This window comes from Thermobia domestica, chromosome 2 (genome assembly GCF_964235325.1).
Source record: "Thermobia domestica chromosome 2, izTheDome1.hap1.1, whole genome shotgun sequence".
Taxonomy (NCBI): Eukaryota; Metazoa; Arthropoda; class Insecta; order Zygentoma; family Lepismatidae; genus Thermobia; species Thermobia domestica.
The window spans coordinates 219002472-220155904 of NC_137455.1; the positions used below are offsets into that span (position 1 = coordinate 219002472).

The window sequence follows — 1153433 nt, forward strand, 5'->3', positions numbered from 1 at the left end:
GACAGTCGTCGGATAATTAGCTTAATAGAATGAACCTTATACTTAACATAATCTTTGACAATTAAGTTTCAACACAAATCAATATAATATAAATAACCTTTGCTTTTAATCAATTATGAATCGAACTATAATTCTTCACATTAACAAGAAAGAATTAAAATCATTTGAAAATTATCATTTGTTGGAAACAAACGTGATAAAGTATCTAAAAGTCATACGGGTTGTTTTCATTATTAATATTAACACATAAATTTGAAGATAAATGTTCATAAGAATCTATAACTGATATGGGTTTAACCCTTACTACATCAACTGCAGTCAGTTTAAATTCGTACTTGCATATGATTCTAATAAAGTACATTGTACTGCACAATCGTGATTATGTTCCGCATTATTTTGTACATGAATTGCGTCATTCTTTTGATTTTGATACGAAGTGCCATCTCTTGAATTACGATTACGTCTATTCATGTAGTTTACTGTATTTCTGGAATTTCGCCATGTATTTCGACTGTTTTTGAGTCTACTTCGATTAAGTGATCTGACATAATTATTGTCACGATTGATTAGATTAGGTGGATTCCCAACATATCTTTGCCTATTTTGCTCGTTCTGATTGTTTAAATTTGCTCGAATTAGGTTATGTTCCGTATTGTCTGCATTACGGATATTTAGATTCCGAACAGGTACAAGGTGATATGAATTGTTTTTAATTTTACCTACTCCCGCTTGATGATTCAGTGCCTGGTATTGAGTTTCATAACATTGGACAAGCATTAATAAGTGATTAAAACTCATGCACTGCGTAGAAAACAGGATCTGTTGTAATTTAAACGGTAGTAGATTTCGAATAGATGCAATCACTCTAGATTCAGATTGCAGTGGATTTACGACTTTTAATTCGTTATACGTATTTACAACAAAATCAACAACAGATTTGTGCAAACGAGGATTAAAAGCTTGGTTTCTAATCGTGGCATCTCTGTTCGCAAGTAAAAAGTCGTTTTCGTAATTTGCAATCAGCGCTGCTTTGAATTCCTCATATGTGTTGACGTGATCTCGTACTGCTTTAAACCATAAAGAACATGGTGGGAGTAATAAATGAGGGATTAGTTTCATATATTGCGATTTATGTATACACATTATACTACATTCATCCTGAAATTTTTCTAGGAAAGAAGTAGCATTTTCATTATATTTACCACTAAACTTACTCATAGCACGTATTTCGCTCATCTTTACACTTAACTTTACATTCCTTTCACCATTTCGTGTTCGCGTTGAGTGACAATTTCTACCTACTGCGTTATGCGTGGTTCCACCATCTCTTTTCCGCCCATCTGTATTCCTTGGATGAATTCTTTCCAAAATAATGTCCTCATCGGATGGATTACTTGAAGAAGAGATAACATAAGGTCCACGTTGATCTTCTGCGGGTGAATGCGAGGTCATCTCTTGTGAACAAGGGAACTCCAAACGATCATTAACCACGTTGTTGTGGTATGCGTTGTCCTTAATCTGTAACGTCCTAATTTCCTCTTGTAAGGTAGATATCAATTGAGTATTTGCACGTATTTGGTTAGAATTATCAGTGGCCTGAATCTTTTGCTGACGAACAGAAGATTCTATTACTTCCAAATCCTTTTTTACACAATTGACTTCTTGGATTACATGGTTGTAATTATCCTGGCAATCTTCAGATAATCTTTTTAGCTTTTCATCAAACTGTAATGTGATGTCTCTCACCGCCTGGATAACAGATTGTTTCGTCTCTTCTGATTTTTGATCTATTTGTTCCAATCCTCTACTCAATTCTTCTGACTTTCGATCTATGTGCTCTAATCTTCTACTCAATTCTTCATATTGTCTACTTGTTTCTTCGGATTTCTGCTGTATCGTCTGTTTTAATTCGTTGGACATCTGAGCCAAATTTTGCTTCATGGCTTCTAAATCGTCTTTTCGGCTTTGTTCCTGTCGCTGTAATGCCATTAAAATTTTGTCTTCTAATGTCAACATTTCGGGTGTAATAGGAGCTATAGTTTGCTCGTTGTTAACACTGTCAACAGTTTCATTCTCTACTATCTCACCGATCATAGTTTTTCTTGTGATTACTCTGCCACTTCTGAGAATAGTTGAGTTCGTATTCATGAACCTTCTTACAGAGGTAAATTCACCCTTACTTTAGACTTCGGGATATGAATTTACAAGAATCCCGGGTGAGGTAAACCAAAAATTTTACAACGACTCACCAAAGGTAGTCGTCAACCCTGGTTCGGCTAATAATATAAGTATATCCTTTTAGTGGCAGTAATTGTTTACACCTTAAAATATCTTCCGTAATTATATTCACTAGTATTATCACCTTTTCTACTGAAATTACAAGTCCATGATAAGTGTTAGATGATTTATTCGTTGATTATCTTTTAACGTATATTCACACAAACTGTCTTGCAATCATACATGTTAATTATGTATCTATAAACAACTACATAGCAACCAACTATACAATAATAATGTATATTTCTTATATATATTGAAACATTCTTCTTTTGTTATCTTTAGTTAACATTATATCAGGTATAGTGCTTGTGTATAAGCACTTTCTGCCCAAGATACAAGTAATTATCAACCGATACAAAGTATCTCGTTGTAAAGTTACGGGTGTTGGGGACTGTAAAGTCCTTCCTAGACATAATATCTATTTTTACAACACATGTTGTAAAAAATAAAGAAATTACTGTAGCATTAAATTCAGAAAATATTCGATTATGCTCGAAAACTTAATACAAACTATTCATTTACTTGTTAGGGAGAGGCCTTATTTGTTGTTTGTATTTGACAGCCGAAGGTAGCAGAGCCATCTTAACTGTATCATAGCAACTTGGCCGGGGCCCAGCGAGCAGTATGGCATGCATTAATTACATCAATTATCAGCAAAAGTTAGTCAAAGAGAACACAACACATTTATTTGCTCTGGGGCCTAACATGCTGTTAAAACGGCGCTGGAGAGTAGAGTAGACGGCACTAGCGCTTGGCCCGATTGTGAGCAATCGGTCCAATCAGATTAATGCCAACCCTGGTAGAGGGAGCAGAAAACACAATACTCCATATTACAATCATGCCAACTGCAACTAAAACTTTTAGCGGTAATTAGCATACTTCGTTTTTAATTAGTTGGCAACACTGACAGAGCTGATAATCTTGCCCAGGTTTTGGCAGTTGTGTACAGACTTGATCAGACGAACAAAATATTGAAGAGTGAGTGCCCAACCCTTGCTTTAATGTATATAGTATACACAGGAAAACATTTACAGGAATCTTTTTTTTTTTTTTTTTTTTTTGGTCGACGGGAAAAAATCTAGTTCTATAGGAAAAATGTCTCCTCCTTAGGAAAGATGTGTGCCAAGAAAGATAACTTTAACCGATGAAACCTGTCAGTGGATATCTAGAATCAGAAAATCGAGGCTAATTTTGTTGAACAATACCCTTATATAGGATATGTGAGGGTCACTTATTTAAACATGAAATGAGATAGCGAAAAATTGAATATAATGATCCAATGAACAATTATTTAGATTGTGATCAAGTAAACATCCATTCCTCAGATCGTAAATGCTAAACTCACACTTTCGGAGTAGATAGCCTTTCACAGAATAGGTGATTTTACATTAGTATTAAGAGGAAGTAAAGTGAGCTATGAGTGACAAGACTTATGAGCTTATCCCGTTAGAGACTGAAATTTTTTCTGTCTCAGAAAAGATAATTTTTGTCATTTTTGAGTCCCCTGTGATTGAAATGAAACAGAACTGCACAGATTTCTGGCGTGAATCATTTATTATCTAAGGGCGTAACGGGGTGTGACCGTATGGTCATGTTAGTTCTTTACGAGTACAAAGTGTAAGTGAATAAATTATTTTATTGAGTGTTTTAATCTTGTTGCGTTTTTTGTGATGTAAAATGTGTGTCCATAGTTTGACCCATCTTTCAAGTGATACTTTTTTCTCAAATGGGAATAATTATTAAGAACGGAATAGTTATTAATTATTTGCATTTTATCTCATGTATTTCTTAACTTCTAGACGATTTATGTAGTGCGATGGGAAATTAAGAATGGTTGATTTGATTAGATTTTAGTTTAGCGTCCCTTTCAGAAGAGAGGCTATAGGGGACTTGAACCTAAAGTTTAACGTGGGATCCGAAACACATGACCTTCCGCCGGGAAACGAACAAGGGTACTCCACGCCAAAAGCGCGTACGCTAACAGCTTGGCCACGAGGGAGTTCACGAAAGGAAGAATGGAACACACACAAATATTACACTATTGCATTGTGTGCGGTCAACGCGGAGGCAAGTCTCGATCGCACACCTTATTTTTTCATTCTTCACAGTCTCTACAATATGAGCGATACCTCTTATCCCTAACAGCACAAGATGGCTAGGCATGTGCCATTTACACTATGTGATCAAAAGTATCCGGACCCCCCCCCCCCAAAAAAAAATACGCTTTTCATATTAGGTGCATTGTGTTGCCACCTACTGCCGGGTACTCATTATCAGCGACCTCAATACTCATTAGACATCGTGACAAAGGAGAATGGGGCGCTCCGCGGAACTCACGGACTTCGAACGTGGTCTGGTGATTGGGTGTCACTTGTGTCAGTAGTGTGTACGCGAGATTTTCACACTCCTAATCATCCCTAGGCCCATTGTACCTGATGTGATAGTGAAGTGGAAACGTGAAGCGATACGTACAGCACAAAAGCGTACAAGCCGACCTTTTTTGTTGACTTACCGAGACCGCTGACAGTTGAAGAGGGTCGTAAAGTGTAATATGTAGACATCTATCCAGACCATCACACAAGAATTCCAAACTGCCTCAGGATCCACTCCAAGTACTATGACAGTTAGGTGTAAGGTGAGAAAACTTGGATTTCATGGTCGAGCGGCTGCTCATAAGCCACACACCACGCAGGTAAATGCCAAACGACGCCTTGCTTAGTGTAAGGAGCGTAAACATTGGATGATTGAACAGTGGAAAAACGTTTGTGGAGTGACGAATCACGATATACAATGTGGCGATCCGATGGCAGAGTGTGGGTATGGCGAATGCCTGGTGAACGTCATCTGTCAGCTTGTGTGGTGCCAACAGTAAAATTCGGAGGTGGTGGTGTTATGATGTGGTCGTATTTTTCTTGGAAGGGGCTTGTACCCCTTGTTGTTTTGCTTAGCACTCTCACAGCTCAGGCCTACATTTTTGTTTTAAGCACCTTCTTGTTTCCCACTGTTGAAGAGCAATTCGGGGATGGCGATTGCATCTTTCAACACGATCGAGCACCTGTTCATACTGCACGGCCTGTGGCGGAGTGGTTAACACCCCTGTAATGGACTGGCCTGCACAGAACCCTGACCTGAATCCTATAGAACACCTTTGGGATGCTTTGGAACGCCGACTTCGTGCCAGGCCTCACAGACCTACATCGATACCTCTCCTCAGTTCAGCACTCCGTGAAGAATGGGCTGCCATCTCTCAAGAAACCTTCCAGGAACTATTGAAAGTATTCCTGCGAGAGTGGAAGGTGTCATCAAGGCTAAGGATGGGCCAACACCATATTGAATTCCAACACTACAGGTGGAGGGCGCCACGAACTTGTAAGTCATTTTCAGCGATGTGCCCGAATACTCTTGATCACATAGTGCAGGTGTTCCAGCAACTTTTCAGGTACCCGACACTTTACACATATGATATTCATGTGCTAAGTATATACTTCAGCTACCTACAGTTTTAGGTACTTGTTACACCTAATTCATATTTGAAATTATGTACCACAAGGATAGCATTTATGTATCTGGCTCAGTTTCGCACTCTAACTGTCATTTGTTTTTATGTCGTCACTTGGGACATATATCTGTCATGTTCTAGATACGTCCTTTAGCTTCATACTGTTTTAGATACCCTAAAAGCACATGATATACTAGGTATGCGCCATTTAGATGTTCAAAATTCATCTCCCACATTTGATACATTTGTTGCTTCTTTTTCTAAGCGATTGTGTACTAGAAGCAAAAAACGCATCAACTTTAATAGATGGATGAGTGGCCAATCATTTGAAAGTGAATATGGAAGAAAGTAAATAGACACTCGTCGTGTTATAAAATTAACATGGCGAATAGATTTTATCTGATCCTAAACGGTTACCGTCGAATATACGTGGTTAAAGGAGTACTCTGATTAGCCAAATTCAAAAGACATCAATAATTTATCCTTGTACAAGCGACGTTCTCTTTATCGTATCCGTGGCGAAGTATACGAGTGCGAAACGTCAACGAAAGCGAACGTGTGGAAGAGTTCTCGGAAGATTTTTCTTACTGTGTTGCATACGAGTGTTAGTGAGACGTACTGTTACTAATAATTTTCTGAGCTTATTGCTCGTGTGTATTGCAGGTACGTGGTTTATTCTTTTGACCTGTAAAAGTGAAGTAAAATGAATCGTGTAAACACGATTCAATTTCTATTTGAAAGTGGCGCACAGAAACCTACTGCTTTTGAGTTGCATGATTAGACTTTTGAAACGTTACATTCGCAAGAAGACGATATAGCTGCAATTCAAATTCCGACTACCCAACATTGTGTTTATTTAAAATTAGTGCGGAAAACTGGAATGAAGCAGATTCTTCGAGACGATAATGGTGAACTCACTTTCAAATATAATAATGGAGCCGTTGTTAAAGTGTTGGTAAATGATGCTAGTTTAGAAGTGAAAGTGTTACGCATATTTAATTTGACCCCGGAGACTTCGATTCCTTGTGTATTCAGACGACTTTAAGTGCCTACGGTAATGTGTTAAGTGTTGCACCTGATGCATGGTCTAGGCAATACCGATATATTGTAAATAATGGTATTTATCTTGTCCATGTCCAGCTTAAAGGAAACATTCCTTCATTTATGATGCTTTCAAAATATCAAGGACTTATTATTTATGAAGGACAGCCTAAAACTTGCCAACGATGTCATTCAGAATTACATGAAAGTTCTAATTGTCCTTTTAATACTCGTCTACACTGTTGCCTATACCCCCTACTTTTCCCCGTCAAGTGCCTGTACCTTCCCCCCTCTGCCATCCCATCTAGTACTACGGACAGTAACAAAGGAAGAAATTCAGTTCAATTCTAATGATGTTCGCCAACAACCTGTAGCTCCAAGCGAAGGTGTCGAGAACCAAACACAGGCAGAAACAGCTGACGTAAAACCAATGGAGGTTGCTGATGTTTCTCCCGTGGAACTCGTTTAGACCGAGGTAACTGAAGGTCAATTTACAGCAACAACAACAACGGGGAGTGTCGAGAGAAAGCAAACATAGATTTCTTGTGAATTTCAAACTGATACAAACGATAATAACTCCGATCTTCTCAAGGACGATGACATCGATAGTAATGATGATTTCCGTTACTTACGATCTAACCAACAATTAAACGTTCTAAATTAGAGACTAAAAGACATGATAATGCATCGGCAGAAAGACAACCACGTCAACAAATTGTGCTTCATCTGCAAAATAATAGTAATGCCTCACAAAAGAAATTAGATACGGGCGATAATCAGGCAAGAAATATGGACTGTTCTGAGACGACGTTTGTAAATACCTGACTACTTCGTTTTCCTTTAGTTGTTTACATTTAAAACGAAATAAGTGTTAAGGTTGATTTGTGTTTACTCTGTTTGCTAAGTTTACTAAGTCATTATTGAGTTGTGTTACTGTTAATGTTACTGGCATGAGTACTGAAACGAAACGTCAACTGTTTAAATAGTTTATATTTGACCACGATCCCGGAATTATTATTATTTTTTTTGCAATAATAATAATAATTTTGCTTATCTCCCTGGTTATAAATTTTATGTCAATTCGGGAATAGACCGAAGAGGTACTGCAATTTCGATAAAACACGAATTTGAGATTTCTCAGTTTTGCATGACACCAGATGGCTGTGCTATTGCCTTTCCTTTGGAAAAAAATATTATTTCTTAATATACTAGGAGAATAAATATATTCTCCTAGTGAGCATACTAAAATAAATGAAAATAAGATATTTTTAATGAAACGTTAGTATGTATGCTTAACCTGACATATGATCATGTAATTTTGGGGAGAAACTATAGAGACTATAATTGTATTATTCGACCTGGAAAAGATGCCACAGGGGCACTAGTTATAGTCCTGAATTGCGATGTTTAGTCGATGGACTTAGGTTGCAGGTTGTTGCTATTTTTAAAAAGAAATATCATTTGTACACGTGTGTCCGTAGTAATACTAAGAGTAGACTAGACATATTTTATTTTAGTGATAGGTTGTGTATACTCTGTCATGAAAGTTTATGCATGTTTTCCGCGGGATAGTATCTCGCCCCTTGCTGCTATGATAATAAAATACTACACATTGCCCCATATCATTCACCAATAGTTTTCTATTTGCTCATCAGTTAAAACAGTATTCCTGGGCATCGTGGCGAAAAAATGTATTTGCTTTTTCGTGTATTCTACGAAACACAAAGAGTGAACGCGGTAAAAACGAAACAGCGAAAAAAAAATACAATTCGATGTAAAGTGCATGGACTCTTTCGACAAATCATTCAATGTAGCTCTTCCTTTGCAAGCAGGTCTTGATGGTGTAATCGGTAACACCGTCGGCCCAAGTTCACGGTACCCTCAGATCGATTCCAACCGTAGACATATTTTTATTTTTGTTTACAACAATAGATTTTCTAAAACTATACAGTCATCCGAGAAAAAGAAAGTATGTAGAAACACAACATTTCACTTTTATATTCACATTACCGCGAAGAAATATGATCATTTCTTGCAGTTCAAACAGTAGACAATAAGTTAGCGAATATTGTTTTAATGTCTTTTTATAAACAATGTCCAGTGTATTGTCGTCGCCAGAGCTCCACACTGTAGACCTTAAAGTCACAAGAATTTTGAGGAAAACAGTGTCCATTTATTATTATTATTATTATTATCGCGAGAATGACAAAAGAAAGAAAGAAAAAGACACATAGTCGAAATTATTGATAGGAAAAGAAGAGATATACTTTATATCAGAATCTTTTTAGGTTAACACATGAACGTAATAATACGATTACATTTATGGATTGACAGATAGAATTATTATTTTATGAGAACAAGAAATGGAGTATAAGTATTTGTTAGCTGGTAGCAATAGTGAGTTTTGTTTCGCCCTTCTAGATAGGTGTTAGGTTTAATAATATTAGTTGGGGCGAGAAATGTTTTAAATTTGTAATATACTTACTAACAAGAAAAAAAAGTGTGTTGCTAGGAAGATTGTTGTTGTTTATTGAAATTGGAATATATAAGTTGAGATTGGAATATAGGACATGGATTAAGGATAATATCAAGTGTAAATAAGTTGTAGAAGTTGATGGTATTTAGCGTATTGGAAGATTACGACATTATAATTAAAGTGTATTATGAGTTTTAATGAATAAACGTATTTGAAGGAGGTAACAGGGTTGAAATATATGGAAGCTAGTGAATTTGAATACATGTATTGCTCTGCTGATAAATGAAATAATTTAGTGGAAATTACTTTTAATAATTACAGTAAAAAAGTTTAACAATTGGCGCAGTCGATTATAAAGAACAATACGCTTTTAAATAGTAAAGATGGCTTCATTTAGCAACTTTGAAACTTTTGATCTGGGAACAGGAAAAATTCAAATTTACATTGAGAGATTCGAACAGGTGGCGTTATCTGCAGCTTTACGGAGGATCGGAAAGTAGCGACATTTTTGGCTGTTATAGGGGGTCCAGCTTATGAAGAGCTGAGAAATTTGTGCACTCCAAGCAAACCAACACAAAAATCGTATGAAGAATTAAAACAGCTTATGTTAACGCATTGTGGAGTTAAAACTAACGAAATAGCTGAGAGGTTCAAGTTCCATCAGTTGACACAAGGGGAACATCAAACAGTTGCCCAATTTGTATTGGTGTTGAAGAATCAAGCTGCATACTGCAACTGTGATAAATGTTTAGACCATTCTTTACGGGCTCAGTTTGTGTTAAGTATGAAAAATAATGTAGCCCGTAGGCAGATAGTGACGTCTAGTTGCCTTGATTTTCAACAAGTAGTTGATATTGCTAAGGCGGTTGAAAACACGCAAGGGCAGATGACGATTTTCAGTAGTGTTTCTGAGCGAAATCAACTTCCAATTAATATGATGCAACATAGCAGAATGTGAGAAAGAAAGAAGTACAAGGTCGCTCAGCATATCATACTAGTACAAGTAACTCACCACGATCATGGTATTCTACAGATTCTAGTAACTCGCAACGAAATACAAAGAAGGAATTAGGTTATTCATTATCATTAGAGTCTTCAGATAGCAGTCATGGAAATATTATTAAATGCCGGAATTGTCGACGTTCGCATGTAAAAGATAATTGTCCAGTTTTTGATAAGAGGTGTTACAAATGCACAGGATTGCATCACTTTTCTAGTGCCTGTAAACTTGAAACATTACTTACAGAGATTAACGAATTACAAATAGATGACCAAGTTACGGAAAAGGAACAAAGCTTTAGTCACAGTATAAAGCAAGTATTAGACAAACCTTCAGTATTGGACCAGACGCAAGTACAAGATTTGTATTCAGTACTAACTATGGACACCCTGCATTATCAATCTTTAAATGAAATTGTAGAAGAATGCACAAATGTACCTCAGCCTGAGTTAAAAAAGAAAAAAAAAATTCTAAGAAAGGTAAATCGAAAAAAAGAAAAACATGATAAGGATTGAGTGAACACGAAAGATTATAAATTATTGTACGATTCTGAAGAAGAGGAGCTATTTTATAATTATAGTGGACAACCTAATTCACCCATGGAGATGGAACATGATAGTTACAAAGGCAAAAATAGAAAACGCAATAAATATGAAAAGAACTATAGACGAAGAAAGACACTTACAAATGTTAAAATGCTCGATACTGAAGAATATATTTTGGGATTAAAAAAGGAAGTTATTCAGTTTCTTCTACAGGATCTAAGAAAGTGGCCTAAAAACGTACTTCAATGGTGGGACATAATGACAAACATACAGAAGAGTTTAACACAATCGGGCACAAATGGCTGTGCATGTTTAAAAGAATGAGATAATTTAAAAACAAAATGAGTGGGTAGAATATTACAGTGTACAGTTCAATTTCCGGGAGAAATGTTAGGTTTAAGAATATTAGTTGGGGCGAGAAATGTTTTAAATTTGTAATATACTTACTAACAAGAAAAAGAAGTGTGTTGCTAGGAAGATTGTTGTTGTTTATTCAAATTGGAATATACAATTTGAGATTGGAATATAGGACATGGATTAAGGATAATGTCAAGTGAGTTACGTGTAAATAAGTAGTAGAAGTTGATGGTATTTAGTGTATTGGAAGATTACGACATTATGATTAAAGTGTATTATGAGTTTTAATGAATAAACAGATTTGAAGGAGGTAACAGGGTTGAAATATATGGAAGCTAGTGAATTTGAATATATCTATTGCTCTGTTGATAAATGAAACAATTTAGTGGAAATTACTTTTAATAATTACAGTAAAAAAGTTTAACAATAGGTTGAGTTGATTTTGAGTTTAATGTCCCTTTCAGCAGCAAGGCTATATGAGACGGGACCTACTGATTAACGTAGGATCCGAACCACATGAGATCCTGCCGGGAATCGAACCCGGGTCTTTTGCTAGATGGGAAGGTGAGATGACAGCTTGAATAGAATCCTGCTTGTGACTAGAGTTGTAAGTTCGATCACTATTTGTAATTTGTGTTATACCTTTAATGCTTTGTCGACGTTGCATGTAGCGTTAAATTTAATAATAACTTGTTGGCGAAATCACGCGTAAAATTTGAAGACGGGGTTAGTTGTGTAAATTCACACTTAGATCGAGGTAACGAAGCCAGAGTAATGTGCGTATGTCTCTTCAACAAAGAAATCAGTTTCTCTGCTCTGACCATTCCTCCTTGTACTGTATTCGATAGTAAGGTGGTCTGAAGATCTTGTAGTCCACGGATGGATTATCGCGCACGCAGAACCATTTTTATTTGTTCAGTACAAGTAGAAAAGACAAAAAATCGAGACTCATAAAGTTTAGAGATAACAAGTACAACCGAACCAATGATATGGGTCATTATGTGATTCGTTTAAAGAAACAATAAAATGGAGGAAAGTTGTTTTGTCTGTGTTTACGAATGGAGTATAAATAAAGGAAGAAACTACACTTCTGTCCAGAATTACTGTAGCATGTCTTTCAAAATTACATAAATAGAAATAACTCTCTTTCTTATTATAGAAAATGTTAAATGTCTTCTTAGAAATATGCAGAAGAAAGGAACCAAATATTTCCAAATATATATATATATATATATATATATATATATATATATATATTTCTGTAAAAATTTAACAAATAAAGAAGTTATAATTAATAAAAGAAATTTCCGAAACTCATCGCCAAATTCTACGTTCCATTTTCCTAAGCGTAGCAAACGCACGGTGAAATTTACAGAGAGAGAGAGAGAGAGAGAGCAAATTTTATGCTTTAATAGAAATACAACATGAATCTTTCATAATGTTAGTTACTATACATGTTGCACAGCTCTAATAATAACACTGCTCAACGAGAAATTGTTTATCTTAATGTTTTTCCATTTACCGAATGGTTTTGACGTGCTAATTACGAATCTGGTATTAGTTTCCTTCAAATGTCGATTATTTGGAAGGAATTTTGCAAAATCGTCTTTGTTCAAGAACGCCATTTAAGAGGAAGAATTTCAGCCTGTACTTCGACTGTCCATAGATGACAAAACAGAACCAAACTCTTGTTGATTAATTAACAAGTTCCATTTCGTAACATATGCGTTCTATTATTACAAATTTTGAATACAGCATTTATTTTAATAAAAATAATTGTCTAGAAAAATATAATTTCTTTTTTTCCCCTTACTTTTACAAAAAATATCAACTTTTACTTAAGTAAAGTAAGTAAATTTCTATATGACTGACTTGGATAGCCAGCTGCATACAGTATTGAGTAACTGTACTAATAGCTATATTATATTAATGGCATTTGATTTAATTTCACTAGGTGATGTGTGGAAGATATAATGTCTACAAGTAGGCGTTGTAAAATGTCAGCAGATTCATTTTGTTATGTTTGTGGATATTACATAAACCCAAAACAACTTAAACGTAACATTATGCTTGTAACAAGGTTCTGTGTTACATATGAAGCTTACTTTCGAGTGCCTGTAGGTGATCAAGACAAACATTTGGCTACGCATGTGAGTTGCGGTAGTTCCCGCTCTACATTAGAAGGTTTGTTACGGGGAAGCACAAAGTGTATGCCATTTGCTATTCCTCGAATTTGGAGAGAGCCTACTAATTACCATAATGACTGGTACTTCTGTTCAGTTGACGTGACACACTATAAAAACAGAAAGAATAGAGAAAAATATAATACCCCAGTTTACCTTCATCCATTGCTCCAGTTCCACACAGTGACGAACTTCCTGTACCCAAACCATCAGAGATATTGTCATCGGAAGGAGAGCCAGAGGAATCTTGCGATCTTGATATTAGTTTTTCGCATGAAGCCAGGAAAAAGGAACCACATTTGCTTAATCAGCAAGAACTTGATGACTTGATAAGAGATTTAGATCTTCCCAAATCAAAAACAGAACTTCTTGCTTCACGTTTAAATGAGTGGAATTTTTCCTTCCAACATGTAAAATATCAAAATATAGGAAAAGGCATAAGACTTTTTCACAAGTCTTCCAAATGGAAGGAAGTTTGTGTTATTGTCATGACGTTAGTGACCTATTTGAAGCTATCGGTTTCCCACATCAACCAGAGGAGTGGCGTCTTTTAATAGACAGTTCATCTAGAAGTTTGAAGGCAGCGCTTCTGCACAATGGAAATGTGAATCCTTCTGTACCAGTTGCTCACTCAGTTCATATAAAGGAAGACTACGAAAAGGTGAAATTATTGGTGGAACAGATTGAGTTCCAAAAATATAAATGGAATATTTGCGGAAATTTTAAGATAATCGGTTTTCTTCTAGGTTTGCAGAGTGGCTATACTAAATATTTGTCTTTTCTTTGCCTTTGGAAGAGCAGAGCTACTGACCGTCATTATACACTCAAGGTGTAGCCAGAAAGGAGACATTTACTTCCTGGCACTCACAATGTCATACATGAACCTTTAGTTGAAAGAGAAAAAATCTTATTGCCACCACTCCACATAAAATTAGGACTTGTAAAATAGTTTGTTAGAGCATTAAATCCACACTCTGCAGCTCTTTCTTACATAAGACAAATGTTTCCACAGTTAACTGACGCGAAAATCACAGCTGGCGTATTTACTGGCCTACAGATACGCGTGATATTTCAATCTGAAGAACTTCAGAATAGAATAACTCGAGAGGAAAGAAGTGCTTGGGAAGCTTTTAGAGTCGTAGTGCAAGGGTTTCTATGTAAAAATAGGAGTGAAAATTATAGGAAGTTAATAGATTCTTTGATTGACCTGTATCACAATTTGGGTTGTGGAATATTGTTGAAATTGCATTTTTTGTTTTCCCATCTTGATTTTTTCCATCCGAATTTACCAGATGTGAGTGAAGAACATGGTTTACGCTTTCATCAAGACATTGAACAAATGGAAAGAAGATACCAAGGGCGCTGGGACACCGCGATGATGGGAGACTACATTTGGACATCGATTTCTAATGACAAATCAGCTTAGCACAAGCGAAAAAGCAGCGTGCTCATTTTTAAAATGTTCTGCATTATGTGCTTGTAGTGAAACTAGATATATTTTTGCTTTTTTGTACGCTGCGTTCATACTCCATAGTGACTAAGTTAATTCTGCATAATTTCTTCAGTGAAGCATATTGTAAGATAGCAATTAGCTCTAAATTTCTCGATAAAAATCAAAACCAGGCCAAAAATTGCTGCTTATATAGACTAGCCATTTAATATTCACTTCTGCGTACGAAAAGTCTTAGAAATGTAATATATTTCAGTTGAGAATAGAGGTTAGGAACACGGAAATGAAAAATGACTTTTTTCATTTTTCTTTTTCAAGTTCCAGTTGATTTTATAGCCAAATTTCTAATTTTGTACCCAACATTTTGTGTCGTCTCGTGAATACCAATTTAAAACTTACAGAATCAATTTCTGATCAAAAAAAAAAAAAAATATCTGATGTAATTTGACTAACTACAAACAGTGTTGCCAACTCCAGAAATAAAAAAATACTTAATTTTGCGGAAAAATTAAGAATTTTCTCAAACTTTGTTGAATAAATTTTCTTTCGCATGTAATATTGCAAATAAACTTGCACAGTTTAAAAGCCTGTTCCTTTGCGTAAAAGAAAGGCATAACCGGTTGTGATAGAGTAAATGGTTTCTTAGTTATTTCACTTTAACGAAAAATGGAGGGAAGATTTGGCAAATTACCCGATTTTTAAGGGTTAAAGACGAATTTTGAGGCGATTTTTGACATTTCGGGAAAACTTATGTTATGCACGTTATTAGTGCATAGATAACTCATAACAGATAAACATGAAGTTGGTCAAAATTTGTAACCCAGTGTAATAATAGATATTAAACATTTTATATGTAAACAAAAAAATAAAAGGAAACAAGCCACGAAGTATGCAAAGCGATCAGGCAGTTTGTGGCAGTGATTTTCTAATATGCGTTTACTAAGAGAATCAACCTTAACATACCTTCGTCAGTAGACGGTTAAGGCACGCTCTTTGAGTATTTTGTTTTTATCCAAACAAATCATCAAATTCGAATCCCACACCCTACGCTTCCTTTTCTTTTCTTTTCTTTTTTTCTTTTTTCTTTTTTTTTCTTTTTTTTTTTAGAAAAACTGGATTGTGTCAATTTTTTAAACAGCAATGTTTTGTTCTAATAATGTTGCTTAGTTTTATCACATTTATTCGTTTATTTGAATATTTCCAAATAATACATAATTACGTTCTCTAAATAAAGTATTACAATTATCAAAAATTTTATATAAAGAGGGCACTTCATTTTTAATCATTATCCTAACCGGAAGGGGAAACTTATAAATATTTGAAACGGTAATTAACATATGACTAAACTTTAATGAAACATTACTAAAGTAAAACATTTACTCCGAATAGTCTCTGCAAGTGATTTGCAGAAAATGGACAGAAATAATGAACAAAAACTATTAGTTGTCAATAAAGAGTGTAGTAGCGATAGAATACCAACCCAATCTAAACCCAAGTAGAAATCTTTTCTTAATAAAAATAATAAACATTTTACAAAAATAATGATCTTTTGGTTGTGCTGTCAATATTCTAGTAAATTAATAAATAAAATAAATATGTATAATTTGATGACCGTGACTCGATAGCCGATTGCGAGGATAAAGATAATGAATATTACTACAAACTGTTACAAAGTTAGGAGACGCAGTGGCCCAGTGGAAGCCGGTGGGTGTAGCTCGGCATCTTGAAGTGTTGGACTATAGTGTTGTCAACGGCACGAGCGGCTCGGCTCACGAAGTGAAAAGTGAGCCGAGTCCACACCTCACCCAACCGAAACGGCTCGAGTCCTCGGCAAAGTTGGACCAAACCGAACCGAGCCAATTGTTCACCCCAACGGAGCCGCCTTGAGCCGATCGCTCACCTGAGCCGAACCAATTGCTTATTCCAACCATGCCGGCTCGAGCTAATAGCTCACCTGAGTCGAGCAGCACCGAGCCGATGGCTCATCACAGCAGAATCGTCCTAAGCCGAGCGGAACCGGTGGTTCATCGCAACCGAAAATGAAATGAAATCTTCAAGTGCTACGTCCCACGTTTATGCCGGTTAGGCTAAATGAGACGGCGATGATGAGAGATGAGTGAAAGGGTGGAATGAAAAACGTGGGAGGATACGGGAGAACCCTGAGAAAACCCACGAGCACGGTGTTTGTCCACGACAAAGTCCACGGGGCGAGCTGGGATCTAAAGCGGGACCCCAAGCACCGGAAGTGAACGATTTGAGGATGTAGTCTATACTCTTAGTTTGTTTTCCTTATCTATTGTTGAACCGATCAGTATTATTATTCTTAGTATCAGTATTATGTAACCATATATATTGTTTTGTCATGTCATATATATTGTACTTCTCATTAAAAGCATCATGTTACAATTGTCCCAAAGCTCTGTTACAATTGACTCGGACACGGGGACGTTTGTAACAAGATAGATACTGTCACAAAGTGCTTTGTAACTTTCTAGATTAGCAATTGTCATGTACGAAAAATATTAAATGGAGCAACAAGGCATTACTTATCATATTGTATAATTTTCAGACTTATTGGAGCATAAACATATGAGAAAAAAATAAAAATTTCTTACAATTGCCCCCGATCTCTCCTATACGATATATAGTGTTCTATAAGTCTTTTGTTCTCAGTTATTTTATACTATTTTTCTTATGCTTATTATTCTCGTCGAACTCTACTTCGATGCCAGTGTAAGTAAAAATTAGATTGATTCTATCAACCGCGTTGTGGTATAATTTCTTTATTCCACTGACCTTGTGAGTTCAAATCCAAATTTGATGGCACATAACTTGTGAACCAATGGTCTCTACACCATTACATTTCATACTAACCATACTAAAGATTTCACACCAAAACATACGTCATTTTTTGTCATATGTTTGCTAGATTTGTAAAAGTACACCACAATACAATGTTTGGTCATATTGAATGAGTTCAGTCGATAGCACCTTAGTGAAAGTTTATATTTTCACTGAGCTTAAACTGATATTTAATCTCCAATAACTCGGGAGCCAAAGGTGCGCGCAGTATTTCGCATGTGTATTAATCCTACCGGGGTCTACCACCATGTCAATTTTGAACAAGATTGGATGAGCTCCATCGATCGTGTTATATACATAATTTATTAGTTTTATAAAATTCAAATAGAGTAAAAACGAAATAAACGTACAAGAAATTAATATTACTGCAACAAAAATACTCATCTTCAAGATGGAGCAGAAATTAAAAATAGCTGCCAACAAGATTAACTGGAACATGTGAAGTAATATAATACATATTTTATTAAATATAATTTCAGTATTTACACAAATACGCAATTATACTTCATGATAATAATTAAATTAATTTAGGTTTCTGAACAGAAGTGTAACTTTAGTTCTTTAGTAGATATCAAAACCTTACTTGTGTTTCCAATTAGCGTACTCGTGATTATGTCCTATCAAATTCAAATAAGCTCATGTTTCGTACTGTAATCACAGTATTATAAACCATCCGATTATAACAGATTGTCTGTAGGATGTCCAGAAACAGAAACATTGCTAAGAAGAGAATAGCAATTTAGTTATTCAAATTTTGTTGTGGAGTAAATTTAGCAGGAAAGCTTATGTACAGTTTGAGAACTTATCCTCAAATAAGAATACAAATCGAACAAGAGATAATCTGCTATCGCACAAGACCCTAGTTCCCTCAGGCGTCCTTAGATTCATACTTTCATCAAATGGAGAAAATAAATGAAATGGAGCAGTAAGAATTAAAAAGGAAAAGTAATCAGGGATCACAAGCAAACGTGGTTCAACAATCTTAAATGTAAAACAAAAGTATTAACAGCAATCTTTCATTATGTTATTTTTTTTTATTATTATTATTTTTTTTTTGTTACAGACTGTTTTGTAGTTCAATGGCCTAGTTTAATCACATTTGCGTAGGTAAATCAGCTAGATTTTGCCTTTGGGTACAACATTCAAAGACACAGAAAAAGAACTAATTTAAAAATAGTATTTTAACCTTCATTTATTAATAACATGCAATAGTCTTTATGATTGTATTGAATTTAATAATGAATGACAGACTTTTGAATAAAGATTATTTGTGATACTAACCAGGTACTTATCGCTGTGTCAACTATCTTTTTTTAAAAAAGCATTCAAACTAATGAAAATGAAATACAAAATTATCGATAAAGTATCAGCGAATAACCCAAAAGAACTCAAAGCGTACTCTGCAGGTAGAGTTGAAAGATGTTTTGTGTGGTTTAGGTAGTTCAAATCGATATTAGGTGTTAATAAGAATAATAGTGTTACACCACTAAAATTAGTAGTAGTGCTAATATACTGTATAATATTCATAACAGAAAAACGAGGATCTGTTTCCTATTGATGTTGATGTACTATTTACCTGTTATTTATTTACGTTTCTTTGGCAAGTCATGCTGGTTTATTATAACAATCTTACTGCACATTAATAGCAACGCTTTTGAATATATATATATATATATATATATATATATATATATATATATATATCTGTTTTAAATTATTTTTCAACTAAATGTACTTCTTCTGGCAACATAGTTAAGAAGACTGCTTACAGGAATATTGTATGTTATAAGACGGATAATATTTTTACATTCTATTGAGTTTAAACCAATTTTGATTCATTTAATTTTGTGTTATAGTGCAAATGACCCGAAGTTTTAAATTTTCAGTACTTAAAATAACGAGTATATAGCTACGTATTTGTTTCCACATTTCACCGGCGTATTCCATACACTAATATTTCAACAAAATATAGTACATTAGAGTGGTAAAAGAATAATTACACGGAAAATAGTAGTTTCGTAATATTTATTGAGAAATATAGACCACAGAGTGACCAAGTTATTGGCACTTATAATTTTCATTTCTTTCCTTCGTTTGTAAAATAAACAACACTGTACAGTGCAAGAATATACAATAACGCTTTTTTATTATTATAAGATCTCATTCATAATTATTACATGTATGATGTTTGCGATAATTTTTCATTGCACTGGCACGCAGTAGGCTTCTCCATTGTTGTAGAATTGCACATATATTATAAATTTTCTGTGATGTTTTTAAATTAGAAATGCGTCACAGAAAATAATGGACAGTTCTCAGAGTTAACAGGAATGTAAATAAGCTCCAGATCGCAATTGGTCGTAATCATGATTATCCACAGATGTTCCTGTAAAAAAGAGAAACAAACATAAAAATTCGCTTACCATGAAGTAAATATACATTGATATTTAATGCATACTCATTTTATACTGTAGCTTTCAGGTGAGACAAATAACCTGAGATACGATGGGTATTTTTAAAGTGTAAGAATGAAAAAACAACGCTTTTCATTCTGCTTTTAAGTATAACATTTAGATAAAAATATAGTTTATATCTTAAATATAAAGCAACAAAGGCATATTTTGGTAAAGGGCGATGAAAGTATTCTTCTATCAAATAAATGAACGGAGGCTAGATATGTATTTCACATTATTTATTGAAGTCAATGTTATCAATATACTACTGGTGTTCAGCACAAAACATTCTTTAAAAAAAATCAAATATATTTGGAGTGTTACCTGTTGAATCCTATAAGACTGAGTATAACTTTTTTCTTTCAACTTTTACAAACATCATCCTATCACATTATATAATGCCAGATATTTATACATTGTAAATAACGATTTTGTTATCCTCCCTCGCTACGAGTTAGGGAGAGGATAAGCAAAGCTCCTTGGTTCTTGCTCCTATGTCAGAATCAGAGTTTACGGGAGGTTTATATGTCATATTCATTAAACTAAAATATACTTATTTAAAATTACTAAATAAACCAAAACTATCGTAAGGACGATCAAAGTTTGTTCGCACATTAGTGTTGAGTTTCATCGCTACTACGGCAGCAGAACTTGAATATCTTATTAGAGCCTTGTTAGTGTAATTTCCGTCCTTAACGAGAACAGACACATTATATATAACACGGGAACAAAAGAGGAAGAGCCAAAGGCATTAGGTGTGTAATACCATATAGCATGTTTTTATTCACATGATTTGTGTATTTTTCCTTAAAATGTATTTAAATCTTGGGAGTAACGCTTACAGTAATTTACTGGTCAGTCTACTTCACTTAACACAGAAACGAATTTTTGATAGTTTGTGAGGATTGTTTCCGCTGGAGGGTTTTGTATGTCTGCTAACAGTCTGAAATCGGGTAATCTCTTTGAGAGATGGTCAATGCAGGAGGTGATGTCGTCGAGCATTGAACCCGCAGTCACTCTAGTAGATACACAAGCATTTCGGCATTTTCTCTAGCAAAGATGAAAGTTCCAGTAAAAGTGCCATACTGGAATCTTACTACGAACGAATGTTAATGTTATTGACAAATAGAAATACGAGAGTGATGTCTAACTGATGTTTCATTTAAACTATTCTATAGTCATAGTTTTCTGGTGGAATAATGGCTTGTAATTCATTATACTGACAAAATAGATGCGTAACGATTGACAGATAAGCAGTGAAACACTTTTTTTCTGCAAGTTTCAAGTAAATTTATACGTATAAACGCAGTCATTTTAAAAGCTATAAAGATATAAAGCATGTGATCAAGATCATGTTATATGCTGAATTAACAATATTGGTTTTTAAGTTATGTATATCTTTGTTAGTAGAAACGGAAAATTACTGAGCGAGTGACTTATTTGTTGTAAGAATTAAGCACAACTATTCCATGAAAAAATGAATGTAAGAATATATGTAGGGAGAAAACTGACACGGGTTTTGAAAATTAATCTTTAATCCGGTATGTGCACATTGCGTAGTTTCGTCTAAAATATTTATTTATATATGAATTTAACATGTTTCTATGGAATAATAGAGATCTATTGTATGATACTGGTTGGAAACAGTTCTTTGAGAATAAGTCGTTTGAAGTTAAGTTTTCAATTAGGGATGGCCAAAATTTTCCGGAATCCGGATTCCGGAAATTTTGTTTTCCGGAATCGGAAAATTTACTTTCCGGAATTCGGAAAAATTCCGGATTTCGGAAAAATTCCGGAATTCGGAAAAATTCCGGAATTCGGAAAAATTCCGGAATTCAGAAAAATTCCGGATTTCGGAAAAATTCCGGATTTCGGAAAAATTCCGGAATTCAGAAAAATTCCGACATTCGGAAAAAATCCGGAATTTAGAAAAAATCGGAATTTTTCCGAGATCCGGAATTTTTCTGATTTTACTTTCCGGATTCCGGAAAGTAAAAATTCTGGAATTGGCCATCCCTAGCTAGTAGCTGTTAAAAGAGAAACACAATAATGAATATATATACTGTATTAGTTTCTTGTAGTTGGATATGTCTTTATCACTTACGTAGACAATTGCTACTGCAGTTATTTACTGCTTTATGAGAAGGTCTTATTTTCACACACAAAAAAGTCGCCGGTATGTCTCAAACATTATCGCGTTCCCACCTGCAGCTGCTCCAAAGCACTGCAAACTACTTTTTAATCAGGCGAAAGGCAGTGAAGGAAAAGAAATCTCAACAAATATTCTAATAACATTCGCTTATTGTCAACATACCTACAGTGAGCGCAGAAAGTGTTCGTACACCGTGCATACTTTATATTGAAAACAGCTAGCATGAGAACGGGAGGTGGAAAATATATATATAACCAGAATTAAGACTACACATTCATACATTTTATTTCTATATACAAGAGAAAGGCCAAACAAAGACAATTCATGTTTTGCTCAGAAGAAAAGAGAGAATTCCTTTTTTGTAAACGCAAAAAGTCACCGTACACTTATGATTGAATTAATGCTTATAAAGTATATTACGTTATTTATTATTTTGTGGGATTACCCTGTGCGTTAATGATTGTCTGTAGTCTTCGTGGCATTGATTTCACCTGTAGTAGTTCGTAGTTCTGTAGCTTCGGGACTATAGAAGTCAGTGGAGAGCTTTTGTGAACGCGGCATTGAACCTCCGGGTTCCATAGGCCATAGAGTTAGTTAGTTAGTTAGTAGCTTCGGGACTGATTATGTCCCATTCTTCTTGAATAGCTTTTCTCAGGCCTTCTTTAGTAGAGAAGCTGTGCCTTCTGATTCTTGTCACCAGAACAGACCATAGATGTTCTATGGGGTTCATGTCTGGGGATTGGGGAGGTGTGCGAAGCTGTTTCAAGGTATTATAGAGTAGCCACAATCGAGTATTTTCCACTGTATGTTTGGAGTTGTTGCCTTGCTGAACAATAAATTGTTTTCTGCGCACTAGTATGGAGATTTTCCTTTAATATGTTAATATACACTTTGTGGATCATCACTCCATCGATAAAGTGGAGACGACCCACTCCTGAGGCACTCATACAACCCCAGACGAGCACGGACCCTCCTCCGTGTCTTACTTTAGGGACGAGATTTTGAGGATTCATCTCTGTATTCACCTTGCGTCATACCATACGCCTCCCATTGGATTCGATAAGATTACATTTACTTTCGTCCGAAAATATGACCCTATTCCAGAAAGAAGCCTGATCCCTTATCTTTATACTCTTTTTCAAACTTTAGTCTCTTTATACGATTTGTCTTGTTCACCCATAACATTTTCCTGGCTATCCGAGCATGATACCCTACAAATATTCCGCACTGTACTGGCTGATACTTTAACACCGCGTGTTTCCAGATCCGTTGCCAATTGCACAGCACTACTTTTCGGAAACTTTTTTCTTTCCCTAATAATGTAACGTTTATCTTGTTCACTCAACACTCTTGGTCTTCCAGTTTTTTTTTTTTTTTTTTTTTTTTCGCACAGTGATAGAAACATTATACATCGCAATTATTGTTTGTACTGTTGAACGAGGTCTGTCTGCAAGGTTTGCTATCTTTCTCAAAGATTTACCCTTCTTATGCAATTTAATAATTACTTTTCTTGTCTCCTCATTTGTTTCTGTTCGGTTGCTTCCCAGTTTTACAGCCCACCGTGCAGTTTTTTCACTCCTATTCACAACTAAACTCATTCTGTTATTCGTCATGCTATAAACAGAGGTGTATAATCAGGTGAATACTAGTGAACCCCAGTTGTGGTATCTTTGTTTCGTATTCGTACGTCAGGTGTACGATCTCTTTTTGCGTCTACTCTATACACTTTCTACGGAATTTATTTACTTTCTGACCATTAACCTTGTCTTTTTGTTCTTTATTGGTATATTCATAAAGCTTAGTTTTCATTATTCATATTGTGTGTGTTACTACACTTCTTAAATTTTCTGTTTCTTTTTCGCAAGCATTCTCGTTTCAATAGCATAGGTGTACGAACACTTTTTGCGCTCACTGTATGTACAGTAAATACAAATTTATAATTTTTGACTTTACGAAGTATACAATGTAATTGTTCAATAATTAACATAAGCAGGCATTCATTAATTTATATTAATATAATAATTAATAAAACTAATAAGCGGGTGATTGATGACTCAGTGGTAGAGTTTTCATCTATGGTATTCTAACCCAGGACATGTGGGTTTTCGATGGCTAATTTTGTGTTCGAAAATTTTTCCGGTGGTAGGCCTACTCTTGGTTCCCTTTCTTATATTTGTTCCATCATCACTCATTAACGAATTTAGTTTATCAAAACTCTATAGCCATATATTCATTCTGTCCGTCAGTGAAACAAACAGTCTCAAGTACTATCTGATGGATTACCATCAATTTTGGCCACGATGTACAGAGTCAATAGTTAAGAATCGAGTTCCCTGATGAATGTAATATTCAAACCGGAAGCGGTACAAATCAACCATTTCCGGTTTTAACGTTAATCATTATATAGTAAATATGGTAATAGATAGCGAGAAACGGTTTCCAGTAATCGACATATATAACATTCATGTAGATAGAATGTTACCCAATTTGTGCATCTGCTGAAAATAATGAGCTTAGGTATTTAGAGAGCATTTTCCGCTTTAGAAAATGTGTGCTTGGTAAAGAATGTAGAGAATTAGCTGAGTTAGGCACGTAGCTAGAATATGGTAATAGGAAGGGGGAGGGGTCTGTCACGAAATACTGTGGTTATTTACCAGGGGCTCAATCATTCTAAATTATTTTATTGGCAACATATATTGGTTCGTTTAGCCAAGATTTCTAATGGAGGGATGATATGAAATACTGTGGTTACACACCAGAGGCTCGATCAATCTAAATATTTTACTGACAACATACCCATATTGATTGGTTAGGACAATAAAATGAGGATATATTAGTAAGTATTTTAATAAGAAGCTATGAAGATATATCGAGTAAAAAATTATAAAAAAGTATTTAAAAAGATATAGTCTTCCGAGGTCATTCGAACGGTGTCGAGAATTTTGCGTCTGGGAAATTTGCGCCCTACCTCAAGAACAAGGAAAATTGTGCCTGCAATGTACCTCCACCGGGAAGTTTGAGCCCTGCGAAATAAAAGAACCTATTCGAGCTTACGCATTTGCTCGGAAGGGCTGACATTACAGCATAAACAATCCTCCCCCCACAACCATGCCATTTGTGATTTATTTTCATTGTGGCTATATAAGGGGAGAATAAACTTCAATATAAGCCAAAAGAACACAACGGATCAACGCAATCACTGCTTCTTCCAGAGATGATTTTGGAGTAACACTGGCTTCCCCAGAGCTCTCAAAGTGCCCCCTCGGAGGAGACCAAAATAATACGTTTATAATATAATAATAAATAGAATAGTACCAGCAGTGACCCCCTCCGGAATACTAAGTGTGCCCCCCGGAACATTTTTTCTGAAAGAACGACTGAACGCAATTGTGTGTTTAAAGTGTAATTCCAGCAAGTGAACACACTGTACATAGTTTTCTTGATAATATTACTGAACTGATTTTAAATTCACTTTACATTTTCTTTTCTATATTTTGTGTCCTAAAAAGCCAAACAACTCGCAAGGATTGTGAACAGAGATATCTGGGTAGAGCCAAACAGCCTTTTGTAGATTAAATTATACTCTTTGATTATATTAATAAATAATTATATATCAGTCATTTATACTTTTATTGTAAATTTTGTAGTATAATGAAAAATTGTATTTGTATGGATTGCCCTTCAGTGAACTAAAATTGTATTTTTTTTCATTTGTTCGGAATATTATAACGGATGGAGTAACTCACTGAGACGATGAGAGGCAAGCCTAGTTCAAGTGTGAGTGGAAGTTACTTTACACAGTACAAAAATAAGTTGAATTGTAGGGCGCTAACATCCCAGTGCAAATATATAGCCGGCGCATTTTCCCCTCTTTTTGCGGTAGGGCGCAAACATCCCAGTGCAAATATATTGCGAGCGCATTTTTTCCTATTTTTGTGGTAGGGCGCAAATTTCCTGGGCGCAAAATTCTCGCATTCAAGGGAAATATAATGTCCGTGAAGTTGACAAGCCACTTATGCCAGACTCCAATTTCGACTTTAAACGTCGCTAGTGCTATGTTAGTGTTCGATAGTGACGCAAATCGTTAGCACTCCACAGATAACGTGTGCTTTTTAAATAATGGATATGTCTTCTAACTGCATGCCAACACGCCCACTTCTAAGAATCATCTCAAAAATGAGGGTAACCGTTAGAGCAAGTAAGTGCTCATTAGTACCATTAACATTAACGTTAATGCCTCCATTGTACGGCCCTTTGAGTAATAATTACACCACGTATAGTCTCAATGGGTCCCTATATTCTCGCAAACATTCTGACGTGCCCAAGTTAGTTACTTTTTTTTTGGAACTATTGTTTATCTGTTATTGTTTATTGTTTATTGCTAGTCTGCAGAGTAGTCCTTACATTAATATGCCATTGTCCTTGATAATCATTGCGTATTTACAAGCAGTTTGTTATTACTGTTAGAAGATATCAAAAAACAACAGATAAAATCTACTACTTAACGGTTCATATTTTTCTTTTACAGTACACAAACGATTATTATTATTATTAATAATAATAATAATAATAATAATAATAATAATAATAATAATAATAATAATAATAATAATACTATTCCAGCATAAAAGTTATCAATTGCATCACACTGGCAACAAGCGACGCATATTTTAACTTCATAAAAATTCGTTTCTCACGATTTTCTGGAAAACTACGTATGATATCTTCATTCTGTCAAGTTGTTTATCTCAGTGTGATATATGTATTACCTCTGGACAATATCACAGTAAAACAAAAATTAAATATTAGGAGTGCATCGTACTTTTGGACTACATCTCATTAACCATGGGAAGATTCAGTAGTGTATACTTTAGGATGTAAGTTTCAGCTTAACTTGCATCATACATTCTTAGGATTACAAAAAGGAAATTTGTTCGTTTGCGTTTGAACAAAATTCTTAGGATTACAAAAAGAAAAAATAATTTTTCCGAATTCCGGAATTTTTCCGAAATCCGGATTTTTTCCGAATTCCGGAATTTTTCCGAATTCCGGATTTTTTCTAAAATCCGGAATTTTTCTGAATTCCGGAATTTTTCCGAATTCCGGAATTTTTCTGAATTCCGGAATTTTTCCGAAATCCGGAATTTTTCCGAATTCCGGAATTTTTCCGAAATCCGGATTTTTTCCGAATTCCGGAATTTTTCTGAATTTCGGAATTTTTCCGAAATCCGGAATTTTTCTGAATTCCGGAATTTTTCCGAATTCCGGAATTTTTCCGAAATCCGGAATTTTTCCGAATTCCGGAATTTTTCCAATTCCGGAATTTTCCGATTTTACTTTCCGGATTCCGGAAAGTAAAAATTCCGGAATTGGCCATCCCTATTTTCAATAAAGTTCTTTGCCCCGTCCGTTCCGCGTTATTACCGCTGTAAGAAACCTGTTGTGTTTCGATGTTTGTGATGCTGTAGCGCCTACAGTCTGCGACACTGAATAACAAGTGTGCTACTGTAAGCCTCTGTTTAATGCATATGTCTGAAATATTTAATAAGCTTACGTACTCCAATATTTTTAAAAAATTGTTCGGTTGGCAACACTGTTGATTTGGTGGTATTGTAGAGTATGTCAAATAATGCCACTCTTGATATTTGCGTAGTAGAAAGTTTCATTGTTTTTTGTATATTGATTTAAAAATTACCAGTAGTCGGTGGAGTTAATGCAGATATCATCAAAATATTTTACTTTCGGACATCGATGAGCCATTTTGCACATTAGTTATGTATGTATGAAGGAATAATAATAATTAAAATCAATTCATGAGACACTTAAACACATGTCATGAACTCCTGTAGTGACGTTATCAGAGTGGCCTGCGTGTTGAGAGACAGGTCAATTTGCATGATCAAATATTCATTATCGTATAGTAATGTTTCAATACACTATTTGAAAGCACTTTTTTTTTTCGTAACACGAATAGTTTATGAGTCATATCAGCGAAAGTTTGGAAACGGATGATATACTAGTGAACATTTCAGGAAAACGTTCTTTAAAATGATACTAACGGTACTTTTACGACAGTTTGTTAATATGTACTTTTAGTCATAATGAGAGCATACTGAACTTTAATCTGAATGATTCCAAGTCGAATTTTGCTTTAGGTTCGAAGTCCAAGTTGGCAGCCAAAATGATTTTGAATAACTGCATAACTTGGTTTTTGAAAACAGCTACAAATATTGCATTGTGACATATTATTTCCTAAGTTTTAGGGAGTCAAGAACTCCATCTGTGACATCCAAATTGCAATCTGACCACCAGAAGTGGCTCAAATCACCACCAGAGCTAAAATGGGTCCAAATTCGACGAGCGTCAGAAGTGCTGGTGGTTAGAATGTATGGTATTGGTTTCCCAAGTTTTCAGGGTCTCATGCTCTTTCCTAAATTCTGATTCTGACTCAGAGAATGCCCAAAAATACGAGATGATTACCAAAGAGTGGCTTAATTTATGAATACAAAATTGCAATCGAAAACAATAATAGCACAACCTCCTTCTGAGAATGAGCTAAATACAACACTGATGGTGCCTATCACTCTCCCCTGACTCCTCCTGCCTTACACAGGGGACAGATTTACCGCTAGTCCAAATTCCCAAAGTGTTTCCTTAAGTTATGGGTAAAATCTTGTAATGTGTTCATTTACCATTTGAAAGATTTTGAATCAAACTATGAGAAAGAATATCTAACATTTTTGTCATACAAACGATTTAGGAGTTATTGTGGCAGAAATTTGAAAGAAAAAGACTACTTGCTATGGTAGGTTGACTGCCATGAGATACGAAATCTGGTCTCACATACATATCTTGTGTAGGCCACGAGACCTGTTTTCAGGTTTCAGTACAACTGCTTCAGGCCTTGAGGTCTTTATCAATACCTCACCTCGTACTTGATAATATGGTTTGAAATATTCGTTTGGCCTCAGAAAGTTGCAAAGTGATCGTAGCCCGTGGATTTTTTTTGTAGTATGAGTTTACAATATAGAAGTAAACAAAAATCACAGAAATAATGGTAATTTTAAAATTTGGCGGCGTGGCCCCAAGCTAAGGAAACCACTTTACCCCCGTGGCAGTCAACCTGTTTCCTAACCTAGTAAGGTTGACTGCCACGGGGGTAAAGTGGTTTCCTTCGCTTGGGGCCACGCCGCTAAATTTTAAAATTATCATTATGTCTCACAGCTGGAAAGTACAATTTAAGTAAGATTTTACTCATCGACAATAATCGCACCACTATTTGATTTATGAGGTCTTCTAGCGTGTTCACATTGACCTAGGCGTTAGCTGAGAAGAGAGGTTTATACTCATCTGCAACTTTATTTTAATCTCCACTCACACGGATCCAGAGACTGATAATTTCATTCAAGATAGTTTGTTATCAAGAACATTGGAGGACAGCTTTCTTCAGGTGGTGTAAGAAAACATTATTTTTCCTAGGAATATTTTCAATTGATTTGTTCTGCTACGTAAACAGACCCACTTGGACTTAGTCGTGGTCTCCACGGAACGGCAATGGTACATTGAAACGACGAAGGGCTGAATTTGTAAGAATAATTCATTATTTTCAGAAATGTCTTCGGAAACTTTCGAATAAACCAAAAACGCTTTATCTTCGTCTCGATTTGCCATCCACGTTTTACATAAAAACAGTTTTACCAATATTCGTAATGCTACATACCGTGTTAGCTCATGTAAGGACGGTAGAAGGTCCGAAACTCCTAGTGAATTTTCGTGCTCCAATAAATGAATGAGAATTGTTGAATATGTTTGGAGGAGCTGGAAAATAATTGGAGATAACTACGAGTCCCTCTGGTCAGCAAAAGTCGTGATCCATATGGACAAATTGCAAGGAACAATATGACGCAAAGAGTAAAAAAATCTGCCTTAAATTATACTTTGCTTTGTACCAGTGAGGCCCAGCGTAGAGATTAAAATACAATTGGTACAAAGCATATTTCTTGTTTTTCACTCCCTTCCAAATTGCTGCCGCAATAACTAATAAACTGACGAAATAATGCTAGATAGCTATCTTTGTAGATTAACCGAAGATTTTTCAAATGGTATATGAAAACATTACAGGATCCTGTCCGTATTGTTAGGGAAGAGTTTGGAAATTTGAGCTGGCTGAGACTCAATTCCTATGTAAGGGAAGAGGAACTAGGGAAGAATGATATGCTTCATTACCGATGGATTCAGTTCATTTCCAGAAGGAAACTGTGCTATTACAGCTTTTGATTGCAATTCGTTTCAAACATTAAGGCTTTTTTGAGTCGCCTTTAGTCTTTGAGCACTCCCCAGGATTAAACAATAGCAGTGAGATCCCTGGCCCATAAAACACGGGAAACGATATCTCACACTCCAATATATAGCATCTTTAGTTTCTAATCGAATTTTGTTTCCATCTTGGTTTTCAGAGTTGTTTGAAAACCTTCTGATGGTCGGATTGTAATTCGGAAGCCACAAATGAATTTCGTGACACCGAAAGTATATAAAATCACATATCACACCGCAATATATGTAGCTATTTTCAAAAAGTAAATTTGAACCAGTCATTTTAGACACCATCTTGAATTTCAGCCATAACAGTCATTGATCGGAAACATACAGATCAATGTTCAGCATGGTCTCATTATCTCTAAAAATACATATTGGCAAAGTATCGCTAAAATGCCATTAATATCATCCTATGTAGCGTCTTCATGAAATGCTGACTAGTATAACAATCATTTCTAAATTTTCGCCCCATAACGTCTTAACCGTTCATGTTACTACTACTACTACTACTACTACTACTACTACTACTACTACTACTACTAATAATAATAATAATAATAATAATAATAATAATAATAATAATAATAATAATACATACATACATACAAATCCATTTTTATAGATCAATTCAAGACCTTTCAAATGTGTATTGAAGCATAACAACAGCATAATTGATAATGGATGTATCACGGCAGTTACGTTGCTCTCACACCTTAAAAGCAAAGGTCAAATTCTGGCAGCACTATAGGTAGGACCGTGACGTATGAGTCACATGGCTATCATACATGGCCAAAGACAAAAGCCAAGCAACGCAAACAACATCCAGCCGGAGCCTTCTTCCTTATTACCCGAGCTTTGTTGTGGCGAGAGGGCTTAAACCTGAATTATGACCAATCAAGTCTATATAGCTGCAAAGAAAAAGGTTTTCTGATCAAGTAAATGAGCTCAAATACCACTACAATTAGTTTTCACTTAATTTTGTGACTCAAAATGTGTTGAACATTTTTGCTCCGTGTCATCTATCAATAAACTCGTTTAGATGAGCAATTGACGTATATACAATGAAGATACTGATTTGATTAGATATATAGGTGAAAACGAGGAAAATATAGAAGTTGACATACATCAAATGTGTCACATTTAGCCATTAAAATGAGTCACATTAGTTGTGACACCAAATTACTTGCTGCTAACCATGCAAAGAATTAAAACCTTTTTTGGAACTTGCTCAACAAGCCTTTTCAGGAAATTATAGGCTGTCATATTATTATAGGTTCAACATTGAATCATCTCGGGTCAGTCATATTTCAGTAATCCTGAAATATTTTTAAAATTAGGGGTTCAAAGAGGAGGTACAACGAAGGGAACATTTGGCCCCTGACGAATATGCGATCACACACAGAGTTGTTTTTCGTTGAATAAACAATAATAGCAGAGATAGAAAAGCGGAACAAGTTCTGGTGGGAAGACATTATGCTTGTGTATATTTTGGGGAACTCTTTGACAATCTATATTAAAGGAAAATGTGTCTATCTAAAGTTTTGAATAAAACAACCATCAGTGTGAAAATGTACTGCGCCAAAACTCCAGTATTATTTATGTCAAAATTTTAAGAATATGATTTCAAGAGAAGCAAATTGTGAAAATGGATAGTATTTCAATTATTTTATTACTGTAACATTTGAAAATATGATATAATGTTAAATTTCATATGGTATGTGGTGGCATGAAAATTGTGAAGATATAAGAAATTTACACAGTCAAAGCAACAGAAGTTTCTATACTAAATAAAATTGAGACAGCATTTAGAAGTTCACTATATGCCTAGCATGTCTTTATCTACATTGATAAAGTTCATGAGAATGAAATTATATCAAAGCTCACGTCTTTAATAGCGAGAAAACAGTTTTTGGCCACCTTATTGTCTGGTTTCTTTATATGCAGCAATGTAACATGTTTGACATCTGACTTCATAATGTTACGAAGTCTACCATGATTGAAAAGTTGTGCTGGTAGAGACATTTGACAAAGAACAGTGTCCAATTGAACATAACTGATATCTACTTTATCTGACATCCAGAATCAATTGGAGAGTCCGTGGTGATGCATAAAATAAACAAAACAATCCTAGTTTTACAAACAAGAGTCAGAACTTACGGAACCCACCGTTTCCAGTCATATATACTGTACATACAATAAAACAAGCAAATGAAAGTTCGAAATATTTACATGCAGTTTAGTTCCATACTATCGCTATAAACTTCACTTATGTCTCACAGTCTCCTGATTGCAAGTATTGGTTGATTACTGAACACACGTGGCTAGACTGAATTCCAATAATTAATTTAAAATTATTTAGTACCATTCTTTCATTTATACATTACTTGAAAGATCATCCGCATGAAGGCGCACAACCGAATATAAGATTACGTTTGGCTAACAACACTTACAAAATGAAGAACACTTGATAGTCTAGCAGGATTTTGAAATTTGCCTTTAGTTGCATAATAGTTGATTGATTGATTGATTTTTTGAGTTTAACGTCCCTTTTCAGCAGCTATATGAGACGTGGACCTACTGATTAACGTGGAATCCGAACCACATGAGCTCCCACCGGGAATCGAACCCGGGCCTCCCACGCCAAAGGCGCGTACGCTAACCGTGCATAATAGTTGACTAGTCTCTTAAACTATAACGTGGAACTTTATCATGATTACTAGCAGTATAAATCCATGTAACGTATGGTGAAAAAAATCCACATAATTTGCAACACTGCAAACCCTGGCAACGTTTGGCCAGCAGATATGGCGCAAATGTGCTTGTACATTGAAGTCCAGATATCATTCTTGTTTAACAATCAAAGAACACAACAAAATTGAGGATGTTCAGTGTGGCAAACGGATTATACTTTTGTACATTTTTTTTCACCATACGTTATATACTCGTATAATGAGCATTCTTCCTATTTCATACAATTGGTACCAGTTTTTGAAATATTGTGCAAACCCATTCTAAGATATATAATTATTTGGTAAAATATTAGTAAGAGAATTAATCTAATTACAATTTTATCAATGACTAGTAATGCGTGAACAAAGACATGACGGATGTCCTTACATATAGCAGAAAAACTCTGAAAATTACCATAGATGGAGGCCACGCATGTAAGAATGGAAATTTGGTAGTTATGTCAATGGTGTGATTGGATTTCATTTTGAATTTCAGGTACTCAATCATGCTATCAGGTGTTGTGCATACACAGTTGAAGTTCAAAGTGTACTAATAATAGTATCATGGGCTATAGTACTAACAAATGTAACAAGAATAAGAGAAGTACCGAATCCTGCTACAATTTTCTAATACATCAATAATGTACCAAGAAAGTTATCGTACGTACAGGTTGGAAGATGGAAACGAATTTGTTACGTCCGTAAAATATTCATGCTGTCTTAGACCAAAATTCAAATTAATAGCATAATTTCAATTGCTATTGCAACAAAATAACCAAATATACTATCCATTTTCACACTTTTTGAAGTAAGTCCTCTTGAAATAAATATTCTGAAAATTTAGATATACTGAATAAAACTCTTCCTTTTCCCTTAATAAATTTTCAATATGGTGCTTGTTTCATTTTAACACATTAGATGGCACTAGGGTGTCCCTTATTTTGAGTAATTTCGTGTTGCGATACGCACACCCCCCAAATGTATTTTGTGTGACCATAAACACGCATTAGTGAAATAACAGCTCTCTACGAGGACGTTAACCCGTGCCGACTTGACCACAAAGTCATGAAATGGCGTTTCCACATTATAGTATAATTTAGAAATTCTAACCGTGATAATGAAGAAACTAAAAGAAACAAAGAAACGAAACTTTGAACGATGCAACTAGAGAAAGGGTGACATCTGTTCGTGTATTGATGAACACCACCGGATGAACAGTGTTGCCAACCCAAGGCAAAGTTTTGTTTTTGTAAATAGAATGACCTATATTGAATATCATCGTTGGAAGCAGCCATGAAAACAAAGACAAAAGAGATTGTAAAGACAGATCAGTGTTGCAAACTTTTCGAGAAATAACGTGTAATATGTGTTAGCGCTCACAGGGAGTGAGGTACGAACGTTTTGTGCACCTTAAATCAGATATTGACAAGAATTGTTTGCGTTGACTCTAAGTCTAGAAGCATCAGCTGAACAGTGTTGCCATCACCAGAAGGGAGAAATTGAGTTTGGAAGAGAAATAATACCTCGGAAAAGGTTACTAGGGCTATATGCTTTAAAACCTATAATACAAGGCGGTAGAGCATGAGGAGTAGAACGTGGTTATGCGAGATCGATAATTGACCAAGATATATGATATCTTGTAAAAGCTGACAAGTATGGTTTCTGAAAGGTGGCAACGCTGCACACGGAATTGGAATCCCACGAACCTGGTTAAAATATGAAAACAGCGTTCAATTTGCAAGGGGTTATGTACTCGTGGGCTTTTGAGGACGCTGATAATCATGATGAAATCAAGAGTAAAAATCCCGCTGCTGTGCGGCGTTGCCATCTTTTACAAACCTTAGTTCTCTGTTTTAACAAGATACAGAATATATCCGTCATTGCGTGAGTTATCAATCTCACATAACTACGGCTACTCCTCATGTTCTTCTGCCTTGCATTATAGGTTTTAAACCATACAGCACTAGTGACCTTTTCCGAGGTATTGTATCTCTTCCAAACTCAATTTCTTCCTTCTGGTGATGGCAACACTGTTCAACGGATGCTTCTAGACTTAGAGTCAACGCAAACAAACCTTGTCAATATTTGATTTAAGGTGTAAAAAGACTACGTACTTCACTCTTTGTGTGCGCCAACATTTACACGTTATTTCTCGAAAAGTTTGCAACACTGATATGTCTTTACAATCTCTTTTGTCTTTATTTTCATTGCTGCTTCCAATGATTGTAACGATATCTTGTATTTTCTGTATAATTTTTAAATATCTTTTCTTATATTTCCGGGCAATATGTGATTTTAAAATAGGCATTAACCAGTTCGAAGAAGAAGAAGAAAATATATTTTAAAAAATTAAATTGATTCTAAGATTATTATGTAGAGATTGTGATTTGATGAGTTTTTGTCTTTAGGTTGTCATAACAACGTATTGTAAATAAATGATATAATTCCGGATCCATCTTAAAAGGAGGATATACGTATAATCTTTAAAGGTGTGTACTTATTTTAGTTATTGTGTGCCACAATAAAAAGAAGGAAAATTAAATGCCATATACTGTTTTATGCGATTTTCGTAATTTGTTGTAAATATAAATATGACTGAGGCGATTTGTATAAGTGCCGTCATATAAAATATTGCAGTTTTCGTTATACATAATTTTGGTGGTCCTCGCCGCAGGATTGACGTTACATAATTTTGGTGGTTTGCCCCCAAGAACCTTAGGAGATTTTGACAAAGTTTAGTAAACAATCTCCTAAACAGTAAAAAACAAGTGTGCAGATTGACTTTAAGGCTACATAGTAATTTTTTTAAAAGCGGTGTCAAAACGGAGTATACTTTGTTAAGGAGTGGCACAAAATTTCTTAGAAATAACAAAATGAGTCTATCTGATATTGGAAATACATCTGCATCAGATGGCAACAGGGAAATGAACTTTTCTGACCTGGCCGATCTCATTAAACAACAAATGGAACAATCGTAGCAACTTAACAGAAAATTGATCAACAGACGGAACAAATGAACCAACAGATGGGACAATTAAGGCAGGATTTTAGTGAACAAATGACACAACTCAATAGTAAAATTGACCAGACAAACCTACGAATTGAACAAAGTGACCATAAAATGGAACGAATCATACGTAGATTCACCGAAATGCAAAATTCTACAGAAGTTGCGAATGCAAGTAAAAAGTTACAGGAAAATTTGTCAAATACTGAAGAAATTTCATCACAGGTTAACATGTGTGCTCCAAATAAACCTGAACCTTCCATAGAAACAAAAGGAAATCCTGATTTTGAGTTTGCATTAGTGAAATTTACTGAGTTTTTGCAAAACCATACTTCAGTGTTGATTGAATCAGATTATCCCGACTTCTCTCTCCACTCGAATGTTTTTGATTGCCGTACTGATGCTATGTGTAATGAAGATTTTAGTTTGCATCAATATGTGAAAAAATTATTGTTATCTTCGTCTAGTGAATGCTATTGACTGCATGTATTCACAATATATTCAACATGATATTAATTCCCGAGATGAAGTAATAGTAATAGAATTGTTCAATGATATGTACTCGACACATGGTTCATATAGCAGGAAGAAAATTGATTCCAATATTCGCGAAATTCAGAAAGAAAACGTGTTTTCCTACCCATGTTTGTAATGCTTGGTCGATTGAGTTGGAGATGTTCAAATGTTCACTCAACGAAAAGACCAAAATGATAATAGTGAACAATCGGATGGTGCTTTTACCGAATGTGGTGCAGTGCGTTGATTTCAGTCATCTAAGTATGACATTGCAAAATTTTGAAAATCCATCAATGGTCCAATACAGTACCAATTTGAACCAAACTAACCGTAATCGAAACCAAATTCGAAATGTCCATGTGAGATTAAAGTGTGATCCCAATGTAAAATATCACATGGGATGTTAAATTCATATGTAAGGGTAATGTAACCGAACCTAATTACAGAAGAAACAGAAATCGTGGTATTACAGAGTACTGTAGATATTGTGTAAAGGACAAGTACAGATCCCTTAGGAGACACGTCATTTTGCCACCAGTAAAAGAAATGAGAACTGAACTTAATTTTACCGGTAAGATAACCGAACCTAACCTTATTAGTAACATTAATAGTAATCGTGTAACCGAACCTAATCTTGGTAGCAACAGTAATAGTAATCGTACACTTAAGAAGCATGTAACCACTAATTTAATTTCCTTCGAATTGGATTTCGTAGAAATTCCATAGATAGTACAAATTCTCAAAGTAAGAAACAAAGAAGTGTACAAGTAATAACGTGCAAGACTGTATTCCGATTTATGACTTTCAATGCAACTTGAATGAATTCGTTGTGCATGTAACTTACGCTAAAGTTCGGCGTCCAAGGAAACCGTATTTAATTGATTTTTGCTTTATTGTAAGTGTTGTTATGGTTCCGTTTATCGTTCATATTTTTGTTTAAATCCTGTACATTCATGATTTCGATAATATCTTATTTGTGTCTTTTGTTCAAACTGTAACTTTAGTTTTTGTTATGATGTTAATCATCATGTTTTATCGTGAATACCATTGATTTTTATTCGAAAATATATGTACTTGATCCTTCCTCATACAAAGAACAACCATATGAATATCATAAATACATATTTTTCAAAGTCTTCTTCATTGTGCCCAAGTAAATAATTATTAACTTGTAACAGACATTTGAATGGACCCGTAAATGACTTAAAATTAAATAACATTAAATAACTTGCAAATCGAATTTCGAATGTGCCTTATCATCGTTAAAATATGTAAATAAATGAACTCAATGATAAAGCTTAAAATAAATATGATATATATTTATATAAATTGTATTTTTTGTAAATACGAGGTGCATTCGAAAACTCGAATGATAAATATATATTACTTAATAATCCAGGATTCTTTTCTTTTATTTGTAAACTCAATAAAAGAAGTCCTATATTTCGGGCGACAACATTTAATGATATTTTGTATTTCCTGTATAATTTTTAAATATGTTTTCTTATATTTCCGGGCAATGTGTGATTTTAAAATAGGCACTAACCAATTCGAAGAAGAAGAAGAAAATTTAAAAAATCAAATTGATTCTAAGATTATTATTTAGAGATTGTGATTTGATGAGTTTTTGTCTTCAGGTTGTCATAACAACGTATTGTAAGTAAATGATATAATTCCGGATCCATCTTAAAAGGAGGATATGCGTATAATCTTTAAAGGTGTGTATTTATTTTAGTAATTGTGTGTCACGATAAAAAGAAGGAAATTAAATGCCATATAAACTGTTTGATGTGATTTTCGTAGCTTGTTGTAAATATAAATATGACTGAGAGGATTTGTATAAGTGTCGTCATATATAATGTTGAGATTGTCGTTATACATAATTTTGGTGGTCCTCGCCGCAGGATTGACGTTACATGATGATATTCAATGTAGGTCATTCCACTTACAAAAATACAACTTTGTCTTGGGTTGGCAACACTGTTCATCCGGTGATGTTCGTCAATACACGAAGATATGTCGTCCTTTCTCTAGTTGCTTTGTGCAAAGTTTCGTTTCTTTGTCTCTTTTAGTTTCTCCGTTATTACGGTTGGAAATTCTAAATTATATTATAATGTGGAAACACCATTTCACGATTTTGACGTCAAGTCGACACGGGTTAACGTTCTCCTAGAGAAGTGCTATTTCACTAATGCGTGTTTATGGTCACATAGAGTACATTTGGGGGCTGTGCGTATCGCAACACGAAATTGCCCAAAATAAGGGACACCCTAATAGACACTTATCATTTTAATATGGACTAGCTGAACCTACGCTCTCTACACAGCGCATCATTCGCATATGAGCATAAATCTCTTTCTCATTCCTTACAACATCTGTACATGTCCCTTTACAGACACAAGTGAAAGACGTATTGATTAAAGAAGCCAAGGGGTATTATAAAGGAGAGACTTTTTTCGATTATTTTTCTCAATATCTCGCACCGTTTGCAAGATTTGAGCCGGTTGGAGTTTGTAATTCATGTATGACCAGTGTTTTCTTTCTTCTTGCATGCAGTATGTAATAAGCAAATACATTACATACAAAATTAATTATAATGTCAGTTATATATGGTGTTCATTGGGCAAAACACTTCCAAAAAAAGGATTCAACTTAGGCTGGAGAAATGGTTATAGCTTGGTTCACGAATCTCTGCCGCGGTTGACGGCAAAAAAAGAATTAGAATCGCGGCAGAGATTCGTGAGCTAAGCTCTATCCTTCCTTTTCCATTATTATTTGGTCATGAAACAAACGCCTGAGATATATACAACCCCCATATACAATACTGTGGTGTTGGAATGTATAATGCTTAGGATGTGATGCTTTAGTTTGTTGTTTTTTTTTTAATTTCAACACTTCCCATGTACCCGTAAAAATGTAATAAAGAAAAAGTGCCCATGTTTTTTAAATATTCAATTAGAACTGGACAATCTACATGAAATTTGCAATCGATCAGTGAAAACATCATCTTTCTAGAGCCTGTAGTTTCCGAGATCTCATTGTCGAAAGGAATGGACACAAACATAAGAAATGTGGTTTAAAAGAGCTCCAAAGACGGCAGCACAATTCATTTGCATTTATTTCGGAGAAGGCTTATTAAAGGCAAAGGCCTTTGAACAATAATTTATAAGGATAAACTTTGTGAAAAATGTTTCTTTAAGTAATTTATTTAAAGTACACTCTTTTAAAACTATTTGTCTTTGTTATAAATGTGAAATCACAAATAACCGTAAATTAAAGGTTTGAAAGCTAAGGTTATAGGTTAGAGCTCGGTCGCTCTTAATTGGTACTGTAGCGTTTTAATAGATAATAATAATAGTTAAGGAGTTCACTAAAACATGCATAATCATATGTTCCCATCAGAACTTGTTGCTCGTTTCTATCTCTTCTGTTGTTTAAATTAATGGAAAAATACTATGCACAGTTGCATACTCGACAGAGACTGATATTTCCCTTCCTTAAACCTCCCCTTCTAGAGTCTACTTTTCGAAACTATTTTGGAAATATTCATGAATGAGAGCACACTTACATATGTGAAGGTCGATAGACACCTGTTTTTTCATCCATTTAGCATCCGGCTCCCTAAAGTATCACCAGTTGCTCATTTCTGTATACAAAGTACCAGAATGGTATCTACAGTCTGCAGACTCCATGTACCATGCACCTACAGAGTGCAGCGCAGACAATTTGTCATTGCAAAAGAACAGTTTAACATATACAAATGCTCCCACTACCTTCAATAGCTTAGGATCTCATTAAACTTAAATCTAGCTAAAATCGATGGAGAATCTTGCCTCCCTCCTCCCAACGAAAACCAGAAATAATGCTCTATTTGTCCGGAAGTGGGGTAGTAATGGAATAGTGGAGTAGGAATAATATGAAAAGGTAATTATGAAGTATCCACATTATGCCTAGCAAAGTAAGTAAAATCTTGTTGAAGAATAAGTATCTAGGATTTACACAAAATCGTAGTCACGCAAAGTTATATGGGAAATACCCCCTTGTTATGTATTGTTGCAAATTAAGAATTTTCTTTCCTTTCTACTTTAAAATTACAGACATATTCAACTGAATTCTATGTAGACAAATAAACTAGTCTATCATGTTGACACAGAAAGGGAAATCCTTTTTATTATGCCTATTATGTATTCTCTTAAAAACTCAAATTAAGAAGAGAAGACAAAAATGTAGCCATAAAGAGTGGTTTTGGCACATAATAGTTTAAAATGTACTGAAATATTGTTTCTGTGATTAGTAAAATTCTTAGTCTTACGCATGTCCTCCTTTGTTGGACTTAGATAAGAAGTTTTGCTAGTGTTAAAAATAAATGTGTAGCAAGCATTTCAAACGAAATCTAATATTACATATTTCTTTAACTTGAGCTAACCTTACAAGTTTATTATAACCAGTAGGCTACATACCTTACAAATGAAGAACCCAATCTCACTTTTGTAAAACAAAACATCTTTGCAGGTACCTTTAATGTTATCGGTGTTCCAAATATTCTGTGACGACGTATTATTTTATAAAATAACTTGTGTTTCCATAACGTCTTAAGTGATCACTTTTCCAAAGCCTTTTAAAAGTAATATTTTTGTCTGTTTTTAGGTACATATTTGTAGAACCATGTACACAAGTTGTTTCTATAATCTATATAACTTTCACTCGCTTCACTTATCAAAACTGTATACAATTTTTGGCCAACACGTATATTTTAATGCATGTTAGGAGCTTTGAATATTTTAGTTTTTCTTTCTTCTACATATTTCACAAAATTAGTCAGAATAACGTTCGATTTTGTTCGTTAGTAATTACATACTCACTCATATTCACATTACACTCACATCACATTCACTCCACAAAATAAAATGTTTAGAAGTAAACTTCAATTTATGACAAAATGTTTTTTATGAAGTCTTTAAAAATCTCGACGGAGTTGAGCTCGTTGCTCATCACCTGGGTATCCTCATCAAAGGATATAAAGATATTTTTTCAGAATTTTGCACATCAAATAAATTGGACTGGAATCTGAAGAAACACCAAGGAATAAGAAGTGACAAATACAACACCGTTGGCTGGAAGATAAGAGCTGAAGATGCAGAACTTCTACTTCCGTGTTGCATCGCTGCAGGCTTTTCACCTGAAAAGAAGGCAATATGAAGAATCATACATAACATCTTAATTTCAAATTATATTCTGAAATGAACAAAGAAAACATGTTACCTTAACTCAACGTTTAGATAATTTATATTCAATATAGCATCAGGTATTTTCTTTTTGTCGCCGCTTCTCTTTCATTCTAGAACATTTTAGAAGTTATTTTGATTCATATGCAATTCATTGGTTAGTGGCAGGAATTAATCAAACATAGTCTCCTTTATTCACACTGTTAGTTACGCAGTGTTGAATTTGCAAGTAAATTCAAAAACAATAAAGAAAAAGTGACAGAAATTAATTGAGAGGACGCACATAAGATTTATCCAATAAATAAAATGGTAAACATACTGCAAAATTGCAAATAAAATAGAATATTTGTACATAATACAATTTAGAATAACGTCTTTAGTGTCACAAAATATGGCATAAACAAAATACTTCTATATCAACGTAATAATAAGAAAGAAATATTAAATAACAGAGCTATTTCAATTACTGTATCGTTTATTACTTTTACTTCGTTAGGTTTTTACTTAGCTGAGAAACTTTTTAACACGTTCAGCCCCATGTGTATCTATTTGATTCACAATAAGGTTTTACAGGTGGATCACGTATATCTATTTTCCTCACACATATTGGTCACCTTCTAGGGCCTATGTATTTGCTAGACTCACAGTTTTCATTTCAATAAATGGTTCAATAGCAAACTTTGGTCCCTGGGAAAGGAAATGTTAACTTGGGTCATAAAAATTTCTACAAGTGCAGCCCTGTGACATCACTTTCCGCTCCTTTATTGATACACATTGAACTGCCCATGGTGAAATGTGTTTTGGTCCCGAGATAAACTTACTCATATAGGCCTGGGACTGAATGTGTTAAACTTAAAAATATTAGGGAATAGCTATAAATTAAATCTGCTTCGTATAATGGAAAATATAGGTAGTTAGAGACTTAAAATGAAAACAGCAATATTCATGCAAGAAAGGGGGTTATAGACTATTGGTTAGCATACTTGTTTCTGGATCGATAGTCCTGGTAACGAATTCAGTTCGCAGTCATTTTCAATGGTTTCTTCAGAGTTTTTATTTGTTACTCCAACCGAAAGACAGAATAAAACATTTTAAATATAGGACTACTCCGTTCAGTGAATCAACCTTTCATTTATAATATTTTGGAACTGTTATTCAGCATAAATTGTTCTTGAAGTTATGTTTGGATTTAAAAATAATTACATAAAAAATTTGGACTATTTCACATTCTACCAAATAATCTAAATAATCATTAAATTACCTTTCGTATGACAAGTATGACAACTGAGTGATAAGTTGATTTACGGTAATTATTGCACTTCTAAGCGAAACTTAAGAAATAATCATAATATATAGGGTAAGTAACTTGAAACTGCAGAATATTTGGAGTAATGACCACCAGCCCAAACAAAAAGGCTAGAAAAAACTTAATACTTAGAAGGGGAAACTCATCTGTGATAAAATAAACTTTATATTGCCCCCCTAGGAAAAGGACCAGCAAAAACTTTAAAAATTAAAATGAGTATCCCATTTGTTATTGCAGATTCGGATTCTACGAGGGAAAATAAGTAAATTTTACTCTAAACATTTTTCTCGACTCGTGTTAGATGAACGTGTAATCAGCCAAAATAAGTTTCATTAAGTTTGCTTCAATTGGGAGCCGCCACGTTTAATTGCAGAATAAATATGCGATAAATAGTACAACATTATTGTCTAACATTTTTTCGACTCATGGTAGGTAATTGGAAGATTGCTCTGCATTCGACGTGAATTCAGATAATTCAAATGTTGCATGTGCAATTAGTGGAGTCTGCGATGGTAATTGCATTTGGCTACAGGAGTGTACTCAACAACTATTACTTCGGGAGTTCAAGACTTTCACAGACCGAGGTGGACGTTGAGATTCTAAAAGCTAACCGAAAATCCTGTTTAAGAATGTGAAAGCATTAAAATGCTTTACCATTAACAGTATTTGGTGATAATTGTTTAGGATATTATTGATGTTTGTCCTTACGTTTCGACCGTGCTCGTCAATTGCCAGAATATTATTGACTTTTGCTGTGATTAGTCGCCCACTCTCAGAAATATCTAGGACATCAACATTTCCAGAATTAAAGCAACTTGCACCATCTTTTGGTTGTTGCTTCGATAACATATCTTTCCCATAAACACCATAATATTTTTCACAGGCCTGCGTAGCATTCGTTTCCTTATCAAAAGAAAATTCTGAAATATAGTGGAGTTTCGTACCTTCACGGCGCAATACTTCACGTTTGATTTCAGTAATTCAACAATTTTTGCACATCAACTGGCTTCAACTGTCAGCTGTCAAATGACTTTAGATCTAATGCAATATGACTCATATACTCTAATGCATATGACATTTATGACACTATTGCCATCTCGTGCACAAAGTGCTTTATAGTTTGCCTGACATATATATACTGGCGGAATACATATATATACTGCGTTTTTGAATACCAATATACCAAATGTTGATACGAGAGGATTTAGTAGGTGACTAATTCCCCAACATGAAGGCTGTAAGGTATCCCCAATATATTACACAATGTGCTCAAAATATATATTATTAGCTTTAACAGCGCGTGGAATCGATCCGAGTGATCACACAAGCATCTGGTTGGACAGAGAGCTAGTGTCATGTACGCTGAATATCTGATTGAGATGTGTTACACCACATTGCTGTAGACTCGACATAGCTGAATAGTGACCCGACTACCATTCAATACCATGATACCGTGCCTAACACGTAGTAGATAGGTCTTGTATCTCGAGAAAGCAGACCAAAATAGGTGGCTTATACCAATTAAAGCATGCTAGGTTGCCCTAAGCAATAGGGGCGTTAATTAGTCTGCTGGGAGATTGGATCTTTCAATGTCAGACGGGTTCAGATAAGATTGAGAAGTGGTGCATGTAGACTCACTAGATGTATCCCGCTGCATGAAGACTAGAGACGAGTGGAATATACAGGTTATTGTCCACCATACCTAAGTGTAGTATACGGGTCCCTTACAGAGAGTTCAAACACAAGACGGATTTTTCTTTTGATTTACACTTCTATGGATACTTGTATAGGCATCACTTTGGATGAAAAAATATTTTATTAATGAATACTCTGCTCTCCATTCACTTCATCGCTGCACTTTCACCCAACACCGCTGAAGATCTCCTGGGCAATGGATAGAGTCAGAGGAAATCATGAAAATGCAACGGAAACTTAGATCTGCCTTCAGCAATCGATTATTTAATATTTATCTGCTTAAATGAAAAACTACGGTGGCTTCGATTGCATTGACAGCCTGACATTCTTTCAATTAGTTTGGTCCAAACGAAGGTTCTATCAGGCACTTCCCCATGCATGAAGAAACCAATGGGGGCAGATTTATCATGAGAAAACTTTTCTTTCTATTGCGTGCATAGCTGATGGACTACTGAGACGTTATAATCCGTACGAGCGGTAATTCTGTGGTATGGCATCTGGCCTGTTCCAGCTCCACTATCGCCATGCCCAAAGCCATTTAAGTGTATAATAGGCGTTTTGTAGTGTTTCAGATATACATGAACTTGATCCGTACACAATGGAAGCACATGCATAAGTACGTTGTCATGCTATTCGATGATTTTCAAACTCTCTATATACGTCACAATCAATCTGCTATTTACGGAGGGCAGCATACTGGGATTTTCAAACTTAAGATCATAATGCCGTCTAAAAACACATTTTCATCCGTTTAATGAATATTACTTCCCGTTTGCACATTTAGACTAAAAGAGACAATGAGAAATGAAAATGAAATCTTTCAGTTTAACGGGCAACGATTACGCCCTTTAAGCTAAGGGAGACAATGATTAAAGTTAGCAAATGATGATAGAAAAATTGGTGGAATCAGAGAGTAGGACGAGATGGCAGTGCCCCGAGAAAACTCATGGACACGACATTGTCCAACACAAACTCGGCTGGGGATCGAACCAAGGACCTCACGTACGAGAAGTAAGCGCTCTACAACTGAGCCACTCTGCCCGGACAATGAGAAATGAATGATGATAATGCAATAAATGGAGAAACGACTTTTTATATGCTTCATGTTAGGATCTAGATTCTAAACGCGACCGACATGTTCTGCAATCGCCACCCTATTAGCACAATATAAACTAACAGTTTATTGTATATTGAAATAAAGACTTAAAACACACTCACTAAGAATTCATTAAGAAAATATGGTAGTTAAAATTTTATTAGTTGGTTCTAGGTTATTATTCCAAATATCTTACTTCTAAGAGTGCGTAAGCGTTGGTTAAAAAAAAAAGTAGATTGTTTTGGTTGAGTATCTTCCAGCACCAAAGCTACATGAAACATGAATCCACAGCTTAACTTGAGTTCAGAATTGCATGAGCTTCTATTGAGAATCGAACAAATGTTTCCTCCGCCGAAGACGCCTACTCTAACCATATAGCCATGATAAAGCTTAGGTAAAAAAGTGCCATCCCATTTAGAACTAATATTAGTCGATTTATATACTTAAAAACAGACAGCATACTGGTATTACATTACTAATAAAATTCCAGCTGGCCAAAGCAGTTTATATATATATCGGGTGTTGCAAAATAAGTGTTACAACTCTTGGGAGATGACTCCTGCCACTGAGACAAAAAAAAAAGTTCTCTTGAACTTTCGGTTATCGGACATAGTTTCGGATCTACAAGGTGCCGAAAGCGTGGGAAGATGAGTTTCGGACGCCAATAGTTCGGAAACTATCCAACGTAAGGAGGGCGGGTAAAAAATTCACTGAAGAAGTCATACCTGCTGTATTGAATTTTGCATGTTTCACAATCCTACCATGCACGTGCAAGGGATTCCCCAAAGGAACGTAGGGAGTCCCGGATAATCTGCCAAATGAAAATTGGTCTAAATGGAGATTAATTGATAGGGTTTGTACCAGCTAACAATAAATCGTTTGTATTAGGTCGATATCTGGAACAAATACAAAATGGCGGACACTTTCATGCCCGTTGTGTGTGGTTGCATAATCGCCAGATACGGATGCTAGCCAACAGTAACGCTCTGACTATTAAATGTAGCGAATTTGTACTCAAATGCTCTAGAAAGACATCTGGAGTGTCAGTAGAGCACAACAGATGAAGCAGGGTGATTCACATGTGTGGAAACACTTAACGGAAAATGCCCAGAAATGCATTCATACTCAGTAAACGTGAGTTCAAAGCGTCGGAAATGTAAGGATTAGCGTCAAGAACATGAAAGCCATTGCCGATTCACCAATAATATTCCATCAATCCGATGCAATTTGATCTGCAAGGGGACTCACAAAAAAACTGGGTAAACTAAAGGAATGCCACTAGTGGATTCGCATGATTGATATTGAAATGTGGCCAAGGTGTGTGTTGATATCGACATGTAGCTAATGGACAAATGTCAACATGTCCCACATGCCAAAAATAGGAAAATAACTTCTCGGGTCTTGAATCTGAGGCTGTGGGCTCCCAGTAGGATTAGAAACTGCAACCACGCGAGCGAAAGCAAGCGCTCTAGCCCTGAGGCTCGAGGGAGCCTCACTTTCTCTGTATTCATTTCTTTGAGGAGTACCCACTTTGTTTGGCAAGCGCTCTTGTACAGCCTACCGACATGCTTGCGTATTTCATTTTGTTACTCCTACTACACAGTTGTAAACAATCAGAGCTTTAAGACGTTTCCTCCTATTTCTCATGTCGTTTTGTTTTCCATATGTATGGTATTCCAGCTGTAGAGTTACATGTGCCAAATTGGCTAATTTTCGTCTTTGTCTTGGCATGTGCATTGTGTTTACGATACGAATTTCTGGAGGTATTTTTCTATATTTCGGGTACGTCATATGTCCCAGAAGACGTGGGACATGGTACAAATTTGTTATTTTCACGTTATATCAGAATTTGAACCATCGATTAAGAGATTTCTTTTCATATGTGTCGACTGTGGGACAATTTCCCAAACAAAGAGGGGCATTGATACAATCGTGTTCTAGTTACGTTCTACCGAAAAGTGCACCAGATGTAATAGCAGAATAAACAACGTTATTTTCCTAGTTTTCGCACGTGAGACGGTGTCCTAGCAGTAGTGGGACATTGAATTGAATTGAATTTTCTCTTTATTTCAGCGGGCGAGGTTCAGCCGGAGGCTGCTCTGCCACCTAACCCTTGTCATCATTACAAAGAAAAGAAAGAAAAAAAATAAAGACACAAATAAGATACAAGATACAAATAACAACATAACATGATACATTCAATAATACTAATGATAAATAAAACACTCAGTAAATGTAAATAAAAAAAAAACTATACTCATACTGCTAGTCCAATTTCAAACTGTAGTAAACCTGTCATGTGTGCCAATGCTTTGTCTCTGATCTCTAAATAATAATGTTTGGAGTGATGATTTAAATAGATTATACGGTTTGTCAGTGATTGACTTTGGTAGGGAGTTCCAGATTCTTACTGCCGAGATTGAAAATGCCTTCTCCGTTATTTTTAAAGAATGCCGGGGCATATTCAGCTTATTGCTTCCTCGGGTATTGTAACGGTGAATTTCTGATCTACATGTTAATTTATGATGCAAGTAAGGTGGTGCTTTATGTGAATTTATTTTGCATAGTAAACAACAGTATCGGAGATATCGTCTTCGGGACATGGTTAGGATATTGTTTTCATTAAGTACCGGCAGAATATGCTGAGACTTCCTGTAATTGAGAGAGAAGCGTATAGAGTAATTCTGTATTTTCTGAATTGCTCTAGTATTTTGAGTGGAGAGAGAACTACCATATATTGAATCGCAGTAATCGAACAGAGGCAAAATCAGAGTGTTAACAAGATATAGTCTTGTTTCTTGCGATAAATAGCCTTTCAGTTTATAAAGCTGTCGTAAGATGCGCTTAGCTTTAATACACTGTTCAGAAATGTGTTTATTCCAGCTAAGCCCTTGGTCTATTATTAAGCCTAGATCTTTAACAAAGGGAGAAAATGGAATACTGGAATTCACTACAGTTACTTTTAGGTCATCAGGGTTGATTTTGCTCAACTGATGTGATGTTCCTAATACAGTGAAAACACATTTTAATGGATTAAGTAAAAGACCATTCTTAAGACACCAGTTGCTAACAGCTGAAAGATCCGTATTAAGTAACTCTATTGTGTCCATAATATTTTCAGGTGTACTACTGATGAAGATCTGGGTATCATCCGCATAGAAGTGAACTGATGAATGTTTTATGACTGTAGAAAGATCTGCTGAAAAGAGTGAAAATAATAGGGGACCTAATATTGAACCTTGCGGAACTCCTGCCTTTATCAGGGATGGGGTAGATACCTGAGTCTTTTCTCCTCTTAGTATTACTTGTTGCTGTCTACAAGAGAGATAGCTGTGGAACCATTTAATAACTGATTCCGAGAAGTTGTAATATTTCATTTTGGCCAGTAGGAGTTCATGATTTACTAGATCAAAAGCCTTCGAAAGATCCAACAAGACCAAAACTGTTACCATTGAATTTTCTATTGAATTCAAAATTGAATCTGTAATTTCTAAAAGGGCTGTGGTTGTGCTATGTTCTTTACGGAAGCCGGATTGAGTAACAGGCAATACTTCATTTTTATTGATAAAAGATGTTAATTGCTGAAATGCTACCTTTTCTAGTACTTTGGAGATAATTGGAAGTATACTGATGGGACGAAGCTCATCAAGCGACTGTACAACTGTCTTCTTGGGCAGTGGAACCACCTTCGCTCGCTTCCACAGTTCTGGAAAACAACCTTGAGTTAATGAATAATTTACTATGTGAGTAAGTGGAGTTAAAATAAACGGAACAGACAGTCGAAGCATTTTTCCTGTTATTCCATCAAATGCACATGTGTTGGATTTAATACTGTGTATTGCAGTTTTAACTTCTGTTTCGTTTACAGTGTGAAACTTAAACGTTTCAATATTGCTATTTAGTTTATGCGATGAAAACCAATGCGTTTGTTGATCAAGTACTTCAGTGCTTGTCTCAGACATTTTATAGACACTTGTGAAATGTGAATTTATAGCTTCAATGTCATTTACATCATCTGGAAGAATCAAGCATGAATCGCTTTTACCTACACCAAGATCACGCAAAGTTTTCCAAATGTTACGTACATCATTAGTAGATCTCATGCGATCAGAAAAATACGCAGTCTTTTCTTGTCGCACAACAGTAGTTGTGAAGTTACGCAAACGTCTGTAATCCTCCCAATGCAACTGATTCTTCGTTCTTTTATATTTTCTGTAAGCACGGTCACGCAACTTCATTAAAAGTTTTGTGTTACTTGAAATAAAGGGAAGAGTGTTCTTAGATAGCCTTTTCGTTTTGAGCGGTGCATGGTTATCAAAAATGTCAAGTATAGAGTTTTGTAAAAATTCAACTTTATTATCTATTGTTTCAATTTGAATAATATCATCCCAGTTGTAATTTTGTGCATCATGATAAAACGATTCGGTATTAAATGAAGCGTAAGTACGACACTGAATTACTCTACTGGGAGTTTTGGATATTGTATGAAGCTTGAGAGTGACGTGAATTACGCTGTGGTCTGATGTTCCAATGGGTGGACTAACTCCAAACGAGTGTACCTGTTCCGGGTTGTCAGTAATAATTAAATCTAGCAAAGATTCGGTAGTTTCAGTGACTCTCGTGGGTTCATTTATTAACTGTGTGAAACCTAATATGTTAATAATAGATTTCAAGTAAATAGTTTCTTGTTTATCTGGACAGAGTTGATCGCAATTGAAATCACCAACAACGAATATTTGGTCGACTTGTGGATATAGTTCCAATACGGCATCTTCGATCGCTGACAATTCCCTATATGGTATGCTGGGAGATCTATATACAGCAGTAATACCAATTGACAAGTGGTTCACATTAACGACAAGATTTAAAATTTCTATATCTTGATAAACATCGTTAGATTGAAAGTCAACAACTTTCACTTTAATATGTTTTAAGTAGTAAATCAGCATGCCTCCACCCCTCCCTTTGTCACTGCGAATGACTGAATATCCTGGAATCTCAATTTGCCTTGTACTTATAGAATCGTCCAACCATGTTTCCGATATAATTAAAATGGAACATTTTGTGGAGACAGCGAGTAGCCGTACTTCGTCAATTTTAGGAAAAAGAGAACGGACATTTGCATGCATAATCTTAAAATTTGACGAAGCAGCAGATTGAGTAAGGATCTGAAACCCCACATTGTTTATGTTTGTACTACCCATGTTCAAATACAAAGATTATAATTAAAATGTATGTAAAAAACACCATTAAAGCAGTAATTGAGCCCTGACGAAACTGAAACGCTACACTGACACACATGACATGATGACTGCCTTTTCTACCGATAAACATAAAATAAAATACCATAGAACATAGATGACTAAACTTACAGTAAAGAAGAAATAACAGTATGGGAAAAAATTGCCTTATAAATGCAGTTCTAACATAGGCGTTTTTGTATTTGTCACTTAACGCACACTTAATAAAACAGTGCTTAAAATTTAGCATTTTCATCGTGTTGTTAAGTTGTTAACTTCATCGTGTCCAGTTGAGATTTGTAACGTGATGAGTAACTAACTTACAACATTGGTACAAGTACCCTTGTACAAGTTCAACTTCTATATCCACTAATATATTATAAATTTGTCAACTCACGGTACACAGATAACAAAAGAGCAAAATTGATTTCGACTTACCATAGTTGTCCTTTAAAGTATAAAATATATTTATAACATAGAACAGAACAGATAACTGTAACATAAATACACTTTTGCACTACCTGCAAGTTACACACTTTTGCACTACACACAAGGTCATCATTCACACACTGTAGAGTGCAAACGTTACAGCTCCTGTAATTGAGAAGCGTTCGTAACGTAGTTCTTTTTGCCATTGATGATGACAACAATTTTTCCGTCCCTTGTATACACATTCTTGGGGTCAAACTTCTTAAGTGCCTTTTGCAGTAGCTGCAATCGTGAACTACATAAATCTTCTCTTATTACAATTCCAGAGTTCTTTAGCTTCCGTTTCTGATTAAACACTTCAGCCCGTGAGCGATAACTAACAAATTTAACAATAATTGGCCGTGTACTACCAGGCTTCTTCTGTCCTACTCTATGAGAACGGCAAATGTCCCTTGTACTTAAATTTACGCCCAGTCTCTTTTCAAAGATTTCCAGTGCAAGGTTGTCTGTGTTTTCATTTATCTTCTCAGGTACACCGAAGATCCTTAAGCTGTTTCTACGCTGATAATGTTCTAACTCATCTATATTTTCCTGCAGATCACTTATTTTCTTGTCTCTTTGTGTCCATTAGCTACATGTCGATATCAACACACACATTGGCCACATTTCAATTTCGATCATGCGATCCTACTAGTGACATTCCTTTAGTTTACCTAGTTTCTTTGTGAGTTCCCTTGCACAATTTTCACTTAGCCTCAGTTGTTGCATCCTTATTGGTATGCAGATCAAATTACGTCGGATTGATGGAATATTATTGGTGAATTGGCAATGGCTTTCATGTTCTTGATGCTATTCCTTACATTTCCGACGCTTAGAACTCACGTTTACGTAGTATGAATGCATTTTTTCTGGGCATTTTTTGTTACGTGTTTCCACACATGTGAATCACCCTGCTTCATCTGTCGTGCTCTACTGACACTCCGGATGTCTTTCTAGAGCATTTGAGTACAAATTCGCTACATTTAATACTCAGAACGACACTGTTGGCCAGCATCCGTACCTGACGATTATGCAACCACACACAACGGGCATGAAAGTGTCCGCCATTTTGTATTTGTTCCAGATATCGACTTAATACAAACGAATTATTGTTAGCTGGTAGAAACCCTATCAATTCATATCCATTTAGACCAATTTTCATTTGGCAGATTATCCGGGACTCCCTACGTTCCTTTGGGGAATCCCTTGTGCGTGCATGATAGGATTGTGAAACATGCAAAATTCAATACAGCAGGTATGACTTCTTCAGTGAATTTTTTACCTGCCCTCTTTACGTTGGATAGTTTCCGAACTATTGGCGTCCGAAAGTCATTTTCCCAAGCTTTCGGCACCTTGTACGAGTAGATCCGAAACTATGTCCAATAACCGAAAGTTCAAGAGAACTTTTCTTCTTGTTTCAGTGGCAGGAGTCACCTCCCAAGAGTTGTAACACTTATTTTGCAACACCCGATATATAAGATTATATATTTATGTTACAGTTTCGGCTATGTAACATAGCCTCCATCACTCGCATTATGAGAGAAATATCTAATTTTGACAGTTTATATACAATCTTGATGCAAGACACGCCCACTTTCTCTTTACAAAACGTAAACTTTTAATTGGCTCTAAAAAGTAAATTTTTAATTACTGTAGTCACTTTCTCTTTTTGCGCACCTGTTATGAAACTCTCAATTAGATGTTTGTTACACTTTCTATTCGCTATTGCTCATCTGCTGTTCTCTGTTGTACACCCGCTCCAACAGCTCGTGTTGATCCTTTTAATTCTTTCTTTCTATCATCTTTTCCCATAATTCGTGTATTACAAGTCCACTAGACCAATTCATCAACTTCTCCATCCCATATATCTTAATCCACTGAGCTTCTTTCCACTTTCTTATCACACTCCTTTTCTCCTTTTCTAATCCTTTTATTCCTTCCCAATCTCTCTCATGTTCTGTTTCTTTAATGTGTTTATATAATGTGTTGTTCTCTTTTTTTAAGTCTAGCACCATCCTTATGTTGTTTTAACCTTTGTTCTAATCTCTTTCCTGTTTCCCCTATGTATTTCATATCACACTCTTTACAATTAACCTGGTACACTACTCCTTCCTCTTTTGGTCTTATATTCTTTCCTTTCTTCTTTATTTTTTCTCTCACTAAGTCTATTATCCTCTTTCCTCCTTTCCTGTATGTTTTAGTCCCTTCCTTCCTCAACAGGTTCTTCAGGATCTCCGCTTTCTTGCCTAAACTTTCAATACCAAACCATCATTTTCCTTCTTTCTCTGTTTCTTCCTCTTTTCTTTCCCTCTTTCTTTCTTCTAAATCTCTTTTATATCCGTTTCCTTTAACAATTGGTACAGTATTTCTATGTCTTCTTTCCTTTTTTCTTCGTTGCTGTCTATCATTTCTATTCTCTTTTTCATGTTCTGTATAAAATTCTTCTTAGTTCCCCGGTCTACGTCACTCCTCTTGTGGCAGTATATCCCGGCATCGCGTTCTTTCCTGTACCATCTTGTTTCTAATTTTCCTCCTATTTTCTCTATAGTCATGTCCATGAAGTTGATTTCTCTCTCTTCTTCTATATCCATTTCTAGCGTAATATCTTTTTCTTCGTCCTCAATTATTTTAACAAATTTCTCCAACTGTCTCTTAGTTCCTTTCTATATTCCAAGGCAATCATCTACATTTATCTAAAAAACATTATAAGATTTTGTCCTCCCTCTTCTTTTACTTTTTGTTAACACCTGTTCATTACAATCTCTGGTAGTACCGGACTCAGTCCCGAACCTATGCTTAGCCCCTCTTTTATTCTCACCAATTTTTCACCAATCATACATGCACTATTCTCCCATATCAGTTTTTGAGCCTTCAACACCTTCTCCTTTTTCCATTTTCTTATAATCTTATTTTCCATTTCTTCTTCTATTGTTTTTAACACGTACTCCTTCTTGATGCTCGGAAACATTGCCTTTACATCAACACTGAACAATATGGTTCCTCTCTTCTGATCCCATTCGTTCTAGGGCACGTTTGACCCTCCTTTGTGTTAATCACTCTGCTACTCTCCTGTCCTTCTCTTATCTCTTCTGCAATCTGTTTTATTTCTTCTTCCAGTGGTTCGAAGAAATGTTCCTACAGTCCATCACCGGTCTTTATTTACTTTCTTTTTTATGTATTTTTTGGAAACCTTTCATATTCGGTATTCTTCCTGTTTTATTGTTTAATTTCCTGAAACTTTGTTTTTCTTTCTCCTTAATTATTTTGATTCTTAGATCATCTTTCACATCTTTACCTTACACTACTTCATACGTGTCATCGCATAGTTCTTCCAGTTTCTTTTTGTACCATTCCTTCTCCATTACCACTGTCGTTCCTCCTTTATCTGCCTGTTCTACCACGATGTCCTTTCTTCTCCTTAACTTTCTTAATTCTTCTTTCTCTTCTTTCTTAAGGTTTTCTGCTTTTTCTATTTATGTTTTGTTTTACTGTGGCTACTTCTTTCCTCCCAATTCTTTCCCTCTGCTCTGGTTCTTTTATCTCCATAATTACTTGTTCTACTGTGAATACTATCTCTTTTACTTGTCTTCTCTTCTCTCACTTTAAACTTGTAACCTAATTCCAAACATTTCTTTTCTTGGTCTGTTAATTTTACATTTCCTATTACTACTACCCTATTCGCACTTACTTTCTCTTGCTCAGTCCATCCAAGCTTCTTTCCTTTACATGGTATTACATGAGTAAATGATTCATAACCGCTGATGCATCCCCATTACAGTTAACTGGAATGAGTGCATCAGTAGGTTATATTGTAAGAGAGAATTGCGTTTTTCCTTTTTTTAGAAAGAAAGATGTGAGAATATCAAAAAGGGGTTATTATATTTGGACGTGTCTAGGGGCATACAGTAAATGCTGTTACCTGATTCGTTTGGTAAAATAAAGTGGACTTATCAAAGAGTTTACAAGGAATGGTCTAATATGCGTGTGAATGCAGAGCTACGTGAAAACTGTTGTCGCAAAATAATCCTAAATGAAGAAAAGTCAACGAATTCCACGAACAGATAAAGTACATTTATTTTAAAACGACAGTAGTGGGTACATTCCATAAATGTGGGTATAATCCAACTGATTTCTGAAAGAACATTGAGAAGGAAATTTTATGTATTTGATATTTTGAGTTGCATTTAAAGAAAGAACCACTCTACACTGAAGCAAATAAAACTACATATTTTGTAAGTAAAACTACATGTTTTAAATGAGCTAACGGACACACAAAGAGCGATATAATGGTCTTGAAACGTATATTATATTGAGGTCTGACAAGTCACTTATTTATATTGTAAAGGCATCAAGTAAACCAATAAGCCCATTCAGTGTATGGTAGATATGGTTCAAGAAGGTTGAGTTGAATTTCAGTTTAGCGTCCCTTTCAGCAGCGAGGCTATATAAAACGTGGACCTACTGATTAACGTGGAATCCGAACCACATGAGCTCCCGCCGGGAATCGAAGCCGGATCTCCCGCGCCAAGGGCGCGTATGCTAACCGCTTAGCTACGGAGGAGCTCCATGGTTCAAGAAGGATCTATGGTGATCTAGGGGAGTTTTCTTTTTTTTTTTTTTTGAAATGACTTAGCTCCACTCATGCAGAAGAACGTGACAATGAACCAACATATTTATTAATATTCTTAGTGGCCAAATGCTGTTATTTCTCCAGAATTTTCGTGAATATTCAGTGGAAACTAATTTTTTCAAGGAGGCAATTACCTTGCTAACTAATCTCGAAGCATTCACAGGTGGTTTGAGAAAAATTCAGACTCCAAATAACACCTGTTCTGGTCTAAAACGTCTGCCGATTTAAATCCAATTGAGCATCTACGATTTTGGGAACAGCTTATGAAGGGTACAACTAGGGTCATCGTATTTCGCTGGAAGTGTGTATTTACTGATGATGATGATGTATTTACGAATGAGTGAGGTTATTCACATTGATCTGACACAGAATACAGGCGGTTGTCTAGTCCACTTGGTATTAATAAAGTCCAAACGCATATCACTTAGTATTAATAAAGTCATTTCGAAGTATGGCTAATTTTCTTGCAGGATGCGCATCAAATGTTTATTAAAGAAACAGTCTGGCTAGTATAGAAATATAACGAAAGGAGAGAAAGAATATAGAGACCAAAAGAATTGAGAGAGTGGATTTTTGGTAAAATACTATATCTATACTTATTTGATTGAAATATTAAAAATATTTTTATACAAGGTTTCTTGTTTTATTTTACCTACAATTTAAATCCTAAATTTTACGCTACGACGGAATTCATTTAAAGCTTTTATTTTGTCTTGTTTAGTACTTTGTATATGATTTTCAATAATTGCATAAAAGTGAAGGAAATATTCCTTTAATTTCCTGTATAAAAGAATGCAGTAACCAAAATATTTTTGTAAGAAGGATAGATATATAGTACATCTTGTGATTGCATTTGGTGGCATGATCTTCCTTCGTTTTCACTAACCTACTAAGTATAAAGGGGAAGTGCCTATTTGCAGAAGCGTTTGAATTTTTGAAGGAGATAGACCAAAACAAAGTTGGATCTTCAGATATTTTCACTTCCTAAATTCATTAATTCAATTTCGAATTACAACGTACTCTGCATTGCAATTCTGAAATACACGTACAGTTTCATGCTTGAGCTTATTTCTTTTATTCAAGTTGGACAATAATCATCTTACAAGCAAACGGCCGAATAAAGGCAGAATCTTTTTTTCTTTCTTTTTGTTCTTCATAGTTGTAATTTGATTTGATTTGATTTGCATGTTTAAGCGTCCCTTTCGGCATCGAGCCTATATGAGACATGTATCTACGGTTTAGCGTGTGATATGAACTACATGAGTTCTCGTCGGGAATCGAACCCAGGTCTTATACGCCAAAGGCAATTATGCGAACCACTTAGCCATGAGGGAGTTCTCTTTGTAGTTGTAGTTTGTATGACAAAATAAGTGACCATGAAAACTTTCGGATCTCGATCGTCATTGGTTTATCAGAAAAACGTATTTAAAACTTACACCCTTTATCAGATTTTCTTCTTCTGGCAAAATCAAGTTTCTACTTAAGCCCAATTAAAGTAGTAGTGCCAGTAATATTTCATTTAAATTAAGTGTTTTTTTTTCCTTCGGTATAAGTTTAATTTGAATACTCGTCAAAACAGGAACACAGGGAAATGTTTTAAAAATTCCGCGAGAGAAGTTCACCTTTCCTGATTTAATTCGCATAATTCCATTATAACTTGGCAACTCGATATCAGAAAGAAACAAGAAAACAAACAAAGTAATAACTCATTATACTGTATGATTATTGTGTTCATAGCTTCAATATTTTCTTACTTGCAATGAAAAGCAGAGTATCTAATTTAGCAAGGTGGAATATAATGTTTATTCAGATAAGTTCTAATTGAAGTATAATCAAATTCTTATTTGAATTGCAGTTAATTGGGGATAAATTAATAGTTTAATTTTAGAAAATTTCCTATAACAATTCCCAAATTCATAATTTATGTGGTTTTAACTTGGCAGCCAGTCTCTGTGACACGTAAAACAACTAGAACATATTATTTGTAACAATGGAATCCTCTAAGTTTCGTATTGATAGAAGAGATAGTACCTAAGGAAAAATAGTAACAAGTTTGCGCTACATTGCCTATTTTTGTGCAAATTTGCTGAGTAGAATAGGAAAAATACGGTGTCTAAAAGTGGGAGTTTTTGATAAATTCGGTATATAAATTTTTTATAAGTAAACACGGTACACCTATCTCACGTTTTTGAAAATTCCCATTTTAATGGGAAAGGGACATCTTTTATATTGTTTTGTCTGTATTGAAAGTGGTCTCTTGTTTGTGTCTACTTCGCGAGAACCCGACTAAAAGCTTAGAAATGAATTTTGAAACATTCTCAGTAGCTTCTTGGAACTAAGTTTCAATCATTCTTTTAGTTAGAGGAAGTATTTTAATGGGGCTATAGTGTTCAGGATTAACGTTAAAAATAGAGCGTCTAACAAAGCCTTCAAATTGGAAAGGTGAATCACTGTATATAAGTTCCTCATTACAAATAAGAGGATCGAGACCCAGCATTTTCGAAAACTCGGGTCCAACGGTGATGAAGGTGTAATTCCTATATTTTTAAATTAAATTAACAGTCTGTGTTGTTTGCAATCTTGTCACGGAGAACTTCCAACCCGTTTGAAAAGAATTTGGAATGTAGTACCTATCTCAAGAGATTTTGCATGTTACATTGATTAATTGGGTTTTCCTAAGGGAGCTCAAAATGTATCCCGAAAGTACAATATCTTATAGAGTTTTATAACTACACTTTGATTGAATTGCATACCCTAAGGGGTGAAGGGTGTTCAAATATTTTCCATAAACATTATTTTCTCATGCGAAGAATGGGTGTTTCAGCTAGCTTTCGCTTTAATTAAGTGTTTTTTTATCCTAATTCATTAGAATAAATTGTTCTCTTCTGCAAGTTCATAGCTGCAATGGTATTTTTTGCACGTGACAACTAATGAAGTCACTGAGTGCATGGATACTAAATAATAAAATAAGGTACGACAAAGGAATTTTTCTAAATCCACATGCCACAACTGTTTTACATTTAAGTCTTCTCTCAAAACGAAAGTGTTCCGTCAATCTTATATTCTGCATAGTATAAATGACGAATTAGCTGATCTATTTGCTTTCTTTACTATGGTTATTAAAAGCCATAATTGTTTAATTCTTTGGAAAATGAGAAAGTAGTGTATTATTACATAGTGGTGCTTTGTATAATGTATATATAAACATATTACACTTTCATCTCTACGTGTCGTATTCCAATCACTCTTGCATAATTTACAAGCTAATGAAAGGATGTCAATTACCTTACGTGATGGTTAATCAATATCTAAATAAACTATTATGATGAATAGTTAATTATTTGCTCAAACGACAGCAAAATCAGTGAGAAGAAACAATAATATGAGCTACAAAATTGTAATATGATTTCCTCAAATCAACGTTTTCCTTCAACAGCTTTAATATCTTTGAAACAGAATGACAATTTTATTTCCTGATATAGAGATTTTATTAGATAAATTTAAAATAATATTGAAAATATTCAAATTCCGTTATATGTTTGCACAATGTGTACATGTTAACAATGAGTCTCAACTCTCTAGATATGTTGAGCATAACTGATATACGTCATCACTCAAATGCTAACCTAATCAATATTTCAGTTTCCGGAATGTTAGTATATTGCTATCTATTAATATTCATGAATGACAATGATTCAATGTTTGGAAATATTAAACCTGTGTCGAGCAGCCGTGATTCTGAACAACGGAAGCATCATTTTACACCTGACCATAAAAGTCTCAGTATCATGCTGTCATTTCATGTATACCTGGAGATAAAGTAGCTAGTTATAAACAGTAAGTTCGAGTTTAATAACATCTTGTAATTTTATTTAGAACTACTTATCCTATTAAATTGATATGATGGCATTTATAATTATTTCTTGTAAGCGCTGTTCTCTACCGTATATCGCAGAATTACATAAATACAGTATTGTTATCATTTTCGTGTCGCCATTAGAGAAAATCAATGTTATAATCAAATATAGGAAGTAAATAGTTGATTGTGCAAAACAAGTTTAATTACTTAAACTAATACTATATCTTAAACTTACCTGAAACGCTCCACTCAAATACGAACTTCTGCTCTAAATGTACTTATTTTGTTTTCCTGTTAATTGAATTACTCCTTCTTTGTTGTCACATAGGAAGTCAATCATTTTGTACTGTGCTTTGTAATATTTAATGTATTATCATTTATTATATTTCAAACAATTATCGTCAACCGTGGTAGATCGCACTAATAGGAAATTAATCTCATTGACTGGATGATGGATTAATTTACGTTAGTCTGTTTTCAAATTATTTCTTTTTAATGCTAAATTAGATTTGGTTCTGCAAGTTTAAGATCAAAATTGTTAACAAATTTAGTTAAATTTAACTAAACGTTTCTTCTATTGTAGTTCGACCTTTCATTTTTTTTAAAAAAAATGTTGTAGTCCATGTTCTGGATATTATTAAATATCCACTGTTTATGATTTTAATAAATTCGTGTTATGTTGAGAATATTATAAGAAAATATTTGGGGTTAATATGTCGAATGCCATATAAGATAGGTTAATACATTATAGAAATTCGATTGAATCATGTTAAGATTTAAGAAAACACAAAAATACGAACTAAATTAGTAAAACTGATTCGTAGCTCACTTAAATATTAGACGTTCATACTCCACATTCGAAACTATAGTCCTTCAAATTGTTAGATTGTACAAGTTTATGCATAATGACTGACAACCTACTTTTGGTAAGCTTAGATACTATTTTAATCATTAGGTCCCGTTATTATATACGCTCTGTCCTGAAAAGAGACATTTAACCGAAATAACAAATGAAATTCAGTTTAATAAATGTAATGAATTTGTTGAATTATATTTTATATATTCTCTATATTTTTTTTCAAACACGATTAACTCAAATATATATTGTAATAGAGCTAAAAGAGTTTTAAAAGGAAAAATAAACAATATTTTAATAACTATCGTTGATTCACTTTGTTAATATAATTAAAGTTCGAAACGTTATGTCACACATTCTACATAAGATATATATTTCCAGAAGTTATGCTTTTATAGATTCTTTTCTCAGAGAGTAATAATCGTATCTCAATCATAAGCTTGCTTTTGGCATTGGAGTCCCGAGTTATATTTCTCGCGGAAGCTTATGTGGGTTGGATTCCACGTTAAGCTGTAGGTCCGCATCTTATATAGCATCACTGCTGAATGGAACGCTAAACTAAAGATCAAATCAAATCACATGTGAATCATATTTAAAAATACGATGATTACATTTGTATATTGGTGAAAATAGTTAGCTGAACCAAGTTTGGGAAAAATGAGGCTTTTAATAACAAAATTGCAGTGTGTCCATATAAATTTAACATTTTGAGAAACTCATTCCTTCCTCTGCTGCTATAATGTTCATATAAGGAAAAAAGAATATAGGTCTCTCTAAGAAAATTTGTGATCTTCCGTCGGATTCATAATGAGTATGAAGTTAAACTTATTCATCATAAAAATATTAAAATATGTAAGCTTCCGTTGAGTCACTCTGAATTTCCCACATTTTGGAAGCAGCTGAACGATTTACAGTTGCTATATAAAATGTACTACTGTATCAAGGAAGAAATACAGCAATTTCTTCGAAATAAATGTTGCAGTTGGCACATAAACAATAGCTTTATATCACTGTTTGTTTGAAAGTAATTAAAACGTTAAACTAAACGCGGTCATCTCATCCGTGTAATTTCACACATAAATATTTGTGCTATACTTATATTTCTTTCTTGTTTTATGTTAGTTCAGACACTTTTCTCTCTTGTTAGTGAAAACAAACTATCGAAATTATGTTGGAAGTTGATTGGAAATAGTAAGATAATCACATTAAATCATAACAGAATATAAACTAAAATGTATAATATTTGTAATATGTCTAGCATTGACTGCTTTTGTGTTGATTCTATTTCAAGTTATCAAGGATTGATACTAAGTTGCAATTTTCTTCGGGAGCGCGGTGACTCAGTGGTCGAGCGCTTACTTCTGGCACGAGGGGTCCCTGACTCAATCCCCGGCCAAGTACGTTTGTGGTAGACAACATCGTGTCCCCGGGTTTTCTCGGGATACTCCCGTTTCCTCCTATATTTTCATTTCACTAATTCTTTCATCATCATTCATCTGTTTTCATTAGCCAAAAGGTCACACTCGTGGGATGTTAAACTGAAAGATTTCATCTCATTTCAATTTTGTAATCTTCTTCAGAATGTTATGCAAATTTTGTTAAAGATACTATATTCTTATGAAATATTATAAAGAACTAAATGGAAAGAAGTTCCAAGCTGAAAGAAATAACAAAACGTTTTTTCTTTAAATGGCACACATTAAAGGCCAGTGCTAAGAGATACTGTCTTAGTAGAAACCATGCATTTCAAATATAATGGTAACATATTATACATTGGTTTTTATTATAACTTTTGTTAAATTGTTTGGAAAATACTTTGTAGTTATCCAAACCAGTCATGGAGTTGAGTGATTCACCATTATTTTGTTTTATTTATTTGACTTTGATCTATACATTACAACTAATTTGAACAAAGTTACTAGAAATTAGTGTACTAATAATTTACAAGTGGCATTCTCATAAGGAATGTATGCTTTCTTATATTTCTACTTAATTACCTAACTCATCAGAAAATATGTATATGCTTACCATTAAGCACATGTACGTTGATACTCGCTGCTTTAGCATTTGACGGAACACAACTGTAGTTGCCGGAGTCTTTCTTCTGGGCTTCTCCAACCACAAGAATGCTGCTGTATCGATCACTACTCACTTCCACTCCACGTTCTTTGTCATAGTTAATCATTCGATCGTTGTGATACCAAAACACGTACACAGGAGCCTCTGTACTCTGCTTAAGAGCACATACAAGCTTTAGTGTGCTTCCACTTTTTATATGCATATCCGGCGCACCAAGAATTTCAGCTGTTGCCTCTAGAAAAGTAGAAAGATTTTTTTTTAATCCTAAAGTTTAGAGCAACAAAATTTAACAATAACTCTAAGCTGAGCAAAGTGTTGAAAATTTGAAAAGAAAATTTCACATAGTATTAATTTTATTCCTATTAGATTAAGATAATGAAATATCAAGAAGATAAGGAGAGTATCAACTAACCTTCGTTGAGTTTCTACAGTGTTATATACAGCGTGTTTCAAAACAATACCGACAACGTTTGGGAGATGATTCCTGACATCAAGATAAGACAAAAAGTATAGACCAACCTGGCTGCACAAATGCTTCCTTTTGGAGTTATAGGGTGCCGAAAACATGAAAAAAGAACTTTAAAGGTTCAAGGTCTTGGAACCTACCATAGTCAGGTCAAGATTTCATTTAGGAAGTAGTATGTGCCCTATCCAAATATCCAAGTTTCACAATCCTGCGGTACTTTCGCAACAATTTTTATAGAGGTATTTGGTGAGTACTTCAAATTATATCCCCGTAGTGAAACTCCCTCTATAAAAATTGTTGCCAGAGTAGCTTAGGATTCTGAAACATGTATTTTTGGATAGCGCACATATTAGTTCCTAGGTGAAGTCTTGACCCGAATACGGTAGGCCCCATAGTGTTTGAGATATGGACCTTTAAAATTCATTTTTCATGTTTCCGGCAGCGTATAATTTTGAAGTTTCGAATATGTAATTAGAAGCAGAACTAACAAAATAGCAATACTTGTCATTGAACTACAGAACTAAAAATTAGGTACCGTAAACGCGGGCTACTTGAACCCAATTTTGCAATAAATTCGTTCTTTCGGCCTGTTTTCATCCACGAAAACTCCAAAGTCATTGTCATAACCCATATTAAGTGGAACTACAGGCTTTATTGTACATATCCAGGACAGTTTTAGTTACATATATTGAAAACAAAACACAGGCGATTATTGTAAAAAATGGGTCCAAGTAAGACTCGTGTTCGGGCTACTTGAACCCACCCCCATATTTTCCTACAGAAAACCACTGAAATCTGCTCTGAGACTAAGTAGGACGTAGGTGTTCCAAGAACAACACTTTTTATTTACTGCAAACCACAAAGAGAACATATTAAGAGGTACTATCAAATATAATGACTGTAATAGCTGATTACGTTTTCTTCTTCTACAGCTGCACGAGCCCTATCTATATTAGCAGCGAAACTAGTCGTTGACTGGAGGTGCAGTTTCTAAAATAACTTCACCCAATCTTGACTGGGAAGATTGTCTTAGAAAGCAATGACAGTTCTCCCATGCATGGCTAAATAGGACTTCACAATAAATCTGAAATCAAGTTAATTAACGAGGAATCCGAAATCACAAACTTTATCAAGATGACTAGCGAAGGCTAATTCTTCTTCTTCAGTGAACACTTTCAGATGGCCCGGATTCTGCCTTGACCTATTCTTTAATCTTCTTTCTATGGTGGAACGACTTATCTTGAAGTGAGCTTCTGTTTCTTTTCGCGACATTTTCCCCGACTGAATTGCTGGTAAACATTCTTCAAGCTGTTATGAAAAATCAGCATATTTTTGACCTGCAGGCAATCTTTTATATTGATGAACCATTTTGTACCGGTATCCTTAAGGAAACAATGAAAAGTCCTTACTTGTGTGACACGTGACAACAGACCTTTATTTTTCATTGATAAAGATAACAAAGGATGGGGTGGGATAAAGATAACAAAAGATGTGGGACAAAATATCCATGTTTTCCAGGTCATATTTACACACTTCATATATTGTATAATGCAATTACGCACACATCTTATTGTATATGAGAAAGTTTACCATGTCAGTTTCATTAACCTATATGTAACTACTTATGTGTTTACTTAGCATTGGTTTCACTTCCTTGCAAATAGTGTCCACACATAAAAGTTTGGCGCTCAATAAATACACTCTTTTCGTCAACGACCTTTCTCACCAATGCTGCTCAATCGTAGCCTACCACAGAACTAGTTTCAATGTGTATACGCCTGCATTATGATCCCATCTAACGGATCTAACTCTGAACTCACTCATTATTGCATTGCATATGGGACTTTAAACGAGTTTTTGGTATGGGTCCAAGTAGCCCCTTAAGGGTCCAAGTAGCCCGCATTTACGGTACATAGTTTTACAAACGCTTACTTAACATCTAAGAAAGAAAACAAGAAAGATACATATGATAAAATAAAAGTTTAACTTTTCACTGGAACAAAATGTTGACGAGTATATTTAAAGAAAGGTCTAAAACACATTACATATTTTCACTTTTGTATATAAAATTGAAAAAATGACGACAGAGAATGAAATATTCAAAAACGCATTGTTTACCGAAAACATATTTTTCAAGTAACATAAACAAAACAAGCTCAATATTTCGCTTGAGGAAGAAAATTCTGAAATATTCCGAGTATTTGAATTAACTTTGACTGAATTCTACGCAAAAATCCATACTTTCATCGTGTCTTTTAGTCTGTTATATTTACCTTCAAGTGCAAAAAAAAGAAAAAGAAAAAGAAATAAATAAAATAAAATAAAAATAAAAAATTAAAAAAAGAGTGATGACAAAATTTCTATACATATACACACAAATATTGAATACAATATTAAAATGGTGTTATATATAGTACACAATGAAGGAAAAGAAAGAAAGTAAAACAAACAACAGGCAAAGGTGAACAAAAAAGGAGAAGAGGTGTTCACAAAATATTGAAATCTTTGACAGAAAACGTATTTTATATTTGCTGGAATATATCTTTATACGTATGTGCTTGTCTTTTCAAATTACTGAACCGAAACTGAAATTTCGTATAAAGTCGTAATAATAAAAGACATATTCTCCGTATCCTCTATCCATATTCATAATTTGGTTCAAGAATACGAAGCAATATCTAATGTGAGCATTTTGAAAAGATCTTTTCTTTTTTCGCAAAATCTGTTTACTAAAAACATTGGTTTCATTATCTATTCGAGTTTCAGAAACATAAACAACTTATTCCTAGCGATAAGGCTAAGACTATGAGTTTGTATCAAATAGAAAATGAAAGAAAAAGTATGCAAAATGATTAGGTTTTTCTATTGTTTCTATTTTTTTAAAATCCGGAGTTGATTAAAATTATTGTGGCAGCATTACTCTTTAAAATGTTACATATGGTAAAAGAAAAAAAGTGACTCTTAAACAACCATACATATTTAGGAGCATAAGATCGTGAGTTAATAGAATAAAATATTATAATAGAACACTTCTTTTTAAGCACAACTGGGGAGGTGCAGAGTATAACAATACCATGCTCACTTGATCTCGTTACCAAAATTTGTTTATTAAATGCATACATACTTGTGCCTATTTACATATATTATTGGATTGAAGAAATCGTAAAATACTTTAAAAAAAAGTATTTTAAAACACTACTAACATGTCTTTTCTATTGAGATACCAAACATATTTTCAAGTATTCAGTATTGTCATTATTCTCAAGCTTGTTGATTTTCTTGACCCAAGAAACCATATTATAAAACGTTTACAGTTATTTATTTACTGTGAACATTAAGCATTTCAGTACTTATAACTGACAAATACAGTAAATTAATATGTAGGAAGCATAATTTGCTAAATTTGATATACCTGGTAAAAATCAAAAGCATTTACTTATTCTTTTCTAAAGCATTAAGCATGTACAGAAAGGGGAATAGGAAACAATGTTGTGTTTATATATATGTTTATCAGGGTTCTCATAGTTTGAAATTAATATTAGGAAGGTATTCCCCGGGCAGTTACTAGAAAACTGTAACATTGAGCAGACAGGGTATTCGCTGAATGTCTGATTTTCACAAACAGAATCAGATGACCAAAAATACATTGACTCATCATTTAAAACATTTTTTAAAATTAAATCTTATACTTCATTGCAATGTTTTGGGATTAAATTGAAAAAATAAAGTAAAATTGAAGTGATTGCTTTTCATATTGTTTATTTTTCATGAAATAAGTAAGACTAGTTAGCTACAAGGAATGTGTAATGTACTACATACGAGAAGGAGAATATCTAAGAAATTATTGGATGCATCAATAATACAAGTGGCAAATACGTTTAGTTCCAAAATTGTGGAGAATACAAAACCATTACTCTTATATCGCATGTAAGAAAAGTAACTAGCAGAAAGTTCAGAAAAACAAATAAAGAAATAATAGCTTGGATTAAGGTAGCTTAAAGCAACAACAAAACGTATCACTTTATTAAAGAAAATTAAATTATTACAATGAAAGGCTAAGACATACATGTAAAGTTTATTACTGTAGAAGAGGATTTTGATAGTGTGAGCTGGAAAGTTCTGATAGTGGTACTATATATTTTTTTCTGTTTGGATGGAAAGTTCGGAAGTTGTTAAGAATTTTATATTATTATTCAACACGTTGGAATAAGAAGGAAAAATAATAGAGGAAAGTTTAATATGAAGGGAAGTTCGGCATGGATATTTACCTTTCACCAACATTGTTTAACATTTATTTAGAAGAAATGGCAAAGGAAAATAGGAATAAAGAAAATAACACATAGGAATAAAGTATAGGTATTAAGTATTCAAACAATATGCAGATAATATGGCTGTTGCTACAAAATTTAACAAGAAAAGAACTATGATACTTGAAAGTTCTAGAAAATATTCTGAAGAGTGTGGGATATAAATAATTATTGTTTGAAAGCACAAAAGCAATAGTAATAGAAATAAGAACTCTTTCGTAATTCTATAATAGATGCAGGAGGAAAGAAAATTGAAGAAGTTAATGAGCAAGATAATATTATTAAATATATAAAGTGTGAATATGAAATAAAAAACAAGCATAGTATTGGTGAAAGATCCAAAGTAAGAAGAGAACTGTAGTTGTTGAATTCTGAAAAATAATCCAAACAAGAGACTTAACAAATGTTTCAGGAGGCTCAAACACTAGAGAAAAATCGAAGCAAAACTTCTAGAGACGTTTAAAGAGAGAGTAGGAAAATTTTGTTTTATGGGGTGTCGAGTAATAAGAAAGTATCGGGAAATTAAGAAATATTGTAACACTTATAGAAATTATACAAGAAAAGAAGAAAATAAGGACTTGGTTAGTACATAGTTTGAGAAAATATAGTAATAGATAGATGTAATGTATCTTATCTACCACTATGAGTAGGTAAAGTGTAGGGTATCCTGTAAATGATATTTTCTGAAATACACTTCTTTAGGATGAACCACTTAAAGTGGCCATTTGCTGTAACTTCTAAGCTGGTAGAGAGAGAAATAGCTTCGATTGTTTACCAAGCAAATATTGGAAGATGGAAATAGTTTGATATAGTCGACAATATCACCAAATTAACAGTGTTGCCATCTCAATATAAATTTCATTTAAAAAAAAACTAGCATTACATCAGGCTATTACATAAACTCACATGTTATTACAGTTTTTTAACACTGCTTAAAATTATTGTAACTACAATTACCAATACTATCGCTGTAATGTTTTAGGTAGATGCAAAAGAGGGCAACGATAATTTCAAATTGCTATGAACTGCATTATCACTTTTTGTCTGTTGGAAACCACCTTCTAGTTCCTTAGATACGAAACTTACCTAAGCATTTTTTCGAAACAAAACCTGCATAAAGATTTTTTCATTTTTAATTTTTTATCCGAAATCCGTCGTATGATGGACATTGTGTCACTAAATTACTTTAGATATGCACTTCCACCTTTAGAACTAAGTTGCTTTAATACTGTTGTAAAGATCTTCGAAATTTGGATATTTGTGATAATGTAGTATGCTTAGTTGCCAACACTGATTAAAAGTGTGATATTTTAATGTTTTATTTTACCTGAAGGTTTGAGATATGTAATAACCTGACGTAATGCTATTTGATAAAATCAAACTTTATATTGAGATGGCAAGACTGTCTATCTATTAATATTTTGAGTACGTCAAAATTTTCTCCTTCTGATGTTTATTGGTACAAAATGTCAGCTATTGCTGTCAATTAGATTAGAAGTTAAAATTATGGATTACCCGAAGTGGTCACCCTGTATATTCGAAATGTTAATAGACTTCAATAAGAAAAAACAGCAGTAAAAAGTGTATTTACGTAAACGTAAAAAATTAAAATTAGAAGCTTAAAACTTAAATACTGGCTACTTTCTTTCACTGTCAGCACTGTTACATGGGAAAATAAAGTTTGTACTCCTGTACGCTCAAGTTTGAAACTTTACTCCGAAGAGCAAGGCTAACGTGGATTTAGACCTACGTACGAAGCTTTTTCTCAAATTTGCCAAGTCTTTTTCTGTCACATAATTATTATAAATTTTTGCTGCACCATCCGAAAAATTGTATTTAAAGATCGATTTACTTATACAGGGTGGACCTTTTATCTTGGTGCACTCATGCAAATTTTAAACTAACAAAGAAACAACACTGAAATTTTGTACCATGTAAACATCAATAGTGAAACATTGTTGGCCATACTATGGAATATGACTACATTAACAGTATTTCCAACCCAACATAAAATTAGCTTTTTCCAAATGACACTACGTCAGATTATTACAAACTTCAAATATACATGTTAAAGGAAAACATAGATACAGGTTATTTACTATTGCAAACTAAGGAATTAAAAATGTTCTTATTTTGGTGACCTCTACTGTAGTAATAAAGCAAGTGAGACGGTGGAATGCATATCTAAAGTACTTTTGTGTCAAATATTATGATTATGAAATGATGGATTTCGAATGAATGGAAACGAAGTTACAAGAAATGGGAATTTTCACTTTTTCAAAACATTTTATTTAAAAAAACTGCTTAGAAAAGTAACTAATCTAATCACAGGTGTATATATAGTAGAATATCTGTTAAGATATTAATTATATTTACAGCAATTTGATATCTCAAACTCCTCTAGAGATATGACAAACAATGGTGAAGTTGGCAACACTGCTTAAACTATGTAGTTACGAGAATTTGTTCTAATTACACTGCCAAAACCATTATTAGGGTGTTATAGAAGCAATGGAAAGCAACAGTGATGTTTTCAAAAGCTCCTACAAATACGCCACTTTCAGCAATATAACAATTTTTATAATTTTTCATATTCCAGGAATGGTTTGAGAGATAAAATTGCCATAAATGGCATTATGATCTCCATTTCTATTCAAAACTATTTATGTACTTAAAGGTAATGCTTATCTAAGCACAATTTTGAAAAAAAAAAAATCCTTGTATTTTGTTTCTATTTGTTCAGAAAATGTCATATAGTGAACGTAGAATTCGACACTAATGTATTTTATGCATGGATTACCCGATCTGTCTTACTTGGGTTACTATCGTTGTAGAAGCCTCCAAAATTTGGTTCTTTTTCAATATTTCTGATAGTGTGACGTCCTTAGAGTGCAACACTGTATGGACAATGTACTATTGTAAGTTTTCATTCAATATGTAATAACTTGACGTAGTGCCGTTAGAGAAAAACAAAACTTTACGTTGGCTTAGCAGCACTTAATATGGTTGTATTCTAATTTATGTCAAAGAATGTTCCCTTGGTGACATTCACCAAGACTTATCTTACTTCATGCGAAAATATTGTTTGAGTGCAACAATAGCTGTCAGAAGCGTTAGCTAGCAGTTGAAATGTAGATATTTCTATGGTAAGAAATCTAGAAACTTCAATGCATTTTTGATTCCATCAGAAATGTCCTTTCTTCTTTGGCGTGCAATTGTAAAAGCCTTGGATTGGAAGAGAAGCATATTTAAGCCTGAAGCTAATAAATAATTGTGTTGATTTTTGGGGGGCAAATTTATTATAATTATTTGGAATTGATCATGTGATTTAAAGTATGAGCGAATGGTAAGATGTATGGTGTCAAAAAAAAAAAAAAAAAGTGGCAGATGGTAAAAGAAGCTATATTTGATGGACAATATTAAATTAAATTATAATATTTATTTAGACGCAAAAGTTTATATTTTCCGTGTACCTCAGTCTCTCCTGCAAACATTCGTTTTTGTTTGGTGTTCGTCTGATTCGTACATCCTGAGCAACTGCAGTATTCGTAAACACTTGAAAATTCATAAATTGGCACTTCACCGACAACAAAGATGGCCGCCATTCAGGAACACTCGTAGCTACATACGATAACGTGAATGATGTTATTGACCTTCTCATACACACGGTTCGTCACACTCAAACTTTTAGAATTTTCGGAGATGGTCGAGCAACCATTTTTAGAATTTGTGGACCACTTCAGATGGATTGACCCTATATAGAACATTCTGCATCGACGAAATAGTACTGACGACATATTTTCCTAGACAAGATTACGTCCCGTGTAGTTTAGGACAGGCAAATTTCTATGTCGTGAGATTTAAGACCGTGAGGTTTTGGAAAGGCGGGATTTTGGCCTAGCGAGATTTTGGGACGCGAGGTTTTCGGCAGCGATGTTTTAGTCAGGTGAGATACTGGCCTGCGAGGTTTTGGTCCATGAGGTTGTGGGCGGCGAAGTTCTGGCCAAATACTCAGCTACGAGGCAAATACAGGCGAATATTTGGCCCACGAGGTTTTCGCCATGAGTTTCCGGCAGCGAGGTTTTGTACCCAAACCATGCTGCACCAGCTGTATGGAAAAAGTTCTTTATTGGAAAACTGTGTGTACGAGTACTACGTCTCTTCAACAAACGACTAGTACCACTACTTTCCTAGCCTACGCAGTCAGCGTATATATTCGCATGAAACATATATGGGGTATGGTTTGTGAAAATCTTGTTCATCGCATTCGTCCAACAATGGTGATTCTTTGTAGACTCGAATACTAGCAGCGTGACAGGCAAATTTTCAGAATTAATTCAAAGTCTGGTCAACGCCACGACGTCTAAAGAGACTGTTCTGCAGCACGACAAGGTTTCGCTCCAATTTGCTCTATTAAGATTAAAAGTATTGTACAGCTTTGAAATTACAAACAATGATGTAAAAGCACATAACAAATGTGGCATAGTTTTATTTCAGTGACACGCGTATTACTTACTATTCCAATTTTCACAAGCAGCAGTGCGTATATATTCAAAAACTAAAAATGCTCAAAAACTATGCTCCTATTGAATATAGTATTGCTTATTTTAAAATCAAAGTTTGCTTGTTAGTTATTGAATACTGTTACAATTACCACAGGTTCCTGCTTATAAAAATATTACCACCACCATCGACTTTTCAGTAGATCATTTTTCTATGTGTGTTGAACTTTATATACGTGAAGCCTTAAGAAAATTATCATTGTAACTTACCTACTATCCACGATATATAACCGATGTATAACTTGTTTAAAAGATTTCATGGAAATGCTATGCTAATTTCTTTGTTTTAACATACCCTATCAACTTGCTCAAACCATCTCGGACTAATTCAAATATAAATATCGAATTGCCAATTCAAATATATAGACTACTTTTTCCTTACATTATTTCTGAATGTTGTAATTGGTTTCAACTACGTAATGTATATTGTGCTTTGACAGAAGAAAATAGCAGTCGAGTTATTGAGGTGTTATATGGAATATGTCAAGACAAAGTAACGGGATACACTTCCTGTTTGTTGGGCGTATTTGACAACATGAGAATGAAGTGAATTTTCTGTTAGTTTTTTAGTACATTGAGCACAAATAACACTGAGTGAGAGAAATGAAATATGAACAAACGATAGAGAAGAAAATAAGAAAATGCTAGAAGAAGGTGTATCTCAAGGAAACCAATAGGCTCCCTATAAGACAAAAGCCAATGAAATTCTTTTGATTGGAGGTTGTCGTGTCAGTTCGTGAGAGAGATTCTACTCTGATAGTGTCTCCAGCTGACATTGAAGCCAGCCACTTCTTGATGTGCTGGAAGTCTGCACGCGATACTGCATGGAAGACTTTAAGGATCAGGTTATCTTTGAAACATCAGCATTGCCACCCTTATACCATATGACATAATATACGAGCATGTAACATGTATAAAGATGTCAGATGTAAAGATCTGCTTTTTCATAAGAAAGTCAAAAGCTATTGAGATATTGTACCATTTTATGGTGTGATATCTGATTTACATGTAATTCTTATTCGATAACATACTGAACTACTTTTATTATGGTTTCATGAAGTTCGTAAAGTAGATCTGCAACTGAAAATCTGATAAAAGTATTTTTTTTTTTAACTATTCAGCAATAATGTTATAACGCCATTTTTTCAAGGCACTTGCTGGCATAAAAAAATGATGGTAATATTGCATTCGAGCGACTTTCATGGTTTCAATTTGTATTAATTAAGGTTTTACACATTAACGTACAAAAAGACTTGCACGAAATACGGTATATGAATTAATTTCTATCTGATAACAGTAGTCTTTTTCTTTTCTTTCTTTTCTCAAGTAGTACTCACATACAGTTGTAGATATTAGTCAACAATTGTAAAGCTTCATTGTCTTGACACCTTTTAGAGCGTTTACTTTATACTACTAAGAATTATCCAAATCTTCATTTAAATTACACTCAAACAAATATGTTTTGCTAACTTTTGTTGATTAAAAGAGAAAGCTGACTTTGTCAACGATTGATAAATTTAATATACCGTGAAGCTATTTAACATTTCATTAATTCCTGCTATTGTATAACATAATGTAATAGATAACTTATTCAACAAGTTCCAAATCTTACAGAATTGATAAGTGAATGGTCTGATAGACTTACTGCATATTTGAATAAATATTACAATTTTATTTATATCAAGCCCGCTAGACGTGAAATTTACTGAGCATTAATTTACTATATTCCATTTACAACTTTGTGAAGAAAAGTAGTTAAAGCTTACAAGAAAGGTAAAAATGCATAATTCTACAAATTTCACATAGGAAATTAGGTAAAGTTTGGCATATCCCACAGCAAAGACGTTTAAAACATAGGCAACAACTGGCACCAGCTTTCACATAATGCACTGAAAAACAATTTCTGTCGAGGAATGAATAGGTTCTTCTTTTACTGGGCCCTTCAATCGAATAATCTTTATTATTATTAACAAAATAGAGTGTGTGTGCATTAAAGTTTCTCATTGAAAGTGGTCAGCTTTTGTATAATGATAGATCTTCACAAATGTAATGGTGTACGAAGCTTTTCTTCAATTTTTGAATCTGGGAGGCTGGTTTGATGGGTGCAAATGTAATAGCTCAATTTTAGAATTCCTTGCGTGTATGCAATCAGTATAGAACCATGGTTTTGTGGGCTTACATAACAGCAGTGGATAAATATCGGCCAATAAAATAGTTGGAAAAATTCTTAAGAACATTTTTCTTAATATCTTTTAATCAGGTTCTAAATTAAGATCTGGTAACGATGGTTACTTACAGCTGATCATAAAATTTATTTACAAATATTGATGAAAACAATGGCCAAAGGACCATTTAGATCATGATAATTGCATATCGTCTCGAATTGTTCTGTATAATTTTAATGAAATACTGAGAAAGCAAAGTTACATGGCAATAATTTACTTTCTCGTTTAGGAAGTGCAGATTAAATTAGTAACTTAAGGTGGTATCTCTGACCACGCTGTAATTTGCCAGTTTAATACATTGGATTATTTTGTTATGAACGTGCTTTTGCCTTTACTTTAATTGCTTTACTTCTTTCTTTTTCTTATATCTTTCTTACCCTTTTGACGTAATATTTGGGAGGAAAGTAGTCCTACACGAATTGTTAGAGAAGTGACTATATTATAGTAATAAGAGATGGCGGCACACTACTAGAACCTCAAGAAAACACGTTTGTGTGCTTGATGTTAAAACTGAAGTTGAAAAGCCAAGAAAATAAACAGTTTTGACGCTTTACCAAATTTCGTATCCGAAAAGAAAGAAGCGAATTTTACTTCGGTTCCTTTTGAAAAAAAAAAATTGTAACTCTAAGGAGCTATTACATGTGTATGCAAATAAAGTGCGATGAAATAACTAAATATGAATTGAAATTCTATGAAACTAAGTACGAATATGTTCACATTGGAACATACAAAAGTCAACCGATTAACAAACGTCCTATACCAAAGGGGAATAATTTATTCTAAAGCGAGGAAGGTTAATTTCAATTTCAGTCTTGTACATTAACATTACTGGGATAATTTAAATTACTGAATTTCTACTCGTGGGGACACGGATAGCTGAAGTTTTGTCACTTACAATAAAGTCATTTCATCTACATTTAGTTCAAAATCTCACTCGTATATTTGTGGGAAAGTAGTAAGAAAGCAATTCTAAACTCTGTCTTCCTATTAGGTATCTCTGTAATTTCAGATGCTTACATTTGGCTAGAACTTCAAGCTCTTTTCACCCATAATCTTATGATAGAAGCAAAAGCTTACTACATATCTGGTTAAATTTCTATCATTTTATTTACAATAAGCCCGTTACTACTGATATTTACTGACTCATTGAGCCTTGTGTCTTACTAAAAATTTGTGATGAAGTATAATAACAAATCGTAGAGACAGTTCATAATGACCAGTCCTCTGTGTATCTGTACTATTTCTAGCATTATTTTACATGTTTTATAATAATACTATTTAGTTGAGAAGATTTGGATAAATGTAACAGCCACATATTGTTTTCTAACTGTCATAATTAGTTTTTTCCTCGTTCCATAAGAGTAATTCTATGTATTATAGCATGCAGTTTTAAAGTACGTGCAAAGTTTATGACTCTTACAACTTGGAAAATGTATAGATAAAAGTTGTTACTGAGGGTCGGAAAATATATATATATGTTTGACAAAGTTTCACGTCTTTTTGCAGCACCGAGTCTTTATTAGACGAAAACCATGGTTGAAGGTGGAATTCGAATCGCGCGTTCAATACTCTTCCAAAGAAAGACTATAGTACGTTCAATCGTGTATAATGGTTATCAGAATAATGGAAACATCTTAGGTAGGGATGCGCACGAGACACGATTTGTGGCTGTCTCGTCTCGAAAATGTGTTGTAAATATGATGTCCCGACTCGAAAAATGTATATTTCTCTATTGGAAGAGCCGTGTCTCGACTCGAATTTTGTCAGGAAAATCCTGTCTCGACACGTCTCGTGCGCATCCCTAATCTTAGGAAAGTGCAACTTACCAGATTAATATGGCGTTGGAATATCTGTCTCATAATAGCTCTGATGAAGTCACATAGACTGAAGTCATAGAGATCGCAAACGGTAGCAATTGGAATATTACACCATTCTGCTTGCATCACTCAGTTTCGTGCGAGAGGATGAAGGCGGAAATCCGCGCTGAATTAATTCACTGCGTTCCGAAAAGGACATAGATGTTCAATTATGATTTAGTACGGTGATCGAGGAAAACAGGGACAGTATTCAGCTTATTCGTGATCTTCCTTAAACCACGACGCAATAATTCGATGTAGATAATTGCATTATAATTCTGAGGTATGGTGTCATTGACCGGGAACAATGTCAGTACGATAGGATGCATATGGTTCAGTATAATGGCGACATTATCACGGATAGTTGTGCGTCCGGTAAGTGTCAGCAAAGAACTAATTGAAAATCAGGATAGTAGAACTGCACAGCCAGAATACAGCATCACAGACTGGTGCTATATTTCACGGAAGATCGAAGATATGCGGTTCATATTTCTTTGGATGTGCTCCACACATAAACACGGCCCGTGGTTTCAAACAAGGTAAATGATCACTCATTTGACATAATCACACTTTTCATTCATCAGTGATCCATGTTTCATGTTCGTGGGAATGTTGATGTCGTGCTAAAGCATTTTGGTCCGTTATCAAAAAATTCGCCTGTGCAACACAATTCCAGATAACCCATATGTCAGGTATTTCGCAGCGGACTGCGATTGGCTATCAAAATTACTGCCTGAGTTCCTCCGTCACTTGTACTGCTGCCGTGTAACGGTTCTGAATGAGAATATGCTTTAATACTCTGTGGAACTTGTTCGTGAGGATTATCTTCCTCCCACTGTTCTTCCTTGATGATGTGGTTTCCCTGTGAGTTTTGCAGATGATTATCACCTTTCCTACAATACTAATATCTTTCTCGCAATACTGTACATTTCGCATATTCCTCACATTCGCAACACATAACCGAGAGCTAACAATTTACCCTCTTTGAAAATCAGAGAAGTCGTAAATTTTAAACGTTCACTCTATAGCTAGTTTACTGCACACTGCAGTTCTACTGATTCTCTCGTAGTGTGAAGTATGCTCTAATACACCACCACCAACAGCCAGTGTCAACGGGATATTTGACCTGTTTCCAATACTAAATGTTTCCATTAGTCTGATAACCAGCTATCAATCTATCAATGTACGTATATATATCCAGCCTCCGTACTATTCGGTCTAATAAAAAAATATTCGTAATAAAACGAGTTTTCTTTAAAAAAAAACAAAAAAACTACGAGACTCTCAACTCCTTCATAAAAACTCGAATTCCCAAAGCAAATAATAATCTGCTAAGGAATTTTCGCAATTGTAAGTTTAAATTAATTTTACTTAGGCATATCTTTTCGCATTTGTGTAGTCATTTATAAATGAACAGTAAATGAGACTTTTCTTTAAAGAATAAGGCCTACGTTTCACTTAATGTTTTGTATATTTTAGGAAATTATCCATATAGAATGTATATTATATTATGTTTCTTGCAATTAAGTTAGACAAAAGTAATCTTAAAATGTGAGTGTTTTTTTTTATTTTGGACATCTTTTCCTGTGATACACACACACACACACACACACACACACACACACATATATATATATATATATATATATATATATATATATATATATATACTGTATATAACGTACAGTACGGTACAAGAAAATAGACCTTGATAATTATAGAACTGCTTTTTTTTAACTCCCAGCCGCTACATTAGACCGTGTATATGTGTGTTACTTAATTAGAAACATAGATTTATTAGCATCTCGCTGGTGACATTTACAAGATTGTGTTGTTAGTACATATGTACGTCACTCAGCACGATAACTCTTGAACGAATGAGACTTTTTTTTTAAAATCTGTCTTTTACAGTAGATGGCTAGTACAATTACCTCTGTCAGCTTTGTTAATGGAGTCAATCTGTTAACAATTTAATGGGTAACAACGGCTTTAATGTAGGCTATATATATTCCCTATCCCATAAATATAAACAAGTTTTTGAATTCTAGTTTTCCAATAGATAATCAGACCGATTTTCGCGGTCGAATTTCTTAAGTCTTATTAACAGATAATAGCTACTTTAATTTCTGTATACACCCCACATCCCATACATACAGGGTCTTCCAAAAGTCTTGCAAAAAAGTAAAAAAGTGTAACTTTGTAACCATTTATTGTATTTGTACAAACCTTTTAGTGGGCTTGCAAGAAAGTCTGAAATTTCGTTTCCAAGCATTTTTTCAACGCCAAACGTCCAGCTGAGCACCATTTACGTCCAAACATTGCTGAAGTCTTTTCGGGAATCCAAAAATGGCATTTCGACGTGCTTCATCTGTAATACTCCCAATCACATCACTTTTCTTCTTCCAGCGGTCCTGAACATCTTTCGGTTTTTGCTTATAAACTTCTGTCTTCACATGTCCTCAAAGCCAGTAGTCACAAGGCGTGAGATCTGGCGATCTCGCAGGACAATTGATTACTCCTCTTCGGCCGATCCATTTGTTGGGAAATTGCTTATCAAGGAATGCTCGCACGTCTCGGAAAAAATGCGGAGGGGCTCCATCCTATTGTAGGTGGACCTCATCGATGATGCCTAACTTCCGAAGCTCCGGAACAAGAAAGTTTGTTAGCATATCGAGGTAGTTGGCGCCATTCACCGTATCTTCATCAAAGAAGAAAGGTCCAATGCAGTGTTTCATTGAAAGGGCACACCGCACATTTAACTTTGGAGAATCACGAACATATGTCTCAATTCCCCAGATTCTACAATTGTGTCGGTTTACCTTACCAGACACATGAAACGTGGATTCATTTGAGAACAGTAACTTTGAAAGAATCCCTGGATCACTGTTCATCCGTGCAAGCATCATTTCGCAAAACTCACTTCTTATGTTACAGCCTTCTTCCGTCAATTCCTGTACAAGTTAAAACTAGTAAGGCTTTGCCTTTATTTTCTTACGAACGATATCGTGTAGCGTTGTCATTGGCACCCGCAGCTCCAAGAATCTGCGTTTCAACGATTTCTTTGGACTTCGCAACACGCTTTACTGCACGGATTGAATCACATCGAAACTGGTTGTTGGTCTTCCGCTTCGAGGCAAGTCCAAGACATTTCCGGTAGCTAGGAACTTGTCGTACCATCTCTTGATACTTGAACCTGCAGGTGGTTGTTTCTGATATATTTGTCGGAATTTTCTTCTCACCAAAACACTAGATTTTAACTCACAAAACCACGCCACACACTGCACTTTCTCTTAATTAGACGTCATGTTTGTCTCGTGAATTGCGGTTATGACGTCAACGTTTACATCCGTTCGTTGTTGGGAACAAAAATTTTAACATTTCCACTAAACATTACAAACAAAATACAAAATTGTAAGTAGTACTTTCAAAGTTACAGCTTTTTACTTTTCTTGCAGGACTTTCGGAAGACTCTGTACAGTATAACCTAATTTCTTATTATGTTTTTCTTTCTTTTGAGCTGGTAATTTAACAATGGCTATCATTAACTTGTATCCCATACGTGTAAACGAATTTTTCAATTCTGTTTTTTTTGTAATAGGCAGCTAGAGCTCATTGCCTTTCCTGAGTTTGTTAGTGGAGTCAATCTGTTAACATATTAATAGATAATGGAGACTTTAACGGTGGCTATCTATAGTCCTTATCCCATGGATATAAAGATTTTTAACTTTGTTTTTGCAACAGATAGCTAGAATAATTACTTCAGTCGACTTCGTTAATCGAACCCATTCGTTAACATATTAACGGATAACGGCGACTATAACGGTGACTATCCAGTACATGTTATAAATCCCATATCCATTACATGTTAAAAAAGTTGAATTTTGTTTTTGTTATAGCTATAGCGATTATCTAAACCGAGTATTTTAGAGTAGAGTAAGGTATTTTGTGGGTGTGTCAACAACTTGGTATTTTTGCTCCCACAAGTGGAGTCAATCCGTTAATATATAAATTTAAGAACATTTTAGAATTGCGTATTTTTTTTTTTGCAATAAATAGCAAGAGCAATTACCTCGGGCGAGTACGTTAATAGAATTAATCCCTTAACGGATAAAGGCGACTTTAACGGTAGTTATTTATAGCTCACATCCTTCTGTACATTAACCGATTTTTTAATTGTGCCTTCTTGCAATAAACAGTTAGAGCCAAGTTCGTTAATGGAGTCAATCCGTCAATATCTCAACGGGAAACGGTGACTTTAACGATGAATATAGATATCCCATACATATATATCGCGTGATCCTCTTTCCTGTCTTTACTAGAATATTTGACTTATGACATTACAGTGCCCTTGTAAACTAAAGATTTTAAAGGTAATTTTTCGAACCCTGATCTCTTTGTTATTCAACTTTATCCTTTATTGAGGACGAAACCCCTACAGATCCCCAGGTATTTAGACTCCTGAGGGATATGAAACCTTCCTATTATAATCTAGAGTTGAACTCTTTTCAGGATAGAAGAACACTCTTCACTCGTATTGTCGTTTGAGAGTAAAAATCTAACATTTCAGAAGAAATATAGCTGTCTCTAGGAAGGTAACTTTTATCGGCGCTTTTCTAATTGAATACAGAATTGTGAGACATGCATGCTGATACAAACACTTCGTAATGTAAGCAGAATCATTATGTAATCAAATAACTTCATATTCTGGCACCATAATCAAACGACTACATGTACAATAAGCCGGCCAAATACTGATTGTGAATAGTATCGCAACTGCCGCCCAGGGGCGTCATTTCAGATTTCGCTTGGGGGAACAAGAGCACCACCGACATGAGACTTTCACGTTTTGTACTAGTATGTTAGTAGGCAATCGATTACAGTATATGTATTCCTCAAACTCTTGAAGGGGGGCAATTGCCCCCTCCTGCCCTCTCTAAATGACCCCCTGCTGCCGCCTCGGGGCCCTAACCCTATGCTATTCACCTACTACTATGCTATTCACCTAGTAAAATATAACATTGCGAATAGAATTCGAACATAAATGTAATTAGGAAACGAGTGTTGCAGAAACACTAAATAAGTTAATTATATTAACATGTATACTAACCGTTGTCAAATTGTGCAGAAAAGAACATGGAAGCTATAAAGGCAATAAAATAATGATTTTCAAGATACTATTATCGGAATGCTTTATGAACTGGGTAGTATCATAGTGTATAGTATATTTTAATTCTTTACTTTAGTACATTCTTTTTTGACTGTGCTATATATTTCTGACGAGGAGTAACCGTCTTTTAATCCTAATATGTATGCTAACTTATTGTCAAAGAGTGTAGAGGGTGTGTGTGACATGTAAATGCAATTACATGAGCTTTCAAGCATATCTTTTTTTTTTTTTTCTTTTGCAGAATATGCTATATTTCTTACCACAGTACGAGTATAGTCTAGATATTAATAATCTATGTTAGAAGCAATATTATTATTTGTTCCAGGCAATCTGATAGGAAACTCTTCCCCCTCCCACCACTTACAACTGAAGAAGAGGAAAGCAAGTCGTTGACCTTCACAGGGAGGGAAGCTTTTCTATTAAACAGAATCGTGTAAACTCTAAATTCGTACGTCAATTCGTTCGCACCTAATGTTGAGAAAGCACTCCTGCTCCTTTTAGCTATCAATCCCGATTAACAAACAATTGCTGTTTTTAATTTTTGTCTTTAAGAAAAGTGTTGCTTATTATTTATGTACTAAAATTTTGGCTTTATTCGTATTTATTAAATTGCATTTCTAGAAATAAGAACTAATTCGTTATACAGTTAATTTCTTTTATTGTTTCATTTGAGAATCAGTATGATTTGTCTTTTCGTGTGTATTTATATATGTTGATTTTATAGAGGATTTGAAGTCAATGCAAGTAAGCAGAGATTAATTGCATTGATGTCCTGTCTCTCCTGTCTCAATTGTATCACTTAAACCAAGTTTATTTGTCATGTTTTCTTCCTGTTCGTTCTCCCGCAACAACATTAAAATTACTCATTATAATTATGCATGAATCAGATTCCTTATCTGAGATTTCTTCATTTTTCAGATTTTTTCTTATTCCTCTGTCTTGTATGATGTAGTTAGTATACATGTTTGTATGAATAATAGAGCCATTTCTTTCCTTTTAGTCTGCTAATCATTACATTGTCACCTACAAATTCTCATTTATCATCTTCTCACACCATTGCGACCGTTGTTCTCATTGTCTGTCATCTCATACAGTACCATATAATTCACTTCTTCATGATTTGTCTCTACCTTTCTGCATAACTTAAATTCAACTAAATGTATTCGAACCTTGTTTTAACACTTATGAGATTTCGTTATATTCGATGGAATTCATCGTCTCAAGTGTACATATTATTCAAATGGATAATTGTGTTACACATACACTTTAGATGATCGTAACAAAACTCAGGACTTATGTGACAAGCTTAAGTTGATATACGGACCACTGTATAGATTGCACGTGTGGTTTATACATCTGGACAAATAAATGTATTTCAGTAAGTCATAATGTAAGTTTTCTATATGAAGAGGCAAAACGGTACCAATATTCCAGAATAAATAACAAACAGTCTGTATATGAAAGCCCATTTGTTTAGTTTGCATTGAATGCAGATTTTAAGAAGCATAAATGATTAGAGTAATTTTCATAGTAAGCAAAACAACAAAATTTGCACGACTCTACAAGTTGAAAAACTAAAATTATCTCAGTCATTGAAAAATCGAGTATTATGCGATTCAAAAATTACTAAATATGTATTATAACTGACATGCCACAAGCCCAAAATATAATTTCTAGACAACATATATACCTAGTTCTGAATTGACTCCAATTATTTCGTAGATTGGTTCCATGCATGCATTAACAGCAAAGTTATAGGTAAAGTGAAAGGCTTGTCCTATAGAATTGTGCTATATACACAATTGTTTCATTTACTAATATACACATATGATCATGTTGATTTGCTATTAATGAAACAATGATATGGTAGTAGCGTTTGATTATTATAGAGTACCTTCTGTATCTGTGAGATTAGATGGTATGTGCTTTCTGATATGTTTTATGGAATGATTAGTTACGTCATGTCAAACAGGAAACAACTTTTAAGAAATATAGATACAGAGATATGCTTAATTATCTTGGGCTTCTGTGCTAAGGTAATGTTTTCCCACTCTTAGAATCTATTTCTTACCGTATTTAGAACTGATCATAGCATTGTGGGAACTAAATTAAATAAATTTTCAACCTGAACTGAACACTATTATTATTATTATTATTATTATTATTATTATTATTATTATTATTATTATTATTATTATTATTATTATTATTATTATTATTATTATTATTATTATAAAAACAAAAGACTGAAACCGTTTTTGGAAGAAATGAAAATTCAAACCAACTAAGCCTAAAATAATACTAATCTAACTTAAGCTGTATATGAATCAATCAAATATGTTTATAAAAATAGAAATAATAAAAATATTTTTAACTAGTCTCACTGCCGTGTGTGAAAATAAGGACTTGTAGTGGTGTAGAAAACAAGCTATTCCACAATTATTACAAAAGGGAGAAACTTGCGATTTTTACTACCTTAAAGGAAAATATTACTTCTTCATAAAACATATATGAAGGTAGGATAATGTTTTGGTAAAATAGGTTTTCAAGATCTCTAATACACCCATAAAAAATTCCAAAAATAGTCAATTTCAAAAACTTGTACAACCAAGAGTACTTGAAGCCACGAGATGGGGTTTTCTGCACAAATTATAAGGGTTGTCAGAAATAAATAACTATGTGGAATTAAAAGTCCCTCATACCAACTTTAAGTTTATAAATTAAAAATTTTGAAAACTTCAGAGTTCAAGGTTAAATTTCTCAAAGAGAGAACAGAATTAAATTTGGAACTTCTACCCTAGACATTCCTACTACTTCTGAATATAAATTGTGGATTTCATTTTGAGGTTTACACTGATGAACGACTCAAAGGTTCTCAAATACTCATATCCAGGGTGAGTATTTTTAGCCTGAAGCTTCAAAGTATCCGAAGACATAGCCATCGAACAAATAAAAGTGTTGGAAATAAAAAAAAAGTTGATAACTTGGAGGATGAAATTCATCTACGATAAAATTGCTCCCCTTGCCCCCCTGTGTCGCGGGGAGGCAACTTTAAAAACTTAAAGAGAGACACTCAGTTTTACTATAGATACGGATTCTACGGGGGCAAATAAATAAATTTTATTCGAAATAGATTTTTCAGTATGTGACAGATAACGCTGTCATCAGAGAATAATAGTTGCACTAAGGTTTCTAAAATTGGGAGCTCCCGCGTTTCATTCCAAAATAAATCTGCAATAAACAGTAGAAATCTTTGGTCTTGAACATTATCTCGATACCACTATAAATGGAGGGCAAAATATCTCTGCATTCCTTGAGAATTCAGATACTTCAAGTGCGGCAGAACAATTAGATGTAGCGTGTTATGCTAATAGTAGTTGGCTACCAGGTATCCTATCTGATGTATCTCCTTTGGTCCATGCTTACGTTATCATGGAAGTTATCCGATATTTTTCATACCTGATAGTCACTTCTATAATTGAGAAAGGTTTAATTATTTACCAAGAAGTTTGTTAAGCAGTTGCTCCATTCGTCTATTTTTTGGTACTTTTAAAGTGTATTTTACTTCACATTCTAGGTCTACTTACACTACATTCTATTGGATTTTCTGATACATTCATTGAGTTGGTTCATCAGCTTCGAACTGCGTTCATTTGTTGTCTTGAACTAACTTTGTCTAATTTGATGATTACGAAGAGATGCAATCATGAAACTAGTGAAACTTTGTAGTTGGATACAACATTTGGTATTCAACTACACTGTTAAGCAGAATTCTTAAATCTGAGAAATCGTTTCTTATCTGTGCACCGAGGTATCTTTTTTTTTTTTTTTTTTTAAAGAAGAGTTTGAAACCTTCATTAGTGAGAAATGAAGAAAAATAGGGAAGGTTGTATAAAATGAAACGAGAAAATATACTGTTATTTTCCCTATGAATGAGAATTTCCAAATCTCATTTCTAAGAAAATATTGTCTCGGTTTCCAGATAAGAAACGGTTTCCCAACTTTAAGGAATTATTTTTAACAGTGTACGATTATTACTACAGACTGTACTAATTGCACTGCCACATTTTAATTCTCTGAATTCCCGCCTAATGCTAAGCTACCTTTTCCCCCACTTTGCGCTAGTCGAATAAATGTTTAAGACAAAAGATCGGTACTATTTGTTGTAGCATTATTCCCTAATTAAAAACTGGAGCTTTCAATATTACTGGAACTATTTGTTTATGACTGAATTCGAGAAACATTATCCTGTCTTTATATGTTTTCTACACCATACTAAACCCTTATTTTTACGCACAACTGTGAAGAAAAATGATGCTAAATCCAAGATGGCGCTGATGAATAACTCTGTTAATTTTTCTTGGTACGTCATTAGTAATGTAACCTTTGGTGAAAATTAGAAAGAAAAAATCTTGATGGTCAAGCAACCATTATATTTACTTACGTGATAATTACACATGGCATGCCCTTTATCATAGCGTTTAAATGTGAATAGTATCTCTTTGGCTTATTATAACCTCTTTATAAAATTGTACAGTATGTGGCAAAACAAATAGTACTGAAATTCCCGTACAGGTGGTGCGCAGATGCAACATGGTATGAGCTGTGAGCGCCACACGTGTGCTCAGTCGTGTGTGAACTAGCGTAGTGTGCAGTTGGTACAAATATAATGTTACTTTCAACAGACGAGCACCATTTCCGCTCATACGGTGTGGAGCAGCATCTCACTGTATTGCTCTGGAGCTATGGCATATGAACATGAAGTCTTCATTCGTAACATATGGTTCGGTGATCAAAACCATATGTATCTTGATTGTTACATTGATCTCCAGTTGATTATTGATCTATTCTTGCATCTTTTGCGAGGTTTCCGCCGCACCAAAAATATGTTGTTACAATAACAATGGATGTAGAAAGAAGGGGCTACCGCCCACATTGCAACTGGGTCACTTGTCCTTCTGTCCACGAGAGTTTGGACATCACTTGATTTCCCGCAAAATGGATTTTGCATATCCTTCCCACTCCCCTGGCCTCAGGGCTCCAGAAGCCTACATATGGGGTATGCTGAAGGAAACAATTTTCCGAACAGATAACCCCCTACCAGTATACCGTAGTTCAGAGAGAAGATTCGTTCATTGTTCTGTCGTTCCAGCAACCCGTATTCACTAACATGTCCATCGATCTATAGGACTACTATGAAGAATGTGCCTGATGTAATGGTCAACATTTTGAACACATGATATGCAGGCACAAGTCTTCTTAAATTTATAATATGGGTTGAGTAACGTTTAGTTGACATTCATTTGACAACTTTCTTATGTTTCATGATGTTGAACAACAAATAAATAAATAAATAAATGCCAACGATGTGATTTTAGTACTGTTTGTTTTGCCGCATACTGCATCTCTTATTTAAAGCTTAGAGCATAGGAATTATATTAAAAAGATAAGTACTAACACTTTTAATATTACAGAATTCAAACTGTAATACGTCAAAAGGAAAGACTGCTGTTCGCATCCCACTCCGATAATACAATGTTTTGCTAATTACAGAAGGAATTCAAATGCAACTGCAACTCAGCATTGAAATAAGTTCCCGACAATGTATGCTCTAAAAAGAATAACTAATGGTGATTAAGAAAACGATAGTAGTCAGCTGCTTCCTCCTGTCATCCAGCGCACAGAATCATATCTAACAGATATTTGGTGGAATACGAATAATCTTCAGTGTAGTCAAAGCTAACTACAAGCAGGAAATGCGCACTGCGGATGTTTCGTTTACTTGTATCACGTGAAACACTTACTTATTCTGATTTTATAAAATACTTTTTTAAAGTGCACATTATTATTATTATTATTATTATTATTATTATTATCATTATTATTATTATTATTATTATTATTATTATTATTATTATTATTATTATTATTATTATTATTATTATTATTTAGTAGTAGTAGTAGTAGTAGTAGTATAAGTAGTAGTAGTCGACCATTTTCATGTCGATTTGTATTCCAAGTATCATGGAAACTGATATAATTCAATCAAAGTAGGAAAACTAAAGAGAGTGCTAACCCTGGACTCGGTAATATTCCGAAGTACATACAGCCAGTCGTAATAATGTTGCAACAAACTTATCGAACATTCTTAATATTTCATTAAAAACTGAAGTATTCCGTTCGAAATGGAAACAACTATATGTTGCTTCAATATGGAGATCAGGTGATCATAGAAACATTAAAAACTATTAGCCTACAAATTCAGTTAATGAGTTTTCTAAATTTTTTGAATGAATTATATATGAACGTTTATATTTTAATGTAAAACGTGTTCTAACTTAAGCACAAAAATGGAATCCAGAAAAGAAGATCGATTGTAACTAATCTTAATCCTTTGTTTGACTTCACATACATTGCAATAGGAAGCAATTTACAGTTTGATGCTATAAATATCCATAATCCATCACTCAGTAAGTTCGTATAATGACTAATAAAACAACAACTTTTAGGCGAAATTCGACTTTATTTATCAACGTAGTTTCCTTCAAGAGCGATACATTCATTCTAATGTTTTTCTAACATTTCAATGCTTTTTTGTAGAACGATTTATCTTTGGCTTCAAAATATGCTTCGGGTTCGGCAATCACTTTATTATTGGAGCCTAATCTCTTCCCCTGGAGCATTCATTTTATGTCTACAAACAGATAGTACTCTCTGTAAGCCAGATCTACAGAGTACGGTGGATAAGGAAGCAATTCAAAGTTCAATTCGTGCAATCTCATTGCTGATCGACTTGTGACACGATGCATTGTCTTGGCGAAAGACCACTTTTCTTCTTCATTTGTGGTCGTTCGTTTTATTTTCAACTTCTTCCTCCAAACGCACCAATAACGCCACATAATAGTCGATATTGATGGTTCTTCCTTTCTCAATGTAAGGGTAGAATAAAATACCGTGAGCATCCCAAAATACAGAGGACAAAACCTTACCAGCTGACTTTTGCGCTTTGGTTGGTTTGAGCGGTTGCTGTACTCTCAGCTGACTGCCAATTTAAGCCCGGGATATTGTGATGGACCCATGTTTCATCCATTGTCATATACCGCATGGAAACAAACTTTTATATTGCGCTGAAATACCTTCAAACAGCTCTCTAAGTCATCGAGGCTTTGTTGTATTTGATGAATTGTGAGCAAACGCGTGCGCGGACAAATTTTCATGCAAAATGGTGAACTCACTGCCTTCGAATATCTTTAAGGTATTAGCTACCGGAAGTAGCTTCACTTTACGATCGACCACAACTATTCTGTGTACTTTTTAAAAATTTTTCTAGAGAAACTGCCGAATTTGGGCGACCAGCGCGTTCATCACCATCGGTGTTTCTACTGCTGCATTTGAATTCATCAAAGCACTTCTCTACCATTCGTTTTGATGGAGCAGAGTCTGAATAACGCTTGTCAAGCCATTCCTTTGCTTGAACGGTACTTTTCCCATTAAACAATGCTTCATCAACACTGACTTTCAGATTGCTCCATTGTTTTAAAAAGTACAGAAGTTCCGTCATTCAAACCATTGTAACTTGTGAACTAAGCGTCAGATTGTTGTGAAATTGTGACACTATAATTTAAAGGTTAGTACTTCCTTAATATCATAAAGATTTGTGAATAGTGGAAACATCTACATGTCATCGTACGAACTTATTGAGTGATGTGTTATATCAAAGAGTTTCGAGTTCATTGATCAGAAATTAATCCTTAATAGTTAATCAAATACCGGATTATCATTGGCGTACATTAGATTGTTTTAAAACCTGTCAAATAGGACTTTTAAGGTAACTATTGGCAATGTACGAGTAAAGGTCAAGTAAGGAAATGAATCACAAAATCTCCCTTAGATCACGTCTTTTCCCTTTATTTATAAATGATTTTTCCCCAAACATAAAACATTCAAAAATATTACTGTACGCAGATAACTCAAAGATTTTTAGAATAGTTAACAATGGATACGATAATTACATATTACAAAAAGATTTAGATCCAAGAAATAATTAGTGCAAAAATAATTTATTACAAATCAACTATGAAAAAACTAAATGCATGACATTTATGAACAAGATTCAATATTCAGTTGATACATATAGAAAAATGAAGTAATAGTAAACAAAGAAGAACAAATGAAATATCTAGATAATGTTTATAACAGGCAATTGAAATTTAGGAGTTATAGAAATAATACGTAACAAAGGATAATAAGACGTATAAGATTTATATTCAATCAATGGCCTGATTTTAAAGATGATAGTTGGTATGTTTAATTGTACAAGATACAGGTTAGATGTAAACTAGAGTTTGGTTCAGTCATATCGAACAATATATGTAACTCGCAAATAAACAAAATGCAAGTTATTCAGAAATGTATTGTCAGATTATTTTGTTACAAAGTGAAAAAGATTTAAATTACTCCCATAATTGTGAATATTGGCTAAATCATTGGGAACAATAAAGTATGTTTGATAGAAGAAAATTCATCGATGAATCATTTAATCAAATGGCATTAGAAGATAAAGACTGTAGCAAATATTATCTAGAAAGTATAGGAATAAGATTATTAAATTATAGAATAAGGAATCAAGCGACGATGGTTCCATTAAATTCGAAAACTGGGATAATAGAAAGAGTTACAAAATTTTATAATTTAAACTTACCATAATCATATATTTTAAAAAATCTTACAGAGTATCTTTCGTTGAGATTAGAATATTTTAAAAAATCTTACAGAGTATCTTTCGTTGAGATTAGTTAATATATTAAATTGATGACAAAGAATATCTGCCAATCTGTTTTTTAAAATGTTATATTTATATCAGTGTATAAAAACCAATATGACTAATAAGATATATATTAGCTTGATGAGCATGAAACCTTAGGAAGTAATACTGACTTATTTTAAATGAAACTTTAACTACATTGTTTAGAAAATATTATTTCAACACTAACTTTTTAATAGACCTCAATTTTAAAAAAAAATATATTAAATTATTAAAGAATGTATACTTTCATTAAGAACAAATATACTTTAGTTAAGAATTATTTTACTTTTTGACAAGGACCATAACCTGTTAAGCACAATCGACTTATGATTCATTATCATTTTACTTGTAGCCCATTGTTTCAGTTGTTGTTATATTTTTACAAGTGCTGTCGCTTACGAGCTATTCGCAGCACTCAAAATAAAATAATTATTATTTAAATTTCTTTTAGATGGTTCAGTCAACTGGAAATTATTGCAGAAGGAAGAAGGTTACATTTTCCTTTATCAACGAAAAGTGACTTTCGATATCTAATGTAAATTATTTAATACATTGTTTCATTCTGCATTTTAAGAGTGAAAATACACACGCAATTTTTGAACTTAATTAGACTGAACATGCTAGAGTAGCCTATTTCCGATACCCATCTTTATATGCCATCTTGAAAGAGAATCTGGCTTATGATTAATGGGGATTTTTAGAATGTTATATGGTTTAAGTTGAAAAACAGATGTGAAAAATTCTGCTTTTATTTAATTAATTAAAAGGACACAGCCTCTGTAATTTACTCATCGTTCCAAGAATAAACAGAGTTTAGTGTTTTTTTTTCTTTTTTGGTTTAGTGGCAACTGAATATGTACCTTGTATCCTCTGATATGTCACTCTAATGGGATCCGTAATCTAATACTAAACGAATGGAAATTTGTAGTTAGTGAAACAAGTGTAGATAATGTATCATTAAAACTTATAGTACAACAAAACCTACGGAAGTTAATGGACGAGAACACTAGAAAATCTATCATTATTTTAATTAGAAGTTCTTTTTTGACCAAAAGCTTTTAGTGGTTTATTTATGAGGACTGTGAGTCAAACAACAGGAAGATAAGCAAACAAATACATATCGAATGATGACGAATGATGATATTATCCGAGATTTCTGAAATTCAACCAATCAGAATTTACGTATCATACAGAGAGATCAATGATAAAGTACTCACCTACTACTTTTAGTTCGATGAAAATACTCGTTGGCGGATGAGAAGATACTTGACATTCATAAAGTCCAGCGTCCCTCAGTTGGACATACTTTATTTGAAGTCCCCAGTTCTGAAACAGAGCAAACTTATTTTATTTTTAACTCTACAGCACACATTAATATTTATAATCGTATATTTAAGAAGAACATTTAATCATACAAATGACTTTAAAGAAATTTGCGATAAAGAAAATACCGCCAAAGAACATTTGCCAAGGAAAGTCGCAAATATTTCAAGCTTTAAAACTACAGTATGTTCTTTTAATTCAATCCAAAACTCAAGAATAGGTTATACCTTCGTAGTATCCCTCTACTACTTAGAGTTTCATGGTTCGATTTTCATCATTCGGTACCCTATAGGAGCTTCTTTAATGTAAAAAGAATCAAGACCTTCTTTTCCTTAATAATAATAAAAAGAATGGAAGATTCAAGCTATATAAACTACATTTATGATCAATTATGAGAAGGTTATAAATGATGTACATTCATAAAACTCTTTTCTTTACTTTATTTAATTCTTCTGTTAGTTCTAATATTTATTGAGTTATACATTTTAAAGGGAGGGTTAAGTTTCTCACTCATAGAACTTCCTTGTTAAGCACAACTACTCTTTGGTATATTGCCACTAGTAGATTTGTAATAGGGAGAATTGCACTTCTTCAGATTTTCGAAATAAGATAACTTGCATATGTTGCTGTACTGATAGATGTTTGTACATAAAATCAACCATTTAATATATCTTTTTAAAATTACCATATCTTATTGATACCTAACTTGCAGTCACAAACTCAAGTTTTGATTTCGAAGGGGTTCCGTTCTTCGAAATACATGTCAAAGAATATTATATTTGATTAATCACAAAGAAACGGCTATATTATTTAAATAAAATGGAACATTTTGGAGAGTAGGGCCTTCCAGGAGGGAAGAACTCGTGTATATGTTAACTCGAGAAGGGAGAAGAAAATCTGGTACTGTATATGGCGAAAGAAGGAACCAAATGTCCAGTGTTCATATATACATTTGTTACAACACTGCAATGACTTCTTTGATTGTGTAACGACTGCCATCCATATTTCTTTTCTTCCAACGATCAATTACACAGTGGAATGTTTATCTAGTACTATCAGGAGAGTGAAAAATTGGTTAGTTTAACGGTAGTGGAGGAAAGACTCAGTGGGCTTTCTACTTGTATGTTGAGTTTTCATCGACAACGTGTGCTTGAAATCAAGGCTGTGTTTACAGATGAATACATTACTAGTCTTGTCAAGAAAAGACTTCATCGACCACAATTTCTTTTTTAAAAACACCACCAGATGATAACACTGAAATGGAAAAAGTCACGGGATACGTACCGGTATTTAATAACGTGTGGAATATCCTCGAGTATGCATAAGTCCAGCAACTTCACTTGATAGAGACGCGACAAGTCGCTGGTAATCCACTGTAGGGATGTATAGCCATGCAGCCTCCATTCCCGTTCATAATTTCATAAATGTTGTTGGTGGAGATGACATCAGATACTCTCATCTGACGTACATATAGTTAATTGATTTTAATCGTCTATATTGTGAGGAATGTATGGCCCCATTAAGTATTAGAAGCATTCTTTTCCAATGTCCTGAATAATCAGATCTCAGAAACCATAAAGGACTGCTGTGTAGAATTGGGTAATAATATCTATATTGTTCAGCGTGTACAGTATTTGCTTTTGTGCACGCCTGTAACTTTGCTCACGTTTTCTTAGCTCTTTTATCCTTTTATTGCTGCGCTTTTCTTTTATTCTTAATTTTTATTATTTTTCTCACTATTTATTGTTATTGTTATAATTTCGTAGTTTTTGTTATTGTTATATACTTCATATCCTTATATATTTATTTCCTCTTAGTTTTCTTTTTTCACTTTTCTTTTTCAACAGTATTTTTCTTATTAGATGTTGACAACATCCTCATTTAACCTCAATCAATCAATCAAGCGACATTCATAAATGTTATATGGTCTAGGAATTAATTCGTGCGGGTGGACAAGAGATGGCGCAACGAACGGAGCGTCCCACAGTTCCGTTTATCCACACATGTGTTGCAAACCCCTGTCATCGCGTATCGTTCGTAGTATAGGGCAGTGGATTAAAGCGTCAACAACACCAGTTTGTAGTTAAGTGAACATGGCGCAATTTGTGCCTGATAAAGTGTTTTTGCGGGGTGTCCTGCTGCATTACTTTAACATGCAGAAAAGTGCGACTGAAGTGCGACTGAAAGTCATCGTATTTTGGTGGAAGTGTATGGTGACCATGCTCTAGCTGAGCGAACGTGTCAGAAGTGGTTTGCACGGTTTAGAAGTTGTGATTTCGGCTTGTCAGACCAAGAGCGAGCTGGACAGCCAAAAAAATTTCAAGACGAAGAATTGACAGCATTGCTCGAGCAGGATTCGTGTCAAACGCAGGACGAACTTGCAGCAGCATTAGGCGTTGATCAAACAACAGTCTCCAAACGCTTGAAAGCCATGGGAATGATTCAAAAGATGTCACATTGGGTTCCACATGAATTGAAAGACAGAGACGTTGAAAGACGAAAAACCATTTGCGAATTGCTGCTTCAACGACAGAGCAGAAAGGGGTTTCTGCATCGAATTATTACGGGTGATGAGAAGTGGATCCATTACGAGAACCCTAAACGAAAAAAGGCCTCGGTGAAACCAGGTGAACCAGGTCCATCACAACCGAAACGAGATATTCACTGTGCAAAGGTTATGCTGTGCATATGGTGGGATATGAAAGGTGTGGTGTACTATGAGCTGCTGCAACCGGGTGAAACTATGAATGGAGAACGTTATCGACGACAATTAATGCGTTTGAAGCAAGCTCTGGCCAGAACACGACCAGAATGGGAGAACAGACATGATAAACTTATTGTTCAACATGATAACGCTCGCCCACATGTCGCAAAACCGGTCAAAACCTATTTAGAAAATGTCGGATGGGAAGTTTTACCCCACTCGCCGTATTCACCAGACGTTGCTCCTTCGGACTACTACTTGTTCGATTGCATGAACAACGATTTGATTGGACAGCGGTTTACTTCTTCAGAAGATATCGAAACATGGGTCTCTGACTGGATCGCTTCCAAGGATGAGGACTTCTTTCGCCACGGAATCCGTACATTGCCTGGCAGATGGGCGAAAGTGGTGGCTAGCGATGGACAATATTTTTCTTAAGGTATTTATGTATTTTGTGTTTGTACTACAGCTTCAATGTGTGCGTACCAACCGCACGAATTAATTCCTAGACCAAATAATTAAAATACAAAAACAAAATTTGACATTCTGTTGCCATGCAACGCAACGCCACATGCCAAGGAAACTTTCCCTATCTTCTGCAGATACATTTCCGAACTTCAATTGCTGCATTCTATTGTCCCAATTCCAACCCATTCCACCTAATAACTAAAATTTCCATGGCAATGATCAGGTGACAACCACACTGCCAGTGTATTGATGATGGTGTATTTAAACGAAACTCCGTTTTACGTGAAGAGCAGTAGAACACACTGTGCAGTGAACTGAGTAGACAGAGTAATTGCAAAACGAGTGACTTCTCCGATTTTCAAAGGTGACTAATTGTTGGATCTCCTTATGTGACACGAGCATGGGGAAGTGGTAAGGTTTTTGAGTATGTTCGAGAGATAGTATTCAAGATTATGAAAACCTACAAAACTCATGACAAAACAACATCAGTGAGGAGAAACAAAGGTCGGGAGAGATTCCTTGGGGACAGATCTCGAAAAATATTCAAGCGGATTGTCGTTTGTATGATTGCGATGCAAGTGACGGAGGAGCTCAAGCATCACCTCCTATAGCTTGTATTGACAATGGCAATGCCTCGTGAAGTTTATGACATAAACTTACGTAGTTAAATTGCAAGGGTGGAACTGCTTAAAGGGATCACATAGAGTTTTAGCACGATGCCAATATTCGACATGGACTACTGATGACTGGAAATTTGTGATATGGTCTAATGAGTCATCGTTCACCTTATTTCAAATCACAGTTTGTGTTTATGTGTATGGCGGACTACAATGAAAACCCACAAAGTCTTCGTTGAGAGAGAGACAGTTGTTTCCTATCAATACTGATTCAGTTTATTTATATTTATATATTGTGAGTAATACTTGTTTGTCAAGTATTATTTACGTGCAGATATGTATCAAGGTATATATATATATATATATATATATATATATATATATATATATATATATATATATATATATAAAAGTGTGTGCGTATCTTTGCGACTGCACTCGTGCGTCGTCTTTGGTTCGGTTTGGAAAAATGTTAATGGTACCCCTGGTCCGATTCTGCATCTTTATTAATTAGTTTGTTTCTAGTACTTTTTGTATCTAAGTTACATTAGCAACATTTTCTACAATCTACTGTTTTGAGCTTTTGATATCAGCTTCTAATGTTACAGCTTGCTATGACGAGTGTGTGGTTACAGACTACATTTGTATCAGGATAGCTCTGTATGTATTTCGCTTGATTTATGAATTTTTTTATTGGTAATTATCGATTTATAGAAGGCAGAAAAGCCCACTACTCACTCCTAAAGAATTGTTGCTTTTAACTTTCGAAAAACTCTCAAACTAACAGAATACTCCAAACATCCTATCAGAAACGGAAGACACTTAATATGAAGAAACAAGGGAAATTATCTCTCGAAAAGAAGATTATCTCTGAAGTTAGTTCTATTTACAGAACTATGCAGTTCATTCGTAAGAATTTCTAGAAACGTTTGTTTTTCTGTGATGTAATTTATTTTGCCATAAAATAACTTTCTTGACAAAATCAAGATCAGTGGTTATTATGAAATGTCACTTAGGATATATAATTGAAGGTTTCATGTTTATATGAGCAAACGTCTAGTCTCCAAACTTGTCTATAAGAATCTGATATACTTACGTTTATAGTAAAGTGTTAAAAATTACTTAATAAAATCCGTGGTCGCTGGTTGAAAGAATGGGAGGATTCCTAAAACACAGTTCTAATATATTTGTTTTAATGAAATATAATTCAGGTGTAAAGGGATAGTTGTTCAGAGACTTTTACTGTAGTAAGTTGTTAGAAAATGTTACTTATTGTAATAGTATATGCTGTTGATACGTTTACTATTATAACAGAATAAGTCTTCAAATGAATTTTGATATCATATACTAAGATGGCAAACTAAACAATAATATAATTATATAAAAAAGAAGGAATATTTTACTCAATAATACTAGGAAATTTTCAAGAGAATTTTTAATATTTTTCTATTTTTTACAAATTGTTTAATCTGAAAGAAATAAAAAAATAAGGGATATTAATTGAGTTATTAACTTCTCATATTTCATATAACGATTTGTTTCTAATTTTAGGAAATGAAAAAAATCCAGTTCAGTCTTGCATAGAGCCTGGGTATTTTTGAAACATTAAACTAACACAAATTGCGAACAACCAGAATTAAGGTTATCACGAGTTCAACAACAGCAGAAACAAACTAATACTTAGTGCATTGTAAGTCACACACGTTGCATTAAAATGTTGTTAATTTTCTTGCAATGTGTATAGACCAGAAGACTCTTTTGCGAATCAACAATTATCTTGTTTATTTATTGTATTGTCCTTCATTTACTTTTGTGAAGAATCAAGGACATTATACATCGTACGAGTTCAACCGAGTTCGTGTGAACTAGATCAAACTTAAGATGGTGATAGATCGCAGACTGCTCTGTAACCATCTGAAAGAATATAGTCTGAAGGCTTTCGTTTCCAAGGTAAGGGCTAACAAATTTTGAGTCTCATTAAAATAAAATACAGCGAACTCATCTGATCCGGGCTAAGTCATGCGTGGTGGAGACTTTAATCTGCTATGTGAGCATGTAAAATATTATGTTTTATTGGCTTTTGGTTTCCGAGTATCGGATCATGAAATGTTAAGTATGATCTTAGTGAAAGTGTTGAATATAATTTTAATACAAATAAAAATGAATGAAGAAAGTTTCCGCGATCAGTAAATTTATACCAGTAGAGGGTTTTATGTCAATACTAATTGTTTGCTTTCGTCAAGATGAGTTGATTGATATATAGTAGTATGTACACAATTGATAGATATATCCTAGCCCGGTAATTAGGTTATTACCATTTGAGTGAAAGAGACAACGACAAATTCTTAGTTATACCACATCTTTCACACACACACATTGGTTCGAGTTGTAATTATTTCTAGTACCTCAAACTACTACCTTGAAACAAACCAAAAGAAAAAAAAGCAACTGGTAACGATAAATATTGGAAATCAATTCTATTGGGTTAACAGACATATTATTTGTTACCAGCGAAGTCATAATGTAGAGCGATATGTATATTGCGAAAACTGAAGTATTATAGTGCGTTTGAAAATTTCCAAAGTAGAATTGAACTCGACACCTCGTGCACCAAAGAAACTGCTCTAGTCGATAGGCTAGAAACGAGAAACAACGAGAATAAAGATAAATCAATATCATTTAACAGGATGCATGGAAATAACTGTGCCCTTATTTTCCCGTTGTCTCATCTTAAGCTTATGTAGTGAAGCAACCAAACTACTTCTTTTATCAGAATTGTTATACAAAACTATTATTTAAAAATCTCAATAAATACGATGTCACCATAAATGTTATACTCACACTTATGTTATACAAGTTTCCTTAAAACATCCTCGTGTAATTACAAGAAGTTAGGGGAGCGACTCTCTCCTATTTGTATTGTAGTAAATCATTACACATGCTGTAAGACAGTAATTAACTTTTACGGAAGAAAACAAGCCTCAAAGAGATTAATCAAAAGAACCCTTTTACGAATAAGCGGACAGAATAGATTCGTTTTGAGAGATCAATGTTGAATGTACTTTAGATGAACTAGGTGCTTCTTAGTTGAAGCTAATTCGGTAATAAGGAATGCTTCTTGACTGTAAGAATGGTCTAGAAAAACAACATAGTTTTAGGAGGTCCTTTGAAGACGTAACTTCCTCCATAGTTGTAGTTACTTACTGATGATCCTAAGTAACATTATCGTGCAGCAAAGTTTGTAGCAACGTTGTAGAGAAGTTAAAACATCATCAAACGATTTCAAGTACCAACAAAGAAACTTTGTTAACACAAAATATTTTATATAAGATATCCATTACTGACAATGTCTTAGGTACTGCATTGTTACCATCTTGATAAATAATATTTCAAAATAGTACTACGTTTTGGATTAGGAAGTACATTTCTGGACATTCGATATCTATGACCTTTTAAGGTTGTCTTGTTTGATGGATGACGTCCCTTGATCATATTACCAAGGGAAGAGGGAAAGAAGAAATAAATGGGGAGGAAGGAAGCGACGTGGGACCTTTATGTTGAGTATTATCCCGGTATGTCCCTGGTGTAACTGAGGAAAATCTAGGAAAACCGCACTTAGAATAGCTTTTACACCTTTTCGACTGAGTCTCGTCACCGAAAATTGGCACCGCTCTCACCAAAGTCAAGAGCGTTAGCGACAGTGTTACCAACGAGTTTGCACAAAATCCCGCTAAATTGAAAACCAAAACCGCCAGAATTCCACCAAAAAATATCGCGATCTACAAATATAGCTAAAAATACCGCTACACCTGAAAAAGCTGCATATTTTAATTAAATCCAATCTATGCATTAAAAAAATTAAAGCACAGAAGTACTTGCCACTAATTCATTAATGGAGCTAATTCATCCTCCGATTCGTCGTCTTCAACTTGTACATTGGAGTACGTTGCTCTTTTCACAGTATGAATGTTTTGTAATATGGAAATGGTAAATCGAAATCATGGCAGCACTTCCCGAGTCGTCTCAACCCTGTACAAGTAGTAAGAATAGCGTCAGCCATCTGTCTTCCCACTTGCACAGAATGACAAACACAACGAACTCACACGAGATGATTGATTTCTTTTTTTTTTTAATTTGGTACACACTATTATTAACTCCCATCATGACATTAGCGTTATCAGTCCCTAAACCGTGTAGTTTCCTCAAATCAAGCCCGAAATCTTTCAAAGCTATTTTTAGTACCTTCACAATTGAATTAGCAGCAGCCGATTATAACTCGTGCATTCCTAAGTAAGTAGACACGACAGTAGAACGTGCATCAGAATAGTAAACGATACATAAACCTAGCTGTTTGACTACACCAATATCTGTTGATTCATCAAGAAGAATGCTATAGTCACTGTCATCAATGTCTTTCCGAAGGCTTTTCTTAAAGTACGGAGATAAAATATTCTTGATCATAGCACTACACTTACTACTAATAGAACAATGACACGCCGTAAATAAAGCCAAACCTGCCTCGACTCGAGCAGTGTCAAAAGAAACATTTGTCACCGGGAATTCTATTTTCTTTTGTCTATTTGAACTAAAAGATTCAGCTGCACTTACATGTGTTTTAGTTTTGCTATGTGCTACAAGATCACAAAATTTTTGCTTTCAAATTGCACTTGCAGTATTTTCACCGAGCTACCGTACGATCTTCCTCAACTTCCAATACCCAATCATTCAAATTTGGATCATTTAGCCAGTCTTTTCTATAATTCACGGGAAGTGGTAGCGGGAACAGAGTCCTCATTCGAACAAAATTAGGCCATCTCGGATGCTTAATTTCGGAACGATCATATGCAGTGAAGGAACGAAAGGGACGAAAATACGTCTCGATTAAACGGGATTGTCCCGTTGATTTCGAAAAAAGAGAACGTTGCCAACATACCAAGTTCCGAGTTCAACATTGCCGCACATCACTTCTATAGTACACAGGTAATTCGCAAGCATCTGTAATACATTCGTCTAATACCTAGATAAGAAAAAATACAACAGTAACACGTTTTATCAAAAAGTAACATGTGTTGAAATACGTTGCAAATATTTTTTTTTAAAAAAAAGCTAGATTTCCCACTGCCCCGCTGCCAGCCAATTTTCACCGCTAGACACAATCGTAAAACCACCAGATTTAGCGGGAAACCGCTGCCGTTGGCAACACTGATTAGCGACTATACTGTGCAAGTACTACGTACTATTGCAGGTTCCAAATGAGAAACGACATGGCCTTGAGTTGGCTTCACACGGCGTCCAATTGGCATTGAGCGGTGTTGACAATTCGCAACAAGGAGTTCTGCACGCTGAATTCTCACGCTACTGCGAATCTTGACAATATCAGAGGTGCTACTTATAAATATTGTATTAGCACATTAACTGCTCACTTTAGGAAGTAGAGAAAATAATTATGAACACACATGAAAACTATATCTTTCTATGTCAACTGGTTGTCATGATACACTCTTTGAAATGTTTCCATATAAAACAATTAGTAAAACGAGCGTTGAGTCCCGTGTCTAATTTCCAGTGGATTTTGATTCGATTTGCAAATAGAACTCTTATTACAGGATAATCAGGGGCGTAGCCAGCAGGTGTTTTGTTTATTTTTTTCCTTCACCTTTCACTACGTTACATATATGCGACTACTTATTCCCCCTTTTCCCTCAAGCAGGGATTCAAAAGCACCAGTCGTCTGAATGGTGTCGTAAATTATTGTAACCCAAAACAAACTCGATCATAAGGACTTGCTTAAGAATCAGACGGATTGTTTTTGTGAGACATAGACCAAGCCCAAGAGTGTTAATTGTTATGAAAATTGATAAGGAACAAAGGGCTAGTTGTGTAGCAACGCAACTTCTCTTCTAGCATAAACAGAATTCCTCACAAGTAAACCTTACGTTTGGGTGAATCGAGTTGCTGATTGAGACACATATGAGAAAGTAGTACTAAATGTGGTAAGTATTTCAGTGAAGTTTTAGGTGCGAAGCTCCAGGGGTTTAGGAGATACAGCTACCAGAACATCACATGGAAGTACAGAATAGTCTTCATACAGTTGGAGGTAAAAGCTCTGTAAGACCTCTTGCAACGACAAAAGGTGAATAACAAATATATGGGTACATATTAGAACTAGGGGGAAGTCATATAGTAAGGGTATACCTGACGGCGGCCATCTTGAAATTCGCCATTTTGAATTAAGGTTAAGTTTTTAAAATAGGAATAGGGTCATGTGATACATGATTTAAGACGCAAATTTAATCAGAAGAACAATGGTGACGTTAATTTTGACTTACGCGCAATTGGTAAAAAGTTACAGGGAAATTAAATATTGTTGCAGCATATGTATTAGTCCTTTACCCCACCTTGTAAATTTTGTGTTAATGATAATAATTAAATAAAAAGCAGGTGGATAAATATTAGGTCTATGGTAAGAGTTGCCTTGATGGCGGCCATGTTCAAATCCGCCATTTTGAATCAGACAAAAGTTTTAAACAAAACGCATAACAGTGACACCTTATTAATAGCAAATTTTACCATAACTCCAACGGTATAACCATTTTTGCTTTATCATTAACCAGCACAAAATTAAATGGATCGCTCCTTACGACTACTGCTTTGACGGAATTGTTAACGACAAATGTGTCAAGTGTAACTCGATTGCCTTTGTCAGGTGTGCTCACTGTGAGCAGAGCATTTGTGCAAGTCATGCACTCTTTTCTGAACTACATACTGATTGTACTAATTGAGGACTTTTCTGGAAGAAAGACCCAAGTTCAATTATGACTCAATTCCACTTTGGTCATTTTTCCTTAAATTAGCAACTTGTTTATGCGATAACAAATGCTGGTTAATGATAAAGCAAAAATTGTTATACCGTTGGAGTTATGGTAAAATTTGCTATTAATGAGGTGTCACTGGTATGCGTTTTGTTTAAAACTTTTGTCTGATTCAAAATGGCGGATTTGAACATGGCCGCCATCAAGGCAACTCTTACCATAGACCTAATATTTATCCACCTGCTTTTTATTTAATTATTATCATTAATACAAAATTTACAAGGTGGGGTAAAGGACTAATACATATGCTGCAACAATATTTAATTTCCCTGTAACTTTTTACCAATTGCGCGTAAATCAAAATTAACGTCACCATTGTTCTTCTGATTAAATTTGCGTCTTAAATCATGTATCACATGACCCTATTCCTATTTTAAAAACTTAACCTTAATTCAAAATGGCGGATTTCAAGATGGCCGCCGTCAGGTATAACCTTACTATATGACTTCCCCCTAGTCCTAATATGTACCCATATATTTGTTATTCACCTTTTGTCGTTACGAGAGGTCTTACAGAGCTTTTAACTCCAACTGTATGAAGACTATTCTGTACTTCCATGTGATGTTCTGGTAGCTGTATCTCCTAAACCCCTGGAGCTTCGCACCTAAAACTTCACTGAAATACTTACCACATTTAGTACTACTTTCTCATATGTGTCTCAGTCAGCAACTCGATTCACCCAAACGTAAGGTTTACTTGTCAGTATCTGGGTTGTTTTCTTTCGTGGTAGTTCGTTTGTTCTCCGAAAACTAGAATTGGCAATGTCTTTAAGCAAATCGAAAATGAAATCTTCAAGTTTAACGTCCCACGTTCATGCCGGTTAGGCTAAAGGAGACGGTGGTAATGAGAAATGAGTGAAATGGTGGAATGAAGAAAGTGGGAGGGAATAGAAGAACCCCAAGTAAACCCACGAGTACGGTGTTTGTCCGCCACAAAGTCCACACGGCGCGAGCTGGGATCGAACCAAGGACCCCAAGCACCGGAGGTGAACACTCTACCACTGAGCCACCGCTCTAGCACTGTGGACTTTAAAATTAATTTTTTCATGTTTTTGGCAGGCTATAACACGTAAAAGATGGGGTTTTCGCCTTATGTTTATTGGAACTTTTTTGTTTGTTTTACTCTCAGGAATCATTCCTCTGCTTTTGTACAACAAATTTAGCGCCATACTATCTATCTATCTACCTATCTATCTATCTATCTATCTATCTATCTATCTATATATATATATATATATATATATATATATATATATATATATATACAGTGTGTCACATTTTTGTTCGTACAGGCGAAAATTTTCAAATGTCAGTAAGAAATTTCACGTTAAATTTAATTATTTATTTAAAACGACCTGTATTTTGAAAAAAAGAACATATCGATATTAACTAATAGTAAACAAAAAACAAAATATGTTTTCCTTCGTGCTAATATTGTGCACTAAACAAATACTTCGTCCATTTTATGTCACATTTTTGTTCGTACACTTGAGAATATAGTATCAAAATGTATAAAACTAAACTCCAACAACTGAAAATTTAATATTTTGTGGCATATCCTCTTGCTTTGATGACCATTTGACATCTTGCACGCATAGAGTTAACAAGGTCTTTACATGTTTGAGCACTGATTGCCTCCCACTCTTGCATCACTACCCTCTTAAGCTCGTCTTTCGAAGAAACCCCGTGTTTACCCACATTACGCTTTAAAGTAGCCCATAAGTGTTCGATGGGGTTTAAGTCGGGGGACTGAGGAGGTGTTTTCAGCAACTTTGGTACATTCCATACTAACCACATTCTATTAATTTCAGCCGTATGTTTGCTGTCATTATCTTGTTGAAATATATAGTTGGCTCCCATCTGCATTTTTTGTGCACTTTGCTTTACATTTCGCTTCAAAACATTAAGGTACACGTGCTTGTCCATTATACCATCTATGAACTCTAATGTCCCTACTCCCTTGGATGACATGCACCCCCATATCATGATAGAACCACCCCCATACTTTACTGTGGATGTTGTATTCTCAACCCTATCAGCTGTGTTCACTTTTCTCCAAACCCTGCTTGCCCCATCTGACCCACATAAGTTCACTTTTGTTTCTTCGGACCAAATCACGCTGTCCCAGAACTCTTGGTCCTTGTCAAGGTGCTCTTTAGCGAACTTCCTTCTCGCAGCACGGTTCTTTCTGCTAACGAACGGTTTCTTACGACACATTCTACCATGAAATCCATACTTGTGCAATACTCTTCGTACAGTTTCATTACACATACGTTTGTTACACACACTTTCAACCATTGGGCGGAGCTTTGGGACACTTAATTTCGGATTACCTCTAATCTTATTCACCACAAAGCGTTCCTCGCGTTCACTTAGTTTCCTTTCTTTCTTCCTTCTCGGCACATTCTTTGTAGACCCATTATATTTAAACTTATTAATTATATACTGAACTGTGGAATGTGATTTCTTTACCAACGTACCAATCTTTCTCATCGAATACCCCTTTAATGCCAAATTTATGATTACGTCCTTCAACTCACAACTAAGTTCTCTTCTCTTACCCATTATGATCACAATAGATAGAAGATATGGGTGGGAGTACGACCTTGATCACACTATCACAGCAGAAGTGAGCTGCTAACATTCCTATCTACTGCCTTCTTCTTCGCATCGACGCGATTTGTATAATCAGTGTTTGGGGTGGAGGTGTAGTGTACGAACAAAAAAGTGGCGTAAATAACGGGAGGTTCTGGAAGAATAATTATTTTATTTCTTTCTTACATACATAAAAGCTTTGCAATCCTGCCATTAGCTTGCTTTTATATACATTTTACGAACAGCATAATATTTTAATCATTTTACAAAAATAGATAGACAGGTTAATGTTCTAAACACAAAAATGTCATCTGTACGAACAAAATTGTGACTAACTGTATATATATATATAAAGTGGATCATATTGTAACACGTTTGTGAAATTTGTAGATGGTAATAGAACAGCAAAATGAATAGCACTGCTGCTGTGTAATACATCACAGAAGCCGTCCATGCAATTTTGGGACATCAATCAGAGCTGAATCAAAGAGCAACATTTCGGTAGTATCCGAGTGTCACAGTGACATGAGTGTGTCTGGATGCTCGTGCAATGAATAGTCCTCAGCTGTAATTCGAGGATGTTTCACGTTTCGTGGTGGAGCAATTCTGAAATATTGAAACTGCGAATTATTCCTCTACTATATGTTGCCATGTTGAGCGAAACACATCTACCTTGATGAGAATACGGAATTGCTTCTTTGCCATAAGAAAGCTATACACAACAACGTGCAGAATTCCAAGAGCTACGTCACACTCTGTGTGTATGGTTATAGTGGATCAGGCAGCCATTTCTCAAACAGTGAATACAAGTTCAACGTTATTGTAACGATTCCTCCACATTGAGGCGGCGATTTGTCGTCACTGCTTGCGGCAGTTTGCCGCGTGAAAAGTGTACCCTTTCATATTAAGCGGCGTTCTATCGCGGATGAAAAATATGCGAGCAGGTTTGCTGTGCAATTGAAGAAACAAAGCCTTGTGATTCTTGTCGTGATGCGGTGGTTGCAATAAACAGGCGCAAAAAGTGTCTCCTATTCGCCTTGTTAAGACACAGGTAGGCCCGTATGCACGAGGGTCATGGTGGCCAGGATAACTAACTTTTTATTGCACCACTAAAATTTTCATATTAGGCTTGGAAATGAACAATAATATGGTTGGATCAACCGTTCTAACTTCTATCACCCCCCTACATATTTGGGCTGACTACGGGCCTGGGCAAAGGCAAAAAGAAAATCAGAGACACATATGGATTCACTCATTTTAATAGAAGCAGTATCTTGAAAGAGATTTTTCCATACTGTTTCCACAATTGATAGACTTGGGCAAAATAGCAACCAGGTCCATGGATATTTAAAATATTATCCCGGTATTCACCTGTTGTGACTGGGAAAGCCAGGATTAAGTCCTTTCAGGATAGTCGGTCGTTAAGATCTATCCCAGAATTCCAAGCCAACATTCAACCACTGACCCCAACGCTGGTCTGTAGATATTATTATTATTATTATTATTATTATTATTATTATTATTATTATTATTATTATTATTATTATTATTCGTATTTTTCGGATTTATTGGCTTGTTGTAAGCGTTCCGACTATTGACTCAAGTCTCTTTAAATCACTGCTCTAGTCCCTGAAGTTTGGTTAAAAGCACTCCAGGTGTCCTTGGCTAGAACATAATTACATACACAAACACACTCCACACTCCACACTCCACACACATATATACGTAAAACACACACACATCCATATTATCGCAGCCGCTCTCTACTCTTTCCTGGCAACACTTGTTCTCTCGCCCATCACCCAAGCGGCAGATCGTCGCCTATATGTGAAGAGCTCAATTGCTTGTAATGTTTCGCTTGGCTTTACGCGGCAATCTGCCACGCCGCTTTCTAGCAGGGAGAGGTGTCAGTTTTTGCTCGCCGTATAAATCGGCGACGACCGCCGCGTGTATGTGAAGAGCTCCATTGCTTGCAATGTCTTTCTACCCTGCGCAGCAATTCACCGTCGCCACTCGCGGCAGTTCGCAGCCAAATGAGAAAGGGCTTTAACAGTATTTTCACAAATACTTCAAAGTTGTCTTGTGAGGCAGTGCGCATTTGTATGGAACACACTCAGGGCCGTAACTTGTGGGGGGCAGGGGCAACTGCCCTCCCAGTTCAGCTCTCCGCCATTCGAGGGGGCCCACTTTAAGACAAAATATTCTTACTCCATATACGATACGAACATGAAATTATAAATGAAGCACCAGACAGGTTCATCACATTACATAAGACAAAACATCACACAAAAGGTAAATAAAACAAAAATGAGTCGTGGGCACATTTCAGTCAAAAAAAAAAGTCTACTATTAGAGGCCCTAGAAATAATATTTATTAGTATGGTTATGAGATTTCTCAATATTGTCCCCTTAATTAATTTGTCGTGTATGGAACGGGCCCAGGGAAGTGCGGGAGGGCCCACAGGATCCGGGGGGCACAAAGAGTACGAGAAAGACGGAAAGAAGGGCCACATTTTCGAATTTTGCGGGAGAGCTCAAAACGACTTTTTCTAAAGGGTCCAAATATTAATGCTTGCCCTCCCAGAAAAAAATTCTAAATTACATCGCTGAGCTCATTGTTGCATTTCCCTTGACTAAACAGCACTTTCGTGCTCGGCTACAAAGTTACCGCTAACGGTTGGCATGAGAAACTAAATTTTATAACATTAATCTTCTCGCCCGAAATTCTTCAATCTGTAGGACGATGGTGGCAACATCTGTATCTGGCCGAAATGTTTCAACATGTTGATTGACGTCTGCATTTTGCGTCACTACACAAGTCCGTTATTGAGCGTTAGCCAACTTTACATCTATGAGATGTCTGGTCTTTATACTGCTGATTCTGGATGAATACACTTTCCAACAGGATAAAATGCCATCACATATAGCAAGCAATGTTATACACTTTCTAGATGGAACTCATCTTCTGCGATATCCTTGTTCCCCGCATTCACCTGGTGTATAGCAGATTGAATGCCCTTTTCCATGATTGCACAATGTTTTTCACACCAGAGACATCACCCAGATACAATTGGTGTGCTTTGATAATGTATGGAAGACGAATGAGTAGTCACATAATATCAATAATCTCCATCTCCAAGATTCCGATAGTGTTGTTACTCACTAATGACCCCTAGAATTTTGGCTAGGCGTCAGAGGCTAGGCACAAGACAAGCTTTCTCAGACGTAAGATACATTTCGAACTTAAAATACCGACATTCTGTTCTGTGGTACGGTGATAATCCACTCCACCTAATAAGTCAATCAGTGGGCCTACTATTATTTTCTTCCTAACTGTTCTAATTCTTATTTATTTAAATGGCAAAGTTAAGGCTGTTAATTTGTACCTACTACGCTTAACTATTTTGCATATTCATTTCAGAGTTGCAAAATATAAGTTAAAATATACAAAATACATACATATACATTAGAGAGAAATCTCAAAAATAGAAAAGATAATAGATAGGGAGTAACTTAGTTGATAACTAACCTGGCTCGATATTGTTTTACATAGAGAAATAATTGGTGAGCAATAATTGTATGAGGGATTGAGTCATATAGTGCCTACTGTAAAAGATTTCAATTGAAAATTTGTGTAATGTGCTGGAATCTTTACAGTTAAAGACTCTCGGGAACGTGTCTGTATGGAGTGAGAGATTCTTAAGAACTGGCATTAATGACAAAATACTCAGGTTGACCAACCTTCAAAGTTTTGTATAATACAAGTGAACTCTGGTACAAGCGAAAATGTACCAGATTTAGCCACTGTAATTATTTCCTGTAAGAAATCACAGGATCAAATGGCTTCAGTTAAGTGTAAATCGCATATTGCTGTTTCGTAATCTCTGTAAACCTATTGTAAGTTCATCAGTTCAATTTTACTAAGCAATACCGTACTAGTGAGCAAACTAGTGTAATTTTTAAGTAATTTGGTTTACAAAAGATCCCTTATATTCCTCGTCCGTTCGTTTGAAATACAAATAATCTGAAGAACTACTCTTTGAATCACCACCCAAATTGGTCAAGATGTAGAGGATCAAGTTACGAGTTGAGTTTGTTTTTGGAGACTGCATTAAAACCGGAAATGGTGGAAATCAACTAGTTCTGGTTTCCACATTAATTACTATAGAGAAAAAACGGAAATTTTCTGCAATTGATTAAACGCCCCGAGAATTAATTTTCATCTCCATCTTTAACTTTATATTAAGACTGGAAGAGATAGAAATTCAGTACAACTTCCGGTTTCAATATTGTTTTACATAGAGGGAAATCGATAAAAGAGATCGAGAAACAGATTTTTCTTTGAATCAATTTAGCGTTCTAAAAATAAGTATTAACTTCCCTCTTAATCATGTATTCAAGCTTCGAGTAGTAAATTTATCACAGTAGAATAAAAAAATTTAATATACAGCAAGAAGCGGCTTTCTGTAATCAAGTAAGCATCTCAAGAATATGTTCCATCTCCAGTTTATTCTCTCCACTAAAACTGCAAGTGGAAGAAATCAACTACATCCTATTTTAACGTTGATCGTTAAGGGGTAAAAAGAAAATAAAACGGAACATATAGCAAAAATCGTTTTTCTACAGTCAATTAAGCGTCCTAGGAATGGATTCCATCGCCAATCTAATCCTATTAAAACCGGAACCACTCTATTGAAACTGGAAGTGTCAGAAAATTAATCATTCCCGATCTAAATGGTGTTCACTATAGAAAGTACAGAGCAAAACCACCTCTGCAGAGAGTAAAATCGACAATAAATAGCGAGAATACTTCTTTGGAGTCGATTTAACGTTCTCAGAATAAGTACGATGTTCTCTCATAACCCCCATTCGAACTGGAAGTGAGAGAAATCACTCCTGGCTTAATGTTGGTCACCATAGACTGAAAACTGTACGAGATAGCAAGGAGTGGCTTGTATTACATCTCCATTCTAATCTCTCTACAACAGCAGGAAGTAGTGTAAATGTATTACTACTTCCGATTTCAACATTAATTAATAAAATATTGGATCATACAAACAAACATTTCCAGGTGCTGTACATGTGACTCTACTATGTATCTTAAAGATGCATTTTTTAGTCTTCGTAGCGAATGTAAGGCCAAATATATTTTTTGTATATTTTTACCAGCTGAACCTGCGCTCTCTACACAGGCACATCATTCACATATGAGTATGAATCTCTTTGTTATTCCTCACATCTGTACATGTCCCTTTACAGACACAAGTGAAAGACGTCTTGATAAAAATCGGCAAGAGATACCGTAAAGGGAAGATTTTTTTTTTCAATTACTTTTTCAATATCTCGCACCGTTTGCATGATTTGAGCCTACTTCCTGTTGAAGTTTTTAATTCATGTATGATCAGTGTTTTCCTTCTTCTTGCATGCAGTATGTAATAAGCAAATACATAAACTAACTAACTCTATAGCCTATGGAACCCGGAGGTTCAATGCCGCGTTCACAAAAACTCTCCAGTGACTTCTATCCTTAGCCAATTAGATCCAGTTTCTACTTTGTATTCCTATTTCTGCGAGATCCATCTTAATATTATCCTTCCATCTGCGCCAAGGGCTTCCTTATGGTCATTTTCCGGCTGGTATTCAAGTTAAGATTTTGAAAGCGTTCGTTCTTTCTTCCAGACTGGTTACATGACCTGCCCACCTGAGCCTCCTAGATATGATGACCATAACAATGTTGGATAAACCGTATAAATTATGAAGTCCCTTGTTATGAAGTTTTTGCCATTCCCTATTCCTGTTTCTCTTGGGTCCGAATATTCGTCTCAGGATCTTGTTCTCAAATACTTTCAATCTAAGTTCTTCCTTTCGAGTAAGCGACCATGTTCCGCAATCATACAGAACAACAGGCATAATTATCATTTTATATATTTAAAAATAAGCTAATACATTACACATACAATCAATTATAATCTCAGTAATATATGGTGTTCATTGGGCAAAACACTCCAAACAAAAAAGATTCAAATTAGACTAGACAAATGGTTATCGTTCGTTTTTCATCATAATTTGACCAGGAAACAATCGCCTAAGAGATATGCAGCCTCTATTATCAATTATACCGTGTCGGAATGTATAATAGGTAGGTTATGATGCTTTAGTTTTTTTTTTTTTTTGCTTTTTTTAACAATGGAAATTTCAACACTTCCATTGTACCCGTAAAAATGTAATAAAGAAATAATGGCCACGTTTTTTAAATATTCAATTAGAACTGGACAATCTACGCAAAATTTATAATCGATCAGTGAAAATGTCATCTTTCTAGAACCTGTAGTTTCCGAGATCTCGCTGTCGAAAGAATTGCCACAAACATATAAACACCCACAAACGTATCTATCTATTAAAATGCTACAATAGCAATTAACAGCGACCGAGCTCCAACCTATAACTTTAGCTTTCAAACTTTTGATTTACATTTATTTGTGATTTCACGTTCATAACAAAGACAAATATTTTTAAAAAAGTTTACTTTAAATAAATTACTTAAAGAGATCTTTTCACAAAGTTTATCCTTCCAAATTATTGTGCAAAGCCTTTGCCTTTTATTACGCCTCCTCCGAAATATATGCAGATGAATTGTGCTGCTATATTTGGAGTTCTTTTAAACTATACGTTAGTGGGCGTTTATATGTTTGTGGCCAATCCTTTCGACATTGAGATCTCGGAAACTACAGGCTCTAGAAAGATGTCGTTTTCACTGATCGATTGCAAATTTTATGTAGATTGTCCAGTTCTAATTGAATATTTAAAAAATAAACGGTCACTATTTCTGTAATACATTTTTACGGTTACACTGGAAATCTTGAAATTAAAAAAAAAAACTAAAGAACTATATCCTACGCATTATACATTCCAACACCACATTATTCTATATAGGGGTTGTATAGGTCTCTGGCGTTTGTTTCATTCCCAAATAATAATGAAAAAGGAAGGATAACCATTTCTCCAGTCTAAGATGAATCTATATTTTTGAGTGTTTTGCCCAATGAACACCATATATCACTGACATTATAATTAGTGTTTATGTAATGTTTTTGCTTATTAAATACTACATGCAAGAAGAAAGAAAACACTGGTCATACATAAAGTAGAAACTAAAACCGGAAGTAGGCTCAAATCTTGCAAATGGTGCGAGATCTTTATCAAGATGTCTTGCAGTTGTGTCTGTAAAGGGACATGTATAGATGTTGTGAGGAATGAGAAGGAGATTCATGCTCAGATGCGAATGATGTGATTTGTAGAGAGCGCAGGTTGAGCTAGTAGTTTAAAAAAGCCCCAAAAATGACAGCAGAATTCATCTGCATTTATTTTGGAGAAGATTTATTAAAATGGAAAGGCTTTGAACAATAATTTACAAGGATAAACTTTATGAAAAAGTACCTCTTTAAATGATTTATTTAAAATACACATACTTTAAAATGTTTGTCTTTGTTATAAACGTGAAATCACAAATAATTGCAAGGAATGAAATCAAAAGTTAGAGGTTGGAGCTCAGACGCTTTTATTGATCATCTTTACTTTTGAGTAGAACCCAGCCTCTTATAGCTGTTAATCTGTTAGCGAGGATCAGGTGTAGCATACGCACTTGTGAGCATCACAGACATACGCTATTTAGAGGATTGACGAAAGTTGACACTTTCGGAGGGTCGTTTGTATTTTTGGAATATCATCATCATTATCATCATCATCATCACCATCATAATCATTATTATTATTATTTCTATTATTATTGTTATTATTATTTTCATTATTATTATTATTATTATTATTATTATTATTATTATTATTATTATTATTATTATTTTCATCATCATCATCATCATTATTATTTTCATCAACATCATCATCATTATTATTATTGTTTTCATCACTACTCTTGTCAAATCACACGGATAGGTTGTGCTGGTCCTTGGACCAATGCACAGGAACCTACCCCAGTTCGTGGGGCCACCGGGTCTTAGCTCTTCTGCAGTCGACCGTGAAAATGTATCTCGCCCCGGTCGTACTAGGCATCTCTCATGGGGCAGTCAACCCAATTTACGAACAACTAGACCCAGAGATCGTAATTATTCTGGTGATTCTGTTCAATCAAGTAAACGACCTCGTGAGAGATCTGAGTCTCCTGTTCTGCCTACTAACCTGGACTCTGCTATGGACGCTGGTTCTAGCACTTCATCCTTTTATACAGCCAAAGAACCAATCTATTCTTTTCTGCTCACCGATTTCGATACCAAGTATACTCACCCTAAAATGGTGTTCTTACAAAAAAAATGAAATGAAATTTTTGAGTTTTAGGTCCCACGGTTATGCCGGTTAGGCTAAAGGAGACGGTGATGATGAGTAATGAATGAAATGGTGGAATGAAGAAAGTGGGAGGAAACGGGAGAACCCCGAGAAAACCCACGCACACGGTGTTTGTGTTCTTACAAATAATCAAGTATCTTCCTCGAGCTAGTATGAAAAAGATTATTAAAACTAGAAATGGATTCATAATTCGCTCCAAAGACCCGAATTTCGGTATAACACTCCGAAACAAAGCGTTCTAGGAAATCTTTAATAAAACAGCTAAATTAACGAAACAAGCAGATAGGAAGACAAAAGAACCATCTCTTCCTCGAAAACCACCCATGTTTTCTGTTTTTATCCGGGGAGTGATACCAGAAATCAACGATGAAGAAGTTCTCGAAGAACTCAAAGAAGAAGAAATTGAGGTTATCAAATGCATTCGCATTAAAAATAGCACTGACGTACTTATATGGTACGCGTTTTGTCGCAAAATCAGACCTCTCTTGACTATCTCTTAGCTCATGGTGCTCCTATTTATAAGAAACTTTATCGTGTCGAGCCTTCCAAGACACCAGGGTCGTTGCCACTTCGGTGTGAAAAATGCCAAACTTATAACGCTCATTTTACACACCAATGCTCTAATCCATCTAAATGTGGCTATTGCGGTCACCCTCACGACACAAAATCATGTAAAAATCAACAACAAACTGTTGGACCTGTAACGAAAATCACCCAACATACAGCTACCGCAGTAAGGAATAACCTCGAGCAGAACCGAAATGACCAGAACTAACTGTGCCAGTACAAAGCTTTGATAAAGCAACTCCACCCTCACAGTCTCTCGCACAATCTCTCTCTGTCGAAGATCTTCTTCGTTACATCACAATTGTGTTACAAAATGTTTTTCCTTTTAAACGTGAGCACATACTTCGTGTTGCCATTTCATCAGCCAAATCTCTCTTTAACCTTAACTTTACTGCAACATATTCAGGACCTTTCGTTCACTTCCACATCGCACCTCTAGAAACAGCAGTCTAAAACCAATATGGCAGTACACATTATGGCTCAGACTTTACTTTTTCTTAACATCAGATCTTTCCATCAACATAAAGTACTTCTAGAGCCTCTTCTGTTAGAAGAACAAATCGATATCGTATCCCTTAACGAAACAGCTTTAAAACCAGGCTCTTCAGCACGACTTTCTGGCTATCAACTTCAATAATATGATTACCACGATGTACACGTACGTGCTCAAGGAGGAGTGTTAATAGGTTTTTCTCCCAAACATCCTTATCGACAGTACAATCCTACTGTATTTGCACACCTTCCTGAACACCTATTATTCTCCATATATTATCTTCCTCTTACAGTTAATGTAGCTACTATATATATATATATACTCCCTGGTCATCCAATACCATTTACTTTCTTCGAATATATAGCCCATAATTTTAAAAATATAATCATCATGGCTGACAAATACTCATAGCAGAAGCGCTAGAGAAAAACAACGTTTTACGGGCTTTGTTTCAAATACATTACAAATTCACATTCATAATCTTCCTGGTCCCACTCGACCAGCTAGCCAAACAACCATGGATGTAGTAATCACATCCTTTACGGTTATGAACAACTGTGAGGTGAAGGTTCTTGACAGATCGAGAGCGATCACTGACCCATCAAACTCACCACCAAAAAGATTCCTCCAGCTCTACAAAAAATAGAACCTCATATTATCCACCGATATGATAAAGCTGATTGGCTTCAATTTCGACACACCGTCAATATCCGTGTCTCCACTTTTTAACCACCAACATCAGAAACTGAAATGTACAATGTTGCAACCATATCACAGACGCCGTACGTAGCGGTGCTCAACAAGCTATACCTGTAGAGAAAATTTATCCGACTAAGCTCAAATTGCCTCCACAGTATCTTTCTCTAATACAGAAATCACGACAACAGTTTCGAGAATGAAAACAAACGGGCAACGAAGAATCTCTTCATCAACACAAAAAAATGACAACGCACTGTTACAAATTATCTCACAGCATACAAACGTTGCAGTTGGATCAGTGCCTGTAATAAACTCAACGATGAAGCCTCACCAAGCTGTTATTGGAAAACCTTCCATAGACTACGGGCAAAAGCACTAAAATAACGTACCCTCTTTCGGACAATGCTGTACCTCTATTCAGAGACCAAGATAAGGCTAATGCTTTCGCAACACAATTACAGTCAGTCTTTACGCCTGCAATATCATACAATCCTCGTCAACGCCCAGACTTGTCTTCTATTGCAGCTTTACAACCATCATTCTCACACGTCATAGATATCGACCATCCGGTTACAGCACCTATCACTACCCATGAACTTCAACGTGACCTTCATAAGAAACGAAATACTGTACCCGGCATCGATCATATTTCGTACTGGGTAATTAAAGAAGGTCCTCTCTCTTTACTTACACTACTTGTTGCACTCTACAACTTTATTCTCCGTATAAGCTTTTACCATATGGGTTGGTAAGTATCCAAAATCTGCATGTTTCTTAAGCCTCATAAGCCCGCACACTCCGTGACGTCTTACCGCCCAATACCACTGACATCAGTCTTCAGTAAGCGGTTTGAGAAAATTCTTGTGCAGCGACCCCATTTACATATCCAAGAGCATAACTTACTACCCATACACCAAGCAGGTTTTCGACCAGCCTTTTCCATTAACGATCAGTTACTTCGTCTCTCTACAATAATCACAAATCCATATAACAAGGCTTTTCCATCTTGCCTCGTCTTAATGGATCTTGAAAAGGCATTCGATAAAGTTAGCATTATGGCCTTATTCAAAAGTTATAGAAGCTTAACCTCCCGATCTGCTACTTACGTTTCATATACCTTTTTAACTAATCGTATATGATATGTTTACATAGGATCAGCTATTCCACACCTTATATTTCCATATTGTGGCGTTCCACAAGGTTCCGTCTCAGCCCGCTGTATCTAAACCAATGCAAAACGTTTTTATTTCAATATGCCGATGACACAGCCTTTCTAGCTCTCGGCAAGACTATGCATCAGATCAGCACGATACTGCAATCCACTCTCAACAAATTTATGTAGTGGTGCAAAACTTGGAAACTTACTGTCAATAGCGAGAAAACACAAACATTAGTCTTCTTACCCCAGAAACGCTGCTCCAAGGTGCATCGCAATCCGCGAAACCTCAAAATCACACTTAATGACCATCCTCTTCAACCTACCTCAACGGCTACATGTCTTGGGGTTGTATTCGACTCCAAACTAATTTGGAAGGCTCATCTTGAGAAAATATCCCAAAAGGCTACTATCCGGCTCAATCTTCTACGTCGCCTAACTGGAACTACATGGGGCCTAAACGCGTCATTGCTACTAAATACATATAAAATGGCCCTTCGACCCATCTTAACTTGTGAACACATAGCTTGGTGCAACGCTCCCACAAAATTCTGTGACCGGTTGTCAATACTCGAAAGTCATGTCATTCGACCTGCGCATCGCATAAGGCTGCCATATCCCAACTTTCTCACTTATGAGCATATCGATTTTCCTCAACTGCCTCAACATCTCGCAGATATCCGTTTGAAATACATACTGTTTCGTCTGACAGTCTCACACCCATTTTTTCTTGAAACTTTGCACGCTGATGCTCAAAACTGACGCCCCGTATAGGTACTTGCACACACCATTACATGTCCTTCTTACGTTGTATCTCAATACTGGGCATCCTACCGCCGACGAGCGCGATATCTTCCAAATTTATCACACCAGATCATCTTCCTAATTTGTTTCCATCTTGCACCATGTATAATTTCATCACTAACACTGGGCTTTCCCCATGTCACCATCAGTCTCGAGCCGCCCCGAGACAGAAGAACTAATCTGCATTTGTCTTCTTAACACTGTGTCTGTGATTGTGGCGTGCATGCACTGCACTTCTTCTTTCGTCTGCATTATATTTATTCCTAAAAACACAATTCTATGTTTATGGACTCTTTTCTCTAAATAGTCCTACTAAAAAAAGTTTTCTACTTGCACCACTTATAAATGTATGTTTATTGTATATATATTGTATACTATTTTTCTGCACTCATATTAAATGTTATTTCTACACGATTTCATGTTTAGTTATTTCTTCACCCTTTTCATTTCACAATTGCACATAGTCTATCAAGCAATGCAATAAAACTAATGTGTAATAACACCTGTGCCAAAGAGAGGGCGTAACCCTCTAATTGCTAGGGTTAGGAATATTATCCCCATTCAACAAATGATGAATAAGGAATTCCCTAAATCCCTAACCCTTTACTATTACAAAAAAAATTTTTATTGGACTTGTCTCTGGGTTAGCCTAACCTGTTTTAAAGCAGTTATTGCACCTTCCGATGACGAAGTATTGCAATACGTATTTCTGAGATCGGTGCAAATACGCTTTTTACAGGGTGGACAAAGGGATTATACGCCTTTTGGAGTGTTAAATCCTGTATTTTTGTTTTAATCTCATCTCATCTCATTTCTTGCTAGTTGGTTCCAAGCATTACCTCTACCTTTACATTCATCTCCATCACTTTAGTAGGGGCGCTAACCCGATGCACAGACTACCACCTGTGGTGCCCCAGCCTAGGGATGAACGTAGGCGTACTAGGCGGGAATATGTTACTTCGGATAAGTCGGTTGATAAGCGTCCCCGTTAGGAGTCTGCTCCTGAGGTGGCCAATGTAAACACTGCTGATGACAAGGACTTACATATGGACATCCAACCTTCGACTAGCTCCGACCCTACACCACCTCCATCTCGGGATCAAATTTATAATTTTCTTCTAACAAACTTTGATACAAAATTCAAGAATTCAAAGCATATTTTTCAACAGCTTGTTAAATACGTGCCCCGATTGGAGATAGTCGAGATTCGTTTCACTAACAATGGTGTCATTCTCAAGTCCATGAACCTGGATTTTCATCGCCACGTTCGCAACAAGTCTTCCTTGAGATCTTTGTCAAGAATGCAAATATTGCTATCTTGCAACCGAAACGCCAGACACAAGCTCTACCACCAACAAAACCACCGCTGTTTTCCGTCATCATCAAGGGTGTCAATCCCGAGATAACTGACTCGGAAGTAGAAGAAGAGCTTACTGCTGAAGACGTCAGCATCCACAAATGTATTCGTATACGCAACAATACTGGCCCGACCTATCTAGTTCGAGTTCTGACAAACGAACAGCAAGCTATTGACCATTTATTACAATATGGGGCCCACATATTTAAACGCCACCATAAAGTAGAACCCTCTCGTACATCTCCACCTCTTCCGATTCTCTGTGAAAAGTGCCAGGTTTACAACAAGCACCTGACACCTAACTATCCGAACACTTCTAAATGTGGTTACTGTGGTCAAATCCATCTTACTAAAGACTGTCCTAACGGAGCAGCGCCACCAAATTGCAACACCTGCTATGATGCGTACCCTACCTATAGCTACAAATGTAAGGCCAAACCTCAAGCAGAGCCCACTAAACCCGAACTAGTGGTGCCTTTACGTACACCAGATACACCAGTGCCTCCGAATAACTCTCTTCGAGAACCCGTTACAGTCGAAGACATGATCAGCTTCTTTAGTCTTGCTCTCCAGAACATACACCTTTTCTTGCGGACTCACATTATTCACCAAGTTGTATATGCAACTAAAATACTCTATAACCTAGATGTCAAAGCAACCTATTCTGGACAGACACTCCATTTTCAAACCTATCCTCTTACAACCCAAGTTTAACTTTCATACATGGATACGGCCTTTATTATAACGTTTCTTTACCTCAATATCCAGTCACTCTGTACCAAGAAAGACCTACTTACTGCTTTATTAAATGAACATAAGGTCTATAGTTTTCTCTTAAATGAAACTTTCCTGACTCCAAAAAAAAAATCAATTTATTTTCCTGGTTACCAATTCATACGCCATGATGGATCACTGGGGCAGCGAGCAAATGGCGGAACAGCTATTGGCACTCAACATAAGTTACCTATCAAAATCATTAATCACAAATTCCCTGAACCTCCACCGGAGCATAATATTGTCACAATTTATTTTAAATCAAGGCCTATCACTGTAGCAACCATACATGTTCGACCGCATGTTCGCATACCTACTTCGTTTTTCACTTACCTGGATAAGAATTTTTGCTCCTATCTTGTCATGGCTGACATTAATTACTATAGCAGAAGTGCTACCGTAAAACGTTTATTTTCCGGTTTCATTACCTCTCACACGAAGGGCAAAATTTGTCCACTGCCGAGAGCAACCCGTCCATCTTCTAATACAACTCCTGATGTGGTAATTGCCTCATCTAGTAGTACCATATCTTGATGTCAGTGTCCTTGATTATATTGGTAGCGATCATGATCCTGTAAAGGATATACACGACGCACTAGCAGATATTCAACTTCCATCTCACATTCCTACGCTGACATGACTTTAGATCGTATTACGCAAAACATTCAGACCAGCGGTGCAAATCCATTCCTGTAACCACAGGTAATCGTTATCGGCCTAAACTACCACCTCGCTATCTCTCCTTCATCTCTCTAGGTCGATCAGCGTACAAGGATTACCTAAACAGCCGTAATGATGCCACACTGCGACTTCATCGTCAGTACCTTCGCGTGGTTCAAAATTACATCCGAGCATATAACCAGCGCAACTGGATAAAGACAGTTAATGCTTTAGCATATGAGAGTCATCCAACTAAGTATTGGAAACATTTCAACCGCTAATTGGGAAAACCAGTACTCCTCACTACCCTCTACTCGACAAGAATTCTGCACTCACCACGGACTCTTCGAAAGCTGATGCCTTTGTCCAAGTTCTTCAGACCACTTTCACACCCGAACCTCCTTTCGAGATGGGTCGACACTTTACAGGCGCATTGCCAGATATACCAACCTTCATAATGGACATCTTCAAATTAACATGGACCATACTCTGGATGATCAGCATGCTTTAACGGCACCAATAACACCAGTGGATATTACAGACGTGATACGTCACAAGAAAAACACTGCGCCAAGGTTTGATGGTATAACCTACCGCCATATTAAAGAAGGTCCTGCTATTTTGCTACATATTTTGGCAACGCTTTACAATTTTGTCCTCAGAACCGGCTACAATCCACCTACTTGGAAAGTATCTAAAGTGCTAATGTTTCTGAAACCCCACAAACATAATTGGATCCAGTTTGTTATAGGCCAATTCAGCTCACGTCCACACTCGGCAAAAGCTTTGAGCACATCGTAGTCCGCAGACTCCATAGGCATTTGCTAATACATGATCTGTTACCTAAACACCAAGCTGGTTTCCGTCCTGAGCATAGCCTCCTTGATAACCTCTTAGGACTTAGCACTATTCTTACGAACGATTATAATAGAACTGCACCCTCATGCCTACTTTTATTCGATCTTGAAAAGGATTTAGATCGCGTGTGGCATAATGGACTCGTATATAAGTTACACTTCTTCAATCTTCCTACCACATATATACGTATGGTGCACCACTTCCTTACGAATCGTCTTGCATATATCTCCATCAACGACAGTTTATCTTTCCCTATTTTTCCTTACACCGGTGTCCCGCAAGGTTCAGCCTTATCACCATTATTATATATTTCGTACGTTAGTGACCTGCCTGCAAGGCCTGAGCCTATTTATACCTTCACATTTGCAGACGATACTGCACTGCTGGCTTGTGGCAAAACTATGCATCAAATCAATATCTCTCTGCAAAAATCTATAGATGCCTTTAGCAACTGGTGCAATAGATGGTAGTTGAAATTAAATTGTACTAAAACTCAGGCTCTCGTCATCATTCCACCCAAGAAACGCAGTCGTGTACGCCGTAATCCATCAGTACTTAACATTAATGTAGACGGTGTACACATCTACCCCAGCACTACTGCTAAATATTTGTGGGTAATCTTCGATGCCAAGTTACCTTGGAAACCTCACCTTCTTTCCATCAAGGAGAAAGTGCAGAATCGTTTGAATCTCCTGAAATGGCTGGTCGGTACTACCTGGGGTTTGCACACCGATACTGTTCTAAACACGTACAAGGCATTTCTTCGCCCATGTCTCACTCACGGTCACACTGCCTGGGTTAGTGCGAGTGATGATTTCTACGAGCACCTAAGTATTACAGAGCGCCATGCTTTGCGTCTTGCACTTCGAATCAGATTACCTAGCCCAACACGTCTCTTATATGAACGACTAACATTCTCGCACATCACTCGACATCTGGAAGATCTTCGCTCTCGCTACATAGAAAAGAAATTGAGAACTCAGCACCATACGCTTATGGACACCATACACATTGATAGTCGCCTTTTCGCCTCACCTACATATTACTATCCTCCACTGCGACATCCACTCTCCATCTATAACCGGACGCATCTAGAGCACCCTGACCATCATTTCTTCGCTACTTATCATCCATCAGAATTCAATCCTCACATCTACCCATCGTCTGCACAGTAACTCCACCTAACAAGGGCTTCCCCATGTCTATTATCAGTGTTGAGTAGCCCCAACACAGAAGATATGCTCATTTGTGAATACTAACTCTGCCCTATGTGTTGTGGCGTCCAAACACTTCATCTCTTTAAATAAAGATATCTTCCTAAAATTCATAATCCTTACGTCTGATCACTGTTATCTGCTGTCTGTCCTCAATCCTACATGTTAATATTCCACATTCCTATCTGTGTTTCTTGTTTTGTACCACTATGTTTTACAACAACAATAATAATTCACCTGTGTATGAATAAAGTTACTTCCTTTATTATTGTTGTTGAAACTCATAGCCCATATATGTGATAATCATAACTAATGTTTTTTCTGTATCACGACGTTATCGTCGGCAGTATAACACAAAAAAGCGCTTTTATTGCTATTGTATCATTTTGATAGATAGATGTTTTGACAAGCTTTTTTTTTTAAAAAAAAAAAAGAACGATTTTCAGATTGTAAATCGTCTTAAACAAAGGAATTACGGTATTGTTTAAAAGAAATCAATATGACTGGAGAAAGGTAAATCATGTAATTTGAAATGAACCTTATGAAGTTCTGTATAATTTAATAATTACTTATTGAAATTGTATGAATTTATTCACTTTTGGCATTCACATTTGATCCTGACAAGTGTTAGTAGCGATGAGAATGTTGATCTATCTTGGCAGAAATCTATTTGTGTCTTACTTCCAACCATATTTGCAAGGTTGTTAAAGTGTAATTTCAGCCATGTTTTCAGAATCCCAACTGCGTGCTTCGTAAATAAAACATCTGGAATGTTGCAGTTATAGTGTCCCTTTTAGTAGCGAGGCTATATGAGACGTGGAGCTCAGTGTAACATGGGATTCGAACCATATGATCTCCCGCCAGGAATTGAAAATGGGTCTCACACGTGAATGGCGCAATGATACAGAAGAGCATTTTGCATGAGAAACATTTTCTCTTAATTTTAAGATTTGAAGCAGAATATTATTTTCCTTAAATCATTGATGATGTCTTCTTTCTGATTTTCATATAGAGTAATAAAATGCAGTTCAATGAACACAAATTCGGGAGCGACTAAATCAAGAAGAGTGAAATGATCATCTATCACGTTTACTCTTGTTTCAGTTAGTGATTCAGGGTTTTTCTTCTAGGCTTTAAATACCATATTTGTAGATCTTCCTCTTATTGAAGAAATTTAGTCACATGCAATGAGACCACACCATAGTGGCTGGACAAGCATTTAAAATGGTTTGATTGCTACCGTGATCTCTGCATCAATTATTCTTTTCTTATTTATTTTTCCGAAACAGGCCTGTTTCATCACTCGTCGAAACTGAGTCTGAGTCTGAGTCTTCGAAACAGTTAAAATGATAAACTAATGTGACAAAAATCATCAGAATTCACGCTTTGCACTAGTATTGTCCTTGGACCTTCTTTTAATGAGTACAGCAGTGTAACATTATCCTTGTCTCAGTTTCTTCATGGTGCACCTTTTTGTCACGTTATTTCCAGTCACAACATACAAACAGTATCTTCTAATGATGTTCTAATGATTTACCCGCTTACGTTTTTGCGTTTTGAACAGCAAAATATATATCACATAACTGTCATATTATTATTTGTCTTTATTTAAAAAAGGCTGATACTGGTCCTTTGTTTTCGCTAATGGGCACCTTGAAAATTCACTACTTCATCGCCTAACTCGCGAAATGAATTTTCATTTTCTCGAATTGCTTCAATCATATTCTACACATAACTGAAAGTCTTTTTGTCCTTTACCATTTCATTATGATGAAAGAAGTTGTCACACTCACTATATTCATTATTCATGTAAAGATGAAATTTTACTATGGAAATGTTACTATTACTCTTTTTTCTATGGAAAGTTGTATGAGATTAAATATTTTACTAGAATATTTACCGAAAGACAAATTGAAAGCACCATAATTCAACGTCAACTGGAACGTAAAAACTTCTCCCACCACATATTGTTGACTTTCATGACCTAAAGGTGAAATCTGCAGTGGTGGAGAAAGTTTGATACCATTAACTCTCATTTAATAATTCAAATATAACATATCTATAAATTAAAGCTGCGAAGCCACCAAACGTAAAATCTCGTAACTACATTATGCTAAATTATACAGAAAATATATGGGCATTGTTTTATAGACCAAAACAAGATTTATATTTTTTGTTAACACAATATTTTAAAAACTCTTTATAAATACTGAAATATGCAAGTTTAAAGTTAAAAGCAATTGTCAGAATTTTTATAAAAGCAGTTCGCTTGAATGTATCTTAAACATCGCGCCATATACAGATACCACAATAAGTTTTGTATCATTTTCGTCAGTCCTACCAGGCAAATGCCGGGATGATACCTACTGAACAAAACTGGCCGATACCTTTTTAAAGCCTTTCCATTGTTATTGTTGTTGTTAGGTACCCAATATAAAACGGCATCTGAGACACATCTGGTAATTGTTTAATAAATAAATAAGAATGAGTTTTGAGTGCTGGCCAAACTTTTACATTTACAATAACTCCCAATTCACTTTACCATATGGATTCATCCCTGTTTTTACAAAGTATTGTCAGAAAATAACAGCACGACAATATCTACAAAACTGGGATGGTCACTAAAATGATTAAATCAAATGCCTCGAAAACAACGATAGCAAGAATTGAGCCGGTTGGGTGCCAAATAGCCTAAGTTCAGTACTGAAATTATCCAGGCGAAAAACTTCAAGTTCGACACTTCATTGAAAATTCATATTTCTGCTATGTTGTCAACGGAAGTCATAACTATGTAGTTTATGATCTTTCAATTTACTGCGTACAAAACTCTTTTAAAAAAGATACTCAAGTATATAAGTGAACGATGGCATTAGTCTATCTCTCTAATAATTATACTTTGCCGACTTGATATTCAAGTGATTCGTAGTTCTTCTTTACAATCCTATTTATTAGGATTTCAATTGTGATTCTTATCAGATTGCAATGCTAGTACATCCGTTCGTCCGTCACTTCAGTCAATAACTCTTGAACGAAAGCTACGTTTTAAATTCCATTTCTTGCAGTACTCAGCTAAAGTAATTTTCTCGTTCAATTCCTTAATGGAATCAGTTAATTAACAACTTCAGGATGACGGCGAATTAAACGTTGTCTATCCATGTCCTGTATTCAATATACGTACAGGGCGTAGACAAAAAAATCTAAAATTACTTCATACAGGACACGTAAGTTTGGCCCTCCACTGTACAACGCGTGTTGAGGTTGGCGATCTTTTTTGTTTTCAATGTGTCTTGTGGACCTTCCTCTTCCATCAGCAGTAACCCGTTCCCCTGTGAGTGTCGTGGTGTGAAAGTGGTGCGATAAAATGGGCGGCCTGACATACTTCCAAAGAGGCATGATCGTTTTGCCCGTCTGGTTGGAGCTTCAGTGGCAACAATGGCGAACATTGTGGGAATATCGAAAGGCACTGTGTCCAATGCCACGAGGGCATACACAATTCATGAGCAAACGACGTCTGCAAAGCACAACAGTGGTCGAAAGACAATCCTGTCAGATAGGGACCGGAAAGAAGACCACTGCAATGAAAATTACATCTGAACTCAATGCCGGCCCACAGAACCCGGTTTCATCGAAAACAGTGTGACGGGAACTTCATAAAATGAAAATTCATGGCAGGGCCGCTATCGCCAAACCCCTGGTCACAGCAGTAAATCCGAAGAGACGTGTCCAGTGGTGCAAGGACCACAAGGCGTGGACTCATGAGCAGTGGAAACATGTAATGTGGTCCGATGAATCGACCTTCATCTTGTTTCCAACAACCGGTCGTGTTTACGTATGGAGAAGACCGTCGCAGGCCTATGATACAGACTGTCTGCTCCCAACTGTAAAGCATGTGGATGGTTCTGTTACAGTATGGGCAGTGATATCGTGGTTGTCCGCAGGTCCCATCATAGCCCTGCACGGAATGATGAACGCTAAGGCATATGAGGCCATTTTGGGGGACCAGGTTCTACCCATGGCTAAATATTGTTCTCTGATGGTGACGGCATCTACAAAGATGATTTGGCACCCTGTCACGTTGCAAAAACGGTGAAAAAATGGTTTGAGGAGCATGACCAGAAGCTACCACACGTCCCCTGGGTCCTACAGTCACCAAACCTGAACACCATTGAGGCATTGTGGTCTGAGATAGAAAGGCGTGTTCGGTCTTATTACCCTCCACCAGTATACCTTAAGGAACTGGAGCATGTTTCGGAGAAACAACGATACAAAATTCCACACACCATGATTCAGGAGCTGTATACGTCCATTCCACGTCGGATCCAAGCTGTTTTGGACGCAAAAGGAGACCCCACACCATACTAGGTATGATTTTCACACTTTTGCAAACGTTTTAGATTTTTTATCCAACCCCTCTATATGGAAATATCTGCATAAATTAGTAGTTTTTTAATTAGAAGTAATATTTTTATATGTTAAGATATTTTTTAAATTAACAGACTTATTAATTAAACATCAAAAATTATTAGTGAGGTTAAAACCTCACATAAAACCTGTTGTTGTTGCTTAAACTAATTTCAAACAGATGTGCTTTCCAGATACTAAAATATGTGTTGTGAAATCTCGAGATATAGTGGGCAAGGTTCAAACTTTACATACTTGGAGTATGATAGGATACGTAATATTAACCGCTTCAACTACCACCATGGACTCAATCATAAATTTAATGTTCCCGAAATTCTCTTTTACTGTTTTTAACAGAGTTTATTTCATTCATACATATAATGTGTTGTTTACCAACATACAATCATCCATAATGCCAATATACCATCCAATATACTGTTTAATGATTTATCGTATCGATAATTGAATAAAATAAGTTCTAACCAGCTTGGCGACAATATCTCTCTTATAACTTTAGCAATAACGCTCATAGATAGCTCGTATAATACATAATAAGTTACCTAGCTTTCATTGATAGCTTAGATGCATTTCAAGATGTGTCGATCTATCTAAATAAAGTTAAATCAATATTGGGATTGAGGGTCTTCAAACTCTTATTATGCCATAACCTTGATATTTGTGACCATTAGCAGCAACTACTTGCAAAATTTAAACTGTCTAAAGATTACTAAATTAACTTTCCAGTTTCTATAAATTCGTTTAGCATTTAGAAAGTACTTCTAAGATTTCATTTGCAATGCAGTCTCAAAAATGGATATTTCCATCAACATACATCTCATCCACTTCAAAGGTTGTCATTTTATAGATGGTTAAGAACTTGGAAAAGTTTCTCCATTAATTATTTATTTCCAGAGAATAATACAGTATTCTGGGCTGGAGTGTTTCCAGCGATTGAACACATGCAAAACATATATTAGTCAATTCGTTTTGACGAAAGGAAGCAAACAGTTCCAGAAGTGATAACTTCCGGTCACCTGCTTCCTTTGCACGATACCTAATTCACTTTTTGGGGGTCGGTTATATCCAGATACTATACAAAAGCAACTTTAACGTCAATAAACTAGCTTAACGAAAGAAAGCCATCAGTATCGGAACTAACCACTTTCAACACACGGTACACATTTGAATACAGGTGGTTTTTTTTCAGCGAATGCACAAATATTTTTTACGTCCCACGATTATGCCGGTTAGGCTAATATCAATCTATTCAAGTTGACGGAGTAAAGCGATCGATACCGGATTTGTTAATTTGAGATCACACACTTTCTGTACACTGTATCTAATTTACTTTCCGAGTATGAGTTGTAACCAGCGATTGCACTATGCAACCTCCATTTCAATCAACCGGACGAAATAGAGGAATCGATGCCGAAATTAGTCATTTCCTGTCAATCACTTCCGGTACAAGGTATGTAATTTACTTTCCATGTAGTTGGATATTATTCACACATGGGACCTATATATCAATCAACTCGCCCTAACGAAAGAAAGCGCTCGTGACTGAAATTTTTCAATTTTGGTCAATGGGTCGTAACTCATTTCTCGGTGGTATGCTATTTCTAGCCAATATATATATATATATATATATATATATATATATATATATATATATATATATATATATATTTGTGTGTGTGTGTGTGTGTGTGTGTGTAGTTATATTGGCGAAGAAAGCGATCAATAACAAAATGGATACCTCGGATTACATACTTCCGATATGCAGTGCCTAATACAGTTTTCCAGGATGTGATTTATTCAGCGATTGCACATATGCAGCCTATAGTGTATATCCATCAATTGTGTTGAAAAAAGAAAGCGATAGTTCCGTAACTGGTCACTTCTCGTTAGAGTTGGGTATAGCCTTCCAGAAAATATGTTAAGTATCGTATAATGGAACACATGACAAAATGTTACTGCTCTCACTCCTTCGTCAAAATGAGTTGATTGATACGTATATAGACGGGGATGCGGCACAGGATCGACACGGCACAGGATCGACACGGCACAGGATCGACACGGCATACGACCGACAATTCAGCTCAGAAACCTGTTTCGGTCCTGTGCCGTGTCGATCCTGTGCCGTTTCGGTCCTATGCCGTGTCGATCCTATGCCGTGTCGATCCTGTGCCGTTTTGCTCTCACGCCGCTGCTCTGAAATAATTTAACTTTTAATCATGTGCCTAAAAAAATAATATTTTTATTATCTGTTTAATCTTTGCTCTTACAAATTATAAACTCCTGTCGATTCTATGCCTGTGCAAGTTATATGCATAGAATACGTACGATCGAAACGGCATAGAGCCGACACGGCATAGGAACGACACGGCACAGGATCGACACGGCACAGGATCGACACGGCATAGGAACGACACGGCACAGGATCGACACGGCACAGGATCGACACGGCACAGGATCGACACGGCGCAGGACCGAAACGGCATAGGACCGAAACGACGCACGATCATCCCCACTGCGTAGTATCTATAAAACCAAATATTTATTTCTCATAAAAGCAATCAGAGACCTGTCAATTGATTTTAAAATATAAGAATTATAAGATATTTACTATATGAATATTAATAATTGTGAGTGACAAAAGAATGATAGTGCTAAATGGACAAAATATAATTTCTTGTGTGCTTGGTCAAAAGCATTTCTATATGTATGGAATACTTATATTTATTATTATTATTATTATTATTATTATTATTATTATTATTATTATTATTATTATTATTATTATTATTATTATTATTATTATTACGTTTTAACTCGTTTTGAAATCATGGCCTGATTCCACTAGAAAGCGAAAGCCATGAGAAATGTAAGCTAAGTAGTAATATGGAATACTTTTAATGTTGCTCACTAGAGGAAACATGCTCGCATGTCTTCTCGTCTCGATATCGAGACCACAAGATACTTTTTTAATAAGAAGCTCAGTTGGGAAGTAATAACTGAGCCGATGGCTCGAGCCGGTTCGCTTGGGGTGAACCATCGGCTCGAACTGGCTTGGTTGGATGAACCATCTGCTCGGTTCGGCTCATCTGGGCCGAAGGCTCTTGCTGACACGGTTCGGTGAGCTGTTGGCTCGGCTCACTTCTCGGTTCGGGTCCATAGTGAGTGAGCTGTGAGCCCAGCTGCTCAAGTTGTTTACAATTGTAAACCCGGGCCGAACAGTTTTGAAGATATTTGGCCAGTGCCCTATAACTTTTAACAATGTTTGGCTCGAGCCCGAATACTCAACCTAAACCCTCAACCCAAATTCACAAGCTCGTGAACAATATCCTTGACTCCTAGAATTCACGACTACCGAGGTTAGCAATCAACTAGTTTTTTAGTATTCAAACACAGACCGCGTTTCTTTCATGTTTAAACACAGTGTTGTTATAATTATAATTATAATTATAATTATTATTTATTATTATTAATAATAATAATAAAAGTTGTACTAGTAGTAGTACTAGTATCATTGATAACCTATATTGTCTATGCAAGATACTTGAAGAGAATACTCGAAACTACAAACCAGATTTGTTTCGACTCGACCCGAATTCGAGTCGAGTTGGAGGAAATTTTTCGAATCGCGTTCAAAGATGTCTGTTTTTAGTCGAATCGAGTTTCAAAGAATACTCGCTCGTACTCACTCGTGCCCATTGTAGGATGACCACATTCTAACAATCGAAAAGTAGGACACAAGTATAATAGTACTGTATATGATATCTTACTGCGTCGGCAATACGCATATCATTATTTCAATTAATGTTAACCTTAAGTTAATGAACATTTTTGTTAAGAAGAAGCACTGAACAAAATTATTAAAGGAATTAAACACAACTCCAAATGCTTTGATGAATAACAAATTAGTTTATTTTATGAACGTACAGTCAAAGTTCGTGTTGGGCTAAATAATAATAATAATAATAATAATAATAATAATAATAATAATAATAATAATAATAATAATAAATTTCGAAGCGTGGTATTATTTTAAGAAATGAAAGAAAATTTAGACCGGCACAAAGGAACTTCTATTTAACTTGGTTAGCATCACTGTCATAAGTTCAATAAGAAACCTTTCCTACTTTACCGATATCTCAACAAGGCCTTCTCAGTAAAAGCGATGTATTGTAAAAAATGGTTTGTTGATTGTTCTCCATCCCTAGTCTTCTGAGGAGTGTTAAAAAACACAGCGGTTCATCATTCAGGAAAAGAGTGTGTTTGATTCAAAATATTGTGAATAAAGAATGAAACATTAAGATATTGCAAATAAATTAACTCTGGACATTTCGCATGACATTTTAAAGAAGAAGGATATTTCTCGATTTCCTAGACATCTTCGCAACACGCAGGACAGCTCTTTGAAAAACAGTACTGTACTGCGAAAATCAGTACGTCTGGTTACCCTAGCCCATCCGTACGAGTAACGCAGTATGGCATTTTAGCCAATGTTACCTTATATGAAAATATTCATAACTTATAGCTGTCAAGTAAAAATGTGTCCTTGCATTTACATAAAGCAATTCAGAAAGGGCAATAATAATAATAATAATAATAATAATAATAATAATAATAATAATAATAATAATAATAATAATAATAATAATAATAATAATAATAAAAAGCGATAGTAATAGTAGTACGGAAAATTGAAGTGATAACATTTGTTCACATATTCTAAGTTTCAGACCTAAAAGTAACGCGTTACTTTCGAAGTAAAGTAACAGTTACTTTTTGGGGGCAAGTAACGCGTTACATTTTAGGAAAAAGTAAAGTAACTTGTAACGCGTTACTTTTTTACATGTAACTTACCCAAAACTGTCCATGGGAAAATTGTTCACTGCTCGGGCCAAGATTGTTTCTGACTGTCGACAGATGGATGCCGTTTATGGCTGACCTTTGCCTGAAGTACTGCCCAAAGTTTGTAGTCCAACGGGTTAAGATCCGGGCTGCTAGAAGGCCAATCAATGGTAGAAATGAAGTGAGGGACGTTCCGCGACAGCCAGTCCTAAGTTGGTTTCGCTGTGTGGCCTGGAGCGGAATCCTGTTGGAAGGTCCACCTTTCTCCAGGGAACATGGTAGCAGATAGTGGTTACACTATAGGTGTTAGCACTGTGTTCTGGTATACCTTGGCAGATGTTTTAACACCTTGTTCGCAAAAATACAGCTGGGTTGTGCTTGAGTAGCTCACTCCCCACCAAACCATCACTGAGGCAGCATGATGTGTTGGGTGTCATCCAGAAGTCCTAAACGGCAGAACTCCTAAAAATATAGGCACTAGACCTGAATTTTAGTACTTCTGCAGTTTAGGACTTGTGGCACGGTATGATTTTTAGGATTTCTGCCGTTTAGGACTTGTGCCGCGATATGATTTTTAGGACTTCTGGCGTTTAGGACTTCTGCCTTTTAGGACTTGTGCCGTTTAGGTCTTGTGCCTTTTTCATTCACTTGCTTTAGTTCTGAAATTCGCCACCACCCCACGAAATTGCGACGATGCAGCAACTAGTTGGCAATAATGTCACGAACGTAGCTAATTCCAACAATAACAACTATATTTGTACTACTAAGATTATTATTATCACTATCTGTTCTGCACTTATACGTGAATTACATAATACAACTTATTTCATTCTAAGAATTAATTACATAATTAGTTAAGAAATTCGTTTCTTTCGAATGGAGATACGAGAATCCCAAGACAAATTCCTAAAACAAAAATAAATAAATAAAAAATTGAAAAAATGTTTAAAAAGCATATTTTACCAGACTTCTGAAAGCAAGAAAACATTCAGAATTTCAATATATACTGTGTGGAGCGAATTTTATTAAGAGTAAGACAAAAATCCACCAAAGTTTACTTAATTAAGACAAAAGCTCACTAGACATTTCACGAGTGAACATTAAATACCAACGATATACATAAAGAACGCAGTAGATTTAAAATTGAACAAAGAACATTTACTATGCAATACATTGGGTGACATTCATAAGTTCTAAACGGCACAAGTCCTAAAAATATAGGCACTAGACCTAAATTTTAGGTCCTGTGCCATTTTTGCAGAAATTACTACATAGTCATTTAGGGGTGTAGCCTGCAATTTTTTCTAGGGGAGCTTGATTTTTATATATTAAAAGCAAATCAAAAGTTTATTTTCAGATTACAAAAGCTTCAATAAGACAATAAATTTATACATATTACACATGTACATAAATACATAATATTATTGTATTTCCAGTTACTTCCTTTTTGAAACCTGGACCTTGACAGAGCGTAAATTTAAAACCACAGCTTGTGGGAAATGTACGAATAAGTTAGTTATAAGAAATCGGAAACTGTTCATGGAAGTCCATTTGTTTGACTGTATTTATCTTCTGTACTCTTATATAAAAGAGTAAAGATGAGTGATTTTTGGGCATACTACTACAAGTAGAGTCGATAAATTTTAGTTATAAAATATAATTTTCTTATGAAAGCAGTACATAAGAAAGAATTTTTGGAAATAAGTATCGTAGAAAGGGTGGGGTAAGATTTTTTTAAAGGGTAGTGTATCTCGCAAGTTTCTAAAGCTAGTAAAATAAAACTTGGCATATAAGCTTTCCTATTAAAAAAAAAAAAAAAAACTGAAAATTGAAAATTGAAAATTGAACACATAAAAGGGAAAGAGCAAAGGGAGCACATTTTTTTATGTTCGATTTCCCCATTACTTACTCAGAAAATATGTAAATAAATTAAGGAAGGATTTGTTTAAGCTAGATGCGTGAAACTCGGCATTTGAACTTTTAACTAAAAGTAATAAAATACTATATGTTTCAGCGTCTTGAAAATTACACTTCTAAGCGAAAGGAGGGTCAGTTTCTATAATGTTAAAATATCCCACTGCTTATGAGATTTGGGCAGAAAACTCTTTTTCCTTTAGGCCTCGGTTCATCCAGTTAAGCAAACGAGAGTACAAAGTGGCTGATTAATTAGGTTCTTTTAATTATTTTAACATGTTGACGTAGTTTAATTCTTTTAAAACTGTATTCTTTCACATTCTATTATAAACATATTTCATTTGCTGTAATTATTAAACACGTTTAATAAACATAAAACAGACTAACCTCCGGAATGTGTTTTTGGTGTTAAGCCATCATTTGCCGTCCGTAACATAACCTTTGATTTAAACTTCACGTACTATCAAGACTCAAGTCTCAGAAATGTAGCATATATGAAATATACTACTTCTACTACTACTACTATACTACTACTACTACTAAATATTAATAATAATAATAATAATAATAATAATAATAATAATAATAATAATAATAATAATAATAATAATAATATAATAATAATAATAACAATAATAATAATAATAATAATAATAATAATAATAATAATAATAATAATAATAATAATATGTACTTCTGAAATACATATGTATCTATGTGTTATTAATTCTTTCATAATCTTGAAAGAAACTTTTGATTTGTTTTATTTTGTAAAAATGAAGGCCCTCTAGAAAAACTTGCTGGCTATACCCTGAATGACTATGTATTGGTTTCTGTACACGTATTGTGTTATCACTTACTAGTCTAGTGTTATTTTTAGAACAAGACAATGGTTCTTGTCTTGGAATATTACTAGTTTGGTTTGGTAGTACAGTGATAGAGTGTGACCTATGATTTTATTTCCCTGTAGGGTATGCTATCTGCAATGCAATAAACTGTATATGCTTCTTCTTCCTAACAAGGCTGGGCGATAAGCCCCTGCAATTCCATTACAAATAAGGACGATATTATTTTATAAACTACTTGGTGAACCTTTGTTAATATAACGCTATTAGTTCTTACAACCTTTTGTTAATCTTATTTAACAATTGCAAAATGGAATAAGAGAGAAAATATATAATGATGATGATAGTTTATTTACATAAGGTATACATACAACAAAAGGGAATCTGTTAGTCACTACTGTGTATCTGCTAAACCAGGGTCAAACTCTGTGTGTCACAAAGGTTAGTTTAACAGAGTTTAAAATAATAATAGATATTTTGTTTGACTTACAAAGATTATCATATTAGCAAAATGATTTGAAATAACACGCCAGACATAGGATAAGCCTTGGGCTATATCGCTTAGAATTGTTTTAAGAGTAAATATATCATTTATGCATTAAATTTCATTACTGGCTACTTACACGTTTCGGCCTCGTATTGGAAGTCAGCTTCTCGTGTTCTTTTCATATTCCACGATAACTGTTTTAATTGCACACTCCGCCAAATTACCTTTCCGACCTTACAATACTTTCTTGGAAAACTTCGGCTAACATATATCACCAGACGTTTGGAAAACCGACATCCTTTACTTCAGGATACAATGCGTTATTTAGCATTTCACCCAACACCTCACCGTTACTATCATTCTCCACTTTCGCTCCTATAATCTACCACCGTTAGATCCCTCTTTACTTATCATCGCCGATTACGTCATTCATGAACATCTTCCTCTCATTCACCCATCATTTCCAGCACAGTGATTACCATTATTTACTAACATGGGACTCATTCATTTTCATCATTGAATAGAGCAGCCTCTAGGCTAAAGATAAGCTCATTTGTCTAACTAATATCACCCACGTGTTGTCCTGTGTATGCATCTCGCCACATCATTCACGCCCATTACTATATCATACGTATCGTGCATTCTATACTTAATCCTTCGTTATGATCATTAATGTTCTTTCCTTATAATATACTGCCTGATTATTTTCTTATTTATCTTCTTACTAATAACAATCATATATATGTAAAGTAACTTGGCTTCAGTTATCGCATCCTTATTGGTATGCAACCGTGCACATCACATGGCATCAGTTTGAGGGAATATTATTGATGAATTGGCAATGGCTTTCATGTTCTTGACGCTAATCCTTACATTTCCGACGATTTGAACTCACGTTTACTGAGTATGAGTGCATTCTGGGGATTTTTCGTAAAGTGTTTCCACACATTTGAATCACCCTGCTTCACTGTTATGCTCTACCGACATTGCAGATGTCTTTCTAGAGCATTTGAGTACAAATTCGCTATACTTAATACTCAGAACATCACTGTTGTCCGGCATCCATACCTGGCGATTATGCAACCACACACAGCGGGCATGGTGTCCGCCATTTTATATTTGTTCCAGATATCGACTTAATACAAACGAATTATTGTTACCTGGTACAAGCTTATCAATTCATATCCATTTAGACCAAGTTTCACTTGGAAGATTATCCGGGACTCCCTACGTTCCTTTGGGGAACCCTTGCGCGTGCATGGTAGGATTGTGAAACATGCAAAATTCAATGGAGCAGGTATGACTTCTTCAGTGAATTTTTTTACCCGCCCTCTTTATGTTGGTTAGTTTCCGAACTATTGGCGTCCGAAACTCATTTTTCCACGCTTTGTAGATCCGAAACTATGTCCGATAGCCGAAAGTTCAAGAGAACTTTTTTTCTTGTCTCAGTGGCAGGAGTCACCTCTCAAGAGTTGTAACACTTATTTTGCAACACTCGATATCTATCTATCTATCTATCTATCTATCTATCTATCTATCTATATATATATATATATATATATATATATATATATATATATATATATATATATATATAGTAAAGATCTAACACCAGCCATACACTGACGTATTTTTCAGTCGTAGCCATAAAATTTCATGCGCTAGTCTTGTTAGCAGCTGTCAATACGTTAGTGTATGGGACCTAGCGTACGTTTACGTACCGAATTTTTATACGCTTGAAAAGTCTGGCTGCTTTTAACTTCGAGCGTAAATACGGTGCGTAAAAACGGCTCAGATGAAAGGGTTTTCGAGCAGCAGGTGGTCTCTTGCCCTTTCCACGGCCTTCTCCCTGGTCTGGTCTTATTGTTTTCAGAAGAGAAAACCTGTTCTTGAGTTGTCCTCGCGAATCGTTGCTGAGGTTTGCTGGTAGACTCACCAGAAATCTTCATTCCAATCTAGTTTCAGTCTTTCTATACAATACATGATTTCGGCTAAATTAATATTTTCTATTGCACAAAACGAGACATTATTTCATAATTAAAGTTCATAATTAATTTCCAGTACATAGAGGAAAAGGTATTTAAATCCAATACTTTCTAATTAGAATTCGCAAATGATGAGAGCTCCTCCCTGGCTATATGGTCAGCGTAAGCTTCTCCGGCGCAGGACATCCTGTTCGATTCTCGACAGAAGCTCACGTAGTTTGGATCTCACTTCTCATATAGCCTCGCTGTCTGAGAGGTCGCTAAATTCAAACCCAATCCAATCGAACATGATGTCTTTCAACTACGAATTTAACATTAAATTTAATATTTGACAATTAGTCCCCCCCCACACACACAGAGGTCAAGATGGTTATAAAAATGAAGTCACACCTTTAGAGTTGCTCATATCTGATATTAAAAAAAGAAGTATAACGACTTTTAATAGCATGTGACCAATTCCCGCCAAACTAAAAATGTCATGCTATTTAGAAAAGAGAGAGAAAGCAAGAGAAGGGAAAGAAGGTTAGGGCAACCAACAGTAGAGTACGCAGGAATTTATTTCGGGAGCGGTCCAAACTCAATTTGAGGGTATTTTATATTAAAATTTCTAAAATTGTCCCTAAAATTAGGCTAAATTTACACAAAAGTCGAAATTTTGGGGGGTCCGGATCCCCAGGACCCACCCCCTGCGTAAGTCCCTGGCAACCAACATAAAATGTTACTTCCAGACTTTCTCTTTTCCAGTAACACTTCCAGTAACATAAAATGTTACTTCCAGACTTACGAATGTGTACTTTCTCGTTCACTTGGTTCTCTCCGGTCGAATATGAATAAAAATGTCCCCAGTAGCAAAGATAAATTACATTTCACTCTTAAGAAGAACACTCCTTCACCAAACAATGTTCAAATTCAGCTTTCTGATATTTTGTTTTGTCCCACGCTACCCGTACAATATTTTTGAAAGAAATCACTACCAGCATAGAGGCTACAGGTACTTACTAGGTATATTTAAGAATAAAAAGTAATAATCCTGACCTTCAACAAGATACTGTATTATCTCGATATCTGCCTGATAAAACAGCAAAAAATTGCGTTTGACTATCGAAATTCGGTGAAATTTTTTTGCTATTCCGACCACCTGCTGCTTGTTATTTTAAGTACCTTCTCAATTTTACAAGAACTTGTAACAAAATAGGTTCAGAAAGTCACTATTTTTTCCCGTGATCTTAACATTACTCGTGAAAAAGAAAATGTGTGAAACCGCAATACATGGCCTAATGTTTCTTTCTTTGTGAATTATTTCAAACCTCAGATTGTACATATATTTAAATTTAATAGACCTAATAATCCTATTTCACCATTAATACTGACATACTAAGTCTAAATAGCACAATCATTGTACTGCTCGCTTTAGTGTGCTTGCTTTTCAGCCTAAAAGTTCTAGTTCAATCCAGGGTACCAGCTATGTTGAATATTTTTCAACATTTTATTATATCTCGTCATGATGGGGACTGTACCAACACTTATTTGAAAAGCTTAAGTAGACTCAAAACAGAACATACCTAACACCAAAATTGAAATTACACCCATTTGCAGGAAACAGGATTACACTCATAATAGTTCATGTTAACTTGTAGTATGCCATTAAAGCATTTCTCAACTTTTGTGTTGTGGTTACTATCAATTCTTCCCAGATAAACGCTAACTTAAGGTCTATTACCACAAAATATTAAATAACAATGAATATCTGACAAATAATTTCTTTCACGAACAACTCAATCATTTTACTGAGCTCCTCTGTGGCTAAACGGTTAGCGTGCGTGTCTTTGGCGTGGGAGATCCAGGTTCGCTTCCCGGTGGGAGCTCATGTGGTGCGGATTCCATGTTAATGAGTAGGTCTCGTCTCATATAGCCTCGCTGCTGAAAGGGACGTTAAATTCAAAATCAACTCAACTTAATCGTTTTATTATGTTTATAAGTAGCATGTCCATCAGTGTCAGGAGAATTTATATAATAATTGATACAACTTCTTACTTAATAGTGTTATTTTAGTGTCATTTTTACTACTAGAGCTTCGAAATTAATTGATATTTAATTGTTTTCAGTTTCGTATAACATACAAGTTTGTTTACATTTTTCTTTTTACTTTCTGCTTAATTCCTTACAACTACGCTTTCTTACAGTGAAATATGTCTTATTCAATGAATACAAGAACTATGAGTATTAAAAACATACAATTCGACGGATCTTTACACTGAGAAAAATGAAAATTTAAAATAAAACAAATCTGTTTATTTTCTGAACCAGTAAATGGAAACTCTTCCGACATAGATTGCTTCAAATCATTGGTTCATAAGTTGTGAAACAAATTTAATAATAATAATAATAATAATAATAATAATAATAATAATAATAATAATAATAATAATAATAATAATAATAATAATAATAATAATAATAATAATAATAAATTTAAACGGACGAATAGATTTGGTTCAAAGTGTCTTTAATGAGTTAACAGTTTAAACTTCATTTGAAAAAGAAATCTGCACTAAGATTGGGTAGCTCAGTTAATTTTAATAAGCAGTTGGATGTTTGTACCAACATGTAGTGAAATTTAAACAAACCAGTCGTTCAGAATAGTTTAACTTTGTTTGAAAATAACCTAATCTGAGTTGAATTGGAGAATAGAGTGTTGTGAATAGCTAATGTTTGGACCGAATTTGACTAAGTTCGAAATTAAATAAATTAAGGTCTATATTGTGGTAAAGTTTAGTGATATGCCAAATATCATAGCTACGCCAAATTCATGAAACAGCTATAATCATTTGTAACAACTCCATATTTTATTATTTGCAGTTTCTTATGTTCCCATATAACATACACGTGCAAACCTTTTTTCAAAGACAAATTTAATATTTAGTATACTAAATAACTATAATAATTTTAATCAAGCGTTAAATTTATCTTACTTTCCGTAATCAATTGTAGTTGCGCAAAAGCACAGATCTATTCGCTTGCAATGGAAAGTACCAGTGACGGCAATTGGGTATGAACACTAAAAAGGGGGACAAAACACTACTAATAGTAAGGGGCATGTAATTAGGTTATAGTGTAAAGCCAAAAAAGTGGGGGCAGCAATTACCTTCACGCCCCTAATCGCCGATGGACAGCACATTTGTTAATAATATTCCTAATTTAAGTGAATTTTAAGACTTTGTTGAGGAATAATTTTAATAGTATTTAATTAGATCTATACGCTTTTATTTGAATCACTTCACTTCAGATTTACAATTAGTTTCAGTAATCCAACGATGCGTTCAAACGTAGAATATACACTAATAGTCATTACATTGGCCAAAAACTTAAATTAATTTGTTTACAATTAACTAAATTATTTTTTAAAAAAAACCAAATTTGTTATATTTAACTTGAACATGTGGTTTGGTCCAGTCATTTGAATCAATCATTTTTTAATTTAAAAGTTGGTTTACACCGATCAAAAGTGTCTGCTTACTGTGTCAAAAGCTTTTCAGTAGACCTTACATTGAATGTTGTAAATTTCTTATATCTTATACACTAACATGAGAGGCGGACATAGGGCGTATTGTGAAATTATATACTCAGAAAAAATGTATGTGGCGTACTTAAAAACGTAGGTTACATGTGTAAATCATGTAGTCTTAGGACTTAACGTACAGCAAATGTATAACTGAAAAAAGTACATTTTATACATACTTTCCGCATACATGTTTCGAATAAACGTACTTTCTGTACGAACGAAAGAACTGTATATAGGTGGTCAGGATCTCACATACTGATATACGCATGTAACATACAACTGGCGTATGTAACATACGTATACGTATGTGATACATGGAAGACTGTTAGATGTCATACATCCTGCAACGGCATGATGTAACATCTAAGCGGGGAAAGTCTGTAGCATATGGATAACGTATACTTCGTGCAGGTTTCTGTAGTAAACATAATGATTCCGTATAACTGTACAATATACCGCTGTCCGGATAACAGACTTTTCTCAGTGTATTAATTAATAAGAGTTTGCGTCCGGTGTAGGAGAATATTAAAACTTCGAAAAATTATATATATATATATATATATATATATATATATATATATATATATATATATATATATATATATATATATATATATATATTACAATAATGAGGAATATCACAGTCGAATCGATAGGTGTTAGTAAACAATACAAATGTTTAGAAGGTGGATGAAAAACAGAGCCGTAGCTAGAGATTTTGGCGCCAGGGGCGAAGTAGAATTCGGCGCCCCTACACTCACCTTATCAAGCTTCCTTCCTTTATTTATTTATTTATTTATTTATTTATTTATTTATTTACAAATAAGAGAAATAGCTGTTCTTGTTATGCTACGTTGAATTTTTATCATGCTGCTTGCACAGACTATTGCAACAACTGAAAGTGATCATTCTCTATTCTTTTACAAATAAAAGCTGTTTTGAAGAGGCTTATTTTGGACTTTTTGTTAAACTTACCAAATTGCCTTTGCTGTACACAAATCCACTTTGAGAAGAGTTATAAAAATTTACAACTTTTTACGTTTCATACTATATATAAGAAATGAAATTTTAATACGTTAGAAACTATGTGATTTTAAAATGTTCGAAATGGGTAACAGCATCAATTTCCAGTAATAATTGTAAACTTTTGTAATTTTATTTTGTATGTGACCACATAAAGAATATTTTAATTTTGATCGTTTTACGGTCAAAAATATTTTGTGAAATGTAACGGAAACTCTGAAGAGACAGTATTTGCGAATTTCTTAATATTGATCGATGGAGGTAAAGAATATGTTTAATGTTCGTACTTGAAATCCAAACTGTAGTTTGGCTACTACATACACTATGTGATCAAAAGTATCCGGACACCCAAAAAACATACGTTTTTCATATTAGGTACATTGTGCTGCCACCTACTGCCAGGTACTCATTATCAGTGACGTCAGTAGTCATTAGACATCGTGAGAAAGGAGAATGGAGCGCTCCGCGGAACTCACGGACTTCGAACGTGGTCAGGTGATTGGGTGTCACTTGTGTCAGAAGTCTGTACGCGAAATTTCCACACTCCTAAACATCCCTAGGTCCACTGTGTCAGATGTGGTAGTGAAGTAGAAACGTGAAGGGACACGTACAGCACAAAAACGTACAGGCCGACCTCGTCTGTTGACTGACAGAGACCGACGACTATTGAAGAGAGTCGTAAAGTGTAATAGACAGACATCTATCCAGACCATCAGACAGGAATTCCAAACTGCATCAGGATCCACTCCAAGTACTATGACAGTTAGGCGTGAGGTGAGAAAACTTGGATTTCATGGTCGAGTGGTTGCTCATAAGCCACACATCACGCTTGATGTAAGGAGCGTAAACATTGGACGATTGAACAGTGGAAAAACGTTGTGTGGAGTGACGAATCACGGTATACAATGTGGCCATCCGATGGCAGGGTGTGGGTATGGCGAATGCCCGGTAAACGTCATCTGTCAGCACGTGTAGTGCCAACAGTAGAATTCGGAGGTGATGATGTTATTGTGTGGTAGTGTTTTTCTTGGAGGGGGCTTGCACCCCTTGTTGTTTTGTGTGACACTCTTCACTCTGATGAGAACTATTCTAAATATAAAGCAATCTATTTTACAGTTGCTAAATGGATAAGGGATAACACAAGGACTTATATATTTAAAAATTAGTTGTATTAAAAAGATATTTTAACTTCCAAAAGCTTCTTATTATGAGCAAATGTACTATCCAATGTAATGTAGCATGGTGCATTAACATCGTCACTGTTAGAACAAATGCTATGCTTCAAAGATTGTGAAAGAAAACAGGAGAGTGAATTAATTGCTGCATTTCATATTAGTAAAGTACAACAATACAATTGATATTGTTTTCATTTGGTTATGTTATATCCCAGATTAAGTGTTAATTCGTTTTCTAAATATAAAATTTTAATTATTCTAGATATTCTTTGTAACTTTTAAATAGCTTCTCAAGTCACACTTCGAAATTAAAACTTGGTTTGTTTGTACTTGGAGACGGTTGACTTTCCCTTCTTTTTGTTGACCCTTTCATCAAGGACTAGATTCTACAAGAGCAGCAGATGTGCTGAGCATATATCACCCAATAGCAGTGCGCGAATTAGGTTGTGTATATTTGAAGGGGGATAAAATAGTTCCTAACAGGAGATAGTTGATTGCTTTGTGAGGGACCAATGTTTCAATTTGTTGCTTTTGGAAGGGATTAAAACAAAATAGAAGGAAATTCCGCCCCGGGATTCGCACCCTGCCCTAAAGGCATGAGTGGCACAAGCTGGATGGTAGGCCCTGGTTCCATGAGATATGTTACGCCACAGAGGGTAGATTTATTTATTTATTTATTCGAGAAATCTAACAAATTTAGTGAGAAAATTTATTAAATTGAATTACTGCTTTCGAAAAATCATGGATTTAGCTTTTGTTTTTCTTTCTTTCTTTCTTTCTTTCTTTTTAAAATCTGTCTGATTTAACTTTGTTAAAACATTCTATGGGAATTTTCACATTCCGATACTATGGAAAGAAATAAAAAGTACTCCTACATTGAATATCACTTGCTAGTCCAAATATTTCTATTGTTTTGTTCTTTCTTTTTATTCGTTTCCTTAATAGCATAATCTTTATAGGACCTGCATTTAAAACATAGATCTGTCCTGTTCAAACAACTTGAGCAAACTGGAAAACGACCGCATGCTGAAACAACAGGCAAAAGGAAGAGCGAAAACTGACCGCTTCTCTTTCTTCTTCTTTTACGCGCCTATTTTTACGCTAGGTGTATGGGCCAACTTACGGACCGAAATTTACGACATCATTTTACGGACCGAAAATGCGCGCTGAAAATACGCTAGTGTATGTTGGCCTTAAGGGTTTACTTGTCCCTACCATAAATCCTTCATTGTAACCAGATTCCGGCGTTGCCGCTCTAACTCAGGTAGAACTGTATAAAGCTCTCAGTATGGCTAGCCCCATTACGGTTATCATAGTAGCCCGAGCCCGTGCAGATCTATAAACACATTATCCCACAGAAATGAGTGCCATAAGTCCATGCCTTCTAAAAGCTGTTGCGCCATGAATTTAGTTATCATTATTATTATTGCTAATATTAATATGTAATATTAGATAGTAATAGGCTTAATAAAGATTCTGCCTGTTTATGTGCTCTGCTTGTAAGTATATTATTTCTAACTTTAAGATATAGTTATAGAGGTCATTATATAATTGATCAGTTTCTTTCTAATGTGATTCGTCACGTATATAAAAACTGGACAAACTACAAATTAGGATACTGTACACAGGAAATTAATAATGATAGCTTTATTACTCAGATATTAACCTGCATACATTAATACATATGAGATTTAGATACTTAATAGAATGCTTTTTAATCATTTCTTTTTTTAAAAATAAAGTTTTAAATTGTCATTATAGACAGATGGCCTGTCGAATAATAATAATAATAATAATAATAATAATAATAATAATAATAATAATAATAATAATAATAATAATAATAATAATAATAGTAATAATAATAATGTTTTCCCAGAACATTGAACAAAGTTACCGTGTCTTGCAAAATATTTTTGTTGGAGACAAAGATCATGTTGTCATCGAGATAGTTCAATCGTCCTCAGAAACTGAGGAAAACGAAAACGAGGACATGTTTTGAACTCTTGAAGTGTTAAGTTCCAATTGTTAATTTTATCTATTTATATGAGAATTTTCAAAATAATGTTCAATCAGGTCTGATATAGTACTTTATGTGAGATTGATTCTAAGTTGCATGAAGGGCATAAACAAATAATAATAATAATAATAATAATAATAATAATAATAACATTTATAAGACTAATATTAGTGCATCACGCTAACTCCTAATAGTAAATCACGTTGATGCTCATTGCAATAATATAATACAATAATTTAGATTTGAGCATTTATATTTATGTATCCTCAAGTTTGTTGGTCGGCTACCTAAAAAAAGAAAGAAAAAAGTGAATGCAAACAATTAGAGCTCTTAAGTATTGACTTTAACCTATAATTAGTGCTTGAACTTTTCGGGTAAACTGTATCCGCCCGATACCCATTGCGTTTGGTATACTCGATCCTTAGACCTGATAAACCCGTTTGACCCGTGTTTGTCCTGTTTGGACCGTTTGTACCGACAGACTCGTTATGAGTTCGTACATGATAATTAGAACAATTTGTGTTATAATAATAAAGTGAAACAACACATCATTTACCATAATGACAGACTAAGCTTGTTTTCATAAAAACGGGATTATCAGGTCATCCCTATTCATACGGTTCAATCGGGCAAACCCGATTCATACGGGTAAAAATATAATATCGGTCCAACGTGCGGTCCAGTTTCTATTCTATTTTCCGAGCATTACCGCAAATGCACAGTACCCGAAATGGCTCGGACGTAAAAACTATCATATTATTATTATTATTATTATTATTATTATTATTATTATTATTATTATTATTATTATTATTATTATTATTATTCTATTAATAGGAGAGAAAATTACTTGTTGAATGACTTGTACGTATTTTATCCCTGTTTTAAATTGTTATTCTGGTTTTATGTATCTGCTTATTGGTTTGCAACACTCAGAAAGAATAGTTCGAGACTTCATTGTTTACCCTGGCGAGAGGGAGAGTGGTTAAGCTTTTGTAATACCGGCAACATCCAACTGGTTGACAAACCGCACGTGGCTGCTAACAACCATATGACAGTTTTACTGCTGATAAGAAAACTTGGTTTAGCTTTGAAAACCACTATATAATTACCATATTTATTATTTATGTTGTATTCAATTATACTCGCTATTATGTTACTGCTCTTATGTTATTAAAACTACACCAACCGTTCAAGTATGATTATGATCAAAAAGATCATAATGTCCTAGTTTTACTAATAAATAAATAAATAACTCTTAGCCCACCCATTCCTTACTTCTTTACCATAGTACCTTCACTTCTCCCACCTAAGAGAGAGTGTAGGCCTCAAAAAGGGAGCTAGCCTATGGCGAGCACTAAAAAAAACGTTTTTAATTGCTATTGTAGCATTTTAATAGATAGATATTGTGGACGGTTATCTGTTTGTGGTCAATCCTTTCGAAAATGAGATCTCGGAAACTGCAGGCTCTAGAAAGATGACGTTTTCACTGATCGATAGCGAATTTCATGTAGATTGTCCAGTTCTAATTGAATATGTATAAAACATGGATACTATTTCTTTATTACATTTTTACGGGTACATTGGAAGGATTGAAATTAAAAAAAAAACTAAAGCATCACATCCTACGAATTATACATTCCAACACTACATAGTTGTATATAGAGGTTGTATATGTCTCAGGCGTTTGTTTCATGACCAAATAATAATGGAAAGGCAAGGATAACCATTTCTCCAGTTTAAGATGAACCTTTATTTATTTATTTATTTTTTTTTGAGTGTTTTGCCCAATGAACACCATATATAACTCACATTATAATTAATTGTGTATGTAATGTATTGTCTTATTACATACTGCATGCAAGAAGAAAGAAAACACTGGTCATACATGAATTAGAAACTCCAACCGGAAGTAGGCTCAAATCTTGCAAACGGTGCGAGATATTGAGAAAAAATAATCAAAAAAATTCCCATTTATGATACCTCTTGGATTTTTTTACTCAATACGCCTTTCACTTGTGTCTGTAAAAGGACATGTACAGATGTTGTAAGGAATGAGAAGGAGATTTATGCTCATATGCTAATGATGCGCTGTGTAGAGAGCGCAGGTTCAGCTAGTAAACAATTAATATGCCTGTAACTTTTAGCGAAATTGGCATATCTTAAAACTAACTTCACCATTGTCTTCCTAATTAAATTATAGCCCGAAATTATGTATCGTATTACCTATTTCTATTTTAAAAACTTGGCCTTAATTCAAAATGGCGGATTTCAAGATGGATGCCGTCAAGGTCATACCTACCATACGACTTCCCCTAAGCTTTATATATACATTGTTGTTTTTTTCATTAACGCTCCGTTTATAAAGGGTAGTAAGGAACTTCTGCAGTAATCTCTAATAACCACATCACAACTCTTAAAAATTATAAAAAATAGAAACATGCACCACGGCAAATATTTCTATCATCACAAATAGTGCATACATGTCCTTTAACAGAAAAAAAATAATTGAAAACAGAGCCGGACAATTGAGTGAGGTCCTTTGTTAGATTTAAAATCAATCAAGAACGATGAAGTGGATTCCACCCCACCCCACTGCGACATGTTTCATACTGTGTTCGATTGATTGATTAATAAATTAATTGATATTTCACGTTCGTTTTCAATACTATTTTTACATGAGCGAATTAAGCACCTTCCTTCCGCTGAAATCGATATTATACATGGCAATTGTAATAGAGTAATCTAAATATTTCTTTGTTCTATCTACAAAAGTTATAATTCTGCCATTTCGTGATGTATAGCAAGAAACCAGTGAATTATTCTATTTGTCAAGAAAGCATTTAGGAATGATTTTATGTTACAAATCAAAAAGTAATAGTTGATTAATTAGAGTTTAGCCTTGGTTAGGACTCCACGCTAATCAGCAGGTCCATGTCTCATATAGCCTCGCTGCTGAAAGGGGTGTTAAAATCAACTCAATTAGAGATATGGAAACACAACTCAACGTGGGACCCGCACCACATGTGCTTCTACATATAATCGAAATCTGGTGCTTCGCGTAAGAAATTACAGTAATACCGTTGAAACAGTGCAGATATTTACCATCCTGTTTTCAGCTATGGCATTTTACATTTACAGTTCTTATAATATGGTTTTCTAATCAAATTTGAAACGAAAACACTTGAATAAAGAATTACTTTTAAAAAATGTTCTCAGTCTCCGGGTAAGTTAGAAAGAAAATTAAAAAATCAAATATGACTTTCTCCGTGTCTTGAACACACGATTAACAAATTATTTATCAAACTTTTGGACTATTGTGTTCGCTACTTTAGGTTTATTTTGTGTAAAGTGGTTTTGTGTTCCACAGCCAGATACTATAGAATTTGTGACAAATAATTGGAAATTACATTTCTTGCAACATGTTGTATTTTCCTGTTTCGCCTATTTCAGTTTCGCCGAATGTCTTTGCCTACTTAATTATCGCACACCTGTGCAGGTGGCTATGTTCGACGCATCAGCACTTCCTGTTATCCCAAAAACTAGTTAAAGGGAATGTATACCACAACGGAGGGTCATGAAGTGGCTCCGCTGAGATTCGAAGGAGACAATTGTGTTTGCATTTGATATGTTATAATAACTAGACGTGCCACCGGGCGGGATATCATGAGTTACAATATATTTTTTAGTGTAAAAGCTACAAAACTACCAGAATAGTTGGAACCGAGTAATTTGTTCGGAAACGGTTGGATAAGTGGAACACTCGGCGAACACGAATCCCACCATTTTCAAGGCAACACAGTTTGAGGTAAAATAGTATGTCCCAGGGTCCCCCACGGGGTCCCAGACGGGGTTCAACTCAAAAGTTTCAAATAACAAGGGGGGTTAAGTAGCATATCATTTTAAAGCTGTTGTTATATGAAAGAAGATGGAGCAAGTCTCGATTCTCTACGATAATCTTGTGGAACATGGCGCCGGGTTAAAGTATAAACAAAAAATTAATTGAAAAGTCAATGGTTACTCCTATAAATCGGAAACGGTGAGGCAAATGTGAAAACATGAAAGGACGTGTGGCATTATTTGTAAAGTGTGGCATTATGTTCAAACGATTTAAGTTGAAACGTCTTGTCCCAGGACCCCCACAGGATCCCAGGTGAGGTCCAATTCAAAAGTTTCAAATGGCAAGGGAGGTTAAGTAGCACATCGTTTTAAAGCTGTTGTTAAATGAAAGAAGATGGAGCAAGTCTCGATTCTCTACGATAATCTTGTGGAACATGGCGGCGGGTTAAAGTATAAACACAAACCAAATTGAAAGGTCTATGGCTACTTTGAATCCAAGATGGCCGCTTAAAACCTATGCCAATCATAACAGTACAAATCTAAATCTCTTTCTTTTTAAAATTATGTATTTAGAAACAATAGGAATACTAAATAACAACTGAATTTCGATTCACTTCAACTATTATTTCATTCCGTAACAACACATATATGTTTTGTTCCTAATGTACGTTCGTCACGGTTCTCTCGATATCATTTGTGTTAAGATAATGCATAGGCGCCGACTTGAAGAAAATATTGGGGGGGGGGGCAAACAATGAACATAATCATATTCAGCCGTTTTCTATCAACTGTTTGATGAAGCCCTTCTTCTTCCCCCCTCCAAGTTCTCGGTCCGATATTCCGCTTCATCCTCTCCTTCCTCGACTGGATTATATTGGAGGGGCGAGGACCCCACCTTTAAATATTGGGGGTGCCAAAAGTGTCCTGCCCCCCTAAAGTCGGCGCCTATGATATAATGAATATGTGATGAACACACAACTCTCATTTCCTATTCATACTGCTAAACAAAAGTCCAATATTTTATCATACGGATAGCGATGAAGCGTCCATAACTCAGCAAATTGATTTCCTAGCGATGAGAACGGTCTCTTCAATGCATTCCTATCTTAGGTTTGCAGTTTCGTTGATTTTTTTCAATCTTCTGCTCTGTCTGCATGTCTGTTTCCCGGCTAATGTTGAAAGCCGATTTAATGAAGTAAGAAAAGTAATCGTTTCTATGCAATGAAAATTAATTTGGAATAGTTGAGTTTTTCTCCGATTATTTCCTTTTACTCGGTCTTATTTATTTTTGCTTTCTTTCTATAAATTACAAATTAGATGAGTTTTACGATATTGTAACGTATTCGTGATGGTTACATTTGTATGCCATTCGTTGGTTTGATCGCAATATTTCAAGCAATAACAAATATATTATATATATATATATATATATATATATATATATATATATATATATATATACAATAAACGTTCACTTGCAAGATTGGCGAGCAGTACCAAACCAACGTGTAAATCATTTCCGTACATCGAGCTGCGCCAAACTTTGTTTGTTTGGTCACAATATTCCAAAAAATAGCATATTTATATACAAACTCATTTTTCACGCTGTCACCCATATTGGATTGCAGGTGTTACTCTTTATATTTTGTGGATATCTACTATTGACCATAAACGTAAATATCACATTTCGCTTTTCCAACATCACTGTTTAAAGTTGACATGCATCCGATACATAGTGCGGCATTTTGAACTCAAGATGTCGCGCTTTTGAACATTTCGTATCTTTTCGTCACCTAATGATCAACGTTCATGCCAAATTTGGTTTTCCTACGTTCAACAGTCTGGTATGCCTATCCTCTCGGCATAGGTTTTAAGCGGCCATCTTGGATTTAAGGTGGCCATAGATTTTTCAATTAAGCTTTTCTTTTCATTTTGACCCGCCGCCAACTTGCACAGGGTTGTCGTAGAAAGTCAAGACTTGCTCCAACTTCTTTCATTTAACAACACCTTTCACACGATGTGCTAATTAACTCTCCGTGCCATTTGAAACTTTTCAGTTGGACCTTACCTGAGACCTTGTGGGGGTCTTGGGACAAGACGTTTCAACTTAAATCGTTGTACTTTGAAAATAATGCTACACGTCCTTTCCTGTTTTCACATTTGTCTCACCGTTTCCGATTTATAGGGGTAACCATGAACTTTTCAATTAAGTTTTTGTTTACATTTTGCCCCGCCGCCATTTTGCACAGGTTTTTCGTAGAGTCGAGACTTGCTCCACTTTCTTCCACTTCACAACTTTCAAAAAATGTGTACTTAACCCCCCTCCTCGTGTCATTTGAAACTTTTGAGTTGGATCCCATCTGGGACCCTGGGGCAAACTTTATCCCCAAAAACTGTGCCCTTGAAAATGATGAGATACGTGTTCGCCGAGTTTTGCATTGACCCAACCGTTTCGAAGAAATGACTCGGTACAAACTATTCTGCCAGGTAATTTTTTGCAGCTTTTACATTACAAAATATGTTGTAACTCACGATATTCCGCCCGGTGGCACGTATAACTTTGGGATTCTTCTAGTTATAACATATCAATTGCAAACACAATAGTCTCGTTCGGATCTCAGCTGAGTCACTTCGTGACCCTCCCTTGTCAGAAAGAAGTTTTACCTGGCAAAGTATAAACTTTTTTGTAGCTTGATTTGTACAGTGTTGCCAATTTTCATGGTGGAATAGGCTGATTATGTAACAAAATACTCCACTTACTGTTACGCATAAAAAAATCCACAAGAGTTCTAAATACCTATAAGTAATAACTTTTGATTAATTACTATCCCTCATTAACTGTTTTTAAAATTTGTACAGTGTTGCCAATTTTCAAGGTGGATTAGGCTGATTATGTAACAAAATACTCCAATTACTGTTACGCGTAAAAAAATCCACAAGAGTTCTAAATACCTATAAGTAATAACTTTTGATTAATTATTATCCCTCATTAACTGTTTTTAAAATTACCATAGATAAGGAGCCAATAATAGCTTTATTATTCGATATAATTTATTATTACCTAGATGAGATAAAAGGATTGTGTGAATAAAAAATTCTTACGATTGCCAGCCACGAGGATTGAGCTTCCAAGGTTCTGCATAATCCACTATATCATTTCACACGTTGGAAATATGCATAAAAGTAATTTGTTAATTCAATCTAATGATTACTCATACATAATAATTTGAAAAACGGTCTGTGGATAATCTAAACAATTGCATCAGGCAAATAAAAATCAGTTGCGTGTTATGTAAAAAAAAAATGCCTTCACCACAGTGGTGTAGCCAGCAGTTTTATTTAGGAGGGGCCGTCGTTTTTAGGAGGGGGGCGCTACGATGTACAAAGCCAAAGAAATTGTGTTGCAGTTAGTGCTCTTGATGCCTGGAAAAAACGGAAAATTTTAGTTTCCTTCCGGAAAACTAAAAAGCTGGTTTTCAGCTTATTATTATTATTATTATTATTATTATTATTATTATTATTATTATTATTATTATTATTATTATTATAGGACAACAGTGATGGCTTATTGCTTGCAGTGCCTAGTAGAAGTTGTTTCCTTTCATCTTCTCAGTTAGAACTTCAGACTGCAGGTCAAAGTGAGCTTCATGGATCACCTGCAAATGCATCTAAGAAGATAGTGTAGAATCCTTCAGATGATCTCCTGAACATGTATGGTTCTATCCAAAATCTGGAACTAGAAAACTGACAGCTCGGAAAAGGAAGAGATGTGCTATTCTTACAGACACTCTAGAAAAAAGTACTTTCGAAATGAAAAAGAAGCATCTAAAAGCAACCGAAAACGTAAAATCATCAGCTGAGAAGAATTTATTCTCAAGTCGTCTGTTTGGTTTCTGAAGAACCGTACGAAGAACAGGATACAGAAGAAGACTGGGTACAGTGTTTATGTTGTGAGAAGTGGTCTCATTGGTCGTGTTCCGAGAGAAATCCGTACTACATCTGTATAGATTATAGACATTGACTGCCACAGTGAAAATGAGTGAAGCGATGTTCAAGCTGTAGATTTGATAGCATTAAATTTCTGAATCAAGTCCGATTGTTGCAACTTAGCCCAGATGATGTTGCAATTTACCCCATGGGTGGGGCAAGTGTCAACAGTCGGACTTAGTTCAAAAAGTGGATGCTATCAAAACTGCCGTTCGATGTTTTGCACTTCTCTTTTTTTGGTATGTAGTTAAGGCATGTACCTTTTAGTACACTCAATATAGTTTTTATATCTATAATAATTTTCGAGTAAAAAAACAGACCTGAAAATTGTTGCAACTAGCCCCATCTTCCCCTACAATCACTTTTTCAAAAAAAAAAATGTATAAAGCCAGTAAAGCAATTAACATGTAGGTCTATTTTCGAAGATAATATAGGAATTTTTCGTGCTGCTAATTATTTATTTTTAAAAAATCAGATGCTGAAACCAATCGATATAGCGCAGTTTAAGCAATTCAGTTTGTTTTATTTAAAAAGAAAACTCTCTATTTACAAATTTGATTGTTCCTATGTATTAGAGCAGTCTTCGAAAAATCAGTGCCTATTGTATTTCTAAAATATAGCTGGAGCCGCGGTGGGTCAGTGGTAGAGCGTTCACCCCTGGTGCATGGGGTCTCGGGTTCAAACCCTGCTCCCGCCAAGTGAATTTTGTGGTCGATAAACGCCGTGTGCGTGGATATTCTCGGGGTTCTCCCGTTTCCTCCCACTTTCTTCATTCCACCATTTCATTCATTTCTCATAATCACCGTCTCCTTCAGCCTAACCGGCATAACCGTGGGACGTAAAACTCAAAGATTTCATTTCATTTTCTAAAATATAGCTGTATTGATTTATTGGTATATATTTACCTTCAGTTTGTTTGAGAGAAAATTATTACAAGAACTAAAAAGTGTTTCTCTAGTAAATACGTTTTCATAGTTTAGCTATTTACGTTACTAAACAAATTTGGTTTTTTTAATACATAAAATGGCGCCCGTATATATATAGGGTGTAACTTAATTAATATAACAAACGTCGTTAGGTGATTCCTGACACCGAAATAAAACAAAAACTATACAACAACCTGGGTGTAACACCCGAAAATTTGTCGGAAAAATGTATAAACCGCCATAACTCATGAACGGAACGTCGGATTGAAGTCGGGCAAAAGAATGTCCATTGTTTTTAGTCGTAGATTCGATTAGTGTACAGTGACGATGCAAGGATGACTTCCAAAGAAACTGGAGTATTCCTTTGAGTATTTTATCAAACGTTGAATGAAGAAATGATCAATCAAGTACAAGATTTAACATTAAAAAATAATAGTGCATCGTTCAAGTTAGAAGAACACTCAGAATTCGAAAGAAAGAGAGATACACATGTGTGATTCATCTATTTTGTCTCAGTACATAATGACGTCTCGGAAGAAGATTTTAAATGGAACGAAGTCTTTAACGTATCACACTTATATCTTCTAGGCTAATGGTAACGGATGATAAATGAACGGCTTCCTGTCCAAGAGTGTGTGAAAAAGGAAAAATAACTTTGATCCAGATTAGGTTTAAAACGACTGTGCATAGGACAGTCAGGCGGCATGTAAATAAATATAACATCGAAAAATGCAAAGATCATATGTGATGAACGAGTGTACAAGGAATTCTCCACATGACCCAGGGATTCCAAATATTGTGTGAATAGATATGGGGCAAAAGTAAGCTGCATTAAACGGTTTCTTCCTCGTAATATGTAATTCCGTGGAATATGGTACTTCTGTGCACAGAAGCAACAAAAGTGTGGAAACAAGGGATGTTGTACACGTTGCATAACGATACCAAGAAGTGCGCTGGAATAGTATACTTGATTTATCCGTTAGATGAATCTTCTCCCAGGAATACTTTTGATGGCGTTTTCCCCTTCCTTCGAGTTGGCAAACCTCAACTTTTCCCTGAGCTATGAAAAACTTCATTGCTATTGTGAATATACCAAAATACTATCCTAGTGTAGACCACTTACATTTTGATTTCATCATTACCGGAGAAATTTTCTCAAAGGAAGCTCGTTGAAAGTACATTTTAAAAAAAGGATAGTCTTTTTTCGACATTCTAATGTACATACCTTAGAGCTGTATGGAATACCTACACGGAGGAATACCTACGGAACTATCGTCCCTTGTGTGCCAATTGCGAGTGGCTTACAGAAGGCTGTCTTGAAGTTTTATTGTGGAATGGCTTCAGTTAGCATGGCTGAGTTGTAATAAGCATCTACGCAACTTGTGAGTGATATACATAGTCAGATGCTCTACTGTTACACGTGTAATTGCTGTATAACAGGATGGGAAATGTTGTGTTCAACGGTAGAGGGTTGTGTCCAGGTATTTAAGGTCGTGTAAAAGTGTAGACGTTGGTGTTTAAGTAAAATTGATTTTGTTAACCTGTACACGCCTGCGCGATGGAAGATTACCCTGTCCACGAGCTGGCAGATATGCAACTCATTTATGGAGTAGCAAAGGGCAATAGCCCAGAAGTGAGGCGTTTATATCGTGACCGTCGCCCTCAAAAGAGAGTAACTTTCCTTGTATTTTTCCACGCCTCCATATTCGACTTCGAGAGAGGGGTCCCTTCGGTTTCTCGTACGTGAAATCGGAGGAAATAGCCCCATATGGACAGCTGAACTTGAAGACAGCGTACGTCGAATGATCAAAACCGTCTTGAAACTATCATGTGTATGGCGTAAAAACCCACATGCAACTCTAGTAAACGATCAGCAGCAGAAATTTGGTGTGGTGTGGTGGATAATTTTGTGGTAGGATCTTATTTATTATCGGTCTGCCTGTGTGGGAGTACGTATCTTTTATTTTTACGTAATTGTCTCCCAAAATTGATAGAACATGTGCCCTTGAACATAAGACAGCAGATGTGATTTCAGTATGATAGTACACCTGCACATTTTGACAGGAATATGCAGACTTACCTAAATGAAACATTCCCAGATTGGGAGAGAAAAACCTGTGTTATGACAACCTCGTTCATTCTACCTCACGCTGCTTGATTTTTTATTTCGGGGATACGTATGAAACTCCGGCCACGACAGTCGAAGAACTTGTAGCTCGATGTAATATAGCTGCGGCAATCATCTACGAAATTTCAGATGTGCTTGATCACAGGCGGAAAAATTTGCTTCGCCGATGTCATCTTTGCAATGCGGTCAACGGTCGACAATATCAGACTGTGAACTGTTATTCTTCATAGCTGTCTCGTGTACACATACTGCATTGCGCAAATACTGTACAAGGTACCTCTGAGTATTTCACAGTTATCCTACCTTGTACGAAACAGAATAAATCGATAATTTGAAATTGTATTTCTTTCTTTCCTTGTGCAACACGCGCAACACCTTGAGTATCGTCGAATTTCATTCCTTCTGTACTCGTAGTTATTATCTTCCACGGATTTACGCATTACGGGGAGGAAATCTTTTAATCTAGCTTACTTTGGCTCAAATTATATTTACATAATTTGTGGGAATCACTGTTGTTATGTGAAGAATCCCTTATACTCTAGTTCATCGTACATGATCTTTTGCCCCTGACTGTCTTATGCACAGTCGTTATAAACCTACTCTGGATCAAAGTTATTTTTTTCTCATTTTTACACACTCTTAAGTTGAACAGGAAGCCGTTGATTGATCATCCGTTACCATTGGCATAGAAGTTATAATTATGATAAGCTAAAGACTTCGTTTCATTTAAATTCTTCTTCCGAGTCCAGGAATCACCTCCAGACGTTCATTACATTAATGAAGTTACACACTATATATATAATGATAAAAAATAATACCGATATTAGTGTCGATGAAATAGTATTTGGAGTCACTCAGACGAACAGTAACACTCCCGATGCAGTTTAAATCCATACTCAGATTCCATTGCCCTTTATGCTCAAAATGAAACTATTCTCCCCGTGCGAAGAACGGGTATTCTGTTAATAATTTATTATTAAACATCACACCATAAAATACAAAGTGTATCACGTAATGTACACGTTATACTGTTACTTGCTTAATGTATAAATGGAGGATGAAGGACTATTATTGGATCAAAAGATCCAATATATTTCAGACAATAAATTTCTTGTAGGCTTTATATCTGGAGAACAACATATAGTGTACCCAAACCTAAACTATGACTGAACTCAGTATGATGTGCTTAGTGCCTGAATAAAACGAAAGCTCGATTTAGGGGCCATTCAAAAATTCTGTTGCCCTTGATCCAAAAAATCTAATATATTTCATTCAATAAAAAAAAAAAAAATCTTGTACGTCTTATATCTGAAGAACTACATATAGTGCAGCCAAACCAAAACTATCACTTAACTCAGCATGATGTGCTTATTCCGAAAGTAATACGAAACCTTGATTTAGGGACCGTCCAAACGTTTGTAGCCCCTGATCCAAAAAGTCCAATATATTTCATTCAATCAATAATTTTATTGTATGTCTTATATGTGGAGAACTACATATAGTGTAACCCAACCCAAGATATCACTTAACTCAGTGTGATATGCTTATTGCGTAAAAAATATGAAAAGTCGATTTAGGGACCGTCCAAAAATTTTGTGGCCCGTTATAAAAAAAAATCCAAAATATTTAATTAATCGAAATTTTTCTTGTACTCCTTATACCTGGAGAACTACATATCTGGAGAAAACTCGATTTAGAGACCGTTCGAATATTTTATGGTAACTGATCCAAAAATTAATATTAGCCAAGATCATAATACTTTGATCCATTTTTTAGATCATTCCTAAAATTCTTGTTTTTAAACAGTATCACTCTCTTTGTTCTCAATTTGAAATTTATCAAGCAATTATAAAGCATTGCTTATTATCCAATTTGTATTCGGTGTAGAGCTTCAATTTTCTCAAAGTTTCAAATAAGATAATAAAATATGATTTACTATCGGAATTCGTGTCAGGTATTATTATTACTTTTATTGGTGTTTTCCTTTCTTTCAATTGTTAAAACAAGAAACTACCTTGCACTGTCATAAAATATGTGCTCTTTTCCAATAGCATAATAAGTGCTCATATAATTTTGAACTTAAAATTAAGGATTGAATCAGTACAAGAAGTACAATTTGGATAACGAATGACTTATAATTGATGTTTAGTGGCGTACTGAAGTAAAGGGATTAAGGACTTTGAAACCCCCCTTGAGCAAGGTATTATGCAAAATTAAGCACGTTTATCATATTAGCACGTTTATATATATAAACACTTGATATTATATAAACTTGTGTTCCTAAAGCCCCTGAACCCCCAAACATTTGCGTAGAGTACTGATTGTGTTTCTCTTATTATTTTAACCGTTTTATGCTTTGAACGAAATTTGAAGTGCAGGAACCCTGTGAAGGTGACCACCTTTACTATAAAAATTTCTTTAATGGTTCTTAATTTTTCTTCAAAACAATCAATAACGAACGAAAAATAAATGATTGAGTTTGATTTTAAATCGAAATTTGAAATACCACCAAAAAGTTGGCCCACCCAACCTTATTTTGTAAATGACTCTTAATAATTTTCAAAACAAACTATTTCCTCTTCAAACCAATCAATAAGAAAGGAAAACATGTTATTAGCTTGAGTATTGAATCGATATTTAAAAGCAGAAAAAACAGTATGAAGTTGACCACCAAATGTATCCTGGAAATAGATACATTTTACTGGTTGTTTTGAAACAAGTGATTTTTTCTTCAAAATAAGCAAACCGCCCCGAAACAAATCACCTTCATCAACATTATTTCTTAATTATATTCTTATGTTTTTCGAATCAAATTACTTTTCTTCCAAACAAGCAACAACAAATCCATATCAAACGATTGATTTTGGTCTTGAATCGAAATTTGTAAGTAAAGGAATCAGATTGAATTTGATCACATTCTAAATTTATTTTGTAAATCTCTTTCTCTATTTTTTCGAAACAAGCGATTTGCTCTTAAAAACAACCAATAAGAAACGCTTGGCTTCGGTTTTGATTCGAGACTTTAAAGTGGAGCCAATATGAAATTCCATCACCCATTTCTCTTGAAAAGACTCTTTATGTTTTTCGAAACAGACTATTCTTTTTCAAAATAATTAGTATCATACGCATATCAAACAATTGATTTTGATTTTCAATCAAAATGTTAAGTGGAGGAACAAGGGTAAATTTGGCCATATACCAACTTTATCTTGTAAACATCTCTTTATGTTTTAAGAAAGATACGATTTTTAATATTTTTCTTCAAAAAAGTCAATAACAAACGAAAAACAAACGATTGGCTTCCGATTTCAATTCGAAATTTGAAAGGAGGCAACTTAACATAGGTGCATTGCTTCGCTTAAAAAAAAGAAAAATCCAAACGCAAATTCTAAGCCTACAGTTTTAAAATTGCAGTTACATGTACATACTTCAACTTAGTATACATAAAAAATTACAGCATTATAAAAATATCAGACAAATAATATTATTTATTCGGTATTGAAAACCTCGAATCAACTATTGGAGTTATTTAGCGTATTTTTTTTTTAATATCACAAAATTAAAGGTGTATTTATTACGGCATGGATATATTACGCACAATATTTTTATACAATTTGTATATATATATATATATATATATATATATATATATATATAATTTTTTTAAAAATAGACCATTTAGAATTATTTATCCTTACAATTTTTTATATCCACAAATTCAAGGTGAGGGATATGCGATATTGATATTTTCAGAAAGTGTTGACCACCCTACAGAATGTCGATCCTGTGCCGTGTCGATCCTGTGCCGTGTCGATCCTATGCCGTTTCGGTCCTGTGCCGTGTCGATCCTGTGCCGTGTCGATCCTGTGCCGTGTCGGCCCTGTGCCGTGTCGGCCCTGTGCCGTGTCGATCCTACGCCGTTTCGTTCCTATGCCGTTTCGATCGTATGACGGTTCTCTCCTATATATCCTTGAGAAAATAATTGTTACTTAATATTGCGTAATTATAAAATAATGTATTTTTTATTATTTTGATCGTATGAAAGTTCTGCTGTCGATCCTATGCCGTGTCGATCCTGTGCCGTTTCGGTTCTGTGCCGTGTCGATCCTATGCCGTGTCGATCCTACGCCGTGTCGATCCTATGCCGTGTCGATCCTACGCCGTGTCGGTCCTGTGCATGTAACCCATATAGACTGCATGTGTGTAATTGTTGGAAATAACTCCACCATGGAAACAGTATTATGTACTGTATAATGGAAGTGGGTGAACAAAAGTAATCCATTTGGTACCGATCGCTTTCTTTTGTCAAGACTAGTTGAGCGATATATAGATTGTATATGTGTAGTGGCTGTTAGAAGCCCACCTCCGAATGTAAATTAGGTACCGTGTATTGGAAGTTGCTGACCAATTCTGGTACCGATCGCTCTTTCTCGCCAAGACCAGTTGATTGATACATAGGTTGCATATGTGTGCAATTGCTGGGAGCACCCTACCCTCAGAAATTGTATTATTCTCTATTTGGCGCTTGATGGAAGAGAAACTAGGACATTCTTGAGCAATTTCGGTACATACCCTGGTTTATTCGTCACCTTTCTCACAAGCAACGTACAGAACAAGGCACAATCAGATCCGACTCAAACTTCGCCCAGAGAACATATAATAGAAAGAAGAAAAAATGCCAAATTAGAGCTGCCCCCATCCAGAAACACCGCAGATATGCTCCGCAACATAACGCAAAACGCGACAATATGATATAAGGTAAACGTCGCAAGATACCCGTTTATGTCGGAAACGGAAAGGATGGCAGCATCAGGATATCAAGATATTTGATATGCTGTAACACTGACTTGGCGGCCATCTTGAAAGCCGCCATTTTGGATATAGCGTAAGGTATTGAAATGAGAAGCGGGGTGTATGATATATCAATGTAAGGTAAAATGCAAAAGGAAAACCAATGATGTAACCGCGAAAAACATATGTGTGATGGTATGGATAGGACAAAGTGTAGAAAACTCGGGCAAAACAAACGTGTATTCGAAGGGCAGAACAATAGGGCAAGACTCCACAATAAATGGTACGCGACAAGTAACTGCAACAGTGTCTGTGCATGGAAGTGCATCCGCCTTGACATTTTATGCCTTCCGAGGATATTGGGATTCCGTTTGGAACAGTGAAAACCACAATTACAACCCGCGATATGATCACTCGTTTGGAGACTACATAATCTACAAAGGACTACCTCTTATGGAACAGTAATTCGGCACCTCACTTCGGAGTGTAGGACATATCCTCTTGGATTAGTGATCAAAAGCGCGACCTACCTGTGATTGAAGCCCACTCCAGTTTTGTACGTTTCTTGTTCAATTTTCTTGCTGTTTCGTGTGAACAAGAGACATTTCGGCCTACGTTTGTTTAAACAACACTATCTGTAACAAAGTGCGTACGAATGTGAAAGGCACCTACATTACCCTGTTCCCTGTTCTAGCTTACATTTCTTTACGAATGTATCTTTTCCTTTGCACGGTTTGCTACACTGTTTCACGACGGTCCCAAACAGTCACAATATCAGAGAAAGACACCAATATCCTCGGAACGCATAATCTGTCAAGGCGGATGCACTTCCATGCACAGACACTGTTGCAGTTACTTGTCGCGTACCATTTATCGTGGAGTCTTGCCCTATTATTCTGCCCTTCGAATACACGTTGTTTTGCCCGAGTCTTCTACACTTCGTCCTGTCCATACCATTACACATATGTTTTTCGCGGTTACATCATTGGTTTTCCTTTTGCATTTTACCTTACATTGATATATCATACACCCCGCTTCTCATTTCAATACCTTACACTATATCCAAGATGGCGTCTTTCTAGATGGCCGCCAAGTTAGTGTTATAGCATGTCAAATATCTTGATATCCTGATGCTGCCTATCCTTTCCGTTTCCAACATAAACTGGTATCTTGCGATGTTTACTTTATATCATACTAGCAGCGTTCACCCCGCTTCGCTGCGGTCACCCCGGAACGCAATAAACGTTGTTACTTAGATAATTTTTACTTTTTCGCTTTCAAGTGATATGATAAAAACCATAGAAGATTGCAGTAAATGTTAACATTATATCGCCTGTCATTTATGTTAACCCGCCCCGCTTCGCTGCGGTCACCCCGGAACGCAATAAACTTTGTTACTTAGATAATTTTTACTTTTTCGCTTTCAAGTGATATGATAAAAACCATAGTAGATTGCAGTAAATGTTAACATTATATCGCCTGTCATTTATGTTAACCCGCCGAGTGACACGGTCATGCGGGTTGCATATAAATACGTTTATTTTTATACCTATGATGAACTAACAAAGGATTTGTACGTTATGGACACTTGAATGGTCAATTATCTCAAGACACTGGTAATTAAAAATTAAAGTGATATGATAAAAACCATCTAGGGTCCAAATCCTAATAACCCCCCAAAAATGAAAGAAATTGGTTCAGCCGTATTAGCGTGATGAGCTAACAAAGGATTTGTGCGTTCTCTTTCATATAATAGATTTTCGCGTGGTGCGTTATGTTGCGGAGCATATCTGCGGTGTTTCTGGATGGGGGCAGCTCCAATTTGGCATTTTTTGTTCTTTCCTATTATGTGTTCTCTGGGCGAAGTTTGAGTCGGATCTGATCGTGCCTTGTTATGTACTTTGGTTGTCAGCATGTACACAGTAATTCCTAACCTGGGGTCACGCTCTCTAGCGACGTGAAGAGCTAGCAAAGAGGGCACAAGTACTGACAGAAATAAGATACATTCGTAATTACTAACATTAAAAATGTTGTTACAAAGAGACGTTAAATTAAATACTGTACAACAAAATATAATTATAACTAACTGTATCAAAAAATAATAGGTCTACTGTGCTACCATGGTGTGCAGCAGTTTCGCTGGAAACAAGGTTAGGACCACTGGCCTAGACTCTATGAGATGTGAACCTTCAGTTAAAGGCGGAAGTCAAACCATCATAGTCCGTTGAATGCTTTCCCACCAGAAATTGAACCTGAGATTCCGTATACAATAACGCACCCGCTAACAACTAGACTAGCGGTGAGAGCTACACACTTATTCGAGATCGGACGCCTGACAGTTTGACTTACAAAAGCAGCCTCTGCGTAGTCCCTTCTCTCTTTGTAGTCTCTCTCTATATAGAGTAAAAATCTGACGCAATTTGTTCGAGTACCTAATAATAACTATTTAACCTACTGTTTAAATAGCAGTGCTATTTCTTTTTCTTCAGCAATGAAACATAATTAGCTGCTACTATTAACTTATAACAAATATTACCTGCAGGTGCCTTATATGAACAACAAGAAATCTATCATCACTGCTGTATGTTGCCAATCCAACAGTTAGCAAACGATAATCTTTTCTTCTTATCCATGATACCTGTAACATAAAAAAGAAAATAATATTTTAGTATTTTTAAAGCTCTCTTCTAAATTTAGTACGAACGCGCGAAATACCTTATTCTGCAGTTATAATCAACTTTACTATTATTAGTAATAAACTATTTAAACCTATTACAATACTAATTATACGTACTAATTATACCTAGTATCTATTACATTAGGAACAATGTAATTATACCTATAGCATTTAAATAGTGTTACCATAGGACGAACACTGAAAACAAGGACATTACTAGATGTCAGCCCCATATATATATTACTCGCATTACTCAACAAAACCTTTAATGGAATAGCGAGAAAATATATTTATATACAACAAAACTTTTCCAGTGCTATTTACGGAGATACCAGTACACTGTATCGACTGGTTACTTGGTTGATTTAAACTTTAGTGTTACTTTCAGCAGCGAGGTTATATGGAAAGCAGGGTTGATATGTTTAAAACAAAATGTTTAAAACAAGTGTTTAAAACATGTTTGAAACAAGGGCTGTTGTTTTATTCAGTTTGTTTTAAACGTTTTAAACAAAATGTTTTAAACGTGTTTTTTTCTCGATGGTGGTTGGACATGTTTAAAATAACTAAAATATCAGATTGAAGAAGCTAATTTAATTTTTTAACAAACCACCCATCCTCAGCAGGATTTGTGCATGAAGTAAATTACAAGTAGAGTTATATTCTTATTATAACAGCAATTACTGAACGAAATTCTGTACATCAATGTGCGTATAACTAAACCTCTAACAGAAATTCAAGTGAAGTATTTGAACATTTCTTAATTTCCAAGAATAACTTAGGTTAAACACACTATACACTACTCTAACCTAAGATCCAAATTCACAAATTCAAAACTTGCGTATTTTTTGTCACTATCATTTCGATAATAATGAACAGTTCTCACATCATAAACTAGAAGAAATACACTGACAAATGCAATACAACTCATAGAAAAGAGCAGTGACTAGCCTACAAGGAGCAAATGGCATTTTTTTAACTAAACAATTTTTAAGATACATCTCTATCTGCAACATGGATAGCTAACAATGATTAGTGTCTACGGCATAGCAACACAATTAACCTTTAGACGACCGCCAGGGATTTTAACAAAGTGGTAGACTCTCATGTTCGGGGATCCGGTGACCATGCTAATTATCACAGAGTCATGATTTATACACAGTTGGAAAGCTTGTAGACAACAGATTTCAACGAGGTAACATTCGTGAAATTCATGCCGTATTTGTAGAAACGAACAGACATAAAATCATTAAAAAAATATGAAAATATTGACTTTGCGGGGCCCTGGCAACTCTTGCAGTCACCTGCGCTGACAAAATGATGCTAATGTGTAGGCCACATACTTGTGACAATAATATAAGAAATGGTAGCCATTGCTGCCATTGCGTAATGAATTCGTTTCATGTAGGAAGTATTAAGAAATGCGCAGAAAAACATTAATCGAATTAGACATTCTCTCCCCTCCCACGATAGTACCACGTCCATATGCAAATGATTTTTGCTGCACACATCATGTATACGAACAAGAATTATGCTTCTAGACCACTTCAGTAAAATATATTTTGCAGTATACGGAACCGTTCTGAAACTAAATGTAAATTAGCCAAATTTGACCGCCTCTTCATCTATAAACATAAATACATATACAGATTACTATTATGTAGTGGACTACTTCATTGCTTCACATACTAATTTTTGTAGGTGTACCACAAAGGGGGAGGAATGGCCTCCAAAATCTGATGAAAAAATTGATGAAAAATTTAAAAAACGAACTTAATCCTCCCTCTCTCGGCCGTACATAAATACCCCCTACATACATAAAATGTAGGGATGTGCACGAGCGAGTTGGAGCGAATTTACATTAAAACCCGACTCGACTCGACACCGACATCATTCAACTCAACTCGAGAACTCGGCTCGAAAAATTTCCTCCAACTCGACTCGAGTTTTGAATCGAGTCGAGCCAAATCGAGCCAAATGCTGTGTGTAGTTTTTACGTACTTTCTTCAAGTATTCTACATAGACAATATAGGGTAACTTCGGCAAATAACGCCACCAATTCAACATATTGTTCTGCTGTTCAAGTGTTTTTATGTCTAGAACTGTGTAAATTACATGAAAGATGGAGTGCACTGAGAATCGGACAATGCACTGAGAATCGGAGTGAGTATGAGATGGCGTTATTACCAGACGTGTCGGCAAATAACGCCACTTGCTTTACAACGGAAAGGTATTGGAATCGTAACGAAATACATTTTGAACACAACTAAACAATGTTCTTGGCAATATGTTTCCTGCTTTGCTGGTACACAAACCTCATAGTCATCCTACATGTCGTTAACCGGTAACTCTTGTGATGATTGTGCACCTCTTAACATAACAGCTGCAGTCATATAGAGAACTACTCGTCGGAGCCAGACAACAATGCACAACCAGCGTCACAAAATGTTCAGAAGCCACATTTAACAATGCTGTCAGAATTGCATAATTCATGAAAAAATCTTGCATTCAATACACTGAATCCACGATTTAAGACCCCCCTGAGATCATAGTAAAATCTTCCACAGTCCCCACGGAGCATATCTCCATCCTTTGTCTTTCTAGAGGATGCTTGTTTCTTCGTGCCGGAAGAAGTGAAAGTTCTAGCTCTTGCGAATAGGTCTAGTGTCACTAATACTCCTCTGGTAGTAAGAGAAATCCCCCTGGGATGAGATTTGCTCCTAGTTATTTTAGCTGTAGGCAGAAGCTCGTGGATGGAGTGGGCACTCGGTGGTGTTGAAGGAGAGATGGAAGCTGGTCATGTGCTTGGAGGTGTTGGTGGAGGTTGCTGTTGCTCTGAGACATCATTTGGGGAAAAAGCGACATCTGGTATAGCATTTTTGTTAAAAGGATGTCCTGTAGCGCTGAAGCCTGAAATTGTGTTCTGAGGTGTTGCTGAACGGAACCATGCCTGTGAAAACAGTTTTGAAAACTGTAGCTTCCCAAGTGTTCTTCCGGCATGCGTTCATCAATAACTGTCAACTGCTTCAGAGCAGTACAATTTTAACGATTTGAATAAGCTCTTGTCGAGCGGTTGAAGTTCATGGGTGCAATGTGCAGGCAAGCACAGCAGTTTAATATGCATGCTCTCAGCAGCATTTAAAATGGTAATATCAAGATAACTGCGATGGCAATCTACAATAAGCAGTGCTCGGCCAGGGATCCGATGTTTGTTGAAATGTTCCAGAAATGTACGGCATTCTTCCTATGTAATATAGCCTTTAGGTGTTACCTGGAGGAAGATCATCACCAAATTTTTTTTTCATAATTTCCCTTGTATAACACTATCGGAGGGATCTAATTTGAACCTGATACGTTAGTGCACGCAATAACACTTACAGTTTTACCTTTCTCGCCAAGTACTCGCTTGCTCCCTTTCTGTGCCAAAATTTTTAGGCTACTGTTGTGCGTTAGTTATAGTCCCGCATTTAATCTGCATTGTAAATAAGTTCAGGATTGTCACAAAAGGTTCATAGCATCAAGTGTATTTCCCAATAGCGTATACAATTCGTTCACATAGTTCTGTTGAAACGCATGAGTTTACCATAGCTCAAATTCTCCGCCTTTCTGCACACGATATTAGAGTGTCTTGCCATGAAAGCATAAAACTAGACTTTTCTGGCTCTAACACTACGACAAAGAAAAGCAAATTTTTAACACTAGTATTAGTTTTGATTAGCGATTAGATGGAGTGGCGTTATTTCCCGACGCGATAGTGGCGTTATTTCTAATAACAATAGACTTTGATTTAGCTATTATTTCTATACCAGGAATAGCGGTCCTGCATATTTCATCTATATCATAATATAATGCAAGTACGGCCCTATCAATGCATACCTTTTGCAATAGTAAAAATCTTACTTTTACCCAAATAATTCGCCTATCTCGTTTGACACACTAAAAATTTGTGAGCTGTTTCCTCTGCTCCGCGGCTGTCACGTCAACATTTGTTAACTGGTTTCTTTTTACTGACGCCTGGCTGACCACTAGTCTTTGTGTCTGTAAAGACAACGGGTATCACTGTTTATCACACACTCATAATCGGTCACCTTACGAATCGCGTGTTCATGCTAACACTGTGGAAAGCTTTAAATGGCGTTATTACCCGACTGGCGTTATTTGCCGAAGTTACCCTAATTATTATCCATGATACTTACTATTACTACAACTTATTATTATTATTATTATTATTATTATTATTATTATTATTACTATTATTATTATTATTATTATTATTATTATTATTATTATTATTATAACACCAGCGTGTATAAACATGAATGATAGCCGGTTTGTATCTGAATACTAAAAACTAGCTGACTGCTGACCTCGGAAAAGGTGAAGTCAAGGAGGTAAGGACACCGTTAACGAGGTACTGGATTTCAGTTCCGGAGGAGCAAGTATCCAGGCTCGAACCAAAAATCGTTAAAAGTTAGGCTGTGTCGGCAAAACATGTTCAAACTTGCTCGGCTTGGGTTCTCAACGGCTCTAGCGGCACGGTTCACAGCTCATTCACTATCGAACCAAACCAACAGCTCACCCAACCGAGCCGGCTCGAGCAGATGGCTCACCTGAGCCGAGTCGGTGCCTCATCTCAACCGAGCCGGCTCGAGGTGCTCCTCAGTTGAACCGAACTGAGCCAACATTACTACCTGGGTTGGGCTTCTGCTTCAGCTCAAAAGTTAGATCGTGCAGACCTCAGCCTTGGTGGTGAGGACTACCGTATATACCGGTGTTTATATGGGTGCTCAAATTTGATGCTCACATTTGAGGCTGTCTCGTTATAAAAATCCACAGTCGTCTGGTTAATCGAGACGAGACGAGATGCGAGCAGTGTCCCATCTTCTGAGTAACACTAAAAATGTTCCATATTACTGCTTACATTTCTTATGACTTTCGCTTTCCAGTCTAACCAGGCCATGATTTCAAAACGAGTTAAAACGAGCTAAACGAGCGAGCCATTTATCAAACTCGACCTCAAAACAATGACTTGGCTCGAAACTCGACTCGAGAAAATTACCTTTGATTCGACTCAAAACTCGCCTTGACTCAAACTCGACTCGAATTTGCTTTGAGTTTCGAGTCGAGTCGAATTTTAGCTCTACTTGTGCCCATCCCTACTAAAATGCATACTAGCGGAAGGCTTCATTTCTCAGAAGTACTTTGGTACCAAATCATTTTTCTAATTTAATTAGGGGCTGAACTATTGACGTTTGTTGTAAAAATATATGTAAAAACTGAATCTCCAAAAATTGGCTAACTTTGCCTTCTCCCTGCTCCCCCATATAAGCAAGAAGTACAAATACACGATATTACCATGTAGTGGCCTACTTCATTGCTTCACGTACCAATTTTTAAGAATCTATGCCCCAAGAGGGGGAATGGCTCCCAAAAAGTCGTTTAAAAAGAAACAAAAGAACACGATATTTACCCTCCTCCCACCGCCATATTGTACCCTCACATAGATGAAATGCACACCAGCGGAAAGCTGCATCCTTCAGAAATAAATTGGTTCCAAAACCACCTTCCAGCCTTAATTAAGGACTGAGCTATTGAGGTTTAAAGCCCTGATTCAGTAGTTCCGTCAATGGGCGTTTAAAGATTAAGAATGCACACAACCAGTAGAACGTAACACTAAGAAACTACATATTCAGTGAACAGAAATCCTAAAAAACCCGATTTCTTTCTCCGGAATTAAACATTTGGACGGATCGAGATTAGGGAAGCTCCCGAAATTTGATCTAATGGTTGAATATAGATGGTAAGCAGTACCTGTGAGTGTGTAAAAATGGAATATATATATGCCTATTTAGATTATTGTTTTAAACAAAAATAAACATTTTAAACGTGATTTTTTTGTTTGAAACAAAGTAGTTTGTTTTAAACGTTAAAAACGTTTTAAACATAAAAAAAGTTCTTTTTGTTTTTTTAAATGTGTTTTTTTCAACCCTGATGAAAAGTGAACCTACATCTTATTGTGGAATTCGAACAACTTGAGCTCCTACAGAGAATCGAGCTTGGATTTTCCGCTTCGAAGGCGCAAGCGCTAGTAGTACATCCACGGAAGAGCTCACGCAGTGTATTAGGTTAACATGTATAGTTTTCAATGAAAATTGTACGTAATATGTCATAAGTTTTCATTTAAATATAATATTTTAGTGAAAAATTGCACTGGTCAAAACAATCGGGAAAGCAAGATAAAACGCATCAACAAGCGAGTGACATTGGAATATTTGGTTGCGAAAGTTATTACCTTGATCACCTCGAGATGCTTCTATGCTGGATGATCAGCACGAACGAAAACGTCACGCGACACGAGTTATAACTTGCGATAAGGTTTTAAATCATTAGGCAATTTGGGAACACTGATTATACCTAACGGTGATAACGAAGCTGTCATCACACATCAGATGTTTTGGTCTACGAAAGGTAGCAAGAGGTGATAACAGCTGCCAAGAAGTGATATTATGCAGACAGAAGATGGAAGAAACCCGCAAGTGGCTTCAAGTTGTTCAAGGTCAGAAAGAGTTACTGCGATTCTAAGAACTCAGACAAGCAAGTCTTTTTAGATGCGCTTATTGTGTCCACGAGAATCAAATGGAACTAATAAAATGAGTCTTTACCGTAGTGTTACACACGACCGCTATCCTTGAGGAAAAATATTGTTTCTCGACAGTCTGATTCCCGTGAAGGTCATGGTGATATTTTATCATGTATGTTTTGTACAAGCTTTGCTGATTGTCGATTGCTTGAGAACGTAATATTTTCTTCAAGGAATGTACTGGACATACATTCAAAACAAGATATTTTGACCCTTATCAAAATCAAACCCAATCTAGTGTCCTAGCAAGGAAGTTAAAGAGACCTTAAATCTAGTTTGTAGCGACCCAGGAAAAGGACTACAACAAGGAAGAAGGTACATTAAAAAACAGAAGGAAAAGCATACCCAGAACTAGCAGTAGTCTCAACATTAACGTTGTGCAATCGTCCTAGATGAGAAAGAAAATGTATCCAGCAGAAGCAAACAAAACCAGGGGAGCAGCAGTTTTGTATTTGCTTCTTGTTCTTCGCAGTCGCGGATAAATTCTTCGGTATCTTCCACGTTTGAAACTTTGGATTGGTGACCTATGCAGACATCAGTCCTATCTCAGACACAGGAGACAAAGCCCACCTAGATGAAAACGAAATTGACCTTTGTCAGCACTAAAGTGCCTTACATCAGGTGCATGACCGCAGTACAGAACAACAATCCATATAGATGGGAAACAAAACGAAAAAGATGAATTCAAGCTTGTAGAAACCAAGCCGAATTACACGACAAATTCACAGTGGTGTAAAACAGGAGTCAATGAACACAACTAGGAAACTCAGTTACCGCCAAACTAAGAGGAAAGGCCAGCAGAGGAACAGCCAAATGGCAGTTAGAAGATGCAGAGAAATCTAAGAGCAGAGAAAGAAGACTGACAGACAAAGATGAACTTAGGCTTTCACAAGGTGCCAGACAACACTGTCACAAAAGGACCAGAGAATCAGCCCAAAAACACATAAGGTGGGTCCTTCTGAGAATCACGCATTATTTCCACCGGCAGATCCACAAAAACCTAAACTAAGCCAGCACAAACAACTAATAAAGTAGCACTTACTCTAAAATACAAACACTTGTGTTAAGTAAGAAGAAGAAATATAAGCAATGTAGGCAATCAAACAATGCTGCAAAGTTTAAAAAGAATAACATATTCACACCAACAAAATATTTCCTCATTATACCGAACACAGATTTGAATAAAGTAACAGAAAATTATGGTTTCGTAAAATAACAGATAGCACTATGTTACGAAAATTGTATAATTGGAATGGAAACCAGTAATTCGAAAGAATTACTGGTAAATTCCAGCCTGAAATCAGAATTTCACCATCAGATATAGTTTTCCGGTAAGTCTTGGTAATTTTAGTAATTTTACTGTAATTTGAACATGTGGATGAGTGGGCAATAAAAAACTTACAGTGGTAAATTCGAATTCAAAGAATATAGCTGATAAGTATTGTTTTCCAGCAATTTCATTAACTTCGTGTAATTTTGGTAATTCCAATAATTATAATTTAAAGATATGGATGATATGAATAAATAAAGTCATCTGAAGCAGTAAATTAAAATCTGAAATCAGAATTTTGCTGTCAGAGATAATTCTCTAATAGATTCCAGTAACTTCAGAATTAAATTCCTAACATGTAGATAATATGAGTCATCATTATTTAGGTAAGTATAGCGAATTAGTGGAAAAAGTATGCAAAGGCTTAAATGCGAGAGGTGACAGTTGATATCTTTTTAACCTCCTAATAACATAGGCGAGCAGAAATTTAACTCTTGAACATGATGAGTGGAAGGATGTTGATTGGAGCACTGTTCTGTTCGCAAACAAGTCATGTTTTAGCTACAATCCACACATTCTCATTTGGAGGTAACGTGGATCTCGTAATTTTCCATCCCGTGTACAAATTACTTGGTGAAATAATGGTTTGGGTAGGAATCAATATCGTATAGCACACAACTCTAAACCCGAGACGGTACTCTAAGAGCTCATTGGTACATAGATGAGTTCCTCAGGTCTCACGTTGTTTCTACGGCTGCACCAACTGGAAATTGTTTTAGTTTTATGGACGATAATATCAGATCTCGTCGAGCACGATTAGATACATCTAGCCTGTGGTAGATACAATGATGCAGGCAGAGGGTATCAAACAGGTGGTATGTCCAGTATCCTCCCCAGACCTAAATTCAATTGAACACTTGTCAGGTACACTCAGAAGACATATTATTAATAGTATAGCTTTCTGCATGAGTTGGAAATGACATTATTGAAAGAGTGGAGAAACGTTCTACAGGCTAGCATCGACAACCTTATCCTATCAATGCCAAACAGAAGTGCAGCTGTCTTAGCCATATGGAGAGGCAATGTACCTTATTAGAGGTATGTTTAGTTTTGCAAATGTCCAGTTCTAATCATGTTCTTATGATGTCTTGTGTATGATTTTCATTCAGATGCATAAATCACTCCTAAAGTTCATTCGTGTTGCTCAACCAACCTAAGTGAATTGCACTGATGATAAGAAGAGTTCAAACAACAAAATACGTCGACAATTTCTTTTTTGAGTTTTGTGGTTTGCTACCCGTAATTGTTGTGACCAGTACAGATACCACCAGAAAGCAGACACATTCTCATTTTCGTGAAAGCACACCCCAAACTAATTTTAGGGCCTAAAAGGAAGGACATGTCCGGTTAAAGTATTATATTACAGTTTATTATTAGAATTCCAGGAATTTATTTTGATAAATTGATACCATTTATTTATTATTTTTGGAAATACATCTAGTTTATAAGAAATTGTTAATCTCTTTGTAAATAACATGTTGCTAAATATTATTTAGGTCATCTTACGTGTAATGTAGATTACCATGTAATTAAAGGTAGGAATATAACATAGAAATGAAATTTTACCGTCATTCTCATCTATTGATTCTGAGAAAGAGGAATGTAATATTCTTTATAAAATCTTCTTGGATTCCAGTCTTTTCTGGATTCAGAACAAATGTTTAATAACTTTGTACAAAATTAAACAATTACGGAAGTTCTATGCTTTAGCGGCTACTGTTATTTATAATTTCGAAGCGAAGAAAGAAAACTGACAATGTGGGTGTATTTCAAAGAATTTTGAAAGGGACACAAGTTTTTTTCCTCTTTGTGAACTAAAGTTTTCTCGTTTTTATTGCTGTCTTTGAAAAGGATAAATCACTGCGTTAAGCAACACACAATAGATTAAAGTTGACAATGAAGAATATTACTGCTTCTTTTTATTCCGTACTTATGATCATTTCCTTACTGAAGAGAACGTAGCAAGATTCTACTACTCAATTTTATCGACTATAGCGTGTCTCTTTGTTTGTTTCAAGGTAACTCTCATAAAACTAATCTGATTTTAATGAAACTCAGTACAAAGTTCCTCCAACTTTCTCACATAACTGTAGCGTTTGGGGTTGCAATAAACGAAGAATTATAGGTCAAAAGGGGATAAAATCTACACCATGTTGCAAGTTTGAATATTAGGAAACAATACAATTTATTATTGTACAGTTGCTTTAGGATGTTTAAACATCACCACAGTTTAGGGTCAAAACCTTTCAATAATAAAAGGGTAAATTCCTATAACTCCATTTTAAGAAATATATTTCACCATAATTTCATTTTAAAGAAATGATTGGTTTCAATGCAAAATGTCGAACATTCTTTTAGGTTTCGAAATAATTTCTTTTGAATAGATCTAGCATCATGAAAGAGGAAAGAGGGATTACGCTACTCGGATATTTTAGAGAAAAGTTTGATGATAGCTTCTTTAAAATTATCCATTTTTATGGATGTTTTAAAGTTTCTTTGAAAATTACTCATAGTTTTCAGTGCTTGGAATTAAAAACAGTCAGAAGTTAGTATGAATTTACCCGCTTAACTGTAAAGTGAATACTCTCCCTTTGACGTAGAAAAAAATGTTCCACGGTAACTAGTGCAATAAAATCTTAGATTTTGATGCAACATGACGCTTACGTCTCGAGACTTAACAATCTTCTCCATTACTTGGAGCTAAAGTCAGTGGACGGAAGAGTGAAATTTTCTTCAACTTCCCCCCTCAATCACTGATGTAGAAACATGTATGTACGACAGATTCGTATGTTTATTGAGGTTCTGACACAATTACCATTTCTTGGATTTGAAGTCAGCCAAAACTGTGCAATTCTACCTATAATTAAGATATACACACGATAATTTTTAAATATATATACCAGAATAGATTTTGTACACTAAAATATCATTTTACTTTGATAGAATATGGCGTATTATTTACAGGGTTCCCAATCGACTTTACTGAAAGAGCTAAAGTCTATCTGTAATGAAAGAATGAATTCCCTTTTCCCTGTGTAAAATTAAAGTATTTCTGTGAGAATTCAAAAAAAAAAAAAAATACTACGAAATTTGTATAATATAGTGTGTGTTTTGCTTAAGATTAGAGACTTCTCATATAATTTGGGTTTGAAATTAGCGAAAAGGAAAATTGAGGATCGCCCGTTTTAGCAATGCCCAGCACCAGTAGTTATTTCAAATGCAACATATTTCCAAAATTTGACTAAGACTAAAATCTTATTAAATTAAGTCCCTTCTGGAGTTTTCATTTCAAACGCTTTAAAAAGGATGTTTCTTGATTTCACACATTTGTCTTAGTAACAGATCTTTTAATACGGTAATAACACGATAGATTAGTGGTAGAAAGCTCAATTCGGCTGCTAAAGTCTCTGGTTTGACTCCTGTCCAAATAGACAATATCGTATCTGTGAATTTCCACCGGGTTCTTCCTTTTCTCCAACATTCCCGTTCCACAATTATTACACAATCATTCATTTTCAAATTTTCAGCACCCTTTGTCTAAAGTATATAATCATGGAACTGTGAGGTTGCCTATAATTATGAGTACTTCTCTTATAAATTGTTAAATTTAATTATAATCATTTCTTTTCATTCAGTTTATTTTCATTTCTAGGGGGCGCGGTGGCTCAGTGGTAGAGCGTTCACCTCTGGTGCTTGGGGTCCCGGGTTCGATCCCAGCCCCGGCCAAGTGAACTTTGTGGTGGACAAACACCGTGCTCGCGGGTTTTCTCGGGGTCTTCCTGTTTCCTCCCACTTTCTTCATTCCACCATTTCACTCATCTCTCATCATCACCGTCTCCATTAGCCTAACCGGCATAACCGTGGGACGTAAAACTTAAAGATTTCATTTCATTTTAATTTAATTTTCATTTCTTCAAGTAAAACATATAAGTATTATTGAAATCGTCAACTCAGCTAAAACAAATCTTTTATTTATGTTGTACATTCTCAGACAGCTTGAGTAAACATATATGTCCTCATTATCATTGCAAAAGCTACCAATAAATGTAAGACTAGCTTCCCTTCTTTTTTGGTACATTCCCTTCCACCTAGCCAAGAACTTCCTCGTTCATTGTACGCGAGTCATTGTTTCGATCAAGCAAATCGACAGAGGACACGTTTTGAAGATTCGTTAAGTGTAACATCGTGAAGAGAGACATACAACGGAGACGCTTCGCTCCATATCTATTTGAATTATCACTCTGAAGGTTCATCACCTCAGAAACAGTTTGGCAGAACACCTGATTCATTAAGCATAGATGAAGAACAACATACTCCGTAGATTTGATTCAACGTCCCTTGCAGTTTGACAGGATTTGGTTCCTAATGTCAACTAGCTTCAATTTCTCCAGCTTCCAACCAGAGAGTGGAATGCAAAGGAAAGATTACATTTGTCATTCCAGATGACAAGGACGACGCCAGTCACTCAGGCATCATTCAAGCTAGTGCTCATCCTTTATTATCACGATCTATACTTTTCTCATTTCACCTCACCTTTCAAACTAGTCTCCATTTTATAAAACATAACCAATAACAATTAAGTTATGGACATCAGTTTTCATCGTCATGTTTTACATCCCTATGTTTAGCGTTTAGTAACTGTAATCTGAGCTATTAACTGACGCCCCGTTGTAGTCCACGGCACAGAACGTTAAATTAATATAAATCATACTGGCATGGCGAGAAAATATGATCTATAGAACTAAATTTTCAGAATAGCTATTACACAAATATTGAGTTTCTTTCCTTAGTAATTAAAGCTGGATGTGTTGTATTTTCTTCCAAATTGAATGTGACAATACAATTAAAATTATTTATATACAGTATATTTATATTCACAAGCAGTTTTAAGCACCCCTAAAAGAAAACATTTCCGCATGTACTCTTAAAAAGAGAACATGTCCGGGAAAAGGGGCATTTCCTAATCCTACATCATCCATATATATTAACATTTGAAATTACAAAGTAAGTACTACCATTGCGTAAGATTTTCTTATGCAGTTGCAGTGCACACAAGAAGGACACATACATTTCATCAAACTAGCTTTAGTTTCTCACTTCCTTGCAGGCAGAGCCTTGATTTGATAAAAGTATGAAGTATTGATTAAAGAAAGCCAAAAACATAAACTGTATTTACTTATGCAAGAACTGATCAGTAATAATTTCAGTATTCGGATTTTTTTTTTTAAAAAAAATGGTTAAATTAATTACTATTAAAAATAAACTATACGTACATTTATAAACAGGCTAAGTAGAGTAGTTTATGCAAACACAGCCTACACTGTAAATTACTGAAATTGCATGGCTTATAATTCATATTGTTTTTCCCCCTTACTTTTACTATCATTGTACAATATTATTCAGTGGTAGCTCTTGTATGAAAGAGGAAACTATTGCTGCATTATCATCGATTGACATTTGGATATGGAAAAACATATATTAGAAAAGGAGATAGCACACATTTACCACCTTAATGTGTTTTATCTTTGCTATTTGATCGGTCTCTAAAGACTTCACTATTCTCTCCAAAGGACTCTTCCCACTATCTGCGATTCTCAGCCCGTTTTTCCTTTTCTTTTCATTTTGCTCTGAACAGATCCTTACTACAAATCAATTGCATTTCTCTGTCTTTATCTCCTTTTCCTCTTTACTTCTCTTTCCGTTTGCAAAGCAAAAACGCTTTTGCTGGTTCTCTGCAGGATTGCGGGTTAGGAGTGCAACTGCCTCCTGCGATTTTGGCAAAGTGTCAAACGGTTTCTGAGCGCTTGGTGTTGCCACAAATTGCCTGTGCTTTGTCTCCAATTCTCCAGTTTTCTTTCGTTGCCATTCTCTCTCTTCCTTCCTCACGTTTCTCCATCCATGGGACACCTTTTACATTCTGTGATAAAGAAAAACTTAAACATTTTCTCTGGTCACGCTACATCTCTTATAAAATTTCTCCTATACCTTTGCAAAAAAATGAATTTGTCGCAGAAACACTATAAAGGAAGACACACATACATAACAACGATTATATATAGGAACAAAAGAGAGGGGACAAGGCTGTTGCACTGAATGAAAGTTACTTTTTCGTTTCTTTTTGCGGCTCTCTGAATCGGATAAAGCATAGCTTTAAGAGTTTTCACTACTTTAAAATTTATTGGTCTTTTTCTTTACTTGGTCTGCTCTGAAGATTGTTGCCAAAAGAAGTGCAAGTTGCAGCACAAGAAGCCTTTGAAGCATCTTCGTTGTCTTTCGTTTTGTTTCTGTTCTTAAGAATCTGGTTTGCCTTTGTTGGTGCGTCTCTTTCTGGCTAACTTCAAAAGAACAAAAAATATCCAAAAAGAGAAAAGGAACTTTGTACATTCTTCCTTTCTTTAATCTCTCTGTCTCTCCAAAACATTGGGAAACATCCAAATTAATACTTAGAATTTGATAAACATTAAAGATTTCTAAAAATACATATTCATATTTAAGCAAAGGAAGAAGTTATTTGAAACAGATTTTAGACATAGCAAATAATAAAATTAATAAGATATTTAAGCATGCTTTATTTTCTCAGTGATACCATTACTTCATTCGAATGTAATAAAGTTGTTTATACGTATGCATTAGTAAAAAACATAATACTCAATAACTACATGTATCATCAAACAAAGCTTCATAGTGAATATGTTTTCCTCTCATTGCTTCATTAGGTCGTTCGCCACTGTAAGCCAGTATGATAGTATCAAAAGAAAGTGCTGTTCATTAGGTCACAAAAGTGCTGTTCATTAGCTCATAATTTTAATGCAGTAGTTATGCATTAGAACTAATTATATATATATATATATATTATTTTATATACGAAGAAATATATAGGGTGATTTTAAGAAAAATAATATGAAATCAGTCCAGTATTCAGATACATCCGTACCCATCTAATTATCCATACATAATTACTGAATTTCATTTTCATAAGCTCTTGATAACAGAGTAAAAGATAAACATTTGTGAAGTATGAGTAGCTCAATCTTATTGGATTGATGGAAGAATGTTCCGGGTCAAATAACTAGCCAAGACTAAATTTAAATAATTTTACTTTTATGTTTATAAGTATCTGAGTGACTACACAGTTTATTCCAAATATAACGGTGACACCGTATTTTAGGATACATGTTACATCGCAGAAATTAATGTAATTAAAACGCCGTACCCATAAATAGGATATTGAGCCTTTGAATTCCTCTTTCCTCAAATTTCTGAAGCTTACATACTGAATAACAGATTCATTTTAGTCGGTTTAAGAATGTACATTTTAATAAGGATTCTTATATTTTAAACAATAATCTGAGAACGACAATAATTCCATTATCATTTCCATGATTTACTGAGGAACATGAAGATGGGACGAATTTACGAAGCCTGCGATTTTTGTCTTTAAACAAAGAGTTCATGGTACTCATACTTGAAATTATCAGAAACTGGGTTTATTGCTACTGACATTTTTAATACAACTAACCATATAAGAAGTTGAAGTAGAGTTTAGAAACTTTTCTTAGTGTCAACCATTTATAACACTTTAGATTGCGTTTTAACATCATCCACCAGTACAATTGGACAAAAAATGGTTCAAATCCGTAATTTTATAATAACAAGTAAAAAATTGGTCTAAATATTCAGAATATGGTCCTGAACAATATACTCAACATCTAAAAAATTCCGCATGGGAAAACCGAGTTAAAATGGCCACTGAGAGAATATATCCCTTAAATATTAAAATATCGTTTGTTTTAACGTTTCAAGATAGAAACTTCATTTTCGTTTCATTTAATTGGGAATGGATTAAAATCATTACTTATAACCGATGCTTGTCATACACTATTGTCATTTTTAAATAGTGTTTTCACGTGGAATGGATGTGTGTTCTAAGATTTAAGTGTCCTTAACTTTGAAACAAATTAGCATATAGGAAGCATGTTCTGAAGTAATCATTATTTTCAGTTTGAAAAGTTAATGTTATAGTTTGACATGCTCACATCTATTGCTGTATCTCTCAAACTAACTGAACTAGTTAAGTTTATGTTGAGCAATCAATGATAGCGTATTGCCACAATTTATCTGTACTTTCGTTCCGTAGATGGCGCAACAATTTAAATAATTATTAGCAAGTGGTTACATCAAATCTAAAACGTTTACACCTTCTGAAATCTCAAAATTGGTCAGGTCGAATCTACCAACGCAACTCTCTGTGTCAGACTCTCGACAGTTTGGTACATCTAGGATGTTAAGATACACACTGTAAGAAATATTAAGCTCTTGTTGAAATGGATATGGATATTATGAGTGAAGCAAGTCCGGAATACCACACATCAACCGTTTTGCTTATACCTTTGTGAATTTTGTCTCAGATGATCTAAGTACAATTTATATTTGCTTCATAAAGCCAGCTGAGTTATGCATACAAAGGAACAAAAAATCTTGTATATTGGCTTTTGATCTGACCTCTCTCAAGCACGATTGTGCACTTTGGTGGCTTTCATCTATTTATGGCATTTCTTAGTGCTGACAGAACCACTATGGCATGTAGCAGTTTGGAAGAGCCGTGGAAAAACAACTACTCAAAGAACGGTGTGCCTCACATAATCACTAGACAGGAGTGTGCACAAGATATTTCTGCACGTTTTCTGCAGCATATTTTGCTTAAAACCCTGTTTTGATGAAAATAGATGAATACCTTACCCATAGACTGAACATTGTGCACTCAGATTTACTTTGAAGTACATTATCGATGGAAAATATAAGCACATCTTAATGTTTACTGGACATTTCAAATATACCAAACAACATACTACAATTTACCTGTCTCAAATTGAGGTGGCAAACTTCACAATGGTTACTTTTACAGCAAAATGTTCAGAAGATTGGAATCTTCACCTTTATAACATCCAGTCTTACCTTGCATGTTGCACCCCTATTCAGTTATGTGAAGTATACCCCCATTCACTGTCAACAAATGTTAAAACTAGAAACAATCATGACTCCTGAAGAATTTAACAAATTCATAATCACAGCTATTTTACGATCAGAAGAACCCAGAAATTTTGTTCAAGAATATGGAGGATGTGTTAATGAAACAGGCGCTAACGGGTACATCGAAGACTGCAAACGGATTAACACACGGAGGACGAATAGCTGAAAATGTTGCACGATGAGTGTATTCAACGCCTAGATTACATGTTATAGACACTGTCGAAGACTTCAATAATGTTATATGTTCAAACAAAACGTGAAACTGAGAGAATCATGGAAAGCCTGCCACAAAACGTAATCATTTTCAGGAGATGAAGATCTGGCTGCAACGAACTAAAAAGAAAAAAGGAGTCAATGTGTAGCTGCGAACAAATCAATTGTGGTGATATCCATCTTAAGCCAAAAGCCAAAATTTTTATTATTTGAAAGTGTAGCTGATACAAAAATGTTCAAATCAGTGATGTACCGTAGACTGTACGTGTGGTTCTTCTGAAATCAATACATAGCCTACGTTATACTTTTTCCCACGTAAACTGTGTTAACAATGTTGACTATATTTAATTTTATTTTCTTGAACAGTAACAAAAATTCAATGACAAAATATGAGAAAATTAAGACTATGTGTGAACAAATTTAAAACTTTTAGAACAAAATGTATTATTTCATAAAGGAAAAAGAATAGAAGAAAGTAATTTCTTCATTCTTGTTACTCGGAGAAAAGTAATAAGAGGCATCCGAATGTAGACTACGAGCTATGGCTAGAAAAAATTCGGACTGATACTACAAAATCTTTTATTGGACATTTTGCACAATGGGAACTCTATCACCTTTAAAGTACTCCCCTTCACGATCCTTACATCATTCCATAAGATTCTTCCATTGTTGGAAGCAGTGTTGCCAGTTATTTTTTTAAAAATCATGTTCATGACATCCATCGCTTTTCTTTTCACAGCTTCTACTGTCTCAAATCTGGCTCCTTTCAGGCCTAACTTCACAGTGGGGAATAAAATATGTCACACGGAGCAAGATTCGGCGAATATCGCGGGAGATCCAACACTGGAATGCTATGTTTAACCAAAAATGTTTTAACTGATAGGGTCGTATGGACAGGACAATTGTCTTGGTACAGAATTCATGACTGTTTACCACAAATCAGGTAGTCGTCTTCTTACTCACTCACGAAAGGTTCTCAGAACATCAACATAATAATGTTGGTTTATAGTTTGACCCTTGGGTACCCAATAAACGTACATGATCCCACGGATGTCGAAAAAATAATCCTCATGGGTTTGAATTTCGATTTGCTCATTCGAGCTTTCTTCTGGCGTGCAGAACTCGGCCTCTTCCAATACATTAATTGGCGCATTGTTTCAGGATCGTACGTGAAAAACCACGATTTATCACACGTAATCACTATGTCTAAGAATGTATGATCCTTTTCAATGTTTGTCAAAATATTCACTCGATCTTCCTTCTGTTCCAATGTCAGGTTTCTTGGCACCAATTTTGAACACACTTTACTCATGTTCAAATTCTCATGTAAAATTTGACGAACACTTTCTTTGTCTATTCCTGTGATGTCAGCAATAGCTATATTGTTCAATCGACGATTTGTCCGGATCACATCAATCACTTTTTGAATGTTCGTTTATGTTCTCGACGTGCAAGGTCGTCCTGGACACGGGTCGCCTGCGATCATTGCCGTCCATCTTGAAAACATTTAAACCACTCAAACACTTGTGTGTGTGATAAGCAATAATCTCCGTACACTGATTTTAACATATCGTACGTTTCTGTTGGGATTTTCCCAGATTGCACAGAAACTTCACAGTAACACCCTGTTCCATTTTAATACTTACCTTATCAGCATTTTTCCGACGGAACAAATACACACGTTCCGCTTTATACAAAGGCCACAGCAAAACGGATTGACCTGCATCCAAGGTAGTCTGTCATCCAGTAAGCAGGGTATCTTGCTATAGAATAATGCATTGTTTTACCTTCATGTACACGTGGTTAGTCAGTAGCTAAATCAATCCGGTTTTTTAGCCATTCTTCGTATATTCATATCTACTGTGTAATCTTCCATGCGCAGATCACCCCAGCAACATAAGTAAGTAGTTTATAATTATTGCCACGCGTTAACAATAATACTTTCTCGAAATATCAACAATTACGTGACATTTGGAGCAGATAACTTTTATTTCTAATGCTTATGTTGGAAAATAGTAAGATACTCTCCAAACAGGTTGCGGGGTGCAGATACCTGGTCGAACTTACGCTATAAATAGCGCTACATTATTCCAATATTACGCCTATTTATTTGCAGTTACATGAATATTAACCCATTACAACGATTCGCTTTCACTTTGCTTTTAGAGATAAATAATTAAAACCCTAATTTTGTACCATTATAAGTATACTTTTCCTCTTTTCTAACAACTAGGAACTTTGTATTATTGAAAAACAGTTCTGTGTAAACGTAGTCTATCAATTTTTACACGAAGATGCACATCACTGTCAACTTTTTCATTGTATCTTGCGTGTCGTGCGAAACGAAAACGAACTGATCAAGTACTGGAGCAGGGTTTCTCAACCTGGGGGTTACGATGAAAAGCAGGAGATGAATGAATTGACCAAATTTGGTTTTAATACATTCGTTTTTAGGGAAGTTACTGTAGTCACTATATACAAGAAATGGGTTCTACTATTATAGATCTGGATGGATTTCGTGAGATCTCTGCAATAGGTAGGGCTATATTAAAAATCCAACACAAGCTTACTAAAAAAAGAAAAAAAGAAAAAAAAAGAAATTATAAGGGGGTGGCTGGTAAGAGAATGTGATAAAGTGGGGACCGTGATAGGAACTAAGTTGAGAAGTACTGTACTAGAGATACAAATTGGCCACAAAACTATTTGCTCTTTCAGATTGTGTGGAATGGTGAGAAATCAGCATTGGTTGCAGTTTAGAAGTTTTTTTTTCAAGAACATACTATCGTTCAATCTCGTATACGAAATTTATATAGGTTTCCTATTGTTTCATATGATGTTGGAGCACCATTGCAACGAAAGTGTGCTTAGAGACGACACACAAAAATATGTGAGCACGTGTCCTTTTAGTCTGTGCGGGAAAACAGTGTGGAGGTCAACGCCCCCTCCGAAAAAAAGTAATATTACCCCTTTTTTTCTATGCGGAAAAGCACCTCGAAATATAGGTAGGAAACAGCTAGAGTTAAAATACTGAAAGTCTGCCAAGGCATAGATGGTTGAAAGTAGGAAATACTTCTTAGTTTGTGTTACACCACAGAGCAGTAACGTTAGATCAAGACATATGGTCCTGTCATTAGTCGAACGTCAGTGATACTTCCTAGAACGACTCGATTTAGATATGTTACTTTGTTTGTCTGGTTGTATCACGCTAGAAGGCGCAATATTCAGTCTTTGAATTTGAACTTTTGAGAAAAGAAGCACGACACACTCGAAATTTACTGTATTGATTTTAACTTTTAGGTCATCAATCTATTGGTAAAAGTTCATTATTTTAATATTAGCTGTTTCCTACCTTTAGCGTATTTTATAGTATTTCGGAGCGCGCCTTTAATCTTTACAATGTTCTTTCGCGTAAACAAAAACACGTGTCAATTTATTTTCTGTTTACTGTTGATGTGTCAAATTTGAAGCAAATCGGATGAGGACTTCACAAAGATTTGTTAGAATTCTTCATGTCCTTCTGACATACTGTTATTAGCACTTTTGGTATTTCGTGATCAAAGGTCTGAATGGGTGCGTGCTTCACCCAAACATTTTTTTCCCAGGAAAATAAGAAACACGTATACTCTCATTTTAGGTCTATAATATCTGTGCTCAATTTCATTGATTTTGGTCCATTTCTTCTAGCCTCTCGTACGTCAACTTTGAAATTTTGGATGGGGGTTTTGCCCCTTAAAGCCGTTTTTCCGCAAAAAAATAAAAAAGTACTATTTGTTTATTTCATATGTAGTATCTAGCTGCCAAAAGTTTTATCAAAATCGGAGTGTAACACATGGGAAGTGTTACATGTAAACCGGTAAGCCGGTTAAACTACGAAAGTTTAATGCATGACAAAGTTCGTGAATCAGCTTTATTACTTTTTCTTCTTTGTGAAACTAGAATTTGATACCTCTTAATGTAAGAAGCTAACAAATTTTCTCCTTATGGCCCACTAAACATACATCCTGACCAGGAATCAACTGTGGTTTCTACATGCTCGCTAACCATTTGACTACATGTTAGTAGTCTTACATGTACATATATGATGCTCTAACGCACATATTAATTTTTAAGGTAGTTAATTTTTTTCATATAATTAGTTCCTGAATATATGTATAACCAGTCGAGGTTATTATAGATTTAAATGTTGCAAGTTACAATATATTAAATCACAACAGCTCAGATTGTTATTAAAATATTATTTAAAGCATAAGAAACTAAAAACACATATATTCTGTAACATTATTGTCATACGTATATTTACGCGTTTCTGAGTGACAGTTTGGAAGAGTGCGACTTATCAGAATCAATTTTATACGTGTGATACGAACAGATATATTCTATATGTGCTCTTTATGTCTATATGTTAAAATATCGCTATTGAAATTCTGCTGGAAAATCCCTCCGTTGACAGAATTAATTTGAATATTTTTGACTCTCTCGCTGTTCTATAATATGAAGGAAAAATCTAGAGAGAGTTAGAGAAACAGATCTAGCCTATTCCTTAAAAAAAAAAAAAAAAAAATGTTCAATGTAACCAGCTTGACGTTTTGACAATATTATACTTATACCTCTTTTTCACAGCAGAAAACTTTCTGTATAACCTCCCGTTTTTTATCCTTCTTTCTATCATAACGTAAGAGCAGTTGGAATATGCAGATTTTTTCAGTAACAGGTGGTTCCTACAGGGACAGAAAAAAGCCTTTTTTTCTTTTGAAGGATCTTGCCAGAGAGATCTTTGTTCCTCTGTTCTATTTGTGTTACTTTGACAGGAGTTTCCTCCCAAAACACAATCCGTCAGGTTGTCTTTTACGTAACGCATATTACAAAAAATACCCACCTACTTTTAAAAGCTTCATACTGGAATCTAATAAATAATTTGGTGCAAAAATTCTTAATAAAGAGTCGAAAATAAATATTATTTCCTGTAATTTCATCTTTATAATCATACTCCCCTTTTTGAGAAGAGTTCGTCTTTTTGTCATTATAAGAATCAACATATCTCTCATCGGAAGAATATAAAACTATGTAAATAACGTCTGTGTAATTAAGTTATAGTGACTGATTCATGCGAAATGGGTATAAAAGTAAACAAAACAATGAGCAAACACCGATCCTATTTATTTAAGTAAAATTTTATCCGATGTATTTTAGTTTTCTAGTTACTATATTTTTGTATAGCTTACATGGTATCCCTAATCCCAATACTAAATCTGTTCCTTCACTGAAGCTCAATAAATTTCAGCTTTCATGCTTCTGGTCTAGATGAAGGAAGACGGTTTACTGTGATAGTAATCTAGTCCAGCAGCGTCATTTCAGATTTAGCTTTGGAGATGGGGACAAGACTAAGTAGAGGTTCATGTTTTACGTTGGTATATGATTATACATTAACGGAATTAATTCGTTTTCCTCCCTAATTAGCAATTTGAAGAAATAGCAATATTGTACCTAATTGTGCAACATTGTAATTCTTACCCAATGTCATATTTTTCGTAAGATAACCTTAAATTGCTGACAAATGAACGTCAAACGATGCACGATTATGCCTATTTACCCATTTATTGCATTAGGAACAACAAGAAGTTAAGAAAAGTATATACAGAGGTATTATACAAACAAGTAAAGAAAAATAACGATGATACAAGTTGAATTCTAGAAACAAAAATAACAGAATGTACCACTGCCTGGATTGGAACACTGATCTGTGAATAACAAATCCAACGCTTAAGCTACTATGTTACGAAGGAACTTACTGAACCATTATGGGCTAGTGCCAATTTTCGTGTCATGCTGTAGGTAAAACTTCTACCTCAATTTTCTCATTACCCTTTCAGATCGAAAATTTGCCACTTCGAAAGTGAACTTATAAACATCAATACAATAAATAGAGTGGAGACGGGCTTTGCATATACTGTAGATAGAATGTGCGAAAAATGAATATTTCTATAGACTGCATCTATATAAATGTTTCAATTATTTTCTTTATTTAAAACCAAGTCCCCAAATTATTTGAGTATCATATTTAATATATTCAATATTACCCAAATGAAACTTGCACATCCCTCGTTACACGTATTAGTTATGTTATGATACAAAGTGATGCTACACCGTTGCCAAATTTTGCAGGTAAACTTTGCAATTTTATCAAGGTGCTGATTAGGGTGTATGCCAATTAATTCCGAGAGTGTATTATTGACTAATGTCATGTACTGTATATGTATATATCAAACTAGGGGACAATTACCTTTTTGAAGCCCCAAATGTCGCCTCTAGTGTAACATAAAGTAGAGCAATAGAGAACATATCATATAGGAACAACATTAAATAATCTATAAAAGTATGTCTAGGTATTGAATTGTTGGTTTCTGTTACATGTGAAATCGTATAAACGTAAATTATCCATAAATAATCGAATTCTTACAGGATTGTTACTACATTACAAAAGTTTTTCCTACTCCAAAATGGCTATTAAAGTACATATTTAATATATATATATATATATCGAACTTAGTTAGTGTCTAGGTATTTTACGTTAATCATAACATACGGTATATTGGTTAATAAAAGTAAAACTAAGTAAAATTCTTACACCAAAGACACTGCATTTGCTGACACTCTGTTACACATGTTCTTTAATACTCTCATTTGTTACTCAACTGGATTTCCTAATTTTATTAAAAAAAACTCAATCGTCTTGAAAATAGTTACTAATTATTTGATTTATCAAATGACGCTTCTTTGAAATCCATGTTCAATATTTTACTTGACATTGGCTTGCAGAATTCAAAACTAACTTTTAAGCTATTGCTTAATCATAAAATATTGAAATAGAAAATAACTCTGTGCTATGCAATATTTAAACAATATTTATCAAATACATTTGCAAGAGTTGTACAGTAGTTTTTTCTCTTTTTAATGTTTTCCGTAATGAATGTCCTGTCGCATATGTCTCAAATACATCATATATATATATATATATATATATATATATATATATATATATATATATATATATATATATATATATATATAGATAGATAGATAGATAGATAGATAGATAGATAGATATAGATATAGATATATATATACTTTCATACGCATCCACTAATAAGTCAAAGGAATTTTTTCTCCTCCTAGCTTAAAGAACTGAAATATATATACAGTATATATATATATAGGGTGGACCATTTATATTGATACGCCCATGTAACTTTTAAACCACTACAAAAAAACGTTGAAATGTTGCATTATGCAAACATTGGTAGGATGGCATTGTTTGACATATTCTTTAACATCACCAAGTTGCGAATAGTGTTGTCAAACTAACATAAAGTTGTATTATTTTTAAATAACACCACGTCAAGTTATTACATATTTCAAATTTACATGTCAAATAAAAACTTATAATATCACATTTGTTATTCAGTGCTGGAAACTAAAGCCGTTACAGTAACACAAAAGCCAAAGTTTGGTCTCCTCTGTAGCAGCAATAACGCAAGTAGGACGTTCTGAGAAACACACATCAAAGATAGTTTTCTGCCTAAAACAATGCCCATAATATTATAAACTTCGAATAAACAGGAATAAAAATACAAGAGATTGAACATTTGACTTCTTTCACATGGTTTTATTTCGAAAAACTACTTGAACCATTATATATTAACTTTAGAAGGATTTTCAATTTATGTGATCATAATGCCATTTAGAACAATAAAATACCTGCAACAGTTCTGGAAATACAGGAAATAAGGGTAAAGTTTGTAATACTGCTTAATGTTTTAATTTCGATTGCTTGTTATAATATCATCTACCAAAAGGATTGTTTTCATGTTCAAGAAGAAAAGTAAGTCAAAACATGTTTTCAAAAAAAATCGCCTAATACACTATTTTTATTTATATAATTTTACCATTTTTCCACATTTTCAGAATGGTTTGAGACATCAAATTGCTGTACATGCCGTTATAATTTTCATGTCTATTGAAAACCGTCCACGGAATTAGATGTAATACCTATCTGAACCCTTTTCGAAATAAAGTTCTTTATAAAAAAATTTCAATTCCTTGTTATTTTTTCCTACATGTTCGAAACAGTCATTATGGCACTATAGTACTTTAAATGTGTATTGTTCCTTCTGTGTCACTTACATTATTGCTGTTGCAGAACCCTCCAAATTTGGTTGTTTTTTCAATATTAGAGATACAGTAATGTCCTTAATTTCCAACATTGTGTAATACGTATGGAATTGCAGGTTTTCGATTTACATGGAGATTTGAAGTATGTAATAGCCTGACGTAGTGTAAATTGAAAATAATACAACTTAATGTTGGGTTGGCAACAATGTTAATCTGGTTGTATTGCAGAATATGTCAAACCACATCCCCATGTACTAGTATTTAAATGGTACGAAATTTCAGTGTTTCTATGTATTGGTTTAAAACTTAGGAGGACATATCAAGGTAAATGGCCCACCCTAGATTATACTGCATATATAGTAGTCTAACACCTCCAAGTTTATGCGCCAAGGATAAGGGTGCCAGTGGTGACAAGATGAATGACCAGATCAACTACAGAGACCATTTGGATAGGTACTGGTATCGAACCAGTGAACCCACGCGACAGAGATGAGTACTCAATTACTATACAGTCATAAAGCTTGCCCTTCAAAATTTTCCCTATATATAGACTAGATATTTATCATGAGACGTTGTTGTAACACAAACTAATTGATAAAATTCTGTGGAATTAGTAACATGAAAATTAATAAGAAACTGATGTACATTGTTTGACAATCACCCGACCAACAATTGACAACACAACATAATCTTATACATTAAAAAAAAAAACAGTACATCAGCTCATTACATACGTATTTCAAATCTGCATGTTAAAAGAAAACTTACAATATGACATTAACTATTAAATGTTACAAACTAAAGACCCTAAACTTCCATAAACATCGGTAAATATCCAAATTTTGGACACCTCTACAAGGGTAATAATGCAAGTGAGATGGACATGTTAATGCTTAGCTCACGTACCTTAGTACCGAATACTATTATCATGACATGATGTAGTTTTAAACTAATAGGAACAAAGTCACAACGGATTGAAAATTTTTACTTTCTTCAAAAAGTTTTATTTCGAAAAACTTTCAACCAGTTTCGGAAATATAATGAACATTGATGAAATTTGCAACACTTAAAATTGTGAAATTTCGGAAACTTGTAATTGTGACTATTAAAACCTACCTACAAAACCTACAAAAACAATTTTCTACAATTTTGTCATTTTAAGCAGTATAGGAATTTTCATAATGTATCATGAACGGGTTTAGATATCAAACCTTGGATGGAATTGGATGTGATATTTATCTAAACATTTTTCCGAAAGAAGACCTTATGTGGAAAGTAAAATTTCAGACCCTTGTAACATTGTTTCTACCTCTTAGAAATACGTCATGTCGTGCTCAAAATGCTCGATTCTAAGATAATTCTGACGCGCGTTCAATTTCCATCTCAATTACGTTATTGCGGTTATGTAGGCTTCCAAAATTTGGATGTTTATTTATGTTTGTGATACTGTATCCTCAATTTGCACCAATAAATGATATTGTAAGTTATTGTAAATTTTCCTCTTATATGTAGGTTTAAAATATGTAAGAAGCTGATGTAATGTTAGTTTTCAATATATTACTTTATGTTAGGTTGGCAACAACGCTAATTTGGCAGTACATCTGAGTCAAACGATGCCATCCAGTCGATATTTGTATATATTGTAAAATTTCATATACTTTTATCATCAAGCATAAAAGTTAGAAAGTTGTTTCAAAGTGAATAGTCTATCCTTTACAGCCCGTATATAGGCTGTACCTCTCAGCTGGTTAAGTTTTGTTTCTGTAATGTAACGATCTTCAATCTTTTTTTTTTCAGTTCCGACACACTAATTGTTTAATATCCTACTGCACACAAATTATTATTATTATTATTATTATTATTATTATTATTATTATTATTATTATTATTATTATTTGTATACATAATGTCAAGCTAGTTTGTATTTTTTATCATAAAGAAACATCAAATATGCAACTGAAAGTACCTACCAAATAAATGAAAATATTATTGTTAGCGTATTGAAGTATATGAATAACTAACGTTTCTATGAAGCGTGAATTTTATTCCGTAATGTTTTTATTTTTTCCCGGCATGTGTTTTGAAAATGGATACTCTAACGTTTGATTTTCGGTTCAGATTGAGTATCACTTAATGTGCATGGTCTGATATTCTATCCGAAACATAGGCAAAAACTATTTGAGCTATACAATAAATGGTTAGGTTTGAAGGAAAGCAAACTTTGAGAGTGAACGTAATAACACATAACGTGTACTTGAACATGAACGAGAGCCCTTCTTGGACTTAATATTATTAGCCCTTCTAGATCTATTAATATTATAGCAAATTATTATTAGTTTTTGCGTTAGTAGTGCTATATAAGAATCATTTGCTTATAAAATTATCTGTGATCACGGTGGCTCAGTGGCAAGGTGTATTCACCTTCTGGTCTGTGGAATACCTGCTTTGATCTCAGTTCTTGCTAAGTGGCCTTCGTGGATGACAAACATTGTGTGAGTGGGTTTTCTCAGAATTCTTCCATTGCCTCTCACTTTCTTCACTCCATCATTTCCTTCATTCTCATCATCATCGACCTCTTCTGCCTACAGGACATAACCATGGTACATAAAACAAAAACACTTCATTTTCTTTTATAAAACCTAAAATTCGCACCACCACCCTTCACTAATACCACCATCAAGAAACATGTTTTGTCCTTGGCCAGATATTATTACACGATTGATTGCTATTGTCAATATGTGCGAAAGTAAGTTAAATTATTAAACCTATCAAACTGACTCCTAAAATACAAACCAAAGGTTAGGGCTATCATATGACAGACTTGAAATAATGAAAACACTTTTAGATTTATATATATATATATATATATATATATATATATATATATATATAGATGGATAGATACATAGGTAGTGGTGGAACCTGTCAATAAGTGATAACGATAGGATGTGATTATTTGTCCGTAAGTGGGAAGTGTCTGTTATAGAAAGGTTACATAAATTTAGATTACTCGCAACTCGTGTGATACTTGTATGCAATATTCAGAAAATATATATAAGTTAATATATATACAAGCTAATATTGAAATATTGTACTCAGATTACTTGGTGATTATGGTAAAGTGCCCCAGTATAAAGAAACAATAATTTCGTTAGGAGATTCGCTTATATGAGCGTGTATTGCAAAATATATCGCTTTCCTCTCATGTCTATAAAGATCCTTTAATAAGCTTACTAGTTGTATTGAAGGTAAAAGTAACTCAATAAGAACATGCAACATTATTACATACTGAAATTGTAGAGAGATCTAACTAATCATGAAGGTTTATGAATTTCTGTTTTTCTCATTTGTAGTTTCTATGGTTCATGAAGATTTTTAAAAATCTCTGTATAGGGTAAAAATGCTATAGAATATTTTGGACATTGGTTTCTAATCGGAACTTGCCTGCAACTGCTGGAACATCCATTGAAGATTTATTTTTGAATTGCAGAAAATATTCTTTGTGCTAATTAGATGAGCTGACAATTTATGTTCTTTATAAAGAGGCAACTGAAACGTTCGGAGTAGTAAGAGAAAACTGTCCGTGTCCGTGGTCGTATCTGAAATTGTCTTTGTAAGGAAGGTTTATCGATAATAATTCATATATTCCTGCCGGGATTAAAAGAATAGTGTTCATATTATGGAGGTGTCTGCTTATTAAGAGACATCTGTTAAGGGATGTTTCACTGTTTCATTACTCTCGGCCAATCTCGTAATGATATGGCGAAACAATATAACTTATTCAGCTAATCTTTTGCAATAACGATTGCGTGGATATTAATGCAATGTATCGGTCAACTACTGTATTGTATATTTTCATCTATAATTAAAGGAATTACATGGAATATTTCATCACATTTCATTGAATCGTTTCATATTTGAATTACAAAAAATAAACAAAACCTAATAGCAGTTTCTGTGCAACCAAAAAGAAGACATTTTCCGTTTTTTCTAAGATCTCATTTGGTTCATTTTAGGACCCAAAACAGAGGACACACCCAGGTAAAGCAAGCTGTATTCTAACCCAACCAATACTGAATGTAGAAAGTACGTTTCTACCACTCATGCATTTTAAAGTAATAGCCAACGGACTATAATAGAGAAAGTATTACAAAAAAAGAAAAGAAAAGAAAAGAAAAAGAAAAAGATTACGAAGAAACATTCATATCACGAGTGAAAGAAGGTTCATCAGAAAGTCAAATTGTTCCCTAGAGAGCATCTAAAATTGAGACATTTCCGTAATATTTCAAGAATTGCTTTTAATTCTTGTTTACTTTCCTTGAAAAAGCATAGTTGTTTTGCATACAGAATGAAATAACAGAAAAAAGTTCAAAACTCAGCAAATATATCGATCAGGAAAAGAACATTGAAAATAGAAGCAAATACTTAAAAAAGTAACAACAAAACGTTGATGAAAGAAGCACTTATGCTAGAGAAAAATATGATGTTAAATAAACTTGTCGTCACGTTGACTTTTCTCTGGGTTTCCAGGCGTCGCCACGCAACTCACACATACAACACCACACACCACATTTTCGCCTTTAGCACAAGGACGATAAACAGAGAATGAAAGAAAAGAGTTGAAAGAAAAAGAAGACGTAAAGAGATACAAAAAGATCCATTAACAACAATGGTCAGGCAAGAGTAAGGAAGCTATCGGTTTATCGACTAACTGCTTGGATAGGAAATCTTTAAACGCTATCTTCATTTATGGAGCAAAAGTGTCATAATAGTGTTCAACGGAGGACATTCGCAAGCCTTACTAGTAGAGCATGAGATATTTGTTTCTTATAAGATGGGAGCTTATCTAGTAGTTTTAAATTCGGAGAGTGATACTTGTAAAATAAATCTCCATATATAAAAGAGTTGAGTTGATTTTGAGTTTAACGTCCCGTTCAGCAGCGAGGCTATATGAGACGTGGACCTACTGATTAACGTGGAATCCGAACCACATGAGCTCCCGCCGGGAATCGAACCCGGGCCTCCCACGCCAAAGGCGCGTACGCTAACCGCTTAGCCACGGAGGAGCTCCCCATATATAAAAGAATTCCTGATTAACTGAGTGAATGAGTGACTGGATGATCAATGCCTAGGCCAAACTGTTTCAGCTAGAAACTTGAAATTTGAACAGTGCATGTAGTTTTGTGCTAAGAGAGTATAATTGGAACTTCAACCTGGAATGAGAAAATATGAGTTGCAAATAGTATTATATCATATCTCACAATGCCTTAAGGTTAGAACCATGAAATTCGGTATTAAGAGTTCTCATGTAAAATAATTAAAAATGTGTTTCAATGATTTTGAATGTTTGACCAGAATGGACGAACAAGGACATGGAGGCCCATAGTAGTTGTTAGAATTTCGTGTGCCTGGCGTAGGGATGTGGGTGTGGCACTCCCATTGTCCAGTACTTCGGAACTGCATTCAGCCACTGGTCCTCCAGGTTGGGGCTGCTGCCTGGCCAATCATCTGGCATTTAAAACCTGCGATCATGCAAAAAGCCTCAGATGTGGACTACTTTCTCTGGACGCCAACCTCCCCATGGCCTAATTCTAATAACTGGATTTGTGATTTGGTAAACACGTTGACTTGGAGTCATGGAACGGAGAATTGAAGCGCACGCAGACATAGCAGGCCTGAATAGAGTGTTATCTTAAATGGTTGGTGGGAGTCTTCAGAAGCGAATGTTCCCTGCACATCCTCCTCCATCTAAGGTGGACGTGCATCCATCCCGGCCGGCTGTTATGTGCGTCCAATGTTCCTGTTGTTTGGTGTTCAACTTTTTGAAAATATAAAAATATCAAAAACTTAAACATAAAAAAGTAAAAAATAATAAAAACAAAAGATTATATAAATCTACACATTTTGTTTTCTTGCGGGCTCTATCGTTTTATTTAACACCTTGTTTGTTTTGCTTGAAATACGTTGAATTATATACACGTGCGCATACCCATTGCGCAGTAGGACATGGCAAAAGCAAGGAGAGAGGGATTACCTCACCATGCGCCCGGTGCCGGGCTAGTAAATCTATTTCTTATAAACCTGTGTCAACCCAAACGTCCGATGTTTCCACCGAAACAGATCTTGTTTCCTATCATAGTCCAGAAATTCTCACCGCAGTTGCGCCGACAAGCAAATCGCACTTTCTATTAGTATTGCCGAAAGTGATCTTGTTTCCGACGAAAGTTCAGAATTTCAGATTCCAGTGACATCTACTAGCGAATCCACCAAGACACCACGTGCTTGCTTTAGTTGTGGTCTTCGGCGAACTCTGGCTCATCGCCAGTCAACTTATGTGGCCGGTCTAAAATTTAGACACTATATACTCCAGCTCAATGATACGGTTCTTTCTATGAGAAGAGCTAAATGCACACCTGTTCGTAAGCTACCTGCATACTTTGTAAATTTGGCGTGGTGGTAGACGACCTAATGAACACTGAGTGGCAAGGTTCGCCTCAAACATTAATCTTTGTTCGTATTATTGGCATTTAATGTTGTTATTTGTTTTATCTATTGTTGCTATTCTTACTATTTATTGTTAAATCTATATTTTTCTCTTTTGTTACAATTATATTTATTGTTATTATTATCTGTTTACTGTTATTTTGTTATTTATTTATTTATCATTCTCATATATTTATTATTTTATCTCATATTTTTATTTCCAATTTGGATCATTTTTCCTTATATTTCACTATATTCATTTTTAAATTTTATCTAAGGCAGTATGTTTTTGAGCAGTCATGTTGATCGTGACGAAGACAAATAGCCTAGATTCTGAAATCCGCTATTAAACCTCAATCAATCGAATTTCTCTGTGACTTCCAGTTCAGATGTATTCTATATGTAGGATACACAAGGGAAAATGCAAGATATTTTCCAGTTTAAAATAATGATATGCTTAATAACTAACTTTGTGTGGATATCTTTAACTCAGCAATTATGTTTCCATCATACAAACACTCATAACACTGTTGAGTTTTTCGGGGCATAGAATACCTTATAGAATAAATATTACCTCTTGTACATCGACTTTCATGAGGACACAAAAGCTGTCCTGAAATTTCATATGACTTGAGCAATGCTGTTTATATCAGACAACTATTAATTTTCTATTTAAAGCAAAAGAGTATTGGTATTAGGTTTTCAAAAGATGACCCGAAGTGTTATATACTAAAATAAACATCACTTGCAGACGCATTGTTAGATTTGAGTTCGTATGAAGTGTAAAATATCGAATTTTCGAAATCAACCACAAACTATTATCAAAAGTTATTATTTTCTAAAGAATCCTTATCATACGCTTTAAAACTGTTAAATATACTAGTCATGCCGTGGAGAAAGCTGAGTTAAAAATATACAGGGTGTTAATGTACTGTATAGACAAAGTGCAAGAGAATTCCTCACATCAAAATAAGACAAGTAATTCATATAGACTTACAGTTAAAAGTGTATAGTTTCAGAGCTAGGACTGTCCAAAATCGCGATAAACCTAAATTTCAACAGGCCCTATTTCGAATTTCAGAAATTGATAATGGTGGTCCTTAGCAGCGTAAAGCAGACTACGCCTACACAATCTAAAAGTGCATATTTCATCAATTTTCAATAGGTGTAAAAGGTATTCCCTACAAAGTGTAATTCACAGATATGCCTTCAATAGATTTTTCACATATACCCCGATTTCAAGAGGGGTTCCAAAGTAGGCAGGAGGTAAGCCTTGACAACAATGGGCATTCAATGCTTCGGAGGGAAGACCAAAGTATTAGGAACCGGCAGCTCCATGTTCTTTTGTGTTCAGAATACCGTGTGATACGATGTATTTCGTTCCTCAATGATAATGATGAAAATTCAACTATAGTACCGGTGAGGCTTAACTTGTACAATGAACAATTACTAAATTATATATCTGTAATTACAATTCAATCTCTCTTCACATTACACGTTTATTATTACCAATAACACTTCTACAATCACTAAACTCTCTCTTAAATTGAGGATCACTTATTTCGTCATCTTATCATAAATTGCTCAGCTCCTAACAATTTAACTTATTAGCCATTACAGTTTGAATTATCCCTAAACAACATACTAACATAGTTCTTCTTCTTTTAAACATCACATACTTGGCGTTAAAAACCTAAGTTCCTCGTTGCCAACCATTTCATTTCCCTACACTCGACACTTCTTACATCGCGCCAAAGGATTTCGTGTTTACTGCTATCAAGACTTATCGTTTGCCTACTTTGGACCAATCATAAAGTCAGAGCATATCTCAAAATTCGGTTGAGAGTATGTCTACGAATTTCACCCTGCAGGTAATAATCTCTACACCCATTGAACATTAATAAAATGTGCATTTTTGAACTGCGTATGAATAACTTCATTTACGCGGAAAAGGACCACCATCCACAGCTTCTAGAATTCGAAAAAGTGCCTCTCTAAATTTGGCTTTTCCTCGATTTTGGATAGCCTTAGCTCTGAAACTATGCACTTTTCCCCACAGGTCCATATGAACTTTTAATCTTATTTCAATGTGAGGAATCACCTCTTACAGTTTATCGGTATAGTTCATTAACACTATGTATATAACGTTTCTCTATTCTGCCTAATTCTGTTTCATTAATCTGATAGTTAGCAGTGAATAGAAGGGAAGTAATATAGAAAGCGCACATAGTGCCTTTCAGAGAATTATTTGACATTTTAATTTGCAGGGGAAAAGAAATTATAAGCGAGACCGTGCCCGAAACCCCTCTGTTATTTATAGGTAAATTACAGGTTTATGTTCTGGTCTCTAACAATTGAAAAAAAAAAAGGAAATTTTTGCTTCAGTTTATTAGTTTTTATTTTTTTCCTTCATATTTGTTATGCAAACGACAGATAGTTTAATACTGATTTTCCTCTTCTATTTTACGGATGTTTATTTTGACACCTAGCACTCACTTGTAAAGTAATTTCATATATAGCAAAAATGTAGTATCTTATAGCTGCGATCCTGTCTATCATAAAGATCTAAATTTCCTGGAAGGGAAATGAAATTATCATCACATACAATGATCACATACAATGGCATAAGCTAAGAATTTAAAAATTTAAATGTCATATATATTTTTAAACATTTCATATAACTACTTCTCAGATCCATCTATCTATATCCATGTCTATATCTATATATATATATTCTATTTTTGAAACGAGTATCTTGGAGAAAATGCTGCTGATGTACGCAACTTGAAAGATTTACTTAAGCTATAACTAAGTGCATTCACATATAACATTTGAACATATTCTTATTAAGAAGTCTTTGATTTTGCTTTAGGAGAAAAGAGGAAAAACGACTTGCTCAAAACAAAATATTATATATGCATATATTTGAATCGTAACATTTTTCTTTTTGTAATCTTCAGTTTCGAATAAAAAAACTATAACCTAAACAAATTATTTGTTTGAATCATATGAAGATTTACTTAAATATTTTACTTAGACATTCTTTTCCCCAATATTTAATTCTCTTTGGACAAAAAAGAGATAGGAATGAGGAAATGAGAAAAAATATATATATATATATATATATATATATATATATATATATATATATATATATATATATATATATATATATATACATGTGTGTGTGTGTGTGTGTGTTGTGTGTATGTGAATAGTAGCTTAATGCAATTCTGTTCGTGATTGTGGATCTAGTCTATTCTCGAATTTTCAATGGAAACGGGGCCACAAGTTTTAACCATAGGATTTCGTGCTTTGGGACCGTAAATCACCCCTTGGCCGTGAATCTCGTGTCCAGATAACTTCAATAAGCTGTTTGTTCTGTAGCAGGCAACAATGTTGTCGGCTTGGAGAGGCAATGCTAAAACCACAGCGAAATAAAAGCCTGGGTTTATTTATTTCTCTCCTCATCTTCTCATTTTCTTTTAGTATTATATTTTTTTAAAGATAAAAATAACGTATTTCAGGGTTCTGAAAATAGGATAAAAAGAAGCACTGTGTTATATGTTACTTATTCATTAAAACTGTCTACTGAACGTGACTTAGTACCCTTTTAAAAATTACAGAAAAAAATCCTAAACTATTCTCTTTCTTCTTCTCTTTTTCATGTTACAACTACTAACATCCTTCCTCTCTGCTATCAATAGAATGATAAATACTAGAGTAAATCACATCTAACAACATGTTGCAGAGATTTGAACTTGTTTCTAGATACGTAGAACTCTTCAGTGAATGTTTTAACTACAGAACAGATCTCCATTTCTCTTAAATTATAGTATCAAAGTTCGTGCTTACTGAAGCAACGATTTTGTTTTAATTTCATATATTTTTTAAAAATCTTATTACGTACATGATTTACTAATCTAAAAATATCAGCCCCTTGATAGAAACGTGCAGGATGCGAAACTAAAAATTAGTATGTTTCTCCTGTGGATATTAAAGCGTTAAAACGTGTGAGTACTTGTAATGAAACTAGCAAGTACGTATACCCAGAGAATTAATTGGATTATCCCATTTAGGAGCCCTGGATGAGATGGAAAATATACCTGTAAAGTTTGGCAACGATGTAGTAGGTCAGGGTATACTGACATATGTAAGTAATCCATGTAACTAAGGATATGAGGCACCTAGCATCAAAAGCCGCCAAATCCATTTTTTTTTTTTTTTTTTTTTTTTACCGAAATTGAGTTACACATCGTTCGTTACATGTTTGATCTAAAACAATTCCTTGCAAACAATATTTTGTTTAAAAGCTTATTATATCATACTAAAAAACTTGTTCAAATACTTTGTATGGTATTTTGTATGCGTATACATGGAGATTCGCTGCACGTTTTGCAAAATTACTCGAAACTAAGCTAAATGGATGTGGCGGATTTTAGTACTAGGTGCCGCATATGCACATTACATTTAAGTTTATTCAGAATACAGGTTTATTAAAGTAATATGATAATTACTTTATTGATATGCGTACTTTCGCTTACAGAGTGTGAAATCCTTGATCTCAAATGGTGATGTATGATTAGAAAATTGGGGTAGAAGTTCTACCAAAAGCATAAAATTAAAATTGGTAATAGTTTGCTTGTGGGATCGCAATGGGATATTTCAGTGCCTCTGTAGCTAACGGTGGCAATAGCCGAGTGCTCTTGGGAGTTCGACTTCGGATTGTCAGGGTCTCGAATTACTTAGAAAAGCATGGCCGGAATTTTAACAGTCCTGTATATGTTTTTATTCCTTGTCGCTGTCTACTTTTCTAAGTGTTAAAAATCGTACGGAACAACTCGGGTGCTCAGAAAACTGAGAGATGATCTGTTGATCTCTAAGAAAAAGACAAAAAAATAGTATAGTGGTTTAAGTGTCGGATTTGACATTCGCAGATTCATAGATACTTTTATTTCTACACTTCAACTAATCATTTTGTTTACTTGTTTGATAACGTTTGTTGTTGTTCCTAACGCAATAAATAAAAATAGGCATAAGCAGGCACCGTTTGACGTTACGTTTCTGGCAATTGAAGATTATTGTGCGAGAAATGTACGAATGGGTAAGAATTATTAATAATGACAATGTTGAATGAAACTTTACGATTGAATATTCATCATGTGAATGGTTTCATTCGCAACTTTTAGAAGAAATAGGTTATTCAAAGTTTTGAGAATGTTTAATGCAACAAACAAAGAATGTTCGTTTGAAGATTTTTCAGATGAAGTAGCCTATTGTGAAGCATTCTTTGCTGCTGTACTTTATAATGTATACAAATATAGGTAATTAGATTCAATTTGCAGGTTACTGATATATTGCATACTGTGGGATAAAATCTGCAATCCACTGTAAAAAGAAATATTGCCTACTTAATGTCGATTTTCTATTTATTGCATTGAGAGAAGCAACAAGTTTTGTACAAACTAAATAATTAACAATGATAACCAGTTGGACTGTAGAAATGAAAGAGAGTAACGCAGACTGAATTCCAGCAGGGATCTGTGAACCACAAATTTGGCGCTTAACCTATTATTTTACGGAGTTTTAGTTTTGATGGACGTGACTTCTTACATGCATATAATTACAGAAATACTTAGATTCCAATGAGATACAAAGAAGATCAAATACATAATACATTTAAAATACCAAACAAATGAGAAAATTAAGTACAAAAATCGGCATCAGACTGGAGTAAATATATATAATAGCTATATATTTATCAATCAGCCTAAAAGTCACAGGCTCGTTGAGGTTTTCAGTAGCGTGCGCTGAAGAATTTCCTTTTCTTTTCTTTCTTTCTTTTTTCTAAATCAAAGTAAAAAAAACGAATACCTGGTATTTCAGGTATTCCTATATTTTTATTCCTATATTTATATTTTTTGTGTGTAACATTATATGTAACACATATTTTCAGTTCAAAGAGTTTGAGCCATTCATCCCTCATCTTGTAGCTGTTTGTACAAAAGATGGATCATACACTCACTTCTTTCGGGCTTACCACAAACGACTAAAGGGTTAGGACCACTAATTTCCATAGTTCAAATGTCTATGTTAATTAATGAACATTTTATTTGGGCTGTTTGAGATTCGTCTTACCAAATGGATCGAACAGGAGAAAGTTGATTTGTTTTTTTAATGAATTGTTGTGATTGAGTGGATTGGAGTTTAGCATGGAGGCTATGCGAGACGTGGACATACAATTTAACGTATACTCCGAATCACATGAAAAGCCATTGAAAATCAAACCTGGTTCTCCTACACTTAAGGTGCTTACGCTAATTATATAACGAACTCTACCTAACGAATTAACACAGAACGTAAAAATAATATAGATTTTGTAGAATATCGGTCCCTTATTTCTCTGTGTATTCGCCAGTACAATCAGGATGGTCAGAATGATCAATCAGGACAACATACTTTTAGATGTGTTGCATTAACTACGATTACATCGTATGAGCAACACTACGTATGAGCATCGTATGAGAAAGCTAAACTTTATACTCAAATGAATCAGTATAGCAAAATTCCTCTATGGACCTTAAGTTCCAAATCTGTCTGGAACCAAAATTTCAAAGCCAGAGTAACGAAATACCACAGTAGATATAAGCCAGTCAAAATCCAATCCTATCATTATCATTAATCAAGTTCTTAAATTCCAGTCTTCTTTCTACTGTAGGTACTATCGGAAGATCTTTCCTCGATAAACTTCCCAACTAATGTCTCTCTCTTCCGTGTGAGTAGCATTATCCAACCGTCTCACATTTCTAATTTAAATATTCTCATTTCATTCGTTCGTTGATACATATTAATACTATATTGAGTTCCACACTTGGATTTTTTCTATTCTTATCCCTGACTACCTATATTTATCTCAATAATTATGCTAAAATTTTATTTGTGCAAAGGGATTTGTGATCATTCCTACGAGTTAGCATCAAATTTTAACATTCATATAATTTACATATATATATATAATTGTAGATATATATATATATATATAATTGTAGATACACTTAAATTCTTGACATGAAGTAGAGTGATTTAAAAGCCTTAAAGAAGCCTTATATGTAGTCATACATGTTTCCTAAGCTGTTTTGGGTCAGTCGAACTTTCAAAGACGGGAAGTAATATTGAGTAAATACACATTTACATGCTCTTTTGTCAATAACTTAGAAATCATTCCACCACTTATCATTCAGTTTTCTTTCAAGAAGAGAAATTACAATAGTAAGTACTTTAATGAAAACTATATTACAGTTAGTCAAATATTATTATCGGAATATTTTAAAAGAATATGTAAAGCAAACATGTAATTTGCTTATCTTCCAGACCAATTTCTTTAGATGTGTTAGAAAACTTTCCGCGTTTACTAACTTTATTTCTTACAGGTGTACATCGTTCCCGTATACAAGACACTTGTCTACATCCTTCAATGTAAGAAAATCGAGAACAGGTTATAATGGAAAACATACATGCGAAAGAATTACCTGAACAAAATAATATGTAGAATCCAAAGGTTTATTAATAGCAGATTGGCTTGCATTGAACCACTTTATATTTCTTGTAAGAAAAGTTTTGATTCGATTTACTGTGAGTGCTAATGCTATTCGAATTCCACGTTAACTAAAGTTATAAGCCTCATATAGCCTCACTGTTGAGAAAGGACATTAAACTACAAAATAAGAACATCGAAAGAAAGGAAATTAATTTGTTATTCCAAAACACAACGCAACATATTGTTAACTATGATCAACGGACTTTTTGGAATACTTTAAGACATACAAAGGAATTGAAACTAACATACCAACATAGAAAATTACATAATTGTTCAAATATAAAATGTATGATAAAACAAAAAATGAAATTAATAAAAAAATAATAACTGAAAAATATTAATACTTATATCAGTATGTAATGATAAGAAAAGTTCATAAAGATCTAGTTTGTAATGCCGTTGAAGTATAGGTATAGGTTAGAAGCAGTCTCTGTCTCATTAGAGACAATGTTGAAATTTAAATCTTAATAATCAGTAGTAGTGTGATCCATTATGCTTCAAGTAGTATGGATAAGCTATATAAAGTTCTTCCTTGTAGAAGCAAAAAATATCCTCTTTCATACCATTGTATAACGTATAAAACTGACTAAAAAAAATTCTATCGATGCGAATAGTCAATAAACCAATAGCTGTGTGCTCTGACCTGACAATTGTTGCTAATGGACCTACTCCATTGTGGCCTTCATTGATCTCCCCTTTCCTTTCTTTTAGGAGAACAAAAGATACAACCATCTTTTTTCATTCAACATTAGCTGAGGGATCTTGTGCATGTGCACATCTTGCACGCAGTAAGGAAAAACTTGAGATGTTTCTCAAATACATAAGTTGCGGAGTATGTAATAATATTTCTTAATTATATTTGATTACTTTTTTTAGTTTCCAATAACCAAATTGAAAATAAATGTAAATATATATATAACGATGAATCATAATAAATTATAGTGAAAACAGTGAAAGTATTTAGCATGAGTTTTAATATAGAAATGATTATATTATGTGAACTGTCTCCTAAGTCATATCCCACTTATAAAAATGCTTTAACTGAATTAAGCAATTAATCAAAGAATAGATTGTTTGATTTTTTCTTGAAATGTCTTTCTAACTTTTAAACCAAAAATTTAAAAAGAAAAGCTGGAATGTAGTAAGAATTAAATATCAAGAGCAGAAGTCAATCGGCATATTTCGCAATACCGTCAGATTAGCAGTGGTGCGAATCTAACTATGTTCTCTTTCTTGAATAGCTCTATCGAGATTGCTAAATATTTTAAATGTACATTATAAATGAAATCTTACATTATTGCATTTATTATGAAGTGTTCTAAACTATGCACAATAAGGTGGAGCGTTTTGCACTTTTGTTGGAAATTCGATGACGGCTAGTGCGGAGAAAGTGCCATTAGTGGCACCGACCTTACTGATTTTTTTTAATTTTTTGGACAACCCCTTATCCTGCCCCAACGAATCAAAGTTTTTTAAGTGTTTGTTATTCAACACACACAACACCAATGACAGAAAAGCTACTTGTGGTCATTTTTAGAGTTACCTGATGGCTATAATACAATTATTTTATTAAACGAAACTTGTAGCAATGCCAGTAAATAATTTTAAAATGTTTATGAGTCAAAGTACAGCCATATTAGCTCAGTTGTTGGAATTAATGTCCAGATTTTGTTTGGAAGGCCACGTTAACGATGATTATAGGCATAGCTATTGATATAACACGATTTGATTTGGCAACTCTTCGCTTGTTATGTACAACGACAGCAAATGCCATCTAGCGGCAGGCTAGACAACTTCGTGGTTGCTTACTTTGGTCACGCTCTTCGAGCGTCGTCGCAACGTCCGGCTCCGTCCAGAAGATTCGAGCACCTCCCGTTCGCCTCGTTGGCTCCATTACCTACGCCGACATTTCTAGAGTATTCTCTCTCGAAGTTTGGCGGTGGTATAAATATTGCGTACTTCGGCCAACCAATCCAACAGGCCAGTTTATTGCAGCTTAAGCTTTAATGGTTTTAGTTCGCTACTGTTTCTGTTAAGACAGAGACTTCGTGCATTGTACCTAAAGTTACAGTCTTCTTAGTGTGATACGATCCAGAGACATTTTGTATACTTTGGTTTCAAATTTCGGAAGCAATGGAAAGCAAGATGAAGGAAAATCCTCATAGCAGACCAACGCGGGAACTTGTGAAACGATGCTTATTTGGCACTCTAAGTGAAATAAGTGAAGTGCAGTTACACACGTACGCTGACGTTATGCGACATTTTCTATCATTGGTTTCGAAGTGGTTTAAGTGGTGACGAAAGTATAACTAAATTACCAGTAACTGACATTTGTAAACTAGTTGGACAAAGAGTTGTACATATTTGGCGTAAAGCAAGCATTGCTGTGGTTTCAGAAAAGAGAGTTTTTGGCATGCTGAAAACATTTTATAATAAGTGTCGCACCAAGGAAAACATTTCAGTCGAGAAGAACAAGAAGCAACACTTTGTGCAGGTTTTGTTGCACACGCGGAAAAGTCTCTTTTTGATATTGCGTCTTGCAAATGTAAAACCGCTGAAGATTGCAACTGTGAGAGGACATGTAAGATTCCAAAACGAGAATTGAAGTTTCTTTTGGGCCAGAGAGCATCACCGAAAATGAGCATTGGTAGCATTGACGTCCAAACAAGCAAATCTCTGTCAAAGATGTTTTCCCGTAAAGTGAGCAGATTTAAGGGGCAGACAACCAAGAAAGACGCTAGAAGTGTTGAAGCAAGTCCATCAACTAGTGGGATTAGGCATAGGCACTGGTCAAAGATACTGGCGTCGTCAGGGGAATCCAGCGAAGCTGTTGAATCGGGAAGCACGTCGGGATCTGACTTCGAGGCGCGACCAAGAAGGAAACAAAGCCTAAAGCGCATCTGTCTTCAAAATACAGCGGAGGCAGCGTTTACAACTGGAGCTTAAGACAGACAGGTTGCTTTCATTGCTTCTGCCGTACATCAGGACGCGAGAGTGATAACGCCAGAGGACAAAAATCTTGTTGTTGACAGATCTAAGGTACGAAGAGGAATAGATAAACTGGGTGAGAAAATGCAGAAAGAAAAGGCTCACCTAGGCCGGGCGAATACAAGTATCTACTTCGGCGGAAAAAATGACGCAACTCTTGTGCAAGCAAACTTAACGGCAAACTACGAAGACGAGAGGTTACAGAAAAGCATATCACAGTTCTATCGGTGCCCGGTTCAGAATACTTGGGTCATGTCACACCTAAGTCAGGCACTAGCAAGGATATTGCCGACTCTATATTGGAGCTTTTACAGAAGAACCAGTACGACGTGTTAAGTCTTGAGGCAGTCGGCAGCGATGGTGAAGCCACGAACACAAGATGGGATAACGGCGTGATAAGTCAGATACAAAGATCCCTAGGAAAGGAACTGCAGTATCTCATTTGTCTTCTTCATACCAACGAGTTGCCATTTCGACACCTGGTTACTAAATTGGATGGTGGAACGACCTAACCCAACGCTTATTCCGGCCCCATCGGTAAGAAATTAAAGGATTGTGAACGTTCACCGATCGTATCCTTTACACCCATTCCCGTTGAATGAGTGTCTGAAATAGGAAAACCAGATGGTTTAAGCAGCGGCCAGAATTATCTCTTTGAAATTTGTAAGGCTGTTGCTACAGGAATGTGTAATACCGATCTAGCAAACAGAAAACCAGGACTATTATCACATTCACGATGGCTTACATTGGATGGCTGTAGGATGCTTCGCCACTACATCAGTACTGACAAACCTAGTTCAAGTTTGTATCTACTTTGCCAGTACATTGTTAAAGTATACGCTCCCCTCTGGTTTTCAATACGGCGAAATCCTTCGTGCGAAATAGGTGCCATGCATTTCTTTAGCATAGTTAAGCTATCACGTTTTCTGCCAGAAAATCTACAACACATAATTCATTCTGTTCTACAGGCGGACGGATACTACGATTACCATGAAATCCAGCTGATAGCGAAGACAGCAGATGAAAATCCGTATATTCGAACGTTAGGCTGGAGATGGACAAAAAAAAAGTGCCGCAACCAGAAGACTCCGAGATCAAGTCGCCCACGTGACTTCATTGTTCCGAAATTAAACTTTACAGCTGAAAATTACTAACACATGATTAATTGTTCTAAATGTCTAACAGAGCCGCCAATCACACGAAACATAACGGATCAGCAGCTTGAAGAAAACATTAGAACTTCAGTTACTCTAGCAACAACATTCGCTTGCCATAGTCAAGCTGTGGAACGCACAGTAAAGCTGGTGTCCGAGGCAGCGTCGAAAACGTGCGGCCAGAACGCATGAAATATCTACGTTAGAGCTAAACTGAAGTCTAGAACAAGAATGCCCCGCTTCGAGGCCAAGAAGAACTACATGATCTAAGGTCAAATGTCAACTTATGCCTCTGGATGGGTGGGTGGTCGGAACTTGATGTGCAACCATCTCCCCGTGGTTAGTTCTGGGTTATTTTGCGTACAGAGCAAAATAAGCGAAGAGTTGCGCAAAGGAAATCGTGTTATGTCAAAGGCTATGCCTATAATCATCGTGAACGTGGCCTTCCAAACAAAATCTGGACATTAATTCCAACAACTGAGCTAATATGGCTGTACTTTGACTCATAAACATTTTAAATTTTTTTACTGGCATTGCTACAACAATAATTTTCGTTTAATAAAATAATTGTATTATAGCCATCAGGTAACTCTAAAAACGACCACAAGTAGCTTTTCTGTCATTGGTGTTGTGCGTGTTGCCTAAACAAACACTTAAAAACTTTAAGTCCGTTGGGGCAGGGTAAGGGGTTGTCCAAAAAAAAAGAAGAAGAAAATCAGTAAGGTTGGTGCCACTAATGGCACCTTTTCCGCACTACCGGTCATCGAATTACCAACAAAAGTGCAAAACGCTCCACCCTAATGCACAATTCTATATGACAAAATATTATAGGCGTCTACAACAGTTATAACGCAAAGTAAGGCAAATCGAACAATACAGATTGAATATTCCTTAGAACTCAATACTATTATAAAAATTTGACCCTTTTCGAATAAATAGGAAAAGTTAACAATAGATTGAAGTTTTTTTTAAAAAAAGTATTTCATTCTCCCCCCTCCCCCAAAAAATGAACAGATATCACATCCAAACACATGAATGACTTTCAATGGACATAAACATCATAATGCCATTTATAACAATTTAACATCTTAATGTGTTCAGAAGACATGATGGACATTGGAAGTCTGCAAAATTGCTTAAAATTTTATAATTTTGAGCATATTATGCGATGTTACAGAAGCAGAAGAAAGTAAAACAATCATTTTGAACATGCCCCGCAAACGCGCCATGTTAAAAAGTACAATAACCTTTACCTATATCTCTCACATCAGCGAAATGGTTTGAGACATCAAGTTGCTGTAAAGAACATTTTGGTCTTCAGGTCTGTAGGGAAATATGCACGATATTGGATGCAATACTTATCTAAGCAAATTTTCCAAATAAAGTCTTTCGAAATAAGGCCATTCTCTAAGTTCCATAGTAACTCCCCCCCCCCGCCTGTTTCATCAATAACATCATATCATGATCACAATATTCCACATCAAGATACTATGGATGTGCATTGCCCCGGTCGTCTGGTTTGAGTTATAAGTATTGTAAGGAGTTCCAAATTTAAACATATGTGATATTGTAGCATCGTTAGTTTGCAACACTGAATGATATAACTGCTGTTTAAGTTTTTGTTGAATACGTAGATTATAAGGAATAATCTGACGTTGGGCTGTTTGAGATATTATAACGTTTGATTACAATCGCAACATTGTTACTCTGGTCTTGTTAATTGGTATGTCAAACAATTTCTACCTCCCAACATTTCCATCGTGTAAAATTTCAATGTCTTTTATGTTAAAGTTTAAAAAAGTTACAAAGGTGTTTCAAATTAAATTGTCCACCCTATATATATTAGGTTTTACAATGAGTAATCTACCATAAGATCATTTGTGACACAATGTAAGAAAAATCTAAATACATAATAATAAAGTAATGGAAAATCCTTGCAGCGCATTTGATTATAGCTGCGACTGACGGTTGTATAAATTGTCGACGACAATTTGATCATTGTAATTTAAAATTCAAGAACCACATTTTCTTTGAGGGGATCCTAAGTATATTTTGGGCGCAGAATGTGTTAATCAGGCCGTGTACGCGGTCGGTGATTGACTTCAAATCCTATATTGTTGACCTTTCCACTCCAGTATATGTAACGACTTATATGTAATGCTTTGCTTTATATTATAGACAGAACATTAGATGTCAGGTCTGAATGTAGTAATTTGCAAGATCAGAGTTTGGTCACTTGTGCAGATCACTATCGGCAAACTGAAAGATTTGGTCACTAATAACGCAGATTTGAGACATATGTGTACATATTTTAGCCTTGAATTGGTTAGGTGCCAGACTCGTACTTCCAGTAGCCACTGCAACCTAGCACACAGAATTTTTCGAGCCTTGTATATTTATATATCCACAGTACTGCACAATACGTTCCATAACATTCTGCTACACATTGATGTTGGTGCAATTAATTCAAATGTAATGTTCACACAGTTTAGCTCAATTTCGGACAGTAACGGATGCATGCCTAAACATCATTGTTGATCACACAGCGGCAACACAGGTTAGAATTAATGATACATTGGAAGTGTCAACTAGGCTCATTTACAACGGCTAGCTGGATGCAGAACTTTATCACAAATACTGTTCGGCAGTTTTCCCCTCAAGTCTTGCGGTTGTGCAACCCGCCTAAAATGATGTAGCAAGAAGTTGGAAATATGTATTTTTCAACATTGTGTTTTGTGATGATGTGGTTCTGCTTCGAATTTGTTAATAGCCGTTGTTGATGCAACTATAGGATCTTTCCAAAGTTTATATGGTATCGGTACATAGTACGTACCATGTAACATGGTGAGTAAGGAGCCATAGTTTACAATGACCTTTATCTATTGTTAATAAAAGAAGCATTGGCCAGAGCAGCATACACCCAAGATATCATCTAACCTAATCAACTATTATTCCTGCAACGTCAGAGGAACGTCTGTTTCAACAGGAGAAGCCAACTCACATATTGATCTTATTGCACATGGAGTGCAAGATTTGATGGTGAATATAAAATCTTTCCCCGGTGGTGTATAAATAAGACTTGATTCGAAGATATCTAGCTTGGCTTGCAATTCTGACAAACACTTGGTAACCTGCGCCACATTATGGAGAAATTGTCGAACCCTATTTTCTATTATGATATTCACCATCTTTACGATTCTTGACTCCATCTATTCAAGTGTATGGATGGGCATTGAAACTGGAGAACGGTGCTTGACCTACAGGCATGATGTATTGATATCTCTTGTACAGTCTGTCCATAGTGTAAGGGACCAATTAGGAAGATGTTAAAATTTACTTTATATACAAAAGTACTCAAGTCCTTAATTATATAGATGCTAGCTTATATCTGATTTATTTTATTTTATTAATTTAGTTTTGTATTCTTTTACATTTTCTAGTAGAAGTCTTTATAGTTATTAAGATGCATTTATCTTTTCTTTTGAAAATAATAATAAAAAAGGGGTATTGCTTTTCTGGTTATGGCTGAATGTAGCTACAAAGATATACACAAAATTACAGAAATCCCAAAATTGCAGAGAAAGACGCCAAACTTAGAGTTTGTTGAACTCACTGCTATGCAGTGTTTATAACCATTTAAAATTCATTTGGTCAAGAAATTTTAAAAAAGATCTCATCTCTTTTAGTATGGGAACAAAACACACCCCTGTTAGCTATATTTCTAACAGTTGGCCACAGTCTCAACGAGGTGTCAAGTTTCAGTGTCCACTTCGTTGCAGAAACCCTGTCCAAAAGTAAAAAAAAAAGAAAAAAATAGAAAAAAAACGTCGCATGACGCTAAGATAGCGTTGGTTGATCTGCCCAGTCAGCCAGCCTTTCCAAAGTGACGCTTTCTTGCTTTGTTTTATATACAATAATTAAATATAAGCACAACAATTATTTTTGGAAGTACTGATAACTCTAGAAAATTCTAATTAACATAAACCTTTCTTGGAACCTTTTCCAAATTGCCTTCCTAAGTTTGTATTTACTTCTAAACAGTACCTGGAGGGAGGGTTGTGGGTGCCTCTCATGATGAGCAGACAACCACGACGGATTTTGGAAATACAGGTATTTGTAGCTAAGCTTTTAAATGTCATCCGATTGTTAGTACTTGTAATGTCAGCAAAAATATGTAAAATTATAATTGTACATGAATTCAAATGTGTGCTTGTTTAAAATCACATAAACTTTAAAAGAAATTCAAACTAAGGGTTGTAGAAAGAAGAAAAGCAGAAGCAAAATACTCTCGCTGTCACCAGGCGGCGCTGTCATTTGTTTAGCTAGAAAATTTGTAAATAACATTAAAACAACTAGTTTAATGAAAAGGAAAATATAACAATACATAATTACGGTGAGAATCCAAAAGTCAAAAGGTTTGTGTGAAAGATAAACAAGTGTTTCGAAGAACAGTAAAAAATAGTGCGAGTCCATAAACGCTAGTGTGGCGTCCCTTGGGAACAAAAACCAAAGCCGATGGCTTGGGTGGTCTTTAGAACCGTGGTCAGTGTAAAAGAAACCTATGAAGAAAGTCCAGCTGTAAAATGAAAAGACTAAAAAAGATACACAACATATCTGCAGCTAGTTAAAGTGTACAAAAGAAACTGAAGTAGTTGCGTGGTAAACACGTCAAAATTCAGAAATATCGCCGTATGCAACTGATAATTTTGAGAATCACAATTATATAATAGTGAACTTATACAAAGCGTGCCCAAGACCTCTAATAAAAAAAGAGAGGAGGAGTGAAGCACAACAATGAACTGTTATTCAGCATAGGGAGCAGACTCAACCATGAAGATCTGAAAAATGGAGAGTTAAGAAGGAACTAAACAGTGCACTGAAAAGTATAAAACTAAGACAATTTTATTTTATCATAGTAACCAAGAATAATAAAAGTGGTAGTTGTTGGATAAAAGTGTTATTGCAATGTGTAGTGTTTCTAGTGTGGTGTTTCTAGTGAGAAGGCTAAATGCATATTAAAATGGTCTACCTAAATAATAAGTATTATTAATTTGTGTTCAACTTACATACACCTGTGTTTCCAACAAAGCTGTATGGTAAGTCCAAACTTTTCTTATGTTTTATATGTTCGCATATATATGTTTGTCGGGGAGGATCTCCTGATGTTTCCTTGCAGGTATTGTTTAACTAGCATCTATGTATCATAGCTTGGTTCACGGGTCATGGGTTCGAGGCCTGGTACCAACCAAGCAAGTCTGTGAGGGGTAGCAGACTCAAATTAATGAACCCATTGTTTGCAGGTAGTGGGCAAAGCATATGGTTCCCACGCTGTAATAGCACCCCCTCTTCTGGAGAGAGTCCTGCAACTATACAATAGGTATTAAATCTTGTATGCAGAGACCCAACTGTAAATGCACAAATTATAGAGTTTGTGTATAAACTTTAATTCACATAAGGTTGGTTTCTGGACCTTTATTTTTCATTTTCTGCTAGTTTATTTCACTAAAATGTTTAACGCATGTACAACGTGCGTTTTTAAAATAAGCACATATATTACTTGAAGAAAGAAGGAGAATATTATTTGAAAAAGTCCTTATTTTCGCAGATGCTAGACACTAAGCTGGTTACTTATAGTTTCCGCCATTTTTGAGACACTTGACAACGGAAACCAGTTTTGCATCCCATAGTCATAGAACGATGACGTCTATCCCTGTTCTCAACAAAGATGTTCTACACTCATCGTGCATACAATCCGAAACCCTAAGTGTTCTACTATAATTTTGGAAAGGATCGATCGTGAATATTGTGGAAAATGGAGAGAATGTACTTTACTGTCAACGGCCTGTTCACGAGGAGTTTTTTCATTGACCACACGCACCAAACCATCTGTGATTACAGATGATCACGCCTTCACTAAATTTTCTGGCAAACTTGCCTGCAATTCTTGCAGTCATCACATTTGTCACACACATCAGTTGAAATGAATGCTGCTATAATTATTCAAGGAACAATTTTGAGATCTCACGTCACAGACAACGTGTAGTTCGACGGTCTTGAACATTTTTACGAATTCTCAACAAGAAGCAAACACACTGCGATTGTCCTCATAGCTGCATCTGGCTTGCCAATGATCAAAAGTCATTATGCATGCTCATAACCACACACATAGCGCCCACACAGAAATATTTTGAAACGGTACTCACTTTCAAAAATTGCCTCATTTGCTTTACAAATGGTTCGTCATAATATTATAATTAATTTGAAAAAAAATTAATTTAGGGTAATCAAGTATCTAAATAAGTTCATTGGATTCACCAACAATTTTCTTATTCAAAGTTATTTAAGAGTATATCAAATGTTCATGTTCTATTAAATACTAGTAAGATAAAGGAACTAACAGTCGTTCATCAACTTACAGTATTGAGAATATATTTTAACTACACTGAAAGTAAATTTAGCAGAGGTAAAATAACTTACGTTATGGATGATGCTAATAATTTATGTTAATCGGAAACCCATAATATATTCATTGTGTTAATATAAAATCATGAGCATTGTATTGTGTTGCATAGACGCAACAGTATATTATTTGCATTATTATACTCTCCTTCTTGTGTATATTGAACTGTTGCTGGAATGGAAGTTACATATATTACGAGGAGACTTTTTTTAAAATCTAAACGGGTAATAAACTAATTTAAAAGCACTGTAAATTTGAAAAGAGCGATAGGGTACATTATTGTACGACAAACAGTGTATTTTATACATAGGTAACATAGAATACGCTATTTTCTTTCACCAATAAAAGTATCTCGACCTTACCTTGAGCTTTGGAATAATTATTCAAAGTTCTGATAGATGATGTCCCCTACTGGGCGCAGAAATCCAGATTGTACGATATATCGCTAACACTGACAGAAGATCTTATTTGTTTTATTGTGAAACGTAACATTTGAAAATGAAGTAAACTTTTCAGCACAGGAAGTATTTTTCTTTCGTACATTGTTATCTTTTAACAGAAAATATAATATAGGTGTGTGACTAGCATCACATACAATGTGTTCTTCATCATTTGATGAATAAATACGTTTGTTAACGTCAATAATCTATTCTAACAGTTAGTTTAGTTATAGTTCAAACATGTACATGAAATGACAATTATTTCATGGACAATTTTATTCATGGACTTGGACTGGGTCAGCACAATATGCATAATACCCGCAAAAATAGCAATCTGGATTATGTTATCTCTAACTTAGAACCTCGTCGTATTGTTCCATGCAGAAATCTCTTTCCCTCGGACCACGATTCCTTGGATGTTTCATTCAATTTCTTCCCCTCCAGTACTACAAACCTGCCCCTTAAAAGTAGGTCACAACTTCTTTGGAAGAAAGCCCCCTGGGGTGACATCTGTCAGGCTATTGAACTCTTTCCTTGGTGTTTGTTGGAGGCAGGATCTGTCGACGAGGCGGTGGACCTATTCACATCTGTTGTCCACTCAACTATAAAGGATTTTGTCCCTGTAAAAACATCAAAATCGAAGAAGTTTCCGGTCTGGTTCGACAATGAGCTGCGTGATCTTCTTAAAAACAAAAAGCTTGCCTGGAATCTATGGAAGTCACATCCGAGTGACTACACATACAAACAATTTGCTAAAATTATAAGCTTTACGAAGAAGGTACAGCGACGTAAGTACTTTGAATACATGGACTCAATTGGTGATTTTACTGTTAGCAACCCTAAACTATTTTGGACTGTAATTAAATCTCGATCGAAATCTCCCGGCATACCAGCAACAGTTCATGACGAGAATTTTGAAGCTAGTGATGGTCAGAGACCCGACCTTTTTAATAACTACTTCTGTAAAACATTTACCGCCTTTTCCCCTACAACCCATCTTCCCCCTCTCCTCCCCATTTGTACTAACACCTTATCAGACCTCTCTACCACCCCGGGTGAGGTTTTGGTTCTCTTGCAGTCGCTTTCTCCACATAGATCTCTTGGGCCCGACAACATTGGCTCTCTCTATCTTAACAAAACTGCTTCAGCTATTTCAGTTCCTTTATCCATCCTATTCAATAGATGCTTCAGAGAAGGATATTATCCCACCAGCTGGAAACTAGCTCATGTGACCCCAATATATAAATCAGGACTTAAAGATCGAGTATCCTTCTATAGACCAATATCTCTTCTTTCTGTAATATCTATTATCTGCGAAAAAATAATCAAAGACAGGCTTCTCAAATTCACGTTGCCTTACATTCACACCTCTCAGCATGGCTTTCTACCGAAAAGCTCAAGTCTCACAAATTCAAGTACTCTTCTTTCCTGTGCAGTTCATTGTATAAAAAACAATACTCAATTAGATGTCATTTATTTTGATCTATCAAAGGCCTTTGATTCTGTCAGTCACATTCATCTTCTCCACAAGCTTTCCAATAGGTTTAATGTACATGGCATATTTCTCTCTTTAATTACCAGTTATCTAAAGGGCCGTAAACAGAAAGTTGTTATTTCAGGGGCGATTTCTAACCCCCAACCTGTGATCTCGGGGGTGCCTCAGGGAAGCGTACTAAGGCCCCTGCTATTTGTCCTGTATATGGACGATCTCTACTCTCACCTATCAGTTAATTCTAGTGGCCTCTTGCTTTTTGCTGACGATTGCAAATTATATAGAGAAATATCATGTTTCTATGACACAATTGCCCTACAGGAAGACATAAATTATCTTGTAGACTGGTGTGAAATATGGCAATTGAAACTTAACAGTAAGAAATGTGACGCTATTACAATTACTCTGAAAAAGTCTCCTGTTCCCTCCAAATACCATATTAACGATTCCCCTATAACACATTCTGCCAGTCATAATGATCTTGGTGTCATCTTTGATTCGAAACTCTCGTTCTCTGACCACATCTCCTCAATAATTAAGAAATCAATGCGTATGCTGGGACTTCTTTACCGATTAACTGAACTACGTACTGTGGCATCATTAACAACATTCTATAAAACTCTAATAGCACCCAAGATCGAATACTGCTCTCCCATATGGGCCATGGCCGCACCTACACATCTCTCTAGACTTGAGTCTGTTCTCAATTTCTTTATTGCAATAGTACGTTTTCGTGTTCCCGCACTTCGAATATTACCTAAGGAGGAAATTTTGCGATATCTTAACATCCAGACGCCGGAAGTACGCAGAAATAACTCTGATTTGAAGTTTTTTCATAAGGTTGTAAATGGGAACCTAAGATCAGAAACCCTAATTCAACAACTATCCTTACATGTCCCTTCCCGCAAAACCCGGAATACCCACCTATTCCATCTTGCACGCCCTAGGTTGACAATTATACAGAGGTCTCTTTTTCACCGAGTACCCAACTATTATAATAATCTAACAAGTGAGGTGGACATTTTTTCGAGCTACACGGTGTTTGAAAGAGCAATAAAACGCGTGCTGGCTAAATAATATTACTTGTGCACTCTTTGTTAATACTATTGATGTTATTGTTGTTGTTGTTGTTTATTTTTTAATTCTTTTTCTTTTTTCCCCGCTTGTTGACATTTCCCTGTGTAAAATGGCACAATTATGCTGTATCTGGGAGTTTGTTCAATAAATAAATAAATGTACCGCTTCCTACGTTGAAATAAGCTGTTTAAATGACATATTAATTCAAATTCAGCAATTTTGCTTAAGATATAATACAAACTAAAAAAAAAAACATATAGGGAAGAAAACGGACTAGTATTGAAAGGAAAGCGTCTTTATATCTTATCTTCTCATGATGACGTCATTTCTTTTGTTCAGATTAACGATGAATAAAAGCGTTGAAAGCTTCAGCTCTTGCTGAAATTTGTAAAACCGCTGTACTAGTTGTACAACAGGTTGACTTCCTATTCTGGTTAAGTTGGCAAATGATTTACGTGCCGCGTCTGGGTCATTGCATTAATATTATTAGACTGAAAGGCAGAAGAGGAAATATTATAGTGTAAATGAATATAATATAATGAGTATAGTATAATAATTTAATGAGTATATTTTCAGAAATAATTCATTAAGTGTACAATTGCGTTATTACGATGGGAGGACACCATTTGGATGAATTTAGCGGAAATAAGAATACAAAGTAGAAACTGGAACCAGATGGCTAAGGATAGAAGTCAGTGGAGAGGTGTTGTGAACGCAGCATTGAACCTCTGGGTTCCATAAGCCACAGACTTAGTTATTTCATTATTATTCTTTTCAAAATAATTTTAAAATAAAATGTCGTTCTTTTAGTTCAAAATGGTATGGACCTACTTCTCCACGCTGTTATTTTATTAAAACGTGAATTTTGTTCTCAGTTTTTGAAATTCGGGTATTGCAAATAAATCTTCGTTATCTAAACGTGTTCAGGCAATGCGGTATCTATGCATCTTAATGTACCGATAATAATATAAATGTTAGAAGTTATCATTCAATCATCTGGAGAAAAGTTGTAATTTAACTTAAATAACCCAAATAAACATTTATCTTTTCACCTACTACCGGTATTCGTTCTGCCTATTTACGCGTTGCAACACGATTTCGGAACTTCTATTTGAGTAATACATGCCTAGCAAAACCTGCTTTAACAACATAGGTTGATCTTCAAGTATTTATCATTAATAAATAGCATGAAATGCGTAATGCTCCAACTATTATAAAATTCACCATATGCGTTTTAAACTCCAATATTGTATTTAAAATCTAAGTGGATTAACGATAGAGTTTGCGATCTTGTCGTCCACACTTCTTGTGCACATGTGCTTAAACTGCAAGAGAAATGCAAACAAAAAGTGGAAGTAAGGTGGATAAGAGCAAGAACAGACATTTGAGAAAATATTTCGCTGGCCCTCTTCTCTGGCAAAATAGTGCCAACGGCAGAGAAAACTGAGAGAGGTGTATTTAAGCCAGTATCTTCCAACACCATCTCTGTAAGAAATTAATTAGCCGATTGTCACTAGCAGAGCTATCACTAAGAAAATTAATGACGGTATTAACGATCAAGAACGCTCAGAGAGAAAGGATTATTTTCCATGGTTAGAGTGAAGAGGACGAAGAACTTCCTCCAGCCTCCAACGTTCTTGTTTTATTCACGGATTTAGAAGTGTGCTTACCGCATTATCTAGTTTATATTGCAAGATTGTTGCAACTTTTTTTTTCCTTCTCACTGAACAGCCATATTTTACTTAACATGAAGAAGTTAAGAGCAGCTGTATGCAAACAACATGAAGGATTGCATATTAGCATTGTGTTTTTGGATTGTTAAGCGTCATACGTTCTTACATAACTGGTTTAATACATAATTACATAATTGCACACACATAATTAGGCATACATACATTATTACATAATTAGTTATAATTACATAATTGTATATAGAAAAACTTTTCTCTGTCTGATATGAAAGCAATAAGAATACCTAGATAAAATATTATTTTACATACTGATTTCTTTTAATAATGAAGATTACTTCAAATATGAACATGGACCTCTACAAACTAGATGTACGAAAACTGAGACAAGTGTTCAGAGACTAAGTCTAAAACATTGAAATTTAGCGTGTTTTGAAATTTAGCAATTGGACGTACACGATTTTGGACAACCTAGCAGTGAAACTATTCACTTTAAGATAACCACAGGTCCTGTGAACTTTTTCTCTTGTTTTCATTTGAGAAATCACCTTTTACAGTTTGTCGGTATAGTTAATTAATACCCTGTATTTATTAAAAGAATGGACACTTCTGCTAAAATAGTATAGATATAATTTAGTTACCGTATCTTAGACTTTCCAACTATGCTATTCATAAGTGTTGAAAGTCTTTTGGAACAGTTATGTCCGACCCTCCGTCAACTTGTCAATACACCCCATAGCAAAAACTATTAAGGAATATCCAAAAGCAGTTCGTTTGAAGTCCATCCAACGTTTCATGAATATATTTAATCTCCGGCATTAACCTTCTGTGCAAACCGAAAGTAGAAGAAATCAAGCATTTCTCGTTTCAATGTTGATTTCGATAGAACAAAATGGTAATAGATAGAAACAAACTAATTTAAATCGATTCAGAATAACAAGAAAACATATCATTTCCACCCGTAATATTCAACTAAAATTGGAAGAGGTAGAAGAAACAACAAGAGATATAAGGACGCAGTTTTCTTTAATCGATTCAGCTTACCAAGGATAGGTTCAGTCTCCTCCATTAACCCCCAATTGAAGATAAAAGAGATAGAAATCAAGCGCCTGCTCTTTCAACGTTAGTTACCACAGAACAGTAATGGTGATATATATCGAGAAACGTTCCTCTTTTAAAATTTATTACTATTATTTAAATCGATACAGAGCCTCAAGAAAGCATACCATCTCACCATCAACGTCGTTCTTAACCTAAAAATTGTAAAATTTATTAGAACGTTCAGTTTCAACGTTGATCACCACGAGGTTTGCGATGGCTCAGCAGTAGAACGCTTATTTTTGGCGCATGGGATCCTAAGGTTTAAATAAAAACCTAGAAGTCAAGAAACTACTAATTTTGTTTTACACATGACAGTAGAACAACAATGAAAGTCGAAACGCAAAATACGTTAGTCAAATTTCAGGAAGATTGATAGTTAACACATTTTAAATGAATTAAAAACTACAAATATATATTAAATCTGTATTATATCTATCTATCTATCTATCTATCTATATATATATATATATATATATATATATATATATATATATATATATATATATATATATATATATATATATATATAAGAACAACACTTTTCAAACATTAAAACAGTTTGAATGTGATGCTGTTTAAATATAGGAGTGATAAAATCTACAAGATAATTCATCATAAACTTTGGAGACACTATCTTCTCTGTAAACAGCATCCTCTTCTAGGAAAAGTCATAATAAAGGCCTCATTCACAGTAAAGGAATATCGTAAATATTCAACTGTAACTTAAGGGAGTTTACACCAAAATATAATCCTAAGCAGTGAAATAAATTATTTCCAATATAACTAAAAGTCGAGAAAGTTTTAATATTTTATTTTAGAGCTAAATTTACTCGTATATACAATTCAATACATGTATTTATTTTAGAATACACTGGTTTTACGTACGCTAAGCAAAAGGTAGTGGCAATACTGCTGTTATGTGACAAGAATGTATGAGAGGCATATCCAAGGTAGCCATAAGTATTCGGTAGGCAATAATTAACTATTAAATCAGTAAGTGTAGAGAGTAAGTACATGTTGTGTCTCATTCAATCAAATACTGCATTGTTGTGAAGCAGACGTGGATATTTGTAGCACCGTAAAGAAATTTCAAAAACTTTAACGTAATATTTACGAACACGAAATAATGTGTGTTGATAAAAATTGAAATGGTGCGTGCTGAGAATGTACAGGACCATTTCCAGAAACTATGTACATCATGTACGTACTGTATCGCATAGTAGTACGGTGTAAGAAATTATTTTAGAAGACAGAGGTGCCGTGGAGAAAAGCTCAGGACACCCCTGAACATGAAACCACGCAATGTATTTTCTTTGTTCTTTACTGTAGATGGATAGCCGATTGACTGCAAGTGAGTTATCCAAGGTCGTAAGAGTACAGCGAAACGTGTTCCATATACTGAGGATAATTGCTGAGTTACGAGTAATTACAAGGCGATGGAAACCTTCATCTAACCACCAAGGTGCAAAACTGACATCATGAAATTTTGCAGGAATTGCTACATAACTACAAAAGGAAAGATGGCAACTTCCCTGTATGGAGTGCCACTATATCCGGGGTCTAGAGGCACTCACATGAAACACTCGAAGAGCTGTAATCAAATGAGTGGAAATAGCTTGGATCTCCTTGCACGAAACCAATACGTCCTATGGAATGTAATGGTATGAATATGATGTTCATTACGGCATACAGCATTCATAAGTTAATTCTAAATCATTCTGTATGTCACAAGCAGATGGATGATGCAGCCTATTACTGGAATCTACTTCAACATCGTCTTTCTTCTACATTCTGAAGAACTTATGGCATTATCTGAGAACACACATCATCTTGCATACAACATGTCGCACAGTAAAAGTAAAGCTCTCGTGATAGGAGATAATCTGACATCCACCATATCTTCCAGACATACGTCCGAACGATTGCCAGCTCTTCGCTAAGATGAAATAACCACTTCGCTGTATTATTAGAAACAATAGAGGGAATTATTGATGACATTGGAGCTTCTCTGAGAAATATCGTCAAAGAAGAGACATGCTGATAGTGTGTGATGGATTTCACAGGTGCAGTTTGTCTCATTATCACGGGAAAACAGGTGACCAGTTTGAAATGAATCTGGAACAAGACACAATTTTTGCGTCATATTTTTTATTCTTGTGAAACACCGGGTACTTCAGTTAGAGAGTATGTGAAGGATCTAGAGGAAAAATGGAGAAAACTCCATTTTTATTTATTTATTTATTTATTTATTTATTTTGGTTTAATACTGATTTGTTTGTAGGATTGAGACTTAAATTATGACGAAATCTTAAAAGGAACAGAATGGTAACTTCAGAGATGTTTAAGAAATAAAAATATGTTTTCCATCTAGTAACATGGTAAATGCTGATTATTTATTGGTTCTCCTGTAAAATTTGTAAAATGTTTGTTAATAAATTCTTATAAATACATAAATATCATTTTGATAATATATCTTTCCTCACTGACACCTCATTTGGCACAATTTAGAAGCTAAAGCCACCCAGTAATCAAAGTTTCGACATAAGAATTACATGTAATAGGGTTACTATTATATAGCTTAACCAGACTTAAGAGTGGACTGTTGGTGGCAATTGCAGAACAGATCGCGCTTGTATTATACTGCCGACTGATGTTGCCAACTCACGTAGTAAAAAAGAAATCCACACCACGATGATTAATAAATAATAATAATAATAATAATAATAATAATAATAATAATAATAATAATAACTTACCACATTGAATCAATCGCACTTCAAATAATCAATTCTTCCATATCATCCATATCATCAATTCCTTCCATATCCATATCATATTTTGATTTCGAAATTTTCTTATTTGCAGTAGATATTTGTGGCGCAACGACACAATATCCTCTCTCTATATAAGCATGACCCTACTTTGTCTTTTCTCAAACAAATTCCAGCTCTTTTAGAAGTACGTGGAACGTGGATCTTTTAAAGTTCGGCAAATCGGGAACTGAATTTACCTGTTTGAGAACAGAATTGAGTGCTGGTGCAAATTTCTAAAGAACTCATGGACCTTTTGTCTGATCGCACTCCTAACTAGTTCATTATATTTTACAAATCGACTGATCTTTGTAATTTTCTTTCTTAATCGCTTCTTGTTCGGTGTTACTAAAGGTACCCGTGATAACTCGCTTCGAATTTTGAAAACACTTGTCCTGGAAGTTTTCGTCGTTTCAGCTGTTTCACTCGTGACCCAACTTATACTTTTACCCGGGTTTTTCTGCTTTAAATAATTAAGCACGCTCATAAGAATAGCCCTTTCTTTGCTCTTCAACACTTGATCACTCTTACGCTTAAAAGACGTGTTGGCTGTCCTGCAACTACTTCCATTTTGATATATTAACACACATTCACGCACCTACGCACACATAGACAAGCGCGTTTTTGTTCCCAGAACAGTACAGTACGTAATGAACACAATCAAGAAAGTGACGAATGTTCAGAGACCACACTCTGCCTAGGGTTACCACCTTTCATCTAGAGAAATCCCAGACATATCGAGATTTCAAGTCAAGTTAAAAGATAGACATGCAAAACCAGTTATAATGCACCCCATTAACACACCCACACACAGGGGTAGACTTTCAAAATTAAAAACATGTTTTTATTTGTTATTAGCTTAACAAGGTAAAAGAGAATAAGTGAGAAATTGTACTTTGAAAGAGAGCAATCCTGAAGTTGCATTGCAAAAGAGAAAATCAATAATGCTTCTTTGTAAGAGAGTAATTATTTCTTTCTTGAAAAGGAGTTTTTTTGTTGTTTTTTTAACGTATGCGATCTCAGATTTGCTCTCTTTAAAAGTATCATTTTTTACATATTCTGTTTTACTTTGTGACTCCACTTTATCGAAATTAATCATATACATAGGATGAAATTCAGTTACGTTAGATGTACACATTGTATGAAGTATTACAAAAATGATTACCAAGTAAGTCAAATGATCTCAAAGCTCATATTAGTACTTATAAAGTTAACTGCCATATAAGTTTGCTTATACTTGAATGAATACTTTCTGTTACTTTTCGCAGCTTCAAGCGCCGCAGTGGCTCAGTGGTAGAGCGTTCACCTCTGGTGCTTGGGGTCCCTGGTTCGATTCCAGCTCGGCCAAGTGAACTTTATGGTGGACAAACACCGTGTGCGTGGGTTTTCCCGGGGTTCTCCCGTTTCCTCCCACTTCCTTCATTCTACCATTTTACTCATTATTTCATCATCACCGTCTCCTTTAGCCTAGCCAGCATAACAATGGGACGTAAAACTCAAAAATTTCATTCCTTTCATTTTTTCGCAGCTTCAAGACGCAAGGATTTCTTCATTAAATAGTCATAAAATTCTGAGCAGTTCTGAGAAAAGCTATCTTTACTCTGTATCTCTGCTTACACAAAACTAAAATCGGGCGTTCGGTGAAAGCATTACTTACGGAATACATTCTACAATTGAGCCAATACGTACAAGTTTGGCAGATTTTCATTTCTACATTTCTGAAACAAGGTCGTTTTAAATGGACTATCTGTTTCCCTGCAGGTGGTATCAGCAACATCTTTCTTAACTGAAACAAATTCAGAGTACAGCCCATCCACATTTATCGGTTCGGTTAAATTAAATTTAGTCACTGTTTCCTCAAGATGGGACCACTACAGCATAGTTGCTAACTTAAATCTGCTAAAGCAATGGAAAGGGTTTAGGCTACATCACTGAAATTAAAACACTGCTGCAAGTAGTCAATAGTGAGTTGATAGAACCTACTAAATTTACTCTTCGTGATATTCTTTTCTTTAGGTAAAAACTCTCTGGAACACAGATTAACCTTAATACCTAAGAATCATCGTGCAATCTTTGTTTAAGTTCATTTAACAAACCTTCCATGATTTCAAACAATTCAGGAGAAGAACAGTCGTTTTCTTCAAGCAGCAAGATTCTGCTCTGGAAAATGCACAAAGATTGTTGCAGAAATACAGTATGCTTCTTCTAGAGTCACTTTATCACTTTCGAAGCCACTGGAAACAAATTTCTAAATTAGCTTTTCACCTCATTCTTCTTCATTCCAAACTAAAATAATAAGATTTAATGGTAGGTCATTTTTCCAACAGACGAGTCAGAACAGGATAAAAAGAAAGCCATCCTAGTTGGTACATGACGCAAAATATTTTGCCATTCTAACTCAACAAACTTATAGAATTCCTTTAACTTAGTGCCATTTTTTGCTGAAATTGAAAATTCATTATATATTTTAATAAAGATTGTTCCAACATCATGGCACCAAGAACTTTGCCGGCCTGTTTAACTACATTGTGTGTAACATGGAAGTTGCAGTTTTCAGCGATCAAATTAGGATTGCCTTTCTTTAAGTTTTGGTAAACTAATTGGTGTTTCATATAATTAACACCTGCATTATCTGCCGTGTATGCAGTTACATTTCTGATACCCAAATTGTTGCTCTTTAAAATAGTCACTTTGCAATCTGCATTTGCAACGGAAGTTTCATTGCTGTCTTCGTAAAAATCTAGAACTCGGGCACAAATTCCATCCTTAGAGTAAAATTGTATACAAAGAGTGGAAAGCTTTTGATTCTTTCTGTTAGATGCATAACTTAAAATTGAAAAATAGGAGTTGCCCAATATTTCATGAACGATTTCCACCGAACGAAGCGCTAAAATATTGCGAACTATACTCTCGCATTTTGTTCGACCACAGGACAATTTACTAGCTCATTTTGAATCTGAATGATGAAATACTTTAACAACTTCAGCTACAGTCACCTTATTTTCTTCAGTGGTGTTCGTCTGTACAAAGAAAATAGTTAACACTTTACTTTCTGTCGTACACCGTGCTTTTATTTTATGTAGCTCGGAAAATTCATGAGCTTTCACGGCTTTTAGACAATCCCATTTGTACGGCATACGTGTATTATAAATAAGATATGAAATGCAAATTTATAAATTTTCATATTCCTGGACATTTGGCGTCCGGAGTAGATGTTGCTCCAGACTCCGGACGAATTGTCTAATTCCTGGAATGTCCGGGTCAAACCCGGATGAGTGGTAACAGTAACACCGCCACACTCTGCACAATAGCAAAGACATAACGGAGAAGAATTTCGTCTGGAGTCTGGCATGAGTCATCTAGCGCGACAATGGACGATATAGTAGGTAAGCTATTGGTCCCACCCACCGCAACAGTCTCCCCATTTCCTGGTGTAGTTTTTGAGACCAATGCTATTATGAAACCCAACAGAAATCACAGTCTGTTATGAACTCCCAAAGAAATTTCAATGCACGAAAAATAAAAGAAATATGAAATGCGTCCTACAGCAATTCTCGCTGAAATTTCCTTCCCGACGAGGAATACCGGTATATCTTATTAATAAGCGAGTAAAACTTCATGAATCAGTGTTTGGCCTAAGAAGTTTTACACTTAGCGTTTATTTTTAATACAAATAAGTTAATAGTTTTGGAAATATATGGATTATGGCTGTAGCTTGGTTAAATAATAATAATAATAATAATAATAATAATAATAATAATAATAATAATAATAATAATAATAATAATAATAATAATAGATCTAATAAAACTGAAGTACTTGAAAAATCATCCCGCAGATCATCTCCTGAAATTATTACTACCTTTTTATTCAGAGTGCGCCCGTGGATGAATGGTTACGCTCGTCGCCTTGCACTCAAAGGCCCCGGTTTCGATTCCCGATTGGGACACAAATTATTCAAATCTCGCGTTAAGCTGCAAGCACTTTTCAGCTCTCTTTCCTTTTTTTGATTAAAATATTTTTCTTTGGTCGAGATAGAAAAAAAAGAAAGAAAAGGAGATGAAAAGAAAATTTACTTTTTCTAAAAGTCAGAAAAATTTCATTCAATTCTTTCTGGCCCTACTTTTATTTCTTTTTAGCTACCTTTTTTCGTACTTGAAATCAGCGGAATCGACAATACTAATGAGCTCACGAATGTAGGTTGACATTATGGTGCAATTTGTCGGCAATTGGCAATGGTATCTTTGAGCAGACAGTTTTAGTCACGTGAAAATACAGCGGCAACGTTCTAGCTGCCGTTACACTTATCGTGTCTTCCCCCTTGGAATTTAGAAAACAAAAGCTAGCCATTGAAAGGTAATTAAATACTTTATAAGGGAAAGAGAAGTTATGAAAATTATTTTTGTATTGTCTGTAAATATTTAACATTTTTAAAGATAAACTACAGTAGTGAAATCTGTTCTGTTTAAGGAGATAAGTAAGCAAACGTAAAAGCCCATAAGCAGCCACAGTACAGACTCAACTCTGGACGAGCTATAGGATGTCTACTGTAATATTTTCCTTTCTTTCTCTGTATCATACATTCTGTCACACTCTTAATAAGATAATTTACTAACAAAATTATTCTAATTACATTATTTTCTTTCCATAATATTTGGTCTAGGAATTAATTCGTGCGGGTGGACAAGAGATGGCGCAACGAACGGAGCGTCCCACAGTTCCGTGTATCCACACATGTGTTGCAAACCCCTGTCATCGCGTATCGTTCGTAGTATAGGGCAGTGGATTAAAGCGTCAACAACACCAGTTTGTAGTTAAGTGAACATGGCGCAATTTGTGCCTGATTAAGTGTTTTTGCGGGGTGTCCTGCTGCATTACTTTAACATGCAGAAAAGTGCGACTGAAAGTCATCGTATTTTGGTGGAAGTGTATGGTGACCATGCTCTAGCTGAGCGAACGTGTCAGAAGTGGTTTGCACGGTTTAGAAGTGGTGATTTCGGCTTGGCAGACCAAGAGCGAGCTGGACAGCCAAAAAAATTTCAAGACGAAGAATTGACAGCATTGCTCGAGCAGGATTCGTGTCAAACGCAGGAACAACTTGCAGCAGCATTAGGCGTTGATCAAACAACAGTCTCCAAACGCTTGAAAGCCATGGGAATGATTCAAAAGATGTCACATTGGGTTCCACATGAATTGAAAGACAGAGACGTTGAAAGACGAAAAACCATTTGCGAATTACTGCTTCAACGACAGAGCAGAAAGGGGTTTCTGCATCGAATTATTACGGGTGATGAGAAGTGGATCCATTACGAGAACCCTAAACGAAAAAAGGCCTGGGTGAAACCAGGTGAACCAGGTCCATCACAACCAAAACGAGATATTCACTGTGCAAAGGTTATGCTGTGCATATGGTGGGATATGAAAGGTGTGGTGTACTATGAGCTGCTGCAACCGGATGAAACTATGAATGGAGAACGTTATCGACGACAATTAATGCGTTTGAAGCAAGCTCTGGCCAGAACACGACCAGAATGGGAGAACAGACATGATAAACTTATTGTTCAACATGATAACGCTCGCCCACATGTCGCAAAACCGGTCAAAACCTATTTAGAAAATGTCGGATGGGAAGTTTTACCCCACCCGCCGTATTCACCAGACGTTGCTCCTTCGGACTACTACTTGTTCGATTGCATGAACAACGATTTGATTGGACAGCGGTTTACTTCTTCAGAAGATATCGAAACATGGGTCTCTGACTGGATCGCTTCCAAGGATGAGGACTTCTTTCGCCACGGAATCCGTACATTGCCTGACAGATGGGCGAAAGTGGTGGCTAGCGATGGACAATATTTTTCTTAAGGTATTTATGTATTTTGTGTTTGTACTACAGCTTCAATGTGTGCGTATCAACCGCACGAATTAATTCCTAGACCAAATATATTTCCAGTATGGTTCTCCTACATTAAAGTTGCTAATTTGATTGTCAATGTTTCGTTTCAATGCAGATAATATTTTTCTTTCTTTGCCACGCTTCAATTTCGAACACTTTTAGTTGTTTTCCATCGAAATAACCGTTCTTCTCTTGCTATTCAATAGTTCAATCAGCTATTTACAACAGTCTTTCATATTGCTAAAGTTGATTTCGATCACTCAATTCTAGTTTTAATTCAATCCACATCTTAAATTTTCATTAAATCTTACTAAGTGCTTAGAACTGACCACCTCTATAACTTTTCCATTCTAATGTTCCCTTCACTCCGATAAGGAAAGTAAACGTCTTGATAAATATTTCGTTGCAGACTTCAAGGTTTCGTCATGTAAAAATTTACTCATTAATAGGTTGCCATCTTACTAATATATGTGCTAGTTTATGCATTTACAGTTCTTGTTGAATTGGTGTTACAGGCAGCATGTTAGATGGTGGGAGCATGTTGGACAAAATTGAATACAGACCTACGATTAGGTTTCTCTATCTTCACAGAAAATTGGTAAAAATGATATATGAAAAGACGATAGTTCTGTGTGGTGAGGAACAGTGAAACATTTCATGATACAGTGAAACGCTGAGATAGTTGAAATACGGTTGCGTAAGTTTACAGTATGCCTCAAGCGAAGGTCATCTCTCAACGGCTACAGAACTTAAGAATAATGACAAAACTTGAACAGCTAGTGATTGAAGATAGACGTATGACTTTCAATTGTTTAGCTAGGGAGGTGAACAATAGTAGAGAGTCTATTCACATAATATTACATGAAATTCTACATATGAGCAAAGTAGCACCAAGGTGAATTCCCCGAATGCTGACACCTGTACCAGAATATCAAGCAGCAAAAGCACTCCTTATATGAGTCACTGTGGCTACGAACCTTTGCCTACTGACCATATTCACCCCATCTTACTCCATCTGATTAGGTCCTCTTCCAAAATGTAAAGATTTTTCAGGGCTAGAGTTTTTGAATAATGAGGAGATCATTAATGCGGTGGAAATCTGGTTTACCTCCAACTTCGCAGACTTTTGTGGAGATGATATTAACGGATTGATCCATGGATATGATAAATGTAAAGCAATAGAGGGTGAATGTGTAGAGAAGAACGTCCGTGGACCAACTTTCCGATCCTTGGCTCATCTCTATATGGTGAAGGTAAAAACTATCAGACTTCTCGTCGTATATATATATATATATATATATATATATATATATATATATATAAACATACAGTGTCAGGTGTAGGCACAACCGGAAGAAGGGAAGAATGAGATGGATGAATCGTGTAATTCTTTAACTGAACACTGGAAACACAAATACCACATTACCGAGGAAGTTTACTATAAATAAATCTGAAATCATTTTTTAGAAAGCAACAGTAGATTCAGAGATACAGTAAAGGCAACACAAGCCTCTTTTTGAATTGGAGTCATTGAACTGATGAAGTCTTTGTTGAATATGAGTTTTCTAATATCAGGGCCAACAGAAACCCGCGTAATCGCGTACTAGTAGTATTTGAGCAACAAACAGTGTAGCCAGAACTACTTACCAACGTTTTACAAACCTAAGATGTAATCTTACTAAATTCGTTTTATGAACAGGTTTATTGTTTTTGCTTTTTCTTTGTAATCTTGTACACAGCCGATATGTGTCAGCGATCCCCATCCGGACCAATATACATGTATTTTCATGTTTCCGGGAGCAAAAATACATTTAATCTTCCATGTTCATTTTTATCTTTCTGTAATGCATTTGCAATTTAGCGATTTCCAGCTACCTGTTTGACTACGTTACATTTCGATTGTCCAAAACCTTTACGTTCCAGGAAGAAACGAGGGTCATTTTCGACTTTGGTGCACCCAGAAGCGTGAAAATCAGCTAAACTTATGTAAACAGCTTTTTGGTTGCAGAAATGTGTAATTAGTAAACAAAGCATTGACTGCTAAATTTTATAGTATAATCGATGTTTCATTTCCAGTATTTTAGTGTTCTTCGTATGATATTAGATCATTTATATGTGATATATCTTAAAAAGACAAGGTTATTAACATTGTGCAATTCTATAAGTATGTTATTATTTTGTGTACCTTCTGCAGAATTTCTTTTATTATTTATATAATAAAGTATACTATGTAATCATAAGAATGAATTGTGTGAAAATAGCGTGAAGTTAAATTGAAACTATTCAATATAGTTAGAATGATTAATATAAAGCAACACTTACATAGCTCTGTATACTACTCTATAGAGAACAAAAAAATTATGTCCCTTGTACTACTTAAATAATTATAACTTTGTAATGTTTAACGTGACAGAGTAAATGAAAGAGAGTCACAGTAAAAGAATATTCTATCGAGTTAATAGGAGCTGTTACAATGATAATCCTTTGTTTGATATCCGTTTGGAAATGCTGGTAAATGAAAGTCAGAGTAATCACGCTTATAAAGTTAACAGTGGAGGAAGTATAAGAGCCACATTTGGCAGCCACCTGCAGCAACTATGAAACCTCTTTCTGTCCAGGGATAGAGCCTGGAGTAAAGCGGGCGAGCATTTACTTGTAAGAAGCTCTCCCTATTGCTTCAGTTAATGCGACATAGAACGTGGAATCTTTAGGGATCAAGCAGAAATAACTTCATATTCCCTAGAGCCATCCTCTTAGCCCAACCAAAGAACAAAAACAGGAGGTTCACTTAACTTAGAATCATTTCAAAATCTCATTCAACCTCCAACTACGTCCTACCAGTCTCCCTTATTTTCCTTCCCCCTTGCCTTTCAGCCTCTTTCCATTTAACATCTTTCCTCATTCCTCTGTGTCTTCATCGTCAATTTAATTAATTCATGTCTGTGCAAACGGTAGACCTAAAAGCAACTTTAAAACAACGAAAGATAATACATACATAAAAAGGTTCATTTATGTAGATGAAAACCTTACACTGGGACTTGACGATTATGATCTCCTCTTTTGTTGCAGGAGATACAGTTTCGATTTTCAATTGGAATATATCTGACTTAGATCTCACGTTAAACTACATGTTTACAATTTATGTAGCGAAGGTGATTTTTGTAAGGGATACTAAACTCAAATTAACAAAATATCGTACTAACTTTACTCTTGTTGCACTAAATGTGTACATATAAGAAGAAAGTCTTTATGAGTAGTAATTTACTATATTGTTTTATTAAAAAAAATTGATATTATTTGTGAAATTATTTTTCTAAAGGATCCAACCACCAATACCCTGAGTAACATTTTGACGCGAACTGAAGACGCTGAAGGGAAAAAGTATATGAAGTTTAAAGAAGTGCAGAATTGTATTATAGTCATATATTCAACGTCACACTAGTAACTTGTGCTAATCATTCATTACAAAATACAGCTTTTGACATTCTGCAGGTTTGTAAAGACGACAACGACCTTGAGACGATAGTTACTATGGCGGCAAATACAATAATATTGTAACAGAAAGTCTACATAAAGGCGAGCCATGTATCAATCGATAGATCTCATCGAACAAAACAAAAGACATGGTTAAGGATAAACTCTCATGCACAATTTGTTAGATTTTTAGTAAATGATGGGAGATCTGGGTTCAATTCCCGGTGGGAGCTCATGTGGTTCGGATTCCACATTAATTAGTAGATCCTCGTCTCATATAGCCTCGCTACTGAAAGTGACGTTAAACTAAAATCAATTCAACTCACTTTTTGGTAAATAACAGAAACCACTATCTCTTGAGGTGAAAGTGATACTAAAATATATCCTGATCAAGTCTCTCATCATAATATTGGTAAAACGCAGTGTAGAACGTACAAGAATCATTCATACAATTATCAGAAACTTATCACAGTGCTTGTTATTACGTTATGCAGTCATTGACATGTTGTATTTCTCTGATTGTTAATAGTACTTTTATTAAATATGCACATATGCACATTTAAATATGCACATAAATATGTATGTTTCCTCCACAACAACACTGCAAAGTTGCTTGGCAGCCCGTTGTATTTGTCTTTTTCTTATATTCTACAATAGAACTAAAGTATTCTAAAGCCAATTAATCCAGTATTGAATCTAATTTTGGGTTAAAATAGGCAAAAAAAAATTGACATTCTTCTCCTAATCCTCTCAACAATAAAGCAGAAAGAAATTAATTTAGTACATTTTTCTTCTAGGTACAGTAAACGCGCATAACGAAGTCAGTAATGACTAAAATGTCACTTACCACTAATCCAGCCCACTATTTATCATTATCATTTTTGGTCTATAGAACTGAAAGATTAATGTTATTACAGATCCTGTTTTCTAGTTGCACTAAACGAAACGAAAGGTTATGTTTTCCAATCAATAGCGAAAATTCAATTTATATTAGTGATTCTCACACGAGTTCTGCGATCATTGGCAGTCTGCCAGGTACAAATTGAGATTTTTACTCATACCGTATTCCGTTAATATTGTCTTTTTAGATGTAAAGATGACTATCATTAATGAATTTAGTTTTCTTCCTCTTCCTCTTTTTCCTTCTACTATACATTTCATCATTCTTTATTAATACATTCTTCTGAAACTATTAGTAATACGTTATTTCATATACTCCTAACTAATATGTAACCCTTGGAGAGCATCACATAAACTAAAGTGGTACAAATAGCGTTATAAACTTTAAGTCTTGCCATATGCAGAGCGGAACAATATTTCTCTTGAAATTGACTTCTAACGTTTAAAAAACACTCAAATATCGCTAGAATGTTGTACGATACAAATATTAACAAAGCAACATTGTTTGACACAATCTGGAGTCACTAGATTTAACCTAGATTAACAAACACAGTTTAAAGTTGTAGTTTTTCAAATGTCACAATATCAGGTTATTAAGTGTTTCAATCCTGCATGTTAACCAGAAACTTAACAATATCACACCTATTATCTAAAATTTCAGTCTAAGGACGTTAAAATATCTTAAAATCTGTTCACAAAATTGGAGACCTCTACAATATTAACGGAAGTGAGACCGGTGGCGAAATTCGCATCTGAAGTACCTAAATCTCAAAAGCTATGGTCATACTACGAGATATTTAGAATAAATATGAATAAAGTTACAAGGAATATTTGATTTTTTCAAAGGATTTTATTTCAGAAACGAGTTACGTAAGTTACAGATTCAATCACGTGGAAGAATCATAATGACGTTTATAATAATTTAACATCTCATACGTTCCGGAGATATGATAAAGATTGAAGCCTGCAACACAACTTAAAATTGTGTAGTTGCAAGTTCATGCAATGTTATAAAAGATAAGGAATTTTTACCACAAATAGTATGTCATTCTATATACATGGTTTTCATATGTCCGGAGGGGGTTCATATAGATGTATATATTTTTTGCGTCTGTTAAAATCGTCTGCGTGAAAGAGTGTGATAGTTATCTCAGCATTTGCTTTTTAAATTAAGCCTTCCAGAAAACATCTTATTTTTAATGTTTTCTCTAATTTTGCACATACTCTTTCGAGATATGTCATATGATCAACATAATATTCGACACCAAGGTTATTTGGATGTCCGTTGCACGATGCGTCTCCCTGTGTTAGTAATGCTGCAGAATACTTAAAAATTTCGAAATTTATGATATTGTAGCGTATTAACTTTTCATGACTGAATACTATAATAAGAGTGATATAGTAAGCTTTTTTTAACTTGTAGATTTTAAATATGTAAAAGTCTGCTGTAACACAACTTAAAAATTGTAAATATGCTTCGTTGGCAACAATAGTAATTTGGTGGTATTGCAGAATAGGTCAGACAACATCCCCACTTAGACTTTTTTGCATTCTTCAAATTTTCAATTTCTTCTATTTATTAGTTAAAAATTTAGGAGGGCGTTTCAAGGTAATGATCCATCTTTATAGTATCTTCTGTTGAGAAAAGACATAATTACAAATAGATCAATTGAATCGTTGAGTTCGAAAACCGGACATCTCCATCGAATCTAACTTGAGAGGAATGACAAACAAAACTAAATTAATCAATATATATCTGACATAAAGGGTATTTTTCATCTTTATAAACTAGAAAAATGTTAGTTCTACAGTCCGAAAATGAAAGCAGAACTATACGCCAGATGCATATCGACTAATTTAGTTTTGTTTGTCATTCCTCTCAAATTAGATTCGATGGAGATGTCCAGTTTTCGAACTCAACGATTCAATTACTTTATTAAAGTAGGAATTCGGAACTAGTCACTGACTATTTATTTTGTCTAAAGATACGATAGTTGATTCATTTGTTTAAAAAAGTTGAAATCATATTCTTTAACTCTCCCTTATATTTTGTAATATCCTGTTAATTTTCTTTCCAGCTTTTGTCACAACAACCATGTTACTTCCAAAGAGAATATATTGAAACTTGAGCTTTTTCTCTTATTCAAATACGTTCTTCAAGTAAATTCTTCGTAACTATTTCCTTTCGAACGATTTTGTATAACGTTGGAGAAAGGTAAATGTTTTTATAAATCGAGATCTTTCCAATTATATTTTCCTCTGTTACTTCTTTTCGTACATATAGTTTATCTCTTACCCAATCCTTCACAAATAAGGTTCCTATAAGTCATTTAATATTCCACTCATTCCAAACTTCTTTAGTATTCTTTCTATTATCTATATTCAAATATTTCTGTGAAAGGTTACACTGCTCTTGTTTTCTTTGTTTATGTAATGATGTGAAAATTACTAGCCTTCTCTTTAGGAATATTGGATCAATGCATTTTTATTTTAATATATGGAATTCTCGTATAGATGTGTGCTTCAGTATACTAACAGTGAGTACTTCTATTAAACAAGTTGGCGTTTCAGCTTAATTTTGTCAATTGGAACGACAGTGTTGGTTTTAGAGAAAAATTACCACCATATGCACGGGAATCAAAATTTCAAAAGGGTAATTTATAGGATTATAAAACGTTTTGCTGGTATTGGGTGTAGTAAGATATTATGAGTTATACATACCATGTTGAATTTCTGCTGACTCGCATTTTGAACAGCGATATGGAAAACTGATCCAGCGTTTTATCATTGACCTTAGAGTTGCAATTTTCAAATGTTATTGGTTTTATCCTCTTCTGGCGGTTTTTGTTTATTATCAGTAAATTTAGGAACAAATGTTATATAGAAGTACGTCAAGAATTGAGAACATTATATTCCTCGATATCGCAGGCTATGAAAAACACATATTTGGTCAGGAGGTTTTCAGTTGGGTAATATTTAGGAAAGGTCAGAACATTTGTTTCTCTTGCATATATTATTGACTTTCTCAGCTGAGTTTCCTGCCACTCAATAAGAAAAGTGAAACATCATTAGAAAATCATGATATACTTACTGGAGAGACCACAGTTTTAAACTGCTTTTTCTTTCTTTTTCTTTTATTTTCTTTCTTTCTTTTTATCTGATACAGCACAAAAGTACCTGAATAACTTATAGTTATTTTCCGTATTAACATTATTTAATTACAGATCGATTTTTTAGTAAGTACAGAAGGTTGAATAATTAATTTTTGAAATTGGAATCTACAATTACATAAAATTGTGTTGTGTGTATTGTCTCACAATTAGAAAGATTAATTTTACTGATAGAACTCAATTCTTTCTGTTATATTACTGGTATGATGTGTTGCGTAACATCAGAGGAGATAAACTTGAATTATTGCCAAAAATATACAAAGGTTTATTGCATTTTTCTCCAACCTTACAAAAATCAGGGAAAAAGTAAAAAAGAGAAAGAAGAAATAAGTAATTAAATAATTCTAAAACAACTATTAATTATACTCAAAACATTGCGAAGTAAACAGGACAATATTTCCGAATATTGTATATAATTGACTGTATTCATTGACTGGCAATATTGTATTCATTGACTGACGTGTAGTTTTGTGCCTGTTTCAACATTCCACTTATATGAGACGTGAATTAGAGCTTAACGTAGGATCGGAACCACATAAGCTCCTATCAGGAAGAAAATCCAAGTCTCCCATTCCGAAGGTACGTAGGCTAACCTTTTATTCATGATATAGCTCTCCAGAAACATCTTGTAACATATATGAAGTTACGACTTCCCTGAAGATATATTATCTAATCACATTGATTTTATATTTTTTGAAAATATTATATTGTAAATATTTACTAAAATGTGATGATACGATTGATTTATTGGTATTCACTGTTTATACTATTTGGAAACATAAATATTTGAATAATAATAATATGATGAATCAATTTAATCCATTTTTAGTTTTTCAAACAAATAATTTATTACTTTCATCTTTTCCCTATCCGGCAAACTAATAAGCATTGTTTCGATAACAGTGATGTATAATCCGATCATGTACTCCATATTCATTTGTCTCCCTGCCACTAATCTCGCCAAATTTTCTATAGCTTGTTTCCATTTTTTTCAAGTTTTATAATGTTTTCAGTAACTTCTTATGAACATATGAACACTATATACATATTTAATATGCAACATACACTTCCCCTCACTTCAAACTTCTTGATCTCATTATTATTAATTAGAGCGTTAATGAGTACGTATTGTGCAGTATGTTACCCAATTTTCTCCCATTTTGCTCAATGCGTTTTTGTATATAATCATAATCCTTAAATACGGTGTGAACGTTTTCTGTTACGAATAGCAGAACTTATTTAGTAAACTTGATTACTTCTATTTCAGTGTAGCTATGTTCAGCGTAAGTAGCCCTATACACACCTACGTATTCACGCATATTAAATATATATATATATATATATATATATATATATATATATATATATATATATGCATGTGTGAGTAAGTATGTGTGTATATCCTTAATAAATCTGAACATTTTTAAACGACAATAGGATATCTACTTACAACATAGTTGAAAAAAAACTACTTTTTGACCCTCCATATCATCAAATGTAACGCTAGAAATCCATCATCAAGCTACACAATAGCGACTGACGTATAAGTTTAAACCTAAATGAACAATGGAGTGCTAGTATAGTTGATTGTTGTACATGACATTATGACATCATTTCGCTTGATTAGGTTATGTTTTGAATGCTAGATATAATGGTCATTGTGTGGTGCTATATGTACGCATTGAGGATTCCACAAATTCATGTCGCTAATTAGAGGTACAGTTAGGGACACACGATTTTGACCTATTACATTAGATGAGACACTAAATAGATAGAGACGCACACAGACAGCGTCATGCAACGAAGTAGCGGTTTACTCTATATGAATCAAAATGATTAATTACGGGTTCCATTTCCTTTGACGGATCATTTTGCATTCAAGATACTAATATAGTGTTTGGTCTGCGTATATATACACATAAAAACAGCTGTTGAACAGTAAACATAAAATGGAAAAACTCACAATTTAAATAGGAGTAATAAAATTTCTTCTACTTGTTATTTTTGACAAATCAAAATAAGAGGCAAGGAAATTAAAGCTAATTGAAATATGAAGAATACTTCTATTTATTATATAATAAGATGTATCGTTATTAAATTCGAAGAGAGTAGAGCAGTTTCTGAAGTATTAGTTGACAGAAATCTCCTAATCTCCTTGTTCATTTCCTCAATCTCCTTGTAACTATCCCTTGTTCATATATAGAGCTGGTGAACCTGTTGTCATGATGCCGTCATTTCTAGAAATACGTACGTAACTCCTTACGAGTTACCGCAACGTTGTCGAGCTTTCTTTAGCGTAATGATGGAAAAGGTAAATGCACAATGGTCAGCCATCAACCAGTAGTAGGCAATATAGCATTTAAAAACATATTAAATAAGTATACTGGAGCAAACGACGGCTAGATTAAAGTTTAGCAATTCTTTCAGCTCTAAGGCTATATGAGGCGTGGACCAATAGTTTATGGCTGAATCCAAACTACTGTAATGCGTTCAAATTTTAAGACTCTCTCAGTGAAACCACGTCACGATAGACGCGATACTAGTCACTGGTCCAGCGTGGAGCGCTCTCAGTAAAGTAATTATAAACGAAAATATTAAAGGCTCATTCAGTATCAAGAGTTCTGTTTCCATACATATCATGTGTCATTTTCGCACACGAGACCTACCATACATGTGTGTGAAGTTAATAGTTGGTTTAAAATAACATTTAAGAGATACATTTAATTTCACAAGAAAATTAAACATCTTTGATATTTTTAGCTGTGATAAATGTCTTCCTTTAACTCGACAATGATTATAGTAGTTATCATTTCAGGAAGGGGAGGGATGGAATCCATCCGGAGCAATGAAATTCCTCGGAGCATTAATCCGATTATACTCAACCTAGACTACCAGTATATTTTGCAGCACTACTTGCACCCTCTCTTTTTCAGAAGTCCCCCTTCCAGTGGATATCTTGTAAACTTATCATTAGTATATATAATGTTGAAAATGTTATTATTAAACGTGTAGGACATATTGTTGTGAAGTAATAAGGTTCATATTACTATAGATTTTAAATGAAATAATTAAAATTTCTTCATTAGTTAGTAAATAATTCAATCTCACATCTAAAAGTATTACGAATGTCCCTCGAATCTTCATTCCTACTGATTATGTTCAGGAAGACATTATATAAAATATTATATGTGTAAAAATTTTACAAAATAAAATTGACCCTTAAACGGTTGAACACTAACGAATTTCTGTATAAGAAAATATTCACATTGAGACTAAGACTTCAATTTTGGGAATGTCTAGAAATTATACAATTCAAACACGATACGATACTGCACAAACAGAATGATCAAATTTGGCATTATCAGCTGTTGAGGAAAGTCACATCATTAAATATTTTAATTTTATCATTATCACCAGGAAAGTAAGTAATAAACTAGGGTTTTCATTATGTCCGAATATTGAGTAGAACGGATGAGTAATTTTAAAATAGTTTTTGTGTACCGTCCGTGTTTTGTTTCTTCTATTTCAATTATGTTTCAAGCACACTTACTACATTCATCTTCAGAGCAGGGAATTGAAATCTGATGATGAACTCAACCAGTGTTGGAAACGTAAGTTGAAATTAAAGAAAAAACGCGGGTAGAGTAGCAAAGACTGAACTTTTTAAAGATATATCTGTGAAAATTATGTGCAATAAATAAAGGGTGAGCAATGTTGCATTTGAAAGAACTAATCATTAGTGTGAATGGAAATACTCATCTGACTTCTTGGTTAACGCATAGTAAAGAATTAACAAGTATAGTATACAATCTGGGAGCCGAGGAATCGGTACAAATTGAACAAAGGTGAACTCAATTGGAGAGGGTTTTCCAAATCTACATTCCCACAACGTTCGTAATTATTTTTAAACAATATATGTTTGTCATTTTGAAAGGATAACACACTTTGAAGTGGAACATAATTTCGATTATGAACCCATCTATCAACACTTCTATGTGTGCGTCTGCAATTGTGTCAATATTCAGGTACCAAGCTGTCTATTCTCAAGTAATATACCTTTGTTGTGTTCTTTATACGTACAGTTAGTAGTTTCTTCAATTAATCGATGACATTCAGAACCCATTCATTCAAAGTTATTTGCTGCCAGGAATAATAACAATATTACAGAATTTTACAAACAAAATTTTTCTATAGACTTTACATCCAATTATATATTGGAAGTAATTACCAGTAAACCACAGAAAGAAATAGGGAGCAAACTTTAAAAAAAGATGATACCATCCTAGCGTTTCCCACCAAAATTTAAAAACATGTCTGAAAAATGTTCAGTCAGAATAATCGACCTGGAGAATTTATGTTTCCTAAGCAGAAATATTAACCATTCATCTAGGCCCGTTTGAAAGTGTCATGAGTACTTGAAGCAATATCATAAATTTAACCTTCCATTATATGGTTTATAAAGTTAAAGGAAACAGATGATTTATGAATGTGAACATACAGAAAATTGATATAGTCAGAATGTAGAACGAAATGGAAACCTCGAAAAGTTCAACAGAAAGGATGTTGTCTGCCACAGGTTTATTCTATCCAAGATTGAAAAATAAATCATTTGCACCAGAAGCTGAGCGCTCTATAACTGAGGCACCGCATAATGTTTTACCTTGAAAACACTATTATCAACCTAGTACCTCCATATTTAATCTCAAAAATTGCTTAATAATTTTGGATGTTCAGCCTCCTACCCTACTTGGCTAAGATTCTGTACACCACGCAATGCATTTTTCTTCAAATTGTAATTTTAAAAAAAGATCGAGGTGGCACAGTAGTAGAGCGTTGAGCTTTGATGCTTGATATCCCTGGTTCCATCCTCTATCAAACTTTGAGGACTTTGCGGTGGACAAACCGTGTGCGTGAGTTCTCCCGTTTCCTCCCACTTTGTTCATTCCACCATTTTACTTATTTTTCATCATCACCGTATCCTTTAGCCTAAGTGGCATTATCATAGGGTGTAAAAGTGAAAAATTTCATTTCATTTTCATAATTTTAAAAAGTTAGCTTTTTCCGGAGTAAATGGATAAATAAATTTATTGTGTGGTTAAGTGCAAGGAAAATCAAAGAAAATAAATGATAATTGAAAAATCATTGAATCGGGAATAAATAACATCAAAGAGTAAATGAAATGTCTTTAGCCAAAGTAGTTTCTAATTAAACGTGTGGACTAGGAGGACTTCGGAGGAGACGGACAGTAAACAATTTCTTTCACTTACGGGTTTTCACAGTACTTGTGCCTATGCCGCTGAGGGAATGGCGAACGGTTTCTTCGCTCCCACTCGATGCACCACTATTTTAGTACAGGAAAACTCACAGTTCTGGTGGTTTACAGAAGCAACAAGTGTTGTGCAAGTGCATCAAGACTCTTACTGTGTCTTTTACAAGAATGTTCCATCACGTAGTACCATCATATCATAGAAGAAATAATGTTTATCAACAAGGAATGTGTTGAAACTTTGAGGCAATGATAATTCCCTAGATTCAGGCGAATATATCGAGTTGATAGGATAATGTTTCACACGAAACTTACAGAAGTCAATACTGGAGGCGAGCAGGTAGCTACATATTTCAAGTTTTAATGTTCGCGGTGCTGTCTGCAAAAACGACTACGTACACTCTAAGTTACGTCTGTAACCCTTTATATGATGTAAATCACACACATGAATAGAGGTGGAACGAAGGCTAGACAATCTGTGTGACCGAAACAGGTTCATGTGAAGCTATATTGACGGCTTCTATTAAAACTTGGTGAATATAGCTCCGCAATGTATTAGTTCGCATCTTTGTTTAACATATTAAAATAATACCTGTATACTTAATGTCATTCCCATTGTTATATTATTATCTTAGAGTGAATGTTTTCTTTCTTCAAGGAAGCTATGAGTAACAGCTATTCTATCATTGACCACAGAGCCAACAGACGTCAAAATTTGTACTAGTTGGTTTAGATATGTTCAAGACTTAACCTATGAGTTACTCATTGCCAAATTGCTAACATCATAGACTTAATGTCTATAGAAGAGATGTTATGTGTACCTGTAATATTCGTGTGGGTTTCTGCTGTGGATATGCAAATGCTAATTATTACTCATTAAAGAGTTGTTTCTGCACAGGCACTAATCATTGTTAATATAAAAAAGATTCCATTTTGGTTTCAGTTTATGTACGTTATTTCATCGTATTTATTCTTTTGATATGTAATATTTCATAGTCAATTTTCATATTTATTATAATGCAATTTAGAATCATACTATAAATTCTTTAAAGTTCAGTTATTTTTACAAAATTTTACAGTATCAGAATTCATGTTTATTATTCCAAAGTGCAAATTTCCTTAACGGGTACTACATAATGGTCAACTAGTATTATTGAAGCTGTCATTTTATTTTAACTGAGTTATGTTAAATATATTAGTAATACTTACAAAGATGTTAACAAGAAGTCTACAATGATGAATGGGAGTGTATTGGCTATAATCGAGCTTTTTCCACCTTACACAACATGTGGACGAAATAGATTCAACCCTTACTTTCGTAACAGCAGAAATCCCACAGTTGAAAGTTTGTTACATACACACAATTCTCCAATGATCTCACACCAGACATTAGACATCTTGCTAAAGGAGCTCAGATAATTAACTTTGATATTTCATAATGTTAAGTTGATGTGACTATATTATGACTGTAAGAATATTTCAAATGTAAGTAATTCACCTGTTATCAATAAAATTTCGTGTATTTGGATATCATATTTAGTTTATCAAACGTTTAAAGAAGAACTAGGGTTAGAAGAATTTATTTATATTGCATTAAGGCTGTGTTCTAGAAAGCCAATTATAGACACAATTAGTCTTGAATGGAATGAGTAACGGTGGTATAGGTTTACTGCTAACTACTAATAACTACTTAGAAGCCAAAGGAAGCCACGAGTTACAGTTTGGGAATTCTGATCGTATCAAGACATCAAAACAAACGAATGTTTGGAGAGAATATAACGTAGTCTGTGAATAGACAAGTAGCAACTTCAGAACCTAATTACAAGTCAGAGCATGTAAAATGCAGGTGTGCGAACTGGTTTTATGGACAACCTCTGTTATAGCAATATCCAAGTTGGTGACCTTGGGGTTCACCAGGTGCTAGCCCAGTTCTTGGTTATGTAACAGAAAACAATTTAACAGATGGAAGAGGGAGAGGGAGTAAATCTTCAAACTTAACGATGGTAAAGAATAAAAGTGATAAGAGAGTAAATGATGTTGTCAGTCTCTTGAAAATTATGCACAATTCAATTCTCTTTTGTGACAGCGTAAATGCAGGGGGGAAATTATATTGCTTTTGACTTTGTATAAAGGTAACCAAGAAAGTTCTGTCGCTTTTCACCTACCACCGTCAATCGTCAAAATGTCATCTAAGACGTACCTAGAAATTGAAAAATAGTCCCCATCAGCATTGACGACCTTCTGCCAACGCTCTGGAAGACCACGGGTTCCATCGCGTTAGAACTTGGTGGGCTGTGGAGCGAAGAAGGTATCAAGTGGATTTTGCACCTCTACTAGCGATTTGAATTGGGGTCCTCTAAGGAGATTGTCCAAGGAATGGTAACAGGTGATAATCGGATGGTGAAATGTCCGGGGAGTATGGCGGATGTAATAGTCTTTTCCATCCAAATCGTAGAATGGTGTCTCGGATCATCCTAGACGTGTGGAGCTTAGCGTTGTCCTGTAACAGGAGGACCACTTTGCGATTCAAAAGTGCTGGCTCCAGACTTTTGAGTTTTTCTTGAACACAGCTCAACTGCTGACAGTACAAAGTTGCATTGATGACCCACTTTTCATCACATGTGAACAACCTGTCCAGAAATGGCTCCTTCCTCAGAAGAGACAACGTAGAAACAGAGGTGTCTGCTGCTGTTGCTTTCTGGCCCGAAGTCAAATCATGTGGGACTCATCTACTCCATTTGTAATGCTTCGCAAGTTGATGGAGATGCTGCTGAATGCTCTCTCCACTCACACTGAATTGCAGTCCCAGTTCCTCATATGTCTGGCAATTGTTCGCCTCAATTGCTGACTGAAGATCTTCATTTCTTCCATTGCGTGATGAGTTTTCAAGTGTTTCGTTACCGTCCTGAAACCTGTTCACGGCTGCACTATCCACATAGGCACGACACCCTCACCAAAGACCTGGAATATCCTCCGCCCCTCTGCAGCGGCGTTTAACTCCAGTTTGAACTCGTAGAGCATACACGCCCTTATGACGCTCTATGGAGGTTCCATGTTCACTCTGTCTTTACGCAAGTTCACTATGTAGCTGAACAGCCACAACCACGTAGTATGTTGGATATACCCATACCAACAACTGACCTTCGTCCTATATCCATTCGCTTTCAACTTACGGTGTGAGGGCTAATTGAACACAGACTTCCAAAAAAGCGACAGAATTTTCTTGATTATTTTTATATAAAATCGTACAATTGAATTTGTTTTAGCTTGTATTCCTTCTTGTTCCTTCTGCAGGAGAAACAGATAGATTACTAAAAAGGCTTTTTGTGAAATTGTTACATTATAATAATTGATTATATATATATAATTGTAATAGGCAAACTTATAAGTCTTTTAGGGAAGAGATGAGCTACAGAAAATATATTAAGCGTTTACAGTACAAAAATGAATCTTTTTAGATTACAGTGACCAATTATAATTTTTAGACGGTCTTATATTGTATTGTGGATGAAGAACTAATCCTCGCAAATATTCTAAATGGAATAGACTCCGGTTTTAAAATTTAACTTATTTAGATATTTTAATCCACTCAATTACAAAGAGTATTATGAGGAAATAAATAAACACATAAATTTTGAGAAAGATTTGAGAACTTATACATCGTATCATGTAATTGTAATGAACTAGTTCAAAAGAAATTTGTGTTATGTACGAGGTGGTGGTTTTCATAAATTAAGTAATTACCGAATTTGCACAACATCGGATTTAAGTACTAAAACTCTTTCTAAATTCAAACATTCTTGTAATTTATCGTCAATTAGAGACTATGTAAGTCTATTGCAAGTCAATGTAATGGTGCAGTTGAAGGGAATGAACCGAATTCATCTCAAGGTAAGGAAATTAAAGCAGATAGTACTAATAAAATAACTGCGGGAAATGAAGAAATAAAAGTTTTTATTAATACTTGGTTTATGGGATACAAACGACAGGGAGTGTTGGATACTTGTATATTTGTTCGCTGGTGTTTTTATATAACATTTTAGCAATTAAGCAAGTAATTCTGAGATTCGGAGTCAGTCGCAGCTTTAAGAGTGATTTGTATTACCTGAGACACAACTGTCGGGCGGAGCCTTCGAATTGAAAGGATGGCAGAAGACCAATATTCTACAAGCAGCGAATCTAGCTAGTTAGGAAAGGCATACTACGTCTATCAACTTTGGTACAATGCAGTGAATCAATGTCGATACGTTGTTCTTACAAGATTGAATCAAAAACTAATTAATGTTTACTTAACTAATTTTGCAGACAATTTTTATACTCATTGTTGAAGAATATGAGTATAAAAATCAAATGAACGACTCAACACCAGTCCACTGAATGGCATATTCCGTCATGTAGTGATAAGAGGAAACTTGATAAGATTTTGAATTACTTACTTGATAACAGTATACTAGAAGAAGCAGATTTTAATTTGTCATTCCCAGTCTTTCTATGAACAATAAAAGCGATTCTAAAAGATTAGTGCTGAATTATCAAGAATTAGAAATATTTCCTGTAAATTACCAAAACATTCTGCGTATCGATCACGTTACACAAGTTCTATCAAAAGGCTGCGTTTATTCGGCCCTAAGTTAAATTGGGCATACAAGCAGTTGAAAATTACTGATGGTTTTAGAACTGTCTTTCGAATTTATCGTGTCTTACTTCAATTAAAGTTCATTACATTTGGGATAGCAACATGGTATTTTTGTTATCAGAAGTATGATTGATTTTTGTATTCAGTAGAAGATGAGTAGTTTGTTGATGTATTATATAGTAAAGATCTATAGCCACATAATCATTTGTTAAGTAAAGTACTTTATGTATTTCAAGAAAATGGTATCATTCTGTATTTTACTAAAGGTTGTTTATTTCAACACAGTATATTACACTGTTGTTTGTGAAAATTGCAACACCCAGAAAGACATGCTAGAATAATAAAATTAATTCCTTTCATGACAAGACACAAATGATTAGAATTATAGAACTGTACGTCGCCTGTGACCTGAAAAATCAGTATCGTGTGAATCCCCCACATGCTGAAATCACTGTCCTGGCATGAAGTTGAAAAGGCGAAGAATATTTTTCTGGAAAATATTCTACAACGGGATTTGTACGTAGGTCCACAAGGTATCCACATATGCCGGTGGCGAGTCATGATGAAGAAGTTTGTACCCTATTATATCACAGACATGTTCGATGGGTGACATTTCAGGCTACAAGAAGGGCCAGGGAAGTAGTGATACCTGGCGTTCTGCGAAGATAACTTGTGCATTCCTCGCTACATGTGGCTTGGCATTGCTCTGCAAAAATATGGTAACTGGATTTGCTTGTAGGTAAGGCATCATCCCGGGCTCTAAAACGTCACCAATATACGGGTTGCTGTTCAGATTGTCCTGGATACGGATGAGTTGCGATCACATGTTGTTACTAATGGATCCCCACACTATCACATGAAGTCGTCCACTATCAGACTCAACAACGCAAGCTGGCAATTTGCGCTCACCATGGTAATGTCGTACTCGAATGCGGCGATCCCTGTATAATAGGTTGAAAAGGGAGTCGTTCGAAAATACAACATTTTACTATTCAGCATGCCAGTGATGGTGTTCGAGTGTTCATATCAGTCGGTCTGTCTTTGGTTTCTCGTCAAGGGGACCTGTCGCAACGGATGTGAGCCATCAGTCCAGAATTCAGCAATGTCTTCGAGCAGTCGACGCCGACACTGCAACACACGTTACAGTGCTCCAGCGTTAAGCCAATATTGAGAATGCCGCTGTCCGCTCAATTATGTCCATGCAAACAAAGTGTCTCATCCTGTGCTATAGTTACATTGCGTGGTCCAGTCTCTGCTGGTCGTTTTGTACGATCGTCTTCTGTCCATTGCTTCCACACACGCATCACTGTCGTCGCAGCATATTCTGTACGAGCATCAATTTTGCAGTGCGACAAAGCTCATTACGCTGACCGACCACTCTGTCCCGTTCGAACTCACTGAACTGCGTATATTGCGCCCTTTGCTGTCGACGAAGAATACTGGCACTTGCTGACCTGTTTCCACTTTGATTGACCACTATCTACGACCTCCCTGTCATATGTACGGACCTTATGTAGTATCACTCTTATCACAGACGACGAAAAGGAACTACCGGCCATACGTGGACGACATTTGTCAGAACTTTTTATCACTTCCTCCTACAACATCCTTACATATATTCTCAAGGTTTAAGAGCATTCCGACTATTCGTTCTGGGTGATGCAATTTTGATAAGCTGAAATGTATTTTACACAATCATCATATTCCTCAAAATTTGGATATAGAAATAAATCTTTCTAGATTGGAAGTTATTTAAAAGTTAGAAACACAGACTCTCTCTCGACTCTCGTAGACTTGTATCGTTAGCTTCATTTTTACAATATAATTTATCGTATATTCCCAATTTTCAAGATATTATGTATCTAATTGATAAATTACGTTCTCCCCGAATTTAATGTGTCTAAAATTTTAAAATGAATTTCTAGAAAGTACTGGCTGATGTATTTAACAATATGATGCAGCAGGGCAATTAAAACCAATCTCTTTGTTTTAGAGAAAACTGAATCCAAATGATTTTACAAAATAAGCCAATATTTTTGGTTAAACTTATATTGGTTGAAACCGTTCATAGGTTCAAAAATTATTTGCATGGTAAATTAGAAACACGGGTAGACAATCAACGCTTAGCTTACGTAGTACGCAATATTAAGCGAGTAAGAAAGAACGGTAGTTCCTATATAGATTGTTTATTTTTGATTTTGAAGTTAAACACGTGCATAGCAACCTCAGTGTGACTCATGATCTAGAATACAAGATTACTTTAACTTCTAATTTTGTAACTTAGAATCTAATCTTAATGAAGAAATACTAAATTTATGTAGGTGAATATTTGGGATATGGCGTTTGTTGTAGTGTCAATATAAAATCATCAGATGCAAGATTCATTTCCAAATTGGATAATTATAGAAATTTAGGATAAAAAGAATGTTATAGATTTTAAACTAGTCAAAAAAGACTCGGACAATACGCAATTCATACAAAGTATGTATTCCACATCACTTAATATGTTCTATTCTAGAACGCTATAATTCTTATATATTGTCAAAATTTCATTTAGGGACAAGTAAAACTCTAGGGAAAATAACCTCTTGGTGCATTAAGGACACTATGATAACTGGTGTTAAGGAATGCATGCCAATTCTCGTACTTGTCACAAAGTACAGGAGACAACAACAAAAGGAAGACTCAATTTCTATCCGACTTTGTCAAACTATAAAAGAGCTACGGTACCAGAATGTCCTTGGCCACCTTCCAAAATCAAAATATTGTAGTTATTGCTTAGTTATTGTTGATTCATATTGGAATATAGTATTTTCAGAAACTACCAAAACTTTGAAAGATCAAACCATCCTTGATAAGTTATATAAATTGATGTGCTGATACAGTTTTATTCATGCCTTGACTCGGGACAACTATTTAATCTATGTATCAAGAACATTACTAATCTTTTGGATAATCAGTGAATCCGAGACGCACGTACAGTGCAGTATCATGCTCATCAAACAGTTCAGAAAGATAATTGTGAGTTTTGTTTTTATCTTCGTGCTTGGTTTATGTATCTGGTATGAATAGATGTTGGCGGTGTGATGGTAATATAAAGAAAATTTTTAAGGAGAGGTGGCTGTGTATTCCGTTATTTTTCTAGTGTAAGACCTTTTCTTTCTTTTAAGGAAGCAGAGAAACAATTATTCCATCCTCGATCACATAGCCACCAGACGTTAACATTTTGTACTAGTTGATTCGGATATTTACAACGAGTGAACTCATGTTAAAGATGTGGATCTAATGTCCACGAAATAGATATTTTCTATTCTCTGGATAATGACATCGTATACATAATTGAAATAAGAGTAAAATCTGAGGTAATTTATAAACAAATTCAGAGTATGGATTTGCAATATTCGTTGATTGATTTCGTTGCTAGTGACATTAATTGTATTGCATATCTATTTGACAGTTTTAGAATTGCAACCAAAGCAGTAAAATGTTTATATTAAATGGTGAGGTTTATATGAAATGGAATGTGATGAATATTTATGTACGTAGTTCTTATATGTGTAAGTACCATTTTGTATTAATTTTCAAATGCTAATTTACTGACTAGTTAAATATTTGCCTTAACACAGCCCCTTGCCATTGTTAACACAAAAGGATCCCTTTATGGTTTTAATTTATGCACAATATTTCGTTGCATTTATTCTTTTCTGGTGTAAAATTTAATGAGTCATTTTGATTTGTTCTAAAGAAATTTAGAAACAGCTTGTAGATTGTTTGAAGCTCAGCTACTGAAAAACATTACAATGTCACAATCCGTGTTTGTTATTCGAATGTGAAAATTCCTTTAACAAGTGGCAAATATAGTTAAGTGGAAATTAAGTTTGACTGCGCTTTATTAAATATGTTAGTTGTAGTTTTTTAATCGTTAATCAGCCGTTAAAGCTTCATAACAAATGTATGCCAAATAGGTGTCTTGAGATGCCTGGTTTTTTGTTAATATGCGATAGTTCTAAAAGCTACATTTACTAAAGAGTAGAATCAACTTTTGAACTTTATAATTTGAAGGAATATATAAAATTTCATTTCTTACCCTCATATTTAAAAATGGATAATTTCATTGATTACTAGTGGGTAAATTTGCAAGTTTCTCAAAACTGGATTTAGAATGTTCCTTAAAGCTAACTATATAAGTCCTACATTATAATGTTTTAAGTTTCTGGGAAAATCCAAGGTTTCTTGAGATATTTGTTTTCTCGCATATAATTTTCACAGTGATCTGATAATTTTGCTCGAATATCAGAAATCCATGTGTTTTAATGGCTCTATAATATTTCAATGAGAACATATTCGCAAAGAGCTATATAATGATAGAGATGGCCTCCTACTTTTCATTTTTTAAAAAGAAATGAATTTATCTACTTTACTAATACATATTTAAAGTATACGATTCTAGTTAAATATTACAATATTATATTTATTTTCTTACAAACGTTTACAGAATGAAAGATCATAAATTGATGACGGGGATGAAGTTTGTTAATATGATGTTCTAGTAGATCACGCTAATGATTCAATTCGTATTTCCTTAGTCAATTTGATAGTAACGACTTCATTATATAAATATGTTACTAACTTCTTTTGGAAAATACATAAAACATACTTTTATTAATATACTGATGTCTAAGTCTTAAGGAGGAAAATACCTTTAGCATACTGTGTCATTCCTAAGGGCCATAGCTTGATGAAACTGGAACCATGCTCAGAAAGTATTGTTACAGTATACTTTAAGAAACAACAGACAGAAACACGTGACTTGAAAAAACAAAAATTGTACTTTTATACAGAGACAATAACTTACATTAAAGGACTGTCACTTATTATGATCTCCCTGCTATTTCATAATGAGTGAAATGGCAGTTAGAAGGCTTGTTATCACCATGGGCAGCGACTTATCTTCTGCAATGTATTCCCATTCTTCTCACAAACTTGGTAATGAGATGTGGATGGAGTGCCACTACCTTCCCAGCGCTGTTGATAGTTACTGAACGGTCCTTGGTTAATCTAGACACTGCAAAACGTGTCTCTATAGCTTTCCACAGTTTCTCGAGGGATCCAAGTCGGAGGATCCGGCAAGCCAGTCAATTTGCCGAATATCATATTGTTTCAAGAGCTCCACCACATACGCTATTAGGTGCAGTCGCGTATTATCATTCATAAAATTGTAAAGGTCAGCGACGGCATCAATGAAAAAACGTCGTGAGGGAAGAGTAGAATGTTACAATAGCGTCGACCAGTAAGTTGGTCGCGTTCAAATTTGGGAGATTTGCCTATCAACATTATGCCTCGCACACAAGAACAACTAAATCACCGAAACGATCATGTTGGACAGCGTTCCTCGGTTTTTGTGTACCTTTATCTCTTCTAAATTAAAGTACGTAAAGAATCATTACTCAGATTGAAATTCTCTCATCTAAGAAAAGAACCGACCTACTTCTCGGTTCAGTGCCAATACTCTTGCCACTGCAATGTGGCCGCTGCTAGCGGTACCGCCCCTTTGAGTATGTCAGTGAAACAACGTAATGGAGTCGGGCAGAAAGATCGGCTCTATGCAGTCGATGTGCCACTGTGGAGCCCAGAGTCCAGTAGAATGTGTGTGAATTGCAAACGCTGTTTGATTTCGGCCTCATCTTATCTGGTAAACAATGTAATGGTAGTTTCCTGCTGTTATTGACTGTGGCCTAACACTACATTTTCCTCTCATAGCATTGTACGTAGTTCGGAATGCTCCCCACGCACGTGAAACAACGATGTGGGCAATAGGAATCGTCACACTTCGTCGTTATTCCAGTTTCATGTGAAAGTTTCACTGTGTGCAGTCATTCAAGTATTTCCTCCAAGATACGTTGTGAGTAGTAGCTATCTGACTGACATACTTTTCCATTCCTTTTTTCAACTACTTCATGTTGGGGAAGGAGACACACTCGGTGGCATGGTCATGCTACCGTCATGCCATGCACCGTATTGCTCCCTGTGCATGTGTGGAAGACCTCTGGTAACCTGCTGCTGGACTTTCATTCATTTCCAACAGTTACGAAATATTTTGTTACTTGTTACTTCGTCTATCTTGTTTTAAAGTTTTGCACAGCAGTGTACTACTATACTTGGAATGTATCGTTCAGATGTTAATAGAACCAATAACAGCATGAATTCGGTTTATGGTTGAAGTAATTTAATATCTCAGTTAAGCAAAAGAAAAGTTTGTATCCACAATTTTATTTATATAAATCATATGCAGAAATTTAGCCTTAACTTCCTTACAAGCATATCATAAGCAGTTGTTCTTAAATAAGCTGATATAAATTGAATTAAGATTATTACTAGAATATATTAGAAATTATAATATAGCCCGAAAATAGAAATATGTTTTCCTTAGATGAGATTTATAATTTCTCAATCAAATTAAAAGGTGCAACCAACAAATTGATTCTTACCGGGAAAAGTTTATTATGATTCATTATTATAATTTTAATATAGGTTTAATTATTTTTTTACCGAAAAAATTTTTAAAAATATATAACAAGAAGATGTGTAAGAATAAGAAGAAATGAGGTTTGCTTGTAAATTTTATATCCTGATAGACTTTCAAAACAATGGAACTCAAAACCAGAAGTAAAATATGTTCTTGCAACGCTCAATTCATACTTTAGGGGAGACCGGGGACAATTGTAACTCGGGTCAATTGTAACATTGGCCATTACTTGTAGAAGTGAGTTTCGAAATATCGTTTGTACATGCTATTGGAGTCACTTATGCAAGGTGTATGTGGAAAGAAAAAAAAACGTCATTGATAAAGTGTGGAAAACTGGACAACGAGAAATATTAATTTTTACAGAGGTAAGTAAATTTTTAACCGATTTGTTTTTATTTTCTCTTGATAGATATGCGTTTACTGTAAACCAATACTCTGTGCTTGTATAATCTATGTTCTTTTCTTGACAACGTGTATATTGTGTTTGATGCTCTGACTCAATGTAATTATGAGAAATCATTGTATTTATCACTGGCCGTTGAACGGGTACAAATGTAACACGGTGATCGGAAACGATTGTAACATGTTACAATCGTCTCAGACAAAGTTGTACTGAACCATTATGAAAATAAACTAGATATGAATGAAGATAATAAAATTGATATAATTAATAAAACAATGTTTATATTAAGTACGCTTTTCCGCGGCCACAAGTACGTAGGAGGGAACCCGACTCCCCAGAAATTCCTTGGCGGCTTTAGTGTATATCATTATGGTTACTACAGGGAAAGAAAAAAGCTTTCACCCTACCTTTCATCCCCAACTTTTTTATACACCATCACAAACGCTTGTGCCTTGCTGCGGATCACTCGTTTTCGATTTTGTATCAGAATAAGCTAATGTTTGAATATATTCCTTCCTTGTGATACCTTAAAATAGCCTATAAGTTTTTAAAGACTCATTTGTCAAGCAAGCTCCCTTCCTGATTCATCAGAAATAATCAACAATGTAACTTTTCACTTATTTTACTTAATCTCTCTCGCACAGTAGCGCGTTCTGTGTTCGCGTTGTTGTGTGAGGGATGTGTATAGAGGTTACAAATGCAGTGCGGGTGTCTATTAGTACTGTACAATATCATTAGGACTTGAAACAGTGGCATAATAATAGGGTAGGCAGGGTAGGCACTGCCTAGGGGCGCAGTGCGCTTGGGCATATTAGAGAAGTATGGGGGCGCCGTTACGGATTTTTCCTAGTGACGCCAAACGACATTGTTACGCCACTGACTTGAATTTTTATGTCACGTGATATTTTAATCTTGGCTTGCTTGTTTATGTTTAAGTTAGACCGAAGAAAAGTTATTTCGAGCTAATGTAGCACGGTACCGGTAACAAGTAACTCACCATTATTGCGTTTTGTTGACGCGTGAAAATTGTATATTTTTAAATAGGTCTACTTTTAAATTTCAGGATGTACTTCATATTCTTAGCTTGTTGTCCCCATCCATTGTTAAACGTATCAGTATTATTATTATTATTATTATTAGTAGTAGTAGTAGTAGTAGTATTTAACCATATATATTATTTTGCAATGCCATATATATTGTACTTTTCATTAAAAGCATCATGTTACAATTGTCCCAAATCTCTGTTACAATTGACCCGAGCACGGACACGTTTGTAACAAGACATACGAGGGCTGTCTAAAAAGTATCCGACCTTTGGCCAGAAAAATAGTTGCGAATACCTGACAGATTTGGAACCCTAATCCCCTTCAAAGTAGGCCCCTTGTGCTTCCACACACTTAGCCCACCGATCCTTCCACTGCTGGAAACACCGCTGGAAGTCTTCTTTTGGAATGTTGTTCAGCTCCGTCGTCGTGTTCCGCATTATGTCTTCTCTACTCTCAAAACGGGAGTAGACTCCCTTCAGAGGCGTCTTCAATTTTGGAAACAACCAGAAGTCACAAGGAGCCAGGTCTGGAGAGTAGGAAGGTTGGCGAACGGTTGTAATTCCATGTTTGGCTAAGAACGTGTGGATCAATTGGGATGAATGTGCTGGGGCGTTGTCATGATGGACGTGCCAGTTCTTCGCTGTCCACATGTCTGGTCTTTTGCGCCGGACTGCGTCACGGAGTCGCCTGAGAACATCTTGATAGTACTCCTTTGTCACTGTTTGTTCTTCCGGTGCGTACTCGTGATGCGCAATTCCACGGGCATCGAAGAAAACAGTCAGCAACACCTTGATTTTGCTTCGCACCTGCCGCGCTTTCTTCGGCCTTGGAGAATCGGGATGCTTCCATTGAGACGATTGTTGTTTTGTTTCTGGGTCGTACCCGTACACCCATGACTCATCTCCAGTTATCACAGTATTCAGATACCCAGGATCAGTGTTGGTGGTGTACAGAAGGTCCTGTGCAACGTCAAAACGGGTGTCTTTTTGTTCCTGAGACAACAACTTGGGTACAAATTTAGCAGCCATTCGTTTCATGTTCAAATCGTCACGCAAAATTGCATGTGCAGAATCTTTACTCATTCCAACATCTTCTGCAATCTCCCGCACTGTCAAACGGCGATCTGCCATCACCAAATTTCGCACCCGCTCAACAACAGCTGCATTCCGAGCAGTTTGGGGCCTGCCGCTACGCTGCTCACTCTCGACTGATGTGCGGCTATCTTTGAATCGGTTGAACCATTGTTTAATTTGTGTTACACCCATCGCATCTTCTCCAAACACCTGCTGAATCTTACGAATTGTTTGGCTTTGAGAATCACCCAGCCTTTGACAGAATTTGATGCAGTATCTTTGCTCAATTCGTTCAGTCATCTTGCGAGAAACACTAAATCCGACGAACACTACCAACAGCACCTCACTTCGCGACCACCAGCTCACGACTGGCACACGCGAACGCGGTGAAAAAATGCAAGCATGCGCATTAAGGTTCCTCCTTCCACCGTGCACGGTGGCGCCGCCTGAGAATCACTACTTTGCGTGGAAAAAATTAAGGTCGGATACTTTTTAGACAGGCCTCGTATGCTGTCATAAATGCTTCGTAATGTTCTATATTGGAAATTGTCATGTATGGAAACAATTGAATGGAGCAACAAAGCTTCACTTAAGATATTGTATAATTTTCAGACTTATTGGAGCATAAACATGTGAGAAAAAAATAAAGAAAAGTAAAATTTATTACAATTGCCCCCTTTGTCCCCTACTACCTCTTATATTATTTCCACTGATATATGCCGCTGACAGACGAACGTCCGGAAGGAGCCGCTCTACAGTATAAGGCTTCCATGTCCATGTTTGTCAATCGAACACAGATAAATCAAACATAGTTCGTAGCATAGTTTGTCAATTGAATAAATGAAATACATTAGAAGAAATTTGATTGTTTGTCACTTTCATAGACGCGGCTTCAAAATGTGTTAACTAAATATTGACTTTCTTTTCATTATCGCGTTCTAATGTACATTAATTAGTTAATGTAAAATGTGTAAAAGTACGTTTTTACGATGAAGGATTGTATGCAATATCAATCAATGAGTTTTAAAATCATGTTGTCTTTTAATGTTTAAAAAATATAATGACAGAAAACAGCTACCGAAAATACCAACAAAATTATGTTCACTAAATTTTATTTCATGTATTTGTAACACATATATTATCCTTGAAGTTACATATATTTGTTGTTAATTAGTGCATAATTTATTACAGAATGAAATGTCTAAAGTATAATTTGTTTCATTGAATTAATGTAGTATTCGTTAAACTTATGAATGTGATTTTCTTGAGAATCGTATCAATAACTGTTACTCTAAACTCCGTGAAGATACAACAATTTCAATTATTATAGATTCAGTGTTGCCTATATATGATGGACTATAATTGTTAACAAAATATAGTTTAATAAGCACTAAAATATAATATAAAACCAATATTTTACGCATAATACTTTATTATTGACTTTCGTAAGTGTTCAGAGCAAATATATCTATAATTACAATAAATTATTTTTAAAATGTTTCAAATGTTATTATAAATACCAAAGGTGAATACTGGTTTTGATAGCTACAAACACATACATTCTTTTGCAATTCCCCGAAAATAAACGTGCTCTTAAAACTACACGATCTTTTCATTTCATTTTATAATACCTTAAGCTAAGTGGCACATGATTTATGTTTTTCATTTACCAGAAATAATTAACTGTAATGTTGATTTGTGATTTATCGTCTTTCACACTACTAGAAACCACTTAAAATGCCACTATGATGTATTGTTTAGGATACGGATCAAAGGAAGGAAATAGTCCTTACACGCAAGAGATTTCCTTTAAATATCACGATATGACTTAATTTATCTCTTTCTGTTTTCTTTTCTTTTCGTAGAGATAAATTTAAGTAGCATTTTCACATTCTGATGAGAGCATTCATCACACCAGTAAGCTGTAATATGACTAAAAATGTAGACATTTAATAATATTCGCAGTATGTAGACCAGAAGCACTGCAAATTTGTCACGACAATATGTTATGGCAAGCTACAATCGCTACGCGTCGTACACCATATTATGTTACGCCACGTTTTCCCACATTCTTGTTCTTAATTTAGGCAACCCACATGACGCTGTTGAATTGGTGGTTTACTAGGTGTCTAGGAGTAATGCACTCTCATTTTATTTTAGTTCAAAAAGAAGGTTTTTACTTTCAATTTGACCTGCTTGTTTACATCAGAGCTAGAGTATCCAAAACCGTACAAAAGGTAATCTTCAACATCAGCTATTTCGAATTCATAAAACAATAGGATGGCGGTTCATATCAGCATAAAGGAAGTTACAGATATGCAATCTAAAAATTCATAATTCATCAATGTGCAAGGGTTTTTCTACAAGGAATAATACCTAGACATGATTTTAACCGAACTCTCAGGATATGCTTTAACTTCAAGGTGGTTTCAAAATAGACAAAAGGTAAGACTTTGAGACAGTAAACACGGAATGTTTTGATGGAAGGTTGGAAGTGTTAGGAACCGCAAACTCAACGAACTCTCGTTCAGAACAACTTGTGCTCCGATGTATTTTGTTACTGTATATTGTGCCTACATTTCTTTCATGTATAAGTGTGATACAAAATATCAAAACGCGTTATTCCGAACATGATGGACCGTGGAACTTGGATCTCCGACACTTTCAACTTTCCGCTGAGGCATTCTATGTTCAACGTTTTAAAGTCTTGCCTTATGTCTCCTTTGAAGCCATCTTTAATTTAGAGTATAGGGCTACCTAAGAATTCTGTGCAGAAAACGTCTACGAATTACACCGAGTTAGAGTCCCTTGACACCCATTGAATATTAGGGAATTGGCATTTTTGAATTCTGTATGGATGATTTCCTTTAAGCTAACATGGACCACAACTTTACGGTTTCTAGAATTCGAAATAGCGCGTGTTGAAATTTCGCTTTACCAGGATTTTGGACAACCCTAGCACTGAATATATGTACTTTCCATCACAGGTTCATATGATCTTTTTCTCTTATTTTGACGTCAGAACTCAGCTCTTCAAGTTTGTCGGTATAGATAATTTAACACGTTGTGTGTATATACAAACAAATACACATACACATTAATATATATATATATATATATATATATATATATATATATATATATATATATGTGTGTGTGTGTGTGTGTGTGTGTGTGTGTGTGTTCTATTTATGTTTTCACGCAAACTTCTACATAAGTGCACTGATTTTGATAATTCTTTCTTAGTTCGAAGGAGTATTCTATCGATGTGGTTCTACGGAGTAGCGGTCTTACCTTGATGCAAATGACTCGGCGAGCCACTACTTTTTTTCTGGGAAAAATGAAGTTGTTTTCTATTTAGTAATTTTTTTTTTCATCAAATTCTCGTTGCAAAAATTCAATCATTCCCACGTTAAAATCTTAACCGCTGGCAGCACTGATTCTTTTACACTGGATTTCCAACACTGACTTGCGTGTCTTACTCCTTAGCACAACGCTTCCTTTCAAACCTTGCGCGGAGTTAGAGAGTGGAAAGTGCGAGCACCGTTACCATGGCTACAATGCCGCTGTTCAAGTGTATAGCTGTTGCGATTCTGCAGTTCAGATAAAGTCACAAAAGCTTCTATTCGTCAACTGGAAACACAATGTTGACAGTGAATTCTAGCCATTACCAGGGGATAATCACTGGTGAAGTTTTCATTACGTCAATAACCATAAATTTAGCCAGTCTAGCCTTTTTGTGCTTCATTAATGACTACAAGTATGCATCGGATTCCCTTAAATATAGATCGCGTTGAGTTTAATACTCTTGGCAAATATATATCGGTCAAAACGCCTGAAAGAATATTCGAAAAGCTGGTTTAATTAGTTGTCTATGTGTCATCAGTGAACTTGTGTTATATGATTGGGAAGCATGTGTGTGTGATTTTAGAATTGATTTACAGGTTTCTTGAAAAGATATATCACGTTGCGTTCGAAGTGGTTTTATAATACTTACATAACAAAAGAAATACATTAATATATTTAGTTAATATTGCAGCAAATCTCAATCTATATATAGATTGCGACCCACTGGTGAATTCTGAGAGAATTTTTGGCGGGTCAAGGAATATTTACATCAGAGTAAACTGTTGCAATAACATTAACAATTTCTGCTATGGAAAGAATGAATTTTGTGGAATTTCAGATGAAGCGCTGAGTGACTCATGTCTCTCTCCATTGCATGACTAGGTGGGACAATAAATGGTACCTAAATCCAATTGAAAGTGAAATTTGACCCAGTTATATACATGATATAAGAAACTATTTGAACAAAGTTCGGGAGCGATTCCCAACACCGAAACCAGCAAAAAAAAAAAAAATAGTTCTGTGTAACTTTGGTCAGCGAGGGATAGTTTCGGAGATATAAGGTGCCGAAAGCGTAGTAAAATTAACTTCAGAGGGCTGTAATTAAAAAAAAACGCAACGTAGAGAGTGTAATTTAGAACATGACACTCGAAGTCACACCTGCTCGATTGAAAAATGTATGTTTCAAACCTCCGCAAGATGTCTGCGAGACATTTCCCAAAAGAACTTAGGGATCCCCTATATCCTGGAAAGTAATCCCCGGGTTTTCGGCAATCAAGCATCCCAAGAATATATTCCATTTCCACTCTAATATTTCTACTAAAACCAGAAGTAGCATGGATAGACTAAAACTTCCGATTTCACTAAAATTGAGAAAATATCAACCATAAACCCCAAACTCCTTTACCTACTGTACACGTGACACTAATACTTGTTTTCTGTCAAAGAATACACATTTCTACAGATTCCAACAAATTTGATCAGAATCTGATTTCAGTCTTTGTAGTTAGACCGTGAAACTCCTCAATATATTGGGTCATGCTCGTTTCGGAGTTTATTATGGGAACTTAATGACTTTAGTTAAGGTATTTGACTATACTACTAGCGAAATTTTAGAAAGTGAAAAATTAAATCCAATTAAAAGAAAAATAAGAATTACTGAAACATACTAAAAAACAGAAAATAATTTAGAGAAACAATATTATCCGAATTTAATAAAAGCGCTAAAAGAAAATAAAAGCAGAAAATAATTTATTACTATTATCTACAAAAAATAAGAAGTATGTGCCAAGCCAAGCAAATTAACGCTTATAAAATTATCATCGAAACTAATTTTATTATTAGATATCAATTTATTTGGCTTGGCACAGACTTCATTTTTTTTAGATAATAGTAATGAATAATTATCTGCTTTTAAGTGCTTTATTACTTTAATTTTCTATTTTTAGCGCTAGCTAATGTTCTTTAAAAAGATTTTCTATTATTGATTTAGTCCAGGCACGAAATAGTCATCAGTAGGTATAATGCTTAGATTACTATTACCTAAAATGTTTTGAAAACATGCACGCCTTTCTTCCTCAGAAATGGAAACACATCACCTTAAAAAAAACACGCAGCTTCAAAGTTGTGAAATTCTTGAGTTTAGATGGTTTGAAACTATACTCAGTGGTCAGGTTGTGTGATCTTACATTTCTTTTGACCTCGTGCTAAAACAGCAACGTTGCATTTTCATTTAATATTGGCAGCATTACCAGTGTGGAGCTCAAACAGCTGGTGCGATTGGAAAATATCGCTTTCTTAGATTGAAAGCAAGCTATTTTCAACAAATTTTCTCTATGTTCATTTTTCATATCTTTACTCATAACGAAGGTAGCCTATGACTCCAGAATTTTTCTACACCTGGTATACAAACAGGTTGTAATTTCCACTGATATTAAAATTGATAGAAGTTTTAGAGAACGAAAAATTAACATTTTGTTTGAATCATTTTCTAAGAGACTTTCTGGATGAAGAAAGTTTATAAATATACACTGATAACTGCAATTAGCACATTTATTTGGTAAGACTATATAGCCCAATTTATTTATTATTATTTCTGACACGTTTGTTTGATAGCTAAAATTCACGAAGAAATATAAGTAGAAGACTCTAAATTGCATAGTTACCAGATGATAATATATTATACAATACTTAACTTGGGTACCTTTTGTAAAGTCAAACATCAGAAAATGTAAGTTAATAAGTGAAATTTGCAGAGTTGCTTAATATAGTTATACATTTATGCAGTGTATGTTGGTTATAGTACATTTCTTTAATTGTACATTATTTTCTGATAAAATTTATATTAACATTATAATTTGAACCGATGTTAATACAAGTTTGATTCTGTCAGAAAATACAGCAAATAGTTCACTAAAAGATTCTCTTTAAGAATGTTACGATTTTTTTTAAAAAAAAAAAGTTTCACTTACCACAATATGTATCACGACAATTTTTATTAAATAGTGCTTAGTATTCACTGTAAATGTCAATAGAACAATACACTATAAGATCACATGAGATTGATTAGATTGTATTAAGCATTCTTGTGGCATGGATATTTAGGAATACTGTAATGTCACAACTAATTATAAAGACAAATTAAAACGAAATGTTGAAATTGTAATTCTTTGCAATCCCTGAATTTAAGAGATGTGTGAAATGTAAGAAATGAAAGGAAAACATAACTGTAGTCGAATGAAAAGGAACAAACCTTTCAAGATTTGTGTATACACAAATGGCAAAGAAAATCATGAGGTACTGATAAGATATATCTAAATCTGTATCAGACGAAAAACTCTGTTTAAAGATCAGAAAATTTTAAGAATAGAAACGACATAAACAAAACCACCAGTCGTATGAAAGAAACTTTAACCATAACTTCTTCACTGATAATTGTATAGAAGGTGTTTATAATTGTAAATGATATTTTTGTAATAAAGTTTCTAAATAGTTGTGAAAATTATTAACACATAATTATTTAATGGAAAATACGCTTCATTTCAGAAGTAAATGCCTTTTACAGAAATGTGTTTGAGAGAATAACAAGTGAGTTTCGTTTTACAGTGCCGAATTACTACACTTCCAAACAATGGGAATGCAATAATCAAACTTGAAGTAGTACATTTATAACTACTGGCTGCATTGATCAATAAGAACAAAGGTAGGACCTGTTCCTTAGACGCTAAAGCCATATCGAAAGATCCATTACTCGCTATGTATTAGTGTGTTTATTCTGTGCCTATAAAGGTTGAATCCGAAAACCGTTAATTTGAACTACTTCCGAATTCAATAGATTGCTAACGGAGGAGATAGAACTTACACTTGGAAAGCTGCATCTATTGTAAGAAGAACAGCATTTCGACATCTCTTACCGTTTTGCCCTACAGAAATCAGTATTGGAACCGGAAGTAGTAGTAAATTTCAACCATTTCCGGTTTAGCTTAAATGTTGCGGGTTGTGATGTTATGTTATGTTGACTTAGTGTACAGTTCAACGTGATACTGGAACCACATAAATCCTAGCTAGAAAACGAATCAGGGTTTATTGAGACGAAATTTCACATTTTAACCATATAGAACTCACTCAATATACATATGACATACTAGAACTGGCAACCTATTACTTACCGTAATTTTTACGTTGTCCGTTTCTAGCTAACAACTTTCAAGTATAAAGATTTTAGAAGCTTTTAGATTTATACATGGTGGAGCACGCAACTTTCGAGCATATCGATATAAATAACAAGGAGAAAACGATATGTAACAGATAAATTCTCCTAGACCTCTGCACCAAGTTGGATATTTTTGGTACATGAGTGGATTCTTTAATATAACTTAGACATTCATGACATTCTCGACATAAATTTCAAACAGGATAAGGAACCAAGGTGTGAATGCCGTATAAAACTAATCGAAAACGATTGATGTTGGTGTTTAGTTCATAGATTTCCAGGTCACTGAGATGAATAATGATATTTTCGATGTTATTTATGCTAAGTTGAGTACCCACGGCGAATGGTGTGGCAAAGAGTGAAGTGGAAAGAAGACGACATCTAAAAGTAATTGGAAACGACCGACAGTAGTGTCCAATACATTGTTTTCAGAATCGCTGAAATGAATAATGATACCCCCTACCACTTCTCACAACTATATTGACGTAGGCAGAAGTTGGACTTAAAGGCATCAAGATTGTCACTGTTTACCTCAGTTGTTTCCATAGCTATGGTTTGCACACTAATATCGGCACTTTTCGTTTATTTTTTCTCACCTCTTTCATGTCTCCTCATTTATTCTTATCCCATGCCGGAAATTTAATGAAGACCCAAGCTAGGCCAGGGTCTACTCATGTGTCAAAAATAATTAAACCCAGCACAGTGGTCTAGGATAACTTAGCCGTCAAATATTGTTAAGTTCATTTTTTAATCACATAAAAATCCTCGAACGGGCCTGGTTTTTCGTGCGCCACTTCTAATATAGTAAATACATGGGATGTATTAGCAGAATTTCTAAAACGTAGTTTATATGCGTTTCACGGTTTTGCATTTCGTTGTTAGAAAAAAAAGTAATTCATTTTCAGTTACTTCATAAGTGATATAGTGATAATTCAAAGTTTTGTTTGTCAGCTAAAACAAATTAATTCTATAAAAACATGAATATTGCAATAAAATTTACAGTTTATATAAGATGAATCTCTCCATCCTAATAGTCATTTCATAAAGTAATTTTCATTTGATGAGGTTTGCTTTCGTAAAACAAGCATATGAATTCCGCTGTATCTTCTCTTTGAGAAATAAATTCACTGTTACCGTACGTGAACACGTAGTATCACTTTAAATAATCAAGCAAGAACAAAATAGGAAGATTTAAGGAGCTTTTTAGAAAGAAAACGGGAAAAAATTAACCGTGTGGTCTCCTGTTAGAGAGTGATGGTTAGGTCACCAGGGAATCCACTCCACCGTGTATAACAGTCACTAAATCCCCGCTGGGAAAGCAGCGTGACGTCATGATTGCAGACATCAGTCATGAAGGAGGTAAGCCACACATGGGTTTGCCCACTAACCATGGACTGGGATGGATCGTGTAGAAAACAAAGCACTGATAATTTCGAGGTTACAACCACAACACGAGTATATTTGGAATTGTTTCTGCTGTTCTATTTTTCTTTCCTTTTCCACTGTCTCGCTTCATTTCTCATTGGATGGTTTCCGAGCGTTGTTTCGTTTCTAAATTAGAGTGAAAGATTATTACTTCTATATTAACATTTGCATGAATCAGAAAGATTAACTTTTTTTTCTGAATTAGCTATAGCTTTTATATACAGATAATGTACCTGTGAACGTACTTGGTGAAGTACATTTTTAATGCAGAAAATACAGCTCACTTGTTATCTTCATTGACATGTTATTTAAGAAATGAAAAAAAAGGTATCTGGGATTATGTAATCGAAAATAAAGGTAAATTTCAAGTTTTAATGGACATATGAGTTTAGTAGATTGTAAATTTTAACACAGTTCTTTTTTATATTCAGAAACTTACAAGCAACAAATTCAACATATACAAACTAAAATTTAAGGTTCTTATATCAATCCCGTAAGATCAGATAAGGGTTCATACATTGCTCATAATGATTTATATAATTCTATACAGGGTAAATCACTTGAGATATGCGATTTTTCCTAAAAGAGTTTAAATTATTTTAATCTGGTTTCATAAATAAGTATAATCTGAAAGTGGAATAGTGATATCTATTGGCAAAATCTAAAAATCGAGAAAAAATTAACTGATTGGAGAGAAATGTTGTTCGGATACATCTTTTTGAAAACAAATCTCGTTATTTTTTTATGTTTTATTGAGAAGATAAGCATGTATTAAGAACTTAATGTTAAGATAAAATCTATTTCTATCGGGAAATCTAAATAGGGTAGATCATTAAGAGAGTTTTTGTTTGGACCATTTTTAAAGAAAAAAAACAGTTATAATGATCTACTTCGCATTTCAAAATGAATAGTAAAGTAATAATTTTACGATATAGTTTAATTTATTTACGTTGCAAGTACTCAGAAACGATAGCATTAGTGAGTTGATATTCCATCAGATGATTTCTTCGAAACTGTGTTCATATTTCATTAAGAATATATATAAATGGTGACATATTACAAATTTTAACACAAGCATATCGATTAATATCGATCACATTATTATAGCTATGCTTTGTTTGTAACAACCAAGCTGTTCTATTTAACGACTTGATACAATTTAGGTTTAGCGTCTCTTTGATCACCGATGCTATATAAAACGTGGATCTATTGCTTAACCTGTGATCTGAACCACATCGTGCCAGGAATTAAACCCAGATCTCATGGCGCTAAAGGCGCATATGCTATCAGCATAGGAACGGGGAAACTCATTAAATGACATTTTATAGATAACATATACATGCCTTAAAGGATAGATACGACATAATTTTACTTACTACCAAAAGGAATATTGGTAGATTGGTTTAGTTCTACTGGTCCTTTCCGGTACTGACGCTATATGACATAAAGCTACAGTTGAGAACGGCATCCTGACCACTGTAATATGTTCAATCGGGAATCGAATCCGAACCCCTTGTATCCCACGTACGTGTACTAGCCATTTGACCATCGAGAGATACCAAAAAAAAGTTTATTTATTTTTTATCTGTGTGAAAGACATGAAGTAATATGTGTTTTATTGAATATACGATAAATGAAGACAAGAACTAATTCAACGAATTGTAGCCACATTTGGGTAGAAATGCTTGTTTCCCTTTAAAGCTTATTTGTTGAAGGCTTTTTGTCACAAAACGAGACAATATTGCTTCTTGTGGAATGTACTCTATTTTTTTTTTTTTTTTTTTTTTTTTAAGAATGATACAGATTCCAGTGGGAGTAGTTTGGACAAGAGAAGTAGCTGCAGTTTGTGTCTTCCGTTTCCATGTGAATCCTCAATAAAAAAAACTTCAAAAAGTGGTGAGGGAAAAGATAGTGAAGGATGAAGGGAGAAGGAACGTGCAAACAAGGAATTGAAGAAATGTTGGATCAAATTAACACAGAAGAGAAAGCACTACCAGAGTTTCAAAGAACGGTTGCACAATACAAAGACGAAACTAAGTAGGTGAATTCGGTAAAAAGGAAAGATGAGATTTCAAAGAACAACAGAAAGAATTATATAGTACGAGTAATACGAATGAACGTAAATAAGAAAAAACTGTATATTAGAAGAAACACATCTTTGGAAACCAAATCCACTCAAGAGAAATGTATAAACAGAATACAAACGATTTTAGATTATTTCTTACTATCGGAAAATTTCGTTGTTAAAATGTGACAAACAGTATCACCCTAAACGATTCACAGTAAATGTTGCCACATGACATAAAGAAAGGTAATATAAAGTTATGTTCCGAAAACAGACTTCATAGTTTCTTTAAAAGCACTTTACTTACACTCCTAGCTACAGATTTTTCTGTACTGTGACATGCAATTTGGAATAACTCGATTTTGACGCTGTTTGCCATAATAAGTTTATTGCAGATATATCACCTGTTACTATCGGGAAATAGACACATACCTCACTCAATGCTTACGGATTGACAGATATCTCTAGTTTTGATCCTCTGTGATTAACTGTAAATATTCTTTTCTTGATAATGAGATAAGACACATCTCATATAGCCTAACTGCTGAGAAGGAGTATTAAATCCCAAACAGGTAAGCACAAAGCTTTCCTAATTTCGCGATTGCTTAATAAATTAAACATATCTGTATTTCTTCTCCTATGCACTCATTAATAATCTATTTTTATCATGTTATGCGATTAAAGAACCATCATGTATGCATAAAGAAGTAGAAGTATTTTGGACTATCGAGAAATGAAAAAAAGTTATAAAATGCTTATAACGTCTCATGCATTCAATATCTGCTGCTTCCAAATCTTGGAACCGTTTAGGCAAATAATAATTTGAACATCTTGTATGTATGAAAATGTTACACTAGTGTTTGTAAAAATTCCAAAAGAAAGAAAGAATGATGGAACTGACTTGACTTAAATAATTAATACGACAAAATATTACATAAAAATGGTATGGTGCATGCATGGACGCATTACCGTCATCCGTTCGATTATAGGAATAATACTGCAAACAATCGATTTATTAAATGTTCAGGCAATTTTGAACACATGAAAAGAAAACATACGGACAAGCGTCAATATAATCGACGTAAAAGAGCGAAATATAAATAGTCCGTATGATCAGTTTAGTGACAAAACTTTATTGTATCAAGGAATTGGTGCATTTACAGAGCATGTCGCTACGCAAATGATGTAAATGGTGCAAGAGAACAGTGCAATGTGGTCACATGCGGGTTAAGGTATATTTATTCTTATGGTCTTGATGAACTTACGGCGTACATAGTATTACCTAGGTACCTGCGCAAGGTAACAGATGTGACTGTTGTCATCGTTGAAGGTTAGATGTATTTTCAGACCGCTGGACTGGACGCACACATGCTTTTGCGTCTACTTCCATTGATCTGAAACCAAACACTCATCTCTGGCTACAACTGGCACTTTCGATGGTGTGATGAGTGGCAGACGGTTATAATTACAAACCAGTCTTCTTCCAATCTGTTGTAGAGTATTGGTCGCATACGGAATATACTACCTTAAGTACAATACGCCAGTTTCTGTTGTTTTATCTTAGCAGCCAGGGCAGGGCAATGGCAGGGGTAATTATTGGTTGGTAGGTTGGATTTAAGTTTAACGCCCGTTGCAGCTGCAACATTATATGAGACGTGAACCTAAAGCTTAAGGAGGGATTGGAACCGCATAAGATCCACCAGGGATCGAACCCGGATCTCCTTTGGTGAAAGCACATATGCTAACCAAATATGAAGCTTCAAGTATGATTGTGTGGTAAGTCATTCTGTATAAAACACGACGTCGACTGCCAAGCATTGAGTTCTACAGACCATGGTTATACCATTTCTTTAAATACCTCATAAGTCACGCTAAATATACTCGAAATGTGCAAATCTTAGAGAAAGAAAGTGTATCGCTGTTCGTTCCTTCGATCCAATCACCATTCATTATGCTAACATTCCACTATGAGAGTCATATCATGTCAACCCAAATACATATCGTCGTACTGAAGTAAGACTTTACTTAGTAGACCCCTCTTCACAAATTTCTCTAAAATATGTAATATATATTATAAAATCCTTTTGATGTTTAATAATCTTGGTAAAAGACAATACATTTATTACAATTACACTTTGCTCTTTTCTTCTTCTAATTCTTCATCATTTTATCATACAGTATGTAAATTTCATTTTTTTACTCCAATGCAACCTTTATTAATACTCTCATTATTACATTCCACTTCAGTATGCAAAAGCTTTTTTCTAATGCAAGGCACGTCTTATGACCTTGCTGGTATAAGTTATAAATATTAAAGGTAAAATTATATATTACTCAATTTAATAATTATATTTATTTACAAGGTAGATATTCAGACTTGGAGTACATTAAATCACTATATTTATTTATATATATTTATTATTAATAGTGTATAGTAATATTAACTTAATTTATGTTGTATATTTATGTATATATATTAGAGAATTATTCCCCATACTTAAGATTTAATCATATTCTTTTTTACAGTTAGCTAGCTTCTAACGTTGTTTTTTATGCTAGTTTTTTGCCTTTTAGAGGCCTGTTTAGAAGGCTAGCAGAGAATCCCATTTTATTCTGTCTCCCTTGCTTGGAATTTTCCATTCGAGTAGTTGGCGCTAAAAATGTTCAAGGATTTTTTCGCAGCTAATTTTTTAGCAGGCCAAAACATATAAAAACACAGCCTCCCCCATCTTTCGTTGCTGTGCGTTGTAAGAGTTTTTGAGTATAGGATCTTGGCCAACAGTCCGCTGCACTATTAGTGAATGTGCAGTTTGGAAAGAGTCCCCTCTAGTTAGTTACTGTATGTAGTCAGATTAGAGATTCTGCTAAAATACAGATGTCCGCTGAAGCAATTGGGCTTTGCCCGTAAGATACCATGTTAGGGAATTAGGAACTAAGTTTGTTTTTTAGAAGTTTGATCCTACGCCTATAGCAGAGGCTACTTGGATCATATATTGATTGTTTAGAATGGTAGCATGGTAAGCTGCCTATGGGGTCTTTGTCGAAGGTGAGAGACGTCGAAAAGACTTTGATAGTGGTTCCGTCATAGTGGTGGAGGAAATTATATTTGAATCCGAATGCGTTTGGGTTCGATTAACTGTGTATGTATTTATTAGCACAAATAGGTGCTGTGAATGATTAGAAATTTTCTTACTGCAACTTTCATGCAGGAAAGTGTAAGAGTAAGTGTTGACCTAATTCCTCATTTCTTGAGTGCAAGGAAGTTTAGTCAGAGCCGTGGAGTGAAGGCTGACAACCTATCCCAAGACCAACCTATTCTACATGTATAATTTAGATAGATTCCTCATTATAAACTTAATTTGTCGTCTCGGATTCAGGATTAGGCCAGACTGTGTCCTGTGAGTCAAGGCCCAGTCTCTGAATTGTCAAGGCCCAGAGTTAAGTGATTACTTTAACCAATATTTCCACAGGTCCTTTCTTAATTAGAGATATTTTGAATAATTAATGAATTAGGAAAAATTAGAAGTTAGCTTGAATTCCTCCTATCTCCATTAGTTATTGGGGAAAGGCAAGCAGATTTGGATGCATATAGGGACGGAGTGGTGTCCTGAGACCACCACCTAAATTAGAATATTTCCTTTGTAATAATAATTAATCGCCATACTAAGTCCTCGAACTTTTCATTTAATTTCTTTGATAAGAACCAATCCTAGACATAACGAGCAGGTATTTATTAGTGGGCGTATAGATATATATTTATAGAACAGATGGCAGTGAATGCGATTTTTTTCATAATTTCAAATTTATTTTATTTGGAAGAAAAATAATAGTATAATTTCTTGAGGGAAGTGAAGGTTATTCAGTAACTTCATTTCGAGTGGGGGCTGAGCCAAATATCTAATAGATATTTAATTTTAGTCGTATAGCTTAGAGCTGTAAAGAGTTTTTGAGAGATCAGACACGAAATAAGAAGTTACACTACCGACAGATGGACAGCCAGAAAGAATTTATCCTTTTTGTCTTCCACTAATCAATAAACACTGCATGTTTAATACCATAGATAAATACGATTTATGGCAAAAGAAATTAGGCTTTGTATGTTTTAAGATAATACTCCTATTGATAGGAGGGAGAACTTGTTTCGAGGTAAGAAATTAAAACTTTAGAAAGATTTAGAAACAACTTAAACAGAGAAAGATTTTCTCTGGAACATTCATCTCCTTATGTAGAGTCCGAAGTTGACTCAGTGGAAAAGTATAAACATGAGAAAAAAATTTCATATTTAAAACTGAAAGACGGGGAAATGGAATATACATTCACCTTGAAATTTCAAGACACGAAAATTCAGAAGAAAACCGTATAGGAACCACTGAGGAGTAGGAAAAGCCTAGGTTTCTCTAACAACAAGTCGCAGAAGAAAAAAAAATATTATTGCAGTCAAAATCGAATTAAGAAATCACAATTTGTAATGGTCAAAGGCAACCCTGGAAAGGGGGTGTACGAAACAGGATAATATTTGAAATGGAAACATCTATTTTCAGGAGCTAAATAATGAATTTAAACCAGGAAAGTAAGCACATTATACAGGTAGAAGTAAGCGTAAAGACATAGAGGAAAAAAGTCGGCAGTCCACTTTGCATGCTCTCGACACCATTTCTTTCACTTTAAAGCGTTGTTGGCTGTGGTCAGTGATTTCAAAACTGCAACCAGATCGCGGATTTTCAGGTTATTCAAGTTGTTTCCAATTGTGTTACGGTATGCCACTTCACGTAATGATTGTATTAGGCTCTTACTTTGGCCTCATTCACTCCTATTGCCCTTAGTGATAATCCTCTTCAATGAACAACGATCCCTTTACTGAGTTTCTATTCCATCCAATATTATTATTCAACATTGTTATTTGGCACGAGTCTCATAGACAATCCTCACCTTGAACCGTGATACACTTAATATGCAGTCCATCTTGCATGTATACGTATCAACTAAATGCACAATTTGGAGTTTTCAAAACTAGAGGTCTCATGTTATCCATCCACTGCCTGCCCGTTTGACATACTTCACCACTAATAATGGCTGCACACATATCCTCAGTGTTACTATCATAAATATGTTACCTGTTGCAAACTACAGGTGTTTCCGGAAATGTAAGGGAGCGTATATGAATATCAAGATCACTCCACAGTTTATAGCAATTTGATCTCTAAAATCATTCTGGAGATATTAAAAGCTTATATAATGGTAACAAAGAAAGTTCTGTTGGTTGTTCACTCACCACATTCGAACATCGATATGTCGCCTAAGACACACCTAGAAGCTCAAAACTAGTCTCCATCGGCATCGGCAACTTTCTGCCAACATTCAGGAAGTACATGGAATCCATCGTGGTAGAACTTGGTTGACCGTGAAGCGAAGAAGGTATCAAGTGCATTTGGCACCTCCATTAGGGATTTGAACTGGCGTCCTCTAAGGTGATTGTCCACGGAATGAAACAGGTGATAATGTGACAATCGGACGATGCAATGTCCGGGGATGTAATAGTGTTTATCATTCAAGGCGTAGAATGGTGTCCAGGGTCATTCTAGTCACGTGGGGCTTAACGTTGTCCTGTAACAGTAGGACCACTTTGCGATTCAGAAGTGTTTTCACTCTGATCTCCAGAGTTCTGCAATTTTCTTGAACACGGCTCAATTGCTGACAGTACACAGTTGCATTGATGCTCTGAGCAGCTGGTAGCAGTTCCGGATGCACGGTGCCACGAGCAGTCTAGCCAAACACACGGGAGGACTTTTTCTAGTGTAGTGCTGATTTCGGCTGTTTTTGAACCGGTTCATATGATGATTCTAAGCAATGATGACGGTGCCGTGGAGCTTCGTACAGTACCTTAGTCTGATCACATGTCAACACCCTGTCCAGGAATGGATCCTTCCTCAGACGAGACAGCAAAGAAACACACATGTCTGCTCGCGCTGCCGTCTGGCCCAGAGTAAAATCATATGATATCCATCGACCCAACTTGTGGTGCTTCCAAAGTTGATGTTTGTGCTGCCGAATGCTTTCTCCACTCACACTGAATTGTGGTCCCAATTCCTCACATGTCTGTCCACTGTTCGTCTCAATTGGTAACTGAAGATCTTCATTTTGTACATGTGTTGGTCTTCCGGCACGTGGTGCATTTTCGAGTGTTTCGTCACCTTCCTCAAACTTGCTAAGCCAACGCTGCACTATTGGCGTAGTCACGACACCAAAAGCCTAGCCTATCTTCCGCTCCACTGCAGCGGCGTTTGAGCGCAGTTTGAACTCGAACAGCATACACGCCCTTATGACGCATCTGTGGAGGTAACATTTTCACTCTGTCCTTACGCATGTTCACGGTGTAAGTGAACTTCCACGACCTGGTAGTATGTTGGATATACCCACACCAACAAATGACCTTCGCCTTATCTCCATTCGCATTCAATGCACGGTGTGAGGGCCAATTGAACACAGATGTGATTTCAACCTGATGTGATTATTCTTCTGAATGATAATGCGATATCCTACGCAGAAAAAAAAAAAACGTGTGCATTCAGCCTTTACGCTGGGAACGACTAAAAGTAACCTCTACAGCCCCCTGACCTACCCCAGTGACTTTCACCTTTTCCCTGATCTAAAGTAGGACATAGCTGGCCACCATTATCTCACATGTGATGAGGTCAAAACCCTGGTGGTTACGAGAACTTGAATTGGATTTCTGTTCAAACTGATATGGAAAACCTCATACCGTTATGACAATTGCTTCAACAACAACAACAAAAAAAAAAAAAAAGATTTCATCAAGGGTTAGTGTTAAGTGCCCTTGATCATCAAATGTGTTGATCTTCCAACCATGTCTTACACATAAGTAATGTTCGGATTTGTATGTAATTACATATTTTTCCATCATATGTAGGTTCGTCAAATCCTTAAATGTTTGTGATTCACTCCTGTAGGGTGGTTCAACTCAAGTTTCATATTACATATTTTTACATATTTGACCAATATTAGGGCCTACATATTTCTATGGTTTCTACATACTTTTTTTTTTACATAAAACTGTCTTAAAATTTTCCGTTTACTGAAATTTTAATTTAAAATCTTAAAAAAAACAAAAAAAAACGCTCCAACTGTGCAAGGCTTGCATCTAGATTCAATTTTGTCATGTCTATCTTTTCGTATCTTTACCGAAAAAGAAAGCTCTCTTTTTTTTCTTTTAATTTGTCAAACCATGTTTCGCAGAATTTTCGCCGATAACAAAAGAAATATAAGAAGAAACAATTAAAAACCCTCCCTCCGGGGTACATTAGCAACGCCCTTTATTCTCAACTCTGGAAGGAGACAGATCACGTGCCTGACAGGCGACTGGCCAGGAAATTCCTAAAATGAAGTCTATTTGATTGTTATCGGAGGTCGGACGGAAAAAAAAGGTGAAAGCAAATCTTGCAATTCAAGTTAAAACTGTATGCTATTAAGCTTCCAGGAATTTACTGCAAGAGTTCGTTCCAAGAAGCTAGCTACAATGGCAATATCATAACTGGTAACCTAAGCTTTCAAAGAACTTCGCTTGTTCAACTGAATGACAGGAGGACAGTACTTGTAGTATCGTAGTTGCAAAACGCACGTGTTCTGTATTGACCGTCGAAGTTAGAAATGGCTCCGATTGCCTCAACTTTATCCGCGAAATTGCGGTCGTGGGTAACTATCGATGATGCGTTTACTACGGACGGTAAAGTGGTGTTGTGCCAAGTATGTGATAAAAAAAATGCATGTTCAATGAAATCTCAGTTAGAACATGTACGAAGTGCACTCCATGCAAGAAATAAAACATTGCGAACTGGAAAAACAAACAAGTACTCTTGACACAAATGCATCAAGATACTTCATTGAGTGAGTTTTTCAAAGACTTATGCCAAGCCATGATAGCAGCATACATTCCTTGGAACAAAGTTCAAGTGCCAAAATACCGCGCTTTTCTGGAGAAGTACTGCGGGCGTCAAATTACGCACATATTTTGTAAGTACTTTATTTCAAATTAAAAATGTTCATTAGTGGAAATATTCTTCAATCTTAGTTCAGCTGGTATTGTTTAAAAGATATAGGACTGCTTTTTCCTGTATGAAATAAATATATATAAAACAATCCATTTCGTTTTAAGTTGCTTTTAGTATTTATATTTGTATATTGCGTATAATTCATTTCAAGATTGGGCCGTGGTAACGGATGCGCATTTAGTGTAAAACGTTCTAGATTTGAAACGGGACCACACCACACCACATGAGATTTCTGACGTGCAATGCCGTATGCATTGCTTTTCTCGGGGCTTTCCTGTTTCTCTCTAGCCGATTCACATCTTTCATTATTCGCGTCTGATTTTTATTATCCTGCAATCAGTCACGTCAGTGACGTATGGCTGTCTCAGCTGATCAAGCATTTCACTTCATTGGTGGACTTGTATTAAGCAGGATAAAGTATAGTAGATTTTTCTTCTTATTTTCATAATTCGTTTAAATATTGCATACTCATACGCGTGTTAATATTACGTTTTCATAAATATGTAACATATGTAATATTACATATTCTTCTATAATATTACATATTTCTTACATTTTAAGCGATTTTTGTTACATATTTATGTACATATTTAGGGGGTCGATATTACATAAAAATCCGGACTCAACACATAAGCCATAACTTTCTAACCTTTTCTCCGATCATACCTCGCATTTAGATATCAAATTGAACTGAGTTGAAACAAAAGTACTTACTCAAATATTATGTCTGCTGTATAGAAACAAATGCAAGAATAATTTTCTTGGTTGGTTGGGAGTTTATGGAAACGATAAAATTTATTCTTTTGCACATTTATTGACTGTAGGTGTCTCACATATGCAAAAATTGAATGTTAACCTCTTAATTTCTATTTATGTAGTGTACTATTAGGAATCCTTATCTTACAAAAGAATTGAAATTAATATGTCATTGATAAAATAATCTTTGTAACAGACATCTTCACATTTGAACATTGTTAGTTTAAGGTGCTGTAAACTGCAATGAGCACTGGGCCGCGGGTGAGACCGTACAATACGGGCGAGATAATTCTATTGACTTATCAGCGGTCGAAAGAGAAACATTCAATCGTAATATCACATAAATGCATAACATAAGAAAAGCAGTGGTTGATAATGATTTTATTTTTGATTGTTAAACTTTATGTCATATGAAGAGTCCAGGAGTAAAAGGGGGGATGTCCATTTTTACTAATATTTCAGGAAACGATTTTTAAAGTTCAAAACATTTTATTTCCTTAACTAACCGTGACAAATGCTTCAAATTTGGTTTACAAGTTTACTATTGTATTGGAAACTAGCTCGCAAAATCTTACGCTCGTAAGTAAAAGAATACCAAAATAAAAGTGACATGAGATTAGTTTGTACTGAGGAAAAAGGGGTCTATTGAAGGCAAAACAATGGAAAAAAGAAGCGATTGTTTATTAAAAATTATAAACAATATTATTTAAAATAAATTACCGGTACTTTCTTTCTTTATCGTTCTTATTATCCTTTACTCCGCTAATTACTTCTTTGGGAGTTCCACACATTTTTATAGTAAGTTTGAGTATCTCGGCTACATAAGACCTTCGAAGCTTGCAGATCCTTCCGTTTCTTCTGAGATAGACATTCTTTGTAGAAAGAGGAAAATATTTTGTAAATCAAACCAATAATTATAGTGTTGACCATAGCATACTATTCAAACTGTTCTCAACCGATTTAACCTAGCACTTTATTGTACAACGAAAATTTTGCAAATGTACCTTTATTCTCGAATCACTATCAAATATGGGAAAATGGGGCTAGGGGAACAAGTGGGGTACAAAAGTTCATTGACTTCGTTGACTTGATAGTCAACGTCGTATAAACGACTATCTGATATTGCTTACGAAAAGGTGCAGTTACTTAACCCTCAACTGGTGTAGTAAATTTTTAGTGCATAGTTAGTGACGTGAGGTCCCTGGGACCCCTTATTAATTATTAATTATTAAATATTAAAAGGAGCACAATTACTTTTGAAAGACAAATTTGTTTTAAATATACATTGTAGTTATAGGACATAATGCACCATAAATATAATAAAGAAATATAGCAATGTGCATGGATATAAGATGCTCAAACCAGTCTGGTATAAGTTTTCTAATGTGAATACAGATACCTTCATATATGGCTACACTGACACTGATATGAAAATTATAATAAACGCACTCAAAATTATTGTCAATGGAAGGCAAGACATTTACAAATTTGTGAAATTTTTACAGTATATATTAGTTTCGCAAATTTTGCAAAGGTCTGTTCTACCTTACTTCTCACTGCATCACTGTCACTTTCTGACATGAAATATGTAACATGTAATTAACTTTTCCCCCCCGTAAATTCAGTATTATACACATTCACAATAGATGTTCCATGTTTGTCAAATATATTGAACGTGAAAAGTGATTATAAAGTTTTCAAAATGCATAAAATATGAGCATTGGGAAGATCCTTCAAGGCTAAGCGGTTAACGTACGCGCCTTTGGCGTGGGAGACCCGGGTTCGATTCCCGGCCGGGTTCGATTCCACGTTGATCAGCAGTTCCCGTCTCTTTAACGTCCCTCGCTGCTGAAAGGGACGTTAAAACTCAAAATCAAGTCAACTCATGAACACTGCCCTGGAACAAAATAGTAACACAATTAGTGACTTGTGATCCCTGGGATTCCACTAACTGCAAAGAAACGTAATAGTGACACTTAGATATCCGAACTCTACAGCTACTTGTATCCAATTGCGAGCGAGAAAGGTACTGGGAGTGGCACGTATTCAAGGTCAATCGTCTGCTAGAGGGAGAAGAGAAAAAGGTGTTCGGTGTTTGTGGGATCTCACGTCACCAATTAAGGGTTAAGCAAGTTTGATGACATTAGAATGTTAAAAATCAGCTTCTAGGACAAGAGTGATATATATTTTTAACTCATTTAGTATATAATAATTTATTGAATATACCTGTATTGCATGTATGTCCATGACAGAACAAAGTAGCATGAAAAATCTAAATTTTGTCCAAAAAGGGACATCCCCCCTTTTTCTACTGTAAGTGAAAGTACTAGATTATTGTAGAACAGTACCTAGGTAGATTATATTCAAATAATGAGGGAACTAATAGTAAAGTCAAACTACTAACAATTACCCTTGCATGCTGCATTCATCGACTATGAAAACGCTTTCAACTTTGGATGAAGCATCCTTTTTCGTACAATGGTAACATTCGGATAATTATGTACAATGATATTTCCAGTGAAGAAGGTACCAGATTTTACCATGACTATGAAGAGATCTCTCGTGATCAATTCAACAACGAAGGTCGAAAGGTGTTGTAGACTTAACGGGCGAAAGTTTGTTTTTTGTTGAGGTAAGTAATAGAGGTAATTAAAAGGTCGTACAAAGTGGTATGATGAAATCGAAAAGCACTGTGGAGTAACATAGAAAGGAATTGTTCGAGGAGTACAGTTGCAGAGTCCTTAATCTAGAAGTGGATTGGTAGTGGTTGATTATGATAATCATGATAATGACTAAATGTATGTTATTAGTTAGTCCTCCATATTATGGCTCAATAATTCCTATACCTTCAGTTTTATCTATTTGGCACCATACCTCTATAAACATTCTAAATTTCACAACACTCTACTATACAAGATGTTAGTAATTCAGTCATTATGTATAATTTCCAAATGCCACCAGCAAAACAAAGTATATTTTTCTAGTGAGTATTCACTACCACGTATAAATGACCAATTGAAATAGGGCTTCCGATACTGTGTAGTAAATTAGCTTCTATCAACGTCAAGAAAACTGAATTACAATTGGTTGACACACATTGAAATTATTGTGAAAAGAGAATGAACGTAGCTAAAAATCATTTTCACTGATGATTCTGTACGCATATTATAATCACGTTTCTTGGTAAAACAAAATAATAAATGATTAAATTCTACCAGGTAAAGAAAACAAACAACATGAAAAAGGGTAAATATTAAAGGAAGAACATTTTATTTGCACTGTAGGGAAAATCAGCGTTGTTTATTCTTTTCACATCCTCGTGATTATCCAGTATTATATGATCCTGTTCGCTAACACATGCGGTGCTACGGTTCATTGCCTTCTTTTCCTATGAAATTTGAATAACACGAGACACATTGTTTTCTTCATTATCATTGGAAAATCACATCTGGCCTATGAATATCGAATTTTTGCTTTCAGTTCGGTGTTCATGATTATTCTTTTTCCCTCAACAAATACTTCAAACAGTATGTGGAAACATATTATTTTCCTTTCAGCTTTCAAATATTTATTTGTAAAAGCAAATTTGATATTAAAATAACCTTGTTAATTCTGTAGTTTGTAATGAATGTATTAGTATAATCCACCCAATATTTTAAATAAGATTCAGAATTTATGTTATCAAAATAAATTTACATATATAACTTTTAATAAGCCTTTAATAGTAATTTACAGAAACGAGGATGTTTTATACAAAATTTTCTCTCAGAGTTTGTTCATTATTTTGTATATATAACAACGTAAAAATCATTAGGAGAAAAGTACTGTATTTCGTCCCCGCGTCTAATTTCGTCTGCCGGTTTATCTACGTTGATAAGTGCCGCAACCTGGTGGCACCTAACTGAAATTTCCGTAGAGGAAGAAATTGTGAGATGAGCCTATCGATGCGAGAAGTCGTTTTGTTTTGTAGTGATTGTTTTGTTGTTTAATAATTATCAAAAGGAAGAATGTTTTGTTTTCCTGGTTGTGACAACACTCTTAGCGCCAAAGGTAAGTAAAAGCGCCACAATTTTCTGTCTATTAATAGATTATAATGTCTATTTTAAGATGGGAAAGTTGTAATAGTTTGAAGCACGAGTGCTATCCGCACTTGTCGTTATATTGGAGAGTGGGTGAATTCCTAATTTCGTCCCCTTAGGTATACCTAATTTTCATCCCCGGGACGAAATTTGAACAAATGTTCCTCTCTCGTGTCGGTTTAGATGTTAAAATAATGGAATCTGATGATTCGTTTCCCATCTAATTCCAGATGGCCTTGTCACCGGACCTCCTCAAATGACAAACGTCAGAAGATGAGAAGAAAAATATTTCTAGTTGTGTATCTATTGAAATAAATAAACCTTTAAAAAGGGGCAGGAAAAGAAGACTTTTTTTCTTAAAAATTCTGCAGAACGTAGCCGTAAAATATCTAGGCCTACTGAGCGAAGTACCTCTACGTTTTGCCTTGAGTCTCAGCAGGGATCATTTAGACCTACGGAACGAGCAAATATTGTTTCTGTGAAGAACAAGAAACCGAGAAGATGAATAAATTTTCCGTCATCAAGTGAGGGCGAAGAAGAAGAAGACGAAGATATCCCACATATATCGACTGACAATGAAGACAGCGAGAACGAGGATGTTGACTGTAACATTTTCGGGAAGTCCTTTTCCGCAGATAAGAAAGGAAATAAGTGGATACGATGTACAAGGTGCTTTCAATGGTGTCATGAATTGTGTTATTCATTGTAGTGTGATATATGCCTAGTTTAAATTCTTAAAAAGAAACCTCAATGAAGTTTAGTGAAGTATAATATTTCATTCTCTGAGTATTTCTTATGTAGTCTGTATTTCTTATGTATTATTTATTTTGTAAGTGGCGTTGCAAGTAGCAGGCTATTACGAAGTGGACATTATTTTCACAGAAACTAGTGGCCTAATTGCCATTTTTATAGGCGTAATATTTCATTTTACGAAAATTTCTTAAGTATTAAAGGGTCTTTGTAAGTGATGTTGCATACGGCAAAGTATTACAATTGTGGACATTATTTTCGAAGAAACTCATAGGCCTAATTTTCATTTTTATACGCATAATATACCAGTTTCCGAGTATTTCTTATGTATTGGTGTTTTTTGTGTAGTATGTTTATAAATAAAGTAATTTGTTCACTTAGAAATGAAACTTACACATTCTTTTCTCTCAAAATACTGGAGTACGAAATTAGGAACACTTTTTTTGAAAATCAAAAATTCGTACTTTTTAATATTTTTCAGTAGTTCTTTTATTTACTTATTATCTTTTCAAAATCCAATACGGCATGTCTTAGCTAAGTATCCAAACTACAATAGTATGTTATTTCTATGTGTCTAAACCTATTGTTGTCCCAACAAGAGTTAAAAAAAAATGGGAGACGAAATTTGGGTACTTTCTTCTACAAAGACTAATGTAAACTAACTAATAGCAACTTCCTTCCATAGAAAGCAAAGTGTACGTCTCGATAGGAAATAGTAAGTTCAGGAAAACTTAATGTAAAACCTATTAATAGTGTTTTGTTTATTTTCATTTCTCATAAGTTTTCTTTTTTATTATTAAGGTAAATTTTGCCTTTTCAATGTTATTCATTTACTAGCAAATTCCGCATGTGTTAGTATGGACAATATTTTAAGTTCCTCTTTCTGCACCTTTCATATAGAAATTTCGCTCGAAGTTTCGCACAAGATTTGAAAGTCTCGTATGGACATTTCAGGGAAGCACCCACACCCCTTTTACTCTAATCTAGGTCAAACATCTAAAAACGATCCAACATATTTTCAGTTATTTTAGGTAAACAGTTCAAACACGAAATTGCATGTCTCTATCCTTAAAAGACTTCAAGATATGGCTATCTTATTATAATAATTGCAACTTCTACCCATTTTAGTGTTCACCTCTTCTCTTCTCTTGTAGGATAAAATATTTAAGAAACGACGATACATGCACTTAGTTATTTTAAATATAGGGTCTAATCACCAAACCTTAAAGTATTCCGAAATATGGATATCTGCTATAACAATATTACAACCCACCGTCTTTCTTACTACATAACTCATATTTTCTTCCCTTCAAGGATAAATATCTAAAAACACAGAATTATGCTTTTAATTAACTTAAATAAAAAAATCCGAATATCAATACCCGTGTCTCTAACGTTAAAGAACACCGATATATGACCATCTTATTATAATATTGTCATCTTATTATACTAATTGCAATTGCGCCTCTTTTTCTTCTAACCCACCCGATTTTGTTTTTTTTTCTATATCAAATATATATTTTTTTAAAAAGTCGATGAAACAACTGCCTGATTATTTTAAATGGAAGTGCAAATAACAGATCTTATGTCTCTAACCCTAAGAGATTCCGAATTATGGAGTAGTATTACAACAATTTTAATGTCCAACCCACTTCACCGACTACCTTCTTTTCTTTTCTTAGGATCAAATATAAAGATCACTACAACACGAATTAAATATTTCAAATGATAAGGTCCAAATATAGAATTTCATGTTTCTAACCTCAAGATATTTTTAAGAAATTCGGAAGACATATGGGTGTCAAATGTAATCTCCAAACTTTTTTTCTCACCTGCTTTCGTTCCCTTCTAGGTGAAATATTAAAATAAAACGCTGAAACTTGTGCCAAATTATGCTAAATGATAAGTTCACGTACCAACTTTCATGGCTCTAAAGTTAAGAGATTACAAGATGTGGGTGTTTTAATATAAGAAGTGAGTTTCGTCTCATAGTGTGAAACAACGATAGACTTTCAAACTATTGAAATTCAATATTCAAACTTCAAATAGTACATCTATTACTATTGAGTGAAATAGATGCATAAGATCTAAGATAGAAGTTGTTCCACGGACACAGTATCCATATTAGAAAGCCATTACTTGCTGTACATTACTGTTTTTGTTTTAGGGAATGAAGATTTAAACCAGAAATCATTAATTTAAACCACTTCCGGTTGAATAGATGGTTAAGGGAGAAGATAGAACATACTCTAGGAAATTTGAATCGTTGGTAAACAAACCTATATGTCGATATCTCTTACCGTTTTTGCTCTACGAAAATCAGAATTGAAACTCAAAGTAATAGTAAATTACAATCACTTCCGGTTTTGATAGAGTGTTGGCAGTTCTGCTAATATATATTCTTGAAATTCGTAATCAATTGCAGAAAATAGCTTGTTGTTATGTATTACCACCTTCGTTCTGGTAATAAATGTTGAAACCGGAAATAGTTAATTTTATCCACTTTGGTTTAAATAGAGAGTTAATGGGGAAAACGGAACTTCTTGTTGGGAAGCTGAATCGTTTGTAAAAAACCGCTGTCGCTATCAAATAACAATTCTGTTCTATGGTAATAACTGTTGAAACGGGAAATTGTTTATTTTATCTACTTCTGGTTTGAATGTAGGGTTAACGGAGGATATAAAACCTATTCCTCGAATGCTCAACCAATTGCAGAAATGTTATCTTGATATATATTACCGTTTTTGGTCTATGAAAATCAGTATTAAAGCAAAAAGTAGTAGTAAATTGCAACCACCTCCGATTTTGGTAAAGTATTAGCCATTGTCATGGCACGTTGGTTCGAAACACTGAATGATCTGCAAGAAATCGCTTCTCGTTATCTGTTACCGTTTTCGTTTTATGATGATAAATGTTGAAACCGGAGCACTTCTGGTGGAATTAAAAGGTTAAAGAAGAAGACAAAATCTATTCTCAGGGCGCTAAATCGTTTGCGAAATCCGCATTTCGGTATCTCTTTCCGTTTATGTTAAGTGAGAATCAGTATTAAAAACAGAAATAATATTAAATTTGTACCACTTCCATTTTAGGTAGTGTTCAGGCTAGTCATGATACATTATCTTCAGAGGCTAAATCGTTTACAAGAAAAACGTTTCTCGGTATCTTTTACCTTTATCATTTTAGGACAATAAACGATGAAACCAAAATTCCTAATTCCAATCGCTTCCAGTTTGAAAAGAAAGTTAACAGAAGAGATGGAACCTATTCATAAACGCTGAATCTATTTCGAACACACCACATCTCGATATCTCTTACCGTTTTTTCTCTGATACTTGTTGACAGATGGACGAAACCATTCTATAACACTTCCGAAACCTATGCATAGCACAGTTTGCGAGTCTAATAATTCCCACTCTTAATACAACCTTTGTCGTCGAATTTTTAAAAATCTCTCTATAGTAGTGCTTTATGTCACAAATCCTATACAGTGTCCAAGAGAAATTCGACGATTTTAGCTTATTTAGCATGAGCGTTGATCAACCAGTGACACAGCTACACCTTACTTTATACAGAGAAATTATTTGGGTCAAAAAGTGTATTTATACATTTTTAGACTACCAAACTATGCTTTGCATAAGTCTTGGAAGATTCATTAAAGGCCTTTGTCCGTCCGTCTGTTGATTAGATATCAACGCATTAACGCTAAGAGATAGAGAGATGCAGTTTCTTGCAATCGATTAAGCGGTCCAAGGATATATTTCATCTTCTTCGTTAACCTTCTGTTCAAACCAGAAGTTGTTCAAATTAGTCATTTCGATTTCAACATTTATCAACATAGAACAAAATTGGTAAACGGTAAGTAAAAGAGTTTTCTTTTTCTTTCTTCTTTTCTTTTGTGGATAACATATCATGGCTATCCACAACACTCTACCAAATTTGGAAGTGCTTCAAATTTACTATTACATCCGGTTTGAATACTGATTTCTGTGGAGCAAAAACAGTAAATCATATCAAGATGTGTTTTTTCGAAATCGATTTAACGTCCTAAGAATAAGTTCCATCAGCTTTTTTGACCTTTTTTCAAAAAAGAAGTAGTTAAAATTAGACATTTCCGGTTTCAACGTTTATCACAACAGAGGGATAAGAGTAACAGCTAGCAAGAGGAGTCTTTATTGGAAATGGATCAGCATCTCAAGACAAAATACCATGACTATCCATAATATTCAACCGAAACCGGAAGTGGTTGAAATTTACTGTTACTTCCGCTTTGAATACTGGTTTCAATATAGCAAAAGGTAAAAGATATGAAGATTTTTTTTTTTTTTTTTTTTTGCAAACGATTCAGAGTTTTAAGAATAATTATATCTTCTCCCTTAACACTCTATTCAAAAAAGAAGTGGTTGGAAGAAATTGTTATTTTTTGTTTCAACCTTTACTTCCATAGAAGAAAAATTTTAAGGGATGGCGAGTAATGGCTTTTTGATATAGGTTCAACTTCCGAGGAACATTTTTATCTTTGATGTTATTACTCTATTGCAACCAGTACTTGTAGATGCACTACTTTAGGTTTAATTCGCATAGTTTAGAAGTCATACGTTAGTTTCACACTGTGAAACGATATTCACTTGCTTTACTTACATATTTATTTCTGTGTTACGTTAAAAGAAACTTAAATTTCCTCCATATTTGATTCAGGATCAACATAAATTGAACGTTGAGTTCGAAAACCAGTCATCTCCATCGAAACTAAGTTTAGAGGAGAGATAAAGAAAACTAAATTAGTAAATATACATCTGACATATAAGTTTCTATTCATTTTTATACTGTTATATTTTCTTTGTCTCTCCCCTAAAATTAGTTTTAATGGAGATGAATGATTTTCGAACTCAACAACTCAATTGAATTGAATTGTTGAGTTCGAAAACCGGTCATCTCCATTGAAGCTAATTTCAGAACCGAGACAAACAAAACTGAATTATGCAATATGCATCTGATATATACGGTTGCTTTTAGTTTTGGATCGTATAAAAATGGTAGTTCTATATCCGAAAACGAAAACAGCCCTATATGTCTGATGAATATTGAATAATTTAGTTTTGCTTGATTTTTCTCTAAAATTAGCTCCGATGATATGACCGGTTTTCGAACTCAACGATTCAATTATATTCTGCTCAAGTTTACTAATTATCTTCGCTGCTTGGTGTTCGACATCGGTTAATAAGGGAGCAAGTTTAATACCCTAGCCTATAATTTTAAAAGGATACGTTTCACGAAAATGAAGTGAAAAATACTTTAACTTGCTTAAGACAATAAATTGTATATATTTTGGGGCTTAGATACTTTGCCTTATTATTTAGCGTTAAAATTAGGGAGGATAAATTCACGACATTCGAATAAAGAATAAATTCACGGCATCTTATAAAAAGATGTTAATCACAACTTCCATTAAAGTTTTTCGATTTTCATAGAACATTGAGTACTATTTAATTCCGATTTCACAATGAAGCTAATTAGTGTTTTTCAAGAGTCGAAAAAGTTTTCGTCTCAAAATCGATACAAGCAGTACATTTTAAAATTTGATACAAGAAAAGAAATATGAAAATTCTTGTTTCGTTTTCAAAACTAGAGACGAAATGAGAAATTTCTCGAGTGACGTAGGCAACACTAGCTCACTTACGTTGCGGTATTTTGAGCCGTTTAATGCATTTCGTACACGTCAAAAGTTAGTGATACTGTACCTCCATACTACAATTCGTTTTCCAGACACGAGTCGTTGACACATTGACATTTTGATCGTCCATATTGTGTTCAATACGTCAACGTCCGCGAAATTTCAAACCAATAGATGGGTAGTGTTCATACATATATCAATCAGCAAAACATTAAGTCAATCTGCCCATGGAAAGTGGATGAGAGGTTGCTTGCTAAAGTCGATTGGCATGACCTTTGGGCGGCCATATTGGATTTATCCTTTGATGTCGGCTCGGCATATTAAACCAGTATTCCTGCGTGACCCTCCTCTATCTAAATATATGCGCAGTTTCCGGATCCCCGATTCTTGGGAGAGCTCCTTTACTCGTCCAAGTAATTAGTTAGCTCCAAATAATAGAAGAAAAGTTCATTAAGAAATATATTTTGAACTATTTATACGAAACATTACCTTTTATATCATATTCAATTTATTTTCAACCACTGTTCAAAAATGTTACCTAATGGAATGACGCTGTTGTATCTGGCAAGACTGTCATCCCTACTTCACATGAAGTAAAAGGTAGGAATACAATAGTTATTTACAACTGCCATCTTAAAGAAATTACAAAAAACCACTTGCAAATTTCACAGATCGAGTACAATATATTTTTAAGGTTATTTAAGAATATTTCAATGAGTTTGTCCATATAACTTACGCGCACTGTGATTGTTCTAGCAGGCAGTTGGAAGTGCTGCTTGAGTTCCTTCCTCACTTGCATAGCAGTCACACAATGGTTCTGAGTGATGATCCGCTTTAATGTCCAGCGGAACCTGTCACTGAGCATCTTTTTTAGAATACTGCTACTCTTCGCCAAAGTGGTTTTGCTCTAAAGTTGTAGGTCGTCATCGCCTTCAATATTGTCCCTTGTGACACACCCAATCTAGTTTCTATTATTGCATTAATATAAGTTTGGAAATAATTTATTATATTTTATGTATGAATGAAAATTGATTCATCATGATGGAATGTGACAAGAAAAGCATTTACAACGGTGTAGTGACAATTGCGACCTGTAAGAATCGTGACTAGCGACAATTGCGATCAACTGAAGTGTAAAAAAATTAAGGTCATAAAATTAAACATAATAATAGTATTATTATTATTATTATTATTATTATTATTATTATTATTATTATTATTATTATTATTATTATTATTATTATTGTATACACATAACAATATTAGTGATTAAAATTTTTCTCGTACCATTTCCAAATTTGAAACTGGCAAAATAGTTGGAACCTCAACCTAATACTTAATTGTTAATTGTGTTTAAAATTAGTGTTGATCATTTTCCTTTTTATAAAACACTTATTTAGCTAGTACTGTTATAACCTATTATACTTGGATATAAGGTATAAATATCATAATGTATCGTCGGTTTCAAAGGATTTTGTACATAAATCCAGATTCTGAACTTGGACCAAAGCTCTCAGGCGTTTTCTAAAATCACCAATAGCTTCGTTCTTCGAAATGATTATTTCGTTTTTTCACCAATCTATCGGGTATATATATACTACTTAAGTAGTATTGTTTAATTCTTTCGATCTGTTAGCTAAAAATAAGTTTGATTCTCATAAATTTCACGTTCATGCTTTCTGCTTCCGACTTGAGGCAGAAAATCTTGTCGGTAAGTCTTAAACCTTCAAACAGGGTTTAGCAAGCAGTTCATTTATTTTTATTACATCTTTCTAGAGCATAATTAGTATGATGTCTCCGCTGATAGCAGTTCCCCTTATTTACATTTTTTTGTTCGTTTTTCAGCCACGGTTCTACAAAATAATCCATGAATAGTTATACTTCAAAATCCCTATAAGGAGGAGATTCACATTGATGATTAACCAGACCTCACCTTCGTTATTCGTTCTGTAAATAATTTCGTTTCATCTTTGGTGCTCTCGAAGCTCTGGTGCTTCGGTGTTCATCAATACCTGACTTGTAGCCGGGAAGGGCCTAGTGCAGCCGGTGACCGCCCAAAATTACAATTTGCTCTCTCTAAAGCAGAACATTGTAGAACTTGTTTTTTTTTTCTTTTTAATTAAAGAAAAATTAGCTTAGCTCATTTTATAAATTTATTTATCAAATGTATTGTAGTGCATTCTACTCATTTCTGTGTAAATCAATATTCTTATCGCTTGATGCATCAAACATTTCCCATTAAAATTACCCTTTTTCCTCCTAAGAATTTCAAACTCATATACCCTTTTAATTTCATTATCACAAGTATCAAAAGCTTGTAACCAGATGCACTTTTAAAGCATAGATGTCTCGAGGCATACAACATTCACTGTGAGAACAAATAAACAAGGGAACAGCTAGAGAGCGTCAGGGAGATTTAGCAGACCTTGAGTTCAACTTCAGATTCCATTGCAACTACGTTCAGGCACATGAAACTTTTAGCTGTTTGTTTCGACAGATACAAGATGGGCCTTTTATCTTGATATATAATTGTAATTTTTAAAAGAATGGACAAGTAATTGTACGAACAAGTAAGTTGAAAATTTTGTACAGCGCAAATATCAGGAGGGAACATTAGGCATATTCTGAGATAGAATAAAGTTAACAGTTGTTTCAACTAGACATAAAATTGTATTTTTTTTTCAAATGGCACTACGAAAAATTATTACATATTTCAAATCTACAAGTAAACATACAGTACCACACTTGTCATGAAGTGTTCCAAACTAAGAACGCTGCAGTATCACAAACATCGTAAAGCAACCGAATATTAGAGCAGTATATAACAGTAATAACGTAAGTGAAATAAACACGCACATCCGAAGTATTATAATGGCGAATACTAAGGAAATCAATGTAGCATCTCGAGCAAGTAGAAACAAAGTTACAAGGAATTGAAAATTTGACTTTTTTCAAAGGAATTTATTTCGAATAAATCTTTAGATAAGCATCACATCAAATTATGAACATGGCTTACAATAGACAGAGAAAAAGTACCGTTTATAGCAATTTCATATCTTAAACCATTCGAGAGACATAAAATGGTTAAAATTATATATATTGCTTAAAATGGCGTATTTGTAGAAATTTTCTGAAACAATTTATCATTTACTTTTCATCTATAGCACTACCATACTTTTAATAGATATAATTATAGCAAGTTCTCGGAATTATGTAATTGTAAGCAGTGTTGCAGACTTCAAATGTTTTACCATATATCCAAAAAAGTTCCAAGATACCAAATTGTTGTGAATAGTATTGTGATCTTTATATGTATTGGAAACTGTGTAATTGGATGAGATACTTATCTAAGCAGTGTGTCGAAATAAGTGCTTCTAAAGAAAGTCAAATTTTGAATTCCTTGTCACTTTGTTTCTATTCATTCGAAATCTGTCATATCATGAACATAGTATTACACATTATATACTTCGGGTATGTATTGCCTCGTCCGTCTCATTTGCATTATTACTGGTGTTCGCATAATCGCAGTTGTTCCTGGTTGCAATCGTTATATATCCTTTACATCCTGTACTCTTCATTTGCAGGCAATTTTGAACTTTTCTAGCTTCTTCTGTTGAACTCCTCGGTTTATTGATTTGTACTAAAGATTTTAGGGTATTTTGTATTTTTAAAGACAAGTTGTAAATTGGGATTTCCGAACGTACGTCAATTTTCTGATATATTACTTTGTTTTCGAAATAAATCAATAGATTATTTGTACCATTTAGCTTAGTAATACTTCTTTTAATGAGGAAGTGCTAATTACATAAATTACATAAACCAAATACGACAGATGCAACAATTATTGACCTTTAAATATATTTTTTTTAATTTCGTAGAAAAAAGGGACATCGTTGTCCTATTTCTTTAAAATATCCTAAATTTTTACTTGATTTTTTAAAATGTTTCAAGTTGTTTGTGTTGCATGTTAATCTTCAAGGATTACCCGAGTAAGATTAAATGCAAATAAATGTAAATATAAATTGATCTACAATAGTCTGAAAATCAGCCTCTGGTTTTGTATAATTTTCACCAGCCACTTACGGATTCATGAAATTTGTAAGAAAGATTACTATTAGCACATACAAACATTATAGTTACTAACACTATTAAGAGGAATAGAAATGTTTAAATGAAACATACCATAGATAAAATTTGCTATGAATTCTTTATTGACTACAATGACATGTTTATCCTAGGCCATAACTGGGTAACCACTGAAGTCAGAAACTTGTGATGACGATTTTTGGAATCTACATATCAGATTTGTCCTAAATAACTCCCGAAAAATATGTTCAACCTGGCTTACAATTCTTGTAAACCTGAATTGGTTAAACCATTCGCTTGAGCTCAGGCTTTCCTGTTAATTACTTAACCCATTTCAGCAAAACCTGCAGTTTTCTATTCATCAAAATAAATTTGACATACCTAGATAGGCATACAGGGAGTCTTGCAAATATATGATACAGAGTGTTTCGAAACAACACCGACAACGTTTGGGAGTAACTCCTGACATAAAGATAAGACAAAAAATTATGGACCAACCTGGGTGAACAAATGCTTCCTTTCGGCATTTTAGGCTGCCGGGAATATGAAAAAATGAACTTTAAAGGTCCATAGCTCCTATATGCTTCCACAACAACTTTTGTAGAGGTAATTGGTGAGTTCTTCAAATTATATGCCCGTAGCCAAACTCCCTATATAAAAATTGTTGCTTGAATACCATAGGGTTCTGAAACATGTACTTTCGGATATGACACATACCAGTTCCAAAGTGAAGTCTTGACCCGACTACGGTAGATCCCATTTTCATGTTTTCGGTAGCCTGGAACTCCGAAAGGAAGCATTTGTGCACCCAGGTTGACCTATACTTTTTGTCTTATCTTGGTGTCAGGAATCACCTTCCAAGTGTTGCCAGTGTTTTTGAAACATCCTGTATATATACCAAAAATTCAAAAAGTTCATAAAGTCACTATAGAAACTAACAATGACATTAAGGATACGAATTAAGGTGTTATATCGAAGTAAATGTTGTTATACTATATGAAATATTATCATATAAAATTTTCATTTAAGAAGGTGTTGTATTCGGAATTATAACTGAAGCTTTTTTTTAAATCTCATCTGGAGGTTAACTTAGAACATATGGTGTCTCTCTCTACTCAACATAAAGTTTCTACATCATATACCTCATATGTGAAAAAGAAAAAGAATAATTGATCTGTGAATTGAATAAGGAAATAAATAAACTCATGTTGAATAGTGGAAACCTGACTATAAAAGGGAAAAAAATAATAATGTATTTCATTACATAATTCTTATATTATTTCAACAGTTGTTTATCACAAGGTCCGTCTACTTGGCCTCACAATAAGGCATTACTTAAGATAGAGATAGATGTTAAAGAAGAGCTACGAAATTCGTCCGCTTGTTCAGCATGCATAATGTTTGTGTATGTGTGCATCTGAAGACGCCTGAGCAATTTCGTCTATCTTTGTGTGTGTCTTTAGACATAGTGAATTCAAGGCAAGAAGAGAAAGCTTCCTTCCCAAATTCACAATCGTTTACTTGTTTGAGTTACTGGATTGCAAGGACAATTTCTGTGCAAGTGGGAGTGTGTGTTTATATATATATATATATATATATATATATATATATATATATATATATATATATATATATATATATATATATATATGTGTGTGTGTGTGTGTGTCTGTGTGTGTGTGTGTGTGTGTGTGTGTGTACACAAGAGTAGGGAGACCGCTCTCTCAACATCGTTCTGGTTCTACCACAGACTTTCCTAACTTCTACATGACCAAAATCTGTAATTTAAATCTGGGAAATGTTCAAGAGGGTTTGCAAGTGTTGTCTGGACTTGGTAAAATCTATCTTATTTCTTGTTCCTTCTATCCCCCACTATCCTGCTTCACTGTGACTGCCTTCTCTAAACAAACTAAAAGGAAAGATTTCGTAAGACTATTGACGTTGAGGTGACGTAGATAAAAGACAAAAATGCTTCTTTCTCTTAAAGGAAAGTAATACTGAGATTTCGTTTCTACAGAAGAATGTGAATTGATCGCTGTGCAGAAATTCTTACCATTTTTCAGAGTTCTAAGTTGGTCAATTTCGTTGTTCTTACAATACATTTTATTGCTTCCTAACACCGCATGCTCACAAAGTATTTCTAATAAACACTAACCGCAAAATAATTTAAGTTTCAATCTTGTTTTTTCCTTCTACTTTCATACGATTTTATTTTATATTATTTGAACTTTCCACATTATTTGTTTCATGTGATGTGCACGGAATATTAATATTGTATTACATTTATACGCAATCTGTAATCACGAATAGTTTATAGACTTATTAACATAAAGTACTAACAAATTGAACATTGCAAATTACATTACCATATAAATATATTACATGATATTCCATCGATTTGGATCATATTTAGGATTGCTTAATTGAAATATAATGTTTATGTGTATATTTTGGTTACATGAACATTTAACTTTGCAACATCAAAATAATCAGAACTTCCTCTATATTCTTTAATGAAAGATTAAAATAAGATATACTATTTCATTACTCACTAAAGTAACTACAAATATAATTGAGTCCTTTTAAGAACTTATTTTTATCTACTAGGTAAGGAATGCATATGCAATGTGAAAATTACAATTAGATAATGTTAAAATCAGAGAAGGAATCACTCACCACAAATTTAAGATACTGTCAATCCTTGATATTTCAAAGGAAAAGAATAATTATTCATGAATTAACTAATAGACCTTGACTTTATAATCCAGCGTGATACACATCCATTTTATGAGCTTTTAAATTTCTGAGAAACTAAAGATTCGTTCGACGGAAAGAGAAGGAAAGACGAATTCGGACACTCTGTATGTCATATTCACACGTTTTTAATGTTTTCGAATTCTGCATCAAACTTTGATTACTGGATGATTATTCGTTTTATAGGAAACAAAAAAATAATAAACAAGAAGGGGATCGCAATGGTTCAGTGGTAGAGCGTTCACCTCTGGTGCAGAGGATCTTTAGTTTGATCCCAGTTCGCACCAAGTGAACTTTATGATGGACAAACATCGTGTGCGTGGGTTTTCTCAGGGTCGCCCTTTTCCTCCCACTTTCTTCATTCCAGGTTTTCTTCCATTTCTCATCATCACCGTCACTTTAGCCTCATCGACATAATCGTGGGAAGTAAAACTTACAGGATACACACATTCATACAAATAAACAAAGAAAAGCAAAAATAATACATAACAATTCAACTTTGACTTTGGATTTTATCAAGAATACCAAGTGATACCAACGGATCTAACTAAAAATGTTTCATGCACAAAGGCCGGTAGGCGGGATAAACTGATTGCTACGAGTAGAATTCTCTTCTGGCAAAAAGCTGCATTTTGGATAGATACAACGTCAAGGATTGCAATAATACATTCTGATGTTAAGTATATATAGGACAGTATGGCCATTATTCTAAACCAGAAAGATAATAAGAAATTCCACCTTAGAAACCTTTTCTTACTGGCCTCTAACACCATGAACAACTTGCAAATGATCCCTAGAAATCCTGCGAGATCTATTTTGATTTAAAAGAAAATTCAAGTGAACCATAAAGACAAATATATTAAGATCTATTTATCACTAACAAGGGAATTACTAGAAGTGGTACGCGGGGATCTGCATGTGTTATATATCGTTGGAACGTGACACCAAGTACACCACACATCTGAAATATTTCGCTTGAATGGGACCTGTAGGGGGCGTGGCGAGTATTTAACAATCAGAACAAAGCACGCTCCGAAACACCAGAAAACGTAGACAAAATAGTAAGCTGTGATGTAATTGTTTTGAGACGTGGTATATATAGATTTAAAAGATAGCTGAATACGAATCTGATATCAAATGTTTACAAATTAAAATGGCGGATCCAATATGGCAGAAACAATGTACAAGTGAACAAGCTATGGAACTGAAATTGGTTATATAGAGATATTCGACGTCGATACGTATGAATCGAATACCAAATGTGTAAAATTTAAAATGGCTGATCCAAGATGAAGGACAAAATGCAAAACACTGCTATGGATCTGAAAGAGGGCAGATAAAGGTTTTCGTGGTCGCGAAGTACGAAACAACGATAAAAGTGTAAAATGCAATATGACGGACCCAATATTGCTGAAAAGTGCAAACTGTAACATGACGGATCTAATATAGCGGAGAAAAGTGCAAAAAGTATTACAGAACAGACATATGAGATCATTGCACATGTAGTAGCAAAACACGTATAGTAAATAACGGGGCAAGTATGGGCAGGTGATGCTTTACAACAAACAGGGAGCATGTTTTGCTACACAGTCATGCCAAAATTGGGGCACGGAATGGAGGGAAGCGTTTGTGGCGCACATGAAAGTTTTATGATACGAACAGTTTGCAATCATCGACAATAGTTATTTTACTACCAACACCTTCCCCGCCCTTGAAGAGATATGCAGGGTTTGACATGTGTTATATTTAGTTGGAAGGCTCGCACCGAGTATACTTTACATCTGTAACATTGCTTGAATGACACTGAAAAGTGCGCGATCGTGTTTAGAACATTGTTATGCTTCCATAACAGTCTTTCCGCTATCACATTATTTCGTATATACTTGTGAGCCATATGTATAACAAATGTCCACTGTCATGAGTAGGAATGGTACCAACGCCCTCGATCTTACCTCTTCGAGACCGAGACCGAGACGTTTTTCCAAATAGAGACGAGACCAAGATAGAGCCCAGACTCGTCTCGGAACCCTCTCTACTCATGAGGGCTTTCCGGAAACTCATTCTCCCCACCAATATTAGTGTGAAGGTGAGTGATGTGAAATAAATTACGTGGCGGTGAGTGAGAATGGAATCATGAGGTCTTCGTGAGTGTGAGGGTTTATGAGGATGAGGCCAAGTGGTTGTCGTTTGGGCGAGCAGGGCTGTGGACTAAATGGTTAGCGTGAGTGAGGGCCATGTAATCTTCGTGAGGGAGAGAGCCAAGCGGTCTTTATGAGACTGAAGATGAGGGTCAAGTAATATTTATGAGTATGAGGGTTAAACTTGTGTATGAGGGTGAGGGTGTCCTCGTGAGGAATGACACCTTTGCTAGTTGCTGCAATTGCAAAAGAGAAAAGGAAAAGCCATGAAACGTTTCTAGTAAACAAAAACAAATCACTCTCGTAATTTGCATTCCCTTCAGGTGATATCTTTCATATTTGACAGAAGTTCAGTAACCCCCTTTCATTCTGTGTAAAAAAAACGCACACCCCTGTTATTGTCAATTGGTATGATCCGTAGAGAACGTCACATTGGTTAGAGTTGCGTACATACAATATGAATGCTTTGATAGCACTGTACTATACTATTGAAACATAGTTGTGAGAGTAGATGTAGAGAGCGTGGCAGTAGCAGCGACGGGAAAGTGGATCAGTTTGTCATTTGCAGAGCAACTATTATTTGTGCAGTCACACCTTAGGAACAAGTACTTTTAAGGTTTTACGTTATTATTATAATAGTCGATACCGTGAGTGTTAAGTTGTACAATTGTATTTTTCATTCGGATAATCTACCAGAGATTTGAAGGTGCAAACAGTACCGTGTATATAAAATATTTGTTTAACTTATTATAGTTTGCACACATAACTATGATGTAAATATTTGTACAAGTTCTATTTTGCTTACATATTATTTGGTATATAATTGCAGCTTTCGGTCATAATTTTCTGCAAAAGTTAGTTTTTACAGCACATCGTCCTGCATTTGCTATATTTTCATTCCATTCTCTTCACGTGTAAAATTACAGGTTCGCGATTTGTTATTTGAAATGATAATTAGGGCATTCAAAGATTTTCAGCTTTTAAAGGAGAAGCTTGAAAGTTTCCCCACCGTTGAAGGAAACCTATCTCAGAAAGCGATGCAATTAGTTTCTATGGTAAATTAGATGGACAACAAGGATCAATTCCATTACGAAATAATTGATGAAATACACTGTGACGATTCTTTTGATATTGACGATATTGATGTAGTTTATGATAACATGAATACTTCAAAACAATCGTATTGTTCTTCGAATGCTTTTATACCTTTGGACTGTGCACAACTTCTGGTACAGGCGCATAAGGACTACCTACAGTGCTCGTTTTCTACCATCAGAGCACGGTTTCCGACAACAAAAAGTATCACGTATTTGCGTAGATCTCAAAGCTATGTTGATTAACTTTGAATACGTCGTGAAAAGTATTCATTGATGATTAAGTATATTTGCAATAGTTAGCTCTAGCACGAGAGCTATAGATATCAGTTCACGAAAAATGGTTGACACTTTCTCAGGCCACGCTTATTAGTCTGACGGGATTTAAAGATTCGCATATGTGAATTCAAACATTTAAGAAACGGTATTGTTTGTCATCCAGAAGAATCTATGTTTTCACATCTACAAAGAAGTTCGTTGAAACAGAAGACACTGTCGATCAGGACATCGAACTTCATCTCAATTTTGTGGATTTCATTTACCCAATTTTTGGTCCGAAAATGATTTTAAATACGGACAAATCCGTTTTTAATTATACTTTACTATCGAACCGCACATTTTCGCATACAGTTGAAAAACAACAACAGCATTAGTTCTGCAGTTAAATACTCGCACGCATTCGTACACTTTACAACCTGTTCTGTCTATGGAAAGGCAATTGTTATCTCCAATGTTTATTTGCTTCGAAGGGGTTGGGATCAATTTTCTCCCACCATAATACTTCTCAATTACCAGAATCTTGTCATTCGATGCTCGCAATCCGAGAAGTTAAAGAAAAAACTGGTTAGCGATCTCTTCCGTAGTGTCCTCAAACCTAACGTGGAGAGGTTTCCGGCAAAAGAGGCTTTGCTTATTGCCGATGCCTAGAGTGCTCAAACGCCAGAGGCACTCTACCAAGATGACAGCGTTTCGATTATATTATAAGTCCTTCCACCTGGTTCCATTGCTTTCATGCAAACATTCGATGTGGTTTGCTTCCATCAGTGGAGAGATTTTCTGAAACGGTTTACTGAACATGCCTTCCTTCAATAAACGAAGCACTGCTGCATAATCGTGAAAATGTCTTGAAAATTCATAGCCTCATTTTGAATCAATTTCGGTCAACACTTTATCACCTCTTGTTTAGGTGCATCTGGTACAAAGCAGGTTTTAATGTATCGTACGTTCCATTTCAAGTAATCAAGGATATTAATTTTTCTTCCGACTAGCCCATTTGCCATAACTGCAAACAGAAAGAATCCTGCATTGCATGTTCTTATGTATTGAGTCGTAAAGCCTGTGTTACACCTCTTTCTTTACCCACTACCATTATCGTCAGTCATTATACACTTTTTCTCTCGTTCTCTACAAGCATGTTACACACAGCAATGCATACCAGGGCTACAAGTATAAACGGCATAATGTGATACCAGGAAGACAGTTATCGAAGCATAACGCATATTGCCACTTCAAAACGCGCACATTTTCACTGACATTGCAATGTTCCAGTTTCATAGCAATGTTTTTCATTTTGTCCGCCATCTTGGATCAGCCATTTTGAATTGTAAACATTTGATGTCAGATTCGTATTCAGCTAGCTTATAACCCTATACATACCACGTCTCAAAACAATTAAATCATAGCTTAGTTTTTTGTCCACGTTTTCTGGTGTTTCGGAGTATGGCTTGTTCTGATTTTCAAATGGTCGCCACCCCCCTCCCTTCCTACAGGCACCATTCAAGCGAAATGCTTCAGATGTGTGGTGTACTTGGTGTCACGTTCCAACGGTATATAACTCATGCAAATCCCTACGTATTACTTCTAGTACTGCCCTTGTAAAGCAAAGTAAAACTAAAAAATATGATAACAATGTATGTTGTATGCATATCTTATATTGATATCTAATTCGAACTGATAAGACATAAGAAAATCAAAGAAACCCCATTCATTGATCCTATCCTATTCCATTAGAATTCTTATAAACCCTCTTCCTAAGACTGGACTCTACAATAACCAATAACACACATCTTAGACCGTGGGATTATAACTTCCCCCTTGGGGAATTTTTGCCACTATATTACTAATGTACCTTAGGGCCCTTAGAATCAGAAAATAGTTGTCGGTAACCTACAAGTGCAACACGTGGGTCGTGGACTTATTAACACTTTAGCACCCGTGTTTATTTACAGACATCGATGGGATCTATTTAAATGACCATAGATCAGACCGTTCGTGCATCACTGGAACAAGTTATACCTCCATTGATTTGAAATAGTGTATGCTTTCAGCTTACGTAATGAGCGTGACATTTCTGCGTACAAAGGAGAAACAATTTAGGGATATTTAAGAAAATTTCCTTTAAAAAAAATCCTTTTCGAGATTATTTTAGGTTTACGTAGCCACACTGCAAACTACGTAAGTAATAAAACGTATTTATATGTCCTATTTTATTTAGTCTTGATCCATCGAATAGCAGCAGAAGAAATGTGTATTTTATAGTTTTCACAGGGTTCATAATAATTTATTTTCATGGAAGTACGAGTACGACTTTGTGTGAAAGTTTCGCTTTATGTTTCCATCGAAAACAAGTGATACAGGTTATTCTGGTTGATTTGCTCCTTCGTTATATTATGACAGATTACCAGTACCGAGAAATCTTCCAGGAAGGTTTTATGGTTTGTTGGACCATGGTATAATGGAAAATAAATCAAAGCAATAATTTTACTGCTGTGTGGTTACATTAAGTTCTTTTCAAAATACTTGTTCTGGTATTCTATAGTGAACAGAAATTCCAATCATGTCTGCTGATATATCAAGTTATCAAGAAACTCTCGAAGTTATTGCACAGTGCATGAATTTTTATGCATATACACACAGTTAATCACACATAATATAATATGTAATATGTAGCTTTTTAAAAAAAACATCCTGTAATACTAAATAATCTGTTTTATTATTTGTGTTCTTGTCTGTTTGTATGTTAAGAATAGTAGCACATTCGCTCTGAAATTCACGTCTTCTCACTTATTCTGAAGGAGAATGAACAAACAAAAAGACGCCAGACAAACAGACGACAACTGCAACAAGAAAAGGGATTGCTGTTTTGAGAATCGAAAAGCATGTGTAATATACTACGCATTAAACGAAACTGACATGAGAACGAGAAATTTAATCATAAAAAGCTTCCATAAAACCATTCAAAACAAAGAGTTGTGGCAAGGGAGTGACACTGGAGAACTGTACTTTTTAACATCAATTAGCATCCGAATTCCTACAGAATACGACACGAACAAACATGGTCTATCGCTGGGACTACTAAAGTTTCACAAATTACTACGATTGCTAAGATAGTCTGATGAATCACGTGTGGCGGAAAATTGTACATTCTCAGTGGATAGTTTACCATATTTGGAGCGTACGGCTACACGACAATGTGGCAGACATCCTGTTTAACGTGCAGCAGTGCTTATTTTTCAGAAATAGAACTAAAGCCGTGCGGTTCAGCACAGTTATTAATTCTATACTGCTTGTGAGATATCTGACCTAAGAGCATCTGTTTGGACATCAACCATGGTACGCCTGAAACAAGTGAACAAACATCTTGCGCTAAAAATTTGGCGACACGGGTTTTCCGAAGACTTGCCCTGTATTACTTGCAGCTTAAAGGATAGAAATAAACTAAATAAGGAGATGGGGTAAGTCTAAACTATTGGAATGTAGCAATTTTGCCGCGAGCAGCCACGAAAGAACTGACGCTTGTCGATGGTGAATAATAACAGCTCGCAGTAACAATAAAGCTGCTTCAGTAACCGAAAAACTTACTGACATACCTTTACAGGTTCCGTCTTCAACGAATTTTTATTTAAGTATGTTTCTTGCATAAACAATATCATCTCGACGATCTGGTAAAATAACAAACTGTAGTGCGGGTGGGAAATGCTTCAGCTACTTATCCTTGAATCAACACATTTTGCATTCCTGGTTTACACTGCCTGGGCCTCCTTCTTGAATATACATCACCTATTTTTTTCCGGAAAGAACATCACATTTCTACATTGTAGTCGTTAATTATATGCGCTGGACATATTCACAAATCTTCTTAAAGTTTTGCATGAGCCATGTAAGCATTTTTTGAATGTTTCATTTTTCACTAGGTTAGTGTCTAGTCATTTCTTGTATAATCTTTACGGCATAATTTGTGGTACCTCATTTTGGCTGCGTTGTGGTACTTCATTTCGATCTCGTTTTATGCGTAGTATATTACACAGATTTTTCGATTCTCAAAACAGCAATCCCTTTTCTTGTTTTAATTGCCGTCTGTCTAACTCGCTTCATTTGTTTGTTTTTCTTCTTCAGAATAACTAAGAACACGTGAATTTCAGGGTGACTGTGCTACTATTCTCAACATACAAACAGACAAGACTACAAAGAATAAAACAGATTATTCAGTATTACAGGAATTTAGAAAAAGCTACATATTACGTATTAAATTATGTGTGACTATCTGTGTGCATATGCAAAAAAAAAAAAAAAAAAAAAAATGCACTGTGCAATAACTTCGAGAGTCTTTTGATAACTTCACATACCAGTAGACATATTTGAAACTTGTATTCATTATAGAATGCCAGAACAAGTATTTTGAAAAAAACATAATGTAACCACACAGCAGTAAAATTATTGCTTTGATTCATTTTCCATTACACCATAGACCAACAAACCATAAAACCTTCCTGGAAGATTTCTCGGTACTGGTAATCTGTCATAATATAACGAAGGAGGAAATCAACCAGAATAACCTGTTTTACTTGTTTTCGATGGAAAGATAAAACGAAACTTTCACACAAAGTCGTACTCCTAATGAGTTCCATGAAAATCGATTATTATGAACCCTGTGAAAACTATAAAATACACATTTCCTCTGCTGCTATTCGATGGATCAAGACGAAATAAAATAGGACACATAAATACGTTTTATTATTTACGTAGTTTGCAGTGTTGCTACGTAAACCTAAAAGAATCACGAGAAGGGACTTTTTTTAAAAAGGAAATTTTCTTAAATATCCCTAAATTGTTTCTCCTTTGTACGCAGAAAGGTCTTGTTTGTTGCGTAAAATGAAAGCCTATACTCTTGCAAATCGATGGATCGTTCCAGTGTTGAACTAACAGTCCAAGCATTAACACAAAGTCTTACTCGTACTTCCATGAAAATCGATTATTATGGACCCTGTGAAAAGTATTTAAATAAAAGCATATTTCCTCTGCTGCTTTTTGATGGATCAAGATGAAATTTTAAGTTAAACATAAAATAGGACACTCATATATATTATTCACCTAGTTTATAATGTTTCTATGTAATAGGTGTAACTAAATGAATCGCGAGAAGGGACTCTTTAAAAGCATTTTTTTTTTTTAATTTTAACAAAAGAAACACTGACCAAAGCTTAAAACCCATTTATTTTAATTTGTATATTTTTTAATATCCCTAAATTGTTTCTCCTTTGCATGCAGGAATGTCCCGTTCATTATGTAATCTGAAAGACTACATTATTACAAATCGATGAAGGTATAACTATTTTCAATGTTGCGCTAACGGTCTGATCTATGGTCATTTAAGTAGATCCCATCGATGTCTGTAATTATACACCACAAAGGTGCTAAAAGGTTAAGGAACCCCGGACCCTGGTGTTGCACTTATATGTTGACCAACAACTATTTTCTGATTGTGAGGATCCGAAGAAACATTACTAACATAGTGGCGAAAATTCCCCAAGCGGGAAAGTATTCACCTCTTGGCCTTGCTCTATCTTGTTTTACTCAAGTGTTTTTTTTTTCTAAGAGTTTTCCAACCAAAGTTACTGTATATGCAGGCACTCGTATAGTATTATTCAAATTAGAGGCATATTAGGCTGACTTCCCGGTCTTGATTTATTAATCTGGATTAGATCCATTCACAATTGTGTATTGTAGAATTCTGAACTCAATGTACCAGTTTGTTTGTTTTTATTGTTCTATTTTCAATTTGATACTTCAAACAAAGTATCAAGAGAATATAAACTCAAGGATAATAACCATGTGTTAACACATAGTTATAAATTTGGAAAATCTTATCGGTATAGATTGAATAGTTATTTGCGTACTTGGTTGCAGAGGAAACCATCACAAAAATAATTTAAATCTCCAAAACGAGAATTTTTACACGTAAGTCCATAGTCTTTTCTGCAAATCACATGGATTATCTTCATTGCAGGAATAAATTAGTAATTATATGGATAGCATATGCTTCTATGGTGCAGAACACTGAGTTCAATTCCTGGTGGCAGGTCATGAATTCGGAACCCACGTTAAGTTGTAGGCTCATGTCTCATACAGCATCGCTGCTGAACTGGACGCTAAACACAAATCAACTCAATTAAACTCCATGAACTAGTGAATACAAGTACTCTGAAATATGCTAAACTGGCAAGTAATTAGACAATTCTACAGCTGCCTTTTTCGTAATGAGAAAAGCTCTATTTAACGTGTACATTAATGTAACGTTGTGATAGTTTAATTTGTATATGTGAATTCATATTTTAGAAGTTTTGAAAAGATCCGTTTAATATCGAAATACTCAAAGATAGATGTAAAAAGAAGTATTTAAGACTAATACACTTCTAATTGCGACGTTTCTCAAAATTATCTATTAATGAAAGCCAAACTTGCATGAATTTAAGATGAAAAGATTGATAGGAAAGACTTATATCCATATAAATATGTGGTTCATATGGATATAATAGAAATCGATCATGCTGCTCTTAACTAGATATTACAAACCTATCATCTGATATTATACGAGAAGTTATTCAAAAGTAATGCGTCCGCTGTAGGTAGCTTATAGGCTCAGATGAACAATCAAGACCTCGCTCATGTTTAAATTATAGTTACTGGTCGTATATAGCTCATGTGATTTAATATTTCGTTAAACTCTAGATCCATATCTTATGTGCCCTCTACTGACAAAGAACGTTAAACAAGAGACAAATGAAGCAAGTGTAACGCACATAAATTTATAATTTGCTATTTGGCTTCGTAGAAATAACCATCTTCAACTCCTCATACAAGAGCTATATCCTTAAAAATGAAGGATTCTAGAACTTTTCGGAGAAATTCTCCCTTAACATATCTCAATAAAAAACTGCCTTCAAGATTCTATACTACTTCATTTAAAGTTATAGCTACCGAAACTAAAGATTAAAATCAACCCTTGAAGTTAGTGTAAGTATTTATTCATCATATGATATTTTTAATTCGAGAGTTAATTATATAAATGATTATTATTATCATTTAATTATTAATTAATTATTATTTATTATTATCATTATATAATTAATCATATTCAACTGGTTCAAATTACTAAAAAAAATGAGTTGCTCTGGGTGAAATTTTTCCCTACAATATAGGGTGTTACTACCTTTGCAATCGAATCTAATGTACAAGGTGTCCGAGAAGTCCTTCCCTGATTACAGAAATTGATAACTCAGGCTAGAAATAAGATAGAAATATGAAACTGGTGTTGAATTGTTTACAAACTATAAAAGTTTTGGTCACATCAGTACACTTCCATATGAGCACCCTTGGTAGCACGTAGCACATCTAGGCGATATTCAATTTCCATCTTCAAACCCTGCTCCACGCACACGGTGTTTGTCCACCACAAAGTTCACTTGGCGGGAGCAGGGTTTGAAGATGGAAATTGAATATCCCCTAGATGTGCTACGTGTTACCAAGGGTGCTCATGTGGAAGTGTACTGATGTGACCAAAACTTTTACAGTTTGTAAATAATTCAACACCAGTTTCATATTTCTATCTTATTTGTAGCCTGAGTTACCAATTTCTGTAATCAGGGAAGGACTTCTCGGACACCCTGTACATTAGATTCGATTGCAAAGGTAGTAACACCCTATATTGTAGGGAAAAATTTCACCCAGAGCAACTCAATTATTAATAGTCAATTATCAAATCTAATACACACCTACATGTTCTTCCGATTCTTATTCAATTGCTGACACGGGAGGGTCCCACAAGTTGTCGCTAAAATCTGATTACCACATAGCATATCTGATAGCATCATGGAAAATAAAAACGAGCAAAATTTAAGGTGTTATGGACCAGAAGGAGAGGAGCTACGGTGCTTCAAAATTTGAATATCATATCATTATTTTATAGTTAATTATTATCATTTTTAATTATTCACATCTTTAATATGAGGTCTTAAGTTCTTGTTGGCTTTCGTATTGAGATCGTTCAGTAGATCTGGTGTTGGTGCTTTAGACACTGTACACACATTAGTATCTCGAATATCTGTCGCAGATAGTATATCTTTTGCTATATTGTTTTCTATATTCACAAAACATTTGTATATCCATTGTTTTCTACGGACGATGCGTAATTACGATATATTATCAATTGAGTATTTAACGATAATATTTTTTCTTCATATGTAATAACCGGATATGCCATACAAATCAATTGTACTCATATATACAAATAAGCTCGCAACAAATATAGTTCCAAACAGAGGGAATTTCCAAGAAGACGATTAGATAAAACAGGAAAGGATTTTTTGATCTCAAAACAGGCATTGAGGTAAGTTGAGATGAATTATATTTGTGGTGCATTCAATTGAATAATTGTTCTGAAGAGGTCGATAATGCCACAATGGTTTGAAAGGACAGGTTAAAAGAGGTAGAAAAAACAACAATGATCATTTACTTTTTCTTATACAATAAAAGTAGTGAAGAAAAAATGCAAACGAAAACGGAAGAAGAAGATTAAGGATGAAAAGTGGAAAGTCTTTTTTAAAAGTGAGAAAAGAAACTTCCACCAACTTTCGACAAATGGATTTGACTGTGAAATGAAAGAAGCAGTTTTCTCATTAATGACGAAACCATTTAGCTGAGCTTTCTTGCGTCATTTTCCTAAGTAGATGAATTGTGCCGTGAGCATTTCTGACTTCTTCTTCTTTTAATTCTCTTGTTGCCTCTTTCTTTGCCTCTCGCCTACTCGTCACCCACTTTTCTCTTTCATCTTCACTTACACAATATGAAGTCGATATTCTAAATGGGAACAGCTTTAAGATCCATGAATTAATCGTTTAAGTTTGATGTATTTAAGGAAACACACTCATCAACATTGATTGTGATTCAAGGGAATGTCATGAAATACGTCTTTTATCTCTGTGTGAAGTACGGGCGTTACTATCTTTCATATTTGGCAAACTAGAAGAAAAGATATCATTCCCAATAAGATAATGGAATAATAGTTTATTATCTATGATCAGTAACGCATGAACATGTTGTTTGTTTGGAAAGGCCAAACAAGTTACGAGCATGACATGACGAGCAAAATTAGAAGGCATTGTCCACACCCAACACGATAAATGAGTGAGAAAAAAATTTAAAGAGATATCCTTACACCATTTAATTTGTATTTCCTGTTAATCTGTATGAATCAAATTCTGAAATTAAATTTTCTTCTGCATTTATGCAATCAATTTGGCACGCACGTTTAGCTCTGCAATGAATTCCTATACAAGTTCAATGTAGTACAATATCAATCGTTTTGTCTTTTAATATAAAAAATGAAATGAAATCTTTCAGTTTTACGTTGTACGGTTATGATCTCTAATATAAAGCCACTAGCCAATATATATACAAAAAAGTGCATAAAATTGTTTTAGAGCAAAATCATTATTTTTCGAGAGCACAAGTTTAATGTCTAGTTATGATACAAATAACATATATAACACTATACATCTGTAACTGATATCAACAGATTATTTCAAAAGAAGAATTTTAAATACATGCACTCTAGTTTAAAAGATTCTGTCAGTTTAGGTCTATATTAGATTAACTACATTAGATGTCTGTATGAAACTGGTGTTGAATTGTTTACAAACTATAAAAAAATGAAATGAAATGAAATCTTTGAGTTTTACGTCCCACGGTTATGCCGGTTAGGCTAAAGGAGACGGTGAAGATGAGAAATGAATGAAGTGGTGGAATGAAGAAAGTGGGAGGAAACGGGAGAACCCCGAGAAAACCCACGCACACGGTGTTTGTCCACCACAAAGTTCACTTGGCGGGGGCTGGGACAAACTATAAAAGTTTTTGTCTGTGTTAGGTCTACCGAACACGTGTACCAGATCTTGAAACCCTGCAGCAAAGAATAACCACAGTCGTTGCATCGATCCCTCCAGTGATGTTGGCTAATGTGTGGATGGAAATTGAAAAAATGAAATGAAATTTTTGAGTTTTTCGTCCCACGGTTATGCCGGTTAGGCTAAAGGAGACGGTGGGGATGAGAGATGAATGAAATGGTGGAATTAAGGAAGTGGGAGGAAACGGGAGAACCCCGAGAAAACCCACGCACACGGTGTTTGTCCACCACAAAGTTCACTTGGCGGGAGCAGGGTTTGAAGATGCAAATTGAATATCGCCTAGATGTACTACGTGCTACCAAGGGTGCTCATGTGGAAGTGTACTGATGTGACCAAAACTTTTATAGTTTGTAAATAATTCAACACCAGTTTCATATTCCTATCTTATTTCTAGCCTGAGTTATCAATTTCTGTAATCAGGGAAGGACTTCTCGGACACCCTGTACATTAGATTCGATTGCAAAGGTAGTAACACCCTATATTGCAGGGAAAAATTTCACCCAGAGCAACTCATTTTTTTTAGTAATTTGAACCAGGATACAAACTCAATTATTAATAGTCAATTATCAAATCTAATACACACCTACATGTTCTTCCGATTCTTATTCAGTTGCTGACACGGGAGGGTCCCACAAGTTGTCGCTAAAATCTGATTACCACATAGCATATCTGATAGCATCATGAAAAATAAAAATGAGCAAAATTTAAGGTGCTATGGACCAGAAGGAGAGGAGCTACGGTGCTTCAAAATTTGAATATCAAAAAAATTATAACATGGAATTATGTATGTTTAAAGTAAATATCGTGAAAACCGTTAAAGCAATCAAAACAAAAGTTGCACAATATAATGAGAACACAATGCCCTATAGAAAACCATAAACAGTGTTGCCATAGGTGAAACAGTGTTGCCAACTCAGCATGAAAATATTTTGTTTGAAATAGCACTATATACAAGCGTGCACAGCTTTAAAATGCACTATTATCACTAAACAAAACAGTGAAGTGCAGCGGTACAGTTTGCACACAATTGGAGTTACGAGTGCTGAAAATGTACAATGGAGAAGTCTGATATGTGGCAACTGATGGTAATAAAGAAATCTGGGTCTCATACTATGAATTTCTCATACTAGTTCAAATGCATAACACAGATAGTATAACATAGAAAAATGTCAGCAATGTCAAAAAATGATGCTTTTGAAAAACGAAATTGAGTGATGCCATTTTTACGCCCTGTGTCAGCTCCGAATCTATGTAGGAGTGTAAAGTGGGATCCGAATCACTATGAAAGAGAAAGATAATAAGAAATGTAAGGTGAAAAGTACAACAAAAAATGTCCGAGGCGGGATTGGAACCCGCGATGCCTAATATGTTGGTTGTCTAGCCTTCTAGACCACACGGCTATCCTGGTCGACTAGAAACGAAACGAGGTAGTAATAAAATAATTATATTTCCAATGTGAATATGGTAATATTACAGTGTACGAATATAATCATATGGTGTATAGGAGAGGAAGTAAAATAATATGTCACTTACCATAAAAGACAGAAACCGAGAATGTTCTCTTTCAAATATTGATAAGATAATCAAGAACCAGTTTACAGAATTAGAAAAAACGTGTTTCTTTCCTCGGATGTATCATTTTGTTTTCGCGAGTTGTCTGCTTATTCATCGGGGATTTTGCAGAAGTATAATGCAAAATCTTCACTTGTTTCTAGTGCACTTCTTTATTATCCTCTGTTGCCACATATCAGACTTTTCTATTGTACATTTTAAGCACATGTAGCTCCAATAGCGTGCAACAATGTACCACAACACTTCACGGTTATGTTTAGTGATAATAGTGCATTTCAAATCTGTACACACTTATATATGGTGCAATTTCAAACAAAATATTTAATGCTGGGTTGGCAACACTGCTTCACCTATGGCAACACCGTTTATGGTTTTCGATAGGGCATTGTGTTCTTATTATTTTGTGCCACTTTTGTTTTGATTGCTTTAAAGGTTTTCAAGGTATTTACTTTAAACGTTCATAATTCCATGCTATAATTTTTCGATATTCAAATTTTGAAGCCCCGTAGCTCCTATCCTTCTGGTCCATAGCACCTTAAATTTTGCTCATTTTCATTTCCCATGATGCTCTATCAGATGTGTTTTCTGACATTCAGATTTTAGTGACAACTTGTGGGACCTTCCCGTGTGAGTTATAAGGAGAATACTTTGCCAACATTTGCGTAGTCAAACTCAGCAGAATTATTCAAAAATCTCTCATAATTTATTGTTATCTGAACAGGGGTTAACGTACTCACAGTATATGAGTCAGAAAATCCAATGAAGTAGGCAACTAATTGATTATATAATACATAGTTACTGCATATTTATATACGTGTATTCATGTGTGTGTCTCGTCTGAAGGATAGTTTGTGTGGCTTACCTGTGATGTAAAATGAACAGTATTTATTTATTTTTTATTGGTTGTACTAGTCATGTCTGATATGTTCAAGTAATAGATAATGTACTTATACTCTTAACATTGATATCACAAGTAAGTTGAAATAAATAAAGATACAAAAACTGAAAATAAATTATTTCTTATTCCACAATATTGTTGGTATCTGTAATATAAACTAACTATTACACAATAACACACTGAGCAAGGCAATGTGATAATATGTAAGAAAAAAACAACACTATCACATAACAGTTTCAACACAATAACTGTGCCTTCATCAGACTTCATCTCAAGACATAGTTATTGTGTTGAAACTGTTACGTGATAGTGTTTTTTTTTTTTTTTACATATATTGTGTATTAGTACAAAATGGAAATAAGGCCTGATATAATAGTTAAACTAACTATATGGCCAATGGAACTCATTGCTGCATCCCCCTCCCAAAGAAAGAAAAAACAAAAAAAAACGACACTTTCAATTAACTACTGTTGACAATTAAAATTAAAGAATTGTGCGTTCTTGTATTTAACTGACCTATTTAAAGTTTTATGGATGTTCTATTACATTTTATTATAATAGGAGCTACAAGGTGTCCACAAATGATGCACACACTTTGAAGTTACTTGAAATACAGAACAGTAAACTAGTACTTGTCAAAAATAAAACAGAAGTGAAAATGCTTTTACACCACACTTAGTACGTCTACACATGCTCGTAGAATGTGCAAACACCAGTCCAGTTTCATCCATGTAATTTGGGGAACCTCTCATCGTAATTTGTTTTTGGATATCACCGATAGTTCTAATGTTTGTCCTATAGACAATACCCTTGATAGAGTCTCAAATAAACAAATCACACAAAAATTGTGAGAAAGGAACGCGGTATCAATGGTGTTGGACCACCTCATCCAATCCAACGTCCCCGGAAATGTTTGTCTAGAAACATAGAACCTACTGCCTTTAGTTGGGAAGTGGAATGTGTTGTTGAAAACTGATATTTGGAATATCCAGGAGCCAGCCTTCCCTGTTCACATCTGGCAAGTGAGGTCTCTGGCTTGATCCCAGCTCCAGCGAAATAGACTGTGCTGGACAAATACGGTGAAAGGTTTTCTCAGAGTTCTTCCGTTTCCTCCCAGTTTCGAACTCCATCGTTATCATCTACCTCATCCGTACAATGTCTCTTAGACTCAGTGATATTTGTGAGACAAACTCTAAAAAAATGGATTATCTTGATTTGTGGAAATACAAATTGTTCTATCATGTGTAGTTATATATCGTGCCAATAACTTTGTATTTTCTAATAAATGCAATATCTTCTCTGTTTTGGCTGGTTTTCTGCAGTCGACTACACATTCTCGTCTATAGTGACTTTTACCACCTGGTTTGCTTTTTATATATCCTGATCGTACAATAATAGACCTATTTACAGTTTTCTAAACAGTTAATACTCCCTCCTAAAATTGTGTTTACTTCAGAAAGTTAAAATTCCTATATTGATTACATTGAGATACGTGTCGAATTTTTAATGTTAAAATGCAAATATGCGAAAAGCTCTGTTTACAAAGAGGAAATATTTTTTGCCCTTCTTTTACGAACATATAAAAATTAACAATAAATGAATATAATGGTACGTATTAGCACATGCCAAAATAAAACAGATAACTTTCAATTGAACCTATTATTCTATATAATATATAGAATATATATATACACTATGTCAAATACATAAAATACTATACGAGCGTAATTTTTCCACATCTATAAAAAGTGTTTTAAAACTATAATTATTGTAACATTTTTCAGTCCATTAAATAACCAAGTTCCAAAATTTTTAACATGAAATCGAATTCACAGTGTATCGAAAAATATATATTTGGCTTTAAGTACAATGATAAGTGTGAGATATAAAATACACTAGTGATAAATTGTATTTCAATAACGGAATTGTGCGCTGTCAAATATGTACGCGCCAGGCCCGTATCCAGGGGGGTCTCTAGCCCCCTACCTTTAAATTTTTGCTGGTCTCCCTAAAATTTTCACAGTAGGCTTACAAATGAACTATAATATGGTAATGAACACGATCTTGCATAAAAACGGACATCACTGTTTATTTCCGGGGTGCACACATTATCCATCTTTCTTTTTCGTTCATATTCATCCGTTCGAACCGAAATACTTTCATTGTAAAACTATTAAAGAGTAAATATTATCACAATTATTACGGTTTAATATCCTATCATTTATTGTAATTTGACTGAATAAGGAAATATACCACCTATATTACACTTTATAAAGAAAAAATAAAATGTTCACAATACTCACCACTCCATTCCCGTTTTTCTTTACTACACAAGGAAGCGTTGCCGTACTGCCAATTTGCGCGGTAATGACTGTGTAATTTTCCGTAGCAAATACAGCAGCCATTTTTTCGGATCCAGTGTTAATTAAATTTCCAGTGCCGGCCGCTGCACGATCCTTGGCGCCCTTGTAGCTTTCATAACTTCTTTCTTCTCTTCGGAAAGAGTTTCCAGCAATTTGCTCTGGAAATAGGATAAAAGGAATAATTAATACGAGTCTTCGTTCACGTAGTGTTGTTATTATAGATTAAACTATGAGTTGGTCAAACATTCAGATACTAAGACACTTAAATAAAACACCAATGAACAAATGGAAGACTGGAATCAATTAATTTAAGAGCTGCTTAATCCATGTTGATTATATACAGCATCCAGCTTTTCTTTAAAGGCAAGCAAACAGAAGTACAATTTAATTGGTAAAAATAAGCTGAAAGCAGTACAGAATTCTAACTTGGTCAATACATGCTAATTTGTGTGCTTCTTTCTATTATGGAAAACCTTCAACTGAAAGAAAATGTTTGTCTTCAGTAGTTAATTAATCAGTTGCAAATGGAAATTATAATGGATTTTCTATGTGCAGATGCGAATTGAATACTTAGTACAACAACAAAGTGTCTTTTCTTTTACTTTGATATTACGAAGTTATTCACCCGTAGATTCACTAATCTTGAGGTATAAATTCGTTTTATGTATAATAGGTCTCGAGAGCTTTATATTCGACGAATATTAAAAGAGACGTTTCGTTTGAATATTCCAATCTTAGACATTTTGTTCCATCACTGCCAGCTTATTTTAGTTTGTATTATAACGACAGTAATTTCATGTTCATTCACTGTTCATTATTTGATTTTGTTTATTAATATTAAGCAATCTCAGCCAATAAAGTGTTACGACACTTTTCAAAAGTGCTACAGTAAAAGTTATATTATTATTCTCTTGTAAATCTATAATTTGTTATACTAGAGCACATAATTCTGAGTCGTTAATAGTTCTAACGTTTTAAAAATAGTTCTAACTCTACTTTCTCTTTGTACAAGCTAGTTATTTTATTATTTTGTGGAGTAATATATAAGATTACGACTTTAGTTTTTAATCAAAATATAAATTATCTCTGACCCTTTTAGAAACAGACTGTTTAAATAAATATTATATCAACATTACCAGTTTTTATCAGTATAGCAGTTCAATAAAATGAAGCCAAAGAGAGTTTAAAACAAAGGTTTGGACACAGTACATAATTTCTATGTGTTTGCAAAACTTCATGTGGCAATAATTTAATGGAAATCAGTAGTTTGAATTGAGTACCACAAAGTACTACACAAAAGATATCACTTCCTTGAAATAAAAATAAAATGCAATTTCTAGTTTGACGTCCCAAAGCTATGTTCTGTATTCTAAAGGGAGAAACAATTTAGGAAGATAATAATAATAAAATAATTGGTAGAATGAGGATATTGCAGGAAACGTTGGATTAGGGTATATCGTCCTCTATAGCGTCCAATCTATATAAGGCATGGACGTATGGTTTAACGTGGGATCAGAACTATAGAGCTCCTGCCGGGAATCTAACCTGAAACTCTCGGTGAGGGAAAACGAAAACCCTCAAGAAAACCTACCGACGTGAAGTTGTTCAACACAAACTCACTTAGTTTGGTATCAAACTAATAACCTTTGGCAGCACTAGAGGTAAGTACCCTAGCACTGAACCACTGCAACCATGTCAGGACCTTGTTTCGATAACTTTTACTACTAACCATTTCCATTATTTTTGTGGGGAATTTTAGATTAGCACAGTAAATGATTTTGTAGTGTTGCTTTGCTTCATATAGTGACAAGAGAGAGAAATGACATTTGAGTTGGTGACGTTAAGTTTTTCTTCTACTTGATTTCAGGGTTGAATCTTTAGTGAATTTTCGCTTAGGAAGAAAAACAGCAACATAAGCTATAAGCTGAGGATGTCTTCGTTCGAAGAGAGAGAGAGAGGGAAGCTCTTTGGCTTCATTTTATTCATTATATATATATATATATATATATATATATATATATATATATATATATATATATATATATATATATATATATATATATATATATATGTGTGTGTGTGTGTGTGTATGAATGTATGACACACTCTGTGTCTATGTAAAAGAAGGAAAAACGTGGGACGTAGATAGAAGTACTAGTACAGAAAAGATCGAAAACTCTTCTTTTCTTGCTGTAGAGTGAAATGCATTTGGATATTGTCCCTCGAGGGAAGTTGTGAGGAATAAACCGTGGTTAGAGACAGACGAGGCAAGTTTTTTTTTTTTTTTTTTTTTTTTCTAGAAGATAGAAGCGTATCAACGTAAAAGAATGCCTCTAGCAAAAAGTCAATTTTTTCTTCATAAATATGAGCTTCTCTCTTTATATTTTCCTTTTATTATTTTACATGTGGGACATATGAATTTCATTTTGAAGGAAAAGGAACAAAAATTGAACTTTTTAAAATCAGATCTTAAGTTATGAATTTCATTTTTTATCCTCGGTTTTATCTGCATCTAAAATAAGTAAATAAATAAGAAAATAAATAAATAAATAAGAAAAATGTATCACTAAGGAACAAATACTTTACTATCATCTCATCGCATATTTGCAATACACACTGTTGAACAAGCAGAATATGCTAAGGACATCTACATTGCAAAAGAACTTTACTTCTCTGTGTTATGGTACGTAAGGAAATGTCAAAATCTTCATCTTTTTGTATTCAAGAATGCTCAATGTCTTCCTCTCTCCTTTAACTTATATTCTCAAATATTACGTGCTTTTCTTTAATATTATTGTTTGAACTATGAGGGTCGTTTTTCTTTTACCTTAACTTAGTTTGAGAAGGTGGAGTCTCTTTTTAACAAAAGTATGTGTTATATATTTGTACACCAACTATTGGTATGTGAGTTATAGAACAGTAAATTACACGTCTTCTGCGGGAAACGTCTGCTTTTGGTGGATCACGAACCCACCAATGGACCACCGACACATCACAACCAAAGCGAATTGCAATTTTGCAGGACGATTTTAAATGTTCTCTTGCAGCCCAGACCGGCATTGGATAATGTCGTCCTGGCATTGTACACACAGACTGAAGATACACAACTATACAAGTAACGTTCAGAATTCCCTACAATACTATCTTATGGTCAACGTGATTTCTACGATGACCAGTGTGTTAGAATCTTTAAACTAAAATCAACATTCGCTCTACAGACACATTCTCTGATCAGAATTTCGTTCGAATCGGAATTTGTGTACAGTGTGGTGTTCCAAGTGTTTTCATATTTTGGCTGTTACTTAAGACGTATTGTGTTTTAATGGTCCTTATTATACATTATTTTCAAGTATCTTTCTATTTATGTAAAAGTCTAGGTTATATGTGAGCGTTTACTTTTAATCTCATCGAATCAGTTCTTTGTGCATTTCATAACTCTCTATCAGGATGGAAAATGAAAGGAATTGATGTTCCGTATTTTCTACTGCTTGGGGTACAAAATAAAGTGTACCTCTTTTCTTATGTTAGACGAATTTCTATAGTAGAGTCATAATAATTGAATCCATCAAAGCTTTAAAGAGATAATAACCAGAAATGCTCTTAAAATTTAGGGATTATGTAGTATAGGGAAATATGAAAGACCTTACAAAGTTACAAATATTAAATATTTTATGCTAATCAGACTTCCAAATTTACGGTACAATTATTTTTTTTATTTCCTTGCGAAGATATAACAATTCCAAGAATTTCATATATTGTTTTGATTTTTTAGGTTTTATAATTGTTTGCTGTAAATAAACATTCATAATATTGAGAACGTATTACTGATTCTGTTAAATAACAAATTATTGTTAAATGAGATGTAATTAATTGGCGAAAAAAAAATAATAATAACAGTTAATTTTAATTAGATTATAATAAGATGATAAACTTTTTCCTTTCTCTTTTCTTCTATTTTCCATTTCTTTCGCTTAGTCTTCTTTTCTAAAAGTCTATAGAAGTAGAAAAACTAATAAAACAAGAAAAATAAATAATATGTTTAGAACTTTATTCTTGAGAATATTTTATTTTGAAGCAAGTATTTCATGGAATGTTCATATCGTACACGTATTACTTTTTGTTTGATACTGACAAATTGGAGATAACTTCGCATATCTTATTTTACGAAATTTATCAATAGTTCTTGAGACTGGATGTAAGAAGTTTCCAGATCCACAATATAGTTAAGGTAAGCATAAATATATTTTAGTCTCAACCATCATGATCATAATAATTATGTAATAAGCAAAATCGTGACATTTGGACAAATTATAGAAAATTTAGTGTAATTTTATATCATTACACGTATTGACTGTTGAAACATTCTTGCAGTTACTTCCGAATCCAGTTATTTTCAAAAACAATATATATTATTTTCAAATACCGTAAGTTAAACGTTAAACTTGGAAGAGATGTATTTTCCTTCACAGGAAAGGCATTTCATATATTTATTCTTAATACCTTAATGATTAGAAAGAAGCAAATACATTTTATATAGCATACATGCAGCAACGTAGTAGAAGCTTATTGAAAATAGTATAATGTTAACTTCGGTTTTTCTCAATTGCTAAATAGACTTGTTCAATACTATCGGGTGTACCATTTAAAGCAATCTTGGTTCAACCGAAGTATACTACTATAAAATTGTTTTGTACAATAAAATATGATCGCTTGTTGATTTGTTTGAGCTCTATGCACCATACTACTATAGTCGACTACTGGTATTGTAGGACTGCCAGGGTGAGTTTCTATGTAGAACAAAGTATACTTTAGTCGAACTTGACCAGTTTTGCAAGGTACATATAAAAACATTTTGAGCTATTTTGGGGCTCATTAGGTTTTATTTTGAACATTAGAGAATAGTGTAAATGTTATATTGAGGTAAAACTAAACTTTTAATCCATTAAAGCTCATAAACCTCAGAATCATATTATTAAAACTATAGCATTGAAGTACGCGAGTTACTTTGCATGTAAAATGTTCTTCATTGCTTGTTTAGTTTAATTTCGTTCCTTTCGAGACAAAGGGGCTTATCTCATTTTTTCAACTTTTCCAAGAGACAAGTTTAATGATGTTATCATAATTTATTCCATTGTGTTCTGTTGAAATTTAATTTGATTTTCTAAGTTATATATCTGAAACGAAGGAAATCGAACTTAATTTTAAAAGAAGACGATACAATAAATAATGAGACATGGTTTAACCCTAGATCACAAAGGCAGTTTGTACCGAACGTTATTACAAAGGCGTAGTCTGACGGACTACTTTGGGTAAAAAAGAAAAAGAGGCATATTTACACACAATGAAAAGTTATACTTGCAGAAATAAGTATATTCAATAAAGAAAAAAGTATGTGTGAACATGAACTGCGTACTAGGTATGACAGGTGTTCTAAACATAGTAGTATATCAACATATTCATTCCTATCAATTTCTCAACATATGTAGAAATAGCTGCAGCAATAGATAATCCAAGATACATATAAATGACTTGATATTCTTAGCAGATACCGGATAGCTGCTCTCCACACATGGTCTTTGAGCAGCGACCACAGAAATGTATTATCATACGCCTGAGTCTTTGAGGGTAGAAAACACAAATCTTCCTTCTTTGTTGTTGGGGTGATCCTTGAACTGGATTTTCTAAATAACCATCTTCTTCCCCTTCCGAATCTCTAAGCTCATGGCAAAGAATAGAAAATTTAAGACTAGTCACATTTTCTTAAGGTCAGCATCAGTATGGCCTGTGTCTTCATGAATTTGTGTTTTTTCATGATCCGGGGGAAATTTCACTTGCTCTATCCTCAAAATCAAGATTCCTCTAAACATTTCAAAATTTGATTTTTCTCAAAGTTCATTTTGTTTCTCAACAGTGAGGAACAAAACTTTACACACTAAGACACGAAGATTGTATATATACAGCTTACATTTTAAAGAATATTAGCCGATGTAACGTTAATCAACAAATTTGAACTAAGTAAACACAAAGGCGTAGTCTGTCAGACGATGCAGATTAAAATTATGCGAAACGAGGGCACATACTAGCTCAACAATCGGTGTCCTACGCTGTCTAGCTACACAATGGAGGTACATGGAAATGATGGGGAGGGGGTGACGTGAGATTTCGACACTAGTCGCATAGTCTGCCAGACGACGCCTTTGTAATATAGGGTTAAACTTGTCTCCTGGAAAAGTTAAGAGAGTGAGGTACGCCCTTTTGTCTCGAGAGGGACGATTTATATCTAAGAAGAACATGTCTCGTTGTTTTCCTTAGAATTTTTTTGTGAGCCGAAACTCAAATCTCTTGCTAAGGCAATGTGATATGATATGAATACTTCTAAAACAAAGAAACAGATCAGCCTCGTTTCAAAATTACTGTAAATTCAATTTGCATTTCCGCGTTGACTCGGGGAACAATACTGGATTTTATTTTATTTTATTTTCCTTTTCTTTTTACATTTCTTTTTTTATCAATATGGATCGAACTTTTGAAAAACTATTAATTTCAAATTTAATCTACTGTATAAATTTAAATTATAATTAGATTTAAACATTGTATGTTGTTCTTCCTTCAGATAAAGTCAACATCAAAATTCGAAAAATGTGGTTTGTACTAATAAATACTACAAGAATAGTTATTAAAATACTGTCCTAATAAAAGTAATGTTTATATACTGCAAGAATAGTTCATCAGCATCTCTCGCTTTAAACATGAAGCAAGACTATTTTCTTTGCGATTGTACATTGAAACTCCACTTTATGTCCCATTGGCGTAGCAGCTCTGTTTTATAGCAAAGTGAGAAAAAGAACAGTTCCCCTTTAAGTGATACCCGAAGAGAGTCAAGCCTTTTTTTCTTTAATAAACAAAAATATGAAAAAAAGCAGAAACACAAGACGAAAGTGCATATTACATAACAGGGTGTTGATGACAGAAAAGGGTTGTAAATAACCTACAGTCAACTTGCGATAGCAAAGTATCAAAAGAAGTGAAACTAACCCGACGACCACCTAATATACTTTTTTGCTCTTACAACAAAGCATGGGAGCTGTGCCAAAGTTGATGGCAAAATCGTTATACCGCAAAGTACGTATATGCTTCTTCCTACACTGCTTTTTACATATTCTAGATAATTTATTTGTTTTTTATATTATAAAGACTTCTCAATTTCATTCATTTAATCATATGTTATTTCATCTGTCTTCAAAATTTGCAATAAAAGCAAATATTTTTCGTTTGCATTTTCTATTAAACTAACACTCTCATTGGTGAGTTCCTGGAAGTTTGTCTCATTTAAGTACATATTTACTTTTTCAAGTTCAACCTTAGAAGTGGAACGGGGTTGACATATGGAAGAAAGGAACTATACTGTATGTCTACTTTCTTCACCGGAATCCCAGATTTAGAAAATAGTGGATTTAATTAACATTAATCCCAGGTCTACAAACTATTAAGAATATTTTTCAAAGAATAAATTCATACGCCTCCAAAATGATTAATGTCAACATAGGATTGCCTTAACCTTTGGTAGGTAATAATTATTATTTCATTAGTATATATCATATAACCTAAAACACATACTTATGTGGTATAGGCAGAAATAAAGTACCACTTCCCTTATCGATTTCCAAACTTTAGAACAATTATGTTCGCATTTCTGTCAGTCAACAGGTATCATAGCTAAAACGTAAGAAGAAACGAGAAGTGATTTGTAGGAATAGATTCAAAATCCAAAGAGTAGGTCTGATCTCCTTTAAATAACAACTTAAACGGAAAGTGATAGGAATCGACGATTTCCAGTTTCAAAACTAGTCACCGTAGAGCAAAAAATAGAATGCGAAATGTTTTCCTTAAGTCGATTCAGCATTTTAAGAATGGATACCATACCCACCTTTATATATCTAATACAAATGGACGAGTTAAACCCCATTACTACTTCCAGTATTTGTAAGAGATAGCGAGGAATAGCTTTTAATATGAGTTCTCAGTCCCAACAATAAATTTTATATCTCTCTACTCAAATCAGAAGTGGTGAAAAGCTAGGATTTACTGTTTCAAAAATTGTCACAATAATGAGATAAAACAACAATAGAGAGTGAGGAAAAAGTTCTAATCAATTCAGTGTCCTTAGAATGGATTTCATCTACATATAATTTTACTAAATTCGAAAATCATAAGAAACCAACCAGCATTTACCGTTTTAGTATTGATCTCCAAAGAGCGAAAACGACAAGATTGTGAAAAATTATTTTCTTATATGTGGTATATTCGCCATCTCAATAATAAGCTACATCTTCATTCTTATCAATATTTTTACTGGAAAGGGTGAAAATGCACCATTTCCAGTTTCAAGACTGATCGCCATAGTGTAAAAATTTTTCCTGAAGTTTTCGGATATACTATAGATTCAATAATTACCGCAAGAATAGGTTTCATGTCCAATTCATTGCAACAGGGACTTATAGAAATCCACCACCACTTCCGGTTTAAATATTTATTTCCGTAGAGCATAAACTGTAAAAAATAACGAAAAGTGACTTTTGCTATAGATTCAGCGCTCCAACAAATTCCATCTTCACTTTCATTTCTCTATAAAAACCGAAAGGAATACAAATTCATATTTCCGGTTTTTTTGGCTTCAATGCTGATCGCCTTAATGATATAACGGTAATGGAAAGCAATAAGAAATATTTTATCCATTTACTTACAAGCACTAAAAGCCTGAATGACAAGCTTTATCTTTGACCATGTCACTCTATTACAACCGGAAGTTACCAATTGATAATTTCCAATTTTAGTACTTAATTCCTATAATTTGAAAGTTTACCGTATTTTCACAATTGAACTATTTTATGTACGTATGTAATAATTCGTTCGTTAAGCATTCTTTGAGTATGGATAATGATAGAGTCAACGCCTCCTCTACAACGTTTCATTAGTCATTAGCTTTAACGTTATTTTTTCATTTGTCGGCTTGTTGTCTCGAATTTCCATTAGGTGTTTTTATTATCACTAAAGTTAATCTGATTGCGTTACTGGATAATTTATTAGCTTCACGGCGTCACAGGATGGAAAACCATACACATGGGTCATCATTCCATACCATCCAATGTAAAAAGTAATTCTTAGATGACTATTTTTAATTTGCCTAATTCTTTCAATATTGGAAATTGTATATCTCAGGAGTTCAAAAGCAAATTTGTTACATTTAAAAAAGATGTATCTGCTAAATAAGATTTTAATGTGCCAGTAGTACAATTATATGCCAGTTTTTTTATTTATTTATTTATTTATTTATTTATTTATTTATTTATTTATTTATTTTTTTGAGATTTTCAATTTTCGTAATATCTCAGAAACTACTTGAATTAGAAGCTGAAATAAATATATATAATTCGATTATTGGAACTTACAAAATTTTCATATTTATACCAGTATTTCCTTCTGAACAGAAAGAACATCAATCCTAATATTAACAACCCTTCCTTTAGATACGAGGGCAAGTCAAGAAAGACTTGGACTGATTTTTTTCCCGGCAGTTCTGTTAACGCTGGAGCTTCATAGTTTGGCATACAAGTAGGGTGGGTCTTGCTGTGCATATATATAAAATGTTGTTAAGGAATCATTGCATGTTTGGTAACCACGACTTTTTATTGCAGGTGATGTTCTGCGCCGCCTCTAGAAGTCGCCTGTAGAAGAAATGGAGTCATTACGAGATGAACAATTTGCAGCTATACGGTTCTGCTATCGCCTGGGGAAAAGTGCAACAGAAACTCTAGAAATGTTGAGAGCAGCCTACAAAGATGACGCTCTGCCACGAAGTACCGTGTTCTGGTGGTTCAAAGAGTTTAAAGAGGGCCGAATGACAATCACGAAAGCTGGTGGACCAGGTGTATCAGCGTCAGCTGTTACTGAGGTGAACATTAACACGGCAGCAGTCATTGTTAGAGAAGATCGCCGCATCAGTATCGACGATCTGGCAGCCGCACTACGCATATCTCATGGCAGTGCCTTCAAAATTTTGCATGACCACCTCCACATGAGCCGAGTGTGTGTGCGATGGATTCCGACTCCTGACACCAGAGCAGAAGGCCGTTCGAGTGGAGACTTGCAGGGAGCTGTTGCAAAGGTTTGAGGATGGTGGAGACGCCTACCGCACCGTGCGACTTTTTTCTATTCCCTGCCCTAAAATCCAGACTGCGTGGACGCCGCTTCTCCGATAATTCCGAGGTTCTGAAGGCATCGGAGGCGGTTTTGAAGGACCTCTCAAAGAATGGCCTGCGACACGTGTTTGAGGACTGGAAGACTCGAATGAAAAAGTGCATTCAAATGGGCGGGGACTACTTTGAAAAGGATCATGTGCCTGTTGCTGAGTAATAATAAATTGCCTAGAAAAAAAAATCAGTCCAAGTCTTTCTTGACTAGCCCTCGTAATTCTAGCTTATGTATGAATTTTGAATCCTGATATTCTTTTTCTTTATTTGTATGCAAAATCAGACGTGTAAGTTCCTTCCAAAATTACAATTTTTGACTTCATATATCCCAGATGGGAGAGATAATAAAAATTCAGAAATTTTACTGTTTAAAATATCACAAGGGTGGAACAAACAGAAAAGATACGAGGATGATATTCAACTGGTGGGCAAGATATTCGAATTTCAATTTACCCGAACGTTTCTTGAAAAATCAACAAGTAAAATATTAAATATTTTTCATGTATACTAATGATATAATGTTTTACTTATTCCGTTGATATTAATATACTATGACACGCATTCAATAAATTATGATACTATAGTATGATACTTCAAATAACTATGACACGCATTCAATATTATATCTATTTAATGACATGTGTATTTGAAAAGTAATAAATACTCACTAGTTTTCGTCAAAGTTAGTTTCGAATGAGTTTTTGATTAGGTCACTACAGATGATTTTATTGTAACATCAACTCTGAAATCGCATTGCACAAAGGATATGCTATAAGAACGTCCAGTTGCTATCGTAAACTCTAGTGCAGAAAGTTTCCTTAAAATGTTTTTAGGCACCCACTCAATATCATCACTTGATAACTTAAACAATGTCCTTGGACCTACTGTATGGAAGAACTTTACCAAGATATTATTATTTTCACTACTGATATCCCTAACAAAACCCAAACATCACTTATCATGTAAATACAAGCGAGATTGTGATTCACAGTAAAAGCTAGATTTTCCACAAGTATTTCAGTTGTTACCAAGTCTTGATAATTTTTAAATTTTGATGTTCTGTAACATCTAATAGTAGTTTTGTTAATAGGAATCACCCTGTGTCTGACTGCGTATGGTTTCCAACTTTTCTCTGATCTCATTTCTTCTTACAAAACAATAATGAATCCTCTTGATATTATTGGCATAATATTCGTATATTTCTTAAGGCGAAAAAAAATATTAGTGCAAATGCAATTATTAGTGTAGACTGCTTTGCTAACTTTTCTTTTATTTGTCACTCCAATATCGTCAAAAAATTTTTCTTCCATGAGATGATACAAAAATTTTCATTTTGCTTCAAGTGAAAGGTCACTTTTATAATTGCAGAAATTTACAAAGTCTCGCCTTTATATGGCGCAGATGATCTACCAATAAAACATTTGTTCACCAAACATACTACAGCTTTAATATCATGAACTAAATATTTTAGAAACGCGTGGACTGCTGGAGTATTATGCTCTTTGTGGTCTTAAATAATGTAAAGTATTCTACAATTGAATTTATGGTATTTTAAGATGTTATGAAAAGGAATGTAATGTTTGTCTAATAGATTCATTTGGTACCCAAGATAGGCGAGAATGGGGAATGGTGGAAACTGCATAGAGTTCAGTTTACCTAACACTATTACAGTCATTAAGTCTAGGAGGCTCTGTTGGGTAGTCATGTACTAGAATAAGAGAACGTGTGTTCATTTCATCTCCGGAAACAACAAAATTTCAAAATTTCATCAGGAAACCTAAAGGAAAGATATTAGGAAGACCTAAACGTATATATGAGAATACTATTTAGATGGATCTCGCAGAAATAGGAATACAAAGTAGAAACTAGATCTAGTTGCCAAAGGACAGAAGTCAATATAGAGCTTTTGTGAATGTGGCACTAAACCTCCGGGCACCATAAAAAATAGAGTTAGTTATTTTGAGTTACACAGTTTCTGAAATATTTCAAAAACTGCAAATGTCAAAAAACGTAAAGAAAATGCATGTACAGTACATTAAAAATCTAATCTAGCAGATACATTTTTATAAAAATATAACAAAAAATGCTTTATAACTCTTAATATATGTAAATTTCAATTTTGAAAAACATAGGAAAATTGAAAATCGTCATGCAAAAATCATACGGTGACTTAACATGGATTGACTCACACATGAATGACATTTTTATATGTCTAAAACTAACACCGGGTAAAACATTAGTTTCACACATTTCGAAAAAGAAAATTACGTCATTACTTTTCAACTTTTCTCCAATATTCTGCTTTAATAAGAACGGAAAAACGTTTGGAATGAATTTTATGTGCCAAATGACATCAGATTTTGGAAGAAGGAAGTGAACTCTAACATGTATTTGCAACGAAAAACGTAATCCCGCAAGTATTTCTCTGAATCACTGTAAGTTAATATTTTAATATATGATATTCTGTAGCAGTTTATATTTAACTCCAGGTTTTGAATATTGGTACTGCTTACACAGTCAACATGAAGTTATTATTTCTGTTCGGAAATTATTAATAGATATAAAACATTAAATTGAAACTAAATATAATACAGATTAAATATGATTAATATTCAAATTGCATGTACATCTTAACTGCACATAACAATATATTCCTTTACTTCTATGACTTTTATAAAATGTTTGGTGAAATTATGATCACTATGGTTTATGTATTTTCTCCAATTAATTCCCTAATTGAACGATGAAATAATACTCTCTCTTTGGCGTACTGATATGACCAATTACATGTAATTTGCCTGTAAGCTAAACAAAAGAACAAGATAGTATTTTTCGGTGATCAACGTATAATAGACCAATTAGTAGATATGGGAAAATATAATTTACCATCATGCATCTGGAAAACCTCTGAAAATTAACCAGTAGCCCTTTACAAATATAATTCACAGAAGATGTGTTTGTACTCACAAAGTTATACCGAACCCAGAAAATAATAATTTTATTAGAATTTTAAATATGTAGTGCATAGCAGTGATGGAATGGGTAAAGGGTCAATGAGTCATGACTCTTTTACAAATCTTTATGGGTTGTGCATGACCATGAGTACATTATTCTATACCTAATGAACAAAATGTGTAGGTGTGAGAAAAGACAAGGCAGAAGTATATTGCATAGCATCCCCCATTTTCAATATAGATTTGGAGACTGGCTTGAATGATCATATAAATGTCGACTCCCATAATTGGAAATGATATTCTATGTTTTTTCAAGCTGGTGAAGCAATTAGTCAGGTGATAGTTCAGATTAGGAGAAGAGACCAAAGGCTTAGAGGCACGTTCTATGAAAGGCAGGGCAGGCAATGTGTGGCAGGGTGTTATTCTGTTGAAAGAACAAATATCTTAGATGGTACTGGAATGTCAACACATCTACTACGATAATTTCCGGAAAATACATCACTATCATCGACATCTCCTGTAAGAATATTAGAAGTGAATAATTATTGTTGAATATAGCTCCACATAATGATGTCTGGCATTGGTGACATGCTTTACTGGTGTACAAACTATAGATGTCACTCGCTAGATCAGTAGTAGAAAATGACAATGACTAACACCGAAATAGAATTGGCATCTCGGGAAACCCAATAACGCTACATTTATCCATCTAATTCCTTCTTTTGCAACACTATTGGAGACGGTCTGCAAATTGATTAATCAGGATGGGAAGTCTACAGAGCAGCATCTCTGAACGTAGTCCTGGCCACAAACAGGTTACAATTAGTATGTTCCGGCGTCTGGAACAGGACAGCCATGTCTATGTACCCATGTTTGGGTACTCAAATACAAAAGCACCTCAGGCACTACCGTCCAACGTGTTTCACGATTCTGTTGAACGACCACCTGGTCTCCAATAGTCTCACGATACAATATTACTGAAATTCCGTCAGCTAAACTAACTGCAATAGGCCACAGTGGCTCACTGCTTTAGCAGTTACTCTTCAAGCGTGAGATCCTTGGTTCTATCCCAGCTTGAAATAAGTGGGCTTTGTAGTGGACTAACACCATGTGGATGGATTTTCTCTGGCACGGGAGGGCCTCACAAGTTGTCGCTAAAATCTGATTGCTACATATCACATCTAATAGAGCATCATAAGAAATGAAAATGAGCAAAATTTAAGGTGCTATGGAGCAGAAGAATAGGAGCTTCAAAATTTGAATAACCAAAAAATTATATCATGGAATTATATACGTTTAAAGTAAATATCTTGAAAACCGTTAAAGCAGTCAAAACAAAAGTTGCACAATATAATGAGAACAAAATGCCCTATCGAAAACTACAAACAGTGTTGCCATAGGTGAAGCAATGTTGCCAACTCAGAATAAAATATTTTATTTGAAATAGCACCATATACAAGTGTGCACAGATTTAAAGTGCACTATTATCACTAAACAAAGCAGTGAAGTGCAGTGGTACAGTGTTGTACACTATTGGAGCTTCGTGTGATGAGAATGTACAATGGAGAAGTTTCTTATGTGGCAACAGATGGTGAATAAAGAATCTGGGTCTCATACTATGCATTTAGTTCAAATGCATAACACAGATAATTTAGACACTTTTCATAAAAAGGAAATAGAATTAGAGGAGATTTAGCAGGCTATTAAAGTGCTGAAACCTAAAATATCTTGTAGTATAGATGGCATTCCACCGTATGAGGTGAAGAGCTGTTTAGACATATTGAAGCATCCACTCCATATTATCTTTAATATGTACATTAAAACCAATATATTTCCGAATAAATGGAAAGAAGGTCTCATTTGCCCCATTCCTAAATCTGGAAACAGGAATGAGATAGAGAACTTCAGACCCGTAGCCATCCTATCTTCCTCTGGCAAAGTTCTTGAAACCATATTATACAACAGAATTTTAAACCATGTAAAGCCTATCATATCTGAACATCAACACGGATTTTTAAGGAATAAATCCACAACAACCAATCTAGCAATAGTAACGGATTACACAGCAAGAGAATTAGACACAGGCGGTCAAGTGGACGTCATTTATACGGATTTCAGTAAGGCTTTCGACAGAGTTGACCATGAAGTGCTACTACAGAAATTGGTATCTTTGAATTTTTCTAAGAGAGCAATAGAGTACTTCGCTTTCTACTTGTGCAATCGAGAGAAAACTGTCTCTTAGAAGGGATATATTTCCACGAAATTTGCCACATTATCAGGTTTTCCTCAAGGATCCCATTTAGGTCCGCTATTATTCCTTCTTGTAATTAATGATATTTCAATCTATGTTAAAAACTCTCACTTTCTGTTGTTTGCCGATGATCTCAAATTATATTCTAAAATAAGCACAATGGATGACTGCACACAACTCGAGCAGGAATTACAGGGTGTTGGGCAATGATGTGATAAAAACAAACTTTCATTGAAAATCTCTAAATGCAAGTCTTTATCGTTCTCAAGGAAAGAAAATCCCATCAATTATCCGTATATAATTAATGGCATATCTCTGTGTAAACCAAATTCAGTTAAAGATTTAGAAGTAATTTTTGATTCAAAACTGACCTTCTCTCATCACATCGATGCAATCCCTAACGCTGCATTCAGAAACCTTGGCCTTATCTATAGAATGGGTAAAGAGTTTAGAAGAGTGTAAATATTCATTAAACTTTATAATGTGTACGTAAGGTCCCGATTAGAATATGCGTGCGTTATTTGGACACCGAATGTAAATAAATATTTACATGCAATAGAAAACATTAAATTTAAATTTCTAAAAATGTTTACGTACAAGAAAACAGCTTCCTGTCCCAAACAGATTCCCTACGTAGGCTTGTAAGGAGTTTGAATGTCCTAACGTTGACGAATCGGCGAAAGATGTTTGATTTACTATTTTTATATAAAGTATTAAATAATAAAATTGACTGTCCAGAAATACTCACGAAAGTATATCTGAGCGTTTCAAAATCCAGAACAAGACCAGGGAATACTTGAATATTTTTCTGTGAAAGGGCACGAACAAATATTCTCAGTAAATCTCCGCTGTCGAGAATGTGTGACTCCTACAATGAATTAAGTAAAGAACTGATGTTTTAGATATATTCAGTATGTCAGAATATGCATTTAGAAACAGGATTATTACCGAGTACCTGACACTCGAAGTGAATTGATTAATTGTACGGATAAATATATGTATGTCTATGTATGTATTATACGACACTATAACTAGGCATTAAGCCTCTTGTGTTGTTTATCTAAATAAATAAATAAATAAAATAGCAAAATGTCATTAGTGTCACAAAGTATTGACGTATTTGAAAACCAAAATTAACTGATGTCATTTTTACGTCCTGTGTCAGCTCCGAAGCTATATAAGAGCGTAAAGTGGGATCCGAATCACTATGAAAGAAAAAGATTACAATGAAATATAAGGTGAAAAGTAAAACAAAAACATGTCCAGAGGCGGGATTGAAACCCGCGATGCCTAATATGTCGGTTGTCTAGCTTTCTAAACCACACGGCTATCCTGGCCGACTAAAAACGAAATGAGGTTGTAATAAAATATTTCCAATATGAATATGATAATACTACAGCTTACAAACATAATCATATGGTATGTAGGAGAGGAAATTTCAGAATATGTCACTTAACACGAAAGACAGAAACCAAGAAATTACTCTTCCAAATATTGATAAGATAATCGAGAACCAGTTTACAGAATTAGAAAACACGCATTTCTTTCCTTGCGTGTATTATTTTGTTTTCGCGAGTTGTCTGCTTATTCACCGGGGCTACAGAATGCAAAATCCTCACTTGTTACTAATGCATTCCTTTATTACCGTTTTTTGCCACATATGAGACTTCTCTATTGTACATTTTTAGTACACGTAGCTCCAATAGTATGCAACACTGTACCTCTACACTTCACTGTTAGGTATAGTGATAATAGTGCATTTTAAATCTGTGTACACTTGTATATAGTGCTATTTCAAATAAAATATTTTATGCTGAGTTAACAACACTGCTTCAGCTATGGCAACACTGTTTGTGGTTTTCGATAGGGTGTTTTGTTTTCATTATATTGTGCAACTTTCGTTTTGATTGCTTTAACGGTTTTCAAGATATTTACTTTAAACGTACTTAATTTCATCATATCATTTTATGGATATTCAAATTATGAAGGCCCCTAACTCCTATCCTTCTGGTCCATGGCACCTTAAATTTTGCTCATTTTTATTTCTCATGACGCTCTATCAGATTTGCTATGCGCCAATCAGATTTTAGTGGAGATGTAAAAAAGCCGGCTTTTTTTAATCGATGGTTTTTTTGCACGTGAAAAGCCGGCTTTTTTGAAAAAAAAAAGAGAATTTTGGAAATTTTGGCTTTTTTTCATTTTCATGTTTTTTCTATTTGAATAGCTTTCTTATAGCATACTCTAAAGTTAAATAAGATTTCTTGACCTAATTACCATATTTCGCTCTAGAATTCACCATCATGATAGACGGAGCATGTGTTTTGTGAATTAAAGTAAACATACAGTACGTAGTATTTGAGGGCAATTGTAGAAGATATTTAACTTTATTTTAACTTCTGAGTTATCGACATTTTTTTCTTCTCTACGTCATTTGTCATCCGTGTTTCATTTATTAGAGATTAGTAGGTCTACTCTTGCTTCTAGCACATAAGTTAAACTTATGGTTTTCAATATATCCGTCAGAGCATACGTTTGCCAGTATATCTGTCAGAGCGTACTTCCACATTTTTGTTATACTGTAGCTGTACAATGATTTAGCAATAATCTTCCGCATACAACCTTGAAAACAGTTTTATAGAAATAACCAGTAGCGGATTCAGAAAAATATTTTGGGAGGTGTTTCTCTGCTTAATGTTTGTTTTTTCTAAAATTTCCTAATTTTTATTTGGGAGGAGCTTGAAGTTTATGAGTATAGGCATAACTAATAATTCGTTTTGTTTGTATTCAGCAATAATCTTCCGGATACAACCTTGAAGACCATTTTATACTGATAATCAGTGGCCGATTTAGAAAAGTATTTTTTTTTTCATATTAATGTTTAATTTTTCTAAAAATACCTAATTTTTATTTGTGGAGAGCTTCAAGTTTATGAGTAAAGGCATAACAAATATTTCGATTGTTTTACAAATTCCGCAATTGCGGGGTTCAGGCTTCAATCTGTAAGACATCCTCACCCTATAACCCCCTTCACAAATCCATCACTGCTGGTAATTAGCAAAAACAACGACTTAAAAACGATAAAGGAAGTCGGCTAGGATTCACAGTACACACACTAAGTCTACACTTACAGATGGAATTAAGAAAAACTTTTGTCAAAATGGTCGAATTCGGGGTTGAATCCCGGACTTCCCGATAGAAGTGCAGAAACTAACCACTCACACATGGTTATTGTGCAGTTGTGCTTAACTTAAATATATTCTCTCTCGCTCTCTCTCTCTCTCTCTCTCTCTCTCTATGGCCTACGGAATCCGAAGGTTCAATGCCGCGTTCACAAAATCTCTCCTCTGACTTCTATCCTTAGCCAACTGGATCCAGTTTTTACTTTGTATTCCTATTTGTGCGAGATCCATCTTAATATTGTCCTCCCATCTGCCCCTAGGTTTTCCGAATGGACGTTTTCCAATTGGATTTCCACTTAAAACTTTGAAAGCGTTAATATCTTCTTCCATTCTGAGTGCATGACCTACCCACCTGAGCCTCCTAGACTTGATGACTGTAACGATGTTTAGTAAACCGTATAAATTATGCAGTTCTTCGTTATGAAGTTTCCCTCATTCCCGTTTCTCTTGGGTCCGAATATTCGTCTCAGGATTTTATTTTCAAATACTTTCAGTCTGCATTCTTCCCTCATCGCAAGTGACCATGTTTCACAACCATACAGAACAACAGACATGATTATCGTTTTATATATCTTAAGCTTTAAATTCGACAGAATTCGCGACGACAAAATAATTTGAATCGAATAATAACAAATTTCCTTATTTCAGTCGACATTTAATTTCTTTGTAGATATGATTTTGGTCTGGTAATATTGGTCCTAGATATTTGAAAGTATCCAGTTTGTCGAAAGTGTTATATGATATTTTAACGCATCCACAATTTGCGGTATTACAATCCCGGTGAACTTCCATGTATTTAGTTTTTTCTGCATTTACTTCTAAACCAATGTCGCTGCAAGCGTTTAATAAGGCCTGTGCATTTCTTTCTATTACTCTCCTATCATCCCCTATTAAATTTACATCATCAGCATACGCCATAACCTGGCGAATATCATTCATCTCTAGGAACTGGTTGCTATCTTTAATTTTCCTTATAGCGTACTCCGGAACAATGCTGAATAATAATGTCGATTACCAGGGCCCGGATCTTGTTGACAAGTCAACTTTTTTTCTGTTACGCATAGGACAAGGCAAGTTCAAATAAAAACGTTATCCATCAACTCAAGGTTCTAAAAGTATATTCTTTTAAGGTCAACTTTTCGTCACTTTTTGCCGTTTTGAAGATTGAGGTCATTTTTTAATATTTTAAGGTAATTTTCAGGTCACTTATGGTCTTTTTAGTATTTTTCTTCTACATAAGGAAATTTTAAAGTGAACACTGTTTACTGATTTGAAAAATACTAAGTTATCTCTTTTCCTACTTCCTGACTACTGGGGTGGAAAACTGCATTCCTCAAAAGCTAATGAACACTAAACTGCAGTTGGTTGACAAGGGGTAGGGGTTGGTAGGTGGCCAAACAGATAGTTTGGGTAGTTGACCACAAAGGATTTGATCGCGTGAATAACTAAAAGTGGATTGGAAGACATACAAAGATTTTAAACAGGGTTTTTATCTATTATTCTTATGTATACAGTCTACACTTGCAAACTTCTATTCTTTAAGTGTGTGCTTCCTAGTTATAGCTCGGGAGTGAATTAATTCTTTCCGTACGTATATACAATGCCGTACAAGGGACTGCAACTAACTGAAACAAACATTTTGAAAATAGTGAGAAATGGTAATTAAAATTCAATAGATATTTTAAAAATGTTAATGTTTAACTAAATAAACGTTTTTAAAAAGCAAGTTTTTAAGGTCAATATTTGTTAATTTTAGGGTCATTTTACAGGAATTTTAGTGTCATTTTATAGGTCACTTGTGAGAAAATTTTAGGTCAACAAGATCCGGGCCCTGGCGATTACGCATCTCCTTGTTTCAGACCCGTTGAAGCTCATGGACAAGAATTTTTCTACTCGGACATTACTCTGGGATTCATTTAAACACATTTAAATTAATCTATCTTTTTCAGTACTCCGAATTCTGTAAGAATTGTACAATACTTCCCTCATATCTGAGTCGTAAACCTTTTTAAAATCAATAAACAGCTGATGTACTGGGTAATATATTCCCATTTCTTTTCGAGTATTTATCAAATAGTAAATATCAGGTCGATGGTTAATCGATTTCTCTAAATCCACACTGATAATCTCCAATAATTTCATCTGCGTAGGGAATCAATTTTGTTAATATAATGTTGAGAGAAATTGGAACAGTGATTGATTCTTTCCACTCTTCTTAAATGTATTCCATAGTTTTCTCTTTAAAAAAACAGTTCCGTAATGATTTGTTGAATTCCTGTCGTTAAAAATTCAGAAACCTTCAGGACTGGGTAAACCGTGATGGTGGTTATAAGCCTAGGAAACCACACGATCAGATGAACGGTCTATTACGCATGTGATCCATGAACAGAGAATTCGGTACTTGCCCGATTCTAAATAAGCCTAAGGAACAGTCAGTGCGTTATAGAATTCGGAATTTTACCGATTTTGCAGATCCGAAGCACCCGATAGGTGGTTACAGATTATTATGTACGTGATCAATGAATGAAAAATTTGTTCGAAATACCCATACAATGTATATGAAAGTTAAAACTTAAAAGTTTAAAGAATGTGCAGAACCACCCGAAACCAAGGTCTTGATGTGCAACCTTTAAGATTATCATATAAATGTATTTCTCTCATGTTTTATTTTATTTTGTTTCAAAAAGAGGGGGTTATTTTGAAGTAAAAATACTACATACAATTTTGCTAGTTATTTTTGCATCATTTTTTTAAAAAATAAAAGTACTTACTTTTGTGTATAAGAGGTTAAAAAATTATTACATCTATTGGTTAATCCTTAGGAATTCATAATGTAAATATGTTAAGAATTCTAAAAAAATCTTTTCGACATTCATGGTTTATTTTAGTTTTTATATTATTACCTACACCAACCACTAATTAAATGAGTTTTTGTGCTGTAGAGAAGCGAAACAAAGTCTGCTTTATCAATTTAAAGCAAAATTTTGAAAAAAGCCCAAAAATTCCCAAGCAAAAAAGCGAAGCAGAAAATACCGAGTATATTTTCAAAAAAGCCTTTTTTCGAGCCCTTGCATCTCTAGATTTTAGCGACAACTTGTGGAACCCTCCCGTGTGAGTTCACACGTTTCCTCCCACTTTATTCTATCATTTCATTCATTTCCATGATCACTGCCTACCTTTGCCTACAAACCATAACGTGGGACGTAAAACTGAAATATTTAATTTCTTGTTTGTGTTTTCCTGAAGCAACTACATTGACTGAACCAACATATTTCCAGTGTTCAGACCAAACGTCACACACCATAGGGAGAAGAAAAACACCGCCACTTCTTTCGCACGTACGGTATGCTTCAACTAGCTCGGATTATACATAATTATACTCGGTTCTTACTGTGCTACAGTGCGACGCTATTGCTCGTTGTATATACAGGGTGTTTCAAAACCACGCCGACAACATTTGGGAGGTGATTCCTGATACCAAGATAAGACCAAAAGTATAGACCAACCTGGGTGCATAAATGCTTCCTTTCTGAGTTATAGCCTGCAAAGAAAAAAAAATGAAAAATGAAGTTTAAAGGTCCATAGCTCCAATACTATGAGACCTATTGTTGTCGGGCCAAGACTTTGTTTAGGAACTAGTATGTGCTCTATCAAAATATCCATGTTTCAGAATCCTGTGGTACTTCCGCAACATTTTTTTTAAAAAGTAGTTTGTCAGTATTTCAAATTGTATGCCAGTAGCCAAACTGCCTCTATAAAAATTGTTGCGTGAGTACCTTAGGATTTTGAAACATGCATTTTTGGATAGCGCATATATTAGTTCCCAAGTGAAGTGTTGACCCAACTACGGTAGGTCCCATAGTATTGGAGCTATGGACCTTTAAAATTCATTTTCTCATGTTTTCGGCAGCCTATAACTCCGAAAGGAAGCATTTGTGCACCCAAGTTGGTCTATCATTTTCGTCTTATCTCGGTGTCAGGAATCACCTCCCAAACATTGTCGGTGTTGTTTAGAAACACCCTGTAGATCCCTCCAGTAACACATTTGAAACGTATCACCAATCTCATTACAAAGAATTCACCTTAACGTTTTTGTCCTCCTTAGATGCCTTAAATTCTCATTGTTGTACCTGTCAATATCAAGATTCTCTGCCCGAAAAGTTCTTATGAACTCAAAACGTTCTCATTGTGGTAGAATTTGAAACGTTCTTTCCGGAGACTATACGGTAAGTAATTTTCGAATGTTAAGTGTCTTTGTTATAGCTTAAGCCAACGTAAAAGCAGGTTTATATCATTCACTGATACTTAATTTGGTCAATACACTGAGGTTGACGATAATGATTATGCAAGAAACGAAATCCTTTGTATTCTCTTTTCAACAGCAACACTTAAATAATTTAATTTGTTATCTTCATTTGCAATCTTTTCTGACCTATGCTCACTTACGCTTAAAGAATAGTCTTTGTTAGTTTAACATTTGTTTGGCTACAGATGTATTTTTTCTCTTGTTATCTTTAAAATGTTTAGCGTTTCTTCATTTTCTCAGAAATTCTCTAATGAAGCTACATTTGAAAAATATCAATGCTACAATTATAACAGATAAATTTGCTTATTTTGGTTTTGATATATAGTGGATAAATGTTTAACACAATTCAAACTTAAAACTAAGTAGATAGGCTATGTATGTAGCTTAATTTAACACATTATTTAGCAAATGAAATAATTTAGCTATTAAACAAGATTATAAATACCTTTACCTAATATTTTTCATGGCATTGTTTCCGTCATTTTCTCTGACTTAAATTGATAATTTTAAGATGATTAATAATAAACTTTTCTATAAGGAAGGAACTTTGGAATAAAAGAAAATAACTTTTATCATTATTTGAAAGTTAAAGTAATCGTTGTTACAGAAAAACATGGAAAGAAAGTTACACACAAAATTTAGGTATTATTACTTCTTTTCTAACTCACGAAATAAACTCAACTTTCTCACAATTATTTTTTCTCGGAGCTGTTTCCTTCTTTTTTTACCAAGTCTTAAAAGTTGGAAAGAAAATAGCAAAGTTAGAGAAACATAAGATACATTTTTACTCCTTCGTGTTCACATTTCTCTTAATTAAGAAACCAAATTTTCTGAAAATGAAACTTTCTTTAATATAGGTATCATTAACCAAAAGGAAATATCTCATTCTTCATTTATAACCTATAATCTGTAGAATATATATTTGTATTTCTTGCGGAATCATATCTTCTTCTTTTCTAGTTTTTTTAACAATTTAATGAATTGTTTCAAATTTATACAATAAATCGCAATTCAATTATAATTTTAAAATTATTGCATATCGAATAAGAGTGAAAACCCTTAAGATATAGAGTTTTGTAACGTAAAAATTTTAGCAATAACTCTATCTAATTTTAAGAAACAGTGAGCGATTGTATATTATCTACTTCTTGTATATAATGAGTATGGAAAAATAGAAGATGTCTAATGTATGACCAACTGTTTGGAAATCTGACAACTGAATTTTAGCTTGTTTGTTTTTCTATTCTCTTGAGAGACATCCAGCAAGAGATCCAAAGTACTTCCTTAAATTTATTTTTATTTTTACTTTAAGAAGGATTTTAATTTTCTAATTAATAAGATTATTTTAACAACTAATAAGGCTTAAAGTTCCTACTATACTCTTAGATTTACTTACGAAGATTTAATTATGGATTAAGTTTCATATTAAACTGGTTTGTGATGTAAATTAAACAATTTCAACTAAATTTGTTTGATAATATATTTATCCTTTGAATTCTTATATATTAACGAATAACGAATAAGAAATTCCTTTGAACTTTTTTGCTGGAAAAAAATATAATTTCTTATTTATAATGTATTGTTCATATTCAGTTGTTTCACTTAGCAAAAGAATGTCTAATGGTAAATATAACCTCCTTCCTTTGTTGAACCGTCTTGTTCCCTGTTGCTGCAGAACAAAAGATCGTATTCTGATAAGAACCTGGGACGATCCTCTATGTCCACATGCTGTTAGAGATTATGGATTATGGAAATAAGTTAAGTTTGCTTTTTTTTAAAGAAAGTGTCTGTGGTGTGTGTGTGTGTGTGTGTTAAGTGGGGGTTTGAGTGTGTGTGTGTGTTTCCAAAGAACTGATGACGTAACTAAATCAATAAATCGTATATTCCACGAGGTAATATCAAATGTATAAACGATAGTTGTTTGAAAAATGTTCCTTTCAGAGTCTCTGAAAACAGAGAGTAAAAAATATTTATTGATATTAATATTTGCTTAGTATTGCCAAGTTTTTCGATTACACCAGAACATTCATACCCAAGATTACTGAAGATTATAATTATATACATAAAGATATCCAAATAAATTCATTAATTACATCGTATAAAGCAAGAGTAAGCTACTTATTGTCTATTTGTAATCTTTAACATTTTTCAATGGTTGATAAATGAACTGATTTCATAAGTTAATAATGTGAGTAGGATATGAAAAGTGCGTGTTTTGGACATACGTTATGCTTATTGAGACTCATTTTGAAAATTATAAACATTATCAACCTCAAGAGACAGACTTTAAAACTTCAATAATTTTACTCATAATCTAATTGCATTGAACCATCGTTTCATTTGAAACTTTTTTATGTCCAAACATAGAAGAATTTCTTTATAATATTAACTTATTATTTTTCAGCTATGTATGTTGCAATGGAAATAAACTACCAGGTTGTTTAACCCAGTTTCAACATTTCTAATGTCATTGAATCAATGAACTGAGACTTCATTAACCAATTATCAGCCACTGAAACTGAGGGACATGTATGCACGAGGAGGATTGCATACTTATTCTTCGAGATGCAAGATGGTATATGTAACTACTATTTTTTTTCATGGAACTCTGCCTATGTTAAGAGGAAGCGCGCTCATTGCTTCAAACGCGAATCTTAGAGAGAAAACTATGCATACTAGACTTCAAAGAAAGTCTATCCTAATTTATTGTACATTTCTGGTTGTTATTTTAATCTTGTTTGCCTCTGGAACCAAAATGAACGTCGTGGAACTTCTGGATAGTCATAGACTTTATCGCATTTTCTCCAGCTATCTGACATTGTCGTACAAAGATGCTTACCGCCAACAACCAAAGATATTGCGATAGATTTTATCCTATCCTTACGCCAATCCTTTCTACCGCCAACAACCAAATATATTATGATAGATTTTATTCTATCCTTACGCCATCCTTTCTATCACCTTTCATTCAAAATTTGACATCACAATCTACTTTTCTTCTAATGTGCCGAATATAATTTAGCAAATGCAACCCTCGTCACGATTGCAGTGTCATTGCTTTATGTGTTGATCGTTTAAAACCTTGGCATGAGTTTGTTGGTTCAAATACTTAATGTCATTGTTTGTTATTTGAGCTGCAGGGCTAACATTACGGTTTTGCACAATAGAAATAGAATTTTACTATAATATAATTTTAAAATGATGAAATCTTTAAGATAATGAATATTTTCCGCTGCTGCTGCACGTATACTTAGAATACTTTCTTAATCAGCTTAATTAATGAAAATCGAATCATCGTTACTCAAACTACATATTTTTTCCTACTTTCTGTATGAAACTTATATACATTTTGGACTGTAGAAAATATTATGATTTATAGATTTCACTACATAAATAATTAGGAATTTGTATATACTAATTTACTTCGTAATATCGTTTCCTAACCCAGAGACTTGTAGATATCTTTCATCCTAGAAGCGTGAATATTTATGATGTCCCCATATATACAAATATAATTTGGCTGCCGACTGTGTAAGTTCGTTAACACCAGACAGACACTAAAGCATTAAGGTTTTCATTGTAATTGTATTTATATCATAATAATTTGTTTAATTAATTGTAATTATATTAAACCTTTATTTTTACATGTTAAATATTTCTTTATTTAGACTAGCTGAAGTGCCCAACGCTGCCAGGAGGAATAGGTTTGTGGGTAGTATTTGAAAGCTATATTCGAATTTCCTTTTCCTTTACGGATAGGTGTTTCAATCGAAATGAAATTATACAAATTCAGGTCGATTCAAGTATTGATTATGTCCAAAACTTAATTTAAAACGGAATAAGGTGAATATTTTGAACAAACATTTTGAACAAACTCCCCTCCTTAGTATACGCATTTTAATAAAAGTGACAAGGTAAAAACATAGCTCGAGCCAAGTCCAACTACGTTAAGAAATTCATTTCAAATAACCGTTCCTACAATTTCAACCGTTTTCCTACAACGATGAGAAATAAACAAAGTCGACGCTAATTTCTATACTGAGAAAGATCTATAGAAGTTGCCTCTCAGAAGTGAAATCTTTTAAAACGCTGCAAAATACTCTATGCCCACTTGCCTTTGAAACTTGTATGTAGCAAGTTTCATTTTTCGAACATGAGGAACTCGTAAATTACTCTATTTTAGCGTACATTCTGACCTCATTTTTCTCCCTTTTGATACATATATTTTGAAACATTAAATAGTCTAACATCTTTTCCCTACAGTTATTTAGAAGTAAGCCAGGCCAAAGGTGTGGATTTGTATAAAGGTTAAACCGACAAACATACATTCAACCTTATATTCAAATTAGTTTATCGTCTAACTTATTTTACTATTTATAGAACTTTACAAAACTTATCGCTAAACTTATTTACTATTTATAGAACTTTATAGAAATTAACCATATAAAAAAAGAAAAAATAAACGGATTGAAGGCTCACCAAATGGTAGCAAGACAAATGCAGCGTTTAAGTACTTACCGTATTTTCTAATTACGCAAATTTTAGTATATCGTGAAGCGTGAAATTCATTGACCATGTTTGATGAGTGTATTGTACATTATGAAATTATTCCTTATGTTTAACAATAATAAAATAATGTGCGTATCTGCCATCAGATTTTTGTATAAAAAATAAGCAACTAGAACCACAAATTATGTTCGCAGATAGGTGCTCACCAGACCTAATCACGTAGGAATCAGTTTTATCAATTCTCGACTCAGGAGAGGAATAGGAGAAGTTAAAACTTATAGGTACAGTGAATGTTTGTTCCTATGAAATAGGCAAACCTACTTCATTATGTTAAATATTGTATATTGAGAGAGCAAATTCTGTAATTCACTTCGTAACATTGAAGTTTACGTTGGCTATTGTTTGTGATCGAATCACAGGGAAGTGGTTTAGCCGTTTGAAATGAATTTTGGAACATAATATGTACCCCATGCTAGAATTTCATCTTGTCATTTTGATTGAAGGTTATCCTAAGCAAATATAGGTTACAAAATTTAACTAAAAGACAGAGTATCTTATGAAGTTTGTCATTATAGTTTCATTGAAGCGCATATCCAAAAAGGACAGGGGGAAAAGAAAGGGTTCGATATCTTCCGTATATCTATTTTCTACGTGCGGGGGGGCCGCGGTGGCTCAGTGGTAGAGCGTTCACCTCTGGTGCTTGGTGTCCCGGGTTCGATCCCAGCCCCCACCAAGTGAACTTTGTGGTGAACAAACACCGTGTGCGTGGGTTTTCTCGGGGTTCTCCCTTTCCTCCCATTTCATTCATTTCTCATCTTCACCGTCTCCTTTAGCCTCACCGGCATAACCGTGGGACGTAAAACTCACAGATTTCATTTCATTTCATTTCTCTACGTGCGAAGAACGGATATTTCAGCTAGAATAAAATATTTTCAAATACTGCTGGAAAACATGCATATTGTTTCAAATCAGTTTCTCAATTGTTTTAGTGCTGGCTTTCATTACTACTATTGCTACTTGCAATTCTGTGATGAGACCTGAATGAGTTGTGCGTACCTAGATGTGAAGTAACTTTCGTAACTTTTGTGCCTGATGACTACATAAAATGGTGAACAATTCAACGTTTATTATTGAGTGTACATTCTTATTCTGGAGCCGAAGCATGTACTTCTATAAGGAGGGTAACTAATAATTTTTATTGCACACAAAATCTGTATAAATCAAGAGCGTGAAAGTATCGACCTTCTATTTGTGCTTCCTTTCTAATGATATAAACTTCAAAACGTTTCCTAAAATTTACTTATTTTGTGGATTGAGAATCGAAAGTGTGTTTTTCCTTTGACATAAAAAGTAAATAAATATACTCTAAGTGTGTCCAAGTTAATTCACAATAAAAATATTCGAATAGGCAAATAACAAAAACATTTTAAAAATGACAGATACTTTCTCATATTTATCTGTAGAAATGTTAATTCAGTTATCTTCGTGTAATTAAATGTGTGATTTTAATCACAAATTGTTTCCATCATAAGCAAATATATAATAAACAGTGCAGATTCGATGCTCATATTCTTCGGTACAAATTAACTCATTGCGAAACAACCAATTCATTTAAAATATCACATGAAACATTGATTTCAAAATGTTACGTAATGTATATATTTTAATGAGTATATCTAAATGGGAAATTCCTTTCTTGCGTGCATGCAGGTGTCAGCCTATTTCTGAGGAGAAAGAACACTATTTGATTTCGCATATATCACCATAAACTTTGCGTAGCTAACACGCAAACTGAAAGTGAAACATTGACGCTTCCGGGGACATCTAAAGAATTATGTGCCATAAACTTTCTCTGTATTCTTGTTGTGTCATCAATATGGTTCACTTTATTGAACTCTGAAGAGTCATAAAAGCCAGGAAAACCACGCCAATTCTGGTTTTGCCGTAAGGGGTTTTGATATGAGACGCTCTCTTATGCGATTTGTAACAAAATCACCGAAGACAGCTTGCATAGATATATGACGCATTATCACACTCATATATTATTGTGTATTCATATATACTTCATGCATGCATGAAAAAGCTTTAATTTTTTGTAAACAATATTTTAAGACGTTAAACAAATTTCTACTTCTATCTTGTCGAGGCCAACTTATATGCAACGTACATATTTTGTGACATAAAACTGAAATATAGCAATTAATTATGTTCTGCTCTTGGATTTAAGTGCAAATCTTCATATTTAGTCTTCAGGCAAATATATACAAAGGTCGGTCAAAAAGTGACGCGCAATCAACTGTAGCTTGCTAATGGTAAGCGCTAGAGAAATCAAGTTTCACATGATTCTTTACCATCTAAGTATAATTAACTTTTTTCTCATTGTTGCAGGTAAGTCACTATGGATGATGAATGTGACATCCAATTATGGCAACGTGCTGGCATCAAATTTCCTCATCTCAGCAACACCGATTCGAAGTAAACTTAGGGACAACACAATCAGTTGAAGTAATATGTGTTAATGAATTCAGAGGTTGCAAGTCAAGACTACCCATGGTCAGGTAGACCGCAACTGTCACAACCGATGGAAAAAATCGTCCAAAAAGACGAATGCATCATCACGAGACGAATCATAGAGTACACCAGGGGTGTAGCCAAGGGGGGGCCCATCGGGGCCCGGCCCCCCCAAATGGTTTCCTGCCCCCCCCCAAATGACCAGCTTTTAAAACATCATAGTAAAATTATCTCGCTTCATTCATTTAAAAGTAACAAAGTTTATTGACAATTAATAATTTACGGTAGAATAGTATGGAGAAATATTGTTTTTTCATACCGATCGAAAAATAGTATGGTATCTCTTCCTTATACCGATCGAAAAATAGGATACTTTTTTGTGACAGCAGATTACACAATTTACTGCGATTTATATTTGACAGTTTGAAGACAAAATTGTAACACATACAGCTATACAACAAAGGTACTAAACTGATTTGTAAGTACAGTATATTTTTATATGTTTTAACAAGTGTTTAGAAGACATAGAGGATGGAAAAATTTGGTGAGAAACAATGTTTTTATTCAATTTGGATTTCATTCGCTCTCCCTTTTATTTCTACTCAGTGTAATAAAATAATTATGTTTTTTAGTCACGAATAATAAATAAATATTTTTGTCAGGAAACCGCAAAGAAATTAAGTGAAATTTCAAAGGAAATCAATCTTGTGTAGATAGGTTCTGTATACAAGGTCTTAAATTTAAATATAAAGGTAACCAAGAAAAGTTTTGTTGCTTTTTCACCCACTACCTTCGAACATCGGTATGTCACCTAACCTGGAAGACCAAAAATAGTCCCCATCAGCATCGACGACCTTCTGAAATCGTTATAGGAGGCCATGGAATCCATCGCGGTAGAACTTGGTGGGCCGTGAAACGAAGAAGGTATCAGGTGCATTTTGGATTTTTACTAGGGATTTGAACTGGCGTCCTCTGAGGTGATTGTCCAAAGAATGGAACATATGATATTCGGACGGTGCAATACCCGGGGAATATAGTGGTTGCAATATAATTTCCCATCCAAGGCGGAGAATGGTGTCCTGAGTCATCCTAGCCACGTGGGACTTAGCGTTGTTCCGTAAACGAGGACCCATTTTCAATTCAGAAGTGATGGCTCCAGAGTTTTGAGTTTTTCTTGAGCACAGCTCAACTGCTGACACTACACAATTGCATTGATACTCTGACCAGCTGGTAGCAGTTCCCGATGCATGATGAACCAAACACACAGAAGGTCCTTCTTCTGGTACAGTGCTGGTTTCGGCTGTTTCGAAATCGCTTCATGGGATGCTAACCAATGATGACGGCGCCATGGAGCTTCGTATAGGACCACCCTGTCTAGAAATGGCTCCGAAATAGTAAATAAACACAGGCGACTGCCGCGTTGCCTTCTGGCCCGGAGTCAAAACATGTGAGACCCATCGATCCAACTTGTATTGCTTCCCAAGTTGATGGATGTGCTGCCGAATGGTTTCTCCACACACTGAATTGTAGTCCCAGTTCCTCTTTGTACATGTGTTGGTCTTCCGGCACGTGGTGTTTTCGGGTATTTCGTCATCGTTCTTAAACTTGTTAAACCATCGCTGCACTGTCCGCGTCGTCACAACACCCTGACCAAAGGCCTGGCATATCTTCTGTCTCGCTACAGCGGCGTTTGACCTCCATTTGAACTCGTTCAGCATACATGCTCTTATGACGCTCTGTGGATGTCCCGTGTTCCCTCTGTCTTTACGCAAGTTCACGGTGTATCTGAATTGCCACAACCAGGTAGTATGTTGGATATACCCACACCAACAACTGACCTTCGCCTTATCTCCACTCGCATTCAACTCACGGTGTGAGGTCCGATTGAACACAGAGATCCACGAAAAGGGACAGAACTTTCTTGGTTACCTTTAGAGTTATGCACAAAAGTATAGCGTTTGGTCCCGGACAGTAGTTCTTGATTAAGCATAATAAAAACTATCTTGAATATAATTTATGGATAATAATAATAATAATAATAATAATAATAATAATAATAATAATAATAATAATAATAAGAAGAAGAAGAAGAAGAAGAAGAAGAAGAAGAAGAAGCTAAAATAGTGTTTTTAGTTTTCCAGAAGGAAACCAAAATTTTCCTTTCTTTCAGGCCTCAAAAACACTAGCAGCAACACATTTTTTTTGGCTTTGTACATTGGAGCTGGCCCCCCCTCAAAAACGACGGGCCCCCCCTACACAAACCTGCTGGCTACACCCCTGGAGTACACTCATATGGCAAAAGATCTTCGTTAACGATATTCCAACGATTGAGATACAGAAAATATTGTACTCACTGGGTACCGCGACTCTTAATACGAGAGATGAAACTCAGGAAGAACGTATGGATTATCTCCTGTATAGTTTCGTTGTGAATTGTCCAGAATAATTTAATTGAATTACCTGGCTATTTCATTTCGATCCTCAGAGCTATGCATTCAGGATCTTTGCGGAGCTTGAGAGAAATCCGCAAATTATCAGGTCACAGAACAAGTTGATCGCTACATTCTTCTGGATCGGAGGTAAAGAATGACTTTCATATACTTTCTCGGGCATGAAACTGCCATTACCAAAGAACTGTATTATTCGTTCTTGGACAAGCTGCAGCCCATCTCATGAACAAAGAGGCCAAAGTTATATGCAAAAAATATCAAGTTTCACTGCGATAACGCAAGACCATGTGCTACACATATGACATTTCAGAAAATTAGTGAATTCGAGTAGACAGTGGTCCACAATCCCCACAACGTCTCGATGATGAAGGTCTCGAGACTCTAACATGAGGCATAGTCTCGAGATGCTAACAAGTTCACTGTGTGTGTAAAAAAAGCCGTATATTGACAAGCCTCAAGAGTTTTGCGAACGAGTGTTCAATGTCATGAGAACAAGCATGGTTGTGGCGCAGTGAAAGAAATATATACTGAGTGGTATCTCCTAAACCTGTGCTACTACATGTAAAATTTTATTGCTCTAGTGCTTACTATTACCAAACAACAATTGATTGTGCATTACATTTTGATCGATGCTTGTATTACTTTTTTTAATAAATTCAATGAACACATGAAAATCTCACTTTTCTATGTACTATAAATTAAAATATCCTAACAGAAAGAATACATTGTGCCAAGCACATATGGAGCAAAAGAATTTTATCATTTCATTTTAAATATACTTAATCAGCAGAAATTACAAAGATAGTAGGATTATTTGTTTACTTATCTACCTCGTCTAAAAGAAGGATTATTGTCTTCAACCTCATCGCACATAATGTTTTGAAACACTGATAGAGAAAGTATCACAAGGTCTATTTATAAGAAGAAATGTATGCTCCAAAATAAGGAACACTACATTCTTCATATGAAGCAAAGCGTGTGTTAAATGATCATTTTTCTATTTTATACTTTCTTCTATATGAGAATCATGAGCATAATGTTCAGTTTTCGGTTCTGTTTGAAACTAATTAATGGAAATATAGTATGCAGTTGTTCAATTTGCTCTATTTATATCCATCTCCTCTATCTGTATAGGTCCCCGTGCTTATGAACATTCCATTGTGACAACGTACCTTCCTAAAATTTACATTTTTCATTTAATTGTATTGTAACACATTGTATTTACTTGAAATGCAATTTTTTCCAAAACGAATGTATGAAGAAAAATATAATTTCGAAACATATATACTTCTACCGACAATCGATTTGAGTTCTTCCCCATTAAAGGTAGAAGAGTTAGCATTTAGGTAATTAACAACAATTAATGATGTTAAGATTGACTTCTTTGTTCATGGGTTGAAATTCTAAAATTTGAAAAATAACAAAAAAAAATGAGTGAGTAACAAACATTTTCAAAAATAATGAACGATATATCACAGATACAATATTTATCGTTGTGAGAAATTTATAGAAGCATAAAATATGTTCAAAACAAGAAAGAACTGTTTCAATTTTTATCAAAACTGTAATACTTAGAGTTTAAAATGTTAAAAAAAAAAAAAAAAAAACAGGTTGGAAACAATTTAGCTACATGTAGAAGTTCTTCCTTGAAACTCATGCAACCACTGAAATCGTTATGTAAGTAAAATCGGTTTATCTGAATCAATTTTTTATATCTCAAGGTTACCTCGATTCTCTACCTGATGGCAGCTAATTTCTCACGTAGATGCGTAATTAATTGCATTTATAAGGTAACATGTCAAATATCAAGTCCTACACTAGTTTCCCACACGCAAATTCAGTTAAATATGTTAATTTTCCCACGACCTTTAGAAAATTCCTAATATAATGTTAGTGCTGTTGAAAGAAAAACCAGTGGAAGTACATTAATCACGAACATATATACAATATTGATCGCGCGGTTTTCTTAAATATAATAGACTACAAAAATCTTACCGAGTGATTATGTTCAGTTGTTCATAAAGTGAAATATAAGGAAACACAAAATAATGTTATCAATAGTTAGAAAGAAAGATAGTAATATATCAAACACCTTTTATCTACCTGTTAAATTATTAGATACGTGTTAGTGATCATTTTATTCCTGTATTATCAATTAATCAAATATTCCAGCGAAGTACTTCTATACTACATGTCCAATGCTGAAACAAAAAAGTAACTTCTAACAAAGATACAGAGTGTTAGTGTTACATATCTTTATTGGCATATACGAATGATGGATCACTCAGTAAATAAAGAAAAGATTTGGTAAGAAGGAAGATATATATATATATATATATATATATATATATATATATATATATATATATATATATATATGTATGCATACTTAAATACACCAAAACACGAATGACGGAATGTACTACCAGAGATAGTGTGTTACTTGTTTATACACTGCTTCATTAAATATAAATTATACACATAAAATAGCTGAAATTATTATTTTCCATTATTGCATTGATTCATTTTTGACATGAAAAATATTGACTTAACTTTCTGTATTAATAATACAAAACAAGTTAATTTTAATGTAAATACTTTATTTTTCTTAGTGGAATTAATGTACTAGATGCATGTCCTCAATTAGAATAAAATAATGAAACACATTTGGAGAGTAAGAAGTGGTGTTTACAAAATTTCCTTTAATTAGGCAATTTTAATATGTACTCATTTCGTTATTACACCAATAATCAATCAATATGAGATACACAACACCATGAAATGCCATAAACTTGGCTTTCATAAAGAACAATAAACAGTAAAATATTAATAAACGAAAGCAGGTGGTTGAGGAAGGATTGCAAAAACAACATTATATTTTTTAAAACAAAAAGCAAGAATATGAGGCTTTCTCAACGAAATAATTGGACTTATAAAGGTGTATATGCTCACATTAGACATGACTCAGGATGGAAACAAATGAATACCTGTGATTAGTGCTTTATGTTCTTACATGTACTTCCAAATACAGGTCGCTATACATTATCAGGTATAAATTATTTTTTTCTTATTCTGGAAGTGATTCCAGAAACATTTCGGTTAGATACAAGCCGTACGCTAATGACCTTATTAATATATACGTAGAAGGCAAGGAATCAGGCGTAAAACTAACACATTGCAGATGTCTTGATTGAGAAAGTGTTTCTGAATGAGCTAATAATATTAAAGTCCTGATTCTGATTCTATTCCAGCTGAATTATTCAAGGTAGGACCAGCTACGATAATCAGAATTATCCATGCATTAACCTGCTTAATGTGGCACAAAGTGAATATTCCAAGAAATTAAAGAATCTGTGAAGTCATGTGAGGTACTGCAATAATTATCAAGGAATAGTACTATAATCAACTACTAAAAGAAATTCTCCAACATTCTTGTCGTACTGTGTAGCTCTATACATAAATGAAATGACCGAAGATTATTAGTGAGAATTAAGACGTGAAGGACACATTGAGGTAAATATTCCACATCAGATCTATAGTACAAAAAGGAGAAATATGACGGTATAACCCACAAATTTTCCACTGGCTTTAAGAAATCTGATTTGTTTTAAAGGTACGTTAGAAAGATCTTTAGATTATCGAAATTCCAAGGAATTTTCAGTTTGTGAAAGAGTGTGTTAACGAAACAGAAAGCAAAGTTTCAGCAGATAGAAAGTTCATTGATTCATTCGGAATACATTACACTTGAAGACAAGAGATCCCAAATCCTGGTTCCTGTTTACTTTTGTTTTACGCGATTAGGAATTAAGAGTACAAACAAGCGAACTTCTGTCGAATGGACTAACCAATTTCTTATATGCCAGAAATATGTAAATGTAATAGGAAACAATATCAAGTTAGTGTAGATATTCGCAAGTATCTTCCTGATAATGTATAGCGAACTGTATTTGGAAGTACATGTAAGAACATGAAGCACTAATCACAGAAACATTGTAATCAATAAGTTAGAAAACTACAAACATTTAAGTATCAGACATAGTGTTAAAAGATCATAGTGACACCAATGAAAAGAAACAACAGGATAGTCCTGCAGATAAAAATCCAGGAATTGTGTACAAAACGTTTTACTTTTGTGACTAATATCTTGAAAATAAAAATAAGAAAAAAATAATTTATACCTGTTGCCATGTTTGGTTGTAAACATTAGTCGTTAACACTCAAAGAAGAACGGAGTTTGAAATAAAAGGTTTGAGGAATAGATTTGAATAACATTAAACTAATAAATGAATAAATAGAGAAAATTACACAATGTTGAGATTCATAAGAGCTATGAATCAACGAATGTCGTATGAGTAATAATTTCAAGATAGCCACGTTGAGTGAAGTACGTCGTTAAATGACGTAGAGTGGAACACGTCGAAAATATGCTAAACGTCCATAAAACTTGAACTCGTACTGGAAAGATACATTTCGGTAAACCATAAAGAATATAAAATCATAAAATATACCACAATATTCTGGTAGTAGGAAGAGACTGTAATGTCACAAGGTAGGAACCTATGGCTACCTGCTGTTTGTGCCGTTATATGAGGTGTTTATAAGACTTTGTAAAGGCGCAAAAATAGCTGTACTTAACGTGAAGATGCTATGAATGCACGTACTGACATACTTTATTTTTCTGAGTCCCGATCCATTAGTTCGTTGTGGAGTTTAAGCCGTTGGAGTGAATGTTCAACAAACTGTTCGTCGGGTTATTGATAAAGCAACAATTGGGTTAGAAGAACATGTGTAAGTAAATTTTGGCATAAGAGTTTGAAAAAAAAATACGAAAATACTATAATTGCTTAACGAAGTACATAGAGAAGATTCTATGAGCCGCGCGCGGTGTTATGATTGGTTTAAGTGTTTTACGGAAGAGAGGTCTTCAGTTTCTGAAGATCCTAAGACTGGAAGACCTTCTACGTCTACAATCGATCTCCATGCTAAAAGAGAGGTGGGATGTGATTCGTTAAAATAGATGTTTAACTGTTCATGGAGTTGGTGATAAAATGGGCATTGGATTTTACCATTAAATCTTAACTAGAAAATTTAACATTCATAACGCAGATGCAAAATTCATTTCATTTCAATTAGCAGACAAACAAAATGAAATTCCAGTTTGAACCAGTTAGGAACTAAGTGACATAGCAACTGACGACATAACCTTCTTTGAAAGATCGTTACAGAACATAAAAAATTGCTCTATGCATATGAGGTCGGGAAACAAAAGTAGCCACAGCAGTCAGTGAGGAAAGAATGTCCTCCACTTAAAAAGGCGCGAATGAATCACTCAAACATCAATATTTGTTTTCTTTTTTTAGTGGAAAGGCAGTGTGTCCCACTCATCTGGTTCAAAATATTATAAGAAGGAAGTGTATCAGAAATTCTAACAGGTTTGAGTCACGAAACCGAACGCATGGAAATGCACTGTCAAAAATTAGAACAGCCCAATCATGTGATCCAAGGAATTCTTATGAAAAGTTTATAACCTTAATTAAAAATTCACTAGTAACCCTCAACACTTAATTAGTGCTGTCAGCAATATTTAATATGGAAGTTCAATTTCAATAGTCAGATTTTATTTTCGACAAAAGTAGTCAACGACTGGATTATAAAATTTAGGAAGAAGTCATAAAGCACAAAAGAGTTAATTATCTGTACTCACAAGGAACGGACACGAACGTGTCATCCAAAAATTCCGATCAAACCTAGTCCATTCGATAAACATTACGAAGATATGTTCATGTACAAAAAGTTAGGTGACATGGACAAAGAAGTAAGTCAGTGGGGCCCATTAACCTGTTAGTGTAAAGTAAATCGTAGACTCGCAGTGAAATAGCTATTATATCAATACTTTTCATTAGAAAATCATTGTTAATAGTTCATTACCTTCACCATGAAACAAACTTTCCAAAGGTGATATGTATTGGCTTCCATAACGTACCTGAACGAGAAAAATCGGGATAATATAAGGACAATTCACACCAAAAATCCCTCCCATCAACTTTGGGCTCCCTCTGAATTGGCCCCGAGTAAAACATATAGTCCAAATATATCTTAAAAATACTATACGGTTTACGAAATGAGTGTACAAAGTTTATTTTTGATAGAGGAAATGGACATGAGGGGAAAGATTGTATACCAATAAGTTATGTGCATACGAAACCGAACATATGACCTGACTTGTAAAGATAACATAATAGAAAAAATATAAACGCAGTAATATTTACCCTGATATCAAGATTGGTACCACATTCTCTGTAGAATGAAGCAAACGTTTTAAACAGCAACTGAGCTACAGTTCCATTGGGATAAATCCACGTTTTCCACCAACACCCCATCCATGTCCTTTTGTTCTCTATTCCGTTATTACGGTGTCATACTATATCTTCTCCCTTGTCTTAAGGGCATTCCTCCTATCCGTATACATCCTACTATTTTTCAAGGTACATTTTAGTTGAGTACTCCTTCCAGTGCGTAACTTACCAGGGGAATGAGGGGAAAAACTTCTTCTGAAGAATTGGATGTTCCCCATAAGTTTTTAATTTCCCCATGTTAAATTTTTTGGATGTGCACTTTATCTCCCCTGTGAAATGTCCTTTAATTCGCACACTGACTCCTACCTGCTCCATTGTCGCTTTAGAGGACACACAATTTAACAATAGAGCTATTTTGGAACATTTTTTGCAACTAATTCCCAATTTCGCTCTCCACATATCAAGGAACAATATGCGTGATAACTATTAATATGCTTTCATCATTCTACAAGAATGTGGTGCAAATCTTGATATCTAGATAAATAGTACTGCGTTTATGCTTTTTTCTTCTATTATGTTCTCTTTATAGCCCAGGTAATTGATTCGATTTTGTATGCATAGAGCGTATTGGTATACAACCTTTCCCCTCATACCTATTCCCTCTATTAAAACAAAATTTGATACACTCATTTTTCAACCCCTAGATTTTTCGAGATACATTCGGATTATGTGATTTTACCCAGGGCCACTCCAGAGAGGGCCAAAGTTGATGGAAGGAATTTTTGGAGGGAATTTTAATGACATTATCCCGATTTTCCTTGTTCAAGTACATTATGGGTGCCAATACATATCACCTCTGGAAAGCTTGTTTCATGGTGAAAATAACGAACTATAAACTATGACTTTCTAATGCACAGTGTTGATACAATAGCTATTTCAGTGCGAGTCTCCGATTTACTTTATACTAACAGGTTAATGGGCTCGAGTGACTTATTCCTTTGTCCTTGACACCTAATTTTTTCTACATAAACACATCTTTGTTATGTTTATCGAATGGATTATGTTTGATTCGGACGTTTGGATGACACGTTCATGTCCGTTCCTTGTCAGTAGGACAATTTCAGAGTGTTGTCTATAGAAATATGTACAGTACATCCAATTGAACTTAAAATTAAATTCCAATATTTAGATTTCCTAATGAAATTCATTATGGACATACTGCATTAATGTGAAGCACGGATATTTAAATATGACATATATTATTTTCGTGTTATTATTTCCCTTAACCAAATAACTTTTGACATTTTGGTCTTGTCATTCTCTCAAATCAATGTACTCAAGTGTTATTAAACTTGGAGTACTCCTTATACGAAGAAAACTTTTAAAGCAGCTGCTATAAGATTTTATTTAATTTTATGTTTAGAGACAATGCATTTATTTTGCCGTACTTCTTTATTAGAATGAAAAGCATAAGATAATCCAATGCAAAATAATTGAAAAATAGCATTCAGTCAAATTATTTACACTTACTAAATAATTTATTTAAAGTGTCATCTTACTTCTATTTACATTTCGTAAATACATATTTCTTGTTTTCTACTTTCTGCAATTGAACTCTTCAAAGTCCGACAGAGACAGTTTCTTTGAAAGTTGTTCAACTTATAAAAATTTAAAATTTAGAAAAAAATCTATAGAGAAAATATAGATCCTTACAAGTACACGATCTCAACTATCTTATTACTAGTACAATGTGTAGTTTTAATTTTTTATAATTACATTTGTAAAAAAACGAACATTCTTGTTAAAAAAAAAGAAATTGGCAGCACTGATAATAGTCTTCCAGCTGATAGTTATTTTACACCAAAATATACTACGACAGAGCTAAAATGCCCCGTAATGTTAGTTAGGAGTATTTTATTGCTCTGACTACCATGTAAACAGAACGTATCTGAAAATCAAGAATTTATTTTTATTTATCAGACCGGTATTCATATCCAATTACCGATATCATCATGTTATGACAAATTGCGAAGCGAATATAGCAAGCACCGATAAACCACCGAATTCATCCAAAACCACTCAAAATAAATTCCACACTCAATTCAATTTCTCTGCACTGACATTATTACAGAATAATTTGTTTTCATTGACTCACTATGGTTACCAAATCCACAAAACATGTTGCCAATATTTTGTTTTCTTGTCCAGCAACCACTTTTTGTAAAGCTTGTGTTCTTTTCAATGGATAAAATTATATCAAACAGATCTAAATCTTCTCTAATAACTCAGCTGTTGTTTCCAATTGAGAACTATTTCAATTTCGTATCTATAGTTTTAAGAATATAACCTTTAGGAGAGACTAGGAGGGCAAAGGTCTCTTTGAACAAGACTTACAGTGGCTACTATTATGCAGCATGACAACAATTATCTGAAGAGGGCAATATTGATATCAAATATAAATGCACACTTTCACAGGTGAATAAAATGCATTTATTAATAGACAAAATATGCCCACGTTCCGAAGTAAATTGCTAATAAATTGATGAAAAGTGGGAGAAATAATACTTCAGTTACGACAGAGAAATAAGTCACATAAAAATACACCAAACCAACACACCTACATGGAAACAAGGATGGCGACGGTAAATGGAAAATTCAGTAGACCTAATTTAAAATTACGCAAAAACATGAATATGCACTGACTATAATTTTCTGCCAATACTGCTATAATTAGCAAGTCGTGTGGACCCATATGTATCATTAAAAACTCTGTCATAATATTAGTAGGAAACACTAGCCAACATAATAACGTAGTTATAATTTTAGAAGTTTATGAAGGCAAAGTGTTTTGTTTTGTTAATTTTAGTGTTACTTCGAAAATTGAGTAGATGTTTAATTGAGATGTCAACCGCAAGAACATTTATAACCGGAAAGTTCTGTTCCAAACTTCTATTTCATTTGCTTCATAAATTCAAGAAAAAATAGTTTTTCGTATTTTCATTATAATGAAATAATTTCCTAAGTTTGTAACTGTCTTCTTTAATAGTAAGTATTAAAACTTTAAGCCACTTTCTTTTTTCTTCTTAAAAACTAATTTTACAACTTCTGTTTTCAAGCTTTTAGGTTCTCTATTACACACATTTACAGCATAAACTAAGCTGTTTATTTATATTTTGAATACGAAAATCCATTTATAATATGGCTAGTGTTTTCATAGTCTTATTTCTTCAATATGCAATTGCATTTTCATTTATTAAATATTCTTCAATAAATTAGATGGATTCGTCTATTTGGAATTTATCGTCCTGTAAGCACTGAGGCTATTTGGAACGTCGGCTTACAGGTTAACATGGGATCCGAACCACTTGAACTCCTTCCATAAATTGTTCCCGGATATTCCGCTTTGAAGGTGCAGATGCTATCTATATACCCACGAATAATTCAATAAGTTGGAGTAATTAGGTTAATGAGAAAGAGTTGTGTTTCTGAAACTGATAGAAAAGATTGAGAATATAGAATTAGGTGTTAGTTGGTGAGTGTTCGATTTTATCTAATAGTGTGTGCGTGTCTGTTTATAAAAGTGCATTTTACTTTCTATGTATATTAGGTTCAGGCAATAGATGCTGCCGTAACTTAATTGGGGATGACCAAATTTACAACGTAATTGTCACTGTCCATGCTTTCATTATAATTTTCTGAATATTTGCAACAGAGATTATAGTGGCTTAGTGCTGAAGTGCTCACCTCTGATGCACGGGGTTTCTGTTAGATCCCATCTGTGCGTGATTTTTTTTCTTTTGAGAATTTCCTTCTATTTTCTTCATTCCACCATTTCATTCATTCCCATCACCAACCCTGCTTTAATCTGGGAGCATAATCGTGGGCTTTTAAAGTAAAAAATGTTTACATATCCTGCGTGAAAGTGTGAACTAATTTTCTATAATTTTTGAATATATAACATCGAAACTCAAACATATGTTCAAAAAATACTTTTAGGAAAACATAAACTTAGTTTCAGTTACAAGAAATTAATGCAGCAAATTGTTTACTTGAACTTTCTAGAATATTTACAGTAATCCCAACTGCATTACTTAATAACATCTGTTAATTAAAACACTACTCTTATAACATTGAACCGTAGAAACTATTCTAAATAATTGTTGATCCCATATGATTAAAATATTAATAATAAACAATATTATTACACAACCATTTGAAGTAAATACCATAATATAATTATTTTATGTTATATTATGAACTATTAGTTAATATAGCAGTTGTAAGTGTTTATTTAAACTTAGTATCAAGCTCATTGTGACAACATTAACACGGAAGCTCAGCGCTAAGAAACAGTTATTCTATCACATTAGCAGTTTAATTATAACGTCAAAATTATATAATACAATATGTAATCAAGTAAATGACAAAGATTTAACTCTAATATATATATATATATATATATATATATATATATATATATATATATATATATATATATATATATATATATATATATGTGTGTGTGTGTGTGTGTGTGTGTGTGTGTGTGTGTGTGTGTGTGTGTGTAGATAGATAGACATATATATACAGGATGACTGGTAATTTTCTGAGTAATTTGCACATGTATGATTTCTTTGAAGTTCGGTGGCTAACGTGAGGTGCGCGAAAAAGTTATATCTACTTCAACACAACGTAGAGCGACGAAAGTTTACATGTGTAATCCTGCATGTCTATATAGGTAGTGTGGTAAAGTACAGCTTGTAACTCTGCATGCTGCTGTGTTATAGATCCGAAAGTTAAGTAAGGTGTATTGGTCCAAAATCCATTACTGCACCTCAGAAAACAGCGTGGTAACATCGCAGAAACACTTGCCCCTAGGAAATGACTGCATGGTTGGGAAGAGGTGGAATGCAGATGGTTGTCGGTTAAGATAGAACGCGAACTATGACTGATTTCATACCCAAAATCGTGCAACTGTCTAACCAAGATTCGCGCAGTGAATGTGTGTGTTGTTTCCCAGGAGGCGGACACCTTTTGTTAGCATGCTACGCAATCTATTTCTATTTTTACAAGTTTTTGATAATGCTACAGTGCTAAAGGTGGTATTTTGTTATGTCTTTCCAAAACTTACATTTTTACCTTTGTAGAAAGCTTGTAACATTAAGTTGTCAACGTAGCAATTGGTACGGCAAAGGTCGTAATTTTTTTTTGGAGTTATTAAAGCGATGTATACGATTGCTATTTCTTGACTTACTTATTCGTTTATGTATTTATGCAAGGAAATTACTCAAGAAAGGGTTTGGACCTCCAACTCTGGGGTCACATTGGTCTTTTAGATGGGTCTAAAATTTGGGAAGGAACTGGCGCTTGCTTTCTTGAAAGTACTATCCCTGCCTTCTCCTAGTGTGAGTGAACAAAGCTTAGTCAAACCAATGTCAGCGAGCCGACGTATACCACTACCAATGGAAGTCCGTGTTCAACTCTGAGAGACCAACATGATGATTATTTGGGGATCAGCATGGCGTATTACTACTTGCTTTCCAGGCAAAGTGTATCACAATTACCTCGATTCCTGGTGGGAGCTCATGTTGTTCGGATTCCACGTTAATCAGTAGGTCCACGTCTCATACAGACTAGCTGATGAACAGGACGTTAAACTCAAAATGAACTGAAGGTTATACTATGTCTCATTGCTGCGTGCGTTGCTGAATTCTGTGAAATCTCAGAGCGTGGCATGCTGACAAAAGGTGTCCGCCTCCTGGAAAACAACGCACCCGTTCAGTATTGGAATGTTGGCCAGACAGAAGCACGACCCTGGGTATGAAATCCGTCATAGTTCTCGTTTTCCCTTTACTCCATACCATCTTCATTTCACCCCTTCCTAACCATGCAGTCATTTCCTACAGGCAAGTATTTTCGCGATTTTGCCACACTGCTTTCTGTGGTGCAGTAATGGATTTTGGACCATTACACCTTACTTCACATTCAGACCTATAACACATTATGAAGATTATTGTAACATCCGAAGTTCAATAAGATAACTCAGTGTAAAAGAATAGTTGGGTTAACTTTACAATGCCCGCTTTCGCTGGAATACTCACTAAGAAACAAGATATTACACGCTATTAAATTTATGAAAATAGGTCAAAACTTATCTAACCTGAAGCTAACCCGTTCCTACCACTACCCTTCTTAGCCCTATCTTACTTTATTCTACCCTACCCTACACTAAGATGCCCTTTTAAAGGCGTCTTAGTTATTGATGCGCAGCTAGAGTGTGTATTATAAAGTTTACTCTAATAGTTTAATATTTCATAATCCACAGAAAACGAGTTGTCTAACAATAGAATGAAAATTGAGAAAATACGTGCAGTAAATATTAAATGACATATTGTATTAAGCCTAACGAGAGGCTCCAAACTATACTTTAACTGTAGGCTATATACCTATCGTTGAATTGTACCTATTACGTGGTTTGACGTGTAGATTGATTTTTTCTCCTTCCGTCTTGAGTTGTTGTTCAACAGCTTTGAAGATTGAAATGTGAGAAATCTTTAAAGCAAAAACATAAGCTTTTCAAAGTATATTTGAAAGGTAACTTGAGTAAAGAAAGTTTTAAATGGGAAAATGAATTATGCTCTCCTTTTAATTCTGTAATATACCACAGAAATTGCATAAAACGAACAACTGTTCTCATAAAATTATTCTGAAATGACAATACTAATGAATGAACTGTGATTTCCAAAAATATTAAAACCTTGAATTTAAACGATTGCGTCTTTGTAATTCAACTTAACTCAAAACGCATAAAGGAAATCCGCAACATAGCTAGCTAATTCACTATAAAGAGAAAATATCATTATGTTTCAATAGATACATACATATACTGAGATAACAAAATGCATTGTTTTAACTTAAGATAATCTGATAATAAAATTGTAGCTAGTGGTGACAATTTCGACTGAAAACTGTTAATGACTTGTCACGGAAGAGTTATAGCTTGAGTTATAAAGATGTGCAATGATTACAAATAGAAACTTTGTAAGAAAGAGAACCAAGACTAGCAAGATTTTATTTTTCTCATTTTCTACATGAATGTTCTTTTGCTAACAAAATTTCAAGAAACTTTAGTTATCTTAATATCTACATCGTTCAAGCATGACGGCTGGATAAAATATCTAGTCCATCTTCTTCAACTTATTTCTTTAAATAATCTCCCCTTTTGTGTTGCTACAAGTACTAATCTGTCTGCTTTTGTATTTTTTTCTTTGTTCCTTTTTATGTTAGAAGTCAAATATAAAAGAGCGAAATGAGGGTGAACACAATCACCCCATCACCGAAATTACTTCCGGAAGTCACGAGAAATCTGAATTGTAATCGCCCAGCTTCGTTTTATTGCTCGTTACGATTTATGACAACACGAAAATAATTTTATAGGTTGTCATAGCAGCTATAACAACTGTTTTTATTAGTCTTACTCCCAATATGAACTTTCTTTTCTATATTGTTTTTACTTTTCACTTTCAATCTTTTTATTTTTAAAATCATTCTTTTCTATTTCTTTCGAAACATTTCATACATTTACTCTTCTTTTGTTGTCGTTTCTTATTATATACTGAAAAATCTAAACAGCAAAGATAATCTTCACATTGCACATCTTTAAAAGACAACATTGTTAATTGTAAATATAAAATTTATAGAAAAAGGCACTTTTCCTTCACAAAAGACACTTCATTATCGTCACTTCTAAATTTAGTGCATTTTGATCTTATAACTTAGATGTGCTGTATATGATTTATACATATTACTTAAATATTGTACCTTATACATGCTACTAAAATATTAAGAAATTGTGATATTCAGTGTGACATTATATAAATTGTAAGTACTCGCATTGCAGTTATTTAAATTTTGTTAATGTATGCATGCTCCAGGTATTTTGTTATTTTGGAATGTCATTTTTACAACAATCTACAAACTCTGTATAAATAAAGTGTAACAGTATAGTAACATTTTGGTCAAAATTGATCTGAGTTCATAAGTGACAACTAAACACAATATAATCCATAAGATAAAGAAATCTAAACAGAATAATGTTATTTACTAGATACGTAGTTGTTTATAATACGACTTTTCTTGAAAAAGCTTATACGATCAGCCAAATTTAAGCCTTCTTTTTTCCGAAAGAAGATTTATGCATTTACACCGTTATGATTTTCGCCTATTCATGAAGCGAAACTCTCAGTTTAACTCAGAATGCAGAAAACAAGTCTCTCATTAAAGTAAATTTTGAAATAGTTAAAAATGCCTAACAATTTAATATCTGTTATTATATCAATATATTATTCTAAACATCTTAAACATCGTCTGTATAGCACACGGTCTTACGCGTACAAGGAAATACTACATTTTATCTACTTCATAAGCCTAAAATATCAGTGCCATGCTCTCTTGTGTAATATAATATCAATAAAAGTAAACTTAAAATATATATCAGGAACACATGATTAATAACGGAATGCTCTCAGCTAAGCTATATCATAAATCAACAAACACTACAAGTACTTTTCTAAGTTTCTGTAAACTGCTTTCACTTATTACATAATACAAGCTAATAGTACATTTAATATACTTTAGTTTTACAAATTAAGCAGTACTTCTACTTCCCTATTTTTTCTCCATACAACTTTTCTAAGCTTAGCTTGACAGCATGAGTGACTGCATGTTTAATGTTGACTACATTGGGTTCATTTACCTCAAGAACATGGAAAACGTAAACAGAAGATCAATATATTTTAAACAATGAATCTTTTAACTATATTTCTATTTTCTAGAAGCTATAGAAAGCCTTTACTTAAAACTTCTGTAATAATTACCCGTTTATTTTGTTGCATTGTGAAAGAGTGCAGAACATTTACCTCCACAATATATATAAGATCATAATATAGTATCCAGCATAATATACAGAAGCTAACCAGTTGACAAACCCATCCGTCCTTTCGTAGTTTGTCGATATCTCGCTCGTCCTCTGTCATCAACATTTCAGTTATGTCTTTAAAACTCAGGTAGTGTGACAGTTCGCAAACTCCCATGTCACCACTGCAATTACTGCTATTCATGGTCCGATGAGCACAAGAGCTATCACCCACTTCCATTTCATAGATACTCTCTCTATATACATTTATGTTAGTTCCACAACTAGATTTACAGAAATGTCCATTAATTCACTCCAAGCTTTTGTATGTATGCATGATACCGCAGATTATTAATGAAATGTTTGGATCAGTTTTAATGTAATGATTGCTACTTTTATGTCATCCCGAGGAGAAACTGAGTCTGATTTTCAATAACGTGCTTTCTGTTGATCTGTTTCAGTAACTAATGTTAATGGTAATGTTACTTTCTTTTCATTTACAATTGATTATGATCAGTAAAATATACAAAATTATTTACAAACAAAATAATAATGAAAATGACAATCGATTGACACTCTAAAATAGTAGCTACTTTATTATATAGCAACTACAATTTAGATTAGATTGAACTGAGAGTACTGTTAAGTGTTTTCCAGGGGTTTATCATATACGTTAGTAATTTCGTTTCAGAAAATGTATAAATCAGTAACTTCCAATGGTTATCAGTATCAATAACTATCATTCTATTTATCAGATACTCTCGAGAGCCTCTTAATGACTCTTAGTTTGTCCCGATACCACTTCCTTCAGGAGTCAATACTGTAACATTTTACCTTATAATTTGTAACTTTTAAGAGAAACGAAAATATGAACTAACTAACTTACTCTATGGTACCTGGAGGTTCCATACCGCGTTCACAAAAGCGGGATATCCTTAGCCGACTGGATCCAGTTTCTACTTTGTATTTCTATTTCTGCGAGATACATCTTGATATTGTCATCCCATCTGCGCCTAGGTCTTCCTAATAGTCGCTTTAATATTGGTGTTCCAGTTAAGACTTCGAAAGCATTTCTACTTTCTTCCGTTACGACTACATGACCTGCCCTCCTGAACCTCCTAGACTTGATGATCTTAACAATGTTTGGAAAAGCGTACAAAAAATGTAGTCCCTCGTTATGAAATTTCCGCCACTCCTCATTTCCGTTCCTCTTGGGTCTGAATATTTGTCTCAGGATCTTGTTCTCGCATACTTTCAGTCTACGTTCTTCCTTCAGAGTAAGCGACGATGAAAAGATGAACTAATCACCAATAAAATGGGGTAAATTTCGTGAATACTCTTATTTCATTCTAAGTAAGTTTTAGGAAACAGTAATTTCATTGGACTTCAAATTCCGTAAATCTTTACTGATAACGAAAGTTAATCATCATCATACTTTTCCTTACTTTTTGACGTACTAAATTCGATTTTCTAGGTGAAATATTTAGCTTCCCTGATTACAGTATTTCGTGTTGCCAACTAGCATAATAAAACATTAAAACTTGGAAAGAGATTTTAAAAATCGGAGTTGAGGTATCCTTCAATGATCTTGCGTGGTTCTGTAGTACGGCTTTTTTGGAGCTAAGATTGTATGGTAAAGAGTGGCCTACAATACTTGAGATTAGATCTTGTATGAAGGTTTTTGAAGCGTCAACTAAAAAAACGAAGAGTCATTTTGGATCTGTCATATAGAACGGTAACATTAGGAGAGCAATATCATTGATTTCGTGCTATGTGATTATGTTGAACAAGAAACGAGATTTTATTTTTCCTTGTTTAACTCGTTTCGTCACTCATCATCACCTATCACAACTCCAATTGAATACAATAAAAATAATGTGGAGAATTTAATTTAAAAAAGTAGTTCCACCTGTTAATAAAATATATTATTAACACTTCACGTACACGACTTATACTAGCAAAGCGCAATTATTCAATTTTTCTCCTGTTAATGACAATTTTTTTTATATGTATACCCTGGAGCATACGACATACATTACACATAAGCAAGTTCAACTCAGTAATTTTCATGTAATGGATTGCAGTTCGTGCGTTATCCGATCACGAAGTTCCTGGGTGGACGGGCAATAGTGGTACATCGATGCTGTCCTTAGCGAGTCATCAATAAAAGGAATCTCATGGTGTAAATTCTAGCGAACGTGAGGCCAAGGAAGAATGTTATGTCCAATTGCAACACGTTCGACCAATCCAATGGTAAGAAAACACAAGCTTAAATAGTACTTGTAAATTTCTCTGAAAATAGGAAAAAGTCCGTCCGGTCGGAGAATGTAATCGTCGTAATTGCTATTCAGTTAACAACCAATTTTCCAACATATATATAAGTTCGAAGATTATCCATGCATTTTCTTGTCGAATGTCGCACACAAAACGCTGACTCTTGAATATTATCCTGATGCTTCATCTCTGAATGTTGCTGTTTGGTTCTCCCCAGATACGGACGTTGTATCTTTTAACCCTGACGCAGATGTGGAATCTAATTCATAAGAGAAAGTGAATTTTGCCACAAAATCAATTTCCAAATTTTTTCTCCATTCTTTCGAAAATCATGCTTTTCCTCTTTATATGCTTGTATAAGACCTCTACACCGTCTTATATGGATTAAAATAAAGTAACTTATGCATCTCTTTCCAGATTGTGGTTTTTTGCATGTCTAATTTCCTGCTTGCTATGAGCACTGTTTTGTTGGGACTTTGGTGAAATGTTTCATGCATACTTCTGCTGTTTTTTTACCAAATACAAGAAGTTGATCAGGGCTATTTCTCCTCACACAAGAACCTTATTATTATTATTATTATTATTATTATTATTATTATTATTATTATTATTATTATTATTATTATTGTGTTTACTTATTACCATTTTTGTTCTGTAGCATTCAACGCTGAAACTGGAAAGGGTTGATTTTCCACTTCCAGTTTCCACGACTCCAGAAAATCGTTTCTCGCTATCTATTCCCGGTGTTTTCTATGACGATCAAGGTTGGAACCGGAAATGGATCACTTCTATCATCTTTTATTAATAGAAGGTTAGTGGAGGAGATGGAATCTATTCTCTGAACGTTCAATCAATCGATCTAATATTTCTTGATATCTCTTACTGTTTCTGCTCTGATACTTGTTGACAGACAGATGGACTAACAGGTTTAAACTTACTATAAGACTTCCGACACTTATGCATAGTCTAGTTTAGAAGTCTAACTAGCTCTTTCGGTAATCCAAATTCGATAAGAATACTGTACTAGGTTTTCCTCCTAACCATGTGGTATGATTTTCTGAAATCAATAAATAGTTCATGTACCTTGATGTTATGTTCCAATTTCTTTCCGAATATCTTGATTCTTGATTGCTTGATTGATTGATAGATGCTTGATTGATTTTGCCTAAATCCGAACAGATAATCTCCAATAAGCATCTCTCTCCAGTTTTTTAAAATATCGTTTTCCTTTGAATTTAAACAGAGCCTAAAATCAGGAAACTGAAGTGAAGGGGTGCATTGAGAATTACGATTGAATTTGTTTCCACAGACAAAGGAACTAAATAATAGTGAATCTTTATACTTATCATCTAACACGATATCTCGTATATCTGCTGACACACGTTAATTAATATTCACAGTAATTGATGTTATTTCAATACAAACACTTTGACTGTAAGCGCAAAGAAAATCAGATTTTAACAGACGTAATGTGCTAGCATTAAATACTCTAATATTATTAGTTTAAGTAAAGCAAATGATTGTAATATCTTTAGTCTCGTGCACAAAGTAGGTTACTCATTTTGACAAGTGTTAGTAATAATATTCTTGAAGATACTACTTGTATATTATTATAACACTACCTACTATGCACTGTTTAAGTAATGTTTATGTAGATTACATATTTCGTAGCAATGAGAGTTCGAATCAGGAAATACACATAACAAAAAGTTGTTTGCTTACGAAGACAACTCGTAATTTGTGAACACATTTAAGTTAAAAGCGTAAAACTTTCTAATCAAAGGAGCCGACTACTCAGGTACTCTGGGGCTCAAGCAACCCTACTGGAGACTTTTAATGGCTGCTCATTACCTATTAGAGTTTGGCATCGGAAATTATACTGTATTGAAACTAAACTTTTATAGTGTCAAAAATAATAGATAATCTTTTGTTAGCTAACATTATATAATTATAATTAGTCACAAGCGAGTGTAATTTTGTAAACTTATTTCTTTAAGTAGCTTATAGTTTGATACCGTTAGTTTGTCCTTTTAAAAAATATGAAAAGCGTTTATATAAATTAGAAATTGGTGAAATCATTTTTAGTTTTCACGCATTTTATTCTCAATGTTTTAGAGGTTTAAATGTCATCATTATTATTTTAATATTATTTTCTGACTCCTTTGGCCAAAATTGGTAAACACACTTGAAACTGAAAGGCAAAACTTCAATTCAAACTTAAGTTAAACGTGGTTAGAAAAAATAAAAAAAAAAACTAGAAAGAAAAAGAAAAATCTGACGTCTTTGGAGTTTAAAAATAATTTCACAGTTCATTTGGTTTCAGTAGCTTGTGCCCCCGTGGTCTTTCACGCCAAGCAGGAAGCAACCCCAGTTAGTGAACTAGTGGTCTATCAGATATGTTTTAAAAAAAATTAAAATACGTGACCTTATTGTTTATATCCCAAGTACGGAAATATGAGCGCCCATTGAAAAAAAAAATATAAGTTGGCGCTTATGTTCATTACTGTATGGATATATTGTAATTCTGATAGGTATAATGTAATTCTGATATTTCAGTAAAATACAAAATAATATATTTTCTTCAATCTCCTAAAATCTAAATTGATTTTGAAATATTTGTTTTTTAGAAAAAGGAAAGGCTGTATTGAAGAATAATGTGTTTTTGAGGGAGAAATAATGAAAGACAATTTCCTCTCATTCGGAAGTGGAAAAAAGAGTTTGTGTTGTAAAGAAATGAATTTGTCTGTTAGAAGAGATATTGTTGCGTGCCTTCGGGACTTCCTCAGAAGGAAATCTACAAGAGAAATATCTAAGAGCAGTTACAGAGAAAGCTGTGTCAGCTGTTCACGACGTCATATGATGAATCGAGGTCGCACAACTGGTGAATCTCTCCTCGGGTTTTTCTTATGGCGTTTCTCTCTGCATGTTGCCTTGTAGAGTTCCTTGGACGGAAATTCCTCTCTTATGGCGAAAGAATGAGATAAAAGGAAAGAGAAACAGAGAATCATATTGGGACAACAAGAGGAAGATGCAACATCTTGCTGCGAAAACAAGTAAATCATAACAAGGTAATTTAACACGAGAAACTACCCGAGATCTATGCATTAAACTAATTTAAATCTTAATTTCATCAGATAAGTGGAAAGTAATGTGATTCATAGTAACTGTTATTCAAAATGTTTCTTCGGACTATTATTAACTATATACTTCCAAAAATTCTGGTAAGATTTTTATATTGGAAATAATAGCATCAAACATAAACTCACATTTGGCATTTTTGTAATTATCAATGATTTACTATTAGCAAATCATTCAATTGAAAGACCTCTCATTTTGTCGAATAGTACAGATATGTATATATACAGTACTTCGAATAAACCTATAATTTAATTTAATTATAAAATATTTTGACAGTTTATTATTATTATTATTATTACTATTATTTACTTATTAACTGCTAAACAGTAACAGACCATTCATCTCTTACCGATTCCTAATATGTAATTTCAAACATAGTCAAACGAGACGACTATTACAAGATACTATTTTGTTTCCAGTTTTTCTCACAATAGTTCTATTTTTTTACTTGTACAATTTCACAAATTACCATATTATTAATTCATATTTATTAAACCACATTTTGAAAGGAAAATTTAAAACTTGAATGTTGAATTAAATATGTTATTTGAGCACTCATGTAGAACAGAGCCAAACAAATGTCCCTATTACATAAAAAAAATAAAACGGTACGTTGTTTCACGTAAGTTAATATGGAGTTCAAAGGAACCTATGGTACCAGAAGCGAAATATAGTGAAGAAAGTATCGTAAAGATTTATTGATTTAAGATACATGTATTTACAGTATTACTTGTGTATTACATGTATTACTTGTACTTACATGTATTTACAGTATTACTTGTGTATTACAGTATTACTTGTGTAATACAGTATTACATGTATTTACAGTATTATCTGTAAGATTTAAGATACAGTATTACTTGTGCTGAAGCTTCAAAGAAACAAACACAAACATTTGTTTTCGTTATTGTAAGGATGTTGTTTCCTTTCTTCCCTAGGTTTCCTTTCTTTGTTTATATTATAAGGTATGGTGTTGATTGATTAGTTTGCCTTTTCGACTGTGAACTTAAGTAAGATGATATATCCTTTTCAGACTTCCAAACTATGGTAAGTGTCGTAAATCTTATAAAACGACTTTGCCCATCCGTCCGTTCGTAAAAATGAAAAGAGATATCGAGGTTGCAGTTTCTTTCAATCATGCAGCATTCCAAAAATAAGTGCATACTCTTTTGATTACTGTCCCTTCAAACGGAAGTGGTTCAAATTAGTCATTTCCCATTTGATTGTTTATTAAAATAGAAAGGAAACGGTAACAGATAGCGAGAATCGTTTTTTACCAAATTATTCAGAGTTTCAAGGCAATGTACCATGATTATCCTGAACACTATGAAAACAGAAAATAGTTCAAATTTAATGGCACTTCCAGTTACAGTATTAATTTTTACAGAGCAGAAAGGGTAAGATGTATCGTGATGAGATTTTGCCATAGATTCACTGTGCTAAGAATAGGTCCCATTTTTCTTCGTTGATCTTTTACTCAAACCGAACTTGGATCAAATTAGTGATTTCCGGTTTCAACATGTACTGCTATAGAACGAAAATGGTAATTGTTAGCGACAAGCAATCGATTTCCGGTCTCAAGATTACAGACCATGATAACTCACAACCTTCTACCAAAACCGAAAGTGGTTGCAATTTCTACACAAACGCTCTACTTCAAATTTCAATACTGGTTTCGGTAGAGCAACACGGTAAGAGATATCGAGATGCAGTTTTTTTGCAATTAATTCAGCTACCCGAGAATAGGTTATATCGCTTCCCTTAAACTTCTGTTGCATCCGGAAGTGGTTATAATTAACAAATTCCGGTTTCAACCTTTATTGACAGAACTAAAACAGTAAACCATTGAGAGTAAGCTTTGTATTCAGCGTCCGAGGAATAGGTTTTATATTTAATCTTATTAATCTATTGCAACCAGTAGTTATAGATGTAGTATTTCACGTTTGAGTATTAAATTCCCATAATTTGGAAATGTACTGTAGTTTTACACTATGAAATGAAACTCACTTGTTTCCGAAACACAACTTAAATTATTAACTAAGGCAAACTGGAGCCAAATATGGCTTCATGCGCAAATTTGTAAAGAAAAAACACGTGTTAGTCATTTGGTGGCGAAGGGTCACCAAGTCTCTCCGCGTAGGCTTTGTTTTATTGATAAAATGACGATGTAGTTTGGTATTTTAACTGAAAGATTAAATTTACTTATAAAAATGAGCTGTCTTTTTCTGCTAAATTTGATGCACTGTATTGCTATTACAATAATCCAATGTAAACTTTAATCTAAAATTCTGGAATGTATTTCATATAATGGTCTCCAGTCATTACCCTCTTCTCAATTTCTTTCTTCCTCCTCAATTCCCTGGGTATTGTGATCGCTAAAAGACGTCATCCCTCACACATGATGGGCTAATATGGTCGTGGATGCCGAAAGCCTAGAAATCTAATTCGTAATCCTAACGGGGTTAGACTCATGAAGTTCGCAACATCCAAAAACTTTATCGTGAAGAATACAAAACTCCCATGTCGTGACATTCATAAATATACTACGAAAAACACTTAGGTGGAAAAAACACACGAATAGACTTTAGTACACACAAAAGACAGTCTAACATACTTCATAATTTTATCCTTTAGAGCAGCTGACTCCAACTATAACCCGGTAGCAGTAGTTATAAGGGAGAAACTATAGTTGAGAAATGGAAATATTCAGCATCTGAAAACGAGTAGGTTTAATTTAAAAGAGATCGGGGGGGGGAGTAAGGCGGGAAGTGAATACCAGATTAAAGTGTCAAATAGATTCTCAGTTTTAGAAGATTAGAAATGCAGTATTGTTGAAAATGCTTGGGTCAAATTTAAGCATGCCATTAAGTTTTCATCGAAAGAAAAAGTGGAGCACGCAGAAATACATATTAACAAACCATGGTTCTACCAAAAAAAAACTAAACTAGCAAAGAAAGAAAACACGCGACATGTAATTGCTACAAAATCCGAACGATGTAACTGGACACCATTTCGTTGACATCAGGTGGGAAACTTCCAAAGCATTTAGAAATAAAGAAACGTGATTTTTTGAAAGCTAAAATTATTAAAATTCAAGATAATACTAAAAACAAGAAACATTTGGGACATGTATAAGGGCACCAACAAATTTAAGGAGGGCTATTAACCTTGCGTATAAATGTATTAAAAGAAGCGGATGGAGCAACTTTCACGCATATGGATAGTGGAAACAGATGAAAAAATTATTATTTCTAATTTCTTTAACACGGAGGCAAAAAATAACGTTCGTGGATAAAATAAAATGCATAGACCACAACCGTATATTCCAAAGTGTAACTGAAGAAGTAGAAATTGCTATAAAGAAATTAAAGAAACAAATATCCGGGTGTATACGAAATTCCTGCTGATTTAATTTTAGCTGTCGATTTCCATGGAATAAAAACGGTAAGAGATATCGAGATGCTGTTTTTTGTAATCGATTCAGCTTCCCAAGTGTAGGTCCAATAACATTGGATGTAGTTGAAATTTGCTCATACTTCCAGTTTCAATACTTATCTCCATGGAACAAAAATGGTAAGAAATTCTAAATCATTTTTCTTTTGCAGTCGATTCAGCGTTTCAAGGATAGCTTCCCTTCCTCGACTATGCCTCTGTTCAAATCAGAAGTGGTTCAAATTAACGGTTTTTGTTTCAACATTTATCGGCATAAAACAAAAATGGTAGTAGATAGCGACAAGCTGTTTCTGCAATCGATGCAAGGTCCCAAGGGTGCATGCCATTATAATCCGCAACACTGTAACAAAATGGGAAGTGATTGAAATTTACTACTACTTCTAGTTTTAGTGCTGATTTCGGTAAAGCAAAAATGAGTAAGACTTATCGAGATGGAGTTTTTGCAATCGATTTGGCTACCTAAAAGTAAGTTCTATCTTCTTGCTTAACGTTCTATTGAATTCTGAAGTGGTTAAAATTAACGATTTCCGGTTTCAACCTTTATCACCGCAGAACGAAAACGGTAATGCATAGCGAGTAATGACTTTTCGATATGAATTCAGCGTCCGAGGAACAGGTTTTACATCTTGTTAATCTATTGCAATCTGCAGTTATTGATGTACTACTTTAAGATTGAATATTGAATTGCCATAGTTTGGAAGTCTACCGTCACACACTGTGTAATGAAACTCATTTGTTGATTTCAGAAAAAAATCTACGACGTGGCAAGAAGAGATACAGTGTAAACATTCTTACTGACTTAGATTTACCGAAAAGCTAGTTAGATTAATTAAGATGTTTAAATAAATCCAAAAGTAAAGTCCGAGTAGGAAAAATCTTACCCAGGAGCTTCACAACGAAAATGGTCTGAAGCAAAGAAATACGTCATCATCATTGTTATTCAATATTGTTGTGGAATACGCTATGAGTAAAATTAAAGATAGTAACAGGGCTTAAAGGTGAATGGTACTCGACAATTTACGGCATATGCTAATGATGCGAATCTGAAAAGGGATGATATAAGTTTAATATTAAAAAAATCAGAAGTTTTATTAAACACCTGTAGAGACATGGAATTAAATATAGCCCTAAACGCAGAGGAAACTAAATACATGGAAATCCACCGTAACCGTAATACAGCACATTATGGATACATTGTGAATTCAGCATTGAGCCTCCGGGTTCCATAGGCTATAGGCCTAGTTTAGTTCTGAGTTCGGAATATAACAAACCAACGAAACATTTTATCTTTTGCCGTACTTCATTGCACAAAACTAGGAAACAACTCTAAATGTCATTTTCCTACTACGTTGAATGATTAAACGGACTTTACTCGACTCTATTTTGTGAGTACAGCATGCATTTCTCGAGATGTTAAAGAAAGGAAATAGATCTGAGATAGTGATTCAATAATCCAATTTTCATACTATAAAAATTAAGTAGCTTAGCTGTATGTTTCATGGTACATAAAACCAACGGGGACGTTAAGAATGTTATTATGAAGCGTTATTATAGGGGAAAAATATTTAATATACAGATACTTATACATATATAATTTCAGTCTGATCAAAAATTACACCGAGATTGAAAGTAGTGACTGATAAGCGAAATATGATTTTATAATTATTATTGTCAAAATGTTGAAAAAATCTTCGAAACCTGTCGTAATTTATTTAAATACTTGACTGCATCTATTACTGTTCTGTTTAATGGCTTAACTTTTATACATTTCTAAAAATGCACACTGTTGTACTAGTGCAAGGGGTACAGATAGAAGCAAAAGAAAGAACTTAAAAACGTCTTATCTATAGATCTGATTCGAATATTAGACAGGATAGAGAGATTTCATATCCTTGAGGAAAAGCACGAACTTGTCTTTCTATCAAGGCGTAGATGAGAGGGAAGAAAATGAGTTGGTGGAAGAGTGGTGAGAAAACTTATCCAGCATGAAGGGGAAACTTGAGGTTTCCCTCCGCTACAAAAAGAGAACAACCACAACAAAGTTTAGAAAGAGCGGAGGGGTGAGAGAACAAAGACCAAAGAGGATAAGGAAGGCACACGTACACACAAACACATTCATACAGAGAGAAACCATTTTCAATCTGTAGCTTTACTAAACTGCTGTGGAATAAGTTTTGTTCCACACAGAGGCGGGGCAAACAGCTTGGTAAGCTGTGTTTGGTGGTTGCCTTCAACTTGGTGTGGAATGGGAAAGAAATGTCAAAGTGATCTAAAGGAGTGATATCGCTCATGGAGGGACTTAAAGACTGTGTGAATAAGGCATGCAAAGAGGGTACACAGTAATTATGCTGGGAAGCTAACTGCTTCGTGTTACTGATGTTCTGATATTCATCCCCTTTTCATAAGAATAAAAACTGACCTCACTAAGTATTGGTTGGAGTATTTGGTCACATTTCCTCCTTCTGTTTAACCTAACTGTTATTGTTCACCCTTAACCTTGTATTCCTCTTAATCTTTAATATTACTCCAATTTCGCGTCCGTTCTCTTTTATTTTAATTTCAAGAATACATGGAGGTAGAATAGATACTACTACTAAATCACTACAAACGTGAATACTTTGGAATGCATTATTTATAAATTCCGTGCTAATGCAACTAGCAACTGCGTTTGTGAAGAAACATTTCAGATATCTTAAATGTCTTTTTATTTGTATATGAATAAGTGTGGTTTAATAGTTTAATATTTTTTTTAAATATATGAATTAAAATTACAAGTTTGGTTGTTCCGACTTTGTCTTACAGCACTGAGAGTGCATTAGATGAGGCTATGCAACATCGAATGTTAATGTTTCGCCAACTATTACTATCTCACTATTTGCATTTTGAAGAGAACTACGTTTATTTATTTTGTAGCAGTTAAAACTAACTAGAACATTTACATAATTTTGTTTTCGTTTATTACTCTTGTATTCGAAAAGATGGATGTAAAGACATAAAATATGATAACCAGACTTTCCTTTCTTTCGACTTTTTAGTACAATGAGATAAATAAAAGTAGTCTGATCATGAAAAAAGCAGAACTCAAGATTTCTGTGGATTTGCACATGTCATGATCCTCTAATTCCACGCAAATTGTTTGTGGATTATGTCCATCTGTTTGTCCCTTTGGAAGTCAGCTCGTCCCCACACTTTCCTAAAGAACATATTACTCAAAATATCGGAAGCAAATTTTAAACTTAAGATTTTTCATAAAATTCTCTAGAGATCAATTTTTCAATTATCGGATGTTTTTTCTCTACTGTCAATAATAAGGGTAGCTTATTGGAGAGTCGAAATCGAAAATTGAGGCTAAAATGTCAATAACTAGTAAGGAAGAATCTTGCGTTCTAGAAGAAAAACAAACTCAAATTTCCAATGAATTAACAAGTTTTGTGACCTGTATGTGCCCAAATATGGTTACTAGATTTTGTTCTTTTGTTTCTTAGAAGGTAGAGGAATTTAGACATTACTCTGTTCAACTATCAAGAGTAAAGCTTAAGACATCGTTTTATGAAGATTCTCCATGGACAGTTTAGAAATTTTATCCTACAACCCATTTTAAATGCAGATTACATGGAAAATATAAAGAATAAAACAAACAAACATACATGCTTCTTTTCTCAAAACCTGTTCTAGGTGTTACATTTGCATATATTGCATAAATAAATAATTCATTTGTAATCTTATAACATCATTAATTTTCCTCGTAAAAAAATATTTAAAATATGAATTATCTTTATACATACTAAAAGAGAAAGCCCTAACTGACTGATTCACGCACAGACTGGGTTTTAGCGGACGATTAGTGGAAGAGCGCTTTCACTGGCGCAGAGGTCCCTGATTCGATCCAACTCCCGCTAAGTGGATTTTGTGGTAAACAAACATCGTGTGCGTGGGTTCTATGGTTTCCCTCTACTTTCTATGACTATCATCACCACCGTCCCCCTTACCCTCCATGCATAATCATGGGTCGTTAAACTAAAACCACATTCAGGCCAAACTACTTAAGCAAGAAACACAAATGGACAGTATGTAGGAATTACAAAGTAAGATACTATTAAGAAAATATTTTTGGAAATTTGCTGAGTAAGAGAGGTTGTGGGGCTATCAATCACAACCCTCAATACTCTACCAAAAGTGAAAGTGGCTGAAATTTACTACTACTTCTAGTTTCAATACTGATTTCCGTAGAGCAAAAAATGTTAAAGATTTGGAGATGCCGTATTTTGCAATCAATTCAGATCCCCAAGGGTAGGTTCTATGTTTTCCCTTAATTATATGTTCAATCCGGAATCGGTTCAAATCAACGATTTTCGTTTTCAACCTTTATCGACATAGAATAAAAACAGTAAAGCATAGTGAGTAATGGCTTTTTAATCTAATGAAACGTCCGAGGAATAACTTCTTTTTTCGGTTTTATTAATCTATTGCAACTAGTAGTTATAGATATACTACTTCAATTTGTAGCATTGAATCCCAATAGTCTGCAAGTCTACCTTAATTTCCCATCGTGAAACGAAACTCAGTTGTTGTAATAAGATATTTATATGTCGGTAAGACACAAGAAATGTGGTATTTGAACTCCCGATTTAAAATAATTAAACACGTTAATAAGTTTTTAAATTTAACCTAGAGGAAAGAAAAGAGGTGGAAAGAGAAATGGGGTGGTTAATGCAAGGTGTCTATTTGTCGAAATCATTTAAGTTTAGAGAAACTAAGTTCAGTGCTTAGACTTTTTACTTAAAATAATGAAACATTTGATTTAGCGTTTCTTGGTATTTTACCTAGAAGGGAAGAAGAAAGTTTTTTTTTTCAAAAAAAAAAAAAAAAAAAAGACGTGAAAATTAATCCATACCTATTTTCGGATTAAAAGGTCAGTGGCAAAAATTTTTCTACTTTTATTTTTATTTTTTTATTTTTTATTTTATTGTGTGCACAAAGCTGTACTGAACTAACTCCCTCGTGGCTAAGGATCTTTAGCATGAGGGACCCGGGTTAGATTCTGGGCGTGGGCTCCTGTGGTTTGGATTCCACATTCAGCTGTAGGTCCACGTTTCATACAGCCTCATTGCTGAAAGGGACGTTAAACTAAAACCAAATCAAAAACAAAGCTGTACTATATTTAGAGGAATAGAAAATAAGCATTCACTCGCATTTTTATGTGTTCAGTTCTGTTCTCAAGGGCCATTTTGCATAGGCAAGAAGGGAATTGTTATATCGAGATTTTTATATTTCATTTTCTTCAACGGGACGGAAAGAACACAACAAATACTGTTTTAAATGTAACGTGGTGGTACCGCATGCAGAATCAAACTTCATATCTCGTTTTCTTTTTCAGAAGACAAATGAGGTATTGTATGGCAAAGTGACGTAAGTCAGCTTTGAGACATTGTGAGATGCTGACACTTTTTATCAGAATAGATATAGAAAAAGCGGACAAAATTGTTTTCTTTTTTTTTTATGGTGCCATTGTTTGCCCTATAGCCTTGTCTTTTAATTCTGAGATACGTAACGTTGTTATCTAACAAGTTATGGTTGCAAGCGTACGGAAATGACTAAATCTCATTTTTTTTAATGACTTACGCCACTTTGGCATCCATAGCCTTAAACGTGTTTACTTTTATAGTGAACGATCAACTGAAAGAGCGCTCATTGACTACTAACATACACATCACAGTGTAGTTCTACTTGCTCAGTGAAATTTGAAACAGGGTTGCAAGTGTTCCCTTTAATACAAATGAGCTGATTTTGCCTGAGCCGCCAAGAACTTTGAACTTTTTTTTGCTGTTATCTCTGATTTGCCTGTAAATGAGAAAAATTGATCGTTAAACTTCACATAAACACGCTGTTCTGTGAAAGATGAAGGGTAATTCAAGATAGAAAAAATGAAAAGGGAAGGATGAAATAGAAAAATTTCGATATAATCGTAACCTAAGCCTATTTTGCACGTTACAAGAGTTTGCGGTTAACGCTGTATCTCCTCTATTTTTGAAAATATTTCAGGTTGAATATAGTCGATTTTCGAAAATTTGCCATATTTGAAGACTGATAACAGAGAAGGGATGAGACTCTCAGATGTCAAACATTTTAGAAAATAGTATACCACAAAGCATATATCTAGAAAAAAACATTAACAGTGAGTCGTATTTTTTCTTAAAATTTTTAGTTTAAAAATGTCAATTTGCATTATTCAGAATAAACCTTATTTTTTGTATAAGATACTTGTAACAGATGTAAATGTAAACTGGGCATAAAATGTACATTTGATTCTCTTAATATAATACAACTTTATGTACAAAAATTTAAATAATAATAATAAATTTTGTCAACAAACGTCATTGGTTGATTAGATATGGAGTTACCCATGAAGGTTGCAATTATTATGAAATTATGTCCACGTCTCGGAATCTCTTAAAGACGTAAAATTTAGTTTTCATACTTGTATAATGTTTTCTGAGTATATAAAAATGATATCGAGGTTGCCTCTCTAATCATCACAAGGAAGCGGTTGAACCGTTTGAAATGAATTATTGAACATCGTGAGCATTCGAGCGGGCTCATATACTATCACTTATATTAAAGTGCATTCTAAGGGGGAAGAAGTACTTAAAATGTACGCCAATAATTGAGTGACAAACTAGCCCCTCATGCTGAAGAGATGGAAATTAGTATAAAAAATTCTTGTAGAAAGCATGTGAACACGTGCCCCAGCCTCTTTGAAAATTTAGCTTTTAGGGGGTACAGAGGCAATTTCTATAGTCTTATTTTTTCTCAGTATACAGAAATGGCATTGAGGTTGTCTATCTCATCATAGTGGAAACATGGCTGAGCTGTTTGAAATGAATTATTGAACATGGATAGTACTTAGTTCGAGCGGATTTATATACTCTCACTTTGATTAAAATGTACTTCTTAAGGGGAAAGAAGGATACTAAATGTATTTAATAAATTGAGTACCGATATCTATCGAATTCATAATATTGATGAGATGAAATTTGGTATATAAAATTCTCATTAAAATCAAGTGTTCACATGTTCCAGCGTTCTAGAAATTAAATTTTTAAAGGAGTAAGGGGCAGTTTCTATATTTTTCTGAAAATATAAAAGTTACATTGAGGTTGTCTGTCTTACCGCTGAACTGCTTGAAATGAATTATTGAGCATAGTTAGCTCTTGGTGCGAACTGGATTTTCATTAAAAATGCGTATCCTAAGAGAAGAATAATAAAAATGTACACCAAAACTATAGTATGCCCTTAAAGAGATGACACTTGGTGCATAAATACTTCTTTTAAATAACTGGTTATGTGCTTCACCTTCTACGAAACTCCGTTTCTAGAGGAGAAAGGGGACCTTTTTAAAAACACCTTAATTTCTAAGTTTGTATTTATAAAATGGCCAAAGTGAGAAAATGCTTCAAACGTTTAAAATAAATTTTTGAACGTAGTCAGCACTTGGGTGGGCCTAAGTTTTTGTTTAAATTCTTATCCTAAAAGAGAGGGTCTTAAGTGTACACAAGGAATAACGGCTGCACCCTCCAAAATGCATTACTTTGATTTTTTACTTTGATTCAAATATTTTTAAAAAAAATCAATTCTGCCCGATGAAGCTTCAGCTGGTTTATTTATGAAACTAAATGTAATATGTAGAACAGGTATTGGAACCTGGATTCATATTTTGTGATAGGATAAATACTTTAAACTCCAACTGAGGAATCCTCTTAAAACAATGTTTCCATATTTACATCGCTAAGTTGAACAGTCCTCTGGCTTGAAATAAACAGACTGGCGGAATCTGGATCACAATTTAAGTATGCGCAGGTTGTGAAACGTGTAAATTCTTGAAGCTTCCGATTTGTCTTCTACATCACAAGATTCTTGACTTGTATTGTCACTTTAATGTCAGTTTCTGATTTCGATCCTCTACTAAGCTACCCTTATACACTAGAGAATCATATACAAATTCTAAATTTACTGGTGGGTTCTTTAATTCCGGCGAACTTCTCGAAAATAGCTCTAATGATTTTACTGATATTTTGTGAATAAATACTTCATTATTACTCCTATAATAAGACAAAGGAGAACCGGATGTTTTCTTTTTACGAAGTTTTGTTAAAAGATCGATTGTGTTTGTATTCCATTAAGAAACAGTCAATTATAACTGCAACATAATTTAATTTTAAAAAATAGGGGGTGTAAAAACTTAGTGTAATGGCTCGTAAGTTTCATTTTTTTTCTTTTTTTCATATGCTAATCTTCCATCTTCGGATACTAGTCAAATATTTTAATCACTTTACTAATTCAGTGGATATAATTGAAGATTAAGAAATAGATAATTTCGATGTGTATTGGAACAAAGGAAATGTCACATGTATATAAGGAGAAAGGAATTAGATGAAGAGCTTGCGTCTTAGCAAATGTATGGTGCTTAAAAGTTTGATATTTCTATATACTCGCAAAATGTCGTATTATATTCCTCAACACTTTGTAACGAAGATCAGCTAATCGACAGGAAGAAACAACGATTATAATTCACAAATTATTTCCATTGTTGAAGCAGATTTCGTGTAATTATCTTTCGACAGAAAATAATATTTTTGCTTAAAATTCAACTTTGTTTTGCATTAAATTAATTGTTGGAATGAATCCTTAATCTTTACACTCTAAAGTTTGCCTTCAGTTATTAATTAGGTAACTTGTTATTGTTAAAATTTGGAAATTAATTTCAACCGAATATAAAACTGGTATTCTGTCAAAATTGAGAATAAATAATGAAACTGCTGAACACACTATGATATAATTAGAAATGTTTCAGTGGTCAGAATTAGCAATGATAATGAAGTTAGGCTTAATGACGTTGTGAAACTCTGAGGATGTTGTTGGAGAATGAAAAGCGGGGAAAAGTTTTCCTATCCCATTATATATTTAGAAGGAAGAGTTAATTTTAATATTTATAACGTAACATGTAATTATAGACGTAGCAGATAAATTCAGTGCAACATCATAGCAATCAGTTATTTTTCCTGGAAGTTTTAAAAAGAGTGACAATATTTTAATATCATCGCTCTACTGGAAGTGTTTCGGTATTTCCAATCGAAGCAAGTTCAAATTGTTATTTACAAATTTTTTCACATATAAATAATGTTTTGAATCTTACAGCAATTAGCTCTACTGTTATGAATTAGGTGAAAAATGTCAAATTTATTTATTTACTTTTATTTATTTATTTATTTATTTTTGAGAAAACCGAAGATTCTAACTAACGTTTATTCTATCGAGTATTGCAATACAGAAAAAAAAACTTAATGCTTAATAAGCTCTAGTATAAACAAAGGCATTAACACAATAATAAAAAAAAGTTTGAAAAAATTAAGAGTTTACACACAGGAAAGCACTGAATTATCTATGAAAATAATAATAGAACACAATGCAAAAGGTAAATCAGAAAGAAATCTTCATAAGAAAAAAACTTAACTACATATGATAACGAGAAAAAGTTGATAGTTTGTAGTTTATAGTTTGAATTGTATTGTTTTTAGCATTCTGTGCATCTATTTATCGCAAAATAGCTGAAATACCCGTTCTTCACACAAAGAAAATAGACTTATGGAAAATATTTGAATCCTTTTCCCAGTTTGTATTAGTAATTCACTGAAAGTTTAACGATAAAAAAAAAAGACATAGAATACCCTATTTTAGAGTAAATCTTGAACCTCACTACTTCCTTAGAATACATCATTTAATTAAAGTGACATGATAAAAACACAGCTTCAGGCAGGTACTGTGCACCAAAATTCATTTCAAACAGTTCAGTCATTTTTCTGTGGTCTCGTAACAGAAAGCAGAGAAAAGTCGATTTTAATGTCTCGAGAAAAATGGTTCTTTCCTCCTCCCCTCTAAAATGGGAATTTTCAGAAACGCTGACCCAAAATCATCTCAAACTGTTAAACCGTTTCTCCGTGATACGATCAAAAACAACAGACATGGCTTTCAGTATGAAGAAATGAATTATAGAAAATGATCATATGCCCCTTTAAAACGGCAATTTAAAACAAATGTTGGGACAGGGGTCTGTTCATTTTAATGAAGAGTTTATTTACGGAATTTCATCTTCCTGGCTTATCAGGCTCGTAAAAAGAGATTGTTATTATTATTATTATTATTATTATTATTATTATTATTATTATTATTATTATTATTATTTGTTTAGATTATGAAACTTTCACTCTTTCCGAGGATATGCATTTTAATCAAAGTAATAAGATAACAACCTATTTCAAGATAGTTGATAACTATATCCAAAAATTAATTTCGAATGGTTCGGCTGTTTTCCCATAATTCAATCACCCGCAATATCATTTTTATTTTTAATACACATTTACACGTGAAACAAGTTCGAGAGCATCAATTTGTCTATGTTATTATAGTCTTTAAAAAGTACTGATATTTATTATTTGTTCAGACTTCTCATGGAAATTCTTTCAAAATTGTTCATAAATTTTGATCCATGAAGCTTCTTCTTCTTCTTCTTCTTCTTCTTTTTTATTTTCTGACTCTGTACTCTACTGTAGCTATATTCCAACTTACAAGAAATTGCCTTCTCTCTTCATTTCTGAACTTTCATTATCTACGGTCATATTAGCCCGTCCATATGAAGGATAACGTCTGTTGACGATCACAGACCGAGAAATTGCGGAGAAAGAAAGAATGAGAATGGAAGGAAGTAGTCTGGGGAAAAGAAATGAAATCTGACAGTTTTACGTCCCACGTTTACGACGGCTAGTCTAAAGGGGACGGTGATAATGAGTAACGAATGGAATGGTGGAGCGAATAAAGTGGCAGAAAGGGGGAGAACCCCGAGAAAACCCACGCACACGGTCTTTGCCCACTAAAAACTTCGAACAAAGGACCTCATGCATAAGAGGTGAACGCTCTACCACTTAACCTCTACGGTCCCCCAGTACTCATTTGAGTACATTCATTTTAATATTACGTAAATATATGTCGTTTCATTTCAATCGCACCCTTACACGTTTTGCTTCTCAAGTACTCATTCGAGAACAAATTTAGTGCATTCTGGGTCCATCAGATAGCAGCATTGAGCATACAGTGTTAGATTCAAAAGTATGGCTGCAGCAGGAGAGGAAGGGATTGAAAGTCCTGAGGAAAAACGTGAGTATATTATTTGATTTACCTTCGGTATAGTATAAAAAATTATTTTTTCTTGTAGTTTAATAGAAACTTCTTGATATCAAAACATTACTTGTGGTTTGGATGTTCTGTACATTTCAGAACTTAGTAAAAATTATCATGTACTCAGATGAGTATCTCGGGACTTATGTATAGATATTATTCCCATGTACTCATTTGAGTACTTTTCATATTGCTAGATATTTTTTATCTTTCAAAAGCTATTTTAAGTTTTGTTTTCTTTTAATTGCATTTAGAAATAAATATGCTCCATTTTGTAGATAACTTATCTCATGATTCCGAATCACCAGACAAAATTTGGAAAGTGAAGCCAATAGTTGATGAGATACAACACGGTTGTAACCTGCTGCCACAAACAAAAGTCCGTTGCTATCGACGAACAAATTATACTTTTTTCAGGACAGAAAATAACTCAAGGTTTGAAGCAGTATGTTCCTTCCAAGCCCAATCCTTGGAGATTAAAAAAAATTGCCCTACCTGCATGTGATGGTTTGGTTTTAAATTTTTTGAAATATCAAGGTAAAATACATTTCCTGAAGTGTTAGTGAAAGTGTATGGAGTAGGAGGAGCTGTTGTAAAAAATTAGTTGAACCAATGGATTCTGTAAAATTTGTTTATACTGACATATTCTTTACTAGTGTGTTCACTGCTGAAAAAGTGTTGGAGGCAAATGCATATTGTACTGGTACAGTAATGCGAAATAGAACAGAAAGAACATTTAAAAATCTGAAGAGTGATAAGGAAATGGTAAGAGGCGAAGTGATGTCGTATGTAGAAGTGATGGTAAAATAGTTATAGTTAAATGGAAGAACAATAAGAGTCTTCTCTTGTTATCTACGGCTTTTGGTAGTTTACCACAAGATCAAGTCCTAAGATACAGCAAAGAGGATAAGTATCATGTTTGTGTTCCTAGGCCTTCTGTCGCAAAACAATATAATGAGAAAATGGGGGTGTAGATTTGCAAGATAGATTGAATTCGTACTACATAATCTCCACTAAGACTAAGAAATGGACTGTAAGGGTATACACTCATTTCCTGGATTTTGCTGTTGTATTTTGAATAAAATAGATTGTAAGCTTGCAGGTACACCAAAAAAGACTATTTTGATCTGTTAAGAATTTAGATCAGACATTGCCAATTCTCTATTAGCGTCTGACCCAGAAAACGTGACAGTCCTAAAGTTGACAGGCCAAGTAACAATAACAGTAATGTGATTTCTGTGGAAAAAAGAGAACAAAATGTTATCCTATGCCTCAATATCATGTAAAGTATGATTCAGTAAATCACTGGTCAGATCATGTCCCTGGTAAATCACAATATCGATGTAGGTTTGAAAAATGCAGAGAAAGAACAAGGATTAAATGCATAAACTGCGAAGCTATCCTTTGCTTGCAAAATAGAAGTTGTTTTCTTGCGTTCCACATCAAGTAAATCCATTCACCGGGTTTGCAAGGTTATATGTTATGAAAACAACACTGCATGCTAGATAGTATTACACATGGCAAATGTAAAGTTATTCTCGAGATGTAAAATGCATGATTATTCTAATGAAACATTGAATGTATATGATTATGTTAGCAGCTAATCTTATAAGGTACTGAAGGTAAAAATATACAACTAGTACATTTTCGTTATTTTTCATTTTGTTAAGATACATCACAAAATTATAGCATAATTTGTTGTAAACACTGCAACAATATTTTTGCCATTAACTTCTGATTTTTCACGAAACAATTGCAAAAAGTCGTTTTGGTATGCAGTGAATTCAACTAAATTCTCATAAGTATTTATACTTACACTGAATGTATCACGAATGATGTTTAAATAAATAATTTTGCTTCAAAACAAAACAACTAAATCTTTATTGATACCTGGCTTCTAATACTTGCTTCATTTCTAGCAAAAACATCTTTTAGTTATTTTTATATTTACAATAAATATATGTAGTACGCCCCTAAAGTACTCAAATGAGCACATGCCCTCCCTCTGCCCCTATGGCACATTTTAATATGAAATTGCTTTTAATACACTGAAATACATATAACTAACTAGAAAATATTCAGAAATAATTTTTCGTACAGTAAAAGAAATTCGGGACCGTAGAGGTTAACCACGCGGCCCCAGAGCAGCCTTGGACCACTATATGAGGCACCATTCCGGCTTTCGCCTGGTGTGAATAAGGAAAACCCAGGAATTTTCAATCAGGATAACTGGCTTAAAAAAGTCTTTACATTTTACCATTGAAGTGTCCTCTTGTGGAATCGAAGCAGGGACCGCTAGCGCCAGAGGAGAGAGTGTTAGTGACTGCGATACGTGGGATAGCACCACAGACACACACATACACAAACACACACACACACACACACACACACATATATATATATATATATATATATATATATATATATATATATATATATATATATATATATATATATATATATATATTATGTGATCAAAAGTATCCGGACACCCGCAAAACATACGTTTTTCATATAAGGTGCATTGTGCTACCACCTACTGCCAGGTACTCATTATCAGCAACCTCAGTGGTCATTTGACATCGTGAGAAAGCAGAATGGAGCACTCCGTGGAACTCACGGACTTCGAACGTGGTCAGGTGATTGGGTATCACTTGTGTCAGAAGTCTGTACGCGAAATTTCCACACTAATAAACATCCCGAGGCCCACTGCGTCTGATGTGATAGTGAAGTGGAAACCTGAAGGGACACGTACAGCACAAAAGGGTACAGGCCTACCTCGTCCGTTGACTGAGAGAGACCGCCGACAGTTGAAGAGGGTCGTAAAGTGTGATAGGGAGACATCTATCCAGACCATCACACAGGAATTTCAAACTGCATCAAGATCCACTCCAACTACTATGACAGTTAGGCCTAAGGTGAGAAAACTTGGATCTCATGGTCAAGCGGCTGCTCATAAGCCACACATCACGCAGGTAAATGCCAAATGACGCCTCGCTTGGTGTAAGGAGCGTAAACATTGGACAGATTGAATAGTGGAAAAACGTTGTGTGGAGTGATGAATCGCTGTACACAATGTGGCGATCCGATGGCAGGGTGTGGGTATGGCGAATGCCCGGTGATGTGTCATCTGCCAACGTGTGTAGTGCCAACATTAAAATTCGGAGGTGATGGTATTATGTTGTGGGCGTGTTTTTCTTGGAAGGGCTTGCACTCCTTGTTGTTTTGCATTGCACTCTGACAGCGCAAGCCTACATCGATGTTTTAAGAACCTTCTTGCTTCCCACTGTTGAAGAGCAATTCGGGGATGGCGATTGCATCTTTCAACACGATCGAGCACCTGTTCATACTGCACGGCCTATGGCGGAGTGGTTACACGACCATAACAATCCTGTAATGGGCTGGCCTGCACAGAATCTTGACTTGAATCCTATAGAATACCTTTGGGATGTTTTGGAACGCCGACTTCGTGCCGGGTCTCACCGACCGACATCGATACCTCTCCTCAGTTCAGCACTCCGTGAAGAATAGGCTGCCATTTCCCAAAAAACTTTCCAGCACCTGATTGAAAGTATGCCTGCGAGAGTGCAAGCTGTCATCAAGGCTAAGGGTGGGCCAACACCATATTGAATTCCCGCAGTACCGATGGAGGGCGCCACGAACTTGTGTCATTTTCAGCCAGGTATCCGGATACTTTTGATCACATACTATATATATATATAGTATGTGTGCGTGTGTGTGGATGTGTAAGCACGTACATTGGGTCTATGTTCACGCAAACTTCAACATATATGCACCGATTTTGATTCTTTTAATTATTTATTTTTGTTTAATCTTTGGAGCTAGATCATGAAACTTCTCAATAGCTCACAGTGCTCATAATTGTGTGTGATGATCACATATAACTTTGACATAGCAGCACCAATTTTGCTCGCTTACATCCTGTTTGAAAAAGTATGCTTTCGTGATGATTTTACATAAATTTCATTACGATCTGATAACAGTCTTTGGAGCTTGATCATGAAACTCTTGAACAGTTGATAGTGTTAATACTGTTGTTTTCACCTTTAGTTCCATAAGGCGTAGACAAATTACATATATGCACGTTTTATAGGTCGACCCATTTAGAAGAATGTTAGTATTCTACATTTATTCTAGGTTTCTAATTTAATTACTGGGTAAGCAAAAAGTAAAAGGATTAAATAAATTTAAAAGGAAAAAACGCACTAAAAAAAAGAAGATAATTTTTTTCTTTTATTTAAAAGGAACAATATTAACCAACTTCAATCAAAAAGCTAAGAAACAGGAAATAATAATCATAAAGCGCTTAAGACTAGAAAATGATTATTCTTATTATCTATAAAAGTTTTTGAAGTCTGACCATCCAAACTAATTTTATATTAGTCACTAACTTGTTTGGCTTGGTATAACCTCAATTTTTTTTGTAGATAATAAGAATTATTTTTTTATGGTTTAAAGCGATTTATTATTAGCTCTTGCTTTCAATCGCTTTTATTATTTTTTGCTTTTCAAGGCTTTTCCTGAAATGGGTTAATATTGATTCCTTTTTAGTTTTTATCACTTTAATAACGATTCTGGTGTCTTTCAATTATTATAGTTCTCTATTTCCTTTAATAACCCACTTATATTCTTCTTGTACAGTCTTTGTAACACTGGAATTGATGAAACATCGAAAGAAAATAGTTTATTTATTTATAAATGTTTCAGATACAGATCAATGTCCATTTTACACTGAAACAATGTAACAACGTATAAGAAATAACAAAAAATAAAAAAATTAAAACTAATAAAAAAATAACAAAACATATACGGTATATATATATATACAATAATACCATATTTAAAGAGACTCTAATTTGTTTTTAAAATGATTCTCAGAATCAAAAATATCACATCTGACTAACTATTATACAATGATGACAACCTGAAGTATAAGGAACGTTGTATAGTTGATAGTCTGCGTGTTACATATGTTAATAGCGTATGACTGCGAGTAGGGCGAGAAGGTAAGCGAAAATTGAGAATTGATATCAGTAATTCGGAGTTAATTTTCCCATTGATAATTTTATGGAGAAACAGCAAGTCCGCAGCCATGCGTCGAGTAAGTAGAGTATGAATATTAAGTGTGTTTAGGAGCTCTGATCTATTAAAACTACGCACTGAAGGAACTCTTTGTTTCATAATGACATGAAAAAAGTTAAGGACAGAATCAAAACGAGATAAGTTTGAAACAGAAGCTATATCCCATATCGGTGAGCAATATTCAATTTTAGGAGATACAAAAGCTTTGAAGAAAATATTGAGTGATTTGAGATCACGAATTTCAGTAAATCTGTAAAGAATACCCAGCATTCTGATAGCACTCTTCACAGTAAGGGTAGTGTGATCAGCAAATGTAAGTTTCTCATCAAATAATACTCCGAGGTCTTTATGTGTTGTAACTCTTTCGATAGGACTGACATTAATACACTATCTGTGATAAATTAATATGTATTTATAAGTTCTATGTAAGGAATATTCAAATTCTTTTGTCTAAAGCAGTCCCAAGACTTCAAGCCACTAAGCTACTTTTACAATATTTCTAATAAACTTTACTAATATCCTGTCTCTAGGGATGTTGACTTAATCATGCACTTTTCATGTATCAACCAATGACTCTTAACCACTCTGAATAGCTGACATCTAAATAACCGCAATGTCATCTAAGCAACAAAAGGTAAATCTCGCACAAGTAAAACATTCTTTCATTGAGATCAGCCTATAACATCAGGATATTGTTAATTATTTTGTAAAGTAAAAGAATTAGGATTTACAACACACGATGTTGAACTTGAGTTATCGTGATTATAATGATCAGAGAGAGAGAGAGATTGATTTGATTTGCTTTTCAGTTTAGCGTCCCTTTCAGCAGCGAGGCTATATGAGACATAGACCTACAGATTAACGTGTAATCCGAACCACATGAGCTCCTGCTGGAAATCGAACCCGTATCTCCAAACCACACCAAAGGCGAATATATTAACTCCTTAGGATCGCAGAGACATAGAGAGTGGGTTGAAATAAGTAAATCTTTCGAATTTCGAAATCTAATAATGTGAAAAAGTTGCATATTCTCATAGTACTAAAAGGGAATATATTGAAAAGAAGCTCTGTATTTTATTTTGAGTTCGCGCATAGGGACTAAAGTTATTGAATTAGGTAAATAATTGATTTATTTACAGCATTACAAGGAAACGCACTTTTGTATATCTTTCGGGTTCTTGTCTGGAGACACATATTACACTATGTGGCGATGTTGCAAATAAAGAACCATAGAGTAGATCTCATCATCATCATCATAGGTATTCTGCCTTTATTGGCAGGTCACTTGCCGCAGCTGAGAAGCTTCCATGCTCCACGATCCTCCGCTAACCTTTTCGTCTTCGCGTATGATCTTTCTGTTTTAATATCATCCATTAATTGTAGTCTCTTTCGCCCCCTCCCTCTCTTTCCCGCCACCATACCCTCTAGGACGTCCCTCATGATACAATCTCTTCTTAGGCAATGTCCCAACCAGTTTCTCTTCCTCTTCCTAATAATATCTAAAAGTGTTCTTTTCTCACCCACCATTTCTAACACTCTCTCATTCGTTTTCCGCTCGACCCAACTAACTCTTTCCATTCTTCTCCACACCTACATTTCGAAGGCTTCCAGTCGATTTTCGTCACCCTTACGCAATGTCCACGTTTCCGCCCCATACAGCACAACACTCCACACGAAGCATTTTATGAGTCTTTTTCTCAACTCTTTGTTCAAGGTCCCACAAAACAGACTTTTCTTTCTTTTAAAGGCTTCTTTCGCCATTTCTATCCTTGCTTTTATTTCACGTTCGCATTTCATGTCATTACTAAGAACACTACCCAGGTATCGAAAACTATTCACTTGTTCTATTTTCTCCCCTCCTACTTTTATATTTGACACAGACCCCTTCGTTCCAATCACCATGGCTTTTGTCTTTCTAACATTTATTTTCATCCCATATTCTTCAAAGCCCCTTCTCATTTTTTCTAACATTTTATTGATTTTCTTTTCAGATTCTGCAACAAGGGCCATATCGTCTGCAAATCTTATGCATCTAATCATTCTACCTCCTACCGAAATGCCATCATCATCATGTAGGCTCTTTTTTACTATCTCTTCTAGATAGACATTAAATAGTGTTGGCGAGAGGCAGCATCCTTGTCGAACTCCCCTTCCAATTGAACTCTCTTCCGTCAGTTCTTCCCCTATTCTAACACTTACTTGTTGGTTCATGTATAAGTTTCTTATGAGTCTTCTATCTTTCCATTCCAACCCTATCTTTGTTAGAACTCCCAACAACAATTCCCAATTCACGCGGTCAAAAGCCTTTTCTAGATCAATAAATACAACATACACCTCTTTCCCTTTTTCTATAAATCTTTCACCGATCACCCTTAATAATCCAATAGCATCTCTTGTGTCCTTGCCTCTTCTGAACTCGAACTGCTCTTCCTCAACATCTTTATTTGTTCTTCCATATAACCTTCTGTTCAGTATTCGGAGCAGAATTTTAGCTGCATGAGATATGAGACTAATAGTTCTATAATCCTCACATCTGTTTGGGTCCGATTTCTTAGCCATCGGTATCATGATCGTTTTCAGAAAGTCTCTTGGCCATTCTCCTGTTTCATATATTTCATTGCATAGTCGCCACAATTCTTTCTTTCCCTTGTCTCCTATATTTTTAATGAATTCAATTGGTATGTTATCTATTCCTGTTGCCTTTCCATTCCTAATCTCAGATATAGCCTTTTCAAACTCATTCCGAAGTATACTAAATCCTTTATCATCCTCGCCTACTTCATTTTCCACTTCAACATTTAGGCTACACGGTCTATCCCTACTCTCATATAAGTCTTCAACGTATTCTTTCCACCTTCCTATGACCTCATTTCTCTCGCTGACTACCTTCCCATTCTTATTTTCTACTGCCATCATGATACTCCCTTGTTTCCTCCGAAATTCCATAGATTTCACCTCCTTGTACATTTCCTCATATTTCCCAACTCTTTCTAATTCTTCTATGTCCTCGCATTTTCTAATAATCTATAAAATAGTTGCGTCGATTCTTTCCAGATGGCAGCTAAAGTCGATATAGATTGATATTAACATCACCTATTAATGTGAAAATGGATTTAACTGCTTGATATATTTGCAGAGTGATACTAATGGTTACAATTTAATGTGCGACGTTACCACATTGTGAAATTTTGATTCCCCATAAGGGCTAAAGGTTGTCCCGGAGAGCAAACCATCATATAACATTTTCGCTTCATTTTGGCCTGTATAATACTACTCTATGGTTCTTGGGCGCCATTTTTAGAATACTATATATATATATATATATATATATATATAAGGTCATTTCTTACTCATTTTTTCTAGGAAATGGTTTTAAATGTTCAAATTTGATATGTGATCATTACTTTGCAACTTCTCGCCCATTTTGCAAAATTATTTGTTCTTAATCTTTATCTCTATGTCTAACTTAATCTTTAAAATTTAAGCCTTAAAGCAATAATTCTGCTTTTTTTCTTTTTAATTTTTTTTAAAGTAGTAAGTCCTTTACGCAAAACTAAAGACAAGTTACAGGACTTTTCCAATACCTTTCTTTCATTACCATGCGAATACGCAACTTTTACATACTATTAGAATTCGATATTCAAAAATTCGTTTTCCCGACCCACCCTAAGGGACATAGTTATAAATATTTTCTTTCTCATTTTCATTGTGCAGGAATATCATGTCCTTGAAGAATGTACGACTGGAAACAAAACGAAATTTAGAAACACTGTAATTATGTAACAGTAAGATTTCAGAGACTTCTGAAAGAAAATGATATGTTGATTTTTACTTGGTTACATACTTAGATGATTGTGTATGCCACATTCAAACTAATATATTAAAGACCGCGTCTTGTAGATTAAATAATCTTAAAATTTCCCTGTGTAAATAGACATTAACTATTATTTCTTTGTATAATATCCCATTATAAGAAAAAAATGCATAGATAATTTTTTATTTATTTTCTTTTACAGAATAATAATAAAACTTATGTTAATGTTTTGTAAAGACTTCAGAGACTTTAAAAGTGGCATAAACAACTTTCATTTTACTTAGACGATAAATGGCACTCAGATGATTTGTTGGAAACATTTTAATTTTCCATTAGTGGAGTAACCAGATACAAATTAACGTGAATCATTAGAATGGAGACGGGCAAGATTACCTCTGTTAGCCAAATTATTCTACAAAACCTACACAGTGGTCATTTCCACCGCGCATTAGTGTCAATGCTAATCACTTTCGTACACAATCCTTTCGAGTTATAAACACTCAGCTTCCTCACGGTAATCTGAAACTAGTTACGCCTGTTTGCATTTCTGTGTAGTTACTAGAAGTGGTTTCATATATAGTATCATTATTAACGAAGCAAAGATGGAGTAATCAGAACAAGTTGCCAATGTGTCTCATTAATAGAAAAAAATAAATATGAAGACTTCTAAACTAATATGCAGGAATATATTTGAAGTTGCTGTGCAATTTACAATACATATAAATCTACGATTACGGAAGTAACTTTGTCTAAGTGGCTTTATATGCTAGTAACGAACTAACCGATTCACTTCATATTTCTATGGAGGTTAGGTCCATCACCCATCTATCTAATCATATGAAGTATCCTAATGCACACACATCTCTGGCTAAAGAAAATATGTAACCTAAAATTTGCACATACCTTTCGGGAATGAAACATGAAAACTGTTTGACTTATCATTGTTCACAGAAATCGTTACGTAGTACACTCAATCAGAAACGTCATTGCCATCTGTAGTTGCAATTGCATCTACATGCTGCCTCATTTTCAGTGTTACTGAATTAATTTCGGAACTTGCCTCTCTCATTGGTTTAGTATCTAACGGGCACGCATTTGGCATACATGTTTCCGGGTCCGTTTTCCGGTGCAGAAGCATAAAACGCATCTTGATAATTCCAGACTATATTTCAAATAAACTCGATGTTAAAAAGAAATCCTAAACTACGAAGCAAGCAACTTCAGAGCTGTTATTCTCTCGTACTGCTTAGCAGAAGTACTCGTATTCAACACGAAATTCCAAGAATTAAAAGCATAATACGTTTTTGCTCTTTCTTGCCAAACCTATCACACACACACACACACACACACACATATATATATATATATATATATATATATATATATATATATATATATATATATATATATATATATATATATATACTAGGAGCGGGAGAGTCTAAACATAACATCCAGTTCAAAAGTTCTTCCATGACACATTCACAATTTTACGTATGAAATGTGTTACCTAGCACATCGTGTCTCTCGGTCTTGTACTATATCAACGAAGAGAACATGGACAAGGCAACATTTTCAACACAGATTCCACATAAAAAAGAAAATAGAGTGGAAACCTGTGACAGACTTTTATTTGACAAAAAGAGAACCGTGGTGATAAAAGTGGGGAAGAAAATTTGATGTTAGCATCATCGCAATTAATATACGACGATATTGATTTTTGTAAGTACCAAATGATTCAGAGAATTTTAAACAAATAAATACATAAATAATAACAGAAGAAATGCAAACTCTATGAAGTAGCCTGATAGGCGTTTGAGAAATCTCATTGAAAAAGGTACGTTTATCAACTCTTCATTATGTTTAAGCTTCAGATAGTATAAACCCAAGTTAGAAAAACAACTAATATCGTATCTGATGGAAGAAATAACTGGTTGCCTTAGATTTCAATGAGTGCAATCACATCACAACAAATAGTAAAGTAACATTAATCACTATCATCATCTTTTGGCATAGTAATGTAATTCATGTTAAGCAAGCACAGTCAATTCTAAATTAATTCAATAACTTAATAGACAGAAAAACATGGGTTTTCTTCTAAATACAGTATGATTTAAAATTCTATATATTTACTTTAAAATTAATGTCCTTTCAATTTACGACTGTGTAAGTGAATTTTGGAAGTTAATTATAATGTACTCTTATAACCTAATTAATGATACATAATTGAAGTGACAGAAGACACAGAATGAATACGATATTTAAACAAATTTTAAAATTAATATATCAATCTTATATTATCGTAAGTTATACAAAATCTAATAAATCCTCTAATATCTTTGACATCCTCGTCTTTAGTAATCTCCAAATTGCATTCCAATAAGTGCTTAACAAATCTGAATTCTTCGGAGGAGCAAAACGCATTTTTCTTAATAGACCATAATTCAAGACAAATCTGATATAATCATTACTGAGAATCAGTTTCGTAATGAAACTTTTAAAATTCGAATAAGACGGTAAGATATTCGTATTCAGAATACCAAGCATTTCTACATTCCAAATTTCATGCTTTTTCGTTAAATGGTTCAAAAAAAATGTCTAATAATTGTTAAATTATCAATTCCCAACTTCTTCGACTGGAATTAACAAAACATGTTACTTCTTATTCAGTGTTTCAAAAATCTCTATACCAGGTCTACATTCCTCCCTCCATTTAAATAAAAACGATGAAAGATTTCACTTTTGCGCCATCCATTTTCACATTTCGTAAATTTTTACTCATTTGGTCCGTGTCAGAAAAATAGGACGTACTGTCAAAAATTATGGAGAAATATTTTACTTCCTTAACTAGCTCAACAATCTTGCTTTGGATTTACTTCCCCAGCACACTTGTAAGTTCATTTTCAATAACCAGTGACAAGTAAGAAATTATCATATTCTTCTCCATCTTGGACTGTAAGGTTTTCACGCATAGCCAACAGACTCACCAGCTTCAGAATGTCTCTGCCGCTAACAGCCTCTTCAACATTTTCGCAGCGTCCTCGAGATCCTAAGATATGTTTAGGCAGTAACCTAGTTATGTCGAGTATTTATGAAAAAACATCCTTCTGCTTTATCTCTTATGTTGCAATTGAGTGCACTTATGTTATAAGTGTTTGAGTTTCATCGTCGATTCTTTTTAGTCAGTTGATTAGAATTTTCATATTTTTCTATCTGTCAAAGTTGTCGAGATGCGCTGTACTGGTCTCATAATCTGTCACTTTTGTATTTAACTTCCACCGCTTGATGAAACAGTTTATCGAGATAAAGGTAGATTTGATGGCGCTTAAGAGGTAACAACTTACAGCAAAAGCAGAGCGAAGCTAATTCTGAAGAAGAATAAACCATCCATAAGCGCAGACTCTTATTCACATTTGACATACTATGGTGAAACTAATACCGAATCAATGTTCTCTTTTCACCTTTGGTTGAATCTTCTCGACGAGCAAGGTTGGAGAAATCGCAATTATATATTGAACCACGCGAAGCCTTTGACGAACAAGTATCCATTCACCCACATCCTCCAAGTCAACGATAGGTGCTTGAGCAGATACATCTTCCTCTGAATTACCTAAACGTGAGCGGTTATCTTGAAATTCGGTTTCTTTGGTAACTGAAATCCTGAAGCAATGTTCTTTCAGGAACATGAATGTCACTTCAACGTCCTGATTCTCTTTCTTGATTAGCACACCTTTTATCTTCCAAACTCTCAACAACAGTCGCACTTCCACAAGCAGTAGGCTTGTAAGGACTTTGGTTTTGACTGTTTTAATTCCTAAGAAAAATACTTCAGTAATGAACCCTGGTTCCGCTTTTCATTTTTCGCTTTCCTTTCCAATTTGTCTGGTACTGTATTACGATTCCTCAAATTCATTTCATTTGAAAATAATAAGACATTATCATTTCCTGGTTTTAGAGTAAAGTAAAACAAGGGAAACGTAATATCCTAATCAAATCATAACTGGATAAAGTAAGTCAAGGTAGTCTTGCATTGAATAGAAAGTAAAAGCGAGTGAAGAGTTTTATCCTACATCCAATGTAAAACTACCTCTACTTACATTATTCAAACTAATAACCACGAATTTAATAATGCACATTTAACATTCATTACTTACTACATTCAAGTAGAATCACCATCTGAAACTAGGTTTAAGTTGGCTAGTGAAATTTACGTAAAGGATGTAACGCGAATTATTGGTAAGCCTATCAATGTTGACTTTTGTTAAGCCATAAAATTATTGATCATAAAGCAAATAACGCGATTTAGCTCAGATACCAATTTTAAAACTTTGACAATAGTCAAAATTTCATGTTTCTAAACTTTAACCACATTTTTTCCACCCCTTCTAGATTTTCGCCCGAGATAGTCCACTTCTTCCACGCTCTCTTCGTTACGCCACTGTGTCGAATCCTACAATTTTTGGGATCGCTGAGATAAATAGTGACATCCACGATGAAGCGTAAGACACTCTTAGTTTCCAAGGGGGAAAGAGAGTGACGTGTAAAAATGCATAATCGAAAATGACCAATACTAGTGTCGAATACATAGTTTTCGAGGTCGTTTAGCTTAATAGTGACACTTCCAACGCTATTTGAATCCAACTTTAACCCCATCAACATGTGTAGATGAGGTGAGGTGAAAGGAAGGAATGGGAAGGAAGTGGTATATAAAAATAATCAAAAACGACCAATATTGGTAACCATTTCACAGTTTCCAGAGGCATTGAAATGAACACTGATAAACCGCATGCCGCTAGTCCAAGTTCATCAACCATGGTCATGGATTTTGAGAAGTGATGAAAATTAAGATGTCGTAAGTCGATGTTATCTGATCTACTGTTTATGGTTGTAATAAGAGAAAACAGTTCACCATTTTGAAAGGAATTTTAGAACATATTTGGTGCTTACCTAAAGCAGGATTCCTATCACGCAACTTTGATTATACGGCTTATCCTAAACGGGTAGGAGGCCGGGATTTAAACATGAATGGCAAAAATAAATTTATAGATTTTTATCGTTACACTCATATTGAAATGCGTATCCTAAGAGGGAAAGTGGCTCAAAAATATTTTCCATAAACTTACTCTCTTCATGGGAAGAATGGGCATATTGGTTACTACTTCAAAAATACAAATTTTGGTGGATATATTACGGTTGATCTACAGATATTTTGGTTTTCCGACTTGTAACGTGGTGTTTGATTGAAATGATTAGTGCAATAAATAAAAACACGTTTATTGGTATAAAAAGTCAGAGGCCGTTCGAAAACAGAAACAAAGCAAGACCTTAAAAATAGGTTGTTCATGAATATGGTGCGGTAAAGAATCATAGAGAACGGGATAGAAAATAGAAACATAGTAAAACAACTTGTTCTAAGAAAATTTCGAAAATTCAGCATCCAGTTTAAAAAACACGACACAGTCTAAAAACAGAAGTAGTAATTTACTATGTTTTATTAATTAATTACAATAAGAAGTTAGCTTTAAAATAAATATGTTATAGTTCATTTGCCTACAGTCTATAGCAATAGAAAATATCTAAATTTTAAAAGTGCAACATCTTCTGTATAATTCATATAGTACCATCAAACTCCGTTTATCAGAAGTCCACTGTGATTCACTTTCAGTTAGTTTGTCAAAGTATTCGGATAAAATGTTGCGGAATGTTTTACCTATTTTTATAATTGTATAATCAAATATCAAACTAATAATATTTTATTGAGTAGCTTATTATGTTACATATAGAGAAATTGATACAAATTAATAATTTATTCAAGTACGTATTCTAATGATCTTAAAACGTTAAATACCGTACTGCAAAAATTAACACATTACTTTTATAACATAGGAAGAATATATCATTTAGAAAGAGAACATGATTTGGTATTCTTAACATGTAGTTCCAAAGCCTTGTAGAAAGTTCTCCTTTTCCAAGCCTTTTGACAGAAAAAAAACTCACCTGTTCTTTTTCCCAAGAGAATAAAAGGGCCACAGGGAAACTGTTATCTCAAAAAGAAAAGTTTTCTATGTTGTTGAACTTCAAAACTAAGTGGAAGAATGGAGAAAAACGAAGAATGAAAAATGAAAAAAAGTGGGAGATGAAAATGAGGAAGTAGGCAAGCCGCGGCAGGGAAAAGGTCAAAGCAAGAAAAAGACTGTTGCCCTTTTGCTTATATCACAAAGTCTACACGAGGAGCCTATGAATAAGGTTGCTGTCAATTTGAAATTATTGGAAGGCGAACACAAACTAACTGAATGTCATGATGAGCAGATAAAAAAAAGGAAAATGTGATTACTTCGTGTGTCAAAGCTCTTTCCAATACAAGCTTCTTAGAGCTTTTCAGAACGAAAATAGGAGATTATTTCCTTCTCCAGCAGCAATGCATACATACATAAGTAGTTAGAACGATACTGTTAACTTCAAAGAATGGAATCGATTTTGCTGTATATGTAAGTTTCACAAACATTCTTTTGTAACTATCAAAGTGCAAAGTAAGTAAATCGTATCACCTTTATTAGAGCTCCAAGGGACTTTAACATATGTTTTGTCAATGTAAAAGACTGTATGTACATATTTACCAAGTAAAGATTACCGGTAAATAAAATGAAAGATATATGGCAATTAGAAACGACTGACTGATAAATGTTTGTTTCTTAGACCTAATAATATAAATAACATAAAAGAAAGTAATACTTGTTTTAAGTAACTGAAAATTGCGAAATTTCTCCAAAAAATATGTGAATGGAAGATATGCTCTTCCTGGATTTGAGTTTAAAATAATATGGCCCTCACTCAGTGTATTATGTGAATTATCCTACCCTTCTTGATATAATCAGCACTCAAGTTGTTACATTCTACCTTCGAATTGCAGGGATTACTTTTACAGTGACTGTCTCACAATATGAGGAATAATTTTATAATTCTGAGACGATTATCTAAAGGTGTACAATACTATTTGAATATGTCTCAATATAATTTTATCCGAAATATGACTACACTTCATGTCTTGAAACTATAATTATATGCTATCAATATTATGTTTTTATTAACCATTCACTGTAAAATGTAAATATACATCTACTATTCAGGACAGGCCAACGAAGTCCACTCCATTTGAGCATGCAAAGGATGTAATGCATTCAGCACTACACTCCGCTATCCTTTTCTTCAAGTTTGCTCAGGACAAAGGAATTATTTCCAGATCCTCTTGGATCGAACCATGCTGTTCGGTTGGTAGATATCAGTGTTGGAATGTGTGATTCATAACTTCGTAACTCGTAACCGAGGAAACCCGCAAGCAATCAGACCTCTAAATAACCAGATTCGGTGCCCAGGTCAGACCAAGTGATACTTGGAGACCGTGAAACATCAAATACACGGAGAATATCGAGTCTGGTAGCTACTGTTGCCCACGAAACGTAACTGAATTTTCGTGACAAGGATAGAAAGAATGTACTTTCCGAGACAAGAAAGAATTTTTACTACACCTTTTCCACTTAAGACAATCACAAATCTAGTCTCGTGAGCAAGACTATTGCTAACGTATAATTTTTACTATTTAAATAGCATAATTCTCTTCTTCTCTCTCTCCGTCCCTTCACTCTATTTGTGTGTGTGTGCTTCTCGATAAAACCATCGTTCTCTCTCTCTTTTCTGTTGTGTGTCTGTGCCTGTGTACCACACTGAAAGATAACGGAAAGAGCTATCAGATTATATACACCTGAGATTAGCAGAATATAGTTCTTAAATGTACATGTTTAGTGGAATATCTCGAGGCTAAGCGAGCGAACTATAAAACTCGTAATGTGGAATATATGTAATATAGCTTAACCCAAACAGTCTCGTCTTAAATTTTCTTGTACAGTTTGCTCAAAATAACTATATTATTTTTCGGTATGGGAAGACGAATAAGTATGAATTTATATTAGAAGTATTCAAGATGTGATGTCTTGATAAAGAAATAATGTCACATATCGAGATTCGAACAACTAAATATTCGAGCTCGAGTAGTGTCATTATTAATTGAGTATCAAGTTCTGTAATATTGCTCTGGAGCTACATGATTTCGGCTGCCTGCAGATCACGGAATCTAACTGGGTCACAAGGTCTGCCCGAGACAAACTGACCTCAGAAATGAGACCCAGGCTTGAGTGATCCGGACGAAAATTTGACTCAAGGGACCCAGGTGGCCCAGTAATTCGCACTATTCTCATCACTCCTGGGTATACTTCTTATCAAATCACTACAGTTCTAACTATTCAATGTACGTAAGTCTCACGACACTCAAATTATAAGCTGCAATGGTCCGCTGTATGACCTTATCCTACGTCAATTCAATTCAATCCTCTAACTTGAACTATTCATACTACAGTCAAATTTATAATTATTAAAATGATCTTTCACAATTACTATTTACTATAATTACTATTTTCTAGTGCTCTCTAAGAAAAATTCAACACACTTGGTAAGAATTTCATACATAAGTAATGCTTGAAACATATTGACATGTGTCGTATTAATTATTATATTCAACTATTTCTGCTGCACACAACCAATGTAAACTTATTATTTCATGTATATGTTTGTTTTTCTTTACTGAATACGTTATTTTCAAAAACTTATAAACTGCGTTCCTCGATGGAAAACAAATCCAAAACCCTGAAGTTAGGTTATGTAAATACAAAAGCATAATGTGAAATTATATATATATATATATATATATATATATATATATATATATATATATATATATATATATATATATATATATATATATATATATATATATATATTTACTTACATAAAACCTTCATTTGATATGTGTTGTGCTCTTCGAAGAGCACCAATCGCCATAATTGATTTTATACACTTTCATTTTCCATTAATTTGATGGTAACAGAAAAAATCCATTATGCTTTTGAGCTGGCTTTTAGAATAATTAAAATTATTGAGCAGATACTCAGTTGTATGCTTCCACCTGCTGCAATGAAGCCTCTTTAAAGTTCTGAATGGAATCAAACCGGCATTGTGTACGTTCTTGATGAAGCGCTTGCCACAATATTTGTATGCAAGTCCAAAACTCATAGACAGAGCCTGCTGGAGGACCATAGCAATAAAGATAACGACTAATCATGTCCCACACACATTCGATGGGATAAATGTAAGGAGACCCTTCTGCAAAGAAAGCACCGATACCCATTGCCCAGAGAAAAATTTTACATATTTCGAGTTATGAAGTTAGTTAATGTCTGCTAAAATATGGTACCCGAAACGTCTAGAGAATGGGTGTGACCACAACCTTTATAAATTCCCTAGTCAGTCACGGGTAAGGTTACCCTCCATCCAAAATCACGTGTTGTACTCAGTGGTGCCTCACACATCACACTTGCCCATCACCGAAGGACAAATTGAAGCGGTACTTGTTTGGGAGCATCACAGTCTGCCATTAAGACCTCCAACAGCAGTATTCACATGCCCTTGATAGTGGTAGTTCAAGATTTTGTAGATGTCGTCGAACAATTCACGCAGATAAGCATATACCCGTTAACGCGCTGCAGCATCGAGTTAACGCTCTGGATGATGATATATGATTCATCACGGTCATGCAGACAATATGTTTTGTCTTTTCGTGTTGTAATATCATTAGGCTTTGTATTAATATTGCTCTGCATTTTTCTTTTGTCCATTACCTCCATACGTGTCACTGTCTTGACACTATGTTTTCCACAAACAAAAAGGAACGTTATTTTACTCCTAATCACGAGCGTCGTTCAGTCATCTGTCGATACCACATCCTTTGATTTCGTCGAGACATCATAAGGATAGACCTCACTTTTCGTGTTCTCTAGTTCATTTTGCACTAATATTTCTCTACTCTTTTTAAGGCACAACTCTGTACATCGAAGTGAGGACGCTGGGTCCACGCACACACATATATGCTATCGTGCTACTTTTTAACATTCTATTACCACGCTATACAAATCCTATGAGTTTCAACGCATTCTCATCATTCTTTGTTGATGATGTAATTTTCGAAAGCAGCATAAAAGATACCTGATAAAATGGCAGTACGATATATGATTAACATAATTTTCCATCATTATTAATATTGGCTTTCTACACCAAGCTTACGAACTTTTAGTGCAAATAGCTTTCTAATTCCTTATGATACTTGTCAATATCAAAAACATAACACGACTTATTTATATCTGAGCCAAGGATCCTTAACCAAGAATTGAACTCTGGACTTGATACACTAAATCCACATACACTAACCTTTTAACTTCCTGAATCCTCCGTACAACTTGAAATCAGGAAAAAGAAAGACCATATTTGACCTGGTAACATTTAGAGAATTTGCTATTGTGATTTAAAAACGTAAAATAAATAGCCCTCTCCATTTTCCCGTTCGTAGACATATACTTTCATTTTTACTTTTGAGATTTATATCAACAAAGGGAAAATACTGAGTGTACAAAAAGAGAAATCAGAAAGTGAGTAGAACATATTTTCATTTTAAACTGCCTCAGAATTAATTGTTATGCATTTTTATGTTAGTATTTAGGATTGGGGCATTACGTGTATGGTCCAAATGATAAACAAAACTAAACAAACATTCTGCTTATCTTTTGTACTCATATACATAATTTATATCCTTTAGATTCAACAAAAGGTTGTTGCGAACTACACGCAGATTATCTTTGAAACAGTGCCTCATAATTTTCCTCTTTCACTTTCCATTTAGTTGCTGCAAAATCACTTTAGATATTTTGTTCCTTATCCAGAGATGCTAAATGTTTAACGCTGAGGGATACCTGTGTAGTTTAATGCATTTTGTAATAACGCATTTTAACAAGTCATATTATTTCATCTAGAGTAGTATTGTGTTGATCATGAACGATTCGATCATTATGAACGAATCATGGCGTGAATCAAACGAATTATGATTCTTTTCACAAATGAATTGATTCTTCTAATGAATCATTTGTACTTCACTGAATTGTTTGCCGTGATCGAAATGAATTGAGAATCACAAACTACCAGCTTGTGTGAGACAATTGGTGAGGTTGCTTCTGCAAATGCGCTTGCAGTTCACGGGGAGTGGAAAAGAAAGAATACCATACGCTCGCCTTTTCTTCCTGCTTTTGTAGATGTGCGATTTTTTTTCTTTCTGCGTGATAGGGTTGTTTCCTAGGAAGAAAGGAAGCCGCGTTGTTAGGTACTTTCAGAATAAACTTTCTTGTTGCTTGCTTCTTGTCGTGAAGTACTGGCAGTGTTGCTCAATTAGATGTAATACGATTTCGTAGTTAATATCAACATACTCTTGATGAGCATTTATCCATTTTATTAAGATTTTGTACGTGCATTGCATAAAATTAGTTTCATCACTTTCAACTGCAGTAGCCAAAAAGGTCAATTTTAATGTTTTATAATCAACTCAAAGTACTATATTATATTCAGTGTAAATACAGTACTCACACAGAAAAAGTGCACTGTAAATTATTTGTACTGCACATAATTGATTTTAAAAGTGTATATATATGTAGAAAGACGAATAAAGATTCTTTCTGGGAAGACAGTGTATAGCATCTTTCAATAAAAACATTTGTCCACATGGAACGAAGCTTAGTGGTACCTACTTTTCGCTTTACTTCTATTGAAACATACATGAAGACACAAATAGTTTTTTGAGCTTCCATGTAAACAAGATGTGAGAGACCCGGGATCGATTCTCGGCGGAAGCTCATGTGGTTCGGATTTCATGTTAATCAGTAGGCCCACGCCTCTTATAGCCTCGCTGCTGAACCGGACGTTAAACTGAAAATCAACTCAATTGAAATTTAACAAACTAACGGTTTTCTCTTAGAAATGTAAACAAACACTGATGATAACAGGGGTGGCCGGGGAGAAAATCCGCCAGGCCAAGAAATTTCTCCCGAGACATTTCTCAGATTGGGTTCAATTGGGGTTACCAGTATTTTCGCAAATATATGTTCATCTCTTGCTTATTGAAGTAGTAGTGGCTCAGTGGTAAAGCGTTCACTTCTGATGGATGGGGTCCCTGGTTTTGTATTTGCGCCAAATGGGATTTATGGTGGACAAACACCATATGTGTGGCTTTTCTCGGGGTTCTTTTGTTTTCGCTCACTTCCTTCATTTCACCATTTCATTCATTCTCATCATTATCGTTTCCTTTAGTCTACACCATGATAATCATGGAACGTAAAACTTTAAAATTTCATTTCATTTTGCGTTTATTCAATGTCTTCCCGAGCTAAATCTTTTAAAACTATCAAAATAGTATTAAATATATGTTCATGTGTAAACTCCCTCTTTTTCTCTACCTCAAAGATCAGTATCTTTTCCAGTCAAGAATAAAATAGAACATATTTTAGAATATAATAGAATAAAATAGAAATCTTGCAGTTTAACGTTCCATGTTTATGTCCATTAGCCTAAGGAAAACGAATGATTGAGGCAAGTAAATGACGATGGAAGAATAGTTGGAATGAGAGTGTGGAAGGAAAGGGGAGTACCCGATAAAACCCACGGACATGATGATGTACACCACAAACTTACTTAGCAGGGATCAAACCAGGGACCCCGCGCAAAGGAGGCAAGAGTTTTATCAGTGAGCCACGGTGATCCTTAGGATAGAATAGAATGGACTGCGAGATAACAATTTACTTTAATTAATCATCCCCATCTTCTTTACCCTACAGGGTATAACTCTGACTTACAGCAACAAAAGCAATCTATTAACATGATGTGTACTTTACAAAGTTTATGACCTGGGCAAATAATGCTCACTAGAAATGAAAATAACACTACAGACTCATTGTATAATGCTTTCTGTATTGAAAACCAAAAGCATGAATGTCGCCTATACAGAGCTCTATATTTTTTTTTTCATATTAATATGTACGACAATAAGAAGTTGAAAATAAATTGTTATAACTGTTCATATCCCGCGAAAATCTTACGGAGTATATTTCAACAAAATATTTCCTAGAAAAACTGAAGTTGGCAGAAAAAACGTGGAGATTGCAACACTTTTAGTGTTTGTCTCAAGTTCTAATATGAAAGCGGGATGCAAAAATAACAACAATGGGAATAGAGCAACAGCATATTATTGAAACTTTCCACTCACCCCAATGCAACGCTGTCCGTGTCACGTGGCAAAGATGATTCACGAGATTGCATTTTCTCACACGGAATTTATGAAGTTGCGCAGAAAAGAAGTGCAGTAGCCCAAACGATTCATATGATCGAATAATTCATTTGCGCAAAAGAGATGCGCGGAAACCTAACTGATTCAATGAACGAATCATCCCAACCAATTCACTTGCGCAAAAGGAATACGCGGACGACCAATTCATATGAACGAATCATTTTAATGAATCAAAGTAAATGAATCGATTCTCCGAAATGAATCGTTTTGCCCATCACTAATCTAGAGCCTTTCTACCTCAACTGTTCCCCTTCTGGCGTTGCTATCGATTTGTAATTTCCCGTACCTCCCTCGAAAGAGGAGGGACAAGTTGCTGTGCCCGAGATCTTTCAATTGTTGAATGCGAAGCGTTGCCACAATGAATTATTTCAAGGATTTCGGTGTGCTCTGCCTTATTAGCCACTCTAAGTAGCCTACGATCTTCACTCGTTAACACCAAACGATTGAATGACAAATTGGCAACACAGCTGAGGTCATTCACTTCTTTTTCCTAACCTAAGGGAGGGTTTTGTCCGTCAGAGGTTGGCGGGGATGGGGCCGAAGTATAGTTCGCATATTTCCCGAGGGTACAGGTGGAATAGAGCAAGGGTCAAGGGGGTGATAACTTCCCCCTGGGACTTTTGCCACTATATTAGAAATGTTCCTTAGGGCTCTTAGAATTTTAAAAAAAATAGTTGTTGGTCAACATATAAGTGCCTGTATCCTGGTGCCCTTAACCCTTTAACACCCTTGTATATTTACAAACATCAATGGGATCTCTTTAAATAACCGTAGATCAGACCGTTAGTGCAACACTGGAACAAGTTATACCTCGATAGATTTGTAAGACTGTAGGCTTTCAGTTTACGTTATGAACAGGACATTTCTGTGTACAAAAGAAAACTAATTGAGGGATATTTAAGAAAATTTCCCCTAAAAACGTCTCTTCTCGCGATTCTTTTAGTTATTATGTGGCAACACAACAAACTACGTGATTAATAAAATGTATTTATGTGTCCCATTTCATGTTCAACTTACTCTGAAAATTTCATCTTGATCCATCAAATAGCAGTAAAAGAAATTTGTTTTTTATAGTTTTCACAGAGTTCATAATAATAGATTTTCATGAAAGTACGAGTATGACTTTACGTCAATGAACCGACCGTCAGTGCAACACTGGAACAAGTTATACCTCGATCGATTTGTAAGAGTGTGCAGTGTTGCCACATAATAACTAAAAGAATCGCGAGAAGGGACTTTTTAGGGGAAATTTTCTTAAATATCCCTCAATTAGTTTTCCTTTGTACACAGAAATGTCCTGTTCATAACGTAAACTGAAAGCCTACAGTATCACAAATCGATCGAGGTATAACTTGTTCCAGTGTTGCACTAACGGTCTGATCTACGGTCATTTAAAGATATCCCATCGATGCCTGTAAATATACACGGGTGCTAAAGGGTTAAGGGCCCCAGGATCCAGGTGTTGCACTTATACGTTGACCAACAACTATTTTTTTATTCTAAGGATCCTAAGTAACATTTCTAATATAGTGGCTAAAGTTCCGTGGGGGGGGAGGAGTTATCACCCCTTGTCCCTTGGTCTAGGGGCTCTAACACACTCAATCTATAGCGTTATGCAGAAATAAAAGTGGATCTGAAAAGATAGGGGGACGCATGACACCAAGCCGTTCCTCGTGCCTACCTTTGCACATTGTTACATTTTAGGAAGTGTAGGGATGCCATAGATATTCTTTGGAAGTGAGAAATGGGGTTCTCCAGCGTTTCTCCTCACTTTTACTCCTGCTATTGTGTAAAATAGTACAATCAAAGACGACGTGAGCTTTAAGTTCTAGGGGAGACAAATGAAGGAGCATAGAAATTTTGGGAGCCAGCCATTTTTGTGTATATCGAAAATAATACTTTTGTTTTACTTTGACAGATGCAAGATGTTTGGGCTCAAACAATGCCATCAGGGGAAAATTCCCCACCCCTTCCCTTTCTAGCATCGCCACTGAGTAAAGGTGACTCACTTTTCGATGCTCATCTTCCGTATTGTACACGTAGGTACAAACATGAAATCTGAACTGAGAATTCTTTTTCCCATGAAAGCAAAAAATATGAAAGGACCTTTGCAGGTGTCTTAAGGATAGTACTTATTCTCTTCTAGCTTGAATAGGATGTCACAAATTCCTAAAATTGGCAAATGAAACACGGTATATGAATTTTCCACTAAAAATAACCAAGTGCGTTTTCAAATGTTTCCGAAAATTCCGCTCCTACAGGTAGAAAGAAAGCAGTTTATAACACACTTCAAATTTCACACTCTTTATTTAGAAAATACCCATGTAAAAATTTGTTTTCATTGGAGGAGTGAGATTTGCAAATTGGACTCTTAAATTGAAATTAAGGGAACACGTGCTTCGGGTTTCTAAACATTCCGTGTTTACAGGAAGAAAAGGATATTTTCTAATATATATATATATATATATATATATATATATAAATTCAAGTTGTCTACTACTTCTTCAGAAAATGTCCAATGTAAGAATTTGCTTAATTTGGGAGTGTGTAATTCAGTGTATAAACTCTAAATTAAAAATAAGGGATAAAGTGCTTCAGCATTTTCAAAAAAAATTCTGCTCATACAATTAAATGGGAGAGGGCAATCCATAGTCTAATATAAAAATAAAAATGACTTACTTAACAACGTCCAGACCATAGCTATAACAATGTCTAGAAACGTAATATTTGAACAAATAATTTCTCTTGTTACGACAACAAGGAATATGGATTTTTTAAAAATACATATTCTATGTAGGGGAAAATGTGATCAAATGTTTGCTTAGAATACAGTATCTCATAGATCACTGGAGGGAGATGAAACTCAACAATTCACTGTTTAATGTGAAAATGGGATGATTTCTATATTACTGAAATTCTCAGTTTTATATTTATAAAAACTTACTCTAACTTAGCTTTCGAAAAAGGGAAGGAAGGAAAACGAAACTTTGTTAAATGTGGTTAGTTCGAAGCAGTATAAAAATAGCATAAACAACAAAGAAAGATACTTACAAATGAGTTACATTCTGAGGTTAACAGAGCACGGACAGATATGTGACAAATTATCACTTATTATAGGTGGTGATGTGTTTTTATCATGTTGTAAAAAAATAATTTCGACTTACTAACTAAAAATAACCACTTATTTTCGCAGGAGAAGAAAAAGAGCCAAATAGACTCACCAAGGAGGGTCAGGAAGTTGCTCCGCTGAGATCCGAACGAAACAATAGTGTTTGCATTTGATATGTTATAACGACGAATCCCAAAGTTATACGTGCCACCGGGCGGAATATCGTGAGTTACAACATATTTTATATTGTAAAAAAAAAAAAAAAAAAAAAAAAAAAAAAAAAAAAAAAAAAATTACCTGGCAGAATAGTTTGAATCGAGTAATTTGTTTGGGAAACGGTTGGATAAATGAAAAACCCAGCGAACACGTATTCCGTCATTTTCAAGGATATACTTTTTGGGATTAAAAAAAAAAGTTTGCCCCAGAGTCCCTGCAGAGTCCCAGACGGGGTCCAACTCAAAATTTTCAAATGGCAAGGGGGTTAAGTAGCACATCGTGTGAAATGAAAGAAGACGGAGTAAGTCTCGACTTTCTACGACAACCCTGTGCAAAATGGCGGCAGGTCAGAATGTAAACAAAAACTTAATTGAAAGGTCCATGGCCAATCCTATAAACCGGAAACAGTGAGACAAATGTGAAAACAGGAAAGGAAGTGTGACATTATTTTCAAAGTACAATGATCTAAGTTAAAACATCTTGTCCCAGTGCCCCAACAGGTTCTCAGTTGGGGTCCAACTAAAAAGTTTCAAATGGCAAGAGGGGTTAAGTAGCACACAGTTTGAAACGTGTTGTTGAATGAAAGAAGACGGAGCCAGTTTCGACTTTCTACGACAACCCTGTACAAATGGTGGCGGGTAAAATGTGAACAAAAGCTTCATTGAAAATCTATGGCCACCTTGAATCCAAGATAGGCGCTTAAAACCTATATCGAAAGGATAGGCATGTCAAACTGCTGAAGCTAGGAATACTGAACTTGCATGAATGTTGATCAGAAGGTGACGAAAAGATGCGAAATGTTCAAAACGCAACATCTTGAGTTCAAAATGCCCCAGTATGTATCGAACGCATGTTATTATGTGGTATTAATGTTTATGGATAATAGCAGATATCCACAAAATATTAAAGAGTATCATTTGTAATCCAATATGGCAGGCAGCTTGAAAACAAATGCATATAAATATGCTATTTCTTGGAATATTGTGACAAACCAAAAAAGTTTGCGCAGCTCGATCACTTAAATGATTTACAAGTGGTTTGGTACTGGTCACCAATTTTGTAAATGACTTTTTTTTTTTTTTTTTTTTTTTTTTTACATTTGGCATTGCTTGAAATATTGCGACCAAACCAACGAATGGCATACAAATGTAACCAGCAAGAATACGTTACAATCGAGTCCCCAACCTGACTGATGCAGCAAGTCCTTTATATATGAACTACGTAGTAGTACAAAATTTGAAAAATACCAGAAGGTATTCATCTTTTGTTTAGCAGTATGAACAGGAAGGTAGATTTGTGTGTTCATCGCATATTCGTTATATTCACGTAAATGATATCGAGACAACCGTGACGAACGTGCATTTTCATATACGTGTTGTTACGAAAGGAAATAATAGTTGAAGTGAATCGAAATTCTATTGTTATTTAGTTTTCTTATTGTTTCTAAATACATAATAGAGAAAAATATAGATTTAGATTTGTACTGTTATGAATGTCATAGGTTTTAAGCGGCTATCTTGGATTCAAGGTGGCCATAGATTTTCAATTAAGCTTTTGTTTACATTTTGACCCGCCGCCATTTTGCACAGGGTTGTCGTAGAGAGTCGAGACTTGCTCCTTTTTCTTTCTTTTTACAACAGTATTCAAACGATGTGCTACTTAACCCCCTTTGCCATTTGAAAATTTTGAGTTGGACCCTATCTGAGACCCTGCGGGGGACCGAGGGGCAAACTTTTTTTTTATCTCAAAAAGTATGTCCTTGAAAATGATAGGATACGTGTTCGCGGAAGTTTCCATTTACCCAACCGTTTCCGAACAAATGACTCAGTTCAAAATATTCTACCAGCTTTGTAGCTTTAACATTAAAAAATATGTTGTAACTCACGATATTCCACCCGATGACACATATAACTTTGTTGTTCGTCTAGTTATAATATATCAAAAGCAAACATAATTGTCTCGTTCGGATCTCAGCAGAGTCACTTCGTGACCCTCCCTTGTTAGCAGAATAATCCACTTGTTTGTACAAAATTAAATGTATTATACAAAAGTATGAAGAAAATAAGATGACAGTTCTTTTTACATTTTACAGGTTGACTGTTTGTAATGGCAGGCAACCAGCTGTATACACAAATTAGATCATTTATGAATTACTGGAAATTTGAACTGGAATGGAGATGAAGTGCAGTAGAATTGCCCAGAGGCCTTCCCAATTCATCTTCCTTCACGGTAGTAAATTTACTGTGTGGAAGATAAATTCGAAGAAATAGGTGCAGTGAACAACACCCTGAAATCTTTAAGTCCACGAACTTATATCATTGAGAAAAATGAGATGTAAGTAGCGTTGTATGTTGTGGGTAACTCACGTTACTCTATAAGACAGATGTCGGCATCACACAAAGATCGTTGGGTCTTCTCAATAATAATAATAATAATAATAATAATAATAATAATAATAATAATAATAATAATAATAATATGACTGAAACTATATTGCACCAAACGTCTGCAACACCTAACAAAGGATGGTCCAGATCGTTGTCGTCAGTTCTCTAAGTCCTACAATTTTTTAAATAAAATTATTTGATAGGATAAGATTCTTTTCCCAATTGTCACGCCATCTAAACTGAGATTACTGCATCAACTCTTACGCCGAATATCCCTATCTCTGACACAAAAGTAAGATCATGCACTGTGTCACCGCATGGTCGGTCTGTTGTTCTCAGATACAGTTTGCATTTTTTTAACATAATAACTAACGCTGACAGGTACCTTAAGATGTTACACACAGAAATGTGTTAGGGGAGAAACATTCTATAGTACTGCTTACTTTAGTTATTTAATAACTCCGACGCTCTAGGATACTCCTTATTTATTTATTTTCTAATTCTACACACTTACTCAACTTCAAACCTATAACAGCTTAATCATCTCATTTAATTATTTATTTATTGTAACAAAACAATAAGCATTATATCCATTTACATTTTTGTTTACATGTGTGGTAAACGACATTATTATTATTATTATTATTATTATTATTATTATTATTATTATTATTATTATTATTATTATTATTATTATTATTATTTACAGAAAAATACAAAAATCTTTGTTTCGCTAATTCAGCTTATCAGATTACAAATTGTATTCTTAAACACTCTTTCAGACATCTATCACTTCACGTTTTTCTTCAATATTGTTGTAATTAGAGTTTATTCTCCATAAAGAGATTTATATAGGATATCAATACGTGCTTTCCTACCGTACGGGATACTGCTATTGTTCAACCTCGTTTCAGAAGTTAGAACTTGCAGTAATATATTAGAAGTTAGCTCTATGCAATCGATTTTATCATTTTATACAGGAAAACTAAATCATTAACAAACTTACATTGCTTTAATGTCAGTATATTGAAGTTCTTTGCTAGTTATAAATATGATATATATGCAGGAATAATATAATTTCAAGATTGTCATGTGCTACGGAAGTCTTTACTTACACGGTAAACAAAACCAAGACTCTTATATGCATTGTTTGCAATAGTTTGGATGTGATTTCTGAAAGTCACTTTTGGATCAAATGTGACACTAAGATCTTTAATAGTTTCCGGCCTACAAAGATTTACCCTATCAATAGTATAATCATAATTTGTATATACTTTTTTCATATTAAATGTTATAGTTTTGCATTTAGTAATGTTTAGTCTAAATTTATTCACGTGGTACCCATTTTTCAAATCTCTCTCTAGAGGTTTTTATAGTCTTTTAATGATTTCATTTGAGTATTTAATTTCAAGTCATCTGAAAGAGTAAAGTGTGTGAATTCTTAATGTGCTTGGTTATGTCATTAATAGTTATGAGAAATAAAGAAGGTCCAAGGTTTGATGCTTGCGGAACCCCCGATGCAGCATTAAAGTTGCTGAAGATATGGCCTTTGTAAGCTACAGCTTGTTTCCAATTGCGTAAGTATGATGTGAATAGCACTAACGCTTGTTTAGAGAGATTCATAAAAGTAAGTTTTTCAAGTAAGATGTCATAGTTATCTAAATCGAACGCCTTCTGAAAATCTGTGTAGATTACATCCATCTGTTCTCCTTTGTCGAGTTCCGAAGCTATGAAATTTGCTATAATCGCCAAATTAGTTGTGGTGGATTCATTGTTCAGAAATCCATGTTGGTATACAGAGATTCCAGAACTAACGTGATTAAGTAAGCGATTGTATATTATATATTAATATTTTTTGGTGAATGAAGGTAGAATAGCAATTGGGCTAAAACCTTCTATATTTTTAGTATTGCTAGATTGTGGAATAGGACATATCAAACTCTCTTTTCACCTATCAGGAAATACATTATATTTTACAGACATGTTTAAAAGAATATGTGTGGGATGTTTTATGATGTCAATAGTTCCCTTCATTATGTAGGGTGGGATACCATCAGGGCCACATGCTGTCCAAGATTTCAATATTTTAATGGCATTTTCGATTTTAGGCATTGTTATTTTAGTCATTTTCGATTTTAGGCAGTGATATACTTGTAGGTTCGTACGACGTTAGAGCTTCAACATTATAGCTCACAGATTCATGATTGTAAACAGACTTAAAATAATATGCAAAAGCCTCTGAAATATCCTTGTTACACTGTAGACTTTCGCCATTATACATAAGAAAGCCACTTGTCAAATATCTTGTTTTATTCTTGATAAAATTCCAAACGTTTGTTGGATCATCTGCTATGTAATTCTTGGAGTTAAAAACAAATTCTTTATATGCTGCCGCAAACTTTTAGCCTTTACCTCCTTCCTTAAATTATAGAATTTATCGTGGTAATATGAATTATCATCTATTGTATTCTTCAATTTTTTTGTAATAATACGAGTTCTCTTTAATTTTGCGAATTATTTCTGAGTTAAACCAGACTGGATATTTTATTGCTATGATTTTTTTTAGTTGGAATGCATTATTTAAATGCGTCATCAATTGATTCATAAAACTTTTTTACAGCTTTATTCACGTCGTCTTCTGGGGCTTAGAAGTAAAGTAGTATAAGCCATAAAATATTAATTTCACATGAGAAGCGGAAAAGTATTTACAAGACAAAATTTTGTTGAATTGCGTTGATGTTTATTGACGGAAAAATTGTTCACTTCCTGCGTTCCAATTGTCCACATCTCAAAGCGTTCCTAGTGTCCCTCGTACTAATGTAAGTAAAGAAAAATATGAAAGCTAAATTTTGGGCAAAACGTGACTTGGCATAGTTTACCTCTGAGCCCCAAAAATATGAAAGGCAATTCCATTTTATTTTTGAGAGATCTTGATACAGTTTATAATAATAATCTGGTTTCCTGAAATTAAAACCAGATGTTCTCTTGTTTATTTTTCGTTCGGAAAATATTTGACTGAAAACGTTAAACTAAGGGGACACAGTGATTTTCTATAGGGACCAGTGATAAATATTCACGGTTTACTTCAATTTCGCCAACATTTGAGAGTACTAGATCTAGCCTACGGTAATTGGTGTTTTGTATGTTACTATGCATAGTTAGATTATACAGTGACATGAAATACAGGAGGCTTTTACACCTAATTGAGGAATGAGTAAAATCAAATATAGAGTTATTAATTTCCGGGAGATTGAAGTCTCCAATACAGAGAATACATCTTTCCACTAGACAATTACTTTTAATGGATTGATAGTTTCTTCCTATTCTTTTCTTCCGACTTTGCAGGTGATAATGAGTAGAGTCGCAGCTTTATAGCCAAGTCAAGTTTGCCACAAGGATTGTTACAATGTAATAACTCTTTAAAGCTACGCACTTTTCTTCGAAAAATTACCTCCAAAATTCAGGTGCGTCTTATACTCGAAATTAATTTTTTTTAAAAAAATGTCCAGTGTTTGATTTAAAATTAGCGCCAGTCCTAAATATAACCATATATTCAATGCCGCGGGAAACCTCTCTCTATCTGGCAACAATGAATTCAACTGTCAGCTGAAGTGCGCCGATGCGATGAGCATGAGTTACGGGGATTCACAAGCTTGCTAACACTATCTCCCTCCTGGCCCGCCATCGCAACCCAAACCCACAAACTAGAATATACAGACCGTAAACTCTGCGAAAAACTGGAAAAATATTACGGTATATTTTTTAAAAAATGCTTAAAAATTAAGGCGCACCTTATAGTACATAACGGCGCACCGATGGCTAAGAAATCGAACCCAAGGAGATGTGAGGACTATAGAACTATTAGTCTCATATCTCATTCAGCTAAAATTCTGCTCCGAATACTGAACAGGTTATGTGAAAGAACAAATAAAGATGTTGAGGAGGAGCAGTTCGGGTTCAGAAGAGGCAAGGGCACAAGAGATGCAATTGGATTATTAAGGGTGATCGGTGAAAGATTTATAGAAAAAGGGAAAGAGGTGTATGTTGTATTTATTGATCTAGAAAAGGCTTTTGACCGCGTGAGTTGGGAATTGTTGTTGGAAGTTCTAACGAAGATAGGGTTGGAATGGAAAGATAGAAGACTCATAAGAAACTTATACATGAATCAACAAGTAAGTGTGAGGATAGGGGAAGAAACGACGGAAGAGAGTGCAATTGGCAGGGGAGTTCGACAAGAATGCTACCTCTCGCCAACACTATTTAATATCTATCTAGAAGATATAGTGAAAAAGAGTTTACATGATGATGATGGTATTTCAGTAGGAGGTAGAATGATTAGATGCGTAAGATTTGCAGACGATATGGCGCTTCTTGCAGAATCTGAAAAGAAAATCAATAAAATGTTAGAAAAAATGAGAAAGGGCTTTGAAGAATATGGGATGAAAATAAATGTTAGAAAGACAAAAGCCATGGTGATTGGAACGAAGGGGTCTGTGTCAAATATAAAAGTAGGAGGGGAGAAAATAGAACAAGTGAATAGTTTTCGATACCTGGGTAGTATTCTTAGTAATGACATGAAGTGCGAACGTGAAATAAAAGCAAGGATAAGAATGGCGAAAGAAGCCTTTAGGAGGAAGAAAAGTCTGTTTTGTGGGACCTTGAAGAAAGAGTTTAGAAAAAGACTCATAAAATGCTTCGTGTGGAGTGTTGTACTATATGGGGCAGAAACGTGGACATTACGTAAAGGTGATGAAAATCGACTGGAAGCCTACGAAATGTGGGTGTGGAGAAGAATGGAAAGAGTTAGTTGGGTCAAGCGGAAAACGAATGAGAGAGTGTTAGAAATGGTGAGTGAGAAAAGAACACTTTTAGATAGTATTAGGAAGAGGAAGAGAAACTGGTTGGGACATTGCCTAAGAAGAGATTGTATCATGAGGGACGTCCTAGAAGGTATGGTGGCGGGAAAGAGGGGGAGGGGGCGAAGGAGACTACAATTAATGGATGATATTAAAACATAAAGATCATACGCGAAGACGAAGAGGTTAGCGGAGGACCGTGGAGCATGGAAGCTTCTCAGCTGCTGCAAGTGACCTGCCAATAAAGGCAGAATACCTATGATGATGATGATGATTATAATACGTAAAATACGGTAATAGTTTCAAACTAACAGCATAAATTGTAATCAAAATCGCCTGAATATAATTCTGAATAGTCTGTTTCATGTTTGAGCTATTAAACTGCTAAAAATAAATACTGCTGCTGGAGTCTTAAATATTTAAATTGTTCACTGCATTTTAAAGATAATATCAAAATAAAATTGTCTAAAATTAAATTGTTTTAAAGTGTAACAAATGAAGTAATTGTGAGCTTTAAATTCTTGTACTGATCTGGTATCCATATCTTCGTTCTCCTATTTTATTCCTTACTAGAGTGTGACTAATTATAAACAATAACAGATCAACGAAAACTTCCTTCTTACACAATTTGTTCTACTGTTTTGTCCACTACCTGCCAACGCTTCCAACCACTCTCAAACATCCTCCCCCGGACTAATGCTAAACGTTCTTCATTAACCTTCTCTTGTACTTCAAATTGAGTACCATCACCTCCAACTTCATTATTTCTTCTAACAGAATATCAATAATTTTTCCATCTCTGGTTCCTCTAATTGTATGCAACAATGATTTATCCTCTGAATTAGACTTATTTGTCTGCTTATTCATCCGACTTTGATATAGTATTCTACCTCGGTTTTCTTTCACGTCAACTTCCTACTTTCACATTTTCTTTCTAGGGACCACGGTGGCGCAGTGGTAGAGCGTTCACCTCTAGTGCTTCGGGTCCCGGGTTCGATCCCAGCCCCACCAAGTGAACTTTGTGCTGGACAAACACCGTATGCGTGGGTTTTCTCGGGGTTCTTCCGTTTCCTCCCACTTTCTTCATTCCACCATTTCCTTCAATACTCATCAACACCGTCTCCTTTAGCCTAACCAGCATAACCATGGGACGTAAAACTCAAAGTTTTCATTTTTTCATATTTTCTCCGTCCTTTGTTCAATTATTCTATTTGCCTCTTGAATAATCACTTAGAGGCTATCCCGTTGCAACCATCGGAAGTCAACAGCACTTGAAGTTTTGCGAAATGGGATGTCCTCCAAACGATTTCCTGCCCCCCAAATGAAATTCCTCTATTAAGTATATGAAATTCCTCTATTAAGAAGAAGAATTTAATAATTATAAAACCAAGAACTTGAATATTAAAAACCTGCCCCTCTTGTCTCCCTTAGAAGCGAAATTTCAAATAATAATAATAATAATAATAATAATAATAATAATAATAATAATAATAATAATAATAATAATAATAATAATAATAATAATAATAATAAATAAAATAAAAAAGTTATCAAATTTTCATTCATTTTTCATTATCAGTTTATATATCGAATTTTCCACCACCAACTTAGGCGAATTCTCACATTAGGCATTTTCAGAATAACGGAAATTTTAATACTTGAAATTGCTCCTTTAGAAGCCGAATTTTTGAGAAGTCTGAAACACATTTTCGATCAATCTCAATTGAGCGTTTATACTTTATATATCCGACTGAAACGAATACTCACATTAAGCTTTTCTGTATGAAGAATAGGAAGCTTGAATATTATATAAATTGCTTCCTTTCCCGTATTAGAAACGTAATTGAAGACTCGCTGCAGAAAACAATATAAGCTCCAAAAACAATAGTTACCGTAACATTAGAGACAAAAGATAGTAAATCGTGCCCAAGCATCAAAAAATATATAGATAATATTATTGCTTAGAAATACAACCTAGCATATAACGAAGTGCAGCTGTGTAGGGAAATCTAATATTAAAAAATAAAATAAGTGAAACAGTTGCAAGGTGGAACTTACATTGTTTTCTACACCGAGTCTTCAATTATCGAAAGAGTAGAAACATATATTCATGTATTTTTATTAACAGTTTAAATACCGAATTCCACACCTCTAACTTTATCGAATCCTCATGAAGAAGTTTTACAATAAATAATCGAATTTTGTAACATAGAATAAGCACTTTTTTTTTTCATTTAAGAGCGAAATTTTCGAAAAATCCTGAAATACATTTCCAGTTATTTTTAATTGGGAGCTTTTATTCTACTAGTAAGTTTCATCTTCCTAACTCAAGGTTCTTTTTATGAATTGCCCTTTAATCTCCTTTAGGATACATGTTTGAAAAAAGTCCTTTCTTGTCCTTTATTTTCATGTAAGAAGAGTTTTCTCTTCAAATTTTGTTTCTAGCTATAGTAGTATGGTCTTTATGTTGATGAGTGAGTCTCTTTTAGTCTGTTATATACGAATATAGAATGTTAAAGGAAAAAATTCTAAAATACGTCAGAACATTATAATAATTACGAACTTTTAAAATGAAACAAAATAGTGGGATACTGATCAGTGGCATAGGCAGAAGCACATCATGGAATGAGCTATTATAGTCCACGTCATCCGAACTGGCGTGTGGTATCAGCCAATAAGCTCGCAGTGTGCTGTTACTAAACATTCAGGGAGGAATCTAATCATTCATAATTGATTTTGTTCGTATTTGTGGACAGTTATAAATGATTAGATTCCTCCATGAAAGTTTTGTAACAAGCGTACCGCAAGCTTATTGGCTGATGCCACACGCCAATTCGGGTGCCGCCAACTATAATTGCCATTACGAACAAACGCACTAGCACATACATACACATAAATCAAGAATCATGTAGCATCACGGAGTGAAATGAGGACTATATGGTTGTCCAGAATACGTACTTCATGGATCCTGTGTTCTTTGAGTATACAGATGTGAGGCGAATTACAGGAGATAGAAAGATGCATATTGAAATACTGATTAAAATTGCTAAGAAGTACTAAATTACACTCGATGACGCTATCCTCATGAAAAGCCATGACCAACCACATAGCTCGAGTTCAAGTTACTGATATGTAGCTATCACATCGGTTCAAAGGCACTATTACTTCTGGCTTTTTAGATCGGAGTTCGTTACCTCTTAACTCAGAGAGCTCCAAATTGTCTCATGATGCGGAGCCAATAACGAACAATTTTAGTATTTAAATTGAGAATACAACTAGGGTCCAGGTACACCGAGGTCGCGCACGCTAACAATTCAATTAAACAGGAGCAAATAATCCTACCGCAACAATAATAAAATTTGAATAACCACTTTCTTTCTTAAACGCTCTCTATTGGCACTCGTAAATGTAAATTTTCATGCATATGGTAACGAAAAATAGTTGAAAATATGAAAGTTAGAATATATAACTACTCTACAGAAATCTTGTGTAGGGTTAAATGAAGCATTTTTTTTTTTTAGTTGTTTTGTTTTGTTTTCTGAATATGTGTGTGTAATAACATGAGTGAAAAGTTCGCGGTCTATCAGTGAAAAAATCAAATTTTATATGCTAAACCATTTTTATTTTTCAACTATATCTTCTTGACGCGCAATGTACTTCTTCCAAGGGTCCTCTGACATTTAATACTCTTGGAAAAAATGAAATGAAATCTTTAAGTTCTACGTCCCACGGTTATGCCGGTTAGGCTAAAGGAGACGGTGATATGAGAAATGAATGAAATGGTGGAATGAAAAAAGTGGGAGGAAAAACGGGAGAACTCCGAGAAAACCCACGAGCACCGTGTTTGTCCAGCACAAAGTCCAAATGGCGCGAGCTGGGATCGAACCAGGGACCCCAAGCACTGGAGGTGAATGAGCTACCACTGAGCCACTGCTCCCCCTTTAATAGTCTTGGAATGGTGCAATTTGTAAACTCTACCGAATAAACTTCTGTTTCCGATATGACTTCCTCTGTTGTGTTAAATCTCTTTTTCTGGAGCCGTCTATCGAAGTTAAGAAATAAATAGTAATCGCTGAGGGTCAGATCTTAACAATAAGGTGGGTGGAGAAGCAATTCGTAACCGACGATTTCAATTTCACCATCACTTTTATGGGTGAGTGCACAGTTGTGTTGCAGCGTGGAACAAGATTTGTTCTTCTTCAAGTGTAATCGTTTTTCCCTTTGATTTTCTAGTCTAATTTGCCCAATAATCTGAAATAGTACTCGCCAATTATTGTTCTCCTTCTCCCCATAGTTGATGAAGTTTATGCGATGTGCATCCAAAAGTATACTGTCGGCCGAACATTGTATCTTTAGGCGCTTCGATTGACTCTTCAGATTGTCTATTGGACTCCGAGGAGCTATAATGTTTCATCAGTTGTCACGAATCAACGCAAAAATTTCGTTCAATTATACTGAAATAAGGCCAAAGCACGCTCCTAATCAACACGCTTCCGGACGATTTTTAGAGAAAGCGGCACCCATCACACAGAAAACGTTTTTATACGCAAATGTTGTAAAATAAAGGGCACACGTTCCGTTGATACTTTTACGATGTCTGCTGTCTCACTCACTTTAATCTTTTGATCATACAAAACAATAAGATGCATTTTTTTATATTTTCTCTAGTAACTGTCTCATTTGGACGATGCGAACGTTCAGCATAATCGATGCATGTACAGTCAACGACAAAAGTTCTTTCCATTTGAAGAAGTTGTTTCGTAAATAATTTCAGAATGGAAGGACAATTTGAGTAGTCTTCAGTAAATTAAAAAGAATGTAATTTTCTGTACGTTTCGATCATATCACCGCTGTACGTTCCAGCCATATCACTGTTATTATGAAAATAAATCTTACCAAAGGGAAAGTGATAACTGTACGACCATTGACACTAGAATCTCCTATTAGAGTCATAATCGTCATAGTAATAATGGATGTAAGAGCTTGATGAAATTGTAGAATGAATGCTAATAGATTCAAGTTAATCTACGACGTTGTCACAGTAAAATTCTTGGTTCACCAACTAAACTATAAATATTATAGCAGTTTCACTTTATTTTGAACTGAAGCGTTTCAGATTTTGACTTATGAGTAGCAAAATGCAAAACAAATTTAAATTCGCATCGTAATTTGTAAAAGTTTTGTATCGCACTTTCGGCAGCCAAGAAAAACATCATCATTATTATTATTATTTCATACAATCAAATAGTAAACATTTTCTATGCATCAAAAACAAGTATGATAGTGAAATGTAAAGTAAGAAAAAGTAATAGAAATTATATTTTTGATAGGTTTTATCTTTGACATTCTACAGATTCTTAAGCTGGTAGTTGTTTTTCGAATATGTCCGTATAAAGTTTTTCTCTTTTATTTAAGTTTTGAATCCGTAATGACTTGAAGAAATGGGTAATTGGAGTTATACACCACGAAGTCAACTTCATTTTACAAACAAAATAACTTATTTCACATATTGTTACCAACTGCTATTCTGATCCAATTCGTTTTCCATTCTAAACATTTTAAAGGGACTTTTTTTTTTTTTTTTTTTTTTTTTGTAACTTCAATGTAAAATAAGTAAGCAGAGGAAAACAAATACATATTTCTAGGTCAACACTATGAAACAAATATGAAAAAATAAGAGTGCAGAAATTAGTATTGCACTCTCGCATACCAGTTCCCTGTTTTACCTAGTAATATAGTTTCTGAAAAGTAAGGTCTAGTCTTGGATTTGGAGAGTCGATTGAGCAATTTTCGTTAAAGATAGAATAAAGTCGAAGAGGATATGGCGTCTGTCATAAGTTCAGTGGTCTGTTTCCAAAAATTTAGCTTGTAGACAGTAGCAGATTGTACTCTTGGCAGCCAACAAACACCTAAACGTAAACATCGGGTTTCCAAGAAGACTATTCACTAAGGTTTAATTGTATGTAAAATCGAAAGAGAATCATTCTGTCATAAAGGAAAGATAATGTTAAACTCTTTTCTGTTCCAAAAATAGCCCACTTCTGTAATAAATTATGATAGAGTTTTCGTTTCCATCGCATTTCGAGGATTTTATGTAGCAAAGTGCGATGCGATACCACTTAAATAAAACGTTTATATATATTTGGGTTTTCCTTACTTTTTGACTTCGGAGTGTTTTAGAGTCTCACTCCCTAATATGGTTCCATATCAGACAAAAGTTACTCATGAGAAAATTAACTCAATTGATTAATATCAAATGGTAGCCAAAGCAATCTCGATATGATTCAAAGATCCTGTAAATTTGGAAAAACAATTATAAGTTAACGAATATATATTATGAAGGTAATAACAATTAAACTTTAAAAAATGAATTGAAATCTTTGAGGTTTACGTCCCACGTTCATGCGAGGTAAGCTAAAGGAGGCGGTGATTATGAGAAATGAATGAAATGGTGGAATAAAGAAAGTGGGAAAAAACGGGAGAACTCCGAGAAAATCCCGCACACGGTGTTTGTCCACCACAAAGTTCACTTGGCGCGATCTGGGATCGAACCAGTGACCCCATGCACCAGAGGTGAACGCTATATTACTGATCCACCGCGGCATCCACAATTAAAATTATAAATAATAGGGAAATATCGTCAGATGTATATGTTTATGGCAAACAGGCACCCCAAAACGATTTGTCTCATTATCAGATTCCTTTTCAACATTTTGAAACTGTATGCATAACTGTGGAAATCAGGAAGAGTGTCACAATACAATAGTAGATGCGGCCCTACCTTCATTACGTCTATTTAAGACGTGATGCCAGTCCCTCTAATCATTTTAAACTTACAAATTACCATTGCTCCATAATGTATACTGTACTGCTTCATAATGTATAATGAACACCATTTAGTATTATTCCAGCAAAGCGGTTTCAAGTTCAGTAGGAGAATTTGGATGAGCTAGTCTGGACCTTAAACGAAGCCCCAATTCATCCCACAAATGTTCCATGGGGTTCGAAACAGGCGATTGAGCTGGTCACTGGAGTCGTTGCACATTGTTCTCGTCATACCACGAGATAACATGGCAAGTTTATAGCAAGAGGAATTATCATTCTGATAGTAAAATGGGTCCATTCTAAAGAATTTCCACAATCTGGAAAGCACTGAATTGTCCAAAATGTCCAGATATTTTGCACTTGTCATGTTACCAGGCACAACAACAAGCAGGCCTAGACCGAACCAACACCCACCACCACCAAATCTCACTGTTGACACAATGCAGTCTGGTAAGAAGCATTGCCCGGGTTCTCGTCACACCCATACACGACCGTTTGACATGAAACACGTGAAACGTGATTCATAACAATGGTTTCCGTTGGTCTAGGGCCAATTTCGATGAGCCTTACACCATGCCAACATTCTGGCTTTGTTCGTTGAAGTGGTGTGTGGCTTGTGGGCAGCTGCTCTGCCATGGAAACCAAGTGCATCCACTTCTGTCCTGAGTATTCGGTGAAACTGATGTGCTCCATGCAGTGTGGAACTCGTGCGGATGGCACATGCAGTTTGACAGCGATTGCTGGATACCACTCGTTTCACCCCTCTTCGGTCCCTGTCCGTCTAATTCCCTGGGTCGTCCCGGCCGTTTAGGGAAACTGGTGATGCTGTGACGTTTCCGTTTTAGGATTAACTCATCCACCGTTGATTTTGGGTGGCGTAATTGGGTACTAATTGCACGATTCGACAAACCCGCTATATGGCAGCCGATGATGACTCCCCTATCGAACTCACTAAATTCTTGTCTGTGCGCCATTCTCAGTCAAACTGACTCCTCGCATGACACAGGATCACTAATAATGCCTTCTGCACCGAAACAAATGACTGGCGTCGTTCAGGTTGCTCTGGATTCCTTACTTCGATGTCTTAGCAGACTGACCGGTGACTTTTTGGTAGATATTTTATATATATATATTATACATATTATATAGAGCTAAATTCGTTGTACAAAAACAGAGGACTGATTCCTGGGAGTAAAACAAAACAACAAAGAAAGTTCTAATAAACATAAGACGAAAACCGCATCGTTTACGTGTTATAGGCTGCCGAAAGCGTGGGAAAGTAAGCTTTAGAGTTAAATATTGCACAAATTACTGAGCGTAGACGTGATGCAGCATGATGTCATCAAAGGATCCTAATCTGCTCTATGCAAATTTGCAGTTTTAGATTTGTGAAGTGGCGGCGCAAGGGATTTCCCAAACGATGTTAGGGATTCCCGGACACTTTATGGCGTAAATTGAGTGGACAAGAGCATGTAAAGGACGCCTTACTGCCTGGAAATAATACTACGTGGGAGCTCAGTACTCATATACGCAGATTAAAAGATGGCGGATGAGGTAAATATCACTGTGCGTGGTTGCATACTTCCTCAGAAAAGTACTTGTAGAAACGTTCAAGAATTCACTGCAAACGTCACGTTGCTACAGTGTAAAAATAGTACAAAACAAGCCGATAGGTATCAGAAAATCAAGAAGCTCCGATTGCCGAACTGATCATATTAATGATATTGCAACGCTTTGAGAACACGTCAAATTTTAGTGCTACAGGAAGTGAATAAGAACTACTATTACAAGACAAAAAAAAAACGCATAATAGTAATAATAATAATAATAATAATAATAATAATAATAATAATAATAATAATAATAATACACATAACTGTTTTGAGCACATTTATTTCGACAGTATATCACATATGTGCGACTATAGTGCGTTATTTTGTTTCTAAACTTACGGACGTGAAACAAAACATTCGTTCCACTTGCGATATATGTTGTAACAGGGGCTGGTCCCAAATCGTATAACAGGGTTGCATACCGAAGAGAATTATAGAGATTAAGGTACAGAGAAGATTCTTTGTTGAAATGAAAAGAGGATGGTTGTCAGAACTGTCACTATGAAAGGTGTTCAAAGTTCCGAACAGCCACTTCAATGCAGAGATTACAGCTTCGGCGAAGGGACCGGTGGACGCCTTAATATACTCCTCGTGTTTCCCTAATGCTTCTGACAGCAGCAACAATTCGAGCAACCAAATCTGCCCCTGATTGTAAAGGCGTCGCATGGACTAATTGTTCCATATGACACCGGAGAAAGAAATCTAAGCGGTTAATGTCTGGTGAGCGAGGTGGCCGAGATACTGGTCCTTCTCTGCCGACCCATTTGTTCCGAATGGATGCATTAAGAAAATTTCGCACCTCCGCAGTGAAATGTGCTGGAGCACCGTCGTGTATAAACCACATGTTTCGAGGAACAGCCAGTGGCACAATCTCTAATAGTTAAGGCAGAACCTCTTCCAAAAATATGCAATACTTCCACTCGGTCAAGCGTTGTGGTAGTAGATACGGTCCGATGAAATAATTGTCAACGATTCCTGCACACACATTCACAGAACACCGTTCCTGATGGGCACGCGTTTATATTTCGTGGGGGGTGGGTTTGCCTCAGACCACAAATTTTGATTGTGAGTGCTGAACACTCAATCACTGGAAAACGTAGCTTCATCTGTAAAGAGAACATAAGACATGAAGCGGGTTAATTAGCATGCATTTCTCGTAGCCACTGGACAAACTCCCGCCTACGTAGATTATCAGCGTCGTGTAAGTCATGCACCTCTTGTTTGTGAAAATGGTTCATACGATTTTCGTGAATCACATTCCATACCTGACGATGATTGGCGTTAACTTTAGCAGCTACTACCCGTGTGCTGATGGAAGGGTTTCTCTGAACTCGAGCAAGAATGTTCTTCTCAAAAGCCACAACCTATACGGTTCTGTTTCGCCCAGCATTGGATCTGTGTGCTTCCAGCAATCCTGTTTCTCGTAGTCTTCGATCTACACTCGAGAAAGTTGCGTAGTGTGGAATTCTACGATTAGGAAACTGTTGTCTGTGCAGCCGTTGTGCCAGACAGCCATTACCAGCCGATTTCCTGTATGCTAGATTTATGTCTGCTAATTCCTCACATCACGTGTGTACTGCCCCATCTCCTCTGTAATCACAGACGTTGGGTATGCAGACCTGAAGGGAGATTTTTTTTTAACTGTCTATAGTGTCGGTCCCGCTCTTCCACAAGCGACGAACAAACCAGACTCATGTGCAATGACTCCAATACACGCACAATGCAACAAAGAAATGAAAGGGGATAGCAAAAGAACCAAACAAATATCAAGTTGCGGAAGTTCCGTTGTTTCTTGCAAGTGAGGCTATATGGGACGGGACATAATGATTAACGTCGAATCCGAAGCACATCACTTCCCGCCGGGAATCGAATCCACGCCAAAGGCACGTACTCTAACCGCTTAGCCACGAAGGAGCTCAGAAAGTTACTGTAGAAAATGATAGACGACTATGTATATTACGAAACACAAATAAAGCAAACGAAAGTAGCAGTAGTAACAGATCAGCATTGAAAACAATATGTCATTAATATGATCAGATCGGCAATCGGAATTTCTTGGTTTTCTGTTATCTATCGGCTTGCGTCGTACCATTATTACATTGTAGCAACGTGACGTTTGTAATGAATTCTTGTACAACGTTTTTACTAGTACTTTTTGTGAGAAGGTATGCAACCACGTTACAGTGAAAATTATCTCATCCGCCATCTTTTAATCTGCTTGTATGAGTACTGAGCTCCCACGTAGTATTATTTCCAGACAGTGAGACGTTCTTTACATGCTCTTGTCCACTCAATTTATGTCATAAATGGTCCAGGATTCCTTAACGTCCTTTGGGGAATTCCTTGCGCCGCTATTCCACAAATTTGAAAACTGCAAATTTAGATAGAGCATATTAGGATCCTTTGATTATATCATACCGCATCACGTCTACGCTCAGTAATTTGTGCAATATTTAAATCTAAAGCTTGTTTTCTCACGCTTTCGGCCTATAACACGTAAACGACGCGGTTTCCCCCCCTATGTTTATTACAACTTTTTTTGGTTTGTTTTACTCCCAGGAATCAGTCCTCTGTTTTTGAACAACGAATTTAGCGCCATATTATATATATATATATATATATATATATATATATATATATATATATATATATATATATATATATATATATATAAGGACCACCCTAATATACATAATATCTATTTCTATCATATATCGTGCTTTAAAATATGGTTCGATGCAATTTCAAACCTGCAGAAAGAATGCTAAAATTGTTATTTCAACAATTTTTACTAAAATCAATCAGCTTTTCAAAGATGCACTGAAGATGCATGCTTGCAGCTATCCATCTGAAGAAAATTGAAGTTTACTAAGGCATTTTTCAGCTTTAGAAATAGATAGAAGTTTGATTTAGATAAATATGATGAATAAAGCAGACACAATAATAAATCATGCCCCAAGTTATTAGTATTAGTTACTGAAACAACGGCCTGTTACGAAGTGGAGAGTCATTGCCCTGACGGAAGATGAGTTTTCGTCTTTAATTTTTTCGTTATTTTTGTGTAATTGACTCGAAAGGTCTGCCTATTATTCAGCCAAACTAGATAGTCACCGGAAAGGAAACATTTTGTGTCTCGAAGAAACTGAATCCATGATCTTTCCGACTGACCTCACACGCATGTCTTTCTTTGACGGTGGAATATCAGAATGTTTCATGGTATGTCTTCTCTTTCGTTTATAAAGTGTAATGAAGTGTGTATGTTTCATAAGTTGTTATTACCTACGCATGAAAGTAAATAGATTAGTACTGAGTTTCACTAAATATTGTTTTCTCCGAATATAAGTGCATAACATGATGTTAAAAATGACGATTTTGCGGACCATAAGAAATCAACATACTTAATTATTTTCTTCTTCGGGAAACAAACACAACTGCGTACGCTCTTGATAAACAGATATTTCTGAACTTTGATACATGAGTGAATTTTGGATTACTGATCCTATATATATATCTTTTGTTTCATACACTCTTTTTCTGGTTTAGCAACATAGAAGAGAAAGATTCATCATTTCTCTTTCTTTTCTGCTGGTTTGACGTTTAATATGACGAAGGCATAAAAGAGACAACTAAAATCAATAGCACACACACACAACTACAACACACAACATAGGAGCTTGTTAAGAAAAAGATTGTAAGTGGTAAAAAATTTAAATAAGGAAGTAAACTAGAATATTCCTGGTTTCATTTTGCAGGAGTTTTGAGATTTAAATGTTACTCAATAAAAAGAAATTAAAATCTAGAAAATAAATTCCGAATTGCACTTCATTTATTTACATGTATGTATTCCAACTGCGGAAAGAAACAAACAAAAAAAGGGGGGATACGGGAACATAATAGCACAAAAATAAGAATTTTCTTTCTAAAATCGGCCACTTTCTTTCATAAACTTTAGACAAAATTATATATATATATATACAGGGTTTGTATGATAAGTAATGAGACCAGGTCTGGAAACATTGTTTTATTGATCTGATCTGTACAGGGACTTAAAAGCTTTCGAAGTACTCTCCTCTTGCGTCGATGCACTTCTGCAATCGATGTTTCCACGCTGCAAACGCCCCCTGGAAGTCAGCAGCCGGCATGTCCTTTAGAAATGTGGTCACGGCTGCTTGGATGGCTGTGACGTCTGCAAAACGGGTTCCTTTCAAGCGTGGCTTCAGCTTCGGGAAGAGGAAGAAGTCGGCCGGGCTCACATCTGGGCTGTAGGGTGGTTGTGGAAGGACTTCCACCCCAATCCGGGTCAAAAAGGAGGTCACTAAGAAGGCGGTGTGGGCAGGGGCATTGTCGTGATGCAACTTCCACCGGCTAGCGATCGCCGGTCTTTTCCGCTTGACGCTCCTGTGCAGTCTCTCAAGGACTTGTTTGTAGAAGGCGGCGTTGACGGCTTGTCCTTGGGGTACAAACTCCTTGTGGACCACCCCCACATTGTCAAAAAAAACAATCAACATTGTTTTCACCTTTGACTTCGACATTCTGGCCTTCTTGGGGCGCGGGGACGCAGGAGTGTGCCACTCCGCGCTTTGACGTTTCGTTTCAGGGTCGTACTGGAACACCCACGACTCGTCACCTGTTATGACGTCATCTTCAAAGTTAGGGTCACTGTTCATGAGGTTCAACAGTTCCTGACAACAATCAACACGTCGTTGCTTTTGTTCGTCAGTCAACACTCGCGGCACCAGTTTCGCACAGATTTTTCTCATTCCCAATTGTTCCGTCACAATCTTGTGCACTGTTGTGTGGTTCATATCGAGTTCATCAGCAATCAATCTCAACGATAATCGACGGTCTGAGTTCAGGAGATCCCTCACTTTTGCCACAGTTTCGTCCGTAGTCACTGTTGTCGGGCGTCCAGCCCTCTCCAGATCCTCAACGCTTTCCCGGCCGTTCCGGAACGCACTGTGCCAACGAAACACCTGGGCTTTGGATAGGGCTTCCTCTTTGTAGGCCTCCGTGATGAGAGAAAGCGTCTGAGTAGCCGTTTTCCCCAGGCGAACGCAAAATTTGATCGCATAACGCTGTTCGATGGAACCCTCCATGTTTGTTGATTTTCCGCCGTGACAAGAATGTTCACAAGGGCTTTGTCCAAGGCTTGTCCGCGCTCCACTAAGGCTCGGAGCCAACTGACGCGCGGTGCGTTGCTTTGCTCGGACCCCCCCCCTACATCCTCCATCACCGACAAACCCGCTCCAGCGACACGCGCGCCGCGGCGCGGCGAGTCTCATTACTTATCATACAGACCTTGTATATATATAGATATATATATAATGAATAAGTAATGAGTAAGAGAATATACTAAAATAGCTGATCTAACTGGTTCAACTTATTGATATCAGTGATATCAGTTATGTTTGGGTTTAATTAATTGTTGTAATTTTTCTTATTGAAATTGTTGTCTTTTCTCACCCCGGTGCTACGCGAAACGTGAATCTACAGCTTGAGTTGGAATACGGATCATCGTGTTCCGTTCAAATGTTTAATACTTTTCCACCGGGAATCGAACCCAAAACCACATGCACCAAAGTCGCAGGCGCTGCCCACTAGACCAGCAGAAAGAGCTCCGATTAATTAATTAGGGTACAATATATGATAATTTTAGTATCACACATGTGATAAGATTGTGATATTAGTACATACGTGTTTACGTACATTCGTTACCCCACACTATAACTCTTGAACGAAAACTAATTTTTTTATTTCTGGTTTTCTGCAATAGATAGGTAGGGTGATTATCTCAACCGAGTTCCTTAAGAGGTCTCATCCCGGCGAAATTAAAATACCGCTAATTTTACGGTAATTATGTGACATCTTCAAATAGATAAAAGATAATCGAAATGTAGAACAAGAGCTCCCTAAACATTTTACATGAGATACCGTTATTACGACTCACTTACCTGCTTTTGATTTCGAGCCATTTTGAAAATCGGCATTTATTTTCGCGTTTCTAAACGCCTGAAAGAGGAAAGCCACTTGGTGACTTGTGATAACGGTACATTATGCAAAATAATATTGTCTAAGACTCTTTTGTTCCACATTTCAATTATCTTTTATCTATTTGTAGATATCACATAATTACTGTAAAATTAGCGGTATTTTAATTTCGCCGGGATGAGGCCTCTTACTGAAGTCAATCTGTTATCAACTTACGTCCGTCAGTTATTCCATGGGATAACTCGTGAACGATAGCCAAGTTCTAACTAGTTCTTGCAATAGAAAGGTAGAACGATTGTCTCAGCAGAGGTCGTTAATTGAGTTCGTTAATAACCCCAAGAAAACCCACGCACACGGTGTTTGTCCACCACAAATTTCACTTGGCGGGGGCCGGGATCGAACCCGGGACCCCAAGCACCAGAGGTGAACGCTCTACCACTGAGCCACCGGAGTCCCCAAGTGTCGCTTTGGGTCACTTGCTGAGTTATATTGTGCAAAATGCTAGAATAGTGTAATTGTATTAATATATAAAATTTATATGTTATATATGTGGGGGAAATTGGGCAGATCTGGTTAATATAACTTATTTCTATCTTAGTTTAATACTATATCTTAAGTGTATTTACAATTTGATATATTTATGTATTAATAGTGTAATATTATGTATCTTATTTAGCATATATCATATATTCTGAGAAACAGTCTCTATAAAATTTCAGTTTAACTAGATAGAAATAATATTACACATCTTTTTGTAAAAGCTTCTTTTGGGAGTTCCTTCTCCCATAGTTTTTTAAACTTTTTTTCGTTTTTTTCTACTCTCTCAGCAGTATATAAGACCGAGTAAAATTGACTCGACAGGGGGAGTATTACGGAGGTCTTGCTTGGACTCGTTGGGTTCTCTGAGTCTTAAATAGTGTAGAAGGCATGAGTTATATTAGGTTCTACCTTCTAGTAGGTTTTTAATTTTTAAGGGACTTCTTTCTTGGATTAAAATGAGATCCTGTGACAAAAAGAGATATAGAAAAATAATTCTTATATTAATTCAAGAAACAGATTTTTGCTAGGGAATTAGGCCCTGTAGAATAGGGACAGGATTTGGTCCTTGAAATGCTACATTCCATGTTTAGATGGATATGGCATTTAGATTAACAATTCCCTGATATTAGAATTTTTGAGTACGTGTTCAAAACTGAAGCTGTATACGGTTTTGTTCGGTTATAAAGTAATTTGTTTCTCTTGCTGGACACATTAGGTTTTTATGAATACTCTGAACACAGATTCCTGGGTTCGATCCTTCGAAGTAGATTCATGAGAGGCTATGATAGATTTTTTAGATTTTTTAAATCACATTTCCTATTTCAGGGAGTATGGTTCTTGTCTTAACTTTACCTGCCAGATCTATTTAAGGATTTTTCGCTACTATAAGGCGAACTCATTCTCCTTTCCTGCCTATCCCTATAATAAATATTTAGATAAATATCCTTCTGGTGCATCTCCTATTTAAGGGAGTACACGAAATAGGGTTGTAGGCCAGGGCTTTTGATGTAGTGAGTCAATGCCCTTTATAAGTTAAGGTTGACAGAGGACGCTTTTAGTGAGGGCTAACCCTTCTGTCTGCCACGGTCACATAATTAGAGAAACCTTAGCTTAATAAAGTTTACTAAAGCTAGAGAAAAATTAAGGAAGAGAATACCCAACAGGTATATCTCATGCACTTTTAAAGAAAGATATTTTATAGAATTATCAACTTTTTCTAAATAAACTTTTAATAGAGGTAACTCATGTGTAATGATTTTATATGTAGATAAGATAGTGAGTTATGAACCTGTTTATTAAGTGAATTACCTAGACATTACTTATTTTGTTTTTAAGATACGAGTCTGAATATAATTTATTATATTATATTTTTTTATGTTTTCGAAAATTTTCTCCATTAGAAACGGAGTCAGTACGCACAGGCTGAAAGGTTTATGTAATACATTAAATAAAAGTATGTATATATATATATTACAAACACCATCTAATAAATTGATGCGTTTATTGCTTCTAGTACACAATCGCTTAGAAAAAGAAGCAAGAAATGCATCAAATGTGGGAAATGAATTTAGAACACCTAAATAGCGAATGCGTAGCACATCTTGTGCTGTTGCGATGTCTGAAAAAGTATGTACCTAAAGGACGTACGTGGAACATGACAGATATATGCCCCAAGTGACGACATAAAACAAATGACTGTTATAGTGCAAAACTGAACCAGGTATATAAATGCTATATTTGTGGTACATAGTTTCAAATATCAATTAAGTGTAACAAGTACCTAAAAGTGTAGGTAGCTGAAGTACATACTTAGCACATGAGTATCATATGTGCCAAGTGTCGGGTACATAAAATGTAGCTGGGACACCTAAATGGCACATGCCTAACACATCTTGTACTGTTATGGTATTATTATTATTAATAATAATAATCTGTTTTATTTATTTGGTAATTTTCTTTGTTTCAAAGACAATATGCTTTCTCGCAGATAGAATATAAATTTTATCAGATAGTGTTTACCGTATATATACATTTGTGTTTATCTGTAATTTCTATAACACGCACATCGATTTTAAAGATACATATACACGTTAGTTTCCTAGGAAGACCAATTTTATAGGAAGACAGTGACCTGCCTTTAGTTTAGGTATCTAATTAAACTACTGGGATAACAACAAGTGAAAAAATTAAACAAACTTAAAAGAGAAATAATCCAGTTCAGAAACTTTCTGAGAACCAGTCAACAGAAACTTACGTTTCTTATATATATATACACAGATGGTAATCAGAAGAATGGAAACACCTGAACGAAATTGCAACTTACCAGATTAATATGGTGTCGGGCCACCTTTCGCCTTCAGAACAGCTTTGATGCGACGTGGGATGGAGGCACGGTAGCAAGTGAATGGTAGCAAGTGGAATTTTACCCCATTCCTCGTGCAGGGCATCGACCAGTTCTGTGAGAGAGGATGTAAGTGGAAATCATCGCCGGAGTCGTGTTTCCAAGACAGAACACAGATGTTCAATTATGTTGAGATCTGGGGATTGAGCGGGCCAGGGGAGGTATTGAACTTCATCCCGATGTTCCTCAAACCACGCTGCACCAACGCCAGCTGTGTGAATGGGTGCATTATCATCCTGGAAGATGGCGTCATTGTCCGGGAACAACATCCGGATCACAAGATGCAAGTGGTCTCCTAAAATTGCGACATAATCGTTGGCAGTGATTCGTCCGCTAAGTGTGACCACAGGATCCAATAAAAACCATGATATAATGGCCCACAGCATCACCGAGCCGCCGCCATGTTTCACAGTTGGGCGAAGACACTGCGGATCATAAGCTTCTTTGGGCGTTCTCCACACATAAACACGGTCCGTGGTTGGGAATAGGGTGAAGGATGACTCATCCGACCATATCACACATTTCTAGTCCTCAACGGTCCAAGTTGCATAGTCACGGCCCCATTTGCGGCGTGCGAAAGCGTTATGGTCCCTGATGAGCGGTTTGGCCCGTGCAACACGACCCCGTAAGTTCATGTCATGTAATTCGCGGCGAACTGTGATTATCGAAACAGGGTGGGGGAGGTGCTGATTGAGTTCCTTCATCACTTGCTCCGCAGTGGCACGACGGTTTTGCGTGACAATGAGCTTTAATACCCGGCGTGACCTGTCACTCGTAATTTTCTTCCGCCCACTGTTCCGCTTCCCCGATGTGGTTTTCCCGTGTGTTGTGTAGGCCGTCATCGCCTTCAACACTGTCCCACGCGACACACCTAACACAGTAGCCACTGCCGTCACACTCACTCCACATAACTGCGCACCAACAATTTGCCCTCTTTGAAAATCTAAGAGGTCTCCCATTTTACACTACCTCCGTCTGCTGCAGCCACTGGACACTGCTGTTCCACTGCGCCTGACGTAGTATGGAGACCGACCAAACACACCACTACCAGCGGTCCGGCGCTGCGGGCGCCACGACACCACTGCCAACCCATACATCTGACGTTTTGCCAACTACACGTGTTTCTATTTTTCTGATCACCATCTGTATATATATGAAAGGACCTTTAAATGCACTAAAATCAGAAATTTTAATGACAAAATGATTAAAACAAATATTAATTCATTACTATTATCTACTTTTTAAAAAAAAAATCGTATCAAGCTAAACAAATTAACGCCTAATATAATTACAATCAAAAATAATTTTATGGTAGGTACTGATTTGTTCTGCTTTACACGACTTCGAAACAATTTTATATATAATTATTTTCTGCTTTAAATCGGTCAACTATCGGCTGACATCTGAATAAAATAACATACTCTAGAAATACAATAAATTAAGATACATTCCTGTGTATCTCTAGAGTTTCTAGCAGAGTTTATTAAATGTTACTTGTTAAGAAACCTCCAAATGCCTGTAAGAGAACACTTCACATTAAAAGCATCAATAATGAGTGGTTGAATACTTTTGAAATCATTTACCTGGGACATCATAACATGTAATCGAGGTATTTAAGTGATGGGACCGAATGAATCTGTCATTGTAAACAGAAGAAAACATTTTTATAAACAAAATTATCATGCAACTGCTAGTAACATTAGCGAAAAGGAAACTGGTGTTTGCAACTTGTACTACATCCATGTCGGATAAACATGATGCTAAACTTATAGAACGTAAATTTGACTTCGTTCTGAAAACAAATTTAGGTAAATGATATGCAACTTTTACTTGAGGATAATAGCAGTTACGACATTATGCAATACTTTGACTTACAAAATAAATTATGCTTCTGAACTTTATTCATATGCAATTTGCCACTGAATGTTTTGTTTACAGTAAAACAATGTTAAACTTCCAAATCTTACTTCCAGTATCAATGGGCATAGCAGATTGTTTCTATTTCTATGCTTTCTCGTTTCTTTTTCAAACAATTCTAATTTCGCTTTGTTATATCTGTACCATAACGTGAAGATCGAAAGAATTGCTTATGTTTGTAACGAACTCAGAAAAGAATGCACGTAAAATGAAAACATCCAGCAACGCGAACACAGCTGTTTCGGATTATGGCTTCATTTTTTCTGTTGAAGTCTACAATATTACAAAGGTTGGTCGGTAAATGGAGGAACAAAGCCGATAAAACTGGAATAGATTCCAAATTTTTGAATTTTATCTAGTCGAATAACCACAGATTGTTCTTTTGTTCTAGTTCACAAAAAAATATCTCTCTACCAATTTGGTTAGGCTTTTTCCTTGTTGAACATATTCTTCCAGCAACAAATGAAGCTTTTTTTCTATCGTTGGTAAAGTGGAATTGACCTCTTTTTTTATGGAAGGGGATTATTGGCAATCGTTGCGCTGGCCGAGATGGATACTATGTTCGATCAAGGGAGAATCGGGAGGATTAAATGCCATAGATTTTACATATCTTAGTCATGAACTGGGAAATGTGCTACTTTGGACAAATGCATTGCTTCGCTTTCTGTTTAGAAAAGACTCTTCTGCATCAAAATGGAGATTTGGTGCAGTAACCTTACCCAGTATTCGACAGTATAGAAATTAACCTACACTGACTGCAAATGAACTTCATAATAGAGGGTTTGTGAAATAGATTGTATATTTAAGATATAAATTCCGCGGAAAATAATCATTTTTGAAAAGAAAACTACACACTACATTTTCTCCGTTGTCATATTGGAAATTTATTCTACAGTATATACTTGAAGAATTTACAGTCATTTCCGAAAGAGTTTACTCTACTATTTCTCACTTTATTTTCCACCGATTAAATGTCATTAGAAGATCAATTAAATTGCAGCATATCAGTTGTAAGGCTACTACTATTTACATAGAGACTTAAATTGCTGGTCCTGATGACTTTAAGTATACCTTTTACGTAAATTGCAAGATATTTGTTCTTCATTTTCATAATTTACGTTTCATATACTTTCAGTGTTTCACTTTCTAGACAATTAATCCCAATATGTTTCCACATTACACAAATTGTTATGCTATAGACTCTAAGTGTCCAGCATTTTTTTTTAACCGGAATGATCAAACAGTCTAAGATTCAAGAAATGAAGCTGACGGTTGCAAAACACATCTGTCGTGAGTTAGATTTCAGGGCATTGGTGTTGCGTATTGTTATTTTACCATTCACTTCATTATCATAATTTATTTCTCATTTTCTTCTTTATTTTAAAGGATGGAAGCAGGGGACTTAAATCTCAAAATAAAAGTGGAACTCCTGGACATATATACATTATTATTATTATTATTATTATTATTATTATTATTATTATTATTATTATTATTATTATTATTATTATTATTATTATTATTATTATTATAGCGAAAGACGCGGTTTCGATTTCCGGAGGGAACTCATGTTGTTCGGATTCCACATTAAGTTGTGGGTCCACGTTTCATATAGCCTCGCTACTGAAAGGGACGCTAAACTGAAAACCAAATCCAATAAAATCAAATTATTATTCAAAGAACACAGAATCTGCTTTTCCTTTGCGTGAAAGTTCCAACGTATGCAAACTGTACAATGAACCATGGGCGAATTAACTAATGACATTTATTATTTACAATGTATGGGAAATTGGCCTAAATTGACATAATAAAATGACATACCAGGGGTTTTGAACGATTGGTGCAAAGAAAAGCTCTGAGAATTTTTAAGGTAAGCGTAAGCGTGGAACTGACAACAGTGATCCTCTCCAAATGGGGAGACTGAAGTTTCGATATAGACGTCGTGAGAAATTATTTTTGGAAAGTAAGTGGCTCAAATATTTCTATATGCTTTTCTAGTCGCTTGTAGTCCAAAAACGTAGTGTTGTCTTAACATTTCAATCATATGAATACATTAAGGTGGTATTATAAAAAGGCACCGCAGTGTTTTAAAAAATGTGAAAACAAAGACCTTGGTTGCTTACTGTTTCTGCTGGATCAACTGTTGAAGGGTAAAATGACATACCAATCGTTAGGGAAAAATGACATAATATGTCATTTTATTCTAAGGTATATCATTTTGCCCTTTTATTTTCTCTTTTCTTCCTGTGTTCTGGAATTATGGAAACGAATAAAGGTTGCCTCTAAGTAACTGTCCTAGGAAAAACTGGAGAAATGAATTAATGTATAGTGCACCTACTGGTACTCTTGGACTTGCACAAGAACCTGGCTGGATGACCGGGCAGGCATTTCTTACAGTTTTGAAACATTTCGGTTCGTTTGTGGAAACTAATATGGAAGAGAAGGTTTTGCTCATTGTAGATGAACATTCCAGTCACAAGAACTTGGAAGTTCTTTCTTTTCTTTTTTTTTCAAAGAAAACGGAATCGTAATTTTGTGTTTCCCACCTCAATGTACGCATCCCACTCAGACCTTGGATATAACACTTTTTGGCCCATTGAAGACCCATTATAAATCACCAATCAGTGTCAACGTATATGAAATGCCACCCACGTTGAACTGACACTCAGTACCAGATAAGCCCTCTTTTTTTTTTTTTTTTTTTTTTTTGTTTAGCTCATGGGAAAACTGCAATGGCTTATAATGCGGGGAGTGGATATCGAAAGACAAGTTTGTGACCCATTGTTCCCAATGACTTTGAAGACCATCTGTTTGCACCAGCAGAAACAACGAATATTCCATTGTCAGCAGAACCTGTTATGAGCTCAGATAGAACTGCTGGACCCCAAAACAACGGATCCACATCGGTGTTCGATGATTCTACTTCTTAGAAAAAGGGACCAGTCATATCTGATTCACAGCAACCCACCCTGCTTTCAGAGGAGCGGCATGTGCCAGTGAAAGAGACTTCCCCAGTTCCGATGGCTCGTGCAGGCTTCTTACGATGAACCAGGATTTATGAATCTGAAATTCTCACTAGCAGTACATGCCTTAATGCAGGAAAAAAAGGCAGAGAAAACTGAAAAAGATATGAGGAAGTCAACAAGGCAAGTGGATAGGAAACTAGATCTATGTGCTGAAAATATGAATGACGACGAACTTTTCGCGAACGACGACGATGATGAAGAAGATTGTCCACGTCTCTATTGTAATGAGTTATTCTCTGTATCCCGTCGAAGAAAACACTTTGGTTGAGGTGTTACCAGTGCAAAAAGTGGGCACATTGTGAATGTGCAGACTTTTATGTTAAAACAAAAATATTTGTTTGTGAACTTTGCCACTAACTTTTGCCCACAAAAATGATATTGTATTTGATGTAATATTTCTTTCACATTTGCAAATTATCACAGGATATTTCCTCTAAATTTGATATTCTTACAATATTTTCTAAAAAAACAGCAAAAATCTTTTCTATGTTAGTACAATGTTTTTTTTTAAAGAAAAAAAATGCAAATTGGTGATAGTAACTAGAAACGAAAGTACCTACGAGCATAAATCAACACCTTTTTCACATAATATTTAAGAATTTGTATTTCTGTTATTTCTGTAATACTAACACGTAACAATGAAAGTAGCAATGAACTATGTATTAAAAATGTTTTTTATCACATTGGATTTGAAAATTTGTATTTTGTGTATAGTTTATTCTATAGTAAAGTTATTTATTGAATTTTGTAACATTTATTGCGCCTTTAGGACAAAATCGCATACCTGTATGTCATTTTATCCAAGTATAAGCCTAAAATGACAATTGAGCCAAAAAAGAAAAAAATATTAATTACAGCAAGATTATTAATTTCCAAAGCAAGATATAATTCGAGAAGTTACGTTATGAGGTACTGGTATATGCTTAGAAAAAAATAACTTTCTTAGCTATTTTGGTTATGGATTTATTCGTGTTAATAAAAGTGGTATGTCATTTCAGGCCCGTTTCCCCTATGTCGAAGGAGGACACAATAATGACCATAGTTTACATTATCCCATTTTAATAGTATATTAGTACAATTGCACGATCGTAGAATCATGCAACGTAATATTGTACCAAACAACAGTAGGTTTAATTTTTGCCTATTTTAAGTAAGAATTTTTTAAAAAAACAATCTCTTCCATGGAAAAACAACATCTAGAGACCAGGTGTTTGTAAACGCCCCTTTGAAGGCGAAGATCGAAATTCTCCGTTCAACGGTTATTTTCCACCTCCTCTCCATCTTCCGTTCGTGTCGTGATAATCTCACGGTTTCCCGGAAGCGATCTCCACGCATACTAGAATTCTTGGAATTCTTCTGAACCCATTTCAGCTTCTCTTGTACGGCAAGAAAAGGATAGGAAAAACGAGTATAAAAAAATAGAGGAGAAATGTTCTTGAAAACCTGTGAAGGAGGATGCCTTTTCCACATGTCTCTCCCTTTCACCTCTTCTTTCTCTGAATTCTTTTCCCGTTCTCCGTGACAAAGCAAGAACATGCCTTGCCAGTGACCACTACCTCTTTTCTTTTCCTTTTGTGGATTGTTCAGGTCAAGAGAACGCTTCGATAGTTTCCACAAATAAACCTGCTTTGAAAGAGCGAAACCCAGCTGAGCTACAGGACCAACTACGGTTAACATTCGGTTAGAACCTGAGATAATTAACATATGACAAAGAGAAACTTTGGGGAAGTTTTCTAATAATATATGTATTTTAAAGGAAATACACGATTTAACTTTTGTTATTTTTAGTAGTAGTTGCTTTTAGGGATCTTTTACCGTGTTTCAAGCATTAAAGGTGACTCTTTTTTCTGCTAATAGAGATTAAACATAGCCTACTCACAAAAGAAGCAAATCAAATCACTTTAAATCAGATAATGTCATAAAGCAAAATTATATGGGTAAAATTGTATTTCAGATTTTTGAATAAATCAACAGATTTTTAAAAAAAAAACTGAATTCCATTCACAAATATGCATAGAATGAAAAATTTAAATGGCCCTCCTTGATAGTTTTCCTAGTTCCCCTAGATCGAAATAATTGAAAGAAAATACTGAAATTTTGAATCAAGCATATATGAAAATTGGAAGCCCAGTAATACCATCAGATTAGCAGTATTACCAACCAGTACCGGATCTAGAAATTCTGATTGAAAATTCATCAAGAATTGTCAGTAAGGATGCAAAACGGTTCTCTATTTCATTGTACGTGAAATCTATATGTCTATTGTATACATAAACTCTAAAGCGAGCCTCTGTGCCTGAAAACCGATTCTCTCTTACTAGTTCACCGAAGTGTTTTTTTTTTTTTTTTTTTTAATTCCATTTTGGGTTGCCTTTTTTCCGAAGAACACAGGGTTGATTTTTCAGTTCGCAGCAACAGCAGTGGCTTCTTGTTTTATTTGATGGTATTCTTCTCTCATTTTCTTCAATTCCTCTCGATTCTCTTCAAGAGTGCGTATAACTTCCTCAAGGTCAATTTGTTTAGTTTGGAGAAGTTGTTATGCGTTGTTCACTTGTGAAAATATTTTTAACAATACTACAATCAGAAACACAAAATCGAAGGAATCTATGACTTTCGCCAATCGCTCTGCTTCTCATACCTCGTTAGACTTCTTACATATCAGTGAAAATTTTCGGAGAACGTAAAAATCCTGAAAAATCACGACCCGTCTAGAAACTTCGTTTTCTAAGCTATTGTTTATTTCTGTAAAATTTGCATAGCAAAAATGAAACTCATTTGATCTCTGATAAATCTTGAGTTGTATCAATGATTAATGAGAATAATGGAACTTTTTAAATTTCCTTCAACAAATTAAATTCTAAGTTTGAAGACAGGCAATGGATGATTAGATTTTGAATATCGTGGCTGAGATACGTAATCTGGCCTTTGGGTAGACTGATTACCCGTGCTATTGTAGGATCATATTTAGCCAACAACTGTACGAGAGACAAACAATTTCCATCTAAACTTCCATCATGGTCTTTACTGTTTCTAAATGCTAATGCGTGTTTCGCCAATGTGAGTGTAATATCGAAAAGTCACTCCACAACCTAGGCCCAACACTTTGCTTCAAATTTCCTTTCTCTCTCCAGTGAATCATCAATGGCTTCATCCATTTTTCATTTTCCATTTATCAATAAACAAACATGCTGAAATGTGATTTGCTGTGCTGCTTTATTATTTATTTTATTATTAGTTTTCTTTTTTCTTTTTTTTTTATAACCCTTGCCAGTCCTTGATAATTGTTCCCCATCCACTTTTACTTTTACCACCAAAGAATAACCAACATGGCAAGCAATATGCAGAGCTGGATTTAGGTTTTGAGGGGCCCTAAGATATTGAAGGTAATGGGGCCCTTTATGTATCCAAATGAATTTAGGCACTCTATATACAGATATGAAGAAATGAGTGATATTTTACGAGGCAGGCTAGCAGAAGGGGCCCCATTACTTGCATCATATGAACCTATACAACACGAAGCACTGTTACTATATGTATATTTTATTATATTTATTGTTTTTCTTATATTTTGGAAATGTACATTCAATTTTTTCCTTTAATTTTTGAGGTCCTCAAGAGAGAGGGGCCCTAAGCTATAGCTTGTTTAGCTTATACGTAAATCCGGCACTGGCAATATGCATAATCCAGTTTCTTTGAATAATTCAGCCATTTTATCTGCAATGACTGTCCCGCTTTGTAATTGTTTTGTAATACGCAGAGGAAAATCCGCTATTCTTTTCATTTTTCAGAAATGGACTATTTGGTTGACAGGATTCAGACTTAGTAATGCAATGCTTAAGCACTTCAGTAGTGTTGCCACTCTTCCAAGAGGAACAATGTGCAGATAAGTTTATTTTTAAACCCATCGAAAGTAAGAGATATCTCGTGCGTCGTTGCTTGGATCAGGTAATTAAACTATTGTGAAAATATCATTCTTTTTCAAGTGTTTGGTGCAGCGGGACCTTTGAAATTCCTTGAGCCCCTTAGGGTAAGCCTCCGCCAGGGGCGTAAATAAGGGCCCCACACACCCGGCATTACGGGGGGCCCAAGCCAACAGGGGTCCCGAAGTCGTAAAGTGGGACGTAGAGACGGTGTCTCAAACCACGCTGTCTGCGAGGAGGCCTCCAAGCCTTTAGTTATGCCACTGACCTACACCCCGCACCGCAGGGTCTTGATGTTTATACATCCGGCACTATTGCTAAGCCAACAAAGTTACATTTTTCTTAAATGGCACTATTTCAGTTCTAGTGCGAGTTTCAAATTTGCATGATTAACGAAAATATATACGAGGGTGGGCTGATAAGTTCTCGGCCCGACCCAGAAGGACTTGAGCTGCAGGCATGAAAGTGTGAGGTTATTCAACATAGTCCCCTCAAAGGTCAACACACTTGACACTTCGATGCTGCAACTTCTCCAACCTATCAAAAAAAAAAAAAAAAAAAAAAACCCTCAAGGTCTGCAAAAAACTGTTCCGCAGCTGTTATCACATCTTCATCACTGTGAAATTTCTGTCCTTTCAGTGCTGTTTTGAGCTTTGAAAACAGATAATAATCAGAAGGGGCAAGATCTGGCGAGTAAGGTGGGTGGTCAGTGTACTGAAACCCTAGGTCCCTCAGAAAATCTATTGTTCTGCCAACCTTGTGGACGGGAGCATTGTCCTGCAAGAAGAAGACACCTCGTGTCAACTTTCCCCTGCGTTTTTCTTTAATAGCGTCCTTTACCTTAGCCAGCAGACTGCAGTAATACTCTGCAGTTATGGTTTGGCCCTTTGGAAGGTAGTCTGAGAGCAATACACCATCCTTATTCCAGAATATTGAGGCAAGCACCTTCCCTGAGGACTTTTGTGCTTTGAATTTTTTGGGCCTTGGAGATCCTTAGTGGCGCCACTTGCATGACTGCTGTTTTTCTTTTCGGATGAAAGTAATGCAACCACGTTTCATCAAGCCGATTCAAAAAGTCGTCCTTGGAGTTCGCAAAATGCCGTAAAATCACCTGCGATGATCTCACACGTTCGCGTTTCTGATCCGCGTTCAAACATTTCGGAATCCATTTCGCAGAAAGGTTGCGCATGTCCAACTGATCATGGATTATTGACCCAACACTTTCTTTGGATATGTGCACTTTGTCAGCTATCTCCTGAAGCGAAATCCGTCTGTTGCTCAAAATCAGATAATGAAGCTGGTTTTCCGGAGTTGACACTGACGCTGGCCTACCACACCTGTCACCATCTTCTGTTGAAAATTCACCACGCTTGAAGTTCGCACACCGTTTCTTCAGTGTGGAAATGAAATGAAATCTTTTTTTACGTCCCACGGTAATGCCGGTTAGGCTAAAGGAGACGGTGATGATGAGTAATGAAGGAAATGGTGGAATGAAGAAAGTGGGCGGAAACGGGAGAACCCCGAGAAAATCCACGCACACGGTGTTTGTCTACCACAAAGTTCACTTCGCGGGAACGGGAACGGGGATCGAACCCGGGACCCCAAGCACCAGAGATGAACGCTCTACCACTGAGCCACCGCGGCTCCCGTTCTTTAAAGTGGAGTATGAAGGGCACTGTCCACCCAATGTGTCTAGCATGCAACCGTGGATTTCCTTGGGCAACTTCTGTTGCAGGAAGAAGAACTTCATTACACCTCGCAACTCCTCTTTGGTGAATTTGACATCTGGTTCCGCCATGGTTCATTCAATTATTTGTAAAATAAAAACTGTTCATGGTAGAATCCTGAAATTTGGTAGTTAAACATATAAAAGATCAATATTTCACATGACATCAATTACATCAGGGTAGTACATTCGGAAGGTGGTCGGGCCAAGAACTTATCAGCCGACCCTCGTAGTATCATATTTACCATTCACTGTTGTCAATTGTAGGATACTACGGTATCACAATCATCAGCATTTTCGTGGGCTCTACAACAATAATGAAGCAACTGAGATGGAAGCTCGAAAAACTGTTTAGATTACTATTATACGCAAGAAGTTATATAGTATCCAATAGACTAAACATAATGCCGTTTATAGTGATTTGATGCCTGGAACTATTCCGGAGATATAATGAGCATATGAAAAGTTTGCTACAGTACGTAGAATCATGTAATTTCAACAACAATTAAATACGCAAGAAAATAAGATTTATCATTAAAAAAATGTTGAAAGTTTTCTGTCACATTAGTAACAATTTAAGGTTGAGTGCTGAAACGTTGTTCAGTTTCATTTTTCAAAAGATATTCTTTCCTCTCTGGTCATTATTTTGTCAATAGCTAGACAAAACACTGACACCAGACATTTTACACACACAGCCTTTCAAAGCTTTTCCTATTCCTTTTAAAGAACTGCCCCAAATTTAATTGAATATTTTCCTTAACAACTTTTCAATACTAAAAATTGTTCATCTAATGATTTAGCATCAGCACCTAACTTAGAAAGTGCTTCCGATAAAAATGAAAGTTAAACTGAATACACAAAACATCATGTTTAGGTAACTCATTTACGAAAGTTTCTTTACTTTTTATATCCTTATTTATTAGTAAATTATTTCATACTGGTGTAACTTCGGTCACTTCGGTCACGACTTCTCTACGTACATGATTCTGGGTCTTGATTTTCAGATCCGGTCTTATTCGGACAAACCTAGCGACCTGGGCAGACCCGATGGCTGAGGAGTAATCTAAATATCAGCTCCACAGCACTTTATAGCATTAATGATTTTCGATAATTGAGCCGGAATATTTGCGTGTTCCAGCGTGTTTCCGGTGTGACATTTCTTAATCTAGGTATCATGTCTTGATAATTTCGGACATAAATGTATGTTTATTCGCCTGTACATGCTGAAAAATAATGCGGTAGCTCTGAACCATAAACGAAGCAAAAAAGATTTAACAAACCACTGTTTGGTTTCAACGGTATCTCTTATATTCTACATAAGTTTTACGGGTTCGTTTGATTAAATTTTGACAATCATTACAAGAGAAACGCATATTTTCTCTTTTATGTAATTCACAAGCATTTATACTCTTATGGACCTTGTAGCTTTCGTTCGGTAGAATGTTTTGACACATATAGACTTAGACATCAAGAAGAAAAAAATTACAGGTTTAATGGCAAGAAAGGGAAGAGAGGAGAATCGTGTTTGTTAGAATTACATTTAAAAAATGAAATGAACGTAAATGAGAAAATAGTTGAACGACCCATTAAACCCTTAGCTCTTTAGGATAAGAGAGAGGAGAGATTATGAAAGTAAATGCTAGTGAAAGTAGAAGTTTAGTGATTTCTCATAGGGAATCGCTCCCAGGCCTACATGTACCAAAGATGCACGTGCTAGCCACTAGACTTGCGGGAAGGACTAGAATTAGATTAACAGCCTGATACAAATTCTCAATGTGTATGACGATGTTTCGGTTTTTCCGGGTCTGCTTAGGTCATACAGGTGACAGGTCTGACTAGACAATATTCCAGATCATGAAATTCGTAACCAGTTTCATCACTACTTCCCAACATTAATTACAGTAAAACATTATGGCTCCGACATCAAACGAGTAATGACTGATTGTGGTTAGCTACTCTTTTTCTTAAAACAGGCTTCAACTACCGATGGGAGCTCGTGTAGTTCGGAACCCACATTATACTGTAGGTCCACACCTTCTATAGTCTCGCTGCTGACCGGGACGCCAAACTCAAACCAACTAGAATGGGATAACTAAAACTACAACTAAAAAAGGGGTATTCTAGAAGGTGCATTATCATTTTCTTCATACCGAAATGCTATTCGTATCTAACATAACCAATATCTACGCATAAGAACAAGGATTCTGTCAAAACCTTCCAAAATATTCACAAACCTTTTTAAAAAACGTTAATGTAGAGAGTCTTTTTTTTTTTTAAATAGCTTTTAACAAGCAACATATGCTATTTTAGTCATTACTAAATTTGATCAGTTGCTACATTTGCTACCGAAATACTGACATCACTGGGTCTATATACGCAAAGGAAATATAAGTTTTGACCTTAAAACGACATGTAATAATAATGTGGTTAGTTATGTTGACTTACAAACGAATCGCGAAAGAGATCGCGGCTCAATGAACCATTTCCTGGATTTAACCTACTTTGATCAGTTTATACAGACAATAAGTGCATTATAGCCACGAGACGTTAAACTTAAGTCCTTCAAGGCATAAAGTTCTTAACATTTTGTGGATAATCGAATTCAAGATGTATATTTCAAGATGAAGTATCACGTATTTATTCAAAACTTGTGTTTCAGCATGTAAGGAAGAATAGTTTTGCTAATTTCCACTGCAGTTTATTCGTGTATTTACAAAATGCTTAATTTACCACTAAATCATAACGTTTGTCACATCATCTTTCGTATTTTCAAGCATAAATGCTTTCATTTTTCATTTATTTATCTAATGAAATGTGAGTTTTCCTGTGGCTAAGCCTTTAGCTTCTGCGCTTTTGTCTTGGAAGCTACGATTTTGGTTCCCTGGGGCAACTAAGGTGACTTGTATTGCATGTTAGTCTGTAGGACCACGTTTTACATAGCCTCGCTTCTGGAAGAAATGCTAAAGTCTCATCAACAAATAACCATTGACTATTTCTAAATCATTTAATGGAAGTATCGAAAGCTTCGAAATTACAGGCTTCAGAGATTGAAATTAAATTAAATGTTCCAGTTTAGCTTACCACGATTATGCCCTTTAAGTTAAGGAAGACGGATGATGGAGAGTGAGGGATGATGGAATAATTGATGGAATGAGAATGTGGGAGGAAACGGGAGTACCCAGAGAAAATCCACGGACACGATGTTCACCACAAACTTACTTGTCCGGGGATCGAACCAGGGACTCCACTCACGAGAGTTACGTGCTCTACGCCTCAGAGACTGAGTACAAGTAAATAAGGATATAAGAAGGATTCTGATGTAGACTACCTGTGAGTTGTCATTTTTATTATTATTTACTTACCAATAAAATTGCAGACCGAGCTGGAAGAAATTAATAATTAGGACCAATATCTTAGAAGAGGAACGTCAATAGCCGGTTAGTTGAATGATAGTTTCATGCCTATGGCATGGAAATGATGGATTTGATTCTCTGTGAGAATATATGTTGTTTAGATTCTACATTAAACAATAGGTCTATGTGAACACCTTAACTGGTCACTGGCTAACCCGCGAACTTTTTGCACGTGGTAAGAACATTTGTCGCGGATATAAATCTGAGTAGTAGATTGGGTTTCACATTAAACAATAATTTATTCATTATTTTATACTTATTCGGTCGATTACAATCATTTAATTGGTATTTGATTAGTAGGTTACTCCTTCCGTTTCATGAAAGGGAAAGTTTAACGCTAACACAAGCAATCAATAGGTTCCGTGATGATTTTTTTTTAAGTATAAACATTCAGAATCTTTAAAAGATATGTTATGTTAAACACCTCTGGGGGACAAAAAGAACCCACGGTAGTGCACAAGGGTTAAGAACCTAATATGAAATGCATATTTCGATGAGAAGTCGGATCAAAGTCTAGATATTATACAGATGTTGATCAGAAAAATGTAAACACCTGAACGAAATTGCAACTTACCAGATTAATATGGTGTCGGGCCACCTTTCGCCTTTAGAACAGCCTTGATGCGACGTGGGATGGAGGCATACAGGTCGTGAATGGTAGCAAGTGCAATTTTACACTATTCCTCGTGCAGGGCACCGGCCAGTTCTGTGAGACAGGATGGAGGTGGAAATCGTCGCCGGAGTCGTGTTTCCAAGACGGACCACAGATGTTCAATTATGTTGAGATCTGGGGACTGGGCGGGCCAGGCGAGGTGTTGAACTTCATTCCGATGTTCCTCAAACCACGCTGCAACAACGTCAGCTGTGTGAATGGGTACATTATCATCCTGGAAGATGGCGTCATTGTCCGGGAACAACATCCGAACCATAGGATGCAAGTGGTTTCCTAAAATTGCGACATAATCGTTGGCAGTGATTCGTCTGCTACGTGTGACCACAGGACCCAATGAAAACCATGATATGGTGGCACACAGCATCACCGAGCCACCGCCATGTTTCACAGTTGGGCGGAGACACTGCAGATCATAAGCTTCTTTGGGCGTTCTCCACACATAAGCACGGCCCGTGGTTGGGAATAGGGTGAAGGATGACTCATCCGACCATATCACACGTTTCCAGTCCTCAACAGTCCAAGTTGCATGGTCGCGGCACCATTTGCGGCGTGCGAAAGCGTTATGGTTCTGATGAGCGGTTTGGCCCGTGCAAAACGACCCCGTAAGTTTATGTATGTAATTCGCGGCGAACTGTGATTGTCGAAACAGGGTGGGGGAGGTGCTGATTGAGTTCCTCCGTCACTTGCTCCGCAGTGGCACGACGGTTCTGCGTGACAATGCGCTTTAATACCCGGCGTGACCTGTCGCTCATGATTTTCTTCCGCCCACTGTTCCGCTTTCCGGATGTGGTTTTCCCGTGTGTTGTGTAGGCCGTCATCACCTTCGACACTGTCCCACGGGACACATGTAACACACACTCGCTCACTGCCGTCACACTCACTCCACATAACCGGGCATCAACAATTTGCCCTCTTTGAAAATCTGAGAGGTCTCCCATTTTACACTACCTCCGTCTGCTGCAGCCACTGGACATCTGTTGTTCCACTGCGCTTGACGTAGTATGGAGACCGACCTAACATACCACCACCAGCGGTCCGGCGCTGCGGGCGCCACGACACCCCTGCCAACCCATGCATCTGACGTGTTGCCAACTACAGGTGTTTCCCTATTTTTGATCACCATCTGTAGGTATCACATCATCATATTACTTGTAAAACTGAGGCAGAAAGTGGGAAACTGCTCTTAAGGTGGGCCGAGAAGTGCCAATTTCCATGATATTGAAATTTTCCTTTATGTATACCTAAAGTGCCTTTAAGTTGATGATGAAAAACTCGGTACATATACTCTTATATAAAACTAAGGGGGTACATATTTCAACGTTCCCGAAAAATCCGTTCATCAGAAGGAAAAATAGAGTCGATTCTGCAAGATTTAAATTTTCTCCCCCCCCCCTTTTTTTTCAGAAAATGTCCAATGTGAAGGTTTGTTTAAGTTGAAGATGCGATATTCGGAACACAAACTCATATAAGATAAGTGAGAACATCATTTCAGAGTTTTCGAAAATTCTGCTCCTCAGGGAATAAGCTTGGGTTGATTTTATAACACATAAAATTCCCTTTCTTTATTGAGAAAGGTCCCATTGTAAGGATTTGCTTAAGTGTAAGGTGTGAAAATCGAAAAACAGTTGTCGTTGTCTATTAACATTATTTTCTATGGCGATAAATGTTGAAACTAAAAATGAATAATTTGAATCACTTCTGGTTTGAATAGAGGGTTAGTGGAGGAGATGAAATCTGTTCTTACAGCAATGAATCTATTGTAGAAAACCATATATCCATATATCTTATACAAATATAGGTATTCACGTAACAATGTTTATAGAGGGAGTTTGGCTATGAACATGTAATTGAAGTATTCAAAAACTACCTCTGTAAAAATTGTTACGGAAGTAGCACAGGATTGTGAAACGTAGATATTTGGATAGGGCACATACTAGTTCCTAAGTCAAGTCTTGAGCCAACCACGGTAGGTCCCACAATTTGGAGCTAGGGACCTTTGAAATTCATTTTTTCATGTTTTCGGCAGCCTATAATTCCGAAAGGATGCATTTGTGACCCAGGTTGGTCTATACTTTTTTCTTGTTTTGGTGTCAGGAATCACCTCTCAAACGTTTTCAGTGCTATTTTGAAACACCCTGTATAACAAGCGATATAAAACTGAATTTCGGTTTTAAAAAATGATTTGGTAGCTTTTGATACAAGGCGCCTCAATTATTTTAGAAGAAGCTTGCCGTGCAGTAAAAGTGAACTGTATCGATATGATTTTAACCCTTGAGAAAGCACTGATATCTGTTTCTCGTATGTTCTCAGGGAATAGTATAGATGTTCTCAGAAAATATCATTCTTTCGATGGGAATGTGTTAAGTTTTGCTCCTGGTATTTCTTTGAGGTCAAGTTACTCCTGTTCTTTTCCAAAAGACATATTCTACAATTTTTATCCTGCCATCGTCAGCTTCTCTTGCAATTATGAATGATAACAGCTTCTCTAGCACTGTCACAAAATGACCCCGGCAATTCAATTTTGATAATGATCAGAACCACAAGACTATTTTATTGGGCATACCCGCCATAATCGGCATACGACATATATCAAGATAATAAATATTCATTTTAGATACCAGTTTTCGTAACAGCGGCTCAAATTTCTAATATGAGACAAAAGTTTGTCAACAGTTGCTCATCCGTTACCTATGCACAATACTTTTCAGACTGCTCTGCTTCCGACAAGATGCTTTCCAGCAATCTCGAATGTTGCCATTACAGAACGGCAGAGTTTTCTTTCTGAAGGATCATGAAATTCTGTTTCCTGCGATTACAGAGTATTCCACAGTATACTCAACATGTAACAATGCTATGTGCCCCGAAGCTACACCTGCTGTCCTAAAGTAACCTAGATTTACGGTAGTATAAAAGAAGAAAGAGGAATATAAAATAATTAGGAAAATATATGAGAAGAAATTGGTGATTGGAGATCAGTTACAAAACTAGGTAAAATAGAAAATTAGATAGATTTATATTTGCTTTAGCATACATGAAACTAACGTAATAATAAATATAAATCACGAAATTCATATTAGAGTTTAAAAGTATCAAAAATAATTACTTCAACATACAATTAATTATATTAGTTAGAGCTTAGTTTTATTCTCTTTCTTCTTCATTGCAACTTTAGATCTCTTAACATCCTGTTTTAAATGTTCCAAAACCTAAGAAACGAAATATCTAATACATATTTTTAATTTATTGTCTTTATTTTAGCGAATTATTTTCAAGTTTACTAAACTTTAAAGAATAATTCATCTAAAAAAGGACAATTGTTGTTAAGACTCCTCCAAAATCAGAACTTATTCATGAATTACCTATTCTCCGAAACTTGGCATATTGAGAATTTTCGATCCAGAAGGGTCGTATGAGATACAGTCGCTGCAGCAATTCCTTTACGTTTCTCTCTTTAGTATTCTCCACTGTGTTTTTTGGATATTCATCGTAACGTGAGATCTCTTGCAATTGTTCCACTTTCTTCTTCTTTTATTGGAAAACGTTCAGTTCATTGAAAGGTACGAGCGGTTTCTTCTTCTCCCGAAATAGTCATCTCCTACATGATACCCTCTTAACCGTATGTGATCTGGCCGATCTAGATACTTCTCTTTTTCATCGTCCTCTTCTGCTTTGCTACACATTTGGGATCCATCTCAAGCTATCAGTTCAATTCAGCAATATTCTTCGATGCACACACACTGCCACCTTTTCGGTGCAATCTACAGATTTTCTTTCGGTGGCTGAACACCGCACATTCCGGCATTTTTCTCCAACTTTCTGACGCTGGCTATCTTTACATACAAAACACTAGGCTAAATATTTGACTGTTTTCTGCATTTGTGCATTATCACGGAGGACTATTTTCCCAGTCTTTCTATATTATGTAATATCTCAGGCATCCACATTTTCTTCTTTATTCAGAGAATATGTATGTAGGTAATTAATTATTATTATCAATTGCAATAGTTTGAAACTAACTTTGAAGATATTTCTAATTTCAACTCCCTCGCCTTTCAACGGCTGTGCGCATAAAAGAGATTATTTTATATGAAAAGTAAGTTTTCTATAGAAGAATAATCTTTTCATTAACCTATGATTAGAGTATGTGTGTTTCCTGTGCAATGTCTCTAGTTTAATTCCCAATGAAGGCGCATCGAACGCACTTTAATGTCCCGTGTTACTTAGTCTCGCTACTGATAAATCATGTGTTATAAATATAAATTAGTTAATTAAATGTGATAAATCATTTTGAAATTTAATTCTTCTTCTTCTTCTTCTTATATTATTATTATTATTATTATTATTATTATTATTATTATTATTATTATTATTATTATTATTAATATTATTATTATTATTCATTTCTTGCAAACCATACCAAGCTGTCCATATGTGTAAAAGTCATATAGTGCGTATCTTATTCTCATTTCTTGTATAAGACTTAATTGTTATGTTCATCGTTTTATTCGTATCAACAGTTGTTTGCATAAAGTTTATACATTTCATTTTTACTTCTATTCAAAGTCTAAGAGTTATTTTTAAAGCAGGTTTTCATAATAAATTCAGTGATAAAGAATGATGGGACTAACTGTATTTAGATATTTTACAAAGTACAACTCAATAATATTAACTTTCTTTATTCGGTAAACTATCCCAAATTATACTGAAAGGGATATGTAAGGATCTAAAAGAAACCAAGCACTCCAAGTATTTTACATGCAAATATTTGTTACAATTACTTTAATATTTAAAGTATAAAATAAAGATGATTTACTTTATAATATTGAAGAACTTAAAATGTATTTAATAACGGAAATGAATATAATTTATTAAATCATCATTTAACTAATATAGACAATTAATAAGTATTTCGAATGACATCATTGTATAAGATATATGAAATATACGTTTTCACTATTCTAAATGTCCGTAACAAATGGATTTTACAGTGGACAAACACCATGTGTGTAGCTTATTCCAAGGTTGTTCCGTTCGCTTACGCTTTCTCAATTCCACCATTTCGTTCGTTATCATGGACTTTGTAAGCTTCATAACATACACGTAAAACGCTAAACTCAATTAATAAAATAGAGGGGCTGCGGTGGCTAAATGGTGGAGCGTTCACCTCTGGCGCATGGGGTCTCGGGTTGAACGAAATCGTAGACTCTCATGTTAGGGCCCTGGTGACCTCCTTATTATGAGAGTCATAATTGATACATCGTTGGAAAGATTATGGAACGTAGATTGCAACGAGATATTGTGCAGTTCCTGCCCTATTCTTAGAAGAAGATACAGAAGAAATTAAGAATAGAATTTGATGGGCCCAGGGAACCCCTGCAATCACTCTATGTTAGTTACTCTTTCCTTCCTACAAGGAATTGTTGTGAGCGTGTGTGGTGTGTGTATGTTTGTGCTTTACTAAACAGAAAAAGGTAATTAATTCGTTTTATATAGAAAATATTCTTTAAGAAAATGTTATGCCTAGAAAAAAATAATTAAATTTGATAATAAGCCCCTCCATAGTACCACGTTATACGTATGCACATCATTTTATCTCCACACGTCATGTACAGCAACAATAATTATGCTTCTAGACCAATTAAGAGAAAAGATATCTTGTCTTATATGGAACCAACCTGCAAATAAATGTGATTTACGTAAAATAATAATAATAATAATAATAATAATAATAATAATAATAATAATAATAATAATAATAATAATAATAATAATAATAGGCCAATTTTTCCTCCTTTCTCTCACTCTATAAGCAACAAGTACATATACAGGGTATTACCATTAGTGGACTTGTTTTATGTATGGATTTTTATTAGTGTACACTAATGCGGACATGCTCGCAAGAAACCTGATGCAGAAAACAAAATATACATGAACTTGACCTTTGCTTTTTGGCATGGAACCTTCCTCTCCCAACCACATACATAAAATGCATATCGGCAAAAAGCTTCTTTCTGCAGAATACATTAATATGAAAATTATCTTCCTATCTTAATTAGAGACAGAGGTATTGAGGTTTAAATCCTTGGCGTAGCAGTTGTGTTTATGGGCGTTTAAAGGTTTTAAGTAAATATTAAGTAAGTAATTTCATTATACTGAATACTCCCAGATGGTAGGTAAATATCTATTTAATTCTATGAGTATAAAAGTTTACGTACCTAGGGTCTTATATATCAGTCACTTTTAGCATCGTATTATGAGATTGATTAATGTATCATTTAGTTTCTATATTTAGAACACATTTGGGACGATTTATATCGGAAAAGGTGAGGCGAGACTTTTTCGAAGGCTTGTCAAAACTCATTAGCGGAAACCAAGTAAGATATAATTATTTTCCCTTATCTTGATTTATGCTAATGCGTTAGAAAACTTTTTTTAAAAAAAGTAATAGTATTTTTGATATAAAGCGTTGCTATCTTCATTAACGCGTTGATCAAAATCTTAATATGACGCTAAACATGACTGTATAGGTCGCGTAAAAAATAATTTGTTTCACTATTATAAAAGATAATAATAATAATAATAATAATAATAATAATAATAATAATAATAATAATAATAATAATAATAATAATAATAATAATAATAATAATTTATAATAAAAGTATCAAGCAAGTGTGTCACTATGCCCTGGACATTCAATAAAGTGTGTCATTAGTCAAAAGAGGCTGTGAACCACTGGTTTAGAGAATCATTAACATATTACATTTCAGATATTTTTTCTTTATAAACTGCACAAATCAAGTAATTTCTCAACGTGTTATTATATAATTAATGGAAGAACGTTATAATCTCCTCGTCAACATGCGTACATATGATGCACGATAAGAGGGCAAAGAGAGTGCTGAAAGTTCTTGAGTATACATAAAATTGAAACATGATTTTACATAAAAGAAGACGGAAGATATTAAGATAAGAACCAACTAAGTTTGTTAAAAAGACGTTTATGTTAAAGATGTATTGTATCGTTCAGGAAAGCGGAACAATCAAGGACTTAGGAAAATGAGCTTGACATTTTTTCTCTTTTCCATAAAATGAGTGCTTTGTGTGCAAAGGGTTACCAAGAAAGGAAGTCATTATTTTCAAATTACGCATGGAAGAATTATTCTACCAACAAATTTGTGCATTCTATGAAGCGTAATTAGTCTAATCAATTTTAGCAGTTCTACGAAACTGTTCAAAATTAACATTCACTATTCAAACTTTAATCCTCTTTATGTATAAAATAAAATTTTACTAAAAGATTTTAATAAATATTTACGTATCAAACAATGTTCACAATTAAAGAATTTTTGTTTTCAAATGACAGAAGATATAATTAAACTTAGGTTGTTCTACTATCTTACATAAAATGATAAAAGCAATGACAATTTCTATCTTGACTATATATATATATATATATATATATATATATATATATATATATATATATATATATATATATATATATATATATATATATATATATATATATATATATATATAAGGGTGGTCCTTAATTTTTGATTTCTGAATTTCTTTGCACGAACCCCCTAACATAGTTCCATATGGGATCAAATTAAGCCAGGATAAAAATTAGCTCCATTGAATAATATTAAATGATACACCCAGCCACAAAAGTATCTCACCCCTAAGTGCTCTAATTCTATTTCTTGAGGTCCAGGTAATTTGAAGTTGTGAGAACGCCTAGACAGATGCAACCCAACTTACATGTAAGTTTTCGCGGCACTGACAGCAGTTGGTAGACCTGATCCAGGTGTTTATTCTGGTAAAATTGTAAAGTAGGTGACTAACGAAACAGTTCTCCATTCTAAGATGAATCTGTATGGTTCGGATCGTGTTTTCCAAACAAGACCATATATTAATCTCAATATTGATGTGTATGTAATGTATTATTTCTTTATATACTGTATGTTTACAGAAATATAAATACTGACCATGCATTTATCAGGAAATGCTTGAAACTAGCTGAAAATATCAAATCTAGAACAACTGCTGGAAATGAGTTCGTAAATGATTGCCTCCATTGAGAGACCTTCTCCTATTCTCTTCATTCCCACATCATTTTCTTTCTGGAGAAGAGAAGATACGAGGGCAAGTCAAGAAAGACTTGGACTGATTTTTTTTCCGGCAGTTCTGTTAACGCTGGAGCTTCATAGTTTGGCATACAAGTAGGGTGGGTCTTGCTGTGTATATATATAAAATGTTGTTAAGGAATCATTGCATGTTTGGTAACCACGACTTTTTATTGCAGCTGATGTTCTGCGCCGCCTCTAGAAGTCGCCTGTAGAAGAAATGGAGTCATTACGAGATGAACAATTTGCAGCTATACGGTTCTGCTATCGCCTGGGGAAAAGTGCAACAGAAACTCTAGGAATGTTGAGAGCAGCCTACAAAGATGACGCTCTGCCACGAAGTACCGAGTTCTGGTGGTTCAAAGAGTTTAAAGAGGGCCGAATGACAATCACGAAAGCTGGTGGACCAGGTGTATCAGCGTCAGCTGTTACTGAGGTGAACATTAACACGGCAGCAGTCATTGTTAGAGAAGATCGCCGCATCAGTATCGACGATCTGGCAGCCGCACTACGCATATCTCATGGCAGTGCCTTCAAAATTTTGCATGACCACCTCCACATGAGCCGAGTGTGTGCGCCATGGATTCCGCGACTCCTGACACCAGAGCAGAAGGCCGTTCGAGTGGAGACTTGCAGGGAGCTGTTGCAAAGGTTTGAGGATGGTGGAGACGCCTACCGCACCGTGCGACTTTTTTCTATTCCCTGCCCTAAAATCCAGACTGCGTGGACGCCGCTTCTCCGATAATTCCGAGGAGGTTCTGAAGGCATCGGAGGCGGTTTTGAAGGACCTCTCAAAGAATGGCCTGCGACACGTGTTTGAGGACAGGAAGACTCGAATGAAAAAGTGCATTCAAATGGGCGGGGACTACTTTGAAAAGGATCATGTGCCTGTTGCTGAGTAATAATAAATTGCCTAGAAAAAAATCAGTCCAAGTCTTTCTTGACTTGCCCTCGTATTTCTTGTCACACTCTAATTGAAATTGAGTATGGATTCAAATTGAAATTGAAACATTTGAAAAGGTTTCAGCCTGGCCGGGATTCGAACCCCGGTCCGCCGAACAGAAGTTCAATACTCTAACCACTCACCTACCTCGTCACTTCACCTTTTATCTAAACCTTTAGCTAGTGAAAATCGTTGCATGTAAGACTATACAAATACTATAATAAGAAGAAGTTCTTTATGAGTGTCATAATGACTTACTCGAAATTTCCTTCTTTAACTCAAAAACAAGTTATATAGACCTTCGTCAATGAGCATAATATTACGAAACGTTCACAAAAGCCTCGGACAAGGACTGATAACTTGGCACGACATCAGCAAAAGAAAATGGACATGAGATTTGGAACATGGAATATTAGAAGTCTTTATAGGGCAGGCGCGTTAAAATCTGTAACGAGTGAGTTAGAGAAATACAGGATGGACTTAGTAGGAGTTCAGGAAGTTAGGTGGGAAGGAAATGGATCTGAGAATTCCGGAAATTTTACGTTCTTTTACGGGGAAGGAAATAAAAATCACCAGTTAGGAACAGGGTTTTTCGTTCACAAACGAATATTACCAGCAATTAAACGGGTTGAATTTGTTACTGACAGACTTTCTTTTATTACTCTTAAGGGACGGTGGTGTGATATTGTTGTTTTAAATGTACATGCTCCAACTGAAGATAAGGGTGACGATATAAAAGATAGTTTTTACGAAGGAGTGGAACGGATATTTGACCAACTCCCGCGATACCATATGAAGATTCTATTAGGGGATTTCAATGCGAAGGTAGGACGAGAGGATATTTTCAAACCGATTATAGGGAACGAAAGTTTGCATAAGGAAAGTAATGACAACGGTGTTAGACTCGTGAACTTTGCAACATCCAAAAACCTAATCGTGAAGAGTACAAAATTCCCACATCGCGACGTTCATAAATACACTTGGACATCACCAGACGGAAAAACACATAATCAAATTGATCACGTTTTAGTAGATAGAAGAAGACAATCTAGCATAATTGACGTCCGGTCGTTTAGAGGGGCTGATTGTGACACTGATCACTACCTGGTAGCAGCGATAATACGGGAGAGATTATCGTTGAATAAATGTAATACTCAATCTCCGAAAACGGAGAGATTTAATTTAAAGAAATTAGAAGAGAGCCAGGTAAGAGAGGAATACCAGATTGAAGTTTCGAATAGATTCTCGGTTTTAGAAGACTCGGAGTGCACTAGTGTTGAGGATACTTGGATTGAAATTAGAGATAGCATTAAAAGTTCAGCAATAGAAAAATTGGGACACGCGGAAATACGTAGGAACAAACCATGGTTCGACCAAGAATGCATTAAACTAGTAGAGAAGAGAAAACAGGCAAAATTACGGTGGCTACAAAATCCGAATGAAATAACTACACAAAATTTCGCAGATATCAGGCGGGAAACTTCCAAAACTTTTCGAACAAAGAAACGGGATTTTTTGAAAGCTAAAATTAAGGAACTTGAAGATAATAGTAAAAATAAGAATGTTCGGGACATGTATAAGGGGATCAGCGAATTTAAGAAAGGCTATCAACCTCGTGCTTATATATTAAAGAAATCTGACGGAACAGTTCTCACTGATACGGATAGCCTCTTAAATAGATGGAAAGATTTCTTTGACGATTTGCTGAACACGCAGCCAAAAACTAATGTGCGTGGAGAAAAGGAGATACACACCGCAGAACCGTATATTCCAGAACCCAATCGAATAGAAGTGGAAGCCGCTATAAAGAAATTAAAGAAACACAAATCTCCGGGTGTAGATGAAATTCCGGCTGAGTTAATTTTAGCTGGAGGCGAAAAATTGTGGAACAAGACACACAAACTCATTCTCCTTATCTGGAACAAGGAAGAATTGCCACAAGAGTGGAAAGAGTCAATCATTGTGCCAATTCACAAGAAAGGCGACAAAACTGACTGTAATAATTATCGAGGCATTTCTCTTCTGTCAACGTCCTATAAAATCCTTTCAAATATTCTGTTAGCAAGATTGACCCCATACGCAGATGAAATTATTGGAGATTATCAGTGCGGATTTAGACGAAATCGATCAACTATCGACCAAATATTTACCATTCGCCAAATACTCGAAAAGAAGTGGGAATACAATGCCCCGGTACATCAACTATTTATTGATTTTAGAAAGGCTTACGACTCGGTTAGGAGAGAAACATTATACAACGTTCTTACAGAGCTTGGAATACCGAGAAAGCTAATTAGATTAATTAAGATATGTTTAAGTGAATCCCAAAGTAAAGTCCGGGTAGGAAAATTTTTGTCCACGAGCTTCCACGTCGAAAATGGCCTGAAACAAGGAGATGCGTTGTCGCCATTATTATTTAACTTTGTGCTGGAATACGCCATAAGGAAAATCAAAGATAGCAACCAGGGCCTAGAGTTGAACGGCATTCACCAGGTTATGGCATATGCTGATGATGTAAATTTAATAGGGGATGATAGGAGAACAGTAGAAATAAATGCAGAGATCTTATTAAACGCTTGCAGGGACATGGGTTTAGAAGTAAATGCAGAGAAAACTAAATACATGGAAGTGCGTCGGGACCGTAATACGGCAAATTGTGGAGGCGTTAAAATATTAAATAATACTTTTGATAAAGTGAATACTTTCAAATATTTAGGATCAATATTAACAGACGAAAATCATATTCACGAAGAAATTAAATGTCGACTAAAAGCAGGGAATTCGTGTTACTATTCGGTTCAAAATCTCTTGTCGTCGCGAATTCTGTCGAGGAATTTGAAGCTTAAAATATATAAAACGATAATCATGCCTGTTGTTCTGTATGGCTGCGAAACATGGTCGCTTACTCTGAGGGAAGAACATAGACTGAAAGTATTTGAGAACAGGATCCTGAGAAGAATATTCGGACCCAAGAGGAACGAGAATGGGGAATGGCGGAAGCTTCATAACGAGGAACTACATAGTTTATACGGTTTACCCAACATTGTTAGGGTCGTCAAGTCTAGGAGGCTTAGGTGGGCAGGTCATGTAGCTAGAATGGAAGAAAGTAGAAACGCTTTTAAAGTCTCGACTGGTAGACCCATAGGAAAACGACCATTAGGAAGACCTAGGCGCAGATGGGAGGATAATATTAAGATGGATCTCGCAGAGATAGGAATACAAAGTAGAAACTGGATCCAATTAGCTAAGAATAGAAGTCAGTGGAGAGCTTTTGTGAACGCGGCACTGAACCTCCGGGTTCCATAGGCCATAGAGTTAGTTAGTTAGTTAGTTAGTTCTTCAAGTTGAGACTACCTCATCGTTTTTAACCACTCCCGATTTACATTACTACTATTCTTCTTCATCGTAAATTCTAATATCCAAAGAGGAAAAAGCCGGCAGCTTTTACGGCGATTCAAGAGTTTCAGTATTTGCGCGCTACCTGTTTGAAGTTGGTCATGTAAAATGTACAGAAAAATTTGAGCAAGAGAGCAGAACCTAACCAACCTCTGCGGGGCTTCTAACCAGTTCCTACTACTATCACTACTACTATTACTACTGCTATTATTATTATTATTATTATTATTATTATTATTATTATTATTATTATTATTAGTATTATTATTATTACTTTTACTATGTATCTGTATAGTAAAACTGCAAGCTTATTTTAATGAAGAAAGTGTTATAAAAATTTTAAAAATCCTTCGGCAGGGTTCGAACCCACGCCAAAAACTATTTTCATTACTAGAGTGTTGCCCTAGTACGCTCGGCCACGAAGGCTGACAGCAATTGATGTTAATTTCCGCTATATATAGGTCATGAGTCTTGATGTCCTATTTGTATCGGCCAATAAGATAAGAGGATATCTGACATTTTTGGAATCCACGAAAATGCAATCCGGCAGATAGGCACGTAGCCAGGATTTCGTAATAGCGGGGATCCGTGATGAAATATTAAGGTTATCACACCAGGGGCTGGGTCATTCTAAGCTATTTTACTGGTAAAATATTTTGGATCGTGTAGCCAGGATTTTGTAATGATGGGGCGTGATATGAAATATTGTGGTTACCCAAACAAGGCTCGATGAATCTAAACTATTTTACTGACAATGTACCCATATTGGTTTGTTAGGGCAATAAAATGTGGAAGTTTGTGAAGAAATCTCGAGTAAAAGGATATAAAAAATTAAAAAGGTATAGTCTTCCGAGGTCTTTCGAAGTTGGTTCTTCTTGTCTTTTCTTCTTCTTCTTGTCTTCGTTTAATGCCGTTAACGTTAGTAACGAGATCTCTTTCGTCAGTGAAAATATCCTGTCACGAAATGGATTAGTGTTGGCGCGAAATTGAAAATTTCTTTAACAAGTGTCACTATGTTGCCAGACTCATATTATTAGGGATTATTGGTATTTCTTAAGTTCTACCTGAGACTCTATCTGATCGTCATTTGTAGTCCATAGGATTAGCAAGGAGCTAGATGCAATTCAGAATGCTCCGTTACAATAATATATATTTTTAACTTGTCTCCCCAAACAAAGCTCCTCATAAGAAAGAGTAACCAAACGCTTGCTGTAGCTTTATATTTTAACACTGGTTCTTCTTTTTTTTCGTTTCTTTTTGTTTCATCTTTCCTTAATGTTGTTTCATTTCTGGTCTCGAAGGGGGGAGGTACAGACCCCCGGACCCATCCCTTGGCTACGTGCCTGCGGGAGACATTATTTTCGCATGCTTTTGGACCCGTTCCCTACACGACAAATTAATTAAGAGGACAATATTGACAAATCTAAGAATAATATACGAATATATATTATTTCCAGTGTCCACGACTCATTTTTGTTTTATTTACCTTTTGTGTATTGTTCTGTTTATGTAATGTAGTAAACCTGTTTGATGCTTCACTTATAATTTCATGTTCGTATCGTATATGGAGTAAGGCAATTTTGTCTTGAAATGGGTCCCCCTCGAACGGAGTAGAGCTTCCCTGGGGGGCAGTGGCGGTTTCAATTATTTTTTCTTAATTGGAAGGTATCGTTTACGTAATTGATTTTGTAGTTCTGTTATTACTTTATTATTATTATTATTATTACTGGAGAAAAGTACCTAACAATACTTGTTGGTTTCGTTTTTCTTGCCTTTCGTGTAATGTATGGTAATGACGGGTTTTATGACTCACAAGATGGAACCCCGTTGTACTATCATAGGGATGTGCAAGCATATCTGGAACAAAATGTGCCAGGCCAGTGAATAAGATCTTCAGAACTTACGCTGGTCATTTTCTTTCTCTTATGAGTTACAGTAAAAGGTGAAATGTACCGTCGTAAACCACGTAATCTGAACACAATTTGGAATGAGATTCAAACGGTGTACGCAGAAGTCCCATTGGATACTTTGGTGCAAAGTATAGAAGCAGTCGTGATTCGGCTTAGAAATGTATCGATACTAAGGGCCATTATTTTGGACGTTTATTTTAACCACCGCCTAGAAACTTCAGTTTGACTAGAAAATAGACTTAATTTTAAAATTGACTTAGACTTATTTTTCCCAGAAATTTAGCCTTGTAGGTTGGTAGATAAATTTTCTATAGCAATTCAAAGTGTGTATGCAATTTTTTTAACACATCAGTTAGTCATGAATTTTCGTAGATCAATCCATTTTATAGGAAGTTGGTGTCTTGTATTTAGTTTAGGTATCCGACCAAACTACTGGGATAACGGAAAAGTGGAAAATTAAATACAGTTTAAAGAAAAAACCTTCAAAAACGCAACAAAAAGCAGAAAATATTTTTTCTAGTATAATAAGAATATTGACCGACTTCAACAAAAGCGCTACAAAGCAGACGGTGCTAAAAGCGTTAAAAATTATAAAATAACAATAACAAAAGCGCTTAATTCCAGAAAATACATAATTCATGGCTAACATATATAAAAAATTGTTTCGAAGTCTATGACAAGCCAAGAAAATTAATGCCTCATATACGGTTCCCACACTTGGTACAATTGTACCAAATTCAGCCCTATTTATCATTAATCGGCCCGTTGGTGCCACACTGGCATTTTCAGTCCCTTTCGGAAAAAAGTTGGTACAGCTCTACCCAATTCAGTACCATTTAACAAATATTTGTCACATTTTCGAAAGTGTCAGTAAGACTTCTCCAACATCTCACGTTACTCACACTGTGTGTTAGACTCGTAAAATGCTGTTGAAAATTCATTCTGTGACACTGCATAACGCTAAGAATTTTGTGTGGAAAAATCATAATTCAAACCATAACGGAAAACAAATGACGCTACATGAGCCCATCCGTGCCTGCATAGAGACGAGAAAGAAACGCTATGGTAGAAAATTTTAGCTTGAAATCTTAAAGAGAGAAGCACAATCTTTCATAAATGACCATAACTGTGGGGTGCTGACTGCCACGAGTGCTGACTGTCACAACCAATTATTGGTGCTGATTGCCACGACTGGCGCTAATTGCCAATATCAAGGTGCTGACTGCCACGATGGCGTGCTGACTGCCACGAGGCTGAGAGAAAGTTGCTAGACGTAACATTACCGGACTCCAAGAAGCATGAAAGAAACTAGATGATCCTTAGGATCGTGTTGTTCAGACCAACACCTAACAAAGGTAAACAGGTCTCTGTATGCACACTCATGTCCAAATTATTGTCACATGATTATAAATATGTTGTTCTAGTAATATAATCTGATAACAAATTCGCCCATTAGTTCTTATAATGTTAGTATGTGTATAATCGGCAAAGACAAGTATGTGGTAAATTTCATGCCAAAAGAGCAGTAAACAAGAACAATAAAACGAAAGTAAAATTTCCTAGTCCATTTAGTTGCATTTTATTTTACTCATTATGATTTTCGTATTTATAATTCTTTTCCTATAAAATTTATCACAAATATACATTTCCTGATTGTACACATAATATAAATATTAAAAGTACTCTGCAAAATTATCAAATTATATTCTTACAAGAAGACATTTATAGATATGCGACAATAATGTTGGACATGAGTGTACTTTGAGTTTTGTCAGGGAGCGGTGCGTACAAAATTGGTACGATTTATGTATTCTCACTTGAACTCCCTATGTCAGCATGAACTGTGTACAGCTGTGCAAATTGTTTCGAGCAGCTCTTGAAAGTTCCATCAAAAAAGCACGACTGGCTGTCCTTAACAAGGGAAGTTCAGAAGAAAGCACTCGCCTACAGAGAAACTAGGCATGCCATTTGATGTCCCAATCCATGCTGATTATAACAAGCTAATAAAATTCCTGTACGGTTGAGAACGGTTCGAGATACTCTATTTGGAAGTTTATATGAGAAAATGAGGATATACGCACATATACGCGTTAAGTACAACATAATTAGTAACGAATATTGGCATACGAATAGAAAGCTATTGGAAGTAACAGAAAAAAAGTGTTTCGCAATAACTAACGGGTTTTTTAAATACAATTAGTCATTACATTGTTCGCAATAATCATAGGTTAGAGATGAAAATTGATCACTGTTGTTCTTCTGTTTTATGAAGAAATGACGCAGGCAAAATACTCCCTTGCACCATGAACATTTTATATGTGCAATTGTGTTGCATCCGTCAAGAGAACAGTTCGCAGAACCAAAGCAAAAAGCAAATTCGACAAGTGATTCAAAAGTTATAGGCCTATAATTTCTTCGTAATCTGCCTTGCAGAACGCAAGCTGAAACAATCCAATGTATTGCGGTGATCGGAAGTGATTCGTATGGACACGAACTTTATTTGATTGTTTCGTTGGTGTATTATAACGTCCAGATGAAGAAGATTCATACTATGTACAAATCTCCTGCCATAATCTTTGATTGATCGGAATCAAAACACATCAAATGGTTGCACAAATCGTGTGCAATTCCTTGGTATCTTCTCAACCATTATGTCTTTGCTATCCGTCATGCAACTTGTAATGGACAATTTGTCTGTGAATGGACCCCAGTGATCAACCAATAGCAAGTTGAAACCATCAGGCTTCGCCATGGGTGAGAATACTTAACGCTTTGAAACGTGCAACCATTCATTTTCTCATACAAATTTCCAAGCTGAATATCTCGAACAGTTCTCAACGTACAGGAGTTTTATTACCTGTTGTAATCGGCATGAATTGGTCCTTCAAATGACATACTTATTTCTCTGCAGCCGAGTGCTTCTCCCAAACTTCCCTTGTCAGCTGGCTTCAGACCATCATATCCATTAAATAATACAATAAAACAATTAATATAAACAATGAAATGTACAAATTGTACATATAACAGAAAAGACAATCCCTTTATAAACATCCAAGTGTATGTCGTTCCACTTAATGAGCAACTTTGTAACTTATAGGATGCCACATAGATTTGCTGTGATGATTACTAAATTAATCCCTACTAAATTAATTAATAATTATAAATTTAGTAGGAGGGATCAATTCCTCTCTTTCCAAATACAGTTTCTCCCAGGCTCGTGTCAGTCAGCACTCCATCGTGGCAGTCAGCACCTTCACATTCGCAATCAGGGACAGTCGTGGCAATCAGCACCAATAATTGGCTGTGGCAGTCAGCACCCGTGACAATCAGCACCTATCTACCATAACACCGTTTTGGTTTTTCGGTCACATTGAAATGGAGGCACGTTTGGATTTCTTACAATACGTACTGAAGAAGATAACTGTTTTCTCTGTCAATTTGTGGCCTCTGTTATACTTTCTACGTGCGAGAAAAGTTTCATCTACTTCCACGGTTGTTCGAGGTCCTCCTATGTACTTTTTTTTTTTTTTTAAAAAAAGAACACTTTCTTGATCTAGACTCTTGGAAGAGGAGGGGTGGAGTGTTCTAGAAATTTCCCTCTTTTAGTTTCATGTTATAAAACCACGTATTACACGTAATAATGAATTCGGCCCTTTCTCTTTTAATTTGGCACTATTTTTCATCTCACTCCAGAGCTAGGACTGTGGCAACACTGGTCTCATAAAATTACTTTCATAAATTTACTGACTAATGCCTCACAAATTTTTATTAGGGATCATTTTTTTTGGATGCGTACAGACTTTAACAATTTTTATACATAATACTGTAGCAGTGAATTATGTATTTTCTGTCATTAACAGATTTATTATTATTAATATTGTATGTTTTCTTTAGCGCTTTTGTTGAAGTCGGCTAATAATGTATTTCTCTTTTTTTCATTCCTATGACAGATTGTTTTCGAACATGCTGTTCGTCCACTAACAATCACGAACTATTGGCACTCGTTTTCGAATACTAATATCCAAATTATTATATTTTCCTCTCTTTCGGAAAAATCTTTGGTATCCAATTTTCTGCATAATTTATTTTAATTCCGGCTATTTGTACATCATCTTTTTATTTTTTTTTTTAAATGATAGTTTATTACATAAGATTCAAACACAAATACTCAAATGCTTAATACTTGATGCGCACTTAAAACTCATAATTAATCCAAAACCAATCAATTATTGTTTACAAGATCAATTTGATCTTAACGATTCACCTATAGAAAATAGGTTAGTAGTCAACATAGTGATGAATATAAAATAATATCCATAGCATTAATGTATTTCAAAATTGGCTGTGTTGAGTATTCCATTACGAACATCTGTTGGAGTTATTATTCAATTCCAATGTGTGATTTATGAATCCAACTTGCTAGTTTGAAGAATTCTTTTGATACATCATAAGCAAAAATCAATTCCTGTGACAGCTTCAGAACCTGAAACACAGAAGAAACAAGTCGTTATCTGCACAATTTTTTCCCTAGCTTCATTAATATTCGTTAGTCGCCTTTTGCAGTCACTGATAAAGAAGAAGAAGTAACTTTCAACCTCACCTTAACAGCACATTCCTGTTTTCTTTCTTCTTCTCAATTCTTTTCTCCAGAAAAACTCCACAAAGAGCAGCAACAGACGTATTCTTCTTATGTCGCCCACAGAAAACCTTCTTGTTTCCTTATATAAAGGCTTTCTTTTGGGAGAGAAAGATAGCACTCGTGGAAAAAATATAGCGCGGTCGTTGTAATTTTCCAAGCAATTTACAACACCCACCACAAAAAGGCATTAAGATTCATGCCGTTGTCTGGCCTTGTTTCATAGACTGAGGTAAGGCGACTGGAAGAGGCAGCATCGAGAGGGGAGGGAAGGAATTGCGTTCTGTGTGGTTCCCGAGCTTTGAAATAAACGTTTTGAAGACATTGGACTGCAAAAGCAGTGATGACTCGGTGGGCAGTCATTTGTTACTTGTCAAAAATTAAGATAGGAAAAAAAACTAGATTTTCACTCACTTCTCTGATCCGTATATTGATATTTTCAGGAAGTCATGCTATCTTTTGACTAGGTAAAAGGAAAATTTCATGAATCCTGGTTTTTAAACGATCAATAACATGAAATGTCATTTCTTATAAATCCTGTAATATTACAGCTCTGTAGGTAAGGTAACTGATTAAATGAGCATTACCTTTTAATTACTTTTTTCCTACAAAAATAATGAATTTAATGTCTTAGTAACCAACATTTTCATAATCAAAATTGAAGTCTTTTTATTTTCAGTCATGCCGCAAAAATATTCATATTTGAGTTTACATTTCCTCCGGTGGAAAAAAAAAAGAACTAATATTACTGACTTGATAATTAGGTTTGATTTTTCATGTGCAATGATTTTGGGATGTGAAAATAATTAAAACCAAACATGATACACAACACCTTTGTGCGTATTTTGTTATTTATGTTGTAATCATGTTTTGCTAAAATATGTATGTGATACAATATATGTATTGGTTTGTTGTAGGCTTAATAACATTCTAGCGAAAGGAGTACTCATGTATTATGATGTTCAAAAATAAACATAATTTACTAGTGATCAATTGCTGTCCACATTTAAATCAGTGAATCAAAAGACACAACAATCACTGAGCTCTAACTATGTATTATTAGAGTAAATATATATTTAGCGGTAAATGGTGAAAACACTATGGAAACAAATCTTAAAATGTTTACGTATACCTTAACTCGAATCTCAAACTGGTTATAGGTCCTTATAACCACATTTGAACTCCATGGAACTAGTCAAAGCTGTCAAAAAGAGAGCAGTCAGTATAAAGGAAAAATATTAATATGATTAAGTTGTTATACATAATCACTGGAATTGGTATATACAAATGTATATATCCTTCTATATTCAGAAAATACGAATCTATCATTCATTGATATGAATATGGAAGGACACTCTCATCTCACGCATTTCAATTTAGTGTATGGCGTTACCGTCCGTACTGTTTTCCACTAAATATTTGGCACATCCTAGTGGAATGATCAGAATACTCAGACCTCAAGAACGTTTAGGAGTAACTAATGATATCAGTCATGTCCCTGGGGTCCTAGTTTTAGTGACCGCATTTTTGAATTTATTTGTCGAATTGAAAGAGTTTATGTTCTCTGAGATTTCTGTATTTAGATTTTGCCTGTTATGTCTTACTATTATTGTCTATTCTTAATTATTTCTTTGTTATAGCAATAGTAAATTACTGAATACAGTTGTATGAAATTGTATAGTGAAGAACACACATTTATAAATATTGACACAGCATTGCAAAATGAGCCTAGTGGACACAAAGATTATGTTCGGATGAACTCGTCACGAATACCGTGGAAACAGATCCTCGGAAAGGTGTCTGTTCGATTGGAGACTAGTCAGGCATACACTATACCACTATCGTTCTGTGGCTTTGTGCAACCAGTAAGTTGGAAACTTTGGACTCATGGGTGACACATGAGTTGATAATGGCTAACAAGAATCGTCGTCTGGATGTGTGCAGATCTCTGAGTGCAAGGAGTAGCCGGGAAAATTTCCTGCGTAGAATTGTAACTGGAAAACGACAGTGATATGACAATCGTAAAACGAGAGCACAATGATTGAATCGTGATCAACATTCAGAATTGTTTCTTACACCACCACTCCACGCTCAGAACATATTGTTAGTACGGTGATCTATTGTGCGAGTGATTCATCATGTCTTTCTCAGCCGAGGTAAATCTCTTCTTCACCTACCGTATTTCCCGAGCTCTCTTCTACTGACTACTATCTTTTAAAGGATGTTTTCACCTAGTCGATTTCTGATCGATTCAGTTGAACTGGCGTCATTTTCGACTTAGTCGACTCTGTGAAGAGGATTTCGATTGAATCGCCCATTGGTTGAAGAATTCATTGGTCATGGAATCCATTGGCAATTGGATTGAAAGAAGTTTTATCTTCTGTAGTCGATTCGATCAGATCGACCAGCAAAGATTGATTGATTTGGAGTTTAACGTCTCTTTCAGCAGCGAGCTATATGAGACAGGACCTACTGATTAACGTGGAATCCGAACCACAAGAGCTCCTGCCGGGAATTGAATCTGCCATCTCCCACGCCAAAGGAGCGTACGCTAACTGCTTAGCAACAAACGAGTTCACGACCAGCGAAGAGGACTACATACCTGAATAAACATTTTACTCGTTCCCGGCTGGAAAGTAGAACGCGAGTGCTTTGGAAATGCCCTATTTTGGAACTAATCAGATTATATAGTATTAAATAATAACAATAAAACATTAGTATGACAAAATAAATGCTTAAAAGAAGTCTGGTGCAGGTGCAGCAAACATATACAGAGAAAATATAGTTTGGTTTTGTGAAACAAATAACTTTTTTGCGTCATATTTTACAAGGGTGAAACTCCACAAATATTAAGACATTTCGTGCAAATTGATGACTTGTTGAGAAAAAAAAACTTTATTTTTGTGTTACAGAACAGTTTCTATTTTAAAATGGTATTCCTATTAGATAATTTATGGTTATACCCGTAGTGGTAAGATGTAGATATACGTGTATACAGATTAATGAATGAAAATTAGTTATATTTTCAAATCTTTCTATATTGAAATAATACTGTGATTTAAAAAAAGACATATATGGTTGGCCTTATATTAATACATCTTTTATTCCCGTAGATCACTCACAGCAATAGTGTTGAGATCACAGCATCTTGCTGTACATAATGTGAAGTATTGGGGCGCTGAAAGTGAATGGATAAGTTCTACTTCAAGATACTATGCTTTAAAATATCATAGATTTTATATACAAGGTACTTGCTGCATCTACGTTGATACATGTTTTACATGCTTGCCGCCTTTATAAGCAAGTTCCTTATAGGACACATACACGGTCCACGGTTTGTGCAAACAGTTTGACCGTGTATGGTGCTGTATGAACTGTTTGCCAAAAGTTTGTGCAAACATTTTTCACATCGAGCTCGTTTACATGTACATGATATTTACGGACCGTGTATGGTCATGTTTGTGCAAACACGAGGTTTATTTCCGAGTTGGAGACCTAGTGTACAAACGCTAATTTCTTGGGCTATGACGTCAATGAATAGGATTCAAGAATTCTGGCGAGAATTTATTGAACTTCATCGAAATTTATGTGAACTGTGGAAGGTAAAGAGTGAAGATTATAAAAACAGGAATCCGAAAAATGCGGCCTCACATGCTTCTATAATAATTTGTCCAAGCCTCTGGGGTGCAATGGCTATTTCAAATTTCAAGTCCTCGTACGTGTCCGCACACAAGATAACGCAAAGTGGCAAACAACCTCTGCTCGGGAGATATCGTATCGCTCATATTTGTATCCTGTGTCCGAATAACAGGTGTAACCACTTCCAGTATTTCAACAAATGTAATTGAATACATTCGTAATTAAGTCCACAGTCGAAATTATCTCAAGTTTGGCTCTTACATTTTGATGACTAAACTAGACCGTTTCTTGAACCACTCTTTCATCCACACCCTCCTCTTCCTTTTTGGTCCGCGGGTCTTTCACTTCCAAAGCACAAGCAATTACTATCGTTAAACAAGCTGCTTCAGTGGACATGTTTACACGATCAAACTCAAATATGAACTGAAGTTTGTGCAAACAGTTGAACCGTGTATGGCCGAATGTTTGCGCAAACACAGTGCTTGCACAAACATGATGTTTGTGCGGTACAAACCGTTGATCGTCCATGGGCCCCTTTAACATTCACGGTCACCAGCTTTGCACTGGTCTGAAACGAAATCAATGTAAATACAATTTCTAGTAACATTTATCATAGGTATACACGACTTCTGCAAGACTAATCGCTATGACGTATGTTTACAGACACAATTCTGCACTCAACTAACGGGATACAAGAAGAAAATTAAGTATCCGGAAATAGGTCCAGAGATATGAAAAATACATAACATTTGAGGGAAAGAAGTGGTTAATCAATAATATTTCATGTAATTCATAGGTTAAAGTAACCCAACCTTACTCAGTAACAGATGAACATAACGTAAACTAACTACCTAACCTAACCGAACTCAGTAACAGAAGAAATGACAAAATTTCAATGTTTTAAGTCCTTAACGTTTTGGAGATACTCTGTGACACAAAACTCCAAGAAAGTAAAACTCCAGAAAGCATTAGGGTATTAATTAAAGCAAAACATTATGTAAAAATATTTTGTCAAGTAATCCCATTTTCTTTAACTGCACGTACTACACTTACATGTTTGCACTGTTGTCTTCGCTGCCCTCATTGCCCTTTGTTTAAGAAGAAAGAACATGACACATTTCTTGAAAATGCTATAGGTATCAAATTGAGGCCAGATCATCAGTAAAATAAAAGAAAATTATATATATGTGCGTATAATTGTTTTATTTTAATGCTGATCTGGTCCCAATTTGATACCTATAGCATTGTCACGAAATACGTCATGTTTGGGAATGTAATAATAAGAAAGTGGTGTAGAAAGAACGGCTGGTGAATGATATAAGGACACAAAAGTATAAGATCGAGTGCAATTAATTCTATCGAAGAGAGGTTTATTAATAATGAGTTGGCGTATTTTGCGATTGTTTTGAGTACACCATTGAGATTTCTTTCATTCAAATATGTAATCCTTTCAATGTCTTCTCAAACTCAGTTCTTTTATTCAACATCGTTTCCGTTTCCGTTCCCTTGTTATTGTTATTAATTTCATTTTATAATTATTTTGCTATACACAACATATTGTTACAGTAGCTTTCCGCTTGAGCATTGAATTGAAATTGCTTGTCGATTTCAAATCTACCAAAGGAGAGCAAGTCGATAAGTAGCCTCCAATTTTGGTTGAAATAATTGAATAGAATCCACAGAACGGATTCGACGTAGTCGCTTCGATTTAGTTGGAACTGCAGAGAGTCGATTAGCCATGCGACTAAGTTGAGCAACTGAAAACAGTAATTTACGGCATGTCGATTACTGCTTGGAAGGGAAAATTTAAACTGAGGATTGCAATATATGTATGAATCTTTCTTTGTATCCCAGACTCCAGACTTCTTTCTTTACGAAATCGGCCGTTGTCTAAGCGACAGCTAAAGTATATAATTGTAGGTGATAGTTATTTTGATTAACCAAGTTTAGTAGCTTTCATTCTTTCGGTCTTTATGAATGACGCACCTTGGCCAGATATTACATTCGCACTAACCTATTACATATAACCATGGTCTAGAGCCCTGCAGAGGAGAGGAATATTTTTGACTAAACGAGAAAAACAATGATAAAATCACATGAAGTGATACCTTGGGAAGATAACTAATAAAAATCGAGAGAATTGGATTGAAATAAGATAGTATACAATTGCAATGTTTTGGTTCTATAGCGATGGACTTTCGGGATGTTTAAGCCATAGGTTTAAAAGTTTAATATTATTGTATAAATAATTATTTTAAAAAATTAAATTACTTAAAGGTACTTGCTCCGGCTGAACTACTTTGAAGCAAAAATCAATTAAGAAATGTTGTGTAGAGCTTCAGCAGATTGTTTTCCGAATGAAGAAAAACAATTGTAGCCGAATTTAGAAGTAAAGGTGAAGATATCTTGCACGAAGGTTCTGTTCGTGCATCACGCTTAGTTATTTGGGCGACATCTGCCTGTGAGATTTCTTGCAGCTTCCGTGCTGGAAAGTCACAAATATGGCGGCATAATGACGCCAAGATTGAAAATCTAAGTTCAACCACTATACGTAAAAAGACAAAGCTACTACGTACATAAACTAACATGTAGTGAGTGAAAAAATATTTTTTTAAAAATAATGTAACAATATAAATGATCCGTATATATAAGACCCCTTGTATTGACGTATTTCTTAATCTGATATCTCAGTGTCACGTCACTTATAATAACAAATCCGAGGTTTATCGAGGCAGAAGCACCCAACGAGATTGTATCTGATACGATTCCGATTTAATCATGATTATTATTCATCTTCTAAAGCTTGCTTTTTATTATTCTACCACTTTATTCTCTACTTGGGTAAATGTCTTTCTCAGGTTCTTCATCATTAAAATTCTGAACATTTCACAAGTTTTCCATGTGATTAAACTATGCTCTTTATTTTAAACGCTCAATTTAATTAGGCCTATTCGTTGATGACTGTGTACCTAGAATTTGAGTTACATGACCCCCTTTTAATATTTTTTTTCTCTAAAGGGTCTATCTGGTTGCAATGATACAGACTTTGGGAGAAATGTCCGAAATTCAGCTCAAATGTAGAAAACGCTATATAGAGTCTATATTCCAAATGCAAATTGTCCTAGAATGGATGGAACATAGTCGAGAGGCACGAAATACCAACAATAATGTCAATGGAAAATCAATGAAAAATTAATTCATTCACTTACTTCAAAAACCAAAAGAGGGTGACGGTTGAAATTCAGCTGAAATGTAGAAGAAGTTATGTAGATTCTATATTCCAAAAGTAAGTGGTTCTAAAATTGATGAAGCAGTCAAAATAAGGATGAAAACATTAACATTAATACCAATGGAAAATCAATGAAAAACACATAATTCCTCAACATATCTCAACAATCGAAAGAGGGTGAAGGCTGAAATTCAGCGGAAACGTAGAAGAAACTATGTTGATTTCGAAAGCAAATTGTTCTGAAATGAATTGAACATAGTCTAAAAGCATGAAATATTAATGTAAATATTAATGTCAATGGAAAATTAATGACAAACAAGTTATTCCTCCACTTGTCTGAAAAACCAAAAGAAGGAGATGGATGAAATTCAGATTAAATATAGAACAGACTATGCAGATTTTATATTCAAGAAAGAAATTGTCCTAAAATGGATGGAACATAGTAAAAGAAATCACGAAACATGGAAATTACAGTCGACAGACAATCAATGAAAAACGAAGTCGTCCCCATATCTCAGCTTAAAAACGACGTAGCACGTAAGGTAAATCTGGACAGAATATTGTCAAAAGTCAAGTTGTTTGAGTAAAATCAATAGTTATGAAAATATATATCCATCTTCGTCTAATCACCGAGGGCGCCCACGCCGAGGGTACGTTCTTGGAAGATCTAAATCTGGATTTGGAATTTCCAAACTCGATTTAACGCGTAATGTGACTTTTAACCTGATCATGTGACACAGTTTGATCTTATGGCAAACCGGATAGGGCCTTTCGTTTTCAACATACTTTAGCTTGTGCGATCTCTTTGACTAGCGCTAAACGTGTAAATCCGTGTACGATGATAAGCCATGTTATTGGTAGGTTAGTTGACTCGTAGTTTAATGTACTATACATCTCAACTCCAACAACCTAAAAACCCAGCTCATGTTGGAGCCTGACACATTAGCTCCATAGTGGATTGAACTTTGGCCTCCCGCACCGAAGCATACCTTTAATCTTACCTCGATGAAACAAAAATTTACTATTTCACAATGGAAAATATGCCAAAAAAATGGATGTCGGCTCATCTTTTGTATAATTAAGGTAAATCCTGACATTTTTTTTTTCTAAAAAAAGAGTACGTTGGAAATATGAAGAGAGTGTTATGAGATAGATTGAGATAGATCATTATTAAAAAGTAAGCAAAATACTCATTTAGAACATAATCTTACATGGGTCACAAACAGAAAGAAAAATACTATGAACAGTCGATTATTTTTAACTAAGTTTTCGAAAAGTGAGCATATTTAGCTTAAGAATAAAAACATACGTATTTTAGAAAAATGGCGAAACAATGACGGTGACTAAAACGAAAACTATGTATTAAAAATATCTAATAAATACCTTATTTAACCACCACAAAGGTATATTCTGTTGCCTGAAGAATATGGATAATACATAAATATAATGATTGCAGAAAACTTAGTGTAGCAAGAAAGTGGAAGGAAATACAAAATCTGCGGGAAAACCTAAGGACACTCCACCACAAACTCGAATCTAAGATCCCTTGCCTAGAGTTGAGCGCTCTATCACTGACCAAATATTGTCCCTAAACGTAGTTAGGATACAATTTTTTTTCATTATTTTAATGAATTTATAAATTAATTACAAATAATCTACAGACAAAGTTTACTTTTTAATAATATGGTGGATGATAATATATTTTTAAAGGGAATTTAAAACTATTCAAGTATACAAAATAAAATATAAATGAAAGACCATATAGAATTATTGTAAATTAGAGCTTCCATAGAACTATAAAATATAATGAGTCTCTATCTGAAGGAAATATATGATTACAAATATGTAGGAATAATTTTGTATTGAAATGGGAACTAGATTCATCAATAATCCATTATTCATGAATGCAATGCAATGCAATACTTACGCAAAATGCAACATGTCTATATAAACTACTCTTTGTAAGTTCCTTTATGACTATATAGTTAGTATATGTGCTTTCGGCGTAGGAGACATAGGTTTAATTTCCAGCAAGTTAATGTGGTTCGAATTCCAAGTTACGCTGAAGGTCCACGTTTTATATAGCCTCGCTGCTAGAAGAGGCGCTCTGAAATCAAAACAAACCAAGCTACTTCTTTGGTGTTTTTTTTTTGTGTGTGTGTGTGTGTGTAAAATGGAGTTTAGAGAGGAGAATAAAATGGAGATTAGCTTACAAGGAAAGGAAGACAAGTTTCTTTGTTTCTTTTTTACATTGTAATTGCTTGTTTCAGCTTCTGTGTTGCGTTTCATCCGCAAAATTTTGGGAACACTGATACTGTATCTGTAACGTAGTATTTTGTAAGTGAATAGTCCATCAATAAATTAATTCTAGTTATAATCCGAGAATGAAACTTCTCAATGAGAAAGAGTATCTTCAAAATGAGTGTATATGGTTCTGATGGGTTATCAGACTATTCCCCCAAATCCTAATATTGTTCCTTCCGTTTCACTGGTTTTCTTTATTTTGAGAATTGATGAATTGTATATGATTGAGTCCGGAACTACTTTTTATCAAATTGAAGAGGAAAATCTAGAGCTATAGTAGCCATTAGCTAACAAGGTTTCCATTGCAAAATGTCCACGTTGTTTTCTTTTCAAGAATTATATATATATATATATATATATATATATATATATATATATATATATATATATATATATATATATAAATAGATAGATAGATAGATAGATAGATAAAACCCTTCGTTATGTTTGGTGTTTTTGGTTGATTAACAATTCTTTTTCAGGATAAGCATTCGGGAGATTGGTCCTCCCTTTACGTCTGTAAACATACACACAGGCAAAGGCACACGCGTACACAACAGGAGTAGTCACGTCCCTCTTTGACAAGAAAGGATCAAGAAACTTTCCCAGAAGAAAAAGGGAAGAACTAGTATACTCGTATGTCTAAAAAAATGAAATAGAAACGTTTTCCAATTCCCTTTAGCTCCAGAGGAATACTCGAGATACAGTACTCTTACTGTAGCTATACCAGAAAAAATTCTATTTTCTTTTTATTTCGATATGTGTACAACCATACGATAGTTGTTAAAAAAAAACTTGTCTCTAAAAAAAGTATGGTGATATTATTGTCAGATGCAGGATAGAGTTTTGTTCCAAACTAAGAGAAAAATAAATAATTTGTTTCATTTCCTTATTTTTTCCCTCCTGACTCAGAGCTCTCATGCGGTAAAAATGAAACAGAAAGATTTTCGTTTATACACACTCACAGCCATATGCTTCTTCAGGATACACAGCCCAAACTCGTTGTTTATGTACACAGCTTCCACATGCCTGACTTTCATTTTTTTTTATGTGAGTTACCACAGTTGATACTGTTTCGTTTACATCGATCTTAACAATTCCCAGAAAAGCTATATCTCTAATTTTGACTTTGATGTTTAAGTCTTTTCGTTACGTGGAACAACGTATTGTAGATTAAATTGTGTTTTACTAATGGTGATGCGAATGAAAATTAATTTTTCAATTTTTATAATTTTAAGTTCTTTAATTTTAATGTTTATTAAGTAATATCAGTTTCTGAACGTGTTGTCAGATATAAAAAGTCTGTATGTTCTTTAGAATATTTTATAATACACTTTTTCGTGTATCTAAAACTACAGCATTTTCTTAAAAGTGTTCCACGCGCTACGCTTTCCCGATCTATAGATGTCCCTTACTTTAGTCTATGTACGCTCATAATGCTCTCATGAAGAAAACCTGTGTTTCAATTTACTTAAAACTAAATGTTCAATTATAAAGTAAAATATCGATAGTAACGACCTGTAGTAAATATCTGCTAATTTAACAAATAAAATATTTTCTAGTTCAGTGATCCAGTTTAACATGTTGAAATATCTGTTTATGACATTATGCTTGCTTGTGGTTCTGTGTAGCGACTGCTGGGTGTCTTCATTTTTTCATGGTTGGAAACAAGAGAAGGGAAGGACAAGGCACCAAAACAGAACGAGCATACTGAAAAATGTAGTGTAGGTAGTAACAATTACTGTTTCTCAGTAGATGTATTTAAAGGCTAGAAACTTTTTAAATTTCTCCTAGTGTACGTTCTTACAGGCAGAGACGTACTCAGGCATTTCCCCCGCAATTCAAACTTTTCTGTAAATTTAGTTTAATTTTAAGATTGATATTACAAATTTTAATGTAGTTTATCATCACATTGAATCTGGAATCCCCGAAAGCTTTAAAACCTTCCGAAATAAATTGCTGCGTATGTACCTGGTAACGAGAAATGAGCTCTTAAGAATATAAAGTATTTGTATTAATTTACTCAACTATACAGGTAGAAATATAGGAAATAATTAATTCTAATGAGAAAACGAAAGTTTATTTTCACAATATGAAAAATTAATATATCAATTGTGTTTTGCTAAATTTATAACTAATTCCGATATAACTAAAATATGCTGATAACACAAATTTAACCAACCATTGATAGAGTATGTTATTGATACTGAATCAATGTATCTACAGAAAGGCAAAAATAATGTCATATCAACCACTTGTAATTAGTAATTTGACCTGATCTCCATTTTAAAAAAGTTCGATCCCGCCCAAGTAAGCTGTGCTGGGCAACACTGTGTCTGTGGGTTTTCTCAGGATATCCTCCCACACCAATTACTCCTTCATAAATCATTTGCCTTAATTATCCATTTCTCTTAGCCTAAAGGGCATAACATTGGACGTTAAATTAAAATATTTCATTTTTTAAAAAATTTTAACAAGATTTTCTAATATACACTGCACTTTGTAATTTTAATCTCTCTTCTACAGAGTCGCCTATAAAGTTTATTTTGTTGAAGTCTGAGTTTTGAAGCGTCATACTGAATTTTTCGGAAGTTCTAGATTTAGAAAAGAAAAATGAATCAAGCATTGAGCCACCTGTTCCAGTAAAACAGAGCAATTGATGAAAGAAGAACTTTAAAATCAAAAATAAGAATTATTATTTCCACGTCCGCATTTTGAGAATATAGCCTACATTTTCGTCCATGTACATTTTCTGAACATAATGTTATTATCTTATGAACACATCGTCACATTCAAACATTTAAATGATTAAATCATGATTAATTGTGCTTACATACGCTTTTAATACAGCGGCCAGGTAAGCAGAACAGTATATTCTAAATAGAGTTAACCAGATGGAAGTGTGCCCGTAAATGCAATTAAAGCTGATGCTTGCTTTTATGTCGCATCTGATATATTTCTGAAAGATACGTTATATAATATTCAGAAGAAAGGTTTCTTTCCTGGAATAATTTCTATCCTTTGATTATAATTTTAAAAAAGAAATCTGATTTTGATAGCTTCTTCTCACATTTCGCAATTATACTTTGCATGAATAGATGCCAAAAAGACAACTAAACCCTACGTCTGTGAGGAAACAAACAATATTTTTTGAATTATTATTGAAAATTGAGAGGAAAATTCCCACTTTTGGGTGGGGGTTCAATCTACAGAAGAAGCTAGTTCATTAATCGCCTCATTCCACTGTTGCACGCCGTCTTTCCTTCAACGCTGTCTTATATTGATTATCCATCGCACATTACTCACTTCGTAGAAGACGACGTGACGACCGCTATTGTGAAACCAAGAATCCCACGCGCATCTTCATTAACCAATCAAAATTATCTGTCACACGCATCGAAGAATTATTTTGATACAATTATTAGCTCCTTAATATTAAAAGAAGTTTTTTTTTCCTTTTTGTTGATGAACACTCTACAAAGAAAGAAAGAGGTGGAGGATTTTTCCTGAATATCAATTAGCTTTCACTCACACCATATCTCACCAAGAATAGCTTCTGTCCTCATTTTCTTCTAAGAAATAACCTGTTTTTCTGTTTTCCACGAAGACATACTGTATTGAATAGTAAGACACAAGAAAGACGGGGATATTTATCAAGTAGAACTTATAGTGATTATGCAAGCGTATGTGCCTGTGTTAAAAGGTACTTTTCATTATTTTTCACCAAATATTTGTAATTAGGTATTTCCATTGATATTGCAACTAATGTAGCCTATGTCTAAAGTTTGAACAACTTAATAGCAACTATGTTCTTGAAGACGTTTCAAACTACACTAACAATTAATTATAATAGTGCAAAACATCGGCAATTTATTGATTGATTAATAAAAGATGTGTTTCATTGTGTGTGTGTTTTGTGTGTGTGTGTGTGTGACACAGGATCTGATGCGGCCATCGTTTTGACGAAATAAATAAGTAGAAATTCCAATTCTTTTGAAGGTTGTCTTGTCACTTGACCAAATCACATTTGAAGCTTACTGGGTTACTATTTACAATTTCTTTTGGAGAAGTCCGTGTTAATTTTATTATTATTATTATTATTATTATTATTTTTATTATTATTATTATTATTATTATTATTATTATTATTATTATTATTATTATTATTATTATTATTATTATTAAAAGAGTTGCAGAGTTACAATTTGCAAGCACAACTGTAGTCTTCAACACATTTTCTTTTCCTCATATGTATTCAGAAGCCATCTATAACATAATATGGCTATCCCAATTTCATGTAATTCGTAAAAAAAAAAAAAAAAAAAAAAAAGCATAGGATACAAGGAGGACCAGTTACCTGAAACGCCGAAATTTTTAAACTAATAAACAGAAAACTGAAATTTTTCAGGATTTAGATATCGGAAATATGACATTGTCTGACAATTTGCAGTATCACCAGATTAACAGTCTTACAACCCACCATAAAATTATATATTTTTTTTAAATGGGACTACGTCAGATTATTATATATTACGTTAGATTACTCGTTAAGTAAACTTAAAAATTTACAATACCACACTTATTCTTCAGAGCTACAAACTAAGGACGGTTGAATATCGCAACTATGCAGAAACATTCCAATTTTGGAGAATTCTACAACAGTAACAACGCTAATAAGATCGCTATGCACGTTAAAATGCACATAAAAATCATATTATATTCAATACGAGGGCTATCCAGAAAGTAGATTACGTTTTGGAATAAAAAATCAACAAAGTATAGGAAACAAATTTTATTATATACAGATGAAAGCCACACACAAATACTACTTTTCGACATAGTCACCATTCAAATTAAGGCATTTATCGTAGCGATGTACGAGCTTGGAAATTCCTTCGTCGAAAAATTCGGCCGCCTGCGACTTCAACCACTTCGTTACCTCTTCTTGCAGCTGTTCGTCGTCATCAAAACGCTGCATAGCCAGCCACTTCTTCATTGCTGGGAATAGCTGGAAGTCGCTCGGTGCCAGGTCGGGACTGTACGGCGGATGAGGAAACAACTCCCACTGAAAAGATTCAAGAACTTCACGCGTGACATTTGCCGTGTGGGGCCGGGCGTTGTCGTGAATCAACAAGATCTTAGAGCTCAACATTCCTCTGCGCTTGTTTTGAATTGCTCTTCTGAGGTTTTGCAGAGTTTGGCAATACCTTTGAGCGTTTATTGTAGTGCCTCTTTCCAGGAAGTCCACCAAAATCACACCTTTTCTGTCCCAAAAAACAGTCGCCATCATCTTCCTTGCCGACATTGTTTGCATGCATTTCTTGGGTTTTTGGGGAGAACCTGTGTGCCCCCACTGCATTGATTGCAATTTCGTTTCACAGTTCACGTGTTTCACCCATGTTTCGTCACCAGTAACGATGCGATCGAGTAAAGAGTCACCATCCTTATTGTAGGCGTCCAAAAAGTGCAACGCTGCAGCCATTCGCTGATTTTTGTGGTCCTCTGTCAAGATTTTTGGAATCCATCTTGCACAAAACTTGTGGTAACCAAGCTTTTCGCTGATGATTTCGTGCAACAAACTTCGCGAAATTTGTGGAAAACTCAAAGAAAGTTCCGTTATTGTGAACTTTCGATTTTCACGGACTTTAACATCGACTTTTTCGACAAGTTCGGCAGTCACTTTGCTGGGTCTCCCACTTCGATCTTCGTCGTGAACATTGGTTCGGCCATTTTTAAATCTTATGACCCACTGTCGCACTCCACCTTCAGTGATAATGTTGTCCCCATACACTTCACACAGCTGCCGATAGATTTCTATCGGTTTACAGTTTTTTGCTGTCAGAAACCTTATTACTGCACGCACCTCGCAGCTCGCGGGATTTTCAATTAACGCAGACGTTTCAAACCGTCACAGTATCTTAACGGAGCACAGCACGAACCTCTCACTAGCACGGCTAGATGCCGACTGAGCTGCGCAACGCTCTGATCCCAAGATGGCCGCGCTAGCCCCGCCCCTAGCGGACACAGACGAAAACGTAATCTACTTTCTGGATAGCCCTCGTACTATGAATAAAAAGACTAATATCTAATGAATAGAAACAATGTTACAACAGATTTAAAATTGTCTTTTCTCAAAAGCTTTTATTTCCGAAAAACTGTTTAGTTAAGTAGTACATCGTATTACACAAATGGTTTTCAATATAAATAAATATAATAATAATATTTACAGAAATTTGATGTCTAAGACATTCTTTTGAAATATGAATAAAAGCGCAAAAGGTTTGCAACACTGCTTAAAATTATATAATTGCATTAACGTATTGTAATTACAGCACAAAAGAAACTATTTTTATAATGTTATAAAAGGAAAGGAAAGTAATTATTTTTAAAAATTGCATAAATATGCCATTTTAAGGTGTATAGGAATCTCTGCTGCTTTTCGACCTTCGGAAATTTTTGAGATATCATTGCTGTAAGCGTCGTTATGATCTTTACTTCTATTGAAAATCATCTATACAATTGTATGTGATACTAATCTAGGAGCTTTTCCAAAAGAAAGCCCTTTGCAAATATTCAAATTTTTTGCAAGCTAACTTTCTTCCTATTTGTTCGAAATACATCGTATCATGATCATAGTATTCAACACTAAGATACTTCGGATATTGACTCGTTCATCTCACTTGCGTTATTTCTGTTCTAGAAGCCTCGAAAGTATGTATGTTTATGCTACTGTTGCACTATTAGTGTACAACACTGAATGGTTAGTGAGATATAAGTTTTCGTTTAACACGTACGTTCACTATTATTTTACTCTGATAATGTTTTGGTACGATTTTTACGTGTATATGCCGTTATCTGGAATTGTTGCATTCAAACACTGGTAGCTACGGATGCACTTGCCATAACTAATAAAACACCAACAATTTGTCCTTCTTAAAAATCAGAGAGATCTTTCATTTAATACCGCATTATTACATACTCGAATCCGTACTACATCGCCTGGCATACTATTACCCAACACAGCACTAACAGAAGATAATCCAAGTGCACGAATATTCTGTATTATTGACTCGCAGACAATACGCGTTTCAATACATAGCTGTTTCCATTATTTTGACAAATACGAGGCGCGGATCTCAAGGGATTATGCCACCCCTTGATATCTGAATTTTCACAGGACAAAATTGTATTTATAGGAATTGATCGAAGTTTATAATGAGTAAAATTACACAAAACGTGTTACCTTCACCTTTATACCGTGGGTCTGCGATGGTTCAGTGGTAAAACATTCACTTCTGGTGCGTGGGAAGCCCCTGATTTGATCCCATCTCGCGCCAAGTGTGCTTTATGATGGACAAATAGCGTGTGCGTGGGTTTTCTCTGTGTTCTGCCATTCACTTCTATTTCCTTCATTTCTCTATTTCATGCATTTCTCATCATTACCGTCTCATTTAGGTTACACAGCATAACTGTGGGTCGTAAAGCTGAAATGTTTCATTTATTATTTTTTCTTCTTTTATAGGCCACTTATCGAGAAAGTCCTTTATACTCGCTTGCGCATATATATATCTGGTAAAATCTGGTGAATACTGCATTTAACAGACATCAAATCATAAACAAAGTTCAAATATGTTCTAACGTTTATATCATTTGCTGAAATATCCGTTTTTTGGACAAGAAGAACAGGTTTATGGACAAAATTCTAAAAAGTTTATTTTAATCTTTCCTTCATTTCCTTTCTAAAACTCGCCGGTCATTTCTTGTATACAGAAAAGAAAATGTAATCTAAGTTTAATTTATGAAAGAAATGTAATTGAGGAATTCAAACAAGTAAGTTTTGTTTCACATTGTGCAACTATGGTAGACTTTCAGAGTACATGAATTCAATACAATAAACTATAATAAATCATAATAATTATATTGAATAATCATAATTCAATATAATAATCATAATACACATAAAGTAGTAGATCTACAACTTTCGGATCCAATAGAGGGATAAGACGAGAGGTAAGAGAACTTGTTCTTCGGATGCTCAAGTTATATCACAGCATATTTCTCGATGTTTGTTACAATTATTATTATAATTATATGGAAACCATTATTGAAACTGAAAGTTGTACTAGATTTTACTACTTCCGATTTCCGAAGAAGACTAGAAACTGAGTTTAACTAATTCTCGGGACGCTGAATCCATATGAAAATACAATTTCTTACTCAGACGTGTTCAAATTATTAGACTCAACATTCAGTTTCTGAATATTTTACTGTTCTTACAATATTACATGAGAAAATACGTTCGAACTTAGTCCAAATTACTACTTTGTAACTCTGTTCTAATTTCTAGTGGGTGTTGCATATACTTTTCGGTATAAATAAAACAAATACATACGTAACATTCAAATATAATTACTATAAAGTGTGTATATCCAAATTGGAAACAAAGAATGAAATGGAATACTTACAAGAAAATTATCTCTCACACAAAGATTAATATTTCATATGAAATCCCTTATTCTTTACTAAGTCTTCTATCCTTTGTGGCATCCTATGTACGAGTTTAGCACATTTTGCCTTCAATTCAGCACCGTGATACCACAAATTGTTGATCTCCTTGATCAATTGAAGATTTGTTCTAATTTGCTTTTTCTCTAGTTTTCTTTCATGAAGCTAAAAAAGTTTTCAATCGGGTTCATATCAGGACTAGTGCATGGCCACGAAAGAACACTAATTTCGTTGTCCTCGAAGAATTTTATCGCAGCTTCAGCCCGGTGGCATGGGGTTCCATCATGCATAAAGATGAATTATACGTCATCAAACCAGAGTGCAGTCTGGGAAAGCAGTTCTTGAAGAACTTGTAGGTATTGGTCGTCGTTCATTGTCTACTCTACTATATACAGTCTTCCAGGCCTGAAGACAGAGATCACACCGCAGACCATGACTGAAGTAGGATGCTTCACGGTTTATTGAAGACATTCCAACTTGAATTCCTCCCTGGTCAATGTCGCGCATATTATGAACATTCATCAGACAGAAAGATGCACGATTCATCACTGAAACACACTATTTTTCAGTCGTCAACAGTCCAATATTCTAAGCCTTGTGCCTATTCGAGGCGCTTCTTTGCTGTGATTGGAGTAGATTCTAATTTTTGTTTTCTTTGTTGACCGTGTGGTTTTAATCCCTCGGCACAAAAAATCCTTCGAACATTTTCAGGCCAAATCTCTGCGCCATATTCAGCCATTTTTATGCTTAAGTCTATTAGAAGTCGCACTTCTGTTTGTCAGAGCCAATCTTTTTAGTTTTCTGATACCTCCTAGCGATATCTTTGGTTTTCGTCCACGCTTCCCAACCCTATCTTGGCTCTTGTTCATTTCAACAGAAATTCTACTGATAGATTTTTGTTCTATCCCAGCTATACCGGCAATGTATTGCCGTGTATATCTTATTTCCACCAGAAATATTTTGTTAAATTCCATTTTACGAGGAGAAAGGTCTTTTGTTTTTCCCATTATGCTGCAATTACAGGACTACACAGAATAAAATATTGATACACGAAACACGTCACTATCATTTTAAACTGGCCCATTCGAACTGTTGAATGCTTTGAATGTCGTTAACTTCTTACGACAGCAACCACAACACTTCAGACTGAAACTAGTTGATAGGAACCACAATAGCTATCTACAATTGAGACACCACTTTCAGAATTTCTCCCTCTTTCCTCGATAATACCATCTGCTGTTCAACGGTGATATCAGCACTTCAACTGTACAGTAAACAAATGAAGGATCCTATATTGGTGGTTTAACCATTAAATTAAATGTTCTAGAATTCTGAAATGATGACTCCTACATCAATTTTGCATTTTTCGAGCGTGGGTTTAATAATTTGAACACATCTGTTATTTATTAATGATTTGGTCTGATTTTGAAGTTAAAAATTGAAACAGAAAATTATAGTAGATTTCTAACACTTTCGGTTGCAATAGACGAATGAAGTTATAGGTGGATTATATTTATGTGATACCGAATCTTTACCGAGAAACTGATTCCCACTATCTATTACTGTATTATCTGTGTGGCAATCAGTGTTGAAACATCACTTTCGGTTAGAATAAAGGGGAAATAAAAGATCAAGATGAAACTTGTTCCTTAACTGTTAATCCATATCAAAAAGCTTATCTACTATTTTTTTTTACTCTATGCAGATCAATATTGAAGCCGGAAGTGGTCCCTTGTGGTTGCAATTGGAAAACAAGAGTTGGAACCTATCCATGCAATATTGAATCCCTATGAAAAATTCACTTCTCTCTAAATATTACCACTTTTTCAGTATGATGATCAATATTTAAACTGGAAACCGCAATTTTCGTTACTTCCAGTTTGAAACGAGGAACAAAAGTCGAGGTAAAACTTACCATTGTATTATGAACTCATATCAAATAATTACTTGCCATATATATCATTGTTTCTTTTATCTTCTACATTGAAACTGAAGTCGTTGGGAAGATTTACTACTTCTTCGTTTGGAAGAGAGATAACAATGCAGATAGAAGCTGTGGGAAGCTAACTGATTACAGAAATGTGCTTAGCGCTCTCTATTACTGTTTTCAATCTATGATAACAACGTTAAAATGAGAAATGATCTGTTTCTACTCCTTATGTTCAGAATAGAAGGTTCAAGGAAGAGGTATATCATATTATTGAGACGTTGAATCTATTCTAGGAAAATGATTATGGATGTCTCTTAAAAGCTTACAGCTAGTCGGGCGGTCAGACATAGAAGTTCTATGAATTTTGTAAATTATATATCATATGTTGTTTATTTAAAGATTAATTGCAAAATGTATGTTTTCTCTGTTATTGAACGAGTTTTCGTTTGGAGAACGTGTACTTAATGGTGCTATATTATCAGAGTTATCTCTGACCTTCATGAGAATTATTCTTACTATTTCAGACTGGGTGTATCCTATTTTGTACGAAACTGGTGATCTTGATTTAGAATTATAAAGTTTTCTTTGTTTACTTTTTAAATATTTTTTACATAGTAGAGTCAAACAAAGATCGAAGAAGTTCTATCCAAAGTAAATACTCTTGCAGTAAGTACTTTCACATCATGTAATATGGTCTCAAGATATAAGTTAATTACTGCTTCAATCAAACAAATTTAACACTGATATACACAAACTTCCATTCATTTTCCTCATTCTGCTACGGCAAAACTAAAGAGAGATATAATATTGTCTACTTGTAAGTCTTTCTTTTCCCCCCCAAACAAACCCTGAACAGATTTATTGAATTTGACGAATAATTTTGATGGATTTCTTATATCTCAGAAATAAGATTAGGTACGATATGTCATTACACAAGCTCAATACGCCGAAAGATAAACGCCATGTTCATTAAAACACAAAATAGAAATATATTTTTAACATGTTTTGTTAGGGATTGGTGAATATCTTCCAAATATATATATATATATATATATATATATATATATATATATATATATATCTATATATATATATCTATATATATATCTATCTATCTATCTATCTATCTATATATATATATATATATATATATATATATATATATATATATATATATATATATATATATATATATATATATATATATATATATATACTAGGGTGGTCCAAAATCAAATGCCAAAAATCAACTTGTTGAAAATAATCCTCCAAATGGCTTATTTTGTTCGCCTAGTCATAAGTTACCTGCTAAATTTAAATCCTATTCCTCAATATTTAGAGGGCGCTCCATTTTAAACTTTTTTGTTCATGTAGTATTATTAATGATCTAATGCTAGAATTTTTGGAAGGTATACGCTGGACCGTTTTCAAAAATATAGCGTATGCCCACCTCCATATATACTCGTTCATTCGTAAATTTAAGGTATATACAGTATATGCTGCAGTTTAAAAATATTAGATGGGTAATGGGTATACTCCCCATTATATTCCTGTATACTACATTATAGGTGTTAATACTACAATGTAATTTAACACAGTCACTATGCTAATAGCTGGATAGATATAAGTTCCTAGCTTTCAATATGATCACTAGATGGCGACAGGAGAAGTAATAGTTCATGAAGCTCCAGTTGCCAAACGAGTCCCTCTCAATGGTATTAACTTTTTGTCAGTTCTGAAAACTTATCTAGACGAATCTATTTCCTGTAATGCATATACATCATTTTCAAGACATCCCTGCCTTTTGTCTGAACATTTAGCAGGATTAGCACTTTCTGATGACAGAGTATCAGAAGAAACAAAGGAAAAAATGGTCCAAAGCCTGCAGCGGCCAACGTTACTGAACATTCCACGATGATTTAAGCTGACAAAGAAACCTAAAGAACTTAATTTGGAGGATCCAGTAACAGAGAGAACACTGTCGATATGTGGTACCCTAATGGAAAAAGACAAATAGAAGTATGCCTGTTTTCAAACAAATTCCACCACATTGGCGAGATAATCCTTTTTCCAAGAATTTTGTGAATTATCAAAACAAATTTCTGGGGTAGATGATGTAGCTGAAAGATGTGTAAGTCTCATTCAAAAGTATAATGAAGCCTTGACAAAAGACGAGAAACAGAAGCATTTTATTCTTCAATTGACTGAAAATTATCATACAAAATTTCCCCTCCACTGCAGAAAGCGTTTCTGTAAACTGAGAATACAAATAATGATACTTATCTAAAAGTTTTGACAATTAAAAAAAAAAAAAAAAAAAAAAAAAAGACAAAATGGAGCGATCTGTAAATATGACTTTATTGTATTGAAATTTCGTTCATTCTTTGTATACATCAGAAGAAATCAAATAAGCCTTGTGGACGCCCGACCACTGTTAGTTTTGTGTTTTGGACCACCCTAATATATATCGTACGTTTTTCATATTAAGTGCATTCTGCTGCCACCTACTGCCAGCTACTCAATATCAGCGACCTTAGTAGTCATTAGACATCGTGAGAAAGCAGAATAGGGCGCTCCACGGAACTCACGGACTTCGAATGTGGTCAGGTGATTCGGTGTCACTTGTGTCAGAAGTCTGTACGCGAGATTTCCACACTAATAAACATCTCTAGGCTCACTGTGTCTGATGTGATAGTGAAGTGGAAACGTGAAGGGACACGTACAGCACAAATGCGTACAGGCCTACTGCGTCTGTTGACTGACAGAGACCGCCGACAGTTGAAGCGGGTCGTAAAGAGTAATAGGCAGACATCTATCCAGACCATCACACAGGAATTCCAAACTGCATCAGGATCCATTCCAATTACTATGACAGTTAGGCCTAAGGTGAGAAAACTTGGATTTCATGGTCGAGCGGCTGCTCATAAGCCATACATCACGCAGGTAAATGCCAAACGACGCCTCGCTTGATGTAAAGAGCGTAAACATTGGGCGATTGAACAGTGGAAAAACGTTATGTGGAGTGACGAATCATGGTACACAATGTGGCGATCCGTTGGGAGGATGTAGGGATGGCGAATGCCCGGTGAATGTCACCTGTCAGCGTGTGTAGTGCCAACAGAAAAGTTTGGAGGTGGTGGTGTTATGGTGTGGTCGTGTTTTACTTGGTGGGGGCTTGCACCCTTGTTGTTTTGCGTGGCACTCTCACAGCGCAGGCCTACTTGATATTTTAAGCACCTTCTTGCTTCGCACTGTTGAAGAGCAATTCGGGGATGGCGATTACATCTTTCAACACGATCGAGCACCTGTTCATACTGCACGGCCTGTGGTGGAGTGGTTACACGATCATAACATCTGTGTAATGGACTGGCCTGCAAAGTGTCCTGACTCGTATTTCTATAGAACACCTTTGAGATGTTTTGGAACGCAGACTTCGTGCCAGGCCTCACCGACCGACATCAATACCTCTCCTCAGTTCAGCACTCCGTGAAGAATGGGTTGCCATTCCCCAAGAAACCTTCCGGCACCTGATTGAAAGTATGTCTGCAAGAGTGGAAGCTGTCATCAAGGCTAAGGGTGGGCCAACACCATATTGAATTCCCGCAGTACTGATGGAGGGCGTCACGAACTTGTAAGTCATTTTTAGCCAGGTGTCCGTATACTTTTGATCACATAGTGTATATATATATATATATATATATATATATATATATATATATATATATATATATATATACAGTGGCGTATTTACGATTTTGTTTTGGGGGGCTTGGGTAACTTTTTACCTCGAAATGTGAAAATTCTGCAAGTTATTTCATTTACTTTAATATAGCAGATACAATTTCGGGGAGGGCTTAAGCCCAGAAACCCCCCTTAAATACGCCACTGTACGTTTTCTGATGAATTTAATTATGGCCAATAAAAAAATGAACAAGTCACTTCATTTTCAAACCATTATAGAATATTTCTGCAATGTACCTCAAGAAAATATCAAAGGATTTTACTTGGGATAAAAGTATCTTTAATTATTTGGATCCCACTTTACTATTATATCCCCTCCTTATAACTGCAGAACTACAACTCAATACACATTTTAGTTAAGTTTCACGACAGGACATTCCACAATGTATTTGATGTATGTAAGTATCTAAACGTCTGTTAGTTGGGTAATATGTGGTCAGCATTGAAAATTGTGGTCTTATTGGTAACCGAACTATAACTATGAGCACCAAATCATATTCACGTTAATCCTGAAAGACACAGTAGCATATCAATCACAAGTTACTAGGTTAAACAGGTTAACCGTAAAGAGAATCTTGATGAGACATAAAACATTTATTGAACAAATTAGGAGACATTCCTTGTAAATGTAGTAATCAGGATTCAAATTATACCCAATCCCTTAGGAGTTTATTTTCTTTACTTGATGCTAGAAGCCAATAATGAGAGCGTAGGAGAGCCGGGTACAATTCATGGAGGGAGCTCGTGAGTGTTCAGATTCCACGGTAAGCTGTAGGCTCATGTCTCATATAGCCTCTCTGCTGAACAGGACACTAAACTACAAACCAATTTACTAATGATGGGAGGTAGACTCAATTAGAATAATATGTGCACGTAATTTTTGTTTGTAAAAGAACTAGTAAAGAATAGAGTGCTGAAAAAAACTGTAATAAAATGAAAGTAGGACGAACTTGACCAGAAAGAGAAACAAAGGAAGAAAAAGACAGAAATAAATCGAATGAACTAATACAGAAAAGTTTCTTTCTCTTGTCGAAGTTAGAAAAAAAATAGTTGGCCTCGATCAAGAACTTCCCTCTAGGTTGCCAAACCCGGTCGACCCCAGGCGAGATCAATAGCCTACAAAAACATAAAGCCCTATCGATTTCCTCGCACACCTAGCTGTTGGTAGTAGCTCTGTGGGTCATAGAACACTAAAAGAAATATAGATGGAACAGGACGATCTAATCAGAAATATTTAATGTGCAACATGGAAGATACCCTATCATATCGTATGGAAGTGAGTAACGAAGTCCTTTATATACGATATGCATGTATATCTTACAGGTAAGTTGTAGTGTCAAGAAAATAAAATCAATGATTGTATAATAAATTTAGTCATTGTACTTCACTTGTCTCAAGCAGAGAGTTTTAGTATGTAAGATATATATCTTGTATGCATTTTTATGATTCTACATGGTTTATAAAAAGGGGGAATATATCCTATAATAATAATATGATAAGGGATATACGGCATTTATTATAAAGAGGGAAAACAAAAAATATTTGCATATTTATCAAGTGAAATTTATATTTATTTACATATTTATGTATTTTTTATTTGCTGTATGACATGTAAAGACCATATCGGTAATGTAATGTATTAAGTTTTGGGTGTACTTAACAATATTATTGTTTCTTTTGTATTAAATGTAATAAACTCTGTTTTACGATTTCTTGAGAAATTTGGATTTCTTTAGGATGTTATAGAACAAATTTGTTGATCAAGGTCACAATTGACATTTGTTAGACAAGCATTGAAGTAGCTTAAAGTTTAATGAATTAATATTCATACACAATTTTCCCATTTTATATGTTTAAAAATATAGCGATGAAAATTAACATTTGCATTTTTGTAAGTTTTATTGCAACAAGTGTCTACCAGTGTCAGAACTTTATGTGTGTGAGAAAGAAAGAGAGAGTATGTGACTGTGAAATTCGATTCTTGTTTGATTCTTTTAAATACTACAATTTATTCGGAAGAGATGTTACGGTATTTGTTTTTTCGTAAAAAGTTTGAAGTTTGATGATTAGTTATATAATAAAATTCAGTATATTACTATTTCTAAAAGTAATTTGTTGTCACTATTTTGATTGGTTGCTGAAACATGAATGTGTGAGCTAAATGAAGTGCCCCGCGTGTCACCTTTGTCTCACTCTTAAAGGATGTGGTAGGTCTGTCTAAATATCACCTGTCTCGGAGTAAAACCCTCAATATTTTAATTAGTAGCATTGTCTTTTTGATTTAAGTCACACAGGGTTTTAGGGTCGAAAGTTAACCAAAGTTAATCATATAAACATGCCGTTACTTTGTTATATCTTTTGTTAAACAGTATGTTTCGGTTTGCAGTGATGCGATTACAAACAACAGACGTCAACTTCTATGTGGCGAAAGAAATTACATAAAATTCTTCAACCCCCCTAAAAAGCAGGATTTTTGAAAATTCCAAAACAACTATCAGCTTACCCTTCTATTCGACTAAACGTGGGCTTAAATGACACTAGGACTATCACCAATCAGTTTTGCGATCCCGAAAACCATAGATCCGGTGTAATCTCAGTAATTTTGAACATTTTATTTTTCACCCTTCACCCCCATGCCGATTGGAACTGAAGTTAGACTTAAAAGGTATCGGGAATGTCATTACTCATGTAACGAACCAAGAAAACTATCTGTTCAACACGAATATAGATAATTTTTGATTAGTTTTATATGTTAATCCCTTCCCAAACCTTCTTCTAGGTGTGTCTCATCCTTTATATCGATAGGACTTAATGTTGTTCTTAAACGACATAGATAGTATCATTATTCACCTCAAAGACCTCAGAAACTATTGATTGGGCACTGATATCTGTTCTTTTCGATAGTATTTACATATCGCCCCTACTTACCTCACCTCTAGGAGTGCGAAGACTGTCCTACTCCTAAGTTATTTCTTTTCTAGATTGTAAGTCGTATATTTACAAAGTTTGATTCAAATTACTCTGGAGGTTTCAGACTTATATATATCTATATCTATCTATATCTATATCTATCTATCTATCTATCTATCTATCTATCTATCTATCTATCTATATATATATATATATATATATATATATATATATATATATATATATATATATATATAGGAAGAAAGAGAGAGATTTAAAAAGTATCTTTCTGAAATTATTTGACAAAATATCACCAATCTGATAATCTTCTTATCAGAAATGATCATTTGAGAGAACTTTAGAAGTAGGTTTACTATTTTTTCCAATTAATTTCCTAATTTGTAGGTATAAGTATTTTATTGTTCATATCTTTCTTTCGGTTTTTTTGGTTTAATTGAAGTATGAATTTAATGCTTGGCTTTAATTTGAAAAATGAAATGAAATCTTTCAGTTTTACGTCCCACGCTTATGCCGGCTAGGCTAAAGGAGACGGTGATTATGAGAAATGAATGAAATGGTGGAATGAAGAAAGTGGGAGGAAACGGGAGAACCCCGAGAAAACCACGCACACGGTGTTTGTCCACCACAAAGTTCACTTGGCGGGAGCAGGGTTTGAACCTGGGACCCCATGCACCAGAGTAGCTTTAATTTGATATCATATATATCATATATGATATATTCACGAAACTACATATATGATTGATATAATATATTCACGAAGGAAATATTTATTGGTAAACACTATGGTTATATCCTAATTGCTATAAACCAACGCATATATGAACAAACAATGTGCGGAGTTGACAGAGATGTCACGGACTCCAATACATATAGGATAAAAATTCTAATGCGTTATTTTATTTTAACACAGATAATTTCTTACTTTTATGCATTTGATCGTCTTTTACAATAGACAAAATGACATATGAGCATGAATGCCAAATCCTGGATGTCTGGGCGTGTAAAAGAATAAAATATAATATAGAAATGTAAAAAAAGAAAAACAAAAAGTACCGTCTTGCCATACAATCTGTTTTATCAATACGACTTGTTTTGCATGATATAACCTTGTTATTTAAGCAACATAAACTTGTACTGTGTATTTAATACGATAATAACAAGACTATGATTAGCATACGCGCCTTTGGTGCAGGAGACTCGGATTTGGTTCCCGGTGGAAGTTCGGATTCCACGGTAAGCTATAGGTTCATCTTGTAGTCTCGCAGCTGGAAAGGATGCTAAACTCAAGATACAATTCCAGTAATGTAACATTTAATTTATTATTATTATTATTCTTATTATTATTATTATTATTATTATTATTATTATTATTATTATTATTATTATTATTATTATTATTATTATTATTATTATTATTATTAGTAAATGCAGAGAAAACTAAATACATGGAAGTGCGTCGGGACCGTAATACGGCAAATTGTGGAGGCGTTAAAATATTAAATAATGCTTTTGATAAAGTAGATACTTTCAAATATTTAGGATCAATATTAACAGACGAAAATCATATTCACGAAGAAATTAAATGTCGACTAAAAGCAGGGAATTCGTGTTACTATTCGGTTCAAAATCTCTTGTCGTCGCGAATTCTGTCGAGGAATTTGAAGCTTAAAATATATAAAACGATAATCATGCCTGTTGTTCTGTATGGTTGTGAAACATGGTCGCTTACTCTGAGGGAAGAACATAGACTGAAAGTATTTGAGAACAGGATCCTGAGAAGAATATTCGGACCCAAGAGGAACGAGAATGGGGAATGGCGGAAGCTTCATACCGAGGAACTACATAGTTTATACGGTTTACCCAACATTGTTAGGGTCGTCAAGTCTAGGAGGCTTAGGTGGGCAGGTCATGTAGCTAGAATGGAAGAAAGTAGAAACGCTTTCAAAGTCTTGACTGGTAGACCCATAGGAAAACGACCATTAGGAAGACCTAGGCGCAGATGGGAGGACAATATTAAGATGGATCTCGCAGAGATAGGAATACAAAGTAGAAACTGGATGCAATTAGCTAAGGATAGAAGTCAGTGGAGAGCTTTTGTGAACGCGGCACTGAACCTCCGGGTTCCATAGGCCATAGAGTTAGTTAGTTATTATTATTATTATTATTATTATTATTATTATTATTATTATTATTATTATTATTATTATTATTATTATTATTATTATTTCTGGAGCAATACACACTATGGAGAATACATGAGAATATACAGGAATATTATAAATGATGGACCCATTTCTAAAAATTCGTAGTAATTAAAGTACAAATCCAAAATGAACAATCTTTATACCAATGGAAAGAGGAAGGTTGAAAGTTTCAGTGGGCAATGATGGTTCCCGAAGCAGCCGGTGGAGTTAGCGTGGCAATAGTCCGCGATTCATTTCCTTCTCAGTTGTGAGTGAGGTGGCTACCGTGGAGCACAAGGTTTTCTGCGTTCTTGAGTTTGCAAGAAGTTAGTCACAAATTGTAGTTCAGTGGGCATTTCATACAAAATTCGGTATTGAACCACCAACTAGAAAAAGTATTAAGCGTTGGTTTTCGCAATTTCAACAGACTGGAAGTGTGTGTGTAAAGGAAAAAGCATAGGCCGACCGCGTGTGTCAGAGGATGATGTCAGACGTATTGAAGAAAGTTTTGTTCGCAGTCCACGTAAGTCTACTAATAGAGCTAGTAAAGAACTTGGAATACCCCAAGCAAATGTCTGGAAAGTTCTGTCCAAGCCCTACCGATTACAACTTGTGCAGGCTTTCAATCCTAATGACAAAGAGAAGCGTCTCGAATTTTGTGGTTAAGTGCTAGGAATAATGGAGGATGACGCGTTTCTACAGTGCATCATTTTTAGCGATGAAGCGACTTTCCACCTTAGTGGAAAAGTCAACAGACATAATGTTCGCATATGGGGTTTGCAAGCTCCACATTTAATATTGCAACACGAAAGAGACTTACCGAAGGTAAACGTGTTCTGTACTGTATCGCGTACAAAGGTTTATGAACCATTTTTCTTTGCGGAAAGAACTGTAACTGGAACAACGTACCTGGACATGTTGGAACAATGGTTGTTCTCTCAAGTTATGGAAGATTCACAGAACTGCATTTTCCAACAGGACGGAGATCTGTCCCATTGGCACCTTCATGTGCGAGGCTTTTTGAATGTATCCCTTTCTCAGCGATGGATAGGTCGCAGGGGAAATAAAGACCTGGCTCTACACTTCTGGCCACCGAGATCTCCTGATCTCACCCCATGTGACTACTTCATATGGGGTTATGTTAAGGAAGTTGTTTTACGTCCCATCTCTACCAATACCTCTGGACGATCTGCGGAACCGCATCACAGTTGTTGTGCACTCAGTAACAGTGGATACATTTGCTCGTGTGTGGGACGAGTTCAACTATCGCATAGATGTTTGCCGTGCAGCAGACGGTGGACACATTGAACATTTATAATGTATTGCAAAAAAAAAAAAAAAAAAAAAAAAAAAAAACTTCGAAACTTCCACTTTCCATTGGTATAAAGATTGTTCATTTTGGATTTGTACTTTAATAAATACACATTTTAAAAATGGGTCCATCATTTATAATAACCCTGTATATACTCAAAAATAGTAGTAGAAAATTATTTCTTTCCGTAAGTACTAGATCTAATGGTCGAGAGACAATTTTAACAACTGATTCTGGGAACCTGAGACAATTAACAAAGGTTCGAACGAGCCGGTGGGAACTGGCTGAATGACACCACTGCAGATATTATTATCCAATCGATAGTCTTCGGAGTCACTGAGATGAATAGATGCTATTTAAGTCTAAATTCGGCGTGGAGGTGAAAAAGAGTGAAAATAAAATGTATAAAATCGACGATAGCTGTTGTTTGTGATCGCACAATGAGAAAACAGGTGATCCATTTAAAATGCATTTTAGAACGTAGCATCTACCTCAAGCAGGATTCTTACAATGTTACTTTTATTAAAATACACATTGTGAGTAGGGGAAGTATCCTAAGTGAGTAGGGGGATTCAAACAAGTATTGCAAAGATATATTACTTTATGAATTTATTTATACAAGGAATGTTCAATTTACAACCGTAAATTCTTTTTCTTTCAGATGTTGGTGTGCACAGCTTGGGATTCGTGCCCTATCCTGTGATAGTTTAGTCCTGAGACTTTTCTGAGACCACGGACAATTGAGGAGATAGGTTCTCAGAGAGCGGCGATGGACAATAGCAACAAGCCTGGAGGTGTAACGCTGGCAGCCTCAGTTGAGCAGCGCTACATCATTAAGTACCTCCAGAAAGAAAGCGTTAAACCTGCTGGAATCTTCAGAAGATTAAGTGTACAATATAGTGAAGAAACTCTCTCTCAGTCGCAAATGTACAAGTGATATTCAATATTCAGGACAGGAAAAGAATCCATTCTCAATGTAGTCCGTACTCCACGCCGAGCTACTGCAGTCAACGTAACCAACTTTCGTCGGGTGGACAGCTCATTTTGAGTAATCGACGCAACAATGTGAGAGATTTGAGTGCGGAAACAAACATCAGAGTGAAAAGTGTAGAAACAATCATGCTCGAACACTTGCACTTCCGGAAAACAACAGCCAGATGGGTCTGAAAAATATTAACGTTCGACTAGAAGCAGTGTAGGGAAAATGTCTCTTCTCAACATCTGCAGTGATTTCAGAGAGAAGACGAAAGCTTCCTTGTAAACATTATTATCCATGATGCATCATTATACTTCGGAATCAAAGCATTCCAGATGGAATACAAGCATCTAAACTCGCCGCAACCGAAAATATTCAAGACTCAAGCGTCCGCTGGCAAAGTGATACTGATGGTATTCTGGGACAAAGATGGGATGGTGATATGCATTGATTTCCTGGCAGGCGAGGCCACAATCAATGCGGCTTACTATAACAACTTTCTCCGGACCAAAGTCAGAGAGGCTTTGAGAAGAAACCGACCACAGACGGTGAAGAATGACGTCATCATCCTGCATTAAAACGCGCGTCCTCATATGGCCATTATAATGGTCATAGCTATCACCAAACTTGGTTGGGAGATCCTAAACCATCCCACATATAGCCCCGAACTGTCACCTTGCCACTTCTATCTTCTTGGTCTCCTCAATCAGCACTTGGGAGGACAGACATTCCACACCTACGACGAAGTCAAAACATGTGTGCTTAAATGGCTGAAAGATCGTCCCAAAGAATTATAAGCTGCAGGGATACATGCACTACTACACCGATGGGGAATGTGCGTGAACATGGGAAGTACCTTGAGAAAGAACATTAGTTGATTCGCATGTTGTCTTCTCTACGTAGCAGAAAAAAATAAATAAATTCCGGTTATAACTTGAACCTCCTCGTAATTATTTCACTGAAATGCGTATTCTAAGAGAAGAAAGGCTTTAAAATACAGTACGAAGTCGAAAATCCGAACTAATTGGGACCACAGGTAGTTCGGATTTTCGAAAATGACCAAGAAAATGCCATTTCGGCTTAAATATACTGTACGGTACGCTCTTTTATCGATACAATGGTTATACAGTACACACAATGACACTGTTCTTGTAACTCACACCTAAAACTTAACTTGTATATGTCTCCCTTTATGTTATGTTACAATGTATTTGTACATTACAAAAAATAAGATTACTGCATTTAGCTTCAGTAGAATGTACTTTGGTTTCCAAAACAACCGCTCTATCACTATTGTTTCATGTTGGAAAAGGTTGCTGCATTAAAAAAAAAAAAAAAAAAAAAAAAAAAAAAAAAAAAACGTTTCACAGTTTCTGGTATGTTTTACGTTTGGTGTATTTTTTGTTTTACACGTTAATGTTTTATCTCAATCAGATGGAATACTTCCTGCTCCTTACGAAATATACAACCCTTATTATTGTGCCATTATCTCATCCTCCTTCTCTTGATTGCTACGTCCTGTTATTTGAACATATTAAAAAAATACCTCAAATTTTAACAACATCACTTGAAATAGACTTAGAACATAAAACTCCAACCAATTTCTGTAGTCCTTCACTCTTCGTAAAACCTTATCATTTCTGATTTCTAGTAAAAAATATAATTCACGAAGATATATTTTTAAGCAGTTTTATTAATCAAACACTAAATATTTGTTTTAGAAAAGAACAGACAGAAATTAAACTTCATATGTTAATAACACAACGATATGGACCACTAGCCTTGGTAGTGAAAAGACGCAAAATTCTAACCAATCAATTCAATTGTATAGAAGAAAAATTAACGCAATTTAATTTTTACTAATAGCAGCTATTGTTGCGCAACATACTTAGAAAATCATTTACTATTGTAAGTTTTTAACAGGAACGATCTTTCCGTCTTTGTTACGAGTGCAAAACAAGAGGTGAAAATTGAGCAGTCTTACCCAGAACGACATGGTTTTGCATTGAAGCCACAGCTAACACTAGCGCGTAGAAAGTGATTTACGACAAGAGTGTTCAGTCAAAGTGTACCGCAAACTCGTACTGTACTTCCATCGCGTATGAATGACCATGCACTGTCTCAGACAGGCATGACGCATGACGCAATACATATATCACAGTTACACACACAAGTACACACGCACTTTTAGAGGAAAGGCGAGAGAATACAAATACATCAATAAAAGCTTGAAAATAAACGTTGCTTCTATTAATTTTGTATTAAATGTGTGGAAGAAATCATATCAATCAAAAATATTGATTAAATTTGTAACAGTGAGTTGAAGCTCACATTACTATAAAATATTACTACAAAGGATGCTTAACGCTGATTTCGAGGTGATTGATAAATAAAACATTATTCAATATAAGAAAAAATATAGGATATTGTAGAATATTGATAAAATTCAAAATCTATTATATAAAAGAGAACGCACAAATCCTTTGTTAGCTCATCACGCTAATACGGCTGAACCAATTTCTTTCATTTTTGGGGGGTTATTAGGATTTGGATCCTAGATGGTTTTTATCATATCACTTTAATTTTTAATTACCAGTGTCTTGAGATAATTGACCATTCAAGTGTCCATAACGTACAAATCCTTTGTTAGTTCATCATAGGTATAAAAATAAACGTATTTATATGCAACCCGCATGACCGTGTCACTCGGCGGGTTAACATAAATGACAGGCGCTATAATGTTAACATTAATGCAATCTTCTATGGTTTTTATCATATCACTTGAAAGCGAAAAAGTAAAAATTATCTAAGTAACAAAGTTTATTGCGTTCCGGGGTGACCGCAGCGAAGCGGGGCGGGTTAACATAAATGACAGGCGATATAATGTTAACATTTACTGCAATCTTCTATGGTTTTTATCATATCACTTGAAAGCGAAAAAGTAAAAATTATCTAAGTAACAAAGTTTATTGCGTTCCGGGGTGACCGCAGCGAAGCGGGGTGAACGCTGCTAGTATTATATATAATTCAATATTATATGAAAATGACTTGTGTGCCACTGTTAAATTATACGACAAAAACTAATGCTAAACAGAAATATGTGATATAAAGCAGAATAATGACTTATCTAAGTTGTGACAATGATATTCTTCAAAAGCTGTGTAATAAATTTGTTGTTCGTACTTTCCAGTGTCGGTGACTTCTTACCAATTGGACTTCCTTTAGTTCTCTGAAAATACTAACACTAGTGCTGTTTGTATTAGACACATGGTTCGTTCGCTATAGGATCCTATCATTTTGTTCAAACTTAATACACTTAGATTTTTTGGAGCGCATTAGTGACTAAGCGGTTAGCGTCCGCGCCATTTGCGTAGAAGACCCGTGCTCGATTCCCGGGCGGAGCTCATGTGGTTCGAATTTCACGTTAATCAGTAGGTCTCGTCTCATATAGCTTCATTGCTGAAAGGGGCGTTAAATTCAAAACCAACTCAATTCATTCAACTTCGTTTTTTTTTTATTTATTTCATGAAATTAATTTTCTTACGCTTTTTGGTTGCAATAAGTCTAAAACAAAGTAATTTGCATAAAGATCTCACTTCCTTATTTTTAGACTGTCTTTTAATCTCTCTCTCTCTATCTCTCTCTCTATCTCTCTCTCTACCTTTCTTTAATTTTATTTCCCTACACTTTGTCACAGATATTATGTGATAAATTCAACCAGCAATATTTATTTACAAATATGGTAGGATTTTATGTATTGGACTTACATTTTTATCTTGTAAATTGGTCTTGATAGCTTTGGAAATACTCTACGTGCATTAACAAAACGCACACTGACCAAAACCTTAAATACATTAGAAGCACTTTTATGAAGTTGATTTCATAATAATTTCATATGTTATGGATTACTGCGGGCAATAATTGAGAAACATATTGCATTTCAAACAACTGGTATAATTTGTGTAGCCAACTTTATTGTAATATCAGTTTTTAAAAATGAATCTACATATGTAGAAGTCTATATTAATAGATTAAATTTGAATTGAGCCTTTAGCGCCGCGAGTATGCCATTTAATTTAAGGAAGACGACAAAAACAGAAGGTATAAGATTAAAGAATTGGTGTAATGCGAAAACGGGAAGAAATGGGATGTTAGAAATAAACATGTAAGAGATGATTTAGTCGTCAAATGCTCGAACTTTCAAACAAGCGTCCTTGTCATTAAAACTAAATCTAACGTCTTCAATAGTGAATTATCTATCTTCAAATAAGTTATTTTACAAATTAGTAGAAAGTGTAATTGCTTCGTGGTAGTGTATTTTATTCTGAAGGAGACAGTCATTACCTTCCAGCTCTAGCTGCATAATGAAATTTCACAAGTAATCAAAATGTTTTGACTTTTGGATGAGCAGTTCCTTTAGTTTTATATTCATTCTAGATTGTTATTGAGTTATATTTTTCCGTGTATTACCTAGGTACATAATAATGGTGTAATTCGTGATAACTTTATTTTATATGCCCACATGCTTTGAGATAAATATATTAAATTGATAATGTTGATATAAGTACAATCTGTAAATTTTAGTATACTATGTTTCATTCTACATTATTCTCCCGACATCCACGCTCATCATCAAAATTTAAAGAAAGTAGGAAACAGACGAGAATGACGATATGCAGTGTGTTAAATAAATTCGTGTGTAAATATAACAGTCAACAAGTAACAATGACTAAAACTAAACAATACATTCGTCAAATTCGTGGAAAGTTAGCTTATACATGAAAGCACATACACACAATGAATCCTGTACCTACATTTCAGGCAGAAATCAATAATTTTGTTGCAGTTCAAACGTAATTAGTAAAGTTATTCTACATAATTGTCACAGAGGTGTGAAGTGTCAATCGGTTGCGCTAGGATGAAATTACATCACGAATTGAAGCTGAAGTGACACGGAATTTGTTCTCTCCAACCAATAACATGTCAAAATGTTCTATGACATATGCAAATGATGTTAGTTATTTTTAATTCCTTGAACATATATATATATATATATATATATATATATATATATATATATATATATATATATATATATATATATATAAAAACACATGCTAGCAAATCAAACAAATATTTTATTATTATAAGAAGAATTTCGCTTTAGAACTTCAAAGTTCTGAAACGTCAAAGATATGAAAAAAAAATACATATTACAAAATATCAAATTTCGGAAGAGCTTAAGATTAATCTATAAACCTAGAAGAAATTCTTCTACAGTTCAAAACGATAGACTGAAAAGTCTGATCATATGTATGCTCTATCTACTTGTAATGCTCCGCCATTGTATAGCAGACCGCATCACATTATATAAACTTGAACGGTGGCGATGTGAATTTTAGTCCGTAGTATATGATGTAATTTGAAAGAAGAAATGTTTTCGAATCGAAAAAAATTAAATAAAGCAAATATATTAGTGATTCAAGAAAAGTTAACCTGAAGAAAAATGTTATAAAATACATAAAGACGATTTTACTGGTAAAAGTAATTTAAAAATCATTATATCAGGTAACAAATAGCGATAAGGAATTTTATTTTGGGAAAGGAATACAAAAGTAAACGTGAAATACTAATTCCAAGCTTAGGTACGGAGACCTTTCTCTTCCCTGAAACTCGATACCCCCGTATAAAAATGACAAGAATTTAAAATAAAATTTAACTAATCTCAAAATTTTATGTTATAGTAACCTTGCAGATTTTAGAATTCATATATTTGTATAGTCAACAACGTATGACAAAATAACATATGTGTGACAGAATTTGAAGGTTATACCTGAAGAATGATTGAGATTAATGTTTCTTATGATACCAACTGGTATCCAGCTCATACATGGATTCTGAACAAGTTATTGTAATGTTTCCAGCATACTAATGCATAAATGTTAGAACGGGCAGAGAAAGACTTTTACTACGTATATTGTCCTGAATTAGAATTGAGTATTATTAATTGTAGTGGACGCTAATGAACCTGCCAAAAGTCAAAGGATTTGTTTAACTAATACAGTGAGAAAATTATAAGAAGAATTAAAATTATATATATATATATATATATATATATATATATATATATATATATTATAAGAGGAAGAATATAAATGAGTTAAAATAAAAGAATAAAGTATAATAGAAAAGCATAAATAAATATTTGAATAAATTATATTTTTTTTACGATAAAGATAAAATATATTGATTATTAAGTTGGCAGGATGGCGACTAATGCAGGGCCAAACATATTATTATCCAGTTTTCTCAAGAAGGATAAAGTATATTTCGTTAAAAAGGTAACTAGTACAGTACTTTTGTGGTATTAAAATTATGCTAAATACATGTATGTTAAATGATAGACAGTACATACTTCATATAACTTGCAACGTTTTATATTAATACGTCTTAAATTATGTTTTATTCCAAATTAAATACTCTATCTTCTAATTCAAGAAAGAATATAGTCTCGTATATAGAAGTTAATATTTTTCTTTAAAATCAACTGTGCATACATAATTGAAGATTTAAAAAAGTAAAGAAAAAAGGACAAAATATCATATTCTGCGGAAAATAATAGCACCAAGCTTTTAAAGATTATTCTCTGTACTAAATGAAAGAGTTCTACTAAGTATGTATAAAATAAAATAAAATTCCATTTTAAAGCTAAACCTGCCACACGAGAAAGGAAGTCAATTCAACGTCATTTAAAAACTATGGGATTTATTTCAAACGTTTCCATTAATTACATATGAAATATGGCATATAAGTTTCATCTAAATATCCATGTACAAGAATAGCACCATACTTAACACATTATAAAAGTATGATATCAGGAGATTGCTGGATAGATTGGTTACACAATGGAAATATCATCAGCGAGGCTTTTTTTTTTTTGACTCTGTCACGATATAAGGAAATAGTTTAACTCTGACTTTCTTCAAAGAACTGTAAAAATAAAAAAGATATGAACAAAAAGTTGGAAGTACTAAATGGTAAAAGATAGGAAGATTAAAATACAACGGAAGATAGAAAACAAAGCTAAAATTATTCTGAAAAATAATTTAAAATAACAAAAAGCAGTAAATGAAATAATTAACAAGAAACAAAAAATGTAAGAACTTGAAAGCAAAAGACTCAAACAACATTGACAAATTCGACAGCACTTAATAAAATCCAGAGTATGGTTAGAATAAAAACATCATTCTGAACATTGTTCAAGATCAGTCGGTAGTCCGTAATTACTTCTGAGTTTTAAGTATCCCGAATATTCTAAAAGAATGTGGTGAAAAATCAACGTCATACACCAGGTAGGATTGAATCGATGAGAGTCCCCAATACACGAGCGCGCTAGTCGCTCTTCACCTCTCTCTCATTAATAAACGATTATGTATGTCAATTTCCTGAAATATATGTCACAAAATTTAAATTTCTACGTTCTCTTTGTTCCATTCCGCTTCTCAGTGAGTGTGCATCCATTGAGGAAAACAAGTACAGATATTGGAGTAAGGTAAAGAGCACAATGTGTTTTCTGTCATGTTGCGTGCTTCATTTTTGTGTTATCACGTTCGTTTGCTCGAACGTCGACATGTCGCGGCATCCAGGAGATAACTATTCAACAAACTTGTTACTGTAATTGTTGACATCTTACCAGAATGAATTTACTGAAGAAATTCTGCAAGCTTATAATAATGTTTTGAAGGCTGATGCAGAAAATCACACAATGTAGCAAAAGATAATGTGCATGTACAAAAACAAACTTGACTGTTGTTAGTTCAGCTATTAAAACTCGAAGTAGTTTTAACGACCAATGATCCATTGTGCTCAAGACTCACAAAACATTTTCTCGCACTTTTGTCAGCTTAAAATTCTGAAAGAAGGGGCTTTAATTTTTATTAGAATTATTTCTTCTTTCATTTAAGCAGCATCTAAGCATTTGATTTCAGCAACCACTTTTCGGTGTCTACTGTGGGGAAGTTATGCTTTTTATTATTATTATTATTATTATTATTATTATTATTATTATTATTATTATTATTATTATTATTATTATTATTATTATTATTATACGTTGCGCCTACCTAAATATTTTTTTCTGATTTTCTTGAGTAGATTTTTCAAATTTTGTTTTCTTTCCATAGTAATAATCTTAATTTCTCATACTGCAGCTCACAAACCATACTAGAAATACTGTATAAAGAAATAAGAAAATTAAGGACATTAAGTTTCAAAATCAAGTAACTGAAAATCAGTGCTGTACTCAGAAAAATTGAATTCGAAATTATTGAACAAAGATTAGAATGCATGATTCCAAATGGATAAATTCAAGAAATTACTAAGTGGTCAAATAGTCCTCCGCACAGAAAAATTCCCATATTGTTCGTATTCCTTTTGTACACTGATCCTCTGTGATCATTATGCTCTCCTGAGGAATGAGTGAAGGTAACAATCTTATGCGAAATAAAGGAGGTTCAATTTAACAGTGGAGGGTAAGAGGAGATATCCTGAATCAAAATTTAATTTAAAAAGTATTAATTACATTGCAGACTGAGTTTATTTTTTTTTAATGGAAGCATTTCTGACACTGTTCAGAGCAGTCTTCTTCATCACATGTTTTAGGAAAGAGATAATAAAATAACGTGACGTAAAAAAACAAACAAACAAACAAACAAAAAATCAAAGTGGCTACTTTTCCAGAAATTAAATATTCAATATGCCAGGGACTGCGAATTCTGGAAGCTGAAGAATTACATTCATACAAACGAAAACACATGAAACAACTGACTGGAAATGAATTGGATCCGTAAATCAATACTTTTCGATATTATTAAATACCTGAAAAATGTAGATTTATTGTAATAATTTGTTTAAGGAAAAGGCTGTTTATCTCCTAGGAGCTTAATTGTCAAAACTGTCATTATTACGATTTTACAAACCCTAATGGAAGGCAGTAGATCAGCACCCGAGAATCAACGGTATCATGTTCTTGTACTGATGTATTCTTGGTGAAATTTAGTAGTGGACGTTTTACTTTGAAGAATACGTTCTGGAAAGTTATCTCTCTTAGTTTTAAACACCAGTGGTTAGTCAACACTTGGATACCAACTTTCCTTATAGATGAGTTGGCGTTAAATAGAAGAGCGTTGAGTGGGTATCTATAGCCCAATTTGATCTCACATCTATGATCTTGACGTATGGACTTCTCAAAATATATTAAATCTTTCGTTTATTCGCTCAACATTCCTAATTTTACTCATAGATCCTAACGCAATATGCCAAAACTTGTTTTAGGTCACACTCAGTCAGCAGGGTTTAAAGTAACTTTCACTGCTACATGCAAAATTGCTTTGAGCTGCTCGGCTAATTCAGAGAACATTTGTGAATAAGAACATATATTCTCTAACAGATTTCTCTGTATGTGTCATGTATGAAACGAAAGAATACAATGCACAAACCTTTTATAATTTTAGAATAAAATGCAAATTTAGAAAACAATTTTATTAATAAATATGTTAATATCCATGATACAAGTACTCCTCAAATGGAAATGAAAACAATCAGTGGAAGTATTCTTTGGATGGGAGAAATGATATACTGTCATTTGATAGTGATTCTAGAAGAATAACAGGTAAAAAAGAATCCTTTTTTTAAATATTTTGTACCATCTACTAGCTTACAACAAATGATATGTAGTTTAAAAACCAGATTGAAATGTGTCAACGTGCTTTATAAAGTCAGTAACAATACTATATGCTATTAATACAAAATAGAGAAAATGATATATTTCCAACCCTGTCATTCAATTATGCACTCCTGAAACTTGGCTTCAAAATATGCAATTTGACAAAGTTAAACCTTCTATAAAGGAGTAGAGATCTTTATAAGTGTGTGGGCAATCGTACTCGAAATTTTCTCAACGTAATTAGAAAAAAAACTATAAATGTTGGTGTTGTATGTTCTTGTTAACGACAAAAGAAGAGAATTCATATAATAGCACAATTTTTCTAACCGAAACTAAAAATAGATGCTATACATATATTTCTCACAGGGAGTTACATTCAACCATGTCTCATCGCTATCGCGAATGCCTGTAGTTAATTAGAAGCCAGGTGTATCTACTATGAAACATGCAATAATTTTCAGTTGTATAGTTTCTCTCTCTGTGTGTATACGAACTTTGAAGAATTAAGGAATATTTTTAAGTGTAAGTTACTGTAATGCAGAGGCTTAGACGTGATACGTAAATTTCAAGCAGTAATGCAGCAAAGCGCAAATTTCTAGGACAAGATAGTAAAGAAAAGAAATTACCTAAAGGGCATATAATGTTATCTTTATTGTATGTAGTTGTGCACACAAACACACAGAAACGCACACAGAGAGGAAAAGAAGAAGAGAAAGAGAACGAGCAAAATTTTGTTGTGATACACTTGACTTTTTTTTATAGCGCTGCCCGACATGACAAAAAAGGCTTAGCTCTAAACAAAATGCTGCCAGTTTTTCTCTCGGTTCAACTGTAGCTCTGCAGGCATGACATGAGGCTATCTTTCTGTTCTAACTGTAATTTGCGATGAATGTTTTTGCTGTATTTTTTTTAAAAATAAATCCTCAAAACATTACTAGTTTATTTCTGTGTACTCAAGAAGTGTAGAATGCTAGACAGATACTGTTTTAATTTAAGGAAACATTATCAAGTAACCTATGTCTGAAACAGACAGACATAGGATCACAGTATCCTATGTCTGTAATATTACGATTATATTATTTTTGTTTATTATTTAATTGTACTATGGAGTACTTATCATTTGTTAGATTAAATTTCAAAACATTCAGCTTTCAATAAAGTTCGCTTCATATAGCATCAGCTTCAATGTTAGGTAAATAGATTTAAAGACATATATGCTAATAATGACTATTTTCAGTGTTTCAAACCTACAGTTATAAATTGCAAGAAATATATGTTCATGCAGCTTTACTACGGAGTAACTGTATATGGACTTTTCTGGAAATTTAGTTTACATTGTAAATTCATGACATCTTGAAATATAAACATGGATAATAATTCATGCTACAGCTACCTGCTTTGTACGGCACATTAATAATTTGAACTGACTCAGTAGTCAGGCTCCGCTTTACCCCAATTATATGTATTATTATTTGTTGGGTTCTCTAGAAAATTATTTTATATTCATTATAACGCTCACATTGTACACACTAATTACTGTCGTCGTTAGTTAGGATTGTTTTGCATGCCCAGAAGCTATAGAAGTTACGTTGATTCAATTTCTAGATTATTTATAAAACTTCAAACCTCACAGTTCATACATGTAGCAACATTTCATGAAACGCCACTGTGTTATGGCTCACTTTAGCCCAGACATCATTTAGTGAGAAGTGATTGCGTTCGTGTATTTTGCAATCCATACCGGTACAAAATTAAGAAATGCATGCCGAAAGGCAGTGTTGGGTAAGTTACTTGCAAAAATGTAACGCGTTACAAGTTACTTTACTTTCTTTTAAAATGTAACGCGTTACTAACGCGTTACTTGCCTCCAAAAAGTAACTGGTACTTTACTTCGAAAGTAACGAGTTACTAACGCGTTACTTCTAGGTCCGAAACTTTGAATATGTCAAAAAATCTTATTACTTCAAGTTTCCGTACTACTATTACTACCGCTATTATTATTATTATTATTATTATTATTATTATTATTATTATTATTATTATTATTATTATTATTATTATTATTATTGCACGTTCTGAATAGCTTTGTGTACATGCAAGGACAAATTTTTACTTGACAGCTATATGAACATTTTCATAGGCCCTATAATGTAACATTGACTAAAATGCCGTACTGCATTACTCGTAGGGATGGGCACGATGGAGTTCGAGTGCGTTTTCTTTGAAACTCGATACGACCAGAAACAGACATCTTTGAGCTCCACCCGAAAACGTGGCTCGAAAAATTTCCTCCAAGTCGACTCGAATTGGGGTCGAGTTTCGAGTCGAGTTGAGCGAAATCCGGTGTGTAGTTTCGAGTACTCTCTTCAAGTATTTTACATAGACAATATAATTATTATCAATGATACTACTACTACTACTACAACTTTTATTATTGTTATTATTATTATTATTATTATTATTATTATTATTATTATTATTATTATTATTATTATTATTATTATAACAACACTGTGTATAAAGATGAAAGATAGGCGGTTTGTATTTAAATAGCAAAAAAAAAAAAAAAAAGTAGTTGATTGCCAACCACGGTAGTCGTGAAGTCTAGGAGTCAAGGACATTGTTCACTAGCTTCTGAATTTGGGTTGAGGGTCTAGGTTGAGTATTCGGGTCGAGCCAAACATTATTAAAAGTTATAGGGCACTGGCCAAATATCTTCAAAACTGCTCGCCCGGGTTTAGAATTGTCAACGACTCGAGCAGCTCGGCTCACAGCTCATTCACTATCGACCCGAACCAAGAAGTGAGCCGAACCACGGAGCCAACAGCTCACTCAACCGAGTCGGCTAGAGCCCTCGGTTCAGTTGAGCCTAACCGAGCAGATGGCTTATCCCAACCAAGACAGCTCGAGCTGATCATTCACCACAAAGCGAACCGGTCGAGCCATCGGCTTAGTTAAGGCGAGCCGAGCTGAACTTGTTATAAAAAATCTCTTGGAATCTCGCTATCGAGACGAGACGAGGTGCGAGCAGTGTGCCCTCTCGTGAGCAACACTAAAAGTATTCCATGTTACTGCTTAGCTTACATTTCTCATGGCTTTCGCTTTCCAGTTTAATCAAGCCATGATTTCAAAACGAGTTAAAACGAGCGAGCCATTTATCAAACTCGACTCGACTTGAAACTCGATGCCAAAAACAGTGAATCGGCTCGGAACTCGACTCCAGAATATCATCTTTCACTCGACTCGAAACTCGACTTGAATTCGAGTCGAGTTTTAGCTTGACTCGTGTCCATAACTATGCGTTAGAAAAAATGGTTGCTTATTATTATTCTGCTAAACTAATTATATAATAACAACAATGGTGTTGTGTAAAATTAAAAATACAGAATATATAGAAACATTACACTACAACTAATAAAATGAGAACACATGAACTGAGGGTAAATCAAAACTTGTCAGTAACTCTAAAATCGATACATGCTTTTTAAAGCTAGTTGTTCCAAACTCTATAATCAACGGGACTCTAAGATACACAAACTGATCTGGAAGAACTCTAATATTACATACCATCAATAACTATTTTCTAGTAATGAAGTAGCCTGCTCATAAGCATACAGTTTATTCGTATTAACCCGTTACTGTATGTAGTTAATTATGACACCCTAGTTGTTGATAAATATTTCCCCCCAGGGCACCATCATCTTCAGCTTTTAAGAAAATTATTCTTTCAAATGTTCGAACGATAAAATATTTTCGTTCTCCATCTTTATAAAAACAACACCAATCAAAGTAAAATAGACTACCGGTACCATTGTACTCTTAATTGACTCACTGAATGTATTAATTTGGAGCTGTCAAAATCTACGACAAAATGCTCCAGGTGCTTGCAATCAGTACACGTGATTTGACTGAGGCAGTCCACATCTTCCAAAAACAACAAGTTGCACTATGATCTTATCTGTTTCTTTGTGTGCCGGTGACTGACTGTCGGTCACCTACATCGTTCATGCTCCATTCCTCCATTCTGAGAAATTCGCTTATAGGAAAGAAACATTTGTTTCCGAAAAAAAAAAAATACATATATTGTAGTTACTCATCCGAAATGTAACGCGAAAAAAGTAACGCAAACTAGGTACGTTATTTAAAAATTTGTAACGCGTTACCGTTACAGTTACTTTGGAAAAATGTAACGCGCTACTAGGAAACGTTACTTAAAAAGTAACGCGTTACTTGCCTTACGTTACTTCCCAAGACTGCTTTCTCTGATAGTTTTTGATGCTTTATAGAATGCAGGGTTCAAAATTGAAAAAATCGCAAATAACAGACACACACACAGACATAGAGAATTCAGTAACAAACTTTTTAAGTTCATTGAAAATAATTTCACATTGTTGATATATGGGCTTTATATACATTTTAAAGCATATAATGTTAATTACTAGAACTTTCTCGCAGTCTCCTCAGTGCAATTGAACTACAAAGAGGTGTAGGGGAATGTGTGTAAGAGTTTCTAACGTCATATGGTTGTGTGTGCTTCCTGGTTTGCGTGTGAAAGGAGAACTACCCCTTTGTCACGTTAACATGCGTGACTTCCAGGTCCACAAAGACACAAAGACAATCATCAGGTCAGGAGCATACTATATTATCACCACAACTGCCGATATAGAAAAGATGAAAGAGATTACTCTCAAGTTTAAAGAAGACTTCGCAATTGCTTTCCTGTAAACTAAAAATAAATGTCAATGGCTGACATTTCTTTAAAAATAAAACTTTTCTTATTAATTATACGTGCTATGATCTCTATTAAAAATTAATCGTCAATTTAAACAAATGTGGTTTTGAAACTTCCAAATTGTTAATGCACAGATGTATTTATTTATTTATTTGCCAAAGTTCAAGATACAGCCAGGTAGCCATTTTACACTGAAACTATATAACATAGAATATAAAATTAACAATAACAAGTGTAAACAAAAACAAAAAACTATATAAAGGTAGACCTACATAAGTGTAGCAATAACAAATTAAAAGAAAACTAAGGTTCTATAAGTATAGCAATAATTTCTCGTGGGAATACATTCTCAGATTTAAAAATATCCACGTCAGAAGCAAGGGAGTTAAATTCAGAAGCCAGTCTATGGAACAAAGAACGCTGAATAATTGATAATCGAGGCGTGTTGCAATGAAGTAGTTCACTATTTCTAGTTCTTCTTGCAGGTACCCGAATATTAAATTTAGAGATTAGTTCTTCAGTTCTAAGTTTCCCATTTAGAATTCTATGAAGAAACATCATATCTAGTAGCATGCGACGAGTTGAAGGTGTACGGATGCCAAGAACAGTAAACAATTCAGGTTTACTTAAACAGCGTACAGAAGGTATTCTTTTCCTGACAATGGCAAGAAAGAAATTTAGAACTGAGTCAATGCGAAAGAGATTTGATACGCTAGCCATACTCCAAATGGTAGAACAGTGCTCTATTTTGGTTGAAATAAACTATTTATAGAATATACTTAAGGCTGTTTTAGATTCGGTAAAATTCAAACACAATTGTAGAACACCTTTAAATATGAACTCAAGGTAATAGGGCAGAGAATAGATACCAGCGTTTCTATACTTCTCTCGACCTAATCTACACTAAAAACAGTTCTTAAAGCTGTTAATATTTTTAACATTCAGATCAAATTTTTAAAAAATCTTATTAAAAGTTCATAGATCAAGAAATAAAGGAAGTAAAGACTACTGAGTCCTTGAGAAAACTTTAAAATATCAAGGAAACATGAAACATGAAGAAAGTAATCAATTACCTAAAATATTGCAAATCTTTTATGAAACAAACCAAATAATCAATAAGGATACTACTTTCTACTAGGACACAATCATTCTCCGCATTGACATAACAAAAGGCTTTCACAAATACGAAAGCTACAAAAACAATAGCAAGATAACTGTTATCATCCCAAAAACTGGATATTTTCATGTAAGGTGATAAGTAGAGTCCGGATGTTTATGTAATACCAACCTCCTAAATATGTACCAGTCTTGGGAAGTAACGTAACGCAAGTAACGCGTTACTTGTAACGCGTTACTTTTTAAGTAACGTTTCCTAGTAACGCGTTACATTTTTCCAAAGTAACTGTAACGGCAACGCGTTACGAATTTTTAAGTAACGCACCTAGTTTGCGTTACTTTTTCCGCGTTACATTTCGGATGAGTAAGTACAATATATTTATATATTTTTTTTCGGAAACAAATGTTTCTTTCCTGTAAGTGAATTTCTCAGAATGGAACAATGGAGCATGAACGATGTCAGTGACTGACAATTCCTGCACTGTTCGCCTTTTCCCGTTTTGCCTTATGACCTCTAGCAATGAGATTTGCATGTAAAACCTGTTATCACTTTTCATCTTAATGCAAGACGGAACGGGAAATCTCGATGTGCATTTTCCTGTTTCGCCTTACGAACTTTACGTTGGTAGGCTTTCATAGATACAATTTGATTTGTTCATTTACTTAACAAAATATAGTGTCACTTGCTGTTTTTGGAAGATGAGGACAGCCTCTGGGAAATCACGTGTACTGATTGCAAGCACCTGGAAGATTTTGTCTTAAATTTTGGCTTCCCCAAATCAATACATTCAGTGAGTGAACTACGAGTGCAATGGTACTGGTAGTCTATTTTACTTTGAATGGTGTTGTTTTTATAAAGATGGAGAACGAAAATATTTTATCGTTTGAACATTTGAAAGAATACTTTTTCTTAAAAGCTGAAGATGATGGTAAACAGCAGTGGCGTGTTTAGGGGTGGGGCTTCCGGGCTTAAGTTCCCCCGAAATCTTACTATAGTAAAGTATATAAAATATTCACATCAGAATTTTCACATTTTTAGGCAAAGCCCTACCGAAACAAAATCGTAAATACGCCGCTGGTGAACAGAATTTAAAAGTAAAGTGCTGCCCCGGCGGGAAATATTTATCAACAACTAGGGTGCCATAATTAACGACATTCAGTAAGGGTTTAATATGAATAAACTGTGTTCTAATGAGCAGGCCTACTTTATTGATGTAATATTGATAATATGTAATATAAAGTTCTTTTAGAACAGTTTGCATATCCTAAAGTCCCGTTAATTATAGAGTTTGGAACAACCAGATTTAAAAAGCATGTATCGATTTTAGAGTTATTGGCAAATTTTGATTCACCCCCAATTCATGTATTCTCATTTTGTCAGTTGTAGTGTAATGTTTCTATATATTCTGTATTTTTAATTTTACATAGCAACATTGTTATTATTATATAATTAGTTAGCAGAATAATAATAAGTAACAATGTTTCTAACGCATAGGGATGGGCACGAGTCAAGCTAAAACTCGACTCAAATCCAAGTCGAGTCAAAAGTAATATTCTCGAGTCGAGTTTCAAGTCGAGTCAAAAGTAATATTCTCGAGTCGAGTTACGAGCCGATTCACTGTATTTGGCGTCGAGTTTCGAGTCGAGTCGAGTTTGATAAATGGCTCGCTCGTTTTGAAATCATGGCCTGATTACACTGGAAAGCGAAAGCCATGAGAAATGTAAGCTAAGCAGTAATATGGAATACTTTTAGTGTTGCTCATGAGAGGGGACACTGCTCGCACCTCGTCTTGTATCGATAGCGAGATTACAAGAGATTTTTTATAACAAGCTTAGCTCGGCTCGGCTGAACTAAGCCGATGGCTCGAGCCGGCTCGCTTGGGGTGAACCATCGGTCGAGCTGGCTTGGTTGGGATAAGCCATCTGCTCGGTTCGACTCAACTGAGCGAAGCGCTCTAGCCAATTCGGTTGGGTGAGCTGTTGGCTCGGCCCACTTCTCGGTTTGAGTCGATAGTGAATGAGCTGTGAGCCGAGCTGCTCGAGTCGTTGACAATTCTAAACCCGAGCCGAGTAGTTTTGAAGATATTTGGCCAGTGCCCTATAACTTTTAACAACGTTTGGCTCGAGCCCGAATACTCAACCTAGACCCTCAACACAAATTCAGAAGCTCGTGAACAATGTCCTTGACTCCTAGACTTCACGACTACCGAGGTTGGCAATCAACTACTTTTTTAGTATTCATATATAAAGCGCGTATCTTTCATGTTTATACACAGTGTTGTGATAATAATAATAATAATAATAATAATAATAATAATAGCGGTAGTAATAGGAGTACGGAAAACTGAAGTAATAAGATTTTTTTCACATATTCAAAGTTTCGGACCTAAAAGTAACGCGTTACTTTCGAAGTAAAGTAACAGTTACTTTTTTGATGCAAGTAACGCGTTACTAACGCGTTACATTTTAAGACAAAGTAAAGTAACTTGTAACGCGTTACATTTTTACAAGTAACTTACCCAACACTGATATGTACATAAATATGTAACAAAAATCGCTTAAAAATTTAAGAAATATGTAATATTATATGGTAATATGTAACATTACATATGATACATATTTATGAAAACGTAATATAAACACGCGTATGAGTATGCAATATTTAAACGAATTATGAAAATAAAAAGGAAAATCTACTATACTTTATCCTCCTTAATGCAAGTCCACCAATGAAGTGAAATGCTTGAACAGTTGAGACAGCCATACGTCACTGGCGTGACTGATTGCAGGATAATAAAAATCAGACGCGAATGAAGGAAGACGTGAATCGGCTAGAGAGAAACAGGAAAACCCGACAAAAGCAATGCATACGACATTTGTGCGTCAGAAATCTCATGTGGTGTGGAGTAGTCCCGTTTCAAATCTAGAACGTCTTACACTAAATGCGCATCCGTTACCACGGCCCAATTTTGAAATGAATTATACGCAATATACAAATTTAAATACTAAAAGCAACTTAACACGAAATGTATTGTTTTATATATATTTAATTCATGCAGGGAAAAGCAGTTCTATATCTTTTAAACATTACCAGCTGAACTAAGATTGAAGAATATTTCCACTAATGAACATTTTTAATTTGAAATAAAGTACTTACAAAAGATGTGCCTACAGTTCAACATTGTGTTGTTACACAATGGGTTACAAGGTACATTTCCAAATGATCAGAAGTAAAATTTTGTTAGCGATCGGATAAAACATTCTTGTATGCAGGACCTCCCCACATCACATGAGGTAACAGGAGCGTATTTCAACAGGGGGATGTAGTTGGGGAATCTCACTCCTGAGAATCTCATACACTGCCAATAGGCTGTCGTAACCCGGGTTTCTTTCCAGCACTGCACTTAGTTTCTACCGATTTTTTTCTCCTACATCTCCACACACACCTTGCAGCAGTCTCTTTGCATCCTCTATGATTTCCATGGATTCCGGAAGAGGCCGCCCAACAGTATCAAGCTTTTTAGTGCTTGTAGGTAGCCAACCAAAATTGCTGTCTATGTATGCGATATCACACGCTACTTTTGACTCATTAAACAGCTCCTGAGCAATGCCAACTGACACAGCAGACTCCGATGGAAATGAATGAACAACAGGCTTAATATTTTGAAAATGTTCATTGTAGAAATGTACTGCCTGTATATAAGTGCCCCATCGCGTTAGCACAGGCTCCGGAGGAAGTGGCATGTCTAGCAGTTGATCTCTATAAACTTGAACACGTTGTGGCGCCTTAACAAACATTTTTTTTTTTTTCGTGAAAGAAACTAGTTGATTTACTTCGCAAAAGTTGTCTCTCACCTCTTCAGCAACACGCTGAAGAACATGTGCCATACAGGTTAAATGAATTAAATGAGGGGGAAAAAATTGTAAGTGCTCTAGCCGCTTTTAACACGTATGCTGCACTGTCTGTATAGAGAACGACTTTTCTTCCTGAATTCCTCCCGGCCACAACACTTTAAGACCATCGTTTACAAAGCGAACAATCGTGGAATGATTCGTGTGTTCCAGGAATTTACTCGCAATAAGATAGGATTTAGATGGAGCATCTTCACTTAACTTTCCAATCACTAAATTTGCTACATAACGTCCCAAAACGTATGTTGTTTCGTCCACAGATATCCAAATATATGAACTATCTCTTTCTGCCCTAATGGTATCTATAGTTTCCCTATAACGAACTTCGAGATAACACTTTCGAAGAGTGGATTCGTCAGGAATTCGACGCTCGCAGTACTTCTCCAGAAAAGCGCGGTATTTTGGCACTTGAACTTTGTTCCAAGGAATGTTTGCTGCTATCCTGCTTGGCAGAAGTCTTTGAAAAACTCACTCACTGAACTATCTTCATGCATTTGTGTCAAGAGTACTTGTTTTTCTGCAGTTCGCAAATTTTTATTTCCTGCATGGAGTGCACTTCGTACATGTTGTTCTGAGATTTCATTGAACACACATTTTTTTTATCACACACTTGGCACAACACCACTTTACCGTCCGTAGTAAACGCATCGACGATAGTTACCCACGACCGCTATTTCGCGGATAAAGTTGAGGCAATCGGAGCCATTTCTAACTTTGACGGTCAATACAGAACACGTGCGCTTTGCAACTACAATACTAGAGTACTGTCCTCCTGTCATTCAGTTGAACAAGCGAAGTTCTTTGAAAGCTTAGGATACCTGCTATAATATTGCCATTGTCACCAGCTTCTTGGAACGAACTCTTGCAGTAAATTCCTGGAAGCACACTAGCATAAACTTTTAATGTGGATTGCAGGATTTGCTTTCATCTTTTTTCCTGTCAGACCTTCGATAACAATCAAATAGACTTCATTTTAGGATTCCCTGGTCAGTCGCTTGTCAGGCACGTGATCTACCTTCCTCCAGAATTGATAATAAAGGGCGCTGCTAATGTACCCCGGAGGGAGGATTTTTACTTTTTTCTTCATACATTTCTTTTGTTATCGGCGAAAATTCTGCGAAACATGGTTTGACAAATAAAAAAAAGAGAGATTTCTCTTTCGATAAAAAATCGAAACGATAGACATGACAAAATTGAATCTAGATGCAAGCTTTGCACAGTTGGAGAGTTTATTATTATTTTTTAAAAAAAATTTAAATTAAAACTTCAGTAAACGCAAAATTTTAAGACAGTTCTATGTAATATATATATATATATATATATATATATATATATATATATATATAAATTATAGAAATATGTAATATTGGTCAAAATATGTAAAAATATGTAATATGAAACTTGAGTTGAAGCACTCTACAGGTGTGTATCACAAACATTTAAGGATTTGACGAACCTACATATGAAGAAAAAAATATGTAATTACATACGAATCCAGACATTAGTGGTAAGCATTCAAATATATAGAGTGGACCATTTGTCTTAAAAAGCCTTTGTAAATTCTAAACTAATGCACAAAAATTTTTGAAATTTCGTATCATGCAAGCACATATGCATACTCTGTAATAGCACAGAGTTAATAGTCTTGCCAAACCAACATAAACTTGTATTTGTTCAAAAGTCATTACATAAGGTTAGACCTATTACATATTTCAAATCTACATGTAAAAGGAAAACATACCATACCACATTTGTCAGGCAGTTTTACAAACTAAGAATGATAGAATATCACAAACATTCACATTTGGTGGTCTCTACAGCAGTAATAATGCAAGTGAGATATACAGAATAATGCACAACCAAAGTGCTTTAGCGTCTAATACTATGCTCATAGTATGACGGATTTCAAATGAATACGAACAAAGTTACAAAGGATTGAAAATTTGACCTTTTTTTTTTTTTGAAAGCTTTCATTTTAAGACTGTTTAAATAAGTATTCCATTCAGTTGCATAAATGTTTTTTCAACAGACGTGAAGATCACAATGCCGTTTACAGCAATTTGATATCTCAAACCATTCTTGATACATGGTAAGTACTGTTAAAGTTTGCAATTCTGCTTGAGATTATGTAATTTCCAGAAGTTATTGTTATTCCACATACCAAAAATTATTGTTGTAATATTATAGAATCAGAATAAATTAAAAATTGTTTTAAAAGTTATCTCAAATATCAATATCATTTTAAGTAATTTATCAAATTTTATCCTTTTTTCATATCTCCCAAAAAGTTTCATACATAAAATTGCCGTAAACGACATTATGACCTTTATGTCTATTGGAAAGCACGTACGGCACTTAACTAAACACTTACGATAATAGGGTGTGATGCTTATCTAAACACTTTTTCGAAATAAAGTCCTTTGAAAAAGTCAAAATTTCAATTCCCTTTAAGTTTGTTTCTACTTGTTCAAAATATGGAATATGGTGATCCTATATTCGACATTAAAGCACTTTAGATACATATTACCTCGTACGTCTCACTTAAATTATTACCGTTGTTGAACTCTCCAAAATTTGGATATTTTTCGACTTTGGAATACTGTAGCGTCCTCAGTTAGCAACACTATGATAAGTATTATATTTTAAGTTTTCGTTTTAAATTTAGATTTGAAATATATAATAATCTGACGTAACAATCTGTATATATATACAACTTTTTGTTGGATTGGCAACACTGTTAGTTCTTTTTTTTATAACAGAGTATATCAAACAATGTTCCCCTGCTGGTATTTGCATCAAATTTCAGCGTTTTCTTGTCCACTAGTTACAAGGGCGTATAAAGATAAATGGTCTATCATATATATATATATATATATATATATATATATATATATATATATATATATATATATATATATATATATATATATATATATATATATATATGTGTGTGTGTGTGTGTGTGTGTATGTGTGTGTGTGCAGGGTGTTTCAGAACAACGTCAACAACGTTTGGAAAGTGATTCCTGACACCAAAAGAAGACAAAAATTATAGAACAACTTGGGTGCACAAATATTTCCTTTCGGAGTTACAGGCTGTCGAAAACATGAAAAAAAAATAACTTTAAGGGCCCATAGCTTGAAAACTATGGGACCTACCGTAATCGAGTCAAGACTTCACTTAGGAACTAATATGTGTACTATCCAAATATCCATGTTTCAGAATCTTGCCGTACTTCCGAAAAAAATATAGAGGTAGTTGGTAATTACTTCAAATTATATGCCCGTTGCCAAAATTCCTCTATAAAATTCTTGTGTAAGTACCTTAGGCTTCTGAAACATGTATTTTTGGATATTTCCTAAATGAAGTCTAGACCCGACTACGGAAGGTCCCAAAGTTTTGGAGCTATGGACCTTTAAAGTTCATTTTTTCATGTTTTCGGCACCCTATATCTCCGAATTTAAAAATCTAATAACTTAAAAATCACAAAATGTTTCTCGTGAACAATTTTAATCAACAAAATTCCAAATAAAGAACACATGTTCTTGAAACCAACTCTGAAATAATTAATCAATACTCAAAGTGCTAAATTTGACAATCAGACTTCAAATCATATCCCACGTTACCATTAACATTATAAAGAACAAATAACAATGCAGAATGTCAATACTAACATGTATGTGAACATAGCTGAAACAAGAATATTTTGCAGATTAAAAAGAAAAAAAATAAAAGAGTGCCAGTTCCGCAATTACTCTTGAAACAGATATCAACTGACGCTGAACGAAGTCGCCAATGGTTAGAAATCCTTTCCATCTATGGATGGATAAATTTATACCGTTATCTGTTCATTGTGGTTATACAGATTTCATTTCTGGTTTCAGGAACTGTTCATTCATTAATATGGTTCTCGTACCTAATTAAGTAGTTTACATTTTTTAAACTTATGCATCGTACAATAACATATTCTACTGATAACTATTATAATTCATCCCTCATTTACTAGTTCTAAAACATAGTTAAATCGAAATTCTGGCACTAGATTCTACATGTGCTGGATAAAGCTTACCAAACAAAAAAGGGATCCCAGCGCAAGCATGAGATAGAGTGAAATAATTGATTTTACTTGTGTGAACGTAGAACACACACATATTGCTACTAAGTATAAACTGAAAATATATATACAGTATAAAAAGGGAAGAAAAAATTTAAGCGATTTTTTTAACGGATTAAAAATCGAAATAGCTCAAATAAGCAAATAGTTATAGAAACCCACTGTGCATGATAATTAACAAGGAATTATCAAAATAACAATTTAAAAATTTGTGAAACTTGATTTGATTTGATTTTGAGTTTAGCATCTCTTATCCTTTCTTCTCGGATAAAAATCAATAATGTGAAGATTAATATCTTTCAAACTAATAGTAAATAACACTTTATTTTATTTTATTTTCAAAATACGCAATAGCATAGAACCTTTTTAGATTTTGAAGCGCTATCATCAGATTGAACTCCGCGAAGTATATCGATTAGTGATGTTTAAAATTGCTCAAATACGATTCCAAACTTTGGAGGTGCTCCGCTATCTCGGCGAAGAACAAGTTATACTACCAAAAATTCATTCATAGTTTCGCTAAAGTTTCTAGGTGAACTTAAGTCACAATCAAAGAAGCAGTAAACCCTTTACCACAACCCTTTGCCGGTAAAATATGCGACAGGTTATTTGAGATACTTTAATACAAATCTAATTACGCAAATAATTGCTGTTGCGAAGGGCACGATATTCAAATGTGAACAAGGATGTTATTTACCTAGTAGCAACGTCGAAATTCAAGTAATTCCAGCAAAAATTTAGGAAGAAAGATTCGTACATTCAAAGTATTATTTAAAAAAGTTTTGAGATTATGTTCCAGTCAACTTGAAGTCGAACTCGTCGGGTCATTTAATATATCAATAAGAGTTATATTTACCTAGCAGCAACGTTTAAATTTGAAATGTTTCTAACAAGAGCGATTCACAAAGTCAGATTTATAAGTTTCGAATATGAGGAGTGTATTTCCAAAACGTGCTAAATATGTTTGGTAAAATTCTTCCACTTTCCTCATTCCACCATTTCATTCATTACTCATCATCACCGCCCCCTTTAGCCTAACAGGCATATACGTGGGACGTAAAACTCAAAGATTTCATTTCATTGTTTTTCAAAATCAGATATTTTTGGATTTAGCATGTTTTGGAAATACATTCCTCATTTGTCCGGTTAACTTGATTCGCATATCGTTAAATTCTCTTTTTCAAAAAGACAATCCTTGTCTATTCAACTTTTAATAAACCATGAATCAAATACGGTTTACAAAAGCATAATTAAAGAATTTAGACACCTTTCTACAGAAGCGAAATATGAAAAAAGCGTTTTAAAAAACTTGTTTGTAAAATCGAACTAAAAATAAACTAAATATATAAATGCAATCAACTGTCAACATAGGAAACACTCATTTTATAATGAAAGACAAAATAAGCAAAACATTTTTTCCGTCCTTTTCCCATTCACAAATAAAAGAGAAAGAAAACGTAAAAACAGGGAAAAGCAGATCACAGAAGTTATATAAGGGGAAAAAATGAATAGGAAGATTTGGTCCTAGGAATTCACTTTGCAAAAGTGGAAGCCAACAGTGATGATGATAGACAATAAACGAGAAAGAGAGAGAGAGAAAGAGTAGTGGGATGGGTCTTTTACTGAAAATACTTCTACTTTGCTTTTTTTTAAGCCGTTACAGAACCATTGTTAGAGAAAAGAAGGGGGCCACACAGAAAGGAAAAAGTAGGAAACAGAATTGAAAAGAAAAAGATAAAAAAGGCAGACTACCTGAAATAGAACGAGTACATAAAGGACGGAAGAAAATATAGAGTAGATGGATGAATATAAACAGAAAGAAAAAAGATAGTTGTTCTCAACCACAATTTTCAGAAATGGAAAATTTGCTAACAGTAATGGTTGTGTGTACAGTTCCATAAGTGTGTGCGTGGAAAGCAGAATTACCGAGAGAAGATTTCACCTCTGTTCTGCATATTCTCATCTTTGAAGAACAGATCTATTGCCAAAAGAGAGAGAGAAAAAAAGAAGATAAAGAAAGAAAAGATGGAGATTCTTTTTCCTAAGATAGAACTTCGAAGACAATATCAATATTCTTCATGTTCAGACAGTCAAGATACATGATCATACACCATTTTCTTTCCCCAATCTTTTTCTTACATCATCTTCAATGGAAGAGGTTTTTCTCTTTCTTCTGATTCGGTGTGTAAACCACTTTCTACTCACAAAAATTTCTAAAGAGAAAATGGGAAAAATTAATATCGAAGACAGTCTTTTCGTAGTGTACGGAGTAGAAATAATTATCATGACAAAGCAAACAACATAGACAAGTTGCTGGTTATATAATGTCTCTAATGATGTAAAATCAAATAAACTCAAACGATTCAATGTCTCGAATGATTAAATAAATTTAAACTATAATTCTAGAAGGTAATTAGCTTACTAATCTCTTTTAGTAGAGGAATGTTCCTGGAGTTCTCCCCGGAGACAATAATGACTATTTTGACTAACGTGATTTGAGCAAAATTGTCACCTATGAGTTCATTCTTATGTCGAGATTTACGGGGAAAACAAGACCCTCTCCTATAGGAATTATTAAAATAAGAAATTAAAATTTTGTAAAACTTGCTTTGGTTTGATTTTGAGTTTAGCGTTCCTTTTAGCAGCGAGACTACGTGAGACATGAGCCCACAGCTTAATGTAGGATACTAACCACATGAGTTCATACCGGGAATCAAACCCAAGTTCCCCACGGCAAAGGCACATACGCTAACCGCTTAACCACGAGAAAACTAAAACAATATACAAAACATTAGAAAGCATTTTTGTAACGTGCATTATAAGAAAATGTCTTCCATAATTGTATCAAATTATAATGAGTGTTAAGTTGAAGCGCTTCTTTCTGTCTGTGAAATCACAAACTGATACGTAAACAGACCGGAATTCAATTATAACTATCATATGTAATTGATAATGAGTGACCAAAAAATAGAAAGAGCACGAAGCTCTATATTATATATAAAACTTAAACTAAAATGCAAACATAATGGATGTAATGATACAATATATGATTATTATGTGGGTAGAAAATATATTGGCTGTTTAACATTTGAGCAGTTTTCGATTCTTCTTGGATGGATCTTATTTGCTTTCTGTGACGTTCATGAACTGATAGAACTTTTAATACAAACCTACAAAGAATTACATTTTATTGTTTATACTTATTTTCATTCCTTATGACGATTCACTGCGTTAACAGCATACTACACATGAACAGCTATTTATACAATATGCTATTACAAAGTTAAGTAAGTATCAGTTGTTTTAAATGTCTCTAAGAGATCTTAACATCTTGGTTAAGAAAAGAGGGCGTTTCACTTTATGTGACATATTTGAATGCATTCAACACGACAATGCACGCAGCTACAATTAGCCATGAGCTAATTATGAAGTAGAGGCTCCCAAGGCCAAGTGGGAGTTGTCAAAGTTGCATGATAAGTTGTCTCAACAATTCAAAATACAAATTTGCCTTTTGATCTAAGGGCAAGTCTTCCTAAAGCGAAAAAATACAGATATGAAAATGTAAAAGGATCTTCCCCTGTCAACAGAAGTAACATTTTCATAAAACAAAAGAAACACATGAAATATTCACAGACTTAAGACTAAGTAGGACGTAAATATAAATTTAGTTGAATACTTGTGTGTTAAAATTATTCCACCTCTTACAGAGAATCTTCCTTTATTTATTTTTATCTCTATATAGTTTCTAACTGTCGTTTTTTTAACTAAGCTAATAGGTATGTGCTATACATTACATTTCATTTTCTGTTACCGTCAGCTTTCTTGCTGTTGTTAAAAACCAAAGAAATTTGGCGTATATCGCACAACATCGCTTGTAGTCTCACTGTCTCTTCCATATCACTATTAACATTTTTATATCCTTTCCATGTTAGTGGATGTATATGGGTATATATGTGTGCGCATGCATGTATGTGTGTATAAGAGGGAATCATGCGGGATACATTTCGTGACAAAAGCTTTCAAAATCACCCATGGAGGTCGGCTTAATAGAGCATTCTCAATTACATACTGGATCGTACAAAAATGACGTCACTAATGTACATTTGTGTGTTGCTGATAACAACTTTTTTTTAAAAAATCTAACTTGTAAAATGGCGCATGATTATAGAGAACAAAGTATTAAAGAACAGCATAATCATAACCATGAAGTAAATTGGATGACAAGATCTTGAAAAGTGGTCCGCAATCTCTCCTACTTAAAGCTCTTTATTAACGATATGTATTTCATAGCTGGGTACAATTTGAGGCTCTTTAGTGCTATTTTATCAAATTTGAATATAATCACTATAACAATTGTGAGTAATGAAACTGGTTTTGAAATTCTATAAAGTGTTGGAGATGATGAACCTGATAGTAGAAAAAATACCGATGTTAACAAAATGTGGGAAAGCATTTGTAGCACCGCAAGGATATATATACACAAAGAACAGTTGATGTTAGTATGGAGAAACAGGAATCAGAGTTAAAATACAAGAAAACATCACGATTCAAGTAAACATGAATGGATAAAAATAAATAAGTAAATGAAAACACCGAAAGGTACTGAGATACTAAACACAAATCTTCTTTTATTTCTAGGTTTCAGTAAGCAAACAATAAATGAAGAACATTTTCACAGAGAACTTGTACGTTCAGTGAACAATTCCATATTGTTCGTCATTTTGGACATACAGTAGCCTATTTTATCTTTAAGACAATTATCCGAAGCTCCTTTCAGAGCTTAAAAGATTCATGTTTAGAGATCGTAAATTACTATTATAATGTAAAAGAAGTGGTAACTTTTTCCATCCACATAAATGTACCGTAAAAACTTTGTGTCTGTTTTTCTCACAACTTCGGTAATTTAACTTGATTCCCTTGTGTTCTGACGCCACAAATTTAAACAAGCAGTAACAGTAGGAGAACACAAGTGAACAGCAAAGTAAAACATTTGTGAAGTATACACAGAATTTCTGATTCAAAAATCGTTTCTCCTAGAATTTGGAACTACTATTAAAAGTATAATAAAATTACAAGTAGTCAGGAATTGGTTTCATTTCAGGTGATTTTACTTAACACTTTATTTGACCTTGTTGCTTATAAGTAACATCGCTTTCTAGTGCATTATACGGGACGAATGATAATTTCAGTGATCGTTTAACTAACGATCTTTCTTTCATACAATACGTGGTTTACTTGTTTAGATAGTAGGCATGTTAGTCAACAAGGGATAGTCAAATGCAATATTGTAGAAGCTTTATTTTCCAAGTTCGGCGAAAGTTGGTTTTATTTGTAGTTTCTTGGTGTGTAGGACGGCATTTCAATGAAATCGCTCCAAATTATTCATTCTGAGAAATAGCCTAATTATTATTGAACATATTATAGGTAATGTTGCTTGCTAGCAACACATGAATAGATATTTTAAGAGAGTGTTACTTGGAGATAAACATGATGTGTTTTATATCAAAAATTAAAAAAAAAAAACTTGAAAAAATAGAAAATCATGGTCAGGAAGACATGCTTCTGTCATCAAAACAAACCAGAACATTTTAACGAAAAATTCTGAATGTTTGACAATTAAATGGTTAAAATAAAACAGAATGCCTTATTAAAAAAGAAAACAGTAATTAATCTACTTAATGTAAAAGAAAAAAAAGGAAATTATGGCGGCATTTAACAACTATTTTTCTTTTAGGGACTGGGAATGATATTTCTAGGCATTCGGCATCCATGGCCTTGTAGCCCATCTTTTATGAGAGCTTGCGCCTATTGACGATCACCAGGAGCGCCCGAAGAAAATTTCCTAGGAGGGGGCCCATCTCCATGGTTGCTATATTACGTCTGGTATTTCTGGTATTTAATATACGTGGTTTGTTATATAACGTATACACTTTTGTGAGCCAGAGGGGAGCCAGGGCCCCACCCTGCCCTCTCCTTCGGGCTCCCGTGATGATCACACTATCCGCGGAAGTGGTGGGTAGAGAAAAGAATGAAGAAAGAAGAAAGCTCCTGGAACCTTATGTTAGGTACCAACTCGGCATGTGTCTTGTATGAATGAGAATGGCTCACCTGAAAACACTTTTACATCTTTTCAACAGAATATTAACAGAAAATCGAAGCCAAGACCGTTCGCATCAAAGGTGAGAGAGTCAGCGACTATTGTACGTGGGACCACAACAACAGTGACAACTCTTAAGAAAGAGTAATAAAACATCTACAGTGATTACCGAAGAATGTTGCTATTGCCGATCTCAGATAAGATTATCTAATAATCTTACTAGTATTAGCATTATGCAGAGATAATTAAAGACCATCAACACATCTTCAGACATAGTGGCACATTATCGAGCCAATACTAAATACATATATTAAAGAAAAGTTATTGCGGTGATATAGCTTCCTAGTTATCTATCGATTACTTAAACAAAATGTATGAGTCAGTTAAAAAAGAGACTTTATAGTAACCAATGGTAAAGTGCCTAACATATGTTGCGACGTCATGGGTGTTCAAAAAAAAAAGTATACGTATAATATAACTATGTTACAGTTAGAATGGAATAAATATTATATCATGTTCTCAAATGTTTCTGATCAGTTAATGAGATGACAATGCTTGTTTTCTACTCGCCTCTAAATGTGGCTGATTTTAAATTTTATATTTCTCTTTAGAATTCATCGCAATTCTCTCGGAGTAGGTATATCCCAAGGTTGAATATCTCCGTTTGAAGCAACAGCAATATTGTAGTCAATAAATAATAATAGTATTAATAAGTAACTAGAATACAAATTTGCCTTGAGATGTGTTGGTATCAAGCTGGAATGAAAGTAACGAGAAAAGGGTAGTATAACAAGGGCAGAGAAGCATGACGGTTCCGCAAATAAAATATTTATCGACACGATAATTGAAACGATTCATAAAGTGAATACTTTGACTGTAGTGCTGAATGAGTGGGAAACTTGTTTACTAACTCTTAGAGAGAAAGGAACACACTGGTTGCTCCGAAAGCAGAAGCTTCGAAAGTACAAATCAGAAGAACACAGTCTCTGGTACCGAACTACTTGTCAACCAACTTTGGTTTAAATACGGCCAGTAGTTACTGAGAAATAAAGTACCGCACACACACACACGCAAACACACCATATATATATATATATATATATATATATATATATATATATATATATATATATATATTGTTCAAAGTGTATTGGAAGAAGAGAGCAGATCAGTTAATTTCTTTTCATGAATTTTCGGATGAAAGTTTCAGTATGTTTCTTTAAATCATTGATGAACAAAAGTATATTTAGAAACATACTTGACATCTTCAAAAACGTACGCATTAAAATATAACACGTTAGCGAAATTATGCATTTACAATATTTTCTTCCTCTAATATATATATATATTATTTTTAAATATACTTACAGTGGCTTCAGCCGGATATTGATACACTGCAATTCAACGTACCTGTAAGAAAATAATAAAATAATTAGAATACTAACATCAGCTTCGTAAAGTTACTGAGAATCTGAATACTATTTCAAATACACAATTCGTGTTTGTTCCTGCAATGAAAACTTTTTCATCCGTAACATTTTCTTAAATTATCAGAACATATAGAATTGAAGCAACTAAAGATTTATATCAGGCAGTACAAAAATATAGTGTTAGAGCCCCAAAGAACCGAGTGTATGAGTCAAAGCGGTCCAGGCTTACCGTCAATTGACAGTTGACGGTTGAAAGTAGTAAATGTGCAAATATGTTGGAATTCTTATATCAGATATAAGGTATTGTGCCGTGAAGAAAAGTGAACTTCCCTCAAAACTGTCCTGCATTTTACGACTTTATTTCGATTAAAAAAAAAAAAAAAAAAGAAGATACTGCACAGGTCCGGAAAAAAATTGTGCTGTTTATGGGCAAGATGAGTTATCAAAGGAACAGTCAAGACATAGCTAAATCGCTTTCGTTCGGGAAATTTCTGTGTCTAAAATATTTTTCGGAGTAAGCCACCAATCGCAGCAAAATTGGATGATATTCTAGCAAAAGTCGAGCAAGACTGGTACGTATGCAGCCATAATATCGTCAAAGACTTAAACATCCGTTTCTAAACTGTGGTGGAGAAAAGTGACTGCAAAAAAACTTCGGCATTTGGGTGCGAAATGATGTGACTCAAAAAGATTTAATCGATCGAATTTCCATCTGAAACGTAAAAATCCTGAGCTACTCCTAAACCAGGTGATCGTCATTAGGTCTAATGAAAAATGATAATCTACGTAATATTTTCCATCATTAGAAGCTTTGCTTTGTATATAATTAAAATTTAAATACAAATTTATTATTTGCAGAGCAAAACAATATATTTTCTTTAAAAATTAAATTTTTGTGACAGTTTCGCCAACTAACTCTTTGGCTTCATCAGACACTATGAGATTTGTTTGTACGAGGGCTGGAACTTAAATAGTGGCAACACTGTTGTGGAGACACTATGCAATGAAATGTACTAGTGGCGCTGATAGCGCACATTGTTGACATACTTACCTAACCTCCGAGCAAATAGACTCGCCCGTCCCACGTCACCGGCAGGCGCACAAGCGAGAGAAGCACAGTCACTTGTGAGCGAGCGATCTAACGTAAAGGGTGTCACAATGTTTTCGAAACAGGAACAACGGAGTTGGATCAAGATTGATTGTACCAGAGGTCGTACAGCACGACAGTGTCATCAAGGGCTTCAAGAGGCGTGTGGGGAATCGGCATTGCCGTACAGAACAGTGGCACGGTGGGTAAATGCCGGCAAACTGTGGCAGACATGCAAAGGGTAGGTCGTCCTAGCGTCTTTGAAGAAGAAGTACAAGCTGTTGCCGCGTTAGTGTACAGTGACCGACGCCTGGCGATTTGTGATCTCCTAGATATAATGAAAAGACGGGAAGGTACTTGCTAACAGGGAATGCATAACTGCCGTCAGTATCCTGTACATATGTTTATACTTATGTCTTTCTATCGATAAGGTACAGAGGCAACGTGAAGGTAAGCTCCACTCTTCACTGACTTTGGCACATTTAGGTGGTAACCTAACACGACCTTCTTATCATCTTTAAGGCGGACGTATATTGGCCGTGTGTTAGGGTTGTCAACCAAACCGATGAAGAGAGAGGTAGGAGAGGATGTGGGGTTTCAGTCTAAACGTAGGAGAATTCTTTGTATAGCATTTTCTTGAGTGAATTTTGTTGCATTGTTCACAGTACTGAACTACGAACCAACTGTCCTGTCTTCTGGTCAATATACGACCGGCCTTCCTGTAGGTTTCCTCAGGTACACACTTCACGCTGACTGACTGAAACCCTGAGTTGCATTGGTATGAGAGTAAACTGAGAAATAAATTCCATCCCCATTTTAGACGGAAACCCCGAGTCGTACATTGGTATTTAGGCATCTAACAGAGCCGAGATATGAATAATTATGTCGATACCTCTTCATATCTAAATAGATGGAATATACTAGATTCGTGCAAGTAGATCTCCAAGTACCAAGTTCCCTGATTTTACGTCGAATATTTAATAGGATAATAATCTCCTTTCATTGCAGTTTTTACGGGGTTTAGGATTTAGATTTCTGGGCTTTTGGCATCTCTGGTCATTTAGTCCGTCACGTTTCAGGGATAACGTCCCTCCACGAACCGGGGAAGGGGCAGGAAAAAAGGATTGTGGAAGGAAGGAAACAGCCTTAGACCTATAAGTTAGGTACCACCCCGGCATTTGCCTCGTGTGAATGAGGAAAACCCAGCAGGGTGGCTGCGTCTTACATTTTTTCGACCGAGTGCCCCCACCCGGGAATCGAACCCCCGTATCGCTCGCACCGAAGGCGAGTGCGTTAGCGACTATGCTGGGTTGGGCCACCCGTTGCACTTTATATTCATGTAAGTGAATACTGGTACATATAATAAGTGAATACTGGTATGGCATAATATGTGTGTGTGTGTGTGTGTATTAATCCCACATATAAACATATTATGCCTTTGTATTCTAAGATTTATTAAAAGCTTCACTTTCCCTGCAGCAGCGAATTGAATTCATCCACAATTGTTTCGAGGTGAAACTCCAAACGTATGTGAAAAAGAATGGATATTCATATTCTACTTATTAGAAAGATTTCATGTATCAAATTTTTTTTCTTTATATTCAATGTTTCAGGAGAAAAACCTTTTCTATCCGTAATATGCATTTTGCACTTCTTGCCCCATTTATTAAGGGATAAGATTTACCAGCAAATATAATTTTCATTTACTGTGAGCTGAATACTACTTCAAGTTTGACTAGGATAATATATACTCAACGATTCAGCAAAAATTCTTCTTCCTGCGTTTGCCATACTTAATTGTTGCATGGTAAACTCAGAGGAAACATCAAAGAAAACATGTAAGAGTAGTCAAATTTCCAATGCAATGACGTTTTCCGCATGTCTTGTTTCATCTTTTGCTATCTAGCTGCGTGAACTCAAGAGCTCATGAAGTTTTGCCCACGAAACAAAATTTTGGACTGTCACATCTGGGAAAAGTGATGTGAAAGTGATGTCCCGCCTTGAAATGGATTGGATTTGTGAGTTTAGCGTCCCGTTCAGCAGTGAGGTTATATGGGACGTGGACCTACAGTGTAACATGAGTTCCGAACCACATGAGCTCCCGCCGGTAATCAAACTTGGGTCTTCCACGCCAAAGGCGCGTACGCTAACTGTTTAATCCGTTTTGAAATGTATATCTGTTTATATTGGAAGACCACTGTCTCTTCTCGTATCTAATCACTAAAATTATGTTTGCTTTCATATCGTACACGACACTTGGTACAGCTATAGAAACTCCAATGTAGACATTGCTGAATGTTTTTATTGAAATTGGTTCAGAGTTTTTTAGTCAATGATGATCAAACATGCACTTACACGTATGTATTCATGTATACTATCTGTAATGTTAAGAGAAAATTAATTCTAAGTGTCACATAAATATGTATATGTGCATCACATTTACTGTCTAATCATAGAAAAGTCACTTATTCATCACTAAGAGTAATTTATTCAGAATTGCGTGAGGTGGCGAAAGTATGGCCAATATATCTCTATCTTTCACTAACTCACTTGCTTCTGCAAATTATACTTACATTTATCTGGCTTAGTTGTCCAAAAAGGAGAAAAAAGATAAAGCTGACGACGAAGAGGCCAAGAAAGATTGGAAAAAAATGGAAAGTAGAGAGCACGCAACCGCTATGTAGTGCGTGTCTTTCTGTAGAAGACTGAAAGCGAAGGAGTTGGTATGCCATTTGCGTTACCTTGAGAAAAGCATTTTTTTGAAGAAACGGAATATTTCGTGTACCGTGCCAAACAACAATTTGTCAATCCAACGGTGACTCCGCAAGATCGTGTCAACCTTTTTTTATATATATATTTTACACTATCGAAAGTGTATAAATCGATATAAACTATTCTTATCTTTTTAAACAGAACCATTGGAAACATGACGGCGTGGGTGTTTTAGTATCAAAGTGCTACATGCCATGGAGAGTATTTCAAAGTATAATGTTATATCTAGCAACATCACAGTTGTGTGTTTCAAAGTAATAGGTATTCGACAATAATTAAATCTGCTCGTGTTACGTAGAAAATAAGAGAGAGGAAGAGTGTGTATATATTTATGGATTGAACTTTAGAAGATATCTGCGATACCAACTCTCATCTATACTTTTCTTTCATCGTAACACGTAAGTTCGATTAGTTTGAAAAAGTCCCTTAGTTATATCTGGAAATACTCATCAGATCTCATATGTACATCCTTCTTCTTTCTTTGAGGAGTAACGAAACACGAATAAAGTGTAAAACTAAGTCTTTGTTTTAAAAAGCTTATGATATGATCCATTTTTCTAATAGTGATAGTCTGACATACATCTCAGGATACTAATAGCAAACGATAGTCAGAAAATGATTTTATAAAAACTAATGGTATAAGATTCCAACGATAAGTTTTAAATTTAAGCATAAACTTTAATAGTACTGTCAAGTAATTAATATCTAAAATTATAATAAAAGTACAAATAAGTAAAATGAGTATCAACTATGCGTTATCTTTGAGTAGTTTCGTGATCGATAGTGTTGTAATGAAATAATTTATTACAGGAAGTAAGTTGTAATACTGCTGTGCCAAAAGGGAAATAACTGTGGTAAAACTTACTTTGTAAATATCTATTTGTTGAATTGATCAATAAATTACAATTTCCGAACTTTGTTTTTACTTTTCTGGATTTATTAGGTAACTGACTCTTAAATTTCCAGGTGGAGGTATATATCGCATATTACACACACACTCTTCGACAAGGAATATGCAATATCAAGAAGACAGAAAAGGTAGTAGCACCAACACTGGCAGATAGGTAGCTTAAGATGCGAGTGAGAAATGATTACACTTTTCAGCTTGAGCGATTTCAGATAGTGCCGCGAGAGAGGTCAGTAGCGTGTGAGTATACTATGTACGTCCAGAATGGTGGCGATAGGACGAGGCTAGAGAGGTTTATTTCTGGGGTATAGGAAGTCGATGTCTGCTACACGTTGATAAAGCTTATCAACTGTTAGTGGGATACGTTTTTTGTATTATGCAATCATGAGACAGACTGTTCAATCGGCTAGAGATTAAGTCAAGGAAGCTGTGTAACATCATGTTAAAAAAAATGTAGAACGCCAAGCTGCACATGCCGTCGCGTGTTATTCTGTTCGAAAAGAATTCCATCCAGAAACTACACTAGAGGAATCATAACATCGTGTAACATATTAGCTGTGTACCATTGACTGGTAAAAGACTCATCAACGTGATCATTATACGTGAGAGTGGACGTAACCCAATGTAATCTTATATCATAATACCTGGTGTCGGACTGACAATACCATGTAGAAGAATTCCATTGAGGGCCAATATTCTGTCAAATTACTGTCAAACATAGATATGACCATCGTAATGCTGCAGATAGAGGTGGGATTTATTCGAGAAGAAGTATTGTTTCATGAGGTTCTCATTTTGCAAAATTTGAAGAATTATGCAACTACAGGTGCCTATCCTATACAGTCAACCAGAACTTCAGAAATGGGCACCCATCAAATATATTCGTTCCCGCTGACGTTAAACTGTTGGTCAGGGCGTTGTAGTTGTACAACAACTCCGAATTAGTGAGGCAGTATTCAATATGTGATGATCCGATCCACCATAGCAATGCGTGCAAGAAGTGTGTTAGTGCAGACTATGATTCGCCGTTGGAATCTTGCATGTCGTTTTGTATTGCATTCCTGAAGACGTCGATTCTATATTAGTACAAGCTACTGCAAAGTTTCTTAACCTGAAGGACGGGTTAGAACCTCTAGGAGTTCGCGAAGAAGTGAGTAGAAAATAAATATCATTAGAAACTAGAAGCGGAAAAGATGTTTAAAGATAATTTTGAATTACTCGTTTTAATAGACATATTCTACACTTCTTGTCGAATACAGCAAACAACACTGAGCATTTTAAAGTAGTGAAAAACTATTTGAAAAATAAATAATATAAAAGAGAAATTAAACTATTGAAAAACATGATGTATTAAAATAGAGAAAAAATACAAAAACTGCATAATGAAATACATTTGAGGCGTTTAGACCACATGCGAATCAAGTTAAATTACCTAAGTTGTCAGGAAAATATATAAAATTTGTATGGTGATATTAACTACATGGAAACTAATAGTTAACACTTAAAAAAAGACATATGTGAATTAGTTATAATATAAGGAAATTCTCCTTTTAAGCTCTAAAAGGAGCTTTAGACAGAGATCTTAAAGATAAAATATGTCACAAATCAAAAAATGGACTTGATTTCCTTGTACACTGAAGTGCAAATTCAAACTGAAGACTAGCATGAAAACCTGGGCGTGGTGTGATTTCGCACGCGATAAGCAGGATAGTCCAAAGGATTATTTCAGACCGGAAACTACTTATGGGAATCGCTCGCATAGTAGGTCGTGATGGGAGATTGACAAAGTATCCTCTACAACACTGATTCCAACTTAGGCAACAATGTCGTGCAAGGGTAACCTGCAATCTAGATGTAACTCAAATCTTCCGCGATAATAGATAGAAACTTACTTGGATTGCTTCCTCATTCGACAGCCAGGCATTGTTCGATTTGTCTGGCACATATATGTCATTCCAACACTCGTATATTGCTAAACTGTGGCTCTCTGGCCTACGCTCAGTTTCTGATTCTATTAGCAAATTAGGCGTAAGGATACATCATAGAGCTACACTGTTAATCATTATTCTTTCCTTCTGTACTCTAGTCTGCAAATGTGTCCTCTACTTCATCTGATGTTCCCTTGGTATTACGATTGAATGTCCAGCAGTGTATAACGTTCACAATATTTGAACATACATGTAACCTGAATATGTATGTATACGAGATTTAAAAGCATAACTTTCTAGTAGGCACAAGTCTCCACAATCACTCACTTTCTTTAATCTCTACATCGAAGAAAGAGCACAGGAAAAAGAAATAAAGGACACTCATAACCATAGGAGTAAACCGATAGCTATGGACTGACAATTCACTTACTAAGATTTGTGAACGATATCACGGTATTAGGAAACAGCAAAAAGAAAGAAAACAAACTAGCATAAATGGAATACGAGACGCTTTTAGCATAGCAGTAAATTTGACATGATGGTCAACTAAAAAAAAAGATACAATTCATAAGTTACGCGAAAAAAGAATAATAATACCTACAAGGAAAACGAAGATCGAAATACAAAATAAGCTTGTGAAGTGAAGCAGGAATTATGTCACATAAGAAGTGATAATAGGTGAAGATAAGAAAATACAGGATAATTTAGGCAAAGAAGCATTTCAAGGGAAACATAAGCTGATGACCGAAAATATCTACAAAGAACTAAAAGGAAAAAAGACAGATTAAAGCATATTTATGAAGTGTAACGTTACATGGATGTGAAAAAAGAATTCTATAGGAAGATTGGAGAACGTAGAAGTTCGAATTGTGATGCTACAGAAGAATGTTAAACTTTAAATGGGTAGATAATCTAACGAGTTATATCATACAGATGATTACCTTGAAGAGATAAAATGATTGATCCACTATGAAACACTAATGTAAATGAAGACTGATTTACTCAGGTGTTCATTACTATTGATAATGTAACTCTGTTTTAATAATACGACCTAAGATCGTTCAGAAAATTAGAGAATTCTATAAATGTTCCATTTTGACTGTAGATTGAGATTTCCTTGAAATTGCTTGTACGATTTTCCTTCATCTGATTTATTATTCATGTAAAAGACAAAAGTCATCTTGTAGTGAGCGAATCACAAGAAAACGGCTGAAATGTTGAAATGTAATTTTGGATACAACTATCAATCACTTCGAACTAGGTTCCATAATGCTGCTTTGATTAAAATGTATATCCCAAGGAGAAGGGAACAGGGGTTATATAATATATGCAAATAATTTAATATCTTTCGAGCCCATTGAGTTAGAAAGATAAAACTCGGCATGTAATTAAAAATAGAAGAACATATCCCAACATGTTTGAAATTTCCCCATTAACGGGTGCGAGTTCTTTGTTCACATAATGTATTAATGCTGAGTTCAGCGATGAATGCAAATCAGCCACTCAAAGGCAAATCAGGTTTGGTAGCAGAAACATTCAGAGATTTTTCTACAGCTCGGGAAGCAACAGTGCATTTGCAGTAAAGAGAACACCCTGTTTCAAACGTCATTGAGCAAGCGCAACTGTTATGTATGCGTGTGTGTATGGGTGAGTAGGTAGCCAATCAGCGAGCTGTCCACGTGATCGTCTACTACAAAATAAATACGTTTGTTTTTATGAAAAACTAAAGGAGATATGAAGCTTGATTTAGCATGTGGTATCAAGTTGCACGTAAAATAATGCTTTTTTTCTTTTGCACCATTGAAGAACGAAAAGGAAAGGACGAAATAGAAAAAGATCGGTATAACCGTATCCTAAGGCGAGAAAAGTGAGTATTTCCTACATAAGTAAAATATAAATGTAATAAGTCAGTGATGGACGGTGAATTTCTCTTGTAGCGCTGCAGCACCAACTTTGATGATTTTTAGTACGTAAGTGGAACAAGGACTAATTTATGTTTTATCGTATTATCGGTATCGGAGGTGAGAAAGAATGAGGGATGTAGATGAGAATGTATCTTACAAAAGTAATAAAACACAACCAATATTAGGTCCCAAACCATAGTTTTCGAGATCTCTGAGATAAATAGTGACAAATCCCTATGGCTATGAGAGTGAGGAGATCTGAGATCTAAAAGAGTGAGAATACGGATTTTTATCATATACTTTCATTGGAATGTGTATGCTAATTGGAGAAAAGAGGATTCGAATACTTCCCAGAAACTTATTCCTCCAATGCGAAGAAGATCATTTCAGCTAGTAATAAGTAAAGACAAAAAGCTCAACCTGACGACTATTAAATATATATTTTTATCTGTTGCAACTAGGCACAAATATAATATTTATACCTAGTTGCAACAAGTAATTTAGTTGTTTTTGAAGCGTAGCAACTCTTTCTGGTATTTGAAATATATAACGAATTTCAACAGTTTGATCTCCTATGGGGAATCGAACTCAGATCTCCCGCACTGAAAGATAAAAGGCTAGCCATTTATTCACTTGGAAACTCATGAGCCTAAACAGCGTGAATGACGTGACGAAAGAAAGATCTGAAAGCTTCAAACCGAATATGTTTTCTTTTCCTCAGGAGGATTCAAAATGTCAGTATTGACCCAATTTCTGTTGAGCTGGTATTTCCACAAAGTTATATCTCAGACGAAGGTACAAGAAAGGCAAATACCTGGCCTAGTTCTATCTTTGGATAGTCCCAGCGGGAGTCCAGAAGGCGTTTTCCTCACTTTAATTTTCTAAAGGGATATGGTTCTTTGAAATAAATTTTAAAACATATTAGATTTGTTTACAATAGGAGGAAATAAAGTTTGACTAAAAAGTGCTTCTAAAAATCCGTTTTTTTTAAAAAAAGGAAGTTTAACGTGCATACTACCGCTTTTGTGTATTTTCCATTGTGAACGAAAAATACCGAAGTAAATTAACGAGGTAGATATAGAACAAATGAATAAGTTTGCATTGTGATTTCTTCCAAAAACGTTCCAGTTTGCATATACCCTGTTGCATAATCCGACCAAGATTATTACAAAGATTCAGAAACCGTTGAAAAATTAATTTTAAAAAAATGTGGAAATGTTTCGTTTTGAAAATAAGCTCTCCATATATACTGTAGTTGATAGTTAATAAAGTTTTGCAATGTGTGTAAATAATTCTTGCTTAAGAATATTCAGTATGAATCAAGGTGAGTATTCGCGAACTCGCTTCTGTGTCAAGTCTTTTGCCTCCTTGGAAAAAGCCCTGGAGGCTTTAGTATTTGCAGGCTATAATGTAGTAATTACAACTATATGTTTACATTTGTATTCTGCACTATAGTTGACCTTATTTAGAATCGAGTAACATGATAGAGTGCGATTTCCTATGCTAGAGATTCATGTGCTATTATTTGCTTAAATAGGTGCTTGAATTAATTCTTGCAACTTTTGGAACAAAAACTGTTTATTTTAAAAGGACTCTATATTTTGTTTTTGAAAGTATATATTTTCCCACTTTTTAGGTAACACGTGAATTCGGCAATTAAAAAAGAAAGATTCTTTGAGGTGATTTACCCATCGAGCTATTTCTGAAGCATTGTTCAGAGAGATCATACTGCATGGACCGAAACAAATGGTAATATCAAGGATGATGTCTGGTGAATAGATTGGGTGGGATAAGACACTTCATTGAAGTGCCTTCAAATTTTCCTTACTAGATTTGCAATTTGTAGTCTGGCATCGTCATGGAGAACAATAATTTCGTCATGCCATTTGACTGACATATCTTAGAGGTTTTCCTTTGACTGTTCGATCCAAAAAGAGTAATTGTGCTCGGTAGGTTTCCACATTAACTGTTTGATCTAGATGCAGCAGCTCATAGTAGAGTATGGCGATTTGATTTCACCAAATGCATGATCTTCTTTCGGTGAATACCATGTTGTGGCGTTGATGGTTCATCGGGATGCATTTATGGTTTCCTGCACTTAGGATTGGAGTGATAAATCCAATTTTCATTGCCAGTCACAATTCGATGCAAAAACTTACATTTTTGCCTTTGATGCAACAATTCACAAGTGGTCAAACATTTCACAGCGTCCTTTTCTCTCAATTCATGTGGTACCCAGCTTCTCCAATTCTGGATCTTTTTCATTGATTTTGTACATTTGCTAACACTTAAGACATCAACATTTAGTGTTTTAGTTATCTCTTGAAACGTCTGAGATTATTCTTATTAAAGTAATATCTCTAATTTTCCATTTTCTAACTTTTTTTGGCGGACCAGAATACTCCTTGTCACTGATGTCAAACAAAATTGTAGTATTTGAATCGTTTAAACGAATTTCTGCAAGGTGTTTCAGGTAGACCATGCTCCTCATACAAATCCAATTACAACGACAACTTTTAGCAGCTCAGTTCTTGATATGAAAGCAGAAAAGTAAGATTTTCTTTTAAAAGCCAGTATTTTTAAGGCCATAATAATTCCATTCTAAAGCCACACACTGATATTAAAATATATTGATGTTTTTTTTTTTAAACAAAAGAGACACTGACCAAAGTTTAAACCCACTTTATTTTAAATTATAATTTGTAAAAAGAATTTAAACTTTTTCATAATAATGGCTATATATATGACGGTTAAATAATTTAAACTTTGTCATAACGATATTTATATATATATATGTCTGTATTTTCATTTATTTTCGATAGTGTCTGAAGAAGGATATGCTAGATATCCGAAACAGTTACAAATTATAATTTAAAATAAAGTGGGTTTAAGCTTTGGTCAGTGTCTCTTTTGTTAAAATAATCAATCCTAAGCCATGAATAGTCTTAATATTGATGGTATTTTTATATACGTCTAGCCACTTCCCACTATGTTGAAATAGTAGAAGTACTGACCTCTATTAGTAAATAGCGAGAATTAATTCAAACACTTAATATATTAAAACGTATTGCAGTCACTCAATTTTATTAATTTCTTTTAAGAGTTTATGTAAAATTATCCAAGTATTATAGGGTCTGCCAGACTCCAATCTGTAGTTTGTGTACTAAAAAAATCAGGGTTAAAATTAATTTTAAATGAACTCTTAACCATTAAATATAATACCTTTATTTTGAGTAAGTAATTAGAATAAAATAGAGTACAAACATATGCATTGCTGAAAAATCTTATGGGACTAATAAAACAGGATAAAGGATAATTCTGTACTAATCCACTCACGGGAGCTTCCATTAATTAAAGCTGTTTTCATTGTAACAGATTCACTTGATATTATATGTGACAGCTATAAGATTAGTTCACTACTCGTGAAATACATCGGTCTAGCTCTGACATTGTAATAATTAAATGATATGGGAATGGGATACACATTCCATTTTCCACATTTCATGGTGGAAATTAAAGTGGCGTAATAAAGCTCATCACTTAAAAAGGAATTGCTAATGTATTCGTTCTTTTTATCAATGTATCTGTAATATGTTTTGTAATTTGAAAAAGTACATATTCAGTTTTATTATTATTTTTTATGAACAACGTAGATATTTACTCTTAATTTTTGAATAGGTATACTTCAAGAATAGAATATTTTCTGTTGCAGGCTGAGATCGTAAATTCTATAACATCTCACGTAATGTAGCTGTTAGGTCATCGACATTAAGCCCATACTTGGAAACAACACTAGAAACATTTAGGAAGCGATTCTTCACACCAAACTAAGACAAAAAGTATATAGACCGAACTGAATGTTCAAGTTATAAATTATTATTATTATTATTATTATTATTATTATTATTATTATTATTATTATTATTATTATTATTATTATTATTATTATTATTATTATTATTATTATTATTTGGCGCAATGGTCTTGAGAATGAAATGTGGAATCAAAATCGAGTGAAAAGGAACACACAGGGTATGTTCACAAAGTTTCAAGACTAGTCTGAGAATTCAAAATGTATTAAACATTTCTGTACAGCGAACTAAAATTCTTCGAAATACAACCCTTGGGCATCAACATACCTTTGCCAGCGTTTTTACATTATTCGTAGGCTGCCTGAAAGTCTTCGCGGGCAAAGCTGTTAAGGAACACCGTCGAAGCTACCTGGATCGCTGGAGTCATGTCAACTCGCTTCCCTTTCAGGACTTTCTTAATCCGGGGGAACAAAAAAAGTTGCAGGGAGCGAGATCGGGGCTGTAGGAGGATTGCGGCAGGGTTGCCACGTTGAACTTAGCCAAAACTTCTGGGGCAGCGAGCGACATGTGAGAGGGCGCATTGTCGTGTTGAACAACCCAATCGTCTTTGATCTCTTGGCGGACGCAGTGGACTCGATCCTTCAAACGGCGGAGCACTCCAGCTTTAAACTGACCTGTGACACTTTGTCCGGGAGGGACAAACTCTTTGAGGATCAATCAGTTTTCGACGGAGGTCAATGACACGCACTCACTCCACTAGCGTTCTTTTCACTTCAACGTCTAGGAGGAAACTCACGCGCGTGCGCTCCGTTAGCTGACACCCCCACTACAGCACCCTGTAGTTTGAACGGGAATACGCGCGAGCCCCTACTCAGGAAAACACCAGTCTTGAAACTTTGTGAACAAACCCTGTAAACATACAAACAGAAACACCGTGAAGATAATATCCAGAGAAATCTCGAAATTCCTGCAGTATTCTACAGAAAGCGCAATGAGTTAAAGGTAACAATCTAATACAATGCTTCAAAGAGTTGAACTAACAGAATTGAGAATAGGTTATATTGGTATAAACATGAAAGTGGAGATTGTTTGCCTCACATTATTGTAAGGGCACCACTACACGTCTGAAACAAAGACAGTCGATTGCATGTTTACCTCCCAAACAGAACTTTTGTAAAGCATCTTCTGCGGATAAGGTAATGGTAACGGTGTCTGAGACAAGAATATTGTTCTATCTGTTATGTGTGTATGTGTAATTCTTGAAAAAGAAAACTAAATGTTGCATACTATTCCGCATTATTTTGTGATAAGGTTCGTTTCGGATACGAATATTCACGAGAATTGTACAGAAGTATGAAGTAGAAGTAAAGGTATAATTTTCCCAACACAAAAGCATGATACATCACACTCGGCCAGTTATTGACCATTTGGATGAGGGATACTGTATCCGCTTCATAGTTCTAACGTGGCACAAAAGAATTTTAACGTTATATTGACTGTTTTAACAATACATATTGTACTTAGGGATTTAAGGTGGCAATTCTGAGAATAGTTTCCAGCATCCGTTCATAATACTCAAAACAAATTAACAATAATTGAAATAACAATAATTGAACAGATTACCAATCTTAAACCTTGAAATTTATACGAGTAGTTGAATGATAAAACTACCGTTGTGGCAGTAAAATGCCGATCAGTAAAACTACCATATTGAGGTCAAAAGAGTCTCCACTAATATACTGCAAGAGTTTCACCATTTTTATTATCATTAAACAATTGATGAAAAAGTAAGCGTTAATCAATTGCAGGAGAGGAGGCAATTACCACTGTCCTTTCCAAATAACACTCTTGTTTTAGTAAAATATCCCAGGAATTCCTTACTTTCTTTGGAAGATACAACATAAGTTTGACCTCTGGCACCACATCTAGTTGTATTTTAATGGAATCTACAATTAAAAATAAAGTCTGGTAAGACAGTAGAGATAATTACGCGAAATAGTTTTATATATGAGATGTGAATAGACACAGTTAGTCACAGTTACTGCTTAAAATATTAAAGGGTTGACACTATTAAAGAACTAGAGCGAAATAACGTTAACGGATTGTCTTTACTAATGAAGTCGATCAAAAATTCGCTTACATATCTTGTATATGAACTGTTTAAAATCACCATTAAAGTTTCCATTATTCGTAAATATGTTAGTGAATTAACTTCATTAACGAATAACTACTCTATCTGTATGCTTCAAAAAATGAGATATAGGTTATAATCACTATTAACATATCAGTTATATTTTAGAATTTAGCGGATTGATTCCATTAATAAGCTCTATCGAGATAATTACTCTATCTGTTGCAAAAAAGCAAAATTAAGAAAAAAAGCTCGTATAATAAGAGATATGGGTTGCAAATAGCCGCTGTTAAAGTTGTCATTATTTGTTACTACTTTAATAGATTGAGTTCTCTAACGAAGTCAATCGAAATAATTGCTCTAGCTTTTCTTGTAAAGAACAAAATTCAAAAATTCTCTTACATGTATAGGATATGAGCTATAGATAGCCACCGTTAACCTCGAAGTTGTCCGTTAATATGTTTGATTTAATTAATGAACTCGCTCAAGATAATTAATCTACCTATCTGTTGCAAAAAACAGAATTCTAAATTTCACTTTCGTGTATATGACGTGAGCTATAGATAACTACCGTTAAAGTCGTTGTTAGGCGTTAATACTTTAACGGATTGATCCCATTAACGAATTTGGTGCAGATAATTGCTCTAGCTATCTATTGCAAAAAACCTTTAAAAACTTGCTTACATGTATATTATAGATAGATAGATAGATAGATAGATAGATAGATAGATAGATAGATCGTAGATACATAACCACTGTTAAAGTTGACGTTATTCGTTAATATGTTAGTGGGTTTACTCCATTAATGAACTAGGTCGTAATATTTCATCCCCTATCTAATGTAAGAGGCAGAATTAAAAAATCCAGTTACAATGATAGGATGTGGGGTATGGATAGCCACCATTAATGTGGCTTTTATTCCTTTATCCGTCAATAAATTCGGCCAGGATAATCTCTCTAGCTATCTATTGTACACAACAGATTTTTTAAAGGCAATAGCTTACATTGTATATGGGCTACTAACGTTAAAATCGCCTTTAAAATCGCCGTTATCCATCAATACTTTAACGGATTGACTTTTTAAAAAAGCATGGTAAACCTAATCATTCTAGTTATCTGTTGCTAGAAGCAAAATTAAAAAAAATGACTTACAACAGTGGGATATGGGCAATAGATGGTCATTGTTAAAGTCGCCGTTATCTGTTAATCTGCTAATGGGATTTACTCCATTAACGAACTCAACTGAGAATATCGCTTTAATTACCTATTCCACTAAATGGAAATAGGCAATTTGTGTCCGTTCAAGATTAATCTTGCAGAGTAACGGACGGACATACTAACAACTCAATAAGACTTACAGTGCCATCCTAATAACGAATTCTCTTTCACTTAGCTTTGAACCAACTTTTCTTTCTCAAATTGTGAACACTTCATTCTTCTGTTAAATTATTGCCTGGTATAACTATAACGAATTTCTTGTTGTGTAACGTCTTACTTCTTTTTACGTACTTCTTTCGTTACATTTATAGCCTACAGTAAGAACTAGTGATTGCACAAACATGAAATAAAAATCATCACATACACATCAGAATTACCTTTTTATTTTTCAAAATCTCCATTAATTTACTTTTTAGTTGTCATAGCGACTCGAAACAACAATTATTCGTAGTTACTACTCCTACGATTACTCATATATATTATCTGTTTTTCTTCTTCTTCTTAACAACAGATTGTGCACTACTAAACACCTTTGCCCACAATAGCTACAAGAAAAATGGAAGTAATTCACATGAAAATAATGCACAGATATACAATATCGTTATATAACCCCGAAAGGAAGTATTACTATATCCAGATCTTTATTCTTTCTTTAATGTTAGGAGTCACCACCAACAGGTTTGGGGTTGTTTCGAGAAATTCGCTATCTTATACAGGGTGTCCAATATACAATGAACCCCGGAGTTTGGGATAGTAGAACTTTTGAAACTGAAGTGATACACAAATAATGGTTATACCAAAATGAAGCCTTGTCCATGGATATAGTTTTAAACTAGGAAAGAAAGATTGAAGTACACTAGGAAACACACAGTGTTGCCAGACGTAACCGAAAGTGTAAATATATATATATATTTTTTTTTGCAAAACATGTAAATTGACTCATAACTCATACGTATGGATGTTCTGTCATTAATTTTCAGTTTGTTTAGTTAGAGAAGCTTGGAAACTATGAAGGAGAGAAAAGAATTTTTCATTTCTACTGATAACTGATTGGATGAAGCCTCTGTAAGAGGGAACTAGGGAAATCGTAGTTTTCATAAATTAACACTCTGGATTGGCGACTCTGCTGATGTTTCAGTGCATCAAAAGGTGTGTTAAGGTTTTGTCTACATTATGCAATTCCTGAAAACAATAAAAACAAACTTTGAAATTATCATGATAAAATTTTTACTTACATGCACCCGGCAACACTGCTATTTATTTCTATGAGGCTATTTAAAGCAAGAGGTATACAAGAACAATTCTCGAACTACTCAAGACCTGGAAACGAACATTCGCATTGCCATTGAGAACATTAACACTTATAAACTTCGTAAAATTGCTGCCAACCTGATGAAATGTGTGAACCAGTATTTGAATCAAAATAGGGGAGACTCACAGCATCCGCTGGTAACTTAATTCTCATAGTAGCAGTGTTGCCGGGTGCATATAAGTAAACGTTTTATCATGAAAATTTCAGTTTTTTTCATTGTTTTCTGGAATTGCATAATGTAGACAGATCCTTCACACACCTTTTGATGCACTGAAACACCAGCAAAGTTGCCAGTTCAGAGTGTTAATTTATGAAAACTACGATTTCCCCCTTACAGAGGCCTCATCCGATTAGTTATCGGTGGAAATGAAAAATTCTTTTCTCTGCTCCATATTTTCTAAGCCACTCCAACTAAACAAACTGAAAATTAACGACATAACATCCATACGTATGAGTTATGAGTCAATTTACATGTTTTGCAAAAAAAAAAAAAAAAAAAAAAAATTACACCTTCGGTTACATCTGGCAACACTGTTTGGTTCCTGGTGTACTTCAATCGTTGCTTTCTAGTTTAAAAATATATGCATGAACAAGACTTCATTTTGGTATAACCATTATTCGTGTATCGCTTCAGGTTCAAAAGTTCTACTATTCCAAACTCCGGGTTGCATTGCATATTGGACACCCTGTATATATACACACCATTTGTAGTTTCAACTTATTTATTAATAACGTTGTGGTCACTGCTGCAACAGTCAGTGTGTATTCGGATCTTTAACGATAGCATAAGAACGAATTTTTGAAATGAAGCTGGCAAAGGTGAGCATGTTGAAAAGTACACCTTACAGTTCGTATGTGCCAATAGAAATTAGGAATAAAAAAAAAAGAAAGAAAAAGAACGATACTCAAGAGGTCAATTCGAATCTGAGACAACAATTATGAAGGGAGAAAACTGTTTAATTATATTTTCTTTCTTGTTATTTGTTTCTACTGGAACTATTTGTGTTTTCTATGTGTTTACTTGAAGATTAGATAATGAAAGGTAGAAAATGTCCTTGCCTTAATTAGATCTTATTTTAGACAGCCGTTAAATATAAATGTTACAGATCAGAATTTGCAACTATAGATCAGGATATATATACCAATCAGCTTTACTTTTTCAATTCTCATTATAATCAGCTTGTTCGATATTTCATAAGAAAATGGACAGTAATTTAGATTGCTCTATGTACACTCATGTCCAAAATGATTGTCGCATATCTATATCTGTCTTCTTGTAAGAATATAATTTGATAATGATTTTGCAAATTACTTTTAACTGATACTATGTGTATAATCGGGAAATGTATATTTGTGGTAAATTTTATAGGAAAAGAATTATAAATACGAAAATTAGAATGAGTAAAACAACATGTTGCTAAACGGACAAGAAAGTTTTATTTTCGTTATATTGTTCCTGTTTACTGCTCTTTTGACATGAAATTTGCCACATACATGTCTTTGCCGATTATACACATACTAACATTGTAAGAAATACCGGGCGAATTCGTTATCAAATTATACACTTACAACAACATATTTATAAACATGCCACAATAATTTTGGACATGAGTGTACAACAATATAACTCTCACCATAAGAAATATAAGATGGAAACATCGGAGAAAGTCCAAATTTGCAGAATATGCAGGGAATGGAAACGTAAATAATTTATTAACTTGGCAGCACTGTGCAGCAGCAGATACGCCAGATATGCCACGTAGTGGCAACAAGTGGAAGCAAGGCAGAGAGATACAATTTACTGCCATACGAAGGTTGCTATGACGTGAATTTGTGCGCACGGTCAAAAGATGCCTTATCGTGGAATGTGACAGTCCTTCCAGAAGGTTTCGGCCCTTAATTGGGCATGAATTGTGGCGTATCGCAAGTGTGGTTTATGATTCCGCGACATTGGTGCTTGTTTGGACGGAATGCAGCCATAATATAGCACATATAGGCACGGTAACTCCACGAAGGCACTAAATTCCGACACGTTGGTTCCCAATGACCGCTCCAAAGCACAGACCGTGAGGACAGACGAAGTGGCTCTGGCAGATCGAACAGCCACATCCTGCACACAAGTTCAAGAACTGAGGCTGTCGCAAAGTGCCCAGTGCCTTTCGAAGTGTTCTATGTCGTCTGGTAGAGGGGAGCATATTGGCACGGCGCTCGTCGCTATAGCTTCCGCTAACTGGGAAGGTATAGAAAACTAGAGTGATGTCCCATATGGAAAGATCAATGGTATTGAGTACTCTTTTCCGACGAATTCCGGTTCTGACTGCAGCATCACAATGATTGCATCTCAATCTGGCGCTACTATGGTACTAGACTAGGCGACGTCTACATTTAGCCTCGCCAAGTCGATCTGTCACCGGGTGCTATGATGTGGGGGGAAATTGGATTGCATGCCTGTTCGTGCTTCCTACGCATTGACCGACATTAGTCCATTCAACGGTACATTTGCGAGAAGTTAGACTCGATTGTGATCTCTTTAGTGGAACTTCTGTCTACCAGAGATTACATGCTAATAGAATAAGGCGCGCTCATGTTGCACGCACTGTCATACATTTTTTCCTGAACACATGTTATTTGGTCGATGTGTTCCCCGATGTTTCGCCTACTGAACATATATTTGGCAGATGGTTACACAACTCCTCTCACACCTTCGAATTTCGCCAGCTACACTGACGAACTGTGGCTTCATGTCAAAAGAAGCATGACTTGCCATGCCCCAGAAAAACATGCAAGGGCTTATCCTCTCATTGTCTCGCCATGTTTCAGTCGTTCAGATTGCCTATGGTGGACTCAAAGCTACTGACCATTGCAAATTTTGATCCGCTGTCACCACATTATCATGCATCACACAGAACGGTAAGTTTAATCTTTTGCTACTTGAACCATCAGGTCTCTGCCTACCAAATTTTTACTGCTATTTTGTTTCTTTCTTGGAGTTGCATTTTTAATAGGATTTTAAGTAAGCCTAAATATTATTTTACGTTACAATATGTGATTTATTTTCTTAAACAATGAAAGAATAATAAATTTCATTGTTGTTATTGTTATAAGATATTAATATAAAATGAAGCATTAAAATGCAATTGTAGAGATCATCATATGTATTTTGACATTATTGTTTCCTGTATTTCCTATTATTGTTTCGTTTTTCCGCTTTCACATGCTTTTCTGTTATTGTTTCGTGTATTTTCTGTGTATAGGAGAATACCCTGTATATTTTCAAATTCACTATCCTAAGCAGTATACTAAATATCTATTATTGTTTGCATTTTTTCTGTGTATATGCAAAATATCCTATTCGTGTTTTTCCTATTTATCTACATTATGTAGCTTATTATTTGGTATTTCAATGAGTGTTTCTGTATTTTTGTCTGTTTACTCAGTGCATTGATGGATATATGTAACAATATTTAACAACAACTTAATTTTCAATAATAATAAAAAATACAATATTTTTGTACAATTTCATAAACACAAAACCGGAAAAATACAATTTGTTAATTTATCAGACGTGACTATTTGACAATGAACGAAAGAAATCTTTATTCATAAAAAACAAATTTAATTAAATAGCTTTTGTTTTATATATTTTTATAGTTGCTCTGTGATTGATGATCGATTCCAGTATGTCTATTTACAGACAGGGTGATACGCATTGATATACATATATAATTTAATGAAGCAAGTGATACATTTGTTTAATATTTCTTTCTAAATATTTAATTTACTTAAAATTGCATTGATCTTTGTTTTTGTCGTTATTCTGAGAATTAAACACAATATCTAACATGTCGTAAAGTTCTACGTCACAAAATTCACCATCATAAATTCATTTGAACTTTTTTCTTTTATTTTTTCTTTTTCTTTTTCTTTTTTTTCTTTTTTTTTACTTTCAAACTTTACAGAAAATAAGTAGTAAGAATATTAAAGATGAAGCTTTAACATTCATTTTCGTTTGACTCACTGTCAATATCAGACAAAATAAGGTAATTAACGACCAAAAATAAACTTATCGGCTGAAGTGTAATTACTTCATGTCGCTCTAATTGTAATAAATCCCCAGTCTCTTAATTAGAAATCGCCTCCAAAGTAATCAAGTTGAATTAAGAAGCCTCGTTCACTCATTTTGGTTGACACGCCATCAGAAATCGGAGATTGTGTTCGTGTTAGTGTCTTAATGATCTCCATCAGCTCCTAACAAAGGACTATCTAAGTACACGAAACCGGTAACGCAAGCTTCGTTATACGCTCTGCCTTGTCCAAACATAGAATATAGATGTTGTGCCATGTATAATACCATAAAACGACAAATTCTATGACTAGTTAATGAAACACAGAACTAGCATACGTATTTTCTATGTTAGTAAATATCCAGTGGTAACCTTTCGTATTGAGATGGGAATAAATATTTTGAAACTTATATCAACTGTATCTTCTGTCATCACATTTTTCTTTTTCACCATACCTCGGCTTCTGTTCCCCAAGAAGACTTTGTTATGACAGACAGTGTCTTCTTACTGATTTCGTTGCTTTTAATTATCTCTTGCACATTTGTTTCTCTCTTATCAATACTTCCTAAGTTCTCTTTCAACCAAATTTCTCAAAAGTTGTCACGTGACTATATAGTTAGCATGCGTGGGAGACTCAGGTTGGATTTCCTGGAAATTCTCGGAGTTCAGGTCACATGTTAATTTATTTATCCGTTTCATATAGCCTCGGTGCTGATGTGGACGCTCAAATCGAATTCAATCAAATAAAAGTTTTCTCAAAGAACAAACTTACACTTTCCTAGCGTAGAATCTGACAAACTGAAATAAAAAAGAACCACGATATTTAAAATGAAAGTATGTTTTGTTTATGTATTTGTATTGAATTTAATCGCATTTTTTTTTTAGCATCGCTGCTATATGAGAAACGAAACTCCGAGTCAAATATTCCGCTGTAGTTGAGTCTTCCGTCCTCAAGAAGAGAGAGAGCGAGAGATCTAACTACTTGATCAAGATTTTAACAAAATTCTGTTCAGTTGATAAAACTTAGACATAAAATGAACTTGAATACTGAAGATTTAAAGATATTATTGCAGAAAGACATGGGACAGCGCTGAGGTAGAATTTATATTATAACTTAAATTATAGTAAATTTCTTCTCAGAACTAAAAAAAAAAAAAAAAAAAAAGAGTTCATCAGATAGAAAATATGTTTACTTCAAACATTTCATATTTAAAAGGTTTTGTTTAAAAGAAAAAAAGAACTTTTTTTCATGTTAATAAAAGTCATAATTTGTGCTACATATAAAATAGTATGAAATAGTAATAACTTAGGTAGCTATTTCAAAATAAATTTAAATCTCATTCTGTTGTAGAAATCAAACTCATTAAAAAAGTATGTCTATATTTCTCACACCTCAAGTAAAAAAGAAGTGTTTTATCATCCTAAATATGCTATGTAGTTGCAGCAGAGACAGAAAAGAAATGTGCGTGAATGATGACACAAGAATTGGATGAATAAGGGAGTGGGAAGAAATAGAAACAAGAGAATTTCGTTTCACAGTGTAAGACTACGATAGACTTCCAAACTGTGGGAATTCAGTACTCTCAACCTTCAGTACATCTACGTTGTATCCGTAAAGTTGCGCAACCCAAATTTTGATTGCGTATATCTTTTGATCTAAGAATGATAAAGACCTAAGACTTGAAACAAATGTAAGCATGACCTATGTACTGTACAAATTTTCGAGATCATGACTAATGCTGGAACTTGTAACGTAAGTGTAAAACAAAAACTGTGCAAAATGACGAAAATCAATATTCAGTTGCCAAAAACTGATTTCCTGCGGGTGAATTCCTGTGTATATGTACAGTATGCATCAACATTTATCCATTGGTGCGAAAATGTGACATGGTTGATTAAGTGTTGTCATATAAAAAGGCTATTTGAAGTCCGAAAAATGAGTGTTTTTTTGACAGGAACTCGGCACCTGGTAACACTGCTGTCATAAAATTACTGTAACAGGTGTGTTTTAGGTTAATTAATGATAAGCAATGAGAATTTGCACATAATTGATCAAATAAATTTTTATTTCAAAATTCGCGATAAATTTGCGATATCGCAAATTTTGGAATAAAAATTCACGTTATTAATTATGTGCAAATTCCCATTGCTTACCATTAATTAACCTAAAACACACCTGTTACAGTAATTTTATGACAACAGTGCTAAACAGGGACCGCGTTTCTGTAAATAATAATAATAATAATAATAATAATAATAATAATAATAATAATAATAATAATAATAATAATAATAATAATAATAATAATAATAACTAGCAGCGTTCACCCCGCTTCGCTGCGGTCACCCCGGAACGCAATAAACTTTGTTACTTAGATAATTTTTACTTTTTCGCTTTCAAGTGATATGATAAAAACCATAGAAGATTGCAGTAAATGTTAACATTATATCGCCTGTCATTTATGTTAACCCGCCCCGCTTCGCTGCGGTCACCCCCGAACGCAATAAACTTTGTTACTTAGATAATTTTTACTTTTTCGCTTTCAAGTGATATGATAAAAACCATTATAACGCCTGTCATTTATGTTAACCCGCCGAGTGACACGGTCATGCGGGTTGCATATAAATACGTTTATTTTTATACCTATGATGAACTAACAAAGGAGGACACTTGAATGGTCAATTATCTCAAGACACTGGTAATTAAAAATTAAAGTGATATGATAAAAACCATCTAGGGTCCAAATCCTAATAACCCCCCAAAAATGAAAGAAATTGGTTCAGCCGTATTAGCGTGATGAGCGGACAAAGGATTTGTACGTTCTCTTTTATATATATAGATAATAATAATAATTTTACGGACTCGCATTAAATAGCCTTTTAATATGGCAACACTTAATCAACCATGTTACATTTTCGCACCAATGGATAAATGTTGATGCATACTGTACATACCGCATACACAGCAAATCACCCACAGGAAATCAGTGTTTGGCAACTGAATATTGATTTTCGTCCTTTTCCACACTTTTTTATTACACAATTACTGTAATTTCCTTCGTTATTACCCGAAAACGTTACAAGTTCCAGCATTAGTCATGATCTCGAAAATATGTACATAGAGCATGCTCACATTTGTTTCAAGTCTTAGGTCTTTATCATTCTTAGATCAAAAGATATACGCAATCAAAATTTGGGTTGCGCAACTTCACGGACAAACTACTGGTTGTAGGTTGTAATAGATTAATAAGACCAAAGACAGAACCTTTTCCTCGGACGCTAAATCCATTTAAAAAAAACCTATTACTCGCTGTGTCTTACTGTTTTTGTTCCATGGCGATAAAGATTGAAACCAAAAATCGTTAACTTTAAACACTCTTAGTTTGAATAGATGGTTAAGGGAGGAGATAATACGTGCTCTTGGGAAGTTGAATCGGTTGCAAAAAACTGCATCTCGATATATCTTAGGTTTTTACTCATTATTATTGAAACCGGAAATATAATAAATTACAACCACTTCCGGTTTTGATGGAGTCTTCAGTATTATCTTGGTACCTTGCTTTGAGAGACTGAAACGTTTGCAGGAAACCGTTTTTCGTTATCTGTTACCGTTTTCATTTTATGGCGATTCTATTCTTCAAACGCTAAATCGATTTCAGAAAACTGCATCTCCATATTTCTTACTGTTTTTGCTCTGTGAAAATCAATATTGAAACAGAAAATAATATTAAATTTGAACCACTTGAGGCTTTGGTAGAATGTTCAGGATAGTCATAACACGTTGCCTTGAGACGCTGAATCGTTTGCAAGAATTCCCTTCTTGCTATATCTTACCGGTTTCTTTTTATAGGGGCAAACGATGAAACCAGAAGTGGTTAATTTGAACAACTTCCGGTTTGAACAGAAGGTTAATGATGAAGGTGGAACCTATTCTTGGAAGACTGAATCGACTGTAAAAACCGCATCTCGATTTTTATTACCCTTTTGCTCTATGAAAGTCAGTATTGAAACCGGAAGTAGTGGAAAATTTAAACATTTTCGGTTTTATTATAGTGATTAGATTGCCATGTACGTTGCTTTAAGACACTGAATTGTTTGCAACAAACAGTTTGTCATTGTCTGTTACTGTTTTGGGTTTATTGAAATAAACGTAGAGACCACTAATTTGCACCACTTCCGGTTTCAATAGAGAGTTAACGGGAGAGATGGATCCTATCCTTGCTGAATCCATTGCAGAAACCTCACCTTGATATCTCTTTCCGTTTTTGCTCTGATGCATCTCGACAGACGGAAGCATGGACAGAGCCTTTGTACAATATTTCCGATACTTGAGCATGATATAGTTCGGAAGTCTGGAAAAACTACTAAATCACTGAACACCATACTACTTAATTGGCATTGAACCAGAGATGATTGCTCCAATACTAAGTCATTTCGTTTCTTAGATATATCAACTACTGACACCAATTACATAATTTACGAGTAACATCGACCTAAGTGAGAATATTTACAGACAGGTTCCAATTCTAGAAATATACTGAGAGAAAAAAAGCACATCATATTCATGCACTTTTAGAGGAACGCAAACATCGTCTAATTAATTAATTCTCATACATACATACGTACATGGAGGTCCAGCGGAGAAACTCCTTTGAGAAGTAACGTTGAATGCTTTGTGAAGGCAGAATATTCAAAGAAAGAAATTATTGCAATCCTTAAATTATGTTTTGTTTGAAACAGGCGAAGAGAAATTTTGAATGACTTCTTGGCGGTTGTCACGACAGTAACATTGGCTGTAGATAATGCTTGACATGATAATTGCTATAACAATATAGACGGAAGGACCTGGAATATGATTATGCCTTTACAATTGTACGTAGAATTATTCATTGGAGGAAACTTATAAAAGGATACGACGTATGTCGAAAGTGAAAGACTTTCATATGAATAGAAAATATGTAATACTGTTTTATATCTAGTGACAAGAATATTCTTATTTTATTAATTGACATATGTTCTGATATATGTTCTGTTGAAACTTGAAAGTAGATAGTAATAAGCAGTTTCATTTTATTTATAAAACAAATGCATTTCCATGATTACGTAAACAATGAAATTCCTTTTGTTATGAGTTGCATACTTTTACTTCCGTATACTTTTGCTTCCTTTAAAAAAATAATAATAATGAAGAAACTAGTGAAAGATATGAATGCGAAATGTATTCTAGCAGCACTTCACACTAGAATCAACTGAATTATGTTAAAAGTTAATAGAAACATATTTCCTTTCTTCACAATTCACTATGTAGACCCTATATCAAATTAGTAGAGCAAACCACATTATGTTTTATTTTCTTCATAGGTATGTTTTGTCTTCTTAAAATATGCTGTGCTTTAAATTTGTTTTAAACATAAATAATGGAATGTTCGGCTCTGGTGCGTGGGGTCTCGGGTTCGACTCCAGCACCCGCCAAGTGAACTTTGTGGTGGACAAACACCGTGTGCGTGGGTTTTCTCGGGGTTCTCCCGTTTCCTCCCATTCTTCAATCCACCATTTCATTCATTTTTCATAATCACCGTCTCCTTTAGCCTAGCCGGTATAAGCGTGGGACGTAAAAGAAAGATTTCATTTTATTTCACTATTTCATTTCATGCAAGTATTACTCTAAATACATTATTTTCCTTCTATTTAATAATGTTTTATATACAATAGTTTCTCTTATACCTATTAATTGTGGACTACAATGGCTAAGTGGTAGAGTGCTCACGTTTAATGCGTGGTATCCAAGTCTCGACAAGTGCAGAATCACTGTGTGCATCGGTTTTCTCACAGTGTTCTCGTGTTTCCTCCCACTTTCTTCATTCTACTATTTATCATTACATTCATTATCATCATCACTGTCAACCTTAGCATTGAAGGATAAGTTTGGGATATTAAACTAAAAGATAAAATAACAAATTAAAATCTAATACTGCTTATCAGTATAATTTATTCTTTTCCTGATAGTAAAATACGTACGTAAGATAGCATGAAGTATCAGAAGTACACAATGAAAAAATAAAGCAATACCTAAGAATGACAATATACTCGTGACCTTCTACGTCACTCTCAGTCCCTTCATCTTTACCACTCTGAATATGTTGACTAATTGAAAAGAGTGTGGCCAAGTTTAGCCCCAATTTCATCTCCCCACGAATTTGCTCGAACGTGATTGCAATCGATAGCATCCGTTGAATAGAACACGCCTATGAAGGAACCTGAGTGGTCAAATGCACCGTTCCAGAGATATCGCGTTCCAAAGATGTGGGATGCCACGAGATTGTGCCAGGATCGAGATTAAGATCGACGTGGTACTTTAGTTTATGAAACTCAGTCAGAAACATCCTCGTCATTGGAAGCATTTTCATTGTGAAGTGAAACGTCGGACAATCGATGACCAGGCACAACAAACATGGTTGTGGCCGTAAAAAAAGTACCAAATAATGCTGGTCACGTGTGAATAACATCCTACAGAAGAAAAGAGAGAGAAACAACGATCTTGATCAACGAGCTTACGGAGTTAAGTCTGTAACCACTACAACGTGTTAGCTTCACACTTTATACAAATAACCCTCGGAGCGTGAAGAGGCTACCTCGTAGCTGTGCCTTGATACTGGTGCCATCTCGTTGCATCGCACATTTTTGGAACGCGTTATCGCAGTAACGGCGCGTCTGACCCCTCCGTTCCTTCATAGACGTGTTCTACGCATCGGAAGCTATCGCTCGCGCTTACGTTCATGGGGTGATGAAATTAATGGGGGGAAGAAATTGGGGCTCCAGGCTAATCCTTTGTGGGTTGTACTTTCTTAGGTGGTGTAGAAGATTTTCTTCTATCAGGCACAAGATTTTCAGAACTTATTTAAATTGAGCGTACAAAAGCTCCTCTCAATTGATAAAGATGCATTTGGATTCAAAGTGTGCACTGGCCGTAAAGTCTTAACCCTAGAATTACCAGGCATGCACATGCTACGTGCATTGTCAAGAAGGTTATATTTGCCTATGCTTCTTTCAAATGATTGTTTAAATATACCTATGATATTTGACTGAACATATTGTAATAAACTAAATAAAAAAAATATTTAAAGTTTTTCTACTTCAAATTTATTGTAAATTGTAATATACAGTGTATGATATTGCTTACATTATTAACCCTAGGAATATCATGCTCGTATGTGCTACGTGTAGTACTAACAGAGGTTCAAGTTTAAGAGCGCTGCTTTCAATTAAGTTTTGGTCCTTATACTGTGATTTTGAGTAATTTTGAACTACATAAAATGATAAAGGACAGTAGAGGTAGCTCTCCTGTCTACTTTTCATAAGTGGTTGTATTTGAGACATTGCTTGCAGTACTAATTCGAGTTTATATTTATTTGTTTATTCATTTATACGTCTAAATGTTTATGTATTACATGAATACGAACCATTTTATATAGGTATATGATAACGAAATAACATTTTATAAATTTAACCAAAAAAGTTCTATCGCTTTTTCACCCAACATCATCGAACATCGTTACGTCACCTAAGATGTACCTTAAAGATCAAAAATGCTCAACAACTTCGACGACTTCCTCAACAACTTCGACGACCTTCTGCCAACGTTCTGGAAGGGCATGGATTCCATCACGGTAGAACTTGGTGGGCCGTGAAGCGAAGAAGTTATCAAGTGCATTTTGCACCTCTGCTAGGGTATGGAACTGGCATCCTCTAAGGTAATTACCAATAAATGGAACAGGTGATAATCAGACGGTGCTATGTCCGAGGAGTATGGTGGATGCAATAGTATTTCCCATCCAAGGCGTAGAATGATGTTCTGGATCATTCTAGCCTCGTAGGGCTTAGCGTTGTCCTGAAACAGAAGGACCCCTTTGCTATTCAAAAGTGCTGGATCCAGAGTTTTGAGATTTTCTTGAAGACGGTTCAACTGTTGACAGTACACAGCTGCATTGATGCTCTGACCAGCTGGTAGCAGTTCCTAATGCACGATGCCACGATCAGTCCACCAAACACACAGGAGGACATTCTTTTGGTGCAGTACTGATTTCGGCTGATTTGGAACCGGTTCATGAGATGCTAACCAATGATGGCAAAGCCGTGGAGGTTCGTAGAGGATCCACTTCTCATCACATATCAACACCCTATCCAGAAATGGCTCCTTCCTCAGACGAGACAGCAAACAAACACAGGTGTCTGCTCGCGTTGCCTTCTGACCAGGAGTCAAATCATGTGGGACCCATAGATAAAAATTATAGTACCTTCGAAGTTGATAGAGGTGCTGCCGAGTATTTTCTCCACTTACATTGAATTATAGTCCCAGTTCCCACTTGTCTGGCCACTGTTCACCTCAATTGCTGCCTGAAGATCTTCACTTTATACATGTATTGGTCTTCCGGCACGTGGTGCATCTTCGAGTGTTTCGTCACCGACCTTAAACTTGTTAAACCACCGCTGCAATGTCCGCGTAGTCACGACACCCTCACCAAAGGCCTGATATATCTTCCGCCCCGCTGCAGCTGCGTTTGATCCCAGTTTGAACTCATACAGCATACACGCCCTTATGACGAGCTGTGGAGGTCTCATGTTCACTCTGTCCTTACCCAAGTTCACGGTGTGACTAAACTTTCACAACCAGGTAGTATGTTGGATATACCCACACCAACAACTGACCTTCGCTTTATTTTCATCCGCATTGAACTCATGGTATCAGGGCGAATTGAACAAAGATCTCAACAAAAAGCGACAGAACTTTCTTGGTTACCTTTATAGTATTAAGAGTAAAATATGTTCAAACAAAAACATTTTTATGAAGTATTATATATGAAGCATAGCACTTTCGTGATGGAATGATTTTCAGGAACAAAACTATCACATTTTCCAGATCTTGTTCTTACTTTCTTCAGATTGTCATTCTGTTTCTTCGATTGTACTTCGCGAACACAGAGGTCAGATCTTTGTCTTGGGAAGGGTTTAGTTCCTGCAACTCTTTTCTTTGATGATTTATGATGAATATTTCTTTTCAGAATTATTTCCAGTGCTGATATTGTTTGCTTTTTTATACATCACTTTTCAAAGACTCTCTGCCGTGTGTGGTTTGATGAGAGAGTTTTCAAGCTCCAACAAAGACAGTCGGCGTCTTTCTCTGTTGTTTTTGTTCCATTCTGGTCATGTTTCATTGTAATAAAGTATTATTTCACGTTTGTTTTGCTGATTTTGGTCCACTCGATCACACAATGCTGGGTAAATAACATAAGTATACTTCGCAATGTTTTCTCATAAATTTTCGAAGCAACGAAGACACTAATGAAACTGATGCTTTACCAGAAGTAACATCTGTGAAAACAAATTATGTATATTTATCACGCTCCTTGTTTACCTTTAGCTCAATTGGTAACATTTTTTTTTTTAACTGCAGACCCAATGACGGGTAGTTCACTCTCTGTGTAGAATTATTAAAAATGTAATACTAGTTCATTTTGATGTTCCTACCAGTCCCTCTGATTGGATGATTGAATCTTCTCACCATTGACTTTGGATTTATCATCCTTTCCAATATAAATCTCCGTTTTCAATACGTAACGAGTTTGAGAACCTGCTAGCACACGAACAAGGATACCATCCTTCCTGGTTAATTTTTTTTTTATGAAAACTTTAAACAGATATCTTCCACAAAACAAGTTAAGCATCTCATCGATTGTTAGATGTTGATTTGGAGTAAAGTATTTAAAAGTGCTGTCCATTGTTTTGAAACCTTCTCTCAAAGAAGAAACTATTTTACTGTGGTCTGTCCAGGTATTTTTATAATCGATCACCGAAAGGATATCACCAACAACAGTTCTGTGAATCTTTTCCGATTCATCGATGTAACGTATACGTTTGTTCCTAACTTCTCAAACCACAAATTAGATACTGGTCTTCGTTTGCATCTATAAGTATTAAAATACCCAGAAGTACATAAATCTCATTCTCCTTATAAATAGAAATGTTCCTTGCTCTAGTTTCTGCATTTATATTTTGAGAATTATTCCCATAACTTAAGGAAACATGAATATTCTGAAAGCTTTATGAGTGCTATTTGGTCACTCCTGCACGGGAGCTTGTTATAGAAATGGACCCTCGGTGTTATGTTGACAGTTTTGCTACATATTTACTTCCATTCTACAATGAAATTCACCAGTGTAGCCACTACCTATGATATTGTCACCAGTGGCGGCGATTGGACGTTAAAAGTGGGGAGGGCAAGATATGATCTGAATATGTGTATATCAATGTTACTGTTCCTGGTTGTTTCTAACACTTTGTTTGACGAAAGGTTGTATAACTAATAGGATACCATCTTTTTCAGTTAAAACACCGTATATCGTGTTTCATATTTAATTAGGTAAATTGACAAGAGAAACCCTTGATTCCTTGCTCATGAACATCTTAAAATTCTGTCAGAAAAATTGTGTGATCAAATTATTTAATAATATATTTGTAAAACAAATAAATAGAAAGGATATTATTAATCACACTAATGAATAATGAGGCTTGTTTTGTAAAAGTTATATTGAAACTAGGGATTAATGAACAACTTACATTTTTAATTAAACACTTGTCATTAAAGGTATGTTATTACTCTTAGAAAATGAAAGACAGTAAATACTACAAGCATATGCTACGATGCAATTGTAATATTAATTCCTTTGAATTGCAATTAAAACGCAATTCCTGTAGCTGTCTTAACTCCACAGGAAGACAAATAACCAATACACACTTACGCAACGACAAATATTATATGGTACCATTTTTTTCTATGAACCAGTAATATATGCAAAAACTTTACATTTCCAAATGAAACTATATACATTAACCTTTTAAATTATGGCTTTTTAAAGGTAAAATATTGAATTTCAGTCAATCAGCTACAGCATCATCCCTATTTATCCTAGGGTCATGGTTAGTATCTCATTTCCTTAGAAATGGACCCTCGGTGTTATGTTGACAGTTTTGCTACATATTTACTTCCATTCTACAATGAAATTCACCAGTGTAGCCACTACCTATGATATTGTCACCAGTGGCGGCGATTGGACGTTAAAAGTGGGGAGGGCAAGATATGATCTGAATATGTGTATATCAATGTTACTGTTCCTGGTTGTTTCTAACACTTTGTTTGACGAAAGGTTGTATAACTAATAGGATACCATCTTTTTCAGTTAAAACACCGTATATCGTGTTTCATATTTAATTAGGTAAATTGACAAGAGAAACCCTTGATTCCTTGCTCATGAACATCTTAAAATTCTGTCAGAAAAATTGTGTGATCAAATTATTTAATAATATATTTGTAAAACAAATAAATAGAAAGGATATTATTAATCACACTAATGAATAATGAGGCTTGTTTTGTAAAAGTTATATTGAAACTAGGGATTAATGAACAACTTACATTTTTAATTAAACACTTGTCATTAAAGGTATGTTATTACTCTTAGAAAATGAAAGACAGTAAATACTACAAGCATATGCTACGATGCAATTGTAATATTAATTCCTTTGAATTGCAATTAAAACGCAATTCCTGTAGCTGTCTTAACTCCACAGGAAGACAAATAACCAATACACACTTACGCAACGACAAATATTATATGGTACCATTTTTTTCTATGAACCAGTAATATATGCAAAAACTTTACATTTCCAAATGAAACTATATACATTAACCTTTTAAATTATGGCTTTTTAAAGGTAAATTATTGAATTTCAGTCAATCAGCTACAGCATCATCCCTATTTATCCTAGGGTCATGGTTAGTATCTCATTTCCTTCAGAATAGAATGCCTTTCAAACCGTTCCACTTACGTTTTCCTATCGTGTCCCTAAGAATGGGAAATTTTGAGGGAAATCTGGATTTTTTCAAACTTTGATCCCCTCTGGACCCCCTTTGTTAACGCACAGATCGCAAAATCAACTGAAAAATACGAAGGGGTGTACTAAATGTGTTTAAAAAATTTCAAACTTCTATCTTGAAAACTAAGTGTGGGAAAATGTTTACAAATGAGCTAAGAACATTCCAACAATGCCCCAGATGATGCGGATGTAATATAGAATTTTTCTGAAACATCCCTATTTATCCTATGATCATTGTTCGTACATCATTCCCTTTAGAATAGAAAATACTTTCAAACCGCACCACTCGCATGTCTTCATCATGTACCTGAGGTGGGAAAATCATGAAAAAATGGATTATTTGTTTAAAAAATATTTCTTCTTTGTACTTTTTTGCCCCTCTGTACCCCGCTGTTTTAACGCAGAGATCTGAAACAAATCTGAAAAATACTAAGGAGTGTACTAAATATGTGTGCAAAATTTCAATCTTCTAGGTGCAAAAGTAAGCCCGCCAAAAATAGTATCTCTAGAATACTCCAGATTCCCGTATAAAAAGGATCTCATGTAAAAATTCCCTGAGATATCCCTATTTATACTAAAATCATGGTTCATACATCATTCTTTTTGGAACAGAATAGCCTTTCAAACGGTACCATTTACATGTCTCCATCATGTATCTGAGGAGGAAAAATCGTGAAAAAAGGGATCTTTGTTAAAAAGATATCCTCTTTTTTTTTTTTTTTTTTTTTTACGTTGTGTTCCCTCCGGACACCCCTGTTTTATCGCAGAAATCTGACAAGAATCTGGAAAATATTAAGGGGTGCACTGAATGTGTGTGCAAAATTTCAATCTTTTAGGTACAAAAGTAAGGCCTGCAAAAGTAATAAAAAAAAGTCACAACAAAAAATATTTTTGTTATGACGTCATCACACTCTACGTCTCGACGCAGAAAGGCGTGAAAGCATATGTAATGTGTTCTACAATGCCTCCAGACTAGAGAAAAAAAGAAGTAAAAAGCTTTTTTGGTACTTTTTAAAATCGAATAATGAAGATTCTAGCCTATCACTGAAAAATAGCGTAATTTAAAAGAGTTAAGTGGTCAATTTAAAAAAGTGAGGGGGAGGGGCAACTGCCCCCTCTTGCTCCCCCTAAACGCCGCCCATGATTGTCACTTTCCTCTAAAGTATCATCTTCACTTTCAGAACATAAAACAGTTTCTTCATTTTCCCCTACATCACTCACATTATAAATATCGCTGTACAAAAGGACATTCTGGACCTCTTCTTCACTAAGATATTTGCCACACACGTTAAATGTACAAGCTGTTTATATTCACGCTACAAAATGTACACAATGAAAAATGCACCGCTATGATGCAATTACAGGCCACTAAGAGTTAACTGTTCCAATATGGCCAGATCGTGAACATATTTGAGTACACGGGCTGTGGATTTTTTACTAAAGAACATGCTACGAGCCGAAAGGAAATTAGTAACATAGTTAACACAGGAAATAATTCCGGTAATATTTAGCATGTGTATGATACATCCCGACAAACCATTTCTACTCAAACTAATCGTCAATTGAAAATTGATTTCAATGAGCTCGAATTCAAATCAATTTGAAGACGGTTTTGCTCAAATTAGTCTCAAACATTCCTATGTTTGTCACTCAAACAGAACTCAGAATGAGAAACAGAAACGCAGTTTACAAACTTTTAAATGAAATCTCTTCTAATTTACTCAATTTAAGTTTTATTTGAACTTTCCAACTATATATAGATTATATATTATTAGATCTGAACTTCGTTTTTAAAGATTTTTTAAAATATTGTTACATTCTGAGTTAGATTTCGCGGAAAAGACAGCTGTGGTTTGTTGAGATATAAGTAGTAGTTATTAAAAAAATCAAATATTTTTTTTGAAATAATACAAAAAGACGAAAAACAAAGATGGGTTACACCAATTACCAGGGGGATCAGGTCAGCCCGCCAATTTTTTTTCTTATGAATTCTCAGTAAAGATATTATAAATGAGATTTAACATGAATGAAGAAGACACTGAAACGAACAATGTAACAATCTGGAGATTTTGACAATTCTGTGCGGGTCTCTGTTGCAAGGTTGCAAATGTGGACTTCGTGATAGATGGTTCGTACGAAGAATCGGAGTTGTTGTCCTTGTCATATAGGGTGTCTAGAATCGTTTATTTTGCCGCACAGAATCTGTTAGGGATTTCATCCTCTACTGCAGAAACATATGCAGCATTCCTGATGTCTTTTCTAGTAAGACCACACCCGAACTTCGCAAACCTGATTCTGTGTTGTTTCAACGTTTTCTCTTGATCAGTTGTAAATACTTTCATGGTCAGAGCCATTTCACGTTTTCTATGTTTATGACCCATTGCTTGTACGAATCTATTCTGGACCTACTATAAGGAATATGGAATTCCTGGCAGCTGCCTTTAATGCCAAGCCACCCCGGCTTGAAGGGCTTCCTTCATATCGTTTGTCATTCCAGTGTTTTTCTTTTTCCATGATGTACTTTCCCATCTGCAACGAAAATATAGATTCCTCCGTGTAGTACTTATGATGGGATACTCTATTCCAACGTAACAATTGTACAAAATACTCCGTACACGCGATCGAACTCACCCGCAAAAACGTCGATTGGAATCGCCCGACACTGACCGATATTCTTAACACTGGGCTGGCAACACTGGATCAGACATTGCATTATATGTCATATTGCACATTGTTCACACAATGATCTCTATTTTCGAATATGTCACTTCTACTTGTATCACAAGGCGTATGTTATCACAAATTACTTCCAAACAGTGATTATAAAAATATAACCCCACGGTCTAGAAGGTCATTTTTACTGTCAATTGCTCCCGTCTCGGAAGTAATGTACGCTCACACCTACCCTTTACTGACGATAGACACTCCACTCTACACTGACGTTGTATTGAATCTCATTCAAATTGCAGCATTTATCGCCAAGTTATTGTTTCCGATTGGAATCACTCACCATCCGAAATCGATCAGAATAGCACACTTCTACTCTATTCTCTGTAAGTTCTGAAATAGTCAACTACATAATCAGTAGACCCTAATACAATAGTCTGTTAAAATGTGTAGATAAATGGTGAGCATATCCGAGTTCAAAAGTTGTCATTTACACTAAAAATATCATTCAAGAAAAAAGTACACAAATAATATGATTAACACTAGAATAAATTTCAGTGTTTATGTAACACACAGAAGTAACATTTTTCTCCAAAACAATGTGGTTTTTGGACATTTAAGAAACCAACAGACATTTTGACAAAAATAAAGATTGCTTACAGTTACTATCAACTGAGTCAAATCTCCTTATATCATATGATCTTTTTATATAGAAGTGAAATTGTTGAGATTACAATTAAAAACCTAACAAAAAATGTAACAATTATATTGAAACAAGCAATGCAAAAAATCAAGTCTTTAGGAAATATTTGACTTTGTAAAAGGTTCAAACTTTGTTAACACTGGGAAAATTGACTCCTTTGATATTTTTAGTGTTAAGTTTGAATGTAAGAAAACAACATTGAATATCAATTGTTGAAAGGTTTACATTTTCATAGTTAATAGAAATTAAAGTAATAGATTTAATTTAAGATGACTATAGTTAAGAGTAATAATTAAAGCCTGATTTTCCTTCCCAACTTTGTTTCTTCACTGGTATTATACGGTTAATATTGAAAGTCTATTTTAGAAACAATCGAATATATTTGATGACATTACAATTACTTGTGAATCAAACATGTATAATTTCAATTGGGAAAAATTATCAGAACGATAATAATATGGCAGTTGTTTTTCTTGAAAGAGAAAATTTTCAATGAAATAAGAAAAGTTGGAAAGGAAGTTGTGTTGGACATATTTTTCCCAACAAGTAGTATATTTCCTTATCAAAGGAAGTATTTGGATCTCATGAAAATTTATATAGTGATCTATAATCATTATTTTTTTGGCATGTCCACCATTCTGAAACAATAAACTATGGAAGGTCGTATGGTCGAGGTCATATATGTGTTAATAATCAAATAAAAGAATTTTAGTACCATTGTATCAGCTGTATCGATTGATTTAGTCTTTAAAAAATACTGTAAAGCTACTTTAACTCAAACTAAAAGCAAACTATAACTTCATAGTATGTGTACTATCAAAATAAAAAAAAAGAATTTTATTAATTATAATTGATAATGTTAGAAAGTATAATTCAGATAGTGCATTATAAAAAGTATACAGTATTAACATCCATTATAACTTCTATAATGGAGCTTTAAGGAAACAAGTTCTTATTTACATATTTTATTTATTATATATTTTATATGCAAAGAATGTAATTTTTTTGAGTTCATGCATACCACTAAGTTTGGTGAGGCATGATTAATGGTAAAATGAAAGAGCTTCCATTTGTAATAATATAATTACAAATTAACGATAAATGCTACTTTGATTGGGAAAATGCAGCACCTCAAACCACAGGAAATTTTTAAATCATTTTTCAGTACGGTAAATCATTGTCTTTAATGTAATAACCCTCAGACGACATTAAAAAATAATTGTGCTGCAGCGACTTATTATTATTATTATTATTATTATTATTATTATTATTATTATTATTATTATTATTATTATTATTATTATTATTATTATTATTATTATTATTACTGATCTGTAAGATTATTGACTATGACAAAAGTGAAGAGAATATGAGCTTAACGAAACTTTTTTTTACGAAAATCAAATATCGTAATTAATAACTGAGAAGTGTTTCAGTGATAGTAAAAATCACAAAGTGAAAATATGGATTTCCTTATCTTTGTCTCGGTTGCACAATTCTTGCTGTATCTCCATATATATATATATATATATATATATATATATATATATATATATATATATATATATAAAACAGAAAAAAAAACGAAACAGTCAACTCCATATTACGTGGAAGTAAAAAGGGACAGGAACACAGAGACGAGAAAAAGCTAGAGAAGGAGAGAGAGAGAGAGAGAGAGAGAGAGAATAATAGAAACAAAAAAACTAAAGATGTATGGATTTTACGGTCATTTTATCACTAGTATTTTTATTCGTTTTTCCATTCCAATTCTATTTTTATTTTAGTCAACTTTTTGTTTCTTTTTTTTAGTACTAGTAAAGGGTAAGAGCTCCGGGACACATGCGATTTTCATCTGATCGATTTTCTCATCAAGCGGAAAAAACCTCAGGACTTGGCCATTACAGTTTTATTCTCTGTCTCTCTCTCATTCTCTCACTTCCTTTCCTATTTGCGCAAACTTTTTCCCTCCCATGCACACATACTTGCCTAGGCATAGACAAAGAGACAATCCTCCATTTATTAGCATATTCTTTTTCCTCCTTTGTTTCAAGTTTCATATATATATATATATATATATATATATATATATATATATATATATATATATATATATATATATATATATATATATATATATATATTGTATATGCATGCGCGCGTGTGTGTTAAATATCAATAGGTCATAGTTGAAAGTAGATGAAATATTTTTCATCGTAAATTCTCGGCCCTAAAAATTATATAATCGTGACGTAAAGAAGTTAATTTTCTTCTTATGAAACTAATTTTTATTTCTTTCCATTTCCCTTTTGGTAGAAGAAGAATTAGAAAGGGCCTAACTCAGAAACCAGAGAAAAATCGACAAACATGAGTTATCACAATACAAGTTAAACGGGTACTACAACTATGTGAGTGCTTTAAAACAGAAGCAACAACTTTTAAGTTAAACGTATTCTGCTTGGTACTAAGGCAAATTTAAATGATACAATTTAATTCTACTTATTCAGGCACTTAGATCTTGTCTCATTATTCAAGTGTTGTCTCGTTGAGAAACAGAAGCGGTAGTTTCCAGACGAGTTCAAACAAGACAGATTAATTAGCTGGTACCCAACCGCTGGTGTAGCGGCAGCGTGCCTGCCTGCCACACTGCATTTAGGAGATCAGACTTGGCACGAAACCTGCTCCGACAGGCCATACTGTCTGAGGTTTCTCCTAGTTTTCCTGAGTCCCTCTCGGATACATGATTCCGAGATTGTCCCTTCTCTCACTGTCAGATCAGGGCCACTTCCTTTTCCAGTCATAGACTCACCTAGAGGGTCGATGTGACCTTGGATTAGATACCCGATCTCTGCTTTTGTGATTTCCTTGAACAAGATTCTCGGCTAGCGCGTGTCATTATTCATTTGCAGGACTCGGCTCGGCTCGTAAACTTGTTGCCTAATCTAATTTCGTTGAATGAATGTCTAGTGTTGTGTATTGCTTTTCTAAACGAGACGAGACAGAGAATATTCTCGTCTCGTGAGCAAGACTACTTATGTCATTGGAAAGGAATTACGAATGTACAAGCCAGCTATTTGAGATGTACCATCTCAGCATTCGTCTGATGGGCGACAATGACATCGCCTGAGCAATTCTCTTAAATGAGCATAGTATAAACGAATGGCAGCATCTCACGTAATTAAGCACGAGCAACACGCCACTCATCTTTCAGTTCCCGTTTAATTCTGTTTGTATCGTTGTGTATTGAATTCGTGTTGAATTGTGTGTTGCATTCAAGTGGTATGTTGAATTCGTGTCCGTACGTCTCCATGTATCTGCAAACAAAGCGGAAATGGCCCTTCACGCATCTGGTCTGAGTATACGTATGGCTGCGGAACAGTTTCATCACCGCCATCCAGAGCTCATATCGTCATCACATACAATGATTGGCAATATATTGACACACTTCAAGGATACTGGCAGTGTCTTTGACCGACCTTGCTCTGGCAAACCGCAATCCTTAACCGACGATGGCACACTCGTTGACATTTATACTAAAGTTACAAGCAGTCTAACGCGATCGATAATTAAGATGGCTCAAGAGAGTAATACTAGCTGGCTGGCTGTCCAAGAATTCTGTGCAAGTGTTATTTTCATCCCTTCAAGGTACACACAAGACCAACGACGTGAATTCTGTGAATAGTTTATACGCACAGAACATACCGATTATGTCGGAAAATAACGGAACTTTTAAAATTAAACAAAACGAATTAGATATTTTACCAACTGTAGTTCTTTTTATTCAAAATGTCTCTCCGGCGTCAATACACCGCTGTGCACGTTCAACCAATGTTAGCATAGAGTTCTTAATGTCGTTTATCGGAAGCGTCTCAATGACCCTTGTCACGGCAGACTGGACGTGTGTAACATTGTCAAGAAATGTTCCTTTCATGGCCAATTTTAATTTTTGGAATAGGAAATTGTCACACGGTGATAAATCAGGCGAATGCGGAGGATGTGGAAGCACACAGATTTGTTTTTTAGCCAAAAAGTCACGAGCTGCGACGGTTCTGTGACATGGTGCATTTTCGTGCAACAAAGACCAACTGAGTGGCGCTCGATACTCGGACCTTATGCGAACGATTCGCTTCCACAAACGCTCCATAACACCTAGATAATATTCACCATTAACAGTTTGACCCTCTGAAACGAATTCCCGAATAATAATATCTTTGAAATCGTAAAAAACAAGTTAATATTGTCTTTTCATGTGATTTTGAAAACACAACTGTATCGCTCTCGTACAATCTGTTCCACGTAGCACTTTGGCGTATTGTTTGCGTGCGTACTTGAAGCACAAAATCTCATCACCAGTTACAATCGATTCCAAAAATGTTCTGTTCCGTCTCGCTGTTTTAATCAGGTCTTGCAATGTTCAACGCGAGCAAATTTTTGGTCGTCAGTTAAAGTGTACGAAACAAATCGAACACAGACTTTCCGTTTCTTATATCCTTTCTCAAAATTTCGTGCATCATGTGTTTCGTTGTATTTAATTCCTCCACCATTCAACTTACAGTCGAATTCGCATCGTGAGGGATCATTTCACGAACTTGTTGGACCAACACATCGCGATTTTTGTTTTTTGGCCTGTCAGGATTTGAGTCGTCTTCCAAAAACTCACGACCGTTTCGGAATCGCGTATACCACTCGAACACATGCGTACATGATAAGCACTCATCACCATACACTTCTTTCTTCATTTCCAATGTTTGTGTTAATGTTTCACTTTGCTTGAAACAAAACGTAATATTGGATCTTTGCTCTATCGTGTTTCTGTGACAAGGTGGTACCAGGTTCACTCACTCTTCTTGCTATAACTTGACACTCCGTTAATAGGTTTTCATGATTGTGGTCTCGTTTTGTTAAGCAAATATCTAGCTTTACAATCATATGTTGATTCAATAGACGGGGATATTGGTTATCTGTAAAGAAAAGCAGTTCCGTTACACTTCTGACATACTGTGTAAAAGACCCAACCTTGCGGATAAAACCATGTTTTCTGACGAGGCCACATTTCATCGTAATGGAACTGTTAACGGACATAACTAAGTGTATTGGGCAGACAGCAACCCTCATGTTGCCGAAGTTTCCCATAATCAAGTTGACCCTCGTATAAATGCGTAGAGTGCAATTCATGGTAATGTTCTGGTGAGTCAGGTGTTCCTAGAAGGGAGATTAACAGGTAAAACCTATCTAAACCTACTACAAACAATACTGGAAATTTACTTGGACAACTTGCCTCCCGCAAACCGCCAGCACTCTTACTGCCAACACAATGGTGCACCCCTGCACTTGAGTGTCAATGTTTAGCAATGATTGGATGTAGCAGTTCATGGATATCGGATGGGATGTGAAGATCTGGTGGAATGGGCACCGAGATCGCCTGATTTAACACTGCTTGATCTTTCTCTGGGACCACTTAATATTAGTTGTTTACAGGAATTTCCCGCTTACAATTGCTGCTCTACAACACAATATTCGCGAGGTTGTTACCACTGAGACTCTGCAACGGATTAGGGCCAGTTTGCACTATTTTATGGCAATTTGTACACAACAAGATGAACATAAATTCGAACATGTTCCATCCTGAGCAGAGCTGCAGCATTGTGTTACCTGTTTCAGGATCTTCCAACAAGTAGGTGACTTAAAGTGAATGGGTTAAGTTAGGAGTGTTATCCCTCGTGTGAGTGTCGCAGTCCTATCTCCTCATATAATTCATTTGTTAAAGGAACAAGAATGGTATGCCATTGTCGCCCATCATACGAATGCTGAGATGATGAGATGGTACATCTTAAGTACCTGGATCCTACATTTCATAATCCCTTTCCAATGACATAAGTAGTATTGCTCGTGTCTCGTCTCGTTTAGAAAACTCATGCACGACACTAGAGAACCATTCAACGAAATGAGATGAGGCAACAAGTTTACGAACTGACCTAAGACCTACAAACGAACAATGATGCTCACCAGCCGAGAATCTTTATTTATTTGTTTAAGGAAACGATAAAAGAAGAGACCGGGTATCTAATCCAAGGTCACACTGACCCTTTAGGTGAGTCTATGACTGGAAAAGGAAGTGGCCCTGATCTAACAGTGAGAGAAGAGACAATCCCAGCATCATGTATCCGAGAGGGACTCAGGAAAACCAGGAGAAACCTCAGACAGTATCGCCTGTCGGAGCAGGTTTCGTGCCAAGTCTGATCTACCTAAATGCAGTGTGGCAGGCAGGCACGCTACCGCTACACCAGCGGTTGGGTACCAGCTAATTAATCTGTCTTGTTTGAACTCGTCTGGAAACTGGCGCTTCTGTTTCTCGACGAGACAACACTTGAATAATGAGACAAGATCTAAGTGCCTGAATGAGTAGAATTGAATTGTATCACTTAAATTTGTCTTAGTACCAAGCAGAATACGTTTAACTTAAAAGTTGTTGCTTCTGTTTTAAAGCACTCACATAGTTGTAGTACTCGTTTAACTTGTATTGTGATAACTCATGTTTGTCGACTTTTCTCTGGTTTTTGAGTTAGGCCCTTTCTAATTTTGTGCAGTTGCTATCTTGTCTCACCTCGTTGATATCACTAAGCAATTAATACCAGTTTGCCGTGAATAAATTCAATTTAACTTCTTTTTCGTACCTGCCCCTTTCCGTTCTGATGATAACGCCACTACCTTGGATTGACATTACGTATGATCCTTCTTCATATCCTTCATTGTGGTCCCTTCTACTCTCCTTGGCCCAGGATACTTCAACCATACGCAATTATCTTCCTTGTTGTCCAATAAGACGTGGCAATGTATTTTTCTTTACTATTGGGCGCCATAGCAGTGTAGACTCAAACGATTGGTCCAATTCCAAAAATTCCATTTTAGATTGAAAGACATACTTTTCGACAACATTGCTCTCTTATCATTTTTTCGTATGTTTAATAGTTACTGATATGGCCTGTGTTAACAGACTTAAGGGACACCCGGTATATATATATATATATATATATATATATATATATATATATATATTTTCCTCCTCTATTGTTTCCCCTTGACTAGTGCAGAATGTCTTCGTTTACATCATTTAACCTTGTTGAAAACAATTTAAAATTACTTGCAATATCTCATATTTATCACTGTAGTTAAAATTATTGACAATCTCAATTACACACACCTAGAAAAGATCCTTATGGCTATATGGTTATTGTATGGCTATATGGCTATATGGTTATTGTATGTGCTTTTCCTTCCAGAGACTCAGGTTCTATTCCCCGTGGGAACTCATCTTTCGTGAAAATTACTTGCAATATCTCATATTTATCACTGTAGTTAAAATTATTGACAATCTCAATTACACACACCTAGAAAAGATCCTTATGGCTATATGGTTATTGTATGGCTATATGGCTATATGGTTATTGTATGTGCTTTTCCTTCCAGAGACTCAGGTTCTATTCCCGGTGGGAACTCATCTTTCGGACCCTATGTTAAGCTTTCACTCCCCCGTTTCATATTGTTTCCGTGCTGATAGAAGCTCTAAACTTAAATTCTACGACAACAACAAAAGTTTAAAAGAAAAAAAAAATAGTGGAGTATTGTGTATCAGAGTAACAACGCTGTACCAGTAATTTTTATGCACAGTATATCTAAACTATATGCGACATCGGGCATTTGAAATTCTCAATAACATTTATCTTACTTGGTTATCTTACATGAGCATCAACTATTTCTAGATTTCTGGTTTCCACAGCAAAGGAAAAGCAAACGTTACCTGTGGAAACATTTTCCCAAACATTTTCTTTGTGATTTTATCGCTGTAGAAATCTTTTCCTCTTCCCTTGAAAGAAAAAAAGAAACTGTAAAACATGGCGGATCCATCGGGAGTTCCTTTGGATTTTCAACACAAACTTAAGAATTGAAATATTAAGTATAACATTTGTGTGTGAGTGTGGGAAAGAGAGAAATACAGTAAATATCAAGTAAATTTATTTCTTCGTGCTAGTATAGTTACTTCAGTGCGCACGTTTGGTACATGAGATTCCGTGTTTAATTTTTGGTGGGAGACTCTAGAAATTTGAATCGCATACGGTGGTTCGTATTCCACGTTAAAGAGAGTCTCATACATCCTCTCTGGTAAAACGGACGATAAACTCCAATCAAATAACTAAGTAAAAATAATTGTGAACTCTCTAGAAAGTTTGGTTAATAAGGAGATTAGGTTAAAAATGAGAACTCACATTTTCTGACTCAGATGGCTTCTGTAATAACAGAATTTCTCAGCGACATTGTTGCTGCAAGTGACTATCTGCCGACTAGAATAAATAAAAGCTGGTTCTTAATATGAGGGAATTTTTACTGTAACATTTTGAATTGTGACGTATTGTCGAGGTTTTATGGTATAGATTCGAGTTGTGCCCTAGGTGATAATCTCAAATGTCACATTGCAACGACTACCAGGTAATGATATATGAACAAAAATGTTTGCAAAATATTTTGCCGATCAGTGTGCCTGACACCTTAAAATACTTGTGAGATAAATTACAACAGGAAGTTAAATTGCAATCCATCCAGTATCAACAGTCAAATTTGGTAATGCACCATTTCTTAACATTGAATACCGGAATATCGAATTTATTCTCCTTTCCAAGCGTGTGAAAAGTTCTTTAAAAATAGCACGCGTAATCGCGAAATGTGATCCATATATTTTTATGCCAATTGCAATTGTCGTGTGATGTAAGGTATTAATCTGGACTGACTATTTTGAGTTTGAACCCCTGTCAAAGCATGGATATATATTATGTTTGCAATATTCATTTAAACATAATTCACTTCCCATAATCTCCTTTAATCTGAACAGAGATGTAGGATATAGATTTCGACATACAAGGTATTTCCATTGCAAGGATTTTCTTATAATATCTCAACATAAGTGTGCGCTTTTTCTCCAAATAATGAATTATACACTCAATATATTGTCGAGTATGATGCTATTGTAGATACATTTTTATGGCTTAGTACAGTAGATACTCTGGTGAAAGTTTGACAATAGTATTCATGATAAACAGTGGCGTATTTAAGGGGGTGGCTTCCGGGCTTAAGCACCCCCCTCGAAATCTTATTTACTATATTAAAGTAAATGAAATATCTTGCAGAATTTTCACATTTCCAGGAATAAAGTTAGCAAAGCCCTACCCGAAACAAAATCATAAATACGCCACTGATGATAAATATAATGACGCAAATGGAAACCCTATGAGGAATAGCTTTAAGACAAACTGATTAAGATCGGATTATATCATATAAAGAAGAATCTTCCGAAGGTGAGTTTCAACACATAGAAAATATGTGTTGTGTCTGGCAGTGTCCGTTCCCGACACGTTTTTGGGTGGGGACTGACCCCCGGAGCTCTGAGAGTGCCCCCGGAGGAGACCAAAAGTATGTCTAAAATATAATAATAAATAGAATAGTACCAGCAGTGAACCCACCGGAATAAGTGTGCCTCCCGGAACATTTTTTCTGAAAGAAACACTGGTGTCTTGGGCACTCAATCTTAGTCTTCATAAGGTATAGAACCACTGTATTAAATACATTTTTCCATCAAGTGAAAAAGCATATATAGATTCCAGTTTGGTGTTCCTTAATTACTGTACTATCATTATCTCAAGTATTTTAATAAGTATCTGAATTTAAGTATTTTCTTTATCCATCGATATTCCTTAAAAATGCTATTAATAGCAATTGATATGACAAAATCATTATTAGGTTTAGTATTCCAAACAAGAAAATGCAACACATGAATATTTTTCTAATGCATTTGTAACTGTCATAATCTTCCTTTTGTGGAACCTGAAAATAAAATAATCTCTCCATTGTACCTTTCTGATAGTATATTATTTCGATTTGCATATTTCAAAACAAACGCTGTATCTACCATTGAACTGAGAAAACCCTACTCGTTTTTAATGTTTCTTCAGAATAAAAAGATTATATAAATTTTTACTAACGTCTTACTATAAAACTGACTAAAGTACAGTATTATTAGATAATTTTTGAGTTTAATTCGGGTTTTAGCATTGATAATGTTTATCGCAAGATATTTACATTGACAACAAAACTTTTATTCTAGAGATTTTCTTTTTTAAAAGATTCTAGGTAAGGAGTTGAGTAAGGAGAATAATGTTTGTAAAATTCTATGTCTTCTCATTAAATCTTTCTGAAGCTTCCATGTTCAAACTTGTTTATGTTTGTAAATCTCATTAGAGCTGTGGTAGCATATCTCATATTCCCGTAAATAAATTTTAATTGGATCATCGGAAGTCGGGTCTCGAGTAAAACTGCCAATGGACTAGTCTTGGGGAAACAACTTAGACAAAGTGAAGAATCAAAGTGAACAAGTTTATAAATGCAATAGTTATTTTTTTTATATGTGTCTGAAGTATTAAATACATATAAGTCAGGACAAGTGCAGGGTCCAGCGAAAAAACTTCCCGTATTTGGAGAGGGCACTGTGTAGGTTGTGGTGGGGCTAAGACGGTGGAGGGGATATTAATTAATAGGGATATACATTCCATTTTCAGTAGTCGCAATGACGTGGCGCGGTGAGCATTGTGTGTTTGTTGTGGAGGAATATACTCCTAAGGGTAGTTCTATGATTACTACTCAGCGGGCATTTTGCATCCGGTTCGGACTTGGCCGACATGATTCTGTTCCGGATAGTAAAACTATACAAGTTTGGGTATCATACTTTAGACAAACAGTTTCTGCACTGAGAAAAATTCGCCTGGCCGACTTGTTTAATAGTTCAATGTTTTGGAGATTGCTGGATGGAAACTCTTACAAGCGCCACATTTTCCGGCATTGTTACGGTCCGAGGTTGCCAGGCGACTTTTTCTCAGTGCAAAATTGTTGCTCTAAGGTTTGACACCTTAACTTGAATGCATTTATATCCGAAACAGAATTATGTCTTGCATGTCTGAACCGAATGCGCAATGCCTGCTGAGTAGTAATCACAGAACCACCATTATGAATATGCTCCTCCACAACAAAAGCACGATCCTCACTGCGAAACGCCATTGCGACTGCAGGAAATGGCAATATATACCGTTATCGAACGCCCCTTCCGCCACCATATATCCACCACAACTCAGAGAACGCCCTCTCAAAATATGGGAGACCTTTATGCCGAACTTTGTATAACTTGCAACGTGTCAACGATCTACCTACAATACTGTAACTCTAAGCTATTATGAGGGGAAGTGGCGATGAAACCGAGTTTAGCGTTCTCCGCAGGAGTCGAAAACAAAGTCTATGGGAATTGATTCCATTTCCTGTCCATCAATCCGCTTCACAGGGTTTGTGATGTCATTATTGCCGCCACTGCAGGACCATAGGCGTTCCATTTCTCTCTATATTTTAATCTGATGTTTACAGATCTACATCAAATATTTCTTACGGTTTCTAAAACGGATCTCGATTGAAAGTCAAATGGTTACTGTATAAAAAAGAGAAAATGGAGAAATATTTGTTGAAACTATCGTAAGGTCATTCAAACACACAAAAGATACTTAGATTTCCAGATTGATTTTCATACCTTATTTTTATATCTTCTAGAAACCTGCCTGCTTAGCTATAGTTAAAATACTTAAGACATGATTGAAATTTCGTTTGAGTTTCCATACATACAATTTAGAAGAGCCTCAGTAATGAAGTTTATTTTGAGCTACCAAAGTAAAATAGATCTGGTCACATACGCGATAATGAGAAAGTATTCGAAACCACTTTTATAAGACCGTTGTGTGGCAAGTAACTAATTAAAAGTGTGGAATAATTAAATAACCAATCAGTAGAGTGACTAAAAATAAGTAGCACACAGGATAGAAATAATTGATATTTAGAAAAAGAAACGAACGAGTGAACGAACGTCCATTCCACTGAAGTATTCAGAGATGAATTAGATATTATTCCGCTTCAAGTATTTGATTGAGTTTCTATCAAACTGCGCTCTCCTCTACAGTAGACACTTTGAGAGAGAACGAGTTTTCATTACGAATTCGAGTTAATATGCAAATGAATATCTTCAAACTCAAGCTAATCAAGAACAGGAGTTGCCAACTCTCTAATGGATTATTTTAATTTTCTTCGAAGCTACTAACAAGAATATTACGGACATTTTACATTTCTTTTCATCCCTAGTTGATATTAATACACTATATCTAAATCTGCAAACTTCAGTTACAACACAGTACAACACAGTGCATTTGTTGCCTTGGGTGTTAGGATCAGTGGAAATTTGCAGTTGATTACTTCATCCTTACTTTTGGCTATGTATTCAATTTTTGAGAAGTTCAAAGCGTCAAGGTTTCGAACTTGCAAAATTTTTCAAAAAAATTGAATGAAAGATAGAAAATTAAGAAAAATAATACATCTCATTGAGAAAATTTTGGCGGTGTGGCAGTACAGTGGTAGACCGTTCACTTCTAGTGCGTGGGACCCCTGGTTTGATCCACTTCTGGCTACCTCTCGTTTCGCACAAACATTGTATCTGCAGGTTGCGTCGAGATTCTACAGTTTCCCCCCGCTTCCTTCATTCCGCATTTCCGTTCATTATTACTATCACCCTCTCCCTTAGCTTCGGGGCATAATTGTAGGATGTTAAATGCAACTAAAAAGAAAAAAATGAAATTCTCTTTAGATACTGCATCACCAGATGCCTAGTAGTGTCATGTGTTCAATCGTGCTAAGAATATGTCATTCCGTGTATTGAGATCTCCATCAGCAGTATATAACGCTTTAGACACACACACAGAAACGTGCGTCAAACAAAGTTTTTAATCACGTTTCACTCTTGATAATTCATCTTGTGTTATATATATTATGTGTGTTATATATATTATCATAAAACATTTTATTTCAAGTTTCATTTTCTTAATATGGTGAATAAGATAAAATTTAGAATATTGTAGTCAAACCTGCCTAGCTAAAATTATAATAAAAAGTAACTTAAATAAATTATAAATACATAGTGATCCAGAATAAATCTACAGAAACCTCTATTTTATATATATATATATATATATATATATATATATATATATATATATATATATATATATATATATATATATATATATATATAGAGAGAGAGAGAGAGAGAGAGAGAGAGAGAGAGAGAGAGGTTTTGAGAGATAGGCATCCAGTTCGCTATCTCAACGGAGATGTAGTTCAAAAGAGTAGGTTGAGCGCAGATGAGGATAGATACATAAGGTATAAGTTTATCATGAACATGGAAATGAAACTCAACAATCGCATTTAAAGAGTGTGCAAAAGATAGGTCACTAGTCAAACAGGTATTGTGAGAGGGTGTAAAATTACAAGGTTGCCTGTTACTTGCAAGGTTACTTCGTTGCTCCATACGCTGCAGGAATTGGTACGGCGACGTCACGAATCGTCTCTCAAACCAGAAATCACGACATAGAGACCAAGATGCAGATGTAGAGCCAGGTTTCGATCTTGGGACATCAAGGTCTCTTCCTCTTGGATTCGGGCTTTTTCTTAGCTCCACTTTCTGACGGTCGTGATCTCCATTGACCAACGACGGAGTTCCCAGGCCTCTTCTGATCCTCAAATGGCTGGCTTAATGTTTGGCTTTTTATAAGAGAGTTTGGGAGGTTCTTATCCAGAATCACAAGCAGCGATAGAGGATAGTTATCAACAACGTCTGTTCGAAGACACGACGAAGATCAATGGACACCAATCGAAAGTCCGTTTGACAAACGATCATCGAAGATGAGCAATAGCAGATGACTCATCAGCCTCTGTGGCTTGAGAATTTCAGAGACGATTCTGTAGGCATCACGACGGCGTGACGTAAATCGCTCTAAATACTTTAAATTGAGGACTAAATACGAGAATACAACTTTTTAAATATTATTTTCTAAGTTCAAATATTCAATTTGTTCAAATTTTAAGTTTCAATCTGTTTCTCTTTCTTTCTTTCTCTTCCTCTATCTTTATATACACATACATATATATATTAGAAAATAATAGCTTTCGTTAGCAACCATCGTTATTCGATATGTAGATTTACCTACGTATGTACTTCTACTAGTGTTTCTAAGAGAAGATATCACGATATTTTCAATTATTGTACAATTTTCAAAATAATAATGAAATAAAATGTCAGAGTTAGGTTTTCTTAATATATTAATCTTATGCAATACTATAAAATATTGTATTTGAAACTTCACATCTCAGAGAACAAATAGTGAAAGGCAACTCAAGCACTCCATATATAAAAATAATAATAATAGTGATGTGTTTCGCAATTTCGGTAGTTTATCATTGGTTTCAGATATGGATACTGTTTCCGATCCCTGTGAAAAAATACCGAAACAATAATATATTTTATTAGTAACATACTGTAAACATTATAATGACATTTGTTATTTGTTCTTAGTTATAAATAGATAAAAGAAGTGAGTATCGTTACACAGTGTGTAACTAACACTTCCAAATGATGTGAATTCAAATTCAACTTCGAAGTAGTTCATCTATAAATACTAATTGCATTAGACAAATAAGGTTTAACATAGAATATCTTCCTCGAACGCTGAGTCCATATCAAAAAGCCATTACTCGCTATACCTTACTGTTTTTGTCTGTGACGATAAAAGTTGAAACCAGAAATGGTCACCACTGATTTTAATCACTTCTAGTTTGAATAGAGGGATAACAGAGCAAATAAAATATTTCCTTGGGACACAGAATCAATTACGAAGATCGTGTCTTGATAGCATTTACCATTTTTGCTATAAGGAAATCATTATTGAAACCGAAAGTAATAGTAAATTTGAACCGCTTCCGATTTCAGTGGAGAGTTGTCGATAAACATAATATGTTGTCTCGAGAGGCTAAATCGTTTGTAAAAACCGCTTCTTGCTATATCTTACTGTTTTCGTTCTGTATCGATAAATATTTGAAACCGAAATGGCTAATTCTAACAATTTCCGGTTTGGATGGAAGATTACCGGAGCACAAGAAGCCTATTCTTGAGATACGGAAATAATTGCAAGGGACTGCATCCTGAGAGCATTTACCGTTTTTTCTCTACAGAAATCAGTACAGAAACTGGAGCAAAATTTAATAAATCGAACCACTTCCGGTTTTCGTAGAGCGTTGTGGATAGTCATGATATGGTGCCTAGAGACACTGTATCATTGACAAAATAAAACACTTTTTATTATGTCTTACCATTTTATCTCTATGACGATGAACATTGAAACCGAAAGTTGTAAATTTGAAACATATCAGGTTTCGGTAGAATGTTGTAAATAGTCATAGTATGTTTTCTTGACATGCTGAAACGTTTTCAGAAAACTGCTTGTCGCTATGTCACGGTTACTGTTCTATGGAAATAAATATTAAAACCGGAAATGAATAATTTGAACTACTTTCCATTTGAATAAAGAGTTAATGGAGAAGATAGAATTTATCCTTGGAACCCTCAATACATTGCGTAGAACAGTATCTCGATATATCTTACCGTTCTTACTCTGATAACTATCGACAGGCAGACAGTCTGACAAAGCCGCTTCAAAAGACTTCCAATACTTTACGTAACATAGTTTGGAAGTCTAAAATGCTATTGATACTATAAGCAAGGTATATCATATTTATGTAAAATTTGACTGACTGTCAATTATGATAAGCAAGAAACAATCAAGTTACCAAGTTCGAACCAATATCTCAGCACGCTAATTATCTTGTTGAACGTTGTGAATGCTACGTTCTTATAAAGATAACCAAGAAAGTTCTGTCGCTTTTGTGAAGGTCTGTATATATTGACTCTCACACCGTGAGTTGAATGCGAATGGAGATAAGGCAAAGGTCAGTTGTTGGTGTGGGTATATCCAACATACTACATGGTTGTAGCAGCTCAGCTACACCGTGAACTTGCGCAAGTACATTGTGAATATGGGACCTCCACAGAGCCTCATATGGGCGTGCATGCTGTGCGACTTCAAACTAGGATAGAACTCCGCTGCAGTGGGGCGGAAGATATGCCAATCAGTGTGTCGTGAATACGTAGACAGTTCAGCACTAGTTTAGCAAGTTTAAGGACGGTAACGAAACACTCGAAGACACACCGGAAGAGTGTACGGAAGACAAACGCATGTACAAAATGAAGATCCTCAGCCAGCAATTGAGGCGAACAGTGGCCAGACATGTGAGTAACTGGGACTACATTTCACTGTCAGTGGAGAAACCATTCGGCAGCACTTCCATCAAATTGGGAAGCACAACAAGTTGGGTGGATGGGTCCCACATGATTTGGCTCAAGGCCAGAAGCCAACGCGAGAAGACACCTGTGATTTTTGGTGTCTCGTCTGAGGAAGGAGCCATTTCTGGACAGGGTGTTGACATGTAATGAGAAGTGGGTCCTGTACGAAGATTTACGGTTTCGTCATCATTGGTTGGTATCTCATGAACTAGTTCCAAATCAGTCAAAACCAGCACTGCATTAGAAGAAGGTCCTCCTGTGTGTTTGGTGGACTGCTCTCTGCATCGTGCATCAGGAATCTACCAGCTGGTCAGAGAATCAATGCAACTATGTACTGTCAGCAGTTGATCCATGTTGAAGAAAAGCTGGAAACTCTGGAGTCAGTACTTCTGAACCGGAAAGGAATTTGCTGTTACAGGACCAACGCTAAGCCCCACGTGGCTAGGATGACTCGGGACACCATTCTACTCCTTGCATGGGAAACTCTATTTCATCCGCGATACTCCCCGAATAATGCACCTTCCGTTATCACCTATTCCATTCGTTGGATAGTCACCTTAGAGGACGTCAGTTCCAATCGATAGTAGAGGTGCAAAATACACTTAGTACCTTCTTCGCTTCACGGTCCACCAAGTTCTACCTAGATGGAATTCATGGCCTTACACAACGTTGGCAGAAGGTCGTCGTTGGCAGAAGGTGATAGTGACTACTTTTGATCTTCCAGGTACGTCTTAGGTGACATATCGATGTTCGAAGGTGATGGGTGAAAAAGTGACAGATCTTTCTTTGTTACCTTTATATATAATCCAAATTGTCATCCTTTTATATGAAAATTAACTAAACAAGTGACTTTGTGGTGTCCTCTTCTTTTAAAGATACAAATATTGTACTGAAAAATTTTACGAAATATTATGTTGTTATTAAAGACATAGTCAAAGTGAAAAGGTTTTCTTTTGAGAGTTAGAGAAATCTCCTAAACATGTGTGAAAATGTAATATTCATTTACGAAATCGTATTTATGCTTTCTCTTTGATAAAGTATGCTATTTTAATATTTACCAAAAAGGAATGTGACTAATAAGATGATTTTAAATCCATACAAAGCAAAATATACTGTATGCAAGAATGTAGTATTTACGTATTTAAGTAACATTATGCCAGTAATTCGATTTATGTATGAACATGCGTAGGTGAAACGAGAGACATATTGTATATTTTAAAGAAAACAAAAAACGAACTGCAGGTGGATAATCTATTGTTATCGAATACGAAGGTACAGCAATTTCCCACAAATGTCTATTTCATGGAGATTCATGTAGAGTGAATTTATTACAGAAAATACACAAGGACACAATTACTCCCACTAAAGAAGAATTACAAATAAAAAAATGTAATTTGAAACATTTGTACACAATACTTGATTATTTATTGGGATTTCCAATGTCAGACAGAAGGACTTTCCTCTCTCCTTTAATGTTTTATATTGATTTGTCCCATTATCTGTTTCGAATATTTCGAATTGTTTGTTGATAGGATACATTAATAATATAGAGTGCGAGGGTAGGCATAAATATTTAAAGACGAATCCTGGCTTAGAATGAAACTAGAACTAACTTTAAGTAATAATTTAACGTGAGCGTTTGATAATCTCTCTTTCGGTTCTGTAATCACAGTGAATATTATTCAAATTATGTGTGAGAATATATGAGTTTACTTAGAGAGCTATTTGACATCTATCATTTTTAGCGTTAACATCGTGCTTTCTTGTTTCATCAGTTCTAATATTTCGACTAAACCTATTTTGGTATACTTTATATATGATATATTAAATACTGTAATAACAAGTTTATTATAATATAAATATACATGTACGTAAAAGAGAGTTAATGCAAAAAATACCTAGGTATATAAAATGTTAAAAAAATATTAGGATGATGGAATGTCAGTTACAGGTTTAGTTTTATAGTTAATTATTTCGATTCGATGTATTTGGTATTTAGTAAAACCATGAAAATACTCTTCTTTCTACTAATATTTATAAGCAAATTTCAATTAATTAATTTGCACTTACAACTAAATGTGCACACAAAAATTAACGGAAATACATACTTTTCATTTCTTCGTATTCGTTGAATACTGAATAAATAGAATTAAATTAATAATTTTATATGAAGTAAAAGAAAATATAACAACAGGCAAAGAGTTTACTAGAAATCCTATTATCCTAAGATTTATTATTGTTCTGCTATAAATTAAATTTTACTTTGCATATCAAGTTTTAGATTATAAAATTGTATTTTATGATATTTTAAATTATGGGAAATATTGAAAAATGCGACGAATTAAAATACGTTTAACTGCCATAATTTTGAGGGTTCTTAACTACAAATGAGGATTAAAATACTACGATTCTAATATAGCCACAATGCTTCTATTCTGTTTTCAAATCTTTCTCATTTCAGCTATTGAAGAGTCTTATATATTTCTCAAACGAATTGCTACACCTAGACAGATTAATATTCCTTATTTGTGATCAATGAACAATCGTAAAATTCTGTGAACCGGCTTGATCAATTTCCTTCCATCTAGCTACAGATGAGATCTTACGTATATGATCAGAGAAGAGGTGATAAAAGGTTACCCTACTTTAATCATTTACTCCACGTTTTATCCCATCTTTAATGCCCTATTGACGTAAGCGTCTGACGTCAGCACAGCAAGGGATGAGTTTAATTTGTAGCCAGATGTCAATTGACCAAAAAGCTGTTTCGTTGCCTGCACAATAACTTCTGAGGTGTTGCCAGTCTGACGCCGTGACATGACGCATATCCTGGCTGCCATGTAATCACGCAGGGCGGAAGAAAATTGCTGGTTGTATAAGTGTCGGGCGAAGTAAACATACTTCATGCACATGAAAATTATTCCATATTTAGATCTTTTCCAGCCCTTATTCAAGGCTGTTGTCTTCTTATTTTCAGTGAATTTGCATCAAATAAATATATATGGTTTATGCGTAGGAAATAATTTATCACTTACTTAAAGAATCAGACAATTTATACACTTTCGAAAAAAGAAAATGAGAATGACATTTAGAGGACTATTAAACATCTATGAAACTTAATTGTGTGGTATTTCTGAATACTTATTGAGAATAGATATGCAACAACTTGTTGAACTCATGACATACCTGAAAATACTTATTTCCATGCTTGGTACTCTCTTGGAAGATGGATCAATAATCAGATCTCACTTCCTTCCACCTCACTTTCATCATAATTTCAACATCATGTTCATAATAATTATGACTCCGACATCACGCTCATTCTATCCTAAGTTCAATATCAATCAAAATTCCCACTTACTAGTTTTAAATATAATGGAAAATCCGGACGGAGGAAAAAAAACGAGGATGGGCAAATCGGAAAATACAGACTCAGTTAAAAAGCCCGTTCACCTCTGGTGCTTGGGGTCCCGGGTTCGATCCCAGCCCCGCCAAGTGAACTTTGTGGTGGACAAACACTGTGCTCGTGGGTTTTCTCGGGGTTATCCCGTTTCCTCCCACTTTCTTCATTCCACCATTTCACTCATCTCTCATAATCACCGTCTCCTTTAGCCTAACCGGCATAACCGTGGGACGTAAAAACTCAAAGATTTCATTTCATTTCATTTCAGTTAAAAAGCCAATGATCTCACATTTTCAAACATTACTTCAAATATTGCAGTTGCTTCTTGTGGTTAAGGTAAAGAAATGACCGTGATTTTGAGCTTATAAAATGCCTTCTGAGCTGTTTCACATTGCAGATGAAAGTCGAAGTATTTATTGAAATTATTTCAGTTAATGAGCATTTAATAATAAGAACATTCTTAAACATAACGACTCATCTAAATGTCAATATTTGAGAAAGATCAATATAGCAATAAAGAATGAGTTCCTATCTCACTTTATCCTTGGTGAATGCACAGTTCGACCCTCGGTGGGCCATACTGATAACATTATTTCAAGTTATCGTTTAGTTCTAAGAAGGAAATGGTGGTATTACACTTTATTACTGCATCTGATAATTTTGGATTATCTTCTGAAAGTTTAGTTTCTCAATCTCTCATTGTTAATATTTCTAATTTAAATTGCATACTTTATTACGTTTATGATTTCTCATGTGTGCCAGATATGAAAAGCTTGATACTAAGATACGTAGATACACCCAGTGGAAAGATGCTAGATTGGACTTTACTTCAGAAATGTCGTTTCCAGCAATATATCAAATATTACTTATACGAATATCGGCTGGAAAGGTTAAAATTGAAATTGATACCTAAAGAAAATCTTTAATTTATATAAAGATCAATTAGTTTGTACAATATTTTAATTCACGTCTTCAAGTTTATTTAACATTCCAAAATTATTTATTGATTATGTTCAAGAAGTCAATCGAATGGTAACATCATATATCTAACTACGTAGAGTATTATTTACCAATATCAATATCATGTAACAAAAAATACAAATATACTTCTACGTGCTTGATACTAATTTGCTACTTCTGTTCCAAGCATTTTTTAAACATCACAATTAAGTTTCTTTCAGGAAATTTCTGGATATACAAGGTACACTACGGTTGTAAAAATTAGAAAATATTAACTCCATTATATAGCATTACGAACTATTTCTATCCAAGCGAAATACCTATGCCATCACCTTCCGAAATGTATCTTCAACACGTAATGAACACAGTGTTCTAGCGCTTTTACTGTGTGCATAACTGACATCATCATTAAGTATAGATCACAAATGTGTATGACCTTCTTGCTAAACATATTGCTAAGCAGGCAGATGCACAATTTAAAGTATTTTAATTAGTTATATGTGTATTCAATTAACATACCCAAAAACAATATACAGATAAACATCTTTTGAGAAAGAGGAAGAAATCAATGTCAGAAGTGTAATTATCTCCTCAGGAAACTAGGGACAAGAATTGAATAATTCCTAGTAAAAGTAGTTAACAAACCATTCACTATAAGTCAGAATGTAAATATGTTTCTGAATTAAAGTTTTTTTTGCTTTTTTTATTTAGATCTGAATTGACTGCGACATTTGAAGAAAAACGATATATATATATACAATATATATATATATATATATATATATATATATATATATATATATATATATATATATATATATATATATATATATATACATACCTCCTTGTTTGGTTGGATTTGAGTTAAGTGTCCCTTTCAACAGCGAGAAATATTGACCTACACTTTAATCTTTAGAATTGAATCAAGCTCCAGCCAAGAATCGAACCAGTGCCGAGGGTGCGTACGCTGAACATCTAACCACTAAGTGAAATTGAATTAGTTTCTGTTTGAGAAATTTTTTACACCTTGAAGGAATGTTAAAAATGCACCCAAATTCACAGAAATTGTACAGCGTGGGACACTTCTAAATGGTACACCTTAGCCGTAAATCTCCATATGGCTGTACCATTTAGAAGTGTCCCCCGCTGTACAGCAGAATGTAATGACAATGACTGTGATTTCAGCGAGATGAAGTGTATGTTGGACCAGAGATTTTGGTGGGAGAGCCGATAGTATTTCAATAGAAAACTTAAAGCTGCATCAGACAGTATAACGTACACAAATGAACAATAAACGTGTGGGCAAACGTCGCAATTATTCATTGACGTCGAAGAGCACAATATAACAGATAACTTTGTTCAAACGGAGCGCATGGTTCGCTTACAGAAAGACTGCTTCTCATATTGCAAAACTCGTATGCACACATGATTTGTCACCATATTAATGACTATAATGGACAAAAAGAACCGTGCGCAGAGATGATCAGACAGTAGACTGCGCAATATGAACACTGCAGAGTCACAAATTTCTCCGTGATGGACCTCACAGCATAGTTCACAGCACGAGGTCGACGCCATGTCTATATAATAGATGTGTACTTTTCTTCGTTGATGGTTCGATGGTTTCTACTAAATGTTCAAGTAGGGGCACGCATGTTTCTGGCTTTCATTGACTCAGGACTGGAGCTATCTCAGCCTACAATGAGTGCATGAACAGCGTCATTGGTGTCACGGAAAGAACGTTATGTTTCCGGACAATTCCTGCGTATGTGGTCGACCGGTTTTCTATAGAGGTGCCACATGTATTGTTGGGATCCTTTGGGTAAAAGATACGGTCTCGAATGCTAAGAATTGAATGACTGCTACTCACGTTATGTTTAGGAGAAAGATCTTGTCATTTCTTCAGACAATTGTAGATGTAATATTTCAGCAGTAAACTCCCGACCAAACGTATTGAGTAATGCATAGACTTTCACGAGATCTACGGCACCGGTACCTCTCTGTCGTATATACCTTCATGCCATCTCACTCGTAAGACAAGATGGGACGTAGTTTTTCAGCGCCTTTCTCTTTCTTCCAGCAAATAGTATCTAAGACTTATGAACTATCATGCGAATAATGTGGCAGGCGATTTACTAGAAACACATTTTGATTCAGTATCATGATGTACACTAACCAGCTAAAGAAATAAGACCACCTGCTAGCTTTTGAGATAAGACGTTAGGCTGACGCAAAGGTAATCACGGAACAGAGTAGAAACCCTCACCAGACGGTGACAGATACCTCCAATCAGTCAATGTGATGTTTATGTGTAAGATTGAGAAGGCCGGCGATATATCAGAGTTTGAATGAGGCCAGATTGTGAAGGCCATAGAGCTGGAAGTGAGATCTCGAAATCAGCGCGACTTGTCGAGAGTTAGAGAGCTGCAGTTGTTAGCATATTCCAAAGGTGGGAAAAGGACTGTGAAACCAGCATAAAGCACGAAGCGGCCATACCTCATTCTATATGTCGGATGCCGTAGACTGTCGAGTTTGTGCAGTAGGATAGAGTGCAAACTGTAACACAATTATCAAGAGATTTTAATTGTGTATCTAACACAGTTAATCGTACATTGTAAGATGCGGGCCTCCACACGGACATCCCACACATGTACAGATGATTTCCGCACAGTATTGTCTACTACGAGTGTAATGATCACGTGCCCATCGTCATTGAACCTCAGAGTAATGACACGACATTCCATGATCCGATGAATCACGATTCTGTCTTGATTGTATCAATGACCGCCAGGGTACAATTTGTGGTCATGCAGGGAAACAGCTGCTCGAGACATGCACAGTAGATCGAGAGGCTATTGGTGGCACCATTGTGATTTGGGAAACCTATGTTGGGATCATCTATGAACCCAGTCGTGTGTGTGAAGAGCATTATAATGGCTCTAAGCTATTACCAGATCATTTCTGATCATACACATCCATTCATGTCGGCCATGAAAGATGGGAATGGCATTTTTCAGAAAGACAACACAACTTGTTACCCGGCTAATGTTGTTCTGCAGTAGTTCAGGGATCACAGTGACTTTCCTACAATGACCTCGCCCGATTTGAATCCAATTGAACAGGTACAGGAAATCATTGAACATTAGATATCAGCTCATCACTTACCTTCGCAGAATTTACAGGAAGTAAATGACTTGTGTGGACAAATATGGTGCGCCATGTCTACAGCCACATTCCAGGACCTCATCGACTCCGTCCCAAACTCCATTGTTACTACACTGCAAGCCAAAGATGGACATAACAGATAACAAATATTCGATAGGGAGTCATAATAACCAATTTTGGCTGGACAATATATAGTGGCTCTTACTATAGCACATAGTCGCTCCATACGGACTTATCAATGTTAGATTTTTTATTCAGTTCTGAAATTGTAACAACTTTTCTATAAGCATATGAAAAATGTATGATACAAATTATATTTCACTCATACGTGCCTATCTTGAATTTGCAGTTTTCACAAACAGTAGTGTAATTTATATTATATACTGCAATTGCGGTCATAATCAAAATAAAACAACTCTCATTATGCGTTCTATATATGCGCAAAGCATAGATAAATAATGTGCTATATAGACAAAAAATATTTTTTGTGGTACTTTTAAAATCTCCTGTTACAAGTATTTACATTTTGTATTATACCAAGGAGTTGAAAGATCTATGGAAGATAGTGTTATATAGTGTTATTAGTTTATTCTAATATTGTCCAAGGTGCCATACTGACAACATAGGTTTCCAGATATTCAAGTTTTTCAAAAGCAGCTTCAGTCTATGCTTTTGTTTTGCTTTTCCTTCATTTTATTGTAGATTCTGGACAGCAATAAAGATATCGCAAGCTTTGCAGTACAAAGTATCTCAGACAACAATATACGTATCTCATAAACGTAGTTATACTACCAAAATCCAAACCTTTAAGTTTTGGTGGTAGCTTCGAAGCTTCTTTCATCAGTACTGTGTTTAGTCCATACCGTTTGTTAGCAGCAAGTATACTTATAGACATACAATTTACCATATTTATTCAGATTCGTTATAATTACAGACAACACTCGTGCCAACAATAAACATTTAAAATAAGACAACTTAATAATATACACGTGTATGTGTAGAAACATAGACTATGAGAACAATAATATTGGAAATTGACAACACCTGCGTAACAATTGTTGCGATATATAAAAGAATAAGCAAATGAACATAATTACAAGAAAAACATATATAGGTTAATTTAAAATGATTAACAATTGTCGAGAAACTTTAAAACAACAGCACTTTCAAACTTTCGCCGAGATGATTACAGAAAAAAAGATCTCCTCCAGTTCCTTACCAGAGGGTAGCGTTCCCAAAACTGATGCAACGTTCCCTCTTTGTACTACCATACTGATGCGTTGCAGTAGAAAAGAGGTTGCTCGAGCGTCTCATGACGATAAATAAATGCGGTTTCCGACTTCTTTTATAAAGTCAAGACCTTCGGGACTGCAGGAACCACCTGATTCGATAGCTATAGTGACAAAATGATATTAGTCAAGTAAATTTCTGTACTCTCTGCGTTTCTTTCTGTTTCACGGCGAGCAGCCAAGTTGCCAGCTTGTGCTGAAGAAGAATGTAGATTTGATGGGGCAAAGGTATCGGAACAAGTAAAATCCCATAGAAGTGCTTTTCCTTTCTTCCATAGTATTAGAGTCATACCATCTGGCCTCTTACCGTCTGCACGACTGCATCCCAACTGTTCGCGTATAGAAGGAACGCCTGCTGGAATTAGTGCCCTCATGATAATGTCGTTCACGCTGGAGTGGTGTGCATGTCTGCCCGCACTATTGGCACAGGAGAGTCCGTGAAGGCCCTCTTGTTTACGACACTTCTACAGACAGGACATCTGTGTTGCTCGCAAACATCTGCTCTCAAACGCAGTGCACTAGCAATTCGGAAACTGTCATTGGGAAGATGCAGTCCTAAAGAAGGTGATGGGATAACATAGAGCCAAGCGCTTGCTCCAGGAGATGATGCAGCTAGTAGTCTGACCTTGTCTTCTTGGTTATCGGATGACTGAAGTAGAGAAGAAAAGTGATGATTTATAATGGGAAATTTACCATAGAATTTGAACAATGCGAAATTCAACCAAAGATTGAAGCTAAATGTTTGAAGGTAGAATATTAATAATTTAGCCTTAAAGATTATTAGTGTTTTGCTTAAATTGCTGTAATACTAGCTGCAAATTAGACTACGGAATAACTTACGGAATATGCTGTATAAGTTCGTCAGTCACTTGAATCGGTAAGCAGCTACTTAGTTTCACAACATCCTATTAATGATTCTTAGAAAAAGAATATTACAGCAAAAATGTAAGTCACATATTAGCGAACGTTGCCATGAAGCAATAACATTTGAAGTATATATGCTTGGTCTTTTTCACGAAGGGTGAGACCCAATCTTTCAATGTCTTCACATGAGTTTTTCTAGTTATAATTCCCGAACGAAAATTCTGCAATACCGTATATTTAGGGGGAGTAAGGACATCAGAAATATTATTAGTTTATTCAACCTAATCAAATGAACCTATTCAACCATTATTCAACCTAATGAAAAGTCTATGGAAAAGACAAAAGATGCATTCCATACCAAACCATATAGTATTTATTGAATAGAACAGGAGATTGACTGAGTAAACTAAAAGGTGTTTACGGAAATTCTAACCAAGATTGAGTTTAAATCGAGGGATTGAAAATTTGTAGAAGACATATATGTGGTCCATCAAGTAAGAGTTTGATTATGTAAAGAAATTATTAATTCATAGGAAAATGCAATTGGAAGAAGAATTAGAGAAAGACGTCGACTCTCATCAATAATATCTAACACTTGTTTAGGAAAAATATGAAAGAAAATTTACAGAGGAAATAATATATTTTGGAGGTAGAATCACTGAGTTCATATGATTTGAAGATGTCATAAATTCGATGAAAATCTGAAGCAATACTTAACATGATATTAGAAAACTTGAAGAAAGGCTGTTTCTTTAAAGCAAATGGATGATATTGATTATTAGGGAAGTAAAATCAATAACGATTGGAACTAAATGATCTATCAACTGTATATAAAAATAAGAGAAAGTAAAACAGCAGGATCTAACTAGTTTTCGGTGAATAGTGAGAGCATAGAGTGCAAACATGAAATAGTAGTAAGAATAGTAGTAGTAAGAATAAAATAGTAACAAGCGGACGAAACGCTTACGAAGAAGAAAAGTTTATTTGTTGTGTACTAACTACTAGAATGTTTTATGTGAAATGTTATATTGTTTTGGCATGAATTTATGTGCGAAGAAGAAAGAAATTATCTAGACCAGGTGGAAAAATCAATAAGAAAACACTGGAAATGAAGACGTAACTGGAAAGAAGAAAAGGAATTTTCTTAGGACATTGTCTGAAAAGAAATTACATTCTGAGGAATGTAATGGAAAATGTTGTGAAAGAAACAATTGAAACGAGAATGAATAGGCTAAAGTTTTTGAACTACATGTATATTCAGATGGCCAGTTCATGAATCATAGTAAAATGAATAATTCTATCGTTGACATGAATGGTTTAGTAAGATCAGTATGGGTACTAAGGATAGTAGTATATGGAAGCTTCTCAGCCAATAATCAATAACATTCTTCGATCATCAATCAACGACTACAGAGAAATAAAGGAGATGAGAATTTTAGAAGGAATTAAAATAAAAATAAATTATTTAAATACAATTTTCGCTTAAACAAGCGCACATAGGCTACACAAAGAGATAGAAACAGACAAAGAAAGAAGGAGAAGAAGTAGACCAAGTGCAAGTTCAATATTTATCAAATTATCACTAGTGTGGTTAATGGTTTCGACATTAACATTGCCTACTATCCTACTTGCCCTCCTATTATGCATGCAGTAAGATTTAAACTCATTAACTTTCAAAATGTTCTGTCCAATATCTGCCTCTTCACATTACACACACCTATATAACATAAAATTCAGACGGAGATCCGCACATACACAAGAACAGCGTCTAATAGTTATCAAGACAGCTTTAAACAGTGAAAGAGGAGGTTCCTCGTTAAGAATCTTAGGGACATTTTCCAGTTTCAAATCTGATGTGTAACATCATTCTGCAACGGCTGGAAATGTTGAAATCCAGCATCACATAAACACTTAACGACTCCATTAGGAACGCACCTCTCCTGATTTACGTCATAGAGACAACCACATTTGCCATTGCATCAGCAGATAGAATACGATGCCTCCACCCGCTCGCTTCCATCATTCTCCAGTATAACTTAATGACAATTTTCCAGTCTCATCACTCCTGGTGACAAAAGTCTCTTCCTTCCTCCTCCCCTCATGATCACGTAGTTGGGTAGAGGAATTCCTAGCCTGGTTTTTATGACGTCATAAAAACTGTTGAAGCGTATGCTTTAGATTAGTTTATTACAGAGGGGCATGATTAAGGAGACATGCGTTATGTCTCTTGTAACAAGAGATTTTCTCATTGTTTCTTGTGTTAAGATGGAAACAAAAGTTCTGTATTTACTATTTTTCACCATAATAATCTCCTAAACTTTACAACATCTAATAAGTCAAACACTTTTAGTCCTTGTTTAACAACTTGATAGAATGAAAATATTCTTAACTTGATCTTCTGATAGTCAGTTTATATATCTGGCCGAACAACTATTCCATTACAATGATTATTTTGCTGCCAACAATGAATCACTTGCTGAAAACTTATTCATGAACTACAGTAACTGGGTAAGCTCGTGTCCTTAACGAAGACATTATTCTCTTTGGCTATTTGGTTCTTGTGCAGACAAATAGCAGGTAACCCATGCTGAATTAGATCCAGGCACTGTGCTAAGAGATATTTCAGATGTTTTTACTTGGGAGCTACAATCGAATTTCAGAACAAGTATTTTCTAAAGACCTAAAATGCTAAATATTTATTCATTTTTTATACCTTCATATCTGCATACGAAAGGATGCAATATGTGTGGCTAATGGTGCTTTGCACATACACACTTGTCTGTAGGCTACATGATACACATATAATTCACACTCAAAACAATGAAATAATTACGTTATTTCTAATTTTGTTTATTTTTCCACATAGTAATTATGTGATAGGATCAGCCAGATAATCTATTGTCAATTTCAACATGAAAAGTCATCGTTTAGGTTTAGAAACAAATAGTGTAAACTATATAGAAAGCAATGCTACACATTACACTGTAGCTCTCCTTACGCAGAAGTAAGAGAATGAACGAGACCTAGCTAAGTCGAAACAATCTTCGAATTTGCTTTTCAGCTGTTTCCATTAAAAGTAGGTAGAAAAATTTTGAAAAAAATAAACTATAGCCGCATTAAAACCACTATAGCTATAGTAGCAACATTATGAATTTCGCGAACCTAATCAGTATGCAATGCACAGTCTTGGGAAGTAACATAACGGAAGTAACGCGTTACTTGTAACACATTACTTTTTAAGTAAAGTTGCCTATTACCGCGTTACATTTTTTCCAACATTTTTATGCAACGCGTTACACATTTTTATGCAACGTAACTAGTTTGCGTTATATTTCGGGTGAGTAACTACAATATATGTATATTTTTTTCGGAAACAAATGTTTCTTTCCTGTAAGTAAATTTTTCAGAATGGAGCAATGGAGCATGAACTATGTCAGTGACCAATAGTCAGTCACTGACACACAGAGAAACAGATAAGATCTTAGTTCCCCTTGCTGTTTATGGAAGATGAGTGCAGCCTGAAGGAACTCACGTGTACTGATTGCAAGCACCTGGAAGATTTTGACAGCTCCAAATCAATACATTCAGTGAATGAACTACGAGTGCAATTGAAGTTTAGACTACTTTGGTTGTTGTTGCTTTTATAAAGATGCAGAACAAAATTATTTTACTGTTCGAACATTTGTAAAAGTACTTCTTCTTAAAAGGTGAGGGTGGTGGTGAACAGAATTAAAAGTAAGGTGTCTGAAGTGCCCCGGCGGAAGACCGAAACAGCATACAGCACACACACCCCCACACGCACCAACATTTGGTTCAAACTATTGTCCGAATCTTAATAACTTGTTTACACGTGCTCTTAATAATATTATATTAATGGTTTCTTCAATACTTCATTCTTTGATAGTGCTATTCTGTTCATACTTATGGAGACTTTAGAAGTTGCAATTTCTTCCGGGAAAATGTTTTAATTGCAGCAAACTAAGAAAATAGATAAGATTTCATTTTCTCAAGAGATTAAATAAAGAAATATATATTGAGTGTCGGTGAAGTAGGAGGTGTAATGTGTTGATTTGTTATCCTGACAATAATATAGTGATTTTCTATGGTATACTCTTTCAACTGGAATAAGTAGGTTTTAAATTAATCAGCGAAACATCAAAACTTTGATGCAAAAAATATTGTAAACTGTTTCGCAAGATACGAATATCCTTATAAAACAATAATTAAGAATCATGGTTAATATAAATACGTCTTTCACTTTTCAAAATATTTCTAACTTGTCAACAAACATATTTACAAATACAGCATGCTACATATATGCTGCAGCACTTACAAATAGTGCAAAACACACTGTAAAATATCCTACAAATTTGGAAGCGAAAATTGCAACAACTTTTGATAACTTCTTTTGCATGTATATATCAGTGCCACATGAGTGCAAATTATGTACAAAATGTGTACAAACTTCCAAAGGTGCAAGTCGTGCACATTTCTCAGATGTTCTGTACACTTCGCACTCCAGTTGCACACATATATACATGTAAAAGAAATTATCAAAAGTTGTTGCAGTTTATGCGTACAAAAAGTGAACATTTTTTTTACATTGCAATATGACATTTCAATAATAGCGCCTTGTTTATAGTTGATATTTGATGGTATGTGATATTGGATTTCTTTCACATCAGTTTGTGTATCCTAGAGTTCCGTTGATTATAGAGTTCAGAACAACTAGCTTTAAAAAGAATGTATCGATTTTAGAGTTCCTGGTAAGTTTTGATGTGTTCTACAGTTCATGTGGTCTCATTTTATTAGTTGTAGTGTAATACTTCTCTATATTCTGTATTTTTAATTTTGCAGTACAATATTATTATTATTATTTTGTAATTAGTTTAGCATAATAATAATAAGCAGCTATTTTTTTCTAACGCAGTATGGTATTTTAGTCAGTGTTACATTATAAGAAAATGTTCATATAGCTGTCAAGTAAGAATTTATTCTTGTATCTACATAAAGCGATTCAGAACGTGTAACAATCGTTTATAAATTTAACAAAGCACATCAAATTTCCGATAAAGTAACAGTCCGCATGAAAGGATATAGCAGCACTACCATTATCAATCTACAGTCCTAAATACTTATGACCATTGGGGAAAATCAGAATGTGCAATAATAATAATAATAATAATAATAATAATAATAATAATAATAATAATAATAATAATAATAATAATAATAATAATAACAATAATAATGGTAGTAGTAGTAATACCCGTAGTAGCAATAAAAATTGAAATAATAAGAATCTTTTTTATACATATTCAAAGTTTCAGACTTAAAAGTAACGCGTTACTTGCGTTACTTTCAAAGTAGAGTAACAGTTACTTTTCTGGGGTAACGCGTTAGTAACGCGAGTAAAGTAGCTTGTAACACATTACATTTTTACAAGTAACTTACCCAACACTGGTAATACAGCATAAACCAATCTGAAGTACTTGTAAAACACAGAACTTAATTATACGAATTCATGAAGACACAAGCTGTCTTAAACAAAAGGATAAGAGTGAGCTACTAATAGTTCACAGGGCTTCATGTACCAAATTATCATAAACCATGCATGTTTTAGATCGCATCCCAATCCAGTTCAATGTGAGGCATATGGTATTCAGGGTGACCCATGTGTTAAGTACGAGAAAGGAAGAATTCATACCTTATCCTTTCTCGTTTTCATCCCAAATGGGAAAATCCTTAAGCCTCACAGGAAGTAAATTGCAAGTTTCTTTCAAACAGGGAAGTAATTAGGAAGTCCACCTTCAATTAATAGACTCTATAGAGAAGCCTCATAAAATACACATTATATGTATCTAAATAAAATCATTTCATTTATTGTAGAAAATCGTTTTATTATTATACTATGTACACTCATGTCCAAAATGATTGTGGCATATCTATAACTGTGTTCTTGTAAGAATATAATTGGATAATGATTTTGCAAACTACTTTTAATACTCATTCTATGTGTATAATCGGTAAATGTATATTTGTGGTAAATTTCATAGGAAAAGAATTGTAAATACGAAAATTAGAATGATAAAAGACTAAGTTTTAATACAATATCTTCACGTTAGACTACGGCATTACTTAAAATCTTACTGTTGAACTAATGCTCTAATAGTTAGTTTAGAAAAATGGTTATTGTTAATACATGATGTACATAACTACAAAAGACTGAAATTTAAAATGTTGACTCGAAAGTAAATTGTTGTTTAAGCTTCTTGCTTGTACTCAATAGGTGTGACATTCGAGAGGTGCAATGCAATCCATTCAAGAATAGTAAAGGAAGTGATGCAAGTAAGATAGAGAAAAGAATGGGGCAAGCTCTGAAAAAATTAAGAATGCCATGTTATTCATCTAAAGATCAGTTAGCACTCAGTGTAATAATAGTTACTTTCATCAAAAGCATGCTTCTGCTACGTAAGTACCATGCCCTTATTGCATTCCACAAGAAATAATCCACATGAATTTCACTGGTCGATGCAGAAACAACGCGCATTTCAACTGACATTATCTGTATAAAAAGGTAGATAAGGCTCAAAAAGAAAGTTACTTTACAGATACCATTCTTCTTATTGTGCGCAAAAATACAACTTCTGAAATGTTCATCATAAACTTAGGTTTCAAACTGAGTAAATCTAATTATTCCGGTGTTGTTAATTCTTGTAGAATGTGTATGCGAGAGAGAAATAAAGAGAGAATATTTGATAATGTCACAGGATATAACTGCAGTTTCAGCTGGAATCTTTTTTTTTTAATACACTAAAATATCTTTCATTTCTCTCTGGATAGCATAAGCTAGACGTCTAGCACATTTTTTTTAGGTCTCAAATAATCAAGGTAGGATGAAGTTCCTCAAGTTTTTCTTTCCCTTTTTTGTGATTAATAATTTATTTGAAGGCAACGACTGTCATAAAACGACTTTCCTGCACGTGCGTGACAGTGGCTTCAAGAAGCGTGAGGTAGGTAAGGTAACAAGGGAAGCGCACGCATTGCGCATACAATATGAAGTGTATGTGCGTATAATTGTATTCACTTTCACAATAAGAAAGAGTTGTCATGTTCATTAAGTTTATTATTCTAGAATTTGTAAGTGCATAAATTACAAGCGAAAACAAACTTCTACCGCACTTAAATAAAAATAGTCCTCCCGTGTATGCTCAAAACATCAGAAACATCAAGGAGGATATTTATTTTGTCTTTAATTACGGATACACGCAAATTTAATGAAATGTGTGTTCGTAAAGAAAGGTAATTTAAATAATGTAATTGAATGCAATAATATAATTCCAAAGTAATGCTAGGAATACGATTAAGATATATTTTGGTGTTGCTGAAGAGTTTGAACTTTAGTTTTTGATTAACATAATTGTGTATTTAGTTTGATGCTAAAGCACAAAATGTTTTCGTGTTGATATAAACCACAAGACAATCATGTAGTTACAAGAATGAACAGTTATCGAATTCCACTACAAAATCCTACAAATAAAAGCGTTTGTTGAAGGACTTACGGCAATATTTGACAAAAAATAGTGTTTTGAAGGACATGCTACAAATGGGGGAAGGTAAACTAGGGGAATAAAAATTGTCAATTGATGAGGTTACTAAAGACGATCAACCATTCTAATGTCGACTATGAAAATCCGGTTGATAGTCGGTAAATCGATAGATGCCAAACAACAGATTAGGACTATAACATTATTTTACCTTGCTTCAAAGATAGATCTATTTAATCTCAAAAACGGCTTGTCTAATCTTTGAAACAATCTCTGCTGCTACATGGCATTCTTTCACGTACAACGCAAAATGATATTTCTACTGCAATTGGACATCAAAGTGGGAAAATTGTTTTAAGTTTAACCAAGGGAAATACCGTGGTATTTTCATTAATTTCATATCGACATGATTGATTATACTGGAAATTGCAATAAATATCATGTCGTGGTAGTTCTGACAAAAGTCACGAAGTCCAAATTATTAGTTTGGAAATAGGAGTGTTTGAAATTTCGAAAATCATTGCTAAACTCTACAGTACTTTACAATATTAATTATTATTAAGACCCCTTTAATTGCACTTCCTAGTCTTATGTTGTTATTCTTACACATAATTTTATTGTTATTCCGCTGTTTACTTTTTCTGTATTAACATTAAGAAACTCAGGTTTATGGAGTTAATGACTTTCGCCAGAACGACGACGATGTATGTCTCCAAGATATAGCTATACCACATCAACGTGGCTATGCTATTATGAAAGATCGTGTAAATAAACGATCGAAATCTATTTGTAAATAAATAAATGTAGAATATTTTCTGCAGATAAGGTATTTATTTGAATATCAGATTGAAGAAATTAAGTGCTGGTTTCTATGATACTGCAAATGATATTTTTTGCTTTCCTAACACATTCAGAAAAAATTGTTATATATTTTTTACGTCTAGTTGAGGAGTAGCTAATTAACTTATCGTTAACTAATTAATCATTATCAAAAAAATTAAAGATATTTATGTTCTGGAGATATTAGTTTATTTCGTAAGACATAGACTGAAGTTATGAGGTCATTCCTTTTTCTAATTACTCTTTCTGAAAATACTATAGCTCAAAATACTGAGTATAGTGTGGTACGAACGAACGACTACTCAAATTATTTGCAACGCTCTAATAATTTCATTTTCGTAAAAACAAAAAAAGTCATTCGTTTTACAGTTATGCAAATTTAGATATTCACATTAAACTGAGTAACAGAACTGAGAGAACTCAGAACATTAAACTGAGTAACTAAAATTTATCTCAGAAACTAAAAGAAAAGCTTGTATTTCAGTTTACTATCAATTCTGGAGATTATTGCATACTATATAATACTTATGTTGATCCACAGACACTTATCTTTGCATCCTCAGTAGTTAAAACATTATCAATTGCCTTTGTTTTAAAAGGGTATAATTACATTGAATATTCACATCTATATAACTGGCTTCTTACTTAATGTTATAATGTTAAAACTTAAGAAATGTTATAACTTAACGCGGTTAAAAATTTCTGTTAAAGCACTACGTATACCAAACGAGTTAAATGTATTTCAATGCAAGCGAAAATATTAAATCTTAAATTTTAAATCTTATACATTTTATGAGAGTATTTGATAAATTACATTAAAAACATGTCAAAATAGACCTGTCATTATTATGTGGGAACACTTGTGCACACAGTAATAAGTTAACGTGGTTCTATAATTGAGCGAGAGTAACCTTCAAAACCACTTTCAACCAAGTACGTATATAACAGCGATCGTTATTTCAATTTAATAGCATTCCTCACATTCCATTTTTAAAGAAATAAACTGCGTCTCCTTTTGTTTGTCTCATGTTGAAGAAGAAGTGAGAATGAGAACGAAACGTGAAGAAAGATGATGGCAGCCAATGAATCTTCGTACACAATAGCTCAATCGAGATGAAAGAAACCAGCGGTCGATGATATACGTTTCTCCCAATCTTCAGTCATTTTCGCATTGACCTATTGATGTACTGCTATGCAGAAATGTGTTTTGACTCCATTTAAATGGAAATGCTGACATTTCCTAAGGGAAAATGAAGTGAAAACGTTCTCCATCGTTTTCTAGTCATTGTGTTTTTCCTTGTATTTAATTTACCTCTTTGTCTTTATACAACTAAACTGAAATAATGTATAGAAATATATCGATATTTCCTTTACAAAATATCGCAGTATGAAACTACAGCTGTAGTAGAGATGAAATAAAAGGAATAAAATTCTAATTTACAATTGTAAAGGTTATTAACAAACATGTCGATAATCGTGTTTCAAGAAAATTGATTGTGACTAGTGAGCAATATTTCGATCATCAATCGGTATGAAATCGTGATGTGAATGAAATTGTTAACACACACACAACTTGCTATAGATTTTTTTAAAATAATAAAACAAGAACACTTTCTCTTCAATTCCAGCTAGTTGTAGTATATTTATTTTTAAATCTTAGTGTGATGAATAGGTTTATCCTATTAATATTTCCTAGATCTTTTGTTAAGCTTATTAGATAAATATGATTGTGTTTCTCAACGAGGAAAACATATTGTTCAGACTCACAGATTAAAATGTTCCATATCTTATACTGTAACTTTGTGTTTAAACGGGATGTTACCTACTAAACAAAATAAAATTATTTGCATATTGTTAATACACATTCAAAGATTGCGTAAGTGTTATGTTACTAGTTTCTGCCAATTTAGTTTCTTCTTGTAATATATATCTTTTATACAAACGTGTGATTGTATCTTATAAAAAGCTGAGGGAATGACTTCTAATTAACCTTATACTCAAAGAATGTAAATCAACTTTATAGTTATAATATTATCCCAAAGATACGCATATCAAGCTAGAATCACCCAACAATTGAGAAATAAATTATTCTGATCGTTTGCGCTACGATTCTGTAGCAAAAAGTTCCGTTTGTATAACTATAGTTATAAAAGTATAGTCGTTTCAAAATGTTGTTTTTAGCTTGACGTTAAGCCAGTCACCAGTGTTGTAAAAAAAATCAATATTTGTACAAACGATGCTCTTAACTGCTAAATTTTGATTTTTTTTTGTTTCTGCAGCAATATTTTTGTTTGTTCGACTATAATTACACACTTACAGCAAAGCATCGTTGCATCTCGAAAACCTTCTGTGTCCAAATCTGGTAACTTTCCGGGAGAAGCAGAGAACGTGTTTTCTAATCGCTTACATTATTAACAAGTGTCATTGTTGTATCCTTATTACGATAAAACTCTTAAGAATTCATATATGGTAATATAAATGAAGATGAACCACGTCTTTCTGCTCATACTATAGTACGTGTATAACTTTTTTTTCAATGAAATGTCACACAGCGGTTTTCCAAAATGCCATACGAAATTTAAAATGGAGTCAAGCTGAAACAACTCAATTCAGAAGAAAAAAAGCAGTTGTGGAAACTGGCTCAATAGAGAAAAAGAAACCAGCAGTCGATGATATATGTTTCTCCCAATCTCCAGTCATTTTCTTATTGCCCTATTGATGTACTGCTACGCAGAAATGTGTTTTGTCTCCATTTAAATGGAAATGTGCTGCCACTTCCTAAGGGAAGATGAAGTGAAAAAATTCTCCATCGTCTGTTAACTTAGACTCTACACTTGAAGCACTAGCAGTAAGATTATAAGATTATGCTCGTTTGTAGAAGAAACCCTATCGTTTGTACTTTATTACGAGTATTTTAGAAAACACAAGCAAACAACTGAATGGGGCTGCCCTCACACTATCCAAGCACTATTGATGAAAAAAATATTATTCATTAACGAATCACTTGTGCTCGTTTTTACATGATACTTCAACTTTGTGCTTTATAAATCCTGATGGTGTAAGCAAAAAAAATGAAAGCAAGGTTGGAAATTAAATACAGATTCTTGTTGTTTCATTTCAGATATAAAAAAGCTACATTGGCCACTCACTTAAAACACCAAGAATGAGATCGTGTTACTTGTTAGTGTATCGTTTATGGAGGAAATCACATCCTTTGCGCTTTATTGATTACAAAGATAAAAGTCAGAAACTGAAGGAAAAAGCTAAGATCATGCTGGAACTGCGACTTCAAGCACAATTGATAAAAATAGTGTCATTAGATAGTGCTCGTTATTTAAATTTCATTATTCGTGCTTTATTAGCTTCGAATATGTAAGTCTAAAATAGATAGCAAGGTTAAAAACCGGATACAAATTCTTGTTCTTTATTTTCAGATAGAAAGGTGAACTTTTATTTTCTGAATCACTATTGAATAAACTAAATTTGTATGAACTAATGGTTTTAGCGTTGTTTCGTTGCTTGTGCTGAATTGTTCGTTGATGTAATTATAATTACAAATTTATAGCAATTTAGAAACGACGGTTATTGCTAGGTGTCAAGCTAGAACCACCGCTGTCAAAAAATCAATATTTGTAAAACCGTAATGTACTAAATGAACATATTTTCGATTGTTCTATATTCCGAAGAAAATGATATCCGTTAACTGATATGCTAATATTTTAAATATATAATAATTTGAAACATTGCCATTTTCAAAGAAATAGGTTCTCTCTTGTTAGCAACACTATATGTATGTTAAGTATGTGCTACGTTACCAAAATCTCTCCAAGATTAGTTGCGTGAATTTTACATATTTTATCTTACATACAAATTATGATTTCAATAAATTTACGATCTTGTAATCTTTATTCCACAATAATTTTTATTTTGGAGTAATTTAGAAGTTGATACAACACAAAAGAAATGTTTATTCACAAAAAAGATCTATATATATTTTAGAGCTACCAGTTATTATTTATACGTATTTTTGGGTATTACCGCCACATACGTTCTGAAGCTACACGGAGGAGTAATGATGTCCCTCGAAAAGAACACTAACCGGGGAAGGAAGAAGAGTATCAGACCTAGAGATGATGCCAGACCAAGACTACTTTTAGACTCGTCTCGTTTCATCTCGAAAATTCTAGACGAGACTGATATCGAGATGAAAGTTTGTAAATCGAGACGAGACCGAAATTCAACATACCAAGACTTACTCAAGACGAGATTGATATCGATACAGCCACTTGTAATTTAAGACAATATCGGGACGAAACTAAGCCCAGTCTCGAATGCCTCAATGTCGTTAAGAATCTATATATTAAAATGCTAAGTTTATATATTTGTCTCCAAAGAAATGTTTATATGTTTTTCTCCAATCCTTTCGACAATGAGATATCGAAAACCGCAAGGGCTAAAAGCGTGCCATTTTCGCTGGTCGATTCCAAATTTTGTCAGATTGTTCAGTGCTAATGGAATATTTAGAAAACGTGGAAGTTATTTCTTTATTACATATTTTAGGCGTACACTGGAAGTGTTGAAATTTTTTTAAAAAGCATCATATTCTATGAGTTACACATTCCAACACCACATAGTTGTACACAGGGATCGTATACCTCTCAGGCGTTTGTTTCATGGCCAAATGATAATGAAAAACGAAGGATAACTATTTCTATAATCAAAAAAAAAAAAAAAAAGAAATGAAATCTTTAGTTTTACGTCCCACGGCTATGCAGGTTATGCTAAAGGAGACGGTGATGATGAGAAATGAATGAAATGGTGGAATGAAGAAAGTGGGAGGAAACGGGAGAACCCCGAGAAAACCCACGAGCACGGTGTTTGTCCACCCCAAAGTCCACACGGCGCAAGCTGGAATCGAACCAGGGACCCCTTTCTATAATCAAAGACGAATCTTTATTGTTTGGAGTATTTTGCCTAATGAACACCATATATCACTGACATTATAATTAATTCTGTATGTAATGTATTTACTTATTACATACTGCATGCAAGAAGAACCAAACAGTGATCATACATGAATTAGAAACTCCACCTGGAAATAGGCTTAATTTTGCAAACGTTGCGAAATATTGATAAAATAATAGAAAAAATCTCCCCTTGCCGAATTTTATCAAGATGCTTTCCATTTGTATCTATAAAGGGATATGTACAGATGTTGTGAGGAATGACAAAGAGATTCATGGTCATATGTGAATCATGCGCTATATAGAGAGCGAGGTTCAGCTAGTCTATTTATTAAAATGCTACAATAGCAACAAAAGCGCCCGAGCACCAACCTATAACTTTTGATTTCAAACGTTTGATTTACAGTTATTTGTGGTTTCACGTTTAACGAAAACAAATGTTTTAAAGTATGTGTACTTTAAACAAATAATTTAAATAGACTGTTTTCATAATGTTTATGTTTTTAAATTATTGTTCAAAGCCTTTGTATTTTAATAAGCCTTTTCCAAAATCAATGCAAACGAATTGTATGATATTTGTAGTTCTTTTAAACTATACGTTTGTGGAAGTTTATATATGTTTGTGGCCATGAGATCTCGGAAACTACAGGCTCTAGAAAGATGACGTTTTCACTGATCGATTGTAAATTTTATGTAGATTGTTCAGTTCTAATTGAATATTAAAAAAAAAACATGGCCATTATTTCTTTATTACATTTTTACGTGTACACTGGAAGTGTTGAAGTTAAAAAAAAGAAAAAAAGAAAAAAACTAAAGCATCATATCCCACGCATTATACATTCCAACATAAGATAATTGTACAAAGAGGTTGCATACCTTTCAGGGTTTGTTTGATGGCCAAATTATAATGAAAAACGAAGGGAAGTTTGTCCAGTTTAAATTGAATCTTTATTAGTTGGAGTGTTTTGCCAAATGAACACCATATATCACTGACATTATAATTTATTGTGTGTGTAATGTATTTGCTTATTACATAATGCATGCAAGAAGAAAGAAAGCAGTGATCATACATGAATTAAAAACTCGAACCGAAAGTAGGCTCAAATCCTGCAAACGGTGCGAGATATTGAACAAGTAATCGAAAAAAATCTCCCCTTTATGGTATCTCTTGCCATTTTTTATCAACACGTCTTTCAGTTGTTTTTGTAAAGGGACATGTACAGATGAAAGGAATAACAAGGAGATTCATGCTTATATGTGAATGATGCGCTTTGTACAGAGCGCAGGTTCAGCTAGTCTATATATTTAAATGCTAGATTTATATGTTTGTCCCCAATCCTTTCGACAATGAAATCTCGAAAATCACACGTGTTAGAAACGTCCCGTTTTCGCTGGTCGATTCCAAATTTTGTATAGATTGTCCAGTTCAAACTCAAATTTTTAAAAATCGCGTCGTTATTGTTCAACATTTTAGAGGCGTTTTGAGCCCATAAGATTAACAATAGTAACAATGCTGCAGGCTGAAACTACGGTGTTAGGCAACCAGTAGAGAAGTTACGTATGGCGGGTTGATGGACATTGTAGGCGCTTTGCTTAAATCGGAATGGCAAAACCTATTGCATGCTGGCAGCTTCAAAGGCTTCAAGAGACGCAATGAGGCGTACTCGGACGGGTATGGATTTATTAGAAAAAAGTATTTCCACTTGATATCGTTTTACTTCTACAAATGTGCTACAAACTCACTCCAAGATCTATACATAACAATTCACTTCCTTTGTGAGTCTCCTATCCTTTGCTTGTGTGAGTAAGGAAACATGCACAGTGGGAAGAAGATTCATGGTTATAACAGAACGATGCGCTTTGTAGACGATACAAGTTTAGCTAGTAAAACAAATCAAGCTACATACATTTATCATCTTTACTTAAAATTCATGCAGTATTAAAAAATGATGAAACATATTGTTCTTTAATACAATAGTCATACGTATATACATTCACCGGAGAAAGGAAGGTGGGGTGCATATCATATCTGATCACGTGGTATAAAAAGCACTCAATTTTGAGATGGGATACAATATACGTTCTTTCTTTCCTTCTCGTATTTTCTTTTCTTTCCAGTGAATATAATTGCTCAAAGAGCATATTAGCAACAAATAATTTTTAAACTTACCAACATTATTTTTCTATACAGGTTAGGAATTCTCCAGGGAAGAATATATACTTCTTTGTTGGTTTAATTCAACTGCTCGTGTAACTAATTTTACTAACCTTCTTTTGAAACTTAAGGTAAATCTTCAAATTAGAGAATAGGAGAGGCAAATTTTTCGGAGAGAAAAGGCATCAAATTAAACCAGAGAAATAGTTACAATTATGAAGCAACAACTTTACATTTATAATATAAACTGTAAAAAAAAAAATGCTAAAATTTCAAATAAATAAATAAATAAATAATAAAAATATAGAAAAAACTAAGCGAGACCAAGGTAGCAAAGAGTTACTAACCTTTAGATCATAAATTTGAAGGAAGTCTGTCTTATAAAGTGTCAGTTAAAGTGGCTGATGTGAAAAAAAAAACATCTGCAGTAGCAATCTACTCATATATGTTAAGATAGTGACGTGATTTTCTGTAATGGACACAGCAGGTAAAAGAAGAATGCAATGGAAATTTGAAATCGAAAATTTTCAATTTCTGATCCGTTAAATACATTTTTGCTGCTATCATTTGTGTTATCTATTACGTGAGATTGAATAACATTGATTCAACAGAAAGAAAATAAATTATAATATTGGAGTTGATTGACTAGAGTTTGTTCAGCCACTGAGATTATAGATGAGACAAAATGTATGCTTAAAGTATAATGTGGATCACTATTCGGATTTTGTTCAGGACTTGATACGTCTACTGAGGATTGATTTCGCGAACATATGCACAGCAGCACGAGTGTCAACCACTTAGATATGAAGGAGTACGCGGCCTACAACAATTTTCCAGTTGAAACCGACGTGAGAAAAAAAGAGGAAACGATAGGCTGTAAGATGACACTACTTATACATTTTAATTCCACAAAGTTTATTTCGAGGCTATTAAGACGAGGTTGAGACCTGATCCACGGTACTGAGACCGAGCTTGAGATAAGCTTCTGTTGATCGAGATTGGACCGAGAACAAGAGGGCGAATTTCCATTCGTTACGAGATCTAAACGAGACCGAGACTAACATTGTAAGTGAAGTCTCGTTTCGCCTTGTCTCGATACCATTCCTAGTCTACCAATAGTACGTATCCCATAAATGTTGGTTTTCCGAAAAGCAGTGATTTTGATTTGACATCAATCTGAAACAGCCGTTTTAAATTTATGTAATTTTGTAATTAGATGGCACAACAACAAATTTTACTGTACAATTCTGCACAGATAGGGATGTATCAGTCAAGATCATTATTTTCAATAAGTGTTCATTTTATCGATTAGTAAGCTAGTTGCTATAGCTTAGGGCCTTTTCCAAAATTGTTATAATTTTACAATTGTAGCGTCAAAAGCAATATTCTTTACTGCACAAACCGACACAAACGAAAGTCTATCGGTTAGCCATTGATTTTAGTTCAAATGTTAGATTTTCGAAAAACAGTGCTGTGGTTTAATATCATGATGGAATTGGCATATTGCAATTGCAATAATTTTGTAATTAATGCTGCAAAGCAAAGGAGTTTCCTTCTCAAATCAACACAAATAAAGATTTATCGGGTAAGGCCCTTAGTTTGTAGAGACGTTGGCTTCAGATATACTTGTGGTTCTATCTTAATTTCAAGCTGAAACCATCATGTTGAAATTACTAGAATTTGATATTATAGTTACGCAAACGCAATTTTGTGCTGGACATTTCTGCACAAGTGAATATCATTATTTGTTTTTCAGTTTTTAAAAATGTTGGGTCTAGTTTGACTAGGGTTGCCAGCTTTTGAAAATGGAAACACCGGATACCCTCCTATAGTATGCACACTCTCAAGATTGGGACATCATCGCTCATCAAAAATGTGAACAACCTGAAAGAGGTTATTTCACACAAAATTGAGCGATTCGGAGTTGTAAATGTAATATTTTTTGGTTACTTTTGAAGCATGTAATAAACTTACTTATTTCAGCTTTGGTTGAGTCGGCATATCCAATTTTTGTGGTCTATCATCAATAATACAGTGTATTTAAAACAGAAAAGCAAATATAATTGGCAATATAATTATGGCATGCACAAAATATACTTGAAAAATAAGGCTTACCAGTCTCCTAATGCCTACACACTTTACTGGATCTGGATGCATTATTTAATTAAATGATGTAGCTGAGGATGAAGCAGTGCTAGCTGCGCTCTTGAAAATGTATTTTTGTTGACATTTAGCCGTTTTGATAAGTTCGGTAAATTTTTCTTCCTTCAGTTCTTCAGCAAATTGTACGCACGACAGGTCGACATCACAGCGAATTATAAGCTCTGCTTTATCGAAAAAAGGCTCCTTTCAACAATCCAAAATAATGTAAATAGAACAGAAAATAAGACTTGTAAGAGGAAAAGTTACCCTACATTTAACGTCCTGTTAGAGGTAGTCACGAAAAAGGGACAAAGAGGTTAAAAACCTAACTGTCCGGTAAAATACCGAACGGTTGGCAACCGTAAGTTTGACCCATTGTACATTTGATGAAGTTTTCTCATATTTCACTATCACTATTTAAGTCAGTGGTTCCCAACGGCTTTGTAGCGAATTTTTAGAATTTAAAGGTCGCGAGGCGTTATAATAAGAGCAATTTTGAGACAGAGTGTACCAGTGGCGGCAACAATAGTCAGTACTACATAGAGTCAGCAACAATGTTTAGTGCATTGTAGAAACTTGTAATCTTACCTTATTATAATTTTTGTTATTTAAAACATCAAAACGGATATGTCAATCTGTTGTGAGCGTTCAGTAAGGTGTGTCGTTTGCCTTAAAACCTTGAGAGCCACCGATTAAAAGCAATGACAGAGAAAAACTTACCATTGTCAAATTTGTATGTATTACTTGAAGCGTCTTTTTTCTAACCAGGACCATAAGTCGAAGATTTTTCGATATTTGCCACATTTTTAAAATTGAAATAAAAAACCAGTCTGAGTAGTATATCAGCTTTGGATTTTAAGGATACATTAATATATAATAGGACTCATTACCAGGCCACCTGCTGATACTACATCGGATGGTACATTTTCGGAACATCTGTTTTACAACATCAATACCAACTCTTGCGTGATTCTAGAAAATAATTGTTCTTGTTTTCTCAGAGAACTTTCATCCATTTCCACAGAATTGCGAAAACTACTGAGGACGCTCTTTGACACTTTCCCTTGATAGTCTATGAAGTAAGATTGAAATAATTGATTTAGTAAATATACGAGTTGTAGAGAGATCGCGACCATTCCTGAGTGAGGTAGAATTTTATTTTTATTCTTTTGTAACAGTTTCAACAATGTTACTACTTCGTTTCTTCGGGTTATTAGCAAGTTTCACTGAAGTAAAAAGTTTTTGAGTTAACGTTAACTCCTTTATCTAGTAAATGTTCAATAATCTATATAATCAAATGTTCCCTCTTGCTTTTCTACGCATACTACATAGTTTTTACCTAAGTAGGGAATTACATTTAGCACTATTTCGCTTCCACATCGAAAGTGTCACTGTTCATTTCAGTGACCCCGAAAGCTACGAATTCGACACTAATATAGGCTGTTTTAATCATCTTTATATATCACCTTTTTAGTCACCCTAGTGTGCTAGGGTATATTATCCTCCTGTGGGGCTGAACTTGACTTAAAGGGCATCAAAACTGTCACCAATCATGGCATGGACTCCAAAAACTATAAATTACACACTAATATTGGTCGTTTTCGATCATTTTTATGTGTCTCCCCCTCCCACTTCTTTCCTACGTATAGGAAGACATGAAAGCTCCAACGTTTTAATTTGTCGTAGGATTGCCAGCAGAAGAGGAGTTGGGGAAGTTGTGTGCCCCGAACATGCCAGCACAAAAGTTATATTATGGGTAAAAATGGCTGTTGTTAGAACATTATGGTCAATAGACGCATAGAATTGATGAACGATATAAATACACAACCTTAAACATTTGGAATACTAGGTACATTATTCGTGATAGCCTTACGCAATCAAACAGCCTATTGCAAATTTGAATCCTGTTTAGAGCATTCATATCTGGACCAATTTGTTTTCTTGGATTGAAAAACAATGTAGCAAGGTGACAGATATTGGCATCAAAATAGCTTACGTTCCAACAAGCTGTATATATTCAGTTCAGTTGATTTTAACGTCCCTTTCAGCAGCGAGACTATATGAGACGGATCTACTAATTAACGTGGAATCCGAACCACATGAACTCCCGCCGGAAATCGATCCTGGGTTTCGCACGCCAAAGGCGCGTATGCTAACCACTTAGACACAAAGGAGCTTTAGCAATAGATATATCAACTTCGGTTTTAAAAATAAACGTAGGAAAGGTGGCGTTTTTCAGTAATCAGATTTGCAGCAGCAGTAGATTGGAAAAATCGACAGATAGCGATTGAAATGGAAGGAAAGAGAAAGAAATCAATCTGGAAGTACATTCAGAACTCGCAGTTCACTTAGGAGCATGAATCAATTCATGGTTTTAAGATTCAACCGAAGAAAAGAAAGGAAGATATGTCAAGTCAATACATGCCAAAGAGCACATGTAAGAGAATAATGTCCGGCTAATTGCAAGCGTTGCTTCTTATGTACAGAGCTCCATCATTTTGCACCTCCGTGTTTATTGCAGTCCGTAGAGGATGAGGTGAAACGATTATAGGTGGAGAGCTGGTAAGATAACAGTAGCAAATTTAAAGAATCCAGTGAAATATAGTGTTATTAGAGGCTGTATCAAGCTCTCCCTACGGATACATTGCATTATCAAGCAGATTATGACAGTTTACAATGAGTCAATCGGAAAGCAGAAGATAATTTAATAGGTTAAAAGTGATAGTAGAGTAATTTGTTCTAGCACCTGATCACAAAAGGAAACTAATACAGGGTTAAAGTTAATAACTCAAGTCAAACATCCCAAGATAAAAAGTATGTATTAAATATTAGGTGGTTATCTAATTAAGAAGAGGAAGCGGAAATGCTTGAAAACGAAAGGTAGAGACACAAAAGACATAGCGTTAAAAAGTTAAGAAGAAACACTAGAAGGAAGAAACGAAGAAGCGTACTGTCCCTCGAATTAAAGTAGAGAAGAAAAAGGAAGAGTTGATGCTTATCTTCAAACAAGAAATATTGCAATATATGAGTGCTTACAGAGTTTATCTGTACCGATCAAAAATGCAGATCATGAGACATAAAATTATGGAATTGGAGCAGAAGTTGATGAGTCTAGAGAAGAAGAAAGCGAATAAGCACATTTAAAGCAATGTATTGTGTTGTGATATTTTTAAACCTTTTTTTCTTTTCTTTTTTCTTTCTTCGACAAACAGGGGAGAATTTTGGTGTTATATCGGTTATAGTTACTATATTTTGAAAAGGTGTTATTTAAGTTTTTATCAAATAGAGTATTAATTTGTAAAAAGAAAATTGAAGAGCGTAACTATGCGACTCTTTGTAATATATTCATTATTGTAATGGAGTCTCAGCCTTAATTGAATGAATTGAGCCACAAGTGGCTGTAATTGTAGTAATAGCTTTATTGTTTAAATTAGACAATATACTGGGAAAACTAAGCGGCTAACTAGAAAAAAGTAAAGAAAAAAATGTAGGTACGAAATAATTCGTTTGTATGAAAGTCGAGATTTCATGCTTGTTAATGACTAAATGCAGTACACGTAGTCAGAAACTGTTATTAGTGTTACATATAGAGGAATCGAGAGAAAGTCTATAATCATTGATAAACATAACTCTAACAGGCACGAAGCAACGAGTGCTTTATGGCCATTAAATTATATTTTTTGCAATGTAAGACGTGATTTAGAAAACAAGAAAGATATAAATAGACGAATAACATTGAATGGACTTGCTCATATACGTAAGAATCAGGTCACTGCTAGAGAAGATTTAGCTAGTTGCTATATTCATGATAGTAGTGAAGAAAATCGATCTGACATTCAATACAGAGCAACTAGGGTACTTACAGAGAACACTTTGTGATATATATTTATCACCAATCTAAATGGAATACGAGTGAACGAAGTGCTACAACGAGTTGTACTAGGTTAACGTATTCAATAAATAAGTTTCAGCTAGTTAACATACGTATAATAAATTAGACGAGGAATGTTGGAATGGAGAGCCTATAGCCATATAGTAATATGATGTCTAATAGAAAGCTCTTTTCCAACATAGCTCCTTTCCAAGTATGATAGCAGAACGAAAGGATGGTAATCAAATATGTACTGACATCATTAGAGCTTACCGAGAGTTATCAGAGTTGATTTTCTTTTTGATTTGTTTAAGTCTCGTTTTTGAGCAACAAGAAACTGCTTTTTGATGTGGGAACTGATCCACTAATCGGGTTTGTATCTGATGGAGCATACCCACCGAGGACTGAATCTAGGACTATGACCACAGAAAGCATGTGGATCTTCCATGCCACAAAAGTGCTTTTGTACTCTTTCCAGAAGTAGTGAATTAATAAGACATAATTTATGATTGTAAAAGCAGAATAGCAGTATACATATGTTAGCGTGATGGCCTACGGATTAACGTTTACTTTTCTATAAATGTTCGATCCCATGCTATATAAGCCTGTTGTGATAAACACTACATTCCTGAATTTTCTCGGATTCTCAAACAAAACGATTAATCATTGTGCGTATCTAATGATAGTTTCTTACTATACGTGCAAATGTAGCCTATATATGAACAATCAAAATTATATCAATGTTTTTTTTTATTAAATACACTATTAACTAGAATGCTTGTTCTTCGCACGATAAGAATAGATTCTTAGAATTAAAAAAGTAAAGTATTGTATTCTCTAGAAATACAAAGATACATTTTCAAATAATATTTACATCATTTTAAAGCCTGTACGTTTACAGTGAAACCTGTCTATGTAGGCCACCATCGGTTCCATTGAAAAGTGGCCAACTTAAAGAAAATAAGTGTGATTTGTGTATTTTTAGAATAGGATTTCTAGTATTACTTGATTGTAAAATTTTAATAAGCAGTGGCACGACAGCTACTTATAAATAATATATATAGAGTAATCATAAAAATATACAGTACTAGAAAATATTACTATAGTATGCAAGAGCGCCGATTTCGCTGTAAATTTGGGGGGGGCATTCAGATGCAGAAGGTACATATATGAAGATTTTAAGACAAATTGCACTCAAATTATACCAAATATTGTATACTCAAAATAAAATAGGAGGCACATGAGCTTAGAGGGCCCGGGCCCCCTCGGTCCCCCCAGGATCGGCGCTCTTGATAGTATGTTTAATATATATGCATACCTTTCTCTTCCTGAAAACTAGTCTGGTACATTGGATTATTCGGATTGAAAACACAATAACACACAACCATGAAATAGAAGTGTATGTACGCAGTTTATTGAAATTGATATTATAGCACACTGAGTTATTCAGATTGAAAACAAGAAAAGCTAAGTTATTAATTGAGAAATTCATATACAATTTATATGACTTCTTTTCAGTTGGTACTGAATGGTAGTTCATTCTAGTCATATTTGTTTATTTTTTTTATTTATTTTTATTTTATTTTATTTTATTTTATTTTTTTTTTTGGCAGATATGCACATTCTAATATTGTAGTTAACTACCTCTTGTTAATGAGCTAGAAGTGTTTCCCTCGGAGTAAAAGATGTTTTGAGAAAATCTTGAGGGAATTCATATCTCAAAACCTCCTCTACCTTTTGACATGCAGTCAGGTGCCAATAAATGACAATTGAGCTTTAACCTTGAGAATTTTCCGGAATTACTAAAGCTTCCCACTGATGAAAGGAGCCGATATAGCTAATGGTCTTACCAAAACAGACAGGGTAAACAAGTACGTACAACCATTTCCTGAATTCCTGTACGTGTTTTTTCTTATTCACATCTTCCTTCACCACCCTTTTATGAGGGTAGTGTTCTGGCCATTGACCTCCAAGAACAAATCGTGCGAATCTATGCTTCTTTGCGTCCAGTCATAAATACAGAACATCTGCCTCTCATATGGGAATTCGAAAGAGTTAAGAAAAATAACAAAACTGTATTTTTCGTGGCCAAGATACACAGGTAAATTTATCATTATCATCATAGGGTAAACATTGCTTCAGTGTGGCCAACTTCCAAGATAGACAGGTGGCCAACTTATAGAGTAGTAAGTAACGAATGTCTTATTGGAAAATGCAGGTTCAAGACGAACTAGGCCAAGATAAGCAGGTGGCCAACTTAGAGAGGTGGCCAAGTTGACAGGTTTCACTGTATCTAGTTTTCTACATAGTCACCACTTCGGTTGATGCATTTTTGTGTGGCAGTTTTGTATGCCTATAGCACACCAGCTTGCCACCATGTGTTTTAGGAAGCGTTCCACCTCGTCTTAAATCCAGTCATCATTACAGAAGCGCGTAACGGATAAATGTTCTTCCAACTTAGGAAACAAATGCTAGCAGCACATTAGTTTGCTCAACCTTCGCGACTGTCTCGTCGGAAATTGATTACCTCGGCTTTTTTCTTCGTGACTTTCAGTAAGATCCTAATCACTGATGGACATTCTTGACATCCACCGACTCACCATACACCTACCCCACTTGGTGATGAATTTCAATCGGTTAAACTCATTTTCCTTCAAAAACTGAATAACCTTGAACTTCGCACTTGGCGATAGCGCAATCGGAAGCAACATTAAAATGCCTTCCCCCTGCTTCTCCTATATTACGTATTACGTGTATAATATGTAGATAATTGCCAATCGGATTAGCGATCCGTAAACCATGGTTTCGATACTGTTATCAGTAGTTTTCTGTTATTTTTACATATCACCCCATCTCTAGCGAGGATAGGGTTGCCGTTCTTCCACAGTATTTTTTCTTTCAGATTGTGAATCGTATGTGTACAAAGTTTGGTTGTCATTAATCTAGACATTTTGGATCATGTATCCATTTTATATGCATTAATATAAATTATACATAATTGTAACTGACAGTAATTAAACCTGTGCACATTTCATTTTAGAAAATTTAGTTACATAATATCTATTCATTACTAAGTGATTGTATGAATGTAACATGCAATTGTTAAATTATAGAATACTATGAATTCTACGTCTTCAGTTTCCACTATTTTTTTTGTGAAATATAGTCACCTGACAGTCCATCGATTAGTTCTCTATCTATATATAACAATTATCGCGTGATAGTTTCATTTTTTCATATCTGTTTATAGTTAACACATATCACTAAAGCAACGAATAAAACAGACGGAAATATGTACCCTAATGCGATTTGTGTAGTTACAGCCAAAAGTACTTTCTCAACCGTACATGTTGATTGGATCTATTTAATTTCAGTTTTCAGGTTCTTGATTTGATGTACATAAATGATAACCCTCTGCACGCTACCGGAAATCGAATTTACATGGATCAATTTAGACCCAAGTCATTATCAAAAGAAACCCTCGGGAGCTGGAAAAATATTGCTGCAAATTATGCATTGAACGTGGGTCCGCAATTTGAATCAAGAATTGATCTTTCACAGGATTCAGTGTCTGAAGAAAGTAATGTACATTTTCTTGGAGAACTGTTTTTTCTTATCTATTTCATTTATTATACTCTTTGAAACTAGTTTTGTTTTCCTTTCTCCGCGTTATTATATATCTATATCTATATCTATCTATCTATCTATGTATCTATCTATATCTATCTATCTATCTATCTATCTATCTATATATATATATATATATATATATATATATATATATATATATATATATATACTTGTTTGTCAATTCAGATTTTAAATGGTTTGTTTTGTTTCAATATAACTGGTAGAAAAATAAACTTTTTTCTTTTGCATCCAGTGGATAATCGCGGTTCGTATAACGTATACGAATAACCTTCGTCTCGTTCAGAAAATAAATCAGAGTGTACATTTACGTTAATTAGGATTCATTTAATTTTGTTGAAGAGGCTGAAAAAATGAAAATATGATATTACTTTATTGCCGTACGATTATACCCTTTAGGCCAAAAAAGGCGGGAGATTAATAAAATTGATTTATCATGAAGAAACAGTGGAATGAGGACACGGACTTCCTTAAAAGGGGGAGACAGGTGGAATATGTCTCACCTAATAGTTGTCTGTGTCATGTCTAAGGTTGTGGTTGGCATTTTACCGGTTGGGCCGAAGATATTGCTGTTAAGTTGATTATGGCAGGAATAGACCTATCTTACCAGTTTGTGAGCAGGTGCCAGATTTTATTTTTTAGAGTTAACAATCTTAGTCATGTATCATGTCAGGTTTGATTTCACTCTATTGATAAATAGTAGGAGGTTCGAACGTAATGAAAGCTGTGTAATGTTTACAGAGCTATGACATTGTAGCATCCATTATTTCAAATGATTTATTGTGATTTCAACTACCTATGTCAAACTTATGAGGGCAATGCTACGATAGGTTCAACAAATATGAATGGTTGAAAAAGAAAAGAAAAGAAAAAACGTTCAATCTCTTAATATGGGAAAACAGTCATTTGCACTGTGTGAGCACTGACGTGCCCACTGTGTAAGTATAATTATGAAGTGTTGACGTACCATGCACAATGAAAAACTGAATGCAGTGGATTAATGAACATGGCAACGTGTTCAGTAAGTATGTCAAAGCAAAAGCTAAACTTCGAACACTTGCACATGGTCTCTTGACAAACACTTGTAAGATACATCATCTGTGTCCAACTCTGTGGCTGTATAGAAAATATCAGATTGAATGAGCTAAAAATAAAGTAATACTAAAAACTCTGGAGAAGTTGGTTGAAAATAAATACGAGAAAACTAGTCGTTTACTTCAGAATTTCAAAAATAAAGTTTCTTATCTTTGATAATTACATTATGACTCTTGAATTGCTAACATATCTTGAATTACTGATTAAAACTTCCAAAAGGACTATTTCTCTGTTAGGACTTCTAAAATCTGTGGAATTGATATCAAGTGGCATTAGTGACTTGCGTTCTGAAGAAAAATTCTCAGTGACATTGTGAACTGCGAAAAAACTAAAGAAACTCGTCTTCTTCCGGTAATCCTTCCAAGACAAAATAAACTGTAGAAGAAAACTTACAGAGCTTCAACTAGCTCGTACATGTAAATCTGCTAGACTATTATAGAAGATGATTGATTCAGCTCTTTTAAAGTTAAACAATAAATTCAGGCACTAAGGAATTAAGTAACCTCAAATGATTGAAATTATGTCACTAATGGGGAAGAAATGCGGTGGCTTGAAGTTATATTTCGAAATTAACGTATCATCTTGAGATTTAAAATTGAGATTACTACTGGAGAATAAAACCATTGCCAATGTTAAGGACACAGGGTTACTCTGCATGAAATCAACCTTGAAGACAGACGCTAATTTCAGATGTTGATATGTTACTTCGACACTACTGTCGGTTCTACTAAATTTAAGCTGTAGAGCAGAAAGAAGTTTCAGGGCTCTTGAAAAAAATTGCACTCTACTATGGTCTTAAAGAAACTAAATCATGTGGTAGTTTGCTATACTAATCAAGATCTTTTAGACACATTTGAAAAAAACTTTCTCTAAAGAATCACAGAAGGGCACACAGTTTGGTACTGGCTACTAAGAAATGAGATTGATAACGTACGTGAGTGCCATTTGGCTTTTAAGTAAGTTAATTGATGCTTTTATATTGAATGTACATTATTTTGACATGAATAAATGTTTTTTTTCTTTACAGGTAAATTAGCCAAATTAGTAGAACTGTTGTGGTAGGTCTTGGAGTTTGTACGTAGTTGCAGGGGTAAATCTAGGATTTTATTTTGGCCGGTGTATGATCTTTTTAGATTATATTGTTTTCTTATAGCATTGCTTTTCTTCTCATATCATAAGATAATATTTTGAATGTCTTTTCCGAATTTCTGGAGAAGAGAGCACAGATCCCAACAATCATATGCTTTTGCCTCAGTGTACTTATGAATGACAGTTATTTTCTACTATAAGAGTTACGATAAATCATTAAATGGTTTCTATCAAACTAAACCAAAGCAAACCATAATGTGCGGAAAAAAATAACTTCCGCATCTGAAATATTATATATCCCTTTTAATATATAAAAACTAACGATGCCAGTGAATGAGAATAAAAGAGAAAACGGGTAGATAAAGGAAAAACGGATGGACACGATGTTGTTCGTCACAGATTCACGTAACTTGGGATTGACCCATGAACCTCTCCCACCAAAACGAGTGTTTCACCACTCCGCAACGATATTCGATTTAAAAGAATTGCAGAAGCAATAGGTTTCATAGAGACCTTATTATTTAGAAAATAAAAATTACTTTTCTGTTAATAATTGAAACCACAATGAAAAGTGTACTATAGAAGTTAAGCCAAACATACTGCAATGGAAATTGAATCCAGCAGATCCCATACACCAAAGGCGAGAATACTATCACACTATATTATGGAGATTCTTGTACAAGTTCGTTAGTGAAAAATACATTTTTATAAAGCTTTTCGAGAGTTTGCATGCTGCTCCTTTCTAGCGCCTCCATTACGTGCATGCGTTCTTTATATAATTTCAGGAAGAGGTTCAAACTATGTCAGACCTGGAGTTTAATAGTATAGGGAGCAACTTGGTAAGGAAATGACAAACACATTAAAATAGAGATAAACAAGTTTAGTATATCTCGGTATTTTTGATCCACATTACAAAGCAATACAATGCCTATGAACTTCCAGACTTTGCATAAGAATAAGAAGACGGTGATTAGCTTAATTCTTTCTCTGAAAATAGAAATAGACTGACCTTAAAAATGTAGCTTCGTTTTGCATACTTCCGTAACATTAGGTCCGTGCTCGATTTAAACTAAGTCAAGCATCAAATTAAAGCGTCTCCTATTTATTTTTCTTTTAGTTTCCTAAACTTTGAAAATACATATTTGAGGAGAAACAATACATTCCAGTCTAAAGTTATTTCTGCAAGTATTGCATAAAACAATAGCCTACTTCCATTTTCGCTTGAATCAATGAATGCGAAATTTCATAATACATTTTGTGTTATTTTTCTGTTATTTTATGTTATTTTGTGTTATTAAAAATTTGTATTAGTATAGTACAAATTTTTAAAATAAATCTCTTTCCTATTGCGTGATAGCATTGAAGACGTTCTTTTATTGATTTGCTTGTTGAAATTAAAACAAATAAAACATTATCCAAATAAGTGTGCTAATACACATACCATAGAGCTTTTTTCTCTTTTACAATCCTAATATTAAAAGAATAGCAAATTTCATGTATACTTTGGCCAGAAAAACTGAACTAATTTGAAAATAGAATGGATAGAATTAATGCATATATGCTCAAGCATCCTAACATTATTGAGGATTAGAGCAAAATACAACGCTAGAAATATCTTATTTTAGAAATATAAATGTAACAAATTCCTAAGATTAGATAAGGATGGAAGATCAGTATATGAATGAAAGAAATAATTGGAATTTATTCAATAACAAAAACACTTCAAGGAACAGAGGGATTGTGAAGATTTCTTTCTCATCCCATTATTGAATCTCAATTTACGATTAAAAGTTCAGTTTGCCACAAGTTGTGTGTATCTTTGATACGCGCGATAATAATAATAATAATAATAATAATAATAATAATACCAGTAATAAAATGATTAATTGTCTAGTACTTAATGTCCCTCGAAGCAACGAAACTACACGGATGTGGATTTTAATTTGAAGTGATATTGAAACCAAACATATACTTTACAGGAGTATTGAATTCGGGTCTTCTATACCGAAGTTAGGAATGACACCCACTAACCGCAAGAGAGCCCCATAGACGCAAGTGAAGTGATGAAGAAACTACAGCTGTCTTGACGAAGCACAAACAAAAACAATTTTTGGCACTAGGTATGTCTCAAGACTTTGATTGCATTTTGTAGGTTTTGGAGGAGAGTATACTTCATCTTAAGTGACACATATATTTATATTGAAAAAAATAAAATGAAATCTTTGAGTTTTACGTCCTACGGTTATGCCGGTTAGGCAAAAGGAGACGGTGATTATGAGTAATGAATGAAATGGTGGAATGAAGGAAACGGGAGAACCCCGAGAAAACCCACGCACACGGTGTTTGTCCACCACAAAGTTCACTTGGCGGGGGTGGGATCGAACCCGGGATCCCAAACATCAGAAATGAACGCTCTAGCACTGAGCCATATATTTATATTGAGTCAGCGATATTTTCAGATATACATCACTCAACAAAAATATCTGAGTAACTCGTATTAGATTTTTTTACTCTACATTATTCCTACTTTTATATCTATACAAATTTGAAACATAAAGCCTAGGCAGATTACTTAATAACAACCCTTGGAGATGAAATACGCATGAGAAACTTGCTTTTTGAAATGGTAAGAAAATAAAGCGAAGTTAACTGTTTTAATATTACATTCTCTCTAGATGTCCACATTATTTTATGGTCGATAAAATAAAATCTGTTTTCCACTGGTAAAAAGAATTGCTCTAATGGAAAAAGTTGCCAATAGCAATATGAACTCCTTTGTTGTCAAGGAATTTTCTTGGCTCTAGAAAGTAATCAAGTTAGCAGAAAATGTCATTTTCAGTGGAAGTCGGTAGGACTCCTAAGGACAGGTCCAGAACATCCGGGTAGTTAGTACAATAGGTCTTCTGTGTGTATAGTCTCGCCCCCAATTCCATGAAGGATGGATATGTATCTTTAATTTTACTTTAAATTTCACCACTTCATAATGTGTTTACTTTTTCTTGTAACGTAAATTCTAATTGACGAAAAAATTTCTAACCTCGTAATCCGTATTCGAACTTGAATCTGTGTTTATTCTAGTGGCTTCCACATTAACTTTATTCACTGACATGTAGGGAGAAGGGATTTCAGTTAGGGAACTAAATCTGCAATACATATACCAGGGCAGTGAAAAAGTTCTTGGAATGTTGTTGCAGCTCTTTATTGCCACAATATAAGTACACATTTACTTAGTCGCTTTCAAAATAGGCATCTTCGGAACACATTCACTTGCTCCACTGCTTTTGCTATTGCTGGAAACACCGACAAATATCTTCTTTTGGTATCTTCCCAAGTTCAGCCATCACGTTTGGTTTTGATGTTTTCCAGAATGGCGAAATGGGCACCTATGAAGTCATTTTTTCCTTAAAACATTGGTAGCTTAAACTATTTTAAAACTATCAAAGTCTCTGAAGCTGTTCTTCAATTTGCACATGTACTTGATGTTTGAGCTTTACTCGAACTGCGACATTGCACCAACAAAACAGCCATACTCCTCAATACAACTTCACTTCTCGTACCTTGCCTACTATGACCTGTTCACACTTATCAAATTCGTAAATAACTTTTTATCAAGTTCGTAAATAACTAGGTAGACAACTAAGGACTGTACTATACAAGATTCGTTGTGATAACATCATTAATGGCAAAACTAAACAGGATGCATATTCGTAATTGCATCCTATTGTAATACTCACGTATGTGTAATAGTATGATATATTTATGCATTATATTGAAATAAATATTATTGTGAAACAGCATAAGCTAAAGATATCAGTAAGTTAAGGATTTCCTAAGGGAAAGGTATAGAGCAAGAAACCAATTTTACCAAATAAAATACGAAAATATAGAATAATTGAAAAATTAAGATAATATGAAGGAATGTACAGGTAAGTGGAGTCATGGAAAGGCAATAAGATAACAATAAAACATAAAAATCAGAGGTTACCCAGCGATTGGAAATAAATGATAAAAAAGACGGCAAGAACTTCGTATGGATAGACCGTGTACCTTAGATGTTGAAAAGAACACAGTAAATGAGGATACTAAAGAACTTCATATACCTTGGGAAGAGATTGAAGAAGCAGTATTAGAAATTAAGGTGAAAAGTCATTAGTGTAAGACATCACAGAGTTGACTAAGAATATAAGGATGAATTACAGGAAAGAATTGTGCAGAGAGATATATGAAACAGAAGTTTGCTGAAAATATTTTTTGAAGATAAATATATCACTAACTACACTCTGACCCAGAAGGCTCTGAGAACTACAGAACTATCATACTTGTATTGTATGCACAAAAAATGTTCTGGATACTAAACAATTCACATTACATAGTGCATGAAGGACTTCAGAGAGTTAACTTCGGTTCAGGAAGGAAAGGTTATAGTAAGCATTATTAAGAATATTTCAAAGTTAAAAATAAAAGAAATAAGGTAGCTTTTGATCGAAAGAACTGGAAATTATTGATGAAATTTCTCAAGAAGATTGGGTTGGAATGGAAGCACAGAATACCCATAAGACTCAAAACTATGAACCAACACTAAGTGTTAGACTACAGAAAGAAATAACAGACGAGAGTGTAATTGAAAGAGGAGTTTGATAGGGATGTCATTTCTTACACAAGAAGGGAAAAGAAAACAGGTGGTTAGGTCTTTCGTAACTAGGGAGTTCTATGAGTAAATATATGAACTAAAACTGTGAAGTAAAAGTGAGAAATTTCAAAACAAGCATTAAGAAAGAAAAAATATATATATTATGGATTTTTGAATAAATAATTAAGAAGAAATATTCATATAAAATGTTCCGTGTCAGGTATTAGGAAACATGAGAAATGAACGTTACGGAAAAGCGATCAGAAACATTTGCAAGTTTTAGAACTATAGGAGAACTTTGAGTGGGAAGAAATTCGGCTGCCTTAAATAGAAAATAATAAGAAACTGTTAGGAATAGCTTGGGTGTAAATATCAATATTGATTGTAGTTAAGAAGTAGACGAGGAAGTGGTTGCAATATTAACTAAGGAGCAACAATGACCTGAGCGACGTGACAGAAGGTATGTAAGAAAGAGAAATGAAAAGGGGATATCATTGGCGGATGGTATTATGTGGATAATTGTTACCTCAAGACCACGCACTTAGCTGATGAACGTTGTAGGAAATTGTTCAAAACTTTTAGATACCCACTTTGCTTTAGAAAGTGATATTCTGGCAATCGTAAGTAGGAAATGTTGGTACCATTCTTTGTCTATGATTAGGATCTTATTTGGCCAAAAAATCCACATTTATTTGACTTAATTTCAAGTGTAAATATGAATCCATCGCTTTGCAAAGAAAGGCATATGGACAGTTTTATTTTAACAAGACTCTGCATGGAAGCCTTTCTGAGGCAAGTTGTGGTAGAATATCCAAGGTGCTCCACATATAACAAATACAATAAATCAAATACCAACAAATCTATTAATATATCTACTTAAAATCTAAACAAAATAGTTAAACTTCATCAAATGTTCACAAAGGTACATTGGTATACTTACTTTAAAACGACATATCTAAGGGCTGGTCTTAGGAAGTGCAGAGCCTAATCGGAAACACTTTTAATTAGTTCAACGTTCCCAGCCACATTGCTATGTGCTTTTCTTTATATTTTGCTAACTGAGGATATCCTACACCCTAGCGCAGGGCCCAATAGATGCGAGGCCCAGTTGGTATGAATCGGTTCAATCTTCTTAAGACCTGTTTTCCGTATTTTAAACTCTATTCATGAAATTCTTTGTTTCGTCTAGAAGTATCAAGAATTGGATATACTTAATAGAAAATTCCTTCAAAACAGCGATAACAGTATAACACGTAACAAACTTATGTGTTATCATTTGCGGAAGTTACGTTACGACATAACTAGGTCACATAATTAAATTTCTTCTTTCTTTGTCTCTTTAACTGTGTGACCAAATTTAATAATTTCATATAAGGACTTTTATAATAAACAGATCATACGACCTTCAGTTACAAAAGAATGGTGCTCTTTGAATTGAACAATATTTAGGTTTAAATACTCTAACATAGGGTTAATCTAGTTCTTCTGAAGTGTACGTCATATTTCGTTGTTTTATGCTGAGAATACTTCTCTTTTATTACTTTATATTCAGGATATGAGAGACCAATGTATTGACTATGTACACACCAACCTATTGAAGACATCAATACAAAACCCTGTCATAACATAGACTCATTTCTTATTACAAGTCAAGAATCCATTGTAAGAAAACAGCTTTTAAGATGTCGAAAAGGCATTTGTGTTCTCTGTTCTGCACGGTACCTTTTATAAACTGCCTTATGAAAACAGCTCTATGTTAGTACATTTATTTAAATGTCAATATTTCTAGTACAATAGTTGAGGTGACCTTATTCTTTAGCGTTTGTTTGTTCATGTTAAACTTTCTATTGTGAAAAATTAAAGCGTGACAAATGTTCATATGTGAGAGCTATAACACAGTAAAACCCTGACATCAATCATTTCTAAGAAAACCTCTCAATTTGGTTTGTGCCTTTCGTTTCAAATTATGGAGAATGTACTTTGCGTTTTATTGCTACTGAAAATACGAAATGTTAATGTTTGCTTCTATTTTTGTGTTTATGTTCCTTCATTTTTTTTTTTTTGCATGTTTTGTTATTGGAAATTCCTAACGATATTGAAGGTTAAAAATCAAACAATATTAAAAGCCAAGAGCCGTATGAACTTTTATTTGATAAAGATCAAGTAAAAAGGGTTTGCTACTCATTACTTGATATGATCATTGGCTTACACGGTAACTCGGAATACGAGTAAACTGCAAACATTCAAGACAGTAATGATTTTTTGTTGGGGACCGTGTACAGTTAGATATTAGAGTAACGGACTTTTAACATTCCTTTATTTTACTGTACATCCATGTTTCGACGTGTATGCATGTCCATTGTGCTGTACATTCACAATACATAACACATAACGTGCTAATGGTAACTTTTTACACACATGTTATACGAATGGATATGCTAGTTTGAATGTTTCAACAATCAGCTTAAGTTTCAATACTTTTTACATAAAGAAAGTATTTGATTGATTATAGTTATTGTCATACGGATTAATATTTACTTATATATATATATATATATATATATATATATATATATATATATATATATATATCATAAATTGAATATATACAATTAAAAATGATCGAGGTCAGAGAATACGTACATACCATATTAATAATCTTGAAATAAAACTATGTATTATGCATATAACATATTCTAAATCTACTTCTTACATTCTTCCTGGTTTTGATTGAACGGGGTAGTTGAAACAGAGATTACATTTATAAAAGAATACACTGGTCAACATTTTTATTTTTCTCAAAAAAGGGGTGAATACTGAGACTGATGCATTTCATTCTCTTGAATTCATAAATGTAATCAGAACCCTTTCATCAAGCAAAAATTTTTTGGCACTTATTTATTTATTTATTTATTTTCTAATACGCGAATTTGACCGTATTTTCTTGAAACATGCATGTGTTTGGAGCTGCATAGATCAGCTATTTATTAACATACAAGAATGATTTAGGTATCACATTATTGAGGAAGAACAGTACTTCCACCTGGCATAGAGTGTGTCGTCATCGATGTCATAAAAGGTGGGAGCATCATTGAATTTCGGTAAAATATTATAGAAATTGTGTAATTGTATATTTTCAATTCCTCAATTTCCCCTTAAGAACGGAAGACAAAATTATGAAGTTAGATATCATATGGAATACGCATGTCATATAAGTATTCGGTTTGCGAAGATGTCTTTGTTGTACAGTTAAAAATGTAGAAACTCATGACATTAAAATGTTCTCGTTTGTATGGTTTGTCGACACTGTAAATGTAGATTAAAGTGAGACGTGTTTAGCAGATAGCAATGTTGATTGCGTAGTGAGCACGCTAAGTTTTGTTTCTGTGTAAGTGGAGTTTTTTTTATTCGCTTTTCGTATTCAGGAGAATCTTGTATAATGGCAAGAAAGCATTTGCATCATCAGGAGTGATCAAGATTAGTTTATTTGTGGTTTACTAACCTTTTAAATCTTGAGTGGCGAAGTTTTACGCCACTTATAAAAAGTGTTGTAAGCTTTACTTTGGCTGGAAAGCTGATAGAAGTTTTGCGCCACATGTAGAAAGTGTTGTGGGCTTTACTTTGGCTGTAAAGCTTGTGATTTTGTAAAAGCACAGACCCTGGACATGTTTTCTGTGTATTATGTACGGGTTCTCACGAGTTGAAAAAGCGGCACACATCATACGTCTTTTGCAGTTCCTACAATCTGAAAGGAACAAAAAGACCATTCTAATAATTGCTATTCTTAATAAACATAAAATGAATCACATCCAAAAGAAAACATATTTTTCATATCCAAATTTCCCACCTGCAATGAGGCTTGCATTTTATAGTGAGGAGTGTCCTGTGCCAAAGTGTTCCGATTTCGTGACCTTAATTGATGACTTTGTTTCTATTAGTACATAATGTGGAAGAAAAGATAGAAGTAATCATGCTGTCGTGATTGACAATTTCTATATATTTCACAAGGAGCATTTTCCTAGCTTCGTGTGATATACAGTCTTTGAAGAAAGGAAAGGATGCAAATAAAGGCTTTACGAAGCTATGATAACATTTTGTAAAACATATTTTATTCAGGTCCTACAAAGGCATTTCAGAACAAACGAATGAAAGAGAACTATAAAGCTTGTAAACATGGTTCCTGATTTTTTCCAACCGAATAAAAAGAGTATATTACGTCACACAGACTGCTCTAGAGATGATGATGAAAAGTTGGATTAAATACCAGGAGCAGCTAGTTCATCGACACAGTGTTCCTGAATGCATAAGCACACGGCGCATTTTCTGTGTCCTGGACTGTACAATAAGAACACTTTTGGAAAATCGAATACCTATATGACATGTGTATCTCATAAGATTTCTAACTATATAATTTTGTCACGCGTTGTCTATGTGTGACAATGGAGGGGGGACTGAGAAATTAAAAATTATCTTTCCCGCAATATTTGACCGAAATTAAATGACCTCCACCTGTGTACAGGGTTGATGATAATAAGATCCATACCAGGTGAAAGCTTTGTTTCTTCACAATAATCTGACACCTAAATCATTCTTCTACGTTAAAAAAAAGTTAGGTATGCCATTCCGATTACATGCTTGTTTAAAGAAAATACGACCCATTTCGAGTAAAAGGGTAAAAAAATATGACTGTCACAGCAGAAGGTTACCTGGTGGAAAAATTTTGGTTACATCTTTGAAATTCAGAATTAAAACACAGATCTGGTAACTTTTACTTTTTTAAAAGAAAAATAATTTTAGACCAATTTTATTATTTGGTTGATGGTGAGTTGATAGACGAAGTGATGACAGATTAAGTCATGAAGGTTAAATAAAGATTACACAAATTGAAGGTAAATCTCAAAGTGGTAGACATTATTTTATTTTCAAATACCTAAGTAGTTCAATGAGAACAGTTGTATGGGCAAGCCTAACATTTAGGTCTCAGGCCAGTTTCTTCCTTTCTTACGATCTTTCCCGGGTAGTGTTTTCGTCGAAGGACACTAACCCTTATACCCGTCGGGCTTAAGCCAATAGATGCAGTTAATGCCCAGAAACATGTATAAGTAAAATAGTGTTTACCTGAGGAAGTTGTTGGTGCCGCGCTGCTTCGTTCCCTAGCAGAGATATCCTCAAAGTTGGAATTTTCTGGAGATACCCTCTATAATGTGCGAAATTAAGTTAGAAATATACCAAACATTTATATCAATCAGTTCGTAGCAAATCAGTCACGAAAAATGGAGTTTGTGGGGGTTATCTCAGATACTTCTTCACAACATATCATAACTAGTAATTGTATGTAATTTGGAGTGCTGACTAAATTACTTAACAGTGATGTCTTGAAAATGACCATTTTGGTCCACCTAATAAATTGATGGCGCTGTTTAACTTCATATCAGTGATATTCCAAATGTTGGAATTTTCTGGACATGTACATGTTACCCCTATCAATGTGCAAAATTTCGTATTTTTATGTAGTCGGGAACATAACAAGCATTTATTTCAGTTAGTGACTCAAGCAGAACTACAAAAGACAGAGCTTGAGAAGATTCATATCTCAACCTCTGATGGTCCTTCACACGTAAGATTTAGTACTTTTGTACAACGTGCCAGTACTAGTAACTGTGTGTAGTTTGGCGTTGCTGATATTATTACTTATTCTGCGGTTATATATTTAAAATTACCATTTTGGTGCATGTAGTTGTTCGTGTAAAGCTAGCTTCTAGAGCAGCCGGAACTTGGCGGTTGCGCTTGCTGATTTATGTATATGAAAGGGTGTAACAATGTTTGTTCCTCAACTTCTCCGAGAGCGCTGAACCGATTTTGAAAAATTTTGAGCCCGTACCTGACCCTTACCTATCTTAGGTTTCTATCATATTACTTTGATTAAAGTGTGTATCGTAAGCAGAAAGCAGGGGATGAAAATTTTAAGTGAAAAATTGAGTATTAACTTAGAAAAATGAAAGTTGATATAGAACATTTTCATATAAAACAAGAGCACTCATTTCCGCTTTTTTAAATATTCCCAGTTAAATCGGGGACCAAGGGACATATTCTATATACATAAAATGAATGTAACAACGTCCTCAAACTCCTCCAAGATCGCTTGACCGTTTCCCGTGATTTTCGATCCATACCTAGATCATAGAATAGGTAGGGTTTTACTCCAATTGGTTCGATTGCATATTCTAAGGAGAGAGAGTGGGTTCAAAATGTATGTAAAAAATTGAATATCTCAGGATCCTCTTAACTTAGAAAGATGAGACTTGGTACAATAATTATTTATTAAAGACTAACCTTTCACTTCCATACCCCACAATTGCTTGACCTACGGTCTTGCATCTCTCATATCCCGAACAATATCTAATCTTAAGGGATTTCAAGTTATGATCATTTTATTACAATTTCAATCTAACAATTTCTTCTTTCTGTCTTGTTTTTCCCTTTCTGACGTAAACACAAAAAGAAAAAAAAGTCTGAAACTTGTCTTCAATTAACATGTTTCTACTTTTAAGAGATTTCGAGATATAGCTATCGTTTCATAAGAACTGTAACTCCAATCCTTCTTTTCTCTCACAAGTTCTCTTTTTTCTACAGAAAATATTAAAAACGGCGAAACACGTCTTTAATTATTTGCAATTAAAAGTATGTATATATCAATTTTCATGTCTCTAACTTTAAGGGATTTCGAGATTTGACCATCCAGAAGTCACACTAAGAGTTCGTGCAATATCGAGCTCCAACAACTGTACCTGAATTGAGAAACTTCGCAATCATTGGCTTACGGTATAATTGACATTATTGACCTATGACGTTTCTCAAATCAGCGATTCATATAGCATCATTAGAGACGATACAGTATAGTGAGATAAAATGGGTATGTGCTAAAGACATTAAGAATAGACTAGAGAAGCTATACTACTATATTATAACGAGCTAAGACTGTATTGACGGTTACTTGTTTATCGATATTAATTTAAAGCAAATATATGCAAATTTCTAAGAGCAGTGGAAACAAATAAAAATGCAGTCAGAGAAAAATGAAAAAAGTGAGTTTATAGAGAAAGTATTTGCCTTTTCCAAAAAAAAAAAAAAAAATTATACTAGATAATATTTAAAAAAAAACATGTAAAAGTTTAATTTTGTTCTTTACATTGCAAGAATTAAAGGAGTTTGCTAACAAATAGAGAAGAATAAGGACAGAAGGTTTCGAATATACATTTATTTTATGCAGCAAATAACGAATGGACGGATTAAAAAAATACATAATGTGATATTCAAACAATACTGATTGCTAAGACGACACAGATGGCTTTGACATCTCACTTTCGTGAGAAATAGCTCACTGAGTGTAAAGAATTCTTTCTGTAAAATTAGAACAAAATATAGTTGTAATGTTACATTTTAACAAATCTTTTACTATTGACAGTTATAAACTTTCAACATTCTATAGTTTTTCACAAAGTTATCTCATTCTTTCAATAAATCGTCATTATAACGTTGTTCCTTTGCTTATTTCTAATACATAAATAACCTTATTGTATCGCTGCAACTACTTCAAAATATTTGTTATTCTTACCAAGCCCATTTTAATGTACTATATTGACGAAATTTTACTTTTATACTCTCTACGCTAAAGAAGAAACCAAGAAAATTATTACAGAAAAGTGGAGGAAACGAGGAAAGTAGGAAAAGTACAATAATGATGACAAGTCATGCAGATACGTTATCTGCAACTGGTTTGTACATTCAAGATAGAATTAGAAGTTGCACTGTGCTACGATATTACGCTACACTGCAAACGATATATATGTATTCTTATTAAGTCGTATTAAGTATGTATAAACTTGATTATTTAGATTTAAAGAAAAAAAGTAGGTTTCACGTAATGTTTTGATTTTCTTATTACTGTAATGCAATGTTTAGTTCCTACGTTTGTTTAGAAAAGAATCTTACAAATAAGAGTAGAATACAAGAACTTTCATCATCATCATCTTCTTCTTCCTCTTATTCGTCATCGTTGTCCTCTTCATATATAAGATGGTCTTCACTGCCATCGAGAGCGTTACTTACGCCGCACGTCTTGAAAGATTATTAATTTCGAGTATAAGACGTACCCGAATTTTGGAGGCAATTTTTCGAAGAATTTCGTGCGTCTTATGGTCCGTAAAATAATTAATCAACATCTGTACGGCATTTTCAAATACACGAAAAACACATTGTATAATACATATTAGGTCATCACACTATAATTTAGTTACTAATCATTGTAATAATGTAGTGAAATAACTGAAATTAAATCTTTCCGTCTAATATTGCACGATGTCTAAGGAAGACGAACGATTAAGGCAAGTGGGTGATGATTGAGAAAAAAATGATGGAATTAGAATATGGAACGAAACGGAAGCTGGGATATTTCATTCAATAACTTCATGCTGAAATATTATCTTAATTATAGGTCCTTCTCATTTTCCAGTAACATTGGTATGCTAAAAATAATAATTTTCTCTCCAACAATTGTAGTTTAACGTTCTGAATCATAAAAATTACTATTTGGAAAGCGATAAATTAATTTCTAATAAATCATGTAATAAAATTAATTAACTATTATGGTTGCAATATTTTCGAAGATATAATTGTTTTACCATCAAAATAGTATACATTATTTTATTTGAGCAATTGTCTTATAAAAAGAAGAAATAAAGTGACAATCATCTAATCAATATAATGACACGCATTGGAGTAAAATACGAATACTAATGTAAGAATTTGAACAGCTTGTTAGTATGTAAGGGCGCAGTTTGTTCCTCAGCAATTGTATACAAGATTCTCTTCTCAAGGGATGTTTCTCAAAAAAAAAAAAGAAAAAAGAAAAAAAGAAAAGAAAAAAGAAAGAATAAAGAAAAGAAAAGAAAAAGAAAAAGAAATTTCAGTTTCATTTTAGACCAAAGAGGAAAGGTCCAGAAGTTAAGTTATCCAACCAACTTCATCAAAAAGTCCATTATACCAGAACGTGTATAAAAGTTCCGTAAATTTACCTATTTACCCTATTAGTAATATCTTTTGACTATGAATGTTTTCTTGAAAGCTTTTACAGCTTTCGTTAATCGTTTGTATAAATGACAAACTTCTGTACACGCAAATAGTAGCACGATAGCAATAACCCATAAATATTTTCAATTTTAAATTCCTCAATGTTAGTCGCGATGATATGATCGTAAATTTCTCTCTTTAAATGTTCATTTCTGTTTTCATTCTTTTCATTTCAACTTGTACTGAGTATTTAAATTTGATCATTTCCTTTATCTTTACCAGCATTGAATAACATTTTTGTTCATATCGATTAATGATGCTTTTACTTTCCACTCTTCTCCTTTACAGCATTTAGTCCCAAACTGTTTCTTCGTATGCTGAACAAGAATATTCATTTTTAATCTTAAATCGCGTATACAAATCTTGTATTAAGTGTTCGTCATTTGTATGTAGGAATATTTTTTAAATGTGCAATTAATGTTACTTCACTGTTTCTTTCATTTATTTTATTGATCTTGTATTCTCTCCTCAAATGAAAAGATCAAAAAAGAAAGGAAGAATTTCCTCTGCAACGTTTGCGGTCGTTTCGTTGTTGCTATGTTAATAACTTCAGGTGTGAATACAGGGAGCGTATTCTGCATAATCCGGTTGCATCAATATGTAAGCAGAGGTAGTCTTCTGTAAGCCACAAAGCCACACTCATATCGAACTCCAGTTACTTTCTCTCGCATGAAGAAAAGTTTACGGCGAACCACCAAATTACACTAGCTCTACACATTGTCTAGAACTTTGGATCAACAAAGCAGGGACAGGCCTCATCACGTGCTAATTACTATGTAACCTGGAGCAAATATAGTTGGTGTTGTAGAGAAAGTACGTAATATTTTCTGGTGTAGTTTACGAGAAGAACAACAATAAGTTCTGTTTCACACAAAACAATACAAGTACAACAAGAAATGAAAGCATACAGCATTATGTTAATTGACTAATAGCTCCAGCAGCAACATATGGAATGATGAAGATCTAACTGCTTGCTTCACATTCATATTTTTGTTGTTGTTGTTGAATTTTTTACTTTAAGGTGAGAAAAAGGTTAACCATACAATTTAAATTCTGATGATAATCCGCAAGCCTCAATGCCGATCAAAGAACTTTAAGTGGTTGATGTGTGATCAGTACAACGATTCCAATTGATATAATTTAGACAAGAATTCTCACTTCGCATTCACATAAATTGTAAATTTCATCGCTTTGTTAAATGAAGTTCTAAAGTTTCGTGCCCCACCGGAAATAAAAGCAATGTACACAGCAGGTTCATTTTAAGTTCTGTTTTGGGGGAGGATAGACTCTTTGATATAACAAAGATTTTTCGTTTTCATTGTTATATTGTTGCACTATTGATTAACCAATCTACTAGTATATATATATATATATATATATATATATATATATATATATATATATATATATATATATATATATATATATATATATATATATATATATATATATATAGGGTAGTGGTTCCTAAAGTCGGCCACGCGAAAGCATTTCTGCATGAAATAAGAAAACTACCTAAGTATCGGCCTACAATAAGATATGCAGGAGAACCACGTGATATTCTCCTGTAGTCGGCCCACCTCCTCCTATCACTCTGTCGTCTACATGCAGAAGAGGCAAGACCATTGTGCTACTGTTGCTGCAGCACTGAAAAACATAAATATTCATTAGAGGTTTGCTAAGGTGAAGACTGTACATGAGAGGTAAGTAAAATCAGATTTCTCAGTGCAAATGGATATATTAATGTGTAGTGCAGGCTGATATTTGTTTTAAAACGTGTGTGTACTCACTTTGCATCGAAAAGCATGTTCTGATATGTGACCTTGGGGGGCTGACTACTGGATTATATTCTACCCCGTATTTTCCTAAGGTCGGCCATGATGGCCGACTACTGGAAAATACGCAAACTGTTTGAAACTTAGTGTTTTGCGGTACAGAGAATGAACCTTATTGCCCTTAATTAATAATGTGAAAATATCCCTTTACAAAACGTATTTACTCAGTAGTCGGCCTAGTCAAACGAAAACGGCCGACTAATGAAACATGTTTCGTCCAGTAATCGGCCTTCTGCATATATAGAGCCACAATAGCCTGCAACTTGACAATAGCCTATTTTGGTGATGGTGTGTGGATAGTTGAGATGAAGGGGGAGAGGTTAAACCATATAAACGTTAATGCCAAACACTTAAATAAAGGATTTAATAATAAGGTTCTTCATATGTGTGTTTTTTTTTTAAATCCCATGCCCACTTGCTTTCATATTTCATTCACACTGCCTTTTCTTGTACTTTTGTCTGCTGCATTTCTGCTCCTTTATTTGTTCGCTGTCTTTTTGAGCATTGGCCTATATTTTAATTTGCTCTAATTCTTCTTGTCTTTCGTATTTCCTATCCTGTTCTAACTACATAAACGTTATAACAAAAACTTAAAATTCAGGATTTAGTGATATGATCCTTTATACACTTTTTATGTTTTTATACTTTCATGCATCACTTGTTTCCACATGTCACATCGCCTTTACTGGTAAGTTCGTATTTCTTCCTCCGTCTGTCTAATACATTTTGTTTCTTGTCTATCTTTTTCAACAATGAACAATTATATATTTTAATTTTCACTAATTCGTATCTTTCCTATTCTATTTTTAGTTTGCTCTCATGCCAAGACAAACAGTAAGGCCTATTCACCAATATCCTGAGGAAAGTCTCAAGTTAGCTCTACAGGAAATAAGAGAAAGTGGCATGAAGATCAGAGAAGCAAGTGGTTTGTTTGGTGTTCTCAGAGCAACATAGTCGAGTGCCGGATAAAGTGAGACAAATGGACCAGATACGGTATTGACTAAATCAGAAAAAGCAAAGTTAATCGAGTGGATATGTAATTTGGCAATAGCAGGTTTCCCTCTGAAGAAAGGGGAAGTGCTTCAAATGGCTGGGAAATTTATTACAACAAATGGTCGGAAAACACCATTTAAAGACAGCATTCCAGGTAATAAGTGGTATTAAATATAATTTTTTAAGAACACACTCAGAACTGTCCTTGCGAGTGCCAGAGGGACTAACCATGAATCGTGCTGTAGTGTTGGAAGAAAACACCAGGATTTGGATCCGCAACCTAAAGGAATATCTCCGACAGAATGATGCACAAGACATCTTGGAGGACGCCACAGCAGTATTTAATGGTGATGAGACGTCATTTAGTATGTGTCCTAAAACAGGAAAAGTCTTGGCGCCTAAGGGTTATAAAAATATCTACATAGTGCAGCGTGGAAATGAAAAAGAAAAAATAACTGTTCTTCTTGTGTTTAGCGCTAACGGTCAGGTTCTTCCGCCTGTCGTTGTGTTTCCCTATGTGAGACCTGCGCAAGATGTGGTGGAGAGTATGCCTGAAAAATTGATCTTGGGATGTTCTGAAAGTGGCTGGATGAAAAGTGACATTTTCCTTGAATACATAGCAAATAGTTTTAATCAATGGCAGTGTAATAAAAATGTTAAAAGGCCTGCTCTTCTTTTAGTGGATGGACATATAAGTCACATCACAATGCAGGTGAGTGAGTTTTGCTCAGAGAATGGAATAATCCTCTATGCTCTGTATCCAAATTCAACTCATTTCCTGTAGCCAGCAGATGTCAGTGGTTTTAAAGCACTGAAATCTGAATGGAAAGCTACAGTTAGGAAGTGCCAAAATGGACCAGAGAATGTCAATTCAGTTCTAACAAAATCGAAATTCTGTCCGCTTCTCAAAACAGTATTAACAAATATATCCATGCCAGAGGTAATCAAAAATGGATTTAGACGTTGTAGACTTTTTTCTTTCAATGAGGACAATGTTGACTATTCCAAATGCATTAGAAATGTCGTTGAAGGTTTATAAACTCCAACAGCATCTAAAGAAACTATTTCTTTGGAAGCTTTCGATAGTGCTTCACTTGTAATTAACACTCTCCGAGAGACACACCAGGAAAGAAATGTAGATGTGGATACAGTTCTGAAAGAAATTGAAAAGGCAAAACGTCATCAGTATCCAAATCAGCCTACTGTTGTTAATGCAATCCAAACAAGGACAGAGACAACTGACTTGAATGCAAGTGAACTAAATACTACCATTGAGCTTCCCCCAGACACAAGCTTTCTGAAGAACTTAAATACTGGGATATACACCATTTCAAACAATGGGACTTTGGAAGAACAAACCAGTATTCCCACTCAACTTGTAGACGATGTTCCCGAAACATTGCAAGAAAACCAAAGTGTATCAACTCCTGCTCATACAGTAGTTTCTCCAGAAGCATCATGTGAGCTTTTGAAGTAAGTTGATGTCAGTTCTACAAGTCGCAGGAAAAGAGATTCTGGGTCAATTTCTCTTGCTTTTGCAGATCATCTGTTTTGGACAGGACCAGACCTTCATAAGGAAAAAGCAAAGACTGTACGAGATAAATTTGCTTATCCATTTCCTCAGCTGTGTGGAGGAAGGTTATGAAGGAGAATGATGCAGCGAAGGCACCAAGAAAAAAAAAAAACGAAATCGAGAAAGAAAGAAGAAATGTGTACGGCAACTGGTAAATGCGGTCAGAAGCAGAAGACAAAATCAAGCTTAAACCGGGCAGTGAGAAGCAAAGATTTTTCAGACTCGGGAAAACAACAATTAGTCCCAAATACCGAACGTAAATTGTGCAACGAAGAACTTTACAGTGATACTGAGGACGATCCTGAGAAGAACGTAGGTTGTGATAAGTGTCCAAATCGGTTCCATCTGAAGTGCACAATGTTTGCGGGTCAATCATTTGAAACTGTGAGAGACAAAACATTTATTTGTTCATATTGCTCCGGTACAAGTCCAGCTTCGTAAATTCAACATTGTTCTCTGAGTGAAGTCTTGTTAGTGCTACTGTTAATTGTAGAACCTGAAACATCACCAAGATGATCTCTTAGGCCTATTATTATTATTATTATTAGAAAATATTTATGCATTTTTATTATATTTGATAATTTGTTTAAAGAAACAGTTCTTTGAAAGTATCATATCAAGTAATGGAAAATAAGGGATAAAAATTATTTTTCAATGAGAAAATTCCTCATGCAACTTCTTCAGTATTTTTTTCTTTTTTTTTAATTCGTGAATCCTTAAATTTCTTACTACTGTAATAACTATAAAAGTTGTTAGTAACATATGTATGATAGGCCTATGTAATAAGTAAACTCGTTATTTGAATTCTCAATTGTTTCTTTAATAATCAACAAAACTTTGAGTTAAATTAATGGTTCAGCCTGCTGATTTGAGCTTTTGTTGCAGTGTGGAGAGGGGGGTGATAGGCTTATTTTTCTTGAAAGTCTATGACGTATTTTTGGAACAGATAAGGTAACTTCTTAGAACCAGTAGTTATAAGGCTTCAAATGTTTTAATTTCAACATGAAAGGCTCCATAAAAATCTCAATTTTGGAGGAAGGGGGAGGTGGCACTAAGATCTCTCTGTTCATAGGAACTACATGTTGTGTATGACCATCACTACACTACTATATTTAAACAAGTTCTTGGTATTATTTGTTTGTAGGATTTGTAGCCGACTTTAGGATTTAAAATGGCCGAGTATTGAATTTTGGCGGCCGAATAATGGCGAAAGTTGTACATTTTACTTTCAATAATTTTATTTCCCTGTGCTAATTATTTAACAGAGAAAATGAGTATTCAGATGAAATATCACTTAAATTATGAATGTTTTGTGTCTGGTTTCATTCTGCATGTTTTAAATTATTACAGTTGAATTTTGAGATACCTCTTAACTGGCCGACTGCTGGTAAATTTACCCTATATAGTGGCGTCTCGTGACATAATTTTTTCTGTAAATCACAGTCGTTAGAAAATTCTATTCTAGAATTCTTTCAGTATTCTAAACAAGAAAAACTATAAATAATCAATGAAAATAACCATATATATATTTACACATAATGAAAAGTACCAATTTATATAAACAAATGCTCTATTTCATTCGTATATGAAATTACTTCTCATGTTCTTCTGGGCAATCAACTTGTCAATAACTCTTCTGAAATTTAGTTTTTTTTTTTCATTTTTTTCTCTATTGATACTATAGCTAATGCATTGAGACTATTCTGAACTACGGTACTCCTTTAAATCCTTTCATATTCTTTAATATGGTAACACAACTTTCAGTTTCTGAAGTCAACTTCGGATTACTTGCTATGATTTTCAGGAATTTTGTTGTATGCCATTCTCTTTCTACAGACTCACCATCAAATTCACAACGCACTAAATGTAATCTCCATTAGTATCAGGACTGCAAACGTCTGCTATTTTGTATATTTGAAGAGGTCCTTCGCAGCTAAGCAGTTAGCTTAAGTTCCTTTGGTATGGGAGACCCGGATTCGATTCCCGGAGGAAGCTCATGTCATTCGGATTTCACGTTAATCAGTAGGTCCCGTTTCATATAGTCTCGCTGCTGAAAGCAACGTTAAACTAAAATCAACTCTATTCATATATTTGAATTGCCAATGATGCTCTTTAGTGAACTGTTAACAGTATACATGAAACATGCAATGTATCAAATTATAATGATAGTTGCAGAGACTCCTTTAATTAGGAACGCTTTGTCTATGAACTTTTGCATTATTATCTCAAGACACTTTATTACTGTTCCGCCACCCTCCAAATAAAAACCCTTTCCGGTTACAGCTGAACGTACGTTACTGCAAATCTCAATACTCGTCTTTTTCTATTTTGCATGTGTTAAAGATGAATATTGAAAACGATCAATTACCAAATTTCCTTCAGGTTCCCACAATACAGAAGGTAAGATTTTACCATTGTAGCAATATTACCAAGTACAGAATGTTTTGATAAGTTATTCGCTTTTCTTACAAACATTTAGTTTATTTAGGTAGAAAAAACCGTAGCCTAAAGAAAAATCAGAGATTATTCACATTTTAAAAAGTTTTGAAAATAAATTAAAATTTAATTTTATTCCGCATTAGCTTAAAAATCTCTGGGGAAAGGTTTTAAACCTGCCATTCCCTTTGGTACGACCTCGGAAAATCGTAATATTGATTAATCCATTAGTGTATTTTCATTACGAGAAATTGAGATAAAAAGGAATGTAGATAACTGATTGAAAGAATGAGTTATAGTACTAGTATATTCTTCTATATATGTTAAGTTGCAGTTCATTGTTTGAATCTGTTTAAAGCGCCACGTTACTGGAAATTAGTCAACAACAGCTGTCAACGTAATTTCTTCTTTGATTCTGTTTAAAGCACCACATCAACAACAGTGTTGTCAACGTTGCTCGTGCAAATCTTGATTTGAACGTCAGGAGACCGCAGTTCTTCCCCTCAGCTGCCAGCGTTTCCCTTGCGTACTACATACAGAGCAGTCTATCACGCTCGCTGCTCTATTGTGAACGTGGTGTGATGATGGAATGTATATACGCAAGGGTTAAAGCAAGTAAGAATAGAAACGAAACAATACCTAGGTATAATAATATTCTAAATATTATTAAGTATCTTCAGGAGCAACAAACAGCCCACGATACTTGGTGGTTCACGTGCTCTTGCGAACTGCATTAGGCAGCGCCACTGTATATTTATGAATTTTCGTATCCTTGTATAAACAACGTTGTTTATTTTCAAAAGCGAGTCCAATAAACATGCTTTTGTATAGACACAGTGTACTTTATTTGGAAAATTCTGAAAATCAATAGTGTGCTCAGACTTTCGACAACGACCAAAGTATACTGTGTACATACAAAAGCATATTTATTGGGCTCGCTTTTGAAAATAAACAACGTTATCCATATAAGGATACGAAAATTCATGGTTTTGTTGACACCAAGACAAATTCACCGAGGAAAACTGCTTGGCAACAAACAGATGACTAATGAACAGACAACTAACGTCGCGCTTTGTTTAATGATGCATCGTTTCAACGACACCTAGTGATGTATGTATGAACCCTTGTCATTAGTTGTCTCTTTTCTTCAGCGAACAGTTGTGTAGGCGCTCTTCGATCGTGTCGTAACATAGGCAAAATTTAATGCAAATCTGTGACATGCAATACTACACTTTTCACTTGCGTGAACCAGTCGAATATCATAAAGAACATTCAAATACAATAAAATGTGGAAGAAAAACTGTTAACTAAGAGTCAAAGCACATGTTCAAGTGGTTCTGCCAGGATAAGAATCATTCTCTGCGAAAAATCGCGAAGTGATATAGCGGAGCAGTGCGCCGTATTCTTGAAACAAAGTGGTGTAAATATTACACGGAAACGCTCTGATCGCCCAAAAGTAATAACTTATCTCAAGGACAAGTTTACTGAGAAAACAAGTCGTTAACTGCTACGGAAGAACCAATAGAATTATGAAAGAGTCATTTCCAATCTGTATCAAATAGGATGGTGGACCAGTGTCTTCAGATCTATGGCCTTCAGGGGAGGATTATGGTGAAGAAACCATTCCTTCAAGCAGAAAACATTACAAAACGATACTCCTGGGCCAAAAACTAGATAAATAAATAATAATAAAAATAAAGACTGGAACATTCAACAATAAAAAAGGGCACCCTGGACAAACGAATCTAAATTCCTACTTTTGACCTTCCAATACTAGAAGTTTGTGTGTCGACTTTCCGAAGATCGTGTAATACCTACAGCAAGGCACGGAGAAGGTAGCTTCAGTGTTTGATGATGTTCTATAGACTATCAAGTTGATAATTTAGTTTGAATTAATGGAGTAATGAAGAAAAATGTGTCTCAACGTTTAAGAGAGGCATTGAATTCCATTATGAACACGGATTTCTGTAACTTTGTACTACAACATTCTTTCAAGTTATTCAGTAATTATCTAGAATACAATGAAGACGTTTACATGCACAACAAATGGAATAGTCGCCAAAGTCACCAGATTTGTTACTCAGCGACCTCTTGTAAGATAAACTTGACAAAACAGTCCGTAAATAGATTCCGACGAATACTGAAGGTCTTTGGAAGGTACTTCAAAGTTATTAAGGTTGCATAGCTTTGCAAAAGTTGGGTTAATTAATCAAACAAATCTCTGGAATTTGTAAAGTTCTTATCAAGGGTAAGGGCCTTTATTTTATTGAACTCAGATATACTCAATAAATTTGTCTCAGTGGAAACAGCGTCATATGTTTTAATTTCTTTATTAACCAATGATATTTATTTTACAGAACAAGTCCAACAAAATGGGTTTTGCATGAATACATGTGAGTGTTTTTTAGAAAATTCTGAAAAATCAGTAGTATTCTCAGACTTTTACCAATGACTGTATATAACTACCGCTCAAAAGTTTTCGAACGCCCCGAATTTTTATAAGCATTTACTGTGGTTCTATTATCCCTTAACTAGTCGCGTGAAAAAAGTTACTTAATTAGTCGGGTGCGGAATTTTGTTCCGCATAATAACTACATAGTAAAACTCGTGTAATACTTGTTTTTTAAAAATTTTTATTTAATTTTAGGTTAAAATATTTGCTTTAATAGTCGTCTTAAGTTATTTTATGCTATTGACTAATTATCCTCCTCCTGCAAGTTCAGTCCTCCTGCAAGATACAGAAGGCCCAGCAAGGCCTTTACTTCTGTTATATTAGTATTTTGAGCATCTCTTTCTCTGCTATAAGCGTCCGTATGTGTTTCAATGCACTGGTTTGTAAATTCAACGATTCTCTCCAGCATAGACGTACTAAAGAACAAACTCCAAACTTCGCTCGGCGTTTTCGCTTCTTTAGCATGTCCTTTGACTCCTGGTAAATGGGTCAAAATATTCTGACTTCTTCTTCGTATAATTTGCCGTGGAGCATGTGCGTACCATTTAGTGACATTGTCCTTTCCTAGAAGATATTTTCCCCGTGCAGTAATATTTGAGAGTGGTTCCACATGATCTGCTTGTGGCAACACTTCACCTTCATCTGCTGATTCTTCACTGGCAGAGATATGATCGCTTTCTTCAATGATATCTTCTTCATCGCCATCTTCCATATCCGGAACATCTAAATTGTCGTCTTCAGCCAGAACTTCCAGCAACATGTTTCTAATTCTGTGCACATCACGTTCATGATGATCCATTTTGAAAGAAAAGACTAACTCTCTTCTCTATGTATTTATTTTCAGAGCGCACAATGCACATATAAACCGCTTATAACTTCAGTTGCTTACAAATGAAATGTACCTGAAAATATATTTTTTTAAAATAAATTTTAAAAAATAGTGGTGGTGGCGCTTGCTTGTGATATGTTTCGTAGTCACCGAATCGCTTAATTGTTGTCGGCTAAAAACAATAAACTGAAAGAAAGCGTAGAATTTGTAGGAGAAAAAAAGGGTAGCTTATTTAGTCGCGCGCGGAACTTTGCTCCGCAAACTGCATCACTCCAAAATAAATAACAAAATATTCACTTGTGGCTTGGGCAACAATTCAAATATGTATTGTTGTTTAATCATGAAACTTTAAAAGACAGCTAGACAAAAGTTCAAAAGCATACGATAGAAAGTAAGGAAAACAAAAAGAGAAATGTAAAAGTGCGGAACAAAATTCCGCATGCGACTAATTAAGGGTTATTTTGGTACGAGAACTTTACAGTCCTGCATCAGATCTACTCCTGTCTAAAGCATAAAATTTGACAACAGTTCAACTGAGGTCTGAGAGGTACTGCACAGATAATATGTCAATTTACAATTCTTAACATTGAAACCAAACAAGAAAATTTCATATATATATATATATATATATATATATATATATATATATATATATATATATATATATATATATATATATATATATATATATATATATATATATATATATATATATTGCACTACTTTCTCTTTAAAACTTTTGTCACTGCATTGACCCTCTATGGCTACACTTTCAAATAAGGTTGAAAATGAGGTTGACCTGATCATCCCGTCTCTAGCATCACTGCCACATACTCGGGAGGTTGTTTCAGTGACTAATTTCACTATCCGCTCTACTGGCACGGATAGACGGTGAAGGACCATTCTGGCACAGTGTTGTCAGGAAGTGAAAGTTTGTGCATGAGCTGTTTGTTTGATACCGACCTTAGAACTGGTGGTACAGTTATTAAAACATCAGTGCTTTCCCAAAAGATCATTTCAGTGCAATCTTTCGCCTGAAAATTCAGACTGGGAATGATGTTATATCTAATGGAGTTATATATAATGGAATTATGGAGCTTCGTGTTCTCGAACACTAAGAATGTCATGTAATGTATCTTGTCGGACAACAAGTCGACCATCATTCGTCATGGCGAGAACATTTTCTGGGATTGCGAAGAATGTATTCGTCTTAATGGATGAACGGATTACAGCCTGGTGTTCTCTTGGTAAGTATCTAGACCTATGAATGGTCTCAAAGACGTGAAGATGACCATCAGCAAGGGAAGACTCTTCTGACACGGTATTCCATAACCACATAGACTGTAAGTATGAATGTCACAATTTCTACTAATTTCTTGGTTGGTTTCTTTGGTACAATATACAATCTTAAAATTATGTTTGCAGTAGTCAACCAGCGAGCTTTGTTTAGTTTGCTACGGATTGTAGAAGCAAGATCTTCCGGGCATGCTCCGGAATCAATGGCCTGAGTTATCTGGAACAAGTATCCCAGGTCTTTACTGAGTTTTCTGAGCTCTTCTGGACTATAATGAGGCAAGTCACATTTTATTGGTTTGAATGGCATTACTGGAAGCTTTTCAAAGTCAGGTACTTTTGAGCCTATGGGACCTGTGTAAGAATAGAACTTGAATAAGTGCCTTCAATATGCGTGAAGAGAGTTCGGAAGTTCATTAAAATGCAAGAGACAAATAGTCCATTGCATATGTTATCCTGTTAGTTCCTCTAATTTTCCCTTCCAACCAGTGTTAGTGTTTGTTCCATGACACCCAAGAACCTCAACTTCATCAAAGCCAAGTTTGAGTTAGTTCATGATGTACTCGAAAATAGCTGTAGTCTCGTCATGTGCAGAGCCAGAGGATGGCTTCACGTGACCGACGATATGTGCTCTTCTCTAATGATGCCTGTGTTTGTTTTAGTATCATCCCTTCGACCATCAAAGTCGAGGTTTTAATGGAATCATCATTTCTAAAACTTTCTTTTAAATTCCGAGCAACTTTAAGTTTCGCACGCCTTATTTTGCTCCTGCCCACAATTAAAGCAGGTGTTATGTCGCTAGATTGTTGAGATGTTATAATTCCAGTCTTTAAAGCTGCCTGAAGTACAGTTGATGTTACACGTGTCCAGCCCACTCGCTTAAATTGTATCTCTGAGAAATCACAACAGTTTCGGTCAAATCTAGCTTCGGTTTAGTTCTTCCTTAGAAGAGCTATCCTCTGCTTTGTTTTCAAGGTGTGCTTCATTGTCACTGAAGTTTTGGCTGTCATTTGAAGCAGATGATTGAGAAAGAAAGCTCATGTCTACGCCTTTTACACGAACGTTCAGCCCTTTTCATAATTTGTTTTGTTACTGCTAAATCGACTGACCCGATGCGACCAATTCTGGGACCTCTTTGATCAAGAAGGAACTGGCTTATTTTCCGTGAAAATAGTGGTTAGCAAACTATTATCTGTAACGGCCAATTCATATAAGCTGAAGGCAATAGTAACAAAATATAGCACTTGAGAAATGGCGCTAACGACTGCGACGCTGAGTTAGACAGATCGGGACCGGAGAAGAGCGTTATGATATTGTGAGCTGGAGGAGTGGGAGAGTCATGATTTAAAATAACAATGCTCTGCTACCGCTATGAACCACCAGTAAGACAAGGACGAAAATAGCTAAAGAAACGCCTAATTATACTGAATTTGCCCCCTTTTCCGGCCCCAGAGAAGGCACCCCTATCCCATCGCAGAGGTATATAACTGGCATTTTGTGACGTGAATGTCAGTTTTCATAGCATAAACCCAAAAATATGTTTAGTTTAACATAACTAAAAATAATGAACAATTTTGGTATTTTTTGTAATTTTCAGTGAAATTTTGAAACTTTGAGACAATAGTTCTCACAGAAGATATTATACGAATTGAAAAAAAATCTACACCTGTAATGTCCATGTGGCTGGATCACTTTTGCCAGGTATTACATTTCGTTCCGGAAAAGAAGTGGCAAAACGACCCACCCTAGTATAGACTGTCCTAACATTTTAGAGTCACCAGGAATGTTTCGCAATGATAATAAGCGGCCAGATGGAATTACCTTCACACCTTGAGAAAGGGACAAGGGATAGGTCTAGTATGGGATGTAACATGTGTAAATACTTTTGCCCATCTTACTTAACGTCAACTAATGAAGAAGCGCGAAGTGCAGCAGAGACAGCGTGCATGCGGAAACATTCTAAGTATTCAAAACAAAGAATATCACATTTTTATTGCGTTTGCCACGGACAGAATGTTTTTTTAACCAAAGGAGCCAGAATGTTTTTGAAAAAATTAGGATCAAATTTAATGAACAAATCAGGAAATCCTAAAAGCGGTTATTTTCTGACAATTAAACTCCTTCCTATCTTCACCCAAGTTGGATGAATTTTTTTATCTAAAATAAATATAAGCAAAGACTATTCGAAAAAAAAAACGCAATATTAAAATTCAATGGCAACAATAGCATGTGTGCGGAAGTGTTATTAGGTTGGAAAATCATGCATGAGTGCAGATTACAAAAGTTGTTCTGGAAGAAGAAATGTGGAACACATATAAAGAAAATCATAAGAGACTATTTAACAAGAGAAATGATGTGTAAAACGATATGTGAAATTAGTTAGACATTTTAAATTTACCTAAATTGGCGAAAGTTCTATTACAAAAGAATGAAAAAAGGGATACGAAAAATATGACTTGTAAGTGTAGTGTATAAATTATTTTGTTTATTGTATGTCCTATATAATCTTAAAAAAAGATACTATAACAAGGTAACAATTAAAATTATACCCCAGGTTTTGAAATCAATTACAATTACATAATGGAAAACACCCTGCACTCTATAACCACAAGTTTTCAAAAGGCGTGAAATGAAATTAAATTTCTACTCTTATTAAAGAACAAACACCTCATCCAGTTCCTTTCCAAGTGGTAAAGTGCCAAAGACCGACGAAACGTTATTTTTATTTTTGACATTAAGTGAACATTTGAAACAAATTATAATTGTATTGTAAAATATCAGCATGACTCTTTCCATTTCAAGGAACCCAATAATTACATTTGGTTCCATGAAATTGCAACAGTCATGCTTATTTTCTATTCGAATTATGCATACAAATGTTAGAAGAAAACAAGAATAAATAAAACATGCTAATTAAGTGTCTATTTTCTTACATGTACACATATGAATAAACAGTAATCTATTCCAGCAGATTAAAAACTATAAATTTTTATTAACAACAAACGATATGCTTTTTAATACTGAACATTTGTTTTGTTCGATTTTCTCGAAAACTACGAGTGAGAAACTCCTTTTCTTTTTTTCTTAATATTTGAATTGATATTTTCAACTTTTACAAATTCTTCTGGTTCATGCTTCATCATCACCTTTTCTCTGTAGTTCGCAATTAGGTAGCTTATTGGTGCAATTGAAAATATATGGCTTCAGCAGGCAGACTTAGGACAGGTAGTCTCTGGGATGAAAGATTTATAATATAGTATAATTTCATGTTTCAGTTTTGAATCGTGCTAAATATACAGTGAAAGCTCCTGATTTGCAAATCATTGTTTCGCAGTTCGCGAGAAAAATACGGTAATTGTCACCACTAAGAATTTATTCATAACTTAAAAATGCCTCAAACTATTCATTGCTATCGATATACTTTTCATACGTGAATAAACATCAAGTTGTTGCTAATTATAAGTAATGGTCCCAAACCGCTATGTCGCAACTCAATAGTTTGTCGTGCCATCCCATAAACTGTATATCGAAATTTTAGAATTTATATATCATGAAGTATTCCATAATTAGTTGAAATCAATTTTGAGACACATGCCTTATTCGTCAGCAGCAACAATGCTTAGTGGGATATTGAACCAATATTTAGACACTTATAAGATTAAACCAGCGGTTTACGCAGAATTTCATCAAGGGAGATTCAAGCACTTAATCTCATATAATTTCAAGACAAACATGATATTTGTGTAAATAATTTAGCATAGTGAATGCTATCTCTTCCTCGTATCTTGCTCAGGGGGAGGAATGTTTATCCTCGAACAATCTTCGCGTACACAACTAGCTTACATTATTATAATTTATAATATTATTAATAAAAATCAAACATATGTGCAGCGATATTGTGGGCATTGAGTAAAGTGTATCGTCAGTCAAAGATTGTTAGGGACCACTGCTATAAGTAAGCTGTTTTCTTGATGGCCATTGCAATGTCACCCTCCGACGAGCAAGTAGTGAAACAGACGACGACGACATATACCTAGCTAGAATGTCATACTGTTTGAATTTCAGAAGCGAGTTTTAGACATCAGACTGACACAAAACATCAATGCCGCATATAGCCATAGTGCTGTGGATGTGCGGAAGTTCCAGATGGGGTTCCAGACGTTTCAGTCTGGGCATACCAGCCTCACAGATGAGCCACGAGAAGGTGGACTTATGAAGCTCGACAACGATGCCGTGCGAGCGACAGTGCAGACAAATCAAACACAAACTGTTAAAGGACTGATCATTGGACTCCATGTAAGTTTTTCATCCATTCACCTTCATTCGCAAGACATGCAGTATGTATTACAGACGTGAGGTTCCATGAATTGTTTAAGATTATTCTTCTGTTCTGAAACTATCTGATATGATGGCTGCATTATCATAAGAATCCTACCTTAACATGGGTTTTCATGTATAGAGAGCGAAGCATATATTTGCATATATGTGAAAAACTTCATAAACACTTCCTCATTTTGCTCACGGCCCTTCTACATAAACTAGGAAGTTGAAAATAGCAGTCATATAATAGCCGAATGGTAAACTACATGGAAAAAAATAAAATGATAAAACCCATTTCGATTGTTCGAACCCAGCCAACGACGTACGATTTTTTTTTTTTTTGCAAAACTATGACTAAGAAGGAGGACTAAGAGTTGATAGCATGCCACAAAAGAAACAAGCAGATAAAGGAAGATCAATAGTGGTAATGGAGGAATGGTGATCAAGAAGAAACTTGAGAAATTGTGCGTGAAGCATTTAAAGCAATAGAGCATAAGGATATGAAAGAAGATGCAAGAAAAAGAATAGTAGAGAAGGGAAACAAGCAAGGATTAAGAAATTAATGAATAAGACAGGCAAAATACCAATTATGAAAAGATTTCCCACAATATATATAAAGGAAATTAAACTAAGACCAGTGAATAAATATAGGAATAATATTTATAACTGTTAGAAGAAGAAATAAAGAGGATTACAAAAGAAATAAGAGGAGGATAAGAAAATAGAGGAGTAAAAACGTAGAAAAGATGAAGCGTATGTTATATCAGGTAGGAGACAGGAAAGAGGAAAGTAGTTTTATCCAGTGAAGATATGACGAAAATATTCCTTAACATTAGAAGAGAATACGTCATAAAAGCGAGTATAAGAAGAAATGAAAGATATCACTATTATGAAGTTATAAAAACCCTAAGGCTAATTTGGGGGAACACAAGTGGAAAAGTGGTGAAGATAAAAGAAGGTTGAAGCCGGTACAAAAATTACTAATAGGAAATAGATACAGAAGGCAAAATTTGAGGATAAGTAGAAAAGACATGAAGGAGTAAAAAACAGAGGAAGAAAGAAGAAGATGGTTTGGAATTGAGAGCCTAAATGATAAAACAGAGAATCTTAAGACGTTACCAAGAAAAGGATAAGTCAAACCATACAAGAAGGGAATGAAGAGGATTTTACACCTAGTAAGAGAGAAAGGACATAGGAAAGAAAAAAAGATAAGAACAGAGAATGAAAGAGTAGTCTATCGAATCAGTTAAAAAGAATGTAATATGAAATATATAGAAAAAACAGGAAAGAGATTGCAAGAAAGAATAAGACAACATAAAGACACCAGATTAAGATGAGAGATCATGCAGTATCTACACACATTAAAGAAACAGGAAACAAAATATATTAGGAAAGGATAAAAGGAGGGTACATAGAAAGTGCAATACGGAAGTGAAAAAAAATTCTCAGTGGATTAAGGAACATGGGAAGGATATATTGAAGGATTTGGTGAATACGCTTATGATTCATGAATTGTGAAATACAGAGCTGGAAAAAATATAAAAGTTACAGTTAAAAGAAAGGAACAAAAGGAGTAAACAACACTACAGGTGAGCAGATGTTCAAATTCATAAGAGGTGTGCGAATTTCGGGAGAAAGTACGTGACAAGCATTTAAATAATTAAAAATTAACATTTGGCGACTAATGGAAAAAGTACTTCTCACAGATAGGTGTAAAAATGGAGAAATTTGATAATTTCTGGGAAGTGTGGGCGATGTCTTCCTTTTACTTTCTGAACATTTAAATTGTTATTCTTGAATTAATCTTGTATATCATATCTGATGAAGGGGATGTTACATTGCCAATACTTTTATACAAGTATTATTAATATATATTTAGTGCATTCGCCAGTTATTTGCAAAGAAATAATCAACAAAATAAATCATTCCCACTATAGACTGCCGTACGAGAAACATTACTTCCCATGGGTTTTGGAAACTGTCCTGGATGTTGAACAGATAAAACTAATGTTCTAATGTGGATTGTTATAGAAAATTCATTTTTCATCTGAAATGACTGTCTAGTGTAGGAAACCTACCCTACACAAAAAGAAATGCACGCCTTCGATGGGCGATACTGTTTGGCTGGTGTAAATTCATGTGACAACCATGAGTCTATTTTCTAACTTGTGATTGCATCGATCCAACGGACGACTGTAACATGGTACGTCTAACTCGTCTGAAATGACACGAATACTTTCTCGAGGGTCTGTTTCTGGTGTGCTTACGACAAGTTCATCCGAATGTAAAGTTGATCTAAGCCCACGAGCCTCATTATGCAGTGCTGTGTAACCGGAAAGAGATTTGATAAATTAACATTGAATATTCAACTCATTCGCCATTCCTGGCCCAAATACAAGTTTAAGGTTGCCTGCGGTTTACGGTGCAGAAAAAATGTCTCAGTTCAAGTTCATAGTAAAAATCACTCTTTACTGTCTGTTCTCCACAGTACATTTTCATACAATTCTTTTAAAGATGTACTACTTTCTGACTGTCTCGGCATCCAAGATAGTTTGCTTTAAGTGCAAAACAGTTTTAGTGTTAAATATTGTAGCGCTAATAATTCTTATTAGCAATAACTTAAGAACTAGAATCACATGATCTAATAAAACATCACGTTGCGTTGTGTTGTATAATTGCAATAATCACTGCTGTTCTCTATGAAACATGAAATGTGGCGAATATGTTTTATTATTCATTTCACAAGTCAACCTAAGTCCGGGGCTTCTTTAGTCGAGTGGCTAGATTAAAATGGAATTAGTCCAAACGCCTTAACTGTGGTCCTGTTACTATAACTACCTAAGGAAATAATTTTTATTACATAATAGTGCATTTAGCTACTAGGAAATCTCCACAAATGCTTTGCGTTACATAAATGATATAATTCAAATTATTAGGTCAAACTTTTATACATGGGAAAATGTATATTTCCTTCTATATTGAAAGGAAACTGTAATAATAACAATACAATTTTTATTGATGCATTTAAGATGCAGCAAAATTATAAATTTACAGAAAGAAATAATAGAAAAATGTAAGCTCGGTTAAATTACATTTATTCCAACTGCAGCAATCATTATCTTTGTAAATCATCTTTTCTCATTGAAGACAAAAATAACGTATATAAAAATAATTCAACAATTTGTCAATATCCAGTTTGAAGCAAAGCATGCATTTTGTGTTTGTTTCATATTTATACTCTAGGCATTAGTTTTATTACAATTTACTTCCGCGCTGAAAGGTAGAAAAATGAACAAAAGTGTTTATAAAGCAAACTAAGGTACACATAATGAATAATGTTGTTTTCTTTTCTTTTAATATACACTACCGAAAACTAACAACAGAGCAAAATGACACCGGATGTTCACAGTTAATATTTTGTTAAAACAATAAATAAATAAATAAAATGATGGACATCAGCAGGAGTATGAACAATATGTTTAGCGATCGGGTATTTTACTAATATAAGGATGCACATCTAACATATCATAATGTTTACTAGGTAGTTAACATTTATATATTTTATAGTAAGTTCATTCAAAGTAGACACCCAGGAAAAAGTAATTTACAAAATAAGTGGCTGAAAATTTAAATTGTCCTAATTAGAATAGTTGTATTTACATATGAAATATTCTTTCTATTATAATGCATAAGTATTTGTAAGAGTTCTAACGCTAATTTTGATTTTATTATTCTGTTAGGGAAATTGTTGTAGTAAGTCATGGGTATTTTTCTTTTTCTTCAGAAATATTTTTTTCTTTCATTTTGTACCCATTTTACAAAGAACATATATTTATTTATTTCAGTTTCGTGTTTCATGCTTCTACAATTTATGATTAAGGTGGCGACTAGAAAGATTATTGATAATGAAATGAGTGGCTAAAAACATCCATTCCTTGACCAATATTCGAAATAGTATTGGCTAATTCCTTAGGCTGTTCGAAAATGGAAACTAGTTGCTACGGATATTGAATCACCTTTATATCACCCACAGTGCGTAATTATAGTTGGAGGACAAATTACTGCGGATTTGACAAGTTTCTTATTTGGCAGTAGACATTCATACATTTTACCACAATGTTTTTTGTTTTTCAAAGTTTTGATAGTAATCAATGTAATAAATCTTTAAATGTCTGAAATGTTGGTAAATTTGTTAAGATTTTAAATTAGAATGAGAGTGAAGCTTTTCGCGCGATGAAGTTAGAATGTATCCAGTAAAACTATCCTGATGTCAAGTTCAGTAAAATTGTAGTACGTGTGTGTTTTTAGATGTTATGATATAAGCTAATTAAGATCAACATCAATGTAGCGGGTGCACCGACATTGCGCAAATTTTCCCACGCTTATCTGTTGACACAGATAAAGCCTTAATGAGCAGGCAACAAAATTGGAAATTGCGAAAAAAATCTTGTGCAACGTTGCCATCATTACCATAAGTATATCGACTAATAAAAACAGTCACCAAAATGCAAGTCGTTTTAACAAAAAAAAAAAAAAAAAAAATACAAAGTAATGGATAACAATAGCATTTTCAGTCATCTATATTATATGTGTGCAATGGCGTCGTTAGAGAGGGTGACTGGGGAATGTGTCCCAGTCATTCATTTTCCGTATCATATCTAACTGTAAGATTAAAACTGTAAGAATATAGTTATTGAAAGCAAATAGTTTTGAAATACTGTAAGGAAAACAAACATATATAAAATAAACAATATATATAAATATTTCTAGAAGTTCTCTTGAAATATCGTGAACAGACGTTCGACCAATCAGAAATAAAGATTTGTCTATATCTTCCAGTTTTGGCCAATCAGAAACAAGCACTTGTATACATATTTCAGGTGTGTCTACCACATATCTTAATAACTATCCTTTCACCTTTCTATAAATGATACTTAGATTTGCATTTGCGTCTTAGTTGTTCTTAGGTGCTGTGAGAAACATTTGTTATATATTACCTAGGTATTATCGTATAAATTGTTACAAGAATGAGTGGTCAGTGTATTAGAGATAAATAGGGCCCCTTGGCAAGAAAGCTCGCCCCCTTGAGTGATGCAGCAACTTATATCTACGTGTACCTCCTACATGCAGTTAGAATTCTAAAGCAGCATGTCGAATGTTGTGTCTCGCCGCGGTTTTCAACGAACTTAAAGAGTTCTGGTTTGGCCAATGGCCACCAATTAATATTGCTACCAAAGTGTTTACCATCCTCTTAGGTATTGATTAAGACCAATATCGTCTCTCTATGAATTACCGTTCCCATGATATTGGCCAAAAATGGCCGATTTCCAGAGATTTAAGGAGCATTATTTGAGGAACCGTGGTAAATATTTAAAAGGGTGGTAAATATTTTGGTAGCAAATAGTAACCGGTGGCCACTGTGCAACTGGCCATCAATTAATATCAGTACGAAAATGTTTAATGTTCTATTAGGGATTAACACTGATATCATCTCTCTATGACTTACCGTTCCCGTGATACTGACTAAAAAAGTTCGAATTTCTAGATATTTAAGCAGTCATATCTCGCAGTGAGTTCAGCGGGTTAGAAGTATTTGCAGATGGAACTTTCACTTATGCTCCTAAGCATTTCACACAGTTATATACAATACATGCATATAAAAATGGATATTATCTACCTCTATGTTTTGCATTTTTGCCGAAGAAAGACAAGAATACGTATGTGGCCATGTGGAAGATGATAAGAAACTTAGACAGTAGATTCGACTTGAAAATCATTTACGTTGATTTTGAAACAGCTGCTCACGAAGCCATCAAGAATGTGTTTCCAAATTGTGACATTCGTGGCTGCAGATTCCATTTGGGACAAACATGGTGGCGGAGGATTCAAGCCGACAATGATCTGCGACAAGCATATATGGATCCAAAATCTGAACTAGGTATTATTGATATTATTATGGTCTATTATTCTTTATTATTAATTTAATAATACCATGTGGACTTTGTTTTGTTATATATTAATACAGAATACAGTTGAAAATAGAATCTTATTCTGTTTGACTGAAGAATCTTAATTCAGTCACCATTCTTAAAAGCAAATAAACTGCTGTTCTAATAATGTACGAAATGAAGAAATTATAAAGCCAACAGTAAGATCCATCAATTTCACTACTTTCCCAATGCTTGCTTATTCTAACAAATTATTATTATTATTATTATTATTATTATTATTATTATTATTATTATTATTATTATTATTATTATTATTATTATTATTATTATTATTGCTTTTCTTACAGGTTCATGGATAAAGGCATTTTTTGGGTTGCCATATTTACATCCAACAGAAGTATCAGATGCCTTTACTCAACTAATATCAATGACGCCGGATGATACAGGGCATAAATTTTCCGATTACGTCCTAGAAAACTACATAGAAGACGGTTGCAAGTAAGTAGCTTCCTTTTGAATTTCATCTATAGTAGCACATGCTTCAATAACTCTTAATACTGCAAAAACTGTTGTCCTAGTTTGAACACAACATTAATGGTTGTGCTGATATGGTATTTTCTCTCAATGCAACTTAATTATAGTGAAATTTTCTTCTGTCTTCATGTAAGACGTAGATTAAAATGCAGGTTTTGATAGTTGTAAACAAATTACGGACCAAGACTATAAATATTTCTTGAATCTAGTGTTATAAATGTTTTAGTGTTTTATATAAATTGTCAATAATTGTGTGCATGAACTAAGGATCTTTTTATTTTATTAATTTTAGGTATCCACCTGTCATGTGGGCGTCTATACCATCCACGATGCGTCGGACGACAAATGGACCAGAAGCTTTTCACAGACATTATAATAGTCAATTTTACTTCCCTGCTCCTGATATTCATACGGTGATTTCTGCTTTGTTAGAGATCCAAACGGAAACTGCCATGAAAATAACGTCCATATTAAAAGGAATTTCAAAGGCCCAAAGACCAGCAGAAGTCAAAAGGAGCGAGTTTGTCATGAGGAAGTATGCTGAGTTCAGGAATTCGCAGAGAAACTATGAGAAGGCACGTATGACATTTTTAAAAGCTGTAGGATTTAAATTTCAAGCATTCAAACTGTAAAATGAAATTTTCTGTAAATAAGTATGTTGCTTTGTAAATATTAGAATGCAATAAAATATATCTCATAAAGGAATAGCTTTATACATTTCATTTCGATGCAAAATTTCACACAATTCCTTAAATCCTGTTGTTGGCAACGTCGCGGCGGAAATTTGCGCAATTTCAGCACTTTCTGCTCCTCGTTAATAAGACATAAATTACTTAGATTATCAACGATCTAATCTTTAGAAAAATTTGCGCAATGTCGTTGCATCGAATGTAGCTTTCTTTGTGACTTTATTAATTTGCATGTGGTTTGGTATTGTTAACGAGAACATCAGTATTTCCAGGGCGTATAAACATTTTATCCGTATTGAAATGGGTAATATTGCTGGTTGAACTAATTGCCGGAAATTAATTTGGACCTGAATCCAAAATATAGTAAAATATTATGTAAGCAAAATTATTTATTTTGTCTCTGGGTAGAAAACTTACTGATGAACACCTGGAATGATTTGCTTCAGTAGTCAAGATAACAAGTGAAAAAGAGAAACACTATTTATCAATGTATTCTTAATTATTGCATTTTTACTTGGAAGTAGCCATTGGTGTAAGGATGGACCTCGCGTAAAGACATCAAATTCAAAATTTGAAGGATTAACCTATTTATTATTTCTTTGTACTGATAAACAATTTTAGATGTATTCCAAACACGAATCCACACTTGGGCCATCCATATGTCCAGAAATATGACAGATTCAAAGTGGTATATTACACAAACAGAGTCAAACTTTAAACTACAATACTTTATTGGTTTTAGGGGTAGGTAGTATGAAGCGGTCATCTCTGATACAAAGTCTCTCTCGTTTGATCCCCAAGTATGTAACTTTGTGTGGAATCATATTGTTCGTGGGTTTCTCGGGATTTTATCATTTCCTCCTATCTTCTAATTACACAATTCTTGTACCCACATTGATTTGCATTTATAGCCTCCTTTACCTTTCAAACGATTCCAATGATTTTACTCCAGTTTTCTTTCTGTTGTCTTAAAACCACTATTCCCTCTATACGGGCGTAGTATATAACCATATATCGCTAACATGTCGCTAAACAGTCTGTAAACGGCTAATGATTCACTGAAAGCAAAAATTATTTCCTCCAACTAGACCTATTCAATCAGTTAATAAATGAAGTTTGCTTTTCATAAAAAATTATAGTATGTTATTTTACTACTTATTCGTTTTGGAAAAATGAAGAAAGAAATCTACTTCCGAAGAGAAGCCAATATCATTGTTGAGCAATGGCGATAATTTGGAAGAACTCAACTTTTTGAGCTTTAATTAATTTCAGTGTCAGAAAATGTGTTATCCTCTATTTAGCATGAAAGTCAAAATACGTAAAAATATAGAAATGATTTTCCAAGGTATCATTTTGTACATACATTGCATATTGTTTTACAAACAAGGGTTTTGTCTTTATTAATGAATTGTAGTTCAACGTATAGCCCGCTCAACACACAAAACACCATTTTATAAGTCAATGACCAACAATTCATGAGTTTAGTATTTTATGATCTTCAAGGATTAATGCTGGCGTGAATTTAACACAGACACTTTTCGATTTATGAGGCAATATTACGAAAGTACACCTCCCATACTGCCGACACCTAAAGCCGCTGGTTTGGATACGAAAAGTTATTGCTGCCTCGGATGTAGTTGTTTCATTAAATAGTAGCTCACCTAACACTATACAGAAAATATCGCCAACAGACCTCTTCAAAGTTGCGGTAAGAAAAGCTATTAGCACAACACGCGATATTGAGAAACTTCTCTTATGTATATTTACAATAAAGGTATAATATGTACTGCCTATGTTAAAAAGGAGAGTACTAAGCGAAGAGAAAGAGAAGGATAAGAAAGTAAAATCGATCTACATATTTCTACACATACAAGAGTATTACCGTCACTCTGTGCTATGAAAGAAGCGGATGATTTTATTCATATTTACATATTTCAGCCACTTCAAGACACAGGGCCATGGTGGTTTAGTGGAAGAGAATTCACCTCTGATGCATGGAATCAATGGTTCGATCCCAGTTCGCGGCAAGTGAGCTTTCTCGGGGTTTTGCCGTTTCTTTCCACTTCCATTATTTCATTCATTTCTCAGACTTTGGCATTCCAATGACTTCGTGTTGCGCAATACAAAGTCATGGCGACAACTGTGCGACCCTGGATAGGTGTTGTCCGTCGAATTAGGCTTGTTATATCGCAATTGAGACATATCATTCTTCCGCCTTATTTTTAGTCGTTTCAGATGTGTTATTTTCTTGAAAAAATCCACTTTAAATTACATATGGTCAGAAAACACTTTCCGTTTGAACCTATGTCCCATCCCATCTTGGTATAAGTATTAGCATTATTCTCCTTGTTTTGTGCATATTAAATGAATTCCTTACGTATAATTCAATAATTTCTGTTACGTAATTTACCCAATTGTTACGTTAATTACACAATAAAATTAAACCAAAATAGAATAATTAAATGCGCTACTTTCGGAGTAGGAAAGCTAAAGTAAACTAATTAATGAAATAACACGAGAAAAATCGAATCTAATATAAATGGGTGTTTATTTCATATCAATATCATACTTAGGTGCAGAAAATTAACTTTCGCACTTACTTAAGAAACACTGATATAAAATACGAAATACACTATAATTAATTTTCATGGATAACATACATAAACTAACAAAATGTAAACGAATATGCACTAAATTATTTCAGTGTGTCTTAATCGAAAATTAAATTACGCTGATCCTATCGGGGATATATAATCTCGTATTTATCACACCAGAATGAACAGTGAAGAACGTGGAGCTTTAAAACTTTGGTCCACCAAATATGTTCTAAGGAACTAACATTTTCAACAGATGGCACATCTTTTTTTAAACTTAGCTAAAAGACATCTGTACATAATAAAAATAACTACGTATTATCTATACATTTATGTCTATAAATGTAATTTTCATAAACAATTTAGGTTATTAGGTATACATATATTTCTTCATTCTACACACGAACGTTAGATTTTTGCAATAACATTCAATTTAAATTTTTACACATACATACATCGTTTCATACTTGATATATAATATATAATATATATATAAAATTTCCCGATATACAAAATCATGTGGTAATTGTGAAAGACATGAAAGAGAGAAAGTGAGAAGGTAAAAAAGAAAAAGACAAAAAGATGGTGTGTAGACAAGAAAGAGCGAAAATGATATTAAAAAACAGCAAATTCTGCATAGTTATAAAAGGAAAACTTTTAATAATTTACCAGGAGGTAATGTACCTAAAATGGAAGCCACACTGCCTCGCTGAACTGCTATGCTCATACGTTTTATCAGAAAATTGATAGCTCTTTTGTCCTCAGGAACATGTGCAATACGTTGGCCTACTTCTTTGGTGAAATTTAGCCCTTCGAGGCCCCAAGTGCCTGTCGATTCAATGGCCACGGTCACGAACGTGTAGGGCCTACCTATCAAGTAGTTCTTAATGTTTTCTTCTTTTCCCACATTCTCTGTGGGCTGCAATAGCTCCTTCTCGTGATGACGAAACCGTAAGGTTGGATGCCGCGAAAGTGTCACAGTAGGTGAAATCCCAGAGAAGAATCTTTCCCCTCTTCCATGGTACCAGCGTCATGCCATCTGGTCTTTTGCCGTCAGATCTGTTACACCCCGGAGGTTCACGAACAGAGGGAACTTATGCCGAAGTGAGTGCTCTCCAGATAATGTCATTCACGTTCGAATGGCCCACATGTCTTCCGGCGCTACTTATATAGGAAAGACCGTGTAGACCCTTCTGCTTGACTGATGCGCCACATTTAGAGCAGTTGTGTGATTCACAAATGTCTACTCCTAGGCGAAGAGCAACTGCAATACGAAAACTTTCGTTTGGAAGGTGCAGTTCTAGGGTGTGTAAAGGTAATGACTGTAGCCAAGCACCTGAAATTGTAGATGAGGAGGCGAGAAGTCTGGCCTTGTCCTCTTGGGTGTCTGTTTCTTGTAGTATCACTGATTGAAGCAATTTGATGATCGGGTTGTCCCAAACTGATTATAAACTTCTGTCTGTTATTTCAGGAGGACTTAAACTAACTAGTTTAGACCATCTAGATTGCAGTCTTGGACATCCAATTCTATGTGAGGCTTATTTTCTTGATTGCGGAGTATCTTAATGATATGCCTGGATCCATAGCACGACGCTAAATATGCAAGATACGCCAAATCGACAGCCCGACAAATACCAAGACCTTCAGAATCAACTGGAAGGGAGGCCTGTATCCATGCGTTATTTTTTACGTTACAGTTGAGTAACGATTCTAGTCCACTTTTCAGAACAATGTCAAAATTCTCTAGCAAATCGACTTCACGCCAAGAAGGAGAACAGCGTAAAAATAGATTAATCTTGGCATGGAGAACGACGAACGAAGAAGGTAAAAAGCTGAATGTGCTGAGTGAGACTAGGGCCAGACGTGACAAGAAAAAATCTAACTTTTTAGTTTTCCCAACTAACAAGTTACGTGTTGCCTCAGGTGAAAGGGCTGCACCAAGAAGAAAGACCGAAGATGTGATAAGTTGTATTCCTGGTGCTGAACTATTAAATTGTGAATATAACACTTCCATTTGATCTTGCGAAATTCCTAAAAATCCTACTTCGCACTTCATGAAATTTGAGTGTAGTCCTATGTCTGCTACCACTGTTCGAATATTGTGTAGCTCACTCATAACTGTGTCTGGATCTCCTGCTATAGTACTATCATCTAAGTAATTGTAATATTTAACTTAGAATCATTTATGAATCTGATGGAAAGTCAGTTTACATAAAAAGTACGTTAAACTTAGTAGTGATCAATACTCTGTGGTGTGTGATAGGCCTATATCTACATTGCACGTGATATATTCTACCCAAAAAAGCAATGTAACTTTCAAATTTGCTTAACAGATTATAGCCTATAATATCACTTTTGCCGTTGATACAAGCTAAATTGAACGAGTGTTTCTTTATAAATTATGGACTTTTTAATATATTTTTATTGTTTTAAATGTTTTGAGTACTTTTATGAATTCCCAACAAAATCTCAATGACACACTCTTTATTGTTATATCATCTGAGGACATCCTGTGCCCACTAACAAAGCTATAATATAATACTGATAGCAATGCAATTTTTATAAAGTGTCAATCGAGACAGTATCAAAAGATGTTTTATGTTGTAGTCTTTGAAGCATACTATACTTAATGCAAAAATTATATTTTATTTGGTTAATTAACGTATTTATGTATCTAACTTACACTAACATTTTGCGGATAACTCCATGAAATTACAATTGTAAGTGGTATCATGAAATCAACACTCTACCGCTTGCTTTACATGGAAAATTATTTCAATGACCCCATTGAGGCGGCAAATCTTTATTTAATGATAGAACGTATAAGCCGGCCGGAATGCTCTTTCGGAAGAACTTTTATACAGAGCCGCAGTCCTGTCAGTCATACCAACATGATTGTTTTCTGCGCTAACACTAGACTTCATGCTCCTTCCACCAGGAGAACTTTCTGTTCTTCTGAAGTACACAATGTACTCTAATTTATAGATAAATATGGTTGGACTTTACGGACGTTAGTTCTGCCGAAAGAACGTTGTACGTTCTATTAATCTACTTTTCACGAGATAGCCACAATGTAATTTGATCCTCAATAAACAGAATATGTTACGAAATCACCTTTTATCTACGATACTCTTTAAATAATAGAGAATATTATATTCCAGTTTTCAAAGTCAAGGGCTCCTTAGAAGACATCTATAATCTATCAGAAGGATTTTCCATGAATCAATGAATTCTGAATTTCTATATATTTTCTCAGTAACCTTCTTCTCGGTATTTTCCCATGTTTTACTATTAATAACTGCTCTCTTCGTTCTTGAGTTGTCATACATATACATCAATACATGCACTTTGTGCTACGTACATACACTGGTGTTTCCAAACTTGGGCAAAACTTCAAGAGGCGATTCAACAAGTGAAAACAAGGCAAAAAGTGCACATCATATTATATGCGGTAATGTTTAATTTAGGAGTTAAAGGTTTCAGAAATGCTCAGAAAATGAACTTTCAAACCGAACATTTTCTCAATATGTAGACTATTAGACTTGTAATCCGCTCTATCTAAAAGTGCACGCTTCAGGATAGTGCAATAGAGGCGCAGGGTAATTCCTCGCAGTCAAAAAGAAACTCTGGGAAGTGCACGTGGATATAAATGTTTGCTCGTCATCACTGATCACAAACAAACGACCATTCGCTTGCAAGATGTTGATGCCTCATGCGTTAGCCAGAGAAACGCACTTGCCATCCCTTGTTGTTGGGTATATTAGTATAGCTCCCGTCGGCCTGCAACTATTCAACCCACTCAAGCAGTAGTGCTATTCAACCGGTTCGCATCGATTCACTTGTTTTCTTAAAATTAATAGTAAAATTTATATAATTATACCTACGAACAGTAATGTTTAGTTTAACTATCTCTGTTTTAAATATATAACCTCTCAGAACAATGTATAAGCGTTTATTTCCTAATCTCAAATGCTCAGGTACCGTATTAAGAATGATATCATGAGTGTAGTTGGGATGGTTATTTATGCTTGAAATACATGCATACATACCATTACCAACAATTGACAATCCAGCAATTTATTAAGGTTTTACCAATACTTTTTGACAAACATCTATTCTTGAATAATTCGTTTCCAAGATATTCGCAGTGCTGCCTAATTTCATGACACCACCTTGTATTAAGATGCTGTATAGGTCTCTACTTATCACTTGCGTCATCCAGTAAAGGAATTGCTTTTGTCTACTTTGCATGGTTTGTTCCCTAAAAGAATTTTATCTCTCTACCTACCTACCTACTATCTCTCTCTCTCTCTCCCTCCCTCTCTCTCTCTCTCTCTCTCTCTCTCTCTCTCTATATATATATATATATATATATATATATATATATATATATATATATATATATATATATATATATATATATATATGTGTGTGTGTGTGTGTGTGTGTGTGTGTGTGTATGTGTGTATGTATATATGTATATAGGGCCGAATTCAGGACTTTTCTGACCGGGGGTGCACAAATAACTAACAGTACATTTGAATTAAATTTGAATGTTTTAATGCCTTTAGGCATCTGTGGTATGAATGAAGAATTGCCCTGGAAGTGCTGTCTGATGCTGATAATAGAACCCACGACTTTCCAAATGCTAAAACAACGCTTTACCAACTCAGCGACATCCGCAATCTATCAGTATAATTTTCAGTATATAATTAGCTTTCTGCTTTAGATTAGGAATTTCTTTAATCATGGACACCTGGAGTATGATGGATGCTCGTATCGTACAGAATATATATAACCGGTTGTTAAAAAATTAGTATGACACTATTGCACTCACGTCGCCTTTCTTGTCGAAATACGGTTACATCCTGCCCTACCGCAATAGCAATGATCAAACAGCGTTGCCGACCAATTGTTAATGAGGTACGAGGCATCTGCTCTAGCAAACGATTTATTGTTTGTTAGTAATCATTGGTCGCATACATGATCATTTAATGCCAACGTTTGCTTTCCAGAATTACCGGGCATGTTTTCCGCCTTACAAGGAAAGTCCTTGCTTTGCCAAAACATGATTCTGAAACTTGTTTTCTTCGATAGAGCAACGTACAAGTCTATAATGGCCAAATCTTTTAGTAATATTCAGCTGGAAAGTTCATTTTCTGAGGAATTTGGTAGCCAGCTACTCCAAAATTACTCAGTTCCGAAAAGTAGTTTGATAGGGACTTTTATGTTGTATTCAGTTGCGGAATCACCTCCATAAAATGTCTGCATAGTTCTAAATTACCATTATATACGAGGGACAGTCAAAAAGTTTCCAGAATGCAGTTCTGGCATTTGTGATGCAGTCACTATTAATATTGTGCAATACAGTCCCTAGGTTGCCTAATTCTGAATTTTACAAGTGTAAACACGTCTTACTAGACAATGTGCGAATAGTGTAACTAAATAGAAGAATGTGTAGTAATCGTGTGGTGCAATTTCACAGATCGAGCAATGCGCAAACATCAAGTTCATAGGCAAATTGGAGAAGATGTGATTCAGAGAGTTGATAACCTTAAAAACAGCTTAGCACAATTGGATGTTTGGCTCTTCCTCAAGCTAAAAATGAGCAATGTAGAACAGATCAAAACTAATGCAACAGCTAAATTCCGGAAGATACCAAAAGAGGCCTTTCATCGGTGTTTCCATCAATCGTAGGAGCGATGAAACTAGTGTGTGTGTGTGCCAACTTTGAAAGCGATTAAGTAAATGAATACTTCTATTGTGGTAATATAAAAAATGAAATGAAATCTTTGAGTTTTACGTCCCACGGTTATGCCCGTTAGGCTAAAGGAGACGGTGATCATGAGTAATGAATGAAATGGTGGAATGAAGAAAGTGGGAGGAAACGGGAGAACCCCGAGAAAACCCACGCACACGGTGTTTGTCCACCACAAACTCCACTTGGCGGGGGCTGGGATAGAACCCGGGACCCCAAGCACCAGAGGTGAACGCTCTACCACTGAGCCACCGCGGCCCTCGGTGTGGTAATATAGAGATACAATAGAATTCCGGGAACTTTTCAACTGTTCCTCATATATATGTATATCTTTCTTCAGTGTGCTTCTTTTACGACATAGACAACATTCGGAACCCTATGTTCAAGAATGCACTTAGCTCGCTCATTCAACAGAAGAAGCCTACGTTTGAACTACTTGTTCCTTTGTCAGTTACTTGTAAACAAATGGAATATTTTGAAGATTTTTTAAATAACTTGCAAGGATTAAATTCTCTCTGCTTTAAAGAAAGCAACATCGAGATTAGTCGTGCCTGCTGATCAGGTGGCTCACTAGTGTTCCATTGGTGCTTGTGGTCCGGTGAGATTTAGGTTGAGAGATCACAAGAAATTAAATTTCACAATCATCCAGTTTCATTCGGCATCCGTCTCCTTTAGCCAAGAGGCCGTAACTATGCGCCGTTAAACTTTAAAACATTCAATTCCAATTCCAAATTTATTTGATTTTTCCAAAGTTATTTATAAAAGAATTCGTATAGAAATGTATGCATATTGCTACCGACTGTACCAACGATTTCAATTTTTGTGCTAAAGAATGAAAAGAAAAATCTAATTGCAATTAAGATCCTAATCCACTTCAATTTGATAGGTATTCTAGTTGTCATTACCATTCATCACCTGTTGAAGTAGTTATTTTAAATGAATTAAATATGAGTTTTCAAATTTTCACAAGTTAATGTTTAAACTGGTGTTAACATAACATTAGTTAAGTTTGACTTACACGTTAATGTCAAAGTGAATTCACTCTTTTAGTAGTATTGCTGTTATTATTTTGCGAACACAAAGTATGAAGCAAGCCCAAACTTCTCTCTTACCTTTTCATCAAGACCTCAGTTCACTTGTGCTACTTATGAATTAGTCACTATATCAATATGTACATTCTATCCAGTTATGTGGGTGTTTCATGAGTTACCATTGTGAATTCAAGGAATGTAACGATTTTTCTTCCTTTTTCCTTCTAAATTGTTTCAATAATTAAATTTCTAAATGTCCCAAAATTATACTTTCAGTTTCTATGGCTAACTCATTGGTTATGCATACTTCTTTGAATTCACAAGTCACGCAGATCAAAAGATAGCACGAGTGTATTTTGCTGTTAAGCGAAGTAGAGACACGTGTTCCTGATAACCTTGTATGCCTTTGAACTTTTCATGATCGAATCTAATATACAGTAGTTTTAACAAATAGTTTTATATTAGACTGTTGCATTCCTTTAAAAAAAGGGAATTCTACATTACTTATATAGCACACAATCTATACGTATATGTAATTAATTATTATTGACTGGTGGGAGAATAAAGAAATATATTGTCCACGTGAGTAATACACAATATTGATATCTGCAACGAAGATGATCTCTACATCGTACAGAAAACTCTCACAAAGAATTCCTGAACACCAACAATAAACAACCATTAGTACCTGAATCAATCCCACACAAACAATCCAATGAGTTCCTTGTTACTTATACTAAATACGACTAACGTATAGTTATAAAAAAAATATGAAAAAGCTGAAATGCATCTGCAATGAAGCAAGAAAGGAAATAAGAAGGAAACAGCTAAAGAAACAGAACACAAGTATTGACTTATGTTCCATGCTCGGTCCCCTAAACTCATTTTCACAGTCAGTCATTTGGTATGAATTATTTTAATCCACGAAGATCTTCTACAAACCAATTATATGTTTAATGTCGGATAAAATAGCTTATAGCCAGATGCAAGAGGAGAAATAGACGTGACTGATTTTACTAATGCTGACTGACTTTAGTATCAAAAATAATTAATTTCAAGCGTTAATTCTTTATGTAGCTGAGCGAATAATAACTGTATGTTTTTGTACTCAAATGTGGTGGTTTTTGCTAGTCTCTCAAAATCTGCTTTTAAATGAAGTGGGGTTCAATGAAAAAAAGAAAGAAAGAAGAAAGAAAAAGTCTGCTCAAGTGAAACTTCTTATATTCGTATAATAAAACATGGTTGATCCAGACCGCGTGGTAGTACAGCGATTTCTTTCTTTCTTTCTTTTCTTTTCTTTTCTTTTCTTTTTCTTTTTCTTTTTTTTGTGGATTTTAACCAAATTATATGCATTTAATATACAAAACTAGTTAACCTTGAGAATAACCAAATTACACATTTCATCTTATTATTATTTACTCCTGCGGACATAGTAACACTTCACAGAGTGTCTTGAGTTAACACAACTAATAGTCAATAGAGTATCTGAAATTAACACAACTGATACTTTGTCATTAATCACATATTTCTCTACGCCTCAATATACCATTATTATTATTATTATTAACGAGATATTCAACACTTTCTAATTATAGAACAATTTCACAAAGAATGACGGAAAATTACGGTAGAATTCCTTAATCATGAGCTCGGTTTACATATAATAAGAGATGATTCTACTAAAGAATCCACAAAAGGTTAATGAACAGAATATCAATGAAGACAATTCAATAGCAGAAACACCAAATACGACACTGCGATCTATATACTGAGGTTTATGAAATACTTCATTGAGTCAGGATACCCAATCTTGGACTATGGAAATGCAGTTTGGAATAAATACAAATCTGGAATAGGCTGCATAGGTTTCTAATTAACATTTTTATTTATTAAACTCTTAAATCATTAGAAAAATAAAATGTAAGATTGCGTTGACCATTGTAGAGGCACTCAAGAAAAATGAAGAAGCAAGATTGATACAAAAACAATATTTTTACAATACATCAATACTTCAGAAGTTATGCTCCTACAACAAAGGTAAACTATGAGAAACACAATCAACGATACTTTTACAAACCCGCACATGACTCGTGTGGACTGAAAAGACTTTGAAGAAAAGCCTAAGATCGAGCTTGTGATATTTTTAGCAACTAAGATGTTTTTAGCAACGCCAACTATTGCAAATTATGTCACAACCACTATTCCACTATTTGGTATAAAAAGCGACCAAAAATAGTTTGTAAAAAAAGAATTGGTACAAATTGATACGGAAGAGGATCAAGAGGAAACACAGAAGAATATAAGTAGAAGAAAGTACAATGGAAAATTGAATGATAACTACTTTCTTGTTTGCACTGAAGTTGGCAGCTGTTCGCTCAGGTGCAACTTTAACGATAGAAGCTAGAACTACTGAACAAAATTGGAACGTGCGTTGCAATTGTGAAGAATAGACTGGTATATTTTGTTCATTGTGGGCAAAATCCGATTGAAAGTAACAGGAAAATAATTTGGGTGTGTGGGGAAGAGTATATATGCCAAAACAATATTCCTAGATGATTAAGATTCTTTGAATCTTTTACTGACTTGTCATGACCATTGAACAGCCAAGAATAGCCGGGAAACCGATCTTGGGACATTATAGACCATAGGTGTCCAAACTCGCGAGCCCGACGGTCGTGAGCTCGGCACTCACGCTCAACCGTGCTCGGGCTCAATAATTGATCGCGAGCCCGAGCCCCAATGAAATAAGTGAGCGCGAGCCCACTTGAGATTAGTGAGCGCGAGCCCCAGTGAGCGCGAACCCAATCGAGAGAAGTGAGTGCAAGCCCGGTGAGCGTGAGCACAGTTAACAGAAGTGATCGCGAGCCCAGTTGGGAGAAGTGATCGCGAGCTCAAGTGAGCGCGTACCCAGTTGAGGGAAGTGATCGCGAGCCCGAGTGAGTGCAAGCTCAGTTGAGAGAAGTGAGCGTGAGCCCGAGCGAGCGCGAGGTAAATTGAGTGCGAGCCCGCGCTCACTTAAAGTTCACGTGGACTCATTTGCTTTAGAGTAAAAAGAAAAAAAAGAAAAAGAAAGAAAAAAGAAAGAAAGAAAGAAATAGGAAACTCATTCCATGTGCAGAATTGTAAAGGAAGCATGAAATAACTTTACAAAAAGAAAAAGCACACTCTTGAGGTCCGAGCTCTCATTTTATTGTCCAGAGGACTTCAAACACATTTCGATAGAGAACCGACTTTTTTATGGTTATTATGAGAGGATGGTATTTCTTTGAGGCAGGTATTTGTTTTTGTTGTTTTAATAACAACTTCCATGAGCCAAGCTTTTTTTTTTTTTTTTTTTTTGTGAGATCATAGAGTAAGGAAACTACTTGACCTTGCGAAGTAGGAAATTTATTTATTAGCAACTAATGAAGCTGTATGTTCATAGAAAAGTCGAGTGAAATAATTATGTATTATTTAATTGTAGCTTCTTTAAATCCCAATAAACAAGAGAAGCTCTTAAGAATGTTGATAACTTGCACCATAATGGTTATTCAGCCTATTAATTTATATGAGAAAACATTGTTTTAATTATTTGTAATAAAAGTATTTTAGCCTGTTAATTTTACTGACTACTTCTTCTTGAGATCTTTAAATGTATTCTAAGCGAAATTTAACTTCGGTATTATGCAATTTTAATATATATACTGTAAATAAAACTAAAACAATATTACATTGAATATTTTTAAAGCAATGAACTGTTAAATAGGCCAGAAAAAGAAATCAGTAAAATTGAATGATTAAAATCTCGTCTATTTAAAAGAAAAATACTTCGTCATATAAGTCAATGGGCTATTGAAAAAAGAAAGATAGCAATTCAACATCCAAAAAAATAAGACATACACACACACCTTCTTTCATTAAAGCCTTTTTTCGAAAGCTACCCTGAAACGATGGCGAGTCGTTTGTTACAACCAGTGTTAAAAGTAAGGGAAAACACGAGGGATGTCATCCCCCACTTCCAAAAATATCTATGGCGTCCCTCCACTTCCCAAAAAATATAGTGGGCAAAGATAGGCACAGGGGACGGCATAACCTGATGCGTTCCCCAACCTTTTCAGATCCATTTTTATCCTTGGTTACAATTCGATTTTGATGTTGTTTGACACAATATTTTCATTGCGGATTTATCAAATCTTATTACCGTGAAGATTAGCACATACCTGACGAAATAGCTAAGGGTTGCCAGGCACTTATTCATATTGATTAACTGTGAATAAGTGGTAAGTAACTATTCTCATCTTCCAGACGAGCGAGATCTCATATAACCTCACTGATCAAAAAGAACATTAAGCTCCAAACAAACAAACACAAAACATTCTAAATTTCACGAAAGCTTCGTAAATTGACCTAATCACATTTCCTCTTTTAACGCAGTTCTTAATATTACCTCATTTTATATAGGTACTATTTTTCCGTTATGTTACGCCATTAAAGAACCGGCTTTTAATATACATAAGGAAATGTAAAGATGAATTGAAATCTAGAACCACAATATGCTTATCATTTTCGAAAGTATTACACATAACTTCTCGACTCAAACTGATGTTATGACGTAAATTTCATTCATAAACATCTTTAATGAGCTTTCATTAACTTCTAATTTTCTTTGGTGTGTTTTAACAAAATACAGGCTATAATCAACGCATATTTTCAAATTTTCAGTTTTAATACTCTTAAACTTAGCCTAAATTAAAAAGTATTCATATTTAATGTATTTTAGCTTTCAAAAACATAAATAAAAGTAGAGGTTGCTCCTGAGGGAAGTCACCAAGTTAAAAAATTAAAGTTTTCTTTCTTCAAAGTAAGAGCAAAAAGTAATCTAATGTTCTTAGAAGATGCAGGCCCGAATGGGAACACTATTGTGGGGCTTCAGGTTCCAGAAAATTATGTAAAGAAATCACATTAAGACTATATCACCCCGGTATTCATGGAGGTGGCTAGGCTTAATAGGCCTATTTTTTTCATCAGAAGTTGGAAAAGTAAAGAATTAGAAACTACTGCAGAATTAACTTTAGAAAATGTTGCTTGTTTGTTAATACAAACTATTCACTCCCTCAAATTTTAGATAGAGGCCAAAAGGCTATACGTTCCCTTGTTTGTCCATTTGTATATGAGATCCTGACCGCCCATATTGTTTTATACGGAAAGTACGTACACATGGAATACTTACAGAAAGTATTATAAAACATGCGTTTTCAGCTATACGTTTGCAGTCCAAAAACTACAGGATTTACAAATGTAACTTACGATTTTACATACGCCACGTACACTTTTTTCTCAGTGTATGGTTTTGAAGCATGGTCTCAGATACATAGCTATTATCTACAGGGCATGGTACCAGAAATGAATGAGCCTCGAGGCTTGGCAATATAGGTACAGTAAAACTTGAAGGTAAAGGTCTGCTTTTAACATATCTGGGATTTACTAATTTTGTTGTACTTACTTATTCATGCAGTTCCTGAGCACAAAATTATCATCGGCCAAGGTCGATTTCCGCTTCACTGACTCGGGGTTGCATAGTTGGCTTCTTAACAATGGGGATGGTACGGTGGGAGGGTTAACATTCTTCAGAGCACTAACACTTTCACTTTGAATGCCTTGGTGACAGGTGTTCAGAAGGTGTATACTGGATTGTGGACTACACAACGGTTCAATACTTGCACTATCACATTCACTATCAGTATATCATACTGTAATTAGGACATCTTCGTTACGCTGACTAAACGATAAAAAAAAAATCACCTATAATTTATTCCTAATAAAAATCATTGGACAACAGCATTACAAGAACTTCCACTGGTCTAGTGGCTAGCACGCGCGACTTTTGTGATCAATTCCCTGTGGGAAAGTATTGAACGGCAATGGTTCAGATTCCACGTTAAAACTATAAGTCCATGTCTCATATAGCCTTGCTGATGAAAGGGGACGGTGAAAGATAATCAATTAATCAATCAACAGTATTTCAAATTTCAGCTGCATAAACAACCTGTGACTTGTAGGACTAGTTCATTTTGTTAAAGCAGCTGTTTTAACGAAGTTTAGTATTAACGTGTCAGGTATTTCTATGAGATAAGAAAAGAACATTATTTTGTAACTAAATGATAGCTCTATCCACATAGATTCTGCAAACAGAAACAATGAAAATCGATATAAAAGTGACTCACATTATTTTAACGAAAATCGATTTAGATAATAGTTTGGGTTGTCGCAAAAATAGGAAAAGTTAGAAAACTCCGATTAATTGTAACAACTCCATCAGGGGTTGAAATTAGAGGGAGCATATGCCATTAAGGTGTACAAGCTCGCGAGCATGGCTCTTGCACTCAACTGGGCTCGGGCCCAATAATTGAGCCCGAGCCTCAATGAAACAAGTTAGTGCGAGCCCAACTTAGAGAAGTGAGCCCGAGTGCAATTGAGCTCGAGCCCTAATGAAATACATGAGCACGAGCCCAATTGAGGGAACTGAGCCCGAGCACGATTGAGCGTGAGCCCAATTGAGAGGAATGAGCCCGAGCGCGAGCACAGTCGAGGGAAGGGAGTATAAGACCAAGTGAGCGCGAGCTCAGATGAGACAAGTGAGCGTGAGCCCGAGTGAGTGCGAGCTCAGTTGAGACAAGTGAACGCGAGCCCGGGTGAGTGCAAGCCCAGTGGACAGAAGTGAGCGCGAGCCCGAGTGAGTGCGAGCCCAGATAAGATCAGTGAGTGCGAGTGAGCGCGAGCCCAGTTGGGAGAAGTGATCGCGAGTCCAGTTGAGACAAGTGAGCGCGAGCCCGAGTGAGTGCAAGCGCAGTGGACAGAAGTAAGAGTGAACCCGAGTGAGTGCGAACCCAGATAAGATTAGTGAGTGCGAGCGCGAGTGAGCGCGAACCCAGTTGGGAGAAGTGATCGCGAGTCCAGTTGAGACAGGTGAGCGCGAGTCCGAGTGAGTGCAAACCCAGTCCAGAGAGATGAGCGCGAGCCCGAGTGAGTGCGAGCCCAGATAAGATTACTTAGTGCGAGCGCGAGTGAGCGCGAGCCCAGTTGTGAGAAATGATCGCGAGCCCGAGTGAGTGCGAGCCCAGTCCAAAGAGATGAGCGAGAGCCCGAGTGAGTGCGAGCTCAGTTGAGAGCAGTGAGCGCGAGCCCAGTTGAGACAGGTGACCGCGAGCCCGAGCGAGCCCAGAAGAAAATGGACATCTATGTTATAGACAGCTTGTGAGCAAACCAAGTTTGGTATGTACTCTCGTTCGGGATTCTCCTATGGAGTGTGGGACATTTTTGCTTCCAGGAGTAAGAGTTTCACGTTTAAGCTATTGTTTCTTAAAGTAGAGAGGTTCCATGTGTCTGCTGTCCTATACTTAGTATCCCAATGTTCAATTGTTAAGAGATTCATTTCTTCTTATATTTGTTAGACCGCCTCCTGTACTAACTCCTCATTTTATATATATATATATGCAGAATACCTTGTATACATTTTTCCCATTTTACTAACGTTTCCTAGCAGTTTAAGCTCGTAAAGCATGTAGTTCCTAGAACTGTATTTGGAATTCCATACTTCACCTGCTCTTATTGGCATTATCTCTGTTGAACTATAGTGATGAAAACAAGAAGCCTACAACCAGTAATAATTTCAAATTTCCCCCCGGAGATTTTAATATGGAGTGTGGCGAACCAAATTTTGAATTTATTCACCACAATATTTTTTTCGTTGTTTTGTGGTTTATTTCTTGTTTTGTTATATATTGTTATTTATTTGATTGTTATATTTTATAATTTAAAATATTTCGCAATGATATTATATGACTAGTTTGCATATCTGAACGTATGAATAGGAAGAGGCAAGTTAGTTGTCCATGTAAATTTTAATATTTATAGAAATATTTGTAAAGTCAGATAATTCAGTCTATTTCTAACTTATATTTCAATCAGCAAAAACCAATGATTATTTAAATAAATTAACTAGACTGGCCATGATTACAAAATCATATGTTAAATATACACGTTTCTATGGATACCGCTGTGTAAACCCCAAACTCTGTATATAGCAAAGCAATGGTGAGGTTAGTTGGGTTCGAGAGTATGAACAAAATGGAAATCTTAGAAAGGTAGGACCAATATCATTTAGTCAGCACCAAATTAAGTAATTTTTCAACTTTTAGATTGCCTTCGAAATCAATAATTACTTAAAGGACTAAAGAAAGTGATTTAAGTTTAAACTGAATTGTATTTAAGTGAAATTCGTCTGGAAATAGTAAGTTAAACATAAATATTGACTGCGGTCTGATTAAAAGAATTTTTGATCATGATTTAAGCTGACTAGTATTTTTCCAGTGGTTGCCGTGAATAAGGTAAACTAGATTTAACTATATAGTCAGCTCATTCAAGTGAAAATTTAATTCGTCTTCAGTGCAATAACGTTTTTTACAAGTGACATGACCTTAAATATGATCAGTGCTTAAGAAACTTCAGCTCGCCTCCCTCAATAGAGTATGGCTGATACCTAAACTCACTACACAAATGTCTTAGTTACAGGGTGGCGCACGAAATGATCCACCATTTTTTAATCGTTTCAGGGGAACAAGAAATCGCAATGTACACTTTTACAGCAGTAGCAGTACAGTTTGGAGAAACAGTTGAAGAAGAAATTGACACCTAACTCACCCTGCCGCCGCTAGAGGGCTAGTTTTCAAGGTGGCTGACAAGAATAGACTGACCACAGAGCAGCGCTCAACAATCGTGCTTTTGTTCCATGAATCAAAAAGTGTTATTGTTGCTCAAAGACGGGTTCGAGAGAGGTTTAATACCCGATGGGCTCTCTCCAACAAAACCATCTACAGACTGTATGAAAATTTTCAGAGGGAAGGAACAATATTGGAGCCGAAGCGTCTTCGGCAGAAGCCTCTGCGTTCGCCTCACTATATTGAAGCTGTTAGAGTTGCAATGCAGAGGAGTCCCGGGAAGTCGACAAGAAAGGCAGCAGTGCAACTTGGCATATCAAGACCTTCGGTTCAATGGATTCTGAAGAGTGAACTCCATTTTTATTCATACAAGATGACCACAATCCAATCACCCACAAATGATCACAAACAGCAGAGATTAGCGTTCGCGCAATAGGCAGAGAGTAAGCAACGAATCCTTCACAACGTTTGGTATTCTGACGAGGCGCATTTCCATTTGGATGGAGTGGTCAACAAACAAAATGTGCGTTTTTGGGCCAATGAAAATCCACGGTTGATACATGGAAAACAACACTACGCTTCCAGGATTACAGTGTGGGTTGCAATTTCCAGCCATGGACTGATTGGGCCATTTTTCTTTGAAGAAACATTAAACAGTGAGCGGTACTTGACTATGCTCGGCAATAACTTTGTATCACAGTTGCTTGCTACTACTTTGCCCATCAACACGCAGTGGTTCATGCAAGATGGAGCCAATCCGCACAATGCGAATGTTGTCTTGGATTTCTTACACATTTTTGTTTCACACGCGTGTTATTTCTGATCAGTTTCCAGACCGTTTTCATGCTGGACAATTATGGCCACCTCATAGTCCTGATCTTAATCCATGTGATTACTTTCTGTGGGTGTATTTGAAGGAAAAGATTTTTCCGAAACATCCCAACAATTTGGTAGAGCTCAGACGACTTCTTGTTCAGGCTTGCAGTGAAATTGATGAAAACATGTGTGTCGAGTAGTAAATAACCTCAGTGTTCGATTAAATACAGTTCAGGTCAACAATGGCGGCCACATTGAACATATTTTGAATTAGAACATTTCTCCGCAGTACACTCTTTCTTGTGACGTGCATTTCGTTCTGTTCTGATTGTGAATAAAGTTTTTATTTAAAAAGAGAATGGTGCATCATTTCGTGGGCCACCCTGTACAACAGCATCTAAATTTTCAGAAATGCCGTCTAACGTATAAAAATTAATTCACGTAAATAAACACGTCTTGGTCATTGTATAATATTATGTACTATTAAAATTATTTTCTGGGTTGAAATATACTAAAGCTGAACCTGCTCTATATTAAATCTATTAGAACTTTTCCTTATTTAAGGCTTGTTGATGGATTGTATATTTGATCTAATGATACTTCGAAATTACAATGCGATCATTCATGTTTGTTCTATATAGTACAGTAAAATATAAAAATTCCAATCACAGATTATATTAAATAATCTTCCAGGTCTTATCTTAGTAATATTTCTTCAGTAATACATGTACAAGGATTTGCGAGTATTTCTTTGACATTGCATGTACAAGTACCAGCATGATGTGAATTGGTTACAAGAATTAGTACTAATAGTGAATATATAGAAAATACCTACTAAAATAATACAATTGGTAACGTATTTGTGGAATGTTGCACGAATTGATAGAATACACACAGCATGATTTTACTCTCTTATTTGGAAATTGGGATCTGTAAATTTGTTTTGTGGACACATGCATACCGAATGTTTAATATTAATAACAGGAAACTGATTGTATCAAACAGCATATTGTAAACATAATTCCTGTTTTTACACATATGAAACTTATGAAGTAAAAGTTGAAAAGCAAATTCATTATATTTCGAAATTAATTCTATAGTTTGTACTATATAAGAAATAGTTAGTATTTAATTGACATAGAATTCATCACTAGAGATTTGGAAGAATCTGGTATTATTTTGCTTTTATTACAGTGTCAGATTGCGTTAACATTAATAAAGTTAAATGCAAGGGATTTTACTTTCTATTATATCTTCGAAGCAGTTAGGTACTTCCAAATTTTACCGCTACTAGACGAAGTAGCGACCTAGAGCAAGCCAATTTCAATACACATCACATTTTATTTACTTTACTTTACTTTATTGTTTATCTTTTTAAAACTACAAAGAGAGAGCAAAATGCATTGCAAAAATTCTGGTAATCTAGACTGAGCGCTATCGTGGATAGGCTCCGAGAGATATTTAGTCTTTGGGGTGATTTCCTCGAGTCATACACCAAAGTATACAGCTATTCAAAGAAGAGTAAGAAGTAAAAAAACATACCTAAAATCTGTTTAATATTTATTTGCTTTGAAACAGCACACACAAAACGAACAAACACTACGCCTGTTTAATTCACATTTAATAATGTAATTCTTTTTACAATTATTTCATTCACATTTTACATAAATGTGTGGTAAAACCTTAGTCTTCTCTATGGCCAGTGGTTAATATGATGATGAGTATCACCTGAAACTATATATTGTAGAAGTGAAAATGAAGCAGTATTGCTGACCCCGCGAGAAATCATAGAAAATTGACGTATTTGAAATATTTATAAGTGAAAATGTGCTAAGGAATTTTATATCTTTGACAAAATGTGGAATGTGAACGTTTCCTATTTTTTGAAAACAATTCGACACAGTAAACCTATTTTTCACTATTTTTTCAACATGCCTACATGTGTCAGTAAGATATATCGTACAAGGAACCCTTTGAGTGCGAGGTCGCAAGTGCAGTGTTTAGAAAGACTCATTTGAAAGTGTAGTCTGAACAATGATAACAGGAAAAATATAGCTGCTAATGACTCATCAAGTGTATCAGGAGGGCGATGGAAAATACGTACCCGGTAGGTGCAGAGATAACCTCCTATAGAATGTATGTATTACACTTCAAAAAATAGACATCGTTGACATTCAAGAAATATTCAACACAAACCACTAACTTGCACTATGAACACCGAATGAAAAATAATCACAAGCGCCACAGTGATTGCGCACGTTTGTACCATCAAGTTCGAAGGCGAACTCCTTGGGAGTTACAAACCGTTCAGGGCATTCAGCTCGGTATCCACTCTTAAAGAGTGCGTATGGAATCATATTGGTGTAACGGGTACCATCACGTTGCATTAGTTCTCATCTCCCAGTTATACCAATATGATTCTATGTGCGCTCTTTAAGAGTGGATGCCTAGCTGAACGTCCTAAACCGTTTGTAACTCACAAGAAGTTTGCCTTCGATCTTGATGGTGAGAACGTTTGTAATCACTGTAGCGCGTCATTTTTCATTCGGTGTTCATGGTGCAAGTTAATGGTTTGTTTTGAACATTTCGTAAATGTCAACGATGTTCATTTTGTGGAATGTAATACATACATCCCGAAGAAGGTTGATCTCTGCACCTCCCGGACACTCATTTTCTGTCGAACTCCTGATGCACATGGTGAGTCATTAGCAGCTAATATTTTTCCTGACATCACTGTTCAGACTACACTTTCAAATGAACCTTACTAGAGATTGCACTTCCGACACCGCAGTCACGGGGTTCCTTGTTAGAGTGACATTGCTCAGTTGTATCTAGATAAAACGTATCAGCAAAATCAAAATAAAAAAAAACTTGGTTTACTTAATAAAATTTACCATAGGAAGTATGCCGGCTTAATCTTTATTAGAAACCCGCTGTGTTCTTTATTTTGTAAGATCAAGTCATTTCAATATCTAGACGGTGGATGAAAATAATTTTACAATTAAGAAATCTTGCTTCCAAAAACAGCAGTATAAAAGTTAACTGGACACACTGCGGACACGAAGTTCAGATAGAGAAGTATAGATACTACAACAAACTTCTGGAAAACGCGTAGAAAGTTTAAAAATTGATGTGGAAGAAATTGAGAAAGTTATATCGAACGGAAATTCGATTAAATTGTGCTAGGGATGTAACAGATAATATACCAATATTATAGGTAATTGAAAGCTGTAGGCATTACTTGAGAGGAAACTGTATTCTAATGGCGGCTTAAGAAAGTATGGCGGAAGATAAATTAAGAAGGGAAAGAGAATAATACTAATGGTTAACGGTATTACAAGAATATTATACTTGTGCATTAAGACAATACATATGGAGCATGAAGAACGAGTGACTCAATTTTCGTCACGTGATCTGCCAGAGACAGCATTTGGTAATCCTATGATCTTGATGATGTGATGGATATTGAAGTTCCACTATGACTATACCCAGAGGTAGAATTAAACAGTCTCATCAGGTGTAAAAACATATAAGATCGGATCATTTTATGTAAATAAGTTAGTAAAAGCATTGAAAACTAATGAAAAGCGGGAAAATGCGTACTTTCTTCTAGTCAGTCTTTCACTAGGTAAATCTAGCATAAAACTTTAAAGTAAACAATACACCGAAATCAACTTGTTACGTAATAGTGATCAGGAATAAGTTTAGTAAATACGCAGACATGATAAATATACCTTCAATGTTTGTTTTACTTCATTAATGTAGTTCTATTTCTTATCATTTAAACATAATAATCAGTTGCCAAGATGTATAATATTTCTTCTTTATTTTCAAGCCGTCACTGAATTATTATACCTACAGAAAAAGAACGTCAAAATGCCAATAGAAGTTTTTTTTCTAAAGGAAAAAATAATCATGAAATAGACTTGAAATTTATCGTTAATCAATAAAAAGTTGAGAAGTTCTGTAAGAAGTTTCTAACTCTCAATCTCGTAATAGTCCCTATGGCTACAATCTTCCGATAGTACACAGACACATATAAAATTTAGATGTATAAAAATACAATGTACAGATAGATGCGTATGTAAGCGCTTGTTGAAGTAAATTATACATAGGAAAAAAGTATGGATTTTTACACTTACATATCTTTTATTTTATTGTACAATTACCCACGAAAAAAATAACAAGGAAAATCTGGCGAAAATGAAGACAAAGAAAAAACTTGATTTGTCACTTTAACAGAAAAAAAAAGAAAAATTATTAAAAACGAGCCAGCAATCTTTTTCATAAACGTCAGCGCAAGAGGAACAAAATTAAGCCTTCCATGCGAAGCAGAAGATTAACAGGCCCTGGCGCTGCGTGCTCTGGTAACGAGAATTCAAACTTCACTCGTGGACAAGCTTTATGATATAGCGTACGTCTGCTGTGCACGACAGCCCACATTGAAATATTTATCCCCGTTTCGCACAAAACATAAAAGCGGCTTTCCATCGAGGTGACTGTTCTTGCTCAAGTTCCTGTAATTGGGCGCGTAATTACTGGATTATTTTGTGTGTCTCCTCTCCGCTGCACTACCTTGTCAGAATAGAATATTATTTTTGACGTGTAGAATGTTTGAAATTACATTTTGGTCCTCAAGTAATATCTCAGGACAAGCTAATTCTGAACCACATTTCTAATTAAAGAAAATTGTTTGAATCATATTGCTTAGTGTCTCTGCACTGTATAGTACGGCATTTTAAACATATTCAGAAGTCAGCTGGGCTCGGTTGTACTGAACTTTCAGAACTATAAGGGATATGAAATAATGAAAATAATGCTCTCTGTGTGACTAGAGCTGATATAAGACTTTAGGTTAGTTTTATGGTGCTATACCACCAATAGTCAATGAACGAAGTATAGGGAATTCTCTTTTAACGAATGAGGAACTGATATTTCGAAGTCAGATCAAGTGTTTCTGTAATAATATTTGGATGGTACTGGAGGGAAGGAAATAAGGAAACCATTGTTAGGCACTACTAAAGAAACTTACGAAGGACTGTAGTTTGAACGAGTAAGATCACAACACACCATTACAATGATAGTTCTCATATTTTTCATCTTAAATGGAAAATCTAAAATGATGGAAATCTGAAATGATATTTGAATTACCATAACGTTTTCAACGTTCTCCCATGTTCTCGGAGCACAGTCTGAGGTGCTTGCGATAGCGAATCGGTCAGCAGAGGGGACTTCTTATACGCAAAGAATGAAGATTTAAATATGAGGTATACGGGGATGAAAACTGAAATGTATGGTAATGAAGTGACAGTCTAATCAGATATCGTTGATTGAAATCAGATGCTGCAAGCAATTAGAATATTTTTAGCACTCCTTTAAATTTAGGTGTCCATGGTTATTGTAAACAAAAGATGAGATATTCCACTCATTCATTTTTCTAAATCTACAATAGGGAGAGCTTCATGAATCAGGATGATGTGATAGAAGGAGATTCGAAGCGAGCATGTAATATATTATAGAAGAGTATAAAATAGTGTATGATATTAAAAGTATTTTTTGTAAACTTTTAGGTCTGATGTCAAAATCAACACCAGAACTCACCTAACTTGTATAGCATCTTTCATACGTGGAAGAAGAAATCCCTTGTAAGTTTGAAGATTTCTTGTTTCCAAATAAGTGAAAATTTCTTATTACCAAATTTACTTTTATCTCTAAAAATGCTTACTTACTTCTACTGCAATGCAAAAGTTGCCATGGTGGCTCAGTGGTGAATGCTTATCTTTGGTACTTGGATTCCTTAGTTTGAATTCATGCAATGTTAATTTGAGATGACAGTATAGTGACCATGAGACTTTTTAAAAATTCTTCAACCTTCTGGAACATTTTCGTTTCACCAATTTTCAATAGCTATTTACTTGCATTTGTAACCCGTCTAATTTAGCCTCAAGTACATAATCGTGGGAGTTTAAATTCAAATCTTATTTCAATATTTTATTAGAATACGAACATAAGAGTTTTATTTTCAGAGTAAACACCCGAGTATCTTTTCTTACTTACTTGTTACTAAGCGTATTAAATGTTACAAATGGAACAATGTTACTAAATATTTATAGCTAAGTGTTTTGCTTTATTCTAAACTTTCTAATCCTTATTGACGTGTTCTTGTGTGTGTTCCAATTGTAACACCTCCTTTTTTGGCAAAATTGAAACTTGATAATTAGACCTCTAATTACTTTATTATGTATTAATTTGTGGGAAAAAAATCATGTACCCTTCCATTTCGCTTCTTTCTTCTAGTAAACATTTACTATTAGTTCATATTTTGATTATCACAACAAAATCAACTGTTTGCACCGCTAACAATTTCTACCTATTTGGCAGTTCAATGACTGTTTCAGTCTTACAATAACTATATTGCTTCATTCTTAAATGTGCAATTTGAAATTTTGCAATTGTCATGAGATAAGTATTTTCGAAAAGCTTCGTTGGGATAAACAAGTATGAACAATCCTCACTCACACATGAACACTTTACTAGATTCCTCAAAAAGGAATGAATGATCCCATATTCCGGAGTAGATAATTTGATGTTTATTTAAAACATATTAATAAAATCATTACTAACTCTTACGAAAAAAAAATTAACAAAATACACTCTCACCACCAAATCATCCTTTTGAGAATTTGTGAGAAAAACAAAATTTCTAATTTTTATATGGTTGTTATTGAAAAATTTATTTATAAAAATGCTAAAGCCGTTTATGTGAGATTTTTCTTTCTTCTTTTCTTTCTTTTTATTTTTTTTATTTGTGACTTTCGAGTCTTTACTAATTAATATATTTTAGTATAAGAGGAAATTTTGAAAATACCCCTAGAACATTGGCACTGCTAAACAACATTCGTAATTATAAATATTATTAATGTTCTAACAAGAACACATTTAATTAAATACCTTGAAAACATAAAATAACTATTGATTAAGAACTGGGATTCCATTAAGAAACGCACAACTTAATCTGGAAATAAATATAGGTCCGTCATAATAATAATCACCGGTATTATTTATATTCAAAATTTGAGAACTCAATCCTGGGTTCAAAATTGTAAAAGGAGTCAGATCAACGAGCGGCCAGGACGGTGCGTGTGTGAAATATGGAAGATTCACTAAGGGATTGCTAGGAAAGCAAGACATGGAATTACTGTCCTAGAGAACCTTATTAAAACAATGTTCTAATTTTTCTTTTTACGTTGAATGGGGTAAGCTTTAGAATACTGTGTGGGATCGAAGAGATAGATGAAACAGAAAAATATATTTTAAACGTGCAAAAGTTACGAAACATATTAAAGTCTCAAACTTATTGTTCTTGTTATTTTTCGAATGACAAGATGTTCATTACTACTGTCAATTCAAAATAATGAGCATACTCCATGTGTAAAATATTTCTACTACTACTATATCCTATTGTTCTTTCATGGAAACGACATTGTATGTTGAAATACTTAAGGGATGAAATTGAAATATTTATTTACGAAACAAGGAAAGAATCGAATAAGCTATATGCGAAATATTGAAATAAAAATTAAGTGTAAACTACCTAGTGACTTTTTTCAAAGGAAATTATTTTTACATATTACAGGATTTAAATAAAATATTTGTTTATGAAATACTAGCTGAAGTGTCCGTTTGTCGCAGGGGAAGAATAGGTTTATGCAAAATATTTGAGTTCTCTTAGGATATGTATCTAATGATAAATAATACCCATTAAATACTCCATTTTTCGCAGAAATTTTGATTCTCTAACTTCCTTAATAAATGAAGCATGTTAAAAAATACCTTGAGGATGGCACTACCTACGTTCCAAAATTCAGTTCAAACTCCTAAACCGTCCCCCGTGATGCGATAACAAACTATTACCATTGTTTCAAAACGAAGAAATTACAGAATTTCCTGTTTCCTTGTCTTGAAACAAGAATTCTCAAAAATGCTGGGACACGACTCTGCTTATTTTAAATGAATTTGTATAACAACCTTCATCTTATCTTTACCTTTACCTTCATCTTACCTTCTCGTCTTTACAGGATCGTGAGAAACTTTATTTTTCACACAAAAATTGTCCTTCACTTCGCTCTTAGTGTACATATTTTAATCAAACTAATATGATTAAAAAAGAACAATTCGATAGTGATAGCTACATAAAAAAAAAAAAAAAAATCAGCTGTTTCACCCGTATGTCATCATAAGCAAGAGCAGTTTCGTTTTCATATAATGGACTACCAAAATCGTCTAAATCATTTTTCAGACAATCGTCTTAAAAGAAAACCGTACAAAAGCATTGCATTTCCTCGTCTGTCCGATTTGGAAGATTTTTGGATATGTCGTAGCTGAGAACCTCCCGGGAAATTGCCTATATAGGGTCAACTCCTTATGACCAACCCTGTGCCCTCCAGAGGTCACGAAAAGCCACACAACGGGTGTTGGTAGAACGGTTTAAACCTGACATACAAAAAACACTGAGCTACGGCAAATGATAGTCCACGACGTAACGGTGTGAATTTTGGTGACATATGGAGATAACAGAGTTGGTCATAGGGGCTTGGCCTGACATAAACAATTGACCATAGGTCCTCAGCTACACCATATCTAAAAATCACCTTTTTGTACGGTGTTACCTCTGGTGACTTCTGGAGATCACAGGGTTGATCATAGGATGTTGGCTTTATATAAACAATTGACAGGGGGTAATCAGGTACACCATATTCAAAAATCACTCCAATCAGACAGACGAGGAAATCAAATGCTTTTGTATGTGTACTTTAATCAGTATGAGTGAATTATATCTTGCGTATTTTCCCCAGAGAAATAGTTCATATCATGTTAAAGGGTTGTTAATGAAATGCTAATTAGTGAAGTATTGACAAAATCATTAAAATAATCTTCGATAAAATTGCAATTTTCGATTATCATATTCAAATAAAGCTAATTTGTCCTAGTTACAATTCACGTATTATAATGCAATATTGTTATGAATTTCACTTTAAGAATATAATTAACGTAAACCATTATAAATATAAAATTAATATTCTTGACTTTATAAGTAGGTGTCACTTTCTACCTTGGCATACTTGGTCCGGAGAGTGATCCTCTTTGCCCATTCTCCTCAAAAGAAAATTAGTTTAAATTCGATTTTGAGAGTGTAAATATGAGTCACAAATTCTATAAAAGAGCTTTCAGTTCATATAAAGTGGTCTTGGTTTCACTTATTAACTTGCAGGCACTTCATTAAAACTATTATTTAAAATGAATATGTTATTTGCGAATAATGAGCTTAGTAATCGAATTGAGATAATTTGTTAGTTGACGAGAAAATATTATTCACCGATAATTAAATCTTACCGGCATATTTCAGGATTTTGCTTTTCTGTGGAGTACCATTTATTCCTTTCTTTCTCTGTTTACAACAGGAGGAATAACTGCTGGAACGAGGAAGCTTGATAGTCATATGAATAGCGCCAATAATAATCTTCCATGTAGAAAAAATCTTCTAACAAAGCCTACTGAAAAGCCTAATTTATTTTTCAGAAATACCACAATTTGTTGAAAAACGACGTGGTGTAGTAGGAGTGTAGAGGCAATTACGCTTCATCCGTCTAGTTATTCACATTCAACAATTGCAACTCATTCAAGCGTAGACTGTTTGACAAGTTGCTGGAAATGCCATTTACTATTACCGCCCACTTATGTCGTATTCAACTCATGCGCTACGAAGAAAACCATTATGGCTATGCACCTGAATGCTTAAAGTGGATCATTTCAAGATGAACATTGGGAGAGTGACGAGTTGCAAACTTAAAAACGTTTTAGAAAAAATAACAACATTTTAGAACTGACTAAATGCTTCAGAAAATACAAGAGTAAGGATGGATACTCAAATAATTTCAAATTAAATTATACCTGATTTAGGAAAGATTTTGAATTGATGTCTGCTGAAGCAAACATCTATACAGTAATAATAAAACATCTTCAAGAAGAGGAACTAAAAGAACGTTTACGATGCGAACAATTTTAATACAATAAATGTATCTCTAACAATTACTAACTACACAATCATGATTTTTATTTGAATTATGATATATTGTTGTTGTCAGAGAACGTCACATGTGTTGTTGAAATATAACTTTCTTTATACTGAAATTGTATTCATACCTCCTACGTGAAAGTAAATACGTAATATCCTTATATCGTATCAAAAATATCATAGTGACAATAATAAATTTCTTAGTTCTCGGTAGTGTTTGTGGGCTGCCATTATGGTTCTCCCTCAACTCTTGCGCACTGTGCCTGATTGTGTTTCCTATAAACTTTTCTTTCTTATTAGCGATTTGACTGATATATACTAAAATATATTTGGGATCGATTGAAATTACTGCCCAATTTAATAATTTTTGCCCTGACGTTGTCGTTCATAATCTTCTATTCCTCAACATGACTCAGTCAAAAGCGACTTTATTTCAACGATAATTGGCAAATGTTTCTTTACACCGAGCATGTATGATTTAAATACATATAGATTTTTTTTCAAAAGCCACATCAAGTGAATATATATATATATATATATATATATATATATATATATATATATATATATATATATATATATATATATAACGAACCTGAAAACAGGAAATTTTGTTAACTTTTAACTTTCAATAGATAAAGTTTTTGTCAATACATACACATTTATCTCCGTGTCACATTATGTTTGTTACAAACATCTAATCTCAGTTACTAATTTTAGCTATAGGTAATGTTGAGTTCAATAAAACAAAAGCCATAATAGTTACGTGTTTTGGAATAGTGACTGAATTTTGAATCAAGATTAATCTAGATGCGCACGAGTAATGAAGAAGAACGGTTAAATATAAAAGTATAACATTTGATATGTTGAACGTTTTGTTGTAGAGAGTACGAATATGCCCTTAACCTGTACGGATTCAATGTGGAGGAAGCAACAGAGCAAGTTTGTTTCTAACCGCTGGATAAATAATGGTGAAACTTGGTCTGTATATGTGTTTGCTTTTTTGAGCATCACATTACTTTATAGGAATTTGTGGGACTTAGACAAAAAAGAGAAAATCAATTTAGCGAGAAAGAAAAAAAGGATTTTCTAAATTTTAGGAGATTTAAAAACAAAATAAAGTATGTTCTTCTTTCCTTGTTTTATTTTAATTTACAAAGCTTGAACATCTCACTTACTGCATAAGTTTCGAAAATTATTAAGAAAATTTCATATGGTGGACTTAGGAATGATTTTCCTATAATTCGTTCCGAATTAACGACTGAACATTTTGTATTTTCAAACTTTCAATCATTAAGAACGAATATCGCATTCATTTATATGAATATAGAAAATTCCACCTCAGACAAGTAGAAGAAATAGGGAATGTATTAGTACACGATTCTTCTAATCTGTTTAACTCAGTCCTCTTGATGTAAGTTCTATTCGAAAGAAGGAGATAAAGATGAAGTATAATTTTTATAAAATTATTCTTGTGAACAATTGTACACGAAGCTGAGCTATTTTGTTTTATATGGGCATTTTAACATACAAAATGTTAATACGTACTTTACTTGCATGGAAGTACATAGAAAAACAAGAAAAATTTTATGTGGGACTTGTGTACAAAACAGAAATGTGATTAACTTTGGTAAACTTCGTTAATTCCAAGTTAATCTTCATTCTGGATTAACTCTATGCTTCTTCTGAACCACACAAAGGCAAGAATTTTCGTGTATGAAGAATTTCCGATAAATAGAATACGATTATATCATTCATTTTGGATTTCGGATTCTTTCGGGCATTGTGCCTTAGCGGTAGATAAGGAACTAGTTCAATGTCCCTTTCCGCAGAGAGACTATACAAAATATGGACCTACAGTTTAACGTGGAATCGAAATCAATCACATCATAACCGTGAGTGATTTACTTTATCCATTTCAGAGAAAATCGGAGATTTGGATTAGAATATAGTGGATGCAGAACGAGATAGGGAGTCCCTTTTATTCATTGAACATAATGCACGAAATAGCCTATGTGAAGTCCTGGTTTTGATTCCCAGGGGGAACTCCTGTAGTTCAGATCCCATAGCCTGTAGCCGAAACGAGCGCTAAGCTAATGGAACCATCCAAACAATGAAATTTTCTATATGAAATCATTTTAAGACAGAAATTATGCATCTCACTGACGTTCACAAATTTTACAAGTCTATCTCGAGGGGGTGCAATGAGAATAAATTTATTTACTTTCATACGTTTCGTGAGGAGCGTTCCATATAATTTCATGGCATTTAGAATGTATGTTATTTCTGATACGCAGAACAAGAACATCTCATCCATATGATAAAGCATTGGCCATTCTAGCTGAAGGGACAAAAAGTGAATTCAATACGGAGAAAGCTGGAAAAGAATTTTTTGTCTGTTTGTCTAAAAACATCTCATGTAACAGGGTAACGAATAGCTTTCCAGTGCGATAAAGCGGGTTCACTACGTATCATTCTTCGGAAAACTCAAGGAGCAAAGTTTGATGGGATAATCTGTAGCTCATTTAGAGTCTCATCAATGTATTTGGTAATTATTTTATTTAATTTAATTTGTTACATTACCTGCGAAGAGTGTGAACGTATTGTCTAGAAACTAATAAAATAAATATATTTGAGTGAACTTACTAACTTGTTTTCATATATAGATGTTTAAATATAGTAACATATTTGTGAAATCATGTCATTGATCACGGCAAGACATTCCTTGAAGTCATATCTCAGTACTTACCAATATTTTATATTATTTCTCATAGATCCTGCTTTTTCCTTGGAAACATGGCAATGAATGTATGGTCCTTACCTGAAAAATACAACAACAACAACAATAATAATAATAATAATAATAATAATAATAATAATAATAATAATAATAATAATAATAATAATAATGATAATAATAAATTACAAACTTCTTGTTAATTACAATTAAATACGTAAATATTTAAAGCATTCGTTACTGTTACTTATACATCAGATGTACGTTCATAAAGGTGCAGGTTTTCATTGAAATGTATGCTAAATTGAAAGTTTTGATGACGTTCTAATATATTGTGATGCATTTTCTAAACTAACGATTTTAATTTAATCAGAATTTTCTGCTCTTACAAAATTCATATTCAATTTTTTTTTTTTTTTTTTTTTTTTTAGTTTTGGGCTATGCTGATCTTTTTCTAATAAATAAAATGCATGTAATTTTAGTATCCCCTTAGATTTATTCATTCAAGCAAACTACGATTCATTAATAGATACTGTGAGACGAAGAGAACAGTTAAGTTTCTCGTTAAAGCTTTATTGCTATCCAACGTACATTATGTAACTTATAGAGATTTTACATGTTTAGGATCACTGTACCCGAGTAAGCAACCTAACTTCAACTCAATTGTTTACACTATTCCTTTAATATTGCACTTTTCTATTTACTCCAGTAAGTACTGTTTTACATGGAAATAATAATTTAGAAGGTAAAAATATTTCATAATACGAATAACAATGATTCATAAGGATTGGAGGTGCTAAATACGTTGTTTGCACCATTTTCTAGGAGCAAAGGTTCTTACATAAGAGTATTATATGTATTAAGGGCCATATGAATCATTTAGATATTGATATTTTCGGAAATACGTTTGAGGTTTCTCGGGGCTGTAAAAATTAGCATATTAGTCCTCCAATTACAGTTCGGATTTGATTTCTGATGAGAGAATTAATTTCTTTTAGATTTAGTATTCAGCTGTGGGTAACATCTCATATAATCTTTGTACTGAAAAAAAGGAACGAACTCAAAACTAAGCAACAAGCGAATGTATAATTTTCCTACTTATGATTAGTTTTAATCACATCAACTATGTCAGTGGTATAAACCCGAAGCTTTGATTATTATAAATATAGATTGACACCATTAATATCTGTAATATCCGTATAATATAATTCGCATTCTACAAGTAGTGTAACAGTACAAAATATATTTCTTTTATAGTTAGATTGAAAGCTGTGTAAGTAGTCATAAAATTTCAATTATCATACCATGATAAATAAATAGTTTAATTAATGTAAATTGTATTTGAGCTAATCATTTTTGATTATTTCTCTTGTTTCCTCGCTTTCTCGAACACAGATAACTTTAGCATTACTATTCAAATAAATTATTTTATAGGGTGTCGTACTCCAAAGTTACAATAAATATTATCATATATATTAGATGCATTATTAACGGGAAAAATTGAGTAAGAGAACCCTTGTTTCTTGGCAAGTTGCTAAAAGGAAAGATTCTACTCAAATTGATAACGCTTCTCAAAAGTGGCTTTTTCCATCATTCACGCCTTAGTAAAATGCAAGCTCATTTAAGCAAATAATGCAAAGTATATGTTTTTACTATTGCAATAAATTGATTTCAAATCATTCGAAAGATATAAAAATATCTACTGTAATACTGGAAATAGAATAAGAAATCAATTGCTCTCGCTAGAATACAGTACTTCAACAATATTCAGTAGTATCAAACTGTTAATGTATTGATATAGTACAGCTAAATTTTTGTTTATGAATTTTATATATTATTGATACTTCCCAAGGTCACGAATTTATTCAAAAATTTAAAGAAGTATCATATTGAAGAAACGACTTAAAGCTATTTATAAACTATCAAGTACTGCCCTATTTGAGTTATTAGATCTACGTATTCTTTTGTAAAATTAGTTACCTGCTACATTAACTGTTTTACAAGGGACTCCATGGCAAGAATTTGTTTCCTAAATCCGCAGCTATTGTGTTGCACAATAATAAAATGCTTACTTGTGGCTCTCATTGCAAACTAAACTTTCGGTCAACAATCCTTAATTAAACCCTTTGTGTTATTTTAATAAATTAGAGATCACAATATACCAATAAATGTTGATGAGGAAAATATACCTCGGTCAATAAGGTCATATTAAGGTCAGGTTACCAATTTCAAATAAAAGCTATTTCCGAATACAAGCTTAATTCGTCCAGTTTTGGGCTTGTCATTTCTGTTCTTCGTCATTGCTCTTCCGTATGTAGATTAATCTTGATTCAGAATTCAAGTACTGTTTCAAAACACGTAATTATTTTAGTTAATGTTAATCACCTATAGCTAAAATTGGTTACCGAGATTGGATGTTCGTAACAAATAAGATGTGGTACGGAGCTGAATGTGTACGTATTGACAAACACTATTGAAAGTTAAAAGTTCATAAAACTTCTCGTGCTCAGGTTCGCTTAAAACTGAATATTATATATATATACACTGATACAATATGATTAAGACTATGCTGACAGACGAAGGCTAAAATTATTCATAAATATAGACTAGACAGGAGATAAGGACGCAATCTGATACTTTTTTCTATTTGAATAATATACTTTGTAACACATGTGTGTGGGAAATCAGTTCCTCTATTTTTTTAAAATCATTTTTCACTAACTTATAAAATCATTTGAAAGGTGTCCAGGAGTAAAATTTCTTTCATTTATTAAAGAAACTGAAGAAGTCGTTTTACGGGGAAATAAGAAACTTATAATGTAAAACGATTTCCAAAAAGCTGAAACTTACGAGAGTAACGTAAGATCTGGCAACAATATATTGCAGCAAATTTATATCTTCACACATTTCAAACAATAAAAATAATAAGTATCATTCGAAATTTTGAATTTCCTGCTACATAGTAATTTTTTGAATGTTTTACCAACTAAGTTTGTTCGAAGCATTTCTGCTTTAGAACAGGATATTTTCATAATTATTTTGTAATCAAGTAAGAAAAAAGTTTTAAAAAATATTATGATTTTGATAAAACTGATCTGCGTAGAGTATTTCCTTTGTTGTCAGTGAATAGCACTAAGGATGTAGAAGTACATTTCCTGTTTCTATTTATTTACTTTTCACTCACTTCAGAGAATTGGATAGAGGCGAAAAATATTTTGAAACTTAGTGAACTAAATGGAAGATTTCAATGAGCTTTAAATATTTTTCAGACATTTTGAGAATACTTTAGACATTCGAGATATTGTTATAGATCTTACATCAGTTTTTCTTATAAAATAATAGAGTACAAATGAGCTAAAATTAAAGATCTCAGTTACACTTTGACATTAATAGAATGGAACTGAATTCGCTTGTTGAATACCAGCAGCGTTAATGAGCTGAGCTTCAATATTTGCTCGTAAAGTGTATCTTGCATCTTCATTTTTATTCAAACATTTCAATTGATCTCAACCAAATTAGCACTACTACCATGATCATCGGTGGTCAGGTTCGAATAAATAAAAATATTTTGCAGAGAAACAGACATTGTGCAATCACTTAAACACATCTTCCGTATCAAGGGAACTAAGGTGCACTTAAAATTGTTAAACTAAGCTTATATGTATTATGGATTACTTGTGATTTAAAAAGAAATAACGTGGTTTTGTTTGGAGGAGGATAGATTTTCTTATTGGTACTAGTGCCTAAATTTCCTGTGGAGATCCTGAGCATGGCTAGAGATGTACCAAAACAATAGAGAAAGATGTAGTGGCCAGTCACCTCCTCATGTTTTCTAAGGAATATATAAAATAATATGTTACGGACTTGGAGTGAAGAGAGTAATTGCAGCAAGTAAGCAAGAACTGGGTAATTACGGTTTCATTACGCAGATGTTCATTTGCATATGTTAATTAATATTCTTCCGATATTAAGTCATGGAGCCAGGTCTTGTAGCTGTGAATTGTATTAATTTATCTTGATCTTTATATAAATATATACTTTTAAAAGCTACAAGATTTATTATCTGTTTTATCTGTCATTTCTTTCTTTCTCACAAATGACGTATGTTCTATATACTTGAAAGATACGCATTTATACCTTACTGTTAGTTTGCATTTTGAGGTTTTATGAGTTGTCAACACTGTGTGTGTAAAAAATCGAATTCTTTTCTCTCTTCTCTTTTGGTGTACGGAAGTAAGCATTGGGAGCGATCATCCACTTCACTCGTTTTTCCTCACTTTGGCTCTTGCCCACCCGAACGAGAGATTGGAGAGAAGGAAGGAAGGAGGAGAACGATGCATTATTCATGGAAAACTTCACATTTCCATGGTATTGTGAAGAAAGAATGTGTTGTTGAAAGCGAAAGCAAGATTTCTTCTGGTTGGGTAGAATTTTTGGATTTCCACTGTATGAAGACAGAAGTGGGAGGGAAAAAAGTCCAAGAAAAAGAAATTATATCTCAAAACAACTAAGGTAGTCAGTACTTGTGGAACAAGGAGTAGAAAATATGTTTTAATTAAACTCCACAAGATGTTTAGTGTTGTGAGAGAAATAGAATCATTGAGTACAAAGAAATAATTACAGGAATGGTAATTTTATATAGACTAGCATTAGAAGTAAATACTAAAAGCATTATTATATTACTTTTATAAATATATGATACAGTGTATTGGTCTTTCATTTCATGCTCTGTTTTTTATTAGAATAGTTAATTAAATTTTGTATTGCATAGAATATCCAATAGTACATTACATGAATGAGTCATGTATCTACAAGAAGAAATATCCTCATTGACTTTCGACGCGAATTACTTTTGAATAAGTTGAGATAAATAAACTTTCATTTCGAATTCGATTAAAAAACATTATGATAATTATAAATGTAAAACACCATACATGCAAACAGGATAAAGTATCCTATTATTCTATTATTCTATTGAGTGTGGTAGACCAAGATTTGATTCTTGGTCGGAGTTCATTTAGTTTGGATCTAACCTTGTGTTTTAGGTTCACATGTAAAACAGGCAAGCTGCTGAAAGAGCTTTTGAACTCTAATTACCCAACTATTATTTTTTGAGTCATAACACAAAATTACTCTAAAATATTTTCTTACTGAATTGAATAGCTCATTCATTTTAAAATGGAAGAATCATATTTTTTGTAGATGTGAATGAAGAAATATTTACTTTGTTCTTATTATAATCACTGGATACAATACAGATTAAACGGGAGAAAGATGTTTAGTCTCGAATTGAAACTCAGGCATTGTTTAGTACGTTATAGTTCCCTTTCATATAGAATAATGCAGGGAAGGGGCGTTAAATTCAGGTTAGTTAATTAATTAATCAAGTAAACATAGTAACAGACATGGTACTACGTCGTGGAAAAATACAAGTAATATCGAGAATTTTTAAATTAATATTTGGTAATTAGGTTGTTTAGAAAGTATTGACCATTTAAAGGTCAAAATTGATAAGACATTGTCATTTAGAAATTGCACTATGAAATCACGTATGAAGAATTTTATTTGATGAGCTTCTGCCATTATTCCGGCAACACCATAATACCGTCGCAATAGAGCCTCTGTTATTTCTAAAAAAAATAAATAAATATATACATAAATAAATAAAGTAAACACAAAATATTGTTTCTACCAGCTTCATTTTAAAGTAACATGCTCCAAACCTGTTTCAAATTTACTCCAAACAATAGAGGTTAATTTTAAAAGTGCAGAATTTTCTTCGTCATCAGTTACACAGCAGAAGCCTGTTTCAGTGTTTTATGGGCTTACCAGTTGCTTGGAAAATTACGTGTAAGTTAGGTAGCATTTGCCCGTACGTTTGTCATATCAATAAAAGAATTGGTAACTTATTTTTGTCGCTGGCTGTACAAAAGAAATTCCCATTACTTTTGTACCTATATGAAATTATATTGGAGTTGTCTTCTAATAAATAGTGTAGCGTGGGATCGAACCAGGAAATCCTCGCAACTGAGTGGACATTTCCTTTTGTAGTTTTTCCAACAGAATGTTCTGTGACATCAATTTGCTGCTCAAGTTCTCATTAAATCAAAAAGTGGGAAGAAACTGGCAACTAACCACGCCACGATAAAATCAAGGAAACCACAACTGCATTAGGAATCAATATATGCTGATTGCATATCTTCTAACTTTACATTCCCCAATGATCACCCTAATTGCTCGGTGCCTTACGACAGGGAGAATACTTTATGATAATGTGGATTCACTCCACGTGAACCTTAATAACAAAATACTTGTAATATTGGTCCTTGAAGATAAGCAGTTTCGTAATTTTAAGAATGAAAATGGATATTTTTTTCTAATATTCATTTTTAAATGAAAACTGTTTTCTTTATTGTCAAGTTATATTCATAGTCTCAGTTATACAGTGCATTCAGAAAGTCGCTTCGCGATGGATCACTGAAAAATACGAAGTCCAGATTTAAGGAGAAAATGAGGATAATATGCTGTCTGTTGGGAACACCATGACAAGACGGTGGAGTCAATCGTAATACAAGATAAAACATCCATATTTCTTGTGGCGACGTATGTGAGTAAGTGGGAGCACTAATTACTCCTGTGAAAACAGCAAGCACCATTCTCATGTACGTCGAAACAGGAAATTAGGATGTTTCTCCCCAGTATTACGATTGACACTACCTTCACATACTTTTCCCAACAGAAATCATATTATCTTCTTTTTCTCCTTAAATCTGGACTTCGATTTTCTCAGTGTAGAAGCACTACAGTGGATGTTGAAAGTGGGTTGCCTTAGCTTCAAAGCACAGACTTATCCTCCTACATATTTTTGCGAACATGCAAAGTCAAGATCAGTGATAGGTAAATTTTATTTTATGTGACAAGATCCCTCAGTATTTCAACACTTTAATACTCTAACACTCCTGTATTTCTCGCTACTCAACAGAACTCTGAACTCTAAGGACAACAACTGCTTGCAATATAACGTTAACCGTCCCTATTGAGCACTATGCATCTGTATTGTATTGGAAGTTAAAGTCCTTCCTAACTGTGTTGGACGTTTTCATAACTTACATATACATAATGAGAAAAACAAGAACTCTTTCGTCTCGCCTCGTACGTGTCTTTTGTGTGGAAGACCCGGGTTCGATTCCCGGCGGGAGCTCATGTGGTTCGGATTTCACGTTAATCAGTAGATCCCGTCTAATTTAGCCTCGTTGCTGAAAGGGACGTAAACTCAACTCAACTCAAAGAGAAAAGCGAATGTAAATGTTTCAATTCTTTTCTTAGAATAACAAGTGCCTAAATTCACTGCGGATAGATTATTTTGAACGCAATGTATAACTGATGCCGAAACTATGTTAACCTCGGAAGTGAATTTCAAATTGCTCACATTCCAATGTCAACTATTGCAGTGATTTTTGAGAACGTATAATTTCCATTCTGGCGATAAGTTATAAATATTAATTATAAATGTCGGAATTACCCGATTATGTTAGAAGTTTCAGACATCCAAACACATGATGCATCAACATTTTATTTAATAATGTAATGAGTGCTTCATATTATTAACGTCTTAGCAAATCTATTTTTATAAGAACAAAAGTGTTTCTTGCTAGGTCAATAAGCTAGGTCAATAAGATAAATGTTCTTTCTCTGTCGGTTCCGGGTCCGATTTTTGCGGCTCAGGTTTGTGATCCTCAGATATAAACAAGACTAGCGGTTTAGTTTCAATTTTAAGTACCAGTTACTGTCTCAAATTATGACTCCAGCTCAGAAACGGAGAGTTAAGCTCCAATCAATTAAACAACAACAACAAAATCATAAACATCTTGTTTTCCAATAATTTCCTGGATGCTCGGTGAAACCACAGTTCGCTACCCGTGTTTTTAGTAAACCACAAACAGACAGCAAGGAGAAGGCAGTAGCGTATCACTGACAGAAGACAAACAAAATGTGGTCGATGCTCGTGGATTCATTACTAATCGAACATTGCCTACAATTGCATTAATTCTTTCATTCATCTCGTTTTCTCCCCTTCGTTGCTTAACCTATTATCTCTCTCTCGCTTGGTTCTGTTCATAAACGCCCACTTCTACGTTATACATCTATGAGTTAGAAGTGACTAATCTACACTATCACATGAAGATTTATGTTTCGTCCTCAGATGACTTGGTATCGAATGATATATTTCTGGTTTGTTCCATATATATATATCGACAGAACATATGAGCAGAGTGATACCGTTACCACATTTGTTCCGATATCCGGATTTAGATTTCATTTGGATTGCAGTGTATAAACTACCATATCTAACTACAATTAGATTTGAGCACCTGCGAAAATTTTGTTTTAAAATTCACGCCAAATGATTTAGTTTATCCTAGCTATCAGAGATGGCAGATAAGTACTATTTCTACTAAACAATGACGTATTTCAATCTTGATTTGTTTTCTTTATGGTCTTTTTCTTTATGGTAGTTAAATTTTATCATCATGTTACTGACAATATTAACAAAGAATAAGTTCTTCAGAAGATTATACATACTAAGAATTTTTGTTAGTTGTTTAGTATATTATCAGCCTTAAATATTTCACCACTCCTTTATGAGCACTATATTCCATTACTAACAATACTTGCAGTAATTAGAGATTTAGTTAGCAGTTTGTAAGTGTGTTGAAAAGCTCAACAGTTTACATCATAAAAGAATACTGTGGTAGGAAAACTTATTCCGTAGTACTTGCTCTGAGACTACTATATAGTAACAAATTTTATTGACATGATTTTTTACTTGGTTTGTAGGTGTGGAATTTAGTGTCTTGTTGAGTATCGACGTTTTATGAAACATGAAACCTACACTTTAACGTGAAATATGAACCACATGAACCCCCACCGGGAATCGAACCCAGAAACTTACTATTTGTAATGATGTATCTCTGTTCTTGTAACTGCTCACTTAAGACTTGTAGATATTTCAAATTCTTGCTAACAACATTTCTTATAGCAATTATTGTTCTACTCGATCGCGTCTCGAAGTACTTCCTATCAGTGGCGAAGCGTGCTGTAAAAAACTGAGTAGAAAGAGACAAACACACACACACAGTATATATATATATATATATATATATATATATATATATATATATATATATATATATATATATATATATACATATATATATATATATATATATATATGTATGTATATGTGTGTGTGTGTGTGTTTACTTCTATTTTCAGTTCTGATATTTCGTAGTGTATAAAGGATTCTGATATACACTAATCACTATTCCAAGTAAGATGATCCCTGATAATTCATAAATATAGTATTTATGTCTGAGTTTTCAATATACTTTGCAATATATGTTTACTCTGTTCCTTTAAGTATAAAATTTTATAATTAATGAAATTTGGTGCATAGTATTTTTTTTTCCGAAGTATGCATTTCTGAATGGTACGTACCACATTTGCTACTAATGGGGCATTAGTTCCCCATACCCTCTTTAAGGATAGTCATGTCTAAATACTTAGAAATGAGCTGTAAAGTAATAAAAAAGATAGAACTAAAACACCTTACAAAACCTAACTTAATACCTTATATCAAATACCTTACCTAATACCTTACTGTCTTGTAAATGAACTCCATACCGTGTTCTTCATTTCGACGAAAATAGTAATAACTCTTTCTTTGGATTGTGGTATCCTACAAAGCCTCCACACCAAGTTCTTTATTGTAAGTATCCGTAATTCAAAAAGTATGTCCGTAATTCAAGAAATGTCCGTAATTTGTCATGCTGTTCGTTAAGTAAGTTTTCACTCTTTTCAAGGCACTCATTGAATGTCTTCAAAAAACAAAGTTGATGGATGCTCAATACCATATTTAACAGCTTTGTTGTTTCCTTATATACGCTTTGAAGTTAATTACTGAGAATATATTTCAAGTAATCGGCAAGAGAAATGTGTTCGTTATTATCGGAACATAATTTGATAAGTTCATTTTTAAGCTGATCTGAGCAAAAAGTATTAGGAAAGGTGGATATCAAATAATTCAGTTTGTCGTATGGAAAAATTTCTTGATACATACTAAATTGTTTATAGTTTATTAGTTCTACAATGACCTGATATTTGTATTTTTCAAATCTTTCATCTGCGCAATTATTGAGCGAAGAATCTAATATAAATAAAATAGTGTTTGTTTGTCCTTGTGCCTGTATGCGGCCTGACGATCAGACGATTGGACCGAGTTACCAAACATTTGGTCACGGGTACCTTGATCTAGCCCCAGACCAAGACGAAGCTATTTTTTTTAAAAATTCGAACCAGGGGTCTCAGGAGGGAGGAGGTTTACCGGGACATGTAAAAGTACTTGTCACTCTCGCGAAAAACATAAAAGTGATAGTATTGACAATACATCTCAACTTTCCGTTAGGCATGTCTTTTTTTTTTTTTTTTTTTATTCTGATGTTGGAGACACAGGGACAAAATATATATACTACTGTTCTTCAAGGGTACGTTATAATAATTTAACATTTTATAAAGGGAGCTCGAAAGATGGTTTAAAATAAAAACAAATAAGAAGAAATAGCGGTCAGTTTCTGACTTACAAATCCAGGTTATAATTAAGGCCCGGATTTTTATGTTTTTACATATTTTTTCCTTTGTATGTACGCTGGTGAAAATATGAAATGTTCGCAAATTACGAAGTAAAGAGCCATATAAACCAAAATCACGTTACATATTTTTACATATTTTGAAGTCTGTTACATATTTTTCGTCTACTGTACATATTTTTCGTCTACTGTACATATTTTTACATAAATTCAGTTTCCTTGCTCCTTTCCGCTAATTTTCTTTAAATAATACGCAAATAAAAATAGGCCTATATATGGAATAATAACTCAAAAAGTACTTTATTTAATTATCTGTATTTTTTTCTCTCACTTTGTTCAACCGATTTGCATTGCGGGAAAGCTGGGTTAAAACAAATCATACACCCTACAATATGCAAAGAAACGTCGTCAGTTATCGCTTCCAATCATGAAAAAAATCTGTTTTTTATATATAAAGAAAGAAAACAATATAAGGATTTTTGTGCTTATCGCCTTTGCAAGCAGACGCCACTCGGATGTGTGCCGACAAAACAAACTAAAACGCACACAGTTGACTGGCTCTCTCACTTTTTTTCTTGTATGTGCAACCTCTACGGGTGGGGGTGGGGGTGGCGGTGAGAGGGAGGTGATTGGAGCGGCTCGGCTTTATCACTTGTTTCTTAAATCGAATAAAAAATCGCTTTTGTATGACTCGATGGCTACTTCACCACTTCTTCCTTCAAACAAAGGGAAAAAAGATTCAGTTTCGCGACCGGTTTGTTAGTGTGCAGCTTGTGACCGAGCCAGTTTGTTTCTTGTTTTCAATATGGCTTCCTCTTTAGCGTCAAAATTGGAATCGTGGATAGCTATGGATGACGCTTATACCACAGACGGTAAAATTGTATTTGGTCAAGTATTCGATAAGAAAGTGAGCTGTTCAATGAAGTCGCAATTGGACCAGAACACGAAAACAGCTCTTCACATGAAAAACAAGGTGTTACAGCGTGCCACAAAGCAAAAACTTTTAACCCAAACAAAACCAGCATCTGAAAACAGCAGTGAATTTTACAAAGACCTTGCCAATTCGTTCATAGCAGCAGACATACCGTGGTATAAATTGCAAGTCCCACAGTTCGCGTCCTTTTTGAAAAAATATTGCAAGAGACACATTCCTGACGAATCTACTATCCGCAAGAATTATTTGGATGTGTGCTATGAAGATACTATCAAACACATTCGAGCTGAAATTGGTGATTCGCATATATGGTTTGCGGTGGATGAAACTACAGACGTATTAGGACGTTTCGTTGCCAATCTGGTAGTAGGAAAGCTTGATCCTGATTCTCCATCGCGACCATTTCTGATCTGTTCAAAAGTTTTGGACAAAAACAAACCATTCCACAGTTGCACGTTTCGTAAATGATGGACTGAGAGTGTTGTGGCCAGAAAGTGTTCCTGCAGAAAAAGTACTTCTTATGTGTTCTGATGCTGCGGCGTACATGTTAAGAGCTGCCGATGCGCTTAAAGTGTTCTACCCAAACCTTATTCATATGTGCTGTTTGGTTCATGGATTACATCGTGTAGCAGAGGAAGTGCGGATCAACTTCCCTGAAGTCAATGAGCTTGTGTCTTCTACTAAGAAAGTTTTTGTGAAAGCCCCTGGTCGTGTGCAATGCTACAACAATATGCTACCAAATATGTCCCTACCACCGCAGCCTGTACTGACACAGTGGGGCACCTGGATACAGGCTGTTAACTTCTACAATGAAAATTTTGATGCTGTAAAGTCAGTTGTCACCACATTTTCTGCAGAGTCCAGTGCAGCAGTACGTGATTTTCAAAGTGCGTTCAAAAATCCTGTTGTTCAATGTTCACTAGCGTACATTGCAAGTAATTTCGGGTGGATTGCAAATGTTAGCGAGAAGCTAGAAAAAAAATCAATATTTTTTATGTTCAATAATGTGATTTTTTACTTTCTTGATACATATTTTCACTTGTTTCTCTTGAAAATTTGTACGTATCTGTAGGAAGTTATTACAGAAAAATGTTACGGTATATTTATTAGCTAAGAAAATAGCACAGACACAAAATAAACACGAAAAAATATTTTTACATATTTTCATATTTTTAACATATTTCTTACATATTTCATTGATTTTTGTTACATATTTATGTACATATTTCGGTACTTTGTACTACATAAAAATCCGGGCCTTAGTTATAATAAACAAGATAGGCAGTCCTGTAAACGTAGACAGAACAGCAACTGTCTTTTCGCAGGTACTACCACACAGCGCGAGTCTTTGGACTTTGACTTCTTACGTAGCTGTTTCTCCTACGCTTCTATAGGTTGATGCAAGTTAAATGGACGCAGCAGAGGAATAATATTCAGGGTTTCGGTAAACGCTTTGCTTTCTGTCTTTCATATGGAAGTATTTAAAAAAACTCAGAATAAATTATAGGAAATTTTGCATTTACAATATTTACAAAATTTTAAGTTAGTAATTTGGGCTTAATACATATAAAATTCTAAAGGGTAGACGCTGTCTACCCTGTCTCCCCTCAAGCTTCGCCAGTGCTTGTCATATAATTTGGAACTCTCTCTCTCTCTTTATATATGTATATATATATATAAACTATGTGGTGCCAGTGCCAGATTTCATTGCCCCATTGAACAATAATGCGCTCTTGTAAGAAAACTGCGTTGAGGCCACTTTGAAAGGCGGAAATCAACGGATGTGACTTCCATTCTGCGTCATAGGACCACCTAGAGAGCTAGAAAGATAAATGTTTCATTTGCGTGACCTACAAGCATAGTGGTTACGTAATGAAGTCGGTCGATGCACGCAGAAAATTCTCCTTGATGCTTCCTTACGGTCCACCTGACTACTTGTACCTCATGAGAACTGGGATCCGCAGTGTTATTTGCTTTCTTCCTTTTTTCTTTCGAACACAACTCGTAATTTGGGAATGTACACACTTGGTGAAGAACACAATATATGATCTTAAGAGTTTAATTGCTTTTCGCACGAAACGAGATAAAGTGTTTATAATATCTACGCCAAAAAGAAAGTATAACAGTCTTATAAAGTTAATCACCACTAGTAAATTCAAAATTCTTTTGCTAAAACCAAATAATTAATTTTAAAATTCTAGCACGAAATATTTAATTAAACTTACTCTAGATATTATTACTATATGCAGATTTTTAAAGCAAAATCGTATTTTTCGTTTCAATTTAATTTACTTGATATGTAGTCCTTCTCATGATGTTATAAGTGAATTAAATTACATTGGGAAACGTGTATGTAAATTTTCGAGCTTGATTAGCGGATATCATTAAACTACTATAAAATTTTGCAATAATGCTGCACAACTGATATTATATGGACTACTTCCGAAATACTAAGTCATCAGGTCTAAGAAACAAAACCCTGCCCCAGATGACCCGGACGGAAGTGATAACCCAGTGACCCATGATATAGCTGATCTGTACACAGAAATAAGCCAAAACAATATGGACCTCTTGAACTCTTTCAAGCATTTTATTTCATGAAGAAATATTAAAATATCATCCTTACACATACAGTATACGTAGATATTATAGGTGGCCACTTTTTTTTCTTCGAAAAATATCTTATCGAGGAATAACAGAAAACAATTTTGTTTTTTAAAAAACGGAAAACTTAATTCATTTAACATGTTAGACTTCCAAATTATCTATGCATAAGTACAGAAAATCTTATAGAACGATGGTGGCACAGTGGAACGGGGCAGAGCACTTACTTTTCGTACGTGGGGTTTGATACTCGGCCAAAAAAGCTTGTGGTGGACAACTTCGTGTCCGTAAGTGTACTCCGACTCTTCCCACTCTGTTACTCCACAATTCTTTCATAACTATTCACTGGGTTTAATCATCGTCCCACTTAACCAGAAGGGCATAAATGTGGGACGTTAAACTAAGAGATATTCTTGTAGAACGACTATGTTCGTCCGTCCGTCGGCAGGCATCAGAACAAATGCAAATGAAACAGCGGGAGACGCATTTTTGGAATCGATACAGTGTTCCACGAATAGGTTCCATGTAATCCACTGAATAAATTCCGGGCCGCGGTGGCTCAATAGTAGAGCGTTAATTTCTGATACATGTGATCCTTGGTTCGATTCTAGTTCCCACCATGTGAGCTTTGTGGTGGACAAACACCGTGTGGGTGTTTTTTTTTTTCGGGATACTCTCGTTTCGTCCTTAAATCATTGCATTCATTTCTCATCATCACTGTCTCCTTTAGCCTCGCTGGCATAAACGTGTGACGTAAAGCATAGATTTCATTTCATTTTTTGAACAGGTTCCGTGTAATCCATCGACCTATTTAATAAGGAAGTGGTAGAAATCAATCACTTCCAATTATATCGTTGATCATCCTAGAGAAGAAACGATAACTGTTTGTAATATGTAGTATTTTTTTAATCGATTCAGTAGGTCTAATAATATGTATCGCTTCCAACCTTTTATCTGTAGTAAAATCGGAAGTGGTAGGAATCATTATCACTTTCGGTTTCAATAATTGATCTCCATAGAACAAAATTGTTAAGTGATAGCGAGAAATTGCTTTTTGAAATGAATGTTGAGTCCCAATGCTAACATAAATGATATCTTGACCTTTATCATTTAATTAATCCAGAAATGTCAGAAATCTTTCAACGTTGATCACTATAGACCAGAAATGGTAATATATAGAGAAGCTATTTCCCCGAATCAATTCGGTGTCCCAAGTCTATTTTCAGCTTCTACTTTTATCTCTCTACTAAAACAGGAAGTAATAGAAATTTACTTTCACTTCCAGTCTCAACAGTGATCTCCAAAGAGCAGAAAACTGTAAGAGAGAGAGAGAAAGAGAGATATGGCATTTTGATATAGATTCAGAGCTCCTACTTTAAGTGGCATCTCGACCTTTATCAGTCCATACAAATCGGAACTAGCGAGAAATCACGATTTCCAGTTTCTACACTGATTGTCATAGTGAAAAATTATACCAAGAAATAGTTTTTGGATGCATTCCATAAAAGTAGTTTCATCATCGGCTTTTTTTACTCTATGGCAACGGGAAGTAGTACGAACTTACTACCAACTTCCGTTATAGTATTGATTCTCAGAGCGAAAAAGTACTAGAACGCGACAGACGTTTTTAAATATATAAATCCGTGATCTAACGAAAAGGTTTCATAGCTCCGCCCGCTTACTTAGTGGTTAGTGCATATGCCTTTGGTATATGTGATTCCGGGTTCCATTATCGGTGGGAAAGCATTAAAGTTTGAACGCATTACTGTGGTTCGGATTCTACTCTAAACTGTAGGTTTATGTCAGATAGCCTCAGTAAAACGACCAATAAATTTCAATAAATAGCCAAACAAAATTGATTTAATCTCAGATCTTAATCTTCTACGGAAACTAGAAGTTGTAAAACTATCAAAATGAAAATTTTCTTGATTAAAATTTAACTTTGTGATTGATGAGGTCATTATAGTCAGGCATTTAATCTTTGTTTCACTATATATAGAAGATCATTGAAACAAGTAACCAATTAAATATTTTTAAGTGTTAATTGATTATTTCTAAAATCAGCCATATTGTTTTTGACAATTGCATTTACAGAAAGTAAGAAGAACAAATGGGGATTTTAGCGGGAGACCTTAAAAATTGGTATCAGTGCATACGAGGGTGAATTATCTTAAGTCGTGCTTACACAACGCAAATAGCAGAATTCTGTATATGCCTTAATCGACCTTAAATACAGATTCAAACTGGCTCAAGAGGTAGTATGCCAGGAAGACTAGTTAACATGAAGGCTGCCACTCTATCAGTATCTTCAATCAGTTTCCATTGGCATCGACGATGAGTGCCCAACAACGTCTGATGTGTAAATTGTCACAAGATCGAAGTTGGGCGTAAAAATGCGGCAAGAACTGAAACGTTTGTCTTGCGAAAGAGGAAAGTATAATGAGCCAGAGCACAGTAACTCGTTAGTTCCAGAAATCTCGTGCTGGTTGTAAAAATGTGGAAGATCAGCCAAGGTCTGGCCGCTCAGAGTAACATATTCTGAAGTTATTCTACACGCCATTGACGAAAATCCTTCCACCAGTACATGACAGTTGTCAAAGCAATCCATCAAGTCCCAGTCTACTGTAATGTGTCATCTTTACGAACTCGGGAAAATCATCATGTGCTACCTGTATTGTGCCTCATAAGTTGACCTTACCTCAATCCCAGAGGAGAGTGGGCGTGTGCCGACAACTGCTGCAAAATCCGTATGATGTGCGTCTTCTGAAACGAATTTTCACATGCGACGGAAAGCGGTTGTTTTCCGAAATCTGAATGTAGAAAAAAAAAGTGTTTGAATAAGGGCCAACTTCCAGGACCGATTGTCAAACGGAGACATTTCGAGTATAAAGTCATTTTCCGTTTATGTTGGAACTATGAGGTCTAGGGGGTGATTCACTTCAAGTTCATTCTTTATGGTCATATCTTCAACACCGTTCTCTATTTCAAATAGAGTGTATGCACTACTTCAAAAATATCCAACATTGGTGAATCGAAAGCGCATTCAGCTCCAACAAGATAGCACAAAACAACATTTGAATCGAAAAACGAAAAAAAAAAAGAAAGAAAAGAAAAGAAAGAAAGAAAAAAATGTCAGTCATTGAACACTGATATTACATCTGATATATAGTTCTGTCCTTCCCCTTCGGATTACTATCTGCTTAGGTTCATGGCGCATTCTGAAATCACAAAGCTTCACCAACCAAAAGGAGGAGTAAACAACAATGACTGTCTTGCCTCTAAAGACAAGATGTTTTACCAACATGGAATTGAGCAACTTGCAGAAAAGTGGCTGCAAACAATTCAACAAGAGGCACTATGCATGGAATGTTAACCTCCTTTCATTGTATTGTTATTAATACAAGTATGTTCTGTACCAGAGTATTGCAAAACTCTGGTACTCATCCTTGAATATTCTCTTTATGTTTTATATTCTGTTAAAATCAATTTACTACAAATTTGTCTAGATATCTCCATGATCATTTTATAGAAGCACTCTTTTTCTGTTTTCGGTAATTCGTTAGTCTTGTTTTTAAATTGTACAATATGTTATTGAAAATGTGCGGAGAATTAATATCAGCGTATACCAACATTTTAATAATCTGAAAATTATAAATTTGGCACTGTTTACCTTTGATACTCATTATTTCTAATTTATATCAACATAGTGACGAAAAAACGCTTACGTAAATTTGAACACGATGTAAGCGAAGAAGTGTTGAACTGTCAGCTCGCAACGGGAAGATGTGGAATTTTGATTTTAAGAAGAAAGTTTTGCCTCCCAACTTTATTGTGCCGAACCGAATCCTCTATCTGCCCCTTATCTTCGTAGCTCGTTGCAAGTCATATACGATGTCATATTGTATAGTGATACCCACTATATCCCATACCCATCCACTATATGAGTTCCTTATTCATCTACAATTTTATTTATCCTGTAACTCTTTCAAGAAAAAGCCATACCAAATTGACATCATTTATGCTTGTCACATATTAACCTAAGAGAAATTGCATTATTGTATTTGTAAACAATCATGAACAGCTTCCTAAATAATTGCTAAAAATATGTGTGAACAATTGCGTTTGTATTTAACAAATGAATAAATTATAAATCCTACATCTTAAACCAAAAGTGATGATATCGTCTACTTTATCAAATATTTAACAACTTTATAATTAACATTACATTAGTGAACATAGATTCTAGGTCAACTGCCTCAGTAATTGACAGTGTACCTGTAATCGACACTTCTTATTCTTTTCGTCGTAATAAGATTCCAAAATTCGATACAACCAAGCGCTCGTACCAGTCGTTCGTTCCTTTGTGATCTTACATCCATCCTTCACTGCACAGATTTGTCATTAGTGTTGAATTATTCCAAAGGAAGGAAGAATTTCAGGAGCAGTAAGATGTCACCTGGTTTTCTTGATATTGAGTGATAGTCACGCTCAAGGTAAGTTATTCTGGTATTCGGTAAATATTAAATGGATCAGAATAATAATACATCAACTGAAGTTCCCGTGAAATACTTATTACTCAGGGCGTAATTAAAATTTTGGGTCTAAGGTAAAACATGTATGTTACAGGTTTGAAGGGACGCAGTGGCTCAGTGGTAGACAACTAACTTATGGTACATTAAGTCCCTGAGTCCCTGAGTAGACTTCGTGGTGGACAAATTCTGTATGCTTGGGGTTTCTCGGGACTCTTCAATTTCCTCCAACCTTATTTTCATTTCACCATATTGTTTATCATTATTAACACCATTTCTGTCTGCTTAGGAGTACAAACGTGGGACTTATAAAAAGGGAGACCTTCTTCTTAACAACCAGTAACCAGCACTCTGTCAATCCTATTTCCCGCTTCACATTTAGAAATACAACAGTTTCAGTTTATTTCCTTTGTGTAACTGAATGTGTTATGACTATTACCATATATTTATGATAATATGGATTAGAAACAGCTATCAAAATAAACGATGAATACTTATCCGTAACAAGGAACTGAGAAGTACCAATTACTGAGTCAATAGGCTTAAACTACTGGTATCTTCAAAACTCTCGTTGTCAATTTCTAATACGTAACATTCTTTCACGTAACGTTTTGTATAGCTGATAACTATCAGTCTACGAGTGTCGTTTTAAAAAATCATTTTTATTTGTGAGATTTTGATTCCTCTTTTTAGTACTTCCTCCTGCTCGATATGTTAAAAATCATTGTTCTTTCCATTTATGATCCTGGTTTTAGAAAAAGGATATAATTTAGAAATTTAATACCAGGTTAGGATTTTAAGAGCGGTTTTTATGGCAAAAAATTGACAAGCTATTAAAATAAATCAAACAAGTTTAAAAGGGAGTTATTTTTCGAACCAGGACACTCCTAGTGTATATAGCCGAGATGATATGGCCTTTAAAGAAACCTGGATTACAAATCTATTTCCTTTAAGACATGAAATTTCATTTGTTCCATAAAAAGAATAATTCTGTCAATGTTTTATTGCACTCTTGTGATTGGCAGCTCCCAATATAAACTTATTTGTTTCAATTTATTAAACTAAGTATTGTCCTCATAAAGCTCTTAGTGCTCTTGAAGACCGACCCTACCCGATGACCCGACCCGACCCAACTGACCCGAACCGTGATCCGACCTCATTGACCTGACCCGACAACCCGATTGACCAGACCCGACAACCCGATCCGAGCTGACCCGATTGACCCGACCTTACAACCCGACCCGAGCTGACCAGACCCGAATAGCCTGACCCGACAACCCGACCCGAGTTGACCCGACTGTCCCGACCCGTAACCCGATCCGAGTCGGGTCGCGTCGGGTCACGGGTCGGGTCGGGTCAACCCGATCCATTTGAGAGCACTATGGTCACGACACTGGGTGCACTCCCATTGGGAATTAAACCCGGACCACGTGTACGGAAGTCTTACACGTTAACCACTAGCTAGATCAAGCGGTGAATTTGTATATGCATCTTAATGAATATTTGGCACTTTTGAGGTTTGGTTATTTCTTTTTATAAGTGATACCAATGTCCGACGTGGGAGAAGTTTATTTTTTTCTTGCTTTAGTTCTATGTGACGAAATTTTTATTCAAGGTAAGTGTTCTCACCTGCTTGGACGGCAGGGGGTCTTCTCGGAAGGCAATAGCAAGAGTCTCTTGGCGGAGACAAAAGGAAATCGTTTAACTACAATGATAAGGGTTGAGGAAACAGGAGAACACCTGTGATTTTTTCCAAGCCTTCAACTTTCATTCCAAAATAGGTTCTTATGATTCCGGGACCCGTGCCACTTTGATTTTTCTTTCTTGGTAATTAAAACGTATTTTACAGTATATATAGTTGCACGTAAGAAGATACATAATATGAATTTTGTAATTTAAAATTAAAAAAAAAACAGTATGATATTTAATTACAAAAGTACTAATTTTATTTCATCACTTTCAGCTCAACAAATGAAATTCAAACAATTCGCTCCCTGGGTCTTGGTCATCAATACTGCGTCTTATTCTTTGTCTTGCAGTCAAGTCTTGTTCCTGCACTTCGTAGTTTTGGTGGTCTTTCATGCTATACAAGAGCCAAGAATGCTCGCCTCATCGGTACAAATGAAGACCAAGTGTGATTTTGATTATGGTCTTTCATACTATACGGAAAGCAAGAAAATCTGCTCATCGCTACTTGGTGATCACCAAAACAAGGCCAAGAGCAAGATTACTATGCAATTCGTCTTGCATATCCAATCTTTATCTTGTTCTTGTATCGATGTCCTTGAGCTTGGTGAAATAAAATGAAATATTCAGTTTAAGATCCCTCGATTCTGCACCGAGGCTAAGGGATACGGTGACCATGAGAAATGAATGAAATGGTGGAATGAAGAAAGTGGGAGGAAACAGGAGAACCCGAGAAAACCCACTACACGACGTTTCTCCACCACAAAGCCTACTTAGCACAAGCTGGGATCTAACCATGGACACCATGCACCAGAGATGAACTCTCTATCACTTAGTCACAACAGCCCTGCTTGGGCTTGGTCGTCCATATCCAATCTTTCTTTTAGCCTTGCTTAACACGTTAGCTGCCATGTGGGTCCGATCGGACCTACTGGAGTGATCTAAGAAAATGTTTTTGTAGGTCCGATCGGACCCACAATTTCTAATTCGTCTAATTGACGTTACAGTAGTTGTATTGTTAAATCCTGTCTCTACTGTTATTGAACTGTAGTGTTTTTATTACACATGTAGGTTTTGGTCTTTGATATTGATTATTAACGCCGCTAGGGGCGCTAAATACCAAGTAACAAGCATTTGTTGCTTTTGTAGACCCGATCGGATCTATGTTTTGCTTTTTCAGTGACATGTTAAAAAGTTTAACAATGGATTCATTATTTATTCTAATTTATTTTCACAAGATGTCAGTGTCCCTGTCATTTGCTGAATTTTCAGAAAAGTCTAGATCACTACACTGCTATTACTAATGAGATCGAGTTCTGCGCATATTTCTTCGTTTTTCATTGCACAAAGATATTACTTATTAGCACTAAAAGCAAGATGAATATATCCACACTTTTCACTTCTGTACATGTAGTAATAAACAAATAACTTTCTAACAGAGGTGCCAGTTCAACTGTAATTTATCCCCTTGCCCATAAACAAAATATACACACGTAGGTCCGATCGGACCCCCAACTTTTATGCACGCGGATTCACTACCATGCCTTAGATTATGTTTCAATATTAATATTATTTTTAAAAAATATGAACAAATCAAGAATAATGTAAGTAAGTACGCTTGGCACTCTACCGGTGAACAACAAAATTCACCCTTGGCAGCAACGTGTTAAACAACTTCTAGTTTTGTTCTAAATCCAGACTCCATATTGGCGTAGATATTAATATTACAGTCGATTGATAAAATCAATCTTCCACATTTACAAATTAAGACACACACAAGTACAAAAATAAGCATTTACCATAAAAACACTAGCTGCAAGTTTTCAAAATAGATTTATGGCTTCTATAAAATCAATTGAAAATTGCTATTTTTAATTAGGCAGCTAGTGAAAAACATCAGCTTTCGACTTCCAGCCGAGTTTAAGCTCAACCTAAACTCAGTTGACAAAAGTGAGGTGACCCGACTGACTCGACCCGACAACCCGACCCGATAACCCGACCCGAGCTAACCCGATTGACCCGACCCGAATAACCCGACCCGAGCTTACCCGATTGACCCGACCCGACAACCCGACCCGAGCTGACCCGACCCGACAAGCCGACCCGAGTTGACCTGACCCGACCCGTTTGAGAACACTAGCTCTAAAGTACATACATTTGAAACACAAATGAACTATCCAGTAAAACAAAGTATTTCTTAAAGTTCTTTATAATATAGCATCAAAATGATATATATATATATGAATTAGTGCTGCTCGATTATGTTTTCAGTTTTCACTTTTTTGAAAAAATTAATATGTGAAAATTAATTTTGAAAATCGATTTTCGTTTCGAAAATCGATTTTTGGTTTGGAAAGCAGAAACTGTATTTTTCGGTTTCAAGATCCAAAACCAATTTTTCGGTTTTTAAAACAAGCCATCTTTTCAATTCTGTGGGTGCATGGGAAAACCTGATATGTGACATTTTTTGTGAAAAGTGAGTTATCGCCATTCATGAAGGCTCCAGAGGTCATTCTACTTCCTGAAAAACATGCCGAGTTGTGGGAAGTTTACAAGTCCCCCAAAAGCTGGCGCGCACATCACATCAGGAATTCGAATTAACGCTTGTAGCGTGCAAGAACCTGATAAATATTCTCTTCGCATTCTTTTCGTCCTACTCTTGGTCAATTCAAGCTCTCAAATAGCATATTTGTTATTGCTGCTATACTTTTGTCCCGAAAGTAGTTATTACCAGGAAAATACTTTTTGAACTAGGTGAATGCAATATTTATAATGTAATATACGCGCTGTTTCAAACTTCGTAAGTTCTGAAGGCCTAAAATCTTCATAATAAAGTATAGAAACAAGTTTCTAACCACTTGAAAATAGGTTTACAAATTCTTTTCGGCGTGGCCTGTTTTATACACGTAGGCACATTTCGAATATAAAATGCTTATGCGATATATGTAGGCCTACAATATTTTATTCCTAACTTCTTAAAGCAGTGTTTCCTATTTACATGACATCTACCTATCCTAAAAGGCGGAATTTACTCTTTAAAGAAGTACGAAAACATTCACGTACTTTTACATATGCTCTTTCCATTGAAGAACAAACATTCCCAATTTGTAAGCAAGTTCTAGCCAGAATTTTTGGCAATAACATTGCAAACATAAATTACATTTGTGAGCTTTTAAGCATCTCCAGGTACAGATAAGAGAGATAAACATGTCCCCCGACCAAATCGTATTCCCGAAGAGACAAAGAGAGTACATTTCGTAATTTCATAGACAGTGTTCCCAAGTACGTAAAACATGATATACGTCGATACTACTCTAATCGATATCCTTCTCCTGAATTAAATGAGAAATGGCTCTACGATATTCACGTCCAGTATGCAGGAAGAGCCACTCCCCCAGCAACATTCCGCACTTTCAGGGAGATTTTTGTGAAAGATTTTAATCTTCATTTTGGACATCCTAAATTGGATACATGCAAAACGTGCGATAAATTTGCTATCGACATCAACAGTGCAAGGGATGCAGATGCACGAAAGTGAAATTAGCAAGAAAAGAAACTTCTCTTACGAAAAGCTGAATCCACTCAACCCCAGATGGAAGACGATTTTCGTGTTGCAAGAGAGGATCCACACGTACGGACAATAGATTTTGATACACAGCAGGCACTCTCTACACCACATATAATGTTGTTTTCTATTTTATGCAACTTTGGACACATAATTTGGGGTGAATGACGTAAATGAAGGATCTATGCACATCTGGCAAGAGGATATATCCAGCTGAGGTTCGCAAGATGTAACCTCATGTCTAATAACCCATATAAATAATAATAATGGAATTCAAGGAAGCAGTAAACTTATAGCATGGTCCGATTCTTGTCGTGCCAGAATAAAATAAAAAATATTATAGTATTCTGGTACCAATTAGCGCTCGACCTAGGGACTTTTGATGGGTTTTCCGTTTCCTGGTCATACTTTACTATATTGTGACAGGGACTTTGGAATTATTGAAAAGAAGAAGAGGTCTAAAAAGCAGTATACACTTTCAATAAGGGGATGACATTATTAGAACATCAGAAAGAGCCAAACCTTTCCAACTAACAGAAATGACGACAAATATGTTCTTTTCCCTTGCTTCTGTTGTTCATCAGTAGTCTTCCGCAAAGAATGTGTTTGAGATGAACCAGCTTACATACAGAAAGTTCCCAAAATTAGAATTGCCAAAGAGAAACCTGGTATTGCTTATATCGCGTCCTCCTCCTCTGATATAACAAATTGGCAAACAATCAACATTGTCAGGTGTGGACAGCGTCCACGTCTCAAGGAATTCCTTGCTCTGTACTTCGGACAAAGAAACTTATCTGCTGCAAAAGTAAAGGATTTGCCAAAAGAGATCTAGACGCAGAAAGCAAAATAGAAGCGCTAACAGAGGAAGAAAATGACAATGAAGAGTAGTGTCACTATCAAGTATCTTATTAGGTTCATGCACGCTAAGAACTGTCTGTCGAAGGTGCCATTTTTCTTTCCAACAATTGTGTACATAATGTTTTCACATATAATCAGACAGCGATTTGTGGATATTTTATGATCATTTACTAAATGCTGAAACCACACTGTAATGATCTAAATATATAAATGTAGATATTGCTTTAATTGTAACATATTATGGTCTTGCATGCACCCACAGAATTCCAAAACCGGAACTGATTTTTCGGTTTGAATCAAACGTCTGTTCTAAATATCAAAATTGAATTTCGGTTTTGAAATAATAAAATGTTTCCAAATTCCAATAATCACTGGTGATTTTCGGCATCTCTCCTTTTCAAAAATACCTTTATGCGTACAAGAACGCTCACGCAAATTAAGAATCGAAAGATATTGTTCACATTTTTAAATATTATAATTCTCCTGCTTTCGAAACACTCCCTATATTACCGGTGCTCGAAACGAGGAATAACATACGCTAGCGCCGGTAATTATATACTTAGCGCATGAATTTTCAAGTGTACTGTCCAATAAGAAATCATATGTACAATCTTACTATAAAAAACGCCAGTATGAAAATATCATGGAAAAAAGAAGTGTCGAAATACAGTATATCATAATGGAGTATACGATTAATTTCGAATTCCCAAGATTATTCCCTTTACATTAAACGAGATGGAATGTTAATAAAAAAGATTGATTATGAAATAAGCTGTAACAAATATACAGCAAAAGTATTACTGGGAGCAAGCGAAATTACCATCAGGTACGTTTTTATTGAAATATGCGTGATATAAAATCTATCAATATGTCTTCTTGCAAAAATAAGATCTAGACTCATTCTCATTTTTGTTACTGATTTTTTAAAATCCTAAATTTACCAAGCAAAAGATTAAAACTTAAATAATAATATTCTACGAGTAATAGTGATAGTATTTCATTTTTTATTTCCAATGATTTGATTAACTCTAAGTATCTAAAATTTATGTACATTAAACAAAATTAGATACAGCGTATTATCAACTTTCTTTCTTATATGAGTATTCTTTGATTCATTGGAGTTTAATTTCTCCGTTTTATTTTCCAAGCATGACAGATTATTAGACATGAGTTTACAATTTAAGGTAGAAACGGAGAAACCGTAATGAAATCAAATTTCAAGTTATTCCGAGTGGGAATCAAATGCGGAATCCATTGAACCAAAGGCATGTGTTAGTCACTTTTTCCTTTAAGTCACACCAACCGGAACACTTCCCTACATGATATTCTACTTAAGATTGTTAAATATTTTACTTAATTCAACTCTACAGGGACACTCTAACCCAGAAATACGGACGACAGTTTAAAACGCCCACTCTTCAGTGCTATCAAACCAACCAAGGATTATGCATAGTGATCCGAAGCCTAACATCAGAACCTAGACAAGGGGAAAGGCTTTACATATTTGGACATATTGTGTAGTTCATAAGATGTTTATGTTAATAAAAACGAATCAATATTTCATAAACGTAAGTAGGGAAGAAACCATGCTCGAGGCAGGAACAGCTATTTCAATAAATTGTTATTTACATAAATAAATGAGTGTTAATAAATTTAATAAATGAAATGCACATTCAAATTTAATTTCAAACTCTCCATACAAATAAATTGTTGCTTATGTTAACTTTGCAGCTTGTGTTTACATATTATTCTTTTGGAAACAAAAGCAAATCAAAATGAAATTAAAATTATCATGCTGGTAGCTTCATAGGTTAATTGAAATACGAGAGGAAACTATTAATTCAAGTATTTTTAATTATGCAATCTATTTCAGTTTTATTATGTTCCATTATTGAACCAAATAAGTTTACCAACTGAACAATTGTTTCATTACAGTTTCGAGTCTCTGACGTAGTTTTAGATAGTTTTCCTTCGACATACATCAGATCATAATTAACTGGGGTAACTAGGTGATGTGATGCGTTGTAAAAACAAGCGACAATTTCTGTTTCTTCTCACTAATTTCAATCCCGAACCGTACAAGTCTCTAATCTCGAACAAAAAAAAAAAAAAAAAAAAACTTCTGTTTCATAAAATTTTAAATGACTTTACAAAATTTTCAATGAATATTTTAATCAGAATCAAAAGAATTAGCTGTCTCACAACTGACGCATCTTAGCTCCAAGCACTGGAGACGATTTTGTTCTCCAATATGTATACTGATGTAAATTTTTACGTAAGCTAAAATACAACATAGAGAGCGGTGGAGTAAAATGATTCCTCATTTTTGACCAGCTTCAACTCAAAGCATTGAGGATTGTGTGAAAATCTCCATTAACATGTACATCATATTTTGTCAGAATGGAATAAGTTTTACGAGCAGATAGGGACAGACGGTTCTTGTAATCGATGCAGTGTCTCAAGAAATCACATAATATCACATTCTCGACACTATTGAAATCGGAAGTTGTTAAAATTTACTAGTATTTTCGGTTTCAACATTGATTTTCATAGAGCAAGAACGGCAAGATATATCAAGATGCAAGTTTTTGAAACCGACTCAGCGTCCCTAGAATAGGTTTCAGCTTTGTGCATTCTCTATCCGGACCGTAAGTGGTAGGAATTAACAACTTAAAATTTTATCGTTGGTCATTATAGAACAAGAACTTAATAGCGACAAGCATTTTTGCTATCGATTGAACGTCTCAAGGAAACATATCATCAATCTACAAGGCAATTTACTAGTACTTCCGGTTTCAGTATTTGGTTTCGTACAGCAAACGATAAGAGATATTTAAAAACGCTTTTTTACACAGACTCACTATCCCAAGATTGAGCCTTTTCTAGAGTTTTATGTATCAATTCAAACCGAGAGTGGTTAAAATCAATGATATTCGGTTTCAATACTGATTGCACAATAGTTAAAGAAAACAGTCGATAGCGATAAGAACTTTTTAAAATATGGGTTCGGTATCGCAATAATATATTTCATTTCTGATTTTATTGCTCTGTTGCAACTGGAATGTATCAATTAACACTTCCATACTCTCCATTGAGTAAAATCAGTAAGAAATAGCCACTAATGACTTTTGATATGGACTCAGCGATCGAGAAACAGGTTCTATCTTTGATTTTATGTCTCTATTTCAACCAGAAGTTACAAGTTCGAATATTGAACTGGTGTAGTTTCGAATTCTCCCGTAGTATCACACTGTGAAACAAAACTCATTTGTTTTAAATTGCGGTGAATAATCATTCTATGTTAAGGCGTAAATTCACCGTTCGCTTTTGATTGTTTTTAATTAGAAAAACTGGGGACTGTGAGAAGGTTTCAAAGAAACATAATATTCTATGATAACCAAATAACATTTACAAAAGTATTCGTGCCATTATTTAAAAATCGGAAAGAATATCAACTCTTTTATTTTTTATTGATTTTAAATTCAGCCAGAGAGGATGTCAGAAGCCTAAATCAAAACTTTCAAAAATGAAAGTTTCCATTCCAGTAAACAACACTCAGATGTTTCGTGTATCATTCTTCAATTTCAACTAGGCTTTCTTTTTTGTTACTACTTCATATGGCATCAACACATATAGTTTCTTTTGCCTCCAACATCATTTTTCTATTTGAAACATTTATTTATTCAATGAAATGATTCCTAATGAAGAATTTATATAGTGTATCAATATAACATCTTCATAGCTATTACTAAAAGTAACAAATTATACATATTGTCATGTTGAGGGAAAACCACAATTAATAATATGAAGTACAACCTTTAATCATGAAATTGTTAGTGTCCCAATTTCAAATTTAGTGTCCACAGCAAGCTTACAAAATTTACTCTTAAGAATTATAAGCATATGTAGCAATGTTTGTTTCTATATCTGCTGTTTTTATTTATTTTAATTGTTAATTTACCAACGTTTAATAACATAATTATCTCAAATAACTAGTCAGCTCCTCACGTAGAAGCAGAATTCGCTTATTTTGAATCAAAACAGAATCTGGGTGATACTTTCATAACCAAGAATGTTTCTCGTTTACGTAGAGTAGAATAATAGCGTGAAAAAATATCAAATTGACCTTCAAGCTGTTTGTTGGTAGAATGAAAAGTGCATGATGAAGTTTGGAATTTCATAATTATATGTTTACTAAAAGAGAGGTATGTAAATTTTATGTTTATTAAACCATATTTATCCTCTTGTACTTTTCAATCATATAATTTTCATGATAGAAAATCAGCAGAAATGCATGAAAAAATCTAGCGTATTCGTATAAAAAAATATACTTTAAAATAAATCATGAAATGATGGTCTTTACAAGGTTTTCGTGACTCCAATGGGCAGAACTTAAAAAGAATGATACTATCAACTGACTCTATTGAAGAAAAATACATTAACTTTATGGATGAAGAATGTAAAAAAGCACAGAACATGAAAAAAGCCAATAAGGCTATAGTTTTACCTTACTTTCTATTATTAGGCTCACCATAACTAAATCCTTAGTCACCAAAAGAAGAAAAGAATCGTAACACATTACGCACTGGATCCAAGAGCCTTAAGGTTAAACATTATTTGTTGTCCAAGGGAAAATACGCGTAAACAGAGATGTTGTGTAATACTACGCTGCTCCGGACAATCAGCGAAACCAATTAAACATATCCTATGATATGTTTCCCGTCCAACGTAATATAATTTTGTAAAGGTAATTTGGATATGAACTTCATTTTTCAATAAATAATACAGAAACGTTCAATAAAAGTAAAATAAATTCGAGAAATGATAGTTTTACGAGGTGTTCAAACTCGGTTCACAATAAGACAACTTACAATTGCTCCGATCAGTCTGCATTATTACTGACAAATGATCTGGTGCAAAAATTGGAAGGCACAGAAGTTCATAATATCTAATTCGACTTTGTGATGTATTACATTAGTATACTAGTAGAGAAAAGTAATATAGGTTACCAGTCGCTCAATTCTACCTTGTTTGCTGCCAATCGTAGAGCGTAGCTAGAATAGCAATTATTTAATGCATTTATATGCTCTTTTTCCAGTTAGTAGTGTTCCCAAACTCAATTACTGTACAAATAAAATACGTATGTGCTTCGTTTCTCAACTGTGCACACAATTTGATTCGGTACTTCAAGGAAGTTAGCATATTGCAGCAATAGAAGAGGGGCGAAAATAACAGAAAGAATCGTATATAAAAAGCCAAGGGAAATACTCGGGATCACACAAAAAAGCCTCATGATGCAAACACAGGAAATATTCAGTATTTAATAGAACTCAGTTTAACTCTATAATGTTGTTCGTCAATATTTGTCTGGCTCATTGGCGTATCTTAAAATGAAAGATATGATAGGAAAAAGTAACGTTATCAAGTTTGATTGATTTTGATGCCATCTGTTAAAAAAAAAACATAATGTAATTTAATGGGTGGGAATGGTTTGTCAGGAAGGTGTTGTATACTGGGCTGTATGATCCAACAATATATACTATATGCTATTATTATGTGTTCTTTGAGATTAAAATGTTTTCCATACAATGGCTATTTTACTTTTAGTAATACCTTCATTTCATATTCACATTTTAGACCTTCAGTAATAACGTTCGCTATGTACATAACACTTGTCAATAGTTCTCTTTTCATTTCGATCAATGTTGATTTCGTCTTTTTTAATATTTATTTTTATCATTTTTTCTTTCTTTCTTTCTTTTTTTCCTAAAACTTGCTAACATTCTTTTGATCTCAATTTCAAGTTTCCGTACAAAGACATATAATCCGTAAAGCGAATACACGGTTCGTCTACCTTCTAATGAAATTACATCTTTATTATGTAGACTCTATCTGTTTACTCATATGAAGAGCTATTAGTGAAATAAAAATGCTAATATCTGTGTATGGTGTAACACCAGGATATATTTACATGATAAGAAAGGAATGAATAGAAGGTACTATTAAGGTAACTGAGATTTCCAAGAAATTATAGGAGAGAAGCTTACAGTAGTACATGGTACCATCATGAGAAGAAGAAATGAGGATAAGGAAGGAAAGAGAATGAGGAAAATGATGATGGAAAAAACACAGCAGGAAGAGGAAGGAAAGAAAATTGTTAGATTGTGTAAATACCACTCGAAAGGAAAGAGGTTAACATTGTGTGGAGACGAAAAAGATATAAACGAATAATTAGAATATTTATGTTAACTTGTCTATGTCTGTTTTCTCTTTCATTCCTTCTCCCAAGGGTTGGGATCCTTTCCATCCCATTTGTCTTTAGTACTTCCATAAAATCATCCCATTCCACTCTCATTAAAAGTGTTTCTATAAGCTTTCACCGATTCCCAAATAAACCAATGGAATCTTTTTTATTCTTTCTATTCCTGAAATATTGAACAATATTAGACAAAGACAGCTAATATAATCTTCATTTCTCTACTGTTTATTTTACTTTCCGTGTTTGTTTCCAAATATCTATGTTTTCTAGTACACGTATAGCAAACTCTTCTTAAGTTTTTCATCACGTCTACATGTTTCAGTCCTGCTATAAATTTTTCTCTTCTATTTCGAAATTCAGATGCAATTTACATTTGCTCACTTGAGAATCGTTTCACGTGTTGAACCTATTCAGTATATTCAATCTTTAATTTCGTATCTTCTGTTTGATACAATATAATCGATTTTGCTTGTTAGCTTCGAAAAACTCAGTGGCTTTCCGTTTCATCCCTTTCGAAAGTTCCTATTAATTTTTCATTTGGTTCGTTTCCTTCGATTCTGGCGTGATGACTCACATGATAATTCTTACGTAATTATATTATGTTTTAATCTATCTACTTTTTTCATAGAATCTTCAGTAAATACTAATAGAGATATCTGAAATTAACCTGAGACAGAAATACAACGTAGAATCTTTTCTTACTGTTTTACAATTTAACAATAATTACAGAACTTCATTTTGACAAATTTGACTTCCTCTAATGATCAAAAGCTTCGGATAATATGAAATGTTGAATACAATATACTACATTACCATTTTTTTTTTGATACCACAATTTACAAATACCTGCTGCCAACCAAGTCATAAATTAGGTTGTCGGTACATGTTCCATTCTTATGTCTTTCACAAGTGTCATACTTAAAATAAATGGAAATGACAAGATCCACCTTGAAACCATTTCGCATGTTATCTAGGTTCTAGTTTTTTGATGCAAGCGCATTCGTCAACTTGGCGAATGATTATTATTATTATTATTTACAATTGTCTTACGTTCATTATACCTGTATTAAGTATTCCAAATACATTCAATATTCTAAGGTTTGAATTATACGTCTTGTTCATTACAAAAGCTTTGCGGTTGAACGATAAATGAAACAACCTAACAATTGTAGCCTCTGAATACAATTTTCTCCTTAAATTGAAGCTCTAGTAGACTAGATTAACTTCCTAAGTGACAAATATAAATCTATATTATATTAAGTTACATGATAATTATCTACTAACTAGCAGCGTTCACCCCGCTTCGCTGGGGTCACCCCGGAACGCAATAAACTTTGTTACTTAGATAATTTTTACTTTTTCGCTTTCAAGTGATATGATAAAAACCATAGAAGATTGCAGTAAATGTTAACATTATATCGCCTGTCATTTATGTTAACCCGCCGAGTGACACGGTCATGTGGGTTGCATATAAATACGGTTAGATTTAGCTATGATGAGCTAACAAAGGATTTCTACGTTATGGACACTTGAATGGTCAATTATCTCAAGACACTGGTAATTGAAAATTAAAGTGATATGATAAAAACCATCTAGGGTCCAAATCTTAATAACCCCCCAAAAATGAAAGAAATTGGTTCAGCCGTATTAGCGTGATGAGCTAACAAAGGATTTGTACGTTCTCTTTTATATATATAGATAAACACTAGATACGTATAGACTATTAACATCAGCTACTTACGTTTGTTAAGTTCGTAATGGTATTTAATTACAACTCTCCTGAACTTTCGTAAAGTAACATTAAGAGAGTCAAATTTGGATACAGTTCACAAGTATGGAGAAATATAAAATATTGAACTGATGATGATGATATATCCATGCAATTGGTATGTATAGTATTAGAAACAATATAAATTTATAAGAGCAAATAGTGCCTAAAATACGATTTTTACTGATAAGATAGTAAATAATTAGACATATATGAACAATACAAGTGTACACACAATTAACGATGCCGCTACATTATATTTGAAAAGAACATATAAGTTTCATATTTACACGAATGACGCTAAAGAAAGCATAGTACTTTGGTATATTCTACAATATGAATCCACAATTTTCTTGTTTTGACATCACTCATAACAGTAATTTTACTATGTATTAGGCGCGTAATATTCGTGCATTGAATTCACGAACAAACTTATCGATTTGTCATACAACGTCGGAAGATAAGTTCTATATTTCCATATGAATAGTTAATGAATTTCCAACCAGGCATGTATCCAGGGGAGATCTAGAGGGCGGGGCCACCTAAATTTTGCTGGCCCTCCTAAACTTTTCACGGTAGGCTTGCAAATGAACTATAATATGATTGGATCGGGCCCCCCTAACTTCAGCAGGCCCCCTTCCTACATTTTGGGGCTGGCTACCAGCCTGTTTCCAACAATATTCAAACTTTTATTTCAATACAAGCTTGCAGTATAAAATACATGCCTTATTTAATGATAATAACAATAATTCTTGTAAAATGATTCATAATAACACATTGAACATTCTTTTCGGAAGTCTCACAGAAAAGTAATTTCGATCCATAATATTATGGATAAATGAAAATTCATAGGAAACAGTGTTGTGATTTACTTATAATTAAGAATTACGGATACAGAATATGTCCCCAATTTACACGCATTACTATTCTTTACGATTTCTATTCATATGGTGGTAAACATAATTCTCCATAAAATGAAACTAAATTACAAACCCATTATTTATTTTTGTGATGTAGCAAGTATTTGCTCAACCACTAACTTCTGGTTTCATAGGATTTCATGTATAGTAAAGAGATTTAACTATTTCAGCCACATCTATTATTGTTTAATGCAATAAGATTGCCCGTTTAGCTTTTCGTTAATTAGTCATTTGAGAGACAAGAGTACACCGCGCCAAAAGTCACGCTATCTTCAGCTGATAGCTGAAACTAAAATCTCGAACTGGAAATGTAGAGGATTGATAAATAACACAGAACTTTAGTTAGTCTCAATCCTACTTAACAGATTATTATTTAAGAAGCACGTTATTACGGGTATTGCGAATAGCATATACTTACAATATAGAAGAAAATGAAATATTTCACTTTAATGTCCCACGATTTAGGCTAAGGGAGGGGATGACTAAAGCAAGTGAATGTTGATGGAATAAGAAAGTGGGAGGAAACGGGAGTACCTCGATAAGGTCAACCACAAACTTACTTGGCTAAGGATCAAATCAGGGACCCCACGCACCATAGGTAAGCGTTCTACCACTGAGCCACCGTGCCCCCTTAGAACTTTTTCTTTAGTTGAGAAAGAAAAACTTTGTATATACGGAGAGAAGCTCTTAGAAAAGTGCTTTGTAATAAGTTTAATATATAGTATCTACCTCATAGATATACGTTGCTTGCTTGTTTTCGTACTTTGTAATTTTCCATATACTCTTCTAACATACCACTTCTTAATCACAAATGACAGCCACAAAATATTTGTCTGCAAAATTCCTATCACTTTTGACACTTCTCTCTACCCGCGTTTAATTTTGCTTCTATAAACGTCGTTCTCCTCTAATCAGTGATGCAAAATTATTTATACAGCCTTAAACGCAGTTGGTTGGCTTAGTTCATGATAACACTTTTAAAATATTATAAGCAGAAACGCTGAAATTTACTTAAAACAAAATAAAAATAGACTATTTTTCAAACTTTCTTCTGTTATAATAAGCTACAATATTGCGAAAAGGAAATGTGGCCAATCACTTGTCTTAGAAAAGTCATGCATTCTCGTCCATAAACCAAAGTGAATTTTCCTTATCCGTTGCCTTCTTTGTTTCAAACCAAAATTTCCGAAATATACTTAAACAAAATTGTCCCTAAAAGACAAATCTCAGTTAGTTTATTATTGAGAAAGATATTAATAAGTGCTTGTGATATATATGTAAACATTTTAAAATGTCAGTTTCAAGTCAATCATTATTGTAGCATGCAACATGACTGTTGTGTAATCGACTTATCAAAATATCCACTTTCAACTATTACACTTCTAAACTATGTTATGCTTAACCCGTAAGTGCTCGCGTGGGGGTCTCCTGGACCCCCAACAAATTTCCTTCGTGATTTTCTTGAAAATGGAGTTGGTTATACTGCTGCCACTTACAGTACGTTCCTGAGAAACATCAATATTTTACCTTTTATTAATCACTGAGTCGAAAAGAAAGGTTATAAGGAATGTCTCTAGCAATTCTCACCGCAATATTTTAATTACCAGCTAAAAAAAAAAAAACAACAAAAAATATGGGGGTCTGTGGCACCCCCACGCGAGTACTTACATTACAAAAAATGAGTACTTACGGGTTAAGTAAGGGAAATTTAGAACATAGTCTTCGAATAGTACTTTATGCGTTTTGATCGAAAGATGAATCAAGAGATTTCCAGAACCATTAGTCTTGCAAACGATCGTTTTTTGAAGGGACTTATTATCATATGGTTTCAATAGTCTAGACGCTTTTAACTCACCTCATTTTAAATTCATGTTCTCGTAGCTGTACTTAGGGAATGTTAATATCTTGACTTGAAATACGGATGGTATTCCCATAAAGAAGATTGTCGTTTGTTTCATTAATTTTTTTCTGTGCATAATAGTACCATATTTTATAGAATAGGTGGATCAATTTTTTGCACAAGACTGTACAGTGATGGGTAGTGTCTTTTTAAAAATAATTTATTATAGAGATAGGTATAATGGGAACAAGTCTCTTAATACTTCATAAAATATCAAACTGAAATAGTGTTTTAACGTTTTCATATATCATAACATTATGAGATTTTCATGTTTAGTAAAATTGTTAATATTTCTTATTTTGTGTGTTGTATAGCGAGGCTGATCTTTAATTTCGTTGAACTCAACGTTCTTGCGTCATCTACAAGGTTAAGCGCCAAAGTTCCATTCGGCATCTTCCTTCGCCGTATGCCAAAGGGAGGTTGCTTCCTTATCAGAACGACGATGAATTGAAGCCCATCTCCCAGTCATGCCTGCTGATGGGGAAAATTTCCCTAGCGAGTAGCAATCTACCAGCATTTTCAGTGTTGGCACCAGAGATTCTTAAAGCAATATTACACTCCTCTCTTGATGTCAGAAGACGTCTCGACACCGCAAGATACTGAACCGTACTGTGTGACTACAACTCGTCAGTTGAGTTCCATCCATGATCCGCGAACCTTCTGGAAACCAGTAATTGGTTACAATCCCAGTCTTGCCTACCTCAGATTAGAACTGAAATATCACTTGCAGTAACGGTAGAATCTGAATATTCAGAGTGGGACGAAACTCTCTTTTTTCCGGCAGAATATCACTTTATGTTTTGGTTGCATTACTTCACGAGAAATAAAGGAGGGACGGAACTACGTTTACACAAACTTGGGGAAATTGAAATGGTGATAATTGAAGATTTCCATATTTCCATCCCTTTGTTTTATTCTTATTGTATATTACTGAGCCATTTAAGTAATATTATCAAACCTTTATGTTATTGATATTTGCGAGTTTTAATATTGAAATAATGGTGTAAACTTACCCCTGATATGTGTTCAATAAGTTAATGAATACGTGACAAATGTAAGGTGAGGGTTTATCAATATTTAAGATTATGTACTTTTGATTCTCATACTTCTTTTCTTTCATATTTTGCATCCCTTTACTTGCCACAGAATAGTGTTTTCTAACTTGCTTTATTTGGTATCAACACAAAATTTATTCCAGTAGTATTTCTGAACAACGACTATATGAGTCAATTTCAGACTTTTGCGTATCGCGAGCTCAAAAAACTGAAAACTGCTCCTTCAAAGTTACTGTTTGCTTATTTCTCCATACATTTCTCTACAAATTGAAAAAACACCTTGTTCTCTTTAAACATTAACATTTACTGTATACTAACATTTAGGACACCTTTTGTATTCTGAAATGTAAACATTTCCTCAGTAGGAAGTTTGAAACGAGAATAGCTAAATTAAACGGATGCATTTTAAATCATCACTGCCCTGCAAAGTAACAATTTCTTCTGAAAACTAGTATAAAGTTGTAAGTTGGTTTTTTGTTTGTTTTCCAGATAGGTCTTGTAGATCTGAGATGTGTATTTTATATCAGTGTAAATGTTGCTTTTACTAAACAAAAACTCTATTCAGTAAAATGCTGTAGCATCTCCCTTTAGCAAAATTTTAGAATGCTTTAAAAAGTAAGGAACTGATAGGAATTTTGAATATTTTTAATGAGTTCAGAATTTCTTACGATCTATTTTATAAACAGTTCATGTTCATTTTTACATAAGTTTGAAAATTTTGTTCATTTGCTACATCAATACTCAAACTATATAATTTCTTATAACATATAGTCACGTTAAGAAACTAAAAGGACTACTTTCTAAATTTTTGGGTATACTTGCTACATACAATTCCTTATACATCATTCTGGAAAAACAAAAGGAATTAAAAAGGAATTATAGGAAACATAGAATGTACGGCTTTCAATTTCCCACAATACCTTCGAAATAAGAATATCACTTTCCTGAAATGGAGTAAATGTTGAGGTTTTTGCGAACGTGTCTATACTTTAAAAAAAGAAAGAACCTTATAAGAGCCGTTTATCTGAGGTTGCAGATAGTGGTATAAAATTGTGTCAGTTTTTCGTGGGAATCATACTGAAAATCTGAGAAAGGGACATATCAAAAGCCAAAATGATGCCATACTCTGACAGGGTTGGGATTTCTAGTTAGCGCTGAAAAGATTAATGGACACTGAAATCGGACATGAATCCATGTTACAGAAGAAAAGCGGTTGGGGGTACAGAACTGGCTCACCAGAAATAGCACAGCATCCATTTGAATTTCTGGCTCTGTGGGTTTGTGTGTGTGTGTGTCTGTGCACACTATTGTTTCCTCTAGCTCTGCAGAAATTCTACTTCGAACTAGAGGAGACTAAGGGGGCACATTTTGCCTCCACTTGCTTCCGCTGCCAGAAAGAATGAATGGGCTTAGAACAAAACAAACAAAAAGCACCGTGTAGAAAACTAAGAGAAGTAATTGCACAAGATTTAAAGACAAGGGATTTAACTGAGCCTCACGAATGCTCTAAAACCACTGTTCAGAAATGCGGGTAAAGTGATTCTACAGTACAAAGACTTCGCTACTTTCATTTTTTAAAAACAAATAATATACCCATCCATTAGAGTTTAAAATATACTCTTGTTTTCAAAAGCCTCTGTCAGAAGGTATTTACTTTGCACCTGTCCAAATGTATACTTAGTTGAAATAACCATAGCATTTAAAATGTATGTTATAAAATCCATGCTGTCATAGTTAACTTCTAAGAAAGATAAGTTATATTACTGACTAACAAAAGTAACTTGAAGAGCTTTAGCAACAATCATAATTACTTTTTCATCCTAAGCCTTTCATAAATCCCAACGGAATAAAGAACATCTCATGTAAAGATGATATGGTGAAGTATCATACATCCACAATATTGTTTGTTGCGAGCAGAGTACAAAAAACTGTATTATAAACATTAATAGAGTTTTGAGCGTCCAAAATCCACTGTATTATAAATTTCTTCAGCAAGTACTGCGCATTCTTTAAGTATTGAAAGCAAATTATCACATTTAAAAAAGACAATAAATTGGACAGTCTCCATTGTAAATGAATCTCTCAAGGTAAAAATTCGAAAAAACACCGTGAAAGAAATAGAATTAATTTGGGTATAAACATCTTGCACAAAAGTTTTAATTCTTTAATTGGAATAATAAATATGCCACAAAATACAACACTTTCTATTTGCCATCAGGATGTGGTAGAAAGAATACATAAGATATTATAAACTATTGAATAAACAAGTAGAAGAATCATGTGTATACCACGTGGAAGAGTTTGGTCTGTATGTTGTGATTTTTTATCAGAATTGAAACGAGAAGTTGTAGTGAATTACTTTGGTTTTATTAGAGATAGAGTAGAATAGAGATGAAATATTTTCTTGGCACGCCTAAATGATTATAGTAAATCACTTCTCTATATTACTGTTTGTGTTCTATAGAAACATCGTTAAAGACGATAATAGTTGATTTTTCTGCCACTTCTGATTTTAATAGAGAGGTGAAAGTGGAGATGGAATATATCTTATACACACTTAATAAATAGCAGAAAACTTCTTGCTATATATTACGTTTCCATTCCACAACGATCAACTTTAAAACCGAAAGTGATTTGTTCCTGACATTTCCGGTTTTTGTATGGACTTAAGAGAGGCAGTGCTTACACTTGGACCGCCAAATGGAGTCCAGAAAATGTTTCATACAATCTCTTACCCTTTTGGATTTGTAGAGCCATATTGAGTTATCACTTCCAGTTTTAGTACAGAGTTAAAGTCGGAAATGAAATGCATTCTTGAGACGCTTAATCGATTGAAAAAAAAAAACTCGCTATGTTACCGTTTCTACTCTATAACGATCAATGTTAAAACCTAAAGTGTTGAAATCTGCTACTTACAGCTTTAGTGACAGGTTAGAATGGAGATAAACCGCTCCTCATTGTCTACTACGGCTTTCATTCTACAGGGTGAGGCAATCTGGATACACCCCTATAAAATTCGAACGGTGTTAGAAATCATAATGTCGTTTGGTATGGGGTGTCTATAGATGGAGGCACAACATGTAGGAGCTACGACAGCGTCCATCTTGACATCCGCCATCTTGGATTTGGGATTTGTTTTTCAAATGGGAAGGGGGTCATCTCGCATATCATTCTACACTGCCTTTTTCTGAGTAACACATGTGCAATCCGTTTTGCAATACGATATCTTCATTTGTGTAGGGGTTATAACCTGTTAAAATTTAAAATTGCAAGTAGGTGATCAATTTTATTTATTGTTGCAGGTGATCCACAATGGTGTTTACACAGGAAGAACGCATTGAAATTGCGTTACGAAGTGATGGACGAAGTACCAGAGTGACTGCTGCTGACCTCAATGCCCGGCATCCTGAGAGAAATGACATTTCACATATGACAGTTTCCAAGTTATTGGACAAATTTCATGCAACAGATTCTTTGGCAGACAAGCCACGGAGTAGACGTCCAAGAACAGCCACTGACGAGGAGGCTGCAACAGCAATTATAGCATCGGTTGGGAGAAGTCAACATTACAGTACGCGCCGGTAATCAGCAATATCCGGTGTCAATCAGCGTTCAGTCCTACGTATGTTGCACACACACCAATGGCACCCGTACAAGTTACAGTTGCAACATCATCTCTGGGAAAATGACCCTGATTGAAGGTTATAGTTTGCAGAACGGGCTCTGGATTAGTGCGACAGTAATCCAAACTTCATATGACAGATATTGTTCAGTGACGAAGTTAACTTTTATGTGCGAGGTGAGGTGAACAATCAGAATCACCGTTACTGTTTAGATGAAAACGCTCGTGGATGGATCCCCGTAAAGGTGCTGGTGATGGAAAAGTGATAATCTGGTGTGAGATTTAGAACACGAGAATCGTGGGTCCGGTGTTTATTGATGGAACCTTCAATGGGTAGAGATGTCTTAAAATGCTCCGTGATTATGTATTTCCAATGTTGTTGAATCAGCAGAGTGATTTCCGAACTTTCGTCCAACAGGACGGTGCACCTCCCCACTTTGCTACTGAGGTCACACTGTTACTGCATGAACAGTTTCCAGATAACTGAATAGGTAGGAGAAGTCTTATGAAATGCCTACCACGGTCCCCTGATCACTCACCTCTTGACTTTGATCTGTCGGGTCATTTGAAATCAATTGTGTATGAGGTAAAAATCAACAATGTAGCTCTCCTGCCGGCGTATTGAGGACCCGTGTGCCTCTGTTAAATCATAGACCCCGCGACGGTGCAGCAGAATGGCAAAAAGAGACTCAGATTGTGTATCCAGCGCAATTGACGTCATATTGAACATATGCTGTAATGTCGACTCACAAAAGTGTCCCAAAGTTTAGCAAGTAATAACTCCTACACAAATAAAGATATCGCAAAACAGATTGCACAGGTATATTCCTTTTTAAAAAAGTCCTCACACCGTTTGACTTTTATTTGGGTTTATCCAGAGTTTTTCGTCAATCTGCATAGCGATCAACGTTAAACAGGAAGTGGGTAATTTCTGCTACTTCCGGTTTTAATAGGGGTAAGGTAAAAGAAAAGTACATATTTTCAGAATGCTAAATCGATTTCAAAATATCACTTGTTTTCACCTGTCAAGTGTTTGCTCTATGTTGATCAATATTGAAACCGGAAGCTGCAGTGGATTTCTGCCATTTCGGTTTTACTAGACAGTTGAGGATAGGGTTGAAATAATTATTGGAATACTTAAAATATCGCAGATATATTACAATTTTTCATCTATAGTGACTGACGTAAAAGTCAGAAATTTGTTTCTTGCAATCACGTCTGATTTGAATATTGTCTCTAAAACCGAACTCTCTTTCTGACTATATTCTGATCAAATTTGGTGGCGATCTATCAAACAGTTCTTGAATATTTTTGTTCTCGAATGATAAGATAGGGTAAATATATAAAGACGTTTTATTGAACCAAACCCCTTAATTGTACGAGTATTAACGAACAAAGGAACTTTCTGGTATTACATACAATGTTTAGTAAGTCCTTGAGCAATAAATCTTTCGTAATGAAAATATGAAATCCATTTGAAGCAACAGTACTCACTCTATATCGTTTCGGTATTACAAGAGTTGATGCCATTTCGATAATTCTGGTCTTTGTGCTATTATTATTATTATTAACACGTTAAATGGTATTATGGTGGCCAAAATTTACTCGGTATGTCCAAGATGCCAGAGATATAATTTTTAAAAAATGATTAAAAAACTTATATTAAATGAACTGAAAATAACTGATTTCTCCACACCCATATAATTATTACGCAATAAAACTTTCTCACAGGCCATTAGTTCCGGTATATTTTCGTACGGCGTTGTTTGTCGCACAGTACGAGAAACTGGTCCTGTGTAAACAGCGGGGGATAGGGCTCCAAAATCTCTTACAGCGTTGGTTTCATAGGACCGACGTGGCGCAGTAGCAAAGATCGCAGTTGGGCTCATCGGTCTAACGCGGCAGTCAACGTTACTAGAATGTTCTCAGTACTTAAAATTACTATGCATATTGTATATTATATTAGCTATTAGTGTGAATGTATTAGTAGCTGTTTGAACGACAGAAAAATAGGAATGCAACTTTTAGAAAAGTAGGGTCTATATAAAACAGCTAGTATTATCAATGGGACAATACTTTGTCGAGGAGTATAACTGACATCTTTTTAAATAACAAAAGAACAAAGCATTCAAAATGATCTCCACAGGTTAACTCCAGGACTGAGAGTTCCCTCGTGGCTATGTGGATATCGCAGGAAACCCTGTTCGATACCTATAGGGAGCTCATGTGGTTCGGATCCCATATTAAGCTGTACGTCCACGTCTCACAGCTTGCTGCTGAATGGTTTGTTGTTGCGTTGATTTTGAGTTTAACGTAGCTTTTAGCAGCAAGGCTATATGAGACGAGACCTACTGATTAACGTGGAATCCGAACCACATGAGCTCCAGCCAGGAATCGATCCCGGATCTCCCACGCCAAAGGCGCGTACGCTAACTGCATAGCAACCACGAAGAAGTTATTGCAGCTGAATGAGCGCTAAATTCAAATTTAATATAATCCAACGTTAGAGATTCAGGATTTCCCCGCAAATGAGGTTCATATGTAACGAAAACGAATGTCTTACCAAAAATTTCGAGCTATGACACGGAATATAGTATTTTTAGTGGGAAATGTGCAACGAAGCGGCTGACATACACTGATAAGTAATTTAGTACGTTGTCACATGGTTTCAGAAGTATTGCTGTGTATATTAGTATAATCTTTCACAATCTACTGAAGAGTTTCAGAGCTGCATCTGACTTTGCATGAAGTTCATTAGAGATGCTGTAAATTACGATTAGACAATGTATACAACATTAATAGCAGCATAAAGTGTATTAAAGCTTAGTTTGATTTTATCATTATTGAAATAATTTTAATGCAGGTCTGTACTTCGTGACATTATTTATTCTAGACTATAGCTATTTTATGTATCTAAAACTTGTCGAAGTGTGTCTTTTCATACAGTAGACTGGATATACAACAGGCAAACACAAGTCAGCATTTCTTTTGTAACCTTTTACGGATTTATCATTTTCCATGCTTTTGAGGGCTTTTATTTGGTAGTTACGTGACGTCACGTCACGTAACTGGCTAAGTATGGCATGATCTTAGCTAGCTTGAAAGTGTTTCTTTGGGTTTCGTTGGGCTTCTTTAGTGGCTCTATCTCATTTTCCTTCATTTCGGGAAGCATAAACATTTTTTCTGGCCCACCACATTCCCATTTTATCATGAACTAGGGCGAATTTTGTATTTTTGACAATCATTTGCCTCTATCATGTTCAGCTTGAGCCCTTGATTTTGGGGAAATAAATCTTCTCTGGTCTACCACGAAGCCCTTTTCATATGATAGAAAGACTAGTGTTAATTTTCTTTTATCCATTTGGCAATCATTTGACTCTCCCCTTGTTGAGCTTGAAACTCCTTGATTTTGGGAAGCATAGACACTTTTGGCCTACCTTGTACACCTTTTCCTTTGATTTTGAGAACTGTTGTTCCCTTTTGACTCAGCACATACTCCTTTTCCCTTGACTTTGGAAACCATGATCTCATTCTCGCCCCCCAAATTTCCCTTTTCATATGATACAAGAACTAATGCGAATTAACTTTATGTGTTTTTGGAATTCATTGATCCTTCACTTGGTTCACCACACTCAAAATGAAATTCTCTTTTCGTATTACAAACACCACCTTTATACAACACCATAGCACTGTTGTGTAAGGTCATACTCAGTAGATCATATCAAAATTATCTCAGAGACAGGTACATCAAGATACACATGCTAGAAGAATGTTCTACCCTACACATATGCGAGCGCGTCTTGCGTCCAGCCTATGAGGTCATATGAGGCAATTTTCTTTTATTTTGATATTTTCTTCACATACCTCCCTACTACGTAACATTATGCCATCATTACGTACTGACTTCTCCTCGATATCATATAACATTTAATCTTCCTATAATTCTGCAGACAAAGCGTAATTTAAAACGATCAAAGGTCAGTTTCAAAGTTCACGTTCTCTTCTTGCTGTAGTGTATCCATTCTACTGATACATACGCTTGAATAAAAAGCTTAATAAAATCGGAATCATATTCTAAAATGCTTATGTTTGCTGGAACATTATATGTAAATAAATTTATAGATCTCTGAAAGAGAAATGAGTGTTGGCACTTTTCAAACACGATTGTATATTGTTGATATTTTTGTGTACGTGTGTGCACAGCTTTGTGTATTTCAAGAGAGAAGGATGGATCAAATACTGTTGCTTTTACACGAAAAATTACTTTGATCTTCAGCACGAAATAAGGTTGAACTCTCACAGATTTTCTTTCAAGAACATGCAAACTATTTACCTTGTCCTTATTTTCCTCACTAAGCTACAGATTTGAACAGTTAAACAGCGGTCGATAATGCGCGTCGGACAAAAGTTTAAGATAGTTCTTGAATATAAACTAAGTATTCTTATAAGAAAAAATCAATGTCACGCTAATAGAATCACAGAATTTCGACATGTTCATGTATTGATTCTAGTGACATGTCAGAGCCCATGAAATAAAGAATTTATACGTCGATATTAATTTAAGAAGAGACAAACGACAAAGTAAATGAATTAAAACTAAGAGTAACTACTGATAGTTGATAATGAATAAAACATTTTCTTTAGCCATTTGATAAATTTTTCTTTAATGTTTTACTTCATTTATATGATATTTACGTACTTCAGTATGATGTTTATTGGTTTCATTCAGATTATCTGATGATCTGTATGAATAGAAAAACAATATGGTTTCAACGATTTACTAGAATCTTATGGAAAACTTATTGGAAAGAAACAAATTTCCTTCATATAAACTTTGGGTAACAAAAATGGCTATACTCGAAATTTTATTAATATGTGCTTATCTGTAAGAATAAGCTGTAAAATATACATAGCTAGCAGATTCAATATAAAAATATGAAAACTAAACATTCAAATGATTTAATCTTTAAAACCTGTTATAATACAATACTGTTATTCTGTGATGAATACTTAATACTGGGGCGTAAAGTAAGAATTGAACCCTTGATCGTAGGTTCTCAGTCTATCTAAATCTAAAGCTGGTTTCTCACAGAATATTGCGAGAGATAAAGAAAAACATGAATTGATGAGAATATGTAACTGATAATAGAATGATAAAGATGTTTTAATTCCATTACTTGCTCTTATGACATGTATAAAGGCCGTGCTTGAGATACGAAGCAAGGAATCTGAAACTATCGGAAAAGGTTAATATGAAAAGACGGCTCGAGAAAGATCAAATGAGGAACGTCAGTACGTTAAGGACGTGGTGAGAAAATGTATGTTTTTCTTTAAAACTAATCATTGTAACGACACGAAATGAGCATACATGGATACGAGATAGTAGATATTATCTGTTAAGAGTTATAAAAAGAATATCCGCCATCTTGAAAGAGGCCATGTTGAAGGAGGTGCGATTGGTGTAAATGAGAAAAGGGTCATGCAATGCATCAATTTGAACATAAATAGACACAAAAACATGATGGCGAAGTCTGTTGTGGGATTACATTATTCCTGTGCTTCTTGTAGAGTGGTTTAGGTACAAGATGAGCAAAGTGTATCTCATGACACTCGAGCAGATGCAGGTTATGGAGTGCCATGAGTGGGATCAGTGTAACTAGAAAAACAGGGCGAAATATAATTTTAGCACTACATCATTTGTGTCAGACTCAACATGTAATTGGTGTGGATGTGCTGATATGACGGGTTTAATCTTCATAATAATGCCATGGTTATCATTAACTTGTAACTATTTATTATATTTCCATTAATTCGAACAGAAATAAGAACATCATATCAATCCACTCATGCTGGTCCATACCCTCTATCTGCTCGGGTGTTACGAGATACACTATGCTCATTTTGCACCTAAATCATTCTACCAGAAGCACAGGAATAATGTAATCCAACAACAGACTTCACCATCAGGTTTTAGTTTTTATTTACGTTGAAATTGATGCATCGCATGACCCTCTTCTTATTTACACCAATCGCACCTGCTTCAACATCGCCTCTTTCAAGATGGCGGATATTCTTTTTATAACTTTGAACAGATCATATCTACCAGATGCTCATTTCGTGTCGTTACAATGATTAGTTTTAAAGAAAAACATACATTTTCTCAACATGTCCTTAACGTACTGACGTTCCTCATTTGATCTTTCTCGAGCCCTAGTGTCCCAACGTCTTGGACACTGCAGCTACAATTTTGTTTGTGCGAGTTTCTCGAAGTACTCTATCTATATGAAAGCTTCATGAAAATCAGCCTCTGATAGATACCTAGCGATCAACATCACTTCCAGTTTGAACGAAGGGCAAACTGAAGAAATAGACCCTATTGGTACTCTGAATCGATTCCAAATAAAACGCTACTCGTTTTTTTTATTATTTTTTTTTTAGAATTTCTGCTATGATACCTGTTGACAGAGAGAGACAAACAAACATAGCTATGCTATGAGACTTTCGATACCTACGCATAGCAGTAGTAGTCTAAAGAATTTTGCTTTTGTATTATAGCTTCGAATCAACCATGATTTACAGTTTGGCCTCTTATCACATATACTGTTATTTTATTTGAATATATGAAAATATAATTATCACAAGTTTTTTTTTTTTAACTTGGGATAGATTTTTACCAATTATAGTTTCTTACAGTCTACCTAAAATATATAGTACATATTAATATACATTATTGCTTGTCTTCTTCTAATATTTCAAATTTTCAATATATTTTTAAAAACTATGTAATTGTTGGATAATATTATTTTCAAAGCTTTGCACTAGTAATCTGTCACATAAGAGGTGTATATTTTTCAATAATAATAATAATAATAATAATAATAATAATAATAATAATAATAGAGCTAAGATACTATTAAAAATACTACATGCTTTTTTTAACATTTACAAATAGGTTATCAAAGCGGAAATGTAATATTCTAGATTACAGTGTGGTTTTAAATAAAACTGATTATGAGGATTATGCTAGATCTACATTTTTAAAGTTTAATATCCCATCTATATAAATACATCGGGTCTAAGCGAAGCTGTGATGATGAGACGAATTATAATGATGAAATGAAGTAAGCGGAAGAAAATGCGGGAACCTAGATAGAACCACATGCACGGTGTATGTCCGTCACAAAGCCTACTTGGCAGCAGCTGGAAATTCACAATTCGTAAACTTCAAATATATAATATATAATACATAGTTCCAATATATAACACACAAAAAATGAAACTAATTTCCAAACCGATATATGAACGAGAAATAATCTTATGCACAAGAATTGAGAATATGAACACTTACACTAATTTTCTGTGTTTTGAAATTCATGCAATACTATTTTATGTATATGTAAGTTCGTTTTGTGTTAATTTCAGAGTACAATTCAACATCTAACGATAATTTGAAGAGCGAAAATGTCCTTTTCTATCATCAAACGTTGGAACTGTCACCAACATCTGTGACTTGGTTGAAATTACACCTGAATCATGTTAATGTTGGTCGAGATGCTCATTGCAGTTCAGGCTTATATTCTTCATTAAGAAACAAAGGGATATAACAACACATCCTATATACTGGCACTTTCTGAACAATCATATACAAAGTAACTGTCTACTACAGTTTTCCAAAACACCTTTTTATAATCAATAATTGGAACTAAATATAACAAATGTTCATCTTCATCGTCTCTGTTACAGGTACTAGTCTATTACTTTTATTTGCTTAAAAATAAGGTCAATTAATTTTTAAAAGTGAATTGGTTCAGGGTATTTCTACTGAAAAAATTGTGTTACAATTTTCACTTCACATGACTCAAGATCTGAAAACCAGACGATTTTTTTTTCAATTATGCAGTTTATCTATCTGTAGGTAGATAATTCAGTTAGAGTTATTAAAATATTCGAACAATACTCGAATATTCATTATTAAAAGGATTTTTAGCACGATTTTATTTCACATTTCGGTATATACTCTGCTCGAATATAACTCCTCTAACAATTATTTCTTTCATTATGTTTTGGAGTAATGAAAACTAACAATTATTTGTTTTCTGAGTAATTATTCTAGTTATATTTTATTATTTGAAATAATTATTTACTTCTTCAAGTAGATTGTTTGAATATTTCAATATGGAACTATTTAAATTTAATTTATCTCTATATTAATAATATTGTCTTTTATTATATTTCTTTAACCCTCATACACAGGCGCTAAATTTTAGGATGTAAACACACGTGCGGGTGTTTTACACCCCAGCTGTTATATATTTTTGAAATAAAATTTATTGTATGAATTTGAAATAAAAGACTAAAATTATGTAAAATTGACCTTTTCTACGAGACGTGTTCATTTTTCTCTAGTAGTTTTTTTTATTTCATCCCTATTTTTAAAGAAAAATATTTTAACCTGATTTTATGTTATAATTTTTATACGTCGCTATAAAATATTTTATTATGTGTTTAAAGTTTTAGTGAGGCTTCTAGTGCTTGTACCTGTTAAGAGGACGAACATATTAAACAATCCCATGTGTTTCTTTTTCATATGTTCATTTCAAACCTTTTTCAGAAAAATCGCATTAAAACTTCATTACTTACAAATATTCAAAATAACATGTACTTGAACTTTCTCCACTAAATGAATATAAAAAACTTCTTTAATATCATGTACAACGAGAATAGAATAATATGGCATGAAAATAGAATTTTTTCTAGCCATATTTCACATTTACTGCCATTCCCCTTACGCATCAAGTGGAAGAGCAAAGTTTAAATCGGGTTCCCATTCTTCACAATACACAAGGCTGTACTTCCTGCAGATCAATTTATTGCAATTGCAGCATGAAGAGTGAATTTTCCTGCCCTTTTAACGCGGCATATTTCGCACCGCCCAGGAGTTATCTTTTGTTCTTTTTAGATTTACCCTCAAGACTAGTGATGTGCTTGATTGCTGCTTTCAGACAAAGGGGCAGAGAATGTAGATATAGCCTAGATGCAATATGGGCCCTGCAAAGCTGCAAATGCAGATCCTTCTGCCTACTTGGTTTTGCACTCCAATGTTTTTTAAAATGACAAGAGCATTTATGCCTGCAACGATTATCATGTCAAAAACCACTGTAAGTGGCCAACCCTTATACTTTGTTGACACACTATGCGTTCCGCACAGCTTATCATCATCAATGGCGCCTATATATGAATTATAATCAGTCATCATACCAGGTTTATTTTCCTCCCCAGTGTTAGATCAATTGTGTTGCCATTAAGCATTGCTCATGACACAACTCTCCCGTGCTTGAGAGCATAAATAGTGATGGTCATATTCTTGGACAAGGCAAATAGGCTTGAATATTTCTCCATTCCTCTTTCTGCTGTTAGTTCCTGCGGATCGTTCTCGTAATTTTAGTACTCTTATTTGCATCCTTGTTCAGTATTTGTATTCTGTCCACTTTCATGTAGACCATGTTCTGCGGCATCACTAGAATCGTTAGGAATATGTTCTTCATCACACTCAACAGAATCAAAGAGGTTTCTTATTCTCTCTTCATCTTGTGGAACACTGTCTATTTTGTGTCCTCTCCATTACGGTATTTTCTTAAAGTTTACCAGAATAATATTGGACTATATAACTAAATATATGTATATTAAACACACGGTTTTAGAAAACATACGTTGAAAACTTGGCAAAAAATTATATTACACAAACACACGCGCGGGGTGGATTTCACCCCAGCCAAAGTTTTGTGATCCACACACTACAAGCGCTTAACGAAAACTGACTGGATGTTGGATCAATAGAATCAGGAGTTGCAACCAAAAAGGTACCTTACGCAGGGGACGTTACAATCGTTGTTCTTTTTCTAGCACAAAAAAGAAATGGCTTGGGGTGGATTTTACCCCAGCGTGTGTGTTTAAGTGATAAACAAACTTTTATAATAATGCTATTGTATGTAGCATTTCTCACCTATTTTGAAAAATGGAACAATTACAGAACCGCGTTTCTGTTTTACTATTAATCCGGGATGTACTTGAACCTGAAACCACAAAGTGAAGGTGATGTATACATTTCCTGAAAGCTTGGGTCAAGTTAAGATCAAAACCGGTTACCTAAAATGGGGAGGTCTCATGCATTCCGCTTGCGGGCAGCGCTTTTCTAATTTTTATTAAAATCTTTAAGCGTGTACATAAAGTCCATTGCAGCCCCGAAAAATCTGAAACGGTGACACAGATATGAAAACAGAAAATCATGTCTTTCATCATTTCAAAAGCACAACGTATTGAAGTAAAATAAATTGTCCTAGGGTCCCTCGCAGGGTCCCAGACGGGGTACATCTCAAAAATTTTAAACGGAAAGGGGGTAAACTTGCACATCGTATGGAAGTTGGTGTTAAATGAAAGAAGATAAATCAAGTCTTGACTCTCCATGGGAAAGGGGTTCAAGTGCAGTTTTCACATGATGTGCTTATTTGCCCCCTTGGCATTTGAAACTTTTGAGTTGGACCCCGTCTGGGATCCTGCGGGTGACCCTGGGACATTTTTTGTTTACTTTGATATATTCTAGTTCTTTTGTTTTGTTTTGTTTTGTTTTGTTTTTACACCTGTCTTACCGTTTCAGATTAATAGGAGTGGATATAGACTTTTCAATGATGCTTGTGTTGACATTTCGACCCACTACTATTTTGCACAGGCTTATCACCAAGAGTCGAGACTTATTTCATCTTTCACTTAACATCAGCTTTCCTACGATGTGCAAGTTTACCCCCTTTTCCATTTAAAAATTTTAAGTTGGACCCAATCAGGGATCCTGCGGGAGACCCTGGGACAATTTATTTTGCTTTGATACGTTGTAATTTTGAAATGATGAAAGACAAGTTTTCCTGTTCTCACATCTGTCTCACCGTTTCAGATTTTTCGAGCTTGCAACGAACTTTATGGACACACTGAAAGATTTAATAACAATGAGTAAAGTGCTGCCACCAAGCAGAATGCATGATACCTCCCCAATTTTGGTAACGGGTTTTGATCTTACCTTGACCCAAGCTTTCAGGAAATATATGCATCACCCCACTTTGTGTGTTCAGGTTCAAGTACATCCCTAGTAAGAGCTTAATTTATTTGGAGAAAGATCAAAATTTTACTTAAAATGAAAATTACTTATTATAGTAAGCATTATACTTAAGACATTAGTATCCGCTGCAACAGGATTCTGAAAGATTCCAAGAATTAACATGTATAATCTTTATTGCAAATCGTACATGTTTTACAGACAAAACAATTACGATTAGCATTAGTGGTAGAATTGGACCAGCATGACAGGTAGGCGTATGGCATACAGTTAGTAAATTATGAAGGCTCAAAAATACCATGTGTAAAAAATAAAATAATCATTACTGTATTGAAGTAACGCCGAAGTGTTAACTAGTTTATAGTTATACTATACCAAAAGAAGTGAAGAAAAGTATGTTGTAATGAACAAAATATACAAGGACACATAATTCATTTTGCTCTATTTGCTTTTTCTTTTTTTTCGATTTTAACCTACCGGTAGTAATTTATTTCCAATTCGGACACAGGATAGTATACCTATAAACACACCTATAATTATAGTATACTAAATAAAAGCATCAACGATGTAGTATAAAGTTGGTAGTATAGTGAGTAATAGTAATAATATATTTAGTATTATGTTTAGTTAAACATTATACTAAGAATACAGTCTCATACAGTTAGTTATAACATGGATTCCGACTACTGATTGATTTAAAATTACAAGGAAAATATGTGCCAACCAACCATCTGAAATTGTGAGTTCACTACTAAAATAATAAATCATGTGCATGCTACCATTAATAGCTGACTAGAAATCTAACATCAGTTAGCTGGCTAGCCATGATAACATTTCACTATCAAAGTAGCCCTTTGCAGTAGCCATCTTCCACCTTTTACAAACTCCTTGCATCTTGATAATCAACCAATTAGCGTTGTGCCAGTCATTAATCAATCTTACATTTCCCGCGCAAAACCGGCGCCTCACGCAATACATCTCCCTCATGCCACACCAACCTCGTAATTAAAGCTCTTCGTTGGTCTCGTGTTTCATAAATGGATCTTGGTTTTGGATATAATTCTACCTTTTGCTGTACATTTGACTGATCATACATCAATATCTGAATTTTATTTTTAACTGTAAGTTGAGAACCAGAGATTATAGTATTTTAAAAAAATCTAATTTTTCCAGTATTACTGATAAATTGTTAAATCAATATATTCTTTATGTAGTATAATGTATTTGATTTGTATTAATTTACGTATGCATTTACCTTGCTGAATTTACCATCTTTTACATATAAATGTAATTTAATACGCTGCATACCGGAGAAAAGCAAAATATTACAAAAGTATGCTTTCAAGATTTCTTTTTCGGAATTCATAGGCTGATTGATTTATTGAAAGATAACGTTCCTTTTCAGCATTGATAATTTATGATACGATTTAGTGTTTCGCCTGGGATCAATTTGTATTCCAGACAAGCATTCTCACCGGAAACTGCACTGCAAACTGTAAGCCAGAAATTTCACCCACGAAAGAAACAGAAAAGATTCCTATATATGTATAACAACATGTGTAACAATATAAGTCAGTGAAGCCTGGAAACAAAGCCAAGTGCACATAAATACGAGGTGTGATCAAAAATACGGTAATAATGTTATTGGAAACAAAGTAATAAACTTACATGGAAATTAGTTTAATCTCCCTCAAAGTACTGTCCTTGGCTAGCAATGCATTGAATCCGTGACTGGAAGCATTTTTGGAAGACTTCTTTAAGAAGAGCATTCAGCTACTGTGTCGAGGACACTCAATGCCAGGAATGATCTTTTCTCTTAAGTACGGTTTTAATTTTTGGGAAGAGATGATGCTATATCCGGATATCACAGCAAATGTGGACAGACAAGAATATTTTTGAGCCAAAAACTCGCAAATCAAAAGCAAGATGTGTTACGGCACGTTTTCATGGTGAAAAAGGAAGCCATTTGCTCATTTAATAGGCAGTCAAAATGCTTTTCACGGACCCATACGAGATATTTAGTTCTTCCGAAAGCTCTCTAACAGTCATTTGCCTGTTTGAACAAATTACTTGTGCCATTATGTGCATATTTTCATCTGTTTTCGATGTCGAATAGGTATCGATCGTTGCTCGTTTTCAACTGACTCCTTAGCCTTTTTTAATCGCTCATACCACTTGTAGACAGTACTGAATTCCACTGCCTCATCGACAGACACTGGTTTTGAAATTTCGTGAGTTTCTTTGGCACTTTTTTCTAGCTTAGAACGAAACAATGTTGGTGTGCGGCAGGTGCTCTTAAAATGTCCTCATTCTTCTGCCTCCGGAAGCCAACTAACATGTCACAACTCGTTCAAATTCGACACTATCTGTACCAAGAACGTCGATAGATGGCACTGTGCAATTAGATTCACCATACTTTCTGATCATTCCTTGTATATAAATATAAATCATCTTCACTTCCTAAACACTATAACAGCATAATAATTTCAATAACTTCAGCAAATCCACAGGAGTCTATGTTTCACTTTGAAAGATGTTTATAATTTATTAATTACATATCATTGCTTGAATCGGATTTAACGTGTCTTTTATCGCGCAGTCTATATGAGACTGGATCTATTGTTTATAGTAGGATACAAACCAGTACTTTGGTTTATATCCTAAGCAAGTACCTCGTTCGAAAATTAAATCCGAGGGACCACGTGCATGATCTAATTTGTCAAGGAGAAACACTAATCTAAAACCTGACGCCGCACAGTAGTTATAATCTAACTACTGAGAGATGGTAATCTTTTCAAATGTGGTGCTTCGAAAATTTAATGATATAGAAATCACGACCAGGCAGAATGTAAAATAATTGGATATTCTCGGCAGTGGAATGCGATGGAAAGTGGAAAGAACTCTGCTACAAATCTGAAAAGCAGAGGGCACGATATCAAGACTCGAGTTCCGCAATAAGAGTTATATATCCTTAATGAGCATCAAGTAGTTAGTTAATTACCAAGTTATTAGCTGCAGTCCGCCAATAGGAAAAAAGTGATTGGACTTCGAAGGTAACATAGGGGTCTATGGCAAACACAAGAAAGAAAGCGTTTCTTCCGTCTTTCCCATGAATTCAATATTTGTGAAAGTGAGATAGCCACATATTCAAGCCACACAGTTGATGTGGAAAGTACAAAAGATCGAATAATCCAAACAAAGCAGTTTTTACAATGTGCACATCTTACAACACCTAACAAAGGCAACGAGCTTACCGACAAATTTATCTCTGCGAATGTCAAATTTAAAAAGAAACTGATTCAGGCTGGATGCACAGGACTAGTGCTGCCCTTGGACGTGTATCTTTTCCATTCTTCCAAGAACTTTGTGAAATTCGTTATTGACACAATCCCATGACACGAACATCTGGCACCGTGACAAGTTCTTAAATCACAATCGCTTACGCTGTATCAGTTCTGTGCTCCCCTCTTCCGCAACATGGTTCGATTAGCTTTCTACAAAGTAGGATACCTGGATATCGAACCAGAAGCGTTCCAGAAACCAATTCAATACTGCTTCGACTCACTTACCACTGAATTGCGAGTCGATGGCTATTGTAAAATGTGCACATTGTACAAACTGCTTTTGCTTGGATCATTCGATCCTTTCTACTCTCCACATCAACTGTATGGCTTGAACATGTAATTTGAATCGCTATTTCACTTTCTCAAATATTGAATACATAGGAAAGATGACAGAAACGGTTTCTTTCTTGTGTTTGCCATAGACCGCATGTTACCTTTGAAATCCCATAACTTTTTCCCTATTGGCGGACTGCAGCTAATAACTTGGCAATTTACTAACTGTTTGAGCTCTTTAAGGATATATGACTCTTATTGCACAACTCGAGTCCTGATATCGTACCCTTTCCTTGTGAGTAGTTTCACTAATGCCCGCAGATTACCATGAAACTTGCCTTGTTGAGCATCACCTACACCATTCGGGATGGAATCATTGGCTCAGTTGCTCAAATAGAATTATAGTTGAGCTAGAAGACCTTCAGAGCGGTGCAACTCATCAGTATGCCGAAACATATGTCTATCAGCACGTTAGCTTTTCAAATGCGTTAGGGATAATGATCACAGGATATTAACATCTATCGGATCAGGAAAAAGTCTTCATGCAAATGAGCACGCGAGGACAACGTAGCACAGGAAGAAAGTCAACAGAAGAAAACATGGGAGAAATAAATAGCAGCTCCACTGTTAAAAACGAGTAACTTACACTTTTCACGAAACTCACTGACTTGACGGCTATAACCATCAGTTTGGATGGAGCTCGAAAAGTGGTGGTACGCATTCAGGTCAACAACGTCGAAGTAACTTGTTCAAGATAGTAAATATAGAGCAGATCAATTGCAGTAAAACTTCAACATGACGGATATAATCAAAAGTGTTATTGGACGTAGATATAAAAGAACTACAACTACATGAAAACAAAGATCAAAGTTAGCATAAGAGACTATAGTAATAACGCGACGCGATGTCACTCAGTGATCTCATTATACCTATAGAGTATCCAGCGAAATAAATCAGAAGATCGTATAAGCTGAAAAGGAAGCTTCTACATTTTACAGAGGGTCTAGGTTGACATTATTGCCAATCAACTTTTAGAAGAAATACATTGTATGAAAATTAAAGATTAACCGACTCGAGGATGGCGGCTACCTTCTATCCATAAGGTTTGTGACTCAAAATCTACTGTCAGCAACTTTCCTCTGTGATCATATCGTTTCGTTCTTTTATACATAATTAGATGTATCTTCTTGCACGGTTTAGCCCCTTTCAAAAATTGATGATCTAGGTATATACTTTCTAAATAGTTATATGTGTTTGATGCAGCTACTACTCATGACAACGTGTGTTTTGTGTGTGCGTATAGATGATGAGATAGGTCATCCATTGCAGAAAATATTGATCCAGCAAGTATTGCACATACAATATAACTCCACTATCATATCCAAGGTGCTCAAATGAATGGAGGTCTCCTAATCTTCCAAAATAGATAGGAAGATACCCTACCTTTGTGTATCGTTGATGTTAATCCTAAAAGTATCATTGAAAACGTAATAAACAGAATTTACTGAATTGGGCACCAGTCGTTTATCCTTTTCAAGTTCAGTAAAGCGAATTTTGTCAAAAATATTAGATGTTAAATCTTGAATGCTATATTAAATAGCGAAATTACCAACTTGCGAGACAGGATACAGCTAAAACTTTTAATTATAATGTTTGATCTAGATACATAATTTAAAAGTACGCGCTAAATTTGGAAAAGCTCAACGTGATATCCTAGTGATGTGCAGATGAGGTTCGACAATTCTATGACCTCGATACTCAGAGGAATTGCTTTCTCCTGTTTCCCAGGGAACTCTTGAACCGATCACATACTCAGACTGTCCGATTAATAGCTAGATGTCTTATTAACTACACAATCATGCAATCGTGGCTCTAGATACAGAATGTAAATTAGAATATACTTTTGTTTCATTTTTTCACGGTGTTTCCTTTGCATGTAAATGACATTGAAAAGGACTTTTCATGTGAAGCTTTTCTCAAACATATTTCATGTATCCGTCTGTGTTCTCTTACATTAGCCACTTTCGATGTGTGTGTGTGTGTATGTATGTGTGTGTGTCTGGCTAATCGGAGGATGTCGGTGTGTACTGATTGCTCATATCCTTATAAGATAGATAACTCTACTCTGAAAGCACGTGGAAACAATTTATTTCGTAGTATAGAGTAAATTTTCGCGTACTCTTTATTCCAGGAATACCAAGCACGTCACTAGCCGAATCAAGTTTCTCATCAAACAAATTATTTAAAAAGTTGCAACATAACAAAGTATTTAGTATCTTTCACTGTGAAAAACGTTTACTTTGTGAGTCTTTTTTTCTTCTAATAAAAGTTTCACTTTATTAAAAGAACTCTTAACAAACTTCCTGGAATAATTCTCTTACTCGTAAGAACAATCTTCCATTAGTATTTTATGTTCATGCAAACTGTTAAAAGAACACAAATCCAATCGAAAGAATTCTTTAGTATTCTCAAAGTCACGAAAATGACCTCTATCTTGGCCTGCATAATCATGGAATAGTCTAGCTGAACATTTCAATCAAATGAGGTCACACAGGTAGAAAATTTAAAGATCTTCAGGGTTTTTCTATTTAAAAAAGTGTTAACTTCTAAATTAATTTCTTGGGCTTACATTTGAAAAGAGGCAGAATGTAGAAGAAAAATATTTAATCATGTTAAATGTGCAACAGAAGTACGAACAGTAACAGTGGAATGTATCTAGTTATTCAATTTATATGTTCCAAAATCAGATGAGGTGCACTATTCAATTTAACACATTTAAATGTATATCTTTGAGTTTTACGACCCACAATTATAACGTGTAGGCTAAAGAGGACGGTGATGACGAGAAGAAACGAAAGGGTGAAATGAAGAAAGTATAAAGAAATTAGACAAATCTGAGAAAATACACACACATGTTTTCTGGCCACTACAAACTATTTGACACAAGCTGGAATAGAACTAGGGACCCCAGATACCAGAAGTGAACGCTCTACCACCGGAAAAGCGCAGCTCTACATATAAGCTATACTAATCGACAATACGTAGAAATTAGTAGTAAAAATAATTAACCGAAAATTATCTATTGATTAACTACATGAAAGAAAAAAAACAGAAAACAACAAGACTATCTAACATAACATACAGTCTTGGTTTGGGATATAATCTTACAAGGAAGGGTTGTCACGCAAATCCATTGCAGACATAACGCACCTGAGAGAGCAGGATGAACTATGGAGATCACCAAAGTTTTAGGAACTATAGACGATGGGAAGAGGAGCTATGGGTCCTGGAACTTAAAAAGGCAAATTACGAGTGTATAATGGACAGTATGCAACTTGAAATTGAGTATCTTGAAAACGGGCAGAGCAATCAGAATGAAAGAATAGGAACTTAATAACGATAAAAAGTTGTAACGAAATGCATAAACAGTGTTGCTAACTAACAATAAAAGTATTTTCCTAAAATAGCACTACATATGAAATAATTGATTGATTGATTTTAAAATTTTACGTCCCGTTCAGCAGCGAGGCGATATGAGACGTGGACCTACTGATTAACGTGGAATCCGAACCACATGAGCTCCCGCCGAAAATCGAACCCGGGTCTCCCACGCCAAAGGCGCGTACGCTAACCGCTTAGCCACGGAGGAGCTCTACATATGAAATAATATAAAATTAAAAGTACTGGTAACAATGAAAAAGATAGCGAAGGCTAGTGGTGCAGTGATGCAATCTATGGATACTATCAAGTTCAATGGAGATTTGACGTTGCCCAGATTGAAGCTTGTACTTTTACGAGAGTATACAACACTTCAATCTGTGCTTTACATATCGTCCCTTTGTTTGCAAAGTGTCGTATCTCAAAACAATCGATTTTTGAGTTAAGACCAGCTCCGAATTCCCCTTTAGGAACTCTATAATTCTCTTTAATAGCCGTATCTAAATTCCTAAATGTAACTGTGGAATAAGCAATTTGATGTTCGTCGTATCTCAATTGTAGAGAATTAAATTTTTCTCGAACTGTCGTAACTCAAGATACGACAGTTTGCAAGAAAAATTAAGATAAGTTTCTATTGTTCACACAGAGTCGTATCTCAAACGACTTTCTATTTGTGTCCCTCTCTCTCTCTCTCTCTCTCTCTCTCTCTCTCTCAATGTGTGTGTGTGTGTGTGTGTGTGTGTGTGTGTTCACTTTAATGTGCAATTTGTTTTAATATGTTGTTTAAGCAAGCAGAAAATATTTATGTACCTTCACAATTGGTCCCTGTGATCAAGCTAGTTCGCAGAAAGCGGCCTTCAGAGGTAGTGGAAGTACAGCATAGTGACTTCCTCAAATTCAAGCAGCTCTCCAAAGAACTTAGAATTCTACAAATTCGAGAATCAGAGGGAAGTAATGCAAAAGACGTAAACTGGAAGAACGTGATGGAAATAAGAGTTTTGAAATGGCCATCGACAACCAGCGACGCAATTAGGGTAGTTATCGCCAGGGACAATAACTCGTCTTAGCACCCCTCCTCTGACCAACCAAACGAAAACACTCCTTAACTTCACATGATAATGGCATCACACAGTAATTCTAATATTCCATTTTTTCTTCAAGTGGGAAAACTTGATTTCAAAATCGCAGTACATAATTTTTAGTACAAGATAAAACACCAAAATAATTAGTAGTTGATTAGCAAATAATCTAAGAGTAGCATGCTTGATACATTCTTATAGTCTTATCATAGTCACTGCAAACCACAATGATTCTGGAATTATATTCGGATATGCATATGTCTAGAATCAATCAGCAGTCTGTTGATTTAGAACATAATATTTAATTATGACAAACAGTCAAGCTTTTGTCTCAAGTATTATACTCGGACATTTTTCAAATTTCTTAAATCGATGTAAGTTAAATGGAAACACGAAAAGCTGGAACTAAAATTTAACCTTTCGGGCTTCTTTGGCTGCAGAAGGTTTTACAATCCATAGTTTCATAGTGTGATATACTCAAAAGATAGCTTAGAAGCTAATTTCTGCTCTACATATATGATCCTAAGTTTGGAGAGTCGTTGTTGTCCTGTTAAGTTTCTGAGTTTTTTTTTTTTTTATGATCTTTAGTTTGCTAAATTTCCTTCCCTTGCCTTATAGTGAAAATAAATATTTGCCCAGTTTTGCGCCTTCAAATCCGGAGGCCGTGGCATAAGCCCCGTTTTCCCCTCCCCCTTAGTTACATCACTACCGACAACTATTTTCTACAAAACCAGCAATCCACAATTAGACTACAATGAACTTCAACTTAAGTGTCTCAAGAAGAACGTAAAAGATTTTAAGGTCGGAAAGTTTAACTTGGGAAAGCAGAAACCCGCCCAAGATAAATGCGGAGACATAATATCTCTGATCAACGGACCTACCCCTGCCATACAAATGGCCGAGCACCAGCAATTTTACTTGCACCTCGACCATTAGACGGTTTCAAACAAAAACGAGTTTCTTTCTTTTTGTAATTTTGTTAAGTTCATTACTGTTTTTTGCCAATTACTTTATGGATATGGTTCAGTAATTTTTAGTATTGTATGGAAGTACTATTAACTGTACTCACTTAAATTATACTCTAGTTTAGTTACGATAGCTTATTTTAAATTTCATTATTTAGACGCTGTCTTGAATTTTATTTTTCCTACATACAGCTTTATATTCATTTCATAGTGTTAACTTGTAGTATTAATTTAATAGCACATTGTTTTCTTTTCTTTTTTTTCTTTTTTTTTTTGGCGAAGTCATAAGCCTTATTAGTTTGTATTTTTACTTTTAATTTCATAAACATGCTTAATTAATTAATTAATGAAAGAAACAAGACTTTTGGTTCTATCGTTTGTTTACTATCTTTAGTAATTTATCCATATCTAAGATGAATACAGCAACTTAGATGTACACAAATGGACAAATTTACAGTTTTCCAACTTCAATTTGCATTATTCCTATATCCAAAGAACTATGCACAGTGACATAACTCATTCATAAAACAAACATTTTTTTTTTTTTGCAAAGTGACGTATCTCAAGTAACATATTTTTTATGGCTAATTATTACAATATTATATAATTTGAAAATCTGGTATTAACGAATATACTTTTGGCTACATCGTGTCAAAAATTGGTAAATATTTGTTGGTAAACATGAGCGTAAGAGGAAAGTGAAATAGGTGCAAAATTTCAAATCGCTCTCCTGAAAAATGAGAAAAACTGAGATACGACACTTTGCAAACAAAGGAACGATATGTTGTACAGCATGACTAATCTGATTTTCACGAAGCTTTGCACCCCTTGTAAACAATGCTGACTGTAGTGCAGAAATGTTGCCAACTAATTAAACAAAAAATGTTATATGCAATTTTGTGCTAAGAAATGAATAAACAAACTGAAGAGGGAAAACAATGAGATTAAAAATAAAATGGCATGGGCTTCTGATAGGAGAATCAGGAACCATTTTCTCTCATTTGCAGTGGCATACGCACTGCTCCTGAATCTTTGAACTACTATGTAAACGCAGACACGCACCAGGAGGAAGAAGGACAGAACGTTGAATTTCTTCTACCAGTGTAAATTACAACTAAAACTTACTATCCCCACTCCTAACGTTTCCTCTAGCTGAGAATCTACCTAAAATGTTAGGATTCAGAGCCACTATTACATGATGACTTAGTGTTCCGACTAGCAGATCTATGGTTGGATGGATGGATTAAAGTTTATCGTTCCCTTCAACAATAAGGTTCTATGAGATTTGGACCTACAGCCGAACGAGTGATCCGAACTACATGAATTTCCTCCGGAAATCAAACGCGGGTCTCCCGCCCGACGACGAGTACGCGGATCATATAGCCACCAAGGAGTTCATTATCAGATCTAGAAACATGTGCAGTTGTACTCACGACTTCTATTCAAAATTGAGCTCTTGGGGGGCCGCGGTGGCTCAGTGGTAGAGCGTTCACATCTGGCACATGGGGTTCCTGGTTCGATCCCAGCTCGCGCCAAGTGAACTTTGTGGTGGACAAACACCGTGTGCGTGGGTTTCCTCTAGGTCCTTCAGTTTCTTCCCACTTTCTTCATTCCACCATTTCATTCATGTTTTCATCATCATCGTCTCCTTTAGCGTAGCCTGCATAATCGTGGGAAGTAAAACTCAAAAGATTTTATTCCATTTCTTTTAAAAATTTATCTCCTTGTACGTTTCCATTACAGGCGAGCGAGTGTTTGAAACAAGCAATTGTTCATTCAGCAAGAACTTGAAAACTATTGAGTTTACTTATTTATTAAAAAGAGAATTTATTATTTTATTTCCTTTGTTATATATAATAAAGTACCTATAAAATATATTTTGAATCCTCGTGACTTATCCTTTCATTTAATATCTAACAGAAAAGTTACACCATAAACTAATATCAGTCATGAGAGTATGAAGACTCTATCGACATCTTATTCAACAAATTCCAAGAAACTTTTAATATTCAACATAGGAATAAAGACACATTATTTAACATGCACATAGTACCTCCTCTTAATTTCACTGCAGCCAGAAAAAATAAGACAAAAGTTATGAACATTCCTACCCAATATTATAAAAATTCTTAAATGTTGAAGATTCTTTTCTACATTATTTCATTTCTGGCACCAAATATTCGGTTTTTGCATCTTTTAAATGGTCATTTATTCTGATCGCATTTTAAAAAGGCGATATACAAATTATAACTGAAAACATTAGCCTCATATTACTTCGTAATGAATCACTAAAACAGGTTTTATCCTCTATAACTTCTCTCTTTCCCCCTTACTCCCTCCCCCCCTCTCTCTCTCTCTCTCTCTCTCTTTCTTTCTTTTTTTAATTCACTATTTCCTCATCTCTAATGAAGGGTCAAACAAAGATCTGAAATACTATAAGGAACTTATTATTTTCAATAAGAACAGCGAGTTCACTTGATTTCTCTTTTTCATTTTCTTAGCCCATTTTCATGAAATGACACAACTGTTTGACAACCATTCTTTGTGAAAAACTGAAAAATAACTATGAGTTAGCAACATTGAAAATGAGACTAATAACAGTTTATTCTTCCATGAGCAAATAGTACACAATTGCAATGTATTATGGTAATTAATGTATTGTTAAGGCACAGTAAGAACATTTAGGATCCGACTCAAAGTATGTATCTATATGGGATCGAAATCTTGAACCAAAATCGAATTTGTAAGGGAAAACTGTTACAACAAATGACAAAACACACGAAGGGCGAATTTAAAGATGTCGCCCAAGGAAGCCAGCAGGTTACATGCTGTTCCGAGTTATTCTGTTAAACATAAACAAGGCAAACCCGTAAGTGCAGAAGAAAAGCAAATACTTTATCAAACGATATCAACGTTGTTCAATTCATTTGAAGAAAATTAAGACCTAAAATACCTAATTTTCATGTTCTCATATAATATTTATTTACTTACTTTGTAGTACTGAAGTTAGTATTTGTACATTCGCATGCTATACAATGTAAAAAGCACATCAATAAATTGAACTTAAGGGGGAAAAGTACCATCTGTTTTTCATGGATATGGGTAACGATTTAGGTAATAGATGAAAAAGAAATAATCTCACATAATGTTAAATATGCTTGCTGTTTCGTACCAGCACCATTTCTTTATCGTTCAGTTGATAATTTGACATAACTCATTGTAATTTCATCCATAATTATAGATGAAATTACAGTTTGGAGAAAAATAACAATGTTCAGTTGCTCTTAAAGGAAGGGGGAATATATAGTATTGGGTATTTTGCCCTATATCACGGCAATGGTGTGAGAGTGAGACGAGTAATGCACATCGCAGTAGCAGAAATACATGCACATGCTGCAGCAGAAATATTGCGGGAAACAGACTAAACAATTTCATCTTCACCAATCAGCAAATAGCCGTGCGCGCAGTGATACAACATCAAGTTACGCGGTTTGTTTTTGAAGGGTGCAAAGGACTGTGAAAAACGCTTTAGAGAGTACGAAATATGCAGTAAACCGACGTAATGCCGTTTGAAATACTTCAACTTGATAATAGACTGGCAATATTGTCAACCCGTGTTATCGAAGTTTGGTTTTAGATATTCATCTTCGTGACAAATAAATTCCTGCAAAACAAAAACCATCAATAATGTTGCGAACTGTGAAGCAGTGTTGCGAATATATATGAAATAAATTTGCTGTAAGTAGACCAGTAGAACTATTTATACTGTAAGTAGAAATAAACCGATGAAGTTCATATACGTGTTCAGGACCTCAGTACAAGAAAAAATATTATCTGTGACTTTCGTGCTTATGGAGATAAAGCTACTAAAAAGTAATTAGCAGAATTGGTCGTAGGGTGGCAGCAGTAAATATAACTACTGGCAAACATTGTACAATCACCGGCAAAAAATGCAACATAATCATGTAAGTTTATTGTGAAATGACGAAGTCTTCTGCTCCAAAATAAGTGTTCACGGGAGGACGCCGAGGTTTATCCTGGCGTGATTCGTGCCACTTAGACGTTATGTTGATTCCCTGTGCTGTTAGACGTAGTATCACAATAAACTTACATTCTCATGTTGCAGGTTTTTTGCCGCGGATTGTACATGTGTTCTTGATTTCAATATAGGGAAAATGTTTATATGTGAAGTTGGTCGGAATCGTTTAATTACGCAGAAATGCGTATTAAAGGTAATTAGATTAACGACCAATTCCTATAATTCAATGGCCCTACCTCCGTAATTATGCGTTTTCGACCAAAATTACTGGTTAAACGTTTTTCAGTTTGAAGGCTTTTCTGAGTTTTACTTAAACTTTTAGATAATTTTCTTTAATGTTCCCTCAGAACAACGGATATACCTATATCTAAATCTAAATCTATATCTATCTATCTATCTATCTATCTATCTATCTATCTATCTATCTATCTATATCTATATATATATATATATATATATATATATATATATATATATATATATATATATATATATATATATATATATATATATATATATATATATACTCAACGAATTTTACTAACACATACATTGCACTCATATATATATATATATATATATATATATATATATATATATATATATATACTCGTATATATACTAGCTGAAATACCCGTACCACACATAGCATGTATAGTGTTATGGGAAAAGAAACTCATAGAATCCCCCTACTGGAATATTTATTTCAGTGAAAGTTTAATGAGAAGGATATGGAATATGCTCTATTTTTGACACAAATATTGAAACACCCACTCGGCCTTTAACCAAATTGATATGATTAAAAAGGTCAGCTTGAAGAAGGTACTAACTATCGTGCTAAAGTCATTTCAGCTGGGTCAGACATTTCACCGAGCACGAAAGCTATGAATTCAAATAAAATTTAAGTTATTTTTGATATTTTATTTTTCATCTCTCGCTCCACCTACTCATCCTCTGACGATGAAGAACTTATACTCAAAAAGTCACTTTATATTTTAGCGACCCTGAAACTATGGATTGCACACTAATATTAGTCGTCTTGTATTACTTTTACATGTCGCTCCTTCCAACTCCTAAACTTGGAGCGACTTGGTACTACTTTTTATTTTATTTTTTTTTTTAAGGTTGAAAGTTGTATGTATATCAAATTTATTAAAAAAATCTCTAGACGTTTCGGAGTTACGCCGGAATGTTCATTCAGAAAAACGTTCAATAGCTGAGCGAGCAACGACTTCAGAGTCACCCCTGTAAATGTATCATGCTTATTCCTACCAAAACTTGGGATTAAGTGTAATCACGTTTGTAACCTAATAGCTTGACGATCCCAAACTACGAATTCGACACTAATCTCAGTCATTTGGGATATTTTATTTTTCAACTTTTGTCATCTTCTATGCAGATAGGGCTGAACTTGGACTTTAACGCTATCGGGATTGTAAGTCTTAATATTAGTGAATCGAAACTATGGATTCGACAGTCATATTGGTCATTTTTTGATTATTTTTAAATGTCAACCCATTTCCACCACGAGCCCCTCCGTGGCTAAGCGGTTAGCGTACGCGCCTTTGGCATGGGAGACCCGGGTTCGATTCCCGACGGGAGCTCATGTGGTTCGGATTCCACGTTAATCAGTAGGTCCACGTCTCATATAGCCTTGCTGCTGAAAGGGACGCTAAACCAAAATCAACTCAACTCAACTCAACCATTTCCACCACACCAGGGGTGCCAATAGGTCAAAGTAGACTTAACTGGTACAGGGAATGTCAACAAGCAACTTAGTAACCACAAAAACTATGGATTTGATACTAATATCGGTCGTCTATTGTCTTTATATTACCATCCTCCCACGCAGGGTACTAAGGGGGCTGAACTTGTACTTAAACAGCATCTCAGTTAACCCGAAACGTATGGACCCTACACTAATATCGGTGGTGTTTGATCATTATATATGTTATACCATTTCACTCTTCCTACACTCTTAAAAATTTCCTTGCTCAGAAATGAGAAAAATGCATGTTCAAAACAAAATAAGTAATGTTTACTCATATTTGAGGGAAAATGTCTCATTATTTCCAAATGTGTTTTCATTTGTGAGCTCAAGGCAAATTTTCAGGTTCCCATTTATGAGATTTTCTCACTTCTTAAAAATGAGAATGGAATAGTGCATGATTTGGAATATCATAGATGATTAAAACATAACGTTAACAATCTTACCAAAATAATATTACTATGTTTTACTAAGGAGTAATATTGCTAGGGCTCAATTACTATTAACCAAACAAGATAAAGGATTTTAGCTGTAGCAGAGTGCGAATGGATATGAGTACGCAGTAGGTGATGCAGCTGAGGTGGCGTATGGATACATGCCATGTGACACCGGCAAGGAGCAGCATACATATCAACATTCGAACGTAAGTTTGGGTGAATTGCAAACATACTACCATAGACTAAAAGTTACTGTAGTACTTTCGTTGGGGTGTAGAGCGCTGACCCCCCTCATACAGGTTATACAGACTATAGCAGTCAGGTTGGCTCCTTTATGTATCAAAGCTCAGTACTCAATTGACATAATAACAAGTGCAGCAATAACAAGTGAAGGCGGGTTAAAACTCCGTAAGGCACGCTGTTTTCTATATTACAATAGAACGGGGAGGCATGTCAATGTTTTACATCCTTCGCCATTCGTTATAATGTGCAAAATAGCTTATGTACGGAAATAAAGAATACATAAGTCATCTGTGTAGTTAGAAACAGCGTTACAAAACAGCGTACGATTTATTATTAGAATTGTAATACAAAGGTACTTTGTACTGATCACCGAGCATAGATTGGCGCCTCCTTTTTTTCACCACCAGTAATCGTTTTAATGACACACGTTTGCAGGTTATTTGTGGCATAATACTATACGCATTTGCTCTTAATTTAACGTAGAGGCTGCGGTAGCTCAGTGGTAGAGCGTTCACCTCTGGTGCGATGAGGCCCTTGCTTTGATCCCAGGATTCTCAGCTCGCGGCAAGTGGGCTTTCTGGTGGATAAACACAGTGTGCATGGGTTTTCTCGGGGTTCTCCCATTTCTTTCCAATTTCTTCATTCACTATCTTTTTTCATTCTCATCATCATCGTCTCCTTTATCCTACCCAACACAACTGTGGGAAGTAAAACTCAAAGATTTCATTTATTTTTTAATCAAACGTCCCACGATTGTGCTTCAAGGCTAAGAAAGATAGAAATAGAGATGGATAATAATGGTGTAATGAAAATGTGGACGTACATTTCTTGGCAATTTTTGCATGGGTTTGTGACCTTGTTTCCAATCTGAATTGAATCCTTAGCAGTAGAGTTTCAGCACATTTATGAGGGGCAGAAACTGTCACATTCCCCTGCCGTAATGAAGAAGGTGGAAAGTAGGGGCTGAGTCATCTTCCGGATCTTCCCCGAAATTTCTACTTTTATGTAAATTTTATCTAATTTTAGGAACAATTTTACATATTCTGAAGTAGACGGATAATTCTTGAATCTGAATTATCAAGAAATTGGTATAATGCTGGAGGGAACGGGAGAATCTTGAGTAAACCACGTCGATGAAAAATAAAACTCTTGAGAAAGTAGACAGTGATAAAAAGGAAAAGGTTTAACTGTCTGATGCAGTATCAATAAGTAACGCACCTAAAGTACAAGTCGTCGTGGTATTCGTGGAATTTTCTTGAGTTGAACTGAAGATTTAAATGTATTATGTTTTAAACAATATCTATAACTATAGGTGTTTATTTAATATAAATTCTGGGTGTACTAATAGTTTGAATTTTTTGCATGTTTATATTTAGTTTATATCCTTTTACGTCTTCTCGTATTTGAGAACCCCGTTTCTGTGCACTGTTTCTCGCTTTTGAGGAAGATATTTCTCAAATCTTTTTGAGAAATGTATTTCTCAAAATTGGGGTTATACATCTCATTTCCTGAAATGTTACTTTCTCAATTTTAAGAAGAAATACATATTTTCTCAAATTTGAGAAAGCATTTGTACCCTCAGAAATGAGACATAATTCCTCACATTTGAGTCATTATTTCTCAAAATGATTTGAGAAAATCGAAATCTCACTTTTAAGAATGTATTACTCGGTGCACAGGTAAGAAACGGATGTTCTCAAATACGAGGATTTTTTTCTCGAATTTAAGAAACCATTTTTAACAGTGTACGTGTACTAGGAGCTCTTACCCCTACTAGAGGCTGATCTTGAACTTAAAAATCATCAGAGCTGCTACCAATCAACTTAGAAACCTCGGAAACTATAGATATGATACTCATATCAGTAGTTTTCAATTATGTTTACACGTCTCAATTTCACCTCCTCCATAGAGCTAATGGGAGCTGAATTTGAACTTAAATAGTTTCTGGTGTGTCATTCATTATCTAAGTGACCCGAAAAACTATGAATTTGGCACGAATATTGGTTGTAATTTTTACCATTTTTATGTCTATCCTCCCTATAACCATAGGAGAGCTAAGGAGTTTCTGTCACTCTGGAGGTTGAACTTAGACTTAAACAGTATCAGAACTGCTACTGATTAACTTAGAGTTGTTCAAAAACTAATGACTCTACACCAATATCGATCGATTTCGATATTTTACGTGTCACTACATCACTTTCCAGTTGCAAACATGGGTTTAATAGGAGTTAAACGGCATCAGCATTATCACTATTTATCTAAGCAATCCCGGAAACTATATATTCGACACTAATATCGGCCATTTTCGATTATTTTTATATGTCTCTATCTCCCCCTAAGAGTGCTATGGTGTGTCGTACACTAGCTAAGAGCAGACCTTGGACTTAGAAGGAACTAAAAATGTCACCACTGAAGTTAGGGACACCTACAATTATGTGTTTGACATTAACATCGGCCATTTTAAAATATTATTATATGTCACTATCATGTTTCAGGAATAGTAATAGGGCTAAGTTTGCATTTAAACGGCATCGAAGTGTCATTGTTCATCTTAATGAATCCGAAAACTACAGATACAACACTAATGTCAGCCGTTTCCTATCATTTTTATATGTCAATCTTCCTACTTCTCCTAGATATGCTAGAGCGTCTGACCCTTCTCCAAATTGTCTTTCGGGGTCAATTAAAGAGCTGTATGATGTCGTTTTTCATATTTTTTATATTTCTTCCACCAACTGCTCCTCCTAGGTGTCCTAGGGGTTCTTACCCCGACAGTACTCTTTACAAGACTGTAAGTAAAATGTGTATCAAGTTTGGATAAAATTCTCCAATCGTTCCAAAGTTATACTGGAACATACACACCCAACCACACCAATATATATATATATATATATATATATATATATATATATATATATATATATATATATATATATATATATATATATATTGGATTATTGAAAGTGATCGGTGAAAGGTTTATAGAAAAAGGAAAATAGTGTATGTTGTATCTATTGACCTAGAAAAGGCCTTTGACGGCGTGAACTAGGAATTGTTGTTGGAAATTCTAAAGAAGATTGGGTTGGAATGGAAAGATCGAAGATTCATAAGCTACTCTATATGTGAACCAACATGTACGTGTTAGAGTAGGGAAAGAAATAACAAAGAAGATTACAATTGGAAGGGGAGTTCGAGAAAGATGTTGTCTCTCGCATACATAATTTAACATCTATATAGAAGAGATAGTGAAAAGGAGCTTACAAAATGAAGACGGCATTTCAGTAGAATGTTTAGGTGTATACGGTTTGCAGATGATATGGCGCTTGTTGCAGATCTGAAGAGAGCATCAATAAGATTTCTTCAGGAAAGGCTGTTTGTAATATGGAATGAAAAAATGTTAGAAAGACAAAAGCCATGGTGATTGGAACGGAGAAGTCTGTGTCAAACACAAAAGTAAGAGGAGGCAAAAAATAACAGGTGACTGTGACTAGTTTTCGATATCTGGATAGTATTATTGGTGACGATATGAAGTGTGAATGTAAAATAAAATCACTGATAGGAATGGCGAAAGAAGCTTTTACGAGAAAGAAAAGTCAGTTTCGTGTAAAGAGTTCTGGAAAATACTAATAAACTGCTTCCTGTGTACCATTATACTGTCATGACCATTAAGTAAAACTGATCAAAACGACTAGAAGCTTTCGAAATGTGAATGTGGAGAAGAATGTAGATAATAAGCTGGGTCGAGCAGAAAACGGATAATACGGTTTTAGAAATGGTGGGGGAGAAAAGAACAATTTTAGATATTATTAAGAGAAGGAAGAGAAACTGGTTGGGACATTGGCTAAGAAGGAACTGTATAATCAACGATGTTTTAGAGGGTATGGTGGCAGGAAATAGAGGGAGGGGGCCAAGGAGACTACAATTAATGGACAATATCAAAACAGAGAAATTGTATGTGAAGATGAAGAGGTTAGTGGAATACCGTGGAGCATCGAAGCTTCTCAGTTGCAAATGACCTCCCAATAATGGCAGAATACCTATATAATGATGATATTTTATTAGTATAAAGATAAAAGAGAGAGCGACCAAAACCTCATCACTCTATATAAAAATCTTATGCAATGAAGCTCTCTTCTCCTTTCCTTGCTAAATCATAATTTAGTTCCTTGAAGTGGCTTGTGGAGATCGTTAACTTAATGTGGACATGGTTATGAGGATAGTTAATTTGCTTTCTCGAACCACGATGGATTGTTAACTTTATATTCGGATGTTATTTTTACGCCTCTGTCTATATCTCATAAACGTAAATCCAATACTGTAATGAGAATATTGAGAAGTAAATTCTATTTGACAAATAGTTACCGACAAATACACTACACATACTTATTTATTGCGATTTTACCAAATACCTAATTTGTATTTTGCTGAACTGTCAACAACCACCACATCTCAGATGTTATAATTTCAAACATAATAATTACTCATGTACTAAATTTATAGTATGAATATATATACAACTGATTTACTTTTTAAGTAATTATTTTATATAATTGTTCATGCATTGAAGAATATATATCATTACATACCAGAAAGTTCGCTCCAGACGGGAATCTTACTCACTACTTACGACTAGGAGTCCCGCGCTTTACCACTTAACAAATTTCGTGACTCTTATTTTCTATTTCTACATTGTTCATTACTACTGGACACAACAGGGACACGAAAACAGAAATTTCGAGGAGAGTTAAAATTCGACCCTTGCTACTACTACCTCTGAGCTCATAGCAACCGATCTTTCTTTAGAGAAAAATAATATAACTCTATTTCCAGGACAATGACAATCGTTTCCGTTGCATTTCCCCTCCTTTTTCTTTTCATTCTACTATGGATGCGAGAACTAGGTTCGCTGTCTGTCCTTTTATTTGAAATGTTATTTTACGTATGGAGACGTACGTGACAAATCCAGTAGATAATCAATGTATGTATAGTTTGAAAATATTGTATCATTACTTATTCCAATGAATGTTGCTTTTATCTACACTTAATAACATTTCAACATGTTTTATTGCACTTAAAAAATACATCGTAGCAAGTTTTTTGCGATTGCGAAGGTTGGCTTGGAGGCACGAACCTGGGATCTTTGGTTTACTGTTTCCGAAGATACTCGAAGTTAGTCTTAGAGAATTTTCAGCTAAAAACAGTCTAATGAGTGAGGTCAACTTCTTTGGAATAGGTTGTACCTACTGTTAATTGAAATTAAGCGAAAATTTATAAGATTTTTGGGGATTTTCACCATTGTTATTTTCAAATTTTGGATTCTTATTTACAGAATTGGGTGAACTCTAAATCAGATTAAAACATGCCGAACTTCATTCAAAAGTTCTTATTAAAAATAAGATAGAATTAAGTGGATATTTGATTCGTTGAATTTGTAATTTTGCATCCAGTAATGGATTCGATTCAATGGAAGATCTATAGTTGTATGCGAACCACAGATGGAGGAGATAACCGGAGGTATGGATGTCATGCAGTGGGATTGATTTGCTCTAGTTTTGTAGAAAATAGTTGAAATGACAGACTGAAAATTATCCTCGAATTTCTAAGTACAGATACAAATTCTTGACAATATTTTGCCTTTAGCCTGTTACCGCAATAAAAACATTGTTTTTTTTAAAATTATATTCAATATTGTCTCTTATTGCCTAGTTGTACGCAAAATATAGGGTTAAATGAAAACATTAGGAATACGTGTCCAAAATGGTTTTGTGAAATACATACATACATACAAATCTTACATTATATATATACGCGTACATATTCGAAGGCGGTTTTTCCCTGTTTGCCTAGCAAACTTCTAAACAGATTTTTAATTATAAGAATCAGAGTAATTTAGAAACAAAATAAATTGTAATAATACTGTATGAAATTCATTTACACAAAACAATATTTTAAGTAAACGTTTATATTTAGCTCATACTGAACCCAAATATTACTTTGATTCATTGTCTTTTCTCCTATTTTTGAAATCTTCTTAACGAAACATTTATTTTATTTCACCTTCTTAGTAAAAAGCAAGAGATTGTTCACATATATATATATCTAGGTCAACGTTATGAAGCAATTAAGTGAATCATTTATAAACTTCTTAACAGAGCAACCATGAAAAATAGGAAGACAAGAAAGTGAGTGCTGTTAAAATCCTATGATTTTGCTTGTAATCCAATTTTCCGAAATAAAACTGTGGTCTTGCATCTTAAAAGCCCATCAAGGTATTTTTTTTTATTCCCAATCACAATGAAACATCAATTCTACGGCCAATTTCTAGTAATGTGATGTCCATAGTTTGTGTTGACGAAAACCTAAAGAAAACATCAGGTTATCGAGTAATCATTTATCAATTACCTTTAATTATAATTGAGATCGAAAACAAATCGAACTTGCCAAATCAAACAAAGGAAAGAGAACAATAGATTTTTGCCATACAAGTAAATAATTGCGGTAATAAACTATTAGCATAGATGAATCAACTTTTTGTTGACATAATACTTCTCTTGTCTTATGTAGCAAACTGTTGCGATCCCGCTTAGAAAAGGCTGAAGTTATTATATATATATAGGGTGTCTCAAAAGTCCCCTGACATAGGGTAACTGTTATTATTGGAGTTACAACAAAATGAGAGAGGGAATACCGTGTCTCCAAACCATTGTGATGTTTTCAATCTAACGTGAAGGATTTTTTTAAAATCGGACGAGCCGTTTGGACTGTACTTTTTCTGCTCCCAATGTTAAATGAAAATGCAACGTTGCCATTTACCGGGACCCACAACATAAGTGAATGAAGTTACTATTTTTAACGCTAACGTGTCCATAGCCAGCCCCGATTTCAAACTTGCCGCCGTTCACTTTATGTTGTGGATCCAGGTAAAAGGCAACGTTGCATTTTCATTTAACATTGGGCGCATAAAGAGTTCATATGTGAAGACAATTTTCCCTTTTACATTTTGTTGTAAGTCTGATAATAACAGAGTTACCCTATGTCAGGGGACCTTTGAGACACCCTGGATATATATATATATATTGAACTTTATTTTTTTTAGGTGAACTAATAACGATTATTTGTATGTGGAGGAATTGGCTAATTATTTCTCTTCTTCTCTCTGACATGCGATGAGAATATAATAAACATGTATCTCGTCGTCTTTATCTCATATTCAGCTTATGCGTAACAGCATATACAAGATAGGTGAGTGTAGAGAAATAATTGTTTCTGTCTAACTTAATATCTCTAGTTGAAGTTCAGCAGCACATCTTTCTTATTTGCTACTAGCTAGGATTTCTAATCCTTATTAAAATAATTCAATTATTTCCATTTATATTGATAATTCATATGGTTCAGTTTGTTTAGAGGAACTATTGTCAAACTTGTCTTTGATGTTTACTTAGGCAACTATATTACAGCTTATGTTACAGACACCGAAAGAGGAAGATATTTGGGATCCAAACATTAGAGCCCAATGCTTGCCACTCTGAAGATTCATTCCAAGAGCAAACATAAACCGAACTGAGCCCGCTGCTCCAACCCTATCGTTGGTAATTCCCTTTGACCACAAAAATCCAGAGTACAAACACAACCCAGAGAGAAATTCTGAAGTCAACTTAGTAAACTTAGAATAGGTCGAGTTACTTCGATGAATGTTTCATTATAATTTAATGTTTACATGTAAAATGAACATAGCATACTGCAGTTCTATCTTTCGACGAAGTGTGTGTTATATGTATCTACCCACCTCAAAATAACAAGAAAATATATTCAAACTTCGAACATGTTAAAAGGTTGAGGCTAATTAATAAATATGATATTTAAGTAATAACATTATTATTTATAAAATTAGAAGAAATGTCCGTTCTTCACACGGGAAAAATAATGTATATGCAAAATCTTTGAAAGTAAAGAAATTTCTGAAATATGTCTAGATATAACAAGCAATGGCTTCAACATTGTCTATTGATTCTCGGGTCATGCAACCTGCAACATATCAGACCTGTATGTGTTGTCTACGCCACAGATACTACAATTTCTTGTATATATACATACTATAAAGTTTCATGTTCCAATCTCCGCTCAAGTAGTAAATCGAATGAACATAGACTCGTACGCAATGAAACGTGAAGAAAAAAATATATCCCTATACAATATTTGGTGGCTGTAGATGACTCCTTTCAATGCGAAAATCTAATAACATACACACATATTATTTTAGTTATTTGTATAGATGACAAGAATAATTAATAAGTGTTATGTTTAAAGTATAATATTTATAATTTTAAAATATAAAACACTTATGCATTATTTTAATGTGACAAAAGCTTTGCAGCAGATATATCAAGGTTGTATTTCTCACTTATCAATATTATATTTTTGTTAGTAATCTATGTATATATAATTACCAATTTAATGGAAACCACTTGAGTTGGAAACATATGACATATTTGGCTTCACAAAGGTCAGGTGGCAACTGCAGGTCAGGCTGTTGAGGTAGTGGTATGTAAAATTCTGTACTACGTAAGGAGCAGTAGAACTACAGTTTGTAGTGAACTGATCAAAGAGTAGTGTATAACGGCCAAAATCTGTTACAGAGAGGGTAAACTGTAGGCCCTCGGTTGTGGTATAAGTGTGACAGAAATGGCAAATGTATTGAGTGTGTCACAAGGGACAGTGTTCAAGGTAATTGCAAACTACTAAATTCATGATAAATCACATCGGCAAAGAGAAACAGTGGTTGGAAGATAACTCTCAGTGACAAGTCCTGCCAGCATTAAAGCGATTGTCGTTCAGAACCGCTGTGAAACTGTTGCAACTGAGAGGACAACTCAAGTAGGAGCTCACGCAATCTGTATCAACAATTATAGTCCGGCGGGACTTACATGACACGGATCATAACGCTTTAGAAGAATACCAATCATTTCATGAACCGCTAATGACTGGAAACATGTGATATGGTCAGACGATTAATCGCTGAGTTTATTTCAAACCTCGTGCTGTAATTGTGTGTAGCGGCGGATTCGCAATGTATGCAACCAACCGTGAAACATGGCGACGGTTTTGTGATGCTGTAGGCTACAAGATGCAACCAACCGTGAAACATGGCGATGGTTCTGTGATGCTGTATCATATTTCAGGAAGATAATGTGCCCATTCATACAACTGGAGCTGTCACGGTGTGGTTCGAGAAGCATCAGGATGAAGTTGAGCATTTCCGGTGACCCACCAAATCCCGTCCTAAACAGAATTAAATATCTGTTATTTACATTGACGACGTGAATCCGGAACAGGTTTTGTGTTCTTCCTGTCTTGCGGAACTGAGTGACGCACTGCACGTGGAATGGTTTTGCATTCTTGTAACCATTCACGGCTTTTGTGATTCCACTCAACGTCGTATCTGAACTATTCTGAGGAAGAAAGGTAGTCCAACGCCATATTAATTTGGCAGATTGTACTTTTTTCCACATGTGTCAATTACATTCATAATTATTTCTATATACCTTGTATATTCGTATATAAAGTCGTATATCTCCTGACTTACTTGACTACCTCCGAACCCCAAAAACCTTTTGGTGTAGGAAGTGCATATTTTGTAGAAATATCTACCTCGGTCTCTAGGCTGAGGATTAGACGAGATTTTGTGAAATGTAACCAAAAGACTTTGACGTTTAGTTCAATCAGATCTAATAAACCTGTTAAATATAGAAGTATGACTTCACAGTGAAGCTAGTTTGATATCAAGACGTAGTTTTAAGAAATGCTATCTCTAATGAAGAAACATGATTTGAAATTATTTTTCATCGTTTGCCAAATCTCCCAAACTGTTAGACCGAGGAACTTCAAATTTTGTTCAAATTTTGTTCTCAAACTATAAATTTCAAATGAACGAAGTTTTGTGAAATTCGATATTCAAGAGGATGGAAAGGAAGATTAATCTTGCCGTTCTAAGAAGTTGAAATTAAAATGTTCTTTATGTACCCAAACTATGTATGTAGTGGGATTTTAAGTATTCTCACCTTAGTAGAGAGACAACAGTGGAATTGAAATCTATTTGCTGAGCTCTAAACTAACTTCATAAAACGTTTTCTTGTTATCTATTGTTTCTGTTCTATGGTAATCAAAACTGAAATTGGAAATGGCTGACTTCAACTACTTTCGGTCTGAAAATAAGGTTAAGAAAGTAGATCGGTCGTATGTTTGTTGCTCTAAATATATACTTTAAAAATTGTTATATTTCTTGCCATTTTTGATCTGATATTGAGGGCAAACTGATGGAGATATGGAGTGGCATGCCGTTGTATATGTTGTAAAGGCACTATTTTAATTATAGAATCCAATACAAAAAAGGTGGTACTGAAATAAGAAAATGATAAAAGCAAACAAACAAACAAAACGCGAAAAAATTCTATCCAAACCATATTTACTCATAGCATAGTTTAAATATCTAAAATACAGAGATACGAGTGATAAGATGTTAGTATATGTAGCATTATCGAATTTCTTGTTTTAGCTCCATCTTAACAAGTAGAAACTAATAATTGCACCAAATTCCTTATAAGCCCAAGTCGTCTTCTCTAGCATAATTACGAAATGTGTGAATGACCTTGTTACGGGATATTATTTCTCCTAGAAGGATATTTAACAGTTTCCAAAAATATCAGGAAAATAATAAAACAGACTAGATATGCAAGGAATCGGAAAAGGAAATAGCTTGTTTGAAAACAAAATATGCAATGAAGTTTTTTACTCGGGTTATTTTGCCTGGGAAACACCATCGCTCATGCACAGCATTGTGTATGATTAGGTCGGGGTAAGATAATGATAAGTGGTATTTTTAACTTTTAAACAAATTAGAAAAGAAAATTCAACATTCACTAGGAATTAGCAATATTTAATTATCCATAATATTAGCACATATTGAAAATATATTATTCCTAAAATACTTGTAGGACATAAAATTGACTTTTTGTAACAACCATTCGGCAACAAAATAACTGGCGGTAATATACATGCCATTGTCCTCAAAACACCATACTTGGTTTCATGATTGAAAATACATATCTTACCAATATCCTTGCGTGTCATAGTAACATTTTGAGCATTTCAACTTCATTCATTTTAAAGAAATGATTAATGATAGACAAAATTGTAATTATCCTTCATCCGAAGTTAAGAAAAAAATAATCAGCGGACACGACGAGCGTGCAATGCATTAATCTGGTTCCAAAACATTAAAGTGGTTGCATGTTTTCTTTAACAGTGGTTAAAGTACACTAAAACAGAAATTGAAAAGGCAAATTGAAAATATGTTTTAAAAAGTTAACCGGAAGTGTTTGTTTAAATCAAATGTTAATACGTGCTACAATAGTTACTGTGTATTTGTGAGCGTTAAGTTTAGATTTGGTGTTTCTTGATCAGCGTTCACTTTATGCTAGTAGTACTTAAGGCTGTTTTCTAGTACTAAACTTCACTTTCACTCCTCGTCCATCATTCATTTTAGCTTGCGTTACATGTGTCAATTTTTGATAATTTGGTTTCAATATTATATTCCCCATGAACACATAACGGTATTTGTCAATTGATATATGTTCATAACCTTTTTCCGTTCGTAACATGTATTGATATTCAGTCAAATACTTTATATACAGAACTTTTGAATTTCAATCCAATTTTTAAAATGCATGCTTTCATTAGCACCATCACTCCTATTTTTCTCTCACGACATTTCAAGGTGTAAGCACATCGAACACGTAATTTTTTAAATTCAGTAAGTAAAGATGACTTTCCTTTCCTGTGTATAATTTGGTAAGCATAGTCTCTGTTATCTCGATCACAACCTTTATATGTTTCCTAATTTATTATTACTATTCACAGCATAGTTTCTTCAAACTTTATCAACGCATTAACAATATACTTCAATATTTAAGCCTAAATAATAATTTATTAAATTATTTTATATTATAGATGATGTTTGTGCAATGAAATAAGCTGGAATACAATTCGTAACTCCATTGTTGCTGATTACATATCCATCACAGGCGCATTAGTGGTTGAAGAAACATAATGGAATGTCTATCACAGGTGAATATCACCTAATTGCATGAGCCTTTCATTATCTAAACACGTTCGAACTGTGGAGTGTGAAATATAAACTATTATCATTTTGACAATAATAGTTATTTGCTCGTTACCTAATCCCTACAACCTCGTGCATGTTCTTCCAGAAATATAAAGTTACGTACATGGACATATTTTATTTCTGAAAATCGTAAACAATCCAATTTATTTCATTTTGCTCACATTAGAGTATTAGCTATAGGAAGAAGATAGCCTGGATCAGCATCACTATCATCCTGAAGCTCAGAGGGCTCTTTATCCTATTCTTCTACCATGCATTTAGAACTCAAAATAGACACAAAGGTAGTTCCCATGCTGTTCACCATTTCGCTTGCCAGTTTCCATTGTCTTCCCACTGCAATGCGATGTTGTCACACACCAAGCAAGATTTTATTATTATTTGCAGGTACATTTCCGAACTTCAATAGCATATATACTACTGTGATTTTATTTTCCCAGCCTATTGAATTTACGAACTGAATTTCGATCGTGGTGGCTCTATTACCTGCTCCCTAGTATACGTCCTTGTAGCATTTAAACTAATGCACCAAAAAAAAAAAAAAAAAAAAAAACACTAAATTTTATACCACGCAGGCATCGGCAGCGGGACATTATTTGGAATACTATATAATACCAGAAGGTTAATAGTGTCGCTCACCCAACATAAAATATATCTTTTAAATCACACTACGGCAGAATATTACATATTTCAAATCTACATATAGAATGAAAACTTATAATATCACATTTCTTATTCAGCGTTGTAAACAAGGCCTTACAGTATCACAAACATCTATAAAGTACTGCATTCGGAGGTTTCTACAACAATAACAACACAAGCGAGACGCACAGGTATTGTAATCCAAAGTACCTGAATGTAAAATACTACGAATATCATATAACGTATTTGGAATAACTAGAAACGGGATTACAAGAATTGGAAATTTGACATTTTTCAAAGGACTTTATTTCAAAAAAGTGTTTAGATAAGTCACATGCAGTCACATGCATATGGTGTTCAATGGACACAAATATTGTAATGCCGTTTACAGCAGTTTGATCTCAAACTATTTGGGAGATGTGAAAAAAAAAATAATATAAAATTGGCATATTGCTTAAAATGGTGTATTTGCGGGAACTTCCTGAAACAATTTTTGATCCACTTTGCTTCTATAACACTACAACAATACTTTTGGCAGATGTAATTATAACAAGTTATCGGAATAACATAATTCAAATACGTTGCAAACTTTAACATATTTTACCATATTTCCAGAACGATTTGAGATATCAAATTGCTGTAAACGCCATTATAGTCTTCATCTCTATTGCAAACCATCTATGAGATTGAATTGGATACATATTGAAGTAGTTTTTCGAAATAAAACTTTTCAAATAATTCAAATCTTTAAACCCTTCTAACTTTGCTTATGATCATTCGAAATCTGTAATATCACAATCTCGCTACTAGACACTTACGTACTTTGAATATGCATTGCCCCGTCTTTTTCATTTGTCTCATCAAAATTTGAGGTTTGCGATTATGTCGCATTTGTAGTTTGCAACTCTGAATAACAAATGTAACATTGTAAGACTTGTTAACATACAAATTTGAAATGTGTAATAATCTGATGAAGTAGTGTTTAAAAAAATATAACGTAAGTTGAGTTTGCAACTCTGTTACTTTGTGATATCACAGAGTATACGAGACAATGTTCCCCGGGCGATATTTGCATGGTACAAAATTCCAGCGTCTTTTGTTCATTACTTTAAATGTAACAAAGACGTGTCAAGATAAATGATCCACTTTTGTAGTTTCATATCATGCCAAATGAAAAATTAACTCACTTGAATAATTCTAAATGGTAAATGGTAAAAACCCAAGCGACCTTAAGTTTTGCATTAAATCCGGCTCCGTTTATAAAATGCTCGATCGTCGTAACTGAGATCTAAAAGTTGTCCTCTTTACATCTACACTCTACTCATAGTTTATACTGGAAACAGTCGAAGTATTTCGGAGGTTAGAGGCGTCTTTAAGGTTCCACTTTAAACCTCCTGACAAGGGAACCTTCCGAAAATGATAGTTGCAGTGAAAGATGTGACCTATGCCAATTGAAAGAGCTGTAACAGAGATGAGCATTCCCAAAAAATTAGTTGACCATAGCAATAGGTTCAAGAAATATAAGGGCTGGAAGTTCGGGAAACAGCAAATTTGGACAAGGGAGGAAAAGTGCAAATTCCGCAAAAAAAGGGGGGCACGGCAAAATACAATGCTGACAAGTGATGTATAGAAAGAGACTTGCCACAATAGGAAACAAATGAAGGCCAAATGTGGGGTTAACAGTGTTGCCAACTGCAATCAAAAGTACATGTTTTGCAAAGAGCACTATATGAAGTGAGTGCAATATTCAGTGTCAACCTGTCATGTAGAACATAATATATGACGTGTATAATCAGTAGTACAATCAAAGAAAAGAAAATAGAAATAACAGAAGTACGAAAAATACGGAAAAAACCGAGTTGGCCTAAATGCGCCACATTTGATCACGAGCTGTGCATATTAGAATGAACAAAACAAGAAAGAACCAATTATGCAGGAAACCGACGTACCTAGATTCGAAAAGAAAGAGTTCCAAAGTTGGCAACACTGGCCTTGAAAATCCAAACAATTCTCATATAGTTACGCCACTCGCTTCACAAAAGGAAAGTTCCAGCAACAGGCATTAGCCTTCGCATCATTTGTGCATGCTCGTCAACATTGTACGTGCAATTGTTCGATGAGACAATCGTCCAAACAGAAGATACATTTGCTGTGAGCAGCGGAATACTGCCAATCCGTCACACATGGTACAATGATCGCCTGTGAATATCTCGAAACAGTACTCTAGAGGTGTCGAAACCTTTGGTGGTCTTTCTATCACATATCCACACCTGTAGAAAGCAAACAAAATCAAAGGCTTGAATAAACATGCCGTAAACTGGTAATGGGTTAAGGTTTGAAGTTTCAGAAAATTCTTGCGGAACTAAATGTTAAAGTGAGTATCTGATAACACAAGCTCTGTAACGTAGCGCACAAAGTTCTTGTATGGTCTAAAAACATAAACATCAAGTGGTGGTATCAAACCCGTACAACCAGGAGGGATCAGCTCAACTTTGAAATCCACTCCGGATGGTACATGCTCGTAGAGCAAGTTGGTGTCTTTGTTCGCTGTCCAAGAATCAACAAGTTGCACAACCTCAGTTAGGTTTCTTTCGTCATCACGTCTTCGTCACATTCGTATATGATAATGCCTGTCATCTCTACTGATGAAACTCTCTTGTCACCAATGTATGAGTAAGTGGCAGAAGGCAAAGGAACATTACCCCAGAAGATCAAAGATTTTTTGTCAACTCTTCCGAATATTAAGGCCTTCCCAAATTCAACCACAAACATGGGAAAGGGTGATTTAAGCGTGTTTTATGCCAACGTGTTTTGGCCAAGTTTGGCAGAAAGAAATCTAACTGATGTTGTGCAACTTGTTGATTCTTGGACAGCGAACAAAGACACCAACTTGCTCTACGAGCATATACCATCCGGTGTGAATTTCAAAGTTGAGCTGATCCCTCCTGGTTTTACGGGTCTGATACAACCACTTGATGTTTATGTTTTTAGACCATACAAGAACTTTGTGCGCTACGTTAGAGAGCTTGTGTTATCAGATACTCACTTTAACATTTGGTCCCGGGAGAATTTTCTGAAACCTCAAGCCTTAACCCATTACCAGTTTACGGCATGTTTATTCAAGCCTTTGATTATGTTTGCTTTCTACAGGTGTGGTTATGTGATAGAAAGACCACCAAAGGTTCCGACACCTCTAGAGTACTGTTTCGAGATATTCACAGGCGATCATTGCACCATGTGTGACGGATTGGCAGTATTCCGCTGTGCTCACTGCAAATGTATCTTCTGTTTGGACCATTGTCTCATCGAAAAATTGCACGTACATTGTTCACGAGTATGCACAAATGATGCGAAGGTTGTCCGGAATTGCCGGAATTTTCTTTTTGTGAAGCGAGTGGCCTAACTATATTAGACATGGCTGCATTTTCATGGCCAGTGTTGCCAACTTTGGAACTCGTTTTTCTTTTCGACTCTAGGTACGTTGGTTTCCTGCATAGTTGGTTCTTTCTTGTTTTATTCATTCTAATATGCACAGCTCGTGATCAAATGTGGCGCCTACTCCGTCTTTTCCGTATTTTTGTACTTCTGTTTTTCCATTTTCTTTTGTTAGATTGTACCACGGATTATACATGTCATATCTTATGTTCTACATGACAGGTTGACACTGAATATTGCACTCACTTCATATAGTGCTCTTTGCAAAACATGTACTTTTGATTGCAGTTGGCAACACTGTTAATCCCACTGATGGCCCTCATTTGCTCCCTATTGTGGCAAGTCTCCTTCTATACATCACTTGTCAGCATTGTATTTTGCCATGCCCACCTTTTTGCGGAATTTGCACTTCGCCCCTTGTCCAACCTTGCGGTTTCCCGAACTTCCAGCCCTTATATTTCTTGAATCTATTGCTATGGGCAGCTAATTTTTTGGGAATGCTCATCTCTGTTACAGCTCTTTCAATTGCCATAGGTCACATCTTTCACTGCAACTATCATTTTCGGAAGGTTCCCTTGTGAGTAGGAGTTTTGTCCCGTGGACGTGTTTCTATATCACTTTCACTTTTGCACTACAGATCTGTTGTCTTCGGGCAGCCTTAGCGATAAATTATCAGTTCTCTGTCAACACATTGCCCCCTCCTTCTAACATCATCTTATTCAGTGCTCATAGTTACACTGACAAACTGTTTTAAGAACTTTCTGATCAGTAAACTACTTTTCTCTCTAAAATAAACAATAAACAACAATAAGTGATTTAGTAACAACCAAATCTTACGATTTCAATCAAGTCAAAGAATGCCCACATACCTTAAGAGGAAACTGGAAATACGAGTAGTATTTTTAATGACCTACGCGGAATATGAAAAAGAAAATGACTTTTCCCTCCAAAGTTAAACTGTCTTATGCGAGTTATGAAAGTTAGGATAGTCAGGCACATATACCTCATTCTAGCAAGAAAAATTGCACAAAAATCAAAAACCGTTAATAATGACTTAAGTGATGTTCGGAAACAAGCTCCTAATATATTGTATCTTCATCATTAGGTATTCTACCGTTATTGGCAGCTCACTTGCTGCAACTGAGAAGCTTACATACTCCACGGTCTTCCAACTAACCTCTTCGTCTTCACGTACGAATTTTCTGTTTTAATATCCTCCACTAATTGTAGTCTCCTTCGCCCCCTCCTACTCCTTCCTGCGAACATACCCTCTAAAACATCCCTCATGATACAATTCCTTCTCATCCAATCAGTTTATCTTTTTCTTCTTAACAATATCTAAAATTGATCTTTTTTCTCCTACCATTACTAACACCCTCTCATTCGTTTTCTGCTCGACCCAGCTGATTCGCTCCATTCTTCTCCACATCCACATTTCGAAAGTTTCCAGTCGTTTCTCATCAAACGTTATACCGAATTTTCTTACTTTAAATACATACACAAGATATAAGAATAATGATAGAAGAAATATGTATATGAATAATAAACCTTAACTGGTGTGTTAAACTAACATCATGTCCAAAATAACTGTTTATGGCTTTAATTTTTTATTCTTGACCCATATTAGATTCTAATAGAATATTTGAAGTTCATAACCTAAAACGAGAAACTTTGCACTGAAAAGAAGTGGTTCTGTATGTAGCTTTTGGTTTAGGACACTTTTTCCTTGACTGTCAGTTTGAATTTAGGCAACTCGTAAATACATATGACATTATATGCTAATCTCAGACACTGATAAAGTAGTTAGGCAACAAACATGACAGCTTAATTATGCTGAGTTGCATATATTACATTAACTGACAGCTAACCTGATATCAGTTTGAAAACCAATCAAGACAGCTAGCCCTGGACTGAACATGAAACTTACAAGTGCTGATTGCTATAAATAAACTAGTTTAATTATAGAATCCAGTGAGGAAAACAATGTAGGTACTAGAGTAAGAAAATCATGCAAAGACCCCTCCTCCCCAAAAAAGCGAAATATTTGTTATTTTCATAAAAAAGATAAATTATTTTTAATAGAACTTCTGCCCCTCCCAAAAAGACTGTTTTCTTTGGTTTCAACTCGAGACAAACTTAATGTAACTAATCAGAAAACTAAAACGGAACATGTAGCCTATACTCATAAAATAAGGTGACTGCTCAACTCTGGTTTGCTTGCTTTTCTTACATAATTTAGGTAGGCTGTTTCCAATTCCGACTAATTTGAATCAGATATCTGAACACAAATCAAACCCATTTACATATTTGGTTTTCAGTAGTACTGAAGAACCATGTATTACTCAGAATGTGAGGATGGGCATCTCAGTGAAAAATGTTGCACGTTAATGGCATTGAAAACAGTATGTTGAATATAAGAATTTAGCCTGATGTGCGAACTTCAAGACCTATAAATAGCTCCTTCTCAACTTATCAGTCAATTGGGACCCATAAACTGAGAAAAACTGTTCTAAGAGAAATGCAAGAAAGTCAATTATTATTTTTTTCTATGTCAGAGTAGCTACAATTTCTCAACTAGTAAATTATATAAATATTACTAGATATCTTATTTTACTATTGAATCAACTTCGATACATATATTAATTTCTTAGAGATACTTTCTTAAAGCAATATGGGTAAATAAGAACTACAGACGTCTAACTTCAAAACGAAACTGCGAAGAAAATTTGTTAGTAACCTTTGTTAAATCTACTTTTTACAAGCACTAACACATGGTATAGTTCTCGCGTCGCTTTCTGCAACTACCTGACACGATAAAGCTGCATCACTGTACTAATTTTGACAGAAGTAAATGCAGTTTTTTCACGTAATTACAACATCTATTTAAATGATATGTTAAAATCCATACAATCTTCTACCATGTCATGATGTAATTAACTTTATTAAACTTTTGAAGTTATGATCTTGAGATTGAAACAAATAAAATAAAAATCGATAAGTATGTTGGATGGTAATGCAGTTCACGTCGTACTTTCTGGAAACGAAATTACAAAATAAAGAAAAGAACTGCTAAATTGTTATTCCACAAATTTTCTCACAGAGAGAGAGAGAGAGATTGAAATTACCAGTTCGGCATTTTTTCCTATCACATACATGGTCCTTCTCTAAGACATATAGAGTCAATTGTGAATGTTTTCCTGCTCAATAAATATGGTTTTCATATTTACATCTATTCATTCAAATCTCATTATTTACTAATTGTATTATTTTTTTATTTTCTTTCCTGGGAGAGGCAACACAAGTTATCCATACAATTTAATTTTCTTAAACAGTCCTTACTGACTCGGCATATTATTATATAACTTATGTAACAGTATAAATTATTTGACCAAATATTTAACGTCTCTTCTCTCGTTGGCTCAAATTTTGCAATCAGGAGTTCTTATCCCTTTCACCACTCATTGATATTTCTTATTACCTTTATCTCTATAAACAACAAAATGTTTAACTAAATCAGACTTAGGTTCTAAACTATACTTTACTAATGTTAAAATTATTCTTTTAGAAGTGTAATTACTGTTGAAAGAGAGGGAATTTATTTTCAACACAAATTCATCTAATTTACCATTCGTTATTACTAACAAATGAATATCTTCGATTCTGAGTGATGGTTGCAGAAGTTTGGGAACAAAAGTATAAATTTTCCAAAAATGTTTCACTACTACTGGTAGTCATAAAATAGTTGAACAGGATTGAACAATTGTATCCAATTTAAGAAAAGTGTTAATGGAAATATATTCTTTTGGATTTAAGCACAACTATATTTTTAGTACTTTCTTAAAAGCAAAAATAAAAATCTGTCAGTTGAAATTATTCTTTTAACTTTATATATATATATATATATATATATATATATATATATATATATATATATATATATATATATATATATATATATATATATATATATATATGTGTGTGTGTGTGTGTGTGTGTGTGTGTGTGTGTGTGCACTAGAGTGAGTCGTGAAAAACGAATTTACAAATACCGAATTCTAATAGTGCGGAAAGGCTGTGTTTCACATGCTAATAAGGAAAAAAATATTAAAGAAAAACTTAATCTTCTCTTAAAAAAAACTAAAAAATCTCTAAAAAATTTACCTTCAGTTTACACAAAGGACCTAAACTTTGAAAACAATTGAACTAAAGGTACCAATTACTGACTTAACGATCAAATTTTAAGGATTATGTTCTCCAACTTGTAATAGGGTGAAATTATTTTATATTAGTTGTTTAATTTGATATTTTTAAAACAAAATACAGTAGTGCATTTAGAGTTCTTGCACATGGCATAAACTTTAGTGAATTTCGTTGAAAAGTTCATTTTTTAAGTTTCACAAACAGACGAATTATTGAATTAAACATATATAAAGACCATTTCGTTTTAGAGAGTGGTTTTTCAAATTTGAGATGAAAATGGCTTTCGGTTATTCGCTCACTTCGTAAAATTATTCTCGCTGAAATGTCTCAGATTTTACCACATTCAGGTGGTTAGAAATCGAGCTCCACCCACCTCCATTCAACCATCCAACCACTCGGAGTATGTTAAATTATATTGCATGGTTCGAGTTCACCGTCCCTTTCAGCAACAATGTTACATGAGACTTGGATCTACAGCTTAATGTATGATCCGAACCACATGAGCTCCCACCGGGAATGGAACACGGGCCACCCACACAGAAAATGCATGTGTTACCCATATAACCAATAGGAAACTCGTAAATTATGTTGTTTCACCACTATCAGTCACCATCCTCATTACGAAATCGGATTTTTGGTTGAATTTAGGCATTAAAGAGTATCGTATTACTATAATATGGCCATCCCTGTTATCTTGTCCGTATACTTTTTCTAGCGAACTTTGTAACAAATTTTTACACATTTTACACTGTTTAGGTATGACTGGGAAGACTCATAAATTCAAACTCAGAGTTTTATTTGTCGTAAATTATAATATATTTACTTTCTGTTGTCAAACTTAATGTCATTGGAGGGATAACAGCTTACACTTCGTTCAAGCAACCAGCTCAATGAAGACCTTAGCATCAAAATGTATTGAGAAAAGCACGAAGGTTCTAACAGATTTCCCCTTTGTCTATTGATTTCTAGCTTTCATATTTAATGTCTCTCGGCAGTATTATCGCCAATGATATGTTCTCAGAATGACATAAGAACGCGTTTTTCCTAATCTCTGGCTCGATTACTTCTTTAATGTTCTTCGGCAAATATACCTTGTACTTTGTAACATCTTAAACACACACTCTCTACCGTATTTTATTGAATGGCACCCTTTAATCTTTCAAGCTGGCATACAAATCCCTACTTCTCTACCCTACTGGCACTACACTTCCATTGTTTGCAGACCAATGCCGAATAAGAATTCGAGTAATAATTTTAATACTCTGCATTTAGGAAAATACATGCTTGAGATTCCACGGGTATGCATTTAATGCTGAGTGCGTACTCGGACTTCAGACTTGAACGTAAGCAGCATATATTCAAAATGTATGTGGCTGGTATCTTCAGTTCATTCGTAGTACTCGTTTGAGAAATAAACACTTCAACGACCTGGTGTGCATGCCAATTATATATCATCAGTTCAGTAGAAGAAATTATTATTATTTTTTTTTTTTTGCCATCCCGAAAACATACTGTTGGCAATGATACCGGCTGAGAGACAATGCATACGAACGTTGGGTTACAGAAAAACCAACAGACAAAGGCTAGCGATCAATAGACGAAGGAGAGATCTCTTAAAACTTTTTTGACGCTCTTAATAAATATTGCTTACCAAGGACTACATTAATTAAGGTGATTGATTGAACGAAATGTAAGTTATCACTACCTTGAACGATGAAAAACTTGAACAACCTAAAATATTTTATAATTTATGAAAAATAAAACTGAGTTTGAATTTATAAACTTTCCGTGTCAAACTCAAATAAAGGAAAGATATGTTAAATTTGTGACAAAGTTCGCCGGAAAAATAAGCAGACAAGATAACATAAATGGCTATATTAGAGCAATATTGGAATCTTTGATGTCTAAATTAGATGGAAAATCTGATTTTTAGATAACACTCTTGTCTGATAATGGTGAAACGACATTATTTAACATGTCTTAAACGGTTGGATGATTGGGTAGGGAGTGGAGGGAACTCCAATTGTAGCCACATCCACGTAGTGAGTTCGGGGTCATTTTAGCAAGAATAATTTTGAAAAATGAGCGAAGAGCTGGAGGGCAATCTTTCCATCTCAAATTTGAATACATAAAATTATTCTCTACAAAGAAATGTTCTTGTATATATTTTTAATACAAGCATATGTCTGGAAGTAAAATTGTTACAAAGTAAATTTTCCATCGAAATTTACTAATTTTAAGCTATATGCGCGAACTTTAAATGTGACGTTGTAATTTTAAATAATATTTTTAGCTTTATGAAGCAAGTAAAATGAAATAATCTTATCCTATCGGAAGTCGGAAATCTTAATGTTTAAAATGTGAACGCTAAAGCAATAATTCACGCTTTTAGTTTTTTTTTTATTTTTAAGTCTTTTGCGCGAACTAACGATAAAATACAGGAATGTTTCAATATTTTCCTTTCCCCTTTATTAGCATGCTAATACACAACTTCTCTGCACTATTAGAATTCGATGTTGGAAAATTTCCTTTCTTCGACACACCCTAATGTGTACGAGATATCAATTTTGAAGTTTCATTTAATATTAGAAGGAAATTCTGTATTCACTGAGTGCTATGTGAATAGCACATTCAACGAGAGGATATTATATATCCGCCTACAAACTCGTAAACCGTCAACATTTCTTAAGAAATTGTGTCATTTCAACAGTGGCATGCAACATTTGAAATATGTAGAGAAACATGGCGCCACACTTGAAAAATCTATGATATATTCACGGAATTTATCTCGTGCTTGAATGCATATTACCCTATTCCTTCTATTTACATTTTAACGAACATACTCCCACACAATTGATTTCTAGGTATGGAAGTTCTTGAAAGAATCTATGACCTCTAAGTTATTTATTAAACTCCCTGAATAATTATATGTCTCAGAATCATACGAGACACATGAATATGGTAGACTGTTATACCTATAAGTATATTTATTGAGTTTCGTTATCTATGTTTATATTGTGGGCTACTAGAGGATTAGCTCCAACCAAGAATTCATTTTAATTTGTATTGGCTCGACGCCTTCACTGTCATTTCACACGACTGTCGCGACATACACCGTACATAGGCCTACATACGAAGTTAAGTATCAACAACAACAACAAAAAAAGTCTGATATTACATTAAAGGCATTTCATTTTAAAGGCACATTGTCAGTTTTGTTATTGGCAGTAAATGCATTATGTGTTCCTATCTATTGGAATCCTTGACACATGTACTGCCACTTCGGATCTTTGACACATGTGCTACTACTCGGATTGAATACCTACAGAAAGCTTTGAGAACGGTAGCAACTTTGCCACAAAGAAGCTCTTGCTATTATTTGTGAGTAATCTTAAATTTGATTAAAAATGAGGTACCAAGTGTTCACTTAGGAATGTGAATGTTTAAATTTTAGCCTAATGATTACAAAGCGAAGAAATACGATATCCACCGATTGACCAGCTAATAAACCATTTGCACAGTTATGGAGATTTAGCAAAATTGTGAATCTGGGAGGGATATATTCCTAAACAAAATATTGTCATTCAGTTCAGGTTTTGGTTTAACACCGCTTCCTCACTAATAATGCCAACGAAAGATACGAGAAATAAATTTCTTTCGTCTCGTCTTGAAAAATCTAGTTTCTTTCCGTAAATTTATGTGTTTGACTTTTGGAACTAGTCTTACAAGGGACGTATGCGAACAGTAACAGCTGGATATTTATAAAAATTGGCACCCTGACTAATTGTGGATCGCTAATTATCGTGGTGGTAGTCACTTGGTGCGAAAATGCCTTGTTTACCCGCTACGTATAATACGTATACCAGGGAGTGACCGGGTGGGACTGTGCCGAGTTATACCCCAAAACGTCGGAAAAAAGCAGAAAATGAAAAATGTGTGCCTGTAACCTGATATCTATGGAAAGGGGACATTTGACCAAGAACACGGCAGTAGTGTCACACAATCAGTGTTGCCATCCCAACGCAAACTTATAGTTTTTCAAATAGACCTATACAATTTTATGGCATTCAAACAATTGGCATAAAACGTGAAAGAAAATAAGCAAAAGGTGGGTTATCAGTGTTGCCAAAGGAGGTAGATATGAGGTTTTAAAGTTGAGGAATTATGAAATCCGTACAATGAAACGAAAAAATGTGCAACAACAACAAGACTGCAGAAGGAATATGTGTGAAGTAGGAGTAAACCACAGCATACACAACATCAAGTGACTAATGACCTTGATACGTCATAGATCCTATCGAGTGTGTGGCTAGGGAGAGAAATGTACGTCTTTTGCCATACTATCTATGACTTTTCTGTTATATATATTGGTGTATTATGTTAAAATATTTTGCGCCTGTATATTACTGGTAACCTGAATGCAGTGCGTTTTTTATCTTTATCGTTGTCTCACATGATAATGTTTATTATATTATGGACTGATACCTATAACAGGTCATTAATCTTTGCGAATCGATTCTGACGTACCTTCTTGTCACAGACTTGTTGTTGACTTTCGTGCACAGCTTTTCTGTACTCTTTTCAGGCGCTACGCCGTTGTTTCTGTAATTTGGAAGGCATGCAGGATTCTATGCGGTGTTACAGCCCAAAGACAATTCGTTTCATAGCTCTCGAGAACGGTTCGAGATATCGATTTCACACAACGCCATTGGAATTGCTGTGCTAAACGAAGACTTGCTGTTCACGTTTCCGCATTATGTGACATGGGACATCCTCTTTCTACGGCTACGTTAATATGTTTCCCTTTCTGGGTGAATCCTGTATCAAGCCTGTTAGTCACTAGATGCTGTGCATGCTGTAGTGTACTCCCTACTGTACATTTGTTCCTTCTGCAGTCTTGTTGTTTTTGTACATTTGTTCGTTTCATTGTACGAACCCCATCATTTCTCAACTTTAGAGCCTCATATCTACCTTATTTGGCAACACTGATAACCAACCTTTTGCTTATTTTCTTTCACGTTTTATACCAATTGTTTTAATGCCATAAAATGGTGTATGTTCTATTTGAAAGACTATAAGTTTGAGTTGGGATGGCAACAGTGATTGTGTGAAACTACTGCCGTGTTCTTGGTCAAATGTCCCCTTTCCATAGATATCAGGTTACATGCACACATTGTTCATTTTCTGCCTTTTTCCAGCTATTTTGTAGGTATAACTCGGCACAGCCCCACCCGGTAACTCAATGGTATATATATTATACGTAGCGGGTAAACAAGGCATTTCCGCACTGAATGACTACTACCATGATGATTAGTGATCCACGATTAGTCAGGGTACTAATTTTCATAAATATCTAACTTTCACGTTTCGCATACGTCCCTTGTTAGTAGAATATTACACTTAGTAGTATGAGATTCAAATACTATATAGGAATAACTGTTGACGTAGTTCTACTACCTAGGTACGAACACTCAAACAAACATAGAAGTTGTTCACAACACAGAACTACTAGTATCTGACTAGTTTTAACAACCGAATTTTTGAACTACATATGAAATGCAAAGATACTGACTAAACTTCTGACCTCTTACTAGTGTAACTAATGTAACAGAAATAGTACACAATCGACAAGTAGACAAAAAAAAAACGTTCTATAAAAAATAATTTGTGTAAAAAGTAGGCTGACTGTCTTACTTTTTAACATGGAAAGCACTTCTTTAATAAAAGTAACTGAATATAACAAATAGTTCAAGCAGCTAAATTATTATTATTGTTATAATTAAATAGTAGTGCATAAATAGTTTAAAAATATACCATTAAATAACCTAAACACATATGACGAGAGTTTAACTTCGACCCTTAACTAGATTTTAACTAATATATTTACAAGAAGAAATGACATATTCAGAATTACTATGCACTAAGGTGATGACAAATGCAATATGAAAATAGAGTACGATTATACTGTATTTAATTACAAGACATACACTTAAGGCAAGCACGTAGCCAGGATATCGTGAAGGGAAAGGGGGGTCCGTGACATGAAATACTGTGGTCATCATACCAGGGTCTGGATCATTCTAAACTATTTTACTGGAATATATATTGGTTCGTTTAGCTAGGATTTCGTAACGAGGGTCCGGGGCGGGGGACGTGACATGAAATTCTGAAGGCCCAGGAGCTCGATTAATCTAAACTACTTTACTATCAACATATATTGGTTTGTTAGGACAATAAAATGAGGATATGTTGGTAAGTATTTCAATAACAAACTATGAAGAATTCTCGAGTAAAATAATAATATAAAAAAATATTGAAAAAGAATATACAATATTTACGTCCTTCAAATATAACAATTTTCCTTTCATTATGACTTCAACTATTATAAAAAGTACATATTCACTATTATATAAAGTACATGCCCAATAATGTCTTGTAAAATATTTTACAATATCTGCGTTCCATTCTCAGTTGAATCAAATGTTAACAGAACTTTCTTTCCACATAAATTTTTGATTTTTATTATTCCGTCAACTACTGTCTGTTCCAAATGACAGGTTAAAGGAGCAGTAGAAAATTGTTTTTGAAATAACATATTTGATACTGCAAGGATGCGATGACGAAAAATTATGATAAAAAATGTCCACGCCGTTACATAACGGCACTATGCTTTCCGAAGCTTGAAATCTCCCTGACTAGAAATTCTGAAAAATCGCTAACTTTTCTAGAAATTTCAAATTCCCTGACTCTTCCAAGATATCTCGCTCACTTCGCCACCGTGTATTGCAAGTAATACAAACCTCCTCATAAAAAGAGTAACCAAAAGCTTCCTGTAGTTTATTTTTAACTCTGATTCTTCTTTCTCTCATTTCATTTTGTTTCATCCTTCCTTAATTTTTACATTTCTGGTCCCGAAGGGAAGGGGTCCGGACCACCCGGACCCCCCTTCGCTACGTGCCTGCTTAAGGTCCTCCTTGGTGGTCTAATGGCTAGCGCGTAAATTTTTTGTCCACGTGGTCCCGGATTCAATTCCTAGTGGAAGAGTATAAATGGACTGAAACTACGAATATGGACTATGGACATTCGGATTCAGCAAAAACTGTAAGTCCACCATCTGTATAGCTTCGGTGCCGACAAAGGACGTTAAACTTCAACAATTAACGACACTCTACATTTAACTACACTGCATATTTTTCATTGGAGTATCTTCTGTAACGACTTGTGTGTCTTTAAACGTTGATAACTGGCCTTCCATTGCATTTACAGTCCTTTATCAATTCATAGTTTTTAAAGTAATATTTGAAATTTAAGATTCGGGTTACTTAATATTGCCCAAGAGAATCGTAAAATTTCTCGTGTCGTCCTGAACTTAAAATTTGATTTTTTGTCTCACGGGAAATATTATTATCCACGATCTGATTATTATATTGATAGTGTTTTAACGTACTTTATTTTATTCTAAATTGCGTTATCTGAAATAAGTAGCTTATAAAGACAAACTGAAGTTTCAATTGTGTTTTCTCCGAACGAAGACTCCGTTTGATACCCATTATTTGCCTCTTTATCGTTGAGAGTATCCTATTTAGAAATTTTGTATGGTTTAAAATATTAAATAAATCAGGGAAAATAACTATCGAAATAATACACTCACGAAAAAGGACATGAAACGAAAATCTGCTTTGGGTGATGCAAGAATAATCGCTACGTATCTATTCTTCAATATATTTAAAAAGAAAGTTCTAAATGTGTTCATTGTGTATGTCTTCCATTTAAATGACAATATGAAAATGTAACAGAACATGGAAGGAAGTGAACGAAATATAATGCCCTCAGCATAATTTCTCTACCTTACACATTTCCTCGTTTTTAGCTTTTGTTATTAACATCAAGCGTTAAAAAAAATAGTCATGAGATTTATTTAAGTCGTTGAAAAGCTTGCTTTGACGTAAAACATGTATATATTCGTTCAACAGACTTAAAACTTTCTCATGCTTTCGACATTCATTGTTCAAACTTCCACAAAGGACTTAACGGCTTTATATTTCGCTTTTCTGTTCTCACATCCCTTCACATCTTTCCAACTCTAACTTGTTACACCAAGTTAAGTGGCTGTCAGTTGGCATTAAGTTTATTTCAGTTTGAAAGGGGATTGATGGTGAACACGTATGAAAGATTACTTTTTTTTATCATTGAATCACTTATTTTGAATACTTTGAACTAATTAACTTTAACAATTTCAATACCATAAATTATTAACAAAAGAACAATTATCGCAAAATAGTGGGAAAAAGGGCAGAACAGAAGGAATGAGTAAATGGCTGGTAGCAAAACTAGACTGACCTGAATAAATATTAGTTTATCAAAATACAAGATAAATATAATCTATATATATAAAAGAGAACGCACAAATCCTTTGTTCCCTCATCACGCTAATACGGCTGAACCAATTTCTTTCATTTTTGGGGGGTTATTAGGATTTGGACCCTAGATGGTTTTTATCATATCACTTTAATTTTTAATTACCAGTGTCTTGAGATAATTGACCATTCAAGTGTCCATAACGTACAAATCCTTTGTTAGTTCATCATAGGTAAAAATAAACGTATTTATATGCAACCCGCATGACCGTGTCACTCGGCGGGTTAACATAAATGACAGGCGATATAATGTTAACATTTACTGCAATCTACTATGGTTTTTATCATATCACTTGAAAGCGAAAAAGTAAAAATTATCTAAGTAACAAAGTTTATTGCGTTCCGGGGTGACCGCAGCGAAGCGGGGCGGGTTAACATAAATGACAGGCGATATAATGTTAACATTTACTGCAATCTTCTATGGTTTTTATCATATCACTTGAAAGCGAAAAAGTAAAAATTATCTAAGTAACAACGTTTATTGCGTTCCGGGGTGACCGCAGCGAAGCGGGGTGAACGCTGCTAGTTGTTCCATAAAATACATGCACATGCATTCATTTCAATGTACGAAGTCCGTATCTTCAACAACAGAATAGTTGACATGTGTAGGTGTAATTCTGGTTTGACATTTTAGTAAAGGTCATAGGACATTTTCCAGCATCACGAAGCAAATAGGAAATTGAATGACTTGTGCAATAAGGAACTTCAGTAAATATTAGATAATGCTATTAAAAATAACTGAATCCCAAATTTAGCTTTTATAATTTAGCTTGTATTCGTCTTAAATGTAAACACATGCAGATTCCCTAAGATGTTAAAATTTCATTGGATTGTGAAAGAGAATTTGCTAATGTCAAGCGAACTACTTAATTTTGCAAGACTTTACTTGCTCATTTTTGAGTTAATCGAGATTTGTTTATTTTGCAATGCTCTTTGAACAGTGTAGAAAGACAGAAGGTTGAAACAAGCAGATGTGCCGATTACACATGGGTCAATCTTCGAGCAATCTCATTGACTATCGCGGATTTACAGGATCATTATTACGTAAACTCGATCGCAGAAAAGTTAAAAAAGGGGTAATGTTTTCACGTCTGCGTACATACGTGAGTACGTACGTCAATTGCTTATGCATCCATAGAACCTAAACAGTTTGGTTGAATTTGATTAACTATGTTCTAGATCTTGATACATTTCTTTCCATTCTCATTAGAAATGTATTGCCAATGTATCTGGGGTGCATAAATTTTGATAGATGCAGTCTAGTTTACTTATCAACAAGTAAAAGTTGCTTGTTTGATATGTGAAACTGCAACATTAATTAAAATATACTGAAGGAAATACAAATGTAAGCAATAGGACTTGAATATCCTATATATATATATATATATATATATATATATATATATATATATATATATATATATATATATATATATATGGTGTTTAAAAAGATTCGTATATACACACAACACAGAAACCGGCTTAACTATGAAACCAAACAGTATTTTTACTCAATGCAATCTCATGAAACAAAACCTACCAAAGAAAAAAATCATGTAGTCTTATGTTGTACTTGGTAAACTACGTTGAGTAAAGGACTTCTTATATTCCAGGAAACTTTCGGAAAGGTTTAAAAATTCATTGCTGTTGTAATATTCATGAAAGTTTCTAGTATGAGTTGAAAAGTTAATTCGAAAGCAAGTCAAACTTCTTTCTCTTCACACAAATATTTGACGAGAAGAAAGAATCAGAATGGGTTACTTTGGCTTCTCTTGTTTAGACGAAAATCAGTTATTACGTTCTCCTTTTCTCATCACGTAATCTTCAGCGTCACATAAAGGCGTATAATTAGTCTTTATCATTATATTTTACATTGTGACGTCTGAAAAGTAGTTAAAAGATTCAGAACATTAGAATCTCCTAAATAACCGTAAGTGAAATATCTATATGCATTCTACATATGCATAAGATTTAGTACAAAATTCTTAAAAGAATTGAAAGGGAACATATTAAAAGTTTATTTGCAGACCATAGGAACAAAAATATTTCACTATTTGCGCTGTACAAATAAAATTTTATTATAAAATTTAAAAGCTTATTAACAAAACTTTATTTATAGAACACAAATAACGAACTAGTTTGAAAGCAAGATCAACACAAATAGTGAAAGATGGAAGTTAGATCAAATAGGAATTGATTTGATAAGAAAATAAGTTGCTTATTTGATTGAAAATGCATCTTTGTATCTCTATTTCTTGTTCATTTGATAACAACTGTGATTGTAAGATTAAGAGTAATATCAAATAATCATACTGCATAAACCAAACCATTCTCGTATTGTTAATATAGAGTCATCCTTTTAACATTGAAACAAAATAAAAGTTATACCGTAAAAGCAAATAATAATCGTTACCCTCACTTTCAAAATCAAACGTATTATAACCTCTGTCTAAAAAGTCCAGTGAATGACGTCATAGTGCTCAAATCGAAAGAGTGCACCATCGCTGCATCCCGCGACGGAAACATCAAGACATGTCTGAACAAGTTCCTGAGCAACGCCACTGCCGGTGTGCTTATCGTGTGTAAATAGAAGAACGTGATGTTAACTTGAAATGTATTTGTGAGTGGTTTAAACGGTTCCAAAAAGGGCGGGATACCATGTATGATGCCCCCCACTGGCCGGCCTGCAGCTGCACAGACCTCGGACAAAATAAACCTTCGGCGCAGGATCGTCGTGCGACAGTACGAATGACAGCGGAGGAAGTGGGAATTCGTCAAACGACGGCCCACCTCATAGTGACCCAAGATTTGGGTAAACACAAGCTTTACTCCGGACACGTGTTCCATATTTTGACGCCGGAAGAAATGCAACTTTCGCATGTTGCCTGTGGAAACCTTATTGATCTGGTGGAGCGAAACTCACATTTCCTGAAAACCGTCGATACAAGCGAGAAGACCTTCTGCCTGAGGAATGACCGCGAAAGCATGTATCAATGTATAAAGTGGTGGGGTCCAGGGTTGCCGGAAAACAAGAAGGTGCAAAGTCAGGGATCTCACATCAAGACAATACTCGTGGCGTTGTTCGACCTGAGAGTCTCATCCATAAAGACATCTTCCCTGAGGCACCATGTTAAATGCTGTTCCGTAGTTGAAATACTGAAACGTCTGCTACAATGGACCAACGTCTCTAGTACACCAAGCAAGACGACTGGACCCTGCTTCATGGCAATGCTTGGCCACACACTGCCTTTCTAGTGCAGCAGTTCCTGGTTAACAAGGGAGTTGTGTTATTCAATCACTCATCTTACTTTCCATATTTGTCTCCCTCGGACTTTTTTTTGTTCCGCTAATTGAAATCAGCCCTGTAGGACCAGAGGTTTTCGAAGATTTCGGACATTCAACGTAACGTTACGACCCAACTGAAGGTCATCCCTAAAGACAAGTACGCCACGAGATACCATGACTTGCGCAGCCGTACCTAAAAGTCATTATTATCGACGGGGATTACTTCGAAGGACTGTAACTGCTGCGTCAGGTAAGGCAACCATTCATTCGAAATATAGAAATATCCATCAAATTTTCTGGACAGTTGTATTATTAACTTTTGCAAACGACTTAATTGTAAAATTGTAAATTAAATTAGAAGCAAGCGAAGACACTATTATTTGTGTTGTTACAACTTCATTTCAAATTATGCCGAGTTACTGGGTTATGTTATACAGATAAGTGTAACGGACAATTTTAATTTCATGCGTAGTACACGACCTATCTTTCAGTTTAACACTTTCGATCCTAAGCACGAGCAGGATCTAGGGTAATTTTTGCAAGCGGACGATACGCGAGTATTGCTCGATAATGCTGTAGCAATTCCATCGAACAATATCAACAGATTTTGTATTTATCTTAAAATACAGGGTGAGGCAAAAGTCCAGCACCACCCTATAATTTTTTAAACGACTTGAGGAAAGATGACGAAACTTTGGATGTGGGTAATTGTGGTAAGGGATCACCAGATGGTTGCATTTGACATCATGCAGGACATCTTGAAATCCGCCATTTTGAATTCAAGTATAATATTTCAAATGGGAAGGGCATGCGACATATTATTTTCGGCTAAACTTTCACCAGAATTACGAATTAATTTTTCACCTAACTTTAATCATAGTGAAATCATGTGAAACTTTAATCACAGCGAAACAATACATATTGAATCATGAAATGGGTTTTGATTTGACCTTTCAGGTGATGTAACATTGCTCTCCTCGCCAATAGAGGATTGAAATTGCACTCATCAGTGCGCAGCGCAGTATCAAAGCAATCGCTGATGATTTCAAGGCTGGTTTTCAGAGAGGGACGACATTGCACATACCAGTGTCGCATATTTTTCAGAAACGTCAAGTTTCTGAACCTATACATGACCAACAATGCAGTGGACACGTCTGAGGACTCCAACGGATGAGGCAACAGCAACGAGAGTTTTAGTATCCTTGGAGAAAAGCCCGAAATACACTACCAGACGTTTAGCTACAGTTTCAGGTGTAAATCTGTGATCGATACTCCGTGTGTTATACACAAACAAGTGGCATCCATACAAACGCCAACGGCAGCAATACCTAAAGCAGGATGACCCAGAAAGGAGAATGCAATTTGCAGTATGGGCTGTGGCCTCTTAGTGTATTGTTTAGTGATGAGGCTCCATGTAAACGGTGAGGTCAATAAACAGAATCACCCTTATTAGTGCGACAAAAACCCAGCATAGTCAAATGACTCGAGGGTACTTAGTGTGGAAAAGGTGATGGTATGGTGTGGAATATAGAACACTCGTATTATCTGGCCGTCCTTCATCTATGGAAACCTAAATGGGGACAAATATCTTGATATGCTGCAGGAGCAGGTGTTCCCATCACTATTGAACCAAGAGGGTGATTTCCCTACCTTTTCCCAACAAGACGGTGCACCTCCTCACTGTGCATTATGTGCCAAGGAGTGGTTGGATGCACAATTGCCGGGCCATTGGAGTGGTCATTGAAGGCAATTAAGTTGCCACCCCATTCGCCCGAGCTGACACCCTTAGTTTTTTATCTGTCAGGCCATCTCAAAGCACTTGTTTATCAAAAAATCACTGATATCTGACACCTCGAACAATGAATCAGACACGATTGTGACTTTGTGACGTAGGAAGTGTTACTTTGTGTCGATCAGGACTGGAAAAATGTCTTGCGTTATGTGTAGCACACAACGGGAAATACGTGAACATCTTTTGTAGAAGCCCACAAGCAATGTTTACTTCACAAAATTTCATTACATATTAAAGGTAGGTGAAAAAATAGCTTCGGATTCGTATTTCTGCTGAAATTCTAACCTAAAATCGTGTGTCGCATGCCTTTTTTTTCCATTTGAAATATTTACCTGAATTCATAACGGTGGATTTCAATATGGTAACCATGATGCCAAATGGTACCATCTGGTTCTCCCTTACCCCAATTACCAAATCCAAAGTTTAGTCACGTTTCTTCAAACCGTTTCAAAAAATAAAAGGGTGCTGTTGGACTTTTGCCTCACCCCGTAGAGTGCTTAAAAATTGATTTTCTATGTATTTGGTATGATTATCTTTTGCTATTACGCAAAACCTCTTTTTTAAAATCCACTAAACTGGCAGAGAGCTGGAATGTGCTATACAAATTCAGGATCAATAGTGTTAAATTTCAATTTCTCTTAATATATATAATTTTGAAAATGTGACGTTGTAATTAACATTCATATATCAATCTTTATTTGATAATCCTATGTCAATTAATCAATGATTTATCAGTGAATTCTATCCCTAAACTTCGTAGAATGTTAGCAGACTTAAAATTTTCCTTGAATATTTTTGAACTAAAAGTGCGGTAGGAAAGCTACGTAATCTATTTTCTTTATTTGTATGTTTTTGACTTCTACAAACTACTTCTTTTCCTACTATACATACGTTCCTTTCTACTCAATGTCCTTACACCTTTCTTCTCATTTATGTTTGTTAGAAATGAACCTTAAGCTCAATATTTTTCTTAACATATGAAACAATTCATGTATACTGCAAATTGATCCGAAAGAGAAAGTATAGATAATAAAAGGAAAAGAAATATGGAAAAACTTATGAAGAATAAATACAAAAAGAAAATCAAACGTACATTCGAATCTTTCAGAATCTCATCGTATGGGCCTTTTGCTGTCATCTCTTTATTCAAATGCAGTGGGGCAGAGTGCTATCAGAATCTCTCCCACAAGAGCTTTTCAAGAAAGTGGAAGTCTTAGGTTTCAGATTCAAAAAGCGTATGTTTTTCCCTGACGGCTTCTGAATGTAAAAATGATGGGAACAGAACACTTGGCTTCTTGAAAGAAGTTATCGTAGTTTCTTCGTTTATATGTATATAGTTATATCTTCGTTTTATCGTTTTATTTTCTTTTATGTTCGAGGTCTTTTTTTTATTTTTATTTTACCATCACTACAACCACTAGCTATTCATTTATTCAAAACTTTCTCATGTTTCTGAGAAGACAGAGCGATCACATCGGCTGACTCCAATGTTACGAAATATTTTATTTTACAATTGTCTGTCTGTAACAAATCATTCTACTGCGTAATATCGTTTTATAGTAATATAAAATTACTTTCTGAAACTTTAGTACAATACTATATAGACAACTGCAATTTCCAACAAAAGACATTATTTGCTTCTTTCAATATTAACATCATAACAAACGGAAAGCATTCAATATTCTGGTTCAAATGTTTCTTAAGTTAAATTATTAAGACAATAGTTCAAAGCTATTTTCGAATCTTCTTTATTCACTAAATAATAAGACATATTTTCTATATAGTATAAGCTGGGTAGAACAATAATGAAAAACTGTTGGGAATATTAAAAGATAAAGGATCATTGTTAAATACGTGCAATTAAAGAGAAACAAATTGTGAGAGAACTAGGAAGAAACTGTAATTTGAGAAACGTGATACGAGATTTTGTGAAAGGGAAATAAGGAGATGAAGAGGAGTGCTGTTGATGGACGTTAGTGTTGCCACGAGACGAGACAAAACATTTGAGTCGAGACACAAGACAAGACGAGATGTCTCGTGAAATATTTTGTCTTGTCTCGTGTCCCGAAAATGCAAACAATTTTTGAAATTGTTTAAAAATTTATTGACTCGGAATAAGTTATTTGCCTTCGAAATGTGTACTAGCGTTTATTATTTCAGTATGGACTATCCCAAAAGAACAGGGAATAAATAAAGTATATTTAAAAAAATGGTTCTTCCAAACAGCTTTCACTTCTATTTTCCAATCGATTCAATTTTAATTATTTGTAGATAGTGCTAAAGATTCAAGTACAATGTTTAGAGCATTCATAGCGATCAGTGTTTCAGAAGATTTTATTATCGGGGCTAGTGGGGATATCTATGTATAAAAATTCAGTTATAGAAGTGCAGGTTCTCCTAATGGCAGTTTGATCAGTAACTAACAATGCTTTCATTGTCTTTCTCATTCCGAACAAAAATTGAAACATATTATTCTTTTTCGGTACTGAGTTTTGAAAGGAAAGGACAGGTTTGAAAATGAATTTTGGTTGATTTATTGTTTTATGATGTTATTCGAAATCGGAGAATCATTTTTGAAATTCGAAAGTCACATAGGCCTAATTATTTGTTGAAGTGGCGCCAGAGTTTCTGAAGAAATGATTTCAGAATAAGTGGGGAAGGCTTGCCTTTCGACTGTACCGACGGTATTGACAAATATTCTTATCGTAGTAATTCATTCAGTCAAAACCAAGCAGTCCTTGTTGGAAGATTGTAGTCGTGTTGTGTATCCTGCTCTGTTAACCAAACCAAACTTGGTTAAAAGTTGTAGTTTTAACCACTTGGCATAACAGCTCTTTTTTATGGGTCTCATCCGCTTTAGTGTTGTCACGAGAGGGGCAGAAACCTTTGAGACGAGCACATCTTTTTGAGACGAGACATGCGTTGCACGACACGAGACGAGGCAAGTTGAAGTCTCGTCTCGTGACAATACTAATGGACGTTAATTGAGCAAATAATTCTCATAGATAAAGAACATAATATAGAATCGTTGTAAATGGAATTTACTTAGCTTGCCACATGTGCGGTCGTCAATGATGACAAAACACTTATGATTACGAGATGATAAGCACAGAAAATACATTTTTTCACTTTATAATTTAATATGTATTTAATTCACTTGTTTTGATTTTATAGGAATGGAATGACCTACATACACTGTATGTTTTAATTATTGTTTTGTAATATTTATATTTTTATTTCATTCTATTTCCGTATGTTCTAAAATACATTATATAAACAATCACCTAGGTAAATTTTTAAAGAATTTGCAGTTTAATGTTGTTACTGATGCATGAAGGAAACTTCTTTCTAAGTAATAATAATAATAATAATAATAATAATAATAATAATAATAATAATAATAATAATAATAATAATAATAATAATAATAATAATAATAATGATGATGATGATGATGATGATAATAATCAACTTAGCCAAACTTATGCCGTGATTCTCCACTTAACATTACAACAAAGCTAGAGGCTCTAGTATTTCTTTGCCAAGTTATATTTTGTTTTAAAAAATGCATATTTTATATGAGCAATTATCCTTAATTGCTTAATGTATACGGGTTTTCCTCAATAGTTAAGGACCAGCATTTCATTAATTTTGTCTGAACATATATTAATGTACAAGATATCTTTTACTTTGTAATTAAACAAGTATATTAACTGGCTTCAAAATAAATACACTACAAGGTAGCCTAGTTAGCGTTTAGTGTTTGTTTGAACTTTCAGATGGATTACAGAGTACTACCGTCAATATACAAAACTTAAAGGAAATACATTAACATTATCTCAAAAATACACATTAGATGTAAAAGATGTCAATCATTTAAAAAATTCAAATAATTTATTTAAAATGTCATTTCTGTAAAGGAGAGAGAGACAGTTACTTTCTCTAATGAGAGAAACAGTTTTTTTTAAAAAAAAAAAATGTTTATGCATCTTTATCTATGAATATACACCGATTCAAGAATTCAATATTTATCAAAGTTATGTCTTTTCATTTTCTTGTGTAAGTTTGGGATCTCTAACATGTATGTACAAACTATATTAGGAATATCAAACAATGGCCTAACAAGTACAATGACTCACGTAAACTTCATATTGCACCTCTTAAAGTTCGCTGGTAGCTGTGGACTTGAAATTATAGATAAATATGCCAGATAAAGCTCTTTAGCCCCATTTTGTAAAGCAATTTTTTATTAAGTATTAAAGATTTCAGTATCCTATTGAGCACTACATATTATTGTATATGAATTATTTTCACACATAATTAGTGAATACTCAAGTTGAAAAGCCCAGAAAAATGATTATGTAGTAGGGATTTAAAGCAGATAATTCTTGATTTTCAATATATATAGTGTAAAAGAACATTTTATGAAAAATAATTTTCAATAACTTTCACGTTAGTTATGTGATGTCACAATAACTGCTTAACGAAAGTCTTGCTAGTGGCGTAATGGTAGACCATACTCCCAGCAAGCTAGAGATATTCAATTTTCTGCTAGTGGTCCCGCGTAGCGTAGTCGCTAACGTTCTCGTCTTCGGTGTGAGCGGTCCCTGGTTTGATTTCTGGTGGTGGTACTCGGTCTCAAAAGGGTAAAACCCATTTTTAGGCGAGCCACCCTGAATGAGGTTTTCCTCATTCACACCAGGCAAATACTGGGGTGGTAACTAAGTTCCAGGTCCCAGACTGCTCTCTTCCTTCCCCAATTCTTTCTTTTTTCCCTTTCCCCGGATAGTATGCTCGCCGAGGGACGTCATTCCTCAAACGTTACGGGATAAATGGCCTTAGATGTCGAAAGCTCAGAAATCTAAGTCAATGGTCAACATAACTTGGCATAAATTAACACAGCGATACTTTTCTCAGCGCTTTTTTCATTCTTTTCAGTGTAATGTAACTGCAAAATTATTGCTACAACTAATGTCTTCCATAAACAAGGCTAATAATATTAATTAAAAGTTTATGATATTCCACGTTATTATTTAGAGAAAATGTGATGAAATTCTAAATATTTTTTATTCTCGGAAATTCTACAGATAAATTGGGAAATCGCTTTTCTGAATTGTTTTCACACCGGTTTTAGAATTAGTGCAGATTTTACTTATGTTGAAAATAACGCCGTATTGTCAATAAAGAGAACTTCGATTACACGAAAGCATTAAACAGAAGCGTAGAGATATGTACACTTCGATATGTTGTTTGAAATCGTGTAAAAATGCAATATCTGGCTTCTGTATTAAATGGAAGTTTATGGTCAACATAACTTGGCAACTGAATAAACAGAATGTATTCTAAAAATGTTGACAAATAGCTTTTCATGTTATTGTGTAAAGTGCGTGATTGGTTCGTGCAATATCTTCGTTGTTTTTATTTTTTCCTTTTACTCTGTAATTTTAATTTTGTTTCTTTTTTGTTTTTTTGAAAAAAAAACTTCATCTCCCAGTTCAGAATTGTTCAATTAAAAAACATCCCTCTTGGTCACACTTGACACACACACACACACACACTCACACAAATGATCCTAAGCCATTGGCGGCCGTTCTGAAAATTAATGAGTTTCCACTAGTACATTGCTTATACACACCACACAATCACAACCGTGTACGATCTCAAAAGTTACAAACTAACCAGTTGACCGGCAAATGCATGCTCACAAACACACGTGTATTATCTCCCTACTGCATACGTTCATAGAACAAAGAACAATACGAAAGCCATTTCCACATCCCGATAGTTTTTTAATACTTTTTTTGCTTTCTTTTTGTGCAGATGCAATCGCTCATAATCTGTACAGCGAGATTGTGTGAAGCTGACAGGAACATATAGGGGGTCTACTTGTGTAAAGAATAGGTTATTTGCAAATAAGCAAATTTCAGAACTATTGAAATGGATATGAATTCGATTAGGATACTTGTTAACGTTGAAAATAGATATTTTCATGATTGTTTAACTACATATTCTACAATTCTTTATTGCTTAATTAGCATAGAGTGAAGTCCAAGCTCTAAATGAGTGCTTCTCGTCACTGGCTTGTCAAATCACTCACATCTTGATACTTGCATCTTCCTACCACACATTGCCCAATTTGCATTAATACCAGCACATACATAGGGACTTTTCATAACATCAGTACAAGTTTCAATCAATTGACTGATTGAAACTTAAAAGTCCCGTTTTAGTAGTGATCCCGTATGAGAGAGAAGTGAGTATATTTAAACTTCGAGGTTTGGAGCCTGAAAGTAAAACATTGATATTGATAAAATTATAAGTATCTAATTTAACACAAACGATGTTCATTACATCTAATACTCTCTGATACATACTTCGTGGTAGAAGTAGCACAGTAGTAGTAGTAGCAGCAGTAGTAGTTGTTGTTGTAGTAGTAGTAGTAATTTATTTATCAACTATGTAAATTAGGGAAATGTCTCATAGCTCTCAAGCTACTTTATCAGAACCGATTAATAATTATAATTTGCTCCATTATAACAAGTATTACTAGGAAAATATTTCTGTGCAGTTAGTCGAGATATTGGAGAAACTGAAAATTTTGAAATGTAAATGGATGTAATATCAAGTAATAGAATAATTACATCCATCAAAATAAGTGCATACTTGTCGTAGTATGCATGGTCTCAATTGATATATTTATTAAATATTCCCTATGTATGTCTTCATTAAATATTCTATATAGTTAAAGTCAAATAATCATGACGTAAGCAAATTTACATAGTTTGGTTCACAAAACATTCAATCATTCCGTTCTCACAATGTTTTACATAGTCATTCTGGTTACAAAATCTTGATTTCCACAAGACATAATTAAACTATTGTGTTGTCATTCAGTTTAAAATATTACAATAAAATTAGAATTATGGTAGTTTTGTTTAAAGCAAGTCTTACCTGAGCAAGTTTCACAAATTTTCCATTTAAATATATAGAGTTGAGTTGACTTTAGTTTAGCATCCCTTTCAGCAGCGAGGCTATATGAGACGTGGACCTACTGATTAACGTGGAATCCGAGCCACATGAGCTCCCGCCGGGAATCGAACCCGGGTCTCCCACGCCAAAGGCGCGTACGCTAACCGCTTAGCCACGAGGGAGCTCTTAAATATATAGAATGTTGTGAATATGCATACGTGTTTTAAATGTTTTGGTGTGGTGATTGCTTTTAAGCGTATTGCACTACTTAAGAATTCAGAGATGATAATTTCCTAATCTGTAAAATATCAAAGCAAAACATGGTGAAAACTGAAGAGACGTTTTAATTTTATCAAGATAAAATATACAAAAATAATACTGCTGACATCATAGCTAACTGCCGTAAGATACGAAAATTGACTAGTCATCAGAGTCCCCTTTGTTTGCAAACGTAACACTGACCGAATTATTGATCAACGCACCTAACGTCAATAGCACAGAATCTTAGAGCAGTGTGCTTTATTAATGAATAGATATGAAAGTTACGTTTTTCTACAATCCTTTGGGAATGGAGACATGAATATGAATGCTAATTACACAATAACAACACTAGCATTGTGGATGGAAGCAAGACAGCAATTGCTAAGCACTTCTAAGAAACATCGATAGATCAACGGATATAGTACTAGAAAATAACATCAAAGTTTCAAATGTGGTTCACCTCTAATTGATTGCAACACCAGTATTACATACATTAAATGTTCCAATACAGATACACACGAAGCGATATAATTTCCTGTTCTAACATGTTCAGTTATCCTTTCTATCTAGTTTTCTAGTGTACTCTATAAATTTTAGTCTGAATTCAGTTATCAATATTTTTAAATTGATTATTACAGGATATACCAGAACTGAACAAAATAACAACATTGATTAACAAATAAACTTCAAATTTTATTTTTTTAAAAAAAGCAATATTAGAGTAAATAAGTACCTTATAGACTTTTCTGAACAAAAAGACCAATTAAAACTTTCAGAAAAGTATAAGATAGTATAAGTCTATGCTTAAAACAAGTATCTTAAAATGAATATAGAATTTTCAAAATTAGCTAGGTGGTGGCACACTGGCTGATCTGGCAACCTCGATTGTACAATGTATTTCATAACTGCGGGTTACCTTGGACTACTATTTACAATTTTACAACCTACAGTAGTAAATAGAACGTACAAAGAGAACATTTGCAAATCAGAGAGCAAGTAGTAAGTAAATGCAATAATACATTTTCAGGACAGTTAAAACAACTAAAACTATAGTTAATCATAACGACCTATGCAAGAGTATTCTTCAAAATTAGCTAGAAAAAGAAAAGTCACGTATCTAATAAAAATATAGGGTCTATATTTTACGGCGCAAAGTCTCAAATCAGTAGAGTTTTACATAGATATGACTTTTAAACAGTAAACTTTCTCTACGAATTTATTTTATGTATACAATGCATATTCTACTTATTTCGATTTACACTATTTATAATATTTTACTAGAAAATTTTAATTGATTATCGTACAATCGAATTTCTACGTTAAAACCTTTAGTCGGATTATATTCAAATAATTGCTTACAGGTTGGTTGTCTCTGTTGTAACTAAAATAATTTCTGATCCTGTACTTTCCAGAATTGAATAGTACTTATCAAACAATCGTTCAAAATCTCAAGTGTGTATAGTATGACAATGAAGAAAACGGAACAATCTTACTTTTAGAATTCTAAACTATGGGAAACCTTATAGACAGCAATTTTTGTCCGTCTCTCAAAATAAATAATATCACTTCAAAAATAATAAGAAATAGTAAAATACAGTATTCTGATTTGGATTCACCTCTGGTACCAAAGTTTCATCTCCTTTATAATTTATATATTGCAATCTAAGTACCAGAAATTATTGTTTCCTCTACTAATGTTGGTCGACATGACAAAAAACTGTTTCTTGATATTAACTCAGTGTCCCAAAAACAGACCCACCTCTACCCATGTCACTATACTAAAACCAAAAATGTCTGAAATCCAATGCAATTTTCTATTTTAATATTGATCCCCATAGAAGAAAAATGTTCATAAATAACGAGAAAGGGCTTCTTGATACGAATGTAGTGTCCAAACGATTGAGTCAATATCAGCTTTAATCCACCTATTGTACCGTAAGAGACAAAAACATACTATTTTTGGTTTCAATATTAATTGCCACAGAGAAAACAATAATAAATAACAAGAAATGTTTGTTTCTCTTATATCTATTCAGCACTCCCAGAACAGATACAATCTCTCCTCTTATCTCTGAACTGAAACAGAAAGTAGTATAAATTAGCTTTCAGTTTCAACAATGATACACAGAAAGCAAAAAGCAAAAATTGTAATAAATAGTGAAAAAAATATTCAGATTGAACGATATAATGGAATTTCATTTCAGCACTGATTACTAAATTGAAACTTCAAAGTGAAAGCACCATATTTTGAATTTCACTTTTGGATACCTATAAAGACAGTATGACAAATAGAGAAGTGTTTTTAAAGTATATCAAGTGTCTCAACAATAAATTCCATCTCCACCTGTGGTCACTTGCGATTTCAATATTTGATTCTTGGTGAGGAGTCATCTCCGATTGGCCTGTATGATGTAGGAACAGACTTTTGCGATTGGAGAAGGGGCAGAGATAACAGGTAAAATAAATGAGGAGAAGTGGCAAGGTAGGGAATAGAATCAAACAACTGTTGTCTGTGTAGAAATACCCATGACCCCACGAGTAGCGTATTTGCAAACCCATGGACTACGCCATCGATTCTCTTGTTTGCCTGTTACCATTATATTTTGTAAACTTCAGATTTTAGGTAATCTTTTTGTTTTCTCTTTGCGATTGGCTGAAAAGGGGAGCTGCCAATTGTGATTTTACATATCATCCAGTTGGAAACCATGTAAACAATGTCAAAGACTGTGAATATGTTTGTTGAAATTGTGCCAACATTCTAAGAGTATATGCCATCTGAGTATTTAGTCTATCTAGCATGTTACAATATTGGTTCTTGATACAGTATAGACTCGCCTTCCTATTTTGTTGTGGTGCATAATGCTTCGTGTCTCCTCATGTTTGAAGAGGTTGGTCTAGTTTACATTTTTTATGTTTTAACATTTTTCTATTTCTTTATTCTTCACTTGATTTTCTCCTGAAAAATCAATGACAGGGACACTATATATCGTACAAATTCAACCGAACTCATCCTATCTATATCAAACTTTTTTGGTGATAGATCTTGATCTGTTATAGACGTTTGTGAAATATCTTGATGTGCAGACATGTGGGTACTAAATTATATGTAAAATGAAAATAATATGAAGGAAAATCTTTCACAAATGTTCGTAAGGTTTACTAGATTTAATGTATCATTAAATTAAAAGTCCCCAGACAAAAATTACGTAAAAACAGAATTTTGTTAACATCAAGTTATTATGAACATCAAAAGTAATGAAGTGGAATACATATCTTGTAGAAACGTTTCATAAAACGTGGCACACTTGTTTTAAGCCCTGGAAACCCTTTGTCTGTTCTTTGTAAATTTAAATACTTCTCAAATTTTCAAATCAATCTACATTTTATGTCCTAATGTTTCATCTTCTCACTCTTTTTCTCTATTTACATCTTTTTACACAAGTCTACTTCAGTCAGTGCCAGATTTTGACCTAAAAAGAAGCCTGATCATACAACAATGTTTTCTTATATCAAAATATTACCTATTTTATGAAAATAGGTAATTTAAGACAATTACTCAAACTTTAAATAAAAGTAGGTCTTCTAGAGAAGTCATTTTACAGAATTCGTTGATTTAACTAGGATTACCAAGCAAGATGATAATACAAACATAAAGGAAGTTTCAAATCATCCCCCTGTTGCTCTTTGCATTCAAAATAATTTTATGATAAGGAGGTAATATGCAGGGTGACGTAGAACGTGTAGAGAGGACAATAGACCTTACGTGACGATTATGATTTTTTTATTTTTTAAGTTTAGCGTACCTTTCAGCAGCGAGGCTATATGAGAGATAGATCTACAGCTTTACATATAATCCGAACCACATGAACTCCTGCTAAAAACCGAACCGTGGTCTACCACGACAAAGGCGCATACGTTAACCGATTAGTCACGAGGTAGCACCAAGTGACGGATAGGAAAGAATACGAAAATGTCCACTTCTTTGCTGTAATATTTCCCGTGCTATTCGCTACTAAGACGACAGGAAAGCACAACTAACTATAAACTAATCAAAAGAAAGGGAAGAGTGTAAAAATGAAACTTTCGGTATAGTATAAACAATCAGGAGATAGGTTTATAAATAAACAAACAAAAAAATAACATTAATAATAGTTATAATAATAAACTTGATCCAATAATTTCTAGAGAGTGTTTAAATCACATTTCTTAAAACCTACAAGATCAATTTTGAATCTTCTGACAAACCGAGAACACTTCAGAGGGCACTCTACAAACCCTTTAATAGTTCGAAGAATTTATAAAATAAATAAAATATATTCTTTGAGTATTAATAGAAATGATTGAGTATTAATTATGATTGAATATTTATAGAAATAATCAATCAACTTACCAATCATTTCCTAGAATTTTTAGAGCTGCATATGTATTTCGATGGTGCACATAGTTTCACCAAGAACGAACTCCCTGTCAAACCCAAGTTTGTGGTTTGCCTTGAGATATGGCTTAGGAACATTGCATCGGGAGGATCATGCTTACATAAATATATGCCTCTATTTCTTCAACTGCACTTTCTTTCTCTTTCTTCTTTCTTTTGTTCTTGTCAGGGCTGATCCACCTACTCCATCTGCTCATGCTATTAACATAATTTGGTTATTGGTTATTATTACAAATATCTCACCTGAATGAGAACATGTCAAGTGACTTAGTGGTAAAGTTGACCTGTAATGCGTATGGTTTTTGGTACAATCCCAGGTCACACACCTATCGGGTTTTGTGGGAAACAAACACCGCGTGCGTACATTTTCTCAGGGTTCCCCTATTTTCTACCACTTTCTTAATTATATTGTTTAATTATTATCACTATTTCCTCAACTGCACTGCCCGGCATAATCTTGAAATGTAAAACTGAAAGATCGCATTAGTAGTAATGTAGTCATCTTACAGAGAGCAGAGTAACACGATAACAAGTCGATTGTCGATGGTTGCGAGGAGTGGTTGGCATACAGTAAAAGGGTTTCAATGCTTTACTGTTATAGAACCATAATTATCTTTCAGTAAATATCTTCTGTGATGAGGAGCGATTGTTTAATAGATAGTTTTTTAGAACGACATCTTTGAGTTTTACGTCCCAGGGTTATGTCGGATAGGCTAAAGGAGATAGTGATGATGAGAAATGAATAAAATAGTGAAATGAAGAAGTGGGAGGAAACAGAATCCCGAGAAAACCCACACACACGATGTTTGTTCACCACAAAATTCACTTGGCGTAGGCCAGGATCGAACCAGGGACCAGGCGCAGAGGATATATATATATATATGTATATATATCTAGGAGGATATCGCTGTATTTGATACTTCTGTCAATATGTTGCGGATTTCCAGATATATCTTCTTTATAATGGTTAAACGAATTATTAATAGTGAAAACGCTATTCACACCGACAATACTGAATATCGATATCAACAGTATCAAATATTGGTATGAACTATATAGATACATCATTCTTGATATTTACGGTGTAGGTCAATATCAATTACATAGACATATTGCACATTTTTTTTAAAAATATGCATTCTTTCTCAATTCAATAAATTTCGATGAAATATTTTGCACGAAAATTAAAATGAAACACTAGCCTGTAGTCACTCAGCATGACTACTTTGAGTCACACAAGCTGAAAGCAGCTATTTTGCAATTTAAGTATGAAAGAGATGGAGAAAGACAAAAGAGAGAGGAAGAATAAAATAAAAATGATGCATTTCAATTACACGAGTGCTGCTAAATGTCTGCAATAATTTCTCGAATTAAATTAAAACATGATTTACCTCATAATTTAAAATGTGAATGTAAATATATTTGTTTAATATAAGATGGGACATGGTGGTTTAGTGGTAGAGCGCTCTTCTGATGCAAATTGTTCTTAGTTCAATCCCAGGCCATATAAATATGTGGTGGACAACGCTGTATCTGTGACTCTTCTCATCGTGTTACCGTTTCTTACCCATTATTGTCCCACAGACATCATGATAATTATTCATTTTCATTATCATTCCTCTCCTTCAGCCTAAAGAACGGAATCCTGAGACGTTAAAAATTCAAGACTCTTGTTTTTTTTTCTAATACAATATGTTTGGTCATGGGTTCTTTATTTCTTAAAGAGTACCTTATAAACAATGCAAAGTAAAAGTTAAAGAGGAAGGAACATATTAAGCAATATTATATTTACTTATTTAACATTATTTGTTCTAGCAGCAAACACGACCATCTTGAGAAATCCAAGCACATGCGAATTGTATTAATCTGTCACCAAACCTACATAGAATGGCCAGGAATTGACCTTTTGAATTTGCGCAGCGTAAGTGATCGGTTGTCGGTCTGTGCTACAGACATACCAACTCCACCGGAACAAGAAAACATCTTCTGAAATACTTCAGTCCGATACTGCATGACTTGTCTAGTTTCACATGAACAACAGTCAGAATATACCCAACACCAACAGCATAGCGCAGAAAACAAGATGAACTGAAGAAAATATAAACTTTAAAGATTCAATGTTTCGTAAACTACAATAGTAATATGTCTGAATTAAATTATAAACTTCATAGTTATTTCTGAGAAAGTCACAAACATTACACTGATACTGGACAAAATAATCAAATAATAGATTTTTCCGTCTTTGGAAGAGAAAACTGGTATTATTGATATAATTTCTCCCAAATCTCAGGTTCTATGTGCTATTATTTTACCAGAATTCTGAATATAGAATGATTATAATATTGCTGTCACACACGCGAAAATATCCAAAATTATGGTCAAAGTCTTAGAGTAGAATTAATTCAGTTTTCATATATTCATCTAATATTTTAATTAATAATATAAATTAAAATTTCTGTTAACTTTGTAATTCGTTAGTTATTATTATTAACTTAGTTTCGTCTATAGTGTAATATATATTACTGTTACAAGACAAACCGTTTCGTATTTGATCTAACCAAAGATTACTTTCCCTACATAAATACTTATGCTGTGTAATTCAGATGTTGCGGTATAAAAAAATATAATATAAAAGGAAGAATATTTAAATTTATGATACTTATGAATTCAGTACCAACAAATAGTGCTTGTATACCTATTGTATTAAGTCTAACTGGTAAATTGTCTATTTTCAAAACTGGATTTCAGATCGATTTATTAAAGAGAAGCTATATACTGCCAGAAGGGACTCAAATGTCACAAGGGACAATAGTAACAAATTTGAAAGCCGTTCTACATGCGTGTTTACTTGCACGCGCCGAGGATCATTGCCTACATACATGAGGGGGAGAAATTGATGGGGGGAGAGATTTGACAATACTATTTGATAACATTATCAGATACGAAGGACAACCCATGTTACAGGGTATATGGCACAATGGATTACAATACATTTGAGTTAAAATTTCATGGTTAGTTGTGATCTCATATTCTACATGGTTTATACCCATAAACCATCTCAATGTAATAGTGTTTTCATTACCGAAGGAATACATCCGACCTACACAAGAATTTCATTGCTCTATTAGCCACAATACAATGTTATGCTTCCTACATTCTGTTGTTCATGTTGTTTCGTGAAAGATTTTTTTACGAAAAAATAATAACACACGAGATTGTTCACCTAAAATTAAATGCAGGCAGCGCAGACAGCACGACATTGAATAGATTGTCGTAAATTCTTGAATTTATTGTGTCAGGTACTTTAAAAGTGTTACACCGTTTACCTTCTAGTGATAGTTCTTAGATTTATATTCACATTAAGCACATATCTGATTAAAATTAAATATATATTTAAAGCAATTTTATTAAACGGAATAAAGGCGAGTGGTAGGGTAACGATTTGTTCTCACTTTGTAATTGGAGATTGCAAGTTTGAATATGGCGACCATCTATCTAAATAGTTCTTTCTCAATGTATTTACTCATCTCTGTATAACGGAAATAATATTTTTAAATCTTAAGTGTATAAGTCATGGTAATTTCCAACTCAAAGTCTTTTTTCACATTTTAATCATAATCAAGTAGAATACTCATTAAGGTCGGCTGCGAATTGACAATACTGTGGGACAGACAATCAAAACAGAGAAGACACGGAGGTAGATACTTATTTCATTAACCGCACATTGAAAGCAGTACACAATTCAGAAAGAGGATTGGTGTCTCCTATTAAAGACGCAGCAAAAGTACTCGCCGGGAGTTTATGTTATAGTCATGTGTTGATATTAAGTTTCACAAATATTTTTTTAAAATTCAATCAATGAAATCCTTCCTAGACAACATCAAGGATGCAAATAGTTTCAAATACTTATTGTTTTCCCTTTTATTTTTAATGAGAAGCAGAATCTCTGGTATGGTAGTGTTTACATTCGGATAAAGCGAATATTTTGTAATAATTTTCATATTGACTAGCACGATTTACGTTAAACGTAGTATAAATTCATGCGGTACAAGTATCTCCAACCAATGTTCAATAAAGAAATTTACTTGAAATGCAAAGAGTTGTGTTTAAAACAGAGAGTTATAAGTCAATCTTAGAAGGATCACAGTATAGTATATTGACAGAAAAAAAACACTGTCTTTATACTACTGAAACAATGATACATGGTTGCAGTTCTTGTGTATGTTTGTTATACAGTTAATGCAGACATTTTTGATAAAATATAGAGTCAACTAAACACTACGACTACTTATTTTGGAGGAGAGGGATTATAAGAGTGTTCGGAACATTCATCGTGGAACAAATATTTGAAGAGGTTCACCATAAATTTTCGTGGTATTGATTTTTTTCGAAGACTGAGATTTTCAATCTGAACATTAGTACAACGTTATTACATAAATGTATTAGGACTACTTGCATTACTGCTTGATACTAATAATTTCTGCAGTAGAAGCATGATTGTAATACTTTACATTAGAGTATTTATTAAATTAACTCAATTAATGTTTTGCGTGAGACGGGTAGGCCTACGTATTTAAACAATAGATATACAAGAAAACACACAGGCTGGATTTGGCCCGTGAACAAAAGTGAATGATATACGAGTTCATCTTTCCTAACTCCAGGCGTATCAGGAAGTGTTCAGCTGGCCATTATAATATACCTGAATCGAAACTTGATTTTTAACTGTGAAAGTATTTTTGAAATCTTTTGATTACCAAGCTCATTCTGCTACTGAGCTCCCTTGTGCTATGTGAATAACGTACACGCCTTTGGTGCCGAAGACCTGGATTCGATTTCTAGCACAAGCTCATATGGTTAGGATTCCACGTCTCATATACTCTAGATGCAGAAAAGAACGCTAAACTCAAATCCCAAATCCCATTCTGCAAGGTAAGGTCATTGGTACCAGGCCGATTTGTAGAAAAATGCAAATTTCATATAGTTACTTTCAAATATTCGTATCTTAGGTTCTAATTGGTCTAGGTACATAAGACAAGAAGCAGGACATGGAAAATGCAATAAAGATTCATAAAATACAAGATTTCACAGTATAAGAAGACCTACATACTGGTACATCTAGCGAGTCATGATCTGAGACAGAGAAACAATCAGGAAAATGGTTTCTGGTCCTCAGTGCGTTAGAAATTGGTTAATATTGCTGTAAACTATGGAACTAAGTTTCGTGCCATACATTCAAGTAAAGGATAGATAGCGTAGAGGAAGCTAGTTAAAGATTTATGCTGGTAACCAGGAGGCTCATCCCTCCTGGACCACATTCAGCTACCCCTGAAACTTTCAGTTGTTAGTTGGGTATGTATATGTGACTGTAAGATGAAAAGTTAGTCGCATCACATATGATCTCGGCTCCTCCTGTCTGAGTTGTAGCTACGGGCATCAAAGGTCTCTCCGACGTTATGATTATGACTCCGTTTTCTGTGACCCTATACAAGCAAACAATAGAGAACGCGTTGCAAAATAGTAGATACGTTCATGAAATCTACATAATGTAACCAGTTTTTGAAGTAAGACAGCAAATAAATTGAATTATGTTAACCCTAAAATGTTATATTACGAAATAATCATGTGAGAGCTATTCTGAATGTAATATAAATAATAGTCATATATTAATCTCTATCTTTCTGCATATATTGAAATACAAATAAAGAAATACGATAGCAACAAAAATGTATTTTACATTATTCATTTGTCAAGAAACTAATATACAGATATATAAATCCTAACATATTTAAGAACTCCCAGGACATGTAAGTTTTTGCTGGACAATATACTGTTTGTGGGTTTTCTCGGAGCTATTCCCTTTCCTCCCAAAGTACGAGTACATATTTTTTTTTACAATCATTCACTTTTATTAATTATCCGTCTCTTAGTCTAAAGAGCGTATGCGAGGGACGTAATTTTATTTCATTTTCCATTTTCAACTATTGTTTTTGCCTTTTTCATTAACAAAAAAAAAAAAAAACTAATACGCAAATTTATTTCCTAAGCATCTTATTTGATATAGATATACTTTGTGAACTTTCAAAATTAGTTTGTCATATTTCAAATTTCTGCTAACTGGTTTCTGACGTTTTGTCTCAAATATATTCAGGGAGCAAAGTCAGTAATCTGGCTTCCGTAACAAAGGAATAATAATCTGCTGTAAATGAAATTGAAGTTTGAATAATCCCCATGACACCTTCATTTTCACATTGCTTGACATTTTTATTGCCACGATTTTCTTTGTAGCTCCCTTGATTGCTTTGTGATTGAACATCTCTATATGAAACGTTGAATCCGAAATATATTAAATTGCACCGTGATAAATTTTAAGTTCAAGAGCTCATGAAAAACTCTTATTTCTCTTATGTTAACATCAGGAACCACAATTATGGTATTCAAGTATAGAAGTTAATGCTACCATTAGTTCTTCTCTCCTTTTTCTTACAAATTATGCTATACATAAGTGTCGGAGCTCTCATATGACGGCCTTGTCCATCCGCCCGTTCCTCTGTCTGTCAATAAATATACGAGCAAAACGATAAGAGCTATCAAGATGCTGTTTTCTGTAATCGATTCAGCGTCCCAAGCAAAGGTTTCTTCTCCTCCTTTATTCCTTTATTCAAGCCTAAGGTGGATCAAATTAGTCATTTCCGTTTTCAACGTTTATCGCCACACAACAAAAGACGGTAATAGATAAAAAGAAGCTATTTTGCTAACGATTTAGCGTCTCAAGATGACATATCATGACTACCCGCATTACTGTACCAAAGACAGAAGTGGTTCAACTTAACTATTACTTTCGGTTTCAATGTCAATTTCAACGTTTATCGCCATAAAAAAAAAGTGATAACGGATAGCGAGAAACGGTTTACTGCAATCAATTCAGTGTTTGAAGTCAAGACATCAAAACTATCCACAATAATTTATCAAAACCGAAAATTGGTCACATTTATTATTACTTCCTGTTTGAATACAGATTTCCGTAGAGCAAATATAGTAAATGCTATCAATATGTTTTTTTTTTTTTTCAACCGATTCAGTGTCCCAAGAATAGGTCATATCTCGTCCGTTAACCTTCTATTGAAATTGGAAATGTTTCAAATTAGCCATTTCAGGTTTCAACATTTATCGCCAAGAAGGGACTATAGTATCAGATAGAAAGAATCATTGTCTTTCTTTGCAAACTATCCAGCGCATTAAGACGACATCATGACTATCTATAACACTTACCATAGGTTAAGCGTCCCAGAATAGGTTAAATCTCCTCCGGTTAATAATTTTGTACTTAAACTGGAAGTAGTTAAAATTAGTATTTCCTGGTTTCTACATTTATCGCCATAGAATCAAAACGGTAACAAATAGCGATTATTTTTGCAAACGATTATGTTGTCAGCGTCTCAAGACAACATAACATGACTATCCACAATAGATGTCATGCGTTCTGTTAAGCCTTTACTCAAGCCGGAAATTGTTAAAATTATCCATTTCCGGTTTCAACGTTTATCACCATAGAACGAAAACGGTAACAGATAGCGAGAAGCGTGTTTTGCAAACGATTCAACTTCTCAAGGCAATACATTAGGGTAAATGCCAAAGAAATATGAAGCATCATACATTAAATTTTATATGTTAACAATACGATGTGTTGAAAATTTTTGAATTGGATCATATTTAAATCAAGGAAAAATCAGAAATAGAGAAGTCTTGAATTGCTTTAAATATTTCGGTCACGGTCTACCATACGTATTATAGAATTCTTTGACAGAAGTTACGTGTTGTAAACAATATTACTCGACAAGAAATAATATATTCACTTACTATTTCACGAAAAACGATCGATCAACAGAAAGCTGAATATTAATGTTTCACACACAATATGTCAACATGTCTAATACAGTATTGTATGTTGTACCGAAAATGGTTTAAATTACCTAATATGTGCTATTTAAAAATAAAAGTTCTTTGCTTGAGTGAAATTTCAAATAACCAAATGCATTACTTCATTTGTACTTTACACACAAAGTGCACTTGATCATAACTAAATATTTGAAGGATACCTATTTAATATTTAATGACTTCAATAGAAGAGAGAAATTCAATTTGCGCAGTCATTACTAAAGATCAACCTCTCAGCAGGTCGCTTTCATTAGGAACAAAAACAGATTTATTTTGTTTTACATCATGCCTATAAGACAATGATAAATTAACAAAATATGATAAGTACTATTGTTTATCTGTATATATATATATATATATATATATATATATATATATATATATATATATATATATATATATGCCTGAAAGTTCTCTAAATACATATAAGCGAAGACGAAGTATTGTTTGTACTAAATATTATGGAGCGCAACGGAATGGTAAACATTACTACCTTATTCCTATTCAAATAATATTTTAATAACAGAAATAATGTTAGTCATGAAAAACATGTTTCGGTCTTCTCTTTTCAGAGACACACCTCTCACTTGGAAATGTAATACTGTATGTACCCAGAAGACTGTGCAAATGTACATTTTGTGTAGGAAATCTCGTTTCCTCTTCTCCCTCCATTACTAGAATCTCTCTCCCGTATATAATACGGGACGAGTTCAAACCGTAGAATGAGAACACTACAGTGTCAGCTAAGTTGTGTAATAAAGTTTCAATGTTGACTCTTGCAAGAGTGAGTACGGGGAGAAGGTACTAAAGAGAAGGAAATAAGCGTGTTGCAAGTACATGGGAGGGACAGTAGATGTAGGCAGTCACTCCCTCATTTTCTCCTCTCCTCTACCAACCTCAGGACCACACATAATGTCAGGATGTTTGCAGTGACCCTAGGACGCAGTACGGGAGAATGAATCCACACAGACACTTCCAAGAATGATGAGATGGTAATCTTACTCTTATGCACGGATTTATATATATATCCTCCTCATTTGGTATTGCAACAAATTTAAATATAGTTTATTTTCCTTTTCTAGGTTTCAAAAAGCGTATAGCACATATTCATTAAAGAAGGCATCACGAGTAAGACGAGTTAGTAAAATTACATACACTCACAAAAAATATATAACAAACTTTCGGGCGGTGACAGACCAAGAATTTAAAATTAAATACTTTACGAAAATTTAATTAACTAATTAATTTATATGTTAAATCTCTAAAACAATTTTGGGCTCTTCCACTACGTATGTTTTGGAAGCTTTAAATTTCTCAACTTTCAAAAATACCGCAGCTGGTTTATCATAATCTTTAAAAATTGACAGTTCTTAAATATATGAGTAACTAAACGAGAGCAACATATGTTTTTATTTTCTCGTAGTTATTTTTGAAGTTAAATATCTTTATTTAAGTATATCCTTGCACCTAGAGCAGTAGGGGATAATTGAAGGAACTCACGTTTTACATAATATCTTACGCACATGAAGATCAATGTATGAAATGAGGGAACCTAATAAGTATAATTGTTCATATTAAAATTGCGCACATTATATATAATGTTGAAAAACGAAGGTTTCTACCAGAAACACGAAATCATTCCTTACTAAAAGGTATGATCCATCCAAAACTTTCTCCCTTTCGCTTCTTAAATTGAATCATATAGTGATGTAGTTACCAGGAGAACACTTACTTGCAAAATATGAACGAAATTATAATAGGTGCTTTCAGAAAACTTTCTATTAAGAAAACTTAACTCCAAGAACCAACTACCCCTTGTGGATATTTACATAAGAAATTATTCATGCCATGTAGCAGAGTTGTTAAAGAAACACACACACACATTATATATAAACTTGAACAAAATTGTATAAGTCGTCATTTAGAAAGTCGCCAGTAAAGAACTTATTCCGAGAGAACTTACCCCTTGCAGCCTTTTCATTCAAGATGATTTATACAGTATTGTAGAACTGTTAATGAAATATCAGAAGCTTTGTACAGGACCCACTTCTCATCACATGTCAACACCCTGCCAAGAAAAGGCTCCTTCCTCAGACGAGGCAGCAAACAAACATACGTGTCTGCTCACGTTGCCTTCTGGCCCGGAGTCAAATTATGTGGGACCCATCGACCCAATTTGTAGTGCTTCCCGAGCTGATTGTATATGTAACCTTTGGGATGAGTGAAAAGTGGTTGTTGTTGGTCTTGAAGGCAAATAATGAAGTATAATTGGTCGCAGTACTTGCTTTTCCTTAGTAATTGGCGTTTGAAGCAGTTAATGTGTAGGAGATCCGGTGGTTTCCGAATGGTTTCTCCAGTCATACTGAATCGTAGTCCCAGTTCCTCACATGTCTGGCCACTAATCGCCTCAATTGCTGCCTGAAGATATTCATTTTGTACATGTTTTGGTCTTCTGACACGTGGTGCGTCTTCGAGTGTTTCTTCACCATCCTTAAACTTGTTAACCACCGCTGCACTGTCCGCGTAGTCACGACACCCTCACCAAAGGCTTGGCATATCTTCCACCCTGCTGTAGCGTTGTTTGACTTTAGTTTGAACTCGTACATCATATACGTCTTTATGACGCTCTGTGGAGGTCCCATGTTCACTCTGTCCTTACCCAAGTTCACGCTGTAACTGAACTGCCACAACCAGGTAGTATGTTGGATATACCACACCAACAACTGACCTTCGCCTTATCTCCATTCGTATTCAACTCAGGTGTGAGGGCCAATGGAACACATACCTCCACAAAAGCGACAGAATTTTCTTGATATACTTTTTAAACCTTTCTATACAAAAAGATTTATGCCGCATTGTAGGTTTGTTAATGAAATATTTATTTATGAAATGAGAACCAAATCAATTGAACAGTTTATTATAAAATTGTCAAAAGATAAGAAATGAAACAACTCACACTCAAGAGGAAACCACCCCTTGTGGAATATTTCATGGCACATAAGTTATGTCATATTGAAGGATAATTAATGAAACATTTACTTATAAAATATGAGCAAAAATTTTTTAGTTGGTTTTGAGAAAATTTATTAAAAAGGCTTATCTCCAAGAGTAAAATACATTGATAATTTTAAATAAAAAATATTTAATATCACACTAGGTTTCTTAAATTGTGAAATATCAACAAAATTGTCTCAGTCCTCTTCGAGAAAACGTCTATAAATAACATATCCTAACGAGTAAACAATTGCTTCTGGACTTTATCCAGAGTAATATCTTATACTACAGACACTATATGGCTTCTACCAAAATACTGATTTATGAAAAATAAACAAATCTTTACAGTTCTTTTAGATAATATCGCAATTTGTTTATTTTCATTTTTCAATAATCAACCTTTATTTTGAGAGACAAGAATAATACTCGAATCCTCGTCCCAGATAAGCTTACGGAAACCATAATTTTAAAAATTCGTCCAAAAATGTTGAATGGTAATAACACTAGGTAAGTGTGCATCAGGACAAACAGGTGGATAGACATCGAAAAATCACTTTTTCCGGTATGTAGAGGACATTAAACTTGTGAATCCACTAAAATCTGGATTTTTTTCACAGTATCGATATATTCTTTTCTTCTATCGTCAATCGAAACTAAAAAGGAAGTGATGTCTTTTTTCTGGACATAAATGTCAATCTTCTTTTATTCGTCAAGTTCTTATCATCTTTTTACTTTGAAAAGTTTTGTGCTCAATTTATTGAACGCTTAGTTCCTTTAGCTCCTCATCTTCCTTAGAACTTCATTCTAAGCCTAAACTAATGAAATACTATGTTACGGCTGTCAGTAGAAAATATTTAAAAGAAAGGTGAGTAGTCACTAAAAAAATCTGCAGATAACTCATATATGAAGGTATTGAAGTTGCGAAAAATTGTGCCGTCAAAGCTTATATGAAGGCATTGATGAAGACGGAAGCGGATCCTTGACTCGCATACAAATCACTATTTTAATAGAGTCAATTTTATATAATATTTATATTAATATAACATTTAATTAGTATATTTTATCTGTAGTAAGACAACGAGATAAAGCACCAACGACAAAATAGAATAACATGCATTTCAAATCCCACAGGACACAGGTATGGAAAGAGTAGGTTTAGGTTGACAGTTCAGAGACAGAATTGTTAATTTGTACATATCCTGATTTACTACCCAGCTGCACAATATTACAGAATACCACCTTGTAGAGTGTTTCTTCTCCGTTAGGCATTTGTTCTGCAGAACACACAATTTTGACCTTCTCCTCCACCTAAAGTAGTTCTCTTTATATCGTTACATATATTCCTCAAATAACCGTATATTAATGAAGCTAAAATACACCCAGATAAAATAGTTGAAGAGTTAGCTGCCACGTTGCACAACACTATAGAAAAACGTAATCATGAAAATGGTAAATCTTCACTATAAATCAATCATATGCAAGCTCGAACAGTCAGTGGGACAATCACAGAGGACTTATTGGCGTCGAAGGCCTACGGAAAAATATGTAACCCCGTTACAAGAATTGAATAGCCATATTTAATGGAGAAACTCGTTGATCGTTCACTAACATTACAAAAGCACACAAACTGTAATAACGGTAGCGAAAATATTTACTTATTAGAGAAAACTGAAGACATCCATACCACTTTATTATCATTCTAGCAGAGAAGATTCATTGTTTACTCTTTTGGTGGAAATCTTGATTCTTCATATTCTTAACTCGTCTCTGAATGTTAGGTGATGCACTAGATGTTCCAATATGGAAGATGTTTTCAATTTGGGCATCAGCTACCAAGGAAAATATCAATCCCTACGTGAAAAATGCATTTTCAATAACTGGTTAGATGGACTGTATAAACGGGTTCAGTGTTGCATATGGCTACTTAATTGAATGGTCCACTACTATATATGAATTAACGTGTCCGCTTACAGTATATTCCGTAAATGTGCTCTTTTTCAAGACACTGTCATTTAAAGGGAAGGAAATGAAACATTTTTCTCTGATTTTCTAAATAAGATTAACTATACACAGCTACAGCTATGTATAGTATTTAAAACTTAATAGTTAATTTTCATGGAAACTTTCCTTTCATTGTTTTATTTCAAAGAATATATTTTAAAAGATCATTTTTGTCGTGGCAGAATTCTGGATTACTTTTCTTCCTTAATTGTGTATCGGCTCTGTTTTTATTTGGATTATTTTGATATGCGCGGCCAATAATCCTTATGGTATTTCACAAAATATAAATGATAACACCTGATACACACCTGCTGCGCACACACACCTTATGTGCGTGTGCGAATAGATATATAATGAGAAGGAAAGGAAGACGCGTGTATACACTTGAGATTTGCATCAAATACAATTCTGTATATGTTAAATGTTTATTCAAGACCTTACGATACTTATCAAAGACACACTGCATACATTGTTACAAACGCGCGTATATAGAGTAAATAAGAAGAAGGATGATTATATGAAGGTCCATTTAGAGTAATAAGTTTAATAGATGTCATTCAACTTATGAATAAAGGATCAAGAATACAGAATAAATATTTATTGATAGTACTTAAGTTTACAACACTCCAATCAACGTATCAAATTAATTAAAGTACATGAATTCATTTATTCATTTAACAATCACTAGATATAGCTCCGGCGCCATTTTACACTGGATATATAACAACAACAATAGCAATGGAAAGAATTTGGGAAGGTATCGGCCCGGGGCCTGTTTAGTAGGTACCATCCCGGTACTTGCCTGGTAGGACTGAGGGAAACCCTGGAAAACCTCAGTCAGGATGGACGGCAGCGGGAATCGAACCCGCGACCTCCCGAATGCGAAGCCAACGCTTTACCACTTGAGCTACTTCGCTCGGTAAATTAATTAAATTTACTTAAAAATTAATTAAAAATTAATTAAATTACTAACTCTATTGCCTATGGAACCAGGAGGTTCAACGTCGCGTTCACAAAAGTTCTCTATTGATTTCTATCCTTAGCCAACTGGACCAGTTCCTACTTTGGATTCCGATTTCTCCGAGATCCATCTTAATATTGTCCTCCCATCAGCGCCTAAGTCTTCCTAATGGTCGTTAGTCGTTCTCCGGTTGGTCTTCCAGTTAAGACTTTGAAAGCATTCCTGCTTTCTTCCATCCTAGCTACATGACCTGCCCACCTGAGCATCCCACACTTCATGACCATAACAATGTTTGGTAAACTGTATAATTTATGTAGTTTCTCTTATGAAGCTTCCGTCATTCCCCATTCCCTTTTCCCTTGAGTCCGAATATTCGTCTCAGGATCTTGTTGTCAAATACTTTCAGTCTATGTTCTTTTTTTCTGAGTAAGCGACCATGTTTCGCAACCGTACAGAACAACAGGCATGATTATCATTTTATATGTTTTAACCTTCAAATTCCTCGATAGAATTCGCAACGACAAGAGATTTTAAACTGCATAATAACACGAATTCCCTGCTTTTAGTCGACTTTTAAATTCTTTGTGAATATAGTTTTCGTTTGTTAATATTGATCCTAGATATTTGAAAGTATCTACTTTATCAAAAATATTATTTGATATTTTAGCACATCTACAATTCGCCGTATTACGACCCCGACGAACTTCCATGTATTTAGTTTTCTCTGCATTTACTTCTAAACCAATGTCCCTGCATGCGTTTAATAAGATCTCTGTATGTCTTTCTATTGTTCTCCTCTCATTCCGTATTAAAGTCCATGAAGACTTCATGCTTGTTCGAAAACGTAATTTAACCTCAAGATTCCAAACGTCGTGGTTTCCTGAAACATATTCAACTAGGCTTAAACTAACAGGGGACTTAGCCTGCAAATTCCCGAATTTGCTCGTCCTACGGCCTTGCAAGCTTCCGTTGTTTGACGACAAGACTGTGTTTATGACATTATAATAATAATAATAATAATAATAATAATAATAATAATAATAATAATAATAATAATAATAATAATAATAATAATAATAATAATAATACATTAGCATAGTATTGTCTCAATTTTCAAATACTCTTTCAGCTGTTTCTTAAATTTGCTAAAAGTTTGTAGTTCTCTGATATTTAGGGGAAGGGCATTCCAGGCTTTAATACATTAGTACCTGATACTTTTGATGCCCTAATTTAATCGTGATTCTAGTTTTTCAAGTTCTTTGTTTGTCTTCGCACGTGTACTGAGTGTTTTATTTCTACAAATTGTGTTGAAAATATAATTGCATCTTTCTTGAGGATTCTGTACATTAGGCAATTTGTCCTATAAAAATAAAGTTTATCTAATTTTAATATATTCTGTTCATGGAATAGCTGTTCTGTATGCGCAAGAAAATGTTCAGTTTTTATTATTCTTATTACTCTCTTCTGAAGAACAAGGCAGGTTTCGATTCCGTATGAAAGGTAGGGGTGGATGAATGCATAATAATATATTCTTGCGATCGATTCCGGAAACATTTTTGACATTTTAAACAATAACCCAGTGTGCACCGAACTTTTTTCCTGATTTCAGAACAATGTTTCTCCCATGTGAAATGTTCATCAAACCAAACACATAAGTATTTTATGTTTTCAATAACTGTTAGTTTTTGAGAGCTTATTGTAATAGGATAGTCATTAATGTTTTGTATTTTATGTGTCTGTTTCTAAACAATACGTACTTAGTTTTATCAACATTGAAAGTTAAGTTATTAATTCAAAACCACTGTGATAATCTGTCTAACTCAAAATTAATCGACTTCTGTATTGTTTTAAGCTATGGTCCTTTCATAAATATAACTGTATCATCCGCAAACAAACAACACTGGGAGTTTTTCAATACACATGACAAGTCGTTAGTATATAAAAGGAGTAGTAATGGTTCTAATATGGAACCTTGAGGAATTCCACAGTTTACAAGTGCTGTGGTTGACGTGTGTCCATTCACACTAGTGTACTGCAACTGATTCTTTAAGTAGCTTTTCATAAGATTGAAGGTGACTATCCGTATTTCATAGCATTGTAGTTTCTGCAGTAAAATTTTGTGATTTACTGTATCGAACGCCTTTTAAAGATCAATGAAGACACCTATCACATAATTACTCTCGCCAAGAGCATCTGAGATGTAGCTTGAAAGACTATTAATGGCAAGTTGCGTAGACTTATTTTTCTGAAACCCATGTTGTTCTTGAGTTATTATTTTATGTTTTGTTATGGACTGCAATAACCTGGAATATATTACTTTCTCATATATCTTGCTAAAAATAGGAAGTATCGAAATTAGTCTGTAATTAGTTTAAAATGTTTTCTTAACGCCTTTGTATATTGGTATTATTTTCACGATTTTCAATCCACAGGAAATATTCCTGTTTCTAACGTTCTATTAATTGTATGTTCAAGAATGGGTGCTATTTCCTTGCTAGAATCTTTGATAATTTTGGTGTTTATATTGTCATGTCCTGTGGTTGATTTGTTAAGTAAAGCCTGAATTATGCTACATATTTCCATTTCACTTACAGACTTGCGAAATAGACTTACTTCAACATTTCGAGGTATATGGTGAAAATGGTCCCCTGGTAATGATTTTATACTGGCCGCCAAGCTCGTCCCAACTCGCATGAAGAAACTGTTGAACTCATTTGCTACTTTTATTGGGTCACTAACAAGGGTTTCAAGTTTATTAACGACATATATTTCCGCATATTTCTCCTTTGTTTGAATATTTATTGCCGATTTGATGATCTCCCCCTTTTTCTTAATATTATTTCCTGCTTCAATCATATTATTTATATAATAGGTGTTTTTGGTATTCTAGATAACTTTCTTCAAAGTATTGCTATATTGCTTGTATTTTTCGAGAAGCCCTAAACTGAAAGGATTTTGAGTACTTCTTTTCAAAAAAAAAAAGTATCATTTCTTTTAATTGAGTTAAGTATAGCCACTATCATCCACGGTTGGATTTTTATGTTGTGTTTATTAGTACACATTTTCGTTACAGTAATTTCTTTTATATACTTCTCTATTGTTGTTTGAAATATTTGTATGGCTTTTGATGGGCATGCTGTAGTGTACATTCCAGCTTCTGACAATTTTGTTTCTTTTATCTTCTGCTTTATTTTCTTGTAATCCCGTGTAGTCTTACACATCCCATAGTCTTTTTTTGAATTTCATAATGTCAGCGGTGTTGACATGTACACAGGAAAGTGATCACTAAAGGATGTTGTTATTGTCCCTGACACTATTTTACAATTTATCATATTTGTCCCAACTTGTTCTATTATAATACACGTATTTCCTTGAATACGGGTGGAAACCGTTAAACACATTTTGTTACTATTGCTATTTAGTATATGTATGTACTCGGCGCTTTCGTGCTCATCATTCAAGTTAATATTAATGTTCCCTGCATATATGCAATATTTCTTTTCATTATTAATTTTAGTTAGTATTAAATTTAAACAATTTTTGAATTCCTCATAATTTTTGTCAGGTGACCTATACATGACTATGACAATGCTCTTTTTGAACTTGGGATTGGTTATTTCAACCCATAACATTTCACATAAGTTAACGTTATTAAGTTTGTTTAAGTCTTCGTGAATAAACTAATTTTATTTAATCACGCCAATGTATACCCATAATAGCACATCACATATGTGAGATGAAGTCCCTCGGCGATCACACTACCAGAGAATTTGAGGAGGAAGAAAGAAATGGGGAAGGAAGGAAGAAAGTGGTGTGAAACCATTATGCTAAGTGGCATTTCTATGGTGTGAAAGAGGAGAATTTCCCTATAGGGAATGGCGGGCTTGGAAAAACTTTTACACTTTTTTGACCGAATGTCCTCACCGGGAATCTTAACGGACTTCGAAATAAGAGCATCTTTTTATAGCAATTGCAACGCCCACATTATTCTGCTTCTTCGAAAGGAAAAGTCAGAAAACGTTGGGATACGTGAAGTCGGATTATTTTGAATGGAAAGTCTAAACACTAATTTTATGTTTCTAACCTTAGGTCTTTCGATATATGGCCATCTTATTATAAAAATTGCAACACCTACACTTTCGTCTTCACTCTTTTTCTTCCCTTCTAAGAAAACATTTAAAAAATTGAAATACGTCTTCAATTAAGTGAAAAGATTAAATACCAATTTTGATGTCGCTTACCTTAGGGCAGGATTTCTCAACCTGGGGGTCGCGGGAGAGTTTCATGGGGGTCACAAAGATAAGCGAAAGAGATAAATATAATTAGAATCTAATACTGAAAAATACTTTTTAAATGTTATTTTTAAATATATTTTTGAATTTTGTTTCTAATAGGCATAATTTTATTTTTATACATACTGTTTATTTTTATGCAGGAAAACAAAAATATTTCTACTAAACATTTTCAAAAGGTGCAAAATTGTTTTAAAAAAAAAAACAATTTAAATGAAAGAAATACGACATGAAACTAATGACATCTGCATATTGAAATACCAGAGAAATACAAATGCAGCAAATAAAATTGAAACACAAATAAAATTGAAAGCTAATGACATACCTCAGCCTGGTTTAATTTCACTATTGTGGCAATGTCCGGTTCAATCTTCGTTACGCACATTATCAAATCATTTAAAATACTAAGTGGTAGAGCTTTCACCTCTGGTACATGGGGTCCTTGGTTCGATCCCAGCTCATGCCAAGTGAACTTAGTGATAGACGAACGCCGAGTGAGTGGGTTTTCTCCGGGTTCTCCCGCTTCCTCCCACTTTCTTCACTCCACCATTTCATTCCTCATCATCACCGTCTTCTTTAGCCTACCCGACATAATCATTGGACGTAAAACTTAAAGATTTCATTTCATTTAAAATACTCAATAACTTTTTTTAACAACTTTCTAAGTTTTTTAACCAAACTAGCCAAATTATTGACCAAGTTATCACATGATCCAAAATTTAAGGAATTGTGAAACTTAAGAATTTTCAAACGGTCTCCATTTTGAAACAGTATGACGGATCGGATTTGATATTTGTAAATAATATGAATGAACTGTCCAAATTTGGTTTTAATCAATTAGCTTTTAGGGAAGTTACTGTATCCACTATATACAAGAAATAGGTTCTACTATTATGGAAATAGATGCATATCGTGAGAACTCCGCAGTAGGTATATTAAAAATCCCACACAAGCTTATTACAGCCAGAAAGTATAATAGCTCACTGGCAAGACGATAATAAAAAGAGGGGTCGTGATAGAAATTAGGTTGAGAACCAGTGCCTTAAGGGATTTCGAGATATGGCCACCTTATTACAATTGTAAATTTCCTCCGTGTTTCTTCCCAGTCTTCTTTTTTCTTTCTTTGTAGGGAAAACATCAAAACATGCTGAAGTACATCTTTGTTTTCAGTGAAAAGTCCAAGTATCAAATTTTATGTCTCTAACCTTAAGGATTTCGACATATGGACATCTTATTTTAACAATTGCAACTCTCTCTTCTTTTTCTTTCTGTCTCTTTTTTCTTTTTGGGAAATATTAAAACACAGTCCGCCGTATGCAGAGTTGTTTTGATGCATGATTAGCGTCGTACTACAGGCCTGACTACTGCAGGAAACATATGTTAGTCCAACTCTTTAGTATGGCACTAATCACGCGTCAGAACGACTCTGCATAAGGCCCAGTCAAACACGTCTAATTATTTTAAATGAAAAGTCTAAATACCAACCTTCACGTCTATAATCTTAAATAGAATTTCAAGATATGGTCATTTTGTGATAACAATTGTAACCCCAACCGTTTCTTCATCCCTCCTTTTCCCTTCCCTTTTAGGGAAATTTAGAAAACAAAACAAAACAAAAAAAATAAATAAACATTTGTCTAATTATTTTAAGTGAGAAATGTATATACCATATTTCATATCTCTACTTTTAGAGATTCGAAGATATGGACGTTTTATTATAGTAATTGTCGCTCCCATTTCCGCCTAACCATTAGAATTTCTAAAACTCCTTCCTTAGTCGTACTTTATGTTATAAATCCTATGTACTGTCAAAAGTTTCAATTCCTAGCTTAAGCGACTTGGTCTGGACGTTGATCAGTCAGTCAGTTACCCATTCACTCAGACTTATTCTTCTGTACATAGAGGTTGATTTGACTTACTTCATGAAAGTATTTCAGTGTACATTTGTGGCTTACGCAGACTTCGTTGCAAAATGAGTCTATATACTAAGTTTCATGTCCCTACATGTCTGTAATTTAAAGAACTTCGATATAAGGTCATCTTATTATAACAATTGCTTTCCCCACCCTTTTTTCACCCTTTTCTTATATTCCATCTTAAGGGAAACACAAAAAAACGCTGAAACATGTATCCAATTATTTTAAATGAAAAGTCTAAATATTAAATTTCATGTCTCTTTGAAGGATTTCAAAATACGGCCATCTTATAACAATTGCAACTCCTATCTTTTTTGCTTTCCAGTATCTTTTTACCTTATAAGAAAAATATCAAGAAACGCTGAAACACGTCACTAATTATTTTAAATGAAAATCAAGTTACCAATTTTCATTTCTTTAACCTTAATGGATTTCGAGGTATGGCCACCCTTTTTCTAAACAATAGCAATCCCCACTCTGTTTTTCTTCCCGCCTTTTTTCCTTATAGAAAAATGTAAAAAGTTGATGAAAGACATCTTTAATTATTTTACACTAAAATTCTAAACACAAAATGTCATGTCCCTAATCTTAAACGATTTCGAGATATGCTATAAGAATTTTAATCCCGCCCTTTTCTTTTTTCGCCTCTCTCTCTCTCTCTTGCCTTTTATAGACGAAATATTAAAAACTGCCAAAACACGTGTATAATTATTTTAAATGGGAAGTTCATGTATCAAATTTTATACCCTTCAGAGTGTCAGAGATATGGACATTTTACTATACTAATGGCCACTCTCATTTCTCCCTTTCCCCATTGAATTTCCAAAAGCCCTTCCTTAGTGGAACCTTACACACAAATCCCACACGCTGTCCAAACTTCAAGTTTCTAGTTTAATCGGTGTTGATCAACTAATCGGTCCGTCCCTCATTCACTCACTCAGGATTTCTTTTATACATAGAGATTAATGTAATCACTAACAGAATCAATTATAAGCTATATATTTGAAATTAAATTGATCGTTTATTGACAAATTGCCCAGTATTTATTCTAAATGAAGAGTTTCCTCGTTAATTTGGAGGAAAAATCTATTTCATGGAGGATTTAGAAGGAAACAAAGTACTAGATAAATTCCTAAGGAATATTACTTTATCTCCTTCTCCTATGTAAAGTTTACTTTCCCTATATAATGTAAGAGATGGCCAACACTCATTTAAACCATCCCTAGTTTCTTCTTACTCATATTCAAATTTACTTTGTTGTAATTTTCATATTTATCACAGATTTCGTTTTTAAAATATGGCAAGGTTGAAATAGCATTTAAAAAATTAGGGTTGTGTAATGAATTTACGACTTTCATAAGACAAACTACGGATCAAGAAATAAGTCTTGCTATTCAAAAACCGCATTCGTATTATATAGCCTACCGCTTGACCTTTAGTCAAAACAGAATCCTTATTCAAACTCAACAGGTTGTGACTCAACAAACTCTAACAAGCTGTGTTAGAAGAATAGCTTTCTTAGCTCGAATCTAATCTACATCATAACTCAGAATGAACTATGCTGATTTAATATGTTAAACATTTCATGTTTTACGCAACTAATTATAAATAAATTTAAGACTTGCCTACGTGTTAGGTTATCGTTTCATTTGCTGTCTAATATTTCACTCACGTTTGCTGTTGTCCACCGTGCCAAGGGAATGAATTTCCTGCGATCAAATTCTGAACATCCGCGTTACATTCTTGTTTTATTTTTTGGTATGTAGGTAAGTACGAATAATCATTTATAGGCTTAAATTTGTATAAAAAATGTTGTGGAGAGAGAGCCACTGTAAAAAGTAAAACCAGGAATCTCTACGAAAGGCTATAGAGAATGAGCACTCATTTGATTTCTGTTTACTCAATGTAGTCAAATTCCGAAATTTCTTGATTAGTACAGCTTGTTAGTCACGTAACTTGTTCGTACGACCGTTAGTAGGGATTTCTGAATGTTACATTTTACAGTGGCTCTCTCAACAAAATCTTATTTTATATAAATTCAAAGCTATAAAGGAGTATTTGCAATCACCGGATACAAAATAATGAAACAAGAATGTAACTTAGAAGCAAACTGAAGAATCATCATCATAGGTATTCTGCCTTTATTGGCAGGTCACTTGCCGCAGCTGAGAAGCTTCCATGCTCCACGGTCCTCCGCTAACTTCTTCGTCTTCGCGTATGATCTTTCTGTTTTTATATAATCCATTAATTGTAGTCTCCTTCGCCTCCTTCCTCTCTTTCCCGATACCATACCCTCTAGGACGTTCCTCATGATACAATCTCTTCTTAAGCAATGTCCCAACCAGTTTCTCTTCCTAATAATATCAGTGTTCTTTTCTCACCCACCATTTCTAACACTCTCTCATTCGTTTTGTGCTCGACCCAACTAATTCTTTCCATTCTTCTCCACACCCACATTTCGAAGGCTTCCAGTCGATTTTCATCACCTTTACGTAATGTCCACGTTTCCGCCCCATACAGTACAACACTCCACACGAAGCATTTTATGGGTCTTTTTCTAAACTCTTTCTTCAAGGTGCCACAAAACAGACTTTTCTTCCCCCTAAAGGCTTCTTTCGCCATTCCTATCCTTGCTTTTATTTCACGTTCGCACTTCATGTTATTACTAAGAATACTACCCAGGTATCGAAAACTATTCACTTGTTCTATTTTCTCCCCTCCTACTTTTATATTTGACACAGACCTCTTCGTTCCAATCACCATGGCTTTTGTCTTTCTAACATTTATTTTCATCCCATATTCTTCAAAGCCCTTTCTCATTTTTTCTAACATTTTATTGATTTTCTTTTCAGATTCTGCAAGAAGCGCCATATCATCTGCAAATCTTATGCATCTAATCATTCTACCTTCTACCGAAGTACCATCATCATCATGTAAACTCTTTTTCACTGTCTCTTCTAGATAGAACTGAAGAATGGATCTCATGAAATTCGTTTTCCCAAAAGAATAACAGCAGCAAACGTGAGTGAAATATTCAGCAGAAAATAAAACAATAACGCAATACATAGGTAAAATATGTATTTATTTATGGTGCGTTAACTTTTAAGTTAACATTTAACAGATTATTCTAATATTTTATTTTAATTTATTTTTTATGGTAATTTATCATTTCAGAAGTATCCCTTTCTCTATCTTTTTTTCTACTGGATAAGCAATGAATTGAAACCAGTGCAAAGCCGGATATCTAATTACCAATCTATGTGGCTTTAAACATACAGTACGATCGATTTCCTATTATATTCTGCTGTAACTGATATTTTCACTGATGTATTCAATTTAATACGAGCTTCAAAAATACAACTAGAAGGAACCATAAACAGCTAATGAACAATAAAATGTATAATTCGAATTGTTCTCAAAACTGTTCATTGTCCCTCAAAGCCAGTTCAGGCGGTTTAATTGGTAAATAAGCCTATATATGTTTATAGGTGAGAGTTATTACCAAGGATTATTACATTAACCTCGCTTTAAATAATAACTCTATTGCTCAAAATTAGTTACACAAACGCAATTTTTGAATGGGAATTGTGTGGAACAAAAGAAATAAAGAACATATAAACAGTGGAAAATATTAACAACTATATAAAACGTTAGGGTTACGTTACGCTAAGCATTAAACATAAGGTATATGTATCGAAATTAGTATAGTTTATGTATGGTATTCCTCGCGAACGGACGACCTCCATTACAACAAACGAGGGAAAATATAATGCGAGGAGGTAGAGGTGGTGGTGTAAACCTCCCACAGGGGCCTTTGCAATTAACAGAGAAATCAATCCCAAATGACCGATCTATTTAGTACTTCTTCTCTCCTCTTCTCCCTCCAAAATTGATTATTTGCCGCTATCACCTGCATCTGCTGCTCATTTTCGTTCATAAAGAGACGCTTCAGTGCTGCAGTGGTTTGTACTCTGCTTCGTTCAGTCCAATTTCTTGTAAAGTACCACATAGTCAGTGTAAATTTTTAAACAGAATTAGAAATCACATACTGTACATAGCGTATTTTCTGTTTCTTCTTGCCGAAAGCAATTATTATAGTTAAGTCATTTACCAGTTGTTAATAAGTAATATTAATGGTATAATACCCGAACAATTTTTAATAAATTAGAACACACATTACATATTTTTACATGGTATCATTTACGAATTTAAATAATAAAAGCTATTTTCAACTATATGAAGGTTTTGTATTTATCAATTATACATAAATACTAAATAACTCTGTTCTTAAAAATTCTGAAATGTTTATTTTAGATAAGTTCAAGTTGTTATCCGGGAGAAATTAGAGTGGCGATGCAATATACTGTTGGGAAGCTTAATTGATTGTAGAAAACTGCTTCTATCCTTTACCGTTTGTACTAAATAAATTAGATATGGCATGGAATATATTCTTGGAACGCTTAATCGATTGCTGAAAATAGTTTCTCGCTATCTATTAACACGTTCGCTGCGTTACGAGTCACCGGTGGCTCGTGCGATCCTTCATTTCTGTGCGGTGCCGTTCCATGCACTGTATTATTTCTGTGCGTTTATGGTATTTTCATTTGTACAGATTTTTAACATTACTAGCATCCACGTGCTACACGAGTCACCGATGACGCGCCCTGCTTTGGCCTAATGTAGCTTCAGATTCTGTCAACAGATGGCTGAAGTGTGAATTTGAAGTACCGTGTCGTCATCTGTGGAGAGAAGCTCAAAGTAAGATCTGTGTACGAGTCACTGCTGACTCATAACGCACCGACGGACAAACCTTCAACGAAACACACGGTGACTTGTATAGTACTAAGATCCAAACTCAGTTTTACACTGCAGCAGCGAAAGTGTTAACAATATTGCTATAGTGATCAACCGGAAGTGGATGATTTCTACCTTCTAGTTCTACGAGATTTAAGATGGAATATATAATCTTGGAATGCTTAATGGATTGCAGAAAACAGCTTCTCGGTATCAATTACCGTTTTCGCTGTATAGCGTTCAACGTAAAAACCGAAAATTGTTGATGCAATCGCTTCCGGTTTGATAGGGAGTTAAGAATGTGGATTAATTGTATTTCTTGGAGCTTCTTGGGAAATAGTTTATTTCAATCATTTTCGGCTTGGATATGGACTCTATCAGCAAACTAAATTCCTAGCTCTTGACCCTCTACACTCTGACCAAATTTAGTGGTGATCCACCAATTAGTTCTTGTGATTCTTTTGTCTCCTGGACAGACAGATGATACATTGAGTAAATGTATAAAGAAGTTTTGGTAACCCAAACTCCTTGAAGTACTTTTCTAAGCTCCTCATTTAAAAAAAAAAAAAATTAAAAATATAAAATATATAGAAACTAAGCTATGCTGCAACTTTGGAGAATGTAATTGCCGACAATGTCTTGTCAGAATGTCTCAGACGCTGATTGTAGACAAAGTGATAAGTTTCATGCAGGCAACAATAACTGTGTGTATTTTGCCGCTATTTTTAGCCCGGGCTCGTAGCAACAACGGGGAGTGAAAAGAGAAGGGAAAGGAGGAGTGGAGCATGCTTCATTTAAGCGTAGTTTCTGTCTGTTACAAGCTGTGTTGTGTTCTTGTGCTGGAAGAACGTGTTATTGAAGTGTAGTTAGTACGTGTGGTCATTGTAATTCCTGTGATTCAATATGCCTCGCAAATGCGTAAACTATTTTTGTTACATATGAGGACAGGCTACATTGAAATCGCAAAGGAGGCCAATAATGCCATATATTAGGAAAGCGTACAGACTGTACTTTGGATGTGAAATCGGGGACCAGGACAAACCCTGGGCTCCTCGTGTATGTTGCATTCTTGTGTCTCGAGTATTCATTCGTGGTTAAACCGTAAAAGAACATGGGCTTTGCTATACCCATGACCTGGCGAGAACCATCAAACCATGTGAATGATTACTTTTGTATGACAACTCCGCTAACATATGGTATTTCCAAGAAGAAAAAGTCTTCATTGATATATCCTAACATACTGTCGGCCATACGACCAGTGCCACACGGACTGCCTGTTCCTGTTCCACCTGATTGTGATAGTGACGAGGGCGATAGTGAAGTGCTACACCATTATTTTCAAAACCCAGTTCTTCGAAAGATCCTGATTTTGTGTGTAACGATGAGTGACAGAGAATCACAAAATAACACAGTGTGAACTTAATGACCTAGTGGGAGATCTGGAATTGCCGAAAGATAAAGCTGAACTGTTGGTGTCAAGACTACAAAGTGGAATTGCCTTGATAAGACGGTAAATGTGACTGCATTCCGTAACCACCATATGTCATTCCTTCCATTTTTCGAAAGTGAAAAGAACTTGGTATTTTGTAGTGATGTAGAGAGACTAATGGCAGCTATGGGCATTGACTATAAAAGTGATGAGTGTAGGTTATACATAGACTTCTCCAAAATAAGTCTCAAATGTGTCCTCTTGCATAATGGCAACGTGCTACCATCGATTCCGATTGGGTATGCACCTTACATGAAAGACACATATGATAACATGAAACAATTGACCTACGACAAGTTTAAATGGCAGATTTCCGGAGATCTGAAAGTCATAGGCATATTACTTGGGCTACAACGGGGCTACACCAAATACTGTTGCTTCCTGTGCCTCTGGGATAGCCGCGCCAAAGCACTTCATTATAAAAAGAAAGATTGGCCTAAGCATCAATCATTTGAACCAGGACCTTACAATGTTATGCACGAAGGACATATCCAATCCAAGAACATAATTATCCATGCTTTTCATGTAAAACTGGGCCTAATGAAAAACTTTGTTAAGGCCATGGAAAAAACTGGGGAAGCATTTCTCTATTTGTGCGAGAAATTTCCACGTCTTAAGGAGGCGAAAATAAAAGAGGGGGTTTTAGTGGGTCCCCAGATACGTAAACTGTACAAAGATGAGCATTTCAACACCATTCTGACAGATGATGAAAAGTTAGCTTGGAATGCCTTTGTTCAAGTATCAACAAACTTGGAAATAAGAGGACAGAAAACTATAAGGATCTTATGACAAATCTCCTGCACTGCTACGATAGACTGGGGTGTAACATGTCCTTAAAGTTACATTTTTTTAGATTCCCACTTGGACTTCTTTCCTGACAACTGTGGTGCTGTAAGCGATGAGCACGGGGAACACTTCCACCAGCAAATTTCGGACATGGAAATGAAATACCAGGGAAAGTGGAATGCATCAATGTTGGCCGATTGTTGTTGGACACTAATCAGGGAATCACCAGCAGAAAACTACAAACGCCAGGCAACACGGTTGCGCCTTCAGTGACCTTCCTCCGAGGGATAACAACAAGGTAAATACACGGATAAGCTTATATGGGCAATAACGTAAAACTATCATAACTTCAAAACGAGAGATAATCTTGTATTTTTAGTAACATTTTCGTTATCAGCACACCCGAAAACAAAGATTAGCTGTTCTCATACCAGTTACAGAAAAAAAGTAAAATTTTGTTGGCTAGTGAATAAGATGTCCTACCAACGAGAGAGACTTTGTGTCCACAACATTAAAAAATGTCAATTTACGATAGATCAGAACATTCAAATTGAATATGTGGTTAGTATATGTTTCAGGAAAGCATAGGGCAATAAGAAGAAAGTTCTGAAAATTAATGATATTACTAGTGAATATAATGCAAAACGTATAACATATGGGCAAAAAGTAACCCCCGATTGGTAGTGCGAGGGTTACAATATATATATATATATATATATATATATATATATATATATATATATATATATATATATATATATATGTCGTGCAGTATGAAATACCACTGTAGATATTCAAAACTTGTACAAGCTAATTAAACACTACCAACTTTTTCAAAATTTTTATCAAAAACAAACATTTCGTAAGACAATTAAGGTTCCGTTGCTACATTTAATGTCCGTTAGACATGATTAAACTTCCCATCATAATGAATAATTATTTTGAATACAGTGGTAGCAATCATGCACTTGAAGAAAATGTTGACTCTCGTAAAAAAAAAAAAAATAAATAATAAAAAAAATAATTCCATTAGTTTCCTTTGTTTCATTTCTTTTTACAAGGGTCAACATTTTCTTCAAGTGTATGGTTGCTACCACTGTATACTGAATGGGGGGTCAGAAATTTGCAATCAATCCCACTTAGAGGAATCGGAATTTATTGTCACTGCGTATGCAAATGAAAATAGAAAGAACAGATCTACTTTGTTACTAACTTTATTTGTTTGTAAAACCCCAAGGACAAATAAGGTACGAGTACAGGCTGCATTTTCACAACACTAACACTTAAACTCATTTTACTAAATTCAGCACAACACATTCTTAGCGGTTTCTTTGTACAAGAGTCAATATTTTCTTTAAAAAACGCAACTATCAGTAATGAATATTGAATGGGGGTCAGAAATATACAATTATCATCCCTTTAAATGGAACGGTAAAGTTAATGGGAAATATCTATGAACATTAAGATCAAGAACGAGAGATGATGTACTGTGAAATAAGGAAATTAAAGTTTTCTTAGGCTCTTGTTTAGGGTTAACTTGCGAAGTTGCCTGTCCGTTTTTATCAAAATTATGAAAATTTACCTAGAAGAAATGGATAATTTGATTGTTTGTGTGCTTGATAAGATGTAAGTAAAGCGTAATTTATGTATAATATCTTTTGATAAGCGGTTATAAAGACGGGACTAATTCGCAAGTAGAGGGAACTACCTGCACTAGGTTCAGGACGGTTGGATTGTGGATAATTTTAGAGTAAACATGGCTGCAAGCGTACAAGGTCTTTGCGCTGGATGGGAATTGACAGTACTAACATTTGTAAAACATGATGTTGATAATGAGGTTAATCTTTTGAAAATGTGGAAAATTCATGAGTTAATGAATGAAAGAACAAAGACCACCAACAATCGTTCACGATTTTCTTCTTGAGATGGATAGCTCTATAAACCAAAGTACTAAGGTAAGTGCGAAGTAGACATAACCTAACCTAAGTAACCTAGTAGTGCGTTATCCCATCTTACTTCGCTCGTTCTTCCCTATCAACTCCGCACTCCCCATTAACTACCCACAACCGTGCTCCACGCGGCCCGCCAGTCTCACCTGTAGGTTAATATTGGATTTCCAAATGTAATTGTGGTTCCTCCTCCATACTCCCACCCTCGAGGTAACGTAACAGAACATAAAATGAGTAAAGTTTAAGTTGAAATTGATGATTATACATGTTATTATGGTTTTTGTTAAAAATTAGGTGGACGGGTAACTTTGAAGTAATTCCCTTGTTTACAATTACAGTTGTATTTTTTTTATTTATTTATAGTAAGTTCTTGTTTAAAATCTTAAATTAAACTCGTTTATATAAATGAATCACCTGCACATTATACCAAGAAGACACATACCAAAACAGCTAAAGAAAAAAAACAAAAAAAACACTATAATGTTATTCAAAGCTACGCTAAGAAAAATATATGTGGCGTACGTAATATTGTATGTTACATTTGTAAATCCTTCTGACCAGAGTATATACACTTGTTTATTAAAAACTAAATTACAGTGTATATACTTTGGTCAGAAGTGTTTATTATTTCTTTAGTCAGTTCCAGAGTTGTGATGGATAGAGTTGCTTGTAAATCCTGTAGTTTTTGGACTTAACGTACAGCAAGCGTATAACTGATAACGCATGTTTTATAATACTTTCTGTATGTGTTCCATCTATACATACTTTCCGTATGAAACAATATCGGTGGTCAGGATCTCACATACAAATGAACGTGTATAACATATAGCTGACGAAGGTAACATACATATATGTATGTAATATAAGGAAGACTGTTAGACATCAGACATCCTGCAACGGCGTAATGTAACACCTAAGGGCAGTGCCTAGGGGTGTTCGGAATTGAGATTTCAATTCCGGAATTCGGAATGTCGATAATTCCGGAATTTTTCGGAACTCGGTTTTTCGGAATTCCGGAATTTCGAAATTCCGAGATCCGGAATTCCCGAAAATTCCGGAATTCCGATCTTCAGAAAGTTCCGATGGAATTTTAAGATTCCGGAATTCCGACCTTCCGAAATTTAGTATCGTGTTCTGGATTCCGGAATTAGGATCTTCCGAAATTTCAGATCTTGTTTCGAGATTCCGGAATTCCGATCTTCCGAAATTTCGGATCGTGATCCAAGAATCCGGAATTTCGAACTTTCGATATTTGCGATGAAGTTCCAGAATTCTAATTTTCCGAAATCAAATCTATTAGAGGCTTTATATTTTAGTATAGATATATGGGAAATACCAACTGAAAATGTTCGTTGTGTAACAACAGTAGTGCCAATATTGTAAAGGCCATTGTTGACTTGAGCGATTTCCAACATTTGAGGAGTTTCGGCCATACTTTGAATAAGAGTAAACAAAGCCCTTGAGCTAATATTGAGCTACAGGGACCTTCGGAAACAGACAAATTATAAGTCAAAGCAGGAAAATGAGACATGCGCTGCAAGAAGAGTAAGATGCATTAGGCCTCCTGCGTAAAATACTTCCGTCATGCTCGCCAATAAGATGATTGTTTACTCTCCCTGTGATGCTGGTAGTTTTAAAACACCAACAAGAAATAGCAAAAGTTCTGTCTCAAACAATACATAAAAATCTTATCCTTCAGAACGAAGAAACAGAATTATGTCTCTATTATCGTCCTTACAAATACTTTGTGACAGTATGTCAGCAGAAACATCTGTTACAGCGTCGGACATATGGCCATCATATGAACAAATTTCAAAAGATTTTCAAGTCGAAGAATCTCAACTGATAGACGATATATCAGAACAAGATGAAGCAAGTACGCAGAAACACATCTTTCACTCTATGACTCTTTGACTGAAGAGGGAGATAGTGAACAGATCTTAGAAGCAGCACTCAAAGAAGGTGAAAGCAGCATGAAAATGGAAATTTTGTCTCTTCTGAAATCGCGATTCGAGAAGGATGAAGGAAGCAGAATTCTGTTGAAAATTTGTGCTTTCTTAGATATCAGGTTTAAAGAAGATAATTTGGGTAAAAATATTGAGATAACAAAAGGTAGAGTACTGTATAAGTTGAGATTTATTCCAGCAGGAAATCGTAAAAAAGATAATCGAGGGAATGTTGGTACTAAAAGATTAGACAGTTGACTAAAACGAAGGACATTTGGTGACAGGATAAAGAAGGCAGTCAAGTAGAATAATTGAACCTGTACCTAAGCCTTAGGGATGCAGATTTGGAGGAAGAACCACTACTTTAGTGGAATAATCATTCCCACCATCTTTCAAGATTAACAAAATTAGGGAGAAAATATTTGTGTACACAAATAATCTTACCGCTGAGTATGCTTGAGTTAATAGCTTTGTCCATGAACAAAGCTATTGTCCCAAAAACATTTTAAAATACTATATAAGCTAAACTTTCTCATTGTTTCACATCGCTGGCTTAGAATAACAGGGGATTCATAAATCAACACGAAGTACAGAGTCCGACATAATTATTCTAACATAAACATGTTTACTAGATTTATCATTTCTATAGGTATGCAAAGAAAGTAGACAAAAATACAACTGCTACAAACAAAGCTGAGTCTTCTACTAAATATATAAACTCATGGAAAGCATCGGATACTTATTTCCACTACCAGAAAGGATGAAAATAGTTTGTTTACATCTGGATATCAGCATTCAACAGAAAACAGCTAGTAATTAGTTATGTTCCCCTTTCTATGGATTACTACGATAATTTTTTTAATATGACTGTACATTTTTTGTGGTGACTGCAGAGTTCATATTTCTCCACTCTGAAGAAGTTCTCTCAGATGGTCCTTACTTCTAATGTGATGTTTCCTAACACGATCTTCGAGCTCGTTCCAGATGTTCTCTGTAGGATTTAAATCTGATGATTTGGTCGGTATCTTCAAAGTGTGAGGAGTGTTATGCACTATCCAAAGCCTCATAATTTCCGCAGTATACTTTGGATCATTGTCCTGATGGAAGTAATAACTATTTCCCAATTCTAGTTTCTGTGCACTCCTATTAAGATTGTTTTCAAGAATTCTCTTGTATTCAAACTTGTCCATGATTCCATCTATGAGCACCAGTTCCCCAACGCCTGATGAAGCCATACATCCCCATACCATCACACTGTTGCCTCCATGTTTCACTGTAGCTACCATGTTCTTAGCTGTATTTGATAGCTTCCACACTGTAACACGTCCATCACTCTTGTATAAGCAAAATTTGTTTTTATACGACCAAAGAACGTGATCCCAGAATTATGTTGGCTTCCCCTATACAGATTAACAAATTTTAGACCCTTTTTCTGATTCACACAATTGACATATAGGAAAACTGGCATTGTAACCGGCACTATGTAAAACCCGTCCAACTGTTCCTGTGTGCATCACAGTGCCACAATATTGTTCAAGGCTTCCTCTAATCTCAGATGCCGGATTCTGCTTGTTTGGCTCCTGTCTCTAGTAGTAAGTTTAGAAGGAGTGGCATATCTCGGCTTATTCACAACACTATTAGTCTGTTTGAAGCGCCGAATGATGGAGAACACCATGATTTTGCTTCTGTTGACTGTACTATCAATTTCGGAGAGGTGTTTGTGTTGTTTGTAAAGATTAATTACAACATTTCCCTCTTCGACTGTTGTCTCCTTACCTTTACACCCCATGTCACTTGTGAATGCTTAGCTTTACACTACAATTGCGAGCTGCTGTTGCGAGGCACAGTTTGAATACAACGACTGTGTGGTGGGGGCATAAAACATGCATCCAGTCATGTGTCTACTCGTTTGGAGACGTTATGTCGTCCTATAAGTGAGACCACAGGAGAAATATAGTAGATTCTATAGATTATGTGCTAAATACATGCATTATGATATGTTAAATATAGTTTTGGAGACACATAATGGTAACGTTTATATGTTTACAAATTCAACACTACTAAGCAAATATGATGTATGTTGTTTATAATACATACAAAGTATGGTAAATAAAGTATTAATTATACGTATTATTCCAATACTTCTGTCGGTCTCTGTATCTGTTTTTTTTTCTTATTTTCAAAAGTACGGTAAGTTTAAGCTATTGAGAAGGGTATAGTTACCAGTGTCATTATCACTGCATAGATGTATCTCCTATTTATGAACGTCGCGATGTGGGAATTTTGTACTCTTCACGATTAGGTTTTTGGATGTTGCAAAGTTCACGAGTCTAATACCGTGGTCATTACTTTCCTTATGCAGACTTTCGTTCCCTATAATCGGTTTTAAAAGTATCCTCTCGTCCTACCTTAGCATTCAAATCCCCTAATAGAATTTTCATACTGTATCGCGGGAGTTGGTCAAATATCCGTTCCACTTCTTCGTAAAAACTGTCTTTTATATCGTCATCCTTATCTTCAGTTGGGGCATGTACATTTAAAACAATAATATCACACAACCGCCCCTTAAGAGAAATAAAAGAAAGTCTGTCAGTATGTTTTACATATCACACCACAACAATTTACTACAATCAGTCGCCTTTAACGAAACTCGGAGCTCTTAATTCACTTCACAACTAATTGTTCAAACTAATTGTTCCACAATTAATCTAAGGTTTGCTGTTGACGAGGATTTTGCAATGCATGTATGTACTACCACTACACAATCGAATAACAAGAACCTACCGCCTTTACTGCAATCGACAAAAGATAAACACTTTGTTCCTGCTCCTGTTTTTATGATTTGGCGTGCAGTAAGCACTTCACACTTCGTCTCCCACCTCCCAGATCGCTATTACAACTGTGGCGTGAAGTATTATGAACATATTCCTTCTTTTCGGAAAACTTGCTTCAATGTGTATTGCGTCATTTCATATCGAGATTCGAGAAGACTGATAAACTTTAACTCCTTTAAAATATGTTTAGAAGTGTTCGTCAAATAGTTAAAATGGAAAAATTCTTGGAATAAGCTCTTTTATATTGCATTTTATTCGTAGTGTTTACACATAGAATTAATCGAGATTTTTTTGCAAGCCTTCTGTGAAAATTTTAGGGAGGGCCAGTAAAATTTAGGGGGCCCTGCTCCCCCCGTGATACGGGCCTGGTCGAATCAAGGATTTTCTGAGGGGAGTGCAAGAATAACTACCAGTTGAATTGAATTCGAATTCTTTAAAATGCCTTTAGGGATCTGTGGTATGAATGAGAAAACGATCTGAAAATGTTAAGTGTCTGCTCTCGGTAAATACTTTTCTTTCAACTTTTAGAAAATTGACTTAAATTGTCGATTTTACAAAACTTCCCTTTGTTTTAAGTCCAAACGGAAATATGACAGGAGAAATTTTCGGAAAGTTGCGATTTTCACTGCTAGCTTCTGACTTTAGGTATACCCCTAGTGTATATTTACAATGAAGGGGGATGCATGTGCACCTTTGCACCCCCCGTATTCCGGCCCTGATTGTTGGCACCTTACTACGAACGACTACTGTAAATTAAATGTGAATAGTTTATTTACAACCAGCATGTACATGAGATATTATTACAATTAATAACATAAAAGTCCGAATATATTCAACAGATAAAACAGTATCTTTGTATTAATTTTCTTCTGCATTGTAAAACATTGTCTCTCAATATCATAAATAATACTACTATTCGTTTCACTTCAAAAAACGCGATAAGTTTCCCAGGAAAATTTTACAACTATCCCTATATTTCTTTCTTTTTGTCCCACTATTACAGCGTACTACATGTTGTTTGAAAGTACACTCCATTGCCATTTGTATGAGGTATGTGTATCCTCACAACAAGTATAGCACACTCTATAAATAATATAGTGGATGTTGTCAAGTTTTAAATGGAAAGAATTAACTGCTTCTCACGTGAAAACCATATCACGTGTATAAGAACGTATTTACTATCAAAATTCGTGGTTTTGTCATTTCCCTGTGAATCATCCTATAGATATGAGTAACACTAGCAAAACATTTTAAAATCTCATGAATGAATATAGAAATGTTTTTGAAGAAAGAAACTTTCCAACTGCAAGAAAGAGTAACCTTAAATTGTATCGTATCGGGCTGTTTTCACTGCATTCGTTGTTAGCGATGGTACACACTATCTCTAAACTAGCACAAATATTCGTTTATTTATCTTAATTTTTCCTTTCATCTTGTTGGTAGAGTATTTCTTTGTGTGCTGCTAGTTGCTCATAAGCCTTTGGAAGTTCAGTTGAAGCAGGTGTTCCTTGTTTGAAAGAATAGCCCTTATATTTTCTTCCTTTTCTGAGGCCGACGCAGTGCGCGTGGGTTATGTTGAAGAGTCATTAGGATTAGACAGAACGCATCTGTTTATACATAGCAAGACGGAGCGTCGGATATGCGCCTGTGGTCAAACGAGATAATTTTGGCAGAGATGCTTGGAATAAATCGTGATTTTCATAAGATAGAAATTGTAACCTACGCAGATGCGTATACATAACTACTCAAATAATTGCGTAAGAAATTTGTTTGTGTCTATTTGCTTCAGAGTAGTTTGAAAACATAGTTCGTATAGAATCACTAAGAAATGTATGATATAAATTCAATGTTGGTATCTTTATCATTCTTGAAGAATGCTTTTATTTAACTGCACAAAACTTACCTTAAAATTAGTTTAGACTTTGCCGATTTTGGAATGTTCAACGAACAATCTTATAGATTAAGAAAGGACCATCATTATTTTTAATACTTTATACATGCAAATAAATATTAATGATCTTTTCTTTCGATCACGTCATTTGTTATACATGTAGTCCATTAATTATCTGTGAAATGGGTGGAAAAAACTTTAAAAAACTTAAATAAGGATTATTTTAGGTAGTAAGAGAATGGAATGGCCACAGTTTCTGATTTGAAGTAATAGGTTCAAAAGTGTTGCAAGATTATATAGTATAAATGTCATTTATGGAATGAATACGCCCATTAGAAACAAACCAAAATACTAATTTTGTTTGTAATTAGCAGGATAATATAAAGTTTATTATGGGCGAAAAAAAGTATATTAGATTTAGTAGAGACGATCTGTACATTTTGCTTTCCGTATATCATAAAGTGTAAACTATATGGGAGCTTTTGCGTCCCTCTCAGTTATATGAGACATAGTTCTACAGTTTAAGGTGGATTCCGAACTGGTGTAATGGTTCAAATTCAAGTCTTCCCATGCAAAATATATCTTTGATGTGATTTTTACTTTATTTGATTCTGATTAAATCATACAGAAACGAATTAAATGATCAATTATTTACCTATTTAATTGTTATTTTATCTTAATATGATTTCCACTTTTAAAGTGTATTTAAATAAATATTTAAGGCATAGAGTTAGAACTGATACCTTAGTCGTTACAACTTGTGCTTGGTGCATTTCAGTGTTTGGTTTCTACGAATATAGTCATGGGTGTAAGCAGGTGTAAAAGTTTGGGGAACGCGGGGGACGACGTCCCCTCACTTCCAGGAAATATCCGTGGCGTCCCCCACTTTCTAACTTAATTACAATGTGCAAAGATAGATACGGGGGAAAGGGGATTTCATGCCTCTCCCTACCTTTTCAAATCCACTTTTACCCCTTGGTGCAAGTAAAGCTGCACCCTGGCTAAGGGCGCCAATTTCTCTGTAAATTTGGGGGGGGGCATCCACATGCAAAAAGCATATATAAGGATTTAAAGACAAATTGCATTCAAATTATACCAAATATGGCATATTCATAAATACAATGCGAGGGGGCCCACATGAATCGAGGATCGGCGCCATTGACATACAATACATACATGATGCATTAGTATCGGAGATTTAAAATTACTGCCCCACACTTTCGACCATAGCCGGACATAAATAGACAAGTGATCGCTCCGGTCATTTTTTTTTTTTTTTAACCAAAGTTACAACAAATGCAGATACATTTTTCTTTTCAGAGTAGTATAAGAAAATGAATGCATTCAGAGACGCAGGCGTGGAATTGCTAGTGAAAAATGTTTAACATTGTGGCCAGTATTTGAACTTTGAATCATATATACATAATCCCTAACGGCTGAGCTATACGGATATCATATTTTGCAGTATTATTATATTTTAATTAGTTTATTTTTGCAGTAATCTGTGAATAATTTTTCGAGTTAATTTTATACTCACCATCTATTTGCAGTAAATTGAACAGAATATCAAAAACTCTGCAGTATGGATATGGAAAGTAGAATTCACGTTAAGGGCGGTGGGATATTGTCATAACTCTTTATAGCATTGTTCTGCCTTTATTTCAATTGTTTCATATTGTGCACAATGTGTAAAGACTCACAGAGACCTGTTCTACCATGTTTTACAGGACTATAGAGTGCTTTATATTTTTCAGGGTTAAAATTGTGTATTGATTTTAAGGTTAAGATTTTATGTCGAACCCAGAAATGTGTCTCAGTATAAACCTTTGAACCACTTAAGTTTGACGTGAAACAAATCCATTCCAGAAAGCTAAATTCTTTCTCTTTTATATTCTATTTATTCTTTATATTCTATAAAAACTATACATTTTTTGTCTTCTTCAAAAGATACAGAAATGTAGTAACATAATTTTATGGATTATTAAATAGACCCTCTACTGTATTTTTAGAAATATGTTATGTTGCAGCCGAAATAATTTTTCAAATTTCAATTAGCAAATTACTATAGGAGATTAAGAAATTACCATTTCGCTTTGCATTGATAATCATTTTCTACACTCTTATTAATTAATATTTCCAATTATTCATTCTGAACTATTCTAAACAATGCTTTTACCTTTCTGTACAAGACACCGTCCTCGGATTCATATTGAAAATAAGTGCGTCACTTTATGTGGTTTTATAAACTAGAGAAAGTTTAGTTTTGTACATAAACGTTTGTTTCACATCGCTACGTTAAGTGGTTCAAAAATTATAAAGCGAGAACAATTCCGAATTGATCATAAAATGTTAACCTTCAGAAAGGTTAAACACAATTTTAACCTTGAAAACTTCGTCAATATATGGACAACAAAGCAAAATAGGTTATAACAAATTGAGTCATGGTTATTTCAACTAATAAAGCAGGTTATATCAGACGAGATACTCGGTTACTAGAATTAACTTACCCTATTACATTAACCGAGTAAACGGGTTATTTCAATTAACTGTACAGGTTAAATTAACCGATCTACTCGGTTAAACATTTGCCCTACCTTATTACATTAACCGAGTAAATAGGTTATCTTAACTAATTAAATTTGTTATATTAACCGATCTACTTGGTTATAAATTTGTCCTACCGTATTGCTTTAACGCAATAAATGGGTTACTTTAACTAACTGAATATGTTACATTAACCAAAATACTCGCTTACTGCAGTTGATGCACCCTGTTTCATTAACCGAGCAGTCGGTTATGCCAACATACTAACTAGGTTACCGGTTACAGACTATGATTGATAGCGGTAACTACGTGATCGGTTAGCTTAACCCTGTGAGTTATAACACTGTAACCTAGCAATATTAACCTGTAACGCAAGGTTGATATCACCTTCTTTCGTTAACCCTTTTGGCTTGGCTGCTGGGACACACATCTCTGTTGTCCATATATTGACAAACTAACTTGGTTACTATCCACCTTTTTATTGTTTACTGGTAACTTTTCTTTTTTTCCTTTTTTTCTTTTTTTTTACGTGTTTACGTTTGAATCTCTCCGCCACCACATACCTTTTATTACAGTATTTTTATTTATAATTTTTACTTCATTAATTTTTATTTTAATCTCATTTTCCATTGGGAGTGTGACCCTTGTACTTTAAAAAAACTTAGAAAATCATTGAGTTTAAAATCCTTTTTCAAATAGTTGATGGGAAAACGACAACCTGAAAAGACCGTATTCCGATTGCTGCGGCTTTTTTTTTTTTTTTTTTTCTCCGAAGAAAGCGTTTGCAACTAGCAAATTTTGAATGCATAGAACAGTGTTGTACCTTGTGGTCCTGATAGAGAAAAATGTGCTTCCAGGGGAATAATGTACTGACTATTATAAGTTTTTCACATTATTCCTACAGACGTGTTAATTGAATTATTCTTAACGGGCATTATTAGCTGCTCAGTTGTTATATTTAGGTCGCTTTCAAGCATTTGTAAGTCATTCCCAGATATTTGCCTCTATATAGCACTTAAATCGTACTGAGAATTGTAGAAATGTACTGCGTATGTACCGAGTGCAACATTACTGGGGGCAATCCGCCATGATTTTCATTGCATTGCTACGCACCTTTTCTGCTGTCTGCCGACTGCTCGGAAAGGCTACTTTCCAGCGGCGGCGCCGTTGCCGCCTGCTCAAAAGGACCTCTTTCGATGCCGGCTTCCCGATTCTCCCACAGGCGGTATCCGATCTCTTGCCGCCGTCGAAAAGTAGCCCTTTGCCGACTGGATACCCTTCAGAAAGGCAAAATTTTCACCACCTTTTACAGTAGCTTTACCTAAGTCTGCCTCCGTGCTATGATTTCTCATGAAGGGCACAATTGCTAGTTCTGAAGGTATATAATACTTGCATGTCCCATTCAATTTCTTCTTTGTGGTAGAGCGTTCACCTCTGGTGCTTGGGGTCCCGGGTTCGATCCCAGCCCCCGCCAAGTGAACTTTGTGGTGAACAAACACCGTCTGCGTGGGTTTTCTCGGGGTTCTCCCGTTTCCTCCCACTTTCTTCATTCCACCATTTCATTCATTACTCATCATCACCGTCTCCTTTAGCCTAACCGGCATAACCGTGGGACGTAAAACTCAAAGATTTCATTTCATTTTTTTTTCAATTTCTTCTTTCTTGGTTGAGAGTACTGGAAAAAACGCAAAAAGGAACAAATTTTATACTAGGAGACACAAAAAATGCAAGTATTATACTTCAAGAACTTGCAAGGGTGCTCCTTGTCGAGAAGTCATAGCATGGAGGAAGATTTAGGCAAGACTAATATAAAAGGTGATGAAAATTTTACCTTCCTGAAGGGTTGATTTCCAGTCGGCAAAGGGCCACTTTTCGACGGCGGCAAGAGGTCGGATGCAGCCTGTGGGAGAATCGGGAAGCCGACGTCGAAAAGAGGTCCTTTCTAGCAATCGGCAAACAGCCGGAACGGTGCATAAAATGCGCCGGCACAGCTGTCGAATAGCTGTCTTGCCGAGCAGTCGGCAAACAGCCGGAAATGAGCATTAAATGCGCCGGCGCCGCCATCGGAAAGTTGCCTTGAGCATTAAATGTCCCGGCGCCGCCGTCGGAAAGTTGCCTTGCCGAGCAGTTGGCAAACAACCGTAAAGGCGTAGTAAATGTGCCGGTGTCGCCGTCGAAAAAAGGCCGGCATAAGGAGTCGGCAGAGGGTCGGAAAGAGGCCTTTGCGACTGTTTTGCCGACTTGGACGGTCAGCAACAGTCAGCAAAAAGTCGGATTTTTTTTTAACGATTTTCGACCGCTTGCTGCCTCGGCAAAGGTCGGCAGTTTTGAACAAGTAGATCGTCGTACCACCGCAAACGGGTACCGGCTGCCTACCGGAGGCCTGCCACCGTCGACGGCGGCAATCCCTCTTGCCTACCGCGGCATCTTGATGGGGATGTTCCCCTATAGCATGAAAAAAAGCCAAATTCTAGATAAAAATTTCCTGACACATCCCTAATTGACGTAGGAGCACGAATCATACCTTGTTTTCTTTGACATTAATCGGCCTTTCGAACGGTATAACTTGCGTATCCGTATCGTGTACCTGAGGGGGAAAACATTCCCCCAAAGGAGAGAAAATTCCTTTTTTTTTTTTTTTACAAAAATTCTCTTTGGGAGTTATACCGTTCAAAAGGCCGATTCATGCCGAAGAGAACGAGGTACGATTCATGATTTTACGATAAATAGTGATAAAACTGTAGATACTTTACTAAACTAATTGACTAAAAATGTGTAAATAAAGCAAGAATTCAAACATTGGAAAATTTCTCGGCATATTTCTATTTATTCTAGTACCATGATTTGTATCTCGCTTTGTTCCAAATAAGAGTAGGTTTCCAACGGTACCACTTCTAATATGTCTATGTGTCCCTGAGGGAAGAAATTTAGAAAAAAAGGGAAATTTTCTCATGAATTTTGGGCGGCATTTTCCCGCTTCTAGTACATAATACGGAAATTTGAGTGCTATATTTGGAAAGTCTGCTTTATAACGAAACCAACGAGGTACAAACTATGTTTCTAAGATTAATAGGGATGCGTCATGATTTTTTTTTTTTTAAAGAAAGCTCTAAAATTTACCCTTTTTTAAAAGCCGCCTTCGCTGTTTCTGACGTCACTGTCCTTGGCATCGTACACGTGATTGCAAAATGCCCATAAAACATGTTCTTTGATACTTGAATATATGCAAAAAAAAAAAAAAAAAAGTTGTGAAAAGCTTTACTAGAGATTTATAAAGCAAATTCCGAAGGTCGGCCTGTATGCAGGCCAAAAAATTTAAAAGGGTTAAAAGACAACAAGCTTCTCCATTCGTTCCCGCAGGCAAACCTAATTCTTCCTGTTGAGCAGTGATGGGTCCTGTCCTACAACACTCCAATCACATGATGTATGAAGAATAAACATATGAATTTATACTTACATTTATTTAATTATATATCGAATATTTATTTATGTATAACAAGTTTTATTTAAAATTAAAATCAAAGTAATAAACATTATAATATAATTATAATGTACGTTTCTAAATTAATCAAACGTAATTACTTTTATTTTTTTTTTTAATATGCAATAATATTGTAGATATCTGCAATATCTCTCCTTGTATTAGGTTGCACGTAAAGTACACGTATTATTTCTGGTTCACACGGACTGACAGAATGTTTAAAGAGTACCTAACGTTTCAGCATACTCTTTAAACATTCTTTGCTATGACTGAATCAAATAATGGGATCTGCCACACGGATTGACTAGCCTGCCGATGTTGAATGTCTTAAAAACTCCGTATAAGCATCGCTATCATTTGCTATCCCTCGCACGAGCGATTTGTGTACTAGGGTGAATAATCACGTGACTCGCCTTGAGCATTGTTTCACACCTCGTTCTAGCATTTTGTTTGCTGTAAAAATTGTTTCTCAAAGGAGGATACAAACTCCCAAGTTAATATAATTTCATATATATACAGAGAGAGAGAGGGGTAACGCTTATTTTTGCGTATCATCTTGCTCAAGGGGGATTAAAACCCCGAAACCTACTTGAATACGCTACTGGACAGAACTGGAAGTGGAAAAGAGGTATTTCGGATATTCGGTGTGTGGAATTTAAAGCAAAATCAAAACAGTTTTCGTATTGAATAAAATTTGTTGTACTTTGTTTCCAAACTTTGTAAACATTCTGATGCAGAAGGGAAATTTGTTAAATTGGAATGAACTTAATTCTTTCAGTTTTACGTCTCACGGATATATCGCGTAAGCTAAAGGAGATAGCGATAGTGAAAATGAATGAAATGATTTAACTAAAAAAAGTGGGAGAAAACGGGAAAACCGGTGTTTGACAGGATGTATATGTATATTGGAAATCATGACTTACGTACAAGGGTTTTCATCAGTTATGAAGCTAAGAAGACCAAAATGACCGATACTAGTGTTGAATTCATGGTTTTTGGGATCCTGAGATGAACAGTGACCTTCCGATGACATTTAAATCCAAATTCAGCACTGTAACTTGTGAGGGGAGAAGATGTGGGTATATAAAAATGGTCGAAAATGATCGATATCAGTGCCGAATCCATACTTTTCTGGGTGGCTGAGAAGAACAGTGACACTTCCGATGCCGTTTAAATCCAAATTCAGCCCCCATTATTACTCCTAAAGGGAGAGGATGACATGTAATAGTAAGTGAAAATGACTGATACTAGTGTCAAACTCATAGTTTTGGGGTCCCTAACTTCACTGGTGACAGTTTTGATGCTCCTTATACCGAAAATGAAACTATTCTCCCCGTGTGAAGAACGGGTATTCTGCTAGTCTTTAAGAATAACGAACGAAAGTTTCACATGTTAAATTCTTTAATATATTTGTCGCTGCTCAAATTTACGCACTTATGCGGTGTATGTGTGTATATGTAAAGAAAATCCTCTCTTTTTTTGAGTTCTTCGAAAAATATACAAATAATAAAGAGGTATTTTTATCAGAAAACTAAAAAGTAAAATTAAAAGATGTTGCTTCAACTATTTTTCCTGCTAGCGAAATACGTTGTACGTATAGATGCTGCAGACACGTTACAGCAAATAAGATTAGCATCAGGCGAATAGATAGTTTTTAATTTACATTATCCGGGTTTTGCCAATATTTCCGAACAAAAGATTTTTTCTAATGGGTTCAAAATTTATAAAAATTTACCCAGCACAAGGAAGATACGTGTCTCCATAAAATAGATATTTGATTTTAACATACTGGTATTAACTAAAATGATTCTGGCCATGTTATTTTAACACTTCCCTGGCATAAAACGGTAACTTTATAAGATTACTTAAGATAATTTAAATGCGTCTATATTATTTAATCTAACTTCGATTATATTTCAGTATTTTTTGTAGCCGTAACTGCATTCTATCACGGTGCTAACTTTAAAGGAATGGTGTAAATATATTTATTGCCATAAAATTTCCCTATTCTAATACAAGAAACATAACTACTCAATGATCTTAACTGTAAAGTAGTAAATATAAAATAGTTTTCATTTTAAAAGCATAATGTGTGAAACATTCGAAAATTTCAATTTTCCCCAATCTTTTCGTTTTTTTCAGGTTCGGGAAAAACTGTAAAAAACTGGTTTTTTACCCAAAATTTCCGTTTCTTTTTCTAGACCATTGCAACACTAGTCGCACATATTGTGAACATTCATCAGACACGAAGACACATGATTCATCACTAAAACTCCTATTCTCCAATCATCAGCAGTCCAATGTTCTTTGCCTCGTGCCCATTCGAGGAGCTTCTTTGCAATGATTGGAGTAATTTTTGCTTTCTTTCTTGGCCTGAGTGCTTTTATTCTCTTAACACAAAGAACCCTTCGAACATTTTCAGGCGAAATGTCTACACCATACTCAGCCATTTTTATGCTTAAGTCTCTAGAAGTTGCGTTTCTGTTTCCCAGAGCCAATATTTTTTTAGTTTTTTGATACCTCTTAGCGATAGCTTTGGATCTCTCCCACACTTCCAAAGCCTATTTTGCTGACATATTTGCTTCTTGCTCATCGCAACGGAGATTTTCCTCACAGATTTTTGCCTGTGGGGAATTCGAACATAAAAAAAAAAGTGCTCCCTTTGCTCTTTCCTTTTATGTGTTCAATTTTCATTTTTTTAAACAGGAAAGTTTATATGCCAAGTTTCATTTTACTAGCTTCAGAAACTTGCGAGATACACTACCCTTTAAAAAAATCTTGCACCACCCTTTTTACGATACTTATTTCCAAAAATTCTTTTGTATGTCCTGCTTTCATAAGAAAATTATATTTCATAATTAAAATTTAACGACTCTCCTTGTAGTAGTATGTCCAAAAAATCACTCATCTTTACTTTTTTATATAAGAGTACAGAAGATAAATACAGTCAAACAAATGGACTTCCATGAACAGTTTCCGATTTCTTATAACTAACTTATTCGTACATTTCCCACAAGCTGTGGTTTTAAATTTACGCTCTGTCAAGGTCCAGGTTTCAAAAAGGAACTTACTGGAAATATAATAATATTATGTATTTATGTACATGTGTAATATGTATAAATTTATTGTCTTATTGAAGCTTTCGTAATCTGGAAATAAACTTTTGACTTGCTTTTAATATATAAAAAGTCTGCTGCCCGAGAAAAATTTGCAGGCTACACCCCTAAATGACTATGTAGTAATTTCTGCAAAAATGGCACAGGACGTAAAACTTAGGTCTAGTGCCTATATGTTTAGGACTTGTGCCGTTTAGGACTTATGAATGTCACCCACTGTATTGCATAATAACTGTTCTTTGTTCAATTTTAAATTTACTGCGTTCTTTATGTATACAGTTGGTATTTAATGTTCACTCGTGAAATGTCTAGTGAGCTTTTGTCCTAATTAAGTAAACTTTGGTGGATTTTTATCCTACTCCTAATAAAATACGCTCCGCGCAGTATATATTGCAATTCTGAATGTTTGCTTGGTTTCAAAAGTCTGGTAAAATATCAGACAAAACAAGTCCTAAAATCATACCGCGGCACAAGTTCTAAACGGCACAAGTCCTAAATGGCACAAGTCCTAAACTGCAGAAGTCCTAAACTGCAGAAGTCCTAAAAGGCAGAAGTCTTAAACTGCAGAAGTCCTAAAATTTAGGTCTAGTGCCTATATTTTTAGGACTTCTGGATGTCACCCGATGTTCTTGCTGTTGTGGCCCAAATGAGCAAATCTCCAGTTGACATCCACCCAGCATTGAATTCACGAATCAATTTCTAAACAGCATTATCCCACAAACATTCTGTAACTGAACATTAATATCGACAGTTCTACATACAGAGAAAATTTTATCACATCACGTTTTCCCTCATACAGAAAGTCATCATCCCACAAAGTTTTAGAAAGTATTTTGTTTTAGAAAATAAGACTTGCATGCAAAATTAATTACAGTAAAGTTTAAATAGATTTGGAACTGAAGCAATGAACACATAATTTTGACATGTCTCGTATATTCAATTGCAGTATATACAAACTTGACAACTCTAATACTTACTGAAGAGATTTCTCACTACTGCCAAGTATTAAAAACAAGAAAACGAAACAAATGTCTGCATGAATGATGTTTGATTAATTTTGCTCGAATAATAAGCAAGGGAAGACTGGTATGATGCTTCGTAATTGGTAATTATAATGGTAGAACTTCCGTCGATTTAGCGATATAATTTCCTCCATCGTTCCATAATATGAAAATAACACACCAGCAGTGGCGTACACGGGATTTCATAAAATGGAGTTTAAGCTCCAAGCTAATATTGTTTCAGCATATATATAAGTTATATATATAAGGAAAAAAGTCCAGACTAATTGATCAAGGTCCAGGCTACACAACTTAAGCTAGAAACTTACATAGGGCATAGGATGTGTGATGCAAGGTCTCACTAAGGACGTCTCTCTTTTCTGGTATATGGGCTTCTCATTTAAAATAATTAGAGACGTTTCTCAGCGTTTTTCTTATTTTTATATTTGAACTAGAGAGAAAGGAAAGGACGAGTAGAAAAAAAAAGAGTATGGTTTTTATTTGCTAAAAGAAGATGGCCATATTCGAAACCCGTTAAAATTAGAGACATGAAATTTGATATTTAAACTTTTCATTTAACATAACTAAAGATGTGCTTAAGCACTTTTTATGCTTCCTCTGCAACAGAAGAAAAAACACGAGAAGAAAAAAATAACCGCGGTTGTAATTGTTGAAATATGTTGACCATATCTCGGAATCCCTTATGGTTAAAGGCATGAAAATTAGGGTTAAGGCTTTTAATTTAAAATAATTAAAGATTTGTTTCACATTTTCTGATGCTTCCCTTACAAGGGGAGGAAAAAGGCAGATAGAAAAAGAGTGTTAAAATTACATGGTCATATCTTAAAATCCCTAAAGAGATGAGGAGTTTATTAAAGACGTGTTTCAATGTTTTTGAATGTTTGTCTTAGAACGGGAAAAAAAAAAAAGCAGTAAGAAAAAAATGTGGAGATGCAATTGCTATAATATGGCCTCATATTTCAAAATCCCTTAAGATAAGAGATAGGCATAGGAGATATGCAGGCCGTAGGCTCAGTAAACGCGAAAATCTGGGAGCGAAGTATCCAACTGGAATAGTAGTCCTTGTTCATGCTTTATTGTATTTAATTATAGCAATTTTTGAATCATGATGTTAACTTAGTTCGTGCAGTAATAGTAAAAGAAGCTGAAAGTTATACTCTCTTCGACTAACGACCTCAAGTGAATTTTACTAATCTAAGTAAAATTTTCTTCATGTAGACAGAATGTGATTCCGTATAGATACTGAAGAAACGTCTTTTAAATTGAGCAGATTACTTCTTAGCTTTCGAGGAAAGAAATTATGATACTAAGAGGATGTTTTCACTTTCAATTCTAATAACATTCTTCCTGGTGTTGTTAGACGTTGTTTTGAAACATACTCTTATTCATACGTGTGTTTAGTATTTAAATGCTGCTCCTTCCACAGTGTTCCAAACTATTGTATATTTACTAATGAATATAAAATGTGGCTTGTAGTTTCTTTCCTCAATAAGGCTTTACCTCTATTATATCTCAAAACAAGTAGATTAGATCCTTTAACGCTTTTAATAACTGATTAACACACGCGAGGGGACCAAAGTATGTCATGACGACAGTCGTCAATATTCATATTTTGAATTTGAAGGTCTGCGTCCTGCACGGAATACAGGATTAGGTTAAAAAAAAAAAAAAAAAAAAAAAAAGACGCTTCAACCTAGACCCACCAATTCCAATGATTTTGTCCAGTAAATAGAACGTCGCACAGCGATATGACACGAACATGTGCGCAGACACAATAGGGAACCCATTCAGAAATACCGCCCAGAATATCCACCATCACACGCAAATGCATACAAAGCACACACACACATATATATATATATATATATATATACTCGTGCTTTTATATATAAACTGGTTCTTGACATATGCCATTTAAAATTCATGAAAGCCTATGCTTGAAGTTCAATTTTCAATCAACTATAGGCAGGAAGTGGACAGAGTCCGTTCAACAAAAAAGCCCGTCAGTTGCATGGTGAATAAGAGACTCTTTTACACAGTGCTCATATAATGTTTACTGATCGACGCCTTCACTCACCGACAATAAATGACATTTCGGAAATCAAAAGAGAAACGCTATTTTAGTTGATGTGTGTGTGAGAAGGGAGGATGAGGAACTTTATCATATAATTATTATTTATCCACAGGAAAAGGGACTCATGTTTAGGTCACCTCTTTTACAAGCTTGATAATGTATTAAAGTTCATGTTTTGGAAACATATATAACATGAATGAAACATACTACAAGATGAAAATGACATGTTCATTAAGTGAAAATAAAAATTTAAAAGTTCCTAAGTTCCTGTATGTTTTAATATTGTTTGAATAACTTATTGTTGATATTTTCTAAATATGTAGAAATGTCAGTACATTCTGATTGTTATTTTTTGTCAATATATTCTTAACCCACTGGTAGATGAAGATACCCGAATTTATCCACAACTATCTTTCCTGGGATTTTGTTAATGTTACTATACATTGTTTTTCCATTTCATCACATCAGCTTTGTCTCAGAAAATATGTTTTTAAACTATCGTATTAAAATAATAAAGCTCTAAACGGGAAAATTGTGCTCTTTCAAGTACTAATTTCCTCATGCGTCTGATGTTTCAAAATTTGAATTTCTACTTTGATAATTAAATTGCTAGAAATCATTGTATTTTTCAAAAGAAAATTATCTAGTTTTAAAAGAAAATCCTTAATTAATTTTTCTACCGATAATACTTTTCTCTCTTGTAACATTCCCTGTTCGCTAATACCTTTATTTTCATAATTATAATGTGTTCAGTAATGTCAAACATACACCACCCCATACCTCGTTGTGTGGTCTGCAGACAGTGAATAACTCCGAATGAAACTGTTAAAGAAACACAAATCTCTGGGTGTAGACGAAATTCTTGCTGAGTTAATTACAGCTGTAAGATAAAAGCTATGGAACGAGACACACAAACTTGTTCTCCTCATTTGAAACAAGGAGCAATGGTCACAAGAGTGGAAAGGGTCAAACCTTGTTCCAGTTCACAAGAAAGATGACAAAACTAATCATAATAATTATCGAAACATATCTTTTTTGTCAACCTCTATAAAAATCCTTTTAAACTTAAAGTTAACAAGATTGATCCCAAATGCAGATGAAATTATTGGAGATTATCAGTTCGGATTCAGGCGAAATCGGTCAAGACAAGATATTTACTATTCGTCGAATATTCGAAAAAAAATGGGAATAAAATACTCCGATATATCAATTAAGAGCCTACGACTCTGTTAGGAGAAAATATTGTACAACAGTCTAACCGAATTTGGAATACCCAAAAATCTAGGTGTTTAAATGAATTCTATAGTAAAGTCTGAATACGAAAATACATGCACACGAGCTTTTCCGTCAAGAAGGACCTGAATCAAAGGGATCCATTATTTCTGTTATTGTTTAATTATGTTCTTGAATGTGTTATAATACAAATAAAAGATAGCAACCAGGGGTTAGAGGTTAATGGGATTCACCATATTGTGGCTTATTCCAATGGTGTAAACCTGATAAGAAATGATATGAGTATAATAGAAAAATTGCAGAAGTCTTATTAAACGCCTTCAGGGACATTGATTTAGAAATGAATGCAGAGATAACTAAATACACGGAAGTTCGCTGTGAGTGTAATACTACAAATAATTATGGATATGTTAAAATATTAAATAATACTTTCAATGAAGTGAATACTTCTAGTATTTAGAATCAACATTAATAGGGAAAAATTATATTCACGAAGAAGTTAAATGTCAAATGAAAGCACGGAATTTGTAGATTATTATTATTCAGTTCAAAATTTTTGTCTTCGCGAATCCTATCGAAGAAATTAAAACTTACATATATACAACGATTGTGCCTCCTGTACTGTACGGTTGCGAAACATGGTCGTTTACTTTAAGGGAAGAACGTAGACTGAAAGTATTTCATAGTAAAATCCTAAGGCGAATATTCGGACCTGGAACGGAAAGGAATGTAGAACGGCAAAACTTAATAACGGGGAACTGCATAACTTGTACGTTTACTTAACAAGCCTAGGAGTCTTAGATGGACAAGTTATATAGCCAGAATGGAAGGAAGTAGAATCACTTTCAAAATTATAACTGGAAACCCAATTGAAAAAGATTATTAGGAAACCCTAAGCGCAGATAGGAGAACAGAGTTAAAATGGAAGAGCAGAAATAGAAATACACATTAGAAATTGGATCCAGTTGGCTAAGGCCAGAAGTCAATGGAAAGCTTTCATGAAGTAACATTCAATCTCAGGGTTTAATATGCCATAACGTTAGTTAGTTAGTTAGTTAATGTGAAGCAATTTCTTTAAAATAGATCCCAACCTAGGGTAACAAATCTATTAGTTTTCTTCCTTAATGCGAATACACACTTTCGACGCTGCAGACCCAAGTTCGATTACCGGTGGCAGCTCATGTGGATTTGAATTCCACGATATACTGTTTTCCCATATCACCTCGGTACTGAAAAGGGGTGCTAGATTTCTAAACACCTAACCAATCAATTTTCTTTAATGTTCCATCAATTGTTATTTTCTGTTTCAAGTAGACTCAGTTTCTAATTTTCTCTAATTTCGAATCCCAACTTCATATTCGTCACTTTCTTGGTAAGTTTTTTAAACATTACTTACGTATTTTCCATATTAATTTTCAACCTGATTTCCTTGTTTATAAGTACAGAAAAGAAAACGAGATTCTATGATTATATTCAATAATTTACAATTTTTATGGTGCTTAACGTCATACGTAAGTTAGTTCCAACAGAAATATTTTGCATGTCGTCTTAGTTTTCATTTAATTTTGTGCAATTTTCTATAACGTCTTTCATGAAATACCGTAACATAAATTCATGTTTATGAAGATTGTTTTGTACATATACATCTACAGATATTAGTGCCTGTTGATATTAGATAGTAATATAAAAATTATAAACAACCTATTCTTGACGTTGAACTGTTTGTCAATTATTTTAAAGAATTAATTAATAACCACTTTCTTACAAAACTGTGCCTTTGATCATGAATGAATCGTTGCAAACAGATAGGTATTCTTTGTTCTTCAGATTTTTTTTTTCTTACAAGCTTATCCAGTAAACCCTATTACCACGAATGGCAGGAAAAGGTCAGAATTGGTCTATTTCTTTTTGAAAATGATTGAACATCTTCCGTGTTATTACTTGGAGTAATTATTTAAAAATTAAAACGTTTTAAAGTAGTATTAATATTGCTTCCCAGTTTACTAATGCACCCTTCGGCGAGAGCAACTAAATCGAAAACTTATGTAATTGCTTACAGTTATACAAGTCCTAAGAATTTGAAATTGTTTGTGTGTTGCATTATACTACTCTACCGTATTCCAAAATTCTTGTCATAAATTAGGGACGGCATCTAAGCTTCTTTAAATGAAAAATATAAATATATTTAAACTTAAATGTTAGTTCCTTTTTCCACCAGGCACTTCAACAGTAGTCTCATGTAAATGTAACTTTGAATTCGATTCCCGGTGAGGGCACTCGGTCGAAAAATGTAAAAAGATTTTTCAAGCCAGCCATCCTGAATGAGGTTTTCCTGGATTTTCCTCATTCACACCAGGCAAATGCCGGAATGGTACCTAACATAGGTCCCAATCTGCTTCCTTGCTTAAGTAATCCTTTCTTCCTTCCCTTTCTTCGGATAGTGTGCTCGCCGAGGGACGTCATTCCTCATACGTAACAGGCTAACATGACCATAGATGCCGATAACCCAGAAATCTAAATCCTAAATCCTGAATTGAAATGTTACTTCCAGTGATCAAAACTGAACATTATTAGGTTGGCCAAGTGACTAAGGTACAGGGTAGCTATAATTAAAGTACCGCTATTCACGATGGTCCAGCGCAGGCTGTAATCAACATATTACATTGAAAGTTGGTAAATATGCTAATGAGACCGTGCGGAAGCGAGTTACGATGGAAAACGTATTAATACCACTTTCCGCCACCAGGGAAAAATATGGCGATGTACAGGCCGTAAAATGCGAGCTCACACACGATCGTGTGAAGAAGCAGCATGGTTATTGATAAGAGAGATCGTACGCTGTTAGTAAAATTGGTCTATCAGAACGGATGCAATTACAATGCGGTATTGAGGGAATATCGGTGTCTGCAAGGAATGTTGTGTAGGAATAGCCATTATACTATGTGCACGTGAAAGTGTGATGTGGATTCATAGGAACGTTCAATACTAGCCCGTTTTTCTTTGAGAGGATGACATCCCAAGGAGTTGTCACCTGTACCGTGACATTGGCACGTTAGAGTTACCTTTTAGTGCGACATGTCATTCCTGCGTTACAGGCACAGAAAATGTTCGGAGATGACTGTTTTCAAGTAAGACGGGCAACACCATGCATCGGTCGCCACGTAAAAGATCTGCATCGTGAAACCTTCACTACTGATTGCATCATCTCCCAAGGTTTTTCAGATGCGTGGATAGAAAGATTCCCCGATCTAAAATCCATGTGGCTTTCGGTTGTAGGGATATCCGAAAGCGCGGGTCTACCAGGGAAACGTCCAGTCGCTGCCGGATCTCGAGGACAGCATAAGGCGACATGTTGCAACAATTCCGCTGGAACTGTTGCGAGCAACTGTTGTGAAAGCTATTTTGTTGATGAAACTTGTCGTTGATGTGTTTAGTAGCCATATGAGTATGTAATGTGAATTGGTCACTGTGATCGAAAATGTTAATGACGTTATTCCCATGGCACCTTTTGTTACCATTAAATGGAAATGAAGTTTTACCTTTTGATACCCTCACAAAGTTGTTCCCTTTCAACCATTTATTACAATTACTTCCCTTCACCTTGTTTGCATTACATTTCTCTCATACGTTTGACTTTTTTGACCTACGTAATCGTCTCACCCATACATTCAGGACCATTTCCACTTGCGTATTACCTATATAGCGCCACATTTTCTCCTGGTGGCAGAAAGCGGAACTAATATTTCTTCCAGTGCAACTCGCCTCCGCGTGGTCTCATTAGCATATTTATAAAATTTTAATGTAATATGTTGATTACAGTCTGCGCTGGACTGTTGTGAATAGCGGCACTTTAATTGTAGTCACCTTGTTTATCATTTCTGTGCACGTAGGTTCGATTCCCAGAGAGGTGGTTGCTTCAAGCAAAAACCATATAGTCGTCCGATATTACTATAAGCTGTACGTCCATTCTATTTCATGTAGCCTCAATGCTGAAGAAAGGAACACTGTATTTCCGTCAATAATCAATGAACACTATTAGGTCAAAGTTTTCCGCAAAACATCGTGTGTTAGATAGGACGTTCTTCTAGTTAGTAGCATGTAAAATTTAATTTGAGATAGAGCATAGTATAAGAGTAAGAACATTTTCACTCAAGAAGAACTTAAATTTCGTAGTTCCAGGTTTGACTTCCAGCTGATTAGAATTAGCCTGTAAAGAAAATCGAGTTAAAGTAAATGTAATATATGATGAGAAGCCAAGGCTGTATGTACTGAAACATCCTAATCAATAATATTAATGTACAGATTATAAATTTATACACTTAAGTATAGCGGTAACAAATATCAAAGTCAACGAAAACCTAAATAATAATAATAATAATAATAATAATAATAATAAATTTAAAAGTATTTCCTCTATGTTTCTGCGCTGAAGCTTTCCCCTGGCTATCGACATAATACTACATATCAATTTGATAACCTTGTTGTGCTCGAAATTTCTCTTTCATTATTCATGCTTTAAATCTTGGGCGAACACTCGAACTACTTGTCGAGAATTTAAGTGTTTGCACTTCAATTATTTGGTCGTGGTGAGATTTTTTTCATACCTTTCATTATGATTCATCCTCCTTCATTTCTCCTTCTATGCGAGTACGTCTGACAGAATATACAGCTACATTTTTCTTTTTTTTTTTTAATCGATGAATATAATGGATTTTACGGCAGTAACCACGCAATTTTAGTCCGAATACAAAGATTTTTCCCCCCTCTATTTCCAACAACATTCATTATGGTTGGAAATACAACCATCAGTCAAAAGAAATGATTTGTTTGCCAGAGAAAGGTGGGGGGAACACAAAAACTAGTTGTTTTTATCAACTAGTTTGTACAACCACTAATTAATCTGCTGCTTTTAGCTAGTGTCCCTACTACGTACAGTTTGATTGGCTGCTTCACAATTGCGAACTGTACTACGTGCACTGAATCGTTCATTCGTTGATTTTATTTTCGGTGATCGTAGATCGAGGAAAATAAAACAACGTGAAAAATAGCTCCATATAGAGAAACGTTTAGTAATGAATTCATACAAATTATTTAATAATTTACTTACTTTTTATATCGTTTATTTATCTTCTTTTAGTTAATTTTGACATTGAGAGGGAGCGCTTTGTGATTCATGGTTGAATCGCTAAACTGGAATTAATTTAAATAAAAGTAGGCTTTGTTTACTATCAATACGTAGCAAATTTCTGTATCTAACTCAATATAAAACTTTTAGTTTTTGTGTTACAAAATAATGTATGAGCTACATGTTTTTACAGAGTATTTATCTTACGAAAGCTTATTTCCTATGAAGTAATCCTACCCGATAGCTACCATACATTCGCAAATATAATTTCATGTAGCAGATTGGGAACGTTTTATTCTATTGTGAATTTTAGAGCTGAATTGAAAGTAGTTTATTACAAGATGAATCACCATATTGACTTAATCTAAATCAATATCCGGCCGAAAATATACTCGAAAATAAAAAAGCATTCCCTCCAGTCGTTAAGTCGCTAGAAATCATAATGAGTGGTAAAGAAATTTGACGTCAATTTCAGGCATGACCAGAGTGTCCTCAATGTTTGGAGTACCGTGATACGGAAAACAAAGGATATTTATTTTCGTACAACACTATTTTCCCTGGCTCCACAGAAAAGAAGAGCGGGAAAATACTTAGTCTTTTGCAAGACAAAATGAATTGGAGTTAAAGTATCATTCCATTACTATCTTCGGGAGGGAAACATCTTGAGAGAGGGACCTGCATAAAAATACAAGGAAACGTCAACGTTATTGCAAATAAGAATAAGGGATTACAAATAGGAAGGTGGAACGTACGTGCCGTGCTGCGGGGAGAGAAAATAAAGATAATAAAAGAATAAATGTTTAGAAGAAGAAATTTAATTTAGTAAAAAGTATACATTTGATAGGAAGGAAAAGGTTTTCCACTAAAATAATGAAAAAATGAACATAAGGCCAGTAGCTAAAAATGATTCTGGAAATTGACTGAGAAAACAAAATATAATTGAAACGTATAAAGTGATGGTGATCAGTCTAAAAGAACAGTAGTAATATCAGCCATAAGTATACACTCATAATTCGATTACTACTGACAGCAGAGAATAAACCATAAATTAAATTGGATTCTAATTCTGTTGAAGGAGAAGGGCAATAATAAAGTATAGTATATAAATATAATTTACTAAACAGAATAAGAGAAGTTAAGGATTGATAAGTTATTATTAAAAGAATTGATTAATAAAAAATAGTTAGTTTAACTAGATTCAACATTTCAGATAGAAATAAACATAAGTATCAAACAGATTATGTTATTACATGGAAGAGAAACATTTAGAAATAGTTTAAAGGACCAAAGGCCCTCTCTTTGACAAACGTCCTCTGTTGCTAGTCGGAATGGAAAATTCAGTTGTAGAACTCAGCCAATAGTAGTGTAGGATATAAGAAGTCAGACACTGGAAAATGCAAACATTGATAATTAGTCGAAAAACTTCAGTAGAAGTTCTTAATGTAAAGAAAAGTTGCACAAAGAAACTAATGAACAGTGTGGGAATTCAAGCTTTGTGTGTTTCAAGCAGCAGAATAAACTGAAAGATACTACGACCAGTACTGAACTAAGAAATGAAGCACTTTAATAGTAATGGAAAGAAGGAGAACACTACCGAAGAAAGAAAAAGGAGAATTAGGAAGGAACACGGCAAACGAGAAGAAGCATGTTATACAGGGTTGCAACTTACTTAATGTAATAAACTTTGGAAGGTGATTCTTAGTACTGAGGTAAGCAAAAAGGTCCTATGAATATATAACATATTGGACTTAAGTTAGCAAGAGTCGAAAGCGTGGGAACAGCAAGTTCGAAACGATAGATATCGAAAACCAATAAACTTAGAGATGGCACCCTAGAAAGTCTAGAGATGGAGCTGGTGTTTAACGTAGTTGCTCGGTCCACACACACAGGTGGCGCTTGTGTTTAAGAAGCTACAGTACAGGAACCCGATCATTTTGCTGCGAGTATTGAATAGGACAAGTAGGAGTACTCTACTAAAACATGGTGCATTATTCAAACTGCAAACTGGCCGATATGCTATCATGTACAGTCATGCAGATGGCAATGGGCGTGAAGCATTCTATCAGGAGCTTCTCCGAACAAACGCTAAAATTCATACAGGATGTTTGCAGCAATTCACTGGCGCGTGTTTGAAACAGGGATTGTACTACCTTCCCATGTGGATGATTGTATAGACGAATATGTTTCAGAAGCTGTAGACAATAATCTAGGTACGTGTACGAGGGACCTTAGCCGTGAAATGCATGGTCGTGTGGAGTGTTACATGAAAATGACTTGTAACCATATTAGTTACAAAGAGTACAAGGACATATAGAAGATTTCCAACCATGTGAAGTATTCTACCAGTGTTCTATTCAACAGACAACTACCATTATACTGCTTCATGCATTAGTACTGTTTTTCACGGACGAGACCATCGTCAACATACATAACACAAATACGTGAGCAGATGCACATCTCCATGGTGCGGTCATCACTCATCATTACATCGTCAATACCAATTTGGACTCAACGTGTGGTATTGTCCATGATCAGCTGATCGGCACATACATGTTACCGCGAAGACTCAATGGAACGCAGTATTTGACCTTCTTTAGGACACACTGAACGATTTTTAAAATAAGGATCAAGTGTCTATTTGCACAATTCTCACGCTTGAAAGACTTAATGCCGCAATTCGGCGTAAGTTTTAGACCAAAATCTATCCGGTTCGTAGTTCCTCTATTGTGGACAGTTGTCCTCGCCCACGAGGTGTAACGTCAAGATGTGTCCCTTTACCACAATTCGCAAGTTGCGATGTAGTCCTTATTTTCTAAGGGAGTGGGATACGCCCACTGAGCGGTCAGACCGAAGTCCTGAGTGCATACCAGTTGACCTACTGGTCAAGACGGCGCTGCTAGCGAGTCATGCCTTCCATACTCTGCCGGTATTGTGCCCGAGGGTTGTAATTCAAGTTCACCTCCCTTCCATGCTTGCTGTTATCCAGATTTCTGGAATCCAGCTCCCATATACTACCGAATCCACTGGAATGACTTCAACTTGGCAGAGTCTAACCCAATCCACGAGCCCTAGGAATGATCGAGACAGCTTGTTCAATCCCGGCTCTGTCTATCTCTATACGTTCACCGGCTACCGCCTTCCGCATAAAGGTACCCCACACTTGTCGAGATACACCCATAGCTCATCTCGGATCCAATGGTACTTGTTAAGTCATCATTTGAGTTTGATGCCAGCCCTTATATTCTGTGAAGTATCCTTCCCTCTATTGGTATCAGAAACCTTCACTCAGATACCTGGTATAGGAATACACTTTTCCCCAATACCATCCGGTTTCCTTGCAGACAGTAAGCAGGAGAGGGCTGACATTCTCCTCCCGGTAGATCCAAGCAATACGCGGCTTTCTCTAATTATGGTTCAGGCACACCATACATTACCAGAGCCAGTGACTGATGTAGACCGTCTGCGAGCTGACATGTTCATTTGGGAGCTGGGCCTTCCCTGCTGGCTCGCCCAAGCAATACCGAGCTGCGTATGTTTTGCGTGTTTAGGTACCACGTACATGTTGATAGCTAAGTTAACTTCAGAGCCAAATGACACGTATAGGCCACCATTGGGAGGGACCACTACACCCTACCTCGGTAGGGCCGTTCAAGCAATACGGAATTTCTTCTATTTACGAAAGAAGTACATCGTACATTACCAGACTCAACGGCTCTTGCCCTTTAAGGACAATGGTCATTTGTGAGCGGCGACTCCCCTAGAAGGGGTGTGGATCCTCCACCCAATCAGGCGCTAGAAGAACCTGGACGAATTAATTTCCACTGCCTCTCTTCCTCTTGAGATACGGGTGCGTTATAATACATGTATCCCATCCCGCACACAAGAGCATGCACAAAACACTCTTTGATATCTATACTTAAAACATCGTACCGGTGGGACATTGGATCCATCCCCTGGACACATAAATTAATAAGTGTTGGTGTACCACGTAGTCTTATCTCCTGGATTCGAGAGCACTATCTAGTTCCCCATTCAGAAAATAGCCGAAGTCTCATTTCCCCAGTAGAGGCGGCAGTTTTTACTATCTACCTCGATGAGTCCATAACGAGGTCGCACGTACTCTCCCAGATTCAATGGCACGAGTTAGTTGCTCATTTCGGAGAATGGCGGAAGCTTAATCTCCGCCAGTATGTTGCAATCCCGATAAATACTGACACCTGTGGAACAGACCCAGTTCCTGGTACTGGATATGTGAGAATGTAACGTTTTATACACTCTACCCGATTACCTATCTCCCCCTTCGGATGCACCTGGACAACACGGTCTGTGTGAGCTGGAAACAAAAGAATTGGGCCCTCAATCTTTATATTGCAACATGTGGTACATTCATGATGGGACTTCCGCGCACTTCAGTGTGAATATCCGCTGATGATTGAACAACAACTTTCAAAGACGTTAGATCGGGCGTGGTGGTCTGGTGCATTGGCCTGTCTGGTCTCGATATCTGAATCCAATGGAGTTTTATCTGTGGTGACACATGAAATGTATTGAGTATGCTACTCCTGTCAACAATGTCAATGACTTGAAATAGAGTATCCATAAAACTTGTAACACCATACGCCATGACCCAGATATTTTAGAATGGGTTCGCCAATCCAGTGTTGTCATGCATTCCTTGCGTTCCATGGTGGACACCTTAAACATCTCCCGTGATGTGCCGAACGAATATACGTTTGTCTCTCTCTCCAGGTCGTTACCTATCGCTTCAAAAGTTACTATTCCCAGGCTCTCGGCAATAGCAAACTCTGCCCATACACCCAGTGCTACACGTTCAGAGGACATTTTTCTTATCTCGGTGTCAGGAATTAGCTCCCGACTTTTGAGTTGACTTGATTTTGAGTTTAGCGTCCTTTTCAGCAGCGTTACATACATCCTGTAGAAGTAAATCCAAAAAGAGACACAAGAATTACAAACACTCGTATTATAAAGTTACATATCGAATAAATGTATAAATGCGAAAGTAGAAAACGACAATAGAAAGATAGTGAGACGTAAAATACGAGATATGATTGGAAGTTTTTAAGAAAGAAGCCGCTACTTTCAGAGGTCTCATAGTGGCCAGACGAACCGGAATGCGGAAGATAAGACTTCTGTTTTCGAGAGATCCTGAAAAGAGTATCGCTCTATCTGTAATCAGTGGTGCTTCACGCACTTCTGAGTACTTCAGAATGTGTCACCAGCGGTTAGCGGATTTGATCGACAATTGTAACGAATGTACAGGTAAAACTGAAGCAGAATGTGTGTATTAAATTATACTCTAAAACGGGTAAATCGACTTCAGACAACTATGAACTCTTAAAAACAACTTTATGGGCAAGTGTAGAAGATCACACGCGGAACGTGCAAGACAATGTGGTTTGAATGTGAAGATGATGATTCTTTTTTTAATTCTACATATACTGAATACCATGAATACTCACCAAAAGGAGAGATAATTAACCATTTAAAAGTGACCGAAAAGATTCGGTGCAAGAATTGTCTTTCATCAAAATAACATCCCTGGTTAACGTATCTTCTCAATCACTGCATTGGCTAAATTGCAAGTTCCTATGCTGTCCCAACTCTATACTTATTCTCTAGATTTGGTCACTGCCTACTTGTATGTTTCCAAAGTTGAAAGTGCCACTGAAGGGAAGAGGTTTGATATTATGGAAGTACTTGTAAATTCAAATAAAATTCCTAAGACACTCACTCAAGAAATAGGGGTTCCAGCAAAACTTCCGCATGTGAAATCACTGTTGGGGATCGCTGCATTCAATTAGTAGGACACTACGAAGGGGATTTACGCAAATAAATTGTACATATTGTCAGTCTTAGTTTACAATCTCATTTTTCTAAAACTTCTCTATCACGTTACGTTTTTAAGTGGACAGAAAGAATGTGTACAAAATTTATGACTTTGTATTTAAAACGTGATAAGTAAACACAACAAAGAGTTTGCGATACTGAGTATGGACTTGAATCAAATAATTTAGACCATGAAAAATGGAGAAGTAACTAAGGTAGAAACATACCTCTTAATAAAGAACTTGGGTGAAGAAGGAGGGAAAAGTTTTATATATCCAGTATAATACGTATTTGAAATTCGAACACGAACAATTAAAATTCTAAAAACTGTAATGTTTATGTTGGAATAGCAAGAAAATCGTAAATACATTACAAGTACAGAAAAGTAATATAATATCAAATGTTGAAAATTGTTCTGCAAACGTCAAACGGAAGACTATTTGCAACAACAAATGCGAAAAAAAACTGACGAAAAACACTTCAGATTATAGAAAGGAAAAAACATAAATACACCATTACTCTACTTAAAATAATTTAAATTTCTCGAAAAAGAGAAGTGCACATTGTGTTTATTATCTTAGAAATTCTGGTAGAATGCTAAAGATCGGGACAGAGTGATGGACGGATTGACAGAAAAACATATAACTGACTAAACGGATGAAATAATAAGGGTAGTAACAGGCAAGTATACAGATCATTGTAAAAGAAGTTGAACATTGTGTTATTTCCCTCCAATATTATTTAATATATTTTCAGAAGAAAAATGAAGGGAAAACACAGTGAAGACGTATTTCGGACAGGGATGGAACAGTTAAGGACTAGTTTTTCATATAACGTTCTTTCACTGGAATCTACAACATGAACTAACATAATAAGATAAAAATAATGAAGTGATGTGAAGAAGAAAATATATTAAAAAGACGACAAGAGTATTGATGCAACGAAGAAAACTATGTCAAAGAATAGAATATGGAAAATAATTAGTTGTTTAACTTAGGTACCTAGCTAGTGCATATTACCACAGATGAATGCAAATGGGAAATATAAGGATAGAAACGGCAACTTAAGGAAAAAATATTTTGTTAGTGAAGATTAACAGAAACAACTTATTGAGTATTTCGTGTGGTATATCACCTAGGTGTCGACGCAATGAAAAACAACTGGGGAAGCTAGATATGTGAGTATGGAGAAGAATGGAAGAAGTTAGTTGTGGAAATGAATGAGAAGAAAAACCCAGATTTACATAAGCCATTAAAGCGAAGGGGGCTATTAATATGTTAAAGAATAATTGTTGTTGATTATATCTCCAAGTATTAGTTGTAAGTATTATATCACCCATTACATCATTTGTCTACGAAATCATTAAGTTATGCACTATTCACTTGCATTGTTATGAACTTTCTATTAGTCCTGTTAAAATACTCAAATAATTATTTAGACATTCGTTACTCGAATAATGACTCCAATATTTTTTCTGCTAATATTCGAAAATTAGAATATTCAGATATTCATTTTAAACATTGGAAAAATTTATCGATAAACTATTCGAATAATTATATAAATAACTAATTTTGTTCGAATAGTTATCCGAGCAACAAAATTTTGTTCGAATATTCGAGTAATGAAGGTCTGAAGAATCCAGTATTCGAATATTTAGGTTTCAATACCATAACTTCCCATTACCTTGTTATTTAACTCACTTCACTTCGAGTCTATCAATATATATACGAATACGAGTGTTTGGTATGCAAAATTGTAATTGTAAATAAAGGTTCTCCCTCGATAAAAGTGAATGTCCTTATCGGTACTATGTTTCACTTCTGTACACAAAATAATTAAAAATTCAACCTCCAGATTTTGATTGATTACTTAGAGTATGCAAATTAAACAATATGATTCAATGCCTTGCTCTATATAATTATTATGAAAATATAATAATAACATTTTCAGTTTCTGTATTATTATTAAAACGAAGGAAGCACATAATTTTCAACATAATTCGAAAATGAAATCTTTTAGTTTAACGTCGCACCATTATGCCCTTTAGTCTAAAGGAGATGGTGATTAAGGTAATTGAATTTTGATGGAAGAATTGGTGAAACGAGAAAGTGGGAGGAAACGGAGTACCGCGAGAAACCGCACACATACGATGTTGTCCACTAAAAACTTGCTTGGCTGGGAATCGAACCACGAACCCCTCGCACCACAGGTAAGAGCTCTACCACTGAGCCATCGTGCCCCCTAAATACAATTCGAGTTACTATCCCGCAATATATATATTTCGCCAACGTTTCAACAATTTTATTTATACGTAGTAAATCGACAGTACATTTCTTGGAGCATGTATTCACATTCGTTGGAGCACTTACGAAGAATAACTTATTTGAGTTCAATTTTATTAGGATTTTTTTCATTTTATTTATTTAATTTTGGAAGATGAATTTAGTAGATATTTTATTGCCTTTGTCAAATCCTTAGACAAAAAGCGAGGCGGTTCCAGTTTTTCAAATTTTTTTCTAGCTTCGAATTTCATACATAGACATAATCCACTTCTTAATAATATTTTATCATAAATAGAAAATAGAGAATAAAGATTATCTACTTTACGAAGAATATGACGAAATATAATAACCTACTATATGATGTTATCTAGTTAAATTTTACTCAAATTAAAAAAAAAAAAAAACTAAAATATGTGACTTCTTCTTTAATATATTGTTCAGTGTAAATCATAAATTAAGTCTTTATTCTAATCAATATCACCTTAACTGTTAAAGTGAACATTTAGTACCTACTTTCTGCCAAGACTACATTTTAAGGTTCCACTAAAAAAATAATGCGCAACCATACCCAAAGTTTGTACGCAATTTCTCACGTAGACTCGTTAGAAATGACAGATAAAACGCAGGTTCCTTGGAAAAGTAACAGTGCAATAACTCTGAATGGAGCAACACGTGCCTGCTGATTTACTACCAGGCAATTAGAACACTTGACGTGATTAATGTGTAGTTATCGTGAAGTTGAACTCTGTAAATGGTACTTTTAGAATATCAAGTATAGAGTAAGAAATAACAGTAACACAAATAAACTTTTGTTAAATACCCCATACACTTTTATCCATTAATCTTGCAATATAAATGGCATCCTCTATACAGCAATACAATTTCAAGGTTTAGTGTGATTTTTCTTGAGGCATTTTATCCCACTTATTTCATTTTTATACTCCTCTCAAATATTAATTTTACAAGCTTATCTAAAAATTCAACTTCCTTTATTTTTATTTCCACAAGGCTTAAACTTAACTTCATCCTTTATTATCCACTTTTCGTTTTGGGAAACACTATTTAAAAATATATATATATTTTTTTATTGTAACGTTTATTGTAAACGTTCAACTTAAGCTGTTGGACAGTTCTGCTTGAAGCTCAACTAAAAACTAAGATAAAAGGTTACAGTATCGCTTCAGCGAATTATATATAATTTGTTGCTTCTCTTCCACAACAAAACTATGGTAACCTCTGTTCTGTATCGCTACTGTTAACTTTTCTTAAAAAATCTTGTTCTAAATATAAAAACAGATTACGTAATGAACATGTTATTACATTGCTGACTGCTTTCGTGTACGAAAGGGAAAGTGTAGTGTTCGTGGAAACAAAATCGAATTCGAGATTTCAATGGATTTACAAGTTCCATGGTTTATAGATACCGAAAAAGTGATTTTTCGATCTCTTGTCCGTTTGTTTGCTCCTTCGGCCTGATGTACAGTACATTCGGCTACAGACCACACCGTTTAATATATTTCAACTAAATTGTTGAATTTAAGAAACAGAAACAGAAGGAGAAGTCATATTGAACTCCAGTTTTATGTGATGCTCCAGTGGGATTGATTTTTTCAAACGCATAAAAATAAGAGTAGTTGTATAAAGGTATTTTTTTAATTGATTTACTCAAGAACAGTTCTAATGATTTTGTTCTTATTTCATAAATCCATACTGTGATACATGTTATTTCTTCGAGAAAAAAAATCCAAACAGGGGGAGTTCACTCTTGGGGTGAGTTTCTTGGACGGTTTTCTCTTAAATTATTCAGGTAATTTTGTTCATTTTTCGGAAATACATGTTTCATTAATAACCTGATGACATGGTATAACTCGTCTATTCTTTAAAATGTAGGAGAGGTAGACTATTTTTAGGGACTTTTCTTTTCGGACGATATTCTCAGAAATGCCCTAGGTGATTTTGCTCATATTTCATAATTACATATTTCATTAATAACGCTATAATGCTCTGTAAATTGCTACTTTCGAAAACTTCACAATGGATATTTTACTCTTGGGAGTGAATTTCGCGGATACTTTCTTCAAGTACAAATCTCTGGGTAAAATTGAATGGTCCGATCAAATGCTCGCTCTGACCTTGGTTGCAGGTTCTCAAACAGAGATACGATTCTACATGACCAAAGTTATCAGTTACCCCGATCGTCTCATTTAGGCTCCTTGAGCGCCAACCTGGATGTGGTTCACTGCTCTCCGATATGCCACCAACTTCAAATTTGTTGCACAACTCATTCATTGTTGAAATACTCATAGCATCGTTCCGAATACCTGTTGGATCTTGCAAATTGTCTACAACTCGATATCACCAAGTCTGGCAAAATTTAATGCAAAAGGGCTCCTCAAGCCGTTCCATCATTTGAAACATATTGCAAATCCAATCAACGCTGACTACACATGTGCACTGAAAAACTGATTGCTCGCAACTAACTCTTTCTCCGAGCGAGCAAAGATTTATACTACACATGAATGTTCTTCTACACATCTCCATCGACGGATGACACTTGTACTTCGTTTGTTTACGCGAAAAGAAATAAAGTTCAATTTTTTGTGATCATTTCTAATACTTGTACTTTTTCATACATTTTTTGTTTATTAACTATCACCTTTAATTGATACTATAATATTGAACAAAATAAATTCTGAAAGCTTATAGAGTCACCAGAAAGAAGCTGGAAAGTTTTTTTTCTGATTGCGATACGAATATTTTCCTTCCGTATCCCCTTGAAAACTTCAGCACACGAACAGCTATCCATAGTTTGGTTTTAAGTGAAACAAATACAAGTTTCTTTAATTGTTTGTACTTTCATTACAAAAAAGCATCAAAATATCTTACCAAGAGATTGTAATAATAAAAACATTGTTAAACATGACTATACAAATAAATACTAGACTGTAAAACCGAGCACAAATAAGATGTTAGTAGTCCAGCAACTCATCTGTATACAGTATATTTGGAATCACTCTATTGAGGTAAATAAAAGATAATATATTTCTTTTACCATAAATTCTTCTCAAGAATTTAGCGAAGTCTGGTGTAAGTCACAATCAAATACAAAACGTTGGATATTACTTTTTTCCTTTTGTTGAATACATTGTTTTGTGATGTAAATTACTTTTTTTCGTGTGCTATATTACTGCATCCGCTCTGCATAGCATAGAATCCAGTATCCGCAAGGGATTATAGATTTTTCCGAAAAATCAATAACAACAGCTGTAGAGAGGGTGAAGGTATATATTCTCCATATATATATATATATATATATATATATATATATATATATATATATATATATATATATGTGTGTGTGTGTGTGTTTAGCTGGAATTAATTTACGGATTTATGTGACTTGATACTAATACTCTTGATAACACAAAGAATGCGTGACTGTTTCACAATGTTCGCAATGTTCTATTTGATTCTTCCATCCAGATAATAATATTTCATAATCTGCTAATCCATACTGTTCTAGACTAGTAATATTTCAAAGAATTCATTCTTTTATCCGATTATATTAATTCCTTTTCTTTTTCTTTTTAGATATCTGTACAAACCTAATATTTCAAAGATACTTTAAAGTCGATATGCGGAGAAGACAGATACCTTACAGAGGGGAATAATTTAATTATGCATTTTTATGTGACCTCCCTACACAAGTAGTCCTACAAGAAAGAAGAAATAGAACGAAACAAAATAATAATCTATATTTTACACTCCCTAATTGGAAATATCTAATATCACGGTGGTTAATTACAAAAGCGTTTCTCAAGAAAATTTCCATCCATGTTCGATCCATGTTCCATCGCAGATTGGTTTTGTATGATATCAGAAAATATCTGTTAGTATTTCTTCACATTTTATAATTTCCTTTCAACTTGGTAATTTGAATCATTTTTATTATAGTATATTTCAATAATTTGTCCTGCTACAAATCACAGTCACTTAATCACAAAATATTAAATAAGTGTTTATTTGGAAATGAGTCTTTGTTGAGAATATAAGATATGCATCTACTATCTATTAAACGATTGTCAATAAAGTTCAAATGTGTTGATAATTTATTCTAAAATGTTTCTAAATATTTAGTTTATATTTTCACAATCATAATCATATGTAGTTTTGTTCATGATCTACATACCTCTGTACAATACGTATATTATTTTACATATTAATTATACTTAACCCTCCGTTATAAAGGTAGAGTTGCGTACCGCCACTGCAAAGATGGGGTGTATTGTACCCAACATCTCTAATAGCTTTGGCTTTATTTGTAGCACATTTTTATATTATAAGATTTTACTAGTATATTATTGACTTTTATGCTTTTGTTTCACCTTTATTTGGCTAACCCGTGGAATCATCTAGTAGTTGTAACTGTAAGTAATACGGCTGAGGCATGGTACACACCACCTTTGCGACGGAGGGTTAAACTTGCTACCCCAATATATATCCCAATTTGATATATTTGTTGGATGGAATTCTTACTATGCACTGCATTTGTAAACTGTAGAGTTTCTTTGTTATACTTCAGATAATCTCAACCTGTTATAAAATGGCAAAGTGACGATATTATCAGCAAATCAATAAATACATAAAGGTACCGCTCTTTTGTTGTCCATTTTGCATGTGTAGTGTAAATAACTTAACTAACATTCAATTTTAGGCGATCGTCATAAATTTAACTTCTTCACTTTTACGACTAAGAAATTACATTGAGAAATATTTCCAAGTTGCTTAGAAAATATTTGTTGACATGCTAATAAAAATAACGATAATATTAATTTCCTTTTATATTTTCATTTAAATATTTTATCTAAACCCACTATCGACAAGTCTCGTGTAAAAAACATCTGAAAAGAAAGGAAAAAGTAGGAATGCATCTTAAGCTTCATTAAGATGTTGTATTTAAGAATAAAAATTCGAACCGATTTTACAGTCTCATATAGTTTTGGTGCTCGAGACTCAAACCGAAATTATTGTAGGTTACAGTATATATCACATGCATCACATTCAGTTAGATACAAAATTACTTTTGTGTTTCCATTCCTAAACAATCATGAAATTAATGAAGTATTAAGTTTTCTTTTCTGTGACATTTGAAGCGAGCATAACCAAGACTCTACCATTTGACTCAATCACTATTTGTTGTCAAACAGTACGAATTATTATGTTTTTATACCATATAGTGTACACTTTCTTTAGGGTTTCCGTTTATTCCTACTGCTTCCGTTTGAATTTCTTGGAGCGGATAAAATGTAGTAAGTTTCCACGAACTTCGAAGTTTATTTAAATAACATGATACGAAAACGATTTTCCTCGATAATTTTCGTCAGATGTATTTGATTTTGACACAGAATGCAAATATTTTATTTGAGTTTCCAAAATCTGCCTCATTGTTTAAAATTGAAATTTGCCTAGAGTCTATCAAGATAGTTGAATTTAGCTTTCATTCCCGACTAAAACATATCTTTCAGGGTGATTTTTTAAAAACGATTTTGATGGCGTATGGATCGTATTTCCATCCCCATTACACTGAGTTAAAATTAGTCAAGAATGAGGAAATGAATACCTTCCAGGCTTCTTAAGAAAATCGATTATGATGACATGGAATATATTTTCTTTCAGGTTTTTCACTCCCTGTAAAATTTAATTAACGTTAGTCAAGAATGAAGAGATAATTACCCCTTTCTCAACTTTTAAGAAAGTTCTAAGTATCCTCCGTAAAAATTATTCGACTTTGATACAATATGAAGAATATTTCATTTGAGGCTTTCCCGTAATCCCAACTTGTTGAAATCCAGCGTTTCCAAAAATTCCTGTTTGAAGAAGGTGCGAAGGCTGTATTATCTATATACCATATATGCAATGAATAAATGAATGTAACAATCTTTGTCCCTCAACTCCTTTTTAACCGCTAGACCGACCTTGATTTTTATGATTGATCCATAGCCTAAGTTGTGTTTTTATCTTGCTACTTCGTTTAAAATACGTGGCCTAAGGAAGGGAGGGAACTAGGGTGCAAAATTTATGGGAAAAAATGAGTTTTTCATGGACCTCTGAACTTAAAAAGATGGAGCATGTTATATAAACTCTTCATTAAAATAATAAGATTCATAATCCATTTTGAAAGTTACTATTTTAAATGGGTATCTTCTATATATAAGAGCATATATAAATTAATGTAACGATGTTTGTCCGTAAATTCCTCTTAGACCGCTCGATCAATTTTGATAGTTTTCGGTATATGATTAAATGATTGGACTATAGCCTGATATGGATTTTTGTCATGCTATAGTGCTTAAAATGAATATCCCAATTAGAGGAATTAGAGATCAGAGGTTCTCACAATCCTCACAGCTGAGGAAGATGAAGTTTTGTGCACGAATTCTTCACTGAAAAGAATAGTACCCGTTTTCCAGTGCTTTTTTTAAATTCCCTTTTTAAAAAGAAAAATGGGGTCGTCATCTATTCATATAAGAATTAATGTAACCATGTTTATCCTCAAACTTCATAGATCGCTGGATTAACTTTGGCCTACCTTATGTTTCTATGACATGTTTCTAAGACATTTTCAGTAATGATGAGGAGTAAAGGGTATGACACCTAAAAATATGTTTGACGGTTAACTTCCCCCTAGATTGGTTCACTGGTTTTGATTACTTTCGTACACGAAAGGACTCTTACTTACTTAGGTTTTAGTACATTTTCAGCAAGAAGAGGAGAAGGTATGAGCGGACGATGTATAAAAATAATCAAAATTGACTGATATTAGAGCCCAATCCATATTTTTTAGGTTGTTGAGATTATTAATCAACACCGTTGAAGTCAAAGTTCAGCCACATCGATATAGGATGGTATAGAAAGAGGGTTACATGTAAAAATGATACGAAACATATGAGATGAAGAGTAAAGCCGATGAGATTTAAAACTAAATTCATGCTTTACGTATATCCTATCGTGAGGAAAGGATAAATACTTTATACATATATATTCTTTATGTGCGAAGAACGTGCATTTCATCATTTCAACTAGTTATATCATTATTAAGTATATATATATATATATATATATATATATATATATATATGTGTGTGTGTGTGTGTGTGTGTGCGTGTGTGTGTCCATAAATATTGAACCGCTCTTTAAGTTTTAACCTTAAAAATACACAAACACTGAAATGTGCTATTCAGATATCGGCACGAAGCGTTGCTCCTATACGTAAATATCAGAAGCGGCACCTACTCGTAAATACCAGAAGAATAGCAATATTGTCAACCCAACATAAAGTTGTGTTGATTTCAAAACCAAGACACGTCACGTTATTACATATTTAAAATCTACATATTAAGTTAAATGCAAACATGTAATATCACATTTACTGTTCACCCTATGCAAACTAAGGACACTGCAGTAACTCTAGAGTCTTTACCACAGAAATAACCCAAGTGAGACAAACGGGGCAATACATATTTGCAGTACCTTAGTGTCGAATATTATGATCATGATACTATGTATAAATATGCCAAACAATGCACCGCTTGCGATATATACTTGAAATATATAGAGTACTCGAAAACTTTTCTTTAGAGGTAGGCGCAGAATCTTAATTCCCGGCACTACGGCACTATAGCATTATATATATATATATATATATATATATATATATATGTGTGTGTGTGTGTGTGTGTGTGTGTGTGTGTGTTTAGCTGGAATTAATTTACGGATTTATGTGACTTGATACTAATACTCTTGATAACACAAAGAATGCGTGACTGTTTCACAATGTTCGCAATGTTCTATTTGATTCTTCCATCCAGATAATAATATTTCATAATCTGCTAATCCATACTGTTCTAGACTAGTAATATTTCAAAGAATTCATTCTTTTATCCGATTATATTAATTCCTTTTCTTTTTCTTTTTAGATATCTGTACAAACCTAATATTTCAAAGATACTTTAAAGTCGATATGCGGAGAAGACAGATACCTTACAGAGGGGAATAATTTAATTATGCATTTTTATGTGACCTCCCTACACAAGTAGTCCTACAAGAAAGAAGAAATAGAACGAAACAAAATAATAATCTATATTTTACACTCCCTAATTGGAAATATCTAATATCACGGTGGTTAATTACAAAAGCGTTTCTCAAGAAAATTTCCATCCATGTTCGATCCATGTTCCATCGCAGATTGGTTTTGTATGATATCAGAAAATATCTGTTAGTATTTCTTCACATTTTATAATTTCCTTTCAACTTGGTAATTTGAATCATTTTTATTATAGTATATTTCAATAATTTGTCCTGCTACAAATCACAGTCACTTAATCACAAAATATTAAATAAGTGTTTATTTGGAAATGAGTCTTTGTTGAGAATATAAGATATGCATCTACTATCTATTAAACGATTGTCAATAAAGTTCAAATGTGTTGATAATTTATTCTAAAATGTTTCTAAATATTTAGTTTATATTTTCACAATCATAATCATATGTAGTTTTGTTCATGATCTACATACCTCTGTACAATACGTATATTATTTTACATATTAATTATACTTAACCCTCCGTTATAAAGGTAGAGTTGCGTACCGCCACTGCAAAGATGGGGTGTATTGTACCCAACATCTCTAATAGCTTTGGCTTTATTTGTAGCACATTTTTATATTATAAGATTTTACTAGTATATTATTGACTTTTATGCTTTTGTTTCACCTTTATTTGGCTAACCCGTGGAATCATCTAGTAGTTGTAACTGTAAGTAATACGGCTGAGGCATGGTACACACCACCTTTGCGACGGAGGGTTAAACTTGCTACCCCAATATATATCCCAATTTGATATATTTGTTGGATGGAATTCTTACTATGCACTGCATTTGTAAACTGTAGAGTTTCTTTGTTATACTTCAGATAATCTCAACCTGTTATAAAATGGCAAAGTGACGATATTATCAGCAAATCAATAAATACATAAAGGTACCGCTCTTTTGTTGTCCATTTTGCATGTGTAGTGTAAATAACTTAACTAACATTCAATTTTAGGCGATCGTCATAAATTTAACTTCTTCACTTTTACGACTAAGAAATTACATTGAGAAATATTTCCAAGTTGCTTAGAAAATATTTGTTGACATGCTAATAAAAATAACGATAATATTAATTTCCTTTTATATTTTCATTTAAATATTTTATCTAAACCCACTATCGACAAGTCTCGTGTAAAAAACATCTGAAAAGAAAGGAAAAAGTAGGAATGCATCTTAAGCTTCATTAAGATGTTGTATTTAAGAATAACAATTCGAACCGATTTTACAGTCTCATATAGTTTTGGTGCTCGAGACTCAAACCGAAATTATTGTAGGTTACAGTATATATCACATGCATCACATTCAGTTAGATACAAAATTACTTTTGTGTTTCCATTCCTAAACAATCATGAAATTAATGAAGTATTAAGTTTTCTTTTCTGTGACATTTGAAGCGAGCATAACCAAGACTCTACCATTTGACTCAATCACTATTTGTTGTCAAACAGTACGAATTATTATGTTTTTATACCATATAGTGTACACTTTCTTTAGGGTTTCCGTTTATTCCTACTGCTTCCGTTTGAATTTCTTGGAGCGGATAAAATGTAGTAAGTTTCCACGAACTTCGAAGTTTATTTAAATAACATGATACGAAAACGATTTTCCTCGATAATTTTCGTCAGATGTATTTGATTTTGACACAGAATGCAAATATTTTATTTGAGTTTCCAAAATCTGCCTCATTGTTTAAAATTGAAATTTGCCTAGAGTCTATCAAGATAGTTGAATTTAGCTTTCATTCCCGACTAAAACATATCTTTCAGGGTGATTTTTTAAAAACGATTTTGATGGCGTATGGATCGTATTTCCATCCCCATTACACTGAGTTAAAATTAGTCAAGAATGAGGAAATGAATACCTTCCAGGCTTCTTAAGAAAATCGATTATGATGACATGGAATATATTTTCTTTCAGGTTTTTCACTCCCTGTAAAATTTAATTAACGTTAGTCAAGAATGAAGAGATAATTACCCCTTTCTCAACTTTTAAGAAAGTTCTAAGTATCCTCCGTAAAAATTATTCGACTTTGATACAATATGAAGAATATTTCATTTGAGGCTTTCCCGTAATCCCAACTTGTTGAAATCCAGCGTTTCCAAAAATTCCTGTTTGAAGAAGGTGCGAAGGCTGTATTATCTATATACCATATATGCAATGAATAAATGAATGTAACAATCTTTGTCCCTCAACTCCTTTTTAACCGCTAGACCGACCTTGATTTTTATGATTGATCCATAGCCTAAGTTGTGTTTTTATCTTGCTACTTCGTTTAAAATACGTGGCCTAAGGAAGGGAGGGAACTAGGGTGCAAAATTTATGGGAAAAAATGAGTTTTTCATGGACCTCTGAACTTAAAAAGATGGAGCATGTTATATAAACTCTTCATTAAAATAATAAGATTCATAATCCATTTTGAAAGTTACTATTTTAAATGGGTATCTTCTATATATAAGAGCATATATAAATTAATGTAACGATGTTTGTCCGTAAATTCCTCTTAGACCGCTCGATCAATTTTGATAGTTTTCGGTATATGATTAAATGATTGGACTATAGCCTGATATGGATTTTTGTCATGCTATAGTGCTTAAAATGAATATCCCAATTAGAGGAATTAGAGATCAGAGGTTCTCACAATCCTCACAGCTGAGGAAGATGAAGTTTTGTGCACGAATTCTTCACTGAAAAGAATAGTACCCGTTTTCCAGTGCTTTTTTTAAATTCCCTTTTTAAAAAGAAAAATGGGGTCGTCATCTATTCATATAAGAATTAATGTAACCATGTTTATCCTCAAACTTCATAGATCGCTGGATTAACTTTGGCCTACCTTATGTTTCTATGACATGTTTCTAAGACATTTTCAGTAATGATGAGGAGTAAAGGGTATGACACCTAAAAATATGTTTGACGGTTAACTTCCCCCTAGATTGGTTCACTGGTTTTGATTACTTTCGTACACGAAAGGACTCTTACTTACTTAGGTTTTAGTACATTTTCAGCAAGAAGAGGAGAAGGTATGAGCGGACGATGTATAAAAATAATCAAAATTGACTGATATTAGAGCCCAATCCATATTTTTTAGGTTGTTGAGATTATTAATCAACACCGTTGAAGTCAAAGTTCAGCCACATCGATATAGGATGGTATAGAAAGAGGGTTACATGTAAAAATGATACGAAACATATGAGATGAAGAGTAAAGCCGATGAGATTTAAAACTAAATTCATGCTTTACGTATATCCTATCGTGAGGAAAGGATAAATACTTTATACATATATATTCTTTATGTGCGAAGAACGTGCATTTCATCATTTCAACTAGTTATATCATTATTAAGTATATATATATATATATATATATATATATATATATATATGTGTGTGTGTGTGTGTGTGTGCGTGTGTGTGTCCATAAATATTGAACCGCTCTTTAAGTTTTAACCTTAAAAATACACAAACACTGAAATGTGCTATTCAGATATCGGCACGAAGCGTTGCTCCTATACGTAAATATCAGAAGCGGCACCTACTCGTAAATACCAGAAGAATAGCAATATTGTCAACCCAACATAAAGTTGTGTTGATTTCAAAACCAAGACACGTCACGTTATTACATATTTAAAATCTACATATTAAGTTAAATGCAAACATGTAATATCACATTTACTGTTCACCCTATGCAAACTAAGGACACTGCAGTAACTCTAGAGTCTTTACCACAGAAATAACCCAAGTGAGACAAACGGGGCAATACATATTTGCAGTACCTTAGTGTCGAATATTATGATCATGATACTATGTATAAATATGCCAAACAATGCACCGCTTGCGATATATACTTGAAATATATAGAGTACTCGAAAACTTTTCTTTAGAGGTAGGCGCAGAATCTTAATTCCCGGCACTACGGCACTATAGCATTATATATATATATATATATATATATATATATATATATATATATATATATATATATAGCGAACCATTTATATCTTGACACGCCCTTGTAAAATTTAAACTAATGAACAAGAAATGCTGAAATTTTGTACCATGCAAATAACGGAAGGGTGACATTGTTCCACATATTCTGTCATATCACAAGGTTAAAATGTTGCAACCCGAGGTAAAGTTGTATTTTACTCAAATGCTATTATTATTCGGTGTTGGAAATTAAGAACACTACACTATCACAAGCATGCAAATTTTGATGACCTCTACAGTAGTAAAAACGTTATTATAAAACTCAATTTAGATAAGCGTACGCGTCTTTGGCGTGGGAGACCCGGGTTCGATTCCCGGCGGAAGCTCATGTGGTTCGGATTCCACGTTAATAAGTAGGTCCACGTCTCATATAGCCTTGCAGCGGAACGGGACTTTAAACTCAAAATCAACTCAACTCAATTCAATGTAGATAAAATAAATGAACTTCCAGAAACAAGATACTGTAATAGTACTACACCTCGTAATAACTTCGTGAATAATCATATATTAAGTATGTGATGACAAATTATTTTATGTGGTGTAATTGTTATTTACACCACATAGAATAATTACAATTATGAAAATAATTGTAATCTACTACATAAATACGATTGTTTCATTTTCATATTTATTTATTGTTAATTTATATAAGTTAAATATGCTCCAAAATAGCGTGTCTCAATGCGATAGGATGTATACAACATATATTAAGCAATGTATACTTAGGAATATTCTAGCAACTTGTTCGGAATGGTAGACGAAATTTTTCCAATCTGTAATTGCTGTGAGTGACTGATATTTTTTAGTTTCATTTCCCGTGGGTTTAAACATTTTGGGTTAAAGAAGGCTATGAGAAGTGGATGATGATGAGGTGAGTTGTGTAAGGACAATACAGTAATTGCGATTGTCAAATCTAATGCCTTAAATCCCAATTGACCATGACAGCTGGTTCTAATCTTTGTAAAACATGAATCTTACTTTCTTTGTATTTATAGCAAAGCATACTCCAAATTTTGTGCTTAAACGGTGTAGCATTTAATTATAGTGATATTTATTTGTTCATACCTGAATAATAATAATAATAATAATAATAATAATAATAATAATAATAATAATAATAATAATAATAATAATAATAATAATAATAATAATAATAATATAATCTGCTAAAATCAAATCATATTACTAGTTTCTCCTTTCTAAAAAGTGAAGCATTTCTTAGGAAAAAAGAAAAGAAAAGGAAAGAAACAGAGACTTTGAATAAACATCTACATCCGCTTATCAACTGATTACATATGTTATTAACACGTCATGATCATGATGTCTAAACGTTCATTTCTTGGTATTTCCTTCATTTCTAACTTTCTAAAATTTCTAATTACAAAAATGTAACTTCGTATTTTGAGATTACATAATAGTTTCATTCCTATGAACAGGAAAAGAATATCTGGAAAATCATAGAATTTATTTCTTCTTTCCTTATATTATATTTAGTATTATTCAGAGCCACCACAGAGAAATGCAACAACTTAGGTTATTTTCTTTTCTTTACTTGTTCACAGCACCTTGTTAAAAATTGAAAACTGTTAAGGAACTGATCTCCCAGAAGTTAATTCATTACCCGGAAATTAAGTAAGCTATTTTTCCTGTATGTGTTCAAATTAATATTAAAACATAATATTGCTATCCCGAGATTAGCTAACACAAAAAAATATTTTTATCAATCCTCTATAGGTTGGTGAGGACACGCTTAAGAGAGGACATTTATTAATAATAACACTGGGTGTAACAAAAAGGGCAACATTGTAGCCTATGTTCATTAATAATACACTATTAGGACCAAGCAAACATAATGCTTCTTGCTTTGTTATAGTCAGTAGTTGAGAGTTGTACGATCAGTCATCATGATTGGATGTTTTCATTTAGCCTTTACAGAAGATTATGGATCTAGGCATGCGTCGATGTATTTCTGATATTGTTTTCCACTCGCTGCTATTAATTTTTCATAAGAAAATGGAATCATATTACTACAATAACTTTGTTCTTAAATAAATCTACAGTTACATATCTTCTTAAAAGTTATGGCAACATAATGGAATTATACAGAAGTATTACTTGTAATCATTCATAAAAATATACAGCGAATATTTGTAAATTTCTGTTTTCTGCAAGATATGTTATTTAAAAGGACAGATTTTTTTGTAAAGAATTTGTTTGCAAGTCTTTATTAATTATTCTCCATATTTTAGCTCACACGTGAAATTACAGCAACATCCTAAACTTTTCATCCATTGTGTTTTACTTATATTGTGACTATAAAGTTTTCAAAAGGATACTCTTGTAACCGAAATACTAAGATGTAAAGCTATACACGAAAGACGCTACATTTATCGATAATCAGAAAGGTTAAGTTTAACCTTTGGTCTCCCTGTTAAGTAGATTACAGATAACGTTGTTAACTGTTACTAAGTACTTCAGCAACTTTTAATGCATAGTCTATACATAAGTAAACGATGGGTTCGTGAGAATTCCTGAAATGGATATTGTAGAAAGTTCAGAAGTTCTCTAACTATCAGTCTTATTGCCCACATATATATATTGAACACGTCTCGTTTTACACAGTTGGCTAGACCTTGAAACTTAAACATGCTTTCCATGAAAATCAATGTAGCACTTGCAAGCTCACTCGTGAAAGGAATATCCAAGCACTTAAAAAAATGAATAACAAAAAGGGACTTTTCCTTGCGTTTTCAAAACTACTTTAAGAACAGAAAAGAGCATAGAAATATAAAAATTGATTACTCGTACAAATTTTTCTTAACTTTGTAGCAGCATAACTAACCCATTCACTAAGCAGAAACATACAGCTTTGTGGAGATGGAAACTAAGTAGGCTAGTGCTCAGAGTTCGGTTTTACATTCGAGAGATCCTGTGTTCGAATGCAGTGATCGGCCTTAATGAGTAAAGTTTTTCAGAATTTTTCTTAGTTCTAATGGTGGATCGGTATCTTGAAATGTAGGGATTGGCCAACGTTTTCTATTTCCTTTCCCACTTTTTACAATATTAGTTTTTGGCAATTCCGATGTAAGTATAATCTCGCAGGCAGTACCCAGAAATGTGTTTAGTGTATAAATAAAAGAAAATGAACGAGAATATAAAGCTGGACTGTAGACAAGTATGTAAGAGAAGTCCAGAGTAGGTTGACTCTGCATGGAATATAATGTAATGACGATATTACGTTTCTCTAAAATGAGTCTTCAGATGAGTTAGTACATTTGTTAGTACATGAGTAAGCAAATACAAAGGTTTATTATTATACCAGATAATACAGTCTCCTAGAATTAGTGCAGAGTATATATAATTCCTGCACTCTCACTGTTTAAAAATAAATACTGAAAACAACAAATATTTATATATATATATATATATATATATATATATATATATATATATATATATATATATATATATATATATATATATACGACGGGGTGGTTGCAAGTTTTTAGCTTTGTCCCCCTCTCATTGTACGATTTCAACAATTTTTTTTAAATTTATTTAAAAGCTACATTTTTCTATACGTTTCTGACCCAGAATAAAAGCATTGGTACTAATGATTTTTTTTTTTTTTTTTTTTTTTTTTTTTTACAAGTGAGGACTGTAGACGACGGGTTAGAAAGTGGAATTGAATGATGCTGAAACTAGAACAGTAACCTAGTTCCTTTTTCTCCAGGGGAAGTCCATGATAAGGAACTACAAACAATGGAGATTCATGCCCGGTACTATGCCATTGTTAATTTTAGAACAGGATAATTTGGCACTGAGAATGAATCCTCACCCTAAGGGGTCCTCTTCAGTGATAGTGCTCGGATCAACTGAACAGATACATGAAATAATTGTCTCACACGGGAGGGTCCCACAAGTTGTCGCTAAAATCTGATTGCCACCTAGCACATCTGATAGAGCATCATGAGAAATGAAAATGAGCAAAATTTAAGGTGCTATGGACCAGAAAGATAGGAGCTACAGGGCTTCAAAATTTGATTGATTGATTTTTAGTTTAGCGTCCCTTTCAGCAACGAGGCTATATGAGACGTGGACCTACTGATTAACGTGGAATCCGAACCACATGAGCTCCTGCCGGGGGCTTCAAAATTTGAATACCCAAAAAATTATAACATGGAATTATGTACGTTTAAAGTAAATATTTTGAAAACCGTTAAAGCAATCAAAACAAAAGTTGTACAATATAATGAGAACACAATGCCCTATCGAAAACAATAAACAGTGTTGCCATAGGTGAAGCAGTGTTGCCAACTAAGCATAAAATATTTTGTTTGAAATAGCACTATATACAAGTGTGCACAGATTTTAAATGCACTATTATCACTAAACAAAACAGTGAAGTGTAGTAGTACAGTGTTGCACACAATTAGAGCTACGTGTGATGAAAATGTACAATGGAGAAGTATGATATGTGGCAACAGATGGTAATAAAGGAATCTGGGTCTCATACTAAGAATTTAGTTCAAATGCATAACACAGATAGTATAACATAGCAACATGTCAGCAGTGTTACAAAATATTGATGCATTTGAAAAACGAAATTGAGTGATGCCATTTTTACTTCCTGTGTTGGCTCGGAATCTATGTAAAAGTGTAAATTGGGATCTGAATCACTATGAAAGAGAAAGATTACAATGAAATATAAGGTGAAAAGTATAACAAAAAATGTCCGAGGCGGGATTGGAACCCGCGATGCCTAATATATTGGTTGTCTAGCCTTATAGACCACATGGCTATCCTGGCCGATTAGAAACGAAATGAGATAGTAATAAAATAATTATATTTCCAATAGGAATATGGTAATATTACAGTGTACGAACATAATTATATGGTATGTAGGAGAGGAAGTAAAAGAATATGTCACTTATCAGGAAAGACAGAAGCCGAGAAAATACTCTTCCAAATATTGATAAGATAATCGAGAACCAGTTTACAGAATTAGAAAACATGTGTATCTTTCCTCGCGTGTATCACTTTGTTTTCGCGAGTTGTCTGCTTATTCATCAGGGATACAGAAGTATGGTTCAAAATCTTCAATTGTTTCTAGTGCATTACTTTATTACCCTTTGTTGCCAAATATCAGACTTCTCTGTTGTATATTTTCAGCACATGTAGCTCCAATAGTGTGCAACACTGTACCACTAGACTTCACTGTTATGTTTAGTGATAATATATGTGCACAGTTATATATGGTGCTATTTCAAACAAAATATTTTTTGCTGAGTTGGCAACACTGCTTCACCTATGGCAACACTGTTTATGGTCTTCTATAGGGCATTTTGTTCTCATTATATTGTGCAACTTTTGTTTTGATTGCTTTAACGGTTTTCAAGATATTTACTTTAAACGTACATAATTCCATGATATAATTTTTTGGATATTCAAATTTTGATGCCCAGTAGCTCCTACCCTTCTGGTCCATAGCACCTTAAATTTTGCTCATTTTCATTTCTCGAGATGCTCAGTCAGATGCGCTATGTGGCAATCAGATTTTAGCGACAACTTGTGGGACCCTCCCGTGTCAGACCGACGGGTTTCTACTAAAGAGTTGGCAGAGGACCTAGACATCTCGTGTGAGCGCGTTAATGTCATTATTCGTGATTAGCTTGACATGTGAAAACTTTCCGGCAAGAGAATGCCCACATGTTTTCATGCAGATCAGAAGCATGCAAGGGTGCTTGACAGCAGAGTCATTTGAACTGCTTTAAGCAGAATGCCACTAATTTTGTTGCACATTTTGTCACGGAGAGTGAAAAATGGATATTTTCATGATTCAAAGATAAAAGAACAATCAAATGAGTGGCGTCACTTTGGTTCATCCACTCCAAAGAAATTTCGGATGTAGAATTCAAGTTCAAAGGTCTTGCTCGTGGTTTCTAGAAGCAGAATGGTGTAATATTTGTTGATTATCTACAAGGTAACGCCATAACAGGGGATAACTATGTATCATTACTAAATAGGCTTCACTCAAATTTGAAGAAAAAAATTATGTGACTAATTGTCCGAAAAGTTCTCTACCTTTATGATAATGCATCCCCCTTAGTGTTCCAATGGACCTATTGGCTACGTTCGGGTTAATACCTCGAATCACCTATTCTACTTATCTGCCCTAGTCCCATCTACTACCCATTATGCCCGAAATAAAGAAACACACGCACACACACCTGAAAAGACAACAATTGCAATTACATCTGCAAACGCATGGTTTGGCACCAATTGATTCCTTTTATGAGATATTAAATAAACTGAAGCAAATGCAAAAGAAATGAAGGGAAGGGGTTATGTTGAATGATCCACCATAAAACTTTGACTTCGACTTGTTTTTCTTAAGTAAGCTAAATACTTTTCAGCACTTTCTCGTATATTGATTTTGGGAAAGCTGCAAAATCAAGAAGGAACGACGTAAATGCGTCCAAATAGACATTTGTATAGTACAGTACAACACGCGAACGAGCTCGGAAGCCCCCTAGGTTCGGTATTATTAGCAGGTCTGCCACTTGGGGTTAGCGGAGACTCTGTCCCTCTCCAAATCTCCAGTGAATTCCGAGTCCTCAATGCATGTTAATACCAAAAATACAATTTAGATATTTGTAAGAGATGCATTATTTAAATTTAAGTTAATCCCTTTAAGAATGAATGAAATAAGCATAGATGGTTTAATACCTATCTTTCTGCGGAAATGTTTACTCAAAAATTTCGATAATCTTTCATTGGTACCAATGATAAATTGTAATGAGTGGAATGAGGATAATCACAGTAAGCGAAAGGGTGTGAAATATTCGACATTAGAATCGCCACATAACTTACTGCTTATTTAGAAAAGGTGAGGCGAGGTGAGGTGATTTTAGTTTAGCGTCCCTTTTCAGCAGCGAGGCTATATGAGACGTGGACCTACTGATTAACGTGGAATCCGAACCACATGAGCTCCCGCCGGGAATCAAACCCGGGTCTCCCACGCCACAGGCGCGTACGCTAACCGCTTAGCCACGAGGGAGCTCTTATTTAGAAAAGGCAGAAGTCAAGAATGATGCCGTGGGTCAACCCCCCTGATAACAACTAATATGGAGACGTTCTTTGTGTGTTTGAGTAGACACTAGCAAATGAAAATGGGATTGATAAGTCTGAGAAGCAATAGGGAAGACATACATACATACATATATATATATAGTGGCGGACCAGGATATGATCAAGGGAGGGGCTAAACTATAGTTTGCCGCTTTATCCAGTGTAAAGCAGGATTGAAGCCAATTTTATCCAGTGCATGCCTGAGCTTCAAGGGAAATGCTATAGCACCTATAGCTCCCCTGGGATCCGTGCCTGTATATATATTCCATATGTTTCTGTCTCGACTCGACAGTTTCTTTCTCGACTTGACTCGAATTCGAGACAAGACATCTCGAAATTCGAAGCGAGACAAAATCGAATCGAGTTAAAGTATACACACACGTCAGCCAGAACGTTATGACTGCCTACCTAATTGTCAGTATATCCACCTTTGGCACGGACATGGTGCATTATCTTGTCGAAAAATGCCATGGTGCCTTGCTTGAGCCCCACTAGACACGTGCATGTTCACGTGAATGTTCACCGGACCATAATTAAGCCGCCGCCAGCTTGTTTCCGTTCCACAGTACAGGTGTCAAGTAGCTGTTCCCTTGGAACATGACAAATTCGCACCGTCCTATCGTCATGATGAAGAAGGTATCGGGATTCATCAGCAAATGCAACGCTCTGCCACTGCGCCAAGATTCAGTGGCGATGGTCATGTGTTCATTTCAGTCGTAGTTGACGATGTCGTGATGTTAACATTCGCACATGGATGGATCGTCTGTTACGAAGGCCCATAGTTAACTAATAAGTTTATGCGTTCTGTATCTTTTTAAAGTAAGAAATGCTTGAATTGTTTTCAAGGCTGTTTTTGAGTGAATACTTTCTTCCAAATAATATTAAAAATTATAGAAAGGTTTTCGAGACATTCGAGTCGAGATTTTTACGAGCAGTCTCGACTCCTCTCGAATTTTACAAAGTGTGTCTCGACTCGAATACGAGTCGAGTCGAATAGAGATTCGAGACATGTCTCGACTCGTGCGCATCCTTAGCAAATGCACAGTGCATCCTTTGCAACTGTTGAGAGTTGAGGTCAGCATGACTCTCTGACCAAGTGGAATAAGCTCATGTGCACCAGTTGCCGATAACTCCACCACTTAGAGAGCATGACCACTTGTGGGTGCAGAGGTAGTTTTGAGAGTGAGGGACACGAGCACGTGGCGACAACGAATGTCTCGGAGGGTCATAGAGAACCCACTTTTTGTTACCAATGAGCAAGCGATCAAAAATGGGTGTATTCTGGTGCCGAGTGTGCAAGGACAATCAGGCTGTCACTCGTTGTTCCTTGTTGACTGCCGACAATATGTGGGGTACCCATCTGCTTAACTTATATAACTTTCCTTCCCATCCAGGTCCAGTATGAGTGTTTCAGCGGAAACATGGAATCTTTCTGAGAGTTCATAACACGTTAGATCACTCTCCTCTTCGATCAGACTGCTTTCAGGCTCTCGCCATCCAACATTATGTGGCCGCCCACTGCGAGACTCATCCGAAAGGAATTTTTGTAACCAATGTCTGGCTGTGTGTCTGTTCAGGTCATTCTCCTCAAATGCGTGGCATTTGCAGCGACTTGATATTGCAGCTCACAGGTTCACTTTACAATCATACAACAAATACACACGAACAAGCTGCTTCGATACCTCCATTTCTATTTAACACTGCACGAACTATGACTGCTGTGTACGCACAATATGCCTGTATTACTGAAGATCGATGGTCAGACTATATACTGATCGCTTGGCAGGCACGTACATCCCTCCGTTTCCTTTCTGTGAGCGCGTGATCAATGGGACGTCAGAAACGTCAAGAACTTTTTTGGTTACCTTGAATTAAATTGCCGTAACACTTGCTTTGAGCAGGTTGAGAAAACAACTTGATATTTGGTGGGAAAGCAATTATAACATAAGGAAAGCTTAAAAACTTATAAAGAAAATTAATAGTTCCATGTACTTTACTGAACACTGAACTACTTACAACATATTTCAGTATAAAGAAATTCATTATAAGAAGTCCCTCAGACATCAATAAAAGAGATTCTTTGAACACTTTATATATATATAGTAGGTTAAAAAACTTTTCTAAAATATCAATTATTATTATTATTACAGTAGATCTCTTGTGCGAAGGGTTATATTGAAAATTGTGGTTACCATGCATACAAGATCCGAATAATAATTAAAGATATAGAACAGTTTAAAATTGTCCAGGACTTGTGCCCCACTAACTAATTTAATCCCCCTCAAATTTCTGTAGATGGTTGTGATCCGGAGTAAAAGTAAAAGAATAGGGGTGGATGCATTATAATACAAAAGACTTTTCTGCATCCTTCAGTGTCTAAAATTCAGTAGCAAGTTGTCATGAAATAAAACATGGGAATGAAAACACGCAAACACAGCAATAAAAAGTCATAGAGTAAAATTAGTAATACAGTAGGATATTAATTTTCTTTGACGTGGGCTACGTAGCAAAGGTAAAGAAAGGGAGAAGTTAGTATGAAATATGAAAGATGTGTCAAATACATCTCGGAATTTCAATTCAACTGGGAACGAAATATTCTTTTAGTAACAATAGACAAGGGAAAAGCACATAGGAGGAATCAAGAAATGAGGCCACAATACGGCTCGGATATGAACGTGATGAAGAGACGTTAAAACTTGAGGGATCGTTCAGCGGTCATCTTCGAACTATATTGGTACCTCTGTAGGTAGAGCAGAGTCAGCTCGAATCTGAGCATGAGGACAATCCGGTTCGGTATCTGGAGGTGTATCGCGAGAATGCGATTTACGCGGAACCAGGGGCGCACTCACGCTGGGGGTCCACCGGCTCCGGTCCCCTCTAAATTCCATAACTAAACATACATTTGTACATTTTCTTAATAAAACTATATTTGTTTAGCAGAGAAGTGATTGATATAGCATGAATATTTGATCTAACACATCATCTGTAATCTTTCTCTTCATATAAAATTAACCTATTTCTATACATTTTCTGAAAATATAGGTGAAAGTACTTTACAAATACTTATAGTCTTTTCGAGTCCAGAATAATACCCGTTAAGTACTACAAGGACATAGTTGCTTCTATAGTCTGTTTACGGCAATCTGATAGGAAACTCCTTTACCTCCCACCACTTACCACTGCAAAAGGGGAAAGCAAGTCGTTGACCTTCACAGGAAGGGAAGCTTTTCTAACAGACATAATCGTGTAAACTTTAAATTCGTATGCCAATTCGCTTGCACCTGATGTTGAGAAAGCATCGCTGTTCCTTTCAGCTATCAAGCTGGAGTAACAAACAATTGCTGCTTTTAATGTTTATATTTAAGAAAAGTATTGCTGATTATTTATGTACTAAAATTTACCCTACAGAAAAACATTTTGTCTTAACAAATATCGAAGACATTAAAATCAATAAGAGCTCAATCCGCCCATTATTTTGAATTAATGTGGAAGTTGATCCCTAACACGAATAGAAGAACGGGAACTGAGGAGTTTCGAAAATAAAATGTTAAAAAAAATATTTGGAACGGAAAAGACAAATATTCAGGTGAATTAAAGCGCTATACAAGGTTTTATTTCACAACAACTACAGGTCACCGAGTATTATAGAAATAGTAAAGTTAATATAATATAATCATGATACATTGCTTGAAGGATAATACGCACTAAGTCACCAAGTCCTTAGTGCTTTTGTCTATTCACTTTGTTGATGTAACTTAGGGGAAGGGGAGAAGGGGCAAATATATATATATATATATATATATATATATATATATAAAACTTAATGACTTTTAAACCGAACGACCAACCTCGATCAAATTTTCAACCTAGCTTCGTGAATGGGATGTTTTTATCATTTCACTATGTTGGAGCAATGTAGGGGAGGGCAAAGGAGGGGAGATATACAAAATTCAATATGTATGTATATATAAAAGTGACTATGTTCGTGAGTTAATAACTCTTGAACTACTCGAACGATAAGGTTCAAAGCTGCGAACTTTTTGTAATTTCTCTTTGACGCTAGAACTCAGGGTTGGAGGAAGAGAGGAAGATAAATATATAAAAATGAATAAAACTTAATAACTCTTGAACCACCTGACCGATTTCGATCAAACTTACAACAAAGATAATGTTTGGGCCCGGAATGTTTTCTTTGTTTCATTTTGACAGCGCAACATAAGAAAGAGGGAGGGGCAGAGATATGTTTAAAAATGAACATGAAAGTGACTGTCTTTGCGACTTCATCACTTTTGAACTACCCGACTGATTCAGTCAAATTTTCAACAGAGATGAAGTTTGGAACTGGCACTATTTTTCCTGTCATATCACTTTGACGGTGCAACTTAGGGTAGAGGAGATACTTAAAAATGATCAAAAATGATAGATATTATTGTCGAATCTATAGTTTTCGGGGTCACAGAGATGAACAGTAACACTTTCGATTCCGTTTAAATCCAAATTCACGCCCGTAACTTGGGAAAGGGAGATATGTAAAAATGATAGAAAATGACCAATATCAGTGTCGAATCCATGTTTTTTGGGATCGCTGTGATGAACAGTGACACTTCCGATGTCGTTTATTCAGCCACGCAACATGGAGGAGAAGAAGGGGGAGAAATATAAAATGATCGAAAGTGACCGACATCAGAGAGCGTTTTAGCATTAGTAAAAAGTGACTGACTAACGGAACATATTTTTTTTTAAATTATTATTTAACCCAGTGAAGCGAGTAATTGATGCTAGTGGTTAATAAAATACTCTTCCAGTAGAACAAAAACTATTAACTGCAAAAGATTAGCAAAAAACAAAATGCATTCTAATGCCATAAAAATGAGTTTCTTTCAATTTTCTCAAAAGCTACTCATGTTAATTCACATTCAAGCATGATATTTTGTTTATCTCGATGTGATTTATCGAATTGATATAGTCTTATCTTTGGACAACAGAAACATAAACAAATATGAAAATTTAAGAATTAATCATAATTCTGGGCTACATCTCATTATCCATATTCAATATACCAGTGGTTCTCAACCTTTTTTCACTGATGATGACAAAATTTACAAACGCCCAGAACATCGCGACATAGTTGTTTGATATTTTTATTATAAATAATAATAATAATAATAACAATAACATAATGAAACCTATTATTTTTTGTAATAGATGTTGACTGCTACAATCTGTATCGTTTGTAACTAATTATTATTAAATTCTTCATGATTTTTAAATTCTAAAATTTCGAGACATCTTAGGGGACTGTGTGACACGCCACTGGGTCACGACACATAGACTGAGAACCATTACTCTATACAATCGTCTTTCTAGTTTCATCCTGAAAAGTTTGATTAGTGTATGCTTCAGTAAGTTTCATCTAAACAGATGGTATGGTTATCATAAAGCGTTAATTTTCCGATTTATAAATTAAAAATAAAATAAAAAGGAGCATTGATTTTCTCGAAAACTGCGCACGAGGATTTACACTCATTCTTTTCATTTTGTGCAGCTTATTTATATACTTCACTTTTTGATACGTTTTTTCACTAAACGTTAATAACAGTAAAATACGTATATAGTATTTCTGTGTGATGGTTTGATGAATGTGGCACTTTCCTCTGCTTTCAAACGTACGAAATAATTAGGTGTCTTAAGCTCCATCTTGTCATTTTCCAGAAAATACACTTGGTTATGAAAAGCCCACTACATCGTTAACTTATCTTATGAACCAGAACCTGAAAAAGGGAGGCATATTTCTAGAGTATAATTGTGAGTTTTGAATAATTGGATAACAGTTTCTGGAGCATCAAATTTCTTACTTTTACACAAAACAGTATTAATGTTTTTCCGGTTACAAGATGAAATAAAACATTCCACGTGTAACTGCTTGTTCCGTTAGAGAAGCCTTCACCCTGAGATGCTACTTTTCACGTGCTATAAAAAGTCGTTATTTTAACTGTCTTTAAAACTTTATGTATCCCACATTATAGAACTGTTTAATTGTGTTATTCTATAGATGATTCTGACAATTTTCCACTGTTCGTTTATATATTTATGTTGTCATATATATATATATATATATATATATATATATATATATATATATATATATATATATATATATATATATATATATATATATAATTAATTTTAAAGTATGGACTTCTGAACTAATCAAAATGATGGATATTATGGAATTGTAACCATTTCGGGCTATTATAAAACTTTGACTACTCTTCGAATGTTTGCCCATACTATCTAGTTTTGGGAAGGTAGATGACCAATGTTGAAAATCGAATTAATATAACCAAATGTTGCAAGATATTAAGGTAGTAATGTCCGTAATTGTTGGAGTATGTGTATCACAGCTGTAAGTAAGGTCACTGTTAAGGGAAAACAAGATTTGATTTTAACAGCTTAAGTAGTACACAATTATAGCTAGAAACAATTTGTTCCACTACGAATATGAATTATTATTATTATTATTATTATTATTATTATTATTATTATTATTATTATTGGCAACAAACTACGCAATTTGCATCGCCATAAACGTTCATTTTGTACATTTCCTAGGAAATTCGCGTAAGGTTTTTCCTCTGAGCGCGTCATTCTGTTAACATTGATGTGATTTATCAATTGATATATGTGTTAACGTGCGACAACATTTTAGTTAAATAGAAAATAAGTTTAAGAATTATTGATGATTTTGGGCTAGAGTATATGGCATTAACTATACTACGTATTGCCATTTTGCTAGTGTCCTTATGAAGAACTTCACGAGGGAATACTTCAATATCAGTCTCCCCTTAAAACGTTGTGTACATTGTAGTTATCGTTCAGAACACTGGCGTCTCTGGCGTGTACTAATATTGGAGAGACATCAAAGAAATTGATTTAAATGGTACTTCCTAGTCCAACCTCTTTATTATCTTCGGTTCCATTTTTACCTTTCTGTACCTTCACGGATCCCCTGAGGTATATCAAGAACTCTGTTATAATCGTTTCACAACCTGAATATTATATTCCAAATAAAAAATATTATATTTATATGTTATTCTATCGTTAGTAAATAATTAAATTAAAAAAATATATATTTAATATGTTGTACTTCAAAATATTGGGGCGACGAGTACCCTCGTTCCCAGCGCCAGAGACGCCCGGGTTCAGATTCAACTGTTCGGTTTGCAAAGTTATTCGTTGCTCTCCATTCTGTCAAAACCTACGTATGTGATCTTATATTTTTTTTGAACACTAGTAACACAGTAGAATTTATTTATTTGTTATTAAAATGCTTAAAGAGATAGTACCAAAACATAACAATATTTTACTAGAATAGTTGACGATAAACAGAATTATTATTGGTTTGGAACTTCCAGTCAGTTCTCAAGACGGTCTGTTTAAACAATGAACTAAGATAATATCAACTTTACTGGACCAGAATTCAAGAAAGCTACATCAAATTACCTATACTAATTATTAGTTCAAGGGGAAAATATAGACTTTGTTTGTCATATATTTACTGCCGTGGTTCCTGAGCTGTCTAAATATAAAGGTGAATCATAAGTTTTCCAATGTTCCCACAATCTAAACAGCAGGTGCGTATATATGCCATGATCGACCGTAAGTACAAGTTCAAAGTGGCCCAAGATGTAGTATGGCAAGCAAACTATTTGACACGAAAGCGCCACTCCATTAGTATCTTGTGAGCTCCTTCGTGGCTAAGCGGTTACTGTATGCGCCTTTGGCGGGGGAGACGCGGGTTTGATTTCCAGCGGGAGCTCATGTGATTCGGATTCAACGTTAATCAGTAGGTCCACGTCCCATATAGTCTCGCTGCTGAACGGGACGTTAAACTCAAAATCAACTCAACTCCATTAGTATCTTCAGTCAGTTTGGATGACAGTGATGAAGAATGCACAACAACGTTTGACACGTAAGCTGTTACTGTATGAGTTCAAACTCGGACATAACGTAGCTGTGACAACCCAAAAGATTTGTCTTGCAAAGGAAAAAATTGGAGTGAACCATTAGACATGTCGAAGATCAGCAAAGGTCCAACTGCTCCAGGGTAACAAATTGTGAGATCATACGATACGACATTAAAGAAAACCCATCCACCACTACACGAAGATTGTCAAACCATGTCCCAGTCGACTGAGTGTGTCATCTTTACGAACTCGAAAAAAAAAAAAAAAAAACATCGGAAGCTGCTACATGTGCCAGCTGAGTTGACCCCGGCTCAGGCCTGGAAGAAAATGGAAATGAAGATGAAATATTTCAGTTTAACGTCCCACGATTATGTCCTTTAGCTTAAGGGAATCAATGATTAAAGCAGGTGAATGATGAAGGATGAATTGGTGGAATAAGAAAGTAGGAGGAAACTGTAGTACCCCGAAAAAAACACAGAAATGATACTGTCAACCACTCTTATTTTGCCGGAGATCGAATCAGGGACCCCATAGACCAGAAATATGTGCTATACCGCTAATGCATCATGCCCCCTCCACAGGCCCAGAAGAGAGCAAGTGTGTGCCGACAACTACTGCAAAATTCTCGTCACGTGGGTTTCTTGAAACTAATCCGTGGTCATCAAACAGATCCGTTTCGAGCATAAAGCCATGTTCTTTATATACTGGAAATACGATGATTTAACACAATTCGAGTTCGTTGCTAACGGTGAAGTGAACCACCAATACCTACACTTATTCAACAGTCGAAGACGATGTTGACTGTATTACTCTAAAAAGTATCTTGCATTAGTTAATAAAAAGCGCAAAATTCACTCAGCTCGAAAAACGATATATATAGCTACTGCACAGAACTTGATGGTATCGAACTGATGCCACATCTACCACCATACAGTTCTGACCGTTCCCTTCGGATTATTATCTGTTTCGGTCCATGGAACACTTTCTGAAATATCATTGCTTCGTCAACCAATAGCAGTTTACGATAATGCTGCTGCGATGTACGTCTACCGTAATAGCGTAACGAATTATTTGCTGGATCACTAATATTAATGAAAATTTACAAATTTGAGAAAATTTGGGATTCCTATAACGATATTTTTGAAATCACAACCGAAGCACTATTATTTTGATTCATACAATTCCACTTTTAATTTATTATTATTATTATTATTATTATTATTATTATTATTATTATTATTATTATTATTATTATTATTATTATTATTATTATTATTATTATTATTATTAACGTTGATTGTACAGTAAATTGTTTCATAGCCTATATTCATTTTCGTGCATTATGCAATTTGTTTTCCTGCGGTATGTGCGTAGTTGAAACAGTATAGCATCTCTTTATTATCTTCATTTGAATGTATAATTAAACATTAGTTTTCTTATTTTAGTGAATTTTCATCGGTACAGAAATGTGATTGCTTTTACGTCTCGTATTAGAAGGTATAGTGAGTATATAAATGTCGAGATAAATATGAGCGCACATATTGGAAAACACATGTAATTCATTTTTTATAATTAGACGAGAGAGACTAAACTATCTTTACAGTAACAAATTGGATCAAAAGCTTCTCCCGTAGTAACAACGATAATTACGTTCCTTTTTGATCGTAGCGAACTCTGTTGGTACTGCTTTAGATTTTACTTATAATAAGTTCACAGTTTCAGCATTGCATACAGACTAAAGGAAAAAACACACATTCAACAAACTGAATATAAGTATTAAGAAAAAGAAAGGAAGAGAAAAAAAATTCTCAAAGAATATTCTTCACTTTATTATTGAAACTATGTCAAGTTTGAATTGTTATATCTCATTTTCCAACTCGATCGGATTTTACGATAAGCTTTCCTCAACAGTAGCTCACTTGCTTAATTCCAGGGAGTCTCAGTTTTATCTCTAAAGCTATTATTATTATTATTATTATTATTATTATTATTATTATTATTATTATTATTATTATTATTATTATTATTATTATTATTATTATTATTATCCTTCTGTTTCTTAAGTAAGATGGCATGTAAGCCAAGCAAGTTAGACATCACGTCTCTTTCTATGTGTATAATTTGACCCCTCAATACTTGTAATTTTAAGTGTTTTCATTTTTATATAGCGAACTCTGAATATAACAAAAAATAACTTATATCAAAATATAACTTTATAAAAGTTTAAAGCTTGAAGGTTTATTATTAACACACGCACGTATATAGTATAATGAAGAAGTTTTCCTTTGGGTAGCGAAAACCAATTTCAAATCCGGGCTGAACCACATGTAGTTCGGATTCCACACTTAAGTGTATGTTAGTCTCTCGTATAAGTAGATGCTAGAAAATGATTTCAATTTTTGTAGAATGTTGTTTTACAATTGATTATTTCTTGTTCTTAGAGAATTTCACAAAGTTAGCGCAGTATGGGTATGGTATATTCCATTTTTTTTTTTTTTTTTAAATCTCCAGCAAACGTATTCATTCTCAATATACATTGGTAGCATATCAACAGCACGAAATATATCTATTACACTTTTCCTGAGAAGAGGTTTGGATTAGAAAAGAGTGAACTATGCACAAGAAGAAAGAAAAAAAAGTAAATTCTACAAGCAGTTGCAACCATTTATATTTAGTAAATTTATTCTAATCACAAATTTTATTTTGGTATAAAATTGCTCTCTACTAAGGAAACCAACCTAGGTTAAGAAATAAGCGCTAGAGGCATCAAGTAACTTCGTTCAATTCCTGTATAGATTGGATCCTGGGAATTGTAAGAATTATTTAGTGAATTCCGTTTGAAGTTCCAAGTTAAATTGGAAGAAGAACGGAGTATAAAATATGATTAAGATAAAGTAGTAGCTACAATTAAAGCAAATAATAAAACTTATGAAAACGGTGAAAATCGGAAAATTTTCCTAATTTTTCATACCTGTCCTAATCGCGTGTAGTTCATCAGAACAAATATGTGTAACGAAACTATTTCCTTACCTTTTTCTGCAACTGATGTCATGACGATGAGGTGAATGAGAATTGCAACGCCAAGAAGAGAAAGGGTTCGGGACAATGCCCATTGAACCATGGTGGTTGATGTGTTCCTCTTCACGCTAACGTTTAAGTTCCCAAGATACATGGATTCCTATCACACAACACACAAAACACACTTCCTTGCTATCTATGCTTCCCTTGTTTCTCTTTCTTTCAAGTAACAAAAATATATATTTGTTTTGCTTTGTTATTAATCAGATCTTGTGGAACCCGAATAAACTATGAACTTTTCACTCCTTAAAAAATAAAATTGGAATGGAATGACACGGCATGTAGTGAGAATCCACGGATAGAAACATCCTTTAAATCTTGCAGGTTTAAGTATAACTCAGTCTATAGAAATCCAGTAACATTCTATAACAGGACAGATTTACGTCATATACGTAACAAGATAATCCATTAAAGAAGACTGAAATATTTGTTTCCACGGCGTTTACGGTCGACAAGGTGAAACAACAAAAGTAAAGAAGTATTGTAATACTGTTATTGTTGTATTCTTTAACCGTTGAATACGTAACATTGTTGTTCCAAGCAAAAGGGTGATAGTTCACTGCCCACTGCTGTGTGTTGTTGAAGATATTAGAACAATTAGAAGAGTTGGCAAACAAAGATTGTTTAAAAAGAGAGACGAGTAACACTGGCCGCTTACTTTTTTTTTCTTTCTTTTAATCAGTTTGATGTCAGAATGGTATCTTCATATAAACGCACACATGCATATACGAAACTCTTTACATATGCGAACTGTTAGATGCCTCACTCATTCTCTGTTCACTAAAGCATCGCCGAGTCAGAATTCCGAGAATAGCTTTGCCAGTAAACCAACCACGCAAACGACACAAGGTTTAGTACACAGAGTCCACGTTACGAAGTGAAAACTGTTCTCTTTTTCATTCTTCCTCCTTAAGTCGAAGTTAGATGGGGTTAAGTGTCACGTATTAAAAGATGTTAGGGGAACAGTGCCAAAGTAAGATTCTTTTTTAGAAAATGAAGAAAAGAAAGAAATACACTGTCGACGCACTCACACAAAGAACACACCCCCACTGGGTGTTCTTTCATTCACAAAGACAGCATTGGCACAAGTTGGAGCTTACTTCCGCTCACACTCATTCAATGTCACCAGTGATTTCTGCAACCAATATACTTTTTTTTTTTTTGTCAAAATGGACTTCCGTCTGAAAACCAAATTTTTAAGAAGATGAAAAGATAATAACTTTATATGTTCATTAATGAACAAAACAATAGAATTACTGCATCCACTCACTGATTACTCCATTTTAAATTTTCATCCGGCTGACAGAAACGGATGCGCAAACATAAGAACAGATCTGAGCACGTTTTTGGTCCTCTTCCAAAAGAGTCAAGCACCACACAACTAGTTTCTTTTCTTTTTTCTATATCCTTTTCTTGTATGATGAATCTTTTACACATACATTCTCATACACTCACTTCTCAACCTATAATTACCCTGAATTTCCGGCTCTACTAGGGGTGGAAGAGATGTAAAGAGGAAAGGGGTCACTGTACCTCTTCTTCCCCACTGTCTTAGAAGAAACTTTTTAGACTAAGAAATATGCTGGACAGCTGTACAGTACAGTTGCTACCGGGTGTAGATCCTGCTTGGTTACACAAGAAAAAGAAACATGTTTCTGATTTGCTGGCAACAGGCACGCTCTCCACTACATATGTTCTTCTGTAAGCGACACGCACAAGAGTGATGTAGGGCTCGTTATGGAAATCAAGGTGCTACGAGATGAAGCGAAGGTGGATATTTGTTCAGCTCGTGAAGAAGTGATTCATTGCACAATAAGAGACACATAAAAATATATTCTGCCCTCCTCCACTGAAATGATAATGCGTTAATTCAAATTTAATAATCAGGTGTTTGCAGCTTTAAACATCAGCAAGTTTTAAGATATACTTGATAGTAGTAAAATGCATTCTTTTCATTATATTGAGTTACATATTTACATTTATGTTTTGAGAAAAGAATGTTTATCCGATCATCTGTCAGAGATGGAACACATCCCTTTCTTTTTTCTTCTTTTTTTTTTTTTTAATGTAACTTTATAATTTACATTATCCCTGCACTAACATGAATTAAGTGACAAACACAGTAACACACATGTAACCACTTAGGTAACACTATAAGGCCTTACAGGAAACTTCTGAAAACTGTCCTTGTAAAGGTATTTCTTTTTTTAAAAAAAGCACTCCTTCTTCCTTGTTTAAAATCCAGGGAACAGCTGTTCAGTAGCTGTCACCATGCACAGTAAGACACAAAATGTTCTTCGTCGTATATCTTTGAACTTTTTGAAACTTATTTTTAGTATTTTTGTTTGAGGTCGTGTGTTTTCATCGGAGTGGTTTCGTCTATGAATCCTAAAATATTATGTGCCCTAAAGCACGTGTCATGTTTTAAACGAATATTTTTTCCTTTTAATTTTCCGCGCCTGACTTAAAGACACGTAAACACATCTCTAAACGAAGTAAGATTTTTCTTTTTCTCTTTATGAAAGGGGAGAGAAAGAAAGGGAAAATATAGGGATTAGAATCTTCTCTCGCGCGCGCTTTCAAGTTTTCCGGCGGTAAAACTAGAGAAACGGCTGTTACTTGTGACCGGTAGAGGACTCTCGGTGTTGTTGACGGCACAGAGGCGCACGACTAACTGCCAGCTTAGCTCGGGTGGAAGCGTCGGCGAGCGGCGCCTGCCTACTGCAAGACAAGTCCTCACAGAATCCGTCAGCACTCATTGCTAATCAATAAGGAAATAACAGGCCGCTGGAAGAAAGATTCGGAAAAGAATGACAAAAGAAAAGAAAAATAGAAATATAATGAACGATTGTATTGGCGATTTCCAACATTTAGTACCCAAGCTTCGCTCTCTTTTTCTCCCCCTTGAGCAAATCTTCCTTTCCTCTTTCATTTGATCAGTAACCACTTTGTAAAGTTAGAATTGTGTTTCCTCTGTCCTTAATTGCGTCATGCATTTTCTGTCTACTGTGACCATTGTTAATACCGAAATTCAACAATCTATATCTCTCAGTTAAAAATACAAAGGATAATAAAATAAAAATTAGACTAACTTCATGATTAAATGAAAATAAGATGAATCGATGACTATTTTACTGATTAAAATACTTTTTCTATAAAGTAATAATAATAATAATAATAATAATAATAATAATAATAATAATAATAATAATAATAATAATAATAATAATAATATTAATATTAATAATAATAATAATAATAATAATTTATTTATTTATTTATTGTAGGTGATAAAGACTACAGCCAAGGCAAAAATGGTCATATATACAATAATATACAATAATGCGAGAAAAATACAAACAAAACAAAAGAAATTAAAAATACATCAAGTCATCACGACCAAATACAAAAAAGTAAATAAAAATGTTACATATAAGTTTGATATAAACTAAACTATAAAATGAAATTACAAAAAACCTTGATTCAATAACTATTAAATTAAACAGGATGTATTATTAAGACTTAAATATATTAAACGTAATAACAATAAACAAATTAGAAAAGATTTATAATAACATACATGGACAAACATAAACAATGTAGATAAAAGAATAACAATGAAAATTCAATAGACAATATACCAAACCATGGTGAATTTTGTATATTTATTAAATAAAACATTCCAAATATTGTTTTTTGAGTATTGTATAATTCGGATCAAAGAAATCAATTTTAAGAAATTTTTTATTTATATTGTCAACACTAGTAAATAGTGGAGAACCAACCAATTGATTATTACATAATATGGAACAAAAACCCTAGACTTATACAGGGGAACTTTGATATATAAATATTCAATTAAATTCACTCTAGCATGTATTATATCATGAATAAATTTGATTTGCCTTAAATTTCGCCGAACTTCAAGAACTAGTAAATCCAGTTTAGCAACAATCTCCCTATTAGTCATATCGTATAATTTAAATTTATATTTTAACCAAGCCAAGAAAGAAATCTGAACTTACTCCAGAACTTGAGTGATACTAGTAAGATTGCGATTCCAGATTAAACTAGCAAATTTCAAATGGGATCGAACATATGCACAATATAAGATTTTACATGTTGCAATGTTTTTAAAATCTCTAGCAACCCATTTGATGAGTCCCAGAGTCCTTCTAGCCTTGGAAACCATGGTAGGAACATGATGCTCAAAAAGTAACTTAGAATCCATCATAACACCCAAGTCTTTGTTGATTGAAATAGGTTGAATTGTATGCTGATTTATTGAGTATGAAAAATACGATATATTCGTTTTCCTAGAGAACGATATAATTTTTATTTTGTTCATGTTCAAGGGAAGTACATTTTGTACGGACCATTGATAAACTGAGTTAATATCGGCTTGTAATTTAAGGTGATCCTGATTACTTACTATTTCTGAAAATATCTTCAGATTATCAGCGTACAGTAAAAAAGGACATTTCAAATAATTGCCAATATCACTCACATATATTAAAAATAATAATGGAACCAAGTTGGATCCTTGAGGAACACCCGAAGAAATCTTGTACACAGATGACTTACAACCCATATATCTAACTACAAATTTACGATCAAACAAGTAGGAAGCGAACCAATGTATTAAAAATTTAGGAATTTCAAAGGAATGAAGTTTCTTAAGAAGCATATGATGGGACATTTTCTCAAAGGCTTTAGCAAAGTCAAAAAAGATAGTATCCACTTGACCACGATTATGCGCAACAGGAGAAACCAATGTCAAAAATTTATTCAAATTTAGTTCAGTTGATTTACCCTTCAGAAAACTATACTGTTCGGATATGATAGAGTGTCCAACAGAACTATAAAAATAATTGTAAATAAGCTGATCAAAAATTTTAGTTATTACATCAAGAATAGAAATAGGTCTATAATCAGTTACGAACCTTCCATCAGTTTTCGGAATCGGAGTTACAACAACAGTTTTCCATACATTAGGATAGAAATGAGAAGCTGAACTCCAATTAAACAATGATGTCAAAATTGGTGCAATTATTTCAGATATACCTTTAATTATAAAAATCGGAATTAGATCAAGACCTACAGAAGCTTTAACATTTAAAGATTTAATAACATCAATTACCTGTTTAGTAGAAAAGAATATTTGATTACTACAAAATTGAGTGGCCATAAAAGTAACATTATCATCATTCACATTAATATCATCTTTATGATAAACAGCTACAAATTGTTTGGCCATAGCTTCAGATATCAGTTGAGGATCAGAGAGAAATTCGTCCTCAACTAATATTGCCTTATGTCCATCTTTAGCATTTATTTTATTATTCGTGTACTTTCAAAATCTTTTAGGATTATTTTTTAAACTATTCTCAATTTTATTATAATATTTAGTTTTATCAATAGTAAGTTGCTTCTTAAAACCAGAACGAAATTTAGAGAATACATTATATTCTTGAAGAGATTGGGTTCTTTTATACTTCTTATGAGCATTAACCTTTTTTATAAGCAATTAATTAAATTACGAGAATACCATCTCGGATATTTAGAAATTGATTTGGTTACTAAAGGAACATTATTCCATATTGTATTCAATATAACATCATTAATATTTTGAGCAACAATAGCAATATCTAGATTTAACAAAATATTGGCCCAAGGAAACCCTTGGACTTCTTTATATAAAGAAAGACAATCGCCCTTTTGATATAACAAAAAGCTATCACTTGGTATCTCCTGTATTAAAGATAATAATTTAAGAGTAATCTCAATCGGATCGTGATACTGATCAGGCGGAACCAAAGATACTACAGAATTATTAGATTGAACATAGGTGTTGTACAAAATTAAATCAGGACCAGACGTCCCTGAAACAACGTTCAAATTCATATCATCTAAAAACTTAAATAGAATTTTAGCCTTGGTTTTGGAATAATAATTTATATCATTTGAAAGATTTCTATTCGTCCAGTCAACTTTGGATATATTAAAATCACAAATAATCACTACATAATAGTTCAAAAAGTTTACTTTGGAAACACTATAATTAACATAATACGTAAAACTTGTAACTGAATAAGTTGGATGAAAATAACAGCATGCAACTAATAATTTTTTCCCATTAGACGTATCAATCCAAACACACTCAATTTCAGATTCCAAGTCAAATCTCCAATGACAATTTATATTTGTTTTAACTGCTAGCAAAACACCACCACCTCTGCTACACTGATCAGTAATTTAATTCCTATCGGAGCTAAATCATTTATAAGTTTCAGGAAAATAATCATCATTATGTTGTTTATGATTAAACCATGACTCAGTTACAGCAATAATATCAAAAGAACAGTCGGCAACAGAAGAAAAAAGTATATTACTTTTTGTTCTAAGTCCTCGAACATTTTGATACAAAATATGGACTTCCATATTGAACTAGTTATTGTTATTAACATTATTTATTTGATTTTCAGAATTAGTTGTTAAAATTTTGCCATAAAATGGACCGATTAATATGCCACTGGGCCAAATCATAGGATCATTAATAATCCCAAAGTCAGATTCAAACACTTCAACATGAAAAGAGGCATAAGTATCGTATTTAGTTTTTAATCTAGTACATTTGACATAGGTTACATTCCTATCACTCACAATAGACTCAACATCACTTTCTTTTACTGATGGATCAAATCTAGTAACAAATAATGCCCTTTTTCTACTTTTAGCAACCAAATCAATGTCATCAGAACCACTACCAGAAGTCAACTTACGTTGATTTTTATGTAAGCCAGTACTGAAATTCCCTCTATTATCTGTCTCTCTTAACCTTTTGTTCTCTAATCTCCTTTTATTACGTGAAATAACTTGAATCCATTGATCTTTGTTCGCATCAAACCCAACTTCTTCCTGATTAGAGTCTACAAATTGTATATTCTCATTTCTAGTTAATTCTGGGAAATGATCAGGATCACTTATATCATCAACCTTAGGATTTTTACGAGAAGGTACTACTGATACATTCCTTAAACAATTACAGGATTTATTCACAAGTAATTCATTAATTTTGGGACCTTAATTGCACTATTTCCTCTTTCAAACTTTCAAATTCCCTTAGAAATACTCTCTTCAGATCATTCAGTTTATTTTCAAAAATTTTCTCAAAAGAATCTTCAAAGTTTGACTTTTCAAAATCTCCAAAGTTCCCATCTTTATGAGATATTTCATAAAACCCTGTCGCCCTGTATACAATTATTACATAAAAATTCAGATAGCTGAATGGAACTACTGTCCATTTTCGAATATGATTCAACACATGCAAAATGACACTTTATTAAGCAAGTATTACATTTGATGGACTTTTTGTCTACCATAAATGGGCTGACTACTGAAAGGACAAATCTCCCCAGTATGAGTCATAATATATTGTCTATTGAATAGGTTATATATTCACATGCATATTGACAAGACAATTCTACACATTACTGGCCCTAATGTGAGAACTAAAAGAAATTAAACAAAATGAACAAAATTACACAAAGTTACACAGTATTCACAAAAATTCGCTTCTCGACCTGCATTAGGATCTAAAAAAAGAAAAGACCACACGACCCAGCCTACAAAGTGAGATGTATATAGAAAAAAGATAGTAGTTCCCTTTAAGCCACTGGGAGCCCTTCTGCGACACACTTCCCACCATAAAGGTTGGAAGGCCGACTTACTGCCCACAGTGTTACCAGCCCAACCACAAGGAGGCAGGGACAGTCACTCATAGATGGAAATTGGCCAGAAAAGAAAGGAAGACCTTAAAGAAATGAGCGACCACGGGGCCAATAGTAGTAATAATAATAATAATAATAATAATAATAATAATAATAATAATAATAATAATAATAATAAAGTTAAATTAATACCGATTTTGTATTTTACACAATGAATTTCTGTGCAATAGTTTGATAATGTGTCTCTTTTCTCTTTAAGTAGGCACTTTATCACTTTACACTTCCTGATATAAGGAGGTAGGATTCCTTAATGAGTAAAATTACGAACTCGGAAGATAACATTTCTGACACCTGCTCACAACCTTCAAAATAAATAAAGAGTAATTGTATTTTAAACGTTGAAATATATAGTTCAACCTGACAAATATACCAGTTAATAGGGGGAGCATTAGTTGATTTGTACAGACACGAACATTAGAAAATGGAGGTTGGATACATAAAAAATGATAGCTTTTTCCAGTAGCAGCATAGTTTCACTGTATGTATGATAGTTGGAGGACAACCAACATGATAGCAAATACATGCCGGAAAACATAACATGCCAGGATATTCCTCCACTTGGAGCAAAAAGTATTACTATCTGAGAGCATCACTTAGAGAAACATCGACGAGATAAATCTGCAGAAATTCCATTCACGTTAAGTTCAAAATGATAGGAATTAATGCAAAGGAAACAAAAAGAATAATACACATCATGCAGAGACCGAAAAAGTATGGAAAGCTAAACAAAATGAGAAAAGAAGGAAAGAGCAAAAGACATGGGAATAAATTAAATTTTAACACTTAAGAATAAACAGTCTCCGTCTTTCCCCCTGCCCCCTTTACCTATCTTTTTTTTCTCCCTTCATAGGTTAAATCTTTTTCAGTATCAAACGCGAACATCATTTACAGTGTTTAATTCCTTGAAATAAAAACAAACTTAGTCTAGGCTGAGACTTGAACACATGACCCCTAGACTAACAGTCCCACACACTGTCCACTTTTTTTTAGACTTTATTCACAATTTAATTACAGTTACATTAGGCAGTTACAGAAGTAATCCAGAAACAATGTGCCGAAAAAAACTATATAGAAATGTAAATTGGAATAAATTAAAAGAAAAAAATGAAAATTAAAAATAATAATAAAAATAAAAAATAAAGAAGGAACAATTGACAATTATGAACAGTAAACATAAGTGTTATGAAAGTAAGACTACCAAATTATTGCAAAGAGTTTATAGTCATCACATTGGGCTGTTATTCAGGCGAGACAAAACATGTTGATTAAAAGATAGATAACAATTCACAGGTAAGAAAAGTACATACTAGATTATGAAACTAAGACAACAAAATAATTGACAAAATGTTTTCGTTTATATTGCACAGGAAGTTTCTGCAAATGGTGTCGCAGATAAACGAATACACATCGACATGATACGGTCGATGTGTGGTAAGTACATATAGAAGAGTATATGCAGCGAGCCAAATTACACTGTTATTTTTTGCATTAGGGAAATAATGAAAATCAGGATAAATAAGAATATTGTTAGCCGTAATGTAGTGGGGAGACTAGCGACAAATCTTACTTATAAGTAGGCTAAAATGGTGCCAGATATTTTGAATCTCTGTACAAAATTGTAAGCGATGCTCAAGAGTATCTTTGTTATTGCAGTGAAAACACATATTGTGATCCACCATTCCTAAGTTAAAGAGGCGATCTAGCGTTTCGTATTTGTTGTTGACAATGAAATACCAGAGCGATTTTTGCTGAGTAGTTAAGAAAGGAGCGTTGATATTTCGCCAAATATAAGGCCAGTGAAATTGTGGCTCTTTCAATTGAATATGAGGCGTGACGAAGTGTTGTGTCTGCACATAACGGCGATAAATTGCTCTAACAGGCATGAGATCTAAGTTGCTTCGGGCAATCAGCCCATAGGCTATATCAAGAACTGGTTCTCGCAGGTGTGGGAATTTATGGCCCCAAGGAAAAATATTAATAGGTGCTTGAAAGTCGACACAAGCTAAACAAGCAGAGATAACGTTACTAGATACACTGTTCTTATCATTCGTGAACACGTCGATGGTTCGTTTCAATAGTAGTGCCTGACCTTGGAGCAATATGTTTTGTAATCCTATGCCACCTTGTGCCGGAGGTAACACGAGTTGCTCACGTGAAACGCGAAGCACTTTATTATGCCACAGAAAGAACAAAGCTTGACTCGTGAGGAATTTGTATGTTTTTAGGGGGAGAGGAAAAATAGAGCAAACAAACCACAGAAGGCTGAACGTTTTTTGTTTGAGAAAGACATTTCTACTGATCATGTCCATATTGCGGGGTTTATGTCGTATTAGAAGACCACGTATTTTATGTGCTATGATATCATAATTGAAAGTAATGGTTTGTTTGATGGTATTGAACCATTCAATACCCAGGATTTTGACGGAATTAACTGCCGTGTAGTACGCACTATATTGATCCTGATATATTTGGATGAATACAGAGAAGCTTTGTTTTTTGTTTATTTAAGCTTGCTCCTGAAATGTTTGATACGCGTCTATAAGATTCTGAATATTTTCGAGGGTGGAAATACTGTTCACATAGAAGTGGACATCATCTAAGTAACTCGCGACTGAAATAGAGGCGTGGTAAATTTTGATGCCATTGAGTTTGGTCTGCGCCGCGTATATTAGAGGTGCGATTGAGAGACTAAATAGAATACTGGACATGGTGTCACCTTGAAGAATTCCAGTACACAAAGGGATAGCGGAGCTTAAACCACCATTAAGTTTCAATTTCGTAATTCTGTTGTGATACACTCCCTGAAGCATGGACAGAAAAGTGCCATTAAATCCAAATTTGTGTAGGACTTTAAAGAGATAGTCGTGTGATACCCTATCAAAAGCTTGTGAAAAATCAGTGGATAGAATGGCCACAGGAGTGGGGGCGGCAGTCTCATGATAGGCTATAAAATCTCTTATGTTAGCTAAAGCTTCATAAAGTAACGCATGGTGTCCATGACCGTATTGACAGGAACTAAGCAACTTTCCTATATAATGGTTCATACGAAGCACTAGACATCGTGTTAAGATTTTTAAATCGGTACATAAAAGACTGATCGGGCGGTAATGATCAATAGACGTAGAGTTAGACTTTTTAGGTATTAAAACAGTAATACCCGTAGAGAGAGATTCTCCTAAAGTAAAATTTTCTCGATATTCATTGAAGAGATCCGTGAGAAAGGGGGCAAGAATATCAATGAAACTAAGATAAAATTCTAAAGGAAGAGAGTCAATTCCAGTAGATTTGCCACGTTTTCCTAATCTAATGGAGGTCTCAACTTCATCGATGGTAAAAGGACTGTTTAGATACTCTTGAGCATTAACATCTAGGATTGAAGGGATATAGTCCAAAAGAGATTCATCTTCATTATTTACATTAGGTTTTGCATACAATTGTTTATAATACTGAACAAATTGGGGAAGTACCTGCAAACCTTCATAAATATGGCCATCCTTGCCCCTAATGGATGAAATCAACTTTTGTTTGCCTCTGTGTCGTTCTTTTTGAATTTGTACAATACTAGCCTGTTCCATGTCAGCGGCCGGGGCAATTTTGCTGCGAACAAAAAAAGCCACGCATTCGTTGGTTATGCAATGACAATAGATGGGCTTTGATTTCTTGTATTTGAGGCCTGACCAGGCGGCCTCGCAATTGTTCTTGCATGTATTCCTTGAGTAGGCGCGAGTAATAGTTATATTGAGTATTATATGCTTGGTTCCTTTGGATACAATATTGCTTACTTATGGATCGAAATCTAGGTTTAACTCGCTTATCCCAAAAATACATAAGTTTGCCCTGATAGCGTGATATTAATGGAGACAAGATTCTCCATTCCTCTCGAATTAAATGCTGATATTCAGGGTCCATAAGTATAGAAGTGTTAAAATACCAAAGAGGACTACTTCTCAAAAATTTTGACACTGGTAGGGTTATTCTCATAACAAGAGCATAATGATCGCTAAAACAGACAGGTTCGAGGGTAACATCTCGTACTTGTGCTACTAGTGAGCGCCTTACGTAAAAACGGTCCAAGCGACTGGATGATTTTGAAGTGTGAAATGAGTGACCTGGGTCAGTGGGTTGAAAGTGACGCCACACATCAACTAGATTATAGGTGTCTGCTATTCGCTGGAGTTCAGGAGATAAATTAAAGTTGGGAGTCTGGTCAATAGGTTGTAAAACGGAATTAAAATCTCCACCTAAAATACAAGGATTGGCACCATTAAATAAAGCCTGCGCAAGATCAGTGTTGAAGAAATCCTGTCTCTCTCGCCTTTTGTGAGACCCAGATGGCACGTAAATATTGCATAATTTGATGCGGTCAAGCATTCCATTGGAGATTCGTTCATTTGGGTGATCATTACGGTAGATGATAGCTGTACCTAGCCCATTCTCCGTAAAACGAGAATAGCATGTATGATGTGAAAGATAACTATACTCTTGAAGGGCTACTTCTTGAGCGAACAACACATCAATGTCTGCTTTGTAGATAAAGTCTCTTAATGCTTCTTGTTTAACAGGAGAAGTAAATCCATTTAAGTTAATGGTGGCAAAACTAAAACTATACATAAAGATAAACATAAACAAAAATAGAGTGAAGCGAAATGTTAAACACTGCATAAATGGCTGTAATATAGACCACAATAGAACAAGGAAAATAATTATAAGTCGTCCCCAACGGGGATATCAGCTTTCAACTTTTTCAAAGTGGCCCGGGTTCGGGCACCTGAAACTTGGGTAACATCGGAAGTACGGCTTCCTTTAGAATTTTTCGAAACGCCATTAACAGTTGTCTTTAATTTGGAAAGTTTACGTTTTTCGTATACAGGGGCACTGAGATCAGATTCACTAGCAGAGTCACTGGTAAGGGGTTGTACATTCCTATCGAGAGTGATGCTCGAGTCTGCTCCCAAGTGCACGGCAGATTGATTATCATGGTCCATGGGAGCACTCGGAACAACTTTTATATCCTGAACTGACGGTTGGTCACCTACCTGAGCAAGTTGTCCTTCTTGGATAATTTCCTGGGCCTTGGGATCAGAATTAGTTGAGGGTACTGCAGTAGGTTCCGAAGGAGCAAGAACTTCCGGGTCAGTAGAACGAACTCCTTCCATAGGTGGGTCGGGGAGAATGTCTTGATTGGGGGTTGTTTCAACTGCTGGGACATCTTGACTTGCAGCACCAGGGCGAGCAGAAGCAAGCAGAGGAAATTCCGTGTAGTTATCAGTATGCAAAGCATCTTTTTCGTGTGGAAGATTATGAGGTATACGGAGCGGTGGCGGTTGGAAGCTTCTAACTTGCGGATTAACTTTGAGTTGCGGAACTTTTTTGCGGGGGCACTCTTGAACAAAATGTCCTCTGAATTGCACAACGCGCAAGTTTGGATTTGTCCTGAGTAACTACAAAATAGCCTTAAACCACACACTGTAATAAATGAAGGAATATTTTGTTTAACCTTCATCTTAATTAATTTACGTCCAGTACGGGTGACATACACATGGTTCGCAGAATACTGTTCGTCTATGATTGACTGTATTTCACCATAATGGGAAAAAAACCGAGTTAACTGTTGGTTACTAAGTTCCATGGGGCACAAAGATACTTTAACGACTGTAAAGCTGTTGTCAGCAAGATCAATAGGAAGTAAATGTTCCTTTTCACTATCGGTGTATTTGACTTCACCATTAGTTGAAGCGAGAATTCGTTCACACAGCACCTTGTTGACTAGTTTAATATACAGTTGTTTCCTTATGTATTCTAGTTCTATACTATGGAGTTGATCAATTGTTAACTTGAATGTGTTTCGTATCCATTCATGGATAAAAATTGAAGTAGGCTTTTGACTTACTTGATCAAAATTAATACGTAAGGTATTCTCACGCAAACAACTCATGTTGAATTTTCCGTCGAAACACGACCACAAAAATCACTTCGAAATGAATATATATATATATATATATATATATATATATATATATATATATATATATATATATATATATATATATATATATGGATATGCAGATCCAAAACACTAACACAAACTTAAGTATCTCACTGAGAATTAACACAGTACACAAACTAATTTCCCTACTTGTCCTGTGTTACAACACAAACGGTCAGCGAGCGAGAGACGATGTTACTAGCACGAAGTCTCACGAACGTATGACTTAGCTACACCGGCCATATCAAGTGCATTCTTAAATCAGCTATTTCACCCGCTTTTATGAAACGTGTTGTTAAATCAGCCATTGTCTGCGATATACCCCAGTTTCATTTGAAGTTCAATTTCTATTTATGGCATTCAGCCATGTATGGGTATCAGTCTCCTTGCCATCATAAAAAGCATTTGTTCTGTAGATTAAAATCAAGAATGAATTAATGTAGAATGAATTAGCTACACAGGCCATATCTATCTATCTATCTATCTATCTATCTATCTATCTATCTATCTATCTATCTATCTATATCTATATATATATATATATAGAGAGAGAGAGAGAGGCTGATCCAAGGGGGGCTAGAGGAGCTGTACTACCTCTTGACGCTCAGGCCATGATAAAATGGGATTCAATCTTACTTTACACTGGATAAAGCCGCAAACTACGGTTTAGCCAATGACTTGATCATTAAGAGCAATTGTGTATGTATTGTGGCGGACATAAATCATTGATCAGGTGATGGCGACTGCTTTGAAACAAATGCAAAGTATGAGAATTAAATCAGTCACATCTGTGGATTCGTGTAGAGAAGAAACAAACTTGTGAGCAAAAGGTTTAAGAACAACTCAAGTTATTAATATAAACTTTGCCGAAGATTATTAATTTATATCATCACAAAATAAATACGAAAGACGTTCTGATACGAAGAAATATAACATACAATTTTGCAAGCGGAGGCAAAGACACCTAAGGAAATAAGACTAAAGACGAGTCGGTTACCGCGTAGAGATCGTTGTTCAGCGGTGAAGGCGCTGGACCAGTAATCTGGAGCATCGTGGTTCTAATCCACGTTGGTCATTTTTACATTTAGTTTAGGATTTTTGATGGCGATTGATCAACGATGACAAACATTTTATTATATTCAGATATTTGAATACTCGGATGTTTCAATACTTGAACTATCAAATCGTCATGTATAATAATAGTAATAATAATAATAAATTAATAATAATTATTATTATCTCGTAGAAGATTAAAAGATAGAAGCTAATTATCGCTCAGGTCATACTATTACAAGCAGAAACGTGACATTTGGCAAGAATATTTTGGTTTTGTTTAATGTTGCCCACGAGAAGAGCAATTTTTCATCTTGTTTCTAAAAGAAACAAAAAAAAAACAAACGAAAATTAACATTTTACATTCGAGACGGGACAAGGATAACTCAAATTATCATCTCGCTTTGGTGATGAGAATCGAAACGAGACGAAAGGTATAGTAATCATTTCTCGTCTTTTCTCGATTCCTGAAATAGTGTTTGTCCATTTTTTAAGTAATAATTGCTCTGTAGACTGAATCTTATAGGCTTTTTGTTACTTTGTATTTCAGAGCTCATTGAATTATGGTCTGTGCAGGTAGTTTTGTAGCAAAGCTTTTATAATTACCTCTGCATATCCTAAAAATTAGTTTATTATGCCTTAGTGTTGAATGATATTCAGTTATTTTTATTAAAGTTATTTTTCTTAAAATATACAGTAGAATACTTTCTACATGAAACTTTAGTGGAAAGCTTTTGTTTAAATTGTAGGTAGTTGCAGAGATACGGAACCTCTTCTCCGAAATCAATACGTTCAAGTAAGTTTTGTCAAATTATATGGCAAGTTTAAAACTTTTCATATCATTATTATTATTATTTATTATTATTATTATTATTATTATTATTATTATTATTATTATTATTATTATTATTATTATTATTATTATTACTGAACTGTTGTTAATTTAATGGTTCACCTTGTTCCACCCAGCTCCTGCCTAGTGGGCATTGTGCTGAACAAACACCCTGTGTGTAGTTTTTCTCCGGGTTCCGCTTCCCCCATTTTCTTTATTCCAATATTTCTTTCATTCCTATCATCGACGTCTTCTGTAGCTTACCCAGCATAAATATTACTTAAAACAAATTTTCTTACGGCTCTTGTGAGTTCTGTATCTCTACTTTATATATGAAATTTGCCTCGAAACTTTTCGTTTTAACATTTAGCTAGTCGTAGGGACGTATTCAGAGAGTATGTCCTGACACTTCTCTTCAATCCCGGCTATTTTGTAACTTCTGCCTAACACTACGGGCGATTTTACAGATTTTAATACAATGTGTCCTCATACAGAATTTGTCTTCCATATTATTATTATTATTATTATTATTATTATTATTATTATTATTATTATTATTATTATTATTATTATTATTATTATTACTGTATATTTGAGACTTCAATATTACGTCCTATTCCAATGCAAATAGGCATACTGAAGTTAAGAAAAAGAAAATATTTTTTTTGAATCCTCTCTAAGGATGAATTGGCTTATAAGAGATACTTTGAAAAGAAAAGAGGGGGAAAAGAAGGTGTCACCTACTGGACAATATGAAAATCGAACCTTCGGATCAATTAACAGATACTAAGTAGGATGTCTCTTCATTACGATTCATAGTAACACCCTATTTTTGGGTAAAAGATATTGGATTATGTATGCGTTCTATTAATATTTTATCAAAATATACAAACAAATATATAAAAGAATAGTTCCTATTTACCATTTTTTGAACGAATACATGGAACGTGTTGAAAATGGCGAAATAAAATATTATTATTATTTCTAGTAAGAATGGAAGAACTTAATTCCACAATGACGTTTCAGACAAATTTATGACTCATACTAGGTCTGAAGGATGTCCCGTTTGTGTTCATGAATTGTTTGCGAAACACACGAATTTTTGAGACAGTAGGAATCGAGATTGTAGACTGTGACGTCAAGGAGTTAGTTTTTCCCCTATGGAGGAAATCTTTTCAACTCTAACTTGTAAGAACGAGAGAAATTGGCTATTTTTCATGTTATTATACATAGATCAGAAATACCTACATTCTAAATTATAAAACTTTTTGGATATCCTCGGAGGGACTCGAACCGCGGACCCCTAACTCACGAAACGAATGCTCAAGCCACTACCCTAAGACCGCTATTTTAAGTAAGAGTCAAGAAATACTCGTCTATGTAGCAAATTGCAAACGTTTAAGATTCCAATATTTTATTAATGATGAAACACTGACTTTGGTCATGATAAAATACTAAAATCCAAAGAATTCAAGTTTAAATTTTAAAACTGACCTAAAGTATCTCTGTAACTTATCTCTATTATATTCGGTTATTCTCGCTTTACAGGTATTTCCAGTAACCTGGAACGACAGTGACAGAAACACAGAAACATCGAGGACATGTAGCATTTCAAGGCTCTCCTAACGGGAATCGAAACTGAGACCCTGCCTATTGAACTATCTGATGGTGGGGTGCCTGGTTCGTTCCCAAGGCAGGTAAGCTTTTAGACGGACAACATCGTGTTCATGGGTTTTCTCGGGACATTCCTACTTTCTCATTCCACCATTTCATCCATTATAATTCACTTGCTTGAATCATAGTTGTCCTTAACCTAACAGGCATAATCGTAGACATTAAACGTAAAATCTTTATTTTCAAGCTGTTAACCCAAACCAATCCGAATCGAAAAACAGTTGTATTTTCTACTACTCATTATCGTTTTTCACAAAAAATATCTAGAAAAAACCATGGGGAATCGTAATTCCATTCAAAAGCGAAACAGCAGACTCTTAATACCTTAACCTAAAACGAAACAACTACATATCGTTTGAAACTTTTCCAAAATATGTACGGATATTCTGAAAAGTACCTATCAGAGTTGGAGTGGGTCAATGAGTCGGTGGGTCATTGAGTCAAGTTTTCTGAGTGTCAGTGGATCGTGGGTCAACAGCATGTCACCCACTGCGACCCAGTACCCACAATGACCCACTGCGACCTTCCACTCACCGTGACACACTGCGACTCACAACGCACCGACCCAGTCTGTTCACTGCATTGTAGACAGCATCTTTTGAACTGCATGTTTCTTTAACACTAGACCCTAGCCATAGAAACTAAAAATACGTTTTTTATTGGTTGCAGTTTGCGATTGTCCAAACCAAAGCCGCAACCAGAGGTGGGCTAGGGGGCCTGGTCCCTAAACTTTTCTTGGTATCTCCAGACCTCATAACAGAAAACACAATTTAGATATGTGTAAGAGAATTTTTAATCACTTGTTCTCCCCTAACAGATTCATGGCCCCTCTAAACCTCTGTGGCTGGTTGAGGGTCTGGTCCAAACCTGGTATATGTATTGTGTTGTAATAGAAGAAAATTGTCACTTTTTTGGTGTTGAAGAAGAAAATTGAAGAAGCAGTTGAGTTGAATTTATATCATGGCAGTCAGGTGGAACAAAACGAGTCCTGCGGGGCTTCTAACCCATTCGTACTACTACTACTACTATTACTACTACTGCTACAACAACAACAACAACTACTACTACTACTACTACTACTACTTCTTCTTCTTCTTCTTCTTCTTCTTCTCCTTCTTATACAGTGGAATCGTATAGCAAAACTGCACACGTAACGTAAGTAAATTACTTTTTTGAGCATTATTTTTTATAAAAATAGCAAAAATCCTTGGACTGGTGTGAACCCGCGCCAAATGCAATTATAATTATTAGTGCACTGCGCTAGTACGCACGGCTACGAAGACCGCCAGTAACAGTTATTTGATTTCTCCTGTATTTATATATGCTACGTGGCGAGAGGCTGATAACTGCAACTAACCACCTGCTATGAGTAGGGTAGAACGTGATTTAAAAATATGCTTCTGAACACTTTTGAATTTGTCTACGTTTTACTTTCAAGGCCTCCATTTTCCTTTTTCATTTGTTTCTGTTTACTTACCTGAAATGAGTATCTCTAAGTGAAAAAAGAACTTCAGCCATTCTTGGATATTGATATTTGTAATTGTAATAATAGCAATATGATTTATACTACTACTTGGCTCTCGAGACCATGAGTTTTTAGAGGAACTGACTAAAGGAAGAAATATATTTTTGAAACACTGTAATATATAAATTATTATATTAAAAAATGAAGTAACTGTGTGTGCATAATCATTAAGGCCAAATTGCAGTAAAATGAAATGAATTTTGGTGTATAGTTAGGCCTTAATTCAAACTTGAATGTTATAGTATTGGTTTCATTATAATAATATCCTAAGGTATAATGGGTATCCAAATTGTTGCAAAAAAAAATTGAGTATCTTACAAGCCGTTCAATTACGGAGCTTAAATTCAGTATATTATCTCTTTATTGAAAATGAACAGAACGTCTCCTAGCATTAATTTAAACTTCTCCTTTATATGGAGGGGCGGCACTTCCTATATATATGGTAAATTGATAGTGGGTTAGTTTGTAAAAATAATCGAAAACAATCGATATTAGTTGAGACACAAACAATACAGTGCTCTGTATCATATATCCATATATGCTTACCACCAGGGGCGGATCCAGAACGCACTTCTGCGGGGGCGGTGGGTTGCCATACTGCTACTTAGAGCTACTTTTAAGAGCTCCGAACTCTGAGTTTTATTTATATGCAAAATAAGAAAGTTTCCCCTCCTGTGGGGCGATCGCCCCCTGGATCAGCCCCTGCTTACCATCCGCTTTCTACTATAATAATTATTATTGCTGAAGTTCGTTTATTATATGAAGCTCTTAAACACAGGGCAATCAACCCATAAAGTTGTGAGAAAAATAGACATAAAATTTTTAATATAAGCTTCTGTACGTTTTTCTACTGACCTTGAATTGGTGCTTTTAAAAATTTCAGCCGTTTTCCACTGAAAAGTATCGATAATTCAACAAGGAAATTGTTAGACAATGATAATTTAATTGAAATTCATCGTAATTTTACCCATGACAAACACTTTACGATTTTATATCGTAAAGGTCAGATCCACCGTTATTGTAACAAAGCGGTGCTTGAGCGATTGACGGTAGAAATTCAAATTCCGATTAGTTAGAATTGTATTACAAGTGTAAACTCTTTAGTCGGTAAAGAGGCCGTGAATCATGTCAGAGTAGATGATGATGTGCTTTGGTGAGTCAGTGGTTCATGGTGGATTGTTTGTCGGAGAGGGTCATAGTGGGTGGTGAGCCATAGTGGGTCACGGTGGATGGTGGGTAACGGTGGGACATGGGTCAGACTGGGTCATGGTAGGTGTTCAGTCGTGGGTCACGGTGGGTGCTGGGTCAGTGGGTTGTGGGTCAAGGTTTCATTGACCCACGCCATCTCTGAGTTAACTGGTTTGGGTTCAGTTTAAACTTGAAACAGAATGTGTCCGTTTATTTCAGAAAACGAACCGCAATTTGGTTCACTTTTGGTTGAAAATAGACACTATATTCCTACTTTTCAAAATATCTGTATATATTTTTGAAAAGTTCAAAATGATATGTAATGGTTTCGTTTTAGGTTAAGATATTATGAGTCTGCTGTTTCACTTTTGAATAGAATTACTATTCCACATGCTTCTTTTCTATATATACGTTTTGTGAAAACACGTAAATGAGGAATAGAAAATATAAATTTTTCTCTGTTCGAATTGGTTTGGGTTTACAGCTTGAAAATGAAATCTTTACGTTTAATGTCCAACGGTGGGAGATCCTTTGAAATATTACATGTCCTCGATGTATCTGTGTTCATGTCCCTGTCGTTCAAGGTTACTGGAAATACCTGTAAAACGAGAATAAACGAATATAATAGAGATAAGTTACGGATATATTTTCGGTCTTTTCTAAAATTTACACTTGAATTCTCTGGACTATAGTACAGGGTGCGGCACGTAAAACAAGCCCGTAAAGTGAACACATAAAATGAAATGTAATGTATTGAATATGACTACTCACCTTCACAGCAGGTGCTCAAAGTATCCTCCGCCCACTTCAACACACATGTGAGCACGGTTGAGGAGATTCATATATACCCTTGTCAGTTCTTGTGTTGTAATGCTATTGGTGACATCCTGGATCCTGGTCTAGAGTTCTTCAATTGTGTGTGGATTTGTTTCGTATACTCTTCCCTTTAACAGTTCCCATAAGTAAAAGTCACACGTGGACAAGTCTGGTGACCGAGGAGGCCACAAGCCTTTACTGATTGTCCTCTCTGGTGTAAACATCTCATGCACAAGGGACAATGATGCAGCTGATGTGTGGCATGTTGCACCGTCCTGCTGAAAGTAACATAACTGACGCTCCTCTTCGGTCAAGTGTGTATTAAACTCCTCCAGGATTCCCATATACACGTCACTGTTCACTGTCGTCTCAAAGAATATGGGCCCAATAACGCGTGTGGCGGAAATGGCACACCAAACACCAATCTTCTCATCATGCAAGGTACCTGGTGGATTGCGTGTGGATTTTCTGTCGACCAATACCGGTTGTTTTGGGAATTTACGTACCCAGACAGGTGGAACCACGCCTCGTCACTCATGATGAGCATTAGTGGATCCAAGAAACCACTGACAACATTGCTCAACAGCCATGAACAGAAATGCACCCTCTTCTGCAGGTCAGGCTCCTTCAGTTCTTGCGCAATACTTATCCGGTACGGTTTTAACTTCAGTCCCCTTAAAACACGTCTGCAACTTCTCTCAATCGCATGAACCTGTTGACTCAATCTCCTGGTTCACTTTCGAGGACTTCTTGTCATTATCTCCTCTACCTGCATCTTTAATTCTGGTGTGCAAACAGATGGTCGTCTGTTCCTGGGAGCATTTTGAACCGATCCTGTACGCCGCCATTTTTCAATCAATTCCTGAATGGTGCTTTTTGCTGGCACAGAACGTCCTGGAAATTTCTCCCGAAACAAATTCTTTGTTTTCACAAAAGATCCAGTGAGAATGAACCCTTCAACAATGGCAACACGCTCGGGTATCGAATACGGCATTATCACACACTGACACTCACCGGCTTAACAAACGAGGCCTTTTTCTCAACTGGTTTCGACAAGTTTCACTGGCTGCGGCTGCACGTGACTGCTGCAGGTCACGTAAGTCGACCTGACCTCGACACACCATCTCTTGGTAGGAAGGTAGATTATTTAAATGTTTTCTAAAACACAATATACCAGAATATTACGACGGGCCGGTTTTACGTGCCGCACCCTGTATTTTGTAATGACCGAAACCAGTGTTTCGTCGTTAATAAAATATTGGAATCGTAAACGTTTGCAATTTGCTGCATAGACGAGTGTTTCTTGACTCTTACTTAAAATAGCGGTCTTAGGGTAGTGGCTTGAGCATTCGTTTCGTGAGTTAGGGGTTCACGGTTCGACTCCTTCCGAGGATATTCAGAAAAATTTTATAATTTAGAATGTAGATATTTCTGATCTATGTATAATTACAAAAAAATGGTCAATTTTTCTCGTTCTTACAATTTAGAATTGAAACGACTTCCTTCACAAGGAAAAAAGGAAAAAACTAACAACATGACGTCACAGTCTACAATCCGGATTCCTACTGTCTGAAAATTCGCGTGCTTCACAAACAATTCATGAATAGAAACGGGTCATCCTTCAGACTTAGTATGACTCATAAATTTGTCTGAAACGTCATTATGGAATTGCTATTAAGTTCTTCCACTCTAAGTAGAAAGAATAATAATATTTTCGTTCGAAATTTTCAACACGTTCCATATATTCGTGCAAAAAAATTGGTAAATAAGAACTATTCTTTTTTTATATATTTGTTTGTATATTTTGTTAAGATATCGGTATAACGCATACATAATCCAATGTCTTTTACCCAAGGAGTGTTACTGTGTATCGTGATGAAGACAAATTCTCCTTAGTTTCTGCTAAGGCAACCGAATGTTCGATTTTCATATTGTCCAGTAGGTGACACCTTCTTTTCCCCCTCTTTTCTTTTCAAAGTATCTCTTATAAGGCAATTCATCCTTATAGAGGATTCAAAGTTTTTTACTTTTCTTAACTTCAGTATGCTTATTTGGATTGGAATAGGACGTAATATTGAGGTCTCAAATATACAGTAATAATAATAATAATAATAATAATAATAATAATAATAATAATAATAATAATAATAATAATAATAATAATAATAATAATAATAATAATAATAATAATAATTATAATAATAATAATAATATAGAAGACAAATTCTGTATAAGGACACATTGTATTAAAATCTGTAAAATCGCTCGTAGTGTTAGGCAGAAGTTACAAAATAGCCGAAATTGGAGAGAAGTGTCAGGACCATCGGGACATACCCTCTGAATAGAATAGAATAGAATAGAATATTTTTATTGTCGTTAAGTCTGTATACTGACAATAGACAACGTCAAATGCAGTTTTACAACTATTTTTTTAAATCCCTATTTCAATATACTCTTATCTTCTTCAAATTTCTTAATATTATAATATGGCACAGTAATTAACCAATCATACAGTTTGCTTTTAAAATGAGTGAGCAGTAACTTTTGGATGCCTATAGGTACCCAATTCATAAATTTTGTACCCTGTATTGCATAGCTATTTTTAATTTTTGTTAGCCTGCTGTGTAAGCTACAGAAGACGTCGATGATAGGAATGAAAGAAATATTGGAATAAAGAAAATGGGGGAAGCGGAACCCGGAGAAAAACTACACACAGGGTGTTTGTTCAGCACAATGCCCACTAGGCAGGAGCTGGGTGGAACAAGGTGAACCATTAAATTAACAACAGTTCAGTAATAATAATAATAATAATAATAATAATAATAATAATAATAATAATAATAATAATAATAATAATAAATAATAATAATAATGATATGAAAAGTTTTAAAGTTGCCATATAATTTGACAAAACTTACTTAAACGTATTGATTTCGGAGAAGAGGTTCCGTATCTCTGCAACTACCTACAATTTAAACAAAAGCTTTCCACTAAAGTTTCATGTAGAAAGTATTCTACTGTATATTTTAAGAAAAATAACTTTAATAAAAATAACTGAATATCATTCAACACTAAGGCATAATAAACTAATTTTTAGGATATGCAGAGGTAATTATAAAAGCTTTGCTACAAAACTACCTGCACAGACCATAATTCAATGAGCTCTGAAATACAAAGTAACAAAAAGCCTATAAGATTCAGTCTACAGAGCAATTATTACTTAAAAAATGGACAAACACTATTTCAAGAATCGAGAAAAGACGAGAAATGATTACTATACCTTTCGTCTCGTTTCGATTCTCATCACCAAAGCGAGATGATAATTTGAGTTATCCTTGTCCCGTCTCGAATGTAAAATGTTAATTTTCGTTTTTTTTTTTTTGTTTCTTTTAGAAACAAGATGAAAAATTGCTCTTCTCGTGGGCAACATTAAACAAAACCAAAATATTCTTGCCAAATGTCACGTTTCTGCTTGTAATAGTATGACCTGGGCGATAATTGGCTCCTATCTTTTAATCTTATTAGCTTATTATTAATAGTATTATTATTTATGAAGATTTGGTAGGTCAAGTATTGAAACTCCTAGTATTCAAATATCTGAATATAGTAAAACGTGTTGAATCGTCGATCAATCGCCATCAAAAATCCTAAAGTAAAATAAATGACCGCCGTGAATTCGAATCACGAGCCTCCAGATTACTGATCCAGCGCCTTGACCACTGAACCACAATCACTACGAGGTAAACGATTCGTCTTTAGTCTTATTTCCTTAGGTTTCTTTGCCTCCGCTTGAAAAGTTGTATGTTATATTTCTTCGCATCAGAACGTCTTTCGTATTTCTTTTATGATGATATAACTGAATAATCTTCGGCAAAGTTTATATTAATAACTTGAGTTGTTCTTAAATCTTTGGTTCACAAGTTTGTTTCTTCTCCACACGAAACCACAGATATGACTGATTTAATTCTCATAGTCTGCATTTGTTTCAAAGCAGTTGACGGTACCTGATCAATGATTTATTTCCGCCACGATACAGACACAAGTGCTGTTAAGTAACTCCAGTAGTGTATATATGCAGTGGTTGATCCAGGACATAATCAAGGGATTGGCTAAACCGTAGTTTGCGGCTTTATCCAGTGTAAGGTAAGGCTGAAGCCCATTTTATCCAGTGTATACCTGAGCGTCAAGGGGGACTGTAGCAGATTTATTCCTTGGATCAGCCAAAATGTCAATGAATTTTATGAACGAGTTTGAAAGTTACAAGGGTGTATGAAGAGGTCTACTCTCTCTCTCTCTCTCTCTCTCTCTATATATATATATATATATATATATATATATATATATATATATATATATATATATATATATATATATAAAAATATAAGAGAGAGAGAGAGAGAAATGGATAGATAGATAGATAGATTGATTGATCGTTAGTTAGGTATGTTGGTACACCAGTAAGCTCCCAAGTGTACAGATTAATTCCTTCTTGATTTTAATCTACAGAACAAATTATTTTTTTGAAAGCAAGGGGACTGATACTCATAGATGGCTAAATGCCATAAATAAAAATTAAACTTCAAATGGAACTGGGGTATCTCGCAGACAATGGCTGATTTAAGAACACGTTTGATAATAGCGGATGTAATGGCTGTTTAAAAAACGCACTTGATATAGCTAAGTGGAAAACGTCTGTTACTATTATTCTAAGGGTCCTGGGTTGGAGTCTCAGCCTAGACTGAGTTACATTTTTTCAAGGAATTAAACACTGTAAATGATGTTCGCATTTGATACTGAAAGAGATTTATTCTATGAAGGGAAAAAAGAGACAAATACAGGGGCAGGGTGAAAGACGGAGACTGTTTATTCTTAAGTGTTAAGCTTTCCAACTTTTTCGGTCTCTGCATGATGGTTATTATTCTTTTCGTTTTCTTTGCAGTAATTCCTGTTTTTCAACTTAACCTTAATGGAATTTCTGCAGATTTATCTCGTGCCTGTTTCTCTAAGTGATGCTCTCCTCCTCCAAGTGGAGGAATATCCTGGCATGTTATGTTTTCGGGCATGTATTTACTGTCATGTTGGTTGTCCAACTATCATACATACATTGAAACTATGCTGGTAATGGAAAAAGCTATCATTTCTTATATATCCAACCTCCACTTTCTAATGTTCGTGGCTGTACAATAAAATATACAGAGGAAAGGTGGGTAAAATGAACCCTGCAGGTAAAATGATTCCCTCCTCTACAGTGCAAATTGCTTGCGCTGCCTGTCATATCACGTGGTTGCTACGTCACACTAAAGAAGCTCTTCTTGTTCATCAGTTCTCTTTGGATGAGAAACGTTTCGTTTATCTTCCAAAGGAAAAAATAAATTTTTCATAACATTGTTCATATGGTAAGTTCTACTTTTTGCTGAAATCGTACTAATCATCATATCATCATCATAGGTATTCTGCCTTTATTGGCAGGTCACTTGCCGCAGCTGAAAAGCTTCCATGCTTCACGGTCCTCCGCTAACCTTTTCGTCTTCTCGTATGATCTTTCTGTTTTAATATCATACATTGATTGAAGTCTTCTTCGCCCCCTCCCTCTCTTTCCCGCCACCATACCCTCTACAACGTCCCTCATGATACAATCTCTTCTTAGACAATGTCCCAACCAGTTTCTCTTCCTCTTCCTAATAATATCTAAAAGTGTTCTTTTCTCACCCACCATTTCTAACACACTCTCATTCGTTTTCCGCTCTACCCAACTAATTCTTTCCATTCTTCTCCACATCCACATTTCGAAGGCTTCCAGTCGATTTTCGTCACCTTTACGTAATGTCCACGTTTCCGCCCCATACAGTATAACACTCCACACGAAGCATTTTATGAGTCTTTTTCTCAACTCTTTATTCAAGGTCCCACAAAACAGACTTTTCTTCCTCCTAAAGGCTTCTTTCGCCATTCCTATCCTTGCTTTTATTTCACGTTCGCATTTCATGTCATTACTAAGAATACTACCCAGGTATCGAAAACTATTCACTTGTTCTATTTTCTCCCCTCCTACTTTTATATTTGACACAGACCCCTTCGTTCCAATCACCATGGTTTTTGTCTTTCTAACATTTATTTTCATCCCATATTCTTCAAAGCCCTTTCTCATTTTTTCTAACATTTTATTGATTTTCTTTTCAGATTCTGCAACAAGCGCCATATCGTCTGCAAATGTTATGCATCTAATCATTCTACCTCCAACCGAAATGCCATCATCATCATGTAGGCTCTTTTTTACTATCTCTTCTAGATAGACTTTAAATAGTGTTGGCGAGAGGCAGCATCCTTGTCGAACTCCCCTTCCAATTGCACTCTCTTCCGTCAGTTCTTCCCCTATCTTAACACTTACTTGTTGGTTCGTGTATAAGTTTCTTATGAGTCTTCTATCTTTCCATTCCAACCCTATCTTTCTTAGAACTCCCAACAACAATTCCCAATTCACGCGGTCAAAAGCCTTTTCTGGATCAATAAATACAACATACACCTCTTTCCCTTTTTCTATAAATCTTTCACCGATCGCCCTTAATAATCCAATAGCATCTCTTGTGCCCTTGCCTCTTCTGAAACTGAACTGCTCCTCCTCAACTTCTTTATTTGTTCTTCCATATAACCTTCTGTTCAGTATTCGGAGCAGAATTTTAGCTGCATGAGATATGAGACTAACAGTTCTATAATCCTCACATCTCTTTGGGTTCGATTTCTTAGCCATCGGTATCATGATCGTTTTCAGAAATTCTTTTGGCCATTCTCCTGTTTCATATATTTCATTGCATAGTCGCAACAATTCTTTCTTTCCCTTGTCTCCTATTTTTTTAATGAATTTGATTGGTATGTTATATTTCCCGGTTGCCTTTCCATTCCTAATCTCGGATATAGCCTTTCCAAACTCATCCCGAAGAATACTAAATCCTTTATAAATCCTACTTCATTTTCTACTTCAACATTTAGGTACACGGTCTATCCCTACTCTGATATAAGTCTTCAACGTATTCTTTCCACCTTCCTATGACCTCATTTCTCTCGCTGACTACCTTCCCATTCTTATTTTCTACTGCCATTATAATACCCCCTTGTTTCCTCAGAAATTCCATAGATTTCACCTCCTTGTACATTTCCTCATATTTCCCAACTCTTTCTAATTCTTCTACGTCCTCGTATTTTCTTTTGTAAAACTCTTCCCTCGCTCTGTCTGTTTCTCTTCGTAATTCATTATTTAACTTTCTGTACATCTTTCTGCTCTCTTCTGTATCAACCTGTTTTCACATCTTCCTCTCCCTCATTTTTTGCAACATCTGCTCTGTAACCCATGTTTTTTTTTTTTTTTTTTTAGCAGTTTTGTTTTCGCGGTAACCCACTGCTTCTTCTGCAGCCTGCTGTAAGCAACGTTTAATATGTTCCCACCGTGCGTTACTACCTGCGCCTATCCTTTCCTCGTTTGAACATTTTTCTTCGAATTTTTCAACGAAAAGATTTCTTATTTTTTTGTTTTTCAACTTTTCAGTATTCAACACTTTGTTGCCTACTTTTCTTCTGCCTACATTTTTCAGTTGAATATCTACTTCGGCCAGCACAAGATTATGATCAGCCCCGGGAAGGGTCTTCGCGTTCTTTAAGCTATTCCGATACCTGTCCTGAATCATAACATAGTCTATTTGATATCTTCCGCCGTCTATTGGTGATTTCCATCTATATCTTCTTCTTTTGTGCTGATTGAACCAAGTGTTCCCAATTGCTAGTGAATTCTGTCTACAGAAATTCACTAGTCCCTCTCCCCTTTCATTTCTTTCGCCTAAACCATATTTACCTACGATACTACCTTCCTGTTTTTCTCCCACAACTGCATTGAAATCTCCCATTAGAATTATGCATGCACCCTTCTTCTCCCTATCTATAATTTCTTCTATTTTCTCATAATTTTCCTCTACTTCATTTGCATGCGAAGTCGTCGGTGCATATGTCTGTATCACCACTAGATCCTTCGTTTTCCCTTTAAGTCTTCACATCATATCTCTATCATCAATAAATTCTACTTTCACTACCTTCTCCTTTAAGCGCTTTCCAAGAATTATTCCAACGCCATTATGACCGCCCTTTTCATTATCTGAGTAAAACATTCTATATCCTTCACTGTTCAATACCCCCTTATCTTCCCATCTAACTTCACAAACGCCTACCAAATCTAAATTATTTTGTTTCATTTCTTCTTTAAGATTTTCTAATTTTCCTCCCCGTAACATAGTACGTACGTTCCATGTCCCTATCCTGAACCTTTTGCTCTTCCCTGTCTTTCTTTCTCTGTCTGTCTTCCCCCCATTATTACTTTCTCGTCCAATAGTCCTTTCCAAGCCATCCCCGATCCGGAGATCCGAGTTGAGTTGAGTTGATTTTGAGTTTTACGTCCCGTTCAGCAGCGAGGCTATATGAGACGTGGACCTACTGATTAACGTGGAATCCGAACCACATGAGCTCCCGCCGGGAATCGAACCCGGGCCTCCCACGCCAAAGGCGCGTATGCTAACCGCTTAGCCACGGAGGAGCTCCCTTAGATCCGAATGGGGGGATATTTTACCTCCGGAACTACATTTTGACCTGCGAAAGACCATTGTTCAGATGTTCTATTTTTGCTGCCAGCAAACTAGGGAAAATAGAGTGGTGGTTTCCCGTTGCCTTCCACCCAATCGTACTAAAGCATGAATTAAAATATGAATGAGACACTATTTGTTGAAAAGTCAGTGCTTAACTCTATACATTTAGCAATATAGGTGGAAGTCTTCTCCATGGTTTGTCATACAAGAACGTATTTAATAGGAGCCGTATGAAAAGGCAAAACGGTGCCTTGATCATTTTATCTTAGTATTATCCATTTGCTTATGGATCATTTTGCAGTATTTGTTTATTCATGTCCCACACAGCACACCGACGTCCAATGTACGTCCATTTAACGTTCGGGCAAGGACTTACGGGATGTCCAGTGGACGCGTGGTTTTTGTCCATATGACGTCTAGTGGATGTACACTGGACAGTACACGTGGTACAGTTGCCATGCGTACACTGGATGTCCAGAATGTACATATTACGTCCATTTCTGGTACCAAAACGAACTAATTATGGACGTACCGACGTCTAATGGAGATTCAGAGAACGTGGGTTTTTAGTCCATACGACGTTCATTGGATATACACAGGCCTGTCACTTTGGGACAGTTACCATGCATCCACTGGACGTCCACAACGTACATATTATGACCATTTTCGGAGATAAAAAGGACCAATTATGGACTTCAAATTGGCGTGGAGGATGTCCATATATGGAAGTCATTGGAACCTGAAAGTACAAATTGTGACTATTTTTGGTCCCTACAACGACCAATTATGGACTTACACTGAATGTTTTAAAGGACTGCCACAGAAGAACTGTTCCCTCAAAGCCCGCTATGGAAGCCATATTAACTAGAACCAATATATTTCAAACACCACTTTTACCATAAAAGAGTGAAATCTAATTGAACTTTGTTCCTTCAATTTTTACCATCAGTCAATAAATACACACATCAATATTTATACTATAAATATGTGCACACTAAAAACAATGAGACATTACTAAGGTCATATTTTTTAAGAATGTTTCGGACTTCGTACCTTTCCAGTCAAAATTCTGGTTCTGTGTGTCACAAAAATAATTGGGTTTCGACGGTATCTACTATTAATATCGAATCTATTCGAAGATTCAATATTAATAGGAAATATAGTTCAAGTTTTACACTAATTAATCTTTTTTTCTAATGCAGGTTATATCATACATTTATTAATGTATTACTGATCCATCTTCTTTACTAAAAGGTCGCTGGGCCTTACTGCAAATAAAATTTAAAATTTTCTACATCTTGTAGTCATTAATCAAAATCTGAGTAAGTATGAAATAGGATGTGCCCTATGAAATTAATTACAGCTAGTTTAAAAACTACAATAATGCTTCCTTATTTCCCGAAAATAAGAATTCACAATGTAATTAACAAAGTAAAGTGTTCTGCCCATACGCTTCAGTTAATACAACTTGTTAATTCAAGAGCTTGAAACCTGCATCCTCTTCCACTCTTTGTAGATGTGTAGAAAAATACCACAAACTGAAAACCCTATCTAAACACCTTCGTCTCCCGGCCGTCCACTTTCCCCATTTCTAAGTTAGATGTAAAAATCTCCCTCGATTTATTCTAGTTCCATAATTCATTTCTAAAATATCACTTTTCTCTTTTCCTTTGTATGGACAACAGACAAGACAGCTACGCTTCACTTCTCGTATTTAAACAAATGATGACCAAGCTTTTTAACACTATTCCGACCCCCCTCTTCTTTTTTTCTTCTTTTTTTTCATACTCATAGGAGAAATATTAACTTTAATCAAAACATGACGTCTCTTAAAGGTTGAGAACGTTTCAAATTATTGAAATTATATACGTTAAAGTATAAGAAAGGCGTAACATAGAAACAAACGAATAAGGTAACAATATATTTCATTGGGTCACCACTAATTACATCTTGAAGTTCTTATCAGTGCTTTTTTATTGGAGTCTTTGTAGATAGATTGGTCCACGATATTTCTTTTCTTAATGTATTGAATAAGATTGTAATTATCTTTTTTCGCATGAGAATGATATCAAAAGTGTTTTATACCTGTTTGTATAACAATTATTGTTGATATTATAAAAGATATTATAAACGCATAAAACTGTTACTAAAATAAATACTTTTTAAAAAACAAGCTTATTTTAACCTAATAGAAGAAAATATATACTGAACCTATTTAGTTTACATAGATGCATTGGTATATAATATTAAACTATTATATTACATTAGACCCAATGATTGACTGACACTTCATGAAGTTCTTTCTTCCTGCACTCCACTTTCCTTTTTCTGAAATTAAGAAAATGGGAAAATTAATTCTACGTGTGATCAACATCACAACGATCAAAATTAAAATCAGATTATGAGTTTGCTGTTAAGTAAGGTTCTTTAACTTGAAAGAGTAAAAATTAAGTGACTGAGACCGGGATCGAACCTGGGACCTTTTCGCTTTAAACTATACAAACGAGACTCAAAGCTATACAAAGTTACAATTCCAAATTCCAAATTGAACTACAAATTACAAAATGTATTATTATTGAAATGAGGATGACTTTTTCTTTTATTTTGATGTGAGGAATTGCCTCTTAAAGGTTGTCGGTATAGTTCATTAACACCCTATATATATATATATATATATATATATATATATATATATATATATATATATATATATATATATATATATATATATATATAACAAGAAATGTGAATAGGAAAGCACAGCTTAACACCGTTTACACCACAGTATTAGATGTGATCCCTCTAGGAAATTCTCTCAAAACTATACTGATCTCTTCCCACGTAATTTGTATCTACTTAAATTATATAGAAAATAATAATAGTAGTATGGTAACTTATTCACGATCTATTAATGGTATATATAAATCAAACTAACACATCTATATTACATTTAAGGTTGGCCAGCAGAAGAACAATTATATGATATTCTATCATTCCATTCTCAAGACATCCATCTATAAATATACTGAACTGTATTAGAGGTAATACATATGAAAAACAAAACTAAGTGTATGTGATCCGTTCCACATAGATTTTAGCTACACTAAATTGATAACAAAATACAGTATTTTGAATTCATTTCAACTGAAATTTTAAAGTGGAGAGGCCTATTAGATTAATTAACAATAAGTTTTTATCAAATAACTACATAAATATTAACTAATTGTGCAATGCTTTCACTTGAATTCAATTTTTGTCTCTCCTTTGCTATGCAAGCCCATCCCGATACAATTAAAATCTGTAAACAATAATAGTAATAACAGTGGATGTTAATTCAGTAATAACCGTTACGTCTGATTACGTTTGTTTCCCTGACGGTCCTTGAGTCTACACAAGCTTCATGTCAATAGATGGCGCCACCTGCGCTCTTGGTCGGATCTCAATAGATAACGCTACTTGCTCTATTGCTTGTATTTCAATCGAAACGTAGATATATAATGCGATGTCCGCAACTTTAACCTACAGTGAGCCAAAGGCTTTGCCTGCACAACTAATTATTTAAATCATCCATATGAGAAGACAAGATAACTCTATAACAGCAATGGTAATAGCCGAGTGGTAGTACTTCCTATTGGCTCTAAACTCTCCGACCGAGGTACCTAGGTATCGAGTCTAGGTTTTGATCGATTTTGAGTTGTGGACGCAACCATTCAATCATTGCTACGGGCGTAGTGGTTTGGTGAGATAAAGGGTTTCACCCGAGAGAGGTCATTTATCTTTGGCTATTGCATCGTTCTTCATCTTCCCATTAAGTTCGCCTTCATCTGAGTTACATATTCTGTTTGTTCATCACATAGACCTAGATGACCGTGGATATCGACACCAGAAAACAACACCCTCACATTCTGGTTCAACTGGCGCTATCAACGACACTGATAAACGCAAAAACAGCAAGGTATCACGGGCAGTAGTTCGATCTTTTTCGCAGTCCCCAGCTCCAATTCGAACTACTCGTAGTCAACAGAAGTCGACACCGCCAAAAAAGAATCACTCGTCGCAACCTGCGCAACCTACATCTACCGAAATGAAAGTACCATCTCCCGACGATCCGCAGCAATTTATTTCGTAGAAGACATCTATTCTATTCTTATTTACTTATTAATTACGATCCAAAGTTCCAAAACGAGAAGCAAATCTTTCTTCAACTAACCAAGTATTTCACTTGAACACTAAGATCCTTTGGAACTTAGATCCTTAAAACCTGCAACGGCATCATAATTAAATCACCAGATCCTAACTTGGCCATCACTATACGAAATAAATATTCATTTGAAATTTTTGGCAAAAACGCTAACTACCGAAACTAACGCATAAGCATATCAAACAGCAACCCCCTCCACGCCGACAACCTGCTTTATCAGTAGCCATACGTGGAGTCAAACCAAATATAATCGAAGACGAAGTCAGCGAGAAACTAAAAGGTGAAAGACACTCTACTCTATAGTGCTTACGCATTAAAAGCGTACATGACCGTTCTTGCATAGTCAGCGTTTCGACTAGGGATGGCCAGATCCGGATATTTTTGGATCCGGATATTTGGTATCCGAAAATCCGGATCTTGGATCCGGATCCGGATCCGAAAAAACGGATCTTGGATCCGGATCCGAAAAAACGGATCTTGGATCCGGATCCGAAATTTCGGATCTTGGATCCAGACCTGAAAAACCGGATCTTGGATCCGGATTCGAAACTCCGTGTCAGAAAATTCGGGTGTTCCGAATCAGCAAAATTTTCGAAATAATTGACAAAGTGATTTTCATTCCTATGCTTAAAATAAGATTTTAAGACACTTTTGGTATCTGATCATGTGACAGTCTTGCGTTCTCTTCATTCTGTTGATATTTGGTTTTCGTGCCTTAATATGTCACAATTACTCCAAATTTGATTAAATAAAACTGTCGACTTAGGTGAGAGCAATCTCATTGTCAGATTCGATTCTAGTGGAAATACTTGACCGAAAAGGTAGTAAATCTTTTTTAAAGCGGTCGTCCTGATGGAAATTTGTCCTTTGTTTTCTGTAACACTAGTCAAATGCTGGGATGAAACCTTAGTCTCAAGCCCAAGCTTCTTCATTAGACTCAGGCTGCTTACTTTTCTAATTCTTTCTGAGTTATTGTGGTCACTGAATGAGGCCATTTCCTAGTCGTGATGGGCTAGGCCATAGAACAGCCCATAAAATATAGATCAATTCAAATTAAGGAGCAACTTCCTTTTCTTGCTCTTGATGAGCTTTTTTTCTTTCTTTAAAAATACGTTTCTCTGTGACCGTACCACTCCAGTTAGAATTAAGAATTGCAGTAGAGATGAAGTTCTAAATGGCAATTAATGCATCAAAATCAATGTATTAATGTACTGTATGTGTATACAAAATACCATATGGAGCCTCGAGCAGTAACACGTATCTTTGTAATTAGTAATCCACTACTATTAACTCTGCATAGATTGTATAAGGAGCTATATAATTCATGTAAACACATAGGCGGATGCAGGGGGAGGGCGAAAAGTCGTTCGCCCCAACCCAGCGCCACCATTAACAGTGTACTTTAGTAGTAATTTGTGGCAATTTCAGATCATCTAAGTAATTTTTCACTGCTAGCATCCCCAGCCGCCCCCTAAGAATCCATCCGCCCCCTCCAGGAGTCCGTTCAGTGGCTCAGTGGTAGAGCGTTCACCTCCGGTGCTTGGGGTCCCTGGCTCGATCCCAGCTCGCGCCGTGTGGACTTTGTGGTGGAAAAACACCGTGCTCGTGGGTTTTCTCGGGGTTTTCCCGTTTACTCCCACTTTCATCATTTCATTTATTTCTCATAATCACCGTCTCTTTTGCGTAACCGGCATAACCGTGGGACGTAAAACTCAAGGATTTCATTTCATAACGAATTTTTGTTCAAATAACAAGTTTCATTCGTCTAACATTCCAGGATTCCGAGATATAAAAGTTTTCTCCCCGCCCCTTTTCTTCCCCTCTAAGACATACATCAAAAAACGCTTAAGTACATACCTAAGTATTTCAAATGTCCATATACCAAATTCTATGCTCCTAACCTTCAGAGGTTCCCAGATATCGACATGTTATTATAATAATTACAATCCCCACTCTCTTTCCTTTCCATCTCTTTTCTTTTCCTTTTTACTAAAACGTCAAAAAACACTGAAACACATGTCAAATTATTTTCAATGAGAAATGCAAATACCAAATTTCAAGTCTCTAACCTTAAAGGATTGAACATATTAATACAATAATTGTAATCCCCACTTAATTTTCTTCTCGCCCTTTCTCTTCCCTTCTGGGCCACATATCAAAAAAACGTTGAAATACGTATCTAATTATTTTAAGTGAGAAGTCCAAATACCAAATTCCATGTTTCTAACCCTTTAAGTTTCCGAGATATAGGCATATTATTATACTAATTGCAATAATTGCAATTACCACCCGTTCTTTTACTTTCTACATCTTCCCTGCCCTTTCTAATGTAAATATCAAAAAGCACTTAAACAAGTATCAAATTATTTTCAATGAGAAACCCAAATACCAAATTTGAAGTATCTAACGTCAAGAATCATCAATATTTTCCACCCCATTTCCCCCCTTCCTCGTCGAATTTCCCAAAGTCCTTCCTTAGTGGTATCCTACGTCACAAAGCCTATAAACTGTCCAAATTTCAAGTTTGTAGCTTAAGCGATTTCACCTGTACGGTGATCTGTCACTCACTCACTCAGTCACTCAGGATTTTGCCCTTTTTGTATAGAGAGATTTAAGATTTTATGGGAAAGCCATAGATTTTGTCCTAAGGCCGCCAGTGTCTTAGAAATGTAATAGCTTTGCTATAAACTTTAAGCAATCAACTGACTGATCTGAGTCTATATGTATTATGTAAAATGCCGCTTATGATATTTATTTTCCTCGTAATAAAAAAAAATAGAAATGATGACAAAAATTCAAAGACATCCATGATTTTAGCGTAATGCTGCAGGAGTTCAGATCATTGAATTAATCATAAGAGCCGACTGTATAAGATATACTACATTAAATTCCAATGTGGCACAAAGAAAATATGCAGCATTACTATGCAGTTTTTCAACGTTATAACTCATTCTGAAAATATTATCATAGGTCTCACAAACAATCGAATTTTAATCCTAACTCGATTAATGTATAACAAAAGGCAGATCTATACAACTACTGACTTGAGATGAAAGTGGCATACTTGTAGTACGTTTAAAGATATACTAAAGACTAAATGATGGGGTGTGCGCAACAGTGGTCTAACCCCGAAAAATGTGAAAATGAGATTTTCATGTAATCTTTTGTAATTTAAATTGAATTGTCTTCCCACTGAGTTAGATAAAATTCACCTAGTAAATTTTATATATATGGATATTGTAGTTCCGGGTCTCAATCTAAGGCCTAAAATATTCAAAACAGGAGTCCGAATCTGAACTTCGAAATTTCGGGTGTGGATCCAGGAAACGAATATCCGGATCCGAGATCCGGATCTTATAGGATCCGGATATCCGAGATCCGGATCCGTCTGGCCATCCCTAGTTTCGACTAACTCCCAAGAGAATATTGATGATTTACTTTGCAATGAAACTTTCATTTATAAGAAACGCCACAGAGTGTAGCCATCACACACTCCAGCTCCCCTTCCATTGCGGTGCGAGAAATGTCAAATTTATAACTCGCATAGCACAGCAGAATGCCGTAATCCTGCAAAATGTGGATACTGCTCACAACTTCATAACACGAAAGCCTGCCCAAACTTCCAAAATCCACCAATGTATAGTACCTGTGGAGATGCTCATCCCACTTTTAGTTATAAGTGCAAAGCACGGTCCCGTCCTAAACCAAGCAAGCCAGAACTGGTTGTACCCTTAAGCGTTACGACACCTACCGACAATACTATGGATACAACAAGTTCTGTTTTTAAACCAATTCAAATCAACCAGTTTCTTTTTTTATTGGAAATCATTATTGGAAATTAGATAATTTTAAACATTCACCAGACTTTTTCATTCACAGTGACCAATTTGCAAATCTACTCAGTGAGTAAATCATATTCAAACCACTTTCCTTGAAGCAATGACTTACGACGAATGCAAGGTCAACGTATTCTAGTGTCGGCTCTATCAGAAGGCCAAACTGAGGTGAAATACGGTCACTTGGTGTTCCGCAGTTCCGCGAAGCATTTATACAAAATGCAGTCAGACATAATTAATATCCTATTCAGTATTTTTATCAATGAACATACGCAATTATCAAAAATTATAATCCAATGTTAATACGTAATAGAAATACACTGCTATTTAATCTCTTATTCAATTATAAAAATATTCAATGAATAAAACAATAAATGATATATTTTTCATTCCCAATATTAACTGTAATATGTGAAACTCATAAAAACCAACAGACTAACAAACTTACTTAAACCGACCGAAAACCTATCGTCATGGGCTTTGTGTCTAGTAATTTTGAAACAAAGCATTTAGAAACCACTCGTCTGCGACAGCACGACGGAAGTCTTTCAAGTAACCGATAAAGTAACCATTAGCCGTGTTGGCATAATGGTAAGTAAAAATTTCTGTTTTCTCTTAGATTTAACGCAGCGATATCCCGTAACTATCAATCGGAATCATGCAACAACCGGACATAATAAAATAATGACATTGATGTCAGTATACAAAATCATACTTGGAATGTAATAAAAACTGGCTAAATGAAGTGCAAGTCATATTTGAAACGAGGATATTTATAGTGCAAGGCTAATTTGTAATTAGTAATCACTATGTATATATATATACTGTAATTGAAAGTCTAATTACGTTAACTACACTTTCCACTCAATGCATTATGATAACAATAACCAAAATTCGGTTACTTTTTGAGTAGAAATAAATAAAAATACCACCTAAGGACAGGAAATCATCAAATTCACCTTAAGACGAAAAATAACTAAATTTAGGTAGAAAAATGTTCTATAAATTTTCCACATATTACTATGCAGTATCTGTGCCCTGAGATTCGAATTATATTTGTAAAGAAAGTTGGAAAAGGTCCCAGCTTGATACAAACGTTCTGACCCGCGTAATAAAAAAAAAACGGATTGAAAGAGGAGCCCAAATAGTTTTCTTCGTATGGTAATGTATTAAAGAAAATATTAATTTCTAGTGTTTTCTTCTGATAAATGACTCATCGCTGCAACATAATTATCATTTCTATAAGCACTGTTTTAACATGGATTTTACCTTGGTGGGAACTTATTTCTTGATGTCCGCTTTTGCTTTCGGGCGATAATTGGAAAAAAGGAAGCATGACCCAGAGGAAATTAAATTCTAGATTTCATTTCATTTAAACGATTTATAGCCGCTACTTGGTTTTATAGTTCCTAGAATATTTTTGAATGTCTGTCTGTCTATTCATCAATTCATTCCAATGTTTGTATTGTACATACATATACAAACCATATTGCTCAATGTGTTCCTGCCAAAATTTAAATTTATGGTTTTCTGTAATACTTTCCAGTCTGTTTTTCTTCCTACCCCCCAAATAAACGTTGGTTGCCAGACTGTGTACATAAAAAAGAAATAATTCCCTCAAGACTCCTCTAATAATTCCGTTTATATTTTTTTAAAAATCATTATATCCTTAATATTCCTATGAGTTTTTAGGTGGAAAAATTGCAAAAAGGGTAGTTTTTTTTTGAGGTAGTTTCTTTTCGGTCAGATTTTTCCAAATAAAGGTGATGTTATACTATTCAGGTGATGTATTCAGGTGATGTTATACTTGTTTCATACATATTCCATTAGTTACCATTCTATGTAGCATAATTAATTTTCCATGAAAATATGATAGAGTAATTTATTCTTCGCGTTGAGCTTTTTCACAATTTTCTCCAAAGCTGTAGAGGCAATTCTCTTCTTACTTTACCAATAGCTCTATAATATTCCTCAAAACGTGAATTAATTTAAGCAATAAGAGCAAGAGACTTGAGTACTGCGACCTGTATGTTTATTTTGCACCGAAGATGCAGAATGATTTCCTCTGGAATACTCTCTATTCATAAATTCTTATATGATTCAACAAGTATTTTTCGAAATTTGCATATTGATATTTAATTAAAAATATAAATAAAATAAAAAAAGTTTATATTTATTCCATCATCATTGAATTAAATACTCCATATCTTCTTATACGACCTTATAATTAATAATTACATGGCTTTGGAAAAAGTAATAAGCAACTAATTGTTTCGAAATTGTCTGTAACGTTTAAATTGAATGACTAATTATGGTATATTATTTCCAATGAATTTTCAACTAATTATTGATCAACTAGTGCAGGCATAATTATTCAGGTACCATGAAAAGTATTTAAACTTAATTATCACGCTGTAATTAGTTACAAATAACACACACACACACACACACACAAACACACACACACACACACACACACATATATATATATATATATATATATATATATATATATATATATATATATATATATATATATATATACATATAGATAGATAGATAGATAGATAGATAGATAGATAGATAGATAGATAGATAGATAGATAGATAGACAGATATATGAATGTATTGTGTCTTCCCTTCTGCACTTTTCATATAGAATTCGTCTGAACTTCATGCCTTACACAAAATTCCAACTTTTCATACGTGTATCTTAGAGAGGACGCCACCCATTTTTCTTCGATTCTGGTCAAACATCTAAACACGATGAAACATGTGTTTAATTATTTTAAATGAAAAGTTCAATCTCCAAATTCCATGTCTTTAACCTTAAGGGATTTGGAGATATGGAAATGTTATAATAATAATAATAATAATAATAATAATAATAATAATAATAATAATAATAATAATAATAATAATAATAATAATAATAATAATAATAATAATTGCAACCATCAGTCCTTTTCTTCCAGCCGGTTTTCATCTTTCTTAGGAAAAATATCAAAAAACGCTGTGGCACAAGTTTAATTACTTTAAGCAAAAAGAACAAATACCATATTTCATGTCTTGAGGGTTAAAGAGTTCCGAGTTATGCCCATCTTATTATAATAAAGATATATGATTATACGTAATATCACCCATATTTTTTGTCCACTCCATTTACTTCTCTTGTAGCTCAAATTTAAAAAAAGACACTGAAATAAGTGTCTTATTATCATGAATGTAAAGTAAAACTACCGAATGTTACGTTTTTACTCTTAAAACATTCTTAATTATGGATTCTTATCATAATAATTTTATTTTCCGCCTCTTTTCTTCCTAGCACCTCTTTTCTCGTTCCAAGATCAAATGTGAAAAAAAAAAAACAAACGGAGAAATGTATCTAATTATTTTAAATCAGATGTCCTAATACCGAATTTCATGTCTCTAACCTTAAGGGATTCCGAGATATAGAAATCTTATAATAATAATAATTGTAATCCCCATCTCTTTTTCTTCATATGGTTAGTATCCCAGGTTAAACTGTCGGTCCACATCTCATATAGCCTTGCTGCTGAAATCAACTAATACACTTGAACACGAAATCAAATTATTATTTTTTACTTCTAGATATAAAAGAAAAGATACTGGGCATTAGGGTGGGTCGAAAATACTTTCTTTTGGAATTTCGATTGGTCGGGTTCCGGAAAAGTTGCCTCGTGTTAGTGGTAGTCTACACAGAAAATTTGGATTTTTTATTTTTGGTCATCCCCTTCCTTTGCCTCATGGGACTGGAATACTTTACAGCTGCACCCATGAAACCTGCACGGCACTACGAAGAAAATTGTGCTGCACAGCTATAACCTTTGGTTCTTTTTTACACTGAAGCATTCTGAGGCTGAATACAAAACGCAAGATGCGATATTGTTCCTATGTAAAAATTGTAGTTTTATGTTTCAATTCTTGTTCTTCACATATAGCGTGAAAAATATGTTGTCAACCTTACATTGCAGCTTTTACATGTATATAGTGAACAATTTCTTTTAGACCTGTTTATATCATAAAGAACATTTTAAAGAAATAATCTGATATCAAGTAAGTTTGAAATCGACTGTGTCATAGTAGAAAATTTATATTTACCTACACCATTTTACACGACTATAGTAATAATACGTAAAGCATTGTTTTATAATAAGTCGGAAACGTTGTAATTTTATATATAGTCCAGCGGCCTGTGTGTTTGGACGCAGGCTTGACCTGACAAAATGGTGTTAAAAGATTTGAGTAATGATCAGCAAAACCTTTTGGACATTTGTCGAGCCGTTTCAGAAGGTTTCTGTCCGCCAGACTTTCTGAAGGAAAAGCCTGGACCAATTGTCATGTCCCAGTAGTTGATGACAGCTTCTCGCATTCTTCGATTATATATTTGCACCGAAAATCCCGAAGAAGCATTTCGTTGACTTGCATAGAAAATCAGAAATGTATACACACAGGTTTGGTTTGAAATAAAGAAAAATTCTGTACTCTCTCACCAACGGGCGCCACACTTGTGGATACTCGCTCCATCTCCATCCTTCCTTCCAGAGGAAGAATCCTGTATATTGTGATTAGCTGCAGCGCTTACTTTGTCCATCCGAAACGCTTGTTGTTGGCAATGATCACCGACAAGAACCAGAACATCCAAGTTTCAGGATGGAGAAGAATAAAAAAAAATATCGACAAAGAAAGAGATCAAGTCTACGTGAATTTGTTCTGAAAGTAAACTTAGACGCAAGTAAATATCATGAGAAGATCGATTGTTTCTCAACGGACATCACCAAGCCACAATTAACAAGAAAATTCTCTTCGAGCCAGATAGAAGAAAATATTAGAACGGCGGTTACAGCTTCTGAGGAAATTAGATGTTTTTCCGTGCCATACGAAAGCGGTGGAGAGGATAATAAAACTAGTTACACAAGCGTCAGCATTAGTGTGTGGAGCGGATCGAAGAGAAGGCTTTATTATGGCAAAATTCGAGTCTCGAAGAAAAAATACAAAAATTGATCTACCAGCAGGACTATCAAATGTAAATGAGGCGAAAAACGGAATCAAAAGGGTGGGCGGGTGTAAATCGCTTTGCAGCCACCTTCTCGGGTTGGGTTATGGGGAGTTCCGAAGTGTATGTGCCAGGCCGAACTAAGAGATACAAGGGAAGTTTTATCAATAATTTTTCATGACCTATATTTATAATGTATTTTGAAAACATCAATACAATTTCTTCGTCTAATTGATTATAATTTTTAACCACATATCACTTACTTTTTATCTTGCATTTTATATTCAGCCTCAGAATGCTTCAGTGTGAAAATAGCTGTGCAGCACAATTTTCTTCGTAGTGTCGTGCGGGTTGCATAGCAAAGGAAAGCGTTGACAAAAAAAAAAAAAATGTGTGTTGACTACCACTAACACGAGCCAACTTTTCCGCAACCCGGTCAATCGAAATTCCAGAAAAAGTTTTTTTCGGCCCACCCTACTCGGCATCTGTGTCACAAATCCTATGCACTGCCCAAATCTCAAGTTTCTACTTAGACTGTGTGATTTAATCGTTGATCAGTTAGTCAGTTACTCAGGGCTCCTCCTCTTGCTTCTTCTTCTCATATATATAAACTTGTAGTCTATAAAATTAATTCTAGTATTTTACGAGTGGCGGTCAATTCAATCAAGGAGTTTTGTTAAAAGAGAAAGAAAAAACAAGGAGTGAACTCTAAATTCATTTTTCCATATAACCCCCTACTACTATTATACATTTATCTCGTCGATTAATTAATAGGTGGCTGGTTTCGGAACAGAAAGATTTGTCACCAAGCCTTAACATCTCTAGGACAGTCTATTTCATTTCGTCATACCTGTAGGGATGTTGACTTCCAGGGAATTATTTTAGTAGTTCAAAAATATGAAAAATCAGTCTTCCGTATTGTATTGGTCCTTCATTTCAACGCAGACATCAGTTCGTTTCAGCCAGTCAGAACCAGAAAGATGCTTTTAGTCTTAGCATGGGCTCATTTTTGGTAAAGCAAATTGTCATTTATTATTGTGTGTACTGTTCATAACGTAGCGTTGCACACATTTGTAAGTTCACGACATGTTATGCGACGATTGTCCAAAATACATTGTTGAACGCGCTAAATGATCCAGTTACGATTATTGTGATCTGGAATCCACTGCCACCGGAATAGTCAGTGACAGACCTACAATCATCTTTGAAACGCTTAAACTATTCAAATATGTTACTGGGGCTGAGTGTCTCATCTAACCGTAGCCCTATTATGATTGAAATCTGAAAATTTTAGCTGATTTTATGCCCTTCTTCACTAAAACTTTATCACTATAGGCCTACTCTATTCCGTGTAGATATTCAGACTGCAGTCCACTATCTTCAATAACGGTCTCTGGATTGATGCGCGAAATATGTGTTGCCTGCTATTAACATGATTTAGTTATCAGTTTTTACTACGTCTACTATATTCACTACGAGATTTAATTTTAAACCTGTAAAAAAGTTCCGGATTGACTTGAGCGCTCCTTTTTTTTATTGTAATATTGTTAAACTATAAGTGTATTATAATATGAATGTGTAAATGTGTTATAGTTGCTTGATACATGTAACGGACACTGTAATTGGGTTATGTAGCCTGTTGTGTCTAGAAATAAATAAATAAATGTGGTAATAACTGTAAATTTCAATTTACATTTACGTTTATTTCCCTTTCTAATATTGTTTTCACAAAACATGAAAATTAGCTGAGAAATACTAACTTATCCAAGTTATACGTTTATTTTAATTGGTGACATTTGGCTCAAATTTTGTAGTTCTGTTGTACTCTTCATAGCGAGAACTAAAGATAAACGAAATAATACTAAAGGATATACAGTATTTTAGTATTATTTATCGCATGGATATTCATCTATGGAAATTCGAAGTATCCTTACTAACATGGTTTCATTATGTAGTATGTAAAAATGAAGATGGTACTATGACGTATTGCGCATGGCGACCATATTGAAGTTAATATATACATTTAAACTGTAACTAGTTTCATTATATCTCATACTAATTAATGACTAGCAGAAAATTGAACAATTGTGCTAAGTGTGCATTATCATATCCAAAATAATAAGTGAGTTTCATTTGACAGTGTGAAACTACGGTAGACTTACAAACCATGCAAATTCAATATCAAAACCTGAAATAGTACATACATAATAGGCCTAAGAGGCGGATCAAGAGCCAGGCAACCCGGGTGACTGTCCGGGGCGCTATAATTAGGGGGCACCAAAACGAACCTCAAAAATTAAATTTTATATCGAGTTTTCTACTGAATTTTTTGTTCATACTCTTTCAAAGTAGCGTCAGTTACATCATTTATCATCTTTTCCATTCCAACATGTCATGTAGAAGAATGAGTGGAGTGGGAGTTGGTATTGTTTATAGTGAGCCTTGTTCTTGTGAACTTTTCCCAGTCAATGAATATTATGGTATTTTATGGTCTTTTAAAGTGCTAGTGGATGGGGAACACTAGACTATATACAGCACTTACTTTTGATTTCTTAGAAACGATACCGCCGCGTCAGACTGTCGGCCTTTATTGAAAGTTGTGTGTAAGAGATGTTGTTTCGCTAGATACAGTTCTTGCAAATTCATTTCGACAGTTTGTGAGATCAAATATACGATTCTGCAATAACATAGGAACGGGCTGGAAGCAACACTACAAAATAAAAAAAAAAATAAAAATAAATAAAAAATAAAAATAAAAATAATTAAAATAAAAAAATCAGCGACTACCTTTGAATCCTTCCTTCAGCGGCATAAAACACATTCAATATATGTGAAATGTATAGTGTTTTACTTTATTAGAATACATTGTTACATAGTCAGATATATGGCAGAATGACTAATATAACAAAACAAATTAAAATACAGCAGTGATCGTGTCATGTTAGTTGTATTTAAAAAATGCTGTCCGATTTTTTTTTTTTTTTTTTTGTATTATGTTACCATACCAAGATAGCAGTGCGGTTCTTGGCGCAGGGCGCTGTAGTTATGTTTACATCAGTTTCCAGGCAAGCGCGGTGGAAAGGTTTTAAAAAATTGCAGTTTTAATGTTATACGTAGTGTAATCTGTTTGCGCTTAATAAAGAACGCCATAAGTTATATGTTGTTAACTTATGCATTAACTTATGCAGGTGAACCATTCCTGCAGTAATGTAGGTGTATTGTGAATAGTGACATATGAATGGAAATTACCAATTTAAGAACAAGATAGCCAAAACTGCACCGCTATTCGTCCGAGGCATCAAGACCAAGCTACGAAACTTGGATTTCAGGCCCGTCCAAAGTATGCTTGAGATGATACGCCACAAATTGCAACAAATTGAAAACACGGATCTCATGCAACATTGTAATAAGCGAGACGATTTGTCAACAATGCCTTCATTATTACGTTTGTACTTACAAGAATCACCACATTAAGACTCTACCACTAAACAACCTTGTCCACATAAATTTTCTTAACTACTAGTAACGAAGCTATGAACGGAAATATAGAGAAATAACAAACGAGAATTATACTGATTTTGTCACATTTACGTTTACTTCCTGACTGTTTCCTCACCTCTTATAAAATTTTGGAATATATTTGGTAAATATTTGTTGTTCTTTTCTGAATTATGCTAGATCGCGATTTCAATTATCGAGATCATGTCAAAAAATACTCAAGTATTTATACTGCCTACGTATTGATTACTCCAAAACAAATACCAACAGCGTTGGCTTTTCTCCGTACCTAATTAAATGTTTTTTTTCGGAACTTATACCAAGTGCAAATCGAAACTTATTACAAAGTCAAATGGAACTTTGACCTTCAGAATTATATATATAATTAGATTGTATTATAGAACATAAAATGAATTAATTCCAGTATTGTACACTCAGCCACAAAAGTATCTGCCCCCTAAGTACTCTAATTCCATTACTTGGGGTCCAGGTCTTTGAGCGCATAGGCATATGCAACCCAACTTACACGTAACTTTTCTCGGCACTGATAGCAGTTGGTAGCACTGAGTCAAGTCTGTATGGAAGTAAAATTCAGAGTAGATGACGCACGAAACATTTCTCCATTCTGAGATCAATCTCCCTGGTTCAGAGCGTGTTGTCCAATGAACATCATAGTTAATCTCAATATTGCTGTGTATGTAATGTTTTTTTTTCAATATATATTGTATATTAAAGGAAATAAAAACACTGATCACATATGAATCATAAAATGCTTGAAAGAAGCTGAAAATATCAAATGTAGAACAATTGCTGGAAATAACTTCGTAAATGATTGTCCCCATTGAGAGACCTTCTCCGATTCTCCTTATTCCAACACTTTTTTTTTCTGGAGGAGAGAAGATCTTGCTTGTCCACTGAGTATGCATTGAAATTGAAATTGAAACAGAGACCCTTGAAAAAATTTCAGGCTGGCCGGGATTCGAAATAGGAGTTCGCCACCAAATAGAAGTTCAATGCGCTAACCACTCACCTACCGCACTATTTAAACTTCCACCTAAACTAATACCTAGTTAAAGTCGTTTCATGGAAAAATATAAACAAGATACTCGAATATAACAAAAACAAGCAAATATAAACAAAATATAAATAAGAAAATATAAGCAACTTTGGTGTGTGTCTTAATGACTCACTCGAGATTTCTTGTTTAACTCAAAAACAAGTTATATACACGTTGCTCAGTGAGGAAAGTATCACGAAATGTTCTTCAAGTTGAGCCTACGTTATTGGAAGAGCGATAAGTTGTGGGGGGCGACTGCCTCCCAGTGAAGTTCTCCGCCATTCGAGGGGGTCCATTGTAAGACAAAATTATCTTACTCCATATACGATACGAACATGAAATTAGAAATGAAGCAACAAATAGGGTCGCTATATTACATAAACAAAACAGCACACAAAATTTAAATAGAACAAAAATTGGACGTGGACCCATTTCAGTAATATTTATTGGTATGGCTTTGAGGTTTATCAATATTGTCCCCTTAATAATCTTGTCATGTATGAAATGGGCCCAGGGAGTAACTAACGGAACCGCAGACCTTGCCATGCTGGAGGGCCAACAGGCTCCGGGGGCATATAAAGATTAAGAGAAAGTTGGAGAGAGGGGGCCCAATAACTAGAAAATCAACATTTTCTAGGGGGGCCCAAATAAGCTTATTAATGCTTGCCACCCCCCAGGAAAGAATCTACGTTACGGCGCTTGGTCATCGGTTGCAAGGGTGGTCCCGATTTACATTACATTTCGACTTTACCATAACTTTTAATTTCGAAAGAAGGAAAAAACGACAGAAATTATTTTAACTTTCTTTGAATTGTATCAGCACGTGTAGAAATAGACAGTTCTATGATTATGTTCGAAAACTACTAGTTTATTTTCTTATAATCATATGAGGAGTTTGTGACAAATTGAACTGGTTGCACTAGCCGAGTGATCCCGTGCGTTTGGCTTCTGATCATGAGGCACAATCCACTAGGGGTTCGAATTCCTCTGAAGAGCAGGGTCGGAATATTAAAGGTCCTCAGTATTTCTGTGTTCGTGTTCGTGTAGTGTTTGGAATACGTCGAAAGGACATGTGGTGCCAGTGGCTAACATTTCTCTGGTTGGGGCGATTTGTTTTTTTTAAAAATTGTGAAAGCAGGAAACTCCCATTGCAGCTATTTGGGTTCAAATTCCGTCGTGGTAATTAGTAATTTTTCTGAATGGGAAGATAATGTTTATGTAATTGGTATTTTAATTATGTTATTTCTTTATTATTATTATTATTATTATTATTATTATTATTACCACAATGGAAAGAAAAAGTAACATAGTCGAAAGTACTCATAGGAACAGAAAAGATATAGAGTATGTCAGATGTTTCTTAGGTTCACACATGAACGCAATAATATTATTACGTTTATGGTTTTACAGATAGAATTATCATTTTATGACAACAAGAAATAAAACATAGATATTTGTTAGCTAATAATAGCAATGCATTTTGTTTCGCCCTTCTTCTAGGTAGAAAGGTGAGGTGACATCTTAAATAGGATCATTCTCGTGACTAGCGATCCCTATTGTAAGTTCGATCACTATTTGTAATTTGTGCACAGCTAAGAACAATTCCTTGGAACTCAGCTTTGGCCCATACTACAGCAGTAAGGACGTGTTTAGCCCTTATGTGTTCATCAATTCTTGTCCAAATACGTTACTTGCCAGACAGTTACGAAGGTTGATACAGATGACGTAATTTTGTGTTATTGGCGTTTCACCTGTAAAGGCAGTTGTCTCAACTGTTAGACCAAGAGAAATTAAATATTTTTATTTTAGTATACATCAGAAGTATCAGTTTTGTAGATTGTAAAAATTTACTGAATTGCCAACCCAGAATCGATCTCGCGTTCGTAACATTACGAAACTAACGCTTAAGCCACTACTCTAGGACAGCACTGTTCTCGGAGAAGGAAAAAATGGAGCTGTAGGGAATTCAGTAATTACACACTTTTACGATTCCAGTGTAATAATGCTGAAACTTTCTGATTTCAGTCATGATAAAATAGTAAAGTATTATGCAGAAAGAGTAGTCCAGAGAAGTCAACTTTAAATTGACAACTCATATGTATGGAGGCGCCGCCGTATGCTCTCGCCCCGGGCCCTGATTATTCACGGCACGGCATTGGACAGATACTTATATTGATGGGAGTTTGTTGTTTCAGGGCACTGAATTATTAACAGTACCTTGTTTCCTATTTTGACACGTTTTACTCACTTTTGCAATTTTTCCACTAACTCTTTAACAACAGGGACAAAAACACAGAAACATGGAGGACAGTAAAATCACAAACACTATTCGCGTGTTCTTCCCTTGCCTGAAGTATAACAATAAAATATGATGAACATGCAATTTTTGCTCTTTCATTTTCTATGTGGTGTCAAATCCAAAGTTGGATTGGTCAGTGTGTCAAATTGATCAAGTTTTCTGAGTGGGTCAGTGGATCAACAGCATGTGACCCATTGCGACCCATCATACATTGGGACTCACTGCGACGCACCACCCATCGAGACCCACCCCTCACTATGACGCATTCTGACCCACCGACCCTCTCTGCTCACTGCGGTGCAAACAGCATCTTCTGGCGCGACAAAACGCCAGTAGGGTGGGGTCACTTGGGGGATTTTTTTGCCTACTGCGCATGCGCAAACCCTCGACGCTGATTGGCTGGCGCAGGTCACGTGACCCCGCCACGCCCCTTGACGCTGATTGGCTGGCCACGCCCCTTGACGCTGATTGGTCGGTTCCGGCCACGCCCCCTGGCCACGCCCCTTGACGCTGATTGGTCGGTTCCGGCCACGCACCCTGCCACGCCCCTTAACGGCGATTGGTCACGCTTAGGAGTACCGCGCTGATTGGTCGGCGTCGGGCCCCACCCACGGGACTCACGTACCGCGCACATGCCACATTGCGGTAGAGAATACGAACACATAGCATAGCAGATAATACATAAGATTCGTTCCCTTTTATGAGCACTTTACGAACACATAGCAGAGCAGATATCACATTCTTCATTCGCCTATTTAACGCAGCACATATTACACAGAGACTCGTTCCCTTTTATGAGCACTTTACAATCACATAGCAGAGCTGATATCACATTCTTTATCCTAGCACATAGCAGAGTATGGCTTATTTTCTTTTACGGGGGTAGCAACACCCCCAACCCTCCTCCTTTCTCATCCAGGGCTTGGGACCGGCAATGGCGGAGTTTAAAAAAATAATACCATCATACTCTCATAAATGAATAAAGCATAATATCATTAGCATCAATAGTGGTGAGTGTGAATTTGTTTAAGAAATCGTGCAGTGAATAACCAGATGCACGACATGCTAGATATAGAAAACAGTAATGTCCACAAAATCGAGATAAATCACCTTGAATACGTCTATTATTCCATGTATAATACAGACAGTTTCGTTTTAAAAACCTTATATGATGTTGTATATAGGGAGGTATACCATAGCTATCGAAATACTCTCCCACACACATATTAGATATATAAACAGCAACCCAATGTTCACCAGGCTTATCACTAGAATCAGTATTTATAATTATGGCGGCTGGAAATGTATGAATAAACAAAGGTAACTCATCGGCGGCATACACACCAATAAAATGATCTTTAGGCAAATTTTGTTGTAATGCTTCATAAAGCTCAATTGAATTTAACATTTTTAATTAATATATACTTTTCTCTGGAAATCAATTTCTAATTCTGAAGAGAATTCACCATAAATAATTGTTGTTACAGGAGATGGCAGTGCTTCTTTAAAATGAACCTCTAGGCGTACACTTCCTTGCCGTTGTGGGCTAGTATGAAATCCAGCACTAGCACTACAATCGGGAGTTAAATCAAACACCAGTAGAGTAAAACCATTAGGATATTCGGCTAGTGAAATATTATTACCTTGATTAGAATAATAAATACCTGAACCTGTAAATAACGTGGAATATGCTTGTATATATAGCTTATTATCAAAATCAGGTTGTAATGGTTTGGAAGGCACAGGCGTTCCATCAACATACAGTGTAAAAAATGACATATTAAAATGCTGAAAATTGAACGGATTTGTCTGATAAGTACCATTAAAGCAGTATTAGTAACAAAACCAATAATAACACGTTTAGGCACTAGGCCTGAAAATAGATCTGGAAGTGTACTATCCATAATTCCTTGTGGCAGCGTTTCAGTCTTCACTTGCACTTTTGTTATAGGATATTTTACTCTAAATTTAGGATTTTGTAATACTTTATTTTGTGCTATTTTAAATGCTGGTGATACATCAACCTTTTTCACAAGCAATGTTGCATCTGTAATTACAACTTTTCCATCAGCATCTGCGTCACCCATTAGACAGAATGTAGGTTTAGCTGGAATTAGTTTAATGCGCAGTTGTACACCATTCAGTAAAAATTATTCCTGATTAAATATATCAGCATGAATATAACCCAATAATTCAAATGACTGACTTAAAGTAGTGAGAAGAAAACGTTGTTTAAATCCTACATTAGCATCGGCCACACTGTCCATATGCCCTGCAGTATCTTTAAACCACATTGATGTTTGAAGATGCGTTGATTTAGCTTCAGCATTATAATTTAGTAGTTTTTCAATACACGATCGATATTGATATGTGTGTGAAGAGTAGGAAATAAGTTGATTATTTAAATATAATTGCAATTCACTGAACATTGCATTGAGAAAATCATTTACAGGGCCGATTTTCTTATCGGCAGAAGTTAAATTAGAACCATCTGATTTAGTAATTTTACCTTTAATATAAAACATTGTGTGCGATAAGTCAATATAGTCATCCCCATGACCGGGGACAACAAATTCTATTGGTGCATTGAGCTCCTCCGTGGCTAAGCGGTTAGCGTACGCGCCTTTGGCGTGGGAGGCCCGGGTTCGATTCCCGGCGGGAGCTCATGTGGTTCGGATTCCACGTTAATCAGTAGGTCCACGTCTCATATAGCCTCGCTGCTGAACGGGACGTTAAACTCAAAATCAACTCAAATCATCTATTGGTGCATTATCAGCTATCGAAGCCACAGGCTTATATGGAACTATTTTATTACCAATAATACTGGTTTGAGTGGGTAAACCAGCAAATAAATCTAATTCTGATTTCATACACTTACACTGCATTTTTCTCTCTTTTCTTACTATTAATATTCACACATGGTAAAATTTATAATACCGTATTACGTTTGCGAAAATGTAATTTTACACATACAGTGCCATGTTGGAAAGGAAGTGGATTACCTGTACTATCTCTTAAATCAATAATAATTTGATCAAATTGTTTACGTTGCACGGAGACATAGTGAGGATTGTCAAAAATATGTACATTATTAATAGCATACTCCGTAATATTTGTATTTATAATACGTAACAATGGAGCTACTGTGTCACCCACCATTTGTGGTTCTACAATATCACTGTAAATATACATAAGTGTAGGTAGCGATTTTTGTAAATCAGGTGGATAACGAGCATGATGCACAACTGCAATATCTTCTTGTTGTATGTGATCAAAACCTAGTATTCTGGCTAGTTCAGGAGATAGACGTACTTCTATACGCCTCTCTTGATCTTTTATTACTCTACTGACTTCAATTCGTTTTACTGATGCTTTAACTTTTAATTGTAAATTTAATATATCACTTTTATGATTAATTTGAGATAGAATATCATCAACATTATAATAGTGTCCTGGTAAGATTTTAGTTATGTTCCAGCTTTCTGTATTCATGAGACGGTAATAAATATTATTAGTATATTTGGAAACATTCTGAAATGAATTTGTATAATGTACTTCAACAACTGCCGTCTCCCACTCACCTTTCTCTAGCACCAATGGATGATATAATTTGGTAGTATAACATGACAAAGTATTTTGTGGAAAATACTCCATAGAACTGTTACTCGGTAGTGTAAGATAAAAGCTAGTCTGTTCCATATTAATCAAAAATATCACTCTTCCTTTTCTTTTTACCACCAGTCGTCTTTGCAAAATGAACTTTTCTCCGTTTTCTTCTTCTTCCAGATCCTTCCAACACTTGATTTATTTTATTTTGAGCTTTAGTTTTTAAATTATTTTTAGCTTCTTGCCAACGTGATGTTAAAGCTTCGTCAATAGGTCTATTATCACCTAATACATCTCCAGCTACATTAATTCCTGTACGTAACAATTCTTTACCAACAGTTTTTGCTCCTTGTTTAATTAACGGAAATACACTTCGAAATAAACCACCTAAAAAACTTCCAATACCATAACCTTCTTGATATGGCGCACCTCTATACACGTTATAACCTCCTCCTGCTTGGTGCGTATAATATTTAAAGTATGGATCATTCATTATTATTATTTTTTCCTATATATACAGATATAACAGTCGTTTATAATATTGTATTGCGGCTAAATGTTTTTTAAATGTGACACAGGAATCCATGAATTAAAGGAAGGGGGATATCCCCGCCAACGAACAAGTACACGTTTACCTTTAACTTCTAAAATTTCATCTATTTCATAAACTTTAGGCAGAGGCACTCCTTGTAATTCCTCCTCGTAAAATGTACCATCAATTACTTCACCATTTAAGTCCTCCAACACATAAACCACTTTCTTTTCCTTATGTATCACCTGTTTTATTTTAAATATTTCTACAGTCCACTTTTCCTTGTACCCTTTTTCAAAATGCCGTTTTGCTTTAGTAATGCGCACAGTATCACCTTTTTTATATTTTGCAATGTTAGTATGTGGCATCGGTTTTATTAATTTATTCCAAACTTGTTGAAAAGTGTCTTGGTTCACACTGGCGGGTGGTAATTGATGAGCTCTATGTGGTCTAGAATTATATGCCTGAACAAGTTTCGATAGCACATCTATGTATCGGTAAGTCTTCTTTGCTGTAAAATATTTCCACATTCGTTCTTTAAGAGTTCGATTAAAACGTTCCACCACACTTGCCTTAATTTCGGAGTTTTGTGTTGTGGAGAATTTAATATTTTGCTTTTTTAAGTATAACTGAAATGGTTTATTAACAAACTCTGTACCTTTATCTGTTTGTAGACGTAAGGGTCTACGACGGGTAGATACAAATATTTGCTTAAATGCTTTTATAATGTTTTCACCAGTTTTTGTACGTACAGGCACAGCCCAGGCATAACGACTAAACAAATCAATCACTGTTAAAATATACCTATTACCATCATTATACTTTTGCAGACTGTGCATATCGTTTAAATCAGCTTGCCACTGATCGTCAATATTGAACACTAAATAGGGATTACGTGGAAACTTTTTACGTACTGGCTTATGCAGAGTATAAGCCGACTGTTTTTTTACCCACTGTTGCACTTTGTGTAAAGGAATAGATTTCTTCACAGCTCTCCATAATGACGTTGCGGTTGAAAACGAGGCAGGGTGTGAAGGGTTATAATAAATATCGGCCAGCTTCTTCATATTTTATAATCACACCATCTGTTGACAACTTTACGTTTACGTGGTGGCTCCTCCTCCTCTTCTTCTTCCTGTTTTGGATCAGCGGCAGCGGCAGATGATGTCAGCTTACGAATATATTCTATACGCTGTGGGTTGCCTATATACTCTAAAGGTATATTGGATTTTGCTAACAGTACAGCAAAGGGTTCCCAACCTGTAGGGGGAATATTTTTCTTGCGATACCTGACAAAATCTGCTATTAGATCTACTATATTAGCTCCAGGAATTAATTTATTATAAATATTAACATTACCATTGTCATAACAATGAATGTTGGAATTTTGTTTTAATCTACGTAATAAAGGTCTTGCTTTACGCAGACAATTTTCGGGAAGAGTAGATAGCATTTCATCCTCTTCCTCCCCGTCCTCATCCTCCTCCTCCTTCTTAGTACCAACACTAGTTGATGTTGTTGCAGTAGGTTTTTGCACAATGTGTAAATATTTTTGTAACACCTCTTTATAGCGTATCCATTTTTCTTCAACACTCATATTTTTATTATTTAAAATATTTTTCATCTCATCATCTAAATTAGATATAGTTTGATATTGGTGCAATTTTTCTGGTGCAATTAAAACAAGCTTTTGTGCATGCTGCATAATTATTTAATTAAAGTAGATAGTATACCTCCAATAATAGGTGCAAGCAAAGCAGTAAGAAACCCACCTTTTTGTACAATTATTCGTTTTTTCTTTTGTTTTAATGATGGACCTTTTTTCGCTAAATACCTCAATTCCTTTCTATATCTTTTTAATCTATTTTTCTCTTTTTTATTTAACGGAACATTTCCTTGTAATACGTTATAGGAACATTCACAAATAGAACGAATTAATTCGGGATCAGCATTTTGTAAAATTGCTTGGCGTACTTTGGGTTTTGCCTTTGCTAAAAGTTTTAGTAAATGTGCACTCTCTTTGCTAATCATTTTTCTTTTTTGTAGCTATTATATTAAAATTGAGTATTAAAACATATCAGTTATTGAGATTATTTTTTTACCGGTACATAAACATAATTGTAAGAATCTGAGGGGAAAATTTTTGTTCGAACACGATGTTCGTCGGGAGTGCCCTGTTTTAAATCAAAAACCAAATAACTATGAGGATCTTGTGTTGCGTTCTGATAGGCTTCCTGTACAAATTTTGTGTTACCAGGATATAATTGGCGTGCTAGATAATTAATTTGAGCCTGGTCTCTGGGGTTTTTAAAACATATTATATAATGGCAATTTAATGATATGTCTCGCATACCTTTAGCTTGATGAAACATATTTTGTGTTATAAAAATAACACTTAAATCTCGGTGGTGGCTACCTTTAGTAAAAAAGTCAACAATTCGTGTATCACATTCTCGCATTAAATCGTCAATAATTACCAGATGGGGGCCAGCTTGTGCTGGAAAATCATCTATTTTGGGGAGCCCTTCTTTAAATGTACAACCTGAGGATAGAGTTTCATACAGAGGTTGCCACTCACCATAACACCATACTATATTTTTCCATTTTTCGGCATAATGTTTTAAAAACTCTTTTACAAAATATGATTTACCACACCCAGTGGGGCCAGCTATAATAGAAGTAAATGGATGTTGAAACTCCATATTCCAATACACCACAAAATAATTATGAATATAATAACATATTATTATTATTACTTTTCAGGCATGTTTACAGCTTTACATAATTGAGAACAAGTAATTATGGTCCGCTGAATGCACGGCAAATGAAGCTGGAGTTTTCGCCATGTACAAACACAGAAATTTACCTGACCATTACTATCGTCATCTGACGAGTGAATAAAACACTGACGAATACCTTTAAGAGTATCTGACAATGATATTTTATAATTTTCACTAATGAAAAATTGTGTAGGCAATGAAGAATTTGTAACAGCATTAAAGTAGTTTTCAATATATGAATAATATGATAGAAAAGTATACCACTCATCAGGTGAAAGACGAATACGATCATAGTACTTATGTAAAGTGATAATAACAGAAAATTCTCCCTCATCATCGTATGCTAGACCAACACATACCTCGAGTTCATTGAAATAATAATAATAATGATTTAAAATTTGATTATCCATTTTTTTACTCTACTTAATTAAAAACTATCGTTTCTACTAATACTGTATTTACCCTATTCGTTTTCTTTTATACCCGTAGGGAAGTGTATCAAAATTTTCTATTCGTTTCCTTTTACTAGCAGTAACCTGATAGATTTTATGCGCCTCCGGCTTAGTAATCAATTTATAATCTTTAGTACGTACAATTTGTCGACCGAGAGGAACGCTAATAGAAGGTGAATTATTTAAAATCATATCTTTCATTTGTTCAAAGTTAACATATTTTAATGTTTTATTATTCAGTGTGATTCCCTTGATTTTACATATTGTCTTTGTTTTACCATTAAGAGTGTTAACAACAGAATAGCCGTAACATTTGGGACCACCAGCACAAAATTCTTCGATATATACATCCGGACCATATTCTGCCAACTCATTCTTCCATTCCCCTAAATGCACTCCTATTTTTAACTGTGGCTCACCAGGCGATTGAGTGTAAATAATACTATCGGTATCATAATATAACACACGCTCGCCAAGTAAATCCAAATAACGAAATAACTCGAGGCGAGCGTGTGTCGTGGTGTATGCTGCGATTATCACGTTAATGTTTTTAGCAGGAGCAATAACGCTCTCATTAACACTCCAGTTGAGCACACGGAATTTGTCGCCGATTGGAATACACGAATTAACCTCAATATTTGGATTTGTTAATTTATCGAAATACTCCTCGGGAGTTTTAATGATAGCGATTTGCTCCATGTTTTCTCTCTGTGCGAACTTACCCCACAGGCTGTTTACTCCTAGCTTTGAAATTCGTTTCTTAGGTTTGTTGCGCATAATCTTTTCCCGGTCTAATCGGATACTCTCTTTCTCATAATACTCCTGTATGAACTGGTCTTTTTGTTGTTCGGTGACGCATCCTGCAGGCCAACCGTTACACTCAGTCTTGATCTTCATAAACAGGTTAATGTATTCCGTGAAAAGACCGCCCTCTTTCTTTTCAGCGTCATACATTACAACCTCATAGCTCCATACCTCGTGTTTTTCTAGCACTCTATATCCTTTCTCGACAGCTACCCTCACTTCGTCTACAACCCACACTCCAGTCAAAGCTCTTTCCCCTTCTGAATGCGTGCATTCTTCTTCTTCATTCAGAGTGTCCGCGCACGTTCGGCATAAGGGGAATAATAATTTCCCACCACTCCGATAGGGCAGCACCGGGTGGTAGAGATCGGCCGGTGGTAAAACCGAACACTTTATTATTCCCTCAAACGCTGAAATATCGGGACACTCGTCATCACCCACATAAACTTTCGGATGACCCACAGGATATTTTTTCACCTTACAACAGTAAGGATAGAGGGAGATTATATCTGTATACATGATACGTTCTCCCTCTTTCGTCTTTCTGTAGAGTTTCACGTTGTCGACTCTACCGCCATACAGGGCATCCCGCGGGTGAATTGGGGATTTTTTAGTCATGATGTGGTTTTTTACAAATATACTCACCGGTGGGTGTTCTTTTAAAAACTCGCGCCACCGGCATTCCCACATTTCATGAACTATATACCCCAGCTCTTTTAAACGATTAATTTTGTTTACACTACTTTCATAACGCATATTGAAAGTAGTGTACGCGTCATTATATATGGGGTTGTCACGGCCTGTGGGGTAACACTCCCGGCACCCGTGAAATAGACACCCTTGGTACTCCCAAACGTGTTCTTCTCCGTTATAGTGTGCATATCCATCCACTTTATACCCTCCTCTCACCACCTCTCGCCCGTTACCAGAATGCTGGATTCGTGTTTCCAATCTGTCGACCTCGTACACGAGCCACTGAACGGCGCCGACAGATTGGTTATCACGCCACCTGTACCCACTATGTGGGATAATACCAATGGTGTCTGGTCGCAGGAACTTTTTTCGATACATTAAGTTGCACGCGCTGGCAATGCTTATACTCTCGAGGAACGGGTTGACGCCAGATATAGCCTCAAACTCGTTCAGAAATTTTACGCAAGCATTGCGCAGCACGTACACATCGTTCATACAGTATTTTATAAGTTGTTCTTTTAAAATGAAACCCGTCTCTCCAAGTGTTTCCTTTTCCTCATTGTACCAACGCAAAAACTTCTCTTTCTGTTTCTTTTTCAAACCCCCCACATCGTAATACTCGATACCCGGTAAAGCACCCCTATACTCCTGATTAGCTTTTGCATTGAACAAATGAGGGAAATGACCCTTCGAGACGGGCAAATCGAACGCGTCGCCTAATTTGGCCAAAGGCATCGGCAAGAAATTTAGACTATCGATAAATTTTAAATATAAATACTCCATCGATAAAATTTTGCACCCCCGCATAATTATTAGCGGCGTCCACTCTTTATGAAGCATCATTGCGCGTAAAATAAAATGGGCGTCGTAGCCCTTTGCGTTATGAGCTACAACGACTATTTTATTTATTTCAGAACGCCTTTGTGCTAAATAGTCTAAAAATTCGCCAATGCATTTGTCCCCGTAAAATACATGTGTTCTATCGCCGCATACACCACACCGTTCAGTCTCACTGTTTTTACAACAGTAGCAAACCTGTTGGCTGACTAACAGGTTGGGCTCATGCTCAAAAATACCACCGGCTACTTCTTTATCTTGGCGGCACTCAATATCGCAAAACACTAATAGCCATTTCTGTGGGGTACGCATTCGGCATGGTTGTATATAACATAAATGCCCTGACGGCATAATATTATTACACCCTGTGCAGAATACCTCCCCACAGACATGTGGATTCCGCCCTTTTTTCACCACGTAGGCTTTACGACATTGAGGACACACTTTCAGAATATCGCACAATGAAGCCTTATGGTTTTTGAGACACTGAGGCCCGTAAAAACATCTATTGCATTCCCGGCAGTATACTACACTTTTCGTAATTGTGCATGGTGGTCTGTTCCGGCATTTATTGCATAAAGCTTTACACTTCCCCACGTGCCTGTCTTTAGTCTGAAATTTTTTGTGGCATTCTTCGCAATAGTAAACACATGAAAAGGCTGCTGTCAGACTAGTGATCACGTTATAATGGTTGTTAATATATAACAAATTAATCTGTTTGCCATGACCGTGACCCTCAAAAAATATTTTTTCTCCCGATAACCCGTCATACACTGTGATTTTATAATCCGCTAAATATGCCTGAAATTTTTTAAATTCCGGTATCCCCGCGCCATTCTCTAGGCTAACACCAGCCTTTTCACTTAGTTCGGATACCTTTTGAAACATATGTTTTGGGCTTTGATTTCGATATCTATCTCTTTCTTTTTTATCATTTTTATGTTCAATAAGCCCTATAGCCACCACCAGAGCTTGACCCAAACAATAGTATTCAGGGTTTTTAATGACTATAATACCTCTGTTATGTTTTATGTACTCGTTTATGTCAGAAAAATTCTGTTTCACTCGTCCCATACCAATAGGTAATTCGACGTGGTGAAAATAGAGAATAAAGCGATCTTGATATAAGAATGAAGTATTGGATTGAATTACTTTTTCTAACGCACCCCACACATTTTCAGCAGTCATATTATTAGCAGTTCGAAACGACAAATAGAATGGTTTATCTGGGTGATTTTGGTTTATAAAAGTCAACCCTACACGATGATGAGGGAGCACAACTCTCATTACATACCATACCAAATTATTAATCCCATTTTCTACAAATTCAAGGGGGTTTTCTCCCTCTGGTGGAGGAGTTAATTCAATTGTCAGTAAATTCCCGTTATCTTTAAACTGTCTATAATATTGCTGAGATTCGGATATTATATTAAATCGCTCCATTTTTTTGCTGTTTATCTAACTTTTAGAATATTGTAAAATCGTTAATGCTTGCTGTTTTATCTTAATTGATGTCTTCCAACTATAGAACACCAATTAGTGTTTTTTCTAATAGCCTATTATTCTTAACGTTCAACAATTATTCACTGTAAAGCAATGCTTATATATATAATTTTTTTTGCAAAATTCTTTTCGGAAAAATCAGGTATTTGCAAGAAAAAAGTAATTGGGGCTGTTCCAACTATAGAACACCAATTAGTGTTTTTCCCAATAACGTATTATTTTTAACGATCAACAATTATTCACTGTAAAGCAATGCTTATATATATATATATTTTTTGCAAAATTCTTCTCGGAAAAATCAGGTGTTTGCAAGAAAAAAGTAATTGGGACTGTTCCAACTATAGAACACCAATTAGTGTTTTTCCCAATAACGTATTCTTTCTAAACCTGTAAATAGAAAAAAAACGGAATTTTACTTTGCAAAACCACCACCGAAAATTTTGACAAAGTTAAAAAAATGCTTATTTTTACAAAAATCTATATTCGGCTTATTTTCGGTCGCTGTGACACCGGGTTTTCACGATCGTATTCAACACAACGTATTCTTCAAAAAATAATCTATCTTTGGAATTTGTAGTACCTGATCACAAATTACCAGACTTGGAAACACCACCTCAATATGTGGCTCCGTTTTCGAGTGATTAGGTTTTAAGTAGGTTGACCTTTGACCTCAATGGTCAATGTTTTGGAACATGTAGTACCTGATGACCAATTACTAGATTTGGAAACAGCATCTCAATATGTGGCTCAGTTTTCGTGTGATTAGGTTTTAAGTATGTTTACCTTTAACCTCGATGGTCAATGTTTTGGATCATGTAGTACCTGATGACCAATTACTAAATGTGGAAACACCATCTCAATATATGGATCCGTTTTCGAGTGATTAGGTTTTAAGTATGTTGACCTTTGACCTCGATGGTCATTATTTTGGAACATGTAGTACCTGATGACCAATTACCAGACTTGGAAACACCATCTCAATATATGGATCCGTTTTCGAGTTATTGGGTTTTAAGTAGGTTGACCTTTGACCTCGATGGTAAATGTTTTGGATCTTGTAGTACCTGATGACCCATTATTAAACGTGGAAACACGACCTCAATATGTGGCTCCGTTTTCGAGTGATTAGGTTTTAAGTATGTTGACCTTTGACCTCGATGGTCATTATTTTGGAACATGTAGTACCTGATGACCAATTACCAGACTTAGAAACACCATCTCAATATATGGATCCGTTTTCGAGTTATTGGGTTTTAAGTAGGTTGACCTTTGACCTCGATGGTAAATGTTTTGGATCTTGTAGTAACTGATGACCCATTATTAAACGTGGAAACACGACCTCAATATGTGGCTCCGTTTTCGAGTGATTAGGTTTTAAGTATGTTGACCTTTGACCTCGATGGTCATTTTTTTGGAACTTGTAGTACCTGATGACCAATTACTAAATGTGGCAACACGACCTCAATATGTGGGTCTGTTTTCGAGTTATTAGGTTTTAAGTATGTTGACCTTTGACCTCGATGGTCAATGTTTTGGATCTTGTAGTACCTGATGACCAATTACTAGATTTGGAAACAGCATCTCAATATGTGGCTCCGTTTTCGTGTTATTAGGTTTTAAGTATGTTGACCTTTGACATCGATGGTCAATGTTTTGGATCTTGTAGTACCTGATGACCAATTACCAGACTTGGAAACACCATCTCAATATGTGGATCCGTTTTCGTGTTATTAGGTTTTAAGTATGTTGACCTTTGACCTCGATGGTCATTATTTTGGAACTTGTAGTACCTGATGACCAATTACCAGATTTGGAAACAGCATCTCAATATGTGGCTCCGTTTTCGTGTTATTAGGTTTTAAGTATGTTGACCTTTGACCTCGGTGGTCATTATTTTGGAACTTGTAGTACCTGATGACCAATTACTAGACTTGGAAACACCATCTCAATATGTGGCCCCGTTTTCGTGTTATTAGGTTTTAAGTATGTTGACCTTTGACCTCGATGGTCATTATTTTGGAACATGTAGTACCTGATGACCAATTTCTAAATGTGGAAACAGCATCTCAATATGTGGCCCCGTTTTCGAGTGATTAGGTTTTAAGTATGTTGACCTTTGACCTCGATGGTCATTATTTTGGAACTTGTAGTACCTGATGACCAATTACCAGATTTGGAAACAGCATCTCAATATGTGGCTCCGTTTTCGTGTTATTAGGTTTTAAGTATGTTGACCTTTGACCTCGATGGTCATTATTTTGGAACTTTTAGTACCTGATGACCAATTACTAGACTTGGAAACACCATCTCAATATGTGGCCCCGTTTTCGTGTTATTAGGTTTTAAGTATGTTGACCTTTGACCTCGATGATCATTATTTTGGAACTGTAGTACCTGATGACCAATTACCAGACTTGGAAACACCATCTCAATATGTGGCCCCGTTTTCGTGTTATTAGGTTTTAAGTATGTTGACCTTTGACCTCGATGGTCAATGTTTTGGATCATGTAGTACCTGATGACCAATTACTAAATGTGGAAACACCATCTCAATATATGGATCCGTTTTCGAGTGATTAGGTTTTAAGTATGTTGACCTTTGACCTCGATGGTCATTATTTTGGAACTTGTAGTACCTGATGACCAATTACCAGATTTGGAAACAGCATCTCAATATGTGGCTCCGTTTTCGTGTTATTAGGTTTTAAGTAGGTTGACCTTTGGCCTCGGTGGTCATTATTTTGGAACTTGTAGTACCTGATGACCAATTACCAGACTTGGAAACACCATCTCAATATGTGGCGCTGTTTTCGAGTGATTAGGTTTTAAGTATGTTGACCTTTGACCTCAATGGTCATTATTTTGGAACTTGTGGTTGCTGGTGACCCGTTACTAAATGTGGAAACACGATCTCAATATGTGGATCCGTTTTTGAGTTATTAGGTTTTAAGCGTCATAGAAAGGGCGTATCCCACATGAACCATAAGACCCAGTTAAAAATAAGTATGATATTCGTACTCAGCATGGTCGAAAACCCCCATATGCCGAGTTTCATGCAAATCGGTTAAAATTATCATAGAAAGGGCGTATCCCGCAAAAAACTATAAGACCCTGGTAGAAATAAGTGTGGTATTCTTTACCAGCATGGTCGAACCGGAAATGTAAAATGTTTCTGCGCATGCGTGTTATTTGTACTAAATCGGATTTGGCATACGCAACCAAGTGTGGGTGCATACTATTTTATTTAGGGGATGAAAAATAGGTCATAGTCTTTTATGACCTGCTTGTTGCACGTAGTCTGCTCTATTGAACCGGAACCAGCATTGCAACTGGAACAGGCTGTAGTCTAGTGTATTTTTTCTGCGCATGCGTGCAATGTGTAATTAATTGGAAATTTAATTTTACTGCGCATTTGCAATCAAGTGTGTGTGTGTGTGTTTGTGTGTGTGTGTGTGTGTGTGTGTGTGTGTGTGTGTGTGTGTTGTTATTTTTTTATTCTCTGCTCTATTATGTTGCTATAAAGTGATCGTAAAAGAGAACGGGGGTGTTATGTCTTATTTTATGTTTCTGCGCATATCCGTAATCTGCCCCTGAACCGGAACAGTCTGCGATCTGATGTGTGTGTGTGTGTGCGTGTGTGTTCTGGTACCATTGATATAGAGAGCGGCAGTTCTGCTCCGGCGGAATCGGAACAGTTTTGCGCATATGCGCAGTAGGTCAAAAATTGGTCTCAAAATGGAGGGCGAATACACCCCCATTATTCTCTGCTATGTTTAAAAAGAGTGCTCATAAAAGGGAACGAATCTTTGCTATGTTATGTTAAATAAGCCATAGTCTTTTATTAGCTCTGCTATGTGATTGTAAAGTGTTCATAAAAGAGAACAAGTACACCCCTGCTATGCTATATAGTCTTATGTAATATGTGCTATGTTAAATAGATGGATGGAGAATGTGTTATCGATCTGCTATGTGTTCGTAAAGTGCTCATAAAAGGGAACGAATCTTATGTATTACGTGCTATGGTATGTGGCATGTGCGTGGAGGGTGATTCGGTGCCGGCCAATCAGCGCAGACCGTGCGCGTGGTCCGCCAATCGGCGTTAAGGGGGCGAGGTCCGGTGCCAGCCAATCGGCGGGGGTCCACTGCCAGCCAGTCGGCGCAGTAGATAGGAGGTCGTAAAAGAGCGTGGCCGGGGGCGTGGCGGCCGCCAGCCAATCAGCGTCAACGGGCGTGGCCAACCAATCAGCGTCAGGGGGCGTGGCCGGGGGCGGGGTCCGGTGCCAGCCAATCGGCGGGGGTCCTGCGCCAGCCAATCGGCGTGAACGGGGCGGGGTCCGCTGCCAGCCAGTCAGCGCAGTAGATACTCCTAAAATGGAGGTCGTAAAAGAGCGTGACTAATCGGCGTCAAGGGGCGTGGCCGGAACCGACCAATCAGCGTCAAGGGGCGTGACCAGGGGGCGTGGCCGGAACCGACCAATCAGCGTCAAGGGGCGTGTCCAGCCAATCAGCGTCAAGGGGCGTGGCGGGGTCACGTGACCTGCGCCAGCCAATCAGCGTCGAGGGTTTGCGCATGCGCAGTAGGAAAAAAAATTCCCCCAAGTGACCCCACCCTACTAACGCCAATGAACCACAAAATTACTCCCAAAAAATTTGTTAAATCGCCTATATGTGTGATTTGTTTACATTAAGGTGAGTCTAAGAAACACTAAAAAATGTACCCCGGAGGGGGCTCGAACCACCACCTTTATGATTACTTCTTCCGACGGGCGGGTGTTCTTCCGACTTCGCCACGGAGCCGATTAAGGAGAAGTCGCTTGTAAAGGAATAAATCGATCACATCTTTTTAATTTGGTCAACCAGAGAGTTGTTTTAACCGTTCGTTAGTCACCTACTTCACAATTTCCCCTGGACAAACACCTGTATCGGGGCTACTAACTGCTGTCAGTGCCGAGAAACTTTATGTGTAATTTCGGTTGCATCTATGTAGTCGCTCTCACAACTGCAAATGACCTGGATCCCAAGTAATGGAATTAGAGCATTTAGGGGGGAGATACTTTTGTGACTGAATGTATTAGTACTGCTCAATAAATTACATTGAATGCGAAGAAATTATGTTTCATTGTAAAGTTAGGGAGAGGAATTCACTCCTTATCCGTTGCTAACTTCAATCTCAAAGAGGAGTAGTATTGCTACTGCTTGAGGTTAAAATAAATATATTACATGTTCCATAAAAGTCGGAAAGTTCCGTAAAATACATTCAATGACAAAACAAAATAAAATTAAGCACCCAGAAAAATATAGAGAATGGAATGAAATTTTATGTTTGAAAGATCATTTAAGTTTATTGTAATGGTTAGGATAATACATCAAACCGACAACAAATTTCGTTATACGAGCGTAATACATGTTGCATATCAGAAAGTTTTAGCAACTCTTGGGCAAGGATGCAGCTTGGAAATTACTCGTAGAAAATGAAAATGAAATGAAATCTTTGAGTTTTACGTCCCACGATTATGCCGGTTAGGCTAAAGGAGACGGGGATGATGAGTAATGAATGAAATGGTGGAATGAAGAAAGTGGGAGGAAACGGGAGAACCCCGAGAAAACCCACGCACACGGTGTTTGTCCACCACAAAGTTCACTTGGCGGGGTCTGGGATCGAACCCGGGACCCCAAGCACCAGAGGTGAACGCTCTACCACTGAGCTACCGCGGCCCCAAAATTACTCGTAGAGTCGTCGTATCATTGCCTAGGACAAGTAAGTCCATAACTGCAGTACCTGCGCTTCGAGACCTTTCAGATTGAGAGTGGTGCAAAATTTTCGTCCGAGTTGGTCCGAAATATGTTCATTTGGAGATAGTTCAGGTGATCTTGCTCGTCAGAGGACAACCTCAACTTGGCGTAGACAATCCATAAACACATGGTGTGTCTGGCAGAGCGTTGCTTTCTTCAAACATTTTATCAACGTGATCTTGTAGAAAGAACATCTCATCCAAGTATCACTCTGCCTTCAAGACTACGCGAATTATTACGAGAGGTGACTGAGAGTCATACGCGGTGGCTTCTCATATAATGATGCCAAGTGTTCCGATACATCTTAACTGTTGGAATAGAAACGAGAGGCACCTAAAAGGTACGGGATAACAATACCATATTTGTATGAAATAAAGCACATGATAAATTGGGGCGTCTCCACCACTAGTCTTAGGCGACTAGAACCATGAGCAAAATTAGACAGGGTAACGAATATGAATTTAGTGTTAAAATAATTTGAAAATAAAAAATGCATTTTCATTGAGAATTGGTAACAATAAGGGCATTGAGGAATTGATGGTAGAGCAAAGGAATTGCAACTAACTTTGAACAGTCTTACCCTAATTCGAAGTAGTTCCAATCTCCTCCTTTTTCTCGTAGGTGATCTTTAGGGGCTGTCCTCGAAGTTCATGCAGGGTTGATATGTTTAAAACAAAATGTTTAAAACAAGTGTTTAAAACATGTTTAAAACAAGGGCTGTTGTTTTATTCAGTTTGTTTTAAACGTTTTAAACAAATTGTTTTAAACGTGTTTTTTTTTCGATGCTGGTTGGACATGTTTAAAACAACTAAAATGTCAGATTGAAGAAGCTAATTTAATTTTCTAACAAACAACCCATCCTCCGCAGGATTTCTGCATGGAGTAAATTACAAGCAGAGTTATATTCTTATTATAACAGCAATTACTGAACGAAATTCTGCACATCAGTGTGCGTATAACTAAACCAACAGAAATTCAAGTGAAGTATTTGAACATTTCTTAATTTCCAAGAATAACGGAGGTTAAACACACTATACACTATTCTAAGATCCAAATTCACAAATTCAAAACTTGGGTATTTTTTGATTACTATCATTTCCATAATAATGACAGTACTCACGTCATAAACTAGAAGAAATGCTCTGACAAATACAATACAACTCATAGAAAAGAGCAGTGACTAGCCTACAAGGAGCAAATAACATTTTAACTAAACAGTTTTCAAGATACATCTCTATCTGCAACATGGGTAGCTAATAATGATTAGTGTCTACGGCATAACAACACAATTAACTCTAGACACCCGCCAGGGATTTTAAGAAAATGGTAGACTCTCACGTTAGGGGCTCTGGTAACCCCCTAATTATCACAGAGGCATGAGTTATACACCATTGGAAAGCTTATAGACCACAAATTCCAACAAGGTATCATTCGTGATATTCCCGCCGTATTCGTAGAAAAAGAACAGACATAAAAAATCATTACAAATATGATAATATTGACTTTGCGGGGCCCTGGCAACTCTTGCAGTCACCTGCGCTGACAAAATGATGCTAATGTGTAGGCCACATACTTGTGACAATAATATAAGAAATGGTAACCATTGCTGCCATTGCGTAATGAATTCGTTTATGTAGGAAATATTCAAAAAAATATGCGCAGAAAAACATTCATTGAATTAAACATTCTCTCCCCTCCCCCACTATAGTACCATGTCCATATGCAAATCATTTTTGCTGCACATATCATGTATACGAACAAGAATTATGCTTCTAGACCACTTCAGTGAAATATATCTTGTGTTATATGGGACCGTCCCGAAAATAAATGTAAATTAATCAAATTTGACAACCTCTTCCTCTATAAACAACAAGTACACATACAGGTTACTATCATGTAGGGGACTACTTCATTGCTTCACATACCAATTTTTATGGATGTACCACAAAGGGGGGAGGAATACCCGCCAAAACCTGATGAAAAAAAAATTATGAAAAAAAAAAAACTTCATCCTCCCTCTCTCGGCCGTACATACGTACCCCTATATACATAAAATGCAACTGACGGAAAGCTTTATCCCTCAAAAATACTTTGGTACCAAATCATCTTTCCAGCTTAATTAAGGACTGAGCTATTGATGTTTGTTGTAAAAATAAATGTAATTTACGTCAAAAAACTTAAACTCCGAAAATTGGCTAACTTTGCCCCCTCCCTGCTCCCCCATATAATCAAGAAGTACAAATACACGATACTACCATGTAGTAACCTACTTCATTGCTTCACGTAACAATTTTTAAGAATCTATCCTCTAAGAGGGGGAATGTCCTCCAAAAAACTGTTGAAAAAACAAAACAAAACAAAAAAAAAACACGTTATTTACTCTCCTCCCACATACATAAAATGCACACCAGCAAGTTGCATCTTTCAGGATGGTACCAAAACCATCTTCCACCTTTAATTTGAGGTTTAAGACTGAGCCCAGTGGCGGCGATTGGATGTTAAAAGTGGAGGGGCAAGACATGATCTGAATATGTGCATATCAATGTTAGTTTACCTTGGTCGATGCTAACACTTTGACGAAAGGTTGTATAACTAATAGGATACTATCTTATACAGTTAAAATACCGTATATCATGTTTCATATTTTATTAAGTAAATTGACAAGAGCAACGGAAGTAGGCACTAGCAACGTGTAAGAAATGTAAGAAGAGATTTGATTTCCTGCTCATGAACATCTTAAAATTCTGTCTGAAAAAATTTTGTGATCAGATTATTTAATAACAACTTTGCAAAACAAATAAATAGAAAGGGTAATATTAATCATAGTAATGAATAATGAGGCTTGTTTTGCAAAAGTTACATTGAAACTGGGGATTAATGAAAACATATTTTTAATTCCACACATGCTATTAAATGTATGTTATTACTCTTAGAAAGACAGTAAATACTATGAACAATGCTACGACATAAAAAAAAAAAATACTTTTGCAGCTTCCCGAAACATGTTCGTTGCCATTAGGTACAGTTTTCACTTTCTTGGAATACATCTAAACTCAACAATACTTAGATTCACTCCACACACCAGTTATACAAAATCATTCTGAAACCTAGAATTATGTTGAATTCACTAAATTTAATTGTATATACACTAGTACGCCCCTAAACACATCACTTCACTCGTATATTACACTGTAAAACAATGAAAAAGGTAGTTGTTTCTTATTACTCTGTTTTTTATCAATATTCCTTGCTATTAGAAAAAAGAAGTCATTTTAGGAACTGTCAATTTTATGCAATTAACGAATAACTTGTGAAAGACTTTTTTTTTTTTTTTTTGAAGTGTTATCTCAATTAATTTCAAAGCGGCTGAATAACATTATACGAGGAAACGAAAGTACGCTGGAATTATTGCACAACAATAGGATAAATTTTGGACTATTTTCCGTGGCAATTAAAACATCTAATAACCAATACGTTTCACGCAACGGCAAACATATGGCACTATTCTTTTCTATGAACCAATAATATATACAATAACTTTACATTTCCAAATAAAACTATATACATCAATGGGTCACTTCAAAAAATTGGGGGGCAACTGCCCCCCTTTGTCCCCCCTAATCACCGCCCATGACTGAGCCATTGAGGTTTAAAGGCCTGACACAGCAGTTGCGTCAATGGGAGTTTAAAGATTAAGAATGCAGACAACCAGTAGATCGTAACACAAAGAAACTAAACTACAAATTCTGTGAACGGAGATCGGGAAAATCCCGATTTCTTTCTCCGGAATTGAACATTTGGGCGGATCGAGATTAGGGAAGTTCCCGAAATTTGATCTAGCGGTTGAATATAGATGGCAAGGAGTACCTAAGAGTGTAAAAATGTAATATATATGCCTATTTAGATTATTGTTTTAAACAAAATAAACATTTTAAACATGTTTTTTTTTGTTTAAAACAAAGTACTTTGTATTAAACGTTGAAAACGTTTTAAACAAAAAAAAACATGTTTTAAACATAAAAAACGTTTTTTTTGTTCTTTTTTAAAAAAACATGTTTTTTTTCAACCCTGAGTTCATGTGCTTTGCAGGTTGGTTGTCCTGATGAAGTCCATGCTGAAAACTTGTGCAACAATCAACCATGGCATTGAATGCCGGACCCCAAAAGCAGGGAGACTCCAATCTGTCTCGCGTCGTGATCGAGATCAAAAGACCAAGATCGTGCTCTTTCAATTGCTTTTGACCTGACTGTCTCTCTGACGTCAGAATGAGATGATGGTAATATCACAGAGTTTCCTAAGCGTGGTCGATTACCCAAAACTGACATTGACCAAGTCCATGTTTCTGCATGTCGTCGACTAAACACAAAGTTCTCAAACTTGCTCCTGAGATTGCTAACGTTGACAGGTAAATGAACCAAAAGGAGACTCACCTGATTCAAAGTACTTACTTCTATAATCATTACTTCCTTGTTGTAACATCGTGTCGTGAGTAAACGAACGAAACGGACAATGTCTTGTAGTAGCCTGACTATGAGGGGTCAATGAGGTCGAACCAATTGAGAGAAGCAATTGATCTAACAAAGCAAATTAAAAACGTCGCGTGTGAGACTGTTAAAGGGTGAAGGTTCTAATGGTCTCTACCACTGTTTATTACAAATTACAAGTACAAAGACTTCCTCAATAACAGCAAAGCAATAGTTAATTTATCTTTCGATATAAAGTCAGCTAGCGACGTACAACAGAATATAGGTGTTAATAGCATCAGGCAGTGAACTCTTGAAGGCTGCTTGGCTTCCATTGATGACTGGTTGAATTTCCTCATGAAATAAAGATGTCCTAGCTTGTCCTTACTTCATATCCCGTAACACAAGAGTAATTCCGCTGTGCCGTTTCACAATATTGATTGGGTGTGACTTTTGGCCCGGCGCCACTACACACGCAAACGATGGTAATGTGTCGTAATGTAGAATCGAGACTCATCAGTGAACATGATCCGTTGCCATTCATGAGAATTCCACGCTGAAAGAATGCAACATCACTTCACATTCTGATGTTAGTTATGAACTACGCAGAAAACAGTACGCCAACAATGCAGCTGATACTGGTAGTCGAGACACAGGAACGACAAAGGGTGTTCTCGAGAGACGAGTACATATATCCGGATGGCAATCACAGATGTCTCAGAGTTACGTAATGCCTCATACACAATGCGACAATCCTCCTCTAATTTTGTTTGTTGTGGTCAGTCGGAATCTTCACTTCGTGCGATGGTGCCTTCACTATCGGTGGGACATAGTAACATTTGAATGCCCCACATATATGAATGCCTACAATTGGGTCGTAGTAACATTTGAATACCCCACATATCTGGCAATCGCATGAAATTCCCAGTCTGCTCTTCCTACATCCCCCACGATCCGGCCCTTTTAAAAGTCTTCAAATGCTAGTTATGTTGTATAATGCAACGACAAGACATTATGTGTGCTTCTTGACCTTTCTGCAACTTTGACGCTTGAGAACTGGGTGATACCACCAGAACTGAATTGTTTGCTGGTGACACTACTGGCGTCTTGAGAATATTCCCGATTTTATCGAACTTTGAAACTACTTCGTTTACATACCCTTCATATCGCTGTCATTTACCGAATTGCAATTGAATTGGGCAATTCCTTCTTGGTGCTTCTTCTTGTTTCTTTCTTTTGCCAGTGTTGCTTTACGATGAAGTTAGTGGTGAATACAACATTTTCTTTGTAAGATTTTTATCTCAAGCAGTAACCACAAGCAACAAATAGTTTACAAAAATATACGTAGTACTTCATCAACACTGAGTATGTTTCATCATTGTCATTGTTTCCTAAAGTTGAATTGAATTCATCCCGTTCCACCTTATTGATTTTAACTAGAAGCAATAGGTTTGATTGGAAATCACCGAAGGAAGATCAAACTCCAACTTCTATGAAAATCTAATAAATTTTACGTAAATTTTAATTGAGTTGAGAGATTTATAGACATACATATATCTATATCGTGTTCGATAATAGAAATTCACTTAATCTCGTTTCAACACCAGCCTGAAACAAGTATAGTAAATTTGAAAGGGATTAGTATAACAGAAAGAATGAAGTATCATTGTGGTTCTTGTCATAATAAAATGGACAAATGAACACTAATGTATAATATATCTAGTGAGAAAAAAGTTAATTTTGTAAAGATGAAAGTCGACGCGATAACTGAGAACAAATATGTTATCTATCAGTATTATACTTTTGACGTGTCCGATACCTGTGATATTGCTAAGCGAAACGATTTTACCTTGTTTGAAAGAGTGTATGATTGTTGATGCCTGATTAGTGAGTGCGATTATGTGCGAAAGTGCAATGAGGATTGGGTTTTCAAGAGCAATACAGGGTGGCCCAAAATTAGGTATACAGTCCCATACTGATCAACTCATTGCTTTTTATATAATTTCTGTTCAAAATTTTCTAGGCGGTTGAAAGAGTGTTATGATTTTCAAAATAAGTTAAATTTCAGGATGTTAAAAGACAACCACCGATTTCGTTCTTTCCTTTTATAAATTGTCTTCTACCAAGTTCCCAATGCTATATGACAATTGAATTATTCATGAGGAAGATAATAGTACACGAAGGAATGTTGTACACAGAAAAATCAAAGTCGGGACTGGAATGAAGGAACCATTAGAAAAGAAGCACTGCTGTTAGAGCTATTGAAAATTTCTTATATGAATTTTAATCAATGCAAACTTGAGACCTTCAGGAGAATTTGCACCTATTTCGCTCACTCGGTAACATCTTGCATATACTGGCATATTCTTACCTTCATTTTGATCTATTAGACTATTAAACAAAGATATATATTTTACTTCTGCTATTGACGTAAGAATTTGTATGGTTTACTTGATTAAAACTATTTTCTAGAGAAAAGATGATTAAAGATTTTTCCAAACTTTGAAAAGCAAAGGAAAATAATATATCCATTGTTCTTAGAAGAGACTGTGAAAGATATTCAAACATTGAATTCATTTTGATATAACATACATTCAGTGATTTGATAAACATTTAATACATACAACCCAATGTATTTAATATCAAACTTTAAAAAAACGTAAGATTATAATCGACATAATCGCATTGTAATATTTAGTACCAATTATAACATAAATATAACTCATACATAATAAATGTATATGAATTTCATTTCTCAAAGAAAATACTCATAAACAAACAATAAAATATATACAAATAGGGCTTCACTCAGAATAAACTGGGAACTCCCGCGTGGCTAAGTGGTTCGCGTACGCTCCTTTGGTGTGGGAGAGACGGATTCGGTTTCCGGCTGGAGCTCCTGTCGTTCGGATTTCACGTTAAACTGTAAAATATAAAATATAAAGTCAAATCAAAACAAAACTGACAATTTTGAATCTCGTACAAAATGAAAAGGCGAGAAAGAAGGTAAGCCATTTTCTAAAATATAAGGATCGTTTTCGAGTTTTATGAAACTAGTTTTAACAATGTGCATATAAATAATATAATGTAATAATATGCTATTGGGTACACCTATGAAAGTTTAAGCGAAACATACGACTATTAAAACCGAGTACTAGTTTCTTACTTCTCAAATGTAAAACATCATTTAACTTCATAAAAAGTATGAAGATTTGCTTATCCTACTCATCAATTCTAGTTGCTGAGATCCCATCGAGATTGTAAATTTAACTCTTCCGTGTCTGTGCTATCATCTAATATTCATAGCTTACAGCGAGAGCCAGAGAGCAGCAGCAGCAGGAAGTTTGTTGAAGAGGAAGTGTATGCAGAAAACAAAAGTTAGGATGACGATGCTTAAATAGCTCAATGGATAAAATACAGACTGAGGTAGTGTACATGAACTTCATTTCTAAGTTAAAGGAAGCTTTCGTTATAGTTTCGAAAATAGCATGATCATACATATGACTACTAGATACTTCAATTTAAACTTAAAAAATCAACTCTTTCGTTAATTGTTAACCGAACTGTTACATTATCTTTTGTGCTACATAATAGATCTTAAAGCCACATATGAGAACTACCACGACTCAAAGGCAGCATTAATACGAACAGAAAAAAATCTTATAAATGTGTCTATTGAACAGAACGTTTTGGTTGTTACCAAAATTAAAATTTCAATAATCAACATTAGTAACTTCAGTAACCACTAGTGGTAGCCCGTGGTTTAAAGTACGGTAATTTGCATATTCTATATACATGTATGGGACATTCATGGCACAAGGGAATAAATTCCAATTACCAAAGCCTGCGAGAAAGACATAGAAAGTTTCTATGGTACTCTAAAATATATGGAAAAGTTAACACTGTTTCCTGCAGTGTAATATTATTTACAATATGTATACATGAAAATTTAAAGGTTGAAAGAAGCTTCCGATAGATATCTTAAAGATGAAATATACCGAAAATGGTCAAAAGGGGATTTTATTCGTTTGTGCACTGAATACCTGTGCATATACTGGTGGAAGCGCATTTAGGAACACATAATAGTAATTAGTGGAGTTACAACAGCTCAAACCTGATACACATGAAGAAATAATAGATGGTAGTATGCCCGTAATAGATCGGTGTATGATAGATCATAGGATATACCGAACCTCATACAGAGGGTGTTCAGAAACATATAACACCCACGTTAGTAGCAAGCGAATCTATTCTCAGTGACCAGACAAGCAGTTGTTCGGATAGGTAACTGATCATACAAAGACAGAATATACACTCACCAACTAAAACATTATGTTTATCCGTAACTTTTGAACGAAATCGCTGTCATTGAGCTGACGTAAGAGGAACGGAGCACAGCAAAACTGCTCACCAGACGGTGACAGGGATCTCCCTCGATCAGTCAGTGTATTACTTATGCGTAGAATGAGGAAGGCCAGCGATATATCAGAGTTTGTAGTAAGGTAATTAAGTTACGCATTAGCTACACAGGCGACAAAAGAAAGAAGATACCAGTTTGCTATGCTCTGTATTTGTCTGTTTGTTATTATTCTGTATTTCAGTGGGTGGAAATCTGTGAAACGTAATAAAATATCCAAAATACGTAGGAATCTATGGCATTGCTTAATAAGTAGAAATTTTAATACAATACAATAACTAATGAGAGTTATATGTCTATTATGTATATTATACAATGACAGATTACAAGCTATACGTTTGTATAGGTATAAATAAAATACAATTAGTTTACTCAAAAATTTAAAATATATAACCTGCCAAAGCTTCATAATATTGAAAATGCTAATTAAAATTCAAATAAGCTTAATAGTATTACATAAATACGCTATATTTAAAGTAACTAATTTTTATAAACAAGAAACAGTATTCTTTACATCTTTACAAACAGTTTTTACTACATTATTAAAATGTAATTACAGAAATTGAAACGTACATACGTAGCTACAAAAGTATTGAAACCCTGATCAACTCATCAGCATGTTTAACAACGTAGAAACATGTTGTCTATTTGATAGCTTGATTAGACTACACCACTTTTCCACTTCTCTCTTCTAATGTGTTTTTTTTTCTTTTCCACTGAAGTATATGCCAATGGAGCTAATGAGTCTTCTCGGTGGTATTCTGACGGAAATATTTAACGCGGCTCATTGTCTCGTCATTTTCGAGCTGAGTGAATCAAAAGTTTAGTTGTCCAATGGTGGTCAATTGGCAAGCTTTCGATCCACTCAACAGTGAATAATACCCCACCCACTATTAAAAGAACTCACGTCATTTTGTAGATATTTGACAAGGCGTGAACAGTGAGTGCATCAGAATGAGTGGTGTATCAATAGGGAAAGAAGAGGTGGAGGTAGGCTATTTTGCGAGGGAGGACTCATAAATTGTTACACACACACTCATAAACATATACATCCTCTCGGATGGACATTCACTCGTTGTCAACGATATCTCTTGTCTCCAGTTTTCTATGAACGAAAACATCCAAAAAAGGCATATATGATCATTAATGTCATATGTGGTGATTGCAAAAGCTGCAATAACATAGATGAAGCGCAATAGGGTATCAATTAGATCAGATGAATTTATGTCCCGGTACATCTTTTTCATTAAGGATGTGAAATGGAAACGGGATATAATGTGCCAGCTAAAGACTGGGAAAAATTTTCATGTGTTAATAAGTTTAATACGTTCACATTATGTCATTCATACATTACTCTATAGAATAATATGACGTTTGTAACATGTATAAATATTTGATAGAATGAAAAGTAACTATTCCTAGATCAATGTAAATTACATACTTTCATATATTCTAATATTTTATAAATTTATGTTACTAAATTGCAAATGTTGTTTTGTGCGGGGTTTGTATCACGGGATATTTGTCGGTATCATTACTTTATCATGGGAAGTCAAGAATGAATTTTGTAATAAGAAATAGCTATTCCAAGAAAAGACCAACTAATCGCAAAATATTAATACTTATACATTGGTTCTATGTTTTTGTTTCTTCTTTCCGTGAAAGTCGATGTGTTTATTGTGAATGGAGAGTAAGTACAATTATACTGAGACCAAAATACAAACTAAAACAAAGCATAGTGCTTCATATTTTCCCAGAATTTCACCAGTATTATCAGCACCTATCACTCACCAGCTCTGAGAAACAGTCAATGTTTTGTACACAGGAAGAATTCACTGCTAGAAAGAATAAATATAAAGCATGTCGAACCAAAACATGATCCATTCTTCTTCTACAGGGTGTCCAAAATGGGACTGATGGTTTTTGAAAGTGTATAGTTTTAAATGAAATGAAAATGAAATCTTTGAGTTTTACGTCCCACGGTTATGCCGGTTAGGCTAAAGGAGACGGTGATAATGTGTAATGAATGAAATGGTGGAATGAAGAAAGTGGGAGGAAACGGGAGAACCCCGAGAAAACCCACGCACACGGTGTTCGTCCACCACAAAGTTCACTTGGCGGGGGCTGGGATCGAACCTGGGACCCCAAGCACCAGAGGTGAGCGCTCTACCACTGAGCCACCGCGGCCCCCGTGTATAGTTTTAATACGGTCAGAGATACAGAAGGAAAAAGAGCATTCATATTGCAGTTAAACTCAAAAAGTTTTGTTTAGCAAATTTTCATACTTGAACAACTACCGGTGACAGCGCTGGTATCGCCGATAAACAGGAATATCATCGGCAGTCAAAAAGGCTAAACGCGTGTGGTGGTTTGCAGGGGCAAAAGGTGTTGTTCGAGTTCAACGAAACTTTCGATGTGTTTACCACAAGGATCTCTATCACGCAACAGTATCCAGGCGTAGAAGGATCCATTTTTATCAACGGAGAGTGTAGTGAAACAACTCAGAGGTGGTAAATCGCGTGTGTCAGAAGAAAATGTGGAAGCAATAAGAGAGTGTTTCTTACGTAGCCCGAGGAAGACAATTCGTGCAGCGAGCAGGCAATTGGCAATTCCAAAATCAACAGTGCACGATGTGGTACACAAACTATTACGTTTGAGCGCGTATAAGAGGCACTTGCTGCAACATATTAAGTCCAACGATAAGCCACAGAGAACAGCATTTGCTACCGAGATTCTGAACACGACTGATTATGACCATAATTTCCTATTGAACGTTGTTCTCTTATCTCCCCGCTACATTGGAGCCTACAAGTGAGGGACTACCTTCATACTGATTTTCCTGGCCGTTGAATAGGCCGTGATGGGGCAATTAGGTTGCCTCCACGCTCTCCTGATGTTACCCCTTAAACTTCTTCCTGTTGGGTTATGTGAAAGACCTTGTGTATTCTGATGAAAAGGTACGCAACCTTCATAAACTAAAGAACTGTATTGGAATGCGATTGCTTCAGTAATACCTCAGATGTTACAGAATACGTGAAGAGAGATTTGAGTTCACGCTAGATATTGTAAGAGTTACAAATGGAGCTCACGTGGAGTTACACTGAGTCAGAATGAATTGTAAGTAAGACCACATAAACTTTTTGAGTTCTCCTTTAAAATGCATGTTTTTTCCTCTGTATCTCTGACCATATTAGCACTATACACTTTTAAAAACAGTCAGCCCCATTCCGGACACCTTATATTTGTTCTATCAGTAAACGAAAAAGTAACAGTATTTCATTTATAGTCCATAAATACATATCTATGTCTATTTACGCCCGTAAGAGTTTTCCCAAGTGAGTGACAAGACGGATTTCACGTGAGGACATGACTACGACATACAAGCGGAGTCGCCAAAACACACACACGCACACAGACACAGACACAGACACAGACACACACACACACACACACATATATATATATATATATAAATATATATATATATATATATATATATATATATATATATATATATATATATATATATATGGGGGGGGGTGAGTGTGTGTGTGTTTGAGGGGAAAGCGTGTATTGGTATACAAGGTCTTCCCTCATATCTATTCCGTCTATTAATACAAAAGTTGGTACACACATTTCTTATCTCCTATAGTATTTTTCGAGATACATTTGGATTATGTGCTTTTAAGTGGGGCCACTCCAGAGGGGTCCAAAGTTGATGAGAGGTATTTCTGGAGGGAATTTTCCCGACATTCTCTCAATTTTCCTTCTTCAAGTACGTTATGGGCCCCTATACATAGCACCTCTGGGGAGCCTGTTTCATGCTGAAGAGAATTAACTTAAACCATGACTTTCCAATTAACAGTGTTGATACAATAACTATTTCACTGCGAGTCTACGATTTTCTTTATGCTAACAGGGTAAATGGGTCCCAGGGACTTACTCTGTTGTCCATGACACCTAATCTCTTATGCATGTTTATTGAATGGACCAGGTTTGATTCGGATATCCGGATGACATGTTCATGTCCGTTCCTTCTAAAAAGTCTGATATTAGTAATTTACATTATATATATATATATATATATATATATATATATGATTTTTTTTCAAGAATATGGAATTTACTCTCCTACTAAACAATACCATACATAAACTTACAGATTTGCTATATGCCAGCAATCGAGCAGAGGAAGTTGAAAGATTAAACATTGAGCAAGAGTGGCAGATGAAGCAAACTAATCATGTATTCTCGTATCCAATTTTGACACACACACACACATATATATATATATATATATATATATATATATATATATATATATATAGAGAGAGAGAGAGAGAGAGAGAGAGAGGCAGACAGACAGACAGATAGATAAATATGTTTATAGATACTCAATTCATTTACACAATATATTCTAATATTTTTTTTAAATTTTCGTACCTAATAATGTGAATATTCCAAGCATTGAATATATCACTAAAACAAATATTAACTAAAATTGTGAAACACTTGACTGGGCTAGTCTCTTTTCAGATATTTTCCGTTCTTGGATTCAAAACATTCTTCAGAACATCGTCAAAGTGATTGTCAGCCTTCTAGAATGTCTATACTTCCGTCTTATAGTGGGTTATAGAAGAAAAATCTCGTCCAGTTCCTTACCAGGAGGTAATGTGTCAAAGATCGATGACACATTCCCGCGCTGGATGGCGATGCTGATACGTTGGAAAAGGAATTCAGTAGCTCGGAGATCACCAGTTTTGATCGCTATTCGATGACCAACTTCTTTAATGAAATTAGATCCTTCGTGACTCGAAGATCCACTGATTTCTATTGCTACTGTTACAAACCAATATTTGTCCAATAGGTTTGTGTATTGTAGCCTTTTGCCGGATTCTCTGTGAGCGGCGACGAAACCTATCTGAATTGAAGAATGAGTTATGTTGGAAGCAGCAAACGTATCGGAACATGTGAAATCCAGGCTTTTCCGTTTTTCTACGGTACCAAGGTCATGCCATCAGGTCTTTTATCATCAGATCGGCAACAACCATTTGGTTCTTTTATAGAAGGATCCCCGCTGATACGAGGGCTCTACAAATGATGTCGTTCACATTATGGTGTCGAGATCGTCTTCCTGCGCTCTTTTTACATGAAAAACCATGTAATCCTTTATTATCGACATATGGGTTGCAAGCAGAACAGTAGTGAGGCTCGCAAATATTAGCCCCTAAGCGCAGAGCTGTATGAATACAAACGTTCTAGTTAGAAAGGTGTAGGCTGAGTGTGTGAGAAGGTAGGACTTGAAGCCATGCTTTGTTTTAAGAGGAGGAGACAGCTAACAGCTTGGCTTTGTCATCTGGGTTATTAGTTGATGATAGGAGCGAAGATAAACGAAGCTTGACTATAGGTTCATCCCAAACAGATTGGACATGTCTTTTGACGTTAGGTGGAGGATCCATTCCAACCAGACTAGTCCATTTATCGATGCATTCTTGTATATCTTGAATCGAGTCCAAGTCAACCTTCTGTTGAGGAAGAGATCCAATTATTTCTCGTGAACCATAGAATGATGCGCGTTAAGAAGGTATGGCGATATCCATGGCTCGACAAATCCCAAGGCCTCCATTCTCAACTGGTAGGAAAGCTTGTAACCATGAATTGTCTTTCAAAGAACAGTTTAGAATGGATTCCAGCCTGTTCTAAGAGTGTGGTCGAGTTTGTCAAGTCATTTATCATCCTGCCAGGAAGGAGAGCAACGGAGGGAATGTAGTAATCTTGGAAGTGAGAGTGAAGCTCGTAGTAAATAATAAGCGGAGTGTGCAGAAATTTTTGATACTTGAGAAAAGAGAAATTCTAATTTTCATATCTTGTTCAATAAAATTTTGCTCCTTGATTCGGCAGAGATGGCAGCTCTTAAATGTTGTGCATTGGCAGGTGATAAGAGTTTGAAACCAGGTGCTACTTCGTTAAATCTTTCATAAAGGTCATGAACTTAATCGTCTCTGGCGCTCAGAAAACTCACTTCACATTTGACAGAGTTAAGAAACAATCCCATATATGAAGCTTCTACACGAATTTTATTGAAAGCGCGTAGTAATACGTTGACATTTCCAGTTATGGTACTATCATCTAAGTACCAGTTATTTAAATCTGTGTTAATATCCTCAACAATGTGATGGATGGTTAGGGCGAACAGTGCTGGTCCAAGTGGATCGCCTTGTTGCACTCCACGTTGTGAGTGAATTATGTTTTCACTTATAGAAAAAATGCATGGTTCGGAGTAGCATTGATAGATGTAAGGATAATATGTTGGAAAGTTAATTTTAACAGATTGTAACATTGAGTCGCGGTTGAGTTCATTAAAGGCGTTGTGGAAGTGAATTTTTAAAAATGCTTTCACTAAAGTATGAGGAGATGAGTAGTACATTCGGGCAGCATGTACAGCTGATTCTGCTCCGAACGGTATACAGACCCCTAGTTAGTGTGGTGATAGTATATTAATTAATAAGTCTCGTATCTGGAAGCAGATAATTTTTGCTGATAAGCGTCTCCAAACATTGCCAACAGCTATCGGTCGAATTCCATAGCATTTCTTCTTCAGTGCTATAAGGGAGACTCAAAAAAATGGTCGGAAAATGGCCATCACTTTCCCAGATATAATTAAGTGGATAAATTTACAGATGGATGTGATTAAGCGTTCCTTTGAATCAAAGTCTTGATTTAGAAGTAGATCTTTTAAGATTGAGGGACGGAGATTACCATTCCACCTGCCGAACCAGAGGGGAAGGATCTTATGGCCTTTAATAACTCAATGTAAGACATTTTAGTTACTGTATTCAAGTCCTCAGAGGTTTGGGATTGATGAATGAATGAGCGTGGGCTGGATGTTTTCTTTGAGAGCATGTAGCACTGACGTATCTGGCATAGCCACAGCGTCATCGGATATCAGTAGTCTGATAGCGCCACGTATATCACCTTCTGCTAATTTCTGTTCAATGCTCTTGGTGTTGAGTGAACTTAATTTTTGTGGCTTGCGAGGTACGTTGGTCCCTCGATGCTGCTTTGTTAATACTTCACGATGATGTTGCCTCCAGTTTCTGACTTTTAGCTTCATCCAAATGATGAGATTACTTCTTTCTCAGAACGCGTGGGATGCAAAACACTGTGTAAAGGAAAAGTAGAAGGTCGATCCAAGAGTCAATATTATTGGTGTTGTTGTTATACGAATTATCCCACATAGAGAATCAGCTACCAATAAACGAGCACCGCGTGGGACACGACGATGAACCGGAACATTAGCCTTCAAATGAGACATATAATCGTTAATTTTGGATAAAAGTTCAGAAGAGTTGTCATTGAAATTTAAGGTTAATAAATCCGAAATATAGTCGTTAGGCCTTTTAGGTTTGAGACTACTGGCCTTACTCTTGCGTACAATGTGATGGCATTTGCCTGTGTGAATGGATATGTCTCTTTGGCTAAGAAAATATTTATTACATTGAACACATTGCACATTATTTGAAGTGCTTGATGTATCCATATTATAGATATAAGTTATTAAGATCGTTTTGTTTCTCTCGTTTTATTGTTGAAAAATTAAAATATCCCATTTTAACGAATATTAACTGATAAAATGCACTTTTCATTTTTCCGTTGCGCTAGATTTCATTGTTAAAAGATTTCGGAATTATAACGTTTATTAGGCCTATTTTTTATTTCTTTATAATAATATAACCACAAAATCAATTTTAATACGGATTTCGCCCATTGGCGGATTAAACCAAAAGTCTTAGGGGGGCTCTTTATTGTAGAGTGGGATATGTTCCCCGAAATTCCCCCCCCACACACACACCAAAAAAGAAAGGTAAAACGGATTAAGGAAAAGAGGGTGAAGTATATAATTGCTACGGAATTTTCACCACAATGACCCCTCCCCGACAAAGATATTCCGCCTTATGCAGAGTCATTTTGACATTATAATTAGCGTCATACTAAAATCCTTACTACTGCAGGGAACATATGTTAGTCGAACTCTTTAGTATGGCACTAATCACGCGTCAGAACGATTCAGTATAAGGCCCATTCTGTCTACAGGCCTGGTTATGGCTATGCTTTACTAAATATTTCGCTAGAAAAAATATCAGGTTAAACATATCTTAGAACGCTCATAATGTTTCCGTAGTTTAGTAAAATGAATTCAACAAAAGGACAAAAGAACTTACAAGTTACAACGCAAAACACGCTTTTCGGCGAATACCACACAAAGCGTATTTGTCGATATATTATTGTCGCGATCTACAATGTCCTTATGACATTTAAAAGTGCTGGTGCATTCAGCCGCTTTTCGCCAAAACGAGATCGCAACCACGTTTTCAGTCGGTGCAATGTGGAATAAGATCGTTCTGCACTGGCCACGCTCGAATGCAGGGTTACAAGTTGAGTTGATGTTGAGTTAAACGTCCCTTTCAGCAGCGAGGCTATATGAGACCTACTGATTAACGTGGAATCCGTACCACAGGGTTACAAGTATGCGCAGCAGTTTTCGAATAGTCACGTGAAGATCTTCGTCGTTGGTGGTCAAGGCCTCCAACACAGTCCGTGATAGAGTTCCACCTTTTTCTGTAATTCTCTTCCATTTAGAAGTGCAGATTGCAAATTCAGAACTAAAGAGGGAAAACAGCATTTTTTCTTGAGTTCCGATAGTTTTGTAAAATCTTTCTGCTAGAACGCGGAAGTTGTTGCTCAGAGTTTAGTCAGTTGAGCGCGTTGGCAATAGAATGTTGAGTCCGTATACATTTAAAACTTCCTGTGCAAGACGAGTTTTGAGGTCTTCTACAACCGACTCTATCAACGGAATGTAGACAGTTCATCAGTAGTAAGATGCCGTGTCATCTGCCCTGAAGTTCGTATGATGTGTCGTCTTTGGGTGAGATGAGGAGTTTGAATCTGCACGTCGACACTGGTAACATTCTGCATATTGCTTCGAAAGTTGCCTTGAATTCTTTGTTGTTTGAACGCTTCTTGTTTAATGCTGCGATAGTGTCCTGAATGGCATCTGACGTTGCGTTCATTTCTAAATTTGTCTTCTGCAAAAGTCGATTGAGGGGAGGGTTATCGTGAGAATACTCTGAAGACATGTAATAGTTACGATAAACCCGCTGTCGTGCATGGCAGAAGAAAGTGTCCATGCTTTGGCTGCTGTATCTAACTCGGATCACTTGGAACACACTGTAGAACCTCACTTATTTATTGAAATTTCACGTGAAATTGTAACACCGCGTCGTTCCGTTCAACCCATTTCGTTTCACACAATGTCTCCAACTGGCCACTTGTAGTTATAAAGAGATAATATTAAACAGTAAAGTAAATAAATAAATGTGATGTGTATTGAAATTAGCTTATTCTAGGTCGCCACTTCGTTTTGTAGCGGTAAAAGCTGGAACTACCCTACTACTTCGAAGATATGTTGGAAAATAAAATTCCTTGTATTTAGCTTTATTATTATTTACGCAATCTGACACTGTAATAAATTCAAAATAATACCAGATTCTTCCAAATCCCTACTGATGAATTTTATGGCCATTAAATACTCACTATTTCTTATATACAAGCTATAGAATTAATTTAAACTCCTAAAGAATTTGCTTTTCAACTTTTATTTTATAATTTGCATATTAGCAAAAGCAGTGATTATGTTTCATAAAATAGTTCTATATCTGCTGATAGATGTCCCTTTCTGATCGACATAATAGGATGTGTAATGCATTTAGTTTCCTGTTAATAATATTAAACAATCAACATGCATGTGTCCATCAATACAAATTTACAGATCTCAATTTCCAAATAAGAGAATAAAAATTCATGCTGTTAGTATTCTATCAATTCATACATTATACAAATGTGTTACTAATTGTATTACCTATATTCTAGTAGGTATTTTCTACACATTCATTATTAGTACATTCATATCATGCAGGTACTTGTACATGCATTGGCAAAGAAATATTACACAAATCTTCAGATTCTTGTACATGCATTTACTGAAGAAATACTACTAGGACAAGACCTGGAAGATAATTTAATCTAACCTGTGATCGGAATTTCTACATTTTTCTGTACTATATGGAACAAACATGAACGATCGCACTTTAATTTCAAAGTAACATGAGATCAAATATGCAATCCATTTACCACTTGATTAAAGAAGATTGGAAAGATTTAGTATAGAGCAGGTTCAGATTTACTATATTTCAACTCAGAAAATTATTTTGATTATACATGATATTCTACAATGGCCAAGACTTGTTTATTTAAGTAAATTAATTTTTATACGTTAGTCAACATTTCTGAACTTTTTAAAATTTTGTTGTAGCTAAGACATTTGTGTAGTGAATCTAGGTATCAGCTGAAGTTTCTTAAGTACTGATCATGTTGAAGGCTATGTCACTTGCAAACTATATATTCCACTGAAGATGAATTACATATCACTTGAATGAGCTAATTATATAGCTAAATCGAGTTTACCTTATTCACAGCTACTACACAAAGATCCAAATTTCCTTTGATCAGTTGCAGCCAATATATTTGTGTATAATTTACTATTTCCACACGAATTTTTATTTAAATACCATCCAGTTTAAACAAAAATCACTTTGTTTAATGCTTTAAGTAATTATTGATTTCGAAGGCAGCTTAAAACTTGAAAAATTACATAATTTGCTGCTGACTAAATTATATTGGATCGACCTTTATAAATTTCCATTTTCTACAAACTCTCGAACCCAACTAACTTCACTTTTGCTTTACTATATATCGGAGTTTGGGGTTTACACAGCGGTATCCATGGAATCGTGTATATTAAACATATGATTTTGTAATCACGGTCGAGTTTAATTAATTTGTTTAAATAATCGTAGGCTTCTGCTGATTGAAATATAAGTTAGAAATCGACTTAATTATTTGACTTTAGAAATATTTCTATAAATATTAAAATTTACAAGGATAACTAACTTTGCCTCCATATTCATACGCTCAAATATGCACTACTTAATGACATATGAAGAAAACTAGTCATATAGCATCATTGAGAAAACTTTTAAACTAATAACATATAACAATCCAATAAGTAACAACATATAACAAAACGAAATAAACTACAAAAATAACGACATTCAAAATTTGATTCGCCACACACTAACCATAAGCTTAAGGACAGTATTACTTTTTGACGATGCGGTGAAAAACGCAATGATCTTTTTCGTTGTTCCCAGACAGTTCCTCATGCACTGTACAGACGACGACCTGAAGATGGACAAGTTGAGGCTGTGACTGCAATATGAACAGTGCAGCGCGTTTGAAGCCTCCTTCTGGATCTCCTGCACTTTGAGAGGTTGTGACAGCGCAACCATCTGTACCAATACCAATGCAGTTTTTCGAGTTTAGTGAGAAGTCTCGTAGCAAAGATAGAACAATTTCTCCAATTTTCCCTCCAGTCAGTGAGAGTTCGGGCGGTTTTGCGTCTTCGGATTCCGAGCTCGAACCAATGTCCTCACCTTTCAGCTCTGCTGATCGAGGATCAATGAAACCGAAGCAGTCTTCTCTTATTTCACCCATGTGTTCGTACCTTAGAATCAAAGACAGCTGAGATGTGTGCGAAACGACCGTAGTCTCGTCAAACATAATAGAGTAAAACTGATCCTCTCGCACTCGATTGACAACTTTACAGACGTGATCTCTCATCCCCAACCCATTTTGTGTGGTTTTATTGCAAAAATGGTCCTATTCGATGCTTTCTTCCAGTGATTCTTTAAGAGATCGTCACTACAAGCCATTCTAAATTTGAGCAATTCTCGAAAATTGCCCTCGTTGAACTTAGTTTCTGCACTGTCACCATCTGAGGTCCAATTATCCGCACACGCACCGTCCTTGTGCAAGGGCGCCGATTCTGGGGGACCGGGCCCCCGAATGCAATTTGTCTTAAATTCCTCATATATATATTCTGCATCTGAATGGTTCCCCAAATTTACGGAGAAATCGGCGCCCTTGTCCGTATGGCCTTGAAAAGCAACGCCTTGCCTTCCAAGCAATATTACATTTCCCAACATTAATTTCAGTTTGTCGCGATTTTGGATGACTTGTCTTCTTGACGAGTTGATTTGATTCTCGACTGATTTCACTGGTTCCCAGTAGATTTTCAGAAACGTTTTTCCGACCTCAAGAGCGTTAATGTGATATTGTGCCTTGTGAGTTTCTAAAATACCGTTGAAAGTAGCGAATTTCTTCAAAGGTTAAATCTCAAGAGTTTGGAGAGGCACGTTTCTTCGATAGCCCCCCCCCCCAAAAAAAACCGTTGCAAAATATGAGCAATATTTACAAAAAAGATCCCTCTCCTTATGGGAAAGAACCAGCCATGGATAGTTTTCCAGATGTTCTGGCCTCAAGTAACATCGTCCTTCTTCCTGAGATTTATTTGATATTATGACTCGAATTATCGTTAGCGTAAGCGCGGCATGCTAAACGGAGACTATTTTTAAATAGAATTTAAAGAATTAACCCTCTTTTGAAATAATGCAAGAATGATCCCAAACTTTCGTTCGTGTGGCGGTAAGCTACGAGCAGCAGTATGTGTAATTTTATATTTTAGAGGGCTCTTGGGGGGGTGGGCAATCGCCCCCTTCGCTCCTTCTTTAATCCGCCCCTGATTTCGCCACTTTCACATCGGAGACATCATGCACACCCACATACAACTCAAATTCTTCAATCAAGGGTATTTCCTCACTTTTAGACGGAAACTACACAGAGAACACTTTTGGATCGCACATCGATCTCAACATAAACTTAATAATATGAATTTGTGTTTGTTTTTGTAATAATCAGTATTCTTGAAGAAGTTTGAAAGATACGTAGTTAATTTTCAAAGTATTAAAAAATAATTCTCAAAAGAATAAGAGACATTTTACATTCAATGCACGGTAGTGTGAATGTTAGTTACATTTCTTTTCTTTCTAACACCTTTGTAGCCAATGTTCTGTGTACATTCCATAATAAGCGTCCATCAACTTTGATGTAAGTGATTAGACAAGCGAAATTCATGTCCTCGATTCGTTTGTTATACCAGCCTAACAAAACACCACTATTCTCTAACTGCGTGTAGCTGGCTCTATTTTCTAGAAATACGTGATACTTCAAACCCATGTGTGTCAAAGAGATGTATAGAGAGATCTAGAGTATAGAATAATTTATCCTATTATAGCCAACAGGAGATCAGAAGGGAAAAAGGAAGCTGTAAAATTGACATGCAAAAATAAAGTACAGCAAGTTAAGCTTCCATTTACTGTGAAGGGAGTGCAAAAATAAATTTTGTTTTGGATGCAAATTATGTAGATAGAACGACAAAATAGAATACCATTACTAAAAAGAATAAAAGCATGTAGACCAAAAACCCGATACGTGTTAGAATAAAACGTATGTACAGAAAAGACCATGTTAAATGTGAACTAAATGTTCATTTTGAATTTTCTGGAAATAAGGTCCAGCAATTCCAACGATTCATGAAAGTGTAACTTAAGCTCTGGACTGTTTAAGGGAGATTCAAAACAAACAGAAAAATGCTATTGAAAAGAAAATGCTGTAAAATTTGTTGTGATATTCCATTTTAAAATAGACTGGTATTAAAATAATTACAGAAACTGCGAAAGTTGAATTATTTTCTTGAAACATAGAAGTTCCTTAAACTTACGCATCTTATGATTTGGCCAGAAATAACTAGCTCAATGAATCACTGAATCATCGAGTTTAACTGGACAATTATTATGTTTCTCGTATCACTTAACCGCTATAATGTATTTGAACATGCTATAAGATCACCTTACATGACCATATATATATAAAAAACGTGATGAACTTCATATTTTGCTTGTCAACGTAAAAATTATTAATAGTAATAGTAAAATAATAGTAGTAAATAATAGTAAAAATTATTAAATTATGAGACATATTTATATATTTTTCTTCTAATTATGTATATAATAGGCATACACTTAGTAGAATAGAATAAGAATGTCATGATGCAGGATAATGATCATCCATACTAATCATATGGAGCCTCATTGAACTGTATTATGAAACTCATTTAAATTAGATAGAATACGTTTTTGATTTACCCTTTCCTGTATGTTCATCGTCATCGGATCACTTATCTTGATACGGTCTTGTACCGTTTAAACTAACAAACCAAAAATAATTTTTGTACTATGAAAATATAATGAGGAGCAAATTGTTTGGCACACTCTGCAATACCACAAGGTAAAAGTATTGCAAACTAATAGAAAGTTTTAAAATTGCATTACGTTTAATTACTACAAATTTTAAATTTACTTATAAAACAAAACATACAATATCACACTTGTTATGCAGTGTTGCTAACTAAGGGCATTATAATACCACAAACATAGAAAACAACCAAATTTTGGATGATTTTACAGCAGTAATAACACGTCAGACGGAAGGGGTAATGTGCAAGGTAATGAACGTCATTAATATCTTTATTTCTATTGAAAACTATGTGCGTAATTCAATATGATACTTATCTTAACACTTTTTCTTGAAAGAAAGGAAGTCATTTGTAAAATGTCAAATTTTCAATTCTTTGTAACCAATAAAGTAACTAAGAATGCATAACTCTCCCGCGAAAATATTGAGAAAAACCTCAATTACGTTCACGAGGGCACGTAAGATTGATCCAAGAATAGAAAACGTTCTTGACTCAGTATGTTCCATTTAGTCAGTCACTACTTTCTCACATTACACAAAAATTGCACAGTATGATTATAATAATACATACTTGGTTTTGTTCTCATTGATACCAAGGAAGAAGCTAAGCATTAATTCACTCTCAGTTGAAAACTTTTGAATATTGTCAAATCCTTGTATTTACAAGTAGTAGTATTACCGTAACGAGAAAAAAGAACAATAGATCCAATTTTCAATTAAATGGTTCATATTTTTCTTCAACAATATATAAAAATAATAATAAAACATGCCAGCACAATAGAAATTAGCAACTGCATCACATTAGCGACGAATGAGTACTTTATCTTCATAGAAATTCGTTTACCTTGATTATTTAAAAAAATACTCATAATAATTCACATTGAAGCATGTTATTTTATTCATCTCGATGCCGTATATCGATTGATGTATGTTTTATCTCTGGACAATGATAAAGTCAAACAACAATTCAAGCTGAAGTGTTGATCATACTTCTCAACTTACCTCCTTGCTTATGTCATAATGAAGACCTTGACTAATATATACTTCAGGATCAGTTTTATTTTATAAATGGAGTGATTATCTAACAACATTACTAACAAGGGACCTTTTTTCAGTGTCACATGAAATGTGGAACAAGACTATGATCAATTGATTTGTATTAGTGAACAAGAAAATTCATAGGCGGGAAAAACCCTCGATCGTAACCGTTCCGTACTTATGGGTGGGAGATGGGGCACTGGCAACACAACACCTTGTGGATAATGAGACGAAATATGGAACGTGTTCGATGAAAATATGCATAGAAGTACAGTTGAACATACACTGCAATGTGACATTATTTACGACAATACTGACAAGTGAGGGCAGAGGCGTAGAATGTAACGACAGATAAGCAGGGCGGGTAAGAGTGGAGTATAGGTTAGGAAAAAAGTTCCATAGAAGGCATGAACACATACGAGCTGGACTTGAGGTGAATAGCATAGTAATATCTCATAGACATGGTCAAGTACATGGTTGGAGAGTAGAAAGGCAAGGGGGCAACGGCTCTCCACCTTCCTGAACTGATCTTTTAATGTATAGTGGTGTACTGGACTTTCTCTGCCTTGCCCTCCCCTTCCTGTCAGCATTTAAACGAGTCCCTGTCTCTGTAGCATCAAATCGCCAACACTAATCAATTAAGTCATACAAATATAGTCAGCCTAGAGTCGATAGTCACAAACGATAGTCAGCCTAGAGTCGATACTTTAGACGTTATCACAGCTACTATGTACGTGTGCACAATTGTGTTATTTATCTGCAGTATATTGTGCTTCTTTGGCGCTTTGCAGTGCATTCACACAGGGACGTATATTGTTGCCTCACTTTTATGTCATCATCATCATCATAATCAACTATTGTCGATCCACTCTAATACTTCTCCACAACCATATATCGTGGGCAGTCCATTATGTTGCACTACATTTCTTTGTACCGTATATTTTTATTCATACTTCTCGATCATTCTTGTTCATTTTCAGCGTATATTTCGAACAGGCATGTAGCAAGTCAGGACTTTATGAAGAGGGAGAATCCTAGCAATGTTGAGGGGATACATAAATAGTATCACGTGCGACAAAAATATGAAAATGAATGCCTACCTGTATACAACAGTCTATATACATCTGACTTTACCAGGGGAATGGGTCCGAACCCTACGGACAATCTCCTTCATAGTTCTTAGCCCTTTCTTCCATTTCTGCTTCATGGTGTCGACTACAGGCTGTCTATAGTTTGTGATTGATTACCTGATCATATATTATTACTGTATCATTCCCCTGACTTCTTGCTTCTCTGTCTTCCTCAATTATATGACCATTTTTACTTGTGCTTATCCGTCCCCCCCCCTTTGCCGTTACGTGCTACGCCTCTGCTCAAACTTATTAGAGTATTGTCGAATGCAATGTCACATTGTAGTATATGATTAACTGTGCTTCAAGGCGTATTTTCATCCATATTTCATCTCATTATCCACAAGATGTTGTGTAGCTAGTGCTCCTACTCCCTCCCCGTAAGTACGGAAAGGTTGTGATTGAGGGGTTTTCCCGACTATGGATTTTCTTGTTAACTAACACAAATCAATTGACCATAGTGTCATTCCACATTCGTGTGACACCAGAAAGAGGTACCTCGTAAGAAGAAACTTGTTTTTATTTATCCTCTTGAAAACTACTTCTGAGGAGGGGCCGCGGTGGCTCAGTCGTAGAGCGTTCACCTCTGGTGCATGGGGTCGCGGGTTCAAACCTTGCTGCTGCCAAGTAAACTTTGTGGTGGACAAGCACCGTGTGCGTTTGTTTCCTTGGGGTTCTCCCGTTTCCTCCCACTTTCATCATTCCAACATTTCATTCATTTTTAATCTTCACCGTTTTCTTTAGCCTAGCCGGCATAATCATGGGACGTAAAACTCAAAAATTTCATTTCATTTCATTTTACTTCTGAGGATCTACACTTGCACATATATTGTTCAGGCCAATGAAGCCCATTCGTTGTTATATGTTTCATATTTGGATTTTTTCCTTTCCGTTAAATATTAATAATATTGTTCAATTCCTAGTACTAATTCACTGATACTTTCATAAATACAGATTTTTCTTTGCTTTTAAATACTAAATAGTTAGGACTCTTAAGCTCCATTTTGTCATTATTCGAAATAGTCATTTTTCATTATTCAACTCACTTCATCATTACCTTATTACGTGAAACAGAATCTAAAAATGAAATCATATTTCTACATCTCAGAATCTAGAATAAGTGAATACAAATATATAGTAAAACATATAATTTCTTACTTTTACATCAAACGGTAGTAATTCTTACGATTGGTTATGAAAAGAAAGAGCATTTGAATTTTCTATGTGCAATGCATCGTTCTGTTAGAGAAACAATCTAGCTGGAATACTTTCCCGGCCGATATGCTATTCTTTCTTGTTAATTCCATTTAAAGTTTATATATTCCATATTATATATCTATTTCTGTTCAGTTGTGTTATTCTACAAATGATTCTATAAATTTATTGCTTTGAATATACATTTGTTTATTTATATAGTCATTTTTGTAATATATCTGCGTATATTGCATTTTAAACTATGTATTTTTCAACTTATTAAAATAGTGCATATTATGGAATTTTAACTGCCTACATATCGAAATTCTTATTACTCTGTAAACTTTTATCCATGGTTTCTAGTTTGAAAAAGATAAACAAACATATATGAAAATCAAGTTAACATAACCAACTGTTGCAAGATATTAAAGTAGTATATTGGTAACTGTTAGACGTGTGTTTGTCTGTGTGTCTGTGTGTTACTATTTAGGAGAAGAAATGATCTGATATTTAGCAGAATATATATTTTTGCACATATACTACATAAATATAGCAATAAAAAATTTGCTCCATCAAAATTAACAATTATTATTTGTAACTAACTATATATCTTTTAGCATTATAAAAGCTAGTTTTTTCAAGATTTTCTCGGAAACTATTCATCAAGATTTACCCATCCGTACGTAAATTACGTCTATTAAGTTTGATGTAATCTACCAACTCATATATGTCTTAACTTCGATAACTATTAGTTAAATAGCAAATGAAGTTTAAGAGTTAATTAGAATCTTGAGCTATGTTTCATTAACTATTACATGGTATCATCTTGCCAGCATCACAATGAAGAGTTTCATGAGAGTATACTTCAGTATCAGTCTCATCGTAATAGGTAACGTGGTTTTCGTTCGACATCAATTTATAGATTTACAAAACAATTTGTTCTTTTTTAATTTTCTCAAAAACTACGCATGTCTTCTAAATTAAATGGATTTTTAAGCACTAACTTGAATAATACGACACTACAGGACAATATTGAGGGGAAACCATGAAATAATATGAAACCTTAAATGTGGATTTTACCATTGTAACATAATAATGCTCATCTTAAAAATTCAAATAGCCTCCGCATTGCAGGTCCTGCAGGCCTGTTAGTTACCCACTGCTTGTAACTTTGTTTCTACTTGTTCCAAATACGTCATAGAGTAATTCGGGGGAAAGTGAACATAGTAAGCATGAAAGTGAAAAAATCTTACAAACAAATGGTAGCACAGCTGATTGACAATTGTATATGAATAGGACAGACCTTCTGCATTCTGAAAATAAAGTATGATTCATATCGTGTCTCCCACACGTGGGGGTGAAGTGAATGTACATATGGGGTGAACTGGTGAGAAGAAGTGTCCTTGACATAAGGTAAATAACAAGATATAAACTGCTAAATAATGAGTATATAGCTAATGAAGAACACTTACATGATGTACAGATGCATAAGCTATTGCTGTAGAAATGCTTAAGAAGCAAATAGACATACCAATCCGAGATAGTGTCCAAAAAGCCGTCTCGGGAGCATTGAGTTGTTTGACCTTACAAGAAAGGGAGCAATATTTTAGTTTACAGTAGGTCTTGAACCCAGGTTTCTCCTATGCGAGACTGTGGTTTGAAGGACAGATAAGAAATAGTTAGATGTAAGTATGTTCTTTTGTCCATATTGTATACATAGAATGATTAATGATACATGTAATGATTAACAGGACTATCCACATCACCCCAAAATATGTTAGTGACTTCACCCCAGCTCGTTGTCTTTTATTCAAAAACATGTTTTGTATCTTTATGTTCGCAATATATTGAGACATATCTATATACATGTGTACCTAATAATCGCCTCATGCTACTGTGGAAGTATTGCGTACAACTCGATTACTTCAGGAAAGAATTGCTCTAGTTTCTTACTCTTCCAATAGCAACAAAAGAGGCTACAAATCTACTCACCTTCCCTGTCGTCCATGCTCCTGTATTCAATAGTTCACTTCTTTCTTTTGTACACTACTTTCTTAGTCAACCCCAGACTCAATACTGGACATACAGAGGCTTCTTTGTAAGGTCAGCGCCGATCGTGCTTTGTTGCCACATATCATTAACCTTAACTCTATTCATTTCACTCCTATGGTCACTTCTCCCCGAATTACTCTATGATGACCGTAGTATTCGATATTAAGGTACTTTGCACGTGCATTATTACGTCCATCTGACTTGCGTTATTACTATTGCAGAATCCTCAAAAATATAGTTCTTTCTTAAAGTTGGTGATACTGTAACGTCCTTAGTTTGCAACATTGCATGTCAAGTATGATATTGTATGTTTTCTTTTTACATGTAGATTTGAAATTTGTAATAATCGGGCGCAATGCCGTAAAGATACAATTTTATGTTTGGTCAGTAACACTGTTAAGCTTGTGGTATCACAAAGTGTAGCAAAAATTGTCCCCCAGCCGATATTTGCATAGTACAAGGTTTCAACGTTTCTTGTTCATTAGTTTAGAAGTTAAAGTGCGTATCAAGTTAAATGATCCTCTTGTATATACTTGGAAAAAGATTACTATTCTATCAGGCCTTGTTTTCATTTTGTACTAAAACACAACAATACGCTGAGCAAGGCTATGTGATAATATGTAATGTGATTGTGTGTCTTGTTACATATTATCACATAGGCTTTCTCAGTGTATTGTTGTTTTGGAAAAAGATATTGCTATGATGAATCTGTTTTTGCTACTTTATTAGCATTTGAACGTAACATTTTAATTGTGTCAATTCAGTGTAAATTGAAATATGCAAGGATATGTTTCCCTTCTAGTCTTTTACGTAGTATGCCAAGACACACCAAATACTTAAATTCATTTTTAATAAAATAACATGATTACAAATATGTTTGGATAAATTATTAACAGCAAAATCTTCCGTTACGTTTGAAAACTATACAAAATAAAATATCTTCACTCTTCCAAAATTTAACTCTAATATGGCGTGACACAAATATTTCTTATAGTATGGGAATTTATTTACAACGAATTTCAAGTCTTTCTATTCTTTCTGCAAACGTAATTCTCTTTCCGTGTGTAGTCGAATGGACTTTGCAATTCCTTATATTTTAGTTTCTATCCTGCTCAAAATATTAATAAGCTACATTATTCAAACAGAACGAAACTATTAGAATTCTACAACACTCTTGGAATACACAATTTTCCCTGCACAAAGTATTTTAAAGTTTTCAATCAGGAGTAACCCTGAACGACTAAGAGAAGAAAGAAGCGAAACATGTAACTTTGGAAACAATGTGAAAGAGCAAGAATATATCGTTTGAAGAAATTGGAAATTTGCTTCTTAGTGGATACTTGCTTGTTCTCTACCTAAACTTTACATGATATTGAGTTTTCGTGAGCTGTTCAGAAATGCATATTGATTTTCTTACTAAAATTACTACAGGAAGAACTGACAAAAAGAAAAGAAAAACGAATAATATAAATGGTTTCTCTTGAATTCCATAATATTATTTATATTTTAGGTGTAGCAAAGGTCGATTTCTCTGTGTGTATCTTTTGCCATTGTTCATGTCTTACGTTGAATTTTTCTTTAATGGGAAGATCGTGTTTGCTGTATTATTATTATTATTGCTAGTTTATTTAGTTTTCAAAATTATTCTTTAATGTAAGATCTTCAAACATGATAGAAGCGTTCTAGAAGTTGAGTAGAAAGTCGCGAAGCCACGTCGGCTTCCACGACGATATTACATTTTGTCCTTAGAGGCAAAGAAGTGAGTCATTGCTGTTTCCTGCTGCTTTCTTTCAGTTTTACATCTTACGATTGTGCCGGCTAGACTAACGGAGGTGGTGGTAATGAGAAATAAATGAATAGAATGGTGGAATGAATAAAGTGGGAGGAATTTTGAGACCCCCGGGAAAAGCCAATCACACGGTGTTTGTCCGCCACAAAGTGTCCAACTGTTGTTGTTTGGTGAGATATCAGAAATTATTCAATGATCCGAAACAGGTAGTACTGTACAAATACAAGGTACGAACTATATATCGGATTTGGCATCAGCTCAATGTAAAGTTACTGATTTTTTTATTTCATTTTTCGATCCGAATTTGGTCTTGAGTTTTTGCGTTGCAGCAGAGTGTGCTTCCGGTTCATAAATGTAGGATACTTTTGGCGTGATGCAGCGTACATCCACTCCAACTGTTCGGAATAAAATTCATTGTTGCGGTACGCCTTTTAGAAACGAACACGAAGAGAATTAACTGTTTGTAGTTCCACCACATACACAGAGCATGACTTTATGCTAGAAAAGTCCTATTGGATGACTGGTTCTGGAAGTTTGCCCTTGCTCAACCACTGTTCTTACACATTTGAATTTCCCTAAACACTCAATTTTCGTCGCATGTAACAATTCGCTTGAGGAAACACACATGTTGGGGTTAAATCATGTTGCACAATGCGGCTCTTCCTGATGGTTTTCCCGAGTCCGTAGAAGTGGGCACATATATACCGAGTTGGTTTGACAATCATCTTGTGCTGAAGGATGGATAATTCTCAATGAAGTGTTCTATAATATCAGAATCGGTTACTCTGGAGCAGCCAGACCTTGGCTGATCTTCGACATTTTTACAACATGCAAGAAATTTCTAGAACAAACGAGTCTGTGTAATGATACTCACTGCATCTTTCTCTTGGGCATGGTAAATATTTTGAGTTACTGAACCACCCTTATGTCCAAGTTCGATCTTATACAGTAACAGTTCATGGATGAGACGTTGTTTAGCACTCATCGTCACTTCCGCTAAAAACTAGCTGAATATCCTGACAGAATAGCTACACACTGTCCTGAATATGCTGACTAACACAGCTGTCTACGTGTTCAATAGTACGTTTGTCACACTACCTCTTGGTCCAGTTTGATCTTCTGCTTACGGTGGATCATGGCTCATACATGCCAATGTTCTTTGGTTTGTAGAGGTTTTGCAAGACTTATGACTTTTCCTTGTATGTCAAAATCGAATTAACCCTACTTATTGCTTGGAGAGAAACTCAGATGTATATTTAGCATTTTGACACAGGTAAGTGTTACTATTACTAATATAATAAATAAAAATAATTATGGTGCACGGTGCTTCAGTGCTATAGCGTTCATCTCTGGTGCGACCAGTTCCAAAATGAAGTCCGAATGATAAAGGAAACGCGAACGTTATGAAAACTTAACTATCTTTATAGAAACTTTCATAAGCTGTGGATCCCGAAAGCGACTCGCAAAATATAGTTGCCATGCATAAAATTAAGTCACGGATAAAACAAATTCATACTAATTTTGTACTCAAATATGTTCCTACCTGCCACAAGGTTCATGTCTTGTCGTAAAAAAAAAAAATAAGTTTTATCACTATAGGGCTCAACATAAACGTCGAGTTGACAAGGTTATTGACGTTATTATAATCAAACTCTTACCCAGGGATGGATTCAGGGGGTAGCCCGGGGAGAATCTCCCGCCCCCCGAAGAAAATTCATTCCCCCCCGGAGAAACAAAAAATTTCAGTCACAAAATGTAGAAATTACTTCACCCAATTATTTGTTTTTCTTTCCGTGCACGTGCACACGAAATCCGATCTCTCAATATACATATAAATGACGCAGACCCATTCTATATAAATATTGAACATGTAACATCTAAGATAGGATATCAAATAGTCAATAAAACTTGTATTTCTTAATGCTATGACCGAGTTTGGCAGAACATGAAATTATCAACTGTTGAAGATATGTTTGTATTTTAGTAGGTGCTATACTCTCGCCCTATATTATATATTAGTAGGTAGCACTAGCATAGATTGAGATAAGAAAGGAAAGACAGGGATGATCTTTCGATCATTTCGTATGATCTTCGTTGTCAGCAGATTTCAGTTCTTAAAAATGTACAGTTCTTGCATTATTTGAAATAGAGCGCCTAAATCCCATTTCTCGCATCGGAAGTAACAGACGTAAATGTGTTTTACGATTGTTAAAGTAAACACACCTTTCTGTAATTAAAATTAAGTCAGTTAAAGGGTAAGATTCAGAGGGCGTCATTTAGAGGGATCAGGGAGGAACAGTTATCCCTCCTGGGTTAGAGATTTATATAGAATTTATCAATATAATAATAGTATATAAGTGAAAGATTGCTACTGAAGGTGATGAAGATCCTGCTCATTGCCGTACCATGAGGTAGGGGCAAGCGGGGCGACGGCCTGGGCACTGAAGTAAGGGGCGCAAACTTAGGGAGGGAAAAAGATAAAAAAGAAGGAAAGATAAAAAGAGGAATGAAACACATGTGCGCATGTGAGCATGTGCACATATATAAAATGAAAGGAAAAAATTAATAAAAAGTGCTTAAAATCAAGGAAAAGCAGGGTTTACTTTTTAAAATTTTCTCACCTTTCGCGGCTGGTTTGTCGACCTCACTCATATATATGGGGTGCCGTCGTATACTCTCGCGCCAAGCGCTGATTTTCCATGACACGGCACTACTCCTACTGAAGATTTCGTAAACTAAAGTATTGATGTGTATGCAGTGGAGAAACCAAGGCTAATATGCTTGATTTAGAATCAGAAGTGTGAGAAAGAATGATAACTTTTTGTTAAGATATTCCTATGTATGTTTGTTTTAGGACAAAAAAATATTTGAGTTAATTTAAATCTTTTTAGAAACTTCTGCATTAGTAACAAACAGTAACTACTGAATATAGGAAATAACAAAAATAGCTACTGTAAATAGCAGTTAAAGTTTAGTCTAAAATATTTTTGCCAGTCTTTATTTAATGTTTTAGATAAAATTAAACGATTGTTTTTTTTAATTATAATTTCATATTGAATATTTATAAGCAATTAGTCTCAATATTAGGTAAGATGTGCATGTGAATGGAATTGTTAAATATGCTGCTTTCTTGCAAAAATACAGAAAAATACTCCCCCCCGAGGAGTTTACATTCCTCCCCGGGTGAAAATGTCTGAATTCAACACTGCTCTTACCTCGTTCACAGACATTCAATGAGTTTTTGTTGACCATTATAAGCAGCTGTATACTAAACATGAAGTGCATGACTCCTGAGCAGATTACTTGAATATGCAACTTCCAGTGTTATCACAGGCCAAGAGTAAGTGCTTAATTGAGTCCATCGCAGAAGCTGAAATTCTAAATATGCTTACCTAATTTAACACTGTCTCCACATCTGTAAATGAATGATTAACATATGCCTCCTATCATAAGTATTGACACATTGTTGACGTTGAATTATGTGGACTGTAAATACAAATCGTTTACTTTTGTGATAAGAGGCCGAAATTTGAAACCTCTAGCATCCTTTTGCTGGTTTACAATCTTATTATCATTCAAATGTAATAATCGTTTTAGTTTCAAACATTGATTTTGTGGCATAGCATTTTGTCACTGTGATAACACCTAAGTCTTCCTCCTCACTCCAATATTGTTTTTCACGTGGAAATTTGTAGTAGTCACTGAGTAAAAGAATTCCTATTACCACCTTTAGTTCATCGCTGTACAAATGAAAATGATTGTCATTCTTTATCTCCTACCATACTGATCTCTTTCCTTCATATAAAGGGTGTTCCAAAACAGCACCGGCAACATTTGGGAGGTGGTTCCTGGCCCCAAAAATAAGACAAAATGTATAGACCAATCTAGGTGCATAAACGCTTCCTTTTGGAGTTATAGGCTGCTGAAAACATGCAAAGTTGAACTTTAAAGATCCATACTATAGCTCCAACACTATAGTAGTCGGGTCAAGACTTCACTTAGGAACTAGTATGTGTCCTATCCAAATATCCATGTTTCAGAATCCTAAGGTACTTCCGCAGCAATTTTTATAGACGTAGTTCGTGAGTACTTCAAATGATATGCCCGTAGCTGACCTCCCTGTATAAAAATTGTTGCGTGAATACCTAGGATTCTGTAACATGTATTTTTGAATAGCGCACGTATTAGTTCCTAAGTAAAGCCTTGACAGGACTGCGGCAGGTCCCATAGGTTTTGAGATATGGAAGTTAAAAGTTCAAATTTTCATGTTTTCGGTAGCCTAAAACTGAAAGGAAGCATTTCTGCACCCAGGTTGGTGTATACCTTTTGTCTTATCTTTGTGTGAGAAATTGCCTCCAGAACGTTGACGGTGTTGTTCTGAAATACCCAGTTTATTCAACTATGTCACTGCTCAAAAAACAATGGAATATCTCTGTAAGTAGTTTGTCCTTAATATTGGGCTCCAGTTCATTTAAGTTTTTGTCAGCTTGAACATCAACTTGGGGAAGCTTTGTGTATGATGCATCCATTTTTCTCCAAATTACAACAATATTATTCAGCAACTTTCTACCACTTATTTCTTTACCCATAAGTGTTGCAAGTATACTTGACGAGATTGTGCTAGAAGTTGCTTCATATAGAGTTTTCTTTATTAAGAGCTTTCACAAACTCATACGTTTGTGTTCATTACCTCCTTCCCTTTATCAGTGAATTTATTTGGATCAGGAGGGAAAACAACAACATTTACGCTATTAACAGTATCAGGGAAATTGATATCGTTCAATACATTAGCAATTTCTTGTATTAATAGATCTTTTGAGCTGATCATTTTTGAAGGCTTTTGATATAAGTTCTCATTATATGGAAACTATAGCCACTAAAACTTTAGATACTGTAAACTGCATTCAGTTGAGGACAACAATAACAGATGTTTCTAATTGTTTAAAAAATATATAATATCCGAAAGAAGGCAGATGAATTAAAGACGTCGGTCTATCTATATACAGTAGAAACTCTATTAACCGTCACTCTCTGTTATCCGTCACTGTTCCGGACAGTACTGTACTTTAAATGTGCCGTAATTGACGCCGTGCGCCGTGAAGCACGGAATAAAGTGTAAGCGAAATGGACTGAAATAGTCATGCGTCACTTCCGGTCATGCTAGTTTCCACACAAAAACTTGGTACTGCACTGAAACCCTTATGGAGAAAAGCATGGACTTGAAACACTCAAGATACCAGAAATTAAATTCCAAACGTTATGAATTATTTTCAAGACGAATACGGTTTACTCTGGTCCTGTTCAATCATTATAAGTTGTAATGGATATTTATAAAAATTCATTTTAAAAAAAGGAGATGTTGCTTGATTTCCGCTTTTTCAAACGCCGGTCCGATTTGCGGCAGCATTACTCTGGTGCATTACTATGTGGAGCGGGATTGCCCTTGGAACAAGCGGAGAGCGAGACATCATCTCCAACAGGATTAGCTAATACAGGTATACAATGGAATAAGAGATATAAAAGTTAGTAAACTGGAGGTTTGTGTCTAAGATTTTCTTAAGAGAATTTGCTCATTAGATACGCTTCCATAAATGTCTAGTAAAATTGAAAATTCTTTCTTTAAATTAAAGTTTAATTTTCTCTGACGTCATGACTATTTTTAGTCCATAGTTATTGAACGCGACTGTCCATTGTTATTAAACGCGGAAAATCCCCACCCGCACCCTTTCGTAAGCACCGCCCCACTCCTACTGTTTTGGTAACTCAATCAGTTATTGGACGTAAAACTCAAAACTCAATCAGTTATTGTCAGTTTCACTGGACACCTTGAGTTGGCACGCAGATTTAGTGTGTACAGTACGAGTACTGTTACAAAGCATACAGAGTGTACATACTCCTTATCAACTTACTGTTGATTGTTATGCTTGGAAGATGGCTGGAAAGCGAAAACGAGTCGTGTTAGAACTTGACCAAAAACTCGAAATTATTAAACGTTTGAGGAAGGGCGAAACTGCAACAAGTATCGCGCTGATTTATGGTGTTGGTAGAACGACCGTCAATGACTCAAAACGGGATGTCGAAAAGATTGAGCAGCATGTGTCAAAATTGCAGAGTACTGATGGAGATGTAAAAACTCGTAAAATTATGAAGCCTGCTAGATATGAAGAATTCGACTGCTGTGTATCAGTGGTTTATTCAAGTTCGAAGTCACGGAATCCCAATTTCAGGGCCAATTATAATAACAAAAGCAATAGAACTTAATACAAAGTTAGATGGGGATCCTAACTTTAAAGCTAGCATGGGTTGGCTTGATAAATTTAAGTTTCGTCACGGACTGGACATAAGTGGCGAGAAACTTAGTTCAAACAGCGCAGTCATAGAAGACTTCAGAGAAGAGTTTCAGGCAAAAATTACTGCTCTTAAACTTGTGAGAAAACAAGTGTACCGGTACAACTGCGACGAAACCGGGCTCAACTGGAAAGCTTTGCCGCAAAAGACATTGGCATCACTTTCAGAAAAGACAGCACCAGGCTTTAAGGTCCAGAAAGATCGCATCACTGCAATGGTCTGTGCGAATGCAACTGGCAAGCATAGGTTACCCTTAGCAGTGATTGGTAAATTAAAAAAAAGAAAACACGCGCATTTAAAAACTTAAATATGAATGCTCTTCCTGTGAACTATTATTCACAAAAAAACGCTTGGATGGACCAAACCATTTTTGCGGAATAGTTTCACAAAGTATTTGTACCGCAAGTTAGAGCTCATCTCGCCTGCCGCAGGAAGCACTTCTCATTATGGACAACGCTCCATCACATCCCTTTGATGAACTTAAAAGTGACGATGGTAAAATAACGTGTCTCTTCCTTCCAGTCAACACAACTCCCCTCATTCAACCTATCGAGCAGGGGATCATTGAAAACATGAAACGTCGGTACAGAAGAAGTTTCATTGAAAGTTTGCTGTCATCTGATGATGCAACGACAGTTAAGGAATTTTGGAAAACCTACAACATTAAAGATGCTATATTTAATCTTCCCAGTGCGTGGGGGATCTTAAAGATTCAAGACTGAAAAATGGGTGGAATAAGCTTTGGCCTGAACTTGAAGCTGAACCTGAACCTGAACTTCCAACTGATGATACGGTTAGTGTTAGGGAAATTGTGCAATTTTGCAATAACGGATTGGACAGTGAAACTTTAACGACAGAAGAAATAACAAGAATGCAGTAAAATGGATGGAGGTTTTCAACTTTTCAGTGACGACGAAATTATATGTAATGTTCTGCAGGCCAATGACGAAGCTGACGACGGGGATGAAGAACCTGAAACTGAGCAACGACCAACCACTTGCCACTCCGAAGCCGAAAAAAATGTTAACAAAGTGCATCGACTGGTTTGGGGGACAAGAGGAAGCGAATGCCACGCAGATACTTCTTCTTAGAAAAATACGCAACATTGCCGCACAAAAAGCTCGGCGTTCGAAGAAGCAGAAGAAGATGACATATTATTTTTAAATGTGTGGTTATTTCACTACCAGTTGTATGTATGTACAGTACAGTAATTTAAATACAGTATAAACATGTATTATTCACTTGTATAAGGTTATTTATTTCTTTCAGAACTTATTAAATCTACTTACTGTAGAGGTTTATAACGATATTTCTGTAATCCGTCTATTCGCTTAACCGTCATGGTCCCGGTCCCGAGGGTGACGGTTAATCGAGTTTCTACTGTATTCGCTTTTGTTACTTGGTAGTATATTGATTTGGACATCGTCATCTCAATATGACAGTAATATTTCAACATCTATAGCATTTAAAATTATAACAAAACAAAAATAACTTTTCTATATAGTTTGATTGCCGCATACTTATTGTACCCTAATACATATAAACCAAACTCATTGTTTGAAATAAAAATAAAAAATAACGTTTTTAACAGCTTACTCAAATGAAGTGCGTCTGTCTTTTACAAAGGGAATGGAAACATATATCAAGAAGATTATAGTACATTAAAACAGGTCTCCAATTGGTAGCTGTAATTAGGAGAATCAACCAAACTTAGTCTTCTTTGTTATAAAAATAAAATATTATATGTTCTACAAGTAGGACGCTGGATCCAAATGGGCTGGGCTAAATACCTCAACATCGACTTGTATCCTACTCATCGCTGTCATATTCAACGTTAGGTTTGCTCTCTTGCTTATGGTTTACTGCAAATACGACGAAAATCGTGAATTCTAGAGCATCTAGTTGATAATACTAAACCTCGGCTGTAGAAGGTGATAACCCACATATCATAAAAATTTTAGTTCTGTGAATGAACAAGACAACAAGCCCCTTCTCCCTCTGTTAAAGGTGAAACATTTTTGCTTTCAGAAAACTGTCAAAAACAAAGTACTCATTCCGATTAAAGAATCATTAATGAAATATATTTATGAAATATGAACAAAAGCGTGTGATTTGTTTGTAATAAAATTGAAGGAGAAAACTCTTCACAAAGAATAAATTACCTCTCATGGACTTTTTTCTAGAACAAACAAATTAAATGTGCTAGAAAAAAGAAAATGTAATGGTATTAATTAGAGGGGTAGTTATTTAATGTGAACAATATTACCAGCGTCATTTTTTAATATAATCCGAGCAAAACTATACACCCTGTAGAATTGTCTAGAACAAATGTTATACATTATCATATTATTAATGAAATATATATTTATGAAATAAACAACATCGTCTGATTCTGTTTCCAGAAATTTTTCCGAAAAGTACTCACCGATAATAAACTATCGCTTGTACATTTCCCAGAAAAATTACTTACGGCGCAGAATAGAGTTTTAATGCAAAATTAGTATATGAAATACAAAGAAAATCGTTAGTGCCGTTTTCGAGAAAATAGTATAATATTTATTTTCACCGTAAATATTCTTCTTTATGTTAGGGTAGAAAGAAAATTCGTGAAACTTTCCTATACATCATTCAGCGTAAGCTCTAAACTCCGATAAACAAAATATTCGTATCCTTCCGCTTGTCACAAATACGATTGGCTAGTGATGTATCTCTCCCACTCCCCACGGGGAGGAGCAAATTATGCACGTGCATTTTGACAATACTGTCTCGTGTTGTCCAGATACTTACAGCAGCAGCAGCAGAAAAGAAAGAAGAGAAACTCGAAAGATTAAAAGAAAAAAATAAAAAATAAAGGATTTGAATTTCGCTCGTAAACAATTGTTGCTTAGTGAGTAACGGTTTGCCTTCTTGGTGTTTCACCAACACTAGCGGAACTGGGATTCATGCCAGTCATCTTTCAGATTTTAAAAGCAGAACACCCATCCACAGTTGAGTTGGCGCTATAATTACTGCGCATGCTTAGTGTTTATTTCTATTGTTTCGTTAGCCACACTCGATTGCAGTATTATTAGGTAATCCGTATTATATTTTTGTCATTTATAATAATATAGCAGTTTAATATGAAGCTTCATAGTAAAAGTAATATTGCAATCACATGAATTATTTTGCGGAGGAGTACAAGCGTCGGTAGGACAACAGCAAATCAGCGAGATTTAGTTTCACGTGGGTTTGTTTATCGCAGTTTAGAGCTTACGCCGAATATAATATAGATAAAGGAAAAATAAATGTTTCCTAAACTTTTTTCGAGGATTCTTATATAATATAATTTCGAGACGAGTGAATATGTTAGATTGGAACGGACGAATGGCTATTAAAAATCACTTTCTCGGTATATACAGGACACAAAACGTGTATCCGTTAAAATAAGGAATTCGATTTTTTTCATGATCATGTACTTCCTTTTCTCTTCACACTGTTTTGTCAGTCATAAAAGACTGAGTTAGCGGCCATCAGCTCTTGCAACCTAGTTTTCGCAGAAGTCACATTTGATTTAGCGTCACAATAACTTATGTAAAAAAGAATCCATGAATTGGTAAGGATTTAGAATGATCGTTAATATAATAATAATAATAATAATAATAATAATAATAATAATAATAATAATAATAATAATAATAATAATAATAATAATAATAATAATAATAATAATGAGAAGAAAAAGAAGAAAGTAATACTAGAATTGCAATATCAATAATGTAAACAGAAAACTTTGATGGAAAAAATTAATTAACATGACGGAAGTTTAACCCGTGTCTGGTGCTTAGTAGTTTCCTGGTATATTACTATCATACATGTTCCTCGGTGTAAAGATGGCAAATTAAAGTACTAGATAATACGTTTGCTAAGCATAATATACTCTAAAATAACTCGATTCCCAACAAGTATTCCTGAACGTTTTGATACAATTGTAATAATTACTAAATGACAACTGCCATTCTTTTCTTCTTTCTAGGCTGTGGAATCAACAAAAAACCTCAGTATTAACTTGAGGTACGTTTCGAAACATTTCCCTTATTGAAAAACGTTTATTTGAACCGTTTCTGAGTTGCAGGAGGAAATGCTGTTTAACTCAACTAATGATTGTCTCCTCATACAGGCCTTAGTATCTGGGTCAATCTTACGTGAAAGGTTTTCAATTAGCTAACAGCCTTTTTCTGCAATATCAAGTAAGTAATCGTCATTTAAAAGTGTTTACCTCATCAGTTTCCTATCTAGGCGGCCTGGATTAAAATCCACAGGTCCGAAACGTTTTTACGTGCTACTTCAATTTCAATTTTAATATTCTGAGTGATATGCAAGTTCTTATCCTGTGCAGAAAGAAAGATATGTTTTAATGACAATAATAAGGAGAATTGGAGTATGTCTATTAATGGAGACCAATATTTACAAATTTATTTCTTTCAATTATTCCATATTTAAAACTTTTAGTTAATTTCAACTATTTTATAACTCACGTACGATTAGTGTCTTTTTAAAATTTCTTCTCGCATACAGATTGTAGTTTAATAATGCAATATGCCCACAATGAATTATATTATGATATATGGCACTCAGTGGACAGAACCTCCAAACAATAGATATTAATATCAAAATGTACAATTTTCTTTATGCATCAAATGTACATCAAGATCCTATCTCAGTGCTTCACAGGCTAACCAACTGTCGTCTGCTCCTTAAAATGTTAGGTGTAAATAGAGTTCCATCTCTCCAGACGTTTGTGATAGCACCAAAAGTACTGGACCAGATCTACTGGAGTTATATCAGTCAGCTGGGAGATGCTTTTGCTGTTGACTGTACAATATTCAATTATAGGCAGGCCCTCAACCAGAGGGGTCCTGGCCCCCTGAACTTTTCGTTGCCCCTCCAGGCCTTAACACAAAATGCTATTATTAATACAAAAAACACAATTTAGCAATTTGTAAGAGAACTTTTAATGACTTGGCCTCCTCTAACATATTCTTGGCCCCCTAAATCTCTGTGCCTGATTGCGGGCCTGATTATAGATGATACAAGAACTTTAAAGAAAATACTAAGAGATTTGATATTTCAAATTTAAGCAAATCTATACAGAATACTCATCATTCTCATAGCGCTCTTCATAGTAGCAGAGACATGATTAGCGAAAATAAGTTTCTCATCAAACAACACTCCGTGAACTTTATGAATATCAACTATCAACAGGATGTTATTAATACAGTACACGTTGTTAATTTTATTTTCCTTCAAAAAATACTCAGAGTAGAATATGTTTTTAGGGTTTAGTTTCAATTTTCACGTCACATACAAGTCAAAGAGTTTAGTAAGAGTTTTAGAAGCCATAATGTATAATCTTAGCAAGACATTTCTTGAGAAAGCTTACAATCATCATCAATAGAAAGAAAATACGTACAAGGTAAATAAATATACGACAGCAGATCTCCCATATGAAGAGGATGCCGTATTATTCTTTTCTAGGTGGCGTATTGTTTTTTTCGATCCGAATGTTGGCATTTCCTTGCGAGAAAGCAGTTCACAGTGTAAGAATCTTTCGCGACTTGTCGGCTGACACGCGGATTGAAAAGCCTGTGTTACTAAACGCACCATTCGCTCTACTGTTTGGGTATGGCAGGGAAACGCAGTTATTTCTTCTCCGAGCAGTTGCACTAATCGCTAGTGCAGCATTTCAAGATGCAGGAGTCATTTCAATGGAGAGCAAAGACTTTGTTATTGATAAAAGTTGGGCCAGGAGGGAAAACAAACATTCAGCGCAGGTATTCAAGAAAATGACAGCATAGCTGGAAAATGTGTTAGAATACTTTGATGGAAGAAAAGACCAGACCCTAACGCAGGCGATAAAAGGAAAAGGCATCGACGGCAAATCGAAGAACAACACTTAACAATAGTTTAAGAACCAGGTTCAATAAATTTGGGCCACGTCGCACTGTGGTCGTAAACTGAAGAAAAGCGGTCAAAAATCGATTTTGTCAACTTCTCCTATGAAATCGGTATTGATATTTGATTATAAGAATAGCTCCTGCTTCCAAATGAACAAAACCGTTGGATGAACAATGATACGGATACACCTGTTGATTTTGATGGTTTTCAATAAAGAAAGCTCCGAATAATAATTGATCCATTTTTAAAAAATCCATTGAGGAAACGGACTGTCCCATTCTAAATTTAGCTTCCAAATTTCTTTCAATTAGATTTTCGCAATAATTTTAGAGGCATCAAACTTAATGTAGAGAAATCAAACCTAATGGATCGAACATCTTTGGACCTTCTGATAAAATATTGCGCTTAGTTACAATTAACTTAACTGATACAAGATTGACATTATACGAAAATACAAAATTTGATGGATACCACAGATTTCCTACTGTTTTCACTGAATTACTACTGTCAAAATCTAAACTACTTGTCACTTGTTTCGAATGAGAGGGTACGGAGTCCAAAACTTTGGGACTGTTGGATGTCCATTTTTTCAGTTCAAAACTTTCTTTCCTCAACAATGCACTGAGTTGTTTTGTAACAGAATTGCTTCACTAACTGAATTGGCACCACTTATTAAATCATCAACAAAAAGTCTTGCATTACTATAACCACTGCAATAGGAGATGATTCTTCTTCATATTTCGTTAATTCTTGCAAGCTTTTCACTGCTAAATGCGGTGCAGAAGCTGTACCGTAAGTTACCGTCATGAGTCTGTAATCCTTGATCGGAAGATTAGGATGTTCACGCCACACAGTTCGATGGAAGTCTCTATGTTCTGGTTAGTTTCTCACCGGTCAATACATTTTCTCAATATCAGCAGTCAATGCCACATTGTGTTGTCTAAAACGCACAATTAACAATTAAGTTATACTAAAACCTAGGTCCGACAAATAGCTTATCATTCAATGACACATTAGATGAAGTTTTACAACTACTATCAAAAACTACTGTCAGATTTGTTGTAGAAATGGAATCGTTTAGTACTGCATGATGTGGTAAGTAACACACTTCACTTTTTGGTTTCAGCATTTCACCTTCTGGAATCTCCACATGCTCCAGTACCTCATACTCATTCATAAAATCTACATGACGCATTTTAGGCCGCTTTTTCAACCGCCCTTCTACTTGATTAAGATGTTTTACTACCATTTCACGTGACTCACCAAGTCTTGCACATTTGTCACAAAAGGGTAGCTGCACATGAAATCTACTTGTTTCATCTCTTTGATGGGTCTTCTCGAAATAAATTTTAGACTGTTTTTCTTCTGACAACATTAAATTTTGTGCCAGTTATAGACTGCACGCACATTAACAGACTACCATTATACACAGTTTCAACAAATACTACTCGACTTGCTTCTTCTTCTTCTACAGCTAACTAAGCAAACAACTTTCAACAAAACTAAGCAATTTAAATAAACAAGTTAGAACTAAACAATACTTCTCAATCCATTCTATGATTAATTGTTTCAGGTTTAGTTCATTTTGAGACTTGATTCATTTAAAGACGAAGAAAATGGTTTGAAAGTTACGCTGATGATCATAAGTAGCAGATGCATTTTATGCAACCAGTTAATTATAAGCAATGCACGTCTGCAACTTATAATTTAATATAGGACCACAGTGGGAAGCCCAGGCAAACTTCACAAGAAAATTCCATAAACCGTGTCGTCCTGCTTTATCCATCGGAGTTCGTATTGCTGCAGTTCTAGCTTCGGTTCTGCCTGTATTCTGGGGCTTCCGGTTCATTTAGAATCTTTCGGTCTACCTTGTTTATAACTTCACCATTAACTGTATGATACCGGTAAAAGTAGTATAATCCAGTGGCAGTAATCTTGTATGTGAAATCCGGATGTACCTCATAAGATAATTTTTGGCAACAGTTAGTCAATATATAGTAATTATGACTAATGTAAATTAATATGACTAATTATGAATGTAAATTAATAAATGAAGGGTACATGGTAATAACGATCTAAGTCCATTTTTTTTTTGCGAATTTAAGCTGTTATTACCGTTTTATACAACGAATAGTGGTCTTACATATAGTAAACTGTGTATTTCGAAAACGTGACCAATTTCACTGGAATTTAGCTTTGGAAGATTCGTGTACTTTGGAAAAACGATCAAAGTCCACATGTCCATCGGAAAAACGATCGAAGTCCTTAGTTCCATAGTCTCACTGATTCAATGCGAAGACGAGCTGAGTTCGTATGTCTGTACGTTTCGTTGTATGCTTCTATGTTTGTTACCATAACAATATCAGTACATAATATTAGTACACCTTTGTTATGTCTATCTAGAAAAGATAGTGAAAAAGAGCCTACATGATGATGATGGCATTTCGGTAGGAGGTAGAATGATTAGACGCATAAGATTTGCAGACGATATGGCGCTTGTTGCAGAATCTGAAAAGAAAATCAATAAAATGTTAGAAAAAATGAGAAAGGGCTTTGAAGAATATGGGATGAAAATAAATGTTAGAAAGACAAAAGCCATGGTGATTGGAACGAAGGGGTCTGTGTCAAATATAAAAGTAGGAGGGGAGAAAATAGAACAAGTGAATAGTTTTCGATACCTGGGTAGTATTCTTAGTAATGACATGAAATGCGAAAGTAAAATAAAATCAAGGATAGGAATGGCGAAAGAAGCCTTTAAGAGGAAGAAAAGTCTGTTTTGTGGGACTTTGAATAAAGAGTTGAGAAAAAGACATTAAATGCTTCGTGTGGAGTGTTGTACTGTATGGGGCGGAAACGTGGACATTACGTAAAGGTGACGAAAAGCGAATGGAAGCCTTCGAAATGTGGGTGTGGAGAAGAATGGAAAGAATTAGTTGGATAGAGCGGAAAACGAATGAGAGAGTGTTAGAAATGGTGGGTGAGAAAAGAACACTTCTAGATATTATTAGGAAGAGGAAGAGAAACTGGTTGGGACATTGCCTAAGAAGAGATTGTATCATGAGGGACATCCTAGAGGGTATGGTGGTGGGAAAGAGAGGGAGGGGGCGAAGGAGACTACAATTAATGGATGATATAAAAACAGAAAGATCATACGCGAAGACGAAAAGGTTAGCGGAGGACCGTGGAGCATGGAAGCTTCTCAGCTGCGGCAAGTGACCTGCCAATAAAGGCAGAATACCTATGATGATGATGATGATGATTTGTTATGCCAACTGATTCCTGTTCTGATAGCGTATAACATCGAGTGCTGTGCTTTGCAATGGACAAGTCTAGTTTAGAGGAACAGTTTGCACAGAAAGCTGGGCTCAGTGGGAAGAAAAGAAACGGAAATAGGTGAGTTTCGGATGCATCAAAACGGGTTCATGTCATGAGTCACATTACTGGAGATGATTGCATGAAGTTAGATTATGAAGTCCGGATGAAGTTTTTTCCACGTTGTTTCATTACTGCATGCAAGTCACTGTGAGTGACTTGCAAATATTCTGGATTCCTGCCCAAGACAGAATTAGAACTACACAATATTCCTATTGTTTTACTTTCTGGTCCCCACAACGGAATCGTTTCAGAGCATTTAAATTATATTTCCAGTAAGGGACTATTCATATTTAGAATGTAACAAAAACATACGCGGTTCAAACGTGAAACACCTAATGACTGGCGTGAGGTCATTGAACACGCACGGTAAAAAGCAGAACCTTTCATTGTGATAGACTGTAAGCCGAAAGTTTTCTGTCCATGGAAAACATATTTTGGCAAGACATACAAGTAAAAATGTCCTTTTCCACAAAGGACAATCTTAAAATTCCTTGTGATGAGGATGGATACACTGATTCAACTTTAAAAGTCATACTTTGGTCTATATAAAAGATACAAAATCATAGAAACCTCTCAACTTCGAGAACTGAAAGCAGATCTATTGCCTCCGATAAAACAGGGACAGCAGATTGGAATTTTCCGAACAAAATATGAATACTTGCAATTGTTGAAGCAATTCAGTGGGCCAGAAGCACAACAGTACTTCAGTTCACTGAGAATACTTGAAAATGAGATGGGCGAAGACAGTGAGTAAGTTTCAGTAAAGATCCCCCCCATCCACAAACAGGAGACAGTGAAATATATCTATGCATGTATTGTGTATTCAGGAAAGGTTCTGTATTTTAGTTCTGAAATTGTAAATTTTATTTGTAACAGTTAATCATTGTAATCTAAATGACTGTAGGTTCCAATAAAATTGTGTATTGCTTACGAACAGAGAAAGAGATGTAATAATTCTCGAGAAGAAATTGAAAATGGTCCTTACACTTTTACTAATAATGGTCTAATTAATGTTCGCTTTTTCTTACAAAGTTTAAAAATTGACTTAGATCGTTATTCCTTTGTAGCTTTCATATATAATAAAATATTTTCAATAATTATTAGGAGTGCTAATACGCAATGCTTTATTTAATAGCTAAATGTGTACTTAAAGTGGAAAAATACTAGTATGGTTTTGTATATACGATGGTCAGTCAAAAATTTTAGCAATCCCTCTCAGACAGAGTAAGGAACATAGAAGTACGCAATCGTGGTATGAAGAAGAACTTCGGACTTCAGCTGACAATTCTGTCAGTTAGACGTAAAGCTTAGTCAATTGCTGAAACATCACAGTTCAAACAATGGAGGAATATCCCAAATTCATATTCTAATGGAACCACAAATATTAACATTCCTGCAGTAAATAGTATGTTCCCAGTAATATTACGTTAAAGAAAGTCAAACTGTACGACATTATTGTCTGTTTGACAATAGCCATGGAAGTTTTTCGACGTACTTAATCAAAGAAATGATAATTAAAATGTGATATTGACTTAATGATATAAGAGAATGAACATCATGAAGGTAGAAGAAACATTTGCCCTTCATATGATTCTATCCAAAGATTTCAAGTCGAGATGTGTAATGCGAAATCTAATATGAGGTATCAAATACCTACTACTTGCAGCTATTTTCTTAATGAAGTGCACAACCAGCACTCTCCGGATCTCTCTCCGAACTACTTTTGGCTGTTTCGTACTATGAAAATGGAACCTTTTGCTTAGAAATTATGAATAAAACAAAATAAAATACGGTTGTTAAATTTCAGATGATTCTATAAGAAGCCTTGAACGAAAGCTCACAGCAATACCAGTATTAATTGAGGAAAGGTACCGGTATTCAATAGTTCTAGTTAGAATGTGACTAAGTAAAAGTTGTTACATATTTTACTATACCATAGTTCCGGACTTTTTTACTAGCTTAGTAGAACCATACAACTTTAGGTTTAAATTTAAGCATTAATAATTGTTACAAGGTCCAATCTTTTCATATTTTCCTAATCATTTAGAATGCTTTCTTAATTAACTAAGCAATGTAGAAATTACAGTGTACACATTTTGGAAATATATTTTCATTCCTTATATAACAACAGCCCATATTTTTCCTTAGTAAGCAAATTCTCTCATCTACTCTCTAAGTGAAAAGACTACCATTCTTTCATTTTTCTCTCTGTTGGTATCTGTTGGTGTGGATGTGTGTGTCTTTCTATATTCGGTAAGATTTTGAAAGATTGCCACGGCAATATATTTTCCCTGCCTTGGGAGATTCTTCGTTTCCGCTTAGATTGTCAAAAGAGAAACTTCAGACGAGGAGGTGTTAGTGAGTGCTTTACTTTTCCATTCTCGCTTTTCTTATGTCTTCTTCATCCTTTCAGGAAACGAAAACTACTTTTTCTCATTGAAGTTTTTCTTCATACTTTTTCTTGTTATTCTTAATTCCATCTATTTCTATATTTTTTAAAAATTTTTCCTCATCAATTCCTATAGTCTTACAACTTCACTAAAACGCACGTTTCGCTTCTTCAATTGAATTTAGATATTAATGAAGATCATGTTGATAAACAGAAGCTGAGATTGTGCTTATCATATGGTATGCTTATGCCCTGTTACTTTATTACCGTGATTAGTAAATTTTAAAGAGTGCTATTTTCTAAAAGTTCTGAATTCGTATAAATAAAATGCTAATTTAAAAAATAGCGAACCTTAACCCTTAAATTATCTATAAATTTTAGGTTGTGTTTAACTTTTCCAGCTTTTGGCAGCTCGATTAGTCGGTTTAGTTTTAGGAATTACTTGGCTTGAAAATTAGACACTATACTATATTTAGTGATTCTAAATCTCCTCGCACTATTCGCACTGTGCTCTCGTTAAACGTTACCACTGAGTCGTATAATATCATTAACAATTATAAATACACGTTTCCTTTTATCTCCATTGATCCATCGTCTTTATGAAGATTAAAACGAGTATCACACATATCCTTCTCTCCATGAATGGTCAGGATCTTGCAAAGCAAGACTTTTAGCAAGACTAGTGCACTATGGTTTGAAACCAATAATCCAAAGCTGTAGAACATGAGAAGTAGTACTGTACTTATGTGCGATCGAAAAGTCACAAGTTCAGAAGTGTGGTTTCTAAAAGATGGCAACGCTGAGTGCGCTAACGTCGTTTGCATTTAACACATGTTTCACGTTATTTCTTGAAACGTTTGCAACACTGATTTGCGATTACCATATTTTTGTTTCTATTTTTATTGTTGTTTCCAATGACCTATCCAATTTTAGTCATTCGATTTACAAATACAAAATGTTCTCTTGGTTTGGCAACACTGTTCATCCGGTGATGTTTGTCAGTACACGAAGAGGTGTCCTTCTTTCTCTAGTTGCTTCGTTTCTCTGTTTCTTTTGTTTCTCTGTTATCACGGTTAGACATTTTAAATTATAATATAAATGTGAGAACGTCATTTCATGATTTTGCTGTCAAGTCGGCACGGGTTAACGTTTTCGTAGGGAGCTGGTATTTACTAATGCGTGTTTACGGTCACATAGAATACATTTTGTGCTTGCGCGTATCGTAACACGAAATTACGTTATATAAGGAATACCCTAATATATATATATATATATATATATATATATATATATATATATATATATATATATATATATATATATATATATATATATATATATACACATATATATATATACACATATATATATATATATATATATATATATATATATATATATATATATATATATATATATATATATATCATACCGATGCATTCCGATGCTATTCAAAAGATGCCATATCAGTTGCAACTCTATGAATGTGCATTACTATTCTGGAATATGGCATCATTATCCGGAGACAGTACCTTGAATATAGTATCCATATGGTCTAATATGGCGACCTAGTCACAGACAGAGAGCAAACGTTAAAAATCAGCACAGGACCTAGTGAAAAGCAGAATGTGTCCGATCACACCGTAATGGTTCACGGTTGAGTGGACATACTGCGGATCATACGGATCTTTGGGCATTCACCACACATAAATACAGACAGTAGTTTGAAATAAGATGAACAATGACCTATCCGACCATATTACACGTTACCAGTCATCATGTTTCATATTTCATTTCACGGAACCATTGACGTTGCTTTAAATCGTGATCCCTTGCAATCCGATCTTGTATGTCTATGTCATGTGACTCACAGCAGACTGTCATAGATTTTTAGTCGAATCAATTGAAAACTCGTCATAGCAGCTAACGAAGTGCAAGTCGTTGTGGTATAACTTGGTAAACAATCACTCAAGATAAGTATTTGTATAGAGGTATGCGTTAACCAATTTATTGTTCTGAGATTGCGATATTTAAAACGATTGCGATTTAGAACAAAAATTAAATTACCTTTAAAAATCTTTGTATTTATGCATGACGGGAAAGAAAAACATGGAAAGCGCTGTCATATATAAGAAGGTGTTAAAAAAAACTGACGTTGGATTGTATATGAGAACGTTAGAAATGTTTTACTGTTAATCATGCATAATTAGACTTTTTAGTGGTTCCACGTAGCATAGTTGCTACTGCTCTCGCCTTTGGTTCTAGAAGTCTCGGGTTTGTTTCCAGGTGGAGAACTTCATAAAAGCCTTTTCAGGCTCTCCATTTTGAATGTGAATATTATTAGGTTTTTTACATTCACACCAGGCAAATGCCAAGACGATACCTAAAGATTCATGGGTGCTAAAGATTATTGCTTCTCTCCACATTTATTTTTTCTTCTCTACTGAGAAGTACGATCTCCAAGGGGCGTCATCTCTCATACCTGACAGCCTTAGAGGGCCACAAATTCGGTTCACCCAGATATATAATTCCTTAAAACTTTCTAAAAGAAATTTTCTTGAAAAGTTTTTAAAATTATTTCTTACATGTAAGTCAGAAACAGAACTAAAAATCAGGAAGTTCCCCTAAATATTATACTGTACACGCCAACTTCAAAACACTTTTGGTTGCATAACAGGATAGGAGTGGGTAATCATCATTGCATTAGTGTGTAGTGTCGGGAAAAGAGTAAAATTAAGTTTGCAAGGCTTGAGAATACGGTTGAACTATTCTTTTAAACAAAAGCATGTATATAAAGTTAGAAAAATAGAAGCATACTTTGCTTAAAAAGATAAGAAGCAAAAGAAAACAAATTGTACTTAAAGGTAAAAAAATAAGAAAATACTTATATTTTATTTCTGCATGACTAAAAAGAACAATGGGAAGCGCCCTCATATACAGTCAGTCTATATGTGACCTCTACCGTTGCTTTTCATTTTAATCAGGCACATATATAATTTTTTTTTGAAATTAATTATTTTTGAGAACGGAATTATGTTTTAGTATGATTGATTTTATTTTTTACTTAATATTATTTGTTTTGTTTCGCTTGTTTTTTTTTAAAGGAAAACATGTTTTTGAAAGATTCGTTTACATATCAGTCATAATTAAACACATCTGCTCATAATTATATATATTTAATAATAAATAAATTTTGTTTGTTTTTGTTTTTACATGATAGTCAACATTTGGTATCTCAAAACACTTAATCTACCTGGGGAATGAGTTCAAAAATTACAACATTGCAAAAATTAATTTTTTCTCCTTTCGGTTCGGTAAAATGAAGAAATGGGCTAGGAGTAAAAAAAAAAACATTAGATGGTCCAAGTAGTTAATTATAATCTGTTATAATCAATTGCACCAAACGCTTTTATAGTTTTAGACTCATTTCTTCATCTTATCCATATAAAAAAATCTCTTTTTCTTTATGTGTATTTTATGAGTTCATTTACTGTTTACGCTTAAGAGTTTGCATTTTTTGTTATAAGCTATTTCACATTCAGCAAGTTCTTCAAATCTATCCTTTTTCTCAATCTGTAGCACAGTTGAAATAAGTATTAACATTGGACTTTATACTGTATCTACATTCCATATCCAGAACATATTGATTGGATAACGGAATAGGATACGCAATTAATAGAGAGAAATATCAATAACTTAAATAATTAAGTAAATATATATATATATATATATATATATATATATATATATATATATATATATATATATATATATATATATATATATAAGATACTGGCAGTGCTCCACGTGTTACTGTGGGTAATGATTTGTGTGTGTGTGTGTGTTTTTTTTTTTTGTTTACACCTTTCATATAGAATTCGTCTGAACTCGAATACTCGGAAAAAATTCGAATCGTATAGACATTTTATACAAACACACCCACCACTTCTTTTTTTGTACTCTAGGGCAAACACAAAATTGTATATCTTTGACTTGGCATCCATTATAATAACTGTAATCGCCACTCTTTCCTTTTCTTTCCTTGTCGACTAAATATTAAAAGAAAAAGCCGAAATACGTATCAAATTATTTTAAATGATAAATGCATAAACCAAATTTTATGACTCTAACTTTCAAAGATTCCAAGATATGACAATTTCAACATAGTAATTGCCACCTTTGTTCCCTCTTCTCTCGCACAGAATTTTTTACAAATCCTTCCTTAGTTGCAAATTCTATACACTGTGCAAATTTCAAGTATCTAGCTTAGTGATGGGTAAATTCCCGGGAAGATATTTTTCGGGAATATTCCCGGGAAGATTCCCAAAATGGGAATTTATCCGGGAATTTATGTTTAATCAGAAATAAAATTGCATTCTATTACTATATTATGATTTCAAAGTTGAATTAATTTTTTATATTACAGCATATTATTACTGTTGTCCACAGAGGACTCTATAATAAAAAGTATATTCTGAACGGTACTATGTTACTTTATTAACACTTTATTATATTTAGAGAGTACGCATAAATATATATTTATTTACAATATGTTCTATCAATTAAATATGTGTGAAAAATTATATAGTAAGACCTAATACTTTTAAACCACTAAACAGTTTAAATTTATATGTAAGTGGATTTGTTCAACTTGACTCTATTACTGATATTATAAGCACATTAAATTTATAAATGTTTAAACCAATTAGATTGGGTAAATGCTAGAAGATACATGTCTCACCAATTTATCAACATTTGCGCATGCAGACGTTAATTCACATGTAAAAGAAGTTCGAGTACCTCTTCAGAAATTCGAGTCAGAGAGAGGAGACAGACCGACGTCTATTACTAGTGGTGGTTTAGGGTTTATTAATAGTACTTCATCTCTATTTCTACATAATTCTAAATTACTTTACAAAATGGTTCCTTTTCATCATTTGTAAATTAGAACTTTGCTAATTTTGGCTGTTCTTTTGCACCTACGTTTTTGCGATATTCCGATGCGGTTGTTTTATAGTTTCATACGTTAAATTACGTCAGCAAAATTAAATTCAGACAGCATTGCAGAGCGAGCGTTAGCGAATGAATGCGGGTTAGAGTCCCGCATGGCACGTTCTTTTTATCTTCGTTACCGACAATTCACTTTCTTTCCTCACAGAAATCATTTTCACTTACCTTTCCGTTTTGTATAAATCCCCTAATGCCCTAAAAAAATTATGTTCGACACTTTCTTGACTACTTTAATATCACTATCAACTCATTTCTTCCGTAAATCATCCTACTTTTCGCTAGTTTTGGCTCCTCAATACTAAACAATTACCTTACTTTTTAGTTCAAATGCAAATGGAACTTAAAAACTCATATTATTAGTAATATAAAGTACCGTCAAATAATATTAAATTTTTTAACCTCTAATTTCTTTAAAACCCAGAAGTAAATCATAATATATTAAAATAAAGTAATTAGTCATATGGTTCTTATAATTTGGAAGATAAAGTAGAGAAATGGAAATAAATTCCTTCCCGGGAATTTATAGGCCAGGGAAAAAACCCGGGAATATTCCCATTTTTAAATTCCTTCCCACCGGGAATATTCCCACTGACCATCACTAATCTAGCTTAAGGGGTTTGGGATTTATGTTGATCAATCAGTCACTCAAGATTTATTTATATATGGAGACACATACATAAAAGCAACATTGTCACATTATATTGTCACCTTACTCACGTTCTCATTCATAGTTTCATCATTCTGTGACAACAGGAAATGAATTAATTTAAGATTTGATGACAAAGTTGATTGTAAGATTTGATGACAAAGTTGAATAGAACATGTATAAATCACCATGAGTTAAAGAAAAAGAGGGAAAATACTTGACGAACAATTTAAGGGAAACTAGGCATATATTAAAATAAGAACAATAAATTCAAGTTCAATCTATAATTTTGTTTAGCATGTGAGGTAAGACTTATTAAATTTGTAAACCGAAATTCAAGATGACTAATGATCATTACTGATAACGAAATAACGCTTCATTTCCTTTGTCAGAAGGTTGCTATTAGTTTTGTTTTAATTTGGTTAACTTTGATAAAAATAAAAGTTCGTAGCAACTTATATTTTGTCTTGTTGTATATATCACATATATTAACTGATTCTATTAAATAATACAAATTAGTCACTATTAAATCCAGTACTATGCGTTGGGGAAAATAGATTTGAAGAATTCTACACATGTATATTTATAAAATTCTAACTTTAAAGGCTCACTAAGAGTGATCGGTGTAAGTTCTTTTTATGCAACTGCAAGATAGTCGCTTCCTTCCCAATCCAAGGTTCACGACCTTTTAAGTTATCCTAATATATACAGAGTGGTCGAATTAAAAATAATTTACTATCGATATTATCGTATGTATTTATGCTTATGTTCTTAAATGTTCGCGATTTACTTAACTGACAATGGACTGTCTTTAACAATGGAAACTTCCAATACTTGTTTTTACTTTTTATTGTAGCTTACTAATCGCTGGTTTTCAACTAACACTTAAAATAAACCACAAAGTACATATAATAACTGCACTGTGTTCATTGCACTTAAATAACAAACTTAACTTTAAAATTATGGAAGAAATGTTCGTGCCTCGTGCCTTATGCACCGTCTCTCTTCAACACTTTCCATCTTGAATAACAAATGAAAACTAAATTTCGTAGAAACAGTGTTTTCAGTTCTTAAAAATATTACTACATAATATAAGACTTAACATGCCGCCCGCCAAAAAAAGGGCCAGTGACCTTTTTTGTAAAAAAAGAAAAGAAAACAAACTTCACATAACAACAAATAAAATAGACTAAAACAGGAAATAAATATACGTTAACATGAATGACATTACGATTCATCATTATTTGGTAAAACACAAAGTCCTCTAATTGAGCGTTTATATAAACCATTGGAAGTTTTAACAGTAGCCACTCGAACCAAACCGTCAGGTCCAGAATGCACTTCAGTGATGACACCCAATTTCCACGATAGAGGAGGTAGCTTATCTTCTTTGAGAACCACCAATTGACCTGGCTGTATGTTGGCATAGCTTCTCTTCCACTTATTTCTTCCTTGTAGTTGTGACAAATATTCCATATACCATCTTCTCCAAAACTGTTGAAATTGTTGTTGGATCCTTTGCCATCTTTGAATTAAACTAATCTTCTCCTGATGTAAGTCACGTTCTGGTAGTGCTGTCAATGGTTGACCAATAAGAAAATGACCAGGAGTTAATGCTACTGGATCATTAGGATCATTGGATAATGCTACAAGAGGTCTCGAATTTAAGCAAGCTTCTATTTGTATGATTAATGTTGTTAACTCTTCAAACGTGAGATGTGACATTCCCATGACTCTTCTTAAGTGGTATTTAAAGGACTTAACTGCAGCCTCCCAAAGACCACCGAAGTTGGGCGAATATGGCGGAATAAAATGCCATTGGATTTCTTCAGTAGTTGCAAAATTCTTAATACTTTCTTGATGGTCACCTGTATGCAACAACTTTGCGACTTCTTGAAGTTCCTTGTTGGCACCAATGAACGTAGTTCCACTGTCGCTATAGATATGCTTGCATTTACCTCGACGAGATATGAATCTTCTCAAAGCAGCTAAAAATGTCGGACTAGTAAAATACTCACAACTTCGAGATGGATAGCCTTTGTTGCTAAACACACAAACACTGCAATGTAGCATTTCACCTTTGTTTTTGACTTTCTGGTACCAGTTTTGATGTAAATAGGACCGGCAGTCAATTCCAGAATTTGTGAAAGGTCTCCTTAGTTCTACTCTGTTTTGGTAGTTGTCCCATTAATTGTTCTGGTCCAGACGTCTTTAATCTTTGACATGTAATACACCTTCTAATAACTTTCTTGATGGCATTTTTACCATTAGGTATCCAATACCTTTGCCTTAGTGATGCTAGCATTAACTGACATCCAGAATGTAGCAATCGCCTGTGTTCATGTTCTGTAATTAGTCTTGTTAAGTGATGATCTGGTGGTAGAATAATTTGATATTTAGCATCAAATTCAAGTTCAGACATCTTTAATCTTCCACCAACTCTTAGTAATTATTGATCACATATGAAAGGATTGAGAAACAAGAGTTTGCTCTTATTGCTAACTCTTCCACTTTCTTTAAGATCAGACATTTCCTTAGCATAATCTGAGTTTTGAACTTCTCGTATTAGTCTGATTAAAACTTCTTCAATTTTTTCCAGAGTAAGAGCATCTACATTTCTTCTTGATGCTTCTACTTTAGCATTCTTGGAAAACCGTATGCAATAAGCCAAGACTCTCTGAAGTTTGTTCAAAGTAGAGAATCTTTCGATCATACTATTATCTTGAGTTGTCACTAAGTAACTTGATTTTAATTTATTCTGTTCAGGAATCTCTCTGAGTGGGGCAGGCTCCGTCTTAGGCCAATTAAGTGAAGAACACTGTAACCATTGAGGACCGTTCCACCACAAATTATTATGTATTAACTTGTCAGGACTTGTTCCTCTTGATATAATATCTGCAGGATTTTCACTTGAAGCGACGTGTCTCCATTCTCCTCCCACTTCTTGTACCTCAGCAACTTGATTGCCAACAAATGTTTTCCATCTATTTGGACTTGCTCTTAACCATGCTAAGACCACCATAGAATCTGTCCACATATATACATGGGATATTCGTTGTTTTAATGCCTTAGTTACCTTCTTGACAAGTTTTGATGACAACACTGCTGCACATAACTCTAAGCAATGCAGGGAAATCTTTATGGGCGCCACTTTGGACTTAGCACATAATAGCTTCGAAGTAACTTGACCATCCTTGTTGACGGATCTTAAATACACACATGTTCCATAAGCCTTTTCTGAAGCGTCTGAGAAAGCGTGAACTTGAATGTCTATCAAGGTACCCGACTGAAGAACCATTCTGTCTACACTGATATCTGATGATGAAGGAATGAATTCAAGTACTGTCTTGCATCTTTGCTGTAGTTCTTTAGGAAGTGTTTCATCCCACTCCAATCCTGCTTGCCACAGATCTTGAAGAATTATCTTACATACGATTGTTATTGGGTTAACAATTCACAACGGTTTAAAGATTGAAGCAATAATACCCAACATCTTGCGTTTTGTTAAATTATTATTCGACCTTTGATTTAGAGTGAATCAATTCATCACTTGAAATTGATCAGTTGCTGGATGCCAAAATAATCCTGTTTAGACTTGACCCTTATCGTCTAAGCGTAATGGAAGTTGTGTTTCTCTCAATTCTTCAGAGATGGATTCCAATAACTCAGTACTGTTGGAACACCACTTTCTTAGCAAAAAACCACCCTTTTGTAGCATTTGTATTAATTCGTCCTTTATCTTTAAAGCTTCCTTCAAACTTTCAACCCCTGAAATACAATCGTCAATATAGAAGTCATTCTTGAGAACTTGTGCTGCCTTCGGATATTCACAAGCTTCTTCTGCACTTAATTGCTGGAGAAAGCGAGTAGCAAGGAAAGGCGCTGAGGCTGTTCCGTATGTGACAGTCTTTAATTATTATACCTTAATGGGTTCTTCTTCTGATCTTCTCCACAAGATCTTCTGGAATTCAGTCCCGCTCATCAATCAAAATCTGTCGATACATCTTATCTATATCTGCAGTAAAAACTATAGGGTAGGTGCGAAATCTTAATATAATTGACTGCAAATCGTCTTGCACAGTTGGACCAACTTTGAGAACATCGTTCAGTGAAATGCCACTAGTTGATCATGCGGATGCATCAAATACTACTCTAGTCTTCGTAGCAGTACTAGCTTCCTTAATAACTGGATGATGAGGCAAGTAATATCATTGAGTAATATTAGAATTGCCTTCCACTTCCTTCATATGTTCCAAAGCTTCATACTCTTCAAGGAATGCCACATAATCTGTGCGTAGCTTGGGACATTTATTTAACCTTTTCTCTAGTTGTTGTAAACGCTGAATAGCTGTCTTATAAGAATCACCTAACTGGATCACTTCTTGTTTGAATGGCAGTCTCACAATAAAGCGTCCTGTTGAATGTCTTCTAGTGTCTGCGATAAAATGTTCTTCGCACCCTTTTCTTCTTTGGATAAAGGAGTTTCTTGAATATCTTCTATTTTCCAAAACTTCTGCAGCTGATGGCTTAAATCATCGTTGTTGTGCAAAAAGAATGTTCGATGTTCTGGCATGAAGTTGTTGTGCTTTGGCATCTGATATTGTCCTGAAACTATCCATCCTAACTCTGTATTTTGGAGAACTGGAAATGCTCCTGGACGCACCTGTTGTCCTGCTTTGAGTAGACTAAAGAAAATTCCAGCACCTAACAACAAATCAATCTTACCAGACTTGTTGAAATTAGGATCCGCTAACTGTAAATTCGGTGGAAAGTTCCATTCTTTAATGTCAATATCAGCATCAGGTAAATTTCCCGCTATTTTTGGCAATACAAAACACTCAACGTCTACACTAAAATCACTTACAGCAGAGAATACTTGTAACTTACTTCCGTATTTAATGTTGCAACTTACATTATTAATACCTTGTACAGGAACATTGATAGGATATTTCTTTAATTTTAACCTTTGAATGAGAGATTCTGTTGCAAAATGAGATTGGGAACAACTATCAAGCAAAGCCCTAACCATATGTAATTTACCATTGCAATCTTTAACTTGAACAACTGCAGTTGAAAGTAAAACACACATTACTTTCAGGCTTCACAGAGCAATAAGTACTAGTATTAACAACTTCCTGTCCTTGAGACATTGACTTTTCCCCTACATGTTCCGTAACAGAATCATTTTCAACACTGGCAGCATGATTAGGCTGTGATTTCTTAAAATCACTATGCAATAACGTGTGATGCTTGAGATTACATATTTTGCATGCACTTAGCGAACAATCTTTCGCTACATGGTTGACAACATTCAAACAATTAAAACAAAGTTTGTTCTGTTTCGCAAAACTTAATCTTTTGGATACACTTAATTTCTGAAACTCATTACACTTGTGTAACGCATGACTTTGTTGACAAAACGAACACAAAACATTAGTACTCACATAAGATTGTGTAGCATTTTTTACATCTTTAACAACATTAGATTTACTGAAATGAGGCTTTGATTGCGTAGACTTTACCAATTCTAAGGCCTGGCATTTATTGTCTAAAAATACATGAAGTTCTTCTAAACTAGCAAACTGTTCCCTATTTGTTTGATTTTCAAAGTCTTTACGTGTTTGTTCATCTAGCCTTTCCAAAACTAGGTGCGATAACAATATATCCTCCAAAGGAGTATCTAACTGTAACGCCTTAAGTGCATTTACGTTATTTATAGTTTGATTTAATAATGTCCTTAAGTCCGCCACTGAATCTTTACTGACAGTTGGTAATGAAAACAATGCCTTTACATGAGCAGTTGCTATTAGCTTTGGATTATTATACCTTTTGCATATCATTTCCTAAGCAAGTTTGAAATTTTCACCTGTCACTGGTATATTCTCGACTAATTTGCTTGCTTCACTTGATAATGAGGACAACATATAATGAAATCTTTGAATATCATCTAAACTTTGATTGTTTACAACCAAACTACTGAAAGTATCATGAAAATGTCTGAAATCTATAGCTTGACCTTTAAATGTTGGTAGCTTTATGACTGGTAATTTTAGACACCCTGTATTCGCGGCTGAATCACCTGACGAACTTCTATTGCTACTACTAGCCTTCTCAGCTGTTTCAACAATTGACGTCATTTTTGCAAGAGTATCGTAGTAAGTAGCTTCAAACAGCTCTCTATCCTGTGTATATTCATTGTTTTCGTCCTTTAATTCAAGCTGTTTTTGCACTTCATCATATTCTTTGAATATATTGTGTAAACGTGCCCACCTAACTTTAATTTGCATTACATCACCGTCTGCTTTAAATTGTTCAACAAATGTTTTCATTCTTGTAAGGGAAGCTTTAGCTAGGCCTCTTGCCTTTATAAGAGAATTAGTATTTGAATCCATTGCTTGTGATATTTCTACCTGAAATCCTAATAACAACAGACCTTTACACAAGTAAAAAGAAACAAAAAATATACTTAGCTACGTGACTGCTATATGTCCCCTTTGTTTTTCTTCAGATTGCAATGCACAGCTGAATGCGTAGGCACTTACGTGATAAGTCCACTAGGTCAATTTTGCGTCTGTTTCTTAACACTCACTGTTTTTACACACAAATAGTCAATATGAATGTTTAAATTATTCACTTATTCTTTTTCTTGGCACAACACTTCCTCCATTCGGCACTGGAGGATCAAAAAACTGTTTATGCTTATGTTCTTAAATGTTCGCGATTTACTTAACTGATAATGGACTGTCTTTAACAATGGAAACTTCCGATACTTGTTTTTAGTTTTTATTGTAACTTACTAATCGCTGGTTTTCAACTAACACTTAAAATAAACCACAAAGTACATAACTGCACTGTGTTCATTGCACTTAAATAACAAACTTAACTTTAAAATTATGGAAGAAATGTTCGTGCCTCGTGCCTTATGCACCGTCTCTCTTCAACATTTTCCATCTTGAATAACAAATGAAAACTAAATTTCGTAGAAATAGTGTTTCCAGTTCTTAAAAATATTACTACATAATGTAAGACATAACACTATGCATAGATTCATCTTAGGTTCACTTTTTGCGTTCTTAAATTTTATGCTTCTCTTTCCTCTATTTTATAAAAAATAACGTGCTATTTTTATTTTTCCACAGCGTAAGTTATAATATCGTACGTAAGTGTTAAATATTAGTTTGATATTTCACAAATACCAAAATAATGAATCTACTATATCTAGTAGATTCATTATACTTTAATGAATCTGCTATAATTGAATTCATCCGTTTTCAGCCGTACTTCCACAATCTTGCAGGTGGGAATCTTAGTTTCTTCTTTCTTGATTCCAATGGTATATGTTCAATACCTCTTCTATCATTCAAGATCCAGTGCCTTTTCTTTTTTAAAAGCATGGTATTATGTTTGTTTAGAGATAGACCTACTCTTCTTATGAAGACAAACTCAAAGCAGTTTCCACGGATAAATTATTTCGAGTGTGTAAAATTATGTCATTTGTTCCACTGTACATACTCTACGTGATCACAAATACCTGGAAACCATGCGAATTACGTGTAGCGCATAGTAGACTACATAGAAGTGCAATCTACAACGAGATGAGAAATGTGAAGGACCACAGCAGGGGACAACAGAAAGGGTCGGTCCAATAAACGGACTTCAAGTGAAGTGCTTGGGTGCCACAGATTAACAACTTAGTGCAAGCGATATAGAACACCCTACAATCAAGAAGTCCACTGTAAAGGATGTCATAATTAAGTAGAAACGAAATGAGATGTGAACAACCAAACAACTTTCTGGATGAAAGCCCATATGGACAACCGACACTTCAAAGGTTGAATATGGTAGTACATGAAAACCATCAATCAGCGATCGCCACCATCACACAGAAATTCCAAACAAAATCAGGAGGTAATTCTAGCTGCATGATTGTTGGATAATAGGTGTAAAAACTCGGTTGTAATGTGCGAGCGGCTGCCCATAAGCCCCTATATCACCAAACTAAATGCGAAATACTCCCTCGCTTGAGGTAAGGAGGTGCGTAACTTGTCAATGAAACATTGAGACATTTGAAACCGTGATTTGTAGTCATACATTTCTTTTTAAAATGTGGCGATCCGATGACTGAGCATGGAGTATACCTGGTGAAGAACATCTAGCCTCCTATGTAGTGCCGACTATCTAATGTCCGACTGTATAGGAGCGTTAATCCCGCCATGGCCGGTCCCAAGCCCGTGCTGAGAAAGGGGGAGGGCCCCCGCTGGTTCAATTCCTGTGGCATGCATTGTGGCCACAGTGCACTGGTGGGGGAGATTGGTTCGAGTGGGAGTTTGGAAACAGACTTTCATTTTGAGTGTCCTGTGCGGACGTCAACTTCTTTTGTGAGGTTGCAAGTAATGCAGGACAACAACCTACTGGCGGAGGTGAGCCTTCGGGTATCCTCTGAAATGGGCGACTAACTCGTGCCATTGGATCTGGGAGAGTACGTGTGACCCCATCACGTTCTCAGTGCGGTAGGTAGTCTTTGACTGCCGTACCTACTGGCCGAGGTGAGCCCTCGGGTATCCTCCGAAATGGTCAACTAGGCTGTGCCCTTGGGTCCGGGAGATAAGGCTGCGTGGTACCCCAACACGCTAAAAAGAGTGGGTAGCTGGTGTGTCCAAGGGTGTGGGCGGATCCAGCGCCCTACCGGGAGGATGATGTATTTACTGCCCTCAAAGAGAGTGTAATGCGTTCTCTTGGGTCCGGGATGGGATACATAGTATCCTAACGCATACTCGTATCTCAGGAGCGCTGAGGAAGTGTGTCCTTCGTCCCAGGTTTGACAGCTCTCTGGGTGCAGGTACCACGACCCTACCAGGGGAGTCGCAGCTCCCAAATGGCCATTATCTTTAAAGGTAGACAGACTACATCAGCCATTGGGTCTGGTAATGTACGGTGTATCTCTACCGTAATCAGAGGTAGTTCCCTATTGTTTGAACGGCCCTACCGAAGGAAGGGTGTGGGTGTCCCTTCTAATGGTGGCCTACACGTACCATTGGGACTCGGACAAGTAGCTTGGCTACAACGTGTACGTGGCACCTAGACACGTTAGAGAAAGGTAGCCCCGTATTGTTTGGGTGGGCCTACGAGGGGAGACACGGCTCCCTCCGAAGACACGGCTCCCAAATGACAATGTCTGCCCTGAGCAATGGTCTACATCAGTCATTGGCTCTGGTAATGTACGGTGTACCTCTACCGTAATTAGAGGAAGTCCCGTATTGTTCGGACGACCCAATGGGGGGGAGTGACGGATTCCTGCCTGCCGGGGACCAAACGGAAGTGGGGGAGGGGCCAATCCCAGGATTCTGGGTAACGGTTCTGATCCCGTCAATGGGAGGAAACTCTGTAGGATATGGGCCGGCACCAAACTCAAATAGTGACTTACAAGTACCATTGGGTCCGGGATGAGATACGGGAGTAGTAGCTTGGCTACAACGGGGACAAGTAGCTTGGCTACAACGTGTACGTAGCACCTAGACACGTTAAAGAAAGGTAGCCCCGTATTGTTTGGGCGGGCCTACGAGGGGAGACACGGCTCCCTCCGAAGACACGGCTCCCAAATGACAATGTCTGTCCTGAGCAATGGTCTACATCAGTCATTGGCTCTGGTAATGTACGGTGTACCTCTACCGTAATTAGAGGAAGTCCCGTATTGTTCGGACGACCCAATGGGGGGGAGTGACGGATTCCTGCCTGCCGGGGACCAAACGGAAGTGGGGGAGGGGCCAATCCCAGAATTCTGGGTAACGGTTCTGATCCCGTCAATGGGAGGAAACTCTGTAGGATATGGGCCGGCACCAAACTCAAATAGTGACTTACACGTACCATTGGGTCCGGGATGAGATACGGGAGTATCTCGACGTGTGCGCGGTACCTCTACACGACAAGGCGGTTGCCATTAGAACGATAGAGGTAGGCAGGGCCGGGATTCAGCAAGCCCCCTCGGACATTGCCTGAAGCCCGGGATTTGGGTTGGACTCTGCCAGGCTGTGGTCATACCGTGGGATTAGGTAGCTTGTGGGAGCCAATCTCAGGATTCTGGGTAACGGTGAACACGGGCGGGAGGTGGGCTTGCCTTATAACGCTCGGGCGCCATGTCTACAGAGCATGGTACGACTGGCTCGCTAACAGTCTGCCTCGACCAGTAGGTCAACTGGTAGGCACTCTGGACTTCGGTCTCGCCACGCAGTGGGCGTATCCCACTCCCTCAGAGAATGAGGATTACATCGCTCAGGCGAGTCAGGATTAGGGGACAAATCCTGACGGATAAAATACCAGTATCGAGGAACTACGGGCGGGGTGCCTTTTATCGCGGAACCCGTCCATTAAATAGATCGAACGGTCGCGGGCATGCTCCCCATGCATCCAATTAAGCAAGCTAATAGTAGACCACTAACATCATCTGTCTAGGAGAGTGGGGTTATAGTCTGAGTATGTCTTTCCTTGAAAAGGCTTGGTCCCTCGTTCTGTTGCACGACAGTGTCGCAGCATATATTAAGTTGACATTTTGACCCGTTTATGCTGCCTACCATTTAAGAACCGTTCGGCTATAGATGCAAGAACTGGGAAAAAACCGCCTTTTATGAAAAAAACTAGGTTTTTTCTGCTTCGCTTTTTTGCTTGGGAAATTTTGGGCTTTTTTCAAAATTCTGCTTTAAATTGATAAAGCAGACTTTGTTTAGCTTCTCTATAACACAAAAAATAATTTAATTAGTGGCTGATGCTGATAATAATATAAAACCTCGAAAATAAACCATGAATTTCGAATAGATATTTCAATCAATTTCACTTCAACATATTTACATTATGAATTCCAAAGGATTAACCAATGTATATAATAATAATTTTTTAAGCTCCTATATACAAAAGTAAGCAGGGTTGGCAAAGTAAGCACTGTTGTTTTTGAAAATGCCGAAAACTCGTTTTTGGGGGGAAGTTTAAACCAGGTTTTTTTGGTTGAAACCAGGTTTTTGGTTTAAACCAGTTTTTTCGGTTAGATATTTTGCTTTATGTGTTTATATTACATATTCACAGAAATAAGTTTGTTTCGCATTAGTATTATTATGCAACAACGGGGTTATGTTGAAAGAGGTCCCATAAGCTTAAAGAAGTCCGGTCAGTAAATTTCTTAAATTGAGAAACTCCCGCTCTAGCCATCGGGAAAATCCCGTCATTACTTTAAATGTAAAACAATAATGGGAAAATCCTGTTATTGCTTTGCATGTAAAATTTAAAGGCCAACGTATCATAATCAGTACACTAAAACTGAGGTATTAAATAACAAATTTAGTATGTGGATATCATTGAAAGTCCAATCCAAGTTAATGTTGGAAGCTACGTAGGCAATCGATAAATTTTGCCAATTACTATCAATATATTTAAGCAACGTTGGCTTCTTTATAAAACAACAGGCGTTGACACATGCAGAAATATACAATTTGGTTTCGTTTCGTATGTTTAGGCTTAACATCCTTAGGTAATACCTAGGTTATCAAGGAGAAGACTCGCTTAAAGCGACATCCGAACCGCTACTTGGTTTACGCATGAAAGAAGGGTTGTGAATCGACCGAGAATTGAACATAGGACACATTGATTAAAAGCTGAAAAGGAAATAAAACTAATGCAGATGGTTTGATATGTGGAAACGTCACCATGAAGCTCACACGATTCGCATTTTTCCTTCTTTTTAATTTTTGGTTAAAACCAGTTATTAAAAAAAAAAAAAGCTGGTGTAAACCAGCCAACCCTAAAAGTACACACTTCTTTCAAAAAATATACAAATAACTAACAAAACTGTATGTAGTATTTTTATTTCAAAATATTCCAAACCTTCTTTTTGAAACAAAATAAAATTAAAATAAAACATAAGAGAAATACTTAGATTTATATGATACACTTAAAAGCTGAACATCTACAGCTTTTGGTTCTGTATAATCTTGAAATTCTACAGTTAAGTTTTATATAACCACCGTCACGGTTTACACAATCCTCAAGTTTTCTGAATTTTTAACAAGAGGGATTCAACATATCATTACGGAACCCCCCCCCCCAAAAAAATGGACTACGGAATATATTTGAGTTCAGCTAAATACAACTTCATAACAAACATGACTCAGTGGTTAGCTTTTGCGCTTCTATCGGGAAGTCCGGGATTCAACCTAGCATTCGACCATTTTGACAAAGCTTTTCTTCATTCCATCTGTGAATGTAGAAATAGTGCGTGTACTGTGAGTTGACTGACTTCCTTTCTTGTTATTTTTAAATCGTTATTATTACTAATTACCAGCAGTGACGGTTTTGCGAAGGTTAGGGAGGCGGTCTTTCGGACTGAAGCCTGTTCCCCAAAGTTACGGAATGTCTAAAACAAACAAATATCTATTAGTTATGCCTTTACTCATAAACTTTAAGCTCCCGTCAAATAAAAATTACGAATGTTTAGAAAAACTAAACATTATGAAGAAAAACCCATCCCAAAATACATTTTTTCTAAATCCGCCACTGATTCTCAGTATAAAATGATCTTCAAGGTTGCATCTGGAAGATTATTGCTAAACATATAAACGAAACGAAATATTAATTATGCCTGTACTCATAAACTTCAAGCACTTCCCAAATAAAATTAGGACATTTTAGAAAATGAACCAATCAGAGAAATCCCTCCCAAAGTACTTTTCTAAATCCGCTACTAGTTATTTGTGTAAATTGGTATTCAAGATTGTATCCGGAAAATTATTGCTAAATCATTGCACAGCTACAGTATAACAGAAATGTGGAAGTACGGTTTGACGGATATATTGAAAAACGTAAGCTTTGACGCATATATAGAAAAACGTAAGTTTAAGTTTTGTGCTAGAAGCTAGAGTACTCAGCTCTTAGAAATGAAACACGGATGACAAACTAAAATGATCTGAAGAAAAAAAATGTAGATAACTCAAAAGTTAAAATAAAGTTAAATATCCTCTAAAATTGCCCTCAAATACTACACATGTTGATCTTAGCTGTAATTCGTAAAACATGTGCTCCATCCATCTTGATGGTGAATTTCAGAGCGAAATATGGCATTTAGTTCATGGAATTCTTATCTAACTATAGAACATACTATAAGAAAGCTATTTAGATAGAAAAATCATGAAAATGAAAAAAGCCAAAATTTCCAGAATTCTCGTTTTTTTCCCAAAGAAGCCGGCTTTTTATGTGCAAAAAAACCATCGATTCAGAAAAGTCGGCTTTTTTGCATCTCTAGTTTCAACACAACAATGCATCTATCCACACTGTGGATCATGTTAGGAAGTGGTTTCAAGGCAACATTATCCCACTTATGTTCTACGCAAAAGTTCGATTTAAATCCCATTGAATATCTATGGAATGTTTTGGAACACCGATTTCGTACTAAACCACAATAGCCCACATTCATTGCTCTTCTCATATCGACACCCTCCTAGGAATGAATTGCCATTCAGCAAGATATCTTTCGCCACCTCATTACCAAGTACGTCTGCGAGAGCAGAGAGGATGAGAAGGTTGAGAACCATTGACTTAGTGCACACACCCTGATTCACTAGTAGACACGAGTAATGATTTACTTGAGAAGACAAAATGCTAAATTCACGTGGTTATAACTTGCTTCTACATTGTATGAATTCCTTGAAACCGCATATTTAATATATTTGCTACAAAAATTATTCACACAACAATGTACTACGATTATTTGCATTAATAATGAAGATATTCCTAGCCCAACTTATTAAACCAAATATGTCAATCAAATCAATGGATTGATGAACTATCATGCATTTGGGAATATTAGTGTTTTGATTTTATATGGGACGAAACTATTCGATTTATTCCAAAATTGGAGATAAAATTTAAAGAATTTTCCCTGTAAAATGTCAGTATTTTGACGCCTCCCTTTGAAGAAATAAAATCAGAGAGATAAAGGTGTGATAAGTAAAAGAGTGTACACTCGAGCATAACCTCAATTTAAAAGAGCTTCTTTACTTATTTCATAGTTGTTATGAGTTTTGGCATCTTTATTTACTACCGGAGTCATACCGGCTCATAGTAGCCTAATTTGACGACGGTTTATATATGTAAGTAAGAAACGGTTTATATATGTAAAACAACTAGACTTTGCAAGAGGTACAGACATTAGATACAGAGCGAGAATAAAAGTAACTTTAAAATGTTTCTTAATGAAGAAATAAAAATTATTATTTAATGAAGTTGAATGTCGATTGAACTGAAATTTAATGCATATTAAAACTACATAATTATTTTTGAACACTTAATATATAAAAATGTGACCCAATTCTTGAACTATCAACTTTAGGTGTTTACAGTTAGGATAGATAGGAATTCACTACTCAATTTCAATCCAGAGTGAATTCAAGGTTACGAATTTCTTTATATAATTATTTATATTATGTATTTTAAATGGATTTTCTTGGACTTTATTTCTAACACTTTAACACTATTACATATGATCTTTTAGATTTAAATTACAAAACTAAAGACTTCCAACATCTTTATTTCCAGCGTACATAAAATAAGTAGTTACAGAAAGTTTGAAAGGAAGGAAGGAATGTTTACACTCTTGTTAATGAATAATTCACATAAGAAGATAGAGTACACGATTCTTGGTGTGAAAACAGATGAATCTTAAATTAAGATTTCGGATTATCCTGCTTGAAGCTGTGCAAGCAAGTTATAAGGCAAAAAAACTCATAGTTGTTTTACGTCAAAGAAAAAAGAAGAACTAAAATAGAACTTGATGAAAATGGCCATATCTTTCCGCGCTACTAACATTGTTTGACAAAAGAGTGAAACAAGCCTATTACAAAAATTTCACGTTGCTAACACTGAAATAACATTATACTTGTAAGAAATGGTCTTTCTACTCCACGGAAGATCAGTGGTAAAAAGTAAGATGAGGAAGAAATAAAATGAAAGAAAGGAGGAAAAAGTAGAAGAGAGAATGTGATGAAATGTTCATGAATATTTATAAGGAAATTTAAAAGTCATTTCGCGTTACACAGCCTAGGAACGTTGCATTTCTTCCACAGAAAGATAAAATCTCGGGAAGTAAAGTGTTAAGGTGATCTTTTTTTATTCATCTCTGGAAAATATAATTGTTCTTTGCTAGTAAATCATTCCGAATAATTACCAAAAAAAAAATCTTTTGTTATAACACCTTCTTTTCGTTTTGTTACTTGTAAGCGAAACTGAAACAACATTTACAACGTTTTAACCTAGTATATCAATAATCAATAATGCAACTATTCTTCTAAGCCATTCTAAATCAGCGTTCGATTCTGCAAGTTGAGCAATCGTTCACAGTTTAACCCTTACAGTACCAAAGAGATTCCTCAAGCCCACAACCGATTTTACTGTACACTGTGCTTCTCTACATAAAAAAAGGAAGAAATATAATATTGTGAGATATAATGTAAAGTACTGTATTCTACTGCATTTCTTTCTAAAGAACTTGTCCTTTACTTTATAGGAGCCTACAAATTGGAGTAGGTTCTACAAGCTTAAAGTTGAAATTAACTGTTATCATTTTTAAATAACTGAGACACATGTCCACTTATTTTTAATGAGTGTTTTACAAACAAAGTTTGATTTATGTAGTAATCTATTTTGGATTAAACATTTGAATCCGGTTTATCTCCCTTAGCGTAGCATTTTAAAAAGTTTCGTTTCTTATTCACTGTTCTCTTAACAAAACGAGTTTGCTGTCTACATTTCAGATTTCTAGATATATTAATGTTACCTGAATTTAAGAATTTATACACCGAACTTCACATCTCAAACTTAAGCGAATCCCACATTCGTCAAAATGAATCAGTAAAGGGAAATTTCAATTGAAATGAAATTGCCGTCTTTTTCATCTTTAAAGTGAAAATTTCGGAAATGCTATTTTCTTATTTTTAATTAAACGTTTATAAGTATATACCTAATTTCATATCTCCAACTTAAGCAAATCCTCAAATTCGGCACTTTATGATTAAAAAGGAGAAAAGGTTAATTATATTATAGATGTTCCACTTTCCCCGCATTACGCATAATTGTCGAAAACGCTCAAACACATATCCTCTTATTTCTAGTAAAGTTCATATTTTGAGACGTCAGAAATTCTGATTCTTGAAATACACTATTCTTGGGGGAAATTTTGACCCCCCTTTATCCCCTTATGACGAGTATTACAAAACAAATATCTTATCTCTTGCTTTCGTCATAAAAGAAGTACTCTCTCCAAATTTCACATTAATACCTATAGTAATATGATGTGTCATTCTGTTCTGTTTTATTTAATAGTATATAGATAAATTTACATAATTTTATGAAGTATAATTATTGATTATCGTATCATGAGATTAATATGAATGGACTTTGGAAATTAATAGGCGTAGAGGTCGCCAGCCCATTACACTTTGTTCTAGCTTGAGAATAATATGATAAACCGATTGAAACAAACACGTGGAGATGAGTGTTAAACAGCATAAGTAATTCTGCCTTGTATACGAGTAATCTGAATAATAAGAATTTCAAAGAAAGTCTAAAATCACTAGTTAGCATGAATTTCATTCAAAATGAAAAGAAATCAATAAAATTTACTCGCAGAAATAAGCTTGTATAGTTTGAATTGACAGAGGTTTTACAAATACCTAAAATTAATGATCATAATAATATTGATCGAAGGATGGAAAGAAAGTTATAAAGTGTGTTTGTAGAAATAACCCTGCTGGGTACAATCTAGCTTTAGAGTAGTTTAGAAACAAGAAAATAAAGTCGAAGATTTTTTAGTCAAATAGATTTAGTTTAAAATGAACAAATGAGAAGTTATTATAGAAATAATCATGCCTAATATATTTTGATTAGTCGAAACTTAGAAAAAAAGGTAAGATGTCCTAAAATTGTCAGTTATTAGAGTTTTTATTCAGAGATTTAAAATAAAGCTAAATAAAACTTATTACAAGTAAGTACTGTTGCTTATAAGCTGCCACATAATAAACACTGTTAAACATTCATTGTATATTCCACTTTTCCGCCTATTATAAAAGTAACTAATAAAAAATTGCGTTTTACAAAACTTTAATATGTTAGAATAATGTTGAGTGGTCAGACTGAAATCAACGTGAATAAAATAATTATTCTCTTCTACATTGTTCATTATTTTAAGCTTCGATACCGATTATAAGTTGGAATAAAACATACTTTTAGATTTATTTGTGTATTAATTACAATACGCACGACTTTAAATGCATTAATATATTTCATTTTAACATTTGAAATAATTTTCATGATTATTAATATTCAAATTTTGCAACTCAACTTAAAAGATTACATTCTTCAATACCGTGCATCCATTGTAGTCTTCTTTGAACTACTATCATACTCTCTGTAACTCTTGTAATGCGATTTTTTCTTTAACGACTAGTCATACGAATAAAATGTAGCAGATGAAGGAAATGTACTTTAGTCCTTATCCGGATAACTGAACCTCTCAGTCTCTCATTTCTCACAAATTTCTTAATAACCTTACAAATTTAGAGGACATAAATGGTCCCCAATGCCCCATATGTTTTAATACAGTTTCTGAGAAATACTTTTTTAGGTTATGACATAATTACGTTTTTAACACGCCTAAAATGTAGTCTAATTATATGCATTCATGTAATCATTTCATTATTATTATTTTTATTATTCTCCAACACAGCAAGACAACTTGAATTTGTAAAACCAAATGTAAACGAGACTAAATAGTTACTCACCGTGAACATGTAATAAGTATGAATAGAAACATTTGAACGTTGAAATGAAAATAGTAAAAACACATACACACTGTGTGTAGAAAACAGAAAATGTTCAAGTAACTGTATAGCATTATTTCTATATAGATATTAGTTGAATGTGACGTAAAAAATTAAAATAAATATACCTTGAATTACAAAAAAAAAAAAAAAAACCTCAAACAATCGAATGGGCTATGACAATCGGAGTTGAATTTTGTATGTCTTGCTCTTAAAATATATAATGGGTGTCTATTCAAGTTGCAGAAATGTGTTATCGAGATAAGGTTTAATTCTTCATATACAACAATATTAGAGAAATTAGAAGCTAGTTCAACTTCATAACATAAAACGAAGCTTCTACTCTACATTTAGCAGTAAAAATTTAATCTTCACGTGGATATGGAATTTCTGAAGTAAGTGGCCACAAGTGTTCTTTCCTTTTTTGTAATAATAACCAAGTGTTACTACTTTTCTTTTGTAGTTGCACATAAGATTGATTCAAGATTGAACCTTTTTTTCTATGCGTTATTGGCAATAGTTAATGCTTAAACTAAATTAAGTTATAGCGATCAAAAGACTTGTGAAGTTGAACTTACGACTACCGATTTCACCAAGGAATAGAACGTAAGAGCGTGTTCCGGTTGCAACCTCTATCAACGAAATGCTTCCAATGTCATCTATCACGGTATACAGAGAATATTTCCTGAGGGTACAATGTTGTCAGATTGCGTTAAGTTTCGTTTCGTTATTTTATTGTTATTGATGTTGTTGTAGTAGTATATTTTCAACATTATTATTGTTACAGCTTAATTTTAATAGTTGTTTGTTCGTTTTATTGCTATTTTAGGTCTTTTTTTCGCTCACTCACCATATTCTCAAAATTGGTAGCATTGTTAGTGCATTTCTACTGTTTGAGTGTGTTAGGAAGGCAGCTCCACGAATCGAAGTATATCACCCGGAGCAAAATATTTCTATGATTGGTGTAGAGTCCAGGCTTCCCGAGTCGTTTTAGTCACTATAGTTAATTTTGAGAATAGTATGTGATCAATGCTAATTTCCAATGGTAACTTTCCCATTGTCTTCTTCATTTGCAAATATATCATGATCTCTTTGTTTAGGAATTGCAATGCACTTACATTTCAAGTTCATGTTACGTCGTGTTAAAAAGGGTTCAAAATATAGTACTTCCTCGTTAGCACTTGGTCCCGATCCTCCATTTACAACGGTGGCAGGACCGCTCAAACATGTAAGCAGATTCGGATCAGTCTCTACATTTAAGCTGTTGTCGCTGGTGAGGTTCGATTTTGTATTCGGACCAAAGCCGAGCGTGATTAGCCTTTTCCGACTATACAACAAGACAGTACTACGACAGTGGACCACAACTGCATTTGCCGAATCGTCATAAAAGTTCAGTCGGCCATGTTCGATTTGCATTTGTCGATTGTTGTTCATATATCTTCGCACATATTATACATTATTCATGGCATTAATATTTGTGTAAATTTGTTCCATAGAAAGTAACTCTACATTGAGGACGTTACATTAAATTTCAATTCACTGGGTTGATTTTTTGTTTATAGTTCAGGTATTAAGGAAAAATGGTAAAACGGTTGTCGGTAAAGAGATTGGGACATAATCCACAACCGTAGAAAAGTTACATGGATTTTAAATCCGGGAAGTAACTTAGAATATTTTTACTGTTGATAGGCAAATTTCAATTGTCATATCCACAAATAAATTGAATGATTCGCGTTATATATATATATATATATATATATATATATATATATATATATATATATATATATTGTAGAAATAGCTGAGAGTCCCGTTAAAATAATAGATGGTCTAGTGACTAGCGTGTTTGCCTTTGTATTCGAGGTTCCGGTTTAATTCCAGGTAGGAGGGCCTTTGAAATTTTAACTGTCCTCGGTGTTCCTATGTCCATATCTCAGTCCTTAAAAGGTCAATGGGGTAAAGCGAACAGAAATAAACCCAGTGGTATTTACAGAAATTAAGTTACTGAGGAATATAGGATAAATCAGCTAACTTAAAAAAATAGTTAATAAAGGCCTAGTGTTCTGTGTGGTTGTGAAACATGGTCGCTTACTCTGAGGGAAGAACATAGACTGAAAGTATTTGAGAACAGGATCCTGAGAAGAATATTCGGACCCAAGAGGAACGAGAATGGGGAATGGCGGAAGCTTCATAACGAGGAACTACGTAGTTTATACGGTCTACCCAACATTGTTAGGGTCGTCAAGTCTAGGAGGCTTAGGTGGGCAGGTCATGTAGCTAGAATGGAAGAAAGTAGAAACGCTTTCAAAGTCTTGACTGGTAGACCCATAGGAAAACGACCATTAGGAAGACCTAGGCGCAGATGGGAGGACAATATTAAGATGGATCTCGCAGAGATAGGAATACAAAGTAGAAACTGGATGCAATTAGCTAAGGATAGAAGTCAGTGGAGAGCTTTTGTGAACGCGGCACTGAACCTCCGGGTTCCATAGGCCATAGAGAGAGAGAGAGAGAGAGGCCTAGTGTTACTGATCACGGAGTCGACGATTCGAACGTATTTCTGGACTTTTTAACATTAGGTTTGTGGACCTATTACTCAGAGAAAGAGATAGAGATAATATTAATGTTGCAGCCCCGTGCTCAAAATGGTGGATCGCTGGCGGTATAAGTATAATTTCGTTGCAAACCTACCAGGAGGAGCTGCCAATGGATTGCCATTTCGCTGTTTGAGATCTGCCACCGTGTTAGTAATAGGGTTGGTCCAATCTCGGTAATATTTGTTTGGAATACAGAAAAATGCTACTTTACTCGTAAAAGAGACTTTTCAACTATGAATAATTTTCGAAATATTCATCTGCTCTACAATTGTTTCTGGAGAATGGTACTAAAATGATAGGGAACATTCTTAAAAATGAAAGGCAAATCATGTCAAGGAGTTACAATGTAACGGAAATTTCTAATCAGAACTGCAGATGGGGAGTTCCGAAGCGATGATTGTTTGAAGTTTGTTGTAAATGCACCTACATATGTGTGGCTTCCAACAAGCAATGCCAATTGTGAGAGTTTTTTTTTCAAGTATGGACTGATGGTAAGTGACATGTAGCATGGTTATATTTAATGCTTAAATGCAATTTGTGCCTATATTTTCAGAAGACTGCAAAACATTCCTATTCGTACTAAGTTTAGTTACTGATTTTCCTCAGTCTGACTTGAAAAAATATAATTTTCTTTAAATGAAATTGAAATTGTCAAGTGAAATATTCAGTGTATTTTGTTTTCAGGTAATTAATGGTTTATTTTTAGATTAGATTTGTTAATCATTCTCTGGATCATGTTACATGTACATTTGTACAAAATGGTATAGAACTCGTCAGTACATAATTTCGATACAATATTTAAAACAATTACAATGCACTTGTGTTTAACAACTTGTGAAACTAGATATAGCCTAAACCAATTCTACAATCTATATAACAATTTAATATATATATATATATATATATATATATATATATATATATATATATATATATATATATATATAGATAGATAGATAGATAGATAGATATAGATATAGCTATAGATATAAGTACTATTTTAATTATTGTATATTTGTATTTACCATCTTAACTATATATAAAACTACATGAACTGACATAAATCGAGTATATACAATTGGAATTTAATTACTTTTTGAAGTTTCAAAATTTGCTGCTAAAATATTCATTCACAGTATAAAGTATGTTTTATAATAGCAGTTTGTGCATTGAGTTCACAAAGAAACTCTTTCCACGACTATTTTTTATGTACCCAGTTAGTTTATTATACAACTTTACACGTATATAGATGTGTGATTTTCCGTATGCAAATGTTCTATGATACACAGTGGATAAGTTATCTTTTCCACGTGTAAGGTAGTTGTGAGTATCACCATCTCTTTTAATATTATCTAAATGATCACAGGTAATTTTCGGAAGTTCAAATATGTATAAAGAAGGAACTGTCATCATATTCAATGATTCAAATAGTTTCTTACAGCTGGTGCCTTTCGGTGATTTAGTAATGATTCTTAAGATACACTTTTGTTGTTTAGATATATTCAGAAGCTTCGGCGAAGACCCCTAGAACGCAATTTCATATTTAATATGAGAAAAGAATATGGCATAGTACAGGGATGGAATTGATTGCAGATTAAGTATTGGGACTAGAGTTCGTATTATGTACATAGCCTGGACTAATTTTTTGTTTAGTTTCTCTACATATTTTTGCCATGAAAAATTATCATCCAGATGCATACCTAAAAATTTTACAGTATTAGTAAAGGTACATACTTCATTATTCAATTATATCTGTGGCGGTCGGTGTGATATTCTGTGAGATAAATGGTAGAAAACACACTGTTTTATCTGCATTTAGTTTTAATTTATTTGAAGAAAACCAATGCGCAAGTTGGAATGTTGTAAGATCAATGGTTTCTTGCAAGCTATCTCTGTCTTTCTCAGTTATAATTACTGTTGTGTCATCAGCAAAAAGGAGAAAATTACCCTTCTCTATATTTAAGGATAAATCATTTAAGATATAGAAGAAAGAGTATTGTTCCTAATACTGATCCTTGTGGAACACGTTTTCTATTTATTCGTTCATTTATTTTGCTCAGACTTTTAGTTGTTTCGTCTATATGAAGAATTTGTACGATTTGTTTACGATTGTACAAGTATGATTTGACCCACTCCAAAGCAATACCCCTAATGCCATATTTTTCTAATTTACCGAAAAGTGTATCATGGTCTACACAATCAAAAGCTTTTGAGAGATCACAATATATGCCTACAGTATTGGCTTTCTGATCAACAGACGTTATAGCTACTTTGATATGCTCATATATGGCAATAATTGTTTATTTGCCTTTTATAAATCCGGGTTGCGTTTTCGTGATTAACTTTTGTTCATTAATGAAACTCAGTAGTCGGTTACATAATAGTTTTTCAACAAGTTTTGAAAAAACAGAAGAAAGTGATATGGGACGGTAGTTTTCCACTTCGTTTCTACATTCTGTTTTGAACAAGTGTTTAACGACTGAGAGATTTAGTGCACCAGGGAAGATTCCTTGGGAAAATAACTCATTAATGATGTCCACTAATGCAGGTGCGATAATGCGGATACATTTCTTCAAAAGAAACTGTGGAATATCATGCATTCCTGCAGAGTTTTTATTATTAAATTTACTCGCTGCTTCCACGGGGAAGTTGGGGTAAGGAAGAATGACCTACTGATGTACTTAAGCGGCTGTAGTCTACTTGTGTCACTTGGGGTAGGTATATCACGTATAGCTTTCTCTGCAACGGTACAAAAGTAATTATTTAAGTACTCAAAAACCAACTTTATGAAATTTCTAGTTAAGTTACTGAATTCTATACGTAACTCTATACTTTTGTGTTTTTTATTTTTCTTTCCTAATTCACACTTTATTATTTTCCATGACTTTTTGCTTTTATTCTGTGCATTGGATCTATGAATAAAAGGAACAATTGTAAAAAAAAAGTCAGGGAGTTCTTTTCCACAAGAGCTACAAAAGACGAAAGTTTATTTGGAAAATGCGTCAAAACGGGAAATATGAAAAACGAAACGCGAAATTTTCACATTCTTACTGCGAAAAGCTCGTGCCCATAACAATGAGTAAACCTCTTTATATAATTTCCAACTGTTGTGTACATGTGTACGAGAGAGTGTATTTTAAAGATATTCAAACATTTTGTGTTTACTAAAACAGTTTGTAGCCCTCGTTTTAAATGGTAAATTACAAAAATATAAATTACAGTAATCCTGGTAGTTATCACCTTTTGCGTATCAGATGTAGCAATCAATTCAAAGAAGGATGATCGAGAAAAAAGGTTTGGACAACATACAACTGATTTTCAGACAATGGTCCATTTAAAGTACAATTGATTGCAGTTTCTGTATTATTCGTGTACTTGAGTGAAACCCACGATGAACTTTCACAATCAGGTACTGGTAGTGTGTAATGTAATCCAGAACCTATTTCGCAGCGACTAATTGCTGGAATTCATTTAACAAACTGAAAAGATAGGGGATTAAAGCTAATACACCACATAACTCTTCCTCCCTGCTGAAACACATTTTTCGCTTTGCAAATATTGGTTTCCCCCTCCTTCTTTATTGAACACGGGTTGTTCAGGGTATTGAAGATAGAAGAAGTTATGCTCTGAAAAGTTTGATGTATTTTCGTTTAGTAGTACCACTTTGATTAGAGTTTTAAGGTATGTATATCCATTTTCCAGTATTCCTTTTGCTCACTATTTAATATTGTTTTCTCAGTACTGAGATCAACTCTCATTGTGTTATGTTAATTTTTAGTCGATTATAATATGTTCAAATTCTTTGAAAGAGATCGTATCTATCATTGTAATTAATAGAATGTGATAAGGATGAATTATCATCTTTAGTTGACTAATCTGAGATTTACTTAATATACTTTCTGTTGTTTAGATTGTTTGATATTTAGTATGGTGGAGCACGTATAATCTGGTGGTTAGCGTCTTGCGTCACAATCGGAGGTCCCGGGTTCTAATATGGTAGCAAGTCATTCCGACTGAGCTTCTACCACGGTTTCCCTCGGTTCCACAAGGTGAATGCTAGAATTAGTAAATTCAAATATAGTTTCTGACCGATTTTTTTCCCTTCTTTTCCCTTGCTTTTGTTGGTCCTTTGTAAATCCAGATTGAATTAACCTTAGCAGCTGAATCTCAAAATTCGTGAAATAATAACCATAGGCGTGGAATCTGGTCAGGCTAACATTGCCAATGTTTCAGTTTTAATATATACATCTCTATAAATAGTTCCGTTTGTGTTCTACTCAGATTACCGGTATGCTTTCTGTACACATGTATCTGTGTTCAATTCCCGGTGGTCGTACTTGGATCGAACCTCGGATTCAAATCTGAGTAGTGATTCAGATTCTACTCTAAGCTGGAGATACACCACTCATGTGACTTCTGTGCTGAAATGGATGCTAAATGTGAAAGAAATATACCAACAACCAAATAAAACATCAAAGAGCTAACAACATGCACATTATGTCACGAGTTTTATAATATTACTTCAGAACATGTAAAAGAAAAAGAAATACTCCTTTCTCTGTATTATGATAGTTAAAGACTATAGAGAAACAAAATAGGAAATCTATTTTTACGAACCGAAAACGTTACGTTATTTGAAATTCACAGTTGATTGGATAATGCCATCAATAGAAGCTAATGAAAGGCTAAAGATTCAATCATATCATCATCATCAAAAATAGTCTGCCATCATTGAAAGATCATTTCCGACACCGAATGGACAATTGTGTTGCTTTAACAAGAGCCATACTGATGAAATGGTTTGACTGAGATTTTGTATACTTTATTAAAGCAAACTTTTATCGAGCTTTCCAAAATAAGCAATTCTTCGTAACACAAATCAATAATCCATAAGTTCTTACTTGCAGCAAATAAAAATAATGCATTAAAATATTTGATTTAACTATCAAACGAATTTCTATCTAACTTAAAGGGAACAAAATGTTGTTAATATCTGACACTTGAACTTATCTCAGCTTTCGTTTTCACTAATAAGAAAGAAAATACATAAAAGGGAAAAAAGAAGGAAAAGAAAAGAATCTCTTAGTAGCCATTTAGGTGGGAAACTTAAAGCCATAGAAAATATAAAAGAAGTACTACTAAATCAAAACATGACAAAATAACGTTTATATATATAAACACTTCCGTGACTTGTAATGCGAATTTTATTTTTCTCGAGTTTCGTGATTAAAAACACGCTTGTCTTTAATTAAAACATCCATCCATCACGTCCTCTTGGAGAAATCTCTTTGATCTTCCAAAATACAAGCCTTTCCTCCACAGTACAACCATAATTACGCCCCTGGTCGTTGTTGACAAAGAAGAAATCAAATCACAATGTATTACGCAACAAAAAGAAAAAGAAGTGTAATACGAGGAAAAATGATCGTGTCTTTGCTAAGACAGACAGAAACTACAAAGGAACATATAAACAAAAAAGAGCAAACAGTACAGATGATTTAAAACATTGACATTTCTCTAAATTGAAAGTGGAAATAATTCGTGTAAGGTATAATTGCTTTTTCTGCCAACCATCTGCTGAGGACACTTCATTCTTTTGAATTTTATTTTTATTTTTTCCAGATTTTCTCACCAAAGAAACGTTGTAAATTGAAATATTTTTACATACAAGTAAATTCACAAGTATAGTTATTCTCCAACTCCAGAAAGGGAAGAATTTAGGTAAAAACGCAATGCTCAAATGTAGTCAATTATTGTTTGTCTCTGTGTGTGTGTGTGTGCGCGTGTTTGTGTGTACTGTGGAGTAATATCAAAACCTGTTATACCAAGTTAACAAGGGAGTGATGAAAGTTGTTGTTATGAAGGATGAAGGGAGTATTCCTTCAATGTGTTCAGTTATTCATTCTTAGCAAAATGTCAAACTTCGTTACAGATGAATTTCAATGAAGAACTGATATATGTTTGATAATAATTAGATGCTAAAATTGCCATTGTTACTCAGTATTTTGATTTTATTAGTTTTACGAAGAGTTCCAATTCGAGAGTTAAAAGTGTTTGTGAACAAAATAAGAAAGCTTCTAGATTTGCAGTTGTTTATCCATTTAAGAATAAGTTTGGACATTTAAATCTGTCTGGAATGAAGGTTAAATTTGGTAACTTGCTTATGCATGTACTATCGTATTGATAGTCCTCTCATAACTTCCTAAATTAGATAAATTGAGGGCAGTTGTAATGTTCATTTCTTCGTTTACTCGATATCGTTAACACCCTTCATGTAGCGGATCGTCATCATCGGGAAGGGGGTGAAGTTGAGAAGGCAGCTTCAGTTATCATTTAAATATCATCCTTTCATTCGCAAGTTCTTGCATGCTCTCTCAACCGCAAAAAGTGAAACCGGAATCGTGGGTGGTTGGTGGGAGATTGAATAGAGGATAATCAATGGAGTCCTCCTCTGACGGAGATGGATGTGTTTCATTTAATCCATTTGCGTGAATCCAGTACTTTATTTATATTGTTTTACCAAAATCTTTATATATAATAATGTTAAAAATTTGCACCATTTTAATTGTTACTGGTTTTGTATTGTGGTTAGTTTTATTTACTTATTTATGTCGCGTATTATTATTATTATTATTATTATTATTATTATTATTATTATTATTATTATTATTATTATTATTATTATTATTATTATTATTATTGCCGAGTCATATGTTTTGTCGATGGAGATGGTGATTTGGTGCACCTTTATTCTCCTTGACCACGTTTGCTACACACTGATTCTTCGGTGAGGGCTTGGTAGGGAAGTAGAATCAGTTCTTCTCATAAACACCTCAGTGTGGTGTTGCGGCGATTACACGCAGATTTCATTAATATAATAAACATTAAAATAAAAACTCATGTGGTTAAAAGTTCATCTATTATGGATCTTGGATCTCCCTCTAGAAAGTAATTGGAATCTGATGTGAGCGAGACTAAAGGTCAATACCAATCTAGAGAATGTTGAAAAGACAAGTATCGCTATTCCTATAGTCCAATATCTTGTGATTAAACAAAAGAATGCTATCAATGCGAGTGATGAATCTAGACGTCCGGTTAATAGTAAGGAAGTATCCCAACATTTGTTTCAAAGTTGTTACTAGGGTTTCTAATGTCAGAAATTATAGCTCTCGGTCGATTTGGATGCTAAGTTTGATATTCTTGTTGAAATTTATAGAAAAAGTTTAGTAGATTTTCAATTTTAGTGTGCCATTTTTTCGTTTTACATTTTCATCATTTTTCAAGATGGCGCTCGAAATGGCTACCTCATTAAAACTTGAATACTTTAACTATCGTATTTTTTCACGGACTGAAACAAAAATTGGCCTATTAATCAATATCTCTGATGATTTCACCTGCCAGAATGATCGGATAAAGAGTTTCAATATGGCGGCCCTTTGAACTTCTAAAAAATTCGTAATGTTTACAATTGAAAACCGATCGGCACCAAATTTGCTCAAACAATGGATGTTTACAATAAATTAGATGGGTGTGGCAATCAGAACGATCCGTTAGAAAATTTCAAAATGGGGCCTGTTCAAAGAAATATACCTCTCCTTTGCGGCCCTGTGCCCAAAGGTATATTTTAATTATTACTATTTTTTTTTTACTGTGGATGTCAAGTAATACGTTTATTGGAATAAAATGAGCAGATATAATACTGAATATTATTTTACTCTATAGTCCATACAATAAAGACCGGCGCTTGCGTATATATGTATGCCTATGTATTTTTATTAGTAAGTTTGTTTTAGTTGTATTAGCAGAAAAACTGAACTGTGATTTACAATTTTGTTCACTGTCACTCAAATCAATGTCCATTTCAGATTTATAATCTCATGTATTTGAATAGTCACTTCATTTGCAGATAAATATACAAGGTACAGAATTCGTAAGGCACTCTCAAAAATTATTATTATTATTATTATTATTATTATTATTATTATTATTATTATTATTATTATTATTATTATTATTATTATTATTATTATTATTATTAATAATAATAATAATAATAATAATAATAATAATAATAATAATAATTGCCTGAAACATTGCATCCACACTTGGTAAGTTCATTGACACTTAATGGTGCTGACAGGTTATGTGACTTTACGGATGCGAAAGAACCATCCGTAGTAGTTTCCCATCCATTTTCAGATAGAGGTGGTAAACAGTGTTCCTTCTAGACGTGTTTTTGAGTGGGAGCTCTGAGAATGCTCCCCCAGAGGAAACCAAAATAGTACGTCCTTTATATAATAATAAAAAGAATAGCACCACCAGTGATTGATGGTATGGCTATAGTCCCCCCCCCCCCCGCCGGAATACTGAATGTGCCACCTGAAATATTGTATCTGAAAGAAATACGGGTGGTAAAAGTGGTTTGGGACATTTCTAGTCTTTGGCAATCAAAGAAATTACATTCCATCTGAGTGTGTAGATTCAGAGCTTTTATTGTTGGTGGTAATTTCTCTTCTTCCAGGTTTTTAGCCGTGGATAAGTGCTATATTAACTCTGAGGCAGTGTAAATTTTAGTGCTTTTCGTGTATCATGGAGATGAATTTTTCAAATGCATGCAAGCCACTTAATAGGCCAAAGCTTTCTTCACCAAGAAGTTGAAAAGCTGTTATTATAAGACTATCACTCTTAAAACTTAGGTAAACTTTAATCCACTTCTCTTTCGAGACGCCAAAAAACTTTCCTTCCCAGTCTCCACCCATAACTGTATGTAAGCCAACAAGTCCTTTGACTTTAGCATCACCAATCGAAATACACTTTTCAGGAATACTGATTTTTCTATTCCTTTCTCCTTTCCCAGTGAGAAAATAGATATCATCTTTAACTGAACAATTGGACACTAAGTCCTTGAGCCAAATAAAAACATCTGTGTTCTTAGTTGGTCAAAATACATCAACGTCTTTCTCAATATCATATTCCTGAGAAATAATGTCCACTACGTGGAGTGGAATCAAAGTATCGTCAGCTTCATGTGTATGTTCAGTTAAATTAGAGCTGAAGAGAGCTGGTTTATTGCTGTATGTCTGGGTTCCATAGCCAACTACAATAAAAATCAATAGGTGCAAAAGAATTTAGTACTGCTTTCTCGAGTTATTCTGTTAATTGACTTTCATCTCATTGTGTGACAAAGATTTTCATAGGAACTAGCTTTATGTTTGACATGTCTTTGATGAATAACTTTGTGGGAACTGCTTGGCTAGCCTTTTATTGCGAGTTTGTTCTTTCAGTGAACTGTCAATGTATCTGTCAAAAATTAGTCTGCCTGAGGCGGCTAGGTCCGTTTCATCGTAACCAACTACTATATTTTGAATGACTCCGGCAAAAGCCTTTGCACGATCTGCACAAGTATTCATTCGTGTCGTTTTTCTTATAGACTGCACTATAGCCGTACCATCAATTACGAATACTACTTTTTGCGTGGTAGCTAAAAGCATTCTTAGCAACGGGATGGCGATGCTTCGCCGATAACTGAACGTGAGATGTACATTTCTATGGCAGAAATGAAAGCCCTTGACAGACGGAATATGAAGACAACGATCAGAAGAAAACAAGAACCGTGAAATAATTTAAAACTCGTAACCTCCTATTACATCTTTTATGTTTGACTGCATTTATAACGAGATACTTTGTATCGGTCCATAATTACATATATCTCGGGCAGAAAGTGCTTTTACACAAGCACTATACCTGTTATAGTGTTAATTAAAAATAAAAAAAGAAGAATGTTTTAATATATAAGAAATATACATTATTGTATAGTTGGTTGCTATGTCGTTGTTTATAGATACTCAGTGGACATGTTTGATTGCAAGTCAGTTAGTGTGAATATACATTAAAAAGGAATCAAAGAATAAATTATTTAATATTCATCATGGACTTGTAATTTCAGTAGAAAAGGTGAGCATACTAGTGAATATAACTTCAGAAGATATTTTAAGGTGAAAACGATTATTGCCACTGAAGATATAACTGAACCAGGGTTAACGACTACCTTTGGTGAGTCGTTGTAAAATTTTTGGTTTACCTCACCCGGGATTCTTGTAAATTCATATCCCGAAGTCTAAGTAAGGGTGAATTTACCTTAGTAAGAAGGTTCATGAATACGAACTCAACTATTCTTAGAAGTGGTAGAGTAATTACAAGAAAAATCATGATTGGTGAGACAGTAGAGAATGAAACTGTTGATGATGCTAACAACGGGCAGAATATAGCTCCTATTGCACCCGGAATGTTGACATTAGAAGACAGAATTCTACTAGCATTACAGCGACAGGAACAACGACTAGAACAAAATTTAACTCAGATGTCCAAAGAGTTAAAACAAACGGTACAGCAAAAATCCGAAGAATTGAATGGACGATTAGAAACACAGTATGAAGAATTGAATGGACGATTAGAGAGACAGCATGAAGAATTGGGTAGGCAGTTAGAACAAATAGATCAAAAGTCCGAAGAAGCGAAACAATCTGTAATACAAGCTGTGACAGACATCACGTTACAATTCGACGAGAAGTTAAAAAGATTATCTGAAGATTGCAAGGATAATTACAATCATATAATCCAAGAAGTTAATATTGTAAAAAAAAGATTTTGAAGTAATCGAATCTTCTGTTCGTCAGCAAAAGATTCAGGTGACAGATAATTCTAACCAAATACGTGCAAATACACAATTGATATCTACCTTACAGGAGGAAATTAGGACGTTACAGATTAAAGACAACGCATACAACAACAACATGGTTAATGATCGTTTGGAGTTCCCTCATTCACAAGAGATGACCTCGCATTCACCCGAAGCAGATCGACAAGGACCTTGCGTTATCTCTTCTTCAAGTAACTCATCCGATGAGGATATTATTTTGGAAAGAATTCAACCAAGGAATACAGATGGGCGGAAAAGAGATGGTGTGAACCACACATAACGCAGTAGGTAGAAATTTTCACTCAACACGAACACGAAACGGTGAAAGAAATGTAAAGTTAAGTGTAAAAATGAGCGAAATACGTGCTATGAGTAAGTTTAGTGGTAGATGTAATGAAAATGTTACTTCTTTCCTAGAAAAATTTCAGGACGAATGCAGTATAATGTGTATAGATAAATCTCAATATATGAAACTAATCCCTCATTTATTACTTCCACCGTGTTCTTTATGGTTTAAAGCGGTACGGGAACACGTCACCACATATGAGGAATTCAAGGCAGCGCTGATTGCAAATTATGAGAATGACTTTCTACTTGCAAACAGAGACGCTACGATTAGAAATCAACCTTTTAATCCTCGCTTGCACAAATCTGTTGTTGATTTTGTTGTGAATACGTATAATGAATTAAAAATCGTAAATCCATTGCAATCTGAATCTAGAGTGATTGCATCTATTCGAAATCTACTACCGTTTAAATTACAACAAATCCTGTTTTCTACGCAATGCATGAGTTTTAATCATCTATTGATGCTTGTTCAATGTTATGAAACAATACCAGGCACAGAATCATCAAGCGGGAATAGGCAAAATTAAAAACAATTCAGATAACTTTAGATCAGTACCAGTCCGGAATCTAAATATCCGTAATGTAGACGATACGGAACATAACCTAAATCGAGTAAATTTAAACAATCAGAACAATCAGAATAGGCAAAGATATGATGGGAACACACCTAACCTAACTAATCGTGACAATAATTATGTCAGACCATTTAACCAAAGTAGATTCAAAAACAGACGAAATACATGGCGAAATTCTAGAAATACTGTAAACCCTAGTGATAGACGTAATCGTAGTTCAAGAGATGGCACTTCGTATCAAAATCAAAATAATGACACAATTCCTGTAAAGAATAATAATGCAGGACATAATCATGATTGTGCGGTACAATGTACTTTATTGGAACCATATACGAGTATGAATTTAAACTGACTGCAGCTGATGTGGTAGGGGTTAAACCCATATCAGCTATAGATTCTTATGAATATTCATCCTCAAATTTATGTATTGATTCTTGTGAACATTTCTCTTCAAATTTATGTGGTAATGTCAATAATGAAAACAACCTTTTACATGATGTATTTGTAAATAATGATTCGGAAATAGCAGTCAATAGATGTCAGTATCAATTTATGCCTGTAGTAAATCGTTGTTGGTTTAAAGATGATAATGTCAATGATGGTTTTGGTGTTGAAGAAAACTTTGTATTTTTAAAATCATATAGTACTGCTAGAATACCTGTCAAAATAAATGGGTTAAGTACAGAAGCTTTATTGGATACAGGCGCAAATGCATCTTTACTATCATATTCGTCATGGAAAGCAATTACCAGTGATTATTCAAATTCTAAGTTACAAAAGGCAGAGAATCTCATTATAGTAGATTTTACTGGTAAACACAAAAAGAGAGTAGCTAGAATTACTCGTGTTACGATAGCCATTCAAAATTTTGAAATATCTATTCCTATACTAGTGATAAAGGAATTGAATGAAAAACTAATCATTGGTTTAGATTTATTGTCCCAATTACGTGTCATGCTCGATTTCAGAAATCAAACTTTAACTATACCCGGCATACCTCAAGAAATAGTTCAGAAACTTCTTCCCAAATCTGATGATATTGCTTGTCAATATAATAATGTTCCTAATGTATTGAATAATGTTTCTGTAAGTTCAGAAAGTGATCAATTAAATGATTCATTAACACAAGTCACGCAAAATTTGATGGATTCAAAAGATGATGTATTGTTTTCTGAGTGTGTTAAATCACTTGAAAGTAGCCTCGATTTTATGGACGATACAGTAAAAACTCATTTTAAGGATATCTTATACAAACATAAAAATGTATTTTCGCAACGTCCTGGATGTTGTATGGATTTTGTTTATTCTTTTAAAGTTAAGACGGACAAACCTATTGTGACTAAGCCATATATAATTCCTTATCGATACAGGGAAAATGTACGTCAGCAAATTGCAGACATGTTAAGAGATGGGATCATTAGGCCTTCACGAAGCATTCACCTTAATCCATTACATGTAGTTCCTAAGAAAAATGGTTCTCTACGTGTAGTTTTGGATTTGAGACGTACGAATTGTCATATTGACTTGGAACAAGTGAGGTATCCTCCAGTGGAAGAAATATTAGCCTCTTTACAGGGGAATTCAGTATTCGGAAATTTAAATTTAGTACTGGCTTATAATCAGGTCGAATTACATGAAGATTCGAAACCGTACACAGCATTCAGTTTTGAAGGTCATTTGTATGAGTACAACCGTGTAGTCTTTGGGCTTATCAATGGTAGTGCGGCGTTAGCTTCCTGCTTAAATAAAGTTTTAGGTCAAGACTTGCGCAGCAACGTGATTACCTACGCTGACGACATTTTGATAATGGGAAAAAATCCGCATGAATACTTGAAATACTTAGATATAGTTTTAGATAGATTGGAAAGTTCGGGTCTTACTATCAACATACAGAAATCCAAATTCCTACAAAATTCTATAGAATTCCTTGGCTACCAAATTGATGCATCTGGTTTACAGTTCAGTCAATCTAAAGTACAAGCAATAGAGGATTTGCCTGCACCGTTGAATGTGAAACAGACACGGCAAATATTAGGACTCTTCAATTGGTTTCGCAAAGCCATCCCACGATTTGCTGAGATAGCCCAACCTTTATTTATGATTATAAAGAAGGGAGTACCATGGCAATGGGGTCCGATTCAAGAACATAGTTTTAATAAGTTGAAGGAGAGCGTAAAGCGAAACATCCATTTGAATCATCCTCGATATGATGTTCCTTTCTATGTCCAGTGTGACGGTTCTCAACTTGGAATCTCCGCGGTACTCTGGCAACCTAATCCAACCATCAAGGAACCGGCCGTTATCCATTGCGCTAGCCGTACTTTAAAGAAAGCTGAGAAAGGATACACCACTACAGAAATCGAATTATTGGCCGTACGTTTTGCAGTACAAAAATTTGCTCCATATCTCAGTGGATGCCATTTCATAGTACTTACCGACCATAATTCATTACGATACCTTAACAGTATACAGGGATATAATAACAGACTACTTCGTTGGTCGTTGGAGCTTCAGTCTTATGACTTTGAAGTACAACACATTAAAGGAGTAGATAATGGACCCGTAGATACTTTATCACGTCTGTTTCCTGGAGAAGAACAACATGTCTTGTCCATCAACAAATTTAAGGTCTTACAGGATGAAATAGCCACCATTTCAATGGAAGATCTAAGAGAACATCAACTGAATCATCATGAATATAACCAAATCATGAAACATTTGTCTTCATGCAGTGCGGAGTGTAATTGCCCCAAACAATGGAATTCCAGATTTAAATTATCCAACGGAATCCTACTTATTAAAGATTTTAAATTCAAGTCTAGAAACAAAATTTGCATTCCACCTACGTTGACAACCCGCATATTAAAAGCATATCATGACGATTTCGGTCATTTTGGTTATGTGAAAGTATGTGCCTTGATTAATAAATCTTTTTATTGGAGAGGAATGAGAGTCCAAATCAAAAATCATATCAAGGACTGTGTTGAATGTATGCGAATAAAACATAACTACCAGGCTGTACAAAAACCTATGCTATCAATAACTCCAGAGAGACCACATTCGTTCTTATCTATCGATCTATATGGACCGTTACCACGAGCAGCTACAGGAGAAACTTATTTACTTACTACTATGGATATTTTTTCACGCTATGTAGTAGCTTACTCTCTGCGTAGAGCAACTTCCGCTGCCATCATAAATAAAATTTTGAACGTATATATTCCACATTGTGGTCCTGTCGAACACATATTATGTGATAATGGTTCACAGTTCAAAAGTGATGTGTTTATTAAAGCAATGAACAAGGCTAACATTAAAATTAATTTCGTAACTCCGTACCATCCTAGCAGCTCTATTGTAGAAAATGTGCACCGCAATTTTGGTATGTTGTTTCGACACTTTTGTAAAGACAAACATGCTGAATGGATTAAGCATGTCAATCAAATCACGTATCTTTTGAATTATTCGATATCCGACACATTGGGCGTGTCTCCTGCTAATGTACATAACGGTTCTGATTTGATTTTCCCTGTGGAACAACATTTTAATGTCAAGTTAGAAGATTCGGCAATCGTAGATTCTTCAAGTTTAGTGAATATGGTAAAAATTAGAAGACACAACAAATTTTTGAAGCGTAATTCTCAATTAGAGTCTTTACAAGAAGGAAAATATCGAATCATGAGCAATGACTTAGTTTTTGTTAAACAACACCCACAAAGTAATGCGTTGTTAAAGAAGAATTATAAATTTTGTGACATTTTCTCAGGTCCTTATTTATGTTTCAAGGAAATAAACCCTAAAGTTTTTGAATTGTTGAACGCTAAAACGGGTACGTCAATTGGACTTCGTAATATAGATGAGTTGAAGGTTTGGAGACCTACCCAGTATACAAGAGAAAAATGGATGCGTCTAGTAAAAAAGTTAGTTGCACCTGACATTCTTGCTCAAATAAATAAGAATGAAGGAGACTAAAAAAAAAGGGGGACTTCTGTTTGTGTAAAAATAAATTTATTTTCTTCTTTTTGCTCGTCCGAGCATAGGTTACATTTAATTTTTGATTTTTACTTAATTTAATTTTCTTTAATTCTCATTAACAAATGATAATTTCCAAATGATTTTAATTCTGTGTTGTTAATGTGAAGAATTATAAGTCGATTCATAATTGATTAAACACAAAGGTTATTTATATTATATTGATTTGTGTTGAAACTTGGTTGTCAAAGATAAATGATAATGGAATGAATGTTTTAGTATAAATGTATTTATATAAAGTAATTGAACAAAGTGATATATGAGGGGCGATCAAAATGTAAAGAATAGCACTATTCTTATGTCATTATTATAAACGGACCAGTGGTTCTTAAATATAAAAGTCAAGCTCCCTTGTAACTTTTATATTTAGTCCCTTTATCGGGCGACATTTTATATAACGAGATACTTTGTATCGATCCATAATTACATATATCTCGGGCAGAAAGTGCTTTTACACAAGCACTATACCTGTTATAATGTTATTTAAAAATAAAAAAAGAAGAATGTTTTAATATATAAGAAATATACATTATTGTCTAGTTGGTTGCTATGTCGTTGTTTATAGATACTCAGTGGACATGTTTGATTGCAAGTCAGTTAGTGTGAATATACATTAAAAAGGAATCAAAGAATAAATTATTTAATATTCATCATGGACTTGTAATTTCAGTAGAAAAGGTGAGCATACTAGTGAATATAACTTCAGAAGATATTTTAAGGTGAAAACGATTATTGCCACTGAAGATATAACTGAACCAAGGTTAACGACTACCTTTGGTGAGTCGTTATACATTTCAGGTCGTGACGTAATGGCCATGTTGGACGCCATCATGAAAAAAATACAAAATCATTAAGAAAAATGGCACCCATAATTTAGGAAATCTACATACTGAATACTATATGCTGAAAAAATAAAATTAAACTTCGCACGTAAATCAAACGGGGAAACTCATAAAACACAAAATGCGACGACCATTTTGGACGCCATCTTGAAAAAAGTAAAAAATCATGAAAGAAAAAATGGCACCCATAATTTTTGAAGTTACATACTAAATACTATATGCTGAAAAAAAATTCAACTTAGCACGTAAATCGAGCGGGAGAACATATGACACCATACTATATGAATTATACAATCGAGCAAGTTAAAGACATCTGAAAACAACAAGCTGAGATTTTGTTAGTAAAATCGGTAAATGACAAACAAACTGCAAAACTACTTAAATTGGATAATAATGCACCTGTTTCTATATTTGCAGAACCTCACTGCCTACTGAATGTCAATTGGGATAGAAATCATGTTGGGGATATCCTGAATTCTTCTGAAGAGGAAATCAAATCTTAATGATCTATCAACATATCATAGAAATAGTTCGAATTAAAAGTGAGAAGTCAGGTGAAATGCTTACGACTCTTCAGTAACTCACTTTCCCTACCCTCCTGAAATTTGTAAAGGCTGGATTTTATAGGTTGAAAGTTCGACCCTACATTACCGGTCTTCATCCTAGTTTTACATGTCAGTAATTCGAGCGCACCAGCACGTAGTAAGATGCTGGGCCTTCTATTTGTCCGAATTGTGGCAAGCGAAGTCTTGGTGTGAGTTTCTGTGCAGTTACCAAGCTTTCTTATGTCAATTGTAAGGGTGATTAATGTGTTTGGTCGGGAGTCTGTAATGCTTCTCAAAGAGAAAATCGTATCTGAGAGTTTATGCTTGTCGAGAAGATTCCCGCAGCCGATGTGAAACGTCGTCTAAAAGATGATACGGTTATAATAGCTAGAACTGAAGATAGACTACAGGAGACGACTGATAAAATAGTTGACAGTGGGAAACTATATGGAATGGAAGTCACCATCGATAAGTCGAAAGCCATGAGACTATCTCGTGAAAATGCGCCCTTATGGTCAGAGTAGAATAAAGAAAACTTGAAGAGATCGATAATTTCAAGAATCTGGGAAGTATTTTGACGAAAGACGCTTACTGCACCAAAGAGATTAGATCAAGAATAGCCTTATCCAAGTAGCATTCAATAAGAAAAGATCACTCTTAACTAACAGGTTCATTATTGGACTTAGGAAGAAGTTGATCAAGTGCTATATATGGAACATTGGATTGTATGATTCAGAGACTTGGACAGTACTGAAGTTATAGAAGAAATATTTAGAGAGCTTCGGAATGTGGTCTTGGAGGAAAATGAAGAAGATAAAATGGAAAGAGACACCAGGAAATGAAGATTTTTAAAACGGATAGGAGAGAAGAAGACACTTAAAGACATCCTTTATGAGGAAACCAATTGGAATGAACACATCTTCCAAAGAAATTGTCTTCTTCATACCGCCAGAGAAGAAAAGATGGAAGGAAAGCGAGGAATAGGAAGAAGAAAAACAGTACTGATCAGTGATTTGAAAAATATAAAAGAAAATATTGTTAGTCACTAGAAGTTGAAGATCGAGAAGCGTGAAAGAAACATTTCCAAGTCCAAATCTAAGATTAAAAAAATAAACCTCATTAGTCCTAGAACCTACCAAAAGAGAAAATACTTAATAATAATATGTTACATGTTCATTTTTCTATGTAATTTTATATGAACATTAACACATGAGATCACACTAAGAACCGAACCAGGATCTCGCGCACCAAAGGTATGAACACCATTCGTTCCATGTAGCCACGAAGAATTGTATTTACATACTAACGAAAATTGCACTTAATTCTTTCATTTATGGATAATACTTATTTTTTATTTGGTGAGTCACTAACTTCAATTTTTCAATGGAGAATGAATGTGTCGGTACTTTCAAGGTAGTCCAAGATGGTTAGAATCAACTAATAATCTAAGATTTGTAATAATAATGTAAAAATAAATTGTTCACATGCTATTCCAATAACAGTTTGATATAGAATGTTTCTTTGTGATGTGAAACATTACTTCAACAATTGTAAACTGAATTCAAAAAATATACTATAATAATCAAAAACAGGACTAAAGTTTTATTTCTGTATAATTACCCTTTAATTGGGTAAACACGCACGGTAAATAGTTTTTGTTGACAAGTTCATTAGATAATCTATCTGTTTCCGCTTTTACATGTTCGTTACAGAAGCTTTCTCCACAATACATCAAACACAAAAAATACTTCTCTTTTAAAAATATATACAAAAAACTCAACCAGCATACAATTCGCAATCAATTTTTTTTTTTTTTTTTGCTTTATTCATATGTCAACAGCATTTTTTGTCTCTGTTCTGTTTATTTTTCTCTGTATATTATACAGAGTTTTCTCTGTGTATACATAGAATCACTAATATGCATCACAGAAAGATATACACAGTAGTTTATGAACTGCGAAAATTAAAACAAATAACCACACTCAATTTTTGAAATAATGTATTAGAGAAAGCTTTTTCCAATTTTTCACAGAACGTGGTGATAGCAGAAATTATCTTCTATTCAGATACTCATAGTTTCTGAACTGTACCAGTAACTACATGCCATAATTGCTTGCACACAAGACGAAATATCTGTCGAGCATGAATTATGAAATGAAGACGTTATAAGTTTGTAAGTCAACAAAGATCATTTGTGAGCAGGGTTGTGCAGTCTATTTAGATTATAAGGCTAAGCCTATTCAAACATTTAAAAGTCAAACTCAAAATAATATTCCTAATCATTAATAGACTGTATTTTATAATGTTCAGAATAAATATGAGGCAAGCAATAGTCTTCCCAAATTTAGGCCTTCTAAGATCACTGCGAATAATATTCTTCCATAGCCTATTATATATCGAATGAGATTGGGAGGAGACATGATCATTTCCACAAAGTTTCCAGCAAAAGAAACTTTAGTTCACTACACAAATTCGAAAAGAAACTATAAAGACAGATGAAGCTTACTAAAGTTAGGTTTCGTTCGGCAAACGAGAGCAACAGTCAAAGCATGGCGTTTTAAGAGGAATTGTGAGATTTCGCACTATTTCTCTGGTTCACATCAGAGTTACGAAAAACATCTGATTTGGTACCTTTTAAAGGCTGACGAAAAAGAAAAAGATAATAAAACAAAGAGTATTATTACGAATACTATTAATACATGAGTGAACTATCATCTCTTATTTTTATAAACAACGTGAAGGTGGTTATTTCAGTCAAAGCATACCCATACTAGCACATAGAGTATACATAAGGCAATTCACTTATGAACGTCCAGGTCAAACTACTCTACATAAAAAGTGAAAATTGACCAGAAAACTCTTTTTGTCTCAAATACAAAGGGTAAGAAGGAACTTTTTAAATACGTATCCCAAGGGAAGGTAAAAGGGATTCAATGATTTTATTTCACGAATTGCTTAACATACATATATTCGTCAATTTAACAAACTTAATATGAATTTCAGTATTTTAGAAAATATTGAACATACAATTTCTGCAATAAACACATTTCCGATTATGTGTTAAGAAAATACTCAATGTGAGGATTCGCTTAAGTTAGAAGTGTGAAATTCAGTAAAACTCTTAATAAAAAATAAGGGCATACTTGTTGCAGTCCTTTCAAAATTTCCTCTTCTAGAGGGAAGAATGTGAACAGTTTCTATAATATTCAAATATTTGTTTCTTTTTTACTATTTAGAAAATGACAAATGTGAGGATTCACTTGAGTTTGCGTAAAATTGGGTTTATTAACCCTTCGTTAAAAATTTAGAAATATGTGGTTTCATTGTCTAAAGAAAGAAAAAAGACAATCTGTATAATATTAAAATTTCAGTTTCCTTTAATTCGCTAGTTAAACTTTTCATTAAAAATCGTAGGATATGTACTTTTTTCCATTTCGACATCGGAAGGTTAACTACAATATTCAAAATTTTCTAAACTTTATTCTTCCCGTGTAAAGAACGAGCACTTTTGCCAATAATAGCGTAACGTATTGTGCGACATTCTATAATAATATTGTGTCGTATTAGACCATTGATATTTGTTGTTGTGAGTGAAGTAGATAACTTGAGTTTGTGTCTGAATAGTGAACAGTTACTAGGGATGATGGAAAAATGAAAGAAAATTACAAAGCATATAACATTTGTGTTATCCGCTGTAACTTAACAAAAATGTATTTGTAGATTAATAATATGTTCGTCTTGATGCAGGTTTGAAGACTTCGGATATGTCCAAAAAGCGGATATTTAAATTTCTGACTTGCCTGGAAAATATGTCATGAATAGAAGTGCGATTCATGTGGGCCCAAAACACTGTACCAAATGACATATTGAGACAGACTATGAAGGTGCATCGGGAGAGCTCAATTTCAAGACAACATGTAGCGAAGTGATGTCGTCCCTTCAAAGAAGGATGCATCTGTATTGTTAATGACAACGCTGGAGAAAGCGGTAGACCCAATTCCTCAACCATTGACGTGAACTGCGTTCGACGGATGAATGTATTTGTGTGGACAGAAGAAGAACATTATGCTCAATATCATCTGAACTGAGACTATTATGTGATGTTGCAGAGCATTGTGGTTAATGTCCTTAAATATAGGAAAATGTAAGCGAAGTGAATGCCACGGGTACTATCCGAGAGCCATAAGACAACCAGAATGGCGACTTCGCTGAATAATCTGCACCGTTACGCAGCGAAGGGCAAATGCTTTCTTCATGTGGTAATAACAGGTGATGAAACAATATTATATCTATTCATGAAGAAAGCAGGCATCCATCCAATGGAAGCATGCATTTCCTCCACGGAAAGATAAATTAAAGTGTTTGCTTCGATCAGAAAACTTTCGTGATCTGTGTTTTGAGACGTATCAATTGTGCTACTGATCGATTATTTGAAACAGGTACAAACTGTAAAGATTGAAAGCAATTGCAGCGTACTTCTGAATTTGTGTCGCCATCAGACGAAAACATTCTTGTCTCGTCCCACATATTATGACTCTTCTGGATAATATTGCCATGCCACATTCAGAACAAATATATATATATATATATATATATATATATAAATGTTGATATTTTCAGGGTTTACGTTGAGAACTACTGGAGCACGCTCTTACTCAACTTAAGTTTTAATCGCCTAAAATGATTAGTCAAAGAAGAAAGAAAGGCTGTATTCAATACATTTTGATGACAATACTTGTCTTTTATATATTTGTTTATACATTACGAATATTAGATACATGAAATTTGGTATATGGACTTTTTTTTAAAAAAAAATTAGACACGTATTTCAGTGTTTTTAAAAATGTTTGCCTAAAAGAGAAGAAAAGGGATGGGAGCGGAAAGGTGTGAATATTACAGATGTTTCTACCTCGAAACCTCTTAAGGTTAGAAAGATTTTTCGGTATTAGGACTTCTCATTTAAAATAATTGTGAACATGTTTCTTTTGATTTTTGCACTAGAAGAGAAGAAAAAGAGGGTAAGAAAAGATAATGTTTACAATTGTTACAACTGTATGACCATGTCTCGAATTTTCTTAAGGTTGGCACATGAAATTTGATATTAAGGTTTTTTATATAAAATAATTAAAGGCGTGTTTCAGCTTTTTAAAAATTATACTTTAATATATATTTTCCCTACAAGGAAAGGATAAATGGAGGAAAGTTTTGGTTGCAATTCTTAAAATAAAGTGGACATCTTTCGAAATTCCTTAAGATTAGATACATGATATCTGGTAATTCGATTTTTCATTTAAAACAATAACTGGAGAAACCTTTAGAGTACTTTGATGTTTCCCTTAGAAGGGAAGAAATGTGGATGGTGGTTGCAATTGTTACAATAAGGTGGCCTTATCTCGAAATGTTTTAAGATTAGAGATATGTTAGAAATATGACGAGGCTGTAGGCCGAGTAAATGCAGGGGTCCGGGGTTCAGCCCCTAGGTAGCTGAAGGCTAGTATTTGATATATATATATATATATATATATATATATATATATATATATATATATATATATATATATATATACGTACACGAGAAGAAATAAAATTCGTAAGACGTGAAGAAATACGTGACTGTGTGCTATCAAGTGTTTTCTTTCCTTACGTCGACAGCTTCCAGAGGATATGCTACATTTCACATGTGCATATTATTTTCAAACTGTACAATATAATGTGGTTTGGTTTGATTTGATACAAGGAAATTAATGAAGTGTCTTAACTCATGTAGTGCAAAAAAGAGAAAACAAATTAATTCATAAACATACAAGTACCCAGGGGCGAAGTAAGTCAGGTTGGAATATACTAGCCCGATCGGAAAAGTGTCCGACCATGGTATGGAAAACCTGACGTTTTCATTATTATTCCTTCCAATTTAGTTCCATCCAGTTTCACACACCGAGTTTGGTCATCTTTCTACTGCTGAAAACACCCAATCAGGAAGTTCATCTACTTACACTAGATCGTCTTTCGGGTGCGAATGGGAGTTACTTTCTGGTACCTTTGGACTTTTGGAAGAGGAAAAAGTCTTACGAGGCTATACCTGAAAAGTAGGGAACTTTACGAAACATCAAAATCTTGTGCTGTGTTAGAAAGGGCAACCATATGAGCTGCATAGATGGTATCATTATATTGGTGAAGTCTCCGGGGATTTGAATTCCACAGATTTGGTCATTTCGGACAAAGAGCATCACGCAGACGACAGGAAATGTCTAAAGAGAAGTGCTTTGTATATGTATGTCCCTCTTCTGCTCACTCATGTTGCACTTTGTCTCGACAACTGAAGAGACCATTTAACAATGGATTGATTTTGCTACAGACCTGACAATTTTCTGTGAGTCTTCGCAACCTTGCAGGCTTTGGCGAGGTCGAATGTATCGCTGTGACTTTGCCCTCGTATTATATCCGTACATCCATCTTTACCATTTCAGCAGCAACGAAACCACAAAAGAGCATCCAGAATAATCACTCCTCTACAATGGAAGATGCAAATGAAAGTATCGCAATCTGCAAACGAAAAATATCATAGACTCGTCTTCGTAAAAAAAAAAAAAAAAAAAAAAAAGTCTCGACTCTTGATGATAAGCCTGTGCAAAATGGCGATGGGTCAAAATGTCAACAAAAGCGTCATTGAAAAGTCTATGCCCACTTCTATTAATCTGAAACGGTAAGACAGGTGTTAAAAAAACAAACAAAAAAAAAAAACGAGTATTTCAACACGATTCTGTTGACATTTTAGCCCACAGGTTTATCATCAACAGTCAAGACTTGTTTCATCTTTTTTCACTTAACATCAGCTTTATTACGGCACTCAACTTGAACCCCTTTCCCATTTCAACATTTTGAGTTGGACCCCATCTGGAAACCTGCGAGGGATCCTGAAACATTTTGTTTTTACTTTGAATCATTATACTTTTGAAATAATGACATATCTTTGTTTTTGTTTCTACACCTATCCCACCGTTTCAGATTCATACGAAGGGCCATAGACTTTGCAATGAAGATTGTGTTGATATTTTGACCCACTGCTATTTTGTATAGCTTTATTGTAGACAGTCGAGACTTTGTTTATCTTCTTTCATTTAACACCAACTTTCATACGATATGCAAGTTGATCCCCCTTTCCATTTAAAAATTTTAAGGTGGACCCCGTCTGGGATCCTGGGACAATTTATTTTACTTTGATACGTTGTACTTTAGAAATGATGAAAGACATGTTTTTCTGTTTTCATATCTGTCTCATCGTTTCGGATTTTTCGGGGTTGCAACGGACTTTACAGACACGCTTAAAGATTTTAACAAAAATGAGTAAAGTGCTGCCCAAAGCGGAATGTATGACACCTCCCCAATTTTAGTAACCGGTTTTGATCTTACCTTGACCCAAGCTTTTAGGAAATATATACATCACCCCCCACTTTGTGCGTTCAGGTTTAAGTACATCCCTAGTAAGACGCCAAACAATGTCAAATGATTTCTCTATTTCGAGTAATGTGACATAGTATATGTAATACCAGAAATTTCAGATATCAACACGGTTATCTAGTAAGTACTGATAAGTATTAGTAGTATGGTTCTCTAGTAAGTATAGATTTCTGGTTATAAATGTGGATACGAACTGTTTACATTGTAATTTGCCTTCACAATAGTAATATCAAATATTTCACACAAAGTTATTTGACTTAATATATGATGTAAAGTTTCGTTAAGAACTGTTCAGTGTATTTATATTTTAATATAAAAGTAATACTCAAACAAATACTTGGTATTTGTAATTTTTTATATAGAGATTCCATGAAGAGAAACAAAATTTGCTGCAGAATCGAATCACGATTTTCCTATGCTCCATTTATTACTCCCAAGTACACTTCCTTCATTCCAGTATATTCCTTATACGTATATGGAATAAGTAATACATTAACTCCATATCATATATCATACACCATATTTCTTTTTTCTTTGCGTGAATAGAATCCATTGTTAGCAATATTATAGCAACGAAAGTTGTTTTGAGCATATATATTAGATAAATGCTAGTACTAAATGTTACTATTTATATGGGATTGATTTAATTGATAAAATTGATTTATTACTTAAAATTTCAGATTCGACTCATAACGATAGCATAACGCTCAATGACATTGTTCGTAACAAAGTGTATCTTATTCTCAACAAAACTGAATTATTCTATTCACGTTTCTTAAAGTATTATTATACAAATACTTTATTATACAAATTTTTAAAATATTTCTTAGTCACCCAAAATTGTTTACTGCTAGTAGCAGTAGCATTGTTACCACCAATACCACTGTTACTATTGGTGTATTGCTACTACTACTACTACTACTGGTGTTGCTAACAACAAAATAATAATAGTAAATTAGGAAACAATTAAAACTATTCGGAATTTCTGCATTCGTATATAACAACTAGATAACTGGATGATTCGAATTAGTCCTATAGCTACTAGAATAATTTTGTATAAAAAATTCAGTATCAATCAAATTCATTTGGGTGATAAATATTAGTCTAAGGTAGTGCTCTCAACGGGTCGGGTCGGGTCGGGTTGAAGACCGACCCGACCCGACTCGTGACCCTAATTGACTGACCCGATCCGATGACCCGATCCGATGACCCGACCCGACTGATCCGAACCGTGATCCGACCTGATTAACCTGACCCGACAACCCGACCCGAGCTGACCCGGTTGACCCAACCCGACAACCCGACCCGAGCCGACCCGATTGACCCGAGCCGACAACCCGACCCGAGTAGCCTGACCCGACAACCCTACCCGAGCTGACCCGACTGACCCGACCCGACCCGTTTGAGAGCACTAGGTCACGACACTGGGTGAGCGCCAAAATGCACTCACATTGGGAATTAAACCCAGACCACGTGTACCGAAGTCTTAGCGTGTTTGCACACGATACCGACAAAATCGGAGGAAGGCCCGATAATATCGGTGTCGGTGTCGGCGTACTTTGCACATGTCGCCGACAATATCGGTGGAAGCCCCGACAATATCGTTGCCGGTGATGAGTGAAGTAAGCGACACACACAAAAAAATCTCCATATATGAAAACAAATAAAAAAATAATAATAATTGAGAAAATTATTTTTTAAAACAAGGACTACAAAAACTGTTCTGAAGAGGTGTGGAGGACGGTACAAAACTTAGAAAAAATAGTCCTATGCCTAAACATGTTTAGATTTAACAGTGCCGTTTTAAATAGATGCCGTAAACATATTACTTTCGTTTCGATGAGAATTGATGCTGCGGTACATTGCAAACTATATTACTTTTAATTTTTGTTGGAACACTGTTACATATTGTATGTATATTATTTTGTTTTCCATGCAATTAACACTAATATCATAGTAGATTAAATGATAAGATTCGAATTAGTAATTCTGTTTTACATTGCTCCATACATACACTGGCGCAAATCCCGGGGAGATGAAGGGGACATGTCCCCTCCAATCTTGGAACTGGGGAAATTCTCCCCGCCCCTATAATCCGATTTGAAATGTGTTTTTGGGAGAGAAATTTGATTATTTGTGTCCGATCGCCAGAAAGGAAAGTGAGATGAAATTAAAGTCCACTCAGAATAAGCCTCAAATCTGCCCACCTCCCAATGTTGAAGACAACTCTGCTCCCCTGATCCTCCACAGCATTGTTTCTCTACTACAGAAATATTTTGAACATCGCTATATATACAGGGGAGGATCCAGGATATGATCAAGGGAGGGGCTAAACCATATTTTGCCGTTTTATCCAGTGTAAAGCAGGATTGAAGCCCAATTTATCCAGTGTATATTTGAGCGCCAAAGGGGGAGGGGCTATAGTCCCTATAGCCCCACTTGAATCCGCCACTATATATATATATATATATATAATATAGGAACGATCTTACCCGTCCCCCCCAATGTTGAAGACAGATTAGCGCTGTTGCATTCATACCTATCGTTTCCCGTTTCTTTTTTGTCCATGAACTCAAAATCCTGGACAAGGCTTGCATAAACTTCTCGCCATGCTTTTTGCTTTTCAATTCTGTCCTTGAAAGAGTCTGTTATCGCATATGCAAGGTCTACATTCCACAAGTTCAATAAGGGTTAAAATATCGAATGGAAAAATTCCTGCCATCTCTAAAAATCTAAGCAAAATTAGAAAGGTAAGAATGCAATAATACACAACCTTTTCATCCAGTCACTGTAGCTAAACTGCAGAACTCTATCAGGGGGTCGAACCCGGTACAAAGGGGAGAGGGAAAACTTGGATACATAGCTTTGGTCTTTGTTTTCAATTGCCATTCCAGAAATTATTTTTTTAATGGGGGATTTGGGATAGTTTTGGAAGTGAGAGAAAAAATCTGCAACAAGTGAAGCACGAAGTCACATCCCTATTGTTGAGACAAAAATGGAAACAACAAAATTCCAAAGACAAGAAACGAAACAAAAATACACAGCGCCTTGTCACTCACTCTTTTCATCTAACCCACTGGCCGGCCGACATTATCGGCCGGCGTCATTAACTTGTTCCGCCACCAATGAATTTCAAGATGGTTTCTTTTGCATCGTTTTGTGCGCGTTTTGTGTCGATATGTGCGCCTATTCCCACGTTTTGTGCGCCACCGGAAGTGGGTCAAAACGGGCCTCCAAATATGGCGGAACAAGTTAATGCTGTTCCGCCACCAACGAATTTTGAGGTCATTCCCATCACATCGTTTAGTGCGTGTTTTGTGCCGTTTTTTGCGCCTATTTCCACGTTTTGTGCGCCATCGGAAGTGGGTCAAAATGGGCCTCCAAGGTGGGGCAAAAGTGACCCACTGTTCCGCCACTAACGAATTTCGAGATGGTTTCTTTTGCATCGTTTTGTGCGCGTTTTGTGCCGTTTTGTGCGCCTATTCCCACGTTTTGTGCGCCACTGGAAGTGGGTCAAAACGGGCCTCCAAATATGGCGGAACAAGTTAACGCTGTTCCGCCACCAACGAATTTTGAGGTCATTCCCATCACATCGTTTTGTGCGTGTTTTGTGCCGTTTTGTGCGCCTATTTCCACGTTTTGTGCGCCATCGGAAGTGGGTCAAAATGGGCCTCCCAGGTGGGGCAAAAGTGACCCACTGTTCCGCCACTAACGAATTTCAAGATGGTTTCTTTTGCATCGTTTTGTGCGCGTTTTGTGCCGTTTTGTGCGCCTATTCCCACGTTTTGTGCGCCATCGGAAGTGGGTCAAAATGGGCTTCAAATGTAGGGCAAAAGTGACCCACTGTTCCGCCACTAACGAATTTTGAGATGGTTTCTTTTGCATCGTTTTGTGCGCGTTTTGTGCCGTTTTGTGCGCCTATTCCCACATTTTGTGCGCCATTGGAAGTGGGTCAAAATGGGCCTCCAAGGTGGGGCAAAAGTGACCCACTGTTCCGCCACTAACGAATTTCAAGATGGTTTCTTTTGCATCGTTTTGTGCGCGTTTTGTGCCGTTTTGTGCGCCTATTCCCACGTTTTGTACGCCATCGGAAGTGGGTCAAAATGGGCCTCCAATGTAGGGCAAAAGTGACCCACTGTTCCGCCACTAACAAATTTCGAGATGGTTTCTTTTGCATCGTTTTGTGCGCGTTTTGTGCCGTTTTGTGCGCCTATTCCCACGTTTTGTGCGCCATCGGAAGTGGGTCAAAATGGGCTTCCAAGGTGGGGCAAAAGTGACCCAATGTTCCGGCACCAATGAATTTCGAGATGGTTTCTTTTGCATCGTTTTGTGCGCGTTTTGTGCCGTTTTGTGCGCCTATTCCCACGTTTTGTGAGCCATCGGAAGTGGGTCAAAATGGGCTTCCAAAGTGGGGCAAAAGTGACCCACTGTTCCGCCACCAATGAATCTCGAGATAATTTCTTTTACATCGTTTTGTGCGCGTTTTGTGCCGTTTTGTGCGCCTATTCCCACGTTTTGTGCGCCACCGGAAGTGGGTCAAAACGGGCCTCTAAATATGGCGGAACAAGTTAATGCTGTTCCGCCACCAACGAATTTTGAGGTCATTCCCATCACATTGTTTTGTGCGTGTTTTGTGCCGTTTTGTGCGCCTATTTCCACGTTTTGTGCGCCATCGGAAGTGGGTCAAAATGGGCCTCCAAGGTGGGGCAAAAGTGACCCACTGTTCCGCCACCAATGAATTTCGAGATGGTTTCTTTTGCATCGTTTTGTGCGCGTTTTGTGCCGTTTTGTGCGCTTATTCCCACGTTTTGTGCGCCATCAAAAGTGGGTCAAAATGGGCCTCGAAGGTGGGGCAAAAGTGACCCACTGTTCCGCCACTAACGAATTTCGAGATGGTTTCTTTTGCATCGTTTTGTGCGCGTTTAATGCCGTTTTGTGCGCCTGTTCCCACGTTTTGTGCGCCATTGGAAGTGGGTCAAAATGGGCCTCCAAGGTGGGGCAAAAGTGACCCACTGTTCCGCCACTAACGAATTTCGAGATGGTTTCTTTTGCATCGTTTTGTGCGCGTTTAGTACCGTTTTGTGCGCCTATTCCCACGTTTTGTGCGACATCGGAAATGGGTCAAAATGGGCCTCCAAGGTGGGGCAAAAGTAACCCATTGTTCCGCCACCAAGGAATTTCGAGATGGTTTCTTTTGCATCGTTTTGTGCGCGTTTTGTGCCGTTTTGTGCGGCTATTCCCACGTTTTGTGCGCCGCCGGAAGTGGATCAAAACAGGCCTCCAAGGTGGGGCAAAAGTGACCCACTGTTCCGCCACCAATGAATTTCAAGATGGTTTCTTCTGCTTCGTTTTGTGCGCGTTTTGTGCCGTTTTGTGCGCCTGTTTGCACGTTTTGTGCTCCGCCGGAAGTGGGTCAAATTGGGCCTCCAAGGTGAAGCAAAAGTGACCCACTGTTCCGCCACCAATGAATTTCGAGATGGTTTCTTTTGCATCGTTTTGTGCGCGTTTTGTGCCGTTTTGTGAGCCTATTACCACGTTTTGTGCGCCGCGGGAAGTGGGTCAAAATGTTCCTTCAAGGTGGGGCAAAAGTGAACCACTGTTCCGCCACTAACGAATTTCGAGATGGTTTCTTTTGCATCGTTTTGTGCGCGTTTTGTGCCGTTTTATGCGCCTATTCCCACGTTTTGTGCGCCATCGGAAGTGGGTCAAAATGGGCTTCCAAAGTGGGGTAAAAGTGACCCACTGTTCCGCCACCAATGAATTTCGAGATGGTTTCTTTTGCATCGTTTTGTGCGCGTTTTGTGCCGTTTTGTGCGCCTATTCCCACGTTTTGTGCGCCATCGGAAGTGGGTCAAAATGGGCCTCCAAGGTGGGGCAAAAGTGACCCACTGTTCCGCCACTAACGAATTTCAAGATTGTTTCTTTTGCATTGTTTTGTGCGCGTTTTGTGCCGTTTTGTGCGCCTATTCCCACGTTTTGTGCGCCACCGGAAGTGGGTCAAAACGGGCCTCCAAATATGGCGGAACAAGTTAATGCTGTTCCGCCACCAACGAATTTTGAGGTCATTCCCATCACATCGTTTTGTGCGTGTTTTGTGCCGTTTTGTGCGCCTATTTCCACGTTTTGTGCGCCATCGGAAGTGGGTCAAAATGGGCCTCCCAGGTGGGGCAAAAGTGACCCACTGTTCCGCCACCAATGAATTTCGAGATGGTTTCTTTTGCATCGTTTTGTGCGCGTTTTGTGCCGTTTTGTGCGCCTATTCCCACGTTTTGTGCGCCATCAAAAGTGGGTCAAAATGGGCCTCCAATGTAGGGCAAAAGTGACTCACTGTTCCGCCACTAACGAATTTCGAGATGGTTTCTTTTGCATCGTTTTGTGCGCGTTTAATGCCGTTTTGTGTTCCTTTTCCCACATTTTGTGCGCCATTGGAAGTGGGTCAAAATGGGCCTCCAAGGTGGGGCAAAAGTGACCCACTGTTCCGCCACTAACGAATTTCGAGATGGTTTCTTTTGCATCGTTTTGTGCCGTTTTGTGCGCCTATTGCCACGCTTTGTGCGCCACCGGAAGTGGGTCAAAACGGGCCTCCAAATATGGCGGAACAAGTTAATGCTGTTCCGCCACCAACGAATTTTGAGGTCATTCCCATCACATCGTTTTGTGCGTGTTTTGTGCCGTTTTGTGCGCCTATTCCCACGTTTTGTGCGCCATCGGAAGTGGGTCAAAATGGGCTTCCAAGGTGGGGCAAAAGTGACCCAATGTACCGCCACCAATGAATTTCGAGATGGTTTCTTTTGCATCGTTTTGTGCGCGTTTTGTGCCGTTTTGTGCGCCTATTCCCACGTTTTGTGCGCCATCGGAAGTGGGTCAAAATGGGCCTCCAAGGTTGCGCAAAAGTGACCCACTGTTCCGCCACTAACGAATTTCAAGATGGTATCTTTTGCATTGTTTTGTGCGCGTTTTGTGCCATTTTGTGCGCCTATTCCCACGTTTTGTGCGCCACCAGAAGTGGGTCAAAACGGGCCTCCAAATATGGCGGAACAAGTTAATGCTGTTCCGCCACCAACGAATTTTGAGGTCATTCCCATCACATCGTTTTGTGCGTGTTTTGTGCCGTTTTGTGCGCCTATTTCCACGTTTTGTGCGCCATCGGAAGTGGGTCAAAATGGACCTCCAAGGTGGGGCAAAAGTGACCCACTGTTCCGCCACCAATGAATTTCGAGATGGTTTCTTTTGCATCGTTTTGTGCGCGTTTTGTGCCGTTTTGTGCGCCTATTCCCACGTTTTGTGCGCCATCAAAAGTGGGTCAAAATGGCCCTCCAATATGGGGCAAAAGTGACCCACTGTTCCGCCACTAACGAATTTCGAGATGGTTTCTTTTGCATCGTTTTGTGCGCGTTTAATGCCGTTTTGTGCGCCTTTTCCCACGTTTTGTGCGCCATTGGAAGTGGGTCAAAATGGGCCTCCAAGGTGGGGCAAAAGTGACCCACTGCTCCGCCACTAACGAATTTCGAGATGGTTTCTTTTGCATCGTTTTGTGCGCGTTTTGTGCCGTTTTGTGCGCCTATTCCCACGTTTTGTGCGCCATCGGAAGTGGGTCAAAATGGGCCTCCAAGGTGGGGCAAAAGTGACCCACTGTTCCGCCACTAACGAATTTCAAGATGGTTTCTTTTGCATTGTTTTGTGCGCGTTTTGTGCCGTTTTGTGCGCCAATTCCCACGTTTTGTGTGCCATCGGAAGTGGGTCAAAATGGGCCTCCAAGGTGGGGCAAAAGTGACCCACTGTTCCGCCACCAATGAATTTCAAGATGGTTTCTTCTGCTTCGTTTTGTGCGGGTTTTGTGCCGTTTTGCGCGCCTGTTTGCACGTTTTGTGCTCCGCCGGAAGTGGGTCAAAATGGGCCTCCAAGGTGAAGCAAAAGTGACCCACTGTTCCGCCACCAATGAATTTCGAGATGGTTTCTTTTGCATCGTTTTGTGCGCCTTTTTTGCCGTTTTGTGAGCCTGTTACCACGTTTTGTGCGCCGCCGGAAGTGGGTCAAAATGTTCCTCCAAGGTGGGGCAAAAGTGACCCACTGTTCCGCCACTAACGAATTTCGAGATGGTTTCTTTTGCATCGTTTTGTGCGCGTTTTGTGCCGTTTTATGCGCCTATTCCCACGTTTTGTGCGCCATCGGAAGTGGGTCAAAATGGGCTTCCAAAGTGGGGTAAAAGTGACCCACTGTTCCGCCACCAATGAATTTCGAGATGGTTTCTTTTGCATCGTTTTGTGGGCGTTTTGTGCCGTTTTGTGCGCCTATTCCCACGTTTTGTGCGCCATCGGAAGTGGGTCAAAATGGGCCTCCAAGGTGGGGCAAAAGTGACCCACTGTTCCGCCACTAACGAATTTCAAGATTGTTTCTTTTGCATTGTTTTGTGCGCGTTTTGTGCCGTTTAATGCGCCTATTCCCACGTTTTGTGCGCCACCGGAAGTGGGTCAAAACGGGCCTCCAAATATGGCGGAACAAGTTAATGCTGTTCCGCCACCAACGAATTTTGAGGTCATTCCCATCACATCGTTTTGTGCGTGTTTTGTGCCGTTTTGTGCGCCTATTTCCACGTTTGGTGCGCCATCGGAAGTGGGTCAAAATGATCCTCCCAGGTGGGGCAAAAGTGACCCACTGTTCCGCCACCAATGAATTTCGAGATGGTTTCTTTTGCATCGTTTTGTGCGCGTTTTGTGCCGTTTTGTGCGCCTATTCCCACGTTTTGTGCGCCGCCGGAAGTGGGTCAAAACGGGCCTCCAAGGTGGGGCAAAAGTGACCCACTGTTCCGGCACCAATGAATTTCGAGATGTTTTTTGCATCGTTTTGTGCGCGTTTAATGCCGTTTTGTGCGCCTTTTCCCAGGTTTTGTACGCCATTGGAAGTGGGTCAAAATGGGCCTCCAAGGTGGGGCAAAAGTGACCCACTGTTCCGCCACTAACGAATTTCGAGATGGTTTCTTTTGCATCGTTTTGTGCCGTTTTGTGCGCCTATTGCCACGCTTTGTGCGCCACCGGAAGTGGGTCAAAACGGGCCTCCAAATATGGCGGAACAAGTTAATGCTGTTCCGCCACCAACGAATTTTGAGGTCATTCCCATCACATCGTTTTGTGCGTGTTTTGTGCCGTTTTGTGCGCCTATTCCCACGTTTTGTGCGCCATCGGAAGTGGGTCAAAATGGGCCTCCAAGGTGGGATAAAAGTGAACCACTGTTCCGCCACCAATGAATTTCGAGATGGTTTCTTTTGCATCGTTTTGTGCGTGTTTTGTGCCGTTTTGTGAGCCTATTCCCACGTTTTGTGCGCCGCCGGAAGTGGGTCAAAACGGGCCTCCAAGGTGGGGCAAAAGTGACCCACTGTTCCGCCACTAACGAATTTCAAGATGGTTTCTTTTGCATTGTTTTGTGCGCGTTTTGTGCCGTTTTGTGCGCCTATTCCCACGTTTTGTGCGCCATCGGAAGTGGGTCAAAATGTGCCTCCAAGGTGGGGCAAAAGTGACCCACTGTTCCGCCACCAATGAATTTCGAGATGGTTTCTTTTGCATCGTTTTGTGCGCGTTTTGTGCCGTTTTGTGCGCCTATTCCCACGTTTTGTGCGACATCGGAAGTGGGTCAAAATGGGCCTCCAAAGTGGGGCAAAAGTGACCCACTGTTCCGCCACTAACGAATTTCGAGATGGTTTCTTTTGCATCGTTTTGTGCGCGTTTTGTGCCGTTTTGTGCGCCTATTCCCACGCTTTGTGCGCCATCGGAAGTGGGTCAAAACGGGCCTCCAATTATGGCGGAACAAGTTAATGCTCTTCCGCCACAAACGAATTTTGAGGTCATTCCCATCACATCGTTTTGTGCGTGTTTTGTGCCGTTTTGTGCGCCTATTCCCACGTTTTGTGCGCCATCGGAAGTGGGTCAAAATGGGCTTCCAAGGTGGGGCAAAAGTGACCCAATGTACCGCCACCAATGAATTTCGAGATGGTTTCTTTTGCATCGTTTTGTGCGCATTTTGTGCCGTTTTGTGCGCCTATTCCCACGTTTTGTGCGCCATCGGAAGTGGGTCAAAATGGGCCTCCAAGGTGGGGCAAAAGTGACCCACTGCTCCGCCACTAACGAATTTCAAGATGGTTTCTTTTGCATTGTTTTTTGCGCGTTTTGTGCCGTTTTGTGCGCCTATTCCCACGTTTTGTGCGCCATCGCAAGTGGGTCAAAATGTGCCTCCAAGGTGGGGCAAAAGTGACCCACTGTTCCGCCACCAATGAATTTCGAGATGGTTTCTTTTGCATCGTTTTGTGCGCGTTTTGTGCCGTTTTGTGCGCCTATTCCCACGTTTTGTGCGCCATCGGAAGTGGGTCTAAATGGGCCTCCAAGGTGGGGCAAAAGTGACCCAATGTTCCGCCACCAATGAATTTCGAGATGGTTTCCTTTGCATCGTTTTGTGCGCGTTTTGTGCCGTTTTGTGCGCCTATTCCCACGTTTTGTGCGCCATCGGAAGTGAGTCAAAATGTGCCTCCAAGGTGTGGCAAAAGTGACCCACTGTTCCGCCACCAATGAATTTCGAGATGGTTTCTTTTGCATCGTTTTGTGCGCGTTTTGTGCCGTTTTGTGCGCCAATTCCCACTTTTTGTGTGCCATCGGAAGTGGGTCAAAATGGGCCTCCAAGGTGGGGCAAAAGTGACCCACTGTTCCGCCACCAATGAATTTTGAAATGGTTTCTTCTGCTTCGTTTTGTGCGCATTTTGTGCCGTTTTGTGCGCCTATTCCCACGTTTTGTGCGCCGCCGGAAGTGGGTGTAAATGGGCCTCCAATGTAGGGCCAAACTGACCCACTGTTTCGCCACCAATGAGTTTCAAGGTGGCTTCTTTGGCATCGTTTTGTGCGCGTTTTGTGCCGTTTTGTGCGCCTATTCACTCGTTTTTTACGCCATCGGAAGTGGGTCAAAATGGGCCTCCAAGGTGGGGCAAAGTGATCCACTTTTCCGCCAGCAATGAATTTCGAGTTGGTTTCTTTCGCATCGTTTTGTGCGCGTTTTGTGCCGTTTTGTGCTCCTATTCCCACGTTTTGTGCGCCACGGAAAGTGGGTTATAATGGGCCTCCAAGGTGGGGCAAATGTGGCCCACTGTTCCCCCAGCAATGAATTTCGAGGTGGTCTCTTTTGTATCGTTTTTGTGCGTTTCGTGCCGTTTTGTGCGCCTATTCCTACGTTTTGTGCGCCATCGGAAGTGGGTCAAAACGGGCCTGCAAATATGGCGGAACAAGTTTATGTTGTTCCGCCACAAACGAATTTTGAGGTCATTCCCATCACATCGTTTTGTGCGTGTTTTTTGCCGTTTTGTGCGTTTATTTCCACGTTTTGTGCGCCATCGGAAGTGGGTCAAAATGGGCCTCCAAGGTGGGGCAAAAATGACCCACTGTTCCGCCACCAATGAATTTCGAACTGTTTTCTTTTGAATCGTTTTGTGCGCGTTTTGTGCACCTATTCCCTTGTTTTGTGCGCCACCGGAAGTGGGTCAAAACGGGCCTACAAATATGGTGGAAAAAGTTAATGCTGTTCCGCCACCAAAGAATTTGGAGGTCATTTCCATCACATCGTTTTGTGCGTGTTTTGTGCCGTTTTGTGCGCCTATTCCCACGTTTTGTGCGCCATCGGAAGTGGGTCAAAACGGTCCTCCAAATATGGCGGAACAAGTTAATGCTGTTCCGTCACCAACTAATTTTGACGTCGTTTCCGTCACATCGCTTTGTGTGTGTTTGTGGCGTTTTGTGCGCCATCGGAAGTTGGTCAAAATGGGCCTCCAAGGGTGACAAAAATGACCCACTGTTCTGCTAGTATCAATTTTCGAGCTTCTTTCTTTCGCATCGTTTTGTTCCTGTTTTGTGCCGTCTTATGCGCCTATTTACACGTTATGTGCGTCACCGGAAGTGGTTCAAAATGGGCGTACGATAATGGGGGAACAACTTAATTCTGCTCCGCCATCAACGTATTTTGAGGTCGTTTCCATCACATCGTTTTGTGTGTGTTCTGTGCCGTTTTGTGCGCCTATGCCCATGTTTTGTGCGTCACCCGAAGTGTGTCGAAATGGGCCTACAAATATAGCGCAACAAGTTAATTCTGTTCCGGCACCAACGAATTTTGAGGTCGTTTCCATCACATCGTTTTACTATTTGTAAATATCGGAATTCTTATAGAATGGCTTAATCACTGATCACTGTAGAACAACAATGGTAATAGATGGCAAGATGCGTTTTTCTACAATCGATTAATTGTCTCTGCGGGCATGCACATAACGTGGAAATAGGCGCACAAACCTCACAAAACACACAAAACGACGTGATGGAAACGACCTCAAAATACGTTGATGGCGGAGCAGCATTAACTTGTTCCCCGATATTTGTACGCCCATTTTGAACCACTTCCGGTGACGATGATAACGTGAAAATAGGCGCATAAGACGGCACAAAACGATGCGAAAGGAAGAAGCTCGAAAATTGATATTGGTAGAACAGTGGATCATTTTCGTCCCCACTTGGGGACCCATTTTGACCCACTTGCGGTGACGCACGAAACCAAGAAATAGGCGCGCAAAACAGGCACTATACGATGCGAAGCAAACAACCTCGAAGTCTGATATTGGGAGAACAGGGGTGATTTTTGACGAAGTTTTTTATCCCCATTTCAACCCACTTCCGGTGACGCACAAAACATGGAAATAGAAAATGAAATGAAATTAGTCCTAGTTTTACGTCCCATGGTTCTGCCGGTTAAGCTAAAGAAGGCGGTTATTATGAGAAATAAATGAAATGGTGGAATGAAGATAGTGGGAGAAAACGTGGAGAACCCCGAGGAAACCCATGCACACGGCTTGTCCACAAAAAAGTTCACTTCGTGGGAGCAGAGTTTGAACCCACGACACCATGCACCAGAGGTGAACGCTCTACCACTGAGTCACCGCGGCCCAACATGAAAATAGGCTCACATACAGACACAAAACAAACACTGAACGATAGGAAACAAACTGGGAATTTGATATTGCAGAAGAGTGTCATTTTCGTTCCACATTTAAGGCCCAAAAACAGGCGCACGAAACGACTGAAAACACGAACAAATCGATGTGATGGAAACGACTTCAAAATTCGTTGTTGGCAGAACTTATTACGCCATATTTCTAGCTCGATTTTGACCCACTTCCGATGGCGAACAAAATGTAGAAATAGGCGCAAAAAGCCTCACAAAACACGCACAAAACGATAGTAAAGAGACCACCTCTAAATTCGTTGGTGGCGGAACAGTGGGTCACTTTCTTACAGCTCCGTTAACTTGTTACCCCACTTTTAAAATTTACTCACAAAAGAATGTCAAAGTTTTGTACTAGTTTTGTACCGTTTTGTACCACCAATAAAAAGTTTTGTACCACGTCCATTAACCAGTAATGGATGATTCAAAGTGGGGGAACAAGTTAACGCTTGTTCCCCCACCATGACGAATTTTCCCGAAAATAGTGGCAAAATTTTGTACTAGTTTTGTACCGTTTTGTACCACCAATAGAAAGTTTTGTACCACGTCCATTAGCCAGTAATGGACGATTTAAAGTCTGGACCTAGCGTTAACTTGTTCCCACACCATAACGAATTTTCCCGAAAATAGTGGCGAAGTTTTGTACTAGTTTTGTACCGTTTTGTACCACCAATAAAAAGTTTTGTACCACATCCATTAGCCAGTAATGGACGATTTAAATTCCGGAAGTAGCGTTAACTTGTTCCCCCACCATAACGAATTTTCCCGAAAATAGTGACAAAGTTTTGTACTAGTTTTGTACCGTTTTCTACCACCAATAAAAACTTTTGTACCACGTCCATTAGCCAGTAATGGACGATTTAATGTCTGCACCCAGCGTTAACTTGTTTCCCAAAATAACGAATTTTCTCGAAAATAATGTCAAAGTTTTGTATTAGTTTTGTACCACCAATAAAAAGTTTTGTACCACGTCCATTAGCCAGTAATGGACAATTTAAAGTCAGGACCTAGCGTTAACTTGTTCCCCCACCATAACGAATTTTCCCGAAAATCGTGTCAAAGTTTTGTACTAGTTTTGTACCGTTTTGTACCTCCAAAAAAACTTTTGTACCACCTCCATTAGCCAGTAATGGACGAGTTAATGTCTTCACCCAGCGTTAACTTGTTCCTCCACCTTAACGAATTTTTTCAAAGTTTTTTCCTATATGGTACTATTAACAAAAATGTTGTACTCCATCATTAGACATTAATGGACGATTGAATGTCTGGAACCACTATTAGCTTCAGGTCGGTCAAGATGGAGTTCTACATCGCCATTTACAAAAATAATTTATACCAGAGTTTTGTACTAGTTTTGTAATGTTTTGTACCAACAATAAAAAGTTTTGTATCAGTCCCAAAATATCCCAAATTTCAGATTTTAGTGTGGAACTCCAACTTGACCTCTGAGTTCTACATTCGCCGATTTGCATCAAAGTGGCTTCATTACATAAAGAAAGATTTGTACGGTTTTGTACCAACAATAAAAAGTTTTGTACCAGTCCCAAAATGTCCCAAATTCAAAATTCTTATTTTTTGATACAGAAACAAATCTCAGTCCCATAAAGACATATATCAATGATAATGGTATCATTAGATAAAGAAATTTTGTACTGTTTTATACGAACAATAAAAAGTTTTGTATCTGTCCCCAAATGTCCCAAATTCCACTTTCTAATGCGAAATACTAAGGTCAAGTTGGAGTTCCACATAGCCCGATTTCTTTCAAAATCGTCTCATTAGGTAAAGAAAGTTTTGTACTGTTTTGTACCAACAATAGAAAGTTTTGTATCTGTCCCAAATTTCATCTTCTAATGTGAAATGCCAACAGCCATCTCAGTTTTCTAAATAAGAATTTAGGAATAAAAGTTTTACCAGACCTTTGTACTAGTTTTGTACTGTTCTCTACCAACAGTAAAAAGTTCTGTACCAGTCCCAAAATGTCCCAATTTTTAGAGTTTAGTGAGGAACTCCAACTTGACCTCTTAGTTCTACATTTCCCGATTTGGATTAAAGTGGCCTCATTACATAAAGAAAGTTTTGTACTGTGCTTGTACCAACAATAAAAAGTTTTGTACCTTTCCCCAAATGTCCCAAATTCCATCTTCTAATGCGGAACACTAAGGTCAAGACAGAGTTCCACATACCCCGATTTCTTTCGAAATTGTCTCATTAGATAAAGGAAGCCTTAATTTCGGACATTTTGGGGTTGGTACAAAACTTTTTATTGTTGGTATAAAACAGTACAAAACTTTATTTAATGACATCACTTTAATGCAAATCGCAAATGTGGAACTCAGAGGTGAAGTTGGAGTTCCATACTAAAATTTAAAATTTGGGACATTTTGGGACAGCTACAAAACTTTTGTTGTTCGTACAAAACAGTACAAAATGAGTACAAAACTCTGGTACAACTTTTATTTGTAAATTCATATTTAGAAAACTGAGATGGCTGTTGGCGTTTCACGTTAGAAGATGAAATTTGCGACATTTTGGGACAGATACAAAACTTTCTGTTGTTGGTACGAAACAGTACAAAACTTTCTTTATCTAATGAGACGATTTTGATAGAAATCGGGCTATGTGGAACTCCAACTTGACCTTAGTGTTCCGCATTAGAATGTGGAATTTGGGACATTTGGTGACAGGTACAAAAAAAACTTTTTATTGTTGGTACAAAACAGTACAAAACTTTCTTTATCTAATGAGACCATTATCATTGATATAAGTGTTTATGGGACTGAGATTTGTTTATGTGTCGCAAATTAGAAGTTTGAATTTGGGACTTTTGGGACTGGTACAAACATTTTTATTCTTGGTACACTCCGCATCAAAAAAATTGCGACACCTAACGCCGTGCAGCTAGGCCACCCAATATACACCTTCTTATCCCATAATCGTGTCTGGTAGAGAGACTCCCTCCCTCTCCTCCTTTCTTCTCTCCCATATTAAAATTACCTAACAACATAAACGCAATTCTAATTTAAAACTACACATGTATTAGTATCGATAAAACGAAATAACAAAACCGACACGAAACAAGATTCATAAATTAATTTAGGGAGAAACTGAAACACACACAATGAAAAATTGAAACCAATGAATGTCTATTACACAGAGATTCACAAATGAGGCAGAGAGAGAGAGAGAGAGAGAGAGAGAGAGAGAGAGAGAGAGAGAAATGAAGAAAAAGAAAAGGGAGAACAGATAAAAATGTGGAATTTTAAACTTACCAAGAAAAGAACCTAACATTATAGAGTTCCGTTACCAGAAATCCAACAGTAATATAGAAATAACGTTTGTTTTATATATTTTTTCAGTACTATTCGAATATATAGAGGATGCTTGAAACATTCATTAAGTCACTTTCAAAAAGGATAGCATACTCAATTTCCAGTAGAACTGTAGATCTCACGGGACACATCTAAGATAATGTCAACAGTTTAACACACATGCTTTGTTTATGCGTGTTTGTTTGGTTGTATGTTCGGTAGTATTCATTGGACGTACTGATGCAAACTACATTCTAATAAACCCAGTAGGTAGCGTAGGTCATATCTTCAATTTCAGACTACTAAAGCAAAGTGAACAAAAAAAAAAAGAAAAAAGAAAAAAGGAAGAAGAAAGAAAGATAAAATTGAATGAGTACTATCTTACCGGTATTTTTTTATCAGAAATATCCTATATTAAAAGTCGAAACCGTATCATAATGCAAGGTTACAAATGTTCAAATGGAAAATTGGATGTTTTTACAGATGTAGCAGCCCTTGCTTGTTTCAAATTTCAACGTGAATAAATCACATTGAATTACAAGATGGTAACAAATTTGTGTCGAACTAGTATAAATAAATTTTTGTTTCCAAATAACCAAAGAGATTACCATTTTCTAGGCTTTTAGGAAGATTTATCTGTACCGAACATCCAGCATCACTTTCATCTCTTGCGAATAGAACGTTCTAATTTGCTCAGAGAGAATGAATACGCTAGAGCTAAAACGGATCATAGTGTCAGTCGGATAATGTTGGTTAGCTTATGGACCACCACTGGACCGAGGATTTAAACCCATAGTGACCCGGTAATTCGACTGAGACTCGGTAACCCAGATGATAAAAAAGATATTTTGCTTATTCTCTTGCGTTTAAACAGTATTTCTTTCAGAGATGACCAGGACTGGAGATGTTATGTCCAGAGCACGAGAAACTCGACGCTGAAGTTGCCAGTTAATTACATTCTCCAGACAAGGTCTATCGTGCTCTTGCTCCGTTTTAACTTTGGAACACGCACACGCAGATAAAGTGCGTGTGTACGTGAGAGAGAGAGGGAAAAGTGAAAGATGTAACGATAGGATAGGAAAACGTCAAAAAACAGAGAGAGAGACGAATATAAATATGAAACATACTTATCATTACAGTGTATGATGAACAACACACATACTGTTTATTCGAATTCTAGCCAGTGATGCTTTGTAAGTTCTCCAACAGAGGATAAATCTCTATTTGCAGCCATTATTTTTTGCGAAAAAGTTATATTATCTGGTGGGGAATCGAACCCAGATTTGCTGTTTGGAAGTCTGGTACTTTACCACTACACCATCGATTGCTTTACCCAAATTTTGTTAAACAAATGCTGTAATATTTCTTTCTGAGAACGATAACACGAAAAGTGTTTACTGCAGATCAATGAAGTGTTTCGAATGTCCTGGTAAATCCCTTGCCCAACCAACATTCGTAAATCGTCTCTATCATGATAAAGGTGTTTGCTTCCACATTTATAAGCATTGCACGTATAATATGAGAAATCGATTCTTCATTATCGCTTTGTAAAAAATGCACGGTTGGTATGAATAGGATTTGAACCCATGCTGGACACCTTTAATAATCGTAACTCCCTTACGTTACCGCTACACTACCACACCACCTGAAGCTAAAAGGCAAATATTACTTACTTTAGCCTTGATATTTGGAACGATCAACCTTCTTCGTGTAAGTTTATTTTAACCTAAGTGCACAAAGAAATTCATTTATTCGACGTCCTAGAGAGAAATTACTGCCCATTAATAAAAGAAACCACATTCAATCCAGGAAAAAATACAGAAATAAAAACATATTATGCAGTAATTTCGCCGTGCAAATTCAAAAGTACGCCAATAATAATAATAATAATAATAATAATAATAATAATAACCTATATTGTAAAATTGAAAGGGACTGTGACTTATAGTCTCTTCGAACCAGCCGACCGATCTCGATCAAATATTCAACATTGATAACGTTTCTACGAGGAAGTATTTTTATTTATTCGTTTTGATGGTGTTACTTAGGGCAGGGGTAGGACGGAAAAATATAAAAAATAAAGAAAACTTAATAAGTCTTGAATCAAACGACCGACGTGGATGAAATTTTCAACATAGAATTCGTTTGTGGAGTGGAATGCTTTTAATCATTTCACTTTGATGGTGTAATGTAGGGAAGGGGAGGACGGGGCGATATACAAAAATCAATTAAAATTAAAATAAAAGTGACTATGTTAATGAGTTAATAAATCTTGAACCACCGAACAGATCTGCATCAAATTTTCAACATGGTTGAAGTTCGAGCCTGGAGTGGTTTTCATCATATCACTTTGACGGTAAAACTTAGGGGAGTGGAGGGCAGGGGAAATATATATAAAAATAAATAAGTCTTGAACCACGCGACCTATCTCGATCATTTTTTAACATAGATGAGATTCAGGCCTAGTATGGTTTTCATTGTTTCACTTTGACGCTAGAAATGCGAAAGGGATATATATACATAAATCAAAATTATAACTCTTAAACCACCGTACCAATCTCGATAAAATTTTCAACCTAGATGAAGTACGAACCCGAGATGGATTTCCCCAGATCATTTTGATGGTGTAACTATGTGTAACTAATTGAAATTGGAAGAATAGCAGCAGTTAAACGATAACGAGAAATGGCCGATATTAGTATCGAATCTATAATTTTTGTAGTCGCTGAGATGAACAGTGACACATCTGATCCCGTTTAAATCCAAATTCAGCCCGCAACATGGAGGAGGGGAAGACATATAAAAATTATCAAAATAACCAATATCATTGTGGAATTCATAGTTTTCCGGGTGGCTGAGATGAACAATGGAACTGAAGATGCCGTGCTCCGCAGCATGGGAAGGGGAGGGGATATATAAAACTCATTGAAAATGACCGATATCAAAGAACTCTTTAGTAATAGTAAAAAGTGACTGAATAACGGAGCATATTATTATTTTTTCTCAATTCAGCCCAGCAAAGCGGCCAATTGATGCTAATAATAATAATAATAATAATAATAATAATAATAATAATAATAATTATTATTATTATTATTATTATTATTATTATTATTACTATTATTATTATTATTATTATTATTATTATTAATATTATTATTATTATTATTATTATTATTATTATTATTATTATTATTATTATTATTATTATTATTATTGACATACTTTTGAACTTACACGGAGACATTAATTCATAATATGTTTTTGTTTCCGTAATTTTTCCTGGATTGTATGTTGTTTCCTTTATTAGGGGCACTAATTTCTCCCAGGTCGTCGAATAAATGAATTTCTTTGTGCACTTAGGTTAAAATAAACTTACACGAAGATGCTTGATCGTTCCAAATATCAAGGCTAAAGTAAGCAATATTTGCCTTCTAGCTTCAGGTGGAGTGGTAGTGTAGCGGTAACGAAATGGAGTTACGATTAATAAAGGTGTCCCGCATGGGTTCTAATCCTGTTCATGCCAACCGTGCATTTTTTACAAAGTGATAGTGAAGAATCGATTTCTCATATTATACGTGCACTGCTTAAAAATGTGGAAGCAAACACCTTTATCATGATAGAGACGATTTACGAATGTTGGTTGGGCAAGGGATTTACCAGGACATTCGAAACACTTCATTGATCTGCAGTAAACACTTTTCGTGTTATCGTTCTCAGAAAGAAATATTACAGTATTTGTTTAACAAAGTTTGGGTAAAGCAATCGATGGTGTAGTGGTAAAGTACCAGACCTCCAAGCAGCAAATCTGCATTCGATTCCCCACCAGGTAGTATAACTTTTTCGCATAAAATAATGGCTGCAAACAGAGATTTATCTTCTATTGGAGAACTTACAAAGCATCACTGGCTAGAATTCAAATAAACAGTGTGTGTGTTGTTCATCATACACTGTAATGATAAGCATGTTTCATATTTATATTCGTCCCTCTCTCTCTGTCTTTCTCTCTCTGTCTTCCTCTCTCTCTCTCTCTCTTTCTCTTTCTTGTCGTTTACCTATCCTGTCGTTGCATTTTTCACTTCTCCCCCCTCTCTCTCACGTACACACGCACTTCATCTGCGTGTGCGTGTTCCAAAGTTAAAACGGAGCAAGAGCACGATAGACCTGGTCTGGAGAATGTAATTAACTGGCAACTTCAGCGTCGAGTTTCTCGTGCTCTGGACATAACATCTCCAGTCCTGGTCATCTCTGAAAGAAATACTGTTTAAACGCAAGAGAATAAGCAAAATATCTTTTTTATCATCTGGGTTACCGAGTCTCAGTCGAATTACCGGGTCACTATGGGTTTTAATCCTCGGTCCATAAGCTAACCAACATCATCCGACTGACACTATGATCCGTTTTAGCTTTAGTTTGTTCTTTTTCTTAATGCAAATTATAACGTTATATTTGCAAGAAATGGAAGTGATGCTGGATGTTCGGTACAGATAAATCTTCGGTAAAGACTTCAAAATGGTAACCTCTTTGGTTATTTGAAAACAAAATTTTATTTATACTAGTTCGACACAAATTTGTTTCCATCTTATAATTCAATGTGATTTATTCACGTTGAAATTTGAAACATGCAAGGTCTGCTACATCTATAAGGAACATCCAATTTTCCATTTGAACATTTGTAACCTTGCATTATGATACGGTTTGGACTTTTAATATAAAATATTTCTGATAAAAATTTACCAGCAAAATAGCACTCATTCAATTTTATATTTCTTTCTTTCTTCCTTTTCTTTTCTTTTTTTCTTTTTTTCACTTTGCATTAGTAGTCTGGAATGGAAGATATGACCTACGCTACCTACTGGGTTTATTAGAATGTAGTTTGCATCAGTACGTCCAATGAACACTACCGAATTTACAACTGAACCACGCAGAAACAAAGCATGTGTGTTAAACTGTTGACATTATCTTATATGTGTCCCGTGAGATCTACAGTCCTACTGGAAATTGAATATGCTATCCTTTATGAAAGAGACTTAGTGAATGTTTCAAGCATCCTCTATATATTCGAACAGTCCGCAAAAAATACAAAAGCAAAAGTTATTTCTATGTAATTGTTGGATTTCTGGTAACAGAACTTTATAATGTTAGGTTCTTTTCTTGGTAAGTTTAAAATTCCATATTTTTATCTGTTCTCCCTTTTCTTTTTCTTCCTCTCTCTCTCTCTCTCTCTCTCTTTGCCTCATTTATGAACTCCTGTGTAATAGACATTCATTGGTTTCAATTTTTCATTGTGTGTGTTTCAGTTTCTCCCTAAATTAATTTATGAGTCTTGTTTCGGCTCGGTGTTGTTATTTCATTTTATCGATACTAATACATGTGTAGTTTTAAATTAGAATTGCGTTCATGTTGTTAGCTAATTTTAGTATGGGAAAGAAGAAAGGAGGAGAGGGAGGGAGTTTCTCTACCAGATACGATTATGGGATAAGAAGGTGTATATTGGGTGGCCTAGCTGCACGGCGTTAGGTGTCGCAATTTTTTTGATGCGGAGTGTACAAAACAGTACATCACTTTCTTTATGTAATGATGGCACATTGATGCAAATCGGCGAATATAGAACTCAGAGGTCAAGTTCGAGTTCCACAATAAAATCTAAAATTTGGGACATTTGGGGACAGGTACAAAACTTTTTATTGTTGGTACAAAACTAGTACAAAACTTTGATATTATTTTCGAGAAAATTCGTTATGGTGGGGAACAAGTTAGCGCTGGGTTCAGACATTAAATCGTCCATTAGTGGCTAATAGAGGTGGTACAAACTTTTTGTTGGTGATACAAAACGGTACAAAACTAGTACAAAACTTTGACACTATTTTCGGGAAAATTTGCTATGGTGAAGGAACAAGTTAACGCTAGGTCCAGACTTTAAATCGTCCATTACTGGCTAATGGACGTGGTACAAAACTTTCTATTGGTGGTACAAAACGGTACAAAACTAGTACAAAATTTTGCCACTATTTTCGGGAAAATTCGTCATGGTGGGGGAACAAGCGTTAACTTGTTCCCCCACTTTGAATCGTCCATTACTGGTTAATGGACGTGGTACAAAACTTTTTATTGGTGGCAGAAAGCGGTACAAAACTAGTACAAAACTTTGACCCTATTTTGAGGAAAAATCGTTATGGTGGGGAAACAAGTTAACGCTAGGTCTAGACTTTTAATCGTCCATTACTGGCTAATGGGTGTGGTACAAAACTTTTTATTAGTGGTACAAAACGGTACAAAACCAGTACAAAACTTTGCCACTATTTTCGGGAAAAATCGTTATGGTGGGGGAACAAGTTAACGCTAGGTCCTGAATTTAAATCGTCCATTACTGGCTAATGGAGGTGGTACAAAACTTTTTATTGGTGGTACAAAACGGTGCAAAACTAGCATAAAACTTTGCCAATGTTTTTAGGAATATTCGTTTTGTTGGGGGAACAAGTTAATGCTAGGTCCAAACTTTAAATCCTCCATTACTGGCTAATGGACGTAGTACAAAACTTTTTATTTGTGGTACAAAACTAGCAAATGCTTTGTAATTATTTTCCAGAAAATTCGTTATGGTGGGGAACAAGGTAACGCTGGGTGCAGACATTAAATCGTCCATTACTGGCTAATGGAGGTGGTACGAAACTTTTTATTGGTGGTACAAAACTAGTACAAAACTTTGAAATTATTTTCGAGAAAGTTCCTTATACTGGGGGAACAAGTTAACGGTGGGCCCAGATGGATGGATGTGGCTAATGGATGTGGTATAAAACATTTTGTTGGTGGTACAAAACGGTACAAAACTAGTACAAAACTTTGACACTATTTTCAGGAAAATTCGTTATGGTGGGGGAACAAGTTAACGATAGGTCCAGACTTTAAATCGTCCATTACTGGCTAATGGATGTGGTACAAAAGTTTTCATTGGTGGTAGAAAACGGTACAAAACTAGTACAAAACTTTGGCACTATTTTCGGGAAAATTCGTTATGGTGGGGGAACACGTTAACGCTAGGTCCTGACTTTAAATTGTCCATTACTGGCTAATGGACGTGGTACAAAACTTTTTATTGGTGGTACAAACCGGTACAAAACTAGTACAAAACTTTGGCACTATTTTCGGAAAAATTCGTTATGGTGTGGGAACAGGTTAACGTTAGGTCCAGACTTTAAATCGTCCATTACTGGCTAATGGATGTGGTACAAAACATTTTATTGGTGGTACAAAACGGTACAAAACTAGTACAAAACTTTGACACTATTTTCAGGAAAAATCGTTATGGTGGGGGAACAAGTTAACGCTGAGCCCAGACATTAAATCGTCAATTACTGGCTAATGGATGTGGTACAAAACTTTTTATTGGCGGTACAAAACGGTACAAAACTAGTACAGAACTTTGACACTAATTTCGGGAAATTTCGTTATGGTGGGGGTACAGGCGTTAACTTGTTCCCCACTTTGAATTGTCCATTACTGGTTAATGGACGTGGTACAAAACTTTTTATTGGTGGTACAAAACGGTACAAAACTAGTACAAAACTTTGGCATTCTTTTCTGAGTAAATTTTAAAAGTGGGGGAACAAGTTAACGGGGCCCTTTCTTACCACTTTTGAGGCCCATTTTGAAACACTACCGATGGCGCACAAAACGTGAAAATAGGACGGCAAAACGGCACAAAACACGCAAAGATGATGTGATAGGATCAACTTCAGAATTAACTTCTTCCGCCAAAATTGTAGACCCATTTTGACCCACTTCGGATGGCGCACAAAACAGCACAAAATACGCACAAAACGATGTGATGGAAACTAACTCAAAATGGTGGCGCAACAGAAATAACTTGATCCGAATTATTTGTAGGCCCATTTTGACCCACTTACGATGGCGCAAAAAACGTGAGAATAAGCACGCAAAAAAGCACAAAACACGCAAAAAACGATGGAAAACAAGCCATCTCGAAATTCGTTGTCGGCGGAACAGTGGGTCAATTTTGCTCCACCATGGAGGCCCATTTTAACCCACTTTCGATCGCGCACAAATCGTGGAATTAGGCGCACAAAACGATGTGATGAGAATGACTTCAAGATTCGTTGGTGGCGGAACAGCATTAACTTGTTCCGCCATATTTGTAGTCCCGTTTTGACCCACTTCCTGTGGCGCACAAAACGTGGGAATAAGCGCACAAAACCTCACAAAACGCGCTCAAAACGATGCAAAACAAACCATCTCGAAATTCATTGGTGGCGGAACATTGGGTCACTTTTGCCCCACCTTGGAGGCCCATTTTGACCCACTTCCGATGGCGCACAAAACGTGGGAATAGGCGAACAAAACGGCACAAAACGCGCACAAAACGATGCAAAAAACAACTCGAAATTCATTGGTGCCGGAACAGTGGGTCACTTTTGCCTAACCTTGGAGGCCCGTTTTGACCCACTTCCGGCGGCGCACAAAACGTGGGAATAGGCGCACAAAACGGCACAAAACGCGCACAAAACGACGCGAAAAAAACCATCTCGAAATTCGTTAGTGGCGCAACATTGGGTCACTTTTGCCCCACCTTGGAGGCCCATTTTGACCCACTTCCGATGGCGCACAAAACGTGGGAATAGGCGCACAAAACGGCACACACACGCACAAAACGATGTGATGGGAATGACCTCAAAATTCGTTGGTGGCGGAACAGCATTAACTTGTTCCGCCATATTTGGAGGCCCGTTTTGACCCACTTCCGGTGGCGCACAAAGCGTGGGAATAGGCGCACAAAACGGCACAAAACCCGCACAAAACGACGCAAAAGAAACCATCTCGAAATTCGTTAGGGGCGGAAGGGTGGGTCACTTTTGCCCCACTTTGGAGGTCCATTTTGACCCACTTCCGATGTCGCACAAAACGTAAGAATAAACGCACAAAACGGCACAAAACGCGCACAAACCGATGCAAAAGAAACCATCTCGAAATTCATTGGTGACGGAACAGTGGGTCACTTTTGCCCCACATTCGAGGCACATTTTGACCCACTTCCGATGTCGCACAAAACGTAAGAATAAACGCACAAAACGGCACAAAACGCGCACAAACCGATGCAAAAGAAACCATCTCGAAATTCATTGGTGACGGAACAGTGGGTCACTTTTGCCCCACCTTGGAGGCACATTTTGACCCACTTCCGATGGCGCACAAAACGTGGGAATAGGCGCACAAAACGGCACAAAACGCGCACAAAACAATGCAAAAGAAACCACCTTGAAATTCGTTAATGGCGGAACAGTGGGTCACTTTTGCCCGACCTTGGAGGCCCATTTTGACCCACTTCCGATGGCGCACAAAACGTGAGAATAGGCGCACAAAACGGCACAAAACGCGCACAAAACGATGCAAAAGAAACCATCTCGAAATTCATTTCTGGCGGAACATTGGGTCACTTTTGCCCCACCTTGGAGGCCCATTTTGACCCACTTCCGATGGCGCACAAAACGTGGAAATAGGCGCACAAAACGGCACAAAACACGCACAAAACGATGTGATGGGAATGACCTCAAAATTCGTTGGTGGCGGAACAGCATTAACTTGTTCCGCCATATTTGCAGGCCCGTTTTGACCCACTTCCGGTGGCGCACAAAACGTGGGAATAGGCGCACAAAACGGCACAAAACGCGCACAAAACGATGCAAAAGAAACCATCTCGAAATTCGTTAGTGGCGGAAGAGTGGGTCACTTTTGCCCCACCTTGGAGGCCCATTTTGACAGACTTCCGATGGCGCACAAAACGTGGGAATAGGCGCACAAAACGGCAAAAAACGCGCACAAAACGATGCAAAAAACATCTCGAAATTCATTGGTGCCGGAACAGTGGGTCACTTTTGCCCCACCTTGGAGGCCCGTTTTGACCCACTTCCGGCGGCGCACAAAACGTGCAAATAGGCGCACAAAACGGCAAAAAACGAAGCACAAGAAACCATCTCGAAATTCATTGGTGGCGGAACAGTGGGTCACTTTTGCCCCACATTCGAGGCCCGTTTTGACCCACTTCCGGCGGCGGACAAAACGTGCAAATAGGCGCACAAAACGGCACAAAACGATGCAAAAGAAACCAACTCGAAATTCATTGGTGGTGGAACATTGGGTCACTTTTGCCCCACCTTGGAAGCCCATTTTGCCCCACTTCCGATGGCGCACAAAACGTAGGAATAGGCGCACAAAACGGCACAAAACGCGCACAAATCGATGCAAAAGAAACCATCTCGAAATTCGTTAGTGGCGGAACAGTGGGTCACTTTTGCCCCACCTTGGAGGCCCATTTTGACCCACTTCCGTTGGCGCACAAAACGTGGGAATAGGCGCACAAAACGGCACAAAACGCGCACAAAACGATGCAAAAGAAACCATCTCGAAATTCATTAGTGGCGGAACAGTGGGTCACTTTTGCCCCACCTTGGAGGCCCATTTTGACCCACTTCCGATGGCGCACAAAACGTGGGAATAGGCGCACAAAACGGCACAAAACGCGCACAAAACAATGCAAAAGAAACCATCTCGAAATTCATTGGTGGCGGAACAGTGGGTCACTTTTGCCCCACCTCGGAGGCCCATTTTGACCCACTTCCGATGGCGCACAAAACGTGGGACTAGGCGCACAAAACGGCACAAAACGCGCACAAAACGATGCAAAAGAAACCATCTCGAAATTCATTGGTGGCGGAACAGTGGGTCACTTTTGCCCCACCTTGGAAGCCCATTTTGACCCACTTCCGATGGCGCACAAAACGTGGGAATAGGCGCATAAAACGGCACAAAACGCGCACAAAACGATGCAAAAGAAACCATCTCGAAATTCGTTAGTGGCGGAAAAGTGGGTCATTTTTGCCCCACCTTTGAGGCCCATTTTGACAGACTTCCGATGGCGCACAAAACGTGGGAATAGGCTCACAAAACGGCACAAAACGCGCACAAAACGATGCAAAAGAAACCATCTCGAAATTCATTGGTGGCGGAACAGTGGGTCACTTTTGCCCCACCTTGGAGGCCCGTTTTGAACCACTTCCGATGGCGCACAAAACGTGGGAATAGGCGCACAAAACGGCACAAAACACGCACAAAACGATGTGATGGGAATGACCTCAAAATTCGTTGGTGGCGGAACAGCATTAACTTGTTCCGCCATATTTGGAGGCCCGTTTTGACCCACTTCCGGTGGCGCACAAAACGTGGGAATAGGCGCACAAAACGGCACAAAACGCGCACAAAACGATGCAAAAGAAACCATCTCGAAATTCGTTAGTGGCGGAAGAGTGGGTCACTTTTGCCCCACCTTGGAAGTCCATTTTGACAGACTTCCGATGGCGCACAAAACGTGGGAAAAGGCGCACAAAACCGCAAAAAACGCGCACAAAACGATGCAAAAAACATCTCGAAATTCATTGGTGGCGGAACAGTGGGTCACTTTTGCCCCACATTCGAGGCCCGTTTTGACCCACTTCCGGCGGCGGACAAAACGTGCAAATAGGCGCACAAAACGGCACAAAACGATGCAAAAGAAACCAACTCGAAATTCATTGGTGGCGGAATATTGGGTCACTTTTGCCCCACCTTGGAAGCCCATTTTGCCCCACTTCCGATGGCGCACAAAACGTAGGAATAGGCGCACAAAGCGGCACAAAACGCGCGCAAATCGATGCAAAAGAAACCTTCTCGAAATTCGTTAGTGGCGGTACAGTGGGTCACTTTTGCCCCACATTGGAGGCCCATTTTGACCCACTTCCGTTGGCGCACAAAACGTGGGAATAGGCGCACAAAACGGCACAAAACGCGCACAAAACGATGCAAAAGAAACCATCTCGAAATTCATTAGTGGCGGAACAGTAGGTCACTTTTGCCCCACCTTGGAAGCCCATTTTGACCCACTTCCGATGGCGCACAAAACGTGGGAATCGGCGCACAGAACGGCACAAAACGCGCACAAAACGATGCAAAAGAAACCATCTCGAAATTCATTGGTGGCGGAACTGTGGGTCACTTTTGCCCCACCTTGGAAGCCCATTTACCCACTTCCGATGGCGCACAAAACGTGGGAATAGTCGCATAAAACGGCACAAAACGCGGACAAAACGATGCAAAAGAAACCATCTCGAAATTCGTTAGTGGCGGAACAGTGGGTCACTTTTGCCCCACCACGGAGGCCCATTTTGTCCCACTTCCGATGGCGCAAAAAACGTGGGAATAGGCGCACAAAACGGCAAGAAACGCGCACAAAACGATGCAAAAGATACCATCTCGAAATTCGTTACCGGCGGAACAGTGGGTCACTTTTGCCCCACCTTGGAGGCCCATTTTGACCCACTTCCGATGGCGCACAAAACGTGGAAATAGGCGCACAAAACGGCACAAAACACGCACGCACAAAACGATGTGATGGGAATAACCTCAAAATTCGTTGGTGGCGGAACAGCATTAACTTGTTCCGCCATATTTGGAGGCCCGTTTTGACCCACTTCCGGTGGCGCAAAAAAGGGGGGAATAGGCGCACAAAACGGCACAAAACGATGCAAAAGAAACCATCTCGAAATTCGTTAGTGGCGGAAGAGTGGGTCACTTTTGCCCCACCTTGGAGGCCCATTTTGACAGACTTCCGATGGCGCACAAAACGTGGGAACAGGCGCACAAAACGGCAAAAAACGCGCACAAAACGATGCAAAAAACATCTCGAAATTCATTGGTGCCGGAACAGTGGGTCACTTTTGCCCCACCTTGGAGGCCCGTTTTGACCCACTTCCGGCGGCGCACAAAACGTGCAAATAGGCGCACAAAACGGCAAAAAACGAAGCACAAGAAACCATCTCGAAATTCATTGGTGGCGGAACAGTGGGTCACTTTTGCCCCACATTCGAGGCCTGTTTTGACCCACTTCCGGCGGCGGACAAAACGTGCAAATAGGCGCACAAAACGGCACAAACAATGCAAAAGAAACCAACTCGAAATTCGTTAGTGGCGGAACAGTGGGTCACTTTTTCCCCACATTGGAGGCCCATTTTGACCCACTTCCGTTGGCGCACAAAACGTGGGAATAGGCGCACAAAACGGCACAAAACGCGCACAAAACGATGCAAAAGAAACCATCTCGAAATTCATTAGTGGCGGAACAGTGGGTCACTTTTGCCCCACCTTGGAGGCCCATTTTGACCCACTTCCGATGGCGCACAAAACGTGGGAATAGGCGCACAAAACGGCACAAAACGCGCACAAAACAATGCAAAAGAAACCATCTCGAAATTCATTGGTGGCGGAACAGTGGGTCACTTTTGCCCCACCTCGGAGGCCCATATTGACCCACTTCCGATGGCGCACAAAACGTGGGAATAGGCGCACAAAACAGCACAAAACGCGCACAAAACGATGCAAAACATACCATCTCGAAATTCGTTAGTGGCGGAACAGTGGGTCACTTTTGCCCCACCTTGGAGGCCCATTTTGACCCACTTCCGATGGCGCACAAAACGTGGAAATAGGCGCACAAAACGGCACAAAACACGCACAAAACGATGTGATGGGAATAACCTAAAAATTCGTTGGTGGCGGAACAGCATTAACTTGTTCCGCCATATTTGGAAGCCCGTTCTGACCCACTTCCGGTGGCGCACAAAATGTGGGAATAGGCGCACAAAACGGCACAAAACGCGCACAAAACGATGCAAAACATACCATCTCGAAATTCGTTAGTGGCGGAACAGTGGGTCATTTTTGCCCCACCTTGGAGGCCCATTTTGACCCACTTCCGATGGCGCACAAAACGTGGGAATAGGCGCACAAAACGGCACAAAACGAGCACAAAACGACGCAAAAGAAACCATCTCAAAATTCGTTAGTGGCGGAACAGTGGGTCACTTTTGCCCCACCTTGGAGGTCCATTTTGACCCACTTCCGATGGCGCACAAAACGTGGGAATAGGCGCACAAAACGGCACAAAACACGCACAAAACGATGTGATGGGAATGACTTCAAAATTCGTTGGTGGCGGAACAGCATTAACTTGTTCCGCCATATTTGGAGGCCCGTTTTGACCCACTTCCGGTGGCGCACAAAGCGTGGGAATAGGCGCACAAAACGGCACAAAACGCGCACAAAACGATGCAAAAGAAACCATCTCGAAATTCGTTAGTGGCGGAACAGTGGGTCACTTTCGCCCCACCTTGGAGGCCCATTTTGACCCACTTCCGATGTCGCACAAAACGTGGGAATAGGCGCACAAAACGGTACAAAACGCGCAGAAAACAATGCAAAAAAAACCATCTTGAAATTCATTGGTAGCGGAACAGTGGGTAACTTTTGCCCCACCTTGGAGGCCCATTTTGACCCACTTCCGATGGCGCACATAACGTGGGAATAGGCGCACAAAACGGCACAAAACGCGCACAAAACGATGCAAAAGAAACCATCTCGAAATTCATTTCTGACGGAACATTGGGTCACTTTTGCCCCACCTTGGAAGCCCATTTTGACCCATTTCCGATGGCGCACAAAACGTGGGAATAGGCGCACAAAACGGCACAAAACGCGCACAAATCGATGCAAAAGAAACCTTCTCGAAATTCGTTAGTGGCGGAACAGTGGGTCACTTTTGCCCCACATTGGAGGCCCATTTTGACCCACTTCCGTTGGCGCACAAAACGTGGGAATAGGCGCACAAAACGGCACAAAACGCGCACAAAACGATGCAAAAGAAACCATCTCGAAATTCATTAGTGGCGGAACAGTGGGTCACTTTTGCCCCACCTTGGAGGCCCATTTTGACCCACTTCCGATGGCGCACAAAACGTGGGAATAGGCGCACAAAACGGCACAAAACGCGCACAAAACAATGCAAAAGAAACCATCTCGAAATTCATTGGTGGCGGAACAGTGGGTCACTTTTGCCCCACCTCGGAGGCCCATTTTGACCCACTTCCGATGGCGCACAAAACGTGGGAATAGGCGCACAAAACGGCACAAAACGCGCACAAAACGATGCAAAAGAAACCATCTCGAAATTCGTTAGTGGCGGAAGAGTGGGTCACTTTTGCCCCACCTTGGAGGTCCATTTTGACAGACTTCCAATGGCGCACAAAACGTGGGAAAAGGCGCACAAAACGGAAAAAACGCGCACAAAACGATGCAAAAAACACCTAGAAATTCATTGGTGGCGGAACAGTGGGTCACTTTTGCCCCACCTTGGAGGCCCGTTTTGACCCACTTCCGGCGGCGCACAAAACGTGCAAATAGGCGCACAAAACGGCAAAAAACGAAGCACAAGAAACCATCTCGAAATTCATTGGTGGCGGAACAGTGGGTCACTTTTGCCCCACATTCGAGGCCCGTTTTGACCCACTTCCGGCGGCGGACAAAACGTGCAAATAGGCGCACAAAACGGCACAAAACGATGCAAAAGAAACCAACTCGAAATTCATTGGTGGCGGAATATTGGATCACTTTTGCCCCACCTTGGAAGCCCATTTTGCCCCACTTCCGATGGCGCACAAAACGTAGGAATAGGCGCACAAAACGGCACAAAACGCGCGCAAATCGATGCAAAAGGAACCATCTCGAAATTCGTTAGTGGCGGTACAGTGGGTCACTTTTGCCCCACATTGGAGGCCCATTTTGACCCACTTCCGTTGGCGCACAAAACGTGGGAATAGGCGCACAAAACGGCACAAAACACGCACAAAACGATGTGATGGGAATAACCTCAAAATTCGTTGGCGGCGGAACAGCATTAACTTGTTCCGCTATATTTGGAGGCCCGTTCTGACCCACTTCCGGTGGCGCACAAAACGTGGGAATAGGCGCACAAAACGGCACAAAACGCGCACAAAACGATGCAAAAGAAACCATCTCGAAATTCATTGGTGGCGGAACAGTGGGTCACTTTTGCCCCACCTTTGAAGCCCATTTTGACCCACTTCCGATGGCGCACAAAACGTGGGAATAGGCGCACAAAACGGCACAAAACACGCACAAAACGATGTGATGGGAATGACTTCAAAATTCGTTGGTGGCGGAACAGCATTAACTTGTTCCGCCATATTTGGAGGCCCGTTTTGACCCACTTCCGGTGGCGCACAAAGCGTGGGAATAGGCGCACAAAACGGCACAAAACGCGCACAAAACGATGCAAAAGAAACCATCTCGAAATTTGTTAGTGGCGGAACAGTGGGTCACTTTTGCCCCACTTTGGAGGCCCGTTTTGACCCACTTCCGATGTCGCACAAAACGTGGGAATAGGCGCACAAAACGGTACAAAACGCGCAGAAAACAATGCAAAAGAAACCATCTCGAAATTCATTGGTGGCGGAACAGTGGGTCACTTTTGCCCCACCTTGGAGGCCCATTTTGACCCACTTCCGATGGCGCACAAAACGTGGGAATAGGCGCACAAAACGGCAAAAAACGCGCACAAAACGATGCAAAAGAAACCATCTCGAAATTCATTTCTGACGGAACATTGGGTCACTTTTGCCCCACCTTGGAGGCCCATTTTGACCCACTTCCGATGGCGCACAAAACGTGGGAATAGGCGCACAAAACGGCACAAAACGCGCACAAAACGATGCAAAAGAAACCATCTCGAAATTCATTGGGGGCGGAACAGTGGGTCACTTTTGCCCCACCTTGGAGGCCCATTTTGACCCACTTCTGATGTCGCACAAAACGTGGGAATAGGCCCACAAAACAGCACAAAACGATGCAAAAGAAACCATCTCGAAATTCGTTAGTGGCGGAACAGTGGGTCACTTTTGCCCCACCTCGGAGGCACATTTTGACCTACTTCCGATGACGCACAAAACGTGGGAATAGGCGCACAAAACGGCACAAAACGCGCACAAAACGATGCAAAAGATACCATCTCGAAATTCGTTAGCGGCGGAACAGTGGGTCACTTTTGCCCCACATTGGAGGCCCATTTTGACCCACTTCCGATGGCGCACAAAACGTGGGAATAGGCGCACACAACGGCACAAAACACGCACAAAACGATGTGATGGGAATGACCTCAAAATTCGTTGGTGGCGGAACAGCATTAACTTGTTCCGCCATATTTGGAGGCCCGTTTTGACCCACTTCCGGTGGCGCACAAAGCGTGGGAATAGGCGCACAAAACGGCACAAAACGCGCACAAAACGATGCAAAAGAAACCATCGCGAAATTCGTTAGTGGCGGAACAGTGGGTCACTTTTGCCCCACTTTGGAGGCCCATTTTGAGCCACTTCCGATGTCGCACAAAACGTGGGAATAGGCGCACAAAACGGTACAAAACGCGCAGAAAACGATGCAAAAGAAACCATCTCGAAATTCGTTAGTGGCGGAACAGTGGATCACTTTTGACCCACCTTGGAGGCCCATTTTGACAGACTTCCGATGGCGCAAAAAACGTGGGAATAGGCGCACAAAACGGTACAAAACGCGCAGAAAACGATGCAAAAGAAACCATCTCGAAATTCGTTAGTGGCGGAACAGTGGATCACTTTTGACGCACCTTGGAGGCCCATTTTGACAGACTTCCGATGGCGCAAAAAACGTGGGAATAGGCGCACAAGACGGCACAAAACGCGCACAAAACGATGCAAAAGAAACCATCTCGAAATTCATTGGTGGCGGAACAGTGGGTCACTTTTGCCCCACCTTGGAAGCCCATTTTGACCCACTTCCGATTGCGCACAAAACGTGGGAATAATCGCATAAAACGGCACAAAACGCGCACAAAACGATGCAAAAGAAACCATCTCGAAATTCGTTAGTGGCGGAACAGTGGGTCACTTTTGCCCCACCTTGGAGGCCCATTTTGACCCACTTCCGATGGCGCACAAAACGTGGGAATAGGCGCACAAAACGGCACAAAACGCGCAAAAAACGATGCAAAAGAAACCATCTTGAAATTCATTGGTGGCGGAACAGTGGGTCACTTTTGCCCCACCTTGGAGGCCCATTTTGACCCACTTCCGATGGCGCACAAAACGTTGGAATAGGCGCACAAAACGGCACAAAACGCGCACAAAACGATGCAAAAGAAACCATCTTGAAATTCGTTAGTGGCGGAACAGTGGGTCACTTTTGCCCCACCTTGGAGGCCCATTTTGACCCACTTCCGATGGCGCACGAAACGTGGAAATAGGCGCACAAAACGGCACAAAACACGCACAAAACGATGTGATGGGAGTGACCTCAAAATTCGTTGGTGGCGGAACAGCATTAACTTGTTCCGCCATATTTGGAGGCCCGTTTTGACCCACTTCCGGTGGCGCACAAAACGTAGGAATAGGCGCACAAAACGGCACAAAACGCGCACAAAACGATGCAAAAGAAACCATCTCGAAATTCGTTAGGGGCGGAACAGTGGGTCACTTTTGCCCCACCTTGGAGGCCCGTTTTGACCCACTTCCGATGGCGCACAAAACGTGGGAATAGGCGCACAAAACGACACAAAACGCGCACAAAACAATGCAAAAGAAACCATCTCGAAATTCATTAGTGGCGGAACAGTGGGTCACTTTTGCCCCACTTTGGAAGCCCATTTTGACCCACTTCCGATGGCGCACAAAACATGGGAATAGGCGCACAAAACGGCACAAAACGCGCACACAACGATGCAAAAGAAACCATCTCGAAATTCGTTAGTGGCGGAACATTGGGTCACTTTTGCCCCACCTTGGAGGCCCATTTTGACCCACTTCCGATGGCGCACAAAACGTGGGAATAGGCGCACAAAACGGCACAAAACGCGCAAAAAACGATGCAAAAGAAACCATCTCGAAATTCATTGGTGGCGGAACATTTGGTCACTTTTGCCCCACCTTGGAGGCCCATTTTGACCCACTTCCGATGGCGCACAAAACGTGGGAATAAGCGCACAAAACGGCACAAAACGCGCACAAAACGATGCAAAAGAAACCATCTTGAAATTCGTTAGAGGCGGTACAGTGGGTCACTTTTGCCCCACCTTGGAGGCCCATTTTGACCCACTTCCGATGGCGCACAAAACGTGGGAATAGGCGCACAAAACGGCACAAAACGCGCACAAAACGATGCAAAAGAAACCATCTCGAAATTCATTGGTGGCGGAACAGTGGGTCACTTTTGCCCCACCTTGGAGGCCCATTTTGACCCACTTCCGATGGCGCACAAAACGTGGAAATAGGCGCACAAAACGGCACAAAACGCGCACAAGACGATGCAAAAGAAACCATCTTGAAATTCGTTAGTGGCGGAACAGTGGGTCACTTTTGCCCGACCTTGGAGGCCCATTTTGACCCACTTCCGATGGCTCAAAAAACGTGGAAATAGGCGCACAAAACGGCACAAAACACGCACAAAACGATGTGATAGGAATGATCTCAAAATTCGTTGGTGGCGGAACAGCATTAACTTGTTCCGCCATATTTAGAGGCCCGTTTTGACCCACTTCCGGTGGCGCACAAAGCGTGGGAATAGGCGCACAAAACGGCACAAAACGCGCACAAAACGATGCAAAAGAAACCATCTCGAAATTCGTTAGTGGCGGAACAGTGGGTCACTTTTGCCCCACCTTGGAGATCCATTTTGACCCACTTCCGATGGCGCACGAAACGTGGAAATAGGCGCACAAAACGGCACAAAACGCGCACAAAACGATGCAAAAAAACCATCTCGAAATTCGTTAGTGGCGGAACAGTGGGTCACTTTTTCCCCACATTGGAGGCCCATTTTGACCCACTTCCGTTGGCGCACAAAACGTGGGAATAGGCGCACAAAACGGCACAAAACGCGCACAAAACGATGCAAAAGAAACCATCTCGAAATTCATTAGTGGCGGAACAGTGGGTCACTTTTGCCCCACCTTGGAGGCCCATTTTGACCCACTTCCGATGGCGCACAAAACGTGGGAATAGGCGCAAAAAACGGCACAAAACGCGCACAAAACAATGCAAAAGAAACCATCTCGAAATTCGTTAGTGGCGGAACAGTGGGTCACTTTTGCCCCACCTTGGAGGCACATTTTGACCCACTTCCGATGGCGCACAAAACGTGGGAATAGGCGCACAAAACGGCACAAAACGCACACAAAACGATGCAAAAGAAACCATCTCGAAATTCATTGGTGGCGGAACATTGGGTCACTTTTGCCCCACCTTGGAAGACCATTTTGACCCACTTCCGATGGCGCACAAAACGTGGAATAGGCGCACAAAACGGCACAAAACGCGCACAAAACGATGCAAAAGAAACGATCTCGAAATTCGTTAGTGGTGGAACATTGGGTCACTTTTGCCCCACCTTGGAGGCCCATTTTGATCCACTTCCGATGGCGCACAAAACGTGGGAGTAGGCGCACAAAACGGCACAAAACGCGCACAAAACGATGCAAAAGAAACCATCTCGAAATTCATTGGTGGCGGAACAGTGGGTCACTTTTGCCCCACCTTGGAGGCCCATTTTGACCCACTTCCGATGGCGCACAAAACGTGGGAATAGGCGCAGAAAACGGCACAAAACGCACACAAAACGATGCAAAAGAAACCATCTCGAAATTCGTTAGTGGCGGAACAGTGGGTCACTTTTGCCCCACCTTGGAGGCCCATTTTGACCCACTTCCGATGGCGCACAAAACGTGGAAATAGGCGCACAAAACGGCACAAAACACGCACAAAACGATGTGATGGGAATGACCTCAAAATTCGTTGGTGGCGGAACAGCATTAACTTGTTCCGCCATATTTGGAGGCCCGTTTTGACCCACTTCCGGTGGCGCACAAAAAGTAGGAATAGGCGCACAAAACGGCACAAAACGCGCACAAAACGATGCAAAAGAAACCATCTCGAAATTCGTTAGTGGCGGAACAGTGGGTCACTTTTGCCCCACCTTGGAGGCCCATTTTGACTCACTTCCGATGGCGCACAAAACGTGGAAATAGGCGGACAAAACGGCACAAAACACGCACAAAACGATGTGATCGGAATGACCTCAAAATTCGTTGGTGGCGGAACAGCATTAACTTGTTCCGCCATATTTGGAGGCCCGTTTTGACCCACTTCCGGTGGCGCACACAAATCGGCACAAAACGCGCACAAAACGATGCAAAAGAAACCATCTTGAAATTCATTGGTGGCGGAACAAGTTAATGACGCCTTATCGGCCGCATGTGCATCCAATCATAAGAAAACATTGCCCCCGACAAAATCGGTGTCGGCGATACCGCCGACATTATCGGGGGCTTGGCTGACAGAATCTGCGTGTCGGAGGATCGGCCGATAATATCGGTGGCGTGTGCAAGCTATGATTTAAGTACATTGAAGTCGATTTCACCGCCGACATTATCGGTGCTTCCACCGATATTATCGTTGCTGTGTGCAAACGCACTTACACGTTAACCAGAGGCTAAATCAAGCGGGGGATTTGTATATGCATCTTAATGAATATTTGGCATTTTTGAGGTTGGTTTATTTCCTTTTATAACTGATATCAATGTCCGACGTGGGAGAATTTTTTTTTCTTGATTTAGTTCAATGTGACAAAATTTTTCTTCAATGTCAGTGTTCTCACCTGCTCGGACGGCAGGGGGTCTTCTCGGAAGGCAGTAGCAAGAGACAAAAGGAAATCGTTTAACTACAATGATAAGGGGTGAGGAAACAGAAGAACACCTGTGATTTTTTCCAACCCTTCAACTTTCATTCCAAAATAGGTTCCTATGATTCCGGAACCCGTGCCACTTTGATTTTTCTTTCTCGGTAATTAAAACGTATTTTACAGTATATATAGTTGCACGTAAGAAGATACATAATATGAATTTTGTAATTTAAAATTTAAAAATACACTATGATAATTAATTATAAAGTACTAATTTTATTTCATCACTTTCAGCTCAACAAATGGAATTCAAACAATTAGCACCCTGGGTCTTGGTCATCAATACTGCGTCCCTGCATTTCGTACTCTTGGTGGTCTTTCATGCTATCAAGAGCCAAGAATGCTCGCCTCATCGGTACAAATGAAGACCAAATGTGATTTTGATTATGGTCTTTCATACTATACAGAAAGCAAGAAAATACGCTCATCGCTACTTGGTGATCACCAAAACAAGGCCAAGAGCAAGATTACTGTACACTTCGTCATGCATATCCAATCTTTATCTTGTTCTTGTATCTATGTCCTTGGGATTGGTGAAATAAAATGAAATATTCAGTTTAAGGTCCCTCGATTCTGCACCGAGGCTAAGGAAAATGGTGACCATGAGAAATGAATGAAATGGTGGAATGAAGAAAGTGGGAGGAAACAGGAGAACCCCGACAAAACCCACTACACGGCATTTCTTCACCACAAAGCCCACTTAGCACAAGCTGGGATCGAACCATGGACAAAATGCACCAGAGATGAATTCTCTACCACTGAGCCACCGCGACCCTGCTTGGGCTTGGTCGTCCATATCTAATCTTTCTTTTGACATTGCTTAAACAACTTCTATAGTACTCGCGCCGAGTCCTGAAGCTTGGGCTCTAAACCAATCATAGAAATATTTTGCTTGAGCTGCAACACATCGGAAAACTTCGGTACAGTTCGTGGAGCCGCTTCCCGAGCGCACACTTGGGGAAACGTCAAACAGCTGGAATTCATCAACAATATTGCCAAATTTTGAACAGATAGTAAATGAGTATTTAAAAAAGCATTTAAAAACAGTAGCGTAGCGTGGTATTCCGAAATGGGGATGCCAAAGTTAGTCACTTGAGCGATACAATACTGCTGCAATCAGCAATACGAGGGTAAATATAGGATTCCGAGGAAATATAGGATTATAAAAAAATTAGGGGAGCCAGGCCACCCTAATTGGTGACCTAGTGCGGCATACAGAAACAAATGCGTGGATTACGTTAGAAGCTAATAAGCAATTGTTTCAGCTCATTTTTGCCACTACCGTTGTGACGAGAAAACTTGTCCCACTGTTGAATGAACATTGTTTTCAGTATAGTTAGTTCCCTTTATTTCTTTTTCGTGGGAAGCTTCTTTCTCTTCGTCCGCTTACCATACTTCAATCTCAATATATATATCGAGAGTATATACGTATATACTCTCGATATATACGGCCTGAGTGTATACGTATATCATTTGAAGATGTAGAAAGCACTTAAAACAACTCAGAGGGCCTGTTTCTGTGTGTCTATTTTGCTGCAGACATCCAGACACTGAAGGGCCCAAGCAATCTTTGCGAGGAGCGGGGAGTGCTGGCTCTCTTGGCCTACCAGATCGGTGACCGTGATTCTACACAATGCTTTATATTTATGCTTGTGTGTATGAGCTCCCTCAAAGAGTTTCTTGCTACGCCATTGGCCGTACTATGTATTGTGATGAAGATTAAAGGTTAGCCTTTAATTACGATTACAATTACGATGCATTTAATTACGATTAAAGCATAACTCTTTTATACTATTATTTACATAACCGTCGTGCTTAAAAAAGGCATTGAACTAGCCATTTCTGTTTTGTTCTATTTCATTGCAGTTAGCACTCGTACGTTCCGTACTGACACTATAGCTTAGTTCAAAATAGATAGAGTTGGAAATACTTGAGAATATGCCAGTTTATATCTAATGCAAAATGTTGAGTTGCGAGGGGTGAAGAGGAGTGAGAAAGGAAATAGTTGGGCATGCGTATTCGACAGAAAGCAGACGAAAACCCCGATGCTTGTAGTAGGCCTGGATGCCCAAGGAACATAGCATACAAGAGGAAAGAATGAATGTGCATCTGAGTGACGCGCATGCGTAGGTTCCGCTTGTTAAAGTAAGGCGAGAGAGCGCATTCAGAAGATTGCAGTGGAAATATTTGTGATAATTGGAAGCAAACAATTTATATATAATGAAATACGTACTTTTTCTTATTAACACGGGATGCCGGGCGTACTGGCGTTCCCTTATGCTACGCCGCTGTTTAAAAATTACCAATAATAACACACCACCAAAATAACCACTGTAACAATTATTCTAAAACGGTAACAGTAACACGAACAGTAACGACGAAAATATAACGCAACAAAAAGAATTAACAAAACGGAACTTGGCGCCAACCCGACAACACTGTACTCTCGGGAGATGTTTTCTGTGTAGCGCGAGAGAAGACACTGATAAAATTTGATGAGTGGGGGTTGACAACCGGAACACACCCTCGCGTTCTATTGGGTGGTGAAGTCGGTAGATCTAGGTCAAGCTTCACGACTCGGCGCAAATACTATATTTTTGTTCTAAATCCAGACTCCATATTGGCGTAGATATTAATATTACAGTCGATTGGTAAAATCAATCTTCCACATTTAAAAATTAAAGTACACACAAGTACAAAAATAAGCATTTACCATAAAAACACTAGCTGCAAGTGCTCAAAATAGATTTATGGTTTCTATAAAATCAATTGAAAATTGCTATTTTTAATTAGGCAGCTAGTAAAAAACAGCAGCTTTCCACTCCAGCCGAGTTTAAGCTCAACCTAAACTCAGTTGACCAAAGTGAACTGACCCGACAGCCCGACCCGACCCGATAACCCGACCCGAATAATCCGACCCGACAACCCGACCCGAGCTGACCCGACCCGACAACCCGTCCGGAGTTGACCTGACCCGACCTATTTGAGAGCACTAGTCTAAGGTTTATTAGTAGAAGTCTGAAGAAGTAAATGTTTACACCTTTTTGATTATAATTCTCTTCATTTCCTGATCTTCACTTATCACAAGCTTACTTAATTGTATTAATATTTATTAAATCATGTCAATTTGGTAAATGAAAATATATCTTTTTATAAGTAAATTTTGCCTTCAAATCATATGAAAATAATACAAAATATTGTTATAGTGATGTTAATGCATAGATTTTTTAATGTATGATTGGTATTACGGTAATACGTTGTTAATGACTAGAATGTAGTTTGCTCAATTGAAAATTTAGCAATAAAAATAACGGTGGACATAGAGAGAAAATGGATTCTTTAATTTAATTTAGAAATGATCAATGATTGCTTTAAGAGCTTCATATTTTGTATTAAGTAGACCGCATCTTCGTTGTAAAAATTATATACACCTAATTTATTACATCGTAAAGATTCTATTTCCTTCATTAAACCTTATACACACTGTTCTGTAGGAGCTATAAAAGGTCTGCAACTTGCTGAAATACAGAACTCTTTTTCAAGGATGTTCTTCCTGCTCAAAAGCCTTACTTGTTAAAATTTAAAACTTAAGAGAAAGAATATTATTTCTAATATTAACTCACCAAAATTAACATATAAAATTATTTCTCCTGCCATGGGTTGAAATTTATACGCACGTGAAAACATAATATTTCAATGGTGAAAACAATTTCTGCTTAATGAATATGTAGCAAAATAGCTTTAACTACAGGCAATCGCATTGTGCGATGATGCTGATTAATTTTATGGAATTTTAAGAGCTGTTTAATATAAGTTCCACTTAGAGATTGCAGGAAGTATGAGTCCTTGCTTCTGCATCTCCTATAAAAACAATGGTGCCAAAACTTTTGCGTGTGTCGTAATTGAATGTCAACAAATTAACGTTAATATATTATTTTCTTAATTATACAGTCAGCCACGTAAGTAATCGTAGCCACTGACTACTATAACTCCACTAGATTGATTCCAGTACTTTTGCTGCTATGACAAACGTCTGGACAGATAGAACTTACCTTACACCTAACATTTCAACCAGGATATGATAGTTGGTAAGCCTGTGAAGCACTAAATCAGAATTTTGCTGTTCACTTCATTTAAACAATTGTCTTTATTGCTAGGAACGTGTTGTCCAATGTGTGTCAGATACAATACACTATAACTTGGTGTATGTATAATGCATTATTTGCCTACAGACTATGTATAATGAGAAATAAAAAAAATGATCATACATGAGTTAGAATATGGTTGAAATAAAGTGAAAATAACTAATCTAGAATAATAAGAGGAAATAATCTATGAATCTTTGTCTCCATTCATGGCCCTACTCCTACTTCCCATCACTCTTGTCATTCCAACACCACTTTCCTTTTCCACAGATCTTGCTGTTCACACTGAGTATGGATTGATATTGGAATTGAAGCATAATAGTTCAGATAGTTCAGATAGCTCCTGTCAATTATTTTACCATCAGACTAATTTTTAAGTAAGTACTATTGTAATTCTATAATTCATTTATTATTATTATTATTATTATTATTATTATTATTATTATTATTATTATTATTATTATTATTATTATTATATCAATCCATTTTCGATGTGCTCTCTCCAACGATGTCAGGCTTGACTCCTGGTGGCGACCACTTGATAAGTTAAAATTGAGATAAAAACGTGCTAGTTGTACATATAGTGTAGAGCAGGGTTTCACAACCTATTGGTCGCGACCTCTAGGGGGGATCGCAAGAGGCTTCCATGGGGGTAGCGAAGATAAGCGGAAGAGATAAATATAATTAGAATCTAATAGAAGAAAATATTCTTAAATATTATTTTCAATTTTGTTCTGATATGCATATTTTTCATTTTTATACATACTGTTAAGAACAACAAAAATTAGGTCTACTAAACATTTTCAAGAGTTGCATAGCTGCATTGGCGTAACTAGGATATTTTCCTAGGACGGGCCATGGCCCTTAGTTCTGAAAATTGGAAGAATCTTTTAGGAGACCTTGTTATACTGTATTTTATATTTCCTTTTGGGTCTCCCTTAGTCCGCACTCATTATCATCTCTTCAAGTTATTTACTTCTCTTAACACGACACTGTCATGTAACAGTTCATTGAAAATCTATTACATCAGAAATTTGCTTAAAATTGTATATTTCTTATATTCTGTTGCTACTAGGGTCTAAATAACTATCTAAAATCTACTCTAATTATCAAAGCTCATAATTTTCTATTACTGTTCTACTTGTGCATTTCGGGGCAAAAGTACATTATTCGTGTCAATTTACTCTTACATATAATAGAAACACAAATAAGTATACAAGCAATAACATAATTTAGAATTACAAATTTTTAAAAATCAGCCACGGGCTAATATTTGTTCATTTCTTATTTAAAGTTAAGTAATATTTTCATTTTAAGCTTTACAATAAATTGTTGTCGTTTACTAGTGTTGCAGTTTAATTATCCAAACCATTGCGAATGAAGAAATATAATCATTTTTATGCATAAAACATTGTTAACTAAAAAAAAAGAACTGATATGTAAAACTACCAAATATGAGAAATAAAAATTGGCTAATTTCCCGTACAACTTAAATATTTAAAAAACGCAATTAGAACAGAAGCACGTCAATAATGCGGAAAATGAAGACTTGTAGACGGACTTGAGGGACTCGTTTTCCTATGAAAGATGTTTGTTTTTCCATTATCTTTTCAATGAAATTACACAGTTTACAATTTAAAATATTTGGGAGGACATATGATAAGTGGCCATCATGGACAAGCAGAAGTGATTGTAAAATTTTAAACAACAAATATTTAATGAAACAAAGATTGAACCAGCGGAATTGATTGATAATAGTGTTGATCACAGTGTTTTAATAAAGAAAGAAGAAAGCGAATTAAATGGTATAAAGTGACTTTTATCTTAAATAATTAAATCAACTTATAAGCAATATATGCAACATTTTGCAGCATATTTGACAACTCTTTTAATATTCCTGAATTGCATATTTTTCTATGAGCTTCTTAGCGTACTATTGCAATTGCAACGTTAGTATCAACTATCGGGAAATATGATCCACCGGATCCGGACCCACAAAAAATCTTGTTTTTAAAAAATGATTGTGTTTTGTTTGTACCAGGGTGCGCTCATGGAAATTCCATCCGATCTGGACCGCATGCGATCTTAGTAACTTGACAGACGTCTCTGCATTTTCTTAATAAAAATATACTTAGTTTAACACAAAAATTATTAATGTGGCTTAAAGATTTGATCTTACGCTATATCTGCATTCTTTCTTATAAAAACAATCTGCATAGTCCTTTATTTTTTCCCTATGAATATACGGAAAGTAGGGGAAGTCATGAGTTCCAGGGATATAATGTACCAGGGGACATGGCACCCTTTCAGCCCTCCTAAATTTCGTACCAATACTGTCTTCCTATCACTGGATTCAGTATTCTATACTTCATTTGGGCAACATAAAGTAATTGCATATAAAGAAAAACAAGTAAACTGGAAGGCAATATATATTTCTTGTATATCAAAATTTCTTGTTGCGCATAAGTGGAAGTAACAAGTAAATGCTCCAGCATATTTAAGATACCTAAGTGTTGCTTCTACATTTCGATGACTAATTTATTATGCACTCCTTTCGTTAAATTTACTTTTATTTACAAATAGAGCGATCCAAGTACTAAGAGATACGAATTTTCATGTACCAAGGGACAATACTTTAAATGTGATGACAGTTACTTAATGTAGCCCTAATAAGCTTATAAATTTGTATTCTTTAAAACCAATGTGCCTAGTTCCATACTCATTGCATGCTATTTCAACAAATAATGTGACAAAACTGCAATATTAATTGTTTTATATAACATCATGTTCCTTGTATTTACAAAGTTACTTGACAATGCAAAAATTCCCTTTCTATTGAGAATGAGGAAGCAAGCTATGCTTTCTGTATGGTTGTCTCTAAGTCCCTTGGTACATGCCACCCGTACCAGTAGACATCTCTTGCTCGGTTAAAATTGCTCCGGCTCTTGTTATTGCTGCGATATCCATGTAATTTTTACAATATGAAACTAAAATATCAGGTTATCAGGAACATACTTTTTTTCTTTAGCATAGCATAAATATACCCACCTTTCAAAATCAAAATATAAAAAGTGTTCCTCGGATGCACAACTTCGCTATTTGAAATTATTTATAGTTTACTCGGCAGCAGATTGCAATTTGTACCCCTCTTAAGTTTCGACACGGTGCACAAAAATTTCTGTATGCGCACCTGATTACAATTTATACATTAAGAATGTAACCAAAAACTTCAGTTTACAAATAATAATAATAATAATAATAATAATAATAATAATAATAATAATAATAATAATAATAATAATAATAATAATAATAAGGAAAAGCAACAAACGATATTGAATAGTGACTTTTGAATGGGTGTTATATATTCGACTTCTTCTTCCTTTCTATCTGTTGTTTTTAGTGTAACTTAATTTGCTCTAGAATCTTAACCATCCAAACATTACTATGCTATAAAATAAAAACAATAAGACTGGTTAATCATACATATATAAACAAGAAAAACTTAGCACGTTAATAATGTTAATTAGTTGAAACAGTACAGAAAAAAATTACATTAATAAACCTATCAAATAAGAAGAAAACATATAGCGCAAGCTGAGAGGTTGCTATACTGCCCAGTATCACATTGGTCCAGGAATTTTATTACATCCAGGAAACCGACTATTTTTTTAAAAAAATCGATGGGCCGAAGAGTATAGTATTAAATATATCGAATGCAAGCATCACTATAATTGTTTATGCAAAAATTGAGATAAATTAATAACATTACTTTCGTCCAGTAGGAAAATTCTGGGGAGGGCTAGCCTCGCTTCTGGGGGGTCCGGCCCTCCCTGGCCCGCCTATGCATAGCTGTCTAAAAATCTATTTAAATGAAAAAGGTACGATATGAAACTAACGAGAACTGCATATTGAAATTCCAGAAAAATACAACTGCAATAAAACATGCTTATTGAAATACAATTACAATTGAAAACACTAATCCGTAATAGCTGTGTTGCATTTGTTGATAAATCAGTAATGGACAAATTATTCTGTCGGTAAGAAGAGGGATTGCTTTTATTTAGTATCATTTGTTGTTCTTTGAAGAATTGTACACGTATGTGTGTGAGCGAAGTCCTGTTTTTTTTTTTTTTTCAGGAACGTGGTCACAATAAAGGTATATTTTTGTTGTTGAGTTTTATTTGCTTCCTAGTTTTAAATGTGAACAAGTTGCTTTTAACGGTTTTTGGTGATACTGAACACATACACAACAATGCGCTAAATTCACAACAATATGAAGTAACTTAAAGTGGCGGCTTCTCGAAAATTAAAATACTCAATAACTTCTCTAACAACTGTGCAAGTTTTTTTTTTTAAACAAAAGTTAGAAATCACTCAATTTTTTTCTCATATGACCGAACATTAAGGGAGTTTTGAAGTTTTAAAATTTTCAGACGGCCTCCATTTTGAAACCGTATGACGGATCGGATTCGATATTTGTAATATGTATGTAGTGACCAAATTTTGTTTTAATCCATTCGCTTTTAGGGAAGTTATTGTATCCATTATATACAAGAAATGGATTCTACTATTATAGAAGTAGATGGATATCGTGAGATCTCTGCAATAGGTATTTTAAAAATCCCACACATCCTTATTACAAACCAGAAATTATAAGGGGGTCGTTGGCAAGAAGATATGATAAAATGAGGGTCGTGATAGGAATTAGGTTGAGAACCACTGGTGTAGAGTCGTAGGACAGTGCTCAAGCAGAAAAGCAGGCATTCACTGAATAACTGACATGACTTGGTAAGTTAATAAATAACGAGTGAGTGGAAAGAAACAAAGATGAACGGCAATGTTTATAAATCTTTAATTCTGAATAAAATGAATGAATAGACAAGAAAGGTCGAATTCTTCAAAATCAAAATTTTCCTGATTATAGCTCAACCATACCATACTATCGTCTATGGCATTCGCGCTCATTACTTTCAATTAGGCTCATTTTGGCTCAGACATTCATTCTTTCGAGCTGGGGATCTCTAACTTTAGTTGGACTTGTGTTGGCTCCGTCTCACGCTAATTAATCTCACACTCCTTATGGATTCAGGTCGCTATTATCAGTAAGACTCGCAGTCATTCCTGTTCCCGCTCACTAGTTACATTGGAACTCTCGCTGATTTGAACTCTGGCTTTGGTTTATTAATCCCTTATGAAACTCGTCTTCATTAACTCCTCCTTCTTTTTTACGTTTCTGAGGACGACAGTAATCGAAATTATTACTGCGATAAGCAAAACCAAAGGTTCTCCAATATCTTTGGGCAGTAAAAATCTTCGAAATCATAAATCATATTATATAAGTGAATTTCATGAAATAAATATATGAAAATACGAAATGCAATTTGCCTGCTAATGTGCTGCTGTTCATAAAATATCTAATACAATATTTTGCAATTATAGCCATGCATATTACCAACTTGGTATCATTGTCCTTGTGACAGGCATAGAATTATTATCATTGAGGTCCCTTAAGACGAATCCAGTGAGATTGTTGGGGATAAACTTACTAACCGTTTTATTCTGAAATACAATATTTACTTAAATAAGTGTAATAATATTCGGTAATGACATGACAATGTAATGATTTTCATACCAGGAAATGTTAGATGAATTCTTGAAACTATATTTAGTGAAGGGACATATTTATATCTTTTTGATCAAAGCAAAAAAAAAAATAGAATTTTTCCAAGGAAACAAAAATAACTTACGTTAAATACACTGCGGTCGTGACGCCATTTCTACAACTACAGTTTATTTTAGTTAACTCAAAACATTAGTTTGTTTCACTTCTTTCCTTTCTTCCAATCCTCGTCTAAGCATACTGCAGTTAAGAACAATAAAAAGAAATTTCTTGGACCTTCTATAAGGATGAATTGCTATAAGAGGCACTTTGGAAGGAAAAAAGGGGAAAAGGAGATGCCAGCTACTTGACAATATAAAAATCGAACCTTCGGATTCCTTAACAGAAACTAAGTAAGATTTGTCTTCATCACGATACATTGTAATGCACTTGGGTGATAACGATACTTGGGTAAAAGACATTGGATTATGTATATTTTATATTGATCTTTTAAGTAAATATACACACAAATATAAAAAGAGAATAGTTCCTATTTACCAATTTTGGTTGAACGAATATATGGAACGTGTTGAAAATGGCGAACGAAAATATTATTATTATTTGTAGTAAGAGTGGAGGAACTTATAAACGATTTCACAATGACGTTTCAGACAAATTTATGACTCGTATTAGGGCTTAAGGATGATCCTTTTGTATTCATGAATTGTTTGCTAAACATGCTAAGTTTTCAGACAGTATGAATCGAGATTGTAGACTGTGACGTCATGTGGTTAGTTTTTTTTCCTGTGAAGGAAGGCATTTCAATTCTAACTTGTGAGAACGAGAGAAGTTTACTTTTTTTCATGCTATTTACATCAGAAATATCACATTGTAAATTACAAAAAAATTCTGAATTTCCTCGGACGGAATCGAACCGCGTACCCCTAACTCATGAAACGAATGCTAAAGACACTACCCTAAGACCGCTCTTTTAAGTAAGAGTCAAGAAACACTCGGGTATGTAGAACCACACTAGCTCCCGACGCGAATCGAACCCGCGCCTCCCACGCGAAAGGCGCGTACGCCACCCGCTTAGCCACTGAGGGGCTCTGGCTGTTACATTAAGGTAAGTTAATTATGTTAACTAATTATCGTTTGTAAGAGCACAGAAAGTTAAACATTCGGAGACCTATTCATAGACATTTTCAGATGTTATTAGAGGCCACTGGCGTAGTTTAACAATTGCGTGACTAATTTCGATTTTTTTACATAGTTGGTGGCTTTAAATTAAAAATGAGATATTTACTTGAAATTTCTCGAATATCTCGCTCAAGAGGGGGCGTTTCAATAATTGTAAAATTTCCCTTTATTTATTCACAAATTACCGATTGTGAGTATTCGCTTCAGTTAAAGATGTAAAATTCGGCATGTATACTCATAATAAAAATAATGGAGTACAGGTTTCAGCGTCTTTGAAAATTTTCTCTTGGAGGGGAGATGGGGGATTTCTATAGTAGTGGGGTCCGGTGGCTCAGTGATAGAGTGTTCACCTTTGGTTCGATCCCACCTTGCGTCAAGTGGGCTTTGTGGTGCGAGAAGCACCGTGTGCGTGAGTTTTCTCGGGGTTATTTCGTTTCCTCCCACTTTATTCATTTCACCATTTCATTCATTTATCATCATCATTATTATTTCCTTTAGCTTACCCGGTATAAGCGTGCGACTCAAGGATTTCATTTCATTCCTATAGTAGTGACATTTCCCGTTATATATTAAGAATGTGTTCAATATGAGGACTCGCTTAGACTGGAGATGTGAAATTCTTAATGTAAACTCTTAAATAAAAATAATGGATTTGGTGTTTCCGAATAATCCATTTCTACGTAAGGTGATAAAAAGGAAACATTTTTATAATTGTGACATTTAACGATAGAATGTTTTGAGGAAATCCCCAATACGTGTAGCACTCCATAAGGAGGCAATGCAGCAAACGGAAGGAGAAACAGATGGGCTGATTATTTTGTAAGCGACATAGGTAGAGTTCCATGGCAAGATAACTTTGTTTAACCCTTATCCGGGCAAGACATTTTTGTAACGTAAACTTGCAACCGGGGACTGTGAGGCCCAGTATATATTTTGAGTGCAAAATACACAAATCAATGCCTATTGTCACTTACTGTTTAGACTAGTCTACAATGTAATCTAGAATGTACCGGTATATATTTTTGTCAAGTAGCGAAACTTCGTGTCACGCTTTTGTAAGCCAAGCAGAATAGCAAATCCGGTCCAGACATTTTTGTAACGTAAACGGGCAACCGGGGCCTGTCAGGCCCAGTATATATTTTAAGTGCAGAACACTCAAAATTCAATGTCTGTTGCCGCATACTGTTCCGACTAAAGGTTACAATTGTCACGTGTTCAATATATAATTATGTGACAATTTGATCTAATATTTGACAGGAATTTCACTAAAGTTATACGGGGCCTCCTAGGCCCCGGTTGCCCGGTTTCGTCAGGAAAAGATTAAAAAAAAAAAAACATTAGGTTTACCAACTCGATATGTTCATGATTTTAACTTCGACGAAAGATAGAAGAATTCAATATTTTATGTCTTCGAAATATGTATGGTTATTGAGAAATTTTAGAAAAATGAAGCTACTGGGCCTGGGAGGCCCCGATTGCCCGGATAAGGGTTAAGTTTTTCTTTATGTAAGAAAACATTCAGTTGTTATCTCTAGAATAGCAACGACGTGCACAATATTATCAATTGTATGAGAAACAAAATTATTTCTGTTACATCTCGAGCATGTTTTTTTTTATTTTTTAACCACATGAGTACCCTGATGTTCAACAATTTCCGTGTTAACTCTATTTTTTTTAATTTAGTACATTAAGAAATAAAGAGAACAATTGTCAGCCGAAAAACGATGTATTTTCTTTCTTTTCTGTTCTGCTATTATGTTGATGGTTGTTTTTGACTTCAGCGTCCCTTTTGAGCACAGAGGCTATATAATACTGGACCTCGACCTAAAGCATAATGCAACGTACGTTATAAACAGTCGGTTCATTCCGGAATGAGTGACAAGAAATCTCATCAAAGAAACTGCATTAACAACAACGGCTTGTTCTCCAAGGGTATTTGTTGTCTGTTGTTATCACAAAAAAATATTCATAACCTTGCTGCTGGAAAGGGACGCTAAACGAAAATCAAATGTAAATACTACATGAATATGAGATTTTTACATTGAAAAGTAATAATAATACATACCAATGCTGTTCTTTTATTATTGTTTTTTTCATTAAATTTCTCACATAAGGTTTCACACACCTTATTTCATGCATCTTATTTCTATCTCTATACATTTCGCACTTTAAATTCCATATCACGTGATATTTCTGTTTTTCGTTCATGACTAGTTCTTCATTCAGTTCTTCGCTTTCCAATCTGCGGGCGCGGGAAAGTCTGCACGTGTGGCTTGACTCATTGCCAGCCTTGGTTTTCTGACCCGCTACACCTGTGCGGTCTCGCTGCGAGCTGGCAGTCCCGCAACTCAATTTTTGCCCGCTGCGTGTCCACAGCAGATTCGTGCGGGAAAGTCTGCACGTGTGGCATGAATGATAAGAACCAATGTATTTCCGGCTCGCGCGGGTCCACAACAGAGTTTTCTGTTGCGGGCCGGCAACAGACTTTTCTGCACGTCTGAACCGAGACTAAACGGAACCCAAACCAGTTAATCCAGAGATGGCGTGGGTCAATGAAAAGTTAACCCACCGCGACCCACTCTGACCCACTACGACCCACCATCCACCACGAAACACTGACTCACCAAAACACATTATTATCAACTCTGACACACGATCCACGGCCTCTTCTCTACCGACTAAAGAGTTTACACTTGTAATGCAACCAGGTTGTGAAATTCTAACCAGTCGAAATTTGAATTTCTACGGTCAATCGCTGAAGCACCGCTCTGTTACAATAACGATGGATCTGACCTTTACTATATAAAATTGTAAAGTGTTTGACATGGGTAAAATTACGATATATTTCAATTAAACTATCATGGACCAATTATTTCCTTGATGAATTATCGATACTATTCAGTGAAAAAACGGACAAAATTCTTAAAGTCCCAAATCAAGATAAGTAGACCAACTTACAGAAGCTTATATTACAAATTTTATGTCTATTTTTCTCACAACTTTAGGTATGATTGCCCTGTGCTCTAAGCGCTCCAAATAATAAAAAACCTTCAACAATTATTATAGTAGAAAGCGCATTGTAAGCAGGGACGGATTCAGGGGTGGGCGATTGCCCCTAGAAGAAGAAACTTTCTTATTTAATATATAAATAAAACCCAGAGTTCGGAGCTCTTAAAAGTAGTTCTAAGTAGCAGTATTACAAACTACCGCCTCCCCCAGAAGTGCGTACTGATGGAAAGCATATATGGATATATGATGCGAAGCACTGTATTGTTTGTTTCTCAACTAATATCGATCGTTTTCGATTATTTTTACAAACTAACCCACTATCAATTTACCATATATAGAAAATGCCACTCCTCCCGATAAAGGAGAAGTTTTAAAAAAATGCTAAGAAACGTTCTGTTCATTTTCAATAAAGAATTAATATACTGAATTTAATATACTCCGTAAGTTGAACGGCTTGTAAAATACTCAACTTTTTCGCAAAAATTCCAATCCCTACTTTCCCTTCGGATATTTTTATAATAAAAGCAATATCATAACATCCAAGTTTGGATTAAGGGCTAACTATATACCAAAATTCATTCCATTCGACTGCAATTTGGCCGTAATTTGCGCGCACATTTACATTCATTTTTATATAATAATTTATATATTACAGTGATTCAAAAATGTATTTCTTGCTGCAGTTAGCTCTTCTAAAAATTTGCAGTCTGTGTCTCGAAAGCCAAGTAGTGGTATAACTCCTATTGCTATTATAACAAATTACAAATATCAATATCCAAAAATGTCTCAAGTTATTCTTTCACGTGGAGATGCTCATCTCAGATAAGTAAACAGAAACAAATGAAAAAGGGAAATGGAGGCCTTGAAAGTAAAACGTAGACAAATTGACCAGTATTCAGAAGCACATTTTTAAATCAAGCTCGACCCTACTCATAAGAGATAAATACGCGGTTCTGGTTAGTTGGAGTTATCGGTTTCTCGACACGTAGCATATATAAATACAGCAGAATTCAAATGTCTGTGTTACTGGCTGTCTTCCTGGCCGAGAGGACTAGAGAAATGCGCTAGTAATTATTATTGCTTTTGGCGTGGGTTCATCCCGGGCCAAGGATTTTTTTTTATAAATAATAATACTCAAAAAAAGTGATTTACTTACGTTACGTATGCAATTTTGCTATATGATCAAACTGTATAAGTAGTAGTAGCAGCAGCAGCACCAGTAGTAGTAGTAGTAGTAGTAGTAGTAGTAGTAGTAGTAGTAGTAGTAGTAGTAGTAGTAGTAGTAGTAGTAGTAGTAGTAGTAGTAGTAAGAGTAGTAGTAGCAAGAGGATGAACGGGTTAGAAGCCCAGTAGTGCTCGTTTTCTTTCACCTTGACTGTCATGATATAAACTTAACCTCAACTGCTTCCTCAATTCCAACAAAGTGACAATTTTCTTCTATTACAACTATAACACACAATACATACACCAGAAAGTTTGGACCAGGCCCGCAACCAGCCACAGAGATTTGGAGGGGCCATGAATATGTAAGGGGGAGTAATATGATTAAAATTTCTCTTAGAAATATCTAAATTATGCTTTCTGTGTTGATGTCTGGTGAGGCCGCGAAACGTTTAGGTTGCCAGGCCCGTAGTCCCCGTCTGGTTGCGGGCCTGTTTTGGACAATCGCAAAATGCAACAATCGAAAACGTGTTTTTAGTTTCTATGGTTAGAGTCGAGTGTAAAAAGAAAGATGCTGTTCAGAAGATGCTGTCTACAACGCAGTGAGCAGAGAGGGTCATGGTGGGTGGTGGGTCGCAATGGGTCACATCCTGTTGACCCACGACCCACTTAACCCACTGGCTCACCGACTCACTGACCCACTCCAACTCTGATTGGCACTTTTCAGAATATCCGTATATATTTTGGAAAAGTTCCAAACAAGATGTAATGGTTTCCTTTCGGGTTAAAGTATTATGAGTCTGCTTTTTCACTTTTGAATGGAAATACAATACCCATGTTTTTTCTCTTTATATATATATTTTTTTTTGTGAAAACACGTTAATGAGCAATAGAAAATACAACTGTTTCTTTTTTCGGATTGGTTTGGGTTAAAAGCTTTAAAATGTAATCTTTAAATTAGTGTCCCACGAATATACCTGTTAGGTTGAAAAAGATTATGATTAAAGCAAGTGAATTGTGATCTACGAATTGGTGAAATGAGAAAGTGGCAGTGTCCCGAGGAAACCCACAAGCACGATGTTGTCCATCTCAAGCTTACTTGCCTTGGGAACGAATTAGGTTCCCCATCCATCAGATACTTTAGTAGGTGGGGTCTTAGTTTCGATTTCCAGTGGGATAGCCTTTGAAATATTAAATGTCCTCTATGTACCTGTTTGTGTTCCTGTAAAACGAGAATAACCGAAACGAGAATAACCGAATATAATAGAGATGTGGTACGGAGTTACTTTCGGTCTTCTTTTTAAATTTAAACTAGAATTCTCTGGACTATAGTATTTTATCAAGACCGAAATCAATGTTTCATCGTGAATGAAATATTCTAATCATAAACGTTTGCAATTTTCTACATACCCGAGTGTTTATTGACTCTTACTTAAAAGAGCAATCTTAGGTTCAGTTCCGCTCGAATCGTCGAGCAAAAGACATCGTGAAGTAGTGTGGCTGTGTTAGATCTTTTTGTTCGACTCCTGCGAACTTGTGAACTCTTACCGTTACTAGTGCTTATTGCGTTTGGCCTGTTAGTGCCTAGCAGTATGTAAGTTCAGTGTTTTTTGCACTTGCCTGTATTTGAATAGTTATGGCTTACAAAAAGGACCTGCAATTTAAATTTGTCTTTGATAAAAAAAATCCGAAGTTCACGCCCGTCTTCCAGTCAAGTTTATCAGTGGTTAAACGAGACTTTTCCGAGTATTTTTGACAATATTTGTGCCCTTCAGTTACACGCAGAGTCTTATAGTATTTATCTGACGTTTAAGAATGTACAGACCTATGAGCAGTTTGCTTCTACTACCCCTGACTCGGTGGTCTTTCATCATGTCGATGGAAATTCTAGCACTGTAAGGATTTTACCAGCGGACACTTCGATAAAGCAGATTAGAATATATGACTTCCCTTTGGGGGCGTCAATACATTTTCTTGAAGAACATTTTTGCTTATGTCAAGGTGCGTCAAGTGGAATGCCAATTTTGGGCAGCTCCTTTCTCCCGGGGATTAATAGTAGTATCTGGATTATTCATACGGAACTACAGAAACATATCCTATCTCGTTCAATAGTACAGGGCTATAAAGTGGGTGTCTCTTATGATGGTCAACGTATTACTTTTATACTGCCAATCCAATTTACATACGATCTCCATTTTCCCGTTGATAAAATCAAAGCCTGTGAGTGCGAAACCTGCCCCCATCTCTGTTCAAATGACTGAAATTGGAAAATGACTGATGCTTTACGTCTGCACGGACTTTGAAGGTTCGAGCAGAAGTCCACCAGGATCCAGTTAGGGACCCCTAGAAGTTTCTTTCTTGAACGATGCGAGTGAGTTTCCTGAGATACTACAACCACGCAGCGTATTTGTTTTCACCAGAGCAAGCAGTTTCGGCGGAGTCAATATCAAATTTACAACCCCCAACATCACAAGATGTGCCACTGGATATTGTGCGTCCAGTGTAAGCTAGTGTTTCGCAGCCTGATAATCTTCCGGGGTTGAGTGCCTCCTCTCCAGTACAGGCGGAGGTATCCATTTCTCCTACAATTCCTCATGGTCATGTTTCTGTTTTTCCTGACCCAGCTTCGCAACAAAAAAGGCGAAGAATACCAAGGCCATCTACGAGAAAAAAGAATTGAGTTTACTTCTTGGTGCAGTTAAGCGAACAGATAAAACAGACTCACGTGACCCCAGATCGCAAGTACATGCTATTTCTGGTTCGCAACTCACGTGAGTGTAGGTGTGCCTGTCCTTGGAATCTTTATTCTAACAGTGCGCATTTGTTTGTGGCAACAGGATGGTTATGTATGTCTTAATGGTTATATTTATTTTCTGCGTTACGGGCCACCAGAGTGCTATATTAGACGAGGGGACATGGTTGCCTTGAGCATTTTCACTCGGGTGCTACGAAAACGATTCTTATTTTTGTAGTGAGTATGTTATTTTTGTTATTTTTTCTTGTTTTGTAACGAAATGTCAGCGGTTAACTCCTTTACAGTGTTATCCCTCGACATCAATCGTATCAGTTTAACGTTTAATAAGGCCCTCCTTAAACAATTTATTGAGCACCGTCATCCCGACGTATGTGGCATAGTTGAAATGACTTTTACGTCGTTAGACTTTCTTAGTGATAACCACGCAATAATTAACTGTGAGTCATCTACAGAGGTGGCACTTTTGATACGGAAGGGTCTTACGTATGATAGGCTAGTGATATCTCCCGAGGGGAGATCCATTCGTTGTTACATTCAAAATATTTGTTTAATTCTACTGTATGCTCCGTCTGGCTATGTGATGGTACAGGAGAGGGAACAGTTTTATGCGCACACCATCCCGTCTTTAATTTCGCCCGGTAGAATATTAATCAGTGTATTTTGATAGGTGATTCTAATGTGGTAATTAACCCTCAAGATTCTTTCACCCCCACGCCTCCATGTTATGCAAGGAGGAGCTTTTGCGAGCTATGCAGTTACATCATGTGCTCAGTGTCTCCAACTCACCGCATGCTTTTACCTTCTGTGATTCGATGACTAAGAGTAGAATAGACCAGGAATACGTAACGGCACCTGTAAGTTCAACAGTAACATTTAAATTGACATTTTTCATATCTGCAGCACGTGGTTATTCTTTTTGGAAAACTCGTACTGAAGTTATGTCACGAGAAGAAGTGGGGGAGATGATTTCTACTCGGTTTGTCTATTGGTGTAGTATGCAAAAATATTAACCTACTGTTGGGTCATGGTGGAACTTACATTGTAAGCCCAAAATCCATAGTTCTTTTCACTGGCGCGGCGCGGTCGAGTCGCATGTGAAGACGATCGTCAGTTGCACGAATTTTTTATAGTGCTCTTTGTGAACTTTAAGCTGCACCTGCTTCCCTGGAAAATTTAGCATGTATTAACGATCTTAAATTCCGGTTGAAACAAATCTACACGTATTCATCACTGCAAGATTATTTTTCTCAGGATTTTTATCATTGTTTCCCAGAGGAAACTGCGTCTATATATCACGTTGACCGACTTCTACGAACAAGACGTTCGACTTACATCCCTTCCCTTGTTTTAAGTGACGGGACGACTAGCAACGATGCCTTCCAGATTTTAAATGAATTGACACGCTATTATACGGATTTTGCGAGTGCAAAGTCGATGGATTATGCTTGTGGACCGGAATTCTTGACCACGATACCCCACCAACTCAAGGATGAAGGTCACCTCTTAATGAATCCTATCACCGAAAATGAAATTTTCAATGTTCTCAAGAATGCTAAAGGACGTAGTGCTCCTGGAATCGATGGCTTGAACATAGTATTTTATAGATGTTATTGGCCATATTTCAGTGCAACACTCGTCACTATCTATAACAATTTATTATCGGGCGTAGCTTTTTCGCATAACACTGCTGTCGTTGTACTTATTCCAAAATCTTCTTCCGCACGTGAGGTTTGAGACTTCCGCCTTATCTCCTTATTGCCGGTCGACCTAAAGCTCATCACGAAGGTTCCCACCGCGCGGCTACGACCAATTCTTCGTCACTATATCAGTCCTTTTCAGGCGTTACTCCATGAGACCCATAACCTCCAGTATACTCTTTGTTTACTCAGAGATCTTTTCGCGTATTTTTATTCCCGTCATGTGCTGGCGGGAGCACTGCCGGTGGACCTGGAAGAAACGTAGATAGCGTCGATCATGGCTACTTAGCGTTAGCTCTCAAAACCTGAGGCTTCCCGTTAGCCTTCCGGCAAGTCATCTCCAATCTTTATGCTTCAGCGAACTTTCGCATTCAGATTAATGGTCATTTATCCCCCGTTATTCCGTTAAAACGAGGCTAGAGCCAGGGTTGTAGTTTGTCTTTCACGTTTTCCCCATTGATGCTGGACCCTTTGCTTCGGCGATTGGCCACATTATCGTTTCCTGGCCCCATTATGTTTCGCAGCCAAAATATCTTTGCGTATACTGTCGATTTGAACATCACCGGGGTGGATCCCGCATCTATGATGGAATGTTTTCCAGTTTTGCAGAGATTTTCGCTTTATTCCGGTCTCCAATATAATATACGTAAAACAGACGTTTTACAGTTTCATGGTTTTCACTTACCTCCAAGTGCGCCCGGTACACCACCCTTACCTCATGTCACGTCTTTAACAATCCTAAGAATTCCCTTTACGAAATGTCCCACTCAGTATTGTGATGAGATTTGGTCGCCACTGTACGTCAACTGTTATATTCCATGCGTTTTCGAAGACTACATCTATTACATCGTATTCAATTTATTAACGGTTATGTGGCTGCCAAACCATGGTACCGGGCGAGAGTTTACCCACTACCGAAAATGTATGCACCCAAGTTTGAATTCCTGTTTCTTCGGCGTATTTGGCGCGGCTTGTTTTTCCGCATTCCCCGTATAGCACTTTACATTCCGCGTTTACATGGCGGACTAAGTTTAGTTCATCTTCGCCTTAAATGCCAAACATGCGATTTCTATAATGCTCTTCTCATTGGAGACTTTGTAACACAGCAATGGATACGTTGCTTCTGGCCAAGTTATGAAAATCCTTTGAACCCGCCTTTTATACAATTTGCGGCTCAGTGTCCGCCCTATGTTATGACCTTAATTCGTAATTGGACCTACGCTGGGATGATCATGGACCCCTCCCGTCACAATGCACGTACATTATATCGTACCCTTTTAGAGTTAATATATCCCCAGACGCGCCTTAGAATACTCCATTTCCCGCAGCTGATTTGGCCACAAGTCTGCGTCAATATTTTTGATTCTGTGTTAACTTCTTACATGCAAGAAGTTTGGTTTAAAGTTATCCATCAGCTCATTCCTACTCGGGCGCGTTTACTTGTTTTTCAACGCGCCTCTGATGCGATTTGTGAAAGATGCAACAAAGAAGATATATATTTGACTATAGTTTTACGCAGTGTGTAGGTGCTTACTCAATTTGAAGAAGTCTGACGGAGATATTAGGTCGTATTAGCCGCCACCCATCGCATCAGTTCACTGTTGATTACTTGCTCTTTTCAGATTTTCATTTTTTCCCACCAGCTAAACATCATGTGGTGCTCTTCCTAATTTCATGTACGGTACTTTATTTTCAGCGCTATATGCCTTAGTTGGATGCCTGTACGTCTTTTGAATTTTTGCGACGCCCTCGCAGAAAGCCCTTCCTGAGTTGGACCGGTGTTTTTTCAGTCGGATTTCAGAGGTGGTGTTGCTACAAACTCCTTTCTTCCCGTACGCCTAAATCTAGGTGAGTCTCTAAAAGCCACCTTCAGTGTGCGTCGTTTAGTTTTGTTTTGTTTGTTATTACTTTCTTTTTTCTTTTTCTTTTTAATCTTTTTTTTCTTATGTGTTGATGTTTAATAAGTTCAGGTATTGTTAGCGCTGCTCTTTGAGTTAATTTGTTACAGCAGTTGTCCGATTGTTATTAATTTTCTGTATGTTATGTAAGTACAATAAAACTCAGGATAGTGGCTTGATCATTCGTTTCGTGAGTTAGGGTTCCGCGGTTTGATTCCGTCCGAGGAATTTCAGAAACTTTTTATAAGTTACAATGTTGATATTTCTGATGTATAATAACATGGAAAATAGTCAATTTTTCTCGTTCTTACAAGTTAGAGTTGAAACGACCTCCTTCACAAGGGAAAAACTAACAACATGATTTCACAGTCTACAATCTCGATTCCTACTGTCTGAAACTTAGCGTGTTTCGCAAACAATTCATGAATACAAAAGGGTCATCCTTAAGGCCTAGTACGAGTCATAAATTTGTCTGAAACGTCATTGTGAAATCGTTTATAAGTTCCTCCACTCTTACTACAAATAATAATAATATTTTCGTTCGTCATTTTCAATACGTTCCATATATTCCTTCAACGAAAATTGGTAAATAGGAACTATTTTTTAAATATATTTGTATGTATATTTTGTTAAAATATAAATATAACACATACATAATCCAATGTCTTTTACCCAAAGAAAGTGCGTTACTATGTATCGTGATGAAGACAAATCATACTTAGTTTTGTTAAGGCATCCAAAGGTTCGATTTTCATATTGTCAAATAGCTGAACCTTCCTTTTCCCCTTTTTTCCTTCCAAAGTGTCTCCTATAAGGCAATTTATCCTCATAGAGGGTCCAAAAAATTCTTTCCATTTTTCTTAACTTCAGTATGCTTATTTGCATTCCAATAGGACGTAATATTGAGGTCCCAAATATTCAGGAACTAACTGAATATACCCTTTCTTTGCATGGGGGCTGTATTTGGCAGTCAGTGCCTTGGGAGTATCACCATTCATTTCAGCGACAGCGAAAAGTATGGATTTGAGACCAATATCTGTAATTTTGGTCTTTTTCTTTCATGTCTCGGTATGGCCCCTCTTCGGTGATCCCCGGCCCGCATACAATGGTAGCTGAATTTGCAAGTCATCGTTAGTAGAAATGTCACCATTGATTTCAGCGGCCGCGAAAACTATGCATTCGATACTAATATCGGTCATTTTCTACTACTTTTTTATGTCACGGTAAACGCCCCTGAGATCCCCGCTGGTTCGGATTTTGAAAGAAAACCGCTTCATCTTGATCTGGGGCCTGGACCAAGGTACTCATGACCAGGATTTGGTAACTTTCGGGCCAGACCCCAGGTGGGTCCCCCTAAACGCCCCCCTGAAACCTCCTGGTTCGAAATTTGAAAAGAGAAACGCTTCGTCTTGACTTGGGGCTTGGACCACCGTACCCCTGACCAAAATTTGCAAACTCTTGGTCCACTCGCCTGGTCCCCAGGCCGCACACAGACCGACAGACAAACACGTAAACAAACTCTTTATCTTATTTAGATTAGATTAGATTGAAGATAATAATAATAATAATAATAATAATAATAATAATAATGATAATAATAATAATAATAATAATAATAATAATAATAATAATAATAATATTACAAGTTTTAAAGTTACCCTAAAATTTGAAAAAAAAAAAATACTTAAAATTACGGATTTCGGGGAAGGGGATCCGTATCTTCCACGCACACCTCTGCAACTACCCAAATTTAAACGAAAGCTTTCCATTAAAGTTTCTTGTAGAAAGGATTCTACTTAGGAAAATAACTGTAATAAAAATAAATGAATATCACTGAACAGTAATCCATATAATAAACTAACTTGTAGAATATGCAGATGTAATTATAAAAGCTTTGCTACAAAAACATATACACAGACCATAATTCAGTGAGCTTTGTAATACAAAGTAACAAAATAACGTATAAGATTCAGTCTACAGAGCAATTATTACTTATAGAGTGGCATATACTATTTCGAGAATCGAGATAAGACGAGAAATGTTTACTATACTTTTTGCCTCGTCACGATTCTCATCTCCAACGTGAGACGATAACTTGAGTTAGCCTTGTCCCGTCTCGAATGTAAAATGTTAGTTCTCATCCCTATTTTGTTTGTTTTGTTTTAGAATCGAGATGAGAAATTCCCCTTCCCATGGGCAACATTAAACAAAACCGAAATATTTTTTGCCAAGTGTCACGTTTCTGCTTGTAATGGTATGACCTGAGCGATAATAAGTTTCTAGTTTTTAATTTTCTAAAAGATAATAATAATAATAATAATAATAATAATAATAATAATAATAATAATAATTATTATTATTATTATTATTATTATTATTATTATTATTATTATTATTATTATTCCTGAAGATTTGATAGTTCAAGTATTGATACATCCGAGTATTCAAATATCTGAATATAATAAAACGTGTATCATCGCCGATCAATCGTCATCGAAATTGCCCGACGTGGATTCGATCCAAGATCTTCAGATTACTGACCAAGCGCCTTGTCCATTGAACCACAATCACTCGTTTTAGTTTTAGTAAATGATTCGTTTTAGTCTGGTTACGTTAGGTTTCTTTGCTTCCGCTTGCAAAGTTGTATGTTATTTTTCTTCGTTTCAGAAAGTCTTAGGCACTTCTTTTATGATTATGTAAGTTAATAATCTTCCTCAAAGTTTATATTAATAACATGAGTTGTTCTTAAACCTTTGGTTCACAAGTTGTTTCTTCTCCACACGAAACTACAGATATGACAGATTTAATTCTCATACTCTGCGTTTCTTTCAAAGCAATCGCCATTATCTGGTTAAAGACTTATGTCCTCCACGATACAAAATATGTTATACATTTATTAAAATCAACTGAACAGAGAAACGGAGAATTAAAATCAACTGAACATCATTACTCATTGTTGAAATAGACGGCTCAACATTAATCAAAGTACAAAGCATTGCGTGGAGGAAAGAACGTGGATCACGCACAAACTAGAACTTCACCACAAATTTGAGATAGATTATTCTATCTTATCACTCATTAAAGGTTCCTCTATGTTAATGTTTCATGCAATACTGCTATTAATGGAAATAATGTGTATTCACAACATAATCATTTTATTTATTTAGAAGCAATTAGTTGCCCAATTTTCTACTTTTGTAGCACGTAATATACACCAACTGAGCATCTTGGACTGCACCTTATGTTTAATTAAACGTAATTTTGAACTGTAATGTTTTTTTTATGTCAGTTTCTTCTTCTATCCTTAAACTAAGATTGGTAACTTCGCAAAGCAAAATGTAAGTACACATCAATCAACTTGGGATGGGAGGGAGAGAAATGTACCTGCATGGCGATTATATTGTGTAGTAATAGTATATATTCGTCCTTCTAGTACATAACGAACCAATTGTTTGAAATTTATAAAAGGAAAGCAAACATAGTCCCTATTTAGATAATATAGACCCTATTTAATATATAACTGAAATTATGAACAATTTAAATAGAATCCATTACATTACGAGGTTTGTAAGATAGTATTTGACTTTTATTCATTGAATGATGTGTAATATGGTGCACATTAATGTTCTACCAAGTTCTTTCCTTGGGCTACACCACTCTTCACCCAACGGTTCTTCCATTGTTGGAAAGAGCTACACTGGAAAACTCCCTTTGAGATTGCATATAGATGATCCATCGCATTCTGCGTGATGTGTTCTCTATACTGAAAACTGGTGCTTTTCAGGATTATTTTTAGCTTACGGAAAAGTAAGAAATCTTATGGAGCCATATTGGGAGGGTAGGGATCTTAACAAATTACAGGTGTTCTGTATTTGCTCAGTAAATGTAAAAAATTGGCGTTTTTGCCACCTCCCTTGGTGACTGCAGATTCATCCTTTGAAGCCTGTCGACTCTTGTGGAACATTTCCGTTTCACTATCCAAGTTTGATACACAATACATACAGTAACGTTGTTTAAGCTTTAACAGTCTTTCTGTTAAAAACGAAATTCTTACGCAGCTCACTTACCCATCCTCACTTATTGGTGGTGATACTTACTGCTTTTGTAGGCTGAAAATAGAAAGAACAGGAACGGGCATTAGGATCTTGTTTATAGATCAATCCACACTTCACCAACTCATTTGTTTACGAAAAAAATGAACAAACCTTGTCTAAGTCTATACATTAGGCATCTAATATATTTTTATTGTCGTGACGTTTTCCCTTAGATTGAAGGCTCTGTACAATAATGTGGAAAGTAAATGCCATTAATAATAACAATAATAATACCAATAATAATAGCAGCTTTATTTGATTAATTGGTCACAAACAGTGTCCGCAAGTGTACCCAGGGGAACACACAAAAAAAATAACAAATTATATAAATGAAATGTAAATATTATTACAAAAAACTTGAATAAATATAATAAAAGTTATAGGAACATACAACACTGAATAATGATAAACAATTTATCTATATATATATATATATTTAAAAAAGAAAACGTGCACGGACAAAACATGCTGATATTAGAAAACTTAATATGTGAATAATACAGTATACAGATTACACTCATGTCATGTATAAAAATAAACAATGAAATATGTCATTGCGTCAAAGTATATATACATTGTGATAAATAGTATATTGGGTAGAAAAGAATGTTAACTCTAAAGTTAACCTTTGATATAAATCAATGGTTGCCGTTTTCACATTGATTACTATCAAACAATGACAGTCGATTAAACAACTCAAGAAAACATACTGAACTGCATTTTCACCTATATTACTCTACTGAAAAACCGGAACTGACTAAAAATGCATTTGTTTTTATAGTTATATTGTTGACCTTCAAAGAGTAAAAATGGTAATAAACATCAAAAAGCGGTTTCTCGCAACACACTCGCAACAAATATATTTTACCTCCTCTGTTAAACTTGTTTTAAGAGGGGGTGCGGTGGCTCAGTAGTAGAGCGTTCTTCCCCGGTGTTTGGGGTCCCTGGTTTGATTCCAGCTCGCGCCGTGTGGACTTTTTGGTGGACAAACACCGTGTTTGTGGGTTTTATCGGGTTCTCCCGTTTCCTCCCACTTTCTTCATTCCACCATTTCACTCATCTCTCATCATCACCGTCTCTTTTAACGTAACCAGCATAACCGTTGGACGTAAAACTTAAAAGATTTCATTTTTTTCCTTTTATTTAAGCCAAAAGTGGTAGAGACAATCCAGTTTCTAATTTCGATCTTTATCACCACATCAGCAACACATAGTGACAAACTTTTTTCAATCGATTCAGCGTCTTCATTAAAGATTCTATCTTTTTAAGAATGGATGTTGTAGAAATGAACTAGTATTTCCGGTTAAAATATTGAACTCCATTGAGAGATATGTAGAAGCGATCTTTCGGAATAAATTGATAATCCCTAACAGGGACTTTCGTTTCGACCTTTATCTCTGTACGTCAAAGGGAAGTAGTGAGAAATCCACCATTTCCAGCTTCAGCATTAATTACAATAGTGCGAATTGGTAATAGATAAAAAGAAATATATTTTTTTAATAAGGAGATAGCATCGTAAGAATATGTCTTATCTTTGACTTTATCCCTGTATTGCAACCGTAATTGATAGAAATATTCAACTAATTCTCGTTTAAATATTTGTCACAGAGCAAAATCTGTAAAATATGATAACGGCTTTCTGATCGGATTCAGTGTCTTCAGAATGTTTTATCTGTACAGTTTACAACGGTATGTTGTGTGTTGCTGTATGTTGTATGTTGTATTATTATCTATCTGTACTGATCTTAGGAATAAGATCAGAGGTGCAATAATGGAGCAGATTTTGTAAAGGAAGAAAAGGAAATTGTAATGAGTATTATTGTTCCTTAGTTACGGTATTGAATTAAATAAATAGAAGGATGATAGATTGAAGATTAGGAAGTTCTCACAACAATTGATGTTAAAGGAATTATAAGTTTGTATCCTGAACACTAAGCGAAGGTACAAATAAATAATATTTACGTTTTAATGTTCTTTTATATATATTGTGGCTCAAGTGATATTTATTAAGAACCACGGGAAAGAAACAAAATATTAACATTATTGTTCCATAATTAAATGGTGCCTTCACACCGGGAATTAGTGTATCGTTCCGAAGCAGAGTAACAACGAACACAATTGAGCCCAATATTTGTGTTACCGTTCTAAGAAGTGGTAAACAAATACACAGAGGTATGTCGGAAACAGGTGTCCAAGACAGACTTATGCAAAGGGATATTCCTGTTCCTGAAAGTATGACAGATCTCTTAAAGCAGATATCTTGTCAAATGAATCAACTCCAGCAGAAAATGGTAACTCATCAGCAATTTGAGGAATTCCAGCAGAAAATGGTAACTCATCAACAATTTGAGGAATTCCACCAGGTAACTCACCAGCAGTTTGAGGCATTCCAGCAGAAAATTGTAACTCATCAGCAATTTGAGGAATTCCAGCACAAAATCGTAACTCATCAGCAATTTGAGGAATTCCAGCAGGTAACTCATCAGCAGTTTGAGGTATTCCAGCAGAAAATAGTAACTCATCAGCAGTTTGAGGAATTCCAGCAGGCAACTCACCAACAATTTGAGGACTCAATAAAACAACTACAACTTAAAATTGAGGAACGACTTGAAGATAAAATGGACCAATTACAATGCAAAATAGAAGGTCAATTGGAGGAGCAAATTTCTACGAGATTCAAGCAATATGATCAAAAGATGGAACGAGTGTCCCAAAATTATACTGAAATACAGGAGGTGGTTAAAGTAATGGAATCAGTGATTAATGAACACACTTTTCACATCCGAGAACTTAGAGAGGATATGAATTGTTTTCAAGTGTGGTACAATCCTACTAAGGGAGAGCACGACGGTGGACATAGACATCAGTCCCCTCATAATGGACCAAAACCAGTAACCCATCACTACGGTGGACATAGAAATCAGGCTTCAGAATCAGCAATTCCTCACGACGGCTGATATAGAAATCAGCCTCTTTTTAAGGAACCAGATCCAGTAACACATCATCAAGTTTTTGAGGACAGTGAGTCGTCGGGATATAGCGAAGGAAGTACCGAAGATGGAAGAAGAAAGAAACATTCATCTTGTAGGAATCCAAAATATTATGGTAAATATAACTATTTAAAATCCCATAATAGTGACAGACCTTTGCGATTTAGCGAGGTAAAATCATTGACAAAATTTAGTGGTGGGCCCGATGATATTCATTAACGGGTATTTATCGAGAAGTTTGAGGACGAATGTAAATTAATACGAATAAAGGAGTCAAAATTCTTGAAAATTCTTCCGCACGTCCTACAGCCACCATGTTTAACGTGGTTCAAAGCAATCAGAGAAAATCTTCATGCTTATTTGGATTTTAAAGCTGCTTTGTTATCCAATTATGAAAATGACTTTATGCTTGCCAACAGAGATGCTTTATTACGTACCAAGGTTCGATCCGCGAAGTCACAAGAATGTCACGGAATTTGTAGTATCGACGTATAATGAATTAAAAGCTCTAAATCCTAATCATCCTGAATCGCGTATAATTGCTTCTATTCGCATCCTATTGCCGTTCCGATTGCAACAAATGCTAATGTCTGCACAATGTGTCAATTTTAGTCATATGGTCATGTTAGTGCAGAACTTCGAGAGCCAATATTTAATGCAGAAGAACAATAAAAATCCCAATAGAGGTCAGGGTAATCTAAGCCGCAATCCTATTAATTATGCACATATTCGCAATTTAAGCGCACAAAATGGAAATAGCTCTCACTCACAAAGAAATGGTAATCATCGTTTTAATGACCGAGCGAGTAATCTAAATAATACGTAATAAAATCACTCATAGAAACCACTCTATTGCACTGCATTATCAGTTACCAGAGCACCTTGTGACAACAGTTTACCTTCCAAATCTTCCACTAACAGTGGCTACAATCTACGTTCGTCCCGGCAACGTCATTCCTCTTGCATTTTTCACTTACTTGTTTCATCAATTTAGACATCTCATAATATTAGCCGATATTAATATTCATAGTCGCTGTGTATGAGATCAAGAACAGTTTCACGATCATATATCACTTAATTTGCATGGACATGTTTATCAACTACCTAAACATACGCGACCAAGCAGTCAGACGACACCTGATGTTGTTATTAGTACTGTTACAATTGTCGATAAATGCATCATACAGATGCAGCGACCACCTTCCAATAAAAGTGACTGTTAACTATAAAAGACAACAATCAGAACCAGTTTTAAGAACTATCAAGCTGTACGATAAAGCGAACTGGGATCAATATCGCTCTGATATAGATGTCGCTCTTGCTCCTTTAGAACCACCTACTACTGAATCAGAGCTTGAAGGTACCGTACAAAGCACTGTAGAGGCTATAAGAAATAGCGCTGACCGACATATACCTCAGTATCGAGGTAAAACATATCAGCCAATGTTACCTCCTCAATATTTGGCTCTCGTACGCAAATCTCGCTATTACTTTCGAGAATACGAAAAAACACGAAACCCGGAATACCTAACGCAAGCTCGTAGGTGGCAAAGGACGGTGCATAATTATATTGTTGCTCACAAGCGGATTAGCTGGAGCAAAACCTGTAATCAACTGAACACAGAGTCACATCCAACGAAATATTGGAAAAAAATTCACCTTCTAACTGGGCAAAAAGTAAATTCATCTTATCCTCTTATACAGAATGATCAACCTTTACATACGGACAATGAGAAAGCAGATGCTTTCGCCGGCCATCTCCAATCTGTCTTTACACCTCCTACCTGTATTCACCGCAGCAGTCCCAAAGTTTCCGAAGAAACAATAAACCAGCTATTACAGCCTTCCATCCATCACAGGTTAGACAGCAATAATCCTTTAACTCAGGAAATCACTTCTGGAGATATTCTATCCGTCATTAAACGGAAACGTAGCACTGAACCCGGCTTTGACCAAATATCGTACAGGCTTCTGAAAGAATGTTCGGCCAACTTTTTCATTTTTCTCGCTACAATATATACATTTATACTTCGAACATGTTACTATCCTTCCGATTGGAAGGTATCCAAAATCTGTATGTTTTTGAAACCGAACAAACCAGCACATTCGGTGCAATCATATCGTCCCATCCAACTAACGTCCACACTTGGGAAAGTCTTTGAAAAAATACTGATCTTACGTTTACACCCCTATATCACTGATCATCAACTTTTACCACTTCATCAGGCTGGATTTAGACCCTATTACAGTATAAATGATCAGTTACTTCGCCTAACCACCATCATAACCAACCACTACAATAAATCTCTTCCGTCTTGTCTCATACTGATGGACCTTGAAAAGACATTCGATCGGATTTGGCACTACGGATTATTTTATAAATTGCTTAAATTGAGTCTTCCTCTCTCATATCTCAGAGTTATTTATTCGTTCATACTTAACCGTATTGCCTATGTCAGCGTCAATAACTCTCTATCCCATCCAGTATTTCCACACACGGGGATACCGCAAGGTTCTAGTTTATCGCCTCTTTTATACATCTTGTATGCTTCAGATTTGCCATCTCCAGCGCCGAATACTTATCTGTTCCAATATGCTGACGATACAGCCTTTCTAACACTAGGCAAAACAATACAACATATTAACGTACACTTGCAGACTACGATTACAGCTTTTCTGCAATGGTGTCGTAAATGGCGACTATCAGTAAACGAAGACAAAACTCAGACACTAGTTATTCTACCCACAAAGTGTCGTCGTAAAGTTAGGCGTAATCCTAATTTGTTACAGATAAGAGTAGGCGATCACCTTCTTCACCCCTCTAAAACTGTTACATACTTAGGTATCATCTTTGATGATAAGTTGCGATGGACACCTCAGTTACAAAAAATTGTTACGAAGGCTAAAAACAGATTACAACTTCTTCGTCGCCTTGTTGGTCAGAACTGGGGACTGAACTCTAAATTACTGCTTAACACTTACAAAGCATTCATGAGGAGTGTCCTTATTTTTGGTCACGTAGCTTGGTGTTCAGCCCCACAAAAATTCTACAACAGACTTGAGATTCTACAGCGACACGCCATTCGTTTAGCATATCGGATCAAACTTCCTTATCACAATATTGACCTATATGATAAAATTGACTTTCCTCCGCTCGTTCACCACATTGCCAACTTGCGTGAGAAATTTATACCCAAGAATCTCCAGAATCGTAAGGATATATTTCTTGATACAATATTTACAGACTTACAGCAAGAATCCGCATATACATACTGTTATACACCACTCAGCGTCCTGGTTACAATATATCTCCGCAATATTCCAGCAGATCATCATCACACAGCATTCTTTCGTCACCAACTTATCCAGCAGCACATTCCTCATCTTTTCCCATCATAGCACTGTTTCTCCACACCACTAATAAGGGCTATCCATATGTCTTTCATCAGTCCTGAGCCGCCCCAGGACAGAAGATTAATATGCATTTGTCTGTTCTAACATCCATCTACTGTGTTGTGACGTCCAGAGCACCTCACTCATCACCATTCATTTATCATAAATTTCTACTATAATCTCTTTCAACAATACCTTCTATACATTTCGCAAAATTTTATTCTGCTTTACTTCTATTATCACTTTTTTTTTGCACTTATGTTATTTTTCTGCACTCGCACCTTTGTTTACTAGTTTCATACTTTGTTTAATATTGTTTTGTTTAATAACATTTTGTTTTCATATTTCGTTTTGTTTATGATATTGATATATAAAATTAATCTTTTTTGATATAATCTTTGTATTTTGATTTTGCTAATGACTAAAATAAATATTTCTTTCACAGCTCCTTGACCGACCATAATATGAATAAAGAATAATTGATGATCTCAAACCCCAGGCCAAGAGAGAGGGCGAAACCCTCTAGTGGCAGATTATATACAACTAATGTTTATTCACATTCCCCAAAAATAAAGTTTGTTCCACTCAAAATAAGATGCCCTCATACTTCCGTATACAGAAATAAAGTGTTAGCTCCAACCACTACCCTCTAAAAAAAAAAAAAAAAAAATCTAAATACTACCGGTAATTCAACTCAACCTAATGGTAGAAATAATAATAAGAATTTCAGAAATAATCACCAAAATTATAATCGAAATAATAATTATCGTAATTTTGCACAAAATCGATTCATAGATGGTAGTATTCATAATAACAGAAATCCAAATTCTGTGTCAACATGCAATCGATCCGATTCTACTCAAGAATGCGGAATACGATGTGATTTAATAGAACCATATAATCATCAACAAATTGGATGGACTTAGTCAAAACTGTAGTCCCTCCTGAGATTATAAGTAAAGTTAATATAAATAATGTCTAAAGAGGGAACTTAATCTCAAATGAGATAAATGCCGTATTTCATAGTTATATGACTTAGTTATTGTATTTTTCTCTATGTTCTTTTATCTTTAACTATTTATCTAGTATGGCAATTATTTCTTTCAATGTTAATGTGTACTGTATTGTTTTATTGCGTTCATAACACTACAATTACTACATAATCACTTTATGTGTTCTATATGTATATTCGCGTAGTATGCTTATTCCGTGTTTATATCTTAATGATAACGAAAAAATGGATCAAATTTAATAGAGAATATGTTTATATTTAACTCTTTGAAATTATACTCAATTTCATGAATTAAGATATATACATTATATTAAATATATCCCAATGAATGTAAAATTAATTGTCGACCGCATTATTATTGTCATTTTTCTGTTGATGCGCCTTGTTATCAATATTATAACGTGAGGCCAAAGAATATGCTTAATTATGAGATTAATATATGTGATATTGATGTAAAATGTAATCTTAGATATATACAAGGGTCGTTCAAAATGTGTATTCTCTTACGGTCCAGGATTCTTTCCATTTATTGTTAATCAATAAATGAAATCCATGTTCGTGACGCCATATACAACGGTATGTTGTATGTTGCTGTATGTTGTATGTTGTATTATTATCTATCTGTACTGATCTTAGGAATAAGATCAGAGGTGCAATAATGGAGCAGATTTTGTAAAGGAAGAAAAGGAAATTGTAATGAGTATTATTGTTCCTTAGTTACGGTATTGAATTAAATAAATAGAAGGATGATAGATTGAAGATTAGGAAGTTCTCACAACAATTGATGTTAAAGGAATTATAAGTTTGTATCCTGAACACTAAGCGAAGCTGTAAAAATAAATAATATTTATGTTTTAATGTTCTTTTATATATATTGTGGCTCAAGTGATATTTATTAAGAACCACGGGAAAGGAACAAAACATAGATTATTGTTCCAAGTAATCGCTCAATTGAAAATAAAAGTGATGAATATTTCTTCTGAACTTCATAGTGAAAAATAATAACCCCTGGAAAAAGCAAGGAAGGGGTCCTCGGAGACCCACAAATTATTTTTTGTTACATTTTATAACATTTCTAATTGCATAAAAAATATGAAAAAAAAATGATATTGTCAAGCTTGACCCCATTCATCATAAAACTACTTGCTTAGTATTTAATGTTTTTTTTTTCTATTTATAAATATGGAAAATGCTATGGACCACAGAGACCCTCTTGGTAGTACTAAGGGACTATTCACTGCATGCGCTAACTGTTATATTCCAGTGTTTTGGTTTTTGGCTGTGTGGTGTTTTGGCCAACTCCACGTTATAAAAATGTAGTATGCACTTTTTTTGATTATTTTTTTACACCTAAATATTTTATTTTCTATTAGTTTATTCCTTCAAACCTGCTAAAACCTAAATATGTCACTTTATACCGCACACATACATACACACGCATATATATATATATATATATATATATATATATATATATATATATATATATATATATATATATATATATATATATATATATATATATATATATATATAATGAGAGAGAATGAAGTATCAATAGTGATGCGAAAGAACTATGCTGCTGCACCTCTGATGCTGTCAAGTATTTTCAATCATAGAATCTACAAGCAGCAGCCTGCAAACACTGACTGAAGACGCATATTTCGTAGGAAATTGTCAGTTCGTTATTCTGTGACTGTGACTGTTTGTGGGAATCTGCAGCAGCAGAATGGCAAATCGTGCTCTTCGTCAATATGCGATTGAGAAAGAACTTAAAGAACTTTTAAATGAATCTGGCATAGAAGGTGAGCTCGAATACAGCAAGGTGGAAATAACCCGGCAAATTTTGATGCAAAAGGCAGTGATTTGAACATTTTATTTGATAATGCAAATGGAACAAATGGAAGGAGTGGTACGCTTCTTGCAACGAATTCCTTGTAATATTCATGATGTAGCGTTGTTAGTTTACAAAACTAACAGACAAGTTGTAGCTACGTTTGCTTACGTTTTACATGTTCATTTCATAGTTGCAAACACCTGACGTTGTTCTACTAGAAAAATTGTAACTTGTGTTGGCAACACTGCTTCTCTGATGACATCCTTCATAATGTGCAATGAACATCTCTTACATCGTGTATCTTTTCGTGGAAACAAAATTTAAAAGAAATTCGCTATTCCAAGGATAACCGGGATGGAATTATAAAAGATTAATACTGAATTCGTTGGAATACTGGGATATACCCTATTCTTCCCCATTCTACCCCACTTTACTGCACCACTATCAAAATACTTTTAGAAGCCGCCTTTGTACACTGTACTAAGTTGCTATTGATCTGTTTGATAGTTTTTATATACAAACAAATAAAATAAATAGGTCATAGTTACTGACATAAATAAAAAAAATGATAACTTAAACAATTGAACAATAACTTAAACAAACTTAAACAATCAGATAAATATATTCCTGTATCACATTACCTCTTAGTGCAGCCGAAAGCCATAGTTTTGTTTTAATATTGAATTTGAATATTTAGGAAGTCTATCGTAGTTTCACATTCTTTAAGAATATATTATTACTTCTGTGATATTACTTTTCACATTGATAAAGCTTTGTGCATTAAACTTACAGATTGATCAAAAAGTCCTTCAACCCACGCAGCAATTATTTAATCTATTCCTTTGTTGCATGTAGATAGTGATAACTGAGTCAAGGAGGTGTAGTGTAGTAACACAACAAAATGATGTACCCACTAGAGGAAAGAAGTTTAATTCTGAAAGGTGTATAAATAGTTTAAGTAACGAAACATCTGCAGCACGCTATGGTTAACCCAGAAAGGCATCTGCAAATAAATCAATCATTAAACATCTGTACGAACAACGCAAGAAAACTGGATGTGTCAGATGCCTCCCGAAATGACAATTCTCATTGATGAGAAATTGAAGGACATCATAGTAGATACCAAGAATAGTCTATATCAGTTCTTGCGCACACTGTTTAATCCGAATGGTTGGGTCTACGGTACAGCACCGCCCTCTCGGAGGAAATCGTTACAATTGTTTCCTTACAAAATCATAATTGTGTGAAACACTTATTCCCATACAATTTCCTCAAACGAGTTGAGTATTGTCTAGGATTCGTGGAATATGTAACGCCTGATGGGGAGGAGTTGAATGACAGGTATTGGTCAGATAAGGCCTGCATTCACCTTTACGGTTATGTAAGTTCACGAAGTTCATATCAGCTCACTTCACACCGGTCAAAAGATACTTGATTTCATCTCGAATAATATGTAAATTCATTTCACATAACTTCACACGGCTATTAAAATTCACTAATTTTTAATATCTTCTGTGAACATTATCTACGAACAAGAGTGAAAGATATCTTCAGTTGATCAGGCAATATTTTGCTACTCTGACTGATGAAAAAGACAAGAATTTAGTTTGTACAAGGCAGTATATTCTCACAGGAGGCTCATAATACCATGGAAAATTTGGAATCGCTGATACGAAGGTGTATTATTTTCAAACTACGTGGTCACCTTGGGTTTTTCGACCTTATCCCAGCATACTTCTTCTTATGGTGTTATCCGAAGTCAACAGGTTTCATAAACGTTCCATATACTTTGGGTAGACAATATTTCGCGTTTCACATTCCAGAGTATTCAAAATAATAATTAGAATGGTATACATATGTGAAAAAATTTATGGTAACAATTGTTAAAATGTTGTGTTGTGTCTACATTCGTAGATGACTTTCTTATTACCTTTTAATGGTGAGTAATTTTCATTGTTCTCACTTTATTTTGTGTTGATTCAAGTAACTTTGATATGCTACCAAACTATGTCGTAAATGTAAGAAGTTTTGATAACTTTCTTGCAACAGTATATGACAATTCCGAGTCGTAAAGAAAAGAAACCGTAGTTTCCTCCATTTGAGTACCTCTCTAATGTATTACTCTAATAAAGAATAAAGAATTGAGAAAAAGACTTATAAAATCCTTGAAGTATTGTGAAATATTGTGCTGTATGGGTCAGAGACATGGACATTACGCAAGAAAGAAGAAAAACGATTGGAAGCTTTGGAAACGTAAGTGTGGAAGAGAATTGGAGAGAATTTGCAGGGTCAAACGGAAAACGAATGAAAGGGTGTTAGAAATGGCGGGGGAGAAAAGAACAATATTTTAAGAAGAGGAAGAGAAACTGGTTGGAACATCGGATAAGAAAGAATAATATCATAAGGGACATGCTTCAGGGCATGATGGCAGGAATGAGAGAGAGACTGTGAAGGTGACTACAATTAATGGAACATACCAAAACAGAGAAATCGTACGTAAAGAGGAAGAAGTTAGCGGAAGACCGTGGAGCATGGAAGCTTCTCACTTGCAGCAAATGACCTACCATTCTCTCGTTTTTCAACCACCACCTTTAAACATCAACACGTCACCTAAGACTTATCTGGAAGATCAAAAGTAGTCCCCATCAGCATCGAAGATCTTCTGTCAACGTTCTGGAAGACCATGGATTCCATCGCGGTAAAATTTGCTGGGCCGTGAAGCGAAGAATGTATCAAGTGCATTTTGCACCTCTACTAAGGATTTGAAGTGGCGTTCTCTAAGGTGTTTGTCCAAGGAATTTAACAGATGATATTCGGACGGTGCAATGTCCGGGAAGTATGATGGACTCGATAGGAAATGTAGAATGGTGTCCCGGATCACCCTAGTCACGTGGAGCTCAGCGTTTTCCCTTTGCGATTCAGAAGTGCTGGCTCCAAGCTTTGAATTTTTCTTGAACACGGCTCAACTGCTGACAGTATATAGCTGCATTGATGCTCTGATCAGCTGGTAGCAGTTCCGGATGCACGATGCCGCGAGCAGTCCACCAAACACACAGGACGACCTTCTTCTGGTGCAGTGCTGGGTTTGGCTGATTTGCAACCGGTTCGTGGGATGCCAAACAATGATTACGATGCCGTGGAACTTTGTACTGGTCCCACTTCTCATCACATGTCAACACCTGGCCTGGCTTATCTTCCACTCCGCTGCAGCGGGGTTTGATCCCAGTTTGAACTCGTACAGCATAGAAGCCCTTATGACGTTGTGTGGAGGTCCCATGTTCACTCTGTCTTTATGCAATTTTACGATGGAACTGAATTGCCACAACCAGGTAGTATGTTGGATATACCCACACCAACAACTGATCTCCATTCGCATTCAATTCAAGATGTGAGGGCTAATTGAACACAAATCTCCACAAAAACCGACAGAACTTTCTTGTTTACCTTTATATGGTGATGATGATGATATACGGGAAACATCGTTTTTAAGTTAATGGTATTTTCGTTATTATTTTACTTTATCATCAACCTGTAGACATGGTTACATATCTCTACAATTTCATGTGAAATTCATGAGAAAACGAACCGTCTCGAATCAATTACTGGTCAACTTATCAATATCTGGTACATGTAGGACATATATAGTTCGTAGTCAAAATCCTCAATCTTCATAAACATACATACCTTCAAAATTCAACTCCCTATATCAACTTCCAACAATATATCTAATAATTACAGTTCTTAAGTTTTTCAAATTTATTCTAAGGTAAATACTACGACCATACATTAATATTAGACATTTATATTTCTCCTAATCGATATCATTATCTACTAGCATGAAAATCTTTATCATGTTCAGCTCCCCATCTCTTTCTAAATATTTTTAATGCATGCAGCTTTAATGTTCTCAGACAAGTCATTAAGTGACGCTGTGAAAATGCTGAATAGTAGCATTAACTATATATGGGTTTATTTCAATCTAGGTATAATTTTCAAGATTAGGCAATAAGAAGAATTTTTTTTAGAATAAATTTTAGTTTTATAGATTGACTTTAGTTAAGACCAAGTGAAATACATTATTACATTTTATTCTAGAAATCTGTTTATCTGCATAAGCTAATTAATCCCATGGTAGATAAATCTAGAAAATACAGAGGCAGTAATATCGCATTATGTTTGCAGTAAGTGATACTTCACGTCTCAGCATTTGTAGATTTGGACTATTTCGTAGAGGCAGAGAATATTATTCTCTCTCTTTCCCCGTCGTTCTCGCTTCTTGTTCTTTCGCTACACCCTCTTTAACATAACGGTCTTTTCCAGTCACCTCCAGCAGCACAGACACTATTCTTTAGTGAGTTTGAAGACAAAGTGTGGGTAGCCCCGCAGATATTCTCCGCCAGTTCGTACATATAAAGCCTACATTACGATCTCCCAAGTAGAATTTATGCCACGAACACAGACACCCAGCAGCATCTTTCCTGTGTATGAAGAAGAGGCTTTAAACTGTATTGTGTTACAGCTGGAATCTAGTTCCAAAAGCATATTACTTACCTCGTCTCTGCAAGCGAGCACGAAACAAACTTACATTATAACACTTAAGAATCTTAGTGCACGTGATATAATTTAACTTTAATACGAGTTTTGGACTAAAAGTTTGAAGATGAGAGAACAAGAGCAAAGCTTGGTAGGAGATTATTGTTTCGAAATGAGTTATGCTTCCTCTTTAGCATACCTGTGAATTACCTGTGCATATAATCATATTCTCTCAGTTTCTACATTTCTGGCAAAGCAAAATAGCCTTTTATTGTGGCAAATAAGGGAGATTAATATTGAATATTGCGTAAAGAAATTATAGATTTTTCTGGCTGTATTTTCACGCTTGCGCTATATCATATTGATAATAAATTATTAAATAGACCCTAATATGTTGAATTTTGATCCATAAGCTTAATATTTTAAAAGTATCTCTTGTTCAATCAAAGAACTATCAAATTTGTTGACAAAGTTTAGGAATAAACATCTGTTGCTTTGAAATATACAAAACGGTACGAGCAAAGGTTTAAATATGAATGGTAAGCGTTTTGTTTATATTCTTTAAATATTCGTCTTTTAAGGACATAATTCAATGTTCTGTTGCACATCGCAGTGTATCTAATTCAGTGTAAACTACATCATCTAACTTACAAACTCTATTGATTGGAAGATCCAAAACTTCGTAGCATGGAGACAAAAGCTAGCTTGCGGATTAAATTCTGTACCGAAGCAGTCAAATCAAGTGCTTTGTGGAACAATTTGTGAATGTATTTTCGAGGTTCTTCTTTTCTCCACTTCCTTCATCCTACCATTTTGTTCACTATCGCCATCACTATTTCCCTTAGATTTGGATCATGATATTGGGATGTTAAACTGAAATAAAGAAAAAAGAGACTCCGAATGTTCTTTCACCTTCTTGGTTCCTCTGTCGGATTCACCTAACATATTTACTAGGAATTTAAACACAATTAAGGCAGCATCGTAACATCGTAATACGGTTGTGATGAGTTTTGAGCTTTCGTCCAGTATTAAGTGCCTTTAAACCTCTTATTCCCACTTGAATTTACTGTTGAGCATCTACCTGATTAAATAATTACGACTGAAGTATGATAATATGTTGTCAGCCTGTTCTAAATGTGAAACTCGGAGAGGGAGACGAGAGTCACAACATTTAAGTCTTACTTTAGTACTTACACAGTTATGAAATATATTAATATCTTGTGAAGATGATATATCAGAAGAAAGAGAGTTGAAACTTGTATGTATATTCTCAAGAGGAAATCGCCACAGGGTTTACTATTATTGACAGAAGAAATTAACAAGTATTAGAAGTTCGTTTCAATTACTAATTGGTGCAATGAGTCATTGTTCAAAGAACTACTTTTATAACATACTCACGTGCAATACTTTTCATATTAGAGAAGGTTGTTTCGTATCTAAAATAAACCAAAATAACATCATAATGAAGTTACATAAGCTCTATTAAGTAACATAAGATACATAAGCTATATTTATTAAGCAGTGACATTCAATCACTGAGTATTTACAGTGTTGATTTAAAAATAAGTGAGGCTTGTCTATTTAGAAAGTTGATCAAATGAGCGAAAGTTGTTTACTAACAACAAACAAATATATCTGTAAATGTAATATTAGTACCATACAGAATCTTAAGTAGAATTTGAACATTTTTGTGTGGTAATTATACACCGCGCTCTCTTGTATGTATACCAAATCATATTCATCATTTCTTGCAATCATATTTTAAATAAACTATCTAACATTAAAAGACACTGACATTAATTTTGTTCATTTTGAATTTCAACATATTCCACGTTGAGGTAAATATTAACTTCCTCATTCTATATCAGATACAATATATTGCATTTAACATGAAACGACAGAATGAAATTGAGTTCTGATTAGAAAACTGTGCATTAGAAGGGGAGAATTTACAACGAAGGGAGACACAGAAGTTAAATATGTCGATCCATTCCCTAACTTGGAAGAGGGTTTTCCCTATTTTCTCTGTCACGCCTTTGATCAGCCCAGCTGCGGTGATTTGTAATCGATCAGGTCCTCCATTCATTTATTATTCCTCCACTCCATTTCGGTTGCATATAGCCGCAGTGCCCAAAGCAACATCCGCCCCAAGTTAATCAGTCGTACAATAGAGAAAAAAGTATTGGTTGATGAATTTCATTAGTTTCACGGACTCAATCCATAAAATATAAAGAACAGGAATAATGAATAAAAGCTCCTACTGACTTCACCATATGTTCACAATATTCAAGTTGTTATAAGTGTTCCTTTGCCAACCGAAACCTTTCTTCTTCTTCCAGTTATAATTCTTGTCAAACTGTTTGTTTTTACTAAAATAAAATACATAATTATTAGCATTCTAATATTATTTTCAAAAAAGAGCTGAGCTATATACACTAGAACCTGATTATTTTGAACTCTGTAGCTCGAAATTTTAGATATTCTGAACAGGCTATTACATATGAAAATAACAGTCTATTTTTAGTGTATACATAAACCATTAATTGCATTGAACAATATAGTCGATGTACAGTAACACTCTATATCAGTAACAATACTGTGCACAATAAAATGTAAAAGACTATAAGTTATTCAAGCAAGTGAAAAGTTTTCTCTTGTTAACAAGTTGTACATGGGTAACTTAGCCTTAGAAACAGAAACTTTCATTGATCAGAACGTGAAAGCTAAGTTATTTTTATGGGCTTACATTCTAATATTTTAAAATCATTCAATCTGGCTGTTTTTAAATTAATTACTTTTATTTTTTTACTTGTAAATGTACTATTTTTAAATAAAAGATTATTGCCTACAATTTAAAAAAACTGGTAACAAATTATTTTGCGATAATGTACAGCACGATATGTCTGAAAAGTAGTGGTTTTAATTACTACAAGTATTTCAATTCTACATTTGCTGTTCTGGACAGACATAGGTTTCATAACGGTACTCCAACATAACTAGGCAACTTGATCAAAATTCGTGTTTAACCAGCTAAGTTTTGATCTCAGTATCCTATTAAGTTAGCTTAGTATTCAGAGCTGTATACATAGTAGAAAATGTAATAAAAGAGTGTCGTTTCACATTTGTATACGTACAAGAAAGAGTTTTTAACAGCAGAGGTAGAACATTGGAGGCGGAAATGATAAACCTATACACAAAATATTTATCGACAGACAGACAAATCAAGTCATCCTAGAAGACTTTCTATACTTATGCATACCATACTTAGGAATTCCAAAACTTAGAAAGTACACGTACTTGGATGAATATAAGATTAAGTTTGTCACTAGAGTTTGAATTTCAATGTCTTAACTCGACCTAGTCGTTCGTTTGTCCGGATACTCGTCCGAGGTACCTAAACTATTCTTAGCAAAATTGGACACGTCGTAACGAGTTGCATATCCAAATCGGACTACAATTGAGGAATAATCACCGAAAAATGGGATGCTCATAGAATGAATCTTCTAAAGCATCTGTCGTCCGAATTAACATTATAAACAACGGAAAATAGAATTTTCGGCGTTAGAAATATTGCGAAGCCCTTTTCATCTTTTCGTTTTATTCTGCTAACATAATCCCTCAAAGCCATTTTGCTAATATTCCGAATTCAACTATTTGCATGTAGTCATCATTCATGAAAACAATTGATGCACTAAAAATTCTGGTGAATGATCAATAAAGTTCGATCGCGTCGCTCTAAGTTTCAAATTAATACATACTTAGTTATTATTATTATTATTATTATTATTATTATTATTATTATTATTATTATTATTATTATGAGTGATAGTAGTAGTAGTAGTGTCGATGGTGGTGATGTAGTTGGTGTAGACAGAAGAGATACCAGAAGGAGTAGCAATAAGAAAATTGTAAATGTGAGATTGCATCATTCTAGACGTAGGGGTTCATCCTTGGAATATACGTACATCCTTGGAATAATTTTAATCCTAAACTATAGGACTAAGTCTCTAAGTTTAAAAAAGAAATGGCAAATTGTTATATAAAATATCCTAATGATTTTAGTAAATTATGAATGAAAATATGTCATAAAATAGGGAAGGATGCACTTTCTCAATATTGACTCATTTTAACTCCAATCAGTTGAGACGATTAAAAGTCAATCCTCAGAAAAAAAAAATATGCCATATTATCCCGAAATGTAATTTTTACCAAAGCTATTATAGAAATTTTTAAATCAGAATAAGTTAGGTGCGTCCTCGTATTTGAATGCTTCAGCTCGAAACGGTGGGGATTAATGTAAAAACAAATTAAGTGTAAGCACATACACAATATTGTGTCTAAATTGAATAATTTTTATGAAGATTATCGCATAACACATTTTTTAAACCCGAGAGGAGATAAGTTCGTTCACTCATTCTAGATTCATTTTAATTTCAAGTAGTGGGAATAATTGTAAAGCCTCGAAAAATATGTCATATTGCATTAACATATAGTACTTTTGAGTCAATCCATTCTAAGTGATCAAGCATGTGTCACTCGACCATCTCCAAAAATTATAATTTTTTCATAAATACTATATCAGGGCACTTCAAAACCACAATTAATTATTTTTTAAAACACCTCGTAGCAGCGCAGCTTCTGCCGCCATTTTGCGTTTTCTCGATTTGAGGCGTTTATGTTGTTTTGAATATCTCAGCATGTATTTGCTCTAGCAGATTGAAAATTGCTGGGGGTGTCCAACTTGTGCAGAGATGAAGCTTTGTCTTCTTAAAATTTTTGCCTAAAACCACAAGGAAGGAGTGAAATCAGGGCCTACAGTAGCAACATTGTTGGACATTGAAGACATGTTTGTGAAGAGTAACATGTTACATGCGGATCATAAAAGTATCTGGAGATGAATTTGTTAGCAAAAATACATACAAAATATTATCAACTGTTAAACCGTAAATTACATCTCAAAGTAGAGTTACCAAGAGTTCTGTTGTACTATTCATTGAAAACTCATCATCATTACCATAGGTATTCTGTCATTATTTTCAAGTCACTTGCCGCAACTGAGAAGATTCCACGTTCCACGGTCTTCAGCTACCATCTTCTTCACGTATAATTTTTCTGTTCTGATATCGTCCATAAATTGTAGTCTCCTTCCCCCTTCCTCATTTCCTACCACCGTACCCACTACCACTTTCCTTGTGATACAGTTCCTTCTTTGCAAATGTCTCAACCTGTTTCTCTTTCTCTTCTCAATAATATCTAAAATTGTTCCTTACTCGCCTACCACTTTTAACACCCTCTCATTCGCTTTCCTCTCAACCAAGTTAATCAGCTCTATTTTTCTCCGCACCAACATTTCTTCTTCTAGTCTTAAAACTTCTAGTAGTTTTTTTTAAAAAATAGTTTTGCATAAAATCCATGTTTCAGCCTCATACAGGGCAATAATATACATGCAAGATTTTATAAGTCTTTTCCTCAACTCTTTATTCAAGGTCCCACAAAGTTGACTTTCCTTCCTCCTTAAAGCTAATATTGCCATTTCTATTCTTGCTTTTATTTCACTTGATGTCATCACGAATAATACTACCCAGGTATCGAAAACTTGTCACCTGTTCTATTTTCTTCCCTACTGTTTCTATATTGACACCGACCGCTTCGTTCCAATCACCATTGCTTTTGTGTTCTTAACATTTATTTTCATCTTGTATTCTTCGCAACCATTTCTCAAATTTTTAACATCTTAATGATATTTTCAGATTTTGCAACAAGGAAAATATCATCTGCCTTACACCTAATCTTTCTATCTCCTGCCGAAATGACGACTTTATTAAATAGGCTCTTTTTTAATCTCTCTTCTAGATAGATACTATATAATTTTGGCTAGAAACAGCATCCCTGTCGAACTCCTCTTCCAGTTGCACTCTCCTGTGTCATTTTCTCCCGTATTCTAACACTTATTTGTTGGTTCATATATGAGTATCTTATGACTTAGATCTTTCCATTTCAACTATTTCTTCTTTAGAGCTCCGAACAACAATTCCAAATGCACGCGTTCAATATAGCCTTTCTATATTCATAAATACAGCATACATTCTTTTCTTCTTTCTACAAACCGTTCAATGATTACCCTTAATAATCCAATCACATCTCTTATGCCTTTACCTCAGCCTTTTCGTTTGTTCTTCCATACATATTTCTGTTCAGAATTCGAAGCAAAATTACTGCTACATGCGATATAATTCTATAATCCCCACATCTCTTTTGCTTCGCATTCTTAGCCATTGGTATCATTATCATCCTAAGAAACCTTTCAACCACTTTAATGTTTCATATACAAGTATTTCACTCCAAAGTTGGATCAATTATTACTTGCTCTTGTCTCTCATATCCGTAATGAATTCGATTTGTATATCATCTATCCCAGTTGTCTCTCCAGTCCTAATCTCATATACACCTTTTTAAATTCATCTAAAAGATTATCCCGTTTAGTTCATTTTCTACTTCAATATCTAGGCCATACAATCTGCCCCTATTCCCATATAAGTCCTCAACATATAAGTTTCATCTCCCTAAGTTTTCCCTTCTCTCGCTATTTTCCCATTTTTATTTTTTACTACTTCTTCGCACATTTCCTCACATTTTCCAACTCTTTGAATTCTTCTACTTCCCCGTACTTTTTTTTTGTAAAACTCTTCTCTTACTCTTTCCGTTTTCCTTCGTAACCAGTTAACTTTCTGTACACCTTCCTGCTCTCATTTCTATCAAGCTGTTTCTACTTCTTTCTTTCCCTTATTTTATGCAACATCTACTCTGTAACCTATGGTATCTTAACCGCTTTATGCTTCATGTAACCTACAACTTCTTATGCAGCCTGATACATGCAAAATTTAATACGCTCCAAACGTCTGTTGCTACTTATACGTTTCTTATTTTAGTATTTTTCTTTGAACTGCTCAACTAAAAGATATCTTACTTCCTCGTTTTTCAACTTTCAGTGTTCAATATTTTGTTGCCTACATCTCTCAGTTGAATATCCACTTCGGCCATCACAAAGTTATGAATTCAGAAAATTTCAGTCCTGAGAAAAGTCTTTGCGTTTCTCATTCCACTTCGAAACTGATCCCGAATCGTAACATAGTTTATCTGATATCCTTGGCCATCTATTGTGGATTTCCATGTATATCTTCTCCTCTTGTGCTGATTGAACCAAATGTTCTCAGTTACTAGTGAATTCTGTCTACAGAAACTGAACAGGCCCCCTCTTTCAACTAAACCATATTTGCCTACAACACTTTCTTCCTGTTTTTCCCTCTCCACTGCACTAAAATCTCTCGTTACATTTGAAAATGTACCCCTCTTTTCCGGATCAATAATTTCTTCTATTTTTTCATAATTCTCTCAATACTTCTTTATCTGTATACAAAGTCATCAGTGCATAAATGTATATCACCACTAAATCCTCTTTTTCCTTTAAGTCTTAACATCATAACTCTATCATCAAGAAATTGTACTTTTATTACATTCTCTTTTAAGCGCTTACCAGAATTATTCCCACACCATTATGACTGTCCTTTTCACTACCTGAGTAAAACATTCTATATCCTCCGCTGTTCAATACCCCATTACTTTTTCATCTAATTTCTCAAACTCCTAATAAATCTAGATGATTTTCTTTCACTTTCTCTTTAAGACGTTCGAACTTCCTTCCTTGTAACATGGTACCATGTTCTACGTCATTATTGTATTCTTTTCTCTTGTATATCGTATTTTTTCTTCTATCTTCCCCACATTGATACTTTCTTGTCCAATAGTCCTTTTGAAGAATCTGCCTCTAAAAGATTCGAATGGGGAAATATTATACCTCCGGAACTATATTTTGACCTTCGAAAGACCATTGTACATATAATCTCTTTCTGCTGTCAGCAGCAAGCTAGGGAAAAGTAGAGGGATGGTTTTCCCTTTTTAGAATAACTTATGCATATTCAAAGGAAAGTGAATAAAGTGTAGATATTTCTTACGTTATTTTTAGAAATATTAGTTATAACTGTACGCAACATCTTTCTGTATACAGAAAGTTTACGTAACTAAATTCAAGGGCAAGCCATGAGAAATTATTCGAGGAAAGAGCAGGCTTCCTATCCAAATGCACTTTCAATATTTGGTTTACATAATCTAGAAAAAGGAATTGACGAAAAAGACTATAGATCATAAAGATAAAAGGAAAAAGAAGAAACAGCATGCTTGGCCATCTTATTCGACACTTCGATTGGATCACTGTGCTGATAGAGGGAAAGCCAGAAGGAAAACCAGGAAAAGGAAGATCAAGGATAGAATATCTAAATGCAATTACGAAGAAGAGGGCTTATCAAAGTATAAAAGAGCTCTCGCAAGCGAGAGAAAAGTTTTAAAATTTCCATGTTGCTCACCAACCTATGCTGGAGGTGAACAAGAAGAAGAAGACATAAAAATGCCTTGTCCTTTCCTTCCGAAGAATTCAATAACGACGGTTTTAAATTCCCGTATTCACCATTAACTATGTTATTTGAGCATTTGTGTAGTGACTTTAAATTTTATTTTATATTCAAACTAGCACTCATTATTTAAACACGTAGATGAAATAATATTACAACAATAAGTAGTTAGCTCCAAAACAACAGAAACTTCTTAAGTGATTTATTTATGCCATGACTACTTATAATATCACTTTACTTATTTACGTACTCATTTTTGTTATTACATGGTTAGAATTATAGGTGAAATAGAGTGGTTGTTTAGAGATGTTCGTTTATTAACAAGCAGAAATTCTATATTAAAACAAAAAAAAAAAAAAGAATTACATTCGGTCATTGCAATATACTACTTCTTATAATTTGAAGGAAGAGAGTATCAAAAATTGGAGGTATGCACAGGATGGTCCAAATGTCTTATCATCTCCAACAGAAATGCATTATTACAAAAGAAGTATACCAAAAACATGTAGTGGGTGTATTGATCAGTATCGTTATTACTAACTAATACTACCACACACCTAGAAGAAGTATCTATAAACCGTCATTTGTATGGCAGAAAAAGATAGACCACCGTACCTTGTGATATATTTTACGAAGCGTTGACTTGGTGATTGTTGCAAAAGCTAACTTAGCAGTGTCTTTTCAACTATTGAGTTATCTAATATTGCTCTTGGGAAACACGTTTCTTGACATTATTCCAAAGAAAGCTATTGTAGGATATGAGGTGTGGCCTTCTGGAACGCCAATCGAAAATTGATGGATGTTCTTGTGATATTCACCCTATCCATCGTGACAAACTTCATTCTTATTTTCCTTGATAGTGATGGCATAGAGTGGTGCATCGTCTTATTGAAATCAACAATCATTCATATCGATATTCACCTTATGAAGCTGTGAAACAAACCATTCCTTCAACATGGTGACTTACGAGTGCTAATAACGCCAGAGAAATATGATTCTATAGAGTGCTAAAGGGATATCGCAGCCCAGATTATCATGTAATATTGCAAATTTTTCTTGCTAAAAATAAGTCTTCCTATTTTATCCATTCCGGTGAATTGCACATTCGTAGAAGAGAAATATCTTTCCAAGTCACTGGATTGTCTAAAATTCATTAAGAAACCATCCATATGCCACTCACCTTTTGTCCTTGTAGTTACGATTTAGCTCGTTGACAAGTGTCGGATTGAATTAAAGATTCTTTATCATTATTTTTTTAAGATTGTGGTTATTTGGAGTTCCTTACTAGGTAGATTGTCTTCGAGTGACTTCTTCAGTAATCATAGCACATGTATCCCTCCACGTGAAAATTTGTCCTGTTCTCGGTTGTCCTTCATTGATACTATCAGCAAGAGTTTATGTTTTCAACGCAGTATTATCCTCCTCGGAGGGATTAGTCTGCTGAATCATGCAGTGAAATCATGTAGCATATCCTCCATGCTCACCCTAGAATACCCAATTTAGTGTGACCATACTTAAAATCAGAGTCCTTTTATACTAAAGGAGCTTCAGTCAGTCATCTTAAATAGGAAAAGAGGGTTCCTTATAAAAACATCGTTGTTACCAAATATAAAATATTCTAATTTATTGACATACATTTTCAATGCTATGGCAAGGGGACAAAATGTTTGTACAACCCTTTAGATATACAGTTTTTAGGTTTGCGGTAATTAATGAAAGTCTGAGTGAGGAAAATCAAATGAAACACATGGCCTGGAATCGAACTAAATTTTCCTTGCATAAAGAACAGGACTTTTCCGGCGTATCTCCGCCACGAATCAGTTTTGAAAATTCAAAAAGAGCTATTATTATACTGTTAATTTTAAACATTCAACAGAAATGTCTGAATTCTCCACTAACTGCTTTTGGGTAGAGTTTACCGTTCCCTTTCAGCACCGAAGCTCCATGGAACGTGGACCTACCGTTTAAAATGAAATTAGAACTAGAGTAATTTCAAAGTTTTCTCATCGGGAATGCAATACGGAATCCCGTCTACCACGGCTGGAATTGAGAAGGTACTAATTACTGAAGATTAATTTGTAGTAGAAAATATAGAGATCATGATTTTTGTTCAGTTTCAAACAAGATACTTAAATCCATAATTAAGTTAAATTATATTTTAGTTACATTATATTATATATAGAAAATATAAGGTGACATTTTATAATCTATCCACTTCAAATTCCACTTTTAATAATGTTCTCTATTGAGATGTATAGGCTGTTCTGCTTATTGTAATTACTGGAATACCAATTAGAAAATACACACAAGATACTCAATAAATTATAGTAATTAATAGGACTGCAGATTAAACTTGATTGCGCTAACCTCCGTATTTTTTTCTCTCACAATATTTATTTCTGTCTATACAATGTTATCAACAATATGTCAATTTTATTTTAGTATATACCGTATTTTTGCATGAATCATTTCTAGGATGAAGGATATTAACAAAAATGTATGATATACATAGTTTAAAAGTACCAAATTCGCATTTAAACTGGAAACCTAATAGGGGATTGAATACATTGTACTAAAACATTGCTTATTGCATCTCGGCATTTGCCCACACTCTGTGGTAAAGCCAAAACTATCAAGTCCAGTCAAAAATAGTAGTCATAAGTATTTTTTTTTTAAATAACAAAAGCAAAAATCTTTAACGATAGAGCTTTCTTCTGGAAGCTTTTTGAAATAGTTTAAGCGGTTTGAAATACATGCCATGCTGTTATAAATTATATTATATTATATTTGAGGTATTGAGCAATGTCAGGCATCGTTTTATATATAACTTCAAGGGTGCTGTCCAGGATTTTGTCTTTCGTAGTCAGAGATTCAAGCAAATATATCTACATCCTGGGAGCCAGTGACCTTTTCCGTCCCCAGGATCCGCGCCCATGAGTTAGACTAAGAAAGTTTCTTTGCTAAAGTAGTACGGGAAAATAACTAAAATATTACTTTCTGTTAACACGTCTTTCCCGTAAAAGAACAAGCAAGGAAAATAATATTGGAATAATAACGACAAAATACGTGGACATATTAAAGCGATGAAAGTTAAATATGAAGGGGCTACGTGCTCACAAATTCGATTCAAGTTTATCATCTTGCATAGCTTTTCAAATCATAGAAAAACGTACTACTTTGATCTTGGAATGAAAGAGAGTTTGTAAGGTGGCTTCGACTGACTACTTTGTTTCCTTTCACTCCAAGTTACAAAACTTTGCTTTGCTAAAGCAAAAGACGTGGAGACCACAATCACTTGACGCACATGTTGTGGTGTCGTTACCACTTGTTCAGTCACAAAGGAGCATTTCCCGGATCCTAATGGAACTGACCACGGGCTCACCCGAAGGCTCCTTTCATTTGCCATCACAGAAGCAAGCGGGGAAAACGTGAGACTTTGTAACGCAATTACACACTGGCTTCCACATCTTGTTATGGTGGCTGGTTACCAAGCGCGGTTTTGACACCTCTTGTTCCCAAGAAGATAACATTAGTGTAGGATCTGCGGCAGAAAATGTCAAGTGAGGTTTGTTTATAAACCAACTCATTCGCGACTACCTCTGCTGTTTCCTACTCCTGGAAGCTGCTGTTTGTACTGCATAAAATGAATAGAGCTAAAGAAGAAAGTTGTGCTTGTAAGATTCTTTATGCTTGTATACTGCATTCATCATACAAATTTGCTATTTTTGTATCTAGTTGAAGTCAGATCGCTTCATGATTTGAAGATTGTAAAATGAAATCAAATCTTTGAGCTTTACGTTCCGCGATTATGACAGTTAGGCTAAAGGAGACGGTTATTATGAGAAATGAATGAAATGGTGGAATGAAGAAAGTGGGAGGAAACTGGAGAACCCCGAGAAAACCCACGAGCACGGTGTTTGTTCACCACTAAGTCCACACGGCGCGAGCTGGGATTGAACAAGGGACCCCTAGCACCGGAGGTGAACGCTCTATCACTGAGCCACCGCGCCACCTTTGAAGATTGTATTATATATATATATATATATATATATATATATATATATAGAGAGAGAGAGAGAGAGAGAGAGAGAGAGAGAGAGGAAGAGAGAGATGAAATTAATGCAAACATTTGAAGAAACTGCACTGCTGCAACTTCTCAGTTTTAGACAGCGTGGAAGGATCATAGTTATCCTTTAGAAGTGCTGTTTTAGATTTTCTTTAAGAGAATATAAGAATTCAATTGTATTATATTTCCTTGTAAATTATAAAGTCTTACTAAACAATAATTACATTTCATGCTTCTGTTGTAAACTTTGGAGCGAAAGTTCAGTTGCAGTTAATATAAAATATCCACAAAATACTTAATGATTTAAGACAAGACAATTTTACAACTTTTAGCTACGAATGGTCAATACTTAAACATTACGAGATCCGATACTAGTCTCTAAAGCCCTTCTCGCTGGTCTAGCGACACTTAACTTCGAATGGACACTTCGATTCAAGATAAGAGTTTGACATGTTGCCTACTTTTAATTTGCTTTCCATTACTGAATGTTGTGTCTTTTTTCATTCTTTTCTGTTTAATTAATATAGGCTTACTGTTTGTTCGTGACAATCTAGTTATCTCCTATGTTTTCGTCGGTGATTTATTTTCTTGGCTAGTATGAATTCTAAAAAAGAATTAAGATTAAAGTTCGAATTTAACCGCCGTTTAAGGGCAGGAGAATCACGTGAGCCGTGTTATTGCAATGATTTGTGACAACTTTTCCGGGAATGTTAAGCCGTATTAGTACTTTACAATTGTACTCAGAAAAAATATGTATCTACTTAAAATTAAAGATTGCTGAACAGTATGAGTCTCTCATGACAACGATACTTGTTTCTTTACTCTTGTATATGTTACAGGTGAAGTCAGCACAGTGCATATGGTGGCAGCTAGTGAATATTAGACTGTATAATTTTTCTACTTGTAGTTCCTCTGCGTTTGGTTGAAGAATCATTTATATGCCACTGGAAAAGTAATTGAAACAGGGGGAGTAATGCTAACTAAATCAACAATAAAGTTTGGGTGTTTTGGGCCTGAGTTAATTACCAAGGGTTACAAATGACCATCCTTTCTAAATTTTAACAGATGTACTACCATGAGCAAAATAAATGACGCGTCTCTTTATTTTGAAGTTTTTTGAAAATATCTCCGTTTTCTTTATATGTTCGAAATTTCGGAAGGTTTCCCCAGCAGGACAGGTTAATAACAAACCCGTTTTTAATATTTGTGTTAGATATTAGCTTAAAATAAAGAAATTAGAAGCAAAAAACATTAAATCGACAGAAATCTCGAGAATTACCAACTCTGCTAAAGTGGGAAATTTTAAAGAACACGAGGGAATTCTGCATTTCAACACGAAGCAGCGACATCTATGTCATTGAGAGAAATGTGGATTAAATCTACAAACTAAACTTTTAACGAATATTTCTAGTATGTCTTATTATATGCATTATCTGCAAACTCCAAATATATGAATATGCTAAGTATTAACACAAAGATAGAGAAAATAGTGGAAATTATCTATGGAAAAGGACGAATTGGTAGGACGATCGTAATGAAATATAGTCTTTACCGGAACAGGCTAAGTTCATGTAAAAAAACAAATAGCTCAGTTAGTTAAAGCAATGAGTCTGAATGCTGAAGGTAGCGGGTTCGATCCCGTGGAAGTGTCGTTATCATTTTTATCACTACACTACGGTTATTTTTTTATTTTTTTATTTGGGAAAGAATCAAATTGTAACGTATGTGTAAAACTCATGACGATACCAAAAAAAGAAAAAATGCTGTTGTCGCACTTGCACTAGCGTCCCTAATTTTGTTTGCAAACAGTTTCGTAATTATTTCCCCTGTGCTCACTGCTCACCATATGCTCGCTGGCGCATAACGAATGTTTCCCAGTAAATGTTAATTCTAATTTGAGAATTTTATAAAGTTTCACAATATTTCTCACTAGATAGTCTTCTATCTACGTGTTTGGATATTTTGATAACAGATTTCCCTATTAAATGTTTAATTTTCCCTAGATGTTTAATTACGGAAAAGTTTTACAATGTATTTGTATTGAATTGAAATTGTTTTGAATTTACTACATAAGGTAAGTAGACCGAAGGAGGAGAACTCAAGTAATTGATATTCTATGTAAAAGCAACCTATTGTAGAATGATGATGCTTCTTACCTTCAGCACATAATCTTTACGTTAGAGAGTCAGACAGAGAAAAATCCTGGTTTTTCCTCCTCTATGACCACCTATCTTAAACCTCTACATATCATTGTTCGTCTCACAAAATTTCGGTGCTCCAAAAACATTCAAATAATAATAATAATAATAATAATAATAATAATAATAATAATAATAATAATAATAATAATAATAATAATAATAATAATAATAATAATAATAATAATAACTTTATTTTAAGTGCTATGAACAGCTCATAAGCAAAAATACAGCACTATGTTAAAATCATTATATAATCATTTTAAACAGACCAGAAATTATGTAACATAAAATTACTATTAGAGCAGGATAAAGCCTTTGTCAGAAGAGTAATATATTAAAATTATAAGGTTCAAACTGATATATAAAACAAAAAATAAAAGAAAGCTGTCAGCCTCAAAATATACGATTAAAAGAACTATGCAAATTAAAGTCTCATTTAACTACCATTTAAAATAATGAAACGACCTTACTTAAAATTTGACCTTGACATGCAGAAATCTCTTTCACTTATTGTCATATTTTAACGTAAAAGACTGGTTCTTTGAGTAAAAGATTATAACATAAAAATACACTGAATATACACAATAACAATAAAATAAAGATAAGCAGCTAGAACCCTTGTCATATAGAACCCTTGTCATAAAGTTAAAACTGTTTAATTTTGTAAGAAATGCTCTGATATTTCTCCTAACATTTGTTCATTTTAAATTGTACGACATTGTCATCCTTCTTAGTATTTCACGTTTTAAGTTTAATGCAACCAATGTCGATTGATTCCTAACACTATAAGTCGGCACTCTTATTCCTATATTTTCTAAGCAATATTCGCTACTATATTTATTTTCCAACACCATTTGAATAAATAATTTATCAGTAACTTTCCTCCTTTCCGATAGTTCTTGAAGCCCCCAAAATGTTAACCAATATCTATATTCATGTGCATAGTAATCTTTTTTCATTTTATAACACAGTAGCCTTACGAAACATTTCTGTACAGCTTCGATTTTGTTAACAAGTGTGTTGGATAGACTATTCCAGACAACTGAACCAAATTCCAATTTAGATCTAACAAGTGTCTTATACAAGTATACATACGAACTACCATTTATAAAATCAGGCCATTGATAAAATATAAAACCTATTTTTTTCCTTGCTGATTGCACAACGTCATTTATGTGATTAGCAAATTTTAATTGTCTGTCATACAAAATACCGAGATCTTTAATTTGCTGAACTTTGTCTATTGTTACTCCATTGATTTTATACTTGCTAACAAAATATTGAGTTTTATTAGTGAATGTCATATGTTTAGTTTTCTCAGAGTTGATCATTAATAAATTATTTTCACACCAATGATTTACTGTATCTAAATCTTTCTGCAGCAGATAATTATCATACTCGTTATTAACTACTCTAAAAAGCTTTATGTCATCTGCGTATAAAAGTATTTTTGAGTATTCGACTTTTGCTGGTAAATCATTGATAAATAGAGAATAATAATAATAATAATAATAATAATAATAATAATAATCCTGAATATGCCATCCTTACATAATGTAGGATATCTTAGTTTCCTAGTTTAAATCTTAAATATCTTAGTTTAAAATGCTTTCTTTAGTACTTATTTGAGCAACCATGTAGGAGGGGGTACGACTTTTTATTTTGCCCCTCTCATTTCAGTAGCCTTCCAACAGAAAGTAATTTTTGATAAGCAGGACAGACAAAATGAATAAGAAATATATTTACAGCATCCTCTCCCCTTTCATGATTGGAATATCACGTAATATTTTTTATTCTACGAAAGATGGCCCTGTGCGGTTAGGGGTAGGTAACTAAAAAAATACCTAATATATAGCGCCCCTTGATTGTAATATTACCGCTTCTTTATTTGTACGAGGGAGCCCCTACACAATCAAGGGTGACAAAAAGAATAGGAAGAGTGTCTATTGATTCCAGTGGTGGATCCAGCACGAACTCCTGGGGGAGGGGAGGGGAGGGGAGGTGAAACATTCTTTTGATGATGTGAAGCTGTCACAAATTACCACTTAACTAAACTAAACAATAGTGGGGGGAACCGGAACCCAGTCAGTTTAAATTGATGTAAAAGTTTAATTTTTGGCTTCATATTAAAGTTTTGGTTTCAAATGAGAATTTCAATCCAAGTGGTCAATGATCAAATCTCGTGGGGCTCTTCAGTGTAGGCTAATACGGCCCCCTTATGAGAAAAGGCAAAATTATTAACATGTTTATAACTTTCGAATTTTTCGTCTATTTTAAAGAAATATTTTGCTTCGTATTAAAGTGTTGGTTCCAAATGACAAATTCAGTTCGAGTGGACAATGATCAAATCTCCGGGGGAGTCTTCAGTATAGGGGGCTACGGCTCGCTTATGGGAAAAGGCAAAAATATGAAAATGCTTATAACTTCCGAATTTTCCGTCTATTTTAAAGAAATTATTGGCTTCATATTAAAGTCTTGGCTTCAAATGACAATTTCAGTCCGTGTGGACAATGATCAAATCTCGGAAGGCTCTTCGGTGTAGGGGTTTCGGCTTCTTTATGGGACAAGATTCACGTAGTTGATATTGCAAAATTGTTTTGTATATATAAGTGGAAACTTGCACCATTTGGTTAATTTTACCTCTTATGTTTTGCAGATTCATATTCCAAGCAATAGTTACTTCGCAGAGCTAAAAGAAGGCACTTACTAGTTTCATTAAAATGAAATGTCTTTTATGAGAGGAGCAGACGAACGAACAGGCACCCAAACGTTGGTTAAGTCGTACGGTTGAAACTCGTTAAGCTCGCTTCAATTATTATTATTATTATTATTATTATTATTATTATTATTATTATTATTATTATTATTATTAATAATAATAATAATAATAATAATAATAATAATAATAAGAAGAAGAAGAAGAAGAAGAAGAAAGCATTGCAGGGACCTTTGGTGCAGTGGGTCCGTGGCTCGATTCCACTTCGTGCCAAGTGAAATTTGAGGTGGACAAATACCGTGTGCATGGGTATGTGTTTTCTTGAGATTTTCCATTTTCCTCCCACTTTCTTCATTTCACCATTTCATTCATCATCATTTTCCCTTAGCGTAGGTGCATAATCGTCCAACGTTAAACTAGATATTGCAATTTCAATAATAATAATAATAATTAATTCAACTGAAAGGACTGTAATTTATGTGGACAGCAATTATCATAAATATGCAACCATTATAAAAACAATGCTTTGAGTAGAAAGATAATCCTTCCCAAGTGTTAACGAATGCGCACGAGATAAGACATGTCTCGAGAAAGAGACAAGACGCGCTTTGTGACATCCAAGATAATACGAGGCAAATGTTTTGGACACGAGATAGCTTGTAAAATGTCTCGTCCTGTCTGGAATGTCTCGAAAACAAAAGTCTAAGTTTTAAAATTATTTTTCAAGATCTATTCTCTCAGAAGTAGTTCTCTGCCTTAAAATTAATAACGACATTTGTGATTTAAAAAAAGATAAACAATGCCTAAAGTTAATAGTTAACTTTTCGAAAAGAAGCTTCATTAAGGGTGAACCTGAAAGATGTCCACAAACTTCGGGAGGTGATTCGTGACATCAAAAAGAGACAAATGGTCCTCTTGCAGTTTTCGAATTCAGCTTCGCCGTCGAGATACAGGGTTGCCAACTGGTCGTGTTTGAGAAACTCACTGGGAATAAATTCAAGTCCAAGAATAAACTACTACTCATATATTTTTCAGGTCAATTGACTTATACCATGTTGTAAGGTCAAATATTTATTTATGAAGTGTGTACAAAATTCGCCAGGGTCTTTTCTGAGAAAATCGTCGAGAAAAAGTCACCTCCAAGAATAAACTACCCCTCGTAAATTTTTCTAAGAGAAATATCTGATACTGCAATATAGGGTTGTTAATTAAATATTGATTAATGAAAAATAAACAAAATTGTTAAAACCATTTTTGAGAAAATAGCGTTTTTCGATTTTCGGCTGTTTGTAAACCACACTTATTTTAGGTGGTAGGAAAAAAATGGAAAAGCTCCTGTAAGAATACTAAGTAAACCCTAAGTTTAAAATTTGGTGTAGATAAGTTGAACGGTATGGCCTCTAGGCGAGTGCATATAAGTGTGCCGAACGGACGGACCGGAAGGACGGGTGTCGAAAAGTCACATTTTCGGTATGTAGACGCCATGAAACATGTAAATCCGTTGAAATCTGAATTTGATATTATTTTCACAATCACTATATCATCACTATATCACAATCACTATATTTGATATTATCTTCTCTCTTTTGTCGCTCGAAAAAGAAAAGCCTGAGTTTACCACAAAAAGCTAGGGAGTTTCTCAAAAAATATTCAATTACAGGGCCACCGCACTAAACTTTTTCAATTCAATTTCTTAACTGTGTTAGGCCGCAGTTGTTACTGAAGTGTGTATTTGGATAATACGAATAAAATTATCGTATTATTCAAATACATCGAATGTCAGATTATCGAATAAAAAACTTCGATTGAAGAAAATCCATACTACAAAACTAACTCACACTTTGAGCACATTTTCTTTAGACATATAATAGACCAATTAATGCAATCATTGTTTATGAAATATGAAAAAAATCAAATGAGTCACTTTGGGAAAGTCGTTCAAAAAGAACACGTCAGGAGTAACCTACCTCTTGTGAATTGTTTCGAACAATGAGTTAAGATATACTTTTGGTTATTAATGAAATATTTATTTGCGAAATTTGAACAAAATCGCCTGTCGTTCGAGAAAATTGTCGGGGAAAAAACCTTGACCCCAAAAATAAACTATCCGTTGTAATTGTTTTTCATAGAAATGACTTATACTAAAATATAGGGTTATTAATGAAATACTTATTTATGAATTATCAATAAAATTGTCCGAGTAATTTTTGAGAAAATCGTGAGGGAAAAATAACTCCCCGAATAAACTATCTCTTGAGGATTCTTTCAGGGTAAGCGAGTTATTCCATATTGCTAGGTTTTTAATGAAATATTCATTTCTGAGTACGAACAAAATTGCTTGTCTCATTTTTGAGAAAACGGTGGAGGAAAAACACCCACAAGAGTAAACTACCCCTCGCATATTTTTTCAGGACAAACGAGTTTTGCCATATTGTTCGGTTATTAACGAAATATTTATTTTTGAAATATGAATAAACTCTTTTGAGTCGTTTTTGAGAAAATCGCCCAGACAACACTCCACCAAGAATAAACTACCCCTCGCATTTTTTTTAGGACAAACGAGTTATGCCAGATTGATAAGTTATTAATGAAATCTTTATTTATGAAATATGAACGAAAACATTTGAGTCCATTTTGAGAAAATCACTGAGAAAATACTCGCCCCCTTAGTATAAACTACCCCTTGTAGATTTTTCTCAGATAAATGCCTTATACCACAAAATAGGGTTGCTAATTAAATATTGATTTATAAAAAAAGAAAGAAAACAAGATCGTTAGAGCCAGTTATGAGAAAATATCTTTTTTTTTATTTTCATCGTACAGGAAACTACCCTTGTTTTGGGAGTAGGAGGGAAATAAAAAAAACTATAGGAAATACTATGAAAATCTTAAACTAAAATTTGGTGCAGATAGGTTGAACGGTATGGCTTCTAGGCGAGTGCACAGAAAAGTGTAGCGAACGGACGGACGAACTGATGGACATGTATCGAAAAATAACTTTTTCGGTGTTAGGGGCTATAATACGTGTAAATTCGTTGAAATCTCAAATTTGATTTTTTTTTCGAACACCATATTTTCTTCTCTCATTTGTCACTTCAAAGTAAAAGGAACTCAGAACTACAGATAAAAGACACCTACTTTTACACATAGACATTTATTGATTTGAAACTGTTTTAGTTTGTGTCATTTCACTTCCAATTGAAAGGTTTTACAATGATTAACGGCATACCAATGACGAGACGGAAGTTTTCAGGAAGTAAATGCATTCAGAAGTCTAGACTGCATTACAGCCTGTTTTTATTTCTGCAATTGTTAACAGCTGTAATTTCGTCCAAACGCTACATGAAATAATTTTTGGTTGACGTCATTGTATTACTATTTTAGTATTGTTCTCTTCAGACTTGGTTGAAGTTTTGTCTTAACGGTTATACATTTTTTCTTTCTTATTTCATCGTTACACATATGAACAAAATGTTATGGTTAGTGGATAGATTCGAACCTACGAACATTGAGTTTATATTCTTCCAACACTTTACCAATGGACCAAGCTTTGTCTTCACGTTAACGCCCGGTTACAGGGTTTACTACGATTTAAATAAAATGGCTGGCTGTTAGAATTCCCTGCTCGCATATTTCGATAAATAATTTTCATTGCTTCGTAGATACGTAGAGCAATGTTTAGATACACATTTTAGGAGAGTGAATTTTGGTGTATATAATAATTTCATGCCAGGTAAAAGCTAGATAAGTTTTGATAAAATGTTTCATATGTAGTTCTCAATAATAAGCTTGCTGTTCGGAGTGAAGTTCCAAGGTTCAGCATTGCCTAGCAGCTTTTGCTATTAATATCCATTCTAACAATATTGGCAGTGGACAAAAGTTAGCCCGTGTTGAAGCTTTTTGCTCCTAATTTAGTTATTTTACTTATTTAAGGAATATATTGAAAATTGTCAGCAGGCACGTATGCAGTAATTTATTTCGGGAGAAGTCCGACTTCAATATTAGGATAAATTATAATAAAATTTAAAAGATAATCCTTAAATTTAGGCTAAATTTACAGAGAAGTTGGGATTTCAGAGGGGAGTCCGGACCACCTGGATCCACCCCTAAATGCGTCCTTGTTTGTCAGTAACGTTTCCTCATTTTGAAACCCTCAAAAACTTCGGATATATAAAGGAAAACGAGTTATTTTCGATAAAATATCACTTCAGAAGACGCGACAGTTTTATTGCACATGGTGGTATCCCAAGTTCACAAGGGCAAGAATTCATTAATTTTGATTCTCTGTCATTGTGCTCTATCGAAAGGTTAGGTTTGTAACATATTACTCCTACGAACAAGCATGACTGGCAGATAGGAATACTGAACACAACTCCAGAGAAATGCATGCTGAACTTACGTTTACAGCTACGCTTTGGTGATTTGCCCTCAAGGTCAATCGAGTGGTAATTCAGTTCCGTCTCTGTTCTTAAGCCATGTTCGTATTACTTCGAACAGTTTTAATAATGAAAAGCATGCCTCTTAATATAACAGACTTCTTTCGCGTAAGAAATCGAAACTCAGTTGGTCAGAGCAACTAGTCTGTAAGAATTAGGTTGTTAGTTAGTTAGGAGCCCAGTACGAGTAAGGGTTTTTATTACTATTGTTTTTATCTTTTTAATGTGAGGAAAAATCAAATTGTGACATCGCGATATCAAATGTATTTGATTAGGTAGCTTTGTCTTAGCTAAACTTTAAACATCAGTAACCGTCGAAATTATTTCACCAACTGATCACTTACTGAACATTTCAAACACGTCAAACCAGTGGCATAACATGAAGGTTAACCTCTCCTCCGCAGTCCTTAGTTATGCGTCCGTACTTTCAAGGGCGGACTAAGGGCCGGGCGACTGCCCGGGGCGCCAGAGAAAGAGGGGCACCAAAACGAGCCTCAAAAAGTAAATTTTATAATGTGCTTTCTACTGACGTTTTTGGTTTATATTCTTGTAAAGTAATGGCAATTATATGATCTTTTTCCATTTCACTATGGAAGAAGAGAGTTTCATAGTACTAAGGGGGCTGTATCGAAAAATTGAGAGATGGCATGTAGAATAAAGAGTGTTAAATAATAATAATAATAATAATAATAATAATAATAATAATAATAATAATAATAATAATAATAATAATAATTATTATGAATGTCTTTGGAGAGCCGAAATTATGTGAGACGAACAATGATATGTAGAGGTTTAAGATGGGTGGTCATAGAGGAGGAAAAACCAGGATTTTTCTCTCTCTGACTCTCTAACGTTAAGATTATGTGCTGAAGATAAGAAGCATCATCATTCTACAATAGGTTGCTTTTACGTAGAATATCTATTACTTGAGCTCCTCTCCTTCGGGCAACTTTGCTTATGTAGTAAATTCAAAACAATTTCAATTTAAGACAAATATTTATAGAGAAAATTAAACTTTTAATAGGGAAATCTGTTATCAAAATATCCAAACACGTAGATAGAAGACTATGTAGTGAGAAACATTGTGAAACTATAAAATTCTCCAAATTAGAAATAACATTTACTGGAAAACATTCGTTATGCATCAGTGAGCACAGGGGAAATAATTACGAATCTGTTTGGAAACAAAAATTAGATACACTAATGCAAATGCGACGATATTTTCTCTCTCTCTTTTTTTTTTTTTTTTTTTTTTTGATATCGTCATGAGTTTTACACATATGTTACAATTTGATTCTTTCCCAAATAAAAAATAAATAAAATAACCTTAGTGATAAAAATGACAACAGTACTTCCAAGAGATTCGAACTGTCTACCTTCGGTATACAAACTCGTTGCTTTACCTAACTGAGCTATTTGCTCTCTTACGTAAGCTGAACCTGTTCTACAGTAAAGACGATTTTTCATTACGATTGGGCTAACAATTCGTCTTTTTCCATAGGTAATTTCCACTATTTGCACTATCTATATGTTAATACTTAGCATAGATTCATATATTTGGAGTTCGCTGATAATGCATATAATAAGACATACTAGAAATATTTCGTTAAAATTTTCGTTTGTAGATCTAATCCACGCTTCTCTCAATGACATAGATGTCGCTGCTTCGTGTTGAAATGCAGAATTCCCTCGCGTTCTTGAAAATTTCCCACTTTAGCAGAGTTGGTAATTCTCGAGATTTCTGTCGATTTAATGTTTTTTGCTTCTAATTTCTTTATTTTAAACTAATATCTAACACAAATATTAAAAACGGGTTTGTTATTAACCTGTCCTGCTGGGGAAACTTTCCGGTATAAAGAAAACGGAGATATTTTCAAAAAACTTCAAAATAAAGAGACGCGTCATTTATTTTGCTCATGGTGGTACCTTGACCTGATCTCTAAATATCGTGAGGGGTACATAGAATTATCCACTGAATTTTGGAAATTGCCAAAACTTACAATCGGAATATTAGTATAGGACCTGGGTATGTACTTCTATATGTTTGGTTGACTCATCTTCCCTTTTATGAGCAAAAAATGGCCAAAATTCAAATCTCGGTGCTTTTTGACCAATTTTATTTTCTTTGATGATACTTTATTACTTTATCATTTCACTTTGACGGAATAACGTAGGGAATCGGGAGAAGAGGGAGATACACAAAAGTCAAGAAATATAAAAATAAAAGTGAGCATGTTCGTGATTTAATAAGTCTTGAACCACCAGACCTATCTCAATCAAACTTTCAATATAGATAAGGTTCGAACCTGCGGTGGTTTTTATCATATCCCTTTGACGGTAGAACTTCAAGACGAGGGTTCAAGAGGAGGGAAGGGGAAATATATATATATATATATATATATA

General features: G+C 35.1%; 5 protein-coding genes and 1 non-coding gene across 6 annotated transcripts; all 6 read right to left on the bottom strand.

Moving 5' to 3' along the window:
• Positions 1-19701: 19701 nt before the first annotated feature.
• On the bottom strand, positions 19702-889170 carry LOC145678378 (limbic system-associated membrane protein-like). Its single transcript, XM_081748453.1, has 7 exons — positions 886379-889170; positions 309358-309575; positions 162708-162809; positions 91927-92035; positions 63270-63554; positions 41327-42045; positions 19702-20079 (listed from the first exon to the last, which is right to left on the bottom strand). The coding sequence occupies exons 1-6, from the start codon at positions 886518-886520 to the stop codon at positions 41858-41860; spliced, it is 1044 nt and encodes a 347-aa protein (XP_081604579.1). The 5' UTR covers positions 886521-889170; the 3' UTR covers positions 19702-20079; positions 41327-41857.
• On the bottom strand, positions 362084-362138 carry LOC145679912 (U7 small nuclear RNA). The gene has a single exon (XR_014130615.1). It is a non-coding gene; the product is annotated as a U7 small nuclear RNA (small nuclear RNA).
• A 118935-nt stretch (positions 889171-1008105) lies between the features above and the next one.
• LOC145679337 (uncharacterized) lies at positions 1008106-1008951 on the bottom strand. The gene has a single exon (XM_081749921.1). It carries the CDS (start codon positions 1008949-1008951, stop codon positions 1008106-1008108), a length of 846 nt encoding a protein of 281 aa, XP_081606047.1.
• A 376-nt stretch (positions 1008952-1009327) lies between these two features.
• LOC145679338 (uncharacterized) lies at positions 1009328-1010176 on the bottom strand. The gene has a single exon (XM_081749922.1). The coding sequence runs from the start codon at positions 1010174-1010176 to the stop codon at positions 1009328-1009330; it is 849 nt and encodes a 282-aa protein (XP_081606048.1).
• Positions 1010177-1011277: 1101 nt separating this feature from the next.
• LOC145679339 (uncharacterized) lies at positions 1011278-1011907 on the bottom strand. Its single transcript, XM_081749923.1, has one exon. The coding sequence runs from the start codon at positions 1011905-1011907 to the stop codon at positions 1011278-1011280; it is 630 nt and encodes a 209-aa protein (XP_081606049.1).
• Positions 1011908-1011929: 22 nt separating this feature from the next.
• On the bottom strand, positions 1011930-1012718 carry LOC145679340 (uncharacterized). Its single transcript, XM_081749924.1, has one exon. It carries the CDS (start codon positions 1012716-1012718, stop codon positions 1011930-1011932), a length of 789 nt encoding a protein of 262 aa, XP_081606050.1.
• Between the last annotated feature and the right edge of the window lie 140715 nt (positions 1012719-1153433).

Coding starts and splice junctions, on each gene's coding strand:
- LOC145678378 (XM_081748453.1), bottom strand. CDS start 886,520: ATGTATCTTGGGAACTTAAACGTTAGCGTGAAGAGGAACACATCAACC. Junction 162,810..309,357: donor AGAAAAACGGGAATGGAGTG/GTGAGTATTGTG, acceptor TTTATGTTACAG/GTATCATGGATAAGAAGAAA. Junction 92,036..162,707: donor TTCATATAAGGCACCTGCAG/GTAATATTTGTT, acceptor GCTCTGTTTCAG/AACTGGGGACTTCAAATAAA.
- LOC145679337 (XM_081749921.1), bottom strand. CDS start 1,008,951: ATGCTACATTGCAGTGTTTGTGTGTTTAGCAACAAAGGCTATCCATCT.
- LOC145679338 (XM_081749922.1), bottom strand. CDS start 1,010,176: ATGGTTCTTCAGTCGGGTACCTTGATAGACATTCAAGTTCACGCTTTC.
- LOC145679339 (XM_081749923.1), bottom strand. CDS start 1,011,907: ATGGTTAGGGCTTTGCTTGATAGTTGTTCCCAATCTCATTTTGCAACA.
- LOC145679340 (XM_081749924.1), bottom strand. CDS start 1,012,718: ATGATATGCAAAAGGTATAATAATCCAAAGCTAATAGCAACTGCTCAT.